General features: G+C 39.1%; 4 protein-coding genes across 22 annotated transcripts; 3 read left to right on the forward strand and 1 right to left on the reverse strand.

Moving 5' to 3' along the window:
* Window positions 1-244: 244 nt before the first annotated feature.
* On the reverse strand, window positions 245-527,107 carry LOC103106019 (connector enhancer of kinase suppressor of ras 2-like). Of its 11 annotated transcripts, none has more exons than XM_056808958.1 (23): window positions 526,589-527,107; window positions 368,756-368,919; window positions 315,058-315,260; window positions 310,007-310,094; window positions 298,268-298,327; window positions 282,593-282,634; window positions 262,815-262,928; window positions 231,578-231,646; window positions 174,445-174,560; window positions 173,001-173,212; window positions 156,606-156,692; window positions 152,422-152,549; window positions 105,336-105,370; window positions 91,168-91,216; window positions 68,140-68,188; window positions 64,861-65,036; window positions 61,651-61,724; window positions 40,153-40,224; window positions 18,291-18,361; window positions 13,355-13,461; window positions 10,438-11,926; window positions 6,402-7,243; window positions 245-1,065 (listed from the first exon to the last, which is right to left on the reverse strand). In XM_056808958.1, the coding sequence occupies exons 1-22, from the start codon at window positions 526,650-526,652 to the stop codon at window positions 7,215-7,217; spliced, it is 3,498 nt and encodes a 1,165-aa protein (XP_056664936.1). In that variant the 5' UTR covers window positions 526,653-527,107; the 3' UTR covers window positions 245-1,065; window positions 6,402-7,214. The 11 variants fall into 11 exon arrangements, with proteins under 11 accessions (XP_056664936.1, XP_056664931.1, XP_056664932.1 ...); XM_056808953.1 differs by lacking the exon at window positions 282,593-282,634 and adding an exon at window positions 193,963-194,109 and having other exon boundaries at window positions 152,302-152,549; window positions 526,589-527,068; XM_056808954.1 differs by lacking the exons at window positions 262,815-262,928; window positions 282,593-282,634 and adding an exon at window positions 193,963-194,109 and having other exon boundaries at window positions 152,302-152,549; window positions 309,989-310,094.
* On the forward strand, window positions 469,369-470,978 carry LOC100017681 (thioredoxin, mitochondrial-like). The gene is made up of 2 exons (XM_056808979.1): window positions 469,369-470,022; window positions 470,647-470,978. Exon 1 carries the CDS (start codon window positions 469,521-469,523, stop codon window positions 470,016-470,018), a length of 498 nt encoding a protein of 165 aa, XP_056664957.1. The 5' UTR covers window positions 469,369-469,520; the 3' UTR covers window positions 470,019-470,022; window positions 470,647-470,978.
* Window positions 527,108-638,919: 111,812 nt separating the features above from the next.
* HDX (highly divergent homeobox) lies at window positions 638,920-745,042 on the forward strand. Of its 4 annotated transcripts, XM_007507399.3 has the most exons (10): window positions 638,922-639,205; window positions 669,927-670,073; window positions 674,973-676,088; window positions 686,754-686,807; window positions 703,735-703,881; window positions 712,914-713,121; window positions 721,425-721,504; window positions 729,410-729,493; window positions 739,053-739,175; window positions 744,469-745,042. In XM_007507399.3, the coding sequence occupies exons 2-10, from the start codon at window positions 669,927-669,929 to the stop codon at window positions 744,592-744,594; spliced, it is 2,085 nt and encodes a 694-aa protein (XP_007507461.1). In that variant the 5' UTR covers window positions 638,922-639,205; the 3' UTR covers window positions 744,595-745,042. The 4 variants fall into 4 exon arrangements, with proteins under 4 accessions (XP_056665585.1, XP_007507462.1, XP_007507461.1 ...); XM_056809607.1 differs by lacking the exon at window positions 686,754-686,807 and having other exon boundaries at window positions 638,920-639,205; XM_007507400.3 differs by lacking the exon at window positions 729,410-729,493 and having other exon boundaries at window positions 638,921-639,205.
* Window positions 745,043-887,194: 142,152 nt separating this feature from the next.
* Window positions 887,195-1,000,715, forward strand: RPS6KA6 (ribosomal protein S6 kinase A6). 6 transcript variants are annotated; one of them, XM_056809169.1, is made up of 23 exons: window positions 894,186-894,381; window positions 908,641-908,697; window positions 932,228-932,347; window positions 932,724-933,036; window positions 945,513-945,594; window positions 946,983-947,063; window positions 948,227-948,306; window positions 951,962-952,068; window positions 952,344-952,381; window positions 955,028-955,170; window positions 957,506-957,576; window positions 957,842-957,930; window positions 962,307-962,371; window positions 964,692-964,794; window positions 965,493-965,617; window positions 966,153-966,278; window positions 966,829-966,918; window positions 967,605-967,763; window positions 971,471-971,632; window positions 974,302-974,378; window positions 976,815-976,932; window positions 988,521-988,661; window positions 994,805-1,000,715. In XM_056809169.1, exons 5-23 carry the CDS (start codon window positions 945,564-945,566, stop codon window positions 994,928-994,930), a joined length of 1,932 nt encoding a protein of 643 aa, XP_056665147.1. In that variant the 5' UTR covers window positions 894,186-894,381; window positions 908,641-908,697; window positions 932,228-932,347; window positions 932,724-933,036; window positions 945,513-945,563; the 3' UTR covers window positions 994,931-1,000,715. The 6 variants fall into 6 exon arrangements, with proteins under 6 accessions (XP_056665146.1, XP_007507457.1, XP_056665145.1 ...); XM_056809168.1 differs by lacking the exons at window positions 894,186-894,381; window positions 932,724-933,036 and adding an exon at window positions 887,195-887,632; XM_007507395.3 differs by lacking the exons at window positions 894,186-894,381; window positions 932,724-933,036 and adding an exon at window positions 888,320-888,380.
* The last annotated feature ends 30,002 nt before the right edge of the window (window positions 1,000,716-1,030,717 follow it).

A 1,030,717-nucleotide genomic window follows, 5' to 3' on the forward strand; every position in this document is an offset into this window, starting at 1 on the left:
AGTTTACAATGAACAAGCGACAGGAAGGATAAATGTTGCCTTCGACAGCACCCGCGTGCCGTTTGGGGGACACTTTGTTTCGGGGAGGGGAAGAACCAAATGCGTTTTTTTGGTGGATGTTACGGCGGCGGCGGCGGCGGCGGCGGCGGCAGCGGCGGCGGCGCAACTACTGGGTGGTGAGCAGCGGGCCAAGAGGTCTCTGCCCAATGAGCGAAACACACAGTGACGATACCAAGTCACGAAATTTGATCACACACGAAAGTTAACACTTTAATCTGTGATAGAAAACAATACAGCCAGTTACAACACAGAACTCACTTGAAGAGCAAAAAGGGAAAGTCCCCAACATTTAAAGCCTATAATATAATCTTAGTGAATAACTGTCAATACAGTACAAATACAAAATCAAGAATACTTTAAAGTTTTATCCAGGGGTTGAAATGTACTTTTTCCTAAAACCAAAGCGATAACATTTTCCTATCTCTGTAGCATCTACACCTTCTAGGACTCTGTTTCTTTACTGTCTGAAGTATGGAACTGTGATGGTGCGTTGAGAAGAAGAAATATACCTTGAGATCATAGAGAGATGGAAACTTGATGGAATGTATAAAGACATCATCAAGGAAGTGTAGGGATCAAAGAGGATGGAAACGGATCATGTAGTGAACGGGGGATAACAGATGGAAAGTTTATGCCAGTGAAATAAATGTCAGAAGCACTACAGGAGGGCTTCGCAGGAGGTGAAGAGATCCAGGATGAAAGGTTTATGAGAGGACTAGAATGCCACAGGAAGAGAAGGTGTGGATGGGTTACAATTTGTACTGGTGGAAGGAAAGGCTGGACTGATGGAATGGATCGAGAGAAGAATTAAAAATGTATACATCCTAGCTACAAAGGTAAAATTTCAGTTGGTTAAAGAAACCCGAAACTTTATGAAATGTTGTATTAGCCATGTTGAAAAGATAATACAAGCCAAGTCTCTCAGTTAGCAAAATCAGATGATTTGCTGTCTTCTTTTTTCATTCATAGCTGATGAGATAATGAAAGGAGATCGGTTTGAAATATCTGTAGTGTGAAAACAGACAAAGTAAGTTTGAAAACTGAGAATTCAAACTCTGTTGCTCTTTTTCCCCGCGAAGTTTTTGTTAATAAAACTACTTCAAAAGCCACACACTGTGCAGTTAAAATGGACAATGGCTCAAAGGAAAAACAGTCAATGAGTCAAAATGATATTATACAAAAATCAATTCTACTATATATGTATATGTACATCAGGGGTTCTTCACCCGGGCTCTGTGAACGTGTTTGTTTGGGTTTTTTGAACCGTATTTTCAAAACTATTTCAATACGATTGGTTTCTTTTGTAATTGTGCGTATTTCATTTTATTCATTTAAAAATATGATTTTGAGCCTGGGTCCATAGGTTTCCCCATCTTGATAAAGGGGTCCACTATGCATAAAGAACCCCTGATGTGTATGTATTTGTGCATATACATATTACATATATATATAAAATCCTTAAACAAAAATGTCTACAAATCATGAAGTCTCCATGATCCTAGGTGCCTCTTTCAGAACGGTAGTGGTAAGAAGAATAATAGTAGTAACAGCATGAAGTCATAATAGCAGATTTACCTCTGGTTAGAAACAGTCCTGATGAGAGAGAAGTGTGGTTTGCATTGCTACAGAAATAGTGATAATGGTGTTCATTTGTTAAGAGGCCATAAAGACCTTCTTTGCTAGTGCTTTTAAATGAGCAGATATCCCACAATGCACTCTTGGAGCTTTCTAAGATTGAATTGACCCTAAAGGTTGAGATCCATTCTCAAGTGTGGTTTCTAACCCCTGAATAAACAACATTACTGTGGCTCACATCACACTTTATGTATATAAAGTGGGAGCCATAATGCACAGGTGTCATACATTTTCACACACAGAAGCCTTATTGCTAAGCAGGCTCTCGATTTGAGCATGTCACTTATTTGATAAGCTAGACAGACCCAGCAGCTAATGGAAACAGGACCTCTCTTTCAAATACTGCACTAATGTCAAATATTTCTTAATACCAGTGCATCTTTTATTCTTTCTTTTTTTAAATTGGTTGAAATGCCTGGGCTTCTTACTAAAGAATAAAATCCTTAATGAATGCTAAGCCTATGCATCATACCAACTTTCTCTGAGTTCCTTGGAGCTGTGGATAAAATTAGAATTTAATTAAGAAAGATTTATTTTCTAGTCACTGGTGATAAATGAAACAGAAGAATCAAAACATGGAGATGTTAGTTATTCGAAACATACTGAATACAGTTATCTCTCTCTCTCTCTCTCTCTCTCTCTCTCTCTCACACACACACACACACACACACACACACACACACAGCCGGTTTAACCTTAGATGTGACTAGGTAAATTAAAAAGATGAAATTTGTAAGGAAAGTCTGCAACAAAATTAGTTAAATTCATGGGCATTTCCAAATCAATAACAGTTCCTTACTGGTTCTTCCTGCTCACATACTATGAATTTCCTTTTGGAGCTGCATAGGTACCAGCATCAACACAAATTGCATAATATTCAATAATATTCTTATAAATAAATACAAACCATTCATTGTCATCCTTAATCTGAAAAATCCACAAATTCAGGTTAATTCATTCTTACCTAGGCCTATATTAACAATGGCTATAAAAGTTTCTTAGAAATGGTGATATATTGTCAATATCTTTATTACTGACATATTTGCCTTGTGAATTAGTTAATAAATCAATAATATCAGTCATTAAAATTTCAAATATGGATTATTGTAATATCAGCTTTTGCTTTGGATGCCAGTAAATGTTCATATTCTTTTAAAATACTTTTTTATTCCAATATAGTATTAGACTAGAAATACTGGCTGAATTAAATCATGAAATAATTGTTAAAAGAGGTCCAGACTAAGAAATTGGTAGCATGTGACTATTAATTTTCTTAGAGAATCAGGATTACATATAAAATTTTCAATGAAAATGTCTTATAAAACTTAAAAAGTAGGGGGAGAACCTTGAGATTCCTATGGTGACTGCTTAAAAGTTTAATCTTTATGAGAAGATAGAAGAGAAATCAAAATTAGGCAAGGCATACAATTTTTACAGTATAGTATTTGGCACTTGAAATTTCATCATTGTCCTTTGGGGCAGCTGACAAAATAATTCTATCTTAATTTGCTATTTTTCCATAAGGTTTTCAGTTTTTAGTGGAGATAGCAGTAAGTTTCCATTTCCTTTCCCTAAGCTCCAACAAACCCCCGCCAAGTGCCCAATTGTTAGGAACCTAGGTAGAACTTCCATCAAAAATTGCCATTTTCCTGGATCTATCCTGCAAAGAATGTGTGTATCTTTGTCTCTACAAACCAATAGGGTCTCTTTCTTCTCAAGCTAATGAATATGCTTGGACACCTGCAAGGAAACTTCCTGTCTCTTGTCATCATCAACATTTAAGATTTATTGATCCTTTTACATCCTCAGTCTAGAGAATGGACTATATCATGGGCTTCAATACATATGAAATGAGAAAAGGAAGAGCTTTCACTTTTCATGCCATTTAGGTACAGGGCAATTTTTTGGATAGTCTTCACTACTTGGCAAGTATTTAAAGTTTTTAATTTTAAAATTCTTAAATATAAAGGGAAAACTAGAGTCAGCAATGCAAAAATTAATAGTACTTATTTTTTTAGTGTGGATTTTTGTATGACTACTTCATTCTTTTACATCATAATATATTCATTACATAGTTTTTGAAACATTTAGGTATAAACATATCTTGTGTGTAAGGCTCTCATTTACATATTAATTAATTTCAATTATGTTCAATTATATATGTTTATGTATATATGTGTATGTTCAATTAATTTAAGGCATCTTTGCATATATTAAATTAATATATTAAAAGTACAGTTTTTAACTACAATAAAGATATAAAATATAACCTTAGAATAATAATAGTTTTATTTGAAAAGCTACCATTGAATTTCCATTTTCTCTGCATGCCTATTCCTCTGATACTAGTCTGAGACACTCAGGTAAGATAAAGTGGCTTGCCCTCCAGATGAACAAGGCACTGTACTCTCTACCCTATCTCTTCGCTGTCTTTTGGCTTGTCACTTCTAAGACTGATTTAGAAGAGTGTTGCTAAAGGTCCCAAAAATATCCCCAAACAGCTATTTTGATTTATAGAAGATCTTATTTGTTTTCCAGCCAAAACCAAGTTGGCTTTAGAGGATAATGGCTAAATAGGCAAAGATTCCAAATGAGCACTATATACATATTAATGCATATATCAGTGATGGGATTTAAAGAAATAAATATCAAAAGGTAATAAAGTTCAGAATGTAATGGTATTAAGGATATGAATAGTTCACATTGATCTTATCCATTTATTTTATTTCATAAATGTAGTGATCCCACTAAATGTTTTGAGAAATATTTATCACAACAAAAATAACGCTATCAATTAATTGAAAAGATAGTTATAGTTATGTGATTTGTCAGTTCTGCTACTGTACCATTAGTATTCTCAAGAAATACATTTGTTTTTCTTTAACTATGTTCTATTAACATTTGAGTGAAATAAAATATCCGTTTGTAGTCTTTTTTAAAGATGTCAGCAAATATCAACATAATATTTCTTGGTCAAGAGGATTTTTCTGATCTTTCAAACCTGGGCTACAAAGTAAAAATGTCACAACTTTTCAAATTCTTTGGACCAGATTGTGATATGATCTTGAAGCTAAATACAAAACTATCATAAATAAAATATTTTTTAAAAACCATTATTCAGACTGATTCCATAACTTGGGGATGGTGGGGTTGATGTGAACTCTGAGATAGAAGAATTTATTTTCTCACTTATAATTCATGGCAAAGGTTTTATATTCATCCCCTTCAGACCTCCCCTTAGGGATCTGGAAAGAAAGAATATGGCTCATTAACCTGGTTAAGCACTAATCATTTTTTCATTAATGTCTATCTACCTCCTTGTTAATGTGCAATACTATATGCTGTCTTACATCTTTATCTACTTCTCTGAGTAAGTTCTCTTCTTAGGAGAAGCATTAATATTTTTAAAATGTAATACTATAAATGTATTCATATTTCTATATACCATGCTCCCATATTAGAATAGGATCTTACCTCTGCATCAAGTTTTTCTAAGAAAAGAATTGGGGCTGGCCCTAAAATTCAACAGACCTCAAAGGATCCCTAATCATTAGAGTTCTTTTGGTCTGCTAGGTTGGGCACCTGCTCTCTCCTCTCTGCAAGTTTCCCTGCCATAGCTCATAATCAATCAGTCAATCAAAAACAACAAAGGTACAGAAACCACTCTTGGCAAATGTATTTAATCTATAGTCAGGATCAAAATGTGCATTGATAAGTGGGAGTTTTCTATATGTTTGTGTAACTAACACTTAGCTAAGTGTAAAAGATTTAGGGAAGGAGTCATTGTTGATATGAACATATTTGAGTAAAGTATTTCAATAAATGTATGCTTCTGCTCTGCATCTTTTTTTACGCAGAGCTAATTTGTTGGTTGAGAAAATCAAGTGAAATTGATTTCCAAAAGAATAATACTATTTGGCCATGTAATGATTTAGGCTTCTTGTGAAGCTAGTCTCTTAGTCAGTCAACTTATTTACACTACTGTCAGGCACACTACTTACATATCTTAGTGTTTGTTATAATGGATTTTGAATGGCACTTAGTAATCAGTTTTGTTAAACATGTGCCTTGGAAGTGTAGGATGGGTTCGATTGTGAGTATATAGGTTCAAAGACCACAACTGGAGGTATCAGAGTAGCACTGTACACACAAATGTCCATGAAAAACTCATGATTCCTTTCCTTCCACTTTCTGGAGCTTTCTGCTATAAAGTTGGGATCATCCAGAAGACTATCAATAAGTATCAGATCTCTTTCTTTTGCCTGTCCAACGTCAGGAAGACATAAGATATCAGCACTAGGAAATGTGGATGTTACAGATACCTCCACCAAAAAGATAGAAAACCAGGAAGGAACAAAATGTTATCTTTCCCTTACGCCTTCTCACCTCAATCTCTTTCACTCACTGGCCAACATGGGGTTGTACTAGAAAAAGTAAATACCTTGCAAGTTATTTCTATCCTATCACCAGGTGACAATGCCAATAAGATCAATTAATCACAATTGTGATGATTGGTTGTTTTTTTTTTTAACTCTAGAAGCCTTATTAACTAACTCCTGTTTGTAAACTCTTTGTGCCATCTTTAATACTAAATTTCTTTGTGATATTTACCTTGATTTCTGCCGTGTATGATTTGTAAATTGTGAGATTTTAGAGACTATAGTCCTACATTTTTAAGCTATGAATAAAAAGAGAAGATGACTTACTTTTAAAGTACTCTTGAGCGCTCGGATGTGATGAAGTTTTTGATTGATAAATGGATCATTGCACCTCTTAACAAAAGACCTCCTGAATTCTTGCTTAGTAGAAGGACGATGTTTTCCAAAGGCTGACAAACTGATTTTTTCCAAAGACCTGTACAGTTCTTGTAACCCATCAGAACTATCGCTTTTTTTTCTTTGCATTTTCTGAAATACAGTTCACAAGTTCTTTTTACCTCCATGCAGAAAAAATTTTGGTTTGGAAAATTAAGGACCCCGATAGATAAGAATTTCAGCAACACATATATTGTCGAAATTGAAACACAATGCCAGTCTGAGGGATTAAGGGATGACATAAAGAAAGAATATAGTCATCCTCCCAGTGACAGGGACTGGCCAAAAACACATTGACGATATAAAAATCAAAGACAATATTTAATTCAAGAATACTTGCATTTCAGAAGTTTTAAAGACTGCAGTGTATAATGCTGGGGCCTGGTGTTAGGATAAGAAAAATTTTCCATTCACAGTCAATAAATTGAAGAAATACGAAGTTGTAGCGAAAAAATGTTTGCGTCGATGGCTACGTTAGGAATTGATCCGGCTATTTTCTACTATGCGTCAAAAGGGTGATATTTACTTCATCGGTGATATTCTCAGCTAACACACTAAAGGTTTTATAAGCACAGAGAGCAAATGACTGAAAAATGGTTGTTTTTAAAGGTGGGTTTAGTTCCATTGTTGGGCAGTACTGTAAGCTTTGAAGTCCAGACTATTTCTGTGGTTACAGAAATGATGTCAGCCTCCAAGGTTTGTTGATCATGAACTTCCAGAAGCATCAAATTTCCCTAGGAACACAAGCAAACCACAACATGACTAAATATGGTCTTTCCACTTGCACACATCAGGGAAGGATTGGACCAGATTCTGAATAGCAGTAATTCTCTACGAGTGGTTAACAGGCTTGCCTTTAGGTAACATAGAGGCTCTTAAGGCCATGATGCCATGGAACTGACTTCTAGGCAGAACTGGAAACCAAAATTGTTACTAATAGTTTTGCATCCCCTAATGGCAACATGTGTCTTTTAATAACTGAAACAAGAGAAAACAAAAAAATGCTTGACCTTTCTGAGCCTTAGATTCTTCTGTAAGAATAGGGCAATTGGACTAGATTATCTTAAAGGTCCTTTCTAGTTCTGATATTCTATGATCAAATATATATTTAGTATACAACATATTTGATATAAATATAAATCCTATCATTGAACAGGAAAAAATATAAAGAATTTGTACCTCTTGAGATATCAATTATTTGGGGTTTTTTTCAACCTACCAAAGTGTCAATGTTTTGGTGAAGATAGAAAATCAACTTTCTTCTCACCAGGAAGCTCAGGTTTATCATCCTAGGCATCTTTTAAACTAGAGGTTCATAACCTTTTTTGCTTCATGGACTCTTCTGGCAGTCTGTTGTAATTTATATAAGACCTTTACTCAGAATCATGTTTTAAATGCATCCGATAAAATGCATAGACTTATAAAAGAAACCAATTCTATTGAAATAAAGATGTAATTTTAAATGTTTTTCTTTCCCATTCAGTTTTAAAGACTCCATGTTAAGAAGTCTTTGCTGTAAACTATCATTTTAGGTTAGAAGATATCAGTGAGAAAACTCCCATCTTACTGATAGAAAAACTGAAGTATGGCAAATACTTCATCCAGGTAGCTAACAAAAAAGATTCCCAATGGGAATAGATGATTCTCAGCAATTTTGACAGCTTCTGTCCTTTTAGGACTGAATAATTTTAAAGTGATCATTAACTAGTTTCAGATCACATCTGTTTAAATTGGTAGAGGGAAAAACAGCCCTCTTGGAAATGACCGATTTCCAGTTTATGTTTATGGTACAGAGGTTAATTCTCCATTAAAGAATTAATTTGGAGTCATGAAGATCATTCTGGTTTCTCAAAGGCTAGTTCAGCAAAGTTCAAACACTGGTAGATCTTGTTAATCTGCAAAAGGTCACATGTAGGCCTGTCAACAGACTATTTCTATTGTGTGAGGAACAGCTTAAGTTGAGAGATACCCCATCAGCAAAAGGATGCCTTATTGGGGTGAGGATTTTTTTTTGATCAAAGGATATCATGAAATTATTAAGGCATGAAGATATTTGAGAAATGAACAATGAAGATGACAAAAATAACATCTTAGTTTCAATGGCTAAATTCAAATGAACTCTCTGACTTGAATCCTGGGTCTGTCACTTGCTACCAGTATATGCCTGGGCAAATCATTTTATCTGGACATTAGTTCTTTCATATGTAAAATGAAGTGGTTGAACTAAATAATGGCTAAAGTACTTTCTAGTTCTAAATTGGCATTCTCTTCAAACTGATAGGAAGCAAAATCAACTAAAGGATGTCTCTATATAACTGTAGAGAGTAGGAATGAAAAACCAGATAAATGCAAGAAAATCAATTTAATATCATAGATATTTCTGAAATTTCATGGAATGGGGTGCATGATTGAAACATGACTCTGAAAGGATTCCTCATTCAAAAGGAGTAGAGTCCACAAAAATGTGTCAGAGCACAATAGCACTCCACATTAAGAAGATGAACTCAGGAACCAGAGTGGGACAGTTTGGTGGAGAACAGCTGTGTGAAGGTCTAAGGAGGCAGAAAAAGAAATGATGTTATTATCAAGGAATACTACAGAGTAACTGGTGCCTCAGAAATGCTTTTTGAATTAAAATGAATCAGGCTTGACTTTGATTCCTGGAAAAATTCTAGTTTATATTATGAAACAAAAGGCCTAAAGAACATCTTCACAATGGAAACAGGTATTCAAAAGATGCCTGTATGACTTCCTTCCTCCAGAACTAGGCTAATTCCTTTTTGACAGGCCTACTAGATCCAAGGAAGACTATAGTTAGCACAGCATCTCAGTTAGGAAGGGACCTCAAGGACTTCAACATCATGTGTGACAAAAGATCATCCAACTGTTGCTTTAAGACTTCTACCAGTAAGAAATCTACTTCTGCTTATACAGTTCATTCTTCTTTAGGATAGCTCTAATTATTGGGAAGTCTTTCTTTATGTGGAGCCTAAATTTTTGTCTATATGACTTCTACTCATTTCTTCTTGCCCATCTTTTTTGTTCAGCCATATAAAGAAGTAAATATTCCACAAGGTTGCCCTTTGGAAACTAAAAGACTACTATCATGTTTCCCCTAAATTTTCTCTTCTTTGAGCTAAACATAGCTATGGTCAGAGGACCATAGGCTTAGAGCTGGAAGAGAACTTTGAGCAAAAACTGTATGAACAATTGTTGGGTGTGGTGTAGAGGACATTTTTGTTCAGGTCTGAGTTGGATTAGATGGCTTTCAAATCAGATATTCCAAAGGTGGTGATTAGCACTGGTGGAAGGAATAAACAAACCAATGAAATAAGAGATTTTTTTGAAATATATATAGGAACATAGGATTTAGAGGCAGAAGGGAACTTAGAAAAATCTAGTCCATTACCCGCCCCTCATTTTGTAGATGACAGAGCTGAAGCCCAGGGAGGCTGTGTCTTGGCTAAGGTTATTTAGCTAGCTAGTAAGTAGGAAAGACAAGATTTAACCTTTACTTTCCCAGGCTCAGTGAAATCCTAAAGTTAGGCTCAGCAAAGCCCTACAAAATATAAATTGCATTTTCTTCTGTTTCCATGGCAAGGATACATTAGGATATAAAATGAGCTCGGCTACGGAACTCAAACACATATACTCTTGACAATGCCCTTTACAGGAACACTCATCTTTACTTATCCATGTTTTGCTTAAAGCATGGATTAAAGCATGCTTAAAGCATCCAAGGTGCTTTAAGGGCACGGATGATTAAGGAACAAGTTCTTGAAGAAAGCTGGGTTTAAGAAAAATAGAGGAACTTCCTCCTTCTAATAAAGACATTGCTAGATCCTCAACTGGTGTCAGAAAGTAAATTGGTTGACAAAAATTCATTTTCTGAAAAATCATGATTTCTTTTACAATTCATAAATCTTACCTTCGTCATCGAAACTATTTGGTTTCTTAAAGAGAAACTGATCTTCTTCTATCTCTGTTAATTCAGATGCTTTCATGTGACCTTTGCTCCTGACATCTCTGTTCCTAGGCAGACTCTGACTGCGCTGCTTGTGGGGCCTTGCGTGTGACCCATGATCCTGCTGGTAGGGAATCAATGGGAAAGGCCCTTCTTGGTCATTGATGTATTTCTGGGCTGGCAGGGTTGCTTGTCGTCGCTTTTCTGGTGATAGTAGAGTTAGGCCGAATATGTAATCATCTTCAATAGGACCGGTCTGGAGAAAATGGAGCCCCGAACTTGTTAATGGTGTCTCGATGAGGTCTTGCCAGGATCGCCTTTCACCATGAAGTTTTCTGTGGCTGGATGAATCCCTACTTCCTGTGGCTTCCTGTCGAGCCTCTTCAGCAGAAGAATAAGAATAAGTAGACTCACTTGAGAAGTGCCGACCATGTTTGGATTCCAGGCAATAACCTGGGCCATGCTTGGATTCCAGGTACGGACTTGCACCACGTTTGGGATCTGGGAATGGACTGGCACCGCGTTTGGATTCCAGGTATGGATTTGCACCATGTTTGGATTCCAGGTATGGACTGGCACCGCGTTTGGATTCTAGGTATGGACTGGCACCGCGTTTCGATTCCAGGTATGGACTGGCACCGCGTTTGGATTCTATGTATGGACTTGCACCAGGTTTGGATTCCAAGAAGGGACTTGCACCTCGTTTGATTTCTGGGAAGGGACTTGTCCCACGATGAGTGATTTCTCGGTAGGGACTGGCACCATGTTTGGATTCCAGGTATGGATTTGCACCATGTTCCGGATACAGACTGGCACCACGTTGAGGTTCTGGGTACCGACTTGCACCACGTTTGGGATCTGGAAAATGACCGGCACCATGTTGAAGATCCAGGAACATGCTTGTACCACGTTTCGGATCTGGGAGTGCACTGGCACCACGTTGGGTTTCTGGGAATGCGCAAGCACCACGTTTGGTTTCCAGGAATGGATTTGTGCCAAGTGTGGGATCCAGGAATGGATTGGTACTGTGTGTATGCTCCAGGAATGGACTTGGGCCGCGTTTGGGATCCATGTATGGGCCTGCACTGCGGTTGGGCTCCAGGAATGGACTTGGGCCACGTTTGGGTTCAGCAAATGGGCTTGGGCCACGTTTGGGCTCGACGTATGGGCTTGGGCCACGTTTGGGCTCGACGTATGGGCTTGGGCCACGTTTGGGCTCGACGTATGGGCTTGGGCCACGTTTGGGCTCGACGTATGGACTTGGGCCACGTTTGGGCTCGACGTATGGGCTTGGGCCACGTGGTGGCTCCAGGTATTGGCCTGTGTGGTGTTTTGCTTCTGGGTATGGACCTGCATGGTGTTTGCGTTCCATGTATGCAGTCGAATGGTGTTGGGGTTCCAAGTATGGACTCGAAATATGTCTGGATTCTGGGAAAGGACTTGCAGAAGTGCCCTAAAAGCAAATACAAGTATCAAATTATAACATAATGTCATAAGAAAAAGTGTGGGAGAGTCCATCCTGAGTCCTTGGCACTCCCAGGGGCTAGTGACCAGGGCGTCTTGACTCTGTGCAGTCTTGGGAAGCAGCTCTGTTGTTGTATTAGTAACGCTAACCCCTTTTTCCCCTTGATTAAAGAGTGATTTTGACTATTTTAAAAAAAAAGAAAAAAAGAAAAAGTGTGGGAAAATATTGGATGGCCAAAAGAATTAAATATTACATAAATATTTTTGTAACAGAGGTTTTGCACTTTCACAATTTAGAAACAATTACAATCAATTGAATTTAATCAGAACAATTAATTGTCAATGGTCTCTTCTTATTTTGGATACATTCTTCATCCCAGACTTGCTGCTCTGGGACAGTACCGGAATATTCTACATAATTAACAGGCCTGCACCTAAGCCAGTGAAGGCTTTGAGAAAGACATGGACATTCCCAGAAGAAATTGAGAACCACTGTTTCTTTTTCTTCGAAGGCCAGATTTTTCCAGTTTAACAAGCAAGGACAAAAAGCTGCCAGAACTACAGGGTATTACAGAACCTAAACAGGTTTTAAAAAAAAAAACATCCAAAGATTTTGCTCAGTTAGTGTGCCATTCTGATTTAAAAATAAAGAGGCAAAAAACTGGAAAAATGCAAAGGGAAGGACTTAACCTGTGTCCCAGATGATAAGACAGCATCACATGGGTGAAAATCAGGCTGAACTTCTCCCATGTGATGCTGTTGCTTTAGCCATTCTGCCTTTGGTTCTGGTTGTGTGAGAATCATGTCATTCATGCTGGTGAAAAATCTGAAAGAAAAATGGAGAACAGCCCTATCTTCATTTACGAACCAATCTCCTGTAGCCATACCTCAGTAGCTCTTTTGAATTTGGTAGGATATTCTTTTAGATATTCTATTTTTAATGCTCTTTTAAAGAAAAGTGATGGGAAGAACAAAACTAAAAATGGACATTAAAATGTTTTTGTTATAGCTTTACAGATTAATTTTTGTCTTAAGCAGATGATAACGGGTTTTGAAATGAAACCATGGGGTTTCATTTCAAATAGCTTCTTGGAAATGCATTTATTCATTCTTGGACCACATTTATGAGATCCTTTCAATGTTAGTATTATATATTTGGAAAAAATATGTGTGTGGCAAAAAAAATACCCACACTAGCTTTTTGGAGGTCCCTGGGCTGCATCTCTTTGCCTTTTCCTCCATGCCTCAGACATGTCCTTGCTTTAGCTTGCCAACTGGCTTTCTACCTTTTGGTCTGCTGGAACTGGTACTATCATTTCCCACTAAGGAGATTCAGTCTGAGGTGCATGAAAGAAGGGTAGGTTGTCCACATGGGGTCACCGAGACCTTGTTTCCAGACTTGATGTTTAGTACTTACTGAAGTTGGTCGATGGCTGACACTGACATCATTGAGAGCCATGGCACCTTCCAGTCTCAGGGTCAAAGCACTCTCAGTATCGTCATGATCGCTCTCACTCCAGTAATCTGCAAAGAAAAAGTGAGAGTATCTAGATGAGGATACCTTATGTGGCTGATAACGTTGGTGGTGGCCCACCCTCCTTGATCTGCTGGGAACTGCTACTAGAAGGAGGAAGAGGCTCTCTAGTCATTCTTTTTTCCTGACACAAAATGCTAATTCAACACACACACAGGGCCAGAGATGATGGTGACACTCATTGAGTGAGTCACTCAACTTCCTTGAAATATCCAAGACTGCAACATGCAGCCCTCCTGAGGCTAGATTCTGGCTCTTTTTGGACATTTAGAAGGAGACCTATATTTCAGAGATGTTCAGGTTAAAGCCTGACATCCAGCACTCTCAGGATAATGATGTTTCAGAACTAGATCAGAGATATGGACATCCAGTGTGGTGCACTGGGCTTTCTCTTGTGAGTCCTTATCAATGTTATGAAGAATTCTATATGGCAGCTACTTGAGGCTACTGAGAAAACTGACCTCATTTAACTGGAAAGAAATAAGTGCATTAAATAAGAGGGTTTAGAGTACATACAAAGTCCAGAACCTAAAGTATTTTTGTACGATCAACAACCTTTTTTCCCCGACTAAAAACATCAGTATGAATTTGAAATTCTATTTCAGAGCAATCAAAACAGAGAACCACTGAATTTATGAACTGGAAGGGACTTTTTCTAGCCTGGTCCCGTCTTTTCATAGATAAGCCATTAGAAGCTCTTATAGGGGAAATGATTTACTTAAGGTCACAACAGCTAGCTAGTAACAGAAGTGGGCCTAGAATCAAGATCCCCTGGCTTTTGGACTAGAGTTCTTGCTACTACTATATCATGCTCTATTTCAAAGAAAAGGGCAGGGCTTTTAAAATATCTCTGTGTCTCTCTGAAGAAGTGACCTATTGTCAGGTAGTGTTATTACACTGAAGTTTACTGTCGTAGACATACTCATTTTTAAAAAAAGATGAAATATGTGACTGACCTTCCCATTCATGATGCTTCTGAAACTTCCTACCGTGACTGAAGCAAATGCCAATAACATATGCAAGGACAGAGGCTGCCAGTGATACTCCCAAACACCCAATCACTCCACCATACAACCTGGGACGGTCTGGCTACTGGACAAATGCCCAAATACCAGAAAAGGCAATCCGACGCTGCTTATATAACAGTGAGAAAACAAAATTGCAGACAGACATATTCACTGAGGATAATATATACATTCATTATGTAACACATGATCATTTCTGTATTTTTTGTGAAAAGCATGAGTTGCTTCAGTGGAATAGGCTGTGGTCGGGGCACAGACACCATTTTGTCAATGAAAATTTTGCAGAATACATGAGAAATGAGGCTCTTCTCATAAGGCTCTTCTGAGAAAACTAAGTGGAAAATGTTTCAGTTCGTTTTCACCTTGTTTACTCATGTAGTCTTATGAACAAGGAACCAAGACCTGAAAGGCATATGCCAACTGTTGAAGCTGTGCTCTAAGTCAGAAATGTAGAATAAAACACCACCAGTATTGTGATTTAGTCAATGAATGTGTTATGCAAAAGACAGCATCAATTTGAGTTCCCTTTTACATCTCAGATTGCAACAGTTTTAGACTAATTTTCTTTGAGCTTTGAGACTGGTTATTCATTTATAAACATTAATGTTTTAAATCTTCTCTTTTCTCCTTAAGCCTCCCACAAAACCTCCCTCTCTTCACCCTCCCAGCTGATGTTGTTATCTCATGTTACTGAGAAAATCAGATGATTTGTCATGAGCTCCCTCTTCTCCTTTCCTTCTCATCAGGCAACTCTTCTTCCTTATCTCATACCATCTTGTCATCATCTTCCATCAGTTTCCCTTTTATTCCAGTCTCTGATGCAAAGGTGGAACTTTTTGTCAAAATGAGTCTGTCCATATGTACCCTTGATCCCTTCATCTCCCAATTTCTCCATCAGACTGTCCTCAGTATCATTCCATTCTTTAATTGCTCCTTGAAGCAGCAAGGTGATGCAAGGATAGAGCACTGTGCTTGAGTTCAAAGCTGGCCTCAGTTCCACGACTCTGGGTAAGTCACTTAACTGTTTATCTCAGTTTCCACACCTCTAAAACGGGGGAAACAATAGCATCTACCTCCCAGGGTTGTTATGAGGAATAAATGAGAGAAGAACTGGAAAAAAGCACAGTGCCTGGCATGTAGTAGGCACTATATAAATGCTTACTCTTCCTTACTTATACCTTCCCTCTTGTCTACAAACAAGACAAAGTTTTCTCTACTCTTAACCCCTAACTCTACCCCAGTACTTGACTCTACCATTCCTGCTAACTATCTCTTCTTTCTTTCTCAGCTAACTCCCTTAGAAAAGCCATCTAAACTTGGTGCTTCTCCTTCCTCTCATTTCACTCTCCTCTGTTTTGGGGAGAGAGAAGTGTTTTTATTCTCATTGTTCCAATGACCCTCTTTTTGCCATCAAAATTGCTAAATCACCTTCTCCAACTAAAAACTGAGAGAAAGAACAAAAACCCTCTTCTAGCAAAGAAGCATTGCCAAGAAAAATGAATCTACATAGTGGCCATCCATATCCAAAAATGTCTGTCTCTTTCTGCTCTTTGTACCCATTACTTCTCTGTTGGGAGGTGGGGAACATGCTTCATCCTAACGCCTCTGGAGAAACAGTCACTAACTGTGTTAGTCAGAGTTCTTAATGCCCTCAAAGTAATTTTCTTTTGCAGCACTGTTGTTATGAAATAAATTGCTCTCTGGGTTCTTCCTTCACTGAATCTGATCATGTTTCTTGGGATTCACTGAAGTAAGGTCTTTCATCATTTCTTATGACACATCCATCCATAAACCACAATTTGGATAGCCATTAAGATACCCCCTTCCATTCTAGTTCTGGGCTTTTCTTTTTCAGGATCAGGATATTTGTTTTACTCCTGACTATTTCCCCCAAGTGTCATCTACTCTCTTAACTCTTTGGGAGGATTGTGGCTCTCCAAATTCTGGCTTATTTCCATATTGAATCCAATGTACTGCTATCCCAAACTATGTGTGTGTGTGTGTGCATGCATGGGCGTGTGCATGCATGCATGCATGCATTTGCTTAACTCTCCTTTGTTTGGTTCAAATAAGAGTATGGCTCATTTGATGCCTGCTCCTCCCACACTTCCTCTGTGTTTGCATACTTTTTTATATATCTCAATTATGAGAAATAACAAGCTTTTCTTCATCTTTTTACATGAATATATTCCTCCTTTTACCTTCTCTCCTCTTCAAACCCTCAGAACAGAAACAAACCAACTTAAGGACCTCTGTTTTGCTTATTTAACTTCCTCAGTTCTCTCTGTAGACAATAAGATTCTGAAGGAACACTAGTGTCTCCCCTCTATAGTAGAATGTTAACACATATTTCCTGCCAATTCCTCTGATAAATTTACTTTTCAGAGTAAACTGTCTTTTACTTATATTTATTTGAAAGTTCCTACTTGGCTCTGATCTCTTTTCATCAGGAATGCTTAAAAAGTCCTCTAGTCCAGAGGAGTCAAACCCACAGATCAAAAGCAGCTCACAATATTTCTGAATGTGGCTTGAACCAGATTGAAGTATAATCGAAAAATATCTAACAATATAAATAAAAATCAAAACTGAGTAAAAATGTGACCCATAGGGATCCTTATATATGGATAAATAGCCTTCTGTTTCTATTTGAGTTTGATGCCACTGCTCTATTCCATTAAAGATCCATTTTCGCCCATAGGATTATATTTAGCTTTGCAGGGTAAGTTATTCTTGGTTGTCAATTTGTTTCTTTTGCCTTTTGGAATGTTGTATTTCAACATCTCCCCTGTTTTTTAGTAGAAGCTGTTATATATTAAGTAATTCTATCTGTAGATCTTTGGTACTTGAATTCCTTCTTTCTCGATACTTGTAGTATTCTTTCTTTCTTCTGGCTTTTGGCTATGATATCCCCAGCATTTTTCTTTTTTGGGTTCCTTTCAGGATGTGATCAGTGGATTCTTTCTATCTTTATTTTACCTTCTGGATCTAATAGATCTGGGAAGCTTCCATTTGTCATTTCTTGAAAAGACTGTCCAGGCCCTTTTTAAAAATTATGGTTTTCAGAAAGTCCAGAGATTTTCAGATAGCCTCTCTTTGTCCTGTTTTCCAGGTCAGTTATTTTTTTTTATCAGATACTTTACATTTCTTCATCCTTTTCAATTATTTGCCTTTGTCATAATGTTTCTTGTTGTTTCATGGAGTCACTGATTTTTGTTTGGTTTATTTGGGGTTTCAGTGAATTTATCAACTGAGTAAGCTTGACCACTTTTGTTTCTAAGCTGTTTATTTTCCTTTCACTTTTCTCCTCCAGAGCTTTTATTTAATTTTTTACTTCTTGCTTCATTTCTTTTGGTATTCATATAGTCTTGAAAGAAATCCAGCTCTCAAGAAGAAAACTTCCTCTACCAATGAGTATTAGTACCTGCTTTCAATTTAGTCTTAGCAATTTGCCTGGGACCCTGAGAGATTAAGTGACTCACTCAGGGTCTCACAGCTAACATGTGTTTGAAGCAGCACCTGAATCCAGGTTTTCCTGATTCCACAATTCTCTATCCACAGTACAATATTACTTCTCTAAGTACATTTTGACACTTACATTTATTAAATACATTACATGGAAAAGGCAAATGTCCATTATTTATCAGATCATGTTATAGGTGGAAACATATATGGAGAGAAGCATATGTTCAAGTGAACTTATGTTTAAGTCATATTTTAGAAAAAATGTGACTAATTCCACTTTTCCTGTCTTGCTTCTTAGGTAAGACCTTAAGGCAATAGACCATTCCCCTTACCTTCACGTGGTTGGATATCTTTTTCTTCTGGGGAATAACCAATGGCTGCAAGGCCCAGACGGTTCATCCAGCTGATAAAATAACAAGGAGCAAATTACAATCGTCACTAGACATACTTTAAAATACAAAATTATGGAGAAAATTCTGACAGACTTAGTGAATGCCAACAAGTACTATAAACCCTTAACAGAATAATGCTTTTCTCATTGGAATAAGAATTGAGATGATATAGAATAATAGCATATACCATGACTAAAGCAAATATCTCCTAGTTTGATACCAGTCTAAATTATGTAAAAACCTTCTTTAATCATTCGATCAAAGAAAGCTTGAATTTAGCAACTCATTGCTGATAGAGAATTTCCTATGGTTTTTATGCTATTCTAATTCAAAAAGCTAAATGCCAATCTTTTTTGATTATGATGATGTTCAAGCTCAAAAGAATTACCCTGATTGTATCAAGAATTTAAAATTTCAGCAATCATAATTTTAATGAAAATAAACTAGAATTTTAAAGTTATGATAAATAGTGCCTAGTACATGGAAAACATTACAGGAATTTCCATTTTGTTATAGGCAGTTTAGACGTTACTACTTTCTCATAGTCTCCTTTCATTAGACAAGAAGCCTGTCTATATATATAGGACTTCTCTCCAAATTAGTTCAATTTTTTCCATTTCTGAAAATGCCATCAACAGAACCAAAGTTCTAATTTGGGAACTTACTTTGCCACAATTTTCATTTTTATGAATTAGTTAATTGAAACAGTTTTTTAAATAACCTTCCTATTGTGCCTATTACTGGGCTCTAAAGATAATGGGAGCTTGCTAAGTCCTCGACTTCTTGAATATCAGACACTAGAACTGGTTCTTTTAAAAAAATTGATTTAAAATCGGAGGATTTTAGAGATGGAAGGGATTAGCTTATTTAGGTCATTTTGGAGAAAACATGAAGGACAAATAGAAAATAGCCAAGTCAGATCTCATGTCTTAGAAATGGTATAGGAGAACCCTAGCAATTCCAGATCATTTAGCCAAAATTCCAAACCTCAATTCATGTAATTGAAAATAAATCGAAGACTAGGACTAGGTCTTCCTCCACAAAGAATCTCCATACTTTAAGATTCTCTCTTGTTGATATATTTTGACTACAGAGCCATACAGAAGGTAAAAGAGCATTGGCATATTAGCCTACTAACAGCCATTTAAAAGATTTTTTTTTCTGAAAAAATTGTATTGAGTTCAACTGAAACAAACAATTAGGAATGAAGTTGGGGAAGAAGGACAGAGGTGACTTTGGTACCAGAGGAAATACTCCAACAGTAAAGACTTACTAGTGTTGCCCACAACTGCAATTGTTTATATTCTGGTCAAAAATGTTCACTGTAGTACATTTAGTTGGGGTTTTGAAGAGAAGCTTTTACAAATAGTTTTAACCTGCTTACCCCCAAGAAACCTAAATAATAATAATAATCTATAAGATTACTAGAAAATTGAATAATTGTGTAAGATCATATTAGTAAAAAAATTCTGACAATGTCACTACCAAGGAAAACTAAATACTTATGATCTAATTGCATGGCACCTTCTTAGAAAGAGAGCATGGCACACGCCTCCTCTTGTATAATTAAAACTCCTCACATGGAAAGGTTCTGGCCTTGTGCTCAATTGTAAATATCAAATACACTCCATTGTTTACACTTTGACCTTCTCTTAAGTTGATGGTTGCCAGAAATGTGGATAGCTTTTTCATACACGTTTTCCCAGATTATACCATTTAGAAAAATCTCTAGGCACCACAAAGAAAACTACCATGAAATACATTTAAACAAACAAACAAACCACTTCTATTGGCCAAAGTAGGAAATTGTTTTTTAAATGGACAGATGGAAAATTGAAAACATTATCAAATAGATGCTATTGCATTTGATCTCACCAGAAATATCTTGAATCCTTTCATTTTATTTTATATTGTGAATAAACTTGAGTCTTTTTATGTTCAAGTTAAAATCAAATTCATGCTAGTCCTCAAAGACCACATCCCCCAAATATACATTAAAGAGTAGTCTAGCATATGAAGGCAGTCTGATAATTAATTATTAAAAAAATCTGTCCTTGAAGATAACTGCTACCATCGCAAGTAACACTGAAGATCAGTATGTCATTTGCTTATGTGTAAAAAACTTTTTTTTTGAAACACTGCCCTGGTCAGAATTGGATATGGCTTTCAATTCCAGTTGATTCCCCAACATGCTCCCATCTACAAAAAACCAAAGCCAGAAAATCTTTAGGAATGGTTGATCCATGAGCTTTTGGACATGCTCGATCATGAATAAAAAGATAATTTAGGAACAAAGTTCTTAAAACTTTAAAGAATGACATCATATTTAGAATTTTTTTAGTTTAAAATCTGGCAACCTCATAATTATCTAGATAATATGCCAATTTATCCAAATCAGGAAGGCAAGAGAAGTTTTCCTTGTTAGATTTTTGTATCAATCTTCTTGATTGAGGAAAAGAATGACTCCATGGATACAAGATCGTGAAATGTATAACTCTGAAAACAGCTCCTTCAGATCTCTTGTGCTCTCTGGGACAGCTTGTGTGCTTCTGAATGATTGAGATATATGCTACTGTGATCAAAATTGAGAAAAGAATTCTCTTTTGAAATGCCATAGTGATTGCTATGGTTACATGTGAAAGCGATCTGGGCTGGCTTTATAGGAAGCATAGAGAGCCACTTATATAAGAAAATTTCAAGGATACTACAAAGCTCTACAGTGAACTTTGGAAGTCTTCCTTTCCTCCTTATAGACTTTTGACTCGCTCAGATGCCATGATAGGGCTGGGAACAGCAACAAGATCAGTAGTTACTGTGAATAAGGGAAACTGAGGTAGGTTTTCTGAGAGAGGAAAGCGAACAGGTCCCTGGGATGGAGTGACTCAGATGAATCCCAAAGGACAAACTTGCAGAATGGTATGGAAAGAGGAAAATAAATCATTGATTATAAAATGGTGGATGGGCCTAATATAGCCCACAGAGGTTTCTTTCTATCTCTACACCGTTGATTTAAAGTCAGATCTTGAAAGTGACCAGAATTTCATAACTATTTTTATGGGTTGAAAATATCTCAAATGGATCTAAAATAAATTTATGAGTGAAATTGTTTTTGAATGGGCAGGCACTGACAGTCAAGTGATTAATAGATTTTCTTCATATCAGCATGCTTCTTTAATGACAAAATGCATACTAAGGAACTTGTTTGTTTAATAGCTATAGCTGACATCGATATAGCATTTTAAGGTTTTCAAAGTGTTTACAAATATTATCTCATTTAATCCTCACAGCAGCCCTGGGAGGTTTAACATATTTCTCAACAAACAGATATCTAAAACATAGCAGGACATTTATTGATAGTTTGATCTATGTAAGAAACTTAGGCAGTCAAACTAAATAGTTAGGTCAAAAAGCTTTTCTTATGTTATTGGAATTCATGGACGGATTGGCTCATTGTTCCCCTTTGTTTCCCTTCAATATGGTTGACCATTGAATGCCACATTGCATTTAATAATACACACTTTACTAATTGTCTAGAATCCTTTCTGGAGAAGGGTACAGAAAGACTATCTTTCTATTTTCTCTTTTATATTGTTTGGATAAATGCATTTTCATGAGAGATGCTATTTAAAAGATAATAAATGTTACCTAAAAAGTCAATGATAGATGATTGGTAGGCAATCTTGTTGGTAGTACCATACATTAAATGATGATAACATTTGTGGGATTTGGAGGTCCATAAGAAAGAGGGATTCCCTATTCATAGTCAGGTCCTTCAGGTGCTATCCTTTGCAGATGACCTTATGTTGACCATATTAAATACAAGACCATTGCAGAACCTCTTAAAGCCAAATCATTCAAAAGGATTTGGCCTGAGGGCCCATGCAGGGAAAATTAAGTGGTTGCAAAAGGCATATTGTTCAGACTCTGATGTATAGTTGGATGCACAGTCCCTAGGAATTAGTCCAGGAGGAAGTAATTTAAGCAGAAACTGAGAAAGATAATAAGATGAGTCCAGAATTGAAGAGGAAGAAAAGAGCAAGCTAATTTACCTTTAGGAAAATATTCAGGGATTTTAGTGACCCTAAGCTTCTCCAAGAAACAAAGGTCCATTTTTAAAAAAACTCTTACCTTCTGTCTTAGAGTCAATACTGTGTAATAGTTCCAAGGCAGAAGAGTGGTAAGGGCTAGGCCAATGAGGGTTAAGTGACTTGCCCAGGCTCACACAGCTGGGAAGTGTCTGAGGTCACATTTGAACCCAGGACCTCCTGTCTGTAGGTCTGACTCTCAATCCACTGAGCCACCCAGCTTCCCCCAAAGGTCCATTTTAAAACAATATTCTTCCAGTGGTGCTATATTTTTTTTTTGCATGTCATACAATCCATAGTCTCTGAAGGACTAAAATCGATGGCTATCCACAGGACAGTGAACAGGTGTGTGGTGGGTGTGAGTAGGCTACAAGATATCAAACAACAAGGAACTGAACAAGGGAAGTGCCATAAAGGATGCCATTAGTGTATGCCCAGAAAAGGAAGTAGGCCAGTCATATGGTGAAAGTAGGGGGCTGATGCAGAGACAGATTTTGTGGGTAGCTACAGGGCAGAGGATTCATGGAATGGTCCGTACAAGTTACAGACTATACAAGGATTGTGATTCATCAACCAATACACAAGCATTTCTTATATGCCTACTGTATACCATTGTTAATGAGATCAGAGATCAAATGAAGCATCATGACTAGTGACTCAGAAACATTTTTTGATATTTACTTACTATAAATGTGTTCATTTCAAGGATCAAAAAATCCATTCAGTTTTATTCTTGAATTCAAAGAATCTTTAAGAGTAAATTTTGATTCTGTTGTTATTCAGTCATTCAGTCATATCCAACTCTTTATAATCACATAGACCAAAGCATGCCAGGTCCTTCTTCCTCCACTATCTCTTGAAGTCTGCCCAATCTCATGTTTGTTGTTTCCATGACACTATCTATCCATCTCATGCTCCATTGTCCTTCTTTCTTTTTGCCTTCGCTCTTTCCCTGAATTCCCAACATCAGGGTCTTTTCCAATGAGTCCTCCCTTTTCATGATGTAGCCCAAATGTTTAAGTTTCAGCTTTAGTATTTGACCTTCCAGTGAATAGTCTGCATTAATTTCTTTAAAGTATTGGCTGGTTTGATCTCCTTGCTGCCCAGGGGATTCTCAAAAGTCTTTTCCAGAACCACAATTCAAAAGTGGCAGTTCTACAGCACTTAGTTTTCCTTAAAGCCCAACTCTCACAGCCATACATTGCCACTAGAAAATACCACTTATGGCATTTCTCCATCCTGTTTCATTTTGAGGAATCTAATAACTCTGAAGTTCATACTTTCTCCCCTTTTTTTTAAAAAAAAGAGGAGCCGTGTACTGCAACTGATAGAGAACCATCTAGGAGTCAAGAAGATTTGAGTTCAGCTTCAAACTGTGACATAAATACTGCCTACACGACTCTGGGCAAGTCTAAGTGAATTAATCTTGCCCCAGGCAACTTTCTATGACTCTAAGTTGCAGGGTAGATGGTGACTGGCAGTGGCAGAGGAAGTGTTTTCTCCTTGGGAGGTCCCTATACCAGTGAAATAAATCCAAGATCTGGTCTAAGACAGTACCAACAAAAGTCCTCTTTCTGTCTCTGCTTCCAAAAGATTTTTTAGAAATGTTAAACGAATTCAAATGGGGGAAAAATAAAAATGTTAAACGTTTAAGTCTAAAGTCTAAGGGACCAGCGATCTCTTAAAGAATCTAATTTCTAGCACATAGAGAGATTTTATGAATAAAATACTGACCTATGGAATAGTAGTGCATTTTGAATTAATGTATGAAAAAGCATTCTCTTGCTTATGACAGAATAGGGCTAATGAAGTGAAGGCTTCAGTTTAGTTACTGCCTAAATTATTGAGGATGGTATTTTAAAAGCATCCAAAACAATTAAATTCAACAAATATTTCTTGAACAGCCCCACTTTTTCCAAGGCCCAGAACTAGGCATTTAGTGGGAATGGGTGTCGAATAGAACTATAAAAGATTCCTCATGGTTTCATAAAGGATATAATATAATACCAGAGACAGAAGGAACCAGAGAACATCTAGTTTGACACACTGATTTTAGTTATGTAGTGCCTACCCAGAAGTCACACAACCTAATTTTTTAGGGGCACATCCAGGTCTAGAAGCCAAAGTTCCCAGTACCATGCTTATTCCATCAGCCCACATTGGTAGTTTTTCAGAAGGTAAGGAAAATATTGCATGCAATCTACAATAATGACATGTAACTACGCTATTTATTCTGAAGGGCAGCTTACAAAATAAAACAAGGGAGTCCTCTAAAAAAGGGTTCACATAGTTATAACACCAATGTCGCACCTACATCAGGAACACAAGGACACATTATTCAAGATGGACACTCATGCAGTCTGCCAAAAGCTGTCTCACAGAATCAAAATTTCAGAGCCACAAGCCACCTCTGAGAACATCTAGTCCAACACACACCTGAACAAAAATCTCTTCCCTGACATGTAATACCCAGGGGGTCATCTAGCTTTATTATAGACCTCCAGTGAGCAGGAACTCTAAACGTTCCTGAGACAGACCATTTAAATTTTGGACAGCTTGAATTGTTCAGAAGCTCTTCCTTCATATCAAGTCTTAAGTTCCCAATGACATTTTAATTTGATTCTGGCAGGACTCAGGTGTTTTGCAGCCTGCATTTTGCCAGAGAGCAGTGAGTCTGTCCCCAAGAACTAGAGTGTTAGTTAAATGCTTTATTAACACGTAGGTAAACTCTACCTAAAGCATCCCTCTGGGGAAATGCGGTTAGCCTACCTCGGTCTGGTCTAGATGAAGCTTTGCTGCCTCTTTTCAATCACCAACTATCCCTTTAATAATGCTTTGAGAAGCTCACTAGCCTAAAGTTTGCAGCCTATATTCTTTTCATCCTCCACTCCCTCCTTTTAAAAAAATTAGAATATTTCCTCTTTCCTCTTCTTGCTATACAGGCCTGATTGTCTATGTCTCTCTTGTGTAAAACTGATTGATGTCTTTTGTTTTCATATCACCTTTCTTTCCATACATATCTCCTCTTCTAATAAGCTATCCCACATAACAAATATTTTAAAAGAAAAAAATAACAGTTCATCAGAACTAACCGACCCACAACCTGAGTCCTGACAGTATATGCAATGTTACGCCTCTCCTGTTCTCCACGACCTTGCAAAGATCATGAACGGTAACTCAGTAACCCTCTCTTCTAGTTATTTCCTTATCCTGGTATGTAGGGATAAAGGGATCACAGACTGAGAGCTGGAAGAGACCTTTAAGTCCATTTAGTACAATCTCTTAATTTTAAAAAATAAGGAAGGCCTAGAGAAGTTAGATGACTCTACTAATGTCACACAGGTAGTAAAGAGCAAACTTGGAGTTTGAAGGCAGTATCTCTAGAGATTCTAGCACCAGCAAATGTTCCTTCATACTATTCTGACTCCCACAGATAAAGTTCATTGGACCTCATTGAAGACAGCAAGGCTATTTCTTACAATTTCTCTTTTTATGGCTATTAACTCAATATTGGCTATTTTTTAGAGCTAATATAATCTTTTCCTATCCAGAGATCATTCTCCTTGCCAGAAAAAGACTTTAGTAAATTAATAGTTGTCCATCTCTGCCTTCATCTGTTCTCAATGTTCCATCTCTCCAGGGCAATAGCTTTTTCCCATCTTTGATCACTCTCTTTCCCCTCAACACAGCTACCACAACCTTTTGGTCCTTATTCTTAGCTCATTCTTAGCTTTAGTGTTACTGACTCTATTTATCACTGGCCATGCCATGCTTTTGTATTGCTCCTTTGTTTCCAAGACTAAGTTAAAGTCATAGCATGTTCATTTCCAATCTAAATAAGAAGTCAAGTCTGAGAGATGAAGTCACTCATCCAACAAATATTTCTTGACTAACTGCGGTGTGCAAAACTATGTTAGGTGCTGGAGGGGAGGCAACTCTGACCTGGTCACCAGCTTCAAAGAATTTCCCATCTCCCTGTAGACTTGGATGTAAGTAATATACATAGCAGAAAGTATAACCAAAGATTTAGGAGAGGTCAGAGGAGCGAGAAACCAGGTAGAATGGGATCACAGGAGACTTCAAAGAAGAGGTAGCACTGGAAGGACCGGTGGAATATAGGGAGATAGAAACAATGAAAGCAGAGAGACATTTCAGGCATAGGGAGGAAATCATGAACAGTATATGGGAAATGATGAATAGACAGTTTGGCTAGAGTATACAGTAAATAAATGGGAGTAGGATGAGATAAGTGGCTCAGTGAATAGAGCACTGGGCCTGGAGTAAGGAAGACTCGGCTTCCTGAGCCTAAATCTGGCCTCAGACACTGCCTAGCTGTGTGATCCTGGGCAAGTCACTTAATCCATTGGCTTCAATTTCCTTATTGGTAAAATGAGCCAGAGAAGGAAATGGCAAACCCCACCAGCCTCTTTGCCAAGAAAACCCCAATTAGAGTCATGAAGACAAGACACAGGGACATGCCTGAAAATGTCTGAACAAGAACAAGGATGAGATAAGGCTGGAAAAGTAAGTTGAGGCCAGATCTTGGATAACCTCAAATGTCAAGCTGAGGATAGACATTAAGAAGCCACTTAGACAAAGGACACGTTCCATGCTTTAAAAAATTGAAGGGAAAGCATGGAGATATTTTTCACTAGACAAGTTCCTATGACAGTTCAAAGTGATTCTAACTTTCTTTTTTTCTGGCAAGATATACATGCCACTCTGAAGTTTTAGCTGGAAGGGCATATTGCTTTCTTCAGATACTGTTACTATCACACTTTCATTACAGATAATGAACTGTCAAGATTTTTAGGAATAAAAATGATACAAGCATCTTTTCAATAGGGTTTCCTATTAAAACTCATACTTAATTCCTCAAAGAGACAGCCCTATTTCATGGCCCAAGGCAAAGACTGTCAGGGCCAAGGTGGCTCCTTCACATTTAATACTAATCAAAGGCAGTTCTCAACTTCAGTCTTTGGTTTAAAAATACAGAGGACACAGCAGATTAATTCCTATGACCTTTTCTCACTTTCTATCACCATGTCCGTCATCATCAGGGCTAAGAGGAAGCCTTTCATTATTGAGCTAGAGCAGAGATCACTAGGGCATTCTGTACGTTTATGCACCTCATTTCTCATCCTGCTCCATGACTGAGGAGGTGGCTCCAACTTGGAGTGTGTAAAACATGATCCCATCAGGAACACAAATTCAATTTCCACTTAAAGGAATTGAGGCATCTAAAGGAATATAAGTGGCAGTGTGTGTGTGTGTGTGTGTGTGTGTGTGTGTGTGCGTGTGTGTGTAGCTCAGAGTCTTTGTTTTAGGGACAGAATCTGAGATTTGAAAAGCAAAAACCTTGAAAGAATTCTAAAAGAAGATGCTCCTGAAGGTGCTTTAGTCTACGATAATGAACAATAATTAAATACCTGCCATTTCCTAGGTCCTGTGTAAGACACTGGGGGATACAAAGGCAAAAAATTGGTTTGTTGTTTATATCTGCTCTCTTGCTATAACTGAACAGATATCTCAGATAAAGTGGAATCACCCCCACTTTTGATCCATTTTATATGGCAAACTGTTCCCGAAATGTTCCGTGTTAATCTGGAACATTGGGTTACTATATGTTGGAGCAGGTTCAGGATCTATACTCTGTCTTAAATCAGAAACTGTATGTCAAACTCCTCTATCATGTCTGAAATTTATTATATAAACAGCTAACTATCCATTTTCCCTAAACACTAGTATGATAACCATAATTATAGGATAATGGGATTTTAGAGCCAGAAGGACCCTTAGAGGCCATCTATTCAAATCCCTTCAGTTTAGGAAACTAAAGTTAACAATAATTAATGCTACATAGAGCTTTAAGATTTTTAAGGTGCTTTGCATATGTTATCTCATTTGACCCTTTACAACAGCCCTTTTGGCACCACAGGTATTATGATACCCACTTTACATATGAGGAAACTAAGGCTGAGTGAGATTAAGTGACTTATCCAAGGTCAGAGTGGCAAAACAGTAGGGCTTAGAATCAAATGTAGATCTTTTGACTTTTAGTTCAGTGACCTTCCATGACTCAGATGTTTCCTCTTTCTTCTTCCAAAAGTTCTGAATTGCCATGCTGGCTGGCTGCCAGATCAGGAAGGGATATTACGAAGACTACTGAAGTAATATATTTCCTCTTCCTTATTAAGGTAAAGGAAGAGGAGTAGATGTATAGAAGTTGGGCTGGGAGTTGATAGAAGAAAGGAAATAATATGACCTAAATTACTTGCCCTTAGTCAAGTCATATCACTAGTTAATAATGTGACTGGTCAAATTTGAATCTGGGACTTCTGCTTCTAAAACCATCATTGTTTCTACCATACTGTGCTGTCTCTTAATGAACCAACAACACCTTACCTTTCCAAGGTCCCTTCCAGCATTAAATCTATATATTCATGACATGGTTCACCTCTCTAGCTCTTTCATAGCTTTCTGAATCTATGTTTTAGTCTTCCTTATGATTCTGCCTAATCGCTCTTCCAAAGGCCAGAAGCCAATGAGCAAATTTGAATAGGCTGCCAAGATATTTTATAAAGTAAACTTTTAGTGAAAGAATTGCCATCATTTCAATATGGGGCATTGTTAGTAATTTTGGAGATAATGGCGTGCCATCTCCTTTGTAATATTCATCTCACCCCATTTTAGGTGATAAGGTTTACACATAATGTCTTGGAGTTATTTACTATAGAAGTATCCTTTCAAATAACATATGGAAATTAGTGAATTTTCCATATAGAACATTAATATCATGATATAAAGAAAAAAACCTCACAGCTTTTATCCATATTAAGGTTATCCTAATAGTTCAAAAGGTTCAAAGCAAATTCAAGGATATTCTTGAGCTAACAGATGTACTATTTATTCTATTTATTAAGAAATGATGCCCCAAGTCATATTACTCTAGAGGGCGTGATAAAAAGAAATACCTCACTTACTTAAAGAAACAGATAATTTTAACAGACTCAAAATATGGGACACTTGTCTCATTAAGTACACTAGTTAGTTGTTCCGGCCAGAAATAATCTGGGAGGAACATTGTTCTCCTTCACTTGGGGAGTGAGGTGTGATTCCACAAAGGTAGAACTTGGTCTTCTAACAGCTATTCTGCCTGAAACCATCTCTAAAACCATGGGTATGATAAGAAGGAAAATCAGTCTTTTTTGGCAGTCATCCTATATACATTTCTGAAAGTATGAAGGCCATAGAATATAGAGGGAAGGAAAACAAGGGAAGGGATTAAGTGTTTATATAGTGCCTACTATTACCTCATTTGATCCTCAACAACACTGAGAGGTAGTTGCTGTTGTGATCCCTGTTTCATGGTCAAGGAAAGTGAGGGGAACAGAAGTTAAGTGATTTACCCAAAGTGACACAGCTTCTAAATATCTGGGTCTGGATTTGAACTCAGGTCTTCTTGTCTCCAGGCCTAGTATTCTATTCATTGTGGTACCTAGCTGCCTCTAAAAGGGAAGGAAACAAGCACCTACTTTGTGGTACTCTGCTAAGCACCTTTTACAATGTTATCTCCTTTGATCTTTACAACAATCCTGTGAAGTGAGTACCATTATTATCCCTGTTTTACAGTTGAGGCACCTGAGGTAGTCAGAGCTTAACTGACTTGCCCAGGGTCACACAGGAAGTATCTCAGACAGGATTTGAACTTGAGTCTTCCTCATTCTAGGCCCAGCATTTCAACCACTGGGCCAGAGCTACTGAAAGAGGAGTGGAAAGCACAATTCACAAAAAAGAATGGTGTTCAAGGAAGCGATCCAGTGTTCTAAATATGTTTAGGGTAAAATTCTGATGATTTCTAATTCAGGTGGCCTGCTGCTTCACCTAGAGGGACCAGAGCTAGAGCGTAATAAGCAAAGCCCAGCCCAATTTCATTCTGGCTACTAGAAACACAACTCGAAGCACACGTCCTCCTGATTGAGAGTCAGCTGGGAAATCTTTCGATGTAAAGGACAACACATCATTCATGGGAGCCAGAGAGAACAGTTCAGAACGTGAATAGGTTGGTTTATGAGGAAGAGGCAGAACAGAGATAAGTTCTAATGTATATAGGGTTGGGAGAAGTCTCTTTTATTTACACATTTAAGAAGATGGGTAATTGGCAATTAAGTGGTGTTTTAAAGAGCTTTATACTTGCCAGAGAGTAGCTATTATTAATTTAGTATCAATAAAATTGACATTAAACATAAAATAAAATCCCAATGCACTGCAAAGCAGTGTCCAAGACTCTGCCTATTTTGCCTCAGTGCTTTCTTCATATACATATCTTTGTTTTAATGGAATCTGTGTTGGAGCACAAAATGTGCCTATTGGTGGGATTTGTCCATTTGTGGCCTAGGTTAAAATGATTTCACGGCTTTAGAGATGGCTTCTGAAGGACTGTAGAAAACATTAATATGATGCAATTTTTCAATTAATGTGGCATGTGCAAAATGATTAATACCAGGAGGCTGTACCCTGATTGCTGAGTCTCAATCTTGACTTGGGTTGTATAATTTGGCTGTTTTCCCAGGCTCTCTTAAGTCTAAGGTTCTCTCTGGTTTTGCAGTATTCCTCAAACCCCACTCCCCCATAATCGGAGGCTAGGAACACATTTTCATAGAGCTAGGGCTCAGGAAAGAAGTGTTCAGGAGCATCAGGTAATTACAAGGCCCAGAATCTCATGTGGGAGGAAAAGTCCATTACCTATTTGCAAGCTGATATCTCCCTGTGGCACATCACTGAGGAATATTTGACTGGTCTTTCCACTTAAAGCCTAGGCTGGCTTCTTTAATACCTATTCAGTGTCCACAAGGCAGTCGGCAGCATACAGAGCACCCAGACAGATACAGTCCCAGTCCTTAAGGAAGTTATCCTAAATTAGACCCACATTCAATAAGAGGGACGAGAGAGTTAGAAGGAAGAGAGAGATATAGAGGGAAGAGAGAAAAATGAGAGGTAGAGTGCTTTAAATTTTAAAGACACATTACCTGGAGTCTTTTCCTTTTACCACAATAGGAAAAAAGAGAAAGGTTTGATTCATACAAAGTTAAGAGAGATGAGAAAGGATGTAATGGATAATCCCTTTCCTTGGTTTCAGCCACTTTAACCTCTTCATTCACTCTGGCAAAGAAAAGAGGTAGAAGAAAATTCTCCAGTATTATAGAATTCTTTTCTAAAAGGAAAAATAGGTTCCATGTTTAAAAGATGAATATACAGAAAGGAAACCCTGCAAAATGCTGGCAGAAAGCTTGTGAAAGATATTAAAAACTCCCCATGTGTAGTTCAACAGAAAACAGAGAAATATTTATCCAATTTCAAGTCGTTTCCCACGCTACCCCCCTTTCTCATAGACAAGGGTGTTAAAGGTGAATAACATAAGCTAAGGCCCTAGGGAAATGGGGTAAGTGCTGGTAACCAAACTCAGAATAGCTCTGCTCTCCTTACAGCAAGGGAGGCTGAAAAGGCATGAGGAAACAAGAAGAAGAGATCAGGGGAGTAAGAACAGTTTTTCCTTTGGAGTTAGGACTAAGCAAAGTGCCCTCTTGCCACATTCTGAAGGGACTGGGGTATTGATTCAAGGGAGGAGGCCTTTTTGATTACTTCAGATCTCTCTGGTCAGCCAAGGGAGAGGCCTTGAGCTGACAAAAGAAGGAGCTGATTAAATGACTGTTAACCCCAAAGTGTATTTTACTAGATTGTGACCTTTTTCCTTATTCTAGGTGCCTTATAGTTAGAGAGATGTCTGAGGGCTTGGGAGAAAGGGGGACTGTCACTGCTTGGATTGATTGGATTTAGAATAATGTTAAATTAATCAAACTATTTCTGATGAAATTGTGCCTGAGACACAGAGTATAGTATATGTGTGTATATATATAATATATATGTATGTATACCTCCAAAAGATTCTTTTATGAGAGTTTTGCATCTTCTGGGTCATAAAGAAAAAGCAAGGCCCCAGCTGCTGGTGGGAATAATTAGAGATCATAGAAGAAGGACCTTGGCTGACCTGATGTCTCTCTCTCTCTTCCTCTCCATTTCTCCCTCTCCCTCTCTGTCTGTCTCTCTCTGTCTCTTTCTCTCTCTCATTCCCTTTCTCTCTCTTTCTCTCTCTCTTGCTCACTCACTCTTCTTCCTCTCCCTTGTCTCTGAACTCAGTGCCTGACATTTCCTCTATTTCCTAAATAAATACAGAACAGAGCACATCAAAATGAAATACTGTCCTGCTGTTACTCAATGATTTTTCAGTGGTCAGATTTCTGCTCTTAGTGACATTCGTGCCTTTCCAGTTCCAGATCAAATTGTTCATATTTCTCTTTCCTATAAGGTTTATTGGAATACGGATGTTCTTAATATTAGAGAAAGCCTGGGATCTCCAGGGAACATGTGGTGATGCCCTGAGGGAAAGGTTGAGTCTATCAAATCCTGACAAAGGCTATATGTTAACTGTCAAAAAGTTACACTGGGAACCTGGTAGGCCCCTTTTTCTAACACAATATTATTGCTGCCTTTGACAGGAATCACCGGAAGAAGTGAGATACTTATACAGATGTTCTGCACACGGCAAGCATGTGTGTTATGTGTCTGGAGATCTCACCTGCCTAGGGAATACATACACAACTCCAAATGTTAGATTTCATTGTTCTTCCTGTTTTTCGCAATCTCTTCCTTTTCAACACTTTTGTCTTAGTAACCACCTTTTACCTTAAAATGGCAGAGTAATTGGTGGCCCACATATTGATAGGGGGACACTTGCTACTTCTTGTGTGCACATCCCAAATCAAAAGTCCAGGACTGGCTGGTACTGTCATTAATTATCTTCTGTTGATGTTGGCCAGAGAGGCCTGACTAAGGATAGAGCAAGTAAAGAAAGAACTGTGAAGCTATTGCAAGAATTTTATAGGATTTTCCTAGGAAGATCACAATGTACCTACTAGAAAAAACAATGTCATTAGCTCCCCAGCTGGCTAAAGTCAATGCTGAATGGTGCCATCTATACCTCTGAGGGAGAGACAGAGGAAGGAGAGGGAAGAAGCATTTATGAAGCACCTACTAGGTGCCAAGCACTTTATGAATATGATCTCATTTGATCCTCACAACCACCCGGGGAGGTAAGTGCTATTAGGATCCCCATTTTTCAGTTGAGGAAACTGAGGCATATAGGTTACATGACTTGCCTAGAGTAATACAGTTAATCCTTGTTGGCAGTCATTAAATCCATCCTTAATCAGGACAACTTGGAGTCTCATTATTAGCTTTTAAAATATTTCCTTTGAGATTTGAAAGCACTAAACTTTTGGTTTTGCTCACCCTGAAGTAAAGTTAAGACTAATATAAGGAAAAGTTTCCAAACAATTAGCACTGTTCTCAAAAGAAATGGTCCCTAGAGCTAGCTGGTTCTCTCACTGGAGGCCTTCAAACAAAGAAAGGATGACTACTTTGGGGGTACACTATAGAAGTAATTATTTTCTGATATTGGTCAGGTGAGCTTTTGTCATTCTACATAAGAACTGACCCTTTCTCATAAATAGGATTAATATGTCAGAGTCAGGTTTTAGCAACTTTACTTCTAGAAGGAAAGATTTAAGGTTGCCACATGAATGGGGAGCAGATGGAAATACACTCTCTCTTTCCAGTGTCCCATATGCCATTTAATGAAAACATTTGGAAATGTCCTTTCCCTTAAGATCCAAGGAAACATGCAATAAGTCAAGAAAAAACAGGCACTTTTAGAATGAGCAATACTCTTCATTACAATTACTGGCATAGAAGGGCTTGCTTATCAACATCTCACTGAAGCAATGAAACTGTGGGCCTTAGGGTGCCTGAGGGAGTTCTTGAATTCTCTTTTGGCCTCCTCAGAGAACAGTCTGAATCTCCAATAACTTGAAACAAGCTGAGAAGGAAGCAATGCTTAAATGGCTCATTTCTAAGACCACACAGATGTTATTATTGACAGTATCATCAGGTTAATTAAGAATTCTCTTAGTGGCAATAGAGTTGGCATAATTCTCATTTAAATGGACACTTCAAGACGTACACCTCACTAACATTAGTTTAGTATGCCATGTCACAGAATTGGCGAGAGAACATTTCACATCCAAAGGAACGAGTTGGGAAAAATGAGTTATGCTGTTGCAGATGTCATCTAATTAAATTTATGGAGAGAAGTATGGCATATTCAATAGATTCTATCAAACATGGTCGACTAATTCAGTGTCAAGGATGTCAGGAAAGAGGAAGTCAGGCAATACTTAAAGAGCTATAAAATGATTCAGATAAACTGAATATGTCACCTAAAAGCAGCTCCTTGTTTAAAACTTCAACCAAAGCTGTCTATATGAAGAATTGGTTCAATGATTTTGATTGAATTGAATGGTCAGTTCAGTAAACAACTGGAGTGACCATTTTTTAGTTGAAATGATTTAACTAAAATGACTGATTTGGTCTCAGAAAACACAGACTGAAAAAAAGAAATTGGATTGGATTAGAATTTTTAAGCTGATTCGATTCTTTATGGTTTATGAGATTGACAACTTTCATATTAGTTTCATTTGGCCACGAAAGACCAATTCTCAGAGTTGGGTCTTAATTTCTCTCTTTATGAGGCTATCTCCAGAAGGCCTTCAAACGGCTTTGTACTCTGGGCTTCCATAGTGGTCTCTTTTACATTTCGGTCATTCTCCGAGTTAAATATTTGAATAATTTCAGACTATATCTCAAGTTTTATCATTGTTGCCATATCATTATATCATTGTTACCATATTATTATATCTGAAAAGCAAAGCTTAAAAAATTCTTCCTGAGTGTCTTCCCAGATTTCTACAAGGACCTATACCAAGTGTTCTCTGAGTTCATTTTGTCCAGAACAACTGCTTGGATAAGCATGGTCATGGGTGAGAATAATTTAAAGCTTGTACCTGTGTCATCCAACCACTTCATTTTTGTTTTCCTGAGAAGAAAATTATGGTTGATATTCCAGACTGAAAATAAGAAGGTTAAATGACTTTGCTTAACAAACTCATCAATTCATATGTTTCAAATCCTTCCTAGCAGTCAGTGCTCCAGCAATCATGTTTGCTACAGTTATTAGAATAAGAAGTAAATTCACTCACAGAATAAAGTCTAGATATTTTCTCTGGCTGGATCATTGAGACAACCATGATTCCTGTGATTTTGTTTCATGCAGTGTCCACCTAGATTTATCAGCCAAATAGAAGATACTCTCGACAGCTTAACAGTTGACAAGTTAACCATGATAATTCATGTTCTCTCTGTATCTTTTTTACAAAAATAATGAGAAACGTTCTTTTAAACTATAACCCTGTCAACTCATTGGACATCCCCCCTTTTTGCCTTAAGCTTTTGTTGCTTTGGGGGACATCCTATTTGTTTAGATTTCCTAGTGATATGAATTAAAAAAGCATCTCTAAACAGCAAAATCACAGTATTCCATTAAAACTTCCACTGTATATTATTTTTAAAACATTGTCAGAGAAAACTCACATACAATATAGGGAGGGATTAGCATCATAAAAGAGTTTTAATCTGAAGTTAGGTTTGAATTTCTTGCCAACTCTGGGTTATATACACAATCTATCAATGTTTTAGGCTTCTTATATATTAAAGTGATGGGTGGTAAAGATAAATACATTTCTTAGAATGGTTGCCTTAAATTCACATTCAAATTATGCTTAAATTGGAATTGTGTTGGTCATATTTTGCTCTTCAGGTAACAATTACACATGTTTTCCTGGTCCCTTTCTTTTGAATATTAATATATCACAACTCTATATGAAATTGAATTTTCTTAACTGGACATTTTGATACTGAGGATAAACTGTTTTTTCAAAGAAAAATAACCTTTTCATTCAATACAATTTTTGACTCATCAATTATTACTAAGTTCTTTCCAAAATGAGCAGTCATTTTCACTTTCAAATTACTCACAAGCATAAAAGATAATATTGCTTTGAGTATTTGTCATTTATGATTTTGATGGCCTGTGAACTCCCTCTACAGATGTAGATGGCAGCCCTCTTATATTGTAGGTGGTTTTCATTATTAATAGTTGCAGCGGTTGAAAGATTGATTACCCTGCTTCCAACCTGATGATAATAATAATAGTAATATTAAGAATACTTTCCTTATATACATGACATACATACTACTTAACATTTCCCACATATCCATTCCCATATTTACAGACACGAAATATTTTATGGGCATTATTTCATCAGATCTGCACAATTCCATTGAGAAGGATGAGAAAATTGAAGCAGAGAGAATGTGAATGGCATGCACTAGATCACATGGTTAGCAAATGGTGGAGCTGGGACTCGTACATAGGTCAGCTGGATGCGATCCATATGTAAAAACATTCAGCATAATTGCAGTACTGAAATATTCCAAGCTCATTTTATTCGCCTAATGAAATAATTTAGCTGAAATGACAATTTTCCTGAGAAAAATCTAAGAGAACATAATTATAAGTCTATTAATTATATTTCATTACTAATAGAGATTTATGAAAATAATTCTGAGTTCTTATTTTACATTTACCAATTCAAATATAATCAGCCAATATTTATCATAGGATAGCTCCAATATTTATCTGACAATAAGAGCGAGACAAAACAGTATTTGGGTTTTCAGAGAAGATGAAGAAAGCAAGAATCAAAATTCTTGGATTCTATCAATCTTCACTGAATGAATCATCTCATCTGGTCTGTTGAAAAATGAATGGCCAATGTTAAGATGAGTGTGCATTCACCATTTGGAGAAGTGAAGGGGAAAAAACCCTTTCTCAAAACATCCACCTTATTCTTTTGACCTTGGCATGGTTCAGCCAGACCCCCCCCCACTGTAATTTGTATAGAGATAATGTTAGAAAATGCTGTGGTCATAGCTTTTCTATTATTGGTATAGAGATGAATAGGAATGGGTGCTGGAGACCTAGGGATAGCAAGTTGTGGTACCAGCTCAAAAAGCAGAGCTCAGAGTCCTAGGGAAGGAGCCTGGGTTAAGAGTTAGGAGTATACTCTGGAAAATAGGCAGCATAGCAGATAGATGACTGGTAAGTGATTCAATGATTCTAGGTCCAGGAAAGAAATAGAAATGCTCAATAAGAGTTTGATGTTCTAGGAATGAGAACCTAAGCTCTAAGAGGTGGAAGTTGAAGCACAAGCAGCTTGGCAGGCACAGGGACGGCAAGGAAGTGAGATGATAAGTTCAAATTTGAATAAAATAAAGTGAATGGTGCCCAATTTGAGCCTTATTTTCCAAGGAAGGGCACTTAGGATTCTGAATTGGAGGCAGCATACAGAGCATAGTCATGGCCCAAAGTGGTGGTGTATATTGGGATCTAGGTAAAATAACATGAAAGTTCACTAATCAGACAACATGGTTCCAAGGAAGGGATCTGGCATTCTGGGGCAGAGGTAGAGACCAGAGCACAAAGAGCACAACATAGAGGTCTAAGCAGTGGCGTGGTGGGTCTAAGCCTAGGTAAGAAAAGCATGATGCTCAACAATTAGAGCCCATGGTCTCTGGAGTGGAAGCATGAGTCAGAGGTCAGAGGTAGAGATGGAACACAAATGGCAAAGTATAGTGAGATCCAGGAGATGATACAATGAGCCTGGGTCTGGGAAACATGAGCAGACTGCTCAACAATTATAGCCTAGAGTCTAGAGATAGGAGCCCGGGTTCTAGTTCAGAGGTGGGTGCTGGGGAAGCATAGCATGGAGATGACTCTCAACCTCAAATCCCTCTACTACGAATCTATTTAATGACTGAAGCTGTTTGTAGCTTAATATAGTATTTATTTCTTTTTCTGCTTGGCAGCAGTCACTGATCATATGTGCGCTTGCCAACAGTGTTTTCAGGTACGGCATCAGGTTGGGGGCATCAGAGGCAAAGAAATGGACAATTTTCTTTTTCCTTTGTATAAATGCTCTTATCTGCTCCCATATCTGGTGTTGAGCACATGGCTGATTCCCTTATTAACATAAATGGATGTTTGAGAGTCATTGTCCTTCAGCTTAAAAACATAGACATAGCCTGAAAATGTATCAGCAGAAAGGGCTTCTTGTGTCAGGTCACACACAGGACTGTCCTTCTGGACACTCCAAAGAGTTTTTCAATACCCACTCTGCTTTCTTTCTTTATCCCACCTTATTAGTTAATGGTGTTGACAAAGAAGTTAGCTGTTCTCAGGAGAATAAGCATGTCATTGCGCTTGGGTCTCATAGGCATAAATATTAGACACCGGCAACGTGACAGGATTTAATCCAACACAATTAAACTCACTGAGGGAAGAACAACCCTTCCTTCTGGCAGGTTGAAAACAAATTTAAGCAATTTTCCTTTTCCAATGAGATGTTGCTTCATGTTTTCCTATCAATATTAAACCCAAACATAAGGAGCCTGTTACAGCCAAGCTTTGCTGATGCCATTAGGCAACATGCCTTAAAATATTAATAACCTGCTGCTTTCCCTAATTGGAATTAATGTCTTATGTTGCATACTTCATTTACATGGAAAGTTTCCATTAAAGTCAAATTGCACTGATGCCTAAGTAGCCAGCATACTGGGAACTGCATTTCATAGACTAAACCTACAGTTCTGAGGGCCTGGCAGGTTGATTAGTTATGAAGTGAATCTGTAGAAGGACCCTCTAGTCAAAGGGTGGGCAGTAGAGTGACCCGGACAAATAGGAGACATGTTTGGTAATTTTATTATTAATGAATTCCTTAGAATGCAAGTCACTCTTGTAAAATGAACCCAGTGGCATGTATGTGTTCATTTTGCAAAGCAATTTCGGTTTGCAGGAAAATCACTTGGCTGGGTAGATTGATCACTCACTGGAGTATATACCTAAACCAAGGCAGTTAGGACCAACCTGTCATGGGACCGGCAAAGAAATGTAGGGAACTCAAATATGGAACGCCATGTCCTTCCCATATTCTGAGATGTCAATTTGGGCCCAGTGCCTGAAGAATATCGGCAATGGGAGCTCTCATGAGGGCTCCAAGTTGCCCCTATTTTTGCCTTATATATCCTGGGGTGCACAATGAAAGCAGTGCTCTGGGGGTCAGTAGAAAATGACCTAATCCTTGATATGAGGCACAATGCACATGGACGCAAATTTCAAAAGATATGCAATTTTCATTTCCATTTACAATTGCAGAAACAATATAAAATTTACAAAAAGTACCCAATTGCCCCTGGAGTTCAGGCCTTGAACATAAAAACAACTAGCTAGAGATACTGAAACAGTCATAAATTCAGAAAGTCTTTCCCCCAATGACTCTTCTTTTCCCTCCCTCTTGTCTTCTGTGTCTAAAGGTAAGTAGATAGATAAAATATTATTGAAAACAAATGTGCCCATGAACATGCATGAATCAAGATAATAATTTAACTCTTCTTCTCTGAGGCAAGAAGAGCAAACCATAAAGCACACAATCCTGTGTTCCCATCTTGCTGGTGAATGAGAACACCAGAGGGTCAGATCTCTGGACCTGACAAGGCCATGGAAGAAAGAAAGGCACATTTGGGTGTGAGAGTAGGCATTAAAGCCAACTTTTACACTCCTAGTTGAGATGAAATTGGCCTTTCCTGTTGCCCTGAGAGGCTCCGACATTGCTAATACAATTAGACATAGAAAAGAAATTACTTACTGATTCATTTCATCCAGGCAGTCAGATGCAAAGTAGAAACTCTTGACTTTAGGGTGAGAAGCTTTGAAAGCACTGAAAGAAAGATAGAAAGAACAGTTCAACTCTCCTTTCAAAGGATTTCCTTTATTTCTAGTTTTAAAAAATCCCTTACCTTCCATCTTAGACTCAATACTGTGTTCTAGTTCTAAGGCAGAAGAGCAGTAAAGGCTAGGCAATGGGGTTCAACTGGAAGAAAATAATGTCTTTTGAGTCTTCTTCTTTCCACTTTGTTCAGGTGGTCAATCCCTGCACATCATGGTCTTAGGGCCCTTACCACCATTCCAGTCACCTTCTTCACCAGGTATTCTAGGTTGCTAATGTTCTTTCTAAAAGGTGGCAGGTAGTACTAAACACAAGACTCCAGGCACAGTCTGATCAGGAAGCAGAACTGTGGAACTTACCACTTTTCTCTTTTTTAGACACAGGGTCTTTTTTAACCTGGATTCTATGAACTTAAAAAATATTTAAATGTAATTGATTTCCTTTTTAATCTGATGCAATTTATTTTATGTATTTAAAAACATGATTCCAAGACTTCACCAGATGGCCAAAGGCATCCATGACACAAAGTTTAAGAACTCATGTTCTAAACATTATTCAATCCAAAATCCTATTCATTGACTTTTTTGGTTACTATACCATGTTTACACTGTGACAGAATCCCCAGACCATTTTTTTAGCTTTCCAAGCTCCTCACAGCCAACGTTGTGGGCTCTAAGCAATATGGAAGAAGACATTGCTCCTCCATGTGCAATGGAAACAGGGTTGTGGCATTCTATTCCCACCACTGTAAATATGACCTTGGGCTATAGGAGCTATGAGACTGGGACACTGGAGCAAAGAATCAGCCTTAGAGAACCAAGGATCAAATGAATTAAGAACAATTATTTTCTGCTTTCTCAATATTGCAGAGGTCACAGAATTTCATTACTTTTGTTAGAAAGAATTCTACAAATGATCTGTCTTTGATACTGCTCCTAGTGTGACCTCCATCCTGTAGCATACATTAATTAATTAATCAAACCACTTCATAATTATCTGAAGGAGGTAAAGGAGCAAGAATACTGTCATAGATCCCTGGGGCAGTCTGATGAAGCCTATGAGCCCCTTCTCAGAAAAATGTTTTCAGATGCATACAATTAAATACCAAGCATTACAAAAGAAACCAGTCATATTGAATATAACGATAAAAATATTAAAAAGAACAAGTTCATGGATCCCAGCTTAAGAAATCTTACTATTACTGAGACCTAGGCATTAACAAATAAAGCCCAGTATGTTTCCAATGGAAAATTCCACTCAACAGAAAAGACATATTGTCATGTGTTCAGTAAAAGTGGTAATAAAGAATACTGGTAGCCAACGCATAATGTCCTAAGCTGGAATTCTCTCAAAGTTTTTCATGTAAGCCCTCTACATAAAATAGTTAAAGAATTTTGATGGTTTCTTATGGTTTGAAATGAAAGTGGGGGATATCTGAAACTACAGGTAGCTCCAATGGCCTTGGGTCCATTGGTGGATCACTAACTCAAGATTGATGTCCAGGGAAAATCACAAGGCTTCACTGTCTCAGAGCCATACATGACCAAGTATGATTTGTCTGTGTTGTACCTTATTTCAGCCATTGTCAAGAATACAAGATGATAGGGATAGTCCAACTATATCAAAAAGCTACTCCATTTTTTGTTCATAAATTGGGCCCTTCTGGTCTCCTAAATATCATTTAGTAAATTTCAGCTTTCAAATCACCACGTGGGGTTTGAATGTGATTATTTTTATAGTTGTATACAAGTAAAAGTGCCAAGAAAAGGCTAAGATAATTTAAAATACACCTGTTCACTTCCCAGGAAGCACTGGGGAAATTTTAATTAGAATTGATGATTGGATAGTTCGAGATAGAGAGCCCTGTTTCCATCTGCCCTCTGCATTCGCTGTTTGAGGTGGCAAATACTACTCAAAAACATCAACTGTGGGCCAGGAGAAAAGAGGGGGAAGTTCTCAATTCATTGGTTTGGATTTAAGTTAATCCTTGGGCTTCTTCATCTTACTTCACCAAATTAAGTATTCTTGAACACTTTTATGGAATCTTACTTTTTTAAAAAAGTTATTTTCTTACCTCATCTACATGAAAAAACAATCTTAGCCTTTGTTTTTTAAAAAAAGTTTGAGCCAAATTCGCACTCTCCTTTTTCCCCTCCCCTTCCTCCTTCCAGAGAAGGCAAGCACTCTGATACACATTTTAAGTGTGTAATAGTGTACACATCTTTCCATACTGGCCATTTTGTGAAAGAGAACTCAAACAAAAGAAAGAAAAGTGAAGAAATAGAGTGAAATACAGTATGTCTCCATCTGCATTCAGATTCTATCAGCTGTTTCTCTGGAGGCAAATGATGGTTTTTATCACAAATCCTTGAGGATTTTCTTGGATCACTGTATTGCTATCAATAGCTAAGTCATTTTTAAATGTCCATCATGTAATATTGCTTTTATTGTTTATAGTGTTTTGTTTCTACTCACTTAACTTTGCATCAGTTCATATAGATCTGTTCAGGTTTTAAATCATCTTTTCAATCATTTCTTATATCACAGTAATATTCCATTATAATCATATACCACAATTCATTCAGCCATTCCCCACTTGATGGGCATACCTTCAGGTTCTAATTCTTTGCTGTCACAAAAAGAGCAGCTACAAATGTTTTTGTTCAAACAGGTTCTTTCCCCTTTCCCTTTGATCTCTTTGGGATGCAGACCTAATAGGGTATTGCTGGGTCAAAGGATATGCACAGTTTTTAAAAAATATCCCTTTGGGCATAGTTCCACATTGTTCTCTAGAGTGGCTGGATCAGTTTACAACTCCACCAAAAGTTCATTTGTGTCCTGATTTTTCTGCAACCCCTCCAGTATTTATAATTTCCCTTTTCTGTCATGTTAGCCACTCTGATACATGTACAGTAGAATATCAGTTGTTTTAATTGACATTTCCCTAATCAAGAATGATTTAGAGCATTTTTTCATGCAATTACATATAGCTTTGATTTCTTCATCTAAAAACTGCCTATTCATATCCCTTGACCATTTATCAATTGGGGAATGACTTGTGTTCTTATAAATTTAACTCAATTCTCTATATATTTGAGAAATGAGGCCTTTATCAGAGATACTTGCTGTACAACTTTCCCTCAGCTTTCTCCTTTTCTTCTAATCTTTGTTGCACTGGTTTTGTCTATGCAAAACCTCTTGAGTTTAATATAATCAAAGTTATTTTCTGGAACTTTTAGGACAAGAAACATCAATTACATTTCTATGGCAAGAGTATTTATTTGTTAGATGAGCTACTAATTGGCAATGTGTGTTGTGCTGCCTCCCTTAGAGCTTTTTATACATATGCAGTGAATGACTTGTCTCCCTGTGTGGACTCCAGATTCCTCGGGATCAGGTCAAGTATCCCTATTCTAGGCCAATTTTGACTCAGGTATAGGTTTGATAATGAGTCAAAATGAGACCCTTATAGGGCGTTGAATAGTTAACAAAGAGATTTTTCTGAGCTTTAGTAAAAGGATAGTGAATGAGAAGAGGTACTGAGCACCCCTCCAATGGATTGAGCTTGCAGGAAGCTCCAGTTTCTGAGCTGCTCCTGGTGATCTACCAGTCAAGCCTCAATGAGTACTTGGAGCTCCTCAGGATTGTTTTGTGCTCAGGAGGACCGAACATGCTGTCAACACTCCAAGCCTTTAGGCCTTTGAGCCAATCAAGTGAAGAGGCTGTTCTCCACACCTTTTAAGGAGGAACTTTCTTGGGGGCAGAGATGTTAGATTGTTTGCATTCTCCCTAACCTTTCAGTTTAGCAAATGCTTCTCTACCACCTACTATGGTCAATGCACAATGCACAATGCACACCTAGGTATGAACCACAGGGAACATAAAGATGCATATACAAGTTCTTGCCTTCAAGAAATGTAAAATTGAGTAGGGAGAATTAACCCAACCCAACTGTAATTCAATATATATATATATATATATATATATATATATATATATATATATATATATATATATATTCACAGCTTTCTCTCTCCTTCCTTATATATATATAAGGAAGGAGAGAGAAAGCTGTGAAGGTAGATTAAGGAGAGGATTTTAAAAAATCTTTAATGCCCAGCTGAGAAGCTTCAAGTCCATCCTGTGGGCAATGAGGAGAAAGTCAAGGTTTCTGAGCAGGAACTCGCATGAGGAGAGTTGCTCTATTGACCATTACTATGGAATGGTGTGTAGCAAGGCTCAGAAAAAGTTATGGAGGTAGAGAGACAGCTAAGTCATAGTAGGGCTGAGGGGGAAGTGGAGTTGAACCATTGTGGTGGTATTGGGATTGCCAAGTAGAGGAACAATGTAAAAGATACTGTGGTAGGAGAACCAACAGGTTTTGATGACTGAAGGAAGATGAACAATGAAGGAAGGGCAGTGGGCAAAGATGGCCACCTAGAGATTTTGAGTAGGGGACAAAGAGAATGTTGGTGGCCTTTTCTGAGATAGGAAAGCAGGAAGAAGAAATGCTTTGGAGAATTGGAGGGGCAGATGATCATTTTGGGCTTAAAAATGTTGAGTTCCCATTCTCACTACTAGTCTAATATTTTTTCATAGACCAGGAACTGAATATATGGGTTTCTTTAAAATATGAAGTATGGCATTGTGTTGGCTAGGTTTTGACCCACTTCATCTGTAGACATCTACAGTTGCACATAGCACAATGATTATTTTAAAGAATAATTTAAATAAAATTCATTGAATTGATGCCTAATTTTATAGGCTGCCTATCATCTGCATATCTGTCTTCCCAAGACATTTCCTCAATCCTCCAAGTGATTCACAGTTGCTAGACTATGTCCAGTTTTAAGCAGCTGTTTCTCATGGGAAATGAAAATCCATCTTCCTGAACTCCTTTGATATTCAAGCTACCAGAATGGTACTACAATTCATGTTTGGAGTTAGTCTTTTGGATTAGCTCTTTTTTATGTCAGAAACCATGACATTTGAACCATTTAACTATTTCTCTATGCATAACGAGTCATTTAATGCTTTAATAGTCTTTTCAAATAAAAAAGATCATATAGTTTGGTCCAAAATGGAAAGGAACCTTAGTGGGCCTAAAGTCCAATGTCTTCATTTTTCAGATGGGGTCATTGTGTCATTGTGGCCCAGAGTGATTCTGCCATTTGCCCAAGGTCACATAGGTACTGAATGGCAAAGCTGGAATTTAAACTCAGTTTTCTATGGTTTAAGTTCAAGGGCTCCATGGAGGATGCCATCTCCACTGTATCACACTGCCTTTCTAAGCCGAGTCCTATACAGAAATGATTTGCTCCCAGTCACACAAGTGGTAACAGTAGTAGAGATGGGACAAAACTCAAACAAAAATAGGTTACATCTGCCTGAGCCTGAAACTACCATTTGAAAGGTGAAAAAATAGCCAAGTCAGTTACATGCCAGGTAGGAAAAATGAACAACTACCAAGTAACTTTTCATTAGACTTTTTAAACAACTCAATTCAATTAAACTAGTTTGTATGTAGACAGATGTAAGCAGCTGAGCTTAGATTTATCCCACAGATGTTCTTAGTCAAATGAAAAAAAAAGCTGAATCAATGGTTCATTTGGAGTTTATAAATTCTGTGGTATATATTACAGAGGGGCATAGTATCCTACCAGTGTTTATGCATTTCAGAGATAATTTAAAATTATCATAAACCACAAAGTAAAAAAAAATCTTTGCTTTCTTTGTTGATTACTATTCACTTGAGTCTTTCCTCCCTCAAGTCACTCGTTTAATTCTTCTTTGTGATTAATGGAAGGTATACATGAATGCAACCCGTTCTCCACTCATGTCCTCTAGGTGTCAAGCCTCCCACTAGCACATGGAGGATTCATACACTTAATTCTCATTAGCATTAACAGGAATTTTACATGTAAATGCCCATGCTCCGATGCACTTTCTTCATGGTTTCTAATTTCTAAAAAAGAACCGATAAGCAAGACAGCCCTCCCCACCAAAGCTCCCATGTCCAAGGGATTTGGGTGGTTTCCGTGTCAGAGGAGGAGCAGGTGGGCACAGTGGAAATGTATGCACACATCTCAAGGCAATCCCTCTTTTTTCTTTTGAACTGAGCAGTGCTCCTGCCATGGTGCAAGTTTAATGCATTCTTTGTGGGAGAACACATCTCACATTAGCCTTGCCTATTACCACTCGCCCACAGCAAACAACACTTTATGTCAGTTGAGTAGGAAGAAGAATACTGGCTTGATTTGGGTTATTATTTCCACAGCTCCTTTGGCCAAAGGTGGGCTGCCATAAGACTTTTCTGTGCTGGTGTATCTTTTTAGTTCTCAGATCTCATAAAACGGTTGCTAGGCAGGGCTCTCCAGGGCTGCTCTGTCCCAAACCTGCATGCTCTGGGAAAAGGGCTCAGCCTCCCCCTCCTCCTCCTCCTCCTCCTCCTCCTCCTCCTCCTCCTCCTCCTCCTCCTCCTCCTCCTCCTCCTCCTCCTCCTCCGAGCATCAGGAGCAGCTACCTGTGCTGGAAGCTTTGCTGCATCCGTCCCCCACGCAGCCTAGACTAGTGCCAATCACTGCCACCCCTACCCTGCCTAGCTCACTTCTGAGGAGGGAGGGAGGGCCTCACAGTCGTCCCCTAAGCTGTTCTGCGCTGCTGCCATTTCCCCCCTGCCCATGGAATGCAGGTGGGAGGACGGGGGAGGCCGTATGGAGAGAGAGAGGGAAACAAGGCATGAATTCAGAAAATACTGCTTTTAAGTCCAGCCAGCACTTAGCTAAGCAACTGGCAGAATAGGACGAATATAAATGTAAATGGGAGAAGAGAATAGCAGTGTGATTAATGGGAATAAAGATCCTTCTTCTCTCTATTCACACAGCTACCACACTGGTCCAGATCTTTATCACCTCTGCTAGCTTATTGCAATAGTCTCCCAACTGGCTGCCCAACATCTAATGTCTCCACTCTTCAATTTAGCCCCCACAAAGCAGTCAAAAGGAGAATTTTAAACCACAGGTCTGATCACGTGACTTCTCTGCTCATGAAACCACTGGCTTTGGAGAAAATGCAAACTCCTCTGACATTAAAAACCTTTCCTTCTTGGCGAATCACCCCCCCCACCCCATGTATACTCTAAACTCCCATCAACTTGACCAACTGTTTGCTCTCCATATATGTCCCTCCACGTCTCCTTTCTAGGCCTTTGCCAGCTGTTCCTCATGCCTGGAATGTTCTCCCACCTCATTCTACCTCTTAGAACCCCTGCCACCCTTTAGGGCTCCCCTCAAATGCCAATTCTTGGAAGCTTTTCCCCAATTCCCCATTATTAGTGCCACTGATATGAGGGCATCACTGTGAATGTTTTTTTTTACAAACATATATTGTATTTCTTTACTTATAAAAGACTGCCTCACTTCTGTATTTCCACAGTGCCTGTGCAAACCCAAACTACAGATTTCACTGGCATGGGAAATTCCGTATAAGGAAACCCACTTCTACCAATGCAAATGGAACCTCCTCTGAATTTGAAAAATTAAATGACTTGCCTAGTATCACACAGACATTCTCTAGCAAAGGTAGGATTTGAACTCAGGCCTTCCAAAACCACCTTTCTATATACTAGGCTATACTGTTTGGAACATAGTAGGTGGTTTTTTGATTCATTGATTAGCTACTTCCATATGACTCTGATGAAAATTTTTTGGATCTGAAGTCAGAAGACAGGGTTCACATTCTAACTCTGCCACACACAATCTTGGTGACCGTGGGCCAATTTATCCACTTGAACTCTTATGGCCCTAGTTTTATCTAAGAAGAGGAGTATATTGAATAATCATTATGGCCCTTTAGCACTCTAAGTCTGAGATCTCGCAGCATTTTTAAAGGGAAAACAATCATCAGCGGTCCATATGATATAATTAGGGAATAATTATAAGTTCGATCATTATTACATATAATTGGTAAAAAAAATAAAAATAAATTGCAAAGCCAAAAAGAACCCCAAACAAAAACAAAAACAGAAGGAAGGCTTTAATGAAGGGGGAGGGAGTGGGAAGGATCTGAAAAAGTAAAGGAGAATTCTGACTCATGTTAAGGGGTTGGAAGGTGATGGAATGTCACCTAGAGTGAAAAAAAGGAAGACTGAACCATTAAACATTTGGAGCTGTATAAGATCTATGGGAACAAGGGGGTACCCTTTGCCAAAGAAATAAGGAGCTGCTAACACTCCAAGAAAAGATGATGTGGACAAACGGATGCTGTCAGAATTCAGAGGGAATATTAGTGAGAGTCATGGTAAGTAGGTGTGATTGGTGACTGCCTATGGAGGGGAACTAATCTGAGAACAACACCAGAGAAGTCTTTCTTTGCACCATTTGAGAATGTTGAAGGCTTTGAGGAGAATTTCCACAACACACAACAGCTAGCTTCGAGTATCTGGAGGGCTTTCATGGCATTAGTCTTGCCCTAGTTAGCCCTAGTGAACAGAAGGATGGTCAGCAGATGGGAGTTGCAGAGGGGTGAATTGATAACTTGATATAAGGAAGAACTTTGAAATGATGAGAACTATCTACCCTCAAGCAAAGGCTAGACGATCACTTGTCAGGGACACATTTGTAAAGGGGACTTGCTTTTAAGTTGGCTCTAATGGCTTCTGAGGGTCCTTCCAATTGGAAATTTCTCCATAAACCTTTCTTGAATCTGTTTGTATTTTCAGTCTAGGAATCTTCCTTATCTCAGTAGTATTCAATCCCATTTCCAATATGCCAGACATCATCTCAAATTTGAGGTCTGCACAGAGTTTTAATCATGTTTTCTAAGTAAAGAAAGAAAAGCCACAAGACAAGATGGTCACTTCTGACACTACCCAGGTCTTTGGCCTCAGTGCCTCCTCGGCCAATCTGTGTCTGGCCATATATCGCATCCTTCTTCAGATGGACAAGGCTCTCAGTCTAGGCTTTGGAGGCTGCCTTCCTACGTCTCCAACAGTCTAGGTGGTTATCTCTAGCACTTATCTAGATGAGCTGTCATTTTTTTCAATTTCAGAATCAGTTACCAGCCCAGCTTCGTGGCGCGCATCTGCTAGGATATCTTAGTCCTTTTCTGTTCTGAAATGACGGGCAGATATTCAGACAACCTTTCTATGTACCTAAAGAAAATCGTCCCAGGTCACTGTCTAATTCCAGATAACATAATTCCCTATTTCATCTTTGGGGAAATCAAAGATTGTCCTTTCAAATTCTATGACTGCTATTCATGGTAGAAAACTCTTCACATTTATTTTCTCTATTGTGGGTTTTCATGATTAGAGATTGTATTTTGGCTACAGGAAAATAACTTGATATTGGATTTTGGCTTGCCCTGGTCAGATGAGAGGCTAGCTGACTAACTCTCTCCAGCAAAATGACTTATCATTATGGCAATACATCTGCCTGTGTACACGTGATTCATTTGGGAGAGAATAACTCACTAACCTATTGTCCTGTTAATTCATTTGCCAGCTCTGTTTTTGGAAATGAATACAACTGAACACTGAAGAAGATGTAAGGCCCTCAGGATCTCGAGAAAGTACAGTGCAACGCAATCTCATTATAAATACTTTTGCAGTTTGCTCCTACCCAAAAGGCCCTCTTCTGTGCTAATGTACAATTAGGCACTATTGTCTTAAACAAACCAGCTTCCAGGGTGCTCGTTCAGCACATAAACATTCTCTTCCATAATTTCCCAACTTTGGGGAAAATGGCTTTTGCTTCATCAACATCAGCTAACCTTTACTACTCTGTAATTTTCTCTTCATGTATTCCAAGCCACAATGGTTCAAAGCTATCCATTAGACACACAGCACTCACCATTCTTAGTTTAAACCTATTTACTTTTGCTATTGTTAAAATGGGGGAAAAGTAACCCTTTGAAGTATATGCACATTTATTTCCCCAAACGCTAATGCTTCAGTATTTTACATTAAAGACTTGCATTTTTATTGATTTTAAAAAGCAAACTCAAAGTGAGCATGCTTTCCCCCTACCTCCCCTGTCAATGTTTCAGTATCTACCCTTATGAGAGCTGTCCCTTTTTAAGAGTTTGCTCATTTTAAATGTCCTAAAACACTAAAATATATAAGGCCAACAAGAGATTTTTCTTCCTGAGACATTCTAATAAATGGTATGATGAAAGTGACAAAAAAAGAACCAAGGAATAATCCTAACTAGCTGGTATTTATGAAGAATGACCTGTTGTCAGAGGTGGACAGTTATCTCTCAGTGGTAAGTTAAAGCAACTCGGGTTGTTTTTCCACTGGCAAAGGGGAACTGTAATATATTTAACACTCCAGAGAATTCAGCAGATTTTACATTGGCACCATGGATCTTCCAAAGAACAAAATATGAGAATGAGGGTCAGGATTTATACATTCTACATTAGAAACTAGGCCACTGTAGAGTGGCTCAAGGCCTGAGAGCCTTGCTTTTGCTCACATATACATAATAAAGGCAGGAAGGGGGAACCAAGGATTGAGGTGGATTGCCATGGATCTGTCTCACATCACATGGCTCTTTGTGGCTGTGTTGTTGTTCCTCTCTGTCTCTCTTTCTGTCTCTCTTTCTGTCTCTCTCTCTGTCTCTGTCTCTCTGTTTCTCTCTGTCTTTCTCTCTCTCTGTCTTTCTCTCTGTCTCTCTCTGTCTCTCTCTGTCTGTCTCTCTCTCTCTCTCTGTGTCTCTCTCATCATTTACATGTGAGACCCAAAGGTCTTGGGGGGATTTGAAAAAAATGACAGTGCATCAGCCTCATACAGCCCTTTGCAGTTTGTAGAAAAACCGCATCTGAAATAATTGGAGGTGGTGAGGGAGGTAAATGCATTTTGGCCGTCATAAAGACCCCAGAACCCTAAATCTGCTCGAGCTTTGGAATAAGGGCGTAGGTCCTGCTAGTAGAAGAAGGTGGTTATTTTTTTAACTTGAATTTTTTCCCAATTACATATAGAAGCAATCTTTGAGGAATGTTATCTGACATGTTGCGCTTCACATTCTCTCCCTCCCCTCTCCGCCCCTGTCTCCTATAGGCTACATCAGTGCTGTCATGAAATACATATTTCCATATTCCTCACGCTGTGACAAAAGATCCACATCACACATACCATAAACTGATGTGGGAAATGAAAGCAAAGAATGGGCTGCTTTGATCTGCAATCCAACTCCAACAGTTCCTTCTTTCCAGCATGAGTCCCTTGGGATGACCTCAGAACCCCGCATTGCTGATAAGAGTTGAGGAAGGAAGTAGTTTTGAAAGAGAAATTAAACAGGAAAATGAGTTCAGGGTAAGTTCCTTGAGGGTAGGGATGATCTAGCCTAGCAGGTGCTTTCTCAATGTTTACTGAGTCTTTGACTGGCTCTTCTATATGCTAAAAAGACCACAAGCTGTGGAAGCTGACAGAACCACAGTGCTGTAAGAAAGAAAACCTGCTTCGAGTGTTTTCCTCAAAAGAAACATGGCACAGGCTCTTCCTCCTCCTCCTCCTCCAGAGAGGAAGCAGCAGCACTTTGGCTAAGAGTTTTCACGAAGAACCAGGAAATGGTTGCAGCAAGAGGCAGAAAGGAGAAGAAATGTGCAACGTCCAGAGGAAAAGATAGGGAGCTGCAAGAGACCTGACCAGATGTAACGTCAAGAAGGAATGAAGCCTATCTGAGAGAGCAACACACAGTGGGGAGGAAGCCTGGGGAGACATCAACAGCCCTTTAGCACTGGCGGGTGGGGGGGCAGAGGGGGAAGTTGTTCCTCCATGCATATACCCCATGTGTGCTACATGTGGTACTTATGTGGACCCTGGCCACATGTACTCTATATTTGTGCCCCTCCATGCATATCGCATAGTGTGTCCATTCTTCCTTCTGCTTGGTACACGACTGTGGAAGAGTGTGGCCTAGGTTTATGAGGGAATGCTTTCTCTTGGTATATTTTTCATTGTTTCTTCAGAGGTCTTTATTTTGAGCTGTGTTATCTGGCTGCCCCACAGAAGTAAATACAGGAGTGTGGGCTTGTGAGCTATGGTTTAGAGTGGGTGAACACTGGGTAACTTTCCTGGGGTGTCTGCATACAAGTGGTGAGTGCCTAGGAAGCGGGTACTACATTGCAGGGATTCACCTGGGATTTTGATTTTAGATACCCTAATATTAGGGGCATTCTTTGGGGACCCTTTTTTTCCAGTCATGACTTTACAGCAGGGTTTTCTAATATAGGCCTGTTGCTGGTTTTTTAAAACCGGTCAGAAACTTGGCTTCAAATAATTATTCAGTGGACAGAGTTTGGCTTTATATCTGTTGTGCTGTTTGTGATGTAAGCTAAAACGTGCACCATTTTAGTAAGAGATATAACGTTGTTGCAAAATGATAGATATGGCTCGTCACAGAGGATTCTGGGTAGAGAAAGACATGAATATTGAAGGTACTCTTCAAGATGATATGAGGAATTGGGGGAAATGAATTTTCCAGAGCATACAAGAAGCCAGACAAGGGACTATCTGTTAAATAAATTGTCTGAACCAGTAGTGCATTCCAGCACCTCTGTAGAGATGAAGGGGGAGAGTACGTTGAAACTGATCACTAAGCCTCTCAATGAGAATGAGGAGATATGGCATAAAGTCCTGATTAAAGAGGGAATGGTCAGACATGGGGTGTCACAGCTGCCATTTCTGGGATTAGGAGCAGTTAAAGATACCAATAAGCTTCTGTATCTCCCAGTTCATTACCCTTTCCCTTAAGCTTTGAGTTCTTAACCTAGAGTCCATGAGATATTTTTACTACTATTCCGATAAATGTACTTTAATGTAGTTTACTTGGTAATTCTGTGTATTTCACTTTTTGCATTAAAAATATCATTCTGAAGGTGCCCATGGCATAAGATAAGGTTAAGAACGCTTGTCCTCAGCTAAAAAGTTTCTCAAAGGAGCCCTTACATACATTTGGAAACAATATTCTGGGCCTGAAAAAGTACTTTATGCCACTCAACTACAACCGGATGGCTAGAGACTGTTGAGAAAAACAGACTGATGAAAAGCTTAAAGAGACCAGCGTTTGTTTGTCCTCGGACATGATTTGAAGTCAATGGACCTTGAGGTCACAGCACAGGAATTTTTCGAAGTTGTTTTCTTCCCTATCAAAGGCCACCATTTCATACAGGAAGCCCAAAGGGCAAATTGCTAGTGCATTCTGGCTATATTTACATATGTGTAAGTGCCACATACATAGATATGCACAAGTGACAGATAGTTGAAGGTCAAGTGTTCATTAGCTGCAAAGCCAGGCTGCAGGAGTCTGACTTCTCGACTTCTCTGCCATGATTATATTATGTCAGATGGTTGCAGTTTTTGATTTTTGAGTATCGCCAAATAGGTCAAGCTGTCCCCCAAGAAGAATCACTGATTAGAACAGAGAGGAAGGCTTAGCTATACACCAAAGTCCAAATGAGATTATACCATTCGCTAGGCCAAACCAGTATATGCTGATTACTTGGAACTGTAAAAGGGAAGGAGGCAAGAGTGGTAGAAGGAGTCAGGGATCTGGAATTGAGCGATCTGGATTCAAATCCTGATTCAGTTGCTACTCATGAATCCTTAGCAAAGTCTTTTCCTCTCTCTTGATCCCAGTTTCCTCACATGCAAAATGATAGTGTTGGTTCTGACCAGCAAAACACCTTATAGCTCCGAGTCCTACAAACCTAGTCTTTTCCACAGACTAATGGGGTAAGAAAGAAAAACCCTGGAGGAATGAGTATGATGGTACTGCAATCTGAGGGGATCCACTAGATGGCAGAAATTGGCTTCCAAAATCCCAAAGCTTTCAGGGCTAGGGGCAATTTTTGAGCACCACATGTGGGGTGTAGGGTGTACCATCAGATATGGGATTCAGGTGATTGCAGATTCCTTTGACAATTCTGTGAACTACTGCTTAAGGCAGGTAAGCTAGGACTCTTGAGTACAAATAAGCTTCTTTTGTAAAATGAATGATCCGACTGGCCCCTCTCCCATTCCAAGTGGATGCAAGCACTTCCCTCTGCCTGTCATATGGTCAAAAACATGTAGGGATAGGCAAAGAACTGAATAATGCGACACCTAATCTCACACCAAAAGCATGCCCATTAGGACCACAGGATCCTTCTTAAAGCTTAGTCCAAGGCAATTTTACTGATTAGAAAATGGAAGCCCAGAGGGCCAAGGGATCTGCGTCAGGTCACAGAAATAGTGACTAGCAGAGGCAGAATTCAAACCTGTGCCCTCCAACTCCACAGTCAAGCCTCTTTCCACTGATGTGAGCAGCATTGTAACTTCCATTATAATTATGTCCATGAGGGATCATGAGGCCAGCTGCTATGTCTAGTGAGTGTACCCGAGAATGAATATTCCACCAATAAGTATTTTTAACATGATTTCATATTTTTAGCATGTTTTCTGTAGGTGATCATACACGAATCCAACAGTCTTGCCCTGGATCCTTTCCAGATAGTGAACACACATTTTCTTTACTATACTTCTAAGCTAAACAACTGCCCATTGAATATGTTCAAATATTTGTCAAGTTTTTCCTCATCTTGGACTTAACCAGGTGATATTGCAAAAGGCCTTTTAGGTTTGCTTTATAAACAAATATGATGCTTATCTATGTTTATTTCCAGAAAGTTATGGCTCATAGAAATATGTGTATATGTGTGTGTGTGTGTGTGTGTGTGTATTTAGATGTGTATATACATGAATGTATTTAGTGACAGAAGGGAATTTAGGATTACTCCAGTTTAAAGATGAGGAGTTTTGGATGGGGATGGGCAGGTTATGGTAGCTCTCTTTTAAGTATTTGAAGGATTGTTATATAGAAGAGAGATTACGTTTTTCCTCTTGATCCCCAAATGACAAAGGTTTAATGGAAAGAAAAGTGACTGACCAATAGAAGCTGTAAGAATTGGAATGGCTTTGAAGGCTACCTTAACCTTGAAAGTAACCTGACAGTAGAGGAAGAGATATGGTAGCCCTGCTAACTACAGAGAGCCAAAGCCAAAGTCACCCAAACTGACATCAATACAAAGTCAACCAAGTGATGCATTTTCCAGTTAAGGGCGTTATGTTTACCAACTGAAGGAAACATTGGGTCTAAATAGATCTGTATAGAACCAGGCCATTCCACCCCAAGTTTCAAGAACAAAGAATGACAGAATTGGAAGAATCCTCAGAGAGTATCTAGCTCAACTGATCCCTGAACAAGTAGCAGACACCTACTCTGCATGGCCATCAAATGGTCAGGGACCCTCTGTTGGAAGACTGCTAGTGAAGGGGAGCCCAACACTGGCCATACTGCACACATGGGAGGTGTTACTTTAGAAAGAAAATCAACTGTGGTCTGGTTCTCTCTGTTTATTTTCATTTCATCTGGGACCAAACTGATGACTGAACAATATGGCTTTAGAGAACATATGTGCATGTACATATGAATATATTTATATGTATATATACATGCATGACTTGGAAAGGTTAAGACTGCATGGAAAATGCGGTAGACTTAGAGCAATATCTTGCCCATGGTCACATACAACTGCTCTGAACCTCAGTTTCTTTATCTGTAAAATAGGGATAATAATCCCTAGGGGACGTACTTAAATTAACCTTTGCCCCTAGTCCTCAGCCTTGAACTACTCCCATCATCTGCATCCTTTGTTCCTATTCACATACAGCTGAGTAGAGCTGGAAAATAATTATGAAACTGTGCTTCTTGGGTCACTTATGCTATATAATCTTAACTGATCTCTCACTGAGGCAGGACAATCTTTTTATACTTCCCTAATTGATTCATCACCCTCTTAATGGCAGTGTCTATCCCAAACACTTTCATTCTTCCTCAACCCTCCCAGGGGTACACCCTTCCCCTATCCTATCTCCCAGCTGAGAGCCTTGTTTCATATTTCATGGAAAAAAGAGAAACCATTCACCAAGAGTTCCCTCTTTCCCTTTCTTCTTCTTATATCACTTGGACATTTTCCCTCATTATCTCCTTCTTCACCCCTGACTTAAAGGAAAAGACAGTCCTTCTCCTTGCCAATGCAAACCCCTGTACATGCACCTTTGATCCCATATCCTCTCATCTTATCCACTAGATTGCCCCCTCTGTCAATCTTATTCTCTCTAACCTTGAATCTTTCCCTATCTACTGGCTTCTTCCCTACTGCGTACAAACAGGGACATGTTTCCACCATCCTCAAATTACCCTTACCTGGTCCAATTATCCCCAATAGTTTTCATCCTGTACTTGCCCTTCCCTCCTTGAGAAAGCTATCTACTCTACTCTAGGTTCTTCCATTTCCTGACCTCTTACTTTTAAACCCTCTACAATCTGAGTTTAGACTTAGTTATTCAATCACTTTCTCCAAAGTTACCAATGATTACTCAATTGACAAATCTAATGACCATCCTTTTCTTGAACCACCTCCTTCTTGACCTCTGTGAGAATTTATTTTTCATATACTGTATTAATTCCTTTATATTAGAGAGAAGTACTGCGTATTCCAGTATCTGGGATCTGCGCCAGTGATGCCTTTTTAATCAAACCTGGTTAATAAATGAAGGAGACAAGGGTTCTTTTTCGGCATACCTGCTCCCCATGATGTAGGTATGGGGAGGAATGGATAGTTGGATGGACTACTTCCTAATTAGTTATAACCAATTAAAGATATCTTGGGATGTTCAAATGAGGGGTTGAATAATGAGCTTCTAAAAACTATTAAGCTGCCTTATCCAGTTCAGATCATCCCTGGTTATGACAGAGCCACAGAGGCCTGTATCACTTTATTGGTTATGATGCTGGCCTAATCAATAAACCCAATATAATGAATAAACTTACATTCTTACCCAAAAATCAGTCTCTCCAGATAATTTTAATCATGATACCTCTCTGCAGCTTCAGACACTGTTGATTTCTCCTGGTTATTCTCTTTTCTCCAGGTTTTTCATGACATTACCCTCTCCAATCTGTCTGACGACTCCTCAGTCTCCTTTGCTAGATCCTGTAATGCTCATTAAAAGTGAGTATGGCTCAAGGATCTGTCCTGGATTCACTTCTCTTCTCTCTATTCTGTCTCACTTGGGAAACCTTACCAGGTACCATGAGGTGGTTTTGAATTTTTTCATCCAGTCCCAATTTCTCATCAATTCTATGGACATCATGAACTGGATGTCCCACAGGTACCTCAAATTTAATATGTCTAAGCTAGAACTCATTATCTTTTCCCACAACTCCTCACCTCTTTCCATCTTTCCTATCACTGTCCAGGGTACCATCAACCTTGAAGTCATATTTGGCTTCACACTCTCACTTATAGTCAGTCTAATGTTCAACCTTGTTATTTTTACCTTCACAATATCTCTCTTGTCTATGTCCCCTTCTCTTCACTCACATAGCCACTCTTTTTGTACAGGTCTTTGCCAGCCATCTCCTCAACTAATGCACCATGCTTTTCTTTGGTCTCTCTGCCACAAGTCTCTCCATACTCTGATCCATCCTCTACTCAGGTGCCAAAAATCATTTCTCCTAAAGTACAACCTCTCCTGCCTCAATAAACTCCAATGGCTCCATGTTATCTCTGATGTTGTTTACTGAATTAGTTGTGTCTGACTCTTCATGACCCCATTTGGGGTTTTCTTAGTAAAGATAATTAGAGTGGTTTGCCATTTCCTTTTCTACCTCATCTGACAGATGAAGAAATGGGGCCAAAAAGGGCTAAATGACTCGTCTAAGGTCACATGGCTAGTAGATATCCGAGGTCAGATTTGATCTTTGGCCCTCCTTACTCTAGATCTGGTGTTCTACCCACTGTAACTAGGATCAAAACCAAATTCCTCTGTCTGGCATTTAAAGCCCTTCACAACCTTCCTACCTTGCTGTTTTTCTAACACTTTACTCCCCACTTGGTGCATTCTATGACCCAGCTACATTGGTTTACTTGCTTTTCTTCATACATAATACTCCATCTCCTGTTTCCCTATATTTGTATTCATTGTCCTCTCATACCTGGAAGACTGTCTCTCTCACCTAGGACTCCACATTTCCCTCGCTTCCTCCAAGACTCAGCTAAATCCCATTTTCTATTAATAGGTCTTTCTTATGCCTTAGCTGTCCTACCCCCCTTCCCCAGTCTCTTCCCTTTAAGAATCCTTCCATTTACACAGTCTTTCTTTATGTACACAGTTATTTGCAGGCTCTCTCCCACATTAGAATGTGAGCTCCTTGAGAGCAGGGACCTTTTTGGCCTTTCTTTGTATTCTGAGCACTTAGTAGATGTTGAATAACTGCTTGCTGACTGACTGACTGAATCTCAAAGAGCTATTAGGAGAAACCCAATAATAATATGCTCCAGTTTAAGATTTCTCAAAGGTTTTCTACTTAGTTTGTGACTTGGATAGTAATATAAATGGTTTAATTCAATAGTTTCTCCTCTCTAGCATCGACCTCAATTTCAGGAAGAAAGCACTTGTTTTCTTTTCTAAAGGATTATCATTGCCTTTGCTTTTTCAGTTAATTAGAAGAAAGCCATTCAATCTCTGACTTTCTACCTGGATCTCTTACATTTTCTGCTGTTAATGTTATGTGCTCAGAGGTGCTACTTTATACTTTTTGATATTGAAAACTTTGTCTTAATGGTGGGATTCTGTTTTCAAAAAGTAAGAGAGAACTGACGTGCTTCCTTATGTTTTCTCTCTAATCTATTTTCACATCATGTTCTTATTTTCACATGTTCTTTCTGGAGTTACAAGAGCTTATCCTAAAGATTATTGCTGACTTGTTGTATAATACGAAAAAAGTTTGTGAAAACCTTTAGCACTGGCATACTATTTCCTTTTTCGTACTTGGAGCCCCAGCATCTAGCACAGTGCCTGGTATATAGGAGATATGTATGAGATGCCAGGTGTGGTGTCTAGATGATATGAAACTTTGGAGATAAACATTATTAAAATTCAAGACATTCTGCCTACATGATGTTGACTACCCAAGTACCTGGAAACATCCAGATAACTAACTGAATTTCTCTGATTTTCTGTTTGGGGTTGTTCTGTAGAAAAAGTAACAGCAAAAAACCTAGCGGACAAAAGAAGAGTAGCTGGAAAAGTTCACATGAAAACATCTGGATTATGCCTTTGCTATCAGGCATAAATGTGGGAACTATTCAGGGGAAATGATTATCTTATTGAAGAACTTCTGGGATGGACATAATACCTTTTTTAGCAGTCTATTCAGTATTTTTAAATAACACAATGATCAAAGTTCCTCCTTATAGCTAAACAAAATTCTTCTATTGGATGGGCCCATTTTCCAATTTTTCAATCATCTTTTCACATTGTTCAGCATCCTTTTTTCAAACAAAGTCCTTCCTACACTAGAACATAAGCATTAATTCATAAAGGACTCTGGGATTAGGAGGGGCAAGGATTAGATTTGGGGAAAAGAAATGTGGGGGTGCTTAAAAAGAAGTTAGGGGAGAGGAGAGAAGGCCAAAGCTAAGGAAGAAGAGAAGAGAGTGAAGGATCTGAAGAGGAAAATAAAAATCAGGAGTGGAAGTAAAGGAGAGATTGGAGAAGAGAGAGACTTGAGAAAGAGAGGCTTCTCAATGAGAGATGCTGAAGGCCTGACGTTGGGCAGAAGTCCTATGAGGGAGAAAAGTGGCTGTATGTTGAGATATAGTTGGAAGTAGGGGCTCAAGGCAGAGGTTAGGTATAGACTAATAGGGCTAGGAATCATCTGAATCCATGGGAGCTAATGAGATTACAAAGAGAAAGAGTAAAGAGTGAAGAGAAAAAAGTGCTTGGGACAGAAGCTTGGGGGACACCCTCAATTGCTAGATGTGACAGAGAAAGATGCAGCAAAAGATAACTGATGAGTAGATGGACAGGAGACAGAAGGGTCATTAAAAGCTCACAGATGAGAGAGTATGAGAGAGAGTGATAAACAGCACTCAAATATTGCAGAGAAGTCAAGAAAGATGAAGACTGAGTGCTATCTGCTATACATATGAATAGTGCTTGATACATAATAATCACTTTAGAAATGCTTTTCTCAGGCATTCACAGATTCCCTCATTTAGATGTCTAATCAGTTGCTCCTTAGGCTAATTATTGGTGGTTTGGCTTCTTGTTTCTAAGTTGACCTTCTCTTTCTCCCTACTGAATTTCATACTATGCATTTGATTACTCCATCTCCATCGAGATGTTTTCATTTTCTTCCTGTTCTTCCAGGATATGAACAAGAGAAGGGAAGCAGACATGTCTTTTAGATTCATTGTTTGATCGTTTGAAAACAATTGTTTCATGTTTTCATGCAACCCCTTTGTTGGGGTTGGGTTGGAGCGGGTAAGTCATTAAAAAAGGCCATGAAAGGAACTCACATATCTGGATGCTGCTAGTTGCTCCTGGTAACCTTATAAATGTTTTTGTGCTTACTTCAATATTTTTTGTATGTGTTCTTAATTAGAGGAACCAGCGGATGGGAAAACCAACAAATCGTTGAAGAGCATTGTTCAAGACTAGCTATCTCAGGAATTAAGTTAGTTATGGAAATATTCTGCTAAGAGAATTTAATTAATAGGACTTTCCCCCCCTAGCTGCTGTAAATAAGAGGTTTTCATTAAGTTAGGGATAGTGAGGAGAGTAATTAAACAAACAAAAAACTAGATAGTGAGCTAGTTTTAAAATGCTCAAATTTGTGTGTTAATCCCACCCAAAAAGGCAACCATCAGTTTTCATCATGGCAATAATGGCTCAATCAGGTTTTCAAATGGCACCAATGTTGACAAATGCCTATCATTAAATATGCTTCTAGGATAGATTAATTTATCCAATATCTTGTACTAGGTGCAATATGGCTGAATGGTATGGAAGTGGAGCTCTTAGGTAAAGTTTGAATTGCCTACTCTTAGAATCTCTCTCTATTTCTCAAAAAGCCTCTTTATACAGACTATATTAAACATTCTACAGCAGTGATAGCTTGACAGGTCACATGACATCATGGCATGGCCAAGAGAGGTGGCCAAGCACCTACTCTAGGCTGACATTAAGGACATTTTATCTTCTTGGTAAAGAATGAATTTAGTGTTTTCCATTTATTAATGGTTTTCCTGTTTTATTTAGCTTGTTAAAATGGAGGCTAAGGAAATATAAGCTCAAAAGGCAGTGAGCTTTGCTGCCATATACATTCCATTGAAATGTCTTTGTAAAAGTAGAAATGAAAAAAATAAGGCCCAGCAGGTCCTATAAAATGTGATGTTATGTGACATTTTTCAGTCCTGATCCAACACCAAAGGCATCTCTAGGCAGAGTTAGTCCCATTGCCTTTCCTTGAACCCTCTTTCACCCACTAGACTACCTAGGGAGTTTGGGGATCTCATTCTACTTACTATTTTCGGCGGCATTCACTGGCCTGGTCAATGCGGAATTCGGGTAGACTGATGAATCCTTCAGCTTTTTCGTCCTGCAGGAAAAGAAAAGAAAATGTTGAAGAAACATTCTGAACCGAGAGAATTGGACCTCAAAATGAAGGAGGGTATCGGTTCTATCACCTGACGAGGAGCCAGGTCACAAATGTGGTAATGAACAGATTTCGCCTGACTGTTTATTCAAGAATGCAGCAGTTTACTTAGCATGTACTTGAAACAGCTTTCTGTGAAGTGAATGAACCGTGCATTCATTAAGCCAGTGAGGAGAACAACAATCTCTTCTCAGTTAATGATAACACAGAGTTGCTTCAAAATATGCAAATAACTTTCAGCATCTTCTGGGGCATCCAAAGCAGAGATTAGCAAACAATACATCAATAAAGACCAGCAGAGACATTACCACTCAGAGCAACACACAAACACATTTCTAAACCATGTTAAATTGACCAACACCAAACAACATTGCTACACACGAATCATTTTTTATCACCGAGTGTTTTAAAAATCTACAGATTAATTAGCTTGTCATTGCTGGCCAGAAGGGAAGTCATGTTCTCAGGTCAGAGATGAGAAGTGGAAAGCAGAGAAATGAAGGGATTTGCATGGGGTGTCTATGTGTGGGGCAACAGGAGAGCCAGGGACAAGGACTCTTTGTGCAGTGAGTGCTGAGATGACTGTGTCTGAAGACTTGCTATGGATGACACAAACATAGTACATTCCAATTGGATATGGAGCCTGGAGCAGCCTGGTCTCTGCAATTCTCTTACATTGTGCTGGGTGATTTAACGTTAAATCATTTAGCTTGAATTTCCATTCTTCAAGAGTATAAAATTCAGCATTATGGCACAGGGGGGCTGAACTTGGAGCTAGAGGCCCAGAGTTCAAAATTTGTCTCTTATTGCCTATGTGACCCAAGGGGAGTCCCTTAACCAATTTATGCCTCAGTTTCCTCTTTGGTAAAATAAAGGGATTGAACTAGACATATTTGAAAGTTCCTTCCAATGCTAAATCCTATGAGTGAAAGCTTGTTTCCAGATTAAACACTCCCAGTTTTTTCAATTATTCCTCATATGAAACTGTTTTTGTTTCTTTGTCTACTCTGGGCACCTTCCCTGGAACATATTTCCATTTAAGAATGTACCTCCTCAAACGCATCAATCTCTGAGAACAGAACTAATTACTTGAAAAGTGGACTGATCAGGATGGAATCTGGTGGGATGGTAGTTGAGGTTAATCTAGACATTATACTTCTCTTTATGTAATCAAAAGAACTACACTAAATTCTTTTGGGGAGCCATATAAACAGTGCTGACTTCTATTGGGCTTTCAGTCCACTCAAATTCTAAAAAGCTTTTCTCATATAAACTCATGAACTGCTAAGGCATGCTTCCTGTCTTCTCCCACCTTGATTTTCTTGTACCTTTGTGGCTCATTTAAAACAAAACCAGAATGTAGAACTGTATATTTATTTTGGTGTACTTTTACCTTGTTAGATCTGGCCTATTCTTCCAAACTGTCACAATGATCTTTTAGGATTGTGATTCTTTTTTATCTATTATATGAGCTATTCTCCTTACTTCTGGGACTTTTGTTATTTACAGAATACATATGCATTCTTTCTTTATCCAAGTCACTGTGCAGATACATAGTCAAGAGCTAAGGTCACATACACACATACACAAGGTTACATAGACAAGAGGTAAGGACAAAAAAAGTGGCACAGTATTCTCTAGGACAGTCATTTATCAACACTTTCTTGATAGTTGTTCAGCCAGCCGTGAATCCACCTAACTGAACTAATCTTTCTCTATCTTGTCCACAAGGATATCACAACGATCTTGTCATATGCCTTGGCAAAATCCAAATACATTATGCTTACACCACATCCATTATCTAGCAGTTTAGTTAAAAAGGAAATAAGGACGGTTTGGCATGACTTGTTGTTAATGAACCCATGCCAACTCAAATAATCACTGTTTTCCTTCCTGAGCGTTCACAAAGAATTCATTCAATCAAGTGTCCTAGAATTTTTCTGGGGACTAGCATCATGGTTTATGGTTTGCAGAATCTACCTTTATCTCCCTTTTGGAAAAATGGGATATATTTGTCTGTCTGCAGAGGTTTTGCAGAATTCCTAAGAGATCCCTGATTTTCCCTTCTCTTGACCAGATCCTTTCCATATCTGGTCATATAATTTCTCTGGACCAGGGAAATAAAACTCCTGTTGGGAGTTACTATATCCCCATCTACCTTGGGCTTCCATGATCATCATACCCCTTCTGTCCTGAAGGTCATTCTCTTTACTAGTAAAGAAGGAAGCAAAATGGGAGTTGGATAGTCCCAGTTCTTCCCTGTCATCTAGCCCTCCCAAGTGGTCAGCCTCGCCCTCCTTTGTCAGCCTTCTGTTTGCTTGGAACATAACTTGAAAGCCAGGTATCAGCTTGTTCCATCACTTAGCTCAGTGCCCAGATGAGACTATGTGTTTGATAAATACATGCCACTTGATTCATTAAACTTTAGTCTTCCTGACAGCCTTACAAGCCAATCCATGACACTATTTTGTATCTCTAGGGATCACAGGAGTCTTGAGGCAGAAAGGACTTAAAATCAATTCCCTTTAGTTTACACAGGAGGAAAATGAGGCTCAGACAGGACAATGACTTTTTCAAGGTCACAAAGATAATGACCCATAGCCTTTTGACTTCAAATCTAGAACTTCTTCTATTAAACCATATATTTATCCTTTGATATAAGAACCCTCTTCCATAATTGTCCTTGATATTTTTTTGAGATGTGAGGGGTTATGTTGACCCTGTGCCCTAGTAATCAATAACATGAAGAAACAATGGAGAAAAGTAATTTCTTTCTATTTACTGTAGGCACAAAAGCCAAGGAGATAGTATTTCTTCATGAGAAAGGTTTTGGTGCTTTTGACTATATGATAGAAATCTTGCATTTGCATAAAGAGACTACATAGTCTTTAACAACATCAGTGTCTGTGAATTATTTTCTAGTGTAAGCTATTTCCTCATTGGCTTGCCTCCTAATATTAGATACTATTAGCAACTCATTGCTTATGGATTTGTCAGAAAATGCCCTTCTCTAATTCAGCTGAGGATGCTCTGAGCCAGGGAGTGTTGACAGAGATTCTTTTCTCTTTGATATACTTACTTCTGGGTTGGTGTACCAGTACAGGGAGGAATCTTTTAGAATGAACCAGTATTTTCTCCATTTCTGGGTGAAGTAGCTTTTGCCGTCATTCTTCTTCCACAGCCAGCCTTCGCAGTCTCCGTGGCCCAGGTCTTTGCAAGAGATGCGTCTTCGGCTTCCACTGTTCCAGGAGCTCCCTGTGGGGTGAAAAAAGCCAAGTAGGAATTCTTCTGGTCGCTCTGCTGCCCAGGAAAGGGATATAATTAGAGAAAGCCAACCAAATAAAAAGAATACTACTCTGGCCATTTAATCACTATTAGAGCTGCACCAATCTATTAACACTCATCTAGTCAACAATATCTGACAAAAAATTATCTTCCATACAAACAGCCATATTTTCACTATTGCCAATAGGAATCCATCCACAGATAGAAAGATACATTCTTTCCCTAATACTATGAACAACTTTTGGAAATAACATTAGCAGCTACACTCAAGGATTTGTTCCAAAAAAAGTTTTATCTGTATAAGAGTCCAAAAATGTTTGTACAGTTGAAAAAAAACAAACCAACACAGTTTGGGACATCTGGTAGTTAGGAGGTTGTCCAAGATGCTTTTCACAAAAAAATAGATTCAGTATTTTTCTCCCCTTTGATCTCATCTTTCTCTTGGATGGCTAAGTTAGTGGCTGGCGTGACTGACAGTTGTGGCAAACCCCACTAGGACAGCTCTTTGCAAAAGGAAGGGTTGACTTTATAAATACAGGATTTAATGCTGAACCCTGCCAGACTGCTCTGCTGGGCTCCATCACTAACTCAGAGCCCAGGGAGATAGGACAACTGACTGATGAGGTCCATCCACCAAATCATTTTTTAGTTTCAGTTACTGTCATGTGCCAGCAAGAGATTTTGACCAAAGTCTTTGGGTCAGTAGTTCCATCTACAGGTACATAGCTTATAAACGGTAAATGTTCCTTTGGAATTTAATTTCAGTTACAGTACAAGAAAAAAACAATAATGCCTGTATCTACTCCCTTCTCAGCTTTTCTAGGACCCAAAGAGACTGTGACTAGGGTTGGCAGCAGAATTTGGCCCTTTGTCATTTTTTTTTAACTTCTAAACATCTTACTTAATAACCACGAAATTTCAGTTTCTCTTATATGAACTGAGTTCTTCCCTGGTGTCTATATCACTGTTCCTGCAAAGCCTGAGGCAAATTTAATTACAGTATTAGACATTTTTGTTTGAAAAATCCAGTTTATGTTGTTATATTAATTATAATTGTCTTACAGCTGGGCAGCACTGTTAGACATTTGTAGCGCATTAAATTGCTTTTTTTAACCCTTACTCCAGGGTCCAGCTCATAACAGCTGTTCTAACTGCCAGATAGACCATAGTAACAACCTAGGAGACACCCAGAACCCAGAGGCCTTCTCTGGCTTGTCCCTTCAGAGACAGGATCAAACCCATTACTGCACAAAGCCTGTGTGTTCCCCATGAAGCTTTTAAGCAGGAGGTGGGGGCTTCTTTACAAAGCAACAGCAGTTATGCTTTGCTCCCATCCTCAATTACTTCTTCTAGGTAATCATCTTTTTTGATTAAGTCTTGGGAATGGCTTGGCCTGTCTTCATAAAGGTGTTTGAACATCTCTTGGTTTGGCCACTGTTTCAATGAGTTCAGAGGACATTGCTTGCTCTTTGGGGATGTTTCTTTTGGGGAGAGAGAGTTCCAGAAAGCATCTGGCTTTTCATTTGATTACCTTAAAATTATAGATGATGACTGCTGGTGAACCATAGAGAAACAACTACATCTCCTTCCAGACAAATTTGAGGAGCATATAAATAATTTAATCCAGTGGAATCAAACTCAAAGAGAAGTAGGGGCCTCTAAATCATACAGAAAACTGCATGTTGACTTGGTTTTAAAAATGTAATGTTATCTATGTTCTATTATATTTTAAAAATTATTAAATATCACCCAAGTACATTTTGTTATTATTGTTTGTCCTTTATTCTTTTGAAAAAAATTAAATATAAATTTATTTTTTTATTAAGCCCCTGCCTCCCCTTTCCACACCATAAAAGGCATTATCTGACAAAATATTTGGTGTTTCTATTATTTGGGTTATTCTCTAGAGGTGAAGATTCACAATATTAATTCTGGATCTGTATTTAATGTTCTCTTGGTTCTACTTGTTTCACTCTTCATCGTCTTATGCAGTCCTTTGTAGGCTTTGTTAAAATTAATCTGTTCCTCATTTCTTATAGCACAGTAGTGTTTCATTACAACCACATACCATGATTTGTCCAGCCATTCCCTAATTAATGGACATTCCCTCAATTTCCAGTTCTTTGCCAACACAAAGAGAGCTGCTACCAATATTTTGGAACATACAGGTTCTTTTCCTTTTCCCTTGATCTCCTTGGGGAAAAGGATATACACAGTTTTACAGCTCTCTGGGTACAATTCCAAATTGCTCTCCAGAATGGTTGGATCAGTTCACAGCTCCCCCAACAGTATATTAGAACCCCCACTTTTCCACATCCCCTCCAACATTTGTCATTTTCCCCTTTTGTCATTTTAGCCAGTCTGATGGACAGGAGAATTGTTTTAGTTTGCATTTCCCTAATCAGTAGTGATTTAGAACATTTTTTCCACATACCTATATGTGGCTTTGATTTCTTCATCCCCAAACTGTCTATTCATATCTTTTGCCCGTTTATCAAATGGGGGAATTGTCCTTTGTTCTTGAAGAGGACTGATGACATCATGGGGTGATGTCTTGACTTGTACATGAGGAGTGTGGCAGGCTGCTTGGGGCCCAGCAGCCCAGTGTTTGCCACCCTTGAACTAGTCTATTCTACTCCTTTTGGAGAGAAGAAAACTGAGCCCCAGCAAAGGTAAGTGGCCTGTTTGAAGGTGCATGATGAGTTAGTGGCAGAGTTAGGATTTGAACCTAGGTCTTTGAACTCTCAGTCTATTATGTCATGCTGTCTGCCTCCTTTATGTACCAAGCACTGCTCAGGCTGCTTGGGGTCCCAGAGGCTGCTTTCCTTGGATTTGAGGTATGCATATGGATTATGAGACTTGAGATAACTTTTTAAAGTATGTCCGTTAAATTCAGATCTTCCTCAAATTATAAATTATGGGAAATTCATTAATTAAGAACATTTCTTAATTTCAGAAGATTAATCAGAAAACACGCCCCTTTCTACATGTTGAACATGACCCTATCTTTGTAGAAGAAAAAAAGCAACAGATTAAAAAGCATTTTTGAATAAGAGTAATTTCTATAATTTACCTCTGGACCATTTCTTGGTTTTTTCTCTCAAGGAAGTGTAGTGAGAAGACTACAAAAAAAGAGAAAATGTGAATTAATAACAGTTCGTGCTTCATACAATAGTGATCATAGTTATTAAACTATCATATCGTATGTGTTTATAACCATAGTTTTGTTCATCTGTGGCATTGTGAGAAATAGAAAAAATGAATTTTGAATGGCAGCAGATTTTAAAGGTGCATTCAAAGTAATGGGCTAATTGTACACAGAAAGAAAGAACCTGGTTTATTGGCTTAGAGCAGACACTTGAATGCCTGAAGGTTGTATTTTACTGATAAGGAACTAACATTTCTGTCTGTGAAGTAATACACAAGAGATTTAGGCAAAAGATCTTCAACTGAGCCCACAGACATTTGGGGACTGAATCTTCAAATGGAAGTTGGAATACTAAGGTGAAAAAGTCCTTTCCAGGCTTTCTTATGTTAACCTCTTCTTCTCCTTGCTTTATGGTGTTTCTCTAAGAACTGGGGTCATTAACAAAATAACACCATTTTACATTTCAATAGCACTTTATGTAAAGTGCTTTATATATTTTCAAATCACTGTCACATTTATTTTCTCATTTGTTTTCATAATGGTCTTGGGCCAGAGGACAGGATGCCAATTATCTCCATTTCACAGATGAGGAAACTGAGGCCCAATTCACATAGTAAGCTAGTGGCTGGAGATGGAGGACTAGATATTTCCTCCAATGTTCTTGACCTCTCAAACATCCTTCAAATAAGAATTCTATGCAAGGTAAAATAATTAAAGCTGTCTTCAGTCTAAGAAACAATGAATCCTAAAGAGAAACTACACAAGAGAATAGAACAATGTATTTTGAAGAGCAAAGGAGTTCAAAATGCAATCCAATGTCACAGACTTGGCAGATCTCAGCCTAATCATTGGTCAAAATGATGTGCATTCAATAAAATAGAGGCATTTCAACAATTAAATTCAGAAGAGACATTCTTATTAAAAAACACAACTGAGCAGATTCTTTATTTTGCCAAGAGAAATACAAGAAAGATAAACAAAACTAATAACCATGAAATTCCAAGTGATCCCATTCCTTCTCATCTGCTCCAGCAGGTTGTCCCATCCATTATTCTTACTCTTTCAATAGCTGTCAATCTCTCTGTCTGCTGGTTCCTTCCCTACTACCTACAAACATGTCCATGTCTCTTGCATCCTCAAAAATCTCCCATTTGACCCATCCATTCCTGCTAACAATCATCTTATTTTTCTTCTCTTTTGCAGCTAAACCTATTGAGAAGAGTCTACAATGGAGGACGTTATTTTCATCCCATTTCTTAAATCTTACAATCTGGCTTCTAAATTCATCATAGAACATTTCCAAAGTTACCAATGGTCTCTTCATTGCCAAATCCAATGGATTTTTCTCTCAGTCCTCATTCTTCTTGATCTCCTTGCAGCCTCTGACATTGTTGATCTTGTCCTTGATATTCTCTTCTCTCTAGGTTTTCATGACAATGCTTTTTCTTGGTTCTCCTGCCCATCTGAACACACCTCAGTATCCTTGGCTGAATAATCATCCCGGTCATGCCTGTTCACCATGGGTGTCCCCAGGATTCTGTCCTGGGTTCTCTTCTCTATATATAATATTTCCCTTGGCTATCTCAGCAATTATCATGGATTCAATGATTATCTCTTTGCTGATGATACTCAGGTCCACTTAGCCAGTCCTAAACTCTCTGTTAGCCTCCCATCCCACATTTCCAACTGCCTCCTAATTATTTTTAACTGGATGTCTTATAGCCATCTTAAACTCAACATGACCAAAACTGGACTCATCATCTTTGCTCCCAAACCTTCCCCTTTTACAAACTTTCCTTTAGCCATACAGGGCACTACCCTTCTCTCAGTCGCCCAGGCTCACAATCTTGATGCCATTCTTGACTCCTCATTCCTCGGCACTCATATCCAAGGAAGGAGGATTCCTTGAGCATTTAATTAAGAAAAGATAAGGTTAACAAGATGAAAGGGAGAAAACAGAATGACTATATTAAGCAAATCCTCCAAACTAGGGAAACAGGTGATAACAGTAGAGGAAGAGAGCCAGTGAGAACAGGGGTTAATGAAATCAAATCCAGCCTCAGACACTCACTAACTGTATGACCCTGGATAAGTCACTTGACCTCTGTTTGCCTTAGCTTTCTGCCCTGTAAAATGAGCATATCTGCCTCCTAGGGTTGCTGTGAGGATCAAATGAGAAAATAATTGTAAAGTGCATGGCACAGTGCCTGACACACAGTAGGTGCTTACATGCATGTTAGCCATCATCATTATTTTTTATTGCTGGGTTACTTACATGTTGTCTTCTCTATCAGAAGGCTGGGACTGTTGCGGGGATGGAAGGAAGCTTTCTTTGTACTTTTAATGCTTACTACAATAGCTGGCTCATAAGAGCCACTCAATCAATGCTCGCTGACTGACTGATGACCTTCACTTCAAGACTAGCCTACATTAATTCATTATTCAGAGAAGCATTGGGTACATCCTGGCCGACTTCTAATCTAACTTTAGAAAAGCGGTGGATTAGCCATGTTGCTTCTTGCCCTGGTCCCCTTGAATAATTAGGAGTCAGTATATATTGGTATATTGAGATCTCTTTCCAGAAAATGGGGGATTTTTTCCCAGCCCATACATGACATCTTCAATAAAGAGTCAACAAGTACTCCCCTATCAATATTACGTTAGTGCTACTCTAAGGATCTTTGAAGAAATGAAAGAAATCAAGATGATTCCATTCATCTCCAGAGCACTGCAACCCATGAACTGGTTGCTTCATGGCAAATGTTTGCTAACAGGCTAATTAACCACTTTCTGTTCCTGGTTAGGCCAGCTGCTCTTGCATCAATCAGTACATACTCAGGGAATAGAGGTTCATTCTAACGTCATCCTCAAACAGTTAGGAAGCTAAATATGTACATAAAAAATATGTGTATGTATTTATACATAAGTGTACATGCATCATACTCCAAAATAAAAAAAGAAATGATTGTGGGATTATGTGACTCATGTTCTCTTTCATTTGCTAATATGGATAAGCAAATGGGACTCTACAGTTAAGCCAGCTGTTCAGAGACAATACGAGGGGAAATTTTTTGTTTTAGACCAATTGTGGAAAATAGTGAGAAGAGAATGCTTTCCCTGATTAAACATTCTTCCAACCTGCCCTGAAATTTGAGACCAAAATGTTGGGAAAGCTATTCCATTTTTGATGTTCAGGCGGGTCCAAATCTTTGTGACCCCATTTGGGTTTTTTTTGGGGGGGGGGCAAAGTGGTATGCCATTTCATTCTCCAGCTCATTTTACAGATGAGGAAATGGAGGCAAACTGGGTTAAATGACCTGCTTAGGGTCACACAGCTAGGTAGTGCCAAGCAGCTGGATTTGAACTCAGGTCTTCCTGACTCTGGGCCCAGCACTCTGTCCACTATGCCACCTAGCAGCCCTAAGCTATAGCATCCACAGGGAAACACTAAAGGAAGAGACAACATAAACACAATAGAATTAGCATGACCAAGAACAGAGAACATATTAGGGCATCTCAGTCGATGATACTACCTTTAGCCTAAGGGCTAAGATAAAAGTTCAAACCCTGAGAAAGTTTATGTAGGTATATAAAAATAATGAGAAATAAAATAGCAACCAAAGTTAGGGAAATCCTTGACTTCCCACAGAAGCTATTATTATTTGAAGATCAAGGGAACCCATCATTCTTGTTTGGGGTTTGCATTTCCCATTCGGAGTAATAATAGATGGGTCATTACAATGTACAGAAAAGAAAGCGATTAGAATCTTCATTATTTGATGGTGAAACTGCCCGAGAAATGGCAGTAGGGAAGAGACTTGGAAAGCACCAGGACTTGATGAATGCCAAGACAGATTTTTGATTGATTGGACATGAGCTAGACAAGACAAGGAGGGATATGTTTCACTGTCATTTACCTTTGCTAGGCATAGATGAGCACACAAAAAGACTGAGAAACATTGAACTGAGGGAAAGCACAAGACAAAAGCAATCTTTTATTGCATTTTAACTCCTTTCCAGATGTAGACAGACAGCTGTGCTGTGGTGGATAGAAAGGTGGCCCTAGAGTCAGGAAGACCTAGGGTCAAGACTCATTCTGGCTGGGTGACCCCCGGGCAAGGCCCTTAACCTTTCAATGCTGTAGGCAAATCTCTGAAGACTAGCTGTTGCCAAGAAAGTGCCAGTTCCTATTAGTAGAGAGAGTTCTCTTATCTAGGAGTTTGTTGCAGTTCCCTTCTCTATCCCTATCTCTTCAGATGCAGAGGTATGTATGAAAGGTCTTGGGGCCATCCTCCATGGCTTATTTTTACTTAGAAAGATTGCCTGCATGTATGAGATGGGCCTTTTGAAGCCCTCTTTTAGACTTTAAAATGGTGTTGCACCTTGAAATGTTGGGCTATGGTTAGCGATTTCAGGTTGATATGAGCATTGCTTTAATGTGGTTGTGGGTTGGATTGCAATGAGGTTAGCTTCATTCTGTTCCTTCCCAAGCTAGCCCTCTTGCCAACTATGCCATTGTTCAGAAAAGGGACCAGATGAAATACAATGAACAGAAGAGTACAACTACGTTCCTGCTCCTGAAAACCTGATTTAAGGCATGTTCCTTATTCATGGTAGATGGATAGCACGATTTGACATATATTGTCAGATGGCCCCCTTCATGTTCTCCCTGGATGGTAAACATTTACATGCATTGTTAGGGGAATAACTGCTTGAAGTCTCTTTAATGTTTTAAAAGTTGTACTTGGGAAAGGGGAGAAGTAAACATTGCAAAAGGATCCTTACAGCTCTATTGAGTCCTTCCTCATCTTTCACAATGCACAGGCTTCTTGTAAAAGTTCTGCAAACTCTCCTGCACTCCTTATTTCTACCATCCAGAATTTTATCTCTTTTTCTGTGTTTCAAGTGTCTCCTCCATTTCTTCCTACTATTCATTCTCTATACCTATCCATACTTGGAATGATTCCTCTCCCCCTTGGCATTCTCCAAAATCTTTCATCTTCCTTACATACACACTTCTTGAGGGCCACTTTCTAGCTAGAATGAGCTATGATACTGTCTTATGAAAAGTGTTCTTAAAATGTTCCTAAGAACACAGACTATTTCCAGTTAAGAACATAGAAACCATTTAGATATATTTTGGTGTTCTATGAGCAATCACTGTTTTTACAAAACAAATCTAACAGATGGGATTTGGCTCAAACAATCCCATCAGAAGCCAAGGGTAAAAATGAATTAATTAAATCTGTAACTATGGGCAGGACAATTAGACAAGGCACAGAGGATAGAATGAGGCACTTAAAATGGGCTATTTACTCTCCCCTTTCCTGGACACTGGTGGTGATTTTGAGATTCAGAAGTGGAAAAGGAGAAAGACCACACAAGGGAGATAGGAAGTCACACCAATCTTAAATCCTAGAAATTTAAAGTCAGACTCAAAGATGCCAACAGTCAAATAAGCCACTTTGGGCTATCCCTCCAAAAGATTGGGAATTTATAAAAATCAAATATTGCTTTTATTCCAGGAAGAGGAAATAAGAGAGTGATAAACAGAAAAAAGATGGCATCCTGTGGCTTCTTTTCTTTGGCTCAGTTTTACTGAATTAGAGCAAAAAACAACAAAAGAGATGCATGTCTAGAGGCAGCCTTGCCATTTGAGGAACAGGAAGATTTCAAACATGACCAATTAAGCTGACACTAAATTCTAGCATTTTAAATTTGTCTTGATGGTTGCATGAATGAAAAGGCAGAAATGAAAAGTCTCAACAGCTTATGTAGACCATCCTCCATGCACCCAAGGAGGAATATTACTTCTAATAAATTCATCTCCAATCTAAATAATGTCCCTCCAGCCCTTGGAGTCCATCACTTCTGGAGGCTTTCCAGATACTATAGATCTGCATTATTTTTATCCTTAATTCCATTCCTTTGTGTAACAGTACTATTTTCTAGATCCAATTTATGGGTCATGACTGAAATCTGACTTTCCGTGGTTGGTTGAACTATTATGGTCCTGGACCAATAGAAAATGTATGACTAGCACCATTATTTTCACTTCTAAACTAGCCACAGAAAAAGATAACATAGTTTTTAAGGCTAGAAGGATCCTTAGCTATGATGCAGTTTACTTCTTCATTTTACAGAAGAAGAAACTGAGTCTTAGGGAGAGGAACTATCTTGTTCAAGATTATAGAGGTAATGAGTAGTCTGGATTTCAACTCAGATTCTCTGAATCCAAATTTCCTATTTCCCTACCCTCTGCCATGCAGTCAATCATTTATGACTTAATCAGATGAAATGAAGAAGCATACTTTATGATTTCCCAGAAGATAGGTTTGATTGCACAGAGTTGTTTCTGTAGAACAATTCATAAGTGATAACTGCAGACAAGATGGAATTTCTCCAAACTCACAAAGACAGATTGTATCTAAATGAGTCCAGGGCAACCAGCTAACCAACAGAATTCTTTCTTTTCCTATATGCCACATAGACATAGGGGTTGCTTGGGAGTCTGTTACCTGACCAAGGAGGTAAACTTTGGGGACATCAATCTTTAAAGTCTTTCTCTGGAATACAGAGATTCTTTTTTCTTTTTTGACACAATAAACACATGGAAATCTCATTGGTGCATTGCATCCATTCATGCAATTAAAATGTGGAATTTGTTTTAAAATATTTCCCCTGGAAGGTTGCCAGAGAGGATTAATCTACACTTTAAAAAAATCAAATGAAAACCAAACCATTAGCTCTTTATAAAACTCAGCTTTATGAGATTTAATTAAGACATGATTTCATTTGTTCAGTAGGTTGAGTCTACTTTTCTCTTGATTTTACAAAGTGAAATGCTGCAACTTAAAGGACAATTTCCAGACATACAGTGTAAATCTGAAAAAGTCAGACTCTTAAGTAAATTGCTTAATCTTCAAAAGATTATCAGGAAACCCTCCCATAATCTTGCCCAAAGATTGGAAAGGAAATGACTCCAAGTGGATTATCTGAAGACCAAAAGACTTGAGGAGATGAAAGTACCATTTGGAACTGGTGCTATTGAAGACCCTTAATGTGGAGGTCCCAAATGAAATGGAAAACAAAGCAGTGGATAGAATGATCCCTTTTCCAAAATTGTATGATATTGGTGGGAGCAGAAGCGGGAAAGCATCTAGGAGATAACAGATCAGGGTTTGAATCTGCTTACTGTCCCTGATCATTCCAAGGGCCAGGTGCTTAACCATTCAAAAAGAGAAAGCAAAGAACAAGGGAAATAAGAATAAGAATAATAGCTACTTCAACAACTCCATAACTTCCTCCAGGGCCATTTTGAGTGAGAGCTAGTCTATCATCTATTTGTGCTTTGCTTCCTCTCCCTGAGTCCCTTTGCCTTTCCTCTGCCTAGCACCTTACTGCTTTTACCAGCTTGTCTCATTCCTCTAATCTTCCCTCTTTCACTTCACACCTTATTTGAACCTACTACTTTGGGAAGCTCATCTTTTTGCCTCTGCAGTGTATGCTGTCTGACTACAATGACTTTCCTTTGTGTTCTTCAAAGATGTCTTCTCTCTAATCATCAACTTAAAAAAATTACATCCAATGAGCAAAAATGTGCCCTCTGCCCTTCTTCTCCCAGTGCTACCTCTCCTACCTCTATCCTGCTCTAGGTGAGAATGAAAGGAAAACACAACCCTTGTTAGAAACATGTATAGTCAAATAAAACAAATTTCAGCATTCTTCATATTTTAAAAAGTCTCATTCTGCACCGAGTCCTTCACCTTTCTATTAAGAAGTGGGTGATAATGTTTCATCAAGAGACCTCTGGAATTTGATTGGTCATTATGCTGATCAGAGCTCCTAATTCTCTCAGAGTTGTTTGTCTTTGTTTTATTGTTGTCATTATATAAGTTGTCCTTCTAGTTCTGTTTTGAATCGGTTCATTCAACTCTTCTCAGGTTTCTCTTAATCATTTCTTAAAGCACAATAGTATTCCTCCACAACTTGTTTATCTAATTCAGGGAGAAAGGCTAGTATCTCATCTTAAAGGAATGTAGGGTCACAGGCGTCAAGCTAGAAGGGACCTAAGAGGTTGCTTAGTCTGTTCTCTTTAATTAACAGAGAAGGAAGCAGAGATTTAGAGAGATTATGTGACTTGAGGTTAGATGACATAGAATATTATTAGTTGATAGGGATCCTATAGGTTATCTCCTGCCTTCATTTTATAGGTCAAACAGCTAATTAATATTAGACTGAAGACTAGGGCCCAGAACTCCTGACTCCCACTGCACCATGGTGCCTTGGCTTATCATTTTGAGATGGAACAGAGAGAAAGGGGTCTGTTCCTAACCAAATTCATCTGAATCAGTTCAGATTCAGCTAATGGCAGACTCTGTGGTTGGATAGAAGGCTGTCCATCCGTAGCTCTTCTAAACTGAGACTGTGGAAAGGGAAGGGTTACATAGGTGAGATGAAGACAAATGAGAGCATTTCCATGTGTTTTTATGTGTGATACTTTGTATACAAAAATGCTCACATTTTATTTCCTTCTTGACTGTGGAAAAGGACCTTGGGAAAAAGAAAGAAGCCTGATGGTTGGGTCATTTGAAAATATATTTTAAAATCCCTGAACCTATTCCTTTCAAAAGAGACTATCTATAAGCTCCCATTGTGACAGAAAGGTACAAATTGACCCTATCTTTTTCTGTCTATTTTTCATGTCTCCTACCTTTTCATCTAGATTATGTTTACAAGCATAATAGCAGGCAGCACTTTTGCTGGCCTTGGAAAAAAAAGCTAAGGGATATCATGACTAATATCACATTTTAGCTACAGTATTTATGACCCTGCCATCTTAGGTTCAGCAGATTTCTTATGCACTAATAAAGTTTTGAAAGGAGATGTCCCAAGTGACCTAGAGAGAATCTGATCAATTGGCGGGCTAATTACCTACAGCATCTAAGTTCTTTATGGAAGATTTTTTGAAAAGCTAGTCTGACAACTAATCAAATTCAGCCTGGTCATATCTTTCCACAAAAGATACTCGAGATTCCCATTAGTGGAACAAATCCCTCCACAATCATGGTACCTTACATGAAGAATTAACTGTTTTGTGAAATGCAAAATGTGGGCTCTGACTTTAGAGGACCTCAAGAAGGTATGTTGGAGAAAAGAAGGAACAATTGGGAAAATGTTTCTGCATCTTATTAATTAATTAATGGGAATTCCTAGTTAGGTGAAGACATAACATCAAGGCTTTCCAAAATACATGCCAGCATCTTGAAAGGCTGTCTCACCAGTGTCCCATGTCAACTACTTAGCACAAAGACTAAAGCTAAAATAAAAGGAGGATCAATTACCAAAATCAAAGAATGCCATAAAGCTGAGCACACATTCCCATGGGAAGAGTATAATTCTATTCCCTTTTAGTATTCCAAAGTGAATGACTTTTGCCTTTCACTAAAAAGAAACAGACTGCAGAACTTGGAAAAGACTATGTCTGACTCTAGTGACAAATGCTAAATGAGTTTGTTAGACTCACAGAACAAAAGAACTAGAATCTCAAAGGTCAATTAGCTAGATCTCATTTTGATAGGGGAGGAAACTGAGGCTCACAGTAGGGAAGTGACTTTGCTCATGCAGCCTTCCCTCCCAGTATTCTTCTCTCATAGGGAGCATCCCCCTCTCCTGGCAGGGATACTGTCTTCTGCCTCAGTAAAGGCACTCTGTTTCTTTCTCCATATCAAAGGTTCTCTCAACTACTGGTCACAGTAGGAAAAAAATGCTATTTTTCATACTGAAGTGCTTATGACTACCAAGAACAATAGATGAGATTACAAATCCAGTAAATTAATGAAGTATAAAGAACTATGGTCAAGGACTTCACCTATGTGAATCTCATCTGCTCAGTGGAGATAAGAATGAATATACTATCAGGCTCATTTGAGAGCAAAGAAAGGGTAATCTGGAAAGTGCTCTCTCCCTCAATGTGTGTGTGTGTGTGTGTGTGTGTGTGTGTGTGTGTGTGTGTGTGTGTGTGTGTGTGATCCTAACTTTACCACTTTTGTTTTCACCATTCAATCCCACCAGGACTATCCTGGAATAGCTAAATAGCACACAACAGGACTAGAGGGGCCCAAGAATGGCCCTATCTGAGACAATGTACCCTAATCCCTGTGATCACCCTTTCCTTCTGGAGAACTTTATTCAATTCGTTTAAATCATGGCTTTTTATTAGATACAGGAGAACAGTAACATCTGTATCCAACACAGAAGGTCCACAATCTGAGCTCCTGGAACTCTCCCTGGGTTTCTCATTGCAAGGTAGTCAGGAGACAAACTCTAGAGCAGGTATTCTTCATATGGATTCCACATCCATGGAGAAATTTCATGGAGTTCATAGTCTATCTATATTTTTACTAACATTTCACTGAAACCTAGCATTTCCTTCAATGAAGGATCTAAATAACAAACATGATTCTGAGCAGCGCTCCATAGGCTTCAGTAGACTGCCAAAGGAGCCCATGATGCAACAGTGGTTAAGAAATTCTGTGCTGGAGTCTTTATTCTCTCCGACCTGTGTCTGCTGGTTGCTTACTATGTTTTTGCTGACTGTTGGTGCCATGGTGAGAGGTACCAGCATTATTTACCTCTAATAATTAATAAAAAATAATTAACTAATAAAAAAGTAAAAATCCCTCAACCCTCGAGACTCTATCTTGTACTCTGGGCTATTGGTGGCATATTTAGAGTTTAAAATTCCATCAGGTTTAAGAAAAATGAAAAGTCAACTCACTTTAGATGTAATAAAGGTAAATTTTGTAGAGATCTCAAGCAAAACTCCTCAAGATGCATTCATACATTTCCATGCACTTGAGTAAAGTGAATTTGCAAACAACATTTTCAGCTTGTAATTCAATTGCTGACTTTTGAAATGATATTGTATGAGGTCATTCTTCCCTAGGCTTTTTGATCTAGCACACCATCTCTCTCAACTGCAGGCATAAATAAATGAATAGGTTGACTTGAATGCAGTTTTTAGACTATCAAAAACATTCCTAAAATTAATGATTCTAAGGCAAATATTCTTCTATAATGGTTCAGTCTTTTAAAAAAGATTGTGTAAAGATTTTCAGTAATTAGACTCTAATTAAGAAGACAAAATTGGACATTTTGCCATTTTATCTCTTATGGTGACTAGATAAAAAAATTCATTAATTAATTCATTATTAATGAAGCTTCCTCCTTGGAAAGGTTGAGAAGAGGAAAAAAATTGAGTCAGACACTGAATAATAGTTGGTGCCTAGTTGACATATGTTAAAGGGACACTAGATTAACAGATGAGGAAAGAGAGAACGCATAATATAAGCTGAAACCCACATATCCTGATGCATTTTATCATTCAGGGGAAAATGATTTCTTTGGATCAGCAGGGACTCTGAACATTCCTGTAATGAGCAAAGGGCTACCTGAAGATCCTCTGGCCTCCCCTTTATCCTCAGGACCAGAGTTCTCTCACTCTCACAGCTCCTTCTTTTATGGAAACCTGCTACCAGGAAAGAATCATTGCCACTAAAGTATACATAACCCATGAGGCTTAGTATTCCATCTCACAGGGGTATTGTATTTTGACAGAAGACATCAGTGCTCATGGGTTTAAGCCTCATCTCTAATCATATGATTATTCAATTAATCAATAAACTTTTATTAAGCACACATTGTATGCCAGGTACTGAGTTAAGTCCTAGAGATATAGAGACAAGAATCAAAGAATCTCTTCCCTTAAAGAACCCAAATCTGAGAGAGCATGTGTGTCCAAAGGGTAAGCATATCTCCTGGTTATATGTCCATTCTACACTGTAATCTTCTTAAAACACTAACTGAACCATGCTACTTCTTTAATCAAGAACCTCCTGTGATTCCTCATCATCTCTAGGAGAAATTTCTCAGCCCTTAAAGTCCTTCAGAACACGAGTCCAACCTACCTTCCCACACTTACTTCATACTACTCCCCTTCTGTACATTTGACTTCAGGAACTGGCCAATAGGATTTAAGCAATGACAGAGGTTTACCATCATTGGGAAGGTGTGGGAATGATGAAGTGGGAATATGTTAAAACATTGAGGAATGAATTGAGATAGATAATGATATCTGTAGAAGGTCAGCCTGTGGGCGGACTATTCTTACTATGTATCTAGCAGATGTCTTTGCTGGAAAGGGAAGGGGAAAATTTAATAAATATTTATTGAATTGAACTGAATTAGATCTGCAAGCCTTGAAGAAGATTTGGGGAAGGCCAAGGGCCTTCTCAGCATCCCAGAAATCCACCTAGAGAGAACAGGTCATTCTACCTGGGTATTTGCAGTCTTCCTTAGGCCAAAATGCAATGAAATTATCATTTTAAATAAATTCTGTTTGGTCATTTTTGTTCAGAGCATATAAACTGACAGTTCCATGACAGATATCAGCCAAAACAAGAACATTTAATGTAATCTTTTGATTTGGGGGGGCTGTTTATTTTTTATATTTCTTTTATTGTATCCTGGAAACAGTTTTCCAATTATTGTCAAAGGAAAGAAGATTGTTTTCCCGATTTCCACTCTTACTAAAACAACTTGGCTGAATGAACAGCTACTGGCATTTTGTTGTTTCTAAACAAGTGGAAAATGGGTAGCATGCCACACTTCAGATCTACTCATGAGAAGAAAGTTTGTGGCTTTCACAAAAAAGCCTGAAGAAGTCTCTGTTGAAAATGTTTATATCAAGTGACAATGCTGATCCTATTCTAAATGCCTAGGGGGACCTTCTGGGGGTGGCCTGCACCTTAATATTAGGCTGCTGGGTGATAGGAGACTGGACTGAGTTAGCTGTCTTGGAACTAGGTGAAGAGCTTTTGCAAGGCAGCTGCTTCACACACCAAGTAGCCAGGGATTCAGCCAATCACTGCATTGGATTTGGTGGCATAGTCTCAAAGTGAGTACCCCAGGGCTCTCTTGGATAATGGTGGTACAGGATATCCAATCATAAAGGCCCTTCAGGGAAAATTCATTGCCACTAGCTGCCAGAAGGGAACATTTGGCATCTCTAAGCAGTAATACACACACTGGCTGACCTAAAATACAAGTTACAAGGAAAATAGACCATTTCTAAAGTAAAGATAATAATAGCTAACATTTATATAGCACTTGAAGATCACGAGATTTGAGTTACTGAAACAAAGTTATAACCCATAACAAATGTAGTTAACATGAACATTGTCTTATTAGGCAGGTTCATAATAAGAAGCATTGGACAGACTCCAGTTTTTTAGACTTTTAGACAAAATATCTCTTTCTGTGACTCTTTTTACCCTTTGCCTGAGAACCTAACAGAGGTATGTAAGTAAATGAAAGGGAATTCATTTTTCTCTTTTAAAAACATATTGCTCTTCCTCTCTTTTTTAATTTTACAAAAGTCTATATTTTGTATTTGTATCCTTTGTATCCATTGTATCCTTTAGCCTCCTCCCTCTCAGACAGCTATTCTTTATAATAAAGATTTTTTAAAAGAGGAAGAAAAAAGTTCAACAAAATTAGCTATCATATAAAAACATCTCATATTCTATTAGTTAAACACATCCAGGCTCCCACCTCTCCAATGAAGTAGAGGGAGGTGGTGGTGGGAGATGTTTTCTCATATCTCTTCTATGGGACCAAGTTTGGTCATTATAATTTCTCAATACTCATTTTAAATTGCTTCATTGTTACTCTTCAAACCCCCCCCCCCATTGACATTGTTGTAGTCATTTGTGTATATTGTTTTCCTGGTTCTGCTTACTTCACTTTGCATTAGTTCATCTAGTCTTTCCATGCTTCTCTGTATTCATCGTATGCATGAATTCTTACAGCACAGTAATAATTTGTTACATTTTATGTGCCTCAGTTTGTCTAGATAATCCTCAACCTATGGGCATCTACTTTGTTTCCAGTTCTTTGCCACTACAAAAAAGTATTGCTATAAATATCTGGGGGGTTATTTTATGTCTGCACCAATTTGCATCTCCACCATTAATGCAACAATGTGCTTGTCTTTTGACAACCTCTTCAACATTTGACATTGTGGAGTAGAGGAGATTAATCTTATGCATCCTGTACCAGAAATCTAGGACAGAGTCAATCTGAGCATTCAAATTAAAGTGGAATCCTACAGGGTGGATGCTCATCGGATCAGAGATTTGGAGCTAGAAGAGACCATAAGGGCCTTCAGTTCTAGATTCTTCTTTCTATAGATAAGGAAACTGAAGTCCCTAGAAGTGATGAGAATTTCCCAGGGTCATGAGGTAGGAAACACCAGAATCTGAATCCCACAATCTCCAAGATGCAAAAGACTGCAGAGGAACAAGAATCCCTCTCTATCATACTTGATAAATAATGGCAGAATCAGCATTAGAACCCATTACTTCTCAATCCAGACCTGGTACACAGGGCATATCTAGTGAGAGAATGTATATGCACTTTTTAAAAACATACATGCTAAACGATAGCTTTAGCATTTTTTTCTGGGGGAAACTGGAATTGAGAAGGGTACTGGCAATTAGAGTGTTGGCACTGAAGAACTCGTTCAATACAGTGGGCTAATGAGAGTGACTCACATGTTGAGAACCTAAAATGCTTTTGGATGTTCATTATGATGCTGTCCTCAGGGCCCCTGTTATGAGTCAGTCTCATAATGGGCTCCTTTTGGTACCTGGCTAATTGAATTCTTCTTAATAGGATCCAAGCTGGATTCACCTATTATAAAATTCCAGAGTGAATTTCCTAAGAATCAAGCTGGACTATTCTTTCTCTGTGCAAGTCCTTTGTTGTCTGAAAGTCTGACCATAACCCCAAGGCCTGTGTGGGAACATTCAAATCATCCTGGTTTATACAAAATAATCTCAGTGCCTCTCACACAATAACTCCAGGAAATAATGGTTGGCTTTTGGCTCAGCTTTCTCTGTTTTTGGGGTCTTTAGGGCTTGTACTTTATCTTTACCTATCTCCTCTTTTTCCTTCTCTCTTTTATTTGAAGTGGGTATCTCATTAATCAAGGAAAGGCAACTCTAAGAAAACAATCCAAAAAGAACTGCTAGAATTCGAGATCCAAATTCATCCAATCCCTGGCTAACCCTGAAAGCAGGATGACAAAGACTTCTCCTTGGGGCACTATTTCAAACTCTAATTACAGCAATCTTCTAGGATAGAGAGGTGCTCCCTGGCCCCCAGATCTAGGCAAGGGAGATAGCCTATATCTCTTCTGAAAAAGTCCCTTGCTCAAGTATGCCCAGCTTTTACCATCTTCAATTCTTTTTGTACTTATATGTCTGAGTGCCTTTAACAAATACACTCAAAAATCTGCTCCAGGTCAAATGCTTGTTAAGCCTGCTGACTTAGGGGGCAAAGATGCTAGTACTTCATCATTCCTGGCTTCAGAAGCATTTTGACAAAGCATTGACCTGAAGTTTTACCCAATAGTTCAGTGCTCATACAAATGACTCAAACTATGGGTGACAAAATACTCAGTGCTTAGAACTCATCCCCTGCTCTCTCTCTCTCCTCCTCCTTCTCACTTCATGCTCCAGTTATTCCAACATTTTCATAATTTTTATATTACTGCAAATTTGATATGTCCAAGTTCATGCAAATCATTCCCTCACAGTACCAGAGGCAAGAGAAAACTACTGAATAAGTTAGGAACTTGACATGGTAGGTTCCATCAGGACAGGTCCTACAAAATGAAGTACAGTTGAACAGCCAAGGAAAAATGCTCTGAACAGCCCCCAAATGGTTCAGCTTTCTCCATTATAGGTTGAAAGAAAGATATGCTGAGTTGAACTTTATATCCTAAGATTCCATCATTTGGAGTGTGGAGTGGCATTTATATTAGTGTCCTACTTTGGCTAATAGGCGGTTTTATCAGTGGAAATCACATTAAAGAAGATGTTGAAGGTTTAACTGCTGCATCCAGAGTACCACTGGGTCTTTCTGTTTGACTTGCAGTTAAACCCTTTTCTATGGATCATTCTCTTCATTTAGAATGTGGGTTCTTGACAGCAGGAACTGCCACATTTCTCTGTTTACATCACCATTGCTTAGCACAGTGTTTTGTACATAGCATTTAATAAATGGTTTTCATTCAATCAGGCTGAATCTAGTTCATCCCTTGGTGGCCAGATCTCTGGTAATGAGCCTCTATGCATTTAGCTACACTAGTCCAACAAGATCACATCACCTGACTTGCTTGAATCCGGAACCATCTTTGTGCCACAATAAAGTGAGGCTACCATGGAGAAACAAGAATAAAAGGCATAGTCCTCATTGATATCATGTTTGATAGCTTCAGAGCACTTTAAGGAGAGTCTCTCATTTAAGTAGGTATGAGATTTGAAGACCACCCTTTCTGGGTTCCATCTCCCTCATGAAAATGCCCCTATTTTAGGTCTTATTCTCTCAGGAAGCTATAGGCTGACAAGAGCCAATCTGACAAACTCTTTCACCCTAAAGGATCTTTGACCAATGATGGATTAATGGTGAACCCTTCCTAGCTGACATTTGCTCTGTCACCAGTGGCTTTCCATATGTGACTTCATCTTATTGAGAAATGTGGGCATCCCAGACCTTATTGAAGGGTCTAGTACGGAAGACATTTTGTGGGCATCACAGCTTTTGGGTGTTAGAGGACATGTGAGTTCATTTGCTATTTCCACTCTTGCTTCAAGAATGAAGACTTAACATTTTGTTCCCAGAGAGCAGTCTGAAGGTAGGATCAAACAGAATGCATTGGGACTTTTTTTTTGTGTGCGAAGGTGCAGGGCTTGCCAAACAACCTTCTCTCAGATTAAATTGGGCATAGTGCTACCTTTGATATGCCAATCTAAATTTGCAGGAGGAAACAGGGAGAAAAAAGCACCTGGGCCTTTTTCTTTGTTTTTGTAAATTGCCATGAGTTCTGAGTTCCAAGAACCGCAGGGTAACAAAGAAAGTTTCTCTTCTATTTGTGACATGAGCTGCGGGTGTGAACAGATCCATGGAACAGTAGTCAGGAACCAAAGCGGTTGATGGTCATTGCTTCAGAAACATGTGATTAGCATAATTTTGTCATTGTGGGCATTAGCATTTGAATTTCACTGCCTGCAGAATACTAGGCAGAGAATTAGATGTGTATTCAGGCACAATCTCTGCTCTCACAGGAATTTACAAAGGGACAAATATGCCTGCATTAACCTTGCCAGATGATGATAAAGAAGAGACATGTTTGATAGGAAACTACTTCTAGGAAGAATGAATTGTAAAAAAATAGCCTCACCCATATTCATTCAGTCAAATTCAAATTAGTGTTTGAGAAGGTGAAAATGGGCTCTGAAATTCCATGGAAACAGACATTCCATCTGTTTCCATGGTGGTGTCCTGCAGTAGAATGTAAGCTTCTTGAGGGCAGGGACTACTTTTGTTGTCTTCTGATTTCCAGTGCCTAGACCTTTTTCTTTTGGGGGGGGGAGGAATTCTTTCATTCACCTCAAAGGAAATGGGATAGAAATTAGAGGTGACTATAGGACCTTGGGTTACCCAAAACATGAAAGTATTTTCCCCTTGTTCTAACCCCCTCCCTACTAAACTACCTAGGAGACAAGGAATGCATGAGTATAGGAGGAGACTATTCTAGTGAGGCAGTGTCTTTTCCCCATTATTGGGAAGAGTAATGATAGGAGAGGCCTGGATGGCAAGAATTATTGGTTGCTCTGGGTGCCCACTAATTTCCAAGACTAGCCTGGGCTAAATGGCACTCGGCTTAGCTGGCTGATTAAATGTAAAAGTCTAAAGGGTTCTTTTCTACCTTGAAAGTTTTATGATTTGGATTATGCTTTGTTAACACGGTCAGTATGTATGTCACATATTCTTTCTCAGTGTGTCTATAAATTACCCATTAATTCAAGATTTAACTGTAGGGAAACTTTAGAGCATTTCTCAGGAGGCTGTACTTTCAGAACAATACATGTAGAGCAAATGTAAATGGCTATTTATTACAATAAAGCCGAAGTCTATGTCGAAATAATGTCATTTGTTCTCAGGATTTATTTAAATGCTGTTGGAGGCATCTCGCTGCTAATGTAAAATATCTTTGGATACTGGTCATCATTTCTGCCCTTGTTTTTTTCTGAATCTGACCAAAAGATTCAATTCTAATAGCTCAGCACACTCTTTGAAAGGATGACAATGAATTAATCAGTTACATGCAAAGATCTTTGTTTCCAATAGATTATGTTCCTAGATCTATTTCCTCTCTGAAGAATCACTTTAAAGATAAGAAACTTGTTATAAGCTCCTGCTTCTGCATGGATACAAATATATAAATATGTAGATACACAGACAAATGTGTATCTATCTCTATACATATACCTCTTTCTCTTTCTTTCTCTGTCTCTGTCTGTCCATCTGTCTGTCTGTCTCTCAGCAGCACAGGGGATAGAGCAAAGTACTGGGCCTGGAGTCTAGAAGCCTCAAATTCAAATGTGGCCTCAGGAACTAACTGGCTGTGTGACCCTGGGCAAGTCACCCAACTTGTTTGCCTCAGTTTCCTCATCTGTAAAATCAGGATAATAAGAGCAGGGACCTCCTAGGGTTGTTGTGAGAATCAAATGAGATAATAATTGTAAAGTGCTTAGCATAGTGTTTGTCACATAGCAAGCACCATGTAAAGGTGAGCATTTATTGGTCCCTGATCTCAAACTTCCTTTGAAACATAAAGTATTTCCTGTCCTCCTTGTCTCCTACTTTTTAGCACTCTCTCCTTGAAAGGACCTTGAAATACTTTAAATTTGCTTATTTGTGTAGAGTTCGCTTCCATACTCCATTTTTCACTTTGTATCCCAGCACTGAATGCAAGGCTTTGGTGCTTGAGAAAAGTTTGTGAATTGAATGGAACTGAACTGAACTGGGATGTCTCTGCATCAGGTGACATTTAAGGGTATGGATAAGACCACGGAATGATGCCTACATAAGACTACACACTGATGCCACTCATGTGAATCCAGGGCCATCTCTTGATCCTTCCACCTACATGAAATTCATTGTTGGATGGTAATCCCAATAAAATCAGCTGCCCTATCCTAATCTATAGCAATCCAAATTAGTTTAATGCCTTATGGTGGCATATTGATTTTGCATGGTTTCTCACAAATGCTTTTAAAAACCTATCCATAAAATCCTAGTCTTGTGCTTCATCCTGATCTACAAGTATGGCGCTAGTCTCCCAATAGTCTTACCCATTCCTCATAATTCATGAAACATGGAGAGATTCCAGTCTGCACTAGTAGAGACTCAGAGCAATGAAATCTTGAATTTCTTAAATGAAACTATTATAAATGGCATGGTTAAAGACTAAAAGGTCAGTCAATAATTGAGCAAGGAAGAAATTTAAAGGATCTGCTGATTTAAACCTCTATTTTCACTTTCATTATTGAGGCAAATCCCTTGTTTGTTTCATTGGAATATGTTCTAAATTAATGAAAAGTCATTAGTACCCATCAATAAATGAAAATGAACTTGAATTTAACATTTTGCAGGGCACTTCTCTGTCAACATTCTTAGGAACAATTTCAGCAATCAACGTAAGCTAATAAATCATTATTCTTCACAAAAGAAACATAAAGAGATTAGAGCTGGCTAATTTTCCCCTGCTGAAGCCACTGACCAGAATTTGGACTCCACACATAACCTATGAATGTGCTTTGTTTGAAACCGTTTGCCATTTAGATTACTAGTGATTATAAACTGGGAAAGGAAGGAGTGAAAAAACCTGCCACACAGATGCTCAGAATGGCGAATGGTCTTGAGAGGAAATCAGTTAAAGGCTCCATGGATGTTTGGCCAAGAGAAGATAAGACTTAAAACGAAACCTGACAGCTATCTTCAAGGACTGTGATCTGGAAGCAGAATCAAACCTGTTCTTCTTGGCTATAGAGGGGCAGAACTAGAGTCACAGGAAGCCAAAGTAATTCACGTGTGAGAACCAGAATGGAACAGCAACCAAATACCACTGCATATGCTTAAAGCACCTTACTTCTTACACCAATGGCAGTCCAGGTCTTTCACCCATGTTGCCACAATCTGCTCAGCCTTTTCCTAAATAGCATGGCTGATCTAAACATGCACCAGTGTCAGTGCATGTTAGTCAGCTAGTTCTCTCTGTTAGAAGCTGCCTTCAATCATTTCCTAAGGCCAAACTTGGGAAACAACCACTGGCCTACAAATACACCCTTACTGCCATACTAATGGCCTAGCCTGAGAAGTTTCACACTGACTTAGGCTGACGGCTACCCATGGGCACAGAGGTGTGTTTACTGTGTTTCTTGATGCCCACTTGGAGAAGTCCTCTGCCTCTGTCTGTGAAACCTATCTACTACTATCTGAATGGTTGGTTTTTATAGAATTCCTTTAAGGGAACTCAATTAGCACATTTCCTTTGTCAAATCTGAGCTCAACCTACAGAAAGGGCAGAGAGCTAATAGATTTACTTATTATCTTCAAAACATTGTTGGCATTAAGATAGCCCTTCGGTAAAGTTTGTGAACAGTCAATAAAATACAAATCTCTCCAACTTGACTGGTTGACATTTTCAGAAAAAGAAAGACAAAGCAAGAATATTTACATTTCAACATACAACTATATTAATGATACCAAAATACATAAGCTAAGATCGGCAGTTCAGGATGTTAAAGACTTAATTCTAATCCTAAAATGGAACACCAGCCTTTCGAAGGTGTGAATGCTTATTAATCACGCAAGTGCTAGTGAAGACTTTAACCTGAGGGGAGAGAAACTCTAATGGATTTTACAATTAAATGAATCTTTGAAAAGAAGTTCTCCTACAAAGTTTCCAATATATATACACAGTAAGTGCTTAATAAATGCTTTCCGACTGACATGAATTTCAGTCTTAAGATAACAATTTTTTTCATAGTATTAATGTTTTGGTTTCCATCAAGTGGAAGGTGTGGGGTTTGAATAGACACAAGTAAAAACTAATAAATATTATCTGTTTTTAAAAACCCTTGCCTTCTGTTTTTGAATCGACACTAAGTATCATTTTCCAGGCAGAGGGGCAGTAAGGGCTAGGCAATTGGGGGCAAGAGACTTGCCCAGGGTCACACAGCTAGCAAATGTCTGAAGTCAAATTTGAACCTAGGACCTCCAGGTCTTTAAGCCTGGCTCCTTCACCAAGTCACCTAGCTGCCCCTAACAAACATTATCTTAACTCTGGTAACCTTGTTAAATGAGAGTATGAGTTGAGGAAGGGGGATAAATAGGGGAATCGTCTCCAGGCTAATCCCTGAAGAGAGGGCACCAAGATAGGGAGGAAGGTGCAAATGGAGCTCTCAAAGTCTTGTTCATGTTCTTTTTCTATATTAACTCTCCCCTTTGATTATTCCTGGTATTCAAACAGGAAGTGGGAAAGAAACCTAACTTCCTGGATCCAAATTGTCAGAAAGGTTTCTGCTCCTCTAATGGACTACTTTGGTCAAACATGTATAATTCTTCTGTTCCTTGGAGCATAATAATAGATTGGGCAGAGTTCAGACTGGGATTGCTTTTTCCAAATTATTTAAATTCAATTCACCATTTATCAAGCACCAACTTTGTATAAGGCATGATGTTAGGCTCTGGGAGTGCAAAGAGAAAAAAAGAAAAGGCCACGGCCCTCATGACATACCTGTGCCACACAATTAGTCAAGTCTACTTCAAAAGAAGATTACACAGGCAGTTATAAAAGCAGATCCACAATACTTCCTTGACAGTTTTCATTTAATGTATATTTATAGAATGTGAGCTTTTGTAAAAGACAGTTAAAAAATGGCAAAGGAATCAACCTGCCTAGATAGTTTTGTGGGGAGTTTTGCATATGAAATCTCCCCAATCTGTTCCCACCTGTCAGTATCTTGAATACTTTCTCTTGCTCATTTTGAGATAGTCATACAGAGAAGAGGAAAATAGTTGTGGCTAAACATTACAGCAAGTTTTGGCAAACTTAGCTTTAGAGATGTGACCAGAACAAAGCCAACCCCTACACTCCTCCCTGCTTCAACCCCAATGAGTATCTAGAATGAGACAGAGTTTTATGAAAGAGATACTCCAGAATGTTTATGACTAATTCTGATAAACCAGGCCAGCAGTCCTCCAGATATGGTCCAGGGACTCTGAGCCTTTCTGAGACCCTTTTAGGGGGTCTAGGAGATAAAAATTATTTTTATCATAATACTAAGACATTTTAATTTCCAATACAGTAAGATATAATCCATATAGACAAAAGTTCTTTTTGAGTGGACCTCAATAATTTTTAGGAGTGAAAAAGGATTCGCAGACCAAAAAATTTTGAGAACTGTCAAACAAGACTGGAAACCATGTAAAAGAGTATTATGGGTTATTATAGGTTTCTACACTGTTTCCTAAGTTCAGCACATCGAGAATACTCCAGTTGCAAGAAAGAATTTATATCTATATCTATATATATATGTATATATATAAACACACACATGTATATGAATATATGTGCATTTACAAAAAAGTATATAGAGATATCTGAAAGTTGGTGATAACAGAGAAGCACAATACAAATTAAACTTTTACTCCCAAGTGCTATTGATTCTCCCATATTTCTAAATATATAGGTGAGAGGAAGTTTCTAGCCCTATAATTTTTGTGGGAACATATTTCCTCACTCCTTGCTTCATGCATTCAAAACCTTTTTTCTTTTTTAATATCAGTATTCTTTTTCAAAACCACACCTGGCTCCCCACCCAGTAACATTTTGGCACCTCCAATTGCCATTCTCCTTTATCCTGGGTCAAAGGCAAAAGGAAAAGCAACCTTTATATAGGAGAAGCGAAAATGAAACCTCATTGATTCTCATCCCCAACTTCTGACCATCACCCAGGTAACATATTAAAGGTTTACCTTCTTCACAGGTATGGCTCCCTGGCGTTCAGCGCCGGCGCCAGCATATCTATGGGAAAGGAAAATAATTTCTTAAGCTCAAGATAAATCAATTAACAGGCTGAAAAGTCAACATGGAGATTAAGAAGAACAAGAACACACATACTACATATGTGTAAACACATCTCCACTGGCATTATCATTGAAATACCTTGGGATCACGAGCAAGGTCAATGGCAGAATGACATGGCTCTGCATATGACATGGGCTTGGAAAGATGATTCTTTCATTTGCAGCTTATACAATACAAGAAATAGAAACATAAACAGGGCCGCCTTCACTCTGCTGAATCACCACTGGTCAAATCTAATAAAACTCATTCCAGTGTTACAGCAAGCCACCCTTAAAATAGATTGTGTAGGTGTTTCATAGAAGTTTTATTAAATTGGCCTTATACAAACTAGTGGAAATAGCCTCTAATGATCTCCAAAGTGTCAAAATTCATCTTCCTTAATATCTATTTGAACTCCCTGGCCATCTGTAATTGAAAACAGAGTTTCACATTCAAGTTGAAATATGAACATACTATCCTTAATACTCAGTTCATTGGACAACACATACAGTGTGTATAGATATCTAAATCTATCCATACCTATATCTATATTTGTACACAAAATTGGGGTGGGTGGTTGTATAGAGATAGGGGATAGGGAATGAACAAATGATTTCCCTAAAATGGGAAACTCCATTGTGAAGGACTTCCTCTGCAAAAGCAGAATGGCATCTTCTCTGAAACTTACAGTCTTAGGATATTTCCTAGAGCCCTGGGCGGGGTGGTTAAGTGCCTTCACTGACCCAGGGTTAGCTAGCCATTGTCAGAGGCACTCTGTCTTCCTGGCTGGCTCTCTAGCCATGACACCATGCTGAGTCTCGGTATGTAATACATACCTGCAGACAGATACATGTATAATATGCCAAATTTGGTGGTGGCATCTGTGAGTGGGAAGACTTTTGCAAAGTGTTTACTTGTAAACAGTGAGGTAGGTCAGCTGAATTGTAAATGGTAACTTAGTGCCAAGATTCTCCATAGTTAAATAATCTCTGGGAACATTAGTTTGCATCGCATTGTACTTCTTAGTATCTGAGTTGGGTACATAAGGGGGGAAAGCAGTTTTCAAACAAATGACAAACAAGGAGACAAATTTTCCTTCTTTTACCTTTCTTCCTCTACAATTAATTGGCCAGACTAGTTGCCTGGTCACTGAATGATCAATCAGATTTGAATCACCTTTTGTGCCTAATCTGTTGTTTAGTGCCCAAGTGTCAATAGATAATGACCTCACAAATGATCGAATACTCACTCTAGCTACAGTGCAATGTAAATGGTACTCCATGGGAGAATGACCAAGAAAACACAACAATTGGTCCATCTTGCAAAAAGCCATGTAGGAGGAAGGGTGGGTCCTCAATAATCTGTGATAAGTTCCATGTGTTGGGAAGCAGTCTTGCAGCAGCAGCTGGATGGTCACTTGTCAGGGCAAGTGCAGAGGGGATTCCAACTCAGGTACAGGTTGGACTTAATGGTCTCTGAAGTCCCATTCAACTCTGAGATCCTGTGATTCATTTGTATTAATGACTAAGTGCTATATTGTAAAGGATTACATTTTGTAAATTACAACACAACTAAGCTTTGACCAAGGAGGCTGCACCAATTAAACACCCTCTATGGAATAATACAAAAATCCACTTGCAACATCACCGGGCTCCATTCCAATGGCTCTAAGTACCTGATGGTGGTTCCTGGGAACACCCTTTACACTCATTTGCATTAGTTAAAGGGTGGTATTTATAAAGCATTTGCTGGATTCTCAATAGATTAAAGCAGAAAATACAGCCTCAGGTGCAAGGAAACTGAATCGTGATGTGGTTACAAACATGAATTGGTTTGATAGATCTGCAAGAGCTAAAGAGGAACTCAAAACATTTCCCTACCCCAAATCATCAAGTTATCTAAAGCTACTGATTTTTTGGTATTACTCTGGACCATCCAGACATTTAAGTCCTCATCTGGATTTAGGAAGACCTAGGCCAGAGGAAGGTACAAATGTTGATGGTGCTAGCCTAACTAAAGGAAGGAATCGGTGAGTGCATCCCAGGAGCCTCTCTCCTGTAACCTTGAGTTTTACTCCAGGAGCCTATCCCCCAACTAGTTAAAAACTTAAAACTATACAACAAATGAAGAATAAAGATATGGAGTACAGTGATCATGAGTTTATCATATCACTGAAATATAATAGCCTTAGCTGAAAGCCAAACTTGCAGAATTTCCTGTCACGACAGATCAATAAAACAAGATAATGAAGGTAGATTTTAGAATGGTACTCCCTGGAAATTATAAGTTCAAAGATCTAGAGTTGAAAGGCACCCAAGAGGCTATGTACTCCTCATTTTACAGTTGAGGAAACCAAGGTCAAAGAAGGTAAAATTATTTACCCAAGGTCAGATGGGTACAAAGTGTCAGTGGTGGGGCTTGAATTCAGGTTCTCTTACTCTGGAGACTCTGCACTTGACAGTGTACCATGCTGCTCTTTAGGAATAAACAGCTTAATGTATATTTTTACCTTTAAGTTTAGTTTTAATTATAAGCAATAATTTAAGACTATTTCTAGTCTGAAGGGTCACTTCTGATCCCATAACTCTCTGATTAAGATTCCAGGGAATTCTTGTTGATGCTTGAGCCAAACAATTCTTGGGTGGGGACCATGGATGCTTTGGAATTATTCAATAGAAAAGACTTAATCAAGTATGGTTGAGGGCAGATGAGAGGTATCAAATTCTGATCCTACTGCAAGTGGCCTGCAAAACTATTAAAATGTATATTTCATGAAAGAAACCAAAATATAATGGAACATAGATAATATTAATGTGTGATTTTCTAAGTTAATATGCACCCTGCAGGGATCTGTTTCTATTTGAGTTTGACATCAATGGTATGGCCTACCTAGGATCTCCTTTAGAGGCATCAGTGGTGGTTTGGGGAAAGGGGATGGAGTGGTATTGGTTAGATACTCTCTGTGTCATTATGGGGACAAACAAATGTTTCCTTAGAGCTCTGAAAGCAACTTAAGTAAAGAGTAGTTCTCAGATCCACTACGGTTCTGACCTCCAGATAGTACTCGCCTAAGATATCAGTGAAGTATATGTTTATTCAAAGGCTAGCCTAGAGATTCTAGGTGTTTAGGAGCCAAGGGCTACCCAGACATTACACTAACCCAGAGGTTGCCGAATTCCTAGAGGTGTCAGACTTTCGGGTTTCCCTCTATGCAATTATAAAATGTCATGATTGTTATAATACTGTGCCTGAACTATAATTATATGTGGCATAGCTTAATAAACTGAATCAGAGCTGCCAAAATCAATATCAAATTAAATGAAAGAATAAAAATGAGAAGGGCGGGATGTACAACTAGACAGTTCCAACCTGACGTATTAAAATAGGCTACTAAGATAGAGATAAATGTACAAACACTAAGACAGAATATTACTATCTTTAAAACAAGTTTAACCAATGTGAATCAATGGCCAAGACAAAGAGGCCAAAAGAGCCTAGAAACCACTTTAGCTAGCAAGCACAATCTCCTTGACAAACAGAATGAATATGGACAACACTAGTTCAGAATAGAAACTCATTTGTTGAATCTTATTGAGAACAATGGGGAAGATCATGAAAATTTTCATATCCTATAACAGTAAGAAACAGTGGAAGGGGAAAATGAATTTACCAGCAGCTTAGTGAAAGACCCAATGGAGTTAGACCATAATAAATCAACAAAAATTTCTTATAGTTTAACTATTGTACTAATCACTTGGAACACACATGGTCCTTGGTCTCTAGTAGCTCATATTTTAGTGGGGGAGACAATAAGCAAGATCTATGTATATAAAAGATCAATACATTGTAAGTGTGAGGTGACCTCAGAGGGAAGGTGCTAATAGTGGGGAGAATGGGGACAACTTCCTACAGAAGGTGGGTAGTCAATAAATAGGACTCATCCAACAATATAAATCACTTGGCTAGATGCTGAATATAGACAACGAACTAGGACAGGAATTGAACAGCAGGAAGAAGAAGGTGAGATGGGTTGCATTTGAGATACTGGGCAGCAGTTTTAGTGGCTTTAGGTTTCTCTCTGAAACACAGGTCCATCTTCTTAAAAACAATATTCTTCATCTGGTGATATATATGACATTAATAATGTGATGGTATAGGCACTAGAGTTAAAAAAACAATGCAGACAGAGATGATAGACCTACTTATGCTGCAGGACAAAACTAATAAAGAACTACATATCAGAAGTGGAGTTAAAGAAATAGAATCAGAAAAAGATGTGGGCCAGTCATGTACCAAAGATGAGGAATAAGAGCTACATGGCCTATGTTTTCCTTTAATACTGACACAATGTCAAGAGATCTCAAGGATGTCCAGGAGCCACACTCTTGCCCAAGATCACATAGGTATAGCAAAAGGCATAGAATATACATGTATTATTAGATAGAAGCTGGTATCAGATTGAGGAGAGGACATGAATGGAGCCCCGGAGGTAACGATTTACACCGGGTCAGGGAATGCACACAAGAATTCAACTAAAGATCTGTTGAAGGACTGAGGGTCTCTTCTACTTTTAAATACTAGGATTTTAAACATGTGCATACAACTGATAGGAGGGTCCTAGTCTGCAAGAGATGACTGGACTTCAGGATGGAAGGGGTATGGAAGGTGGTGGGGAGGGCAGTCATGGGAAAGGTAGAAAGAAGACTTTAAACACCAAATTTGCCTTCTCCCTTTTGCCCAGAGATAAACCTGGGGAAAAGGACAATGAATGTTATACAAAGAGTATATGAGCAATTAAACCTTATAAAAGTTTACAAAATACCTCTGGTGGAGTGAGAAAAATTGCGCAAGACTCCCCACTCCTTCCTGAACTGGTGAGAGTGGAAGTTAAGTGCATGAAACTGAAATCAGCACATCCCTAAGATAGGTTAATAAGGCTGTAGGCATCAGCCTCAAATAGTTAGAAAAGCTGCTAACTGAAGCAGCTAAATTGATTTCTTCACATCTAAGCTTTTACCTGTGAAAAATCTAGATTCAATTTAATTAATTACAGCTATGTTTAGATGGTTTTTTGCAGTGACCTGTGGGAAAGTTTCTAGCAGGAAAATAAAAATATGCCCAAACCAGTCTTCTCTTGTGAAGTAGTGAAGTATAGAAGAAGAAGAAAAAAATCCCAAAGAATTAGATTTGGAATTTAAAACAAAAAACAAGGGTTAAGTCTTGGATCTATCACTTCTTGTACCTCTGTGATCTCAGGCAGGCCCTGGTTTCTTCATCTGTAAAATGAAGGGGTTGGGTGAAATTTCTAATTTCACTTCTTCCAGCTTCTGTGACTCACGATTTCTGGTTCTGCCAGAGTGGTTATAACCCTGGGGAGCTTTAAACATTTCTGTGAGTCAGTTAATTCATCTAGCATCCCCAACCTGTCTCACAAGGAAGACATGATGACTGTCAAAATCAGTCACAGAAGCTGGGCTCTCTGACGCACTTTACATTTATATCTCTAGTTAACTCCTGGCTTCCTAGTGGTAAAAACAAAACTCATTCTACTGGCAATTATTGGGGCTATATAAGCAGTAGATTCTATTTTACAATTTGTGCATACGAAGTGGTAGGGCAAATTGGGTGCTGGGGGGTTTATAGAAAGACCACGACACTTCCTTCTGACAGTGTGTTCTACCACTCTGTCCTGCCTTTGCTCTTCACTGGTATGCCAGGAAGCCAATGAATTTGGTTCTCCTACTAGATCATTTAGAGACAGCCTCTGTGGCAAGGCCAAATTTCCTCAGCCTATCTCAACATGGTTCTTTTGCTTCATTTCTGAAGTTCAAAGGACATTACCACACAGAGTTTTACCACATGCATTCTTAACCTGGAGTCCATGAATAGATTTCAGGGTACCTGTGAACTTGGTTGGGAAAAAAAATCATAGCTTTATTTTTATTCATTGCTAATGGAAATTTAACTGAAATTTAGCAATTTTTTTCAATTATTGAAAAACATGATTCTGGCTTCACCAACAGTGGCAGATGAGTCTATAATGCAAAAATGGTTATGAAGCCTTGATCTAAGGCCAATGAGAATTGCTTGGCTGGACTTCTTCCGTTAAATGGGGTGAGATTGAGGAAATCAATGACCCCACCATAATAAGTAGGAAAAGGGAAAATTCTAGAACAAAATATTAAGTACAACTCTTACGCCTAAGGAAATATTTTAGTGGGGACAATGTTCAGGGTAAAAACAGCCTTGGTCAAACCACTTGGTAAAAATCCTAGGTCAACCCTGAAGATTTCTCTATTTTGGATTTGATGCCACCTTTCCAAGTTTTTCTTGGACTTACTAATTTTCTAAGGTGATGCAAATATTCCACCCATTTACCTCAAGTGGTGAATCTTAATCATCTGGCTAAAGGTCAACAACCCACACACTGTGTGCTCTTCCTTCTTTCACAAATCTCCTACTCTTGTGTGATAGAGAATCCGGTTTCCTTCTGCTCAGTTCTTCTTTCTGGTATTGCATCTCCCTTTTTGACCTCTGATTTAGCAATTGGTATCCACAGGCAACTGAGATTACTGATCTGCTTCTTGGCTACACTAGAAGCTTCATTGCCCACACAGTGGCCTCCTTTAGAGGTTGTCTTGTTATTTGAGGGCACTGGTGACACAATCATGTGTGACTTTGCCCAGATGGCAGATTAACTGCTTAAAATAGTGTTGATGTGCTTAAAATGATACATAATGGTGCAGTAGAAAGAGCACTGGCCCGTGAGTTGAGAGTCTTGGGTTTAAAGAACAGGAGAGATAGGAGCAGGGCAGCTAGATGGCATGCTGGTCCTGGAGTCAGGAAGACACAGTCAGACATGACTGAAAAGACTGAACAACAAAGGACAGGAGCTATGTGGTTATGAGTAAGGAATGGCTAAATACTCTGAGGCTGTTTCTTTTATCTGTGAAATAGGAATAACAATCCCTGTATGTTGTTCAGTTGCTTCAGCCATTTCTGACTCTTTGTGAATCCATTTGGGATTTTCTTGGCTAATTTTTTTGGTTTTGTTTACCATTTCTTTCTCCAGCTCGTTTTACAGTTGCTTTCCAGGCCTGGCACTCTATCCAATGTACCACCTAGGATAATACTTGTATGATCTTCCACCAAGTTACTCAATAATTCAGTTCAAGAAACACTCATTATTCCTCTAACAAATAAAGAATGACACTGTACTAGGTGCTAGAGATACAAAGACAACCTGGCATGGTCTTATTTGCCCCAGAAGATTATACATTCTATTGGGCAGGGGGGCGGGGAATGGAGGGGGAAGGAAAGGATCCAAAGAGAGATAAAAGAGCAAACATGGGTAAGCCAATACTTATGAGAAAAGTATTTTGAATACCTTAAAGGGCTATAAAAATGTGAGTCATTATGATTCATAATTCAACAAATTTTCCTGGGTATCTCTCATGTGCACCAAGCTAGGAGATATAAGAGGTGTGGGATACATGGTTCCTACCTTCAAGGAAACAACAGTTTAGTTGGAACTAGGGCAAAACCACATTAAGCGAGTGCATAAAACAGGGCTAAGGTCTACTTACATTCATTTTAGGTACAAAGTCTATTAACAAGTTTTGTTCTGGTATAACAGATGCTTAGAGCCACAAGATCTTTCAGAAGGTAATGCATGGCAGAGTGCTCTTATTGAGTATCAGGGATTTAGGGATATTTAGGGAATATTTAGGGATATTTATTTACTAAACTTATTATAAAAATAAATATAAAATATTTTTGGAAATTAACTGAGAACTTGACCAGAAGGCTAAATTGTCAACCAATTGGGAATTCTTCTTGGGAGGAGGAGACTGAAGAGGTAGAACAAAAAGGTAGCCTGAGGGGTAGATTTGGAGTTAGTGAAGATTCATGTCCTGATCCTGCTTTAATTTAGCCACTCTGCTAAAACATTTCCTCATTGGTAAAATGAAGGAGTTGGATTAGATCTAACTTCTTCAGGAAGGAGGTTATAAACTTAATCCTGGAAAGTTACAGTAAATAATGCATCACTAAATGTCAATCACGTCTCCTTTCATAGATGAGGAACTTGGATCAATAGTAACTCATGGATCAGGTCTTTATCTCTTTATCAATGGGAATATTGAGAAAATGCTAGTCCATAAGATTACCTTGTAGACATAGCTAAAGTGTACCCTTTTCCCCTTTTAGATTTATGGAATTATATCTGCACTGAGTGAAATAAATTAGAGCACTGGGTTAGGGAGATATAAGGTTGGGAAAGGAAAAGTTGAACCATTCTGTTCTTAGTAAATCTACTATTGGTTCTAAGATAGGCTTTCTAGAAATTCTAGCACTGATTTTGTTATTATTCCTGTCATTTTTTAAGGAAAAACATTATTTTGCCATTCCAGGCAAGATAGAAATTCACCTTCGACTTAATATCTTGCTACAGGTCACTCAGGTATCATTTTAGACACTGAAAACAGTCAAGGTCAGTTCAAAAGCACACAGGGATATTTTGAAATGTCTTTGCTAACTTTAAAAGGTAGTCTAGTTCTTCAGCTGTATACCTTGTCCTTGATAAATAACTCTACTCAAATAGGTCTGTGCTCTTGAGAGGAGAGGAAGATTAAGGGACATGATAGTGTCTTTTTCTTTCTTTCTTTCAAGGTTATAGAAGTTTGTCTTTGGGTAAGGAAATAATCTGGTCTGAAATAGCCTGATATCCTAACTAATGAAACTTTGGCAAATGCCCTTGATACTAAGATTTGGGTTTGTTCATTATTTTGACCCATGATTCAACAATCAGGTTGACTTAAGAGTTTTTAACATACATGAAAATCTTTTAATCTAATAACTTTTCCATACACAAGGAAAAGTCCTCTTTTGTCCTCTGAATCCTCTTCTTGGTAAACCATTAGAATGAAAAAAAAATTATTTCTCATCAGAGCAGCATAGTGAAAATCTAGTGATCTTTAAGACAATTAGATATTATCTTACAGTGTCCAAAATAATGTTTTATCTTTAATTTGATTAATTTTTTGTATTCATCTATGGTAATAAAATTTGATATTAAATGTGATATATATATATAGTACATTGACTGAATCTTGACTGAATTGATCTACCCACTCTACCTAATATAACTAACAACTCTGATACCTTTATCAGCCAAACATACATTTATTCATTCAAACAATGAACCAAAGGTGTTAAACTAGGTGGTGCAAAAAAGCTTCTAGTCCATTTTGAAGTAGTTAAAGCCACTGGAAGAAATGAAGTGATTTGACACAGGAAGTGTATTGGGATTGGCTGGAGCAATTTTAGTCATATCCTGTGTTTTTCTGGATATAATAGCAAGCTAGTTTGGAACCTAGCATTTGAGTCAGGCCAGCTTAGTGAGGGAAGTTCCAGGTCCCTGAGAGGTAAATTGTTCATGGAAGGGATGGTGGTGGTAGTGGTAGTGGTGGTGAGAGTGGATAGAGAGAAGAGCTACCTCAAATTTTGCTTATTGAATACTATAGTCCTAGGGATCTTATTAGGAAAAAGATGATTAGTTTCCTATTTTCTGTTTTAAGTGATAATTGAACAGTTTGTTTTCTAGTGTGTTTCTTAACAAGGGGAAATTTGTGCTTGTCTGGATGCTTGTATACATATGTTTTATTACTATATCTGTAAGGACTAGAATCTGCAGTTTGCCTAAAGCATACTATGATAGTTTATGTGTTAACATTTTTTCTTTTTCCTTTTAAGCTGATCTACACTGCTTGCTTCATCTGTGACTCAAGTCCAGACACTTAGTTGGGGTTCCTTATAAACTGTAGATTTAAGAAACAGCTATATAGTAAAGCGGATAGAACACTAGGCCTGGAGTCAGGAAGATTTGGGTTTCTTATCTGACCTAAGATACTTCCTTGCTATGTGACCCTATGCAAGTCAGTCAATTAACCCTGATTACCTAGATCTTACTGCTCTGCTGTCTTAGAATTGATACTATGACAGAAGATAAGAGGTTTATAAAAATCAACTGTGGGTCTAGAGGAGAAGATTTGCCTGCTGGCCTAGATATCCCTTGGTAGTGCTTAGTAGCACCCTAAGTGCTTCATAACTTTTTAGGACCCTCACATCTCTTTGAAAGCTTTTCTGGGTTTGTTTTGCTTCAAAGTTAACCTTCTTGACCTCCTAAGGGGTAAATGAGGAACCTCATTTGGCCAGACCTGCTGGAATATACCAGTAATCCTAGTTTCTAGTGAGGCTGAGTTTTGGTGGAATTGCTTGAATTTAGGAGTTCTGAGCTATGGTAAGGGTAAAGCTGATAGGGTATCTATACTGTATGGTATAAATACAGTGAGAACAAGGAGAAGTAGGCCTGATTCTGAGTGAGATAGGGAGTCTGAGTCTGAAAAATATACAAGCAATCATTTGGATTGCCCTTTAGGTGGCAGAGATTTGCTGGGGAAATTTCAAGTGCTCTACAGTATAGGGTCCAAGAGGAAATTTGACTGGATCTCTAAGGCTATCGCTTATGGTACAGAAACCCTTGGAGAAACTTTTGGTGTGCCCCACGTAGGAAGGAACAGCTAGAAATTTAGGTCAGATGGTCTTGTATGCTGAATGAGTCATATAAGAGTTTTCACCCAAGATAGTTTGGTTTCTCACCTGAAGGGAAAGAGGATGATTGCCAGTCAACCATAAATCCCTAATCTGTGGAGGAAGGGCCCCACGTGCTCAGGGAGCTCTATAAGGCTCTGCTAGGCTTACAGGCTGAGAATGGAGGCTCAATGGCCTTTTTTCTTTTTCTATTCTTTATTAGTTTTGGGTTGGAAAAATCCTTTTGTAAGCACCAAGACAGGTATGAGCCTATTAGAACTTTGTAAAATGATATTTGTCTGTTAAATTCTATTTCCATGTATTTGGAGGATGGAAGAATGTCCTTTACTGAACTATGCCACGTAGACTTTAACTCTTTAGTACAAAGTCCTGGGAAAGGTATTTCAAGAGTGTTAATGTAAAACCTCCCCAAATCATTAGACAACTATTCAGGAATAGAGACTGCGGATTTTTATCAAATACACTCAAAGGACTCAACCAGATGCCATGAGTTGAGGTTAGGAGAGGGAGCCCCAGTGCTTGTAATACAATAGGACAAGTTGTTAAAGACCTAAAAAAGAAAAGAAAGAACTGCCCATATCTGGAACAGAAGGCATAAGAATTGGAGCCATCTAATTAGCTCTTCTTAGTGACTACCATTGTGGACCATTGACTTGCCCTGAAGCTCTAGATCATATGCATGTCACACTATATCACTTGGTCTCCCAATCTCTGATGTAGATTTCCTCTTTCTCTATGAGTGAATGTTCTTTCAGTGTGCTGCCGACAGACATAGCAGAAACCATTCTATTGAGAATAATTTATTAAGATCCTATGCTTTTCTTAGTTCTGAGTAGGATACAAAAGAGCAAGAAGATATTGTTGCTGGCTGCTGGGAGCTTAAGTTCTACTTGAGCAGCCAAACCCAACACACATCTCATAGTCAGGTAATATTTTGGCACTAAATTGTAGGGTCTGGATGGAAGAGGGGACTGGATTAGCCCCACACTGCTCCCTGAAACCAAGGCCCACCTTTCTAACAGCCACATTCTTCTAATAATATCCTGTAGCTGCCAGTCATGGAATAATAGTCTCCAAAGAATTAAAATGGAAGATCATGATGAGTCCGAATACCCTCTAACATAGATAATCCTTGTGCTCCATTAGTATCTCTCTAATGACAAAAGAACTAGAGGAAGGCTTCCAACACAATAGGTGGATAATCCGTGGAGGATTTGTGGCAGGACACAGATATGTGTGGCACCAGATAAGGATGGGCTTCACTGTCCACACTGATAAAATCTTAACTTTGTCAAAAAAAACCGATATAAACTGTGTGGCAGACACTCTGAAATGCAATAAGAGTTGAGGAAGAACCAACCGGAAGAGAAAGAAACACATTCTTTAGGTAGAAAGAGACCAACCAGAGGCCAGACGACCTTGAAATCCAGGCAGAGGAGCCTGACAGAGGGCGAACAGTGATCCATTTGACTGGCAATTCTCAAAGTCCCTCATAACCCTCAATCACTAGCAGGAATGCAGCCAGAGTCCTTTTAAAGTTGCTGTAAAAACCCTGGGATTGTGGTTTGAAATTAGGCCATGGGGTGGAGCCTCAGAAGTGGTCTTTACAGAGTGGCCAATTCTGAAGTAGTGCTGGACAGAGCACTTGAGCCTCCCAAATCCACTCATTAATCTCCTTCAAGTGCTGGCCACCATCAGGCCCCGGGGTCTTTGGCAGCTATTAGTTAAGGCTGGAGGGCCAGGGAAGGTGATCAGAGCTGGATGTTGACAAGGCCGGAGGTTGGGTCCCAATCAAAGGAACTCTATGGGAACCTCTCCCCATCTTTAAAAGATGGAAACAAAGCTACACTAAAAGTGTATACAAGATGTCCTCAGCCTTGCTATCAAGGAGTTCATGTGTGTTTGCCCAATTGAAATAACAAGTTCATTTTGTCCTCAGGAAAAGAATGATCATTACTATAATTGTAACAGAAAATTGTTTCCATTACATTGTCCCATCACGGGATTCACTAATCGTTTCGCATAAGTGACATTTGTTAATTCAGAATATACATTGAAATTCATATTATGAGAAACACACAAATTGGGTGGCAGAAAGGAATATGGAGCAGAGACACCGTGTTGTTTAAGATCCTATAAAAATAAAAGGGCAGGAAAGAAACCCTGCTGTTAAGTTAATAAAGGAGCAAAGAAATGGAGTTTTAGCATTTAAACTTGTTTTCCTGTAACTTTTCTCTGCCTAAGACAAAATTTACCTGAGAAGACTCCATGGCAACGTTCACTCTCAAAATTAGTTTGTTTTTGCCACAAATTTCCTTCTTGTATTATGAGAAATTTTCAACTACCCATTCTCAAAGAGCCTGAAGGAGAATCTATTTTGTCAGCCAGGATCTCCTCATATTTTAGATATTTACTTACTTGATGTGGAAGTACTTGCTACTAAGTGTTTTATTTTTGACTCAGTGGACCCCCAACTTAATAAGTATCATGGCATTCAAAATCCATAAAGACAAACTGGCTGCAAAAGTCCTGGTGTGCGATTTCTATGAAGGACTGGAGAAGCAACTTGTTTGCTTGGAATAAAATAGATGAACTAACTCCAAGCAGCTTAGATTTTGGTAGGTTCTGAAATGATAAAATATTGCCCAAGTTGGAAAGAAGCAGGCCCTTGCTATCTCTTGGGCATTGACTGTGACAAGAGAACTGCTTTTTCTGTATTGAATACTTTAAGAAAAAGATGAATATCATTTCAGAAGATGATTCTATCATTTCTGAACACTATTTGAAAAAAATTATTTTCAATAGGAATGGGTGTTGTATTTTGTCAAAGGATTTTTCTGCCTCTATTGAGATAATCATGCAGTCTCTGTTTGTTTGGTTACTGATATGGTCAAATATGTGGATGGTTTTCCTTGCATTCCTGCTATAAATCCCACCTGGTCATAGTGACTAATCCTTGTGATGACTTGTAGCCTTTTAGCTAGTATTCTATTTAAGATTTTTGCATCTATGTTCATTAATGAGATAGGTCTATTGTTTTCTTTCTTTGTTTTTGCTCTTCCTAGCTTGTGTATTAGTACCATATTTGTGTCATAAAAAGAATTTGGTAAGATTCCTTCCTTGATTATTTTGTCAAATAGCTGAAAAAATTATTTTTATTGAATGACTTTTCTGCTGTTCATCCAACATGGAGTCCATTAAAAAAGCAGTTTGAATGTATTTTCTTCTTTATTTAAGCTATTCCATTTGACCAAGATAGTTCAAAAAAATAAAAAAACTCTTTAAAAATTGTCTAATGCAGTACCTATGTGAAATCTTTAGGCTTATACTAGGTAACATGAATGCTCTTCTAACTAAAAACTAATCTGGGCAAACAAATTCAGTTCCTTTAAGGATGTGCCATTCACTCACAGAATGGTTTAACTAAAACTGGAATTGTTACACAAAAGGAACATGCACAACTTACCTGTCAGAATCTCCACGGATGTTGTCTTCACCTCTCTGTAAGAAAGGAAAGGAAATTCATAATTAGTGTTTAAGCTACCAGGGAGACAGAGAAGAGAAACCTTCACTTCTGACCAATGTGATGGCATGAAGGATAGGAAAATGAGGTCACCAAAAAGAGTCATAACTTTTACTCCGAGGGAAAGAACACAAAAACACATTATATTAATTGAAGAACAAATGAGTTCTCAGAAGAGGGCACTGATGAAAATGAAATTCTGTACTTCTTAAAGAACATAATTGAACTGAAATACAGTTACGGTAAGTTTCTGATTAAAAAACCAAATTTGATTTCAATGCCACTTAGTGACTTTTATATGCTATCTCTATTTCCATTTAGTTGAATGGGGAATAGAGGAACACCTCAAAAGATTGCTTTTCCTTTTATTGTGTCATTACCTATCTTCACATTCAAACCATCAGTGAGGTGGTAAGAAGTGTGCATGAATTTTGATACAATTTAAACAATGCAGGGATCTACATTTTTGTTGCTACAAATTAATTTTGAGCCCTTCAAAATTTGTTGGCTCAGGATTTGGTAACACCACTTCCCCTGACAAAGTCTGTGTCTATATGACAACAAAAGACTCAGACAGAAATGGAAAGTTCGCTTCATCACTCAATATTTGTTTCCACAAAGCCAAGTGTTCAGGCATTTGGAAACATGTAAATGATGGAAGAAAAATTTTACTTGCAATCCAAATGTTTTAGTTTCACAATGATATAACCAAGGTCAATCAACTGGACAGTTCTATTTGCTATCTATAAATTATGTTACAAGGTATACCAATTTAAAACATGCGTGAATGGACAATTCTTATAGAAAATACTCATTTTTTAAAAAGAGAAAAAGGGGGTCTGGTAACTTATTCTTTTAGATGGGAATGCCAAGTTTCAAAAACTTCATGATATAAAAACTTATGTGAGGCTAAGCAGAAATAACGTTGATCTTTCTAGAATTCTCTGGTTTATTTTTAGATACCATGAGGTATTTAAACACATGCATGCAACAATGGAAGCCACAGTTTGCAAAGCATCATGCATTTAGCTTTTGGGATTTCTGTAAAATGTAATTAAATTCTAGTTTGTAGGTGCTCTTTCTTCCCTTATTTATACAAACTCCCAGGCCTCTTATTTGGGAGAGAATATCTCAGTTGAGATTTCTAATAGCTAATGGCCTTCTTCTTTCTTTATATATGCTAGCATCACTTGACTTGTTGAGAAAATTGCCCTTTTTTGTCAAGTTCAAAACAAAAGGACTAGGAAATGCCTTAAGGCATTTATTTAAAAAGCCTCACTTACCACAATATTCAATTCCCCATTCAGACAATGGACATCTCCAAAAACTTCAGAAAAGGAACTCTTTTCTGAGACATGTTTTCTGCTTTGAACCTATGCCTATAAATTTAACAAATTCCAAATGGCAGAACTATTAGCATACCAACTCATGCTGCTTTTGGATTACTTTAGACACTTTTCATTACACATTGATTTGAAGTCAAAACCTGACAAACAGTGAAAAGGAAATGTTAGTTTTAGTCTAAGAGGTTTTCCACAGACTATATTTAAGTGTTAGAAATAATGAACTATTGGAATAATCCACACTGCGTGCTCTACATCTGGCTAAAAGAAAACCTGGGGGGAAATAAGTGCTATTCCAGGTGATCTCCACATATTAACTGACTAATCATTTGTTTTGTGTACCCAGCTGGAATCCATCCTCTTTCTCCTGACTTTTATTCCCCCCCTCATGCCAAAGAACATTGACTGTTCAGGGGGCATCTGGGACAGCACTTGTTGATATGAAATTTTCCATGACAATGGCCCACCATGTCATTGCTGCCAAGCATGTGAATTTGTTATAAACCTATTGACCAAGAATCTACTGCAAACCTTTCTGCTGGGAGTTGGGGATTATTTTTATTTATTTATTATTTATTATTATTATTATTTAGAGGAGAGTTGGATAGGATGGAGGTCCTGCCTTCCAGTCGCTTAGAATCTGGGTGGGGAAATGGACTATGAACACAAATAATGAAAATCCTTGGTAGATTTTACTACTTACCATGAGTGGGAGAGAGAGGAAATGCAGAGTGAAGCATGGCGCATGAGAGAAACCGGCTTTGAATCCCAAGTCTCTTATGAGCTAACTCTGTGACCTTAGACAAGTCATCAAATATCTGTGGGTCCCAGTTTCCTCATTTATATTTCTATTTAGTTTATATTCATATTTTCTATTTAATTTCTATATCTCTATTTAGAAGGATTAGCTTAGATGATCTTTAAGGTCATTTCCAGGTTTAAGACCAACCATTATGAGTTCAGAGGAGTGAGTAAGTGACTTGTGGCCAGAGTAATTGGTGAGGTCATCTTGAAGTGGTGGGATTTGACACAGGCTTAGAATAATAGGGGGGATTTTGATGGGAAGTGGTGAGAAGGAGGAAAGTCATCCAGGGAAAAGGCCTACTGCTCATGATACTTTGAATTTGAACACTGAAAACTATCTTTCCTGTCAAGAAACTCTTTTAAGAGAAACTTAAAAAAAACCCTTACCTTCCATCTTAGAATCAATACTGTGTATTGTTAAAGTATTGGTTCTAAGGCAGAAGACTGGCAGGAGCTAGGCAATGGTTTTTAAGAGATTTGCCAGGGTCACATAGCTAGGAAGTGTTTGGGATCAGATTTGAATCCAGGACCTTCTGTCTCTAGTCCTGGCTCTTAATTCACTGAGCCAACTCGCTGCCCCAAGAGAAATTCCTTTAAAATTTTCTAATGCAATGCCTGTGTGACATCTTTAGGCTTATACTAGGTGACATGAATGCTCTTTTAGCTAAAAAAATTAGAGCTGCTTCTGAACGCACCTGGATTTCATGTGTATGAATTATAGGTACAGGAGTATGTCCTGGATATCTAGGGTGACTCAACGGCTACTGTTGGCCAGGTAGGCATCCAACGCTTGACCAGTTAAAGTATATTCAAACATGCTGGAGGCATACAGGGTTTCACTCAGGTGAGCTTTCATCATCATTCATATTCTTATTCTTATATTGTTTTTCCTTGAATTCTGAATGATTTGAGAATCTGGTCCCCTGTGTAAGGTCTAGAATCTATTCCAATTGCCTGTGGGAGAAAGAAGAAGTCTCCTTCTTTTGTCCTCAGTCGTTGGTGGGCTTGGGAGAAGGAAAGCAGAGAGAGGGAAAGAGAAAGAAGGAGAGGAAAGGCAGGAGAGAGAAAGATTGAAAGCTCCTTTTCTAAAGGCACTTGTTAAAGCCCTTATTTTTTATCCTTTTTAAAAAATATTCCACTGTAGAGACATTCATTACTTTTGACAAAACAACTTGGCAAATGAGTAACTTGATCGGTGCCTTTGTGCAGTATGTATATTTTCAAAGGTCATATTAGTCACTCAAGCAAATGATATCTTACATTTTGTATGCCTCGTTTTTAATGGATTGATTTGAAAAGCTAACCATTATTAGTTACTCATAAAGCAATGAGTAAAGTAGTGGAGGATCCAGCTACTGTGTGGGAATTGTGAACTTCTTTGTACATTTGGATACTTTCTAGAGTCTTATATCAAATTTGAAAAGAAAGAGATCCCTATAGGCCACATATTCACTTCAAAAACCAATTAAGATCATCTTTGTTGTTTTATATCTATTTATTTTGTCAATATTTCCCAGTTAGGTTTTAATCTGATTCAGGCTTTCCCAGGGAGTGTTGTGGGTCACCTGGAGCCTGTAAGCTGTGTGTTTGACTCCTTTGTGTCACCATTTAACATTAGGTTCAATTCCTATACTGCACACAGTGCACAGTGTATGACAACATTTCTCTGTTAACAGTATGGTAATGTTTCAGCAGAAATCATGGGAAGACATACAGATCAGAGTTCTTTCAGGAATCACTTTGTCACAACAGCACAAAATTGGGTTATTTTCCTCAACTTTTCAGTTATTCTCAATGCAAAGATAGCCAAAAAAGAGTGAGTCAGAAGTCCTCACATGCTTTAGGATAAAGGCCACTGGAGGTGGTCCTGGACTCTTACTCCAGCACTATAACTTATTACTATAGGACCACATCAAGTGAGTGACTGCACTTCTCTAGGTCTGATGCCTCAAATGTAAGATGAAAGGGGGTTAGACTAAAAGGTCTCTAAGATTCCTTCTGCCTCTAACACTCTATGAGTCTAGAAGCATATGCTGGGATGCATCCCATCCATAGACAGAATTTTAAGGAAGCCCAGGAGCTATAGGAAAGTACTGATGAAAAGGATTCTCTTGTCTCCATTGCATTTTCCAGTCTTCTTCTAGTAAATATTTGATCCATTTTTGTTACTGAGAATCACTCATATATAAGACAAACTGACTACAAAGGGTTCTAGTAGGAGAGCTTCAGCCAGGCATGATATGAGAGGTCAATCTATAATATAGACTTTCCTGTTGAAATGGGATATACAGTAAATAAAGTCTTGAGAAACTGGCATGGCTGCAGAATGATTAGTTATGGGTATGAGGAAATTTTGGAGAACTTAGAGTTTACCCTTTAAGAACTGGAACTTCAAAACGTTGTGATCCCCTTACTCCTTCCCCAATCCCAGCGTACAGTGTGTACAAAGGTCATGTGCCCAGACCTGGGAGAGCTACTGAAATCCAAGGCCTTCTCTGCCCCCTTGGAAACCACCACTGCACTAGCCGTGTTTGCTTGTCTCTCTTTGCTGTCTGGCATCTGTTGTTGTCATTGCTGTCCCCTATTCTTTTCTCTTCCCTTGTCTCCCCTTACCTTCTGCTTCCTGTGTTTTCTAGTATGCTCTTTGGTTTTCATAAGGAGTAGCTCACTTCTTATCAACACTCTCACTCACCGATAGCACCCCTTTTCCTTCTCATCAACAAATTATACATTCATAGCACATTGGGGAGTATCTTTGGTCTTTCATTATTCTCAGCCCTTTTCATCACTGCTTTCTGCTATGCTCTTTGAATCAAGGGACTATTTTTGCGTTTGCTTTTTGTAAACCCAGAGCCTAGCATTGTGATGCCTTGAAAATAGTAGGAACTTACTTAATGTTTATTTAATGGGATTGAATCTAATCAGAATTGTTTTGATTTTTTTCTAGCTGCAGCACTTTTGGAGTGCATGAAGGTTTCATAAGGCTGGTCTCCATATAAATAAGATTTTACCATATGTGCTAAGGAACTATACCAAGCCTCATAACTCTCATCCACAAAGATATTATCAAAGCCAGTCAGGACACATATTTGGGGGAAAACCCAGAAAAAATAGGGTAAAACAATTTTTCTCAATTTCATTAAATGGGCAAGGTTACTGACTTTTAAAATGTCATTAGAGTTCATATGATAGCCTCACTTTCCACTTCCATTTTCTTTTATTATTTTAATGTTTTATATTGATGTTCTTTTCTTCTAAAATCACTATCACTTCCCACTGACTTCAATAGAAGCTTGCCTTCTAACAAATACAGCCAAGCAAAACAATTCAACATATTGATTATGTCTGAAAATATATGTCTCATTCAACACTTATTGTTCACCACCTCTCTCCCAAAAGGCAGGAGGCATTTTTCTCCAGCAGCCTTCTAATCTCATGATTTGTTACTGCATTGATCAGAGTTCTGAGTCTTCCACATTGTTTTCCTTTCTTTGATCAATTTTATACATTTTTTAAGGACACCTCACATGATAGCACCCTCTATGACTAAACAAGAAGTGACATTTATAGCAGGAAACATTAAATTAAGCATTCTTTCTTGGAGAGTCAGAAGACAATCAAGTCCCAGTGAGGCAGAGGGACAGAGGGCACTTATGCCAATTGTTTATGTACAGAAGAAAGGCCTAATGCAGATTATTATTGTTTGTAGAGAAGGACAACATTGGCCCAAGTTTCCCATAAAATTAGTTGATTATATCACAGGCATGAAGAAAAGGATACTTTCTAATTTAGCCACCCTTATTATTTTTATAAAACGAATTTCAAAATAGATGCCAAGGACAAAAACAATTGTTGAAATATTTAATGATGTTTTATAGACCAACATTTGATTGTTGACCATTGAATGCCTTTTTTTTTGTCATTGTTCACATTGCCTCTGCTATCGGCTTTCTTTTTCTCACCTTCTCTTTTGCCACTATGAAGGTATTCATTTCTATTGAATTTCACCTCATTAGATTTGGCGCAGTGTTCCAGCCTGTCAAGATCTTTTTGGATCCTGATTCTGCTGTCCAGTGATGTTACTTGTGCTTTCCAGCTTTATGCCATCAGCAAATATGATAGGCATGCCATCAATGCTTTTATTCAGTTAATTCACTAAAATTTAAAATAGCATAGGGCCAAGCACATATCCCTAGAGCGCTCCACTGGAGGAAGCCTTCCATGTTGATAAGAAACGATTCATGGTTAGTCAGAGTCCAGCCATTCAACCAGTTCCAAACCCATATAATTGCGCTATCTTTTAGTCCACATCTTTTCCCCCTCACAAACAAAGCCTATCAATTATTTTGCTAAAATTGAGGTAAACCCTATCTGCAGCATTCCTTCACCCTATTGGTTTAGTAACCTTGTCAAGAAAGGACATGATATTACCTTGGGATAATTTGTTCTCGCTGAATAGTTGTCACTATTTCCTTTCTTAGACATTCCCTAGCCATCCCTTTAATATAAGCATTCGACAAGTTTGCCAAGAATCTAGGGTATTTTCTTTATTCAAATGTCTTATTAGAGTCATCTATATCTATATCTATATCTATATCTATATCTATATCTATATCTATTTGTTTTGCCAGTTCTCAGTTAATGGACATGATACTTATTTCCAGCATTTTTCTTGCTACCACAAAATGTACTACTGTGAATGCTTCGGTATACATGGGGTGTTCTTTTTATTTTGGACCTCCTTCAGAGGGATCACTGGGTCTGAATTACTCATAAAATACTAAAATGTTTTGCAAACAGATGGGCTACTTATAAACACCAGTAGTTGTTATTCATTTATCTCTCTTCCTATGGCCCTTTCATCTCCCATCATATTTGCTTAGGAGGGAAATTTTAAAAATAATGAAAATAGTAAAAATTTATGGGACTTTGGGAAGACAAGAATATTAATACACTACTGGTAGAACTATAATTTGACCCAGTTATTTGAAAAAAATTCTTATTCTGATGCTTTGTCATGGTGTACAGGTGGCTCTTGGGTTCTTGAAGGCCATGGCACCAGAGAGAGGCTGTTTTTTCTGAGGACCAACTTGGCTACCTACAGTATCACCAGCAGGATAGATACAAAGGGATGGAACTTCTTAGACCATTGAAACCCATGAAGCAATAGTTCTGGATCCCTATGTGGTCTTCTGCAGTGATGGTGGTAGAATTATGGGAAAGGGGACAGAATGCTAAGAATAACATAGTTTTCAGACCAACAATAAATTTTAATTGGTCTTTTGGTATCCTAAACATGAGATCCTTGCCCAGTGACCAATGAGAGGACACATAGTACTGAAGGAACTGGATCATATCAACCTTGACATCCTCGTTATGTACAAAACCAGATGAATAAAAGCAACAAATTAAATCCAAGGATGGCTCGAATGTATTCCTCAGAAGGCAAAAGAAGTTGGCAGAGTGGGCCTTAATTTATGCCCAAGTTCAAAAGGAGGCATTATTTCATATGCTATTTCGTTATCCCAAACTGCAATAGTAATAATAATTATTTACAAAAAGACCATCATGAAAATAATTGCAGTTTACATACCAATATCATTTGTTGAGGATGAAGAAGTAAAAAAAAAATTCTATGAAGAGCTTGATAAGACCTTCCAAACGAAATTAACCTATACTCTCATACTTGGTAACTTCAGTGTAAAGGTGAGAAAAATTGAGAATAAGGAGAAATCTATGAGAAAGCTTAACTCAAGAAGAAGGATTGAAAGATGTCAAAGACATGTTGATTATTTAAAAAGCCTCACACCTCTATATAACAAATGCTATGCAAAGAAGGTAGGCACTAGTCATGCCAAGCATCAAATAATATGAAGAAAGAGTAAAAATAGAATGCATTTTAACACTCAGGAAAGGCTTTTTGTTGTCATGGGAGTTATCTATTTCTGGGACAATTATCAGTGTAGAGTTAGATAAATGACTTGATAGAGCTAAGATCAGAATTCATTAAAAAAGAATTATGAGAAAAAGATATAGTATTTGACTGGAAAAACTCAACCCTGAAAGCTTAAGCAAGTAATTAACAATCAAAACTGAGAAATGCACAACAGGAATGATTTCGACACTGAATATAACAATTCCATCCAGAAGTTGAACCAATTCAAATTAATTGCCACGACAAGACCACTAAAAGAACACAGAAAGCACCTTAGTCTTGAACTATCTGATCTCTTTGCCAAGCAAAGGGAGATGGTTGCCAACGGCAACACCAGTTTAGTCTTACATAGGATGGTGGATGATTATGAGGAGTATCATCTCAGAAATCATCTCAGAAAGGTAGTAGTAGTAGTAGTAGTAGTAGTAGTAGTAGTAGTAGTAGTAGTAGTAGTAGTAGTAGTAGTAGTAGTACTAGTAGTAGAGTAGTAGTAGTAGTAGTAGTACTAGTAGTAGAGGAGATAAAACTAGTTGAAAGGAAGCTTTTCAAGATACTCGACTAATCAAAGGCATTTCAAAGACATTCAAGGATGAAAATCAAAGACTTATAAATGGAAGAAAAATGAAAAGTTTTATAAAAATCATCATAAACTACTTTCTTCATCAAGGATGGTAGAACCACCATTCTTGAATACTAATATCAGTTTACTTTAACCAGAAGTACATTACCTAAGTATTAACTAAAAGAAAGTCATAGCCATGAAAAAAAATTTCTTAGGACATTTCATGAATTATTTTTGAAAGAATGATCTCTGTTTCCTTGTTAGTCAATTAGTCAGTGAGCATTTATTAAGCACATACTATGTGTTAGTCCTTGTGTTAAGTGCTAGAAATACAAGTACAAGGAGAAAGAAAGACAGTCCCTTCACTCAAGGAGTTTACATTCTAAAGAGGGGAAGATAACATCTAAAGAGGAAGTCGAAAAGGGGTGTTGGGGGAGAAGGTACCTAGTTTGGGGCATGGTAGAGGAGGTCTGAGCACAGCCTGCTGAGGACTGAGATGGCTGACCTGGGTGTCTTCCTCAAATGAAGGTTCTGGGAGAAGCCATCCAATCAGGGGAAGAGGCTGCAGGGATAGAAAGTACTTCTGATATGTAAATTCCAGGGCTGGAGTAAAGTTTTAGGATGAAGAGCTGTGCCATGGTAGATGTTCAGAAAGCATGTGGGAAGATGGACCAACAAAAATAACCCTGATCAAAGACTCTCTGGTAATCAACATCAATTGAAGCATGAAACAGTATGCTTGCCAATAGGATTTACCCCTGTGATAAAGAAGTTCCATCCCAAAGTCCAAGTTGAAAAAGGATTCCCTGCGAATGGTGACATTCTCTAGATGCTTCTTCTCATCAAAAACATTTTATTGATTGCTTTGAGCATACCTACATATGTCTCTCTCTATATACATACATATATATATATATATATTTATAGATCTATGTCTGTCTCTGCTCTCCCCAAATTTAGGATAAGTGCCACACTTGGATTTCCTTTCATTTTCTATTACAAATTCTAATTATTACAGCACTGAGAGGCTAAGCGACTTACTTAGGGACACACAGCCAGGACGTAATAGACACAAGACTGGAACCCAGGTCTTCTCAGCTTAAGGCAGCTCCCTACCCATTAGGCAACACTATCTCTTATTTGGAATATACTGGAGGAAAAATGCCATGGCTAAAACTGCTATTTTAAAACAAATTTGGACAATTTAGCACATTTATTTGTAAAAGTTTCAGTCTTTCCAAAAGAGAACTAGAAGAAATGTAGCTTTGATTATGCCTATATGCAGGCTGTGTCAAAAGTCCAGTGCATTTGAGCTTTTGAATAATGGTTTTAATCATATGCGATACTAAAATCAGCAGGAATTATTCAAGTATAAAGGCTACTAAGAATACATTTTTCATATAATATGATGAATGGTTATTGTGCTAAAAAGGTGTGTCACGTTAGAATGACAAAAGATATAAACAGATAAAATCCAGGTGGGATTTCTTCTAGAAATAGCATGCAGATTCAATCTTATTACAACAAATAGCATTAAAGTGTACATCTCTGTATAGCTAAAAGACTTTCAGCAATATATGATACCATGAAATTCCATTATGGGATTTCATTAGTTCAGACTTAAATAATTTTGAATTTTGAATACTTCACACATGGGCTGGCCTGATGTTTACCTATGGAATGCATGAAAAAAAACTTATGCTAAGGAAACGAACAGTATAAAGAAAATTGGAAGGAAAATGTTTAGGTGTGATGGGACTCCTTTATGAACAATTGAATCCTAACATCTTAGGGCTGGAAGGGTCCTTGAGGATTATTTGGTCTTGTCCCCTCATTTTTCAGATGGAAAACCTGATGCACAGTTTTTTCAGAGATGAAATCACTTGCTCTCAGTCACCGAGGTCTGCTGATTTCTAGTATAGAACTCCTCCCATTACACTACACTTATACATTGAGGTGATTAATACAACTCACTCTCATGAAGATCTACCTGGTAATACTTTCATACTTTAAAGTCATTAAATTGCATTTCTTTTTTTTTAAAGCACCCTGTGTGACTTACTGTTTGGTAACTCACAAGATAAGTCCAATTGTTTGCTTTGCACATATATGAAGTCCCTAGAAGATCACTGTTATGGGACTAAGATTGGTGGTCCCATTTTATCATGGCTACTAGAATGGAATTCTTTTTTCATCTTTCCTAGGTGGTTGATGATTTCTCTTAAAGCACCATGCTCTCAGGAATGCTGCTTTGGCCCCTTCCATTTGCCTTTCCCTGGTATGACATGGTTGCTTGCAAAGCCTAATTCAATAAAGGCTATATAATTCAATCACCTCTGAGAGAAAGGCACAAGTTTTAGGGTTTTATAAGGCTATCTAGATCTATTCTTCAAGGAGCCTGCTATTATAGTGCTTTTGCCTAACAAGCTACTGACAAAACAGAACATATTAAAATATGACACTTTTATTTATTTTTTATTTTTAGGCAAAGGGGGTCAAGTGACTTGCCTAAGGTCACATGGCTAGGAAGTGTCTGAGGTTAGATTTGAACCCAGGACCTCCCAATCTCTGGACCTGGCTCTCAATCCACTGAGCCACCAGCTGCCCCCCAAATCTAACACTTTTAAATAAATAAACAAATAAATAAATAAACAAACAAACAAATAAATAAATAAATGCAAAAAGATAAAATATAAAATATAAAACTTGCTAAGTGTCAGTAAGGGAATAATGGACAGAGAATTTAAGATCACCGTGCCCTAACTCCAGTAGGAAGTTCAAAGGAAGCAAGGCTTTCATAAGAGATTGGTTTGAAGAGTTTATCTAATTTTACCCTCTCATTTTTACTTGAACAACTCCTACTCCCTGACATCAGGAGCCCAATTTCAACCCAGCCAGCAGTAATAGGTTCCATTAAGAAATGTGACTTGAGGGCATAAGATTTTCATTAAAAACAGGTATTTCACCATCAGGGAGAGTTATGCAAACTTCCTGAATCTTTCTCCTTATTTAGGTGCTAATAAGAGCAATGGATTACATCACATACTATTTGCTGTTCTTTGCCCATTAACCTGTAAGTGGGCAATTTTAGGCTTTTTACCTAGGTGAGTACATTGCAATTTAGGTACCCCTCCATTCAGAAAGGTGATGGTTGCATCATATGATAAAAATTCTAGCAGTATGTCATGGGAATGATTACTAATTGGGTCTCTTTGCAGACTGCTCCTTGATAAAGCTCATTCTAAATGTTCTTCATTTACCAATGACATCCACTTGTATGTGCTGCCTGTAGCTTGGATGACCAGGCTGAGTGATCACATTCCAGGATCATTTTAAGCTTAATATTTTTCATGTCTCCAGGCTATGCAGAAGGTTGTTAAATATTTAGTTCTTCCTGACAGGAGAAGGTAGAGTTAAATATGCACCAAAGTCTAGAAACATTACTGTGGCCTTTACTTGAGAGCACCTTGTCAACCATTAGGAAAGACCGGATGTAGGGTTTTTAAGGAGTCAATGGGCCTCTAAATGGTACAGGCTCTAGGGCAGTGATGGCAAACCTTTTAGAGATTGAGTGCCCTCACGCCACATGTGAGCCCCACCCTTACCCCAGACAGGGGAGGGAGGAAGTGCTCCCATTGGGCTGCTGGGCAGAGGGATGGGTGATATAAGAAATGTCCTCAGTTGTCCATGGAGAGGGGGAAGGGAGCAGTCTCCATTGTCATACTCTGGCAGGAGTGCCATAGGTTTGCCAATACAGCCCTAAGGCATTCTTGCTAGATCACAATTTAGGACACATGTGTAACCTTCAAGCTAATGACTCAACCACTCAGTCTTTTAGCTCTTGCTGTTTTGTGGCTTCCTTGATCATTACTTTAGAAGAAGCTGAGGGGAAAAGGTCATCTGTCCCTGTCATGCTTCCATCACCATGCAGGCCAGCCCTAGGTGAAACTGAGCATGTAAAATGTGCCTTTGGTCCCCCTCTCCTTCCATTTCCATACCATCTTAGCTGGGTGCCCAGTTGCTCATGCTTTCCTTTGGCTGACTAGATCTTGACAGCATGGAACATGGGGCTGAATCTAAGGAGGTTAAATTGAAAAGATAAATGCAAAGTTTTTCCTTATAAATGCAAGATGGGGGAGATATGGCAACATGTCCATATGCCTGAAAAGTATCTGGGTTCCCCCCCCCATTTTTAGTGGACTGTGAGCTCACCACAAGTAAAGACCATGATGCCAGCTAAGAAAGCTAGTATGATCTTAAGAGAAAGCAAAAAGCCCACTTTACTCTGTTCTAATTCGTATACATTTGGGACAGAACTATATTCAGTTCAGAGCACCACACTTTAAGTAGAACACATAAGCTAGATAGCATCTAGAAAAAGGCAACTAGAATGTGAAAGGACCTCAAGTTGATGTCATATATGAATCTGTTGAAGGAATCAGTGATATTTAACTTGGGTGTTGGGGGTGGGAGATAAAGGACAAGATAACTATTGCCAAATATTTGATGGGTGAGCATATAGAAGAGGTATCAGACTTATATTCCATGGCCCCAGAAACAAAATTAAGAGCAATGGGAAAGGATACTGGGAAGCAAATATAGGTTTTATGTAAATGAAAACTTCCTAACAACTGGAGCTATTCATAAATGACTAACTCAAGTTAAAACTGGTTCTCTTTCCCTGGAAATCTTTAAGCAAAGTCTAGATGACCACTTGGAAATATTTAAATAGGGATTGTTATTCAAGTTTGGTTTGGACTAGATGGCTACTGGGAACTTTTCCAATTCTGAGATTCTATGGATACACAAAGAATCATTTTTCCAAATGATTTCTGTTGCTATATTTCTGGTACCTCTTTGGGGGAGGGTACAAAGGGAACAAACCTATAGCTTTCTGAGAGACCAATGGGGATTTAAGACCTATCAGAGCTTAACACACAACCCAGCATGCCCTTACATTCCTGTGGTAGGATGAAGCTGGTCTTAAGCTGCTTGTCATTTTAATTTTAAGGAGGTTTTATAGCACTAGGGGAAAAAAGTACAGCTTAATTTAAGGAGTGTTTGTGAATAGCACCTTTACATTTCTCTAAAAAATGGCAAGTACTGGGTTTACAGGATGGGAAGGACAATTTACCTTTGTTTTATCAGGAAAAGACAGAAAATACACACAGCAAAAGAGATGTTCAAAGCTTTCAAGGAAAACCTTCAAATGGCTAGCAATAGTCAAACCATGAAGTTTCTTTACCTTGGTTGGGCAGACCGAATGAGAGGGGGCATTCATCTAGGGAAGAAATGAAAACAGGGGGAACGTTGTTTCTTTGAGTGCTAAATTATCATACATTCATTTCTCCTGACACATCAGCTTTAAGTAAACAAGTTGAGGATTATGGCAATGGTTGACTGCTACTGCTACCTCATAATTCATTTTCTCCACCTTAGGATTTAGGTATGATTGACTGACATTCGAAATACCCAGCATTCACAATGTTGCCATACATTTTAACTGGCAATTCATGTGTTATAATTGCCATGTAAAAGATCTCTGCTTTCCTTTATGGAATGCTATCTAGGTTTTCATTTAAGGATAGATGGTGGTTGATTGTTCTTCAGCTTCCTTGCCTCAAAGCTTGTATGTATACCTCAAAGCATTAACGAGGCAGAAGGTACAGACTAAAAGCATACATGCTTTTAATAAGTTTGAAATTTGTTACTTGTTCAGACAATCATTCAATTTTGGAGCTTGTAGGGACCTTAGGGATCATCTAGCCTACTTGCCTTATTTCACAAATAGGTAACCTGAGGATCTTAGAGGTTAAGTGACTTGTTCAAGGCTGCATTACCAGTTAGAGGCAAAACTGAAGCTAAATCTCAGGACTCTCCATTTCCCGTCCAGTATTCCTACTACTTGGACTCTCCCTGGTCTTGGAGACTGATCCAAAGACAAAGTCTTTATGGAATACTCATCAGCAGTACCCTTAGGGTCATTTTTGTCTAGAGGCAAAAGGGACAGCTGTCTCAGGTACACTTCACAAGAGTAGTCCCATAATTCAAAACCCTTAAAGTAAGAACTTTGAGGAGGCAGATGCAGTATATGTCTGGCTCTATCAGAAACTTATATGTTTCTGATCCTCTGCAAGGTCAGTAGGGTTGGTATTAATGTTCAAGAAACCTTTCCTAATGCAAAAAATCCTTTAAAGGGCGGATTCACATTAATAATTTCAAATTGCTTTAGTAAGCCACATTTTTAGAAATAAAGCCAATTAGATCTTTCAATGGACAAATAATATGCAAAATAATCTCAGAAGTGACATTGTGATTGCTGCAAAAATAGATATATTCCCAGGACTGACAACCTAGTCATTTTGGGAATATTGGCCTGGCCAAAGGCTCACAAGTTATTGGTGCTTTAAAATAAATTTCAAAGCAGTAGAAACCTCTTTTTTGCTTACATGGGAAGCTTGTAAAACAAAGGAAGGGTGTTCCACATTCCTAAGTTTGCTCAGGCACAAGTTGTGACTTGTGAACTCAGATGTTTATTGAAATAGATGAACTCACTCACAGGCATTTGTAAAAGACAACATCACGAGTGGTATTCTTAGCCTGTCACTTTGTTTCCTAACTCTTCTAATATTTCCAACTGGGTAACTATCAGATAATCTTCTACTTCTACTCTATGCTACAAATTCAGGAAAAGTCTCTTTACTTCTGGTGATAGTCTAGTGATTTATCCAGTGACTAATGTCACTATTTGGGATAATGTCCTATGTATAAGACTGATTGACCGTGAAAACTCCGATAATAAGACTGCTTCCTACCTTCCAGGTAGCAAGGGTCCTGGAGAGCATGGATTTCCTGCATCATAATGGCAGCATACAAGTATACATTCTTAAGCAAAGTAGCGGGTGGGAGGGGTGTGTAACAGCAAGAAGGATAATATGAGAATATACAAGAGGGTTCACTCATAATACTCACCCAGTTATGATCATTCCTAAAAGAGCACATACAGACCTAATTAACTCATCTTTTCCTAAGCTCAATTCCTCCTAAAAATGTTAAGAATAACAAATTTAGGCATTTTTAACTGTTCCTTGTCAAAAAGTATTTTTTTTATTATCTGAAAACTTTCCATAAGCTGTCTAAGCTCTCTAAGTATACATACACAAGGTTGTGTCAGGGAACATACCTATTTAAACTTCTGATGACCATCCTCATATATTAACGATGGAATTCATGATACCCCAGAGTCTCAGAGTTTGTTAAATGTGACTGCATTCTATGGTAAACCATGTTAGACTGAGGTCTGGAGGAAGAATTAATACCCCTTGTTTGGATTTGGGGATGAGTAAGATTTATACCAATTATCACCATTCCATAATATTAGAGTATAGATCCAGGGAAATAACAAAGAAATATGGAAAGATTATCACAGCTTTCTAGATCTAGAGCTTAAAGGGACCTCAGAGGCCATCTTGTCCAACCCTCTCATTTTATAGTTGAGGAGCCAGAGGTCCAAGGAGGCTAAGTATCACAAGCAGGAAATACCATTGACCAAAGTAGGTCCCATTCCTAGGCCTATGTTGAACATAGTCCTGGTGTCTTAGCAAAAGTCCTTTTGGAGTCAGTTTCACTATCACACTCCATTCACACTGTCATTTGCCATATAATTTATTCAAATTAAGATGCCAGATGATTTGGTTCTCATCTGCCTCTTCATTTGGAAGTTATTAACTTTAGACATTGAAAAATGAAATATACATTCAGCCAAGTTAACTGCTTCACACACCACATGCTAACCAACGAAGTGCAGTCATTTCTAGAGCTGGTCCTAGTATAATTATAATTAGATATGCACCATGAATGAAAGAAGGCATAAGAAAAGAGCTGTGAGGGAGTTGCTACATGATCAGAGTATAAGCAAGAGGGAATCCTGATAAGCCTGATGGCGTCCACTGTTACAGTGAGGGTTAGATGAATCCACAGAAACAGACAGATTCAGGATATGAAGCCACCAGCAGACCTTCTAAGGTAGGTAGACCACTGTGGCTTCCTCTGTACCCCCACCTTGAAAAATACAAATTAGCCCCTTAGGACACTAGACAGATGTCCCATTGTATTCTGGAATAGTTCACCCCTCACTGTGAAGGCAGAAGGGCTCTCTAAAAGCAATTTATTATTATCTTTACTAAGTCACTTGAGAAGGTAAGGATGGACAAGATGGGATCTGACAAGATAAGTAGTTCCTCCAGAAAGAAGCCAGTACTATGACAATTGTATTTTCCTGGAGATTTCTCTTTTTAAAAGAGGCAATAATGTTAGCCGTAGTGGCTATATTTTTCATGGACTTAGGTTGGCCTGATGAAACAGAAGAAATAACACTTTCCTGGGTCAAGTGAAAGATTTTGGTCCTGTGTGGTGGGAAGAAAAGCTATTAGAAAGAAAAAGCTATCAGAGTCCCCCCCTGTGCCACCTGGGCTATGTCTCTACTGCAAAAGGCTTTGAAATCATCATACAGGTTTAATTGTCATTAAAGGCTCTGTTGTTGCTTTCTAGTTGCCTAAAAGTATAAGAAGCCACCGAGAGCTCCAGATGCTCCTTAATGTTTGACCAGGGGCCTACCATGGGCAACATAGATAGAGGCATAGGAAATGCACTCAGCTAAGTCAGAGAGGTATTTTTGGGAAATGACCTTCCCTTGCTGTGGTTAAGTATATCTTTTAACCAACGGTCAGATGTACTATGAGTGTTTCATCTCATTCCACTATCAAACTTAAACTAACAAGGGGCTGGCCCAAGTCAGGCCTTTCCTTCAACAATTTGCCTGCATACATACAGATGCTAATTCATTTCCCACCATAGTTTCTTCATCTATAAAACAAGGGAGTTGTACTAGGTTATCTTTAAACTCCCTTTTAGCTCTGCAACTTTAAATAAAAATTCATTTATTAACGGGAAGTCTTGTGTCTAGATCTATGCTAAGTACCTCAAGAGAGACAAATAAACTAATATATAATTCCTGCCCTTAAGGAATCTACAGGAGGCAAGGGCATGTGTTTATTATACTTCACATCTTCCCACTTTACTGTGTGAACCCAATTGCACATGGAGGGTCAATTGCTTTCAGATCATCAATTGCCCTAATCCCTCTGTTTCACTGTTAAAATCCCATTTCCAAACTATCATCACCTAAGCTGTAAGAAACAGTTGGCATTTGAACTCAGGTCTTCTGATGCCAAATCCAGGGCTTTTCCAGCTCCCTCCACCACTTGATTTATTACACTATTTTGATTTCCCAAATAGATTATAAGCACTCTGAGTGCATGTGGTGGCAAAGAGAATGAGGTGCTGTATTTTTCCTTTCTTGACATGAGTAAGTCCATTTGTTGTCTCCATTTCAATGTTAACAGGCAGCCATTGCTAACCCTTAGGGTGTGCCCTTTTCCCTCCCAGTATTGTACAAAGCTAAACAAAAGACAGAGTCTATCCTGTCTTAAGATACTCAAGGCTAGTGATAGGCTAGCAGGTGACAGTCTCTGTCTTCTCTCCTGACATACAACAAATTATCCTTGAGATCAATGGTGGACTGGTGGTGAACCCAGTATGACTATATGTGTTCTGTATTCTCCAAGAATAGGTGGGAAATGGTTTTTATTCAGAAGCCAACTTACCTTAGAGAGACATTGTTCTTTAGCTTGTGTACTGAAAGAAAGGCTTTTTACTGACTTGTGTTCAAAATTGTTTATATATTGGTTCCTCTTGCCCAATAATGTCTTATTTATCTTGGTGTTCTGTTATAGTACCGACTATCATTTTGGGCACATGGAAAATGGGTCTCCTCATCTCAGATCTCTGCCCTTATGAATTCATCCTCAATACAAATGCCAAATTGATATTCCTAAAGCACCAGTCTGACTGGATTATTCAGTAAACTCCCTTTTACTTCTAGGATAAAATATAAACCCCCCCCTTTGGCATTTAAACCTTTCCCAAACTGCCTACAGTCTATCTTTCCAGCTTTATTATACACTGCTCCCCTTCATTGACTCTTTAGTTCAGCCAATCTGGCCTTCTTGCCATTCCTCACACACAATATTCAGACTCCTATCTCCATGCCTTTTTAAAGCACAGGCTCTGTCAAGCCTAGAATGCATCCCCTCTTCATTTCCATCTCTTAGAATCCCTAGTTTCTTTCAAAATTTAGCTCAAATATAGGTTAGATGCAGGCCCAGACACTCTCTATACATCTTAATTTAATCCTTTCCAAGATACTTATTTGCTAAAGTGTAGTCTTAGACTCATGGGCAGAGGAAAATGGCCTTGAAAAATGTACTTTGGAGGTGTGTTACATTTTAAAATGGAAAATAAATGTTGTTATCAATGTTTAGACTGTAGCAATAACTAGAGAGGAAAAGAAAACATGTGAAAGACTTAACTGTGTCAGGGTTTACCCAAGATCCTATTAAAAGGTTCATAATATTATATAATAATAATAAATTTATATTTATATATATTATATAAATACATATATATATATATAATTCTTGTTTCTTTAGGGTATTTTATCAGAAAAATGGAATCATCACTATAGCTTGCATTTCTGACACTTGGGATTTTTGTTTTAATGGCTTGACTACAAAAATGTTAAGGGATACCTTTATTTATGAGTAAATTATCCTCAATGGGGACAGGGGCCAAACTCTTGCATTGTTATCTATGCCCAAATTCTCATGAAACTTCAGAAATGTTTCTGACATTAGTTTTCTTAAGCCAAATGATATCAGTGCTGCTATGGTTCAAACAAGATAATTACTGACATCCAAACGTACCTCTGCTCTCTGTCTTGAAAACTGTAGGAGGTCAGAAAAGAAAACCAAAGCTTGAATGTGACCAAACCAAAGGAGCAAAAGCAGATTTTTGAGCTCGAAGATGGTGCTTACTCAAAATTTCCTTCTGTCATTTTATAAGCATAAGAATAATAGTAAAAAAAGCTCTGGCTCATTTTAATTCTATTTTGTGAGTCAAAGAACAATGAAGAGAATGAATTCAATCACTGGTGGGAGGAAGACAGAGACTTTGGAAATCTGCGTGCATTTTTACTGAATCTTGGCAGGTTTCAAGGTTGTAAGTGATTAAATTCAAATTCTGGCTCATTGGAAAACCTTCTACTTCTACAGACTATATCTGCATGAGGCAAGTAGATCTATTGAAATATTGCCTGTTGAATATACTATGAGTACTCTAATGGCAACCTCTGAACATCTACAATGGATGGCTAGTAACAAATGAACACTTTAATGATTCAGGGAATTTATAAGGTCAAATTGTAATTGACACTTTTCTTATGCTGTCTTTCCTGCTAGCTTTTGTCCCTTTGTGGACATCTTGGTCAATATAAAGGTTCTCCAGTGCTTCAGATTAGTAGCAAATAAAGCCCAATAAGCATAAGGACTGAAGGGAGAATTAAGTCTTATTACCTCATGACAAATGAGTGTAATGGTTTGCTAAATTGGCAGATTATTTTTAAATGACACATTAGACTGTTTACTGTAAATTTCCAGACCTAAAAGATCTTCACATGTGGCAACAAACATATGGGGCCTCTATCTCTGTCATTTCACTCCTTCTTGATATTAAGTGAATAAGTATACAAAGGCAGAAGAGATGAGGTTAGGACTCTGTGAGCTTCGAAAGATCTAAGGAGCCATGAGAGATATAACTGCCAGTTGGTGGCAGAGCCTGCTAGAAGCAGCAGCAGAGCAGCCAGACCTGAGGAGTGAGGAACCCGCTTGATCAACACAGCAATGACTCTATCTGGCAGCTAAGATGCCATATTCAGAAAGCAAGGCATCCATTTTTTGGTAACTACCATTTAAAAATATATACTTTCTTTCCATGAGCTGAGGTGCTAGGAGGATAGGAAATGCTTAACAAAATAACGAAAAATACAATCTCATTTGTCACCTTATAAGTCAATATGAACTCACTGGGATCCCTTCCTATTTGAGTTTGATGCTACTGTTCAAGACCAAGGTGAAGACCAAGACAGGAAAATTCCAAGGAGAAGATAGATACAAACAGTAAAACACAGGATCAATTTCATAAAATGTTCAGTTTGTCATTTAGAATTCTTTATGTAAACATCCCTCAGCCTTCCATCCAAATATTTGTCCCACTACTTATCCTAATAGATACCTTCTAGTCTGGGTGAGGTGGTCTAGTTCCTACCTCTTCTTTATCCAAATATAATTCTCTTTCAATGCCCAATCCATCCAAAAAGTCTTATGGAAGTACTATAATCTCCATTCATTTCTCCAAACTCTAACTCCTTTTATATTATCTTCTCATCAGTATAATTAATATCTTATTATAGAAGCCTTTGTTCCCAAGTTTTTATGTACATGTTGTCTCACCAAGTTATTCTCAAATTTCATAATTCTTTTGGCTTTCCCAAGCTACCTAGCAAAGTCAAATCAACAAAAATTTATTAAATTCTTATAAATTTGGTAATTCAAAGGAAGGGAAAAGATGAAAAGTCCTTGCTCTTAAGGAACTCACAGACTAAAGAAAACCAATGACTTTGTACCAGGAAGATACATACAGGATAAATTAGAGATATTCAAGAGAGGGAGAGCAATAGGATTAAGGGGAAGAAGACTGTACCAGAATAGTATAGTACAAATGAGTCAAATAAGCTTGGAGAGATGGTGTGATGGTGCAATTGATAGAACTTGGCAACAGATTAGATATAAAAGTGAGAGAGTTGATTACTGACTCACGGATTGACATTCATCAAAAATGTCTTTTTTCTTTTTAACCAAAATCCCTTGAAATGACTTCTTATTATCTCAGTTTGTACCCTTGGATAAAAGGATCTTTATGTCTTCCTTACTGTTCCTGCCCACCTAGAGTCATAACTAGGTTTTATTATAGGGAATATATAAACTCTTAGATATTGCAGGATGTAATTTACCCTGACATAATGGGCATGTGTGCTAAAGAAAGTTAAATGTGGGGTTGAAATGCAATTCAGAGAAAGAAATAAGAGAAATTGTTTTTAGAAGAGAAGGCCCTTAGGGAATTTGAAGATCCTGAAGCTGGTGAAGTTAGAGGTAAAGGAAGAGACAAGATGTTCTCTGCTGTCAAAAGGAGAATCAAATGGACCAATATTGTGATCTTCAGTTGTAAAGGTGGCATCCATTTGACCTATAGATTCACAGTAGGCATATATACATGATGAATACATTTTTCTTTGTTAATAATTGATACAGTCCACATTCCTATTCACTTACAAAGAAGCCTTGCTGTGAAATCAATGATGATACAAAACTCAAAAGGCTGGGGCTAAAGGGAATAGCCAGACGAGCCAGAAAGTCTTCTCTGATTCAATGGAAGTAAAACCCTTAACTCTCCCAGTCTAAAATTTCAGGGTCCTCTGCTGATCCCCTCCAAAACATGTACGTAAGTGCTTTGCTTGTACCACTCATGGCTTCTTTTCAGTCCCTGTCGCCTAAGTGTGACTGTTCATCAAGCTTTTGTCTGTGTGCCTCTTCTCTTCTTTGTCTATACTCTCTGCCTTCACAATCCCTCTAATATTTCTATTACTAAATGGCTTACTTCCAAGTCTTATCTATAGCCCTGATTCTATCTACAGCCCTGATTTCTGGTCCTACTTTAACTCTCTCACTGCCTGCTGGACATCTCCACTCAATGTATCCCAAACAGAATTTGTCATTTTTCCTATCATCACTTAAGCATAAACCCTTGGATGCTTCTTCCACTTTTGTTTTTCCTTCATCTTTTGTATTCAGTCAGTTGCCAAGGGGTAGGAGTTTTCAACCACATCATGTCTCACATGTGAGTCTCACAGGATATGAGACTTCATTATCAGAGAGATGTTACTGTTATGCAGACACTCCTCCCTTATTGATGTATCACTCTCAAAATATGGCCCTGATATACTCCTGTGGAACTCAGGTACTCTGACCAGAGCAGAGCATAGTAGGACTGTCACCATCTAAATCTGGGAATTTATGCTTCTCAATGCAGTCCAAAATAGCATTAGCTTTTTAGACCACCATATCATATTGTTCATATATATTGAACTTGCAATTCACTAAGACCTTCAAAATGATTCTTGATAAGCCATGGTTTAGACATGCTTCCCTCACCTCGAATTTATGAAGTTGAATTCATTTTTACCTGACTTTACATTTAAATCTATTAAATTTCATTTATTAGATTATGTCTGATGTTTTAGGGGCAAAGGAAGGGAATAAACACTTATATGCTGCCTACTATGTGACAGGCACTGTGCTAAGTACTTTTTTCTATACATATTATCTCATTTGATCCTCACAACAAGCCTTTGAGGTGGGCATAATTATTATCCGTATTTTACAGTTGAGGAAACTGAGCCAAACAGAGGTTAGGGTCCAGGGCCACACAGCTAGTAGGTGTCTGAGACTAGATTTGAACTCAAGAGTCTCAGTACTCTATCGAGTATGCCACCACCTGTCACTACCTTATTAGGAGTTTTTGTAGGCCTGATTTTGATACAAATATGCTTAGCTAGGTCTTTTTGGGGGTACTGTGTCACCTGTAAATTGATAATCATGCTTTCATTTAAGTCAATGGAAAAAATATTAAAACAGAACAGGGCCAAGAATAGTCCTTAAGGATTCTCCTGGACACCTTCCAAGTTGTCACTGAAATATCAATAACTCTCTTCAAGTCTGCCCTGATCTAAATGACCTGTTATCTAGGCTATACCTCTCTATCTTTTCCAGAAGAAATAACGAGATTTTGCCAAATGCTTTGTTAAATCTAAGTAACTGTAATTACAGCATTCTCTTGAATGTTAGATGCTGATGAGATACAAGGTTCAGATAAGATATGCTGTCCCTACCTACCAGTTCCAAAATAACATGTTGTCTAAGGGAAAAGGTCATTATCAATGTTGAAGGAAGGGATAAAGTAAAGTTTCCTGATGAAGAAGACAATTGAGTTTAGCTTTAAAGGATAGGTAAATGTTCAACAGGAAAAGATAAGAAAAAAAGTAATCCAGGCACACTAAATAGCCTGAGGAAAAGCATGGAGATGTGAGAATTCAGGGGCTGGTTAAATGACAGAAAGCAAAACAGGAGGAAGAATATTGAGGAAAAAGAGTTAGTGAATAAAAGAAGATTATAGGTGAGAAAATAGAAGTACAGAAAGATGAAATGACTTTTCTAGGGTCACACAGCTAGTTTGTGAATGGGGGGGGGGGGGAGAATGTGTCTAGAATCTAAGATCTAGAACCTTGACTAGAAAGCAGATTATCTGACTCCAGTATTCTTTTCACTATGCTACACACTCAATTCCCTTTGAGGACCAACTCTTGATAGTCACCACAGTATCTACTCAGCAAAGGACTGAAAGAAGGTGTTCAGTCTATATTTTGTTGCTTATTACTTGAACAATTAAAGATTTTAATCATCCTCCACCCCCAATTTACACTGGACCAGTCAATACCCAAATGCATCAGACTGGAGATACTTAAATTTAAAGACTACCTAGGATAAGCAAGTCACACAATTTTTTGCTGTGACATTGACCAAAATAACCCAAAGCACAGTTTTTCATAGCATTGGCCCATATATAGAAGATGGAAAGTTCACTGAAGAATCTTGAGTGGGAGGGATAAACAACTTGAGTTCGAATCTCACCTTTGACAAAAACAGGCTCTATGTGTCCCTGAGTACATCAATTAGCTTCTCAGTTCTCCAGGAAACTCTTTAAAGCTCTACCTTAAAACCAGGAGATCCCTACACCTATGAAATGACAGGTCTGTGTACATGGGAAAGTATTGTTTCATTAAGACAAGTTCAGGTAAATAGCAATTTCATTTTGTGCATGCACAGTTTTAGCAATACATGAATCTAAAGACCTTTCTTTATTAGAAATCACTCTGCAGTATTAGAGATAAAAGTGAGGAAAAATGCTAAAAACCAATGGCTTGTAGTATTCTCCTAGAAAACTTTAATGAAGCCACATCCTTTTTTTCAGAAGTAAAAATCCTACAATCTATTTCCATACAGTGTAACAGGTATCTTGCACTAGAGGAAGGTCTTGATATGTCTTTCAATGCCATGTCAGAAACTGTTATAAGATACCACTATCCCAGCCCTTAAGAAATCTGCAAGACCACTAAAGTTTCTCCCTGGTACTCTGCTATTTATTTTCTGCATCCTTGCATCCTCTCACCTTCAGGCACCCAGAGTCCTAGGGCCACTCAAAGACCCATGAAGGGTACACTATTCAAGTCTACCACATGCTATCAAATTCTTTATCCCTCCTTCTCAATCCAAAATCTTTATTACTTAAGTACAGTAGATCTTAGGTAGGTATTAGGAAGAAATAAATCTGATGACTTTAGCAAGATCTTTTGGGGAAATCTAAACCATTCCTACAGCATCAGCTACTGTTTATTTGTGTGTAGCTTGCACATTTATATTTACAGACCTGTCTCTCGAGTTCCAGATCTACATTTCCCATATTTATCAGACATATCCACCTGTACTACCAACATCCTAGGGTCAATATATCTTGAGTGAAACTCAATATGTATTATAGAATCTTAGAACTAGAAAAGATGCTAGAGGGCATCTTGTACCTTCCTCATTTAGAGCCTCTTCTCCATTCCTTCCCTTCATAGTCTGCTCAGTCTGACTTTTCTATTTCTTTTTGGTACCAGTATTCTCCCAGCCACCCAAATCTGAAAATCTAAGCTATTTTTTATTTCTCCTTCTCCCTGAAATTTTGATCTTCAAGTCCTTCCCCTTCTACCTGCACAATATCTTTCATATCAAATACCTTTTTCATGCCTACTTCCTCCATCCTCAATTCTGCACTAATTATTTCTCACTCACCTATTGCAATGCCCTTCCAACAGATCTCTCTATTTCTAATGCTTCCCATATCATCCATATTACATACCATTAAGCAAATATTCCTAAAGCTCACCTTTGCTCATGTCTCTACTCTGCTCACAAACATCCAATGGTTCTCTTTTGCTTTTAGATTTGAATCAAAGCTTCCTTAGTATGACCTTGAAGGCTCTCCACAGGCTGGCTTCTAACTACTCTTGAGACTCACATCACACTACAGCCTTTCATAAATGCTAGACTCAGTCCTTCCTGAATTCATTTTGCCCTTTCTTGCTATTTATTATAATTGTTAAATATTATTGATTAATGGCAAATCATCATGGCCTATCTCTTTGAAATGAATAAAAACATTCTGTCCTAAATAGTACAAGTCTCATTCTGTGCTTGTTTCTCTCTCCCTGTTACCCCTACTTACTATCTGTGGGGTCAATGTGCCCAGAGAGGAAAAAAAAGATAAATCAGGAGGAAGGATAGCTTTCAGGAAGCCAAATTTGGGAGATGAGGGGTTTCTCACTCTTCTTGCTTCATAATAAGGCAAATGAAAGAGAACATAGCTATCAAGATACACATAGTACAGTGTCACTCCATAGCTGAATTACCCTGCAGGAAGGAGACATTCATGCTATATTTCCCTGCTAGCTAAACATCAAAATTATAGATTCTAGCAGTCCAGCAACTGGTACATAAGCCTGTGGACAATAGTGTCTCACTGCCCAAAGGAGCTACCCCAGAGGGTAAGTTTCATTCGAATATGAGGTTCAAGTAAATCTGTTCTGCTCCACTGAGGATATGATGATAGATAGGTATCAGGCTAACACTTCTTTCTATTGTTCATTGCAAATGGTCTGTCAGGGCTGCCACATGGCAGGGTTGGCCCACAGCAAAACTGGGACACAGGTGAAGTTTATTATCAATTATAGTAGCTAGAATGTATTCAGCACTTTGAGGTTTGTGAAATTCTTTACACATGCTACCTTATTTGATCCTCTTAACATCCCAGTGAAGTAGGTACTATTATTATCCCCATTTTCAGATGAAGAAAATGATGTTGAGAAAGGTTAAGTGATTTGCCCAAGGGAGCATAGCTACTAAGTGCCCAAGATAGTATTTAAACTCAAACCTTCCTGACTCTAAGTCCCATGCTCTATCTACTGTATCACCTCATTGCTATTACTCACAGCTGACCCTTTCTAGGAAGCCTTCCAGAGAGATGTGTTTAATTTTAAGCCTTACATTTAATTGAGGAAGTGAAGCCTCTTTCTCCATTAAAGATATTTCAATCTTAGCAGACAAATGGTAGAAGCACTTAAAGTGGGGTGTGTGTGGGGGGGAGGGGGGAAAATGGCATCACTTCTGAGACCATATCATATGGGTTGATTCTTAGAGCACTTATGTATATGGCCATCTTAGATCTTCAAGACGATATGTAAAAAGCTTTGAATTTATATAGTCAAACACCTTGGGTTTGAATTCTGGTTTTACTATTTACTAAGCCAGTGATCTTGTGCAAATCCTTTAAAGTTTCTGGGCCTAAATGATACCATGTGTCTGTCAAATGTGAAGTTGGTATTTGAGATCCCATTCTGATTTTGTTGGATGATCAAAACTGAGTAGTAGAGAGGTCATCCTTGTAGAGGAAAGTTTTTTGGCTCCCTCTGGTCCTGGGTTTTACATTTGAGGCCAGAACCGGAGTACAGCTCTTTAAAAATTCCCAGGGGTGGGGGGGGGGGGGAGAAAGCTGGGTAGCTCAGTGGGTTGAGAGCTAGCCCTAGAGACAGGAGGTCCTAGGTTCAAATGTGGCCTCAGACACTTCCCAGCTGTGTGGTCCTGGGCAAATCACTTGACCCCCATTGCCTAGCCCTTACCGCTCTTCTGCCTTGGAACTAATACACAGTATTGACTCCAAGATGGAAGGTGAGGGGTTAAAAAATTCCCTGGACAGTTTCTTCTTGCTTTAAGCATCATATAACAACATTTCTCTCAGACCTACCTAAGGGAACCTCACAGGACTCAGAAGCTCTAGGCATTTGGCCCAAAGCTTCCCACTGTGTCTCTGCTTGCTGTATAGACAAATAAAAAGTGTTTTTTAAACACTTGGTTCCCATAAACACTAAAAGTCTCAAGTTTGGCAGTTTTGACTTTGACTGAATCTAAAATTCACCATTGATACTGAAAACCTACTCTGTGAAAGTAGAGTCACTATGGCCCATTTCTTCTAAGTAGGAGACCTGAAAAAACACATTCAATTGAAGATGTCACCCAAGGCTCAAGATTTTTTCCCCTCTGTATCCCCAGATGAGGGGGTGTCCCTCAATTGGGGAATTACTGAACAAATTGTGGTATATGATGGTGATGGAATACTATTGTGCTATAAGGAATGATGAAATGATGGATTTCTATAAGAATTGGAAAGGCCCCCATGAACTGATGCAGAGTGAAATAATTGGAATCAGGAGGTCATCATACAGAAAAACGGTGACATTGTGGGACAATCAAAAGTAATTGACTCTGCTACTAATAGCAATGCAATGATCCAGGACAATTCTGAGGGACTTATGAGAAAGAATGCTACCCATATCTATAGAAAGAATGGTGAGAATAGAAATCCAGAAGAAAACATGTAATTTATCACCTGATTATATGGGTATGTGATCTGGGGTTTTGGTTTTAAAGGATTATTCTTTTATAATTATGAATAATATGGAAATGGATTTGAATGATTATCTATCTATCTATTTATCTATCTATCTATCTATCTATCTATAGTGGAATTACTTGTCAGTTCTGGGAGGGGGAGAGATGAGGGTAGGGATAAAACATAAATCATGGAATCATGGAAAATTTTTTTTAAATAAAAAAAATTGATAGAAAAAATTTAAATATTTGGTGAATTTGTTAAATAAATTGTTATAGAAGTCATCTCTCCATTAGTGTAATACAGATTTCTGCAAGAGAAAAATATGCTTCTCAAAAATTAAAAACTGCTAAATTCTGAACAAATGCCAGATTTATTTCCTTCACATAGACAGAACAAACCCAATATATAGTCCCCTCATGATACAAAAAACTCATCTAACCTTTGGTAACAAATGCCAGAAAAGCCCATAATTGTCTGGAACTGAATTTTCCTCCAGAAAACATAGAGCTTCATTGGTGTTTTTGAGATGAGACAAAAAATATTTCAAGCATGAGCAAATGAAGTAAGTTTTAAAAATCCATATATTCCTATCACATCCACAGTATTTTCAAATGAATCCTATATATTCTATTGGTGACTTTGTCCTTAAAAACTTGAAAAGACACATCTTTGTAGCAATTTGCTGTGGAAATATTTTAATTAAGAAGAGTTCATGTTTCCAGAAATTTATGGCTATACTAACAAACCTCACAGAAACCACTATGGATAATTGTGTTCATGGCAAATGCATTCACCTACCCATTTCATTTCTTTGATAACTTCCCTCTTATAGCTTTTCTTCTTCCTTGTCATTAAGATAAAGAAGACAAAGGCCAAATCCTAATAAGAATTGTTTCCTACATTTTCACTGGGCCTTGGCTCTATGGTTCCAACTACTATTTTTTCCTCCTTTAACTAAAGGAATTGCTTTATTTAAATATTTTTAAGCTTTTTAAAAATTATATACTTAATAATCATCACCACCACCAAAACATTGAACTAAACATAAGCATAAAAATATTATGTGCAAAACCACAAACTTCACATTGCTTACAATATGTTTTAAAATATGTAAATTATATATGCATGCTAATTTCAACATCTGCTTTTGAGTTCTCCTTGGATTTGTTTTAATTGAATACTTTTTTCTCTTGATTTTGTGACTGTTATTTTTTAAACGTAATCTGGTATGTATTATGCTTGTTCTCTTTTAGTCTCTTCATATATTTCTCTTATTTTCCTTTATATGTCCAATATCTGTCATTTCAATAACACAACACAATCCATCATATTCAAATACCACAATATATTCAACCATTTCTCCAAATCATTGCATTTGTGTTATTTCTATTTGTTTTGTCATGCAAAACAAAGCCTTCATAAATATTTTCATATATATATATCATATCTATATACATACAGACACACCGTTTTTTACCCTCTTAAAAATGTCCTTAAAGCCTAACTTTCATAATGGGATCTCTAGGTCAAAGAGTACAAACAGCTTTATTGCTCTTAATGTATATTTCCTTACATATATTATATATATATATATTATATATCTATATATTCTTTTTTTCTAAAAAATTCACAGCTGCTCTAGCAATGTAATATTAGGCCTGTTTCCCCATGTTCCTATCAGCATTTATTTTGATCCCTTTAGCCCATCTGGTCCTCAATTAACTTATATTATGAGAACCATATTTTGCTAGATTGGTTCTTAGCCAACAGATACAATCTGTTGCCAGGACCATACTCTTTCCAAAACAAGCATTTCCAGTTGGCTATATCCAGTGGAACTTTTGTTCCAGTGCTATAACCCCTCAGGGATGCAGGGTTACCTCCATAGTATGAGTGTTAAGGTGAGACTTTGGCAGAATATTTTGGCTCTCTAAGTTATTTTTATCTCACCAGAAACTATGGATTATGTTTATACTCAGGCTTAGATCTACTACTAACCTCATGCAGGTGTGTGTATGGTCTTCAGATATCTATTTTATTTATCTTATCCAAGGTTCTATTCAACTCCTTAACTTCTCTCTTATTTTTTGTTAGATTTATCTGTTTCAGAGAGGGGGAAAAATGAAAGCCCACCACTATTATTATTTTTGTTATATATTTCCATCCATATCTCATTTAAGTTTTTCCTTTAAAAATCTGGATGTTATAACACTTGGTGCATACTGGTCCAATATTGAATGCTTTATTATCCTTAGTAACCATAATAGCCCCTCCCCAAACATAGTATAGTTACTGTTCATCCCTTCTAATTATATCCATTTTACCCCCAACTCTGCCAGAGATAATGACTGTTATTCCTGCCTTCTCTTCGTTAGTTGAGATATAGTATATTCTGCTCCAGCCCCCCATCTTCATTCTATGTGTGTCTCTCATTTTCAGTGTGTTTCTTGTAAACATCACATTGTCAGGTCCTGTTTTTTTTTTTTACCTTTCTGCTATCCATTTTCTTCCCATGTGTGAATTCATCTTAATTGTGCCCAGTGCCATTAGTTGTGCATTTTCATCTACTCCATTCCTCCTCAATGTTTGTTCCCCCTCTTCTGTTCTTTCTGTCATACCCCTCTGCTAATATTCAGTTTCCTTTGTCTAATACCTATCCTATTCACATCCTTTCCCTCAAATCTTCCCCTATCCTCTCCCCTTTTGCTTCTAGTTCCAAATTGGCCTCCTTTCCAAAGATCACAACCTTATCCCTTCACCCTTACCTTTTATTTCTTGTTTTATCCACCTTTCCCAAAATCCCTTCCTTATCCCCCCAACTGTGCTTTTTCTATTTCTTGATTCCCATATCCCCTCACCTTACCCTCTTGATATGTACTCCCCTCTAGGTATTACTTAATTCCCTCCCTTTTCATATCTCCTTTTCTTCCTTTCTCTTATCCCATCCTTCCTTCTCTTATTCTCTCAGTCCACCAAAGGGACTCCCAGTCTCTCCTCTATCTCATCCCTCTTCCTTCTTGTTTCTCTGTACATCAAGAAATGTTTACTCTTCTAATTGTGTATATTGTTCACTCTTTAACCTAGGTCTGATAAGAGTTGAGTTTACCTCTTCACCCTTCATCCCTTTCTCTGTAGTAGTTCCTCTACTCACTCTTCCGCCATATGAGATAGCCATTCCACCCTGCCCTCCTCCCCTGGTCTATTCTACTACTATTTGGGCTCATTCCATTAGATTCTCCTAACCTTCAGTCTTCCAACAATATCTTCCCCTTCAAAATAACCAGGCAATGATGCCATTCCCAGAGGTCATAGATGAAATTTTCCTTTGCCAGAATCAAACAATTTGACTGTTTGGATTGCTTATGATGAATCTCTCATTACCTTTTTATGTTTCTTATAACTTAATTTTTCGACTGAGTTCTGAGTTTTAATCTAGGAATACTTCAAACTCCTTTAGTTTGTTAAATATCCATGTTTTCTTTTATAATCATGCTCATCTTTGTTGGATGTCATTCTTGGTTGTAAGCCTAGTTCTTTTGCTCTACAAAATAATGTGTTTCATGTCCTGTAGTCTTTCAATGTTGTGTCTAAGTTGTATATTATTCTGACTATAGCTTTACAGTATTTAAGTTTCTTCTTGTTGCTTATAGTTCTTTCTCCTTAACCTGGTGGCTATGGAACTTAGCAATAATGCTCCTGTGCATTTTCATCTTTGGGTCTTTCTGAGGTGGTGATTGGTGGATTGTTTCAATTTCAACCTTACCATCTGTTTCTAGAATTTCTGAGCAGTTTTCCTTGATGATTCTTAGAGTAGTGCATCTAAACTCTTTTTCTGATTGTAACTTTCTCGGAGTTCACTATGTTTATATTGACTCTCCTTGATCTATTTTCCAGGTCAGTTGTTTTTATGATAAGATGCTTCAAATTCTCTTCTATTATTTCATTCTTTTGGTTTTGCTTTATTATTTTTTAAAATAAAAAACCCTTACCTTTCACCATGGAATCAATACTGTATATTGGTTCCAAGGCAGAAGAGTGGTAAGGGCTAGCAATGGGGGTTAAATGACTTGCCCAAAGTCACACAGATGGGAAGTGTCTGAGGCCAGATTTGAACCTAGGACCTCCCATCTCTAGGCCTGGCTCTCAATCTCCTGAGCTACCCAGCTGCCCCTTGCTTTATTATTTCTTATTGTCTTAGGAAACTGTTAGTTTCCTCTTGTCCAATTCTAGTTCTTAATACACTATTTTCTTTTGTAAGTTTCTGGATCTTTTTTCCATTTGGGTGATCTTACATAATTTTCTTGCATTGCTCTTATTTTTTTTCTGATTTTTCCTCCACCTCTTTCATTTGTTTTTTGAGATCTTTTTTGAGATCTTCCATGAACTCTTTTTGAAATTATGGCAATTTATTGTACTTCTTTGCTGTTTTTGAAGTAGGTGTTTTCATTTTACTGTTTTCTGAATTTGAGTCAATCTCCTCTCTCCCTATAATAGCTGTCGATAGTTATGTTCTTTCTCCTTTACTTGCTCATTTTTATTTTATTTCTTTATTTTGATTTTAGTGGTCAGGCCAATAGGCTTAATTGTTGGATTTTTCTCGAGTCCCAGGGTTCCTGTTGTGCTGATGATTTTCCATACTCCTCCTGTCCTATCACTATTGCCCTGGACAGAGCAGGTGTCCAAGTCCTCAATCTCCTGAGCTACCCAGCTGCCTTAGGTCTCCAAAGTCCCTAATTTATTAGCAATGAGTCTTGAATTCCTGACCTTACAGCCTGGTACACACTGAAAATCCCCATTTTGGGGCCAGCCAGGGTATCAGGAGAGCCAAGGCTGCAACAAATATAGCTGTTTCCATTGCCCTTTGCTTGCTTGCTGATTCAGATTCCAGTGGTATCCTCAGGGATGCAGGCTTCCTGGGTGAAGCAAACTAGGTAAGGTTGCTAATCCTGTCCTCTGGGGCTGCTTTGTGGATTTCCTCTGATTTTTTTTTCTGTTCCTGTCCCCAGGGCCTATGGTAGTAGAACTCAGGCTAATGAGGTTAGAGACTTTTCTTCCTATTTGTCCTTGGCAGTTCAGCTTCACTCTGGACTCTTATCTGCCTTTGCCAATTTAAATGTTGATTTTATGGAGTTGTTTTTGGTTGTTGGTGGGTGCTTTTAGGAGGGTGAGAAAGCTTCATATCCTACTCCTCCATCTTCTCACTCCAAAAATTATTAATAAGAGAAAGCTCTAATATTAGAGTTTGCCAATTTTCTAGACAACAACATAAATCCTATGAAAGATAGGACCCTAGAGGTCATCTAGTTCACTCTTCACATTTTATAGAGGAAGAAAATGAAGTCAAGACAGTCGCTTAAGATAATAGTAAATATCAAAGATAGTTAGTCCTCTGACTTTAAATCCAACATTTTCAATGCTGATATCATTCACACTTCTTAGAGTTGGTCTGATAGCTGGAATACTACTTAAAGAAATCATCTGGGCTATAGTAAGAGATATATTGCTTTCAGGAATAAGGAAATGATAATCACATTGTACTCCGCCCTGATCTGATTATAGCTAAAGTAGTGTAGCACTAAGGTGCTTCAATAAGAGGAAGAGGAGGTCCAAGAAGGCTGGGCTAACAGTCAGAAGGTTTCTAGAGAAAAGTGGGACTTGAGCTGGGTTCCTAAAGGATCAGAAAGGTTTAGGTAAGTAAGGAGAACAGCAAGAGTGAAGGAATGGGAATGAAGATAGTATGTGTGGAACAGAGGATGAAGGCCTGGCCAAAGCAAAGGAGTGATAGAATGGCAAAGGAGAGTGGGGCAAGACTATGCAGGTCTCTGCATGAGACTTGACAGATGGTCATGGCTTCATTGCCTTAGTATTTTGAGGGCCCTGAAGTTTCCCAAGTAGTAAATGGAGTGATTTTTCCTAGTTGCATAGAGGTCTTGGGCGCAGCCTCTGTTAGTGAAAGGAGAAGAAAGAAATGAACTCTGCTTTCCCTGCCCCACCCCTTACTTATTTCATTTCCAATTTTTCAGCTCTCACACCATGTACCATTAAACTTCATACCATTTGTCAAGTTCACTTCTGGCAGCTCTAGATAGAGTTTTGTATCTTCTATTCCATTCATCTACAAAAACCTTTACTGCCAAAGGGCACCTATTATCAGCTCTGCTGGGTCAGCAAGCACTGTATGATACTGGCGAGCTACACTTATTTGAACACTGAGACCCTCCCCACCCCCCTCAAAAAAAGTAATAATGATAGCGGAGTCACTGCTGTCATACTTGTAGTAACTGTCTCTTAGAGCAGACACACTCTCCATTCCCCGTAAAAAAGATGTACTTGAAAGCATATGATGACCATCTTCCAGATCTCATACAAGAATGTATGAAGCATTTCCAGTTGGGAATTAAGCCTGAGTTTTGAGTCATTAAATATAAAAACTATTACTACATGGCTGCTGCAAAGTTAACAGTGTGCCCTTTCACGGATGCTGAAACCCAACTGAAAGGCTCCTCTCATCCTATTCAGAGGGAGCTACAAGAGCCTCAGTGCAAGAAACAAGGTCAGTCCCAAAGTCATCAGCAGTAAAGTGGGGACAAAAAGGTTAAAGACTAGCCATTACTCAGAGAACACAGACATTTTAGAAATTATTTGCTCACCTCAAATTCCTCCTGGCTGGGCCTTTTCCGTCTTGAGATATCCTTCTCCTCATTCTAAGGCCAGTTTTTCTGTTGCCTCTTTGTCCTCCCTGCTGTCATGCCTCCCCAGTGCCCTTTGCTGCCAAGTGAGTATTCACTGTTCTGCTACATGGGTGGTGTGTTTTCCTACCACACTCTGGAGACAAGCCACATTGACTGCAATACTTCCTGCCTAACCTGAATATCACCAGTGTGGTCTTAAAATCTACCTTCACTTAGGAGGAAAGAGAAGAAGGAAAAAAAAACCTAACCAAAGGGGGGCAGAATCTACACAGCCCATCTCACTAACATGCTCTTTACACATTCAACTCATTTAAGTGAAGTGACTGGTCAAAAGGTTTAAGTGATCAGTCTAATATGAACAGATGTCTGGGCTTGCCTGAGACAGTCCTGCTTACAACGCTATGTCCTGACTAGACCGCAGTTATTCCTAGAAATACTATGGTCCCATGCCAACATGAGGTCCCTTGTGGCCAAATGTGAAATGCTGCCAGTCCCTTTGTGAATCATCACTTCTGTGAAAACCTCAGGACACAGTCGTTTACCTGGTTATCTAGAGTGCTTAACAGTTTATTAACATAATGGAGTTGAGATTCTTGACTGAAGAAGACAGGTCCCTGGGATCCAGGCTTCTTCAGGGTAGTGATCACTAAAACCAAGGAACTTTTAGATCTGAGGGGATATCTCGGGCCTATATAATCCAATGGCCTCCTGTCCTCTTGCCATCCCTTCCTGCTCCCAATCCTGTCTAGGCCTGAGGACAATCCAAGAACCAGTGAGAAGGAAGAGGATCTGCCTCTCCCCTTCTTCCTTCATCTTTCCCATCACCTATGTTTGATCTTGTGATTTGTCAGGCTGCAACTGAGCAGAAATACGGTTAATTTAGTACAAATTGTGGGCCTGTATCCATAAACGAAGTAGATTATGCCTCCTTCTATATCTGTAGTAAAGTTAACTGAAGGGAAGGAAGCATGTGATTACTAGAAATTCACAAAGAGCTTTCAGCAGTTTAATCAGAAGCAGCATCCATGCATGGAGTCTGGAGTAAAAGGCCAGGGGGACTTCTGGTTTGAAGCCCACCTAGCACACACTTTTGTTAGACTCTTTAAATCCATAGGAAATTAGTCCATTCTGGGGCTGCTCTAGGCACAGTGTGCTAACATGGCAGCTGCACCAAGAGGGAATGAAATATGGCTTAAATAAGGAAACAGTTCCACATTGAGGAGGTATAATTACTGTCATAAAAGAAATGGAAATGACATGGTTAAAAGAGGAAAAGAAAAATAGAGGGTGAGACTTTTCTGTAAGCCAGTTTTAAAACAATTACTCCTAAAAAAGATGGAATGAATGAATGAAAAAGCATTTATGGAGTGCTTACTATGTGCAAAGCCTTGTGCCAAGAGCTGGTGATACAGAGAAATGACAGACCATGCCAGCTCTTCAAGATCTTCCATTCTAATGAGAGACACAACACACTTTGGAGGTTCCAGCTCCAACCCAGAGGCTCCTTAGTGTGTGGTGGTCAAGCAAATGCCAGGTAAGCAAGCACATATCATCATTGAATGCCTTTATGTTAAACCTTTTGACAGTGCCAATAAATTTGGTGGTGAAACATTTTTTTTTTCTGGGCTGTGACTGCTGAGGAGGTGGGGATTATAGCACCTGAGAAGCAGTTGCTAGAACACATCTCTGCCAGGACAATTTCCCTGTGCTACAGCTTTGAAGGTGGACAATGTGGGGGACAAGATGGAACAGGGCTAGTGGTGTTGTGGGGGAATTCTGTTGTTCCTGAGGCTTTCAAGTAGTGTCCTGCACTGCCTCTGAAAGGGTCCAAAAAGAGGTATCGGTTAAGGTGATAGAAGTGATTTGATCCTCCCTATATATGCCATCTCCTGTCTGAGGTAGTCAGGCAATGCAGTGCATAGAGTGCTGGACCTGGAGTCAGAAAGATATGAGTTCAAATCTGACTTCATATATTTCCTAGCTATAGGAGTCTGGGCAAGTCACTTAACCTCTATTTGCCTCAGTTTCCTCAACTGAAAAATGGGGATTAAAATACCTACCTCCCAAGACTATTGAGAAAAGATCAAATGAGATATCTGTAAAGTGTTCTGCAAACTTTAAAGTGTTATATAAATGTTAGTGACTGTATTTGTTCTGACTATTGTTATTTATGAGAAGGACTTGCTGCTCTAGCATTATTTCTTAAACCTTTGAATCTAATCCAAAGAAACTAGCATGAAGATCTTGTTTCCGAAGGGATGGCTGTTCCCCTCAGAGACACTTAGGTTAATTTCTTTTTGGACTTCATTTTTGTAATCAAGGCAGCTAGCTTATCCTGTACTTGTCAAAATGTCCATTGTCCACTACAGACAGTGACCTTTCCATTCAATCATCCACTATGAAGCCTTGGAGACCACAGAGCTGTTTAAAGTAGGATGTAGGCTCCTTGTGGGCAAGGAAGATTTTCCTTCTGGTCTTTGGTTCTCCAGCTCCTGGGACAATTCCTGACACATAATAGGCACACGGGGAATGTTTCCAGATGATTTCTCCTCAATATTGCTTTTTTATATTGTTGACCTCATCTGAATACATGTAAAGCATTCACAACCCAGTGGGGAACATGGAAGTTCTATATTTCTAAATGGTACTCTAATTCTTAAAAGCCTGAGAATAAAGGAACCTTACTGGAATCTGAATTTTCTAGCACTAATTTTTGATTTCAGTATTTCACACGTTAGTGATTTCATCTCTGTTGATAATAAGCCCAGTGATATTGATGATAACCTCTCTACTTTGGGCAGAGTCTAAATGAGTTTTTCTGACTCCATAAGTCATCACCTGATGGCCAACCAATGACTCCAACCCAACTGGATTCTTCCTCTATTTCTTTTTTCCCCCATTTGAATAAGTTTATTTAGTCAATTTAGAACATTATTCCTTGGTTACAATAATCACATTATTTCCCTCCTTCCACTCCACCCACTCTTCCCACAGCCTACATGCAATTTCATTGGGTATTGCATTCTTCCTCTATTTCTGACTCTTACCCCAACCACTCTGTACCTGGATGAGCTGTCCATGGGTGCTATCTGATTACCCACAGAACTAATCAGATACTACTTTATGATCCAAATTTAGAGCATGTTTGCAACTACCTATTGAGGAATTTCACAGTGACAAGACCAAAGCTTAACGGACCTAATGAACAAAGCTCAGAGTGAACAAGTCATGCGACCTTGGTTATCTTTCTAGTGTGTTAGCATTGATGATCAGACAACCTCCAGGGCCATTTGTTTCCTCTTCCTTTTCTACCTGTCTAGGTCTCCTTTCAGTTCCAGAAGTGCCAGAGAGGTGAGACAGCAATAGGTCTGGAAACATAGATATTTCTCAACTTAACTAATGATTTGTATCTGATGAGTTCATTTTCACATGATTCAGGGGCCTGGCTAATGAGCCCAGTCCTTAGAAGCATGCACTGAATGCCTCTGGTGCATTTCCCTTGTGTATTCTGGAGCATGCCTAGACATTTTGGAACTGGTTCCAATCTGCTAACAACACAGTTAAGGGGAGCCTCTGATTAGCCATGGCTGTGTGACTAGTCCTGGAAAGGAGGGCATTTAAAAGGCAAAACCATGAGGGAGAGATGGAGCTAGTCTTGCTCTTGGAAAGGGACACCAGAGCACTGAATATACTCATTAATTTTTTGGAACTTGGAAACTGTTTTCCCATAGAAATAATGTTAGAAATGGTGACTAGCTTTCTAGGTTAGCCCACAGAAGCCTGTTCAACCCACAATGTACCTAAAATACTGTACATTTGCAATGAAAAGGAATAGAAAACAAGACTGGTAATAGTAGCAATTAGAGGAAATAGAAAAATAATTTAATAAGAAAGTGTTTTATGTAGAAAGCTAGTGCTTGAGGGAAAGAGTTTAATGAGAAGAGGAGGAGGTAGATGGAAATTATTGTGGAAATTCTGAAGGGGCATTAGGGATATTTTTGAAAGCTTTATTAAATCTAATTTCACCTCAAAACCTGTGGCTTTCATTTTCCTTAAGACACTCAAAAGCCTTTTTCTTTTTACATTAATGACTCATGGAATACACTTTCTCATTCCCTTTGCCTCATGGAATCTCTCCTCCTCCAAGCTCCAGGCCTTTCCTGCTTCCTCCTGCTGCTTGCCCTTCCCTCCTTCCCCTTCTATTTTCCTACATGGGTATTTTGTTGTTTTCCCCATTATCGTGGAAGCTAGCTCCTTCCAAATGGGAATTGCTTTATTCATTGTATTTGTTGCCCCAGACACTAGCCCAGTACCTAGCATATAGTAGGCACTTAATAAATGCTTCTTGATTGATGGTTTTGAGTTCTCAGATGAGTGACAGGAAGAGGGAGAGAAGAAGAAAGACTCTCTACTTCTTTCAGGTGTTAGGATGGGCACAATTGTGAAACAACTTAGTCACTTTCATGGTTTTTAAGCCACATGGAATAAAAAGTACCATACTTAAATCATCTTAAGATGCTAGCTGTGGAGGCAGTTGGGTAGCTCAGTGGATTAAGAGCCAGGTCCAGAGATGGGAGGTCCTAGGTTCAAATCTGGCCTCAGACACTTCCCAGTTGTGTGACCCTGGGCAAGTCACTTAACCCCCATTGCCTAGCCCTTACCACTCTTCTGCCTTGGAACCAATACACAGCATTGATTCTAAGACAGAAGGTAAGGGTTTTTTAAAAAATAATAAAATAAAATAAAATAAAATGCTAGCTGCAAACTGTGATACTTGGTCTTCATAGCATCTTCAACTTTTAAGCTATCTCTGAGCAATGTACAATGACTCCTAAGTTCAATGTGCAACTGTTTCCAGTGAGATGCTTTTCTTGTTATCATTTTTCTAGCTTTGGCTATGTACAACACATTTCTCACTGCAGCTATAAGGCAAACAGTAATTTTCCAAATATCCAACTGTGAAGTGCCAAAAGAATAAGAGGAATCAGGGGGAAACAACTTAGCTAGAATATAGTTTTCTAGTGAAAACATCTTTTGAAACTCTCATTGACAAAACAGACTAAACATAACCGATTTTCTTAAACTTCTCTTTTCCAATCTATCACTTCATTGACTTGAGTAAACCATAGATTCCACCCCCTCTCTGCTTTTGTCCTTTGGAGTACAGCATCCGACATTTTGGAAATGTTAGCTCTCTCCCCTTATCTCCCTGGAAGTGGTGTTTATTTTTAAAGGGAGGATGGGGAAGGTTCCATGGCACTAGGGAGGATGTTCTGAAAAATCCAACAGGAGAGAGTTTGTCAGCACAAGTTCTGATCTACATCAAGAGCTCCAAAATGTGCCACTAGGGAACTATCCTGCTTTCATCCAATGATGATTTGGCCTTTGGGCTGAATAGAGCTCCTATTCCATAGCCAGGGCTTATGCCTGTCAAGGACTGCAGTGCTTGGCCTAGAAAACAGCAGGGGTGGGGTGGCAGGGACAGTGGTGGTCTCAACCCTTCCTATTGGCAGGAACAATGAAACTTTCCTTTTCTCCTGGAGAACAGCAGGTCCTCTGCAAGCAGGAGGGACCTTTTGGAACTGCCAGCCAGGTATTCATTCAGTAACATTCTATTCATGGAGATCTCTGATGAACTCACTCACAAAGAGATTCCAACTGGGCAAAGTTCACTCTATCCTAGTGAAGACAATTTTGCAGCCTTATTTTTTTGTGACAAAAAGGCTAGAAGTAGGTTGGAGATTATGAAAATACTATAGTTATTGTGAATAACAGGAATCAAATAGGAATTTAAAGGGAACACTGTATAGGAAACATTTTGGCATAGATAGTCCTCGCAAAGAGATTTCATTCTTCCAATAACTTTCCTGAATTACTGGAGCCAAAGATGCTGAACCAATTTTCAAACCTCTACTCTGACCCTCATTTAACCTTAACCCCATTTCCCTTAAGAATAATCTGGGGTATACAGTAATCAGAGCACGTTAATCCTCTTCTCGAAAAGTTGCAGTGGTCTGTCCCTGCCTGATATGAAGTAGGATAATACAGTGGATAGGGCATAGTACCTGCTTCCAATCCCACCTCTGATACTTACTCCCTGTGAGAGCTTAGGAAAGTCACTGGATCTCTTGGGACCAGTTTCCTCACCTAGAAAACAAAGGGTTTTCCCTTTTTGTCAGTGATCTCTAAAGCAGGTAGGGAATGACAACATCATTGACAAGGGGCAGCATCTATGACCCCAATCAACCAACTGTAGTATGGGAAGGTGGGCTACATCCCAACCATCCACAGCCATACCCTCACCATTTTACCAGTATCCTTCTCTTTGCTAAAAAAGATCTCCCCTTCCTTTTCTGTGGAGCCGTCAGGTGTCTGCTCCTGAGTGCAGGTGAAATGTAATCTAAATGAAACTCACTGCAGTGGTGCCATTGGGATATTTCTGCTCCCAATACTTTCTCTTCATACCAGACCTTATAAGAGTTGGGGAAGTCATTCTGAGAGCTGGCTCCATACTGCCCCAGGGCATGGAACCAACAAGCATTTGACAGTCATTTCTAGGTCCCAGGCACAGTGCTAAGCCCGGGGATCCAGAGGACAAAAATTAAACAAAAGAGCACTCCCTGCTCACAAGGAACTTATATCCTAAGGAGGGAGACGGCATGGAATTTTGCTAAAGCTTTCATTTGCCCATCTCACTTCCCTCCTTCCCAGCCCCTAACACAGTGGTTAACTCAAGGATGGAATATTATTTTACTTTTATATCATCCTTTAATAAGGAATCATTTTGGGGTAGATTTAATAATATATAATTAACATAATAATGCATGTACAGTTTATAAATAAATACATATACAATGCAGACTTGGCTCAAAGTTTTTCTTGCTTTTACCAATAAGAGTATGCTGTTCAAAATGCTTGAGAGGCCACTGCTCTAGACTCATGGTCCTGTCACTTCTCAAGTAAAGTTTCAATTCCTTTGTCTGGCATGGAAGTACCTTCACAATCTTTTGGCCACCCTACCTTTGGCCTCCTACGTTCCCTGCTCCTGCAAACTGTACCCCTCTTTGCCCCCTGGACTTTTCAGCCTATATCACTTTTCTCACACTGACCCAGGTCACTGGTGACTCTGGTGACTGGAATGACTCCTCCCTTAAATCCAGCTCAAAAGCCACATATGCATTACAGGGAGTGGGTGACAGTGTGGTGTAGTAGAAAGAGCACTTAAGGTCCAGCTCTATATCTGTGTGACCCAACAATGAGCTCATCCTGAACACTGAATTCAGAACAATTCTTCTCTTTGGACTTCACATAGCTCTAATATATGAATATATTTTTGGAATATTGTGTTACAGCTCTGTGTTTACTGGCCGTCCCCCATACCTGGAATGCACTCCCTACTTACTTGTACCTTTGGAATGCCTAGTTTTCTTCAAAGAGCTATTTTTACATCAAACATTTCTGGGTCTCTCCTCTCCCAAGCCTCCCCCCAACCCTAGCCTCTTACCAATCACTTTGTATATATTTGGTATTTCCCTAAGTTTGCATATGCTTATGTTTCCCAATAGAATGTAAGCTTCTTGAGGGTAAGGACTCTTTCCCCTTTTCATTTCCAGTACCTGGCAAAGGCCTAGAACATAGTAGACATTTAAAAAGATTGTTTTTTGCTCCTTCCTTTGCTAGACTATCACATGCATGAGGGCAGGGATGGTCCAAACTTTCTATCTCTGTACATGTTAGACACTTAATAGATATTTCTTGAACAGCTGATGGGGAATGGAGATTTCAAAATTCCCAGAAAATGAGCCCCCGGAAATATCTTTATGATAACAGGAACAAAGAGTGGTCCTGAGTAGCAATGACCTGAGGAGAGGAAAAGCTGATGAACTGCATGTAAATGTATTTAATTAAGAAGCTATTAGTCAGGAAATTGTTTTGATTACAGATTATCTAGAGGAAGTGGGTACTATATTTAGCAGCCCCAAAGTTCAGTGTAACAAGGCTTCACTTCACTGGAATATTAAACAGAAATATTTTGTCTGCTCACATATTTCCTTTTATGGATATACACAAAAGGAGTGATGCACTGAAGTGTACAGTTGAAATTGTGAACTGATTTGAAATGAAAATGCAAGATTATTTGGCCCATGGCCACCAGCCTTCCTTTGGGAATCCTCCTATTTAGCCATTCTCAAACCCACAGGTATCTAATATTTTCCTCCCTTCAAGGTATTTTTAAAGGCCCTTTTGGTGAGTTTGCTTGTGAAGCCAGAGATGCTCACCTTGTATTTGATAAAACATAAAATGTCTGACTACAATGAATTCCCCCCAGATTTTCATACACATGGTATACCAACTGCTTGGAATTGTTATATAACACTGTCTTTTTAAACCTATGGTGTTACAGGACTGCTTTATACAAAGATGTTGTCTTTTCCTTCTGCATCATTACTGGATCATTCTCATTAAAAAAGTCTGTTATAAATCAGAAATGGCCATCTGCTTGGGTGATCAAAATGTGGATCTACCCATGTGCTACTAAAATCTTTCTCTCTCTCTCTCTCTCTCTCTCTCTCTCTCTCTCTCTCTCTCTCTCTCGCTGATATCATTGATTCTCTTCAAAAAAAGGACAAACAACAACAATAAACCAACCAATCAACTAAGCACCCAGGATCCTTGGACAAATCTCATTTAAATCTAACAGAATTCCAGCTTCAGGAGTGGAGACTGTCTACTCAATGGGTGTCATGGTGTATCTTTCTATGTGGGTAAATTGGAATACACTCAGGGCTTCCTTATGGAATGACAGTGGCTTTCTGGCATCAGAATTCAAATACCACTTCTCATGGAATGCAGCATTAGTCTTTTAAAAATCGATTTCAATGAGTTGTGTTCTTACCATATGCTTAGATAGACCTTTCTGAAGCAGTTGAAAAAGGAAGCAATAATTATCCACAGGCTTCCTGATAAGAATTCAAGACTTTTATTTATCAGGTCCATGAGCCCTCCAAGTATACCTTCAGAGGCACATTACCTAAGTATTACCTCAGAGAAAGTAGTGGCTTTGCATATATTTGAGAAAATTGCTTGGAACCCTTCCTTGATTAACTCTGGAAGGATGCTTTTTAGCTTGCTGCCTGGCCCACTCTTGGTTGGTAGGTCTCTTGTTTCTTTGAAGTTGACAGCTCTATTCTTTTAGGCTTTTGTTTTTGTTTTGGAGGCTGGGCATAAATCAACCAATCAATAAATACTGATTTTTTACCTACTATATGTCAGGCATTGTGCTGGGTGCTGGGGATATAAGTACGAAAGGATGAAGCAATCCCTACTCACGAGGAGTTTACATATTACTGGAGGTGACAATAAGCCCAAATTTTAAAATATACATATACATAAATATAAAAAATACAAATATAAAGCAAGTAAATAGGAAGCAACTTGGAAGGGAGGGGCACTAGTATTTGGGGGAATTAGGAATGGCTTTATGTGCTTAAGCTTCGTCTTAAAGGGAAAGAGGTAGTAGTGAGGGGCAAGCGCATTCCAAGCCTGGTGGGTGGCCAATGGAAAGGCCTAGAGATAAACAATTGTGTATGAGAAATAGAGAGAAATCTAATTTGTCTGGATCACAAGGTGAAAGAAAGGGAATAATGTCCAATGAGGCTGGAAAGATACATTGGACTAGGTAGGACTGTAAAAGCAAAACAAGGGAGTTTTTATTTTATCCTAGAAGCCAAAGGAAGCTATTGGGGTCGACTGAGTAGGGGGCTGACATGGTCAGATTTAGAATTAAAGAAATTCTTCTAGGAAGTAGAACATAGGATGAACTGGAGTGGGGTTTATTTTTGAGTTAAGGAAACTAAAAAGCTGTGGCAATAATCTTGGTGAGAGGTGATCTGGTCTGAACTAAGGTGGTTGCTGTGAGAGTAGAGAGAAGGGTCAGATGTGAGAGACCTAAAGAAGAAAATAGCAAGATTTGGCAACTGGAGTAAAGGATAATGCCAAGGTTACAAACCTGGGAGAATGGAAAGAGGGTGGTACCATCAGTAGAAATAGAAAAGTTTGAAAGAGGGGAAGATTGGATCTTCAAGACATTCTCTTTGAGATTTGGATCAGAGTATAGACAAAAGGCATGTCTTAAGCCAGCTAACCATGATCACTATAAAGTGAGATGTGTAGCAAGTAATCCTTTTAGGAAATCATTTATCAATCAAGCTCATTCTATACAATGATGGAAAGATCTGTTTGAAAAGGATATCACCGATGAATGTTTATATACATTTCTATGATGGAGATATGGCTAAACTGGTGGAATGTTGTTGCATTTTGGGACAAAGTAGTTAACTGGTTGGCTACTCCACTGAGAATCCATTTTGCAAGAATATATTTTCTGGGAAATCTTTACTGGAAAATCTGATTATGGATATTACTTCTTACCAAGGGAAGAACAATCTACTTGGGGCAGTTGTTTTATTTAAAACTAAATAATGTATTGTTGTGATAAATGCTTTATATACTCTCTTGAGAAAAAGAAATCTTATATGTTATTGTTCTAGACTATAATTCACAGATGTGACATAAGAGCTACATTCTTTTTAGCTAATAAATTGCAATTTGCTATAGTCATAATATTATTAAGTTACAAATATCAAAGCTATGAAATAGAGCATTTCTAAAAATGCTTTCACAATTCCAAAAAGGTCATTTGTAAAATAAAAAGAACTTGAAAGAAATATTTTAATATTGATACTTTCATTAGAGCCTAAGGTAAGAGCTTATATTATTTTTATTAACTTGAAGTGACCAATATTATTCCCAGTTTACAAAAGAGGGAATCATAAAGCCATAATATGTAATTACGACTTTTTCTGGGAGGGCATAGTCCCTTGGGAAAATCACAAATTCATTCTATTAAACTAAAAGCGATAAAGAGGCACCAATTTCAGAGTTTCACTTTGGTTATGAGAATTTGTGCCTCATTCTAAATGTACAGTTACATTCAATTACACGTTCCAGTGGAAAACAAAGTAATTATTTCAAGTTGCATATTTATGCAGAGAGACGGCGGTACAGTCCAAATTAAATGTCTTTTGTTTACCATGGTTAATGAAGTGTAACAAGGCTAAATTCAATGCATATCAACTTAATTATGTCTCAGAGGTAACACTTTGCTAAAGTTTCATCAGAAAGAATATTACTTTGTACCATCAAAATAGTTCATCAAATGTTGAACAATCTCAGCTTGTGCATGCAATTCAGAGTGCTAGAAGAAACACACTTGTTGGAGCATTTTGATACTATTGAAGAGAAATAACCGACAAACTCTATAAGTTGTAAGCCATGGGAAGTCAAGATTTCAGATTGTACGGTTGTAAATGTCATACCTTCCCTTCCCACTAACTTCAATTCTATTTACTACCTTGGAAGGTTATAACTCCAAACAAAACAGCAAGATCATTTCGAACAATCTCCTTAACCGAAATTAGGTTATGAGAGATGATTGTTTATCAATTACTTGACCTTTAGTATTTTGAGGACTCATTTTGTCTTACTGTACAAGAAGGAAAAGGGACATCATTTGTATATGTACAGAGTAGGCATTCTAAGATTTGTCACATATTCATTACATGTGCATGTATATGCATTTATGTGTGAGGAACAGTGATGTTGGAATGGATTTTAGGGCTAAGAAATGTACATTTACTCCATTTGATACCAGGAAGTTTATGCCAATATGAGGCACTCAGTCCTTGATGGAGTTCAGCGGTATAGGCTATAATGTCTTCATGCCCATTCTTTTGCCCACTATTTTCTCGAAATGAAAAATTTCAAGGTGAAACCTCATGCCAGTTGGGGATAAAGAATGGGCTCCAGAGAAAAGGAATACAAGATAATTCCTTTCTTTTTTCTGGACTGCATTTCCAAATAGGAAAAGCAAGTTTATTTTCTGAACTTGTTCTGTGACCCAGTAGGGACAGAAAATGGCAAAGCAGCCTCGGGCATTTGCTCATGGACTCACCTGAGGCGTTGCCATAGCAGAGTCCTCAGGCAGAGTAAAATTCAAGACATCAGGATGTCTGGAGACCAATGGAGGATCAGACAACATAGACGGGTGGATAGGATAGTTAGAGCTGCTTACATGTTTATTCTTTTTCTTATTCTTTCGGCTTGAATCCTTCTTTTCCTTGTGCTTTGGAGGTTCCCCTCGGTAAGCCAACATCCTGTCATCACCCAGGTATTGCATCATTGAACTCTCAGCTTCTGGGGCTACAAGAAAAAAAGAATGTGAATATATGATTAGGCTGAGGGATGAAAAGTCTCACTTTAATGCTTACACTTGAATATACTTCTCTGCGAGCAAAAAGCCTCATTTCCTTCAACAGCTTCTTGTGAGTGTTGCTATATGACATTTCAAATGGAGACCACAACCCACAGTTTTCTGCTCAAGTGCTTGTCATATTGAATATATTTACGAAGATTTATGAGAAATGAAACACAACCATTATCTCAGCTTTTTACAGTCCTTTGAACCAGAATTCTTACTTTCCAGAAGAGAACTCTTATTAAATCAGAATTCATTGGCATAATGTGGCCAATGCAAAAAGCTGTTGTTTTGTACAGCATGATTGCTACAGAAGCACATTACCTTATCTCTTTGCCTCTGGAAACACCAGCAATTTACTGTATCTTGGAGCTTAATGTCTGCAGATTAAAAAAAATATCCATGTACAAGTGGAAAAATGCCTTGACTTAAGGGTATGGAATTTAGTAATTCTTGTACTTTACTAGTATCAAATTTTTAAAATGCAATCACTTTATGTAGCTACTTTATGCTCAGTTGGTCATGCTTCTGGAAAAATCCAAGTATTTAGACTTTACAGTAAAAGGAAATATTTAACAATCTCTCTATGGAGAAAAAGGCAGATAATGAAATGAAAATTAGTATAACTTGGTTTAACAGCAAGTTCCTAACACAACTTCCTGGCTCCTGCTTGAGCCATAAAATCACACTTGGGAATGATTCCAAGATGGCTGGTGTCAACAGTCTCCAATTAAAAGCTAATAGAAATAGATTTTCGTGGGGGGGGCACATAACAACGTGACTATTTAAATCTCCATTAAATTCACCACTTAGTACATTATTTCTAGGCCAATTAACAGTGTGAATTAATATGCATTGAATACCTAATGACCAATCTCTGAACCACCAATAAGAAAACTACCTGATGTATTCTTGCCAAACACACTGTAGTCCAGCTCAGGGGAAGAGAACCTCAGCAGGTAGGGAAGGCTAAGCCAAAGCTTGGCCCTCTACTTCCCTGCTTCTACTACTGGGCTTATTGCTAAGGATGTAATTTATGTGTGTGGGAGGAGAGGGAACAATTGGCATGGAGTCTATAGACATGGGTTTATCATTATGGGCAAGCCACTGCATTGCTTAGATCCTCAGTTTCCCAATTTGAAAAATGCAGGGAGCTGGATTAAGTCCTGTCCAGTTCTAAATCACTTGGTACTTGGAGCTTCTGTAATACAGTTGAAGTATGCAGTAAGGAGTTCATTTTGTGGAAAGGATGAAAGCTAGGTGTGGTGTTTTGTTATCCTTTCTAAGGGACCCTCAGGAGCAACACTAGTCATTCCCACCCTGAATCAAATAATGACAGAGGCTAATACTGAGTCTTTGACTTCCATCATTTCCCAAGGCCCATATCAAATGCTCTGCTCAAAGAGGGCTACTCTTATTTATTCTGTTTTAGTCACATGATATCAGCAAGCAAAGGATTTAATCTAGCTACTTGGCAGGTTCTCCTACGGTCAAGGTGGCAGTGAGATACTACAATATCTGTTAACAGCCAGAGAGGAAGGAGACTAAGAGGTAGCATATGCAGTGAAGGTGTTCTGGGTGCCAAATTGTGCTGATGAGATCAAACTGCCATTTTGGAACTATTGCTCTATTGGGGCCTCACTCCCTAAAAACGATTCTTGTCCTAGGAAGGGCATCTTATGGGGAGTGAGACTTTACATTAGGAAGTTGGTATCTTTCTTGGACCAAAAAGTGAGTGGCACTACAAAAATACATTAATGAGCAAAGTCCAAAGCAAAATCTTTGGGAGGGATGGGTATCCAAGTTGCTGGCAGTTTGGGTTGGGACACGTGGTAGAGCTATATTCAAGTTTTTCAAATGCCCCTCTTCATAAGACTGAACATAAAACTTCGATTTACAAATTCCAATCAACAATTTTTTTCAGGGAAAAGATGAAAGAGAACAGTGATCCTACTGATTCAGGCTCCTTCCTTTCATAAAGAAGTGTGCCTCTGGATGGAAGAAGTATGTGTTGCCAATGTCCTCAGCTTTCATTGCCACCGAAATACAGTTATCCTTTTGCTACCTGTCCTGCTGAAAATGTTGAGGCTTTCTAGATGCTGGTCCAGAATTGCTGCCTGTCCTGATCTTATCAATGGCCATTCTTTCATCTGCATACCTCCCCTCTGAGCTTATCTTTAATTTGTCCTACCCACCATACATAAAGTTGTTTGAATACTGCCTTCCCATTAGAATGAGGCCCTTAAGAGCAGGGACTCTTTTGCCTTTCTTTGTAAAGCAACAAGCATGTATTGCCATGGCTATGTATAAGGAACTGTGCTATATGCTAGGGACACAAAGACAAAAATGAAACTGTGTCTGCTCTCAAAGAGTTTTTTTTTTCTAAGCCAGGAAACTGCCTAGATCTAGACACATGTATATACATATAGCCATGTATGACTGTGCCTATGCAGAGGAAATACAAGGTGATGGGGAGCTGGGGATGGGATGGCACTAGGTGTTAAAAAGCTTAGGAAGGCTTCATTTGGAAGATAATGTTTGAGCTAAGCTCTGGAGAAAACTCGAGCTTCAAGAAGAAGCAGAGATGAGGAGAGAGCTCACTCTAGGGATGGGGTCAACTGGGGCAAAGAGTCAGGCAATGGGAAATCCAATGTCATGTATGAGGAACATCAAGTCCAGTACTTCTGGAGGGCAGCTTGTGAAGAAAAGTAACAACTAATATTCTTTGAGAAGTAGTTTGGAGCCAGGCTGTGAAAGGCTTTAAATGTCAAACAGAGGGATTTGGAACTGATCCACCGAGTGGTACTAAGGGAACCACAGGAGTTTACTGAGCATGGGAGGGACATGATCAGACCTGTGCTCTCGGGATATAACTTTAGAATCTGTGTGCTGGATTGTTTGGAGACAAGGGAGAATAATGTTATTACTGCTGACAAATGATTTCAATTGCTTTTCCCCCAAAAGGAATGACCTATGAGAAACACAAATCTAGGCATTTTCCACTGATTTCAGTCATTGCTCTTCTAATGAATTTCATTAAAACATTAGTGACCAAGGCTTTCACCTTGTTAAAGGTTATACATAAATTACATCATTTAGTTTAGGTTTCATTCTTATCACTTTAAGGAAGTCTCAGGCCTATAGTATGTAAATGTGTCACAGTCAAGTGCTAAATGTCCAAGGAAGGCTAAACCCTAAGAAGAAACTAGGCCCTGGGGGAGATATACATCCAATTCATCTTACTTGGATCTTATTGACTTTTCCAGACACTTCTATTGGCTACACAGGGGGCAAACCATAGCCCTCTGGTCAGATTTATTCTATAATCGAGGACTTAATATTTTTCATAATTAAAGGAAAAGATTGTGACACAGAGAAGCTTAAGTGGGAAAAGCAAATGTCTTGAATGTTGGAAATCTCATAAGCAAAAGAAATCTAAGTCCTCTGAGGCTAATTATCAGATAACTGGTGGGTGGGTGGTGGGACTAAAAATTTCCTTCCTATTCTTTGCTGACAGATCCCTGATTTGTGGCCAGCCCAAAGTACCAGGGAAGTGTGTAAGAGTCATCCAGTCCCAGGTAGCCTGACTCTACTTGAAGAGCTAACGTGGTTGGGTAGCTGAGGTGCCAGCCAATTTCCCACCCAGTTTGGATCCCATCCTGAGTTTTTGATTGAGTGGAAAGCATCATGTAGCACCTTCCTTACCTCCTTTCAGCCTCCATTTCCTCTTGGTTAATGTTTATGTGTTGGCTCCCAGAAAATCCATGGGTGTTTGTTGGAGTGGAGAGAGGGAGGAATGGATAGTAGCATGCACTAAGGCCAGAGCTGATGCCTCAGAGAAAGGCATCTGGGGGTAGAGGTAGGCTTAGAACACTAAGAAAAAAAATTTCCTATTCTTGAATTTTCCCATCTGTAATTCTGACAGTTTTAGATGTGAGTGAGTTTTACTATTCCAGGGACACAGAACCTTTTTACAGTTTGAAGAGAGCTGGCTAACTCACCTCTGCCACTTCGTCTGTGTATCCCATGTTCTCTGGGATCCCTCACCCAGCCGTATTCGGGGGGCATGGAAACAGGCCTTGGTTCACCTGGAAACAGTCCAAGAAGAACCAATTATTTTTTCACTCCATAATAATGCAAGGTTGCTGAAGGGGAAAAGATCCATTACGCGTTCCTTGCATAAAGAATATTAGTGTAGTCTCTGTATTTGCATACATCTATTATTAATACTGATGTTTTCCCAAATCATAATGCCTTGGCTCCAAACCAAGGTCCACAGAGCTGGTGCTAAAATTATAAATACACACACACACACACACACACACACACACACACACATATGAAGTTTGTTTTATCAGCAATACATTCGGTCCATATTAAAAATGTCACAGGCTAGCTACAGAAACATAGATAGCTCTATCTAAAAATCAGAGCAAATACTGGCCCTAGTAAATTAAATGCTAGGACAGAGGAAATTGGATAACAGCAATAACCTGGGAAGGAGAGTGGGGAGGGAGAGAAGATAGAGCAGGGATTTCAAAACAAAGGCCCCCAAATGATAGCACTTTGGGTAGTTTTCACTCAAGATAGCCATTAATCAAATAGGAGCAGCACAATAGGACAGGAAGCTTCTGCGTCTTTCTTTCCATGTATAGACTTGTCAGTGGCTTTGGGGGCCCAATCAATAAGCCAGGAATATTGTAAACCTGACTTCGGGGGATTATCTTTTTGACCTTGTCAATGCACATTATCATCACCAAGCACATAAAACAGCCCTCTAGATTGTGAGTCAACCCCAGTCAGAAACACACCACCAAATCCCAAAAGCTCTCCAAATGCCAAGCAAAGACTAGGTGTGGAGTCTATTTGTTTAAGGCTCAAGTTATTAGGAGAAAAAAAATTAGAATCTGCCCAGCTACCTTATTCCTTCAGAATAAGCCACGCTGACAGTACCCTAACACCTTACAAGAATTCCTTTACTCAGCCATTCAAATCTTCACTGTTAGTGATAATTATGAGAAACAAATTATATGCTCAGTGACTACACTGACAGGCTCATTTGGTTTTTCACTAATTGATTAAACATTTTACTGACTAATAGTCTTCACTTGATAAACAAAAGAAAATAGTGAATGGTAAAATATTTTTAAAGGGAGAATTTATCCATTTGTCATCACTTGCTCAGTACATATGGGAATTCCATTAGTCACTTTCTTTTATTCTATTAGTTCTTTTGTGACTGAAATAATCAGTTTAAAGAGGAACAATTAGAACAATAGTCATTTAGATTTATGATCCATTTTCTTAGTCTTGAATTTTATTTCCTCCTATATATTTTTCCATTACTTTGCCTCCACATGTCTGCCTTTGTGAGTTATTAACATTTGAACCCACTGTAACCAAATGACAGCTGTCTCAAAGGATTTGCCTTAAAAGTCAGATGAGCTGGATTCAAGTCTCACTTCCAGCACTTGCTATCTGTGTGAACCTGGGCAGGTCACAGGATCATTGAGCTCAAGAGGTAAGAGATTTCAGAGCTCATCTGGTCTAATTCACTCGTTTTAGCACAGAAGAAACTGAAGGCAGAGGACACAAATTGACTGGCCCAAGGTCTTGTGGGTAGTAAAAGTAGCAGAGCTGGAATCTGAAGCAAGATGCTCTGACTTAAAAGCCACATCAAGCAATAGAACCTAATAGAACCTAATAGAGCACAATCTCACACTGTCACAGCATAGTCATAACTAAATGTCACTGTAGGAGTCAAGCAGATATTTTTTGGATTCAATTAATATATTACACATTAATCATTAGTACATTCACTCAAAAAATCATGTACCAATTACATCACACTCATTGTTACATCATCATATAACTGTATGAAAATCCATGGTGGTCAGTTAATAAGCATTTATTAAGCACCTACTATGTGACAGATACTGTGCTAAGAGCTGAGTATATGCAATTGGCCCCACAGAATAGTCAATATCATCCTCTCCCATCTGTAGAATTGCCAATTAAGATGGTGGAAATGACCATAATTAATTCCACAATCGCTTCTTTAGGTAATACCCCATACCATTTTAGTTCTTATAATTTTCTTGGATCTGAAACTATGAAATATCAACTTGACTGTTTTGGAATAAGACTTTTTCAACCCAATACTTATTGTTATTAGATCACTACCCAAGGATAAAGTCTTCATTGGTCTGAAGCTGTTACTCTATGATGCAACCATCTGGATAGAAGTAGAAAAATGTAAGTATCTCAATAAATTTTTGGAAACATCCAATAAATTGACTATTCAGGCTCTATCCACAAGTTTCCACATGAAGTAACAGTAGTGGAAAGAGCATTTGACTTGGAGTCACAGGACTAGGGGTCTGAGCCTTATCTCTGGCATTACTACTTTTTTCATATTTCAGCTCCATGTGTGTATGATCAGGCTAAACAGACAAATTTATTTATTCTAGCTAGACACAGTCTAAATTTCACCCAGGGTTGTTTTAAGATTATTGGCAAATATTGAGGTGAATCAAGATCACTTTATTCCAACAAACAACAAACAAAGTACTCTCCCTTGACTCCAGCTAAGAATATATAACTGTGAATTGAGATATGAGTTGATATCACAGTGATCTCCTTTCCCCATTCCCCACGAAATCACCACAATTCCCATGAAACTCCCTCAAGTAAAAGCTGATGTTTTATTTCTAACTGGTCTTGACTGGCAGTGTTATATATATATTTTATAGGCAGACAAGCCACCTACTACTATGATGTATAGCCATTTGAAGTTTTCCAGAATGCAGAAAATCTTTGAACCTTGAGCTAGACACACCTAGGACAAACTAAGGCAAATAAAAGTGAGTCCAAGGAGTGGTACAAATAGATAGATAAAATGGATTTCAAACTAATTGAGACAAACATTAAAAGGAGAAAAATCATAAAAGGCTTAAGAGAGTCTGGGACCTATCTAACTATTCAGGTTAATGTCAAGGAAAATAATTCTGGTGGGGGTGCTGTGGTGTTGCTGATAGCAACAGAACTGTGGGCTAAGTGACATGCAGTTCTGATCCAACATGGCAGTTCTTAAGGGTGAAAATGCACACTGCAGTAAGATGGGAATAATACCTTCACTCATGGATTAGGTTTTGTTCAATAGTAGCCTTTCTCATTCAGGAGGTAAAGAATTGCTCTTTAGATTTGAAAAGAGGACAGAGAAGCTTAGTTTGTTTCTCCATTTCCCTCTTGTCCAAGCACTTGCTGAGCTTTGGAATGTGTTTGTGCCAATCAATGCAGAGAAATTTCATAAATGCCAGAACATGGGTTGGAAAAAACAAACAAACCCAAAGAACACAACTGCCAATTTTGTGTAATGATTTTCCAGTGAAAGCCATTAATGTGCACAAAGGGCATATTGTGTCATGCCACAGGAAAGCTTTCTCTGAGCAGCAGTAGTAAGAAGGTTTGGGCGGGAAATTCTGGTTGGTTTTTATGGTTTTTCCTTCTGATGGACAGCATTTGTGCATCAGCCAATGGATTGGACAACAAGATTTTCAGACCTGAGGGTCTGGCCGACATGCAAGAACACGCAGCAGACATTATTCATTTTCCCAAGAACAACATTTCCTACTTAAGATTCTTGAGAATTACAAAGGAAACTTGATATTAATGAAACTTTTTACCTCATCTTTCTTTTCAACTGACACAATGACATATTCATTAATTTTTAAGTTAACTATACAGGACCTTGAGGAATGGCAGTACATATAGAAGAAATAAATAGCTTCTTTAGTCTGCAAAACAATTCAGAGGTTCTGAAACAAGAGCTGTAAATAGGCACTTCAGGTTAAAGGCAATGGGCAAAGAAATAAATAGCTATGCTGAGTCTTCTGAAATTGTGGCAATGACAGTGACTTCTTAAAAAGAATAATTATCATTTTGTTCTTTGTTTTCTATTCTAAGTTATAATTCAACCAATCAATAAGTCTTGAGTATTGAGCTCCTACCTATTTTGTGCCCATATATGACCTGCAATGATGCACAGGGTGTGACGTGGGGCAGAAATAGAAAACGCATAGAATTTATGGTCCTTGACTCAAGGAACTTCCCACTCAGCTTAGGAGCCAGAACTAATATAAATAATGCAATGGAATAAAAATAACTACCAGTAATATATTGTATGTTATACACCACTGTGGACTAAAGTGGTCAGAGAAAGCTTTATGTAGGTGATAGGACTTAAGCTGGATTTTGAGGAATATGTAGGAGAGGATGGAGAAGGGCATTCTAAGTAGGGGACCAGGATCAACATGACAAAGGATAGGGAGGTGGAAATAATAACAACAGGAACTTGGACCAGCAAATAGAACTGTTAGACAAGAGTCAATTGTATATTAGGAAGTAATTCTTTCAGGAAAGCAGACACTTAAAAGGAGGGAAAGCAAAATGTAATCCTGGACAAGGGAGATTGTAAGTTGTAGCTTAGCTCTTCATTCCTCCATTCAAAAAACGTGTATGTTGACCAGGATTTGTAAAAGCATGTGACTCTTTGATCTCACTAGTTCAGCCTTGATAATACATTTCAAGATGAAACAAAACTTTCTAAAAATCCATTTATATAACCAGTGCTCTTCCTGACTCTTCCTAGCTGTAGCTGACTGCCACAGCCCAGAGACCTTTCTTCAGATCCCTCAAGACAGTCCACTCTATGTGATGAGTTATTGGGGGACAATTCTTGTCCCCCACAGTAGATTGTAGGTTCTCTTAGAACAGAGCTTGAATCTTAATTGTCTTTCTATCTCCCACAATCCACATAATAGGCAAATAGGCGTGTTGAGTTAAACACCCAATTCACCAGTCAAGCAATAAAGAGTTACAATAACTCCCAATTCTCTCATGTTTAAGGTTTTCAAAATTCTTTTTGACCCCAACAAACTTGTGAGGTAGGACATACAAATATTTTTATCCTCAGTTTTGATGCTTCAGGGTTCTGTAATTTTGGTCAGTCTGAGCACTCCCTACCCTGACATACCTTAAAAAGTAAATTCTCTCCAAAATATATATCACTTATCAAGAGAGAAGAGAAATGTGCCCTTTAATTTGGTGTGGTGTCATTAACGTTAACTGCTATTATGGTATTTGACCAGAGTTCTGTTGTCTCTCCACACCAACTTTATTGACATCGCTGCAATGGAGAAGATGTGCTTCCATCCATGAACTCTTTTGATTGTATCACTTCAAACAAGTATTCTCATTTTTTTTTTCTGAGAATTCTTCATATGAATCATTCCTTATATCTCAGTAATATTCCATGACATTAATATACTTTAATTTGTTCAGCTATTCCCCAATCATTAAGCAAATACTTTGTTTTTAGTTTTAAGTTATCACCAATAAGGCTGCTATTAATATTTTCATTTACATAAATCTTTTCTTGCTGTCAATACATTTCTTGGACTATATATAGTGATCCAATGGGCAAGAACAACCTAGTACATTTGCTTAAATAATTCTAACTGCCTTCAAAATGGTGGCAGCAACTCATACCTGCATTAGGAATAAATTGGAATATTGGTTGACCCATGGTCACTTCAAAGCCAGTTTTCTTTTTTTTTTCAGTAACTTTCTGAGCAAAAAGATGATGTTTGATGCCTCCAGGTTTTTTGCCTCTGCATTTCTCTAATTGTTAGTGACTGATCATTTTTTCAGGTCATATTATTTGTATTTCTTCTTGTGAAAACTGATCATGCCTGTCTTTTGACCATTTGTCCACTAGGGAATGACTCTTAATTTCACAGATTTGTGTCAGTTCCCTGCTGATATCAAATATCTGACTTTTGTCTAATATTTAACAAAAATACATTTTTCCCTTAATCTGTACCTTTCCTTGTGATTCCAGATACACTGACATTATATGGGTGAATACTTTTACATTTCATTTAATCAAAATAGTCTATTTTATTTTTGATAATGTCTTCTATGCTTGTCTGGTCACATATTCTTCTCCTATCTGCTACTATAAAAGATAAACTTTATATTTGTCTCCAATTTTTTATGGTGTGACTTTTTATATCTAAATCATTTGCTCACTTGGAATTTATTATATTATAAAGTATATGATGTTATCAAAACTTAATTTTGGTGAAAGATTATAAAGTATATTTTGGACATGCTGTTTGAAATAGTTGTGGGCAGTCAGAGATGTTCATTGGGAATTTAGAAGAGAGACTTGGGTGAGGACTAAAAGAGACCTTAATAGATATCTGGTCCAACACTGAAAAAGAGGTACCTTTCCAACATACTCATCAAGTGGTTACTGACCTCTAACTTTAAGACCTTTCATAAGGAAGCCCTTTTCAATACCTCTAACTGTTTCTAGTCATCTTCTCACCCAACCACCTACACTTCAGCCACTGTTCTTATCTCCCACCTTGGACTGTGCTTGAGGGTCACCTCACAGTGGAGTTTTCAGCCTAATCTTCTCTTTATCAGCCTGCCCATACCCTAGTCATCAGTCTCTTTTCTCTTCCTTCCCACAGAACAATGGATTCTGCCCCAGGTCAGAGGGATGAGCTTTTACCTTGTGTTGTCTAGAACCAGGCCTCCATGACACTTTTTGATCATCTTCACTCTAAGTTTCCATGTGTTAAATAAAATTTCTTCTCCCCTTTCCAGCTCTCCTTTAGGAGTTGTCTTTCCCTATTAGAATGTAAGCTTCTTGTGGGAAGGGCCTATCTTGCTTGCTTCTTTGTATTTGTATCTCCAGGGCTGAGTACAGTGCCTGGCACAAACCAAGTGTTTAATATCTAATATCTTGCAACCTGTCTCCAATTATTAGGACATTTTTCTTTAGATCAGTCTCACATTTATCTTTTTGCAATTTCTACTCTTCACTGCTGGCTTTTCCTCCACCTACTAATCCCTTTTCTAGGTACCAGTCCTCCAGTTATCAAGTTTTGCCAAGTCTTCTCCTAGTCTGAATTTCTCTTTACTTAGTTCTTTTATTTTTGTAAAAATGATTTAGTAGTTATACTCCTATGTATGTTTTGGTAGGTTAATTCCCAGATATTTAATGTATTGTGTCCAGTGGAATTTACTTTCCTTTCTCCTGGGCTTTCTTAAAAATGTAGAGAAAGGTTGATGATTTTTGGAGATTTCTTTTTATCTTTTGGAGATGCTTTTTATCTTGATTAACTTGTTTACAGTTTCTCTTGGGTTCCTCAAGAAAAACACAGAAACGCATGCAAATAGAAAGAATTCCACCTTCATTTTGTCCATGTTTATTCCCTCAGTTTCTATTTTTTATGCCTAACAGGCATCATGGTATAATGTAGTCATACCCCTGACACTTAGGAGTTCGTGTGGGAGACCATGAGCAAGTCTTTGAGCCTTGGACAACTTTGTAAAACTTATCGGTAGGCAGAAAGGGAACAAGCATTTTTAAAAGTGCATTCTATGTACCAGAAACAAGGCAAAACATTGTTTCTCCCAATAACCCTGGGAGGTAGGTACTATATTATCCCCCATTTTACTGTGAAAGAGACCCAGAAAGACAGAACTTAAGTGACTTGCCCAGGGTCACACAGCTTGTAAGCTTCTGAAGCCATGTTTGTTTGAACTTGGATCTTCCTCCCTCCAGGCTCAGAGCTCTATCTATGACACTACCTAGCTGCCTCTATTCACCTAGAGATGGGTTCTCTCACTGATAAACTCTTTGAAATATTCTCACAGATGACATTTCTACAATTATGTCAAACAATAGTGAAGGCATTTGTCAGTCTTATGTTACCTCTGACCTTACTGGAAAAACTACTAGTGTTTGTTATTATAAATAATGCTAGCTCTTGTTTTAGAGAAATACTTTGGATCCTGTTCAAGTCAACGCCTTTCATTCCTGTACTTTTTTTAGTGTCTATGACATAAATGAAAGCTCTATTTTGCCAGGATTTTTTCCACATCCATCACTATAATCATGTGATTTTTAATAACTTGCTTTTAATGCAATTTATTATGTTTTTCTAATGTTGAACCATCTTTTAGTTCCCAGTCTAAATTCAATCTGCTCAAAATGAATAATTCCTCATGTCATTATCCTATGCTCTGAATTCCGCCCCCACTCACCTTCCTCATTTTTCAGCTCTACTTTTGTGTGCTGTCCCTTCTACCCCTGCCCCCACCTTAAATTACAAACTCTTTAAGGGCAGGAACTGCTGTTTTTCTGCTTGTTTTTGTACTCCAGTGCTTAGCACAGTGCCTGGCACAGAGTTCAGAGGGGATGGGAAAGAAGGGAGCAGGGAGTTATGAGAGGAGGGGAGAGAAAGGAGTCATTTCTTTCCTATTGCCACTTACTAGGCTTTAATTTTACTTAGCACTTTCTAGTTGGAAAGCTGGATTTATACTCAGTCATCTTGTCTAAAGTCCCCTTGGGATTTGTTTTTATTTAAGAGAGCGGAGACTTCCAGGAAATGTTTTCACAAGCATCATAATAAAAAAAGTACTCATAAATGGGAAAAATGGTCAAATTAAATTTTAAAAACTGGTGAAAAGACAACTGATGAGAAATCATGTCAGGCAAACAGTAATAATTACATAATTAAGTTCTATATAATAAAGAAAATATGTTCCAAGGATAGCAAAATTTTTAAAAGTGAGATGAAATGCTGATATATTATGGAAGATTCTACACAAAATGTTGAGAATGAGCTAGAATTAAAAAGCAAAAAAGGATTCAATTAATGAAATGTAAATCAAATACAAGTGAGTGAATAAGTTTAACCTTCCTATACACATTGGTAAAAAAAATAATAAACAAGCAAACCAATTGAAAAATATTCCAATCCTGTGTGGTACAAGGAGCCATGATTCCAAACTGTGATTGGAATCCAATTTCAAATATGGCGAAACATGACAAAACTACCATCTTCTGATCAGATGCTTTGGCACACTACTGCTTAGATGTCAGAAATACATTTCCAAGCTATGATTTCTCAAATACGGTAAACATCACGGATTTGATCTTCTCCTGCCACCTTCTAATTTTCAAGGTATTAAATAAAATCAACTGCTTATGGGAGGGATTTGATTAGGATCAAAAATCTCATTCTGGCCAATCCCCCATAGGAAATTCTGAGCTAATATTTGTGTCAAAAACAGGAAGTTTTTAAATGACAATTCAACCGTAAGAAAGATTTGAAGCTTTTCTCTATTTTTTTGCAAAGAACGTCTTATTCCCTCAGATAAAATACATCCAGTAGTGAGAGGAGAAAATATGTGGGTGCATTTGTAGGTAGAAGTACAAACTGAAGACACATTAAATAAATTAGAAGTTACTTAGTGGATACTGAAATGCTGTTTTGCTTCTAAAACAATTTGCGCTTTAATTCAAATCAATGTAACAAGTATTTCTTAAGAAAATACGATGGACAAGTCACAATGTTAGGAGAGTGGTATTAAAAGTTTGAAAATGCAGTGCGCGCACACACACACACACACACACACACACACACACACACACACACCCCAAGCACACACAGAATCCCTGATCTGGAGCAGCTCCTATTTTGCTAGGGCCACATGATATTTACATAGATAAGAAGGGAAGAGGGCAATAACAGTTATGGGCTTCCAGCCCCTGAGCTAGGCCTACAAGGAAGCTAAGGATTCATTGAAATCACTGTCCTTTATTCTGCCTATTCCTTATGTAAGCCAGGTTCATTATTAGGGGTTAGTTTGCATATCTACCTTGGGAAATTATGAGACACCTCAGGCTCTTCCACAAACCTGATTTGCATATGTATCCTTTTTTCCTATGGGGGTAAGAAAAAATTACCAAATTCTTTAGATGTCTGAGTTTGCACATAGAATTAGGTTTTATGTTGCTATTCCCTGGAAAGGCACTGACAAGGACTGCACAAGCCTCTGGAAAATTACTGGGCTTGGATCCTGTGTTGAAGAACAGCAAAAAGGGGCTGATGGAAAAACTAGGTGCTGTCATAGTTGGTGTCCTGTTGTATGGGGCTCTTAGTGACCCTGAAGGCCAGAGTATGCCAGGGATCAAGCAAATTTTCTTGGCTTATATTGCTTTTATTGACCTTTGTTGTTCAGTCTCAAGGTTGTATCTGACTCTTCACGATTCCATGGACATAGCATGCCAATACTGTCAATGGGGTTTTCTTGGCAAAAATATCAAAGTGGTTAGCATTTCCTTCTCCAATGGATTAAGGCAAACAGGCATTAAGTGACTTTCCTAGGGTCACACAGCCAGTTATTATCTGAGGCTGAATTTGAACTTGGGTCTTCCTGACTTTGGGCCCAGCACTCTATCCACTGAACCATCTAGCTGCCTCCAGGGGCTATCATGCTTTGTAGCTTATTTCTCAAACGTAATGAATGCTCTGAGTTTTCTTTAAAGGATGTGATCCTTTTCAATGCTCTTAGTGCCAATGGATGCATGTCAAATAAAATCATTGCTGATGGGAAATGTTCATTTTCCTACAATTTTAGCCTCTAAAATTCAGGGTAATGCAAGGATGAATTCATTTCGACATTCAGTTCTTCACTATTTCATGTTGAAGAACACTAAACTAGTTGCAGGGTAAGAGAAATAAAATTTATATAAAATATTCAAAATTAGTGCGAATCATTCTCCAATTGATAAATGGGCAAGGGACATGAACAGGCAGTTCTCAGCCAAAGAAATCGAAACTATTAACAAGCACATGAAGAAGTGCTCCACATCTCTTATAATCAGAGAGATGCAAATCAAAACAACTCTGAGGTATCACCTCACACCTAGCAGATTGGCTAACATGACAGCAAAGGAAAGTAATGAATGCTGGAGGGGATGTGGCAAAGTTGGGACACTAATGCATTGCTGGTGGAGTTGTGAATTGATCCAACCATTCTGGAGGGCAATTTGGAACTATGCCCAAAGGGCGACAAAAGACTGTCTGTCTTTTGATCCAGCCATAGCACTGCTGGGCTTGTAGCCCAAAGAGATAATAAGGAAAAAGACTTGTACAAGAATATTCATAGCTGTGCTCTTTGTGGTGGCCAAAAATTGGAAAATGAGGGGATGCCCTTCCATTGGGGGATGGCTGAACAAATTGTGGTATCTGTTGGTGATGGAATACTATTGTGCTAAAAGGAATAATAAAGTGGAGGAATTCCATGGGGACTGGAACAACCTCCATGAAGTGATGCAGAGCGAAAGGAGCAGAACCAGGAAAACATTGTACACAGAGACTAATACACTGTGGTATAATCGAACGTAATGGACTTCTCCATTAGTGGCGGTGTAATGTTCCTGAACAATCTGCAGGGATCTAAAAATCACTATCCACAAGCAGAAGATAAACTGTGGGAGTAAAAACACCGATGAAAAGCAACTGCTTGAATACAGGGGTGGAAGGGATATGACTGAGGAGAGACTCTAAATGAACACTCTAATGCAAATACCAACAACATGGAAATGGGTTTGAATCAAGAACACATGTGATACCCAATGGAATCGCGCGTGGGCTATGGGAGAGGTGGTGGGAAGGGGGAGGGAAGAAAAGAAAATGATCTTTGTTTCCAATAAATAGTGTTTGGAAATGACCAAATAAAAATTAAAAGAGAAAAAAAGAAAAAATAAAGAAAAAAAGAAAAAAATTAGTGCGAATGGAATAATATATGTGAAGTATTTTGCAGTCTTTATTTGCTATGGAAATGTTGGTAATTATTCAGTAGCATGGCATGGAGAAATATTATGAGTTACTGATTAGAAGTCACAAAAGTGTGATTTAGTGGTCATCACGAATATTCATCAACAACAGGGCTTAGTTGTTATAATTGCTGAATACATGACCTTCCTAATCAAGATCGAAATACAGAAAATGCCTCCTTTTTGTTCTTCAAAAGCTTTGCTAAGAACTTGTAAGGGGTCAATTCTGAAGCACTTGGCTGTTTTAAACATCTCTTAGTAATAGGCATTGGCAGTTTGAACCTGACCTAGTGGATTCTAAAGGCCTGTATTGCTGGGAAATACACAGTTATGTTAGGCACTCTTGGAGTTAGGAACAACACAACCACACAGTTAGTGGGGTCTTGGTCTCACACAGGGAGTTAGTTCCAAAGGAATTGCAATTATAGAACTTTTCACTCATGGTATATTTTTGTGATGTGCCTAGTAGGCGATAATAGTTCAAATTTTTTCTTGCCCTTGGTAATTCTGCAGGACTCTTGAGTGGTTAGTTCTAAGTTGTAATAGTTCTCTATTTGAAACACAAAATCACTGATTCTAACATTTGGTGGATCAGAATTCGCATCAGGATTAATGATGATAGTTTGAGATGAACTGATAAATTCCATAGTCAGAAGGTAGGGGGCATTGAGAGAGAGGATAAACACTTGAATGTCATTTTGTTATTGCTATTCAAATTAATGGGGGATGCATTCTGTTGACTCTGGCTTTGTATCCTGTTTTGTACTTTCACTGAGGATTCCGTCCCAGCTAATAACATCCTTAAGATGACATTTCATTTTAAATATTTATCTCCTAATCATCCCAAATGCTCTGAAAGTTGTAACTTTTTTGATAGCTTTCGTAAAGCTATCAAAGCTTTAAAGTGCACTAAGACTTTGGGGATCCCTTGTATGTACCTTCACACAATTTTTAACATGTTCTGGGAGGAAAATTGGGGATGGGAGCCCTGACCTGTGATCTCATCAGTGGCAAGAAGTCCCAGAATGGAAATTTCTTCTACAAACGCTGTTGCAAATTGGTAATGCATCAATAAATTATAGTCTCAGAGTGTTGACTGTGCTAGTAATCAGTTAAGTGGCTTGCTCATGATCAGAGGAGCAAGTCAGGGACAGGCCTTGAACCTAAGTCTTCCTGACTTGAGACTAGCCTTCTACCCATGACACCAGGCTGCCTTTCCTCCCTGGGAAGTTATATAAATCAAATCACATTTTCAGTTCAGTTCAATTCAAATAAACATTTATTATGCACCTACTATGAATAAGGCCTGGGACTCAGTGTTGAGGATACAAAGACAAAAATAAAAGTATCTCCCTATTCAAGGAACAGACATTTTTCTGTTGGGGGAAAATTTTCAATGCATTAGAGTAGTTATTTAAAAACAGATTCTTAACCTGGGATTCCTGAACGTAGTTTTTTACCAAAAGGTTTCGATAGGATAGGTTTCCTTAGTAAACACATATATTGGGTTTTGTGCACTTAACAACAAGAATTTGAGAAAGAGCCTATAGGTTTCACCAGACTAACTGCCAAAGGGAGTGATTAATAAGTTTGTGCTTTTCTTAATTGGTAAAATACCTACTTAGGCTACCAAGTCATGCTTAGAGAAAACTGTCTTTCACACAATCCTCTTATACAATAATTCTTCACTGACCAATTCTAAAACTGAAGGAAGGATTGAAATTTACTATATTATAGTGAAAAGAACAATGGTCTGGAGGTTGAGACCTGCCTTCCACTTCCTTCCTTCCTTACCATTAACCAACTATTTAACTTTGGACTGGTCTTCTCTCTTGCTGCCATCTGTTCTTCTTCGGTAGCTATGAAACTTTTTTTTTCTCAGACACATTTCATCAGTTCATTTAGCTCACAGCCCCAGGTCTCTTTCACCTTGACACCATCCTCCAGTCTCTCTTTAATTCCAATCTCTGACAAAGAAGTGGCCCTTCTTTTCACCAAGGCCAACCATTCAATGTTTATTCTTGATCCCGTGCCCCTCCCCAATCTTCTCCAGCAGATAGATTGCCTTCATAATTATCCACTTTCCCGTTAACCTTCAATTCTTCTCTATCTAATGATTCCTTTCTTGCTGTCTTCCAATGCTTTAAAAATCCTCGCTAGACTGTATCAGCTTTTCAGTCTACAGTTTTGTCTCATTTCTTCCTTCCTTTTCTCAAACGCTTAGAAAAAAATATCTCTGCTCTTTTCTTTGAATTTTTCTTTCATTATTTCTTAACCCTTTGCAGGTTGGCTCCAATTACATCATTCAACTAAAATGCTCTCTACAAAGCTATCAGTGATCTTTCGATCGATAAATCTGATGGCTTTTTTTTTTTTCGATTTCCATCATTCTTAACCTATCTTCAGAGTTTAATACTGATGAAGACCCTCACCTCCTAGATGCACCCTTGGCTCATCCCAGCTGCCTCTTGGTTCTCCTCCTACTTATATGATTACTCTTTCCATCTTACATACCCTAAATGTGGGTAGAGTCCAATGTTCTTTCATGGGCTGTCTTTTCACTACATAATCTCTCAGAATGAGCTCATCATCTCACATGGTTTTAATAATCATCTCTATACTATAGAGAGCCTATATATACATACATACATACATACATACAGTCTTATATAGTCTTCTCTTCTGAGATCTAGTCCTGAAGCATGTATGTATCTCATATTCAATGCTATCTTTTTTCCCAAACTCATTCTTTCAAAGTGCCAGATTTCTGTCCAGGGTGCCATCCTTATTCCAATTACTCAGGTTCAAACTATCAGGGTCATTCTCACTACCCCACATATGTGATACTGACAAATCTTGTCATTTCTACCTCCATAACAACTCTCACATCTAACCCCTTCTCTCTACTCACCTGGTCACCATCCTATTTTTTGGCACACAATAACTACTCAATAAGTGCCATTTCTTTCACCCATCCATCCATCCATCCAACCATCCATCCATCCATCCATCCTTCCATCCATCCATTGATTCATTCATTCATTCCCTTCTCACTGTTAGAAATAATAACACAAAAGAACAGCTGCAATACTACCAGGACACTTTGCTGATAACATCAACAATGTTACCTGTAGAAATACAAGGGTCACAAGATAGGGGATTATTTATTAACTATTTTAAAGTGAAAACTAAGAGGAAGCCTCCACTACTCCTCTAAAAGAAAGTGCTCAGGAAGTCATTTCTCATATTGTTTAATTCATTCCATTGTAACTAAATTTCTAAATGATGGAAATTTACTCAGGGATATGAAAGTTTTTAAGTCAGTTTCTTACTTACTCAGATGCAATGTCATAATTATGACAGGCAAATTAATATTACTGAGAAGTACTGTACTCATTTGACACAAAAATGGTACTATATAACATTCTGATTTGGTGGAAGTCTAAAAGAGAAATGTAGGCACTTTTTATTGGGGTGAGTTCTATACCTTTAATGAAAGAAATGTGTATAAATATATTTTTGTATATTTATACAAAATGTGCATATATATGAAATTTACATATATATGTATTCTCTTATAAATGGTAGTATCAGTTTACATAAAATTTGCCACCAAGTATAAAGTATTAAACATCCACAAAAATATGATTTGCTTTAAATCTGAAATGTTGACCAAGAAGTAAAACTAAATAACTAAATTTTGCCCTCTTCTTGACAAATGAGACAGTGAGTACCTCATTTTGCAAATGCTTTAGCTTCTAGTATAGAGGCATGTGCCCTGGAGCCATTCAATAAATATTTGAGAAATTTCAATTATTTTTACATTCACAGAGACATAATATTTAGTTTTCATGGGAAAAGTTTATTTTTTAACGGCTCAGTGGTTAATTGGATCACAGTAGTTTTTGCACAAAAATCAAAATAAGAATTTGGGGGTATTTTATGCAGAGTATCAGTGCTCAGAGACAAAATCCTTTTTATAGTAAATAAATTTTGGCAGGGAAGGGGAGGTGTATACTCAGCTTTCTTTTTGTATTGAGTTATAATCTGGAGGCATTGTGAAAACAGATCAACAAAGGGGGACGAGGACCTCAGAAGGTGACAGTATATTCTATTTATAGCAATGAACCTACCTTAGCAAAACAGCTAAAGAACTACTCAACTCTGACTACTTTCTATGTGATAAGAGCACTACTGAGAGGGAAAAGGGGATTCATTTAATGAAAGCTGCAAGACCTTCCAACTCATCTCCAAGGGAAGAGAACCTCATTTAAATTTTGATATTTAAGGGCTTGGATAAAAAATCACATTCAGGTAATGTTTACATGAAGTTCTGATCCCAAATTTGTGATAGCTAAATTTGTCACTTGGTTTCATGGGCTCAGGATCATTAAGCACTCAATCAGGTGTTCTTTGCCTATTCCTATTCAAGATAAGGAAACTAAATATTTGGGGATTAAATTCCCAGCCTCTGAGTCTGTAGTAAAATGGATTTCTTGCCCCTAAAGTCATGAGAAATGGCCAAATGAGATAATCTTCTATTATACTTTGATAGCCGAAAGAACAACTTTTTACCCCTTATCAACTTTGACCATCTAGGGACCACATACCAATTTGGAAGTGACAGAAGGTCATTCATTCAATTTGCTAAGTATACTGCCTTAGAAGGTCCAAAAGTATTCAGGTGTACCTTGGGGAGCAGGCCTCTCCTTTCTTCGAACGCTTATAGATCTTCCTCGTTGATGTTCATTGCCAGTTGGGTGGCTTTCATTTTCGATTAAAGTATAGTATTTCAAGGTTTCAGGTTCCACGAAAAAGCCAGGCCTTACATGTGTGGCTGCGGTAGATCTTCCAGCAGCAGGTTCGCTGAAGTCTTCATAAGATATTGTTGGTATGTCATCCCTAAAGCAAACATCCAAGTATTTGTTTAAACTTCTGTCAGTGAAAGGGCATCTATGCAGCCACTATAAGCTTTCCAAAGAGCTAAGAAAAACAATGTCTTATATGTCCTTTAGATTAGGTTAGAAACCTCATTATGGTAGAGTGATGGCTTAACTCAAATCCATATTGGAAATGGATTAAATCACAGTAAGGAAGCACATCATTTACTTTGCAAAACTCAAATCCTACTAATTTGGCCCAAGTCCTGACAGTTTGCCCTGAAAAGGAAACTGTTTACATAGGCAACAAAAGAGTAATAACACTATTCCTTTCAATTATTGTGCTTCCAAAATGATAAGATAAAATTTTGATTTGAAGATATACTTCTTGAGAAACTCCAATGATTCCAGCCTTCCATAATCATGGAATAACTGGTTTCTAAATAATTTTTGGTGGGAAAATGACAATTGCATATTCTCTGACCATTGGCATGTACAGAAGTTATATATGCTCTTAAAGTCTAGGAAATTTGGGGTGAGGGAGTAGGTTAGGGAGATGGTAACCCGGAAAATGTTTCCTCTTTTATTTAAGATCAGAACTCTAGAAGCAAGAAACAAGACTGTGAGAACTATCCATGCTTGCAGCAGATGAGCTTTGCAGTAGTAGCTCTTGAAAAGAAGAGCTACTCAACTGTACTATTTATGAGGCCAACCATCAGATCAGGTGGTAAGAAAACCTGCTTTTCCTATTCATCTGTCTATGGAAGGAGTAAGTGGATTTCAATAATCTACTGATAAACTAAAGAGACAAGTCTAGGGGTATGGATATTGCATCTTGCCTAATTTCACTTGTCATTTGTCAGGTAAACTACATGTGGTTGAATGATCATAGCATGTCCTTGCACCACATCACTTTGTGGTTCCTGGTCCACCTTGATGTGCTGTCTATCAGGCGAGGATTTCTGGCTCTGGGTATCATGCATGTTGGGAGGGAGAAAAAGATCTAAGGGAATTGGTTCTGTTTTCTAATCTAGCTATAGAGTTTTCCTTAAGACTAGTCTCTGTTTTATTTGATTATACATGTTTGCAACTGCTTTAATTTTTCTCATTTGTTTTTTTTCAATGTGGAGAAGAGGAGGGAAGTCAGAGGTGGGAAGGAGAGGATTCAGTTCTAAAAATTAAAAAAAACCCTTGAATGAAAAATAAAATGAATGCTATTTTTAAAATGAAGAGCCAATGGCCAATGAGGTTTACCTTGGCCTTGGTCCAGGCATGGAAGAATGAAAGAATCCTTCTGGTTCCACCTGGGTTGTTTGGTCCATGGTGGTAACAGTCTCTGTGGGTCTGCTTATCCCTGTCGCACCCAAACCCTGCAAGGCAAAAAGAAAACATGAACCAAATTGTTTTCAAGTACTTCTGTTTCACAAAACATGTTGATCTTTTCCAATTAAAGTGCCATTCTACTGGCTAAATCAATTTTTAAGGTAATTTCAGTGGCAATCTCTCCTGTCAAGTTCAGAAACAGCAGTCACATATCAGACAGCATTGTTGTCAGCATTTTATGCCAACACGACAGAGGAATGAGGGCCATAACATAGGTTATTTAATTAGTAAGCAATAGTCTCTTTTTGGTATCTCATATTTTTTCATGATTTGGTTGAGATTCGGAATAAATCCATGCATCATTCCACATTAGGAGTGGCTAGAATCTTGGAAGAAAGAATTCTAATTCAATATAACTAACAAATTCAGTAATTACTGAGAAATCCCAGGAATGCAGTTCAATAATCCTAAATGCATGATGGAGCAGTTAGAGCAAAAACAAAACCAAGAGAATAACTAAGAACAACATACTAAGGCTTCTCAAGGTAGAAACCAACCTTAGTTGTATGACCATTTTTGAATACCCAGATAATAACCTAGGAACCCCATGGAGATATTTTCAGATAAAAAAATCAATCAGTTGAACTAATTAGGGATTGTCCTTTCCACAAAATCTATTTTCCAAATGGAAAAAGGTACTAGGGTTAGGGAAGGTCTATAAAATTCTAATGGATGTTTAAATAGTGCTTTAAATTCTAAAAAGAACTCTACATGTGTTATCTCACTATATTTGTCATGATAACACACAGGGTAGAGCAGGAATGTTCTTATCAGTGAAGTTATCAGGAAGTGCCCATTAGGGAGTGGAACCCTAGAGACTACCTTTAGAAAAAGGCTCCTGCTCAAGACTCTGCCCATCTTATAAGCTCCATTTCCAATGGCTGTAGTGTCAAACTCAGTAGAGGTCATTCAAACCATACAGAAAGATCCCTGCAGATGGTGTATTGACTTAGAAAATAAAGCATTAATATTATCTAGGTTTTAGTGTATTTGTAATCTGGATCAGGTCCCACTACGGAATGTTGTAGACTAATGGGGCCAAGTGTTTGACACTTCTGCATTAAGATTCCTTGTATTAGAACCTAAAGCTATTGCAAGTTCCATGGACCCAGAAAGACCATTGTTGACAAGATCTGTGGGACCATAAGTGGAATTTCAGCAGGGTCAACATTTTAAGTGAAAGTCTCCAGTCATGGTTTAATAAAGACAGGAAGGCTACCTCCTCATTAATTATTAGCCTGATGACTGACCTAATAAACTCATTCCAAGTTATAGAACCCTAACTATTTCTGTCAGTAATGACCAAATCTATTAATTAAAACAGCAAAAGAGGGATGGTCAGTTTGTCAGGCTTTGGGAAATAGAGAAGCTGTCTGGTGGCCTATGCTGCAACTGGCCAAGGAAGGTTTGGGGCCCTGCTTCCCGAGAGAATCATCCCGATCCAGGGGCCACAAACATGGCTTTTAAAATATTTTGATTAATAATATTTAAATATAATTAATTTCCTTTGTCACTTTATACATTTTTATAAATGTATTCCCATAGGCTTCACTAGACTGACTGTGTAAGGGGTCTAGGAAAAAACAAGGTGGAGAATATTTGGCCTAGATCACATTTGACAGACTTGACCTTTGAAAGTAATAATAACCTCTGAAAAACAAATAGCTATCAGCATAGTCTGCTTTCTCCCAGATATATATTATGGATAATGAAATGCCTCTGCTGTCACCGAGGAAGCATCCAGACATCATTTGATATTCCAAAGCCCAAGCTTATAGTATTCCTTGGGGTTTTTACCCCCTAAAAAGCACTAGGAGGATATAATGCCTTATTTATTGGCTTTTCAAGGAGCATTTTCAAAATCTAGTATATTTTTAATCAAATAATCAAATGATAATTTCAGTTTTGAATGAATATTTATTCATTCATTTGATTATCCTATGCACTCAATGCATTCATTACATTCTTAGTTTTAGTCTCCATCTGCCAGAGAGATCAATGTCTATTACTTCACCCCCCCCAACAAAAACCAAACTGAAAAACAACCCAAGATGCTGAGGACTAAAGTAAAGTTCATAAAGGTTGAAAAATACAGAGGAGCTAGAATTACCAGCTTTTTGCCTCTTTCTGCTCTAATGGCTATGACTAAGCCTCTTGTATAGAAATGAAAATTTCCAGGTCTCAAAGGAGTGAGCCATAATCATAGTAAATAACTGTTCCAATCCTGAGTCATAGTAGTCATTCTCCATTATTATCCAAGGCATTTATTGTGCTGCCTAGTCTTCATATTTTTAAAGTGGCTTTTTATCCTTTTTTTCTCCATTTTATGCATCAAATGGTTTTTATTGGTTTCAAAACCTATTCATTAAGGTAAATGCTTTATGTCATATTCATTAGTGATTACATTTAATGAGAGCAGCTCTTTATTTCAGGCTTCTTCCAATCTTTGTATTTAATAACACATTTTACACTGTAAAAGCACATTTCTAGATATTTGTCAACATATGTATTTTTTTTCCTCCAGGCTTATAATTGTTGTATGGCTGTTGTTTTCATTTGACATTCTTCCTACTAACTTCATCACTAATGGTAGAATTGCTCAGAAAACAAGATTTCTTCAAGTGAACTTTGAAAGGTAAACATAATGATGATACATGTATAACCCAGATCAAATTGCTTACCATCTCTGGGAAGGGGAAGTGAAGGGAGATAGGGAGACAATTTGGATCTTCTAACTTCAGAAAATATATATGGGAAATTGTTATTACATGTAATTGGTAAAATAAAATATCTTTTTTTAAAAAAAAGAAGTATAAGCATGGAAAAAGGCACGTAGATTTATACTTATATGTTTCATTGGAGTTTTCTATCAGACACACAAAGCAGATAGAAATGTTTTCAGCATTGTATTCTAAGAGGCTTACCATGCCATGGTCTCAATAATACTCCAATTAAGTGTCTTCAGACTCAGTGCCATCTTATTTTATTGAGACCTCAAACTTAACATGTCCCAAATTAAACTCCTTGTTCTATTCCATTACTCTTCCCTAAATTAGGTCCTCCTTTTTCTTTCCTTTTTCAGGAAATGCTATTTCAAATCCTTCATATCACTCAGGCTAGAAACCTTAGTGTTGTTCTAGATTCTTCTCTTGCTCTTTCCACTGCATTAATGAAATCACTTTCTGAATTCTGTTGATTCTACTTCTGCAGTTCTTGTATCTAGCCCTCCCTTTTACATCTGCTGCAACCACCCCAGGTGCAGGCCTCCACATGCCTTATTTACACCATTGCAATAAGCTATTCGCCCCCAATTTCTCCCTTCTTCAATAGAACCAATATGTAGCTGCCATTTAAGGCTTCCTAGTATAGTTCACCTATTCACAGATAGATGGTACTTACCACTTTTCTAGTGAATTAAATCTAAATCTTTTCCCTGGTACTGAATTCCCTTCATTCCCTGTCCTGGTCCAATACATCTCTTTAGCCTTTCCCCCTTTACTAGCTCAGCTCCCTCTACAAACACCTATACCTCACACAACCTGGACTATCCTCTCTCCTCGAAACAAGCTGAAAGATTTCGCATCTCTACATCTTTCGTTCAAGCTCTTCTCTCTGCTGTAAGAAGTCTCCCAACCCCTTCCCCTTCCAAGATCCAGATGAAGTACCACCTTCTTTGTGAAGCTTCTCCTGATCCTGCAAAGGGATATGAGATCTCCTTCTCTGAACCATGTACCTTTGGACTGCAGGCCTGCCTTATGGTATTTTAGGTGAGCTACTTTGTACTGCAGTTATGTGAGAATTGCTTCAATTACACTTGCTTATTATCCCATGAAGGCAAGGATGGAATCTTTATTCATCTTATGCAAAGTAGGTACTCATTAGATATTTGTAGAATTACTGAATTGCCAGAAGGAGTCCAAAATAATGGAAGCAGTCAGTTATAATCATAATTCAGATTTTCATTTTAAATTGACTAACAACAGAAAGGGCACAGCTCTGATGATGCCATACTCTAATTTTGTCATCATCATGCTTTAAGACTAATCTTAGTTATAACCTTTTCTGGCAGTAAGACATAGAGAAAGAAACCCTTTTTCTAAGGTGAGATTAAGGGAGGAGAATAATGAAAACAGTCCATTGATCTTCACAATCCCTGTAGTCTTGTAATTTTCCTGATGCTACTCAATGCAAACTCTGGCAGCATTCCTGCCAAGAAATTAGTTTGCTTAAAACCTAATTTGAAAGCGAGTAAAAAGTTATATGGTTGAGGAGTTGAATGCATTCAAAAGTCTCCATCTGTGTGACAAATGTGTGACTGATGCTTTTGTATTAGAGCTGAGGTTGTACAATGGAACCCGTGTGAAATAGTCCTGTATAAGCTGCCCACTACCCTGAGGTGAAGAGGTCATGTAGTATGAGTGCAGATACAGGACTTGGAATTTGGAGAGCTGGATTTGAGTCCCTTTTCCCATTGATTCCTCCATCATGTGCCCTTCGACAAGGCATTTCTCTGTTTTGACCCTAAGTTCTCACAACTGCAGGATAACTGTGCAGTGGGGCTGTGGGGGCAGGCAAGATATGTCTAAAGGTCACTTTTAGTCCTGAGATTCTGTCACCAGACCCCAAAATGTTTCAGAGGCTTTTGTCCATCTTAAGGACTAGACAATAAGTAGGCCTGATTGTCTTTTAAGATCATGGCAACAGAGAAAGAACCAATGGAGTTTGAATGCAGACTGAAACATACTATATTCCATTTTCTTTCTGTTTTTTTGAGGTCTCTTCCACAAAATGACTCATATAGAAAAACGTTTTACATGATTACACATGTAAAATATACTGCTTACCTTCTCAGGGAGGGTGGAGAACAGGGAGGGAGTGAAGGTCAAAAGATGGGAGAAAATGTGGAACTCAAAACTTTCAAAAATGAATGTCAAAAATCATTTTCACGTGTTATATGGGAGAAATCAAATATTATTCAAGAAAAGATCATTGAGATAAAAAGTTCAAAATAGTTATTTAAATCAAAGATTGATTTGATACTTGTATTTAAGGCAGAGCCTTAAAAAAGGCGTAATATCAGTCAAAAAAGAAACAGCAGGGGAGCAGCTGGGTAGTTCAATGGATTGAGAGTCAGGCCTAGAGATAGGAGGTCCTGGGTTCAAATCTGACCTCAAACATTTCCCAGCTGTGTGACCCTGGGCAAGTCCCTTAGCCCCCATTGCCTAGCCCCTACCACTCTTCTGTCTTGGAACCAATATAAAGTATTGATTCCAAGATGGAAGGTAAGGGGTTAAAAAATAAACAGCAGGTATGGAAGACAAGACAGGACATTAATTACTGAAAAGAACTTTGGGATTTAAACCAATAGGAAGGTGAGAATAAAAACCACTTCTCTTTAGGTTGTAGCCAGAAATTAGGTGAATTTCTAGAAAAAGGGAACAACTATTAGAGCATTTGTTAATGGGCCATGTTTGCAAAAATACTTGTGCGTACTACTGAATGCTCTTTCGATTATTGCAATATTTTCTCTTAGGGAAGATAAACGTGATTGACTTTCCCAAGAAGGTATGAATTTCTTCCCCCAGAGTGAGAATTGCACAGATGGACAGTTCTCCAGAAACCTGCTCTTGAGAAGTCATTGGTCCTAGAGCTAATAAATAATTCTGAAACCATAATAGATGAATTTGAAAAGACTTCTTCCCTGCTTAGGTATGGACCTCAAGGTCTTTCTTTAGTCAAGAGGGGGCAACCTCCCCTTTGGAAAGCTCTGTTGCTGGGCCCATGTATCATTTGAGCCTTCAGGTGTTTGAGTCTTTGCAAGGACCCCACATTTGCAGGCAGACAGTGCACAGATAAATCTCTTAACGCTATGAGCTTTCTAAATGCCTGATCTGTGAGCTCACACCTGCCTTCATTTTCAATCAGGCTTTTGCTTGGTGTGGCAGGTTATACTAGATTCTTAGTGCCTTTCTTGGAAATAGTAGGAACATTATGGGTAATCTGTGGAAAAGTGAGGCGTTTTGATCATTCAAAGGCCTGACAACATTATTTGACAGCTGTTCAAAGGAATATAGTGCTTGATTAAATGCCTATTATTTTTTCTTTGCACAGTCATTTGGTCCTTCCATTGACTTTTTCATTAAAATTTCCATTTTACTTTTCAATGAACAAAGATTTACTACTGCCAAATAACTTGGGGGCACTGGAGACACCATTGCTTAAGCACTACTGTAATGCTAGTTGGAATTTATTGAGAACTTTAAGGTTTGCAAAGCACATCACACATATTAGTTCATTTTATCTTTTTAACACTAGCATTATTCCCATTTTACAGAAAAGCAAACTGATATTGAGGTAGAGGAAGTGACTGAACACAGATCTTCATTTCTCCTAGTCTAACACTATACCTGATGCCACCTACCTGCCTATGCCACTTAGCTACTATAATTTAATAATGGCAGTCAAAGTGATTGCTGTCAAAGACCTTCTGTTGGCACAGTTTGGAAGCAGGTAGTACATTATACAAGCATCTTCCATCATGCAGAGAAGTGTCCAATTCAAACAGAAATCAATATTGGCTCAGAAAAACCACAAATTAATATTTTCTGGGTTGTATTATAAGTTTATTTATTATGTTAAGTACTTCACAATTGTGCTTTAATCTAGTTCTGCCATACTGTGGTGGGGCAGGGGGAACAGAACTGAATTTGATACAATTGATATAGATGTTAGGGTATCTTCATAATAATGTCACCAGCTTTGATTTCAAATGATTTTTGCTTTCCTTAAATGATTGTCCATTTCTCCATTTAGTAGAATGGTGAGAAACAAAGGAAACATCATAACCTTGAGAGTTCATTAATGTGCCAGGAACTGTGCCAAGCTCTGGCAAAAGCATGGTTCCAGCCCTAAAAAGCTCAGATTCTAATGAAGGAAACAACTGTGTCTGCAGGATATACACTATGTAAGGAGAAGGCAATCTTAGAAGGAAGGCACTAGGCAGTGGAGGAGATGAGGAAAAGCATTCCAGGCATATGGCCTAGCCAGTCAAAAGGCACAAAGCTGGGTGATGGAGTATGGGGAATAAGGAGAGCAAAGAGGCCAGTGTTACTAGTTTGGCACATAATGGAGAAGAGCTGTATAGTAGTAACACTAGCAAGGTAAGATGAGGTCGGGTTATGAAAGGCTTTCAAAGACAGAGCATGGAGTATTTGATCCTGCAGGGAATAGGGAGCCACTGGAACTAGAGAAGACGGGAATAGGGTCAAAGATGCAGCACAGAGATTCCTCTGAACCAGGGTTCAATGAGTTAGGAAGGCTAGCAGTTGTCTAGACTATGATATTCATTTGGCTGGAGAACCCCCATAAGGGTGGTGAGTGAGTGGAGATTGGGAGGACAGAGTAGAGATTGTGTGCGTGTATACATATAATTTTTGTTCAGTTCTTTTCCTGTCATGTTTGACTCTTTGTGATCCCATTTGGAGTTTGCTTGGCAAAGATACTGAAGTGGGTTCGGCATTTCCTTCTCCAGCTATTTTATAGATGAGGAAACTGAGACAGATTTAAATGACTTGCCCAGGGTCATGCAGTTAGTGTCTGCAGCCAGATTTGAGCTCAGGAAGATGAGTCTTTCTGACTCCAGGACTGGTACTCTAGCCATTGCATCACCTAGTTTCTCCTATGTCACTAAGTATGGGTAATGAACTGGGTCCAAAACTGAAAAGAAGGTAGAAAGCAAGCTAGAATACCTTTAGAACACAGCTTTGTGCTTTTCATGATGCCGAGCTTTTCCCTAAAATAATTTTTGTACAAAAATATTATTCTGCTTATGCTATATGGATACAAACCAGAGGCCAGTCTCTGAAGAATGAAAGTTGAAGTCCCCCCAAAGATCTATGGAAAAGCTCATGATGGGCATATGTACAGATGGCAGTAAGACCAAGAATTGTGGAAGAGAAGTGGCAAAAGAAAAGATGGCACTAGATAAAGACATATTCAGCACAATCCCTTCATTTTTGAGGTGAGGATACACAGAAGTTAAGGGAATTGCCCAATGACACATCTAATCAGCATCTGAGGCAAGATTTGAACTCAAGTCTTCTATATTTCAAGTCCAGTACTCTACAACATTCCACCATGGTGGCTAAGTTGGGTAGTAAGGGAAGAGGATAACTGATGGCCAGCCTGTGTGCTCTGCTACTCTCCCTGAAACGTTAACTGATTTTGAGAAAAGCCCCCAGCAAACTTAATGGCCCCTCTGGAAGATTGCCAGGATGAGGAGGCATGGATAAATGGAGACATGCATTCTTGGAGGAGCCCCAGATATATCAAAGTATTGAACTAAATTTGAGATTGCTTTTAAAGATCTAATTTTGCTAATAAGCATTTAGGATACTATAATATCTAAGCTGAAATTAAGTAGATTTATATTAATACATAAACAACCAAAGAAAATCTTACTAATATAAAGACAGACAACCCATGAGACATATCTAAACCTATTAATATGAGACATCAATCTTGTTAAAATGTCAGCGTCACATTTTTGCCTTGGATTATTCCTCAGTCCAGGACAATTACGATGGTACAGGTATCAACCATTTAATAAAGGGAATCTCTCTGAAGGCTGATGTGGCTAAGAAAATACTGCTAATTGGGCAATTGGATTGGCTGAATATCCTCCAATGCTTTATGGTATTTCATAGAAAAGGATTTGCTGGTAAAAGGAAGCATTCATTATGGAACAGTCCCTGTTGTTGCATGCCTGGCCAGGCAGATAATGGACTCTGTTATGAGTTATACTGTCCATGTCAACGCAAAAGGAGATAAATGAGGCTAGGATCATTTATCTGGCTCAAGCACCAGTAGCAAAATGCAGGCTGACATGGTTAGTAAGGACCATGAAATTTGAAACAAAAAGAAAAAAAAATGTTTTTAAGTTCACAGGGGGAAGGTTTTACTTTTAGAAAAAGGGATGCCAATTTGGAAATGGGAATCAGCCGTGCCCCAGAATGGGGAGGTGCTGGCTGGGTATTTGGATGCTCTAGTTTCTGCGGAAAGGTTTATGTGGTTAGAAAATTAAATTCCTCGTCTTCTACTACATAATGTCCACTGCACATAAAAGTAAATAGACTGACATGATTGACAAGCTTTCTAATTAAGAGATAATGACAACAGACTAGAACATGGTTACAGGATAATGGTCTCCTGCTGTTAATGTAAAAAGTGAAGCAAAGCTGAGGGATTTATGGAAAAGGGATGTTATGCTAAGGCGAAACACTGACTTTTCAAGCACGGCCATGAACCCATTGGTTTTGCTCATAATGATTCTCATTGTGATGTCGCAGGTAACTTTTAGTACGTTGCTTCTGAATGGATTTTATAATTATTTTCCTTTTTAACATCAGCCACATAACCTTTCATTTTCCTAAAGTTAGTTTCTTCTCCTTTTTTTTTGGTAATAAGGTAGTTAAGGAAAAGCAAATGACTATGATATGGCACCACTATTGTTTTTTAAGTTGAGACAAATAGGTTACATTCTTTCACAACAGACATTCTTCCCACATCTATCCAGGGTGGTCTATGGGGAAGCGGACACTTTGGAGGGGGAGGAGAAAAGGAGTTGGGAGGGAGCAGTAGCAGCCTCAGCACTTGGCTAATAAGCAGCTAAGTATCCCCAGAGTTTATTGTCTCCACCACAAATTAATGCTTTTCTCCAGGATGTGTTTACAAGGGTTCATCTCTCTTTTGCCCTCTCTTAATACTTTGATTCATTACTATAAAGGCAGGATCTCAAATTACTCAGTCATTGTTTTCTTGTTCAGCAAACATTTTATTCATTGTCTACTCTGTGAAGAGTTATGCTTACAAGTGGGAATATACCATAATGTTGACATATTGCTCACTAAAGACATCTTGATCAATTTCTAAAAAAAGAGGAACAATTAAAAAAATTCAATAATTGGAAGTTTAGACATCTGTTGTCAAAACTATTCATTTTTCAGTATCGTTTATTCCTTATGATATATTTGGAGGTGTCAGCACATGAAAAAGTTGTCTGAGCTTAGTCCATTGTAATAAAATGTAAGTTAACTAAATAAAATTAATTTTAATTTGCATGTGGCCCTAACATATAAAGCAGAACCACTCATTTGAATCAAACAAATCTGTTTGATAATAAAAGTGAAAACAAATACAATTTATGAATTTTCAAAATATTCTTTCCCACCTGTATTAGGATCCTTGCCATTATGAAAGTCAAGTAATATTTCTAATAGGATTAACTTGAAACATAGACATAACTTATTTTAATCTTGAATATGTTCCCCTGGTTTTTAAAGCACTGTTGTAATTTATTTTTGTCATTTCTTCCTGCTTCTGTACTTCTCAATGTGCTCTCATGAACTTGTTTTTTAAAATATTAATATATTTTTCACTTAGATCATTACCTTCATTTCCAAATGCAGATATCCCCTCATGTCCTACCCAGTGAGCCATTCCCAGTAAGAAAGAATAAAAAAGAGCAAAAAAGTAGGTCAGCAATCTTTCATGTGGTTGTTAGGAGTTTGCAAAAAAAATCTTTTGATCACTTATCCATTGGGGAATGGCTCTTAGTCATATATTTATGTTCATTCCCTATATATCTTGAATATTAAAATCTGATGCAAAGTCCCCCACTCCACAACCAAGCCAATAACTTCCCTTCTTATCCTCATTGCCTTGGTTTTGTTGACAAAAGAAATCCTTTTCAATTTTGTATAACTGAAATTATTCTATCTTTTTTATTTCCTCTATCTCTTCATTTAGTTATGAATTCCCCTTCTAGCCATTTATGTAAAGGTTACCTGATCTAGTTCTCTACTTATTATTATTCATATCTACCTTTGAACAATAAATGTCTAGAAATAGATTTAAAAGTAATAAGATATATTTAGAAAAAGCAATTTAGAACTGAGAATAAAGGACCTATAGATGACTGGGTAGGGGAGATAGAAATAGAACATGGCCATCTAAAAATGCCTTGCTTTAGGGCAAAAGAATATGATACACTGAGGACAAAGAGAGATTTGAAATATTATTTGAGTAGATTAACTTGACTAACACATAGTCTTCTAGGAACATTGAAAAAGAATAGTATATAGACATGACAACATGTTTGAAAAGTATAAAATGAGTTGTAACTATGAAGGGATGAAAAAATGACCTAAAAATAGAGCAAGAGAAATAAAAGGGAACAGAAAAAGGAAAAAAGTCCATGTTTATAATTTGAGAGTAGGAATCCTGCCCCCCTCCCCAAATCCAAACAAAAAACCAATAAACAGGCTTGATCTCTTAAGGCCCCTTCAAGATCTAAAATACAGTTCAAGATTAGGTCTAACAGATGGTATTATTCCAGAAAAGCTGAAAGTTGTCTCCCCTCTAAAACGGTTGCCTAAATTCAACTTCAGACCACAAATTCAGCACAGAGGTGGAAGTTCACACAGGTTATTGATATGTCACCAATTACTTTCTAGAGCTCGATGGCTTTAAATAGACTTGAAGAAATCTCCCAGCTCCTCCTGATATTTAAGATTCATGGACTAGGGAGATTCCAAATGACAGGAAAAATGCAAATCAGATTATCAATATTTAAAATTTAATCAGGGTATTGCAGTAAAATAAAAGTGTAGGAATCAGATCCCTATTTAGAAACCCCTTTAATGCATAGTTTTCAAGACAATTTAGTAGTCACTTGATCATCTGTTCTATCCAGATCCGAGGTTATTTATTGTCACAAACAGTACTTTGTTTGAGGCCATGTCACAAGTAACTTTCTTATTACTGGAATTAATGTCTGAAACGAACACAATGCCTTGACATGTCTATTACTAATAGGCTAAAAATGACAAGTATTTAAGTCTTAAATAGTACAAAAAATATCTGTTATTTTAAGCAATAAAACAACTATTTCTCCAGTACTTAGCTGGGCTAGCTTGGATATTGATAAGAAATTCTCAATTAAGTATCATTGTTTTGGATAGGTCATTAAATGTAGAGGTTAATATGAGGTAATATAATGCTTCAGAGGAGTTCTATATACTAAGTCTATGTATACATACTATATATATATATACACTATGGGTATACATTTAAATATACACATATACACACACATATATATATATTTAACTACCTTAGCACTATTAACATAGTATAAATCAAAATACATGAAGAATAGGCAGTACTTCTCAAGATATGGTTTATTTTGGTGGATTCCTAAAATTCACAAAGGATTTCCCCAAACTTACCTATGTAAATATGAACCCAAAGGCATAATTTCATGCTATGTAAATAAAATATTTCAATATTTAGGCTATTTATTCTTTAATAGTGGATTAAAAAATTAATGGAATAGTATTCATTCAGCTTGCCTGATAATAAGCATCACCTAAATTTAAATGAGTTTTTTTTTTCAGTTTCTAAGAGCGCCTCCCCATTTGGATATTGTTGCTACTGCCAATCAAACAGATTGTCAATGAGATGTGCTACACCTAATAGACTGTGGATTCATTGTCCGCTGTAGGTAAAAACCTGGTCCTTGGAACATGACAGCTTCAGAGCAGAGACTCAATTTTATATGATTAGTCAATCAGGCAAATAGTTGGCTAATTCTATCATGGGAAAGGTATATTCTAGTTTTTAAAGGCTAGTTTCTCTGACAACCAGTCCATGTAGGTAGTCATTATTCAAGAATACAAACACACATTTGAAAAATCCAAGGATATAACTTACAGGGTATTTGCAGATAAGGATGCAATAATAATGCAGCTGATAGGCAAAATAATTTGCTGACAAACTTTTGCTTTCACAATAATTTCCCTCAAACCATTACTGGGAATCATTTAGATATGGAAGTCACAACTACCAAATAAATAAGCAATCTTATTCATAATGACCTACAGTCACATTTGAAAATACAGAAGAGTTTAAATAAATGTTTTGATTAACATCTAATTAACATTAGCAATGTGCATCATCCTCATTCAGTGATGAATACAAATATTACTGCACCAGCTTCAGGATGTTCCCTAAAAAACATGGAGTCACACAAAAAAGTTTCTATTCAAAATGCATAACCACTTAGTAAATGTCAATAAAAACTCTTTCTTTTCACTGACCTTAAATTAACATTTAAAGATAGGGAAAAATGGATGATGTCAGTTCAATTAACTAGGTCCAGTCCAACTGCCATAGTTTTCCTTTCAAAAGAATCAGTTACCCACATCTGCAGAAAGCATGACCACTACAGAGAATAATTAGAACCAAGATACAAGTGGAGGAGAATAGTAGGCATGCTCTCCATGGAAAGGATGGGCCAGCAGAAAGTAGTCTGAGAGATGACGACAGGCCCCTAGGTTGGTAAATACAACTGTAATCTCAAAGGATCATCATGAAGTCTTCAACTGATAGTCTCACTCCTAAGTCAGCTCCAAACTAACCTCTGCAGAATGAAGTCCTTGATTCATTACCCCATTTCAATCACTTGTTGTCTTTGCACTCCATCCCATCTGCTTATTCAGTTGCAATATATTAATTTGTAATCACTGATATTATATACTGTAAGTGCTTTATGCTTTTTAAGTATATGCATCATCCACCTTCCCACCTAAAAGAATAACTCTAAGTATTGAGTTTGACTTCTTTTCTATCCCTCAGAGTCTTCAATAAAGTGTTTTGTCATAAAAGAGGCTTAGGATGTTGCTGACTGATAACTAAACAATCAAAAAGAATAGTCATTGAACAACTACCCTGCTCAGGAGCCTTACGCTCAGAGCTCCAGAGGACACAAAAATGAACAAGGTCACCATTGCTCCCCTCTAGGTGCTTGGTTGAAATCTGGCTGGAAAAAGAGTTATACTTTTAGGTAATGGACTTCACAGAGCTTTAAAAATATGGCTACTCCTACTCCTTCATATGAGACAGTTCATAAGCTCTCCATGCCCTTTGTGAAATTCTCCACAGTGGGTATACCCAGTGTGGTGGGGACTTTCTTAGGGGTCTCTTGTCCTTGTAAAATACCAGTGGGACATGGAGGTTCTCAGTTTCTCCCTTTTTCTTTCCACATGATTTGCCCATCTTCTTTTACAATCTTAAATCTCTACACATACTACAGATATGCTCAATCTTGTTGTCAACATAAAATATATAGATTCTGCCAAATAGAATTCCAGTTTACCAATTGCTCCAGTTGAAGCTCAGTGCACCCCTGTTCTGTCTCTACCTTTTATATTCTTTATCTTCCTTCAAGGCTCAGCTGAAGTCCTATTTCCTCAGCTCCTCCAGCTATTAGTGTTCTCTCCTTCATGAAACATCCCTGGAGCATTCCGCATGATTGTTCTTTTATTCTTGCCATTCCCTACCTTGTATTATACTTAACCTATATATGTCATATCTCCTGCCTCCCCCAGTAATATGTAAGCTCTTTGTTCGAAGCACAGTTTGATCTTTGTCTTTTTATCTACATGTAGCAGATGTATACCATGTATACAAAAGGTGCTTAATAAATGTTTACTGAATTGAATTTTAATGAAGGAAATAGCGATTCATACACATTGGGGCATGGCCTCTATTATGGCACTGAATCTGTGATCCCACTGATCTAGACACTCCCTTCAATCATGCATATCACAACTTTTCTATACCTGCTCATTCTGTGTGACTCTTGTCCATGCATTCCCATAAGTTATTCATAGGGGATGCATTCAACATGATGGTGGCTTCTTCTCACTCTCTTGACCTTGTATGGTCACCAGTGAAATAAGTCCGTTGTCTAACAATTATCTCTTGCCCTCACCATCTTTTTTTCCCCCAGGCATACACTTTACATTATTTCTCCCATACAGTTCCTCATTTGTAATGTGCTGCATTGTGCTGATGCCTATCAAGAATTTCTCCACTGTCCTCTGGGTGAATCTCAACTTTAATTTCATAAGCAAAACCCAAAACATCTGTGGAAGTATATTGGTTTTAAAAAAGATGAACTTTTCTTTTGGGGAGGAGTTTTGAGACTTTAAAAGAACAGAGCTATTTCTCAAAGATAATCCAACCTGTTCTCTTTCTGTTTGTTCTGGAATCAACTCATCATTTGTGTGCAATGTCTGTCCAAGATAAATGTACCAAATGGGGTAGCTCTATAGTTTGGACAATAGGCATTATTCATTCACTTAGGTTTCCCTGTGTGGACGTTGAGTACACTTGTGAGAAATCATGGATCTCATTCAGGAGGCTCTGAAATGTTCTAAGGCTCCATGCAAATAGCACAACATCTTCCACAAAAAGGAACTATAGTAAAACACTGCCTCTTGCTAGTTCTGTCTCAGACTTTTATGATTATGACCGTACTATGATACTTGGAAAATATTTTAAAATAGTAGATCCAGAATCGAAATAGTCATTGTTTGGTTGTAAGCTTTTTGATAGTTTTTCTGTGTAAATACATATATATATATATATATATATATATTACACACATACACATATATACACATATACTATTTAGGATCTAGCACAATATCTCAGTCAATCGGCAATTGGCAAGCATTTATTAAGCTCCTACTACTGTATCTGCCAGGCACTGTGCTAGGCTTTGGAGATATAAATCTAAAGAATGAAATAAACATAGCATAAATAAATGCTTGTTAAATGAATGGATGAATGTAAGGAAGAAGTTTCTCGGTACTCTAAATAATTACAACAATAAATAATATTTCACATAAGACAAATAATTTTTAAAAATTGAAAATGAAACAGCTTTAAGATTTGCCAATCATTATAGATAAATAAAAATAGATTTATCTCATTTTATTCTCATCTATAAGGTAGATGCTATTATAACACCCATTTTATACATGAGGAAACTGAAGTTGAAAGAGGTTAGCTAAGTGACCTGCCTAGGGTCAGACATATAGCTAGTAAGGATCTGAGGTTAGATTTGAACCTAGGTCATCTTGACCTAGGTCCAGTGTTCTCATCTACCATGCTAACCTGTCATTTCACTAAGCCCCAAAAATCAATCAGTGAGAAGGAAACAAGAAAAACAAAAAAAATATGGTCCTTTCCTGAAGAATGTCAGACCCCAAAACGAGGACATTATAGAGAATCCCTGAAAGAAACATAGAGTCAAGATGCTTATCGTTTAAATGTGCCTTTCTTATGACACCAGGATGGGACTCCAAAGGGTTACATTACCCCCTAGAATCCAAAGGATGGAGCAATCTTGTCCATGTGAGTAATCACATGAAACTAGCTAGTTGGCAGTCCAATCACCTAGGCAGTTCTGATACACTGCTGAATGGGAAAAAATATATAAGTAATGGTCAATTCAACTCCACCAACCCCTAAATGAAAATAGGCCTTTTTGTTGGTTATGAAATAACTATGCCATCTAGGAAGAATATTGGAAAATTTATGCTCAGGATCTGTAAATATATTTCAGCTTTAAATGACAACATACAGCTATTCAGATTAGTATGGCAAAATATGCGAAATTTTCCTGTTCCTTCTTTTATATACATATTGTGACAGCACTTCATCTGTTCATTTGGGATACAGGATTATGCATCTCATTAACTTTTATGAGAGGAAATCTACTCGTAGTATTTTGCACTTTCATTTAAAAATGCCTTTGCACCCAGAAAATATTTCACTTAGGGATCTAAACTAGTTGGCATTCATGCAAAATCAGTACTCTGACTTTCTGATTTGCTATTCAATTCGTTCTAAATCCTTAGTCTCACTACTGTGTCCAGTTCAACAGTTTTTACAGATGTTTGCTTTGCTCATTAAACTAAATTCTAAGGACACATCCCTCTGATGTCAGCTTATGTGGACTAAGGATCACCAGAAATACAATTAAATGATTCTGTCACAAACACATAATCCCTATAACAGAAACTCCACTAAGAATTATTTAAAATCTACTCATGCCTTAAAGAATTGTATCTCACCTCAAGTTTTCTTTTCATGAGTTTCTTCCATTAAAAAATAAGGACAATGTTTGAATGTCCCAATTCATGTATATGTCATTTGAGTCAAGGTCTATGAGTGAGTCATGCCTGATATTTTTTATCTCATTGCTATGAAAAACAGTTCCCGTCAAGAACAGATCTCTCGAAAAGTCAATCAGAAGAAAGGCAGCTAAATCTCCTTATTGCTAAGATTTTTTTTAAGTCTTTGTAAATATTATAGGGGTAAAACGATCCTTTCAGAGAATTAAGAATTAGAGGCGTTGTGCCAGTAAGCCAACACTGACACAATCCCTCTTGCACAGAGATGAAAAGGCTTTATAAAATTCTAACAGTGAACATGACTGAAGGCTGTCATTGTTCTTGTATACATGTTATATTCTCACCATTCAATATACATCATGGAAAATCAGGAAACCAGAGACTGTTGACCCTTTCTTGGACTGTTTCCTGATACAACTCTTTTGTGGGTCATACCCTTTTAGTGTTTCACCTAAACAAGCACAGTAAGTCAACATTTTTATTTACAACATTGGATATTTATCTTGTTCTCAAGGCCTTGGAGGGATAGAAAGGTCATAGTAAGAGCAAAGAAAAACCCCTTACTACATTATTTTAGTTTTATTTTCATCACAACTCTATGAAGTGAGTTTGGTACCTAACGGGTCATTTTGAGATAAGGAAATGGAAACTCCAAGAGGACACACCCATAAGCACACACCACATTTGAGTGTTAGAGGACAGAGTCAAATCTAGGACTTCTCTAATCCTAAGACGAGGCCCCTCTCTACTATCCCATGCTGCCTCTCTCAAAAGGAGATTAAAACAGTCAGTAATTCCTAATTTTATTCTTCTTCCTAACCTGTGATTTGATCAGAACAGGGAGCTCTATGATGAGAAAATTCCTCTACCAATGGATATCACCAAATATTTTGTAAATTCTAGTCTTAAAGATTGGGCACTGAGAAGTTAAACAATTTGTTCAGCATCACAATCAATATGTCTCAAAAGTAGGAGTAAAACCCAAGCCATTCTCACGCTCCAACTGCTTCTTGATTCACAAACCATACCATGTTGCTTCCTCTAATAATAATAATAATAGCAATAATAACGATGCTTACTATTGTTATTAGAGCTGAAACGATCACAGGGAACACAGGACTAGCAACTATAACTTGTTAAGATTCAAAGTATAAGATACATAAGGAGTTTGTTAGAAAGATGGATAAGAATATAAAGCACGGTATTGTTTTCCTAGCTTGAAGTTGCTTGATGTGGTCTTTCAAGCTGAAGTAACTACCATGTAGATATTTAGCAACATTGATGCATTTTCTAAGGGACACCTCTACTTCTTTGGTGAGAGATAAGGTGGCCTAAAGAGTAGAGTAGTGGACTTAGACTTGGGAAGATCTAGACTTAAACCCTGACTCAGATACTCACTGTGTGACCTCAGGCAAGACACTCGACCTGTCTCAACCTCAATTTCTTCATCCACAAATATAGAGGAAACAATAATAACACATATCTCACAGTATTGGCATGAGGGTCAAATAGTGAATGCATATAAAGTACTTTGTAGGCTAAAGTGCTGCCAGGTACTACTGAGAGGTAACATGAGATAACAGAATGCTGGACTCAGAATCAGACCTTGGGGAAAATGCTCTAGCCCTTAAGATCCATATAAGAAAAAGAATCATTTATTAAGCACCTACTATGTACCAGGAACTTTACAAACTTTATCTCAGTATATTCTCACAACCATCCTGGGAAGTAGATGCTATAATGATCTTTATTTTACAGTTGAAGAAACTTAGGTAGACAGAGGTTAAATGACTTGCCCAGGGTCAACCAGCTAATCGGTGCCTGAAGATGGTTTTGAACCTGGGTTTTCATGACTCCTGACCCAATGCTTTATCCACTGTGCCACCTAGCTGCCTAATCACAAGCAAGTCACTTACTTAGCCCAAAGTCACATAACTAATAGGTACCTGAGGCCAGATTTGAACTCAGGAAGATGAGTTTTCATTTCTCCAGGCTCAGCCCTCTAGCTACTACAATGTCACCTAATTGTCCTTGCCTTCTAATTACTTGCATTCAAGCCAGAATGAATGATTTAACCTCTCTGACATTTAGATTCCCATCTGAAAAATGGGGGAAATAATAGTACCCACCACTTAAGGTAACGATTAGGAGGACCAAATGAGAGAATGTTTATCAACTGCTCAACAAACCTGAAAGTGCTATGCAAATCTCAATGATTACAATTACTTCTAATATTGCCTGTATGGTGACTTTACCTCAATCAAATGAAAATGATCCTGTTTTCATGGCCCTCCAACAGTGGGTAACTTGTCACAAACATAGCAGAGCTTAAAAAACTGTTTACCTCAAGGGGATGAGGCTCCCATCTCACATTCTTCATAATTGAAGAAGTCCCAGCCCGAACATTCTGAGGATGCTTCTTTAGGGTTACACGGGCTCCACGTGGGTCTTCTTTCATTATGCTCACAAGGTTCTTTAATTGCCACCCGACCTGAGGGAAAAGTCCCCAGATAACTTTTTGAAAAGAGTTTGGTATGAACTGATTTAAGCTAGAGTGAAATCTCTTATTAATTGCAAGGGAGACATTAAATAAGAATTGCATTTTCATTTGTTCAGCATCAACAGATAGATTGTTTATTAAATTCCCACTTCTTTTGTATAGGAGTGATGACATCAATGCCAATTTTTGATAATGGAGATGGATGGGCTATTTTAGTAACTAAAAACACATAGAGTTTTGCAAAAAATGATATGATCTCTCTTGTCCTCTATGCACATTGAATTATCACTTTTAATATTCCTTGCTTCTGAATTATCCTAGCATCTCACTAAACAATTAGGAATAATAGTAAAAGAATACTTATGAAATATACTATCAATGTTGTAATTGAAGCTGTTAATTTTTCTGGGAATATCATAGGGTGACACTAATGTAACATCTTTGAGGTCTTAATTAAGAATCAACAATCATTTTTTGAATTACCAATAAGCCCATTGAGACCACTGGAATTTTAAGGATCATTATGAGCCATATCTACAGTTATGGAAAACTGTGTGTTTTAGAAGAATTTGTCTTGTTTAGGTTAAAATAATCATATTTTCCTTGGTCTATGAGCCTTTAAAAACATCTAAATTCCCTTTTCCAACATGATAATTCATTAGATAATTTGCTCAATCTTTTTATACAAAATGTTTGAAAATATTTTTGTGCTTGATTTCGTCAATTTTATTTCATGGGTAGGAAAAGGCAAAAATTGTTTCAGAATAAAGGTTCTTTGGTATATACCTCTCCAATGAGTATAACTATGATAATTCCATGAAACATCCCAAGGAGGCCCAAGTGTAAAATGGTAGATATAAAACTTAAGTCAAACAGAAATTCCCATTCTGCATAAAAAATTCTTGTTTTTCTCAGAATTAAACTAAAAATTCCATCACAATGTTGGGATGTGTCTAAGTGAATATTTGTGAAAAGGCTTAAATGGTAGACTGGGTATTCCTATGGGATTGTCCCATGGTTGAGAGGTGACATCAGTAGATCCTAAAAATGCAGATGTTAAAGAGGGGAAAAATCCACTTGTGCAACCTATTTTAATTAATTTGTTTCCATTTCAGTATTGTGTGAGCATAGCCATTGAGTTTCCTTTAGTTTCCACAGCTTTAAAATTGGGGAAAATAGCATCTGTTCTGTCCAATTCTCAAGAGGGTGTTGTGAGATTCCCATGAGTTAATGGACAGAAAAAGTAACAGAGCCAAGGATTTTCTAGAGGTCATCTTATTCATCTCCTCACATATAAGCAGAACTGCTTTGGGGAGCTGTCCGAAAGTGGAATGGGGCTACCTTAGGAGGTAGTAAATTGCTGAACAATGAAGGTCTTTATCTATCAAAAATATAGCAAAGGGGATTCCTGCTCAGATATGGAGTGAACTAGATAGACTCTTAGGTCCATTAACATTTTGAAATTCCAAGAGTCTGTGAATAAGAATATATTTTTTTAACTATTAGGAAAAGCAACCCATACAATGACAGTTCAAGATTTCTATTAGATAATGAATCTAGTATTTCTAAAGTAATGAGCACATACCATATAGGCAATGGAATCATTTGTTACTATTGAGTGCCATGAAAGCAGAAAATTAAGAGCAACTATCTGGCTAATTTAGGACCTAACCTAAGCTCATCATAAAACACATAGAAAATTTGTTGCTTTAATTCTACACTTCACTATTGCTTTTGCAAATAAAAATGAATTCTTTGCCCCCCGTCCCCACCACAGATCATTCAAGGAAGGAGTGGGAAAAGACTTGATATCTCTGGCTATTCTCAGGACAGAATTAGTCAGCTGAAATGAGAATGAGAGTAGTGAGTCAACATTTTTTTCTCTGGCTGGCCTTGGTCTCTGCTTGGTCCTAAGGAATCAGACTCACAAAAGCAGTTTTGGGGGCAGTCTCTAAATAGTTTCTGACTCTTGTGGGCCTCCTCCTTGATGGACTGTTAGTCATTTCTTTACAATGAACAGAATGTGACGTAAAGGAAAACTGGCCCAAGTGGAAATCAGTGGTTTTTAAAAGCCTAAAATCATTCACATGATTTAGTCAGAAATGAATTTCACTAATTGACTGGGTGGCATCGGTGAGTTTTCACACACACATTTTAAATGAATTTTTCACTTTTCAGCTACAATTTGGCTTTATACAGAAAGTCTTGGCATTATATTTCTTAGCTCTTCCTTCCTGGGGAAATGCTATACCCATATATTTATAGTCAGTATTTTCTCTCTCCTACTTGGTATGCAAGATATCACTTACAATAACTTGAGTCTAGCAGGTGTTGACAGTCTAGATTTTATTTCCTGACAGTCTAGATGTTATTTCCTCTTGTAGCTATCTCTACATACAAAATCTATTATTTGGCCAATAGCTCAATAAAGGGTACATGACAATCATAAGAGAGCTAATACTCTTTTGTCTTCACCAGGATATTGGGAGCCAGTTAGTGTGTCATTAGAGTACAATAGAAGCTTTTCTAATTAGAAGAGGAATATTTGGTTTCTTTTAGCTCTATGGTCAGCCTCCTACCATTTTCTTGGCATCTACTAGAGGCACCTTTGTTTGTTTTACTCTTCCCTTTTATGCTGTACAAGTGAACACACATACACACACAGAAAGCTTTTTCCGGTGTCAACCATCTGCCATTTGACTTACAAGCAAAACTTATCACTTATTTCATAATTTTAAGTGTGAAAATTCAACTATCATCCCTAAAAAAAGCAAGTTTCACAGTAAAAACAACAACAAAACCAATCCATTCCCACAAGATAATTAAAAATTCCAATGAGCCAGTGATTTGCTGAAATTAGTCAACATCTGGCTCAAATTTCAGCATTAAAATTCCTAAAGAATTAGGAGACTTTGGAGTTGATAGCATCTGGGAAGGGGCATCGAGACTTTTTCCAAAGCCCTAGTCACTGTTGGGAATGTTTCATCTTTTAGTTCATCAATTGGTAAAGGAAATAGGAATTTATGCTAATTACAGAGAGTTCCTATTGAGATTTTAATCACTCTAAGGTGGCTTAGCTCATGAATTGAAGTAATTGTGAGACTTTTGAAAACTCCGAGCTAATCGTGGACACAAGATGGATGTTTTAATTTGCTTATTGTATGGCTTTGCTCATTCAACCATTTGGAAATAGTACTAGCAGGTTAAATCAACTACTCACTGAAGGTCTGTTTTATAAACAAATGTTAAAAATGGTAAACAGAAGTTGTTTTTGTACCTGATTCATTAATATTCAGTTGGTAATATCAGTCGGTACAGATGGTTTTTGAACTCATGCTTTTCCCACCCTCTCCTATTCTATCCTTATTTCCATTTATCACATTGTGGGAAAGTCTTGGGAAAAATTAGTTTCTCCATTTAATTTTTAGTTGTATTGATCAGACAAATAGTTATATATGTATTCTCCATAAGAATTTTTCTTACTCTAGAATCAAATATTTTATCTTTAGTGTATTCTTTTAAATTTTAATTCTTTTTTAAAATCTTTCTTCTTATTCCTTCAAGTTTCTCTTGGTGCCATCTTCTCCCCCCCCCCTTCTCTCTTCTTTTTTATATATGATTTTAAACCATTTAGTACCTCAATCTCTACCTATGGATAATTCTTCTAACTATGATAATAGTGAATACAATTTTTGACAGTTACAAATAACATTTTTCCATATGGGAATATAAATAACTTGGCTTTATTGAGGCCCTTAAAGAAGAAAAAAATAAGAATCCTCTCTTTCTTATTTACCTTTTCATGTTTCTCTTGGTTTTTGTATTTTGATGTCAAATTTTCTCTTTAGTTCTGGTCTTTTCTTTACAAATATTTGGAAGTCTTCTATTTTGTTGAATGCCCATACTTTCCCCTGGAAGTATATAGTCAATTTTGATGGGTAGGTGATCCTTGGTTGTAGACCCAATTCTTTTGCCTTTCTGAATATTGTATTCCAAGCCTTGCAGTCTTTTAGTGTGGAGGCTGCCAGATCCTGTGTAATCCTGATTGGTGCTCCTTGATATCTGAATTGTCTTTCTGGCATCTTGTAATATTTCCTCCTTAGCTAGGAAGTTCCTGAATTTGGCAATTACATTCCTGGGAGTTGTCTTTTGAGGATTTAGTATAGTGGGTGATCTATAGACTCTTTCAATGTCTATTGCCCTCTTGTTGCAGAACCTCTGGGCAGTTTTCTTGGATAATTTCTTGTCATATGGTATCAAGGTTTCTGTTTGTTTCCAGGTTTTCAGGTTGGACTATGATTCTCAATTTGTTTCTCTGAGATCTATTTTCAAGGTCAACCACCCTCTCAATGAGATATTTTGTGTTGCCTTCTAATCTGCCATTCTTTTGACTTTGCTTTATTAATTCTTGTTGTCTTGTGAGATCATTGGCTTCTACTTGACTAATTCTAGTTTTTAATGACTGGTTTTCAGCTAAGATATTTTGATTTTCCTTTTTGGTTTGATCTGCCCTGCTTTTCATGACTTCCAGCAGGTCATTTCTGGTCTTCAATTTGCTTATTATTTCATTTGATTTCTGTGCTTCAATTTCCAAGTGGAAGATCCCATATTTTAAACTAATATTTTCTTTTTGAACTATTTCCTACTTTTCTTGCCACATCTCTTCCATTTTTCTGACAATCTCTGATTTAAAATCTTCAAGAACTTGTGACCAATTTCTATTTCTTTTTGAAGGTGTGAGTGTATTAAATTGTTATCTTCTGCTGTCTCTTCTTTAGTTTGGGTTTTTTCTGCATAAAAATTATCAAGGGTCAAAGTTTTCTTCTTGGGGTTTATTTTTTGGTGTTTGTGGATTTTAGTTCTTGGGAGTTGTTGGCCATTGCCTTGTTCCTTCCTGTTCAGATGTCTAAGTGAGGAATGTGAGAGATCTTTGTATTGGGCTCTGGAGAGTCTTTTGCCCTGAGGATATTTTCCCCAGTCCTCAGTAGTGTCCAGCTGCTCTTAGTGGCAGGTCCAGTTCCTAAGAAGTTATAGATTGCCTTGCAGAGGTCTTGGTGTGGAGTGTAGGCAATTCTCTGTATTGAGCGCTTGAGAGTTTTTACCCACAGGCTATTTTTCAGATCTCTGTGATGTTTTGCTTTGAATCACTTCTCTCTGCCCAAGCTCCACACCCTATTTCAACATTTCTTCAGCCTCCCAGTGTTCTGAGTCTAGTTTCTCTTAGGGCTAAGTCTGTGTTGACCTCAGCCAGTCTCCCTCCTAGAACTTAGAAGTTTGTCCCATGCTCACTGGGACTCTGGTAAGGTAGGTGAAGTGGGGGAGGGGTAATGAGCTCACTCCTTGGTGGGGGAAAATTTGCCCCCTTTTAGTGTGGAACTGCCCTAACTTTGCCTACCTTCCATGCTGTGCTCTACTGTGGAACTCCTTCGCTCATTTGATTTTGGTTTTGTCATTTTGAGGCACTCTGTCTTGATCAGTGGAGAGGAGAAGAAGAGCTCTGCTTCTACTCTGGAGCCATCTTGACCCAGAAGTCTCTCCATAAGAATTTCTGACATTACTTAGAAGAGTTAGGCCCAAATCCCCAAAATGGGCATTGATTTTTTTACAAATAAAAATGAAAATATGATCAATGGAGTATCCAGGGGATATACTCTCTGAATTCATAACTAATTATGAGTTAGTAATCATAAAAAATAAAGATCATGAACTATTTTAAGCTTCTTTTGTGTCCCCTACAGCAGGGTGATAACAGTAGATAAAACACTGGGTTTGGAATAAGGAAGACTCATTTTCATGAGTTCAAGTCCAGCTTCAGACACTTACTAGCTGTATGACCCTGGGCAAGTCACTTAAGCCTATTTGTCTCATTTTCCTCATCTGTAAAATAAGCTGAAGGACGCAATGGCAAACTTCTGCAATATCTTTGCAAAGAAAACTCCAAAATGTTCACAAAGAGGTGGACATTACTAAAAAAGGACCAAACAACAACAAAACCAACCAGGTATAAAATAACAACACTGCTTTTGCCCTGAAGTACAATAAGAGTACTTTAGTATTTTTCATTTCTGAAAAAACAAAATGTGAATCAGAACCTTTACCAATCAAGGCAGAAATGGAAATCTAGGTATTTCATCCTGATTTAATCAGTCAGCTACAAGCACTTATTATATGCCAGGGGCTGTGCTAAGCACTGGGGATAGAAAGAGAGGTTAAAAACTCTATCCTTCTCCTCAAGGAGTTCATATCCTAAAGGAGAAGACAACGTGTAAACAATTATGCACATACAAGGTATCTACTAAGGAGATGGAATGTGATTTAAGAAGGAAGGCATTGGCAGTGCTGAAGGAAGAATGAACTTGAAGGGATCCAGTAAAACAAAGAGGTAGGGAAGAGGAAGGTGAGCAATCTATAGACATGAGGGCCATATCAGAAAAGGAAAAGACCCAGAGCTGAGAGATGGAATGTTTTGTTCAAGGAACATCAAGTGGGCCACTATAACTGGAAGGTAGAGTTCATGGAGGGCAATAAAGTGCAAGAACACATGAAAGGTATGTAGAGACTAGATTAGGAAGTGCTTTAAATACCAAGCAGAGTACTTGATTTCTGATTCTAGAAGTAATAGAGTCATTGGAGTTTATTGAGTAGGGAGGGGAGGGTAACACTGATCTGCATTTTAGGAAAATCACTGATAACTGAGTAGAAGAAGGAGTATAAAGGAAGAGACTTGAAAAAAGGAGAACTTTGGAAGGCTACTGCAATAATAGTCCAGGAGAGAAGTGATAAAAACCAGTACCAGGGTAGTGGCTGTGTGAATAGAGTGAAGGAGATGTAATCAAGAGATGTTGGGAAGGCAGAAATGTCATTTGACAATAGATTAAGCCATGGAGCGAGGTGTTGACATTGAGGTTAAGAGCCTGGGTGACTTAGAGGAAGTTGGCCCCCTAAATGGTAATAGGAAAACTGGGAAGAGATGAGGGTGTGGGGGAATAAACGAGTCCTGTTTTAGACATCTTAGATGTCTATGGGACATACAATTTGAAATGTTCATCATGAAGCTGATGATATGGGACTGGAGATTAGAGGAGAGATTAAGTATGAATATACAGACCCGGGAATCATCTGCATAGAGATGATATTTGAAACCATGGGGACCAATGAGATCACCAGGCAAGACTACATAGAAAGAAGAAAAATTGTATAAAGAAAGAAGAAAACAGGGTCTCAAACAGAACCTCAAGGGTCATCTATGACTAGTGAGACTGAGAAAGATGACGATTCAGCAAAGGAGACTGAGGAACAGTCAGTCTGACAAGAGAAAAACAAGGGAGGAAATGGAAAACCAAAGGAGAAAGAAAGTATCCAAGAAGAAGAAGGAAGGGAATGATTAGTAGTGCCAAAGACTGCAAAGAAGGTCAGGAAAGATGAGGACAGAGAATCCATATTTAGTCTCATGTTTTCTCTGAGGTTTTTAAGCTTCATAAACACATATTTATCATGATCTAATTTGTATCATAGTCATCTGCATATATATTGCATCTTTCTACTAGACTATAAACTCCATAAGAGCAACAATTTAATCATATTCAACTTTGTAACTCCCTTAATACATAGCATAATTCTGCAAAACACAGAATTTCTGAGTTTGAAGGGAAACCAGAAGCCATATTTTCCAACATTAACTTAACCAAGAGTGTCCTCTACATCATATCCAGCAATCCAGCCTTTAGTTAGAACCTTTATTGAGGGATTTCCCCTTCATTACCTTCAAAAACCCATTCCATTGTTGGCCAGTCCTAATCGTCAGGATGTTCTTCCTTACCTTGAAGAGTCTAAATTTACCACTACTTCTACCCATTGATCCTAGCTCTGTCCTGCTGGTGGCTATAAAGATCAATTTGAATTCCTATTGAACATGGCAACCTTTCACACACGGAAATCTTTCACTTTACATAAATTCATATTATGCAAATTTGACTATACCTAAAGAGTTCTGAAATAAATCCACATTAAAACAATCTGTTAACTTCATTGCATAGTACCATGCTCTCTTTCCTGCCTCTTGGCTTAGTGCTCAATGACCTCCCATTCTCCCATTAACCCTCTCATCCTCCCCCCCAAACAATTAAACCTCCTCCAAGTGAAAAGCAGAACAGAAGTGCCTGGCCGCTACTCACTCATCTGTCTGGCCTTCCTGGTTTGTTTTTCACCATCTGTACATCTACCTTGCCTGTCCTTTCCTGTTTGTATCCAGCCCCACATGTCTGTCCCCTCTTCTTCTTTGTTTGCCCATGTCCCAACATGGCTGGCCTTGACCTTGACCCTGTGATCCTCTTCCTGTTCTGGCTTCTCTGGCTTCTATCCCACAAGTGTCTTTGAAATGAGTGGCTAGCCTATCTCTCCATGGGCATGAGGCTCCCTTTGTATCTCTCTCCTTCCCTTCCCCACATGCAAATTTGAATTATGTAAAAATAGCTTTAAGCAGAGGTCTACAGAACCTTCCACTTACTTAAAGCTAGAACTGTCTCTACTTGAAGTCAACTATCATGTCCCTCAAAGTCATTTCTTCCCCAGGCTAAAGATATCACGCTTGTAACATTTTTTAATAAATGGTGTTGGACTGAATTGAATATGCTTTAGCCTTCATTTTCTCCATAGGGAACCCTGGCTTCGAAAGAGTCAGTGAATTAGCAAGAAAAAGTACTGGGAATATTAAGTGTTCTGCTCCCATCTCCACTCATAGTCACCTATTTCTAAATGAAAGGCAGAAAGAAAAACTGCCTTGGGAACAAAGTGAAATGGTGATCAGGCCAGTTTTGCTGTTCAGAATCAGGGAAATACACATCAGTCAGTAAAAGGTTAAGTGTGGAAAAGAATAGTAAAAAAGAAAAATTGATTAGTTGCTTATTTACAAATTTTTTTCAAAAGGTATGGCACTCAATTTGTCAGGAATATTTTTAAAAGAACATAGTTGTCTGGATTCTATAAAATCAGAAGAATAAATTCAAATGAATGAATCAGACTTACAATTCCATGTTTTCTTTACATACAATCTGTCATCGAAGGTTGCTCACATATTAATTTAATCATGCCAAAAAGAGCTAGGAGGTCACTTTTGATTCTTACATATACAATTTTAGAATTTGAGCTGTAATTTTACCTTCCATTAACAGGAAATGATAAATAATTAACAAGTTGATAATAAATTATTCTCAAGTAGAAATGGTAATGAAAACCCATTAAACATGAAGATTATATGTAATTCTGATAAGGCTGAAAAGCTAAATACTAGGGAATATGGAAAAAATACTTGAAAAATCTGGGGACTCCTCAGTTATGTCATTAAAACTATCTTTGGGAATATGGAAGTCATTACAGTAATCTGCAAATCTAGGTTGAGAATGAAGTGGTCCATGACCCAGAGTTGGATATATTAAACTGCCAGGCTTGATCATTCTAAACAATTTCTAGCTATTGTATGGTAATATCTATTTCGAGACTTCTAACCCACTGAGAGGAATCTGTTCATCTGAATTTTCCAAGGTGTACATTCAGTAATTAGGTTTCATAATATAGACGAAGGTAATGGGAGCTAACAGTAAAATGACCCTAATGGAGCAGAGAAGATCAGCATGGCTAATTTCAATAATGTCTGTCTACAGAAATGAGCCTGGGGCAAATTAGAACTTCCATAGCATTCATGGCACGGTGGGGGGGGCATGGAGGGGGAAGCACTATCCTTTATATTTGAAGATAAAGCCACTGCTCTGATTTGCACTGTCATTCGTATATTGCTCCTTCTTCAGTACATTGGCATATATTTTCAAGGCAGTGGGTCCATGTTAACTGTTCGATCTACCATTATAGAATATGCTGAAACTAACTGTTCAATATGGAAGCCAAACTTATCATTTCAATCTCTATCACAACATGCTTTAACCAAAGGATTTAAGAGGCCACAGTCCTGACTAATTCTCAGGTGCACTGCACAATTAAGATCCAATATCTTAAGTGTGATTATACAATGATTCCAAAATGTGTTTCTTCTCTCCCCGAGGAGGTCTTTCTCTGCTTGAACAAGGTCAATCTGCCAATCTTAGAACATATAAGAACTTTAGGAACTATATTGTCTTCACTTCTAAACAAACTTCCTGATAAGGCTAGCAATGAGCAGTTTCATTAACATTTATTTTTGTTGTTGTATGTGTGTACATGAGCCTGTTTCATGAATAATTCTCTTTTCTTTTCCTTTGCATATATGGAAATTCACATTTGATAACTGTCAAGTTAGAAATTGCTCCCCTCTAAAAAAATTGAATAGAAAAAGAAGCTGCCCATGTTGCAGACACCTAAAATGGGCACCTACTGACACTTTTTAAGAGCCCTCCCTCAGTTCATCACCTCCAATTTTTAGCTTTGACTCTATAGGTCCTCAGTCTCCTGTACCTCCCAATAGGTTGTTCCTACAATCATTTCCTTTTTGGGAGCACCATTCAATTGAAGTCTACAGGGAGGAGCCTCACAAATCTCCAGGAGTCTCAGCCCCACACTTCTGAGAGCTAGAGCATATTCCAAGCTAAACGCATTTGATCCAGTCACTCTCTGGGTAATGCTAACAATTATACTGTAAGCTCCACATGAAGTAAATTAAAATAACTCTCTCTCTTTTCTCCCTTCACTCAAATCTAAATTCTATGAACGTGCTCCCATAGTGTTACTTGGGTATTATTTATGCTTTCCAATTAAGCACTTGCTTTGGCTGTCTAGGCAACAGGCTGAAATAAGTGACTCCCAGGCCCAGAAGTAAGTGCACATTTGCCCTAAGAATTAAAGACTTGCTTGGGGAAATTAGAGTATTTTAGAGAGAAACATTGTCAAAGGAAACCCAGAGCAAACAGGTTAAATTGAACTCTAGTCTCTGAAAAAAATAAACGAAATGTCCTGTCTTGTTGGACTTGTCTTCAGTAGAAGGTATCTGTTCTATTCATTTCAATCCACTCCAAAAAGCATGTGAATTCCAAATGATAGTATTATAAAAGGAAGGAGATATAAACGTATTTTAGTGTGCATCCATGAATGTAATCAGCTTCACATTAGTTATATGGACTTGGAGAGAGGGAAAAACAATGAACTAATTAGCCTTGCTATAATTTGATAAATGTCAGGAATACCAGTCATTACTGATTCACAATCAGCAATCACTGAAGCAGCTCCAATGTTTCAGATTAAAGAGTGAAGGATAAAAGAAAGGATAAAAGAGAACCCTCACCAAGCTAAGGAGAAGCCGCCTATATGGCTGAAAGAGAAAAGAGATATGATTCCATTTTAGACAGAGCCAGGAAAATAAATTAACAGAAACTTGTAAAATGTTAATATATGTTATCCTCAAAGATTCAATAAATTAAAGAAAGAATAGACATAGCATGGGGAAAAGTCTAATGATTTTCAACATATAAAGTATGCTAGCTGAACAAGGACTAGCTTTTTTATTTCTTTCTAGATGATCAGCAAGAATAAAAGTAGCGGTATGATTTCCAAGGGCTAATACCAAAGGAGTTACATTTCTGTTGATAAGAGGCAAAGAAGTATTGTAGATAATTATGCAATCATTAAACAAAGGCATAGAAGTCATTACACATCTAATAGAGGTGTGAGTAGAAATATGCTAGCAATACAGATTCATTTAGACGGAATGGTTTTGAATCATACTTTATTTCACATTTCACAATATTTTTATTTCCTAAAATGTTTATTGGCCCACAGACAACTATTATCAACTGCATTATGAAAAAAAAGAACCTAAAACAATGAGGGATTATTTACTGGCCGACTTTGCTCAGCACCATGCTAAATCTGCAGAGGATACAAGAAAAGGATCCAGTAAGGCTCCACTCAGCTAGAGGTGGTGCATAACTGTGCACTCAGGAAGGCAAGCTGGTATGTGTACAGTACAAAGAACCCTGAGCTTGGCTGGATTCTGCTTTGGGTTCTCTAACCAAAAGTCCTCATCTATAAAATGAAGAGTTCGGACTGTATAATTCAGAGACTTCCCTCCACATCTAAAATTAAAAATAGAAGAGGAAGGAGCCATACTGAAACCAGTGTGAGGAACTCTTTAGGGAATGTGTTGAGCTTTCCTACCATTCCTCAAAGGCCAACTGATTAGTATTATAATTAAATGGATTCTATTGAACGTAGACCATCTATTTCTCCTACTTTGTACTGATCTCAATTAAATTTATTAATCCATAAAAGAAGGCTACTGATTTTGAAAATGAAGCTTCCTGAAGGCCAGCACTAGAAGCAAACATATCTAAATTTCTAAAAAGCACAGCCGGGGATCCAGTGTCACACAGTGACAGCTAGGTCAACACACACATTTAAGAGCCTCTGAAGGTGCCACTTTGTTCAAACACAGCATATTACTTATGTTCATCACAACTACCTGCCATCAATAAAATGTGAAACTATGTTCAAGGGATTATTTAGCAATGGAAACAAAGAATTGTTTAAGAAAGATCTTCATCAACAGTGTTTAAAATGCAAGGTCAAGGGGAGGGGACAAGCAACAATTGTCCAGAAAAACCATTTTCATGGAATACCTCCTTTCCAGATAATACCAGGTAAATGTGGATTTAGTGTAGAAAGATAGGACTGATCAATGTCCTCAAGCAATTTATAATCTAATTTATGCTAACAATATACAAGACGAATAAGCAACAGACAATCAGTAATACACAATAGCATGCAAAAGTAATAATTCTTTACCAAAGAATTCTTGGTACTTACTGGAAATGGGGAACTCCAGGTTAACTTTATACAAAAAAAGGAATGAATTAAAGGATCTTTCTTGGTTCCAGCTATAACAGTGGCCACTATTTGATTCTAAACAGTGCAATCATATGCAACATCTGGACAAGTCAAATGATTTGCTTAGGGACATAGAGCTGCTAAGCGTCATAGGTGGGATTCAAAATTCTCAATGTCAGGTTTGGCACCCTTTTAAATCACATTATCTCTCTGCCACTTTTGAATGAAAGCTCTTAGGAGGGCAGCAACCACGTCATTTATATTTCTGTACAATGACTAAAACATTTAAGATATCCAGTATTCTGTGAGTGATCAAGGTCAACTTTAGCAGCCAATCCAAAGTGATCCTCTTCTGCATCTGGACAACCCGGCAGCACCATTTGTAAAGCTAATAATGGCTGATTCCTTTTAAATATCTAGGGGATGAGTAGCTTTTGTAATGGAAGAATTTTTGTGAACCTCCAACTCTCTCACTAGCTCCTTGTGAAAGCCTCCTCTCAAGGGGCTTTCAGGCTAGGCACAGCGAACTGATACAGCCATAACTTGGAAATTTTATCAACAGTGTTCCTATCCTCCTGTATTTTGGCTTTGGGAAAAGAGTCAATGAAAATGATAGTAGTCTATTATGCTAAAAGAAACACAAATGAGCAATATCTGTCTGAACTACAACTATGGAACTTCTGCCCCCATTTTCCTTTTCTGTAGCTCTTTTCTGCTGCGACTCTTCCCACTGCAGCGTTCATGAGGCCTGATGCCTTCTGGAAGGGAAGAATGTCTGACCAACTTGTTCATACAGAGTGCTGCATTTTGGGGAACATTTGTACTTCTTAAAAGGATCATAACAAGAGGGCAATGCTTAACTCAAAGAAATGAATTTCAAAGTGTCAGAATTGGAGGTTTTTGTATTTACCAGCTCCCTTGAACCATACCAAATGGATAACCACTAATTCTACCAGAATTAGTGCCAGACCTGCAAAGGAGAACCAACATAACCATCCATAAATAAACACACATTACACTCCAGCTTTAATGCTGCTCTCTGATGGGGAATTATAGAGGGCTAGATTGTAACCTCTGCTGAGACATGTCAACTGAAAACCATCTATGTTGTAATAGAGCATTAGAGAAACAAAGGACAATAAAGGCAGCAAGATCATATGCCATCACTATTACGGCTCCTCTTTGGAAAAAAATAAAGGAAAAATCAGTCTTTCAGCCCTTGGCTTTAAAAGAAAAGCAGAGTAATCATAAAAACAGCTTACAGAGAAAATCAAACATTATTTTAGACTATTATCTCTATGACCTATGTTCCCTTCTCCCCTATCCCCGTTATATAACTTAAATATTGAGAAAAGAAAAAAAACTCTAGTGTCCTAGTGATCTGATGTAACCAGGGAATTTGGTGTAATACAATTACTAGGATCAAAAGAGAAAAACACAAAGCAATACCTCAGGCTAGAAATGAATTAATTTGACAGATTCCCAAAAGCTGCAAGCATCAAAACCACGCTATAGACAGGTTCAGTGGATGTTTTTCAACTTATCCCTTTTTATATATAGTTGGTTCAATAGATTGTAACAAAAACAGCTTTAAGCTGAAATCAGAGGCAAAAGTCTACTTGCCAAACTCTGCCCAGCTAAAACTACTTGCTGATAGTAATCTATGGATGTCTGGTAAGCTTTATTGATGACACCGAGAATTTTTTCCTCCCATCATTAGAGAAAAAGTTATTAATGGCTAATGAATCAGAATTATGTCTGTAATCTGTGGTGCCATGTTGAGCTATGACAAGCCAAGCTAATACCAGCCAGCATCTACCTAAAAAATACTAAATGAAGAAGAGCTACAATTTGAGAATAAGATTTTAGCAAACTTTACAATTTTAGTCTTTGCAGTCTAGTGTAGGTATAAGTGGCGATTTGTTTTCATTGCATTCTTTTTTTTTTTAAACCCTTACCTTCCATCTCGGAGTCAATAATGTGTATTGGCTCCAAAGCAGAAGAGTGGTAAGGGCTAGGCAATGGGGGTCAAGTGACTTGCCCAGGGTCACACAATTGGGAAGTGTCTGAGGCCAAATTTGAACCTAGGACCTCCTGTTTCTAGGTCTGGTTCTCAATCCACTGAGCTACCCAGCTGCCCCCTTTTCATTGCATTCTTGAAGGAAAGGAATAATCATTTATATGTTTCAGCATCTATGCTTGGCTCTTTACAAATATTATCTTGTGACCATGTTCTGCCAACACTAGAAACCATAACCCTAAAAATGGTTTTGATCTGGGTTTCTTGCTCCTTAATATGAAATACTGAGTTCATATGTAGTAGTTATATGATGGTCACTAATTTATTCCCATTCTGTTTCCTCATCTGTAATGGAAAGAGGTTGAGATCTTAGACGATTCTCTTTGATCTTTTTCAGAAATATATCTTCATTTACACTACACTATATCTGAACTTTAAAATGGTATACCTGGAGGGACCTTCGAGATTATCTAGTCCAACAGTCCCATCTCAGAGAGGAGAAAACAGAGGATCAGAGAGAAGAGACTTTCTCAAGTTTTGTAGATAATGAGTAGAAGATTCCAGGCCACACCATTGCAGTGCCCTTTTCACTTTACTCTGGATGACAACTTTGGAAGAGCAGTGGTTTGTTTTGTGCCCGGAAGACTGCTTGGTGAGAAAATGAGGCAGTGTCAGTCTTCTATTCCAACCACAAAGAAAGATCTATTAGGATCTGATACTAACTTTATGGTGCATCTCAACACCTACTTTGACACCAGAGAATAGAAGTGGCACCATATCCTTAGCTATAGCTACAACCAAAGCAGTGGCTATTCCACATGTGAGTAAGCACCTGGAGATATTTACAGATTCCTGAAATAATCCTAGGATAGGATTTCTGGAAATATGGGGCCCATGTTTCTAGGATTATGGTTTTTCCAAGGAAAGATAAAAATCATGAGATCTGTCCTGTATCATTGCAGCTCTAAACAAATTTTGGGAATAGATACTTAGAACCATATTTATCACCCACCAAATAGTTTCTGGACTTGCTTTAATAACAATGATATCTTTCAAAAGAGGGAAGAACTAATGAGGAAAACTTTGATTCTGTACCTAATTCTCAATGACATACAAGAACTGGTTGCTGGTTTGGAAATGATAGGAATCCATAGAGGATGGGAATATCCTATCTTAAAATTTATGCTGGAAAAGGAAAGGGAAACTGGCCACAATATAATATGCCTAGATTTTAGGAGAGCAGAATTCAAAGATTCAGAAAAAGCATATATAGAATCTCATCCTAAAATTCTGCAGGGAAATCAACTTAGGAGTGATTGGAAGCACTCAAGAATGAAATTCTGAAGACAGAAAGATAAACAAATTGTAATGATGAATGAAAAATAGAGTTGTTTAAAGAGTGAAGAAATTCACTCACTAACCAATTCAAATAGTGAAAAGGTATTGATAGACAATCAGAGCAAAGATAGTAGCCAATGGATCCAAAAATGTCACTTGGGCTTGTAAAAATAGTGTCAGGAGGGCTAAAAGCTAGAAAGTACTGAGGTTGGAGTGAAAAGTAGAAGAGAAAAGATGCTTTTTAGCAATTTGGGGGATAAGAAGAGGCTCAAAGGGAAGACTTCTGTTGGGTATGGAAAGAACTATAGTTATTACCAATAGAGAGAAGGCAAAACAGCTCAATTCATATTGTGCATCTGTTTTTCTCTGTCACAAAGGATGATCTTCGGAAATGGAAAGCACAGGGAAAAACCATGATTAATATCCAAGATAAGGTAGCACCACGTCACTAGGTTCAGAGGAACAGCATTTGAGGTTATTGGAAGAAGTGGTGGATATGTCAGTGAAATTTGAAAGATAGGAGAGAAATAGAATGGGTATGCCATTTCTAGAGGCTGAAACTTTCTAAGAGTAGAAAGGAGTGCTTCAGTAAATAGTGGGGTCTCCTTTACTAAAAGTATTTGGATACTTATTGGTATGTTGGGAAAGGAAGAGGGATTCTTGTTCATGTATGTATTGAGCTAGACAATCTCTAAGGTTCCTGGAACTCTGAGAAGATGTAATTCATATGAAGAGTCAAAACAAGTAGAGAGAAGGCTCCCCAGGTATCTTTTTCTCTACATGTGGTTGATTTCTCGAGTCCTACTCTTCCAAATCTGAAGCAGTGATTTGCTCATCCACCATGGCTCAGCACCTCATGTTTCTGATATTGGTAAGACAGTGTAAGAACCTCTTTGGAACTGACCTAGCTCCTTGTTGGCTTTAGCTGTTTCTTAGGCGAATCTAGGATAATTTGGATCTTTTTCTTACCCATTCCAGTTAACTGACCTTCATTCTTAGCTGCCCACTTGTTTGATGCTTTGGTGTTCTGTGGCTTTTTCATTTACCCTGACTACAGTTAGGTGAACCAGAAAAGCTCAGTTGGAGCCTCTTTCTCCAATAACAGAAAAGATGGGGTCCAAAGAGTCCTTCTATTTGCCTCTCAGGCTAATATAGTATCTATTCAGTATTTGACAGATAAAATAACAAATATTTTTTTCCTCTGAGGTTTGGTAAAATTAATCATTTTAAAAAGAGGATGCAAGATTGGGTTCCAGAGTAAAACAATAAACTTCTAAGAATGAATTAAATATTGGCATTGCTTGCCAAAGCTAACACAAACTAGCAGGTAGAAATGTCTCCGTGTTTGTCTTGGGGAACTTACATAACCCAGCCCCTTAGTCTTCTGGGATAAATCAACTCCCACTTGTAGCAAGTTGTACACTTCTCTTGAAATGCACCCATAACAATTAGTTCCAGATATCATCGAATCAGTCCAATGTCTGGTCAAAATTTCTGCCTTCTATTTGAAAACCTTAACACACATGAACCCTTCATTCCTTTCTCATTCAATAAAGTGTGGAGAGTTTACTTCTCTCATATTCTGAAGTGTCCAGGCCTAGGGCTAAGATCTGGTTAGGTGGGGCCAAAATATTATAAACAACCTGTAGGTGTTAAAGTACCTTTCATCCTCATAATTCTCTAGAGTTGACCTCACACATTCTTCACAATATGGAAGAATCAAGCTCCCTATTACATTTTTGTTAACCCTGGTTGAATCTTTTTACACATTTATTTCCTACTGAGTACATAAGGTCCTGTGCTTTGCATATTTCAAAGTATCTAATATTGCCCTCAGGTCTCAAGGAGTACATTAGAGCATTCAGAGTCAATCTTTCAATATTCATGTATGCTCACAGGAAACCTCCATAAAAGGTTTAGCAAACCTTTCATGAGGAAGAAAAAGCCTTAATCTTTTCCCAGCTCAGTGTTAGAAGTCTGAATCCCTATATAAAAATGACTGAAGATAGCTTCAACTTATCTAAGTGACTCTATGATAGTTGCTGATCTCATGCAAGAATGAGACCACCTGAGGCAAGGGTCTAGTGTGTGGCTGCGGTACCTCAATCTAAGGTCACTGTTGGTCCCCAGAGAGGTATGATATCAAGGAATCCTAAGGAGTAAAAGTAATAGTGCTTGAAGAAATGCGAGATTACAGGACCCAAAAATGGAACCTTAGAATAGAAAGCCAACTGCACTGACAGCTCTGTGGTGGTAATTGCTGAATCTTCTCTTTATGGTGTCCCAAATGACTTTGTTCATTCTTGCCTCCTAGTTTTATATATGCCATCACTATCACCAACCCATTAATTATTAGGCCAGCATTATTAATAGAGGAAAGTGTGATTAAGTTTGCAGGGCCAGATTTCGGGAGACAGGGAGGAATGGGAGGAGTTGAGTCTGCCATGAGGATGATTACATTTAGCAAGAATGCAACAGAGAGACAGGCCAGGAGATTATGGTCAGAGAGGGAAATGTCAGAGGTCAAAATCATGCAAACCATACAGGTGGGGAAATGGTGACATCTAAGCTATGAACACACGTGGAGGGGGACTAAAGTAGGTAGAATGAAACTGGAAAGCATGAGAGTTGAGGGTACTGATCAACTGGGAGCTTGAGGACTCTTTGATGATAATATTTGCCTCTCAGAGTTGTTGGGAGGATCAGATGAAATCATCTACAAAGTGCTTTGCAAATCTTAAAGTGCTATAGAAATCTGCTGTTATTGCTATTATTATATATTATTATACTGATGTATGAGAGGATGCATGGAGTTGAAAGAAACATTGTGATGGAAATGCTAGACTCAGTGATTAAGGAGGGAGAGTGATCCCAAACAATAAGATGATCTTGGGAGATGGAGTAAGCCTTAAAGGGTTTGAGGTAGCTAAATGAAGATGGCAGAGGGAAGGTCTGAAAGTGGGAGGCAGGAAAAAAGTATGTGACACAGGCTTCTCTTCTTGTTCCAGGAAGACCGGAGAGGGAGGGGCCCAGGAGTATGTATGATGTCTGATCTAGCAAGATCTCCCTAAGTACAAAAGGCTAAAAAGAGTATGAAAAGAACAGATCATGGATGAAGGGGAAAATGCCAGTAATTGCTTTCTTAGGACAAACAAGCTGAATAACAATAAAGTAGTTATTCTACTATGAGCTGCCCTTTGATGAGAGGTTAGATCAGACAATTTGTCAATTTTGTGAACTTACTTTAGTGGCCTCAGGAACTGAATGGCCTCTGATATCTATAACAGTTGCATAAAATCTACAGAACAGATTAAAATTTTTATTAATATCCTTGACTTGCCCCTAAATCTTATTACCCCACTCCCAGTCTAATAAGTATGAGATTTTGCAGATTTGAAACTCATAGAAGCGAATGGCATAGTTTGGGTTGATTTGTTTACAAATGATATTTTTCCCTTTTAAGATTTTCACTTTCTGGCCTTATAATTTTTCCCTCATGGTACTGTCATCACAATTTTCCTAAAACAAACTGAAAAAATATTACTTAAAATTCCATTAGAGAAGAGTTTCTTTTAAGGATGAGATGTTATCAAAGACTTAGCATTAGCGCTAGAATTGCCATAAATCACAAGTAGTATAATAACTCACAAATCATGTACGTGGCAGGTTAGAATTATTAGAAACCAAGATCTGGATAGCAGTTGAGTTAGTCTGGTTTAACATTTTAAAATAACAAAGATGCCACTTTAACCCTTATTCTCCTTTTATATGAATGGGTACACTATTACTACTAAAAGGCCCCTTTCTGGTAAATAATTCCATAATTAAAAACATTCAAGGCCTGGTTAGTTTATTAAGTGTTGACCTTTTAACAATTTTGGTACAATGCTCCAATCTAAATGCTTTCTTACAGCTACTTTGACAACTTAAGAATACCAAGGGGGAACCCCACTATTTAGCAGAGTGAGTCTCTGCCCCTGAGATAGCCCAGTGCCAATCAGAAGAGCAGTTCAGCTTTGGCAGTCACTTTGCCTTCTCTCATTTGATTCACTTCTGCTCTGTTACGCTGCTTCACACTGGCAGTTGGGGAGCATCCAATGGGAATTTGGTGCCAGATGGCCTGGATCGAGTGCTACCTTGGAAAAGTGCAGTGTGTCTCTAGCTGAATAATAAACATACAGGCTTATCATATGTATATGCTCACTATAGAACATCCAACTATTGTCAAGCAAACAGCTAAGGTTTTGTTTAAAGATTTCCATCCATGCCCATCTTTCAAATACCGAGTTTTCACGGAGTAAGTGGATGTCTAACAGTGGATATGAACATTAGGAAGTATTTCCAGGTTGATGGATACCATGCTTAGGCTTACATGCTGTTTTGTTTGCCCATGCTGGCCTTGGAGTCAAGAGCATTCTGTGTTTCAATCCAGCCTCTGTGACTCAGGGCAAGTCCTTCCCCCTCCCCGAGTCTCATTTCCCTTCTCTGAAAAATTAGAGGGTTGGACTATGACCTCTGGGGTTCTTTCTAGTACTAGATCCTAGATGGGAAGGTAACTGGCAGCACATAGGAAACTTCCCAAGCCAACGAGTGAGGTAGGTCAATATGGTCTTCACTATTCTGCTGGTCCTTCTGTTCTTAATGTCCATACTTCCAGCTCTCCATGGATGGCCCAATTCTTCCAGTTATCCTCAGAGCTCTCCATAGTGGAGTCACAAAGAAGCACCATCTTTCAACTTTCTGCATACCATCAACACTTAACTATACCATGTCTCATGTTTCCCATTCCATCAAGGTCTTGCTCTTTAGTTAAAATAATATGATTATAATAAGTTAGACAGCCAATATTTTAGCCCTACACAAGGGAACCCAGTTAAAATACCAAGGTCATTATGAAAGCCTTTGAACCATGACCTTACTGATAAGAATTTCAAGTACCAAGAAAGGCCAATGACAGAGATATTCAGGTTAGGTAAGTTACAAATCTAACCACACCAACTTTTCCTATTCTTCTTATACATTGACTACCTACTACTTCCTACCAGCGAAGGGAAAACATCCATAAAAGCCAATCAGACTTTTTGCTACAAAAGAACTCCTGTAAAATACCTCCATGATTATTAACAAGTCTGTTCATCCACCTTTATCTTCCTCTCAAATAGGCAAGCTTCTTCTAAAAGGCTATTTAACATTTTTCCCAAACAAAGGCATTAGAATCAAGGTAAGTCAGTGATTCCTTTTATTTTATGGTAAAACAAAAGAAGGATATCAAAAATTCTTAACTCTGATATTAAAAATCATTAGGGTCCATAGGAGGCTTTTAGTATAAACTTGCTGGTGGATTAAAATTCCATTTATTAGTGAGCCAATCCAGAGAACATTTCTGGTGCATATTTTATTGAATAATAATGAAATTACAATTTTGTTATGTTTTCCTAAATATATAGAGATTTAGGGAGTTTACTAAAGTCTTTTGATTCTCTCTATAGTCACACCCTCAGAGAGCTCATCCATTTTCATGGGTTTGATAGTTACACAGATGACAACTAAATCTTCATCTCTAGTCTGACAACACCAAGTACTATAGAAGGAATTTTGCATCCGTTACTGGTACTTTATCCATGTCAAGCCTGCAAACTGCCGGTGTCCCATCAAGGATCAGTCCTTGGACCTCTTCTCTTTTTGCTGTACATTCTCTCTCTCACTGATCTTATTAGTTCCCATGGGTTCAGTTACGGCCCCTATATAGCTTATTCCTGGATCTACTTGTCTAGTCTCAGTCTCTCTCCCAAGATCCAGTCACATGACACTCTTGCCTGTGTATTTTCTCTCATCCCTGGAATTCTCTTCCTCTTCATCTCTGTCTCCTAGCTTCCTTCAAGTCTCAGCTAAAATTCTTCATTCTACAAAAAGACCTTTTTCATTCCCTTTTAATGCTAATGTCTTTCATCTAAGATCAAATTTGGTGTATCCTGTATGTATTTTGTTTGTACCTCATTTTCTGCCTTTGTGTCCACAATGTTTAGAGTAGTGCCTAGCACTAGCAGGCAGTTAATAAATGCTTGTTGACTGACTGACTGTCTGCATGTCTTTGCACTGGCTAACTCCCATGTCTGGAATGCCCTACCTTCTCACCTCTGCTTCTCAGCTTCCCTGGTTTACTTCAAGACTTGCTCAAATCCCACCTTTTTCAGGAGGCCTTTCCTGATTTTTTCAGCTGCTAGTACCTCCCCCTCGATCTTCTCTGAATATATTGGGTATATCTAGATATCTGGCTATGTACGTGTTGTCCCTGCCATCAGAATATGACTTATTTAATGGAAGAAACGCTTGGCCTTTTTTCTATGCCTCAGCACAGACAATCAGCAAAATGTCTGGTACATTGTAACTGCCTAACAATTGTTTCTGACTGACTTGGTTGTAACGCCCTTAAACTCAATGTATCTAAACTAAAGTGATCATCTTCCCACACCCAAAACAGTTACCCTTCCCAACTGACATCAATACAATATTCTTCTAGTCCCCTGTGGTGGTCACTGTAGAGGGCATCTTTGATTAATCTGTATTGAAGCACTCACTAAGTCTTGTCATTCTTCCTTCAAAGTGTCACTGCAATGTTCCTTTTCCATCCATTTCCACTGCCCTGACCCTAGATTCTGCTCTTATCACTGTGCTCCTGAATTTTTACAGATTCCTTTCTCCTACAGAATACAGATGATCCAAGTGTGATTCTCTGCCTCACTGTGAGCTCCATGAACACAAAGGCCATTGCTTATGCTTTGTTTTGTCTCTTTTCAGACCTTGTTTGTGCTGGCATCCTTAAATTTGATTTATTTATTGTTCTGGGTCCAATTTTTTTCTGTGATAATCATCATAACCATGAAGTGAATATAATTCCTTTAATCTTTCTTTGGGGGCGGGAACAGAATGGCAGCTTTCACTGCTCTGTCATGTCCCTGTACTAAGATTTTTGTTTTATTTTTCTACAAAGGAGACTTTTCTCCCCTCAACTCCTTTGAATGCAACCTTGTTTTTCCAGTCCTGAACCAATTAGGAGTGAGAATTCCCAATTAAAACATTGAACCAAATTCTTCCACTGATTAAGTCAACTGTTAGAAGAAAGGGAGGGATGTTTAGAAATGTCATTCCTTCTAGCCAGTTCAGTGTTTTTCGAAAAGTCGGGGCCTTTGAAAGCTATGCTTCTGAAGGACCTAGTACAACCCCCAAAGGTACACTGATATACAGTGGAACAATACATAATAATGCATGTGCCATTTCTCTAATCTAAAACAAAGCCTGACGAGAAGATATGTGATGAATTTTCTATTTGTTTTAAGGGAGAAAAAACTTTGAAAACATTTCTGAAATCATAAAATCAAAAAGTAAATACGATATTTTCATATTAATTCTTGAATATAGTTCTTTGGGCTGAAAATTAGTAATAAGTATAATTGTATCCAACTATTCAACTCACTATTATCTATACTAATGGAGAAGATTAGTATGGTTGACTAGAAGATGGTGAATCCATCTTGGGCCTTCTTCTATTTTATGACAGTATTACACAGAATCTCATATTTGGACGGGACTTCAGAGCTGACTAGTCAAAACTAGAAGAATTTTCTTTATGACAGCCTAGTCTTTTCTTAAAGACCTTCAGTGAGAGGGGACCAACTCATAACTTTCAGAGGTACTTTGCCCCAAGGTTCCCACCATTTTAGCAACAGCAACTAGTCTGTCCATGTTGGTGAGAATCAGACCTAAGATGAAAGCTCTCAGGCTCAGTAGATGGGGTAAGGAAAGAAAAAGTATGTTGTGTGAGTATAGGCATGTGTGTATTTAGGTACTTTATTTCCTTTTCTCTTTCAAATAAATAACCCTTCATCGATTCCTTTCTGTGTTCTAGTGAGAAAATAATTAAATCCTTAAGAAGGCTAACATTATGTATATTTCATTGGCAAACCAAAACACTAACTCCCTAGACAAACCTACCAATCTGCCCAGGGTGGTGCATGTACTTTTCTGTGAACATACTGTACGCATTCTTGCCTCTTCCTGCTCTATCCACATAATTATCCTAGCCTGAAATGTTCCTTCCCTTATCTTCAAGGGTTAGCTTAATCCCTCCTCTGTCATAATGCCTTCCCTACACACTTTAGCCGAGTGATCTCTCTCCTCCTCACCTCCTACAACATTTATTGTCTGTGCAGCTCATGTAGCACTTCTCATACACTGCCAGTATTATTCCATTTTACATATGTCCTGTCTCCCCGAATAGGCACTGAGTTGCTCCAAGGTGAGGTTGTGCTTCTATCTAGCACAGTGCCTTGCATATAATATCAGAGAGAAGGAAGCTGAAGCTCTCCTTTCGATCAGAGATATTCAGTGAATATTTGCTGGTTTATCTTTTACATGGGAAGAGAGAAGACAATGGGGTGATTGGAGGAATAATGATCTCAACACCCATCTCTACCTCTCTTCCTCCAGCAAAAGCTTTTCTAGCCCAGACTGCTCTAGAAGGATTATTCACTCAAAGGTCAGGTGCAGACAAGGTAAACCAAAGGGGCTGGGTGAAGCTGTGGAAAGGAAGACAACAGAGAAAGGCTGTCAAGGTGGTCTGGGCAGTGGAAGGCAGCCACAGGACCAGCTGGCACTGGATGAGAAGGCAATCTCTAGAGAAGGTACATCATCCAGAACTGGCTAATTAGCAATTCCAGGACAGCTAGTTTACCATAAATAACAAATAGCAAATGGAATACTAGCTATGAATACATTTTAGGCAATTATGAAAATCAATGTAATTTACCAATTATGCTATCTAATTTAAACCGAATGAACCGAAACATTAGTGGCCCTGTGGAGAAGTAAGGATCGCTCTCTTTTCAGTATTCCTGGTTGGGATGGTCCATTTAGAACAAGTTCAAGAGAACTTGAAATTTGGTTTATTCACAGAGAGAGCAATAAAATTCACCTCAGTGGATAACTATTTTCCTTTGACTATAGCCTAATTAATGCAAGACTGAAACCAAATTAGAAATAGCCAAAGGAGAAATTGGCATGTTACTTCTAGACATACTAACCTAGAGAAAACCATTCTTTTTTGATAAAAATATACATGAAGTACAAATGAAAAAGCAGCTAAAAGAAATAGAGTATTTCAGGATTTAGAGGATTAGGGTATGTGGCATGCCTACCTTTTAAATGTTAATCATGCTTAGGCTTAACCTGGGGTTTGCGGAGAGTTCAATATAACAAGGAGGGCAGGACAGCGATGATATTTAAATCAAAGTCATTCAATGTTTGCATGTCACCATGTAGAGAGTACCAATGGAGGCATCCATGAGGGAGACACTGGAAAAGGGAGGGGGAAAGTATCTACCCTTCAAGAGATTTTCAATTCAAGTGTCTAGTCAGATGACTTCTTAAATCATAAACAAGAGTATTGGGCTACCATGATTTTACAAATAAAGGTTCCATTTCTCCCATTGCCCTGTTCTGGGTTCTCGGCTAGTCGTTTCTCTATTGAAACATTGCCCAGTTGTCCCTGATGTTCAAAGCTTGTGTGAGCCTGGCATTTAGCAGTAATCTCGTTTGGGGCCTTGGATTTTTTAAAACATCAAAATGGAAAAAGGCAAAACCCAGTGAGACTGCTTTCAACCAAATAAGATGTACAAGTTGTGAGACCCACAGAGTGAAAAGACTTAAAAATCTGGGAAGATTCCCAGAAATGAACTTGTAATCTTCTTGGGGACAGACACTTGTCAACAATTCTTGAACTTCTAATTTGAACATTATGGCAACAGAAGAGGACAAATCCTATTACAACAAATATAATTATGATGCAAATCCCTTTGTAACAAAAAACAATTCCCCAAGTCCAAGTACACGTCTGCCTTATTTCAAGCACTGTTCAAAACAAAAAGTCTAGCACAATGGAACAATTTAGAGAACTCCTTAGAATTTGGATTTTATAGCAATGCGCTCTGACCTATTTAGTCACACTGAAATATCTTCTGTTATGTTTTGGCAACAAACTTAATGGAATCCTTCATTATGTTCAATACAGTAACACATTAAACTGCTGCTATAGAAGAAGGTGAATTCTTACTTAACCAATCTGCAGGCTCAGATAATACCTCACTACCCCCTCCATTCAGCTGCCTTTACCTGATTCTTTCATTAAGCTTTAATAGCAAAGAGATCACACATCACTGAGGCTTTGTTACTTTTGCAAAACGTATTATGGTGCATTTAGCAGGAGATTCTGCAGTATGGTTTTAAATAATTTAAACTGAGTTATGCTTATGTTATTAACACACACATGCAAAGACAGCTGGGGATGCAAGGCATTTTGTTTATTTCCTTTTTCCTAGAGATGACTTCCCCAAATTTAGCAGTTTCTGATAATTGGAGAACTACTTAGATTCTGCTAGGCTGCCTAGTTACTACCATGTACATACTTCTACACTTTGAATGATACTTCAAATGATCTTTGGTCTCTTCAATAGAGGCAGGCACTTCAGTGATGTGGACCACAAGGAATTCCTTACTATCAACCCTTTGCTACTCTTGTTCATGCTCTCTCATCATTTCTTCAGAAGAGCTGCAACCAAGATTCTGGGGGCCTTCATCTAGATTTCTTGATATTGCATGGATATTAATGAAGCCAATGGGCTATCTAATGATAATACCTCTCTCTTGCCACGTGACCAGTCCACATTTTTCTCTGGTCCAATTCAATCTACTTAGGCATTATGCAAGGGAATAGTGAGTCAAAAGCAAGACAGAGGGTAATCTCAAGGAGCTTATGTTTTATAATCTGATGACATGTTTCCCACCCTCTTCTCTTGAGCAGGTCTTTTTAGTAGCATGCATTACTTAGTAACATGTGTGTGTAAGTGTACTTACACCCACCAGGTACTTCTCCACTGTCTTTTATGAGACACTCAACTTTAATTCTTTGCAGACCATGGTTTCCAATGACTTCCAGCTAGAAAAATACTAAAGCATTCAAATACATGGATTGTGATTTAACTGATTTTATTGTTCCTTACAATGATGCAGGTCACAATGCATCAATGCCAACTTATACTATGCAACTCTTCCTCATGTACTCCTATAAATTTGCCATGGTGGGGGTGGGTCTCCAACAAGCAGGGGCATATCTCACATTATCCTGATATCATAAAGATGCTAGCAAAGTGCTTGAGCTGTCCACCCTTTATCACTTGTCTTCTTGTTTATGAACCTACGTCCCCGATGACAATATTTATTCCAGTTTTTCTTTGGAGGGCATTATTTGTTATATTTAGGAACATACTCATTTATAATTCTTCTGTGATGATGGTGTTCCATGACTCATAGTTATATATCAACCCTGGTAGAATAATGTTATTGAAAAGATGAGCCTGTTTCTGGAAGAAGTTTAGGATCACTGAAACTGTTTTCCTGTTTCCTAAAGATAATAGAGCTTGGTCTTTCTTCCATTTAATTGGGGACCCAACTTTTTGTCCATTGGGATTGCCTTTCCCAGATAAACACACACACATATGTGCATACACATAAACACAAACATGGATAAATCTATGATTACACCTAAGTTCATGCAATAATCTAGGTAATAAATATACTTCATCCACTTGGTTTCTCCATTGTAATGTTTAGACAAAATTCTTTTGAGTGGAAAAGGGTTTAGAATGTTCTGAGACTTGATATAACTAGTATTATGTCATCTACAAACAAGAACATCTAAAGGACTTTCACCGTTCAAAAGGAAAAAATGGACTTCAACTTAGACTCTTCACAGGATCTCTTCTATCACAGTAGTGAACAACTTTAGTGAGCAAAATCTAACCATTTTGTTCCTTGCCTGATAAAGTAATCCCTGATGCCATATAATTCAAGAAATATTAAAAAGTTTTGATGCATGGATGGGACATCTTGTTGGGAAAGGGTCTTTAAGGTGACATTTGCTTTACTGAATCAAAGTTTTAAAAATAATCAACTAATAGGAGGAAGCCAGGTGGCTCAGAAAATTAAGAGCAAGGCCCGAAGACAGGAGGTCCTGGGTTCAGATTTGACCTCAGATACTTCTTAGCCGTAGGACTCTAGGCAAATCACTTAACCCCAAGTACCTAGCCTTTACCACTCCTTTGCCTTGGAAACAATACACAATATTGATTCCAAGATGGAAGGTAAGAGTTTTTTTTAATAATCAATAAATAATCACAGTGGAATACTGTATTCTTTTCATCTTTTAGTCAATTATGAAATGCTGAAAAATGTAGTTGTCTTTAGACACTTTCACAGTTAAAGCTTGCTTGTTTCCTAATAATACCTTCATCAAGGATGCCTTCAAAACACGAGTGGATGATTTTCATTAAAATTTTATATAACTGGGAAAATGGGCATGCATAGCTTTGTAGTTGCTAATGTTCTATTTTCTCTTTTCTTTTTTCAGCATTAACAAGTCAGTGTTAATAGACAGATGATTCCATAATGGCTCTCACACTAGTAACAGTAGTTATTTCCTGACCATTAACAGTCAGTTTTATTTTTGATGATGTTACTCGGTGCTCACCATGACCAGCATCTACCAAATCCTTTCTCAAAGAATTAATGACATATATATATTACATGTATGTATATGTACATACATATATGAAGTTCCTATCTATAGCTTTTTCGCCTTTATCATTCCTTATTCTTGATATATTTACCTATATTATTTCTTCTATTCTTATCTACTTCTATTTTTGCTTTGAAGTTACTCAGTATCAACATATATGTCCATTTAATTTGGAGGTTCTTATCAAGTTCATTATAGAACTTCTCTATTATTTCATTCTCTGCAATAGATTTTGCTACATGTTACAATTATTTTCCTAGTGGTAATTTTGCAATTATTTATCAGGGTCACAAAATAACCAAAATGCCCCATGAAATGCTATTTATTGTTCCCTTTAGGAGCATAATAAAAGCAACTCTGCCCACAGCTTTATCTGACTCTTTAGGGAAGAATTCCTACTGCTAGAAGAATACTTTTTAAAAAATGATGGGCCCGTGTTTCAGGAAGGTGCTTGGGTTCATTAAATGCACTGAATGACATACATGTCAATCAAAAAAATGAGCTCTATGAGCTGTCCATCTAACTGTATATTTTAGTCCAGAGTTAGACAATAGGAATTTTTATCTGCTTGTTTTTTCTTGTGTGGATAACTAGACCAAATTCTTGAGTGATTATAGGTCTCATTTAGGAGTCTCTGCAATGGCGCAAGATGATGTAATAAGCTTAATATCATCTGCAAAAAAGAGCACCTGGAGCTCTTTACCATATGTAAGGATTTTCTCTTCCATTAGACTCTTCTCTGGATTTCCTCCATTGCAATTGGAACATCTTTGGTGAGCATGTGTCCTTATTTTATGCTTTATTTTATATAGATAATTAAGAGTCAACGAATGAGGTTTTTTTCTTTCTAATGAGATACCATGTGAGAGAGGCTTTTCTCATACCACCTCAATCAGGCATATCCTTTAGCAGTGACTCATCAGTAATGCCACAATTCATGGTTTTGGTTTCAGTGAATACTGGCTGCTCAGAGTGCAAGAAAACAACCTTTAAAGCAACAAAAAATCTCTTTGGGTTTCAAGGTTAAGTAACAGCAGTGAAGGGAAAGAATTATTTCGTGTCCCATTATGTTTGTTATTGTCATCAAGTGTAATACTTACAGATTTTTAAGAATTCAGACTAGTGGCAAAACAAAAGAAATTAAGGCCTAAAACCAAAGGTGTCTTCTTGGTTAACTTTTGAAAATATTGTGCAACTGCCACAACTATTGTGGCCAGGTTCCCAGACAAGGAAGTTTATGAGCTGGTACTTGACCTCAGTAAAGCAAACAACAAAAATAAAAACCCAATACATTGAGCTAAAGCAGTTTCAAGCAAGTATGACAACATTAAAAAGTTAATAAGCAATTTGCAAGAGTTAATCCTTGAAGGAGAGCTATTGAATTTATTCTTTAGCACCATTTAAAGAATGTCTAACGTAGATATTGATGAGCTTGGACTAAAAAAGAGTTCATAGTATTTTACTAAAATTCTGAATACATAAAAAAGTTTGTTTGTTTGATTCTATCTTTCTTTTTCTCTCTTCTTTCTTTCTCTTTCTTTCTTTCTTTCTTTCTTTCTTTCTTTCTTTCTTTCTCTCTCTCTCTCTCTCTCTTTCTTTGTTTCTTTGTTTCTTTGTTTCTTTGTTTCTTTGTTTCTTTGTTTCTTTGTTTCTTTGTTTCTTTCTTTCTTTCTTTCTTTCTTTCTTTCTTCCTTCCTTCCTTCCTTCCTTCCTTCCTTTCTTTCTTTCTTTCCCTCTCTCCCTCCCTCCCTTAATTCATTCCTTTCTCCTTCCTTCCTTCCTTCCTTCCTTCCTTCCTTCCTTCCTTCCTTCCTTCCTTCCTTCCTTCCTCCCTCCCTCCCTCCCTCCCTCCCTCCCTTCCTTCCTTCCTTCCTTCCTTCCTTCCTTCCTTCCTTCCTTCCTTCCTTCCTTCCTTCCTTCCTTCCTTCCTTCCTTCCTTCCTTCCTTCCTTCCTTCCTTCCTTCCTTCCTTCCTTCCTTCCTTCCTTCCTTCCTTCCTTCTTTCCTTCCTTTTTTTTTACTTTTACTTTTTGATTTTAATAGTGAGGAGGATCTATGTATAGAAGCTCCCTTCACTGATGCAGACTATATTAAATAAAGTATTAAAACTTTACTTGGAACACTAGGAGATTAAGTGACTTGCCTAGATGCAATTTTACATGTTATTATTATTATGTTCATTTTACATGCAACTAGTATATTTCAAGCTTGAATTTAGGTCTTCCTGAGTGGAAAGCTAACCCTCTATCACTATGCCATGATTCCTACCCACATTTGTAATATGTAAAATAATGAAGAAGTAGAATGTGATGGATACACATTACTACACAGAGGATACTTATTCAATCAGTGTGTGGGTTGCTGTAAATGAGAAAGAGGAGGAAGAAAAAGAAGCAAAGATAGAGAGACTTTGGACAGTCTGCTATACATAGAAGCAAAGCTATGTTGGAAGATGGCAACAGAGAAATTCCTTTGGCACATAAGAAGGCAAAGCAGACATTTATACTTATCCACTTGTTTTTGTCTTAGATTCCAAACAACATGAGCTGCTTTAGAGCATGGCTCATGTCTTGCAATTTTCTGAACAAGCAAGAGACCTAGCCAAGAGAGCATGGTAGGTATTTAATAAGCATTTTAAGGGCCAGTTTACTTCACTTCCTACAAAAGTATTATTTGGAAAACTGGGGTTACAGTTGTTGGATATTTTGGGTTTTCATAGTTTGATGCAATCCTTTAAGATATATTTATCACCAAATTCAGAAAACCTAGTATAGACAACACAACCTAAGATGGGCATACCATTGGATAAGGGGTTCTTAACTTTTTTTAGTATGTTGTGGGCCCCTTGTATAGTCTGCAGAAACCCTTTTCTTAGAATGGTTTTAAATGTATAAAATGAAATATGTAGAACTGAAAAGAAAACTAGGCATATTGAAATATAGTTATCAAAATATTAAATGTTAAAAATTCACCATAAACTAGGTTAACAATCTCTGTAGAGAGTCTCCTAACAAAGTTATCAATTCATTAGTATCATAAAAGATGTCCTTTTCCTGAACCTATAGTTATTAACATTTTCATCAATGACCTGGATGATGGAATAAGCTCATTAAATGGGCAAAAGACCCAAGAGGGGTAGGTAGGTAGCACCTTGGAAGACAGAATGCTAGTCAAAGCAGCCTGGTAATTGAGAAATGTAATCTGAAACAAACAGCATGAAATCAAGCACAGGGTGCTGAGGGAAGGAGGAAGAAAAATATTATTTCCCAAGCTCAAGATGAAAGACTAATCATGTGGCTATACTAAAATCTAGGACTATTTAATCAGAAGGGCAGTTAAGTGGTACCACAGTAGATAAAGTGCTGGGCCTGGATTCAGCAAGACCTCCATTCAAATCTGGCCTCAAGAACATACTGGCTATGTCACTGCAAGTGAGTCACTTAAACTTCTGGTTGCTTTCAGTCTCCCATCTGTAAAATGGAGATAATAGTAACATTTACCTCCATGGCTTTTTGTGAGTATAAAATGAGATAATATTGGTGAAGTGCTTTGCAAACCTTAAAACCGTCTGTAAATGCTAGCTGTCATTCCCTGTAATTGTTGTTATTGCTATTAAAGAATGTCAAGCTCTTCTAAGCCATGTGAAGAAAATCCCAACCAATGGCCCATAATAGATTAAACTGCCTTTCTTGGACCTGCATTAGAATATATTCCACTCAGGCCTCATTTTTCAAATATAAAGATTAACCTTAATTTCCAAGTAAACCTAAATCTTTTGTTCTGTACTTCCTAGAGAAGAAACCTCAGGTAGGAACGATGTGCTACATGACCAAATCACGTTCTCCTTTCTAATTTGGTGGGTACAGCACTGACAATTAGCTAATTCAAGAACAGTTTGATTTCCAAAGCAATATGGAGATTTCACAAGACTTGGCTTTAATTCCACAATACAGCTAATTTGGGGATGTTATAAAATGTTATGTTGGGAGAGAATCATAGTTGTCTGGGACAGACACAGTATTCCAGAAGGTCTTTAAATATTTATCTATTTAATATGCTATATTCTTTCTACATATGATTTCACTAAAACATTTCCATCTCTTTCACTGAAATTGGTTATTTATTATTGTCTGCTAGGAAGGTGCACAGATTAACATTTGCACTCATTCAATTGAAAGGAATGGAAAACAGGATCTGATATGCTATCTACACAGTAGGGAAATTACCAGAGGACAAATTCTGTCTTTACAATATTACTCGCCTTGACAGAGAAACAATTTCCCCCTCCCCTAGAGTTTTTGTTTCTTAGCTTTCAGTAAAGGTAACCACTAGTTAGATTTTAATGGAAAAAAAAATTTTAAATAGAATTCAATATGGAAGCTTTAGAATATTCATGTGGCTGTTCTCAACAACGGGTGAGGCAATATCTTGAATTGAGGCTTTGTATTTCAAGCCCATGTAATTCCATGACAATATAGCTATTTTTTGAAAAGTTGGGTGAGTTAAAAAGGATGGAAAAGAATGACTACAATTTCATGGCACCATATACCCACAGCTACAATTCCTCCCCCCTATGGATCAAGTGTTTTGAATAGCCAAGATCATTTCAACCAAAGAAATTTTCTATTTTCAATAATAATACTTTACATATGAAGCATAAAGCCCTCTCTGTTTTTTTTCAGGGCACTTTTACATCCATTATCTATCATATTTGATCCTTACAATACTAAAAGATTTATGTATAGATATTTTAAATATATAATATACATATACACACAGATGTATTCATGCCATACATGGTTTCCCCATTGTAGAGATGAGGTAATAAATGAGGGAGCATTGATTAACTGACTTGTCTAAAGTCATGCAGTCAGAAAATGGAAGAAAAAGGTCTGGGATCCTATGATCTCCCACCTCCTCTTTTCCTTTGTCTCATACTTCTTAAGTTCTTTATTAAAATTTGACACTAATGAGCCAAGTGACATTTACTAAGCATCTATATGCAAGGCCATGTCCTAGGCACTGTCTGGGATGCAAAGATGTCTAAGGCATGGGCCCTGACATCAGGAAGATTATAAACCTGGTAAGGAGACAGAAAACATGCCTCCAAGATACAGTAACAAAAGGGAGTCGGTGGTAAGGGACAAAAGAATGACATAGATAGTAATTTCTACTGTGTGGTCAAGTGATCCAAAAGGTCACATAGTCCATCATTTTTCAGATAAGAAGGGAAGGAAAGTCATTTGCCTCGGATCACACAGGTTAAAAAGTGGGACATCTGGATTTGAACCCAAGTCCTGATTCCAAAGTCTCTTTCAACTATATCCTGTTGCCTTTGAGCTTTCAAAGATGTTGTAGATGATCATGAAAGTGGGATAGCTTATAGATGAGTGGAAAGGAAAGGAAATGGCATCCTAGGCAAGATAAACTGTGTGAGCAAAAGTTGGGGAACGTTGAATGTTCCTAGCATGCTCTGGGGACAACAAATCCAACCTAGCAATAAAGAGGCTTCTAATGATGACATGCAAGGTGCAGGTGGAACCAGACTGTAACAGGCCTTGAACGCCAGACTACAGAATTTAGATCTTGTCCAATAGGCAATAGGGATCTAGTGAGTCTTTTAGTAAAAAAAAGGACATTTCATTCCAACTTAGTATTTTAGGAAAATTAATCTAGCAATGGTATATTGGATCAAATGGAAGCAAAATCTATTGATTTTGTTCATTGAGAAGCAGGTCTTGAAAATCATCAACTTAGGGATATTTTGAGGAAAACAAAGTATTACAAAGCTGAGGCAATGGCCTTATGAAAGCCTTTAGAAAGTTTCTTTGACCTCCTTAAGAGCAGAGCCTTTTTCGACTTTGTATCTCCAGGTTTAAGTATAGTGACTGACATATAGTAGATACTTACTAAAATGTTTACTGACTGACTAGATAGTTTCAAGGCAGCTAAGTGGCATAGTTAAACAGAGCACTGAGCCTAGAGTCAGAAAGCCCTGGGTTCCATCTGACCTTAGAACTTTCTAGCTGTGTGGCTCTGGTCAAGTCATTTAATCTCTGCCTCAGCTTCCTCATCTGTAAAATGGGAATGACAGCACATACATCCCAGGGCTGTTGTGCTGTTCCTTGTGGGGAAAACAATAATTTATGGCAAGAATGGTAATAACCACTATTGGGCCCAAGAACCTGGGGCACTGCAACCTTTTGGTCTTCAGGAGAGGGCCCCTCAGGTCTAGATTCAGGGCTACAGTCCAGCATAGATTTAGTCCTAGGAGAATGTGACCACAGAGAAGGAGGGAGGCCCTTTTGCTCTTTACCTCCACCCCACTGCCCCTGGGTAATTTAATTAGAGCTCAGGTTCAGTTCACATCTAAGGTCTCAAGGAACTCAAGGTACAATGAAAATCTGGTCTGTACGCACTTAGCACAAAAGGCTTTCCCAAGGATGCACTGACAAGACCTAAGCAATCAGTGACAGAACTTATAACTTGATTACGCACAGAAGCCACTGACAGCTTTCGAAAGCAGCAGCAATACCTACTGTTCTTTTGTCCCACAGTCCCTCAACTCAACTGGCTCTCCAAACTGAACGATATACATCAGCATCTCTCATCATTTCTAGCCTTTGCTACATGATCTTCTTTCTCCGGGACAAGGAAAAACACCATCTCCCTTGAATACTTACTCTGTACTTCCTCAGTACAGAAGTCCTAAGCCAGAGAATTGCATCCAAGCCATCAGGACTTGATGTCTCAGTGTGTGTTATTCCATGGTAGAGAGTAGTTCTGGGTTACAAGATCAGAGCAAGGCACCTGAACCTCCACACCCACTTGCTTAGTTTCCAGAGAAGACTTCCTAGCTGTGAACTTTTACACATGTTTGGAAAAATGACTTCTCTTTTTTTCCATTTAAATTAGATGTTAATTACTAGTCTCTTTCCTCACTTTTGAACTCCCTGGGCTTTTAAGATTGCTCATGCCTAGGCAGATCCACTTGTTTTTTTCCTTTAAAGCTACCTGTTTTGTGGCAGGTACCCACAATTCCAGTCAAAGGAACAGAGTATTTTGGTCTATTTCTTAAATAACTGATTGTCTCTTGATAATCTGTGATGCCCTGTATAGATAAAAATAATCTGAAAACTGCTTTTGTCAGTTGTGACAATGAACTTGTTGGTATTTTTAATGTTGGTATTTTAAGTGTAAATGAAGACTGAGCTGATGAAATCGAATGAATTACTTAGAAATTTTGTCCTTAAAGTTTTCATTTTTCACTTATGGTCTTTTGTTTTAAGTGAAGTTTCGGACTTTAGTGAACCATGTTGATTTACTGCTTTAGATAAACAGTTTTATAAGAAACAAAAACAGGAAAGGCAAAATGGAAGATTGTAAAACTATATGGCTCATGTCTCTAAAACTTTAGGTTCTAGAAGCTCTCAATTTACCTTCTTTTATGTTGTCCTTATGGGTTCTGAAGAATTTTTACCAAGTAACTCAACTATCTCATCCTAACTGTGAGGAGCAATCCCAGATTGCAAAGATAATAACTAGAAGACATGGAAATAAGTTGAATTGAGTCCACTGACCCAACAAAAGGCAGGATGATCATTTCGATAGTCCTGATATGGCCCTGTGGAGATTAAGAGCATCCCCCCATATCAGGGGAATGTGAGACACTCTGGTTGTTCTCTTTTCCTTTCTACTCCAAGCACCTGAAACAGTTTTGCCTGAAGCAGTATTCAGGAGATATGATGTGACAGGAAGGTGGGAACAAGAGGTCCATGAGGTGGATGGAACACTATAAGTTATGGTACTAGTTAGGAACAGATAAGGAGGCCAAAAAGCTTTCTATCATGCCTCAGTACTGCTACTATCTAGCTAAAGGTAAATATTAATAAGTATTTGTTACCTAATGAGCGTTTTTTTGCTTAACAAACATAGCTGAATGAATACTGTAGTGTTTGTATGACTTTACAAGTGGGTGGCTTTCTCCACTGGAGAAAAAAAGATACACCTGAATTAAAATGTTGAACTCTAAAGTAATTTGCTTAAGTTTGCCCAAGCTGGCCTTTGGCGTCCCCATGAAAGTTTTCAATCAATATTTTTATGATTATAGAGAGAAGTATCAAAAGAGTTCATCAGCAAGTCAGACTGTCTCTGTGCATGTTTCTAATGCCTGATTCCTGAGTTTTTCTTAATACCATTCTAGGTTAACTTGGTGCCTAGCCCCATCCCTGGCTTCACTATGATCCAAATCAGCACCTTGTAGACCAATTCTGACACATGACTTTCTCTTCTTGGCTAACTGTGATCTCTACTATGAGCTTGCCTCTGATTTTGCCTTATCATTCTAAGCTCCCTCAAACCAAGAGAAATCAACACTCTCAAATCCTGAACAACACAGTTAATACAGAAAACAACTCAATAGATGTCCTCCTAATTGCTAGTCTTGTGGAATGAACAGATAATTTGGAAATTAGAGGAATAACTCCAAAGCCTACTTCTTCCACTTAGCACCTTAATGACCACAGGCAAGTCACTTTGGGCCTCAATCTCCTCATGTTTAAAAGGAACAAATTGGACTAGATAATATCTAGGACCCTTTCCAATTCAGTATTTCTCCACAAACCATTTCTTCCACATTAGACACTGCACAAAACTCAATCTACTTACCACAGTCTGATCATTAACTTGGATCACTTCATCCCCAGCATCAATTTGTTTGCATTGGTCAAGGTTACCCTAAAAAACAAAAGAAAAGAGGAAACACATTCAACAAGGAGGTTGAAAAGCCATCAAAAACATTCTTGGCATTTCTAAACATTGAAAAAATGTCTACATCAATGAGGAAAACATCTGCATCAATAATAAGGTAAAGGGTATAAATACAAATAAAATACAGAGGAGTGGGAAACCATGGGTGCCATTGTTATATATCCTGTCAGGTATAGTCATTTTGCAGGGAGTTTTGCTCACTCATTTTTCACTTTTTACAACAGGAGTTCTACCAGGTTAGGGGTCTATATTAAAAAAGAAGGCACTAATACAACTAATTTTAAAATACTCATGGACTCAGATTGTACTGATGCTGGTCCATCATACGCTCAAAATAAAATCAAATGAAAAGTTAAGACTCAAACTTGCACAAATGTACCACAGGGACTAGGGACTAGGTTTCCCTGTCTCAAGAATGAAGATGCCCAAATTGAACACATTAGAAACTATGTGTCCAAAAGAGATGAACACATTCTTCTACAGAAATTGAACTGAGAGAGCCACCATGCTGAGGTGGCAGAGGGCACAGTGGTTCATGGTAAAGAATTTAAATATTTTACTGGTCTAGTGAACAGTTTAGATTGGGAAGCACTGAACTAAAAGAGAAGTACTTTGGAAACAGTGATTTTCCGTCATTATATTCATTTTTCCCACAGAATGACTTGAAAATAGCTACAGAACTCACCTGCCTGGCAACCTCGCCTATTGGGAACATAGCTGAGAATTGGAAAGCAACAAGAAAAACACCCATTCCTGAGTCTCTAAAACAAACGTGACTGAGTTTTTACACTAAAATCATGTATTTATTTTATAAAAGAGTAAAATTAGCAGGTTGAGCTCAAAGGTCCCTCCCTTCCAACTCTACGTATATGATTCCATGATCAATTAGACTCTCCTAATTTTCTTGCTTTGGTTTGGGGGAGGGTGATGGTGAGATGAGGTAAACAAATCTAAAGAGGTATGGACTTGAAGTAGAACTTCTTTAAGCATATGATAGACAAAATGACAGCTACATTTTGTGTGTGTGTGCACAAGTGTATGCGTATGTGTGTAATCTACTACAGATAACACTGACCTCAGCACAAATACAAATAACCAACTTCCAGAAATAATGGAACTTAGAATCTTAGATTATTGGAACATCTGAAAACTCCAGAGAGGATCATTTAATCTAAGAGGAACCCTTCATTTTACAGGTGTGGTAAATAGCTCAGAAAGAGAAAAGGCTCATGTCTACTATGGTCACACAATAAGTTAGTAATAAAACTGGGACTAGAACTCAGTCCTCTGGACTTTTAGGTCATGGCTTTCTACTAGAACACTCTATCTTAAGTTCATATTAGGTATCTTCTGCCTCCTTCATTTTTGTCCTTCTCCATGCTTCTGATTTTTTGGTTTTATAGACATGCAATGGCAATATTTTGCCAACATTTGAATAATACAAGACTGTTCTCAACCCACTAGAAAATTCAGGAGGGAAGGGAATAATGTGCTTTGAAGAGCAATGGAGCTCAGGATGGAGTCCATGGTGGCCTACCCTGCAAATCAGAGCTTAATCATACATGAAAAAGAGATGGATGTTCAATAATAAAGAAGAGCTTGAAACGTTTTTAGAAAGAAAACCAGAAGTTAAGAGATTATTTGCTTCCCTAATTCCCAAAAAAACAGTTATGGAAAAGTAAATAAATGCAGCAGGCAAGGACAGCAACAGTGTCAAAAGAGTGATCAATAAAAGATTTCTTCTAAATGTACACAATGAGATAGTGGTTAAGGATACACCCTACCTACAGATGAATTGATTATTACCTCATGGGAGAGTACATGAAAGGGGTGAGGGGAACAGGAGAGAGAGAGAGAGAGAGAGAGAGAGAGAGAGAGAGAGAGAGAGAGAGAGAGAGAGAGAGAGAGAGAGAGAGAGAGAGAGAGAGGCAGAATGACAATAGACTACGACCAAGGGAATTTCAGAGTTCATGAAAATGGAAGTGGTACATTTATGGCTGAAAGCAAGATCAAAAGTATGGCCATCCTTGTTATGGCCAAGTTGGAGTAGAGTAGGTCCTTGGAAATGAGTAAGTTGAGGAAGTGAGAAGTTAGGGTTTTTGAGGGATTATTTATCCGTGTCTATGTTGAAATCTCCTAGTATGAGGGCAGGAAGTGGGGAGGAGAGAAAGACTGTGAGCCAGTCACTGAACTCATTGAAGAAGGAAGGGAAATGTCCTGGAGGTCTGTAAAAAAGAGCTATGAGAGTTTTAATTGGGTGGTTGACATGGATCGAGCAAACCTCATTGGAACTTCACAGGAGGTTATTGAATGATGGTGATAATGGGAGCACTTAGAAGCAGGAATGTGGTGCATGGACTTTTTCCAACTCCCCCATTTTAACCGGGGACTTGAATGAACCAGGGGGGAATGAATGAAAGTATAGCCAGTGTTGGAAAGTGTAGTCAGGGAGGTTGTGTCAGCAGGATGGCTTCAGGTCTTAGCAAAAGCCAGAAGATGAAAGGACTGGGAAAGGAAAAGATTTAAGATGAAAGAAGGGTTTTTTTTTGACTCTAGAATAGGTATTCCAGAAGGCACAGTGGAATGGGTGAGTAACCTTGAGAAAAGATATGGTAAAGATTCAGGTGAATGAGAATAAAGAATTAGGCAGAGGAAGACAGGAAATTTTGAACCAATGGGGATTTGGAATCACTTGGATGAGTAGGATATGACCAGAGGGGAGTTTGTTCATCATTAAAGAAAATTTTAGAAAGATTTTCAATGTTATTAGAGTTATGACCTCATGGTGGAGTCCTTTCAGAGCCTCAGGCAGTTCAGGGGAGGGAGCAAGAACTGGGAATGGATGGAATAATACTATTTTCCTTCCCTCAGGTAAAGACTAGGCTGGAAATTTGATGGAATGACCCTTTCTCCCCTCACTTCAGCAGTGGGAGACTGTTATGATGGAAAGATGCTTATCCTCTTCCCATGAGAGGCTGGAGACCAGATTTAGAGATGTTAGTAGCTGAGATGGAATGGCTGGAATGGTTAGAGTTATCTATCTATAGATGCCTTCTGCATCTACTGGATAATTCAGCTATGTCCCTTTCCCATTCCATTCTCTTAGTGTTCCCATGCTACCAGGGATATCTCTATCCCCAAGAAATCTATTTGCCTTAAAAAGTTAAAGACTTATTATTTTACTTCATATTTACCAAAGCATTTGCAATGTTTTTAGTCTTACAAAGAGAGGGTAAAGATTAATTTAAAGTAATAAATCTTTAATGGAGAAATTTTAGCTATTAGAAGACTGAGAGCTGAAGAAGCAAATCCCATTGACTCCATCTATCTGTCAGCCATGAACAAGAGACAGACAACTGATTTTGTTGCAAAAAGTCATTTCCCGTTGTGTGTCTATCACATACACACACTACATGCAATAAAATCAGCTATTTATGGTACTGCAATCATTCATGGATTTGTGATTTCATTGATTAGGCTAATTTCTTCACTGCTAAAGATTATAATCCTATGACTTAAGACACTCTTAGTTGCTGTGAGTAAAAAATCCATCACTTTGTGACCAATCTGCTACACTAGGTCCTTAGACAAAGTATCTGTCATAGTGATTATTTGCTCAGTCTTTCCAGCTTGATATGACCTGCCAAAACTTTGCCCCACCACCATGACATTCTATAATGCCAGAACTAAACACATGGACTAAATAAAGCAGAAATTTTAATTTTAAAAATCTAGAGTCATCTACACAACAGGAGGAGGATTTCAGTGTTTATGGTAACAAATTCCTTCATCAGGGTTCTCTGGTAACTTTTCTGGAAAGTTATTAGTTGAGGGAAAGCCTCATTGTCTTGCTGACAAGTTCCAAGGCATGAAAATACTTCTTCTGGTTCCCAGTAAACAAAGTAACATGAAGGAAACTAAAACATGATTTTGGAAATTCAAAGATAGTTTCCTTTATGTATGGGTACAACTGGCTTTGATTCTAGGCTGAACTTTGTAAAGCATCCCTACGACAACAATAACAACAAATCGGCAATAGGAATGTGAAAAGACGTCAATACATGAATTTGCTCATTCTTTCCCAGTGTGGACACTGGTCTATATTCAGCCGGACCTGGACAATATGGCTCTGCATCATCCAAGTCAATAAGTATGTATTGAGCACCAGTTTTACAAGACACTGTAACAGATGGAGAGAATGCAAAAAGAAATGAAAAAAATCTCTCCCTTCATGGAAGAGACGATCTAGTCGAGGAATTTATAATCCATTCATGTAAAAAACCCTTAAATTCAGTTATACATGAGCTTTGAGCTCAAAGAGATCTTCTATTACACTTTCAAGTTTCTCTAGAGGAAGCCCAAATTACTACTGATTGTTTTTTTTAATGACACTAAAATACATCCCTCGAAATACAAATAGACAGGTTTTAACTATTGAGAAGGAACTCTCTCTAATTTGAAAATGATAACTCTAGCTTTCCTTCCAAGGATGCTAACAGGCCATATAACAACTAATTACTTAACTAGAAACAGAGAAAGAACCCCAAACAGCAACTAGAGAAGCAAAATCAAATGCGAGTTTATCTTGCAATGATTCAGGGGAGTGATTCCTACAGTACACTCCCTGCTTTGGCTCATGAAATGTGTGGCTTCCTTCAGTCCTAAGCTAAATGGTCACTCAGATGGTGTGAGGGCATGTGAGATCAACTTCATCCAGTGCTTCTGAGACAAAGAATTTCTGCTCGGGTTCTTAGTTCAAGTTCTAACCATATAACTTTATTCAAGAAAAAAACATACCACCACCCTATTTCCAACCTAGGGTTTCTTTTCCAGACTAAAAACTGCAGGAAGTTCCCAGGGAGTTCTCTAATTGCTTTTCCTTTTCTCTTCAGTCTTTTCCACTGGGCATGAGTTGGTGGCATAACAACACCCTAGCTGCTGGCAGATAACTCTCTAATAATGAGTACTATTAATAGGACATATTTATGGAGCCCTTCACAATTCACCAATAGCATTACTGATAATATTACTGTGAAGTAGATGGGACAGACGGTACTGCCATTTGAAAGATGCTCTTAGGAATCTATCCTTTCCCCCAATGAGTTCTCTTCCTTGGGGCAACCTTTTGAACCAGTACTTGAGCCATATCATTCCTTTCCTCCAAAATCTTCTGTGGTTTCCTAACACCCAATGAATTAAAACAAAAACTCCTTATCCTAGTAAATCCTGGCATTCAAGGCCTTGTGGAAGACCTCGATTAAAATCCTGATTCCACTGCTTACTGTGACTCTGAACAAATTTCTTAATTTTAGAGCTTAAGTTTCTTCATCTATGAGATGAAAGGAGGCAGTTAAACTAGGTGATCTCTAAGGCCCCCTTCCAACATTTGTGCCATGCATCATTTTTTTGTGAACTGCTCTGAAATGAATAGTTATTCCCTGTAGGAGTTAAATGACAGCCCAAGTCGAGTTCCAAATTAAGAGTTCTTACCACTACCCCATCCTGCCTTTTTGGTGTTTACAGGACATACTTCATTAAGAAGGCAAAAGTGATAGATACAGGTGTAGCCAAGAAAGGAATGGACTCCTTTCCATTCCAAAGCGTTCACATTTTATCTGACCCCCAACCATAAACAATGAGTCCCTTTCTTTGACTTGTCTCACACTAAATTATTTATCATCACTTTAAATTAAAATCTAGCTATGAGGTCAGTTCTCCTTGAGAAGGAAAAAGGAATCAATTTGTAGTCATGCCAGAAACACATACACATACACACATACACAGGCACACACACTTTGAAGCTTTTTTTATTTCAATGTACACTTTTACCAGGAAAAGTAATCTTATGTGGTTTTCTGTTTCCTTGTGTTAGTTACACAGTTTGAAGATTGGAAGAGATTAGCTTGTGAAAGATTTATGGTTTTCATTTGGTCAACTGACAAATTCGCTTATTAAAAAATTTATGTACTTTTAAAAAGAGAATTGTTTTCCCTCTGCTATTAATATAATATTTCTGTTGTAGCAAAACATTTATGAGGCTTTAGTATTAAAACACAATACAATTTTTTTCATAGCTCATTATAAGGTTAGTTTCTGACTCTTTAAGAGTATGCATAATCAATTCATTTACCAAAATCATTTTGCTAAAAATGAGATGGTTTGGCAAGGCAATTGAATTGTGTGATGTTTGTTAGTAACCAAATGACATGAAAATGATTTCATAGTCTTTACAAGGCAGTGCTTGAGAAAAAATATAGGGGCAACACTTCATAAACTAACCATCCGAATGCAAACGCTGAAAAAAAACACTTTAGAAAAAGAAAAGAGAATTAAAAGGCAAGAAGAGTTTTAGTCATCTGTTAATGAAACTAGAAAAAAAAAACATTTGACCTCCAATGAAATTTAGACCTGAAGACCTTTGCCAAGTTGCAGAAAATCAATGGAAGGAAACTACAGGGAGAATGCAGACTATTCTGTCTGTCTTCCCAGGCCACCCTGGGCTTGAAAATAACTCTCTGTGACTTTTTCTTGGCTTTTTGGATAAGAATTTGTTCTTCTGTGTTTCCTAGTACTTTAGTTGGGGAGGGGTTTCATGAGTGGCTAGGCTGTACTGTTTCCAATCACTCACCCATCAAGACTTCATCTCCTAAAGTTATTTCCAATTCTAAATCTATAAGCCTGTGTTCCCTCTAGATGAACTGCTCTCCTACCCTGCACCTTCCCATCCCTAATCTCATTCGTCAATTTAAAGTCTTATTTTCTTATTATAACAAATAAACAAAACCACTCCATTAAATTTAGTACCTATTTTCCAAATTTGAACTTAAACCCTTCTAAAACTGCATGATGATAAACTCTTTAACACAAGCAGGTAGATGATGAGGGGGACAGCTGATGCCTAATTATTACCAATATTACACCAATATGATAAATACCTCAAGGGTTTGTGATTTTCCAACACAGATTGAAACCTTTAGAGCCTTTGTGGATGATCTATAACTTTAAAATATTAACAGATTTCAACACTGGAAGCAAATCAGAAGCATATTACACCTAAAACAAGCAAGATAATATCTTACTGTGACAATCTATTTGTAAGAAAATTTCTCACACTGTTCACACATGTGCATACAGACGCAGCTTTGCTTCCCTCTCCCACATCTGGAGGAAAGGAATACAAAATTAGAAAACTAATTTACAAACACTTAGAAAATAAATTAGCAGCCGTAGGGGAAAAATCCTCAAGACTCAATATTTCTTCAACCTCTTTTACGTAAAACACTGGATTAGTAAGTCTATTTGATTCAATTAGAGCCCCAAATAATACACACTAATTTGCTACTGTCAAGGATACCTAGAGCCGAAGTATCCAAAAAGGCCCTCAACTCGTGTTGAGGGACTTCCTGGGGTAACTGCTCATAGGCCCAAGTTCTCACAGCTTTCTTATCTTTGACCATTGCTTCTCACAATCTCTGGTTCACATCCTTTCAAGTTAGGGAAAATGGAGTCCCCCAAAGAGAGAAGGCATTATTTCAATAGGTCTGATATTATAAAAACACATATACATGTCTATTTCCTTATTTTAGGAGATTATAATGGCAAGTGTTACTGATATTTTTACATATAAATATACATCCATACCTATTGAGTGTGTTATCTGAGCCTCAAGTGTCTAAGACAAAAGTACCTTTTGTCTTAGAATCCTTATCAAATATTGGTAAGGGCTAGGCAATGGGGGTTAAGTGACTTGTCCAGGGTCACAGATAGGAAGTATCTGAGACCAGATTTGAACATAGGACCTCCTGTCTCTACACTGGCCCTCAATCCACTGAGAGACCTAGTTGCCCCTAGGACATGTCTTTAAAAGAAAAAATGAAAACATAGAGAAATGACATCTTCCACTAATTATTATAAGCCAAATCTAATCAAGTCAATTACTATTAGGAAAATATCTTAACAAAAAAGATCATGAGAACTCTCAGCCTAAGCTCGCTTATGTACATAACAACATGTTATATAGAAAATACGGACAAACTCTTGAAGTTTTCTGGTGAATCTTCCTTGCTCTCTGATTATAGTTATCCATGCCAATATTTTGCTTAAGTGACTAATCCTATGAGACCCTGCAACTGACATCTTTATATAATTGTAAATTTCTTAACTGAGCTTTTGATACCAGAATTTTATCTAAAAAGGACCATTTTATTTTGATAATATCAGGAAAACCTGAAAAGTCAATAAGCGCTCTGTGATCTAAATTCATCAACGCTAAGCCCAACATTATAGGAGTTTTGCCTAGTAATGTCTAAGGTCCCTTTCAGCTTTCAGATCCTAAATCCTCTGTCCTAATTCTATCAAGAATCAATTTCCTTTGCTCTCCTTTGCTAGAAACCAAAAGAACAAGAATACTGTTGTAGCACCCTCTCAGCATTCTTCTTATTTAAGTATTGGGGGAATTCAGTGGAAAGAATATTCAGCCAAGGGTATATTTTCAAATTCTTCTACTTTTTGCCATCCAAAAAACAGAACAGGGAAAAAAGATACACTGGACCAGATAGGAACTATGAACCTGATGTCCAGGATATCCAGATATTTAAGGCACACACATTTTAAATGTAGGAAGAGCCTTTCTTTACTTTGCAAAGAAGAGATTCTTTTCAAATCCAGTACTGGACAAGTTATACTTTTTTTAATTTCAAAAGTCCAACTTAAATATTTTGCATATATATTACATCAATAGGATGTGCTAATGTAATGCCCGGAGAAGTTTTATTTTAAATACAGCTGAAAGATTTCTGGTTCTTTTTTCCAGTATTTGATTATATTTGGTTTTAACCTAGATACCAAGAATTTCTGACAAAATCAACCTCATGCTGGACTTTTTTAATGCAGTGTAATATTCTGTAACTGATTCATAATGTTAAGGAACAATAAAACCAAATACATATTGATCTCTAATGACAACAATCCAAGCTGTCTAGCTATAGCAGAACTCCCATTAGTACCTACATTTATGCTTGTGAACTGAACATCCATTCAGCTAATAATCAAAGGTAATTTCCTCTCCAAATTAATGTTCTTTCCATCTTTTGAGGACAGTAATGTTTATGTCAAAACTACATGTACATTTTGAGTCCAGGGCCTTTTTCCACTCCGGTGAAATTATAAATAATAAGCACAAAATATACACAAGCTAGTGACTGGGGTGATTTCTGGATGAAATGGGGCTTTGTGTTTCCAGCCAACAAATCTAGGGACCTGGAGAAAACCAAAGTGCTTCCAAACACTAACAAAGAGATAAGCAAATGGGCCAACAGGACTTTGCTTCCTTCTTTCTGGCAACTCACAAACCTTGACGAGAATGAAAAGAGGGCTCAGTGTTTTGACTCTTTGGCTGTTCCAACCTCTGCAAAGCAATGCTTCCATTTGAATAAATCAGCCTCCCCTATGCCCTTCCCAGGCTCAGAGAAATTGAGGCAGAGCCAGATCTACTGTGGTTCTGGAGCCAAGGGATGAGGAGGGACCATCCCTTAGGAGAGGAGGATTGTCCAGTACTACTATTACTTACCACTGAGCTGAAATACTCTTTGAAAGGTGATTTACTAAGCAAGGTGGGACATGCAGGCTGTGCTCAAGTAGAGCTAAAATGGCCCCATTCACAGATTTGCCCCTTCCTTCGCCACATCCTCTCTTTCCAAGAATAGTTCATATTTATAATTGGGGAAAAACTTTATATGTATTCTTTTGTGGCATCAGGGCACTTTAGTATCTATGAGCATGTGGATCCCTACACCATTCATATGATATGACTATGAGAGGCACAATGAGCTTCGCTTTTGGAAAACTAAGGTTCCCAGGGGTCATGTGACTGACTGATTTCCTTAAACCCACATGTCTCCTGACTCCAGACCAGCACTCTCTATTTTTAAGACACCATGATAAGCACTTTGAGAAATATAGAAAAAGAGACACCATCTAATGAGGTAGTTAAGGTAATAATGGGTGGGGGGGGAAAGCATCAGTTTTCCAGTCAATAGATATGGATTCAAATCCTGTTTTGCTACTCACTTAGATAACTTAGGTTCAGAGTCAAGAAAACTTGAGTTCAAATCCAGCCTGAGACACTTACCAACCATGTCACTTTGAGTAAGGCACAAGATATACTCAAAGTTGTATATACTCAAAGAAGATCAAAACTGATGGTGTTATGAAAGATTTAACTTCTGGAGGCAATGAGACCAATTAAGATGCCATCCAAAGAGTTCAGGAGATTAACATTACACATGTCTCATGCTTAGAATTGGACATGGAAAGGGACAAGTCTTTTTTTGGTTTCTGAACCCTACAACTAAACATCTGGTTTGCCTTTGGGCATTTGCCTAAATCTTTCAACCAAGAGAAACCAACATTCTAGTGACTATAAATTATTCTGTACAAGAACAACCAATGTCTTAGCTTCAAAATAGCCTAAAATAGAAAATGGTATCTTTTCTGGAGAATTCAGAAAACTGTAGGAAATAAAATATAGCATAATTTGGCTCTCACACAATATTTAGTAACTAAAACACTAGTAACTAAAAACTAACCCCTCAAAACTCTAAGATTTCCCCAAGATCTCTTAAGTACAATAAAATATTGTGAATTTCCCAATTTGTATGGAATAAACATTTTCTTGGGTCATACTAATTAATAACTCCAGGCAAAGATGGTTAGTTATGTTAGCCTCTACTCACATTTTTGTTGCATGTCAACTAACTACTTTCATTTTATTTCTTTATCCACATTTTTTCAACTTTTCTCTTTCATCTTAGAATCAATGCTAAGTATTGGTTCCAAGGCAGAAGAGTGGTAAGGGCTAGGCAATGAGAGTTAAGTGACTTTCTCATGGTCACAGAGCTAGGAAGTGTCTGGGGGTAGATCTGAACCCAGGGCTTTCCATCTCTATGCCTGGTTCTCAATCCACTGAATCACCTAGCTGCTCCCCCCCCCCCAATTTTTATCAGTCTTAAATATAATGGTTAAAAGAGGCAATATAAAAACTCTCAATTTCCCCCAATTTATCATGTCTAAAAAGAAACCAATTCATTTCTCACCCCCCCCCACCTTGAGCGTAACCTTTTCTCCACCTTTATAATTTTTTAAGCATATCTATGAAGGCACCATTTTCTTTCCTTGAGAACTCCTAAGTCACTTCTGACTCCTCTCCTTTCCCCCCCTCCAAGTACTATTGTAGGTTTTGTGTATTTGGGGTAATGGCTCTCACACTATCTCCTCTCCATTCCCATGGCCACTCCCCTCCTGTTCAATCATTTATTACTGCACACACCTCAGTTACTTTAGGAGTCACTTATGCTTCTTCTACATCCCTCCCAATCCTTTTTATACTTTGCTACTGAACTTGGACCACTCTCATCACTCTCCTGGCATGGCCTTAAGGACAAGAAGGAAAACGAATCCTAGGTCTTCAGTGATTCCACCAAAGTTCTAGCTGAGAGATAACTAGCTCTCTATTTATTGCTTGTGAATGCCATGCCCATGCTTGCCTCCATACCTTTAGGGTCATGCTATTGGAATGTCTGGCCTCCTTCCTCTCTAAGTTCTATTCACTGTTCAAGGCTCAGTTAAATACACATGATAGGAATCTTAACATAACTTCATGTTATTGGCATTGCTTCTTTGTCCGGTTGCACTACATAATAAAGATTCCTTTTAAGACCTGGGATAAATGGTTTAAAGCATTTAACCTTCATTAACTTCCTCGGTTTCCTCATTTGTAAAGATAATGGCAAAGTGTCTTGGTTATTTGGAGAATATTACTTTTCAGGGGGAAAAAAGGACAGACTCAGACCATATATAACTAAGGTGAAACATATACATACATAGCATATTAAAATTTCCTAGGTGAAGATAATAATTTCATGAAAAAAGAAATATGTTAAAAATATATAGACTTGATAATCAGTCTAAGTGATCACCCTCCAGAAGGGCTTGACTTTCCTCCTTCAGCCCCAGTGCATTTGATCTTCTCTGGGGCAGAAGAGTGATGCCCTCTGACCATCCCTATATCTGCCAGTTTATTCAGGGAAACATTTAGTGAACTTTCACTGAGTCAGGCTATCTCTCTGGCCTGCTATTAAACAAGCCTTTCTCAGACAGAAAGAAACAGACAGACAATTGAGTGAGGCTAAGACATTTGGAGCCAGACATCTGATAGCCTGACTTATGTAGACCCAACCCCTAAAGTCTGTTCTAGGACTAAAGTTCTATAATGCCAAGAACCTGTACATGTTTATACTGCCCCCTCCTGGCAGTCATGCCTGGGAGGGGCAAATTATATATTTCTTGAAGAACTCAAAAAAGTCATTGAAGGGAAGGCAGATGTGAATTATGTTTTCTATTTGAAATCTTTTTTTTTTTTGCTGATATTTTAAATAAACCTAACTATGGGTTTAGATAGGAAAGCATGGTGTTTTTTTAAGAAAAAAACCCCAAGATTTCTTTGAAATTCAATTGCTAATAAACATTTTAAAATTGTAGTCATTTCCCTTGGCCCTTGGGTACCTTTAAGATAACAAAGTTAAATTAAAGGAAGTTAAAGGGAAGAAAAGCAGTCCACCCACATTAAAACTCCAAAGACAGAAAGTAAAATGCCAGAGCACAGCCAATTACAAATGAAAACAAACACCAGGAAAGCTCCCAAACTCCAAAAGCTTACATTTTTAGAAGTTCCTGTGATTACATGCAGCCCATCATATGTTGACTTGATATACATCCCCCAAAGAAAAAGCAAGAGAAGAAATAATTAGGATATGTGGGTGGTTAATTCTACACAAACCAGCTCCCTTCAATATTGCAATAAACAAATAAAAGATGTTTGCACAATAATGGAACAACACTTGTTTTGGATTAAGCTCAATGGCATTTTAGCAGATTGGAGGGAACCATGATTGAATAAAACTTGCAAAATAAAATGAAATAAAATAAAACAAAACACATTCAGAGCCAATAAAAACACATGTTCTCTTTTTAATGTGTCCATGAATTCCTACATGAGAACATAAATTCTGTCCTAAAAATTTCCTAAAAGCTCAAGCAATAATGAAAAAAAATTATACATATTATTTTTATTAAAAACACCTAGTCATTAGATTTTTTCCTTTAGAATTGCACCGTAGAAGTATTTTTAAAGAAACCATGTGATAGCTTTTTGGAGATGTACTATAATATTCCATCGCAGAAAAACGGCCACAGTGTCTCTGGCATGAGTTTGATATACCCTAGCAAGGATTTGGTTTGGTTTGTTATTACGGGAAGGCTTGAGACATACGTCCCACACAACGACTTCTAAACCCAGAATCTTAGAGATGAAAAGAGCAACCATAATTTTCTAGTACAACCGGAACCCAATGCCATCATGCTTCCTCAAGTCTGCTACATTTTCCTTTGACAAGTCATATCCTCTGAGAACTAAGTAGAGAATCATAGATCTAGAATTATAAGGGACCTCAAGAGACCATTTTGTCCATTTAACAGATGAAGATACTGAGAAAATGAAGAAAGAGAAATAATTTGCCTAAAATCACATAGATAAGGTAACCACCAGAGTCAGGATTTGAAAATAAATCATCAGTCAGTGCTTTTCCCCTTTTCTACATTGCCTCCTAAGGCCAAACTTATATTTCTTTTAAGAGATGACATATTTTTTAAAGCTGAATTTAGTAACCTGAAGAAAGGTCAACCTCCATCCAATAGCTACCTTGGCTCCTGGTAACCAAGTGCTGCATCTCTAAGGTGCCATTATATACAGGAACCATGTTTGTATTGCAAGAGAAGTAGAGTTTTTTAATGTGCTGTGGGATTTTTTAAACATGAAAATATGAAAGCCTAATCTATTTAGCATGAAGAAGTACTATGAGTACTACTGATTTTCAACAGAAAATTCTTTCCCCAAATCACGAAATTATTCAAAAGCACCTAGAGAATATGTCTCAGAAGTCTAGCACAACACCTCCTCCCAAGAAAAACAAAATCAAAAACTTGAACGTACCGCATTCATAAGTGGCAAAAATATTTTTATTGTTGAGTTTTTTCAGATGTTAGAGAGGAGGGGTTGGTGATGGTAAAAACCCATAATAGAGGATCTTAACTTGGGCCCCAAGGACTATCTGTGAATAGATTTTTGGAGGTCCATGAACTTGGATAGGAAAGATAATTAAATCTTTGTTTTCACTCATTTCTGACTGAAATTTAGCATTTCTTTCCATTTTTTAAAAACCTTTTTTTTTCTGAGAAGAGGTCCCTATATGTCATTAGACTGCAAAAGAGTCTACGACACAGCAATAGTAAAGAATTATTATACTACACTGATACCCACATTTCCTCTGTGGATTTGATAATGGGGAAGGGGAAAGGGAGATAGTAGATAAGGGGAGGGGGGAAGCATGAATGAATAATTTGGAGCTGCTCATTTAAGTTCTGTCTTGATCACAGTATCCACAAAACTGTAATCAGCTTGACCAAAGAGATCAAAGAGAATAGAAGAACATTGGATCCTGGATCTGGAGCTGAACGGAACCCTAGCAGTCACCTAATTCAACTGCCTCTTTCTACAACTGAGGGAATAGAGGCCCAGAAAGGGTGATTTGCCCTAGGTCATGTGAGTTATCTGACTACAAATTCTATGCTGCTCCCATGGCAGGGAAGAGGATCAGTAAAAAGGAAAGACTACTCTAAGAATATTCAATGGTATTTTGTTTTCTGTGTTCAGAATTTCTGGGGAAAATTCTTTAAAATTTAAAAATTTTTATTTCATTAAATTTTTATTAATTATATGTAAAATTTTTTGTAACGCTCATTTTTTAAAATTTTGAGTTCCAGATTCTCTCCCTCTGTTATATCCCTCCCACTGAGAAGGCAAGTTATATGATATTGATTATACATGTGAAGTGATGCAAAACATGTTTCCATATTAGTCATGCTACAAAAGAAAACACAAGAAAAATCAAGAAACATAAAGAAACTAAAAAAAGATCATTTCAATCTGCACTCAGAGTTCATCAGATCTCTCTCTCTCTCTGGGAGCAGAAAGCATTTTTCATTATCAGTCTTTTAGAATTGTCATTGACCACTTTGATTGGCGTAACTGTCTTTCACAGTTAATCATCCTTATAATATTGTTCTTACTATATACAGTGTTCTTCTGGTTCTGATAACTTCATTTTGCATGAGTTCATACAAGTCTTTCCAGGTTTTTCTGAAACCATCATTTCTTGTAGCACAATAGTATCCCATCACACTCACAATTTGTTCAGCCATTCCCCAGTTAATGGCCATTCCCTCAATTTTCAATTCCTTGACACTGCAAAAAGAGCTGCTATAAGTATTTTTATACAAATACGTTCTTTTCCATTTTCCTTGATCTCTTTGAGATCCAGTAATGGTATTTCTGAGTTAAAGGGTATTCACAGTTTTATAGCTCTTTTGGTGTAGTTCCAAAATGTTCTCTAGCATGGTTGAACCAGTTCATGACTCTATCAACAGTATATTAATGCCTCTGAGAAGTATTCTTGTATTATTTCTTGCAACATAGAGTTGACATTTTTGACTTGTAATGTTCTTCTGGGAACTCTATGATTCTTATGTTGTCTCTGTGCATCCTGTCCTCAAGATACATGTTTTATTTGTAGGAAAAGCATTCTTTAAAAATGTTTGTTTTGATTTTTTGCTGTTATTGTTTTTTTGTTTCTCTTCTTCCAGATTGTCCTTCACTTCCATTTATTGAATTTTCAATCAGTTGTCCTCTGCTTTATTTCTTTGCTGAGACTAGCCACCATGGATTCAATTTCTTCTATTCTGCCAATTATTTTCGTTGTCTAGGTTATAAATTCTGTTCTCATAGTTCTTATTCCTCCTCTTAAGCCACTAAGGAACAGAAAGCTGAGGTTTTAAGCTCTCCTCAAAATCCTTTGGGTCCTCTACCTTATCAGGTGTTGAATAATTTTCTTTTGTTCTATAGTTTTTATTCATAGATTCATGGAGTATTTTACTAAATCTGGAGATCATATTTCCTTTTGCTGTTAATGTCTTCCCTGTTGGTTTGTCTGCTTATGCTCAAGATCTTTGAATTTTCTTCCTCCTGAGATGTTTGTAATTTCAATCCTGTTTTCCTTATTTTCCCTTATTGCTCTCTTTCTGATTCCCTCCCCTCTGATGATGGCAGGAGATTGAATTTCAAAGTGTCTCAGCCTCTTCCCAAACTAGCCAATTCACAATACAATGACTCAGGTCTCTGTCTCAGGGAAGTTTTTTTGGGGACAGAATTGGCCCCCAGCGGGATATCAGATCCTTTTCTTCAAGGTTAATGAAGTGCTGCATAGCATCTTCTCTCTATACAAACACATATGTCCTACTCATTCCTGCTGTTTCCTAGCCCTGGTCCAATGGGACAGAACTTTGCAATTAGGGCAGATTTCTTCACTTTGGTTTTTGGATCTCAGTGGCTTGAGGAGGGATGGTGGTGATGGTCAAAATGGAGAGCTTAGTTTATGGACATATGTCTTACTCTTAGTTCTTCCATTTTCTTGCAGAACTCTGTTGCAGTGGTTCCAGTAAATTTCCTTGGCACTGAGGGGGAGATTTGGCAATCCTATGTGGTTGCATTCTGTTTTCAAGCCCCTGAATGCACAGGATGAGAGATGGCAGAGGGGATGGATGGTAGGTAAGTATGAATTAGGCATTAGTTTGTGGAGTTATTCTCCTCTTTGGGGTCTTGGTGTCCTAGACCATGGAATCTCTATCTCTGGTACATAACTTTGAGAGATTGTGAGGATCAGAGAAAATGTCTAGTATGTCGCCTGACTCAGAACATTTTACTCTTATTTTAAAAAAATAATGATCATTGAAAATGTGACCAACAAAAAAAGAGTATGGGGAATCCAATCAAATATTTCATCCTTGCACAGGACCTTCCACTTGCAAGGGACCTAGTCCTCTTTCTCTTTCCTCCACTCCTTAAACACACTTTCCCCTCTTGCTTTAGAAAGTATGATCAAAGAAATACCACAATTTATAATGTAAATTGTTTGAACTACGAATCCACTCACTGTCCCTATACCTTTCCAGATCACAATACGCTTTCCTGGTCACAGAGCCCTAAATGTGTTGTTTTCCCTTATTATAACATAAGCTTCTTGAAGGGAGGGACTGTCTCATTTTTGCTTTTGAGCTTCATGCGTATTGAGTACTTAATTAATATTTTATTCATTCATTCACACCGCCTAAAAGCCTAGAAATATATTTCCCCAGTCAACCTTTTGCCATAAATATCCAACTTGGAAAAGAAAAGGATTACAAAGCCTGTTGTCAGTGACAAGGATTTTCCGATCGTGCTTTAATTTTTCAAACAAATCACAGTCAGTGAGGTTTACCATTGAGGATTCTTCTGGAGTCTTTATAAATACCTGCTTTGATAGTCAAGGTTCCACTTGCTTGAACACAAATGTGCATGTAGTAAATATTACGCATTTGCATAATTGAAAAGTCATGCCCCGGTTGCCAGAGCTGTCTGAAGTACAGCACTGGGAGAGTAAGACTGGCTGACTCCTCTGTAAGCACTAGCTAGGTTGAGGCCTTTGTATTGTTAGAACTTTGACTGCTATATCTGCAACCAAATGCTAGTCACTTACTTGCTTTCTAGACTGGGAAATGCATGTGCCATCATCAGAAAGGAAAGAACCTTCTGCCAATATTTCTGTTCTCTTTCCCTTGGTCTCAGAAGGGCACCTGCTACTATATAATACCTAAGCTACTCAAAGGTGTCTTCTGGACTCTACAGGAAAGGGCCTAGGTGCTAGGCCTGGCTTTGCCCCTAATGACCCTAACTGTGCTAGTGCCTTTACTCCCCGGCTTCAGTTTTCTTCTCAAAAATGAGGGTTGGACTACAGTGAACTTCTTAACCTTTTTATGCCATAGACTCCCGTGGTGGTCTGGTGAACACTATAGACCTTTCCTCTGAATCAAGTTTTTAAATAATTGAAGGAAATGATAAATTTCAGCTAGAGGTTAGTAAAAACAAAGACGTAATTTCCCCCAACCAAGTTCATAGACCCTGTGAAATCTATCCACCCACTCTCAGGGCAAGAATCCCTGGTCTAAAGGCTCTCTAAGGTGCCTTCTTGCTCTGTGATTCCATGACCTATTTTATTTAAAGTTTTTGCTGTGCTGGGTTAACACTCTAAAATAGGCCATAAAATCATAGAGGAAGAAGGCACCTTAGAGAGTCTTTAAACCACCCTCCTCATTTTTGAGAAGAAAACAAAGACCCAAGAAAATGAAACCACTTGGTCAAGGTTAACACAGACAGCTAGATGGCACTGTGGATAGAGTATAAGGCCTGGAGGCAGGAAGACATATTCATGAGTTCAAATCTGACTTCAGACACTAAGTAGTGGAATAGAGCCAAGATGGTAGCTTAGAAGCAGTGAAAGTTGAAACTGTTTTGACAATCCTACCAAACCAATCTTTAAAAACTGCCTCAAAACAATAGGACTCAAAAACAAGCAGCAAGAAGGTGTGGGGGGGATTTCCTGCTGAATACAACTTGAAAGGTAGGCAGAGAGAGTTGATTTTAATGGGATAAAGGGAAACAAAACAGCTGAGTTAGTGGGAGAGCTAGGGTTAGGCCCTAGATTGTCTTATCTAGAGCCAGGGGTAAAAAAAGCAAGGCCAGTCTGTAAGATTAAAAACATCAGTTTTGTTGGCTCCAAATCAAGCATTATTAAATGTTAGAGAAAGTAACAAGACTTGGGGATAGCACTGTTAGTTGTCTTACTGAAGTATTAGTGAGTTATAAACTCAAAGATATTAAAAATTAATTATTAGATATTAAATAAATTAGATAGTCTTGGGGAGCATTTTTGAAACTATCACCTATTTCCTCAGGGGAAACCTAGCCATTTCCTTCCTCAACTTTTAACCAACAAAATCAGAACATTCGTAACTCAATAAAATAAAGTTACTTTGAGAAATAAATAAATAAATCTAAAGTTACTTTGAGAAATAAATGAAATCATAATAAAGTGGTCTGAAATCTTGATCAAACAGAGAAGAGAGAAGCAAAATTCAGAATAGAACTGCTTATAAGACTATTACATTCTACTGTACCATGCCTATTAATTATCCATTTTTGGCCAATATTCAGCAAATTAAAACCAAAAGGAAAAAAAATTTATATCAGGGACCAAATTATTCCATTTATCTAGCTACAGTGTGCAAACAAAATGGATAATTGCCAAATCTACACTCTGTGCTGGCTAGACAGTCTTTGTGTGGTAATAGGCAAGGCCTTTGTATCCAGAAATTATGCTATACTTACTAGCTTGGTATTAATCACAGTTGCCTTAGTTACATGGGGTAAACCAAAAGATCACCCCCTAATTGACATTCATTTTTTGTTTGAATCCTAAAAAATAGCTTCAATTTGTTCCCTACCTTCTTGTCCCTCCCACAAAGAAAACAGACACAAGCTGAGCTCTTCCAAGAAAAAAAGAGTAATAAACTTTTTGAATAGCAAAAATTCAACTACCGTGAGCGGCTTTGTCAAGATTTCTCTCCACTCTTCCTATTCTGATAGTACATTGTTTTAAAGATGTTTGAAAATGAGCATGTAGGTGTTTTTGAAATACATATGTTTACTCTCCAAGTTCTGGCACAGGAGAAACAAATTTTCCACTTCAGAAGATAAACTGATCTCGAAGATGATAACAAGATAGAAAAATGCATTTGTTAATAAAAGTAGCTCTCCCCCTCCATATTCCCAGTTCCTCAATATCCCTTTCAACAGCGGGGAGATTTAAGGACAAATATGTTATAGTGGGGGCATTCGTCATCAAGACTCCTGTCCAGTGGGCTGTCAGGTCCTTGCTGTCCACTGTAACTGATAACAGAAGGGATACACAATTCATTTGAGTTCACTATGGCAATTGTTGTGATGAACATCTACCAGACTATGTGTCTATTAGTGTGAGAAGACTCTGACACCTACAGAGACAGCTTTGAAAGGAGAATACATCCCTGGACTTCTTGGAGAACTACTATGCATTTTAATGCTTACACTTACTTAAAAAGAAATGGCACAAGCTCTGGAATTCATTTGGAATGGAATTCCAAAATCTTTTTAAGGGAACAAAAAAGGTGCTTTTGAACAATGCCATCAGAACCAAGTAATGCACTAGAGATAGTTTCAACATACCAGTTTACTACAAGGATATCAACTTTACAACTAAATCAAATTGTCATTTCTTGTGAACATCTCATTGCATGATTTCTCCTTAGGGAATACTAGTTTGGGGCCCTTAAAATTGACTTCATTCCTTTAAGGGGGTGACAGAAAATGCATTCATATGAGAAAAGTATATGATGATATACCTACAATTGGTTATGAACCAAATTTTCCAAGGTTCTCCCCAATCTTCTCAAAAAAACCATTTGCTCAATTATTGAATCTTAACAACTATACTTGCAAGTTTTGCTCTCTGGCTTTACATTTCTCTGTATATACAACTATTTGACATACATGGACAACATAGAAAACAGTTGTGAGGAAAGAAAGTGAGGAGCCTATGATGTGGCTAAGACAAAAGAGTAGGATTTCAAAGTGCTCCATAGGCAACAATCATATGAATTCAAGCACACCTCAAGAAAGAAGCAGCAAATAAATGGGGAGGTCACATGAGGGGTCTACAAAAGCCAGTCATGGTGGAATCATTTCCATCAGAGATTGCCAAAGGTTTATCCAGAAGGAGTCTAGACTTGTTGATCAATACAGATCATTCAAAGAAGAGACAGAAACTTTACATCACATGCAAAAGGAAGCATCTATTGGATCCCAGGACAGATATAATCATGTAGCTGAACTAAGACACTGGAAGCTCAATATTCCTTAGAAAGAGAAATCAAGGTGAATTCAACCAATTGGTTGCAATAGAACTGGAACATCATTATAGACATAATTGATTCCCAGACTATTTAGAGAATATTAATCCCTAAAAACTGAGGAATCAAAGATGTTGCCATACCAAATACTTTTGGTCTCCAAATTCAATGGAATAAAAAGCTTTTAAAAAACAGAAACCTAGCAGAAGATAAAAGTATAGGGGAACAGGATGAAATATGCATCATCCCCTATTGTCCTGCACACTACTGGAATTGTCCAGAAGATGTTTTCAGTAAATCTTCATATCTCAATATCATTATTCAATTACAAAAAACCAGACATTTTATCTACCTCTATAGCAGTCTATGCAACATTAAATATGTAAGAATATTGGCAGAATAGCAATTGTCCCTGGACCACTTCTTTTTGATCCCTATCAAAAATATGAGAATGAAATAATAACAATAAAGTTTTAGGAAATCTCTTTCTTTAGTATAATGAATCCTCCTATTGTGAGTGGTAGATTGAAAGCAAAAATGAGTATCTCATGCCTTGAGAACCAGACAGCTAAAGGCACAATTTTCAGATTTAGTGTCTTGAATAACTTTTAAACTAAATAGTTCTTTCTCAACATTAGCTTTGGAGTTGCATGAACTATCATTGAGTTCACAAGAAGCAAGAAATCCATTGCAATGACAGAGATTGGTTCAGACAATTCCAAATAGAGGGAAAGTTAGGTACATATTAATTTAAACAAACACAAAGCTATCTTTCCAACAGACCAGATTTATTGCCTTTGCAATAACTTGGTCCAGCAACCCTGGTGCAATTGCTACTTCATGGGTCACCTAAATGTGTTTTGAGTCTTTGATGGCTGGGTAATGATGTGTATAGGTTGCCTTAAAGCTAGGAGAACAATCATTACCATGGAAAATCCTCAAAGAAAGGATTTCTATGAAAATGAATCATGGTGGGTGAGCTATGTTTCATATTTAGTCAACAGTTATAAAACATCTTTGGACTAAAAAATAGCATAATAACTCTCTCCTTAGGCTACAGAACTTATATGTAAGGTTTTTACTTCTGTTCTTTGATTAATTTAAAGTGCATGTTTAGCTCTGTTCACTTTGAAACTAAAAAAAGAAACTGGCTATAATATGAATTATCTGTTTTTCTCTAACCTCTATCTTCCCCCCAAAGTGCTGGGGTTAAGTTTTGGATTTAAGCAGGCCAAATCCTTGGGGTTCTTTCAGAGATGATGTTTTATGGATCAGTCACCAAATCATATAAGACCAAAAAAAAGAAACAAAACTTTTGGGACTTGGAGAAAAATTCATTTTTGGTGGGAGATGGGATCTTTCTAAACATTTCCATTGCCATTTTGAAATAGAATAAACAACAGGGTTCCAGTGGCAAGAGCCCTGGATTGAGAGTCAGAGAACTGCAGCTCAGATTCTGACTTGATCACTTCCAAAGCTGGGTGAGTTGAGGCAAATGACTTTACTACCCTAGGCATCACTTTCTTCTTTTGTCCAATGAGGAGATGGGACTAGATAGTCAATGAGGTATCTTCAAGCTCTATGTGTATTATTTTATTGAAAGTTAATTGAGTATCTACTATCTGCAAGCCACCATTGTAGGAGTTAATTTTCAAATGGGTAAAAAATGGATCATCTGTCATTTCTATGCCTTTACATTGTTTAACTCCCATACCTAAAAGCACTCCCTCCTCACCTCTGGCTTACAGAATATCTCTCTTCCTTTAAGATGAAGCTCAAGCAGCACCTTCTACATGAAGCTTTTCTGATCTCCACAATTATTATATATATGTGTATATATATATATACATATGTGATATGTATATATAAATATATAATATATTTGATATTTTATACACACACATTTGGTGTCTCCTAGGATAGAATGTAGGATGCAAACTCCCTAAGGACAGGAGGGCAGGTATTGTTTTTTTTATTTTCTTTCTTTGTATGTTTGGCAAGGTGCCTTGCACATAGTAAGAGTTTTATAAATGCTCATTTTCCCACTTAATAAAGCAGTTCTTCCAAATATTTCCATTTCTCTTCAAAGCTCCCATTCTTCCCTATCTTTTTTCACCTTCTCATTTGAGAACCTTGTTTAATATTTCAATTAAAAAATGGAGGCCATCACTAAGAACCCTCTTTTCTTCCTTCCTCCTTGTATCACATCTGCCACTAGCTTCTCATTTACTTCTGTCTCACATGATGATGTGCTGTTTCTCCTCAGTAGGACAAGAGATAGTATTCCATTCCACCTCCCCAGTAGATTGCTCCCTCTGTTATATCCATTTTCTCACTTCAATCCCTCCCTGGCTAATGACTGCTTCCCTACTACCTACAAACATTTTCATGTTTTCCTGATTCTTTAAAATTTTTTTCATCTGATCCTTTCATCCCTCCTATCATCCCATATTTCTCCTATCTTTTGTGGCTAAACTCCTTGAGAAGACTGTTTGTCTACAAAAAGTGCCTCCATTTCCTTTATCTCATTCTTTTTTAACTCTGTAGTCTGACTTCCACCCTAAAATTCAACCATGAGTGTCTTCAAAGTTACCAGTGATCTCTTAATTGCCAAATCTAATGACCTTTTCTTAATCTTCATTCTTCTCCTCTTGTTTGCAACCTTTGATACCATTTCTTACCCTCTTATCCTGGATATTCTCTTCTCTCTAGGGTTTCAGGATATTACTCTCTCCTCTTTCTCCCCCCCCCCCCATCTGATCATCTCTTAGTCTCTACTACTGGATCTTCCTTCAGGTCACACCTACTAATTGCAGGTGTCCCATAGGGCCCTCTCCTGGGCTCTCTTCTCTTCTCCTTTATTATTTCCCCTGGTGATCCCATTAGCTCCCACAGATTCAATTATCATCTCTATGCTGATGCTTATCAAATTTACTTGCCCAGACCTAACCACCCTGCTGACCTCCAGTCACACATCTCTAATTGAATACTGGACATCTTGAACTTAGATGTCCTGTGGATATCCAAAACTGAACTCATTATATTTCCCACCAAACTTTCCCTTTCCAAACTTCCCTATTACTACTGAGAACATCATCATCCTTCCAAAGGCCCAGACTCACAGCCTAGGTGTTATCCTCAATTTCCTACTCTCACTCAATCTCACCTCAGTGTCCAATCTGTTGCCAAGGCCTATTGATATCCACTTGATACCATCTCTTGATAATTCTCTGTCTCTGCTCTGATGCTACCACCAACCTGTTACAGGCCCTTATCTCCTCAGGGCCAGGCTGCAGCAATAGCCTGTCTATTGGTTTGCTTGCCACTAGTCTCTCCTCACTCTAGTTCGTTCTCCACTCATCCACCAAAGGAATTTTTCTAAAGAGTAGTGTAAACCTCAAAATTTCTTAGACTTATAAATGTTGGAAATTTCACCATTGGGAAATTTCATACTTGAAAAATTTCCTATTGATAGTGGGTCTTGGCTATTGGAATGTGAACCCCATTGGCATGAGAGTTTCCCCCTCCTCCCTTCTTAAGATTACTTTAGGACAGAAATCTTTTGCTGAACAATGGAAAGGACTTTGACCTATGCTTAAGCATAGAACAGGAATTTCTTTGAGTCATGATTGATTTTAGAATTGATACAATGGAGATACTTGGAATCAATCTCCACCCTACTCAGTCCTAACAGGATTGAGGAAGGGCTGCAGCATAGATCAAAATTTAATTATTCCAATCTCTACCCTACTCAGGTTAACAGGATTTAGGAAGGGCTGTAGCAAAGGATCAAAGATTTAATTATTTGAAAATATGATCTTCAACAGACATGTGCAAAGCCAGAGACCTCTGGGCGGTCCTGGGTTAAGCTAGAGCCTCCATTGGCACAGGGAAATTGATGGACAGTGATTGGTAGATGTGAGAACTGAGGGGAGGCAACTTGGATGGTTTCCTTAAAGAGAGAGGGGTCTGAAGACTCAGGGTGGTGTTTGAGGAGTTTGTCAGAGTGGTTGCAGGGTGCTCGGAGAAGCTTGCTCTGAAGGAAGCTGAAGGTGGGGGCTCTGAGACTGTTTCTCCATTTTTGGTCACATGAGTAATAGGGACTGATCTCCTTTCTTTGCCCCAGCTATCTAAGGGCTTGGGCCTTTTGGCCCAGCCTAAACAGAAGGGGGTATTTAAGCCCTATTCCCTTCTCTCCCCTTTCTCTCTACCTCTATCTCACTATCTCTAATTCCTTTCTTCCTCCTGTTTGTAATTAAAACTCCATAAAAGGTTGACGGCTGACTTGAGTTTTCATTTAGGAATTACATAGCTGAATTCCTTGGCGACCTTAAATTAATATATATCAGTCTTTTAAAGGTTATTTCCTTGTCACAGTAGATCCAGTCACATCACCCTCTCCCCATTCTCATTTCCCCCCACCCCCATGAGTTCCAGTGGCTCCCTATCACCTCCAGGAACAAATATAAAATGCTCTGCTTGGCATCCAAAGCCTTTTATAACTTAGCTCCTTCTTTACTTTTCCAGTCCTCTTATAGCAACCTCTTCTCCACATGTATTCTCCATTCCAATGACAATGGTCTCCTCTCAATTCCTCCCCAAAGACCCTCTATCTCTCAACTCCTGGCATTTTCCTTGGTTGTCCTTTATGCCTGGAATGTTCTCCCTTCTCATCTCTACCTCTTGGCTTTCCTGACTTTGCTCAAGGTCCAGTTTAAGTCCTACCTTCTACAGGAAGTCTTTCCTGATTCTTCTTAACTCTAGTGCCTACCTTAGTTGATTATTTCCAGTTTATTCAGTTTATAGCTTATCTATCTTATGTCTCCCTGTAGAGACTGACTTTTGCCTGCCTTTGCATCCCCACCAGTACCTGCTAGAGGAGAAGGGCTTGATAATGTTTACTGACTGGCTGTCTTGTTGATTGACCTAGATTTAAATGTGGAAGTAAACAGCATCAACCCACTTAATGCAACTACAATTTTTTAAGAAAGAAAGAAAAGAAGCACTGTTTTATAGGTACACATGAAGAGGAAAAATGATGTTTGTATTTTTCTTGTCAGTTCAATATATATTTAAAATCATTAAAAAATCTAAATTCCTCACAGTTTTTACATACAAAGAAGATTTGGCCTGGCTAACTGTAATCCAGACTCTGACTCTTCACACTCCCTTCCTGGTGTTTTGTGCCAGGCCCTGAGGAGGGAACACCCCTACCCCATAGCCTCCACCCCAAGGCTGGCCTGTGGCAGTCCTGCCAAAGTCAGGATTTGCAAAGCATCTGTTGAAAGTAGATTTCATGGAAAATTACATGTTTTCAGCCAAAGGGAATGTCTGTTTAGGGCTCAGCTGCCTAAATGTTTCTGCTTCTGATCAGGGCCATTTCTGAACAGTTAATTCCAGGGGACAGAAATTCAGCTCTTTTTTGAAATAGAACTGCTAAATTAAACTAGCTGCCTTGTCTCAGTCAAGAGTTATCTTGAATATCTTGTTAAGTCAGCTCGGTATCGCACAATCAGGTACCCACCCACAGCCATCTCTAAAAGTTGACAGATTAGGTAGCTACCTCTGTTCTCCTAATGCGACGACATGTATAGCCACATTCCCACAGAAGTAATTAGAGAGTCCCATAAAGGTATGTAGTTAATGCTGTCTGGAGCCAAATCAAACAAAACTGACCTGGATAGGCTTTTGGTGCACCAACCTCAAGAATACAGAGTGAGTTATTGTAAGAGCAGCTCTGGACAGCTCACAAGGAGTCAGTCCCATCTGCCTCAACTGGTCTACTTCCTAAGGGGAGCTTCTCAGGGTCATTGTTTGGAGGGTGCTGCAGGAAGGTGCAAGAAGAATACACAGCAAGCCCAGTGCCTTCCATAATGACTTGATTCCTCTCCAGGGCCAGGGCATGGGTAGACAGACAAAACATCAACCACATGATGGCAAGGCTCTCTTCCCAAACAGAGAATGAAATGCCAACTGGTGGGGCAATTTGGGGACAGGTTGTTATTCACCAGAGAGACATCAATTTAAATTTGAAAAATAAATATTATTTGAGCCCTACTTTCTCACGATATAACAAAAAGCTTATAATTATATATTGCTTTAAAGCAAGTTAGAGTCAGTGTGGATCCAGGGATAGGAAGTTTCCTGCAAGCCAAGAATGGACCATCTGGAACATATTACTGGCTTGGTGCCTTAACCTCACCAAGCTCAGCCCAGCAGTCCCCATGTGGACCACAACACTCCATCGTGAGGCCCAAACCAATTGAAAGCAAAGCTCCTGTCTGATATTAATGTGTTGATGTATATAAAAAAAGAAATACTGTAAAAGTATGGTTTTCAAAGTCAATCTAAGGGCCACAGAGGTGCTTATGCACAGTATAGTGGCCCCCATCAGGCCAGACAACTCTAAGGCCAAGTTGCAGAGAAACTGCTGACCTGTATTAGGAAGCACCTTTCCCTGGGATAGGAATGCAATGAAGCAATGAAATCGCAGTTCTCGCCTGTATCTCTAAGTCTTTTACATATTTGATATAACAACATGCTGAGCTAGAGAGGATGCACATTCTCATTGGCTTTAAAGATGAAGAAGTTGATGCAGGGCAATTTAAGTGACTTGCCTAAGTTTACATAGCTAATAAGTAAGAACCAAAATCAAATCTTCTGACTCCAAGCTCAAGATTCCTTTCCATGTACAATACTGCCATCAGAGCCACTTTGCTTTGTATCTTGCCATGAAATTACTCACAGAAGGACTTAAATTATATTTTTAAAATATCTGTTGAGGGAGAGGAGAGAGAGATAGAAAGAGAGAAAAAGATAGAGAATGTGATCACAGACCAAATACTTTTTTAGAAAGGTACTTTTAGCTAGTGGTGGTATAGTATTTCAGGTGTTTTTTGGTGTTTTAATTCTCTTTTAAGTTTCCTCATCCTTTGAAAAAATTCAATATTCATTTGCTTTAAAATGGAAAGCTCCATAAGTTACCACATTGGATTTTTAGTTGCTACAAAAGTCACATGTAAACTTTTCACTGGTTCTGACAACTATGGCTATTTTTTAATTACCTCACCAAGGTAGAAAAGATCTAGTTGTTTATTTCTTGAAATCCAGCCCCATTCAGGTGGTGTTCACAGGAAATACAAAGTATTTGTAAGGTTTGCCTGCATTAAACATTACTTTTTCCTGTAAATTTATTGCCAAAGTATTGTAATGTTATATATCAGAGTTAATGATAAATGCTTTTATTTTACCTAATGTTCTGAATTAGTCACACAGATAACCAGGAATTAGCTCATTTAAATACAATATTTCCCAGTTAATTGACCTATATAGATAAAATGCTTCCCAGTCAATTGCCCTTTATAGGTACCATGTTTCCCAGTCCATTGGTCTATATAGATACACGAGTCCCCAGTTGATTGGTATTCAAAAGGGTTTTGAAGAGTGACCAAGAACAAAAGATTTACTTCTTGAGCAACAACTGTGTACACTAAAAGTGTCAGCCTGTAAAAGGACCTAAGGATTCTGGATGTAATTGAAAAACCAAGCCAGGGGAGATGACTTCAAGATCAGAGAGACGAAGCTGCCTGACACATTAGAGTTGGGCCCAGAACTGTTGCTCATAGCTGGAAGATGTTGAGAAGAGACTAGGTCATTGTGCCAAGATTTGACTTGGATGTGAGAAAGGGGTCTGTGCTGGAAAATGACCTTTTTGGTGGTGGCATATTCCCAAATGATGTTGGAGGGCTTCATGGGCCACCTGAAACACTCTGAGAAGACTGATGAGTGCAGTCTGAGCTAAAGCCAGTATCTTGGGAGTTGTGTAAAGTACAGGGAATATCAGTGGCTGACTGATCCCTTCCAGAAATGGTAGTATCCCTGATTCTTAGGAGATCAAAGACCTAATTCATTAGCCTAATAGGTTTAGACCATACATCTGAACCCATCATTGGGGCAAGTGCAGCAATTTGTCCAAAGTCTACAAAGACAGTAAATAGCAGTTCAGAGACTGGAATCTGAGACTTCTGGCACGGTATCCAGGGATCTTTCCATCTCACCATGCTTTCTCCATAAAGTTACAAAACTAAACATCAGACCTAAGGGCTAATGTTTTCTTTGACAGAACTATTGTCTCTAGCGCTCATCTTTCTTTTTGTCTATGAGATTGGTTATTTAGAAGACTTTCCCATTGGTGTTCTTTCACTAAACACTATGAGAGAATTATATTGTGCTTGATGCTTTCCAAAGCACTTTCCTCACAGAAACCCAGCAAGGTAATCAATTATTATTATTATTATTATTATTATTATTATTATTATCTTCATGTAATAGATGAGGACACTAAGGCATAGAGTGCTCAGGATCACTCAGCTAGTACATGCAACAAAATCCAAAGCTCCTGATTCCATGTACAACAATCTCCCTACTTCACCATACTGCCTCTCTCAACCAATGAAACAAAATGGCTTTGGAACACACACAGGTCTTACAGTTGTTGCTTCTTTTCCAGCCAGTTCTGTGTTTGGATATTTGATTTTCTACTGGTAGAAATTTTGCCCAAATCACTAAAACTGAGACAATCTTGGCATCCTTATACTATACTGTCTTTAAAAGTTACCTTAAGTATAGTATGGATTATAATATCATTTTGGCATGTGTTTTAGAATTTAATGATGCCAGCCACACAATTCAGTCATAAATTGACAAGTCGTTCAGACATGTATCCATTTCTGCTCACCATTAACAGTATCTGAGTACAAACAATTTGCTATAAAAAGTTCTAACCTCTATAGCTCATCAGACCATTACGCTGCAATTAAACATTCCATGTAACTATATTATTTCCATTATATGCATATATAATAATAGGACAGTAGATGAAAATGATTCAAAGAAAACACATACAACAATTAATTAATGATGTGCTGTGTCTAGCCTTTCTGTTAGCCAGAGAGATTCTATTCTAAGAAAAAACATACAGTAATTAATAAGTGATGTACTCTGTCTATCTGTAAGTCAGAGAGAGCTACTTGAAGAAATCACCTGAAGTTCACAGAAATGCAAATATAATTAGAGAATCATGGAACTGTTGGGCAGGAAGGGACAATGTAGTTCACCTATGGTCATTAAAATAATGAAAAGGAAATGGTACTGTTGCTTTTATTTTTACCTCACAGCCACTGTGGGATATACTACCACCTACTTGAAAACAGCTCACCCCAAAATTAAAACCTCTCTTGTACCAAAGAAAAATATCTAAGCAAAAACAACTGATACAGTGACTACATCTTATAAAATAGGCATCCTTAAGCCCCTGTAGTCCACTACTACTCTGGTAAGAGGAGGAAGGTATAATTTGTCATTCCTTCTCTAGGATCAACATTGGCTCTCATAATTATTTTTTAAAAATAATTTTTGCTTATTTTTATGTCTGAATCCACTCCTTCCCACCTCCATTAAGATAGAAGAAAAAACAACCTTTGGAAACATGTATAGTCAAAAAAGAGAAATTTACATATTGGCCATGTCCAAAAAAAAAGCCTCACTCTGCACTCTGAGTTAGAGTTAACTAACCCTAACTCTCTCTACATGGAAGAGAATATCCCATTTCATAATGTATCTTTTTGGAGTTATGGTTTGCCATTGTGTTGATGAGAGTTTCAAATTTTTTGAAGTTGTTTTTATAATATTATTGTTATTATATATGTTGTTTTCTCATTTCTGTATATTTCACTCTGTGTCAGTTCATAGAAGTCTTCCCAGGGTTCTCTGAAGCCACCCCTTTCATCGTTTCTTATAGCACAATAGTTTTCCATTACATTCATATATCATAACTTGTTTATCCATAACCAAACTGATGGGTACTCCCATTTCCTTATTTACCACAACAAAAAAAGAGCTGCTAAAATATTTTTGTACATGTGCATCATTTTTCTCTTTCTTTGATCTCTCTGTGGTACAGATGTACTAGTGGTATCACTGGGTCAAACGGTACGCAAAGCCTAATTACTTTGGGGGTATAGTTTCAAATTGCTTTCCAGACTGGTTGGACCAACTCACAGTGTATTATAATTATTCAGAGTTCAGTTTCCTTTTATTAAACTTACCATTATGTTATGCCTAAAATAATAAGAAAAAGAAAAAGTACCCGCCTCCATGTCTGCTCCAAAGCTTGAGTATTTTCACACTTTGCAAACTGACTTACCCCACTGGTTAGTGTGCTGTTGATGTAGACAACTTCTAAGTGTCCAGAACGATTTGATAGAGTATCCGAAGACAGAGAAATTATAGCCTCACAGATTCCAGTCAAGCTTTTGCACTAGGATAAAGAAAAAATTAACAGAAAGATGTATGAGTTATCACATGAAAGTCATAAATGTAAACTAAAGATCTAACTTATATACAAGAACACATAACCCCAAGTGGATTATCTCCCTACCATGATGGATTAATGGGCAATATCTGAGTTTCTTTACTCGTTTTATTGGGTTCTTTTCCCCTCAAAACAAACCTACCCATTATACTTAATCTCACTGGCTAAACTACAGCATGAGATATGATCCAATAAAGATCAGGGAGAGAGAATATTTTACTTGCGCGTTGGATGCCAGGTGTGTTCTTTCCGGTAACAAGGAAGGGAAAAAAAGGCAGACAAAGGTTGACTGGATTCAGTTTCCTAGGTCTCTCTGTTCTGTGGCAGGCAGGTAAAGTTGGACCGACAGATATGAGGCATAACTAGCCCTGGCTATATACCTTTATCTGCCTCTACATTTTAACAGAGCTGCAAACATCTATTTATGATGGCTTCATTTTCAAAGCACTTCAGGTGGAGATTTGCCTTCACTGCTTCCTTTTTTCCTTCCCTTCAGGGACTATGCTGTCATTTCTTTAAATTACATTGAATTATGGCAAAGTGCCTAAGGGAAATTCTACAGCATGGATTTTTTAAAAGCACAATGAATCCTAATATCTTACTTGAAACAATAATTAAAATCTGATTCCCAAAAATCAGAATCAAAAGTTATTAGAGCAAAATAAAAAAGAAAATAGGTTCAAACAATGGCCCATTGAACTAGCTTATACCTATTCAGAACTTTTTGAAGACAGGGGCCATCTCTTGTGACTCTTTGTAAAAATAGCCAGCATTGTTCAAGAGCAGGAGCTCATTTCATATTTGTTGTTGATGATCGCACAAAACTAATTATTGGACATTTTCACAACACAGGCAAGATTCAATCTCATGTTGGCTTTAGGCAAAAATATAGCTGGCAAATAATCAGGGCTTTTAATTATTTAAGGACAGTGGAGTTGAGTCATTTGTGACTTGGCTTCCATATTCATGCTAGTATCAAATATCCTTGCTCTTTTACCATTTAGCCAAGCTTCAGTTAAATAGAAGCACTAGCTATGGAAAATTATACATACATGCATAAGTTGATTGCTTTCTTTAAGTAGAATCATAGAATTTTTGAGCCAGAAGGCACTCTAGAGATCATCCATTTGGATTCTTTCATTTTCTTTTTCAATTTTTCTTTTTATTATGAACTTAATCATAAACAAATACAAAACTGCAGTAGAAAAAACAATAAACAAAATGAGGAATGTGTATGAGACTGAACTTTGGTGAAATGAATCTGTTTCCTAGAAATTTATATTTAATTTAATATGTTAGGAGCAATATGATTATCTGTGGCCCCTTCTCAACTTTTGTTATCTTCTTTTCTTTCTTTATTTTTCTCCCTTTCTTTTTGGCATCTTAGTTGTTTCCTCCTAAGTCATCCCTCCTTGTAACAAATAGATAAACAAATGTGCAACAAATCAGCACATTGGCTGGATCTGAAAATATATGTCTCATTCTGTATCCCTAGTCCATCATTTCTCTGCCAAGAGGCAAGAGGTGTGCTTTATCATCATCAGTCTTCTGACAACTCTCTTCTTTTACAGAGAAGGAAACAGATATTTAAGGAGTAGAAGTAACTTGCCATAGGCCATGCTGGTTGTTAATGGTAGAGCCCATGCTAGAATCCATATTCTGTGATTCTCAGTTGAATGTATTTTTCATTACCCCATCAGCATCTGAGTCCACTCCTGTCAAATGTGAGGCTGGAACTAAGAATATTTAAGATGCCTTTCCAGTTCTAGAATTTTGGATTCTATGTCATAAAATAATGATACAAACCCGGACAGTTTAACTCCTTCAATAGTGACAGAAAATTGTTGTTAGCTGGAATATTTTACCAGATGAACGTGGGAATAGTCTCTTTTGCTGCCTTCTCTAGTGAAAAAGGCCAAGGAATGGCTTGATTTGGGAAATGAAGTAAGTGCACCTTCCAAGCATAGGAAGTGTTGTTTGGATAGTTTCTAGGAATTAGCTCATTATCTATATAGCATATGGGTTGTTTCTCCCACACTCCCCTGCCTCCAGCCCTCATCTCCTAGTACCTAAAGGCTTCTGGAGTAAGATGTCTCTAAGTATACTCAAATATACTATCCAGAAATAAATGAAAATGTCTGAAGCAAGAGCCAGCTTACCCGTTCCCATCCCTCCTTGCTTCTCACTTAGCAGGCTAAGTTATCATAAGACAAGATTCTAAACCCAAAGTACTACTATGTCTTCTGATAAAATGCAATCACTTGTCAGATTTTTCTTGGCGCTGAGATAAAATTGACCTAGGCTTGTAACAAATCATTCTAACAAGTCATTGTATTATTTGAAATTATTATCAGATTTTCTTTTACTCTTTAGCAGCATCTTCACTCCAGTAAGACAACTAGAAGAAGTACAAAAAAGAAAGAAGTGTCCATTGTTTTCAAAGATAAATATTCACCAGTTTTTGCCCCTCTTGTTCAGTAAACTTCAGTTGTATCCAACTCTCTGTGACCCTGTTTGAGTTTTTCTTGGCAAAGACACTAGAATAGCATGCCATTTACTTCTTCAGCTCATTTTACAGATGAGGAAACTGAGGCAGAGTTAAGTGACTTGCCCGGGATCATATAGCTATTAGGAGTCTTAACAGCTTTGAACTCAGGAAGATGAGTCTTCTTAACTTCAGGTCTGGCACTTTATTCACTGAGCCACCTAGCTGCTCCTTTATTCCCCTAATTAAAGCCAAGTAGCAACTGTAATTGCCAAAAAAACTGACAAGCTAATAGACTGAAATTGTAAGAGGTATTATTCCTTAAAGATGCCAAAAATATTGCCAAAAATTGAATTTGTCACATTGAGACTCCAAAGGAGTCACAGAATGGGAGAAGACAAAAGAGCTACCATGTCTTGTGCTGTCCTTAGCAGACCTCTGTCAGCATCTCTTTCAGCCATGATGGCGTCTTTTGGATAATGATGGGGGGAAAGCAAAAAGCAAAAAGAGAAGGAAAAGCTTTTATGATTTTTCTGGCTATTCTGTCATCTCCAAATGGCTCAGTCTTTCTCCAGAACCACTATAAGCCAAACAATTTGAGACATTCTCCAGCTAGATCAACTATAATGACACAAATGATCCTCTGAATGTGTCCGGTATTTCACTTTAGGCTTATTCTTCAACAAGCCATCATTCTTGCCATTAGCTAAGCTAAGTAGTCACCAGCACTGTTTTAAAGCATGACCCACGTTGTGCTGGTATGAATGATTTGAGTAATGAAATCAAAAAGGCTCTCTGGCTGGAATTTGACATTGATGTGCCAATCTCATCTTCTTTTCTTTTGGAGGAGAGGTAACTTCCCATTCACACTTCTTCCCCCTCTGTCTCACAGCAATGAAACTAGAGAATTAGTGAGAAAGAGGGGAAAGTGACAGAGAAGAAGAGAAGTGGTCAACAAGAAACTTTGAGCCCTTGAAGCCTCTTTAGTTTATGTTTTTATTTGTGAAGTTGACAATTGGGAACATGAGTATAATCCTGTAGCCAGAATTAGCTGCAGAACCTCACCTGGCTAAACAGCTAGATAAAGCCTCTCGTTCTAGTCCCTTAGGAATGTCTTGTGTTAACCAAACAGTCAATCTGGGGGATCTCAATTCCCCTACACATACTCAACAGTTTTCTCTTCTGCATCCCTCTGGTTTTCATTATACTCATTCATCTGACCAATTAAGAACTCGTTCTTCGACTATTAGTAAAATGAATCATTGTATTAAGATTAGCCACCACCTACTCTCCACACTAGCTTACTAAATTAAGAGTCAATGCTTTGTAGTGTTGTGAATTGGCAAACTAGTGATCAGGCTGATTCTAGAGCTATCCAAGTTCTACCTTAGCTCTACTGAATGACCCTGAATAAGTCACCCTAAACTCCCTGAGCCAATGAGACCAAGTATAAGGCACAGATAAATAAGATCTGCCTTAAAATCCCTCTACATTTTGCTAATGTCTTGGCTCAGACTCCATATTCAGCATTTTATAGGTAGTAAGAAAAGTCCAAGATGCTGGAACTAAACAACTTGGCCATTCTTTCTCTGTGTTTCCCCAGCTGCTTTTATACACTGGGAGAAAGGCATACTCAGTTGAGAAGAACAGAAACTACTGCCAAAGACAAAAGGAATAATTTACTTTCAATTCCTTTCCATTTAGAACTCTTTTGTTTTATGTTGGCAGCATTTGATTATTGATAAGAAAATAATGGAATGGCGTCGCTCTAAACATCAGGAAGCCCAATTTTAGATGTGGCAAGACCCTTGAATCAAGACATCTAGTCCAAACATTGTACCTGTTTCAGGGATTCCTTCTGCAAGACCACATCTTTAAAAGGGTGAGGTCATCCAGACAGGTTTGAGGAGTTTGGGTTGAAGATGGCAAATCTGTGCAACTCTCTCGTTTTTACCTGGAGAAGTTCTCTTTTTGGGAAGCAGCTCTTCAGAAAGTCACCACAAGTAAGTGCTGATTTTAATTGCTATTATAGCTATTTGTAGGTCTTAGCTGCCTTACTCAACTGTGAGTGGAATCATAGCATACTCACGTGGTCATTTCTCTAACCATGTAACATCATAAGCTCTTAATAAACTATTGATTCTTTTTCAATATAGTGATGAAGAGGTATGAATTTCTCCTTTAGTAGAAAAGGAAAGGGGAAGTCTCTTTAGGTTCACTTAAACTTCTAGGCTAGAATTTTCCCGTAGAGAGAAAAGCCAGCTCTGGATACAATTCACACCTTTCTACAAACAATCTGTGTGCTCTGACACACAACTCAAAGGTAGAAGGATTGTTTGATATAATTAGGAGTTCCAAATAACTTGATTTACTCTAAATAGTGATATTGGCTTAAACTTTCTAAAATTAATTTTAATGGAGAAGATAAATGCATAAGAAGATGGAGAGGTACTCTATTCTGAAGCTAAGTGATACTTTCCATTAGGCCCAAATAACCAAGGAAAAAAATCTTTGGTAAAATTCCACAACAAACACTGTATGACTAGAACAAAATCACTGCTATTTTATACAGTGCCCCAACATTCTTGATACTTCCTGTTTTATATCCGATGCTAATAAGGAAAGGTTCTACATTTTAATTTGGTAAATCCTGTAATAGCAAACTTTTCCATTATGACAATTAAATCTTTCCCTTTATAGAACCACCAGGCAAACTAGCCTCAAAATCAATTTCTATTTCCCCTTTTGTATTTCTAATCATGCCTTCTTGTTCATTATTTTATATGTGATAAAGCTCTGTAAAAACATGTAGCTGTGGTTTTCATAAAAAAAATTAAAGCTAGATAACATACATAAGCATAGAAAGACAGTAGGGAGGGACAGCTAGGTGAATCTGGATGGAGAGTCAATGGATTGAATCCAGGACCGCCAAATCTGACCTCAGACACTTCCTAGCTCTGTGACCCGGGGCAAGTCACTTGACCCCAATTGCCTAGTCATAACCACACTTCCATCTTGGAACCAATCCTTAGTATTGATTCTAAGATGGAAGGTTAAGAGTTATAAAAAAAATAAAATTTTAAAAGAAACAAAGACAGTAGGGAGTAGCAGATAGATGGCTAGCCTCTGCATTAGGAATACCTACCTCTGAAACATAGCTGGGCAAGCTGGAGCAAATTACTTGCCTTTCTAGTCAGTCACCAAGAACTTATTAAGTACCAGACACTGGACAAAGTGCTGGAGATACAGAGTTCTAAGACTAAGTTACAAACAAATTAACAATCCTGATTGATAAAGGGAGTTTCCACACTGGGAGTTTTGAGCATCCATGAAATCAGAAGTCTAAGTTTTAAAAATGGAGAGTATTATTACCCTAAGTACTGCCACAAAGTTAAACCTCCCAAATAGTGAGAAGGGTAGCTCACTTCCCAGAACGGAAATGGCCTTTAAGGGTCATCAAGTCCAAACAGTATGTGAACAAGAAATCTTTCTCCAACCTACCCAACAAATGAGTTATTCAACCATTATTTGAAGACCTTCAGTGAGGAGGTTCACTGCCTCGGGAGGCAATCTATTCTGCGTAGGAGCATCTTTCATTTTCAGGACATTTTCCTTTATATCAAGTCTGGGTACTGAATTCATTCACAGTAAAGGTTTGTCCTAACCATTTTTCTCCTCTATTTGGATGGCTATTTTATTTCACTTCATGATAACATACATCCCAAATTAGGAACTCTGACTTAGTATACATAACATATTTGGCAGCCCAGCACTAATGAGTCAATAAATGCGGCGTTCCTTCATTATAATGCATTTGCACAAAGATCTTGGTTTTATTTCAATCTAGATATTGCTTTAATGAGTTATGAGAGCTCATGTTTCTCAAATTTCTTTTCATAAAATGCAATGCTTTATGGCATGTTTCTTTGATTTTCCTTCTTGGGAAGTTATTCTTGAGAAAGTTTCAAATAAGTAATATATAATTTAAGGGCAAAGCAGTATCTGTACAACATTAAGATAAAAGGGTCAGCATAACCTACACAGAAAGCTTCTTTTTCTTTCACATATCACCATAATCACTGAGTACCCTTTTTCTGAAAATGCAAGGTCACAGAGCCAGACTTGTAAATCTGAAGAGGGTAGAAAAAATGCATTTTCAAATAGCTGAAGCAGAAAACAAGTTTGCCACAGACGAGTTTCAGCCATTAGAAAAATGGCTGGGAAGAGCCTCCACCGTAATTCAAGCACAATTTTTTGGACATTTGAGGACATGGAAAATGCCAAGTGGCATGAGTCTAGTTCTGGCCATATGTTCATGTTGCCTGTTCAGGTGGGTGCCATGTAAACGAGGGCAACAAGCTGATGAAAATGCTACAGAAAACACATGCAGAATTATCATCATTATCTTCTGACTAAACTCACCCATCAGATGTGGATGGACATGTCTGGACAAAACAATCTAATGGAGATTCCTTTTTTCTTACCCTTGCAAAAGCATTACTGTTCAATCCTCTGTTGAATAGGTTTTCCCATCTTTTTCTGAAAACACCAATGGTACAGTGCATTTCAAATGTATCCTATATGGCAAAAACCAAACTCTTAGTTTTTGGTTTACTGAGTTTCAAGTTACACATGCCAGTCCAGTCATTTGCCATTCTTACTTTAATTTTGACATTTTTCTTATAATTTTGTTTAATTTCCCCAAGGTGCTCAATGTTTAGTCTCATGAAAAGTAAGACAATACATGGAAAACAGTCAAAACATCAGCTGAGAGAATCCCTATTAGAGGGGGCCAAAGTAGCACTTTTCCCTTTTATTTGTCTCAGTCAGATTCTGTAGTGAAGAGAACTATTTTTATCAAGGTTCTTGCTAAAGAATCAACAGGGACTCTGTTATGTCAACTAAAAGAAGGAATCTCACCAAATACTATTCCCTTCGACCCCTCCCCTTATTTCAAACACAGGATTGTTTCATTGATTCTCTCATAACAGCCAAAAAAAAAAGAATCTGGGAGGGGAAGAAATACAGTTTGTATTAGCCCAGAAATTCCCTTCTGAGACTCCTGAGTTTTTTTGCTTTGGTTTTGTTGTTTATAAGCCCAAAGGGAACAAAACATTAGTATCTGAAAAAAATAATTAGCATTCATGAGAAATGTACACAGCCAATACTAGTAGTGATAAGTCAGTCCAAATGATTGAAATGTAGAGATTGATTCTATTTGAATGAACATAAGTTCTTTTCCTCCTCAGTAAAATTGTAGTTTGAGCAAAAGGGAAAACAAGGTCAGATGCCAAAAGTCAATGCTGGTTCCTTTGTGGTGGACATAGAGAGACACCACAATCATCAGTAACTGCCAGCTTCCTCTCTGACCTTAATTTTGGTCAGCTTTTTGTCAGTCTGCCCCAAATATTCTATGAGTCTTGCCATAGGCAGTAAGGAAGGGCAAGGAAAGCCAATAAAACTGCCCTCTTCTAGCCTCTCCTAAGAGACCCAGAAACATCTTGGACAGTTCTGTATTTCTGCCCAGCATCCTCATGTCCAACCTAATGTGACAAATTTGAAGATCATCATTTCTCTTAAAATATAATTTAAAGTCTTCACTCTGTCTCCATTTGTGAAAATAATACTTTGCTTTCAAATGATTGGCCATTGGAGGATGAGGCTCCATCAGATAAATTGTATTCACTAATCCCTCTTCTACCTACTTGCCAAAATTCATCTTCCTAATTTGCTTAAGTGACCATGTCAATATTTACTTAATAAGGTGCCTTGGCTCCATATTACCTACATTTCTGCCAATGAAAGGCCTTCACAACCCAGTCCCTTCCTACCTTTCCAGCCTTCTCACACTTTACTCCATTCCATGAACTCTATGGGCCTGTTACACTGTCTCACCACCTTGTTGTTACTCACACATAACATATCATTTGTGACCTCCTTGCCTTTGTGCTTGCTGGCTATCCCCCATGCCTGGAATGCTCTAGCTCCTTACGCTTTCTTCCTGACTTTTCTAGCTTCTTTCTAGACTTGGTTTAAATCCTACCTTCTTGTAGAAGAGAATTTTCCTGGTCCTCACCATTCACTTTTTTTAGACCTTAAGCAGTATCTGGACATATACATGTATAAATAAAACAAGCAGTGCCACTGAGTGGCTTGGAGGCTCAACACAGTCAGGAAGGTTTCAGGGTTGGCCCCTCACCTGTGCTGACTACATGACTCAGACAAGCCACTAAATCTCTAAATGCCTCAAGAGCCTCTGAGACTCTAAGTTACCTCAGACTTGTTGGCCTACAAAAGTGTCAGGAGTTTCCACAAGAGTCCACTATGCAGAGAAACTCACAGGTTCATATAAGAAAAGAAAAGACAAAAGAAGAGAAGAGAAAAGAAAAAGGAAAAAAGAGAAAAGAAAAAAGAAAAAGAGAAATGTGAGCTGTTAGGCGGGCAATGGGGCATAGCTGGGAATGTACCTGGCCTTGAGCTTCAGTTGTCCCACCCACCTAGGGCCATGCACTTCACCATTCTAAGCCTCAGTTTCTTCCTCTATAAAACATAGGAGGTTAATAAAGATGATCTCTAAGGTCTTAACTGGGGAAATCTAGGAATTTATTATTTTAAAGGTTTCCTTTTTTCTTATTTGTTTCTATTTTAAAAATCTTGTTTTTTAGAGGAAAGATGATAGAATTTAAAAAAAGCTTTGGAATAAGATCAGGGATTATGGTTGAAAAGCAGTTTGTCTAAAAAAGAATTAGGGGTCTTAGTAGATTTAGTATGAGTCAGTAGTATGATGTGGCAGTCATTAAAAAGCTCATGTGAATTTGGGCAGCATTTTTAAAGAAGCACACACATGTGTACCTCTCCTCTTTCTGCTTTTTAATTTCTGCATTAAACTTTTTCAGCCTATTCCCCATTATAACATAAGTTCCTTCAGAGTGGGGACTGGTTTTTTTGCTTGTATATGTATTTCAGGTGCTCAACTCAGGACCTGGTATACAGTAAGAGCTTAATAAATGCTTGCTGACTTGCTTTTTACTTTCAGCAATAGGGAAGTGCCCTGGTTAGATTATATGTGGAGTATTGCAGTTAGTGCTGAGTGCCACTGACCAGCTGGAAAGTGTCCAGGACAGCAACAGGGAGAGTGCCAAGGCTTGAGGCCATGCCTTGTGTGGCTCAGCTGAAGGAACTGGGGATGTTGAATCTGGAGAAGAAAATACTGAGGGGGCCATGAGAGCTGATCTTCAAGTATTTAAAGGGCTGCCATGTGGAAGAGAGAGAAGATTTGTTCTATTTGGCCCCACAGGGCAGAACCAGGCTTAATGAGGCCAAGCAGCATTGAAGCAATTTTACAACTGGTGCCAGGAAAACTTGAGCTGGCCCAAAACAGAAGGGGCTGACCAGAGAGGTGGTGGCTTCCCTCTTTGGGGAGGTTTTCAGGCAAAAGCTGAATAACTCCTTGTCACCTCTGTTACAGGGTAAGGGGAATTCTTTTTGGAGTAAATGTTGGAATCAATGGCCATTGAGGTCCCTTCCCCATTGAAATTCTGTGATTCTGGGACTACTTTCAGGCAATTTTAATATTGGCAAAATGCGGTGGTGATTAGAAACTTGGCTGACGAAGAAATCCACACATACTGGCGGGTTGTTGGGGTTGCCAACTGCTGCCCTTTGCCAGTGCCTTAATTGATCATTTTCAATAGTTGCTGTGGCTTCAAAATTCATGCCCCTGTCCTCAGCCTTTTAGTGTTGAGTCTGTGGGCCCACTTAATGACATTTGTCCCTAGACAACAAACTTACATTCCATGACTATGTTCCTATTCAAATCTTTCTTACTGGTTAATAGGAGGCAAAGAGTAACCTCTGCTAGTAAAGCCATTGAGAATTCCAGCTTACCTCCATACTACAATGAACACCAGCTAGGGGTGACCAAAAGAGAAAGCCAAGAGTGAGCCTTGGGATTACATAACTAACTTCTTGAACAAGTTCATTTCAAAGAAAATATCACAGTGAGAGTACTTAATCAAATAGAGCTATTTATACCTTGTTCATTATCAACTAATATAATTAAGGAGAAAATTTTAATCAAGACTTCTAATGAACTCTTATACTTCGTATGCTAAAAATAACTGAAATTTTGAAAACTCATTTTTTACCTAATTAATGTTTTAAAGTCATCAAAAAGGAAAAAAACAAAACCAATATATATTTGGTGAACTAACAATTTCCCAGAACTGAGAAGTGTTTCTAATTACTCTCCATTTCCTTTCTTCTTACTTCTGGGTACTCTATTATTCAGAAGCAATATCTTTTCAAAGGAACACAAAATTAAATTCTCCAGTCTTGAGCATTCACGTGTTTGAGTAGACAAAACTTGAAAACACACACAGGCTAGTATTCTGATGTAATTACTTCCATGAATCCAACCTCATGAGCTGGGATATAGACATATTCCTCCTATGTATATTGCCCAAGAAAGGGGGGCACATTAATAGCCCCACCCCAGTATGCCAGAGAGAAAGATGCCAGCACTTGGGCCTACCGTTTTTTTCAGAGGTGTTGTTGACCTCAGTAAAAGTAAGAGCTGGCATTGATTTATCACTTCAAATTTTGCCTATATTTTCTCATTTAGTCCTCTCCACAACCCTATGAAGGAGGCACTACAGTCCAATATTATTGTAGTGTTACAGATGAGAAAACTGAGGCTCGTGGTCAAATAAAAAATGTCAGAAGGGATTCAAACTTAGGTTTTCTTGAATCCAAGTCTAGTGTCCTTTCTTTTCTCCCATTCTTCCTATACTAGACTACTACAAATGATCCCTATTCCCATAGTATTCTACATTTTAGAGAGTCCCTTCATCATACCAATGCTGAGAGGTAAGTCTCATAACTATTAATCAACCCATTTAACATATGAGACACCTGAGGTTCAGAGAGGTGACATGCTCTGAGTTACTCATCCAGAAAGTGCCAGTCAGGATTGAGATCCAAGTCCCCCAAGTGCAGGACCTACACTCTTTCTACTACCCTCAACATGATACTACTCCTGGGCAGTATAATGTGCTTAAGGTCGGGGACTAGAATAGGCCAACTCGTCTATCAGAGTCCTCAGTTGAATGCATTTCATTGAGTTTTTATGAGGCTTAAATGAGACCATCTCTGTAAGTACTTTGCAACTTATAAATGTCATTCTCCTCATTATTTAGCAAAGTTCAGGTGGTTAGTGGCTGGGCTAGAGTTTGACATATGCTTTGACAATATCCACCTGGCCTTAAGGCCACCATTTGCCTTCCTCCATCCATCTCCCCCAACCCAATCTCTGTCTGTCTGTCTGTTTCTTTGTCTCTCTCTGTCTCTCTGTCTCTGTCTCTGTCTCTGTCTCTGTCTCTGTCTCTGTCTCTCTCTCTCTCTCTCTCTCTCTCTCTCTCTCTCTCTCTCTCTCATATACACACACATGCACAATTATCTAAGCAGAAAACATGTTCCACATGCTCCCTGAGGACAAGGAGCAAGCAGTCAGTTATGTGAGCTCAAGCAGAGTCCATTATTAGCAGAAACGGCAGATTAGAATGATATTAGATATTTCTCTTTGCTTCCCTTTGTGGTGGTCTACACAAGTTAAACAAAGACAATTCTTCTTATAGAAATACTATAGAAATAGCTCAGGGAAATACATGTGCTTCAGCAATACCCAGAGTTTTAAAACTGAAAAATGGAAGGCATCTGCAAACATTAATGATAGCCCATTTATATATGCAACCGATGGATTTTTTTTTTGCTATTATAGTTCTAATCAGATTTAAGTGAGATAAAGATGGAGCTTGTCACTGTCAACCCAGCCATCTTTCTGATCTTAGCCATTCCGGACATAGAAGCATGTTGGAGTAAAAGAGGGCTCTCTGTGAGCAAAATGCATTAATATTCCAAGATAAATCCACAGAGGCTTTACAATAAGAAAAAATCTCTTGTTTTAAAACATATAGCACCAAAAGGACATCTCTTTCCTTTCGTTAAGCCGATGAGTTAGATTGGATTGTTCATCTGACAAGTGCAATTTGAAAGCAGAGTGAGGAGGGAGAGTTGTGGGGGGAAGGAGGGATGAAGCCACATAAAGAGTCCCTGAAAAAACACAACCTTGAAAATTATTTTACTGAGATGCTCTGTATATTTAATTATTCCATTCTGTGGAAGGGCTGAATAAATTTTTTCAGATAATGGATGCGCCTGGGCACAATTACATTTTCTTCTATGGTAATTCCAACTGTTTCAATTATCCTTGTCACTCAAGTGACACACTGACTGCCAGAACTATCATTGCCTATTAGGGGCCACAAACTTGCCACACCATGGATATCTGAAGGCCCTTGGTGGTTTCCAAGGAATCTGATCAATATGTAGATTGTTAATTCAGGAGACAGGGTCTCTATCTTATTCTGTCATCCCCTGAGAATCCAAGGGAAAAAAAAATTACTGAATAACTGCTAAATAATTCCTATACAGTCTTCAAATATTGCATCCACTATTTGATATTCTTGAAGTAATTCTGAGGCATCATTTGGCATCCTGAATTCTTGGAGCATAAGGAATTGAGGGGTGGGGTGGGGTGGAGCAGGGGAAGAGGAAGAATCTGATTTTAGAGAAAAAAGGAGCCTTTGCTTTACAAAAGGATTCACCTAAGGTTTCCTTAAAATTGTGAAAGCTCTCATAAGTTGAAAGCAAGATTTAGTTTGCTAAAACTTGCTTTATATTCAACTTTTCAGGAAGACATTTTTTTACTCAAAGCAAAATACATCTGTCTGTAGGGGCCATCATAAAAACCTAGGACTTTTATACTTTAGCAAGACGGTGAAGCAAAAATTGCACTAGCTCAGACTTAGATTCAAATCCAGCTTTGTGACACTGGGCAAGTCACTTAACTTCCCTAAGCCTCAGTTTCTGAATCTGTAAAAAGAGGTGGTTAAACTAGATGGTTTCTAAGGTCCCTTCCCACCCTTTAAATACTTGTAAAAGGCTTTGCACTGCTCCCCAAGAATTGCACCTAATATTCCAGATATGACCTGTCTAGAATAGAGTGTAGCAGGATGACATCTCTTATAATTCAGACTAATATTGCACCATTGGCTTTTTGACTTCGATATGACACTAGTTAGTGACACGTAGATTCAAGCCACAACCCACCCCCATCATTTTTTTCAAACAAGTTGCTGTGCCTCCTTATCTTGCACTTGTAAAATTCATTTTGAAACCCAAGGGTGACTTACAATTTACTCCTCTTAAATGATACCTATTTTAGATTCAGCTCAGTATTCTAGCCTGTCAAGAGTTTTTGGATGCTGACTTTTATCTTTGTTAGCCATGCTTCTCAGTTTTGTATCATTTGAAAATTTGGTAACCATGTTATTTTTTTCTTTTATTCAAGTCATGAAATAGGGTCAAAAACAAATACTCTGGGTACCATACTTCATACTGTACCATACCTCCTTCCAAGCTGTCATTGGATTAGACTCTTTGGATTCACCTATTCAATCAATTCTGAATCCATAAATTCCCCATTGGTCCTTCAACCTTCTCACACCCTTTTCTATGTGTGATGGTGTCTAGATGATTAAAGTTTCCTATCATTATTATACCTTCGACCAAGATTCTGATCTGTTTCCCAAACTCATCTATTTCTTCTTTCTGTTCAAATGGTCTAGAATATTCTCTGATAATAGTATCATTTCTATTTCTGTCTCTGTCAATCTTCCTATAAGTGCCTTTCCTTTCGATACCTGAATTTGCTCATGGGAGTTTATCTTCTTAATATATGATATTAGTCTCCTTACTTTTACCTATGTTGACTCTCTCAAATAAGGTATTCACTTCCAGAACTAAATTCCAGTCATGGATCTCATCCTTCCAGTTCTTAGTGATATCCAGTAAGATAAATTTTAGTCCTTTGCATTAGTAGCTCTAGTTAACGTGGCCTGTTAAAAAAAATACTTTTTCCATTTATACAATAAAATACATTTATTTGTTATGTATCCGCATCTGAAGCCACACGTTTACTGCTGGTTCCTTTCTTGGATTTTGTCTACTGTGAATTTCAGGGTGTACCAGCTCCTATTCTTTTTCATATATGACAGATACTCTCTATAGTATCAAACTTGTTGGCATAGATAGGCAGTTTTCTCCTTCAGCCTTTCTTTTTAATCTAAAGTCTTGATGAGGTTTGCAAGATGGATCACAAATACTTACTAACTTTTGTGAGGAGTGTTATACCCCTAACTGGGAACTTGTCATTCAGACATTTTAAACTGTGATCCTGACTTCTCAATCTCCGTCTCAGACACCATTGTCTTAAAAGTTGTTGGCTCCTCAAATCTTCCTTTCTCATATGAATAAATGGACTTTAATGGTTAGCAGTGATAACTACCTTTGCCCTTAACTTTTTCAATTCTTATTCAAGACTTGGTAATCAATTATCATAGCTCACAGATAGAGAGTCTTAGCAGTGCTTTCTAGATGACTCCTAACTATCATTTGTCATTGCAACCATCAGAATAGCTAGTGGTTATCAGATTTGACAAATTCTAGGTATTTCTCTGTCATGACTTGAATATGCACTTAGGAAAGACAAATATTTTTGAATCATGATCAGGTGACAAATAGCTGTTTTGAGTCCCCCTCAACACATGATTACCAGCCACTATTTATTGTCACTTCTTCTGCTAATCCTGATCAGTTTAGCAAATAGCACCTATGGATTCAAATGATCATTCCTCAGAGTACAAGTACAAGATCCTTCCTTAGGGTGTGCAGTCTTCCCCTCCTCATAGGAGAGAGCTTGTTTACTAGCATCAAATATTTGTGAGCATCAAATGTCCAGTGGACCTTCTTTCCTTTCCCCTCTCTATATGATCTTCTATTTCCAATATCCTAACACAGACCAGAATTTCCTTCTTTGGATTTTGAGTCTTGTTTCCTTTGTTTTCAAGTTTTCTCCATACTTGCTTGAAGTGAGGCCTTTAGTCCTTGTACTCCCTGCTAATAGATCCCCTGGAGAAGTACCTAGAAAACTGCTAGTACCTCATTAGCTCCCTCACTGCCACACTCCACTTTCATTTGATTTGTAAACTCAGCCTGTTAGCAAAGTAGAGTACTATCTTCTTCTCCTTGACTGACTGATTATCTTCCTTCTCTTCTTTTGAGTCTTTCTTCTCATCCTCTTTCAGGGAGTCTTTCTTTCTTTTGCATATTCTTCTGTTGTAGCCCTTTGTCTCCTTGAGCCATTCTTCTCAGCTCTGTTTCTTAAGCATTTACTCCTTCACTTTCTCCTCTGAACCTTCTCTCTTTTCTCCTTAAATTCAATCTCTGAACTTCTTCCTAATTCCAATTTCATCCAAATAAATGCCAAAATTTCTTCTTCTTGCAGTCTCAGACCTTCTGTTCCATCTATGATGAAGCCTGGAAGTGGAAAGCTGGTCATCCCAAATCTATTCCTGCTGGGACCTCTTATATCATCCCATTTGGCCCAACTGTCCACCTATTCTGAACATATTAAAGGCTGCACCTTTTCATCCTGTGCTTGTATAGCTAGCTTTTTTTCAGAGCCCCACTGGAAAAGGACCACTAGAACTCTGCAAACTAATATATTACTCTGTGTGCCAGCTCGCTAATATTATAATCTGTGCTAATGGACTGGCATCATTGGCTCCCTTTGGCATTCAAATTCCCCACCATTTCCAACTGCAGCCACCTTTTCCAGGCTGAAAAGAGGTGGGGGGAGAATGGTCTCTTCACAGAGTAGTTACTCAAAAATAATTGGTTATGGTGACAAAGATGCTCTCCACATGGCTGGAGAAGAAATGGGACAGCATTTTTAAAACCTTTCTAAAAATGTATAATGACTGGTACTTATAGTACATACTGGCCCCCAAATTTAAATTCTCTTTTGAATCTTCACAACATGATTAAGGATTAGAAGGAAATACTTATTACCAGATTTGTTCACACTTACTTTTCATAGAGGCATAGCAACTTTTACAAGGTCCTCATGAATTGGTGGCAAGGCTACCTGACTTTCAATCTTGCTATCTGGATAGAAGACACTGTTTCTCCAATGTTTGATTTTTTCAGAACATTAACTTGAAGCTACTGCAGTGTATATGGGGAGGAGGTAAGGATGACAAAGCAGCGAGGAGTCTAATTTTATTATTCTAGCTATTCATTTATATTTTCCTTGTCACTGTGGCCGTATATTACAAATGCTAAGCTTTACTACATTACCATGGCCAAATTGTGATTATCAGAAAGGGATGGGGACATAAACATATGGATTTATATTAAGAAATCTTTCTCATTTGACATATGAATGCAGGAACATTTTGTAACCAAAACACTAGTTTCTATGAATATTCCAGAGACGTCAGCAATTACTACTATTAAATTATTTCTCCTCCTAGCAAATATTCTCCTACAATTAGTTAAATGAATAATGCAGTTTTTCTTTGCACCTGAGCTACTCCAAGAACAGGGTCCTAAGGCTAACTGGTTGAAATTGCAATATGATCCACTAACACAAACTCGACTGTGTTTCTCTGAGGAGAATCAAGTATTCATTTGGGTTAACAGATTTTTTTTCAAGACTCACAAGGCCTGGAAACAGGATTACTCTAGACAGGAAAGCAAGGAGAATGTCTGCTTTCTCTTGCATGTCCATTCATCAAGAAGAGTGTCAAGATTATTTCTGAGGCAGAGGAGAGAAGATGCAGTCACATCAGAAAAACCTGAGGAATGTGGACAGATCCACACAAATATCCCTCAGGATTTCAAGTGTTGGTATTAGTTTCTTAGGATGTATGCATACTATCAATGTGAATTTTACCTTGATATTTTGCTCTTAGGACTAGAATGGAATAGTAAGACATGAAGCAAGGTAAGAAAGAGAAGAAAATGTAATTAGAAAGAAAAAATAGAAGTAAAGAAAGCTAGAAAAGGAGAGGCAGATAGAAGGGGACTTAGAAAAAGCATATAAGAGGTTTTTGCATTAAAATATTTTCTTCAAGCAGAAAGGCAGCAGGGTACAATGAATAGAGGCTGGCCTTGGAGTCAGGAAGAAAGGGTTCAAGTGTGACCTCTAACCCTAAGCTCTTGGCATCTCAACACATCTCTAAAACTATACCTTAGGGAAGATGTGCTGAGTTTCATTAGTAGAGGGAATTTTCCTACAGTGGGCTCCCCATATAGATGAAAACACATATATTAGCCAAAACAGGGGAAAATATCTATTCTTATATTTTCCAGAAGGATTAAGATCAATGGGAATGCCCCAACTTTTCTTCAACTATAGTAGATCCAGAAGCTATGGCTTTTTAGTTTACATAAATAAGAGGGATAAATTTAAAGTCATCAAAATAACTTAAGCTGATGATAAGCCATGATAAGTGGCAATATGATAGAAAAGGTGAAAATCTGGCCCTGACCCTGGGTTCAAGTTTACCTCTGAATATATGAAGTTACTAAATCTTTCAGGGGCCAATTCTAAGACCATAAATAACTTAACATTTGCAGATCGGCAATGGTAGATGTTTCTTCCATAAGAGTTTACCCAAATCAATGAAATGATAGGAATCTCAAGACAAGTGATGACCATAAAACTTATTCTTGGATGAAAATTGGGTAGTTGGAAAAGATTTAATATGATTCAAAGCAAAATGTGATGTAATAGAGTACCATTTCCTTTTCAAAGAGAGCCTTAGTAGCATCCAACTTATAAATAGATGAAAACTCAATTTATACCTAATCCAAGATGTTTGGTGGGTGGGCAGAGGTGTACCTGGCAAAATTATGAGGTAAGTAAAAATTTCCTCCTAGAGTCCCTGTCTTTCCTTCTCATCTCATTCCATGTCCATCATCTAGTGTTTTCCATGCTTCCTCCCCTCTGTTTCCCTATCAAAACCTAGGAAAGTTTCTTATAAACTCATCCATGTTGAGGAATAAAAACTGACAGGGTGTAAATGGTTGTCTCTCACATGAATACTGGCATTTTGGCCTAGAACAAGCTCAAAGCCAAAAGTATGAATCTCAAGTTTTGGCACTTCAGGAATGAGCAAGCTGGTAAAGATTTCTCAAGGGGAAGAAGGGAGAAAAATCTACCTTCTCTGTGTACCTAAAATCAGATCATGGAAGGAATCATCCACTCATAAGATGTGAGCCTTTTAGATTTCTGTCAATTGAATATACTTTTGAAGGGGGAAAAGCACCTATCAAATCATTCTAGACAAAGCTAGGATACCTCAACCAATCTATACATCATTTCTTAGTCAGGGCATTGAGTAGTACTGGGATGGATTTTGATGGAAAAAGAAAATAGGCTACAAGATATATAGATAGAATCATTTCCTGTGAATTGCTGAGGCCCAATTGCTTTGAAGTGATTATTCAGTTGATGAAGATGAAAAATGCAGCCTTAAGGCTTTCTCAATGCCTGGCTCTGTCAAAATAGGTGTAAGGCTCAGATTTTCTTTTGATGTGATTAATGAGGGAAAAACAAAACAAACGTTTGCTCTAAAGGCACAGTTATGAAAATGGCGATCTCCAAGCCAATACTAGAGACAAACCATTTCAAAGATCTCTTTATTTCAGCATGTTCTAAGCTCTTATTGAGTTATGTAGCTAGTTTAGTTTCTTTCTTTCAGGGAAGCAGCCAGAGCTGGAAGTCTGAAACACAGGACTCATTTCTCTGTGGCAGACAGAGTGCCCTATATCAGCTGAGGTAATCATGGAACTTTGATTTCAGAGTATGCTGTAATGAGAAACAGACTGCTCCTCTTTTCCCTCTTTATGATACTAGTCACTTTCCTCACTGGATTACTGGTTTATTTTATCCACCTCTCCTCATCCTCCATTTGCAATGCAGTCTACTCTGACAAATGCTATGTGATTCTTTGGCCTTGTTTCATTCAATATTCTTCACATTCCACAATGGGAAAGACCAAATATGCCCTGAACACTCACTACCTCTAGGCTTTATATTTTTAGACAGCCCTGAAGGAAACATGCACTCTTCAATGCTGTACCATTTAGTAGAGGAGTGTAAGTATGTCTGCAGGTATGAACCCTAGAAACCAAAACATTAGGCTAAATCACTTACCACATACATAATCTTGCCTTCTTCATCACGTATTGAAGAGTCCTACACAGGAAGAAGGGAGGAGAGAAGCACAATTTTATTGCACCCTAGTTGTCATTAGCAAAAAATGCAGAGGAAAAAATAAATGCTGAAAGAAAGGAAGAAGATTTTAAGTGAGTAAAATGTCTTAAAGTGATGGGTTTTCTTCTGACTCAAATCGGCTTGCACCTAGTTGATTTACATTCGTTACTGGAGATAGTGAAAAACCATAATTAGGGTCCTTTGGTTGACCATGCTTATGCCACTTCCCTCCACCACCTAGATTAAGTCCAATGCTTTTGCATTACCACTTTATATTGTACCTTCTTTACAACCTGGCCCTTCCTTCCAATCTTTCTTTCCACTCTTCTTGTACTTTATTCCCCTTTGTTCTCTAGCTACAAGGTCATACTTTCTATTCCTTACATCCGAATGGGCTTGTTTGTACAGAAATTTATTTTTGTCCAAAACTGATTATAGTTTTGTTTCTGGTTTGTGAAATTGAAAGCATTGGTTTCTAACAGAGTTGTAACTAAACATAGTATGAACATAAACTCCCAAGTTCTCAATGTTAAACACTATAATTTTTATATAGGGGCATATATGCATATTAAAATATATATTATATACATTTCATCTACAGATTTTTGTAAGTCACCTAAAAGGTATACCTTATTAGAGAAACTGACTGCTTTATTAATCTTTTTTTTAATTACAGTAGATATTCTGGCTCTAAAAATCTAAATTCATTAAGAATCTCTAAAGAAGGGGAAAATCTAGTACTAGAATATGTTAAATAGCAGTAATTTTGAAATCTGCTAATATAGGAATTAAGATTCTTCTAGAATCTTTCATTATGGACATAATAACATGGAAGACAGAAGTAAATAATTTGGTTATTACCTGGTGGGGCACAGTTGGGAATATAAATTCACTCCACAATACCTCAGCTAGAATTCCATGTAAGATGTCTAAACAAATAAGTTAAGCTTTCAGATTTGAGTAAAAAATGCAAAATGCAGGGCAAAAACCAGAACATGTATTTTATTTACAATTATTATTAATTTGCTCAATGGCATGCACTGAAACCCATCAGCAGAGTGACTGTCCCTAGAGCCCAGTATGGAACATTAATAAGTATTCATTTAATGTTCTTTGTATATGAAAGAGTTAGCTAATTGGGACATTTAATTAAAGGACATCGTTACATATGCATTTTTATCATTTCATAGTCCCAATCTTTAAACTAGTTTAGCTACAGGCAAATACAAAGGGTAGCTGGAAGGAGAGTGGGTGACAACTTGGTTGGTTCAGAGAAAGAGGGCAAGCAGAGAACGTTTTAGAGGCAAGACAAAGTGGAAAAGGAAGGGAGCTCTACTTTGTGCCCTTAGATTCCGCTTCCCTACAGGGACAACCCCCCCCAGGAACCAACTGAAGTATCATACAATACTCCCAAACCAAACTTGTTTTTAACAGGAAAAAAATCATCACTCATGCCTTAGAGTGGATGTAAATAAGTCTGTAATCCCTCACTCAAAGGGAGCTCCACTTTGAGCTGATCTCTCATCACTGAAGGAAAGGCTTTTTCTCTGTGACCAGAAGTCTGGTCATGAGATAGAAAGAGAAAAAGGGACGTCTGGGAGGTAAGGAGGGAGAGACAGACAGACAGAGACAGAGAGAGACACACACAGAGGGACAGAGAGACAGAGACAGAGAGAGAGCAGTGTGTGTGTGTGTGTGTGTGTGTGTGTGTGTGTGAGAAAGAGAGAGCCCCTTCCAGACCTCAGAAACTGTATCAGCTACCTACACATGGAATTAGTCATAATTCACCAAATTTGAAGTCAGCAGAGATCTGTATTCAAATCCTAGATCCATTACTATTTACTATCTGTGGGGCTTCAAGGAAAGTGAATTAATATCTCTAGGCCTTGACTTCTTCCCTGTAAAATGAAGTAGCCTCCAAGTAACCTGTTTTCCTGGATGGCCTCTAAGGCCCCTTCCAGATCCACATCCATCACCAAGGCTTCCTCTATGAGGTACAGAGGGTGTCAGTCAATGATCCTAGCATGGCCTAGAGCTATTCTAGAGCACCATGCACTAACTGACAGAGGTCAATGAGGAAGGCTATATTTCAATGGAACTGCCAAGAGAGAGGAGCTGGTGATATTGTTAAGCAGTATAATATGATTATAACATGATTATATGATATATAATAATATAATATGATTATAATAATAATCAAGTTTAGAAGTCAGTTCAGAAGACACTTGCCAAATCTCACCAAATCTCAATGGTCATGATTTGTCATTATCATGATAGCTTGTGTTCACATAACGCCTACTGTGTGCCAGGTTCTGTGCTAAGTGTTTAACAAATATTATCTCAATTTTATGTCATCATAGCAAATGTGGAAGTCAGGGCAAATTCCAAGGCACTCATGAGAAAAGGCATCCAGATGGAAGATTTCTTTAGAGTAGGATGTAGTTCACTTTGTAGCGCCAAATCCCAAGGCACCAATGGCCTAAGCAGACTAACTATAGATGAACTCATCAGTTACCTAAAAAAGCTTCTATAGTAGCTTAGCCTTCATTCTCCATTTTGCCTGCATTCATGCTTAATTTTTTTAAAAAATCCTCCCAAATGTTAACTTGGTGATCAGCTGCTATGTACATTACTTAAATGTCTTGGAAAGGTAAAATGGAAGCATCAGATAATGGACAGAGACATATCACATTGAGGTCCTTGAAGGCAAGGGATTGTTTTTGCTTTTGCCTTTGAACCCCATCAATGATCAGTGCCAGGGACACAATAAGCCTTTAATACCTGCTTTCCCAACCCCTCTTAATTCTAGTATGTTTCCTTTATTAATTATTTTATATAATTTACTATGCTCTACATAGCCCATTTGTACATACTTTTTTTGCTTATTGAGAGCAGGGACTATCTTTTGCCTCCTTTTCTATCCCCAGCACTTAGTACAGTGCCTGGCACATAGTAGGCATTTAACAAATGTTTACTGAGTGATGTGCTGATTGACTAATTGACTGTGGAAAGAGAAATGACTACAGTCATGTACATAGAGAACAGTAAGATAATTCCTTCCCAGTTCATGGAAAGTGACCATTACTCTGTACTTGTTTGCTCTGGAGCTCCAATAGCAATTTGCTATAAAGTTATGGAGTCAAACATGGAAGGCAATAGCAAATGATGAAATTCTGGGTCGTAGTATAAATCCTCTCAGTCCTGATGTTAGGCCAGCCTCTACACCCTATCTTTTCTCAAGGCACTTCCATATCCATTCTTTGTGAGGTAGATAGAGCACATGTTCTTATCTATCCACATATGAAATATGATAAAATAGAGATAAAAGTGGCTTACCCAAGGAAACCCCTTGGTAGAGGACTATACATAATGTCCAGTAAGCAAAATTCCCAAGATTTCTCTAGAGTTTAGCTGAGTTCCCAGTATTACAAGGCATTTAATATCCTCCTTTAACACTGTACCACTGAGTGTACATGCATGATTCAATTGAAGAAACACTTATCTAATGACTACTATGTGCAAATCACTAAGAGGAATACACTATCCGCATTTTTAAGAGCTGAAAGGAACCGTAGTGATTTTTCTAATGTAACTTCCTCTCAGCTCCTCCTGCCCTGCTCATTTTATATTTGAGGAAATCAAGACCTAAAGTGGGAAGGTGGCTTTAGCCAGTCAGTTTCACACAGCAGCATCTGTACTCAAAACCAGGATTCTTGACCAGTAAACCAGTGCTCTTTCCACTTGACATCTCTTCTGATTTTCTCAATAGAAGTCATCATTCTCTTATAGACTAAATGTGCTTGTCCCAAGACAACACATATCTCCTCAGTAGAAAGTTATGAAAATATTTGTCCCTTCCTTTCCCCAGGGTAATTGCAACAACTTTTACTTTGGCCATTTTCAGGTATTAAAGTAAAAACCAGCATTAAAATTAATCTACAAAGCTACTCTCTCCATCAGTTAACCTAACGTCCCACCATAATCTCACACAAACCTTTTTTCCTTAAATCAAACACACTAGGCTATACTTATATTCTCTTGCAGCCCAGTAAATCTACTTATTATTTCATGAAAACATAGTTTTTCCCTTCTTTGAGCTTTGAGAGACACAAGTCCCAATGTGCTTCCTTCCCTACAAATCTATTCAAAATTCAGCTCCAGGAGGAAGATTTACATGTTCTTAGAAATCCAATCAATGACCCCTAAGCATTTTGATTTTGCATTTGATTACATATTTATGTTATAGGAGTTAATTCACATGTTTAATGTATCTTTCCTATCTACCCAAATGTAATGTAACCCCATGAAGTGTAGGCCCATGCTTATTTTCCCATATGTTTTCCCATGGTCCCCAATAGAGTACTCTGTACTTGGTTTATTTTCAAGAATTGTTGATACCTATGTGGTCTCTTAAAAATAAGACCTGACTTCTTAATCAAACAAGGGACAGAGGCAATCACAAAAGACATAAATCATTTCAATTGCAGAAATCTGAAAAGCTTTTGCAAGAATAAAATCAATACAACAAGAATAAGGGAAGCTGTTGACAAGGAAAACATTTATACCAAAGATATATGATAATAGTTTGATATCTAACATATAGAGAGAACTGAAACATATATATATATATATGACAAAGAGCCATTCTCTAAAGGATAATGTGGTCAGAGATATGAAAAAAGTTTTTAAAAGAAAAATTGCCAATTCTTAACAATCAAAAGAAAGAAGGCTCCAAATCACCAATGATAAATGGAAATGAAAATACCTCCCAAGTTCTGCCTTACATTCAGCAAACTGGCAAAGATGACAGTAGATGGGAATAGTTAACTGTGGAGTGGTTGTGGAGGGATAGGTACATTAATTCATTGTTGGTAGAGTTGTGGAGTTACCCAATCATTCTAGACAACATTTTGAAATTCTGCTAAGAAAGTGACTTGGAATATCCATACCTTTTGACCCATAGATTCCACTGCTAGGCAGTGACCCAAAGAGGTCAAAGAAAGAAAGGATCCATGAATATCTATCTATCTATCTATCTATCTATCTATCTATCTATCTATCTATCTATCTATCTGTCTGTCTGTCTATCCATCTATCTAACTATCTATTTATCTATCTGTCTATCTTTATCTGTCTATCTATCTATCCATACATACACATACACACATTTATACTGGCATTATATTTCTATATAACAGCACAGTTTGTAGTAGCAAAGAACTGGAAGCAAAATAGATGTCCATTGAATGAGGAATGGCTAAATAAATTGTTTTATATGAATGAAACAGAATATTATTCTACTATAAGAAATGAAGACTATGAAGAACACAAAAAGCACAGGAAAACATAAGTGAATGAAAAAAAGTAAAGTAAGCAGAACTGGGGAAACTACAGGCAAGATGATTGATATGATGAACCCAATGTAAATAAAAAGAACAAAAGAGAAAAACATGCACATTATGTAATTATGATGACGAAGATCGGTCCAAAAGAAGCAATAAGAAAAGGTACTTCTGTCTCTTTTTTACAGAAGTGAGGGGCTATTCACAGTTAATTTGTTAGTTTTGCTGAACTGTTTTTTCTCTTTCTCTCTTTTATTCTTTGTTACAGGAGATGGCTTGGGCAGAGGCATATATCTATATGTGCAAATGTACATACATATATACATGTATATACATATACATACATGTAAATATAGAAATGAAGATGATGTAAAAACAAATTTATGGATAAAATGTTTTGAAAGAAAGAAAATAAGCCTTGATATTAAATGCCTACAGGTGGGCTGTGGATAATTTTAAGTATCTGGACACATAATGTTAATAAGAGGGAATTAGAAGGACATACTACTCTGTCAGTCACTGGATTCTGCTTTATGAAGACAGAGGGTAAATTTAAGTGCTTTAACTATCTCTATGGATGCATTGGGGAGATTTCAAATCAAATACTACATATCAAAGGGGAAGACAAAACCACTGAAGTTTTAGATTATGCCCATGTTTAAAGGTACTTTAAATCAATATAAAATTAATCATCCTTGTCATCATCTAGCACTTTCATTATGCAAAGGTCTCATTATCAGTAGTTTACTGCAGCCACCTGAAAGAAGCTTGATAGCTGTTGAAGTGTTACTGCAGGTTTTATGAGCTGAAAGGTCTACAACGCTTTCTCTGAAGACCAAGTAAACCTCCACAGACAGTAATAAAAATGTATAGTTTGGCACACTAAAGGGTTCAAAAATTACTGCTTAATTTCTACAAAGTAAAAATGGAGTTTTTTAAGCAAATGAGTCTCTGGTATTAATTTTTAGATAAAGGTCTGATTACCAGCTTGCTGTGCCAAGTTTTACAACATATATTCTTACTAAGCTCTAAGTAATAATTGTAGGCCCAATTTTTCTACTTCCTTGATGAAATTTGTATATGAAGCCATTTACGTGTCATATTACACAGGAATAAATCTCAGAAGAACAATTTTCCAAAACAAATTTGAAAATGACTATTGTGTGATGATTGCATACTGACAACTCAGCAAAACACTACTTTCAATTGAGTGAAATTCAATATAAAGTGATTTATCTTGTATTCCATTCAAAACAGTTACGTGATTTAAATAGTTCCTTTTGATTGTTTCATATAAGGTAGGCCTGTGGCATAGACCCTGACTGAAGAACATCAGGACAATGAGGCCCAAAGGCATTTATTAATTTCATTTCAAAGCTGGCATCCTCAAGTCGGTGTGTTAGCTATATCTTGAAATGTCATATGAGATCAGACCAAAAATCTATTTGACTCAATATTCTTTGCATCAAAGTTGCAACAAGGGAAATCTTGTGAGCAAGTATGGCAGTTGTTCTTCATGTTGTTGACCACTAACACCAATGAGGCCCAGAGGTTTCCTTAAAGTTGAAACCCTGTGCTGATACTAAACTAGAATGGTTGTAAAGTATGCTGGTTCATCATTCCAAAGTAACATGATATCAGCTGGAGAGCTTTTAAAAAATTGTGAGTGAATCATAAGAAAAAAGGAGGCTAGAAGGGAATTCTATCAGATGATTTTAGTTAGTTTACCCAAAGCCTATGATATCCTTGGAATCAAAATACAAATCTATTTACCCTTTGACTAAGGACAGTTATTTTGATTGATGTCATTGGCTCATATCTTTGTTGGCCATTATCTCTTTATCTTAATTAAATTCTACTTTGGTCTCAATGGTGTGGAAATCCACACTCCTGGTATGGAAATTCCTTCCCTCAGGCAGAGAAGCAGCTTCTCTGAGAGACTTTCCTAGGAACCTGACAGAGAATTGATCACAGTTACAGAAACCCAGGTCTTCCTGCCTACAATGCTGGTCCTCTATCCATTTTGAGCAACTGAGTCAACTAGATGGTATAGTGAACAGAGCAATGGATTTGTAATCAGGAAGACATTAGTTCAAATCTTATCTCAGTAACTTATTTTTCAATCTGAGTCAAGTCATTTAATCTTTCTCAGTCTTAGTGTCCTCGAGTATAAAATGGAGATAATACAGTGGCACCTCGACACATGAGCAACTTAAATCAGGAGTAATTTGAGACATAAGCAGTCAGGATTGGGATATTTGAATCACAAGCTTCCAACCATGGGAAGAGCCTGCGGTGGATGAGGTAATCAGTACAAGCAAGATTAAGGAAATGTTGAGGATCTGTCTGACATAGGAGCAAACTGAGTTAAGAGCTTGACCATATTTAAACCCATGTATCAAAGTACCACTTTATAGCATTTATCTCCCAGGGTTGTTATGAAAATAAAATGAGGTAATATTTACAAAGTTCTATGCAAATCTTAAAGTAATAAACATATATATGTTTATATGTCATGTCCTATGACTTATAAATTATCATTACTACGGGTGAGCTCAGAAAGGACCATTTTACTCATTCAATAAGCCCTCAGCAACAGAACCTACTTCATGGGGTTTCTGTGAGAAGCAAATGAGATAGTATAGGTAGAGGACTTCACAATATTAGAGTGCTAGTTACTATTATTAATATGCTATGATTCTATTCATTATATTTTTTTGTCAAAACTAAAAAAGAATTATTTTGGCAAGGGTACAAATACTTAATGGAGGAAGTCTTTCAAGATAGCGATTCTTAAAATTGCCCACCTGGAGTAGAAACACAGAAGAAAAACAACTGCTTGATCACATGATTCAATGGGGATATGCTTGGCAATGTAGACTCTAAATGATCACTCTATTGCAAGTATTAATAATATGGAAATAATGGGTTTTGAACAATGATACATGTAAAACCCAGTGGAATTGCTCATTGGCTACAGGAGTGGGGAGGGGAGAGGGAGGGAAAGAACATGAATGACATAACCATGGAAAAATATTCTAAATTAATTAATTAAATAAACAATAAATTAATTAATTAATCAAATTGCCTACCTGTCAATAATGAAAGAAAACTAATAATAGTCTTTATTTTTCAAATAAATGGACTCCTAGTATAAAGATAAATTATTTTTAAAATACTGATTATCCTTAGAAGAATACTATTTCTAAAACTATAGGTTTATGTCATGTTAAATTTTAGGAAAATGAGGGGACTACCGATTTTGACATTTTTAGTTCATTATTTACCCATTATATTATTTGGCCCATTAAAATTGACCCATGTTGTCAAATGTATTTCCATATCAATATAACTATATACACCTCTATATCTATCTATCTATACTTAGAATGACTTCCCTGACTGATCACTTTATACCATTTTCCTTACCACTATCTTTTTGGGCCCAGTTTGATCTGAGAAAGAGACTTTTAAAATTTAGTTCAGTGTTTATTTTTGGTAATTCTTTCCTTCTGAATGGACTAATTTCTACTCTGTAACAAGGTCATATTCTGCCACTGATATTTCTATAAAAGCTGGGTTCCTTTAATTTCAGTTCCATGTACTATGAAAGATCAAGGGAGGCTTTAAGGCTCCTTCACAACTTTGTATGAAAGCAGCTTTTCTGACAAAAATCTGGGTCTTTCCCATTTATTTATACATTCATCTGAAATCTGCTCCATTCTCATGAGCCTCTATGCTTGCAGTTCAGGGATTTCAAAGATAGAAGCAGGCCAGAGGCAAACACTAGAGTGTGAACTTGAAGTTAGGGTTGGCTTATTGCTATTTCTCCTGGAAACAGATCACATTTTCTCCTGGAAATTGAGCACCCACAACTGAAGAGCAATTTTCAAGAAACAAACAGCTTTTCTTTCTTGAAAAGGAAATTCAGCTCCTATTAGGGTTATTTAGACAATACCCAAGTACTCATGATTTCTTTGATGTGTAATGAATAAGATCTCTTTCTGATCATATGGAAATTCATGGTTCAGCTGCTCTGGAGTTAGCAGTTGTCAGTTTGTGAGAAAGTAAATATCATAGGTGCATGATATCATTTCATATAAATATTGACCAACTAAATGCTTTTCTGGGTTTGCTTTGGATTTCTACATTCTGTTGTAGAACAGAAGCCCCCTCTATGCTATGAATTGCCTTCTTATAACACCAATAAATCAATGTTGAGCTCAAATGGCAATTTCTGTGATGAAAAGTGAGTTCAAAAGGAAATGCTCTCCTAGAAAAAGATAATCATTAAATTCATCTGGAGGAACAAAAAGCCAAGAATCTCAAGGGAAGCGATAAAAAAGGAGGAAATGAGGCAGTCCCAGATCCCAAACTATAATACAAAGCAATAAACATTAACACAATTTTGTACTGGTTAAAAAAATAGAATCAGCAGAACGTATTAGATATCCAGCATGCAGTCATAGCATTCAATAAATCCAAAGACATTGGTTACTAGAGTAAGAACTTACAATTTGACAAAAGTTTTGGAAAAAGTGGAAAATAGTCTTGCAGAAATTAGGTACCGATAAACATTTGATTTTGTATACCAAGATAAACTCCAGATAGATACAAAACTATGCGAATTAGACATAATAGGTGACATCATAAATAAGTAAATTAGAAGAGCAAGGGATTACCTTTCAAATTTATAAGTAGGAAAAGAGCTCATAATCAAACAATAGATAGGATCACAGAAGAGAAAACAAATACTTTTAATCATATAAAATGAAAAAGCATTTGCACAAATAAAACCAATGCAGTTAAAATTAGAATGAAAACATATAACAGGGAAAAAATTTTGCAGCAAATTTCTCTGATAAAGGTCTCATATTCAAGATATTAAAAAGGAACTGATTCAAGTTCATAAGAATAACTGTCATTTACCAATTGATAAACAGTCAAAGGATATGAAAAGCATTTTCAAAGGAAGAAACCCAAGCAATCAACAATCATAAAAATGCTTCACATTACTAATAAATTAGAGAAATGCAAATTAAGGCAACTCTGAGATTTCTTCATCATATACCCATAAGATTGGCAAAAACAACAAAAGAAGAAAATGACAAATAATCAAAAGCCACCAAGATAATAGGTACACTAATGCACTGTTAGTACTGTGAATTGGTCCAACCATTCTGAAAAGCAATTTGGAACTAAGCACCCAAACTAAACTTTGAACACTGTTTGATCCAGCAATATTACTACTGGGCACATATACCAAAGAGAACAAAGAAAGATGCAAGAGATTCATATGTACAAAATATTAATAGCAGCTCTTTTCATAACATCAAAGAAAACTGGAAACTAACGGGTACCCACCAAGTAGGGAAAGATTAAACAAATTATTGTCTATGAATGTAATGGAAGGTAACTTTTGTGCTATAAGAAATAACAAAACAGGCAGTTTCAGAGGAAATTTGGGAGACCTCTACGAACTAACAGAGAGTAAAGTGAGAAGAACCATTAGAACAATTTACACACTGACAACATCATAAAGAAAAACAACATTGAAAGACCTTATAATGTTGATCAATTCAATGACAAAATATGAATCCAGAGAAAAGAAGACGAAGCACACTATCAGTTTCCTAACAGAGAGGTGATGGACTTAAAAAGCTGAATGAGACATATTTTTTTTTTGGACATGGCCACTGGGGGAATTTGTTTTGCTTGAAAATGTATATTTGGTAGGCAGGTTTTGTTTTTTTCTTTTTCAAGTTGTTGTTTTCTAATGGATGGAAGGGAGGGAGAGAAAAATGAAATCTTGCTCTGTGGGGAAAAATTATGAAATTCCATTTAAAAAAGAAAATTATTGGGGGCAGCTGGGTAGCTCAGTGGATTGAGAGCCAGGCCTAGAGATGGGAGGTCCTAGGTTCAAATCTGGCCTCAGACACTTCCCAGCTGTGTGACCCTGGGCAAGTCACTTAACTCCCTTTGCCTAGCCCTTACCACTCTTCTGCCTTGGAACCAATATACAGTACTGATTCCATGATGGAAGGTAAGGGTTTAAAAAATTATCTCTAGTGCTTACCTTTGTAGAAATATATTACTCCTTTTTACATTCTCTCTTGCAGTCAGTACAATAGCTTTTTATATTATGACTGTTCGTATTTTGCAAGAAAAGGAGTAATGAAAAGTAAACATTCATCTGTGGCAAAGCCACACCTCCTCCCTTCTTCTAGTCTTTCACAATGTTCACAGGAGATTCAATTCACAGAATTAATTGAGCTTCTTCATTTGTCCATACTACTCTAACTACTTTGTATTAAATTACTAATTGAAAAAAATTAAATTCTATTTTAAAAAATGGACCTCTCCCTGAAAGTATTATTCTAAATGCCCAATAAATTAATGGCCACAATGCACATAGCCTTTTTCTATGACAGTATTTCAGTGGTGGCTCAAAATGCCAAAGACTAGTTCCTTAAAAGAAACCTGAGAAAGTCTTCTACAAGCTATAAACCTGTCATAATAGCATTAGCTACTTGAAGTATTCTGGACAAACAGTCACACCCATGCCTACAATGTCACTTCCTATGACTGTTTCCCTTTCCATAGAAAGGAACAATACCATATGATTTCATAGAGAATGTGGTTGAATACATCTTCCATGTTGTCATGCCAGATTCCTAAAAATGAGGTATGTACTATTCTCTGCATTTGGTGTAACTTTGATATATGTATACATAATGGATTTTAAAGCAATTTTACCCAGAAGGAAAATGCCTGGTAGTGACTATTACATCATAATTTTACATCCTTCTGTGTGAAGGGTCACACAAAGATTCAGAAGGTAGAAGGCACAGATGGGAAGAGTATGGTGGTGGGACAGAAAGAGCGACAGCAGCCACGGGACAGTGATCTACCACTTAACTTCTCTTAAGGTTGGAACTAGCTGTGTAACACTAGAAGTGAAAGGCTGTGAAATCTGTAGTTTACTAAAAAGGGTTAAAGAACCAAAGACATGCAAAAGGCAACTTCTGATACCAACGAATACAAATACAGATACTTTTGTTAGGCACTAAAGTAGAATATAGAAGCAGTTGTAGAATATTTGAGTTAGGAGGAGCCTTGAAGATCATCTCATCCAAACACTTAATTTTATTAGTGGAGATAGCAGGACTAAAAGAAAGGATGTGTTTTACTAGAGATCATATACTGATGGAATAGCACAGACAGATTAAGATCTTTGTAAGTCCACAGCACTGGACTATCTGGCCCTTAGAGAATGAATGATTTTATAAATATACCAATTCCAAGGAGTATCATGGTTAATTAAAGTTATCTGCCTCTCTCTGTATACACTGGACCTATCCCCAATATTTGAATATATTTACTCAAAAGGAAATCTCAGTTCCAGTTTTTAATAATGCAAAATTTTAAAGCATGGTCAATTGATTTCCCCCCTTTAGCCCTTCAGGTTTTATAGCCTCTAAACAAAAGGCTTATTTTAGGTCCAGGGCTCCTTCTATTATTCTTCCCTGGAGGGAACCATTCCCCAGAATGGTTAAGGGGTTTACCAGTCAAGAGGCCTATGCAATATTTTGAGACTGAAATCGATGACCACCAAAAGTCAAAGATTTCTCAGTCTTAAAGCTCATTGCTACTGCCTTGGAATCAAAAAGTTGAAGGAATGAGAAACTTCTTGGATCTTCAAAAAACTAAAATGCTACAGAACTCTCACTATAATCTTCAAACTATCTTGCCTCCATTTCTGGTCTTCCTGAAATCTCCTTGGCACAAGCTTCCTTGTCTAACTGAAGTTCCTTTGACCAAAGAGCACAGTCAAAGGTAAAGAAGAAACCAAGTCTTCTCTACCATTTTGGAGCACCTCCTGATGTGAGCTCACTTTACTTGGATTCACCCTGCTTATCCCAGTCTTAGAATGAAGATCAGGCATTTGAAGGATTTAATTGTATTACTTGGTTCCCTTTTGGTAAAAGCTATAATTCTGGAAGAGATCCATGTCCTCTATGGGAAATGAAAAAGAACCTCAGGAGCACAATACCTATATGCAGAAAAGCCAAGAAGAGACAGGCACAAAGGGAATTATTATATTCTACAAGATAATTATGTTAGGATATCAGCTCGCCTTCTTGGGGCATTTCTGCTGCCGTGGTAGTTTTCTAATTGACTCTTGCAATGTTCACTTTTTGCAATTAAAGGGCAAATCTTCCAAAGGCTGCTAGAATTTGCAGATGTGGTAGCTTGCCCATAAATGCTGAATTACTGCCATTATTCAGAAATTGCTCCCTGCAAATAAGGTATTGAATGACGCAGAGTGGGGAAGGCACAAGTGAAGCAATTCTCCAACCTGAAGGCCAAGCCTTTGAAAATGCTGCCCTTCAAAACCTAGCATTAGAAACAAGCTCCTCAGAGTGTGAATGATTTTGTTTCCTAGAGAGCTTTGTTCTTCTCAAAAACATTTTCACATGCCAGAACATGGAAAGAACTTTTAATGGGCTTTTTTTGTGGTGGGAAAATGACTGAATTTCTCTTTGAAAAGTACTATGAAATTTTTCCAAAACAGATATGTTCTAGACTTGATACTGCCTTCTTTAGATGAAAATTTCTGTGCAAAGAAAATATGTATTCTAAATATTGCATGGATTCTTTAAGAAGATCATCTCTGGCACAAAGCTGCAAGGGGTTAAAATGCCAGTATGTGCTAGTCTTTCCTGTGAGGAATGGAAAAAAGTGGAGAGGGAAAAATTCTAACCTATGGGTTTCCAAAGGACAGTCACAGGGATTCATTCTGCAGATATCTATGAACCTACATAATTTTAAGTTTTCTGTTGTGGAAAGAACAGAAATGAGACAAAGAATGCCAAGTCTGGCATCTAACTACCCATCTACGTCAAGAAGAAAAAAGAGACTCCTGGTTGCTATGGTTGAGGGGAGTGGTAGCAACTAGGGAAAGAAGACTGGAGGGTCTTGATGCCAGGTTGCCATGAAATTTCAGTATCCAAGCCCAAAGAAAGCTTGTGAGCCCAAGACAAGGTTGCAATGTAAAATAGAAAGTCAGATTCTTAAAGCCCAATGAGAAAAAACCAAGATTAGATTCAACACTGATAACAGTTAATGAGAAATGCACCAAACTGGATCTACAAATTTATTTTTGTATCATCATCTAAAATGTCTACCCTATTTTGAATGAGGATATGTTTACCGACCAAAAGCAAAAAGGAGCTATTTAGTAGTGATAAAGATAACTTCCTATATTTGTGCTACATAAATCAACTACACAACTACAGGGTGGGGAAGAACTAATTCAGAAGCAGTTTGTATGAAAGAGTAATAGAGGCTTTCGTTGATCACATGCTTCAAGCCAGTCAAGAGGAGGCACTGTGGTAAGCACTGAGCCCCAGGAGAGTTCAAATTTTAAAGGGAAACAACATCTAAGTAATCAAGTATGCACAACATCAGAAGATAGATGGAAGGTCAGTCCAAAGAGGAAAGTGCTGGAATCTGGGGAAGGAAGAAAGGTAAGGAAAGGCCTCGTGCAGAAGGTAGAACTCAAAGTTACACTTGAAGGAAGGTGGAGAGGTGAAAGGGCAAAGCATTGCAGGTATGGGGCTAATCAGTGCAAAGACATGGAGACTGGACACAGAATGTCATAATCGAGGACCTGCAAGTGTTCCAGTATAGCTGGATTGTAAAGTCTATGGATGGAGAGGAAAGTGTAAGGAGACTGAAGAGAATGGAAGACAACAGATGGTAAGGAATTTTAGGTGTCAAACAGAAAACTTTACAGTTCATTGTGGAGGTAAGAGGGACCCACTGGGGTTTATTGAGTAAGAGGAGGGACAACATGGTCAGATCTGCATTTCAGAAAAATCACTCTGGCAGCTGAATGGAGGCTGGATTGAATGGGGAGAGGCTTGAAACAGCTAGACAGGTCAGAAATATGGTACAGTAGGGCAGGTGTTGGATGATGTAGGGCAGTCTTCTACAGTCCTACTTCTTTGTGTGGCTCCAGAGGAGAGAATTAGAATGAATAAGTAGAAGGTAAAAGGAAATAGAATTTTGTCTTAATATAAGGAAGATTCTTCTAACAATCAAAACCATCTAAAACCACAAAAGCAAACCTCATATATATGGCAGCAGTAGAAACAGAGGCAGGGAGTGAGGAAATGAGCAGTACATATTCTCATATAGAAGAAATCTGGCATGAAAAGGCAAATGATTTGTTAAAGATCACAGTGAAATAAATGAAAATTGAACTCACAGCTTCTGCTTGTTCTGATAGGTCTTTATTCCACAGTTCCATGATTTGTTTTGAATTGTCCTAAGAAAACCAGAAAAAGAGAGATTAAACATGTTAACCCCCCCCCAGAAAACAGAGTAAGCAGAATTAAAACATCAAGTAGGACATTATGATTACTTAGTGTTATTTAGTATCAATATTTTTATGCTATAAGAAATTAAATTGACAGTTTCAAAGAAAATTTTGAAGACTTCTGTGAACCAATTAATAGAAACCAAAGTGAGAAGAACCATTCAAACAATTTACACAATAAAAACCTCATGAAGAAAAATAACATTGAAAAACCTTATAACATTGATCCATGCATCAACAAAGCAACAAAAGAGCATACCAAACCTTAGAAAATTTACTCTGAGAAAATGCCCCCTTTTCACTACATGGTCTTAGATAAAAGAAGAGTGACCTGTTCTTCCCAGTGTTCTCACATCAATACTTCTCATAGTCATTAAATATCCTTTCCAATATATTAGAGGAAAGACCCTATTAAAATGCTGAGTATCTAGAAATGATAACTTAATAACATAGTATTTTATTGGCCTGAGAAAACTGGGAAATAGTTTGGTAGAAATTAATTAAATTTTGACCAACATCTTTTACCACATGCTATATAGTAAATGAAAAATGGATTGTGACCTGAATATTAAAGGGTAGATTATAAAGTAATTAGAAGAAAATGATAACTATAGATTGAGGGGGAAGTTCTTAACCAAATTAGGAATGAAGGTAATTACAAAAGATAAAACAGATAATTTCAGTTACATGAAATTGAAAAATTTTGACATGAACAAAACCAATGCAACTAAAATCAGAAAAGAAGCTGTCAAGTGAGTAGAAATCTTTGAATCAACTGTCTGTGATAAGCATTTGATAGTCAAGAAAGCAGGAAACTAACACACATATAAAAAAATCAAGTGCCATTCTACAATGGATAAGCAATCAAAAGAAGCGAGCAGACATTGTGCAAAGGAAATACAAACTATTAGCACCCACATGAAAATTGTTGCTGTTGAGTCATTTCAGTTGTGTCCAAATTTACTGAAGTGGTTTGCCATTTTCTTCTCCAAATCATCTTATGGATGAGACAACAGAAGCAAATAGGGTGAAATGACTTGCCAAGTCACCTAGCTAGTAAATTCTGAAGCTATGTTTGAATTCAGGAATATGAGTCTTCCTGATTTCAGGGTTGGTGTTCGATCCACTGTACCACCTTACCTCTGTATAGACACTGGCTTTTCCTCCCTCCAATTCTCCTTAATTTTAGTGCCTAAAATAAGGCCCCTCTGAGAAGCACTGGTCATGTTGGTTCCCTGAAGAAAGGTTCCCTGACAGTGTTCTCACTCTTTGTGGCTCAGCAGAGATGGTAGGGAAGGCAGCATTCCTTCTGTTGTGATAAGCATTTTCTGTCAAACTCTCTAAACTGTTAGTGCTTTTGAAAGTTCCTCCTCTGGGCCTGGGATGATTGGGAGATGAAGAAATGAAAAAGGGGAAAGGATCTACATGTACAAAAGTGTCATAGCTCTTTTTTGTGGTGGCAAAGAACTGGAAACTGAGGGGATGGTAATCAATTGGGGAATAGCTGAACAAACTGTAGTACATGTTGGTGATGGAATATTATTGCACTATAAGAAATGATAAGCAGATGATTTCAGAAAAAGCTGGAAAGATCTGCATGAACTGATGCAGAGTAAAATAATCAGAACTGAGAGAACATTGTACACAGTAACATCAATATTGTACAATGATCAATTGTGAAAACCTGGCTATTCTCAGCCATGCAATGATCTGGGACAATCCTGAAAGACATGATGGGGAATGCTATCCCACCTCCAGAGACAGGCCAAATCAAAGCAGACTGTCTTTTCTATCAGTGTATTTATGGTTTTATTTGGGGATTTGGGTTTTGTATGAGTGTGATCTTACAACAATGACCACTGCGGAAATGTGTTTTGCACGATAATATATGCATGGCCCAGATCAAATTGCTTACCATCTCCAAGGTGAGGAAGGGAAGGAAACTGTTTGTATATTATGATTTTTGGAAAACATATGTTAAAATTATTATTACATGGAACTGGGAAAATAAAATTTCTTTGAGTTTAAAAGAAAGATGAAGAGCTGAGTCCTCCTTTAGGGAAACTTGGCTTCCCTCCCCTATCTTATCAGGGCCTTTCCTGTTTGTCTAATTACTGTGGTTCTGTAAGTATTTTGGGAATGGCTGTCACTAAGTCCTCCACTGGCCATTCTTCCCCTTGCTTTGTTAAATGAGTTCCTTTCTGCTCCTCTTTTAGCCCCACATCTCCCAGGGCTCTTCTTTAGCACTTAATTATTGCTGTTTCCTCTGTGAGCTAGGTCTTATAAAGTGAAAAACGATTCTAACCTCCACATGGATCACAGAGACAGACAGATTGATACCTACAGGAAATGGCTCTCTGGGGGTTTTTCTTGCTGGATTAAAAAGTTTTGCCAGATTGGAAGTGGAAAAGACTTATGATTGCAGTAAGTGAGAATTGGGGAGTCCATGAGGAGGAGAGAGGGCTGCTAGAGAAGGAAGTGGAGCTTGTCCATCGCAATATTAAGTGGCAACCCCTTTCCAAAATTGGGCTCTCAGTCCCAATTTCCTAGATTTCTAGAATCTGAATATGAGATTAAAAATCGAAACTTTTAACATGGTGATTCATGTGTCCTTTCACTTCTGAGTTCTACCAGTTGCCAAAACAGGGAAAGTTCTGGCACCTCTCAAATGGCACCATTTAATATACACATAGAGCCATCCCTGGTTAGTACAGAGAGACAGTGAGGAATCTACTGGAGCTGGACTTTTATGCCCCTCCTCAACTTTGTTTGGTAAGAATAAGATTTTAGCAAATCATTCACTGAACAACTGTTATTTTACTCTCTGTCTGGTTATCATACAGTGCTAAGCAGAGTAAGTACAACAATGAAAAGGTCCACTACTTCAGGTGGCACTTAGCCTCATTGAGATCAGATCATCAACACATTAAAAATGCATCTAACAGATTTCAGCCAGTGAAAGGGTGTTCACAAATACTCCAGATCAAAGGTCTTAACTCCCCAAATGTAGAAACCTAAGCAGAGGCAATGGCATTTAGAGTTCTGAATTTGATACCTAAGTCTACCATTAATTCCAGGGTATTTCATAATGTTTCTAAATACTGTAAACATCAGTTACTTACTCTCAATATTATATTAAAAAGGGTGTCTTATTGCTGTCAAATCCAGCTTAAGTGGATCTAATCTTACAAAAATAATTGCCCACCACCATGTTATAATGCTGCTGTGTGGCAAAATCTCTATGAAAAATGCCCTTCTCAAATGGTCTCCATAGAATTCATTGTCCAAGGAGGTTAGTCTTGAAAGTTCAATTGGCAGATTTAAAAAGAGACTGTCATCTAATAATCCAAATAAATCTTTGATTAATAGGCCAATTTCTTACTGTGTTGCTTTTCCCTGGGAATTTTATGATTTTAGAAATTCACTTCTAATTTTCAGAGTATTAAGATTCTAATGTAGATAGGGATAATGAGTTATTTTAATGGCAAGCTTCAGAGTATGATACAAACACGTTACAGTTAGACTCCTAATAAGTTGGTTGGTAGAACTGATATTTGAATACATGAGCTCACTGGAATTCTTTTGGCATTTGCAGAAGGGTCCAAAGATCTGTTCTAAGTTTTCACCATTCCCTGGATTTCATGGATGAAGACATTGTGAAAATCCATGAATTTGGATGCCCTTTTTCATACTGTTTAACATAAGGTGTATCTTTCTTGATGAAGACACACCAAATGTAGACTTCTACTGGTAGAAATAATAAGCATCTGCTATCCCACTGTGCAGAAGCTCACTAACTTTTACCATAAAGACCTTACCAAAGATATTAAACACTTGAACAAGTAAAACTACCAACAAAAAATGAGCAGATATCACCTTTTAAAAAACACTTTAGACAGAAGAACTAAACGCCTGAAGTTTTAAAAGGGGATATTTGCCTTAGGAGAGGCAAGAAATCAATAGACTGAATTGAAAGGGCTAAGCCACACACAGAACATAGCCCCTTCTCATCCAGAAAGACTCTTGTGTGGCTAACACTTAATCAGGAGAGCACCTGGGAACCCTGGAAATAAAGAAGGCTTAACTTTGCCATTCAAGCAAGCTATATATCCTATTCAGGAAAATTGTTTAGATAGAAGCTACATATTAAAGAGTATGATTGTTGATGGCACAGTTGGCATCTGCTAGGGGAATGTCTTCCCATTTAGTGCAGTACCATCTCTGTCCTTAGCCATACAACTCTACCTCTGACCACACCCTCATTACTCTTCACTGGCTGTACAATGCTACGTGTCTCCTGCCCAATTCCTTTATTCCTCAGAGCTTCCAGCCTTGCATAAAGCTGACTGCTACACTAAGGCTTTGGGAGCTGCCCTCTGTGTATACATGTGTGTGAAAGTAGGAATAGAGATAGACATATGAATATATGTGTATATATTGCTATGTAAACTCCAAGGTGCTAAGATTTTTTTTCTCATCTACCTAGAGTGAATAGTAACTCCAATAACATTTCCTAAGGAGTCCCAACACCAAATGAAATGGCTTCCAAGATGTTTAGCACTCAATTGAGTTTAAAATATAATCCACTTTCAAGCTATGGTGAGATGTCTGCGGGTATATGTTGTCTCATCATTCTTTAGCTGGCTCAGTTGCCCATGAAACTGTGGGCAGCTGTCCTTCCTGCACATAGTTTAGAGAGCCCCACTCTGACCTACTAAGACATCCAACACTTAGATATTCTGGTACAAATATGATTTTTCCATTTTCCCCCAAAGAAATGTCCATCTCTAATATTTGCTAGTGCTTCTGGCATAAACTCTTGCTACAGATGATTCAATCCTCTGGTCCAAAAACACTAATCCTTTTTCAGTTCCCTTATTTCCTGAAAACATGAAGTTAGGAAGTCTTAGGAATTCGACTTTGATATTCCCAAAGAGTAGATCGAAGAACACTCAGGTACTGGTTCCTTCATTGAAATTCAACATAGAAAAATCCCTTACTAAAAGAATAAAAGGGAATTGTTAAAACGGGGGGGGGGGATCAGGGGAGGGAGTCAATGTTCTTTCTGTCCTGTAAGTTATTTTTGGAAAAACATAGAAGTAGGAACAAAGGTTTAAGACACTTTGAGCCTTGGCTTGTGTCCCCTAAATGCAATGAAGGGTATATTAAGTGTGATCATGTTCACTGAAGTTCTAGATGTAGACATTAGCAAGTGAATATAATGTGATCCACTAAAGGCGGGCACAGTATTTATCATGGCCAGATGAAAACGATGAGACCTGAAGAAGGCTCAGAAAGAAATAGCAGTAAGTCTTTCTCTCCCACCTCTCTCTTCTCTTTTGCTCCCAGAGGTGACTTGAAAGCATATAAATCGCAGAGCACAAGTGTTAACAGAAGCCAGGTGCTCTTAGCTCTTCTCTCCCTTTGAGGATGTGATATATAGAGCAATATCCCCTTGAACATTTCCAGCAGGTGACTTGCCAGAGCTGCAATGAAGCAGTCTGAAAACCCACCACCACTCATAGTTTATTTATTCAGTGAAATTCATTGGGATGCAAATTTAATGTTTCTAAATCAATTCAGGAGTTTGGGAGGAAAAATCAGAACGATTGTTTTGAAGTAAGTGACAGACATTTCTTTTCACATGCCATGTCCTCTGGTGTACCCCTGGTACACCTTTCCTGACAGAAAGGCGACTCTGTATTTTGATGGGCACAGAGGTAGCAGGAGGAACAGAGACTAGACATGCCTAATTAACAAAGAAAGCATCAAACACATTTTCAGGACCACCTATGGGAAAGTGTTCATCCAAAGTAGAGCTATGCTCACAAGAAGCTGACAATTTGCTCAGCCAACCCAACCTGCATAGCTCACAAAGCAATGGGATACCCTTTCCTGTGTACCAGCTAAAGGTGTGTGCTGCTCAAACAACTTCCCATGGCTATTCTACCTTCATTCCACTTAAGACACACTACACCATCTGTGCAGAGAGAGATTAGATGAGATGAGCTTTGAGGTCTCTTTCAACTCCAAAGCCTATGAGATCAATGAAGATTGCACTAGCAGAGAGCTCCCAGACCTGAAATCCTATTATCTAGGAGGTCCTGTTCTTCTACATGGCTTTGGATGCCTGCCTAGTCTATTATAGTGCTATGCATTAGCAGCAGCACAGGGTCTTCAAGATGGCTGAAGGAAATTGTTCCAACCCTTGACTCCTATTGAACATAGTCCCTTTTCTACCTCCTAAAGAGCCTGTGCATTATATATAGGTTTGCCTGAATTGTTTTGGCTATATGGTATGACCTTCTCTCCTGTGAACAGGGAGGGTTTATCCAGGTCGTAGTTCCCAGCCCTTGTGCCATTTATCAGGCAGGGGGCTTTATATTGGCTCACCTGCAGGTACAATATATCATCTTCTGATCTCCAGCTAAGCTACCTGATCTCTGGTGAAGATGCTACCCAAAGACGTATGCATGGAATCAGGCAGGAAAGAGAATTGATTTTCAATCAAGGTCAGTTCCTTATTACTACTACCTTTACCATATTTCTTGCCACAGTCACTGAGCTGCCATCACAGAAGGGGTAAGGTGCGGTTGTCAGGGACGGACAACCTTGGACCACACCAAGCTGTTAATAGTTTTAATAGTGTTAATAGTTAATAGTGTTAATAGTTAATAGTTACCCTTTACCTGAGTCAATGCTCAGATGACACCAAATGCAAAAAATGAAGCTACCCACTGGGTCCTATGAGAATACCTCTTCCCTTCCAGAGTCAAGTGGCATGGTGTCCCTATCATTTTGAACATTAAGGCTCCAAAGATGACAGAGATAATAATCAAGGTCTCCTTTCTTAGATTTCTTTAATTTGTGCATAATAAATCCACTCCTTTGTGTCTTATTTTGAATCCACAAATATTTCAGCTTCTAAGCACAAAGAAACCTCAAATTATTCTTGTTCTTTGTAGAATGAATGAATTTTCAAGAACATTGATTTGGAGCCAAAAGATCTGGGCTGAAGTTCTGGACTTGTAACTTACTAGCTCTGTGACCTGGAGCAAGTCATTGAACTTCTACAAGCCTCAATTTTCTCATTTGGAAAACTGAGATAAAAATACTTCAATGTCCCAGGCAACCCTCTAAGGCTAAATTATAAGTAAGTTGCCACTTTGGAAGAGTTTGTTCACAGGCATTTCCCACACATATAAAATCATAACTCTAGGCCCCAAAACTAGGCCTATCTAAAAGTTAATATATAACTCACATGTGAAGACCAAGCTCTTCAGTGGAAGAAACAGTGATACATTTTCATTTTTATTTTCTAATGAGTTATCTGTGCAACTAAGTGAAGTTGAGATTGGTAACACTGTTAAGTTTTCCATTAAAAATATGTGGCATCCCAGATACATTATCATCTTGAAAGTATAATTGATATATTGATATTGGAACCTATGTGCTCATGTACCAGACTCTAGGTCATGTTAATTCTTGATTATTGTATTTCCAAATCTTCAGTCCAAAGGTCAAAAGAATTCCTGAGCAGGACATTAGCTGCCACAGGGTCCTAAGTACCTTCTTGTTAGACCACATTCCATACCAAATTACACGTTTGATTAACCTCCTCCTCTATAATTACGTGGTTATCAATTGAGCCAATGTTAAATCCTATGCCATGTCACATATTCATTAGCTACCTCCCACTCCACATCCCTGGATTCTTCAATAAAAGTTTGGGAACACATGCAGCTCTCTCTCTCTCTCTAACACCATCAAGAGGAGCACTCACAATGGAGCCCATGTTGTTCAACTTTTGTCTCTGCGTCTTTCTTCCTTTATTATGTTACCCCCCCCTCTATCCCCTTTACCCATTTTCATTCAGTTTCTAATTCTCCTTCTCAGGTGTCCACCCATGAATCAGACAACCACAAAATACAGGCTTGTTACAAAAAGAGCATGATGGGGGCAGCTGGGTGGCTCAGTGGATTGAGAGCCAGGCCTAGAGATGGGGGATCCCAAGTTTGAATCTGGCCTCAGACACTTCCCAGCTGTGTGACCCTGGGCAAGTCACTTAATCTCCACTGCCTAGCCCTTACCCCTCTTCCGCCTTGGAACCAATATACAGTATTGATTCTAAGATGGAAGGTGAGGGTTCTTTTTTTAAAAAAAAAGAACATGAGGTTAGGTAATAGAAGATAACAGAAAGGCATCCTCATGAGGCCCCAAATATGGGACAATATAATACTTTATAATACTTTTTATTAGCACTTTGGGGTTAAATTCTCTTAATCTCTTCTCATTTTATTCTACTTTCTCCCCTGAGGTGGCACAAAAAAGTATTCGGTCAAGTCAGCGTGGCTAGTAGCACTTAAGGACATTTATTTGAGTGGTTTAAGAAACTTTAGACAGAAAAGGCATTTTATTGTGGGCTTAGATCACACAGGCATAAATGTTAAGGAAGAAACAGAATCGCAGGGTATGCTACTGGTCCCTAAAGATCAGGGACATTATATCTTCATTTTCTTCTATTTTTCTATAAAGTATCCAGTTAGTATACTATGGCTACTCAACATGTGTATGAGCTGATACACAGTTACAAGGTGGGGTCCTCTTGCTCCTCGACCCAAGGAGTATTTTTGGCCCACAAGGCTGTAGTCTTTAGACTGGGGTGAACAGGTTTGGCTAAGAGAAAGCTGATTTGGTTTATCATAGGTAAGCATACCAAGAAAAGGAGTTGGGGCCAATTCCTTCAAACAGTTGATTAAAGTGGTCAGAGAAATGAATTCAGTTAATGGGAACAGTTTTGAAGATATTAAAGATAAATTTTGGGGAATTGATTTTTACTTCCTACGAACACTAATATTTTTCAGTCTATCCTATGAGTCCCTTGAAAAGGTATATTATTTTTACTCATTCCTCCAATACATACACATGTTTTTATACTCATTTTGAGAAGAAAATTATGAAAAATATTTTCCGTGTACAACTCTCTTCCTTTCCCCTGTTTTTCCTCCTGTCTTGAAATAGCAAAAGCAATTACCTGATCACAAGGAGTCTTCTAATGTGTTTGTCCTTGCCAGGGTAGACCATGACTTAACTTAAATGAGGAGCTGGAGTGGAAAGAGCTAGCCCTCCCTCACTCTTCTACCATTATTCAACTGAATCCTTTCATCTCTTTTTCATTATCTCTATATCCTTCCTCCATTCCCTGGGCTATGGTTACAAGACTATTAACTTCTAAGTCCTGCAAATTCTGCAGGAAGAAAGAGGGGTTGTCATTCTCTTTACTAAAAATGTTTGAGCCCCAAGTCCGAAACTTAGAAAAAGAAAGATGGGGCAGCTGGGTAGCTCAGTGGATTGAGAGCCAGGCCTAGAGATGGGAGGTCCTGGGTTTAAATCTGACCTCAGACACTTCCCAGCTGTGAGAACCTGGGCAAGTCCCTTCACCCCCATTGCCTAGCCCTTACCACTCTTCTGCCTTAGAACCAACACACAGTTTTGATTCCAAGATGGTAGGTGAGGGTTTATATAAAAAAAGAAAAAGAAAAAGAAAGATGTACTAAACCCAAAGATCACCAATTTAAAAATGTTATAAGAGCAAGAGGAAGCCAATTTTCAGATATACTCATGCCACCTGCAGATTCATTTAAAGCTGTCTTCTTTTTAAGTGGTACCAGCTAACAGAAATGTTACCAAATAGAGATTCCAATTAACTTTGCCATTGATTGCTATATAACTCTGGGTGAGTCAGTGATCGTTAGTAAATTGGGATGAGAATATCTAAGATCAATGAGGGTGATGGCAGATCAGGACCAAAACGCTTACATAATTTCCTCTCCACAGTTGTGCTCAAATGAGAACAAGGAAGGAAGAGCTAGGTTAAGCAAGTAAAAACAGTGGAGAGGCAATCCCTAACTAACACAAAGCACATCCCACTCTAATAACCTATTCTCTTTATTATTCCTCAGGCTTTTGATTGGCATTCCCACTTAAGAATCTTTCTCACTTCAACCTCCAATTTATCTGAGTCCAATTCTTCCTTTAAGACGTAGCTTAAGTCCCATCTCCTCTGTGAAGCCTTCTCCAACCATGCCAGCCTTTAGCAATTGCTTCTTTTTCTAAACTCTAGGCAGACTTATTTTTTGACCGATTCATTTGTTATTCAACTGATTCTACCTTCTCCTGTTATTTGTATCTTTGCATTTATGATGTCTCAACTATATCTTTTGAGCTCCTTAAAGGAAGAGACTTGGTCTCATATCTTTGTATTTCAGTTTAGGAGTTCATTAAAGGTTTTTAATAATGAAATGTTCAAAGATACTCCATGCCAGTGGTGTCAAACTCAATTAGAAATGGGACTCACTAAATCATACATAATGATCCTTATAGGCCATGTGTTGACTTAGAAAAGCACGTATTTACATTACCTATGTTTTATTGTATTTTTTTTTTGTTAAATATTTCCCAATTAGACTTTAAACTGTTTAGACAGAAAGTATGTGGAAATGTTGTCAGCCACATGTGGTCTTTGGATTGCATATTTTATACCTTCCTTTATACCTTTATACCTTATTGCTTCCAGAATATTGCATTCTTATCACAGTTATTATATCTATTGATATGACCCTTCTTAATATAAGAAAATAAATCTGAATCCAGTTGTGGGAATGCTGCTGTTTCTTTCAAAAATGGAGGAGCTTCTTTTTGGATGCTTGAATAGTTTGATAACTATGCTTTGGTTGGAGGAAAAAGAAAGGGAAATTGATTAAATGAGAACTCAAACCCTAGGATTCCCATAAACCTGATTGTAGTTTGTTCTCCACTTGAAGGCTGGTATAATGGAACACCTAGGGGCACCACTCACTAAGGCCTGCCTGTTTTCTGCAGCTAGGTGTTGCAGTAGATAGAGCTCTGGGCCTGGAGTCAGGAAGATCTGAGTTCAATTCCCACATTAGATACTTATTAGCTATGTGATCCTGGGCAAGTTACTTAACCTATGTCTGCTTTAGTTTCCTCAACTGTAAAATGAGGATAATATTAGCACCTTTTTTAGGGGTATTGTAATAATCAAATGAGATAATATTTGTAAAGTGCTTAGCATAGTGCGTGGCACATCACAGGTCCTCAATAAATCCTTCCTTCCTTTCTCCTTCCAGAGAGGGCTAGAGAGGTTCATAACTTTCCCCTGGTAATTCATAGTATTCTAGACTGGTAGCAATATAAAGAATTTTTTGGGAGGGAAGAAGTTGGAAATATGGAGACAAAGGGACTACTGAAATGGTTTGGGAGGTAGGTGGTTTAGTGGATAGAGTGCTAGGCCTGGAGTCAGGAAGACCTGAGTTCAAATTCAAATTCCACTGGAGAATGAAATGGGAAAACCACTCCAATATCTTTGCCAAGAAAACCCCATATGGGGTCACAGAGAGTTGTATGCATTTGGAAATGATTGAACAACAAACAGCTACACTGCAACAGTCTAGGTAAAAGGTTTGAACGGTAAGGTGGCATTGGTACAAACAGAAAATGAAGTATAGCTATCAGAGACATTGCAAAATAACAACAGACAAGCTTTTCACTGGACATAAATATATAGAATAAGAATAACACAGTTAATACCTGATAAAGTAGCTTTACCTGTTGAACAATAGTCGTTAATTGCAGGCAGAGTTGAACAATTTTGTTTTTCAGGACCCCGTATTCTGCTACAGTGACAAATGGAAGCCTGCCAGAGAAGGATAATAGAAACCTCCATCAATCTGGGTTGCATTGAGCATTATCTCTTGCCATTTATACCTAATGCCAATAACAGTCTAATTAATCCTCTGGGGGAACTAAGCCAGTGATCCTCTGCAATGGCTATAGTCATTAGAGCATTCCCCCCCCCCAAATCCAGTTAAATTCTAGATGCCAACCTTCCATGTCAAAGAGTAATGGCTGTTTTCTACAGGAGAAAGCTTATATTTATGTTGGTCAGTGAGATGTTTTCCATGGCTTCAACCATTTTTGTCCCATAATATAGCTGAGGAAGGTGCTCTATGGTCTGTCATGATTGGAGCCATGTAAATCCACAGGATTTTTGATGAGGTCATAAAACTGTTTTACCTTTCATAAGGTTTGCCCCATCCTTCCCCATTGTAAAAGGGGTATTTTCAGAGGATCATATGTAAATATAAAGTAATGAGCAACAATGCCAAATCCATATTTATTTTAACAAGAGAAATGCTATTTTATTTCGAGAGTTAGCAAGAAAGAGCCATTTAAGACTCTGATTCCAGCTTTGTAGGTTGTAATGCTGCCAGCCCTCGGGGGTGACAGGGAGGAGGGAATTCATCAATTGAAGGGCCATTTTCTGGAGGCCAACTCTGGAAGTACATGTGGTTTGGGGCAACATTTCAAAACACTTTTTAAAATTAAGTTTATAAAACCTCCATGTGGCAACACTAGCTGCCAAAAAGCACAAGATACTTTCCTATGGCTCCTTCCAGACATGAAACATGTGAACACAATTCTCTTGGCCTTTCCTTCCCCTTCTTTGCCACCCTCCCTCCACCTTAGCTAGGCCATTAGGAACTCTGGACCAATGGCCAGTAAACCACCAAGGCAAAATCACAGACCACTGACAATTTGAAGTGAGGCTTTGAGATCTTCCCATTAAGCATACAAGATTTATAAGTTTTGGGTCGCATTCAACTAAATGGTTTTCAATTGCCAAACTTTATCATGACTATTATTAGACAGTTTTCTCCTCTAGGAATCAGTTTCTTGAATTCTATAGTTGTAAATTCCAAAGGATATAGTATATATATATATATATATATATATATATATATAATATATATATATATATAGGTATGTATATACATAGATGCACATATTATATATACCCATTTAGACAATAACAATAATATTTAGGCACTGATCAAAATATCCCCCCCAGTTATTCGTATTCATAACCACCTCCAAAAGTCTTGCAGCATTTTGTCTGGGTTAGACCTTTCCTTCTTTGATTGTCCATCCATGATAACCCTTTTCTGTGTTCATGTTGCATCCCCCAGTGGACAATAAGCTCATTGAGGGCAAAAGCAATTTTGTCTGTCTTTGTAGTCTTGGCACTAGCACCATGCTTAGAATAAAACAAGCAATTTCCAGAAAATGAATTTGAAATTCCAAGACTGGCATTTGGGAACATCGTGTAAAGACAAAACCAAAGGAAACCCTAGGGACGGGACAGTGTTCGTTCTATCACTTAGAAAGTGGTGAACATGAAGTTGTTACCAGGACCTAGGCTTGTAGTGTCTGCAAAACTAATCTCTTCTTTTTAACCTGACAGTCAGCAAGTCCAAATAACTCATTCTTGAGGTCATGAACATTGAACAAAAGAAAACAAAGAAGATGTGAAGAAGAGATTACTCTTGGGAGCAGCCCATGTGACTGGCTTTCTTCTTTGTTTTCGTGATGAGCTTTTGAATTAAACTCTTGAATTAGCTCCAATTCACCAAAATAAGTCACTACCTCTATTACAGAGATGACTCATCAGATCTATAGCCTCCTTTTTAATAAAGCTGAAATGAATTTTAGGCCTCAAAACATGGATTTGATTAAGCCAGACTGAAGCAGGTCAAATAATACCTTTGAATCTCAATTTGAGAGAAATTCAATATTAACACTAATAATTGAAAATTTACATTTTAATAGCATTTTTCTCTTGCAGATTCCCAGAACACTTCAAAGACTAAACATATAGGGCTTTACTCAGCTGCCATAGAAATAAAGCCAATTCCAGGTTGAAACACAGAAACCACTTTTCCCCAGCAACACTCCTCTAACAAGTTTTAGAAAGAAAATAAGGAGCACCTCCTCCAATTGACACTCCTCACCAGGCAATTTTGAAAAGGGGAAATCTAATTATTATATGGGAAATGCAATTTGGCTAGGCCACTCAGGTAAAAGCTAAACCAGGAGCGTTAATGGGCATGAATGATTGAGTTCTCCAATTTGTACCTCAGCTGAAACACACCATCTCAAGGCCCCAACTGTGTTCAAACCCCATGCTGCTAGCTGCTCTGAAACTGACTCAGAAGAGCGTCCCTAATGAGTCACTGGCACAACTTCCAACGGCATCTGGAGTTTCCTCGAAGAACTTTGCAAAATCAGATGCGATTGGGGCTGTGAGGTTTGGAAAGCAAGAGAGGGACTTCTAGCAAACACCTTCAGCTCCTAGCACCCCACCTTGCATTTTAGGCATATGGACTACAATCCCTCTTTCACTATCATCACAACTACAGAAATCTGGAGATTCTAAAACACTTTTCTGAACCCGCCATGGTAATGGCACAAAGGGGAAGTTAAATAAGGAAACCTGAACCCTGGTTAGAAGAGAAAGAACATCAGATCAAGGATCTGAAAAAAGATGGATCAAATTCTTGGTTGGGCTACTAACAAGTTGTATCGCCTCGGTACAGTCCTTTTAAGGCTCAGTTTTCTCATCGGTAAAACGAAGAGGTTGGACTAATGACTTCTAAGGGCCCTTCTGACATCCCTTAATCTTACACCATGTAGTCATACAGTTATTGGCCCTTTAAGAAATGGCTATGGGAATCTGAAAAGCTCAAGGCTTTAAGTTAACCAAGAGTTCAAAAACCCATAGAAATAAATTTGAAATAATGGAAGGCTGTTCAATGATGTCATTTTATACAGAAAGACTATCTTGTTTCAGAAAAGGGGTATCTGCCTTGAAGAGCACATTAAAGGAAAAGGGCTGAAAGCAAACCTTCCCCCTCACCAGTAATGTGTGCTATAGACTTTCTTAAATTTCTGATTCTTAAAGAATATTAATTAGTGCTGACAACTGGATATGAATTTTGTGATGGAAGAAATACCTTATGAGAAAGGAATAAAAGAAGAAAATTCAGTCCAGTCAATCTCTCAATTATCCATGTTGGAGATTACATGGCCCAAGTTGGGAGCCCTTTCCTCTCTCTATCACTTAATCGGTCCCCCTTTTTTGTCATTCTGAGTCCTATTCTGCTGCATCACAGAAATCCCAATTGTTCTGCTTTCTCTGATCCCCATGTGAGAAGAAGCATGGCATATCAGGAAAGGTCCTGGACAGGAAATGAAGAGACATAAGTTCTCCTCTCAGGCCTGATGCTAATCAGTTGTGTGACCTCAGGAAAGTCATTTAGCCTTTCTTGGCCTCAATTTCTTCATTTGTAAAATGAGGAAGTTGAACTCTAACATCTTTAAGTTCCTTGCCAGTTATTCTATTATACTATTCTCTGAGCAGTTATAACAAAATGCCAGTCCACTGGTTGTAACCAGGATGGGAAGAAAAAGAAGAAATTTCCATTTAACTTTCCTCTGGCAGTAGCAGTTACTAACTTCTTTAGTGTTCATTTTTTTGGTCAATCAAGGATTGACTGAAAAATAAGCAAATGAAAAGTGGCCTGTTTTCTAAGAGGTCTCAGTTTCTTTATCTACAAAATGGGAGGGAGGGGAGACTAGCCTGGAAAAGGAGCAGAAGTAAACATCTGAGTTCATGACCTACCCATTTACACTTCCCAGATGTGAAATGGCAAACCTCTATCTCCCACAATTAGATGTCTTTGTCTCTGGGGCTCTGCAATAGCTAGGAGGGAAGCCCCAGGCACATTATCCAGACCAGTGTTCTCTTGGTGCACATAATTGAGAGTTGAGGGTAGTCTTTCAGCTAGAAGTGACTGGAGTCAAGTCTAATTTGGTGACTGAGAAATGGACATCTTCATGTCATAACTATACATAGAACAGGACCAGACTTTAGGAGACTGCACTCTAAGGCCAATTTCCTGCTTAGTTAGAGGAAAACAGACAAATGCCAATCTCAATTAGCCCAAGTCACAGAGAGAATCAATGTCTAGCATTTTGGTTGCTCTAAGTAGTTCAGATTAATCCAAATAGGTCAGTTCTTTTGTATGAGTGATGTGTGACAGAGGAATAGCATAGGAACAGCTTTCTCTCTTTTCCTGTCCATTCAGGAGAAGGATAAATAAAAGGCCCATATAAAAGCAGAACCAGAACCAATCCTGAATAATCAAAAGTTCAATCACAGGTCCTCTGTTTTAGATATTTGCCTTCTTAGAATGTTTTCCATTGTGCTTTATGCAAAGATACATTCCTCAAAAGCTACAGCAAATATAATCCATGTTTACATGCACCACTGGAGCTAACAAAATGAAAACTCAAGTAAATTAGTTTGTGGGGCACATAACTTTATTTTTGCAAAAATATTTTTTGTAATGTGTCTTTTTCATAGATCTAAATTTTAAAGTGTATTCATGGCATATGAGAGTTGGAAGTGGCCTTCAAGATCATTCTTTCCATTTTAGAATTGAGATAGATGAGAGAAATGACTTTCCTAAGGTCAAAAGGCTCGTGTCAGAGCTGAGACTCAAAGCCCAGTGTCTTCCATTCCATCTACCTTGTTTAATGAGGAAGCTTGCCCATGCTGCAGTCTGGCCCTATATCCTATAGAAACCTGAGCCTAATGGGAAGAGGCATTACAAAACTAAAATTGAATGTACGACATCAGAGGTTATAAAATGTCAAGCAACTGACACATTTCTAAACTCTAACCTAAAGTGGGAAAGACAGACAGCCAGTCAGCCAGAACTACTCTAGGACTTGAAGGATCATAAGCTTAGAATTACCTGTCGAGCCAGGCCAGTAATTTCTTGGCGACACCAATCAGGTCAACCACGGCAGTGAGACAATTATTTGGTAGTTGTCTCAATGTTCTACCATCAGAGAGGCCACTCCTCCTTCTTCCAGCTAGAAAGCCCTGGAGGCCTTTTGCAGCCACATTAAGTCTGTGGGCAAGTGCTCTCAGATTTTCAGTTTCTAGTTCATGGTTCTGAAATAAAAAAAAGGGGTGGGGGGAGAGAAGGCACAAGGTTAAGCACTTCTTTGATATATTTACATGTTTACGTAGATCACAGAATTGGAGCAGAAAGGGATCAGATTATGCAGCTGAGGAAACTGAGACCAAGGGAAGGGAAGTGACTTGTCAAATATTACACAGGTAGAAACAGGTTCTCTGACTCTACACCCAGAACTCAGTCCAGAATACCATGCTGAATCTCTAATCAAATAGGTGAATTTTAATTTCAGCCTTACAGAGCCACAATAACCTAAGACAGTGATGGCAAATCAAATTGACAAGGTATGGGAGTGATTCTGGAGAGAGGACTAGAAATATACTGGGGGTGGGAGGAAGGAAAAGGAAGTTCAGGGAAATGTATCTCACACAATTAGGGCATATAAGTAGATTTCTACACGAACAAAGAGGAGGGGACTGAGGGGAGCAGCTGGCATTGGTCAAAAGAAGGAAGAATACACACACATACATATAGCTGAAAACAAAAATATATTATACTCAATAGGGAAATAGGAAGGAAAGGGGAGAAGGAGGGAAGGTAAATTAGAGAAAGGATAGATTAAGAGAAGGATTAGTGCTAAGTAAAATAAACCAAGGATAATCAAAAATATTTATAGCTCTCTTTGTGATGGAAAAGATTGAGAATTTAAGGGGGTGCCCATAAATTGGGGAATAGATCAATAAGTTAATGGTAATGGAATACTATTGTGCTGAAATCCCATCAGCATAATGACTGACCAGAATTCCAGAGGACTAATAAAGAAACATATTACCCACCTGCTGATAGAGATGAAGAACTCAGAATTTAAAATAAGACAAATATATTTTTAGGCATGGTTTATGTGGAAATTAGTTTTGATTGACTATATATGTTTGTAAAGGGTTTTGTCTTTTGCTTTGAGGGTGACTGGGGTAGAAATTTGAGGTCTTGTTTAAAGCAAACAGGATTTTTAAAAAAGTAATATAATAGAGAAATGTTATGAAAATGATAGTCAACTTTAGAATAGCCACAATAGCAGAGTAGGGGAAGACATGACGATCATAGGCAGGGATGATAATGATGCAGTTGTGCAGAAGAAGATGGAATCAAGGGTACATATGAAGGATTTGGCCTTGATGAGAAGGTCTGCCTCTTCATTAGAAACTGAAGTAAAGATGAAATGAGGAAATGATGGGGTATGAGGTCAAAGAGTTGAGAGACAAGGAGGAAATTCTGTCTTAAGAGGATGAATTGTTTTGATTTTTCAGCCAAGTATGACTTCAGCCAAAAGGGGAAGGGAGGGGTGGTATGAGAGAGCCTTCAGGAGAGAAAACAGTGTTTATAATAGCCATTGGAGAGAGGGGAGAGAGAATCAATTAGATAGCAATAAAGAGATTGCCTTGCTTGAATTTAGGGCCCAGTTGGGATTAGACAACATAAATTTGTAGCAGATTGCGTCAACACAGTTGTGTGACTTCCCCTAGTTCTGTTCAGTTGTACAAGTGGGACTAAGGTAGGCTGATAGTGGGAATCATCCAGTTTTGGGATTTGGCAAGACAAGTGGTCAAGGCATTTGAGAGTAGAGAAGATACTATAAGAGACACTATTCACCAAGAGGATGATACTGGGAAAGGAAGAGGATGTAGTTGAAGCAGAGCTGATGGCCTGGGATGGTATAGTGGGATAGATGGTTTGGAGGTCACAGTGATGATGAAGGGGACTTTTAGGAAGAATTAGGCATAGGGAGAGAAGATTACAATCAGATAAAGGAGTCTCACAATTCTTTTTCATGGAAGTTAGGAATTTGAGGATGATTGGAAAATGTGGAAAAAAAGCAAGACTGTTTTATTCAAAATAATGCACTCTTTTCTTCCTCCACTAAACCTTTCACCAGAATTACTAACAAGCAGAAACAGCAACTGACTTGAATTTCCATTTTATTTCCTCTCCCCAAACCCAGGAAGGTAGAAATGTTAACAAGCAGAGAAAAGACTTTAGGGAAAGGACAGGCCAGCTAATCAGTCCCTGAATAATTGATAGGCACTATTCTACTAAAAATAAAGGTTTCTAGCTACAGACTATAGCTTAAACCAAATTCCTCTTGGCTTGGCTTATCCTCAGTAGAAATGGTCAGCATCTGCCACATAATTTTTGTTTGGAAATAATAGAGATGAACATGCTTTAAAATGTGTTAAATATTTTTACAAATACAAGGTAATACTACTATTATTAGATCTTATTCTGTGTCAATGTTTCTGTCTCACCTGTAGTTTTCCATTTTGAAATAATTTTAATTTATTTCCAAAGCTGATGTAATGAAGGCAGGCCCTCATATTTGGTAGTTTAATGTCATCTACCTATGTTTATAAGGGAAGAGGAATTTTCTGCTTTCTACTCATCTGGGTACATTTACAAGTGATTAAAAAAGAGAGACAAATGCTTGTCCCTAGACGAATTACATGTTTCAGCCCAAAACTTCTCACTCAATAATTATTACCTACTAGGCTGCAACCATTTTGAAGTGGAAATATAATATATTATTATTTGATAAAGGAAATATCAAACAAAACTATAATGGTAAGCAGAATATTTACTACATCAAGTTAATGCATAGAAAAATAAGCTTTTATTCACCCTTTCATATTCTATTCCTAATTAGATTTATAAATGCATACTTTCCTTGAAAATCCTAATATCATTGTAGAAGTCCTATAAAAAAGATTAAGTATCATATAAACATCAGTTTTGCTTTGGTCTATTTCAAAGGGCACAAAACTAGGAATGCATTTTCCCATCCTGGAAATTTTATCTAACATTATTTATTCTTGTATAACCTCTACAGAGAGCATAATCCTTTTCAGAATGTAAATACAACATAAGGCATGCAATTTGGGCAATTCATTCAGAATAAGGGACATGGGGGTACTTTCCCTCTAATTTTTGTGGAATATATGCCTAAGAATATTCTTTAAATAAAAAAGAAAAGGGTTTATTCATATAAAAAAGAGCTCACCATGGAAATGCTAATGCAACATTTGTGATCATTAATAATATGCAGCCAATTGTTTTAGGGCAAGCAATCAAAATGAGAGCCAGGTATATTTTTCTACTCTTCACACATCCTACAAAACCGAATTTCCTATGAGGCCAAGAAGGACATATTTTACCAAATGAAACATGTATTTGCTTTAACCCCTTTGAGGTCTTACAGACATATTAACTGCCAAGAGAGGCAATCCCCTGTGTTTCCATTAAGATGTGAGTTATAGGCTTCTCAAGTTATGTTCTGACTCATGAAATGAAATAGATCATCAATTCTTTGCTCCAGTTGACAGTTAGTTCTTTTCTCACAAGTATATGGTCTTCATTAGCCCTAGAGAGTAGAAGACTCAGAAGAGCTGATGACAATAATAGATGTTGAAAGAAATGTCACACATTCGACTTGCCTCTCCCCTCAGCACTAGGGACAGTGTTTTCCCCACACATGCCTGCAGAAAGCTGATTCCTCCTCCAAGTTCTCTCCCTGGTACTGGTAGCCTTTGTGGGTAACATCCATCTGCCTCAGACAGGAGCCAGGATGAGAGGCTTTAAATGAGTGACTCCAGGAGTTACTGTTCTGGTCCCAGAACATATCTGTCTATTGAAACCTCCCATCCACACAATCTCAGAATAAAAACAGACTTTTAGGAATGTCCTTAAAGTTCACAAACATAGTATCTCATTTGAGCCTCACACAACTTGTGAGTTAAGTGCTTGAAGTATTATTCTCATTTGATAGATAAAGAAACTAAGTCAACAAGTGAAATGGCGTCAATAGTTGCTCAGTTCAACCAGGAAAACATTGTACACCGTAACAGCAATATTATGGAATGATCAACTGTAATAGACTCTGCTACTCTCAGCAATACAATGATCAGGACAATTCTGAGGGACTTAAGACAAAGAATGCTCCCCATATCCAGAGAAAGGAGAGTCAGAATGCAGAGGAAAGTGTACCATTTTTAACTTTTCTATTTGGCTTTGTGTTTGGGGATTTTGGTTTTATAAGATTATTCACTTACAAAAATGAATGATTTGGAAATATATGTTGCACAATAATACATGTATAACCTAGATTGAATTGCCCACCAGCATGGGGAGGGAGAAGGGAAGAACGAGAGGGAGAGAAGTTCCATTAAATAATACAGGAAAACTTGTGTGGAAGTTTATTATTATATGAAACTGACAAAAAAAAATTAACATTTTAAAATAAAAAAAGAAATAAAAAAATTGCATAGCTCTAAGTGGCAAAGCTAGAATTCAAACCTATGTTTTCTGGACTCCAGGCTCATTCTTATCACTACAATAACGTGTAATGTAAGAGTGGAAAGGCACTATCTCTGAAACTCTTTTCCCAAGGTGGGGGGAGTTTACTAAACTGTCCCACTTCCAAGTGGCTACAAGTTTGAGAAGTTGCAGTTTATTCTGCTTCCAGGGAAATCTGAAGAACCCTTCCTTTTTTAACAAAAATTTTATAATCCCCTTGATATGGGGGTACAGGCTTCTCCTAGACACCCTAAACCCCCAGATGGTGTGCCAGATCAGAGTGTACATAAAAGACTCATTTTTCCTTGCATTCCTACAATGCTAGAGAAGGTGATTTTGAGCCCCTCTGGCCTCTCCCTTCATTATTGATAAGCACAGATAGGCACCTCCCAGCTTGCTGCTGCTGATAAACATCTATTTGATATCCCAGATATCTGATTATCCTCTAAACTGGACAGTTCACCATTTTTATCTTTGAGCCATACCACCTGCCCCACCTCGGGTTCGAGAGACCCTGTAACATGCCATCATCATCCTATCTCTAGTCACATAGGCCTTGTTGAAAGGGTATAAAGATCTCAAAACACAATTCCTCTAGGAGGCAGCATTCCACCCACTCTGCCTCCCTCAGCCATCCAATTTGACTTAACCATTTGACTTACATTCAAATGAATAGATCTCTTTTACTTTTAAGCTAGCTATTGGAGTTTGACAAGGGTAACCTGTCCCAAACTTGGGGTTTCACTTCAAATTCTCTCCCAGAACACCCTCACCCAGGGATTGGAGAAATGAACTAAAAATTAGACTCTAAACAATTCAATTAAATAATATATCATAGGGAAGGGAAAGGAGAAGGAAGGAACAAAGGAGAGGGAAATAAAGTCAAAATTTGTGGTTTAGACCAGTGGATCTAAAATGGGTTGGATAACATAATCCATTAGGGTTACATGGGGGGAAAGATTAGCACTATTTAAATTTTTATCTAAATTAAGATAAATTTTTATTAATTTTTAGTATATGGCTAAACACTGGCCCTTCACTCACTTGGTCCATATATCAGATGGTCACATGCCCAGTATGCTACACAAGGAATCATGAGGGAAGAGGGAGTTCCATGATATAAAAGGGTTAGGAGTGGAGCTAGGTAGGAAGTGACTCAACGTTTGTTGTAAGGTCAACAACATATTATAATGTATGGTGGCTTATCCAGCCCCGTTTAAGTAAATTGATGGATTGGGTTGTCTAATTTTAACTAAACTAACTCTCATAAAATGGATGGTTGCCTTAAAAAGGGTTCATGCAAAGAATGTGTGGAGTAAAGAAAATACTAATGGTGTAAGTACAGGTGAACAAAACAGTGGTCTAGCTGATGCAAGCCTGGTAGAAATTCTCTGACAACCACCTTATGAGGTTAAAAACAATGAATATCTAATCAGATATAACGAGAAGTCAACCCCCCCATTCAAAATGATCAAGCTTATTTGAAATGTGGATTTAGATTCACTATCATGAACAATGAACTTCACACTAGAGTGTGCCTTGAGATGTTAGCTAATGAGAGTAGGAAGCCATCACAATTAGTAAGGCATTGAAAAATCAGACTTTTGTTGCTGAAAATGATTCAAGTGTGTCACCCATAAAAACTCTCATAGCTGCACATTTCACATTTTTAAAAATTGGAAACAGAACTTTCTAGCCTATTTAAAAATTTCCATGGGTAAAGTTTCTATGGGTTTTAAACCAATTGGTTAAAAATATAAAAACCTTCCAATTAGTGTATAAGAATAAATGATTGACAGCAAGAAGTTGGAAATTTACTAGCTGAATCATAACAAAAGATTTTGCATAATTGGTGGATAGGTTTGAGGGGAAAAAAACCAAGAAACAAAAATCACAATGTGAGTACCACAATTTAGAAAACACAGTTTATAGTGATAGGGAAGAAAAGGCAGAAGAGAGCTATGATGAAACAAAGAAGGAATACAAAGAAAAGAAGTTCAGAAGTAAATAAGCAGGGATTTTTTGTTACCGTAGTGTTTCTTTTAATATATACTTGAAAAAAATCAAACCACATAACAGTTCAGTTTCACAGATAATCCCTTTTTCTATTCCTTGAATGTTGGAATGTTCATGCTTGTAGATGATTATGAAGTTTATAATTTTAAAAAAAGGAAACTGTATATAAAAAGAACATATATAAAAATGCCACTATCTAGGATTTTTATAGCTACAGTTGCCAACCTTCCCCTGGGAAGACATTGCTTGCTAGAGATCAAAGAAAAGCACATATAGCTATATTGGCCAATGGAAGTCTTTCCCCTTTAAACTTAGAACACTCATTTGTAAAATGGGAGAAATGGACTGGATGGCCTCTAAGGCATTTTCCAGCTCTGAATCTCTAACTCTAGGAAGTTTCTCCCTTCCCACCAAGACCACAGAACACCTAGGTCTGTAGAAGCTCTAATTCCCTAAAATAAATGTAGACTCTTCTCTTTAAAGGATCAAATGTCAAGATCATTCTTGGTTTTGATCCAGTTGGTTTGAGAGGACAACAACAAAATAATTCCTTAGTATACTCTGTCTTCCACTTACTTATGAAAATCTACTGTTTTGCTGTATATCCCTAAACTATTTGTAAGCTCTGTCCAGATTTCTGAAATTAGGACAGTACTCAGCCTATGTGAAGGACTCTGATCAGTCCTCTTTGATTATTTTTCTCAGAGCCCCCAAAGTAACTCTGACAAGTAACTTGTGCAAGAAGGGGTTGGCCACTAAAATTAACCAGACATGCTCTGAGTGAGGGATACCAATGGACAGGTCAAAAGTCTCCAGCATGTTGGGTGGGCTCTCTCTAGGATATCTATGGGAGAAGATGGACAAGGGTCGGAAAGGATGAGAATATAAGGGGGGAGGATGCTAGGTGACATTGTGGTTAGAGTGTTGGGCTTGAAGTCAGGAAAACCTGTGTTCAAGTTCCACCTTTCAGCTGGGATTCTGGGCAAGCCAGTAAACCTCTCTCATTTGGAGGTAATCCTAGCACCTGCCTACTGTAAGGATCAAAGAAGAGAACATATCTATCTGTAAGACGCTTTGCAATCCCTAAAGAATACAAAGGTGAGCTGCAGTCTGAACCCCTGGACTATCACAGATATAAATAACCAAGTCAAAAATCTCATCCAAGTTGGATCATTTCTAATCAGCCTAGTGACAGCTTCTATTCTTGTTTTTACCTTTCCTCCCTATCATTTTCGTCATCAGAATGTAATTTCACTTCCCAAAGAATATAACTAACAAAGGTTAACTGAATCTTACCGTGCTGTGAAATCCTGCTGCCTTTTACTTGCCTCAGAGGGTAATCGGGCCCTGTGGCTTATTGTACTTGAAGAGCAGAGGTGGGGAGAAAGGAACAACAGAAGCCCCCCCTGGGAACCACACAGTGACTACACATGTGGATAATGATGGAATGGGGAGTGGTCTCGGATGTTATTTATAGGGCACTAAAATGCCTTTTCCCTCCACTTCTCTCCATCTTTCCCCCCTCCCCAAGCCTTCTACCCATTAGGTGAGCCTTGAAATGCCATAGTTAGAGATCCATTCCTTTGGCTAAGGCTTTCCCTATTAAAAATTCAAATACTCCTGGAAATAGTAACACTGTAAGCCTCCTCAGTCATTTCTGCCTCTATGTGAATTAGGTGATTAGATACTTTCCTGGGAGCTGGTTTTGATTCAAGGAGAAGAGAAAGGCGCACAATGGCACTGCAGGCCTGGGGGAGGGGCGGAGGCATACTGAATGGGGGAAAGGATACATGGAGAAGGGAGGCTGGGGGAATGCCAACATCTACCTCATAATTTTGCCTAGAGCCAGCCCTAGGTACATACAAATTAAATCAGAAGGAGAAAGATTTTTGTCCTCATGTTTCCAAGAAGCAGCATCACAGACAATAACATTAATGAAGGAGAATGTTTTTCTGAATGTCTCCTACAGTGGCAGAGGGCAATTATACAGGAGAATTTTTTCAAAAGAACATAATCCAAGTCATAATCCATATGGTGCTGGTAAATGGCAAACTCCTATTAAAAACTTCCATGTTGCAAAGTGATTATCTGACACAGGCTGCAGATGCTTAACTGAAAAGTGCCTACAGAACAGTAATATTTTCTAGAAGGGATCGTTTGGATGGGGGGGGGGGTCAACTCAACAACATACGAAGTCAGTGACTTTCAGGTAACTTTCGAGGTAACATACCGTTCCCAAAGATTCAGTCAAATTGCTCAAACTCTACAAGAAAGAAATGACACAACCAAGTCCAACTTTGTCCTGAGCTAAGCATCAGTGAAGAATGAGGTAGCACAAGATAACTCTAATTCTGTTTGGCTGAAGAAATTAGGGGCAGTTGGGCCCAAGAAATCACCAGCTTGAGCAAGCCACGATGTTGTCATAGCCAGCACGGAAAAAAGGAAAACATGAGCATATGTGCTTTCAGAGAAAAGCTAACTGAACTCACATAATGGGCTAGATATAGGACAGAGAAAACATCACAGTCCATACACATTTTGCACAGAGAGAAAACCAGAGAGGTGCCAGCCCCCTATCAGACATTCAAGCCAGAAAATTCTGTTATCCTTGTCTCTTTCTCGGTTTCCCTCTGTCTGTGTATCTGTCTGTCTTTCTTTCATCTTCCTTTCAATAAGCTACAAGATCCTGTCCATTCTTCTTTCATAATGTCACTTGCATTTCTCTCTGGTCCCAATTTCACTCTTCTAGTCTCGGCCCTTACCTCCTCACATCTGGACTACTGGAATGGCTATTTAACTGATCTTCACACCCCGATAGTACTACATAAAGTCTGTGCTACTCTTCTTATGATTCTCCTGTTATCTCTTCCAAATCCTCTTTCATCCCTGATCACTTAGGGCAATCATTTCTATTCTCCTCTTTGGTCTCATTCTTTTTCTACTGTGGGAATTCCTATAGTATTATTCTACTTCCTCTTCTTTCTCTCTCTCTCTCCCTCTCTTTCTTTCTCTGTTTCTTTCCCTCCTATTTTTTCCTCCTCTTTCTTTCTTTCTTTCTTTCTTTCTTTCTTTCTTTCTTTCTTTCTTTCTTTCTTTCTTTCTTTCTTTCTTTCTTTCTTTCTTTCTTTCTTTCTTTCTTTCTTTCTTTCTTTCTTTCTTTCTCTCTCTCTCACTCTCTGTAAATCTTCTACAGAATTGGCCATCTTGTCCCCTACCCAGGATATAACTCATACAGATCTTAGGGATTATAGAATTAATCTAAGGAAACTTTCACAGAAGCCCATTACAAAGTGCACTGAAACAAATTTTGCCCAACATCCAACTTAAACTCTCCTTGTTTCATTTTAAGTTTATTTTATCCTCTTGGCTCCTTACTAAAGATGGAAAACTGATGGTCATCTTCCTCTGTGAACTCTTTCCACCCCCACTAAAGACTGCAATTAAATAATCCCTCAAATTTCTCTCCTCCAGGCAGAATAATCCCACTTCCTTTAATTTTACCTTGTAAATCTTATTTTCCAGTGTTTTCATTATTTGGGTAAGTAACTCTCTTTTCAGTCTTGTCCAAATTTCATATTCCTTTTTTTTGGTGTGAAGGCTAAAACTGCAAATAATTCTAAAGGATGACCTCAGTTCTGACATACAGTTCTTTATTTATGGTTCCCAGTATCATGTTTATTTGCACATATATGCACATGAGTACACACACACACACAGTTTTAGAATTATATTCTTCTCTTGTTCAGTGTGTTTAAATAAGATTACTTTTCATTCTAATCTTGTATTCCAAGGTACTATTTGCCAACCATACCCTGACACATCTCAATATTGTACCCAAGACAGTGAGGCTGATTATTATCCTTTCATCCAAGTAGGCCATTGATGAGAAGGTTAAAGAACACAGGAAACAAAGCTAAGTAAGGCTTTCCTGTGCATCTTCATTGTTGACAATGGTCACCACTCTGGGAGATCCAACTTTCTTCCAGTAGTTCAACCGTGTCAAATACTTTAACAAGCAACTAGGAATAGTAATCACCAGAATCGTTATAAAGTAAGTTCCAAATTCTGAGAACTTCCAGGAAGGTTTTGGCTTCATAAAGTGTAGCATGTCCGGCTGGTGCAGTAGGTGGGGGCCTATATACAAAGAGCTGTTTCACATTAAATCCTGGAATGGGAACAACTACAAGTGTTGAGGAAATGGCCATCTACCATTTCCATCTAAAACACTCACCCCCATGGTGTGGGATGCACTACAGTCAGCCAAGATCAGCCAAATGAAGTCCAGTCAGGAAGTAGATGTGTTTCTGGGGCTAAGAACAGTATGATTTCAGGGGTGAGAGAAAGGCAGATGAACTCTATCAAGACCTGCCACATATAGAATGGGTGCAGACATACAGATTTCAGGGAACTTAGAGAAGATGGTCCGAGGAAAATGGGGAAAAAGGAAAATGTGTACTTTGGAAGTAAAATCTTAGGGGGCAATGTTGGTTTTGGAGTCAGAAGACCAAGGTTCAAATTCTGGCTCAGCCATTTACTATGCTTGTGATCTTGGATCACTTTACTTAGGCCTTGGTTTTTCTCATCTACAAAATGATGTGATTGGATTAGATGGTCACTAAGGTTCTTGCCAGAAATCATTAAACATATTTTTGCATACATATGTAGCCAATGTGTTGGTTACAGGGAAAAATATCCTTCCTTTTCTTCAATAACAAGTCTGGGGCTAAATGATAAGAATAATGATACCCCAGTATAAAGAATACCATTCAAAACTGGAAGATCTTGAATAGATATTGGCAGTGTATCAGGAAAGATAACTTCTAGGGAGGCAGCCTGCTACCATGGAAAATAGTGGGTACTGGAGTTGTGCAGAGGACCTAGTATCAAATACCATCCCTGCCACTTACTACCCTGTCTTCCTTTGTTCAAATCATGAAATCTCTTTTAGTCCCTGCACCTGTACTAGGGGTTAGACCAGAAGACAGAAGGTCTCATGCAGCTCCAAGTCTATGACACTAATCCTGAACTCAGAGAAACCATCTCTGGCTCCTGCCCTTGCCGCCATTGTGGTGGTCCCTTCTATCTTGGAGGTCAATGTTCTTAAAGGAATAACATGATTAAGGAGAAGGCTTATGGGCTAGCTCTTTCCTTCTTAGAATAAAAGCGAAATGTTATGAAAGATGGCATATAGAAAGGAGAGTTAACAAGGAACTCAAATGCTTTTTGGTAAAAGAAAATGAGTGCATGGGGAGACCACAAAGTGGAAATTTACTGTAATTTAGTCAGAGTGAAGTTGATGGCTGAGGGAAATTGTTAATGAGCACGCTAAGGGGGACTGTTTTAAATGGCATTTAGTCACACCTACACTATTGACTTAACATTTAGCAGTTTTGCTTTCCATATTATAAAATTAACTAAGGTTTCAGAGTTGAGTTTATACTGCCCTCCTCCATCAGGCTAAAGGTAGAAAAGATGCTTGTGAAGTTCCAAACTCCAACTTATTGTGAAACGTTTCTTTCAATGTTTGCTCTTGCTTTCCACTGACTGCTGCCATAGGAAGCAGCTGCAAATAGTGAAGTGATGGAATTGGGAGCTCCAGGGCTTTTGCAGTTGGTAGATTTTTCAAAATGCTGAAATAATAAGTGTATGTTGCCAGAAGAGTGAGGACAGAATAGCACTGAATGGAGAACAATGGGTTAGAGGCAAGCTCTAGGGGAAAGCATATGACTCTACTATCTGGCTATTATTGATCTTAAAGATAAAAGGCCAAATCTTTCTTTTTCTTTGGGGAGGGGGGCTGAAAGGGGGGAATTTTTTCACATATATATGTATCCAACTTTCCAATTATTGCTAAGGTACATGCTGGAATTATTAGGACAGACTTCTTACAATTCATGCATTTTTAACTAGCCATTTAAAGAGGAAGGGCCTGAGACTCACGAGTGCTCCATAAAATGGTATCTTTTGCACCTCCAAACAGGTTGAATAAGTTGAATTCCATTTAGGCCCCTCTAAGCAAGAATCTATGCAAAACTGTAGGAGCAAATTATGATCTAATTGAAACTCTCAAATGATGAGCCTAGACATGGACTTTAACTGACCTTAGCCAAAGCTCCCTTTATGTCAAACTTGGTCCTCAAATGGTTCTGTGATTTCCTTGAGTTTATTTTCCCTCCCATGATGTAGATTGCAACCTATCTATGCCTTCCCATTCTGTGCAGCTCAACTCTTGTCTATATTCTCTGTAAATTTAACACAAGGAATATTTCCAATGTTCTGAGGGCCTGACTTGCTTTCTTCTGATATCTTGAGAACACCAGGGTAGCACTTGGACTGTCCAGTAGTAACTCACCATCTTCTTTACTGATCTTCTCTTTGATGCCATACTCTATTCCAGTTCTTATTCATAGTTGCTTATTTTTATGTGTTGCAGCCTGTTCATTTCTACCATGCATCTTTTCATTGTCCTTTAAGTGATATTCATATTTAATTATTTGAAGGCTGTTGAGCTCCATGATTTGCAATTATACAATCCATTGACATAATGTCAACTTGTTAAGCCCAGCTTTTGGATGAAAAGATACATGGGAATTTTTTAACGCCCATACCTAAATGTTTGATGTGACAAAAATACTAGTTTTCTTTTTTATCTTGGGGGCTGGCTTTGTGTAGATACCAACTTCTCTTCCATGCATTAGCATCTCTCAGAAAATTCATGCTGGCTCTAGAAATCATAAAGCCTTCAATAATTTGACTTTGCACCACATAAGGACTGTTGATATAAATTTTTATCCCAAGTTTCACAAGAAGAAAATCTGAATGGCCAGAAAATGAATGAGATTCTGATCCTATGTCATTTTTTAATTTTGTAAGTAAAGTTAATTAAGACCAGTAATGATTAACAGAATGGGAACATTTCTTTCTCGTGAATGCATAACTCTTGACATTTGGCAAGAGGCAAAACCAAAATATGTTTTCAGAGAACTCAGTATTTTCATTTGAATTTTTATTACACATTGTAACTACCATTTTTTCAAGCTAACATCAAAAAAAGTAAATGAATTCTAGGTTAAAATAAAGTTAAGTATCTGGCTTACTCTAAGAGTTGTTTTTCTTTAAAAAGCTGTCTGAATACATTGAAAAAGTAAAATAAAAGTAGAATATTGTCTTTAAGTAAATTGAAAAAAAAAACACAAATCTCCTAGTTCTGTTCATTTCACCATGTATTAGTTCATATAGATCTTCCTAGTTTCCATTGAAATTGTCCATTTCATCATTGCTTATGGCACAGTAATATTCTATTACATTGACATACCAAAATTTGTTCTCCCATTGACCAATATAAGGGAACCTCCTAAGTTTCCATGTTTTTGTTAATATAAAAAGAGATGCTATGGAAATTTTTGTGCATATACGTCCTTTTTTCCCCTTTCTTTGATGTCTTTGGGATAGATGTATAGTAGGGGTATCACCAACTCAAAAGGTAAGACTCAGCTTATTGATTTTTTTGGAAATCATTCAAATTGGTTTCTAATAAAGCAATTTTCCATCATATTTATCTAGTTCTAAAATTCATTGGTAGTTTTGTTGGCTTGGTACTAAATCTGTAAACAAATTTAGGTGGTATCATTATTATTATATTAGTGTAGGCTAATTATGAATAATTAATATAACTTCAATTATTGAACTTTTCCTTTAAATTGGTGAAAAGCATTTTATAGTTATGTTAATATGTCCTGAGTTTCGCCTGGAAGGTTGAGTCCCATGTATTTTCTATATTCTACAGTTGCATTGAATGAAACTTCTATTTGGATTTCTTTTATCTACCCTTCCCTTTCCTACTGGGTTTTCTTTATAATATATAGAAGAAATATGATTTCTGTGGGTTTATTTCATATGCTGTTACACTTCTAATTTTTCAATTAATGTTCACATGAATTCTCTAGGATTCTCTAAATAAACTATGATATCAGCAAATAGAGATAATTATGACTCCTCTTTATGCTTATTTTTTTCTTTTTTTGTCTTTATGCTGTAGGTAGCATTTCTTAAGTTCCTACTATGTGTCAGGCATACATTATTCATTCAATTGCACATGAGAGTTTGAACAACAGGCATTCATTACTTACTAAACTTAGCTTATCTTCTATAGGGATACAAAGAAAGGCTAAAAAATAGAGTCTTGAGGAACTCATAATCTAATGGGAGAGACAATATGCAAATAATTATGTATAAGCAAGCTGTAGAGAGGATAAACTGGTGATAGTTTTAGAGAGAAGGCATGTGCATTAAGAAGAATTGGGAAAGACTTCTTGTAAAAGATGGGATTTTAGCCAGGACTTGAAAAAAGTTGGGCAAACTAGGAGACAGAGATGAAGAAAGAGACAATTCTATGCATGGAGGACAGCCAATGAAAATGTACAGTTGGCAACTGGAGTATCTTATTCAGAGAACAGAAAAGGGACCAGTGTTACTTATATCAGAACTGTATTGAATAATAGCACTGATAACGGACATTTTGCTTTATTCCTGATCTTATTGGAACTATTTGTAAAATTACTCCATTAGAAGTAATGTTTTGGTTTAATTTAATTTAATTTAACAATTCAACAAGAATTTATAAAATGCCTACCATGTGACAATCACTCTAATAGATGCTAGGAATACAAAGACAAAAATGAAACTTTCCTTGCTCTCAAGAACCTTATGTTCTACTGGAGGTAAACAATATGGACATGACAACTTGAAATCAAAACTCAAACAAAATAATTGAGGTGAGGGCAACAAAGAAAAATAAGTTTTTAAATAGATATTGTTTTTCAAACTAAGGAAAGGTCTATTTATTCTATGCTTTTTCATTATTTTTAGTGCTGTATTTTAATAAAATAAGGGCTTTCAAAATCTATTGCTATACAAACATTTATTTAATAGCAATCTTTAAAATAGTTTTTATGTGAATTTTTTCCATGATGTATCACAAGCTGGTTGTGACTATTATGTGGTTCTCCATTGTCCTTCAGGTGATCATCAACTGTATTCAATGACTTGAAGCTAAATAATATCACCAGAAGAATGTGCTTCTGTTTTAGCAAGAAGAATGGGGTTATTAAGTGAATGGGGTCATTTCTCAAAGACAATCTAGGCCACTCTCCCCCCTATTGTATTCTGAACTCAGTTCAATGTTTGTATTCAGTGTCCATCCAAAATAAATGCACCAAAGGATGAGTTTCATATGTTATTCATTCAACTGAACATCAGAGTTTGGATAACAGGCATTCCTAATCTACTGTACTTGGTTTATCCTGTGTGAATTGTTAATCTAAACTCTTTTTATGCTCTGGAATAGAAGAATATCTGCCCTAGGATCATATACTGAGAATTAGGAAAGACCTTATTTCATTTAGTCTAGCCCCTTTATTCTGCAAATGAGGAGACTGAGGTCCAGTGAGATTAAATGACTTGCCCAAGGTCACACAACTAGTAAGCAGCAAAACTGGGATTTTGAATTCAGATTCTCTGACTTCACACCTATTAACTCTTTACATCATAATATACTACTTAGAAAATTCAATTCAACAAGCCTTTACTTCACACATCATGTGTGTAAGGTACTGAGCTAAGTGCTGCAAAGAATAGTTCCTGTCCTCAAGAAGATGCATTCTATTGGGGTTTGGGGAACTACAATGTGTATACAGATAACTAAATACAAGTTAATGCAAAGAAGAAGTGAGCACTCACAAGCAGGAAAGTCAGGAAAGGCTTCTATAGAATAGGGGTTCTAAACTGAAGGGATAAATTTCACTGGGTCCATGAATTTAGGTGAAAAAAGAACTGCGTCTTGATTTTCCACTAACTCCTCATTGATATTTAGCATTTCCTACAATTACGAATGTTGGCAACAATATGTGCTGAGAGGAGGTCCATCTCTACACTTCATCAGACTTGCTAAGGGGTCCAGGACACACAAAAAGGTGGAGAAACCCTTATCTAGGAGGTGGCATTTTAGTTGACCCTTGAAAGAATCTAAGGTTTGTAAGAGTCATCCGTGAGGAGGAAGTGCAATCCAGACATATGAGTGGTTTGTATAGGGATAGACACGAGAGACTGCTGGTGAACTCTGTTCATAATTAAGAACTTCAAATGTTCTGTTCCAGCTTTTTACAAAGAAAGCCAAGTTCTTATTTCTTTGGAAAAGCGTACTGAACTTCCAGATGCTGAGAGGGTATGAAAAACCATCATTAAAATGTAGCACAATAAGCAACAGAAGTTGTACAAAATTGCAAGGTTATTCCCATAATCACCAATGTTTTGAAATCGAAGATGGTATCTCAACCAGCTCAACCCTTCAGAACAATGGATGACTTCATCATCCCATTCATCTATTTAGTTCCCTAATTCTACAGTAGTGGATGGGAATATTATTGCTCAAATCAATCTACAGCTGTAACACAGATAGAAAGACATGCATGAATAGTCAATTTAATAAAAACAAGCCTCCAAATCAAGTAATAAAGCTTCAGGGTAGTTCACTACACCAGATTTCTCTTATTTAAAATATACTCTTCAAGGATTTATTGCCCATCCAATTTTTCCTAGACACAGTGACAATTTTGCATCGTTAAGAATGAGACAGAAAACTGAGTATAAAGGAATTCTACTGTAACTGTAACTTCTAAGATACTCAGCCTTATTAAGGCTGGGAGGATGTGAGGCACCCAAACTATCTGATCTGAGGGTGTTAGAAATGTCATAGGAGCTAAAGTTAGCTTGCCAGTCTTAAGCTGCAAAGTACTAAAGGATTTCAGGTAGAGTGATACATCTATCTTTATTTCTCAATTCTATAGAGAATGAGAAAACTACTTCTCCATTTAACGGCGATATGCTAAGTCATGGAGGTAGAGTAAATGGGCTTGTCATTTCATTATGAGTCTGGATAAAGTCAAATAGGTTCCCTTTTCCTTTTTAAAATAACCACAGAGAAAATAAAATCCACTCACACTGAGAAATGGGCCCAAAAGGCAAACCCCGATCCATTCCAGTAGTCTACATCACCAAGCGCACATAAAGAAGATGGCCAGCCAGAGGATCATTGTTCTGAAGAAATGGAGCCACCACAAATGGAATGGAAAGATGAGCACCAAGTGTGGATATTAAAAATAAGATGTAAGACTCATGATTTTTTCATTTATCCATCCACAATGGAGTGCTTTGGAGCAATTATTTGGAGGATAAAAATTTGCATTAGACTGAGATTTGGACTCTGGTGACAACTTGGTGACATACTAAAGAGATTTTAGCATTGATCCCTGATGGAAGGAAATTTATGATTAAAAATGATATAAACTACTAAGTGCTAAGTGCTTCAAAACTAGGACTATTGGGTGTGAACTGCTTACTCTTCACAACCTCCCTCCTGGGGTCTGATCGATGGATTGCTGCTGCTTGAAATCTGGTAGGTCCATAGGAGCTGCTATAATGTGGCTCTCCCTAATAAGAAATTCATAGGAGAGCTTTATTCTGCTGCCTGCAAATGCCCATCATTCAAATTTAGAAGAATGACTGTTGTGAAAAGAGAGGAAACCCAAGAACTCTGAGGGGGGGGGGGGTCGGGAAGAGCAACTGGGTGAACTTCAAAAGGTGGCCAGGGGAGAAGGCCAGGAAAATGCCTTTTAAAACTCTGGACAGGAAATTCAATGTTGTTTTTGAATGGTGAACATGCAAGTACCATAATATTCAAGTACAAGCTTTGACAACACTTAATGAGATGTTAAAAAAAGAGGCTATGGAACCGTAAAAGCCTGCTTAAGGACGCCCTGTATCAGCTGCAATTCATACACTGTCAGTCTTGTCACTACACAGCAGGGAGAATCTTAGAGTTTTAATTGGGTAATGACGATAATCACATAGTCTGTGGGCCCAGGAACAAGAAAGCTGAATAAGAGACAATTGAACCCAATGTGATCTAATTTTCAAAACAAACCAACTTCCTCCTTATTCTATTTTATCAAGGACAGAGACAATTCTTGTGCCTTCAGAAGCTTCAGAAGAATCTGACCATGGCATGGTATAAAATTCTACTCCTCTAAATTCGGCTAGATGAGAAGGGCCTTTTCTGGGGCAGCATACTTGAAACTATATGCTCTGCTTGACTCCACAACAACAGTTAACAATAGGTGTTTAGGACCTGATGAATATTTTATACTTTGCAAACAGGCAAGATGACCAAGCAATTTGGCTTTCCTGATGGATTCATTTTGCCTACACAACATATGTAGGATGGGTCATATTCACTCCATGAATTTGGATAGTAATTACCTATGTTGGCTGAAAAACTGTCACTTCCAAGTTTTATGGGATTTTCCCCACTTTTCATGCCCCAAACCTAATGGTTTAAATCTGTTTTAGTGTACTCGTTTATCCCTTACACTGAGTAGGAGATATAATATGAGCAAAGGCAAGAAGGGGGACTAAGTGACATTTATGTGGGGGTAGTGATTAGACCTGTCTGGTTAGTGCAGATTCACTTTTCTGAGCAATAGGAAATGAGAATGGAAAGGGAAACTAGGGCTAAATTATAGAATTCCCTTGAATTTAGATTTATGTCTTACTATCATTATTAGGAGTAATAGCAGTATAGTACTAGTACTATTAATAGCTAGGATCTACATAACCCTTTAAGGTCTGTAAAGCACTTTACAAGTCTTGGCTCATTTGGTCCTCACAACAATCCTGAGAGGTAGATACTAATATTATCTCTACTTTACAGATGAAGAAACTTGAGACAGAAGGATGTTAAGCAACTTGCTCAGGATTCCACAACTAAAGTATCTGAGGTCATATTTGAACTTAGGTCTTCCTGACTCCAGGTCCAGATAGTATGAAGCCACTGAACACATTTTTTGGTGGAATTTTATTTTATTTTTTTTCCACTTGACTAAGTTTGTTTATTAACACATTTTAGAAGGGGAATGGCATGAAGAAAGGGGTGTTTCCCGAAAATTTAATCTAATAGTAACATGTAGGATGGATCAAGTTGGAGGAGTCAAGTAGATGGCCAAGCCAGGAGTTTAGGTATCAAGGGATAAAGATAAGAAGTAGGGTGGTAAGAATGGAATAGGCAAGAGGAGTCATATTTGGGAGGCATCTCAAAACAAAAAATCTATGACTTGTTGATTGAAGGTTGAAGGAGAGAGAAAAGCTAAAGATGGGTTCCATGGTTTATGTGCTAAACAGAATCCACATAGCCCAGAAAAATGAACAAAACTTCACTATTATCACCCATTGGTCTCTTCTCTCAAGAACAGTAATCTTCAGTTTACCTCTATTATATACTATATAATAGGTAGTTTAAATGCTATGAGTGCTCATATAAGTTGTGAGTGATGAAAATACTGCAGGTTCTGGCAAATGAGCAGGTATAGAGATGCAGGCCTTAAACATTTGTTCCCCCCCCCCCAGTGTTGATCTAAGAAGCATTCAACAGAGAAAACTATGAAAAAATAATCTGGGAATTAGAATCTTGAGATTAATGAGGCCAATAACATACAACAACTCAATGAAATAGTGCTAGTTTCTTTGTCCAGAGAAATGTTTTATTAATGGTCACTGCTCAGCAATGGAAAAAATATATATCTATCTAAAAAGATATATCAATTTATGATTACAATTACTACACTAGATTAGATATGCTAATAATGGACATTAGATACATTAACATAAGAAACCAGTACTTGGAGAGGGTATTCATCTGTGAAATGTGATCATTTAGCTAGAACAATGCCTTATAAATGAATTGATGACAGAGTACTGGGTACAATTTATTTCAAGGGCATCATAGTCAAGGTAAAAATGCTAGAAGAATGTGGTCTTCAATATGTCTAAAGATGGAGGTTTCACAAGCATCCTTAAGAGTGTGCTTCACTGTCACAATCCTTTAGTCTAACATAATCCCTGCTACTTTTGCTTAAACCCTCTCCTCCTTCATATAATGGAAAGAAGAAGGGAGTTGTTCAGTGCTGCTGTGCAGTCTCCCTTCATATAAAAGCACTGCAAGGCTGGAAATCTTCCTCTCAGTTTTCTCTTTTCAAATGTTTATCTTCAGTTGCATTCAACTTTCCTGTCTTCCTACTTATTTCCTAAACCTCTCACCCTTCCTCATTCTCTCAATCTTCCTCATTCTCCAGGAAAAATATTAATGCTGTTCCAGGGGGTGCATTGCCAACAAGAGGTTAGGCAGTTTAACTGACCCACAGGGGTCAGAAAAAACAACAAAGGAGGAGTTTTTACATTGGGAGTACCAGCTCTGCTTCCCAGGAGCAAGAGAAGGCTTTTAGTGTCTTCCTCACATGGCTCCCATGGGTCTGCTTATGCAGTCACAGAAAAGGAACAAGGGAAGCACTTCATAGTGCACCCTAGTAATTCAGAGTCTATGGGTGCCTTATCCTTACATGTTTGGATTCTGTGCTCTGACTCAGAGAATCTCCAAGTTGGAAGAGGCCTTAGATGGCACAGAGTTCAACCTGCACCTATGCAGTCATGCCCTTTACACGTAACAAAAATGACTACACAAGCCCTACTTGGCTAAAGCCACAGGGAATAGCAACCTGATCCAAACCTTGTTCTTTCAAGGCCATTGAGGTTTGCTGAGTGGAGAAGCCTAATTTCTCAGTAGGGGAAGTATGCTCCACAACTTTCAAATTTATTGGCACATCACCCCTACCTGAGCTTTCTGAAGAAAGTCACTAATTTGCAGTAATAATACTTTTGGCTTGGGTCTAGAGTTTCCAAAAAAATTTAAGTACCCAGTGTACAATATGATTCACATAGTTTATTTCCACATAGAAAAGGGATTACTAAACAACAGAAAGTCATAGAATGATGAGAATCAAGCAGGATCTCTCTCTCTGTCTGTCTGTCTCTGTCTCTCTGTCTCTGTCTCTCTCTCTGTCTCTGTCTCTGTCTCTCCCTCTCCCACTGTTAAGGGCCCCTCAGTACTTTTCTTGTCATCGCCACCACTGCTACCAGAGGGAACTATGCTCATTGCCTTGACAGTAGAAAACATAGCTGCAGCAACTGTAGTGGGGAAATATTCGTGAAGTTCTTATTATGCTAAGTACTGTGAAAATCAATGGGTGTATAAGGTAAGGTAGAAGTAGCTCCTAACCTCAAGCTCAAGAAGCTTAAATTCTAATGAGAAAGACATGTAAATAACGATACAGGTATTGGCTATATATATACAGTTTAGAAGGGGGAAGCCATTAAGGTCTTGGGGGACTGGGAAAGTTTTGTAGGAATTTGGATTTAAACTGAGTCTTGAAAGAAGTCAGGGAAACCAAGAAGTGAATATGTGGAAGAACATTTCAGGCATAGGGGATGGTTGGTGCAAAGACCCAGAGAGTGGAAATCAAGTAAGCCAGTGTAGGCAGGTGTAGAGCTCCTGAAAGGAAATTAGGTATAAGACTTTAAAGTTAAGAAATGGGCAGGGAATGAAGTGCTTTGAAGGCCAGGCTTGGTACTTCATCCTGGAGGTAACGAGAAGCTCATTAAGCAGAAGATTGAAATGTTCAGACTTACACATTATAAAAATTATCTTGGCAGTTAAATGGAGGATAGATAGATTGGAGAGGGGAAAGATTAGAGGTTGGAAGACCAATTAAAAGGGCTGCTTTAATAATCCAGTCAGTCCAGGTAAGAGGCAATGAGATCCTGGAATAATGTAGCTGTATGAATGGAGAAAAGGGGATGGATCATCGAGATGTTGCAAAGGTAGAAACAACAACATTTAGCAATGGATTTGATATGTGAGGAAATGAAAGTGAGAAATTTAGGATCACACCAAGGTTGTTAGCTTAGAAAAATTGCAGGTTAGTGATGTCCTCAACAGTAATAGAGAAATACAGAATCAGGGAAGGTTTTGAGGGGAAAATGAGTTCTGATTTGAATATGATTACTTTAAGATACTTGTAAGACATCCAGTTTGAGATATTCCAAAGGCAGTTGGTGATGTACAATTATAGCTCTGGAGAGGGACTAAGGCTAGATTTATATAGACCTAGGAATCCTCCACATAGAGATAATTGCACCCATGGGAACTGATGAGATTACCAAATGATAAGCAAAGGGAAGAGGGCTCAGGACAGAACCTTGTTGGATGGCTATAGTTACTAGATGTGATATAAATGAAGAATCTGCAAAGAAAACTGGAAAGAAGTGCTTAGATAAAATAGGAAAATGATCAAGAGAAAGCAATCACTTAAAACCAGAGAAAAGAGACTATTTAGGAGGAGGTGATCAGCAATGACAAAGTCTGCAGGGAGATCAAAAAGGATAAGGATTGAGAAAAGACCATTAGATTTGGACATTAAAAGCTTACTGGTAACTTTGGTGATAGAAGTTTCAGTTGAATGATGAAATCAAAAGCAGAACATTTTGAAGATGGTGAGAAGTGGAGGCACTGTTAATTGATAGTTTTCTTGAAGCGTTTAGTCACAAAATAGGAGCAGATATACAGGCTGAAAGCAGGAATGGTTGTATCAAATTAGTTTTTTTTTATAGATGGAGAGGACAATGTGGGAGTCTTTGTATGCAGCATAAAAGGAGCCAAGAGAGGGGAGAGATTAAATGAGAAAAGAGAGGAGAGGAAGAGAGAGAGGGAAGGAGGGAGACAAAGGGAGGGGACAGAAAGGGAGGGAGAGAAAGGGAGAGACAGAAACAGAGAAAGACAGAGACAGAGAGAGAAGTCTGGGGCTTAGAATCAATAAGTAGAATACTACTAATCAGCCAGTTGGTTTTGCAAGAAGGGCCATCTCTTCAGATGAAACTAGAGTGAAGGAGCTAGTAGGAGAAGATGTTTGGATCATGTGAGAGGAAGAGAAAGGGAGAAGGGGAAGCTCTTGGCTAATGTTCTCATTTTTTCAGTGAAATATAAGGAGTGGTCCTCAGCTGAGTAAAAGACTGTGTTCTGTGAGAGGCTTGAGGAGTGACAAGAAGGTTTGGAACAGCTGCTGTGGAAAACACACTAGTAAGTCAATTAGGGAAGAATATAATGTTTGTCTTGTTGCAATGAGGTCTCAGTTGAGATTGTGTAACATAAATTTGTTACAGAACCAGTCAGTACTATATCATGATTTCCTACAGTTCTATCCAACATCAGAGGACCAGAAACCAGGATTGGTGCTTAGCAAAACATGATTGCCAACAAGACCTGGGGGTGAGACATTGAAGTGTAGAGGCGAAATTCACCAAGTGGTCAAGATGCAAGGGTGATGCATAGGGAGGTAAGTGTGGGGTGGGAGCAATTACAATCACTGTCAAGATAATGAACAGAGTTAGCAATCATAAGGCAGAGAGAAAGAGGGAGTGATAAAAGATTATGATCAGAAAATGGAATTAGGAGTTCATGAAAATGGAAGTGGAATACTTGTAGGTAATAGAAAAATTAAGGCAATGACCATCTCTGTAACTGAGATAGAGTGAAAAAGTGGGCCATGGGCACTGAGTAAGAATTACAACCTAGGAAGTTACAATTTTTAAGGGAGCATCGATATTTAAGTTGAAGTCCCCTAATGTGAAGGAAGGAGATAATAAAAAAAAACTGTCAGGCAGTGTGGAATTTTTTTGGTGGAAGAGGGAGAATTGAAATAATACAGTTGTCAAGATCTGGTTTAGTTGGGGACAACTAGGTGGCTCAGTGGATAGAGAGCCAAGACCAAAGAAAGGAGGTCCGGGGTCCAAATTTGACCTCAGATACTTCTTAGCTGGGTGACCCTGAGCAAGTCACTTAACCTCCATTGTCTAGCCCTTACTGCTCTTCTGCCTTGGAACCAATACACAGTATTGATTTAAGACAGAAGTTAGAGCTTGTTTAGTTGATATCATGAGCCTCAAAAGAGAAGAGATTGCTTAGAGAAGGTAGCAGTGGGAGACTGGTAAAGTGGCGATGGGAATCAAGAAGCATTCTCCCTCCTCATTGGGACTAGTGAGTTGGTCAGTGTTACCAAAGTATATCCATTACTGCAAAGGATGTCAAAGGAAGTTGTGTGATCAGGACAGAACTATGTCTCAGTGAAGACCAGAAGATGGAGGAGGTGGGAGATTAAAAGGAGTTTGTTACTTGTGGAGAAAAGAAAGAGCAGAAGTTTCAGAATGCTGCCTTGGGTCAGCACTTGCCTGGGCTGTAACTGAGATAGAATCCTTAGTAGCACAGACAGGATTTTTCCATTCTCTTCACTAATTAACATGATCAAATGGAAAATCACTGCTTCAATAGTCAGTGTTGGGGTTCAAATCCTGCCTCTGTCATGTATTATCTCTGTAACCTGAGACAAATGAGAAGGCGGGCCTAGCCGAGCTCTAAGATTCCTTTTAGTTGAAATCTATGACTTTATAATCTTGATATTTTTATTACTATAATATTTATAGGGTGATCCTTGTTAAAAATGAAAGCTCTCCAAAGGAAAGAAAATTCCACAAATAAATTAATATTGAGAGAGAATGCTATTCACTCTGCCTTCAGACAGGATTTACAGGCAGTAATCATTTTAAATGAGCATCTGAGCAATTTGATTTCCTTCTGTGAGCTCCTTTGTATCATCAATGCTGTACAGTGCCTTGATATGCTTGATAACACCCCAGGTCACTTAGAGAATTTTAATGAATCCATGACAGTAATTGCTTTATCCCACCTCATTTTTTTCATTCAACTTGTCTAAAAGGTTAGTCCTGGGCATACAAATGCTTAGACAAGTAAATACAAAAGACCCTGCTAACTAAAGAGGCAGAGCCTTCAAAGGGAGCCAAATGCTTGAGGGCTTTGCCTAGTAATTAATAAAACTGTCCTCCAGAAATTTGGATGACTCAGCTTACCTCTGCCCTTTGAGAACCCTCAGTGCCAAGCACCCCTGTTTGGGGGTTGAAGTATGGACTTTGGAGCTGTTTGGGAACTTTGGCTAGCTGGGATTTGTGGACACAGCTAATGTGAAGTGCCTTTTATTTGTTTTGGAGGCTTCCCTTATGGAGTTGTCTCCTCTCTGGAGCCCAGCTCTGGAGTTTGACCCTTGCCTATGATGTGATGCAGCTGACCCCTGGGTGATACTCCTGAGGCTGGCTGCAAAGAGGTTTGCCACCAGTTTGTGGTTTGTCTCTGCAGGCTTGCCGTAGCAAGTTCTCCAGAGGTTCTAAGAGCCCCCCCCCCACCAGTTCCATTTCTTTTTGGAGTTGGCAATTAGCATGGTGCTTTCTTTCAGGGCAGAGTTCGCAGTGGAGGAGGCATTTAGTGTGGTGCCTTCTCCCAGGGATAAGGTTCCCAGAGTCCCCAGGGTGCAGGCCCTGTGGTATGTGGCACAGGACTCTGAGTGGTGGCCAGTGTGGACCCTATCCCTATTCCTCATTAAAGACCGGTTTTTCTGACTACTTTGGTAGTTCTGTGTTATTTCCAAGTTAACAAAACCAAAATGGACAGTCTTCTTTTTCCCAAGGAGGAGCAAGACTGATGTGGTGAGAACACATGCTAGCCTATAGAAATATCTTTCCTAAACCTCTACAGCAATGACTGTGCACTACTCAAATGAAAAAAAAAAGCACTGGTTCAGTAGGCAGTGTTGGGGTTCAAATCCTGCCTCTGTCACTTATTATCTTGGTGACTCTGGATAAATAAAAAGCCTGGACTAGATAAGCTCTAAGGCCCCTTTTAGTTGAAATCTATGATTTTATAACCTTGATCTTTTTCTTACTCTGATATTTATGGGGTGATCCCATTTCAGTAGCATCTGCTACTGTGGACTGCTAACAATCTTTTTATATCTTGTCTTTCTGGATAAATTACAGACTTCCTTGAGAAAGGAAAAGTTGCTAGAAGGGACGCACTTTGTAAGATTTTGTAAAATGTTATATCAATGTGATCTATTGTCATTAGCAATAATACCAAAAATAGCCTCGAGTTTGATACCCCAAACCCATACTAAATGAGCCCTTTGCTTCTTTTTTTGAGACCAGGAGAAATCATACTTCTCTCAGTGCATACCTTCCCTCACAGAATAATTTTCCATGTTCCAGAATTCCTCAATTTTTGTCTTTTTTATTAGTGGAAAATTAAGGGATTTTTCTCCATCCCTGCAATGAGGAAGGACACATTCATATTGAAATTGTTCTGTAAGCCTGAAAAATCTATAGACCTATACTAGAGAAAGGCTGAAATGGTTTCATTTTTCAAAGTATGAAAAAGAGTATAAGGAGTAATGATCAATGACATGCCACTAAACATCTCATCAGCATGAATTTGTGCATAAATTCATCAGCATGAATAGCACCTGATGACAATAAATTCATTTGAATTCATGAAACTCTCCTGTGTGCTTCTTTGACTTGTGTTTTGTAATTGCTAATTTAACTAATAGACTCTTAACTTAAAAGTGCAACCATACAACCACCACCAGCAACAACAACAACAACAACAACAACAACAAATTGTTCTTTCAAAAAATGAGGTGGTTTAATATTCTAGCCATTGCTGGCCTGGGACCATTTTAGGAAAACAAAAGAGAAGATGCCTCTTCTGGACCAAGAGGTGATTTCTAACTGATTTGCACAGTGGGTCTCTTGACATCTCTTTAGTCATCTACTCTATCCCCATGCCTTTATGCATGAATGCACTTAAGAATTCCAAAACAGATGATTGTTTATCCTCTTCATAAGTATCAGCTGGGGGATAGCTGGTAACTTCAAATACTGTCTAACTGCCTCTAACCAGGAAGTCTTTCCTTACAGTCAGCCCACCTATGTCCTGTGGTAATATAAACTCATTACTTTTTCTTCTAATCTCAGTAGAAGAACAGCTTGCCACCTTCCTGCTTATTTAAAATGTCGTCAGGTAACTACTACTTGAAATGTAGGAGATAACATCTAATCTCCCATTTGCAGAAAAAAGTGCATGTATTCATATAGACGCTAGCAGTTGGGACCTTACCTTTACATGTAGAACTTGCATTATATTTATTTGTGGTTCTTTGATTCCTATATATTTGTCGGCTTTTTAAAGATATGGACTATATATCTTTTTTCATCTTTGTATAAAAAGTGCCAGGCATAGGGGCTTGGGATGTTGTGGGTACTTAATGAGTGTTTGCCTGGTTAAAGACTAGGATTCAAAATTAAAAAAGAATTACAAACGATAGCTAATCATATGAAAGATTTTCCACCTCACTGATAATAAGAGAAATGCAAAAAACAAATCTCCACCAAAAAAAAAAAAACAAAAACAAAACAAAAACAAAACAAAACAACAACTCTGAGGTTTTACATCATGCCTAGCAAATTGATGAAGATAACAAAGACAGGAATAGTCAGTGTCAGAAGGGTTATTTAATAGACATATTAATGCATTGTTGGTAGAACTATGAATTGGTATAAGCATTCTGGGAAGTAATGTGGAATTATGTAAGTAATGTACCTAAAATATCCATATTCTTTGATCCAGTGCTAGACATATAGCTCAAGAAGGTCAAAGACAGAAAGATAGCATATATACCAAAATGTTTATATTAACATTTTTGTGGCAGTAAAGATTTGGAAATAAAATAAATGTCTACCAATTGGGAAGTGATTAAATTAATTGTAGTTCAAAAGATAATGGAATATTATTGTACCGTGTGAAATGGTACATACATGAGGCAGCTGAATGAATGGCTCAGTAGATTGCGAGCCAGGCCTACAGATGGGAGGTCCTGGGTTCAAATATGGACTCCAATTCTTCCTAGCTGTATGATTCTGGGCAAGTCACTTAACCTCCATTACCTATCCCTTGTCTCTCTTCTGTCTTAGTATTGATTGTAAGGCAGAAGGTAAGGGTTTAATACAAAAGAAAGAGAAATGATACTTAGTACAAAGTATTCAGAAAAGCATAGGAACACATGCATTGATGATGAGTAAAGTAAACAGAATCAAGAAAATAATCTATCCAACTAAAACAATCATGTCCATGGAAGAAATAAATAAAAACACAGAAACTGAACATTGTGTAATTATGACCAAATTTTATCCAAGATAGAAAAGCTCTTTATTCTTTTTTCAATTTTTTTCTTTAGATCTCTCATTTCTTTTAGGATAGCCTTTTAAATCTGTTGCTTCATCTCTTCTAGGAATACTAGGAAACTTGTGGCCAAGCCATACCTTTCTCTGAAGGTCTGCCCATAGTCACATTGGAAATATTATATTTAGGTTTATATCCTGAATGTCCCTGGAACCAACTTTGTCAATAATGCCATCTTCTGCTTATTCATATTTCCAGTCTTCCTGAAATGGGACTTTTTGTCAGAGCCATACTCTAAATGTACCTTGTATAGGGATAGTGGGCTCCTGTTTGGACCCAATCTTGCTGCTGGCCCTCTCTTCTACTGGTATCTCTGCATAAAGAACTGGCAGGTCCCAGATTGGTTTTCTTGAGGTACAGATCACTGAACTCCTAAATCCTACAGGGAAACTCAGGTCACAAGGGTTACATACTTCAATAGCCTCTAGAGAATTCCAACTGACCACTGTCCTCTCTGTAGAACCAAGACTGGCTCCTCTGCAGGGTCTGGCTTACCTACAGGTGCCTGATCATTCTGGGACTTCCTTACTGGAGTCCTAATATTTTTATTACTCCCAACCTAGGTAAGAACTTCTGGATGCCTGATTACCCAGAGTTCTCCTCACTGGAGTACTCTGGTTTTCACATTCCCACCCCAGCATTTCTATGGGTTCCTGATTGCTTTGGATTTTCCTGATTAGAGTACTTTAGTCTTCCTGCTAGCTGATATACAGGGTAGATACAGGCTCCCTGTGTCTTTGTAGTGTTTCTGTTCTGGGCTAAGAGGTCTCCTGAATCCTTTGATGGGACCTCCCTCCTTAGTATCTGCAGGATTTGTGACATCCTTTTTGCCATCCTAGGCTAGATGAAAGTTGTTGAAATTGTTTCTTTTTGTCTTTCCTAATATGTATGTGTGTGTGTGTGTGTGTGTGTGCACATGGACCTGTTATTTAGCTATGGAGACAAAGCATGCCCACATGGAATGACATGAGAATAACTAGAAGGCAATGAAGACTGGAATTATTGTTGCTGGAATACAATTATGGGAAATGGATTGTTCTGTTGAACATTCAATCCACCATCTTGACAGGAAGTCCATCTTGGTCCAAGAGAAGAATTCAATTCCCACCTTTCTTTGAAGAAGTAAGGACCATGGATGTAAAACAATGTATATATTGTCAGACTTGGTTGCTGTGTTGGCTAGTTTTGTTGAATTGATCTTTTCATTCTACTTTATTTGGTATTATTTGTTTCAAGGGATGGGGAGAGGTCTATATTCAGGAATGAAAGTAACATGAAAACCAAATATACCAATAATTTTTAAATGAAAAGAAATTTATCTGGGAGAAGAATGATAAATGTTAGGATGGCCAATTAAGCGATATCTTTTATTTTCAGAGCACTTACTATATGCAGTGGGAAGGCATTAAAAACATCTCCACACTCAATAAGCCTGTTATTTAGCTATGGAGACAAAGCACGCCCACATGAAAATAGCTAGAAGGCAATGAAGGCATCAATTAAATAAATGCTACTGGGAAGTGAAGAAAGGAATGTTCATAAGCAGGGAAGGATTTCTAGGGGAGTTGAGTCTTGAGGAAAATCTCAAAGAATATAATGTTTCTAATTGGCTGAAAGAGAAGGGAACTTGAGTAGAAAGATATGACACAAGCAAAAACCTAGAGGAGGGATTCAGCAAGATAGTCAGTTTGAGGAGGAGTATGGAGGGGTTATTTTTTATAAATGCCTTGGCTAGAAGAGAGTTGATATATTGGACAATATTGAAAGATAAAAATAGAGAACTAGTGAGGAGAAGAGGGTCATGAAGATGATAAGTTTTGAATAATAAGGTGAAGAGTTAAAATTTGATCTAGTAGCTTTTTGAACAAAGGGGTGATATGAGGAGAATGGTGTTTAGAAAATTTTCCTGTCAACAAGGAGCAAAATGGCCTGAAACAGAGAGAGACTAGAGAGAGAGGAAAGGATGCATATGTCTTATAAATGTGAATAATTACATCTTAGCTTTAGTTTGGAGGTAGAAACCCCAGGTTTTGACCTTGTCACATGAGAGTTCCTCCCTGAGGGAAAGTCCTACTTCACTGGTCTAACAATAGACCTTGAGTTAGTTCAGAGTGGGGATGGCTAATCCCATCAGATGCCTCTTTTTGCCCTAGAAGATTGAGCTCTGGACCTTTGACAAGCTACCTACTGTGCTATAACTCAAGGTCTATTGTTAGCCTGATCACCAAATCCCTCTAAGCTACAAGTTTGGGGACTTCTAGATTCCACATTGACACTTCCTATATGCTCCCAAATGAATGAATCTATAAAAACCCACTTGGAAGAAAAAAAATACCACTAGCTAAGTGATATGCTTGTCTTAGATAAGATACATTGCAAACTCTTCCCTAGATTCAAACTATATGTGAGGCTTTCAATGTGTGACAACTCTTAGGAAGCTATTAAAAATACCTCTCTCTTCTTTTCCTCCTGGTGATTACCAAGGAAATTGAAAACATTGGGAGAAGGATGTTCCGATCATACAAAATCAAAAAGACTTTGACCTCTCTGAAGACTATCACCCCCCTGGAGTGTTTATCATCAATCCAGGAAAATTGCTACATCTAAGAGCCCATTCTCACCTATGCTTGGTTCCAAATGTTTAAGTTCCTTCAGTGATAAAGAGGATTCATGTGGTTTTCTAACCAATGACTTTTACATATTAAAGTCCATGCCACCCAGGATGACTACAGCAGGATCTGTAAAACACTGGGTCACACACATGAATAATCTATAATCCTGGGTTGATTTTCAGTTCCCATCAGTCAATTTGCAAATACGTCTCTAAGGCTCCTTATCTTGGCCTCCTTTGACTAAACATATTTAATGATTCTTTTCTGCTAAGTACTATGGCTACAAATGGATGAATCAATATCCCTGAGATGGAGCCTATCAATGCTTTAATAGTCCCTTCTGAGTTCTCACTTGCAAACTCTTATTACTTGCAAAGCACAATTTTAGTACAATTAGAAATTAATGAAGAGATTCCAAGACACCCCCTAATGCAGACTTTCTTTTCGATCCCCAAACAGCAACGTCCTTTCTTTAGATATCTTAATAAACCATGTGAAAATCAAGAGAAAAATAAAGGGAAGAAAGGGGACAGTGGATACACCAAAATGCCCAAGGGTCTCCAACAGAACCCCAAAACCAAACACTTAAGGAAACTCAGAGGTTATCTAGTCCAAATCTCACTCAGAGCAGAATTTTTATAGAGAGTAGATAAACTAAGATGCTTTTGGTCTTGTTCCCTGTGCATGGGAGTGAGTGGCTACCTTTAAATGATATTAAAGCTTTCTAAATGTCAAGTGGATCAGTGTTAAACTCACGTCTGTAGTCTCTGGACTCCACCTTTTCCCCTCTTTTGAAAATTGGGACATTCAAACATTTGCAGTCTTCTGACACCTCTCTTATTTTCTATGATTTCTCAGAATTGCTGACAGTGGGTCTGTAATCATGTCTACAAGTTCTTTCAGTGCCGTCGTATGTGATTCATATTGGCCTGGAGACAAACTCATCTAAAGCAGGCATGTAGTATCTTATTATCATCTTACCATCTTGGGTTTCAATTCTCTCCTAACCATGCTCATTCTACTCTTTCCCATTTAAGATAATTATTTTTGATAGAGATGAAGCAAAATAGGAGTTGAATGGTCCCGCTGTCTTTCTGTTGTCTGTTAATGTGACACTATGGGCTCAAAGAGGAGGTTTTTCCTTTTTCTTTATTTTCTTGATCCAAACATTACTTTAAAAAGTGCATTTGGGGGGGGGCAACTGGGTGGCAACTGGGTGGCTCAGTGTATTGAGAGCCAGGTCTAGAGACAGGAGGTCCTAGGTTCAAATCTGAACTCAGACACTTCCTAGCTGTGTGACCCTGGAGAAGTCACTTAACCCCCATTGCCTAGCCCTTATCTCTCTTCTGCTTTGGAACCAATACAAGGCATTGGCTCCAAGACAGAACGAAGGGTTTAAAAAAATTTTTTTAAGTGCATTTTTTCTGAGGTGTGAATTCTTTACCAAACAAGGAACAGAGACAATCACAAAAGAGAAAATAGCTCATTTGGATAAAATCACTTCCACATTGCTAACTAGTTTATTCCTTGTTGCTCAAAATTAATAGGGTGGAAGTACTACTTCATCTGGCTTCTGTGGTGAAACTTAAAACAAGCTAAGGCAAGAATTTATCAGACACAATGACTTTTTAAAAAGCAAAATGGGACGTGCAAAGGATTTCCAAAGAGTTTTACTATCTCATCACTACTGTACCCTGCTTCTGTGTTGGGTGAAAGATGAACATCATTTAACCTGCTACCCCTTTAAAACTTTCTATAAGCTTGAGCATGAAGAATTTGGTTCTCCAAGTTATAAACCACCTACTCTGAGGGAAGTTCCTAGGAAGAAAAAAGTATTTTCTTCAATTTGGGGCTTACTAAGCAATCTGACATCTGTGCCCTTCAGAGGTGGTTGAATAGTCCAGGCAGGTTCCAGAAGTTGCCTGTGCTCTCATTCTAATTAACAGAGTTGGAAAAGAAAGTTGTGTGGCAAAGAGGGAAAGGGGATAAGGTTATTGAAATTAATGGGCAATTGCCTAAGTTCTTGAAAGCTTTCTATTAACCCCAAGGATAGAATGAGGGAACACAAGCTTTAACTGGACCAAGAAATTTATAATTAGATGTAAAGAAAGAACTGATGCCAAATGGTAGATACTGAAATAGATTGCTAACAGATCGTAGCATCCCCTACTCTGGACATGGTCCAGAAGAGACTGGCTAGGCATTCACCTATACAGTTAGAGGTCAATGGGTATGAGTTCATAAATAAGGACTTCAGCCATCTTAGAAGCAATGCAATAAAAATGCTTGAAAAGAATAGAGAAAAAACCACACTACACTATCTAAATTATATCAATCCATATCAAAAACCAAAGCACCAATTACAAAAGCAAAATCTAGTTCACATTCACAATTTAGCTTAACATTTTAAAAAGCATATCAAGTCCATCTTCACACCCCCAATTTTTTTTTTAGGTATCTAGACTTTTTTCCAGTTCACTTGGAAATATCCTTATCTCATCAAGATACTGGCCTTTCTGATTTAGTCTTAACATGATTCCCTGAGACACTCAGTTGTTGTTGAGTCATTTTCAGTTCTGTTTGACTCTTCAACACCCCATATGGGATTTTCTTGGTGAAGATACTAGTGTGGTCTCCCATTTCCTTCTCTGGTTCATTTTATAGATAAGGAAACTGAGGCAATCAGGGTGAAATGACTTGCCCAGGGTTACACAGCTAATAAAACATCTTACTGACTCTAGGTCTGGCACTCTCTCCATTGCACCATTTAGCTGCCCTGAGGGGCATTCAGTAAGTAATAGCAGTTAACTTATGCCTTTTGCCATTAATTCTCTTAAAAAGCTCTGGGAATCTGATTTTGGTGTAGGGAGGAGAAAGGACTGAGTAATATTTTAATGAAAAACATGGGCACACCAAAATATGTTTGGATATTCTCAAACATGCATTGGAAGAAGATGTTCTATCTTCCTGCTAAGAGAATCTTCAGAGGGAAAGAATAATTCAGGTAAAAGGAAAATATGCTGAATGCTGAAATTGGGGAGCCAGTTGTTAATCTTTTTTCTCTATTACTCAAGCAGTTGGCCATCTGTTTTATCATCTTTTGAAGCAGTTTCATTTCTATATGAGAGCCACAGCTTATAACTAACTGTTGGCAATATGGGATTAACCCATATTCAATCTGGCATTTTCCCAACTGCCCATAGGCATACTACACTTTCAAAATTTCTCTAAGAATGCACTGGAGACCAGCAGTGGAAAATATCATGGAAACTTTTTGGCCTACTCTGGTTGTAAAAGTAGTTATCCATGAGGGATGACCTTCTTTGACTCAATTGGTTGAAAGTCATCTAAGAAGTATGAACTTTAGGTTATGTGTGATTTGCTCTGAACTTTACATATGGCACAGAATAGTGCTTTTGTAAAAGAAAGACATCATCAGGATGATTTTCTTCTTTATTCTTCAATACTTATTGAAAAGAAAAAGATGATATAATGAATTAGGGATAATAATAAGAGCTGCCATTTGTATAACACTTTGAATATTATAAAGTTCTTTAGGAATCTTATTTCATTTGAGCTTTACAACAACCCTGTGAGTAAGGTACAATAGGTATAATTATTCCCATTTTATGAATGAGAAAACTGGTTTGCCGAAAAGTTAGGTAACATAATGGAGGTCACACAGCTAACGTCTGAGGTGGTATCCAAACCTAGGGCTCCTTTGATCAAAGTTTAGCACTTTATCCACCATATTAGGCTACTCCTCTAGTAACAAATTATATTATGCCTAAGAAGCCATCTCAGCATTCTCCCAATAATCCTCTAGAGCTACACAAAGTGGTCAGAATGGGAGTCATATAGACTCAGAGTTATGGAGGGAATGCTTTTCTCCTGAATTCAAACAGAAGCTAGGCTCTGGTTGTGAATTTGGGAGGGAGATAAGAAGAAGGAGTCATTCTAAGCTGAGGGGTGAGAGAGAGTTGACAGGGGCAGGGGATGATGAGCAGGATTATTATGTTACATCCAATGTAGGCTTTTATTGAGTGTGCCCTTCATTGTATCGTCTATTTTTAAATTTTATTATGACACCAAATTATTTTCTACTGATTATTTTTCCATCATGATGTCTTCTTTTATTAGAGAATGCAATTGTGAATCCTCATAGAGGCTTCCTAAACTCCTTAAACGGCACTGATTGTGTTTCTAGTGACCATAATTATTAAGTGGTAATACTGAAAATTTTCATGTCAGTTAATTCATGTAATTGCATTTTAGGCAAGTAAAAACTCTCTACTCTTCTAACAGAGATGAGTCTAGGTTCTCATGGAACCAAAAAGCCTAGCAGCTGTCATCATTATGCTATCCTATGTATTTAAAATGGTCTATTTTGCATATGACTTCAAGTCTTTCTCATTCCAAAACTTACACTTTTGTTGTGTGTAATACAGCCTTCATTATATTACTCTTTATTGGCTGACAGAAAACCTCGATTATTGTCCTTTGATGCATATCCAAATTAATTTACTGAGTCCACACCACCAGATGTGCACTGGCTCATCCATAACCAGGAATTACAATGTCAATAATTTAGTCATATTTTCTTTCTTAGTGTCCTTGCCTGGTTATCATATTCATAATTAGTTTAGAGAAAAGAAAAACAAAGTGGCAAAATGTAAAGCATCAAAGACATTGTTCAGCTTGATGTTTTTATTTCGTTTCAGCCCAAGATTTATTAAATACCTACTATGTTCAAAGGCACCATGTTGGAAGTTAAAAAGTACATGCCAAGGTTCTTACAATCTAATGGGGAAAAGGGAAAGGACAATTAATTTTCACTGGAAGTGACAAGACAAAAAGTGGTGAATAGGGAGTTAATACCCAATATATAATTAACAAGATAGTAAAAAAATCAATGAGCTGCAAAGGACCACAAAATTACGCATACCATTTGCCCCAGCAATATACCACCACTGGTTCTGTATCCCAAAGAGATCAGAAATAAGGGGAAATTACCTATCTATGCCAAAATATTTTTGCAGCTCTTTTTGCAGTAAAGAATTGGGAACTGAGGAGTTGTCCATCACTTGGGGAAAGGTTGAACAAGTTGTAGTTGTAATAGAATATTACCGTGCCATAAGAAATGACAATCATGGGGGCAGCTGGGTAGCTCAGTGGATTGAGAGCCAGGCCTAGAGATGGGAGGTCCTAGGTTCAAATGTGACCTCAGCCACTTCCCAGCTGTGTGACCCTGGGCAAGTCACTTGACCCCCAGTGCCTAGCCCTTACCACTCTTCTGCCTTGGAGCCAATACACAGTATTGATTCCAAGACAGAAGGTAAGGGTTTAATAAAAAAAATGACAAGCAGGATGAGTTCAGAAAAACCTAGAAAGTCTTATATGAACTGATACAAACTTAAGTGAGCAGAACCAGGAGAACAATATATACAGTAACAGAAATATCATATGGTGATTAACTATGTAGGTCTACAATTATCAGCAAAGCAAGTTCCCAAGATATCCATAAAGGATCAACGAAGAAAAATGCTATCCACAGCCAAAGAAGGTACTGTTGGAGGCTTATTGCAGATCAAAGCATACCATCTTCCACTTTATTTCCTTTATGAGTTTTTGTTATTGTATTGTACAATTGGTATTGTAGGCCAATGTATACACATTGGTATAACCTATATCAGATTATTTACCACCTTGGGGGAGTGGAGAAGGAAAGAAGAAGAAAATCTGAATCCTAAAATGTCAGAAAACAATTGTCAAAAATTGATTCTACATGTAACTGAAAAAATAAGTAAATAAATGATTTTAAAAATCAATGAGCCGGCTCAGCTGAATTACATTCTCAGGTTCTGAAAGAACTGATGGAAGAGATCACTAAAATGTTGGAGATATCTGAAAGATTGTGGAGAATTGGAGAGATATCATGAGACTAGAAAAAGGAAAATATATCCTGCTTTCAAAAGAGAAAAGGAGTATAGTGTGCAAATTATAGCAAGTTTAACTCCAATTCTGGGGAAAATTCTAGTATAAATCTTTCCAAAAAGTTTGCTGCACATTGAGAAAAGGAAAAAGTCAACAAAAAGGACCAGCAAGACCTGAACAAAACACAGGCCATGTCCAATGAGCTTCATTTCATTTTTCTGACTAGGTCACTAAATTCTGAAGATATAGTTTGCCTGGGATTTTTTATCTCAGGGTATTCTTATAAAAAGTTATTTTAAGTAGAGTTTGGATGATCATTTGTCAAATGTATTATAGAAGTGATTGTGTGTATGTATGTGTGTGTGTGTGTGTGTGTGTGTGTGTGTTTAGGGGTGGTACACATTATATTAGATGGTCTCTGAGAACACTTCCAATTCTGAAATTCTGTAATTCTTTGACCGTACCTTCCTAAGGAATCACTCCTCTCTCCCTTGGCAAAAATGAACATTTTCCTAGTTCTTTAGTTACTCAAATCTCATTTCCTATTTCCTTGCTCTGCCTCTTGCTTTTTAAATGTAGCTTCCCTATAAGATTCAGTCTTTGTCCCTCTAGTTTTCTCTATTTATATTCACTCCTTTATGGATCTCATCTACTCTCTCAAGACCTCTATAATCACCTAAAGGAAGATGACTACTGAATTTACATCTTCAGGCCTTATGTCTCACTCTATCACAACATTTGGTGCAATTGAAAAAAAGACTGTCATGTGAGTGAATTGCTTTCACATTTACAATATGATATATTCTATGGAAACTGATTAAAATGATCCATAATGTCTCTTTATCTTTTTTATACTTCACATTATCCCCTTATATTTTCATTTTTAACATTCCATATCTCTACCTCCCACTTTACATTCAGTGGCTTCTGATATTCCTTTGCCTTGAATGTCTGTGCCAAGGAGTATAATGACAGGCCATAAATGCTGGCTATTTTCCCATTTTCTCCTTTGGAGATTCCACACATAGCAAAATCCAACTCCCCATGGCATATTGTGCTCCTCAGCCTCTGCAACCTCCAAGACAAATGTTTCTGCTTTCTTGTCTCCAGCTCACACCCTCATTAGCATTTTTCTCTAATGGGATTATGATCACTCTGTCCTGGAAACACTGGACTTTCTAGCTAATGTATAATAGTTGGCTCATTTTCAAGATAACATGTAGAATAAACTTATTGCAAGTCATTGCTCAGACATCCATGTAAAATCTCATCCTTTCGCTAATTCTAGAAACACACTTATCATAGCTTTGTTTTTCATGTAAGCAATGTCTGAATGATTAAAATGCCTTTGGTACCAGAAAAGCAAAAGCAACTTAGCTATTCAGCAAAAAGATCTTTTGGATCAAGTTGAGGAACCCTTCTAACCATTTCTACTTGTATGTGTTTAAAAGATAAGAGTCAGAGAGAGACTGGTTTCCCATCTACTCCTTTTGAGTGAAAGAGGATGTCTCTCCCAGATTTTCTCAGAGGGTCAGAGATGATGAACTCGAGAAAAATATAGGCACTTTACTGAATTTGCTTAGGTTTAATTCATTCAGATGTCTTATTAAAGATAACATTGAACATAGCCACAACCAACTAAACTTACTGTTTTGTTTAGTTGTTTTATGAGTTTTGTCCAACTATTTGTGGTCCCTTTTTGGGAGGAGAGGTATTTCTTGGCAGGGATACTAGAGTAATTTGCCATTTCTCTAGCTCATTTTACAGATGAGGAAACCGAGGCCAACAGGATTAAGTGACTTGTCCGAGGTCAAACAGCTAGTAAATGTCTGAGGCCAGATTTGAATTTAGGTATTCCTGACTCCAGCACTCTATACACTGCATTGTCTAGCTGCCCTTAAATTTTCTTATACTTAGTATTTAAACAAATTTCAATGCACAAAATAACATAACTCTTTAGTCACTCCTCAGTACCCATACATAGTCTTTGTACCTTTGTTCTCAATTATTTTTCCTCATACAGTTATAATTAGTGTTAACTAACTGCAGTGTTGCGTTCCTATTTAGAAGGGAAGGTATGGGGCAGCTGGGTGGCTTAATGGAAAAAGAGCCAGACCTGGAGATGGGAGGTTCAGGGTTCAAATCTGGCCTCAGATACTTCCTACCTGTGTGACCCTGGTAAAGTCCCCTAAATTTCACTGTCTAGCTCTTACCACTCAGAAGAGTGGTACACAGCATTGATTCTAAGGCAGAAGTTAAGAGTTTAAAGAAAAAAGAAGGGAAGTTAAAGGTGCTCAAGGAAGAGCAGGTAGTTGCAATGGGGCTCTTCTTTTGGTGCCTTCCTATGGAGAGAAAGGGCAGGGTGATCCATCAGGGATCAATGACATATTTGGTACAGAACTGGAAGAGTGAATTCTATGTAAAAGAAAGAAGAAAAAAGATCTAGAGATAGCAGGAAAACCTTAATAGTGTGAGGAGATTGGAAAGTAGAAGAATGTCAAAGAGAAGGAAGGGAAGAAGGATCATTGAAGATGGAGAGGTAAAAAAGTCAAATCTGAAGCTCTTCCTGATGAGGAAGAAAATCATATACTCTGAGGAAGGAGCACTTGCTGGTTTTTATTCCTTCCTTTCTTCCTTTCTTCTTTAAAGAGAGGATGACTTTTATTACATCTCTCCAGAAAATATAGACTGTACAAGAGATTCACAAGAATGGATCCCAGCTTGTCTTTTAAAAATGGTAGAGGAAATTCTCAAGTGCTGTCCAGTGAGAGATGGGTTAGTGGACAAGAAGAGTAGTGGTAGTTGGTAACTCCTAACTGAAGGGTACTAAGACAGCTGTTGAGTTCATAACAAGAAAGGATATATCTCAAACATAACAGAGAGTCTCTTAATATGTGCCAAAATAGTTGACTATTACCCACTTCTGATGATTCAAATAGGTGCAAAAGCTAGAAGGAACTTGGAAAGTATTACAAAGTATTGGGCAGGAAAATTAAGGCCATGGGAGCATGGGTTATGCTTTTATCACTGCTGCCCAAAGATAAGAGCTTCAGAAGAAAAAATTGGGAAGGCGGAATTGGGCAGGAAACAGCTATTTAAGAAGATAGCATCGAAGGATGAGAATTTAAAAGGACTATGTTTCAAAAGGAATGTCAAGTTTTTGGCAAAGGATGGATGGCATCTAATAAGGGCTGCTAAGAATGCATTTGTAGGATGTCTTACATAGCTAAATAAAAAAGATTTTAGGTTGAAAAGGAAAGACAGAAAGAAAGATGTCTATGTATAGCTACCAAACTAGATAAAAGAACAGCTACAATCCAGAGAGACTAGGGAGTGAAACACCCCAAAGTTCACGGGAGTGAATCAGAGATTAAAAATCCCTTGATTTCAGATGTTTATGTATAAATGCACAAAGCATAGGAAACAAGAAAGATGAATTAGAAATCATGATGCAAGAAGACAGGTTTGGTTTCCTGAGTTACTGAGTTATCACTGAGATTCAGTGGGCTTATTCCTATAACTAGAATGAGGCTGTAGATGAGTATACTTTATTTTTAAAAGCATAGGTAGAAGGATTTGCTAGGATATTACACGCACACACACACACACACATACATACATGGCAGTGAGCATTTGGATAAAGATGAATGGAGGCAGAAACATAAATAATTTTATGAGGGCAGATACTATAGATCACCTAGATAGAAAGAGTAAGTATATAAGGAGTTCAGGAAAGAGCTTGGCATAGAAGCATGGCATATTAATGATTTGGGGACTTCCATTATCTAACCAAATGCTGGGACTCTCTCTCTCTCTCTCTCTCTCTCTCTCTCTCTCTCTCTCTCTCTCTCTCTCTCTCTCTCTCTCTCGCAAAAGAACAGGTGATAATTTAATAACTACTCTATCTTTAATTATAATTTCATCCTTCATAAGATAGAGGAACCAACAAGATGAAATTCTATCCTGGATCCAATTCCTGCTATTAGAAAGGAACTAGTTCCTGAAATCAAAACTATAGGACTCTCAAGAGGAAGTGATAATTCCATCTTAAGAGTTTGTGACAGAACAGGACAGGAAAACTGGGCACCACCTACCATACACCTTATATTTTGGGAAAGCATCTTCAAAGGGCTTAGGGAAAGTATAGTCAAGATTTTATGGACTACAATTTTACAGAGGAAGTCAGCCTAACAGGGACAGGAAGTTCTAAAGAATTAAATTCTGAAGGTAATAAGAAAGATAATTTCAAAGAGGGAGTTATCTGAAGAGACTGATGTGGATATACAGGGAACTTGACAGCTAACTGAATGGACAAAATTATGTGCTTAGTCATAATGAATAAACTTAAAATGCATTTCTATAGTCTATTACGTAACAATGTATTTAGTATTTTTATATCTATATTCATTATGGAAATTAGTATAGATTTCTTTATTTAATATTAGCTTTATGTTAAAATCAATATCATATTTGCATTATAAAAACGATTGGCTTACATTCTACATTTCTCTACATTTAAGAAAAATAATATTATATAGGGAATTTTTTCTTGAGAAGTTTGAAAAAGTTCCATTGATAATCTATCTGGTCCAAGTGTATGTGTAACCTTAGAATTTTTAATATTTATTTCTTTGATGACCTCTCTTATTGCTTATTTTGGGAATGATCCACTTAAGCTATTAATTTCTTATTGTTTCAATTTAAGTTATTTATATTTTTGTACATAATAATTTATTTCTTTTAAAATTTCTAGCATGTTAAATAGTCATGCATAGTATTTCCTAATGATATGCTGAATTTACTTTGTGTCTGTGATCTGTCTCCTTCATTAGTAATTTTATCTTTCTGTTCCCTTTAAAACATTAAATATTTTAAGAGTCTATCAATTTTATTGGCAGTTTTAGAACTATGATTTTATTTATAATATTATTTTTCCCTTTTTATATTCCCTTTATTTTTGTTCTTACCTTTATACTCTTTCTTTGTTATCTTTACTATCTATTACTGCCTTGTTTTTTTCTAGTTTAATAGATTTCTTTTTCTCCTTTCTTTCTAATTCCAATGGATCTGTGATCTCAATGACTTGAGAAATGTCTCCAGTAATGCCGATTGTAATCCAGTTTTGCCTTCCCATACTAGAAAACTCTTGTCCATGTTCTCCTATGATTTGGTACAAGAGATCTGTCCATACAAAGTGCTGAAGATCTCTCTCCGGTTCTCTTGACCTCCCAAAGATATCAGTGGAGCTCTTGAGCTGTCCATCAGGTATGACTCAGTGTTGTCATACTAAATGCCCATATCTTTTGGTCATTTTTTCTTTGATAACATCTTTTATCCAGTTTCTCCAGTGTAATTCCTTCTCTGTGACCTGTGCATGAACATTACACATCTCTCCATTGCCTTTTCAACCTTATCTCAAATAATTTGGCTATGCAAAAAAGATTATATAAACACAGATGAAGAGGGGCAGGAAGAAGGGGCTACTCTTGAACCTTACTTTCATCTGAATTAGGTAAAGGAAGAAGAATGCACACCCACCAAGTACATTTCACTAGATAGAGAACCAAGAAGTAAGGAGAAGGGAGAAGGCAGAATAAGAGGGAAGACTTCATTCTAAGCAAAACAAGTCTAATAATGGAGGGCACATTTTTTAAAAACATTTTTCCATGGTTACATGATTCATGTTGCCTCTCTCCCCTCTTCCCTATCCCCTCCTGGAGATGACAATCAATTCCACTGGTTTATACAAGTATTATCACTCAAAACTAGTTCCATATTATTCATTTTTGTAATAGAGTCATCTTTTAAAACCAAAACCCCAGATCATATACCCATATAAACAAGTGATAAATCATATGTCCTCTTCTGGATTTCTACTCCCACAGTTCTTTCTCTAGATGCAGATAGCATTCTTTCTCATAAGTCTGGAGGGTGGGTTTTAAAAAAGAATAGAAGGATAAGAACCCATGACTTGGCATTGGGTGGGAGAAAGAGAACAGAGGAAGGGGAGTAAAAGTAGCTTGCATCAAAGTTAGAGCAATAGTGTTAAAGATAATCCTTCTCCTTTGTAACTCTCTTTATAAAAAGGGGCAGAAAATTCTTTCCATTGTAAATGACCAACCAGGATTCCAGAAGACTCTTGATGAAACATAATACCATCTCCTAATGTTCACAGATTAAGTTAATTGGGGGGGGGGGCTTAGCCAATATGGGAATTTGTTTTATTTATTATATGATTTGTAAAATTTTTTCTTCTCATGGAAGAAAGGTAAGTGAGACAGAGAGAAGATAGCTTTTTGTACATTAAAAAACCAAAAGTAATTTTTTTCAAAGAGAGGGTATGGGTTGAACATAGCCAAGAGTAGGGATCTGTGTATAGGAAGTGTTGCATCGAGTTTCTCTGATAAAGCTTTCATTTCCAAGATATATAAGGAACAGATTCAAATTTATGAGAATAGTAACCTTTCTTCAACTGATAAATGATCAAAGGGTATGAGCAGGCAATTTTGAAAGGAAGAAATCCAAACTATTGACAACCATGTGAAAAACTTTAATCATTATAGAAATCTTAGTTATGGAAAAGCCAAGATTCCACCTCATACCGTCAAATGGATATCACTGACAAATATGTAAAATGACAAATGTTAAAGGTGCTGCAGCAAAACAGGCATATATTAATGCACTGCAGGTAAATTTGTGAATTGGTCCAGTCATTCTAGAAAGCAATTTGGAACCATGCCCCAAAAGTTACTAAACTGTGCATATCCTTTGACAGAGACCTCACTAATCCTCACTACTAATCTTCCAAAAAAGCTCAAAGAAAGAAAAGGATCCAGATATTAAAAAAATATTTAGAGTTGTGCTTTTTAGGCAAAGCATTGAAAACTGAGGGGATGCCAAACTAATCATGTCCTATGAATACAGTATCATTGTATTATAGGAAACGACAAAATGGACAGTTTCAGAGAAACTTGAGAAGCCTTTTATGAGGTGAACAGAAGCAAGAGAATTATTTATTCAATAATGACAACACTGTAGAGACAAATAACTTTGAAAAACTCAAGAACACTGATCAATGCAATGACTGATCATGATACTCGATGATGAAGGCTATTACCCACTCCTAATAAAGGATACAGAATAAGATATATGTTTTTACATAGCCAATGTGGAAATTTATTTTGTTTGACTGTGCATATTTCTTGCAAAGGGTTTCCTTTTTCCTTTTTTCAGTGGTGGGAAGAGGTTGGGAGAAAAAATAATTACTCAACTGAAAAAAATAAACAAAAGAAAATATTCAAAAATTGGATAAGGAAAAAAATGTCCCTTTTAAAACTGAACCTATCACTTTGTCTTTGTAAAGTTTGTTTTGACAAGCTTTCCTGAATCCATAATACCTTAAAATGTTTGAACTGGTTCCACAATCGAATCATCCTCAAAGAGGAGTCACTGAAAATTAATTTAATACTATATAATCCTTTTAACATAAGAATTTAATTAAAGTGCACTGACATTTCAATGATTCCAAGAAATACAAATGAGACATCACTATTAATACAAATGGTAGTTCCCTGAATAATCCTCCCAATTTTGTTACATGGGGACTTTTTAGATGAGAAATTTATCTTGGTAGTGGGTTTTGCTTAAATACTCTACCAGATGTTGAAAGGAAACTAATCTCAACAATCAATCGAGATGTGCTTTTGATTTCTATTTACCTATAGAAATGGTTTAAGTTACAATATTCCATAGTGCACAGTGCAAAATGAACTCTAAGATGTTCTTAGGCCAGAAAGCAGTTATTTTCCTCTGAATATCTTATGGTACCTTAATGCCTACCTCACAAAAACAAATGGCAGATAAAGTTACGCTTTAAAATCATTAAAATATGCTTCCAACTGACTACTTGGGCTTGAGGGGTTTTTTAAAATATAGAAGACAAACTAATTTGAATAGTTGATTGTTTTAAAAACTAGAATAAAACAACTTGAAAGAAGCTCCAGATATCTTCTAGTCTACCATCCTCATCACTGATCATTTAAGTATATACCTATACAAACGGGGTATTAGGCAAAGACAGGCCTGAGTGGGAGATATTGGTAAAGACTACTAAGTATCTATAAGTATATGGATCTTGGTTGCTGGCAGGTCAGAAGGAATGTTGTCCTAGAGTTTTTCATTGCTCTGTGCTTAGTTGTCATTCCCCAGATAGGGATATGTAACCCTGTCCTTTAATTGTACTTGTTAGACTATTTGCATTAAATCAATGGTCTGAATACAATATGGGGAATCTTGGCCACAAGTTAATGATATGCAACAAATTCCACTAGGTATATTGATAGTACCAAGAGGTCAAGCCCCAAAGGAACTTAAATATGAACCTTCTTCCTTCAGGGATAGTAAATACCTTTTCTCAGTCAATACTTTCTGTCCCTTAATGATTAGGAACAAACAGGTATTGTGGGTGGGTGGGGGACCACAGCCTTTTAGTAGTGCAGATATAGGATGCTTTGGTTATGGATGGCACACATCTAAAAAGATGGCAGTGCCACACAAGAATTCTTGAAAAGAGTTTGAAAACAAAATTTTTATTTCACTTTGAAAAAGAGTATGCCTTAAAAGTTTATGATGAGTGGGGTTATCACATGATCAAATATGACTAGGGTATGAAAGCACCAAGAAGACTCTCAGTGTCATACAGGGAGCATCTAAAGGAAAAAGTCCCTTTCACATCCACATTATGGAGAGTTGGAAAGAAGAATGATGCTCCAAAAGGGGCCATCTTCCACATTAGCAAACCTGGTGCTCCCAATTGCAGGGTGATTCAAGAAATCAATGGAAAATCATATTGTCTCAACTTTCTCTTCCCTTAGCCAGCCCCTTGCCTGAAATTGTCATCTTTAGTTACCCTTTGGGGTTAAGGCACTGTCTTTAATGAAATGTAAAAGTATTATCAGGGATATACCTTTTTGAACAGGTTAACTGTTTGGACACAGAACAAAGGACAAGTGAATTTCAACGAAACAAGGAAGGGTGTGAAAGCTAGTAAATTATTAGAAATGAGATTGTTCTACTGCTGGTACTTTTGACCTTAAGTAGTTTTACATAATATCTAAGCCCATTTTGATCATCTTCTGTAGTTCTGAAGGCAATCAATTATTTTTAGCATAAACAGAATCAAGTTCACCCACAGAAGCCCTATTCTAAATCACCATCATGTCATGGAAATGACCCTTGGCATTCAAAGGCCATGCCAATGGATCACGAGCCCTGGCTTCAAATAAAGTCCTGCCAACAGATTATCAACTGTCAGAGAACCAACCTAGCAAAGAATACCTATTGTCCAGACCATGATAAGCAATTGGATGGGCAGCATGTGGAATTAGTCCATATCTCTTGGACAGGCACTGCAGGTGGACAGTGAGCTGGGCACAGAAATGAATAGGAGGAGGACAGCAGGCTGGATTGCATTTGGGAAATCACACAGTACTTTCAATGAACCAGAGCTGCTCACAGCTGCAAAAATCCTTCTTTTTGACAGCAATAGACTCTCAGTGATATTCTATGACTGAGAATCATAGACCACCCCAGTCCCATAAGAATGAGAAGTGTGGGTGATTCAAGGGGAAATGGAGAGAAATAAGGTAGGTGTAAGGCAGCAGCATATTACCAACATTGACTTACACGCAGAAAGAGGTATAAATGGCATCATCAGGAATGTATATGACAGAAAAACAGATGGAAAGCCTGAATGGTGCACAGATAGCTACAAAATATTTTTAAGAATAGTATTCTTGATGGACCTTCTATGGGGATTTATGGAAAAACAGAGACAAAAGTCACACAGGATGAGAGAGCTTAGATGGATTATGATTTGCACTGGGGAAAGAAATACTCACACCATTGCTAAAATGATAGAACTACTGAAGTAGTGAATTAACAGTGAAGAAGTTAACAAGGTAATATGAAAGATGAAATGAAAATCATCTGCTATCATCCTATTAATAAGAACCATGACTGAAGCTTAGCTTTCACAAGACTATGTTCACTTTATTCAGACAATGGGCAAGGGTCCCTGTGATATATGCTTAGTGGTCTCAGCTGAATCCCTAACTGAGGGTCAGGCCTAACTTAGAAAGGAAGAAAAATGACAAGGCTAGAAAGGGAAATCATTTTTAACTGATTAAAAAGCAACATGCACAACATTCAGCTCAGTAGGTTAAAATTTCTATTAAAGTCAGACTTGGTTGTATAAAGCATTAGAAATGAATCTTTTTGTTAGACCAGGAGAATGAAATAATAAAAAATAAAGCCAAGAAGGATTTTCACATGGGAAACAAACAATTAAGCAACTACAATGCATCATTAATTAACAAAATTAACTCCTTTAGGAGGAGATATGAAAAATGATGGAGTTAGGTCATCGCCGGTGACTACATTCTCTCATTTGGGAAGTGCCTGATTCGTGTTTTGGAACCCTGATGCCCATCGTGTTAACTTGCCTGGTACTACTAAGTGACATGAAAAGGTCTTAATTAATGTGGTCTACAGGGATGGTCCCGAGGGTCATTTACTTGTTGTGCAACAATATACAAAGGTTTTAAGTGCTCTGGGCTTCAGTTGAATCAGCTGTGAAATGGGGGGCACAACATACACATGTTAGGGGGTGGGATTCCTCCCTTGTTTATTAGGAGGAGCATTGTGTTATTGGTAGAAAGAGAATTGGCTTCAGGATTGAGAAGGTCCCAAAGCTGGCTCTGTTACTGTGGCTGAGTGCTCTGGGAAAAGGTACTTCCCAGCTCTGGGCTTTAGATTACTCTCCTGTAAAATGAAGGGGCATGAAGGATGATCTCTGAGGTCATTTCCAGTTTTCAATCCTATAATTCTAGTAATATTTGTGACTAAAACAGAAGAATATACATATACTGCTAGAACACTTTGGGTATTATCAGTCATCTGTCATAAGGCAACAGTCATAACCACAAGAATTATATTTATCTATGTGGAGGAGTCAATCACTAAGGCAGATATATTCATTTTCAGAGGCATTATTGATAACACATACTACAAACTCATTACTATGTCTGAACATTGGGGAAGAGTAAAGCTAGATGCAATTTTGTTCACATTTTGGGTAGAAAATATTTTAAAGCAAGGCTGAAAATCACTTTAGTCTTTGACTCTCTCCCTGCACTCTCTCTCTCTCTCTCTCTCTCTCTCTCTCTCTCTCTCTCTCTCTCTCTCTCGCTCGCTCTCTTGCTCTCTCATTCTCTCTCACTCTCCCCATTGCCATAGCCTCTGGGGCTCCTGGGAAACCTGCAGCACATCACATTTCAGCTCCATCAATGGGGTGGATGTTGTGTTAACTACCCCCTTTGGTGATACTCCCAGTTCCCAATGACTAATACACCAAATCACATCATCAAATCCAATCCAATCGAGAGGTCCATTATCACAGCAAATGAACCCACTGATAAGGATGAATAATTTTATTTTCCTTTAACAGGGCAGTCTTCTATTGTAGAAAAAAATACCCAGTGGAGAACACTGGGAAAAAGAAACGAATAGCATGAATTTCCCCAGCATGGTTATGCTTAGAAGCCTTGCTCAAATTACAAAATTACATTATTTTGCATAGTGAACCCATGACCTCCTTACTATTAAGAATATGACACAGACACACAGACTGTCAGAACTGGAAGGGACCTTAGATAATTTTGCTCTACATTATCAACTGGAAGGTGTAGCGGTTGAGAATTCAATATAATTCTATAAGATGAACTGAGTACCTACTATGTGCCAGACACTGGGAATACAAAGGCCAAAATCAAAACAAGTCTCTGCCCTCCCAGAGCCTCTAGAGAAGAAAAGTGTTTAAGGTTATAACCACTCAATAAGGCTATTTAATGAGAGCAAGGCTGGGACTCAAAGGTAAGACAAGAGTTGTCAAAGCCTCACATACATACTATGCTTAATAGATTGCTATAGACTTTGATTTCCTGATAGAGCAGGCCAGACCACATGGGAAGAGGATGATATGGAGGGGGCGGAGAGGGAGAGAGAGAGAGAGAGGGAAGGAGAGAAACAAAAGAAGATAAAGAGGCAATAATGAGCAGATTAATCAGAAAGCTTACAGTTTCCAAGTATGGTTATGGAGGGAGCCAGACAAGCTTAGAGTCAGCTCTTTCACCTGGGTGGAGGTGACTGGGTGATGGAGCATAGCAGACAGTCAGATATTGATACATGAATGCATAAAACAAGGGAAATTAGAATGGTGAACTAGAGATCCTAATATGAGGGGGCAAATGTGATCTCATAGATGCCATTTAGACTTGATGGGAGGAGACCTATAATACTGGACCATACCTCTGAAAGGATATACCTTTATATAAAAAAAGGGATAATATAGGCATGATGAATGAGGTCAGAGTGGAATTGTATAAAGTATGGAGAAGATAAACTTATATGAGGAAAACCAGGAATCAGCATGATGGGAAAGCATTTGGGTGATACTCAGTAGATAGAGATAAACAGAAGAAAATTGCCGTCAAAGTTTATTACAACCCATCTGGACAGAATAAGGAAACAGATCAGAAAGAAGCCTGGCAGAGAGTGATGAGAAACTTCAATTATCCAGACATATGCTAGTACTCTGTCTCTGGCAAAAGCAGAATATTTAATAATTTCTTAACTAGTCTAAATGATCATTTCATCCTTCAAAAAGTGGGGAAACAAATGAAAATGAATATTCTGGATCTGATTCTTGCCAATGAAGAAGAATAAGTTATTAGTGTAGAAATAATAGAGAAGTAACCACTCCAGGTTGCACACAGTGTCATAGTCACCCTAGGTTTGGAAGAACAAATTTTAAATGGTTCCAATAAAGGACACCATGGAGCAAAATTCTCTATGGAAAATCAGCCCAAGACATATGAGATGTTCTTAAGAATGAAATTCTGAAGACAAAAAAAGAAGCAATTCTGATGAAGAAAACCAGAAGTTACTGAGTTGGTGATTTCTGAAGAATCATCTAACATATTCTATAGAATGAGAGAGAAAGGTAAATGTGCTGAAATTCAAAGAAAGGAAGAGAATGGAGTCTGCAAACTAAAGGCCATAGATTAAGACTCGTCTTTGTTGAGGCCAAATTCTGGCAAAATTGAGAATGTTTTAGTAAAAGGGTGGTTATTGAACAACAAAAGAGGGAAATGATCACAGAGAGATTCCATGGCTTCCTCAAGAACAGGAGTTGTAGGGTTTGTTTTTTTTTTTTTTTTGCATAGCATATTAAGTTTGGCAAAGCACTCTAAATATTATCACATTTCTGTTTTGCAACAGAGGTCGGTACTATTATTATCACATTTTACAGAAGAAGAAACTAAGTTACCTTCAGTTAGCCTAAGAAAGGTCAAGTGACTTGCCCAGAGTACTCTCTGTGACAGGATTTGAACTCAAGTTTCCTTTACCCCAAGGACAATATTCTATCCATTACTCTAAGAAGTGCCTGGTACACAGTTGGTGTTTAATAAATATTTACTGATTCAATAATTGATAGTTGACTTGTTCTGCATGGCCTGATAAAAGTTAGCCCTAGGAATAATCAGGTAGAACCCACAAAGAAGTAAATTTATGTTTGACATAAAAAGAGCCTCCTAACAACTAGAATGATGTAAAATTAGGAAGAGTAATATTTCTTTTCTTACTCCTTCTATTCTTCTTGTGCTCAGTAAGTCCTGGATCCCTCCTGAAGACACAACTCCCAGGGCTACCCTTTTCAGCACTGGTAACATTTTGCCTCAGACTCTCACATTCACTGGTTGAGGTGAGACAGTTGAAATGCTCCTAAGCAACTCATTACCACTTCTAGGCTCTTCTTTTACTCCCATCACACTGTAATGTTTCATTCTTTAAGGTTCCCCCAATCCATACCCACTACTCAATGAAGATTGCTTAAACTGGGGCCTACTGACTTCCAGAACACTCCCCTTCTGTCTTCAATGAGTTCACTGCCTAGCTCACAGTCTTTTTCTCCTCTACAATTCTTACTGTCATACCAGGGGATTTCAATAGACATAATGCTACTCCTTTTCAAATACTTTAACCTCATAGTTCCTCAACTTACTCATTTCCATGATCTCAGCTACACTTAGGGATGGTCATTCTTTAGTCTTTACAATTGCCCACCAATCGCCCACTTCCACTCTCATGAACTATAAAATTCCTTTATCTAATCATAATCTATTGTAATTCCACCTCTACCTCTCCTTTGAAACCCCTAAGTCTTTCCTTCATTCTCACCACAACCTACAATGCCCCCAACCATCAACCTCACTGGTCACATTCACTTCTTTTTTCTTGAGTCTCTGCAGTTTGGCTTTTGACCTCATCATGAAACTGATCTCAAAAGTTATCAGTGATCTGATTTCTTCATTGCCTTTTCTCAATCCTCATCCTTCTTCGCTTCTCTCAAGTCTTTTATACTGTTGATCACTCTCTTTTCCTTAATACTCTTTTTTCTAGGTTTTCAAAACTATGCACTCTCTGGGGTTTGGGCTTTCCTCCTACTGCTCTTAATACTCTTTAGGCTCTTTTACTGGCGGAGGCTACTGAGAGTGGGCGTTCTCCAAGGCTTTGCCCTGGACCCTCTCCTTCTATGCTACTAAACTTGATATCATAAGCTTTCATGGATTCAGTTATCATCTCTATGAAGAGCATTCTCAGATTGATTCACCCAACTCAAACCTTTATCTTCATCTACAGTCTCTTGTCCCCAACTGCCAATAGGACATCTCAAACTAGATGTCTTATAGACATCTTGAACTTAATATATTCCAAAGTGTCTGGATTTTTCTCCTTCCTAATCTCCATCTTGTGGTTTCCTACAGATCTCAGCCAAAACCCTACCTTCCATAAGAAGGCTTTCCTGGTTCCCTTTAACACAAATACCTGTCTCTCTGTGATTATCTCCAATTTATCACATATATGTCTTGCTTGTACAAATTTGTTTGCATGTTGTCTCCTCCATTAAATTGTGACCTCCTGGCAGGGATCAGAGGGACTTTATGTGAATCCCTGGCACTTATCATATAATAGGTGTTTAATATATTCTTGTTTATTTGACTTGACATTGTGGGTTCCTCCTTACTGGAAGTCTTTGATCAATCTTTACAATCAGGCTCCAGTCTACTTTTCCATGCTTTTTCATATGATTTATTTTGGTGCTCTCTCTGAACCAGCCCAAGTGGCCTGCTTGCCTCTGCTTACCTCTACACAACATTCCATTTCCCATATCCATACTTTGTCACAAGATTCATTCCCTTCTTACCCATGTGTCTAGGAATCCCTATCTTCTTTCAAAGCTCTGCTCAAGTGGTAGGCACCTCAGGAGGAAAATGCAGATTCTCTTCCCTCTCACCTCAGTTTCAAGTGACCCCTCAAAATTAATTTGTTCATATTTTGTATTTTACTGTCTACTGTTTGTATTTTACTGTTATTTTCTGTATTTTTACTATATTTTACTGTATCGGTCATATCTTTGTTTTCCCAGAACAATGCCTAGCACATATTAGACATAGAAATGCTTTCTGAATAAGCAAATGGGTCTTTTCTTGTATATGCTGCAAAGGAAATCCTGGATTAGTCTGAGGTTGGACTACATAGTGTCTGAATTCCCTTTCAACTCCAGAATTTTGTGACTCTATGAAATCATTATGAATCCAAACTTAAAATACTTTGTTTAAATACTTCAAGTATTTAAGCCTATATTTGAAATGCTTTGGGTTCAAAAAAAAGATGCTATTGACTTGGTGTCTATCCCTAGGAGTAGAGCAGCTAGGTGGCACAGTTGAGAGAGTACTGGTCCTGGAGTCAGGAAGACTCTTCTTCTTGAGTTCAAATCTGGCCTCAGATATTTGCTAGCTGGATGACTCTGAGTAAGTCATTTAACTTTGTTTGCCTGAGTTTCCTCATCTGTAAAATGAAGTGGTGAAAGAAATGGCAAACCACTCCAGTATCTTTGCCAAGAAAATCCCAAATGGGGTCAACATAGAGTCAGATATGGCTTAAAAATGACTGAACAACAACAAAATCCCTAGGGGTAAAGATAGTCACCTGGGATCTCACATCTAGTTCAATAATTCCCTACTCATCTTTTGATTCACTTAAAGTTTTAGTAGAGGTGACAGCCTCTCTCACCTCCTCCTTCTGTAATCCTCTATTTTGATTTCACAGGGATTCCCAAGTTGATTTATGAAGACATTCTCAAAATCAATTGCTGCAAGGTAGCAGCTTTAGAGAGGTCATGTCTGAGTCCCTCTAAAAAAGCTACTATAAAGCAACTATACTCCCTAAGCAATAAGAGTCAGGGCCATTGCCATTCTGTCATGGCACTAAAAACATTACGAGTCAACAATACCATTTGGGGATCTGAATGGCAAAAATACTCTAAGTCTTGGCATAACAGACAGAAATGGAGTTCTTACTTTTCAGCGATTTTTAATTATCAAAACACGAGACTATAAGTAGGACAATTTTTACTTACCAATATACTCAGTAAGTCAACTGCTTCTAAAATGATCTCTTGGTGATCAGGGATGATCACTCCCAGATCCTCAAGTTCTTGGTTTGTTATGCGGAGGAGCTGTTCTCCGTTGATGTTCTCACTCTCAAAGTTGTCTAAGTAGAATTGGACACAGTCATCAAGACCTGGGAAATACATGGAAAGCCAGAGAAGGAAGTCAGAGAGTAAAGACTGCACCACCTAGGAAAAACAGCCATTTATTGATATATTTTTCTAAAACCCTTACCTTCTCTCTTGGAATCAATACTTAGTTTTGATTCCAAGAAAGAAGAGTGGTAACAACCAGACAATAGACTTGCCCAGGGTCACAGAGCTGGGAAGTGTCTGAGGCCAGATTTGTACTCAGGACCTCCCGTCTCTAGACCTGGATCTCAATCCACCAACTTACCCAGCTGCCCCCAACATCCATTTACTGAAAAAGCAGGAAAACAGTTTGTGTGGCTAATACCAAGCTGCCCCTTCAACATTGATGTGGCATTTCCCCCTTATCCTAACAAATTCAACATCCTCTGTTCTTTAGTTCAAAAGACTGGGGATGGGAAGACCTCCAAAACAGCCTCCATCAATGATTGAGAAATTAAAAAGAGGTGAGATAGCAATAATTTTCACATTTGTAATTAATTGTGGAGGGGTAGGCTAGGCAGTAGACAAACATTTAGAAGTGTAAAAATAGTGGTAAATAAAAACCTGCCTTCATCATACATATCCCATAGCTGAACTGCATCAGTCAAGCTAATAGACATCTTTCACTAGCAAGCCCTAATAGTATGTTTGTGTTGTCACTTTGGTTCTAAATATAATGGATTGTTTTACTTAAGGACAGCATATGACAAACATAAAGAAATGAATGATTTGTGCTCCTCAAGGCTAACTATAATATGTTTTTCTAAAGGTTCATGCTTTAAAGGCCCATTTTTAATATGCTAAGAGCCCATAACAATGACAGTTAAATAACAAAACCAGTAGGTTAGGAATGGAAAGTGTCAACAAAGGAATAATCTAGTAGTCACTGATCATTTATGGAAATTAGCTGTTTGATGGAAGTCCTACTACTTTGGAATTACTTTAAATGAACAGTTAACCTTATGACACTCAGAAAAAAAGCTGTATTTGAATATATAATACATTTTACATCACTAACAATAGTAACAGATGAACAGTGGCAGATTAGCCATTGATAATTTATATCTTGCTTTGGATTTTTAGAGAAATTTTCTTGCGAATGTAGGTTTATTACAGTAAGTCGTGATTTAATTTGAAATTTTTCATTAGTTTAGACTCCACTGATTTAGAATTTATAACAAATTCACACAGGTTGCTATTTACCTTTTCCAATACATAAGAGAGTTTTTCTAAACAAATAAATGGTGTTATATTTAAACTAGAATCATATATTTAGGGTTGGAAAGAAAGGAATATCAAGGCCATCAAGTCCAATCCTCTCATTTCAGAGATGGGGAATCTGAGACCTGGAGAGGCCATGTAACTTGCCTAAGGGTCACAGAGATAGGAAATAACAGAGGCAGGATTTGAATCCAGGTTCAATGGTCTACAGAGCCAGTATTCTAATTGCTATAATGCCCTACCTCTGTGAAGTTAATATTTACAAGAATAATCTTTTTAAGAACTTCAGGAGCACCCATTTTAATTCAACTATTTGATGCTAAATAAAAACCAATATATTCTTTTTTCCCCAGACCTGTGATTTTACCGCTCAAAAGCAACTGAGTCTTGGAGACTTGCCTAGACACTTGAGAGGTTAAGTACTTTGCCTGTGCTTACATAGATAGTATCCATCAGAGGAGGGATGGGAACCCAGGAGAAAACAGGCCTTCCTGTCTCCCAGGCCAACTCTCTAGCTGCTATGCTTCTCTTCACATGAAATTATAGTACCTGGCACATAGTAGGTACTTAACAAATATTTCTTGGCTGACTGACCATTCAAGTAAAAAAGGATAATCTGGAGCCCTACTAAGCAGCACTTTATTTCTTCTTATTATTGTATGGGCTTTAATTTTAATTCGCACTAGCTTTTCTCCTAAATAGGCAGACCAAAAGAAAGAGAAAAAGAAAAAAATATATTTATTAAGTGCTTACTACATTCCAGGCACTGTACTAAGTGATGAGGAGCTAGATACAAGCAAGAAATTTAGTCCCTGCCCTCAAGGAACAACCATTCAAATGGGGGAGAAGCCCACACATAGAAGGAAACCAGAAAGGAGGAGCAGTACCAGACATTTGGAGACAGCGAGGAAATGCTGTGGAGGCCTGGATCTGGGCTATAGAGAGAACAAGAACTTCATCTATCATAGCCTACAGTGGTTCTGGGGATGGAGTTGCATATGAAGATGATGGCCGGGCTAGAAATGGATGGTTTGGAGATGAGTCAAAGCCAGTGAGGTTCTATCTCAAAAAAGTCACACTGGAAAAGTGACTCACAAAGGTCAAGAATTATTATCAGCTACCCTTTGGGTTCCTGATTCAGAACTCCTTTTCCATTCCCTTCCCAACTCTATAAATAAACAGCAATAATATTCAGGGGGAAGCAAGGTTAAAGGGTCCTATCTGTCAATTTGCTGTCTGTCTGGTTCATTATTTCCCTTTTATAGGGGATATAAGTAAGAATTGTGGTTTAAGGGAGCTCATGCCAGACTAATTGGAGAAAAGGAAGCAGACAGGAGACAGTAGTGAACGATGTCAACAGGGGACTTGGACACCTTCTCTGCTTAATTATGTCAACAAAAATGGGAGTACAAATTTGCCAACAATAATCTGCCTGGATAATTTACAGTATACTTCATAAATATTATGGTAATACCTAGGCACAGGAAAAAGGTAATGATGGGGAAAATACTGCATGAAAGCTCGTTCTGTATGACATGGAATGAGTCCTACTTTTGACACACAACAGTTTTTATACACTCAGACTTTGCTCAGTGACTCCCCTTGAAATGCTGGTGCCTTATCTAAGGCCATTTTAGCCAGTCTCCCTCCACTTTTCATATATGTTTAGAGAATAAGTCCTGAAAAGAGAGATCCACAAAGTAATTTGTTGAAACCAAATGTCCTGAACATTTCCCACACCCCAGGTTCCAACACTGTTTGTCAAATGACAGCAGATACTGACAGGAGAATATACTATATCACCAACCAAGCAGCAGGACTTGGGTTGTGCAGAAATTTAATAAAAGCATGCAAGGACTACATAGCACAGAATGCCTCAGCTATAGAGAAACCAAATATAATTTCTCTTTATCCTTTAACTTTAGAAGCCCTTTTTATGGAAAGGAGGAGGGGAAAGGTGAAGAAAGAGGGGAGAAAAAAGAATAAGGAGAAGAAAAAAAGGAAGCATGCTTTCCGTTAAGAAAAAAAATGGATTCAAACGTGACAAAGACTTGTGAACTCATTGGCCAATACCCAGAAGGTACCCCAAAATAACAAGAATCCCTTAAAATTACAATCTTCACCTTCATTCTTAGATATCACCTTTGAACTGTTAATGCTCTAATATTGAGCAAACGGTACTGAAAAGGGATTCCTGGCTAGAAGCCTGAAAGCACTGTTAATCACACCTGGTCATTTCTTTAAGGAAGCATATGAAGGCTGGGCAGACTAAATGGGGGTGATGAATCAAGTCCATTGCAAATATCCCCAGAGATGTTCAGCAGGGCTAAGAATTGATTAGAATTCAGTAGTCCATTAATCAGTATGTTCTTACAAAATTAGAGCATCAATTAAAGGCAGAAAACTCATTCTCATGAGCTGGTGCACCAACTTTCAGCTTTTTCTGCCATCTGTATTTTGAAAGATTTCTCCAGCAGAAAGAGCTGTGATGTTCAAATGACTACCATATTGAAATGTGATTGAACATGGAGTCATCGACCTGAACATATCAACTGTATTGTTAATCTCTGCCATTTTCCAGCTGATTTCTATAGCATATGAATGGACACAGATGTCATTCTACTATATATATCACTTGTTCTATCCGAACTCCCCTTACAGGTCTCTGTAAGTTGAGGGAGCCCTTCTTCATTTGAATTTCATCAAACAAATGATTCTTAGCATTTGATCCAGGGGCATGATTCAGAATATCTCAGAAAAACCTAAAGTTATGGAGTCTGCTCCATATTAAAGGACAAAACTGCAAAATTCCAATATGGAGATATTCAAGAACTTGGAAATTTTTATATGAAGCAGCTGACAAACCCTAACTTAGACATCCTAACAAAGGCAAGGTAATAAAAAGAAAATCCAAAATATTTTTATTTGAAAATATAACAATCTGTGAAAATGATCCCATCTAAGGAAAACCACAAGACTCATGTCAATCTTCCATTCTAGAACAAAAATGTCTTCTATCCAAATGATACATACTATTTGCAGGTGACTAAATTAGAGAAAAATGACTCTTAAGGTTCTTTTTTCAAAAATAACAGTAGAACAAAATAAGACATAATCCAAACCACATTTGTATTTGCCACTAGAACACATTACTTTTCTATAGTAGCATATTTGCCTTTCTAATTTTGTATTAAGCTAATGTTAAAATTAGTCTATATTCTGAACATACACTAATTGACAAGGGCCCTAACCTGGTTTGCTTTTAAAAGTTTCCATGGATAATCCATAAAATAGTCTATGCAGAAATAACTGAGAGTTGACTTATGTACAATATTAAATGTCACTGGTAGAAATTGAAGAAGATAAGATCCAGTGTTACTGCAAGTCTGATTTCTGTAACTCTGTAATTGCTATAGTAGAGGGAACATTTTTACAAAAAAAGGGTTATGAAGCAAGGGATGAGTTTACCAAATATGACTCTGCATTATCTTGCTGAAATTACATAAAAACTCTCTGAAGGGAGATAGCAGCACCTCCCTCCCAATTGTCTCCCAAATATACACCTGGGTTTGTCTTGGTTCTTAAAGAGGAGGGAAGTGGGGGCATCTGAATGCTCCCTATGTGTCTTCAGCATGTCAAATAACATGAGTAGATTGATTTACTCTCCTCCTGCTACATTTTAAAGGCTTATCTTGTCATTAAAAGGATAAATGGAGAATATATACTTCAAAATAAATAGTTGATGTTAGCCAAAGGATTTCAAAACAAAACAAAAAACAATATCCGTTTGAAAAAAGAAATACCAAATAATCTAGCTCCTCAACCAAACATAGGCATAGTTTCCTAAGGTTAAGTTCCATCATACATTTCATAAGATTTGTGAAAATCTGGATACCTTCATCCACAGCACCAAGACAAATAGAGATCTGCAAAAGGCTGTCCCCTAGAGACACAGCCATTCAGTGCTGGGCTGGGCAGCTTGGTCATTTCTTACCCAGAAACTGAAAAGTGATCACTATACACTTTGTCTCACATGCAATCCTAGGAAGATGTCAGTCTCTCCTCTGACCCCACAGTTATTAAGGGATGTCAGTAGAATAAAAGATTGTGAAAGAGAACCTTATAAGAGAATTAGAAGGTACCTTAGAAATCACAGAAGAGGAAGCTGAGACTTGGGTATTAAGAGATTTAATCCAGGTCACAAAGGTAGTAAAAGGACCAGAATTCAAACCCTGATCTCCTTTTGGCTTTTTTCATTACACCTGATCTGGGTCAATCACAAGGACCTCCAGGAAAATGGGCTTATTTTCAGACCCCCTGGAGGTTCTAGGCCCTTCCAGGAGAAAAGGATTCCTGGGAGAGCCCCATCCATCTGATAATTCCTTTGGAGTTCTTCTATAACAGGAGCTAAATGAAATGTAGAGCCAAGACTACAAATTAGTGTAACGAGAGTTCTCAACTTGAATTCTAGCTTTTACTAGCCATGTGACTTAGTGTAAGGCATTGAACTGTTTGGAGCCGTAGTATCTTCATCTCTGAAATGGTACTTCTACATGCAGTGGCTTATTGAGTTTGTCTGAGACTTGAATGAGATGCAAAGTGATATATATGTATGTATTTGTGTGTATATACATGCATGTATGTTATTATTACTACAACTCCTTTTCCCTCCAGAGCAGCTCCAAGACTCCCCATGTGGGCCGCATTGTGAAGGAGAAGATAGTCTTTGGAGTTTTACCATTTCTCTCTCTGCAATTCTCTCTGGCATCCCTATCTGTACTCCGCCTCGCCCCCCAGCCCAGTGCTGTCCTCCTGCTAGCCGGAACCTCGCCTCCTCTCTCCTCAGTATCCCAAATTACCAGACTATCTCCATCCCCACATCCATCCAAACTTCTGCTTCCCCAGCAGGGAATTTCATCTAGGTAACAGGAAGAATAGCCATGGAAATGTGAGTGACTGATAAGCCTCATTGTACCTACTCTCTGCAGTATTTGCATCTCTGCCAGAGCAGAGGAGGGAAGCGGGAGAAATCCAAAGAATGGGCACTAATTGGCAAGACTTCAAGAAGAGAAGAGATGTTTGGAGGCAGAGGACCCTCTCACGGGCCCCTTCAAAGCCATCACCAAGGTGCTCTCTTTGCTTTTTCTCCCTCAGGCCTGCTCAAGCCCCCAGAAATGACAAAGGTATCCCATGGTTAAGCTGGAAGTTGGGTGCCACAGCACTATTGGAAAAACACACACACACACAAAAGGGGATGGTGAATATTTGATCATTTTGCAGACATACTGCCAGCTCTGACATCTATGTTATCCCTGCCTGTGGTTACTAAAACAAATACTAATTTTATTCCAGTCTCCCAGGCAAAAAGCATACTGCTGAGAGCCTTTCAAACAGCATTTCATGCACTGATTCCTTTGTCAGAAACTAAATTCATTGTAACTGATGAAAGAGTATTTCTTTGCTCTTACTATCTTCTCTAGCTCCCGTTCAATGCGAGCATCTCCAGGTCTGTGGCCATCTGTCTTAGGCAGTTAGAACACTGTGCTAATGAGTGAGCCAAGAGGCCAGTCTGGCAAGGGTCAGCTGCATTTGGGATGTTGGTATCCCCAGACGGGCCCTCCTAGACCTAGTCAAAGAGCATGCTTCTGGTCCTGTAAGGAGGAGGTCCAGTTGAAAAATGGCAGGTGGCAATGGACAAATCTATTACTATTATTGGAAAAGCAACTCAAAGCAGCAAGCCCTACTGGGGGACTGTAGAGGAGGAGGGCAATGGCTATTTGGGCTACACAAAGGACAAGATTATAATTGCCTGCACAAGACTGGCCCCACATTGATCAGTAGAAACAAATGAGTACCATTGAGGTATGAGGCATTTTCACTTTAAAAATAAGGCTAAATTGCCTTGAAGGAAGTTTGGCACATAGAAGAAATAAAACTCAATATACAAAATATAGTCAGAAAGCATTTTCTGAACTTTTTAAAGCACAGAGTTAATTGTGAGGTTAATAAAACAGGGAGGGGGCTTCTAAAGATCGGCTTTCTATCTAAAAGGCATCCAAATTACCTGGATTTTTTCAGATATCCCTACTGGATTGGAATTTTTCAAACACTGAGATTCTCTCATTACAAGTTCATTACTATGATCTAGTAAGGCCTTCCTTCTAAATCAGGTGTATCTTTTTGAGCCTCCCTTATTTTTCTTCTCTTAAAATAAGATCATTCCAGAATAGCCACATAGAAGATATTTCTTCCCAAATCCTCTGCCTATGTAACCAAGATCAAATCAACTCTAGATAAAAGTATTTGGTCTATCTGATTCCCATGGGAACATTGGGACATGCCACACACAACATCTGAGCATTGACCACAAGGAAAACATAGTCAATTAGAGACACCATATTTTGCTTTCCTCTAAAATTCTCATGATTGAATGGATGCTACTTAGTATTTCCACTTAATAATTCATCTGTTCTACTATCTCACCCTAAAATTTTTGAAAGAAAGTCACCTCCCCACCCAAAAAGAAATTGTGGCCTATACTCTGCAACCACAATTATAGTCTCATGTTGGAGCCACCAAAAAGAAAGATAGCTAAAATAATTTGAAAGAAGATGGTCTTTTCTACACAAATTGTGTGTCAATCACAATAAATGAGATGACCAAGTAAAAAATAAAACTTCCCACTTCTCACTTTTATGGAAATGTTCATGACTAGGTTTGTGGGAAGTTTCTGTAGGGGCATGCTAGAAACAGTTCAAAATAGCTTGCCAGAACTGATTGTTAAATTCCAAGTGGCAAAAGCTACAAAACAAGGATTCATTCAACTGAAGAGCGTTATGAATACTTTTCTCCCCTAGAGAGCCAGTTAAACATTTACCAGCACAACATTTTAAAGAGAAGAATCTTTCATGAATTATTGCCACAGAGATGCTTAGCTTAATTTTACCTAGCCAGTGGGTCCTCACACATTTTTCTCTCCTTAAAAAACTAAAAAAGTCTACTTAAGATTACAAGGTTAATAAAGGTGTACCATTAAGTTTCTCAAAAACAAAGTGATATGCAAAATTAAACCAGCTCTTGTGTCAGGGGTGTCATCCTTAAAGGTATTATCTCAAACCAAGCCTTCCACTGTTCCACAGGGGCTGGGATTAATGGTAGTAGTTTCCTATGTTCATATGGAAAAGACCTGCTATAGGCCTAGGATGCAGAGCAAAGTTGAACTCATTTTATATCTTAAAGTCTTCATTTACAAAGTCTGTATGGAGTTTTATTTTTAAATGTACATAATAACCCAAAAGACATTTGTAAATCTGGAGGTGAGATGTCTACAGCAGCTTGATAAGATGATATCAATGTGGTAGACAGTAAACAGTAGGCAGTAAGGCAAGGCCCACTTTCATGTTGTTTTCTGCATACCCTTTTTCTATAGCATAGTGCTTGGCACATGGCAGGAACTTAATAAAAACCTTAGTTGAATTGAACCAAACGAATTCCCAGAAACCACAGACTCTATGGCAATATTCTATTACATAAAGGCAGTAAGGAAATCCACTTTGATTCCATTCAGCCAGCATTTATTAAATAGCTACAACTTTTATGGCACTGTGCTGGGAGTTATAAAGATTTTGAAACAGACAGGCTGTTTTCAAGCAGCTTACATTCTACTGACAAGGCATGACCTATATAGAGCTAAGTACAATAGAATGTAGAGTCTGTGAGAGGAAAGGCCAGGTCAAAGTCTTTGAGGAAAATCTGAAGAGTAAAGAAACACTCTGAGAAGGGTGGAGAGAGGAACCAAACAAGGTTTCAAAAATCATTTCATGAAGCCTAGTGAGTTAACTTTGAGCAAGGCACTTTAATCCTCAAGGAAGGAATTGAACTCTCTACCAGTCTCATAGTCAACGAAAATAATCAACAGTAATAGGATGGCCTTCCAAGGGTAGCCATTTAGGAAGCCTGTGGCTTCCTCTCTTTTGGTAGCTCTTTAATACCTGTGTCTCCCCTGCATTTTTTCAGTGGGCTCCCACTGAGGGTTTAGATGACAGTTATTCTAGATGACTAGTGAACAAGTAGGTAAGAAAAATAAAAAAGTCAACAGGCTGCGAAATTCATTCTTAATATCCTTGCAGTGGCCTGGTACACTTCTATCACTGAGATTTGGGCCGTATATCTTCTTTGGATAATAGAGGAATAAGTTGAAAATGTTTCAAAGAATAGTGTTTCAATTTTTCCAATATGAAGTTTGTGCTGCCTCAAGCAGTGGCACTGTTGGTTTTCATAAATAGCTTCTGTTTTTGTAATTACATTACATGTCCATTTATGATTACATCTGCTATTTATTGTTATGCTCATTAAATGGAGGGGTTAGTGGAAAAATATAGCATAATATTACCATTGAATTGTCTTGCTGTTTTGTTCCATTATATTTATTAATATGTATGCAAAAGTGGATGTTGTGCTTACCGAACAGCCTAGATATACATAATGTGAGAATGGGCCTTATGACAGTAGTAGAGAAAAGATACTTGCTTTCTCTGGAGATCTTCTATAGGAAAAAAAGGTAAGTTTGGAAGATCTTAGAATACAGTTGCAGCTATAATAGATGTCTGGGAAGTAGAAGTTAAATAAGAAATTTGGCAGTGGCTAGTTGGTTGCCAGAAAGAGATATATATTTTAAATATCCACAAAGAGGAAGTCTATGTATGAAACACAATAAGCTTCTAGGGTTAAAACTGTCCCCTTGCTGATCATAAGCCAGAATCTTTGGGGAAAACGCATTATTCAGGCTTAGGCTATACAAGGCAACTCTTTAGAGAATTAGGTATTTACGCCATAGAGAAAAACTATCTAATTCCTTCATGGGATGCAAAAAAAATCAGAGCAATCTCAAAACATTTCATAACTTGAGAAGGGAAAAAAGTTGGATCCCTGAAGGAGTTTGATTCAATATGCTCAACAATAACTCTTGAAAAGCAGTTACGATAGGTTTTGACTTTCTAGCCCACCTCACAAAATAAACATTATAGATTAAAAATGATCAATTAATAGTATGGTGCTGTTTAATTTTGAAAACAACAGATAACAAAAACTACATGATTATTCAAAGAGATGCTGAAAACACATTTCACAAAATTCAGCACTTATTTCTTAATGTTAAAAAAACTAAACTAAAATCATAGCCATGGAAGAAGCCTTCTTCTATATGATCAAAATTACAAACTGAAACTAAGAACTAGAATTGTTTGCAAAAGAGAAACACTTTAAATTTGTTTAGCATAAACAGGAGTAAAGCAACAATACTCATTTTCCCTATCATGTGACATAGTTCTAGATATGCTAACTGTAGTAATAAGATTAGCAAGCAAAATAATGGTAAAACTCTAATAAGGAAGGGCAAAACTAACTCAATTTATAGATGACATTATGAGGCACTTAGAAAACCCTAGGGAAATCTATGAAGAAACTAACAGAAGGAATTAATAGCACTATATTAAGGAAGCAGGATACAAAACAATCCCATAAAATCATCAGTATTTCTATAAAGTACAAACAAAAACCAGGAAGAGATAAGAGAAATTACAATGAGAATAATAACAAAATGCATAAATATCTGGGAGATACATCATTTGTATGAATATATATGTATAAAAATTCAATTACAATAGAAATAAAGGGAGATTTGAGTAAAAACCTGTTCACTGTTCATGGTTGGACCATTCTAATATAATAAAAATGAAAATATTATCTAAAGTAATATAAAAACTGAGTACTATAAGAGGCAGGATGGCATAGCGTATAGAAAGTCAGCATCAAAGCCAGTCAAGACCTGCCTCTGACCCATATGAACAAGTAATTTTACCTCACATTGCTCTAGGCAACTCTCTGAGATGACACTGTAGTAGGTACAAACCTACATTTATAGGGGTAGTTTGTTCCCTTGAGAGTTCCCTATGCCAATGAAATTACAGATCAAGTATCTAGGCTATTTAGTGCTGTACCAATCAGGTCCTTGAAGGAATCCTTTAAAAAAAACTAGACAAAATAACAACAAAAGAAGAACACAAGGTCTAGAATCCCAAGGAAAATGAGTAAGAATGAAGCTGGGCATGGTAGCACACACATGAAATCCTTGCTACTGGGAAGGTTAATGCTAGTGGACTGCTTAAATAGAATGAGACCTTGGGAGTAGGGTGGTTGGGAGGATGTGTCCATTAGGCTGCCCTAAAGAGGGGCAAAATGACTTGGATCAGGAACAGAGCCGGGGATAGTGGGACTAGGCCTATGAGCAGCAGCTGTACATCTGGCTTGAGTGACTTTGGGGGTCCCAGTAAGGAATAAGCTCCTGGGAACAGGAGATGAAAATTTTGTCCAAATGTTTGAAATAAATAGATCATAACCTCAGTGCTACTATTGAATTTCACTTTAGCTAGGTGGCATGGTGGATAGAGTGCCATGAGACTCGTCTTCTTGAGTTCAAATCTGGCCTTACACACTAGTTGGGTGACCCTGGGTATGTAATTTAATTCTGTTTGCTTTAGTTTCCTTATCTGCAAATTGAGCAGGAGAAGAAAATGGCACAAAGAATAGGATACAGCTGACAAAACAATGACTGGCTCCGTATTACTATCAGGATCAAATAAAAAGTCTTCTTTGGGGCATTTAAATCTCTTCATAATCTCACCCCTTCCTCCTTTTGCAGCCTTCTTACACCTTATTTTCTTCACATGCTTTAGAAGCCAGCCATAATGGCCTGCTTGCTATTCTTTGCACATAACACTTTGTTTCCCTTTACACTGACTGGCCCTCATAATCTATAATGCTCTCCTCACTTCCACCTCTTAGTTTCCTTAACTGCCTTTAAAAGTTAGCACAAGTCCTTCTTTCTACAGGGGCCTTTCCTGGTTTCCCCAACTGCTGGAACCTTACTCCACTCCCCCCCCCCCAGATTACTTTCTATATCTTGTACATACCTAGCCATTTACATGCTGTTTACCTCATCAGAACTTGAGCTCCTTGAGGGTAGAAGCTCTTTTGGTTTTGTACTTGACACGTTCACAGTGTTCAGCACAATAAGTACTTGCTGAATGCTTGCTAACTGACTGAATTAAGACAGGTAGCCTTTAATGCACTGATATTAAAGTCCTGAATTGGTCAAATCATGCTAGAAAGATATCTGGAACTATACCTTAGAGGTCATTAAAGTGTGCATATTCTTGTGCATACTCAGTGAGACCTTTATTAGGCCTCTGCCCCAAAGAGACCAAAGGCAGGGAAAGGACCCATGTGTTCAAAAACACTTATGGTAGCACTTTTTGTTATAGCAGAGAGTTAAAAACAAAATGGCTGTGCATCATTTGGACCCTGAGTGAGCAAATTATGGTAAATCAAAGTAATAGGATACTACTGAACTATAAAAAAGGAAAGAATTTCAAAGAAATTTGGAAAGACTTTTATGAGTTGCTATTGAGTGAAGTGAGCAAAACAAGGAAACAATTTATACAAGGACAACAATACTATAAAGAAAAATGACTTCGAAAGACTTAAAATCTGATCAAGGTAATGACCAAACATGATTCTTACATGGGATGAAACATGCTACTAACCTCCTGAAGAGACATGATGGACTAGAAGTAGACAGTGAATCAGAATTTTGGGCCATGACCAATGTGGGAATTTGTTTTGCTTGATTCTGCTTATTTGTTATATGGGAGATTATTTTTAATTTGGGTGGAGATTTAAGGAGAAGGGGATCATTGATAATGTTATCAAAAATGGAAAAGAAAGAAAAGAAGGTCATTGAAGTGTTCCTTAAAAGCACACAGAAGAAAAGGGAATAAAGTCCAGAGGGAGAAATAATGATATATTTGAAACTAATATGTCTGTTCTTTGTGTATGAATATGTCCATGTTTGATGGTGCTTATCAGAGTTCAGAATAACGAAATTTTATATATATATATACATATATATATGTATATAAAATATACGTATATATATGTGTGTGTGTGTGTGTGTGTGTATATATATAGTTAGTCCATCTATTGAAAGATTGATAGAGTATATTAACAATATAGCATCTAGATCCTGACTGATTTAAAGCTTGAAAATTTTTAGTTCTCCCTTTTCCTATAGAAAGAAGTGAGAAGTTAGAACCTCCATCTCCTAGGAGTCTTTACAACATCCATGACATGAAAGACCAGGGGGCTTGTATAGCTTCTTCACATATATCTCACAATTTTTTCAACAATAGTAACAATAACAACAACAAAAACCTCAAGGAACTTGGAAAAACACTCTGGGCCTGAGTCTATGAATGTGGAAGATAGTAATTATTCACAGTATGGGGGTGAATTAGAGTAGTTACTTCCGTCAGTCTGCAGGGTGTTATTGAGGGCACTTGAGCAGCACTTTGTGTTTGAAACCAAGTGAGTTTTTGTTGACTTGAGTTTGCAATATGAAAGTGCCACTATAGACATTAGCTCTGTAATTAGCCACTTCCACTACTGATTTCTCCCTCTGCCATCTGTCACTATGGAATATAGGCACTTTGCAAGAAAATTGTCGGGTGTGTTTGTCTGAAGTGGGTCATGGAGCATTAAGAAAGCCATCAGGATGCTCTTGATACTATCTGACCAATCCACAAAGTAACAAGACATGAAATGCTCCATTGTCCCAGTTTCAATGACCTAGTAGGTAAGTTCATCTCAAGAGCTCTGACAGTAGGATGTGCAGAAATGTATATAGATTAGACTCCATAAAATTCTCATGATTCATTCTACCTCAAAATTTAGATATCTTAAATTCCCTTATACCTTGGGGAATCTATAATAGAATGGTGGGAGGAGGGAAGAAACAAAAACAAACCAAGCCTCTCCCCCTAAGTCATTCTGAATGCAGACACCATAGCAAAGGCCCTTGATTTCTGTTGGTTTAGCCCAGTGATGGTGAACCTATGGCACAGGTGCCAAAGATGGCACATAGAGAGCTCTCTGTGGGCATTCATCCACCCTCCACCCCCAGAGTTTATTACTAGAAAGGCAGAGGGACTGGGAGGAACTGCTCCCCTCCCCCTCTCCACTGTGCCTGATGACATTTTTTCACATCATCCACCTCTCTGCCCATCAGCCCAATGGGAGTGCTTTCTCCCTCCCCTATGTGGGGCAAGGGGAGTGGGGCATACCCACCATGTGGTGGGGGAGAGGGGCACAGCATTTGGTCTGAGGGGTGGGGCCCAGCATCCCATCTATCTAAAAGGCTTGCCATCACTGTTCTAGCCTGTCAATCACTTTGCTTTAGTGTCAACTATAACCTACCGGATTTAAAAACAAGATTAAGAAAAGATAGCAAACACTACCATCCCATTTTCTCCAACAATCTTAACCCTCTCTCCAACCAAGTTACCAAGGAGACAAATTGGAGTTTTGCCTCCTTTCATTTTTCCTGGTTATACCTTAATGCCAAGACTATTCTCTCTCTTCTGTATCTCTTCACTTCCCCAACTTCCATTAAGATGTAGTTCAAGGGTCACCTTCTGCAGGAGGCTTTTCTCTGCCTCCCCAGCAATTAGTGCTTCCCCACAGATTACCTCTCATCTACCCAGCAAATTATTTTCTCCAGTAAAATGTAAGCACCTTGAGAGCAACAACTGCTTTTCTTTGTATCCCAATGCTTAGAAGAGTGCCTGGCACACAGTAGGTATTTCACAAATGCTTGCTGACCCCCTAACTAAAGAATCTAGCTCATAGGCTAGAGATAGACATGTTCCCCTTTACCCTAGTAGCCTCTTAGAATGGAGCCCCTATCCCCTACATATTTCTACAATGAACAAAAGACATTTTGTTCTCACTACTACTGTATAAAATTCCCAGGTTCTAGCCAGACTGATGTGCACACCATTCCCTAAAAACACATTGCTCTTTCCCACCTCTTACCCTTGGGAATTGGTCCTGTCCTCCCTTCTCCTTCATAATGCACTCCACCAGTGCTTTCCCTGTAAATAAATCTTATTTGTCCTTTAAGAATTAGCTCATTTTCTATCTTCTCCATGAACCTTTATGACACAATTCCAAAAGGATTTCCCTCTTCTCTGCAGTATAGCTCTTCACACACAGTAGGTACTTAATATTTGTTATATTTAATTTGTCAAACTGGGTTTGCTTATTTCTATTTATTGCCTCTAGCACTCATTTATCAGATACCTCCTCGTATTATTAATCAATAATTAATTCTGTTTTTATCAAGGTTTGTCTTCCTTCCCATACTACATTGTAAGGTTCTTAAGAGCAGGGAGTTTAGTTTATACTTTCTTTATATTCCCACAGAGTTCCTTGTACAGAACTTATGCTCAATAATTATTGATTGAGTGAATGGAGGACTCAAAATGTAAATGGCTGCCACAGACATGAATAACTGAAAAATGAAATAGTCATCCCCTGAATAATGAAAAAGAGAGCCTAGACTTTTTTATTGCTTTGCAGCTTTAAAAAAAATTCTATCTTGACAATATTTTTTTTGGAGCCAAGAAAATTTCTTCTGATCTAATATAGGGTTTAAGACTCATCTTTGGTGAATGACTCTTCTGAACTGAGCACTATAAACCTTTCCAACTGCATGATGGCAGGGTGGATTATGCCCTCCACCATTTATCTTTGTCAGTAGTGCACAAGCAGCAATTATTTTCCAGTGAATATTAGCCCACAACTTTTTAACAGAAAACACATAAGAATCTTAAAATAAAAATGCACCAAAGCAATGTCTAACATTTTAAATGTACAATATCTCAGAAAGACAACAAACGAATAAGAAATTAGAAAGAAGCCATCCATTTCAAAATCTAGATTTTTCATTTTGTAAGACATGTTCCATTCAGCTGTCTGTGACCTCTATCATTAAACTGATGTGCAAAATTTAACCAGAAAATATGATCACCAACTTCTAGCATGAAGTGACAAGATTGAATATTTCTTCCAGCAACATTAACTGCTCTACAGGAAAAATCTCATTACAACTAACTCTAAGGACTGCCAAAGTCAAATTTTGTTCCGTGACATTTTGCTTAAAATTGAGGAGGGGGGAGGATGTTCTGAATATTTTGTTATACTGAGTTTTTGCTGTAGCAAGACTACCTGCAAACACCTGAAGAAATTGCCCCTCAAAAGAAGCAATTTGTAGATTACAGAAAGCTCTAAGGCCACCTGAGAAATTTTGTACACTTTGTCCTTCTCTCCTTGGGAAAAAAAAACCCTAAAATGACTGAATGTGTTTTCTCAAATTGAATTTAAAAAGAGTACATTAAGTTCAAAACACAGTTCTTTTTTTCCTCCAAAGTTTCAGCGGGGCTTTCTAATGGAAGCATTGATATATGTGTACTCTGGCTAGCTAGCGCCAGAAAAAGATCACTATACAACCGTTTTGCTACAATTAGTACTGCAGCCTCAACAGAGTTAAACACGTAAGTAAGTGTGACATTAGACTCTCGATCAAAGGGAAGATTATTTGTTAACCTTCACAAAAACCTTCTTCAAAAAGTAAGATTGTCTCCTTTTGAGAAGTTAAGACCAGCTAGAAATGCCACATTCCACATTAAAGAACCTCTGTCTAGTTGGTTGTACTAAATATGCCTTGATGCCAGGTACAATCTATGATCAAAAAGCAAAATCCGCTGTTTTTATGACTCATACTGTTCTGTAATAGCTCCCTGGGGCCCGGTTTGGAAGACATTTACTTAATGGTGCAAACAGCATGGCAACAGACAATGGAACAATACAGAAATTCTCTGTCTTATAATATGACAAGTAGTAAACAAAAAAGTTGGGATCACGGCTGGATGAGTCAGTGCATTAACCTTTCACCCTGGGAATGAATGCATGGTCCAGTTTCAGGACTATGCAAAGTGGGCCATATACTTAGTTGTTTTAACAGCAAAGTATTTGGCTACTAGAAGGACTGACTTAGAGTATTATGGAAATCGTTTTATTTCCAAATGAATGTCTCACTAAAAGGTAGGACAGAGAAGGTCTTGTGTACGTAGGCCACCCCTGCTCTAAGTTTTCTGGTTTATTGGAACTTTCTGGTTTTGATAACTTTCTTCCTGGTGGCCATTCTTCTCAGGTAATAATTTGAACCTTCACATCCATTGTCACTCCCCAAATACAAATACTTAACTTGTACAAATCCCTAAGAACAGGGAGAGAATTGATGCCATCTTTATCTTTTTCTGTGCCACCACTTCCTTTCTTCCCTCACAGGGGTCTTTGACCACTCCCATTCTTCACCTTATTGCTTTTTGTCTTTCACAGGTCATTTAACTGTACCTCCAACACTCTGGCAATCCCTTCTTCACATAAATTCTTGAACCCACCTTCCCCTTTCTTTTCCAATGCTTAGCAGTTACATCAAGAAAACTCCTTTCCCTTTTCTCTCATTCCATTTGCAGTCATAAAATAACCTAATCATAGCTGCTAAGCATGAATAGTGCTAGCCATAGACTTGCCTCAAATAAATCAATCAACAAGCATTTATTAGGTGTGAAGCCCTGAGGAAGCAAAGACCAAAACTTGTTCAAGGTCATACAGCTAGTTAGTGGCAGATCTGGAACTAGAGTCAGGTCTTCTGATTCCCTATTCATTAACCTTTTTTACTATGCCAAATTATACGTAAAAAAGACCAAGAACCATTAGACTCAAAAGCCTGCAAAAGGGCCTGGAAAGTCCTCTTCAAAATGTCTACAAAAATCTCCATCCATCTCATCTTGCTTTAATTATACCTGTGTTCTATGGAGGGCAATTAAAAATATTCTCCTTTGATTTTTTTTGGTCTGGACTTATGATTTCTTTTGTGTAGAGAACTCCTGCTATCAACATAGATAAACATTTGTTTTTGCATTTTATAGATTTATAGAATTGTCTAGGAGCAATGGGATGATGTTAAGTGACTTTCCAACAGTCACAAAGTAACAATGTGTCACAGTTACCACTTGATCCCCAATCCTGTAGACTTTGAAGCTGGCTCTCTAGCCACAGCACCATTTTGAATCTCAATCATTTTTGTTTTAATTACTAATAATTACAGTAATATCTGCTTCTATGATATTTCATTGCCTACATGCAATACTACAGTTCACTTAGGAACCTAATCACATATAACAATGTCTCAATGGAAAAATATATCCCAAGTTCCAAAGAACTAACAAACAACCTTTTGGAATGCAACCCATTTATTAATAGAGGGCTTTCTGTAAATGAAAAAAATAGGAAGAATTCTGATTTGGTCTTGAAATCAGGAAATGCCACACATTATTTGTTATCTTTAACATTTTAGGTTCTGCAAAACTTCAAAAAGTTCTTTATGATGCCCTTTTCCTTTTTTCATTCTTCATTTTATAAGAAAGAAAATCAGGGAGGGAAATGCTTCCACTTTTCCATAAAAGTCTTGCTTCAAGAAAAGGAACATGATGAACACATTTAGTGTTTATACTACAAAAGAGAAGCATGATATTTTCTCCCATTTAGCAGATGTTTGGGTCTATTTGGTGGTATCTGTTGTGTAGACAAAATATCTAGGGGATTGACTGACATTTTCAGTTTTCATCTGGATGCTCTGACATCATTTAGCCACTGCCTTGGTGGTGACCTTGGATTTAATAAGGAATGATGTTGCAGAGTTTTTCAGTGCGTTATTCAATGTGTTCACGCTTTGTTCATATTAAATCTCCAAAAAGGCAAGATAAATGATAATGTTTATGCACAAGAAATCTTCCCAGGAGAGAAAAAACTGATGCTTGGCAACACAGACCAGACACAAACAGTGTCAGAATGATAAGGGTAGCATGGTACTGCCAACTTGCATAGGCTGGGAATTCCTACTATGGGCCAATCTTTAAGCAGAAGATTGTGAAAGAAGGAATTTTTTACATTTCCAAAGTGCCATGTTATTCCTTTTGCATTCAAAGCTGGATTATTGGGTAAAAACTCTTTTAAGAACTTGTAGGATGAGAAGCCAATCTCGTTGATTCAAAGTACTTAGACATTCTGATTCTTTCTTCCTAGCATTTCTAGGACACAAAGTTTCATTCATAGCAACACCAAACAACAATATACAACAATATTTACTAAGTGCCAAGTACTATGCCAGGTGTGGGGGACCCAAGGACTGTACATTCCATCACAAGAAATTACACATATAAATAAAAGTACCTAAAAATAAATACAAAATGAATATAAGCTAGTTCTTGGAGTAAGGACATTATAGCAGCTGAGAGTATTAAAAATTTTTGCATAAGGGGGAGCTTGAGCTGATTCTTGAAAGAAGTAAGGAATTCATTCTACAAGGAAGAAAGGAGGAGGAAGTACATTGCAGGTACACAGCACAGTCAATAGAGAGGCACAGAGATGGGAGATGAAGTATTATTGATAAGGATCAGGAAGATCAGTTCGACTATAGATTGGGGGAAAAGGAAATGTTCCCTTACAAAATGGCTAGAAAAGTAGGTAGCGCCAGGGCTTTTAAAAACAACAGAGGCCTTTCTATTCAGTCCTGAAAGTAACAGAAGCCAGCAGAGTTTATTGAGTATAGAAGTAACATGGTCAGAAGAACATTTAAGGAACTTCACTTTGGTAAGTATGTGGAAGAGAAATTAGAGTGAGGAGAGACTCGAGACAAAGAAACCAGTGGGATAAATGCAAGGATCCCTTGAAAAGAAAGAAAAGAGCAAATTTGAGACATGCCGAGCTGATAAAAACAACAATATTTAGTGACTGATTAAATAGAGGGGGTGGAGGAAAGTGAGGGGCCAGGAATAATGCTAAAGTTTAGAATCTGAGAGAATAGAAGAATGGTGATGTCCTCTAGAGAAACATGGAAGTTCAGAAGAAGAGATGGTTAGAGAAGGGGTGAAAGAAGAAATGTAATGAATTTGAACTGTCTTTGGGTTTTTCTGTTTGGAATACAAAAATAGTTCATGTAGAAATGGAGCTCAGGAGATTAACTGTGGATGGATATATAGATCTGGGGAGTCCTCTACAGAGAGATGATCATTAAAATCATGAGAGCTGAGAAACTCATCAAGATTTCAGAGAGAAAAGAAGAGGGTCTATGGCAGAGTGCTGTGCTATGGTACACACACTTTGGGTAATGTGATATAGATGATGGGCCAGCAGAGGAACCTGAGGGGTATCCAGTCAAGTAAAGAGGTAATCTCAGAGAAGGGAGAATAGCCAGGAGGAAAGGGTGGTCAGAAGTGTCAAATGCTGCAAAGAAGTCAAAAAGGATTATGACTGAGAAAATGCTATCAAATGTAGAAGATAGAACATATACTAAACAGAGCACAAAGGGCAATCTGACAGTCTGTTCCTTACACCTGGGTGACCTTGGGCAATTATTTATTTCACTTCTCTTAATCTCCATTTCCTTACCAGTCAAACAAGGGGGTTACACTAGATCACTTCTAAGGTCCCTTTCAACTACAAATCTACAAACCCATGATCCAAATCTTGTGCTCAGAGCTATGATTTTCGTCCTAATTGTTAGTTCATGCTTCACACGGCAGTGTGGTATACTTGAAAGGGCAATGGGTTAGGAATCATTCTAATCTCATCCACTTCTGGGTTTGGGCTAAATCATATCCTTCCTAGTCTTAACCTTTCCATCTATAAAACTGAGATACCAAGTCCTCATACTACCTACCTTTAAGAGTTTCTAAGAAGATCAAATAAGATAATATCCATGAAATCATGCAGAAAAGTACAAAAGCATAGATCCATATGTGCAAAATTTTTTACAGAAGCTCTTTTTTGTAGTGTCAAAGAAATGGAAAGTAAGAGAATTTCTATCAGTTAGGGAATGGCTGAACAAATTATGGCATACACATGTAATAGAATCCTATTATGTTAGAATTAGATATTGTGCTATAAGAAAATATGAAATTGACAATTTTAGAGAAACCTGAGAAAACCTGTATGAACTGATGCAAGGTAAAGTTTTGAAAACCAGAAGAATGATTTATCTAATACCAGCAACAGTGTAATGATAAACAATTTTGAAAGATTTTAGAACCTGAATCAATGTAATGGTCAATCAAAATTCCAGAATTCACCGACAAAGAGGTAACAGATTCAACATGCAGAATAATATATACATTTTCAGACAAGGCCAATGTAATTAGTTTTTATTGATTATGCATATTTGTTGCAAAGAGTCCTCCTTCCCCAGTTTGAGGAGGGAGGCAGAATAGAGAGAGAGAAGATAAATGGCTGTTAATTAAAAAAGAATTATATCTATTTTTTTTAAGCCAGAAAAGGGACAAAGAAAGAAGAGCTCAGGGTCCAAATGTTATTTTGTTCTATTGTACTTGATTTAAAAGAATAAAGCAAAGGCAGGAGAAAAGGAAATATACTAGAAAAGAATCTAGGAAGAAAGGGGAGCAATTTAATTTTTCATATTGTGTTACACCAGAAAATAAATATGAAATATAGATAAAGGGATGGAATAAGCAGGCATTTTGTGAATCTTATTCTCATCTGAACTGAGAGAAGGAAGTTTGGAAACACATATTCATATATCCATATATATATATATATATATATATATATATATATATATATATATATATCTTAGTGTAGGGATACATTAAAAGCAACAGGGAAATGGGGGAACTGGGAAATGGAGGAAGGATTATTTAATAGAGAAGGCAGAATGGCCAGAGAATAGTCACATGCAAAGCTAATTTCTACTACAGAGAACAGATTATAAAATGGGGAATAAAACAGAAGAAAAGTGTTAAAAATATATGAAAGCACCATATATATGCAAAGTATCATTCCAATCCAAGGAAATGATGCATCCATCTGGCCAACACATAACTGTCATGCTTAGAACCTAACAGAAGAAAAGTCCAGATATGTTTTATGTTATAATGTTATACATTTGAACAAGGACTATAACTTAAGGGCATCATTGTGGGCTATTGACTTCTAACAGCTTTGGTATTTAGTATTTCTGACATTTCTGACTGTAGAAGTGAGTATTGACAAATAATGGTGATGATTACATGAAATGAAAAGGAATTCTTCCCCCCAGTAAAGTCTTAATCTCTAAAAGGGAGATAACATGGCAGAGTGCGCAGAAAGCTTGCTTCAGAGCCAGAAACACCTGGACTCAAGTTCTACCTCTGACTCATTATTGCTCTAGGCCTTTGGACAAGTCACTTAACCTTTCAGATCTTTAGGCAACTCTGAGACTTGAAGTTGCAAGAAGGTGTGGAACTCTCCTGGAAGAGGGATTCAACCCTATTAAAGAAATGACAGGCCCAACCTTTATTCCCAATTACTAAAAACTTCAAGAAGTGCCACTGAATACCTTCCTGTCTTCATAAAACCCTAAAAACATTTTCAGTGCCTTTTTTCTACCACTGGCTTTCCTTTAACACATCAACTATTTTTCATTAACTTGAAATTGCTATGTAGGAAGTTAAACCTAAAGGATGTATAAAAAGCGACAGACCCACAAAACCCTATTACAAAGTACATAAGCAAAGAGCTTAAAGAAATGATATAGCAGAAAGCAAGGGCACAAACACAATTTTCCATTTCTGTATCCAGTATAAACCCTGGAACAATTAGCCTATAATTATGTAAGGTCCCATTTTCTAATTATTTTTATTGCACCATTTAGCACTTTGTTATATTAGTATATAATACTACTATTACACATAATGTCATGACAAGTTAAATGTAAAGAAACAAACAAAACAAAAAGAAATTGAATGTTGTGTAATTATAAGGACCAAGCTTATTCCTGAGAAAGAGATGAGAAAATGAAAAACCTCCCTTTCTTTGCAGAGGTGGTGGACCACGGACATGGAACATCACAGGTATCGTCAAATCTTGCTGCAGTGTTAGTTTCATTAAATAGTTCTCTCTACTGTTTTTCTTTGGTGTAAGGGATGATTTGTTAGGTAGGAGAGAGAGAAAGGGGGTACATTCAGAAATGAAGGAATGAAGTAAAACAAAATATAGCCATACTTTTTTCAAAAAGTCAATAAAATGCTGTTTTGTTCACTATTCTTTACACATCTACATGCATTATCGCCACATCAAGGTTTAAGCTCCTTGTGGACAGGAAATATACTTTTCTTACTCCAAGTCCAGAATATTTTGCACTGTCAGTTCACTGCTTCCTTTTGGACCTCATAATATCTAGCACAGTGCCTGGTAGAGAATACCAGGAGAATTTGGAGTTTGGAGAATAAAATTGAATAGAACTGAACTGAGGGTAACAATGGCCAAAGCAGTTATAGGTTTAACTCTGACCTTCCTCCTGAAGGAGACTGCCTCAAGAGATGGGGGGCTCTCTCTCACTAGAAGTCTTAAGCAAATGCCAAGAAAACCTAGTGGCAGCCCTATTCCCATAGCCTCACTCAGATTTTTAGAGTAGCCTGGAGCCTTGTTAAGATGCTCTCCTTGGGGTCCAACCCAGGGACAATATTTCGAGTAAAAGATCATTCTAACAGAATCTTTCAGATATTTGTAGTAACAATATTAGAATATCAGAACTGGAGAGTAGCATAAAGGTAATATAGTCTGATCCCTTCACTGTGCACATGAAGAAAGTAAGGGGCAGAGAAGGAACTCTCTTAGTAAGACCAGAATATGGACCCACCATATACACTCCAGGTGCTCGAAGGCATTCTAAAGATGACTGTAAATGCTCTAATAATAGCAGATTCCATTTCTAGAGCACAGTAAGGACCCCTTTGGAGTTAATAATCTCATTCAGTTTCCATCAATACCCTTTGAGATAGTACTATAGGTATTATTGTCTCCATTTTGCAAAGGAGGAAATGAAGGAATAGACTTTTCCATAGTCTACCCAACAGCTGGTGGGTACCCCAGGTAGAATTCCAACCCTGGTTCCTCCTAATTTCACATCCTGTACTCTTCTCAACACAGAACACAGACTGTAAATTTCCTTAATGACAAAACAGGGATGACGACCTTCTGTGGCAAATATTTGACTTGTAGCCATTGTAAGGCCTGGATGAACCACTTATTCTTGGTAAAGTGTGGAAATAGAACCTCTTGGGGTCAAGCTGACTCCAAATGGAAATTTTTTTAAAGGGTTGGCTCTTCAGAATGAATAAATGTAATTCCCAAATGATTTATTGCTTTGTTTTCCATGGGTTTTCAGACTAAAACAGTTAGTACATGATTTTTTTGGTCATCTCGCTAATGGTTGATTCTTTTAAATTACCAAAGAACCCATTCTTGTTCCTCAATATACTTCTCATCAAATGAAGGTAAGAGTCAAACATCTATTTTCCCTATGAAAACTTACCAACTAAAGTCTAAAAACTGATAAGGGATCAGTTACTGAAAAAACACCTTGTCACTTTAATATTTTTTATAGAAAGCAAAATTTGTGATGTTAAATTAAAGTGTTGACTTGCCACTGGGAAAGTGTCTTGCTTATTGCCAAAATGAAATAAATAACACTTTAAGGATCTGAGTAGCCAATTTCCTTTTAATCATATTTTTCCACTGGTTTTTGAGCTTAAATGTGTCTCTCTTCTCCAGAATGTTGTATATTCACATGGTATTCATTCCTCAAGTCCATATTTAAAAGAAGCAAACCAAATTAACAATCAAGCTTGTGGTTTGCAAATGACATTTTCTTCTAAAGGACTGAGTTTCATGTGTAGATTTTATTCATGGTTACATATGTTTTAAAACCTGCACAATCAAGAATTTCTTGCCCTTCTTGGGCCCTCGTTTGACTATTGTTTGATTGTCTTTAGATGACCCCAAAGGGATAACAAAGATACGTGTTAGGAGCAGCTCTAGGAATTAGAGAATATTTCAAATTGATAGGCACATAAAGGTCATATAGTCTGATCACTTCATTGTCCATTTGAAGAAAGTAAGGTGCAGAGAAGGTAAATTACTTCCTAAGCCATAGTGATAGGGCCAGAGGTTGGGGTACAGGTGATAGAATGAAGGGAAATCTCACCAAAAGTTGGGTGTTTCTCCCTTCTCCCATTAAATCAGTAGAGATGATAGAGTCTTAACAACCAGAGAGACTACTGGAAGGCGATGATATATCACCCCTCAACTCTACCACCTCAGTGAACTGATACAGAGATAGCCTCTTAATATCAGAACTAAATAGTTCTCCCTCCCTTTTTGGCAACTTAGATGAGAAGAAAAACCTCAAGTTCCCAAATGTGAGATTTGGAGGATATATAACTATTCCTATAAAACCCTTGTTTCTGAGGTATTTATCAATCCTTCTACCTTGCCAAAAGTCAACCAGTATTTATTAAGGGCTTGCTATGTGTAAGACTATTAAATTCTAGGGATAAAAAGAAAGGTGAAAAACAGTCTCAGCTCTCAAAAACAAAGGCACACTTTCTAGACTCTTTAAGTACAACCCAATACTTTAAAGTCTTTTCAAAAGATGGCCATAAAACTGAAGTAGTTCAAGTTAGTACTTGAACTCAGTATACTTCTGAATTCATTCAAAATTTTAAACCTTCAGAATTCTAAACCCTTCCATTCCAGAAGCATACAACTATGAACACTATAGATACAAGGATGTGACAAACCTTTTTGAGGTAGGGTAGGGGACAGCAGTGTGCTTTCAGTTTCCTTGATATGAGGAAATGTAGAGCTGGGATTCCTTGAGTCACTTTAGCAGAGGTTTTGTGACTACTGCAACTCAGGGCCATCCTGAGGACTTGGGGAATATTGAGGCGAGTGTTTGTGAAGTATTGGCATGCATGCCGAGCCAGTACTGGGGGAACTGACCCATTCCCCCTCTTCCCAGCACCCAAGGATGTTTTTTGTATGCCCCTCCACTCTGTCCAGTCACCCAAAGCGAGCACTTCCTTCCTCTGCTCTTTGGGATAATGTGGGGGGCCCACGGGCAGCTTGAAGTGGCAATTTGGGCACATGAACTTGAAAACCTTTGCCAACACTGACCTAGGCTGTTTGATTAGCAGTAGGTCAAAAGACACCACCTCTATCCCTCTTAAACATTTCTCTCTTATTGGCCCTGTCACTGTCCTTGAAATGCCTGTGTTACTTCTTTGGATTAAGGAGGGAAAACACCAAAAAATATGGGTTCTAGGTCATTTCACTTATTATGTGACTTCAGAAAAGTCACTAACCTTTAATTTCCTTATTTGTCAAATAAAGGGGCTAGATTGGACAACCTCTAAGGTCCCTTCAGACTCCACAACTCAGGTCTGATAATCTCTGAGAAGAGCAATATGGAGGGATATCTTCTTAAGGTACCCATAGAACAATAGTAATATATTCAATTATTTTCTGATAAGCTGAATGACCCAAGATGGGTCAATTTACCTCTCTTGCCCTCAGTTTCCTCATCTGTAAAGTGGAGTATTAATAGCATTTGCCACACAAGGTTATTGTGAAGATAAAATGATATAATTTGTGTAAAGCATTATGAAAATCTTAAAATAATATGTATGTAGATATATCTAAAAGCTAGCTATTCTTTTTCATATTGTTGTGGTTATCTTGCGAGACCCTTAAAGGAATGGAACAGAAACTGCTAAGTTTCAATTGTAAATGTTGTTGTTGCTGTTATTGCCATTGGAGGAGATAATGAAAGAAACATAGAGGTCTAGAAAGATTCCTAGTTGGAAGTGCTGCCTCCAGGGGTCACTGAAGTAGAGGAGAGATGGTCAACATGAGGACATTGGGCACATAAGGAGAAGAGAGTTAAAAGGGAGAAAAGAGGTGATAAAAGGAGGGAATGAGAGAACTAAACACAAACCAGTCACTTCACCATTTCATCCTGAGCCATTCCACAGTCCTGGAAGCGAGAAAAGACTAGGTCTAAAGGGAAGATAGATTGCCCAGTGAATAGAGGGTCAGGTCTCAAGTCAGAAGGCTCCTCTTCCCGAGTTCAAATCTGGCCTCAGATACTTCCTATGTGTGTGATCCTGGGTAAGTCACTTAATCTTGTTAGCCTCAGTTTCCTTGTCTATCAAATAAGCTGGAGAAGGAAATGGCAAGCCATTCCAGTATATTTGCCAAGAAAACCCCAAATGGGGCTACTAAGAGTTGGATATGACTGAAATGACTGAACAACAACAAAAATGTGTCTATGATACTTTAATGTGGCTTATAAATGTGATTGTATGTACTACATGTCCTTAAAGTGTCTAAGAGACTAAGAGAAACCAAATTCCAGAGTAAATTTAGATCATGTCCTATGGTTAAGCAAAAATAACTGGTGAGCATATTTCCTGGCAGTTAATAACAGGATACAAGAATGCAGGTCCTTGACCCAGCTGGTCATTAGCTGCCAGGAAGTAGCTTATCTGGTCATCTTTATGACTCTTTTGAAAACGAGAAAATAGTAAATGAAAAAAGATAGAGTTGTAATCTTGTCAAATTGTTTCTCCTGATCCTCACAGAATATTTGCACCTAATACTAGCATTTTCATAGCAAGGAAACAAGTGTACTGCCATTCTTTAACTCTGAATTTTTAATCAAGCAGGTGGCTATTTAGGCTCTATTTACACCAGGCAAAGCCAAATGGAGAGTTGAGGCAATTTTCCAAATAATTTATGGGAAAAAAAGCCTAACCACCTGTCACTTGAATTGCTCCCATTGGTCTATATAGTCTTAATTCACTGGACAACTGCCCAAGCTTTGGCTTTTACCTCAAGACATAAGCTCAATGGTTAAATTGAGGAGTTTGAAACCTTGATTTCTGTATATATTCTTTTTATTTGTGACTCTGGTAGGGCTTAGTGGTGAAAATAGCATTTTTTCTGGGTATGGCAGAAGCCAAGTATGCATCTTTCATATTTTTTTCTGGGAAAGTTTCATATAAAAACCCCCTGAATATACGAACCTGAAAATTTCCAGATGAAACAGTGTAAAAAAATGATCATAACCCTAAACATGTAGTCAAGAGGCCAAGGTTCAAGGCCTAAATTTCTGGGGAGCCTTACATAAATAACTCTGGCTGTTTGAATCTCTCTTTGAATCCATTCACCACATAGATATGTCCTGAGCACCAGCTAAGTGGAAAAGGCAACAAGTTGGACCTTAGAGCTTTTCTCATCCAGTCTTACAACTACTGCAGGAATTCCTTCTCTGGTATCCTTGACAGATACCCATCTAGTCTCTGCCAGAAGAAAATTATGGAGCTTCTTAACCTTTTTTACACCTCGGCAGTCTAGTGAAGCTTATGGACTTCTCAGAATCATGGTTTAGATGAAAATGAAATACAAGGATTACAAAGGAGACCAATTATAATAAAAATACTTATTATAACAGTAAAACAAATGATGAACTCCAGGTTAAGAAGCACTCAACTAGTGACTGAGAACATACTGTCTATTAAAGAAGCCCACCATACTATGGAATGGTTCTCGTTGTCAGTGCTTTCATACACTGAACCAAAACCACTTACCTAGTCAGATCCAGGTCTGACTCAGGTCTTCTGACTCCTATGGGGCTTCAATCTTGACTTACAATGTTGCAATGCACTTATTCTCATCTATATGCCCAACTTCTCTCACTTGGAGTCAGGAAGAATTGGGTTCTGGGCAAGGTACTTAAACTGTCTCAACCTCAATTCTCTATTTGTAAAATGAGGTCAATCATCTCTTTAAGTACCTACTTTCATAAATTACAATTTTTTAAAAAAGGACCTACTTTCACAAGGTTGTTGTGAGGCTAAAATGAAATAGTGCTAGCAAAGCATTTTGAACTTATATGTTAGTTGTTACCTCTTGAGGTAGCCCATTTAGTTAATCCCCAGCCTAACTCCTCGGCAACATAGATCTGGATGGAATTATTTGGATCCTGTAAAAAGTCAATGTGAAATTTCAAATCCCTACTCAACAGTCCTGCAAACTGCATCACAATATGTTGTTTCTTATTTAAGTGTTTCTTTCAATATATGCTTGCAAGTCTTATGTGTGTTAAGCATTTCTTTGGTGTAAACTAAATAAATAGCTGTCCTATATCTGATTTAGAGTTAGAACACCAAATACCTTTCCACTCTTCCTTTCTGGGAACCCTTACACATGAGTCAAAACCTCAGTTGTAAGTATTTCTTTCCCAGTTCAGGGTGAGAGATATAAAGAGACCTGGGACAAAAACTAAAGGGAGCTCCTGAGTGGAGAGGGAGGAAGGACAGTGACCCAGTCCTCTGTGGAATTTGCCTTAAATGAATTTCTAGAGGTGAAAGAACTGTAATAACCACAGAAGGGGGTAACATGCAAATGTTGATTAATGCCAGGCTTTAGGACTGTAAAATTAGTTCCTGGACTGGATATGATATTGTAGCACAATGGTTTTATTCTTAGTCTAAAATTTTTTCCCTTTGTAATTGAGTGGCAATAAAAACATGACAGATTTTGTCCCCAACCGTATACTCTTGCTCTCCTTTCCGACATCTCTTTGCATTTCATAAACAATGTTATTAATAAAATAAGTCCATTTTGCATAACATAATTTTGCTTTCTAATAAATTTTAGACTAATATAGTTACAGAATCATATAATCATCTTTCCTTCTATAGAATTCACAAAGGTCTTCTAGATACATTATCCCATTTGATCCCAGCTAAAATCTGGTGATGTAGATAGGATAAGGCTTCTCTCCTTTTCCTGACAAATGAGGAAACCAACTCAGAAAAATTGAGGGTCTTTCTCAAGGTCATAAAGTAAGTGGTAGAGAGATGACTAGAACATGTATCTTCTGACAGCTGGTTCCACTACATTATTCTGGCTATGACAAATAGAAAAAATTGAAGACTAAAACTGCAGCAACAACAACAGAAAAAAAAAATAAAAAATTACAGGCATAAGACTGGCTTCTGAGAAATTTCCAGGCCACAAAAAAAAAATGACCCACAAATGAATGAATGACAAAGAGCATGTGTAGTTCTCATAGTGGCTAATTTTGCCAGCCACCACAGATTTTCACACTCTGTTTCTTCTCTAAGAGGATTTAACAGAGAGTGAGTTATGACTTGTCTCTTAATTATTCCACTCTGGAAACCCAGTAGTTGGGTGGCGGTAAGGTTGCACACACACTGTGGGTTTTAACATGACTTTTCACTTTGTGCTTTTTTTGATGGGATAAGATCAGTAGAGTAGTTTTAGTTACAATCCTGCTGTAAGACGGGACTGACTTAGAATATTAGAACAGCTCTTGGAGCAATGCTTGGAGGAAAAGAAATATTTGGGGAGGGGAAAACAGGACCAGAAACGAGGACCAAAAAGAAACATGGCCACCAGAAGGCACATGATAGATCCAAAGATGCAACGATTTGTGATTGGGACCTTTTTTACGTATGTGGCTGCAGCCCTTCCTTGCAGAGAGAAATTCATGGGATGTTGTTGTTGTTCTCAGTTAGATTCCAAAAGATGGCTCCCCTCATACATATCTTGAGGGCTAAGTAAATAGATGGGTACATGGGCACTTATTCTTTAATGTAAATTTACCTATAGGATACACTCAGTGATTCTCCCAAACATGACTGAAAAATGATCAACCCTTCTGTCAGCAATAACCTTTTTTGGCGCAGCCATCAACTTGGGGCCAAGAATGTATAAGTGAGCTGGTGGCAGAGACTAATGGAGTGTTCACCTACAAGGTTTTATCAGAGTTTTGTTTGTCAGCAACTCAAATGCACTTGATAAAATGTTTTCCCCATAACAAAAAGCCACTAGGAAGTATACAAAATAGCCTTAAACTATCAGGAGCTTCTCAGTGTTTTAAATGTGTTTACAAAGCACAGCTCTAATTGTATCTCTCCTGTGCAAGTGTTAGTATCTTTCCAGGGCTTATCAAATGAGCTACAAATTCATAAGCTTAACATGGCAATGAAAGAGATGACTTTAATACATAGCAAAGTGGAAACTAAGTGGGCCAGTGGATAAAGCATTGGGCCCAGAGTCAAGAAGAGCCAGGTTCAAATGTGACTTCAGATATAGACTAGCTGTGTGACCTTGGGTAAGTCACTGAACCTCTGTCTATTTCCTCATCTGTAAAATGGAGATAATAATTACATCAACATCACAAGATTGCTGTGAAGATCAAATGAGATAACATTTGAAAAAATAATTTAGCACATAGTAGCTGTCATATAAATGCTTTAAAAAAAGCAAAGGACTCCTCAGGCTCTCAAGGACAGACAGAGTTTGCCTGGAAGTATGTATGAAGGGAAGTGGAGGGTTGGTAAAATTAAGGATTATTATAGAAAGAAATATTACATAAAAGGGATACATTTTCAAGTCTGTCAACAGTACATAGTCTAATTCAAGGAGGGAAGGAGGGGTGCTACTTTAAATGAAACAGAATTTTACTTTAAGTGATATTTCAAATTGGTGTGGGATGGAAGGACAGGATGTGTGGGCCAAAGGAGGGAGGAGGAAAAAAATCATCAAAACGATTGGGTACTATTTTAAAAACAGAAAAGCAGATCAGTGGGAGAGACTAGATAACAAAGAATCAAAAACAATCAAATTCAATAACCTAGTGTTTTTGATAAAGCAGATAACATAAATTACGGAGAGAAAAGCTCCCTAGGTAACTGGAAAGCAATCTGGTAGAAATTCTGTTTAAACTAATATGTTACCCCATCTACCACAATGAGTTCAAAATGGATATACAACCTAAAAAATAAAAGTCATAGATAAAAGAGATAACCAGCTAAAGTACTTTTTACAAGTACATCTAAAAGAAGAGCTCTTGAGCAAAATGAAAGATGAAACAGATGCTTTTCATTCCATTGAAATATGAAACAGTAGAATGAGACTGCATTTGGAGTTATTGGACCTTAGTTCAGATCCTGCTTTTGTCACTTCCTCCCTGGGTGACCATGGAAACACTCTGTACCCCAGTTTCCCCATCTGTAAAATTAGGATATCCATATTAAATGGTCTCTAAGTTCTCTACCTGCTCTAAATCTATGACACTTTGCTCTTAATAAAAAAGTTTATTTCATTTACAAAATCAATGCCAATAGGATAAGAAATGGAGTTATTCATGGGGGGGGGTGTTGGAAATCTTTGCATCAAACCAGCATAATTGAGAGTTAGGGTACAGAAACTGACATTAGCATATGAGACCAAAAGCTGTTTCTTAATGGATTAGTGGTCAAAAGATATGAACAAATAGATCTCACAACAAGAAAAGTAGAGCTGTCAATTGGTTCAATTGTTCTGGAAAGCACTATGGCATAATGCTAAAAGGGGACTAAAAGGCCAATACCTTCCTCCCAGAGATCCCACTTCTGGGCATATAGCCCAAGGAAGTCAAAGGCAGATGGAATGGTCTTATAGTCACCAAAATATCAATGACAACACTTTATGTACTAGCAAAGAACTGGAAACAAAGTAGGTGTCCACTGATTGAAGGATGGCTAAACAAGTTGTATATGTGGCACATGAATGCAAAAGAATATTACTGTGCTGTTGGAAATAATATAAAGAATTCAGAGAAGCACAATAATATTTATATGAGCTGATGCAACAAAAAAAAATAGAACTAAGAAACAACACATATGTACAAGGACCACAATAATGCAAATAGAAAAAAAAAACCCTCAAACTGAACACTGTAATTAAAATACCAAGCTTGGCCTCAAAGAAGAGAAGGAAATATGTACCTCTCTGCCCTTTGGAAAAGGTATGGGGCTACGAATGTAAACTACTGTCAATTTTTAAGCTATTGTTATGTTGGTTACTTTTGCTGAACTGTATTTTTTCCTCTATCTTTTAAAATCTTCATTAAAAGTGTGGCTTCCTACACGAGGAGGGAGAAGGGATATATTCAGAAATCAAGGCAGTTTTTAAAATTATGGATATCTTTGGTTTTTATAAGAAGAAAACGAAACTGCTAAATACTTTAAATGGCGTTATAAAATACCATATCACCAACTTGAGTTTTAGACTTAATAAATTCACAGAACAATAATAGACACTTAGTTTATGAGGGTGGGGAGACTCGAGGAATGTTGTCATTCTAGAACCAGTCTGATCAACTTCTGATGGGTTCTTAAGCGGACAAAGCAATAAAACTCATTTTCTTTGGCCCAAGATGGTAGAATTGAACACAATGGATAGAAGTTACTGAGAGGCAAATTGAGGGAAAATGTTATCAATTAAAGATATTTCAAACAGAAATGAGTCGTTATAGATTCTCCTTCAGCTCAAACCTTGAAAACTTCATGTGTACACTGGAAGGCCATTTATTACAGATGTAGCCTCTCCTCTATGGGTTTTTGTGACATTATTCTCTCTCTTGGATCTCCTCTTATTTGTCTCTCCACTCATTCTCAGTCTCCTTTGTTGGTACATCATCCATATTATGCCCCCTAAATGCAGATGTACCTCAAGGCTCTGTCCTGAACCCTGTTCTGTTCTCTCCTTATGCTCCCACTTTGTTATCTCATAATAAAGCTCCCATGTGTTTAATTATTATTTCTGTGTAGATGAGTCCCAGATCTCTATATCTACATCTAGTCCTTAGTTCCAATCTGGTATTTCCAGGGCTTATTAGATATTTCAAACTAGCTATCCTAAAGGCATATCAGACTCAACATGTCCAAAAGTGAATTCATTAACTCTCCCTCTTTCCAGTCTCATTATATATACATCACTATTTCCCACATTCAAGAGTCCAGCCAAACTGGCCTTCTTGCTTTTTTCCTCACACATGATGCTCTATCTTCTTTTTTTACTTTGCACTGGCTGTCTCCCATGTGGGAACACACTATCTCTCCATCTCTACCTCTCAGACTCCCTTGTTTCCTTAAAAATTCTGCTCATGCAACATCTTTTGCATGAAGCCTTCCTTGAACCCCACCTCCAAACTCCAGCCCTAGGTTATTGCCCTCACTGATCTTGTATTTATTTTTTTATACTTAAGAGAACATCATCTCTCTTGATAGCCTTATAGGTAGGTACTATTTCGCCCTTTTTCTTTGTATGCTGACCACTTAGAATGGTGTGCCTACGATGTACTAAAATATTATTAAATATTTGGTGATTGATTTGGTGATGGAGACGAAACTCTTATTCACATATGGACTGGACCAGATATCCTCTGATGTGATTCCACATCTTAGATCTGATGATTCCAAGGAAGAAAGGCAAACCCCGTGTCCCCATGGACCACTGCTGGTACAAGTTACCACTTTCGACTTTTAATCAGCATCATTAATCAGCATCAAGCCAGCTTGAATGATACAACCAATTAAATCCATCAGTTCTGGCCCAACGCAGATCAAGAGCTTAATTAACCAGTGACTCTGGTACAAAGAAAAAGAGCGAACATTTTACCACAACATTTTTAGTGTTAAAAGAACATTCCACTCCTGTGCCTCAGTACTAGCCCTGGGGTTTGGTGGGCACAGATCTGGCAGGTCCTACCAAGCGAAAATGAGAGTGAGTCTGGTCCAGCTAAGTATACCCAAGTAATGAATTTTTTGAGCCAAAGCAACTCACAGACAACATATGCTACTAATGCATCCCAACAAGATGGATTACAATCTACATCAGTGTACCTATGTCCATGAAATTATAGATCTTGAAAGTAGTGAATAATCCTAGATGCATATTCATACAATATTAATGTCACATTTATATATCAACCCAAGGCGTACAAAGGCAGTGCAACAGCTATTATCCTCATTTAATGCTCCCATCAGTAAAAATTTTGTGACAGAAGAAATTACCTAGCATTTTGAGAAAGAGAGACTAAAGGGCCAAATGAAATTTCTGAAAAAATAATTGACTAAATGCTATTGAATAGCTGCATTTATCAATTCATAGTAATATTGATTAGTAAAAGCAAACAAGTCTCTTGTACCCTCCCCTCCTGGAAGTCACAGGATTATTCCCAAGTTGGAATGAATTTCCAGGGATCTGGAGTCCTAGGCCAGGGAAGTAAAAGGTCCAAAGCGAAATGATGGCGTTTCTACTTTTTAATGAATATTTGATGCCAGACTCAGCTGGAGTGCTAACTGTAAGGGGTTTCATGGCTTGGGGGCATCAACTAAGGAAACTCCCAATACTTACCCTGCTGAAACGGGCCTCTTTGGCCATGTATCATGTTATAGGCCCCACCAAATATAGTATTCGCACTAAGTCTTTAATGAATGGTAAAAGTGAATAAGTGTCAGGTGAAAAGAGTGGGCCCACAAGGCTGCCTTAAGAGAGTCATCAGAAGTGTTAACAGCCCAACACTCCAAAATTAGCTAAGGGAAAGAGGCCAGTGACCAACTGAATGAAAAATCTCATATTATGCTACTTTCTTTCTTCATGAGAGCCTTCACTGAAATCTGAATCACAAAGCATTCATTCAAACCATCTGGAGTCCCTTTTGGATGGGCGAGTCATTCACTAATGGCCAGGGCTGATATTATGCATTCATAGGTATCATTAGGAGGGGGAAGCCTTCCTGTGAGGGCAAGAAATAGAATCTCTTAGAAATTCCACACCTTGAAATTTATTCTTTTAGGTCCTGAAGGTTTATATCCTTCAGAGCCTCCATTGAAAAGCAAATGCTTCTGGGACAGATAATAACTCAAGCCATGAGCCAGCATTGACACCTCAAAAGTGATTAGCTTATCATTTATCTTTCCAATAATTGGAGCTCACAAGAGGCAAGGCTCTTTGAGAATGGGACGTCAGTGGGCTGTTGAGGTCCTCAAGTCAGCAAGCTTTTATTAAGTGTCTACAATGTGCCAAGTATTGAGCTAAGCTCTGGAGATACTAAAAAAAGCCAAAAAGTCTCTGAAATCCAGAAGTTCACAATGTAATGGAGGGAAGATAACAAGAGCAAAGAACTGGGAGGTAACACCCTCCCCTAAATGTTTAACAACAAGCTCTCTGGAGAAAAAAATGTACAGATAGCAGACTTGTAAATTTAATCTGCATTATTAACATTTTCTCCATCACATCTCTTTAAGTCTAGACAATCAACAAAGCAATAAATTCAAGCTCTTATTTGTAGCATTTGCTAATTTCCAAGCCATAAATGCTTACACCGCAAATTTAACAATCGCCTCTGGCCAGCCAGTTTAAACTGGCTCTCGTGTACCCTTGCAACAATTACACTTTTGGAGGTACTCAACAGATGGAAAGGACCAGCATTAAGAGGAATAAGGAAGAGCTTCTTACAGATGTGATTTTAACTGAGGTTTGAAAGAAACTAGGAAAGTTAAGAGGCAAAGATAAAGAGGGAGGGAATTTTAGATATAGGGAACAGCTTGTGAAAATACACAGTCCAGAGATAGTGCGTTGTGTTCTAGTAACAGCTGAGGCCTGTGTCTCAGCATATATTGATGGATGTAAGGTGTAAAAGACTAAAAAGATAGGAGGGGGCCAAGTTGCGAAGGGCTCTTAAAGCCAAAAATAAGATTTTATACTTGATCCTGAAGGTGAAAGGGACACACTAGAGATCATTGAATAATGGAGTGATGGGTTCAGATGTAAGATCTGTAGTAAGATGCATTTAAGAGCTGAATGGAAGATGGACTGGAGTGAGGAGAGACTTAAGGCAATGAGACCAAACAGCAGGCTACTGCAACAGTCAAAGCATGAGAACCTGAACCAAGATGGAAGCAGTGTCAGAGAGAAGGGGGCACATACTAGAGATGTTTCAAAGATAAAATTCATCAGATATCGTGCCAGGTGAAAGACAAAATGACTGAAGAAACAAATGTTCACTCTTTTGAGCGTATCAGTTTTTCATCTTTCACCCTCCACAATCTGGGGAAGCAGAAAGGGAAGAGTGAGTAAGGAGATGAAGAGGAAAATAAGTTGTGAGCCTGGATGAAATGAAAGTTGGTGGTGCCCTAACTAACAGGGAATTCTGGAAGAATAGTGTTTGGGGGATGAGGGAAGATAATGAGTTCCATTTGGAGGCATGTTGAGTTTAAGAAGTCTACAAGACATCCAATGGGAAGTTGGAGACCCAGGAGGTCAGGAGAAAGATTAGGTCAGGATTAGTAGATATGAGAATAATCTATATAGAAATGATAACTGAATCCATAGGAGCTCATGAGATCAAGTTTAATAGCATAGAAGGAGAAGAGAAGAGGACCCCAGACAGAGTGTTGGAGGACAACCACGATTAGTGGACATGACGGGGATGAAGAATCATCAGAAGAGACTGAGAAGGAGCAGTCAGAATAGTAAGGACAAATGAGACACAGTAGTGCCATGAAAACCTAGCAAGAAGACAGTGTTGAGAAAAAGAGGGTGATCCATGGTGTTAAAAGCTGTAAAGAGGTCAAAATGTTGAAAACTGAGAAAAGGCCATTAGACTTAATTAAGAGATCATTGGTAACTTTGGAGAGAGCAGTTTCAGTTGAAAGAAGTGATTGAAGCCAGACTGTAGAGAGTTTAAAAGAGCAAAATGGAAGGAAATAGAAGCGTCAATTGTAAATGGATTTCTCAAGGAGTTTTAGTCATGAAAGAGAAGAGAGATATAGGGTAATAGCTAGCAGGGATGGACAGATCAGGGAAGGTTTTCTGAGAGTTAGGGGAGGGTGGGGTAGAATATGAATGTGTTTGTAGGCAGCAGAGAAGCAGCCAGTAGACAGTACAAGACTGAAGATTAGAGAATAGAGATGGTAAAGGAGGCAATCTGCTGGCAAAGATGTGACAAAATGGGATCCTTTGGGCATGCAAGGAGTTAGCTTTTGCAAGGGAAAAGGCTACCTTTTCATGTGAAATGGGGATGAGGGAGAAGATCATGGGAAAGGCATCTAAGTTGTGTGAGATGAGGAAGAGGAGAGTAAAGGGAGATTTTGGAGAATGACCTCATTTTTTCAGTGAAATACAAGGGAATGTTTTCAACAGATACGGTGGAAGGAGCCTTGAGAGGTTTGAGAAGGGACAATAAAGTAAAGAATGTCAGGCGAGGAAGTGGGGTTGATGGGAGAGCATATATCAACTTTTATTTTGCAATTTTGCCCAGACTCCATTTATTGGTAGGAAATACTAATCAAATCAACAGGCTTTTATGCTCATATAAATGCTTTGCTCCAAAAGTTTCAAACATGCATACACATGGCACAACCATATGAGGAAGTTTTCTCTTGACTGATTTAACAGATAAATTGTAGCAAAGTTGGCTACAATCCAAATTCCTGTAAAGTAAATCCCAATTTGATATCAACTTCCACAATAAGATGATATCTGTGTTTCTATTCTCCAAAAGAAATTAAAGTGTGTGGCTGAGTTAAAGCAGTGGCAATACTAGCTGTACTGAGTTTTCACTATTTCTGGAAATGTACTACAAAAACCTGCATTCCCATTTCCCTCCTAAAACAGATTCCTGAGGACATTCTTTGATTAGAATATTCCCAAGTTCCCTTGGCTTGTCCCATGCTTGCTACTGTCCTATCCATTTATTTTCTTCTTTGCAGGACTTCCCCAACTTTACATTCTCCCCATACCTCAGAGGAAACAAAGCAAATCTAGGCCTTCAGCATTTCAGGTTTCCTCTGAAAAGAAGCCTTGTATGGAACCATTTTTGCACATTGATATCTCTAGGGGAAAAAGTCCAAGGAGCACTTCGCTGGCATGTGTTCCATCCAAAGTGTATCACCCTGAATCCCCTCTAGGTGGGAAGTGTGAAATGGGCTTTCTCTAGTGTGTGTAGAGTGTGGAGCCTCAGATAGTAAAAGCTCAGACAGTAATAAACACAGCAGCAGCTGTCGCCACAAGCCCAGAAAGGTTTGTTGCTCAACACGTCTTGGACAGGTTCTATTTATAACACCTGCTCACTGACGCCTAGGGGGAAATGAAGGCAGTTCAACAGTGATGGCAAGCAAGACTGCAAAGGCCACACACAAATACCAAACTGAAATTTCAGAGCGGAGCATCTCTCCTAAGGAGCCGTCACAAATGCAAGAGGCAGTAAATCATCCCCCAAGTCAGGGCTTGCAAAACCACCTCCTCAAACAGGAAACTTGCACAAGAGAAGCAATGGGCTCCTAGTTCTTCACTGATGAGCCTTCTCTAGCACAAGATCATTTGGTCCTGAAGATAAGAACCTTCCTTTACCATCTGTGAAGAAACTTTCTTCTGTGTACATGAAAGTAAAGAGGAGGGGAGTAGAGGTGAGCGCCATCATTGACTGCTGAAAGAATTTCCAGGGAGCATGAATAGTCCCTTATTAATGTATAAGAGCAGAGCAGTCCAGTCTACACCCATGTTTAGGAGAAGGAATTTACCCCCTACAGTTTAGTCTGCTTCTCTAACAGTACTTAGCATTGTGCTCTATATAGAATCTGCTTGAAGCATCTTTGCCTTCATTGGGGTGGGTCATCTTTCTACTGGTACAGATCCCAACTTCTCCACACCTTCATATCCTACGTGATCCTTACATTCATTTTTCTACACACCCTCCACAGAAAATCCACTTAATCTGCTAGAGGCCTTCCTGCTTCTGTTTTGTTTTTTCCTTCTTTAATATTTCTAGGACTACATCAGGTTGTCTGCTATTGTTCATCTTAGCAGATCTATCTGTAGATACAAATAGATCCTTGATGATATCTTGTATGAGACTTCTCAAGAACAAGGTGCTATGGCTTCCAAACATCCACTATGTACCTCTCTGGTGCCCTCTGGATCACCTGGCATTGTGATTCCTCTAAGATCTTTTTGAGTTATGAATTATAACAAAAAAGACACCTTTAAGCACTCAGGTTACCACTAAGCAGGAAAAAAAAATCACAATTTTTACTCCCTCCAAGAACCTAAGACCAGGAAGAGCAGTAGACCATATGCTCACAGTATTGACCTCTTCCAATAGCAAATAAGCAGCAAAAAGGATTATGGCCCCAAAATGAAGAAAAAACAAACTTGACCTTGTGATTAAAATAAATCCACAGTATTTAACTTCTCCCCATGAAAAACGGAACTGTTTTCCCTACTCCAAATAAGTCTACCATTTGAATCTAAGTTAAGAGTTTGCTAAGACAATTTCCAGTAAGTAAAGTACTAAACATAAACTGTAGGGGGAATGAAGGACTTCTGCAATGAATAGGAGGTCTGAAAGAAAAAAACAAAAACCTTCTCTCATTTCCCCTAGAAAACAAAATCACTAGCTTCAGGATAAAATGTGGTAAGGTCATTATTCAAGTACATTAGCAGCCAAACATTATTCACCCCTATTCTTTCTCTCAAACTTGTTTGATACATCCAACAATGGATTACAGATAGTTAAAAGATTATGCTGTTAGTGGGATATAATATTAGAGTGTAAAGTATTACATAAATATATACAAATAAACTGCTTTAAATATTTACATTTAAATAAGAAAAAGGACAAAGACCTAACAGTTTCCAGTCCAATGTTCTAAATACAATTTGATGTGAGAAATACCTTCATTTTCTCTAAAACATGAATTTTTCTCTTTGAAGTGTAGTCACTTGCTAAATAATAGAAATCATAGAATGTCAAAGGTAGGATGAATCGAGGAGATCTAAATCAATTTATTTTACAGAGAAGGAAACTAGAGTATAAAGAAGGGAAATTACTAAGGCCTCACAAAAGCCCTTTCCCAAATAAATAAAGGATTCCTTCTACACAATCCTATACCAAAACTGGCATTAAGCCAGGTTTTTCTATTTGCATAGATCTTTAAGAGATTCCATAAATTAGGCAAATTAAAATCAGAGCCCATCAGAGACTCCCTTATGAGTGAAAAAATCCAGAGCATGATTGCATAGTCTCCCAAAAGAAAGCTGGACAAATTTTCATGTTAACAAACTTAACATGGCAAAATTTTCACCAGCACTAATGACTTCCTAGGACAACAAGAAATAGCAAAGTAAAATAAAAGAGAATGAAATAATAGATGAGAATATGAAACATCTTATCACAAAAACAACTGACCTTGAGTAATAGATCAAGGAGAGACAATATAAAAATTGTTAGACTACCAGGAAGTTATGATCAAAAAAGTAGTTTAGATGCCATACTATAAGATATCATTAAAGAAAATTGCCTGAAAATTCTAGAAATAGAGGATAAAATAGAAATTGAAAGAATCCATTGAACACTACCACAAAAAGATTCCTCCAAGATGAAAATGAATAGCAACATGATTGATAAATTCTGTAACTACTAAGTTAAAGAGAATACAAACAACAACAAAATTAAAATACTGTGGAGTTACATTAAAATAACACAAGATTTAGCAGCTTCAACATTAAAAGAATGAAGGGCATGGAACACAATTTTTCAAAAAACAAAGGAACCGAGTTTACAACCAAGAGTAGCATACCCAGCAAAGCTGAGTATAATTGTACAAGGGGAAAATGGATATTTATTGAACTAAAAGAGTTCCAAAAACATGCAGGGAAAAAATCAGAACTCAGTAGAAAATTCAATCTATAAGAATCATAAGAAGGTAAACATGAAGATCAATTGTAGGGGACCCATCGAGGTCAAATTATTTATATCTTATGTTACAAAAAGTAATAAAGTACAATCCATTTTCCCTCAAACCAAGAAATCAGCTTTTAATTCCATCTTATAATCATATATTTACCTCACAGATGTCATACTTGGGCAATCTCTAAAAACAAAACAAAAAAAAATTGCTCATGTTTTCAGGGATGACCACCTGGTCCTCATTCATTTACAGAAACACCAGCACTTCCAAGACATCTATTAGCAGGAAGAGTCTATGAATTCCTTCAAGATCTCTTTATAAGTTCTCCCATACAAAATAGCAGACTTTCTGAGCTGAGCTATCATTGACTATTGAATCATCATTGATAGAATCATCCCAAGATAGAATTGTGAAGTAAATCATTTGGTATCAATACACTTCCATTCTCCTTTCTCACTTTCTCACCATTCTTAGCTCTCCCTCACCCCTTCATCATTTTTAGTCATTCCCTACCTCCATTCCCAGGCCCGATCAATTCTTGATGCTCTGGGTCCCTTATTATTATGGCACTTTTCCTTAATCATCCAATGCCTTTCACTCCAGTTTTTCCCTCTCCTTTCCCATGTACAAATTTACCAGTCCTTAGTCTCATTTTCCCAAACAGCCCCTCATTTTCTCAGTTGGCTAGATAATTAAAAAAAAAAAAACTAATCTAAGCTAGTCAATGATGGTTGGTAAAGGTTTAATGAATTACCCTTCCAAAAATGTTTGGGCTTCAATAGGGTCCATCTTTTTAGCAAAGGTGAGGGTGAGGAGGGCTCTGGAAATGGAACCTTTCCCAAATATCACTAAAATCAAATAGTTACTCTAAATCAAGCTAGGTCAATAATATTCCCAGACTTGCTCAAATATCAAACAGAATGTTAAGACCAGAAGGGACTTTAAGGATTTTGATGGATCTCTGGACTTCTGATAGCATCCAAATGCTATTTCTTTAAGTGGGGAAACTATATTTGAGAGGAAAATGAATATTAAGGAGTTGGGTGATTTTATTAATTTGTTTTTTCCCCCTCTTGTTAACTATTGATCCCAATTGATTTTTAGCTCTTTGGAACTTTCATGGATAGAAATAAAGATTAGTTCATAAAAACAAAGAGCAATGAATTTCACATTACCTCAATTCAGTTCATACTAAAAACAACTAACATATAAATGTTGATATCTATTCCTAATAAAAACTGATCATTTGAATTTCTAAAACTATCCCTTTGCTAAAAATGTTATGGTACAATGGGAATAACATACCACTAATGACAATGCCACATTTAGCAAACATTGTAATATGAATATGTATGTATAGGGGCTATCCTAGTGGCTGAACACCAGAGCTCCCTTGGAAACTTCAAGGAATTCCAGGACCATGTGTAATTCAAAGCTGAAAGGCTTTGTAATTTCAGATGGTGAAGCAATATCCTTATTGGTCAATGAGCAAGAATAGCTGATGACTTAGTAGATGTTTACTGTCTCCCTCTTCTCTTCAAAACTGCCAACACCAGAATAACAGGAGTCTTTAAGTCTCTCTCCCTGACAAGTTGGGGTTGGGGTGGGGTATCCTCCTACCCCAGCAGAAATGACTAACTGTGAATTCATGGCAACTAAAGCACATGTGTGGACTCTAACTGTAACTTCTATTTTAGGTCTTTTCTGAGAGAACTTTGGGGAGATAGTATCTATGTTAGGACCTAGCAAAGGCCAGAACATATACCAACATTCCAGGAAAGATCTAAAAATGCATCAGAAGGAGCAAAAATATAAAGAAAAACAGAGAAAGTCAGTAATGAAATTCTTCCTTCCAGTCCACGACTACACAAAAAGTCTGACAGGATAGTGCAGAAGCCCTGAGAAGAGACAAGTCAGATTAGATGGAAGTTGAAATGTGAAACATCCTGGTCCTTCAGCAGTGGGGAAGGTTGTATAGGCAGTCTGTGTCCAAGACAGCATCCTGCCAGCCAATTACCACTAGCTAGCCTTTGGCTAGCCTGGACCTAAGAGACAAGGCCAGACAACTCCTGGAGAAAGAGGATCTTAGGCTTGGCCATCACACTCAGAATTAAGCAGGGCCTTACAAGCAAGGAGTATGGAAACAGAGTTTGACCAAAGTACAAGCCTCCAAAGAAGAAAGAGAGGCAGATGTGATTAAACAGAAGAAATCCTTAGAATTGAATAAATCCCAGAGGGTGAGCGCAAAAGAAGAGAGTAACTATACAAATCTAAGTAGACAAGAAGAAAATGGGATTTGGGACTATACTAGAAAAGAAAGGAGAAAGAGGAAAGAATTCACTTCATATAATAAGGGTATATGAGATAAAGACAAAAAAATTATGAAGGAAGGGGTGGGGGAAAACACTGCTTTAATATGAACCAAAAAAAAAAGACTGAACACACACATAAAAAGACATCATGGTATAAAAATAAACTCAACAGGGAAGTAAACAGGAACAGGATAGTTAAAAGAGAAAGCCAGGTATATAAGGAAGTAGCAATAAACAAAACAAACTCTAATGCTGGAGGCAAGTGTGAAGGAGGATATTAAAAGGAAAGAATGAAAAGCTAAAGACCTGTGATTGTGGACAGCATAAGGAGAAGAGAAGAGGAGCAATAGAAGGAAAGCAGATTGAATCATTTATAGAACAGACATCATAGTCAGACTTCTCTTTCACCACTTTCTTCTAGGTAAAAGGGAGAGGTGGGAACAAAAGAAGGAAAAATACAAGAGGACAAGAGAGAAGGAAATACAGAATTAACAAACATAACTGAATGTGAATGGGATGAGCCAGAGGCAGCTGCTAACACAGTGAATAGAGTACTAGATCTAAAGTAAAGAAGATCTGAGTTAAAATCCAACCTTAGATGCTTACTAGTTGTGTGACCTTGAGCAAGTCACTTCTATTTTCTTCAGTTACATTAACTGTAACATAGGGATGAAAATGGCACCTATCTAGCAGGGTTGTTGTAAGTATCAAATGAGATAATCTTTACAAAAAGTGTTCTGGTGCTATAAAGATGTTTATTCCTTTTCCTTTCTCACCTTTGTCCTCCCATAAACTCAAGAGGATAGCAGAACAGAGTAGGAAACAGAATTCAATAGTATATTGTTTATAAGAAACACTTTAAATAAAATGGTTCATATACAGTTAAACTGAAAGTCTACATAAGAATCTAAAATGCTTCAGGTGGACTCAAAAAACACAAGAGTAGCAATCATGAATTTATACTAAGCCTCAAACAAAATGGAAATGTAAAGAAGATAAGCAAGAAATTTATATTAGGCTTAAAGGCACCATAGATAATGAATAAATAGCAATACTTAATATACATGCACCAAAAGCATAGCATCTAAATACTCAAAGGAAAAATTAATCTAATTGCAGAGAGAAACTTTGAAATCAGTGTAGTATGGGATCTTCATAGCCTCCTTTCAGACCTAGACAAATCTAAAAAAAGAATTTCAAAAAAAGAAGTTAAGGGCCTAAGAAGAACTTTAGAGACATTAGAGATGTTAGATCTCTGGAGATTCCTGAATGAGAATCAAAGATAAATAAATAACTGTAAGATGTAAATAAACTAGGTGAAAAGTTGACGACTTAGAGTACCTTTCTCCTCCTTGCTTTTTAGGGAAACAGACATGAGCCAAAATCTAAAACTTAAGTTGTTTTCCCTGGAGTTTCAAGATGGGAATAAAGGGACAAAGAGTGGAAAGAATTTCTGGAAGGAGAAACCTAAAGTTCCCAATGTAGTAATACACATGGTCTGTTTGGGGGAAGGTGGAGAGAATAATCTGTCAGGTAGGAGAGAAGGTTTGAAAGATAAACTAAGGCTGGATTATAAAAAAAACACTGTAAATATATGACTAAGGCATTTGGCCTTGATCTTCTATAGGAACAAAGAAATAATCAAGGCTTGTAAGTAGGGAAGTGACTTGCTGAAAGTAGGACTTCAAAATGATTCATGGAACATTTCATATGTACAATATGATGATGGCTTTTTGTGGTATTTTAAGTACCAGGGAATAACTTTAATGTTGTTCATATATCTATGAAAAAATAATATTCAAGGAACCTTTTGGTGTCAACTTGGGTTTAATCATGATGGGAGTTGTAGCTTGACCCTAAGCTTTGCCTTTGGGGATATTTTACTTCTTACTTTGGACACATTTTGCTTTTGAGTCTAGCCACTTATTCACCGGACTATACAGTAATATGGTAATTAATATATTACAGTGAATATCAATTACAAGGATTACTACAGCCTATGCTCTCTACCAATTAATTGCTCAGGAACTTGACTCACTGTACTATAGAACTAGATCTCTGTGGTTTCCAGGCTAAAAAAGACAAATTAATTTAGAAATCTAAAAAATTAAATTGGGGAAACAATATTTCCTTAAAATTTTTACTCCCGCCTGGAACCGCCTTGACTCGATAGGCCAGTTCATTGTCCAAGATGCTAACCAAGTCTACTGGAGGAAAATGTCACCATCTCTACTAATGAAACAATAGAACATGTTCAAAGTGGTGCCTTACCCTCTCTGAAATTCTCTAAACTAAGAGTTAGTGCTTTTCAAAATACATATTGTTATAAAATGCATTGATAACTGATCTAGTTGAAAGTATATCTAAATAATTTCAATGAGTAATGATTAAAAGTGGAAGGGGAAAAGTAATTTTAAAATTTTGACTGCAGGACAAATATTACAGAAATGTTAGCCTCTAAAAGAGTTCCTTTGTACCTTGAGTCTGAACCACAGTCTAAAAAAACAGGATTTTAGACAACTTTTCTGTACTGATATGTACCTGAGTAGAGTGATATTGGGCTTCCCACATACACACATTTCATTTCCAGAATCCCATGCCTTCTTCTAAAGGTTTCTCTATTATTTATGACTATATTTTCCCACCTCTTTCCATAGCTTCTGCTGACTTTTCATGGTGTCCCTTGTTTTTCTAATGGTAAAAGTATAATTTTAATTTATAACATTTCAATGAAGGGTTCCACTTAGGGAGAGTTACTTCTGTGTCCTGGCAGATGGCCCACAACAACAGTGCTTAGCTGATCTGGTTTCAATGAATTTTATTAAACAAAAAATCCTGTAGAACAGATGTGTTCACAAGTCCCTGTCCCTGAAGCAGTCGATCTCTTCAATCACTCTTGTTTTGGTTCAGTACGCATGCTTTCTGTGATAATTATGGGTATGCTGAGGTCTCAGTAGGCAAAGAGAGGAAGAGGTATATGGGGCAAGCTATTTAGCAGAGCTAAGTAGAATGAATTAGAGGTGTAATGGTACAGCAGAAGGCCTAGGGTCTCCAGAACAAGTCTAGCAGAGGACACAAATACCAAGAGAGCAACATATATCTTTCCCAACACCATTAGGGCCCTAAGTAAATGGAGTTCAGGATAATAGCTTTGGGTTGAAAAGCAGAGGACTTGGATTCTGCTCCCAGCTTTGCCCTTTCCTATCTGAGTGCCCTTAGGGAAATTCTTTTTCTCTGTGCATCCATTTCCTCTTTAGTAAAATTACCAGATGATTGCTAAAGTCTCTTACATCTTTAAATTCAATAATCTATAATATTATATTCACACATCCCAAAGAACTAGTAAAAAAATCCTTTTGCAATTCCATTAGCTGCTGGCCTATGTAGATAAAACACAAATTGAGGTATTTGTTTTATTGAAATATAAAAACAAGCCCTAACGAATAGGTTTCCGCTTAGATATTATTTAACAAGAAATTGTAATGATCAGTTAAATTTCTTGAAACAAGTCTTTACCTGAAATCATACGGCTAGTCAGGGGGGTCTTAGGAATATTGCCTCTATTTCTAGTCTGAATTAATCTTTATTTAGAACAAAAATGGGCATGTAAAAGTTACACTGTACATATATTCATTTTCCTTCCCCAAACTTTAGAACAAAATTGAATGGGCTGCCATCTTATGGAAAAATCATAATTTACTTTCATCAATTTTCTTCTGAACAGATTCCTTTCAGACTAGAGGCCAATTCTCTCAAAGTAACTGCATTATGACAATTAAAAAAAAACAGCTCCTACTCAGTGAAAGCCATCTGGATCTTGCCCATTTTCAAAGAATTCTCTAGCAGGATCACAAGGGTTTTGAAAAACCTGCAATTGGAGCATGGTTTTTCTTTTTATGTTTCCCAAGAAGGCAATCTGTATCAGTATTTAACTAATCAATAGAGGGATCTCTAAGAAAGAAAAAAACCTGCTTGCCAATATGCAAATTCAACTGGTAACAATTTCTACTAAACAGCCTCTCTCCCTTTCATATGGAGTGGCTTAATCAATATCAACATTTAGCAGTGTTCAATTTACTATTTATCCTCATTCTCTCAGTCAAGTCACAAAGATTTCAGAAGTAGCTAGGTGTGGAGTTTAATCTAGTTAATATATAAAAGCAGAGCTATTGACCCAAGATACATAAACATCTTTGTTCATTTAAATAAGAGGAATAAGCATTTTTAAACATAGAAAGAAGGTCCAAAGGGAGCCCTTCTGCCCACAAATGAGGCCAGCTCTATTCCTAGATGGAATGAGCAGGCACAAATATAGTATACCATTTAATTTCAACAAACATTTATTAAGCACCTACTATGTGCAAGGCACTTTGGATATAAAAACAAATTCAAGGTAGACCCTGCCCTCCAGGAGTTTATATTCTACCAGTATAATTTCAGGGCCAGTGAAAAGTTCCCAACTTCCAAAATATCTTCCACCCCTTACCTGAAAGTTTCCCATTACTCAATCCTTGGAGTTAAAGCACTGATGGCCCCCATTAAAATATATATGTTCTTAACTGCAGTCCTAGAAAATGACAAAGAAACACACTTTTCTCCTGTCAGTAAAGAAGCAGGAACCATAAAATACAAATGAGGGATGCAGTACACACTGTCAAACACAGACCTTCTTGTTGATTGGCTTTGCTGAAATGATTTCCTTTATTTCAAGGAAGGAGTCAATGAAGTGGCAGTTGGGGGAGGAGTAAGGAGAAATGACTGTTGTGAAATAAAAAACAACAATGAAACAATACAGATTTTTAAAAAAGAAAACCTATATGTTCTTTAGGGCTGTAGTGAAAGAAAAACTAAACTACTAAAGTTTGAGTTTCATTAGCCTATCAAATCCTTTCCTGTCATCTAGCCAAAAAGATCTTGGCTGACTAGAGTACCAAGGTAAGTCCATTGAGATAAAAAAAATTCAAAAGCTCTGTAAAACTTCTGTTTGCATTCAGAAAGTTCACATTGCTAGTACAAGGTGAAGAAGGCTGGTCGGATGGAAGTTTGTGTAAAAAGACTTAGGGGAGTTTAGTATACTGAAAGCCCAATAATGTAAGTCAATAGTCAAAAAAGCTAATGTGACCTTGGGCCATAGTAAGAGAAGCAAAGCTTTCTGGTCAGATTTCATGTGGAGTATTCTATTCTTCAGTTGTTTAGAAAGGACATGAATAAGATGGAAAGCATCAAAAAGAAGAAAACCAGGATGGTGAAAGGCCTTTCATTCATGTCACATCAGGATTTGATGAAGGAACTGGGGATTTTGAGAATGATGTTGAGAAGACTTGTAGGAGACATCATGGTTGAAGACTATCAAATAGAAGAGAGATTTGACTTGCTCTGTCTAGCCCTAGATGGCCTAAACCAGAAGTGGCCAGTGAAAGTTGTCAAAAGACAAATTTAGGATCGATGTTAGGAAATCAGTTTTCCAAATATGGAAAGGGCTAGCTCAAGATTTGTTGGGTTCCCCCTCCTTGGAAATCTTCAAGCAGAGAACAGATGAGCACTTGTTGGGAATGTTCTAGTGGGAGAATTCCTTTCATGTGTTAGTTGTACTAGATAATGATTCTGTGAAACAGAACATAGGATGAGCAAACCAATGGACAGAGTGGAAAAGGAAGAACTGGATTTTGGAATGTGACCTCATGGGGCAATTCTAGTGGAAAAAGTATTGGGAATCCCTAGGGAAATAAGGGACAAGAGAAGACTGAAACAGAGTAGGAAGAAGGGCAGGCCAGGTAAGGATGCTTGTCAAAAAGACCCCAAGACAAATGACTACTTCTATTTGGCAACCTTACATCAGGCCTATTCTAGCTACACTTCTTTTTTTCAGTATTTATTGGTAATAAATGATCCTATCTTCAGTGTAAGATAACATTGTTGATAGTCTATCACCATCAGACTAGGGAAGTTTGAAACATGTCTTTGGCCTCTGTGCTCATTACAAAACTTTAATGCTGAATCATTGAATGGCCATTGTCATGATGTCATTTAGCAAAGGACTCAATCATTTCCATATTTTTTTTACTAAGCACATCTTTAATCAACTTTATTCATGCTTAGTTTTCCAGAGTAAATAAAGATTTAGAGAATCATGTTTGAGAGTGTTCATTTTCTTCTCACTACACTGCAATTTGGTTGTCAATTCCTGTCAAACAGCTGCTGTTTGAAAAAGTAAGAATTTGAGATCCAATCAACAGAAATGTAGCTCTTGTTGCCCTCAGCATCATCCATTAACTTCATACTCATGGAAGAATAACATCTGAGCAGGATCAAAATGTTATCTCGGAGTTGGCCAAAGAGATTCTGCAATGTCCAGTTCTCAGGATACTAAAATGGAGGACTATGGAAAAAGTCCATTATTCCAAGACATTGCTGTGGGATGTGGGTGTAAGGTTTCCTGATGTATGGCTCTGGGTGCCTCTGTACTCTTCCCTAACCTCTTGACATTCTCCCTTAATCTCTTGCTCAGCAACCTGATCACTCTACCCTTTTCCTGGTCCATATCTATCATACTAATAATTTATTTTAAGCTTTAAAAATGCTTTTTTAATTAAATGAAAACACAGTGTTCTCAGCAGCTACTCAATCAACATAATTTTCTCTCTATTTGTGAAACTAGCCTTGCTGTTTGTTAGCTGAAGTGGACATCACAACCCTTAGTAAGATGATCTGAAAGGACAAGCTGCATTTTTTGTGCCCTATCTGTAGCATCCAATCATTCATATTGGGAAATTCTTTTCATTATATGTCAAGTGTCCAAGGCCCAAAAGTGTCTGCCTCTGAGAATAGCTAAGCCAAGGACATTGTGTTCCTTCTTTGCAGTGAAATGTTTCTTTCCCATGAAAAGGAAATTCCTTCATTTCAAAAAGGCTGAATAGGTTTTAAAAATAATTCAAGCTGGTAAAGTATTGACAAGTTTCAAAAACTTTATTCTCTGGTCCTTTAATATAGGAAAACTTTCTCTTTATCCATTTCAGTCCTCCTTTCTTGATGTTTTCTTCTTAAGAGTCAAACAAGTGTATATTTGACATATAATAGAAATTCTCATATAATTTATTTCAGTTATGAAAGACTGAATGTGTGGCTCAGCCATATTAGACTCAGTAAAACTCTATCTCATGGGGGCAGCTAGAAGGCTCAGTGGATTGAGAGCCAGGCCTAGAGAGGGGAGGTCCTGGGTTCAAATATGGCCTCAAACACTTCCCAGCTGTGTGACTCTGGGCAAATCACTTAATGCCCATTGCCTAGCCCTTACCATTCTTCTGCCTTGAAACCAATATACAGTGTTGATTCTAAGATGGAAGGTGAGGATAAAAATCCCTGTCTCTTATTTTAATCATTAAATTCACTGGTATTGCTGCCAGTGCTTGGCCTTCATATTTTCTCATATAATTTTCCTTCACTATGTGTCTCTCAGGCCTTCTAGTCTTATTCAAGTAATACTTGTTTTTTTTTCCTTTAAGAGGACTAACCCACTGAAATATCACCCAATTTAGAAAAATTTACTTAGTCTCTGTTTTAAATACAGAATTGTTTGGTGAACTTGACATTCATAAAGCCCAGGTTCTTCTCAGCTTCTTTTTAAAAAAAGGTCCTTATCCCACATGGCCTCAGCATACAACTTGTTCCCTCCTACCAATCTTATTAGTTTCATTTTAATGCTTTGAAAAAGGGGGAAAAAAACTAAATTAGTACTGTCTAGCCTTGTTTCAAGATGAGGACTGGTCCTTTGCCAAAAAGAGAATGAAATGGGAAAAAAGTAGAAAATAAATCTTGGAGAGTAGTATGGAAGCAAGGGAAAGTCTGAAAATTGAAAACAAAAAGAGAAAAATTGAGAGATAAACAGACTATATGGGATCTGGGCATTTAAATAATTTCAGGTGCACTCTAAACTCAAGGTAGCATTTGTCCAATGTTGTATCAGGCCTAATTCCATGCATATTTCAATTAAGGCCAAGGACCTCTCTCTCTTTATATATATATGTGTGTGTATGTATATATATATATATATATATATATATATACATACACACACTCATATATAAGATAAGGACCTATACTACTACTATTAGGACTTTTCAGTAGTTTTTCAGAGTATCTCTTTTGTTTATTGTTTTAAAGTTATTTCCCTGTAGTTCTTGGCAGCATAACTATTTTTTTAAAAACACAAGCTAAAGAAATGTTGTATATTTACTTAAAGGAAGTGAGGGGAATAGGAAAACTGGAAACATATATCTCTTTTTTGTGAATGAGCTTAACTCAGGTGTCAATGGAAGGTATCAGTGGACCAAAGGGGAGGACACGTCAAGCCTCATGGCTCAAAAGAGAAGAAAATGGGTTAAAGGAAGTAGTGAAATACTTTGGGGTTTTTAATAACAGTAAGTAACTCCAGGGTCACAAAAATTAGCATAACAGAACAGAAGAATGAGAATGGAAAAATTATCCCATTTTTGAGTTAAATTCTAGGCCTTCCTTTCTTTTTCCTACCTTCTTTTTATTCACAACAGCTCTTATATCATTCTGTTCCCACACCAAGTAGGAAAAAGGTCTTTTCTTTCCAAGATAAAAAAATTATTGAAGGTAACTTTATTCATTTCACAAACATTCATTTGTTTAGGGCTTACTCTGTTCCCAGTACTGGACTAGGCACTACAGCAGAGATAAGACATACATACATTGAACAATTAATTAACTGTACATGACAGCATATGATAAAGAATCAAAATGAACAAACAAAGGTTGCATCAGAACAGATCATGGAAGACCTCTGGGAAGAAGTGGAGGATAGGAGTTAGGGAGAGAGAAGGAACAAGGAAAAACTCAAGTATGTGAGACTGAAGGCCTGGCCTACGGTAATGGCAATGGGAATGAAGAGCAAAAGAGAAAATGTGACAGACATTTTGAAGGAAGAATTTACTTGGGGAATAAATGGATGTAGGAATGGACGAAGAGAAAAAATCAAAGATGATTCTAAACAAGTCTGAGTGACTAGAAAAATGGTAGTACCACTGACAGAACAAGGTCTGAGCACAACCCGATTGGATTGGCAGATCCTTATCTTTTCCCCCAGAACCTAGCATGATTCCTTGCAATAGCAGGTGCTTACTAAATTTTTGTTGAATTGAATGAATGGAAGATGGAAAGTATGAAGATTTCTTCCCATATTGGAGAATCATGAGGCCAAAAAGAACTCACATCCCTGTTTAGAGAACAGTCTATCTTCAACCTACCACTAGTCCATGTTAGTTGTCTCCCAAGTTTAGCAGAGACTCCTCGAAATAACAATAACTGGAGTTGGGTCTCCTTTCACATTCATGCAGGGCAAGGTTGAGTCAGTACAAGTAGTCTACTTGTTCAGCATCTGTGCTCTGTACCTATTTTGGGAAAAAAAAAAGTTTAGGACTATAGTTCACAATGCTTCCTTACAGCAAAAGATCCATGTCCAAACAAAAACAATATCTCTATACGAGACAATAACGATTGACAATCCTGTTGCTGTTGTCATCTGCAAATTTTCTAGGCCTAGGATAGAACCTGCTTATTGACATCAATCAACCAAGAAATTAATTATTCAACAAGCATTTATTCAGGTACTAAGCTAGATGCTAGGGATAAAAGAAGGAAACAATCACTACTGGCAAGTAGCTTAAATTCTAATGGAGAAGATAACAAGCATATAAATAAGCATATAGAGAACAAATTCAAAGATAGCAAATACAGATAAATATAAAATATTTCAATGTAAGACAGTGTGAGAGGAAGGGCACCAGCAGTTGTGGAGGGGAGGAGTTCAGGAAAAATTGCATGTATAAGGTATACTGCTTGGGTTGCATCTCAAAGGAAGAAGAGGAATCTACAAGGCAGAAACACTACATCAAGGGAACACCCAGGTGAGGAAACTCCATCTTCCAATGTAGGTTAGCTCTTTCTCTGAAACTGCGAGCTTTAGAGCACTCCCTAAAATATCAAGAAGTCACATCATTTGCCCAGGGTCATACAATCAGATCATGTCAGAAGTAGGATTTGAATCTAGGACTGTTTGGCTCCTAGGACAACTCTCTATTCATTATGCTATGCTGCCTCTTCCAAAAGGAAGATTAAAAAGACCACTCAATTTAGCAACTATGAAATTATTGGTAATTTCAGGGAAAATGGTTTCAGTTGAGTGATGATATTGGTAGACAAATAACAAAAAAAAACTTAAGGAATAAGTGGGAGAAGTGGAGGCATCAAGGATGGACAGCTTTTTCAAGGAGTTTGGCTGAGAAAGAGAAGAGGGATATAAGTGATGGCTTGAGGGGATGGTAGCATCTGGTGAAGGATGGGGAAGACAAGCATGTTTGAAGACAGTAAGGAAAATGATATGGAAAAATTGAAGGTTTGTCAGAGAGGATGAATGGGATTGAAATCTGCTGGGAAAATGAGAGGAAGGATAGGGTCAAGCATATATGTATAGGGAGTGGCTCTGGGAAGAAGGGCCATTTTGCTTATCAGGACAATGGAAGAAAGGGGGTTATGGCAGGAAGAAGGAGATGGTATCAAAAGGCTTTGAAATGAAGAGAATGGAATAAGGAGCTCATTCATGTCAAAAGACCTCAATTTTCTAAGAAGACACAAGGTCCTTAGCTGAGAAAGAGGAAGGAGAAGAAGGTATGAAAGACCTGAAGAGGGAAAAGAAGATATGAAATAGATTCCAGGGGAAGTGAACTATTAGAGTATCAATGATTCTGGAATAAAATGATTGCCTTTCAGCAAACATGACCTAGTTGAAGATAGGTAACAGGAATTTATAATGTAGCAAGTCAACATGGGTATGAGACTTGCTCCAGCTCTATTCAACAGCCTGTGGATGGGAAGAAAGGAGGCAAATGGTTGGAAATAATCTAAGGCTGAAGTCTGGCAAGAGATTAGCAGGGATACAATAGAGAGAGGGATTCAAGAAAAGAGGACAGTGATAATAATAGAAAGAAGAAAGTGAAGTCAGAGCAGGGCTAATGGTCTGAAAAAATACCAAGGGTGGAGGGACAGAAGGTCTTAATGAAAGTCAAGAACAGGCTAAGGAGGAGTGAGGAACAGAGACAGATGGGATGATATGTTTAGATAGGCTTTGATCACATAGACGAATGTCAGAGTTTCTAATTAAGGAAGTGGAACATTTGTAGTTGATGGTAAGATCCAATGTATGACTATCCTTGTGCGTGGCTGAAGTACAGTAAAATAATAGGCCATGGGATTTAAGGAGAATGCCAAAGCAGAGAAAGTGGTAATGAGGTTATTAAAACCTGAAATGGACCTTCTGCCCAAGGACATCAGAAGAATTGAATGACCACTGAAGAAGGGTCAGTTTTGAATATGAAGTTGACAACTGTCCAAATTGTTTTTTAAAGAAATAAATATTCATGAATTTGTCTAGAGGCAGCTAGGTGATACAGTAGATAGAGAGCTGGACCTGGAGTCAGGAAAGTCTCAGTTCAAATCCAGCCTTATTAGCTGTATGACCATGGGAGAGTCATAACCACTATCTGCCTCTACTACCTCACATTAAGATGGAGTTAATAATAGCACCTACCTCCCAGGGTTGTTTTGAGGATAAATAAGATAATATTTGCAAACCTTAAAATGCTACATTTGCTAGTTGTTGATATTATTATTGAAAGTATTTCTGTAGCCTGGGCTTCTGTGGCTAGTGTTTTTCCACATCGGGATTTGGTGAACAAATCCTATTTCTGCTGGTCACCTTCACTTACCAATAATTCACAAGTTGCAGCCCTTCTGATACCCACCTCCACACAAAAATTCAAGTCTTTGCAAGTGCCACATTCATTGTTCATCTTTTGGTTCGACAGGAACTGAGAGTTGATGACTGCTGGTCCATAGCTGCATACTCACCTCAGTCCTCCACCTTCTGTCATGTTTCTAGCCCCCAAGTCTGGGAGTTGCTGCCCACAGGCCAAGTAGTAACCCAAGGCCCACCTCTATTTATTGAAGTGTTTATGCATTTCTTAACAATTTAACATGTATGTAACCATGCAACAGTTTTATTAGGCTTTTATCTCTTTTGCAGTGTGTTATTGATGAATTTTTTGAGTGTTGTGCCCCAACTCCCTTTTCCCCATAAGCCTGTGGTTTTTATTGCCCAGTTTTGCATAGCTCGGTGAGTTTTAGGAACACACATGTCAAGTTATAACAGAACTGACCATAGGTACAAAACATAGGTCAAAATGTGGTTTTCATAGTCTAGCAACGTGTGTTTGACCATTCATTGTCCATGCTAAATGAAGCGCCTTTTATCAAATCTCACTTCAAATACTACTCGGCCATTTCAGTGATGTATTCCCTTCAGAAAGAGCTGAGTAGAATACAATGGCTTTTCCCCTGGATATACAGCAACCAGAGGCCGCATCTGGCCTAGATAGGTGCAAGTTGGAGGAATGTACCACATGTAACTACAGGAGAAAAGAGACAGGTTTGATCACCAAGTAGAGGAGGCGCTTGCTTAGCTAATTTGCCTTTGCTGGATAGCCAATTTCAGAGTGATATCCCTTCAACTGAACCCTTCTAAAATTACCTTAGGAGTAGAAACCCAGAAGAAAAACAACTGCTTGATCACATGGGTCAATGGGGATAGGATTGGGGATGGAGACTCTAAATGATCACCCTAGTGCAAATATCAATAATATGAAAATAAGCTTTGAACAATGATGCATGTAAAACCCAGTGGAATTGCTCGGTGGCTATAGGAGGTGGGAGGGAGGAGGGGAGAGAAAGAACATGAATCATGTAACCATGGAAAAATATTCTAAATTAATTAATTAAATAAAAAATTTAAAAATAAAATAAAATTACCTTAATCTCCTTTTGACAAGAAATGACTAGAGTAAGATGGAACAAAATTTCATCCTGACCATAGTACTAGCACTTTCCAAAAGAACTGTGAAGTGAAATGTTCTTCAGGCAGTGATCTGACCACTGCCTCTATCTGCAAATTAGTTCACTCTTCTCAATCTTAAGACTATAGACTAAAGACTAAAGCTCGAATTCTGAAAAAGAACAATTTACTTATCAGTCTTCGTATACTTAGCAATATGACCAGAAGCACTCAGATATGGTGAAACAGCTCCAGAGCCATCAAAGATTTTTTTATTATCAATATTCAATGCCTTTGGACTAGGTCAGTTGGATATAAGCTTTAGTACTATTCCTCCCTTAGAGAAAATTCACACTTTCCAACATCAAACAAAGGATTTCAACGTGTTTCCCATTGTTACTGATTTCCTTGCTTTTAGGTGTCACAGATATTGAGTTATCTGACTGATGACTCTTAAATTGTTCTTTGCTGTATCTTCCAGCTTCACACTTTAGCTATTAAGTTTGTCCTTTAGAATATTTTTCAGTGAGGATGAAATCTTACTATTTGTTTAAAGGGAGCTATTTCTGGGACTTAAGATGTCGTTATGACTGCTTTTCATCCCAGGAGCTTTACTTCCTTTCTTCAGCTCTCTTAAAAGGAATCCACTAACTTTCCTAGGGGTGCTCACAATACACAGAGGACATCAACTTTCTAAGCACTTTAATGCAATTTGGAGGCATCTAAGGCACATCACACTAATAATCTGGTTTATTCAATGGGCTTATTCCATTAATAGCTCAGCAAATTCAATGGCCAGAATTCTTAACATTATAATGTCACCACGTTCAGCAAAGTGTAAATATTACCACATTACTGAACACTAATATTACAAGATACCTGAGAAATCACATAGCCAATATGAAGAATTGGGCACTCTTATTCTGACTTCTTTTCTGGTTTTCTCCAAATCATCATCCCATGGTGCCAACATTTGACTAGGACTTCCTTTAGGCTTAAACACTATTTTCCAACCTTCCCTATCACTGCTCTTTCCCTCTCTCCTCTCTCTTTTGTATGCTGCCTATGGATGCTCAACTTCCCTGCTGTGGATCTTTTTTCCCATCCTGAATGAGAGGTAGTCATTTAGCCTTTGCTAGAAGGAAGGAAAGAAACAAGCATTTATCAATCAACTACTACGAGCCAGGTCCTGTGCAAAGCATTTTGTGAATACTATCTCGTTTAATCCTTATAACAAACCTGGGAGGTAGGTGTTGTTATTGCCATTTTACAATTGAAGAAACTGAGGCCAATAGTGGTTAAGTGACTTACACAGGATCACACAGCTAGTAATTGTCAGATTTGGGTTAAATGGGAAAAAAATCTTTGTCATCAAATTTCTCTGTTAAGAACTAGACATGTGTATATATGTATATATATGCTTATAAATATAGGTATTAAACATATCCATGTATACCCTATATGTATATATCACATATATATATAAACACATACACATCTTTAGATAAATAAAATCAAAAGCCATTCTTCAGTAGGTAAATGGTCAAAGGATATGGACAGTTTTCAAAAGAATAGCAAACTATTAATGACCATGTGAAATAATGTTCTAAATCACCAATAATAAGAGAAATGCAAATAAAAACCCCTGAGGTTTTACCTGATAGCTTGAAAATTAGCAAAGATGATAAAAGATGGCAAAAATCAATGTTGGAAAGATTGTGGGAAGATAGGCACAGTAATGAATTATTGGTGGAGCTATAATCAGTAGAATCATTTTGGGACACAATTTGAAATTATGCAATTAAAATTATTAAAATGTTCATACTGTTTGACCCAAAGATTCTATTATTGGACTATTTATAGCAGCACTTTTTGTAATAGGAAAGAATCTAATGCCCATTGATTGGGGAATGGCTAGACAAATTGTAGTGCATGAATATAATGGAATATTACTGTGCTGTAAGAAATTAAGAAGGCGATGAATACAGAGAAATATGGAAAGAGCAACATAAACTAATGCAGAGTGAAGTAAGACGAGCCCCTCATATATATATATATATGATGACTACAAAACTGTAAGTGGAAAGAACCACCATAATAGATCAAAAGTGAATATCAAAAAAATTAATAACAATGACTCAAAAGAAGAGTTATAAGAAGTTACCTTCACTCAACCCCCCTGAATAGCTGAAAGATCCACAAGTATTGGACTTTGCATATATTTCCAGACTTTTTCAATGTGTTAGTCAGTTATGTTGATCATTTTCTTCATTTTTAAAAAGCACTATTTGTTATATGAGATGGTTTCTCTGGAAGGGGGAGGGATACTAGAGAAAATTATGGCAATATTTAAAAAAACCAAAAGACATCAATAAAAATGTATTTTAAAAAGAACACCCTATTCTAAATAGCTGAATTTTTGTCATTTAAAATGTAGTACTTGTGAAATTAGGTTATTTTATTTTGCAGCCATAATGGAAGTCAAGCTGTCTTTCTCCATTATATTTTCATTGACTTGTATAAGTAAATCGTAATGCCAGTGATAAAAACCACCATCTCTGTGTAAAGGAGCACTATAACCCAGTGTCCTATTTACAACCACATTTAAATGGAATGAAAGAAACTATATAGCATGCTTATATATCATGAATACTTTCTTCCAGTAGATAATGAAGAGGCCTTAGAAATAATGAACACCAAATGATATCACACACACACATACACACACATGCACACACCAGCAAATAACGCACATAAAATTGACTCTTTTAAACAGTCATCTGACTGTTAATATAAATTAGGCATAATAATAGAGGGAGACTTCTGTTCATCAGAAATGCTTGCCACTGTCATAGAAGATGTCCAGGACAGAGCTAGAGATGATGAGGTCCACCAAATTCTTCTGCTTGACACTATACAGTTATACTAAGTCCCAAGGCAGCAAAGAACTTAATAAATGAGATCTGAAATCATTTAAAAGAATTCAACCTAACTTTTCACATCTATAATGCAGACTGTGCTATACAGCTGGATGGACAATCTAGGGAACTGATCCATCAGTGCAAAAATATAGGACAGACACTTATGAGGGATGGTATATCAAGCTCCAAGTCAGAAAGACTCCTTTGAGAAACTGGTACACATGTTGAGTGATCCCAAGCTTCTCCTTAAGTCAAACCTCCATATTTTTAACACCAACATTCTTGTGCTGAGGTTATATGTGCATTACCCATTCACGACCTAGATCTCCAAGGGTCACAATTGCAAGTCTCCTCCCCTAAGACTAACAGAGAGAGGCACAGTGAGCACAAATAGACAGACTAAAGTATATGACCAACCAAGAATTACAGTGGAGAAATGGAATAAAAGGATATCATCAAAGAAATGTATGACTGAAAAAGAAGTGGACTGATAAGATTGCAAGAATGAGGAATGGCAACTGCACAGCCCATGTGCTCCACTGTTACCCAAAAAAACATCCAAGGAACTAAGTGAAGGCCTCAGGCATGTTGGGTGAACTTACCTAAGGACATGTACAAGCATTACACAAGATGAAAAATCCTACACAAGGTATAATTTGCATTAGAGGAGACAAATAGCCAAAGAAACCATCACCAGACCATAATAAATGTCAACATCTGAAGTAACATTAATATAAAAGCTACTCTATCAAGGAGGAAAGAGATAATTTCACAGTGGCAAGTGACCTGTTTGGGGAGAAAAAAGTGATCCACTGTAACATTAACATGCATTTGTGGGAGAAGCACTAACTGTGCAAAGGCAAAGATAGGATATATTACCACATAGCTATCTCAAACAGCTGTGATAATGGGCAGTCAACTAAATGCAAGTGTTCAGTTGAAATATAAGTTAGAATGAAACTACAAAAATGATATATATTGCCTTGAGAACTTCAGATAATATAAAATTCAGCAACAGAACCAAGATTTCAAGTTGAAAATGGAGTTTTTTCCCCAAGTTCACAAAGGAAGCAAGGCTACCCTATTGAATTTAAATCTAAAGCTTTCTCCATGTAAACAACTAGATGGAATATTTCTGAATTCTCATCCTTGCTTGGCTAACCTGGCAAGTTGTCAAAGCTAGATCTGTAGAGAAATCAGAAACACGAGTTAGAATGTGAAAGGGGAAAGAAGTCCCAATCAGTCCAGGGAACTGACAAATAGAAAGAGCTGTTATGAAGAGAAAAAGGAAAGTCAGACCAAAACAGAGGTGATGTATCTTTCATGGGACACAAGGAAACTAGATGATGTAATTCTCTCTCTATTTCATTAACCTGACTGAAAAAAATAATATTCAATTCAACCAGAAAACAGTCTAAGTCCTGAAAATGAGAATTTTTTCCCCTTGCAATTGTAATCTTTTATGAGACTATACTTTCAAAGTTATGGAAATTGGGTTTACACCCTATTATGTGTCCCTATGGGGAAAAAAAAGATTTCTTCACTTTTGTAGAATTTCTACCCGAGTATCATTTGTTTACAAAAAGAATAGACCTTTCTAAAGCAGCTGGTTCTTTTGGAAATGAGATATATTTAATATGGACTCTAGTTTGTGTCCAGCCTTGCCAGGATTCACACAATGCCAGATACACAAACAACACACGTACACTATAGAAAAAACACAAAGGGAAATGAAAGTGATTCAACACATTCCCCCTCAAACATGACCTCCCTTCCACTACCACCCACAGGTTTTCCACATGCTATTCTACATTTTCTCATTCCCTGACCTACTTGGGCAATTTTCTGGAGTTAGGTCATTAAATGTCACTACACAAGAATAGTACTTTTTAGGATCCACCAAAAATAGCCCCAATCCTAAGCCCTTCTCTGAGTTGGATATTTTCTATCCATTGGAGCGAAGACTCTTCTATGAGATTTCTAGCTTTGCCATAGATTTGGTGTGATGGGCAACAACTCACCTAGACTCTTGGTGCCATTGAATATTCCACTTACAAAATGCTCAGCTGCAAGAATTTCAAATGTCTCAATTTAGAAAACATCCCTGAAATAGATTGTGTATTAAGAAACAAACTAATGGAGTGCAGATAATATTCAAAAAGGAGTCAGGAGGTTTGTGTTCTTGTGCTCTAGCATTAATTATATGTTAGGCAGGTTCTTTCACTCTGGGTCTTAATCTCCTCAGGCTAAATGATTGCTAAGGACCAATCCAACTTTTAAAATATGACATTTGAAAAATTTCCAAACTGAATGATTTCTAATTTCTTAAAGCTGGTCTCGCCTGAGAGCTTTCCCTCCTCCCAAGACATGAAACTCATCTCGTGTCTCCCCCAGGGTTTCATTCAGAGTCAAACTAACATATAGAGTGGGTTCATTTTCCCCTTTCCTCTCTGTCAATCCCTGACCATAAGCCTTGTCAACATTAGAAGTTTAATTATCATTATAAAAATGACAGTTTTACAAAAACAAAAAAAGAAAGGAACCTATCCTTCCATGAGAGGGACTCAAAGTATTACTGTCACTTTGGGCTCCATTAATCGGTACTTAGATAATACTGACTTCTATCACTTAGGCCCCAGACACTAAAGCTGTCATTTTTCTACTATCTGTCATTCTAAGGGAATGACACAACTAAATTTTTCATCCTGAGATTTTCAGAGATTTTTTCCTCTAGTCTCCATCATAGCTGCCAGTTCCCTAATGCCTTTCTTCTTGCACCTAGCTTACTATCTCCTGTTGAATTTGCTTCAGGGCCCCAAATTGCCTTTGTGGGTTTTAGAAGCTTCCTCCACAAGACTGTTTCCCACACAGCTACAGTAGTAACCAGCTTCCAGACAAAATGGGAAAGTTTTACCTCCTTACTCATTTTCTGGATACTTGTTCTTTCCCTCCTTCCTTCCTCCTACCTCAGGCGCCTACTCCTTTATCCTCTGCAACAGATGTTAGTGAATAAACGGCAATTATTTGCAAGGTGATCTTTTTGTATGTACTTATTATGGGCACTGCAATGCTCACAGGATGACCAAATGTCTCATGAAATTTTATTTCCTGGTGCCTTTGGGCATAAGATAAAGCTCATTCTGCACACTCCTTGACTTGCTTCACCACAACAAAACTGAGTTACCCGTCCCATAAATTGTCCCTTCTTCTGGTTCCATTTATAATAATAATTTCAAGATTAATATGATGCAGATCTCCCATCCATTTACTGGTCAGTGGTTAGGCTTAACACAAAGAACCATCAACTGTCTTCAAGTTTATAAATGACCTAAGAACAAATTCTTATGCTCCCTCATCCTCTTTTTTTTTAACCATTTTCTCATTGTAAAAGACTAGGGAAAGATTGGGAGCCATTTTGTAATTTTCTTTGTTTTATATGTTTCTATGACCAATTATATGATCAATCACCAAATGGCCAGTCTAGTGGTGATGAGTCTCTCCAGACTGATCTGGTCTTATCTTGTCTTCCAGTTATCAGGATTATCCTTGTGTTTTCTATATTTAGTCATTTTCTCTTAAGTTGTCCAGTAATTCTTTCTTTTCAAAATAGCAGTTTTTTAAACGTGATAATCAGCCCAGTTTATAGTTACTATATTAAAGAGATATCAGAGACATCAAATGCCTAAACAAAGGAGAGTATTATATTCTTCTGAGATGCCTTAGAAAATTAAGGTAAGCAATGTCTTAATGTAAAATATTTTCATCACTGGGTAGAAAGAGAGGAGATAGAGAAATAAGTATAATTGACTATCAATTGTCTACATTCAGAGTATTCATAATAAAGTTTTAGATCTAGGTTGACTTCCCTTTTCTCCTGGGGTGTGTGAGTTGCCACTCAACTAGAAAAGGTTGATTTACCTTGGGCTAACCCTTAAGCATCAGGTAAGACAAATCTGGTGGTAAAAAAAATCATATATGCATAATATATCCCAAGTTCAAAAATTATTTTTTGGATTATCAATGCCAATGTTTTCCTTTTCATGAAAAGAATAAAATTCTGACTGCAGAAAGACAAAAATGAAAGTGATATATGATCTACTCAACTCATGCCCAGAACATATATCACATAAATATTACCCGCATACTGTCAGAATTCAATAGACACATCATAAACTTTACAAATAAGATTACTCTGCTTTTGCTAGCTGTGATTTTTTTCCCCATTTCTGAGGGAAAATTCCCAGAAATTTTTTACTTCCTTTACAAAAAAAGGTTACTTGCATGTGAGTTAGTTAGTGAGTTATATATTTGCATTATATAAGAATTAATGATTTGACTCCTTCACTCCATTCTTTAAGAGTCTATGCAATATTTACAAGAAAATCATCTCTTCTTGTATCTATATTTTTAAAAACCCTTTAACCATCATATTTTTTTTGTTACTGCAGAAAACCCAGAAATTGGATTTCAAATTAAGGTAAAAGCTGGAGTTAGTAATTTTTCACTCACTTTTCTTCATTAGGTTTTACATATAAACTTTACAGATTTATATTTTGCATTCGGTTTTAGATAAGGCAGCTAGGCTCTACAGTGGAGAGAGTTCCAGGCCTACAGTTAGGAAGACCTAAGTTCAAATCCAGGCCCAGATACTTATCAGCTATGTGATTCTGGGCAAGTCACATAACCTCTGTTTGCCTCAGTTTCTTCATCTGTAAAATGGGGACACTTACCTCCCAGGGTTGTTGTGAGGCTCAAATGAGATAATAACTGTAAAGTACTTAGTACAGTGCTTGGCACATAGTAAGTGACCCCTCTTTTTCAACTTTTATTACCTAAAACAATTCAATTATCAATTGTTTACCTACACACTGTTCTAATTGAGGAGGTGGAGACTATGGTAAAAGGGTTAGGTACACTCCTGGAAACATTTCTCCAAGTCCCAGCATGGTCTTCTGGAAAAGGCATTGGGTTGGGCGGAATAAGGCCTGAGTTAGAATACTAGCTTAGCCATTTACTACTAGTGTCCTTAAGCAGGTCACTTAAACTATCTAGCCTCAATTTCCTCATCTCCTGTATTTCCTTAAGACTTTGTGTTCCTTGTGATGTCCTCAAGACAAATCTCATACACAAGAGCATTCATTCTCTTTATCATTGGGGTCTATTTTTTGCCCCAGTGAGAACCTCTTCCATTGAGTCATATAAACAACTCCCAGGTGACTTACAGTCCTGTCTGAGGCAAGGAGAAGCTAAATGATTTTTCCATGATTAGATAACTAGTCTACACTTGAATCTAGCTCTAACTCCAAAGGAAGCTCTCCAGAGTGATTTTCCCCCTTTTCTCCATAAAACAACACAAGTAGAAATCTTTGTAAAGAAAACTCTGGTTCAGATTGATTGACAGTTAGCTCTATGTTTATTTATCTATTTTACTGATATCTATCTTTTTCACCATGGAAACTGTGAAGAGTAACCCTTCAAAATGGGCACAGTTAATCACCTTCCCTCCTGCAGAGAAGTTTTACAAAGGGAAGTCTGGCTTCAACTTTGCATCTATCCGAGAGACTGTCATCTCTTACACATTACAAAGAGAGGCTAGGGCTAGGATGGAGGCATCTCCCCAACCATTCCAGAGGTATAGTTTCTAAGTGACTCGATTATGTTATTTGAAATTAATTCTAGGATATTGAATATATCAGTTTTCAAATGTAAATAAAAAAGTCACCAGTTATGTGAAACAGGATGCTATCTAGTCATCCATTTTCTACCTGCAAGTATGGTGCAGAGAGCAACTATTCACATGCCATTGAGCCCCGCATCTTGCTTCTGTGAGGTGACTATAGCCAATAGCTCTGCTCCTATAGAAAACATTATCTACAAATAAACCCATAGAATAATGCAGTGATGTACCTTTATCCAAATTGATTTATGAAGGCTTTATTTCGGATAAAAGTAGGCAACTCCATGCTTAGATTCCATATCTTAAAAGCAATTCAGCAGTGAACCAGCCCAGAAGAATCTGAGATTGCAAAACAAAAATGTATTCCAATCTTTTTCCCACTTGAATAGGATCACTGTCCAAATTATTCTATCCTCTTATCTTCCTGTTCACCAAAGTTGTAAAATTAAACTCAATGCCACCACTCACCAACCCAGAGGGCCCGAAAAAAATATAACCCCTTACCTTCCATCTTAAAATCAATACTGTGTATTGTTCCTAAGGCAGAAGAACAGTAAGGGCTAGGCAATGGGGGTGAAGGGACTTTCCCAGGTCACACAGCTGGGAAGTGTCTGAGGCCAGATTTGAACCTAGAACCTCCCGTCTCTAGACCCTGTTCTCAATCCACTGAGGCACCTCATCTGCTCCCTGTCAGAAAATATAATGGATTTTCAAACCTAATGCACTGCTAACTTACCAGAATGACGTTAAAGAAATATCAATTTGTAAAACCAAATAAACAAAATGAATGTGCATTTAAAGTATTATCTAAACTGTAACTAAATTATGCATTTAGAGCTTCATATCTTTGGCATTCTTCATAGAATATGGAAAATTAGAGCTGGCAGGAACATCTGGTCAAACCCTCTTATGGCCCAGAGACCTGCCAGCAACTGTGAACCTAAACTTCCATTGTATGGAGATTTCCCTTCCCTGGGAGAAGGCAATGAATACCTTAGAAAAGTTTGGTCCACCTAAGTCTTCTACCCAGGTTCATAAAGTATTCAGACCTGTCAGCAATACAAGACCTCACAATACAGGCATAACCATCCATTTATCCATTAATGTATTACCAAAAATGAATGCCTCCTATGTGCCTAGAAGAGGCACTCTAGAAGAGTGCTAGGCACTGTGGGGAATACGAAGATGTAAAAAGACATAGTCTTTGCCTTCAAGGAACTCTACAGGACCACTCTCAAGGTCACTGACCCTAAAGACCCTCCATTCTGTGTCTTAATTATTTTTTCCCAATAAATGCTAGATCCTCTACAAGTCTGCTATTAGTCATTGATTCCCAATATACTGCTCCTTCATGTAATATAAGCTTTGCCCATATATAGGTTTTACTCTCTCAACCCAAATGGATGATGGGCAGTCTACTCTTCTAAACTCCTGGCTTTGCAATTCTGGTAATGCTCATTCTCCATACTTCTTCCTAGTCTCCATCAACCTCCTCCTAAACATTTTCCAAATAAATAAGTCCCATTTTCACACTCTTGGCAGTTGGCTCTACCTTTTTTCCCCAAGACATGGTAGCCTAGTCCCAGGTTCCCAAGATGGTGTGACCATGAAGAATGACATTATTTCTCTATCTATCAATCAATATTTTTAAGCTTCTACCAAATGCCAGGCACTGTGCTAGGGTGCTAGAGATGCAAGTGCAAAGCAAGAAATAAATCCTACTCGCAAGTGGAACTGAGCCAGAAACTGGGCAACATTTGTGCAGATGTCAGGGCTTTACACTTTGGGATTTTTTGAGTGTCCAAAACAGCACTTAAAAATGTATACTGAAGCCTTCCATCAGCAGCAGAATCAATGCTATAACTAAGACCAAAAAGGCTAGCAATAGATTAATTAAGGATCGCGGGGCCTGAGATTGTCCATTTTTGTCACAGACCATAAGGACCCATTCAGGATATTTAAAAGAGAGTATAATCAGTCACAAAGGGAAAGGCTTCTTGGGCACAAGAAGAGACTGTCATTATAATCACAGCTGGGAGCCGGAGAAGAAAACAGTGTCATTCTGAAAGAAATTCCAACTCTTACAAAATATATCTCTCAATGAACCAATACCAGCAGAATATGACTGCTTCCTCTATCATCAAGGAGATATTATTTTTCAGGCAGAAGAAGCATTATTAGCATGATTAGTAAAGCCTTTGAGCTTCCTTTTCTAAAATAGGTCAGAGATCTAGGAGCCTTTAGTAAGTCATCTCCTTACACATTTACTACATTCATTTAAGGTCCAACAACATCTGCCTTTTCCTTTTTACGTTCATTCCAATTCAAAGGCAAAAGACTTTCTTGATTATCTGAGAGAGGGTGTGTGTGTGTGTGTGTGTGTGTGTGTGTGTGTGTGTGTGTGTGTGTATGTGTGTGTGACAGAGAAAAGCAATTGGGCAACTTTACAAAAAGTAGCTTCCTACCACAAATACTCCTCCACTCCAGCTAGGCTATTCTCCTTACTGTCCCCTGCACAAGGCACAGTACTTCTAGACTTCTGCTCATGTTGCCACTAACACTTTCCCAGACTCAGTGTCCCCTTTATGCTCTCCACTGAATTACATCCTACCTATCTCTTGAGGCCCAACTCAAGTCTTATCTTCCTCAAGAAGCCATCCCTTATGATTTCAGCCCTTCCTTCTTTGCGTTTTTATTTTACTTACAGTCGGTAACACATTTAATTGTTTTCTAATGATTTCGTGTATGGGAGTTCTGTTTCTCCAACTAGATTTGAAACCAGAGGGCACAGACCATGTCTTCCTGTGCTAGGCACTACCAAGCACTCAATAAATATTTGCCTGATAGTTAATTGAAAAGAAAGTATAATTTCATACTATACTCATTTGTGGCTGATTCTGTTTTCTCAAAATCCCATCAGATCCCTGAATCAAAGAAACCTCTCTGGCCTTGTTAGCTTTATTATACTTTGCAAATTGTACTGACAACTAAATTGACTTTTGCCTATTAAAATCATAGAATTTTATGAAATTCATTACTCTCTAAACATTCTCTATCTCATTCAATGATCTGCAAAAGAAATGCTTTAAACCCTATGCCCAATACTTAGATTATGAGAATGTGTATGAAGTGTTTACACAAAGTGTGATAATATCTAAACCTCCACAAATACTCTGCTCCAGAAGCCACACTGAAGTAATTGTGTACCAAACAGAGACAGCCTTTAATATGTGCTAGTCACAGGTAATGTTTTAGGGCTTTGGGAAGACAGTGTTAATGACACTGTTTTATGGGAAGTATTTATGGAGCTCACATGTCATTGCTTAAGATTTATGATTAAAATAGAGTTTGGTTCCAGTGTAAGAAAAGGAGCCAACAGCATGACTGGTATAAGCCATGCATTCGTTGACATGTAACAGATTCCAATGGACTTCACAAATAAAGTAGGGATATTCATCTAGGAGTGTTAAAGATATCAAACCAGTCAGTTTCTACATCTTGAGAAAGCACAGAAAGTTCTCCTTTTATAAGTTCCAGGTGAATTATTCATTTCTTTGGTTAAAAACCCTAATTATACATTTGCATTTGTTACCTCTGTAATTTATGAACTGACTAAGGCAATCTGCACTCAAAAGCTGACAATGGGCCAAAGGGAAATCAGAGTATTTTCCAAACTGATTTCTCATTAAAATATTATGAAACTGACATTTTCTCAAATGACAAGGCATCCTTGAAGGTGTGCGTAAAGAAGAACCTTAAAATCAATACTCCCTTGAGAAAACAAAACAGCGTTTGGGTCACACATTTATTTCAGGAGGCTCGAGGAGTGGGCTCACACACAGGTCTCTTTTGAAGCTACTTTGTACTAAAGGTATACTTTGTTCGGACCAGGTTAGAGTGGGAGAGTCTCCCTAGAGAGTGCAAATAAAAACAGAGTTGTTTACCCTAGCAGCTCTCAGCCTGGCCTCAAGTAGTATCTTGGCTCCCTTGGTCATGTCAGTGAGCCTTCAAGGAAGCAGTCTAGGAGAGTGAGCCTGTGCTAGGTTAGGGTAGGTGGTGTCTGCCTATTTCCTATCTGCTACAGAAGCAAGGTAATGCCTGGCAGGCTTCAATTGCTAGATGCATGGTAAGGTATGATGGCTGACTCATAGGTTTCTCTCTAGGAGAAAAGAAAAAGATGGGGAATAAGAAAAGTTACTTCTGAGGCTCAGCAATTTCACTGGGGGAACATCCTACCATGCTCACAGTGAATGGAATGAAGGGAAGAAGGAAAGCTATTTGGACATCTCATATAGCTTCTCCATTCTTGGCCTACCACCTTTATTGCCTTTCTTCCCTTTTATTCCTTCTCCTCCTTCCCAGCCTTACCTCCAGTGATAAATTACCTGAAAACTCTACCATTGATTACCATAATGCAAAAGATCTTGTTCATTTTAGTAGGAAAACAGTGTGTAAGCAGCTCATTAGGTTGTTTATAAGATGTTTAAAGCCTAGGAAGATACTGGACTAACATGCTACCATCAGTTCTCCAGGAGGGAAGAAAAGACTACAAAATCCTCTTCCTTTTCTCAGGGCTATTCAGCAGCTCTACAAAAGGTAATAAAGAACAATGAGGAACTCAAACCATATAAAATGGCTGAGATTCTGAAATTCTTCAAATTACAGACTCACTATGAAGAGGGTTCTACAGGTACCTTTAAAACATAATTCATTATTTATAGCTATTAGTGGTTTAATTTATATACACGTGCCTTTATAAGTCTTTGATTAAGAAGAAACTGGGGTATCCTAACATTAAGCCTTCTAATTTTGTTAACGCTATGGAATTTCTGATCCTATTGGGGTGTATATATTCCCCCACAATGATGCAAATTTCAACTGTTCCATGTCTTAACAGACAGTTTTATGAGATGCTATGGTTAAGAAATCATCCCTTGGTAGCCAACATTCTGATAATGAACCTCTCTAAACTTTGTTAGGCAGGCCCTCAGTCCATATTCCATCACAAACCTTCTATAATAGTCTTTCAAGCCTGGGCAGGACCTGTCATAACCTTATCCTCTTATATTTTTCTGCCTTTTGGTTCCATCCCTCCCTTCTTCACCCTAGAAGAAGGTGGTGAAAGAGGAATTTGGCAGATATTTGTGTTCTATAAATGATTTAATCTACTTTGACTCCCTCTTATCGTCTTCTTGCTTTGTTCCTAATTACACATTTTTCCTGTTTTGTTATTTCTTTTTTTTATACTTTTGCCCCTAGCATCAGAGTTTGTTTTGCTTATGATTACTTCCTCTCCTCTCCTGCCTTCTCTCTGAACAGCCCTATCCCAACCAAAGCTTCTCTTTTCAAGGCTAAATATATCCAATTTCTTGAAATGATACTCATATAACATGGACTCATGGTCCTTCACTATCTTGATTGCCATCTTCTGGACACTTTCTAGCTTGTCCATGTCCTTCTTAAACTATGGTACCCAGAGGTGAACATAATACTCTACATGAGGTTTGACAAAGGTACGGTGCAATGTAATTGTAACTATTCGATTACCAGAAACAACATCCCTTTTAATGCAACCCAAGATCACATTAGTTTTTTTGCCTGCTACTTCATAAAGCCACTTCATTTTGAGATTGCATTACACTAAAATGTCCAGATACTCCTTAGAATAATTGCTATCTAACTATGCCTCTTGCATCTTATACTTGTCAGGTTGATTTTTCTTTTGTTACCAAATATCCCTGGTGAATATAATCTTAATAGATTCAGCCCACTACTATAGCCTCTCAAAATCCTTTTAGATCTCAGCTATTTCTCCCAGCTTAGTGTTATCTGCAACTTTGATGAATATACTAACTCTTTATCTAAGTCAATAATAAAAATGTTAAACAGAACAGGGTCAAGAATAGACCTCTGGGATATCCAACTGGAGGCCTCCTGCCACACTAACACTGAATCATGAACTCATCTTTGAGTCTGCCCAACCATCTATTTCTGAAGCCATCTAATTGTATTATTATCTAATCTAAAGCTCTTCTCCAAAAAACAGCATAAAATGTTTTATTAAAAGCTTTGCTAAAGATTTAGAGAAATTTTATCTACAGCATTCCCATCATGTACTAGTTTAGTAAACCTGTCACAAAAGAAAATGAGGTTAGTTTGACATAACTTGTTCTTGATGAAGCTATGTTGATGTTTATAATCACTGCTTTCCTATCTAGATTCACATCTCTTCTATGATCTGATTCCCAAGAACCAAAGTCAGAATGACTGCCCTATATTTAACAGACTTTGTCTTCTTCCCTTTTTGAAAATCAGAACATTTGTTTTTCTCTAATCTTGTGTTAGCCCTTCTGTTTTCCATTATCTTTCATGTATCACTGACAGAGACTCAACAATGACAACAGCCAACTCTTTTAGGCCTTATGTGGGCCAAACAACTTTTAATTCATTCAGGGCAGTAAGGTGCTATCTTACCATGTCCTTACTTATCTTGGCCATCAAGTTCTCCTTGTTCTCCTTTTCAAAGAAAGAAAAAAATAAGAACTGAGAAGCTCCATCTACTCTCTGTTGTTGGTTATTAACATCCCATCAACCCCAAGCAAAAGCCCAAGTCCAACTTTGATCTCTCTTTCTCTCTCAAAAGAGCTTTTTAGAAATTCCACAACAAAACCCTTTTTGATTGTCCTTAGCTTTCCTCACTAGCCTACACTTATCCTGAACTTTAACATTTCTTATGCTACTTTTACAGGACCATGAAACCTTCTTTTCTGTTCATTCTATTTTCTGGCCTTCCTTCTATCTTCTGAATTTCTTTTTTCATATCTAAATTACTTGGTGAGTTCCCTGTGTATCCACATCAATCACTTTAGATAATTCCCATTCTTCCTCTTCTATGGAAATGTTTTCCTTGATATCTTTGCAATTCTTTCTTGAACATCTCCCATCAGTTTTTGGACTGTCTTCTCTTGTTGCCTTTTTCTCCATACCTTACTATCTATCTTTCCTCTTAACCCTTTAAAAATTACTTTCCTGAAATCTAAGAATACATATCAAATCAGACTATGCCTGATTTACCTTTGCTCCTTTATCACAAACTCTATGACTTTCCCCCAGGGATTTAATCGTGTTCACTCCTGCAACCACTCTTCTTCTGTTATTGAGAATCAGATCCAGAACAGAATTTCTCGGAGTTTTAATTTCCATGACTCTGAAAATGCAAGCATTTCAAACCAAGAATAAAAATAGCCTTATTAATAGTTTCTTTGGATGCCTAAGATGTGTTGTTATATAATTTTTAAAGCTACAAAAGCAAGAGAAAACACACTTAAGACACAAATGCAATTATCTATAAAATAACTGCTTTAACCAAAAAATTTCAATAACTGCATAACTGTTCTTTTAACTAAGAAACTATTACTATGACAATATGTATGCATTTCATTGAAGAAGTGTTAAATATCTCCAGATTTTTAGATTTAACTGTGTTGTATAAATAAACCCAAAAGCATAGGGAAGGAGGGGATTGCTTTTTAACTATTACTAGAATTACAGCAAGAAAAACAATTTATAACAAGCCTATTCTGAAATGAGTATCGCAATAAATTCTCCTGTTGATGACTACTGCATGGAACCATCTTTCTTACACATATTAAAGCAATATCAAACAAAGATCATATTGAAATCTTTGAGCAGGTGAAAAGGAAATATCAAATTGGCTGTACTGTACTATGGACAAGAACTAGTTTGTGAATCCTGGCATGAAATAAACCCAAAGGCCACTCCTGGATACAAATGAAAAAGAAATTCAATTCGGAAATAAGTTTATGAACAGCATTGAGAACTGTTTAAACATTGGCCAACCTACTAACAATCTATTTTATTGCTTCCAACACAGAACAGCACTCTTCCAGGAAAAAAGAGTGCTCCATACTCTGTGATTCACTAGGTCTGCCAATGGAAAACACCATCTAAAATAATACAGTCTCATTTTCCAGTAAGTGCATCAAAAGAACAGTCACCATTATGGACATACAAAGCCAAATGCTCTTTGGCATCTCTAGTTCTAACAAAGGTCATGAAATGAGAGTTAGAAAAATGTCCAGTTCCAAGCATTGGAAAGAATGAAGATCAATCAGTGCTCCAAACACAATTCAATACAAGGACCATCTGTGAAGCACCCTACTGACTATGGTCCCTCCACCTGTGTTCAGATAAGACAAGGTAACTAACCTTAATGAGCTCTCACTGACTTTTTGAATAAATGTAGCAGGGAGAGTGAAACACCTTATGTAAAAAGTTCCATTGGCATCTGAGGCTCTTCCAATTCAAGGAATTCCATTTCCTGTGGTTGAGACTAAGTAAACCACCAAAAAGAAGCATATTTTCATATTCATCCTTTTGGGCTAGATGTGATAATCTACTTATCATCATGGAGCTATATAGGCAATGTAACTGTACAGTGCTTTACAGTATACAAAATGTTTTCACATATATTATTGATGTTAGAGGCAACCAAGCAGGAGAGTAAATAGAACATCGGGCCTGGAATCAGGAAGGCCTGAGTTCAAATACAGCCTCAGACATTTCCTAGCTATCTGACCCTAGGTAAATCACTTAACTTCTGTTTGCCTCAGTCTCCTCAGCTATAAACTGAGGATAATAACAGCATCCTGCCCCACCCCCAAGTTGTTATGATCAAATTAAATAATTATCAAAAAGTGCTTAGCACAGTGCCGGGCACATAGTAAGTGTTATATAAATGTTAATTACTATTGATATTATTATTATTATCTGATTTGGCTCTCTTGTTTAATCTCCCAGGGTCATCCTTTAGTCATAAGTTCAGCCTTCTCCATTTCTATTCCTTTGAACATCCTGATCCTTTGGTAACCCAAAGCACCTTGGAGATATGCTAGACCTTCATATGCTAGGCTTTTCCCTACTTCCTCCCAATCTATCCATATTTACTCATCTTTTGTTCCATTTGACCATTACTGATTTTTGTCATTAGGCATACAATGGACAATAGTCAATTACGTTAACTGAAAATATATTAATAAATTGGATCATCTTCCTTAGGTATCACAGTGCCTACACCTAGTTACTATATCTACATTATTACAGATATCTACATATCTTCAGAAGGGTCTTAAACCAGTGATAGGACAGTGAGGAATGGCTTTTCTTTTTTTGGTGAGGGCAGGGAGCAATGTCAGTGTCTCTCAAGTCATATACTACACTGATCTATTGTAGTCATGTTAGCAAAGATTGAAAAATAGAAATCAAGACATCTAAGGCCAAGGAACAGATTCCTCAGCAAGGATTCTTAGCTCTTTGTTACAGAAGGATGTTGCACTAGAGGTTCTTTAAAGTCCCTTTTGTGCCATACCATTCTATGAGTCTATGACTAATTTATTCCTATAAGTCCCCATGGCTGATATTATGTTATACTTTAAGAAACAACCTCTCCAGCCCCAGTGCCTCAGCACTCGCTAACTGACTTTGAAGTAGGACGCCAAAGACAGATGAAATCATGGCAGGTTACTAAGCAAATGTCAAGTGTATTTCCATTCATGGTGAAAATATCTGATTAGCACTGATGTGAAATGATTCATAACAATCTGTTAGGTGGGCCATGTCATCTCTATTTTTCACAAAGGACATTTAATGATGGGGAAGTTCCGTTATTTATCTAAAGATAAAAAGTGAAAAGAGATTCCTAAACTCCTGTCCCTGCACACAAACTTTGTATCTCCAGAGGATGAGAGCTCCTTAATAGGAAAATAAGTAACAATTTCAAAGGTGGAAGGAACTTGAGACCAATACCATTACTTTCATAAGCCAAAATCCATGTCCAGAGAGATGGGTGCCCAAGATCAAAAAACTAAATGGATTTTTATCTGGGTGCCATATGTATGCTGAATTATTTGGCAAATCTGACCTATCCTAAAGTAACATGGAAAAACAAAATTAGGCAAAGAGGGGAAAAGAAGCACTGTAACTGGTTCTTTGCTTGGCAAGCTAAGTTGGGCCGTGAGTAAATTATGGGTTTGTTTCCAGCATGTTGCTTTTGTTTTGAAATGATGATGTTACTCCTCTGTTGTTTCTAGATTTGTTGTGCTGCCCAGTAATATCACTATACCCAAGTGTTTCTAGAACCACTCAGCTGGTTTGATTATAATAGTGGGTATTTGAATCTCTTATTCTAGTCACTAAAGCAAAAGGAGTGAATCTACCTGGTAGATTCTGTTTATATGTTATCGAATAAGATAATCTACCAAGTCAAATAAAAAAATTCTAGACCATTAAGTTACCTACAAATAAGTTGATAGTAAAAGAACAAACAATAAAACAATAAACACATCAGAACCAAATGACTTTCTTATATGTGAATTCCTTCTGTGATTTAAAATTCAAAGTCCTCACTGAGTAAATCTCTCTGGATCCCATTAAGAGTTGAAAGACTCAGAAATCAGGAACAAGTCTGGAGCAACTTACCAAAATCCCTCTGTCCTCACCCTCTGACAATGTTTTCTTCTTTGAAAAGGACAGAAATACTAAGATGAACCACCCTGTAGTACTTAAAGAATTACCAGTTGAGCTCTAGTCAAAAAAGCAGGAAGAAAAAAATGGTACACAGTTTAATATTAGAGAAACAGGATGATTTGGGGTCTTCTGCTGTGAGATACATAATTTCTCTCTCTCGCCTCCTTCAAGTCTTCCTAACTTCAGGCCCAGCACTCTATTCACTGAGCAGCCTAACTGCCCCCAACTACTGACACTATTGGTATTAAGTATGTTAAATTTTGAGGCACAACATTTTTAGTTTATTTCCAAAAGTGAGATCCTTTCACTCACTAAGCACTCCATTCCTAAAAGAATCCACAGGGCCTGTCTGCTACAAAGCCATAGTAAAACGGTCCTCTTCAACTCTGGCTCCACATACTACACATGTGGCAGAATGAAGTTGAGAATAAGCACTGGACTGGTACTCAGAAAACCGGCGTTCTAGTTCTAGAAGCAATATCATTAGTTATGTATGACCTTAGACAACTCACTGTCCCCTTTCTGGGCCTCTGGTTCCAGACTGGTAAAATGAAGAGCTTGGACTAGATAATCTGTAGGGTTATTTCAGATCTGAGATTCCATGGAGGCTTTCACTCGATTTTTAGATTTTATATTAGCCATGAAAGGCAACAGCAATCAATAATATTAACATAATTTTAAGGCTTATGAAGATCTTCACATATATTATCTTGTTGAAACTTCACAATAGCCCTGTTATATAGATCCTAAAGATATTATTACCACTATTTACAAATAAAATCAGGAAAATGAGGCTCAGAAGGGTAAGTGACTTGCCTATGGTCACACAGCTTGTAAGAGATGGTGGCCAAATTTCAGCCCAGATCTTCAGAGGACTAGTATTCTTTATGACAAATACTGAGTAAGATATATTGTAAATATATATTCATATGCATGTGCTTAGATTTAGTTAGAAACCTAATACTTGTATGGTAGTACCTAGTTTGTTGTTTAAAACCATTAGGAAACACAATTCCCCTATCCTTGCTTGATGGAGTCCAACTTACCCTTTAGAGATACCTAGAAAAGGAAACTATCGATTGGTTATTTTTCTAGGCAAGCTGTTGCCATTCCAGCCACCGTCAATCCCTAGATCAGAGAATCAGCACAGCTTCTTTAATAATAATATATCTTTGAGTTATAAAGAACAAGCTTAGCCCCAAAGAAGAAATATAAAGGGACACCTCTCCCAATTCTCTGGCAGAGGTAGGAGACCCATGGGTGTGAAACAATGCATAGAATATTAAATATTTTCAATGTACTGATAAGGTTTTTGCTCATGCTTTTCCCCTTTTTTTACTTTACTTTAATTTTTTAAAAAATCCTTTGTTGTAAGGGCTAGTTTTCAGGAAGGGAGGAAAGAGAGAGACATAGGGGGAAATTTAGGCTATGTAAAAACAAAAGAAATCAGTAAAATCTAGTTTTAAAAGTAATATAGTTTCATATCATTCAAAATCTATGACATAATTATCTCCATCTGAATAAAGTAATAATACATATATTCGTCATCCTTGGTTACCGAGAGACTACTACTACTACTACTACTACTACTACTACATATAATAAAAATATACATAATAATAATAAACATAATAATAATATGTTTATTTTCCAAATTAAAAAGAATAGGCAATCAAGGTTTATGATGAAAATTATTGAGAACAGATAATGCTACCAAAGATCAAAGGAATTGAAAAAATATGAAGAGATATATATATAGCTATATGATAATGTATATATAATATGGATAAGAAGTAGGTAAGGGGAATGCAATAATCTATAAATAATTAGAATAAAGCAAAGAAAAGGGATTCCTTAGTATTAGAGAAAGTAGTATGGTTTAAGAGAATAGAAAGGGATTTTAAAAAATGTATAATGTAGATTGTTGGGACAACATTTGTACATAGAAAATCATACAGTTACAGAATGAAAGTCATGTAGAATATAAAAGAAGTAGAATACTTGGGGGTAAAAATCTAAATTGATTTAAAAAATAGTATTCTATAAGATAGCCAACAGCTAAGCAAAGCCAGGTTCCTTTAAATAAACCTCATGTCATATAAATTATATGCCATATTTTAACTCCATAGTTAAAATTCTTTCTTTCTTTCTTTCTTTCTTTCTTTCTTTCTTTCTTTCTTTCTTTCTTTCTTTCTTTCTTTCTTTCTTTCTTTCTTTCTTTCTTTCTTTCTTTCTTTCTTTCTTTCTTTCTTTCTTTCTTTCTTTCTTTCTTTCTTTCTTTCTTCTTTCTTTCTCCTCCTCCTCCTCCTCCTCTTCCTCCTCCTCCTCTTCCTCCTCCTCCTCCTCCTCCTCCTCCTCCTCCTCCTCCTCCTCCTCCTCCTCCTCCTCCTCCTCCTCCTCCTCCTCCTCCTCCTCCTCCTTCTTCTTCTTCTTCTTCTTCTTCTTCTTCTTCTTCTTCTTCTTCTTCTTCTTCTTCTTCTTCTTCTTCTTCTTCTTCTTCTTCTCTCCTCCTCCTTCTCCTTCATCTCCTCCTCCTCTGATCTTAGCTCTGAAGATATGGCATACAGTTATACAGATTTAACTCATAAGTCTTCAAACAAGTTACTGAAAATAAAAAATGAGAAATGCACAATAGACATAGACATCAACAACATATTTCAACTAGATGCTTAAGCAATGTAAAATAAGTGCTCCAACAAAGAGATCAAAATAGCCCAGAAAATACCTAGTCAAACAAACATCTGACATTTTTTATAGAATTGAGAGTGGTGGCAAGTTATAATATAAATGCACAAGTAAACTTTTACAAAGAATGATGAATAATTATGAGTAGCAGTACCTCTTAAAACAGAGGTGGGACATCCATAAGAGTGCAACAGTGCATAGAATGCTTTTTTAACATTTTTGAGCTTCAATCATTCCATCTATAAAAAGAAATGATCATACCTGAAGTACCTACCTCTCAGGTTTATTGTAAGTTTCAAATAAAATGATTGTAAAGAACTTGGCAAACTTTGAAACCTATAAAAAATCAGTTATCATTATTATAAAAAGGAAACATAAGCTTAGAATCCCCAACTCAGAGCAGTTTTAGGGTTTCAGAACCATACTGGAGTATCTTGGGTAACTCCTGTTAAGCAACAGCACTGCTAGTATATATAATGAACACTACTTGTTAAAGTGTGATAGGGGGAAATTGAGGCCATTTACAAAAATTATATAGCTTTTCTGCCAATGGGCACATGATCCAGTCCATTAAAAAATGGGCCCATTCTTGTATAATGTTATAAGCAATATACCTCTGGTCAAGGTACAGATAAGAAAGTATCATATCAGATTATATTTATTTAAAGACCTAAGAATTATAAAGTATTTCATATCCAATATCTCATGGGATTCACATAACAACCCAATGAGGTAGACAACATAAGTAGTATTATTCCCATTTTATAAATGAAGCAACTGAGGCTCAGAGACAAGGTGACTTACTCAAGGTCCCAGTTATTTAGTGACAAGTTGAGAGTCAAACGCATCTTAGAAATTTATAAATACAGGGCTCAGATAGATTTAATAATTTTTAAATTGCACTGATCTCTCCAAATTAAAAGTGTTACTTATCTCTTTCTTAATCAGACTATTCCCTTCTAGTGTTCTCTATACTATTGAAATACAAAAATATATACTTTTCAACATATAGCATAGTGCCCAATGTGCCTGTATTTAATAAATATGTTTTATTAAAGTAGTCTCATACTTCGATTAATCCAATTCTCTCAAGCCATCATCCAAGTATACAATTGGTTTACTAACAGAAATTCCATCTCTACATAATATCTTTTGGCTCCTAAACATATTGCACCCTATCACAAATTCTAATGGCTGCCATTTACCTTATAATATTTAATATTATAGCAGCATGCTGTTTCCTATAGTTGAAGAACATATTGAGACTGTAATTTCACAAGAAGTGTTGATTTACATGGAAATGTCACCTTCCATTTCAATTTCTGCAGGGCTTAAGTAAAGAGTGAGGCTAGATTTAATAAGGTTAAGTTAACTATTCAAATACAAATCTAGTTCCTGCATACACAAATAGAGAATAGGGGCAGCCTCGTGTTGTATTGACTGAGCTTAGAATCAGGAACACTGTAGGATCAAATTCTCTGACACTGTTTGCAAGGCCTAGGAAAGGTACTTAATCTTCATGTGTATTAGAGACATAAAAGTCCCCAACACTCTTTAGATGAGATTTCAGTTTTATCGTGATGGAGTTTCAAAATAATAACTGATCTTTCACTTGGCATGAAGAAATTTATAACTCTCTTTCCCCCATCTTCTTTTAATGTCTAAATGAGATATATGAAATATATATACACATTGGGTAAAGATCCAGTACCACTGACACTTAAATCTCTAAGGTCTCTTCTGACCCTAAAATTCTATGATCTCAAGTTCTACTTCCCTCAAATTTAAGGCTGATTTGCTATCATGTCAAATATACTTTTCATAGTACACTGTAGTAGTCATGTTTACTGAGGCTCCATAAAAATCAGCCAACAGTATTTTTCAATGCATTCCTCTCCCTATATTTTATACACCCAATGGAATAACACAGATCATTAAAATGAAACATTTGATCACAAATGACAACAGATATTTCCCTTAAAAGGTACCTCTTGTTTGCAGCCACAGTATGCTAACAGTTTGCAGGTGCTAAATTACATACTCTAATAATGCTCATACAATTGGCCAATGGCTGATTCAGTCAGCCATATGTCCCCATCCCCTCCCTCACCCCGAAAGGAGGGCTTGCTGCTTCATTGTACACAGTTGGTTCATTGTGGAGCAATTGGCACAATCATGCACCTGCAAATAATTGCCAGCCCAAATACTAAGTGCATAAAAATGGAGGTTGCTCTTGAAAATGGTCATCCTAAAAATATAGCACAGTAGGAGAGCAGATGTTCAATGTACTTCATCTTGTGAAAAGAAAAGCTTGAGGAAATGTGGGAGAGGAGAGGAAGAGGAGAGAGGGGAAAAAGGAGGAAAAGAGGGAAGGAACATATACACTTTCAATTTAGAGAATCAAAGAAATAACATTGTCCTGATTTAGAATCTCATCTCCAATCAATGAAATGAAAGATGTTTTCAAATCTGCAAGGCCATCAAGTTCATTCCCTTGCTAGGACCAAAGTGACTGAGGCCAACTTTCACAGTTCAAACCTAACACAGTCAAGCTAATACAAACCGAGTGACAGCAAAGTCCAAGTTTCCCTATATATTTATGGCCCCTCTCTTTGATCAAGTTAAAGCCTTCTTTGTTTAATCATGCCAGGCATACTTATCCATCATAGCAGTAGGCTCCAATATGGCTCTCTCCTCTGGCCTGTAAAGGACTTAGCTGTCAATGGTTGAAACCACAGTAATTAGTTGAATTAATGCTCCTTGCCTGAAATGAACTACAGTTCTGCTTTTCGGGAGGGCCTGGAACTGACACATTCTCTAGAGGCCCTACATGCAGCACCGACTGTTAAATCATTACTGAAGCATCATGAATACTAGGGCCAATAACTGTGAATTTCCCATTGAAACTAACAACTCAGACATTCTAAAACTACCTTTGGCTCAGCACCATCAGAATCAGGCTCTCAAGGTAGTTTCCCCCTATATTTGGTTAGATCTAATGTTTGCTGAATGAATATATGAATGTATATTTGATAAGAAGGCATTGATGCTACACATTTTAGAGCCAAATGCTAGTGCAAGTTGGTTCTGCTTTAATAAAACTCAGTATAGAACATTTTTAGCTTACAAAAGATTTGCGATTCAATAATTCAACATTAATATAAATGTATTCTTTGCAATACCAAAGGGGGGCTGACAACAGCATAGTCTTTAAATAGGCAGTGCAAATGGAAAGAGCAAAAGCCCTGGATGTGGTGTTGGGAGAAAGCCGCGTAGCCCGGGGAAAGTTACTTAAACTTGCTTAGCCTCAGTGTACTGATGTGCTAAAGAGTGAAACTTCTCAATATTTTAGTGAGGCTCTAATGAGATCATCTTGCAAAGATTAAAACACTATACCAGTGATCATTATTATTACTATTATTAAATAATTACTCAAATGTATTTCAAACAGCATTTGATTTACCAAAAAAGAGAAAATGGATGATTTTTCTGGAACTCTGGCCACGTGAGGGTGACCTGCGCAAATATGTAAGCCTTTGGTGGAAGCCACACATTTTATGTTTCTACCACCTTCTTGTTTCACTATTATAATTCCACGTCTCACTAACATCTAGCAATACTCTACACTGCTTCCTTGAAAAGAAAATGATTCCCTCAACCAGAGGCAACACAACTAAATAAATTCTAAGCAATCATTGAGAATTGTGAAGGACTTTCCTTACAATGTCCCTGTGAAACAGATAGGGTAGCTACTACTATCTCAACAGAACAGCTGAAGAAACTGAGGCTCAGAATATAAAAATTCTATACATCCTATGGCTAACGAGCACCTAAAGCAGATGCTCTCCCTCTGAGACAAGTGTTCTTTCTGCTATATCATTCTGGTATGCCATTAAGCATCAGTCCTCTTCCATCAAGTATCTAGTGAAGAGCCTGCAGGAATAGGCCATTGTCATAGGCCTTCCTTTGAGCAAACCCTAATTGCAGGAGATCTTGAATTTTGAAGTCAAAATATTGGCTTATTAAATCTATTGAAAGGCATCATTATGTATGTATGTATGTATGTATGTATATATATATATATATATATATATATATACATTTTCTATAGTATAAATTAACTGTCCTCACTGGACAGGAGCTCCAAAGGTCTTCCAAATGCCTCTTAAGGTCCACCTATGTATGCGTCTTACCTCATTTGTGGTCCCAACCATAGTGATTTTCACTTTTCTAGATGCCACATAAGAGAGAAAGAAGTTTAAACTAAACAAAACCAAAGCCCTCAACCTTCTATATCTTTTGGGAAGGGAGAAATGAGAAATGCTTTTATAACTTCTCTCAGCTAAGTCCCCTTAGGGGCTCCTAAGTTATTGCTTGCCCATTGTGAATCTTTGACAATCTTCTCTAATCCCTACATATAGTGAACATACTTGGATGGATAGATGGATAGGCTTAGGATAAGCATTTCTGTATTTATGAAATGCATCTAAAATATCTAAACATGATACAAAGTCATGTATCAAGATTAAATTCAAATTACACTTGATATTGGTTAAGATTCTTCAAATCAAGGCAGTTCCATAAAGGCATGGAAAAGTACCCCTTCTGATATTGCAAAGGTCTTGGGGCTATACTGAGTTCCTATTCGGGTGGGAGGAACTTGTGCAGGGCATGTGCAGCATCAAGTATCCCACCCCATCTGTCTGCATGCATGCATGTATCCATTTGTCTGTTTGTTAAAAAAAAAAGAAACTGAGCTCCTGTCATGTGTAGGCATGTAGAATGGTAAGGACCTATAAAGCCAATGTGTCATTCATAGACTTATTAAAGAGCTGCTCTCAACCTTCATACAGAGGAGGAGGTTCCTGCTTGCTACAGTATGGAAAGAGTACTGAATTTACAGCCAAAACAATTAAGCTTGCTTCCTAATTTTATGTTCATGTTAGTTGTTGTTTTTCTAACTTCTTGTTCATTAACAAAGTCATTTTCCTTCTTAAAACAATTTGCCATCAAAAGACCACACAAAAGATAGCAAGAGAGCTGGATTGACCCAGGGCTCCAAAATCCTTTCCGGTTCTAAACAATGATCCTGGGATCCTAGAAGGCACTAGAGTAGTTGTTAGTGGACAAGTTTTTGCACTCAGATGGTGGAAGGTATTGAGATGGTCCCAGACTATGGGAAATAAGTGAATACTTTTCCAATTCCAGTTATTTGACTTCCACTCCTACTATACTAATGAAACAGGAAAACTAAACTTGCTTCCTCTCTCTTTCTCTCTCTCTCTCTCTCTCTCTCTCTCTCTCTCTCTCTCTCTCTCTCTCTCTCTCTCTCTCTCTCTCTCTCTCTCTCTCTCTCTCTCTCTCTCTTTCTCTCTCTCAGCAAAGAGACTTCCTGATTGCTTAATGTAATATCCTTTTCTAAGTCCATATCTTTCCTGATTTTTATGAAGCATGTAACACTGTCACCCAGCTTCTCCTTTGAATTCTCTCTTCTTCTGACTTCTGTGAAAGGATACTTGCTCCTCCTGCCTCTTAACTTCTCCCATCTTTGTCCTCTTTGGAATCTCTTGTCAACAATGTATTCAATCCCCAAGTTGCTGTCCTCAACCCTGTTCTCTTCACTCTCCATACCCTTTCCCTTGCCAATCTGATCTACTCTTACATATTCAATTTTTGTCCTTTGGGGAGATGACCTGGCTCCCTATTGGACTTTGTGCTTCTTTGCAGAGGGAGTTAAATATTTTTATTCTTTGCATTTTTGAGAATTAAAAAATTCGGAGTTCAGAAAAAAGAGCCAGTATTAGACAAAGCTTTTGAAGTGAGCTATAACAAATGGTTGTATTATTTTTTATTTGCAGTATTCATAATGGCATATTTCTATGCTGCTATGAACTAGTCAACTCTAGGACATTTTTTTCTGTTGTAAAGAAGACATCTCATGGGAATCAAAGGTGATGCCATCCAAATCAGAGCAAAACTCAGATACACTACTAAAAAAAATACTACTTGGTAACACCAAAGCACCAGAAAAAAAATTTTAGATCATCCAGAACAGTTGGTAAATTATACTTAGTGAGACCTGATTATGGTGGGAAACATTGCAAAATTGTAATTGTTAGTTCCCTAGACTTAATGCTTTACCATTTTTGCTATCAAGCTAATGTCCTGCAGAATGCCATAGACATTGGGCACAAGAAATGGCTGGATTTGCCAAGACAGTCTGCAGCTGTCTCTGGGCTCTGCAGTTGTACAGTAAGCTAGAAACAAGGAGGCACATAAGAGTTTAATGAAAAATCAATTACCTGGAACACTGACCACACATCGTAAACCTGCCGCAAGACAAGGCTCCCTGTACACTGTCCTCCATTTTCTTCTCTCTTTCTCCCCAGCCTCACAGCTCAATACTTTTTTCTAACACCTTCATCTATGTCCATGTGGCTACTAAACATAAAGTCCAAGCCACAAGAGTGATTTAAGACCATTATAAATACTTTTAACTTACTGTATGCTAATAGATGGCCAGGGAAGTATGCTAAGTTGCTAAACACTTTGAAAGAAGCATTGGCTTTTTCTGCCTCTTAGGGTGCTATTTATTAATTTACTAGCTACTCTAGGGTAGCTCTGGAAACTTACTCTGATGCTGTTTATTACAGAGGAGAATCAGCATAGGGAAGGACTGCATTAGATCAATTCAAAGACACTTTGTTCCTAAAGTACCAAAAATAAAATGGTAGAAGGTTGTCTCATCTATAAGTGGCTGCCACAGCATGACCTCAAGGACAATAAATCAAACCTTGGCTAAGTAACTTAGTCATCTTGCTCTGTCAAGGCTGCTCATAGAGCAAAACTGCAAAGCGAACAACTCAAAACACCTGTGTCAACTGTAGCCCAGAATTCTACACCATGCATCCAGTGAATCAGACCAAACATCTGTGAAATGGAGGGCTTAGACTAGATCTTTGAGTTCCTTTCAAGCTCTTAAAGTCTAGAAACCTATGAATTGATGATTGGGAAAAGGGGTTTCCTACAGGTGGTGTGATCCTCAAAATTGTTTTTGTTTGTGGAGGATACAAACATTGGTTGATCACGTTAAGCCTCAGAAATTAACAGTCTTTTCAATGAAATCCATTAATAATTCAAAATGAGATCAACCTACCAATCCATACAGGAAAAACTAAATGGATGAAAAATGTCTATATTCTGTAATGTAGGTAGACAATAAGTTCAACAAATTAATATCTCGGTGTGTATGCTTGGGAGTACATATGGCCAATAAATAAGTCCAAGAATTAAATAAGGGGAAGAAATCAGGGTAAATTGTACAGAATTCATTCAAGTTTTCTAAAAAAAATTGGTGTTATAAGCTCACAGGAAATGGGAAGGTGTGCAGGTTCCAAGTAACAGAAACTATGCCACATAATTTTGCAATTGGCAGATACAAAGAAAAATATTAAATAGAATAAGTCAGATTAACAACTGGAGAAATGACAGAACTAAACTCTCTTAGACTTGCTATAGAAATTGTAAACTCCTCCCCCAACCCAATCATTTGAATGGCATTTCTCAAAGCAATGATTTTGCTATAGCCATGAACAAGTTTTCTTTGGAGAAGAAGGCTGTGGATAACTAAGGAAATCTTACAGCCTATCTCCAAGCAAAGCACCTTGCATTCACTACTTAATTCTGCATCCATATATTAGACTTTGTAGTGATCCATCAATAGTCCCCAAAATGGTTCTATGGAAAAAGCCTCTAAGCATAATAACAAGTAGAGAAAAGTCCTGGAGTGGGGCCACATGCATTGATTAAAGCTGCACCCAGCATAAATCAATGTAATTAGTAAATCAATTTTGCTCAGGACCAGAACATTAACCCCTTCAGGAAAGATGCGTCCTCTTGATATAGAAGTCACTTTTTTCTTTTTCCCTAGTCCTTTCGGCAACCTAGAAAATGAGTTTCTAAAGCACAAAGAATCACCAATAAAGCTTTTCAGCTTTTCTAGTGAAAAAACCCAGCTATTTGGTTTCTGTTTCCAGCCTCAGGGTTCAGGGAGCACAGCCCTTGAAGCTGCCAGTTGCTTCTGCAATACTCAAGAGGGGGAAAGTGCCTTCAAAGGTTTGCTTTTCTTCTGTAGGTTTAATTTCTCCATATCTAAGAATGTCCAAACTCTGCATGTCATGAAACCTTAAGAATGAAATCCAGGCAACATTTAGAATCCACACCTAAAATACTATCTAACAAACAAACCCCCAAACCCAATGGCTTGTCAAATGCTCTTCTCCAGTGCTACACTGATAGAATACTTGTAGAAAGAAAGGTGTGTTAGGAGCCAAAGGGTATAGAAACAAGATTTAATTCCCAATGAAATAAGTTTTCACTCATTATTATGATCTTTAATTAACAGGCATACTCTTCTCAAAGAAAAACCACCTCAGCAATAAGCCTCCATTTGGGAAGAAATTCTCTATGCTTGATCCTAAATCCATGGTTCCTAAGTCAGAGAACTGCACTGACAAAATGGTCACAAGGTTCTGTGAGACACAATACACGAAACTTACCAGAACCCACATACAGCCTTTCTGCTTCGTATTGATTTTCCAAATTGGTCAGAATCAGTGAATATATTAACAATGATATTAGCTAAGTGACAACTCAAAAAAAAGATTTTTAACCTAAAGGGAACATATTTACAGTGTACTGGAAAACTGATAATGTGAGCAAATTCTATTATAAAGAAACTTGACCAATATAATAAAAGTAAAATAATAATTAGCTTACGTGTACTTAAGCATAGTAAGTAACCACATCAGAGAAGGTTAACGCTGGCAATCCCAAATTCCAATACCTCCTTTAAAGACATTGGATATCTTTAGAAAACACAGGTACATTTAATTGATTCTTCTTATATGGTAGCAACTCATATTTACACAAGAGCTGTCCTGCTCAGGGGCATTAGCCAAGTAGTAATTAATTCCATACTTTCTTGGAGATGCTGGCTTCTCTCAATTCCTGTAATTCCCTTGCAAGTTTCCTCTTTCAAAAAAGTACCTTGATTTTTACATGTATTTGTCACACTTTGTGTTATGAATTTATGACCAACTGTGTCAACTTAACTCTCTCTAACTTTTCCCATTTCTTTTTATCTGTGATACAAATAAATACAACTTTCTCAGATGGTCATTTATACTGAGAGAAATCGTGGGAGGAATATGCCCAACTGGCTGAAATCTCTCATAAAACTATTTTTGCTTTTATTTTCAAAAGCTTGCTCTAGGATTCCATTTACATCATTTTGTTTCTTTTGTTATTTAATGTAGAACCATGTTTTCCACTTCAGGAAAATTGGAAGCTTAGTTTCAAAATGACTTCCTACATAAGTAGCAAATTTAAATGTATTGGTGAATTATATGCTAAGTTCAAGATTGCAGAAATTTCCATTTCCCACCAAATTAACATTTTTATTCATCTTTTCAAAGGGTACAATAGAAGTTGGTACCATTAAAGAAGAAGCTCAATGCCAGCAGCAGGAAGAGGAGGAGAGAGGAGAAGAAAAAGAAAGAGAAATCACTTTTCTAAGAAAAATAGTAAGTGTATTCTATCATTATGCAGTTATCAAACCCCAAGAGGGCAAATGGCAAGATAATAAGTACTATGGGAATTATGGGATTTAGATTATACCACACATTCCTCCTTCCCAAGGAGATTATAATCTAATGACAAAATCATAACTATTGGACCTCAGGAATGTCATAGTTTCATCCTAAATATCCTGAAGCTCCCACTATCAGTGATTAGCAGCAGATACTTTAGGCTTAGGTGTTGGAATTAAGACAAGTTCAAAATTTCTCAACTACAAATGTCTGTTGCATAAATTTTGGGTTTCTTAGTACCCTGATGCTATTGCCATATTTCTGAGAGTTGCCGCCACCTCCAGGGTAGAAGGAGATGGAGTTCTTCTATGTATTTAGGAAGCACCATTTTAGGCATGAATGGGGTCTGGGGAAGTTGGGTTTGTCCTTCAGTTTTGAACATCTTCCAGTTGCAACTATTTTCTGGCAATTTAAGGAGAGTTCAAAGGTAGGATCAAGCTGTCCATAACATTAATAACAAATGAAGGAGTTTGCTTTTGTTCCTGGAAGTAATGGAGAACCACTGGAATTTACTGAGTAGGTGGACAGTCTAGATTTTGAATTCCTTGAGGGCAAGGACTGTCTTTTACTTTATTTTGTATCCCCAGCACTTAGTATAGTCTGGCACATAGTAGATGCTTACTAAAAGTTTAATTGACTAACTAACTAGGAAAATTACCTTGGCATCTGGATGGAGGCTGGATTGGAGCAGAAAGATACATGAGGCAGGAAGGCCAACTAGAAGGATATCTAGTTAGAAATGTACAAACGGGAGCTAGTAAAGTGGGAATGGAGTTTAGAGTGAAATCTAAGTAAGAATGGATATAAAAATTTTGTCATCCAGTAAGACAGAGAAAGAAGAGATGAGGGTCCAGGAAAGAGCATTTTGGGATACCAGTGGTTAGTGGGTGTGACATAGATGAGGATTCACCAAAGAAGATGTAGAAAGAATGGTCACATGGGTAAGAGAACTAGGAGTGTGTGGTGTCATGAAAACCTAGAAAAAACAGAAGACAAATTTGTTCAGAAGACAAATAACAACTTCAAATGTACAGAGAGGTCAAGAAGAATGGGGCCTGAAAAAATGTCAATAGATTTGGCCACTGTAATCATTGGGAACTTTAGAGAGCACAATTCCATTTGAATGATGTCAAAAACACAACTGCAGAATGTAAAAGATAGAGAGAATGCATGAAGTGAAGTGACATGTGCAGACAGCTTTCTCAATGGGTTTGGGGAAGAAGAAGAGAAAAGAATGAATAATATATATTGGGAATGGTCTAATCAAGTGAGAGATTCTTTTAAGGATAGGAAGACAAAAGCTTGTTTGTAGGCAGCAGAGAAGGACAATTATAAAGTAGAGATGATTGAGAGGGCAATCTTCTGGAAAGATAGAATGGAATGAGATCAAGGGCATATGGATAGGTTGGTTGGGGCAAAAATAAAAGTCAACTCTTCATCTGAGAATGAAGTCAAAGAGAATAAAATGGAGGGAGATATCTGAAGAGTAAACTATTTGGATAATATGTAATAAGGAGGCCAAAAGGAGAGGCTTTTGACTAATGGCCTAATTTTTTTCAGCAGACAGATTTGTAGGAGGGGGTGTCATGAGAGGCTTGAAGAAAGACAAAATCAGAAATGGCCACTTTGGGGTTGGGGATAGTGAATCGATTAAGAAGAAAAATTGTCTTGCTTAAATGAGGGCCCAGATGAATAAATTTGTAATGGACTTGATCGATACATTTTCTTGACTTTTTCTGGCTTCATTCAACAGCACATAAACAGGAAGAAAAGAGATAAAAGGTGGAAGTAATTCAGCATTGGGGTTTGGCAAGACATTAGCAGCAATAGGACAATAGGACAAGTGATTTGACAGTAGAAGAGAGTTTAAGAGGTAAACTGATTCAACAAGTATTTGCAACATGTCAGCAAGAGTAACCAGTGAAGGGGTGACAGCTTGAGAAAGAAATCAGAGGTGGAAACAATGGAGGGTTACAGTGAGGATAAAGAAAAAGCCTTATGGGTTATAAGGGATGGGAAAAGAGGGGAGGATAAAAGATTAAATAAAAGAATTCCCGGGTTTATTATACCCCTGGATAATAGAACAGATGTGGGTAATAGCAGGATCAATAGAAGAGATGGGTTTGGTATAGCTTCCCACCCCAAAGAGAAATACATTGCAGGGTTGCTATGCCATGGTAGGCATGAATAGATGTTTCACCACATTCAGATCCTTTTTCCTTGTGGAATATTCTTCCTCTGCTCTCTCAGTTTTCTCTTGGAGAGAGCTGCAATCTGGGATCCTCCAAATATTCTTTGTTTCTTTGACTCTCATCACATCCTGTTCCCTTATTTTTCAGAAGAGATTTAAGAAATTGGATGGGTAGAGAAAGACTATGACCAAGAAGAGAAGTATGATAATGTATGTTTCATTTTCTCTCTTTCTATGTGTAGCTGATGTGGAGGGAAGCATTAAATAATGGAAATTGAATAGATTAAGGAACTTTGAAGTTAAGGTACTTGAGGAAACATTAATATCTATGATGAAATCTGCAAGTCTGACAGTAAAAGTTGGAAAGGAAAGGTTGAAATTAGTATTGAACTCATTGAGGAAGGAAGGAAGGAAGGAAGGAAGGAAGGAAGGAAGGAAGGAAGGAAGGAAGGAAGGAAGGAAGGAAGGAAGGAAGGAAGGAAGGAAGGAAGGGAGGGAGGGAGGGAGGGAGGGAGGGAGGGAGGGAGGAAGGAAGGAAGGAAGGAAGGAAGGAAGGAAGGAAGGAAGGAAGGAAGGAAAGGAGGGAGGAAGGGAGGGAGGGAGGAAGGAAGGAAGGAAGGAAGGAAGGAAAGGAGGGAGGGAGGGAGGGAGGGAGGAAGGGAGGGAGGGAGGGAGGAAGGAAGGGAGAAAGGGAGAAAGGGAGAAAGGGAGAAAGGGAGGGAGGGAGGGAGGGAGGAAGGAAGGGAGGAAGGAAGGAAGGAAGGAAGGAAGGAAGGAAGGAAGGAAGGAAGGAAGGAAGGAAGGAAGGAAGGAAGGAAGGAAGGAAGGAAGGAAGGAAGGGAGGGAGGGAGGGAGGGAGGGAGGAAGGGAGGAAGGAGAAAGTGACTTAGAAGTTGAGAGATAAAAGTCACTAGGTTCTGCAATGGGTGATAAATTTGGATAGCATGAACCTTCAAGGAAGAAAGATTGCTAAGTGGTGGTTTAGTCTTTACTTGGGCACTTCCATTACCATTACCATTACCATTTAATGTGGCTTATGCCATTTCTGGTAATATCTAAATATTATCAAGTTCTGCCTAATATAGAATCACAGCTTTACAAAAAATAATAGTAATACCAGCAATATATGAGCCTCAGGAATACCAGTGTATTCCTAATGTAACCTAAACTAAAGTCTAAGCTGCCTTTTTTATTATGACTCCCAATGATACTTGTGAGTCTCAGACAAATCCTTCAGTTGAAGAGTAACACAGAATGACAGTTGTAAAACATGTAAAGCTGCAAGCCTACTTATGGCCTCATACTTTCAAATCAAAAGCATAAAGTGTGTTCAGAATGGTGTACAACTTACCTTCTTTTCTTCCAGAGTGCCATACCCTTTCTTTTAAATGTACGGAAAGAAATAAGCTACCCTTCTCTCTTAATTAAATATTGTTACAGACCTTGACCTACATAGCATGATGCAACACTTCACACTGATTTATTTGAAGCCTTTTCTTCCATTTTCTCTTAGGGAACGTCATTTGGGATCCTACATTCTTTATGTCACTTGTAGTCATGAGCTTTATTTTTGTAGAGAGCATCGTCCATGCTATTGTCCCAACATGGTATCATTCTGATCAGGTCTATCAACTTACCAATATATCTTTGATGTCAGATGTCTTGGCAAGGTAGTGAATTATATATGTCATATAAAGACCTTGAATTTGTGCCTTTTCCTTTATGAGGTCCTCAAAGTATTTTAAGCAATAGAGAAATTTGGGTTAAAGGCCTGCTTCAATAGCAAAGAAAACATTGGTGGTGGAACTTGATCCAGTCACTGAATCTTTCAAGGCACAATCTGACATTTAAATCTCAGTATCAAGAAAAAGTTCATGGTAAATCAAGTAGTGCCAAGAGCGACAGAACTCACCTGGAATTAGGGTAGCATCAGACCAATAGCAAGAGTAGAGAACATTGCTTGTTATCTGGGCTGTATTGTACACTAATGTCTCCACAAGGAGATTAGGAGCTCCCACAAGCAAAAATAATGTCTTACCTTTCTTTATAGAATAACATCAATGTGATACACATAGTAGGTGTTCAATAAATTTGTTCAATTTGATAGAACTGAGACAACCTGTTCTCTCCCTGTTGGCAAACAGCCACTTGCAGAAACCATAAAATCTTCAATAAATAAGATTTTCTTCTTCCTATAAACCTAATAGTTAACAACAAACATTTCATTTTTAAAAAAATAAAACTCTTACCTTCCATCTTAGAATCAATTCTGTGTATTGGTTCCAAGGCAGAAGAGCGGTAAGGGCTAGGCAATGGGGGTCAAGTGACTTGTCCAGGGTCACACAGCTGGGAAGTGTCTGAGGTCAGATTTGAACCCAGGAGTTCCCATCTCTGGGCCTGGTTCTCAATCCACTGAGCTACCCAGCTGCCCCCCAAACATTTCAATAGACAAAGAAAAACATGAAATTGACTTGTGTAAGAAATGGACAAGAGAAATTGGTATCAAACTCAAATAGAAACGAGGGCCACTAAACCATACGTATGTATGTCTGTGAGCTCCACAATGACTTGGAATACCATATAGCAATATTATCTATGTTTTATTGTATTTTTACTTATTGTGTTAAATATCTCCCAAATACTTTTTAATTTGGTTCAAGCTACACTAGAGAGTGTTACAGGCTTCATGTGGCCTTCAAACAGTAGGTTTGACATCATTGGTCTACAAATGCAGAATAAGAGAAGCATTTTTGACATGGTCAATATGTTGATTTACTTTATTAGACAACACCTACTTGGTTAGACAGTAGTGATGGATCAGAAAAAAAGATCAATAAATGCATAGAAGAAAAATTGTCAAGAGACACAAATAGAGCAATTTTGTTACTGCCTTTTAAAATTGTATGTCTATGTACTTCCTTAGACCCCATTGAACTTCACTCTAATTTTTTCAAATTATCCTTTTTTTAAGTTGGCAAGATCATAGATGATGTAATGGTCTTTCTGTACTAACACATGATAAAGTAATAGCAGACAAATGATACTGAAACAAAAAATTGTTACTGGAAGGACAAGACTCAGCTCCAGGTTGGTCAGATTAAAAGCAATTAACATTACCCAGAATAAAGTCAACAGATCAAAAGCCAGATGTTGAATGTTTTCCATACATTGGGCAGCCATAGTCTTTGAGCCATCCCAAATTCAATATCCTGAGGATAGCTACATTATTTGCTCGAACTACAATGACTCACAGAAAGCATACCTTCATAAACCGTCTTCAATTATGAGTATACTTTTCTTCTTTAAAGATCTGCTCTGTTTTCATGACTGTCATCATAATTTTTTTAATTTTAAACAACCTTCAGAGTCAAACAAGACAGTCATTTATCAAACACAGCTGCCTTTGCTATTTGCACATTAAACAGTATCTTGGATGAAGGGATTTCACCTAATTACTGTACTGTACTTCAGCCTAGATATACTCTGAATTAGAGTGGAAATTGTTTGTAACTTTTCGTTGGCCACTGGGCCCCGGTGAAGAGCAGACAGGTATTCACAGAACACTAGCTGTGTTCCCGTCAGGAAGAATGAATGCTGGATAAGGAAACATGACAAAAGAAAGAGAAGCATAGAATCTCACAGTTGGAAGGATGTACTCTCTCGCAGTCATATATGAACAAGAATACTCAATACGAAATATTTCAGAAATGATCATTCCATTTTTGCTTAAAGGCCTTCAGTGAGGGGGAACTGAAAGGAAGCTTTTCTTCACATCACACCTGAGTTAACTTCCTTGCAACTGAAGACAGGACTCCTAATTCACTTGAAGTAACAGGTGATACAAAGTGAACTAGGTTTAATAATATGTAGAAAGCAAATAAATCAATACATAGACAAAGCAATTTAGCACAAGAAATGCGGCAGGAATGAAGAAAAGTTTCTAATGAACCCCCTCAAAGGAATAAAGAGAAATTTCTTGAAGAAGCGAAGTTTGGTACAAAGTTTCCCAAAAGTTTTTACTATGAAAAAGGCAAAATTTGAGAGAAGTCTAGATTTAGAGTTTTTCCTACATGTACAAGAAGAATTCTTTAAGAAATTCACCTTCAGTTCTCATGGGGATCAGGAGAAGGGTTGGAAGGAAGGGGTTAAGAGTAATATTTTCCTCACTATTAAGACTAAGCTTGTAGCTCAGAAAATGAGATGCAGCTATAAATATTGAAGGATCCCTTTATTGGCATGAATGATTTTTGGAGCTAGGTAAAGTAAGTAGAAAGAGGGGATAAAGAGTAGTGTGGAAAGAGTGGCCAGTCTAAAAAGATGGGAAGGGAACAGGGTAGCCTAAGCAGACAGAAGAAAACAAGCTAGAAATTAGTATTAGAAAAGGCAGCGAGGTGGTAAAGTAGATAGAATGCTGGCCCTTGAGTCAGGAAGATCAGAGTTCAAATTTAGCCTTACACATTTAATAACTGCATGACCCCAGGCAAGTCACTTAACTTCTGACTGCCTAAGTTTCCTCAACTGTAAAATAAGAATAATAACAGTATGTACCTCACAAAGTTATTGTGAGGATCAAATAGGACAATTTTTGTAAAGTGATTAGCACAGTGCCTGACAAACAGAAAGCACTCAGTAAATGCTTATTTCATTCCCCCCCCCCACTAGATCTGGGAATGCATGATTGGTTTGATATTAGAAAAACTATAAATACAACAGGCCATATTAATAACAAGAACAATAAAAATCACATTATTCCACCAATAGTTGAAGGAAAAACTTTTGGCAAAATATAACCCTTTCCTCTTAAAGATACAAGAAAGCATATGAAAAAATGAATATTTCCTTAATATACTTTTACAAATACATATATGTGTATGTGTGTGTGTGTGTGTGTGTATACTAAGAGCTAACATCATCTGAAATGGAGAAACACTAAAAGCCTTTCCAATAAGATCAGAAGAAAAGTAAAGGTGTCTACTATCACTACTATTCTTATTATTTGATACAGTTCAAGAAATATATACATATATGTAGCAGAAATGCAAGAAAAAGTTATCTAGGGAATAAGTCTAGGTAAAGAAACAAAATTATTGGGAAGTTTACTTAGGGAACTTAAAGATTCAACAAATAAAGTAATAGAAACAATTCATGACTTCAAAAGAAGATTCAGGATGTATAATAAAGCTATAAAAATCATCAGCCTTTCTGTATATTACTAGGAAAACTCAGCTGAGATAGAAAAAGAAATTCCACTCAAAATTAATAATAATGTGTAAAGCATCTGACAATAACTTACCAAGACATACATGGTATTTATATGAATAGAAATACAAGGCACTCTTTATTTTTATGGTATTTTATTACATTTATTTGTTGATTATCCAAAAAAGTATTAGTAAAATATAACCTTAAAGGCTCTCATCCAGAAAAAAAGGTGTCCATAAGTCTATTAGCTTAAGCCCACAAAAGATTTTGCAAAGCACTCTTACCAGAAATTAAGAAAGACATAATTGAAGAGGAATTAAGTGTTCATGATTGGGTCATACAATTATAATAAAAATGACAATACTAAATTAATGTACAGACTTGGTACTATAGTAATCAAACTAAGGAGCAAATTAGGTACCAAAAGACCACATTATAGAAGTAACAAAATTATAATAAAATTTATATGGGGGAAAAAAAGAGCAAGAATCTTTGGGAAATCATGTAAAAAACTGGAAGGAAGATGATTTAGCAGTACCTGACCTGAAATTATACTATGAAGAAATAATCACCAAAACTATTTGATATTATTTTTTAAAAGTTAACCAGTAGTTTAAATATGTAAGATCCAGAAACAACTGAATACAGTAATCTGGCACTACTTTTAGTCCTCTCCTCAGGTTCACATTTTAAGTCAGATATTTGATGACTAAAGTATTTTCTCTGTTATTTTGCTCTCTGTTGGGGAAATTAATTTAAATTGCTTAAGTGTCTGGATGAAAATTTTAAGAGCTGATATCATGTCTACTGTCCATTTCCCACTTCCGATCTCCAATAAGTTATTTAAACACTTCTAGGTAAATCATTGCAATTGTGTGTCAAATCTTTTGCTCATTATTCTTTTCTTTATTATAAATTCTAATCTAATCTCTGAAAATACAATGGGCTCATTCAGCATAAACAGCTGACTCAAGGTTAACTCCTATGTGAAAAAAAAACCCACCTTTTCCTATCGGCTAAAATGTGGACAATTTGGGTTTTTGTGAGGTTATGAGGTATTTTCTATATCCACCACCTAGCAATTCTATTTTTGAACAGTGTTCATACTAGAGAAATGGATGTCTTCTATATAATCTCTAAGTCTGTGTCCTATCTCATTTCCTTCTCCTACATCATAATTTCTCATGTATGCCTCCATTTTCACATTTTCCCACCTTTGCACAGAAGTCTGCCAGTATTAAACTGTAGGTTGCAGAGTCTCCTCAAGTTCCTCAACAAATTTGTCTACCACACCATATACAGCAACCCATGTTGGCATGTAAGCTGCTATTTATTTTCATGGTAATCATGAAACTTACTGCCAATTCTGTTCTTTTTCTCCAAGGAATACCTGATGTGCCATCTTTCCATTTAAATTCAATTTCTTCTCTTCTTCTAGTTTAATTTATAGTAAGGATGTCAAGATGGATAGGATTCATGTCCTCCAGAAATATTTCCATCCAATGGTCATTGAATAAGGTTCTTATATTGAGAGTATTAATAACTAAATTAAAGCTTCTTGCCTGTCCCAAAGTGGTGATTCTTAGTACTCTTTGTCCCCTTTTCCATCACTCTGCCTTCATCACTGCAGAAATAGGAGAGGGATGCACAGGACTGAGAGCCATTTTTTGCTTTGTTTCAGGGCTTGCCATGACCAAAATACTTTTCATCACTAGGTGGCCAGTTTCAGCAGGCTTAAAAGCTTGAAACTGTGGGACATGTAGATGACACAAAAGAAGGAAAAGACATGATCTGATATTCAAAGAAGTACCTCAAGGGTCTTACAGTCTTGCCTAAAAATCCATTAAAATGGTCAGGAAATAAATATTTTTGGACAAATCCCCACTAAGCACCTATTTCCAATTGTTAGTGTCCTAAAAGAATTAAACTATCTCCAAAAGGTCAACAATTTGATTACAGCACAGTGTATTCCCTGTAGAATGTGACCCACTTGTGTTTGTCACACAAGGATATTGAGATTATCATCAATGAATATATGTGCAAAAAGCAGCTTACTCCTTGAAACAAGCTTCCTTAAACCTTACTCAAGTTAGAAAGGGAGAGCTTACAATTAGAACGCTGGTGATATAACTAAAGAAATTTCTTGTAGTTGGCCTTTCCCTCATACCAGCACTTAACTTCACTACAGAGTACAATAAACAAGAGCAATTTTTTGTTTCATCACTCAAGCATTAAAGGTTGAGGAAAGAAGCTACATTAATGGATGAGGCAGTCAGAGTGCTAGGAAGGTTAGGAAAGTGCTCGTGTTGGCTTCTGAAATGCAGTGATTACTACAATCTACAAATATGCTGCAAATGGCCCTTTGCTGACCTCTCCTTGACTATCCACTTTGCCCCAGTGAAATTTTCTATGTCAGTTCTTTTATGATTTCAAGGATTTTGAGATTCCTAAACTAAATGAGAAATGTTGGCCTTCTACAATGCAACATTAGACAGTATGAGTGGAAAGGATCCCAAAGGCCAACTTTGCTAAATGACTATCTATGGGGGCAGCTGGATGGTTCAGTGGATTGAGAGCCAGGCCTAGAGATGAGAGGTCCTGGGTTCAAATATGGCCTCAAACACTTCCCAGCTGTGTGATCCTGGGCAAGTCACTTCACCCCCATTGCCCAGCCCTTACCACTCTTCTGCCTTGGAACCAATATACAGTATTGATTCTAAGATGGAAGGTGAGGGTTTAAAAAAAAAACAAATAAATAAATAAATACTATCTAATCAGGTATGGTGCCTGATATTCCCAATATTGATAGAACTGATCATTCCTCAATAATTCACTGAATTCATAATTTCACTTAGATGGGTATTCCTTCTACCAGTGCAAATCACAACAGAGGATCACAGATTTAGCACTTAGAAGAAACCACTCAGAAATGAAGAAACCAGAGCTTAAGTGATTTGCCTTCCTATCTTATTTGACTTTTGCTCAGATCTTTCCATAAAATCCATTATTAAGAATCTACCCAATAGAGAATGTAAGACCTTTGAGTGCAGAGACTCTCTTGTGATACCCAAAATGTCCAGCACAAGACCTCAGACATAATTGCATTTAATTTTAATTGCACTGGACAAATTGATCCAGATTAATTTATCTAAATAACCCATTGCTGCCCACTATTAACTTCTAAAGTTTAAGGCATTCACAGATTCACAAAAACCCTGGCTAGCAATGGATCTAAAGCATGAATACTATCCAGGGTCTGGTAAGAGGTTCTGGGTACCTAGGGAATAACATGATAGTAGTGAGCTTCTCAGGGAATGAAAAAGGGAGATAAAAGGGACAAGAGAATTTATCCACTTGACAACATAGTTATGGCTTCCAGCACTTGGATAGCTCATTTGTGGAGAATTTATGGGTGGACCTGGACAAGAATCCCACAGGGTGAGAAGCATCCTGCCTCAAAGTTCTTTTTAAATTTTTTTCCCTTAAAAACTTCATAGAATAACTGACCTAGAAAAATTTCACTGGGGCAAAGAGGATATTTACAGCATACTTGTAGTGAGCTAATCACAGCCTTTCAGAATCCAACTTTGTCACTCCCTTAATTTTCCTATTACTCAGTAACTGTCTCCTCCATTGGTATAGCTTCTTCTCCCAACCTTTAATGCTTAAATTATGAAACAAAAAATTGCTGTGTACCTTTGTACTCTGTAGTGAGGTTAAGTGTGACTGTGAGGGCATGGCCAGTTGTAAGAAATTGTTTTAGTTATGCCACCAATGAATGAACTCCTCTGTATCTAGAAGAGACACCACAATGAAACCACAGATAAAGAAGTTGGAACCAATTCTTTGGCTTCTTCCATATCTAGATTCTGCCATACCCTTTTGTTAACTGATTTCTCTTATAGATGTTTTCTGCTGCCAAAAATAAGATTCAGAGGATCAAGTACTTAGAGCTGAAGAGACCTGAGAGCTTATCCAGTACAAACCATCCATTTTATATATGAGGAAACTGAGCAAAGAGGTTAAATGACTTGCCTCATACAAGTCAGACAGGGTAACAGGGCTAGGGATCAAACCCAGATGCTATAGTTCTTAATCTCTTTTCCCCAAACTCCCACAGGCTACACACAACTCAACAAGACTTGAAAGTACTAAGAAAAGTATGTCAAAATTAGATTCAATGGAGTCAAGAGCTATTCTGCTCCTGTTTGACTGAAAATGTCCAGATCACTCTGGACTCTGAAAGAGCAGTACATGGCCTTCACTGGGACTTGGTTGTAAAAAAACAAACAACTTCATTTCATTACAGGGGACAATGGGAAAGTCATCTTTTTTGTGGAAGTATTTTCTGGATTTTCTATTTCTTTGGTATGCCCAATCCTAGAGTAAGCTATGAAACAAGGCATAGATTGAAAGTATTCAATGGACAGAGAGCCCAAAATTCTACTCTGCTCACTAGTTTTTCACATACTCTTTTGCCAATGGCCACAAATAAACCCTAAAAAGGTGAAAACACCTCATACACTTATACAAACTGGTAGCCAAGCTAAAAAACCAGGAGTGCTCTGTGGCTTGGCACCAGGATGGAGGCTTTGGCCCACTTGAAGCCAGTGGGGGAGGGGATTGTGAAGAGGCCCACCTAAGAATGGGTGCCATTGGCAACGGAATGGCCACGCCCACTGATTATTCCCTTGCCTTCCAATTCAGAACACTGAGCACGGCCAAACTCAGGGTACATTCTAGGGTAGGCAACATTTCTCAGTAGGCTGCCGTAAGAGGAGGGTGAAGAAGGAGAGGAAGTCCCATTCGTCCTGTTGTCCACACTCCAGGACTTGTTGATTGGATCCTCCTCTAGCCTCTAGAGCTAGCTCAATTCCGCATCCATGGCTGGGCGTCTGATCCTAAGCAGATCCTTGGCTTTGGTCATGGCGAGAAAACTGCCTATGTGCCGTTGGGTTTCCCCTCGCACTGGGGTCCTACAGGCTGCCCACAAGATCCCTGGCACTCCAGCACTAAACCTGATCAAGCCCTTGTATACTACCCGCATTCACAAGATTACATTTGAAATCCAGGATGGGCCAGATTTTCAGGACAGGGTTCTCAACAGCAACACTCCAGTGGTGGTGGATTTCCATGCCCAGTGGTGCGGCCCCTGTAAGATCCTGGGACCTCGTCTGGAGAAGATGGTGGCCAGACAGAAGGGCAAGGTAGTGATGGCTAAGGTTGACATCGATGACAACACCGACCTCGCCATTGCCTTTGAGGTATCTGTAGTGCCAACTGTTTTGGCCATCAAGAATGGCGATGTGGTAGACAAGTTTGAAGGGATCAAGGATGAAGATCAGCTTGAATGCTTCCTGAAGAAGCTGATCTACTGCTAAGCAGGTTTTGCCTTTCTTTATCTCTGGGGCCCTGTTATCTTTTGGGGGTAGGGCTCAAAGTTATCTAGCCCCTCATAGGTCTTCATTCTCTGCCATAGGAAACTCCTGAAATCTGTGCAACTCTAGCTAACTATGTTGGGTTGGTAGTTGGGAAAATAGTGGAAAAGGAGACTAGGTCACTGGGCCCCCACCCCACATCCCTAAACCTTCACCAATCCCACCTTAATCTAGGACCAGTAGAGCTAGTGGCTCTTCTCCTGGGTTTTTAGAGAGAGAACTTCTTCCCTGGGGAAGTTCAATAGAGAATCACCCTGTTTGAGCAGCAAGAACTTTTGTCAGTATTCTGGTGGGTCTCTGCTTTAAAGAAATAAGGCAGGCCTCTATGCCTAGTTGAGACTTTCTCCCTTATTGGCATTATGCATTTTTAAAGCCTTACCTTCAGTCTTAGAATCAGTACTGGGTATTGGTTCCAAGGCAAAGAGTAGCAGAAGCTAGGTAATGGGGGTTAAGTAACTTGCCCAGTGTCACCCAGCTAGGAAGTGTCTGAGGTCCACTGAGTCACCCAGCTGCTCCCACATTGTGCCTGTTTTAAAAAGGAAGTAACATATACTTTTCTTGTTTCTTATAGGTCTGACAGAATACTAAACAATCCCACCTCTTGCGATGAAGAACAAACCCTAAGGCTCCAGACGAAAATTTCCTAGTAACAACCATGACTAGCTCCAAAAGACACCTCCTTCCGTTCTTTCTTTCCAACTACAAGGACAATAACATCAAGAGCTAGAAGAAAGAGAAGAATTCTACAAAGTCCTGTAAGTTAGAAGAGCCTTAAAGCACCATCTTACTCTAACATCGACTGGTCCTTTGTTTTTTATCAGCAAGAGGCTTAACGTGGATTCACAGAACCATTAGGGTAATGCGTTATTTTGAAAAAAATAATAAAATGTCAGTTTAAACGAATTCTACGAGTGAGTCAATATCTTGAGCAGAAACGCGTTGCCTTATTTTACATTAAGAAATTGTGAGATTTAGAAAAGAATTTCCATCTCTCAGTTTAATAGAAGGGGAAGGAAAGAAGTATAGAATTTGTCTCTTTTAGGTCACATGGTTTAACATTTAATTACAATTTCTGACTCCATGGGTTTTGCCTTTTTGCCCCCAACTAGACTTCAAGACTCCTCATGGGTGATACCACCAGGTTAATTTCAACCCCAGAATTGTCCTTTGCTTCCTCAACAGCAGATGGGATCTGAAACAGAGTACAGGAACATTTAGGAATTGCCTCTATTTCAGCTAATCCCTTTCTTCAGGCACCAGTGACGAAGCATGATAAAATGGTTCCATTGACTACCCTCCCTCTAGTTTCAAAGGTCAGTCTGCTGGGTGGTGACGTCTTCTCCTGTTCAGAGATTAAGGAGGCTTTGGGTTTGAAAGCTTCTCCCTTCTTTAGTCATCCATCAGGGGATGTTTGCTTGATTGGCTTGGTGACAGGGCAGTAGCTCATTTCATTTGCCCTGCTACTGTCTCTTTACAAACAGCCTTTATAGTGGGGTTCAGAAATGGCTAACAGAAAAACCTCAAAACCTGTGCCTAGACAAAATAGACTCTGCCCTTTCCCCCCAACCCATGGAGTTATTAAATGACTTTCTAATGAGCATAAAATAGAAAGAGAGAACAAGGAGAAGTGTGAAATAGTGGAAAGTTCACTGGTTTGAGAATCAAGCTACCTGTTTCTAGTCTGAGATCTTGGGCATACCTGTGTGATGAAGAACAGTTATTTCCCCATTTGTTTTGCTGGGCTATATATGTTTGTAATGGGCTTTAGTTTTCTTATTTTCTTGATGGCGGCTTAGAGGTAGAAGAGGAGAGGTGGGAGGGAGAGAATTAAGAGGAGCACATATAAACAAATTAAAGTTTTTATAAAAGTCAGTCCCCTACTCTGGGTCCATAGGTTACTCATCTGTTAAATGAAGGGAAAGATTAAATGATCTCCAAATGGCCTTCTCACTCTGACACTCTCTAAAATACTGGTTCCATGGGGGATGGAGAAAGGACCCCCAAAACTACCCACAACGATTTCTGCCTGGCTATAACCCATGCCTCCAAGGTTAAGTATTTATTTGGAGGGATGAGAATCATGGCAAAGAAACTGTTCTGAAAAGAATCAAATAGACTGGGTGCTTTTATTATTAAACAGTTAGAGCATCAGAAGTCCATAGGGTGGTTTGTGGTATTGCCCCTAGCCCAAGTGATTCACTGGGATTCCGCTGAGGATCTAAAACTCTAGAAATCATTAATCCAGGATTATCACTTTCCAAGTGCTGGAAATGCACTACCAATGCCACATTCAAGTCCCTAGCCTGACCCGAATTGTCCCCAATGGTGAGTATTTACAACAAATCGATGATGCATTACAATAACTATTTCCCAAATAGGTTTTCTCGGCATTGAATCTACAGACTCTGAATGAGGAGGACCAGCTGATCATTCTCATAATCTATATTTGATTAACTGCTTCATAATGCAACATCTCCGGGCAATTTCCTCTCTGCTCAAAGAACAAGGGACAGAGCCCACAAAACCCTAGGGATAGGACTCTAAGAGGGTTGAGTAGGACATGGAATGCACTGTTGACTGGCATTCCCCATCTGCCATGGTTATACAAGTTTATTCACTTGCCAATTCTTATGTGGTTACACTATCATCAAAAAGTCTCTACCCCTTTGGGTGAAAGCTCAGTTGTTTTGTTTTGTTTTCATGTCTCACCATAAACTCACTCTCCCAAAGTAAATTTGCTCACAGCTTACAACTTAGTACTGCAGCCATGAGGCCAAGTCTATCCTCCTTATGCCTTGGCACCACCACAGGATCACAGGTCTCAGCCTGGAAGTGACCTTAGAGGGCATTAAGTCCAACACCCTCATTTTAAAGGAGGGGAAAGGAGGCACTGAACAGTCAGGTGACTGACTTTCAAAGAGTCAAACAGCCAGTGTCTGAAGCCAGATTTGATCGAAGATCTTCTTAACTCTGACTCCAACATCCTATTCACTGAGCCATACTTACTAAGGCACTAAAGGTCATCTTTGGGCTGCTTCCTCCTTCTCTCGTCTGGCCTGCCTCTACTCCTACCTACTACTTACTACTTTCTTAGTTATCCATCAGGGGATGTTTGCCCTGCTACTTGTATTACTGCCACTCTGGACCAGGGCCAAGGGCTATGTTGCGTGCCCAGTATTTCCATCCCTCAAAACACCCAGATTGCTATACTTCCTTGATTCAAAAAACACATCCACAAAAGCCATTTTGGAAATAGAAGCCAGTCTGAGAAACTTTATTCTCTCCAGATTAGCTCAGAGGATGTTTGAGTTTCTTTGGCCTACTTTTTGATGAATTATATAGTGGTCTCGAATAAACATGTAAGACTTAGACTATTGCTAGGCTGAAAAAAGAATGTCAAACAAAAACAAGAGGCATGGGGGGGATAAGAAAACACAAACTTCTTTCAAAATTTTATTATCCCCTCCCCCCCAAAATAAAACCAAATCCCTACCTGTGATGTTAAGCTTATAGCTTACCTTGCCAGAGCTCTGATTAAATCCCTCCTTAGTGGGCATGGTATCTCTTCGATTTTCTGACATATAGGCTTATAATGAGGCTTTTAAAAGTATAGGCAAGAGGATGGTACAGAAGTACAGATTTACAGCCTATCTCTTGTTATGATTTCCCACCCCTCCTTCACCTTTCATCCAAGGAATCACAGACAGAAACCTCCCAAAGCAGAAAAGGTTTGCTGCAGTGAATTGTAGTTTTGAGTTCAGAGGGAAGGATGTGCAAAAGGGGAGAGCCACAAACAGAGCTGCTCCAAATTGTCCTCTGGTGCATCTGTATAGCAGAATGGTTCTGTAACAAACAAACTAGAGGGGGCTGCTCCAATCCCAAGTGAGCACTGAATGACTGGAGCTAGTTTGGATATGATTTGACTGCCCAAATCATTTTCTCTCAATATCTAAACATTTTTCCCCTCAATGTGTGTTGTGAAAGTTTTGATGTGTGAACAAAGTCTACCAGTAGCAAAATTGGGAAACACAAAAATATTGTTTCTGTTTATAAACCAAATATTGTGAGGCATTGCAGTACAGTGATAGAAATGCTAGATTGGAGTCAGAGGAGCTGGGTTCAAATCCTAGCTATTTATGTGATCTTGGCCAAGTCACCTACCTTTTCTGGGTCTTTATTTCCTTATCAGTAAAATGAAGGGAGTGAACTAGAGCTATGAAGAGCTGCCCTCCCTTGTACTACCAGATCCAGATTAAGATGCAACTGGGAAATATTTAACAAAATAAAATGTGATAGAACATAGATAATGGTGATATGTGGTTTTCTAAGTCAATGTGCTTCTGCAGGGATACACACACACACCCTCCTATTTGTTGTGTGGCACCACTGCTCTAGACCTACAAAAACGATTCGGAATTTTCATTATCTGAAAACACAAGCTTATATTCTAATTTTTTACCATGTCAATTCTCAGCTCAAATAATGGTTGCAACCTATAGAAAATTATTCTTGTAATAAGAATTTTGAAATGTGTTTCTCTAATTTAGTTGTCAGTTTCAAGTCATTAATGACTAAATGAAATTAGTTTGTCCATTTGAAGGCAATTATTCACTGATCATTTTCTCACTAGCACAACAAACTCAAGTTTTTAAATATTCAGAAGTAGAAAAATAATCTTTTACCTCTGAGCTGCCAGTCTCCCCAATGAAATGCAAGGACAGAAGCAGTAGAGATCCCAGAGCAATGAACTTCTAGAAGATGAGGAAATTTAAGCTCACACAGGATGAGGAAGCCCATCATACATCTGGATAGTTGAAACTCTGGGGAAATTCTTACTGAGTCAAAATCTGCCACCTTTTAACTTTGGCTTGTTAGTCCTATTTCCATTCTTGGGAATTCTGTGACATAAATCTAATCACTCTTTCATGTGACTAGCTTTCAAATATTTAGTAGGAGCTACTATGCTCCTGCTTCCCTAGCTCAACTCCCCAAAACTTTATGCCATCTTTAATTTCAATACCCATGGCTGTCCCTTTCTGTGTAAAAAATCATATTAAAGATACTGACTGTGACTATCCTTGAGCATCTGGTAACCTAGAAGACTGGTTCTTCACAGAATTGCATCAAATCATAGAACTGGAAAGGATTTTAGGTAGCATCGAGCACAGGGGTTCTACCTTTGTTGTGTCATGTACGCTTTGGGTGGTAGTTCTGGTGAAGTCAATGGGACTCTTCTCAAAATAATTTATTGAATGAATAAAATAAATATGTTGAATTACAAAAGGAACCAATGATCCCTGGAAGCAGATGGCAATTTTTATCATGAGCCCTTTGAGATTGTTTTGGATCATTGCATTCCTGAGAATTGCTAAGTTGTTCACAGTTGTTCATTTTTGGTGTTTCCATCATTGTTCAATGTTCTCCTGGTTCTGCTTTCTTCATTCTGCTTCAGTTCATGTGAGTCTTTCCAGGTTTTTCTGAGCTCTGATTGCTCACCATTTCTTCAAGCACAATAGTAATCCATTACAATCATATACTATAATTTACTTAGACATTCCCCAATTGATGGGCATCCCTCACTTTCCAACTCTTTGCCCTTACAAAAAGATCTGCTTTAAATATTTTTGTACATGTTGGTTCTTCTTCTTTCTATTTTTTATCTCTTTGGGATACAAACCTAGTAATGCTATTGCTGAGTCAAAGGGTGTGTACTATTTTATAGCTCTTTGGGCAGAGATCCAAATTGCTCTCCAGAATGGTTCAATCAGTTCACATGTCTCAATTTTCACAATCCCCTCCTGGTTTTGTCATTTCCTTTTCTGTCATAATAGCCAATTTGATAGATGTGAAGTGGTACCTCAGAATTATTTAATTTGCATAATTAATAGTGATTTTGAGCATTTTTTGCAATAGAAAGCTTGGATTACTTTATCTGAAAACTGCCTGTTCATATCCTTTGATCATTTACCAATTGGGGAATGACTTGTATTCTTATATATTCAACTCATTTGTCTATGTATTTGAGAAATGAGGCCTTTATTAGATAGACTTACAAAAAAAAACTGCACCATTATGATTACTGTGTATTACTTTCCATCCTGTTTCCCCCTGTTTACTTTCTAACTACCACATCCCCCAATTTGCCCTCTTTTCTACCAGGTCCATCCTCCTCTTATCCCTCTTCCCTCATACTTTCCTGTATGGTAAGATACCCAACTAATTGGGTATGTTCTTCCCTCATTGAGCCAATACTGAGAATAAGGTTCAGGTGCTTTCCTCCTCACCTCCCCCATTTTGCCTTCCACTGTAAAAGTTCTTTCATGCCTCTTTTATGTGTAACAATTTACCTCATTCTGTTTTTCCCTTCCCTTTTCTCCCAATGCGTTCCTCTTTCTCATGTCTTAATTTTATTTTTTTAGATATTATCCCATCATATTCAATTCACATCTTGTCTATGTATGTATATGCCTTCTAACTTGCCCTAATAATGAAGAATTTCATAGGAGTTATAAGAATTATCTTCCCATGTAGGTATATAAGTAGTTTAACCTTACTGAATATCTTTTGATTTCTCTTTCCTGTTTATCTTGTTATGTTTCTCTTGAGTCTTGTATTTGATAGTCAAAATTTCCACTCGGCTCTTGTCTTTTCATCAGGAATTTTTGAAAATCTTCTATTTCATTTAATACCCCATTTTCCCCCTGAAGGATTATGCTCAGTTTGGCTGGGTAAGTGATTCTTGGTTGAAGTTCTATCTCCTTTGCCCTCTGGAATATCATATTCCAGACCTTCCAATCCTTTAATGTAGAAGCTTCTAAATCTTGTGTTATTCTGACTATAGCTCCATGATGTCTGAATTGTTTCTTTTTGGCTGCATTATTTTCTCCTTGACCTGGGAGTTCTGGAATTAGGCTCTAATATTTCTGAAAGTTATCCTTTGGGGGTCTCTTTCAAAGGTGATCAGTGGATTCTTTCCATTTTTATTTTACCCTCTCTTTCTAGACTATCAGGGCAGTTTTCCTTGATAATTTCTTGAAAGATGAAGTCTAAGCTCTTTTTCTGATCATAGGTTTAAGGTAGTCCAATAATTCTTAGATTATCTCTCCTGGATTTATTTTCCAGGTGAGTTGGTTTTCAAATGAGATAGTTCATATTTTCTTCTATTTTTTCATTTCTTTTTATTTCATTTGATTATTTCTTGATGTCTCATGGAGTCATTAGCTTCCACATGCCCAGTTCTAATTTTTTTTAAATTCTTACCTTCCATCTTTGAATCAATACTGTGTATTGGTTTCAAGGCAGAAGAGTGGTAAGGGCTAGGCAATGGGGGTTAAGTGACTTGCCTAGGGTCACATAGCTGGGAAGTGTTTGAGGTCAGATTTCAACCTGGGACCTCCCATCTCTAGGCCTGGCTCTCAATCCACTGAGCTACCCAGCTACCCCCCCCCCATTCTAATTTTTAAGGAAACAGTTTCTTGGATGAGCTTTTGTACCTCCTTTTCAATTTAGCGAATTCTACTTTTGAAAGAATTCTTTTCCTCAGGGAATTTTTGTGTCTTTTTCCATATGGCGAATTCGTACCTTTAAGAAGTTTTTTTTTCCTCAGTGCATTTTTGTAAATCTTTTTCTATTTGGCCAATTCTGCTTTTTAAGAAGTTCTTCTCTTCAGTGGATTTTTGTGCCCCCTTTACCAATGGACACATTATAATTTAAGATATTATTGTCTTCAGTATTTTTGTGCCTCCTTTACCAAGCTATTTACTAGTTTTCATTATTTTTTGTATCACTTATTTCTTTTCTCAATTTTTAATCTACCTCTTTGATTTTAAAAATCTTTTTTTGAGCTCCTCCATTAATTCTTTGGGGGCTAGACCAATTCGTATTTTTCTTGGAGGCTTTGGATGCAGCAGTATTGACTTTGTTGTCTTCTTCTGAGTTTACATTTTGGTCTTCCCTGTCACCAAAATAACTTTCCATGTTAAATTTCTTTTTTGTTGTTTACTTGCTTTCTAGCTTTCTTTTTCCTTTTAATTTAAGTTGGGCTCTGTAACTGTGATAAAGGGAGCACTGTTTCAAGCTTCACGTTCAATGTGCAACTACCTTCAGAGCTGGCTCTGTCGATTTGTCTGCTTTCAGTTCTTCCAAGGTGATATGATGAAGGAGAGGTATGTTTAATACTCTCCTGTCCTGTACTCTTGTCTGCGAGTAACCACAAGCATACTTTTACTTCTTGGAACTGTGACCAGGGTCCCCTGTGGCCCCAAGCATTGGTGTGTGCTAAGTGTTCCTCCTCACTCTGAGTACAAGACCCAGGACTGCTACCGATCTGTGTATGTGCAATTCAACAAGAAACTTGCACTCAGAGCCAGCAAAGGGGCCACAGTAATCCCCTTCTAAGCAGTTGCCCAACCTCCCTTTGCCATTTGTGGCTAAGCATTCTGGAAGTCTTTGCTGCTGATTCAGCTGCCATGTTGCTGGGGCAGGGCCTGACTTAACATGCTGCTTTGCACTCCACTTTCATCCTGGTACAACAGATCTTTCATGCTGGCCTCCTAAATTGTTTGGGGTTAAAATTATTTTGCCCTATCTTTTCATCAGTTATGCTGCTCCAGAATTCACTTCGAGGTGTTATATCATAATTTTTGAAGAGTAATTTGGTAGAGATCAGGTGAATCTATGTACCTTCCCAGCCATCTTGGCTCCAACCCCTTCCCTAAGCCATTAAAAATCTAAAGAGGTTGAGGGGTTCAGAGATCCCTGGAAGTAATTACTTCTTGGTATCTTGTCCCCAGCCCTCATTCCTACCAGCTACCAAGGAACAGCTACCAAGGATGTAGCAAAGTATACAATAAATACCTTGGATTGATTCACTGATTATTGGGTCCTACGCCCTCATTCTTCATCATCAAGGCTCATAATGATTTCAGCAGCACAAATTTTCACTAAGAACTAACTAGACCTTCTATTGGGGAAAAGGTCAGAAAATTAACCTTGTGAAGGCTTACTTCACTAAGCCTACTGTACAACTTGTGACCACGGAACTACTGTAAGCATTAAGACTCTCTGGAAAACTAAGTTTTGTCATAGATGTGGTTTTATATATATCAACAAGAATAGGAAAGAATTTCATGGATATTCCATGTTATACAAAATAATCCTCAGACCTGAAATGGCCAATACACTATATATACATTTCTAGTCTTTCTTTATAAGCCAATTGTCCAGGTCCTATAGTTTTGAAATTGAAGTACCACTGACAACTACTAATAACAATTAATGTCACACCATATAATTTTGGCTTTCCCAGTTCAAATATCACTCCCTGAAATCTTGCCTCCTTTTCCCTTCCATCCATTCGGACTACCTAAAGAACCTATTCTTTTCAGAAAGACTGAAGAGACTAAGAGATAGTACAGTATATTGGAATTAGACTCAGAGGGCCTGGTTTAAATCCTGGGTCTTCCACTTACCACCCTGGTTAAGTCACTTGGCCTCTCTTGGCCTTAATATCTTCATCTGTAGCATGAGATTGGACTAGTTGGTCTCTAATGACCATTCTAACTGGAAAATCCTATAATGCTAAGAGGGAGAGACTAGGAAGAGGCCATTTGAATGCCAGTTGGGTCAAAAATGAACTTCCAGAAAGCAGTAAGGGAAAAAATAAGAGCCAGATTTTAAAGAGTCAGAAAGTTGATGGGTGTTGAGAAAATAGAGGCAATGAGTGTAGATTTAAACTTTCAAGAAGTTTAGAAGGGAAAGGAAGGAGATACCCTGGCTGCTTTAAGGGAAGCCAGACTAAGGAAAGCTCTTTAAGACTGAAGCTTGACCTTGAACCCAAGCTTGTTTTCTTCCAAAGAGGAAAGAACTACAGAAAAGGAAGTGATTGAAGATGAAAAAGAAAGAGGGAGGATGATTACTGATGAAACAATGACCCAGGAAGACAGGTGGGAATGACACCAAGAATCTGAAAGCAGGGCTTAGCCAAAAATCAAGGTTAACAAAGAGAATGTTGCATCTGAGAGGAATAATTGGAAGGAGGAGAGGGGGAAGATGACAGTTACCTGAGGAAAATGGAGGTTCCCACATCAAGGGGTCCCTGTGAGAGATGAGTCCTGGAATACTGAGTATCCTTTGGACATGTCTCAGGACATGTTCTAAGAGTCCCACAGTCTATCCTTCATGCATAGCCAGTGAAATATGTTTTCACTACCTGCCACCTTCCCTTTTGGCATCTCTCTCATGTTTTTAGTTATTTTATAGTATTATATTATAAATCTATGTATTGCTTCCTGGCTGTTAGAGGTCCTACTCAAAGTCTGCCCTCTGTCTCCCATGCCCCCATAAATTCTTCCATGAAACTTCCCTGCCTTATGTTCATCTTGTGTCATCTTCGCTCAGAACCCTGGGATGATAAAGAGTTTATAGTGTTGCCCCTTCCAGGTACCATATTTACATGGAACTGAGCCTGTGAAGATAACGCAGTAACCCACAGGATGTAACAGGTCTCTTGGCACCAGAGGACAAGGTAAATCACTTCAAAATCCCTGGACTGCTGCACTGAAGCTGTCAAAAACTGTAGCAACAGCTTTAGGAAGTTTCTTCAAGAGGAAGGCTCTAGTGATAGGAAATGACCAGAGTGGGCAGGGCAGAAGAGTCTCCCACTAGTTTCCCACTTGGTCTCCCAGTCCTTCACTTTGCTGCAAAGCTGTAATTGTTTCCTCCAGAAGATAAACCCCAATCAACTTAACCAGTTTGGGGGAAAGGATGAGGATGATCATTAGTAACTGCAGAGTAATCTCTCCTAAAGGTATTTATTCCTGTTTTAGTAGATCTCAGAGCTTTAAGCTAAAAGGAGCTACTTGAGTGGGCTTTAGACAAGCAAGAGGGGCAGAGGCATTAATTGATGGAAGAGGATCTCCCCAGTTTCCTTATGTGTGTGTTGGGGGGGGCGGGGGGAGTACAATACTTTTACCTATCAGTAAAGGTCAGTTCTGACTGACCAAGGTTGTCTCTTCTAGAATACGATAATGATGATGTTTCTCCGTTGAGATGAAACAAAGGGGCCACACAAAGGCATGGCATTGAGAGAGGAGTGCAGAAGGAAATAATGTAAAAGCAGAAACTATCAAGGAAAAACTTTTTTGAACAAAAGCATGTAGGGACAGTGTAAGTAAAAAGAAGCCAAACTCCTTCTTAAATGTAATAATAATAATAATTAAAATTTTAAAGCACTTAAAAATAAAATCAATAGTGTTTCTAGAGAGCAGATAATAAAACCAAACTCCCTTTTCATAACAGAACCCCTGGGGACTACTGGTGCAGGATACTATCTACATTCTTGGATATTCAGTGTTTTGGTTTAATTGCTGCTGTAGGTGTTACCAGAGAGGGTCTTCTTACCATTGGAGTACAATGATTGTTCAAGCATACTTTCTATCTTTCAGCTGAGAAGATGGGGGGGGGGGCATGTGGAGGTACAGGATGGGGCACTGATCTTCATACAATGTGCCCAATGTGCTGATGTGTTTTGCTAGATTGTACTTATTTTTTTACAAAGGAGGGGTCTACTGTGGAAGGGAGTCATTTGGTAGTGACAGTGATTTTTTTTCAAAAGAGCATTAATAATGCATGTTAAAAGAAAAAACCCACAAGGGTCGAATCCCGAAATGATTGGGATCTAAAAATAAAACACATCGATAAAATCTACTTTAAAAATTCATAGGGGGGAAGAAGTGGTACATTTCATGTAGAAATTTCCTCTCCTAATTTCCCCCCCTTTGGATCTAGTCCTTTCTTTTCTCTTCTCAACAAACCCAACCCAACCCAAGGCAAGCAAACCAACCAGCCCTCCCAAACTGGAGTAGACTAACTGTACTTTATGGAGCAAGGAGAACCGAATGAGGTTCCTTACACTGGATCCGAATGTATCCTTCTCTGGCCTTTAATCATCCCATATTAGTCTTAAACTCTTTCACAGAAGCAGTTCACAATCCCGAATGAAAAGCCAGAAGAATCCGTGTCTGGGAATTTCTGACATATTGCTCTGCTGAAAACGTGAAGGAGGAACAAAAGTAGGAGAATTTTAAGCTCTTAAAAAGAATTGATCTGAGGGAACCTGATATGTTAATGACAGATACAAATGTATTACATTGCTGAACAAACTTCCCTCACAGATATTTCCATGTTCAGGGTGCTGATCTACTTGCTGATTGCTGTCATTACTCCATTCTGAGATTAACTGCTCAGCTACTGCGATGTGACAAGGCTGCGGCAATCTGTTGCTGACTGCAATCTCTTGGGTCAAATTTGAATAAATAAGAGCACTCCCCACAGTGATAGCCTAGAACAAGTTTGGCCAAAAATTCAAGGGGCGTTCAATGAGCACATCTGCCTAAGGCTCATACACAATATTCATTCAGGAGAGAGGAAAAGCAGGAGAGAGAATTCAGCCTCTTCCAATCCTCCCTCCGCCTCCTCCCGGCCGCTCCCTCCCACTCCCGGTGCCCCTTCCCCTTCTCATTCTGCACTCCGAGCTGAAAACAACAGGATGAGTCAGTCCTCTCTGGAGCGCAAAACTTAGAATTCATTAGCTGTCTCCACCTGGAATGCCAAGAGAAAAGCTGAAAGCCCTGAACCTACTCTCTGGCCGCCTCCTTTGCCTTAGACCTTCCAGACATCTCCTTGATTCTTTATGTAAATATTACCGCTGTCAGTTAGACTCTTTTCTCTTTTGAATCCACTGCAGAGATAATCCAGGAGCTCCACCCCACCCAGCAGCCCCAGAATTCAGCACCTGCAGCAGCCAACGCTCTCCTCCCCTCCGTCAAGCCTCCCCCCCCCCTTCCCCACAGGGATGGAAGGCCGGCTCCTCCCAGCAAAGGGCTGAAATGGCCAATTTCCCTTGTCAATTTCTCATAGAAGTGTGAAATGTTTTATTCAGAATTAGCTTTTAAAAAGAATACACATTTTCTCTGAAATTGTTAAATGCATGCTTCCCCAGGCTTGCCCTTCCTCCTCCTCCTCTTCCTCCCCCTCTCCCAGTCCCCCCCCCCATTAAAATATCACTCCAATCTAAAAAGACCCTTAAAACCCAGGAGCAGAAGTGGGAGGGGAAATGGGCAAAGCTAATTTTCCTTTATTTCTGATGTTTTTAGCTCTGGCAGACCCTGGGTCTGGGCTGCCAGGCTCCTGCCTCTCCTGCTTGCCGGCCTAAACCTGTCAGACTTGAGGGCTTAAAAATCTAGAGGCCAAACTGCCTAAAGGGAGAACAAGTACAAAGTCCTTCTGGGGATCTAGCCCATGATAGCAAAATCAGATCTTTCATAAGGTCTAATTACTGCCGGGGCGCGAAGAACTAGAAAATCAAGACCAAAAAAAGGTCCAAAAAGCCCCAAAGGCTCTAGTGTTCGGTTGAAACGCCTGCCCCCGTTGATTGACTCACTGATGAGAAATGATGCATAAATTTCCACTCTGAAAAGGGAGAGCTGGGGTTTTGCATGCAGATCATCCTGACCTTTTCAGCAGCACGATTTGTTTCTGTGAGGGTGGCGGTTGCCATGTGTGTCCAGCATGTCAAAGGTCCCTCATTCCAAACCTTTCCAGTACTTGTCATGATAAAGAAAAAAAACGGGTCATGATTCACGAGCCAGTCAATAACGTGAACCCAGTGCCCACTGTGTGCTCAGAACAGGAGGAGGCCAGCGTTAGCAGCGTAAGGTGCTCTCTCCATCAATTAGTCAGCCGCCAATTAAAATCGCAATTCCCACAATAGGCTAGGCAGAGCACTGACCAAAGAGGGCATTAACCCTGCCCTGCAGATGAAACCCGGGCGTCTAGCTGGGCCCCTCAAAGCCACTTGAATGCTGGACTTCCTCCAGCTCGGAGCCGGAGATGCTTTCAGCACTGAAGAGGCACCCGCCATGCAGAACTTCCCCCCTTAACAACTAAGGGAAACTGCCATTTCCCCCTAATGATAACCAGATCATCCTGCTAGTTAATTCTGCAGTGTCCCTTCAGACCTATGGAAATCAGTCACTCGAGGGAAGGGAGCCATTGTGGTTTGTGTCATCAGACTGCACGAGGCTGTCCTAGGCTCCTGGGTCTCAGGCGGGGCCAAGGGGACCTCAGAGACCCTCTAGCTGCCCTTGCCCAGCTGGGTCTGGCTGTTCTGAGAGTTGACTGTAGAGTAATGAATTTGTCAGCCACCACAAGTCGCAGAGAACGTCTCCTCAGCTAGTGACGTCAAAGAAGGCACCGGAGTAATGAAATGGCAAACCTCGATCAACAGAAACCATTATTCTATAACATGGGAAGCCAGGAAGCCATTGAGCCATTCCCAAGAGAGCCTGGATTAATAAAAGTGCTTCGGAACGAAGTGAATTCAGGGTTATTCAGATTCTGGGACGAACGGGGGGGGGGGGGGGGGGGGGCCGGCTAAGGCCAGACTTCCACTTGCCCTGGTTACTAAAGTTCTTTCTAAAATGTCTGTCTGCTTCCCTACCTTGGAAAGGATGCTCTGAGACCCACCAGGGAATCTTTCTTTGATGACTTTGCAGGGGGGCCCAGGGGCAGGATTCTGGCAGTGTAGACAGCAGGGAACTTGAAGGTGGTGTGCCTACTGCCCCCAGGACACGCCCAAATCTTTCACACCAGCATCTGTTCTTGTGCCTCTCCTCTTTCTGATAAAAGTCAAGTGCAGAAAAAAAAAAATTAATTCTGGTGCATTGAGGTTTCTGTGTTAATCACGTTTAAAAAAATCCCAGACCTTTAAGAGACACCCTTTGCGTTATTCTCCAACACCCCACAGGTCTCTGGTTCTTGGCTGCCATCTTCAAACATCCAGTTTGGGGTGGGGGAGAGATGAGGGATGAGGGAGAGATGAGAAACCATCAGGGGGAAAACTTGAAGACACCTAACTGCAATTACAGAGAAGAATAGGATAGAGCTTGTTTTCTTAACAAGAGACACCAACCAACAAACTATCCTTTACATTTGATGAAATTTTTGATCCCTCTGGGATCTGCTGTCAAAAGGCTGCAGCTGACATGAGAATATCACTATGAAATTAAACCTGTTTTCTCAAGCATGGCGCATTCTGTCTATGTGAGTCTGAACAGCCCAGTAATTAAGTGCCCATTATTGGATTGTGTGTAACACTGCAAAGAGGATTTTTCCAGCTTTCTCTTCTGCATATTATTTGAATTGCAGGAGGGGGGAAAAGATTATCCATTCCCCCCAAGCCATGATGCATCAATTTCCTTGAAAATATGACTGCTCAGCCTGGAGTCAGAAAGATACCTTTTGGGTTTTAAGCATTCTGCAAGAATAAAAAGCCCTAAACTATCTGGGGTTTTCGAGCTTGTTATTCTTCTGCCCATCAGGTGATCTTTCCAGCAGCAGCAACCATTTTCTATCAGACTATTTCATATGGTTTAAGTTAAGAAGGTGTTCACCCACCTGGGAGAAGCAGCCGTTAGGAAAAACAGTAAATGTAATTTTATTTGCCACCAAACAATGTGCCTGTTGGGATAAACTGAGTGTGACCCCAAGAATTGTCCAGACAAATTAACTGGGAAAAGAACAGCCAAGAATCGTTCAGGGGGAGCCAAGCAATTCTTTCCCTGAAGTAGCCAATGTATTTTGAAAACTAAAATCCCTTAACTTAAATTAACCTAGCCACCAACCCCACCTTTTTTTCTCTGCAGTTGCAGAGAATATCTGATTCCTTCAGAAAGACTTGCAAAATATCCCCAAGAAGGGCTTTCAAAGGGGCAGGGGGAATGAGGATATTCCTAAAAATGAATGAATGATGAGAACTGGAAAGGGGACAATGAGAGAAACCACTTTCTCTCAGTTGCTGACTAGAATGTTGGTGCCAAAAAAAATCTAGGGATTCAACAAATTTCTTGACTCAGTAAGCTTTTATCAAGCACCTACTACATACAAGGCCCTACCTCCTCTAGGCCCTGTGGTGGACAAAAAGATGAATGAGGCCCGACCTGTGCCTTCAATAGAGCTCCTGATCTCTTAGGAATATAAACAGGGAACACAAATAAAACAAAGGAGAGTATGGACAGTGTCAGACCAGAAGATCAAACCCAATGACATGGACATGAGACGAAGCAGAGATAGGTGAGTGACTTCTGGCTGGAGAGCCTTTGTGGAGGATTTTGATTGGGCCTAGAAAGGAGGGTAGGTGAAGGTAGAAAGCAGTATGCCATGGATTTGGGTGGACAAATGCAGCATCTGTTGGGGCATGCAAGGCATATCTGGTCGGGCCTTAGCATGATACAGATGCAGGAAAGGACAGTACAGGGAATTCATACAAAATCATGAAGAAAATGAAGTGGCTGGACAGGAGAATGTCTTTTAAAGGTAGTTATTTCCAGTTAGGGGCCAATTAAAGGCTTTATTCAAAGCTCCACTTTTACAAGCAAATCTGATTGGATGTTGACATGTGTTCACTCAGTGCCAGAAGCCTGGTTCTGACACATCATGCCTTCCTTCCTGCTTGAACCTCCTCCAAGAATGAACATCTTTATTCAGGGAATAAATGGAGTCTGCTGAAAGCTTAGAGTTTAAAGCAACTCTTTTGCAAATATGCCTTACTGAGAGGGGCAAAGCCACTAAAAACAAACATAATGATTCCTGTTCAGCTAGTCCATACAAAGATTTCAGGGTAACTCTTTTTCAAGAAGAATTTTTTTAAATAGGTACACATTTAAATGGACTCAACAAATAAATAAATAAATAAATAAATAAATAAATAAATAAATAAATAAATGAAAATAAAAAAAATAGGTACACATTTAAAAGGTACACATATTCTAACCCAAAGAAGAAAAAAACACCACCAGAGTCATTACTAGAAGATTAAATTTCAAGCAAATATTTTCATCCATCAGTTAGCTCCTTTCCCTTCATTAGCAGCAAAATAAGTAGATTCCTCTCCCTTTAGACTCCCCAGTCTCCTGGGGATGCTAGGGCAGTGTCCACACCTATGACTAGAATACTGAAAGATTGTTGACAGAAATTGATCTCATTGAGGTATTCCCCAAGATGCAATTTCCTTCCTCCCACTCTGCACCCCCCAATACCCAAATTTAGAAATTTCCTTCAGAAGGAAATCCAAGTTGTCTGCTGATTAAATGTTATGGGTTTTCGAGACAGGATGAGACGCTGCATGGATCTACATTCATGTGTCGAACATTTGCACACTTACTGACAACAGCAAATTGCTCGAAGTTGTAAAATACTCCAAATACCCGAGGCACAGCCTGCCTTTCATTTCCATTCAAAACTCCTCTTTCACTGAGTTTAAGTCATGGAAGGAAAATTATACCCTAATTATTTTTTCAATCTGCATTTTTTCTCCCTTTGTTCCTTAACATTTCTTCAGCAGGGTGCTAGATTTTTCTCTTGTTTTTTTTCTCCTCTTAACTAACCTGCTTACATACTATAATGTGAGAGTCCTATTCAACCTGCAGTATAAAAAAAGGAAAATGAATTCTAACTGCAGGCACTATTGAGGGAGTATGGAGGCTTTTCCACATGCTGATTAGCCATGAGGGCACTGGAGCTGGAGGCTGAATTTATCTGAAGTGGCCTCCAAAACTACTGAAATCTTTTTCTGCTTGCCCTAGTCCTTCCTTATTTACAACCTACCTGGGGTGGGTGGGAAGGGGAATGCACAATCCAGCACCGGTTAAATTGCACTGTCCAGGAGAAATGAGAATGCAATGGAGGACATAATGGAAATTCCCATAAAGAAATCTATTAGGGGCTGAGCACAAGAGGGAGAGCCTGAATAGGGAAAGAAGAAAGAACTGCCTAGGGACCACCTATGACTCATGAAGGCGGTCAAGTGACAGCTCCGGCCTGCTAGTATCTTTAGAAAAGAGCAAAACCTTCTCCAATACACTTTTTAGCAACTGAAACACACAAATCCAGAGGAGGGATTTGCTTTTCTTCCTTAAAGGAAGTTGCTTAAATAAATATGTTGGGAGAGAGGCCGGCTTGGGATGGGTGAGGTTTTAATGCAGGCTAGAGTTTAATTGATGGCTAATGGTGTTCCTGAGGCTATCATGGTACTCTAGGGATGACTGTGTTCAGCATCTAATAAAGGAATCTCAAAAAGTGATACAGAATTTATGAGACCACTAAAGGTTGTAGCATTTGAAGATGGCCTTAAAAGCTAGAGCTAATCAGGAAGACCTGAGTTCAGATTCAACCATGGTTACAGGATCTCACCCTCAGTTTCCTTAAATGAGGTTCGGCACCTCCTCACCTCGCCAAGTTGTTGTGAGGTTTGTCAAAAGAGATAAAAATATAGAAAGTTTAAATTGCTATATAAATGTTAGCTGCTGCTGCTGCTGCTGTTATAAGGCCACCTCATTCACACTCACAGAATGAGGGATCACATCCCAGGAAAAGACCCAACATTGACTAAAGGAAATGTTGGATGGATGGCCGACTACTGTCTGCGGCCAAGTAAAAAATGAGTCAGGAACAGTAAGCTAATTGCTCTGTTGCTGTCCTCTTTATAAAGGCCTTTGAGATCTTTGGAAGCAAAGGAAGAAGCCCAGGCTACAAATCAGTGTCCTTTCTGAAATGAAAGAGTGAGACATCTGGGGATGGGGGGTGAGGAATGGGGAAGGGAGTCTTTGTGAGAAGGCGTGGACCCCAAATGTCGACTTGCCTTAGCCCCTCCAAAAGCACTCCCTTCTGCAACTGACTCCCAATCCTGTCTTGGGTTGTGGCTTCTTTCATCCTTCCCTGCCTCCTTTCAAAATAATTTGGAAGGTCATTATGTACAAGTTCTCAACCCTACCTCCTTGCAACAACATTGCAATTAACCCACGGCTCTTCGCTCATCTCTTGCTTGATGCTGACATTTATTGGACTCCTCTGAGAAGCCGGCGTTCAATCTTTTACCATGACACACACTTACATTAAGATTGGAGAGCTTGATGTAGATTGTGTTTTGAATATATTTTGTAAAAGCCTTACAGAGAGCTTTGTAGATGTCACACCAAAAAGCAGGTGAGTTATGGAAATTGACACGCTTGCACACAGCCTTCTGCCTGCCCCACATGTTCTTGAGAAGGATTATTAAATGCTTAGCTTCACCTTCCTTCTGGGGCGGGGGGGAGGCTGGTCCACTCTTTGTACACCCAGAAAGCATGTACTCGGTGGCGTATATATTCACATACATCAGCCCCTCACCATGGAAGAGGTACTCCACATGTCCGTGTCCTCATCTGTAAAACAGCAACACCACCTACAACACAGGCTTCTTTAGAGGCGCTAATGAAAAAAGGTATGTAAACATTTCAAAAATCTCTATAAAATATAGTTCTAATATCATGCTAATATGTGGCATATGTACATCATTATATATATATACATATATACACGTATGTATGCATATATGTATACCAACCAGAGTTGCCTTAATAATAGCCTTAAAAAATCTAGAATTCATTTTAAACTTCACCTGTCTTATTAGAGGACTTTCCCACAACTAACAAAAAAAATGACACAATGTAAGTGTCTCCTTTGATTTTCCCCTCCACTTTCCCATCATTTTCTCTCTGGTCTCATGTTAGCTTGTGTGTGTGTGTGTGTGTGTGTGTGTGTGTGTGTGTGTGCGCGCGCGCGCGCGCGCGCGGCTGCAGGCTTACAACTGTCAGATCATTATTATAACTGCACATCCTTTAGGAAGGGGGATCTTTGTTCCCTTTGTTCTTAGCTATGTTTTACAGACATGCCTCAGTTTCTTCACCTGTACAAACAAGGTTGTGAATTTCTATTCTCAAAGGAGCTCATAAGCAATCTGAAATTTTGCAAGGGTGCTCATCTGAGAACATTTTGCTCTTTTTTCACAGTTTCAGTTTTTAAAGGAAAATTGTTAAAGCAGATATAGTCATAAGGAGGGGGAAAGTACCAAAATATATTAACCCTTTTAATCACAAGTAAATCACAGGCCTGTGCAGAAAATAATTCCTGATGTCTAAACAAGTTTAATACAGGTGAAAGAAACAAATTCTCCTAGCAATTAGAGCCATCTGAAAATGATGTGGTCTGCCTTACGAGGTTGGTAAGCTCTTCTCATTGGTGAAGCTCAAGCAGTGGCTGAACAACCATTTGTCAAAGCTTCTTCAGAGGGGATTTGTGATTAGATGAGATGGCCTTTAAGGTCCCTTTCAACTTTGAGGATCTATAAATTTATGTTTCTTGTTTTGTATTTTCCCACTGGGAGAGAGGAGGGGGAATCTGGAGCAGTAAAAATAGGTCTGGTCTTGGAATCAGAAACATGGGCTCTGATCCCACCTCTAACATGCACACACTGGCTTCTAGACTAACAGTTCCCAAACTCTGAGATACTCTAGCTATATGATCATAGACAAGTTGCCTTCTCCTCAGTGTTCCAGACAAAACTAAGACTAAGACCTGTTGCTGACTGGCAGTAAAGGAAGGTTCCATACCTGGAGTCCCATCTACTGATAAACTCCAGACCAAAAACAAAAATAAAAGACCAGGTCATTTGATTTACCAGCAATCTGAAGCGAATGATCTGAGCACTGCAGAATTTGTGTTTATTTGCAGAAATATATCCTGACACTTTATTTGGGGAAAGACAGTGCTTTTAGAAAATTCTAGATTTGAAGATCCTCAACTTATTTATTTTTTTAATGTCATGACCCCCTTTGGCAGTCCTGGGAAGCCGATGGTCCCCTTTCCAGAATAATGGCTTTAAATACAAAAAAAAAAAAAAACCCCATAGGCTTACAAGGGAAACCAATTATATTGAAATACTGACATTTATTATATATAATTTCAGTATATAATTTCACATGAAATATATATCGGAATATATAAGAAGTCCTATGTTGAAATAGATTTCATATTGAAATATATTCTATATCTGATCCCAGGTTAAAAACTCCTATATCAAGAGGCAAGCCCAGCTGAGGATATTCTTTACTAATTCAGAAATGAAAAATTCCTGCAATAACAAAAAGAGCTTCCAAAGTCATCGAATACTGACTGTTAGTTAACGAGTACACCGAGACGAGACGCTATTCCATTGTATTATTATGTGATTGTCTATTGCAGAGAGGGAAAGTCCTCTCGGATGCAGCGTCTCTGCCTGGGGAGCTGCCCTACAGGATCTCTGTATCTAAGGGAGCTCTGCTTGTGTCGTTAAGAACCGTTAGCATTCTAAAAGCATTGTTCTGGGGTGCCCCCCCGAAAAAGTAACTTCAAAAGATCCAGGAGAGGGGGATGGATGGATGGATGGATGGATGGATGGATGGATGGGTTGTCAAGAAAGGCGGTATTTCTGCCCAAGAGGTACCAAGAATGGGCTCCGGGTTCTATTTTATTTCCCACAGAACACTTCGGGGATAGCGAGGGTTATTTTGTTGTGTTTTTTTTCCTCTTTCCCTTCCTTTTTTTCTTTCCTTTTTTGCCCTTTCTTTTTCTTTCTTTCTTTTTTTTTATGACAACTAATGTCTACAATCCTTTATTGTAGCCGGCTCGGAAACTGATCACACGATACCTGGCACGGGGCTGGCACCCAGGAAGGTGCTATGTAAATGGGGGAGCCTCACTGTGGGTGTTAGGCGGCTACAAAGCAGGTAGTGATTTAATGAAAAGCAGAAAGATCGAAAGGGGTTTGCCAGAGGCTCGTGTGATGAGAATGCTAATGAGCTTCGTGCACGTCAGCAGCATTCCCGCTCCAGGTCCTTGCTCCCCCTTAACTCCCTCTTTCCTTTTCTCCCTGCCTCCCTCCAGGCTGCTAGAAATCAGGGAATTACATACTAAGGAAAAGCCTTAAGCTAAACCTATAATTATTCTGAACGGGATCAATGCAGCCCAACTAATCAGTTTACCAACTGAATTAGTCCTTTTTTGTCGTGCCTGTATCCCTTCTTCAAACTGGGGCGGTGTAGCGTCTGCCAGGCTTCCCTGCCTCAGATTCCTCAGCGGCTTTCCACCTCCCGGTGCCGGCTCTCGCCGCCCGCCCGCCCGCCCGCCCGCCTGCCCGCCCGTCTGTCTCTTGTCTGTCTCTTTCTGCGTGTCAATCATATTAGCTCTAAGCGTGCTGGGAATGGCCGCACCATAGACCATTATGGAGTGATATTGACAAGAGGTGGCATTTCTCATTTAGACACATTTGGGATGTCAGTTCCCGGTGGGAGGTATTAACCCGGAGAGCGATCACAAATAGAGCAAAGGGTTCCAACCCCTCGAGACGATTTGCCTTCTCCCAGATTCCACAGGGAATTGTTTTCTTCTTGATACGCAAGACTCGGACACAGCCCTCCCTGGCGATGAAGGCAGAGCCAGAGCTTCTCCTGGTCCGCGAATCTCAGTGTCAAGTCATTCACTGGGGACGCGAAAGGCATTAAGGGTCTTGGGCCACTCACTAGTAATCAGAGGCTCCAACTCATAATATGTCCGTTCGGGTCAATGAATAAAATGGCCGGATGTTTGAATCTGAGTTCCCAACCGGTTTAGAAAATGGATTGTTTACATTCCAGCTCGCTGAACTGGGGGGTGGGAGGTCAAGGGTCCGATCTGGGGTGCAGTTTGAGGCTTCTTTAAAAACCACACAACATGAGTTCACAAAACCAGGGATCTTGTGTGCGGGTTCTAGAAACGAGAGGGCTTTTCCCACTGCCCAACCACAAAAGCCAAGAACGTGGTAGCAGCGAACGCGGCCCCCTTCGGGGCCTCACACGACCAGGTCCCCCAGGGCTGATGCAATCTGATCAGAAGTGAATGAAAGCCACTTCTGTTCCCCCCCTTTCTTCAGGACGCCTAGGGGGAGGGGGAGCACCGAAGCCACCGAGGGCAGTTTTCTATTTGCCAATTGGGGCCCAGCATTAGCCTAAGAAAATTCGGGGATGGGCGGTGGGAGTTTTTCCTCCAGAGGGAGGCAAGGATGAAGCTGCGGCATGCAGCTTCCGGGTACCGTACCGCATCGGCCTCGGACAGTGGCTGGAGCCCCGGCCCCCAGCGAAGGCCATCGGCCTCTTCAGCACAGATTCAACTTTGCATTTAACCGGAGACTGCCCTTCACTGGTTTGCAAATGGAGAACTAAAAGCCTAGGGTAGCTGATTTCAGATGTTCCACAGCAAACCCCACCACAACTGCACCAGAGCAGACAGGCAGCCATATGGGCAACATTTAAACACCCTTGCGGCTCTGACAACTGATGCGGGGGAAGAAACAAGATGGTTCTTTATGGGCCTGCTCGGCAGACCTGTGGGCTTCTCTGTCCGCGCTTCTGCACGTTTTCGGGGCTGGGGGCCGATTCTCTTGGTCCCTGACCTTCCCTTCGTGGGGCAGATGCGCTGCGGATTTGGCCGTCTCTCTGCCCACCAGAAACCCTGTTGCTCAGCAATTACACTTTATCCAGCTCTAATTTCTCAGGCGAGAGAGGGTCTCCTAGCTAGCGCGGGCGCCGGCGGAGTGACAGCCCTAGACATGCCTGTGAAAAATGAGGCTCAGCAGCTAGTTAATTAGGAGATCCTAATACCTAAGCTGCCCTCCATCTGAGCCCCGGTGGGGAGCAGGCCCAGAGATCCTTAAGGGCAAGGAAGCTCGCTGGGTAATTGAAAAACGGGCTTTTGCCGTTTTCAAAAAGGCAACCGCGATGGGCGCCACCATTATCGGGGTGGATGCGGAGGAGGGCTGGAAGGTTCTCCCTGGGTCTCTCGTGAGCTGGGGGGGAGGGAGGCGCTTAGCACAAAGGGGAAGGGGCCCCAGGAGAGGAATCCCCCGCCTGCTGCCGCACGGTGGCAGTGCGTTTTGTGTTCTCCACACTCGCAGGAGCTGCCAAGCCTTGGCACGGGCTATCAGTAAATGATTGCGTTTCGGTGCCCAATGACGGCCTTGGGGCCTGAGAGTGTTAAGGCAGGCCTCCAAGTGCCCGACTTCGATCCAAAGAATCACTTAGTTGGGAGAATCTCTTTCCAGCCATCAGCACCAGCAGAGATGCATCTAAGTGGTATTGGGGGTATGCAGGGGGTTCTGGTGTTGGGGAAAAGGGAGAAATTGTAGCCATCCTTCATTCTTAGTCACAGAACCAATAAAGATTACAAATGAAAACACACAGCCGTCTCCCTGCTCGGCTGAAATTGCACCAGCCAGAAACCTAATCTGTTCTCCATGCTTGGGGGCCTGGGATTTATTGGAAAGTGTTGGATCATCACAGCTGTAACCCATTAGAACCCACGAGACAGAAAGCAAAGTGCTGGGGAGGCACTCTATTTTGAGCCCAGTTTGCCCACTCGCTTGGGGATTGGGATGGGCTTTATAGGAAGCGATTGAGGAAAAGTAGATGAGCCGCTTCTTCCCGGGCACGTGATCATCTTGGAAATCTGGGAGGGGGGCTCAAAACAGCAGCAGGGCTGGTCAAACAGGACTGCCAATCTGGGCCTCTCTTGGGAGGGGGACCCCCGATCAAGGAGTGTTCCAAATCCTCTAGGTGGCAAGCCCAGAGAGGGGCACCATAACCTTAGGTAGAGCTGGAGTCTTCAAACTACAAGCCCAGTGCTCTTGCCACTGCACCCTAGCTGCCCGATAGCACTGAGGGGAAAGGACCCAAATGGGTAAGAGGGTGTTGATGGGTGGGGTCTTTAAAAAACATTAAGCCCAGAACCAGCTAAGTGGCTCAGTGGGTTAAGTGTCAAGCCTAGAGACAGGAAGTCTTAGGTTCAAATGTGACCTCAGACATTTCCAAGCTGTGTGGCCCTGGGCAAGTCACCTCTCCTGCCTTGAAATCATTCATTATACAGCATTAATTCTAAGAAGGAAGGCAAAGGTTAGTTTTGTTTTGTTTTAAAGCAAGCCCTGCAAGTATACAAGTCAATAGCTCCATAAACAAGCTAATTAGGACCAATCAGATCATCTTCTTTTTATGACAAAGTGAATTTTGAAAATATCCCAGCTAATATATCCGTCAAAGAAGCCGATATGAAACACTAATTACAAACATAAGCTACCAATGTCCAAGTATAATTGAATTCTTTTTAAATAAATACACTTCATGAGAATGTGACATGGTATAATTAATTAGGCTGCCCTGTCTTACAGCCTCATAAGGATACAATAGAGGATGAATCCTTAAATTGGTTGATGTTACTACAATTTGCAACAGACCATGAGGTTTCTTGGACCTTCAGTGGTGCCATCTAATCACTTAAGTCATAGTCACAGATCTTCAGAGCTGAAAGAGTCATCAGAGACAACCAGCTCCTCTCCCTCAAACACACATTTTGACAGATGAGGAAACTGAGACCCAAAAAGTGACTTGTCCAAGGTCACACTATGCCAGAGTTTAGTCTAAAATCTATTCTTGACTTCCACTTCATTACATTGCCCTTTGTTTCTGGAGTGTCTTAGCAAATCTCAGTTTAAAAATGGCTAAAGTCAATTGTCTGCCTTTAAAGGGTAGCAGAGAGGTTTATGGTTAAAAGAGCGATCAGAGATGTTTCTGTGGAAATACACAAAGTAGCTGGATCATAAAGGTTAAGAGTTGGGGTGGGGAGGAGAAGCCCTGGGAAGGAGTATTTTCCCTTTACTAACTAGGGGATCTAGACAGTATAGGAGGGCTAGAAATCAGGAAGACCTGGGGTGGAATTTGGCCTCAGACAACTTATTAGCTGTGTGACCCTGGGCAAGTCACTTAGTTTCTCTTTGCCTCAGTTTCTTCATTTATATATGAGGCTTAGACTCCACAACCTCCTTCCAGTTCTGACAGTAAAATAGTAAAAGAGGGAAGAGACAAAGGAGAAAAGGGAATAGGGACAGAGGAAAGGAAGAAAATGAATAGGTGCCTAGACCAGAGAATCAATGGGAGCTTCCTGAGCAAAGGGACTGCTTTTGCCTTTCTTTCTAATCCCCATTGCTTGGCAAAATGGCTGCCGAATAAGAAACTGCTGGCTGACTGACTGGAGTGGCTGGGGGTAGGGGGTGGAAAGGGCTGCTAAGAAAACTGGAGACTATAGAGGGAGGGAAAGAAAGAGGAGTATGAATGGAGCAAAGGAGAATCAAAAGCATTGGAAGCTGCTGATCAGGGATCCGATGGGCTTCCCAGACAGTGTTGTGGCAAGAGTGAGAGAAATGGAGGGTGGGAAATGGAATAAATAGCCTCCGATGAGTCACTTGATTTAGTTTCTCAACTGTAAAATGAAGGCATTGGACTAATAATACCTAGCACTTTAAGATTTCTAAGGCACTTTACATACATAAAATGTATAGATCATTTGATCTACAGAGTTCCTTCTCTACCTCTAAACACTATGATGCTAAGGAAGAGCAGGCAAAGGATGAAGGGATGAAGAAGGGAGGGTTACTGCCTAAGGAGAGAGCCAAAGGCAGTTTGGGGGGCTCATGGTAAAAAGCAGGAGAGAAAGGGAAGAGTCAAATATGGCAGGGTGAATGGACAGTTGAAAGGACGATGTGTCAAAAGCTTGAGGTTTGAATTTGGCTCTGCCACAGACAGATTGTAAGAGTGTGTCTTAGAGCAGAAGAGTGGGTAAAAGGAGCAGGGGAGGAGAGAGACATTCTTGAGGTATTGCCCTTTACAATCTGGGGCTAAAATGCAACAGGATGGAGAGGAGGGTGAGAAAAATGAGGCCCTTCCAGCAATTATCTTGCCCAAAGTCATAGCTCCTGGGAGGTATAACAGGGGGGTACTTTTAACAAGGGAAAAGTAAATTGGAATATTTTCTTTTTAAAGAGGTCATTTGGTAAAATAAGACCAGTGCAAAAGAAGATGGTGTTAGATTTAGACTCATCTCCTTTATGGTTCTCAGTTCCCTCATCTTTAAAACAAGGAAAGTTGGACTAGATCATCTCTAAATTCCATTCCACATGATTCTGTGATCTGGGAAGCAAGAGAGAATTGTAAAAGAGGACTAGACAGTAAGAAAATTGTGGAAGAGGGAGAAGGGATTAAGAACAAAAACAATAAAGCCTTAAAAGTTCTTCCTTTTTCTATCCTTAAAAACTGAAAGATTTCCTTTATCCCTTAACATTTCTGACTGGCTAATGACAGAGGGAAATAGAGAAATATAGGGAGAGAAATTTGTACAGCTACACATACAGACATTTATGATTTGGGTTGGGGATGAATAGAGGGAGAGAATAGAGGAGCATTAAAATTAAAGGGATGGAAAACAAGCTACTTTCTCCTTCTTCCCATCCTTTTCCTTTTGTTTTTCTTTCATTGAAAACTGAAAAAAAAAACTAGTTGCTATAATTTGAGACTATGAACAGGGAGAAGGTTGAGGAAGAACAAGCCTAGGGAGGGGTGGGTACTGGGACAGGGAGGAATAGGGGAGGGGATAGAATGCAGAGAATAGCTCTGTGTGTGTGTGTGTGTGTGTGTGTGTGTGTGTGTGTGTAGGAAATAGGGTGATAGTGGATGCCCTCAAACTAGCCTAAAGTTGATATTTAATACCGTTTTCCAAGCTACTGCCTTTTGCTCTTTTTTTCCATTTAAATGGGCTAGTGGATAGAGCCAGAGTGCTTTGTGCAGTTTTGTTGTTGAGTCATTTTCAATCCTGTCCAACTATTCCTGACTCCATTAGGGGTTTTCTTGGCAAAGATACTGGAATAGTTTGCTATTTCCTTCTCCAATTCATTTTACAGATGAGGAAACTGAGGCAAACAGAGGTTAAGTGATTTGCCCAGACTCACAGCTAATATCATCTGAGGCTGGATTTGAACTCAGGCCTTCCCAGTTCCAGATCTGATGCTCTATCCACTGTAGTGCCACCTAGCTGCCATTTGCACATAGTAAGTATTTAATAAATGGCTATTAAATGAATGAATTTTAAAACCAGAAGGTGACTTGTGGAATATGTGGCACTCCTTCCTGCTTCATTTGAAATGTTACTGCCTCTCACAAATTCAAACCTGTATTTTAAAAATGATTTTCCCCCTCAGGGTTTGTACCAGGTAACTGAGCATCCTAAATTTGCCGAGGGCAAAATTCTTCATTTCACTGAGACCATTTTTGTAGAGTGAGCCCAAAAGGTCATAAAGGTGGCTGAGCCTGTGAGCCAGGTCACCATTTTGGTTTTGGGAAATGCCAGGCCTGACCCCCCCCCCCCCCAACTAGCAAGTTCTGCCCAGCTCCCTTTCCTCGGCTCACCTACCAGACAATTAATTCCTGACCACAGAGACCCAAGAGCTGCTTTTTCCTTCCAAAGGCACCTCACTTATCTCTTCACAGCTCACAGGAAGATTGAGGCTGAGGCTACAGATTCTTCCTTAGCTAAACATTCTCTTTTCCCTTTTCTGCTCCGGCATCTTTCTTCCTCTGTAATTCGGATCCATTCCCTCCCCTAGCCCATAAGCCATCTTCCAAGCTCCCACCTGTTACTCAAGGGTGTGGGATTTTTCCTCCGTTCCACACACAGACACACACGCACCCCACAGCCGCTACACCCCCACACCCAACCTTAGCATACATTTCAGTGAGTGAAACAGACCATTTCTCCTGAAATCATTTTCACTGACATCAAAAAGACACTGACAGCAGCACCAGAAAAGCCTTCCCCTTGCCATCCCTTGAAATAACACTGAACACGAAATCCCTAACTGGAAGCGCATCTTCCCACAGAAAACCCCAGTCGGGCTCCGGCAGATTCCCCCAAGCCGGCTCCCGATCACACCTACCACAAGCGTGCTCCCGCAGGTTTGCAAGCAAGGCTGGGAATGAAACGGCAAGAGGAAATGCCGAGATTGCCAGGCAGCGCTCCTGGAGTGCCGCCCCGGCTCTCTAGCTGGGCTCAGCAGCACTGGCTCCCACTGCGGAAGCTCAGAACCTGCCTGTCCGAAACACTTATCAGCTCAGGAAAATGCCCACAGTTTGGCTCCCTTCGTTCCTGTCACCCAGAACTGCCATCAAACCCCGGAGCGGGTCCTGTGTTTGATCAAACGCATTCAAGTAAAGAGCCAATTCCCCCAAGATTCCCACTAGCGTACCTTTCATCCAAGTGCACACTTGCTTGGGCGTCTAACTGCTGACAGGTTGCATGGCTACACATAGCGCGGCTCTTTTGCCACTGACTCCAAAGGCAGCAGGAGAGAAAACCCGCGCCCCCCCCCCCCCCCTCGGTCCCAGCGAGTGCAAGAGAGCTGCAAAGATTGCAGGCTGAAGCCCAAGGAGGGATCTCGGCTCTCAGCTCCGAGTTGGAGGAGATCCTGTCTGCAGTCCAGCCACAGAGGGAATTCCACCCGCCTTTGCTTGAACTCTTCTGTTGGCAAAAAGGCTCCTCTCCTACTTCAGCAGCAGGTCCCTGCCATGGCTGAGCAGCAAGCCTGCCATTGTCACTTCCACTTGGTGCTCTTAAGGTCTGAGATCTAAGAGCCCTTCCAGCTCGCAGCCTGTGACCCTGGGATCTTGGCGGCAGCCAATGCAGCACACTTCCAATGCAGAAACCCCAGGCAGAGGCTTGCCCTCCAAGATGGAAAGGCAGGCAGCAACACCTTTTCCAGGTGTACCTTTCTAAGCTAACAAACCAGCTCTTAGCCCCACCAGGGGAATAAGAGATGCCAGGACTGAGTTGGCTGAATAAACTTCAGGGTCAGTTAACCATTTGTGGTCAGAGGAGGAGGAGGAGGACAAACCCCGATGACACAAGAATTGTGAGGGGCTGAATGACAACAGGAAAATACAAAATCCCAAAGCAGGGCGGTCCTTCTTCAGACCAGAGGGAGGGGGGATTATAGGTTATAATGCCCGGGAGTTCACAAAACTCATTCATTAGATAAATACTATTAAACATTACTTTGGGGACAGCTAGGTGGCTCAGAGATGGGAGGCTTCAAATCTGAAATCAGATGCTTCCTGGCTGTGTGACCCTGGGCAAGTCACTTAACTCCCTTTACCTAACCCTTGCTGCACATCTGCCTTGGAACCAATCCACAGTATTTCTTCTAAGAGGGCAGGTAGCATGAATTTGACCATAAAATACGCCCAGGCAGTGAAAAAGGTACAAATAATGCTCAGGCTCCAGGCATCTCTGATTCCTTTCTCTGACCACCAATGTCCATCCTGCCACCTCTCTCACACCCTACTCTTCTGAACTCTGCTTTTACTACCTTCACCATCTATCCATTTTTCCTCACCTTTATCACTCTATGACCACTCTGCCTACCACCACCATCACCATCCTCCTCATCACTACCATCATCATCATCACCAATCATCACCTGCCAGAATCATCACCATCAACGCCGCCCCCTTCAATGAAAAAGACTCAGCTAAAAGATCAGTATGACTCAAGAGCTTTACTGTCAAATGAGAAGTCAATCTTCGACACCTACACTGCCTTGCTTTCCATAGCATGGAAATCTAGCTTGCAGAAGTGCCCTCAAGAGCAAAATGTTTGGCTTCTTGTCAATTCCAACTCTAACAGGTGTTATGGTATAGTGGAAAGACCAATTGGAATAAAGTTGAGAACTAGATGTAATTCCAGGCTCTGTCACTTGTTAGGTGTATGACCTTGGACAAGTCACTTGCTCTCTCCATGACTCAATTACTTCCCAGATAAAATAAGAAAAGGAGAGATTGGACTATATGGTCTTTCAGAGGTCCTTTCAACTCATAGCAAGAGTTCTTTGCAAGTGAATGCCTTACAGAAGTCGTATAAGCAGAAGCTAAACAAATGGAAGTCTTGCTCCCTCCATGTAGTCTCTCAACACAGCCTGATTAATAGGGCCTCTGCCTTGCTGGGCTTCTTAATAGCCCCTGGCTGGACCACTTGTGATCACAATGGATCCAGCTTTTTTGGTGCCTATCTTGGCTTCTCTTGAGCTAGATTAGTCTATAGGAAGGCAAAGCACTTTCTGGAGTCTCCATTGAGTGTAGGTGATGAGTGGGAGGAGAAGGCTGAGGCCAGAGACTTAGCAAAGGAGAAAAGACTGATTACAATAGTCATCTGAGCCTACCTTGCTATTTAAACTAGTAAAGAGAATGGAAGGGGACAGCTGGGTGGCTCAGTGGATTGAGAGCCAGGCCTAGAGACGGGAGGGTTCAGATCTGGCCTCAGACACTTCCTGACTATGTGACCCTGGGCAAATCACTCAACCCCCATTTGTTGCAGTTTGTTCATCTGCAAAATGGGAATGATAGTAATAGCACTTACCTCCCAGTACTGTTGTGAGGATCAAATGGGATGATATTGTAGAGCATTTAGCATGAAGCCCAGTGCACAGTAAGTATTTTTAAAATGTTTCTTTACTTTTCAATAGAGCAACAATTTTAAAAGACTTGAATTTTTTATATCACACAGTTAGTCTTTACAACCTCCTCATGACATAAACAATGGAAATATTATCATTCTCACTTTACACATGAGCAAATGTTAGCTTAGAGATGTTAAGTGACTTGCCCAAGGTCACACAGAAAGTATGTAGTAGACCTCAACATATTTTAAATTAGACAGAATAGATACATTTGTGTCAAGTTTGTTTTCCAATTTCCACAAGGTTAAAACAAATATGATATATAGTAAAACAAGTTGGAATTTGAAATCACAGGCCCTGGGTTCCAAACCTGAAACTATTACTTACTAGCTGTATGGTTTTGTACAAATCATGAACCCTCTGTGGGCTTTCAATTTCCTCCTCTTTGATGGGGTTGGAGCTCTAAGGTTCCTGATTCTACCAAACATTCTTTGAGTACACTGGACAATTGCTAAATGAGCGGGACAGTTAATAGGCTCCACAGAGTGCCCTTTCCCTCTTTACTATTTAGTTTTTTAATGTCTTCTCAAATCCCTGCAGCTTCTTCTCTATTCTCCCCCTCTACCACTAGCACAGGTTCATCCTGAGTAAGACTGGTATACAAGCTGCATCTTTCTTACCCTCGTGACAAATCCAATGGCTTTCTTTTCACATCTACTCTGTCTACCAACTCTATTGACGGGAGTCTTTTCGAGGCCAAAAGAGGAGGGTAAAATAGAAAGGAAAATATTGATAGCCTCAAATTTCTAAAGTCAACCACAGAAGTAGCCATCTTGGATTGTCACCATTTTGGATACCCTTTATGTCAGGCATGTGCCTGCAAATGTTTCTTTGGTTTGCAAGGAAAGGTATCTAGAACAAAGTTCTAAAATAAAATGATTTCTCAATAGTACTTCTGCCTTGAGAAATACTTGCTGATAAAGTCTCAGCCAGGAGGAAGAATGGATATACTCTTATTGAGAGGTAGCCTGGAATAGGGACCAGTGTGTTGGACCTGGAGACAGGACATCTGGGTTTAAAACTTGCCATAGATATTTATGACCAATGTGATGACTGGAAAGTCACTTCTACCTCATCTGCATGATGACACTAGTAATACTAGCATTGCTCAGGTATTGTGAGATAAGGAAGAAGAGTAAAACTTTTTGAATTCAGCTTATTATTCTCACCTAGTTTAAACTTACAATAACCCTGATCTTGATGTTTGGTTGCATTAGACTGATCCATTTTTGGCACAGGAAAGTCCGGGTACTATGAATTGACAGCACAGTGTGCAGATCTTCACTACCATAACGGAATGACAGAAGCAGAAGTAAGAGGCGCCTTAGAGGTAGAAACAGAATCTTACATTTGAAAAAAGATAATAATGGTCACCTAGTCCAACTTCCTGCCCCATGCAGGAATCCTCTCTCCATTATTCCTGACAGGTGGCCATCTAGATTTTGCTTGAATATTTCTAGTAACAGAGAACATAGTATTTACTATGGCAACATACCCTATATTGTTGGAGGATTCCAATTGTTAAAAATTTCACCAAATGATGAGTAGAACTCTACTTGAATTTCTACCCACTGGTCTTAACTCTGCCACTGCCTAGGGATTGTGAAGAAGTCTACTCCTTCATCCATCTGGCAGTTCTTTGTACATTTAGAAATAGCTTCCACATTCTCCCTTCTCTTCTTTATAGAAAAGACACCCCCACTTCCTTCCACTACTCCTTTAAGACAGTTTAAAGACTATCATTCAAGTTATCTGTTGGACTTTCCAGTTTTGTGCCATCTGCAGATCTGATAGGCATGTTATCGGTGTCTTCAGTGATCTGGCTGAATCTCTTCACTCTAGAGTCCTTTCCAGAACTAAATCTAGAACTTTCTAGAACTGTGATACTACAAAGAAAGAGACAAGGACTCAGAGAGGCTGTGACTTATTCAAGATCACAGAGCTAGTTGCTGAAAAAGATAGTTCTAGATACTGGCTCTCCTAAAATCTATTCTTTTTCTCTTATACCATCCAGTCCAAGTTAGGCTAAATTCAAATGCTTTCCTTTTTAGTTTACTATAAATCTGAATGGTGCTTGTTTAAATTAGCCCTACCCAATTCTCCACCATTTCAGTTTCTGATAGCTATAAGTCATCAGTATATGAATTCCATGGTTTATCCTATATGTACTTAATGACCCTCTCCCCCTCCGTTAAACAAAGCTGTAATTATTCTCCCTTGCTTCTGGAATTTGCTCTAGTTGAATATGTATTTCCCTGATCCACCAATACCTCCAGGAGCTGTGAGCCCAGAGACTGTCCCATATTTGGTGAACACATTTATTTTAATGCCTATTATGAAAGCAAATTTCCAAAAGCTGTGATAAAGTAAATCTAGGCTTCTATTAATAGTCACCTCACTGGGAAGCACTTCCCAAGGCATTCAATGTCCCCAAAGGAGGCCATATGGTCCACCAACTAGAATTACACCATTTTAGAAGTGGAAGGGACCTTAGTGGGCTTTACCCCTGGTTTTAAAGAGGAAGAAATGGAAGCCCAGATTCACCCAGGTAGGAAATGGCAGAGCCAGTACACCATCCCAGTAATTCAGACTCTAAGACCAGTGTTCTTCTTACTAATCCACATACCCTGTACTTGTTCATTGACTGAGGAGTATGGTACAGCTGGGCAAGGAAAAGAGCTAAGGACCTCTCTAAGTCTAGGAAAAGGAGAAAGAAAAGAAAAGAAGAGAAGAGAAGAGAAGAGAAGAGAAGAGAAGAGAAGAGAAGAGAAGAGAAGAGAAGAGAAGAGAAGAGAAGAGAAGAGAAGAGAAGAGAAGAGAGAAGAAAGAAAGAAAGAAAGAAAGAAAGAAAGAAAGAAAGAAAGAAAGAAAGAAAGAAAGAAAGAAAGAAAGAAAGAAAGAAAGAAAAAAGAAAGGAGGGAGGAAGGAAGGAAGGAAGGAAGGAAGGAAGGAAGGAAGGAAGGAAGGAAGGAAGGAAGGAAGGAAGGGAGGGAGGGAGGGAGGGAGGGAGGGAAGGAGGAAGGAAGGAAGAAAAAGATATTACAAAATTCTGTGATTGATTTCAGAGGTAGGACTAGTCTTGCCAAAGTGGAATTATTCCACCAATTTATCAGTTGGCAAAATGTGGTCAATATTCTAAGGCTTGTACAGATCAATATTTACTGCTCTAATCAGAGATCTCCAAGAATTTTCGAAAGTTCCCTTTCCCTACCTCCCTCGCAGCGCTGTTGTGTTCTGTCAGAATCCAATGACAGAACAGGGGTGAGAATTTCAAAGGCTCAGCTGTGTCTGGGGTTCTTTGGATGAGTCCTGAGCGGTTCAGAACTTTCGACTAGAGGTCGCCCCACCCCCTGCTCAGTGGGGACTTTCCAAAGAGGAGGATAGAATTCTTTGGGGTTCCGGAGCCGTCCTGGCTTGTGGAGCTCCTAGGCCTCAACATCAAAAAAACCCCTTAGCATAAGGATCTTAGCCTCTCTTAAAGGGCCAACGGTTTAAGGGGAGAAGAAAACTGAGAAGATACCTAGTGTGAAACCCTCATTTTACAGAAGAGGATCCCAAGATCCAGAGCCCAAGTGGGAACCTTGGCGCTTTGCCCCACACTCGGGGCGGGGCGGGGGGGGGCGGTGCTAATCATCCCGTTGCCCAGCTTCGCCCGTAAATTGGGTGAAAAGGAGCCAGCCCAGAGCCCGTGGTGGGGAGGTCTGCTTTCCGGGCAGAGGGGAGGGAGAGCGCTGCCTCAGCTGCTAGTGCTAAGATGAATGGCCCCGCCGGTGGGTCGGAAGCATAAGCCCTTATTCTTCGGGGTGCTTTACAGTTTCCCGGCTCTTTCAGAGCGCGCTCTCATTTCATTGTACACAATGCACGGTTTGGGAATGAAAACGAGAGCCGGAGCCCAGGGCTAGGGCCAGGCTGTGGGTGGCCCGGGAGGCTGCTGCCCTCCTTATGTGCAGAAGAGCCAATGCGGTAGGGCCAGAGACGGTTGCGTCACGAGGGACATCGCAAAAGAATGTCTATCGGGCGAGCCATGGCCAAGGTCACTGGCCCTGACCGACCGCTCACGAGCACCTGCAGGAGCCTCTTCCTGCCTCACCACTGTGCTCATGGGGCTTCCTCCCGAGGGTGGAGGACACCGGCCAGCCGGAAGAAAAATCACTTTCCTGTAGTCTCGGAAAGTCAAGCCGTAGCGCCCCCGCCCCAGCCTGGCCTTGGGGCAGCCCCGAAGGCTCTCAATCTGCTCAGGGCACTGCTGTGGGAGCCCCTAGCTTGGGCACGCAGGCTCGCCGTCCACAGGGGAATGCTGAGGAGAAACTAACCGGCCAGCTGCTCTCCTAGGGAGTGACTTCTCCCAGCTGTGAGACCCTGGGGAAATGCCAACCCTTCTGAGGCCCAGGCACTTGGCTTCCTTCCTTTTTGCTCCCGTAAGGCCTCGGCCTAGACAACAAGAATGACCGAACTCTACCTTGGCTGGGAAAGGGGAGGAGAGAGCTTTGCCGCCTATGCCAGCTGCTAGAGCGCTCTCCCTCCCGAGGTGCCCTTGGGATTACTCTTGGACCTGCAGTACCTCCACCGATGGGAAGCTTCTAGAGGGGTCTGGTTCTGACTGGTTTATCCCCACAGCTTTGCACAGGGCCTTCACACAGCAGGCCATTAAGAAATGATTATAGAACTGAGCCCGGAAACCGGGAGGGGAAGAGAAGGTGAGAGAGAAGAGAGGAGACCAGGAGAGAGAAAGGGGAAGACAATGAAAAACGTGGGGTGGAGGGAAGAGAGGGGGAAGAGAATTAGGAGAGGGGAAAGTGGGAGAGAAGGAAGAGAAGGGAGTGGAAGGGGAAGTTGGACAGGGGAGGACAGAGAAGAGACAGGGGAAAGAAGGCTGGCTAAATGAAAATTCCCCCTTCAAAGCAACACCCAAATATTGCATGGAAAGCAAATGGACCCCTCCTGGAAATATACCGCTCTGACTCATCAAAATCTTCCCCAATTCCTTTTGCCCATCAGAAAGAGAGCTCATCGGTAGCTGATGCTGTAAGTTTAGGGCTCTGGAACATGATCAATGCTACATCACTAGTCAGTAATTAAAAACCCAAGCCAAAAGCCACAGAATCCAGCTCTACCAACATGTGCTAGCTCAAATCTGATGGGCCCCAGATACTAGGCTGCTGGACAGCATCACTGTGACCTGTCAAAAGAGAATCCAAGCTATTTGACCTTAGCTGAGCCCACCCAGTATTTCCTTTTATTCATCTCTTGTTGACGAGCTATCTCAGAGAGGTAGTGGAAAAAACACTGGATTCGGAGAACCCAAGTTTCAATCCTGGTTCTGCTAGTCACTATATATGTGGGACCTTGGGCAATTTATTTTCCCTTTATGGGCCTCAGGTTCCTCGTCTAGAAAAAGAGTAGATTGGACTAAATTGCTTATAGGGTCCTTTCCAGGACTCTCAATCCTATTATTCTATCATCATGTACTATACTCCCTTCCCATCTACCTCTAGGCTCTCCTTTTGTAATCTAACCCTAATTCCCCACTGGTTCCAATTCTGAACAAATCATTCTCCTGCTTAAAAGCTGATTGCTTCCTCAATGAAAGACAAAACCCTTAATGAGGCATTCAAAGCCCTCTATAATCTGGCTTACACATAGTCTTCCAGCTTTATCAAATATTACTTCCCTTTCTACAGTATAGGTTTCAGCCAAATCAGACTAAGTGAATAAAATGAAGGATCTGGATTCTGTCCACGACCAACAATCTGCCCCTGCACTTTTCAGGCACCCTGCATTTTTGCACATGCTCTTCCAAAAGTCTCCCCTCACACCTTTGCCTACAGAAAGCAGGCAGTTAGAAGAAGGCACTCTTTTCCTAGCATTCATTCAACAATCCAATTTGATTTCACAAACATTTATTAAATGCATAATGTGTGTAATAGACTAAGCAGGCATTGGAGATACAAATCTGAAACAAGATAGGATCCTGTCTCTTAAACAGATTATATTCCTGGAATTTCCCCACATATTAGTATGTTAAAACTCTACCCATCCTTCAGGGTTATCTTTTTTTAAGTCCTTACCTTCTGTCTTAGATTTAGTATAAATATCAATTCCAAGGCAGAAGAGTGATAAGGGCTAGGCAAAAGGGTTCAGACAGCTAGGAAGTGTTTGAAGTCACATTTGAACTCAGGTTCTCCTGACTCCAGGCCTACTACTCTATCCACTGAGCCATCCAGTTGTTGTCCCTCCAGGCCTATGTTAAAAGCTGACTTCCCCATGTCTACCACCAAAAACAATTTCCATCTCCTCTAAATTTCCACGGCACCACTCTATACTTCTTTCATGGCATTTACATACTATTCTGAATTGAAGTTGCTTTTGGATACTAGTCTATAAGCTTTCTGAGGGCAGGAAATGTCTTAATCATCTCACTTTCTGTCCCCTAGAGCCCCCAGCACAACTCCATGCACATAACAAGTACTCAATACATGTCAAATGAAGTAGTTAAGGACTTAATTTTTCAAAGAATGAAAATATTTTCTTTTAAGAACTATTGTCAATAATTAGTCTACACTAGACCTGTTCCCAGAATCACAAAACTACAGAATTGAAGAATGTAAGAGTTAGAAGGGAACTTCAAGCACATCTAATCCAACCAATTTCTCAGCAAGAATCATCTCTTCAATTCCTCTAGGAAGTCTCTTCTTGAAAACTTTCCATTGAGGAGAAACCTCCCAAGGCAGGTCATTCCCCTTTTCAACAATTCCAATTATTAGAAAAGTCTTCCTTCTTCCTTCTTTCTTCCTCCCTCCCTCTCCTTCTTTCTTTCTTCCTCCCTCCCTCCCTCTCCTTCTTTCTTTCTTTCTTTCTTTCTTTCTTTCTTTCTTTCTTTCTTTCTTTCTTTCTTTCTTTCTTTCTTTCTTTCTTTCTTTCTTTCTTTCTTTCTTTCTTTCTTTCTTTCTTTCTTTCTTTCTTTCTTTCTTTCTTTCTTTCTTTCTTCCTTCCTTCCTTCCTTCCTTCCTCATGTCCTTCCTTTACTTATTAGTTAAGCATTAAAGTCATGATATTTTTCTCCAATGAAGGAAAGACCAATATTATACTTAAGGCATACCAATACCATAGATGGCATTAAAACACACACTACTTCAAACATCATATCTTTTATGCTCTGTGAGATTTTATGGAGAGGTCTAAAACTCACACAGAATATACTTTCCTGAGGGGTGAAAATTAGGGATAGTAGTGAGTAGTAAAGACTATGTTCATGATGGTGAACCTGTGGCATGCCTGCCAAAGATGGTATACAGAGACCTTCTGTGGGCATGTGAGCTGTCACCTGCCAGGGTTGCTCCATTCCCCCCTCTCCACTGTGCCTCCCCACCCCTCTGCCCAGAAGCCCAATGGAAGTGCTTACTCCATCCCCTGAGTGGAAAGGCCAGGCCACTCCCCTCCATCTCTCCCTCCCCTGTCTGGGGTAAGGTGGGGAGGGGGCACTAGTTCTGGGGATGGGCATGGCATGGCATGCAGTGTCTAAAAGTTTTGCCATCACTGGACTATGTCATCAACATTTTGCCAATATCCAAATCTCTGTATGACCCAGCCTTGCCCCCAGCTGATCTCTGTCACTTGGAAAGCTCTGCTCAATTCCTTCCCAAGGAGAGCTTAGTATTGTTCTAACTTCTATCTTGAGTAAATCTGTTCTACTATCAAGCCAATCAAATAGACCTCCTCCTCAAAGAAACACATAGAAATAGCAAATACTAAAAATACCAGGAAGCTGCTACATATAGCTTTGCTTGCTAAGAGTTTACTGTACTTTGCCAGTCTAAATCCTGCTAAAACATTCTCCCATCCATTTATAAAGAAAGTTACAGAGTTGATTAGTGACTCAGAATCATGGGTTAGAGGAGACAGATAGTATCCTAGCTATAGAGTCATAGCTACTAATAGCTAATATTTATATAGTGCTTACTATATGCCAGGCACTGTGCTAAGCACTTTACAAATATCTTATTTGATCCTAACAATAACTCTTGGAGGTAGATGCTATTATTAACAGATATAAAATATATAAATATAAAATAATTAACATTATTTTACAGATGAGGAAAGTGAAAGTCCCAGGGTTATAAAGCTATTTAGTATTTGAGACTGCATTTGAACTCGGGCCTTCCTGACTTCAAGTCCAGCATTCTATTTACCTAGATGCCTCATGGAGGTAGAGAAAAAGAACTGATTAATCTCCCCCCCCTTCCCCCTCTCTGTCTATATAAATATATGTACATATATGTATATAATATATACATTGTTTATTGAGTAGGTGATCAGATATGGAGAGGCCTCTTGGGAAACAAGCAGGGTATATTCTTTGGGCTTTAGACTTTAGTCTTTGGTTTCAATGACAAATAGCAAGGGTGAGTGAATAGAAGGATTTCTTAACATATTCCTCATCCCATTAACTAAATCTTCTTGGAATTTCCTACTAACAAAATAGAATGGGACAAGTAGAAAATGGTAAGCCTAATAGGAGCCACCAAGCCAAGACTAGTTCACCTTGGTTTCAGTAGCACATACAAGTTCCAACGAGATGCTGAAAGCTTTGATAGCCCATTTATAAAAACCAAATGATTCATAAACAAGAATTTTGGATTATAATATAGATATTCCTTTCAAACTTAGCTATCACAGCAAGGTTCATGCCAGCAAAACTGGAGGATATAATTAAGTATCAATAAATTGTCTGCATTATTTTATATTGCTGTAGACTTTCTTTATGTCCGTAATAAATACAAATACAGAGATAACTGTTCAACAGTCCTCTGATTATGAATGCCAATAGGCACAGGTCTAAATAGAAAAGAGCTCCTCCAGATGTTTCTGTGGATACTATTGTGCTGATTGAATGAGGCCCTAGAATAGTGGGGTTTCTTCAATTCAAGATAATTTGAAAGAGATTGATCTGGCAATGCATATGGGAAAAAATAGATTTTTAAAATGTCTAATATTCAGTTTATGGACAGCTATTCCATTGACTTAGTCAAAAAGCAGTATACATCTGGGAAGGACAGCTAAGTAGCACAGTGGATAGAACACTTGGCTTGGAATCAGGAAGACTCATCTTCATGAGTTGAAATCTGATCTCAGATACTTTTCTAGCTGGAGGAACCTGAGCAAATCATTTCACCCTGTTTGTTGGACACAACTGAAAAATCACTGAATAACAACAACATGCATCTGAGACAGGAACTGGAGATGGATAAATTGGGTCCATAATTTAACATAAAGGGTAGAGCAGTTTCAATTGCCTTCAGAAATCTGTATAGTGCTTTTAATGACTTATCACAATTATTGTCATATGATCTATGATAACCTATTTATCCTCTCAAGCTACTTATAGCAACTAGGTATGGTTTGGATTTGAGTTCATTGGCACAAAATCTGGATTCAGTTAGAAGGGTTTAGGACAAGGATAGGTCAGGGAATACCTGTCCTTGTCATCTTTGGGAATTCTATGCTCTTTCTCTGGGGCACAATTTGGTTAACAGGGAGAAAGTCTTTGACAATGTGGCATGATAGAAAGAGGACTTAACTTAGAAGATAAAAGACCTGAGTTCAGATCTCACTACTTACCTATTAATATATGACTTTGTGAAAGTCACTTCACTTCTCTAAGCCTCTTATATAAAAGGAGTAATTGTTAAGGTTTCTTTCAGCTAGAAAATCCTGTGATTCCCTAATTCATACCCCAATCTTAGCTTGGTGAGAGAAAAAAATGAACACCAGACCTAGAAGGGGAGCTGGCTATTGAGGTCAGATTGGCAATAGTCCCCTTTGGAGAAGAAAGAGGTAACTGCAGGAATGTATTGCATTTATTGCATTTATATGCAATAGTTGAACTAAATCCTTACTCCCAACTCCATGGGGCAGGTAGGTGTCATACTGGAGAGAAAGTACTTGACCTAGAATCCAGAAGAGATGAGTTCAAATCCAGCCTCAGACACTCACTAGCTGTATGACCGCAGGCATGTTGCTCAACATCTGTTGTCTCAGTTTTTTCATCTGTAAAAAGGGATGATAAAGCATCTACCTCAAAGCCTTTGTGAGGATCACATGAGATTATAATAAAAAGGGTTTAACACAGTGCCTGGTACATAGTAATCACTATATAAAAGTCAGCTATTACTAGTATTATTATCTCTACTTCATCTCCCTCCTTTTCACTCATCTTGTTCCTACCCATTTTTTAAAATTGGATTCATTTTTTTTTTCAATTTCATGTAAAAACAATTTTTGACAACTGTTTTCTGACATTTTCCTATTTGAATTCTCTCCTTTCCCCTCTCCTTGTCTCCCCCCTCCCCAAGGGAAAAGATTGTCTGATATGGGTTATATCCGTGCTTTCATGCAACACATATTTCCATATTCTTCCTACTCCTGTTTTTCTTTTCTCCTGAGAGGAAGTGCATTAATTGATAGTAGGTCACACTTGGTTCCAGAAATACCAGGGTTCAATATCTGTCATTCACACATGAGCAAATAGGTTAATCTCTCAGTTCCTCTGACCTCCACTTCAGCAACTCTAAGCCTATAAATTATAGATAAATTGGTAATCTGTAATGATGGAGGGAGTTTCCCTTACGATTAAAAACAATTTCACTTCTGACAAAGGTCTAATTACTCAAATATATAAGGAGATAAATCAATTGTACAAAAAATCAAGCCATTCCCCAATCGATAAATGGGCAAGGGACATGAATAGGCAATTTTCAGACAAATCAAAGCTATCACATGAAAAAGTGTTCTAAATCTCTTATACTTAGAGAAAAGTAAATCAAAACAACTCTGAGGTATCACCTCACACCAAGCAGATTGGCTATCATGACAGCAAAGGAAATAAATGATAGAGAGGATGTGGCAAATACATTGCTGGTGGAGTTGTGAAATGATCCAACCATTCTGTATGGCAATTTGGAACTATGCCCAAAGGGCACTAAAAGACTATCTGCCCTTTGATCCATCCATACCACTGCTGGGTTTGTAACCCAAATAGATCATAAGGAAAAAGACTTGTACAAGAATATTGATAGCCACACTCTCTGTGGTGGTGGAAAATGAGGGGATGCCCTTCAATTGGGGAATGGCTGAACAAATTGTAGTATCTAATGGTGATGGAATACTATTGTACTAAAAGGAATAATGAACTGAAGGAATTCCATGTGAACTGGAACGATCTCCAATAACTGATGCAGAGTAAAAGGAGCAGAACCAGGAGAACATTATACACAGAGACAGATACACTGTGGCACAACTGAATGTAATGGACTTCTCTACTAGCAGCCATGCAATGACCCAGGACAATTCTGAGGGACTTATGAGAAAGAACACTATCCACATCCAGAGGAAGAACTGTGGGAGTAGAAACACAGAAGAAAAACAACTGCTTGATCACAAGGTTTGATGGGGATATGATTGGAGATGTAGACTCTAAACGATCATCCTAGTGCAAATATCAATAATATGGAAATAGGTCTTGATCAAAGACACATGTAAAACCCAGTGGAGTTGCTTGTTGGCTATGGGAAGGGGGTGGGAGGAGGGGAAGGAAAGAGCATGAATCATGTAACCATGGAAAGTTTTTCTTAATTAATCAATTAAATAAAAATTTTAAAAATGATAATTTCAAAATTTCAAAATGAATTAAATAATGAAGAATGGGTGAATAAAGAGACAGAAAGACAAATAGATAACTTGGGGGGGAGTTGGAGCCCGTTTGAACTAGATCTTTAGAGACCTTCAAATTTTCAGTTTAATCAATTTACCTCAGAAATTGGCAAATCCTAGAAATCAGGTCTTGATTATTTTTTTGGTTGTCTAGACATAAGAAGATGCTGGAGGAACTGTCAATAATGCAGATAAAACTCAAAAGTATATTGTATCTGCTTTTTTATTTCTGAGAGCTTGTTGTTAAATGTTTATCAGCATATACTTGGATAGCTGCCTATTTTTTTTTGCCTCCTCATCCCAATTCTCTTTACATTTATTTATTTATTTATATTAATAGAATTTATTGACAAGTGTCTCAGCCCCTACCTCCCCACCCAGCATCATAAAAGGCATCATCTAGGACATCTCTGGTTTTAATGTGGCCCTAAGAAGAGGGTATTTTTTTTCCTAGTGAGAGAATTTATTTTTATTTTATTTTATTTATTTATTTATTCCCAGTAAGAGAATTTATTTTAACATTCTTATTTTGTTTTGTTTCATTTTGAGTTCCAAACTCTCTTCCTCTTCCTCCCTCCCTCCATTCCTCTCTCCTTCCATCCCAAGAGAGGGAATTTCTTGAGGCTTCTTGCCATTCCTACATTTTTAATGTCTGTTCACTTTGCCTAAAATGGGGGCAATGGTGTCATCAAGCTGTATGGACTGACATCTTCTGCCTGATGGCAGGCTATATCCACTCTGATCATACTTGACCTAGCCTGCTAGCTAACCTTTTCTTTGACTTGACAACCTATTGATTTTTCTCTCTTCAAATAAGACAGGTAAGATCTTCATTTCTCAAAGTCTTTGCCATGGTGCATTGATTCTGCATAAATTGAAGTGAAATCCTTCTTGGAGTTATTATTTTCCCAGGGTGAGCTGCAATTGGAGTTTTTAATGTGGTAATTTTGACTGGATTCAAAGTCTGGGCCTAGTGTAGCTTTGGGAGCTTCAGTTCAATTCAATTCTACACACATTAGTTCAACACTTCCTATATGCCGGGCACTGTGCTAGTTGCTGAGGAAATCGGCACACAAATGAATCGGTTCCTGACCTCAAGGTGCTTTGAATATAGAATCATAAATCCAGAAATGGAGGGGATTTTTAGAGGTACCTTAATTCAACCCCCTCATTTTACTGGAGAGGAAACTGAGACCCAAAGCATTTAAGTTTAATTAAGCTTAAGGTCGTACAGGTAGTAAGTGGTAATGGCAGAATTTGAGCTGAGGTTCTGAGACCCCAAAGGTCTTTGCAATAGCACACTTCCTCTCTGAGCTTCCATTTTACTACCCTTTATTACATGCCACCAGCATCATAAAAACACGTTGCTCCTAGCAATGAGTGAGAATGGCTCAATCCTATGGAATAATATCCTGTATTCTAAAACAATAGGGCTTTAGAGAGCGTATCCATATTCGCTATCAGTTTTGATCTGTCTAGTAGTATTTGAAGGAGAAAAAATTCCATTTCTTCTCTGTGAAGACAAAAGAGTCAGACTGGCCTACACCATTTTCTCTGTCTCCCAATGAAGGTAAAGGTTGAGTGGGTTCATTAGGAAAGGCAAGCTAGCCATAGAAGTTCCTCTGTCATGGATAAGGCCCTAATGAGTCTCATTAGGGAAGAGGGACAAACACTTAGGGCTGGCCAGATTGCTCACCACAGTCTGGATTTTGTATTGACCACCTGGTCTAGGATTTTTGCAACAATTTCCTATTCCCTATTATCAGTGGCTGGCCAGGAAACCCTGGCCTTCTTAGCAGGCTGCATCAGAACTGCTATACTAGGAGAAAGGATGCCACTGAGAAGGAAGGGTAAGCTGGAGTTGGTTATCAGGGCTAGCCCTGCAGGAATAAGAGCTCAGTTCATCTCTTGTCTCATGACTGGCTGATTAGAAAAGGGTTCTAAGAAGCATCCAGTACTGAGTCTGTACCATGGTCACGGCTGGCATGAGCTATGGGAATCAGAAACCCAGGTCTCAATCAATCTAACTGCTATTTTTTGAACTGGAACAGTAAATGCTTCATTTCATTTCTCCAACTGGCCAATAAGGGCAGCGTGGCAAGAATTTCTTTTGGCCTGTGCCTGATGGTGCAGTACTTTATCTTAAGTGCAGGCGAGTGAACACCAGAGCTCATACACTCGCCTGCCATGCACAGGCACACACACACACACACACACACACACACACACACACACACACACACACACTCATATTCACCCAATGCTTAAAGGTTTTTGTTACCTCTGAGCTTCTTTTGACTTCCAAATCCAGCCAATATTTTTGGTTTGTCCTATGACTTTTAGACACAGGGTTTTTCCAATTCTGAAATTCTCTTGCTTGTACCAGAGGATGGGGTTTGGAGAGAACAAAGCTGAGAGATTACAAACTCAACACCCAGAAAACCATGTCATATCCTGGGGTTTCTCACTGGGCCCATAATTTAAGTAATTGTTTTAAAAGATTGCACAAAATGGGGGGATTCACCAGGACATGTTCCCACAAAGCAGGTAGTTGATTTTCAATGAAAAGCAAAAAGATTGAAAGGGACTCGCCAGAAGCTTGTGTGATGGGACTGCTAATGAGCCCCTGGCGTCACTGACAGCCCTGCTCCCTCTCCCTCCCTCATTCCCCTCTTTTATGAGCCAGCTGGAAATCAGGGAATTACATGCTAAGGAAAGCCCTTCATCTAAACATAGAATTATTCTGAACGAGGATCAATGTAGCCCAGCTAATCAGCTTACCAACTGAATTAATTTTTATTTTTTTTGTACTTCCAAGTCTGTATCTCCTGGTGAGACCCAAGAACTTTAGACGTCATAATAATAATAATAATAATAATAAAAATTTGGTTGCACTGGTGAAAGGAGTGTTTATATATGAACAGTCATTTCTGAAAGCACCTTCCCTACCAGCTGCTCTGCAGATAATCATTGCGATCAATCAGTACCAACTCAGAATAACGTACTTCACATGAAGTTATTATCAGAAGGTACACGGTCGAAGCAAAGGCCATTTTCTTTTTTAAAATCAGCCTTGGTGACCATGCTGTGTCCAGGAAATGTGTTGGTGCCCTCAATTTTATGAAAAATATGTTTTCAGCAAAGAAGGTTTGATTTTTTTCATAAAATGTACTTGAAGAAACAAAACAGCATCACTAATCTGCTATGGACAGCTGGGAAATTCTCTGACATCATTTCAGGAGCCATCTAATAATTTTTGTGGCTTAATTCAATTTCTAAATTCAATTCATTTCAATTTAGCAAGCATATATTAAATACCTCTTATGTGCCAGGCACTGTGCTATCTCTGAGGAATACAAACACAAAAAATGAGAGAGCTCCTGCCTTTAAGGAATTTACATTCTTCTAGGCTGGGAGGTTCAGCACATACACTAATAATTAAATGAGATATATCCAAAATAAATTCACAGTAATTCTAGAGAAGAGGGTTATCAATTGCAGGAAAGGCCTTTAAGAAAAGGAAAAGATCAGCATCTGGGATGGAGGGACCAAAGTGTCTATCTGGAAAGAACGATCCCCTGGAAAATAGGAATCAGCTCTTCCACTAGTTAGCTTTGTGACTTTGGGTAAGTTATTACTCTCCTCTGGACTTTGGACTAGTCCTCTATAAAAATGAGAGTACCAGACAAAATGATCCTTAAGATTCCTTTTGGGCCTAATGTTTAAAGAGGTTTTTAAAGGTTAAGTACAAATAAGGCCAGTGAAGAGGCTATCTATACAAATAAAATGTCTGTCTTTAGTTAAAAGGTTGAGGAAAAGAATTGGATTCACCTTGTAAGAAAACTGGGTGCTTTTCAAACGAGTACATTTATTACTAAGTGACAGACTTGATGGTAAACATGATGTCCCTTAGGTAGCTAATGTGGCTGATACCATCTGAAGACATTCGTGTCATGCTATGTTCCTGCCCCCTACTCCTTCCCTAAGTAATCTGAAGAGGCTCTTAAGGCCTGGACCTGTTCTGATGCTTTGCCTTCAAACTAGAAGCACTCATGGCCATCAATAGGTGTAATTATGATAAGCTTTGGTCAGTAACTGGTGTTCTAGGAAACATTGGAATAGCCTTGTTGGCTGTAAGTTACCCTCGATCTCCAGGTGGAGAGTATACTATTTTCTGCTGTTCTGAATCTTTATCTCAAGGAGATTCCTGGCATCCCTAAACATTCAGCACAGTTGTGGGGATTCAGACCAAGGAGAAGGCCAAAGCCACTTTAGGTTCTTTGGTATCAAAGTTATCTTATCAATCAGACAAGTATATATTGAGTTCCTGTGGTTTAGCCAACTCTGTACTAGGCAAAGTGTTGAAGTGGGACTGGAGGTGGGGGTAGGGTTAGAAGGACCTGCCTCTGGCCAAGGAACTTAAATTCTAGTAATGGAGATAGAATTAATCCAGACAAAATAATTAGAAGCTTAGAGCTAGAAGAAACTATAGAGACCATTGAGTACAGCTCATTTTACAGAAGAGGAAACAGGTCCAGAGAGAGGAAGTGACTTGCTTAAGGTCACATAGTAGGTGCCTTGACTGTTTTCCACTATGCCACGATGCCTATAAACAAGGTATCAGCTAGTATAATAGAAACAATATGTACTGGACTAGTCAAGAGGTTAGGCTGTCCTCTGGAGAAATAGAAGGCATTTACCACTCCTGGGGAAAAAAAATGATCATGTTGGGTAAAAGTTGCTTCCCTGGACCTAGGTTCCCACCTCCCTACAAAAGGGCAAATTGGATTATATTTCTAAGATCTTAACATTTTAAACTCTAATGTAAAATGGATGGAGACATTCTAAAATAACATTAAATAGCTGAAATCTGGAATTCTGCCTTTAAAATATGGTCTCATTTTATCTTATTTTTTATTTGAACTTAACTCAATAAAAGAAAGGACCTCAAGTTTCTATTGCCAAAATCCATGTTAATTAGTCCTAGGAAAATCCATAAATACTTTTAGGCACAAGTATTCTACTGGGAAAGCCTGATCTATTCCATCAAACTTCATAGGAGAACCCCAGTGATGAGCTATCATTCTTATATGATCCCACGAACCCTAGAACATAGATCATCCTTTTAAAAAAATAAAAAAGAAAGAATGGATTTCTAAGAATGGGTTTTAAAATAGGATCAATTGAATCTGACAATTGGAAAAGAGTTGTAATAAGGTAGCTGAAGTGCTCTCAATTTTATTGCCTTCTCTCATAGCCTTCTCACACACACTGAGGTATTTCATATGCATCACTAACATGGAGACAGTCAATTTGATTATTAATTTTGTTGGTATAATTACAATGATAAGAGTATGTCTCAAAAAGAACCAGGAAAACTAGCCTCTCATGAAATATAGAGGGAGAGGGAGAGAGAGGCAAGGGGGTGGTGCTTAAGGTACCACAGGGCTACTGTTCTAGTATGGCTCCCAAGTAACTGCTAGAGTGAGAGGCTTTGGATTCTCCACTATAATTGTTTGTTGAAATTAGTTATTAAATTTCCTCATTGACTACCTTTGGCCCTAAAGCAAAATTGTGAGATAGGAAAAAATCTGGCTTTTGTACTCTCTCATTAGTCTTTCCATACCCTTTTCTTTCCCTTTCCCTTTCTCTCCTAAGCCTCCAATGCCCATCCAGAGACCTGTGAAATTTATAATAATAATTATTTAATATTGTTGTATTTAAATTGATTTGCATTTGAATTGGGTATTCTGGAAGACCAAAAATTTTAAGACCCAAAGTAATGAAATTCTCATGGTGGAATTTTAGGTCAGTAGAGGGAGATGTTTTGGGGACAAACAATCCACAGATCACTTTGTATACCCATAAAACTGGCTTTAGCTAAATACCTACCTCTCTGAATAGGGATTTAGAAGATCCAAACATTTTCATGATCCAAAGAAATGAATTTCTAATTGTGGAATTTTAGGTCAGCAGAGGGAGATGCTTTGAGGCAAACAACCTTGACTACCAAAAAGGCTACCTTTAAATGCAAAACTACCTATTGGATAGAAACTAACATTTTAGTCTTCCAAAATCAGTTTAGCCATTGTGGTATTGTTACTCATACCAAATATTGTCCTTAAACCTTTCTGGTCATCTGAATTCCAAAACTGAGGCCCAAATATACAGAAACATCCTCTTAATATTTTGCTGGACAGGCAACAGTAAAGACAAGTAGGGTACTGTACAAAATTATCTAATGACCTTTAGTTCTGGATCCACCAGATCAACATCAACATGGTTCAGGATGCTTTTGTTGCCTACTGAAAGGGTGTTTTTTAATATAATGCAAACTGGTAGTAAAGACTATCTTTCTGGGATTATAAAGGACTCTTAAGACATGCTTCTGTGATTATGAGCTGACCAACAGTAAATAAGAAAATTTTATAATAAAAGAAAGAAGTTGTTTTAATACCAGGGAGAACTTTATAATACCAGGGAGACTTGAGGGTCTGTTATTAATATTATACAACCATACAACTCTGACAGAGGTATCTCATTTAGAAATCATTTTTAAAGAGGTCAAATAATCCTGTTAATCTTTAAACTTCAGTGATATACTGCAAGAAAATTCCCACATTCCCAGTTAAGCCTAAGCCTTTCCTTTCCAGATTTATCATAAAATTCTCCCTTTCTTCTGGTTAACTATTAAAAATTTTAATAAACAATTCCATAAAATTCTGGGGCTTGTATACTCAGGGATTTCGCACTCTTTTCTCTGTCATTCCAATTCTTCTCACCACCCCTCCATCTTCTTTTAAACATGTGCCTATGAGACACTCAATAGATAACCTCCAAACTCCACCAAAATAGAGCCATTGATCCAATTAATTTGATCTGCCTCAGAAGTGACCATCATTGACACATCAGTGTCTTATTGTAACATAATCCATATAAATCATGGTTTTGAACAACTTAAGTGAATGGGCAAATGGAATCACATAGGGCCTACTAATATGGCAGAATAGCTGGCCTGGCTTCCATTATTTACAATGGAAATGGAAAAGAATTTCCATCTTTAAGAGGGAAAAAACAGGGGCAAGGAGAAAAGAGATAGAACTTGGGAAATGGCAACCACTGTATGTAATAAAATGGTCCATCTATATGAATAGATCTAGTACAAGGTCAGTCATGCCTGTCAGTTAACCAAATGATTATTGAAATGGACAAACAAAAAGTTAAATGACAAAGAGTCAGCTCTGTGGCCAAATGTGAATACAGACATAGCTTTTTTTTGTGCCTGGGTGTCAGCACAGAAGCTGCAGAGGACAGATCTAATGAGGAGCTCACTGAAAGCACTAGATATGGCTTCAGCTCCAAAACAAGCAGGCTTCTTTCCTCTGGTGAGGTTAATGGCAAATTGGTGGCCCATGAGAACTGGATTTTAGTTGTGATATGAGTGATAAACTCAGAAAAATACTTCAATTCAAGGAGAAAGATCCTCTGCATGGGCTTTTTAAAAAAGAAATCCACAAATCAAAACTGCCTGCTTGGTCCACAATTTATTGAATCCCTTCACTAAGAAAACTTGCTTATTTATAAGACCAGGCTATTTATGTTTATTGGATTTTTTTAAAAATTGTGTCCTTTGGAAGGGTATTACCAGAGGCCACAAGTACAGAAGTAAAACATCAATTAACAATAAAGCAGACATGAACTACTTGGTTTCTATAAGAACTGAAAAGACTTCCATGAACTGATGCAGAATAAAATAAGTAGAACCAGCAGAACATTATACACAGTGACTGAAACATTGTGGAGCAATTAAATGTAATTGACTTTTTTACTAATAGAAATGCAATAATTCAGGACAACTCTGAGGGACTTAGAAGAAAGGTGTGCTATCCACATCTAGAGAAAGGACTGTGGGAGTAGAAATCCAGAAGAAAACATGATTTATCACTTGTTTGTGTAGGCATATGATCTGGGGCTTTGGTTTTAAAAGATTACTCTATTACAAAAATGAATAATATAGAAATAGGTTTTAAGTGATAATACATGTATAATCTAGTGAAATTGCTTGTCGACCCTGGGAGAGGAGAGAAGAAAGGGGAGAGAGACAACAAGAATCATGTAACCATGGAAAAAAATTTAAAAATAAAAAAGCAGAATGTGTAAACATAGCATTAATATATATATATATATACATGCATGCATACATACATACATACATATGTATATACATATACACACACAGAGGTCAACTCTCAATTAGTTGCATTGCATTTGCCATATCAAATCTGTAATTATGAAATGGCTTTCCCCTGCTTGTCTTTCCCTTACTCTATCCTTTACCTACCTCCCCCATTCCTGCCCCCTTTAAATCTCTTTGAGACTTGTTATTATAAATGTGTACTTCAAGAATATTTTTTTACTAAAGAAAAACATAATCTTCAAGGTAAATTTACTCTCAGAATAAACATGGCTTTTCAACATCTCTGGATTGTTCAATGTTTTAACCTGTCTATATGTGCAATTATACGAACTTCCTTTCCCCAATATTACAAATAATTGAGAGTTGAATGCATTTTAAGTTGACCTTAAAATGTGACTCAGCTGGAAAATCTTTGGTTTGCTTTAAAAAAGGGGAGGATAATCATCTAATAATATCCTACCCAATACCTGAGTTCTTCGTTCTTGCTCTTCTTTCTTGCGCTTCTCCCACATATTCCCGGGCCAATTGCTGACCCTCATACTCTGTTGCCTTCGTCTTCACTCTTAAAGGTTGCAATTTAGAGCCAATTTTAGTAGTAAGTGTAGAAGGTCCCTGTCCCAACTTTGGTATCTACATATAGATGAGAAGGGATGGAGATGATGGAGAATAGTTCAAACTTACCTGCTCTTCTATATCTAAGAAGACACTTCCATTCTATTTGCAACCCTAGATAATGGTGGATATATTTGAAGTGGAACTAAAAACTGTAAATGAAACCTTCCAATAATTAGGGTAGATACTATTAGCAGCCCCCTATTAGACTATGAACTCTCTCAAGGGCAAGAACCATGACCTGCTTCCTTTTTGTTTATTACACAGTGCAGTGAACATAGTGAACAAGAAATATTTGTGGAAGGTAACATCTGATCTTCTTTGTAGTCTGTGTTCCTTGGTGCTGATCAGCCTTCTTCATCTCCATTTCCTAAATGGGTGAAAACCCTAGGTTGTAGGTAAAAATATAATCGGCACCTGCAATTATCATGAGCTCCCATTTCTCTAGTACTTTCCAGTTTACCCTGTGAGGTAGGGGATACAAAGATTATCAATCCCATTTTATTCATGAAAAAGCTGATCCTGAAAGATTGTGACTTACCCAAATTCATATAGATAGCAAGAGGTACAGTCAAGATTTGAACTCAGGTCTCGAATCATTTTAAAGATTAGATTGAACCAAGGTCCTCAAACCCTCAGCTTTCCTTGATACATCTTGATACATGTATACATTACCATTCTAGCTAAGGAGTAATCATTAAGAAGGGTATGGAATAATTGCTGCATCCTTTGGTGCAATTGATGTGGTTAGGTCCTGTCTTTATATTCTAGTAGGCTTATAATTAGTGATGGGGCTAGAATACAAGGATTATAGGGTTTTGAGCTGGAAGAAATCTTGGAAATCATCTAGTCTACCCTCTTCCATTTTAGAGAGGAAGCCAGTAAGGACCAAAGAGAGGAGAGAGTAACTCTTACAAGGTCACCCAGGTTGTAAATAGCAGACCAGCTTTCACATCTAGATCCTTTGACTCTAACTCAAAGACTTTGTCCTGCATCACTGTGGTTCCCTACATATGCTGTAGGAGAAGAACAGACAATTGAAATCTAGAGGAAAAGCCAAAGCATCATATTTCAGCCTCCTCCTCTACTGCCAAACCTCTGCCCATAAGGAGTAGCAAATAGTTAAATAGAACGAGCTGAATTTGATCTGTCCATCCTTGGGTGAGGGAGCTAATAAAAAGAGCATGAGACAAGCTAGCAGGAGGGATAAGAAAAGCAATAGGTTTGGGAAAACCTCACACTCAGATCCCCAAATTACAAAGCACTTTCACATTTCTGATTTCATCTGATCCTCAGAATCCTATTTGGGGGCCGACAAGGATTATCATTACTCTCTGACAAAGGAGGAAACTGATTTCTTAGGAACAAGTGATGTGACTTGTTCAAGGTCGCACAAGTAGTAAATAATGGGACTTGAATCTCCCCCATTGAGTCCAGTATTCTTTCCATTCTACTGTCAGTCTCTCACAGCAAATGGCTGTGATTAGGAGGAAAACAGCCTGGCAGCTGCCTATTAACTGCATTTCTTTTTCAAACAGGCAAATGAAACCAGCATGTAAACATTTTCTTGAGCATACATAATAATATATGCCACTGGGAAAGAAATGCACCTTTTAACTGTAGCTTGTGTTTAATTCACTACTGAGCAGAACACAAGAACAGGGCTTCAGCATCTCCCACCTCCCCAATATGCTGAACACACAGTAGGAGCTAAATAAGTACCTAGCAACAAGCTGCCAAATGACTGACGTTAGGGATTCAAACTTCTAGATCTTGAGAGATCCTTCTAGATGTTTCGCTCTAGCTCTAGCTCCCCCTAGGCAAGAGAGGGGGAGGAAGGAAGGAGGGAGGGAAGGCTCTTCTGCTAGATTCCTCATTTCAGTACCAACTGTATTACACAAGGACATATGTAGCTGAGACAGTCTGGTCAAATGCTCTGCAACCCCTTAATTAATCTCCATACTCATGCTCTTCCACCATCCTTAGGAAGGAAGAGGGAGAGAGGGAAAAAGCAGACCAGACTAAAGCAAAATGCCACACAGTTGTCTGTGCCAGGGCGACCTGGTTGTAAAAAGCAGGTTTCTGACTGAGTGCCAAGGTTCAATGGCCTTAAACCTGAGGGAGGACCCAATTTTGGAAGCAGACAGCAGAACATTTCATGCTCTATATCTAGGTCACTCGAGGAAATGCTGACTTTTCACGGCATAGCCACAGCTCTGAAATAAATCCATTTCAACAAGGAGGAAGAGCCAGGCTGGGTCACACTCTGATGTACTGGGGTGCCTTGCCAGGCTTGGGCATCTATTTAAAAGGTAAATCCTTCTGAGTGGGTTATCCCACAGCGATTCCTACAGAGACAGTAGGTATCACTGGAATAGGGCGCTTCATCCTGATTAGTAATGAAACGACCATCTGCCAAGCAAAATCAAGCAGTAAAGTGGCGCTAATCAGGAAGATGACAGCAAAGTTAGTTCTGAACTAATTGTCCTTCTGTTAAGTGAGGAGCAAAGGCATACTGGTGCTCCTGAGGCTTTGAGGTGCCTCTCCTGGAGCTGCAGATGCACCCTGGCAGCACTATTTCCAAATACATAATGTGGGCATTTAGGAGGCAGGAGCAGCAGCCAGGGGTGCTTGGAATACTGATGGCCCCAAGGTAATCAGAGCACCATCACAAATCACATATCCATTTTAGAGGAGATAAAATATGGAGAGGCTTTTTCCCCTGCTTTAACCCACATTTACAAACTTGTTAGGCAGAGCTGGGAGGCTGCCTGAGACTTTTATGTAATAGGTGATGTGCAGCTGATATGTTGAAAGCCTTAGGTGTCCTAAGATGATCAACGCAGTTCCCATAACTCCTGGGGCTTGAGGGTGCGGTGGGGGTACGAATGAAGAGCACAAGAGTGAAATCCTTTATGGAAAACAAAGCCAACCCAACAGCCCAGTTGTCCTTTGGCCATGGCAGACCAAGTGAGAGAGAACAAGTTGGGCAAATCCCCCTCCAGAGAGGAATCTGTTACCTAGGATTTCATTTCCTCCATTACCGAGGATTTCATGGCATCAGCCCTAGAGGTGTTGGTACAGGTCTGGTAATATAGCAACAAGTATGATTTAATTCCCCAGTCATATATCACATCATTACTCTAGGTTGTGACTCACCATTTACATTCATCTGCAATAAGCCTCCCTCTTTCCTCCCCCCCCCCCCAATAGCCCTGCGGTTGGGAGAATACAACAAATGCTGCCAAGGGAGGGAGGAGGGGGTTCTCTTCTAGTGGTGCAACATGGGTTTCACTTCTGCGGCTGCAAACCCAGGTACCTAATATTCAGGAAGTGCAGAGAAAAAGCAGCCCTGCCACCACAGTGACTTGACAGCTAAAAGGCTAAGGAGACCAGCCCCCCCCCCACCCCCACCTCGTTCATGTCCCCAGCAGCCAGGAGTCGAGATAGAAGGACGTAAGCTGGAGGAGGAAGGGGGGGGGGGCAAGACTGCCATGACCCAAGCTTCGCAGTCACATTTCGGGGCACTGGAGCACACCTTAGAGCAGGATGACTGGCTCTGATGCTTTGCAACCCTGAAGACTGGAAAGTCACAGTCCTGCTAACGTGCACGTAAAAATTTCCACTTGGGGCCTTCGCTGCCGCTCGCCTCCCTCCCCAGCCCTCCAGCTTTCTATAGCAGCAAAGAGCCGGGCTATATGGCGCGCTTTAATAGAAACAATTTTTAAACCTGCCAAGAAAGTAAATTCCCTTCCCGGTCCTCCTTTTGCCTCGAGATTCGGCTGGAGTGGGACGCCACTTGCCCCCTCCACGCCGTTTGGCAGGCGGGGTGCCCCAGCCAGCCGGCCGAAGGGAACACTTTCTCTTTTACTACCTACGTGTCAGAAACTAGCAGGTCGAGCTAAGTCACTGCGCTCGCTCGCTCGCTCGCTCGCTCGCTCGCTCGCTCGCTCGTTAAGTTGTCTTGAGGACTTTCCCCAGCGGAGCTGTTCTCCGAGCCCAGACTGCCTGCCTGCCCCTTGGCTCGTGCTAGGGCTCCCCTTATATGGTAACGCTTGCACTGTCCACGGTACTAAAGATCGCTACCGACTGAATGTGCGAAATGGCCCAAACGGCCGGCCGGGCTTTCCAAACCCTGGGGCGAGGGAGGAAGAGGGACAGGAGAGGGAGACGGAGACGGAGACCCGCAGAGAGAAGGGCCAGGAAGGGAGTATTCCTGGGGCATTTCCCAGGAGTCAGATGCCCCGATTGCGGGCAGCGAGTCCCCCAGCCTCGTCAGGATCCTGCCCTCAAACTCCGCACAAGTCCTGCGTCCCTGCACGACCACTGCATCGCATCACCTGACTGAAGGGGCTACCAAGCTGTAGCGCATCAAGAGGGTCTAGAACCGAGCACGCAGGGACTAGACAGGGACATTCGTGCAGAACAGAGGGAAGTGTTCCGACAGGCACGCCTGCGTCTGGAGCCCAAAGCGTTCCATGCCCCCAGCCCCTTCCCCAGCGGCTCCCAGCGGCTCCCCCAGCCACCCCGAGGAGCCTGGGCTCAGCCGCTCAGGTCGGGGACGAATCACCAGATGAAACAGCATATGGGGCTGGTGTCAGTCCAACTGAACTAACTAGTGCCCGAAAACAAGCCAGCCACCCCGGGGGAGCCCCGCGGCACATCGCACCCGGGCAGCAAAGCACACACACAGACAAAATGTGGAGAAAACAGTCGTACCTTTCAGCCAATCCACCACTTGCTTAGGCAGCCACTTGCTAATGGGCTCCATGGCCAGAGCCATGGTGAGATGACTTTCTCACTTCCACCAAGATGAGAGAAGGAGGAGAGAGCGTCTTCCTCTCTCAACGCATGGCTTGGAGGCGAGGGCTGGAGAGATCTGACAACGCAGCCCAAGGAGGAGATGGTGCCGGGGCCCTCTAGGTCCCTCCTGCTCCGATTCAGTAATGTATAAAATTACACACTGATCAGCCCTGGCCCCTCCCCCCACTGCACGCAGCCCGCAACAGACTGGAGCGCACTGAATCAGGAAATGGTGCAGTATGTATACCCTTACTACAAGGCTGGCCAGCCCCCTTGGCACTCCCCCCTCCAGACAGATCACATTCTAGAAGCCCTCCCAGAGGGGAGGAGGGGAGAAGGGAGGACAGGCTCAGGACTGTCTGTCTGTCTGTCTGTCTGTCCGGCTGCCTGCCTGCCTGCCTGCCTGCCTGCAGCTTCCTCCTTCCAATCAGCTCTGGGTCCTGGGGAAGACGGCACAACTCTAACTTGGTGACTGCCTGTCTGGCTTCGCAGCAAATCTGCTGACTGTCACTCAAATCAAAGGGAAGATGGAAATCTCATCATTCAGCTGGCATCGCCCAAAACGCTGGGCACTTCAATCTTGATAATGCAGTCCGCTGCCGGAAGCTTGGAGTCGATGACCCTAATTGGAATCTCCAAATGAATATTAGATTCACCACTCAACACTTAGGAGAAATAAAGAGCGAAAAGTCAGTGTGGGAAAGAAGGGCTGTGCCCCCCTAGCAGAACCCTTCTCCTTTCTAAACTCTCCTTCCTCCCCCCCACTTGCATTCCCTCGGTTCTCATTTCTCCCAGTCAATCAATCCTGCTATTGACCCTATGGACAGATTCCAAATGGAGAGCCCCGTCCTTAATGAACTTCTGTTCAGTCTCACATAATTAGCCACAGGTAGTGCCTCGGCCCAGAGAGCACGGTGGGCCAGCCGAAAGCTATTATGCAGTTATTTTCGAGATGGAAGCTGGAATGGGGGGGGGGGGGGAAGGAAGGTCTGGAAAAATCCAAGGCTAGTTTTTTTTTAAAAGAAGAATTCACATATCGACAGGATGAGGTCTCCTTTTCCCAACAGTCAGACCCCAGGGCTGGCTTTTTCTAAAGGCTTCTGGGACCAGTTTAGTATCTCCTGCACTTTGGCAGGGTGATCTCAGCTCTTAGTCCTTTGCTAAATAGGCTCTGTAGCCAACCCAGTGCTGTATATCTCATTGCTGAAGGGCTTTGGAACTTCACTATGTCCAAAAAGGCATTAATGGAAGGCTTTTGCCAGACACTCAGAGCCAATTTCAGTGTATGCAATTTTGTGTCTGCAGTGGCAAAGTTAGGATAAAATCATTCAGGCTGACTAATTTGCTATATAACCACTGCAAAACCATAGCTCTTTAGAAAGAGTGCATGCATGGTTTCAGGTAACTGAGCTTTCTGGATAGTTGAGGATTTGCCCACACTACAAATGTATGAAATTGTGTGTGTGTGTGTGTGTGTGTGTGTGTGTGTGTGTGTGCATGTGCTTACCTTCCCTTGATCCTTTGCAGTCTGTCTACTGATTCTACCAGCCTGCTAAAAGTGCACTCTCTAAAGGTTACCAAAGATCTTGTCATTGCTAAATGTAATGGGCTTTTCTCCATCCTCAAAATGGTTTTTCCTCTTTGAAGCTTCTGATCCTGTTAATTCCCACCCACTCCCAAGCTGGACAGTCTTTCCTTCCTCTGCTTTCATGACCCTGCTCTTTCCTGGTTCTCTTCCAACCTGTTTGAGCACTCCACCTCAGTTCCCTTTGCTGGGTCATCATCCCTTTTCCTATCACATATAAAACTCTGGCCTGGTCCATTTTCTCTCTCTTGATTGTATTGGCTCCCATAGTTTGAATGATCTATAGAGGACTAAACCCCTTGCCCCCAGATTCAGCCCTGATATCTCTCCTGAACTCCATGCCACGTTCCCAAACTGCCTGCTGGATACGACCACCTGGATATTTCCTAGGTATCTCAAACTCAACATGTACAGAGTCAACTTATCTTCCTCCTTAAATTCACTCTTCTTCCAAACTTTTCTATCTCTGTTGATGGCTCTACCATTCTTCTGGTCCAAAGTTTGTGGCCTCAGAGTGATTCACTCCCTCACTCCCATATCCAATCAATTCCCAGTGTTGTTGATTTTACTTCCATCTGGAAGTAAACATCTCTCATCACTTTCCTTCTCCCCACAATATGTCCATTAATATAGTACAGACCCACATCATTTCTCATGTAAATTATTCAGCAATCTCCTAATTGGTCTCCTTGCTTCTAGTCAATGCCTCTCTAACCTATCCTCCCCATAGATGAGCCCCCCCAACACCAACCAAATTTTCCTAAAATACAAATTAGACCAGGTCATTCTCTTGCTCAAGAATCTTTAGTGGTCCCCTATTTCCTCTAGGATAAAATATAAACTTTATATAAAAGACAAAGGACCTTAAACTTCACAATGTGGCTCCAGCCTACCTTTCCAGGTGCTTTTCAAATTATTCCCAATCATGTACTCTATGTTCCAGTCAAATCACCCTATTAGTTGTTTCCTGAGCTTGGGATGATATCTTTCACCTCCATAACTTTGCCCAACCCAATCCTATGCCTAAAATGTACTCTCTCCTCACACCTACTTCAAAGAATTTCCTTTCAAGGATCAATTCATGTACCTATCTCTCTCACTTCATTGCCATATGGTTAAAGTATATAAAGTGTTTTGTAAACCTTAAAGTCTTTTATAAATGCTGAGTATCATTATTATTATCATCATTGCCCTTCTTTAAAATTAAGATATTATTTTTCACTGCCTTCCTCAGAGGGTTATTAGTAGGGTAGAGTGGAAAGAGGCTTGATCTTGGAGACAGGAGAAGCTTGAGAGTAAATCTCGTTTCTGATACTTCTGAGCTGTGAGGGCAGGAGCAAGTTGCTTTGTTTCTCTTAGTATCTCAGTTTCCTCGAGTATAAAGTGGGGATGATACAATGCCCACCTCACAGGTTTGTTGTGAGAAAAGTACTTTGTAAACCTTAATTACTGCCAAAACAACTAAAGAGTACAAGATTGGTACATATCACTGGAACTGAGCATGTCTGAGATGGAAGGACTGCAGAACATAAACTGTCTGAGCATAAAATACAGAATATCAGAGCTGGATGTGATCTTAGAGATAACCCAGTCCTACTCCCTTATTTATAGAGGAGTCAAGCGAGGCAGCAAATATATTCCCAGATTCAGTTGAATAATTCAGTCCTGGGGGTAGAGGGTATGGGATGAGGATCTCCTGTGACCATCTCTATATCAGATATTATTGAATCATTAAGGGCTAACTGATATTAAGGATACACTCCTGTTTTACTGTCTGGATTTCAAGCTGTGGAACTTTGAGTAAAGGTATCTACTGTATGGGTCTCAATTTCTGAGTCTCGAAAACAAGGGTTTGGGACTTAATCTCGAAAGATTCCTGTTTCTTGACTTTTACTTCCCAAGACAGTACCAAAATATTCTTTTGGTGATAGTATGGAAGAAAGGAGGTAGGAGCAGGGAACACTCTTAGGAATTTGTGCTATTTACCTGTGCTGTCCCTCTCCTCAAGACAAAACAGGGGTTTGATCTCCTGGACACCTTTTACCAGCTGTGAATTCACTGTTAAAATTTAAAAGCTGGTTCCATAAGATTCCTTTAATCCCAGAAAAATTCTTTGGTTCCTCTGGAGAACCATGTCAACACTCCTGACAGTAGCAGATTACCTCACAACTCCTGCCTGACCAAATGGTCTGCAAGACTCTTGTCATATGCCTTATAACAGTGTGGAGACAGTATATGCCCTCAGACAAAGTGATCCTTGTTTTCATCCTCACAACCTATGAAAATAACACCTTGCATCAGTAGCAGCCTTGTGAACTTTCCATCTCAAAGAGCTGTCACATCTGCGTCTCATTTTTATCTTCATAGTCACTCTTAAGTGGCATATTTGTCAGCTAAGGTTTTTTGTTGTAGAGGAATTTTCTTATAATGAATATATTGCTACCAAGCACCTTCCCTTATCTGTAGGCAGCAGGTGAGAAAACAGAACAAATGTCTAGCTGTCCTTTGTTGAATTAGTAAGTGAGAAATCTATTGACTTCACTAGTAGAAAATAAACAGTGTCAGGCATATACCACACCCACTCCTTTCTTCTCCAAGCTTGCTGGATCTTTATCTTGGTTGGTGTGGTTTGATGGGCAGCTTAGGAGTTAAAGTTTCCTGGAGAGAATGGCTAGTATATTGAAGGTGGGAGAAATAAGAGGGGTAAAAAGGTAATTGTTTCTTGGCAATTGAATAGTAGAGTTACTTGGGGTTCAGCAGTAGTTCAGATTTGCTTTCCTCTCTCCTTCCTTAGCTTACAAACTCTTCTAAGTCAAGTATTGTTATACGGATGACCAAAGAAAACATTTGCTAGACAAGAAAATGTAGTGTCTGTCGTTATATAATTAAATAATTGTAACTTTAGGTTTATTCGGAATTTTCCTTTATAATGGTCTTTTCTGTAATGAGATTTCTGTGTCAGAAAATCAGAATTGGAAAGGACCTCAGAGGTCATCTAGTCCAACTCATACTTGAACAAGAATCAATCAATCAGTATGCATTAAAAAAAATACCTACTATGTACCAGGTACTGTGTTAGCCCGAGGGGACACAAAAACATTAAAAATGAGACAAATCTCCTTTCGAGAAGCTTATGTTTTATCAGAGGATATAACATGCATCTATGTTCAAGTACATACAAGAATATCCTCTAAAAATTACCTAATAAATGATTATCTAGCTTTTGCTTGAGGACTTTCTGTAAATAAGAAACTACTTCCTCCTGAGGTAGCCAATTCCCCTTTGGGGCAGCTCTAAACTGTTAGGAAGTTTTTCTTTATCTAAAGGCTAAATTAATTTCTTTGCAACTTTCACCCATTGTTTCTGACTCTGCCCTCTGGGGCCAAAAATAAATCTATTTCTTCTTCCTCATGACAACCCTTCTGATGTTGAAAGATAGCCATCAATCATGTCCCCCAAACTCTTCTCTCCCACATGCCAATACCACCCCAACCCTTCTTCAGGAAAAACATCCCTGATTTATCCAACTAATCCACATATGACATGAACTGAAAGACCCTCATCATCCTGGTGACACTCTTTCAAACATTCTCCAGTTGATCGATGCCCCTTCTAAAAAGGGGTGCTAACAATTGAACACAACACTTTAAGCATAATCTGAGCAGGATTGAGCACACTGATCCTATTGCCCCAGAACTCCTTTAATGTAGCCCAGGACCACATTTGTTTTCTTGGCCTCCCTCCCACTCTACTGACCCATATTGTGCTTGAAGACCACCAAAATTCCTAGATCTTTTTCAGATGAACTGAATTATATATAAACACTATTCTCTTGGAACTCACATATAGACATACAATCTAGACATTTCCTATAGGCATAGCCCATGCAGGCTGGGCTAGTTGCTTCTTAAAAGGCATTGAAACTGACTTCAAAACTTAATTAGGAAAAAATAGTAAAAAAAAAATATCTCTTTGGAATACAAATTAAAAAACCTCTTGCTTATCCGAGGAGTTTAAGACTCAAACATCAACATAGCTTTCTGGTGGCCTAAGTACCAAAGTCATTGGAAAAAGGTATCAGGAATTCCTTCCTCAGATTTTACCAGTGTTCTAGCATGGCCAACACAGTGGCAGGGGATTTAGAATATTATGGAATATCCTTGCCATGCTATGGTTAGATGCTAGATGGTTTACAAGGGTCACATTTCTTTTAAATCCCAAACCTGAAACACCAGAGTGGCCTAAATCAAGCCCAGTATACAACTGAAAAATTGGTGTATTGTTATGGTTTGCCTTATAACTTTCCAGTTGTAGGACGTTCTTCTCATTCATGAAGTATATGATGCTAATCTGCAGGATATATCATCACTACATAGAGAACCTCTTAGCTATACTCTGTTTCCTGGCTCCCTGGGTAGCATATTTGCCACACTGATTTCTAACAGGCCATTCTCCAAAGAGATACACCAATTAGGGTCACAGACAAAATAATTTCAGTAAACATAGGAGGTAAAAGATCCTTGAACTTTTAGAGCCAAGATGTTGTAAACTTATTGAAGACTTTCCTGTCCACTATTTCCCCACTTGCAAAGGGGTTAGCATGTCTGAACACTGAAGGCTATGCAAGTCTGGCCAAAATAATTTGAACTTGCTCTGCTGCCTGTAGGTAAAGTCGCTATTGCTTCTTTTAGGTACAGATTCCAGCTGAGTGTCTCCACAACCACCCTTGTTACCAGGACATATATAGAGTTAGACTGAACAATGTAAACAACAAATAACCACAAATGGGGTAACCTGAATTTTCATTGTAACTATCTTGAAGTCAAACTAAATATATCATCTCTATCTGTGTATATATCATTTCCATCTGTGTAACCCTGGGCAAGTCATTTAACCTCAGAAGTACCTCATAAATATCCAGGCAACTCCTGAAGCCTATAAGATGGGGAGCATTTACCTAGTCTGCATTGTTTATTTCCTCAGAGTTCCCTACACTAGTGAAATCACAGGCTTGTTTTTTTTAATGGAGTTCTAAACCCATCTCGATGATTTCATAGGGGTTATGTCAAAAACTAATAAGCATGAGAGCATGAGGATATATTTATACCTCTAAAAAGAAATGTATTGTTTTCATAATCTCTGTGTGTGTGTGTGTGTGTGTGTGTGTGTGTGTGTGTGTGTGTGTGTGTGTAGTAGTAGTAGTAGTAGTAGGTTCCTTCTCCCTGGAATCCTTTAAACAACGACTGGATAAGCACTTGTCAGATATACTGTAGAAGGAATTCTCAGTCATTTGGGGCTAGATGACCTCCGAAGTCCCTACCAACTATAAGACTCTGTTTCTGTGACTTTGGGTGGCCTCATTGAGCTCAGCAATTAATGGTGTCTGACAAGAGCAGCAGCATCAGAGTATCCTGTCAACATTTTATTCATCCTTTAACCTAAAAGATCATGAAAAAAGGACCAAAAATTTCTCTACCATGCTGCTAAGGGCAGCACACTGTCCACCATGCATAAACTCCAGTTCTATATATAATTAAATATCGGACTCCATCAGGCCCACAACCATAGCAACTGGATGGCTATGGGCTTTTTATTTCTTTGAGCTGGGTAGTGACATGAGCCTCCTAATTAGACTCAAGACATGTAGGTTTGCATTTACCAGTCATGTGACCTTGAACAAGTCACTTCCCCATCCTTGGACTTTTACTTTCCTCATCTATAAAATATAGATACTAAAAATTAAATCACCTTGGGTTATTGTGAGAAAACTTTAAAGTACTATAAAGATGTTTTATTATCATTACTGCCTTATGTATTGATTTATAGAAGTGGTATCCACCAGTAAGAAAAAACGTATATTGACTCTCTTCCTCTCTTCCCCACCCCCAAGCCAAATTCAGCTCTTTCCAACCCTCTGCTATGAAAGCTTTTATGAGTTGCTGGAGGATGAGATCATCAAAGTCCAACATTGATGTGCTTGGCCAAGTTATCATTGCATCTTTGTATTTCCAGGATTGAAACTATAAATAGTGGGACATGTGGCTATATATTTCAAGCAGGTGACAATATTCCAATTAAGGATTATGCATGAACACATTAGTTAATTAAGTTCACACCCCCGGCATTCACATATAATTCTTGTTTATTTCTCACATATCCGTCATATCCCTTCTGGTAACAATTCTTCAAATCAGCAAACTTCAGAAAAAAATTATCTTAGAATCTCCAAGTAAATTTAACTTCATGGAGCAAAGGTAGAGTTGAAAGGATATTGGACCAAGAGTGTCAGAGAATGTTTGAAATAGAAGTAGCCTTAGTTAAAATCATCATTCATCTCCATCCTTTTCAGAGACAAAAGCAAAGGCTCAGTCTACCTGAAGCTACCTGGCCAAGAGAATACAGTAAAGTAGCAGAAACATACTTCTGACTCCTAATCCAGGCATCTTTCCACTAGACTGCAGCCTCTCAAAAGTCCTTGGGTCTAGTCCCACAGTAATTGTGGCTGTGTGCCTATCATTCACCTGTCATCTATCTACTTCTCCTAGTCCAGGCTTAAGTGATACATATATCCCCTGTGGACTGATTCCACATAGGGGAACTCCATCCAGAGCCTGTTCAGATCTGATCATTAAAGTCTTGTAGTAGCCAGACAGAATTATTGCACTTTCCTGGATGTCATTTTGGAGAAAGGGAAAATGAAGGGGGTTTTTAGATGATAATTATGTTTGAGAAATAGGGTGACAACCAGTTCACTTAAGGAAAAAAAAATTGTGTGAGTATGGTTCCTTTAGTTGGTTTCAAGTTAAACAGTACCTAGACTATAGTTGAGTTCTGCAGAATAACCATTCAGTGGATGCTATCAGTGGATGTTACACTAAGTGTACAAACTCTGAACTTGAAAGGAAAATGTAAAAATAAAAAGGAAAAATAGATAGATTTTGCAAAAAAAAAAAGCTTAATGTGAAAGTGATTCCTTTATTTTGAATAAAACTATTCCGAGGAGAGGGGGCTTTTCACAGTCACTTACTACTTGTGTGACCCTGGGCAACTCATTTCCTCTCTAGGCCTCAATTTTCTCTTCACTAGAATTAAGAGTTGGACTAGATGGCTGAGAAGCAATATGAAGAAAAGAAGTTCTGAAGAGAGATAGGATTAAGATCTGGGTACTGCTGGTACTCAACTTCAGAAAAAGCATCAGAGGGTTTTATTTGTTTGGGTTTGGACTACACCTCTGTTAGTCTATCTGGTTCTAAGCCTATTACCCCGTCTGTTACTGTTAAGAGACCTTCTAGCTCTAAATATATAAACCCCATGTTTGGATCAGTTTTAACAACAATTCTTCAATTTTAGGAATAAGGTGCTGTTTTGTTCTTTTTCCTCCATCAATCCATCACCCAAACATTATGGAGAACAGAATAAAAAAACCTGTAATATTATCAGGCTAGAGAAGTAGAATAGAAACAGAATTGTGATTCAGGAAACCTGGGTTCAAATTTAACCTTTTCCATGAATTATCTGTATGACCTTCCTTCACTGTGTCTCACTTTCCATATAGTATCATTTTATAATTAGAAAACTAGAGGAAATGTATTTAAATGAATGAGCTAGACTGATCCAATATGTTAGAATGAGAGGATCAATGGGAGACAGGCTTCTGACACCCCACAAAAACAACAAAGAAAATGGAAATGGATATATATATATATGTATACTATATGCACATAGCTATGTATATATATGTGTGTGTATATAAATAAAAACCAACTAAAATAAAAAATGAGTATGGCAAAGAAATGTGCTGATAAAACTTAAAAATACTATAGAGCAACTGAATCAAAGTATTGAAAGCAATAAGGACAGAAAAAGAAACTGTCATATAACCTGAGAAAAGATGTCACATGGATAAACAATATGTTCGGAGAATGAGTAATGCCAAGAACATCACAACAATAAAATAAAATAAAAGTTCAAGGAAGGCAGAATATCACATAATTTTTGTTGCAAAGCAAGATTTAAAAGATGGGAGGAAATAATGAGAGGAAAGGAAGAAAGTTGCTAATTTAAAGAGCGCAATAGAAAATCTAAAAAAAAAAATCCACAGAGGCACCTAGGGACAGATTTACTGAAGTGGAAGAGCTCCAAAAATCAATGAATTGTCCAAATTATTGGAAAACATGAAGGCTTCAGTGAAAGGTCTGGAGGATAAATAATTAGTGGCAGTGTCGAGACTACTGACATCACAAAGAGCTTAAGGGGAAAAGCTAACATTTTATTTCAGGAATCATCAAAGAAAATTTCTAGAACTGACAAAAAAAATTCACCAGAAAAATACAGATACAATGAATTCATAGGATCTAGACAGGGTAGAATCCAGGATTTAACATGACTAGACATATCATAGTTAAATCCCAGCAGTAAAATGATAAGAAAAATACAGCAAGCTGTCAGGGAAAAATGCATCAATCACTTACCAAGGAACAATAATTAATATCACAGCTGACTTTTCAAAGAAGATATGGAAGGATCTAAGAAACTGAAACACAATATTTATAAAACTGTGAACCATGGATTGTGAACTCAGAATTATCTATCCAGCAAAATTCAATATACCATATGAAGATAAGGTAGCTATCTAAGAAGCAAAAAGACTGAAAAGTTATAGTTAAATGCTTACTTCAAGTAAGTCTGAACAACAAACAAGCAAACCTTCAAGCCAACCAACTTTATTTTTTTTAATTTGGAAAATTTTATTTAATTAATTTAAAATATTTTTCCATGGTTACAAGATTTATGTTCCTTCCCTCCCCAACCCCAACCTCCTCTCGTAGATGACATGCAATTTCACTGGGTTTTACATGTGTCATTGATCAAGACCTATTTCCATATTATTGATATTTGCACTAGAGTGATTGTCTACAGTCTACATCCCCAATCATATCCCCAATCAATCCATGATCAAACCATGTGATCAAGCAGTTGTTTTTCTTCTGTGTTTCTACTCCCACAGTTCTTCCTCTGGATGTGGATAGCATTCTTTCACCTAAGTCCCTCAGAATTGTCCTGGATCATTGCATTGCTGCTAGTAGAGAAGTCCATTACATTCGATTGTACCACAGTGTATCAGTCTCTCTGTACAATGTTCTCCTGGTTCTGCTCCTTTCACTCTGCACCAATTCCTGGAGGTGGTTCCAGTTCACATGGAATTCCTCCAGTTCATTATTCCTTTCAGCACAATAGTATTCCATCACCAACATATACCACAATTTGTTCAGCCATTCCCCAATTGAAGGGCATCCCCTCATTTTCCAATTTTTTGCCACCACAAAAAGCGTGGCTATAAATACAAAATACGACTTTAAAAGAAAATGATTCAGATAAAATAGTTGCTAATAAAACAAGAGAACCTACAGAACTTTGTATTGGCAAAATCATTAAAAGATTTATAAGGATGTTTCAAAAAAACTTGGGGAGAGGTGTTGAAGGGCATGGGAAACCTTAAGACAAGAATAATCAAGGTACTCTCAAAGGAGAAAGCCTATATTTGATTGGGGAGAGAGGATTCCCAGTTAAAGCAACCAACACCACCACTAACATAAAACATAAAGCACTGCTTGTACTATACTCTTTAGATTTGTAGTAGGCATAATGATAAGAAATTATATATTCCCTTCTGAAAGAATAAATAAAGGAAATAGAAACCTAACAATTATCATGTTAACTGCAGATGGGCTAAACCTTCCCATTAAAAGGTGCAAAAGTCACAGAATTTATTAAAAAGTAGAATGCAAACACATGTTTCTTAGAGGAATCACATTTAATTCAGAAAATTCTAAGTAGATTCAAAATGAAAGATTAGTCCAAAAACTAATATGATATTGCTATATCACAAAGCCTAGGAGTGGCACTGATGATATCAGATAAAGTTGAATTCAAACAAGAGAATATTAAAAAAGATAAACAAACACATTATTCTAGAGATCCTAGGGAAAATGGAAATATATCATTCTTAAATATATATGCACCTCATGAATCTGAAGTAAAATTCATAAAGGAGAACCGCACAGTCTTACAAGGAGAAGTAGATTAAAAAACAATAACAGTGAGAGATATTGACACCCCTTTATCACTATGTTCAAGAAAAAGATAAATAAGAAATTCCAGAACCAAACAATATTAAATAAGTTGCAAAGACATATGGGAAGCATTTAATCAGAAAAGCAATGGACAAATACTTTGTAAAATTTTCATACAATTTACCAAAGTTGATCACATGCCAGGCTACAAAAAATAAAGGCATATAAAAGTAGAGATTCCATATGCTACATTTACAGACCATGATACCACTAGTAACACATAATGAATAAATGGTGTAGGCTGCCATGGAGACTTAAAAAAGCTTATTAAATAAATGACTGGGTAAAAGAGGAAACTAAAAATGGTAACATATTACATGAGATGAATACATGGCAATGAATATGTATATTAATGATAGATATAGAGAATCAACTAAATCAATCTTTATCTACAACTTTTTAAAACAGCAAACCAACAGAAAAGAGAAAAGCAAAAATCAGGGATAAAACTGAGATCAATACAAGTGAATGTAAGAAAGTAATTTAAATGATAAAAAAAATCCATGAGTTGTTTTTGAAAAGACTAATAAGATTTAAAATGAATGAGTCTGATTATCTATAGCACCATAAAATATCCAAACTAAGAAAAAAAAAATAGTGAAAACTTAAATAGGTCAATCTCATAGGAAGAAGCCCTTCAGATTTGCCCTGCAAAGAGACTCAATGCAGAAGTATTTGCAAATGAAATTTCCTAAACTTTTAAAGAACAAATACATTCTATTTTTATATACTACTTCAAAATATAAAGGAAGATGGTGGTCGTTAAGGTGAATATAGTCAAAGCTAAGAAAGAAAACTACATACCAATATATTAATGAATAAATTAAATATGCCAAAGGTTCCTTGTCCAGAAGATCAAAATCCAATTGTAACTTAATATCATCAGAGATTTCCCTGAAGCTCAGAGAGGTTAAAGGATCTATGGTCACACAATTACTAAGTAGCATAGTCCAAATTTGAACTCAAGTCTTACTGTCTCTCAGGCTGTCACTCTATCCATTATGCCATGCTGTCTTTATAAGCAGCATTAATGAAATAATAAATAAAATATTTCTAAAAAGAACAAAGTAGTATACCCAAAAATATGTATCATGGCCAAGAAGGATTTATAAATGAAATGTAAGAATAATGTAGCACCAGGAAACAATCAATATAATAAAGCTTATCAACAAGAGAAAATAGACATAAAATCCAGCATTCACTCCTGTTTAAAGCATAAAAATATAGGAATAGAAGGATATTTCTATAATATAAAAAATTTATATTTCAAAACATGAGCTAGCATCATATATAGTACTGAAACACCAAAAGCATTGCTATTTATGACAGGCAGATATTAAACAAAGATGTCTACTTTCCCCTCTTATATTCAAGTAGGGTTTAGAAAGCATAACAATAAACAGTAAAGCATGAAAAAGAAGTTAAAGAAATAAGCTTTAGCAGTGAAAAGGTTAAAAAAATATATTTGCAGTTGACATGATTGCACACCTAAAAAACCAGACAGTCTCCAACAACAAAATTATTGGAGGTAACAAATGACTTTAATAAAGTAGAGGGATAAAAGATAAACCCACCAAATTCACCCGAATTTCTATATACTCTCACCAAGAATCAAGATAAAACTGATAGAAAGACAAAATACAATGATAAAACTTATTGAATGTTTGGACACTAACTTAGCCAGACATACAAGAGACCTTTTCAAAGACAACTTCAAAATTACTTTGAAATAAATAAGGTAGAACTAGGATATCTCTTGTTTATAGGGCAGGAGTGAGCAGGAGTTTATAGGGCAGTAGATAGAGCACTGAGCTTAGAATCAGGAAGGCTTATTTTCCTGAATTCAAATCCAGCCTTAGTCACTTACTGTGACCCTGGGTAAGTCACTTAATCCTTTGGCCTTAGTTTCCTTATCTGTCAAATGAGTTGGAGATGGAAATGGCAAGCCACTCTAGTATTTTTGCCAAGAAAACTCCAAATGGAGTCACAGAGTCAGGCACAACTGAAAAATGAGTGAACAACTCTTGTTTATAGTTAGTCTGAGAAAACTTAGTGAAAATGGTAAAGCTTAAGTTAATTTCTAGATTTAGTGTAATGTCTTTAGGCCATTTCATAAAATTAGATAAAATTATAACAAAATTCAGATGAAAAAATAAGTGGACAAAAGTATGACTATGACAAAGACAGATTAACAGAGAAAAGTGGTAAAAGAGGACTAACACTACCAGATTTCAAAAATGTTCTGTAAAGAAATAATTATAAAACCTGTCTAGAAATGGGACAAATAGGTCAGTAGAACAATAGACAGCACACATAAACAGAACTCAATGTATATAAAATGAGTGATAAATAGATTTTGCTATCTAATAATGATAAATAGAACACTACTGCCTCTGAGGATTTAAAAAGGAATATTACACAGAGAATAATGGAGAAGCATGGTGAGTGTGAACAAGCTGTAACACATAACCAATGAGAAATCTCAAAGCAGAACAGAAATAAAGCCTGTTATCAAGAAATTGTATAACAGGAAAAAAAGAGATGGACTAATCACATAGAAGACTCAAGGGAATGACGGGTGGTCACCCAACATGCTCCACTGGTACTTTCCAGAGTCAGAAAAAACTGAGGAAACTTCACAACATTGCAAACTTTTGGGAAGACACAGGCAAGGTCCCCATGATGGATAGGCATGGATGGATTACAATCTCCATAACCAAAGGGGAAAATCAATTCAGTGAGATCACAGATCCATATGAGCATTTAGGTTTGATGAATTCACTCTTAAAAAACACTGGGATCCAGAGAAAGAACTGTGGGAGTAGAAACACAGAAGAAAAACTACTGCTTGATAAAATGGGTCAATGGGGATATGACTGGGGATGCAGACTCTAGATGATTACCCTAGTACAAATATTAATAATATGGAAATAGGTCTTGATCAATGACACATATAAAACCCAGTGGAATTGCTCGTTGGGTATGGGAGGGGGTGGGAGGAGGGGAGGGAAAGAACATGAATCATGTAACCATGAAAAAATATTCTAAATTAATTAATTAAATAAATAAACTTAATTAAAATTAAAAAAAAAAACACTGGAAGTGAGGGTCAGCTAGGTAGCACAATGGATAGAGTGCCAGACCTGGAGTCAGGAGGACCTAGGTTCAAGTCTGGCCAAAAACACTTCCTTGCTGCATGACCTTGGACAATTCACTTAAGTAAGGGTTAAAAAAAAACAATTGAGGAATAGAATATTTTTTAACTTCTAGGAAAGCTACATAGCTATATGGCATCAAAAATTAGTTTAGATCCATACCTTACACTTTCAAAACAAACTATAACTGGATTAGTGAATTAAACAAAAACATATTAAAATGGAAAGAAAAAGAATAGCATTGTTTTAGCTACTGAAAATGAAGTCATTCTTAACAATCAAGTAAAGAAGAAAAAATTACTAGAGACAAAACTGGTGTGCTTGATTACCAAAAATATATAAAGACAAAAGGATTTTTATATGACAAAAAGCAATATACATAAAAACTAATAGAAGAGAAAGACTGGGTAACATATTTGTAGGAATTATATCAGAGAAAAGTTGGACCTATAGAATATATAAGGAGCTGATATAGATATATACAGAAATACACATATTTGTGCCTACATATAAAGACGCATAATATACATAAATATGTATACATGATTAGCATATACTCTGCCCAATGGAGAAATAGTAAAATAGACATGGGCAGACAATTTTTAAAAGGAAGAAATACAAACAATGGCTAACTTGAAAAGTTACTCAAATGCAAATAATCAATGAAATATAAATCAAGACAACAAAATACTACTTCACCTCTACTAGAAAGGCAAAGTTTTAAATTGAAATTTTAATGAATTTTTGAATGAAATGAATTTTAAAGTGAAAAAATTCAATGTGGGCAGGATGATGGGTGTAAACAATCTGAAGAGCAATATGCCACACAAGGAAGAAAGCTAATGATAATTTTCACTCTACTGATTCCATTGCTAGGACTCAATCCCCAAAACATGTTAAAAGGGAAGAGTACTTATCTGGATCAAAACACTAATAGTTGCTTCGTTTGTAATGGAAAAACATAGGAAATTACTTTTAAGTTCCATAAATGGAAATGGCTAAGTCAATTATTATATATTAATATAATGGAATATTATTGTGCCATAAATTGAAGACTATAAAGCATGCAAGAAACTAGAAATACACCTGTATGAGATGATGCAAGATGAAACTAGCAGAACCCAAACTGGATACAGTGGTCACATCAATGTAAAAAGAAAGGAAGGAAAGAAAGAAGGGAAGGAAAGAGGGAGGAAGGAAATAATGAAGGAAAGAAGAAACGAAGGAAAACAAGGCCAAAGGTGTTGGGACTTTGGTCAGGCTTTGGTCAGGCTTGATTGGGATAGATAGATTCTCACACAGAAGAAAAGTATTGTATTTGTTAATGTTAATTCATTTGGTTGTGCATTATAAAAGGGTAAGGATTTTATGTAAGATCTTGTCTCTTGTTCTGTATGTTTATTTGATTTTTGTGGCTGATTATTACATTTATAATTAAGAACAGTTTAAAAACCTAACTGGGCTTATTGCCAAACTATTTGTAGTTGATATGGGAAGAAAGCTCTGCTGCAGCTATAGAATAAGTGGATTCCAGTAAGTGGCATTCAGCAGTCCCTCTGCAGATGTGTGTGGGTGTGGGTGTCCATTTGCATTGGAAGTCAACCCTGGACTTCAAGTATTTTCCAAGACACTACTGCAACCACTGAAGTTGGAAGTCAACGGAATTCTAATTCAGATTAAGGTAAAATGTATGCATGTGAACAGGTTTGAGAGGCAGCTAGTATAGAAGAAAAAACATTGTCCTTGGAGCCAGAAGACAAGAGCTATATATGTAACCTTGTACTAAAACTATACCAACTGGGAGATGGAGGATTGTCGGCTTACTGTCTTTGATCCTCCATTTCTTCAGAGCTATATGGAGATAATAATCATCCCAAAATTTTCCTTAAAGGGTTAATGTGAGGAAAGAATGCTGGAGAAATGTGACAAGCATTAGCTCCCTCCTCTAGATTGACACTGCCAACACACAGCCCAGTCCCTAAGGCTCTCTACTGCCTTCCTGGACTGGTGAAGTAGTCTTCAAACGTAGCTTCTTGCCTCCTCCAATCTACCTTTATACTGCTTCTAGACTAAACTTCTTTATACAGGGATTGGTTATGTTTCTCCTCTGCTCAAAGAATTTTAGGTGTTTTTCTGTGTTTACAGAGTAATGTTCAAAAACTCCTTTCCATAGCATTCAGTCTTCTAAAATCTAGCATCACTGTGTACTTTTCCATCCTTATCTCATATTACTCTCATCACAGAATCAGAGAATCTCAGAATCAGAGGAAACCTCAGAAATGTCTTTATTTTCCAACCAAGCTGGGAAATACTATGGCTTCTGAATTTGCTCACTTTTCCAACCTCCATGTTTTTGCTCAGACGGCTCCCTCTGCCTGAAATATTAATGTCTTCCTTCCCTCTCTTTTCTTGTAGAATTCCTACTGAACCTTTAAAACCCAACTCAAAAGCCACATCATCCATGAAGCCTTCTGATGAAGTCTGGCTAGACTGGGCCCCTTTCGAGGATGTGGGAGGAAGGGATGTAGACAGAAACAGCTACAGTGACTGATGAGTCTATTAAGTGCAGCCTCTAACACCAAAGAAATTCTACCAACCCCATGCGTTTATCCTTATGTGGCCTATTTAGGATTGATGTGTTCAAAGGTGTCAGAGGTGGCTCAAACTGGATCTGTGCATTTGCATGGGGTTCCAGCTCCCTTAGTCTATTTCAATATAATAACCTTCTCAGGCCATCCAGCATCTGCTTTCAGAAAACAATGCTGAGACTATTGCATATGCTATTTCATTCCTCATAAGTATCACCAATGTCAGTGTGGAGATGAGATGGTCTGTGCATCCTCCATACTGTTTGGTCACCAAATCAGTTTGTATGTTATCAGTAAACCCTATAGTTAGATCATCTGAGTGTAGAGCTATCTAGCATACCTAGAAATCCTGGAGAGAATCAGCAGTAGTTTCTGATCTTCCTAACTCTTAATGACCTTCCCCCTCACCCAAGACCTCACACAGCACTTCATTTTGTATGTCTCTCAGGTACTTATCATAGAAGGTTTCAATTTTACTCTTCTGGGAGCTCCATGAGGACCAGGCAGGGGCTTATCTTAACTTCAGATCTTCCCCAGCCTCTGGCACAGAGCAAGTGCTTGATAAATGCTTGGGGGCCTGAATCAGTGAAGAAGCCTTTGGAAGCAGAAGGGTGATCTCAATGCCTTCTACTTTATCTGGGAAGAAAATTCTTTGATGACTCTTTTTCTAATAGCACAGCCATTCTGGAAATGATAATAGCAGAATTTTGCAGAAGAAATAAGCTGTTTCAGGGGTAGAAGCCCAAACGCAGGTGGGGAAGATCCATTGAAACACACATACACACATCTATCATATGAAAAGACTGACCTAGATGAAATGGGAAGTTTCTTCCAGCACTGACCATCTCTAGATCTTTAGCACACATATGAAAGGAGAAGGACAAAGTAAAGAACCTTGTGGATAAGGGACCTTAGAGAAAAAAGTAAGAGAAACAGAGATCAAGGAATGGATACTCTCTTGTCAGTAACATCTTATTATCTCCAAGTAGAGAGATTAATATATATAGGGGAGGCCTTTTCAACTTAGTCAGGAGCTCTCTGAAATGTAATCAATGCCAGCTAAGAGTATGTCCCTATAAACATATTGGGAAAATAATGGAAAGAAAAAGGACTTGAAACAAAAAACCCTATATTTTAGCTAATTGGCCAAAGTGAACTGAGAGGGGAAACATCCATTAATTTCCAGACCTATTTCAAGAACAGTAGACATAAATATATTCAAGTCATTTCAAATGACCAACAATTCAATTCAAATTATGTTTAGGTGCCTACTGTGTGTATATTATGTAGTGAGGACAACAGATTTATCAACTTTCCCATACCCTTCTAGATGAAGGATGCCTCAATGTCATTCAATTTTCTTTCTCTCAAATTCCATACTCAATAAATAACCTTCTGTCTCTAATTTGGCTTCCCAGACATCTCAATACCGAAGGGAAGAAGGCTAGATGTGGAGGAGGGCTGGCTATGGGACACAAGTTCTCTGCAAAGGAATTAATAAATTAGTATACTGGTACATTGTCAATGAATTTTAAAAAGCATTCTGGTGCAGATCAATCATGCTTAGTCTGGAGAGTGGAAGCCAGTTTTCTCAGGAGTGAATGCTAGGTTGGCAACTCTCTTGGCTGCAACTAGGCCTAGGCATCTAGGGGTAGAAAGAAGGTATGGGAGGAGGTCTCTTGATCTCCAAATAAGGCTGTCCTTAAGCAAAACTATCTCCACAGGCAAGGTTTGTCACCAGCTCCTGACTTTTCTCTTTCTGTATCTTTTTCATCTTTGGATGGATCTCCCTTATATTCCCTCACCCTCCATCCTTTTTTGGCAATGAGTGCCTTGGTATTCTTCTCGCATTTCCTTGGTCCAAGCCTGTCCTTAGGAAAGGAACTTGTAACAGTCAATAACCCCTTAGTGGGAATGTCAGTTCCTCTGTTTCCTGCCCCAGGGAAATTTTCAGTTTAAATCTAATTTCTAATTGATGAATAAAAATCTTCCTCCTCTGTTAAATAAAGTAAGTTTAGGTATCAAGGGAGTAGGTGGAAACTATTTCCTGGGGTAGGGGAACTTTTCTATAACCCATAAAACATAGGCAAGACCAATCCTAGCTCCTGGACCCTTTTCTTTTGATCCTGGGATGCAGGAGAATAACTATATAAAGAGTTAGTGCACCAGAGAGTGGAGAAAATCTTAGACTGAGAATCAGGAAGCCTGAGTTTAGGTTCTGGCTCTGTCACTAATTGTGTGATCTTAATAATAATATATATATATATATGTATATATATATATAAATTAATTAATAAATAATAATAATAATCTAAAATAATAGTGTGATCTTAAACAAATCAGTTCCCATTTGTGATCCCCAATTTCTTCATCTATATAATGAAGTTATATTAGTTGATCCCCACTTCCTTTCGATTTACATGATTCTATGACTGCTTTCCTCTGGTCATGAGAGAGACATCTGCTTGATCTGAACTGAGCTCTTTCTTATACACACCCTACATCTGCATCTTGAAATTACATTTTCCCCATTGTTTTGTAAGAGAGTATGCCACTTATTCTGGCATCACCTCCATAAATTGGGGTTAAGAAAAGTTTGGATTAAATTCTATATTATTCAACAGTATAACATAGTGGCCAAAAATGAATGGAATCTTTAATTTTCATTGAGAGAGGTGCAATATCCAGGAAGGGTGGGTAGGACATGATGAATCTTACTGTCCTATATGTTCAGACCCCATCTGGAGTGCTGTAGTCAGAATAGACTGTACATTCTAGAAAGAAAAGTTAAATAGTTAAAGTAAAACAACCAGGATGGTGAAAGGTCTTGACATTGTACTCTATGAGGGTCAAAAGAAAGAAATAAGGATGTTTGATCTGGAAAAGAGGAAACTTTGGGGATACCTCAGAACTTCCTCCAAGTAACTGAAGGATTACCATCTGGGAAAGAAACTGGACTTGTTCACTTTGGCCCCAGTAGGAAAAACCAAGAGCAATGGGTAGAAGGTACAGAGAGGCCGACTGAAGTTTAAAGAAAGGAAAACCATCTGAACAATTAGGTAAGGCCATTCAAAAGAGAAATAATGGTTTCCACCCTCACTGGAGATCTTTGACAAAAGGCTAAATGACCACTTAGCAGGGGTGTCAGAGTGGATTTGTGTTAAGTTTTGGATTGGACCAGATGTGCTCTGAGCTACCTTGTAATGCTGAGATTTTATGGTCTTGTAGGAAAAATTTAGACAGGAAGAGGTCAAATGAGGGTCACCCTCTTCAGGAATGCCTGTGATCTCCAAGTGGAGGGATTATTGTCTACAGGAGGGCCTCCTCAAGGCAGAAAGGGCATCCCTCTTAAGTGTAATCAAAGCAAACCATGAGTTTATCTGTGTAAAGGTTTTGGGGATGTGAGAGAAATGAGAGAAGCAGGACTTAAAAAAGACTAGAGGCCTGCTTGGCTTATTGAGAAAAGGTGAATCAAGAGAAAAATGAACTGTTCATTTGTCTTTATTCCTATCCTTAGGAGAAAGAGTCTTTCTGGGGTACCCATATATACCCATCTATTCAGTTAGACAACTATTAAGTTCAACCAATATTCCCTATATTCCTACATTCAGTGCTTATCTTGTCCATTCATTTTTTAGTCCTGTCCAATTCTTTGTGACTCCATTTGGGATTTTCTTGCAAAGATACTGGAGTGGCTTGCCATTTTCTTCTTTGGCCCATTTTACAGATAAGAAAACTGAGGCCAACAGGGTTAAGCATTTAATAAGTGCTTGTTGACTTAACTAAGTGCCTACTATATGGCAGGTAGTCTAATCTAAATGGCCTTATTCTAATTAGGTTTTCTGGACATCTAAATACTGGAATGGAATAGGGTGAGTAGATATAGGTCACACTGGAATAGAGCTAAAATATGGTTTGAAGTCTCCTGACTGAAAATCATCTGTCATTCAACTGGTTGTAACGACTTTGGACAAGTCACTGCCTCTCTCTAGGTCTCAGTTTCCCCATTTACAAAACGAGAGAGATGGACTAAATCTCTAAAGCCTCCTTCAGCTAAGGCATTCTAGAATGATAAATTAATTTGGGAGCCAAGGTTTGTAATAGAAACAATCGTGTAGAAAGTTCTAGGGATAATGAAGAGTGAAAGCTACAAAGGGAAATCACACCACCAAGGAAATGCTTTCCATTCTAATGTGCCCAAACCTAGTAACCTCCAAATATATTTGAGTCAGCTAGCATTACTAGAGGGGAGGCTGAAGTCCCAGCTGAGAGGGCCCAGGCAGAAAGGAGTGTGTAAGCTGGAAGATGAAGAAACTGACAGGCAGGGAGGATGTGGCCAGTCCCAGATTAGCCAAGTCCTTCTGATACTTTCACTGTATATCTGTTCTTTCCACTGGACTAAGCTGGGCTCAAGAAGGAGGCGTTGACAAACCAAGGGAGAGTTGGAAGAAACATGTCATTGTGTGAGGGTATTAAAAGGGGGAAAATGAGCAAGAGAGTATGTATGGGGTGGGGTAAGGATATCAGACCAGAGGGGTGCTGATAAATGTTAAAAAGATACATATACACAAAACCTGACACACTTTTCAGTTTTATCTGCATTACCAATATCTTCCCCATTACTTTCTTAAGTCTGGACTGTGAATAGAACAATAAATCAAAGCCCAATTTGTAACATTTGCTGATTTCTAAGGTGTAAATACTCACACTAGAAAAGGCAAAAATTGGACAATCTCCAAGCTATTCTAAACTGGCTCCAGCACACTTCTGCCAGGAGCACACAAGCCACTTCTTGGTTCTGATTGGAGTGGGTCCTCATCTCCACTGGTCTGGTCTTTTAACTAAAATTCAGTCTAAACTCCAAACTCTCATTGTCTTTCCCTCTTCGCCCTGGCCTATTTTCTGATTCTTCTAGGTACTCAGAGAATTTGAGCCTAGAATCATGGTGCTAGTTTCAGTTGGTGGCCATACTCTTTACTTCTTTCATTGTATATTTATGAAGTACAGATATTCTTTGTAGAGAAGTGAAGATTTCATCTCAGCTATAACAGTACTGCTATAGCTGACATTTCTTTAGGCCTAGAATGTCACTCCCTAAACCTTTACAAAACTGATCCTTTAAAGCCCAACTCTTATCACATTCTCTTCCCAAAAGCCTTCCTTAATCTCCATTCCCAACCCCCACCCAGTCAGTAATCACCTTCCCCTTAACTCCAACTCAACCTTCACATCCCATTTCCTAGCACATCTCTGATGCACTTATATGTTTCTTCTTATCATACTTATTTGCATAAGTGACATATCCCCTCTACTAGACTATGAGTTTCCTGAGGGCAAAGACTATTATTATGCAATCAAAAGATTACTGGGGCCAGGGGAGTTTATATATTGACTCTACACTACAATACTTTGACTGAATCACTTAATAACTCTTCTGGGTTTCAGGTTCCTCTTATATAGAATTAGGGAGCCTAACTAAATGACTTTGAAGGTCACTTCTACCTTTAAATTTATGATCTTATAGGAGTTTTGAGTTTCCTCTCCAATCTGACACAGTGCTTTTATACAAGGTAGATGCTTACGTTTCTGAAATAAGCTAACAGAGTAAGAAGATTGTGAGTAGAAGACCTCAGGACAAATCTACATTCTTACTCTTACTATTTGTACCGTCTTGGCCAAGTCAATAGGCTTAGTTTTCTCATTTGCAAAATGAGGAGATTGGTCTAGATGACCTGCAAATTCTCTTCCATTTCTACATTCTAGGATCATATGAACCAAATCTGACCATAATGCCTTATATTGCTGGCTCCTAACATCATTTGTTGAATCAGTTAATGACCATCATGTTGAAGCTATATGTGTTTTTACAGAGCTTAGAAAAAAATTTTTTTAACTTGGCATACTTATAATTCTTTGGTTGTATTTGTAGTAATGATAAAAAAATCCCATTTCTTATGTTTTTTGTGATAATACATGTATAACCTAGATCACATTGCTTGCCAGCTCCAGGAGCGGGGAGGGAAGCAATTTGGATCACTAAAACTTTGGAAAACGTGGACATTTGTTGTTACGTGTAATTGATAAAACATCTTTATAATTTAAAAATCCCATTTCTATAGAGTTTTGAGGTTTAGAAAGTACTTTTCTCTCTCTACTACCCCATAAAGTGGTAGTACACATATTGTGACTGTTGAATACAGGAAGACTGGAGCTTGAAGACTTTCAAAGACAGCCAGCTAGTAGGTTTTGGAGGGCATATTCAAACTCATGTCTTCTAACTCTTAGGCCAGCATTCTTTCTATTGCAGAACATGAGTACCAGTTCTGGAGTCAGGAAGAACTAAGTTCAAAACCGGCTTCGGACACTTACTACCTGTGTAACCCTGGGCAAGTCAGGTCACTCTGTTTGCCTTGGTTTCCTTATCTGTAAAATGAGCTGGAGAAGGAAATGGCAAACCACTCTAGTATCTTTGCCAAGAAAACTCCAAAATGGGATAAAGGAGAGTTAGATACAACTGAAACTCCACAACAAAAAACATGTACTTCAAAATCAGCGGAAAGCTAGGGACATAGAGGAATTAGGGAAATGGTGACAAAAGTGCTTGGTTTGAAGTCAAAGGACCGCAATTTCAGTCCTGGCTCTGCCCCTTCCTGCCTGTGTGATCTCACTTCTCTGGGCCTCCCTTCCAGCTCTAACTCCCATGCTCCTATGAACTTGGGCTATGACAACTTATTCACAAGGAGAATCATTTGGGAACATAAGACAAAGAAGAATTTCTGTGGGCTCTTTAATAACATAAGGTGTGGAGGGAAAGATAATACTCTGAATGACAGAATCAGGATTCAAAGGAATCTCAACAATTACTAGAACATTGGACTGAATCTAGTAAGAGGAACTTCAGTAGAGATAAATGCAAAATTTGGCATTTGAGCATTAAAAAATCAGATCCACAAATATAAGATTAGGGGGACATAGAAAGGCAGCAGTTGTTCTGAAAAAGATTTGTGGGTTTTAGTGGCCTTCAAACTCAGTATGAGTTGGCAGTGCAACATATAGCCAAAAAGGGTTAATGTATCCTTGGGATGCATTAGGAAAGGCATAGCTTCCAGGAATACAAAAGTGACAATACCATTGTACTCTACCTAGGTCAGACCTCACCTGGAATCTTGCATTCAATCTGGGGAACCATAGTTTAAGAAAGACATGGAGACTTCCAGGTCAAGATGGCCCCAGAGTAGAAGCAGAGCTCTTCTTCTCCTTTCCACTGATCAAGACACAGTGCCTCAAAATGACAAAACCAAAGTCAAATGAGCAAAGGAGTTCCACAGTAGGGCACAGCATGGAAGATAGGCAAAGTTAGGGCATTTCCATGCTAAAAGGGGGCAAAATTTCCCCCACCAAAGGGTGAGCTCATCACCCCTCCCCCACTTCACCTACCTTTCCAGAGTCTGAGCCAGCTTGGGACAAACTTCTAAGTTCTAGGAGGGAGGCTGGCTGAGGTCAACACAAAATTCCCCCTAAGAGAAACTAGACTCAGAACACTGGGAGGCTGAGGAAACGTTGAGATAGGGTGTGGAGCTTGGGGAGAGGGGGTAGCTCACAGCAAAACACCACAGAGAACAGAAAAAAGCCCTCGGGCAAAAATATCTCCAGTGACACTCCACACCCAGACCTCTTCCAGGCAGTCTTTACATTCTCAGGGGCTGGACCTGTCCATAAGAACAGCAAGACTAGGGACCCCAGGAGTCTGAGGAAACATGGAGATAGGGCATGGACCTTGGACAGAGAGAAGCGCCTCAAAGCAAAATGCCACAGAGACCTGAAAAATGGCCTGTGGGTAAAAACCTCTCCAGCAATCAATACAGAGACTTGCCTACACTCCACACCCAGACCTCTGCGAGGCATTCTATAAGTTCTTAGGGGCTGGACCTGTAGCTAAGAGCAGCTGGTCACTCCTGAGGCCTGGGGAAAATATCCTCAGAGCAAAAGACCCTCCAGAGCCCAATAAAAAGAGTACCCACATTCCTCACTTAGACATCTGACCAGGAAGGAACAAGACAATGGCCAACAACTCCCAAGAACTAAAATCCACAAACACACAAAAAAACAAGAAGAAAACTTTAACCCTTGATAATTTTAATGCAGAAAAAACCCAGACTAAAGAAGAGACAGCAGAAGATGACAAACAATTAAACACATTCAAACTTGGGAAAAAAAGGACATTGGTTACAAGTTCTTGAAGACTTTAAATCTGAGATTGTGAGAAAAATGGAAGAGATGTGGCAAGAAAAGTGGGAAATAGTTCAAAAAGAATATAATAGTTTAAAAGACAGTATCTCCCACTTGGAAATTGAAGCCCAGAAATCAAATGAAATAATAAGCAAATTGAAGACCAGAAATGATCTGCTGGAAGCCATGAAAAGCAGGATAGATCAAACCAAAAAGGAAAACAAAAAGACCTTAGCTGAAAACTAGTCATTAAAAACTAGAATTGGGCAAGTAGAAGCCAGTGATCTCACAAGACAGCAAGAATTAATAAAGCAAAGTCGAAAGAATGGCAGAATAGAAGGAAACACAAAATATCTCATTGAGAGGGGGGTTGACCTTGAAAATAGATCTTGGTGAGACAATTTGAGAATCATAGGCCTACCTGAAAACCTGGAAACAAACAGAAACATTAACATCATATTACAAGAAATTATCCAAGAAAACTGCCCTGAGGTTCTGCAACAAGAGAGCAAAATAGACATTGAAAGAGTCTATAGATCACCTACTAAATCCTCAAAAGACAACCCCCAGGAATGTAATTGCCAAATTCAAGAGCTTTCAAGCTAAGGAGAATATATTACAAGAAGCCAGAAAGAGACAATTCAGATATCAAGGAGCACCAATCAGGATTACACAGAATCTGGCAGCCTCCAGACTAAAAGACCACAAGGCTTATAATATGATATTCAGAAAGGCAAGAGGAATGGGGTCTACAACCAAGGATCACCTACCCATCAAAATTGACTATATATTTCCAGGGGAAAGTATGGGCATTCAACAAAATAGAAGACTTCCAAATATTTGTAAAGAAAAGACCAAAACTAAACAGAAAATTTGACATCAAAATACAAAAACCAAGAGAAACATGAAAAGGTAAATAAGAAAGAGATAGTCTTATTTTTTTTCTTTAAGGGCCTCAATAAGACAATTGTTTATGTTCCTATATGAAAAAATGTTATTTGTAACTGTCAAAAATTGTATTCACTATTATAGTAGTCAGAAGAATTATCCATAGGTAGAGATTGGGGTACTAAGTGGTTTAAAATCATATATATATATATATATATATATATATATATATATATATATATATATATATATGAAGAAGAAAGAAAGGGGGGAGAGAAGATGGCACCAAGAAAAACTTGAAGGAATAAGAAAATTAGGATAATCTATACTACACAAAAAAGCACATGGGAAGGGGAGGGGAAGAATATAGATAAAAGAAGGAGAGGAAGAGAGTGCTAAAAGGTTATACTCAAACCTTACTCTCAGTGAAATCAATTCCAAGAGGGAAGAGCATCTAGATCCACTGGGGTATCAAATTCTATCTTACCCTATACAGAAGTTGAGAGGGGAAAACTAAGGGGGAGTGGGATGGGGAGTTATAAAAGGGGGGGAGGAAAAAAGAGGGGGTGCTGGGAGCCATTAGGCCACAATGTCTTGACATGATCACTTATGGTAACCAAGAGGTCACAAAGTGGATTAGAAACTAACATCCTACCAAATGTTGTTTACAAGAAACACACATGAGGCAGGTAGACACACACAGATTAAGGGAGAAAGGCTGGAGCAAAACCTATTGGGTGTCAACTGACAGAAAGAAGGCAGGAGTTGCAATCATGATATCTGACAAAGTCAAAGTAAAAATAGATCTGATTAAAAGAGATATGGAAGGTAATTACATCCTGATAAAAGGCAGTATAGACAATGAGGAAATATCAATATTAAACATGTATGTGCCAAATGGTATAGCATCCAAATTTCTAAAGGAGAAATTAGAGGAGTTGAAGGAGGACATAGATAGTAAAACTATACTAGTGGGAAACCTGAATCTTCCTCTATCAGATCTAGATTAATCAACCCCCCAAAAAACAAATAAGAGGTAAGAAATGTGATGGAAATCTTAGAAAAATTAAAGTTAATAGATATATGAAGAAAATAAATAGGGACAAAAAGTAATACATGTTCTTTTCAGCAGCACATGGTACATTCATAAAGACTGACCATGTACTAGGGCATAAAAACAGGGCAAACAAGTACAAAAGAGAAAAATAATAAATGCAACCTTTTCAGATCATAATGCAATAAAAATAATAATTAGCAAGGGTACATGGAGAGGCAAATAAAAATTCATTGGAAATTAAATAATATGATTCTCAAAAATTGGTTAAAGAACATAGAAACAATTAATAATTTAATTGAAGAAAATGACAATGATGAAACATCCTTTCAAAATCTATGGGATGCAGACAAAGCAGTACTAAGGAGGAAATTCATATCCTTGAGTTCATATATTAACAAATTAGGGAGGGCAGAAGTCAAAGAATTGGGCATGCAAATTAAAGAACTAGAAAGTGAACAAATTAAAAATCCCTAGATGAAAACTAAATTAGTGATCCTAAAAGTTAAAGGAGAAATTAATAAAATTGAAAGTAAAGGAACTATTGAATTAATAAACAAGACTAGAAGCTGGTACTTTGAAAAAACAAATAAAGTAGACAAAATACTGGCCAATCTAATAAAAAAGGGAAAGAAGAAAACCAAATTGACAGCATCCAAGATGAAAAGGGAGACCTCATCTCTAATGAAAAGGAAATCAAGGGAATCATTAAAAACTATTTTGCCCAATTATATGTCAATAAATATGGCAATCTAGGTGATGTGGATAAATATTTACAAAAATATAAATTGCCTAGATTAACAGAAGAAGAAATAGAATACTTAAATAATTCCATATCAGAAAAAAGAAATTGAACAAGCCATCAAAGAACTCCCTAAGAAAAAATCCCCAGGCAGATGGATTCACAAGTGAATTCTATCGAACATTCAAAGAACAACCAATCCCAATATTATACAAACTATTTGACAGAATTCCTTTTATGACACAAATATGGTACTGATTCCAAAGCCAGGCAGATCAAAAACAGAGAAAGAAAACTATAGACCAATCTCCTTAATGAACATAGATGCAAAAATCTTAAATAGAATACTAGTAAAAAGACTCCAGCAAGTAATCACGAGGGTTATTCACTATGACCAGGTAGGATTCACACCAGGATTGCAAGGATGTTTCAATATTAGGAAAGCCATCCACATAATTTACCATATTAACAAGCAGATCAACCAAAATCACATGATTATCTCAATAGATGCAGAAAAAGCCTTTGACAAAATACAAAATTCATTCCTATTGGAAACAATAGAAAGCATAGGAATAGAAGGGCCTTTCCTAAAAATAATAAATAGTATATATCTAAAACCAACAGCAAACATCATCTGCAATGGGGACAAACTAGAAGCCTTCCCAATAAGATCAGGAGTGAAACAAGGATGCCCATTATCACCTCTATTATTTAACATTGTATTAGAAACACTAGCTGTAGCAATTAGAGAAGAAAAAAAAATTGAAGATATTAAAATAGGCAATGAGGAGACCAAGCTATCACTCTCTGCAGATGATATGATGGTCTACTTAAAGAACCCCAGAGAATCAACCAAAAAGCTAGTCAAAATAATCAACAACTTTAGCAAAGTTTCAGGATACAAAATAAACCCACATAAGTCATCAGCATTTCTATATATCTCCAACACATCTCAGCAGCAAGAATTAGAAAGAGAAATACCATTTAGAATCACCCTAGACAATATGAAATACTTAGGAATCTATCTGCTGGGACAAACACATGAGCTATATGAATACAACTACAAAACACTCTACACAATTAAAACTAGATCTAAATAATTTGAAAAACATTGACTGCTTATGGGCAGGATAAGCTAACATAATAAAAATGACAATCCTACCCAAATTAATTTACTTATTTACTGCTATATCCATTGAACTACCAAAAAACTTTTTTACTGAATTAGAAAAAAAACTTAACAAAGTTTATTTGGAAGAACAAAAGATCAAGAATATAAAGGGAAATAATGGAAAAAATGCAAAGGAAGGTGGCCTAGCAGTATCAGATCTTAAAATGTACTATAAAGCAATGGTTGTCAAAACAATATGGTACTGGCTAAGAGACAGAAGGGAGGATCAGTGGAATAGACTTGGGGTAAGTGACCTCAGCAAGACAGTCTATGATAAACCCAAAGATCCCAGCTTTTGTGACAAAAACCCACTATTTGACAAAAACTGCTGGGAAAATGGGAAAACAGTATGGGAGAGATTATGTCTAGATCAACATCTCACCCCCTACACCAAGATAAACTCAGAATGGGTGAATGGCTTGAACATAAAGAAGGAAACTATAAATTAATTAGGTAAACATAGAATAGTATATCTGTCAGATCTATGGGAAAGGAAAGAATTTAAGACCAAGCAAGATTTAGAAAAAATTACAAAATGCAAAATAAATAATTTTGATTACATTAAATTTTAGGTTTTGCACAAACAAAACCAATGCAACCAAAATTAGAAGGGAAGCAACAAATTGGGAAACAATCTTTATAACAAAAACCTCTGACAAAGGTCTAATCACTCAGATTTATAAGGAGCTAAATCAATTGCACAACAAATCAAGCCACTCCCCAATTGATAAATGAGCAAGAGACATGAATAGGCAATTTTCAGATAAAGAAATCAAAAATATTAATAAGCACATGAGAAAATGTTCTAAATCTCTTATAATCAGAGAGATGCAAATAAAAACAACTCTGGGATACCACCTTACACCTAGCAGATTGGCTAACATGACAGCAAAGAAAAGTAATAAATGTTGGAGTGGATATGGCAAAATTGGGACATTAATGCATTGCTGGTGGAGTTGTGAATTAATCCAACCATTCTGTAAGGCAATTTGGACCTATGCCCAAAGGGCACTAAAAGACTGTCTTCCCTTTGATCCAGCCATAGCACTGCTGGGTTTGTACCCCAAAGAGATAATAAGGAAAAAGACTTGTACAAGAATATTCATAGATGTACTATTTGTGGTGGCAAAAAATTGGAAAATGAGGGGATCCCCTCCAATTGGGGAATGGCTGAACAAATTTTGGTATATGTTGGTGATGGAATACTATTGTGCCCAAAGGAATAATGAACTGGAGGAATTCCATGTGAACTAGAACAACCTCCAGGAATTGATGCAGAGTGAAAGAAGAACCAAGAGAACAATGTACACAGAGACGGATACACTATGGTACAATCAAATGTAATGGAGTTCTCTACTAGTAGCAATGCAATGATCCAGAACTATTCAGAGGGATATATGAGAAAGAACATTATTCACATCCAGAGGAAGAACTGTGGGAGTAGAAACACAGAAGAAAAACAACTGCTTGATCATATGGGCCAATGGGCATATGACAGGGGATGTAGATTCCAAAAGTTCACCCTAGTGCAAATATTAATAATATGGAAATAGTTCTTGATCAATGAAACATGTTAAACCCAGTGGAATTAAGTGTCAGATATGGAAAAGGGGTGGGGGAAGGGGAAGGAAAAAACATGAGTCTTGTAACCATGGAAAAATATTCTAAATCATCTAATTAAATGAAATTTTAAAAATAATGGCATAGATAATCTGGAGGATGTTCAGAAGAAGGCAGGCAACTAGTATGGTGAAGGATGTGGATGGTCTAAAGAAGTGACAACTCAGGGAGCACTCGATAGCTATGTCTAATGTATCTGTCATGCAGAATAGGGAAGATCCAGGAGCAATGAAGTTTCAAAAAGACAAATTTTGGCTTGATATCAAGAAAAAAAACCCTAATAATTAGGACAGTCCAAAAGCAGAATGATGTACTGAAAAATGGTAGAGGTCTTTCAAGTAGAGGCTACTGGGTATGTTATAGTGAAGATTCCTTCATCTGTGGGTTAAACTAGATATTCACTTACTGAAGTCTTTTCCAGTTCCAAGTTCTATGATTTTGTGATTTTTATCCTTTAGCTGAAGGATATTGCCTGCTACATACCGTGTGTGTATTGACACCACCCTATGGTGTTCATTTCCTATTGCCTGCCTCTGATTGCTTCTCAAATATTATTTTTAGAGTAATCTCGGTTTTCCTTAGAAATAGCAGAAAATGTGCTGACCAAAGTTGGCCCATCTTACCTTGCTTTATTGGATCTAATGAGATCATATGATGGGGGGCACAGAGTTCATAAAGGCAAACTGCCAAGGTGATGCACTGACTTTACTGATTTTGGAATATGGCTAGATGTTTCTTGGAAATTTATCATTGACATTTTCTTTGTGCTTATGAAAGTTCTGAAACTGATAGGGCTAGACATGAAACTACATGATTTAGCCATAAAGTAAATTAGACTAAGGAGGTTACTTAAATATGTATTGTTGTTGTCCAATTGTGCCCACTTTGTGATCCCATGGACCACTGCACACCAGCAAAGATACTGGAGTGGTTTGCCAGTTCCTTCTCCAGTGAATTAAGATAAACAGAGCTTAAGTGACTTGCCCAAGAGTCACACAGCTAGTGAATGTCTAATAAGGCCAGATGTGAATTCAGATCTTCCTGACTCCAGGCCTGGTGCTCTATGCACTGAGTCATCTAGCTGCCTCTTACTTAGATATGTTCCCCTACGAAGTTGCCTTTGGTCTTGGTGAAATATCACTATTAGGTTGGGTGAAAAATTGCCCTCAGAGTGGTAGTAGTTTTCCAGGAGCAGAAATGATACCCAAGAGGGATACTGGATTGGTTTTCATGTTAAACAGTGAAATTCCACAAATTAATCATATTGCTTAAGATCTATATATAGTGCTGACTGTGTAATATAGGGAGAGGCAAGAGGAAAGAGCATTACACCTGAAATCAAGAAGCTTGGGGGTCTAATCTGGACTCTGACACTGACAAGCTATGTGACTTGTCCTCCCTGACACTCCATTTCCTCATCATTCAAATGGAATGCCAATATCTGCCCTACCTACTTCACAGGATTGTTCTGAGGGGTAAGTATAAGAATACAAGGAAAAGTCTTTTGTAAACTGCAAAGTACTAATCAAATGTAAAGTAGTGATTATTATGATTATGTTTTGCTTAACCCTCTACTAGACACCATGAGTGGCCTGGGAGTGTGGAATAGAGAAGTAAAAGAACCATAAACTCCTATTACATTAGAGTTGGAAGGGGTCTTAGAGATCACTGAGTTCAAGAGTTCTTAACCTAAGATCCATGGACCTAGGTCCATAAAATTAGAAAGGGAAAGATTACATCTTGATTTCAATATAATTGATTTCTTTTGTAGTATTACATGGTTTATTTTTTTTTTCATTTAAAAACGTAATTCTGAGAAGGCATCCATAGGCTTCATCAGACTGCCAAAAGGGTCCATAACACAAAAAATTAGAACTTCTAATCTAGTCCAGTACACAATGCTTGTCCTTGAGGATAAATCTAGTTGTAGAGACAAGATTAATATACCCATACCAATTAGGGAGAAGAGCTAGACTGTATATAGCTAAGTGCTAGATTGTATCAGTCAGAGCATATGTGGTAGAAGTGCCAGTGGTGACAATGATCAACAATGGCTGGAGCTTGAAAATTGACTTTCCCAAGGTCACACAAAAAGATTAGTATCTAGCCTATGGCAAAATTTTGAAACGGGAGAAGTTTGTTTAAGTGATTCTAGTCTCTTTTTTCCTTTCTATGGGATAACTGTTCCACTCTTCTATGAAAGAAACATTGTGGTCTTTCTCCCTACCTCTTATGGGAACATAGTCTCTACAGATCTAAATGGAGCCCCAAAAATATATCCTATGGTATCTTAAATAATGAGAGAGTCAAAGAACAAATCATGAAAACAATTAAAAATATTCAAAGAGAATGTTAACAACGAAACAAAATACCAAACATTTTGGGATGCAGTTAAAGTAGTTCTTAGAGGAAAAAAAACCTTATTTCTAAAAACATTTAAAAGAAAACAGGAAGAAAGAGAAATAACATACTGAGCATGCAATTTAAGGAAGCAGAAGATCAACAAATCAGCAAACTCAAAATAAGATCCAAAGAGGAAATCTTGAAAAATTTGGGGAAAATAAAGTAGGGGAAAAAACAAAAGAAAAAACTGTGAAAAAGATAAATACAACTAAGAGCTTATTTTTAGAAGACTAAGAATAAGCTACTGGTTGATCTGATAAAAAGAGAAGACATAAAAAATAAATAGGCAAATCCACAATAGAGAAGAAATAAAAAGAATCAACTATACTACCATATCCTAGCAAAAATAAGAATTTTAAGGAAATGGGTGATTATCTCTAAAAATATAAAGCATATGAATTAACCAAACAAGAAATTGAAACCTTAAAGAAATAAATCTCATAAAATGAGACATAAGGGAACCACTATAGGGAAAAACCCTTGTCTAGATGAATTTACACATTAAACCTATTAAATATTTAAAGAACAATTAATATCTATGCTGCAAAAATAATTCTCAATAGTTGAAAAAGAAAACACTCTCTCAAATGACTTTGATGAGATTAGTATGATTCTAATACTAAATTAGAGAGGAATAAAATGAAAAAAGACAACTATAGACCAACATCAGTAATTAATTAATATTGATGCAAAAAACTTTAAATAAAATCCCAACAAAAAGTCTATAGTAATATATGTTTTTTAACTTTGAACAAGTTATATTTATACCAAAGATGAATCATCATTAGAAAAACAATTCACAAAAACAATTAGTGCAAATAATCATATTAAGAAAAGTTCCAGAATTATTTCTGCCCCTCCCATCTGCTCCACTCCACTCAGGTCATCCTCCTGACTCTCTCTCCCCCCAAAACTTTTTAAAAGCTCTTGGAGTCACCCTGAGCTTTGATAGGGCAGTTTTGGTTTCATATTGCTTGGTTTCTAGTATCTACCATACTTCCAGGACATCTCCAGCCATGACACGCTCATCTCCCTTTTTTAGCTCCCCATGGACTAGTTTGTAAGTTTTTATACATCTATTCAGTGTTTAGCACTATATATGTCTCACAGTACGTGTTTAATAAATGTTTTGTCTGTCTTTTTATCTAACAATACCCCAATCTGCATAATAATGTAGAGAAGTAGAAGAATATTTTCACAGAATATAGTCCTCATTTATGCTAAAAACTCTAAAAAGTATAGGTGGGTCATTTATTAATATTACAAAAAGAATATACTTAAACAATATGCTAATATTATTTGCCATGGAGAAACACCAGGAGGTTTGCTGATAAACACAGATTAGTTAACAAGAATCCTTCTCTCCTCACTATTATTTAACATGGTTCTTGAAATGCTAGTGATACCATAAGACAAGAAGTAAAGGCATAAATGTTAGCAAAGAGAAGACAGAATTCTCTTACAGAAGATATGATGGTTTACCTAGAGAACTTCATAAAGTTAGCAAAGTAGTCAACTGAGATTATTAGTAATTTTGTTAAAGTAGCAGATACACAATAAATATACAAAATAACCAGCATTTCTACACAAAAACAAATCCCTGAAATAAATTAAAGAATTACATAAAATACCTGGGATTCATTTTACCAAGAAATATTTAATACTTATGTAAATACAATTATAACACAAGGAGGGCCTAAATAATTAGTGGGATATTCACTGTTCATGGTTAGGCTGCACTAATAAAACAAAAACTGTATTTAAATTAATTTACCGATTGAAGGTTATCTCAGTTAAATTACGGAAGGAATTATTACCATGATGAGCAAAATTCATTTTTAGGAATCAAAGGTCTAGAATTTCAAGGAAAATAACAAAAAATGAGTAGGAATCAAGGGGGAACAGCATGTCTAACCTTTAAATTATATTAGAAAGCAATAATCATCAAAATTATTTTGTACCAGTTTAAAAATTTTTAGAAAAGTAGATTAGTGGTACAGATCAAGTAAGAACAAGAAACAAAACAAAACTCAGTAGCCCAGAATTTGATAAATATAAGAATAAAAATTAAAGACTATTTGGGGAAAGGATTCACTATTTAATAAGAGCTATCAAGAAAATCAGTAAGCATTTTGGGGGAAAATTATATTTATGTTTGTGTGTTACATACACGCATATAAGTTTAGACAAGGATTTTGTGCCATATATCACCATAAGTTCACAACAGATATGCAACATAAATATGAGTTTTCATCATAAAAATAGAGTAAAATGAAAGAAAATAACTTTCACAATTATCACTACTATCTTGTATTTACTCTAAATATATTTTGCATCTTTTATGTGTATACACTTCCTCCAAGAGAATATAAGCTCCTGTTTTGTTTTTTGTTGTTCCATTTTTTGTGATTATATCCCCATTACCTATCACAGTACTTGTCATTTATTAGGCATGTAATAAATGCTTGTTAATTAATTAATAGGATTCTTAAATAAAAAAGGAATAGACATGATCTTAAAAGATAAAAAATATAATTTTGACTTGTAAAACTAAAAAGTATGAACACAATCTAGGCAACTCAGATTAGGAGAAAAGGTGTCAACTGGGGGAAAATTTCAAATCAAATATCTCTGATAAAAGCCTAATATCAAATATATACATATATGCAATATATGTATATATGTACATATGCATATATGATATGTTGAATATATTACATATAATGTTAAGTGAAATATATGATCAATTACCATTTTCCAAATGATGAGGTCAAAAGATATGAACACAAGTTTTCAAAAGAATAACCGAACTATCAATAGCCAAATCAAAACACGCTCCAAAAATTGTTAATAATATAAGAGATGGAAATTTAAAGAAATTTTATTTAACATCAAATTGGCAAGAGTCATTGTTGAAAGGGCTGCAGGAAGATGGCACACTGACATAATGTAGGTGGAGCTGGCAATTGATCCAACCTTTGAAAAACCATTTGGAATTATGAGAGAAAAATGACTGAATTGTTTTTACCCTTTAACTGATTCCATTACTAGGTATATACCCTAGTGAGGTCAAAGACAAAAATAAAGGTCTTTAATATATCTAATAGTAATAAAGTGAATAGCCATCGATTGGGAGTTTTTGCTAAACAAATTGTGGTATAAGAGTATAAGAAATAAATATGAGGAATTCATTGGAGGAAATTGATAGGAAAAATGATAAGACATAAATGAACTGATTCAGAGTGAAATTCAGTAGAACCAGGAAAACAATATACATAACAATTGTAGTAATATAAATGAAATGAGTGATAAAATGAAGTACAATGATGTGCAATTATACTGTCTAATCTTGGCCTGAAGAAGAGATGAGGAAATATACTTCTTTTTCTTTTAGATGTGAGGATTCTGTGTACAAAAATGTGGCATAAATTGCTAGAGTTGGTTGCTGTATTGTCTGGTTTCACCTAACTGCTTTTCAAGAGGAGGCTGATCCAGAGAAGAGAGATATTAGTGATGTAAGGAACAAAACCAACAAAATATTTAAAAATAAAAGAAAAACAAAACAAACTCAACTGCTTCATTCATGTTAAGGTAACAATTATACATTATTTAAAATGTGACACCCCACACCTCCAAAGGGTATCAAACCCTTAAACTAAGGACAAAGCTTTACTCCAAAATTTTGGGGAGAAATCAGCTAGAGGATAGGAAATAAGAAGGGATAGGACCTTACTGGCATCACTGAATACCACTCCCATCCTCTATCTGTAACAGAGCTCAAGAGAGGACCTACATAGTGAGCTGGCTGTTTAGTTCAGCTCAGGATCCTGAACACAAGAGCCTTTTAAATAGCACACTTCCAGCCAGTTTCCTCATCCATTATCTTGGGGAACCAACCCCTGTGGTGAGGAAGCCTGGCCACTGTTCCTGCAGATGCTTTAGCCACAGATACTGAAGAACTGGACAAGAAAGTTCTTGTCATTAAAGTCCTTGTTACTGTCAAATGGTCCAATTTCAGAAACAAATATGATTTTATTAGTAGAATTGACATCAAAGAAGAGGTATTAACATTGTCTTTGCCATTATACCCTCGGGACCAAGGGACTTTTTTATTGGAGTGGCAGCTGAAATCTTCCATTTATGGTGTTTCTCCCATTAGAATGAGAGCTCCTGGAGAGGAAAGGATGTTTTCTTTTTCTATTTTTATTCCCAGTACTTAGCATGGTGCTTTGAACATAGTAAGGGCTTAATAAATGTTTTATTCATCCATTATTCATTCCCTAAAAATGCAATTAGTTTTACACACTCAAAGCCAAATACAGAAATATATTTTTGGGGGGAGGGGGAGGAAATATAGAGTGAATTCAAAAATACTGGAGAAAATGTTCATTTTCCTTATACTGTTTTCTAGTAAAGCAGTAAGAAGTGTATAGGTAGAAGTCTTCAAAAGACACAGAAATGAATCTCTTCTTATTGAAAAGGTAATTTGCAAACTTTCTACTCCCCAAACCCTCAAAAGTAACTGGCAATATATTGGCTTCCAACAGCTATCTTTATTATTGAAAAGAAAAGACCCAGGAGAGACATCAAGTTAGAAGGACTTTCAGAGAACATCTACATTATACCATATTTATGAATCCCTACTACAATATCCCTGGCAAGTGGCCATCCAAATTCTGTCTGAGTACTTCTGGAGATGGGGACCTCACTGCCTATTGAAGTGATTTTCCCCATTTCTGAACTATCTTGAGAGTTTGGAGGCTCCAGTCAGTCATATATTCATAAGCAATAGTAGCAGCTAGGTGGTACAGTGGATAGAGAGATGGGCCTGGAATCAAGAAGATCTGAGTTTAAATCCAGCCTTACACACTTATTAACTATGTGACCCTGAGCAAATCACTTAACCCTGTTTGCCTCAGTTTTCTTCATCTGTAAAATGAGCTGGAGAAGGAAAAGGCAAACCTCTACAGCATCTCTGTCAAGAAAACTCCAAACAGGGTTACAGAGTATGGTAAGACTGAAAACAACTGAACAATAGAAGCTGTACCTTTATAATGGATGGGATGGGGCTGGTCCCCACAGGTCAGGATATAATTCTTCAGATGTTATCATATTGATCCTGTGATTAATGCTCTCCAATTATTTGCCAGTGCCTAGGCATCATTTAACCAGTGATATATCTTAAGTGTATTGATAAGAAATAAATATCAGTCAGCTTTTACCAAGGGAATAAAAGGGATATTTACTGAAAAGACATAATAAGAACAAAGTACAAATACATGCAAAACTTGGGTCAACTTGCTCTTTTCTATACCGTTTGGTCATTAGGGGGATCAGACTCAAACTTTAAGCAGTGACTATAAAACTTTTCTACTACAAAGCTCACTTCTGGGTATGGCATAGCCAATGGACAAGTCACTCCCAGATGATTTTCCTGCATGACTTTCACGCAAGTCACCAGCAAGGCTGGTTCCTTCCTACACTCTGTGGCTAGGTGGTTCTTCCAGCTTTTTAAAGTTTACAAAGTCACAGCCTAGTTCCTTCCATTTCTGATACTCATTTACTCAAGGGTAGGAAAGGAAAAACAAAGATGGTACAGAAGAATCAATAACACCATGTAATCAAAGCCAGTTATTAGACTTTGGTAAGGAAAAAAGACAACTTGGCACTACCTTTTTTTCCTCAATTCTTTCCTCACTCAGCACAGAGAAAAGAAAGACTGTAGGTTGTTTTGTTTTGTTTTGTTTCTATCAGAGCTTTTTGTATACATTTTCATCTAGGTAGCCCAATCCATAAAATGTTGGACTTGGAGTGAGGGAAAGCTGAGTTAAAATCCTGTCTCAAATTCTTACTCCAGGCCTTAGGCTCTGCGAGTTTATCACTCTAAAATGGGGATAATAATAGCACCTACCTCACATGGATGCAGTGAGGATCAAATGAGATTAGCACACATTTGTCAATCTTGAAGCACAATATAAATGCAAGCTCTTAAGATGATATGTTTGGTTTTTGAATATGTTCTTTTTGAACTTTTAATGTTGCTGATTCATTATGTAAACAAAAAATGGATAACTGCTTGGGACATCTGCTATTAATTTGTTTAGGGGAAGTTTCTTTCCAGCTATTAATTTGATTCTGTGCCTTTCCAACAGGTGCAGCTTCCACATTAAAACCTCAGATGTTGATAGCAGAAAGCATTCACATAAACCTACCAAAGAGTACAGAAACAACTCATCAATTTTCATTGCATAGCTATTAATAAAAAGGGACTCTAGCCAATATCTCTCTCCTTTCCGGCTCTGTAATAGTCATAAATGTCATGAAATAGAATATATACATTTTTGTATTCATAGACTTCTATACTGCAATGATATTTCAAGTACACACACACACACACACACACACACACACACACACCCCAAACTTCTACTTAAAAGAGAATACCCACTTTCTTAGTCTTAGCTGGGCAACTTTGGCCAAAGCATTTCCCATATCTGGGCCTCAATTTCTTAATATATTAAATGAGGGAACATAATCTCTAAGGTCCAGTCTATATTCAAATAATCTAACAGAGAATATTATGTGTCGTGCATGGAATATAATTTTATCCTTTTAAAAATCTTTAACACTAAAGTTTCTTGGTGGAGCACTGCTTAGAAATAGTTGTACCATATCTCCATAGACTTTGTTAATTGCTTGAAATAAACAGCTATCAAACACATGCATTGCTTTTCAGTAGAAATGGTTTTCGTTTCCTGTTTGGTTTATGTGCACAGGCTTTAGTTTCTGGGAACCCTGAAAGTCCACCAAGAACCCTGAAAAATGAAGTGTTACAGAAACACTTGCCTTGGGCAATCATCCTTAGCCTACTATAGTTTCCCAAAGAACAAGTAATTTAAAATAGTGTAACATCCCTTGGTTTCATTCCTACTATAATTGCTGTGTAATGTCTTTCTAACTTCATTACTGAGGTTTATACAAATTATTTTTTCCTGGACTATTCTTTCTTTGGAACCTGTCACTTGTGCCCCATTGTTACAAAGCTGCTGTTGAGCAAAGCACGGTGAGCTGTGCTCACTGGGAATCTGTTTGCTATATCTGGCTACTGTCACCATTGGGAGAAAGCCCAAGAGTGAGGTCATGTCTCTTCAACATGGAAAAGACTCAGAACAAGAGGGAAAAAGTACAGACAATTTAAAGTGAGACTTACCATATAAACTCTCACATTAACTTAAATGTTACTATCTGTCCCATTTTGCCATTTCCCCACCATCCTTAATTCAAGCCTTTTCATCTGTGATTATTGTAGCACCTCTCCTTACTAGCCTGAACCACAAAAAAAGTTTGCTGCTATGCCAATTTAAGAAAAAGAGAAAAGGAAATTCAAGTGAAGTTAAAAAAAATTTTTGAAATAATTTACTTTAAATTATGGAAGACTATCAAGAGATGAGGAAGATAAGAAAAAATGCATTAAAATATTCAATACCATTGATTCTGAACTCAATACTGATTTGTGCCTGCTTACTGCTAAGGACATTGATGGTGGAGAAGAATGTATGAGAGCATAGTAGGGATATTTTGTAATAAGGTAAAGTGAAAGAAAATGCAAGCATTTATTCTTTGTTTTGTACTTGGTTTTAGTCTCAAGGTTGACATTATGAAAGAAAAAAAATCAGTACTATGCATTTTAGACACAAGCCTACCAGAAACAAATTTATTAAGTAAATTATTCTAAGCATCTTTGCTAAAAGAAATGCAAAGAGAGAAGTATTTCCTATGCCTTTGTAAAGTTCTCTGATACAAGCCATTTCTAAAACTATACAGAATTCCCAGTCAAAATTCCTCAATAAGATTAAATATATTTACAGGGTTCAGGTAAAAATTTGGATAACAGTTTTGATTCACAAAACATAACAAAAGTCAATTTAAAATGTTAGTGTATAATACATTGCTAGTGGAGCTGTGAACTGATCCAATCAGTCTGAAGGGTAATTTGGAACTATGCACAAAGGGCCACATATTCTTTGATCCAGTGATACTACTACTAGGTCTATATCCCAGAAAGACCAAAAAAGGGGGAAAGGACCTACTTGTACAAAAAATATTTAAAACTATTCTGTTTGTGGTGACAAAGAATTGGAAATTAAGGGGATGTCTACTAATTGGGGAGTGGTTATATAAACTGTGGTATATGATGGTGATGGAATACTATTGTGCTATAAGGAAGGATGAACAGGGTGATTTCAGAAAGAGTTGGAAAGATTTACATGAGCTGATGCAGAGTGAAATAAGCAGAACCAAGAGAACATTGTATGTATACAGTAACAACAATGTTGTAGAATGATTGACTATGATAAATTTAACTACTATCAGCACAGCAATGATCCAGGAAAATTCTGAGGGACTTTTGACAAAGAATGATATCCACCCCAGAGAAAGAACTGTTATAGTCAAAATGCAGATGAAAGCAGACAATTTTTCACTTGTTTATTTGGGTTTATGTTTTGGGGTTTGGGTTTTATAAGATTACAATAGTCCCATCTGGGGTGCCATTAATAGCCTCCTGTCCAGCAGGGGCTACAAAAAGGGATTTTTTCTTTGTGGGTTGGGACTCGAGGACAAGCAAGGAGTCTGAGAATATGGGTGAAGAATGAGAGACACAGACAAGTCAGTATTTCTGAATAGGGAAGGCACAATCCCTATGATATTCTCCTTGGTAGGAAAATATGAGAGCCAATGGAACACGTGGAAATGAAAGATAATAGGGTAAGCATATCAAGAGTGAGAATGCAAAGCCAAGAGAGGAAAAAGGACCAAGAGAGGAAATCATGGGGCTGCCTTCTCTTTTTATTACAGCATGGCTTGGGAGGTACTCAACGTAACAAAGCATAGATAATTCAGATTGGATGGGAAGGTAATGATGACACCTTTTGGGCATGTTGGGCGTTGTTGACTTCAACCCACACTTTTACAAAGGAATTTGACTCAGCACCAAATGTTAATGAGTTTGCCTTGAACAAAGGCAGCATGGCTAGGTCAGAGTCTGCCCACAAGTATCAGAGTTCAAACCTTGTGTCTGAAGACACAATAACCATACAATCATTTATATTTCTTAGATGTGAATATGCTTGGAATGCTACAATTACTTACTTACAAAAATGAACAATATGTAATTGCATGCATAACCCAGATTGAATTGCCTGCCAGTACCAAGAAGAGGAAGGGAAGGGAGAGAGGGAGATAAGTTCAATCATATAACTTAAGAAAACTTGTGTGGAAATTTCTTATAATATGTATTGGTAATAAATAAATATTTTAATTCTTAAAAAATAACAAAATAAAATAGTGCATCCTAGAGAATTATTATTTTACTAAAATCTAAGTAAACTCTCTCTCTCTCTCTCTCTCTATATATATATATATATATATATTTAAATATAAATATATATACATGCCATTTCCCAAGTTTACCAATTTAGTAACCCTGTCAAAAAAAAGGAAATGAGGTTTGTCTAGCAAGACTTGTTCTTGATGAAGCCATTTTGACTCCTAAGGATCATTGTTTCCTTTTGTAAATGTTCTAGCTGTTTACCAACTATCTCTTAAATATATTATTAAATGCAGTTATCAGAACAGGCTACCTTGACCTCACTGATCCCATGGTTGGAGCAGGTTTATGTGATATCTCTGGAAACATACTACACTTGGAACCTGTTGTTCTGATAGAGGTCAACATAGGAACCCATGTGACTCAAGCTAAGACCAAATAGGGCCTACCAACTCTATCCAAAAGCATAGCAGATGTTTAGTCTGGCCCTGGAAACAAAGTCCCAAGTCAGGAACTATGGCTGTAGAAATTAGTAAAGAGGAGACATCATCTATAATAAAGAACTATTATAGATCCAAGGCTACCCAAAAATGCAACCTAGAAGGAGAGAGTAACTGTACAGCAACTACAAGCAGAGAATCAAAGGGAAAGTAGATTTCCCACAAGAACTACATAAATACCTAAATTTCCTGAAAGAACTGAAGAGATTAAAAAATTACATAAAAGATCTTAAGGAAAGAATTATAAGGAGAATAAATATCTTAAAATATAAAGTGGTTAACCTTACTTAAGTAGCAGACTCCCTGAAGCTTAGAATAGACAAAGGGACATCAATGTCTCTATGAGACAAGGAGAAATATTGGGGAAAAAATCAAAAGGTAAAAATAGGGGAAAAAAGATATTAGCTATGAAAAAAACTAAAGTGGAAAGCAGGTCAAGGAAATATAACTTCAGAATCATCAGACTCATTGAAAACCATAATTTAAAATAAATCAGACATTATTTATCAAGAAATCACAAATTAAAACAGCCCATGTTTATGAGAACTAGAGGGCAAAGTAAATACAGAATCCACTGAACACACTTCTGAAAGAAACTCCAAAAGGAAATATCCCAGGAATATCACAGTCATAGCTAAAATCCTGAGCTACTACAGCAAAGAAGGGTAATCCAAAAATCCAGAAAAAAAGAGTTCAAGTTCCAAGAAACCATAATCAGTATCATACAAGAACTGGGAGATTAAATGAAAGGAGATTTTGAAATACAGTATTCCACAAAGAAAATGACATAAATTTAACAACCAAGAATGATTTTCCCTGCAAAGCTGCGTATAATCATATGGGGAGAGAGAGGGAATGGATTTTTAACAGAGTAAAAGATTTTCTAGCATCCCCAATGAAAACATCAGTGCTAAATAGGAAATTAAAATACAAGTGTCAATGGCAACCTAGAAAAGTAAAATAACTGACCAATTGGAAGGGGCCACATAATGATAAAAGGCTAGCAAGAAGAAATAAAACAAGTGTCCCTTCAAAATTTAATGTCTTCAAAGGATTTTGAAGGAGTTAAACAAGGAAAATAGAAGATTTAGGGGGAGGTGTTGAAATTTCATTGTTATAGTTCCCAAGACCACCCCACAAGTTAGTATCATATGTAGGGATAATAGTAACCAATGGAAAGGAACTATAAACAGGAAATAGGAATTAAGAGTGAAAGGGGAACATAGAAGCCATTACCAAAAACTGCATGCTAAATTAATTAAGATTGCATCCAGAGACCATATGCTAAATTAGGAGAAGCCAGTTAGGCCCCAATAATAGCCACTGATGAAATTAATTCCAAGGTAAAACAGATAAAATTTAGGTCACCCCCTCCCCACTAGAACTCTATAAGAATGTAATTCCAAAATTCTGCCCTGCTTGTTTGCTCATTTTTCCAAGCTATTTCTTCACTTTGAACTTTATGTTAAAGGTGGAATCTGCTCACCTGGGGTGGGGAGGCACTGTCCTAAGCTTCAGACTTTTTCATGCTGCTGTTTTCAGAGCTAGTTCCGGAATCTACAAGTTTTCAGTGCTTCTAAGGTGGTGTTATCCTGGGAGATGTGTGGTCACTACCCTCCTGGTCTACATTCTGGTCTTTACCCAGGAAGAGCACCTGTGTAACAAACAAAATATGAAATGATTGAGGAAATAAAGATTTAATCTTTTGAGTATATCTATTTATTAAGCAGTGCATGCCAATTGCCCAACAAATTGGGACCAGGCCCCTTCTTCAACTTAAGACTAGGCCCTAAATACAGGGGGGAAGACAGACTTTTATGCATTAAAATTAATCAATTAAGGCCAAATAATTGGTAGTAGTCTCTCGGTGTCCGAGAATGACAATTGTCTTTGTGCGTTTTCATCTACGGTGTACCCTCATATGGCTTTGGAGTCCAATTAAAAGGAAGCAATACAACATTAGGTAATCTTATTTCTAATTGGAGGAAAGATTGGGACTTTCCAAGTCAGGAGGTAGTGAGCAAACAAGTACAATTCCCTGAATTCAGGAAGAGAGGTGTCCCAATACCCTCAAGTGCCTGTAAACAATCAAAGCAACATGGTAGCAATAACTTATTGATCACTATTGGGCCAGTTTTCAGATAAGACATGTAGGATGCTTGAGACGTACAACTATGAGAAAACTCCTTAGGGGCTAACTGTTTCTGGTCATCATAACCTAGGTCAGCATTGGTGAAAGTTTTCAAGTTGATGTGCCCAAACTACTAAGCTTGCTGCAGAACTGAGAAACAAGATGGAGTAAGTACAGCTCACTCAAGCTCAACAATTAACCACATGCTGTCCGAATCCCCTCAATTCCTTCACCTGCAACTCTGAAATCACATGTACTAGCACTGTTCTTGGCTTTGGCTCTTAATAGAACCAAATAGATTGGGTCTATTCTAAGCTAAGAAGAACAAGAAAAAGACAAAGTAAAAGAATTATGCTAGTATAGAAAGGAGGAAGAGGAGAGTTAAATTTCCCTTTCCCAAAATTAGAGAAGAGTATACAAATATGGAAGAAGGAGTGAAAGGAGAGGATTTCATATAAACTCCACTCTTATCCAAACTAGACAAGGGAGGATTGAAAACATATACACACACCCACTCCCAACCTCTGGTATAGAAAATACATCAACTTCAACAGGGAAGTAGGCAGAGATAGGGAAAAGGAGGGGTATGAGGGAGAATAACATTGAGTACATAATAGTTATAAGCAAAATAAACTTCCTGATCATGAAAGAGAAATTAAAATTTATAGATGCAAAGAGGAGGGGGAGAGAGAGGGAGGGAGGTAGAGAGGGAGGAAGGGGAGAGAGACAGAGACAGAGACAGAGACAGAGAGACAGAGACAGAGAGAGAGAGAGAGAGAGGTCATTGTAATATCTCGGGAAGTTTACACTACAATATCTTGGGAAGTTTACAAAGGAGAACAGAAGGAATTTCATAACGAAGTACAGAGAAGCAGGACAGTTTTGAAAGTAATGTATTGAATTCATTATATACCAAAAAAGTTAGCATAGCCTTGAGATGAGTGATTTCATATATAATCTTATCTTCTCTTTTGTATAAAAATGTTCTTTTTTGGTATGAATTAAGTTCAGAATAAAATTTTAAATTAAAAAAGAAAAAGATATAATTTGAATTTATATAAAGAGAGGTACCAAGAATACTGGATAGATTGCTGTCCACAAAACCAACAATACCTTGGTTGAAGTCTCCTCTCTGATCCATCCTGGCTGTGTGACCCTGGATAAGTCACCCAACCTCTCAGTACCCTAAGAAGCTCTACATAAGTCTGGAAGTTGAAGAGATGGTACCAACATGCTTTGGTAGAGGGTCTCTCCTCACCTGGGAGTTCATATACCAATGAAACCATGTGCTATAGCCCTAAGCCACCTGTGTAGAACTGAGCCTAATGAAGAAGTGAAGACCATGAGGAAGCAGGGAACAGCAGTAGGGAAAAGTCTGTTCAGTTCATTTTTGTAACCATCTCCATAAATAATGCCTCAGTTTCAAAAAAAAAAGATCTAGTCCCTATACCTGTAATTTGAGTAAGTCACTTCCCCTCTTGGGAGCTTTAGTGTCCTTGGTAAAAATATGGAGTTTGAGCCAAATGATCTCTAATGTTTCCAATAATAATTTCTACAATTCTCACATAAGTTGAAGTTATAATATCCATTTATAGCATTCTATACAAAGGATGCTTGTCTAAGTAGAGGTTAGGAAAAAAGCAAAGATTAAAAATGCTGGATCATTAATGACATATATAAAACCCAGTGGAATTGCTCATTGGCTATGGGAGGGGGGTGAGAGGAGGGAAGGGAAAGAACATGATTCATGTAACCATAGAAAAATATTCTAAATTACTTAAACAAATAAATAAACTGTTAAAAAGGAAATATGTGTTGGACTAAAAAAAACTCTGGATCATAAAAGGGTCTTTAGAAATCATCTATCCAAACTCTTGATCCGATAAGTGAGCAAAAATGAAATCCTGAGAACCTGAAGTGAGTACTTCCAAATTACATGAGCAATAAGTAATCAAAACACAATTGAAATACAGTCCATCAGCCAGTCAATGCTCTTCTTACTTCAATAATAACCTATGTGCCTCTAGCACTCTCTAGGGGAAAGAGATCCTGAATTTAGGATAACCTGCCTTGCTTCTTGAGACAGAAAGATCCTTAGAGTAGAGATGATCAATAAATGAAGCTAACCTAGCTTGATAGAAATATACACCTCACTCTGCTCTTCTTTCAACAAAAAACTTGATTTTTGCAATTCAGTTTGGTCACTTGATTTACCCGTTAGGACAGAGTGCCTTGTGCAGACTGGCATTGGTTCTTGTCCAAGAATATCTCCTGTTCTAAATGAGTGCATTGGCATTCTGGCTTACAAAAGTTTCACATGAATTGTTTCCAATGTATTAGTTTTCTAGAGCTCATTCACCCCTGGGTGAAGTGATAAAATTGAGTTTCTGAACCTGTGAAGTTTTAAAACAGACCTTGGACACTTAGTGACCCTGCCAAAGTACAGTACTCTATGAGTCTTCACCTAAGCAGTCAAGTCAGCTTTTCTCTCTTCCCCTTTTTAACATGATCTTTGAAAGCATTGGCTTCTCTCTTTATTATTTCTTACCAATAACACTGGTTCCCAAAATATGACATTGTATAGCCATTGTAAGATTTAATGAAAATCAAGGAAATTTCCCTCATCACATTTCCTAGTAGACAATCTTCTCTTCTTTCTACATTTTAAATGAAGTGGGAAATGTATACTAAGTATTTCAGAATGAAAAATCCCCTTTATAAAAAATAGTGCATATGGTATACTGGAAAAAAAAAGTATTTGATGTCCCTTTCAACCCCCAAATCTTATGATCCTAAATGTTTTATGTACTTTAGTCAAGGCCTGCCTGCATAGAGCATTATACATTGTGAAAGAGATGTATTTCTGAAAAGCTAATGGGAACAGAATTGTTATAAATTCCATTGTTCCTCTTTTTAAGGGAATCTGACAAGTGAATCATTTTAGACAGTGACTAATCATCTCTAGATGCTTTTCTAAATATGAATTTTCATACTGCAAGTTTTCTTAAAGTGAGGTTAGACATTTTTATTTTGTGGACTATGAACTGCTAGATATTGAAGTCCTCAAAGTTGACTACAGGGTGTAGAAAAAAGACCATAAGCTCATTAAAATAAGTCATTGAGAAAGCTTGGGAAATTATCTCAAAGTCATTAAGCAATAAGCCTGAAGAGAAGTTAGTATAAACAGATTTTTATGGATTTCAAATTTAAAGGAAAAAAGGATATCAAGGGATGATGACAGAAGAATGTTCTGGAAGCAGCAGTGGAGACAACAATATAAATATATAACTAATATAAATATAAATATATAACGATATAAATAATATAAAACTCACTTTACTGCTCCATGAACCATGCAAAATCAAAGAACAAATGGCCTCCAATGGAGAAGGTTTACAAAGACACCATGTCTTCAAGGGTGAGATGGTCAACAAGCATTTATTAAGTACTTATTATGTGCCAGCCACTTTGCTAAGAGTTGGGGATACAAAGAAATGTAAAAGACAATCTCTTTTCTCTAGGAGCTCACAGTCTAATAGAGAAGACAGCATGAAAACTGCAATATATGCAGGATAATTTGGAAATAATCAACAGAGGGAAAGCACGAGTTTTTGTAGTGGAACAGGAAAAGCTTCTTGAAGAAGGGGGATTTTAATTGAGACTTGAAGTAAGCCAATACATTTTATTGCAGAATACACTAGGTTGTGATGACTTCTGAATGGCAAACAGAGGGTTACATATTTGTTCCCTGAGGTGGCAGGGAGCTAATGGTATTTTTGAAGGGGAGTTGGGGATTTGATATGATCAGACTTGAACTTTAAGAAGAATAATTTGACAGTTAAGTGGAGGATGGAATGAACTGTGGAAACGCTCAGGTGGGGGGTAGTGGAAAGACCAATCATCGGGCTACAGAAATAGTCCAGGCATGAGCTAATAAAGACTGCACAAGGGTGGTGGCAGTATCAGAGGAGAGGAAGGAGTGCATATGAGAAATGTTAAAAGGTAAAATTGTATCACATGTTTATATGGATATATGATTTGGGGTTTTGGTTTAAAAAGATTACTCAATTATAAAAATGAATAATGTGGAAATAGGTATCAAGTGATAACACATCTATAACACAGTGGAACTGCTTGTCAGCTACAGGAGGGAGGAGGGAAGAGAGGAGAGAGAGAACATGAATCATGGAACCATGGAAAAATATTTATTTATTTATTCATTTATTCATTCATTCATTTATTTATTTGTTTGTTTATTTATTTATTTGTGATGTTTTCCATGGTTCCATGATCCATGTTATTTCCCTCCCCCTCCCATAGCCAATACTCAATTCCACTGGGTTTTACATGTGATCAAGACCCATTTACATATTATTGATATTTGCACTGTGGTAATCGTTCAGAGTCTACTTTCCCAGTCATATCCCCATGGACGCATATAATCAAGCAGTTGTTTTTCTTCTGTGTTTCTACTCCCACAGTTCTTTCTCTGGGTATGGATAGCATTCTTTCTCACAAGTCCATCAGAAATGTTCTGGATCATTGCCTTGCTACTAGTAGAGAAGTCCATTATATTTGATTGTGCCACAGTGTATCCATCTCTGTGTATGAGGTTCTCCTGGTTCTGCTCCTCTCACTCTGCATCAATTCCTGGAGGTCATTCCAGTTCCCATTGAATTCCTCCAGTTTATTATTCCTTTGAGCACAATAGAATTCCATCACCAACATATACCACAATTTGTTCAGCCATTCCCAATGGAAGGGCATCCCCTCATTTTCCAATTTCTTGCCACCTCAAAGAACACAGCTATGAATATTCTTGTACAAGTCTTTTTCCTAATTATCTCTTTGGGGTACAAACCCATCGGTGATATGGCTGGATCAAAGGGAAGGCCGTCATTTAAAGCTCTTTAGGCATAATTCCAAATTGCCTTTGTTGTGGTTAAATTTTATCTTGGTATTGGTTGTGGTCAGTTGATTGTCAGTTGGTATTGATTAGGTGGTATAGATTCCTCTAAAGCTGTTAGGGCCTAGCTGGTTCTGGTAGTAGATGAAATTGGCTGGAGAAAAATTACTACAAAACCTATTTATTAATAACTATGAGAAGTATCAGGGACAGATTACGGAAACAGAAATTGATTAGGAGATATATTACCCTAAAACTAAGATTTCTAACTGAATCCCTGAACCCCTCTGTCCTTCATGGGACTGTTTCTTGCCTGATGAAATCAGGCCTCACTTGACTACACTAACTGTCTAAATATAATAATCGAACTTGCTAAATTATTCTAATTTATAAATATTTTTATTTCCTTAAAATAAACATATAAACTTCACAGCTCTCTCTCTCCAGTTAGTGATCCACCTGCCTGTCAGTTGTCATATATGCTGCTCTTTACTGCCCCCTGTGGTGTTCCAGGGAAGAGTCTCCACTCTAAATTCAGTTTAATTACTCTCAATCTTCCCAGATAAAAAGATGTTTTACAAAGATAAATACCACCAAATCCTTCAAAAATTGAAAGAGTAAATTTCCAACCACATACTACTGAGAGGAAACTCCCAAGAGTGATCTGTTATCCCCCAAAGTCCTTTCCTAAGGGTTTCTGGGAATTCTTATTATGGAATCTCCAGGAAAATTCTAGCTGGCTCTTAAGGTAAACTTAAAACTCTTTCCCTAAGCTAGAAATCTTTCTTCTAAGCAGAACCTATTCTGTAATTAGTCTAATTACATAATTAATAACTAATTAATCTTTACACCTTCTAGGATGGCTAGATCAATTCACAACTCATGGGAAAATATTTAAAAGTAAATTAATTAATTAAACTTTTTTTTAAAAAAGGTAAATTGACTGTACTTGAATATGGGTGTTAAGAGTGAGGAGTCAAAGATAACACAGATTGAAAGCCTAGGTGACTGAGAGGAATAGGGAAGTTTGTAAGGGAAGGTTTTGGAGAAAAAAGATGAGTTCAGATCTAGATATGTTGAATTTAATGTCCATGGTACATTCAGTTTGAGATATCTAATAGACAGATGGTGATGAGAATCTGGAGGCTAGCAAGGAAGATCTGAGAATCATGAGCATAAAAATGATAATTAAATCCATAAGTGCTAATGAGATCACCAAGTGAAATAAAATAGAGAGAAAAGAAGAAGGCCCAGGACAGAATCCTGGGGAATACTCATCATTTATGTTTCAATTAAAGTAGAAATTTTTAGAGAAAATTGTTACATTTTATGAAAACTAAAGCAAAAATTGTCAGAGAAAAAGTTCAAGAATGTAGAGTTTGTTATAAGTAGGCAAGGTTTCTAAAGGACACAGTGGCATGGTCTAAGAGGGTTAAGCTGTGTTGGAGTGAGCTTGGGGAGGAGTAGAGCTGATCCTCTCCTGTTCTCCTACCTGTAGGTCTTTGTTGACACTATTTCAAAGACTTAAAATGCTCTCCGTCTTTACATTGCAGATCAAAACTTCCGATTAAGTAGTCACAAGTGAGGATCTACAAATCCTAACTACAAAGCACAATGCATATGCAGTTATTTAATATATGGCATTCACAATGGGATTATATACATCATTAATGCATGCAACTAACATGACACATAATACCCATAATGCATTGCCTCCAGCAGTAAAACATATAGGTAACATATATGTATATAGCAATAGTGTGTATATATATGTCACACTATCACAAATAGCAAAGAAGCTTAAGAGCAAAAAAAGTAAATTGTGCAGCAAACATAAATAAATGTGCTAAATATGACTATATTGCACATATAACATATCAGCATTGGTATCTTTTAGCTACAAAGGTAGCTACTTCTCTGTTTTCCCCCAAAGAATTATAAGCATGACATATCTTTGGCTAAGTGCTTCCTCCTTTAAACACATAGGGTGATATCCAGTCCAGGAGTTTGGAGTAACTCAGAATATGATATCAGAGTCAGCTACAATGTGACTCTCTAATTAAACTGTTTCCTCCCTGTCTTAGCTGAGTGGGACTTTCAGCCTTTCAGTAGGCTGCACAACCCCCCTCTCCCCATCACTCATCAGAAGTTAACTGAAATCTAAGCTCTTTACCTAAATAGTGGCCAGACATAATTGTCTTTCACTTTCAGGGCAAGTGCACCCTTTTCCATTTGAATATACCAACTCCAAGGTCATCCTCCCACTATCTCATCCTTTATCCCAAGTTCTAATCTAAGATAAGAAAACCATTTAATAATAAGACAAGGAGTTGGTTTTATTAAAAAATAGATAAATTATTGATTAACGATTAAAAAAGAAGAAAAACAAATTATCAGTATTGAAATTGAAAAAGGCAAAATCACAACCAATAAAGAAAAAATTAAAACAATTATTAGAAGTTATTTTGCCCAACCATATGCCAATAAATTTGACAACCTAAGTGAAATAGATGAATGCTTATAAAAATATAAACTACTTAGAGCGACAAAAGAGGAAATAGAACACTTAAACAACCTCATTATAGAAAAAGAAATTGAACAAACCATCAAAGAATTCCCTAAGAAAAGGACCCCACAGTCAGATGGATTCACGAGTGAATTCTATTAAATATTCAAAGAACAAACTCCAATGCCACATAAACTCTTTTAAAAAATAGGGGAAGAAGGAATCCTTCCCAACTCTTTATAGGACACAAATATGGTACTGATACCTAAACCAGGAAGAGCTAAAACAGAGGAAGAAAACTAATTGATTAAATTAAATATACAATTTAATAAGTTATTACCAATTAATTAATAATTTAATAACTCAATACAAATAAATTAATCTCTGTAATAAACATAGAAGTAAAATTTAAATAAAATAGTTACAAGCAAGAAAGAAAAAACAATTAAATTCTGTAGAGCTGCTATCAGAATAACACAAGATTTAGCAGGAAAAGATGGATATTTAACAAACTAAAAGCATTTCAACTAATGCAGGAAAAAACTCAGAACTCAGCAGAAAAATCTGGCTATAAGAAACATGGAAAGGTAATGAAAAACTAATCATAAGGAACCTAAAAGTTCAAATTGTTTGATTCTGGTATGAGAAAATGTCCTCTATGGCCTGTAAGGTTTAAATTAAGGAGTTCAACAAAGTAAGGAGAGGAGTTTAACAGAAACTTTTTTTAATCTTAGAAAGAAGTACAGATAGAAAGATAGAAAAGAGGAGAGAGTTTATTATTTCTTATACCCAATAAATATACCTAAAATTCCTAATAACTACCTAAAATTTCCTAAAACTATCTCCAACTGTCTTCTAAGGACAATTTTTTCTTCCTGGCATGCCAGGCCTATTCTACTCTATCCAAAAATTATTCACTAACTATCGAATTCCCTAAAATAATAGGCAGCCACCACTCACTCACTCCTTCAATCAGTTTTCTATAGCTGTCCAACTGTCAGTAGCCAACTGCCAGTAGATCCTTGCCTCAGAGACAGACCTCCTGCTCTCTGGAGATCCTAGAGGCAAAAGACTTCCAACTGTCAGTGGCTGCTTCCTTAATCCCCTCACTGACCAACCATCCACCATAATTTCCTGTCAGAGGGCAGGCTACCTCCTCCCCTCAGGCCCTGGTCTCTTTGGTAATGGAATCTTCAGCTCTGGATCACTGCTCACTGAACCTGTCAGTTCTGATCTACTTAGAAATCTTGCTCTCTAGACTCTTCAGGAGACAGAGAGAGATATTAAGGAAATCCCTTTAACAGGCTCCTGGGAATGACTGGGTATTTTGAAGGGGTGGGTAGGGATGAAGACTCCAGGTCAAGGGAATGAGCCAAAATGTTAGTGGAATAGACCAGGAAGAGGCAGAGTGGAATGAGGAGTGTATATTAAGAGGTGGAGGCCAGGTGTGTGTGTGTGTGTGTGTGTGTGTGTGTGTGTGTGTGTGTGTGTAAGAGTGAGTAGATAAGGAAATCAAGTAGGAAGACACAATTGGGAGATAAGGAAGGGATTTGGGGAAGAGTGGACAGGATAAGAAATAAAAGGTAAGGAGGAAGAAATGAGGAATTAACCTTTGGAAAGGTGGGCAACTTGAAACTAGAAGCAAAAGGGGAGAAGATAAGGGAAGATTTTTAGGAAAGGATGTGAATAGGACCAGAAAAGGAAACTGTATACATGAGGAGGAATACAGCAGAAAGAAAGGAAGAAGGAGGACAAACAGCGAGGAGGAACAGAGTAGATGGAAAAGCACAACTAATAACTATTACATTGAGTGTAATGGGATGAATTCACACATGGGAGAAAATGGATAGCAGAAAGGATCAAACACCAGGACCTGAAAATGTGTTGTCTACAAGAAACACACTAAAAATGAGACAAACATAGAGTGAAGATGAGGGGCTGGAGCAGAAAATACTGTGCCTCAGCTGATTCAAAAAAAAGAGGTAGCAGTCATGATCTCTAATGGAATTGTAGCTAAAACATATATTATTGAAAGAGATGAATGAGGTAACTATATTATATTGGGGGGATACTAAGGATAACGAAGCATTATCAATACTGGACCTATATACATTAAGTATTATAGCACCCAGATTTTTAAAGGAAAACTAAGTGAAATACAGATGGAAATACATCACAAAATGGTAATAGCAACAGATTTTAATTTCCCCACTCAGAGATAGACAAATCTAACCAAAAAATAAATAAGAAAGAAGGCAAGGAGATGACTAGAACATTAGATAAATTAAACAAGATAGATATTTTAAATAAGAAGATATATTAAATAAGAAAGCCTCCCACATACCTTCATGAGGTCAGTACAGGCATACAAACCTGACCATATATGTTACCTAAACACAGTAACAGTTTCTGGTGGGACAACAATGGCTTGGAGATCATAAATATTGTGCAAAAATCTTACTTTAACATTCATCATACTATGCAAGTAATCTTTCATCTCTGAGGCATTGTGGCACTGGAACAAAAGTTCCATTGGATATGACCAAGCTGGAAAAATTTGCTTTGGAAAGAATATGGTCCTGGCAATGGATGGTGTCTGTTGCCTAAGGGACCAATCTAGCAAAATATGGTTTTGGTAATAGAAATTAACTGAGAACCAGACGGGCTAAAGTGATTAAATTAAATGTTGATAGAGACATGAAAAAACAGACCTAAATATTACATTGCTAGAGAAGCTGTGAATTTTTTTTAGAAAAAAAGATGGAAATTCACATTAAGAGCTGTAAAGCTGTTTATGCTCATTGACCTAGAGGTTCCATTACTAAGGTTAGATTCTAAGGGGATTATTGAGAGAGTAAAAAGCTGTGTATGTATGAAAATATTCATGGAAGCTTTGCTATGACAAAATAACTGGAAATAACACAAATGTAATGAATGGGAGAAATGTTTAAATAGATTGTGGTTATTCTATATAATGGTTTGTATTATGTTATTAGAAATTAAAAATGGGCAGTTTTCAGATAAAGAAATCAAAACTATCAATAAGCACATGAAAAAGTATTCTAAATCTCTTATAATTAGAGAAGTGCAAATCAAAACAACTCTGAGGTACCACTTCACACCTAGCAGATTGGCTAATATGACAGCAAAGGAAAGTAATAAATGCTGGAGGGGATGTGGCAAAGTAGGGACATTAATGCATTGCTGGTGGAGCTGTGAATTGATACAACCATTCTGTAAGGCAATTTGGAATTATGCCCAAAGGGCTTTAAAAGACTGCTTCCCTTTGATCCAGCCATACCACTGCTGGGTTTGTCCCCCAAAGAGATAATAAGGAAAAGGAATTATACAAGAATATTCATAACTGTTCTCTTTGGGGTGGCAAAAATTGGAAAATGAGGGGATGGCTTTCAATTGGGGAATGGCTGAACAAATTGTGGTATATGTTGGTGATGGAATACTATTGTGCTTAAAGGAACAATAAAGTGGAGGAATTCCATGAGAACTGGAATGACCTCCAGGAATGGATGCAGAGTAAAAGGAGCAGAACCAGGAGAACATTGTAAACAGAGATGGATACACTGTGGCACAATCAAATGCAATGGACTTCTCTACTAGCAGCAATGCAATGATCCAGAACAATTCTGAGGGATTTAGGAGAAATAACACTATCCACATCCAGAGAAAGAACTGCTGCTTGATCACATGGTTTGATGAGGATATGATTGGGGATGTAGACTCTAAGTGATCACTCTATTGCAAATATTAATAATATGGAAACAGGTCTTGATCAATGATACACGTAAAACCCAGTGGAATTGCTTGTTGGCTACAGGAAGAGGGTGGGAGAAGGGGAGGGAGAGAACATGAATAATGTAACCATGGAAAAATATTATCAATTAAATAAATTTTAATAAAGAAAAATTAAAAAAGAAAAAAAGAAATGAAAATATTGGAACTATAAAGAAAATAAGTAAGGAAAATATATAAAAAGGTGAAGGTAATAAGAATAATGCATACCATGCAAAAAATCAAGAGAAAAGAAATATCCATGTAAAACAGATTCAAAGGCAATTCAAAAGCAGATGTTTATATTAGCACACATACATAATTTACATATTTTTTTAAAAATTGTGGTTTTGCACATGATTTTATGCATTTATTTAGTGGAATATTTTTTGTTGGTGATGGTACTTCCTAAGTATATAATGAAAAAAAAATACTAGGAAGGAGATTACAGCATTTTATCACAAGAATCATATACAATGATCAAGTGGGTTTTATACCAGGACTGCAGAAATGGTTCAACATTAGGACAACCATCATCATAACTGACTACATAAAAAAAACAACAGGTACCAAATGATTATTTAAATAGATGCTGGGAAAGCATTTGATGAAATATAACAATCTTTCCTTATAAAAACATTAGAAAACAATGGAATAAATGGAACCTTCTTTAAAGTGAAAAATGACATCTATCTAAATCATCAGCAAGCATTATCCATAATGTGGATAAACTAAAACTCTTAACAATAAATCAGGGGTAAAGCTCGAATGCCCTTTATCACCACTATGATTTAATATGATAAAAAATGCTCACAATAGCAATAAGAGCAGAAAAAGAAAGCTGAGGGAATTAAAATACACAATGAAGAAACAAAGTTGCCCCTCTTTGGAGATGGTGTGGTAGTATGCCTAGAAAGTCAAAGCTAGTAGAAATACGTAACAAGTTTATCAAAGTTGCAGGGTTCAAGATAAATCCACATAAATCATCAGCTTTCTATATACTACCAACAAAGTCCAACAGCAAGAGATAGAAAGGGAAATTCCATTTGAAATAATTCTAGACAATATAAATTACCTGGGGGTACTTACAAAAACAAATCCAGCAACTATATGAACATGATTACAAAACACTCTTCACACAAGTAAAGTTGGACCTAAACAATTAGAAAAACCTTAATTGCTCATGAATAGACTGAGCCAATATAATAAAAATGCCAATCCTATGTAAATTAATTTACCTATTCAGTGCCATACCAACCAACCAACCAAAAATGATTTCATAGAACTAGAAAAAATAAAATTCATCTAGAAGAACAAAAAGTCAAGAATATCAAGGGAATTAATGAAAAAAAAATGAAGGATAGAGGCCTAGTCATATGACTTCTCTAACTATACTAGAAATTGGTAATCATCAAAACAATATGGTACTGGCTAAGAAATGAAGTAGTGGATAATGGAAAAGTTTGGGTAATCAACACATGGCAGTTAATCTCCATAGCAACTTAGTGTTCAATAAACCCAAAGATCCAAGATTTTGGGAGAAGAATCTACCATTTGACAAAAAACTGCTTGGAAAACTAGAAAGCAGTATGGCAGAAACTGGGCATAGATCAACATCTCACACCATACACCAGGATAAAATCAAAATGGATACCTGATCTAGAAATAAAGAATGATAGATAAACAAATTAGGGAAACATGGAAAAGTTTACATGCCAGACTTATTAATAAAGGAAGAATTTATGACCAAAAAAGATGTAGAGAATATTATGATAAATGAAATGGATAATTTTGATTACATTAAATTAAAAAGGCATAGTACAAACAAAACCAAGATTAGAAGGGGTACAACATTTTGGGGGGGAAATTTATAGCAAATATCTGACAAAAGCCTAATTTCTCAAATTTATAGGGAACTGAGTCAAATTTATAATACAAAGCATTCCTCAACTGAAAAATGGTCAAAGGATATGAACAGGCAGTTTTCAGATGAAGAAATTTTGCATACCCTTTGACCCAGCAATGCCACTACTAGGACTGTATCCTCCCAAAATTGGCTAACATGACTGAAAAGGAAAATGATAAATGTTGGGGGGTATATGGGAAGATTGGGACACTATTATGGAAGTATGAACTGATACAACCATTCTGGTGTCTGAGTGCAGAACAAAGCATGTCATGTTCCACTTTGTTTCTTTCATGAGATTTATTTTGTATGTGTGATATGTGACTTCTATCACTACATAAGCAATATGGAAATATGTATTGTGTGAAAATATGGGTATAACCCATATCAAACTATTTACTGCCTCAGGGAAAGAGTGAGGAGGGGAGGGAGGGAGAAAATCAGTATCCTAAAATATCAGAAAACAATTGTCAAAAATTGTTTCTATATGTAACTAAAAATTAATTAATTTTAAAAAATAAAATAAACTCAAGTATCATATTGTGCTTTTGTCTCAGTTTTTCTGACAAGGAGGCAGAATGAGGTAGTTGGCCTCCTTCACTTGATTTCTCAACAAAGAGATATGCTAATATGTCTCTACATTTTTGTCTCTGGAGACTACAAATCACAGGTCAAAAGCAAATGTATGTCTCCAAAATGAACAGGTATGGTTTAAAGCCTTTGGCAACATTCCTAATAGTACTATATGTATTCAGTAGAAATGCTACATGCTGAAATCAATGGCATGTTCAGCTGTGTGTCTCCCTGGCCCATCTCTGTTCTATACTACTATTATTTGTTTATGTATCTTATCCTTCTATTAAGAGGCAATGTAGCATAGTACATAGAGCTCTGGAATCAGAAAGACCTGAATCAGATCCAGCCTCTGGGACTAGGTAAGTGGTCTTGGGCAAGTCATTTAACCTCCCTGAAGCCCAGTCTAGTCATCTGTAAAATAGGAATAGTAATCACTGTGGTACCTGTCTCACAATCTTGTAAGATTCAAATGAAATTATCTATGTAAAATTCCTTGCAGACTTAAAAGTATTATATAAATATCCATTATTAGTATTATTATTAAAATGATATATTTGTATTAGGTCATCTATAGTATCTCTTTCATATTTAATGTTTTATAATTCTACCTCTCAGAGATATGCTGGCAAGTGTCAGAACCAGTGACCACTTGTAAACCACAGCTTAGACAATTCAGTGCAGGAAGTGAGTGGGACCTGGGCCAAAGTCAGGCCCAAGCTCTGTGGTAAAATCATTTACAGGCTCATAGGATTTATTTACAACTAGAAAAGACCTTGGAGATTTCTTATTGAGTCCAGTCCTTTTATTTTACTTAGGAGAAAAGTAGAATAGCCAAGTAGAAAAGCAGAGTGACTTTGCTCAAGGTAACACAGATAACACAGAGCAGAGCTTGGTCAGCTCTTCTGGCATCCCTCAAATGTGAGTTTTTTTCCTGGGCAATTCCAAGCACACATTCCCTAGAACCCAGGGTGGAACCAAACTCTTGGTATCATAGTGCAAAGAGTGCTTTAGACAACATGCAGAGGATAAGCTGCAGGATGTCAGAAATTTATAGTCTTAATTACATCCAAAAGAAAGAATGGCTAACAGCAAATGCCCTCAATTTTGCAGTCCAGATTGGTATAGAAAACAAATGCTAACCTGGCATGTGTTTATCACCTACAAAACTGTATCATTTCTGGCCCCAAAGCATTTAGACAGTTCCTTTGCCGAAAGGTCAAAATGCCTTGTAAAGACACCAGTAATGACATGTGCGGGGGCTCTTCAGAGGAACAGAGGACATGCTCCCAGAATAACTAAACACCAATATGTTGCCTGGGACTTGTTACAGGATGTGACTCTATTCGACCTAAACAATACCTAAAAGCACTTCATTCTCTTCTCTATATCTATTACCACTTTCATTCTCAAGATAGCTTTAGTTTCCCTTTCTGACCAAACTTGCAACCTTACTTATCCCTCCAACAGCACAGAGGAGAGAGGGGGGCAGAGGGGGAAGGAAGGAAGGAAGGAAGGAAGGAAAGAAGGAAGGAAGGAAGGAAGGAATGAAGGAAGGAAGGAAGGAAGGAAGGAAGGAAGGAAGGAAGGAAGGAAGGAAGGGAGGGAGGAAGAAAGGAAGGAAGGGAGAAAGGGAGGAAGGAAGGAAGGAAGGAAGGAAGGAAGGAAGGAAGGAAGGAAGGAAGGAAGGAAGGAAGGAAGGAAGGAAGGAAGGAAGGAAGGAAGGAAGGAAGGGAGGAAGAAAGGAAGGAAGGGAGAAAGGGAGGAAGGAAGGAAGGAAGGAAGGAAGGAAGGAAGGAAGGAAGGAAGGAAGGAAGGAAGGAAGGAAGGAAGGAAGGAAGGAAGGAAGGAAGGAAGGAAGGGAGGAAGGGAGGAAGGGAGGAAGGGAGGGAAGGAGGAACGAAAAGAAAGGAAGGAGGAAAGAACAGAAGGAGGGTGGAAAGAAAGAAGGAAAAGTGTATAAAATGGAAACTAAAAACAGATCACAGGACAATTAATTAATTCTGAGCTAGTAGAAACCTCAGACGTTTTCTAGTGACCAAGAATCCTTAATCTGGAATATGTAGACTTTTTTATTTAGCATTTTGATAATTATAGTTCAATACAATCTTATGTATTTTATTTTATTTATGTAAAGACATTATTCTGAGGAATCCATAGGTTTTGCCAGACTGCCAAAAGGTTTCATGACAGAAAAAGGTAAAGAAGCCCTAATATAGTTCAAACCCATCATTGTACAAAAAAAGAAACTTAACTGAGAGGAAAAGGGACTTGTAGAAAAATCAGAAAACTAGTAATAAGGCCAGGACTAGAACTCAAGTCTTCTGACAGGGTAACATGGTGAACAAAAAAGCTAATGTCAAAGGTCTTATTTCCCAAATATATAAGGAACTAAGTCAAATTTATTTAAAAAATCAAGCCATTCCCCGGTTGACAAATGTTCAAGGGATATGAATAAGCAGTTTTCAGATGAAGAAATCAAAATTATCAATAAGTTCATGAAAAAGTGTTCTTTTTGCTACTAATAGCAATGCAATGATCCAGGACAATCCCAAGGGACTTATGATAAAAAATGCTATCCACATCAAGAGAAAGAACTGTGGGATTAGAAATGCAGAAGAAAAACTTATGATTGATCACTTTTTTATATGGGTATATGATTGGGGGTTTGGTTTTAAAAGATTACTCTAGTACAAAGTTGAATAATATAGAAATAGGTATTGAGTGATAAAACATGTATAACCCAGTGGAATTGCTTGCCAGCTCTGGGTGGGAGGAGGAAAGAAGGGAGGGAGAGAATATGAATCATGTAACCATGGGACAATATTCTAAAAAAATAAATAAAGTTAAAAAAACATATAGGAAGAGGGGAAAAAAGCTAATGCAAGATGGCATAGTCGAGAGAGTGCTAGGTGTGGAAGTGGCAAGACCTTTGATTGACTATTACCTCTGACACTTACTTGATTGATGTGCATAGACAAGTCACTTCACTGACCTTCACTGAGCCTGAACTTCTTCCTCTATACAGCAGGGATAATAATAGCTAATCCATGGGGTTATTGTAAGACTAAAATGTAATGATCTATGTAAGATGCTATGTAAATGCTAGCTATTAACATGATATGCAGAATGAGGAAGTGAGATGGTAATCTCACTGTATTCCATCCTGTGTTCAATTCTTGATGCTGAACTGGACAAGCCCCAGAACACAGTGATTAAGATGGTGAGAGGCATGTAGACTATGTTATTTGAAAATAAGTTGGTTGAAGGGACAGGAGGTAGGTAGCCTAGAGAAAAGGACACCAGTATGTAGGCATAGGAGTGGAATGGGACATCAATGTTGTCTTCAGGTTATACTGATAGTATTGTTGCCATGTAAAAGAGGGACCAGACTTGTTCTGCTTTGCCCAAGAGCGTCAGAACCAAGAGCAATGGGCAGAAATTGCAGAGAATCAGATTCCAACTCTAAGGAGAAACTATCAAATGATTAGAGAAATTATAAAACAGAATACTCTGCCTCACATCATAGAGCATTCTCTGTCCTTCGAAGGCTCAAAGCAGAGACTGGATGACCATCATTTAGGATTCTGAATAGTGGATTCCTGCTCAGGAATATGTTGAACTAGGTTTTCACTGAGATCACTCCCAAATCTGAGATTGTGGATTCTATGGTTCTGAGCCTGATGTTCTTTCTGCTGAAGAATGCTGACTCTCTCACTACTACTAGGAGAGGACATGCACTAATATGTGACATTCATTGTTAAAAAAATTTTTGAGTTCTAAATTCTCTCTCTCTCACCTTACCTTCCCCAACTGAGAAGGTAAGCAATGTGATATCAATTACACATATGAAATCATGTAAAGCATAATTCATTTATTTATTTTTAATGTTCATTTTTATTGAGTGGTAATATTGTTTGAATAATTGACTTATTTTATTTTATTATTCAAATTAACATTTGAATAATTTACTCTGTGTACTGTAAAGGTATACAGAGCCTACTTAATAAGCATTAGCCTTTCCATTAATGGTAAAATCTCTGGTTTCCTAGATTTTTAAAAATTGTTCTAATGCAGCTAAAACAAAACATAGGAATTGGGATTTTTTTGCTATCCAGATTATGAGACACATTGTAAAAGGCTGTGTATATACAACATAGAAATAACCACTGAGAAGTAGAAAAATTCCATCACTGCCCTTTGCAAACAAAATGCTAAGTTGTCCATTTGTGCACCAACATTCTAGGTAATAGTTTTCATTTTATGTCAGAGCTATGTTAAGTATGAGGTGAAGACTGAATCATGAATGCAGACCAATCAGTTGATAGTTTACAAGAGTATCCTCCACCTAGAGAACTGCTTTTCTTGATAGGAACATATTAAAAGGATAGCCATATGTTCATTCATTTCTTTGCGTTTTTAACAATGGAAAATCTTGGGTGCCACACTGAACACCTGGTGCCCTTTAAAAAGCAAACAGATTTTCAACTGCATCAGGGAACTTCTCAATCTGTTTCAATTTTTTCAAAAAAGCATGAGAAAGTCAATGGCATTAGTTGCAGTAATAATGATTTTCTTTTGCGAGGAAACCAAGAGCTCCTAGTCTGAAGCGGGCAAAATCTTCAGGCCATAAACAACCGGTATGCATTTTGGAAAAGAAAGGGTTTGTTCTTGTTTGTCATTGGCAGGATTCTTAGTGAACAAGTTTAGTTCTTTGTCATTAGTTTGCATTTAGAACAGTGTGAGGACAACTGGATTCATGGAAGTAGACAATCTCATAACAATCAATGTCAAAACACATTTATTAAGTGATGACTTTGGACTGTGCTAGTTGCTGTGGCTATAAGGAAAAAGAAAAAACAGTGCTTGCCCTCAAAAGGTTTACATCCTATAGAGGGAGAAAATGCATGTAAATGTATGTATTTATTACAGATAGAGGAGATGGAGGGGGAGCACTAGCAACTGGAAGACCAGGAAAGGTCTCCTGAAGAAGATAGTATATGAGATAAGTCTTGAAGGAAACCAGGGATTCTAAGAGGTACAGGTGAAAGGGTAGAGCAATTTAGACATAGGGGACAGCCAGTATGAAGATTGTGAAGATTGGATTTATCTATCTCCTGATTGTAACAATGAAGATACTTAGCTCTTTCTTTATTGAGAAGCTAGAATTGTAATCTCCTGATTGTAACAATGAAGGTACTTAGCTCTTCCTTTATAGTGAAGCTAGAATTGTAAGCTACAATCTATTTTTAGAATTAACCACAAAAAGGTGTTAAGTAATTACAAAAGGTGAATTAACCACAAAAAAAGTGTTAAGTAACTACAAAAGGTGAACTTGACAAAAGAGGTGTTAAGTAACCCAAAAAGATATAATCTAACCAGAGAAGGTGAGAACTAAAGAATGGACAGTCCTGGAGAAAATCTAACTAAAGAAGGTGAGAACTAAAGAATGGGCAGTCCTGGAGAAAAATATCTGCTGTGATTGGTAGATATGAAATTTAGGGGAGGTGACACAAGAGAAAAAAGATCTTTAAAAAGAGGACAAAAAGACAGAAGGAGATCATTAGGATCTGGATCACTCGGATTCAGATCATTTGGACATTCGAACTCAGACATTCGGATAGTCATTTGGAGATTTGGGCACTGACTTAGAGGAGCAACTGGAAGACAGACCCTTGAGGAGCAACCAGAATACTTTTAGACTGTTACTGTTGGTGAGTGAAAAGCTGACTTAGTGACCCCGTCTTTCTGGAGGTGTGAAGCCTTCAGGAAAGGGTCATTGTCTTGAGACTCTCTTCCCCTGGCTGGGGCTTAGAAATTCTAACTGATATCAAAAGAAGTCAGGTTTTTTTCTCTCTCTCATTCCTTAATATCTTCCTTCTATTGAAAATATTGTAAATAAACTACCATAAATTCCATTTACTTTAGTAATTCATTTTGGGATTTAGAAATTAAATCCCTGGTGACCACCTAATAATATATATAGAGTCCCAACCACAATTAATTTTAACAAGATCCAGAGATCGGAATGCTCATGAATGACATTTGATGCCATAATAATGATTCTAGGTGGCAATGTATCCAAGAAAATCAGATGCAAGAAGTTTCTAGGAGTAACAGGAATATCTGGAGAAATAGCCTCATGAAGGAGCTGACAAAACTTTTCTGAAGACCAATTGTTCTCCTCCTTTGAAAATGACAGTTGTTATTGTGCTATAAAAGAATGATGAACAGGATGATTTTGGAAAGAACTGGAGAGACCTATGTGAACTGATGCAGAGTAAAATGAGCAGAACCAGGAGAACATTGTACACAGTACCTGAAACATTGTGGGACAATCAAATGTGATAGACTTTGCTACTAATGGTAGTACAATGATCCAGGACAATTCTGAGGGACTTATGAAAAAGAATGCTATTCACCTCTGGAGAAAAAATTGTTTGAGTCTACTTGCAGATGAAAGCACATGATTTATCACTTGTTTATTTGGGTATAAGATTTGGGGGTTTGGCTTTATAAGATTATTCTCTTACAAAAATGAACAATATGGAAATATGTTTTGAGTGATATGCATAATCCAGTGGAATTGCTTTTCAACTCCAGGAAGGAGTAGGGAGGAGGGGAGGGAGAAAACATGAATCATATAACTTTGGAAAAGTTAAGTGTAAATTTGTTGCTTGAATAAAATAAAGATAAAAAAATTTTTAATGACAGTTGTGATTTGATTGACAAAAAATATTATATTCCATAGATAGCAGACAATATATTTCAGAAACTGGTAATTTTGGAAACAAATTTTACTCAGGAAAAAAAAACAAGATTCAAAGAAACTAGGCCTAGAAAAACTAGGCAACTATTCTCCAGTTAATAAAAAAATGAAATGGTATAGGTATTCTTGGAAGGAAAAAATCCAACCCATCACCAATCATATAAAAATGTTCCATATTATTAATAAAGAAATTTAAAATAAATTTGAGGTCCCAACTCAAATCCATCATACTGATAAAGATGGGCAGAAAAGGAAAATTACAAATATTGGAAGGAAAATAGATATAATGATAAGCTGTTGATAGAGCTATGAATTAGTACAGCCATTCTGGAAAGCAATTTGGAACTATGCTCTAAAAGTTACTAAACTATGCATTATTCTTTGACCCAAAAAGGAGAATTACCTATATGAACAAAAATATTTATAATAGTTCTTTTTGTGGGGGAAAAGAATTGGAAACTAAATTGGAGTGCATACCCTTTGTAAAATGGCTGAAAAAATTAGATGCATGAAAATAATGAAATACTGGTTTACTATAAAAAATGATGAAGAGGATGGTTTCAGAGAAATATGGGAAGTCTTACATGAACTGATGCAGTGTAAAGTGAGCAAACCCAGGAGAACAATTTATAAAAACAGTTTAAGAAAAACATTTCCAAAATACTGAAGAACTGATCAATCATCTGTTAGTTCCAAAGTACTAATGATGAAGCATGCTACCCACCTCTTGATAAAGAGGTGATGGATTCAAACTATCTAGTGAGACCTACATTTTTAAATTATTGCTACATACACTAATTACTGCCCTATCTCTAGCAGCTAACTCTAGCTGTGCCTTGAAAGCAGGTTCAAAACCTCTGAGCTGGGCATGTACTTGACAATAACAAAAACAAAGAGATCTCTTTCCCAATTTATCCAAGGGCTGACCCCTGGGAATAGGGGCTGAGGTGCAGAAAATGAGGAGCTGTTAAAGCTTCTGATTGACAGAGTTGTGACTCTTGGCCTGACATGTATCTGAAGAAGGGAAATAAGGCATTACAATTTAAATAATGAGAAGGATTTAGTTTTTGCACATAGATGGCTATTATAGCTTTAAATATTTATTTTTCCTTCTCGTGGGCTAACATGTTTCTCCATTTATTATCAGAAACTCTAAAATATTTTCAGGAGAAGGTATATCCACAAGTATACTTAAAACTCAAATACTGAGGTCCTAATTTCATTCTCAGATAATTCTATGATTTATAAGTCATCCACTGTCCACTTAACCATTTTATGATGGGGACAGTACATTTAATAACAAAATAATCAAATGAAAATGAGAACTGTTTATTCTCTCAAAGAGTCAATCTTTTTTCTCTCTTTAAAAAGTTGCATTAATGGCTTTTGTCTTTATATCATGGTTATATCTGGAAATATTTCTCTACTCTCCACTCTAACCTCCAGATTAAATTCCCCCCTGCAATCAAAAGAGGGAAAACATTCAACAAAGTGACTGTGTACCAAAAGGTATATAATAACATTTTGTTCTTGAAGTACCCTCCCTCTCTACCATGAGGAAGGAGGTATAGTTCACTAAGTAAATGCTATGTAAATATTAGCTATTGTTACTAACTATTCTCTGAGACCCAAGTACTAAGTTGGACTTTTCTTAGTGAGAGCTCTTCATTTACATAATTGTGATCATTACTCATATTGCTCTTTTGGTTCTGTTTATTTTATTTTCCCATACTTCTCTAGATACACCACATTCCTTATTTCTTTTTTTAAACCCTTACGTTCTTCCTTGGAATCAATATTGGTTCTAAGGCAGAAGAGTGGTAAGGGCTAGGCAATGGAGGTTAAGTGACTTGCCCAGAGTCACACAGCAAGGAAGTGTATGAATCCAGATTTGAACCCAGGACTTCCCATCTCTAGGCCTGGCTCTCAATTCACTGAGCTACTCAGCTACGACCCCCACATTCCTTATTTCTTATCACACAATACTATTCTATCAGCTTCATGTTACACAATTTCTTCAGCTATTCCTTAATTCCACCACCAAAATTGCAGACTCTGTTTCATATTCTTGGCATTATCCTCAACTCTTCATTTTCTCACCCCACATAATCAAGCAGTTGTCAAACCCTGCCATTTCTACCTAACATCTCCTGCTCCCCTCTTGCCTAGATTACTGCAACAGTCTCCTAATTTTTTTCCCCCTGGCTCAAACCTCTCCTTCACTCCAATCCAACCTACACACTGTCAACAATGTGATTTTCCTTACATACAGATCTAACCCTGTGGCTTTCCTACTCAATCAATTCTAGTGATTTCATTATTGCCTCTAAGAACACATTTAAAACACTCTCTTTAGCTTGTAAAGCCCTTCACAACTTGAGCCAAACCTCAGGACAAATCACAACTTCTCATCCACAATTCCATCATTTATAAAATGAAGATAATAGCAGCACCTACCTTCCGATTAATCAAAACACATTTAAGTGCCTATTTGCCAGGCACTGTACTAAGCTCTGGGGATACAAAAAGAGGCAAGAAAAAGTTCCTTTCATCAGGGAGCTTATATTGTAATGGGAGAGACAACACCGAAACAAAACATACAAAGCAAACTACATACTGAATAAATAGAAAATAATTAAAAGAAGGAAAGCACTGGGATTAAGAGGAGTTGGGGAAGGCTTTTTATAGAAGGTGGAGTTTTTGTTGGGACCTAAAGGAAGCTAGGGAGGTCAGCAGAAAATATGTGGGGGAGGTTTTTTGGGGGGGAAAATAATAACTTCAGATTTTGATATATTGAGTTTAATATAGCTACTGAACATCTAGTTCAAGATCTCTGAAAGACAGTTCTAAATGTGAGATTGGTCTTGCCCTAATAGCTGTGACCTTTGAGTTTATCAAACACTAGGATGCTATGCTCACTTGATTCTCTTTGTTATGTACGCAATCTGTTCCACTGATCAATATTTCTATTACTTATCCAGTACCAAATGTTTATATGATTATAACTCTGTGGCATATTTTGAGATCAGGTACTGCTAGTACTCCTCGATTTTTTTTATTGATTCCCTTGATATTAATGACTTTTTATTACTCCAGATACATTTTGTTGTGATTTTTTTTCAAGTTCTATAAAGTAATTCTTTGGAAAATGTATCAATAGGGTACTGAATAAGTAAATTAATTTCGGTAGAATTGTCATTTTTATTATATTGGCTCCACCTAAATATAAGCAATCAACCTTTCCCCAATTACTTAGAAACTGTATTTGTGTGAAGAGTGTTTTGCAATTGTATTCATTATAGTTCCTGTGTGTGTCTTGGCAGGTATTTAATACTGTCTGCAGTTATTTTAAATGGGATTTACCTTTTTCTCTCTTCTGGGTTTTATTAGTAATATACAGAAATGCTGATGATTTGTGGGGGGTTATTTTAATGCTAAAGTTGTGAATTAGCTTTAGTTGTTTAGCTTTTAAGCTCATTCTTTTGATGTTCAGTAGTTTCAGACATATTTGCCTCTTTATGACCCTATTTGAGATTTTCTTGGCAAAGATACTGGAGTAATTTGCTATTTCTTTATCCAGCTAATTTAACAGATGAGGAAACTGAGCCAAACAAGGTTAAGTGATTTGCCCAGTGTCACACGAGTAGTAAATGAGTGAGGTTGGTTTTGAACTCAGGTCTTCCTGACTCCAGGCCCAGTGCTCTATCCACTGTACCATGTAGTTGCCCCAGTTCATTCTTTAGGGTTCCCTAAGTTAATCACCATATAGTTTTATTTCCTCATTGTCTATGCTTATTCCTTTAATATCTTTTTTCTTGTCTTATAGTTAGGATTTTAGTAATGGTGATAATGGATATCCTTGTTTCACCTTTGATCTTAATGGAAAGGTATCTAGTTTATCCCCATTACAGATAATGCATGTTCTTGGTTTTAGATAGACACTACTTACAATTTCAAAGAAAGCTCCATTCATTCCTATGTTTCCTAGTGTTTTTAACAGAAAGATGTATTTTTTTTTCAAAAGTCTTTCCTGCATCCATGGAAATAATTATATTATTTTTGTTGTTTTGTTGTTAATATGGTCAATTATGTTTATAGTTTTTTAAAACAAAACAAATTTTGCATTCCTACTATAAATCCAGCCTGATATTAATATATGATCTTTGTGCTATATTTCTGTATTCCTTGCTAGTATTTTATTTTAAAAAATTTTTCATCAATATTCATTAAAGAAATGGGTGCATTGATTTTCTGTTTTGACTCCATGGTTTAAACATCAAAATCATATTTGTGTCATAGAAGGAATTTGATAGGATTTCTACTTTGTTTTGTTTTTCAAAAAGTTTATGTAGTATTGAAATTGATTTTTCTTGAAATGCTTGGTAGAATTTACTTGCCAGTCCATCTGGTCCTGGTCTTTTTTTCTTGGGAAGTTCAACAGGAATGCTTCAAAGTCCTTATTTCATTAAATATGCATTTTTAAACATATGGGTTACTCAGTTTTGCTGGGTAGTTTATTCTTGGTTGTAATCCTAATCTCTTTCCTTTCTGAAATATTATATTCCAAGACCTCCAGTTCTTCCTACACACTGCTGACAAAATAATTGTCCTTAAGTACAGATATGACCATGAAGATCCCTACCTCAATCAACTCCAGTGGAATTCTGTTGCCACTAGGATAAAACAAAAACCCTTCTGTTTAGTTTTAAAAGTCTTTCACAACCTGCCAAAAAAGTGCAATGTGTAACAAATGTTGAACTCCCACTATCCCAAAGGGGGTGGTTTGGAGATGTCCTCTCATCTTTCTTCACTTAAATCATGCTTAGATCACCAATATTAAATGAAATGTGTAGAGGGAGAGGAGAAGAGAATTTAGGACACAGCCTTGAGGGTCACCCACCATTAGTGGGGGTCACTAGGATGAAGATTTAGCAAAGCAGACTGAAAAGGAGCAGTTAGAAGGCAGGAGGAAAACCAGGGTAGAGTTGTGCCACTGAAACCTAGAGAGAAGAGAGTATCAAGGAAAGGAGGTATGATCAATAGTTCAAAAGGCTGAGGAGAGGTCAAAAAGGATGATGATTGAAAAATAGGCATTGGATTTGGCAATTGAACTTTGATCAATGGAACTTTGGTGAGAGGATTTTCAAATGAACAATGAAGTCAGAAGCCAGACTACAGAGAGCTCAAAAAATAAGAGGACACAAAATGGAGACATCTATTATAGACTGCCTTCTCAAAGACTCTATCCATAAAGGGAGAAGATATATGGATCATTAGTAGGGAGGGAAGGAATAGACAGAACAAGCAAGGCTTTTTTGAGGAGGGATATGTTTGTAGGCAGGAGGGAAGTAACCTAAAGATGAGAAGAGGTTGAAGATAAGTGAAAAAGGGAGGGAGGGAGGGGGGAGTAGTCTGCTAGAGAAGACAGAATAGAATGGTATCTCTTGTGCATGTAACATGATCGGTGCTGACAAGGAGAATGGTTGGTTATTTCTTTATTCAAGATAGGGGTAAAGGAAGAAATAGTGGCAGGAGTCATATAGGTGATGTGAGATGAAGAGTAGAAAAGAGGTAGCTCCAAGGAAATGGCTTCAAGTTAACTTGTTCAATAAAATATGAAGCAAGGTTCCTATCTGAGAGGGTGGAGGGGCAGAGACCATGGACTGTTTGAGTAGGGATGAAAAGATTTGGAAGAGCTATCATGGTAAGTTAGAGAGTGAATTATTTAGGCAAGTATTAAAGGATTGCTTTGCCATGGTGAGGGCCCAATGGAGATTATATAGTATGAATTTGGTCAGCATAATTTCATCATTTTCTCCAGCTTTATTTAGCAGCATGTGAGTGGGAACAAAGGCAGAAGATGGTGGGAATAATCTAGGGCTGCTTGTCGGAACAAGATTTGCAGTATAATTAAAGGGGACATGGGAATCAAGAGAAAAAGACAGTGTAGAGATTGGTTCACTAAAGGATCAAGTAGGATAGAACATATATAAGCAAGTGCAAGAAGAATGGCTAGTAAAGAACTAGGAGTTTAGAGGATTGGAGGTCACGGTGAGGATGAAGAACAGCTCAAAAGGCTGAAAGATAGGTAGAATGGCAATAGATTTTGATCAAGGAAGGGAATTTCAGAGTTCATGTACATAGAAGTTGTGTATTTGAAAGTGCTGGCAAGATCAAAAGTATGACCATCTTTCTGTGTAGCTGAGGTGTGGAAGGGTACCATCCTGTGAACTAAATAAATTGAGGAACTGGGCAGAGAAGGCATTTGAGGGAGTATCATATGTATGCTGATGTCTCCTAATAGGAGGGCAGACGTTAGGAAAGAATGTGAGACAGGTACTGAACTCATTGAGGAAAGAAGGGGAGTATCCTAGAGGTTGGTTTATAATAGCTAATAGAATTTTCATTGGGTAGCACATGGGTCACCTCAAGTGAGGAGAGCTTACTGAGTGATGATGAGCCTGGAAATAGTAACGGGGTTCGAGGAGTATTGCAACTCTGCTACCTCAAAGAGAGGCAGAATAAATGAAAGTGAAAGTAGTAGTGGAAAAGGAAGCCAAGGAAGCTGGGTCATCAGGAAGGGGGTAAGTCTCAAAAGGGGACACCATATAACATCTCAGACTGATGAAATTTTGGCTCCCTCTTAGGAATCTGCTTAATTATCCAAAAGATCCAAAAGGTGGTAGAAGTGGGAAAAGATTTAAGATGAAATTAAGTTTGTTCCCCATGGAACAGGCATTCCAGTAGCTTCAGAGCAGGGCATTTGGGGGATTTGGATCGGGTTTAAGGGGCATGAGAATAAGAGTTGGCAGTAGAGTATAGAGAACTGAGTTTAAGTGATGATATCAGGGGGTCAGAATACCTGGGATAGGGAGTTTATGGCCAGTAATGAATTTATTAATTATTGCAGAATGAGTTCATATAGGTTACCAATATCCTTAGGGGTTTGGCTTCAGGGTGGAGTTCTTTCATGGCCTTGGGCAGCTCAGGTGAGGGGTCAATTGGAGGAATATAAGGGAATAGTATTACTTCCCTTTCTCTGAAGGCTGGAGGCCAGGCAGGAGACCTGACACAATGAGGACTTTCTCCTCTTCTTGCAGAAGATAAGAGACAAGGCAAAGGATTTGGCAAGATGGAATAGCATTTCCTTCCCTTACCCTGAAGGCAGAGACTGGTGTACGATATTGTGTGAGATGTACACACACACACACACACACACACACACACACACACACACGTAAATTCACATATATAAGTGTGTTTATACACATATAAACAATATATATATATATACATATTACACGATATACATATGTATATATCTCTGTGTGTTACACTCAAGTGAATCTGTGATCTCATTAATGCAGGAATTCCCTCCAGTGATACAGATCAAATCACATTCATACCTGCCAACTTTGTGGTGATTCTTGTCTATGTTGTCCCCCAAAGGGACCTTCCTTGTTCTTGCCTTGTAAATAGCCTATTTTCTCATCTTGTCATGCAATTCCTTGATAATATTATTTACTATGATTCTTCTCCTAAGTTCTCCCTTTGTTATGTGCTTCAGCCTACTCACACCCACAAACACAGCATTTCATTCTCCTTGAGGTGATTTTCATATTTATTTCTTTGTAGGCAATGGTTGGTACTCTGGGTCTCACTACCATACAGCAACACTGGTAAAAGGTCAGTATTTTGAAGACGGGCCTTTTCTTTCATGGGAAGCTTGAGATCAGCAAAAGAGTTTGGTAGATTCCTAAAAGCCATCTAGCCCTCTCTTCTCTGACTTTTCAACTCTGAATTGTGCTCATTATCCATCTGTGCTGTCTGTCTTGGATATTCACACTGTTGACCAAATTCTATAGGATGTCTATCTAATATATATTTGAAGGTTCTGGCTGATAAAGCTCTGAGTATGAAAACTATTTTTATACTGCTTCTGTGCTATTTTGCCTTCCAATGAAGTTGCCATATAATTTAATTGATATGACTATATAGCAACCCTGAAAAATAGTTAAGGTAGCATTTTATCTTGTTATTTGTTGCCATTGCTTTTGGGGACAGTTATTTTCAAATCATAAACGCATTTACTACAGAGGTAACTTTGCTGAGTTCTGATTTCACCAAAAGAAATGATAATTTGGCTGGAAGAGCCCACATCTAGGGGGTGCTATCCTGTAGCAAATCACAATATGTGCTCCCTCATCCAACATTTTTATTTGGGGGAAATTAGATCAAAATGAGTCTCAAAGTTTGCCAGAAGAAGAGACCACAAAGGAACAGCCAGGGTTGGGGGACAGAAAATGAAACAAAAGAAGGAAGAGGTAGGGCCACTGGTTTTGCCTTGATAATAGGGAAAATTTAAGGGTTGAGTGTATTTATGTAAGACTCAAGTCTATTTTAGTACCATCTAGAGCAGGGATGGTGAACCTTTTAGAGGGGCAGTTGATGTAAGAAATGTCTTCAGGCATGTGTGAAAAGGGGGAGGAGAGCAGCCCGGCCCTATATCCCTTTGGCTTTCTAGTAATGAACTCTGGCAAATTCTGTGCAGGGGTGACAGCACATGTGCCCACAGAGAGGGCTCTGAGTGTACCCTCTGGCACGTATGCCATAGGTTTGCCTCCAGGGATCTAGAGGAACCATCTGCTTCTGAACATGTCACTTGCCTAGTCAACAGAGTGTCTCCATATACCTCTAGGATCAAAGATAAACTCCTCTCTTAGGAATTTAACGCCCTTTAAAACCTGATCAGAACCTACCTTTTCAGCCTCATTAAAAATTACTTCTCCATACATACTATAACCCAACCAAGATGGTCTGCTCATCATTTCTCATACACAGCAATCCATCTCCCTTCTCTATGCTTTCTCCCCTGCCTGAAATCCACTTTATCTTCATCTCTTACTCTTAGATTTCCCAATTTTCTTCAAGGCTCAGATTGATCTGTGGAGCTTCTATATAACACCTTTCTTGATCTCTCAACTCATAACAACAATGACATTAATAGTAGCTAGCATTTATATAGCATTTTAAGGCTTATAAAACACTTCACATACATTATTTCATTTGATTCTGACAATAACCAGGAGAGGTAGATGTTATCATTACCTTTTTACAAGTGAGGAAACTGAGGCTGATAAACATTAAGTGAATTGGCCAGAGTCACATAGCTAATAAGTGTGTGAGACACAATTTTAACTCAGGTCTTCCTGATGCCAAGTCCAGTGTTTTATCTACTTTGCCACCTAGCTGCCTCTAAATTATATCCTATCTATTTTTACATAATCCTAAATATTTACATTGTCTCCCACAGCAAAACCATAAATTCCCAGAGGGAAAAGAGGGCTTTGCTTTTGCCTTTGTGTTCCTACCTTCTAGCACAATACCTGCTACAAAATAGAAGCCTTCATAAATACTTGGTGATTAATCACTTCTCCCAACTAGCTGTCTTACTGGATGACTATCAGAAGTGGCCCCCAAAGCATCACCTCAATGTATCCTATCCTAGAGATCATTCTGCTTCTGAGTTTTCATCACTGTTGCTATCACACAGATTTCCAATAATCCAATGGAAAGAGCCCTAGATTGGAAGTCAGAAAACAAGGGTTCAAGTTCTACCTCCACCTTTTACTACTCATTGAACCTTAGACAAGTCACTTAACCTCTCAACCTCGGTTTTCTTATTCATAAAATAGAGATTTGGGTAAGATGATATCTATGATCCAATAATATCTATAACCCTACTTGTGATGAACTGAAATCAGTTTGGCCTTTGTATATACAGCTAGACATACCCTAGGTTTGAAACTTAGCTCTGTAACTTGCTAGCTACATGACTTTGCACAAGTAATTTCTCCCTTTAATCCCCAGTTTTCTCCTTTATAAAATAAGAGATATTTTTAAGGTCTGTTGCACCTATGAATTCTAAGAACTCTTAATACCATGAGATATGATTGGATAATGCCTCTTTTTGTTTGTGTCAAGGGTAGATTACTAATCTCTACTCTTTCTTGGAATAAATCAATATATCAAAGCTATGTAGTTTTGTTGCAATGAATAGTCCTTTCACTGACATAGGTCCCAAATCCTTTATGAATTAGTAGATAGTTTTTGAGAGTTGTTGTGAGTGAAAAATTCATCACCCTATGACCAACTTGATGATGAGTGTTTCTGTCCTTCCCTATACTGGTTCTCAGACATTGTGTACATACTCAAAGTCTTTCCAGTTTGATAAGACTTGCCAGAGATTTTACTTTACTGACAGCCTTTGAGAAACTAGGGTCACTTCTATCAATAGTGAAGTACCAAAGAACGACTTCAATGGAGGTTCCTTGGTCTACCAAATAAAATACTGTAAGAGGAACAATCCTTAAAAACAATCTATCTGATCATCCTTTATTTAAGAGAAATACATATCATGGGGCAGCTAAGTAGCACAGTGGACAGAGTGCCAGACCTGGAGTTGGGAAGTTATGGGTACAAACCTGTCCTCAGATATTTCCTAGCCAAGTAACTCTGGGCAAGTTACTTAACTCTTGTTGCATATCCCTTGCCACTCTTGTCTTAGAATTGATACTAAGAAGGTAAGAGGGATTTTTAAAAAAGGAACCACATGTCTCAGTATACAGTTGTATAATGCCAAAGCAGCACTGTATCCAGAGACTGATGTCTTCCAGACCATGTGCTATTACAACCTGATTCTTTTTACTGGGGAACTAACCATACCTGAAACACTCTCCCTCCTGACCCTGTGGATTGTCACCATGATCCAGCTGCCTTCTCACCCTCAACATTTTTCAGCCATCCCAGCTCCTACCTCCCACTAAAAAGTTTCTTCTGGGACTTCTATCTTGGGAATGAGCACAAGCTGGCCAAGCTTCATTCCTCTCCTACCTGTGAGACCTTTGTTAGAGGTTTTTGTTATAAATTTTTTCCCATTTTATTGCTTCCCTTCTAATTTTGGTTGCATTGATTTTGTTTGTACAGAAACTTATTTTATATAATCAAAATTATTCATTTTACATTTTGTAGTGAGTGTTCTTCTTTAGATCCCAGCCCCAGCACAGCAGGTTTCAGTGCTCAGGAGAAGAAACCTCCCATAAGTGATTTCCTAAGCCAGTTCTCACCGCATAGAGGAGGTCCTGGGCCAAGAATGGCTTTTGGAACTATCTATAAGTGAGAGATTCAGACCAATAGAGCCTGTAAGATAAAAGTCAAGCAGTGTCAGGTTCTGGAACAATTTCCAGCTGTAACAGAGTTGCCTCCGTGGGTACAAAACAAGACTTCTGGGGAAGTCTTTCCCTATTCCCCAATCCTAGTCTCTTCTATATGAGAGACAGAGAAATATAGGTTTGTATGTTCAAAATTACATTAGCATTCTCATTAAGACTATGTCAATCAACTGCTCTATGAATCCAATTTACAGTCCTGTAACTTCTCTGACCAAAATACTCCTCCTTGGCCATGACTCTGCTCTGTGTATTGTCTTACCCTATTAGAGTATAAGCATTTTGGGAACAATAACTATCTTGTTCGTTTGCCCACTCCTCTCAGTGGCCAGTATATATTAAACCCTTAATAAATGCCCTTTCTTTCTTTCAATTATTCACTTAACCAATCAATCAATAAGCATTTATCAAATACCTATGATGTACCAGGCTAGGTTCCTGGGATCAAAAGACAAAAATGAAAAACTTCTTTCCCTCCAAGATCTTACATTCTCTCATGGGAAACAATGTTAGAATAAACATCTAAACAGATAAAAAAAATAGGCACATTAGATACAAGGTAATTTTGGAGTGTGTGTGTGAGGAGGAATTAGCAGCTAGGGGAGAGGGAAGGATGAATCTAAAATGCAATCCAAAGCAAGAAGGAACAGGACTTTGTGACTAGATATGAAAGGTAGAGGGTATATAGATGATGATAGGGAGAGGTAAGAATAGACAAAGACAAAGACAAAAATAAACAAACAAATCAACCAATCAACCTTAACAAAGGAATTGGGAAGGGAGGTAGCTAGGGGAAAAGGATGATGAATACAATTTGGAGCATGTTGAGCTTGACATCCAAGCAGAAAGCATCTACTTGGGGAGGCAGAACTGGAGCTCACTGACTTTTCTAGCAACTGAGACCCAAATGTACCTTAGAACTCCTTTTCACTTGTTGTTCCTGCTTTCTTATGCTTCTGCCTTTGGGTGGTTTATTTTAGGTCTAGAGTTTCCCATTATGCAAGTTACAATGCACCATAATAAAAAGCTTATTAATTTAAGTATCACTAATCCATTTTTTTGTGAAATTCCTTTTCTAAGTTACATGGCAACTGTTAAGGACCAGAACAGACTTTCACTTAAATAGAAGCCACTATTTGACTCTGAGGTTTGATCTCATTGATTCTCAAATAGCATAGGAGATACTGAAGGACATAAATGATTTGCATCCAGGATTCATGGACCTTATATGGCTGTTAATACTGAAGACCATGATCTTTAAAGGATCATAGTTATATGACCCAAAGTTCAATGGGAAGTCACATGATGGACACAATAGGTTGTAGTATACTTTCGTCAATGTGTAAGAAATGGCACAAGGGATATTAATATAGAAATACAAAGTCTGAAAAGGAAATGGAATGCTCAGACAGGAAGCAAAGAAATACAAAATCTTCATTGGTACCTACAAAATGTTATATATGTGTGTCTATTAACAAAAGATCCTAGAGGCATTCCTTAAATGAATGCCTCTAGGATCTTTTGTTAATGATCTATGAGAGAGCATGGACCAAAACTTCCCAAGATGAGAAAGTGTAGATGAGTTGTTATTTGTTATCTTGCACTGATGGGGGGAATATCTACATCACTGAGATCACAGATCCCTTGAAGCACTGAAGTGTATGTAAAAGATCTTCTACCTTAGCTTGAATACAGTATTTTTAGCATCCAAAGGGAATCAGGGTAGGGTTTAGAGCTAGTGTTATTAATGTTCATGCAGAAAATGGGAGAAGAAAGCCCAGATGTGTGTATTAAGAGTAGTAAGATCACACTAATCCGTCAATTATCCTGCCACACAGTATCTTAGAGAATAATTGACAGTTTAGATTCTGCTTCACTCTACCATTTATACACTACTGTACATCATATAAACTAGGAAGCAGGATGCCATCTGTTGAGTAATTATTAGTAATAAGCAGTGAGTACCATGCATTTGTAGTCTATAACCAAGGAATCAAATTATTTTTTATGTTTGAATGAATGTAGCCCTGTAAGCTTTAGGAGAAGAAGAATATATTTGAAGTGTCTTAGAGGGAAGGCAGGAGGTATCCTGGGATAAACACGGAAGGCAAGACTAGTCCTGAAGCTGTCACTGTCATGCCAGATGACTCAGTCACATAGTCACTTTCCTCCTAAATGCCTCACTTTCTTCTGTTAAATATAGACTTCCAGGTATGAAATTCTGTGAGCTGCTGAACAATGGTTCCTGAAGCATGCTTTTGGTCTACTGTGGTACATCTGCCTCACTCTAGCAAGAGGGGCCATCTCTGCAATACCCATTAGCATCCATTTCAATAAATTCCTTCTCTAGTTGCTGCCAATATTTCTGTCATAAATAGATGCACATCTAGAGCTTTTAGCTTAAAATTTTACCAAGTGGGTCAACTTTTTTGACCATTTGCTTTTCTAACTTGATGATAAAAAATAAGCAGGGTGGGAACACAGCCCAAAGGCTTTTATTTACTTATCATCTACTAGCAAATGGGAAAGTTGTGTAACAAAATGACAGCATTTCCGATCAAAACTTCCCTGTTCTGGGGATGATTTCCCCTCTTGACATTATACACTTCATCTAATGGACTAGCTCTGCTTGCTTCTCATTTGCCCAATAAAATATGCTGCTGGAAAAACAAGAAACAGATCATTGCTCAACAGCAATTTTGTACATCCTTGGATTTAGTGCACCCACAATAATGGGGGCCAATTGATGGATGGTTGTGTGGTTCCGAATTGTATGCTGGGAGTTTATGTCCATCTTCACATCTAACTCTTGCTCCATCAACCAGACCAGAATGTATCAAAGCCGAAGCTTGGGGGATTTTCCTGTGCTCCAGTAGCTCTCGTTAATTATGAGGCCCAGATAATTAAAATAATGCAGTTGCTCCCAGGCAAATCCAGCAACCAGGAGGCTTAGCAGCATTTGTGCCTGTCTGTTGCCATAGCTTTGTCTGTGGTATTTAGAGAAAGGCAGTTAGCAATCATTACTCTTTCCCCTTCAGAGCCAAGCCAACAGATTGCAAAACAAAAATAAGGCTAATACTAGTGATTCATTTTCTGTTACTCAGCTCTTTAACCTTCCAGCTCTGAAGCTCGACACAGCCATGGCTGTGTCCATGTTGATGCAGGGAGAGTATGAACAGAGAAATCCTTCTAAGAAGCAATGCTGCATTATCCAAGTACATCTTGACACTTGACCATTTATTCCATCCCAGTCATTCACATCAGTCATGAAGACTTGAAACACAACTAGTCAAACACCTGCGGGGATGATTTCTGTATATAACCCCTTAAAAGAGGGGGAAATGGAGGGAAAAGGCCAAATACAAATGGTGAGTGTTATATTATGTTATCTTGCTTTTCCCATTTAAAAAATCCTACAGAAAAAATGAAGTTCCTTTGAGGTTAAATCTTGCTTCTTTTGCTCCATTTTAAACACATCTGATGCTAAGAAAATAATTCTCGTAAACAACCTCATGATTTACTTGAACTTAAATATGAAGAAAAATACTAATTTTGCTGAGGTTTATAGAGAGCTTTAAGTTTGCAAAATACTTCATTCACATCCTTAAACTTAAACCTTGCAACAACCCTGTCAGGTAAATTTCTAAAAAAAATATTATCCCCATTTTACAGATAAGGATACTGAAACTCAGAAAAGTGAAATGATTTACCTATGGTCACACAGCTAAGATTTGAACACAGATCTCTTCAGACTCCAAATGCTTTACCAAGTGAAAATACCAATAAGATTATCTTACATATGTCTAGTATTTTACAGTTTACAAATAGTATCATGATATACAGGGGAAAGAGCCTTGGGCTAGAATTCTAGCTCCACTATTTATTAGCTCTATAATCCTGATGAAGTCTTTTCACCAATCTGAGCATGGAATGGGGATATACTTAAACGAAAATTAGTCTGTATTTATTTTATGTACATTGTACATATATACACATGTGACATATTACCTCATGCATATGTGTTTTCTTCCTTGATGGTATATAAGCAGTCAGGGGGCAAATACTATCTAATTTTGTCTTCATTTGTGTCTTTGTATCCCCAAAAGACTAGAGCAATACCTGGCACAAACATAATAAATGTTCACTGAATGAGCTTTAATTTTTTCACCTATAAAGAGGAGAGGGGATGATAATATTTATGCCATCTGTATCATAGCAGTGTTGTAAAGCTCAAATTGATCCATAATTTAATAAGCATTTTTTCAGTTTCTTTTTTAAAAATAATTTTTATTGACGCTTTCTGTTTCCTACATTACCATAGTATCCTGTGTATCCCATCCCCTTCCCAAGAGCCACCATTTGTGACAAACAGTATTTTTTTAGAGATAGAAAAAATGTTGGTACAACTGATTGATATATTGAGTAAGTACAAAAAATCTGTGCAACGTGTAACATCTTGAACCTCCAAACTCCATGAAAAGGTATATTGCGGGATGTCTTCTTGTATTTCTTCATTTCAATGCCATGAGATCTTCATATTCGGGCACATTTACTTTTGATTTTTGATGTGTCAGTGTTCTTTCCATTTACATTGTTGTACTTATTGTGTATATTGTTTTCTTGGCTCTGCTTCCTTCACTCTGCATCAGTGCATAGAGATCTTTTCATGCCTCTCTGTATTCATACTACCCATTATTTCTAGACAACACAGTAAGTTTTCTGAATCTCTCTTGGCTAGTTGGTTCCATTGATCTATCTCTCTTATTTAACCAAAACAAGGTGGTTTTGGTGATTCCAAGTATATAATATAGTTTGAGGTCTGGAAATGCTATTCCTTCTTTGTCCTTACTTTTTTTCATCATTCCCCCTTGATATTCTAGATCTTTTATTTTTCCAAATGAATGTTCTGTTATTATTTTACAATACTCTGTAAAGTATCACCTTGGTAATTTGATTAGTGTACCATTAAAATGTGAATCAATTTTGGCAGTAGTGTCATTATATTGGCTTAGCCTATCCAGGAGCACTGGATATTCCTCCAGATATTTAGATTGTTCTTTATTTCTTTAAGGAGTGCATTGTAACTGAACAGCTAAAAGTCTTTTGTATGCTTTAGGAGGTTGATCTCCAGATATTTTATGCATTTTGTAGCTATTCAGAATAGTTTCTTTCTATTATTGCTTCTTGTGTTGTTATTATAAAGAAATACTGTTGATTTTTGAGGATTTATATTGTAGCCTGCAACTTTGCTGAAGCTATTAAGTGTCTTATTTAGTATCTTTGCTGATTGCTTTGGGTTTTCCAAGTAAACCATCATATCATCAGCAGAGATTGTTCTATCTCCCCTTTATTTATCCTTATTCCTTTTCATCCTTTCTCTTCTCTTATTACTAGACTGGAAATAGGTTTGAATTTGATTTTTAGGCATCCTCAAAATGAGAGGATAGAGGCTTTCGTGGGATTTGGCAGCAGCTCTTTCCTTTCTGCCCCCTCCAACTTAACTATCCAGTCTCCATAACTGATAAGTCAGTGATACCAATCCTTGATGAAGAATGAGCTAGAGAACTAAAAAAGAAAACAACCGCCAACAACTAAATAAGAGAAGATCTTGATAGGCTGACACTGGGTTAAATCTAGAAAGATCTACTGATCTGGTACTGATCTACTCTGGTCTTAACATGATCTCTACTGCTTTTCTTAAAACCCCTAGCTTCCTTCAAAAGACAGCAAGTACCTAGAAGGCAAATCAGGAGCAATGAATGGGTAAAAGGCATAAAGATACCCATTTAGACTCGAGGTCAAGAAAAACAGTAGAGCTGTCCCAAAACGGAATAGGATGCTTCAAGAGGTTCTGTTTCAATGTAGTATGTCAGCTCTGTTATAGTGGGGTTTCCTTGCAACTATGAATGGATTCTGAGATCCCTCCCATCTCCAAAATGCTGTAATTCTGAGTACAATGTCAGTGAATAAATGTAATTCCTAATCTGGGAACAAAGTAGGAACTTGAATTCTCAACATTGCCTTTTCAGGTTACAAGTAATGTCAGAATTCCTGTATCAAAACCAAGGAGTCATTTCAATCCAGAATGCTGGTGAGTTATCCAGGCTTGAAGCAATGAGTCAATCAGTCATAGGGCTTGAGAAATACCATCTAATTTGCAATATAGACCAGGAATTTGATTCTAACCATTTTGGGCTAAAAGCTAAAGACTGATGAAAAAGCCAGAAGAAAACTCCTTGCTTCCAGTCTCTCTATGCTCTAATATATCCTCCCCAACAGCTAACAAAGTGATATTCACATTAAAAAACCCAACCAGATGCAACCACATCACTCCTCTTTTCAAACATCTTTTTTTGGCTCCCCAGTGCCTCTAGGATAAGATACAAAATCCTTAGTTTGGTCATAAAGCTCTCTGCAACAAGATTCTCCTCTATTTTTTCAGTCTTGTTTCCTTCCCTTCACACACTGTCCCAGCTCATCTGGATTACTAGCTATCTACCTCTCACCAACATCCCATCTCCTCAGCACTCTGTGCTGATATGCTCTTTCACCCCAAGGCTTCTTCAAATTTTAAGCTTCCTTCAAAACCTAACTCAGATGCCATCTCCTATGTGAAGTCTTTCCCAATGTTAGTCTTTCCTATGTGAAGTCTTTCCCACTTGTTAGTATATACTTCCTGTTGAAATTACTTTGCCTGGCATATAGTAGGTGTTTAGTAAATTCTTGTTGACTAACAACTTTGTATAACCTTTATATTTTCTTATTTGTGGTATGGGGCCCATTTCCCCAGGAGAATTTAAACCCAGGGCAGGGGGGAGGGGGTCTGTTTTGTTTTTGTCTTTGTATGTTTAGTGCAGTGCCCTATACACTAGTGGGAACTTAATAAATGTTTATGGAACTGAAAAACCCTGGAAGTCAGGAAGCCCCAGTCCTTCCCATAGCAGATATGCCTTGTGAATGAGTTTCTTTGGTCAGGGGAAAGATCTATAGAAATGATAATTTGTTAACTGTCTGCCCTAAGCTTAGGCTGCGCTTTTCTCTGGGGTTGGCTATTGGCCTTGAGAGGTAGAGAACTGAAATGAGTTATAGAGCTATAATTAGGAATTTTACTCACATCAAGTCAAGTCACCATTTCTGTTAAAATTTCAAGTGATTTCTAAATCCTTGAAAATATACAAGGAAATTGATGTGATGCATCCATAAATATGGACAATCGTTGACCTGTCAAGTTGCTTTTAAGTCATATCTTGGTGATCATGCTTTTTAGTACATGACTGTATTTAATTAACCAGGTTCAGTTCACTGTATTACACTTTTCCCTTTTTTAATTTTGAAATCCTCAGACGAATATTCAAATGCCATTCTTTTTATTCTTTCTCATTATAGCTAGATTTACCACTGCATATATGATATTAAAAAGTGTGGCCAAATAGCCAATTAGGTGGATGAGCCTAAGGGTGCATTTTTCTTCCATGCTGAAAAAGCATTTGACTGCAGTGAGAGGCTTATATCTATTTCAAAAGCTTGACAGTTTTGTATTCACCAATCATTTTCTTCCTTGGCTAAGACTCCTTTATTTTAACTCTAGAATGGTCTTTCAGCTGGCCTCTCAATCTAATAGCTTCCCCCAAACCAAAGCACCTTCAAGGATTTTTACTATCTAACCCTCTTGTATATTCATAGGAGAACAATGAGCAAAGGATAAGATCATTTGGAAACTTGGGGAATTTAAAGAAACCGGGTAATTTACAGGTTATGGTTAAAGACTAACAATATATTTATTGATTATTCTAAAAGATTCTTTTTTTCAAGGTGGCCTGATTTTTCTCAGTTAATTGATTAGCATTTTTTATCTCAAGGTACAAGATGACAGTGATACTGCCTCTGATTTATTCCCCTGCTTCAGGCCTGGATCCAAGATTTCTTTTTTCTCTTGGAGTCTCAAGAGAACAGTTTCTCACAATGCTGAGAGAAGATGAAGAGTTCAAGCATTTTCAGTTTAAAAAATGGCTAGGATGTTTACCTACCTTATTAACAAAATCCACAGTGATACAATCCATTAGGCTTAGCCACAACAGACCTTGTGGATAAAAGTGAAAACTTTGAAAATGAACATAATATCTGAGATAAATCATGTTTGTGACTCTACCTAGGGAAAATTCTGAATCAGCACATTTTCCACCATCCACTTATTTAAAGAGAAGCAAGCTCAGTACAGAGACTGGGCATGTGTGTGTCAGAGGCCTTCAAGTACCTCCATGCTATAAACATTATATTTGACATCTGAATGTGTTGTTTGTCACTTGATGAATATAAATTAATTAAATGCCTGATTTGGTGATTCCATCCTTGCCATTTCTATCCTCATCCAAACAGGTGGACCATTGGTTTGCCCTTGTGAATCTGTGGTCTCATTCAACTCTTAACAGTTTGATAGAACCTATCTGTTAGTTGAATTGTCCATCAGCTGCTAGACTTCTTTATATTTTATACCTCAGCCACAGAGTGAGAAAAATGTAACAAATTAAAACCAAATTATTCAAGAAATATAGAACTAGAAGAGAACTTAGAAGTCATCTAGGCCAATCCACTCATTTTACAGATGAGGACACTGAGATCCAGAAATCGGAAGTAACTTGTGCACAGTTACATAGGGAGGATGTTGCAAAGTCAGGATTTAAGACCAGATCTTTGGACTTCAAAAAGCCTTTGCTCATACAACACTATTCTGTATGCACCCATTCAAAGTCAAGTGTCAAACTGAAATAAATAATATTTTATTTAGTTCTTTGATAGACAGAAATGTTTGCTAATTAATTATATCAAATAATCAGATTTGAAACATATAAGTTCACTATGTACATTTAGGTATATGGAATTTCAAAATTCGTAAGAGAATAAACAGTCAAGCAATTTAGATATAAATATCCCTTTATTTTTCTATTGTATTTGGGCAGCAACTATTGTATTTGCTCTTTCTACTTCTATTGTTGGCTTCCATATTTGTATTCTCTATGTTTGATCCAACGTGCACATGTTTAAATAGTCTCTGGAAAAAATATATTTAAAATATTCTCTTGGAGAAATATAGCTGCCATCCTTGTTATTAATAATAGCAGCTTGCATTCATCTAGCACTTCATGGTTGCCAAGTGCTTTTATGTGCATCATCTCATTTGATCATTACAACAACCCTGTGAGGTAGGCAGCAAGAATATGATACTTTGACATATATAGATATCTATGTTCAGCATGCTGCCTCTATTTTAATGGTTGTTGGTAGCAGGATTAACAACAGAAAAGGTCAGATTTATTTGTGAGTGTAAATAAATCAATTCTCTTTCTAGCTACTGCCTCTACTTGAATTTAGGGAGATGATGCTCAAGGAAGCTTTTATAGGTCTGCATCCTTCTTTTGTATCTCCTTTGGGTAGCACCTAATATGCAAGAATGGCTGGCATGGAGTTTTAAACTATTATGCTGACCTCTTCTTGCTCTTGTCCTACATCCAGTCAGAGAAAAAAAAATCAGTTTTCTGTATGTAATTAAGTCAGAAATTCACGGTTCCTGTAACTTCACAAAAGGGCTAATAATGATTTGGGAAAGCACAAAAGTGAGAAGATCTAAACTTTTTTTAAACCAATTTCCTCCAGACCTTTGAATATACAACCATGAAAATCACGTGATTACAAAAAAATGCCCAACTTGAATTAAAGTAAGTGCTTTGGGTTCTCAAATGCAATGCAGAGAGGGAACATGGAGTACTAATCAGAGAGCTAGCCCTGGAGTCCCAAAGAGATGAATGGGTTCACGTTCTGCTCCTGATCCAGGTACAGGGCTGTTAAGAGTCCAGGCAAATCACTTCCATCAGTGCTCCAGGCAACTCTAAAGCTGCAAATGGCACAGTGATGACCTGTATCAATGGAAGTATATCACTAGGAAGTTCTCTATAGTAATTGAATCACAGATCTACTAAAAATACACACACACACATACTAGACATTGCCAATGTAGAGTGAAGATTACTTTTTTGTATGTTTGCTACTTAGAGTCTATGAATCCTATAAACTGCATGCCAAGAGGAACTGGTTGCTTTTTGGTTAGATTTGGGGAAACTATAACCAGAAGTTGGACTAATGAGCTCTAGAAAGGTCTCCTCAAACAGATAATAAACTACTTCATCAAGGACACGTTAGAGTTCATCCCACAACTCCCCTATACCGTCTATGGTCTCCACGATAATGGAGAGTTCATAATGATGGCTAGCATTTATACAGTGCTTTAAGATTTGCCAAACACTTTACCCAGAGGATCTCATTTGATCCTTGAAACAACTCCATTATTAACCCCCTTTACACATAAGTACATAAGCACCAAAAGGTAAAGTGACTTGCATAGGTTTTTTTTTTTCTGACTGGAGGGTAAGTGAACTGCCTTAGGAGATACTGTGGCTGAGAATATCCATCAGCATCTGTCCAGTCTTCTTGTGCTGAGCCTCTCCAAACTCCAGAACAAAACAAAATAAGGTCCTCAGACTAAAGACACACAGTCCATCTCTCAGAACTTTTCCAGTTTGGTAGATAAAGCATTTTTAGTACTCACTATGTGCTATGTACTATGTGAAGTGCTAGGTATACAAATCCAAGCCAAAAAAATACCCTTCACTTCCTACCCTCAAAGAGCTTCTATTTGTTATAATGGGGGAAGTCAAAAATATAAAAAGGAACTGGAAGGATATAGGAGTGGTGATAAAACAGCAAAGCTGTTGGGGAGATTAAAAAAAGCCTAGAGAGGTAAGAGTAAAGACACAAGTTAAATGAGCATAGCCTTTCTCCCCCCCCCCAAATGGTTATCTGGGTTAGACACTCAACAATCAGAAAAGAGAATCACAGGGTAGAGGTATCTATAGGGTGAGGGAAGCGGTGAAAAAGTACAGTTAGGAGTGTGAACCCAGAATGACAACCTGCCAGAGCTTACATATTGCTGATGTAGCTTTCAAGAAACCAGAATCACCTCCACACTACAAAGCTGCATCAGAGAAGGACTCTCATCTGCGAAAGCATTTTGTAGTTTATAAATCACTTTCCTCATTTCTCACTTCCTGCCTAACTTTGACCAATATTTTATAGGATGAGTTGTGGATTGAATGATGAAGATGTGAGTAAAAGTATTAATATCTCCATTCTATATTTGAGGAAACTAAGGCTTGAAGAGGTAAAGTGACTTGCTCAGGGTCACACAGCTAGGAAATGTCTGTCAAGATTCTATCTCAGGTCTCTCTGAATCTAACTTTACTGAACTCTTCTCATCAAACTAGCTTATGCTATTCTATATGAGATATCCTAAGGCGGGATGTTATATTACTATCTTTTCCTTTCATTGTTCACTATGATTTCATCATCTAATCCAAAATTTGTGCTATAAAAGAGCAGCCAGAGTTATGCAGGAGAAGCATAAATGATCACCCCAATTCCATAATTAAATTAAGAAGGCTCACTAGCTGATGACTTGTCTTTCCTTTCCAAATATTGCAACTGAAACGTAATAAGTACATGCCAATATTTAAAGGTTAATGTTGTGTCAAAAAATGAGCTATCACTGAGCTCTAGCATTCCCTAATTCCCACTTTAGAAAATGCTGATTAGGTTGGCTCGGTTTAGAATACAGCAACCTTGGACTCTCCTTCCTTCCCTTTGTTCTTTTCTTCATAATTCTTCTTTTGCTCTTTCTTTCCTCAAAGATGCACTGCCTCATCTCCACTGCAGACTCCTCTTTGCAGCTAGACTTTTGGGCATGATGTATGCAATGATTACCCTGTCTTCTTAATGGTAGATCCAATTTCTCGCTTTACCATACATATTCTTTTTGAAATTATTTGTTGGGATTATAGGACCCTGTGAGATTCTTTGAACTTACATATTCTGAGAGAAAGACCCACCAAGAAAAATCTAAAGTGATTTATCTCTTGGGTAGTCCATCATACCAGTATAGAGAATAAAAGTGATGGGAAATAGAGCAACTTTAGGCTTCTGGTTGTTGGTCATCTGTGCATCTGTAAGAACCCAGGCTAGAGTAAAGTTGAAATGACTGATGGCTTGTGTCTTAACAAGTTCATACTTGTGAGACCCAAGTCTCACAGGAGAGTAAACAATTAACCCTAGGCAATGAGTTTTCATGTGGTCTTTAGTCTTTAAATGGTATTCCCATTTAAATAATGAGGTTAAAAGTAGGGTGGGTGGGAAAGAAAGGTAGGTATTCTGCTCACAAAGACAGGTGTTTACTTGGATATTCCCACTTACAGTCATGATCTAAAGGGGTTTGTGGAGCCAGTAGGCAAGGTCACAAGATATCACTCTGTACTCACTGAAGTCTTCTTTATTAAATTTCTTAATTGGATTTATCTACACTTTTAACAGGCACTGGCACTGGGAACATTCTAAAAAAAATCTGAATTGCCCAAATCCATTTTAATTTGCATAATGAAAAATAATAGTACTTGAGGGTAGTTTGGTACATTGAACTGCATCCTAAAAATTATTATTAAAAGGAAAATCTTCAACCTAGGGCTACTCTGTAACATTTTGACCCATCAGATGAGATGAAATAAGGCCATCTCTAGAGGTATCTTCTAAATTGACTGCTTTGAGTTGCAAGTAGATTATTAGTTGCTTCTTAGGAAACTAAGCATTCTTATCAAAAACATTTATTAAGCATCCAGTTGTGGAGACCTGTGCTTGGAGCTATACAAAAAGAATTTAAAAGTCATAGTTCCTGGCCTCTTGGTGCTTGCACCCCAAGAAAGGAACATACAATGGTAGTGTTCCTCTAAAGGACTTCATGCACAGGTTTCTTCTTCATAAGGTCACTGTAAAATTAAATCTGAATCAGGAATTATAAAGTTTCTCCTTGGTGCTCCCACTTTCTTTTCGATATGGTTCCAAGTCAGCAGCCATGCCCTATTCTTAACACTGTGTGATTCTCAGAGTAGCCAATACCCTCATGCTCCAGTACCTGCTTCTATCAAAACCTGCTCTTAAGAAGGGATTTGATATTAGTCATTTAGAATTTATTTTGTATTTAAAGGACCATTGCCTTACCCAAAGGCATTTGTATATAAGCCTTATCTCTATTTACTGAGCAAAGACGTTTATCTCCTGTTAAAAGGATTTTATTAGGTAGAGAAGCAGAAGCACCTTCTCATTTTTAACAGAAGTTGTTTTGCTAAAAAAAAATAACCAGAATATCTTGAATCCTTAATAGAAATTCCAGCTGACCTCAAAGGCTTTTAGGCGCATATATGAGTTTTAAAGGGAAACAAATGCCTGATCGTATGGGAAAACTTCAATTACCTAGATATTACCTTTGCTTGGCTGCTCTCAGTGCTGAGTATGTTTGGGGAAGGGTAGTGCCTGAGAGAAAGAACAGACCAGGAGGGGCAAGGGCTGGAAGCTATGCTCAACTAGTGACGTCCGGGGCAGAGTATAGAGCATCCAAAGCTGGTATGTAATGGGCAAGGTCAGTGTCTGGCCATGGTGGTCAAGGTTAGCATTCAAATGGCCAACATGCCCAGTATGGCAAGAACAATCAGCATCCAGAAGTTCAAACAGGGAAAGAGGGTCCAAGAAGTAGAGTCCAGTGTTCTAAAACGGGTAAGGATTCAGCATTCAAGCCAGACAAGAGTTCAGTCTGAGAATTGCATTTTCAGACTTGGGAAAGGTAAATGGATTCACACAAGAGCATATTTGGGGTTTGATGACTGATTCTAGGATACAGAAGGTCTGCCCTCTGCCTTGGTTTTAAACATTTTGAATGAAGATGGACAGTTCCAAGGTATGGTCTGCTCTGTAAGAGCTAGTGTCAGTAACAAGGCAGCCAGGCCGTTTGGGAAGCTGCATGGAATGGAGGAAAACTTTCAGAGTTAAAGTCAAATCTCTGACATTTATTAGCCATGTGACCAGCAACTGACTCTCAGAGCCTCAATTTCCTCAGCTGTAAAACTGGAATCATATTACTCAGAGAATTGTTGTGGTGGGGCTCTGTAAACTTTGAAGCACTGTCTAAATGTTGAACTATTATCAACTGCAGAGAAGGGACTGCTTCCCACTCTCTTTGGGCATTGTTAATTCCTGGTACACAGACATAGACACCTCCATAGCCACTGCAACATGGAACCATGTGATCAGCTTCTCCCTGTATAACCTTTAAGTAAAAACTAAGGCTATTGGTAACAATATTAAGTATATCCACCCTGTACAGGAAGGACTTGACCATAAATTTAAAAAAAAAAAACTTGACCATAAAAATAATTCAGCAAGCATTTATTAAGCACCTACTATATATATATATATATATATATATATATATATATATATATATATATATATATATATATATATATGCTGGTCACTATACTATGAAAATCAGTCCCTGCTCTGAAGGAACAAAATCCATGTTCTTGACTTTTGTTATAAAATGAAATTTCCAGTAGTTCTAACTTGCTATTTTTGGGGAGGGTTTGCCCCTTTCCTCAATTACATTTTCAGATGGGTTTGGTTTTGGATATAGAATGTCCTCAATCAACATGGTGCAGAAGAAGAAAGAGAATTGGATGTGGAGGGAAAGAACAGAATTGAGGTTTGAGTCACAGCTCTATTGCTTACTACCCATGTGACATTGGGCAGCTCACTACAACTTTTGGGGGCCTGAGTTTCATTATATACGAAATAGGCTTGATAATAAACCTTACACTGCCTACCTCACAGTGTTATTGAGTGCTTTGGAAAATGCTAAAGAAATCTGAGTTAGAGTCATCTCAAATATAATATCATCTCTGTATATAGGTGCAATGTCTTCCTGGAGCCCATGCCTAAGCTATTGGTCATAGGTTGCTCTCCTGACTCTGTGTATGTGCATATTTACTGAAGCTTTTATCCATTTAGATGCCAACAGAAATAATCACGTGAACAGACGATAGAAGAAAGTGATGTATGTAGATCTTTGTTTGACAGCATAAGTGAGCAGAATTGGGAAAAGTGAGGTCTCCCTGGCCAGCACCACAGTTATTGAGCTTCTCTGTTATAGGCCAGTCAGGGTCTAGTTGCTGAGGGGGATAAAAGAGAAGCACAGACATGGTGTTGATATTTTCTTACTTAAGGAACCTTACTGCCTGGTTAGGGAGACAAGGCTGAGTGACATATGCTTGAAAAGGCTAGAGAATTAAGTGCTAAATTGCATGGTACTGACTCAGTGCAATAAGTGTTAGGGAAGAGAGAGCTCGGTGTGGGCTGGAGTCATCAGGCAAGGCAATTCATTTCAGGCTTCAAATGAAGAGATGACTTTTAAGGCTTAATGCAAAATACATAAAAAGTAAAGTCTTTCCCCCCCCTTTGAATTCTTGACTGGGTCCCTTATTTTGTCTTCTGCACCCAACATTTAAAACATTTGTTTCTATCCCACCCTTCCCATGAAACCTATTAAAAAAGTGTTTCTATCTCACTAAGTGAAAAGATAAAATGGTATTCAGTATTAATATAAAGTAATCCCCTTAGAAATGCTCCACTATTCAATTTGATATTAGTTACTGTTTCTCAAGACATGGCTTGCAAATATATTGCTCATTAAATACCGGGTTATCCAATAGTAGGACAATTTGTACTAAATTCGTGTTCCATGAAAAAGATTAAATTGCAGACCTAGGTTTCAGGTTCAAGGAAAAATGTTGGCTTCAAATAGAATACATAATATAAATCAATTTATAATGTCTGGCTTATTTTAACTTTTTCTAGTTTTTCAAAACTTTTCTATTTCACTTTTTCCTATGCATAAACTTTCATTCTCTCTTTTAGGTCCAATAGAGTAAAAAGATTTTAAAAAACTGTCATTGATGGTGCATTTCAGAATATAATTCCAGTTGGAGAGTCTTCCAGTATAGCTGCTTAGATCTTAGACACAAAATACTGCAATATCACATTTAAATCTATCTTCCTGTTCTGTGGAAGAAGGTATCCTTGGCACGTTATATAGTGGTATTTTATGATGCAGCATCCCTGGTAATATTTTTTATATTAAAAAAGCTTATATCCTTTTCAGAACAGATAAGAAAGATACCAATATGTCGGAAAATAATTACTGTTTTGAAATACATGTTTCAATAATCTGCCAATTGCTTTGCTCATAGTAGGCTTAATAAAAGCTTACTGAACTGAAAATAGAAATGGACTCAACAGCATAGAACTGAACTCAATAGCAATCACCAAATATGATGAATACTAAATCATGATCCAGAGGTATAAAAAATGAATGTTAACATGTCAATGGTCTCAGAAGCTATGATGCTGTAAGGGACATTAGAAAGGTAACATTTATTTCTGTAAATAAAAAATTCTTACCAAAAAATTTAAGAATTTTTTGGGGATCAAGGGGAGGAGGGAAGGTATATAGTTTGTTTAATATATTCTCATTTTATTTCTATGCTAGCAAAAAAGTATGTTTTTATTTGTTGTTGTTGTTATCTGTTGCTCATTTAAAAAACTGATTTAGAATATTTTTTCATGGTTACATGATTCATGATTCCCCTGCTCTTTTCTCCCCCCTCCCAAAGCTGACAAGCAGTTCCACTGGGTTACACATGTATCATTGTTCAAAACCCATTTTCATGTTATTCATATTTGCAGCAGTGTGATCTTTTAACATCAAAAGCCTATCGAACTAGGTGATTGATCATATGCTTTTCTTCTGCATTTCTGTTCCTCTGGATTGTCCTAGGTCATTGCATTGCACTGTTGCTAGTAGAAAAGTCTATTACATTCAATTGTAACATAATGTATGAGTCTCTGTGTACAATGTTCTCCTGGTTCTGTTCCTTTCACTCTTCATCAATTCCTAGAGGTCATTCCAGTTCACATAGAATTCCTCCAGTTCATTATTCAAAAGTATGTTATTTTAAAGGATCATGGAACTTAGAACTGGAAGGGATCTTAGAAGTCATGTAGGTAATTTAACAAATATTTATTAAATGCCTACTTATGTGTAAGGTACTGTGCTATGTGCTGGAGATGCAAAGATAAAAATCAAATAGTCCTGACTCAACAAGCTTATGTTCTACTGAAAAATACTACATGTATTTGGGCAAGTAGGTACAAGATAATTTGAGGAAGGAGAGGCCACTAGCAACTGAGATGAAGTATTGAAGTCTTCAGATAGGAGATGACACTTGGCTTGAGTTTTTAAGGAAGCTAGAAATTCCAAAAGGCAAGAATACATCCCAGTGATGCTGGATATAAAAGAGGTAGCATGTTAATCTCAGATTGGCTAGAATAGACAATGTGAAGAAGAAAAATATGAAATAAGTCTTGGAAGGTAGAAGATTTCAATCTCTTTTTGAAAGGCACAAGGGCTCAAAGAGGCTATGTGATATCATCTTTTAAAAATTTAATTTAATTTAAAATTCTTTTTCCATGGTTACATGATTCTTGTTATCTCCCTCCCTTCTTTCCTCCCCACTCTTAGCAATTTCACATATATATATATATATATGTGTGTGTGTGTGTGTGTGTGTGTGTGTGTATATAATGTCATTCAAATCCTATTTCCATATTATTCATTTTTGTAATAGAATAATCTTTTAAAATCCAAACTCCAAATCCTATACCCATACAAACAAGCAATAAATCATATGTTTTCTTCTGGATTTCTACTCCCACAGTTCTTTCTCTAGTATATGATATTATCTTAAAGGGTGGTCTCAAGTGGAGTGTCCCATGAATCTTTCCTTGGCTTGCAGCTGCTCCAAATTAGGAACAATGACTTGAATGAAGGCAGAGATGACACAATTGTCAAATAGCAAATGTGATGAGACTTGAAGGGATAGTTAATACATCAGATGACAGATTACAGCTCCAAAATATGATCACCACATGCTAAAACAATTAAATGTTCTATTAAGTACATTGGATCAAATTTAAAAGAAATAAATTTAAAATTCTATCCTTGGGAAAGTGATAAATGTTGTACATGATGTGGCAAAATTGGGACACTAATACACTGCTGGTGGAGTTGTGAATTGGTCCAACCATTCTGGAGGGCAATTTGGAACGATGCACAAAGGGCTTTAAAAGAATGCCTAACTTTTGACCCAACCATACCACTGCTGTGTTTGTATCCTAAAGATATTATAAGGAAAAAGGCTTGTACAAAAATATTCATAGCCATGCTCTTTGTGGTAGCAAAAAATTGGAAAATGAGTGGGTGTCCATCGATTGGGGAATGACTCAATAAACTGTGGTATATGTTGGTGATGGAATTACTATTGTGCTGAAAGGAATAATGAACTGGAGGAATTCCATGTGAACTGAAAAGACCTCAAGGAATTGATGAAGAGCGAAAAGAGCAGAAACAGGAGAACATTGTACACAGAGACTGATACACTGTGGTACAATCAAATGTAATGGACTTTTCTACTAGCAGCAATGCAATGACCCAGGACAATCCAGAGGAATTTAGGAGAAAGAATGCTATAATGTATTAGAAAAATATATGATCAAACATGAAGTTGGATAGGGATATGATTAGGATTTTGATGTTAAAGGAATGCTCTACTGCAGATATGAATAACATAGAAATAGGTTTTGAACAATGATACATGTATAACCCAGTAGAACTGCTTGTCGGCTTCAGGATGGGGAAGGAAAGAGCAGGAGGGGTGGATCATAACAATGGAAAATATAAACAAATTCTACCCTTAGGTTCCAAAAATTAACTTCATAAATACAGGATAGGGGAGGCATGACTAAACTAGAATTCTGATGAAAAACACTGGGGATTTTAGAGGGCTGCAAGTTCAGTATAAATCAGCAGCGTGACATGGCAAATGACAAAGTGAATACCAACTTCGGTCACATTAAGAGTAGGGTAATGCCCAGAAAAAGGAAGGGAGATAATAGTTTTACTATACTCTGCCATGGCCTTGCCTTATTTAGAATATTTTCCTTAGGTCTGGATAACACATTTTAGGAAAAAGGAAGACATGTTATAGAACATCCAGAAGAGAGCAACAAAAATGGTGAGAAAATGAGAATAGAGCATACAAGGATTTGTGAAGAGAAAACTTAAAAGAGAAAAGACAGTTATAATCTTCAAAATGCAAAAGGCTATCATGAGAAGGAAGGTCTAGACTTGTTTTGCTTGACTAAAGAAAGCAAGTGTGGGAATAAGGGGTTGAAGTTGAAAAAAGGCAGATTTCTGTTCCCTAGATGAAGAGACTTTCTAACAACTAGCGAGTTAAGAGTGGAATAAGCTATCTCAGGAGGCAGTAGGTTCCTCCTCATTGGAGGTCCTCAAGCAAGGACTAGAAAGCCACTTATTGAATGGTTATAGTAAGGTTTCTTAGTCAGAACTAGCAAAATTTATGATTCAGTGATTTGCCAAACAAGACAAAAGAAGTAAGTAGCAGAATTTAGGTTCAAAACCAAGTCCTCTCACTTCAAATTTAGTCTTTTTAGTGCAGTATTCAAGATTTCTAGGGGCAAATGTATTTTTAGCTCACAGATCATCTGTAATGAGTATTTTGACAAAACTTTGAAAAAAATCATCATTCTATAACTAAATTTAGAGAGTCTTATCAGGTGTTGCTTACCTCTGTGGCAACCTGTTTATGGCTCATGTCTACAGGATAACTCCTCTGGGGTATGTCTGAGAAGGAGCATGATAGAATAGAATGAGCACTGGCTCTGAAGTCAGAAGACCTGGGTTCAAATATTCAAAAGACCTGGGGTCATATCTATCTCTGACACTTAACTCCTAGGTAATCCTTAACCAAGTCATTTTTTCCCCAGCCTTTAGTCTCCTTCACTATGAGGGAAGGGAAAGGTGGGAATAGTTGGTTTCTTAGATCCTTTTCAGCTCTAGAGCTATGATCTTATGTTTTCAATTTGTTAAGAATCATGGATGAGTTACCAATGTGTCAAAATCTCATTGCTGGACTTTCTTTGTTCCAGGAGGGGAAAGAAAAAGAAAGCCATATGTCTGAGGCAAGATGTTTAATTTTCTAGAAGTAAACTTAGTTGTCTGATTAGGCTTCACTAACAGGCAGCATTCTAAGTAATACAAAACTGAGATTAAAACATTTCAGAGATAAAAGGACATTGATATAACTAGAAAACCCCCAAGATTTGTAGTGAAAAGGCATAAGTTTGGATTCAGGGTTTGCTGTTTCCTGTCATATGTTTGCAAGTGCCTTCCCCTCTGTGGGGTCTCAGTTGTCTCATCTATAAAATGATGGAGTGGGATTTATTTAGGAATGATTCTAGCCCTAAGTCTTATGATTCTATAAGCTAGCCCATTGACCTGCTTTCTACCAGTTTCATTCTCAATAGAATGGAAGCTTTTTAAAAAGGGAAATTTAAGGGCAGAGATTGATTTGGTTTGTTTTTGTATCTCCAAAACCAAGTACAATACTGTGCATGCAGAAGGGGTTTACTAATTAGTTGTTGAGTAGAACTGAACAAAAAGTATTGCTATATAATTCAAACTCTCATTACATCTACATGTACTGAGGTGCCATTTATCTTACAAGTGGCCTTTTTTCAAATCTGGATTCAGGATTTAGCAAGCTTAGCTTGGGGAAATATCTAGGCTGAAATCTAAGACCCTGAAGAGAGCACAGGGTGACTGAAATTGCTAGCAGAACAGTACTGCTCCTCATGAGTATAAATTCGAGCTTCCCTGGTTACTGAAGGGGGTTAAAATGGCATTAGAGTCAGTAACTGATCAGTGCTCTCTTTTATATAGGACTTTAAGTTGGAATCTACTGGCACCAGGGGAGAAAATGTGGCATGCTGCTGGGAGGGTTGGGCAAGATTGGAAATTGAATTTTCTTCTGCAGACCTTTGCTCTGCATTGACCACTGTAAGAAGTCCTGGGGGCAGAAGCAATCTCTTTGAAAGCCAGCCCTGAAAAATCATGTCTGCAAAGGTGGAGCCAGAGACTTCTACTTAACCCCTCACCCCAGGGCATCTTCTTGGGGTAGGAAGGTCAGGGTAGGGGAAAAGGCCATTCTTTTATGTGATAGATACTTCAAGTGAAGTCTTTCTTTTATTTGTACCCTGAGACACTCACTTTGCCTTTTGAATTATATCCAGAGCTGCCAACTGCCCGAGAGAGTTTCAGGTGCCATAAAAATGCATAACATATAACCACAAAGTATCTGCTTTCAGGATTAGATTTGCCAAGCTAAGAGTTGTTTAAATGTGTACAAATGAGATAGTGGAAAGCTTGCCAGCAGATGGCACATCACCTCATTACTTAACACAGTAAGAAAGCCTCACTAGATTCCAAACTGGAAAATCAACAGTGTTGTTGAGTCAAGGTGTTAGAATTAAATGGGTGGTGGTATTTCCCCCTTTAAGCTTGGGCAACATAACCAAGGGCTCTTTAGAAAATGCAGTGAAAATGAACAAAATACAATTTTAAGGATTTAACTATAAACTAAAAGCCACATCTTATATGAGGACAGGCCCCACTGCAGTCACTTGAAATGTGCTCTTCACTACTACCAGTTAGAACCTCTAGCCATCCCTATTTTCCACTAAGTTGTTATGATACACATAAAATGGTTGTTTCATAAGATAAAGGAAACATAAGGACATGGCCTTAATATAAAGTCTTAAGAGGCTTCAACAATAAAGGGTGCATTCTGTCTGAATTTGAAATGGATACTAATATTCTCTGGTTATTTAATAAAGTTAAAAAGTCAAGAACAGAGAATGTTAGAACGGGAAGGAGCCTTTGAAGTCACATTGTCCAACCCTCACATAAGAAAAAATTGGGTACTGAGATCCAAGGGAGGAGAAAAGGTTTGACAAAGATAATGTACAATGGCAGGGCCAGAGCTAGAACCTGAAACTTCCCCATAAGATCTAAGCACAGAGTACTGAAATCAGGATCTATTTTTGTTAGGACCAGATCATTCAAATAGCAGATGACCTTTAAGACTCAACATTGACTTTGCAAAAGACCCTCAGCACCACAGATCTCAGCAACCAGGGATCCAATTGCCATCTCTATTCAGAGGACTCCTAAATCTATATATCCAGACCAAATCTCTCTCCTGAACACCAGTGCTATATTGACAGCTACCTGCTGGACATCTCAAAATGGATGTCCTGTGGACGTCTCAACAAGTCCACAACAGTACTCATTCTCTTCCCTTCCCCAAATCTGATTCTCCTATGAGATGCTCCATTCCTAATGATGGTACCACTTTCTTCCATTTGCTCAGATTTCCAATCTCAGAGTTGTCCTTAACTTTTGCTTTTCTTTCATCCCATTCTGACACTAAAAACTTCTGAAAGCTACTAAAACTTAGTGATTTTTTCATCTACAACATTTTTCACATCCATATGTCTACTCATTTTGCCACTTAACACAGACACTACCCTTATTCATTTTTCTCATTTTTCACTTGGATTCTTTTAACAGTCTGCTAATTGGACTCCCTATTGGTAATCACGCCTATCTTCAATTTATTCTTTGTCTAGTTTCCAAACAATTCCCAAAGCAAAGGGCTGATTATGATTCTCCTCTACTCAAAAATCCTCATTGGCTCCCTATTACCCGTATAAGAAAATACAAAGTTATCGGCTTAGCATTTAAAGTTCTCCACAATGATTCCCACCTACCTTTACAGACATTTCCAATTACTCTCCTTCACATATTCTACAGTCTAGCCAAAGTATTCACTAGCTGTTTCTTCAACTGGATACTGTTTTCTATTTCCATGGCCTTTCACAGACAACACTCAAATCAAATGCTACCTCCTATAAGATGGCTTGATTTCCTCAGTTGTTACAGTTCTTTTCTTGATCAAGTTATCTTATATTTACTTATCTGTATGTGTGTTGTATCGATCAATCAATAAGGACTTATTTAACACCAATTATATTACTGTGGTATGTTACTATAATACTGTGCTAGTTGGCTAAGTATATAAAGACAGAAGCAAAACAGTCTCCACTTTTAAGGAACTGACATTCTAATGGGGGAGACAACATGCACATATATAGATATGTACAGAATATGAAACAAATAAAAGGTAATCTTGGTTAGGGGAAGAATTGAGGCATTAATAGTTAAGAAGACTAAAAAAGGCTTTTAGTTCAGTCATGGAGACCGGGGATTACAAGTGGTGGAAGTGAGGAGGGAATGCATTTCAGGCATGGGGGACATCTTGTACAAAAGGTACAGATTGGAGATGGAGTTTCATGAGAGGAACAATAAGAAGGCCAGGTTGGGTAGACTGAACATGGAAAAGTATAATATATAAGAAGTGCTGGAAAGGAAGGATGGGACTCATTTGTGAAGACCTTTATCTCAAATGGAAGACTTTATATTTGATCATAGAGTTAAATGGTGATTACTGGGTAGGAAGGGTTGACAATGGTTAGATCAGCATTTTGGTAAATTCACTTCAAAAGCTGTATTAAGGTGGATTGAAATGGGGACAGGATTGAGTAAGGGAGTTCAATCAGGAGGTTCTTATAATAGTTTATGGAAGTGATAAGGCCCTAAACTAGGGCTTCTTGTTGTTGTTGTTTTTAAAATCCTTACTTTCTGTCTTAGAATCAATAATATGTATTGGTTCCAAGGCAGAAGAGTGGTAAGGGCTAGGCCAATGAGGGTTAAGTGACTTAGGCAGAATCATATAGCTAGGAAGTATCTGAGGCCACATTTGAATCCAGTATCTCTCAACTTTAGGTCTGGCTCTCTATCCACTGAGCCACCTAACTACCCCTCTTCTTGTTTTCTAAACTTTGTATTTCTGGAGCCTATTACAGTTCCTACTACCACTCTGTACCTGATAAATATTTGCTGAATTGAACTGAATCTCCCAGAGTGTTCAAAGCCCTGCCCAGTCTTCTCATCCTGATCAGTACCAACTATCTTGCCCTTTCCTTTTCCCATCTGATTCTGTGAACTGAGGCTTTGTTGCCACAGCCTTATCAGAAGGCTCCTTGAGGCTCCAGACAACATCAATACAAGTCTGTATCCCTCGGTATGCAAATATTTACTGGATGAATGAACACTAGCCTCAGAATAGGACAACAAAAGTCTTGCTTAGACCAAGGCCATTCTTAAGGAAAGATACAATTCCCTTAATCTTTGAATTTTTACTCCTTAATCTTCCCTGGAACTGGAACTAGTTTTCTTGGAGCTCTCTGAACTAGTGGTATCAAATAAAACAGAGTCTACTAAACTGTACATAAGGATCCCTGCTGGGTCACATACGAACTTAGAAAACCACATACTGATATTATCTATGTTCTATCATCTTTTCATTTTGCTAAATGTTTCTCGATTACATTTTAATCTGGTTTGAGCTGTACCTGCACTGTTGTCACCTCCACAGACTTTGGGCTTTCCAAGACAAACAATGACTCTTGTATATTTTAGCTCTCCCATACTTCAGTTCCCTAGATCTCTGTCTTCTTATCTTATCCTTTGGCTCTAACCCATAGATCCATGCTTCCACCACTTTTACTTCTAAACCATTATCTAAATCTCCTTTCGAACTGAATACTTGGATATGAAGTTCCAGGTTTACATTTTGGCTATGAAGAAAATAGACTTGGCAAGCTTTTGTAGGTGCCATGGAAGATTAAAAATGATTTTTTGTAATTATTAGCCTGACTCCCTACCTACTATATCCACATCTAAAAGACCCTCTCTAGTCATCTAATCCTCAGCAGGTTTACCCATAGCCTTAGAAGTAATCTAGTCCTTAGGCATGGAAGATCTAAGAATCTCTAGAAACAGCTCAGGTGACTCAGCATCATAGTGGTACAAGAAATAGTTTTAATACCTAAATCCTCAAGATCAAATGAAGGAAATAATACAATTTCGGGGATTGGACTGGATGGGTCCTGTTAGGAAAATGCAAACCACAAAGACTTGGGTTTCTCCAATGGGGTACTGAAGTTAGGTCCTCAGAATCTCCTCCTTTGTTTAATCATCCTAATAAGTGACCATGACTAGTATAAGCCAATAAGTCTGGTCCATTCTTCTACTCTTATACTCTTCTACTCTCTTTGGCACCTAGGCCACCTAATGCTGCCCTTTCCTAGCAGGTGATTAGTATGAGGGAAAAAAAAAGCTAGATTTGTTGCTCCATGCTACATGAACCTCCATGTAGAAGGATGGGGGTAGGAAGATGACAAAGTCAAAGATTTATTGCTAGAAGGGACCTTAGAGGCCTTTTAATATTCCTTTTACAGATAAGGAACCAGAGGCCCACAGGGTTTAAGTGACTTGCCCAAGATTATATAGGTACTAAGTAGCAGAATTTGGATTCAATCCAGGACTCCTGTCTCCAAATGCAGTATTTGAATCATAAAGGAAATATCAATCTTGGATCATATGGGTAAAAGTGGCAAATCATTTAAATGTCATGTTAAATTTCTTGTATAATTTCATTACAATACTAAACTTTGTTTTATATTTTAAATCTTTGTAGTTGATTGAGACTATGTGGATGCTCTTGATACAATCCTATAATTTGAATTTATTTTGCTATGCAATATTTTTATTTATATTTTTTATGTTGAACTTAGCAACTATCAAATAAAATTAGTATCTCTATATACAACCTAGAAGAGAAAGAGGACTGTACATGAAACAGAATCTCAATGTGCAGTTTACTTTTCCTTTAAGGAATATGATGAATCAGTCTGTAGCTTTCAAGGATATCCTGCTTATGAGTATTTCCTTCTGACCTTCTTTCTGTTCTCTCCTATGCATTCTTTAAAAATGCTTCAAAGAGTATAATTTTTTCACTTCATTTTTTCTTGCTCCTTTTTTTGGTATGGCCAATATGGAAACATACACTATATGTATAATCAAGATCACACAGCTCACCCTCCCAATAGGTCCAGGAGGTGCTGGAGGGAGGTAGAGAATACAAATCACAAAAATTCTTTAAAAAAGAATGTTAAAAACAAATACAATTAAAAAAATAAAAATGCCTCAATGACTCTCCTCTCCTTTTTTGGCAACCCTATTGTTGGATCCTTGGCCCCAGTTGAAAAAATAAAACAAAAACAAAACCCAGAAAAACAAAACCCTTGTAATAAATACAACTAGCCAAACAAAATAAATTCCCACACTAGATACATCTAAAATATGTGTCTCATTCTGTACCTTGAAAACATTACCTCTCTGATAGGAGATGAGTAGCAAGTTATACCCACAATGATCATCTGGAATCATGGCAGATCATTGCATCAGTTCTTAAGTCTTTCAAAGGGGTTTTTCTTTATAATATTTTTATTGTATAAATTGTTCTCCTGGTTCTCTTCACTTTGCTCTGTATAACACTTCATAAAATCTCCTCAGGCTTCTCTGAAACTGTTCCCTAAGTTATAATTTTCCTTTTTTCACCATTTTTGCCAGTCCGATGGTTCAGAGTTGTTTTTATTTGCATTTTTCTAATTATTAGTGATTTGGTGGTTTTTTTTCTTACAGCTATTGATAGCTTGGATTTCTTCCTTTGAGATCTGGTTCTTCTGCCCATTCATCTATTTTTATTTTAAAACTCTTATCTTTTGTCTTGGAATTAATACTGTGCATTGGTTTGAAGGCAGAAGAGTGGTAAAGGCTAGGCAGTAAGGACTAGGTGACTTGCTCAGGAAGTGTCTAAGGCCAGATTTGAATCTACTTCTATATTGAGAAATAGTTCCTTTTCTCATATATATGAATCAATTATTTATATATCTTGGATATGAGACTTTTATCTGGGAAAATGATTTTATTTTAACACTACTGATCAATAGATCAGAAAGGAAATGTCTTCCTCAGTCCTATAATTTTAAATGGCACAGAATAATACTCTTTGGCCCAAAGTTTCCATTGGAAGACATATAACCCAAGGAGGTCAATGTCAAAAAGCAAGATCCAATATATATTGAAATATTGATAGCAATACTTTTTGTAGCAGCAGGGTTGAAAACATAGTAGGTGCTCATCTAGTGGGGAATGGCTAACCAAGTTTGGGTACATGAAGAGAGTCGAATATTATCATGCTGCTAAGAAATTATGAATATAGGGGCACCTAAGTGGGTCAGAGGATAGAGAGCCAGGCCTGGGGACAGGAGGTTCTAGGTTCAAATCTGACCTCAGACACTTCCTAGCTGTGTGCCCTGGGTGATTCACTTAACTCTAATTGTTTAGCCCTTGCTGTTCTGTCTTGTAACCAATACTTAGTATCAATTCTAAGACAAAAGGTAAAGGTTAAAAAAACTATGAATATGATGAATGTAGAAAAGCACTGGCAGATATATGAACTGAGAAGGAAATGGAAAACTACTCCTTTATCTTTTCTAAGAAAACCTCATATAGCATCATGAAGAATCAGAAACAATTGAACAAATGAACATTAATAGACATATGAACTGATAAAAAGTGAAGTGAGCAGAACCAGGAAAACAATACCTACAATGACTACTACAGCATAAAGAAAAAGAAAAAGAAAATAATCAAAACAGAAAGCTGCAAAATCATGACATAGCTAGACCCCAAACAAGAGATATGCTTGAGAAAGCACCTTCTCTTGCAGCTCTTTGCAGAGATGGGAAACTATGAATAGGAACAGATAACAACATATTACATATAACATGTATGGATATTACACATAACAACCTACATTTTGTTATGTTGGTTAGTTTTGCTAATTTGTTTTCCTCCTCTTTTAAAAATGTTTCTGCTGTAGGAGGTGACTCTTTAGGAGAGGGAGGGAAAGAGATACAATGGGAAATGTAGCTGATGCAAACCAAAATATATCCATATAAATTATCTTTTAAAAAATAAATGTTGTTCAACAATTAAATATAACTTAGGGTAAAGGTGAATATTCAAAGAACCAAATAGCCTTGATACTTAGCAGCATGGCAATGTACCACAAAGGGACCTGGATCCTAGGTACTTTCTAAATACAGCATTTTATACATAATTGAAGGAATTTTATTTGGATGGAACAGATATATTGCTAATGTCCTTTCTACAAGTACAATCAGATATCCCAGATTCAATATTTTAGTGTTTACAACAACTACAAGAGAGGACTAGCATCCTGTTTATAATTTTTTATTATGATTTGAAGTGTAGAACATTAAAAGTATTGATGTTTACATGAAAAGCAAACAAAAAAACAACTGCTCCTTTCTTTTCACCTCCCAGGAGTCAATTCTTTCCTGTGCCTTTCCTATGCTTGATCCTAGAGTTCCACTGAAAGTATATTATTTTACACAATTCTTCCTCCCACTCACTTACCCCATGGAAAAAATCTCTTGAATGGAACCTCCATCTTCAATACTGCTCTACCTCATCACTCTGGTTAAAATTATGATTTGGAGGGGGGTGGAGAAGAGGAACAGAGATGACATTATTCATTAACTTCAAAATAGGATAAAAGTCCCATTGGCTCTATCATTCCATTGGCAGACTGACCAAGCTTTCAAAGAGCACTGAATGCAGTAGATATTAAGGGTTTTAAAACTAAAGCCTCAGCTACAACTTTGAAGGATAAACACTGGAGCAAGTACCCTAAGCACTGACTGTGAATAACTGCAGGCTAGATTGCCAACTGCATATGTTAAATGTTAAGAAACTGTTCTTATCCTTCTAATTGAAGAATCCTAATTGGAAATCTATACTAACAGCGTGTAGATTTAGATTTTTAGAGCCCATAGAAAGCACTCAAGTATCACAACCAACGGGGAAAATGGACTACATTGCAGTACAATTTAAACCAGCTCATTACTGTCCCTTTCCTATGTATTGTGCCATCAAATACTTTTGGGATGACAAAATGAACCTAAATTATAGTGATCAGCAAAGGGATGTGAATCTAGGCAACACAACACTGATCAATACTCTGAAGCTGACTGAAGGTTTTATTGAGGGAAAAATAACAGGAATTAAAAATAAAACTTTTCTAAGGCCAATTTTATTGATGATGTGGCATTTCCACATCCACAGTAACAGAATCCAGTTGTATTATTTTCTGAAATCACAAACATTTTTCATACCAAATCCCTTGCTATAACATCACTTTGAAAACATACACTAATTGAAACAATAATGCTAGTTTAAACTTAGAAGGCAATTGCAACGTCTTTCCCTCTCTCCCCAAAGGTTTTGAAATACTTCATATTTTCCTTTGGGTCTTATTGTCAAGATCTATCTGCCAGAAGCCATTGCTTCTGCCACCCACACATCCTACCTCAGCTTGGTGGTTCCAATTACCTGCTCCCACCTTCTGGGCCCAGATTAGCCACATTGGGATTATAAAAGTTACGGGCCCAAGACAGAAGAATTGCTTCAGTTATTAAAATTCACTTTAATAGGCTTTGCTCCTGCTCAACTCTGTGTTGTTATCCTCCTTCTTCAGATTCCGGTCATTTCTTTTTTTACTATCTCCAGGGATTCCTGACCATTTGCTTCCCTACCCCTATGATACAACCTTTTGCTGGTTCTTTATCTGTTTTGATTGTGACCCCTGGTTTGGTCTCCCCTGTGCTATACTTGTTTCCTGCCTGCTTCCCTAGGTCCTGATATCCTTTTGCTCAATCTTCCTGACATTTCCCAAATCTTGATAGCTAGTTTGTGTCCCTTGGATTCCAGACCCTTTACCTCTTCCATTTTGTCCTTTATAACACTTGCCTGCTCTTTCTTATCTGATTGAATGTGTTCAAACTGTTAATTTCTACCCTGGGTCTAGACCCTTGGATCCACCATTTCTTCCAGTTTCCAGGGCTATTCCTGGGTCCAAGTCACTTCTGTGCTTACCCCACCTCCCTGCTCTAAACAAATAAATTCTGTGTTCCCAGATCAATCCTTTCTTATACAGTTCCCACACTACTTGCCTCTTGCTGCCCATACTCCCAGAGCTGACATTGAACTGATTGCAAGCTGCCAGGCTCATTTTGAGGTTTATTAACTCTAGCTGACCATAAGGGTACCATTTACTAAATTACTGATCCATTGACCTTAGACAAGTCACTTAGCCTCTATGTACTTCACTTTCCTCATCTATCAAAAACATGTTCCAAGTAAGACAAATGTGCTAGGTTTGTCAGTGACCTAAACATTCCTTCCTGGAGCATAGACACTATGTCTATAAACAGATACTTCTTTTCATTTGAGGTCGAAAAAAGTCATTGTATGACTCATTCAAACTTATTCTTTTCCCCTCTTTCCCCCCATTTTACCCAAACCCCAAATATTGATTTTTATAAAACTTCTCTTTTGCCATATCTAAAACTACAAAGCTAGCCAAAGACTTACTTTGTGTACCTCTTCAAAAAGCATTTTGTTTACTGTTTCTCTTGGTTTTTCAACAGGACTAAAGGAGCTCCTTATATATCTAGATCTTGATGGCATCTATGGGGGAAGGTGTGCAAAGTGAGAAAGGATATGAGTAGTACTAAGACATCATGGAAGAGTGGGCAGAGCACTGGATTTGAACTTGGAAGACTCCAGTTCTACCACTCAATGTATGACCTTGGGTGAGGGGTCACTTTCTTTCTATGGGTCTCAGTCTTCTCATTTGTAAAATTTTGAGGTTAGATTAAATAATCTCTAAAGTCTAGGTCCTAAAGTTCTTTCAAGATCTAAAATTCTTTTTTAAGATCCTTTCCAGCTCTAACTCTATATTCTAAGATCTCTCTCAGTTCTGACATTCTCTATTCTATCCTATGATCCTGTCAAACACTCTGGGATAGTTCAATGAATAATGAAGTCCAGGGTTCAGGATGACTATGACTTCTTAAATAGAAACCCTTCCTTCCTCCCAGTCTAAGAAATCCTTTCATGGATCATCTCAAACCCTTTAGTGACTGGCAAGCAAGGGACCTTTCCTCCCTGCTCTAAGGATACTTCAGCATCACAGTTTAAACTGTTTTCATAAAACAAAAATCTATAAATATGGGTGTGCTCTTTTATGGTGATTCATGACTTAGATATTGCTATTCTGAAATTAGGAAAATCAAGGAAAAAATTTAATATAAGCTCAGGGAATAAATGAGTTGGGGCATCTAAGTGGTTCAAAGGATAAAGAGCCAGGCCTAGGGTTGGGAGGTTCTGGATTGAAATATGAGCTCAGACCCTTCCTAGTTGTATGACCCTGGACAAGTCACTAAATCCCAATTGCATGGCCCTAACCACTTTTATACCTTAGAATCAATATTTAGTATCAATTCTAAAATAGAAGGTAAGGTTTTGTTTTTTTTTTTTAAAGGGGAAGAATGAATTAGTGGAATTTTTCTTGGATACACACATATATTATAAATACTATACCTATATACATACAGATGTATATGTATAAATTATATCTATTACATATATAAATGGTTCTCTAGGGTTTTTTATATTATCTATCAGCTGTAGTAGTAAAAACTGATATTATTCTCTCCTATTTTTCCTTCTGTTCTGATGAAAGCAGGAAAAACCTTTTTTTGAAAAATCTGGAGTTTGAAGTATTAAGAAGTAGTACCCTCATGTTCTTGTTAACTTGGAAATAACATAGAACTACCAAAGTAGTCAGGAAAACCGAAGTCTTTAATCAGGAATAGGGATAGGGTCCAACATTGGCCATCACTCAAGAGTCCTGCGCCACATACCTTCATCCTGGGGACTTTGGGAACCGTATCCCTGGGAGAAAGCACCATGCTAATTGCCAGCTGAAGAGAAATGTTACTTGGGTGGGGTCTCTCAGACCCTCTGGAGAACTTGCTACGGCAAGCCTGCAGAGACAAACCACGAACAGGTTGCAAACCTCTTTGCAGCCAGCCTCAGGGGTATCACATAGGGGTCAGCTGCATCACATCATAGGCAAGGGTCAAACTCTGGAACTGGGCTCCAGAAAGGAGACTTTTAACACAATAAGGGAAAACTCTAAAATAAACAAAAGGCCCTTTAACATTAGCTATGTCCACAAATCCCACCCACACTAAGGGTTCCCAAACAATTTTAAAGACCTTAGTTCAATCCCAAAGCATGGGTACCTTGGCAATGGGGTTTCTCAAAGGGCAGGGGAAAATTGAGTCACCCAAATTTCCCTTCGACATTCTGTTCTCCTTTTTTCTTTCCTAACCTTAGTGAGAAAGCAGAAAAGTGGCTCATTGAAAGTTTGTCTTCCACCACTTCTAAAAGTTACCATTAAGTACAAGTCATAAAAGCTAGTTACTTATAATCCTAGCTTGGGGTATTCAGTTGATGTTTAGCCAGTTTCCTGCCTTTCCTTGTAGGACATTTGGAAATACAGCTCCAATATCATAATGGTGCAGGGAAGGGCCAGTTCATAGAATTTGCTTAATAGGAAGATTTTAGGAATGTATCTATTCTATAAAATGAGGTTCACATGTAAGCAAATTGCTAAAACAAAAACTTCTTATTTGTTGGAGGCACCAAAGATGGGTTACCTAGAGTCCTTGAGGGATCACTTAAAGAGGGAGAATGCTGATGACTCAGAGAGCTTTTTCACAAAAGGGTTGTCCTCTGGCATCTTACCTCCCACAGTTTTTTTCCTAACAAAAGAACAAACTTCCTAAGGGCACATCCAGATCATTTTTACTATCTGAGTTGGTACAGAACAAAATGATCATGGATATTTGAAATGCACGAACAACTCCTAGTCTAGTCTTAATCTATTTTAACCTTCTTCCCTACAACATTTTAAAACTGACTAGGCAAAGAAAGGAACACAATTGGTTCGTGCTTTCAATTCCTCTCCATGCTCCTGCGCTCCCTCTGGTGGAGATGTTAATAATCAGAGCAATGATTAAAGGGTGGGCAGCAGGAAGGGGAGAAATAAAGGGCCTCAATAATCTACAAATGGTAAATAAATAGCTTTGAAGTTCGTTTTAAAAATCTAGCACTATGTATTGTGGGCAATCTACTGACATTCGATTATAAAATGTGCCCTGACAATTTCACTAATCGACAGTTGCCCTGGTTGTCTGTAAATTCTAAAATAGCTCACAATCAGAAAGAATATATATAAAGAATTAGGCCCTAATTTTTTCCTGTTTTGTTTGGGGGGGGGTAGGGAAAGAGGAGAGGAATAAGCAGTACTGGTTTGGACTCAACAATTCTGTAACAAATCCCATTTTCAGATTCAAGTGCTGAATATAGCACCAGACAACATTCTCTCCTTTATTCATGCCATTCCCACTTAGAATTTCTTCCACCCTTTACCACTAACATTTTACGCCCCCCTCCCCTTTCAAGACCAATAAATCTTTAATAAGTTCCTTTCTCATGAAGTTTTCCCTGTCTTCCTTAAGTACTAGCCCAAAATAATTTCCACGTTGTAATCAACTTTAAAAGCTATCTAGTTCTATCTCCCACAAAGATCCCATAACAAACTGACATCCATCTTCTAAAATTCCAGTTAAAATGGGCTCTATTACAATGAGTTGAAACCTGTCTCCCTTTACCTCCATTTCTACCTCTAGCTTCCACCCATTGGTTCAAGTCTTGTCTTTACACTATATATACATATATACACACATATATAAACATATATGTAAATAAATGTATACTACATGATATATATGGTCTTTTATCCACTATACCCTATACTTTCTTGTATTGATCATTGCTTTGGTTTTTTTGTATTAAACCATAGGACTTTGTGTTCTTATAAAAGTGATTATCACAGCCACCAGCTATTATTCCTCATTCTACTTTTTATTTCCACTTGTCCTTCACTCAAGCCTATGTCAAGTTTCATTTTCTTCATAAAGTGTTCCTTGACTACACTGATTCATTATAGTATAGTTTATCCATACCTCATGACTTAGAACTCAATTAATCACTACAGTACCTGTGATTTCTCTCATCTGTGACTGGTCCCTCTACATCAGTCAGTCTTTCTGAGAGTTGCTAAGGCTGAAAACTGATCAACTTGTTAACAAGCCTCTCTGCCAGTAGCCAGACTGGTCTTCAAAAGACAATCTCTTCTTGGATCTGTATCCCCAAATTTTTTCAGTTCAACAGAATCAAGAAAATCTATCAAGAGTTCATAGCTGCTGGTAGAAGTCTTCAAAAACTCAGAATTATCTCCATTCGGTGATGAGGCATTAGAGGATTTTATTGGAGGTCTATATTTTCTCTGTTTTAGTGTGTTATTATTATCCAGACTCTGCCAATTCTGTAGGTTTCTTGAGGTTGTAAAGCTCTGTTTTTCTGGACCACATTTCCTTTTCTTGTATCTGCAATATTTACCACAGTGTAGAACACAGAACACTACAGTAAGTGCTTGTAGACTTTATCCAGAAATAGTGTTGGAATGTATTATTTCAGTTTTACTCAGTCTCACATTTGTAAGAAAGCTGACTTGGACTTGGGACCTTAGAAACCCAAACTTAAATATGAGTTCCCATATACTAACAGAGAATAGTACACTAACCACTACTCACAGGGAACTCCCACATAAACCAGAAAATTTAGGGAGTTGATGGGTGGTTCAGTGGAAAGAACCCTGGACTTGGAATTTGAACTAGAGATTACTCTGGAACTTTGGGCCCAGACCTCAGTTTCTTCATCTTTCAAATGGAGGGTTTGGACTAGATGGTGTCTAAGATCCCTTCCAGTTCAAGGGTCTACTTGTTGGAATGAAAAACATCAGTTCTGGGCAAGGAAAACCTACTTTGTTTGAATTAATCGTAGTTCCAGTAAATAGAAAATAATTTTGATGGGAGTCTTTAGTGGGACTTGATGTGTGCCCATGGTTTTTATCAACTCCCAATGTATATCTCTCCCTTGGTACTGTATTAATAACATAAAGAACCCTATAGCTACATATAATCACGTGCTCTTGGCAGCGTGCAAGAATTAGGCTGCTCAGGTTGTCAATTGTCAAGTTGGAAGACCTAGCAGTACGGACCCAACAAGCTTATCTCTAGCTCCTACAGCGGGAGGGATGCTTGGTGATCTGTGGTGTTCAGCGAGGGAGTGGCAGACACCAAGAGACCTAGCTATGGCCACAGCCAGGTCTGGGAGGGGAGGAGGCTCCTCCGCTGCAGGCGGCCATCTCCCCTTCCCCCCCGCTTGTGGGTTCTGGGCTGAGGCCGGGGACTGTCCGGAGCTGATCTCGGGTTCCCATTGGCCGCTGTCTGCTGTGACGTCACGATCATGATGAGAATTGATGATCGGACACGCTGATTTCATTGTCTGAGGCGGCGGTGGAGACCCAGGAAAAATCTCGCTGAATCCGCCCTGCCCGGCGCTAGCCCGCCCCGGGGAGCCTTGGATTACGGCCGCCTTCCCATCACGCCCGAGGTAAGCCTTGTACCTAGAGGAGTGGGCTGGGGGTGAAGGGCAAGCGGGGGGGTGTGGGGGGCAGGGCACTGAGCTACTGGTCCGCCCAGTGGGGGGCCCTCAGGGGCCGAGGCCTGCGGAGCCAAGGCGGTTGAGCAGCTGCGCGAGTCCCCGGGAGCCCAGCGTCGCTCCCCACAGGGCCCTGCCGCCAGAGGCGGCGGGGCAAAGCGGAGCTGGGGAGGGGGCTGCCGTGGGCACAACCCAGAGGGCCCGGGGCCTCGGGCCCCGGAGCTACCGAGCTAAGGACGAGCCCCTTGCCTCGCCTGGCCTGGCCTCGCCGGAGGAGGAGGAGGAGAAGGAGAAGGAGGAGGTGGCGCCTTTTCCTCTCACAAGAGGGGGGCGAATTCTACCGCTTCTAGATTGTACTGGACAGTAGCTTTCCCACAGCCCGACTCTTACGCGCGGAGGGCGCTGCGCCTGCGCAGTCCCACCTGCGCGAGGGTGGGGCGCGCGGTGAGGGGCGGCCGGGTGTGCGCATGCGCACTTCCCCGCTGAGCTTGGGGCAGCCTTCTATCTGGGAGCTGGAAGCGGTAGAGGGGGAGAACTATTGAGAAGTTGGGGGGAGTCCTAGGTGGAAAACTGAACCTGGGAGGGATCGGATTTATGTGGCCGGAGTGATAACCTCAGTTCCCCCAGTGAACAGCATCATTGTGGGATCCTTTTGGTTTACTTCCCAAAGACAACATCTCTTCTGAAACATCTTCTCTTAAACCCACCATGCCAGCTCCTCTTCAGTTAGAACTCCGTTCTCTGATGCTAAGCATTGCATCCGACCTGAAACTGGACTTTTTTGGGAACACTCAAAGTCAGTGTGCCTTCTTGGTGTAGTTTTCCTCCCTTCGGCCATATCTTTCTTTTTAGGTTGAAACCTTGTTTCTGGGTTTCCTCTCTCAAATTCCACTCCCTTCTTTCTTCCTGATTCTCCTAAAGCAACATGAGCAACCTCCAATTTGGAGTGACCTCACATCCTCTGGGACTGAGTCTAATTGTGAACAGCAGGCTTTCAGGCCTTTGGTATATGTAATCATCAGGACAAGTACTGTAGAGTACTTACCTTTGTGTGTTCCACCATACAGTCATAGCAAGACATACTCTTGGCCAAATTAGTTGGCTGTCTTTCCCATGCTTCTGACTCACAGATGAATCTATAGTAATCAAATTATCCTTTTCCCTTATCTATATGAAGGCAGTCATCAGACCCTGATGACTCTTCGTCCTTCTGTGTCTTCATCGCAACTACCTTAATTCATATTTTCGGTATCTCACACTAACTACAAACTCATAGCTCTCCCTATTTGCCCCTCCCTAATCCATCCTGCACACCTCTGCCAGAATAATCTTCCTCAGATATCACTTTCATGATATTTTCCTCACTGTCCCTTGAATACATACCCTATTTATTCCTACCCTGGTTCCTTCACTTGTGTTGGTATTCCATCCTCCCAATCCCCAAATATCTTCCCCCCCCCATATCTGGAATATCTGTCCTTCTAGGTCTCACTCTACTCAAGCTTTGGCTAACTAAACATAAAATCATAGGTTTAGAGGCAGACAAGGAAACTGAGACCCAGGGAAGTTAAGAAGCTTGCCCCAAAGCACACAAACAATGATAATAAAAAAACAATCCGAGATTTTCACCTTCCTCTGATCTGGAATCTGGTGTTCTCTCCATTGTACCAGCAGCCTTCATTCGTTCTTTCCTGTCACTGAACTCTGAATACTAGTAGACTATAGTCTAAACATGAGCTTGAGCACTTAGATGTAGACCTGAATCATTTTTAAATCTTACCTACAATACATACAGTTCTATTGCTGAAGGGGAAAGAAAGCTCTTTGAAGATGGGGATTCTGTCTTTTATTCTATATCCCACTTAGTGCTAAAGAAATACTAAATGATTGAAATAGTATAGTTACACAAGACCTTCTTTCTCTTCTAGAGGACTGCCTGAAAAAGCAAATGATATTTTTAGAGTAAGAGCTATATCTGTCTGAGATACAATCTACCCATAGTCAGACAAAACAGTATCCTACTTGGGAAATCTGCCACCAATTTCTTATTACTTACACTCTAAGCTAGTAAGTATGCCCAACTTTAATGATGGAGTTAGTTGGTTATCAAGGAAAGATGAATGTCGAAGAAAAGCATTATGGTTTACTCAAGAAATAGTTTTATTTAAGAGGTATCAACCATCAACTACTATACTATTTCCCCACAGACTATCATACTCCAGAGAAATAGCTATTTGCCATTTCTGCCAGTTCTCATTTTTTGGGGGGGGAGAGAAGGAGAAATACTATTAGGATTTCTGTTCTTTCACATTTCTTAATGACATTTTGCCTCTCTTATTTTAGGTTTTATTGTTACATACTTTTTTGATCTCTCACACAATTCTCAGCTTTGTGGACATGTTTTACTTATGTCCGCTTCCCTACTTCTTAGCCCCGCCCTTATACCTCAGTAAAATTTAGGTTTCTGGAGCAGAGTCAATCAACTCAGAAGAATTCTAAAATGGCATTTAAAAATTTTGAAAAATCATTGTTGTAAACAATCAGAAATAAATTATATGTTGATCCTAATAAGAGAAATGTCTTTCTCGGTTACTCATTAAAATTTTTTTCCCTTTTCTCTAATTTATACAGTTCACTCGGGCTATTTTAGCCTGAGTATCTATCTGTCCACTTATCATAGTATTCATGGGGTTGTTTTTTAGTAGACACTGACAAATTAGTCCGACAGGCTCAAAGCTGGAGATCTGAAGATGGGATGGAATGTGCTGAACTGATGCTTCCCATGTCTGCGGTGAGGAAGGACATGGCTAAAATAAAGTATGAATATGTAGTGTATTTATTCCCCCGCCCCAATCTCCTATGTTGATGAGAATTTAGAAGGTGTTCTCAGGCGAATGCCTTCTCTGCTCCCCCCCCATGTTGTGACTCTTTAACAAGGTGTGAATTCCCTTTGTTCTCTGAGTCCTCATTTCCCCACTGATGAGGCCTTAGTTCTGTATTGATTAAATTTCACGTAAGCTTTGCCCTTTGGCTTGGCCTTTAAAAGCAACACAGACAGCTGGAAAGAGAAGCTGAACAGAGGTAGGATAGGTGCTAAACATAGCAACACAGTTATCTAAGATCAGAGATTTAGAGCTGGAAGAGAACATCAGGCAGGACCTTATAGTCTGACCCCTTCATTGAGTGAATAAAGAAATTGAGGCTCATATAGGCTAAGTGACTTTACCAAGGTTATATGGTAAGGGGAAGAGTTGGGATTGAAACCATGTGCATCAAGGAACTGAACTGGCATCACTTAGAGCCATGGTGTTATAGGGAGTTAGAAAGAGAAACACACTAGGACCTAGCACCACCATGAAGTTTCATAGGAGAGAAGTCATCAGTTTGTCAAGTCCAGAGCATTTATTAAGTGCCTCCTATATTCCAGAAGCTGTGCTATTCTTTGGGATACAAAGAAAGTCAAAAAACAATCTCTGCCTTCAAGGACAATCACATTTCCTCCATTAGGAAGAAACAAATATAAACAATTGTGTGTAAATAAGAAATATATAGAATAAATTAGAGATAATCACATAAAGGAAGATGGTAGCATTAAGAGAGACCAGGAAAGGCTTCTTGTAGAAGGTAACATCTTAGGCAAATCTTGATGGAAGCTAGGAAAGCCAAGAGGCAGAGACAAAGTAGTGCATTCTAGGAATCAGGGACAGCCAGTCAAAATGCATGGGGTCAGGAGACAGATAGTCTTGTTTGTTGGAAGAACAGTAAGGAGGCCAGTGTCAATACATGGAAAAGTGATAGAAATAAGGTATATGAAGGAAGGTCAGAGGGGGATAGACTATAAAAAGTCAAAGGGAGGATTTTATACTTGATTCTGGAGTTAGTAGGGTATCCCTGGAGTTTGTTGAATGGGGAACAGGAGGTGAAATGGTCAGACTCATGCTTAAGGAAGATAATCAACAGAAGAAGACAGAGAAAGAACTGGGGAGAGGTCCTCCTGAACTGAGGAAGAAGTTAGAAACTTCAGAAAGGTCCACCTGAGGGAGGAGACAGAAAAAAGGAGGGCTATATTTAGACATAGATGATTCCTTTGAGAGAGGTCTCTATCTCCACAATTGTATGGCCCACCATTGTACATACAGGAACCAGAGCTGGATGAAGATGTAAACCATTAGGAAGTCAAGAGATGGACCACACTCCCTAGGACCAAGAGAATGAAGGCCAATACAAGCACATGGCCCTGAGGAGAGGAGGAATCCACACCAGATGGAGACATATACTGGTGCAGAGATGCAGACAGATGAGGAGATACAGAAGGAGAGTAACTATTATTAAATGGATATTTGGAAGAAGTGGAGACTCATTGCTAAAGCAGATGTAAATAGAAAAAAAAGACTGGCACAGCTGGGAGCCATATTAAGCTTCATCCAGGGTAAAACAACTGTGGAGGTGGAGGATTACCAGAAGGCAAATTTGCTGGACTCTCTAGAAATCCTGAATTCTTTTCTCTTTGGGGAAGGCACTTAGGGCAGTATTAAAAGTCTAGTGTAGTAGCAAAAAATTGGAAAAATGAGGGGGTCTCCAATGATTGGGGAATGGCTCAATAAATTGTGGTATATGTTGGTGATGGAATATTATTGTGCTGAAAGGAATAAAGAACTGGAGGAATTCCATGTGAACTGTAATGACCTCCAGGAATTGATGCAGAGTGAGAAGAGCAGAACCAGGAAAACAATGTACACAGAGACTGATACATTATGGCACAGTCAAATGAAAGAAACTTTTCTACTAACAGGAATGCAATGACCCAGGACAATCCAGAGGAACTTAGGAGAAATAATTCTATCCACATCCAGAGAAAGAACTGTGGAAATGGAAATGCATTAGAAAAATATTTGATTGATCAGGATTTGACTGGTATTTTTATGTTAAAGGATCACTATACTGCATATATGAATAACATGGAAATAGGTTTTGAACAATGATATATGTGTAACCCAGTAGAACTGCTTGTCGGCTTCAGGAGGAGGGAAGAAAGGTGGGGACTGGGGATGGAATCATCAATTATGGAACCATGGAAAAATATTCTAAATAGAAAAGAGGGGGAAGGATGCCAAATGAAGAAAGAAGAATGTACATAAATAAGGGTACATAGAAGAAGTTGGTAGAACTGTGCAGGGAGTTAGATGAACTCAAGGACTATACTTTTGCCAGTCTTCCCTATAGGATCTGAATGCAATGGGCTTCTAGTTTCTAACACTCTATAAGTTTTTTTATGTGTCTATGTTTGTCTTTTCTTTCCTATGAGAATGTGCTAGAACATAGACTGATTATTTGAAAAAAAAAAAAGTCTTAGTGTAGTAGTAGAATCAAACTCAATTAGAAAGGGGGAAGGGGGGAATACCAATCCATACATAAGAAGCACTATAAGTGCATATCAACTTAGAAAACACATTATCATTTTTATTGTATTTTTATTTTGTTGAATATCTCCCAATTACATTTTAATTTGGTTCCAGTGCACTAAGGAGTGTTGTGGGCTTCATGTAACCCATGTGTTTGACACCTATGTTCTAGAGCACCATTGGCAACCCATCCAGATGGTGTGCCCAAAGTGTGACTTCAAGCTGCCTGTGAGCCCTTTGCATTACCCCAGACAGCAGAGGGAGGAAGGAGGAAGTGCTCTCACTGGGTGGCTGGACAGAGGGGTAGGGCAAGCAAAAAAATGTCCTGGGGGCTGTGGAGTGGGGGAACAGAGTATTCCTGGGCACCCGTGCCACAGCTTTGCCAACACAGTTCTAGAAGGTGGTACAGGTTCCTGAGAAGGGTAGGGCTAACCAGAGGAGAGAGTTTATGTGTTCAAGTATGAGTCCTTTGAGTTTTCTGTTGAATTAAGTAAGACTCATTCTATATTTAATCTTTTGTTAGCCTGAGTGCTTTCATGGAGACTGATGGCTTTCTTCCCTTGTTTGTGGAGACCTAAGCATGAGCCAAAATTCTGATGTTCCCCTGGGGAGACCTGGGTAGGAGCATGAACCATAGAATGATTAAAAAGCCTTCAAAATCATACCTGGTGTGTGTGAGCTTAAAGCTTTGTTAATAGACCATAAGAATATAATAATGCACTTTTTCTTTATGATGATATATAAAGGATCTATAGAGTTGACATTTATATAGCATTTTAAGGTTTTCAAAGTGTCATACATCTTTTTTTCTCATTTGGTTCCCTTAACCCCTTGAGGAAGGTACTGTAGGTGTTGTCAACTTCTTCCCTCCCCCATTTTAGAGTTGAGGAAATTGAAGTAAAACTACTTGCCCAAAGTTTCATACAGGATTTGAACCCAGGTCCTATGACACCAAATTCAATGTTCTTTCTTCTAGACTACCATGCTTTCTTGGGTAGGTCAATTGAAATCAATAGGGTCTTTCACCTTTAACAAGCAGACTACCAGGCAGTATATTCTACTAGTCTTACCTAGATGTCTTTGCGGTGCAGAGACAATCGTAGATGCCTGAAGGCTCTGCTAATAGCGACCACACTGGCAGGTCCAATCAAGCTGAAAAGTGTGGCTGGGGGGAAGGGGGGGCGGTTCTGTATTTGTTGGATGACAGCCAGTCTAATTAAACGGAAAAAGGCTCACTACCAAGCTGTTGAAGCAATAGTTGATACAGGAGGCCCCGGCGGGGATCCTCTCCAGACCTACTTCGGAAACTATGGCCATAATGGAACAGCAGCTGACATATATATATATATATATATATATATATATATATATATAGAGAGAGAGAGAGAGAGAGAGAGAGAGAGAGAGAGAGAGAGAGAGAGACAGAGACAGAGAGAGACAGAGACAGAGAGAGACAGAGACAGAGACAGAGACAGAGACAGAGACAGAAGGGGGTGGGGCGGGACGACACAGATTGACAGAGACAGAGAGAAGTACTCTCTTCGCTTTGCGCCTGCCTTCCACTGGGCTTCCGTACCTTTTCAACCCTACATATACTAACACACACAAACAAATTTAAAGTGAAAGCAGAACAAAGCAGTGAATTTCCGGTTGGGGCTTTTGACTCAGAGCTTCGGGCCATTAAAGGTCCACTACTTTGCTGTAGGATTTCTGGTGCTTCAGGGCAGTAGACTCCCTCTGCTGAAGGGCGTGGTCTTGGTGACTGGGCTTCCTGGTGGTAGATGTCCTACCATTTTGAAGCTTTATAGTTCCTTGCTGTCTGACTTTTGGTGCTTTCTGTGGCACTCCAGGCCTTCCGGAGGTCCTCCAGCGATCATGGTTGGCTGGGTAACTAAAACCAAGTAGAGACGCAGAAAAGGTGGCCCAATTATCCTTTTCTTTTGGCCACAGTAATCCGTTAAGAAAGTCTGGGGGCATCTGGGTGGCTTAGTGGATAGACAGCCAGACCTAGATACTGGAGGTTCTGGGTTCAAATTTGACCTCACATTTATTAGGTATATGACCCTGGGTAACTTCCTCAACCCCCATTGCCTAGCTGTGACCCCTCTTCTGCCTTGGTACTTAGTATTGATTCTAAGATGCTAAATAAGAGTTTTAAAAATATTGTCATGTAATGACTAAAGGGAATGCCTTCTCTGATGGGATTATATACATCCTTGAAATAATGAATTGTTTGTGTAGGGTGCTATGATAGGTACCAGAGGAAGAAACTTGAATTCTTTGGTAGACCCATGGCTTCTTTTCTGAGAGTATTCTACCAATCCATAGGATCACAGCCTTCCTCTGCTTTCAGACCATGTAATTCTTGCCATTTTGGAGGAGGGAGGAAGGTATCTACACCTATGGTTTCACTGGCATATGTGGAAACAGCTTCTGTTGATGAACATTGGCACCTGCTCTGTAATTTGTAGGGTTTGGGAGCCCTGAGGGTTTAAGTGATTTTCCAGGTGTCAGCCTGTATGTCTCAGAGACAGGGCTTGAACTCAGGACTTCTCTCTTTTAAAATTAGCTCTATTATATCACAAAAGATTCTTATTTATGGTTTTCTATAAAGCCTACTTGGAAGAACCCACAAGTTGCCTGGAGGTCTTCCTCTCATTGTCTCATTGTGACAATTTGTCACTTTGGGTATCCATCTCAGTTATCAATGACCATTGATAACCTCATGACCAGCCCAGTTCCTTTAGGGGAGAAGGTCAGATATAGTTATATAGAGAGGCCCTTGAGCTCCTGGAATTCACATTTTAGTAAGAGTGGGAATAATGCACATGCATAAACTAATTTGTCCAGGGATCAAACCCTTCCAGAATCTGGTACTACCTACCTTTCCAGTCTCATCTCATATTGCTTTCCTCCACAAACTCAATACTTCAGTAAAAGTAGTCGATTTCTGCCTCCCCATCAATTAATAAACATTTACTAAGCTCCTACTATGTGCTAAGGGCTGGTGATACCAAAAGAGGCCAATAGACAGCCCCTGCCCTCAAGGAGCTTACCATCTAATGGAGACTACTTGCTAAAAAATACAGACCAAGCAAGCTGTGTATATACGATAAATAGGAAGTAATTAACAGAGGGAAGGCACTAGAATTAATTTAATTTGCTCTTGTGATTTCCTTGAGTCTTGAATGTCTCTCATTACTTTGTTGTTCTTCAGTCATCTCTACCTGAATCACTGGTTAATTCTTCATTTATAGAATGAAGATAGTCATGTATCATTGGAACAAAATACTTCAGCATTTTATAGTCTTGTTTAAATGAATCATTTTGAATCTTACTGGGTCAAGAAAATACTTCTTGGCCCCCTGAATTAGTTTATCCGCGGCACTAATAAGACTCACTGAAAAATGCTTAGACATTATCTAGATATAGAATGAAATGGTTTAAACAGCTATTGATGTTCATTTTTCCTCCCCTTTGCTCAGGATATGGCCTAAACACTAAAAGGAATCTTTCTTATGGGAGCAGCACTTCCCACCTGAAGATGGTAAAAGGAGACAAAGGTAGAGTCAGCCTAGGGTTTTACTATTACTAAATTAGTGGGGAAATCTATTTTGAGGGTCCCCACCAGCAAAAATGCAGTAATGCTATTTTATAGGAGTTTTCTACACTTTTTTAAGACGCAAAATGTTTTCTTCATTGCTCTTCAGTGACATAATCTTTATTATTGTTGTTTAGTTGTTTCTGGCATGTCTGACTCTTCATGACCCTATTTAGGGTTTTCTTGGCAAAAATACTGGTGTAGTTTGCCATTTTGTAGAAGAGGAAACTAAGACAAACAGGGTTAAGTGACTTGCCCAAGGTCTCATAACTAGGAAGTATCTGAAACTGGACTTGAGTTCAGATCCTCCTGACTTCAGGCCCAGTACTCTATCCACTGCTCCAGGCTACCTGTCTTTCATTACTTCCTTTAGAGCCCAAGGCAAATTTTTCTTGTGCTATCTCAAAGGTCTAAACTTTACTGAGAAACTCTCTAATGAAATTATTGTACATAATATTGTAGTAATTATCTATTTTTGTGTGTAAAGGCAAGTATTGTGTTTTACTTAAATGTAGCATCTTCTGTGGCACCTAACACGATACTCTGCACAGTCTATTCCTTCATAAATTTTTGTTGAGTGAATAGTACAAAATTTTATATAAACCCAAATACCCTGGGGTCTCAGAGTAAAGGATGATTATTGACTGGCGGGATTGAGAAAAGCTTCATGGAAGAGGTAGCAGGTGAGCTATCCTTTAAAGCAAAGGTGTCAGGCACACCACCCATGGACTCCGTTGGCCCACAGCACTCCTAAGGGCAACCTGAACCAAATTAAAGTATGATTGGGAAATATGTAACAAAATTTATTAAAATATAGTAAGACATCGATGATACCACAGTTTAAAATGAAGTCAATATGCAGCCCACAGCAGTCCATAGGTATGGATTAGTGGCACTTATTTTTATTTGAGTTTGATACTGGGGCTTTGAGGGATGGATATGATTTTTAACAGGAAGGAATTAGAGGGAGGGCATGAAGTACCCAAAGACACAGTAGTGAGGCCTCATGGGATGTGCACTGAAGATGGGAAGTAAGAACATAGTGCATACAGATGAATATAGGATGAGGGAAGACTGCAAAGGTAGGGGAGTACCAGGTTCTGTAAGGCCCTAAAAGCTCAGTTAAAGAGACTGAACTTTATCTGGTAGACAGTAGTGAGCCATAGTGGAGTTTTGAGCAGTGGAGTGGCATGATCAGATCGGTGCAGAAGAAAGAGTAATTTGGCAGCAATGTGACTAATGGAAATTACCTAGAAGATTTTTGTAATAGTCTTGGGGGGGGGCATCATAATGAAGGCATGAATTAAAATAGTAGCAATGTAGCTAGGTGGTACCATAGTGCATAGAGTGCCATGCCTGACATCAGAAACACTTATCTCTTATTGAGATCCAGGCCTAGAGATGGGAGGTCCTAGGTTCAAATCTGGCCTCAGACACTTCTTAGCTGTGTGACCCTGGGCAGGTCACTATACCCCCATTGCCTAGCCTTGACTACTCTTCTGCCTCGGAACCAAGACACGGTATTGATTCTAAGACGGAAGGTGAGGATTTTTAAAAAAAGAAAGACTCATCTCTCTGAGTCCAAATTTGGACTCATACACTTACCAGCTGTGTGACCCTGGGCAAATCATTTAATCTTGTTTGCCTCAGTTTCCTCACCTGTAAAATGAGCAGGCAAAGGAAATGACTAAGTATTCTAGGATCTTTGCCAAGAATAGGCCAAATCTAATCATGAAGAGTCAGACACGACTGAAAAGCAATAAGAAAAATGGTAATAGAATGGAAAAGGTCGATGTGAGAGATCTTGAGAAGATGGCATTGATAGGACTTGATAACTGATTGTTTGGAAAGACTGAGGGAAGAATCAAGGATAATACCAAGGTTTTAAACATGGGGTGACTGAGTGAATGATGGAACCAGTGCCAGAAGGCAGTCTTCTGCTTAGTTTGTGAAGAAAGGATGAGAAGGCGAAAAATCTGGGAGCTGGAAGATACCTTCAAGGTTGTCTGGTCCTGTTCTCTCATTTTAGAGGTGAGGAACCTGAGGTCCATTGGAGCCAAGTGATTTGATCCAATTTGCACAGTTCGTAGCAGAGCTGGGACTCAAACCTCCATTGCCCTGCTATGCCACATAGTTTCTCCCCTTCGTTCCACTCTCCAAAATTATTTGACGTTTTTTTTTCTAATGTAAAGGCACTTAACCTGTTTGCATCATGAACTCCTTTGGTATTCTGGTAAAACCTCTGGACCCCTTCTTAGAAAAATGGGTTTAAATTATTGAAAGAAATGCTAAATTTCAGTTCAAAGTTAACTGTAATGATGTAATTTTTTCACATCCATATTCAGAATCCCCCAAATTTATCCACAGATTCCTGAGGTGTTTAAGGACCCTAACTTAAAGCCTGTCATAAGATCTGTCAAGTAAATCTACTTTATAGAATCAGAGGATCATCAATTTAGAGCTATATGGGATTATAAGGACCATCTAGTCCAACTCCCACATCTTAAAAATGAGATCTGAGGGAGGACAAGTGACCTGTTTGAGGTCCCACAAACAGTAAGTGACTGAGCCAGGACTTGAATGGACTCCTGCCACTATATTTCACTCTGTATATCATTAAGATACATTCTCTGTCAGCAAATCCCAATTGAAGCCTGTAGAATGGATTTTTGTCTAAAAGATAGACTATATTGGAGCCCCTCTGCTTCTGAGCCTCTTAATCAAATTATAGAAAATTAATGTATTAATTAAGCCTAAAACTATGTTATTGTTTTATTTATGATAGCTCAGAAGAGCATTGCAATATGAATTCTTGACATAGATTATAAGAGCAGAGCACACTAAGATAAAAATCCTGTCTCATCCAGGAAATATCTGTTAAACATGTACTATGCCCGGTGTACTAGAGATACAAAGACAAAACCGACACTAGACCCAGTCCTCAGGGACTTTCAGTTCTATTGGAATAAAAGCTCACATTCCTGGATGTTAGCTGTGCTGACTGGAGTATTGTGCCACCACTACTCTACCCCATGCCCTTCTACTTGGGACTGAAATACACATGTTGATGTCCCCTCAAACATCATGGTTTTCCCTCAGACATCCCACTTAGTTGATCCTTGCTCTCATGTCCTTTGACCCATTCTTCCACTCCACCAATGCTGTACCAAGGGTACTTTAGTTCCTCATCACTCAGCTGCTCTCCTTTCATGATCAAGAATTCTGAAATTCCTCTGTTTAACTTCAAGCTCCTGGTTTTTTTTTCCATTTCTCCCTCTGCTTCCCTGTTCCTAAACCTATTATTCTTTTTTAAATGATTTTTTAAAATTAAGAAAAAAATTTTTATTTAGGATATTTTCCCATGGTTACATGATTCATGATCTGCTCCCCTCTCCCCCCGTTCTTTCCTCACCCCTCCCATAGCTGACAAGTAGTTCCACTGGGTTATATGTATATCAGTGTTCAAAACCTATTTCCATGTTTTTCATATTTGCAGTAGAGTGATCTTTTAACATCAAAACCCCAGTCATATCCCCATCAAACTATGTGATTGATTATATGTTTTTCTTCTGCATTTCTGCTCCCACAGTTCTTTCTCTGGATGTGGATAGCATTCTTTCTCCTAAGTTCCTCTGGATTGTCTTGGGTCATTGCATTGCTACTAGTAGAAAAGTCTATTAAATTAAATTGTGCCATAATGTATCAGTCTTTGTGGACATTGTTCTCCTAGTTCTGCTCCTTTCACTCTGCATCAGTTCTTGGAGGTCTTTCCAGTTCACATGGAATCCCTCCAGTTCATTATTCCTTTCAGCATAATAGTATCACATCAACATCAGATACAACAATTTGTTGAGCCATTCCCCAATTGTTGGACACCCCCTCATTTTCCATAAACCTATTATTCTTCCTTCAGACCCTCTGACCCTCCCAGGCTCCAGTCCTGCTCTGATTTTCCTTTCCTCCTTTCCCAGGCTTGAGTCTGTAGAAAGCAGCACAACTACACATAATTCTCTATGGCCAATTCCTTTTCCCCTTTGCACTTTTGGTACTCCAGTCCTGTGGAACATTGCTCTCGTGTCTTCTAGTCAAACTGGCCAAGTGATATCCATCCCTTTCTCACATCTATGCATTGACCCAAGCTGCCCCCCCCTACTGGGGACACACTCTTTTTCTCACCCCTCTCTCTAAAACTCCCTTTTCTTCAAGGCTTAAGGACCGCCTCTTCCGTGAGGCCCATCCCAATTCCTCTTGCTACTAAAGCCTCAACCTAGAAATTAATTTGTATTTACTGGTCTGTGTTTATATTGTTTTTCCAGATCGAATAGAATTGTACTCCTTGAGGACAGGGACTATTTAGTTTTGGTCTTTATATCTTTAGTACCTTGCAAAGTTCCTGACACGCAGTAGGCACTTAATGAGTCTTAATCGAATGAATAAGTATTAAATCAATACATTGATATAGGTACAACTTGCCACATCTTATAATCTATTTATTCATAAAACGAAATCATGAAATGCTCTCATCTTTGCTTGAGACTTGCCTTGAAATGAGGTCTATTTAGTTTGTAGATCTAGACAATCATAGCAATTCATGAAATTGTCTACAAAACCTGCAAGGGCAACTTACTATCAGGTAGAAGCAGGTGGTACTCAAGGACAAAATGCTGGGCACATGTCCTGCCTACCATATAGAGATATTGGGAGACCACTGGGTCAGAGTGCTTGGATATAGTAAGTGGAGATGATCTTCTCTTTGGTATATGTGCATCGCAATGAAGTGTGACTGTGTGGATTGTTTGGGGGCAGGGAGTATCTCTGTAGTGCTCTGTTTGGTGAGGAGCCATTGGCAGCACCCAGAGCTCTCTCCATTACACAGCTATTTCCAAGTTGAGTCAGTCCTTTGCTCTGATGGAAAAGTCCCCTGATATAAACTTCTTAATACCGCCAGAGATTCCAATAGATGGGAGATGGGGAATTAAGGCTATGTGGCTATATGCCATGCCACTGCCCTTGCAGGGGATATTCCTTGTGGGTTACTGTCTTCATAGAGGCTTTCCAAGGGACAGGTTGCAAAGTGGCAAACATTCGGGCAAATTGCCCCGTACACTGTCTTGTGATGCAAAGAGTAGTAAAGACTCTTTTGGTTCATCTAACAGTGGTGCCCAAGGCAGGTTCTCCTCTCACTTGTACAGTACCCCAGCTGTTGCTGTGGCAACAGTTAAAGCTGGTAACTCTGCTTTCTTCCCTGGGGTTACTTGGAGGAAGAGAATTGTTTGGACCATTTTACTGCACCTGGTCCATTTCCAAGGAGGGTGGAACAGAAAACCCTAGGCCTCTTCCATCATGCCTCAAAGCAAGTAATGAAAACTGCTGCGTTTGGAAGCCTGTTGGAAAAGTCACCCTTGATACCATGGATGAGTGGAGCAGGGCTGGATTACTTCTCATTTAGTCAGCAAGTATTAATTGAACACTTTCCATGATATCTTGTTCCAGCAGCACTTCCCTCACAACTCCTGGTGCAGTGAGTGTTTGTAAGGGCATTGCACATGAGAGAGGGGATATACAGGAAGTCCAGAAGTGGGAAGGGGCCCAGCGAGTTGGGGGATAGCAAGGACTCTGGTGTAACTGGGATGGGGGGAGGGGTAAGTTCAGCACACTGGTAGTATATTAACTTGGACAGATAGAGCGAGGGTGAATACTCGCTCCATTTCAGCTTTCTTCCTGCCCTCTAACTTTTCCAAATGTCAGAGGAGGGAGAGACTTTAGCCACATTCTTTTTCCTCTTAGCAGAGTTGAAAACCTGAACCTGGAAGAAAAGTTAAAGAAAAGAGAGCTCCTTGAGGGATCATTTGAGCGCTGCCCTCCAAACCATGTAAGACTAGGCTGAGTGGTAAGAACCATGGGACAACAAGAGAATTTCTTCGTCAAATTGTAGTCAAGGATAGATAGCCTCAAGTTCTCGGTATGTTTCCTGCAGGTCAGGTTTATTACTCAGCTTTTCTGCTGTTTCTTTGGAGAATTGTTACTGCTGGACATTGGCAGTAGTCAAGATCTCTCTGTCTCTCTCTCAAATGGGCAGGCAGCACCATTTATGAGTCCTTCTTAATCAGCTTTGCCATCTCCTTGATCTAGTGAAACTGAGGCTAAGCAGAACAGTGAGGTTGAACAGAAGGGGAATTTGGGAGAGCCCAGAAGGGCTTTTGTAAACTGTGGCAAAGTCCATTTTACCAGCACAGGCTTGAAGGGATAACAGAAAGTACAAGTATCTTTGATTTTTCTGGCCCATTCTAAGAAAAAGTGGCAACAGAAAGCCACCTTTGAATGTCAGGCAGTCAGTTGTCAAAAAAATCCCCCCCTTCCAAACATACCTGTGATCTATTTTGGATGAAGCCCTCAGCTCTCCTTGTATCGGTGATTCACAGTTAGATGCTGGTGTGGGTCAGTTTTAGTCCGATTTTCTCCAGCTGGGCACTTGTTAGAGTGGATTCTGCAGCTTTCTAAGGGACCAATTAGTGCCCTAGTGCATCTCTATCTATTGAAAACTATTCTTGATACAGTGGCCCCTTAAAAGTTCTTATATCCTTATAGTCTGCTGTGAGATTCCAATGCTCAGAGATATGTGGCAGGAATAGAGAGGAAGCTGGGATGAAGTGGGTTATCATCTCACTTTAAATTTGACTTAGAATTTAGCTGTAGCTTAGAATCTTTCAAGGGCTGGCCCTGGGGGAGCAGTCAACGGAAAATATGGCTATTTTCCTCCAGCATTGCATCTGTAAAGACTTGTATAATGAAACTGCTTTCAGGTGCATCGAACCAGATGATCTGGGACTCAGTTTCCTTCTCTGTCAAGGGAGGGGGTTGGACTAGATGACCTTTCTGGTCCCTTCCAGCTTTGGATTCTCAGAGCTTAGCTCTAATGAGTTTCAGGACCCACCTCTCATTGGGAGCAGGGCTCCATCTACTTAGAGAGAAAAAAATCTCTCCAGAGTCAGGCAAATTGTCCTCCTCTGTGGCAGCAGGACCATTTGGGAGACATTTGTATTGTCTTAATGATTTGGCTATGTTAGGAGAACAAAGGAGGTGTTCTATTCATTAAGAATACCAAAACAATGCATTGATGAATTGATGGGGCTGATGGGCTGATAAAAGGCAGCCAGGCTGCCTTGGGTCTTATTAGTGAAACAGGTTGTCATCCTACCCCTTAGCTGATGCCTACCCATTATCGTTGTCAGAAGCATTTGATGAGTTAAATTCTGGGCGAGGCACTGTGCCTGGAGCTCTACAAATCGGCATGTTGGATATCCTTGCTTCCTCTTCAAATCATCATATATAGGATATATAGGCTTATGTTTTCTTCTTGTATGCCCCTAGTGCAATGGGAGCTCCTTAAGGGCATGGGCTATTTGCCATTTGGGGTTTCCATCCTCCAGTTCTAACCCAGACAGAGTCTTCCTTTAAGTGTACCTACTCAAGTTTCAATACATGCTTATTGGATTAAATTGACTGGTCCTTGCCCGCTGGGAGCTTATAATCTAATGCAGAAATGACAGACATTAAGAAGCACACAAATAATTGACTACAGAATAAAATATGTTATGTGCAAGCGAAGCCCTCAAAACTGGTTTAGACCCTTCTTCATGAAGCAGCATCCCTGAAGTTTAATGTCTACTCTCCCACCTTTTTATTTCAAAGGCAGTGAGATCTCTTTGTTCTTCTGCTTCTCTTGACCCTTTTGAAATTGGTTGAAGACTTGTACAGAGCACCCTGCATTAATGGTTCTTGTTCCACAATAGATGCATAATAAATGCTTGTTCAATGAAGGGCAAATGATCTCCAAGTGATGACAAAAAATGGTCACCTCTTTTGTATCTCTCAGCAGCCTTTGAAACTACTGACTGGAGGAGAGGGAATTGCTTTGCCAGTTTCTTTTCCAATCTCTCAGGCCTGACAGTTATATTGAAGCAAGATGTGTAGAAAAAACACAAGTAAATGTAATACCTTCCAAGCAGCCATGGTGGTCTTTTCTTGCAAATGGCTGTCAAGCTACCTGAATTGAATGATGTCAACAGAATCTGAAGGACTGAGTCTGCTTGTCAGGCTTTTGTTCAGACTGTTCTCGGGAGCCTGGATGGCCTCCCTCCTCTTTGCCTATTGAATTCCCATGCTTCTTTTCACTCCCAACTCCAATGGTACCTCTTAAGTCTTTTTGTGCTCTCCCCTGGCTTATTATGACCTCCCCTCTCAGACTCCTCAAGGCCCTTGGTTTTGTAACCCTCTAATGGACTTAGATCAGTATATTTTGGAAGTCTGTATTTATGTCTTCCCCTTCTCCCATCTTACTTCAGGATAGGGACTGTGGCTTATTTAGATGGTATTTCCTCCCTGTGCCAGCCCACTGGAGTGTTCCTTGTGTTGTGCTGTTCCATTAGACCATGGGTGGGTACTGTGTTCTATGTAGTCTCAGAATTGGTCATTAGAACCATAGGGTTCATTTTTGTCAGAAGGACCTGAACGTTCTCTCCTTTCCCTGGCGCTCTTCGAACTCCAGTTTAGCTGTTGTGGTCTTATGCAGAACATTTGCAAATTTTAAAGTAATATTAAATTATTATCCTCCCTCTGTGTCTGATGGTGATGGGAGATTATAGTGTTAATTCTACAGCTTTGGGAAAAGGTGGTTGTTTTATTTCTCTTGCTGTTAGATTTATCTTGGGGCCCTATTATGTAGACTCTTTAATCACAGAGTTCAGCCTCTTAGTCTAAAGACAATCAGCTAATTTTGGGAAAGAGCGCTGGACTGGGAACGAGAAGATTGTTTCTAATTAGCCGTGACATTAAGCAAGTCACTTCACCTATGCAGGCCCCAGCTTGCTCATCTACAAAATGTTGGGGTGAGAGGCATCATGGTGGAATGAGTGGGAGGGGAAAAGGGAAAGGAAGAAGCATGCCGCAGATACCTACTATGTGCCATGCACTGTGCTAAGTGAGCATTTTCCACAAACCATCTCATTAGATCTCTTTTGAAGGTTTGAAGGCTAGAGGGCCAGGCTTGGAGCTGAGCTGTCTGCAGCTTTTGATAAGGCAAAGAGTTTTACCTCTCAGCGTCCCCAGAAAACTCTCCAAGATCCTAAATTACAGAGGAGCTCCCGATCTGCCCCCATGGAGGAATTGTTCATATTAGGAGTTCCCTGCATTGGAAAGCAGGGGAAAAGCAAATGAAAGGAGTAGACTGGTTTTTAACGTCCCTCCCAGCTTTAGAATCTATTTCCAGGACTGATTTGATGAATTAGAATATATCTGGTGTCATTGACTAAACCTGGAACTAGACGGCGAGGTTTGAGAGACCTTCCCTGACCCTGCAGAACTACATACTTCCTTAGAAGACTTGATCTCAGGTATTTAGAAGTCCCCCTTCCACCCCCCCTCCCCACACACACACTTTTCAAAAAAAATAGACTGGTGTGGAATTAGTGCTGCAAAGGGCTCTTTCTGTTCCTGTCTAGGTTACATTCTACGCTTAGGCATGTTTCTCTGTTCTGGAAAAATGTACTGTGCAAATCTGATTTGGAAAACTCAAGCAAAGCCTCGTCCTAGGAAACCCCAAGAAAAGGAAAGGAAAGAAATACAACTTCAGCTTTTCCCAAAACAGGACTTTGACTGGGTGAAGGCTGGGAAAATGAAGGAGGGAGAGGTAATCTAGGCAAAATCCCATTGTACTGGACTCCTAAGGACATCCAGATTATTCTGGTATAATGAATAGTTGGAAATCACATTCCCATTGTATAGGGCTGGAGATGCTCTCCCTTCTCTCTGAATGGAATTAACAAATGAAAAGAAACACTTTAAACTCACTGCTCCCTAGTGTGAAATGGAAGACTTGTCCGCTTTGCACATACTGTGCTTGTGGAAACAGGAGCACTTTCATTAACTGGTGGCTGTAATAATGGAGGAAGTTTTTTTGCTTCATTAGCTGTGGGCATAGTAATGTAAACAAAAACAATCCATTCATTGAATGAAAGTCTGAGGCCTCCTACTATGTGCCGGACTCTGGTGTTCCTCTGTCCTGGGCATTTTATCAAACTTTGGCCTTTAGTTGTAATCTCTTTTCTGCTGTTAAGATAGAGAGATGGCTGGGTTCAAATCTGGCCTCAGATACTTCCCATCTGTGAGACCCTGGGAAAGTCACTTAACCCCCATTGCCTATAAATGAAAAAAAAAAGATAGAGAGATGGCTTCAAAACCAGGAAGACCTGTGTTTCCATACCATCTCTGAGACATGAGATCTGTGTAACTCTAGGTAAATCATGGGACCCTTCAGTGCTCAGGGAAACTTCTCCCTTAGACTCTTACCTTGCAAAGAATGTGCTGACCTGCCATGGGAAAGAGAGCTTCCCCCATGAAATCGCAGGGCCGGTCCCTATCTCTCTCCCTATGATCCTCTACGGAAGACCAAAGCAGATGAACAGCCGGCAAATTCATCCTTTGGTCTCTGTTTACATGTCAGTTGCCAACTCTTGTCATGTGTGTCTTTTAATCATTTCAACAAAGGCAGAATGATTTCAGTGCCTGCCAGTGATGGGGAATGTGCTTGAATTTTCTAAGTATTTTCACATATTGGCACTTGCTATCAAGGCATAAGGGTCTAATGAAAGTAAAAAAAATTATTAACACACAATAAACAGTGCTAATTCATCAGCTTGCTAATTATCCTTTTCTAACTTCTAGGGTCTTGAGCCTTTTTGGCAGAGATGGGTCTCCTTCATGTAACTATACCCCCATTTAGTTTCCTCTGAAAACTTATTAAGTTCTATGTAATTGGCAACAGACAATGTATATCCACTCTACAGGATTCTTTAAAAGTAGAATTTCTTTGGATGAGGTCAGTGCACCATTTCTTTGTTCCTTGGCAAAGTCATAAGCCAGGGTGGTCTAAAAGTTCCCTGTGTTTCCGATTTCTGATGAAGCGATGGAGACCAATTATTTTTTTAAAAGGAAAGAAGAAAGGATGTGCACAAGGTATTATCAACAGCGCTAGCCCAGCAAACAGATAACTAACGTCCTTTCATACTGGTAGAGCACACATGGTATCTGGTGCTAGAGATATTGTTAGAAGTTGTTGAAATTTATTTTTTAACTGTTTCCTGCAACTTTTGACAAGTTAATTTAAAAGTAAAGGAAAAAAGAAAAGAAAAGTAAATGGTGGGAAATGCTTTTTGAAAAGAAGAGAACTGTTCATTATAAATCCCACGCCAAAATAATGGTTGATGAAAGCGAGTTCACAGTACCAGTTGACATAGAAATGGCAAAATGTCATTGGGTTGTAAATATCAATTCCTTTCTGTGCATAACTACTTCTAAGAGAAAATCCTTTGGAAAAACTCTGAGCTGATTGATGTGGACAGGCTCTCTAGTGCAGATAGTACTCTTGCCCTTGTCCTCTCATCCTTTGGGATTCTTGGCCTTTTCATAAATTCTTCCTAGAGGATTCTTCCTCACCCCAATGCACTGAACCTGATTTCGCTCTGGCTGGACCTTGAAATATTTCTTGGCTAACGTTGAGGCATTTGGGCTGCCCTTTTCTTTTTCCTTACTCTTGCTACATGACCAACCAGTCCCCTTCTCCTACTTCAAATGCAAACATATTCATCACTTATGGGCTACTTGCTTGCTTCCATCTACCATGTCTACATTTCTCCATTCCCCTTCAGGTTACCTGTGGGTTTGGTTCTTCTAAGATTGTATCATTTCATGTGATTGCTGCTTAATAACATGGTCCTCTCTGCATTGTGCTCAGTTCTGGAACTTACCACAGAGGAGCTGAGCAGAGGCACCATCTGGCCATCACACATTGCATTTATGTTTATATGTTGCTTTAATGGGCATAAAGCACTCTTCCACACATTATCTCCTTTCTTCTTTGCAACTGCCCTAGGAGGCAGGTAGGACACGTATTCTTATCTCCATTTGACAGATGAAGAGCTGAAGCCCAGGGTTCAGCTGCAACTTTCCCAAGGCCATTGACTTTCAGACTCCCCCAAAAGGGGGTGTAGGAAGGCTTCACTGGCATTTCTTTGTGGAGAAGAGCTGACATTTGCTTCTCCTGCCTCTTATTTGTCCATCCATCTGTGGAGGTGGTCTCAGGGCATAGAAACATACTGACTCCCAGTGGAGAAAGTCACCTGGTTTTGACCAGATGTACTTTTCCCAGGGCACTGTTACTTGGGCATTGCAAAAATACTCATGTTTGGCAATCACCAACTGTGAAAAACCTCCAGCAAGAACAAACTCGGGCTTCTTGTTATGCTTTTTAAACTAAGCTCTTACCACCCTGCCCACTCTGAGTAAAATTGATTGATGATGGGGCAGGCAAACCCTGAAGCCTGCATAGAATCCATAATTCAGAGTATTTGCACCCAGATGGTTGAGTGGATGTCGAAGCCTGCCAGTTGTGGAAGACGCCCGGATGTGAAAAGGCAGTGATTATTTAGTATAATTCTGAGGGGAGCTTGACATCAGCAAATCTTGTTTGTGGCACAGCTTTTCATTTACAGGTATTAATTTGAACTCATTTGGTTCAGAGCTGATTTTTTCTTAAGGGCAGCTATTGACTTCCAAGACAAACTACATTAGATATGCTTCTTCATATTAGGAAGCCCAGGGAATTGAAAGTGGGCTTCTGATGAGTTATCAGTTGAATGCTCTGCCATCGATTGGCTTTTTGAGGGAATAGCTATTCCAGATCCATCTGTTTATTTTTTATCTCCATCCATTTATTTTATAACTTCACTGTTTGCAAAAAGAGACCAAGGCTTAAATTGTGTGGGATTTCCCAGCACTGGAAATCTGCTTAACCCTTTTTTGGTGGGCCCAAGGAGAAAGGGCTGGGAAAGGTGGCATTTGAAGGGAAAAGGATGTCCTTAGCGGATGGATGCCTGTGCACCACCTCCCAAGTAGAACTTTTCTTAGCACACATGGAGATTTTCTAGGGTGCTAGTTTGGGAATAGATCTTGTTGTTCCTGTCTGTAGTGTTGTTAAAATGAAATTTATCTTTTCATAGGCTAAAAATCACAGACTCATAGATTATTAGAGTTGGAAGGGATCTAAAGGAACACTGAGTCCCAAATTCCTCATTTTGCAGATGAAGAATTGATTTTTCCCTTTCCCCTCTAGAGTTTAACAGATAACTCTGTTTCTTCATCAGAGTAAAGATAATATAATATAATTGTTCCCCCGTTTCCTCCCTGCCAAAAGGGGGTAGGTAACCCTCTAGCATGCCTCTTCTGGTTGAGGCGTAATGGTGAGCCCCACAGAGGAAGAGCTTGCATCTAGCTGTGTGCCTCTGTGTATGTTACCTTTTATAGGCTTTTCTAGGTCTAGTTCAGTTTGTTTCTACCTCTAGCCATACTAAAAGTCCCTGATTTTCTTTGAAATCAGGAAAATGCACAGTCAAGTTAAGAGGAGAGGGATTCTTTTCATTCCCTTTGCTCCTCTTCTTTGCCTCTCCTTGTTTCAGCTAAATGGGTGAGATAGAGGCAAGTGAGTTCCATGTTGGGTAGGACCTTGACTATTCCATTCATCTTCAACCAGTGTGGTGAAGTGGGTAGAACATTGACTTTGAAATAAAAAAGACTTGAATTCAAATCCTGCCTCTGGTACTTAATAGGCCTGGGGTCTGCGCAAGGGACTTCATTTCACTGGGCCTCAGTTGCTTCTTCTATAAAATGAGGTGTTAGATTGGATGGTCTCTAAGATCCCTTCCAGCTCTAAATGTATGGTTCTATTATCCTTTGCAGCATTCAGCATTGGAATACTTGACCAATGGTTCTTGACCAGTTACTGACCTCGGGAACTCTATAGTTAGTGGAAAGGCTTAGGAAGGGAGCACCCAAGTTTACTATCACCAGGAGCCAAAGGCTGCAGAATTGATTCAAAGTCTGATTTCTCCTTAGTGTTAGTGCTTTCTTGATAAAGTAATATTACTAATAACAATTTAAATATTTAATCTAATGTTTCTGTTTGACTTGTTTAATCAGCATTAAGCAGAATGAAAACTAGAGTAATGTCTCTGACATTTGGTTCATTAAGCTATTAATGGAATAAATTGTATCACTTTGCCAAAACCCCTACTGGCAGGATCTTCAAATATGCTGATTTTAATCAAACTTTATTTCTAACTCTTTCTCAGTGTGAATTGAGGGCAGTAAAATGAAGTCCCCTTTTAAACCCTATAAAGGCCTTCATGAGGAAAAACAGGGTACCGTAATGTCTTACCATGCTCAGACATTGAACATCCTGGCCTGTTGCGAATATCGTAAAAAACCAAAGAGGAAATAGAAGGAAGGCTGTGAATCACCCAAAGGGGAGCCACCAAAGTCCATGCAGAACCTCTAGGCCCCAACTTCAGATCTCTACTCTTGCTTGATGTGTACTAATGAGCTGGATTAGCTGGCTTCAGGAGATTAATGAGGAAAAATGGGAAAGGCTGGAGCTAAGGATAAACCTACTGAAAAGTAATAACTGGCTGCAAGGGAAGTGATTGAAAATGTGTCTGCATGGACGTGCATGTCTCATCTGCGTATATATGTATTTATGTGTATATATGTCTACATTTACATATGTATATCTATATGGGTGTGGAAGGATAGATGGGTGGATGGATAAAATTCAGTGGCCTGTTTGGAGTATTTACAGGGCAACTAGACCTTCCCATCCTCAGTAAATCCTGAGCCAGTTGCTATATTGGAATTCTGCTAATAATTGAAAAAGCAACAGGCCTGGATACGGAGATCCTTCCCTTGTCCTGCTCCTAACCCTAATTCCAATATGTGTGACTCTGGGTAAGTCATTTTTACCCCTCAAGACTAGTTTTCTTATCTATCAAGTGAGAGGGTTTAACTAGACTATTATGGTCTGTAATTCTGTGATTATGAGTCCTCCAGAAAATGTTGAAATATTTTCATGATGGGGCAGCTAGGTTGTTCAGTGGATAGAGTCAGGCCTGGAGGGGGAGGACCTGGATTTGAATCAGGCTTCAGACCTTCCTAGCAGTGTGACCTGAGCAAGTCACTTAACTCCTATTGGCTAGTTCCATGTTGGTGAAGACATGGCATGTGTGCCCTGGCATCATGGAGGAGGCTACTCCATTCCCCCTCTCCACTGAGCCTGAGAACATTTTGGGCATGACCCAACTGCCCAATGCCAGCATATCCTCCCTCCACTCCACTCTCTGGGGTAATGTGGAGGGCTCACAGGTGCAGTTTGGGCATGTGAGCTCCAAAAGGTTAACCAATGCTGTCCTAGTCCCTCTTATGCCTTGGAACTGATACGTAGTATTGGTTCTAAGATAGAAGGTAAAATTTTTAAAAAGAAAGAAAGAAATCTGTTCAATATCTTCCATCAAAGAGGCAGGGAAGTATGGACTATATTTTGGAAAGATTTCTATGCTGAGTGGGTGAACTTGAGTACTTACAGAGGTGACCCCTTTGCTGTCCAGAAAGCTTGACTGTTCAGAATGACTTGTTCATTTGGGGTTCTGAGAAGATGATGTTTTTGTTCAGTATGTTTTCACACAAAGATCTTTCTGAAAGATTCTTAGAGAAGATTGTCATTATATGTTTACTTTGTGCCAGCCAACCCTTTGGTATAGTACTATAGCACTCCATTCATCATGCTGCACTGCATTGATTTAGTTACTTCCCCATACCTTAAAAGTTGGAATCATTTGCCAAATGTCACCAAAAAGACTTTTTTCCCCTTTTGTTGCCTTTTTGAAGAAAATAGCAACTAGATGGAGTCATAATCGGAAAGGAGTGGGGAATGGTAACCCAAGATGATGGTCTCATTGTGATTCTTGTCACATTAGCAGCAGGGAGCCTATTCCCTAGAGCACCCTGGCCCATAAAGGTTAGATGAATTTGGACCCCTGGAGAAAGGTGCCATTTGGGCAGTACTAACATCCAGGAATGGTCATCAAAGAGATGAAACTGGGATAGTAAAGTCTCAGGGCAAAGCCCTTTTGACCTTCTAGTCACATAATCATGGACGTTTAATAATCACAGAATTAAACTGTGCCAGAATTTGTTTTTTCAAATATTCCAAGTCTGATTATGGACAATAGGCTCATATTAGAGCCCCTCATTTAACAGATGAGGAGACTGAGGCCCAAAAAGATTTCTCCGGGTCGTAGGTTAATAAGTAATATGGATCTAACTCCTTAGGTTCTTTTCACCATGCCCATAGCCATGAGAACAAAATGTGTTTGTTTTATTTACAGAGATAACTTCAGTTCTATAGAATATCATGCTAATTTTTGTCCTGGCCTAAATCAGAATGCATTAATATTACTTTTTGCAGGGTGAGATCATAGTCTTCTTGAAGGAATGTTATACAAAACCAAAGAAAAAGAAAGTTTATTTAACCTTTGGGAAGGAACAGTACTTTGGAGTTGCTATTATGGTTTGGGAATCTACTATATAGCACATGCCATCCTCTGTTTCTCTCTTCTTTTTATTGTGACCTTGGAGAAACGATTATATGAACAGGAGACCTCCAACAGAAGCTTGGCTGAGGGAAATATTTAGCAGAACTGAATAATACTCCATTTACTGACATTACTATTCTACAAACCTCTTGACCATTTGATTGCATGCTCAATTTCTTCTTTGAACCCCATGTAGTTCTGCATAATTTGGACCAAGTGTTTGCCCTTATTAATAAGTCTTTTAGCCTCTCTAGTCTTCATTACGTAAATTGTAGAAAAAGGAGTGGGGCAGCCTTAGAGATTCAGCCCTAAACTGAATAATACTGGATAGCTTGAGATGTGTTTTATGTGCATTCAGCCCTTTAAAGACCAAAACATTCAACCCTTTGCACCTTTTTGAGTGGAAGGTATTCCCTGGGCCTGGAGGGCTCTTTCTCCTCTCTACCTACCTCCTTGGGTCACCAACTTCTGTTAAGATGCAGCTCAAGGTCCACCTTCTGCCAGAGGCTTTTCCTGGTCCACTAGCTGCTAGTGCTTTGCCTTGTTAGATTATTTTCCATCTACTGTGCATGTATCTTGTATGTACCTAGTTTTTTACATGTTCTTTCTCTTCTTAGAATGTAAGCTCCTTGAGGGCAGGGACTTTTTTTTGCTTTTTTTGTGTACCCCAGCATGTGGCACAGTGCCCAACACACAGTAGGCACTTTAATGAATGCTTGTTGGTTGATCGATTGGACTTAATACATACACGTTCAGCTTTCTTAAATGGGGCTACTGAACATAATTAAACTTTTTTTACTTGATGATTCAGCCTTCTGAACATTCATTGTAGTTTCTGGATAAGTGAGGTGTTGGTACTCTTCTCCGAGGTATATTGCTTTTATATATTTATGCCACCTTTAATTCATAAAGGGCAGATATTGTGCCAGTTCTCCCTGGGAATTGTTAAAGCAGTTATTTCTTCATTGCACTTAGCTCCAGGGTGAATTTCCTCAGCAGTTTAAGTCCAAGATAATGACAGTTTGGGGCAGGAGATGAACAGTGTTTACTTTCGATCCAAGCTACATGGAGAATTTACGTTGGTAGAAACTTGTTTTGGTAGCCGTATTAGCTCGGATGAAGAATGGCCCTAGCTCTTCAGTGACCTTGTACTGTCAGGACTTAAAATCCATGGCTTAAGGCTTGGGATTCATCTGCCAGCAGGATAAGTGTTTGCCTTTCAGGGCAAAGCTGTGAAAATAACTGGATTCTTGGAGTGTCCCAAGAAAATGCCTTGTCATACGCAAACACCACTGCCCCCAAAGGAGTGCTCCCACTCTTAAAAGAGGGAGGAGATTATGGGTGCTGGGCTATCCTTGCTTAGGCTGGAATTGTAACACTATTTGCTCTAGAGTCAGATCATGCACACAGTGCATCTCTCTTAGCTTTAGTTGCTGGAGTCTCCAAAGGCCATAGGTATAAGGTAATCTCGAAGCAATTACATGGTGTGTCCACAGGCTCATAGATTTAGAATTGGAAGGAACATGAGAGGCCATCTGATCCAAACCTTGATCTTAGAAATGAGGAGAAGCCCAGAGAGGCTAAACAACTTCCTTAGGGTTACAAAGGGAGGGAGTGACCTATACCTTAAGGACAGCTTTAGAAAGAGGCGTCCAGTATATTCTGTAGAACTACTTCACCCATTATATCCTCTGTAGCTATGAAGGTAATAGGGAAGAATTACCTCCTTTTTTATTTCAAAGGGAAACTGAGGTCCAAAGCAGTGGGTGTCAGCAAGACCAGGGTTAGGACTTGGTTCTTTTTCCTATAATGGATAGAAAACTGGACCTGGAGTCAGGAAGAATGTGCATTTGAATACTGCCCCAGACACTTTCTAACTGTAACTCACTGACAGCCTCAGTTACTTCATCTGTAAAATGGGGGTGATAATAGTAATCGCCTCTGTCTAATGGGATTGTGAGACTCCAATGGGATTATGAGTTCTTTGTAAGCCTTTAAGGGCTCTTTAAAACGTTCAGTGAGTCAACTAGCATTCAGATAGCATCTACTAATTGTCAGGAACTGTGCTAAGCCCTGGGTCAGCAGTCTCATGAATTCTACCCAGTTTCATGCTTTTCTCTTTCATTTACTCTGCCTAACCATTTCTTAACTTTTACCAACTAACTCAAGAATATTACAAGATGCTAGTCAAACAAATAAAAGATCTAGGTATTATAATAATACTAGCAAGAAAAAAGCTTACATTTGTTTGTAAGTGTCATGGTTCAAGCATGTTGCCATAATCTGTGGCTTATCCCTTTCCCAGACTGACAATTTCATGAGGACAAGAACCACATCTTACCTAAATTTCATATCTTTCCCCCAGAACCTAACAGTGCTTCGGTATACAGTAGGTGCTTAATAAGTATTTGTCAGATGACTACACTATTTCATCCTCTCCTCAGAATAACCTCATGAGATAGATTGGAAAGATAGTGCTGTCTCCACTTTACCGGAGGGGGAAGCGACTGATATTTGTGTAGCAAGGATACGGAACGCTCTTTGCCCTCGTCCTCAGAATTGAGCTCCAGGGGGTTCCACATACAGAAGCCCCAGATGAAAAGGACCTCTGCTTGTTTGTTAGCCTGAGTACATGGCCTGCCTCTAGACTCATTCAGGGACACGACACACTTTTCATTATGTAGTTACTAATGCTTTTCCCCCCTTTCTCTTTTCCCGTGTAGTCTAATGCCTATGGAATCCCCAACGTGTTTTTGTATTCTGCCACTAATAAATAAAAATCCTGCTTTTAAGAGTGAGACTTCACTAAAACTTTTCTTGCTGACGATGAAGAGCTTCGGCTGAATAGTTGGGTATCTGGCTTCCTCACTGACCAAGATAACTGGGGTGGGTGGAGATAATGACAACTTATCTTGTTCTTGCAGGGTTATCTACTTGTTGTGGGAAAGAATTAGCTTCCTTTAATTTGGAAGATAAATAATAGATCTCCTGAGCAAAGTGGCCTTCCTGCTGATGCTACTGAATTTATGGAGAAAATGGAAAAGGTCACAATGCTGTCTTTTACCAGAGATGTAGCCTCCATATTTAGCTAATAGTGTCAGTAATGGAGAACCTGCTGGGATTTGTGAGGTTGGCCTCTGAATTGAGAAAGTGCCCATTATTTTTCCTGGATTTGAGCCAGTAGGAAGACTTTCCCCTAGTTTGGGCAGGTGCTATCACACCTAGGTGTCATCCATCCCCTTTCACTCCTGGCCCTCTGTGCTCTGTTTACAGTCCTGTTAGAGAAGAGCCAAGGTGTCGTGGAAAATGCCCACCATGAATCTAAATGGGCTGCTGTGATTTAAATGGAGCATATGTGTGTGTGTGTGTGTGTGTGTCCTACCAGCGTCGCGTAAAGTGCTCTGCATGCTCCTGGTGCATAATAAATGTGTGTCAAATTGAACTTGTTCCAGCTAGCCCACAAAGGATCACAATTCTGTTGCCCCACATGTGACCAGAGCATTTCCATTGGAAAACCACAAGCCCCACTCACCTGAACAACCTACCAAAATGAAAATAGTTTATAAAAACACGTCAGAAGGCATTCCCTAAACAGATCAATCATTGTCTCTGTCATGACCAGAGGATCCTGGGGTTTTTGCCAGATCAGGAGAGGCAGGCCACCATGGTGGCACACCAGATCGCCTGTCTGTCGAGTTCTTTCCTGCTGGGGATGGAACTGAGTTAGAGTTCTCAGAGGTAGCAGCAGTGGTGGCTGAGCAGTTGCCTTTGTGGATGCTGCCTTTACCAACTGACCAGAGTACCCTGAAATATCCAGTTATGTGGCAGCCAAAGGACCTTAAGGAGAACCCCTCCAAGACACAGGTAGAGGGCAAGGAACCAATTGTATCCCTTTTTCTGACCCCACCCCTCCACTTTCCTCCTACCATAGCCCTCCTGGAGGTAGAGAGATACCTGCAGGGGCAAAGAAGGAAGGTAGGTGCGCTCCCAGCTGCTGAGGTGACAGGCAGTGTGGCTCCTTTCTCCTTTCCTCACTGGACTGGTTTATTATTTGAACCCTTCGGAGAACGGGAAATCGATTTCCGTTTCATGCACCTGTGCACCGGGTGGTCTCTATCTACATTTGCCAGGAAAGACTTCCTCTGGGTTTGCCTGTGGTATTTTGTTGTTTCTTTGTGAGGTTGTTCTGCTTGTTCCCCCCCCCCATCCTTCTCCTAGTTTGTGTGATCCATTCTGCTTAAGAAAGGCTGGCCTGCTTTCAGGGACCACTTTAGGAATTGCCTTAGCTGGAGCTCAGGAATTGGTATCTTTTCGGAAATGTCCAAGTAGAATGCACCTGTTCTGAGTTAAAGCATGGAGCTGCCATCTCTCTGGGGCAAGCCCACAGCTGTTCTCCCCTTAGGATTCAGGCATCCAACCTGTTGTGCAAGAAGGAGGAAGTGTGCTTTGTTTTTTTCTTGCTGTCTAATTAAGACCCAGTGTTCCTTTAACCCGAAAGGGCATGGATTGGACATGGCTTCTTTTCAGTTGAATGTGCATGATTTGGGGGTTTGATTTCTATGCTCTGGAGGCATCAAAATCCCAACATTGCTTAGCACTGCTGAAGGAACAGGGAGCCTCCCACTCCCACCTGCCAGATTATTTGACAATATTTCTATAAACATTATAGCTTTAAAGGAGAGTATTTTGGTTTTCTTGGTTCTCCCCCCCCATTCCCCACCCCCCACCCCAGGACCACTTTACTCCTAGAAGGAAGGGAAAAACAAAAACACTGGTTTGTTTCTGGTTGGAAGACGGACGTCTGTCAGGTGTGATGCTTGTTCTTGCCTGACCAAGAATGGTTATTGGCCGCGGCAAGAACTGACCAAGTATGGCCATCACCATGCCAAGCTTTGCTGGCCATGCATGCATATTGCTTTCAGTGAAAGAAGCCTTATGTGTTTGATTTGTTCACACAGTGAACTAACCAGAGAAGGGCTTTCTTTGAAGTGGATGCTTTCTCTGAACAAATACAATAAGTCTTTTCCTGATGTACATTTTATCAGCAAGAGCTGTCTCCCCATAACCCAAGTAACTTATTGCCCTTTGGTGGGGATTAATTGACTGAGAAAAGCCCTTTAGCTCGGTAGCTTGAACTTGTCCAGATAAATGAGATTGCTTCCAATGTTCAGAGTATCTTCTTTTATTTTTAGATGAATCTGCGTTCGGTATTTACTGTAGAGCAACAAAGGATTTTGCAGCGTTATTATGAAAATGGGATGACAAATCAAAGTAAAAATTGCTTTCAGCTCATATTACAGTGTGCGCAAGAAACTAAGCTGGACTTCAGTGTAGTCAGGGTAAGTACAGAGGTATTCCACCCTTGAATTGACATCATTTCATAACAAATGATATTTGTTTAACGTGGAAACAACTGCTCGGCCGGCATTAAGGCTCTAACTTTCTCAACCACTTAGTTTCCCTGGTATAACTTAATGCTAATTTTTGTCGTGAGAGCACTGGATCTGTAGTCTGCATTGCTGTTCCTGAGAATGGCTTGGGAGCATGAAAGCCTTTGTTGGGAGGGTCCGGGTGGGCAGGTCTTGAAGGAGGCCCCTGTCCATTGAATAAATGAACTTCTCAAGGATTACTTCTTCCTTTTCAGCTATCATTTAAGTAAATCTTTAATGAAATTTGACCTTCCCTAGAGATTGAGCTCAATTATCTGAGGGAGCCCCAGAGGTGCCTGACACTGTTCTTTAGATATAGACTACACCTAAATGGCCACCAGGAACAACATGGACATTTATTGACCTATTTTAGGGAAAGACTTTTTTGTTTTTTTGTGTTATCAAAATATATTCATTTCATCCGGTTGGTTGAATGTTTGGTGCTCTCCCAGAGTGACATGGCATTCCTATGTGAATGATCCTTTTGTACCCAGTGTAGTTGGGTTATCTAAATCATAGTCATTAGCCATTTAGGAGAGACTGAGGCAATGCATGTGCTAAGAGGCCTCAATCCAATAGTTGTTGGGGGGTGTCTTAAGTTCATTGATCCTTCCATAGTTGTTGGCACATGCCCACCTTCCTGCAGGCACCAAAGTCATTGGGTCAAAGAGTATCAGATTTCTCAACCTTGGCATTCTTTTGGAATAATTTAGGAGGGAGAAGGTAGGCCTTGTTTTCTAATGTACTTTTCTGTGGAACTTCTTCAAAGAAACAGAGATAGAGATCTCTTGACAAGCAGAATACTTTGGAGAGTACATTTCCTTCGACCATAGGACATGTTCCTTTCAAAGAAGGACTTGTATCACTAATCATAGGGAAAACAAATTGAGAACATAGCTTTCCTGTTTGCTGAGCTCAACCTTCAACTGAAATAGATTTATGTGAGGACCAGAAATGCATCCCCCGGGTAGCTCAGTGTTGTATTACAAAGAATACCTTGACTTAACCTCATGTTTAAAAGAAAAAAAATCATTTTGAAAAAGTGGCCATTATAAAAACCTCCTTTTGGTTGTGGTTAGGGTATTTAATAAAAAAGAATGAGTAATAGTAGCTCAAGTTGATGAGATCCCATTTTGTCATATCAAATTCGTATTTTTGAAGTGTGACTACCTTTTGTTTTTTTCCCCTTTTATCTTCCTGTTACTTTGATGTAAAAAGTGTTCTCAGGCACTTGTATGGCAGATTCTTAGCTTTCATATTTCCAATTGCTCATTGTAATCTTCCTCTAATAACTTGGGTTTTTTGTGCTTGAAAATTGAGAATGCGTTGAAATACAAAGATGTGGGATTGTGCTGTTGCTGATGCCAAAACAGGGAATGGACTTAATGGGAATAAAGAAAATCGATACCTATAACAGAAGATTACAAATAAGATTTGAACCAAAGCATAAGAGAATCTGTAAAGTTTACGCATGCTCACCATTCTGGGCAAGTGGAAAGAATCCAGGAATCCATACTTTCTAATTCAAGACAGGATTTGGGCCTTTTTTCCAGCCCAGGGTGAAGGAAACCATGTCAAATCTCCCAGCTCCACCCTAGCCTTTTCTAGTTCTCTGTGTCCCAGCTGAGAGGGTTTTATTTTCTTTTTTCATCTGTTTATAGTACCCCTTTTTCAAAGAACTCCAGGTCTCTGCTTCAGAGAGCTTAAAAACAGCATTTCCTATAGAAAGAGGACTTCCTCCCAAATATTAGAGCAACACAAAGAGTAAATCTAATGTGAGGCTGGAAGAGAGAAGGGGAAGAGGGTCACTGAGAGGAAATTGCCAAGCATCAAGTTGAGTTGGAGGAGATCTGTATGGAAATGAAGGGTCAATATCAGATAAATCTTGCTTCTGTGTTCCGCATAGCGTTCCTTTGTCAACTCTTAATCAAGATTCTAATATTATCACTTGATCCATTTGTTCATCTCAGAACAATAGAACATTTGTATAGTAGAACACTGTACATCAAACATACATGCTTGAGTTGTTGACTTCTTCCGGAGACTCCTAAATTTTTTTCTATAGAAATAACAGTCAAACATTGGCTTGTACAGAACCCTTGGGGAATGAGTCATTCTGGATTGCTGAAGTTTTACCCCTTCACATATGAATTGTTTGCTTTTTTAAATTTCAACCATTTTGGAAAGAGATCTTCCTAAAATGTATTCCACACTTCCTTGCATTCTTAAACAGAGGATATTGACCATCATTTACCCTTTCCTTGATGACTCAGAGACATCACCATGAACATCAATCACAGCACACTGCTGTGGGACAGTGACGCCTTCTGGGCCAGTTAGTATGTTACGGCCTTTGCCTCCATACTCCATGGCCCCCACAGACTGCAGTCTTTTTTGAATTCTTTTGTCTGCTCCGGGTAGTTGGGTTTTTATTTTCTTGTTTATTCCATTGTCAAACTATCAGATATCACTTCTCATTTCTGTCTATAGTAGCCCATCTCTCCAACCTTCTAAAATGGACCCTCTAACTTCTGTGGGTTTGTTAAAGCCAAAAAACCATGCTCGTTAGACTCATGTGTAAAGTCATAGGAAGTAGACTTTGAGTAAGGATCTGAGAAAATGTCTTGTGAGCACATGCATGAGTTTTTTAGTGCACGGGCTTTTGGATGTTTCAGAGCCTGTTTTTGCCTACTTCCTGATGCTCAGCTCTATCCTGGATGGGCAAGTTTTCTAGCCCTATGGGATATTTATATAATTTAGCTTTCGTCATGTGCCTTGTTCAAGTCTCCAATGTAACATAATGTAAAATAACCCTAACATTTACAGTGGATTCTGGTTATTCTGCATGTCCTCAATTCAAGTTGGCATGGTGAAAATGTGGTGCTTTGGGGATGGAGTGGGTGGGATGGGGAAACCAGATATGTTCCAAGACTTCCCTCCAAGAGGCTAGAGTTAACCATTTTAGAATTTCTTAGAGAATTATATAACTTACATTCCTCTAATAAACATTCAGTGGCTGCTTAGTGTAAAGGCACTATGGTAAGGCTTTGGTGATACAAAGAGGGGCGGGTGGGGTTGAATCACACAAAGTCCGGGACCTTTAAGGAACTTGGTGGTGGTGATGGGCTGGAGGGAGGTTGGATTGGGAATGCAACATGGACCCTAGATAAGGGTTATACAAGATAGCGTGTGAGAGCCAGACAAAATGCTCTAGGACTACTTGGAGAGGAAGAAGGCATTTTAAGCTGGAGAGGATCAAGGAAAGCTTCATGGAGGAAATTTTCTTATTGTAACATTTCCACTTTTTTCCTTTGGCATTAAAATCATAACATTTGTAGCTACAAGGGACTGTAAGGATCATCTAGTTCAACCCCTTCATTTTGCAGATGAAGACACTAAGAATTACTAGTCATTTGTTTGTCAAGTGAGTGTCTATATGCAGCATGGTCCCCATACTTAATTTTCTTAAATTTGAGAAATCGCCAAGTGGTTGTTAAATACCAATGCAGTTTAATGTATTTTTATTTGAGGTCTGAATTAAAATGAAAGTTTTGCTTTGCTTAACTGTTAAACCAAAGACATAGAAATCAGATTTTTTCTTTGTACCATGCTTTAAAAGATATCTTTCTTGTGATGATTTTGCTAGACAGCTCTGTCCCAGCCCTTACGATGCTTATAGGATCCAAGAATTTTCAAGATTTTAGAGTTGATCTCATCTACTCATCCACAATCCCTCAGCTTTCAGATGAGGACTTTTCATAGTTCTTAGTATTCAGCTGTGTTATTCCAAAGGCTTTTCTCCTGCTCTTTGCTTCAGCTCAATCAGAACCAGTTTGAAGCCAGCAAAGCCATAGCTGCCTTTGCATTGGCTTGATTTGGACATAAGCTAGTCATCAAAGCAAATAGTCAGCACAGGTACCTCTTGTAGAAATTCCTAATAGTGATAACAATAACAGCAGTGGTGCTTCAGGATACATGTATGCTCAATCACAGTTAGCTAGCACTTTACCTATTATGCTTATACCTGGGGGGGGGTCATCACTTTTGGTCCAAATCTCTTAATTTCTTTGATACGAGAATTTCCAGATGTGGCAACATCCTCTAATTGATACCAACTCACACCTTCTCTGTAACTTGATCTTAAGGAGCTCCCTGGGGCCCTGAGAGATTAAGTGATTTGCCCAGCATCACACTGTCAGTAGGTATCAGAGGCAGGACTAGAAACCAGGTCTTCATGATGCCAAAACTGGTCCACTCCATCATATCACCTCTATTGTATATTATTATGTCGTATTATCCCCATTATACAGATGAGGAAGTTGGAGCTAGAAAAAATAAAAAAAAAATTTAGAGTTACTTGTCCAGTAAGCAGGGCTGCCAGAAATTAGTCCTGGGTCTCTTCACATTCAGTGGTCTTTCTGCTCCCTCACCCTCCTTTTTATAGTAGCATTGGTTTTCCATCTAGTATAAAGTAACCTCAGAAACCAAAGAAATCTTACAAAGAAGCAAATCACACTGCAGTTGAAGCTGGCCATTATAAAAGATCTTTGCTCTCCTGGTGTAAAGGTTCCATGTTGAGTAACAGGGGGAAGGAAATGGCATACTGTATTTTGGAGAAAAGTTTGAAATCTTTATTGAGTGTTTTTATATAGTACGATCATAATTAGTTTTTCAAGAGGTTTTGTGTTTGACTCCTCATCTTCTAGCTAAAACTGGTTTGATGGGAAATGTGAACACGATCGATAATTTAAAGATTGAAGCTTACTGGTTTGTCGTTGGGTTTTTATAGGAACTTTTTTGTCTTTCCAGACTTGGGTTGGCAACAAGAGAAGAAAAATGAGCAGCAAGAATGCCGAGTCTGGATCCTCAACCCCAGGGACTATACCTGGTACGCCTCAAGCATCTCCAGACATTGCTGTCAGAAACATCATCAATGTCAATGCTACTCGACCCCCAAGCCAGCAGTCTTCTTGGGCAACCTCTAATAATGATGTCATAGTGACTGGTATCTATAGTCCAGCTAGTTCATCCAGTAGGCAAGGATCCACCAAGCAGACAAATGTTCCAATGGCAGAAACTCATAAAATCCCCATTCAGAGAGCCTTGGGGAAAAATGAGCCTGAATTTCAACTGCATGTTCCTGTGCAGAGGCAAATGGCCCACTGTAAAAATGCTTCGTTGCTCCTGGGTGAAAAAACGATTATTTTGTCAAGACAGACCAGTGTACTAAATGCTGGAAACCCTGTGTATAACCAGGCCAAGAAAAACTATGGAGGTGCCTCAGTCCAAGCTGCTGAAATGCCATTACCTCAAAAGTCAACAGCATGCCACCGGCCTTGCAAAACAGAACCAGGAGGGGGTCAAAGATCATATAAACCCGAGCATTCAAGTCTCATGCCACACAGCTCATCTGGACAAAGAGGAAGTGCCAGAGACCCTTACTGTAGTGCCCAAAACCTAGAGATCCGGGAAGTGTTTTCATTGGCCGTTAGTGATTATCCACAAAAAATGCTTGGAGGGCACACCTCACATAAGCCTAGCTCAGCTGAAGGGAATTACCTGTCCATTGCCATGGAGACAGGTGATGTTGATGATGAATATGCCAGAGAAGAAGAGTTGGCCTTGATGGGAGCCCAAATCCCAAACTACTCAAGGTTTTATGAAAGCGGTTCCCTTCGAGCCGAGAACCAAAGTGCAGCTTTGTCTGGACCAGGGAGAAATATGGCAAATTCACAATTAGTGAATGCCAGAGACTTGCCTGACAATGTACTCTATCATAGAGACTACCACTTGGCGCCACGGACCTCATTGCATACACCATCCAGTACACTGTATAGCAGTGCTAATCCATCACGAAGTAATTTTTCTCCACATTTTGTATCATCAAACCAATTGAGGCTATCACAAAACCAAAATAATTACCAGGTAATTTGCAAGTTTTGTTTGTCTAGGGGTTTTTTTATTTGTTTGTTTGTTTCTGACCAAGTCTACATTTAAGTATCAAGGTCTCTACTTTTGATCATTCTTCAGATAGAGACTTGGGTCAAGTATCTCAAAGTTTGCAGAAATCTCGAGGATTGTTTTTTTTTCCCTTGAAGGTTTGGTGTTTTGTGTCATTTTGTTCATATCCTGGAGAGCCTTGTATTTCCTTTGCCCTTTTTAGAAATGCTGACTTTTTTCCATTGAAGATAGTAATTTTAACACCTTGGCAGGTTTCCCATAAGGTTCAAAATGAGGTTGATTTGTCAGGAAATTGTGGCAGCCTTATGGGAAGTACAATGCTTTCTGTCACTAAAATTGGATTGAATTAGCTAGCTACATCCTCTTTAACTTGGATTGTTCCTTTAAGGCAAGAGTTCTTAGCCAGGGGGCCATGAACTTTTGAAAAAAATATTTCGATAACTGTATTTCAGTGGAACTGGTTTCTTTTGTAATGCTATGTATTTTTAATCATTTAAAAAGATTATTCTGAAAAAGAAGCCATAGGTTTCTCCAAACTGCCTCAAATGTCTAGAACCCCCCCTCCCAAGATTAAAAACTCCTGCTCTGATAAGGCCTAAGCCTGCAATTTAGATGGTTAGTACCAGACGGGTGGATGCTTTGTTCAAATACAATAAATACACAATGATTTCTATCTTTCCTCTGGTCCCTGAGGATTGATGGTTAAGAAGCTAGTGATATCCGCTACATTCAGCCAATTTTTATTTTTAAATAAAAACATCATGTTAAATATTAATCAGACTAGTTCATGTAAGAGCACTTATAGGAAATTATACAAATTATAGAAATACCTAGGCACAAAATTGATCTTTTTTTTTCCTGCTACTTCATTAGTTCATTTGCTAATTAGCTACATCTCTGGTATTCTTTGAGATTGAGTTATGGGCCCTGTCTTTCTATGAGTCAGAAATCTTCCTGCTCTCTACCTGCTTTGAAGCTCCTTTGGAATTGCTTCCCCCTGCTGGGTTGGGCATGACTCCTGAACTTGAGGCCTATCTGTCCCTTAGATGATTTCAGACCATTCATACTTGTGCTATGAAGTCAGGCTGCCCTCCGAGTCCTTGTGAACAAAAGCGGCTCCATCCCTCTTCTTTTTCAGTGTTTATTTATGAGAAACTAAATCTCATGTCACCCCACCTTTCCTCCCAGGAGAGTTTTAGTTTTATTGGGAATGAGATGGCTGAGCTGGATGATCTCTAAATTCCCCTCTAATTCTAAATTTGATGAAATCCTATGAGGAAGGTGCCAAGCACCTTTCTGCTGCATGACAGCTAATAGAATTGTAAATAGATATCGGGTTCTTATTGAAGTCAAGACACTTCTGGGAGCTGTAGGTGTATCTCCTGGTTCTTTGTCATTGTTCCCAGAACACAGTGCTTTGCACACAGAGAGCACTTATAAATGTTTGTCACATGTGTGGATGGGTAGATGGCTGCATGTCAGTTCCATGGTGGTTGTGTAGTTAAAGCCATCCACCACCACACTTTTCTTCCTGCCCTCCTTTAAAAAGATTGAGTCATATTTGAGCAAAACATGCAACTCTTCATTTGAATCTCTCACCAATCCCAAGGTAAGTACTCTAGTCATTATTACCTCCATTTTACAAATGAGGAAACCGAGAGGCACAAAGACACCAATGAACTTGCCTGGGGTCCCAGCAATAGTCAGCATTTATGATGGGATTCACTCCCAAGTCCTTCCTGCTTCCAGGTCTACCATTCTTTCCCATGCACCCTGCTGGATACACATTGTAAGACATCGGGGTGGGGGCAGACCAGAGAGATTGGTAGTAGATCCATCTTGGTCCCACTGCCAGCTTCAGATGCAATAATTCCAAGCGGGCCTCAGAACCAGCTCTTTTGACAGGGTGTCTTGGCTAGGGACGTTCCATATTGGAGACACCTTAGAGTTTCCCTAGGCTGGGTTCATCCCTTTGGGGGGAGCCCTGCAATCCCATTGGCCCCTGGAGTTTCACTCACTGTGCAGTTCTCTTCAATGTCAAACCATCTGTATATCATACATAGGCTTACTGTGCTGATTAAAGATGAATAATTAATGACCATCTATGTGAAGAGCTTAGAGCTTTTGTAGGCAAGGTGCTATATAAATTCAAGATTTATTATTGCTATTCTTATTTTGGCTTTGTACTTACTGCATTCCTATCTCAGGGATTTCATTAGATCTTATGAGCTAATGGAAGAAAAGCACTTTGAGTCTCTCTAAAAGGCACTTTATAAACACAAAGCATCCTTATTAGTGACAGTGCCTTGGTAGGCAGCTCCTACCGTCTCCAGTATTGGGAGACTTAAGTACATCTTGTTAATACATCTTCCTCCATTTCAGGTGGTCAAAGACATAACCGAAAAGTTATTTCTTGCCGTGTTTTGGGCCTTTGAAGGGTCTTGTTTCTCATCAGTGAGTGTGTTCTCTCTACTGGATCAGATCACACAGTTCCCACCCTCCCTCCTCCGTACCTTCTTGTCCAATGTGATTCTCATGCAGGTTTTCCAGTAAGTCCCCTTTAGATTTACCCAACCCTCTGGAGCAGTGGTGTCAAATTCAAATTGGAAAAGGGCATCTAAATCATACATAATCTCTGCAGGCTGCAGATTGGCTTGGAAAACCTTGATATTTTGTTTTGTGGCACCTAGGTGGCACAATGCATAGAATGCTGGGCCTAGAATCAAGAAGACCTGAGTTCAAATCAATACTTACTAGTTGTATCACCCTGGGCAAGTAACGTGACCTCTGTTTACCTCAGTTTCCTCCTCTGTTAAATGAAATAGCCCCTACTTACCAAGGTTGTTGTGAGGATCTAATGAGATAAATATTTATAAAGCACCTAGTACAGTGCCTGACCCATAGTAGGTGCTATATAAATGTCAGCTGTTATTTAGTTCCCCATTGCATGTTAGTTATTTAGCTGCTAAATAGTTCCCAATTGCATTTTCATCTGTGACCAGCACCTTTGCTCTAGAGGACTAGATCTTATTCTTCCAATGTTTCCTGGACAGCAGTCTGCCACTCTAGCTTGCCCCTCTTTTGTTCCTCATTTGGAGTAGAGGCCCACTTCCTTTTCTGATCACACTTCCCCAGGGGTGCATCTACATCTCACATCTGGCTACGCACATCACCAGTACAGGAGCTGTCACTGAGACCATCGCCCAACTTGCTCCTACTTGCCATTTCTATTTCCATAACCATTGTGCTAATATGCCAGTCATACAGGGGGGTCCCCAACATCAGGGCACTTTGAAAGCTTTAATAGCTTTGAGCTTAAAACTGTGCTGACTGGGGATATTGTATATCATATTTACTGGGATACATTCCCCTGTCCCCATTTGGAAGAGCAGATGTGTGCCTTTTTTCTTTCCCTATCATAGATTCAGCTTTGCCCCTGGCCGGTCCCTTTCAGGCTGCTCTCTAGCTCTGAAGGCTTGATTAGAACTCACTTGAAGAAGAGGTTATTTAGCTATTTGATGAGAATGAAAGGAAGAGGCCCCAGACACATATAGATAGGAGATCACTGTTTGGACCAGGTTTCAGAATGATGCTTTGGACGGGACAGGAAGAGGAGGAAAGAAGTGGTCAATGCTTCTGCCTACACTGGATAGCATAACTCTCCCCTTTCCCTCACTTTAGTGCTAAAATACCTGCTAAAATTGCTGAGACATTTAAGTCTTAAAACGAACCTGGTTTTGGTCCTTATTTGTTTTTATTCCTCTAAAGAGGAAATCACAGTGTGAATTTGCCAGGCAGTTCAGGACAGCAGCCGGGCATGTTTTGTTGTGTCGTCATCATCGTTGGTGTTGAATCTGTTTAAATTCCAGCTTTGGGTACCAGAGGGAAAGCTAGGTAGAACAAATGGGTGACATGCTTCCTGGAGGGAGCAGCGACCATGACAAGAGCTAGATGGCTACGAGTTTGACCTTCTTCTTAAGGGCTCCCATCTTTACAATCCTGCCTAATAAAGAAATCCTTGTAATTTAGCCATTCAGGGTTGACCAGTTCCTTTTGAAAAATGAAAACCAAGTGTAGCCATGTTTGATGCTATAGGAATATTTGAGAAAATAGCACGCATTAAGTAAGGGCTGCTTTTCCAAGTTCCTCTAGCCTTTTTCCCCACCCCTCACACCAATGCATAGGGAGATAAACTCACACTGAATGGGGCATTGTTGAGTTCCCCTTTAATTTTGCTATTATTTTTAGCAGCTGCTGCTAAACTGAGGTTTGTATATTGTGTATTGTTCTTTTAGAATCCCATTGGAAACAGCATGGAATTCCAATTTACCTGATCTCTATCTCTTGTGGTTTGTAAAAGGTCAGCTGCTAAAATCATGTGGAAAAAAACTGCAAAGCAGCTTAGTTGTCAGTTGCCAGAGCTTTCAGGGCCGCTAAACTTTCCCAGGCATGAGCTTCAGATCACTGAACAGAAGAGAAATTAATGTGCTTTAAAACTGTGTGAGTTGTTTAGCCAGAGGCTGTGGTGTTGAAGGTATTATTTGGTGTTGGGTTGTTTTATTTAAGTCTCATTTCCAAAAGACTAAAGGAGGGGAAGAGAGACAACTATAGTTTTTAAATGTCCCAAGTGGCCTTTCTCCGCTGTCCACTCACACTCATGGTTCCCTGCCTGGAGCAGGCCCTTTTCCCTTCCTTGGCATCCTCATCTCTTGCCTGGTGTCCTCTCTTGGCCCTCTGTTGAATTGCAGCATATGATGGTTAGTGAATACTACAGGGGCATGCCATGAAGTCAATCAATCCCTCCCTCATTTATTGAATGCCTACTGTATGCTCAGTAGCTGGCACTATGCCATACAGTGTATTAACATTTTCTTTCATTAACCTAAGGATTGAAAAACACCAGTTCTGAAAAGCTTAGGAAACCCTGCCGATTCAACTTGAGTGATTGATACATTTTAATACCCGGCTCATGCCAAAGCTGCTGCTGACAGGGAGGTGAAGCTTTGATTTATGAATTTCTTATTGCAGAAAGTCAGCGAGCAGCTACCTGGTTGGATGTTAGTTGAATCTCACTGATTGCTTTAGTTAATCAAATTCATTTGAATGAAACAGAACTTCATAAAGTATCCACTTTTATACCTCCTGTAATGCAGAGGCTATTTCAGGTAGTATCTCCCTGCCCGCCCTGCTCTCTGTAAATGGCCCTGAAATATTAAAAATGGGGTAGCCAGCCCATGGACAGAATTGCCTTTTCAACTGGGTCATTTTTAAGATCAAAGAAGTACTTTTCTTGGTCCTCTTGGAAATATTATGACCAGTAGTTGAGCAAGCCAACCAAACTGTAGACATCCAAATTAGGCACTGTCCCCTTCAAAGAAGCCAGTTTGGAGAGATAATACACATGTCGTATAGCCATTCATTCACTGGACACTGATCCCACATTAAACTCTAGAAGACACTCTGTTAGAAGATGTCTATACGGGGATTTTTTAAAGTGCCGTAGTCCCTGTTCTCAGGGAGCTCACATTCCACTAGCATGGCAGATGATTAATGTTTCTCATTTGGAACTGGCATGAGTGGGCGACCCATTCTTGTGAGTGCTCGAAGTCCTCTGATTGCCTTCTTGCCTTTTGAGGGTCAATTTGGAAATGGCCAAAAACCCATTTATAGTCAAGTTGCATGAATAATATGTCCAAGCAGAGCCACACAGTTTAACACTGAGGTGCTATGTGACTGTGAAATTGTTACACTGATGCGTGGGTGTGAATGTGGTTATGAACACTATTCCAGAAGGAAATGACCCAAAAGATTTGGACTGTTGACCCTCTTGCTGGAATATGTGTATAGCCTCCCAAGATGATTGACTGTGGAGAACTTCTAGAGTTTGGGGATATGCAGTTGAGGGATAGTTTGTCCCAGAACAGTTTGAAAACTTGACTCTTCTGCTTGACTGTCTTCTTTGTACCACAAATTCATGGAAATACAGAAATGACTTGGGTGTCCCCCAAGGCTCTGACCAGGGTCATCTTTTCTTTTCCCTTTATACTGTCTTACTAGATGATCTCATTAGATTCCATAGGTTCCTTTATCATTTCTTGTTACATGATTTTCACATCTATTTATCTAGCCCTAACCTCTCTCTTGACTTGCAGACTCACATCACCAGCCAAGTTGTTGAATATCTAGAACTGAATGTTCTGTAGACATCTCAAATTTGGCAGGTCTAAAACGGAACTCATTGACTCCCCCCCCCCCCATCAACTCATCATTCTTCCAATCTTTCCTATAACTTTTTACTCAAATCCTTCCCTTCTGTCTGTGTATTGGTTCCAAGGCAGAAGAGCAGTAAGGGTTAGACCACGGGTATTAAGTGACTTGTCCAGGGTCTCACAGCTTGGAAATGTCTGAGGCTAGATTTGAATCTGGGACCTTGCAACTCTAAGCCTGGCTCTCAATCCACTGAGCCACCCAGCTGCCTCACTTTGCTATAACTTTTGAAGGCACCACCATCTACCTAGTGACCCAGGCTTACAACTTCAGTGTATGACCCCTTACTCTTACCCCACATAAGCAATCCACTGAGTCTCTTGGTAATTCCTATCATTTCTACCTTTTGAATCTCTCTCATATACTTCTCCTTTTCTCCTCTCACATAGCCAACACTGTCACAGATAATGCCTGGGCAATTGCCGTAGCTATCTGGCTGTTCTCCCTGTTTTGTCTCTCCCTACTCCAGCCCATCCTCCATTCAACTGCCCAAGTGGACTTCATAAAGAGCAGATCTGACTGCATCATCACCCTGCTCAATAAGGTCCGGCGGCTCCCTCCCCTTTCAAATAGAAAATCTTGTCTGTTTTTTTTTAACCAAATCTGGCTCTGTCTTATCTTGGCAGTCTCCTTACACTTTCCCCCTTCTATTTTAATAATAATAATCATAGTAGCAATAGTGATAATAGCTAACATTTATATAGTACTTACTGTGGGCCCGACATCAAGCTATACTGGCCTTCCTTCTAATTCTGATTTTTCCTTCTTCTGACTCCATGTCTTTGCACTGATTATCCCCTTTACCTGGAAAGCTCTCTCCTCACGCCTGCCTGCTGGCTTTCCTGGCCACCTGCTTCAAGACTAAGCTTATATCCTTCCTTCTTTGAGTCCCTTTTCATACTTGTCTCACGCACGCGCACACACACACACACACACACACACACACTACCACTATGTGTCTCATCCTCCGTATGTATCTTTTTTTTCCTTAATCCTTACCTTCTGTTTTAGAATCAATTCCAAGGCTGAAGAGTGCTGAGGACTAGGAAAACGAGGTTAAGTGACTTGCCCAGGGTCACACATTAAGGAAGTATCTGAGCCCAATTTGAATCCAGGACCTCCCATCTCTTGGCCTGACTCTCTATCCACTGAGCCACTTAGCTGCCCACTTACCCTGTATATATCTTGAATGTGCATAGTTGTTTGCATGTTGTTTCCCCCATTAGAACATGACATCTTTGGTGGCATGAGATTTTTGCCCTTTTTTGTATCCCCAGCATTTAGCACAGTGTCTGGTGTATAGTGAATGCATATTAAATGCTTGTTGGGTGACTGAAGCCAAGGTTAGTTGAATTTGACAGTTGGTTGCGTGATAACTCTTGGTAGATCACTTTATAAAAAGGAGAATTTAATTCTGGCCAAACTTCATCACTTAGAATTATTATTTGTATTTTTTACAATTGCAGGGCATTGGAAGTGACCGGTGCTTATGGGAGTAGTCCATTTTCGTGGCTACACATAATTGATTTTTACACTAAAACACATTTTATTGCCACAGATGGGCCCTGTCACTGTTTATATAAATTCAATTACCAAGTTTATTATATACGTGCCTTTGATTATTTCAAGTATAATCTTGCAGTAGTTATTGTTTTTTTTGCAGTTCATTTAGTTTTACGTATTTTAAGTAGCAATTATGTATGGCAAACTCTCAATTAGCCTCACCAAGAGAAGGGAGCAATTGTACAGATAATCCATAATTGTTGAAAACCCCAATATCTCCCTGTAGCTCTAGAAAGCTGGATATGAGCTTCTTTTTTTTCAGCCAACTTCCTTTTTACTTTCCACTTTTTAGCACAGCACCCGGCACATAGTAGACACTTAGCAAATGCTTATTGCTTGCTTGCTTGCTTGCTTTTGCCTTGTGTTCTAGTTAGCTAGCTTTACTGGGCACATATACAAACTGGCTAAGAGTTGGGAACATCCCATGACAGTGTATGATGAAGTAGGCAAGTTTCCCAGATGCACCCTTACCTCTTCTGTTAAGTCATTTATCAAGTCCAGTTGATTTTCCCCCTGCAATCTATCTTCCATCTGTCTCATCCCTTATTCCCACTGGCTTGAATGACTGGTATGGCCTCTTTACATATCTTCCTCACTCTATTTTCTCAATCCTTCAACCCTTCCTTCATGTGCCACTAGAATAACCTTTTTGTTACAGAGATCTGCTCATATGGCCCTTCCCACAGATACTCATTGACTCTGTTGCCCACTCAGTCAAGTTCAAACTTCTTTGCTTGATGTTCAAGACATGATACCTATTGGTGTAATAGGAAAATCTCTTGACTTTTCACTTCCCTTTCCAGCCTTGTCTCAGACTACTCCCCTAAATGTATTGAACTGCATGGGCAACAACTCTTCCCCACCTCCCAGTGCCCTTTGCTCCCGTTTCTCTCTCACTTTGTTCATATTCTTCTCTATGACTGGAACATGCTTTCTTCCTCTTTTCTACTTCTTTTGAGCTCTTGTCTAGGATTTAAAATGCTACTGGGAGGCCACCTCTCCCGTGAAGCTCTTCTTGATGCCCCCTGATGTGGTACTCTGGTTTGTAGCTCTCCAACATCCTAGCATGCTACATTCTGTATTAGAGTTAGGCCTGGGGGTCATGTCCTCCTGCTATACTATAAACTCCCCCAAAGTGAGCACTTCTTAACTAAACTGAGTGTCTCCCTTAGTGTCAGCCCAGTATTTTGCCATGGCAAGCACTTTACAGTTTGTGGAATGAATGGCTGTTGAGTAGCCTAACGTGATTTGCCCATTATTATCTTAAAGACAAATCACAGTTCTAGTAGCACAGGCACTGTAATGGTTTTTTCCCAGTGTTTGAATTATCGTATACAGGCACTCTCTCACATCTCCAAGAGGCAGTTTTCTTGTCGGGAGATATAATGGACCAGCCCTGAGTAGAATTTATCAAAAAGAATGGCTTTTCCTGATAGACAGCCCTCTCAAGTGCAGAGGAAAGTTTGGTTCTGGCTCTGCCTGGCCAAGAGAAATCCAAACCTTTCTTGGTTCAGCTTGTGATGGTGTACGCTAGGCACCCTAAGGTGCTTGGAGCCAGAGGTTGTCCTGGGGCTAAGTTATGTATCTGGTGCTGTTCTCCAGTGGAGCGCTTTCATCCTTATCTTCTCTCAGTTGTTGGGGGTTTTTTTGGGGGGGGTATTTTTTTTGCCCTTCATTGCATCCTGCCCCTGCCTGGCATCAAGTGGGTACTCTCCATCCATCCATCCATATTCAGTTGCCTACATTCCCTGGGGATGGCTTTTGAGTGCTACTCTTCCCCCTTCCCCCAATTCCCAGGTGACAGTGGTGGGAGGCATTGGTAAATTCTATTCAGAGTTGGACTATTATCCTATCTAATGGGATTCTGCTACTTCTATTCAGTATCTTTTCTGTAGGTCTGTGGGGCCAGTTGAGAGTGGGTTGAGAAATTCGTCCTCAGCAGTTATAATGGGTCAAATGAATCCTCTGTAATTAAAGCTCAGGGTATCTTTACATTCATGGGAAATGATTGCAATTCATTTGCAGAAATCTGAAGTGGTCTGAGCTCTCTGAAAGCCCTCTATAAGAGTAAGGTGATGGTATTATCTAAAACCTCTTTATCAACATTGAGCACCCGAATTCGACAGGTCTTTTTAGAGAAGTGTTCTTCTCTGCAGAAATTTGACACTGAAGAGTTATGCCTCTGACTCATATTTCCCTTCCCCCTTTACTCTATTCATAGATCTTTTCTGTAGTTAAAACTTTCTTTAAGTTAATGAAACTCTGAAAAAGGGAGTGTGTCATTCCTTAGAAGAGTAAACTTCTACCAACTATAAGCATCTGGATAATAATCTTTTTCTTCCTTTTTGGGGTAAAAGGGTGGGAGAGGGGACTTGCAGATATTTTTATTGTTTGAGCACAATTTCATTTCCAAGAATATCTGGGGAAAAGTACTTGAGTAGAGTTAGCCCAGTGATGATTTTGAAAGATAAACTGAGGTCATCTCAATACCATTTTTTGCTTTTGTTTTTAATGACTTTATTGTGTATGGATTTAAAGCCAACCCAGATTGTTTCCCCAGATACCCAAACAGTCCCACAGTGCATTGTCCTGAAAACCTTCTTAAATTTTTAGGGGAACCTTGTTACTGCTCCCTCCAAAATGAAGGCCCTAATTTAGGTGTGTTGGGGGTAAACTAAGGAATCACTTTGATTGTCATAGGGGATGTGCTCTGGATATAGACCCATCTCTTTCATGTTGATCTACCTCCTTCCCATGTCAATGTCTACCTGACCGAGACTCCATTTGTTGTTTCCACAGATTTCAGGAAACCTTACTGTGCCTTGGATTACAGGGTGTTCTAGAAAAAGAGCAGTAAGTAAATTTTTATATAAAGCAGCAAGTGGGGCTTGCCTTCCATATTGTTGTTAGGAATGCCATGTAGAAAACTGTCCTAGTTTTGTCATGCTGGGAATATAGAACCTCATGATAACTGTTTTATCTCAGAGGCTATATTTTCAAGTAATATTTATATACTGTTTACAAATACCATCAAGTAAAGGTAACCTTTCAAAAAATACTGCAATCAGCGCACCTAAGAAATTCTTACAACAGGTTGTTACAGCTGGAAAATCATTTTCATAAACTATAATTGGTAAGTTTTCTTGGGTCTGATTGGTGCCAGCTAATTTGGCTTAACAATTGAATCTTTATTGGGACAAAATTAGAGGGAATTTTTAATCTTTGGTAAATAGTTTCTCTTGTCACTTTGTATTTGAATGTTTGGAGGAGCCCTCATGTTATGCTCACCTTTTTTCCCTATCCTGGTTTTCAGCAATCAGGTCCTAGAAACATTTGCAATCAGTATTGCAGAGATTGAGAATGGTTGATAGGGTGTGAGGCCAGGCACCCCATCACTTCTGTAGACTGTGTGCCTTCACTGTCTCTTCTCTCTGGCCCTTACTCCTCTCAAATTCATTCCAAATCTAATTGCCCTCAACCACTTCTCTCCATCTTTCTTCTCCCTCCCAACTTCTCTTCTCCAAATAATCTAAGTTAACGAGTATCCCTGTCTCTGCCTATCTTTATCCCGACCCTCTCTACTAACCGCTTCATTCCCTGTCTGTATGCTTTCTGTCCAACATCTTTCTAAGACCTGGATGTTGGCACTGAAGATTGAGTCTTAAGGATGAGAGCACCACAGAAGCCACTAACTTTCATGCCTATAGCTCTCTAGCTTTTCCTAAAAGCATTGTAAAACTGTAGAACGTGCCCCCTCCTCCACCCAACCCTACCCCAAATTATGTGTTGGTTTTGTGTTGTTATATGGTATTATGTGTTGGGTTTGCATATAATTTCTATACATAAGCACCATACCAAAAGGAAGCCTTCGTTAAATAGATTGACTGCTAAATGGACAGTGACTTGTGAGCACATCTGGCAACGAAGAGTTCTTAGTTAATCAAATTTGTTACACCCATATCATCAAAGCAGCATGATAATATTGGCCATGGCCCGAAAACGGGCTCATTATGGAAAGCTGAGCTTTGGAGTGGCAGCCATTGATGCAAACTGGCTTCTCCCTCTATGTTTGGGTCAAAAGATGGCAGTCGGTTTGGGTGTCCTTATTAAATTTACCTGAACTGACTTTTACCCAGCTGTGTAGCCTTTCAATATCATCCAATTAAGAGGACCAGGTTTCATGTTTCCTCAGGACTGGTTGTCTTTTGCATTTGTATCCCTAAACTTTTTTGTGAGTACTCAATTATGGCTTATCTAATTCAGTTGAATGGAAATAGCATTTAGATGAATTGAGTAGGGGGGGGAAGAGTTGGAAAATGCCTGAAATTCTGAGAGCAAATCTCATGTATGTGGCATTGGCACCTGGCTTAGAGATCTGTTGGCTTGCTAAGGCCCCCAGGATCCCTAGGGATGCTCCCTCTACTTGGTGGGAGCCCCACTTCAGAAAGTTAACAATTGGTTTTGTACAGTGAAGGCTAACCTTGCCCAATGAACGGACTCCTTTTTCCTTTTTGTTAAGACACTCCGTTTGGAAAGCCAACCAAATTTATTTGTCCTTTGGTTCAGATCCTCCTCGATTGCCTCTTGTTCTCTTCTGCAAACACAAAGTTTGTAGAGCCCTTAAAATTACATTTTTATGGTTAAAATCTTGAGAGAACATTTCTGTCAAAGGTAAAGCTTTCCCAAATGACAAAGTTTTGCCTGAGGTACATCACAGCATGCCTCCCATTTTGCTACTAAGAGGCCTATGTCATCTGAGGGTATCTAAGAAACCTAGTGAAAGGGTAATAACCACTTTTTGGAACATGAAACAGTTTTCAGACAAAGAAAATATAAGGAGTTGTGTTCAAGGGATGAGTGGGAAGGGGAGGCATGTTAGTGTATCATTAAGCTAATCCTTTGAACCTATAAGTTTATTTTCCTTTTAAAAATAATTATAAAAATACTTTTGGGAAATAAGCTGTTAAACAAATACCTTTAAAAATCAGTTTGAGTGTTTATTCTTCCTTAGTTTCATTCACACTCAATGTTATGGGCATTAGTACAATTTGGCAAATACAGGAAGGAAGCCATGCTGAGTTGGGACCATAAATCTCCAGGCTGCAATAATACTATAAATCTCCTATGAAAATGTGAGGATGCAAGAAAAGATTATTTTGGACGTCTTTGTTCACTCTACTTGTTATTAATTTTGGTATAATTGTTAAATTATACATAAATTGAAATTGTGTTAGTTTCGAAAGCAAAGCCAAAACTAGAGCTGGGGTGGGGAGAGAGTGTTGGATTTGGAATCAGGAAGATGGGAGTTTTGCATCTCACTGCTGCCACCAAAAGCTCTATGTCTGTGGTGATCACAAGTAAAATGGTTCTTCTTTCTAAGCCTCAGTTTCCTCAGCTGTTACATGGTGGAATAGCCATAGTGCCCACCTCACCAGGGAGTTGTGAGGTTCAAGTGAGGTCATGGATTTAAAATGCATTGCAAACTTGAAAATGATAGCAAAATGTCCACCTTTGTGGTCATTACCTTGAAACAAGCCAACTTCTTGCTCGGCCCAGTAAGGGTAAACCAGTGACTAGGGCTATTTGGGTGTGTATAAGGAGAACGACGTTTACCACCACCAAAGTTTGATGTTTGTTTCTCTTGGAATCACCCTCTGCAGCAGGTTGGCTCTGTTTGGATGGTGCATTGGTTATGAATAATCTGACATTGGTTTCAAAGTGAGTTGCATGGGCAAAGAAAACAGAAACCTATATTTATAGGCGCAGTTTGGACATGGGATTTGGCTGCATGCCCATGTTTTTTCTCTACTTGAGGTAAGAAATTTATTAGGTATTGCAGTTTGGCGATTGTTTTCTCAAAGCTCATCTTTTTCAATGATATTTCAACAGACTACCTTGGAAGCAGAAGAAAATGGACATTTGAAATATGAGATTTATAAAACCAATTAATCTTTTGATTTATTTTTTAATATGAAGAAAACATGGCTCTCAGTCTACAGTTGCAAATAAAAGATGTGTTGAAGGTCAAAGTACGTCTAGTTCTAGCCAATATAGTCATAAGATTGAGGTGCCAAGGAAAGAATTGAGCAGAACACACAGCAAAGAGCTGCCCCTGAGTTGATACTTTGCCTTTACAAAGAGAAATGTATTATAGGTATATTTGTATATTTGTTGACAGAGGAATCAAGTTACTCTGGAGCACTTACATTCAATAGTCTTTGCCAAGAAAAGACATTTTGGGCCAAAATTCAAAAGGAGGCAGCACAGAGGGGATTTGGGGTCAGGAGACGTGGGCTCTAGACCTCGCTGTCTCACCTTCTGGGTGATTTCTAGCTAGTCACATCACATGAACAAAACAAGAGAGGTGTCCTAGTTGAAGTCCAAAGTCCATTGCAGCACTGATGTTCCATGATCCCATAATTCTTGGTGCTTTACAAACTCTTTTCTTTTTAGAATGATTTTTGCAGCAAGCAGTATTGGAAAGTTATACAGTTGACTTTGCATCTTCTTCACCCGTGTTACCATCTTAAAACCAGTACAGGAAACATTCAATTCAAATGAATACCAGTAGAACACAGATTCCCTATAACGAAGCAATTTCCCACAGAATGGCCCATGGTTATGTGGGTCTGTGGATATTTAGCCCTTTCCAGAAGCACTTTTGAATAACTTCCTTCCTTCCTTCAATTCTGTAGAGTCGTGCAAGTAGCTTCAAGAGCCCAGAACAGAATTATTGGCCCAATAGAGATATGACCCCTATATAATGACATCATCAAAGAAAGAGCAAATATAGTTAGATCAGATTGATTTTTGAAATGTTTGTGGAAGAGAATGTGAGATGAGTAAACTGACTTCATTCAGTGCTTTGAGGAATAGGAAATGAGCACAAACTGTCTCTACAAGACTTTTGTTTTTAAATTTCTCTGCCTTCTCAGTGTGTTTGTTTCTTTTCTCCCACTTACCAATAGTTGAAAGATGAGTTGAGGACCACATGAACCAGACTCTGTTCTTAGTCCCATATTTTTCAACATTTTATCAGTGACTTGGATAAAGGCATAGATAGATGACTTATCAAATTTGTGAATGACTTGAAATGAGAACGAATGGCTAATCTAGGTTAGATGATGGAATCAAGATCCAAAAAGATCTTGACAGGCTAAAATGAATCCAATTCAGTGACATTTGATAGAGATTAATGTAAAGGCCTACACTGAATAACTGATCAAATTGCAAACCAGGATGGAGGAAAGATAGCTTGGAAAAAGTCCTGGAACTTAGTGGAGTAGCATCTTAATACAAATCAACAGTGTGACATGGCAGTCAAAAAGAAAGCCACCATGATCTTAGACTGCATTAAGAGAGAGGCCCAGTGTTCAGATGCTAGGGAGGTATGGTAGTTCAGTTCTGGGCATTATGTTTTAGGAAGGCCCAAGACAGCCTACAGCATGTGCAGAAGAGAATGGCCAGCAGCAGTGTGTGGATCATTATAAAGAAGTGTTAAGAGCTGTTAAATCCTGCTCAATAGGTCTTAAGGGGAGACATAACAGTCATAGTCCTCAAACATTGGTAGGGCTCTTAGAAACAAGATTAGACTTGTTCTCCTTGACTCCACAGGGCAGAACTAATAAAGAGAGAGAGAGAGAGAAATATTGAGAGAGAGGGAGAGATTGAGAGAGATTTTAGCTGAATTAGAAAGGAGAATGTGCTAACAATTGGAGCTGGGCCAAATTGTAACATATTGCCTCGGGAGATGAGTTTTATGTCCCTGGCCTTCTTCAAGTAGAGTCTCAGTGACTGCCTGTTAGTGGTGGAGAAATGGTTTCTACCCAGTTACTGGTTGGTCTTGACCTTTGAAATGATATAATTCTACCTGATTAGTTGTTTGGTCATGTCTAACTCTTTGTGACCCCTTTATGGGTTTTCTTGGCAAAGATCCTTGATTTGTTTGGTGTTTCCTACTCCATTTTATAAATGAGGAAACTGAGGCAGACAGTTAAGTGACAGCTAGTAAGGATCTGAGGCTGAATTTGAACTTGGGTCTTCCTGATTCCCAGCCCAGTGCTCTATCTACTGTGCCATCTAGCTACCCTGTCTGCCTGTTTAGATTTTGCCTCTTAATCCAAGATCTGTTGTTAAATTTTTTTAAAAACCCTTACCTTCCATCTTAGAATCAATACTGTATATTGGCTGCAAGGCAGAAGAGTGGTAAGGGCTAGGCAATGGGGGGATCAAGGGACTTGCCCAGGGTCACACAGCTAGGAAGTGTCTGAGGCCAGATTTGAACCTAGAACCTCCCATCTCTAGGCCTGGCTCTCAATCCACTGAGCTACCCAGCTGCCCCCTCTGTTGTTAAATTTTGTCATGTGGCAGAGTTGAGTGTATTTTGGATTTTCATGCAGGACAGAAAGAAAGCAATTGGGGTGGGAAGAATTAAGACATGTGGGTTCTAGACTTAGCTCTGCTATTCCTTGGCTCTAGAACCATGTTATTTTGCTTCTCCGTCTGAGCTTCCTCGTTCATAAAATGAGATGTTTAGAATATTGTTCTTTATAGCCCCTTACAGCTAGCCCTCAGATTTTATCTCCAAGAAGGGAAGACTTGAAGGGTATAGAAAATGACAGACAGTATAATTAGTAAAGATGGTGACGGATAAGCCATTTCTAACTGCTGACTCCCATGCTTGCATTAGAATTTTGATAAAGTCCTTGACATTAGTCTGTGCATACATTAGAGGCTCTCCTTATAGAAACAAGCAAGATTTACTGCACCATTTTCCTACTGCAGATCAGATCTTTTGAGGCTACTTTCAATATAATTTACCCATATTTTAGCAAAGCATTCTAATCAAGTCATCCGTGCTGTTCTGGTGGGTAAAATGAAGAGATGTGCATTAGGCAATAATACAATTGTGTGGATTTCATAGTAGTAAATGTACGGTTTAATACTCAGTTTAAAAAATCACTCCTGATAGGAAGGTGTGGCTGGATTGTAATATATTCGAAGAAGACTTACTTAAGAGCTTTAGTGGACTGCACACTAATATGGCGGCCAAAAGAACGAATGCAGTCTCAGGTGGCCATTAACTAAGACACAGTGCCAGGGAAAGGGAGGTTATAATCCTGTTGTGCTTGGCCCTGGGCAGACCACATCTGGAAAATCAGGAGTACCAACTGGAAGTTAGAGGTTAACCAGGATGGCAAACGGCTTTGGGAGTATGCCATATGAGGACTGATGGAAGGAACTAGGGATATTTAGCCTGGAGGAAAAAAAGATTTACAGGAGACCTGATTGCTGTCTTCAAGTCAAGTGAAAGAGGGAATTGATTTGTTCTGTTTGGCCTCAGAGGGCAGAAGTAGGAGTAATGAGTAGCAGATACAAAACCTCAAATTTCGGCTTAATGTCAAGAAAAACTTCCTAGCAATTAGAGCTGTCCAAAAGTGGAATGGGCTGCCTCAGGAGGTAGTGAGTTCACCCTTACTAGAAGCCTTTCAAATGAAGGTTTAATGACCACTTGTCAAGTATGATATAGAGGGAATCCTTGCTTAGTTATAGGTTGCACTAGGTGGCCTCTTAGGCCCTTTCCAACTCAGAGATGCTGGGATTCTGTGATCGATAGCTAGAGAGGTATGAGTAGTCCCTGCAATGGGATTCTGCAGCAGATCTTAAATTTTCAAAATGCTTCTGCTGGGAGTTGAATAAGGAAGAGAAGTTCTCAGGCCCTGGATTTGTTTACTCTAGCCAGTAACTAGGAGCTAGAAAACGGAGCATTTTAGGTAGGGGTCTTGTGGCTGGACAAATTCTCCTTTTAAGGGAATGACTTAAAAATGGAAATGCAGCTTGATATAGTGGCTAAAGAGCTAGCCTAAGAATCAGGCGAAACCTAGGATCTAGCCCCACTTCTGCAAGTAACTTAACCTCTTAGTGCCCCCCTAGTTAATTCTCTCATGCTATGGTATGCAGAAATTGCCTCTCTTCACCCAGAAGAGACTCTTTCCACACTGGGAGGTCCTTCACAGTCATGAAATCTCAAGCCCTTCCCCTACCAAGAATTAAGTATTGCTTAAAATGATTTCAGGAGTTTTGGAAATCTTTGGGACAGCTCATTTTTCATTTCAGGCAACTTTGGGCTTTTAGGCATTGGTTTTTGAACTATCGCTTAGCCATATTCTCCCATTTTCAAAAAGAACTAAGGCTGGAGCACATTAAGTGACTGGGCTTTTATGTTTGTAGTGTCCTTCTGTGCATTCCTGTAACACTCAACTTAGGTATATTTAGGAATCTGGGAAATTCAAGCCCACCGTTCATGGTGGCTCAGAGATCAGTAAAAAGACTGTTAGGTTCAGAGCTCCAGATAAAACACCAGCGTAGGAGGCTGAAAATGAGTGTTAGCTATGAGATCCTGGCCCTGACACTTCTAAGCCATGAGACCTTGGGAAAGTCACGTCTCTAATTGGAGCAATCATCTTTTCATCATGCCCTTTGATTTTCTGAGCACAAGCCTAAATGGCCAGTGTTTTCAGAGGTGGTTCTGAACCTCCTCTCACCACCACTCTCCAAAAGCCCCAGTGTTGGCCACGGCCTTGGTGTCCCAGGCCAAGGTGTTTGGGCACTGAGGTCTCCCTCTCAGTCTTCTCAAGGGCTCACAGGTGTTTTCTGAAAAGAGGAGGCTTGGCATACTCTTTCATGGAATAATATGCCCAATTCTTTGGCATAGCTTTGTGATCTTGTTTCTCCTACCCATTCTGGAAATGTTATTAAAAAATATATTTGTGGATGAGCCATAGTTATTAAAGCTAACATCTTTTCAATAAAGAAAGAACAAATCAAAACTGGGGAATGGTAATGAGACATAGGTTACCTTAACACAGCCACTTTCAAAAGTATGAATATTGTTAATACGGAGTAGTCTGAATAATTATATCTATTTTTTCCCTTTCACCTGCAGGTTGTGGGGTGGGGGTGGCAGGGTAATTTCCTGTTAAATAGAGTTTTTATTAAATTAAATTAGGCTTGACTCATAGCTGCTGCAAATCAAATTTCTAATTTTCATGAGTATATTTGCCCATTCCCAGGTAGGGGCCCTTCTGCCCCCTCATCCCATCAAATCTAGGCTGGGATTCAAACTGTTGAGCCTTTCCAATTTTAATAACTTACAAAAAACAATTTAAAATATTGGTTAGACTTTAGTACAAGAAGATGAAGAAATTTTAAAGGGATAGCCCTGAAAGGAATGGTCTGCAAGAAAGCTTTAGCTCAAGGGAAAAGAATTGAAGAGAAGCAAGTCTGATAGGGAAGGCACTTGGGTTGCAGATGCTCAGTCTTCCAGTAAATTTCCAAGACACCGAAAGCAGACTGGTGGGTTGTTTTTTTTAGTTATTTAATTTTTTTCTCCTGCAGACTTCTGTAAACAATGCTGCCATACAATCCCGTACCATGCACCCAGTGGACAGTCAATAAATGTTAATTGGCTGGCTGACAAAACATCTTCTCCGGCAAAAGGCTGGCCATCGATTTCTTGCCACATTTAAAGTTATGCAGAAAGTTATTTTCATTAAGCATTTCTTTATATCACATATTAAGCAGAGTATATTGGTGGCCTGATATAACACCACATAAATAAACAACTACAAGCTACCGAACATGGAAAATCTATCTGCATTTTCCCCACGATAACATTAAGATTAGCAAAGTGTCTTAAGATAAAGTGGCCCAAGGTCTAGTTAGTACTGAATTTGCCTCATTTCAACTCCCAAAGAGTGTGGCAATTGTCTTTTGAAAATGTCTGGAGATACAAGGCATGCAGACAATTAATCCTCTCTTCCATCAACAGTTTGTGTGTGCTGTAGATTTTACAAAATTAGACTGTGCTGATAGTCTCTATTATAAATGTAATGCTCCATGCTTTTTTACATGTCATAGTTGTTAGAGCTAGAAGGGGGTGGAGCAAGTAGAATCGGGTTGAGTGCAACTGACCTGGACCCATATCCAAAAGAGGCTCCAACAGTTTGCCTTGAATTAAGGACATGCTTCCTGGGATCCTTGGCTCCTCCAAACACTATCTAAAAAGAACCGAGGAGAGGGGCAGCTAAATGGCTCACTGGATAGAGAACCAAGGCTTGGAGGCAGGAGGTCCTGGGTTCAAACGTGACTTTAGACTCTCCCTAGCTGTGTAACCTTGGACAAGTCACTTAATCCCCATTGCCTAGCCCTTCACTCTTCTGCCTTGGAACTGATTCTTCCATATCCGTCCTAAGACAGAAGGTAAGAATTTAAAAAAATAACAGTGAAAAAAAATGCTCATCAAGCAGCACTAATCTTCTACCTTACCTTGGCCAGGAAATCAACTGCAACTGTTGATTGCAGAAACAGAAACTGTTCTGTTTGCTCCATTCTTGTGGCTGTTTGATCCTCTGTTGGCAATAACTAATTATTCCCTGTTTTGCAAATATGGAAATTCATACAGTGAGAGCACAAGAGATTAGATTGAGGGGCAGTTGACCTAGGCAGCTTCTACGATCTCTCCCACTTCTGGAATCTTCATCTATCCCTACCTCTACAAAACTTACAGGCAGTTTACCATCATGCTATAGAAGTCTATTCTGTTTAAAAGTTCAGGTTACTCCACACAGGCCACTAATCACTTGGGAGAGGGGGGGAGATTGCCCTCTGAGGTCATGTGAACCTAGTTAGAGGCTACGATGGAGGACGGGGCAGCCTGCAATTTACTACCAGCTCCAGATTCCCCCTATAGCTGATTTCTTCCACCTCTGGCTTCCAGGAAAGATCAAGAGTTGGGGGAACAAACTGGGGATTGGGTGGGGGGAAGAAGAGCATTTACCATTCTTTCTTATGATATTGCTTCCTTAAAACTGAGCAACAATTCTTGGAATATGTTTTTCGACTGTTGCCCACAAAGTTTGGAAGAGAAACTTTGATGTTCCTGTGAACCAAAGGGGATGAGAAGATCACTCTAGAGACCTTAACAAATCTGGTGTTCTGTGTGCAGTAGTTTTATCCCTGAAAATGATAGTATGGATCCCCTGCCCCCCTCCAGCCCCTTCAGCTTGTCAGTTAAAGGGATCCCCCCTTTCTGTCTAACATCATTCTTTCTGACAGTCTTCTAGCAGATAGGTAGCAGTAATCGAAAGGGCTTGAGTGACGAGCAAAAACATTGAAATGTTAGCTGGGCAATATCCGTTTCAGCATTGGAGTTTATTGCTGATTAAAAGAAAGAAAAAAGGAACAGAGCCTTCCAGAAACCTTGCCTGCATGGCTACATTGTGAAGATTTATGATGCTCCTTTAGGAGAATCACCAGAGGACTATATTAGTTCTAATAAGCCAGCCCGGTGAGAGAGGTTTGTGCCGACCAGGATATTGGAGGTGCATTATGTTTCATAAGTACAAAGTACTTTGGAAGGAAAGAAAACAAGGAAAAGTTATGGCTCGCTTATAAAAATCATTGTAAAAAATGACGGCCCAAGTTTATATCTCTGTGAGTGTCGTAGATAATGTAATGAACCCTGCTTCTTCAGCCTCTCTCAGCTAGATGGATTGCCCCCCATCAGATGCTTTAAAATTTAATAGGAAATGGAGAGACCTGTAGGTTTACAGGGACGCCTAGATCTCCTGTGTATAATAACGGAGCTAAGAATTGTTTCTGATATTAATAAGGTCCATTTATTTTGCATCTGTCTGGTTTTATTTTAGTGGTCATACACCCAATTAACTTCATTATATTGTTACACTATTCATACTATTAGAACCAATAGTTTGAGGAAAATGAATTTTGTGTATATTGCTAATATTTTTTTCATATCTATTACTCCATTCAATTGTGAATCTGAGCTTAGGTAAAGCCCTGTTAGAATACTTTGATTACTTCATTTGACACACATTTTGTAAGTGTGTGGGTGCATGGACACGTGTGCCTGCCTACTATGTGCAAGGCACTGCAACCATTTCTTATGGAGGGAAAGCCTTTGAATTGATTTTTCTAATGATGACTATACATCTATTTCCCTCCAGCCAAAGGAATTACTTTTAATTGTCTTAAAGGGCATGAAATAGATCTTGTGTCAGGTGGCATTTTCCATTTCGGAAAAAGAAAAATGGATTTCACAGAGGAATTCCCGGAATTGGGCAGTACAGCAAATATGCATCTATCTACTGCCAGTTACAGAACATAGCCATTCGTCCTCTGCTGCGGCCACACCTTCGTCTGCAGTACTTTGGCTCGGCTCGGCTTTCAAGCTACATCACTATTTGGCAAGGATAACTGATCAGCCACCTCTATTTTGGTTATTTCCCCCTTCATGGAAGTCTTGTTGCAGGCAGGTCAAAGGACCTGCCACATCCCAGCATCCTAAGCCTGGGGGGTGGGGAGGATGCCCTCCAGGAAAGCTTCATCTTTCTTCTGTCAAGGAAAGTGAATGTGTTTTACCCATAGATCTGGGGATTGTGCTTAATCAAAGAGACTGATAAAAGCTAAATTTCTCTATTTGAAGAAGAACCCTAGAGAGTGTTGGGGGGATATTAGCAAATAGATTGTTGCATTCAAGCAGGATTACTATTTTGATTTATTGAGCCTTTTAATCAAGGGTATTATGAACTGTATTCTCTTTGTGTATGTCTCTCTCTCTCTCTCTCTCTCTCTCTGTCTCTCTCTCTCTGTCTCTCTCTCTGTCTCTCTCTCTCTCTGTCTCTCTCTCTCTGTCTCTCTCTCTGTCTCTCTCTCTCTGTCTCTCTCTCTCTCTGTCTCTCTCTCTCTCTGTCTGTCTCTCTCTCTCTCTCTCTCTGTCTCTCTCTGTCTCTCTCTCTCTCTCTTTCTCTCTCTCTCTCTGTCTCTGTCTCTCTCTCTCTCTCTCTCTCTCTCTCTCTCTCTCTCTCTCTCTGTCTCTCTCTCTCTCTCTCCCCAGACCCCAACCTTTCCTACAATTAATACCATATTAAATAGTTGTTTTGGCCCATGGGAATATTTTTACCTCTCCATAACTGTCAGGGATTATCAGCCTGAGAGGTCTTCTTACACTTTGAGGCCTCTTGTTTACCCAAACCACTTAAAGGGATATTTGTACAGTGGCTATAGATTATGTGTATACGTGGTATGACCAGAAGACTTTTTAGAAAATAGTGGCAAACATAGCCAATTGAATGTTATCTGCAAATTTGATAAGCAAGCTATCCAAGTCTTTATCCAAATCACTGACCAAAATGCTCAATGGCACCAGGCCAAATACAGATCCACAAGGCACTCTTCTAGAGACGTTCCATGCTGACGTTGACCCAGGTTACTGACTACTCTTTTGTTATCGTCATTCAGCCTGTTCAAAACCTAACTAGACTGTCATCTAGCCTACATCTCTCCATTTTTTCCACAAGAATATGGCCACGGGAGAGTTTATCAAATCCTTTGTTGCTATCCAAGCATTCCCATGATCCACCAGGCTAGTTGCTCTTTCAGAAATGGATTGTTATCTTATTTCCTTTATTCATTTTCTCAAATTTTTCCACTCACAGACACAGGTAGCCCCCCCCCCCCCAGCTTCTTTACTTTGTTTTGTATTTTAAACTTTTTTTTTTCATTCTTCCATGGAAGAATTAATTTTCCCCAATAGCCTGGAAAGTAGAGGGTCATTCCTTCAGTCCTTTTGCTGCCTCCTCCAAGAAGGAGAGCAGAACGTGTGTACCTACATGGCTGTTACTTGTTATGGGAATAAACAGCAGCACAAACACACTCTGCAGTTTATTGCAAAGCACCCCTTGCCCTCCATTCTGCCTGGAAGTGAGATCCTTAGTTCTCTGTCATTCTTGTTGGTAGCTTTCAAGATTGGGGGGATGGGGGTGGAGGCCTCAGGGGTCTCAAGCTAGGCCTCATTTATAATGGGCCTCCTGTCTTTTCTGGTGAGATGATGCTAGTTTGTTCAGCTGCCTTTGATTGGCAATTAGCAGCTTCCTGTCAATGGCCCAATTCAAACAAGCTGCCTGCAGCTGTTTGTGACAGGGTATCCAGCAGAATCCAATTACCAGTCATTTTTCACCTCTTCCTACCTCTTCTATCCTCTCTTGATGATCAGATTTCTGAAACCTGTCTTGACACCTTTCCACCACTGCTCCCCATGTCAAGGTTATTTATAAATAAAGATAAGACAGTTCAGTTCCAATATAATTGAATCCAGTGATGCAGCTTAGAATTATCTCCCAATTTTCCCCAATTTGCTAAAGCTTTTCATCTGCTCCTAGGCTTAGTAGAATAAACTATGAGGCTATAAGCTCTCATGGACCATAGAGAGCTAGAAAGGACCTTGGTGGTCATCTAGTCTAACTTCCATTTTCCAGATCAGGATGCTGAGGCGTAGCAGATCCTAAAGCCAAGTCTAGTGATCCTTCCTCTACATTCCACACCCTCATGGGGTTTGATTTGGATTCTAAAAGGCTGGATCCCAGGATTTTGACTGGTATTCAGAAGGGTTTCTCCCTTGGGCAGCTCATCATCCTTTGTGTTTATGTGCAGCTTTTGACTTTCTGGGCTCTAAATGCCATCATTTCCTCATGTGAAGAAATGATGACTTTAAGAGAAACTCAGAAAATTGAATGAAAGGCTAGGAGATGCCTCTTACTTAGAATGGCAGCTCTGTACCCACAAATTCAGAGCTCTATCAACTCAACCTTTATTAGGAACTCATTTGCTGGAAGGGCCTCCATGGTCAGTACAAAAGCCAAAAATATTTCATGGCTTCCATCTTCTTGCCCTTTGCTTGGGTCAGGTCTGCATGGGCAAAGTGATGTCAACAAAGTTATCGGGGCATTTGGGCCAGACTCCTTCTTTTTCTCTGATTTGATTTCCAAATAGCTTTTGTCACCAAATTAGGAAGAGAATTACTTATCTGATCTCCTTCACTTTAGCCAGGGGAGACTAGGCTGGAAGGCACACATAGTAGGTGCTTGATCAGTGTTGCTTCCGAATGCTTTGTTAGACCTTCTACAGGAAGCCTGCATTTTCAAATCCCACACAAGTGTTGAAAGAGAGAGGTCACTGATGTTTTTTTTTCTGGGGACTCTCTGAGAAGTTCCCCTTCTCCCTTAAACCTCAGATCCTCTTCCAAAGGGGCATTTGAAGTTTTAATGCTAATTGATTTTTATTACCTTATTTATTTTCTTAGTTAAAATATGCTCTTAGGAGCTTTAAAAATAATTGGTCTTTCCCAATAAGCCTCTACTTAACAGGCATTGTCAAAATAGGTCGCTTTCAGTGCTGCTAATGTTGAGACCCCAGCACATTTCCAGCAAATCAAATCAGTTTTTATTTAGTTCAATTTAGGGGACTAGGCGGCTTTGGATGCCCTCTAAATGAATTACAAATTAATTGGCTGAGTGTGCTCGGCGTTCTGTTTATTATTCCTTTCAGACTGGCAGGAATGCACATTAGCTTGCATCGGGGCATTTGGGACAATGGAAAATGATATGAGTATTTAGTCTGGTCATTTTTGCTGGATTATCGTCATATACCCAGGACTTTGCTACATTTTCTTTGCATTCTCTCTTCTTTTGAGACATCTCAGCTCCCCATCTCTTTTGCAATCAGTCTGGTCCAAGTACCTAATGAGATTTTCATGTTATAAATCACTTCAAGAGTTTCTCCTCTTGATTAGAAAAAGTTGGATAGGATATTTTGATTCACTTATTGGGAAGATGTGATTTAGTACTAGTACTTGTAACGAATGTTACTAATCATTAGGGTTTTTTTTTCTAGGACATGAAGAAAACAGATTTAGCAGATAATGTTGACTAATATGAGCAACTGTAGCAGTACATTTCTTACCAAGAGATCCACTTTAATTGAAGAGACAGAGTGGTGGAATGAGAGAGTGCTGGTCCTAGAATCAGGAGGGACATGGGTTCAGATTCTGCCTCTGACACTTCCAGATTGTGGGAGCCTGGGCAAGTCACTTAACCTCTGTAAACCTCACTTTCCTACTCTGTGAAATGAGGATGATCTCTAGAGTGCCAACCTCACAGGCTTGTAGGGAGAATCAATTGAGATAATGAATTTTTCAAGCACTTTGCAAACCTCAAAGCACTAGATAAATGATTAATTACTATTTGATCCAAGTTCATTCTCTGAGTAGGAACTCTGGAGTTTACAGAGTGCTTTCCCCCACCAAGTGACAAGATTTACTTCCCAGAAGACTTTCAAAAGTATACTGCATGTGGTCTCCCCTCATTTACCTGGCCTTTGCCTAGTGAGATATCCTAGCTGTCAGGATCCTTTTCCTGTATTGTCTGTGTGCAAGAAGGGAGAGCTTTTTGGCTCCTGGATGGGGACCAAGAACTCATCCTCTTTGAATGGTGAGCAGGCTGGAGGGAAACCCAGTGGTTCTCACTGCAGGGTATTTTCTCCCTTGAAGGAAGAACCTCTCTCTGAGGTTTTCAGCATGACTGCCCTGCCCCTTTGCTAATTGGAGTCAACCTAGGATATTGTAAAAGCATAATTAGGAGCCAGTGGGCTAGTGAGTAGGTCATCAAACAAATATTTCTGTGTCCTACCTCATCCCTGTGTAATACTAGACAGATCATTTTACTTCTCGGTTCCTTATCTGGGAAACAGAGGGTGGCAATCTGAATCTGGGAAGAGGAATTGATTTTCCTAAAGTGGCACAAGTTATAAGTGGAGAATCCAGAATATGAACCCAGGCCATTTACTTCTAGATAGGCGAGCTGCAACAGACCTCAGAAGCAATCTAGTCCAGCCCTCTCATTTGAGGAAACTGAGGCCGGGCAGGGTGAGTAGTTTTCCCATGGTCACACAGGTAGTATGTGTGAAAGTAAGAGGCAATATTTGCACCCACATCCTTTCATTCAGAATCTGTGTTCCTTCCTTCCTTTTTTTCTTCCTTCTTTTCTCTCTCTGTCTCTCTCTCTCTCTGTCTCTCTTTGTCTCTCTCTTTGTCTCTCTCTCTCTCTCTCTCTCTCTCTCTCTCTCTCTCTCTCTCTCTCTCTCGTGGCACTACCTCTATGTCAGCCATCCATTTGCAAGGGTGCCTCACAAATTCATTGAATTAAAACAATTGCTAAAGCCTTCGTTTATTCACAAAAGCCATGCTCTTGAGTATGAGGCATTTGTATCATTGTTAGAAGGAATCAGACAGAAAAGGATTTAGACATTCTAAGCTGGGCTTATCATTAAGGTCTCTACTGACATATTAGAGTTCTTCAGGCAGTGCTCCATTGGCATTTTCTTTCCAAACTTTTCCTGTTCTTAATGAGAGCATTGAAAGGAAGCCCATGGAAGGCAGATTGAGATGAGCTTAGTTTAAAAGCCCTCCCATTAGAATGGTTTGACTGATGCGACCCCAGCCACATCATGTTAAATGTTGCGGAAAATCCCCATCTCAAAAAATGACTTCCATTGTTATTTCTCAAGGCACTGTGGTGTCCTGAAAAGAGTCCTTGCTGGGAAATCAGAAGCCCTAGGCTGGAGCCAGGTTACTTACTACCTGTGTGGCCAATCTGTTAAACCCTGCGGGCCTCAGTTTCATCATCTGTAAAATGAGGGAGGCAGGAGGACAGGGCCATCTAAGGTCCTCTCCAGTTCTGAATCCTGTGAAGCTCAAAGCCCGTCACCACATGTGCTCAGGAAGGCTAGATGATCCCATTAAACATCAAAGGGATGCTCTGACCTGGTCGGCCAGGCACAAATAATCTAGCACATCTCATCCTGGGCAGCCGCTCGGTACAATCCTTTCATTCCATGTTTCTAATGAGAACATTCTGTTTTGCAGCTTCAGGACCGCACCCAGTTCAGTGACCGAGATTTAGCCACCCTCAAGAAATACTGGGACAATGGCATGACAAGCTTGGGCTCTGTTTGCAGAGAGAAAATTGAAGCAGTTGCTGCAGAATTAAATGTTGACTGTGAAATAGTACGGGTAAGACTTGTGATCCTTCTTTGACATAGGTGGAAGGGGAGTTTAGAAGGATTCCTTTTAAAGTTGCATGAGGCAACCTGAAATAGATGCCACATGGTACGTAAAGAATGAACATGTTTCAAAGCACTCTTGGGCTTGTTCTCCCACTATATAAAGATAAAAACCTCCAACTGAAGATCACATTGATTAGCCACGAAGACCACATTTGACATTCCATTTTCAAGGAGTTTACATAAAATTTCAGTGGTGACAGTGATCCCAGAAGACCACGAGGACATGGTAGTTAGAAGAAAGTGCCTCACATTCTCTTTAGAGGAAGGATGCAAACTTTTTCTTAAAAAATACTTGGGAAGAGAAACAGAGAGAGAAATCAATAATGAAGAAAAATATCTCAGAGTTATAGTTTTTGAGTTGGGAGGGACCTTAGAGACCATTTAATCCAACCATATTGTTTTAGAGATGAGAAAACCAGGGCCTTAAGATAGGAAGTTGCAGAGCTGAGTCCTCTGCCACCAGATCCAATGCTCATCCTCCATGTGTACTCTTAACTTCCCAACCTTGTCTTGTCCCTTGCCTTGAGATACAGGCAGGGGCGGGGAATAGGGCTGCCTGGATAAGACTGGAGTGTTTCTATTCCTTAGAATCTAGATGAGAATTAACAAGAAGAGGGTTGGTGGAAGCCAAACAGGACAAAGAAGGACTCTAACTTTTGAAATTCTGCCAGAAACCCATTTCAGTGAAGCAGGAGCAGGAGCCATAAAACCAACCTCTATTGCTTATTTGGGGCAAAGGGGCTCCTGAATTTGGAGCTATTACAACCAGGGCAATTCATTAATCTGGCCAATCCCTTTGGCTTTTATTCTTGGACCTGGGAAGCATAGGAAAACTAAAAGGGGACACAGTAACATGCTATCTCATACATGAAACTGGATGTCCCAGAAGACATTAGTTCAACCCTAAAGTCTGAATACAGGTGGAGGCTATTAAAACTTAAATAAGTTTTATTTAAACTTTTAATAAGCTCATAAAACTTAACACAGCACTAAGACTTTGGGGACACTCAGTCTATTTAACTATGACTAGAACAAACAAGATAAAATCTAGTTGACTAGCTGGTATCATTCACCTGTTATGTGCAATGCTGGGCACAGGGGTAATGCAAAATATAGGTAAGACAGGGTCTGTGTCCCCATAACCCTTCTGGTCTAATAAAAGGGTGAGGTACTAGGACAAATGACTATTCTACACTCTATTATACCATATATGAATTTGTGAGTTGAAGAACAAAGTGCTATATGAGATCCAAGGAAGAAGGAAAGGCTTTTTAATAGATCATAGGACCATAGATTTGAGCTAGAAGGGAACTTAGTCTAACTCTCCCATTTTCCAGATGTGGAAGAAGTCAATTGCCCTTGGCCAGTTCAGGTAAGAAGTACTCAATCAAGGGGAAGAATTTCATAGGCCTTCCACAGGCACAGGAAATAGTGGGGACCCAGGTGCTAAAGCAGAAGATGCCTAGTCCAGTCTGGTGGACTAAAGTGCTTTGAGGGTTGTCATGGACCAAAAGGCCTCCTCTCAGCCACCTGTCTGATGCCAGCTCCCCTTAGTAGAATGTGGTGGCAAAAAGGAGAAAAGAATTGCAACGTGAGAGGAGTGCAATTGAAAAGGGAAGAGTCATTATTCATGGCAATAACTCACTTGGGTAGCTTCTTGGAAGACATTTCATAGGTGCTAGTATCGAGGGATTAAAGGAATAGATAATTCTGTGGTGGAAAGAAAGAAAGCTAACTCCCCATTTCCACAGGCCTCCCAGCTGCAGGTCACTTGACTAGTTTAGAACACTAATCTTCTGCTTAAGTGGATTGTGAAAGGTAGTGACCAAAGCAATACAGGTTTGTAACATGGAGATCTTAGAACTTAAGACTGTTAGAGAGCATGTAGGTTATCCTCCCCATTTAGCAGAAGAAGAAACTGAGGTCTAGAAAGTTGAAGTTGCTCGCCCCAAGCACATAGCCGTTCACAGAGTCAGGATTGAAGCTGGGGTCCTCTGATTTACAATCCAGTGCTCTTTCAAATCCTCTGCTCTGCCTCACAAGGTAGCAGCTTTCCACTCAGCAGCATAGGTCTTTGAGGAAAGATTGGATGATGAGTCAATCAGCATTTTTTAACCTCCTGCTTTGGTGCAGGCATTGTGCTGGGTGCTGAGGATACAGATACAAAGAATGAAATAATATCAGCTTTCAAGGGGGAACCAATATTTCTCAACCTCCTTGCTTCTTCCTCCTGGCTTCCTGCAAGTCTCAACTAAAATCCCATCTTCTACTGGAGGCCTTTTCCAGTCCCCCTTAAAACTCATACCTTCCTTCTGAGATTATCTCCAATTCATCCTGTCTAAATCTTGTTTGCACAAAACTATTTGCATGTCATCTCTCTCCCCATTAGACTGTGAAATCTTTGAGAAGAGGCTCAATTTTTTCCTTTCCTTGGTATCCCCAGCGATTATCCAGTGCCTGCACAAAGTCGGCTCTTAAGAAATGCTACTTGACTTGACAGTCTAATGGGAAAGACAAGTACACGTGTAAATGTTTGATTGATTGATAAATGATTGAGAGATTTAGGAAAGAAGGGCACTGGCAGTGGCTTCATGTAGAAGGTAGTATTTGGGCCATGTCTTGAAGGAAAAGAGGAGAGATTCTATGAAGCAACAGAAATGAGGAGGGAGGTGATTCCAAGCAGCCACTGCAAAGGCTCAGGGGTGGGAGTTAGAGGGCTGGGTGTGAGGAACAGAGAGAAGGCTGAATTGCAGAGTGCAGTTTGGGAGGAAGGGAAATAAGATTAAGGGAGGCTGGAAAGATGGGTTGAAGCCAAGTTGTGAGAGTCTTAAAAGCTAAACAAATCTGTTTAGCTTGCATTCTAGAGGTAATCGAGAACCACTGATGTTGATTGCGTGGGAGTTGCTGGGTGACAGATATGGTCAGATGTGTTGTACTTGAGGAGAATCACTTTGGCAGCTGTATGGCCAGTGGAGTGGAATTGGGAAAGGGTTAAGGCAGGGAGACCAATCTGGAGGCCATTGCAGTACCCAAGGTGAGAGGTGCTGAAAGCTTGAACAAAGAAGGTGGCTGTATGATAGAAGCAATTGGATGGGAACAGCGTTGTAGACCACTCATCAGATATGTTGTTTAGATTCAGGTTGAACTAAGGGCCACTGAGACTTCTTCCAACTCCAAGAAGAGCAGGGCCAGAGGAGGCTCATTGGGACCCTGAGGGACTTTCACTAGGGAAGGGACTGCCCATGGGTGAAGAAGGAACCAAAAGTGGGAGTATTCCTGCCTTCTTCACCAGGGAGAGGCCTTGTCACTTGACCACTTTGAATTGGTTTAAAGGGTCATCCTTTTCCCTCTTATTGGGCTGGCAGCAGAAATGAGGTTGGCATAGCCTGTAAAACACATCTGTGAGGGGCAGCCTTCCATAGTTTACCCCCACCCCCTGAAAAAAAAAAGCTGGGTCAAGGCTTCGATTCATTTCCTTGCAGCTGAGCTGAGTGGTCTCTCTGCTATTTGGAATCATGGGCCCCAATTAATTCAGCTTTGTTCTGTGCTTAGCCAGGGACTAAGGCCCAAATGACACAGAATGCCCCTCGGGCATTTGTCATCAAGTTGGGGAGATAGTTACCCTCTGGTGATGGCAGAGTACCAGGCAGTATTTGCATAATACATTGAGGGGGGTACAGACCACAGGAACAATCACTGTGGAGGGGAATGGTCATCAAAGGCCTTGTTGAGGAGGAGAAGCAATCTTTTCCCTTGAAAGGCATTTAATAAAAGGAAAATGATGGTTCTTGATTCTCCCTTCTCTGGGGTGGCTACATAGCACTTATTCTGAAGAAAGGTCTCCAATAGTTCAGTGGACTGCACTTATTATGAATCACTGATGTCATGTGACCTCCTGGAGAGCTCATGTGATCTTAGGCCTAGTATGCAGGAATTAGGGAGGTGATGGTGCCACTGTACTCTGCCCTGGTCAGCCCCATCTGGAGTCTTGTACTCCATTCTGGGCACTAAAGGATAATGAGGAATTGGAAAGTGTTCAAATCCGTAGCTTCATTCCAAAGGCGGATCTCTTGAAGGAATGTGGAATGTCTAGCACAGATAAGAGAAAATCTGGGATCAGGGGACATGATAGCTGTTGTCAAACATTGCAGAAGTGTTAGGGTTGTTATGTTTTAACCTCAAAGGACAGAGTTATGAATGATGAGAAGAAGTGGCAAGGAGACAAATCGAGCCGAGGAAAAACCTTTCTAAAAATGAGAATGTTCCTAAAGTGAATGGACAGCCTGGAGAGGTAGTGAGTCAACCCCACCTTAGAGATCTTCAATCAAATACTGTGGGTGACCACCAGTTCTTGTTCAAGTCCCACCTAGCTCTGGGCTTCTCAGATCTCCTTCCTGTGGGTATTTCCTCTAATGGGGCACTTCTTTTTTTTTTTCTTCTGTGTTTTTTTTAAATTTTATAATATTTTATTTGATCATTTCCATGCATTATTCATTAGAGACAAAGATCATTTTCTTTTCCTCCCCCACCCCGCCCCCCGTAGCCAACACGTGATTCCATTGGGTATCACATGTGTTCTTGATTCGAACCCATTGCCATGTTGTTAATATTTGCATTAGAGTGTTCGTTTAGAGTCTCTCCTCTGTCATGTCCCCTCAACCGCTGTAGTCAGGCAGTTGCTTTTCCTTGGTGTTTCTACTCCCATAGTTTGTCCTCTGCTTATGGATAGTGTTTTTTTTCCTAGATCCCTGCAGATTGTTCAGGGACATTACACCACCACTAATGGAGAAGTCCATTACGTTCGATTGTACCACAGTGTATCAGTCTCTGTGTACAATGTTCTCCTGGTTCTGCTCCTTTCGCTCTGCATCACTTCTTGGAGGTTGTTCCAGTCTCCATGGAACTTCTCCACTTTATTATTCCTTTTAGCACAATAGTATTCCATCACCAACATATACCACAATTTGTTCGGCCATTCCCCAATTGATGGGCATCCCCTTGTTTTCCAGTTTTTGGCCACCACAAAGAGCGCAGCTATGAATATTCTTGTACAAGTCTTTTTCTCCATTATCTCTTTGGGGTACAGACCCAGCAGTGCTATGGCTGGATCAAAGGGTAGACAGTCTTTTATCGCCCTTTGGGCATAGTTCCAAATTGCCCTCCAGAATGGTTGGATCAATTCACAACTCCACCAGCAATGAATTAGTGTCCCTACTTTGCCACATCCTCTCCAACATTCATTACTTTCCTCTGCTGTCATGTTGGCCAATCTGCTAGGTGTGAGGTGATACCTCAGAGTTGTTTTGATTTGCATCTCTCTGATTATAAGAGATTTAGAGCACTTTTTCATGTGCTTATTGATAGTTTTGATTTCTTTATCTGAAAACTGCCTATCCATGTCCCTTGCCCATTTATCAATTGGAGAATGGCTTGATTTTTTGTACAATTGATTTAGCTCTTTATAAATTTGAGTAATTAAACCGTTGTCAGAGGTTTTTATGAAGATTTTTTCCCAATTTGTTGTTTTCCTTCTGATTTTAGTTTAATGGAGCACTTCTTGACAGAATACAGAGTTTACTCTACAATCCCCACCCCCTACTCTCCCAGAATGGGGAATTTAAGCAACCTCTGACTTGATTTCTGTCTCTACTCCTGAGAGTTTGTTAAGCTAGGGGAGCCTACAGCCTACCCTGCAGTGTGACGCCCATTGGCCTTCTGCAGGAAATGGGGTGATAAAGCTTTCCAAAGAATCCCTTCAAGAGAAATAGAAGGCAAAGGTGACCTGCTGTGTAACCCTAAATAATTTCATTCTTCCCAAAATACTCTTGAGTGCTTTACAGTGCTAAGCTCATTGTAGGCACTTAATAAAAGCTATCCATGGACACATTAAGCTGATTTTTTACACCTAGTGCCCCACTGGGGGGTTTTGGCTTGTGACTGCTGGGAAGGGCAGAAGAATTGGGAGGGCTTAGTTTCTTTTTTTGCCTCCCTAAAAGGTGTAAGGAGGAAGTTTTAGGACCTTTCTCCCCTGGCCTTGGGTTCTTTTTGTTTGGTTCTTTGGTGGACTTTCTAATGTACAGCATGATTCTTATCAGCAGAACTGTATGCAAAGTGTTGGGCTGTACGCCAGGTACCCAAAGGTCTCTTGTGGTGTCTGTAGTTTGGTGGAGGAGCTCAGGGTCAGAGTGGATCAGTATCCAAATATACCCTCATGCACCCAAGCACTTGAATGATGGGCTTATGTTTGAATGTTGGCAAAACACTATCAGAGTGATTTTTCTGCATTGAAATAAACTTCTTGGAAAGCAGATTTGTTTTCCGTCGTTTTGCATGGTGTTTACTTTCAGAGTAGCAGTATTTATTTGAAATCTCTCTAAGAAAAGGGGGTTTTCACTTGTAACACAACTTTACTTTGTTTTTAAGTTAGCTGTGTTCCTGGAAAGTTATATGCACAACCTCGCTTTATCTGGCTTTAGTGATTAGGAGCCAGAAAGATGCCAAGAGATTATCTGTTCTAATCCTTAACTGTTGTTACAGTTGAGGAAACTGAGGCCCAGAGACATGCAGTGATTTGCCCACTAGTTTTCTTTCTTCCTTTCTCTGGGGAAAAGCTCCAAAGGCTGAGCAGCCTACCCATCATTTCCAGATGATAGAGGGAGAAGAGGGGAGGAGGTGGAGATTGAGTCGACAGGCTGCAGTACAACTCACTTAAGTTAATCAACCTGCAAGATTTTTGTTTAATACAGGATGGCAAGGGATCTGGGAACCATCTCATCTAAGAATAGTTGAAGGAACTGGGAGTGTCTGGCCTAGAAAAGAAAGAAGTTAAGGAAGACGTATTTGCTATCTTCAAATGCTTGAAAGACTCAGATGGAATAGGGAGTGGGCTTATTTTATATTGCTCCAGAAGGCGAAGCTAGGAGCAGTGGATATGGGCAAATCTGCCTTGGCTCATTATGAGAAAGAAACGTCTGCTCCAACTGTCTGACAATGGAATGGGCGGCCTCACAAAATAGTGAGCCCTCCATCCCTGGAAGTATTCGACCAAAGAAAGGCAGATGATCTTTTCATTGTAGACATAGAAGAGATTCATACTTTGTGTGGGATGGTAGACTAGCTGACCTCTAAGGTGCCTGTGTGTGATCCTGTGAATACTGCAGAAGACAACTTTTATTACATTTGTCTTAGAGAATCATATTTTTCCTGTGCCTTCTATTATAATTTGAAAGATGTGTCTCCACAGAAGAAACCTTAGCTTCAGCATGTAATAAAAATTCTACAGAAGCCTAATATTCATTCCAAGGCACATTTGGCCTTTTGTCCATATACAGCTGATGTATACACAACTCCCAGAAAGATAGAGTCGGGTAGCATCTCAGGCTCTCCTTTCCTACCTCTTGGCTCCTTCCCACCCATGGTGACCCAAGCAAGCTTGGGAATCTCTTTGAGAGAGCTCATCTTCCCCCTTCTGGCCCTGGTAAAGATTTTCTTTGGATATCCATGGATCATGCCATGAAAGAAAAGGAAACTTTTTTATTATTGCCTAATAAACATCAATATTCAGTTAGGAAATATAGGAAGCGCGTGACAATTTAATGGGGCTGTGGTAAGAACTTCCAGCTTCTAAGTTTTCTGAAGTGTAACAGTACTTTTTCACAGAGACAATGTAATGGGGAATTTAAATGGAATTCTACTGTTTAAACGAGTATTTCTCCTAGGGGAGAAGTTAGCAAAGCCAGGAAAATTAATATACATAAATATTTTTCTTTCCTACGGGGTAATTTTCACTTGGGACTTCACAAAAATAATCCATGTGTTTCAGAGTGTATATTTAGTATTGAATACTGAATACATTCAAGAGACTACATTTCCTGAATTTGCAGGGAAAATACTTGGGCAAAAATGAAAATGAATATGTCTTCCCGGTCTCGGTCTTTGGTTTCTCTTCTTAACGTTGCATTATTTTTGTCCCCAAAGTGGCACAAATAGAAGAGGCATTGAATTGAGATTGGAGAATAGTGTGATGCCATAGAAAGGGCCTTGACTTTATGGGGTACGTGGGGATCAGGTCATACTATAAATTAATGGCTCAGTGCTGACCACTTCTGGTCTCTAGACCCCTTTCTGTAGCTGTAAAATCATAGAGGCTAGATTTAGATGATCTCCAAGAATTTTTGAACTGGAAGCAATCTAACATTGGAGACCATTTCCAATAAGCTGTTTAGCTGTATTCTGATTGGGGCAGGAAATCATTGCATTGCATTGATTAGTTTTCTCTACTATTTCAGAGATATCTTTATAAGGAGGAGGAAAATAAGAAAGAAACAATAATTCTACTTGAGTTTTCTGGAATGACTTTGTCCAGACTGGTCAAGCCATGGAAATGAGCAGTGTGTAAATTATGTGAGGAACTCGGGATGCAAATTATTTTTTAAGCCAATAATCCTAGCTTTGGAGCTCCTTGAAGCACTGAGCTGCTAGGGAGAGGATGAAAGTCAATAAGCAGGTTTTCACCTAGGCAAAGCAAGATTGGGAACGGGACTTAAGCTGTAGTTATAACTACATACCCAGTTCCTTTGGGAACCCAACCAATCTGTTTTTCTTTTGAAAGATGTGGGGGATTATTTTCTCTGGGAAAAAAGTAATGAACTCTGTGTTGCCTGGCATTCTGGGTGTTTTAAATAAATAAGATCTTTCATCTAAGCTGTTTTGAAATGAACATATCGTCATTTTGCTTATACTTCGTTGACTCACAATAAAACAACAACAGCAAAAATCCTTCTCAGGATGGCTGTGAGGGAAGCACTTTGTGAACTACTAACAGAGCTGGTCCTTATTCAATGTATTTTCCTTTTTTATGTTTCTCATTTTAATAAATAACCCACTATGTTTTACTCAGAGCCTTTCCTTTTTCTTCATGTCCAGAACTAATGAGGTTTATATGTGTTCAAAAGTTTCTATTGTATCTCCCTTATAAAGACTTGGATTGGGAATCGAAGAAGAAAATATCGTTTAATGGGGATTGAAGTTCCACCTCCCAGAGGCGGCCCTGCTGACTTCTCGGAGCAGCCCGAGTCGGGCCCTTTGTCTGCACTAGCATCAGGAGAGGAAGCTGGGCCCGAGGTAGTGGAGGATAACGACAGAAATGATGAAGTGTCCATCTGTTTATCTGAAGGAAGCTCTCAAGGTACTCTGCTTGCTGCACCTCCTAATAAATAGCCTTGACAAAAGGCTGTTTTTCAGTGGTTATTTGACTTGCTTTTCAACCTTTGCACTTAAGGTCCATACATTTTGTTAAGCGTTTAAACAGAAATTGATTTTTTTAAATGCCTCTTCTTAAACATCCCTCTACATCGGGCACAAGAAGGAATAGATTTTCATCTAAACTCAGCTCGCATTCAGAATTTCTGCTCTTTGCCATGAGCTTTATATCAAAACGAAGAAAATAATTATTTTGATCCTTTTTTTTTGGAAATGTGATCAAGCATATGGCATCAGCAACTCACCGTATTGTGGAAAGAGCCCTGCCCTGGATCCCTGATCCTCTGACTAGCAGTCCTATTGAATTAAGAGCCAAATGTTTCCACTGTCCCTGGAATATTTGTTTAAGAACACTGTGTTTCCTTTGACTTCAAACAGAAAAAATAGAGTTCAGTACTGATAACCTTTCAAGGCAAAAAGAACTTTAGAAAATGTACACAGAGAACTAAAAGTCCTAATCCAAGCTGAAACTCTTAAAACTTCATATTATGGCACTGGCTTTTGAGCCCCTCTTTATTTTCTTCTATGTGTAAATATACTCCTAGTACTTGCTACCAGCACCCAGTAACCTCCCTCTCCTTTGAAGTCCTTGTCATCTGACTCTCGTACTCCCTCCTGATCTTTGTTGCTGTCACTCACGTGGTCGCCATAGTCCTCTAAGCATTTGCTATGATTTCGGCATCTAGTTCCCAGTCTTGCTAGCCACCCCTCCCTGGCTGTAACTCCCACTGACGGCCCCTCTCCAACACTCCATCCTCATACTCTCTTCATCTTTTCCACTTCTATGACCTCACCCTCCATTTTACTTTAACCACCTAATCAGGTGGTCTACCCTAGGCTTCACTATCATTTGAAGCCACACCACTTTCAAGGTGAGAATGCTGGACTTGGTGGCAGGAAGACTCAGGTTCAAATCCCCTCTCAAACACTTACTGGCTCTTTAACCCCAAGTAAGTCATTTAACTTATCTTTATATCAGTTTATTCCTCTCTAAAAAATGAAGACATTGGACTTGATGGCCCCTAAGCACTCTTCCAGTTCTAAATCGATGATCCTGAATTCTGTAATTCTGGGCCCTGGCCACAGTCTCCTATCTTTCAACATTTCGCACTCTTACTCCTTCCCTGTCTGTTCTTTGCCCACATAGTCAGTGACCTTTGGCCTTTTGATTTTTTTTTATTCTTCCCTATATCACTTTCCTTTCTAACCAGTCTTGACCCTGTCTATGATCAGCCACTTCAGCATGTTCTCTTCTCTTGCCCTGAATTCATTGCCTTTTTGACCTTTTAATATTTGTGCCTCGCTAACCCTCAGCCCTAAGTGGCATGGTAGATAGAGTGCCAGGTCTGGCTGGAGTCAGGAAGACTCATCTTCCTGAATTCGAATCTGGCCTCAAACCCTTACTGTGTGATTCTGGAAAAATCACTTGACCCTGGTTGCCTCAGTTGTTCATCCATAAAATGAGCTAGAGGAAGAAATGACAAACCGCTCTAAGAAAACCCCAAATGGGATCACACAGAAGGTCAGACATGACCAAAATGACTGAAAAACAGTAACGAAAAGCCCTCAACCCTGAGATTCTGTCATCTGCCACTTCTGCACCTATTCCTGAGGTGTTAAAGGCTGCTGGAAAAAAAGCAAAGAAATCCTGAGGACCGGGTTCAGTACTAATTTTTGCTCTCTAACTTCAACTGGACCCTCCGACCCTTGGGCAATATTGTAGTGAGTCTGGTTCCAGACCTTCTCTTCTTATCTCTAAGCCCTTCTCCCCACCTTTTCTGTCCCTTCACTATCAGCAGATAACCTAGCTTTCTGCTCTATTGAAACTCTTGAAACTGATTTACATGAACTTATTCTGTTGTATCCTCTTAATCCTCTGAGTCATCTCACGTATCCTTTCTTCCTTCCCTTCTGTCTCAGAGGCAGAGGTGGCTGCCTTTCTGCTAAAAGGAGTCCCGCTGCCTCATCCTTCTCTTCTGGGAACAGGCTACATCATTCTGCTTGCATTCTTCTGCAGTCTTCAATCTCTCCTCCATGGATATTTTCACTTTATCCTTTATTTTATTTGTTTAAACCTTTACCCTCTGCCTTAGAACCAAGGCAGAAGAGTGGTAAGGGCTGGCTATGGAGGTTAAGTGACTTGCTCAGGGTCATCCAGCTAGGACGTGTCTGAGGTCAGATTTAAACCCAGGGCCTCCTGTCTCTCTATCCATTGAGCCACCTAGCTGCTTCCTCTCCTTTATCCTTTAAAAAACAACAAGAACAATCAACCAACCCTCCTTTGGCCCTGGCATCCCTTCAAGCTATTATCCCATCTCTCTCCTCCATTTTGCTGCCAAACTCCCAGAAAGAGCAATCCAAATTGTTTTCTTCCACATCTTCCATACCCACACATTGCTTGGCCTATTCAGCCTAGAATCTAGAAGAAATCCCTTTTACTGAAACCCAAAGACCATTCCTAAAGAGTCACCTTTATTTTTTGAAATGCATCAGATGGTAAAGCACTATTCTTATGCATCTGCTGCATCAATAATTAAGACAAGTGAAAGAGCTAAACAGCAAAACTGAGGCACAGAGTTTATGCCAGTGGCTGACTGAGGAACTGAACTTATATTACATGACATCTCAATTCTTGATCCATGAGATGGGCTTTGGAACCAAAATAGGGCTTGGAAACCCCTATTTTGGTAATTTCCCTACTTTTTAGGGTAACTCATAAGGAAACAACACCCAGTAGGGTCAGAGGGAGTCCTTGCAAACCAGCAGGCATCAGTCATTGACTTAGGAGGGTGGGAGGCTAGGTCTGACAGCTCTACATTGCAAGGGGGAAGATGAAAACAGAGAAATATTAAGGGCCCGAGAGTGACCAGGAAAACCAAGGAACCAGTCAGCTGTCATTGTCTCTGCTCCCCACTCCACTCCAGGTCCCCAAAGACAAATTTGCACTTGCTAATGGAAAAAAGGGAAAGTTCGTTTTGAAGTTGCCAATGGACCACGGCTTCTCCATTGGCACCCTTTATCACTGACTAGTGTGTTCTCGTAGACAGCTGGCATGGTAATCAAGACCTAATGAGAGAAAGGGGAGAGAGGATTTAATGCCCTCTGCAGAGAACACTTGATGAAAAGTGAGATTGCCTCCAATTCCTCTCAGTGGCTTATTTTTCACAGCTGCATGGAAACCTTTTTATTCTCCTCAGAAATTGCAACACAAAAGCATAAAAGCATTTCCCAGGCTGAAAGAATCCTAGTGCAGAGAGCTGCCCCCTGGTTCCAGCCTATTCTCTTGCCCATTTTGTTCAGGGAGAATGCTAATCTGATTGGTCTAAATGTCACGATCAAGTGTGATTGTGTCACATGGCCCAGCCTAATATTATCTACCCTCGAAAGAAATGGAGCTCTCCCGGGCTAACCAGGTCCCATTCTCAGGGGCTGAACATTTCAATAAGCAAATAACAATAGCTCACATTGGCCACATTCTACCTCATTGAACCCTCCCTTTCCCCCCATTAAGTATTTTTACCCTAATTTTTCAGATGAGGAAATTGAGGCTCACAGAGATTGTTGATCATCCCTCGTTTCAAAGAGGACCGCTGACATCATGGGGTGATGTCTTGACTTGCAGAGATAAAGTGACAAGCATGGTCACATAGCTAGGAAAATATCAGAGGCAGGATTCAAACCCAGGCCTCTTCTGACACTTCCTATTCTGCCATAGTGCTTCTTGAGGCTTGTTATCAGTTCAGTCTAGGGGGTTATTTGTCTTTTCCTCTAGATCAGATTAGCAGTCCTGAGTTCAAAAGCTGAACAACTGGAAGGAATTCCAAACTGTCACCATTGGACCAAGTGGATGGCATTGAAACTTTAGAAGAGGGCTCGCTGACCAGAATGCATGTCAAAGCAGAAAACAAGCTCCCTTTGAATCTCCCCTTGGGTACATTTTGATAGCCTGGGATTCTAGGAAAGTCTGCCCAGGAGGAACCCAGACGTAGAAATAAAACGACAACATTAGAATTCAGCCCGTCGGTTCTTCGGTTCAGGACCAAGCTAGCGGAGGGAGAGGGTTGGGGTGAAGCTGGAAGGGATCTTTAGGAGCTGATCTAATCAACACCCCTCATCCTACCCAAGCCCTGAGAGGAGACGTGACAAAAACAATCTCTTTTTTAGGGGCAGAACCTCAGTCTCCTTCCTGATGTCCAGCTCAGGAAGGAAGCAAGCATTTATTAAGTGCCTGCTATATGCCAGACTCTGTGCTAAGCTCTTTACAAATGATCTCACTTGATCTTCACAACAACCCCGGGAGAAATGTGCTAGCATGGTCCCCATTTCACACTTGACGAAATTGAGACAGTCTCAGGTGAGCAAGTATTCCTGACTTCAGGTCCAAGGCTCTATCCACTGGGCAACCTTACTGCCTCAAAGCTACAGGAACTGGGTCTGGCCACAGAGTTCTTGCACTACTGGAGATAAGAGCAACAGCCCGTGATTTCTCTAGCTACACTTCTCCATTCTCTCAGGGATTTGAAAACATACGGGATGATGGCTTTTAAGGAGTGTCTGTTTCTTAGAGTTGCCAGCCTAAGCATCAAGGGACAAGATATTATCTTTAGGAATAATATAATCTCACCGCTTTCACTTTAGCACCACCAAAGACGATGAACTTTTCCATTTTAACTTCACCTCTGGGCACATATGCCGCCTCAGCAGGCCTTACTCAGACAGACTATTTTGATCTCCTTGGAAGAAAAGGACTCGGTGCACATAATTAGTCTCTCTGTGTCCCAGTTTTCCCATCTCTACAATGGGGATAGCATTTCAGCAAATAATTGCTTCTAGTAATACCCCCAAATAACTACCAGCTAAAATTCGAGGTAAATAATTAATAAGATTTGGTTCCACTTCTTACCCTGAAGGAATAATTAGTGAAAGTCCTAGGGTCTTCGGGCTGTGATTTCTCTAATTATCCACCTGGTCTTCGCTATAGAAACTCTTCCCTTCAGGGATCTGCCTCACACATTAACACGCCTCATACTCTGAAAGTCTTGAAAATCCGAAGAGGTGATGCAGTCTTTTGCTCTTCCCATTCCCAAGCCAGAAGACCCAGCCAGTTTCTGATCTATGCAGGTATCCTTCGGGCAGGTACAGTGAACCAAAGTCATTGTTTGATGACTTTCTATAAAGTGAATCCTAATATTCTCTTGACTTCTCTTTCAAAACATGAGATGCGTTCTTCTGGGGCCAAAAAAGGATATCTAGATACAGTAAGACCATGCCAAAAATCGAAGGAAAAAACCCTTTTAGAATCACCTGTTCTTTAGAAAGTATAACCAACCTTCTGTTAAAATATTGATGTCCCTGCTAGGGAATACTGTACTCTCCACATTTCATCCCTTCTCTTTTCCAGTTTTACCCTCTCCCCTTCTTCTTTCTCTTTTCCGCCCCCAGAAATGAGTAGAAGAGGCATGGTCAAAAGTGATAGAGAACCCACTATGATCATTCTGTTTGCCCCCAACCTACCCACCTCCAGTCTTGGCTCAGATAACAACATAGGCTCATACAGTTTAATGCTAAAGAGGGCCTTCAAGATCATCTGGTCTCACCCTGTCATTTTATAGATGAGGAAACCGAGGCTTAGGGAGGTTAAATGAGTTTCACAAAATGACCCAGGTAAAAACCAAATAGCAGAGCTAGGATTCAGATCCGGGTCCTAAGACTCTCCATCACTGTCCCATGCTGGCAGTTAGTTGGTCAAGCTTCTTAGTTTCATTTCACAGAAAGACAAGCTTCAGAGGGTTCGGTTTCATGGAGAGAGAAATGAGCATGTTTGAGAAGAGAGCTTTCAAAGCCTTCCAACTTCCATACTGAGAAAAGTGTGTGAAGAACTAGACCAGTGAACACCTCTAATGTGAAATTCTGCCAGGATGTCCCCTTTGAGCTATATTTGTTATACTCATGAAAGGATTCTCCGGCCAGTTTCTTAGTTGGAGCATACTGCTTTTGTCTCGTGGGCTCTCTGGAACTGGATAATCGATAACTGTATTTGCTTATTTATTTTCCATTTAGCAATGTTCCTTTCTTTCCAAATAACAAGCCATGAAAAACATTCATTTGTGACACTTTGGCTTCTCTCGACTGCCTCTGAACAGTCAGCACCATCACTTTTTGAGATGCATCTCCTTTCCTCTTCTACCCTTTTCGATTCAAAATCCTCCCAGTAGCTTTTATGGACCATTCCCAGAATGGGAAGAGCCAGGCAGGAAAAGATTTAATGAAACTCAATGTTGGTACACAACATAATGAGAAAACGAGAGCAGAGACAGTGCACAGACCTTCAGAAATAATACACATGAGGTCACCTATGAGGAGAGCCCGCCACGGGTGGGTACTGATGACACCTTGCCCACCCTGATTTCTTAGAAGGTTGCTGATTAAATATGCTTTGAAATGCCAGGCTTATTAACAGGATCAATTTCTTCTTCCTTAAAAATGTTCTTCCTTTTACTTCTATGTTGACTTAATTAAAAACTCTCTTAAGAGCTCTCAAAACACTTTGTGCTTCTATCCACTATCCCCTGGGATTCATTACTGGCCTGTCTCCCCATTGCTGGGAGCAGGAGGGGGGCATGGGCTTGAAAACAAAAATCTCAAGAGAGATGACAAATATTTTGCTGCTGATTAACAATAAGGATAACATAATAACTAACTCTGGAGAAATCAAAGTGCCTTTCTATTCATCTAAGTAGTCCCTATGACCTCAATTCAAGGCTTATTTTAAGGCAATACTTCTTAAAGGATGGGCTGGGGATCCCTTAGGGTCTGACCCCAAGACCCTTTCAGTGGGTCCACACGGTCAAAATTATTTTCATAATAATAATAATAATTTCATAACAATTCATAATTTATTTCTAATAGGGTGAGTGTCGATAGAGATAACCCACGTGAACAAAAGTTCTTGGTTCGGGGGGCTCAGCACTTTTTAAGAGTATAAAGGTGTCCTGAGTCCAAAAGGTTGAGCACCACTGTTCTAAGGCCTTGCCAAGGAAGTGATGGTGGGTTTCTGAAGACCGTCTAAGTGGAGTGCTAGCTCTGGCAGGTCTGTGGGTCAAGGGTTTGGATGGTGCACTAGCCCTGTAGAGTATGGAAGGGTTTTTCATCAGAAGTCTCATTAACAGGTGAGACATTTTTTCAGCTGCTGCAATTCATGAAGATCCTTTGGTCAGGTGTGGAAGAGTTTTGAGCCACACTGGTATCGAGAATGCCCTCATCACTGACATCTGGGTTCCTTGAAATGTTAGCACAAGCATGTAGAGTGAGAGCACTGTGTCATGTGCTGGGAAATATCAGGGTTTCCTCAGTCATGTACTCTATCCAGTGGAGAAAACTCTCTCAGTTTTCAAATGGATGTTGTTTCCCCTCTGGCCCCCAAGAACCTTTGGCCCTTCAGCTTCACTTCTGAGTAGAGATGCCTAATCAGTAGCCCGTACTTGAAATGGGCTCTTTCAACCTCCCTGGAAGAATAGGATCCAATCAATGTAATTAAGCTTTCTGTGTCCTAGTTTTCCCACTTGTACAATGGAGACTACTCTTCATCCAGAAAGTTGCTCTGTTTAATACTCCTGAGGGAAAGGGTGGTATTTTGGATAGGTGGCCATCCTTTGAGTCGGAAGGACTTGAGTTTAAGTCCTATCTCTGACATGAACTAGCTGTGTGACCCTGGGCAAGTCACTTTAACTTTCTTTGCTCTAGGCAACTCTCCAAAATTGTGCTATACAGAAAAGTTGCTGAGCTATGTTGATAGAGTGATCTTTGTCCCTAAACAGCTAAGACTCTATGCAAGTGCTAGATAAATAATTAATACCATCTCTTGGCCTTAAGGTGAATGGCTGTTGGAGAACAGATGGCCAGGGAAGGGATAACCCCACATCATGAAATCAAGGACCTTGGAAATGTTAAGCAGACCCCCATGTCATGGTGCTCCAGAAACACTCCGGCAATTTTGCAATCCCTTTTCTTTTGAGGAAGGGAAAATGGAGACCCAAGTGATATCCATGTGCCTTCCCTCTGGGCAAGCACTCTCATCCTTGAGTGTGTGCTCATCCTGTGTGCCACTCACTGGCCAGGTCTCTCTAAGTGCTTTTCTAAGGATGCTGGCAACGTCTGCCTCCTTGGAGGAGGATCATGAATGAAACTTTGGGAATATAACCAATGGTGGGTTTTTTTTAATTTCCATAGAAGAACCCAGTGAAGCAGTTCCAAATGAAGCCAGTAGGCACAAGGAAGAAGACCCCAGCGCAGTGTCCACAGACAACGTGGTATGTACAATTTGAAATGCCCTTGGCACCAAGTGACAGACTCGTAAAAGGACAGACATTTCCAGTGAGTGACAATGTCAGCATTGTTAGAAAGGGAAATTTTTTTGTGTTGTCATTTCTGTCCCGGAAATTATTCTTTTCAGAGGGTCACAAATGTAAATAGCTAATGAATGCTCGGTATTCATACAGCATTTTACACCTAAGAAATCGTTTTTCTTCAGCCCCCTTGGAAAGCAGCAGAATTCGCCTCTTTTGGACAGATGGTAGGATTAAAACAGAATTAAGCCCAAGAACATAAAGGAAGCCATTGTTAGTGCTCAGACTCATATTGAGGGCTTCCTGGCTTGGAGTTCTCCCTTGCAGACCACACCTCGGCCTCCTTGAATCATATCAGTTCTGAGGGTAGTTTCAGCATTCCATGTATTTGGAACTTTCTCATCTTTCTAGGGGAAATGGGACCCTTTTAACAACCTAGTAAAGTCTGAAATTATGAAAAAAATAAAGCGCTGCAGGCAGATGAACAAGAAGGAGTCTGTGTACATGTGTGTGGATAGGAGTTAAAGCGGATTTTGAAAATATAAATAATGATCATGGGGCAGGGGCGCGGGGGAGGTGAGGAGGAGAGGCAAGTCCAGAGTTATGATTTCATTGGTCTGGAGGATTTCTGACATAGCAACACTTCCCCACCAATGAAAGCTCTTCAATTCGTCTACAGCTTAGAGCCTTAGAGGGTCGCTACTCGGAGTCACACAGCCAGTACATGTCAGAGGCAGAGCTTGAAAACTAAGCCTTGTGAGCTCCAGGACCGTCCAAGACCCTCTATTTCCATGATGCCATACTATCCCTTAAAACCAGAATAAGAATAAGCCATTAAAGTTGCTTTATAGCCATGAAGCCCAGTGCAGATGTTATTGAATTCTTGTTGTAACAACAATCAAATAGTTTAAATCTTCATATTCCCATTTTATGGATGAAGAAAAGTTAAGTGATTTGTCAAAGTCTGACACCTAATAAATAAATGGCAGGTTTGGCCAAACCCTGTCCTGGGCAAATGGTATCTGTTTTCTCTAGATGCTATTGAGAGATTTGGCCCTTGGCACAGTACCTGGCCCTTATTGGGTGCTTAAAAATGTTGATTGATTGATTAAGATCCCAGGATGATCTTTTAAACCAAGGCATGTTGGAAAAGAGTCCTGTGCATTTGCTTTGGTTCCATGAAATCAGCATTTGGTGTTTGTGCTCAACCTTTAAAAATATGGCTCCTAAGGCTGCTTTTCTAACGTATGTGACATTGCTCCCCAGACTCCCCCCGATGCCCATTTGTGCATACTCACCATTGGATCGTAACACTGGGAAATAATAATAATATGTTGCTCATTTCCACAACTCAAGGCCGAAATAGACTGGGTTCATTCTCAGTGACCCCTATTTAATAAAAACTCATGTATTCCCCCAGGTTCCCCTGGGAATTTCAGAATTTGTCTCTTGTCTTGGTCTTTGCAAAAGGGAAAAATGGACTTTAGCTCCCAGCCAAGTACTCAGGCTAGCAAAACATACATGAAACACATTTTATTCATTCTAATCGAAAATGTAAAGAACTCATACTTTGGTCCATTAACGGTCAAGTCCACTTCCTTTCCCTCATTGGTTGACCTCAGCTTTACCAAGAGACCTAAATAGTCCTCCTGACTTATAGTGTTACCCTGGGTAGGACAAGGTCACTCTCACACACATATATACACACTTGTAATTCCTCCCGGATTGTGCTTACTAAATTCTCTCCCCCTTCCCCTCCCCCACCATTTAAGAATGCTCAAGCCCTCTAAATTATATCAGTCACACTGTCCTATTATAGGCACAATTTTGAATAACTCTCTAGGGACCTGGAACGTGCTGTGTTATTTCACACAGCTCGTACAATGTTTCCGCCAGTACCTTAAGCGTCTCTCAAAGATCTTCTGTTATTCAATCATGGCGGATTCCTCATGACCCCATGTACCCATAGCATGTCAATACTGTCCATGGAGGTTTCTTGATAAAGTGATTTGCTATTTCCTTCTTCAGTGGATTAAGGCAAACAGAAGTTAAATGACTCACCCAATGTCACACAGCTAGTGTCTGAGGCCAGATTTGAACTTAGGTTTTCTTCCTGCCTCCAGGCCCACTGATCCATCTAGCTACCTCCAAAAAGCCCATAACAATATGTGAAATTCCTTTACTGATGTCTATGTCATAGTCGATCAGCATCTCCCAAATCCTTACTCCTAGGTGAGGATGAGTACACTCATTATTAATGCCTCAGTTCTTCAATAACTGGCATAATTTTTTCCCAATATAAAGTTGTTTAATAAGCCTTATAGTTTGCAGAAATCTCTACTGAATGGCTTACTTTTAGTGCAGATAGCCTCCTAATATGATGCTAGTATTAATAACCTGACTTGCCCACCATTAAGCATCGATCCTAGAAGAGCCCCACCACCAAAGTGTAACTCATGGCCTGTTACTGAGGAAGGATCCAGGATTATATAGACCAGATACAGTTTTTGAAGGTAGCCTCCCTCCATCTGGTGGGCCTCTGCCTCCCCAGAGGCCTATACAGTTCTCCTTACTTTGAGTGCTTAACCTGGGTGCCCCACCTTCCAACATGGAAAAAGAACTCAAGAGTCAAGCAACTTACCCTCTCGGGGGCCTCCACCTCCCTGGGAATATAGATAATGTTCATGATTTATAGTACTACCCTGGATGGGGAATCCCCACAAGGGAGGGGAAATGCTTGGGGTTGCTTGGAAGGCAAATGGCCCTACAGACCAAATTCCTCTTAGTTCCAGCAAATGGACAAATTTCTTTTCTTCATTTTAGCCCCCTACTATGCTAATTCTATTTCTTCCTCATCCTCATCCTTCCATCCCTCCCTATGTCTATCCCTTACAGGTCACATGTATGCATAGGCCTCTCTCCAGGTCTACTTACAGTCAGCTGTCTCTGGGTCTTCATGTGTCCATTCTTGCCGGAGTTTCTGGTGTCTTCTCATTGAACATTCCCTTTATTCTCTGAGCTCCTTTTGTATCTCCTTGTGACACCAGTTCTTTAGGGAGCCAAGTTGTTCTTTTAAGAGACTGTGTAGACATTTATGCCTCTGTGTATGGAACTAAGTCCTTCCTATAGTCTCCCTCTTTCTCATTTTCTCTTTCCCTTCCCACCTCCTTTCTTCTCCCTCCCCCTTGCCCATTCCTTCCTTCTAACTTTCCTTTTCTTACCTTCCTCTCTTCCCCTTCCCTCTGTCTCTCCCTCTTTCTTTCCCTTCCCTCTTCCCCTCCCCTCTATCCCCATTTTTCTTTTGCTCTTTCATTCTCTCTTCTTCTGCCTCTTTCCCTCTCCTTTCTCATGCTTCTCCCCTAAAAGGGAACCCTTCAAGTGACTGAACTGGCCATGAATTTGAGTCAGTGATAGAACAAAGTTTTCAACAACAGTCAAGGTCGTTGAGGACTGATGACAAGAGGAAGTCGCATTATGCCAAGTTGACCCAAGAAGAAAGGGAAGCTACTAAACTCCTCCTGTGATATGTGTCCTCCAGACAACTCCCCTCTCTGTACTACATTTAAGCTTTATATGAGCTTTCCCCACAACTGCTTTCTGAGTGAGGTGCTAGAAATTCTATCATCTCCACTTTATAGATGAGGAAACTGGCACCAAAAGTACACTGACTTGCCTTGCTGGAGTTCCACGGGACCTACATTATCCTGTCTCCGTGTTTCTGCTTTTAAAGCACAAAGGGCCTTCACACAGAGCTGAGACCTATGTGTGAATGAATTGTTTCAATTGTTTTCTTCCTTTCTGGAAAGCCTCTCTTGATCCCCATCTTATTAAGAGTAACAGCTCATATTTACAGAACAGCTAGTTTACTTGGATTTTAGCAACACATTTAACATGGTATCTAATCCAGCCTCAGTCACTTCCCTGTTTGCCTATTTTAGAGCTTTTACTAAGTCCAAAAAAGCAAGAGTTTAAAGACAAAACCAGGATCGGGTGTTATTCTTATGGAAACGGTGGAGAGAAACAAACTAGATAGTAACACAGTTCAGTGGATTGGGGAATCTTGGAATGATGAGACTCCAAGAATAGTCACTGATAGTTCAGTGTTTGCTTGGCAGGTATCCAGTGGCAGGCCCTATGAATCTCTTTGATAGAATATTTTTTTTTAATCAATGACTCGGATTAAGGTATATATGACTTGTTTGCTCATCACATGTGCAGATGCCACAAAGCCAAGCATGAGAGGAAAGGTTCAAGATCAGGATAGATCTTGACAGAGTAGTGCATTAGGCTAAATATACTAGAACTTCACTAAGGGAAAATGTAAAGGCTTGCACTGGAGTTCAATACTTTGGCTTCCTTGAGGAAGGCATGATTAGATGGCAGTTTATCTGGAAAAAAATCTAGGGATTTGAGGGGCCTGCAGATTTGATATGAGTCAGCAGTATGTGATATGGCAGCCTCGAAAGCTCATGTAATTTGGGTCTTCATCGAGAAATGCCAAGCTTCCAGGAATAAGGATATGATTGACCTCTAATCCTGGCCAATTTGACCACTTGTATAGTATGTGCTCACTTCTGGGTACCTCAGTTTAATAAAGACCTAGATAAGCTAGAGGGCATGAGAAAGAGGCAACCAGGATGGAGGCCTTTTGCCTGGAAAAAAAGAAGACTGGGAAAATGCTAGCTCTCTTTTGGTATTTTAAAGACAGCCGTCCTACTAGAGAGATTAGACTTGTTCTGTTTGGCCCCAAAAAGCGGAACCAGGAACCATGTTTAGATGTTGCAAAGCAGTAAATTTCAGCTTTTTATGTCAGGAAAAACTTGATCAATAACAAGATCTGCCTGAAAATGGGAGGAGCTGCCACCAGAGGAGGTAGTGGCCTCTAGGCGGCACAGTGGAGAGCCCACTGGGCCTAGAGTCAGAAGAAGCCTGGAGTCAAATGTACCTCTTCATATACTAGAATATGTGGCCCTGATCAAGTCACTGAACCTCTCTGACTGCTTCCGTTTCCTCACCAGCAAAGTGGACATAACAGTAGTGCCTACCTCCCAAAGTGGTTGTGAGGACAATTAAGTAAGATGATAGTTGTACAGCACTTTGAAAACCTTAAAGCACAGTCCTAATGCCAGTTCTAGTGCCCTCTTCCTGGCAGGTCTTCTAGCAGAGGTGAGGATGGCCTCATGTCAGTATATCAGAACAACAGTCCTTTCAAGTATACTTTGAACTCGATAACCATTGAGGCCCATTCCAACTCTGATCCTGTGATTCTCTGAAAGCCAGTTCTATTGATATTCTTACCACCCCCCACCCCCACTGTAGATCATAGCATCAGAATCATTCCCCTTTCCAAGCACTGGGTTAGAGGCACAGTGATCCTCATCCGAGTGCTGACTCTGCCACTGCTAGCTGGGCCCTTGTTTGGGGAAGTAGCATTGGGCAATGGGAAGAAGCTAACTTCAGAGCACCTGGGTTCCAGGCCCTCCCCTGCCATTTCCTAGCTGTGTGACCTTGGGCAAGGCACTTAACTCCTTCGGCCTTTATTTTCATCTTTGACATGAAGGGACTGGGATTAGATGCTGCCTGAAATCCAACATTATTGAACCTCCATTCCCCACCCCACCCCTGAAAATGACGCCAAATAAGTCTTGCCTATGACTATGAGGATTGACCAAAAGGCAGTAAACAGAGAAAATCCTTGTTAATATTTTTATTTTTACTTCCACACTCACACCCCTCAAATCCCTAAACAAAGAATACATTGCAGTTTGATGCTGGTGGGGGCTAGCACTGACTGTTTTCCACTTGAATACTATATCCACCAATCCCTTAATGGGGCAACCAAAAGCCAGATGTTTTTGCTTTGTTCTGGGGAAAGTCGTTTATTTTTTCTCAGGTAGGGAGTAATGCTCCCCCCTCCCCATTATGAATTGTGTTAATAACATTCTTAAATTCCATGGGGTAATCTCCCAGTAGCATAAATAGCCGAGCCATGCTATAGATTTCCATTACATTACAAGATGCCAGTCTGAGGCTGTGCAGACAGAAAACTCTTCCCCCTTAAAGAAATGCTGGTTTTGTAGCCTGCCTCTCTCTGCACTGTGTCTCCTCTGCAGCAGACATTTGAAGATAATGAATGAAGTCATGGCATGGGATGACTCACAGTCACTTAGGCACCTAATTTTTCAAGAACAATTGATTTTCAAAGACCAAACTCCAAACTTTCAAAGGTTGCTCGCCTCTGCCTGTACCCTTTTAGTGCCCCCAATTATTTATGGATGACAAATTACCCAGCCTTAGCATGTCTATTTGTGGGCTGAAATCTCTAGGGTGGCCCATGCCCACTCCCTACAGGTTAGGCAACAGTAAAATTTCCCAATTGCTTTTCCCAGAGCCCAATACAGGCCAAAAAAAAGAAGGACCAGCTCCAGAGTCCAATGAGAGCCTCCATGATTAAGCCCCAAGTTTATTGTGATTATAACAGAAAACAAAACATTAGATTCATCTCCAGGCAGCAGCAGAAAGCAATTTCACTGCAGCCATCCTATTGACTCAGAAGCCTTCAGGTCACAGGCCCCATAATGGTATTGTATCCTCATAGGCAATATATCAAATATGATCTTTCGAACTTTGCCTATGACTTTTAATCACCATATATATTGCTGGGTGGGAAGCCTCATCTCAGCTTCTGCCTATGACATATTGCTGTTAATGTACTCTTTTTTAAAGGCTGCCTAGTGATCAGACCTGGCTTTGCTTTAATTTAGTTCTCCATTTGGATTGAGAGAATTGGAGGCTGTTGGGTTTTTTGACTTGTGTTTTTCATGTACTAAAGGGAGAGAGAACTGGCCCTGAATTTATGTATGACTCCTTTGTTTGTTTTAACTCAAAGCCAGAAATTTCAGTTCTTAGCAAACTTGCCTCTCTGGCTAGAGGTTTTTTTTTTTTTGGCAGTTTGGATTTCTGGCAAGAGGCAGATTCAATCATTCACCAAATATTTATTGAGTGCGTTACTGTACGTGCAGTGCTGTGGTTCAAATACCCTAATTCCAGAACTTGGTATTTTCTAGTTTTTATTCCTCTCTTTGTTTGGTGGTTATTGGCCACTGAAGGAAAGAAATTATCAGGCCTTTTTTCAGCATTGCATCCTAAAAGCCCCTTTCACTTGTACAGTCAGCTCTCAATTATCTTGCCTAATGGAAAGCAGTGGCATGGATCATCGAAAATAACAGATAATAACAATCCTGTCTCTTTGGCTTTAGAGTGTACTCTGGCTGAGTTGAACTTGTTATCATCGCTGCTTTAAAGCAGAAGTTGGAGGGAGAGCGATTCTGACACAAAAGTACGAAGAAGGTTCTAACAATTAGAGCTGTCCAAAGTCGAGCAAGTGGCTTGCCTTGGGAGATGGCAGTCTTAGTATCACAGAATATGATAGAGCTGGGAAGGGACCTTTTAGATCTTCTTGTCCCGTCCTCCTCATTTAACAGACTAATAAATGGAGACCCAAAGGAAAGAGCTTCCTCATACTCTTCAAGTGTTCAAGTAGAGCCTGCTGGAAATAGGGATATAGAGGGGTCACTGCACTGGATGGACAGGTGAACTACTAGGGACCCTCTAATCCTGAGATTCCTTGATTCTCTTCATACTCAAATGACTTTCGATCTTCAGCATGTATCAATGAAAGTCAACAGGGAAATGGTCCTCTGTAGTACAGCGGTCAGTCTAGAATCTAAAGTTTATCTCCAATATTCAGAGTGAATAATCCCCACACAGATTATAAAAAATTGATTTGTATGTGCTTGTACTTGGGAAGGGTGTATACAATAGCAATAACCTTATGCATTTATTAGCACTTTTCTACTTATGTTGCAGAAAATAGAAATAATTGATGATGAAGAAAGTGATATGATAAGTAATTCAGAAGTGGAGCAAATGAGTTCTCTCTTGGATTATAAGGTAGAAGTGATTTTGTATTTTTTATCTTAATTTTATTGATGTCCTTTTGTCTCAGTAAAAGTTATTTTGAATTCTCCATTTCCGACTCTTGGACCTATCTTATACAAAACAATTGGACAAGCATTTGTTAAGCTCCTCCTGAGTACAAATCATTGTATCAGTCACTGGAGATATAAGACAAAATAAAATATGGTTCCTGTCTTGAAGGAACTCATCTACTAGTGGAGGGATACAACCTATAAACAACTAATCATTTCCATAACCCCAAGGCTTTAATGGGTTCAATCCCATGCCTGTGCTATTCCCTTTTGGGAAGTTCAGTGCCCCAAAGTATCTCATCAACTCCCTCAACCCACTTTGATACTAATTAGGGAATCAAGGAAAATAGACTTTGGTGATACCAGTGGTCATGGACTACTGATGACAGGGGGAGGAGAAAGGACCAAAGACAAGTTCATGCCAGACTTTTTTTTTCTTTTTAATCATCATATCTGTATCAAGGTGGATCTTTTTCTTATTTTCTTCCTTTTAAAAAAAATGGATCTTTTTCAATGGGAGCGCTACAGGAACCACTTGTGCCATGATACTTTTGTTTCATTGCATGTGGGGGTAACAAAAAGAGATACTTCCCTCAGTATGCTTTTATAATTTTGTCTTGGAATAGAATTTGTTCTAAAGAGTAAAACATTTTCTTTATATGATAATTTACCTATTCTATGGAACATTTAAAAAAGAATCTTCAGAGCATTTTTAATGGATACCGAGGCTACAGGATGAATATGAATAGAGGTGACCTTTTCTTAATGTCAGTTGTCGCTGAACTGAATGGCTTGTTGTGACAGGATGCCATACATAACTTTGTTTGTTTTTATTAAATTTTGACATCAGCGATCAGTCTTTATGTCCATATGTTGGCCACGTAAGTGTTTGTGCTATCCCTTGGTGAATTGGAATCCTCCTCCCAGGGAGAGCTTTGGATCCTTCTGTGGCTATATTTTGCTGTCCCAAAGTTCTTTCCTTTGAGCACCTTTAGCGTTCGAAGCAAAGCTGGGAAACCACAAGATGTTAACTGAGAGTAACATTTAATTGGAAAAGGCAGCAGCTGTCATTTTCTACAAAATCTTTTCAGTTTTGCTAGTTATTTCATTGGCCAGATTCTGTTTTCCAAATGTTCCTTAACACATCAGGTTTTAAAATATTGAGGAACACAAATACAGAAGGAAACTGTCTTTTAATAAATCCTTGCAAAGGAGGTCAAGGAGGACAATCTGATCACGTGCTTACTTAAAGTTGTCTTTCCCTAAGAATTATTAGATTGAGCACTCCTAGGGGGGCAATTCCTCTTATGTATAACTCAACGAATCAAGAAACATTGAGCAAGCACCTCCAGTATACTGAGTCCTGGGCATTGTGTAGTTCATTCCAGCCCCTTAAGTTGGAAGCTGACAGAGCCCCACTAGCCACCACTTGGCAGAGGTAGACTGGTATATTGGTTCAGGAATCAGTCCTGGATCTCTCATTAATTGACATTTGTAGTCAATTCATTACTTGGGCTGTCTCTTCTCCTTTAGTCTCAGTTTATTTGTCTGTAGAAGGGAGTTGAACTAGAGGCTATTATAGAAGGCCCCCTGTAACTGCACAGTCTCTGACTATAGGTCAGAGGGCCACATTGTTCAGCTGTAAAGTGGTTCTCCAGCAATGCAGATAGGAGTGGGCCCAGGAGGTACTTAGTAAGCTTAGTTATTAAGGCTCCTTTCCCTGAGACTTTCAGGCTGCTTGAGGAAGTTTGAAGGCCTGGCCCAGAGGAGGTTATATAGTCCAGTTATGCCAATTAGCTTTTGTGCCAGGCTGTAAAGGGCATTTAGTATCCCGGCCCTTTTCATTGTAGCAGGTGCTATAGGAAACAATGAGCTGTTTCACTGTTACTTGGGGGAGGAGGGGCTTTTGAGTCCTTTCTTCCTCCTCCATAACCCCATGAACAATTTGTGGGAACTCAAAAACATCAGTACATGTAGAGTAGCCAGAGAATTTCAGAACTGGTATTGGCATGTTTGCCAATTCCATTCATTTAAGCACCTTGCTGCCCTGCTTCCCAAGGAAGGCTGTATTGAAAATCAAATTGAAAACCAATGCCTATTATTGTTTTTGACAGCCTAATCTGTATAGGATCATAATGTATATTTTACCTTTGCCCTGCTTTAGAAAAATTATTACACTGTGAGTATAAAAGCCATACACTCACACCCCCACCCACCCACCCGTACAAGCACACAGAATTATTTGGCACCTCTAGACATGTAATTTTTTAGTTTAACATTGATGTATGTAGCACAGTGTCATCTTGGAACAGATCTCCCCCCCCCCAACCCCTTCAGTGATGCAAGCACTAGTTAGTCTTAAATCGATTCTGCTTTTCTGTTTGGTGATAATTATAAATTACTCAGAGTGGTTTTTTTTGTTCTGAGCACTGAGTTGAACCTACATGTTATTCTTGAGATTCCATGTTACAAATGGAAAGAATACCTTCTTTATGTATTCTCTCATTGCTACCCATGGAGACTGAGTTTAGACATTTGGAAGTTTCTGACTGAGTGGTAGCTTTGGAAACCCATATTGCGAAGTTGTGTCCAGCCAAGTCCAAGTCCTTGCGTGATTGCAGAGTGGTGGGCAAAGGCCCTGAAGCCCAATTATCTGGGTCAAAAAAACTGCCTCCGCTTTGGCAGCTATAAGCAAGCTCAGTGATGGAGTCAGCAAGGAAGGAAGGAAACAAGCATTTATTAAGCACCTACTCTGTGCCAAACGCTGATGAGCAATTTCCAAATATTATTTCCATTTGATTCATGAAATACCCCTGGGAGATAAAGGCTGTTTTTATACCCATGTTATAGATGAGAAAACAGGTAGACAGAGACCAGGGCCATGCATGCATCCAGGAAGTGTCTGAAGCTATATTTGAACTTGGGCCTTCCTAACTCTAGACCTAGCACTCTAGCCACTGTCCCACTAAAAGCTGCCTCCTCTGCTTCCTATGGGTCATCTTGTTGGGTGAGAGCTTCCATCTTATTGAGAGGATTTAGCAGCAAGACCAATGAGTTCATTGTGGTGTGGGCAACTCAGTAGTCAGTGCCTCCCACAAACCCCTTATTCCTCCCAGAAATTACTCAGGTTACACATAACAAATTATTGATAATCTAGAAAATATGCATTATACTTGCAGGTGACAGCCCTTGGAAGGGCCTAGAAGATAATTTCAAAGCTGTTGATATTTTCCAAACATGACATGACTCCTTAGAATTTGAAAAATAAGAGACTTCGAATCTACAAAATCCTATAACATTTGTAAACATGAATTAATTTTTAAAAAGTGATCTCTGATGGATTATGAGTGCAGCTGAAAAAGGACTGCATAAGGACTGTTGTTGGGGAAAGGAGGGAAAAGATAGGGACGGGAATGGAATAGAAGGGAAGGGAAGGGAAGGGAAGGGAAGGGAAGGGAAGGGAAGGGAAGGGAAGGGAAGGGAAGGGAAGGGAAGGGAAGGGAAGGGAAGGGAAGGGAAGGGAAGGGAGCTGAGCATCCCCCTTGCTCCAGTAAGGAAATTGACCAGGATTTTCTTTTTAGCTATAATTATGGCTAGGGAACTAAATTGAATCAAGCAAGACTCTGGGGATAGTTAGATATGTTTATTGGGCTAGGAAAGTAAAGGTTTGGAAAGCCTAGAGAAAATTAGATCTCCAGCAGCTATGCAGGGGCAAAAGACTCTCCTCCATTCTCCAGAAAGAGCGCCAAAACCCACACTTCTCTCTTCTTTTATACCTTCTCAGACACCTCCCATAAAGGAAATGGGATGTCTGAGGAAGTTGGGGTAGGGAGTCCTGAGAGATGTAGTCTCTCAGGGTTCAGAGTAATTTTAAAATGCATAGGACCAAATGATTGATAATAATGCTTTATAGGAAAAGTATTCCTGGGTAGCACTTTACTAATACTGCTGCCTTGACAACTACTACTAATAAAGGTTAGAGGCCTCAAATGAGGCCAGCCTGCAAGAAGCAGGACATGTGCAGTTTTATTGCCAGACTTGTAGTAACCCTGCTTGTCAATACAAAGTGCTTCTTGATAAGGAACTCTGTGTAGATGATTTATTTCTGATCAAGCTGTCCAAAAAGGCAGATCCCAGAGGCAGTACAGTAAATGGTGTCACCAACACATTTCTTGTACTGGATGTGATTTTCCCTTGGCCATCTCAGTCAAGACAGTTCAAATGCCAAGAAACTCTCATTGTTAGTATGTTTTTACAGCCTTAATCAACACTGGTGTTTTGTTTTGTTTTTACATTTTTTTCCAATTACATTTAAAAACAATTTTTAACATTCTTCTAAAATATTTTTGAGTTCCCGATTCCCTCCCTGCCTGCCTTCTTCTCTCTTCCCTCCTTGAGAAGGTAAGTAATTTGATATAGGTTATATGTGTGCAGTCATGCAAAACATTTCCATATTCGCCATGTTGCAAAAGAAAACACAGACCAAAAAAAAAAGAAAGAAAAATTAAAAGAAAGTGAAAAAAGTATGCTTCAGTCTACATTCAGATTCCATCAGTTCTTTCTCTAGAAGTGGATAGCATTTTTCATTATAAGTCTTTCAGAATTGTCCTGGGTCATTGTATTGCTGAAAATAGCTAAGACATTCACAATTGACTGCCATACAATATTGTTCTTACTGTGGACAATTTTCTCCTGGTTTTGCTGATTTCACTTTGCATCAGTACAGATAAGTCTTCCCAAGTTTCTCCAAAACCATTCTGCTTGTTACAGCTATAATATTCTTACTACATATAGTATAATAATCCCTCACAATTATATGCCACAACTTGTGTAGCCATTCTTTAATTAATAAGCATTTCCTCAATTTCTAATTCTTTTCCATCATAAAAAGAACTGCTATAAATATTTTTGCATGCATAGGTCCTTTCCCTTTTCTTTTTAAATGTCTTAAATACAGATGTACTAGTGCTATTGCTGGATCAAAGGGTTTGCACAGTTTCATAGCCCTTTTGACCATAGTTCCAAATTACTCTCCAGAATGGTAGTGTCACTTCACAACTCTATCAGCAGTGTATTAGTATCACAATTTTTCCACATCTCCTCCAACATTTGTCATTTTCCTTTTCTGTCATATTAGCTAATCTGATAGGCATAAGGTAGTACCTCAGAGTTGTTTTAATTGACATTTCTCTAATCAGTAGTATTTTAGAGCATTTTTTCATATGACTATAGATAGCTTTGATTTCTTCTTCTAGAACTACCTGTTCATATATTTTGACCATTTACCATTTGGGGAATGATTTGTACTCTTATAAATTTGGAAATTCGACCTTTATCAGAAATACTTGCTATTAAAATTTTCCCCAGTTTTCTGCTTTTCATTGGTTTTGTTTGTGCAAAGCCTTTTTAATTTAATATAAACAAAATTATTTATCTTATGTCCCATAATACTCTCAATTTCTTATTTAATCATGAATCCTTTTATTATCCATATATCTGACAGGTAAACTATTCTGTATTTCCCTAATTTGCTTATGATATCACCCTTACGTCTAAATCATGTACCCATTTTGATCTTATCTTGCTATATGGTGTGAGATGTTGTTCTCTACCTAGTTTCTGCCAACCTGTTTTTTTAAGTTTTCCCAGGAATTTTTGTCAGATAATGAATTCTTGTCCCAAAAGCTTGGATCTTTGGGTTGGTTAAACACTAAGTTATTATGGTCATTTACTTTTGTATATTGTGTACCTTATTAATTCCACTGATCCACCACTCTGTTCCTTACATTGTTTTGATGATTACTGCTTTATAATACTGTTTGAGATCTGCTCACATTTTTAATTTTTATTTGATTCCCTTTTGCTCTGTTAGATGAATTTTGTTATTATTTTTTTGAGCTCCATAAAATAATCTTTGGTAGTTTGTTGCAGTACTGAATAAGTTGATTAATTTAGGTGGAATTGTCATATTTATTATGTTGGTTCAGCCTACCCATAATTACTATTTCTCTGGTTGTTTAGATCTGTATTTCTTTGTGTGAAAAAAACTTGTAATCATTCATACTCCATCTCACTGCACTAATAATGGCAAAGTTTAAAGGAATTACAAATATACAAAGGAATACAAATACAAATATGTAAGAATGTAAATAGTTTAGCCTTATTAAATCCATTATGATTTCTCTTTTATGGTTACCTTATATACTTCTCTTGGGTCTTGAATTTGAGAGTCAGATTTTCTATTCCACTCTGGTCTCTCCATCAGAAACACATCAGGAATGTCCTTTGTTTTATTAATTATCCATTTTTTCCCTGAAGGATTATACTCAGTTTTGCTGGGTAGATTATTCTTGGCTATAATCCTAGCTCTCTTGCCCTTTAGAATATCACATCCTAAGCCCTCCATTCCTTTAATGTAGAAGCTGCTATACCTCAAATTATCCTGTCTCTCCACAATATTTGAATTGTTTCCTTCAGGCTGTTTGCAATATTTTCTCCTTGATCTGAGAGCCCTGAATTTGGGCTATAATGTTCCTGGGAGTTTTTATTTTAGGATCTTTTTCAAGAGGTGATTGATGGATTCTTTTCCTTTCTATTTTGCCCTCTGGTTCTAGTATAGCAAGGCAATTTTCCTTGATAATTTCTTGAAAGATGATGTCTAGGCTCCTTTTTGATCCTGGCTTTCAGGTAGTCCAATAATTCCTAAATTATCTTTCTATCTATTTATCTAGAACAGCTTTTTTCCTATGAGATATTTTGCATTTTCTTAAATTTTTTTCATTCTTTCAACTTTGTTTTGTTTCTTCATGTCTCGTGGAGTCATTAATTTCCCCTTGCCCAATTATAACTTATATGTAATTATTTTTCTCAATGAACTTTGAACCTCTTTTTGCATTTGGCCAATTCTACTTTTTAAGAAAATTTTTTTCTTCAATGAATTTTTGTACATCATCTTCCATGTTGCCAATTCTACTTCCTAAGAAGTTCTTCTCTTCAGTGGGTTGTTGTATATTTTTTTTTTACCTTTTGACCAATTTCTGTTTTTTAAGGTATTATTTTCTTCATTATTTTTCTGCCTTCTCTACTAAGCTATTAACTCTCTTTTCATAATTTTATTGCATTGCTCTCATTTCTTTCTGTTTTTAAAACCCTTATCTTCTTAGAATCCATATCAAGCATGAGTTCCAAGGCAGAACAGTCATAAGGGATAGGCGGGGGAAAGAAGGCGGAATTAAATGACTTACACAGAGTTACACAGCAAAGAAGTGTCTGAAGCTACATTTGAACCCAGGACCTTCCATCTCCAGGACTGATTCTCTATGCAATGAGCCCTCAATTTTTGTCAATTTCTCTTATTTGAATTTTAAAACCTTTTTTGGAGCTCTTCCAGGAATATTCTTGGGTTTTTGACTAATTCACATTTTTCTTTGAAGCTTTGCATGTATTTTGAGTTTACGTCTTGATCTTCCCTGTCACCATAGAAACTTCTTATGGTCAGGTTCTTTTCTTTGTTTGCTTATTTTTCTGGCCTATCTTAACTTTTAACTTTATGTTAATGTTGGACTATGCTCCTGGGATGGAGAGGTCCTGTCTCAAGCTTCAGGGTTTTTGTGCTTCTGTTTTCAGAGGTAATTCTGGGGATATTCTAAACTGGTATAATCTAAAGAGAAATGTGGACACAGCTCTCCTGGCCAGTGCTCTGCTATGTGAGCAACCACAAGCACTCTTCTCCACCCTGGAACTATGGACATGGTCCCTACTCCTGGGGCCACAAACACTAGTGCTCCTTCTTGCCCTGGGGCTGTGAATCAGAGCTGACTATAGGCAGTTCCAGAATAGAGTCTTGAACCCAATGACAGCAAAAGGTCCCCTTTAATCCTTTTCTGATCAGTTGTCTGACCCCCTTACCACCAGTGCTTATAGCCAGATGCTGTAAGCATCAAGGCTTGCCAGTGTGCAGCCAGCACTGCCCTGCAGCCTGTGTAGCCACTACCATCCTGATGAGATAGACCTTTCCTGCCAGCTTCCTAAGTTGTCTTGATCTGGAAAATTTTTTCACCCTGACTGTTTCTTGATTCTGCTGCTCTAGAATTTGAGGCATTATTTCAAAGTTGTTTGGTGGAAAATTTAGGAAAGGTCAGGTGAATCCCTACCTTTACTCCACTATCTTGGCTCAATCTTCACTTTTAAAAATCCCTATCTTGTCTTTTATACTTGTTGAGACCACCACACTAGGTTCAATCTCCATCAAATTGACCACATTTCTCTCTCCTCTGTCACCTCATGGTATACAAGCAAAAACCTAGTAGTTGTGTCAGAAGTCTTGTGTTTGAATTATAGTACTGTTTACTTTCCTACCAGTATAACTTTGAGCAAATTACTTTAACTCTCTGGACCTCAGTTTCCTCTTCTATACAAGGAGAGGACCGACAAGTGATTTCTAAGGGTTCTTCCAGTTCAAACTTTCTTTAGTTGTTTGGCCTGAGTTGCCTAAGCCAAGTGTGTATGTCAGATATACTTTAACTAAAGAGTAATAAATACCAACTTGCATTTTTAATGTAGCCTTCATCTTTCATCCAAAACATTGTCATGTCCATTATTTAAATGAGTGGAATCCAAAGTTGGAAATGACCTTCGGATGATATCTAGGCCCACTCCCTTTTTTCCACCACAAAAGATTGAATGTTTCCTTTTTGTCTATGTATTCTCAGTGCTTGGTACATAAGAAGGATTCAATCAATAAATGCTTGTTTAATTAAGAAGTTTGACCAATGTCCCACAGATCATAAGTGGTTGAACCAGGATTCGAACCAAGGTCCTCTGCTCCTCCAGAGCAGTTATGGTGCCCATTATATCGATGAAAAAAGTTAGGCTCCAAGGAAGTGATTTGCTCAGAATCATACAGGTCAAATCTAGAATGGAAGCCTCCTGATCGCATTCCACCCCACTGGTGTGGGTACTGAGGAGAAGTTGTGTCCCCAGTTTAGTGTATGAGAAGATCCAGGCCTCAAGCTTATGCACAGGCTCTCAAAGCATCCCTCTCAATCTCTGTCATGGTTTCCAGGCCACCTTGTGCAAGGGTGATATAATTAGCTGTTGCCAGCACCTCATTTTACTAAGAAGGCTATGAGATTCTACCTTGCCTCTTTGCACTCAGTTAATAAGGGTCTGACTGTTGTTAATCCTAATCTAAGTGCTGATTAGGTTTGGGGACATTTTCCAAAAATGAAATTGTTTCTCATTTTGTTGTGGTTTTTCCTTCTCTCTTACTGATTTCACTTGTGACGGGACTTTTGACCTTGCAAACTCAGACTTGATTATCTTTACCCTGAGGGATGCTTTCTATGGCGATTCTATTAACGGACAACCTTTGAGCACTGGAATCATTTAGCTTGCTTCATTATATTCTCCCCCATTAGAACTAGATTTTCTCCCTTGTCCCTTTGCTTTGATAGATTTTTAGAATTTCCACCTTTCACATATGCTAATGTTGTTGGGGCTGTTTCTGTTTTGGCCTGCAGAATGAAGAAGTCAGATTCATGGAAAATGAGTTAGAGATTCAGAAACAAAAGTACTTTAAACTCCAGGCATTTGTGAGAAGCTTGATACTAGCCATGAAAGCGGATGATAAAGAACAACAGCAGGTAAGAGAGGAGCCTGGGAGTCTGCAGCATATCATGATGAGAAGTGGTACACCCTGCCATTTTGGTGTCCATTTTGTCGCATCTATTCTTTATTCTGCTTTTGCACCAAAGTGGGATCTGTTATGCTCTGATTTTCCCTTTCCTGCCCTTTGCCCAGGAACATAATTTTCTTCATTCCATCATGAGGCCTTGGGCACAGTCCATTAATGGAAAGACAAGATGGCAGCCCAACGCACTTGGTCAATTTGCATCCTTGCCTTTGGGTAGGGATCACAGGCCATCCTTAAAAACAAAGTAATCCTGGGCCAAGAGCAATCCACCCAGGATATTCTGAGTGTAGAGGTTAACCTTGCCAGGGGCACTTTCCAGGATGTAGTTAATGGGAGCACTGACCACCCCAGAGACTTTGGAGGGAAAGGATGCCAGGCCTGAACCTCATTTACCTCTTGTCTCTGCTGAGTTTCATGTTGGTATATGCCTTGTGCTCAGTAACACTCATTACAAAAGAAACAGCAAAGGATTTTGTGAAATGCCTGGTGGCCATCATTTTCATCACCTTTTTTCATTGCAGTAGAATGTGTAATGTCTTGGGATAGGGAGAGAAGCATATCAGTTATTTTCAACATAAAACAACCTAGTGTCTGAGACAAGATTTAAATCCAGGTGCTCCCCACCATAGGCATAGCCCTCTACCTATGGCGGATGACCCCTTTCATTGTTCCTTGCAGCATGGTAACATCACATTTTATTCATCAGCTACAGTTTGTTTAGTCATTCTCCAAATAAGTGGATGCCATTGCCTTTTTTCTCTTTTGAGTACCAAAGTAAAGACCTTTGCCCTCTCTTAATATTTTCTAGCAATTTCTTAATCTTACTAGGATGAATTTTTCACAAAATTCCTTTCCACTAAAATGAAGCTAAATGTTACCATATGTTGTATCACTAATCTGGGATAGAACATAGAACATAAGTTAAAAGCTCAAGGGGTAAGAAGCATTTCTCAAGGAATGTCCTCCAAAGTATCCTCCATTCATCAAATCCTAAGGCTGACGGTTCATCCAGTTTGTGCCTTTGCCCAAAGGCTTAGCCCATCCCAGAAAAATAGAGGATCAGATGATCGTAGACCTAGAGTGAAAACATTCTGTAGATGCCACCTAGTCCAGCCCCTTCCTTCATTTTACAGATGTGGAAATGAGGCCCAGAATGGAAAGTGCCTTGCTCAAAGTCCCAAGGCTAGTTTGAGGCAGAGCAAGGAGCTGTACCTGGTCGTCTGACTCCAAACCTAGTGTTCGTCTCCTCTTATATCATGCAGAAGGCGATTCCATGGCTGTTGAAGTCTAGCAGCCCAAGCCTCTTACAAGTTCTTCTCTATGTATTTTAGAGGAAGCTTCAACCATGGAGCATAAGGCCAAAGAGATAACTCACTTGTGAGACTCAAAACATTATCTTCTTGCATTTCTCCACCTGCCTATGGCCATAGTTCAATCAACCTTTAATGGCTACTGCCATCTTGGTTCAAGTGCATTGTTCTAAATTGCATGTATGCAAGAGGGATTCTGCAATTCCTTTGTTTCCAGAAATCTAAAGTATAGGTGTCTGAGGGGTAATTGTGGTGTTTCAAAATGTGGGCCCAGAAGCATTATACGTTTTGAATAATTATAAAGAACAACATGTGACCCAGTCCTTGGACCGACCTTTGGATTGTGGTCCTGGACTCCAAGGCTATAGCACAATGAATTTAGTTATGCTGTCGATTTGGAATTGCCAGTGGTATAAATCCATGAACAACATCCAAATTCCTTTTTAGTTTAAAAAGAAAGACAAGGAAGCTGGTACAAAGTCTCGTGGGGCCTAGATTCTGTGCTGTAAAGACTACATAGGCCCCAGTTCAAGTTCTGCCTCAGATTCTTACTAGCTTTGCAACTCTGGACAAATCACTTCATTTCTCAGTGCCTTAGTTTCCTTATGTGTAAAACGGACATAGTAATGATGCCTACCTCTTGGAGTTATTATGAGCATCCAATCTATGGAAAGTGTTTTGCAAACTGCCAAGTACTACATAGATGTGAACTGATCATCATCATCATCATCATCATCATTATTATTATTATTATTATTATTATTATTATTATTATTACCAACAATAGTAGAATGATCTCAAGCGAGTCAGGCTTTCTCCCTTCCTTTTCTTTGGGTAGGGAAGCTAGAGGTGTGGAAACATGCCACATATGCAACTATTACCTGAAAAAATGAAGAAGTGCCTCTTTTGGTGGTTGGTGATTAGTAGTGGGTTCTCCAAGTGTGGTCTGCCTTGGTCTTCAGGAGGCCTATGAGCTGACCTCTTGTCTTGTTGTTTGTAAGTGTTTCTGTTGACACCTGACTATAGTTCTGTTACTGAAAGGAATGAAAGCATTGAACATTTAATCATTGTGAATTCAGCTATAGTCTTGGTAGTGCCTCCTTGAAGACAATCACTTTCCCATGAGTCTCGGTGACTTCTTTTGCTTGTCTTTGCTAAAAGAAACAAGTTGGGTAGGTGGTGATCGATCCACAGAATCTTTGCCCCAACAGAGTGTTCAGAGGCTGAAAAAGTTAGATAAACTTTGGTCGGGGGGAGATTTCAGGTTACCTTCCAGCTATGACAAGGAGCACCATACCATTGCCCCAGAATAGATTCTAGGCTAGGCATTGCCAGCCACAGCCACAGTCCTGGCTGTTTTTCTTTGCTATTTGTCTTCAGTGGGGGGGGGGGAGGGATATTTTAAAACGAATGTGGTGTATAAACAAAAAGCATCATGAAAAGTTGTCTGAAAAAGAAAAGAGAAAATTGGTTTCTAATGACAAATGGTGAGAGCTCTTTCTGTCTTTTTGGTCAACAAGTGGGGGTCTGTGGGTGCTAAGTGTTGCGTATTCACTCAGATATGACCAACTGTGTGAGCTGGTTTTGCATTTCACTGGGGGAAAGGGCATGGATAGTGGGAATTGAATATTGTGTAAAAAACAAACAAAAATAAAAGACATCAACGATATGATATAGAAGTGTGTGTACGCATACAGATATGAATGAAAACATGTGATCTTAGCCAGTCAGCTCACTTCCCTGAACTTTGATTCCTCTGTCTCTATCGTAAGGGTAAAGAGCAATTACTATCACAAAGTTTGCCTTCCCCTCAATTCTCCATCCCCTTCCTCCCCCATGCTGGCCCCATGTAAACATTACAGAGACTGATATGGTACTAGCATGGTCAGAATCCACTTATCTCTGCTCCTAAGACCTACAGCAATTGAAGGGGTACCAGTAATCAATAAAGTCAACCACTTATTTTCTTTGCTCTGTCACATGAGCAGCCACAGTAGCCCCAAAACTTATCTAGGATGTTAATATTAAAAGTCACAGTCATAGCAGGCAGCCTGGATAGCTCAGTGAATTGAGAACCAGACCCAGAGATGGGAGGTCCTGGGTTTAAATGTGACTCAGGCACTTCCTGGCTGTGTGACCCTAGGCAAGTCACTTAACACCCATTGCCTAGACCTTACGGCTCTTCTGCCTTGGAGCCAATACATAGTATCAATTCTAAGGGTTTTTTTTTCTAAATCAAGGTCATAGCAAGACATTGAAAATCACTTCTTAGTCAACTTTATGCCTCAGCACGCAGTTTGATTTGTTTTCTATATCCACACCCTCACCATACATATATAAATATAAATAGAGAGACATGTTGCCTCTGAGACCCAAGTCTTCATACTTCACAAAACACTGACATTAGTCAGCCATGGGTAATTCAGTGTTGAACAAATACATAATCCTCTTCCCAGACTTGAAATTATTACTCCTAGATTCGATAATGCAGTTGTCTCACGTCCTTTTGGCCCCTGCTATCTCTCCTGCAAATCTTAACAAAAGGTCTCGTTAGTGTCTGTTGCAGTGGTTTGCCTTCTTTAATGAGGATGTTTGGCAATTACAAATTGAACGAAGTCCAATTGTTTATTTTGCACAGATTCTGTCTAGCCAGTGCCAGTAATGACTTCCTTGTATCTGACCTTGGTTAGAGGTTAACCAACATGCTGGAGATGAAAGCCTCTGCATCCCGTTACTGGGATACGGCATCTGAGAAGCCATGTCGCACTTTGGAGATGACCTTTCTCTATCAATAATTTCCATTGCAGCCAGAAGTTCTGACTTTTAAACTGAGAGAAATAAATGGCAGCCCTGCTCCAGTAATGAGAGCCTCATTTCCACATAGAGCTGTTACATAGCAAGGCATGTCCAAAGGAGTGTGTTTCTAACCTCCTGCACGGTAGGCCAAAATGCACTTTGCCTTTGAAAAGAAGGGAAGAGATCCGGCCCCATTTCATCAGAAGATCTTGCATCTTCCCACACGGCCTTTATTGAAGTTGTCGCATTCTTTAATCGGTGCCCAAGACCCCGACTCAGGATTGGAAATTGCTTAAATCTACTAGATTGTTTTCAGTTGAGGGAGTGGCCAAATGGCCCCTTGATTTCTAAGCCCTAATGGCAAGATGGCCATGTAGAAGCCAGCCAAATAAAGGCCATTTGTGTGGAGTGGGCAGACACCAGTTATGTGCATCCTGACAAAGCAATTGGCCAGTGACAGGGGTGAATCCCTGGTGGTCTGCTCCAGCGGCCCATTTGCCACACATGGGTACAGATGGATCATTTAGCCATCTGGATTTGCCAGAGTGGTCACGTCCCCGGAGGTTCCTGGGTCACCTGTGGATTGGGCCACAGCCTAAGGAAAGCATGTCTGGGACACTTCAGTTTGTCCCTGTCCGTTTTGCAATAGTCATCTGCTGAATGAAGCTCTCACCAAAATGGAAAAGAGTTTGCAATGAAATGAAAATTGTCTCGGTGATGAAGAGTAAAACTGGTACTGGCAGAGCTTAATAAGGCCTCCAATTTTCAGACTCTTTAATGGTGATTATCAGACCCTGCTGCACTAGTCAGGACTGGAGCTGCCTGAAGCTCTCCAAAGTACTTGTTTGAAAATGGTTATTCATCTTCCCTCCTGATTTCCCCTTTGTCCAGAGTACTACTCCTGCACGATCCGTGCTCTTCAGCATCTCTTCCCTTATAATTATGAAATTGTTGATGACAATTTCCCTTTTAGATAAGGAATTTGTCCTGTCCTCACCAGAGAGCCATGAAGACAGAGGATTCTTTCTCTAAATCCCTAGGAATAAATCACCACGAGACGCTTGCACCTTTTAACATAAACCTAGGAGAATCTGTCCATATACTAATCCCAAAAAATTGATTTTTTTTCTGACCCAGGCCCTGCTGTCAGATTTACCTCCTGAATTAGAAGAGCTGGATTTCCATCACACCTCGCCGGAGCCTGATGATACCTCATTCAGTCTGTCTTCTTTATCAGAGAAAAATGCCTCCGACAGTTTGTGATTTGGAGGAGGGGTGGGGGATAGAGGGGGGCAGGCTATGCTGTAGCCTTTGGGCTGCCTAACAGGTGTGCATTTCAAGATAACTTCATTTTGTTGCCTGATATCCTTCAGTTGGAAAAACAAATTGAGGGAAGCAGACAGATTCTGTGAAGGATGGACATGATAGAATGGCTGCAATTTAGAGTGAAAAGAAATATGGGATTTAAAAGCTTAGTGTTTGGGGTTTTTTTGTAAACTGAGGAAGCTTTATGGGGAAAGCTTTATTTAATTTTTAGCAGTACAGCCATGAAATACGTAAATGTCTAATTTTTGGAGAGATTTTGTTTTCCTTTTGTTTTGTAGAAGAGGCTTATTTTGAACAGTAGCTTTGAGCAGGGAACCAAGAATGCAAAAAAAAAAATAATAATAATAATAAAGGTATTTCAACACTACCAGTCACGATGATGAAACTTGGCTAGCCTGGTTTTTGTGACCTCCCTCTCTCCTCTCCTTGTAATCCGCACACACTTGTACTCAGGAAAAGTGGGCTTAGAATTGAATGGGAACATGAAAAACCAGTTTGAGCCTGGATGAGTGTGGGGAATTATTCTTGGACCCCTGTGAAAATGTCATTTAAGTCACGAGATTGAACTAGAGAAGTACTGACTGGTATATAATTATATCTTGTAAATTGTTATCCTTCCATTCTCTTACCAAAATGTCTGGGGCGAGGCAAGAGAAACGCTGTGCAAGATAAATTCAGTACCTTAAAGTCCAATCAGTTATTAAATGTCCGGAAACAGAAGCATTAACTATTGTAAAAGCTTAGACTCACTCTTCGTGGGAATCCTTGATCCCAGCAAATGGCAAACAAATATCAGTAGGATTCGCACTGTACTGGTGAATTAATAGAATTGGGCTGGATAAAATGTTGTAATAATCTCTTTCCCTCATCACTGCCTTTATAACGTTTTTCAATTCATTGAGTTTTATGAAATGGGAAAAGTCCCAGTAAGCTGCTGCAGTTTTTGTATCTAGGACCTCTGATAGTCCACATGCTCTCCATGTAGAATGTGTACAGTGCCATCAGCCAAGGATGCCTGCCATCATCCCAAAGCTGCCCTACTCTTGTTCATCAGGAGCCTTGGAATTTCCTGGATGCCATTTATGGAGTGCTCAGGCCAGTTGGGCATGTTACCCAATTGTTCTATTAGCAGGCACCAGATGGCAACTCACTGTTGAAAAGACTTGGCTTCCTGAGCACCAGATGGCTTTACCTAGACCTGATACAGGTAAATGCCAACGTGTCCCCAAGCGCACAGTGCTTTGTGACTTGGCAGTGTAGAATTGAGTTGCATGGTTAAATACAGTGATGTAGGCGGCTGCCTTGGTAATTTCAGAAATCAAACACTCCTTCTAAGTATTTGTGCATGTTGTCACCAAAACCAAGCTTGACCCCTCAGATTTCACAGACGTCTCCTTCTGACTCCACAGGAACGAGCTATAAAATGGATTCAACCCCCAAATATATGTCTGAATTCATGAAGGGTCTGTGATTTTTGCCCATGTAGAAAACTCCCGGGGTGGGAAGTCTCCATTGTCACTCATCTGGTATTTCATTTAGTCCTAAGGGGTAGCCTGAGGCTCAGCCTTAGGTGACATGCCTACAGTATGAACACATATAGTTTACATTTCTTTCACACTGGCAGAGGCCATGCTTTCACCAGCATGGCTACTCCTTCCACCCTTCCAAACTTCCTCCTATTTTGTAGGCCATCTTTAGGATATGTTAAAAAATTCATTGACCTGTGGCAGGTAACAACTCTTTCTAAATCTGGATCCTCAGATGACGTAGGTACAGTGTCTGTTGTGGGACTCACACCTGCAGCCTTCCGAAGTTGTTAGGACTTACCAAAGAATGCACCCCACCCACAGAGCCCTCAGGAAACCGGGTTAATAGCCACACCATGAGGAGACAGGAGAGGAAGATTTTATTTGAGAGAGTGTGCATCTCACACACACACACACAGAAACACACACAATTAATCTCCCTTCTTGTGGCCTCCCGGCTCCCTACAATCCAAGTTCCATCAGTGGACTTGAACATGAGTGAGGCCAGAGTCTCAAATATTAGGATAAACTTGGTTACTTCACTTTGGTTTCTATGGAGGACACAATGTGTGTGACATAAAATAGATATAAGGAGTCTATTTCCTATAATCTTTCTAGAAAAGGAGATCCCAAATCATCTAGTCTGTCTAAGGGGCTCAGCGGGTTTGCCTTCAGTATCAGTGAATGGATCCAGGAGCTCATTGACCTGGGTCTTGCTCTAATGGTGCCCACTGCTGCCCATCTAGGCTTCTCATGCTCAGGCAGTGCTCGTTCGTGTCCTCCCATAAACCTTTTGTAGAGGACCCACCCAAGGCAGTGACCTAGAACCCATCCTCAAGCCCTTTCATTATTTACCAGATACCAGCCCTAGAGCTTTTTACTATCCCTTAATCTTATCTAACTGGCCCACTACCCTTTTCAGGCCAGTCCCCCTACCCCCCCCCGGGAGGTCTTGGCCCAGGACGGAAGTGACCCTGGCTTATTTGAGACTCTCCTGGTGGAAAAGCTTTCAGTTCAGGCCAGTAGACAGACTGGGTGTATTGTTTAAGGACCAGCCACTGAAGCATCTAGAAACCCACCACCAGTGGGCTGGCAAGTAGGTGACAAATCCTTTGCCCTTGGCGACCTGTGATGCAAAGAATTCTTACATCTTATTTCAACTTAAGCCCTTTTCTTCTTCTTTTCTTCTCATTGTAAAGGAAGACTGGCTGGTTATCCTTTCTATAATAACCTTTTGCATGCTCGGACCATAATTGTCACTCCTCAGCCTCTTCTTCTCTAGGCTAAATAATCAATCAGTCAACAGATATTTATTGAGTGTTTGCTCTTTGCAAGACCCCGTGCTCTGTGCTGCCTCCTAATTCCCCAGCACTATCAAAGAATTCTTCCTTGTTAACTGTTTCAGTGGTGCCAGTAATAGCTATTTCATTTGAAATAGAACAGATTAAACATTAAAGAGTCTCCCGGGGGTGATTCCTAGATGGAAGCATAGGGTAGTTTTGAGGTGGATCTGAGAGGACTTCTAAGGCCCAGTGTGCTTTAATGTTCAGGCAGAGTGAGGCCTACAGAGATCGCCTCTGCCAGCTGAAGATGTAGTGCACTGGTCCTCTGGTATTTGCACCATTCAGAACTACTTCACCCACCACTGGTGGAATTAAGATGCTTCTAAATTGGGACATGGGCCGTCTACAGCCGGAAACAGCAACACGACACTGCTGTTTCTGGGCAGGAAGAAGAATTAGGGTTGGCAGATTATAATTATGTACACTGGAATTGGAAGATGCCAAGGTCAAGTATTCTATTAATAAACCATGAGGCCCAAAGGGATGGGATCCTAGGAAGCAATGTGGCAGAGGGGGAAAAGCTCTGGGCTAGGAGGCCAAAGCTTGGAACCATGTGCCCCGACCTAAGTCTCTTTCTCTCTGGGCCTCAGTTTCCTCATCTACAAAATGAAAGGATAGACTAGATGACCTCTGAGATGCCCTCCAGTTCTAACATGCTGTGATTGATTTAACTGAGTTTAAAGCAATGGCTTAAATGGTGGAGGGAGGCTTCTTACTTAAAGTTTCACTCTGAGATAGCCAGTTTTTCTTTGGTAATATGTTGTCACCGTTACACTGTTGCTGTCTTCTCATCCAGCCTCTGGTTTGAGAGGTGGACGGGACTTTGTCTAACTCTAATTTTTCAGAGGAGGAAACTCGGGCCCCGAGAAGGGGAAATAACTTGCTCAACATCATATAGCAAGTTCGTAGTAGAGGAAGGACTAGAACTCAGGTCTCTGGGTTCCCAACTCAGCCCTTTTCCTACTATAAGCCAATTCATTCTTCAAGAGGAATCTCTGCAGCTCCTCGAGAAGGCCAAGACCAACATGAGACCTTCTCCACTTTGATGTCTACTATGAGCTTCCCATGGGTACCTTCATTGTTTCAGTCAAATCACCATTAAATAACCATGAGAAACTGAGAACCACTCCCCTGAGGAAGGGCAGGGAAAAAGACAAAAAGCTCAAGGGCCTCCACAAGAAAGCTAGTCGTGTCTTGTGGTAGGTCCATCTCTCCTTTGCAAAATCATTTTGGTTGTAGACACTTGATGGAAATGTTGGAAGTTGTTGGGGAAGGAGTCATAGGTTGCCCATGAGACTTCGATGCACTCATTCTGCTAGGATTCTGCAAGGCAGCTAAACAGTATTATCTAAGGAATCGTGTCAAAGATGTTGGCAGGAATAGCGAGGATATGCATGTGTATGTGAATGCATGTGCACTCACGTGTGAGGGGTCCCATTGTATTTGAAAGTCTCATGCTCCAGGGTTGTTGGCCTTGTGGGTCTTTGGGATTCATCCCACTTTCAATGAATGGTCCCTTCCTATTTCCAACAGGATGCCCCATGCTAACATTGAGGAAAAATACTCCAAGCTCAAACCTGTCACTGCTAGGAGACCATTTTCTCTGCCAGGTCAAGTTGTTATTTAGATCCCAAGGCTATGCAATTAGGTGTTGCATTGTCGCTCCAGGCCTGAGAGATTTGGATCTATTGATGCCACCTTGTGGTGCTGACACCCAAATGTTCATTCCCATATCCCAGATGAATTACAGAAGGCCCAAAGCCTGGGTCACAATACAGATGACTGTGTTTGAAACCGGCATCATCGTTGGCAGATTGCACTGTACCACACACAACATCCCAGGGTAATGCCATGGGATACCAGAATGAAAGCACATACCAACTTCTGCACCAGGAGCTAGCATACTTCTGTCTGGAATAGGCCAAATGGAAGAGCAGATTCGTTAAAGGCATGGCGGAGAAGAATTAAAAATAAGGGGAAACGTGAGTCGTTCCATTAAGGCATATGCCGAGGGAATATTTCAAAAGTTCTTGGCTGTACGAAGGGTGTATTTAGCATTAACTTGTTGAGTTAATGATTCCTCTTGCAACCCTGCATTCCAGTTCATGCTTACTACCTCGGAAACACAACTGACTTAAAGCCACATCATACTGTAATGTGAACTTTTGTAGGGGTTTTATTTAAACTTTTATAGGCAATAAATGATTTCCAACCAATATCCATCTATCTCTTCCTTTGCTCATTTTCTCAGCTTTTGTGGTTCATGCAAGTTTTATTTTCTTTCTCAGTAGCTTTTTTCCTCCCCAAATAAGTTGCTCATAAAAAGGGAAATAAGGCAGGGGATGGTGATGGATGGGAAGCTGGGAGGAGAAGTGGAAGACACAGAACATTAGAATTGCAACTTGGTTGACTTCCAGACAGAGATGTGTGTGTTGTCCTTAATAGACTTGAGCCGAGAACTGTTCCAGTACCAAGGAAATCAAAATCAAAAATATTCCCTAATAGACAACAGACTCTTGTTCGAGATAGAATATGCAAATAGGACATCTACCATGTGCAATGCAGCAGTGTGAACAAAGGCAAGTGTTTTTCTCAAACACTGTTTGTTGCTCTCCACGCACCCAAAGCCTCCCTTCCCCTTCTGCCGCCAGTTGTGTGTGTTTTCAGTCCTGAGGAGACACATCCCTTTCTTGTCAAAACTTCATGGCAATTAAAAACGCACATACTACTGATGTGGGGGAGAAGAAAAGAGGGAAAGGAACAAGCAGTTATTAAGTACCTACTGTGTGCCAGTCACTGTGTGAAGATGTGTTTTATAAATATCTCATTTGGTCATGGAGGGGGTGCTATTATTCCCATTTTATACTTGGGGAAACTGAGGCAGACACTTTCCCCTCTTAGCCAATAGAAGATTGTCAAGAATATGACAAGAAGTGGAAATGTGTGTGCGCAGCTTTCCCTTGCTGTACTGCTTATTGCTTCGTGTATAAGAGAAAGGTTTTGACCTGAGGATCTCAAAGGCCTTGTCCGCCTCTGAAATGGCAGGTTCTCGTTTCTCTGAAAGCATCAAAGACAAAGCATGGAGAATGTTTTCAAATAAATGGGTAGAATGACAGAATACTATCGACCTCCAGAGAAAAACTGTTGAGTCAGAATGCAGATCAAAGCTTGATTTTATTTGTTTTTTTTAGATGAGGATTCTCTTACAACAGTGAGCAATATGGAAGTATGTTTTGCATAATAATAACCCAGATCAAACTGCTTACCACCTCCAGGAGGGAGGAGGGGAGAGAGGAAGGGAGACAATTTGGATCTTCAATTTCAAAAAACGTATGTGGAAAATAATTATTACATGTAATTGGAAAAATAAAATACCTCTGAATATTTTTATAAAGAAAGAAATAGGCATGGGTAACTCAGTGGCTAGAAAGCCAGTCCTGGAGATAGGAAGTCTTGGATTCAAATCCTCCCTTAAACATTTCCTAGCTGTTTGGCCCTGGGCAAGTCATTTAACTTGCATTCCCTAGTCTTTACCACTCTTCTACTTTGGAACCAAGATTTAGTAGATACTTAGTATTTATTCTGAAACAGAAGGTAAGGGTTTTTTAAAAAGAAATGGCGGGGGGGACATCTGGGTGGCTCAGTAGTTCAAGAGCCAGGCCCAGAGACGGGAGGTCCTGGGTTCAAATCTAGTCTCAGACACTTCCTAAATGTGTGACCCTGGACAAGTCACTTAACCCTCATTGCCTACCCCTTACCACTCTTCTGCCTTGGAACTAATACACAGTGTGTTGACTCTAAGGTGAAAGGTAAACCCTCAAAAAAGAAATGGGTAGCAGAGCAAGGAGACTTAAATTTGAAGTAAATTGTGCACATAAAATAGAATTCTACAGTACGTAATCCAGGTAAAACATAACTTACTGCCTTGAATTCAAAGGCATTTTATTCACTTATGGATATGTTTCCACTTGAGATAAAGAATGGCTTTCCCACGTATCCAAGAAATATTTGAGGGGGGGTTGGTTTTGGTTTGGTTTTCCCTAGTCAAGTTCCTCATATGTGTAGCTATTAGTTTACATGAAGGGTTCAGAACAATGTGGCTTGGAAGTCAATGACATCTTTGACTCATCCTTAGAGAGATGTGCCATGTTGATCCCATGCATAGGTGAACTATGGGAATCAGTCAAAAACCACTTCTTAATTGTCTTACCATGTGTCCAGTGCTATGCTAAGTGCTGGTAATAAAAAGGAAAAGGAAAACATACAACCTTACCTCAGAAGGGTTGCATTCTAGTGGAGGAGATAACGTGTACATGGCAGAAGTACAAAATGCAATCAGAGTAGACACAAGGTAACTTTGGAACGGAAGGCTCCATCGGTGGGGGGATTGGGAACAGGCCTCCCACAGAAGTAGGTGTTTGAGCAGAATCTTAGAGGTAGTCCAGAATCTGAGAGGTAGAAGTATTTATTCTTCAAAGATGAATATGAGATCATGGAGTCATACATGTAAATCTTAGCCTTTCTAAACGTTTACAGTTAGTTTCAAGGAGGAAAAGGGTTGGCCCAGACCTCTTCAATGCATGGAACTTCCAGTGAAGAAAATGATGCAAAGCAGTAACAGCCTAACTCCATGGTGACAAACCTATGGCATGCGTGCCAGAGGGGGCACACAGAGCTCCCTCTATAGGCATGCACATCATCACCCCAGCACAGAGTCCACCAGAGCTAGTTACTAGAAAGCCAGATGGAAACAAAGCCAAGCTGCTCCCCTCCCCCTCTTCATGGGAACCTGAGGACATTTCTCACATCCCCCACTCCTCTAAAAGGTTCGCCATCACTAGCCTAACTAATAGCTAATAGAGCATTGTCTAGACTATGAGATTAAGCCACTTGCTCTTGGTCCCACAATATCTTGGAAAATATCCAGGTCTTCTTGACTCCAGGGGTACTCACTATCCCAGGTTACCTCTCACCCTGTCAGTGATGACCCAGAAAGTCATGGTGATGCCTGTGGCCAACCCTGTGAGGAATCTCTGGATGTAGCCAGGCTAGCTCACTCTGCCCATGAAGAACTCTGTTCAGGAAGAGCCGGTTCTGTAAATTGTACTAATACTGAATTCTCTTGTGAAAGAAAGATTGCTAGCAAGCTCTCATTTTACTCAGACATTCAAAGGAATCTGTGATCTCACTGAGTTAGAAGTTCCTTTCAATCATGAAGACAGCCACCTATCCTTGCTTGCCCAGCCAGTGTGACTCCCGTCCATGCCCAAGGTTCACTGAAACATCAGTTAATCATTGAGTCCAACTAAAATAATTTAAATCATGTAATATTATGTGGAGCAAGATCTTCTTTTAAGGACTCCTCTACAGCCTATCCTCCACTCAGCTACCAAAGTGATCTTAGAACACAGATGTGGCCATCTCTCTCTCTCCCCCTCCCTCCTCCCTCCATCCCTCTCTCCCCTTCCCTCTCCCTTTCCCTCCCCCCGTCTGTCTGTCTGTCTGTCTGTCTCTGTCTCTGTCTCTGTCTCTGTCTCTCTGTCTCTGTCTCTCTCTGTGTCCCTCTCTCTCTCTTTCACACACACACACACACACGCAGTAAACTTCAGTGGCTTCCTATTACCAACAAGGTCAAATATAAAATGTGTTTGGCATTCAAAGGCCTTCATAATCTGGTCCTGTGCTACCTTTCCAGTCTTCTTACACCTTCTCCCCACGGTGTACTCTGTGACTGTTTTTCCATTTTCCCAAGTCTATACCTTTTTTCACTGCTTGTTCCCCATGCCTAGAATGCCCTCTTCTTAGAGACAGCTAGATGGCAGGTGCAAGTATATATAGCTGAAGTCAGAGTCAGAAAGACCTGAGTACAAATTGTGCCTCAGATATTTACAAACACTGTGACCCTGGACAAATCACTTTATTTCAGCCTCCATTCTTCAACTTTTGAAGTGGAATGTCAGTCATTTTTTTTTCGGTGGTGTCTGACTCTTTGAGATCCCATTTGAGGTCTTCTTGGCAAAGATACTGAAGTAGTCTGCCATATCTTTATCCAGGTCATTTTACAGATGAGTAAACTGAAACAAACAGGGTTAAATGACTCACCCAAGGTCATACAGCTAATAAGTGTCTGAGGACAGATTTTAAGTCAGGTATATCTGGACTCCAGGCCCCATGCTCTATCTACTACATTACCTAGCTACTCTTTCTCAACTTTAAAATGGGCATAATAAATTTTTAAAAAATTAAGTGGAAAACCACAAAAAAATAAAATAAAATAAATAAAATGGGCATAATAAGAGCACCTACCTCCCAGGACGTGTTGGGAAGTTCAAATGAGACAATTTTTGTTAACTGCTTAGCATAGTATGTGGCACATAGTTGGCAATTAATAATAAATGCTTGTCTCCTTCCTTTCCTCTTCCTTCTTCCCTCCCTCCCTCCCTCCCTCCCTCCCTCCCTCCCTTCCTCCCTTCCTTCCTTCCTTCCTTCCTTCCTTCCTCCCTTCCTTCCTTCCTCCCTTCCTTCCTTCCTCCCTTCCACCTTTCTCCCTTCTCTGATTCCTGACTCTCCTGACCTCCTTCAACTATCAGGTAAAATCCTAGCTATCAGAAGCCTTAATGCTAGTGTCTTCCCTCTGGTTATCTCCAGTTCATCCCCTTTATAGCTTGTTTGTATACAGAAGTTTTCGTGTTTTCTCTCCCATTGGGCTATGAGATCCTCTAGGGCAGGGACTGTTTTTTCCCTTTCCTTGAATCACTGGCACTTCGCACGGTGCCTGAGACATAGTAGGTGCTTAATAAATGTATGTTTACTCCTTGATAAGTTTGCATTTTGTTCTAGGAAATGTGGTCACATTACATTATCTATAAGGTCCCATCTAGCTTTGGCCTTAAATCCATGGAATAACATGGAATTCTATTTTCCCCACTACCATTATCATTTCTTGATAAAAAAAATTGGGTCTTGAGGAAGGTTTATGATATACTATCAGAAGACATGGTAAAGGGGAAGAGAACACTGAATTTGAAGTCAGAAGACCTTGGCTCAAATTCTGGCTTTGCCACTTGCTAGTGTGGCCTTGGGCAAGTCACTGGACCTTCTTAGGCCTCAGTTCCTTCTTCTGTAAAACAAGAAGCATGGGGATAAAGAGCTTCTAGTGTCTTCGATTTTTTAACCCTTATCTTCCATCTTAGAATCAATTATTTGTATTGGTTTTAAGGAGGAAGAGTTGCAAGGGATTAAGTGACTTGCCCAGGGTCACACAGCTAGGAAGCTGAGGCTAGATTTGAACCCAGGTTCTCCCATCTCTAGGCCTGCTGCCCTTTCCACTAAGCCCCCCGAGTGCTCCTTCTACTATCTCTTGTAGCTCTAAAGCTATGATCCATCACTGTCCACAGAGGACCAGGGAGAAGAATGCCGATGGATGGATGACTCCAGACTACCTTCTGTCTGTGTGGTTCTATTGATGGATTATTTTAATCCAAACCTCTCATTTTACAGATGAACACATTGAAGCCCCATAAGGCCAAATCCCAGAATTCTGGAGGTGAAAAGGACCACAGTGACCACCTGGTCCAATCCTCACTGTAGTACACTCAGCAGGAAGTCATCCATCCTTTGCTGGGAGACCTTTAATGAGGGGGAACCAAAGCATCCTGAGGCAGCCCATTCCACTTTTCAATAACTCTAATTGTTAGGAACCCTTTCCTGACATCAAGCCCACATCTGCCTCTTTACAGCTCCCACCAACTGCTCCTAATTCTGCCCTCTGGGCTAAGCAGAACAAGTCTGATCCCTCTTCCACAGGACAGTGTCACACAAATGGCAGAGGTGCAATGCAATCCCAAGGCTTTTTTTAAACCCTTACCACCTTCCATCTTAGAATCAATACTGTATATTGGCTCTAAGGCTGAAGAGTGGTAAGGGCTAGGCAATGGGGGTCAAGTGACTTGCCCAGGGTCACACAGCTGGGAAGTGTCTGAGGCCACATTTGAACCCAGGACCTCCTGTCTATAGACCTGGCTCTTTATTCACTGGGCTACCCAGCTGCCAGATCCAGTGTTCTTTCCACCATCTATCCCCAGCTCAACTACGGAAAATTTATTTTCTTCTTTGGGTTAATTTGGTTTAAAATGTAAATATTCTCAGAATGCTTAAAGCTGGAGCCTATAAGGGTACACCAAGTCATCCCTCCCTTACCAAGAATTGGTATAATCAGATTATTCTTACAGTTAGCCAAGGCCTGTATACTAACGATGGATATATACGACAGTGTATACTATACTAAAGTAATGAGTCTCTTCCTGGCGAAGAGGTCATGGAAAGAGGGGAGACATGAATTTACAGCATGGGAGATTTCTGGGGAGGTCAAACTGGGGCAGAGCATCAAAGCAGGACAGAAACCTGGGACTCCTTAGAAAGATGACTTTGCTAGGATAATAGCCCAATCCAGCAACCTTATTGGCAGTGGCATTGCCTATACCTGTCCCCAAAGCCCTCACCTCACCCCCAAACATACAGGAAAGAAGAGGAGGACTGCTAGCCCCCTTTTGCAGATGAGGAGAGTAAGGCTTTAAGAGGAAAAGAGGCTTTTCTGTGTGGATTCCACAACACAGGAAGTGGAACAGCCAGGATGTGAACCTCTCACGGGGTCAGTATTTATTTGCCTCCGTGCCCACCAGCTGGTGGTTTGGACAATGGGCCATTCTGGCTCCTTGGCTTGTCTGGAAGAAAGAATCCACTCCCAGGAAAAGTCTATATTCCTGTGCTAGTCCATAAAGAATATATTGACACCTCAAAAATCCATTTCCTCATAGAGCAGGGGAGAGTGGGAAGAAATAAGCATTTATAGATCTCCTCCTGTGTATCAGGCACTGTGTTAAGGGCTTTTTACAAATATCTCATTTGATTATTAGAGGAGCCCCCTTCACTGAGGCTTGTCACAGTCATCCTAGAACACCTTTACAACACAATCTTTATGAGGCAGCTAGATGGATGAGTGGCTAAGCGAGAGCCAGAATTAGAGACAGGAGTCCCTGGGTTCAAATATGACCTCAGACACTTCTTAGCTGTGTGACCCTGGGCAAGCCACTTAACTCTAATTATCTAGCTCTTACCTCTCTTCTGCCTTGGAGAGATACTTAGTATTGATTCTAAGACAGGAAGGAAGGAAGGAAGGAAGGAAGGAAGGAAGGAAGGAAGGAAGGAAGGAAGGAAGGAAGGAAGGAAGGAAGGAAGGAAGGAAGAAAGAAAGGAAGAAAGGAAGGAAGGAAGGAAGGAAGGAAGGAAGGAAGGAAGGAAGGAAGGAAGGAAGGAAGGAAGGAAGGAAGGAAGGAAGGAAGGAAGGAAAGAAAGAATAAACAACATCTTTATGAGTTACTATGGCCAAAAAATTAAAATAAACACTTGTTGACCAACCTAGAGGTGTGCTCCATTTGTTTTTATAACTCTCTTTAGAAATATGTTCCACTATTTGTACAGAAAATGTCGATCTCTGTCTGAACTATTTCATGAACATTTGTGCAATATAGAAAATATAGATTACTTGCAAAAATCCACCTGCGTGCCTCTGGTTCCCAATCTAGAAAAATCTAGCCAGCATTATTGGTTCTGGGGAAATGAAGATACCCTTTGTCCCAAATTAATTTTGTTTATCCTATACTTTATAGTATTTGAGACTTAGAGCTGGAAATGACTTCAGAGGCAATCAAGTCAGCCTCTCATTTTAAAAATGATAAAACTGAGGCCTACAGAGGCTAAGTGACTTGCCCAAGGTCACACAGTTAAGGCAGTAGAGTCCAGATTCAAACTCAGGACTCTGATTGCCCATTCTAAACTCTTTCCTGGTTAATTTTCAAACTGTGTAGACTCTTTTTCTATAGCTTTCCTGACCATTCTTCTATAAACCTTTGTTATTTGGTGATGCTTTTCTTGGTTAATGTTGAGCACTATGGAAAATTCCGAGTTTATACATATCAGCCAACCAGGGAAGGATTGCAGGGAAGAATGATTTATTTATCTTTGCTAAACTAGTCTCCTGGACTCAAGGCTATTTTCCTAATTCCATAACATTGGTTAGAGAAATGAAACAAAGATTTCATTTCTGGATTAATAATTTATGTTTATTATTATTTTATTTTCTGTTTAAGCAATGCAAGAAAACAGTTCAATTGGAAAAACAACAGTAGTTCCAGAGGGAATGGAAGAATTAATGGTTGAGGGGACAAATGAGAGCTGTGAGGTCAAAATGAACTGGTCTGCAGGCACTTAGAAGCTTCTAGTACCCAAACACTATCAAACTGGAGATGTAATAAAGCTGATGTGCTGCTAAAGAAATAGAATCTAATTGGAGACTCCTGATATCCCCTTTTTGCGTCTTATCTGGTAGAAATCCTAACCTCATTCCTGCCGGGCCCACAAATTTACTTACTAAATGCCAAATTGGTTGAATTGAACATAAGCTGAAATATTTCAGGGAGACAGCCTGGTCCCTAGTCCTCCATTAGTCTCAGCCTCTCCTTCATCCACTAAGCAGACACTAGGAAATGGCTTCTGTGCTCTCCCCCGAACTCACTGCTACAATTCCTGCCTCCATTCCTGTCTGTCCTCCATGTGTATAATACACTCCCTTCTTTCCTCTGTGTCTCGGAATTCTTACCTTCCTTCAAGGCTCAGGAAGCCATACTTGTTGGTGCTATCTTATTCCTTTTCAAATGATCAAATGATGTGTATACTTCTCTGTTTATGTGTTGGATCCCCCCAGTATGATGTTAGTACCCTGAGAACAAAGACTGGTTCATTTGTGCCTTTATATGCCCTACACCTAGCACAGCACCTCTGTGCCTTGCACATAGTTAAATTCGTTAAAAATACTTGTTGGACTAGATTAGGTTGGATCAGGAAACAGGGATGTCTTGAGGGTCTGTTATAAGATAGCACTATAAGTCCCTTTTGGGCAGTGATGGTGAACCTTTTAGTGACCAAGTGCCCAACTGTATCCCTCACACAGCATGAGAGTTCCTTGCCTTACCCCAGATAGGGGAGGGAGGAAGCACTCCCATTGGCTGCTGGGCAGAGGGGTAGGCCATGCGATAAATGTCCTCAGGAATGCATGGAGAAGGGGAAGGGAACAGCCCCCTCCGGCATTCATAACATAGATTTGCCAACATGGCTTTAGGAGATGGAGACGTATAAAAAAATCCCTTCAAAGATTTTACATCTTATTTGGGGAGAAAAGCCTATTTTGATGTAGAATCCAAATATCTAAATTGGGAGAGACCTTAGAGGTCTAGACTTGTCTCTCTCCTGATCACTGTCCTCTAGTCTGTCAATGTCCCACCCAGAAAAGTAAACACAGCAGTCAAGATGAGAGAGGTCTGATGAGATCACAGGAGACTACAGAGTGTCTGTTGCCTCTCTCTGTCTGGACACTAGCTTCTGTTAATGTAGCCGAAGCTGTGTATTGGAGACAAGCTGTCACTAATATGCAAATTTCATGTCAGTCCCTTCTCATCCCATGAAAATGGCCACTGTTCTCTTGTTTAGGAGTCTCTCAAGGGGAATCAATTTCTCCCCATTAAGTGCTCCAAATCACTGAGGAAATAAGTCTTCTCCTTGAATCCTTAAGTAAATGCTGCTCATTTCAAATCTTAGCCTGTCCTTTTCCAGGGGCCTTAAATATGGCTCCCTCTAACTCATGAAATATGTGGATTGGGTTTCCAGGCATTGTAGACCTGGGAAAAGCTAGGTATCAATTTGGCCCTCACACTTCCAGTGAAAATATTCATGAAAAAGATATGATTTGAAACTTGTTATGAAGCCATTCCCAAGAATGATGGGCTTGGTTAATAGTGGTTTCTTTATGTAACCAAAGGCAGAAGACAGTTTCATTTACATAACAGGGGTCTAAACAATAAGGGCTCAGACCTGGGAGCATCCATGTTTGAGGAAGTGCTCCATGATGTGGGAGGAAGTGGATCAACCCTCCACTTCAGAACATATGCCCATATTCTCCGACCATTTCTGGTCCCTTTACAGCTGCCTTCTTAATTAGAGGTTGAGCCAGAATGGGATGGGTATACAAAAGATTCCAAAACAGGAATTCAATCCTCTTTTCGGTGTGGCCGTGTTTAAGTGAGAAAGCAAGGACCACTATAAGCCTTTAGGTGGAGAGTGAACAAGATAGTACCTGGGTCATTATGAAGCTCTAAGCAATGGCCTTGCTGTTGCTTCTGCCCCTATTCTGTCTACTTTTTCTTCTCTAGGTGAAGAAGTTCAAATTGCTGCCCTGTGAGCTTGGAAAGTTCAAGAGACCAAGTCAATACAATTTCATGGATGGTGAGGAGTGAAGTCCCATGGTACCTGCTTAACCAGTATAGCAGCAAATAAATGGCAGCCAGAGGGGGTAACTTATCCATGGTGTCTTGGCTATACTGAATCTGAGAAGAATACATCAGAATGGGGGCTCAAGCTGATAACATTAAGAAGCTATTTCCTGGGTGACTCAGTAATTAGGGAACCAGACTTTGAGATGGGAGGTCCTGGGTTCAAATATGGCTTCAGACTTCCAGGTAAACATGGCGGCAGTCTGGACGCAGGACTCTTTCTCCCCTCACCACCTACCAATATAGATTACCTCCAAAGGCCAAAAAACTCAAATTCATATGAACGAAGGGACTCTACCATAGGGCGCAGCATTGAAGGTACATGGGATTTGGGCATCTCCACTCTATAAGGGCGTGAAAAAGCTTCCAACAAAACATGAGCTGATCTATCCTCCCCCAACCCCACCTATGGAGCCAGAGTCAGAGCCAGAATCAGTGAGTGAGCGAGAGGCACCTCTAGAGCAAGTGAGGGGCAGCTCTAGGTCCTTGGCAGCTGACTAAGACTACCAAAGACCTACCCCTGAGAGCAGCTAAACCTGAAACCCCAGCAGGCTGAAGAGTGCAGACCTTGGGCGCCTGGGGAAATAGCACAGAGAAGGGCAACAAACAGTAGAAGCTGCAGAGACTCTGAGAGGTGGCTTCAGGCAAAACCCTAGCTCCTTCGCTCCATACATAGAAAGCCTGCCCTCCTCACTCAGATTTCTGACTGGAAAGGGAAGGAAAAACCACCATAGTGATGGCAAACAGTGCCCAGGAACAACTTCCCAACACCAAGAAAAACAAGAAGGCATTGACCCTGGATAATTTTTGTGGAGGAAAAATCCAGACTACAGAGAAATAGCAGAAGAGGAAATAAAAATAAATGCACCAAAATCTTCCCCCAAAATGGAAATTGGCCACAAGCTCTTGAAAATTTAAATTGGAGCTTATAAAAAAATATGGAAGCCTTATGGCAAGAAAAGTGAGAAATAGTTCAAAAAGAAAATAACAGTTTAAAGGACAGGAACTCCCAATTGGAGAAATAGCTGGAAGCCACGAAAAGCAGGATAGACCAAACCAAAAAGGAAAATCAAAAGATTACAGTGGAAAACCAGTCCTTAAAGACCAGAATTAGGCAATTGGAAGCCAATGATCTTGCAAAACAGCAAGAATTAATAAAGCAAAGTCAAAAGACTCACAAAATAGAAGAAAACATAAAATATCTCACTGACAAGATGACAGATCAGGAAAACAGATCACAAAGAGACAATTTGAGAATCATTGGTCTACCTGAAAACCCAGAAATAAACAGAAATCTTGACATCATACTACAAGAAATTATCCAAGAAAACTGCCCTGATGTTCTTGAACAGGGGGCAATAGACATTGAAAGAGTTCATAGAACACCCTCTACACTAAATCCTCAAAAGATAACATCTAGGAATGTAATCTCCAAATTCAAGAGCTTCCAAGCTAAGGAGAAAATTTTATAAGAAACCAAAAAGAGACAATTCAGATATCAAAGAGTACCAATCAGAATTCCACAAGATCTGGCAGCTTCCACACTAAAGGACCACAAGGCTTGGAATACAATATTCAGAAAGGCAAGAGAATTGGGTCTTCAACCAAGGATCACCTCCCCATCAAAACTGACTATATATTTCCAGCGGAAAGTATGAGCATTCAACAAAAAAGAAGATTTCCAAGTATTTGTAAAGAAAAAGACCAGAACTAAGTGGAAAGTTTGATATCCAAACATAAAAATCAAGAGAAACATGAAAAGGTAAACAAGAAAAAGAGGGGAAAGGGAAAATGTTTTTTTTATTTAAACTTTTTTTCTTTAAGGGCTTCAATAAGATCAATTGTTTATATTACTATATGGGGGAAATGTTATTTGTAACTTTCAAAAATTATATTCACTATTATGGTAATTAGAAGAATCATTTACAGGAAGAAATTGAGGTAATAAGTGGTATAAGATGATATGCAAAAAATAAGAAAAAGGGAGGGGGGAATAGAAGATGGCACCCAGAGAAACTTGAAGAAATAAGATAAATAGGATAATCTATATCACACAAAGAGGCACATTGGGAGGGGAGGGGAAGAATACTATTATAAGAAGGAGAGGAAGAGAGTGCTAATAGGTAACACTTAAACCTTACACTCAGTGAAATAAATTCTGAGAGGGAAGAGCATCTAGATCCATTGGGGTATTGAATTCTCTCTTACCCTACAGAGAAAGTGAGAAGGGAACACTAAGGGGGGAGTGGGGCAGGGAGTACAAAAAGAGAGGGAAAGAGAGGGGGAGGGAACTTAACAGACCCTAACAAATAAGAAGGAAATAAAAAGGGAGAGGAAGTAAAGGGAAGCATATTAAGAGTGGGGATTAGGGGGAATGATTAAAACTAAACCACTGGTTTAAAAGGCTATAGTAAAAGAAGAAAGGACAGAACTAGGAGAAAGGATATCAAAATGTTAGGGAATACACAAGTGGCAATCATAACTTTGAACGTGAATGGGATGAACTCACCCATAAAATGAAAACAAATAGCAGAGTGAATTAGATTCCAAAATCCTACCATATGTTGTTTACGAGAAACACACATGAGGCAGGTAGAACACACAGGGTTAGAATTAAAGGTTGGAGCAAAATCTATTGGGCCTCAACTGAGAGAAAGAAGGGAGGAGTGGCAATCATGATATCTGATAAAGCCAAAATAAAAATAGATCTGATTAAAAGAGATAGGGAAGGTAATTAAATCAAATCTGGCCTCAGACACTTCCCAGCTATGTAACCCTGGGCAAGTCATTTAACCCACATTGCCTAGCCCTTGCCACTATTCTGCCTTATTGATTCTAAGATGGAAGGTGAAGAGAAGAAGGAGGAGGAGGAGGAGGAGGAGACGACGACGACGACGACTGTGACTGCTCTAGCCCCTCAGGGATATGCCTAGAAATGTAAGGGGAAAGATTTAGTCTTGGTCTAAGAACCCAACTTGCCAGTGAAAGTAGAAGTTGGGTTAAGGCCCCCTGACACTTAAAAAAAACCTACATCTGTAATAAGGAAACATGACCTGAACTCTAGGTATTATTTCTGACCCACCAGACTTTCTCTCCAGAGAACTTTGGGGTTGGCCCTATGGGTCCTGGAGGCTGGTCATTCCCTCCCTAAAAACATGTTCATCCAGGTGAAATCTGGTCACCGTCAGTGTCCAGAGAAGCCCCAAAGGAGAACAAGGGTAGTATTGAAAGCTTAGGATGAGTTAGCCTGGCTTAAGGATGTATGATATCTTGTTGGACTTAGAGTCAAGAAAATCTGAGTTTGAATCCTGCCTCAAATACTTATTAGCCCTGTGACCTTGGGCAAGTCATTTAACCTCTCTCAGCCTCTTTTCTTTATCTTTAAAATGGCAATAAAAATAGCACCTAGATCATAGGATTGTTAGGAGGTTCAAATGAAAAGGGCATGGCAAACTTTGATAATTTACATATTTATTTACATAGTGCTTACTATGTGTCATGCACTGGGCTTAGTGCTCTACAAATATGGTCTGATTCAAACTTCACAGCAACCATGGGAGAGGTAGGTGCTGTTATTATTCCCATTTTTCAGTTGAAGAAACTGAAACAAATAGAGGTGAAGTGACTTACCTAGGGTCACACAGCAAGTGAATGTCTGGGGCCAAATTTGTACTCAGCTCTTCCTCAGCTGTTATGATTCTTATTTGATAGCTGGTGCTATCATATGTGCTTCAAGGCTTTTTTTTAGCCCAGCTGATGGGGTTCCTTGTCTTCCCAGTGTGGTAGTCCTCCAAAGGCAAGGTTTGGGGTGATCATTATAACTTGTCATCTGGGAACAGCTATGCCACTTTAAACTCAGAAATGAACAGGATGGATTGTGGAGGAGGGGAAAACCGTCAGCCATAGTTAAATAGCTTTGGCATGGAGCCTGCCAAATGCTCAGCTATGGATGACGAGAATAACCAAAGTGAAATGGCTCCCCCTCCCACTGGAGTTCTGCAATGCCTCTTGGCAGATGATGCCGGAACGTCCATTTAGCATGTGAAGAATAAGCCATCTCAGCAGGAAGCCCTAAGTGATATGAAAGGCCTGCGTATTCAGAATCATCCTAATGGGCACCACCCTTCCCAGTTTGCCAGCCACTTTTATGTGTGTGATCTTATTTGGGCCCCGGAGCATTCCTGGGAGGTAGGACTCTGGCCTCTACTTCGGAATGGCTGTGTGACCCTAGGCAAGTACTTTGACCTCTCGGAACCGAACTTCCCTCATTTACAGAACAGACGTCATCAGGCTCACCCTTCATAACTAATCAGCTGACAAATATTACTGATTTTTTCTTTTTTTATATTTGTGAGTTAAATTTATTTTAATTTATCAACATAAACATACTTTGCATTGATGCCTTTTGGTTTTGCGTTAAAATTATTGTGTAGGTTTAGATTACATATAAATGTAGACCATCCCTCAGATTGAACCCTCATTTATTTATTTTGTTTGTTTATTTATTTATTTGTTAAGCACCTACTATGTGCTAGGAACTGTCCTGAGCATGTTGTGAAAAGGAAGGCAAAAATCAGTCCCTAACCTCAAGGAGTTTACAGTCTTCTGGGGAAGGCAACATGCCAACAGCTACATATAAACCAAATATAGACAGGATAACTGAGATAACCAAGAAGGCTTCATGTAGAAACAGGAAGCAGGAAGGTAGAGACCAGGCATGAGGGACAGGCTGTGAAAATACCCCGAGTCCAACAAGGAGGCCAGGGTCACTGGATCACAGAGTACTTGGAGGGAAGTAAAAAGGTAAGAAGAGTCATAGAGTCAGAAAAGAAAAGGAGACATGTAGGGAAGATGTTGCAAAGGTAAAATCTCTAGGCCTTGCCAGCTGATTGGATATGTGGGATGAGAGCGAGAGGGAGGGGTTTGAGGATGACACTTGAGAGCCTGAGTGGCTGGGAGATTGGTGGTGCCTTGATATTAAGAGAGAAGTTTGGAATAGGAAAGGGTTAAGGGGAAAAGACAATGAGTTCAGTTGCGTATTTCTTGAGTTTAAGATGCCCACTTGACATACAGTTTGAGATGTCCCATAGGCAGATGGAGATACGAGAGGATGAGCTCTCAAACAAACAAAACTAGCTATGGAAATCCAGTACAGAGAACATGTCTGACTGTATAGCATATTCTGTGCTAGTAGTCCTCCACTCCTCTGCTGTGAGTGAGGGTCAGATGTTCCATTGTCCCTTCTCTGGGACCTTCCTTGATTTTTCCAGTACTCACACTTCAAATTCCTTGAGGTTATCTTTTCATTTACATGGTAGCCATCCCTTACATTATTCTCTCAATTAGGCTTAGTTTGCTTTGCATCCGTTCACACAAATCTTCCCATGCTTCTCTGAATTCCTTATATTACTCCTTTGTTATTGTATAGGAATAGTTAATTATGTTCTTCACTATAGTTGCTAAGAAACATTTGCCCCCACCAAGTTTGATTCCAGATTCACTGTGGCCAATAGATAAGAGATGAATTTTACCCTTCTTGGCTGCCATTGTACATTGTGCATGGTACAACGTAGCCATTGCTACATTGGTCAAACAGGTACCTTGGGCCTTGGCAATGCACTAGACTCAGCTGCCTTCAGAGTCTGGCAAGAACTCCAATATGGGGCCTGTGTCAACTTGATCTTCTGGACTTTCCAAGCTCACGGGGTTGTAGCCTAGTGTGTTCTACATCCAATACTCCTTCACCTACGGCAGCCTTTTGAAGTCCATGCAAAGAGAAGTGAGCTAACTTTCAGTTTCTGCCCTGTATAATGGAAGGCATTGGGAGAAGAAGCTGAGGGAGGTGTCAGCAATCAAGGCTTGACTTCGTAGCCTGGTGGGGAGGTTAGAAATGTAGGTGATCGGCTTATCCTGGAATAAGCCCCCACGTAGTTTACGTTTGACTACAGCTATCATCATTTAGAAAGCAGACAGTCCAGGATACAGAGCAGAAAGAAGGTGGCCGTAGGGGGCTACTTTGAGTTTCCACTCTGCGCCTATTGCCCTGACTGCTTTCAACTCCAGAGAACAAGATGTTCCTCCCCTTGCCCTGGCCACTAAGTTGCTGACCTTCAGCCATGGAAGGAACTTGAACTCCCTACGCTGAAAACCACAGGTCCAGAAAGTATTTTCTGAGAGAAGAGGACAAGGAGCTGACTTGGCCAGGGTCACACAGTTGCATGCAGCCAGGAGGTGAAACCAGGTCCTCTGATTTTAAGATCAGTGCCCTTTCTGCTATAGCATTGTTAGTTTGGTCAAATAATAACCAGATCCTGAACTATAGCTTTGGAGAAGAAATGGAGGAAATGCAGTAAGGTATTTTCTGTGTTGTAGAAAAATCAATCTGTACAAATGTAATGGACTTCTCTACTAGCAGCAATGCAATGATCCAGGACGATTCTGAGGGATCTACAAGAAAGAACGCTATCCACATCTAGACAAAGAACCGTGGGAGCAGAAACACAGAGGAAAAACAACTGCTTGATCATATGGGTCAATGGGGATATGCCTGGGGATAGAGACTCTAAATGATCACCCTAATGCAAATATCAGTAATATGGAAATAGGTCTTGATCAATGACACATGTAAAACCCAGTGGAATTGCGCGTTGGCTATGGGGGGTGGGGGGAGGAGGGGAGGGAAAGAACATGAATCATGTGACCATGGAAAAATATCCTAAATTAATTAATTAAATAAAAACTTTCAAATGAAAAAAAAAGAAAAAAGAAAAATCAATGTATAACCTGACTTGTCAATCATCTTGCTGTAATGTTGTATAATGTTTGATTTAAAAAGGCTCAATTCAAGGGCCTCAGTTTCCTCATATGTAAAATGAAGAGGTTTGCTGATCTCTGGGGTATTTCTGCTTCCAAGTTCTCTGACCCTGTCTAAACTGCTAAATCTGATCGCTTTTATTGGATCTCATCCTCCTTGACTTCTCTACAGTTTTTGCTATCATTGACCACCTCCTTCTGTATGTTCTTTCCTCCCTTGGCTTCTATCACACTTTTTTCTCCTGGTTCTCCTCTTACCTGCTTGGTCACTCTTCCATCTCTTTTTGGTGGCTCATCATCTGTCTCTTGTCCCCTGAAAATGAGTGTCCTTCAAGGCTCTGGCCTCAGTTGCCTTCTATTTAGGGTGCAGTTATCACTTCTGTGCAGTTGATCCCCATCTCTAAATATCCAGCCCTGACCTCTCTCCTGAGCTGTAGTCCCAACCCCATGCTGTTCCTTCAATTTCTCAAACTCAGGATGTCTAAAACAGAACACATCTTTGCCACCAAACCTGTTCTTCCTCCAGATTTTTCTATTTCTGTTGAGAGGAGGGCTCCTCTAGCCTCCCAGAGCCTCCTGGTTGTCCTTAATCCCTCCCTCTCCATCATCCATGCTCCATAGTCAATCAGTTGCCAAATCTTGACATTTCTTCCTTCACAGCATCTCAGATATGTGGTCCCTTTTCTCCTCTGGCTGGACTTCCTCCCTTGAGGAGGTGGGTGGTGCAGTGGATAAGGTACAGAACCTGAAGGCAGGCTGACTTGAGTTCAAATGCTGCCTCAGACACTTTCTGACTGCATGAACCTTGAGAAATCACTTAAATCTGTGAGCATCAGTTTCCTCATGTAAATTCAGGATGTAAATGTAAATAATGTTGTAAAATAGAGATAAATATTGTCACTGGGTTGTTGTTGTGAGGATCAAATGAGATAGCATATGGAAAGTGCTTAGCAACTTCAAAGCTGTATAGAAAGGCCCTTATTATGAATCCAGGAGCTCTTCACTTCTCACTTGGACTATTGCAATAGCCTCATAATTGGTATCAAGTCTCTCTAATCCACCCCCTGCTGAAGCAAACGTTCCTGTGGTACAGATCTACCCGTGTCAGTACCCTGCTCAGACACCTTCCATGGCTCCCGGTGGCCTCTAGGAATAGATTACAACTCCTCAGCTGGCATTTAAAGGCCTCCAAAGTCTGGCTCCCATCCACATTTCCAGCATTTATCCACATTCCTCACCCCCGTAAAGACTCTGGTCCAGCCAATCCACACTACTAGTGTCTGCCCAAACTTGCTAGAAGACCTCCCATTGGCATGCAAGCCAACCTGAGCCCCATGCTTGGCAGGTTCTTCCATCTCACCTCTGCTTCTCAGAACCCTTCCTCTCATTCCAAGCTTGGGGCAGGGGCTGCCTCCTTCCTGAGGCTTCCCTATCTCCCCTGCCCCTGCCCCCAATCACTTGTGCTCCTTCCATCCAATGACTGTGGAATTTTTCTCTGTATACATATGCATGTTGCATCTCCTTCCCCTTCCCAAATGAGTGTAAGCATCCTTGAAGACTGCAAGGGACTATTTTCCTTTGGGTAGTCATAGGTCTAGCCCAAGGTCATGCATATAGTAGGTGTAGATGCTTTCTTTTTTTTAAACCCTCACCTTCCATCTTGGAATCAATACTATATATTGGTTCCAAGGCAGAAGAGTGGTAAGGGCTAGGCAACGGGGGTCAAGTGACTTGCCCAGGGTCTCACAGCTGGGAAGTGTCTGAGGCCAGATTTGAACCCAAGACCCCCCATCTCTAGATCTGGCTCTCAACCCACTGAGCTACCCAGCTATGCCCCTAGATGTGTTCTTAATGGCCAAACTTAATCGAATTGTGGACAAATTGGCAAGATCTGGTCTTACATATTGTACCATGACTTTAAACGGGACACAGCAATCAGCGATGAAAAATGAGTTAATAATAAGAGTTAACATCCTGCTAGCTTCCCAGAACACGGGTGGATATTTTCATTTGCTGTGTCTATGTACCAAAATAAATATTTGCATGTGGAGCGACTGCCTTTAAAGAAAGGTTCTGGAGACCATGGTGAGAAAGGCCATGGTGGAGACCTGCTAGGATGCTGACCTGACAGCATGCAGCAGTTTTCTTTAGAATTGGGTCTAAGATACATGGGGAGGAAGAGAAGATGTGTCAAAGCAGGCGGTCTGACTGGCACAGGAGCATAGATTTAGTTAGAGGGAACTTTAGGGGCCATCTAGTCCATTTGGGAGAAGTTTGTGGAGGCTCGGAGAGGTTGGTTGGATTGCTCCAGGTCACCCTCTTCAGTGGCAGGGGCAGGTCCTTGGACATCAAGACTAGGGTTCTTTCCACTGAACCACCGTCCCTCTTAAGTCTGAGGTTCCTAATTGGCATGCTGTGTTGCAACAGGGCCTGGTCGCCAATGTTCCACAGGTAGGCCTGGGAGTTGGAGAAACAAGATTGAATCCTTGCTGTCAAAAATGTGGAAAGAGTGCCGATGGCTCCCATGTTCTCATTTAATCTCGTGGCGAGGGCCCTGGTGCTTCCATGGAATCACGACCCTTCCTTTGGAGATTTCGGAGGTCATTCACCTAATAGCACTGATGTCAGATTCCGTTTTATAGCTGACAAAACCCCCACATCTTGGCTAGAGTTCGAGGGCATTACGTATTCCTGTTTACTGAAATGAGAAGGGGATGCTATTTGGCCACAGACAGCAAAGGGCATGGCCACTGATGCCAATTACCTGGCATTGCAGGTCAACCTTCCCAATGCCACAGACGTTGGCACAATTGTCATCTCATTCTGGAAATGGCTGCTACAGATCTTTGGAGAAAACTGCCCCCTAGTGCCCTGCTTTTCATTTCTTTGAGAATTTATATTAAAAAATAACCAAATGTTGGCAAAAGCATCAACATGCGACCATCATCGCAATTGCCAGGGTGTCTCTAGCATGACGCCCTGACCTTGTGAGAGTCTTACAAGGTAGAGAACAGAAATGAGGCACCGGGTAGTTAAGGGACATGTTCATAGTTACTTGGCTGGTAAATAGCAGAATCAGGATTGGAACCCAGGCCTTCAGACTCCAGATGCAGGGCCTTTTCTTCTCTGCCACTCTAAAACAATGAGTCTGGACTGGGGTCCCTATCGAATGCCACCCATTTCATTCCTCTCCCTCCCAGGTCTGGAGAAGTAGTTCCCGGAGACTGGTGGGTACCAAGCTGGCCCCAAAGCTAGGAAAACTTGGCTTCCTCTCCTACCTTTGACAAAGAGTCATTGTGTTTCCTTGGGCGAGGTACCTTCCCTCTTAAGACTCTGGAAGTCATAGAAAAGGAGTTGATCTTCATTGATAGGAGGAGTTTTCCCACTCAAGAGTTTCCTATGCCAGTGAAATTCCAGGTCCAGTCTCTTGTGCTACCTCCCAGGATTCCTGCATTTAAACCTCTTTCTTTCTTTAGGGAGAAGCATGTCTATTGGTATGCACAGGTTTGTCTTGAATTAGTCTGGCATTCAAGGCTCTCTGTAATTTGGCCACATCCTACCTACTTTTCTGGCTTTGTCTCTCATTATTCCTCTATGCATATATCCCACTCAAACCAAAGTGATCTCCTCACCATTTCCCCAGCCTTTCCTGCCTACACACCTTTGCTCATGGCCATTCCTTCTGCCTAGAGTGCCACCATACCTCTCCCTCCATTTTTGCTACATAACAGTGCCATATTGGTCTACACTCAGTCATTCCTTCATTCAGTGGATATTTATTGAGTCCTCCCTACTATAGGGGCTCAGTGCTAGGGGTTACACAAGGATATTTGATATGACCATGCCTTAAGATGAATTGGAAAGGGGAGAAGGGTGGGAAATGGACCAGATAGTTGTTAGAAAGTAAGGCAAAATGCAATCAGGGTCACTAAAGAGGTACAAAGTACTATAGGAGTTCAGAGAAAGGAGGGGTCACGTGAATAGGAGTCAGCATTTGTCTACCAAGGGTGATAGCTCTAGAGGGGACAATCGTCCTTGGTCTGTGGCACTTCTGGCCAGGTTGGCACCAAATCAGTCAATGGTGACCCGTCACACTGAAACGAGGTTTGCCTTGGCTCCTGTGTGTCAAACACGGGCACAAGGGCTAGGTAAGTAGGTCAGGCCTGGGACAGGCATCTCCAATGCCAGGACCTGAGAGCAGCACCAGTTTGGAGAGGTTAGCCACCTCTAAGATCAATTCTACAGACACGTTGACAGGCTCTGAAGGTCCTTGGTGCTCAGTCACCGGAGAGTCGGTATAACTTGGAGCTGAGAAGCCCCGAGAAACCTCATAAAAGAAGAATGACTCTTGGGTTCTGAGGAATGTCTTATCTTAAAGCCCACGATGGAGTAATACAGTCCCACATGCACACAGGGGAGGACTGGGAAAGCTTGGTACTCTTGTTGAAGTTTCCATTCCTTAATCCCCACTAAGCAAGAGAAGATCCCTAGAGGTCTTTTAAGCTGGACAAAGGCCATGATTAGGAAATATTTGGAAGGCTGAACAACAATGCCTTGGAAACACTTGCAAAGATGTGAACATTTTTAAACTATCAAATTAAAGGGGGAAGCTAGGTGGTTTAGTGGATAGAGAGCTAGGTCTAGAGATGGGTGGTCCTGGGTTCAAATGTGATATTTCCCAGTTGTATGACCCTGGGCAAGTCACTTGACGCCCATTGCCTAGCCCTTACCACTCTTCTGCCTTGGAACCAATACACAGTATGGAGTTTAAGATGGAAGGTGAGGGGTTAAAAAAATTAAAATGGCTACAGGGAATCCAGAGCCTGAGAGCTTGTAGAAAGTTGAATATGAAGAATGAGTATTTTTCTTAAACGAAGCTGCTCATCTCTTTTGGATGCAAGAATCATGGGATTTAGGAAGAAGGTTTAAAAAACTGAAAAAGACCTTAGAGGCCATATAGCCCAGGTTTACGGGTGAGGAAATTAAGGCCCGGAGAAGGATTTATCCAACGTCATCCCAAAGAGAGAATTGAAGAACGGCCTTGGAAGTCACCAAATCCAGTTCCTATTTTGCAAACAAGGGGACTGGGGCCCAGATAGAGTCAGGGGAACAAGATCATAGATACAGAGCTGGAAGGGCCCTTAGGAGGCCGGCCAGTCCAATTTCCTCACAATAACAGAGTTTGAAAGTTGGGAAGGGACCTTTGGGGTCCATCTGATCAAACCCAGACACTGTCGAAATGCCCCCTCTAACCCAGCTGACAAGCAGTGTCAGCTTCTTCTCAAAGACCTTCAAGGTGAGCGAGTCCACCACCTCTCAAACTCATTCCACTTTGGAATCGCTCATTGTGAAGAAGTCTCCACTTACATTGAACCTAAGGTTTTCTCCCTGCAACTTCCTCTGCCCCTGGATCTGCCCTCTGAAGATAAACAGAACAAATCTAATCCCTCCTCCACCTGATAGAGTTATCATGTCCTCCCTAATCTCCCCCAGGCTAAACATTGACAGCGAGGTGCTTAGAGAGCTGGACTTGGAATCAGGAATACCTGGGTTCAAATCCCTCATGAGACATTCACCAGCTATGCGAATCTGTGAAAATGTATCAAGCACTTACTATGTGCCAGTCACTGTGCCTTAAGGGCTCGACTTAACCTCTCCCATCCTTAGGAAAATGGAGACGGTAATAATAGCCCTTTGCTCACAGGTTTGTTGAGGGGTCCAAAGGAGATAACATTTAGAAAGCATTTTGCAAACTTTGAAGTGCTATATAAATGCTGGCTATTATCATTAAACTTGCGCAGTCATTCAGCTGATCTTTGCATGTCATGTCCTCATGCCGTACACCATCTTAGTCACGGTTCTCTGGATGCTCCCCAACTTCCCATCAAAGTCTGCCTCAAACCAGGAGGCCTAGAATGGCACACAGTACTCCAGATGGGACCTGTGGAGTGCTGGGTGGAGCAGGATGATCGTGGCTGGAATCATGGTCCAATGTTGCATTGGTTAGAGTTCCTGAGGTCTAAAGTTGTTTGTATTTCTAATATCGTCACTGTTGCTTAAGTACTTCTCCCGGTTCTGCTTACTTCTCTTGGCATCCATTCACATAAGATTTGCCTGGTTTCTCTTCTGACCCATTCCTGTGCCCTCCACAGCCATAGTCTGGCCATGGCTTGTATCCTCCCAAGTATCCGTGAGAACAATGAGGTCGACTTTTCCCCTTTTCATTTGGACTTCTAGTTCCTCTGGTATGTTGCCTAAACTTTGGGCAATTGCGTAGAGGCATCTGAGGCTGTGGGTTCCACTCTGGGCTCTTTTCTTGGATCTTATCTCTTGTCAATGTCTGAATATCTCAACTGCTACTCTTCTTCTTACTTCCTTTGTGGCTACTCAGTAATACCTAGATTAGGGGATCTACGTAGACATCTCTCTCTCCCATTCTTTTAAATATAAAGTCCTTAAAAAAACAACAGTTTACCTTTGTCTTAGAAGTCATACTGAGTATTGGTTCCAAGACAAAAGAGTGGTACAGGCTAGGCCATGGGGGTTAAGTGACTTGCCCAGGAAGTGTTTAAGGCCCGACTTGAACCCAGGACATCCCATCTTCAGGTCTGGTTCTCTATTTACTAAGCCACCTAGTAAAGTCCTTTTCATGAGATTTGTGAGCTACCAGGCCAATGCATCCTTAGCAGTCTTCGTTAGGTCTCCTCAGTCTCTGGGTAGGAATCTCTTATCTCTAAATTTACACCATGGACCAGAAACCCAAAGTCCTTTCTCAGACACCACGTTGTTGTTGACGTCCCAGATTAATCTCTCTTTTTTACATCCTTTTTCTTCATTGGCAACAGTGAAGAAAACACAAGCGGTGCCCCTCTGCCCTTCAGTTTCTTGCCCAGGGCTTCCTATTTGTTGGCTGTACTCTTTACGCTCCTTCTGGCAGTGTCATTTGTGTTCACATGAATCACCAAGAGTGGGAAGTTGTTGTTGGTTTTGATAAGTCTTTGGGAAGGGAGGGTTTCTATTACGTCTTGGCTATACGTGCCAGGAAACTGGCAGACCTCTACATCATTGTTATCAAGTAAACACATATAGCTGCTGCAGTACCCCTGAGGAAAGAATCACCGACAGATCTCACTCTTCTCTTACCTTACTAAGTGGCCTTTGACCTTAGCGCTTCTATGCCTCAACTGTATCATTTGGCTTCTTTCTCCTCAGAGCATCCAGCTCTCTCCCCTTGAGCAAGTCTCTCTCCTGTTTTTTAGCCATAATTGTCCATCTCTCTCCTTCTTTTCCTTTCCACTCAGTTTCTCATGTTCCATCATCTCATAAGAGTCAAGCCTCCCCTCTTCCACCTCAGTTTCTTCTCTCCCTCCTTGAAGCTTTGCCCCTATTTCATTCAGGAGCATTTTCTTCTCCTTTACAATCTGGAGGGTAAAGAGGCCCGTCCATCTAGTCCCTTCACTGTGTCTCCTGAGAGCAGATGAGATCCCACGTAGAACCCATCCAGTCGCTTGGATTTGGCAGAAATGTAAACATCACGTCACATACTCTGTGCATGTCATGGATAGGCTTCCCCTATTCTCCCTAATGTTTGACATTTTTCAGCCTTATTTTCTTTAACTAGTGGGTTTTTATTTGGTAAACAAAATATTTGTTTAAAACTTTTGCATCCAACTGGCACGTCTGAAAGACTTAACAACTACTCATATTCTTTTTCTTTGTCTCAAAACAGCCACAGCCACCGACACAGCCACTTCAGCCCTTCACCAGTTTGCCCTGCCCACAATTCCACTGTCAATTTCCTCATGCCTTCAATTGTTCCATTGAACATTTCTTCTTTTCCTTCCTTGCCTTGCCTTGTATTGCCAACTATCTTTCCCTTCTCCTTGAGTCTGTCTCCAGTTCTTTCCCCTACTTCTTCTTGAACCTCTTCAATTCTTTGAAGGCCTTAATAGTCCTTGATCCTGCATCTCTTTCAACCAGGAAGTGGCATCTGGGCCTAGCCATTTTTCTCCTTCAAGTTTTTCTCATTTTCTTCCAAATGTTGCTAAGTTTTTCCTTCCCATGTTCGATCTCTGACTGGCTTCACCAACTCAAACCTCTCCAGGTCACTCTCGCCATTTCTTTCTCTTCCTTATTCATCTCAAGCCTTTCACTCTTGTCTGGTCCCTTCCCCTACCACGTTCCCTTTCTGAGGTCTCGTAGGTCTCGGTGATTCGTACACAGTTATCTATTGAGTGTCGTGGACAGAACTTTAATCTAGGTCCTCAGACACTAAATCCACCCCCTTCTCATTTACAATACCTCAATTCAATGTTTTGCTTCCCTGTGACTTCATTTATAAAGAGAACATCTGGAGGAGAGGACTCTCTCTCCCGGAGCAAGTTGATACCTTGCAGACCTAGAGATTTGCACAAGGCACCAAGAGGTTAAGGTACTTGCCCAGGGTCACACAGAGCATGCGTGCTTGCATGTGTATGTGTGTGTATGTGTACATGTGCGTGTGCTAGAGAAAAAGAGAGACAGAGACAGAGAGAGACAGCGAGAGAGGGGTGGGACTTGAACTGGGTTTTCCTGGCATCTGAGGCTGCCCTTCCATCTACTATACCACAGAGATTCTATTTCCCTAGGAATACCCAATTGCTTGTGTTCTGTTTCTTGTTTTCTAAATATGAAAGCTCCAAAAGGGACCAAGAGGAGGCCTTTTAAATGACACACGTCAAAAATTTTATCCCCAAGCTTTCCAGCCAGACGTCCCCAACTCTGCTGGGACTCCCTTGTTCAACTTTTGAGGCTGCCTTCCCCTCGAAGCAGTTTGGAAGCTGGAAAGAATGGCGGGCCCCACGTCAGGTGTGATTTGCATGGGGGAACTAGGACCCATCACTTTCCACCAAGGGCCTCAATCTCTTTGCCTATAAAGAGGGGACTGGGTGAGAGGATTGCTAAGGCCTCTTTCAGGTCTACCATTCCATCTCCTCCCTCTTCTTTAATAAGAAAAAAAGTGAGTCTCTTGAATTCTGGTCAATGGGTACGACTCCAGAGATGCATGTCTGAGTCCTGTTTCCATGACAGTAAGCTCGCTGCAGTTGTGGAAAGCAAATAAGAAAGAGAGGTACCAGAACAACATTTGTCTGCTGCCCACTGATTTCTCCTGGCTTCCCCTGCCCCCTCCCACCCCACTCTATTCTCTTGAGATTGCAGGCTGCCTCCAGGTGGCAATAGTGAGGCTTGGATGGCTAAGCTGGCACTGCCACCTTCTAAAGGCTGTCGATTACTCTGAGCTCTCCTCTTGTGCCCCGCTACCCCTTTGGGAGAGGTGCTCATGGGACTGTACTTGTCACACAGGAAAAGCATCAGGGTCCTGATGGGAATAGGGTGGGAAGAAGCACTGGTCTACAAAGCAGAAGATCTAGGTTCAAGTCCAGACTCCTAACTATGTGGCCCCAGGCAAGTTCCTTTCCCTCAGATACTTACTTTCCTCCTATAAAATGGGGAGAATAGACTTTACCTACCTATTCGTTGGGGTTGCCATGAGAAAAGATGTTTGTGAACCTTCAAGTTTCTTGAAAAAGGGCAGCAAGGTGGCACAGTACATGGAGCACTGGACCTCGAGTCAGGAAGACCTGCGTTTAAGTCCTACTCCAGGCAATTACTAGCCGTTTGACCCCAGACAAGTCGTTTAACCTTGCTGACCTCAGTTTCCTCAAATATAAAATGAGCCAAAGAAGGAAATGGCAAACCACTCCAGTATCTGTGCCAAGAAAACCTCAAAATGGGGTCACAAAGAGCTGGGCACAATTAAAATGACTAAATGACAAAAAACCCTGTGAAAGCAGCAACTCCTTCTTGATGGTGTCCTACCTAAGATGTGGAAGTAGTCACAGGCCAAATCACGCTGAGCAACTAGTTACTCATCCCACCAACATAACCAGTACCCCTTAATTCAATCCAAAACGTTCCTTTTCCAGATTAATGAAAATCTTTCTCTAAAAGATTCCTATAAGGGGGCAGTTGGATGGCTCAGTGGATTGAGAATCAGGCCCAGAGATCGGAGGTCCTGGGTTCCAATGTGGCCTCAGACACTTCCCAGCTGTGTGGCCCTGGGCAAGTCCCTTAACCTCCAGTGCCTAGCCCTTACCACTCTTCTGCCTTAGAACCAATACCCAGTATTGATTCTAAGATGGAAGGTGAGGATTAAAAAGAAGATTCCTATAAAAATATGTTCATTAGATCACAGACTTATAAGTTGGAGCCCTTTCATTTTACAGTTGAGGAAACTGAGGAACAGAGTTTAGTAACTTGCCAGGGTCCCAGAGCTAGTATTTGAGGCAGATTTGAAGCCAGGTTTTCTTAACTTCTAGGTCATCTCTTGCCTACTCTTTGAACACATGGGCTTGCTTCTACATAAGGCCAAAACAATCAGTCTGCTCAGTGTGGAAGCCCCCCTCCGCCTCCAAACCAAGCCCCAAATTGGTTGTTTGGCTAAATGACTTAATTGGACAGTGAGTTCAGGCAGAGTAGCTCTGAGCACCTGCTACCTTTCCAAAGTGAGTGACTGATCAGCTTCTATTTCTGGAAAGCTGGGGCTTTCCATGCCATTGGCACTGAGGCTGGGCGAGGCATGAAACTAGGCTGGAGTGGGAGGTGGGGGTAATGCTGTCTTCCCAGCTGACTCTTCTTTCCTTCCCTTCTCGACATTCACTACAAGGGGGCAGCACAGGAATGCACATGCGTTCCCATCACTGCTCAGGAAGAGCTGAGCACCTGTCATGTGCTCCAGGGCCTTTTTGGGGCTCCCTCGCCATGGCCGGATGTGCAGGTCCACTAGAGAGGCAGGTAGGGTAGGATAACCCAGCCAGCTGATGTTGCAGGATGACTTACCACCCAAGCTTTAGAGGCCTGACTTTCTGAGGATACATCCAGGTATTGGGTTATGAGGGAGATGAAAGGCTTCTGGGAAGTTCAAGACAGAAGTTCCTTGAGTACCATCTCAAGATGCTGCCATTTTAAATTAATTCTCTGGAAAAAAAGTAGAAGAACCAATTATCTACCAGTATGGGACCTGGGCCTCTCATTACTAGACCTAGCCATCTCTCCCTCAAGAGAGGGTTCACGTTGACTTGTTGTAACAGTGGCATCCCTTCTGGGCTTATTCTCCCAATCCTGCCCTCGTATTTATTACGTAACTTCTATCTTTGTGGGTGGATGGCTTAAATACCCAATTGCCTATTGCCCAGACGGTGCCTCATGGAGTTAGATGGGAAGTGGATTGAGTTTGTCCATACGTATATCCCTTTTGGGCAGGAGCTGCAGAGAATCAATTAGCTAAGCACAAAATGGAACTGAATAGGAAGGAAACAGCAGGCTGGATTTTATTGGGGAAATCACAAAGCATTTTCAGTGCTTCCAAGCTACCCCTTGACCCTCAAATTCATCTCTTTAGCAGCAATCATCTCCTGGTAGTTCTGTGTGGTTGGGAATAATGGACTGCCCTGATCTCTAGAGAATCCAAATTGCAGGTGACTCAAAGGACAATGGCAAGATATATGACAGGTGGTGGCAGGAAACAGTGCATTACCAACAATGCCTCCTAAGCATCCAAGAAACATGTGAAGGGAGAAGGAGGTGAGCCAGTCATAGAATAAGTGAGAAGGAGCCCAGCTGGGCAGTCCAGTTGCTACGCTGCCACTGCAAAAAGGCGAAGAGCTAAAGGAGGGCCACCGCCATGTTGGGGAGATGTTATAGATCGTTGTAATGATTTATGGAAGGATATGGATAAAGGGCCATGTCAAATGAGAATAAATGATTGGGCTGCTATCTGTGCGAGTAGAAGGACACTTGCATTGATGAGTTCATCTATCTGTTGTCAACAATGTCACCAGGCTCAATGATACAAACTACATTTGAAAAATACAGCCCACTCCGTATTACTCAAGAACTCCTTATCCCCTTCGTAAGCTTTTCTAGGATGTGTTTCTTCTGGGCTTCCCCCTGGATCTCCAGGCAAGTCCATCCTAAAATGTTGCAGGAGGAAAGAGAGGATGTGAGAACCACATCAACTTGTCTAAGTTATACCAATGAATGGCGAGCGTTGGCGAGTTATACTAATTAGAAAGCTGTGAGGATAGCCCAAGTTGGAGGACCAAAGCATTCATCACGAGATGGGTGGCCCCCAGATAATGAATAACTTCCACTACAGCAACTAAGGCACAAACACTGATAGGGGATACCCATGCCAACCAAATGACAAATTCATAGAGTTTTTAGATTTGGAAGGGACTTCAGTGGCCATCTAGCCCCACCTGTAATAGGAAAGACACCCCTATTAAAACGTATGCAGGAGCATCTAGGTGGCTCAGTGGGTACAAAGCTAGGCCTGTAGATGGAAGGTCCTAGGTTCAAGTCTGGACTCAGACATTTCCTAGCTGTGTGACACTCCAGCCATTTAGCTCTTACCATTCTTCTGCCTTAGACAGAAGGTAAGGGTTTAAAACAAAAACCATATCCAGCATAAGATCGCTAAGACTCTACTTAGAGAACGCCGAGGAGAAGGAGCCCACGACCTCTTTGGACAGCCCATTCCCACTTCTGAACAGCTTCAGTAATAACCGTTTCCTCACATTTAGTCTAAATTTGTCTCTCAACATTTCTACTCATTTTTTGTGGTTATGTCTTGTGAAGCCAGACAGAAAAATATAATCCCTCTTCCCCGTGACACCCTTCGTATTCTTTGAAACAGCTCTCATGTCCCCCATCAGTTATCTGTTCTCCGATCTCACCGTCCCCAGTTCTCTCAACAAATCCTCCCACAGCATAGATTCAAGGCCCTGCACTATCGTGGCTCCCTTCATCTGGGTGCCAACGTCCTTCCTCACATGTGGCACCCTGAGTAAAATGTGGCATGCCAGACCAGGTTCTATCAGGGCAAGGTACACAGACAGGAAGTATTCTGCTAGTCCGTGAGGGTTAGCCCCATAAACATTCAGTAGAGCCTGGGCCTCATAACTAAATGGAATTTGGGGCGTTGAATTGTTTTTATTTATTTTGAAACCCTCACCTTCTGTCTTAAAATCATTACTGCCTATTGGTTCCAAGGCAGAAGAGTGGTAAGGGCTAGGCAATGGGGTTCAAGTGACTTGCCCAGGGTCACCCAGCTGGAAAGTGTCTGAAGCCAGAGTTGAAACTAGGACCTCCCGTCTCCAGGCCTGGCTCTCAATCCACTGAGGTACCCAGCCGCCCCCTCTAGTAGCTTTTATAAATTCCCTTAATGTCTTCCCCCCCACCTGCCAAGCCCACCTCACATTTCTCTACACATTAAGCCTCTGTGAATCAGGAGTCTCCAACAGGAAGATCTGTGTCGATCTAGCACTGAATTTATGGGGATTTACCTCGAGAGTCTCCATGCTGGGTGCTGTGACCATGCCTTGATTGGTATCCACCTCCTAGAGCCTTAAGGCTATGTTACAGTACTCCAATAAAATCCAGGTATGCCTAAGAGTGGTTACTCATAAGCCCATAGTTACCAATTAACAACTTGGCAGAAATGGAAGCAGGAAAAGTCTGGAACCAAGGAAGGAAAGGGGGCTGACAGAAGAGGCCACTTCACCGACTTCACCATCTTGCCATATCTGGTCCTGATGCTTCTCAGTGTCCCTCTTCCTAGCCCTAGCCATCCTGCCACTAAAAGCGATAATCCACATTCTTCTTTTGGACCAGTGCCACAGGATCCTGATTCCCCGTCCTAAAGTGTGGGCAAAGAGAAACTTGGAGCTCAGTGCAAGGTGGCAAACATAACATTCTTTGGGCTATTTAAATGGGATATGGTATAAGCATGGTATGGCGAGCCAGGATGTAGGTTCAAGTCTCTATTGTGTTGGAGATAGATCTCTCTACAGAAATCCCAGAATGCCAGTGCTGGAAGGATCCTTTAAGATTCTCCTCACTAGTGGTGTCAAACTCAGCTGGGGATGACCAGGGGAGCGCTAATCCATACCCAGGGATCACTGTGGATGGTTCTTTTAAAAATATAATATTATCTGCATTTGAATGTATTTTTATTTATTGTGTTAAGCATCTCTCAATTACATTTTTTCTAAGCCCTTACCCTTCCATCTTAGAGTCAATACTGTGTATTGGTTCCAAGCAGTAGAACAGTAAGGTCTAGGCCATGGGGGTCAAGTGACTTGCCCAGGGTCACCCAGCTGGGAAATGTCTGAGGCCAGATTTGAAGCTGGGACCTCCCATCTCTGGACCTGACTATCCATCCACTGAGCTATCCAGCTGCCCCCTGCAATAGTCTTTCAAGTTTTATCTCTACTTTTGTACTTTTCTCCATCACTTTCTTAAGTGTAAGTAATCCACCCAGTCATGTTTCTAATGCTACAAATTTCACAATCTGCTCTCCAGCTGAGCTGCCTCTAGGAGACCCCAGAATATACTTTACATGTGGTCTCTGCCCTGTGAAGGTGTAAGTATTTGTTGAAGAGTGAATTCAAGGTTTATGGGCAAAATATTGTTACCTCAATCCCCCTCACCCCTCTTTTTTTAACCCTCACCTTCCCTCTTGGAGTCAATACTGTGTATTGGCTCCAAGACAGAAGAGTGGTAAGGGCTAGGTGATGGGGGTTAAGTGACTTGCCCAGGGTCACACAGCTGGGAAGTGTCTGAGGCCAGATTTGAATGCAGGACCTCCTGTCTCTAAGCCTCACCTCTCAATCCACTGAGCTACCCAGCTGCCCCTCCAATTACATTTCAATCTGATTCTGCCACACTCCAGAGTGTAACTGGTCACATGTAGCCCGCAGTCATGTGTTTCATTCTTTATGGCTCTTAAACTGGGGTCTGTGAATTTAAAAGCATGTTTTGTTCCGACCTGGATTTCAGTGTAATTGGTTTCCTTGATAACCCTACATGTTTTATTTTATGTCTCTGAAAACATAATTCGAAGAAGGAGGCCAGAGGCTCCACTGCATGACCGCAGGAAGTCCAGACAAAGTTAGGAAGCAACCGTTTCCTTTATCAGACGAGGCACTGCAGGACCCAGAGATGGGCCTAGGACCAGAGCCACGTAACCCTGAGCTCTCGTTGCTGCCGTCCATGCACAGTTCTGAAGTCTTGCTCATGGGCACATTTGACAGCTCAGAACTGTGTCTTCTTGATGGGCCAATGGAAGCCCATGCCCTGCACAGCCTGTTGTCTCTTGCTGTAAGTTTCAGTGTAGGGCCCCTGAGCCAAAGCTGAGAAAGCGCCCCTCCTCTCTTGCCCTCTGTGGCCAGAAGAGCTCTCCAGTGGACTTGGCCCTCTCCTTTCTCGGGCCCCCTGCAATGCGCCCGGCCCCTTGGTGTGTATTTCTGCCCATGTCGTCACCCAAGGCATATACCTGTCATTCAGGTTCCCAAAATGCAGAGCTACGCCTTGAAGCCAAAATAGCTCTTTGGAATTTGGAATTCCCTACCTCATAAGGTCTCCGAGGCTGGGGCTCTGACCTTCAGGGAACTGTGTAAGACACGTATTTTTAGCCCAGCTTTTGCTCCAGCACGGTAGGGGCACAGCCCATTGGCTGGGAGGCCTCTCCTCTTGGCTTCTCCACCACCCAAATGCTTTAGTGTCTACAACACCAATTCCTGACTTTGGGGGAGCTCGGACACTCGATCATGTCTGGGACTCTCGTCCCCCCTCCCCATCTGCCTCCTGGCCTCTCCTAAAAAGGCCGCCTGCTCTAGACTGTATGTTCTATTTTCAATTCGAGAGAATTAAAATTCACTTGGGGGCTGGGGAATTTTGAGGTTGGCCCAGAGATCATTTGCCATCCCAGGGTTAGGAAGCTCCACAGCATGGGAGCATGCCTAGCACAGTTACTGGCCAGGAAGAAGGGACTGCTCTGGGGGCCAACTAGAGAGATGTGCCTCCTCTTTCTGGTCTGCCACCTAGATGAGCTAGGCATCAACAGAAAACAGCAGTGGGGCAGAGTGCAGAGAGCCCTGAACTTGGGAGGACTTGACTGCTTTAAATCCCACTGAGCACCTGTGTGACCTTAAGCAAGTCACTTTTTTTAACCCCTCACCTTCTGGCTTAGAATGAATACTGGGTATTGGTTCCTAGGCAGTAGAGTGGTAAGGGCTAGGCAACAGGGGTCAAGTGACTTGCCCAGGGTCACACAGCTGGGAAGTGTCTGAGGCCAAATTTGAACCGAGGATCTCCTGTCTCTAGGCCTGGCTCTCCATCCACTGAGCCACCCAGCTGCCCACTAAGCAAGTCTGTTTGTTCTCCCTGAGCCTCAGTTTCCTTGTTTGTTAAAGTGAAAGGGATAAAACAGATGCCTTCTAAAGCTCCTTTTACTTGCAGATCCTCAGATCCTTTTCTCAAGATTCTATCTGAATGGTGAAGGCCCACCCTCTTGGCCCAGAGTGGCTGGGGTCTTCTATGGAACAGCTCCATGAGATAACAATGAAAAGGCCCCTGCCTTGGGTGTTGCTCCGACAGTCTCCACAGCCATGGTGGCAGCTCACTAGCTGCCTCCAAAGCCAGTGGCTGTACTGATGCATGCCATGCTGTACAGGGATGCTCTTTGCGATCCTAAGGGAGGTGGGGCTGGGGAGCAGGGACGGAAGTGGGAGGACAACGCAGGGGAAACTCAAAGGAGCCATTCTTCTCAGCCAAAGGAATCACAAATTGAACCCCTGGCCTTTCTAGGACTTCTGTCTGACTAGTGCAAAGAGTAATGAGCCAGAAAAGTGGTACCTGGGGGCATCGACAGTGTAGCCCAGGGAAAAGAGAGTTGCCTTTGCGTTCAGTGGACCCAGGTTTAATTCCCACCTCACCTTCGAATCCCTCCACAACCCTGAGCAAGTCTTTCCTGCCTTTGGGCGTCCTTTCGTCCCCTGTCAAGCTAAAAGGTTGGACTAGCTGACCTCAAAGGTGTCTCTCAGCAATAAATCCTGTGTTTCCACCAACTGCGCTATTACTCACATGATTCCCTGCCATAAAAAAGCCGCTCCTTTTATCCTAGCACTGAAAGGGCAAAGTAGATAGAATTCTAGACTTGGAATCAGGAAGAACTGGGTTCAAATACTGCCTCAGACATTTATTAGCCACCTAACTCTGGAAAGTCAGTCAATAAGGATTTATTAAGTACTTACTATGTACCAAGGAAATACTGGAAGCAGCTGGGTTCTCAGTGGTTAGAGCTCTGGGCCTGGAGTCAGGAAGCCGCAAGTTCAAATGCAGTAGCTGTATAACCCTAGACAAGTCATTTAATCTCTGTTTCCCTTAATCTACTGGAGAAGGAAATGGTGGGGGATGTTAAGTGGCTCAGTGGATTGAGAGATAGGCCTAGAGACCTAGGTGGGTTTGGACCCTTCCCAGCAGCGTGACCCTGAGCAAGTCACTTGACCTCCATTTCCTAGCCCTTTCCACTCTTCTGCCTTGGAACCAGTACACGGTATTGATTCTAAAACAGAAGGGAAAGGGTTTTTAAAAAAATAAAAGGTAATCAAGAGAAGGAGGTGGCAGTTCCAGTATTTTTGCTCCACATGGGGCCAGAAAGAGTCATATATGATGGACCGACTACAATGTCGATATGCCAAGCACTGTGTTAAACCCTGGAGATACAAAGGAAGGCAGAATCCAGCCCCGGCTCTCGAGGAGTTCCCCATCTAGTTGGGGAGACCATATGCAAACAACTATGTTCAAACATACCATAGAGGGAATAAATAGGAGCTAATCAATAGAGGGAGGGCACTGGCGTTAAGGGGGCTTGGGAACGACTTCTGATAGAAGGAAAACTTCTCGCAGCTCTGGCACTTATGTCACAGGGCTGTTATAAAGACTCAGTGGAGGCAACACATACCAAATGCTTTACAAATCTTAAATAGCAATATTAATGCTAGCCATTGTTATTGCTCTATATTGCAGAGAAAAGGATCTATCAGAATTCAGAGTTTGCCGCTGCCAGCCCTCTCTCTGTTGGAAACAAGATCTTTATATGTCAGTAGGTTGAATGGGTACAAACCCTCTCTGGCATCCTGTGACAGGCTCTGTGGCCCCTTATCCTAAGATTTCTTCCCGGCCCCAGTCTTCTGGGAGATGTGAAATTCCAATATTATTTACTTTACTTCTTTGGGCAAAGCATGGAAGGCCCTAGTTCCAATCCAGTTCCACAAACATTTATTAAATGTTTGCTTGGGAGGTCTGCAACCTCAGGGTCATCCGGGCCTCCTGACTCCCACTCAGTCCACACATCTAATCAGCTGCCAACTCTTCCCCATGTTATCTGATAGAAATTCCATCGTTTCCCGTCACGTGGCCATGGTCCTAGTTCTGTCCTTCATTGCATCTCTTTCGCAATGGCCTCTGAGTGGTCTCCCTGCCTCCACCGTCTCCCCAGTCCAACCCATCCTCTGTTCAGCTGCCAAAATGATTTTCCTGAGGCACAGCGCAAGTCCAACCATGTCAGTCCCCTGCTCACTTAACTACAGTGACTTCCTGTTCCTTGAAGGATCAGATAGAAATTCATTCGTTGGGCTTTTAGAACCCGCCACAGTGGCCCGACCCTTCTCATCTTCCCAACCTTCTTCCATATCACTCCCCTCCATATACTGTAGAGACTATCTCTGATTGTCCTCTTTGCTTTTCCGCAAGCCCAATGCTCCATTCTCCACCCCTGGATTCGCCTGGGAATGCTCTCCCTCCTCACCTCTGCCTTGTGGAGTCCCCCAATTCCTTCCAAAGTCAGCCCAATGGCCACAGTCTATGGGAAGGAGCTAGGTAGGTCAGAGGATGTGAGAAGGTTGAGGTACGTGATAAGGAAGGTTCAACCTAGGTGCTAGCTGAGAACAGCAAGGGGGGGACTGATGAGAGATGTGACATAGGGACAGGGTTGACCAGGCGTGGTAACCGCTTGAGTGGGAGAGCTGAGTGAGGGGAAAAGGCCAAAGGTAAGGAAGGCCAAGGCTGGGAGCGTGGGAGCCTGCCTTAACAAAGGGAGTAGCAGAGAGAAAGAGCAACAAGAGGAAAGGGCAAGTTGAGGGCATTTAGTAGGCACCTGGAGGTGGGAGGATGCCCGAAGTGCAGAATAAATCTGTTGACCTTTAGGCACTTGTTCTGTGCCAGTAACCCAAGATGAACTCCCTTCTGACACACTTTTTGCTTTAGGCCAGGCTAGTTCAGATATGAGTGTGTATAGTAGCAAGACTCCAGAATTCTCCCAAGGAGTAGTTCGAAGGAGCGGACGTTGTATTTGTCCTTCACATCTCATTTCACAGACAAACATTTGTGTCCTCTCCCGAAACCCCAGCCAGCAAGCTCTCAGCCCCCAAGAGGTCTCGTGGTCTCCTTGTAGGGTGCGGTTGCTCTAGACATTTGTCTTGATGCCTTTGATGTTGTTGTTTGTGACCAGGCTGGTTACTTGGGATCAAATTTAAACGGATTCCTCTGGGGCGGTGGGCATGACAGAAACTATTCCTGCCGTGATCTGAATGCTAAGATTTACAGGCAAGCTACTTAGAATTCCATGTGGGTCTCAGGGTCTTATTTTAACCCAGCAGGTATGGGGAGCAGCGAGGTAAGAAGATCTCTCAGCCCCACTGCCTCCCGCCCCTCAGCTTGCCAGAGCCAGATTCACAGACTTTCCCTGGTCTCACAAGGCAAACGCAAGGATCCAATTCATTTCATTTCCACTTAACAACCATTTATTCAATCCCCACTATGTGCCAGGAGCAGTGTGAGGGGCTGGCAATACCGAGATGAAAATAAAACAGTTTCTGCCCTCAAGGAATTTACATGCTCCTCGAAACAACATACACACAGATAAGTCAATACAAAATGTATCTCATAAATCCAAAGCAATTTCAGGGATGGGAACATGGAGAATTGAGCGAATCGGGAAAGCTCTCTGGTAGGAACCAGCATTTGAAGCTCAGCATTACTGAAAGCTGGGGATTACAGGAGGCATTAAGTGGGGATGGAGAGTAAGCTAGGCATCAGGGCAAGCCTTTGCAAATGCTCGGAGGTGGGAGATGGAGAGTCATGTACAAGGAACAGCAAACAAACCAGTTTGGCTGGAATGTGGAGTGGAGAGGAGGAAGAATGTGAAAGCAGTCTGGAAAGCTAAGTGGAAACCAGATTGTGATTGATGCACTAGGAAATAACATGGGGCCAGTAAAGCAATTGCGAGCATCTCACCTCAACAAAAATGGAGGTCCCAACACAACAGATCCTAAGCTTTGATTGTGGTAGGCAACGACAAGCCCAGCTTGTAGAGGTAGCCCCAAGCTAGAGGGGGCTCGTGCCTTTTCCCCCTCTCCTCCTGCCTGGTGATGATATACTTCCAGATCTTTTCCCTTGAGCAAATGTGTTTTTAGAATTCATAAGTCATCTCTTAAAAAAGGGAATCACATGGTTCTGGAGGAGGGGGTTGTGTAGGATGCAGTGGGGAGATTTTACCTGAAAAGATACAAATGACAGGATAATTTGTCTCTTCTGTTGATTGTTTTGTTTGAGTCGAACAAATGATTCATGGGCCAATTAAAGCCAGTAGAAATGAAGGCTTATGAGGGTGCTTTTAGGGAGAATGTCTTGAGCCCCCCACAATGTTGGCTACATGCTGGCTACCTGTCTCCTGCCAGAGCTGGCTGCAAGGCTGTGGCCGTCCACCGCTGAGTCTCAATGTAAAACATCAGCATTGAAGGCCAGGGCAGGAAATAGAAGGTGGGTGTGTGCGCGGAAGTAGCACGCACTTGTGTGTGTATGTGTGCATGTGTGTAAAATTGGGATAAGGATGCCTCGGTCTGACTCGGGCGGTAGGCTTGTGGAGGTACAGAAGACACAGAAATAAAGCTGACTGCTGGTGAGAGGAGGCCGGGTCGTCATTGACCTTTCTCCACATCTCAAGCTCCCCAAGCAAGTAAAGTCAAATATGACCTTATGATTTCATCAGTGTGAGAGCTCCCAGCACGGGAATCTCAACTCCCTCCACTAATACAAAACAGCAACTCATCTGTAACTTCAAATCTGAGAGAGTTGCCTGGGGTACTGACAGGTGAAATGACTTGTCTCACTAGCACGTGTCAGGAGAAGAAATTGAACCCATGTTTTCCTTACTCCAAGCTTAGCCCTCTACCCACTCTGCCACGTGTCCTCTCAAGGCCTACTTAAGTGAGAAAAAGCCTTTTAGTGATGGTGTTTCATATTCTGAGACCCAGGCTGGTCCTGAAAAGCTAGTTTTTAACTCATTCATTTCATAAAGTTCCTGAATTTTGACTACGGGCCATCTCTCCCACCATCTTTCTTCCAAAGCTTAGTGTGCTATGGAAAAGATGAGACTAGGCCACGAGAGCCCAGAGCTAGCCACTGAACTAGATAGGCCTCAAGTACAGTCCCAGAGAGAGTCTGTGTGTCTAGTGCCCGAGATCTAGTCTGCCCAAGCTCAGGGAGTCCACATCCAGAAGGGTCCTGGGAACTTTCCCATACTTTCAAGATTATAAACTTTTTTGGTCACCATAACACAGGCAAGTGTCACCAAAGTGTGGAGTGGTTGGGATCTTCATCAGCAAGGGAGTATTTCACTCCAGGATTTCACACAATTATTGATGAAAATAGAGAAATAAGGAGTGTGCTCTAAGTATGGTACCAGATACTTACATTTGGGGATATAGGACCCTAGATGACACATGGTCTCTCCTCTGGGAGGATTCTGAGTCTAATAATGGAAATCATCACATTTCATAAGTAAGTAGAATGCAAAATTTAAACCAAGTGTTACCTGGGATGCAAGCCTGATATACACTCATAAGACTTTTCTCATTGGTAGAAAGAAAGATGAATTGATCCTGTATGCCTCTCTTAGAGATGCAAGTAGAGAGTGCTATGAGATCACATAAAGAAGACATCGCTTTCATTTCAATCTGTCACCTGCCCTGGGAACAGCCCACATCATCCAATCCTTGCTATCCAAAATGGCCGAAAGCCTAGATTCCCTACAAGAGTCAACCATGCACCTACCTCAAGCCCCAACTGGTCCTCAATAAAAAAATTGTTGGCTTTGGCTATGGAACCCCAGCAGTCAGAACTTTGCTTACTACAAATTCTCCTTCTACCAAATCCTTTGTCCAGAGGGCATTCTATTGGCTTGCTATGGATGGTGAATACTGAGACTAGTTTTTTATGTGTAAATATTGGCTAAAGGCACAATTTCCCCGAGTAACAAATACTTGTCATACCATTGGCCTCTTGCCCTCTTGTGCCTTTCTTGCTGACCCATTGATGAAAGTTTCCTTAGGAGCTCTTGATAAAGAAAGGAATGGAGGACCATTGTCGTCGTCTTCCTCTTCCTCTTCCTCTTCTTCTTCTTCTTTCCTAGAAACGAAATGGTTCCAAGGCAGAAGAATGGCAAGGAATGGGAGTTTAGTGACTTTCCCAGGGTCATACAGCTAGAAAGTGTCTGAGGCAGCTTTGAACCCAAGACCTTCCATCTTCAGGCCTGGTGCTCCATTCACTGAGACACCCAGCTGTCCCTAGAAGACTTCTTCTGACTGATGATAACCTATCCTCTGGACTGCAGCCTGGACAATCAATTGAAGCCTAGAACTAGAAAAGACCTCAGAAACCTCATCATGTCCATCCCTGATGTGTACCATGAATGTCCTCTACAGCTTTTTCCAATATGTGATCATCTGAGGTCTAGAAAATGCCTTCCAGAGATGTAAATCTCCTTCTTTCTCAAGGTAACCCACTTACCTACTTTAGGAGAGCTCCAAAATCTCCCTCCCTTCAGTTTCTACTCATTGTTCTAGTCCTATCCTCTGGGACCAAGCAGAGAAAATCTAGTTTTCTCCTTTCCAAAATGAATACACCAAGTTCCTAATCTTTGGATGGGATGGTTTCCAGCCTTTTGCCATCTTGGCTTCTCTCCTCTCACCCCTTTCCATTTCCTTCACATTAAACTATGGGTCAGAAAGAGTTCTATCTGCTTGAATGCTATTCACTCTAGAACAGAAGTCAGAATTCAGGACTCATCCAAAGGAGCTCAGGGAGACATGAAAAGGTCCCTGGAATAAAGCTGCCACGTGGCCTGGCAACTTGGTTCCATTCTGGAGGGTGACTTTTCCAAAACCCCATCGCTTCAAGGGAGCTTGTCCTCTCCTTGGACTTCCATCCTTTTCTTTATCAAGGCACTGTACAGCTCCTGGGGAAACTCTCATCAATGGGGCGGCAAGAAAAGCAGGAGAGGGCAAGAGTTCAAAGATATTCTAAGCCACAAATGGCATTCTTATCAATTTGAGGAGTTTAAGGTCAAGTAGAAGTTAGAATCAGGAGAATTAGATGCTGGTCCCATTTCTGCTACTCATGGCCTGTGACACTTTGGTTGAACTTCCCCTCCCTAGTCTTCAGTTTCCTTCTCTACAAAATGGGATTAGAAAGTTCAATTTGGGGGGGGGGCGGAGTCAAGATGGCGGCTTAGCAAGCAGCAAAAGTTCAAACCTCATGGAAGACCCTTCCTTACCGATACAGACTGAATGCTCCAAGGGCACTGAAATCCAAGCTGAACAACAGGACAGAAGCGGGGAACCCTCCTTCTGGACTCAAATCAAAAGGTACGCCCCCCAAAAGCCGGAATCCGAGAATACTCAGGGCTAAGGGGAAGGCAGAGGGTAGGTCCCAGGACCCCTTCCCCACAACCCAGAGCTCTGAGGCCGAGGCAGCAGTGGGAACCTCTGAGCAGGCAAAGGTGCTGGTTTGGAGGGTCTACCTTGTGAGCAGGAGGGCACCGGGCTCAGAGCATCCAGCTTGGACAGCGGGGAGGAAGCCAGGGAGAGATGGGACATGGCTGGGTCCCTCGGGCCCCAGCCTCACCTTTGCCTCGGGGCACAACCAGATCAATCCAGTTGAACCTAATTCAATCAGAACTCCTCAGAGATTAGGGAGGTGGGCAAAGGCACTTGCAGACAGCAGAGAAGCAGCTGGAGAGAACTGGAGAGAACTGGAGAGAGCCTGGGCGGCCCAGCCTTCCAGGAGTCTTCAGAGCCTCAGAACTTCATACCACATACAGCCCAACCCACTTGAACTCAATCCAATCAAAAGCCTCCAGAGGACAGGGAAGCTAACATTCCTCCCCTAGAGACTGTACCAAGAGATCTGACAAAGCTCAAAGAGGGGAGACTGACAGCCCCAAAACCAAAACAAAATGAGAGGAGCAAGAGCACAGCCAAATACGGGGAGCAAAGAAGGGGTAAACTTGAGCAAACAACAGAAAAAGAAGAAAGAAATTACAATAGACAGCTTCTGCACAGGTAATGAGCAAAGAGCGAATGAAACGGAGGGGGAGGGATCAGCAAAGGAAAAATCAGAAATCCCAGCGAATTGGATACAGGCTTTGGAAGAACTCAAAATGCAATTCAAAACACATTTAAGAGAGGCTGAAGACAATTGGGAAAAGAACTTAAAAGCTAAGATAAGTCATCTAGAAACAGAAAATAGTGTCTTGAAAGCCAAAATCAACCAGCTGGAAAATGAGGCAAAGGAGATGAAAGATGAGGCAAAGCAGATGAAAGATGAGGTGAAGAAGATGAAAGATGACCTCCAAAAGGAAAAGGACGACCAAAAAACTAAGGATGAAATCCAGTCTTTAAGAACCAGAATACAACAATTAGAATCGAGCAACCTCACAAGGCAGCAGGACTCTATAAAACAAAACCAAAAGAATGAAAAAATTGAGGAAAATATGAAGCATCTCATTCACAAAACAGAGGATTTAGAAAATCGTTCAAGGAGAGACAATTTAAGAATTATTGGCCTACCAGAAGACCATGACAAAAGAAAAAGTCTGGACATTATATTACAGGAAATTATTAAAGAAAACTGCCCCAAAATCCTTGAACAAGAGGGAAAAGTAGAGATTGATAGAGTACCTCCTGTACTTAATCCCCAACTGACAACACCCAGGAATGTTATAGCAAAATTCAAGAACTATGAGACCAAAGAAAAGATATTACAAGCTGCCAAGAAGAAGTCATTCAGATACCAAGGAACCACAGTGGGGATAACTCAGGATCTGGCTGCATCCACACTGAAAAAAGAAAGGCATGGAATATGATATTCTGGAAAGCAAGGGAACTAGGTCTACAACCAAGAATCAACTACCCAGCAAAACTGACTATATTCTTACAGGGGTCATTCATATGGTCATTCAACAAAATAGAAGAATTCCAAGAATTCGTAAAGAAAAGACCAGACCTGAACAGAAAGTTTGATGTCCAAGCACAGAACTCAAGAGAATCATCAAAAGGTAATTAAAAAAGAGGGGAAAAAAGAAAAACAAACAAAAATTTTTTTAAGAGACTCAATAAGTTAAAATGATATGTATCCCTATAAGAAAAGAGGTCATTGATAACTCTTAAAAACTGTTGTTATTACCTGGGCAGCAAAAAGAAGTATACTTAGAGGGAACAGCAACAAACTGTATAGGATGAAAGGACAAGACATAAATAGGTATATAGATATATGCATGCAAAAATATATACGTATAAGTATGCATATATATATATAACTAGAGCTTAAAAATAGGTGAATATTAAAAGAAATGGGAAAAGAAACAAATGGGGGTAAATTTATATGTCATAAAGAAACTCATGGTGGGAGGGGGGAGAACATCAATACACTGGAAGGGTAAAGAGGTCGGAGACAGGAAATACTCAACTTTTACATGATTTGAAAGTGACTCAAAGAGGGAAAAACAATCCAATCCATTGGGGTTAGAGAATAGATTTGCACCCTATAGGGGAGTAGAAGGGTAACAAATGGTCTGGTGGAGAGGGAAGCAGTACAAGAGAGGGAGGGAGTGGGGGGTTAATTTTAGAAAGACTATAGGGAAAATAAGGGGGGGATAAATAGGGAGGGGGTAGAAAGGGAAGTAAAATAAGGGTGGGAACAAGGGGGACTGTTCAAAAGCAAACATTGGTGTAGAAGGAAATAGTGAAAGAAGAAAAGGCAGGAAAAGGAGCAGAAATCAAAATGCTGGGAAATACACAGCTAGTAATCATAACTCTGAATGTGAATGGAATGAACTCACCCATAAAATGCAAGCGAATAGCAGAGTGAATTAGAGTCCAAAACCCTACCATATGCTGTCTACAAGAAACACATATGAGAAAGGTAGACACACATATGGGTGAAAGTAAGAGGGTAGAGCCAAATCTATTGGACATCAACTGACAAAAAGAAGGCAGGAGTCGCAATCATGATATCCGACAAAGCCAAAGTAAAAATAAATCTAGTTAAAAGAGATAGGGAAGGTAATTACATCCTGATAAAAGTCAGTATAGACAGTGAGGAAATCTCTGTACTCAACATGTATGCACCAAATGGCATAGGATCCAAATTTCAAAAGGAGAAACTAGAGGAACTCAAGGACGAAATAGATAGAAAAACTATACTAGTGGGAGATCTGAACCTTCCTCTATCCGAACTAGATAAATCAAACCAAAAAATAAATAAGAAAGAAGTAAGAGAAGTGAATGAAATCTTAGAAAAATTAAAGTTAGTAGACATGTGGAAAAAAATAAATAGGGACAAAAAGGAATATACCTTCTTTTCTGCAGCACATGGTACATTCACAAAAATTGACCATGTATTAGGGCATAAAAACATTGCAAACAAGTGCAAAAGAGCAGAAATAATAAATGCAACTTTCTCAGATCACAATGCAATGAAAATAATAATTAGTAAGGGAACATGGAGAGGTAAATCAAAAATTAATTGGAAATTAAACAATACAATTCTCCAAAACCAGTTAGTTAAAGAACAAATCATAGAAACAATTAATAACTTCATTGAAGAAAATGACAATGATGAGACATCCTTTCAAAACCTATGGGATGCAGCCAAAGCAGTTCTCAGGGGGAAATTTATATCCTTGAGTTCATATATTAACAAATTAAGAAGGGCAGAGATCAATGAATTGGGCATGCAAATTAAAAAATTAGAAAGTGAACAAATTAAAAATCCTCAGATGAAGACTAAATTAGAGATCCTAAAACTCAAAGGAGAAATTAATAAAATTGAAAGTCAAAGAACTATTGATTTAATAAATAAGACAAGAAGCTGGTACTTTGAAAAAACAAATAAAATAGACAAAGTACTAGTCAGTCTAATTAAAAAAAGGAAAGAAATAAACCAAATTGACAGTATCCAAGATGAAAAAGGAGACCTCACCTCTAATGAAGAGGAAATTAAGGCAATCATTAGAAACTACTATGCCCAATTATATGGCAACAAATATGGCAATCTAGGTGATATGGATGAATACTTACAAAAATATAAATTGCCTAGACTAAAAGAGGAAGAAATGAATTACTTTAACAACCCCATTTCAGTAAAAGAAATTGAACAAGCCATCAAAGAACTCCCTAAGAAAAAATCCCCAGGTCCAGATGGATTCACAAATGAATTCTAACAAACATTCAAAAAACAACTAATCCCAATATTAAACAAACTATTTGACAGAATAGGCCAAGAAGGAGTTCTACCAAATTCATTCTATGACACAAACATGTTACTGATCCCAAAGCCAGGCAGGTCAAAAACAGAGAAAGAAAACTATAGACCAATCTCCCTAATGAATATAGACACAAAAATCTTAAATAGGATACTAGCAAAAAGACTCCAGCAAGTCATCACAAGGGTCATCCACTATGACCAGGCAGAATTCATACCAGGAATGCAAGGATGGTTCAATATTAGGAAAACCATCCACATAATTGACCATATTAACAAGCAAACTGACAAAAATCGCATGATTATCTCAATAGATGCAGAAAAAGCCTTTGATAAAATACAACACCCATTCCTATTGAAAACACTAGAAAGTATAGGAATAGAAGGGCCTTTCCTAAAAATAATAAACAGTATATATCTAAAACCATCAGCAAACATCATCTGCAATGGGGATAAACTAGAAGCCTTTCCAATAAGATCAGGAGTAAAACAAGCATGCCCATTATCACCTCTATTATTTAATATTGTAGTAGAAACACTAGCAGTAGCAATTAGAGAAGAAAAAGAAATTGAAGGTATTAAAATTGGCAATGAGGAGACCAAGCTATCACTCTTTGCAGACGATATGATGGTTTACTTAAGGAATCCTAGAGAATCAACCAAAAAGTTACTCGAAATAATCAACTTTAGCAAAGTTGCAGGATACAAAATAAACCCTCATAAGTCATCAGCATTTCTATATATTTCCAACACATCTCAGCAGCAAGAAATAGAGAGAGAAATTCCATTTAAAATCACCCTAGACAATATAAAATACTTAGGAATCTATCTGCCAAGACAAACACAGGAACTCTATGAACACAACTACAAAACACTTTCCACACAGCTAAAACTAGATCTAAACAATTGGAAAAACATTGATTGCTCATGGGTAGGACGAGCTAACATAATAAAAATGACAATTCTACCCAAATTAATTTACTTATTTAATGCCATACCCATTGAACTACCAAAAAACTTCTTTACTGAATTAGAAAAAAACATAACAAAGTTCATTTGGAAGAACAAAAGATCAAGGATATCCAGGGAAATCGTGAAAAAAAAATGCAAAGGAAGGAGGACTTGCAGTCCCAGACCTCAAACTATACTATAAAGCAGTGGTTATCAAAACAATTTGGTACTGGCTAAGAGACAGAAAGGAGGATCAGTGGAATAGACTTGGCGTAAATGATCTCAGCAAGATAGTTTATGACAAACCCAAAGATCCCAGCTTTTGGGACAAAAATCCATTATTTGATAAAAACTTCTGGGAAAATTGGAAGACAGTGTGGGAGAGATTGGATCAACACCTCACACCCTACACCAAGATAAATTCAGAATGGGTGAATGACTTGAACAAAAGAAGGAAACTATAAGTAAATTAGATGAGCACAGAATAGTATACATGTCAGACCATTGGGAAGGGAAAGATTTTAAAACCAAGCAAGACTTAGGAAGAGTCACAAAATGTAAAATAAATAATTTTGACTACATCAAATTAAAAAGTTTTTGTACAAACAAAACCAATGTAACTAAAATCAGAAGGGTAGCAACAAATTGGGAAACAATCTTCATAAAAACCTCTGACAAAGGTTTAATTACTCAAATTTACAAAGAGCTAAATCAATTGTACAAAGAATCAAGCCATTCTCCAATTGATAAATGGGCAAGGGACATGAACAGGCAGTTCTCAGCCAAAGAAATCAAAACTATTAATAAGTGCATGAAAAGGTGTTCTACATCTCTTATAATCAGAGAGATGCAAATCAAAACAACTCTGAAGTATCACCTCACACCTAGCAGACTGGCTAGCATGATAGCAAAGGAAAGTAATGAATGCTGGAGGGGATGTGGCAAAGTAGGAACACTAATTCATTGCTGGTGGAGTTGTGAATTGATCCAACCATTCTGGAGAGCAATTTGGAACTATGCCCAAAGGGCGATAAAAGACTGTCTGCCCTTTGATCCAGCCATAGCTCTGCTGGGTTTGTACCCCAAAGAGATAATAAGGAAAAAGACTTGTACAAGAATATTCATAGCTGCGCTCTTTGTGGTGGCCAAAAATTGGAAAATGAGGGGATGCCCTTCCACTGGGGAATGGCTGAACAAATTGTGTTATATGTTGGTGATGGAATACTATTGTGCTCAAAGGAATAATAAAGTGGAGGAATTCCATGGGAACTGGAACAACCTCCAGGAAGTGATGCAGAGTGAGAGGAGCAGAACCAGGAAAACATTGTACACAGAGACTGATACATTGTGGTACAATCGAATGTAATGGACTTCTCCACTGGTGTCAATGCAATGTCCCTGAACAATCTGCAGGGATCTAAAAAACACTATCCACAAGCAGAGGATAAACTGTGGGAGTAAAAAGACCGATGAAAAGCAACTGCTTGAATACAGGAATGGAGGTGATAGGACTGAGGAGAGACTCTAAATGAACACTCTAATACAAATACCAACAACATGGAAATGGGTTTGAATCAAGAACACATGTGATACCCAATGGAATCGTGTGTCAGCTGTGGGAGAGGTGGGGAGGGGGGAAGAAAATGATCTTTGCTTCCAATGAATAATGTTTGGAAATGACCAAATAAAAATTAAAAAAGAAAAAGAAAGAAAGTCCAATTTGGAAGGTGCTTTGGGCTCTAATGTTCTCTGGCCTACCAGTTCCATCTTCTGGCCAGTCCTTGCTCAAGTCAGCTCTTTCTTGTAATCATCTGAAAGTTTTTCCGTCCTCCCCTATCTCTCCCAGCCCCAGTCGCCTGCCAGCAGAAGTGTATTGTGGCTTTGGAAGCAGACACTGAAATGCATCTACCTGAAATGCCCTGTCAGTCCCAGCTAATGGGGACCACTTTGCTGTCATTCTCATTTTGTTGCTTTTTATTTTTTTCCTTTTGATTCTGTGATGCTGTTTGGCTTTGTGTCAGCAGGACACGTGGAGCTTTTGGAAAGGATGACTAGATGTGTTTCCAGAAAGCCAGATTCTCTTCCTGTCTGAGCCACAAGCCAGAGGAGTCATACATCCAATAACACAGTCTTCTAGCTGGAAGGTACTGGAAAGGCAGCCTCGTCCGAATACCAGGAGACCCTTCTACATCTATGGTGAAAAGATAGTCCTTATTTCTTGGCTTGAATATTTCCAGTGATGGAGGACTTACCCATTCAACTGTTGGACAGTCCCATCAGAAATTTCTTCCTTGTAATGAGCCAAGACAGACCCACTGGTCCTAGTTTTGCCTTCTGGAACTATCTTGAACAAACCCACTCCCTTTTCTAGGTGAGTCTTCAAGCATTTGAAGATAGCAAATACGTCTTCATTGATTTCTCTCTTTTCCGGGGGGAGACACCCTCAATTCTTCTGACTGTTCCTCAGAGGAGACAGTTTCCAGACCTCGCCATCCCGTATCATTCCCAAACTTTTCAGGTTGGTTAGCCTAGTGAGTTGTATCATAGCCTAGGCCCCTCCAGCTTCCTCCCTCACCTGAAATTTCTGGACAACAACAGAATGCTCCGCCTTTGGTGCTTTTCTCCCTGGGGAGAAACAAATTGAGAGCAGCAAAAATGGCAGTGGCCTGGGAATCAGGCTACTCAAGTTTTAGTCCTGGCATCACCCCAAACTAGCTGTATTGAATCTTTGGACGAATTACTGCATGTCTCTGGGCCTCGGTTTCCTCAGTTGTACTGGGCAAAGATGAGATCAGATGATCTCACAGTACCTTTCCGACTCTCAGTCACTATAGACAGATAACAGATTATCATGTGCACTTTGAACAGAATTTGGGGAGCAACCTTGACTCCTGCTTTTGACCATGGCCCATACTTGGACCAGCAAAACCAGGAGGATGCGCTGGCCTGGTCAGACCATGGTTGGGCTCAGTCTAGGCATAGCTCTGTGGAAGACAGAAGCGATTGCACCCTTTATGGATAGCAGTACTTGTCCTGAACCTCTTGGGCCAGGAATCAATCACTAGGCTCTTCTCTTCTCCAGACTGGCCTAGGACAGTCCAGGAAAGTGGGCAGTCACAAGAAAGCATCCATCTTGGTTCTCTCTGAGCACAGAAATACCTTTAGCTGTTGCCAGCAATAAAATGCAAGCATTTTGAGGGCAGGACATTCCTCTTGCTCAGTCCAGTGCCTGGTACAAAGTAGACTTTCAGGAAGTACTTACTGACTTGGTTCATCCCCATTTGCCTAGAGATAAAGAAAAGAGAGGGGTCCATTCTTTCAACAAACATTTCCTAAATATCTCCTGCGGGCAGAGCACTGGGCTAGGCACTGAGGGGGTATGCAAAGATTAGTTATTAGAGCCAGAACCTGGTTCTCTAATTCTTTCCTTTCTGCCTCCCACCTCCCAAGTACTACTTAATGCCTTTCCCTTTTGACCAAATACAACTCATATGTGCCATTTGTTTACAAGCTGTCTCTTCATTAGAATGGCAGCTCATTGAGGGCATGAATTGGTCTTACTGTGGATATACTTGGTCTGTATGCTCAGTTTTTAAAAATTCTTATTTTCTGTCTTAGAATGAATACTGTGTATTGGTTCTAAAGCAGAAGAGCAGTAAGGGCTAGGCAATGGGGGTTAAGGGACTTGCCCAGGGTCACACAGCTAGGAAGTGTTTGAGGTCAGATTGGAACTCAGGACCTCCCATCTCTGGGCCTGGCTCTCAATCCACTGAGCCACCCACATGCCCCTTGTATACTTGTTTTTTAGCCCACTGCCTGGCATGCATGTAGTTGATGCTTAATAAATGCTTGTTGGTTGATTGACAATTGACAACAACTCTGAAAGTATCTGATTCCCTTCAATTTAACTCCTTGAATTAGCAACTACTTGATTAGCTGTGTGGTTCTGGGCAATTAACTTCATCTCTTGGAACCTCGGTTTCCTTGCCCAAGAACGGTAATCACTGTAGGTTGTGTATTGTGGACCTCCAACAAGAGGATTGCAACAAACCTTTTGCAAGCCTTAGCGGACTGTAACTGTGCTGGTTGATGAGGCTACACTAACAAGAAAATGAACCCACTGTGGCCCTCAAGGAGCTTACATTCTCATCCTCATTTCAATGGGAAGGAAGAGACCTTGTCCTCATGTAGCTTATACTGAATTTGGCCCTATCATCCTTGGTCATTCACGATAAGTACATGAGAACGGGGCAAATGGGCATGTTTATGTGAGGCCTAAGGGAGAGCAGGAAGTCATTTTAGGCTAGGCCTAGGGAACAGTGGGGCATGCATTCAAGTTGGAATCCAAGAACCTGAGTTCAAATCCCATCTCTGCTACCTACCAGCTGTTGGACTCGGGGAAGAAGTTAGTTCCCCTCTCCATGCCTCAGTTCCCTCCTTTGTAAAAAGTGGTGGTCGGTGGCCCAGGGGGACAGAGGAGTTGAGGTAAATAACCTTCCAGCTCTGCATCTATGATCCCATCATCTCTTGTACATATCTAGGTATCATGTGGGCAGTGATCTCATATGGATTGGTGGGAGTGGCTGCTCAAGGAACAGCTCAAAACCCTCTAGCCTTTAGAAGGGACTGCTTGGAGCCACAAGCCTGCCCCCACCATGCCCCCCAGCTCCCTGCTCCCCTGGCTTGCCATGATCTCTAGGCCATTTTTTGCCCCATGCTGTAAATTGGACCTTTAAAAATAGTCTAGACATTACTAATGACCATCAATTGGCTTTAATTATTGCATGGCAGTGTCAAGAGAGATTTCTGAAAGTACAATCAATTTCAGGCCTCTGCGCCATCCCAGTTAGTGGAATAAATGGAAGGAAGAGTGCTGTTCTCATCAGGGCAGAAACCTATTACAAGTTCCTTCTCCAAGTGGGCACCTCTCCCTCGTCCGTCTTGCCACAAAATGGCATTTCCTAATGTATTATTTATGCATGCTCCCTGGAAATGTGACGCTGTTGGTTAATAGAATTTTCCCCCCCAAATGTAGGTTCAAATGGAACCAGGAGCCATTTTCTCCATTTCCTCTGTGAGTGGCTTCATGTAAAGTTCCGTAATTGACAACGCATTTCTCCCCTCACATGAGAAAACCATTTTCAAAAACTGATGAATTCAAAGGGAAATTAATTTGAAAGCCTGCTGGATGAAAACTCTCAAGGGGATAAAACAATCCCGTAAATTGATCTTGCCTTAATAGTATTTTTCTGAGGTCGCATATCTATCAGCAATTGACAACTTCCCTAGCGCTCAGAATTCACGCCATTCAACAGCAGCAGCAGCAGATGATACATTGGTCATGACAATCATTCATAATCTAAGCAGATGTTTTTGTTGAGATTATAAAAATGCCTTGCACTGAGTTTACTAGCTCCTTCAATAAGGAAAGAAGTTATGATGTCTCAAAGGAGGAAATCACTCGACTGTCTACTTAAAATACAAAATAAAAGACATCGGGAAGAGAAAACATCGAATCTTTGGGGGGCAGGCTTCACAGGGGCCTGATGATGCTTCTGACAGATCTCACCAACTGAGGAGATGGTTTTCCTTTCATGGCGGCGGGACCCCAGATCACTCCATGGATCATCACTCAGCACTTCTTCCAGGTACCACGTGACATCCCTTTGCACTTAGGGTCATAGATTCAGAGCACACCTTGAAGGCTCTCATCTGACACAAGAGGAAGCTAAGAATCGGAGGGGGCAAGGACTCATTCAAGAACAGACAGCTAAGAAGCAACAGAGCCAGAAATTGAATCCAGATCTTCTGACTGCAAATTCAGAGTTTTGTTTCTGCCAAACAATGTACCATTTTTCATTTGGCAAATACTTATGGAGGTGGGAACTATTGCTGACCCCTTTTTACAGACAGGGAAATTGAGGCTCAGAGAGGTGGAGTGACATATCTAGGGTCTTATATCTAGTAAGTGTCCAAGACAGGATTCAAAGTCAGAACTTCCAAATTGAAGTCCAGAGCTCTATCTATTGTACCACACTGCATCTCTCTTCATTGCATGCCATGTATAAAGTCCTGGACCTTGTGCTGAGAAATGAATAAGACCCAGTCCCTACCCTCATGGAGTTTACTAAGCAGAAGAACTAAGACAAGGACACAGATATGGCCACCTGATTTCCTGCCATCATCCTCACTGCCTCCTCCCTGGAGCCTTGGCCTCTATCTCTGAAATCTCCCTGGGCTCTGAGAGGTGGGTTTTTGCTTTATCTTGCCCAGATCCAGGCCTTTGCCCTCCTCCTTGTTGTTCATTCCCCACCTTTCCAGCTCCCCTTTATGTGTTGTCTTCTCCAATTAGAATGTAAGCTCCTTGAGGTCAGGGCTACGGTATTGCTTGCTTGTTTTTAGATCCAAGAATTTGGCCCCTATTAAGTGTTTAATAAGTGCTCCCTATGTCTTATACACTTTCTCCCAAAGGGAGGACACCCATAATAGCATTTTGGTTGCAATGGCAGGCTGGGGGGGGGGGAGGAAAGGGGATTTTTCAGGAGTAATCATCCCATAGTGCCAATTTCTTCCTCTCATCCACCATCTTTGCTTTTATTTCTTCAACTGCATAATTAGGATCCTAAGCCAGGAGGCAGCGAGGTGGGTAGGTGGTTAGAGAGCCAGGCCTAGAGACGGGAGGTTCTGGGTTTAAATCTGAACCCAGTCACTTCCTAGCTGTGTGACCCTGGGCAAGTCACTTAACTCTCATTACCTAGCCTTTACCATACTTCTGCCTTGGAACCAATAACACAATATCAGTTCTAAGATGGAAGGCCATTAGAGCTAGAATATACCTCAGAGATCATGTCTTGTCCTGGGGGATGGTGTCTGTCTGTGAACTCAGGTGGGAAAACAATTGTGTCTCTGTTTTCGCCAACCTCCTCTAACTCAAATTTAGCATTTCCTTCATTTATTTATAAACACAATTTTCACAGAAAAGAATCCTTAGGTTCAGGGGTTCTAAACACAAAAAAGATGAAGAAATTCTTGATCTCAGCTCACTCCCTTACTCATAGAGAGGAAACTGAGGTCCTGACAGGTAAAGGGACTTGCCCAAGGCAGTAAATCAGAGGCAGGATGTGGACCCCAGTTTTCTACCTGCCAAACCAGGGCTCTTTGCACTGGCTCTCACAGTAAGGTGGTTTGAAGGACATCTCTTCCCCCAGCCCCACCCCCTCCTCATTCCTTTCCCCACCCCCACCTCATGCCAGGGCAGGGACACAGAAGGTTAGACAGTCTATACTTATTCCTTCTGCTGGCCGAGTGGAACATTCTCTTTGGGTGCCAATAAATGCGAAGGCATCATTTTCCAGATGAGTAACTTGAGGAGCAGGGATGGTTTTAGTGCACATTACAAGTTATAGATATATATAGTTTGGAGCAAATTAGAGAGGATGCCTTCCTCATGATATCTCTTCCATAGAGTGTTCGGAGTGGTTCTCTGAGCCCATTAATGGCTCCTGGTGATTCATCAATACACTGAAATTTGCGAACCTTTATTTTCACAGCCTGCCTACCTGGGGAGAGATAGCATTGCTCATCAGTCCAATTCTCAGAGAAAAGGGGGACAACTGCAGAGACTCTTTGAGCCCCAACTGCAGTCATTTAGGCCTACACCCAGGCAGCTAACTCTGTCTAGGACATACTACTCCCTTCTCAAGTTCACCAGAAATACAAGGCAATTAGATTCAGGCTCGCAGGACAAAGGGCCAGCCAGTTTTCAGCAAAAGCTACCATGGTATCATGCTTTACATAGATTTTCTCATTTAAAAATGTCTCTGTGTTTCCCCATCCAACTCTTGGGGAGCAGTTATTATGTTAGAAATTCCCTATGTAGTTCCTGCAGCACAGGGTAAAGAGGACTGCATTCAGAGTCAGAGATCTGAGTTTGAATCAAAGTTCTACCATTATATCCCATCTGTGGGACCCTGGGCTAATAATTTCCTTTCTCTTGGTCTCAGTTTTCTCTTCTTTCTTAAAGGGATTCAGTTGGAGGGTCTCTAAGGTCCCTTCCAGCTCTAAATTTAGGAGCCTTCCTATATGTGACCTTGGGTAAGTCACTGCCCACAGTTTTCCCCTCTCTAAAATGATTGGGGTGAAATAAATGGCTTTTCAGGAAGGTTCTGTGATTCTAGATTTCTTTGAATCAGGTATTTAGCATGTTAGGGCTAGTGAAAATTCTGAGGGCCTTGACTGGAGAAGGCAATTTGGTACAGTGCTTTGGAGCCAGAAGACATGAGTTTGAATGCTAATTCTGTGTAACCTTGTGCAAGTCACTTCCCTTCTCCCAGATTATCTCTAAGATTCCATTCTAGCCCTAAGTCTACAATATTATAATTCCATTTGTATGGCATGCTGAGGCCAAAAGAGCACTGGCACTGAACCAGGAAGACTTGAGTTCAAATTCAGCCCCAGATACTTTCTAGCTGTGTTATCCTGGGCAAGTCACTTCACCCTGATTGCCTCCATTTGTAATGAAATATGGGAATGATAATAGCATCTACCTCCCAGGATTATTGTGAGAATCAAATAAGATTATATTTGGAAAGAGTTTAGTACAGTGCCTGGCACATAGTAGGAACTTAAATAAATCCTTATTTCTTCTCTTCCTTTTTTTAAAACCCTTACTTTCCATACTAGAATCAATACTAAGTATTGGTTCCAAGACATAAATTCAGTAAGGGATAGGCAATTGGGGTTAAGTGACTTGTCCATGATCACACAGCTAGGAAGTATCTAAGGCCAGATCTGAACCAAGGACCTCCTGTCTCCAGGACTGGTGTTCTGTCTACTGAGCCATCTAGCTGCCCCCTCCCTCCTTTCCTTCCTTCCTTCCCTCCCTTGCCCTCTCTCCTTCCTTCCTTCCTTCCTTCCTTCTTCCCTTCCTTCCTTCCTTCCTTCCTTCCTTCCTTCCTTCCTTCCTTCCTTCCTTCCTTCCTTCCTTCCTTCTTCCCTTCCTCCCTTCCTTCCTTCCTTCCTTCTTCCCTTCCTCCCTCCCTCCCTCCCTCCCTCCCTCCCTCACTTCCTTCCTTCCTTCCTTCCTTCCTTCCTTCCTTCCTTCATTCCTTCTTCCCTTCCTCCCTCCCTTCCTTCCTCCCAAGGCCTTCCATAATCCCTCCTCTTATGCTCAGAAGGCTACTGATATTAGCAAGAGAGCACAACTTTGCAGTCAGAGGGCCTGGGTTCCAATCTTGGCTACCTGTTTGACCTGAGGGAAGTCACTTGTTTTCTCTGGCCTTTAGCTTCCCCATCAGTTAAATGAGAGGATTAAACTCCCTGAGCTCTGACGGTCTGTGAATCCTATTTCCCTGGCTTCTTTCCGTTCTCTGGCTTTGTTCAATCTCTGTGACTCTATTCAGTATTCTACGTGGGCTTGGATCTGGCTTCTTTTTCCCTGCATCCTCTTCTTTCCTTTTTTGACTAGTTCCTTAGCCTGACTCATCTGTCATTTTCTATCTTCTTCCCCACAGGTTTCCCCTCCCTCCCCCTTCTGGCTCTCTTTCCATTCCTTCTTCATTCATTACCAGCCTTGGCCCATCCAGGCATGGAGCCGTCCTTGGTATTGGAGCTTGCAAAGTTGTAGGGGCAGGCGGGCGAGCTGGGGGAGAATTCCAACCCCTCCTCCAAGACAAAGCCACAGGCTTAGATTCCCTCAAACCAGGCAATATGATGATGATGGTGGTGACGATGATGATGACGATGATGATGAAAGAAACCAAAGGGCCCTGTGCCTCTGATTGCCAGGATCCTAAAACAGGACACCTTGGCCTGAAAGAAAGAGGCTTGTTCTGCACGCCCAGATAAACACATTCAGTCACTTTTCCCCTTAGAGGCCTCAGGGTGAGCAAGCTGGAAGAGCCCTGAACATAGTAGGTGCTCCATTTGGAGACAAATAGAAAGGGCGCTGGATTTAGGGACTGAAGATCTGGATTTGAATCCCAGTTTCATTACCTATGTAACCTCGGGCAAATTGCTCCACCTCTCTGGGCCTCTATTTATTCATCTATAAAATGAGAGATTTGGATTGCATGACCTCTAAAGTCCCTCCCAAATCCCTGTGGGGGTTCTGTGAATTATGTTCCTAAGTCCAGGCTCTATCATTTATTATCTGGTTACTCAACTTATTTGAGCCCAAGTTTCCTCAGTTGTGGAATGGGAAGAAGGATATTGGCTACCCACCTGCCTCACAAGGTTGCCTTGAGGCTCAAATGAGGTCCAATGTGTAAAGCATCATAGAACCATGAACTGCCATTATACCAGGCTCCAAGGGCTTCATTTCGCTCATTCATTCCTTCTTGCCTCCTCTACGTGGTAGGCTCCGTCCACATAGACTGTGTATCCCAATAGTGCTGGGTCAAAAGCATGAGTTAACCTGATTCTCTCTGGACTGAAGCTACCCTTTGATGCCGAAGGACGGGAAAATCGTTATCTAAAGATCTTTCCAACCTAATTGTAGCCTTACCAACTTATAGCAAACAGGACCTCAGATGCCATCATTTTAGAGATGAGGAAAATGAGTTCAAGTCATTTGCCACAAATCACACAGATAGTAAGTGGTGGATACGGGATTTGAACCCAGGACCTCTGAGTTCAAATTCTGTGCCTTTTCAATAATACTCCATTGTCTCACATAGAGAAGGAAAACAAAATCTATGGAGATTTTGTAAAAGGCCTCCTTGAAGGTTAATGAAATAATTAGAAGGGCCACATGTGTATCTGTATACCCTCGCAGTATGAGGGGACCAAAGTTTTCGAGTGGGAAAGGTCCTTACAGGTCATCTAGTCCAACCTTCTGCCATATTGTTTCATGCTCTTTGCTCATGCCAAAATGGATCAGGCCATCTGTTCCCAGGCATCTGGAAATACATTGGGCAGGGCTAATGGCACAGGAACTCTCCAAACCAGGAGGAGCCTTAGAAGGAATAGTGTCAGGACAGAAAGGGAACTTAGTGATCATTCATCAATCCATTCTCTTAATTTTGCAGGACACAGTTAAACACAGAATGACCATCTAGTCATTTGAGAACAGCAAAGTGAATCCACTCCCATTTAGCTAGTGGTTTATGTACTTTTTTTTATTTAAACCCCACAACAATACCACGAAGTACCATTTCCCCCATTTTTTAAAGAAGGTAACTGAGGCCTGAAGAAATTAAGTGACTTGTCCAAGGTCACACAGGTCCTAAAATTTCAGAGATGACACTTGAACTTAGATCTTCTAATATGAATGTTTCGATTCCTGCCCTGAAGATGGAACATCCTATTTACCTCATCCAAAGCTGAATGAAGGAGTTTTGTGCTAGTAAGGCCCATCTCAATGGGATATCATCTTCAGATACTCCATGGAGGGCCCAGTCCTTGACAAACCTAGACTTGCCCTTAAGGTTCTGTGCTGGTTGGCTAACAGGAACCTTAGAGTAATTTGGAAGTAGAATGTGGGGGCTCTGTAAGGGGAGGAAAGGGGTTATTTTTTCAAGGGTAGGACTTGATTATTTAAGAGTGTGGGCACCAGAAACTTAATTAATTCCAAAGAGATTTTATTTACAATTTATTTACAAAATGTAGAAAGAGTGAAGCAAGAAATCAGAGAGAAGATAAGGTAAGATATCTAGCCTGAGCACTAAGTAATTTACTCCCGGTCCCTCCAGGCAGGGAGAATTAGTTTCAGTCAACTTCAGCAAAGCTGAGGAACTGGGCAGTTTCTCAAGAGAATGGGTCTTTCCTGAGGCCAGTCTCTTCAGAGAAAAGGCAGCAGTTGAGTCAGCTTTTTCACTTACCACCCACGTGTCAGTCTAATCAGCAGATCCTTCTGCCCCTCTTCACCAGCCTCAACTTGAAAGCATGAAGAATTTGATTCCAGCAGTAGTGGAAGTCCAAGTTGAACTCTGCTCCAAGAATCCCCAAACTCTGTGTAGCACTCTCTCTTTTAAAGGCATTTTCTCTTGCATCACTTCCCCTAATTTCATATCTACCAATCACAGCTAATGTTGTGCTCTAGGACTGCCCAGAAGGCAGTTAGTTGATTCTGATTTGCTACCTACTATCTCACAACGTTTGTCACAGACCTCCCACTTCATGATTAAATGGGATATTTGCACTTTGGATGATTAGATCTAAATGTGCAGATCTTCATATTTAACTTTTAAGTACTGTGTTTGGCTTTTTTGTGATTGAATCTAAAAATAGGCAAGTCTCCATACTTAACTTTTAAGTAGGGTGTTTACACTTAGGGGGATTAAAATCTAAAAATAGACATGAGTTACAATTTAAATCTTCACAATCAGGGAAGAGCTAAGTACCTTCATTGTTACAATCAGGGGAGAGCCAAATCCAATCTTCACAGCCCTAAGGAAGCAGATGTGGTATTATGGAAAAGTCAAAAGACCTGAGTTCAAGTTACAATTCTACTATTTCCCCTCTGTATGAGCTTGGGCAAATTGCTTCCCCAATATGAGCCTCAGTTTCCTCCTCTGAGAGACTGAGGCAGCTAGGTGGTTCAGTGGATAGAGTACTGAGTTCAAATCTAGCTTCAGATCCTTACTAGCTGTGTGACCCTGGGTGAGTCACTTAGCCTGACTGCCTCAATTTTCTCCAATATAAAATGGGGATAATAACAGCATCTACCTTGCAAGGCTGTTGTGAGGATCAAAGAAGACAGTATTTTTAAAGCACTTGGCACAGTGCCTGGCACTTAGTAGGAACCATATAAATGCTTCTTTTCTTCCCCTTCCCTCCCTCTATAAAACAAGAAGGCTAGACTGGAAGATTACTAAGGGCCCTTCCGTCTCCACATTCCAGGAGTCAGTAAGTGTGAAGGGATGGCCAAGCCCACCAGGAACTTGGAGTCTTGCCAAGTGCCCCCAGGCCCTACTTTGTAGGGCAAGGATGGTATGTGTATAGAAAGACTAAGTAAGGATGTCTTAACTGTAAGAAATTCAATAAACTTGCAGCCACTTTCCCCCTCAAGTTTCAGCAAACCTCAGAATAATGAAAGAGCTTCAGCAAAGACCCAACTGGAAGGGATGAAACCGAGAATATTTTTGACATTTAATAAGAGCGTTAAGCTCCGAAGAACAATTAGCCACTTTCTCTGGTTCAAAACTGAATGCTGGGAATGGTTTCATTGAACAAATTGTATGGGGTCATGTCTCTTCAGCTAAATGCTACATAGCAGCACTCGGTTGGAAAAAAATTAGGAAGCTGAATTAGAGACTGGTGGCAGCAAAATGGAGATTCCACCATGTTTCTATAGGCTGCCCCACCAGGGAAGGCCTAGTTCCATTGCTTGAGTGCTTATGGTGTGACTAGCACAATCCTAGGGCCCTGTGGGTAAAACAAGAGAAAGAACATGCTTCCTTCCATGTGTGCTCATCAAAACTTTTCCATAGCTCTTCCATAGCCATCTCTACAACCAACTGGTACTATCAATAGAACTTTTATTGTTCTTCTGATTTTACAGATGAAGAAACTAAGGCTTGGGAAAATCATAGTATCAAAGGTAATAGAGCTAGAAGGATGCTTCAAGAAATAGTCCACCCCCTCCACTTTACAGTTGAGGAAACTAATGGCCAGAGATAGGAAGTGACATGCCCAAGGTCATGTAGCTAGGAAGTAGGAGAGCCTGTGGAGCAGGGCTAGAGTCCCCTGAGGCCAATGCTCTAGTTGTAATATTCCGGCTTGAATGCAAACCAAATAATATGAGCCAATCTGTGAAGATGGGACAGATGGGTGGTACCCACTAGGAGGGCCACAGGAGTTAAGAGGGGTCAGGAGCCTTGTGGCCTGGGGTGAGTTGGGAAGATTTCGCAGAGAAAGTGGTGGTGGGGTTAGACACTGATGAAGGGGGAGGACTGGACCAGTGGTAGAAGACAAGGGAGATGCTCTGGGCAAAAGGGCACAGGAAGAGCAAAAGTTGAGAGACAGAAATGACCTTGACTTGTTTGCAACTAAGGGAGGGCACTTATCTGGTGTAGATTGGGAAATACTGTATAATGAGGGCAGAGACATAGCGTAGCTTGGCACCATTTTGTAGTGGGCTTTAAATGCTTGGAGCCCTGCCAAGTGCCCCTAGGCCCCACTTTGTAGGGTGAGGATGGTATGTGTATTGAAAGGCTAAAGATGTCTTATGTGCAAGAAGCAACATGGTGTGGTAGGAAGCATCTTGGACTTGAAATCAGGGGGCCTGGGCTCATTTCCTGCTTTTAATGTTCAGGTGTCAACATGGGTGAGACATTAAATCTTCATGAGACTCATTTTCCCTGTCTGTAAAAAGATGGTAATAATAGCTGTAGTCCCTACCTCCCACTGTCGGAGTGAAGTGCAGCTGAGATAAAGAAGTGGAAACCTCAGTGTTCTATGGGGTTCAAGTGAGAACCCCTCAAGAAAGCCCAAGCTGGGCTCCTTCGCCATTATTAGCCCACTTTCCCAGTTTCTAGGCCCCAAGTGACTTGCCTTCTTGTGCATGAGCTGATGGGGTCATGTTTGACCTCTCCCCATCCCTAAACAAGCACAAACAAAGGGCTTTGGGAGGCCGCACAAGGCCAAACTCCATTGGATACAAGATAATACAAACCAGATGGCACTTATTAAATGCTTACTGCGTGCAGAATCCCATCCTGATCCCTTGAGAGAGAAATAAAATTTCTGACAAGGAAGGTCTCCTGCCCTCATTGAGCTTAAGGTCAGGTAGGGAGCTAAGGTGGCAATTTGGATAGCTCAGATGCCCAGTATTACATGCTGCGTAGCCATGTTTGTGGCTTTAGGAGAATGGAGGAAACGCGCTCCGATAAAGAACATTCAAATCCTTACGAGGGCCTGGGCACACAGTGAGCACTCACTAACTACTTGCTGATTGATTGATGGGCCGAAAATGAGTGAGGCCTTCTTCCCAGAGCCTAGAAGGAAGGCCCAAGTTGGGGATGTGCCACGAGGAAGCTGGGGTTGTGCCCTGACCACCACTGGGAAGCCCTCGCACCAGCACCAGCCAAGAATGCTCATTCGTAGTGTTGAGTAGAAGCTGCTATCAACTCCAGATCTCCAGGGAACACAATGGCAAAGGAGATGAAACCAAATGTGGAAACCTGGCACACGTGCCAGCTGTCAGACTGTCAGAGGGGAGAGAGTGCCACTGTGGAATCCAGCTTCAGGGCAGGCTGTCAGGGTAGAGGGTAGGGATGGGGCTGCCTTTGTCATCAGGAGACAGGGCCCACCTTGAGCAAAACCGAGATGCATTAACCAATCCAGTCTTTGCCATGTGCCGGGCAATGTCCTGAGCCAGGAGGTGATGCGAAGTCTAAAGGAGACTCAGGATCTACCTTCGAGGATCTAAAAGCTTGGTAGGTGGATAAGGCAAGTTGATAAACCACTGGCCAAAATAGAAATGAGAGGGGTGTTAGAAGGGAAGTACCAAGGGGGAAAGGAATTAGAAGAGGGGACATTCAGGAAGGTTTTACAAAGGTGACATTTAAGCAGGGCCTTGAAGGATGGGCACAAGTTTTGACAGATAAAGATAGGGAGAGAGGAGATTTTGAGGGAGGCATAGGTGACGTAATATGTCAGAGAACCAAATGCCATTCCATTGTAATGTAAGCTCGTTGAGGGGAAGGACTACTTCATTTTTTATCTTTGTATCCTCAGGTTCCAGCACAGGGTCAGTGTCTGGGCAGAGCATCTAGTAGAGCAGTTTGGGTATGTGAAGGTGAACCCCCCTGGGAAATAAGATGATAAAGGAAGGAGTATGGGCCTAAAAGCTGAAAAGAATCTTGGAAGCTATAGAGTCCAACCCCCTGATCTTCTGGACCAGGACACAGAGACCCAGACCAGAGAAAGGAAGGGACTTGCGCAGGGCCACTTAGCCAGTAAATGCCAAAGTTCTGAGGTCATCAGTGACCTTGGAGAGGCCATGATCAGGCAAGCATTTTGGACTGAAACCAGATTGTCAGGATTTTTGGGGAGAGGGAGTAGCAAGGAGCTGGAAGCAGTGAGTTGCCTATTGCTTTTTGTTTGTTTTTTAGAACTTCAGTGTTAAAGGAGAGGAAAGCAATGTTAAGAGGAGCTCGGATTAATTAAATAACATTTTTCAATTAAAAACAGAAGTGCTCGGAGAGGTTTCAGAATCAAAGGAAGATCCCCTTAGAATAGGGAAGAACAGAGCATTTGTTAGGGAGGCAGGGAGGCCAGGTAGCACAGGTTAAAGAGCCTATAGCAGAGGAGGGAGAAGAGGGACAAACAGAGATGAGAGGGAGGGGTATGGAGAGAAAGTGAGAGAGAACTTGAAGAGCAGGAAAAGAGAGACAGAGAGAATTCCATTGTTGGTGCAGGTCCAAAAGGCACCAGGAGGGTGGAATTGGAGACCCAGGTATCAGGGTTAGCCAAGAAGAGGACCACTTTATTCCCTAGGCCTGAAGAGAGGAAGAGGAGGTTAGAAGGAGAGGCCAATTTGTTAGGAGGAAAGTTGAGGTTGTTTATGTTCAATAAGAAGAATCAGAGGCAGGGGGCAGCTGGGTAGCTCAGTGGATTGAGAGTCAGATCTAGGGATGGGAGGTCCTAGGCTCAAATCTGGCCTCAGATACTTTCCAACTGTGTGATCCTGGGCAAGTCACTTGACCCCCATTGCCAAGCCCTTACCACTCTTCTGCTACACAGTATTGATTCCAAGACAGAAGATGAGGGTTTAAAAAAAAGAAAGAAAAAAAGAAGAATCAGAGGCAGTTAGTGGATAAAGAGCCAAGCCTTAGAGACAAGAGGTCCTGGGTTCACATCTGGCTTCGGACAACGTCCTAGCTGTGTGACCCTGGGCAAATCACTTAACCCCCATTGCCTAGCCCTTACCTCTCTTATGCCTTGGAACCTATTGATTCTAGGCAAAAGGTATGGATTGTTTTTTTTTAAGTTTATTCAGATTGCCTGAGAGACTTGGCCACACCCTCTGGAGCCATATAAAATCATGGGGCTTCTTGGAATTGGGGATTTTTGAGTAAGCAGAGAATCAAATCCTTGCCAAATTCCTGAGAAGGAACCATTTGGTTGGGGGAAGAGAGTTTCTAATCTTCAGCCTCAGCTTTCCTCCCCTACTTCCCACCTTTGATTGAAAAAGGACCTTGTAGGGTTTGGAGGTTTGGGGATTTCTCGTCTTCTTATTGTCATCCTACCAGCATTCCTGGGTCAAATGATGGCAATATCTGCACCAAGAGCCAAGGACAGACTAGACGAAATAAGGAAAGAAGATTCTCTGAAAAGACCCCATTAGAAAAAGGACACCGTACCTAAGAGGAACAGGCATGTTGAAGGCTTCAGTAAAGGGACTTCCATGACCTGTGTTACCCTTTGCCATGTGTGTTCTCTAAGCTTGAGTCCACTTTCCCCTGGACTCTATACATCCTTGTGAGGGAACGTGTCACAGGCTTTTAGGGGAATGTTTTGCCTCAATTGTTCTTAACATATTCCACCTTAGTAAATTACACCTTTCTAAAAGTCTGGCTGGCTAATCGAGATCAACTAATAACCATGGTGGGAAGCACACTGGTGGGGGTACATGAACTCAACACTAGAAAGGCCATCTCCAACTCCTCTGGGTTATCTCTAGAATCCTGCCAGTCTGAGGAGGGGGGGGGTGGTTGGAATAGAATCTCTGGATCATGAGCTGCATTTATTTGTGAATATGGTTGTTTCCCTACCCCACCCCTCCCCAGTAAAACAGAAGCTCCATGAAGGCAGGCACTGCCTTATTTTTGGCTTTGGATCTTCAGCTTGTCACATCCTAAATGCTTAATAAATGCTTTAAAAATGTAAATGAATTTATTTTGGCACACCTCCTGAAAGCACATTTTTATGACCAGGATTTTTTTTGTTTTTGTTTTTTTCCTCCTATATTCCTGGTTAAGTAGAATGAAGCCCACCTACCACATTTTGACACACAAGAGAAGCAAGCGTGCATCACACACACACACACACACACACATACACACACACACACATACACACACAACTCAGCTACCCAGGATTGTATCCTTCTGGGCTTCTCTCCCTTAGAGCCCTTTCAGAGGCTAAAACTTTGGTCTAAGGCTCTATTTGCCTGGCTTCCTCCACCCCTTGAATCCCCCATCCCTTTCTTCTTAGAGCTTTCCTTACTGCTTTCCCCCCTCCCTGTGGAAATACCCAGCACTCTGTGCCCCCTTGCCCATGTAACTCAAAACCGTTCTCCTGCTGCTCATTCTTCCTGCTCTTCAGCGTCACTAAAAAAAGAAATGGCATGTCCCACTGCACACGTGATGAAATGTGAAGGATTGCCGTCTGTTCTCAGCTCTGTCATTTCCTCTCACTTCAGCTGGCTCTGGGGGTTCTCGTTATCTTCACTACTTCAGAAAACCCTTCTGTCTGCCCACCCCCCCCACACACACACACAGCCTAAAAAGTGCCACAAATTGTAGGGCTGAAAATCATTACTATTCCACATCTTAGAATCATAGTGTTTAAGAACCAGAAGGGCCCTCAAAAGTCATTGAGTCCAGACCCTTCGTGTTACATTGGGGGGAAACTGAGGCTCTGGGAAGAGGCAATGACATTCCACCTCCTGTTTCCATGCCTTTTTGCCAGTTGTCCCTTATGCCTGGAATGTTCTCCTTCCTCACCTCTATCTCTTTCATTTTCTAGTTTCTTGAAGATTCAACTCAAGTACCTATCACAGGCCTTTCCTAATTCCTCCTAGATGTCAGGACTCCCCCTGACCCCTGACACTTCACATACATTCTTGATTCATTCATCTGCTTCCTGTTAGGTCATGGTGTTCTCTTGGTATCCCCAGTAGTCAGAATAGTGTCCGACACACAGTAGGTACTGTGCTTGTCTAAGTGTCTCTTGGTAGGTTGAACCATATTTCCCACAAGCACCTCAAACTTGACATGTGGGAAACAGAACTCAGCATCTCAGCTCCCCAACCCTCCTTTCTTCCCAGCTTTCCTATTATCGTTGACTACCTTTGCACCAGTTTCCCAGATTTGCAATTTCAGTATCTTCCTCAATTCCAAGTAAACATAATTATTTGCTAGATCTCATTTCTACCTTCACGGCAGCTCACTTATTCATCTCATGCTCTCTCCATTCACACATGCCCATTCTAGTTCAGGGTGCCATCACCTCTCATTACAGTAGCCTTCTTTTTTAAAATATAAAAACCTTTACCTTCCATCTTCGAAACAATACTTGGTTCCAAGGCAGAAGAGTGGTCAGGGCTAGGCAATGGGGGTCAAGTGACTTGCCCAGGGTTACACAGCTGGGAAGTGGCTGAGGTCAGATTGGAACCCAGGACCTCCCATCTCTAGGCCTGGCTCTCAATCCATTGAGCCACCCAGATGCCCCCTACGGTAGTCTTCTAATGGATTCTTTGACCTTACCAATCATACCTTGCTAAATTCAGCTTATCGGTACAGACTGGCAAGAAGGCACAAGGGACCAAATCAAAGGCCAGAAGGAGAGTCAGGAACCAGAAAAAGGAGATGGCAAAGTGGCCTAGGGCAAAGGACAGTGGACTACGTAGCACAAGACCCAAGTTCTGGCCTTCCCTCTACCCCTACTGGCTATGGGCCCTTGGAGAAGGCACACCTCTCTTTTCTGACCTTCAATTTGTTCCTCCTCAAAATGAAATGATTAGATAAGATGATCTCAGAAGGTCCTTTCTGGCTTTAACTTGCTATGGGACTGGATTCTTAAATGCTTCCTGCTAGGGTAGGGACTGACCTTTTTTAAAAAATCATTTTAATAGGGAAAAGTTAGGTGGCTCAGTGGTTAAAGAGCCAGGCCTAGAGGTGGGAAGTCCTGAGTTCAAATCTGGACTCAGAAACTTCCTAGCTGTGTGACCCTGGGCAAGTCACTTACTAACCCCCACTACCTAGCCCTTACTACTCTTCTGCCTTAGAACCTGATACTTGTAGACAGAAGGTAAGGGATTTAAGAACATTTTAATATAGTTTGATCTTATGTTGTTTAGATTTCCCCTCGTGTTTATTTCCTTTTCCCTCTCCCAGATAGCCATCCCTCATTTTTTCTTGCAGAGTCATCACAGGCCAGGGGCAGGATAGAGGCCAGCAATGACCCAGGATCCAGTGGCTGACCTTGGTTTCTTATATACCTGCCCAAGCTCTAAACCCTCCATAGCACCTACTTCAGCCACCTCCCTGGCTGTCACAACAGATTGTTCTCATCCACTCATTCCACCAGGGGAGCAGACATTCCCCCTAAATCACTGCCAGTTATCCTCTGCCTGGGGTAGTCTGTCTGCTGAGACAGTGTCACCAAGTTGGCTGCTGCACCTGCTACAGCTTCTCGGAGTCCCAGATGAATGTTCGGTGAAAGGTGGCCTCCGGAGGTAGATAGAGGAGCGGTCTTGAAAGGGCTTCGGCAAGCTCTCTGAACAGAAGTGCTAGTCCCGCCTGAACCCCCGTAAACCCCACAGACAAGAGATTACGGTACAGATGGAAGGTAAACTTGGAGCTGAAGATATTAGCATGAGGTGGGCAAAGGCGAATTTGAGCTGAGTCTTGAAGGAAGCCAGGGAAACCGAGAGGCAGAGATGAGGGGCCCGGCATTCAAGGAATAGGGGACGGACAACTAGTGGGCAGCTACAGACACGGGAGCTGTAGTATTGTATTCGAGGCACAGCAAATAGATCAGTATCACTACACAGTAGAGTACGTGGAAGGCCATGCTATGAAGAACTTGACATGTCAAACAGAGGAGTTCAGAGTTGGTCCTAGAGGCAATAGGGAGCCACTGGAGCTTCTTGAATGAAAGAGAGGAATGATATGGTCCAATTAGCCCCTTAGAAAAAGTACTTTGGTAGCTGATTGGAGTGAGGAAAGAGGAGGCAAGGAGACAGTTCGAAGGCTATTGTAAGAGTCTAGATGAGAGTGTGAACTAAGGCTGCAGCTATGTGAATGGAAAGAAGTGGACCATAGATAAGCTATGTTGTGGAGACAAAAATAATAGGACTTGCCAGTTTTTAAAAAAAATCCTTACCTTCTGTCTTAGAATCAATCCTGTGTATTGGTTCCAAGGCATAAGAGTGGTAGGGGTTAGGCAGTGGGAGTCAAGTGACTTGCCCAGGGTCACACAGCTGGGAAGTATCTGAGGCCATATTGGAACCCAGGACCTCCCATCTCTAGGCCTGGCTCTCAATCTACTGAGTAAGTGACCAGGAGGAATCAAGGATAATATGCAGGCCTAGGTGAATGGAGAAGAGGACCCAAGACAGAACCTTGAGGGGCATCCATCCTTAGAGGGCATGTCATGAATGAAGAACCAACAAAAGAGGTTAAGAAGCAGTGACTGGACAGATGAGAAGACCCAGGAGAGAGCAGCGGGAGGAGAATGTGATCAACATTATCAAAGAGTGCAGCTAGATCTGGAAGGAGGAGAACTGAGAAAAGGCCATCAGATGTGGCAGTTAAGAGATCACTGGTGAATTTGGAGAGGTTGCCATTGGCTGAGTGATGAGTTCAGAAGGCAGATCTCAGAGAATCGAGAAGAAAGTTCGAGGAGAGGATGGAGAGACATTGAGTGTGAATAGCTTTCTCAAGGAGCTTAGCTGGGAAGGGAGGAGAGGCATAGGACCAAGGCTAGTGGGGATAGTAGGATCAAATGAGGGTTTTTAAGGAAGCAGGAGACATGGGCACTTCTGTAGGCAAGACAGAAGGCTCCAGGAGTTAGAGAAAGATTGAAGATAAGAGAGAATGGGGATGATAGTGGAGGCAATCTGTTGGAGAAGTCAGGAAATGATGGGACTGAGAGAGATTAGCCTCAGTAAAGAAAAAGACCACTCCTATATCAGAGATCAGAATGAAGGAGATAGTGGAGGAAGATATCTGCATAGTATGAGATAAGGAGAGGGCAGAAGGAGGAGCTCTCTGCTAACAGCCTCAGTTATTTTGCTGAAGGTGAGAGAGCGAGGGAAGGGGGACCATGGTAGCCTTAAAGGAAGCCGAGAAGGCTTAGAGCAGCTAGTGTGCACAATGTCATAGCAAATCACTTAGGAAGGAATAGAATGCTTGACTTGCTGGGGTTTTCTTGGTAAAGATACTGGAGTGGTTTACCATTTCCTTCTCCAGCTCATTTTACAGATGAGGAAACTGAGGCAAACAAAGTTACACGATGTGGCCAGAGTCATGCAGCTAGTAAATGTCTTTGGTTAGATTTGAACTCGTGATGAGTCTTCCTGACTCCAGGCCTGACACTCCATCCCCTGTGCCACCTAGCTGCCCCTTGGGTGAAATTAAATAGCATAAATAGAGTTTTGAGTTTTTCTTCAGCAGCATTTCTGAATAGGACTTAAGTAGGTGCATGGTGGGAGTAATCCAGGGTTGGAGACTGGCAGAATACAATTGGTGATGGGACAATGGGAGTCAAGAATTAAGGGGGGCAACTGGGTGGCTCAGTGGATTGAGAGCCAGACCTAGAGACAGGAGGTCCTGGGTTCCAATGTGGCCTCATACACTTCCCAGCAGTGTGACCCTGGTCAAGTCACTTGACCCCCACCCCCATTGCCTAGCCCTTACCACTCTTCTGACTTGGAGCCAATACACAGTATTGACTCTAAGTCAGAAGTCAAGGGTTTAAAAAAATAAATAAAAATTTAGAAAATGAATTAAGGACTATCTAGAGTTGAACTGGGTCCATGAAGGATTTAGATAGGGGTGATAGCCTGAGGAAGAAATGAGGGATGAGGGAAAGGAGATAACAGTGAGGAGGAAGAACAGGGTTAGAGGTCATAAAGAGAAGAGAAACATGGAATGGTAAAAGATAATGACCAGATAAAGGAATTTGGGAGCTTATGAACAAGGAAGTAGACCATAGGATGGCAAGATCAGTGGTAGCCTGAGGTCAAGCACATGACTGAGGAAATGGGGAGAGCTTTTGAGAGACCATCAGTAGGAATGTTGAAGTCCCCTAGTGTGAGGGCAGGAGATGGGGAGGAGACGAAGATCCTGAGCCAGATACTAAATTCATTGAGGAAAGAAGGAAGGTGGCACCGAAGTCAATAGAGAAGAGGCACCAGGGTCTGAAATGAGTGATAATTCCAAGCAGGATGAACCTCAAAGGAGGAGATGCTACTTAAGAAGGTAGGAGAGGAAGAGTCTGGAAGTAGCAAGGAGTAGTCTACCTTTTCCCACCATATCCAATGAGCCGGGGGTTAGGAGAGAAAACATCACCAAAGGATAGTGAGGAAAGTGGTGCTGTCAGGGAGAACCAGAAGAAGGAAGAAGCGAATGATGGGAAGGGCATTAAGGCACAAAGAGATGTATTCGTTATGGAGTAGGCTTTTCAGAAGCACAATAGAAGGGGTAGAGAGATCTGCGGTGGGATTTGAGGGGGTTTTGTCGAGGTATATAAGTGGGAGGGAACTGCAAGTTGGGGATGGGCAACAGGGTTTGTACATCACTCTCTGAATCTGTGGTGGTGACTATGAAGGAATGAGAGTATGCTAACCATTGAGGAGTGAGTTCAAGTGGTTGGAAACATCCACGGAGAGAGGCATGTGATCAGACCGTTCTAGGTCAACATTGTGATGAGTGTCCTAGAGGCTATTAACAACCTTATGAAAAAAAGCTCCAACTCACTAACAAGGTGAGAAATACAAATTGAAACACCACTCAGGTTCTGCCTTCCACTTGGCAAGGTGGCAAAGAGCACATAAGAAGGGAACTGTCAGTGCTGGAGGAGTTGTAGAACGGTGTCCTTGGAGCTATGAATTGGTACAACCATTCTGGAAAGCAATTGGGAATTATGCGAATAAAGTGATTGAAATATCCAAACGCTTTGACCCAAAGATTTCACTACTCACCATGTATGCCAAGGTGGTTGCCGACAAAGGCTCCATATATGCCCAAGTATTTACAGCAGCTCTCTTTGTGGTAGTGAAGCCCTGGAAACCAAGTACATGCCCATCCACTGGGAAATGAATGGCTGAGTAAACTGTGGTATGTGAATGGAATAGATATTTCTGGACTACACAAAGTGACCAGATGATAAATTTTTAAAAAGTTCAGAAAGACATACAATGAACCAATGCAAAGTAAAGTTTACAGGGTCAAGAAACAATCTATACAACAACTACATTGGACAATATAACAACGTTGTAATGATGATGTAAATGTGAAGAATGACAAAAACAATGGAAAATCAACATTGTAAAATTATAGAGCTTTGGATCTTGACTCCAAAGAAAGGAGAGGAAAAGGCAGCTCCCTCAGCTCCATTGTGGAAGTGCCCACAAGTGTGTGACATTCCATGTAATGCCAGATTTTGACAGTATATTAACAGGCTTTGATAAAAAATAAATTAAAAGTGTTTTCTCTTCTTTAAAAACATTCTACGTGAGGGCAGCTGGGTGACTTTGTAGGACTCTACCTCATTTAAATCCAATTTATGCCCAAGTCAAAAGACATGGCCAGTGATGTCACTGGTCCTCTTAGGAATGAAAGAAGAATGACAACGATCTCTCCTACGAATGCATTGACATGTTATTTCTACATTAGAACATAAGCTCTCTGAGGGCTTTGACTCTTTGTCTTTCTTTGACTCTCTAAAACTTATCAGTCTGATACATAGTAAGCCATTGTTGACTGACTCACTGACTGAAAAACTGCCAAATCAGCTCAGTGCCTGGTGCATAGAAAACACAGTTGAAATGCTTATTCTCTTTCCTTCCCCTTCCCACAGTGCCTGCTCTCTCTCTCTCCCTCCCTCCCTCCCTCCCTCCCTCCCTCTCTCTCTCTCTCTCTCTCTCTCTCTCTCTCTCTCTCTCTCTCTCTCTCTCTCTCTCTCTCTCTCTCTCTCTCTCTCCCTCCCTCTCCCTTTCTCTCTCTCATCCCCCAGAGATGGCCTCCCAAGAGTGGGGTACTTGGGGTCTTTGGCCACAGAGCCAGTTTTTAAAAGGCAATCTGAGGGCACCTTTAGTGTTGTCCACTCCAGGTACAGTTGGTGAGGCTTGGACTGGGGACCAGAATTTTTGAGTGCAGCTCTGGCTTACAGTCAGAAAGCCTGGGTTTGAAAGCTGACTGTGTGATCTTACCTAGGTCACTTCTTCACTCCTGTGACTCCGTTTTCTCCTTTGTAAAAATAAGGGTTCTAAGATTCTCTGAACTTACCCATGATCACATAGTTAGGAAATGACAGAGCTAGAATTTGTATCTAGGTCTTCAGAGGATCCAGATTCAAATCCTTCCTTTGCCATGTATTTATCCATATGACCCCTTCTCCTGTTTGGGTCTTTGTTTCCCTGCCTGTAAATGGAGGTTTGCGCCTCAGAGGGCCCAGGCTCTAGTTCTCTGAGCCCAGAGCTCGGAGGCCAGGGCTGTTTCCTCCCCATGGCACTGGTTGTAGTTCTTTGTTGTTTTCCACATTCATTTCTAAAAGTGAATGCTCATCTCCAGGGCCTGGTTGCTACCCCTGAGTCATCCCCACTGCATTTCATTCTCCCTGCAGTGCTGTAGCAGTAAACAGGAGTTCTGACTCCCTTCGGGAATGACGCAGGCAAGGCTCTGTGAGCACAGCCAGCCCTTCCAGGCAGAAGCAGCAAGAGGGCCCCTTGGAAACGGAAAGGGACCTTGGGGAAACCTGAGCAGCCCATAAGCATCAAGGGCCGTGCCCTAGGAGAGGTCAACGTGATAGCCTTTGGCTAGTAAGGGGATGGGGTGTGTGTCCACACTAGTCATTGGTCAGGTTGGCCCTAAGACATAGCCTTTCTGGGCACCTGCCCCAGGCCTTGGTCTTGGGTGGGTGCATGGGTGGGTGAGGGAACCACTGGACTACTCGTGGCTGAATAGAGATGTAAGGAGGCAACCAATAGGAGAGAGCCAGGGTATTCCTCCTCCAGCTGGTACTCCAGTAAACCTGAGGCTCATCTCCATCTTTCTATCCCCTTCCATCAGAGAACTAAAACAAGAGAGGGGGCAGCTCTACTCTTCCCCTTCTCTATACCCTACTCAGCCTGCCCACGTGTGCATTCTTTCCCCCTTCCAGGCTGTCTTGGCTGATCATCTGAATCCATTTCCACAGGAGAAACATGTTGTGAGATGGGACACCAGGGGCCCGTACCCCTCTAGAGATCTCGGGGATCTTTAGTGCCTGAGCGCAAAGCTACCTCTTGCCTGCCAGCCTCGAGATGTTGCTCCGAGATGACAGAATTTAGAGCTCAAAAGGGCATTAGAGAGCATCTCATCCAGTGCACTTATTTTACAGAGGACGGCAGTGAGAAAAGGGAATGAAGCCAATGTCTGAACCAAGGTCTGTTGGCACAAATCCGGTGCTCTTTCTTTTCGGTATTCTTATTATTTTTATTACTTGAGTCTTTGACAAGGTATGCTCTGTTCCTCAGCTGTAGTCCATCACCTCTCGATGGAAGGGAGGACAATATATGCCAGAACTGGTCCTCTGGAGCCGAGATTGCTCACTGCATTTAATCTGACCGCCGATGCCTTTCGTCCCGGTTCTGTGGCCACTGAATAGATGATTCCCTTGCTTCTCCTTTCTTCCCTCCGTGTCCCTTCCCACAAGACTTGCCACATTTCTCTGCATTCATACCTGGGTCTGCCCATTTTACTGCATTGCCTTGAGGAGCTAAAGGAATGCCCTGGCTTCTCCCAGCAATGTAATCATGCTTGTCTGGGGCCCCCGTTGTTGACTGAAGTGACTTGGTTTAGTGACCAGGGTCCCGAGCAGCCAATTACTTACTATTCTGGTAAATGACTGGATGGTATACTAGTAAACGGGGAAGCAAGCAGTCCCAGGGTCCCTCCAGTATGACCAGAGTGGAATGTGAGTTCTCGGAGGCTCTGACATACCGTGACTGACCGTGGGTGCTGATCTATATTTTGTTATTAATGAATCTGGTATTGAATGAAGCCAAACCACTCTCTGAAATGGGTCCCTGCTATTAGCAAGAGACTATGCAGGTAGGGCTGTAAACTAGAGAGATTCGTGTCGGATAATGGCTGGATATGAGACCATAGTGAACCAGTCCCTTCATACTTTCCTCATCTGTAAAATGGGAATGATGCTGTCTTTAACCCCATAGGATTGTGGAATGGAAAGCGCTTCGTGAATTATACATATGATGGTGCATAGGGAAGATGGGTGAAACAGGGAGTGACGGAGAGGGAAGCCAGGCAGCCCTAGGTTCAAGTCTTCACAAGCTCTGGTTACATGACCTGGGCCGAGTCATTTAAACTCTCTAGGCAGATCTCCAAGATTATGGATTGAAGAACAGTTGCGAACCTTCATTAGTGGAGTTTTCACACCCCCAAGTCCCTTATATTGACGAAATTATAGATCGAGTTGAAAAAACATATTGATATGCGTACATGCACATACACGCATACAGACGTGAGTTAGTATTATTAATAATTATAGGCAATATGGCTATATTGTCGTCATGGTGGATGGGAAAGCATGCTAGATTCTGAATCACAAGACCTAGGTTCAAATGGCCATTCGTTCCCTCACTACCCACGTGCCCTTGTCCTCTTTGGGACTTGGATGAGAGGACCTCCTGGTTGGCTCCTAAGCCACAGATCTGGGGTGAGACTCGTTTGGTGGAAGAGGAGTGCACCTGAGACACTGAGGGGGCCTCCCGCTCCATACATTGCTGCCTCCCAGGGCCACTCCAAGTTCTGAGCTCAGGCCTCACCTTGTGACCTTTTCCATCCACTCCTAAAGACCCATTGTGTAGAGCATGGCTGGATTACTACTGGGGGAAATCCAAAGTCCTCTGGGAGTTTGCACAACCTGGCAGGGGGTTTAAAACACCAGCAGAGATAACTACAATACACAATAGCATGATAACCATTCCCGAGGGCTTCTGGGGGAGCTGGGATGGAGGGGGTGGGGAGAGCTCTCCTGAAGGCACTGCATTTGGGTTGGGAGAAATTGAGCAGATGAAGAGGGGAAGGGAGAGCCTTCCCGACATAGGTAACAGCCTGGGCAAAGGCATAGAGATGTGAAAACACACGGTACTTTCTGCCACGCGGGGTGGGGGTAGGAGGTTGGGACAGGCCAGAAAGTCCACAGAGAAGGTTTCATTTTCCCAAGTTGAGCTTTAGGATATCTTTCCATTATTCAAGGCCGAGCTCCAGAGCTTTGCTAAATGACAGAAGCCCATCCAGATTCCAACTCTAACCCAAAGAGTCACACTTCCAGTGAGTCAAAGCCACAGAGCCACCTCTGTCATTCCAGAGTTCCAACAGAGACATGGAAGGGCCCTGGAAGGCACAGCCCTAAGGACCAGGGCCACTTGGGGGACATATGCTCAGAACTTCCCCACATCCAGTCTCCACCAGCCCATTGGTCACTCCCCCCCAAAGGGAGCCATTCTTTTTGGTTTTTGCTTCCTCCTGGTATGGTGAAGAGAACCCTCTAAAGGAGAGAGAGAGAGAAAGAGATAAAGAGAGAGAAAGAGAGAGACAGAGACAGAGACAGAGACAGACAGAGACAGAGACAGACAGAGACAGACAGAGACAGACAGAGACAGCCAGACAGCCAGACAGAGACAGAGAGACAGAGACAGAGAGGCAGAGAGAGACAGAGAGACAGACAGAGAAAGGCAGAGAGATAGACAGAGACAGAGAGAGACAGAGACAGAGAGGGAGAGAGACATACACACAGATAGAGATAGAGATAGAGACGCAGAGAAACAGAGACAACAAGAGAGAGCCCCAAACAGGATGCCCTTGCAAAGGGAGGGCAGCAGAGTGTAAGGGAAAGGGGATCTAGAGGCCCAAACTCCACTGCTTGGACCTGAAAAGACAATGTGGTAGCTAAGAGTGTTGGCTCAACCTAGCCTTGAGACTTACCTCAGATACTTACTTTCTGTATGATTCTGGGAAAAACTCCTCATATTTTTGAGCCTCGGTGGTTTCCTGATCTACAAAATGGGCGAGAACAAGGAGGTCTTTGCAAGCTGGAAAGAGATAATGAATGTGTAGCGCTTTAGGTGCCTTAAAAGTGCTATGGTCAGCTATTACCCTTAGTGAAAGGGCTGGGTCCATCTGGGAGGACTCCTCTTCTGCCCTCCTCCTCCTCCCTCAGGGCTCATCGCACTGGCAGTGGCACAGTCAGGGTTCCCTGCCCACCCGGATGCGGCATCAGTGTAAGACTGCAGTGGAGTGCTGTGGAGATGTGAGTTAGTATGATCATACAAGGGCCCCAGGGGGAGCATGGAGACGCCTCCCCTTCCAGTCTCTTCCAGCCTCCTGTCTTCCCATGCATCATTAGACAGGGTCAGCTAGAAATTGGCTACAGGGAAGCTGACCCTGTTAACCTTGTTATATCATTAAAAAAGGGCGAACTTGCAGCTAGAAGATGGGTGGGCACTGCCCCCCCCCCATTTGCCTATTACTCAGAAGCCTCAGGCTTCCTGGAATTTCTCTTAAGACTTCTAAATCTCTTAGCAATAATTTTCAAACCCCACAATCTGTTTCCCAGACGTAGGCTGCACCTTTTGCTTCAACCAGGCAGCTCACAAATGTGTGCTATTGGGCACCAGGGAAATCAGGGGAGAGAGGGCAGCCAGGGCAGAGGCGAGCCAGCTTCACTCTGGGAAACACAACTCAAAGCATCCTTTGGACAGCGGGGCAGGTCTGCCATTGACAGGATGAAGGACAGCCCTTCGCAATCAGCCCTGGAGGGGGGCATGGAGGCAGTGCTTCTGGAATTCTGTCCCCGCTGCCAGACCGCCAGTCAGGGCTCCAGCCACTCCTCTGATGGAGATTGTACCCTTAGATGGGTTTGGAATTACGGAAAGAGCTGCTCTTGGATGAAATGATCCACACTGGTCTTTGCCAGCAAGATCAGTGGAAGTCTGAATTATCGACTGCTTCCCTTTCTTGATCACCTCACTCTCTTCTTCCATCTCCTCTCATTCATTTTCTCCCTGAGCGCTTCTTCTGCCTGCTTCTTCATCTTTTCCCTCTTCTTCGCCTCTCTCCTTCTTGTCCTTTCCCGCTTCTTTTTGAAAGGACCACAGATTTAGAACTAAAAGTAACCCTTTGAGGCCATCTACTCCACCTCCTTCATAGGATAGTGAAGAAACTGAGGCTGAGAGGGGGGAAATGACTTGCCTAAAGTCATACAAACACTGATCCAAAGCTGGTATTTAAACCTAGTCCTTTTGACTCCAAATACTGTGCTCATTCCATTAGGTCATATTCCCTCTATCTTCTCTCTCTCTCTCTCTCTCTCTCTCTCTCTCTCTCTCTCTCTCTCTCTCTCTCTCTCTCTCTCTCTCTCTCTCCCCCCCTCTCTCTCCCCCCCTCTCTCTTTCTCCCCCCTCTCTGTTTTCCCCTTCAATCTATTTTTTCCCTTTCCTCCTATCATTTGTTTTGCTCTCTCACTCACCTGGTTCTCCCTCTGCTCTCCTTTTCTTTCTCCTCACTCCAGTCATTTTCTTTTCTCCCTCCTTCTTCCCCTCCTCCATCATCCCCCTCCACCTCCCTGTCCCTCCTGTCTCTGCCTCAGCCTCCTTCCTTCTTTTCTTCCTCTCCGTCTGGCTTGGGAGGCAGAATATTTCAGTTCTGGCCCACACATCCCCCCTGACTACCAGGGTGACTGTTCCCAAGCATGTCGGTTTGCTGGGGTCTTGGGGCCAAGTAGATCTGACCTCCAGATACCTCCCGGGGTTGAAAAGACTGTGACAATCCATCTGGTGAGCCTCCAGGTTTAGCTTTCAGGAAAGGTGTTAGATCAATTCAAAGAATCCTACTGGTGGTATGATGAGAGCCACATTCCTGGGTAATTATGGGATTCTGCTCTCCGCCTATTCAGAGCCCTGCAGAAATGGTCCATTTCTCTTCCTCTCTATGCAGAGGATGGGCTGAATGAATAGCTAGTAATACCCATGTTCCCATTTACATTACAAGCACATGGTGAATTCTGCCAAATACTTTATATAAAAATAATTTTCTCCTTCTGCCCCCTTTTCCAAGCTCCAAGCTGCAATCACCCACATGAGCCTCCCTTAAATTCATAGTTCTGCCAAATATCAATTACAACTGTTTGCTTCTCTTTCAACTCGCCACCCCTCCCCCTGCCCAATTACACCACTTCCCCTGGGGTCCCTTGGGTAAAAAAATCCAATTCACTTCCATATAGTTCTCTGAATATAAACCATGCTCTCCCGCTACATCTCCCCCTGTTTTCATTTTAAGCCCCAATCCACTACCATATCTGATGGGGAAATCATTCATTTTGAGCTGGGCTTCCTTGAGACCCTCAGGCTTCTTCCTGATGTTTTGATCAGATTGTTTTAGCACTAAAGAAACCCAGGGCTGACTGGGAGGCTAGCTTGGCGGTGGCCGCCACTGGCGGCTTCCCAGCGATTAAGGCTGCGGACTCCTTCAGGTCTGCATGACGGAGAGACTACTGACATCATCATTGATCGTTCTGTTTCTCCCCCACCGAAGCAATCTGTTAAATCAGTGTGCGATTGATTTTTGCAACTTGAAGCTAGCTACAAAGATACAATTGGTTTCTAAGCTACCACATCAATCAGAGATTTAAAAATCGTCAGCAAGCCTGCGTGTGTGATTAGATCATAGGCTGCTCTCTCTATCTGCGTACATTTCTCTGACATAGAGAGTGGGTGTGAAATGAAAAATGAGGTGGGGGGAGGAAGGCGAGATAGATATGCCTGCCGGGGGCTGGCCACTCCTTCAACTGGCCCCTTCTCAAGACACCTTAGGCTTTCGGACAGGCCCAAGACAATTTTGGTCACTTGCAGCCAATAAAGATCCAACGGGATTTTCTCAACGACCTAATCCAAATGCAGGCTATTAAGTTTTGCCTCTTGTCCAACTCCATCTGCCATTGCTAGCTGGCCAAGGAGGGTTTTCTCTGGAGCTTTGGGGGTTCTCTTCAGTTATCTGACTCCCTCACTTCCTGCTCAGGCTCGGTATACCAAGTTGCCTGAGCTTTGACACTATCGATCTGCCAAGCTCCTTCTGGGTTCATTTTAGAGACACGTGAACAGATTTCTTCCCTGCCGAGAGAGCTCCCATCTTGGGGAATATAAATGGATATGGATGGCTAAGGACAATGATGGGCTTATAATTGTCTTAACTGTGACTGAAAATATACAGAAAAGTGAGAAAGAGGGACTTGGTGGGGGCTGTCTTCTGTTTAGGGTAAGATGAGGTACATAGAAGAGGTTCGAGCTGGTTCACGGGATGGTGAAAATGAAGGTTAACTTTACAGGTCTAGGAAGCCAAGTAAATTCATCCCCAAGGCCTGGTCCAAAGCTCTTATAAGAGATGTCCTGAGGAAAACAAAGACAGACAAAAACAAAGGTCTGCTACATATCAGAATACTTATAGGAGCTCTCTTGTAGTAAGAAAAGACTAGAAAAGCCACATGTGTCCATTAATTCGGGAATGGCTACAAAAACTCAAGATTATGGTTTATGAATATGATTGAATTCTATTGTGCAGTAAGAAATAACGAATAGGAGGAATTCAGAGAAGCCTGAGATGATTTGGATGAACTCGTGCAGATCAAAGTAAGCAGAACCAAGAGAGCAATATACAACAATGTCAATGACAAGAAGTCAAACTCTGAATTAGTGGAAAACCAATGATAATCCTAGACAACAGACAGTAAATCCTGCTTCTCTCCTCATGGTAAAAAGGTGGGGGATCCCTCAGGCGGAACACTGGAGGCAATGTCAGATGTGATTACTGTATTGGGCATGTTTTGGCTTAATTATTTTCTTTGTAAAAGTAGAGAGCTCAATATGGGAAGGGTGGTTCTTTTTACCCCCCAAATGCCTATAAAGATAAAAGGCATCAACAACAACACACACACATGTACACACATTATTTGAAAGTTTTACTTTTCTTCTTAGAATCAACACTAAGTACTGCTTGCAAGGCAGAAGAATAGTAAAGGGTAGGCAACTGGGACTTGCTCAGAATCACACAGCTAGGAAATATCTGAAGCTACATTTGAAACCAGGATCTCCTATCTCCAGACCTGGCACTCTATCCACCGGGCACATGTGTGCACCTGCGCACACACACACACACACACACATACACACACACATACCTTTTTTTAAAAAAAGAAGATCTTGAGGGGCAGCTGGGTAGCTCAATGGATTGAGAGCCAGGCCTAGAGACGGGAGGTCCTAGGTTCAAATCTGGCCTCAGACACTTTCTAGTTGTGTGACTCTGGGTAAGTCACTTGACCCCCATTGCTCTTCTCCTTTGGAGCTAATATACTGTATTGACTCCAAGACGGAAGGCAAGGGTTTTAATAAAAGAAGATCTTACAAAGAAATACCAAATGATGAGGAAAAACAATGAGTTTAGAGTCAGAGGGCCTGAGTCCAAATCTCAGCTCTGCTAGTAGACTAGTTGATTAAAGCAGGGCAAGTTATTTCCCTTCTCTGGGTCTCATTTTCCTTCTTTATAAACTGAGGGTATCAGATGAGATGTTCTCTAAATTCCCTTCCAAATCTAAATCTATGGCCCTATGATGTACATGGAGCTCACCTGAGCCATTAAAAGAGCCCACAGAAGCTAGAAGACAACTTGGTGCTGACTGTCACTCCTAGAGGATTGCAATGATTTTGTGCATCTTCTTTTTAAGCCCTTATGGTTTATCTCAGAATCAGTACTGTATATTGGTTCCAAGTCAGAAGCATGGTAAAGGCTAGACGATGGAGATCAAATGACTTACCCAGTGTCACACAGCTATGAAGTATCTGTGGCCAGATTTGAATCCAGGCCCTCCTATCTCCAGGTCTGACTCTCAGTCCACTTAGCCGCCCAGCTGCCCCCTTGTGCATCTTCTTAATTATAGGAGCCCAAGTAAGGGGAGTCCCCTGAAGCAGTTGGAAAGTCATGGTGCCATCTGCCCCTTCCTACCTTATGCATGAGAGCAAGAATTGCCTTACTTTTCTATTTACATAGCACAGTGCTATGTTCAGAGTAAATACTTAATGTCTTTCTGGTCTTTGTTCAACAGAGCTTAGCACCTAATTCAAAAGAACAATCAATAAAATAGAAGTAGCTTTCTGGGGTAGAGTCTTCCCCAGTGCACCAAAGTCTCTGTCTTGTCACTACTACCCTATACCATCCCTTTCATGCTTCTTGTTCCAAATGGGATTTGTAGGTTTTACCCTGGGTTCCAGAATTCCTAGTTATGGCTCTGCTAATCATCCCCATTCTCTGACCTACGGTTGGAACTACTCATGAATTTATCCTTGTCTGCGAGCCCAAATGGGGGAAGTGAGTGAAGAGTGTTGGCCTCAAGGAAGGCATCAGAGTTTTTACTATGTAGCAAGATGGAGAAAGATGCCATTTTTGTTTGTTTTTCAAAATGCAGGTGAGCCTGGCAGAAATACTTTCCAACAACATGGTGCCTGTTGCTTAACAACATCCAATGACCTGTTGTTGAGCTAGACGCCTCCTGGTGAGAGGCCAAGTGAGACCTTTGAAGTGGATTGTCCCCAAGACATGATAGATCCTCAAGCCCACCAGATGTCTGACAGTAGTGAAACCACTCCAGTTGTTAACAGCTGGCTCTCACTTTAGCCCCTCTCTTCAGGGTTACATTGTCATTGGGAGTTTTGGGGTAGGTTTTTATAGATAGTCTACAGTCTCTAAAGAAGTGAAAATGAATATTTTTCCAGAGGGCAATGGAAAGATACGTGAAGGGCACAAGAAGGCTACTATATGATGTATACGCCCAAGTAAAGGATATCAATAAAGAATCATAGGAGTGAAAAAGAAGATAAATTGGTCATGGCATCAGGGCATGACAGTGGAAGGCCCACATGCTCCATTGGCACCCTCAGCTTGTCAGGAGAGCTTGAGAAAAGCTTGGTCGTTAGACCAGATTTTATTGTACCATCCTCTTCACTCTCTCCCAAAAGATCTTGTAGTGGTTGTGTCTAGAAATTGTTTTAATTTTCTTTTTATCAACTCATGTTTGAGGGTCCATTGCTGTGGGACTGAATGAATGAAATCTCTCTCACAAGAGATGACAACTCAGCATTACCTTTTTTCCTGAGAAGTCAAAAAGATGATAAACATCTATTAAGTGTCAGGCACTATACTAAGTGCTAAGGGTTCAAAAAAGGGAAAAGAGAGGCATGCTCTTCAAGAAATTTATAGTCAAAAAGAGGCAACATGGCAGAATGGGTAAAGGATTGTCTCAGAGTTGTATTCAAGTCCTGTCTTGGATAACTACTGGCTGTAGGACCCTGGGCAAGTCACTTTACCCTTTTATTTCTCTAGGTAAAATGCTAATACTGTAAGTTCAAAATATTTGCTTTTTTTGCAGTGGTAGAGGATATTTCCTTATTGGAAGTCCCTTAAATTAATAAAATCATAGGTTCAGAGCAATAAAAACAAAATTCTCTCAGAGAAGCAATTTTGACCAAATTTCCTATCTTCCTAAAGGATATCTTGTTATTGTTCAGTTGTGTTTGGCTCTTCACAACCATGCTTGGTATTTTCTTGGCAAAAGTATTGGAGTGGTTTGCCATTTCCTTCTCTAGCTCATTTTTTCAGAGTAGGAAACTGAGGTAAACAGGGTTAAGTAACATGCCCAGGGTCACACAGCTGGTAAATGTCTGAGGCCAGATTTTAAGTCACAATGAGTCTTTCTGACTTCAGGCCTGACATTCTCTCCACTATGTCACCTAGCTGCCCCAAAGTCTACCTAGATATACCCTAAGTGCAAACTGTGGTTCTATCTACCATCTTGGGAAAAAAAAGTTGTCTAATAAAATTTTCAAATGGACATACTTTCTCTCATTTCTAATGGATTTCAATAAAATGTGGTCCATGGCCAAAGGTCACAAGGATATTTAGTTGCAATCGTTGTCCTGGTGGAGAGGTAAGTATCCTTACACATGAGAAAACTGAGGTCCATAGAAAGAAGTGACAAGGTCACGTAGTTGCTAAGTGGTAGAACCCAGCTCTCCTGAAAGCCAGCCCAGTGCTTTCTTCATTATCCCCAACTCCCTTCCTTTCTCATACTATATTCCCTCCCCATTCATTTATTTCTTCATTTCATGGAACAGCTCCCACCTTCTGATTCTTCCCTGGCCATTCGAACCCTTGTTCTGTGACTTACTTATTTGGTGGCATTCCCAGGTGTAGTTAGTGAATCTCTTTCTGAAATGGCCAACCATTAAGCCATGACTTGTTTGTTTCAACTACTTATCTGTACAGGATTCTGGGGACTATGTTGCTAATACATTCCCTGCCTAGCCTCTCATTTTCTAGTTGAGTAACTTCATATGAGTAGTATAATTACATTCCTGTTCATTCTTATTGTCCATTTCACACGCCTTCAGTGATACACTTGTATCTGCCAAAACACGGTGAACAGAAATATTACAACTGTCCTGGGGGCTCCGGAAATTTCTTACGGTGGCTTACTGCTAAGTAGATCCCTTCCTTCCATGGGCCACGACATGAAAACTGACCTCTGGTAAAAGCAATTGTCCTCATGTGTTGCTTTACTTCCTTGTCTCATTGGGGTTCTAGCACTTGCCTGTCCCATTCCACTCTTGTCCATGTTGGAGGCCTTCTGTTAGATGTCTTGGTGTTACATGAATGCCAGCAGAGCAGTCCGGATAGCCATTGGTCATCTTTTCCTCCCTCTACATGACCACCCCATTTTTCTTTCCAGCCTTACCTTTTACCGATGACATCCTTTCCTTCTTGTGTCTAATTCCTCATATTGATTGTTCCTCAGTCATTCAACAAAGAATGATTAATATACACAGAAACAAGGGGGAAATGTGTGTGGAGGGGGACGGGATATCAACTATGAAATAAAACCCAGCAACTCACTGCGTTCTTTCCCAGCTGTTGGTCTCCCAAGGAATTCTGATTGATGACGCAGGGTAGAGTGTGGATTATGTCTCTGAAATAGAGGACTAATGCATGATCTCCAAACATGTTTATCACCCTGGCCCTGACAAAAGGCTCAGCCAAACCCCATCCTGAAATTTCAAAGAATAAATGCAATGGAGAAGATTGCCCCTGCTCTCTCCTTTTAGACAACAACAATGACAGTGAACATTTATGTTCACTTTAAGGCTTACCGATGAATTCTCATTTCACACAGACGGGCTTTGTCTAGCTTTAGTGTGCCGGCAAAGGGGTCCAGAGGAACCCCAAGAGCATAAAATGACAGATAACAAAATGGAGTAAACTGATGGGAGGATTTTAAGAGCAGCAAAGCTATAATAAAAGAAAGAAGAGGTGGTTGCACAAAGTATAAGGATAAATAACAAAAAAGACTCCAAGAACATAATGAAGCAGAGAGAAGCAGTGGAAAGAGGAAATGAAAACGGTCACTTCAGTAAAGGCACATATTTCCAAAGATTAACTTAATTTCTTTGCCTTGGTGTTCACAGAGGGTCAGGAGAGGAACCGAAGCAAAACAATAGGTGTCTCCTTCTCCAAAGATTGGGATTTTTCTGGGAGACAGACAGAAGGGGCAATCAAGTCATTTCCAAAAGAGACAAAAAAGTGAATGGAGCATTACCGAGCCATCAGAACTCAAGGGCTGGAGACTTGCTGGAAAAGGGTATCATTGAAAAGAAGCAATTGGAAGTAGGGAAGAAAATGGAAGAATTAGAAAGAGCAGGATGATGAGTATCACCTCTCCCCTGCCCTCCATACCATGGGTAGGTGATGGAATCTTCACTCGACAGAAATGAAGAAGGAAGGAGATAGCAGGAGAACACTCCCGTAAGGTGGGGAATGCAAGGATCACCAGCCCTATCTGACACAGGGCAAAATCTGGTGGTGCAATGAGTCACCCAAGGTCACTGGGTTGGTCTGTGGCAGAACTGGGGTCACACTTGTGGGCTGTGGGCTCCTCCATGGCCAGCATGCTCTCCATTCCATCCTATTACCACCGCTTTCTCTCCTGTCCACCATCAGCTCAGCTCCCATTTCTGGCCTATTTCAGCTTCCTCTGAGGTAGTCAGGAAATAGAAGTCCTAAAATAAAATTAACCCCCTTTTCCTATTTCTAAAGCATTAGATCTCTTTCTTTCTTCCCAGGCCTATGAGCTTAGAGTCCATTTAGAAATAATTTGGTGAGGTCTTTTCACATCATGAGATTAGCAGTGGGTGTTGTTGGAGCAGCAATGGAGAGTAGACTTGATATCAAAAATCTCTAGGCCAATGGTGTCAAACTCAAGTAGAAATTGGGGCAGGGAACTAAACCATATATAAGGATCCCTATGTGTATATATTAACTCAGAAAACCACATATTAACATTATCTGTGTCTTACTGAATTTTTCATTATTTTCTTGACCTATAAAATAGGTTGTTAAATATTTCCCAATTACATTTTAATCTCATTTTGGCTTCCTGCAGAGTGTTGCAGGCTGCCTATTTGACACCTCTGCTCTAGGTAACTCTTGAATACCATCAGTTGGAAACAAGTTCCCAATCGCCATCTCTGGAGGGAGTTACTACACTGACGACCTGGTGGGTTTGCACGCCCTCTCCTCCCCAGGTGCAAACAGCTAAATTTTGATGTCATTGTGTCCTGGGGACCATTTTACACCCCAACAAAGCAGAGAAGCCCAATGTTCTTTACACAATAACCTCTGCTCCTCATGTCGGCACAGGACAGAAACATTCTAGTTATAGTGTAGAAACTCAGTCCTCAGACTTAGAAGAAAGAACACTATCCACATCCAGAGAAAGAACTGTGGGAGCAGAAACACAGAAGAAAAACAACTGCTTGATCACATGGGTCGAGGGGGATATGATTGGGATTGTAGACTCTTAACCAGAGGTCCCCAAACTATAGCCCATGGGCCACATGTGGCCCCCAGAGGCCATTTATTTGGCCCCCACCTCACTTCCGGAAGGAGGACCTCTTTCATTGGTGGTCAGTGAGAGGAGCACGAGGTGCCACGCAAAGGATTATGTGGTTGTACAATGGGAGACGTCAGCATGGTGAGCAGCAATCTGGGGGAGGGGATTCTGCACTGTGTATACTGCTGCCTGGTACAGTGGTGGCAGTGATGGGCCTGTGCAAGGTGTGACAGGCCCATCCCAGCCAGCCTGCAGCCTCCGCTATTCTAGACAGCCCTATACACATTTGTTCATAGGTTTTTTTATAGTCCGGTCCTCCCACAGTCTGAGGGACAGTGAACTGGCCCCCTGTGTAAAAAGTTTGGGGACCCCTGCTCTAAAGGATCACCCTAGTGCAAATACTGATAATATGGAAATAGGTCTTAATCAATGACACATGTAAATCCCAGTGGAATTGTGTGTCAGCTACGGGGGGGGGGGGCGGGGGGCAGAGAGGAGGAGAGGGAAAGAACATGAGTCCTGTAACCATGGAAAAATATTCTAAATTAATGAAATAAAAATTTTCAATGAAAAAAAACTTAGCCCTCAGGGCAATAATGTGAAGTAGGTACCAGTATTATGTCTGTTTTGCCCATGAGGAAACTGAGGCTCCAAGAGAATAAGCGACTTCCCCAACAACACAGCTAGCCAACAGAGGTCCAACAAAGGATTTGAACCAGGATCTTCCTGACTTCAGGTGGGAAGCTTTAGCCACTGAGCCAAGCCGCCTGTCATGGAATCGAGCCTCTGGACAAATGCTCCTTCTAAAAATGCAGTCCCACAGACAGGCTGGATTCACGTATTCACCACCTGACCACCCTACCCCTCATTCTCCATCCCCACAGGAACAGAGGAATTTCATTGCTTGCCCAAGGAGAGAGGCTGGGGATTGCAGGTTTGTTGATGTACTGAGTTTATTGAGATGAAAGGCCGCTGCTAGACAGACACTCTGTGTCTTGTAAAGTATTTGTTGTATCAAGGTCTGAATCTAATTCTAATTTTGATCGCAAATCTCGGAGATTTCCCCAGCTGGGGGACCCTTTCTCCAAGTGAGCGAGTGCCGTTCACCTTCATGGCCGCGTTCCACCACGGGAATGCTGAATAGGTTATTAATTTTAAAAGACATTTGGACTTAAATCAGTCCGGGGCCTAGTGAGTGATTCCGCATAGCTTGAGTTAGTATATACCATTCAGAGCAGAAAACCATTACTCATGGCCTCATTAGCATTTCCATTCTTCCTGAGGCTATACATCATGGCTTGTGCTGGGTGTTCTCAATCCCTCCCCATCACAAATGAAAGCCCCAGCCCTCTGCTGGAGTTGGAAGGAGCTTCTCGTTTAGCTCCGAGAAGCTGAGCACCGCTGAGGGGGACACCCTTGCTAATCACCCCCCTCCATTGGCACCCTGCTTCTAGAAGGCCACAGACCTTCTGCTGTTGGCCCACCATCACTCCAGGGACACCGGAGGGGGTTGACCTTGGCCAGTAATTAGGAGCAAGAGGCTGGGAAGGCCTCTGGGATGATGGGGTATGACTCAGAGAAAACTGGCGGGCTAGGCCAGCAGTGAAAAAGAATGATTATTTCAGCTCAGACAATGCATTATGTGAATGAAAGTGGAGGTGTAGAGGAGAGAGCCCCAAGGGAAGTCAGAAGAGATGGAGGGCTCTGAGTGATTCATGGAGAGTTTGCAAAGCAGATGCCGTTCTAAAGTCATGCATGGAATTAGACTGTGTCCCTCGAACTCATACAAAGGGGTGTTTGGGGTATTCCATGGCCTGGAGCATTTCCCATCTTTAAAAATCCCTCTTTGGAGCATCTGCCAGGCTTTTGAACCTATAGCCATGGTCCAGTTCATGGGATGCCTGGTGTTCATCCAACTGGGGAAATGAGAAAACTAGGGCTGGGTATCAGTCATAGCTAGGAATTTAGGCACATGGGGGCAATTCGGTTTGGGAAAGGGCAGCCCTTGGGACACATGACCCTGTGAAAGGAGCCAGTGACCCCAATTTCCTTTGCGTGAGAGAGATGTCTGAGGCACTCTCCTGAAAGGTGTGGTATAGGACAGTCCATTCTAGTCAGGGGTGAGGAAAGAGAGCTGTCAGAAGAGAGGGAAATCTAGCACCTAGAGAATGTTGATTCTGAGCTTCCAATCCTAGGAGGAGATTGTGGGGAGGAGGTAGCAGACTGATAAAGAGGAAGGCAGTCACAAGAGGGGACCATGGCCATGACAATGGATCCCCAGGAGTCATAAGTAGCCTAGGGCTGCAAAGAACCAGGCAGGCAGACCATTATGAGAAGGTAGCCTTGATGATGGCCTCCTAAGATACTAGTTTTTAATAGACATATGGAGAGGCAACATGGAGTAGTGAAGAGCACTAAACTCAGAGTCAGGAAGAACTGGACTGAAATATTGGCTCTGCCACTTAGTAAAGTAGCATTTATTAAGTGTCTACTGTGTGCCAGGCACTGTGCTAAGCGTTATAGTTAAAAGAAAGATGAAGAAACCAAACAGCTTCTGTTCTCAAGGAAGTCCCATTCCAATTGGGGAGCCAACAGAAAACAACCATGTCCAGATAAAGGAAAATTTGGGAGTAGTCTCAAAGCAAATGCTTCTTGTAGAAGGTAGGGCTTTACTTAACGAGCTGTGTGACCCCGGGTAAGTAGCTCCCTGGCTTCCTTTCTTTTTTTTTTCAATTTGAAAAATTTTATTTAATTAATTGATTTAGAATACTTTTCCATGGTCACATGATTCATGTTCTTTCCCTCCCCTCCTCCCACCATCCCTGTAGCCAATGCACAATTCCACTGGGTTGTACATGTGTCCATGATCAAAACCTATTTCCATATTATTAATATTTGCACTAGGGCGGTCGTTTAGGGTCTACTTTCCCAGTCATATCCCCATTGAACCATGAGATCAAGTAATTGTTTTTCTTCTGCATTTCTGCTCCCACAGTTCTTCCTCTGGATGTGGATAGTGTTCTTTCTCATAAATCCCTCTGGAATGTCCTGGGTCATTGCATTGCTGCTAGTAGAGAAGTCCATTAGATTGGATGGTGCCTGGATGCCTTTCAATCCCAACTAAAATCCCACCTCGTACAGGAAGCCATTCCCAGCCCTCCTTAATTCCAGTGTCTTCCCTCTGTTAGTTGTTTCCTATCTATCCTGTCTATAACTTGCTTTGGATATATTTGTTTATGCTCTGGCTCCCCTATTAGATCGTAAGCTCCTTGAGGGAAGAGATTGTCTTTTGCTTCTATTCGTCTCCCCAGAGACAGTACATGGTGCATAGTAGGTGCTCAATGTGTATCAAATTGCACTTACACTCTCTGAGCCTCAGTTTCCTCATCTATAAAATGAGGATATTGGACTTGATGCCCTATATAGTCCCTTCTAGGAATCTCCAGTCTCCCAGCCCTAGTCATGGTATTCTGTTGGAAAACTTCCCTTCTACCATTCATGTGATTAGAGACAGAGTCATGAAGGCTAAAAAGAACCTTAGATGTTGTCCAAACCCACCATTTTACAGATAAGAGAGGATCACACAGCTAGTAATTGGAAGAGCCAAGACTCAAAACCCAGTTCCCAATTCAGTTTGCCCAACCTCTCTATTATTTACAAATATAGAGTCGCCAGAGTTGCAGAGAGGTCACAAAGTGACAGTGTCAGGATCTGCTCTCTGGCTCGGTAATGGCAATACAACGATTTCTCCTCACTGGAAAACACATGAGGGGTCAGCTAGGTGGCACAGTGGATGGAATGCCAGGTCTGGAATTGGGAGGTCTCGGGTTCAAATCTGATCTCGGACACTTCCTAGATGTGCGACCCTGAGCAAGTCACCCTGTTTGCCTATCCCTTGCCCTTCTGTCTTCAGAGTTGTTCCTAAGACAAAAGAAAATGGTTCACAAAAGCAAAGCAATGAGTGGCTTTAAGAAGTGGCCGATAGTGTTCTTTTAATACTTCGAAGAGGAAGGGAAAGCTTTCCACTGAGGATGTGGGGAGTTTGCTCGTGGGTGTGGCCTCTTCCCCAGACAGACAGCATTTTCCAAGGCCATCTCTTGCGCATGGCCCTCCTCTAAGCTGGAGAATGAGGCCGGATGATTCAATTAGTGGGGTGGGGGGTGCATCTGGAAAAGGGCCTGCTGCTTGCAGAGATCCAGTTAAGTGTCTCCATTTGTCTTGAGCAGCAGGGACACCAGCAAACTTGTCACTGCCAGAAGTGGGGAGTGGGGAGGGGCCCTGGAACCCCGAGTGTCCATTTGTCCCAAAGTACTGTCAGCACATCCGTTTGCTGGTTTCCTCAGCCTTCAGTTTATCCAAGAGAATCCATTGCCGAGGGAGGCCTCAGAGGATACCTGCATAATTAATCACCTGGCCCTTTCTGGCCAAGCACTTAAGCACTTGCCAGTCAAGGAGAATCACATTATGGGAGAGGGGAGGGGAAGCAGAGAGGCAGCATCCCCAGGGGGGCTCGGAATGAGCCGGAGTGCTTGCAGAGGAGCCAGACTAAGGGGTTCTGAGAGAAGATGGAGGAAGGAAGAGCCAGAGGTATCAGACCTGTGATTTCAGAGCATGCCCTGGCAAGGGAATGACCTCTGCCAGTGTAGGTTGGCATCTTCTCTGTGATTATCATCTTCGCCTGTTTCCTGTGGTCCCGGGGGTAAAGGACTAACCTAGGGTCACACAGCCAGTGTGTGTCAGAGGCAGCATTTGAATCTAGCTCTTCCTGGCTGCAAGGCCAACTCTCTGTCCACCATACCATGCTGCCCCACTAAGGGGGAAGAAGAAGAGCAAAATGAAACATGGACTGTTCTCCCATCTCTGGGGTAGAGAGGATTCCTATCCGCTGTTACCTGATGGTAAGGTCAGCTTTACGTATCGGCAGAGTAGGCCACAGCCTACAGGACAAGCATGGCATAAGGAGCACTGGAAAAGGCCCCTTGGGGAGAAACATGGACGCCACCAGGCCTTGAACCCCTACCTCATTGAATTCTTCGAGTTAAGTCATTGAAGGCCCTCGCTGGCATCTCCTCGGTTTCAGGCCTCAGTCCCATTGGGCTAAACAGATAGAGCCTTGAGTATGTCAAGGTGCTAGAAGTGAGTGAGTGACCTTATAAAAGAAGTTTGGTGGCTTGTGCCCCTAGAGGTCTTCCCGAACCCAACCACATTGCTACCTTTGCTCTTGACACTCTTTAAACCTCCTCTGTTTGAGGAACAACTTCTTTTGGCTGGTGGCAACCTGGCTGTCTGCCAGAGAAGGCCAGCTTCCTAAAGGCTGCCCTTCAGCTGCCCAAGTGAAGTCCTTTGTCTCCTGCTGTCAGCTCTCCTCAAGCCTCAGGCAGAAGAAGAAAGCAGTGTAAGGGAAGACAGTCATGTTGGGGCTGCCCACCTCTTTCCCTCCATGTCTGGCACTCTCCTTTCAGCTGGACCAGGCCCTGCAGGAGACCTAGCCTGTGGCCCTGGCTGCAAAAGCTGCCAGCGGGTGGATGCGATTCCACTGAATTGCCCCATTTCTGTTCCCAGTCTTGGGATTTATTTACAAGTTATCTCATGATGGCTAAGTTAGAGGGCAGAGGATTGACTCGAAATGCCCTTGTTTCCATGGTGTAGGTGGCAATGGAAGATGGAAGAAATCTGTCTGAGGCTGGCTGAGTGATTCAGCAGGAAGCCAGCAGCCTGCCGAAATCCTTTATTAGTAATCTGTAAAATGGTGCCTTTGCGTGGCATCTGGCTGTGAAGAAGACCGGAGCCGATAAGGAGCTCGAAATCATATACCATGAGTAATTCATTACTGGGCTTTAGTCCCCTGCACTCCAAGGCGCACCATCATCTGTAGCCAGGAATTAAGAGCAAACAGGCTGCCTCGCTGCCCTGCCGCCCTGGACTCGGTATTGGCTTGGAGGGACAAAGACTTCCTCCTTGGCTTTGTCAAACGCTGGCTTTTTCAGCATTTCAGCTTTGGGGCTTTAAAACAAATTATTATTATTATTCTCATCATCATTATAAAGCTCTTTGACTTCCTTTCTTTGGGGAAATTAGCTTTCTGTTTGGTTTAAGACCAGGGGGGACTGGAGAGCATCCAGGAAAGGATGGACGCTCCAAATAATCAAAGCCTAGGACCTAAGGGGATGGCAGAAAAGGCCAAAGGAATGAGACTTGTAAAGCCTGGAGAATCAGAGGCTGCGGGAAGCAAGAAAGGGAGCCTTCAGGGCTCCCTTTAAGGAAATGGCAGGGAGGAAGAGGAGGAGAGGAAGGGCAGTCGGTGTAGGCCTAATACCGCCTGGGAGTGAAGAGGTGCCAGCAGGAGATGACTATATAAGGCAGGACTACTGGCCTGCAGCCCCAGACATCTTCAAGGACTCAACTAGCATTCATTAAGCACCAACTGCACGCCAGGCCATTTGGGCAGGGTGGCTCAGCCGGTTGCCTGGCTGAAGACTGGGGCTGGGAGTCTGTGGGGTAACCTCTGGAGTTTGGGAGGTTAAGATTCAAAGTTGATACTTCAAAGTTCTGAGCAAATGCCCAAGAAGTCAGGCCTCGAAGGCAGTAAGAAGCAGGTGTGTGCTCAGGAAACAGATGTTTCCATTTTTCCCCCAAAGGGCCCCTATGTTTGGCCACATCTTTCCTAGCTTTGTTTTTGCCCTGCTCACCTCTTGCCCTCAGCCCGACTTCCCCCTCCCGACTTCCCCTGCACCCTGGCTAGGCTCAGGAGCTGTTGAGCTCCATTCAAAGTCTGGGGGGAGGGGGAGGCCCAGATGTTATTTGGCAAGAACCTTCAGGAAGGCTTGGCCCTTGATCCCTGCCTTAATCAGAAGCAACCCGTGCCAGGATGGCCATTTCTCTCTGGCAGCAGGTGGCACAGATGCCCCCGTGGACATACACAGGTTCATACTACTTACTGCTGTGTGTTCCATGCCAGGGCCATCACTTCTCCCCGAGAACATTTGCTTTTGGGGCCAATTGGATATCCACATCTGCTCAACCTTCCGAGAGCCACCTTCCAAAAGGCTCGTCCTGTTCCATAGGAATCAGAGCTCAGCCCCAAGGCTCCCAATCTCTAATTGATGAAGTAGGTAGTACAGCATTGTTATGGCCATCTTACAGGTGTGCAAACTGAGGCTCAGAGCTTAAATGGCCTTCCCAGGGTCATACACCTACTACATCTGAGGAGCAACTGAAGCCCGAGCCTTTTGTAACCAAGTCCAGTGTTCTGCCTAGGATGCTATACTGCTTGCTCCTCCAGGAAAGAACAGACACACCTAGCACAGCACTGGCCTTGGAGTCAGGAAAACCTGAGTTCAAATCCTGCCTAAGACACTCCAAATAATCAAAGCCCAAGACCTGAGGGGATGGTAGAAAAGGCCAACGGAAAGAGACTTGTAAGACCTGGAGAATCAGAGACTGGAGAAAGGGAGGCTTCAGGGCTACCTTTAAGGAAATGGAAGGGAGGAAGAGGAGGAGAGGAAAGATAATTAGTGTAATTCACTTGAGCAAGTCATTTATCCTATTTGAGCCTTCGTTTTCTTGTCTGTAAAATGGGGATAATAGCACCTACTTTACAGGGTTGTTTTGAGAACCAAATGGACCAACACAGGTACAGCTTTCTGTAAACCTTAAAGCACTAAATAAATTCCAGCTATTAATATTAAGGTTCATCCGACACTCTGCATCTATCTCATTTGAGCCTGATGAGAACCAGCGTTACTAGCATAGTGCTGCGGAGAGAAGGCTAGACTCGGTGTCGGGTTCAGAGCCCAGCTCGGTCTCTTGTGGCTTCATTTCCTTCACCTAGAAAATAAGGTGACTGGATTAGATGAACTCTGAGGTCCTTTCTACCTCGAAATTAATGATCTCCACTTTACAAATGAGGAAACCAAGGCTGAGATTGGTTAAGCAACTTGTTCAAAATCTTGTAGGTAGGGTGTGGTATAATTTGAACCTTGTGTTTTAGTCATCTCCAACTCTTCTAGACCCCATAGGCCACAGTGTCCATGGGCTTTTAGTGGCAAGGATACTGGTGTGGTTTCCTTCTCCACTTTCTTCTCATCGGATTAAGACAAGCAAAGGTTAAGTGACTTGCCCAAGGCCACACAGCTAGGAAATGTCTGAGGTCACATTTGAACTCAGGTCTTTCTGACTCCAGACCCAGCTCTCTACCTACTGAGCCATTTGGTTGTCTAGATTTCGAATCTAGGGCTCTCCTTACCACAAGCCCACTGCATCGCCTCTCCACCACCTGCTTCTGCCCAGCTCAAAACAAGCTCATGGGTCAGGCATTAGGACATCATGCCTTCCCCACACTCTGAACTCAGAATTAGCTTGGAAGGGACCGACTCAGACCCCCGTCTCTTCTCACTGTCACGTGCTCGCCCGTACTTAATACTGGCTCCCCATTCACTCAGCAGCAAGTCATCATTCTCTCTCTTTGGCCCCCACTCCCTTTCACACTTTGTCAAAGCCTGCTCCATGCTCTGTCCCAAACCCATGGAGGAAGCTTGCACCCCAAGGCCATGGCAGTGATGGTCCATGAGAGCCTGGGGTAATGATGCATTTCTCCGGTCCTCAAAGCCTGGTAGAGTGCTTTCTTCACAACAAGCCTATGAGGCAGGTAGCGCAAGTACTATTATCCCCATTCCACAGATTAGAAAACAGTGGCTTGCAGAAGAGTAGTGACTTGTCCTTGGTCAAATGGAATACAAATCTTGCCTATAAGTCTAGCACTTTCTATCATACCAAACTGCTCCTAGATTTCATAAACTCTTTTTTAACCCCGTACCTTCCATCTTACAATCAATACTGTGTTTTGGTTCTAAGGGAGAAGAGTGGTAAGGGCTAGGCAATGGGGGTCAAGTGACTTGCCAGGGTCACACAGCTTGGAAGTGTCTGAGGTCAGATTTGAACCCAGGACCTCCCGTCTCTAGGCCTGACTCTCCATCCACTGAGCCACCCAGCTGCCTCCTGATAAACTCTTTAAGAAATATGATTTCCTTTCTCCTAAAAGAGGTCTTGTATTTCTCTTGATGCTAAATGTACACCCTGGCCAAAGAGTAGCCAAGGGATTAAAAAGCAGCTCCCTTGGGTGTCGAGCTTTACCCAATTTAACCTCAGTGGCAAGTATTCTTTGATCTAGCTTCTGGAAGCTTCTCATCCATCAGACAGTAGGGCTTTTGTGAGTACCTACTGTGTACCTGTCCCTATGCTGGGGGTTGGGGGGATTCAGATGTATGTAGCATGGTCTTTGCTCCCAAGGAGCTCATGGATGAGTTGAAGAATTAGATTCATGCTCATGGAATAAAAGTCAAGACTATAAGATCATGACTAATTACAGATTAATTAGTGTGTGAGGGACAGTCAGAGCTGTACAAACTCAGAGAAAAGTCTATCTGTGGGGACTAGAGAAATCAGGAAAGGCTTTATGGAAGAGGTGAGCCATGAAGGGTGGGCAGGGTTTGGCGACCAGAGGAGAAAGGAAGAGCTTCCAAGATTAGGAAAACAACAGAGAGCTTGTGTATCAGTGGGAAAAGGAGGTCAAGAAATCCAGAAGGAACCATTGGTGGCTCCCCAGATCACAAAGCGCTTTCTTGTCTCACATCTTCCAATTGTCGTGTGAAGGAGGAAGGCAGGACTGGTACTATTCCCTCCATTTAAACAGTGAATAACCTATAACTCTGAAAAGGAGAAGTAACTTGGTTGTTCAAGATCCCACGGCTGATAATATAGGTCAGGGCAAGGCCTCAAAGGCTGGCCTTCACATTCCAGGCCAGTCCAGAACAAAGGAGCCCAAGGTCTCCAAGATCTAAGCTGCGGGTGTCAGATCACTGTTATGTGCATGCCTTGGTTGGGAGAAATGCTACTCCTTCGCCATCCATCAAGCTGTCAGCCAATGTAGGTAGCCAATAAAAACCCAGAGTCCATTGTGCATTGGTGCGCCAATATTAATGGTCTAGCTATGTCCTCTCGCACCTGATGATTACGTTTAATTATTGTCATTTACCGGACAATGTTTCTTTTAATTTGATTTTTTAAGTCTAATCTCCAGAGTTCACGTGGCCGTGTAAATGATTAGATCGCAAACAGATGGGCAAAACTGGGAGCGTTTTTGTTCCAGGAGTATTTAGGGTTTGCTTCTGACAGACTGAAGCTGTCCACTCTGGGATTCACGAGCCTGTTCTTTAACCCCCAACTCAGAGATGCCAAAATTGCCAGCAAACTGGACACCCCTTTATCTATTTAGAGGTCAACTCTGTGGATGTCTTCTGGGGCTGTTGAGAGACCTCTCTGTGTGGAGACATGAGAAGGAAGTAACCCTCTTAATCAATCTAGTGTTCCTCTATAAACTACCTCTATATCAGTGATCCAGTGAGGGGCTACAGTATAGGGAATTCTGGGCCTGAGTTCAAATCCAGCCTCAAACACTTACTAGCTGTGTAACCTTGGATCAGTCATGTAACCTCTTTGCCTCAGTTTCCTGAACTTAAAATGGGGATGATAACAGCATCTGCATCTAAACATTTTCATCAGAATTAAACAAGATAATAATTATAAGAACTTAGCCCAGTATCTGCCACCTAGTAAGCACTATATCAATGCTAGCTCTCATCATCGTAGGTCCCCATTATCTCCTTCTAGTCTTACTACTCTTCTCTCCAAGATGTGATACCATTTCAGTGCCTCCTGTTTCTAAAATCAGCTTCTAAAATAAGTTAAGGTCACAAGATCTGAGTTCTAATCCTGGATCAGTTGCTAAATGACTTTAGACAAGTACCATAGCTTTTCTGAGCCTGGTTTCTCAGAGTTGGGAGGGGGGACCTCAAAGGGTACTCAGTCTAATCCAGATCTGAACACAAATCCTGACAACAAACCTGACAAGTGGTCTCCTGGACTCTTCTTGATGACCTATTACCTCCCAAAACAGCCCTTTCTACTTTGGAACAGCTCAAATCATCAGGAAGTCCTTCCCTCTATTGTGTTGAAATTTGTTTCTTTAGAACTACTCATGACTCCTATTTCTTCTTTTTTTAAACCCTTACCTTCTATCTTAGAATCAGTACTGCATATGGGTTCCAAGGCAGAAGAGGAGTAAGGGCTAGACAATGGGGCTCAAGTGACTTGCCCAGGGTCACACAGCTAGGAAGTGTCAAAGGTCAGATCTGAGCTCAGGACTTCTATCTCTACTGAGCCACCTACCTGCCCTCAATCCTACTTCTTCTAAGGCAAATGACAATTGCTCTAACCTTGATTTGACATGCAGTCCTTCAAAATCATTAAAAAATATGTATCCTGTCTTTTTTAGTTTTCTTTTCTCTGGGTCATCAGCCAGTTCTCATGTGGCATTAGATCAAGGTCCTCTATTCTTTTGGTTGCCTCCTCTGGATGTCCTCCAGCTTATCAATGTCTCTTCTGAAATGTGTCACTCCAAAATGAACACAATAGTCCAGATATAGTGTGAGCAGAGTGGCGTTATCCCAGTGGGACTATCACTTCCTTGGTAATTCTCTTAATGCTACCTGTGATGCACTTGCTTTCTTGGCTGCTTTGTCACACTGTTGACTTACAGTGACCTTTTGGTCTACTAAAAGCCCCAGATCTTTTTTAGATGAACTAGTATTTAGCTTTGTTTCTAATATCTTATACTTATGGAGTTGACTTTTTTGAACCCGAGTCTAGAACTTTATATTGAACCCTGTTGTTTTGTATGTTTAAAATTTTAGCCTAATATTCTACCTTGCCACAACCTGTTTGGATTATGCCCTTCAGTGTGTCTGTGAGCCCTCGTAGCTTTGTTTCATCCGATTTATTAGCTTAAAACTAAGAACTGGAATCCAGGTCTTTCCTGATTACAAGACCAGTATTCATTTGCTCTACTGTATCACTTCTCCCCCCAGGCCCAACACAGAATAGGCTTATGGGGCAAGCTCTAGGGCACCTTGCCTCCTCTTCTCTTATTAAGTTTTAATAGCCTGAAATGGCACCAAATCTTTTGGGACAGCCCACATAGCTTTTTAAGTTTTGCACAGAACTTTATAAATATTATTTGATACTCACAACAATCTTGGGAGGAAGGTGTTATTATGGTCCAATCAATGAAAAGAAGACGACCCCCAATTCTCTGCTTTGATTTGTTGGTTGGGTCATTCAACAGGAAATGGGGGTGACAAAAGGGTTTCTCGTTGTCCTTCATCAATAAGTGGATGAGAAACATCAACCCAGTCGTGACTTCACCAAATCTGGAATTCCAAGGTGGTCTTTCTCCTGTCTCTTGCCTAACTTTGTAAATGGACCTCTCCTCCCCCCTAGATTTTACACAACCGGCCAACTATTTCACCTCCTACAATGCTTACGACTTCACTATAACTGATCTGATTCTCCCCCAGTTTCACATAATAATATGCATTTGTGATGACCTAACATGGTACTTAATGTTAATGACATATGACATGCTACTGATTGAGCTCAGATCCAAGGTCATTTCTTATAGCAATATTCATGGCATCTAACTTCTGCGTAATCAGGGACAATCGAATCATTGACAGAAAGAACATGGCTGATTGGCTGTGGGCCCAGGAGGTCTGGGCTGAGGTGGAGGGCATTTTTTGGTGCCAGGAATTGCTCAGGGAGAGAGAGACAGTTTGGAGATGGGAATGCCAGGAAGATGAGTAAGAATGAGAAAGGGAACATCCTAGGAGAAAACAGAAGGAAAAGATATTATCTCTTTCCCTGTGTCTGGGAAAAGGGCATCTCCTTAGCGCCCTTCATTCTACCTCCTGCAATATTTGGGGATGAGGTCTCTCTCTCTCTCTCTCTCTCTCTCTCTCTCTCTCTCTCTCTCTCTCTCTCTCTGTCTGTCTGTCTCTCTTTGTCTCTCTCTCTTCCTCCCTTTCTCTGTCTCTGTCTCTTTCTCCTCTCTGTCTCTGTCTCTGTCTCTGTCTCTGTCTCTGTCTCTGTCTCTGTCTCTGTCCCTGTCTCTGTCCCTGTCTCTGTCTCTGTCTCTCTCTCTCTCTCTCTCTCTCTCTCTCTCTCTCTCTCTCTCTCTCTGTCTCTGTCTCTGTCTCTGTCTCTGTCTCTGTCTCTGTCTCTCTCTCTCTCTCTCTCTCTCTCTCTCTCTCTCTCTCTCTCTCTCTCTCTCCCTCTCCCTCTCTCTCTCTCCCTCTCTCTGTCTCTCTCCCTCTCCCTCTCTGTCTCTCTCTCTCCCCCTCCCCCCTCTCTCTGTCACACACACACACACTCAGAAAAAGGTAAACTGGGTCTGAAAACTATCTTAGATCTGAGAGACAACAACAAAACAGAGGTCAGCCTTCAAATGAGCTAGAGACAGAGTCAGGAATGCTGGGGATTTGCCCTACAGAACACTGTCAAACTTTTTCAATCTTCATAATAGAGAAAAACCATGAAGTGATTCCTGCTTTTAGATACAATACATTCCTGGAGATTTCATCTTTTTAAAAGTTATTGAGAGGTGGAAGCTGGGTGGCTCAATGCATTGAGAGTCAGGCCTAGAGATGGGAGGTTCTGGGTTCAAATCTGGTTCAGACACTTCCCAGCTGGGTGACCCTGGGCAAGTCACTTGACCCCCATTGCCTAGCCCTTACCACTCTTCTACCTTGGAACCAATATACAGTATTGACTCCAAGACGGAAGGTAAGGGTTTAAAAACAAACAGTTATTGAGATGTTGTGTTTTGACACCATAGATGCTGCCTAGCAAATATCAAAGCCCCCTCCACTTCCCCAGTAGTTAGTTTATTAGTGGTTAACTGAAAAGAAGGCTGTGTCCTTTAATGATGACAGTATCACATTAATGAAGGCCAGCTAGGTGGCCCAGTGGATAGAATGTTGGGTCTAGAGTCAGGAAGTCTCCTCTTCCTGAGTTCAAATCTGGCCTCAAATACTTCCTAGCTGTGTGATCCTGAGAAAGTCACTTAGACCTGTTTGCCTCCATTTCCTCATTTGTAAAATGAGCTGGAGAAGCGAATGGCCAACCTCTCCAGTATCTGTGGTAAGAAAACCCCCAAAGGAGTCATGAAGAGTCCGACATGACTGGAAAATGACTGGACAACAACAAAAACCTTTTAAGTGACCTGAGTTTTGGTGCTTGTTCCAGATTGATTTTATTTATGTTATTATAGTCTTTTTGGGGGGGAGGAGGGTCCTTTACTCTGCATCATGCCATATAAGTCTCCCTGTGTTTCTTGGAATTCTTCATATTTGTCATTTATTATGGCTCAGTACTATTCCATTACATGTATATACCACAGATCATTTAACCATTGCCCAATTGTTAGGCATATACTCATATTTTTGCCATATTCATTATAAAAAATAATACAGCTCCATATTTTCTTACACATGGATCTCTTCCTATTGTCAACCTTCTTGGGATATAGTCACAAGAGGACAGAATATGAGTCAGAATATGAATGATTTACTAATTCTTTTATAACTCATCATTTGGTAGAATGGTTGAACTAGTTCAGAGCTCAAGCAGCAGTGAATTAGTGCTGGTGCCGATATTCTAGGGGTCCCTCCAACAAATGAGGCTCTCGCTTCATTTTTAGCAACTGGGCTAACTTGGCTGGTGTGAGGCGATACCTCCAGGGTTACTCGAATTTCCATTTTCCTGATTTTTAGGCATTTTTGAACAATTTTCCAAATGATTGTCGGTGATTCGTATTTGTTCTTTCAAAAAGTATTTCTATTACTTGACCACTTGTACATTGGAGTGTCGCTCTTAATTTTGTAGATTTCTGTCAATTCTCTATAGATATTTGAAGTCGGGCTTTTATCGGTTTAATGCAGAAGATGCTTCCCAAATCATATCTTTTCTTCTGATTCTGGATGCTCCAGTTTTATTTATGCAAAAGCTTTTCATTTTTAGATTGTGCATTCACAGATTTTAGATAGCATATTTTGTCTTTTATGATCTGCTCTATCCCCTGTCTGGTTATTAATTTTTCCCCTATCCATAATTGTGAATAGTTTAATCTCCCATTCTCCTCTAATGTTTTTTAATGGTGCTGTATTTACATTTAAATAGTTTATTCCTTTCAAAGTGCTGTAGTGGTACAAGGCATTAAGATTCTGATCTAAATCTGTTTCTCACACTCCTCTTTTTCAATGGCTTAGCCACTTACTAGCTATGTGACCTTAGGCAAGTCAAAACTCTCTCTCTCTCTCTCTCTCTCTCTCTCTCTCTCTCTCTCTCTCTCTCTCTCTCTCTCTCTCTCTGTTTCCTCAACTGTAAAATGGGAATAATAATAGCACCTTCTTCCCCCAATAATAAGGATCAAATGAATTAATATTTGTAAAGCACTTAGTGCAGTGCTTGGCACATAGTAGGCACTTTTAAACGGCTCATTTCCTTCCTTCCTTCTACCTTACTGATTTCTAGTTCAGCTAGCAATTCTGATGGAATAAAGAATTCCTTCCAAAGTAATTAATGTTCTTGGTTAAACAAACCAACCAACCAACCTCAGGCAGCCACATCCGTGTTTAGCTCTTGCCTATTCCACAGATCTACCTTTTCCTTTTCCCCCCTCTACCATACCATTTTGATAATTACTGCTTTGTAGTGTCATTTGAGAACTGGTAGCTCTGAGCCTCGTTCATACCTTCGTGCTTTTTATCATTTTATCCCTTCATAATCATTCTTGATCTTTTATTCCTCCAAATGAATTATGCCATTCTTTTCTCTAATTCTATAAAGTGTCCTTTTGGTAATCTGATTACCAGGCACTAAATCAATGGAGTCATTGAGACAGTATTTTCAGAATCATTATGGTAGTGCTCATTCACAGCCACTGAATGTTTCTCTGATTTCACTTTTTTCTTTCTGTTACCATTTTGTGGGGCTGTTCATTTCCAGCTACTTAATGCATTTTGTTGTCGTCTCAAATGGAATTTCTCTTCCTATCTCTTTCTCCTGGAGTTTCTTAGTCAGATGTGTAGAGTCTAATGACTTTCACGGGGTTATCGTGTGTCTTGCTATTTCACCAAAGCTCTGAATTATTTTGATTAATTTTCAGTGATCCTCCAGGGTTCTCTCAATAAACCATCATAGTGCCTGAAACTAGAGATCGTTTGACCTCCTCTTTGCTCGTGCTTGCTTCCTCAATTTCATATTCTTATTGCATTACTAGCACTTTTCTAAAAAATACTTTACATAAAACAAAAGTGAAGATAGTGGGCATTGTTGCTTTACCACTCAACATATTGAGGAAGTTTTCATTATTTATTTCTCCATTACAATCATTGCTAACTCCTGGTTTTCATTAAATGTTTGTTCTCATTAAGCAAAGGTCTTTTATCCCTATGTTTCTTAGTGTTTAGTGAGCTCTCTTGTTAATAGCCTTTACTGCAAGTGTTGCTGTTGGTGCAATTTTATGATTATTTTTGTTATTAATGTGATTGATTTATTATGTTTATCATTTTCCTGACTTTGCATCATCCTCTGCATTCTTGGTATCAATCCAACCAGCTCATGATAAATAAATATTTGACTATATTGCCAGAGTCTCTTTGCTAATAATATTGAATTTAATATTTTTTAGTGGTACCAGACTGGAAAGTTTTCTTTCTCTGTGCTATCTCCCTTCTGAGTTTGGTGGTAGGGACCAAATAGTTTCATAAAAAGAGTTTGGCAAGGTGCCATCTTTCTCTTTTATTTTGAACAGTAAATGTAACATTGCAATTCTATATTCTTTAAATGTTTGATGTAATTTAAATCCACCTAGGCCAGGAGTTTATTCTTTGGATATTCGCAGATGGATTGCTTATTTTATTTTGTTTTTCTTTCTGAGGTCAAGTTGTTTAGATTCTTTATTTCCTGTTTTGTTCATTTGGATATTTAATTTTAAGACTATTCATCCACTTCACTAAAGTTTCAGTTTTGTTGACATCTAAGTGAGTTTAGTAGTTTGGGGGTAATTTAAATCTCCTTGCATATGTTATATATATATATATGTGTGTGCTCATTTGTGCATGCGTGTATATGTGAGTACGTGTGTGAGGGGAGGGAGAGATCTGCAATTTCAGTGGTATGGAGAACTCCCTGATGGGGTAATTATTTCTACCAATTCAGATTAGTACCTTGCCTGCAATTTATAGTCTTAAAGTGCTGCCTGTATCATTAAGAAGTTAAATGACTTGCCATAAGCCAGTGTGTTTAAGAGGCAACACTTGAATCCAAGTCCTCCTGGCTCCAAAGTCATCTGTACATCTACTTTACTATGGCTGCCTTTCTACTGTGAACTTCTTAATTACTCCTCTTCATTTTTTTTATTTTAATCATCTAGCTATCCTCTCTTTGGGTTTTATTTCCTGGGTTGATAGTTTTTACATTTAATTTTTTAGTGTCTTCTTTGATTTTCAAAATGTCTACTTTTGTGCTTATTTGGGGATTATTAGTTTCTTGCTTTCTAGGGTTTTTTTAAAGTTGCATGAACAATTTATTGGTTTTCTTTTTCTCTTTTTTTAATATAGGTATTCGTGTATATAAATTTTCCTTGAGGATCATCTTCGTTGTATCCCTCACAATTTGGTATGTTGTTTCATTGTTATTATTTTCTTGAATGTAATTCTTTATTGTTTTATAACTCATTCCTTGATTGATTCATTATTCAAGATAACATTATTTGCCCTCTCTGTGTCCTGTGTTTATATTTCCCTTACTGATTCCAATTTTTGTTGCTGTCATTTCAACTCTATCCTAATAGTCTATGACATATACATTCAGTAATTCTAGCTTTTATATGTATTTTTATGCTGTAGCACATGATCAATTTTCATGAAGTGACATGCAATGCAGAAAACCACATATTCTTCTCAAGCTTCCCATTCTATGATTGCCAAAGATTTACATGTTGTTTAAACATGCAGTTGAGGGGCTTCATTTCTTTCCTGTTTATGTTTCTATATTTGTCTAAATCTGAAAGAGGCACATTAGAGTCACCAACAATTAGTTTTGCCCTCTGGGCCTTCTTGTAATCATTTTGCTTTCTTTTAAGTACTTAAATGCCATCCATTCAGTGCCTAATGTTTAATACTGATATTAATTCATTATCTATGATATCTTCAAGTATACTGTAAGTTCCTTGTTTATCTCTCTTGAGCAAATCTGTTTTTATTCTTGCATTTTGTGAGGTGTGCTTTTTGGATTCAGTTGAAGCATAATACATCTTGTAACAACCCCTCATTTTAACTGTATAAAGCTATACTAATTATTTTCCCTGCAAACCCTTTCTCTCGCCCTTGAACTCCCCTTTTTCTGTCAAGGGCACCTTCTAGTGTTCCAGGTTGCAGTTTACATGTTATTCTCAGCTCCTTACTCTCCCTTCCCAATCAATTGCCAAGTCTTGCCATTTGTAGCTACAGAACATCTCCCCTTTCCATTGCTCATATAGCCAACACCTTAGTTCAGCCCTTATCATTGCTTACCTGAACTATAGCAATAATCTCATTGTTGATCTTCCTGTCTCAAGTCTCTTTCTACTCTAATTCATCCTCCAAAGTGATTTTTCTTTTATTTTCATCTCCTTTTCTTTTGTATGTCTTTCATGTTCCTGTTTTTCAGTTCATTCTATGGAGGTGGACATTCACAAGTTATTCTTCAAATATTAATTCTATAGCTATATAGAATGTTCTCTTAGTTGTGCTCATTTCACTCTTTATTACTTCATGTAGATCTTTCCAAGTTTTGAAAAAATTAATCTGCTCCTCATTTCTTATAGTACAATAATATTCCATCACAATCATATGCCACAATTTGTCTAGCCATTGCCCCATTGATGGGCATCCCCTGAATTCTCAGTTCTTTGCCAACACAAAGAGAGCTGTTATAAATATCTTGGTTCTTCTCCTTTTCCCCGATCTCCTTGGGAAATCGACCCAACAATGGCATCACTGGGTCTAAGGCTATGCACAGTTTTATAACTCTCTGAGTCTAATTCCTAATTGCTTTCCAAAATGGTTAGATCAGTTCACAGTTCTACCAACAATATATTAGCGTCCCAATTTTTCCATATTCCCTTCAACATTGGTCATTTTGCCCTTTTGTCACTTTATCCAATCAGATGAGTATGAGATGATATCTCAGAATTGTTTTGATTTTTCATTTCTCCAATCAGGAGTGACTTCAAGCGTTTTTTCTTATACCTATATATGGCTTTGATTTCTTCATCCAAAACCAGACAATTTTTTGACCATTTATCAATTAAGGGATGGTGCTTATTCTTATAAACTTGACAAAGTTTTCTATATATTTTAGATATGAGACTTCCGTCCTTGAAACTATCTATAAAATTTTTCCTCTTCATTTTCTGCTTTCCTTCTAATCTTGACTATATTCATTTTATTTGTACAGAAACCTTTTAATTTATTGTAATAAAAGGATTCATTTTACATCTCACAATACTCTCCATCTCCTGTTTCAAAGTCATTTTCTTAACTGCAGGTATGGCCTTGCCACTTCACTGGCCAACATATTCCAATGGCTCTGTATTACATCTAGGTTCAGACATAAACTCTGGCATTTAAAGCCCTTCTTCTACCTTTTCCAGACTCACTATACATTATGCTGCTTCCTGCACTCCATATAGTAGCTTTTTTGTTGTTCTGCACATACAATACCCCTTTTCCCATCTACCTTTGCATTGGCCACCTCCATGCCTAGAATGCTCTCCCTTCTCATCTCTGTCTCTTGGAGTCCCCTATTTCCTTCAAGACTCAGTTCAAGCACCACCTTCTACATGAAACCTTTCCTGACTCCCTCCCCACGGCTGCGAATCCCTTCCCTTCCTCCTTTGCTTCTCAAACTCCTTGGTGTTGATTTTATAGAAATTATGCATATACTTATATATGCACATGCCATCTATTACAATTGAACACACGCTCCTTGAGTACAGGAATCATTTCATATTTTGCTTCCTTATCTGATTTGCTTTAGGACTGATTTATGTGAGAGAGGGATAAGCACTGGACAGCCCACATATGCCATTGGTATCCACACAATGTGCAAAGAACTAGGACGAGGATCTCCTGTGGCAGTTTCATGTAGAATATGGACACAGATCACAGAGGATCAGCAAGCATTGATGACTTGGGAGCTGAGTCACCGTAGGGAGTACCCTCCCACACTGATAATGCCTCAGATACATAGAAACATGAAAGCATGGATCTTTATGTGGTAATTATATTGTTTTGCATATAGCAAAATTGTTGGGTTTTGCTTTCTGATCCATTCTTTGACTCTCCTCCATATTATGAGCAAATTCCTCCCATTCACATTCATGGTTTTGACAATGGAGTTTGTTTTTCTCTTCCCTTCACCCTATCCTGCTAACCCAGAACGTTGTGTTACACTCACCTCTCCACGCACCTTTTTTTAATAATCAGCTCTGTAAGTGTTTTACTTTTAAGTATTGTGTTTGTTTTACTTGTGGCAAACCCCTCCTAGACTCTGGGCTCCAGACGCTCCTCTTATTTCCCTCAACTTACCCTATGGGACTTTTACAATTTTTCGCCCACCTGGCCCAGACAATGGTGAAGTTTCAAGACTGCGTCTAAAATGCATTGTCATCAGGTAAAATGCTGCCCGCATGTACACTAAAGGCTTCTTTGCTTCTGAGATTGGTAGAAACTTTTAGGCGAGGAGAGAGAACTGTTATGTGCCAATAACTGAGGGGAACTGACTGGGCCTTAGGGAAAGAATCCCCTTGGAGAAAGGAGTAGTCCAAGCAGTCTCCCCTTGGAAGCGAAGCAGTGCGTAGCCTGTGGTGGCTTAGCAGAAACTCCTACTTCCCAGTAAAGTAAGGTTAGCTACTTTCCCATTTGTGTTGATAAGGGCCTGGAATATACAGGTCTTGCTTGCTTGTTGTAGTTCAGTTATTTGAGTCAAGTCTGACTTTTTGTGACTCCATTTGGGGTTTTCTTGGCAAAGATCCTGGAGTGGTTTGCCATTTTGTTCTCCAGCCCATTTTATAGATAAGGAAACTGAGGGAAACAAGGCTAAGTGACTTACCCATGGTCATTTAGTTGGTTAGTGTCTGAGGACGGATTTGCACTCAGGTCTCCCTGACTCCAGGCCCAGCACTCTATCCACCTTGCCACTTAGGCAGTATTAAATGAGCAGAGAAATGAAGAACAGCCCAAGTGTTCCCCAACTTAGCTAAGTACTGAAACCTCAGGATGGTGGTGGAAACATTCACTCGTAGCTTTGGTTAAAGCCAGTAGAAACCTGACCTGGGGAAAAAGAAGCCTCAACAAGCTTGATGCATGGCACATAGTGCTGGCCTTACCTTGAATCCTGTCTTTCTTCACTCAAAATTCCCTCTGTGATTTGGGGAAGTCACTTAACTTCTTGGGGCCTCAGTTTCCTCCTGTGTAAAATGAGAAAGTTGGATTTGATGACCACTAAGGTCCATTCCAAGGGTAGCTGGGTGGTTCAGTGGATAGAATGCTGGGTCTAGAATCAGAAAGCCTTGAGTTCAAATCTGGCCCCAGATACTAATTTTCTGTGTGACCCTGAGCAAATTGTTTAACCCACTTTGCCTCAGTTTCCTCATCTGTAACTCAAGCTGGAGAAGGAAATGGGAAACCACTCCAATGTCTCTGCCAAGAGAACCCCAATGGGGTCGTGGAGAGTCAGACATGACTGAAAAACACAACAGCAAGAAGGAGGAGGTCCATTCCAGTTCTAGATCTGTAATCCTACTAGTCTGGACTTCTGAACTCTAGTTCTGGTTTTGCCACTCACTACCAGCATGGCCTCAGGCAGCTTACCTATCTGGGACTCAGCCTTCTCAGATGTCAAACAAGGGGGGGGGTGGGGTAAGACAAAATCATCTCCAAGGTTCCTGCCAGTGCTAAGAGAAAGGAGCAATTAATTAGAAACACGTTGAAACAGGTAAAAATAAATGTGCTTCTGTTTATTAAAGACAAGTCCATTTAGGGAAGAAAAATCTGTGTACACACAAATAAAAAAGGAAGGGTTGTATGAAAGCATAGCTGAAAAATATCTTGGGGTCATAGAGGGCCACAAGTTAAACATGCCAGTAATGGAATGCTGTATGAGCAAAATAGTGAACATGATCCTAGCGGTTATTAATAGCATGAAGGGGCCGAGAGATAATCCTCTTTACTATACTAAGCATCGATTAGGTCTTCATTAGAATCCAGTTTTGCAGGAAATATCCAGGTTTTCTATCTCTGGCTTAAGGGAGATAAGGAATATTGGGAGGAGGGCCAGGGGAACCAGCCAGAATTATTCATTTGAAAGGCCTTGTGTCTCCGAAAGAAGGCTAGGAGACTTGGGAGCATTTATTCCGGAGTGTTTGCTTACCAACAGGCTTCAAATAGTTGAAGAGATATCATATTAGGTGGGCGTAGGGGGAGTGGGGGCAGGGTGGCCAGCTGTTCACCGAAGTCAAATGGAGAGAAAATAAATGTGCTTTAATTACAGCGGGAGAAAGGAGAGAGAAACTTCCCAACTCTCTGAGATGCTGAGGTACTCAAATATGCTATGAGTAAAGAGGTTATTTTCTTCCCCAGAGTTCTCTAAGAATAGGGCAGACAAATATCTCTAGGAAATAATTTCAGTGTCAGAGGGCCAGCATGGCTGGCACGGCCGAAAGAGCACTGGCTGTGAAGTCAGAAGATTTTGTCTGGGGGGTCCTGGCTCAGCCACTTCCTAGCTCTGTGGCCTCAGATCATCTCCGAGACTCAGTTTCCCCCTCTGTCAAAAAACGAAGACGTCTCCTTGCGCTCTGCTTCGCAGGGCTGTCATGGGGCTCTGTGACTGGTGACAAGCTGGAGTGAGGGGAGTGGCAGTTTGTGAGGCCCTCTTTGGGAGCTCCCTGGCAGCTCTGGGCTTCTGGGAAAGCAGTTGCCTTATCCTTGAGGTATTCAAAGTTTGAAAGATAGGATTTTGCTACAGACCATCAATTCTGTTTCCAATTCTGGTTTTGATAGTGTTTGCCCTCTGGGGTTGCATCTTCCCCAATCACTTTTGAAAACCCTGTTAAGATTTCCCAGACGTCTCCTACATTTGCAAATATTTGACACCAATGTTTTTCAAGTTTTCCTCGAGCCTCCACATTTGTCATTTGTTTACCCAGCCCTTCTAGACATATTTCCAGTCAAGGAAAATGGAGTGTTTGTGCGAGTATTCTCTAGCCAATTGTCCGATATGGTTAGCCTTATTTGGGTTAGCTTCTGCTCTCTGCTGCCTCGTGAACGATGCAGATGTTTCTGATAATTGACTGAAATGAAGAGTGGGCTGGGAAACTGTCAGAAAAGGCAGCCAGTTCTTACATTTGATCAACAGGAGATCTCCAAAGTTAAACTTCTTTCAAGAGATTATATATTAGGGGGAGGAAGAAGGACAAGTGGGCACACTGGGCTGGGAGTTAGGACGTGTGGCTTCTGCCACTAACTGTCCATGTGACCTTGGCCAAGTCCTTTACCCTGCTGGACCTTAATTTCCTCCTCTGTTAAATGAGAGAAATGAATGAAATGATCTTGATGGATCGCAGCCTGAAGGCATAACGGTTCAGTTCTTGCTTCTGTTTTCTCTGAGAAGGAAACTGACCTTCGGAATTGGAGGATAGCAAAGATGGTGAGTGGATATTGATACTCGAGGTTCATAGGAGAGAGGAAAAGGAGCTGCCCTTGATAAGATTAAGTCACCAGGCCCCAATGAACTAGATCCTGGGGTACCGGAAAAAACAACAACAAACGAACAAGTGGATGGAATTGCTGAGGCATTCTTGGTGATCTTTGAAATGTTATAGAGAATCGGTGAGGCAGCACAAGAATAGAGAAGGGTGAATTGTGCCCTGATTTTTTTGAGAGGACAGAGTCTGCAGACTATAGGTCAGTGAGCTTGACTTTGATTCCTAGCAAAGTTTTAGAACATATTATTAAAAGGATGGTTCAGCGTTTGACTAGAGCACCTTTGTGATCCCTTCCGCCTCTAAAACCATGATCCTATCATCTAGAAAGTGACATGGCAAGCACAAAGAGCCAGCTTGGCTTCACGCACAAGTACACACTTCAGCAGAATAAAACGATAGTCATGAAGCAGTAGAAGCCCAGTTGGAAATTAGAATATATAAATTTGTAGTGGACCCAGTCAGCATGGTTACTTCCTTCATTAGCATGGGGATGAGCATGTGAATGGGACCAGAGATGGAGATGGTGGGGGCAATCCAGGGTTGTCTATGACAGGACAAGGGGATACTAGGGCAGAGGACAACATAACTGGTTAACCATTGGGTTTGCTTGTCAAGGGACGCTAGTGTTTTATAGAAGCAGTTCTCATTCACAGTATGGGTTGCTCTAACTGCCCCCTGGGATCTCTTCCCACTCTGAGATTCTGGGATTCTGACCATTCCAGTTCTGTGACTAAAGAGATCTTCTTCTAAAGACATGTTGGAATGACGTTGACTGTCACTGTTATCATTCAGTTGGGACCGACTTTTCGTAACCCCATGGACCACATCACACCAATAACATCCATAGGGTTTTCTTGGCAAAGATACTGATGTGATTTTTCCATTTCCTTCTCCAGTGGATTTAAGTGACTTGCCCTAGGTCACCAGCTAATAAATGTTGGAAGTCAAATTTGAATTCAGGTCTTCCTGCCAGGCCCAGGGCTCTAGCCATTGAATCCCCAAGCTATGGTTAAATAAGCATTCCAAGGTATATAGTCTTCAAACACCCCCAAACCGAGAAATTTCAGCCAGTTCTGGGGGACAGGAAAGCTAATAGAAACTTGTTTTGCATGTTTTGCCCAGACAACTAGCTTACTGAGTGTTTCAGTTACATTAGTAGTTTGTTGGAAAAAATGGAGAACCAGAAGGGGAAAGGAGGGGAGAGAAGAAAGATCTATTTTGGACTCAATTATAATACCTGGGTACTTCAAACAAAAGTGTTTTCAGTCTCATTCATCCTGAAAACTGTGGACGACATTACAAGTCAGCACGCACTGGAGTGTACAGAGGACCATTTCCTGCTCTGAAAGGCACTGGTCATAAGTAAACAGGAATGTAAGAATGCCCTGGTGAGCTCAAACTTTAGAAAAAAGTAGATGAGATAGAGATTCTAGTCATGACCTTGGAGCTGTTGGTGGTATTGTCCCATTATCTAGCTACATGGAGAAAGGAGGCATGAAGCTTAAAAGGTGGCGAGTCCCCTCCTATGGAGCATAGTAAAAAGCAATTTAAAAGATGATGGTTGAATGATTAGAGGATGTTTTCTGCACTACCAAAATGTGCGTGACTCCCACAGTCATTCAATGAAACTACAAGTAGAAATGAGGCAACAAAAGTGTCTTTATTGCTCAACGACGTTATAGAGCAATAGAAAGTGTAGCATCATTAATTTATCTACATTAATTAGCAATGTCAGGGAAGCAAATCGACCAAGAGAATGTGGCAGCAGAATAATACTGTAGATTTAGTGGATCTAGACTTCTTAAAACCAAGACTGCCGACAGATCCCAAAGAGCTGATCGGAGGGTCGTTTTTTGGTGCTATTTGATCCATTCCTGAAGTGCAAGTCAATGATAGTCAATTGGCAGTTAGCTTCTAATGTGACTTCTCCCCCTCCCTTCAACCAGCAACAAAACTGTCCCTTGGTGGCATGGAGTAAGTAATACTGGATTGCAAGTCAAGAGACTTGGCTTCAAATCCAAAGGATCCTACTAATTAGCATATGACCTTGGGGAAGTCACTTCTCTCTGGGTTTAACTCTGAAATTAAGCAGTAGGATTACATGTTCTCTAAGGTCAATGCAGACAGCGACTGCAGCCATAAAATTAAAAGACGCTTGTTCCTTAGAAGGAAAGCTAGGAGAAATCCGGATGGCATACTAAAAAGCAGAGACATCACCTTGCTGACAAGGTCTATTTAGTCAAAGCTATTGGTGAGAGTGTTGGACTATAAAGAAAACAAAGCACCTCGGAATTGATGCTTTTGAATTGTGGTGCTGGAGAAGACTTTTGAGAGTCCTCTGGATAGCGAGGAGATCAAATTGGTCAATACTTAAGGAAATGAAATCAGACTCTTCATTGGAAGGACAAATACTGAAGCTGAAGCTTAAATATTTTGGCCACATAATGAGAAGACAAGACTCACTGGAAAAGACTGATGCTGGGAAAGATTGAAGGGAGAGAGAAGTTGAGATAGATATAGTGTCATGGAAACAATGAACATGAACTCGGACAGACTTGGATAGATAGTGAAGGATAGAAGGCCTGGTGTGCCATTTATGGTCCATGGGGCCACAACCCAACTGAACGAATGAACAACAATGTTCTTTCCACCTCTACCATTCGTTTGGTCAGTCTGAAGCCATGTTTCTACAAAAGCCAGGAAGTTTGGAGACAAAAATTAAGTACTTCACACATCGATATTCTAATGTGATCTCATCAGTGGGGGCACTACCTTCAAAGAAATAGATCAGAAGGCATGCCCATCTTCTCATCCTGGGCTACTCTAATCCATTTCCTCCCAGAATTCCTATGCGCAGGGCTTATCCAGTATATTAGGACCTTTCACCAGATCTTTTGCTGCTGCTGAGTTACTTTCCATCCAGTCTAGGCAATGGGGGTCAAGTGACTTGCCCAGGGTCACACAGCTAGGAAGTATCTGAGGCTAAATTTGAACCTATGACTTCCCATCTCTAGGAATGGCTCTCTCTCTACAGGGCCATCCATCTGCCCCTCCCTCTATATTTCTAATCCAATGAAGTACTGCAGATTGTAAAGACATAAAATTCACCATCAAAAATGTCATCACAAGGGAAGATGGCTCAGTCACTTATTGAGAGTGAGAGATACTAGATAGTAGTAGCCCATGTTCTTCACCGGTGCCCTTGTAAATACCAGGAGATCTAGAGGAATGCTTACCAAACATTAGGTAGGGACCTCCCGCAGCACCATAGAAGGTTTACAGGACATGGAAAAGAGTAACGTAAGACAAGAAGGCACAGAAGGGTTCCCCTCTGTACCACTGGAGAGAATATTCCCAATTAATGAGATAGTCTGAAGGATAAAAATGTCGATTGATCAAGTGCTCCCTAAGTGTTCTTTTCTCCACGCAAAAAATTCACGTTTCGTTCAATCAATCCTCATATGACATAGTTTCAAGTCCCTTGACTATCCCAATAACCATCCTTTTTAATGTTTCTGTTTGCCAATGTCCTTTATAAAATGTGAGTGCAGTAATGGTCTGATTTTCTGTTCCAATGTTCCAAATTATATTAGAATTACTTTTATAGTTTCTCAAAACGTTTGCTTTGTTACTACCAACTAACTCAGCTTTGCAAATATGAAAGAAAAAACCTTATCCACCTACCCATATCTCTGCCGATCTCCCCTAGTGGGTGGCAGATGGAAGTGGTGTAGGTGTGAAGGGAAATTTTAGAGTCAGAGACCTAGGAATTCTGGATGGCTCAGGAACAAGATGTACTGAGTTGGAGCTGTATATCCCCTGAAGGAAAGCAAAGACTTCAAAGAATGGGAATGTTCTGGAGAGAGAAAGTTGTCATGGACCAAGATGAGTCCTAGAACAGAGGTCTACAGCCTAAACTTAAAGCGTAGGTCCAAGTAATGAAGCAATTATGTCTATTAATCTATCCAAGGAGCAAAGCCAAGAGTCATTTTAACACAGGATGGGGCCAGGTTTTGGGCAGAAGCAGCATGGTCAGGAAGACCCCAAGGGCGACTGGAAAGTCTCCATAGTTATAAGACTATGGATCCATCAGGATGTTGTCATGGAGATCATGTACCTGGATTTTAACAAAGTTTTTCCCAGTATTCTTGTGGGTAAGATAGACTGGACAATAATATTGGTAGGTAGACTCAGAATTGGTTGAATAACCAGATACAAAGAACAGTGATTTGATAAATTAATTTCATCCAGAAGGGAGGTTAATTCAATTCAATTTAATTATCAAGCATTTATTAAACACTTCCTGTGTGCAAGGCCAGTTAGAAATAGAAGAGAAACAGAATAGAAATATATGTACGTATGTATTTGTATACACATACACATATATGGAGAAATAGATATATTTATATAAACACATGTATATATGTGCATAAACTTAGGTCCTAAAAAATAAACTTCCCAAATTCAGAATGGATGAGACTACAGAAAAACATTTGAGTCTTTTCATGGACTGCAGGTTCAATATAAATCACCAGTGTGACACTCAGGCCAAAAAAAACTAAAGGCGTGTTAGGCTGCATTGAGACGGGCCTAGTGCTCAGACATGAGGAGATAGATAGTAGTCCTGCCTTCTGTCCTCTGCCCTGATCAGATTGCACATGGAGGATTGTCTGGGCACTACTTTGTAGGAAGGATTTTGACCTAATTGAAAATGGTCCAGAGAAGGGTGTCCAGGCTGATGAGGAGCTTCAAATTGTATCCTATGAAGATCAGTTGGAGAAACGAGGACTAGTTCCTGAAGGAGAGAAGATTTAAAGGGGACTTGATAGTTTTCTTCAAGTATTAGAAATGTTATTGTTTGGAATAATGGATTTGATTTATTCCTCTTGGGCCAAGGGGAAACATTGGGAATGATGAATGGAAGCTTCGGGAAGGCAGATATGAGCTCCACACCATCGTATACACTGTCCTAACTATTAAAGCTGTTCCAAAGTGGAATAGGCTGCCTTGGGATGTAGTGGGTTCTCACTCATGGAAGAACTTCAAGGGAAAACTGGATGACCATTTTAGCGCTATTATAGAGGAGATTTCTGCTTAGGTACAAATTGGACTAGATGGCTTCTGTTTTAAGATTCTGTGAAATGGTGTTGTTCTGTTCCCTGCCTCCTTTTGATTGGGACCCTTTGAGGTTGGGCTAGGAGGAAGGTAAAAGGTTTTTAAGGGCTTCAGTCTGCCTTTTTAGGATGGAATATAGGACAGAAAAGAGCCTTGGTTGGAGGAATCATGAGAAAGAGGCTCAGTGCTTCAAATCGTCTGGACAGCGCTATAGTCCAACCCTTGCCCTCTTACTAGGGATCTTTGACATACATAGTGATATTCTCTCAACCACTAACCTCCAAATTCCTTAATCTACTCAATTCCTAAGAACAATATATGCCTCTATACCATATCACCTACACCGGGTATGATCATGCCTATGATTTTAGCATCACTTAAAGATTTGTCATTCTACTTTACCCCTCTGCTTTATGACCCATAACACTGCTTTTCATCCTTGTTGTGATCTCCAATCCCTCCATCCCTCATTTCTTTCCCATGCCACTTCCCCTGTTCTGGCTCTACTTCTCATTTCCAACCCCTTAGTGAACCAGTTCAACTCCACACTAGCCTCTACTCTTGAATTCATTGCCCCCTTGTTCTATTGCTGAGCACATCTTCTCAAACCCCAATTCTGATTACTCCCACTACTTGCCTCCTTCGCTCCTACTCACAGGCTGCTGAACAGAGCTGGAGGAAATCACAGAACTCTGCTAAGTGGGTTTACTACAAATTAACACTATCTCAACTGGGTCCTCATTACAACAAGGCAATCTTTTGTCTCTAAGCAATTTGCTATCGCACTCACCACCACAACTGTTTAAAGCTTCTTTTCACCTTAAAATTCTCACCACACCTCTTTTATCCTCTCAATGGAGGACTTGGGCTGAAATTACTGGGGCCATTTGCCAAGAATTAACTCTTCTCCCCAGCTCCCATCCCTTTAACACCATCCCCTGCTATCTTTCATTCCAGACTCTAATGAAAGGATAGCCTTTTTCCTTACCAAGACTCACCCTCTTCTAGGCACCATTGATTCCATACTCTCCCATTCCCCCCGCCCAAGACTGCCTCCTCTATTATTCCCACTCTCTCTCATCTTCAATCTCTGTATTTCCTCACTCTTTCCCTGCTATCCACAAACATGCTGATGTCTACCACATCCTTAAAAAACTCTCACTAGATTTTATCATCCTCACTATCATCCTATAGTTCTCTGCCTTTACTCTCAGCTAGAGTTCATGCAAAAGCCAGGCACACTAGGGACCTCCACTTCATTTTCTCTCACTTTCTTTGAAACCCTCTCCAGTTTGTTTTAAATTCTCTTTGTTCAGTGGAAACTGCTTTTTCCAAGGTTATCCATGATCTCCTCATTGCCTTTTCTCAATCCTCATCCTTCTTGACCTCTGTATAACATTTGAGACTGCTGATTTTCTTTTCCCACTGAATATGCTCTCCTCTTTGGGTTTTCATATTACTGCTCTCTCATGGTTCCTCTCCTACCTATGTGATGGCTCCTTCTTAGACTCCTTTGCTGGATCTTCTGCCATGATATGTTCATTGATTACCGGTGCTTTTCAAGGTTCTGCCTTGGGCTCTCTTTCCTTTTGGGGTACATTATCTCATCTGGTAATCTTATCAGATCACATGGATTCAACTATGCTGATAACTTTCATCTTTCTGTCTAGTCCTACTCTCTCCCTGGAGCTCCAGTCTTTTTGTTTGTATGTAAACAATAGCTAAAAAATAGCTAGCATTTTTAAATTTTTCTTTTCAGCTCCAAATTCTCTTCCTTCCTCTGCCCCTCCCCCACTCATTGAGAAGGCAAGAAATGAGATGCCCATAATACATTTAAAGTCACGCAAGCAAAGGAAAGCAATAAATGTTGGAGGGGATGTGGCAAAATTGGGACATTAATGCATTGCTGGTGGAGTTGTGAATTGATTCAACCATTCTGGAAGGTAATTTGGAACTATGCCCAAAGGGCTTTAAAAAAACTGTCTTTCCTTTGATCTGGCCATAGCACTGCTGGGTTTGTACCCCAAAGAGATAATAAGGAAAAAGACTTGTACAATGCTCTTTGTGGTGGCCAAAAATTGGAAAACGAGGGGATGCCCTTCAATTGGGGAATGGCTGAACAAATTGTGGTGTATGTTGGTGATGGAATACTTTTGGGCTGAGAGGAATAATGAACTGGAGGGATTCCATGTGAACTGGAACGACCTCCAGTAACTGATTGCAGAGTGAGAGGAGCAGAACCAGGAGAACATTGTATACAGAGACTGATACATTATGGCACAATCGAATGTAATGGACTTCTCTAATAGTAGCAATGCAAGGATCCAGGACAATTCTGAGGGACTTAGGAGAAAGAATGTATCCACATCCAGAGAAAGAACTGTGGGCACAGAAACACAGAAGAAAACCAATTGCTTGATCACATGGGTCGAGGGGGGAATGATCGGGAATGTAGACTCTAAATGATCACCCTAGTGCAAACATCAATAATATGGAAATAGGTCTTGATCAATTACCCAAGTAAAACCCAGTAGAGTTGCTCATTGGTCACAGGTGGGAGTGGGTGGGATAGGAGGAAAAGAACATGAATCATGTAACCATGGAAAAATATTCTAAATCAATTAATTAGATAAAAATTTTCAATTCTAAAAAAAGTAGTCATGCAAAACATATTTCTATATTAGGAACTTCAGTCTTACATCACCACACTGCCTACTGGACATTTTGAAAAAGGATGGCCTATAGACATTTTAAACTCAACACCCCAAACTGAACTTATTATTCTTTTCTCCTAACTTACTTCCACACTTCCTTTTTACAATTGATGCTACCCAGGTTTTCAATCCCAATATTGGCCTTGCCTTCTCACTCTCTGTCACCCCATATATCCAATCATTGCCAATTCTTGTATTCCCCCCTACATCTGTCCCATGCGTCCCCTTCTCTCCACTCACACAGCCAATACCCTAGTTCAGTCCCCCAGCACCCCTTCACTTAGACTATTTCAGTAGTCTTCTAATTGGTTTCCCTGACTCAATCTTTCTGCACTCTAATTCATCCTTGACATGACACACAAAATGATTTTCTAAAGTCTAGATCTGACCACATTACCCACTTGCTCAATAAATTCCACTTGTTCCCTTTTACCGTTAGGATCAAATATAAAGTCTTCTATTTGGAATTTAAAGTTCTTCACAACCTTGTTCCTTCCTACTCTTCTTCTATGCATGTTATTCCTCTTTCTGTACTCTGCAGTCTGGCTAGAATGGTCCACTTGCTATTCCCCCTCCAGGAAGCTCCAGCTTCCATGCCTGTGATTTGAACTTGGCTGTCCCCCATTCTTAGACTGCTCCCCTTTCTACCTTTGCACCTTAGAATTAATTCCTGGCTTCCTTCAAGCCTAAGCTTAAGTGTCTCCTTCTCCAGGAGACCTTTTCTGGTTTGTCCAGCTACTAGTGTCTTCCTCCTGATGGTTCCCTTTCATCTCTGTCTGGATCTTCTACGCACTGAGTTAACATGTTGCCTTCCTTATTAGAATGTAAGCTCCTTGGAGGCAGAGGCTATTTCACTTTTTCTTGGAGTCCCTCCTAATCAAAGCAATGTCTTGCACAAAGCAAATGCTTAAGAAATGTTTATTGATTGACTGATTCTTATTTATACACCGGATAATAGATTTTAGTTCTCTGAACCGAGGCCATACCCATCTTGATTTTCTGCACAGTGCTTCCTGTACTCTTTCTACTGAATTCCTTAATAATCTGTGATTTCACTTGTATAGGGGTTCTATCCCTTGGTAAAGATTGTAACCCACAAATGAATTAGTAGAATTTTAAGAGTTATAATAGTAAAAAAAAACCTCATCACTCACAACCAACCTGGCGATGAGCCTCTCTGAACTTATCCGGACTAGTCTTCAATGAAATACAATTCATTCCTGGGGCCACAGAAGCCTTTGCTTCTTGGTACGGTATACCAGAATTTGCACTGTGATGGCAGTATCTTTGAGCACCCTAGGCTCCCTCCACACCAACCATAAGGCATCAGCATAGGAGATCTTCAGGGAATTGCTGCAATTTGAGAAATGTTTACATCTTAGCAAAGCAGTATAACCCTTTTCTGTGGACAAGATCATATTTATAAGTTGGGTATACTATTTCTACTAATTTCATTTGATCAAAATATATTCTATAAAACTCTTTGGCATAGAGATGAGGGAATTAAATCCTGTCTAGCCTAAAGGTGTATGAAAGACACAAAGCTGGTATAGCACAAATAATCTTTGATAGAGGCAATATTGCAGCATCAAAGAATCATGGGATCCTAGAGTTAGAAGGAGCCTCAGAGGCCATCTGGTCCATGCCAGATCCTGAATTCCATTGACAAGATCTCTGGCATGTAGTTATTTGAAGGTACAAATGAAAGGGAATATACTCCCTCCCCAGGAAGTCCATTCCACTTTGGGAAAGCTCTAATTGTTTGGAAATTGTTCATTATAGAAAACCTAAATTGATCTCTCTGCAATTTTTACCCATTACTCCCACTTTTGCCTTTTGGGACCAAGGAGAACAAGTCACAAGGCAGTCCTTCAGATATTGAAGATAGCTATCATGTTTCTCTCAAATGAATGAATGAATTACTGAAAAAGCATTTATTAAGCAATTACTATGTGCCTAGCACTGTTCTAAGTTCCTGCTCTTGAGAAGCCCATGCTCTAATTTGGGGAGATAATACATTAAAAAATTAAGCTGCAGGGCAAAATGAAAAGACCCAGAGGGCCTAAGGGTAGAGCAATGGGCTGGATGGTTAAGGCCCAGAGGTCTTTAGGTTACACGAGGAGGTCCATGACATTGTTGAAGGACTGCAGAGAATAGATGGCAAGGCCTGAAGAACTTCAGGTATCCTGGTAGGTAAGTGGTAGATTAGACCTGGTAGGCCTCAATCTCATCAGAAGGAATGTAATTATCAATTACCATCTCATCCAAGTCCTGAGAGCAGGTTAAATCTCCCCATTTGGGCAGGTGCTTTAGTGCCCTCTCCATCCTGGCCATCCTTTCTTGTAAGTACCCCAGGCACTCTTTCTTAAACTTGGAACCTAAAACTAAAGAAATATTCCAGATGTGGTCTGAATAAGGTGTAGCATGGGATAAAGCATACTGTATTTGGAGTCAGAATGTAGAAGTGATGTGAATCCTACATCTGCTACTTATTAGCTTTGTGACCTTCAACAAGTCACTTCACTTTCCTGGGCCTCAATTTTCTCACATGTAAAAGCAGGGGCTTAGGCTCTTTGATAGCTAAAGTTCCTCCTAGCTCTTTATTAGCCTAGAGCTCTGAAAAGTCCTCATTTTATAGATATAAACTGAAGCCCAGAGATATAAAGGGATTGCACAGCTAATAAGAAGCAGAACTTGAATCCAGATCTGTAAAACTTTAACTCCAAATCCAGAGCTCTTTCCTCTCAAGAACTATCCTCTCTCTCTTTCTGTGTATTATGCCTCTCAATGAAGCCCAAGATCACGTTCCCTTTTAAGGTACTTAATAAATGAATCTCATGTGGGTAAGAGGAGATTAGGGTCTCCTCCAAAGAACTGACAGCTCAGACTGACTCCATGGTGAGGTATTATAAAAGAATGTGGCAAGAGGGTAGCTAGTAAAAGAAGAAGCAAGGAGGTAGGTAAATAAGGTAAGGTAAGAGACTTGTGGAAGGGAGGTATGGGTAAGGGGTTTTTAGGAATGTTTTTTATCTTGATTAGTTACTAAGGAAGGGGTCTTTTGTTTGGGTGATTGTTGCCCTGTTGTTTCCACTGTGGTCTACTTTGGTCTGTGTGGCTTTACCCATGATTCACTCTGTTTGTCTACTTGGGGGGAAAGGGAATAAACCAAAATGTAAGTGGATACTAATTATATGTTAAATATCTCAGGCCAACTTTGGCTCAAATTTTGTCCTTTTCTGTGAAGACTTTAAGGAAGGTAGTGATTGTGGAAGCTGAGCATTGTTTGAACTCAGTCCTGGGCCACTGGGGATCTAAACTCCATTAAGCAAGGACTTAGGTTTATGTGATATGTGGAGTTTTCTCATAATTGTGAATCTAAGCAACCCATATGTCTTATCTGAAAGGTGGCCCCATACTACTCAAGTAGTTATTGCTTTTATATTCTTTTGATTGTTTGCAGCTACTTGGCAGGGCTCATGGGATGTTTTAGCCCACGTCAAATTGATCTGAATTGGAAGAATAGCTTCATATTGAGCTTGAAGTCTACTAAAACCCTCAGCTCTTTTTCCAGAAAGCTGTTGTGCCTAGCCATGCCTCCTCCATCTTGTACTCCTGAAGTTGATTTTTTGGAACCAAAGTGCCAAATTTGACATTTCCCCCTATTAAATGGCATGTCAATAAACAACATAGTATAGTAGTTAGAGCACCAGGCCAGTCTTGAAGTCAGAAGACTTGAGTTCAAGTTCTGCCACTTACAGAGACCAGTTTTGGCAGATCATCTAACCTCTCGGTTTCCCTACCCCCTGCCCTAGGCGACTCTCTAAGACCATAAATTATGGAGGAGCTGCTTGTCTGTGATCTGAATCTGAGTTTCCAAAGTAGAAATTCTCGGCACACAGGGATGAAATCATCGATCCAGACCTCCCTCCCCACTCCTACCCCCACCTCATCCTATTAGATCCAACTCTGTTGTTCTAGCCTCCTCGCCTCTCTTTCATCCAATATGTTGGTTACCCCTCCAAACCTTGATAAACAGGCTCTGGGTACCTTTAAGTGCTTGAGAAAAATGTTTAAAAATATAGACCACTGGGTTAATTAAGTGTAGATTCTCTCGCATGTGGTCGGTTCACCTGGGTGTGGCTCTTCCATGTGGCAGAACTGTCTAGCTAAGAAGCAAGAGGTTTACCTCTAAGGGAATGAAAATGAACTGTGGCAAACCCAACCATGTTTTTTATAAAGACACAGTCTGAAATGCATTATCTGCTGGGTGTTTTATATGAGCAATCTGGCATAAACATTTATAGTGTATTTTTCCCTGTGATGAAATCTCTAATCTCTGGGTATCTGGAGTCTTTAAATTGTGAATCTAGTTCCAAATTCACCTTTTACATGTTCTATGCTGGCAAATGGGCATTTACCCCGAGCAAGTAACAATTTATACTAGGTGAGTACCAAATATTGCCCATTCCATTTAACTACCTGTGTAACTGAATGGGGTGCGGGAATGATAGGGGAGAAGGGCACAGGGAAGGAATAAGTGGACTGCTTTAAAAAATTGCCAGCTGGCTCTAATGACTTAACATTCACTCCTAATAGCATTTCTCCCTGCCAGAGTAAATTCAGTGTCCATCAACAAAAGCAAAGGCATTGCAAATGCCTGCATTTGCATAGTATTGTGATAATGGCTTTGAATACATCATCTGGTATATCAACTCTTCCTCAGATTGATAGCGCTTCCCATTTTAATTGCTGATTATATGCTATTTTTTAAAATCCTTGGACAAGATTGGATCACACTATTCTGTGGTCTCCTTCCGAGACACATTTCTCTCTCCTGATAGCAAAACAATACTTCATCATTACCTAAAACCTTGAGATCTCATCAATATGGGTGATCCCTCTTTTGTTGGTGGAGATTACAACCCATTTATGACTTGGGGTCCTTCTCTGGGGCTGCTTATACTTCCTAGGCACCAGTGGAACACTCAGGTTGTTCATCTGTCACACACACAAAAAGATACTTGCTCCCCAAACAATCATAGTATAAAATGAAGCACATTGACATTAACCCAGTTGCGTGTCATTACTAGGCATATTTGATGCTGGACTCTTGATCAATCAGATGACAAATTCTTGTTCACATGCTCACTCTCACGGCATCTCAGAACTGGAAGCGATCACTGAGATCTGTTAGTTTGACCCTGTACCTTGTCTAGGATTTAGATCAATATACAACGGTCTTTGGAATTGGCTTAATGCACAGATTACCAACACGGCTCACTGAGTGAATTTCTTGTGTTCTTCCCCTATCATAATTTCCCCCCTACATATAGTACCTAGGAATACTTTACAGAATCCTGAGACTCAGTGAAGTATCATTTGAGAAATGCGGGATAGAGTGATGTCGTGGACCCGATTTGTCACTCCTTGGGGAGAAGTGGGACTAAATTGCTGAGGGCATGGAAGCTCCCAAAGGGCACAGTGATAGGAGGGACAGGATCAGAGTTTAAGTGGTAGACGCCCATGCCTATGCATTCTTATAGTGTGGTAGAAGGTCGCCTTATTTCACAATCAAAGAAATGCTGGTTGGTGGCAGCTATTTTCTGCTTGAGTGTGATATAAGTCTGGGAAGGGGGAGTCAAGGGAATACAGAAATGGATGGAGGTTGCGCCTCTTCATTCCATTCCTAGGAGGAACTGTTGCTAGCTAGCACTGTCTTGGACTTGAGGGGGAAATTGCATCGACTAGTTCAAATAAATTTTGCATTACATTCTTTTAACCAGGATGCTCTGTTTTTTAAATGAATTTTATTTTTAGTTCTAGGGGAGAGTGATTCAGGAAGGAAAAAAAAATATAGCTCCAGACAAGGAGTTCTTCCAGTGATTGAAAAAGAAGACCTGCCAGACCATGTGGCAGAGATGATACACAGTTCATTTCTATAATGGTTATAAAGTCAAGTTGATTAAACATTTTCCAACAGCTTCATTTCTATCTGGGAAAACAACATCATTTGATTTACCTTGATGAATATTTCTAAATTGGGATCTATGGACAAATAAGACACATTGTACATAATGGATAGAGTTTTATTTTATCCATCAGGTAGAGAAATCTAAATGCAGAGTATAAAAAGGTAGAAGGAGAAAAGTAATAGCAAGCTTAGAAACGAAACTGCCAACATTCAATACCCTCTTTGATGGCAATTAGCAAATCCAGGTTGTCATATGTGGTCATAATAATGGTTTAAGTATTGCTTTGAATCAGTGTGAAATCGAGAACGATAATGTTTGGGGGCACCTAAGTGGTTCAGTGGATTGAGAGGCAGGTCTGGGTTCAAATCTGACCTCAAATACTTCCTAGCTGAGTGACCCTGGGCAAGTCACTTAACCCCCATTGCCCAGCCCTCACCCTTACCATTCTTCTGCCTTGGAACCAATACACAGTATTGATTCTAAGATGGAAGGTGAGGATTTTTTTAAAGAATGATTATGTTCTCATCCTAAGGCCCATGTGAAATAAATGGATGGTCTGAACTCAGGCCTTGGAGGATCAAGAACTATATCAGAATCACCCACCACTTTGATAAGTACTAATAAATTCCATTCTTGTGGGCTTAACCAAAAAACAAGCATCTGATAAGTGGAGTGATATCTTTTTAGTATATTTAGTCATTTGGTAAGGTGTACCTCAGTAGAACCACTTTTAAATCTTCAGAATTCCAGAAGAAAAAAGTGCTTCTTGGAGGTGAATGGAGAGAGTCTGTTGCTCAATGGCGGATGATTTTGGTAAATAGGGCATTGCGTGGGCCTCAGATATGGAGTGGCACTATAGCACAGAGGATTCAGAGACTGGCCCCAGTATCTGGAAGACCTAGATTCAAGTCTAAACATCTCCCCCTAAACACACACACACACACATACACACATTGAGGGGTTATCTGGGCCTGGACGAGTCTCGTACCCCCTCAGTGACCCTAGACAATTTAGTATTATAGAGAAGCTGTCCATCTCCAGCCTTCATGGGGAGTTTCCACACTGATGAAGTCACTCACATAGGACTTCAAAGAGATTCTGCCCTATCTGCTCACTGCTGGTACCAGATAGGTATTCTGGTTAAGGAAACAGATTCTGCCAATGAGTACAAAAAATGTTGGCATACGCCTCAACTCTTTGAGATTATTCTTGGCATAGAGAAATGATTTATTAAATGACACATTAGTCACTGATGTTTGGGGGTGGGGGAGTTAGGTAGGAGTGGCTTTGAGCATCTTCTCTTTTGACACACAATCACTAATGATCTTTTCCATAGTTTACCTCCCATAAGTCTACACCTCAGGAAAGGGGGGGAATCTCTTCTTAAGGTTTCATGGCCCTGTCTTGTAGAGGAAATACAGTTCTTTATCATGAGCTCTGTGTGTTGAATAGAGAGGATTATGTATCGAAGTAACCCACCACAGCATTTCTTTAGTGTGAAAAAATAGAACAGAGGCCAAGAAAACTGGAGGAGCCAGCTTTGATTCGTTCAACACCTTTTTACTTAACGTATTTTTAAAATCCTACTTTGAGGATATTAAGGAAATATTCCTTTAACCTCTTCTAGAAATTGTATTCATCTACTTCCTCACATGAACTTATTCCTCATTCCTCTTGCCTTCCCTGTGTGTCTCAACAATGCTGTTCTTTTAGTCACCCAGGGTCCATATTCCTTTGCATTCTCATAGTGCTTTGCTTCTACTGCTTTTATTTGTTTAAGATATTGTTATTATGCTTGTTTGTGTACATGTCTTGTACTTGAAAGTGAGCTTCTTGAGGGCCCAGACTGTATATATCTTTCATCTTTTTAACCCCCATCTCCCCTTGGTACCTCGCCCAGTGTCTTGTATGGAGTAGGAACTCAAGATAAGTTCAGTAGATGAACCAATATGGAAACTGAGGTGTTTAACATCCAATGTGGTATTTGAAATAATACCTCTTCCATTTTTTGAAGCATGGTAAGGTATTCTATGGTTTTAGTTTTAGTATTTAGTTGTAAGGAGAGTGGCAATCAGAAAACATATGGTTACTAATTTTTGATGGATTTTAAGTGGAGGGGGTGTACGGTAATTGTGGATAATTTAACTCCTATTAATTTAACTCCTATTTTGTGTCTGTCCCAGTGGATATAAACAATGCAATGATAAGTCATTTTAAACTTCTCTTGCACTAATTTACCACTTACCTTACATGGAGGAGGTATAATTAAGATTAAGTAATGGAAGAATTAGCAATGACATGCAGCCAGCTGGTGGGAGGGATAAGGGGGGCACTGAACAAACTAGATTTTTAACTGTTCTTTCACCTCTAAAAAAGTTTAAAAGGGTTTCCTGTCTTTCTGAAGTAACAGCTGATATATACACAGTACTTTACAAGTGCAAAACACCTTCATATATATGATCTTATTTGATCTTAAAACAAGTCCATGAAGTAGGGAGGATGAGGAAACTAAGACTAAGAGAAGGAAAGGGACTTTCCCAAGTACACACAGCTAAGAAGTGTGAGAACAGGGAATTCTATCTAGCTCTTCAGATTCTAAGAGCTGGTACTCTTTCTACTGTGCCCTAATGCCCTGTGGACAAAGACTTGGCACATGTGCCCTGGCATGCCAGTGCTTGAGGACATTTTTGCATGCCCCATCCCTCTCCCCAGCCACCCAATGCAAACACTTCCTCCCTCTGCTCTCTGGGGGGTAATGCAGGGGGGCTCCCAGGCAGCTTGGAGGTACAGTTTGGGTACGCAATCTCTAAAAGGTTCACCAACACTGACCTAATGGTGCTCTGAGTCCATAGAATGTTGGGAGAAACTCAGGACAACTCCATCAGAAGATCAGAGGAGCATTGATTTCAAGCTGGAAACAAAGCTTAGAGACCACAAAGTCCAAATTCTCATCTTTCTAATGAGGAAACTGAGGCACATATGGAGTTAAGTGACTTGCCCAGGGTAACAAGCTAGTAAATGGTTAAAACAGCATTTGAACTCAGATTCCTCTGACTCCAAGTGCAATGCTCCATTCACTACATTCATCAAGCTTCCTCAGTAGCCCTGGAGTATAGTGTTTTGGATTGCAAGCTCCCTGGGGGTGAGGACTGGGTGATGTTTCTCTCTTTATCCTCCCTATCATTTAATACACTTTCTTGACATGGTAAATTCTAATAAATATTTGTTGACTTACTGCTGAATGGATATATGATTATAAGGGTAAAACAACCAACTATTGTCGCTGCTAATAAAGAAATATTTGAAGCATCTCCATTCTTAAATACACACATATAGCCTCTAGTTCTGAGTATGAAGGACTACATGGTAAAGAAACTTATTTTCTTAAATACAAATTCTTTATATATCTCTCTATAAAGAAATATGCATATATATGTATACGTCAATATCTCATCGAAAGAACAGAACAATGCTATTTAAATTCTACTTTCTAATACACTCCAACAAAAAACACCATGAAAAACAAATGAGTATTTTCCATTCCTTTTGTCCAAAACAGAAGCTTTAAGGGCAGCTGGGAGCTCAGTGGATATGGTCCTGGAGATGGGAAGTCTTGAGTTCAAATCTAAACTCAGCACTTCCTAGCTGTGTGATGCTGGACAAGTCACTTAACTTAACCCAGTTACTTAGTCCTTACTGCTCTTCTTCCTTGGAACCAATACTCAGTATCAATTCTAAGACAGAAGGAAAGGGTTTTTTTTTTAAAGAAAGAAAACCAAAACTTTTTTTTCTTCAAAAATTTCTTCTTTTTTCTCCATATTTTACTAAAATGCTAAGGAAAAATTATGATAATAACTCACATTTACTTAGTACCATGAAGTTTGAAAAATATTTTATTTGAATGTTATAACAACCCTACGAGGTAAATGTGGTAATTATTCCCATTTTACAGATTAAAAAATTGGGGCCCGTAAAGATCAAGTCAGTCAGTTAACTACTAGTATTTATTAAGCAAATATGCCAGGTATTGTGCTAAACATTGGGAATAGAAATACAAGCAAAAAGAAAGAGTCCTTGCCCTCAAGGAGCTTACATTCTAGTGGCAGATGACACAAAGAAGGGAAGCTGCAAAGAAAGGGGCACAAGGGAAGGAGGTATCCACTTGGGGGGCATGGTAGCTAAGTCCAGAGAATGAGGGGTAGCTGGTCTGACCATTCCCCAAGATAGAAGTTCTAGAAAGAATTCCCCAATGGGAGAAGGGGTCAGTCAGGAAGCAGTTGAGATATTTAGGATGTGTAGTCTAAAGAATGAATTAAGTGATTTGCCCAAGGTGACAGAAATGGTTCTTGAACCCAGCTCTTCCTGACTCCAAGTCCATAGAATACTATGTAAAGTTCCAAAATACAAAATTGTATTGGATTTCTGAAATCACCTAACTTAGTTATTCTTTGTAGTTATATAGGCGGAGTCTCTGGGATATAGCAAATTGGGGCAGGTGCTCTGAGTCTCATGCTTTGGAGGACCCTGTACTGCTGCAGAGACCAGGAAGCCAGAGTTACACAGTGACTCAGGATAGCAGTGGGTGGGAGGAGGAGAAGGAAATGGTGCCACCAGCCAGTATTCAAAAATGGCTGAGAAGTTCTTATACAACCAGCACTTAAATGATTCTACCTGTCACCAAGGCAACTGGGATGGGGGGGAGGAAATTGCAATAGCATCCTTCTCTCTGTTGCTTCCTCATCCCTCCAGCTGCATGTTGTCGTTCTGGGATATTTCTGCATCCTTGGCCAATTTTTCTGGCAATACCTCTCTTGATTGTTGATCCTAACATTCACACTCTTGATTCCATTGAGCAAAGTTCTCTTCGGTGTTCCTTAGCACAAGCTTTTTACCTGTATAAAAATGTCAAGTTGGAGGGAAATCGAGAGTATGGTTTTCTATGGACTCCATACCTTGAGATGGCATTCAAGGCTTGTGAAAGATGCTCTAATGTGAATGTTTAGTACAAAAAGTCCTGGCTTAAGGTACAGCATTTGTGTTTATAACCAGACTATTTTTCTCAATCTAAATGGCACTATGTTAGATTCAGTTGTAATAAACATTGATTTAAGAAAAGATTTTATTTGGCTTAAATTCCATTCTTCAAAGTGATTAAAATTCATTAGAAAAGAAATTGTGTTGTTGGACTTCTGATTCAGAGTATATTGCAATCTGACTTTAATTAAATTTCCATTCAAATATACCCAATCATACTCAGAGCAGTAACTAGCAGAGAAGTGAGGCGGCCACTTTGACACCTTTCAAAGACTTTCTCTGGTTACATAGGATATGTTTTCTAAAATAATTCAAATGAATTGTGAGATTCTTTCACATAAAATTCATTTTAAAAGCTGTCTAAATCATACTTTAGGTCAATTCAGTGAAATGTTTCAGAAGGTCCCTTCTAGCTCTAAATCTTTGATCTTCTGACCCTCTGAGCTAAATGCATTCTGAATGCCTATTACTTAAGGTTTATAGTTTCAAATTGAATGCTAAAAAGAATAATAATCAAAATCATTCTTAAATCTCTTCAGGAGAGAAGAACCATTTTTGATGGTTGCTGATTTATTAGTCTTACTTTGTTTCAATTTGTCAGGTCCTCAGCCATGATGTCTGGACCAAGAAAGATAGGGTCCCATGAGGACAAATCATGTAGTGGTCTGGAAGATGGCTGTCTCATCTGGCTCCTTTCTTCCCTGCACACACACACACACACACACACACACACACACACACACACACACACACACACTTAACCAGTCCCAAGTCAGACAAGATGCCTGTTAGTATTTCCTTTGGCTCTATTAATGGAAGCATAATAGGCAGGACTAGAAATGTCTCTCTATGCTCTGATCACACCTGGAGTACTGGGTTCACTTCTTGGCACCATGTTTTAGAAAGGAGAGTGCTGTGCTGCAGAACATCAAGAGGAAGGTGACTAGAATGGTGAGGGGCTTTAATATCATATCATAAGAAGATTAGTTGAAGAAACCAGATATTATGTCCAGTTTGGAGAAAAGAAAACCTGTTTGGGGGGGGGGGCTACAGGGGAATAAAAGCCATCTTCAATTATTTGAAGGTTTGTCATGTGGATTAGGGATTAGACTTGTTCTGCTTGGGCATAACTAAGAGTGAGGGTGGTGAAAGTTGCAGAAAGATATACTTAGTTCTGCTGTAAGGGAAAACTTCCTAAGAATCAGGAGGCAGTAAGAATCTCCTCACTAGAGGTCTTGAAAAGCCTGGATGACCCCTTGTTCATGATGTTGTAGAGGGGAGACCTATACAACTTTAGATTAGAGTAAATGGTCTCTGGAAAGCTAGGTGGCACAGTGGACAGAGTGCCAAGCCTGAAATCAAGAAGACTCCTTTTCCTGAGTTCAAATCTGCTCTCAGATATTTATCAGTTGTATGACCCTGGGAAAGTCATTTAACCCTGTTTGCTTCAGTTTCTCATCTGTAAAAATGAGCTGGAGAAAGAAGCGGCAAACCACTCCACTATCTTTGCCAAGAAAATCCCAAATGGAATCATGAAGAGTCAAACAACTCAACATCAGCACCACCACAAATGGTCTCTGATGTTCCTTCCAACTCTATGATTTGTGTTGTAGTTTCTCATTTGCTATGGAAATTTGAAATTCCTGGGGAAAGATGAAGATAATTCTGGTTTCTGGAAACTAATCAGAGCATATGCAGTTGAGGCCCCATTGTTAATCAAGTAATTCTTCCAATGAGTGAAGACAACTAAGTAGACCTTCAGCTCTAAGGTTAAGAAGGTCTCAGAAGAGCCTCAAAATGCTCTTGAGGAGCTATCCAGGGTGCTATATAGCCTGTGCCTAAAGTTCTCTCAGTTGTTTTCTGTCTGTTAACTTACTACCTCTTCTTGTCTTCAACGATTTTTCCTTACTTTGATAACCCCATTGCCTGCCCTGGTCTGTCTTTTGTTCTACTTAACCTAATAGGAATAAAAAATATTTATTAAGTGCTTACTATATACAATTAAGCCAGTCAATAAGTATTTAAGTACCTACTATGTGCAAGGCAGTATGTTAAGCATTGGGAATATAGAGAGGCAAATAATGATGGTCATTCCCCCTCTCAAAGTTCTCAGTCTGATGGAGGAGACAACATAGAAACAAGTACAAACAAGATCTAGACAAGATAAATTTCAGAAAATAGAGGAACTGCACTCACATTAAAAGGAATCAGGAAAGGCTTCTTATAGTAGATATAATTTTAACTGGGACTTAAAGAGAGACAGGGAAGCCAGGAGACAGAGATGAAGAACAAAAGCATTTCAGGAATGGGGAATAGCCAAAAAATGCCCAGAATTTGTTTGAGGAACACAAAGTGGGGCAGTGTCACTGGATCACAGATAACAGGGGCAGGAGAGGGGGAGAGGGGGAAATAAGATTCAATAAGACAAGAAAAGTAGGAAGGGATTATGTTGTAAAGTGCTTTAAATGCAAAACAGAGGGCTTTATATTTGATTCTCCAAGTGATAGGGAGCCATAGGCATTTTTAGAATGGGGACCGAAGTGGTGAGGTGACATGGTCACATCTGCATTTTATGAAGATTAATTTGACAACTGAGTGGAGGTTGGTTTAGCTTTGGGAGAGCCTTGAGACTGGGAGACCAACTCTGGGGCTGTTGCAAATAATCCAGACTTGAGGTGATAAAGCCACACCAGACTAGTGGCAATGTAAGAAGAGAAAGGGGGACATATATGAGATGGTATAGAGTTCAAATCAACAGGACTTGGAAACAGATTGGAGAGTCAAGGATGATACTGAGGTTATGAAATTGGGCAACTGGGAGCATGGGAGTATCCTCAACAGCAAAAGGGATATTTAGGAAGAGGGGAGAGTTTAAGTGAAAAGATAAAGTGTACTAGATGCTGGGAATTCAAAGGTAAAAATGAAAGAACCTTTACCTTCATATAGCTTTAATTCATTATAAAACTAAGCAGAATAAAAGCCATTCCCTAATAAATAAATGACCAAAAGATGTGATTAGGCAATAATGTTTATAGAAACTCTGTTAGAGCAAAGAACTGGAAATCCAGAAGTGGTCATGAATTGGGAAATGGCTGGACAAATTATGGCATAGGAATATAATGGAATACTGACGTGCAATAAGAAATGAACATAAGAATAAGCATTTACATAGCACCTCTGTGTCAGGCACTATACTAAGCATCATCTTATTTGATCTTCACAACCACCTTGTGGGGTAGGTGCTATTATTAACCCTATTTTACAGTTGAGGAAATTAAAACAGATTAAGTGACTTGCTAGTTCACACAGATAGTAAATGTCTGAGGCTGGATTTGAAGAGGTGGCATTTAGGGTGGGTTTCAAAGGAGAGTTATTAATTCAACAGATGTAAAGAGGGGGAAAGAAGGGCCTTTTAGGCATATGGCAGAAGGTAAGCAAAGACACTGATATGGGAAATATCAAGGTATGTTTGAAGGGCAGAGAGCTATCCAGTGGTTTAGTTTGGTTGGAGTGTAGAACATACAGAAGGGAATAATATGAGATAAGGCTAAAAAAGGTATATTGGTGCCAGGCTGTAGAAGGTCTTAAGTAACAGTTTGATCTTTTTTTCTTAAAATTTGATCTTTAGTCAGTAGGTAAAAAGATATTGTTAAAACTTTTTGAGCAGAGAAGTGATTTGATCAAAGCTCTCTAAAAGAAAGATTGGAGGAAATAGAGATTAGAGGTTGGAAAACCTATTAGAAGGCTGTGTCAACATCCCACTTGGATTCTACTAGAGTCATAGTGAGAATAGAGGAGAGGTCAGAGGTATGAGATATTATAGAAGAAGATTCAGATTTTTTTCTCATATCCACTAATAGATTTGGTATGAAAGATCAAGGAGAGGGAAGAATCACAGATTAACAATCTCATGGTTGTGAACATGGGAGACTGGGTGAATGGTGGTACCATTGACAGAAATAGTGAAATCATGAGGAAGAACAGGTTTAGGCAGAAAGAAGAGAAAGAAAACCTGTTTGGGACATGCTGAATTTGACTTACTAGTGGCACATCCAGGTGAAGGTTTTCATAGTTTCATAGATTTTGAGATAGTCACCAACTAGTATAACCCTTTTCCCCTCCAAACTAGGAAACTGAGGCCAGAGTGATCAAGTAACTTTCCCTAGCTTTATTCATGATATAATGTGCCAGTTATATGCAATCAAACCTGATTATACTAACAAGAGAAAAAGCTAGTTTGAACTAACTAGGTTTTTTAAAAATAAGAGTTTGTTGCTTTAAAAAAAGCTGTAACTCAAATGATTTGTATTTGTAGTTAGAGTCTATCATGCTTGGAACCAATTTGTTCTCTTCATGTATCTAAGCAGAGCTTTTAAAAATCTGATGCATTTCATTTTTTTCCAACTCTTCCCCCATCCGGCCCCTTCTTTTCATAGATAGTGCAAGGGGTAACTTTATCTAAAGCCCTGTTCAGATGATGGCAGATTTGGAGTTGGTGTCATGTGATTCAATCAGGCTATATTGCATAAGAAACTGTTCACAAGTTAGCTCAGTTAGACTGCAATGCTAATAAGGCTGTGGTTGTAAGTCTGACATTGTCTGGTTCAGCTTTGCACAGGAAAACAAACCCCAAACTGTTCTAAACCATAAATAGAACCCTTAACTTCAGCTAAAAGGCTTGGGCCAATCAAAAGAAGCACCTAAAAGCAAACGTACACAGCTTGATGAAATCTAGAGCTAATACGAGTCAAACTCAAAAGTTGTTTTATAGCTATCCATATGACTTTGGGCAAGTGATTTCATTAGCCCTCAGTTCACTTATTATAAAATGAGGGGCTTGCATGATCTCTATGTTCCTTTTCAGGTACAAAAGTCTATGAAATTTATGAATTCTATCAATATAGACATCTTTGTAACAATATATTCAAACAATAGCATAAAATTAGATAGACTATTAGATATTTAAACTAATATTTTATTATTTTAATTGTTAAATCACATCTCAGCCCTCCTGATTACTGGATCTTGGGCATCCATGGAATTTGGTTTCTGTTCAGTTAGTTGATTATTATAACATTATAACATGATTATTATAACGTATTATTACAAAGTCTAACAGTGAGACCTATTTTGCTTTGTTAGTTTTAAAGAAAGTAGCATTATTACAAAAGGAAGACCTTGACCAGATTTCAAGAGCTATTTGAGCATCAAAATTGTTCTCATTTTGATAATGGCTGTTTTGTTCATATGAAATTATTATTATTATTATTTTTAAAACATTATTTTATTTGGTCGTTTCCATACATTATTCACTGGAAACAAAGATCATTTTCTTTTCCTCCCCTCCCCCCCCCCCCACCTTTCCCTCTCCCATAGCCGACGCACGATTTCACTGGTTATCACATGTGTTCTTGACTCGAACCCATTTCCCTGTTGTTGGAATTTGCATTATAGTGTTCATTTAGAGTCTCTCCTCAGTCTTATCCCCTCCAACCCTGTAGTCAAGCAGTTGCTTTTCATCGGTGTTTTTACTCCCACGGTTTATCCTCTGCTTGTGGGTAGTATTTTTTAGATCCCTGCAGATTGTTCAGGGACATTGCATTGCCACTAATGGAGAAGTCCATTATGTTCGATTGTACCACAGTGTATCAGTCTCTGTGTACAATGTTCTCCTGGTTCTGCTCCTCTCGCTCTGCATCACTTCCTGGAGGTCGTTCCAGTCTCCATGGAACTCCTCTACTTTATTATTCCTTTTAGCACAATAGTATCCCATCACCAACATATACCACAATTTGCTCAGCCATTCCCCAATTGAAGGGCATCCCCTCATTTTCCAATTTTTGGCCACCACAAAGAGCGCAGCTATGAATATTTTTGTACAAGTCTTTTTGTCCATTATCTCTTTGGGGTAAAACCCAGCAGTGCTATGGCTGGATCAAAGGGCAGACATTCTTTTATCGCCCTTTGGGCATAGTTCCAAATTGCCCTTTCATATGAAATTATAACAAGGTTCATTATTAAATGGATTTAGTTATTGGGGGGGTTATCCTTAAGTAAGTTGATATTAGTAACACCTCCTAGGAAAAACAAAAAGAAATCATGACTAGATTTGGAAGGAATCTCAGAGGTAATCTAGTTCAACCCTCTAATTTTATGGATGAAACCAGGACTTAGTGAAGTTAAGTGACTGGCTCAAGGGCACCTGGATAACATGTGGCAGATCAAGTGTATCCCCTTGTATACATTACAAATTTGGTCCATAAAGGGGAAATGGCCAGTAGCAAACTAATTAGGGCATACTTATCTATTCTATTGTCAAATAAAAATATTCTCTTTTGTCAACTAGCAGGAAATAGTGGCTGTAATGATACAAGTATATATAAAGTAAAATGAGATAATAATTGTAATGCGCTTAGTATATCATCTGGCACAGAATAAGTGTTATATAAATATTAACTATTAAGTATGTGTGAGTTGTTTACCTCCAAATAGCACTTTGTGGCTACAAATCACGCCACATGTATTGTAACCATATCAATGGGTACTGCAAGTATTATTATCATCCCTATTTTATAGGTGAGGGAACCGAGGCTCAGAGGAGTCAGAAAATTTGCCACATATCATACAACTCAGTAAACAGTTGAGTTAAGAACTGAACCCAGATAGAAAAGAACCATGGTATCTCAGATTTCCAAATCTTAAGTATACTTAAAGTATGGATCTCCCCTAGAAAAACCCTTAGAAAAGAATCATCTAGATTTCCAGGTAAGACCTCTAGTATATGGGGAGGGGGAGAGGGGAGAATTCCATTTGGGAATAGCTCTGATTATTAGAAAATTCTTTTATAAACTGAGCCAACCAAATCCTGCCTCATGACAGTCCTTCAAAGATTTAAAAACTGTAATTAGGTTCACTTAAATTTTCTCCAAGCTGAAGAATAACAAAACCTTTTGCTTAGAAGGGACCTCTAGGACCATCTCATCTAGCCCATTTCTGATCAAGAATCTCTTCTAGGAGATACCTAATGAGTATCCATCCAATCTTTGCTTAAAGACCTCATGGTGGGGAACCCACTATGTCCCACAGCAGCCTAACTAACTTTTTTTTAAACCCTTACCTTCCATCTTGGAATCAATACTGTGTATTGGTTCCAAGGCAGAAGAGTGGTGAGGGCTAGGCAATGGGGGTCAAGTGACTTGCCCAGGGTCACACAGCTGAGAAGTATCTGAGGCCAGATTTGAACCGAGGACCTCCCGTCTCTAGGCCTGGCTCTCAATCCACTGAGCTACCCAGCTGCCCTAACTAACTTTTAAAGGACTTGAATTGGAAGGAGGTTTTCCCCTATGTTAAGCCTAAATTTACCTCTGCGTTGTCTACCCCACTGCTATTATTTCTTCCCTAAGGCAGAACAAGATGAATCCCTCTTCCACATGATAGCCTCTCCCATACTTGAAGACTAACTAGCATGGTCCCCCTATACATTTCTAGTTCCCTCAACTAATCCTATAACATGGTTCTCACCCCATCCCCCTTAGCACCCTTATTTTTCTCCTTTGGACTTACTCCTGCTTGTCATTTTCTTTTCTGCCTAGAACTAAACACAGTATTCCACATGTAGTCCAAGAAGCGAGGAGAACATTGAGACTATTACCTCTCTTGTCTGGACACTACTTCTATTAATATAAAGTTTTCTGACTCCAAGTCCAGTGTCTTTCCATTACACTATTCTGGTATTACTTAAGCTAATAAATCATTATCCTTCACAATAGAACCTTAACAAGACCTTAAGTAATGAATTTGCTATTGCCATCCCTGCTTCTGGACATTAGCCCAAACTTGGTGATGTAATAAAAAATAGTTCCAAAGGAACAGTTTCTGTATAGTGCATTTCTATGTATAGTTGAAGCACCATTTTAAAATGAGTTACATTATAAACTCTTGGAAAGTATTTACAATGGATACACTGAGAAGCCAGGTGGCTCTTTCTATAATAATATTTTCAGTTATACATTTCTCTGTGCTCATCAGAGAGCAAAACCACAGGGTAGGAACTTTGTGTGATTTCTGACCTGCTGATCAAAGGCCTCCAGCTTATATTCCATAACCTTTTAACAAGGCCCAGATGGGTTGGTTGTATTTTCGAGAAGGTTTTGCTAAATTAGATGGCTGCCCATAACAGTACTATCTCTTGCTGGCCAGTGTGTGTTTACTGGTATAGGCAGGGAAGAGTTCAGAAAGTAAGGTGCCTTAATGTTACTGATCCTAAAAAATGAAAAAAAACCTCAGATTCCATGAGACAGTTTCAACATCATCAGCATCATTATCCTATACAAAGGACAACAACTAATTATTTATATCCTAGGCTTATTATACTTCAGTCCTTAAATTATCCATATTCTTCAGGGCCTCACACAACTTGTTGCTACATAGTATCACTGACTTAGCACTGGAAGATACTATCTATGAGAAAATTGAGGCAGGCCTAGAGAAGTAAAATGTCTCAGCCAAGGTCACACAGGTAATGAGGTGGCAGGGGGTGGATTCAAAACCAGCTGCTCTAGCTCTAAAGCCAGTTTTCTTTCCATTATACCACACAGCAGTACTGAAGTTACTGCTGTTCCAGAGACTGCTGTATGTTATATAGATAAGCTCAGGCTAAACTTTTCCCTAAACCCTGGAAAAAGAAACAGATAACTATCTGTTCCTGCAGAGTAGAGTAAGCAGAACAAGGAGAAAAATTTCTACAATGAAAACATTATTGTAAAGACAAACAATTTTGCAAGACTTTAGGACTCTGATCAACGCAATGGCCAACTGTGATCCCAAAGGACTCATGATGAAACATGATACCTACCTCCTGACAGAGAGGGATTCAGTGTGCAGATTGAGATTTTTTTTGGACACGGCCAATGGGGGAATTTGTTTTGCTTGACTATATGTGCTTGTAATAGTGGTTTTATTTTTCTTTCTTTCTCAATGGGGAGGGGGGAAGGGTAGAGGGAGAGGTGGAGTTTTGTTGTTTAAAAAAATAAAGTTTAATCTTAAAAAAGTCAGCTGCCTATATTGCCTTTACTCTGTGGAAGATCTGAATGTCTCAAATAGAGATATCATGAATAGCAAGTCTCAGGGTTAACATGGATGGAATAAGTATTTATTAAGCAGTTACTCTGCAGGCACTGTGCGAAGCACTTTACAAAAATCTTACACTTTTAAGATACTTATTATCCTCCCCAAGAACAGCTGTTACAGACTTGAGACCCAAACAAAAGAACTTAGAAAGGTCCTCCCTTTCTGAGGGCTTTTGATCTATTACTGATAAAATTACTTTGGCAGATATATATGGTACAGATATTTGACAAGTTCTTTTAAGGCAAGCCCTTGTCTTAGACATTGTTGTATCCTCTCTTGAACCTAGCAAAGTTAGAGAATAAATGCCTACCTCAGTTTTAAAAGTATGATGTATAAGCACATAATACAGACATTGTGAGAACGACCCCTATTCTTTTAGATATATTAAACATAAAAACTTACGAGTCAGGATACTCCACACACAAAAGAAGCATGCTCTCCCCCACAAATACCTTTTCCATACTTTATAGCCCGATTGTCCCGATCTGGTTCTATCCTTTCCTTACTTTTTTTTCCCAACGAATTTCCCCTCTTATTGTGAATCCCATCAGTTTCGCTCACTTCACACCTGGGACCGTGGTGGAGTGGGTTGAGGGCATCTGTGCTATCATCTAAGCATCACTGATGGGGATCCTTATTTTCAAACTCATTGTCTCACACACACTCCGTTTCATTTAATTTGTTAGCTACTTGAGGTAGGACTGTGAAAGGGAGGTAGGAAAGAATTTTGCCACGACGACGGCAACCAGGTGACAGGTTTTAGGGCAAGGAAAGAGTTTTAGGTAGAAGGGTGGAAAAAACCTGTCCAAGGTACTGAGCGTCTCTTTTAAACTTGCAGAATTACAAGGAGAACGTGTCTGCTTTAAGCTCTGTGGTGTTTCGAAACGTGGAGTGGATACGAGAACATAGAAGTTCTCCAACAGAGGCGTTTCTGCTGTAGACCGTTAGGCCACTCTTGTCACAAAGAGCAATCAGCGAAGTTAAGTTTCTGGGGCTAAAAATGCACCCATGCAGTGCACGTGTGTGTGCGTGTACGCGCGTGCGTGCGTGTGCGCCCGCGCGTGTTCTGCGAGTGATAGTAAAGAGAAGCCCGCTGGAAGCACCTAGGATGGGACACTTTCAGTGAGAAAAAGAAATGAGCCTGGCCCGCGCAGGGGGAAGGGAAGTCCCCTTTCGCCTTAGTTGGGCACATGGACAAAGGAGATCATAATGGATGCTCAGTTCCTTACTTTCTCATGGGTCTGTCACAAAGTCAGGGGGTGCGTGGTAGTAAGTTCTACGGTAAGATGCTTTTGTGGGTCCTGAAAAGGGAGCTGCTATTCCGGACCTTCTCGTTGTCCCGCCCAGGGCCTCTCTCTACCCCATCCCCCTCCTCCTCTGACAGGCTACTCCTGCTACCCTTTCGGGAATCCTTTCTCTGGCTACTCTACTCTGAAGCCCCGAGAGGGCCTGCTGAGCATGTGTGAACAGTGCCGCGCATGCTCGGTGCGTGGAACAGGTTTACTGAAGCGGTTAGCCGCGGCTCCTAGTACAAGTGGCTTCCTCCGCCTCCTTTGCCCGCCCCTAGCCCCCTCCCCTTTCCCTCCCCTCCCCTCCCCTCCCCTCCCCTCCCCTTCCCTCTCCATTTTCCCTCCCCTCCCCTCCCCTCCCCTTTCCTCCGCTCCCCTCCCCTCTCTACTCTTTCCCTTACCTCCCTCCCCATCCCCTCCTCTCTTTCCCCCTCTTTTCCTCTCTTTTTTCCTCTTTTCCCCTCCCTCCCTCCCTTCTCCTCTCCTCTTCTCCCCTCCCCTCCCCTCCCCATTCCTCTCTCAGCATCCTCCTCCTTCCATAGTTTCAGCCCAGGCTGGGGAATCTCCGTTGACGTCCGGGTGACGCCGCTGTGCTGCCGCCGTAGGGGGTTCCAGGCGCCGGCCGCACAGGTAACGCCGCCGCCGCCGCCGCGGCGGCCGCCGCCATATTGGCTAAGCCGCGAGGCGGGGGAGGGCGCGAGGGAGGGGGTTGGGACTCCGGCTCGGGCGGGGGGAGGGGGCGGGTGGTGAGTCGCGGCTGAGCAGCAGTCGCAGTAGCGGCGGGAGCGGGCAACGCGCGGCAGCAGCCTCAGCCTCAGTCTCAGTTTCAGCCCCACTTAGCGGTGGTAGCAGCAGCAGCAGCAGCACCACTTCCACCCCCGTGCGCCCCCTCTATGGGAAGCAGCAGCGGGCGGTAGAGGGCACCCCTTGCTCCGCGCGCGTGAGGTAGCCCGGCGGCTCCGCGCGCCCGCGGAGCGGAGCGCGGGGAGGAGGGAGCGCGGGAGGAGAGAGAGAGCGAACAAGCGAGCCGGTTGCTGGGCTCGCCGCACCGGCGGAGGCAGCGACAGCAGCGACGACGGGATGTGTGGCCGCGACGGCGGCCGCCGGCTCCTCCTCGGCGGCTGGTGAAGGGGCGATGCTGCCGTTCGCTCCGCTGGAGGATCCCTGGCACCACAAAATGGAGGTGTGCGGTGGTGGCGGTGGCGGCGGAGCAGGAGGAGACGGCGGCGGTGAAGGAGGAGGAGGAGGAGGAGGAGGAGGAGGAGGAGGAGGAGGAGGAGGAGGAGGAGGAGGAGGAGGAGGCGGCGGTGGCGGTGGCGGTGGCGGTGGCGGTGGCGGTGGTGGTGGCGGCGGCGGCGGCGGCGGGAGCAGCGGCGAGGTGAGTGGAGGGACCCGGGCTGGCGCAAGCCGCCCGCTCTCTTTCCCCTGTCCGATTGGGAGCGAGACCCCTGGGCTAGCCCCCTCGTGACTCCCTGGCCCTGTCCGCATCCTGGCCCTCTTCCCCAGTCCCCAGGAGGCGCCCTGGGGGCAGAGGTAGGGGAGCCAGGACCCGGGACGGTTGGAGCTTGGATCTCGGAGGTAGCGAGCGCGCGGCTGCCGTGCGGCTTTAGCTGCTCACGCTGCTGCTGCTGCGGCTGCTCGCGCCGCTAACTTTGCCCCCCGGCCCATCTAGAGTGGGCCGGGGGGTGGAGGGCACCCCGGCACGGAACTCTGGTCGGAGATCGTCCGTGTGCACTTTAGGGGAGCAGCCGCTGAGTAGCCCCAGCAGCCGCTGACAGCAGCGAACAAAACCGTAAAGCAGCCCAGGTAGCTGAGTAGCTTTGGGCACTTAGGGACGCGCGCTCCTCTCCAACTTCCTTCTCTCAGCCCACTCCTGGGCTGCTAATACCTTGAGGCAGTAGCTGCCCTGGTCGCTTGGCTCTGTCCGACCGAGCTCTTCTTCTTTCCCTTTCTTCACATTCCCTAGAATGCTGGCGATTCCGGCAATTTTCCCCTTCCCTCTCTCCTCGATACAGAATCTCAAAAAGTCAGGCTCGGATTTTTCAAAAGTACTTTTAATAAAATATAGGCAGCTTTTCAGCTAGATCCTTTGAGGCCGTTCCCCTTCCCAACGTGATTTCCCTACGTGGTGTGCTCCCGCTGTGCCTAGGCTCATTGTCAAAGCCTCCTAGGACTACGTTGGGCTACGGTCAAGCGAACGATGGGGTTTGTACAAATGTGGAAGCCTTCGAAGTGTGAGATGCCTCTGCTGTCATCGTTTGATTACTTTTCTAATTGCTGTTTTTTTCTTTCGTGTAAATGAACCAGCAGAGGCCCCCACATTCCTCCTAAAAAGTCATTTCCCACCGAGGTGCTTTACAATAGAGGATTTTGAGGTTCCACAGAGGTCTGGTGCCCAGCAAGCACCTTTACTTTCAAGAACTAGTTCCGTTTAAAAAAAAACAAAACCGCATGCTTGACTAAACTATCGTTCCCTTTTTCTTTTGTTCCAGTTGAATTAGAGGTCAGACGTTGTTTGCCACATTCATTTTTAATGAACATCTATATTAGATATGAAGACAGAGCTAGATTGAAGTTGGTGCTTCAGTATTCCTGGGAAATATTGTGCTAGATGGCTTTTCCTAGTGGTGTAGGCAGTTCAGAAATACCATTTTATGTTTTACATCAGAAAACGTGGTAGAGGTTAATTTGATCCTTGGAATGTCGTTCCGTTTTCTACTCAATAAAGTTTCTGTCATACAGGGATGACTAAAACGTTTTGTAGCCGCTCTTTTCTATAAAAGAAGTTTATGCAAGTAATTTCACATTTAAAAATATTTTGAAAACATGGCAGAGTGAGAGCCTTTAGCATGCCAAGTGAGTTTTTTCTCTTCCTTTGACTATTCCACATATATGCCTTCTGATATTAATTCACTGTGATTTTAAAATATTGTTGTGGTTTAGCACTTAATTATGTCCTAACTACCTCGGTGTTTTGAACAAACATTCAAGTGGAAATTGTTGCACCGCTCTAAGATTAAAGTGCCAATAATGAGAAGATGGATTTTTGTTTAAAACGATTTATTGTTGGCCAAATTGAACACTAAAGTCAATCTAATTCAGTACTCCAAGAGAAAGGCAAATGTGTAGTTTGTACTTTGAGGTGATTTATTGTTTTTTGGAAAATTGTTTTTGATAACAGAAAAGATGGATTTCCTGCTTCTTTATTTTATTTATTTATAATTCATGTCTTACCAGACTGTTGTTGATGTAGAAATTTTGTTTCTCAATCACTACTTTCAATCAAATAATTCTCTATAGAACCAGTGGTTTTTTTTTTTTTTACTGTAGATCACGTTTTTTTTTTAATTATTGTATTTAGAGAAAATATAAGAATCTCTTTGCTTTTTAAGCCCTAGGAAATATCACTGCAATATATATACGGTGAATGCTGGAATCCAAAAATAAAGTGGGAGTAGATTTATATTTTTGATGGCTTTTGTCAGTTCTTTGTATTTCTCTTATTTGAAGATGGGCAGTTTCCAGAATCCTAACAGGTTGCCTTCCAGAAGGTTGGTTGTAAGTTTACTGAAATCTGAAAAGCATTTTTATCATAGAAAATGTTATATCAGGGAGTTATTTCCATATACTTTCCTACTTAGCCCATTATAGTTCAGTGAGATCTTTGTAAATCAAATGAGATATTTTAAAAATACTTAATTAGCACAGAGCCTGTCACATAGTAGGAACTTAATAAATGCTTGTTTCCTTTCTTATATCCAGTGAGCTTCCCTTCTATTATTGCAAAATTCTAGAAACAGAATCAAAGAGATGGTTTGTGAAATTTACAAAAGAGAAATGATAATCACTTACTAAATACTAACATGTCTCCATCATTAACAAGTCATGCCAAACCAACTTAATTCCCCTTTTTGACAGAGTAACTAGCAGAGTAGATGATAGATCAGGGGAATGCTATAGAAAGATTAGCTATACCTACATTCTGACCATTTTTCAAAAGTAGTCTTTAAAAAGTTAATGTCAGCTTGGAAATAAGTCTCTAGTGGAATGCCCCAGGAATCTACCCTTTGGCCTTCTCTTGTTTTACAGGTTTTATTTGCCCCCCAGTGCCAGTGATGAATGAATGCATTCAGCACAGTCATTTCAGCCTACTATGTGCCAGATACACGGAGTGGTTTTGCCTTAATACCTCCCCTCACAACACTGCTCTGTTCCATAGTAATTTAAAGAATAATGGCAGCAGTGCAGAGATGAGAGAAACAAACCAAAATGAGTTTTCATGGAAAATCTCCAAAGGAGACAGTGGTTACACTAACTATGGGCTTAGTGTCAAGTCCTGATAATGTGCTATTCTGACAATAGACACTTCTTAATTGGAGGCTGGCTGAAGGAAATTATGAATCAATAGCCTGCAGAAAACAAAAACAGTGAAAAAAAAGCCGCATCCTCTTTAATGAAGAATGAACAGGGAAACAACAAAGCTGCCTTACCAAGACAAAAGTTGTGTGTAGCAAATTTAGAAGGTGAACTGCAGAGCATAGAACAAAGAATCAAAGAGAAAACAAGTAAATTAAATGCCATTCTCTGAATAATCAAATTGTGCAGTTATCATACAGAATCATCAAAATGATGATTGACGATTGATTTTCAATTTATAACACAGGGATTTAGATGATTTGTAAACTTTAGGTTTGTAGTAAAATAGAAATACTATGTTTTAAAGGGAGAATTCATTTTTTTCTCATATATGATAGAGCTAACCCCAATTCCTTCTACCAGTCATGAAATGACAAAGTCTCAAGTTTCCTCACCATTTTGTTCACTAATTTCAAATGCCCTTATAATTGGTGCTCCACCTTGATAAGTAATCCTTTCAGAATCATGGCACCTGGAACTTAGAAAACACATTGGCTTTCCAGATAAAGTTTTCACCCAGTTACATATTCCTAGGACTGTGTGTGTGTGTGTGTGTGTGTGTGTGTGTGTGTGTGTGTGTGTGTGTGTGTGTGTGTGTATGTATGTGTATGTCCTTTCCTAGTGATCGGTGTATTTTAAGATACAAGTTGCAGCATGCCTTTTTTGGGGGAAGCTCTTTGGAGCCCCTGAGAACCATTAAAGTTATTAGTACTAACTTGAGCTAAGCAGAAAAAAACAGTCTCTAAGTAGGAAATAGTTTAGCTGCCTTTCTCAAGTCATTAAACTAAACTTCCGAAAGTCTACAAGAACTTCCTAAATAGTATATTATTTTGATCTTCTAAAATAAAATCTCAGTAGTAACTAGACATTTTCATGACTAAGATCTCTCTTTTAAAGTTTGTAGACATTTGGTTGATTTTTAGTTTAAACCATAGGGATTTAGGGAATCTAAAGGCCTAATAAAATATGCTCATTTATAATTTCATTTTATTAATTCATCAAATAATTTTGATACTCTTCTATGTGCATATGTGTGGGGAAGGTACTGTGGTAACTAGTAACAGTATCCATATGAATTTTGCAAGAGGACCTTCCTAACAAATACACAAAGTCCTGAAGTACCTCAGAAGCAACTATCTTTCCACTTAGCCTATCCCTCCCACAACCATAAAACAAATGTCTGATGAACAGAAGAACTTTGTATCATTATGCTATGTAGACCAACAAACTTAAATTGTAAAGAAAATCTCTTGAGGCAGCTAGGTGGTTCAGTAGATTGAGAGCTCAAGACTGAAGATCAGGGTTCAAATGTAGACTCAGAAGCTTCCTAGCTGTGTGACCCTGGACAAGTCACTTAACCCCCATTGCATATCCCTTTCACTCTTCTACTTTGGACCAATATACAGTATTGTATCTACGATGGAAAGTAAGGATTTTTTAAAAGGAAAGAAAAAGAAAAACTAAAACCTCTCCTTGTTTTCCCCTTGTGGTATAGAGTTGGCATGGAAATTGGCATTCAAGGAAAACCTGAGTTCAAATCATGCCATTTTCACATACTAGCTTAAGATCTGGGCAAATTATTTAACCAACCTCATGGCCTTCTCTAAGACTTTATATATGTATACTTCCAGGCTAGTTGTTGGTCTGCCTCTGTAGAAGTAGTTTCCATATCAGGAATTCACCATACTGAATTTCCCTCTCCTTCCTCCTTAATTCCCCAATCCCATGATATTAGGTTCACTGATTGTCTCTATTCTTTTATTTTTCTCATCAGCAGCTTACTTTTCTCTTATTCAGATAGTTGCTCAGTAAGAAAAGAGTGGACTTTGACTTAGTATGAATTCAACAATTGATTATGGAGGTCAGGACCAATTTATGATTTGGCATATGCAGTCCTTGTGTTTATCCAGTGTTGTTTTCTTTAGGTGACCCAAAACCACCTTCACAATTATCCTTGCCCGCCCACCTCTTATATTAGGTTTGCTAGTGCTCAGGACCTAGGATTGCTATATTCCTGATAGAATGAGGAGTAGTGACTTTCTGGAAGTCGAGTTTCTGGGTCAGCAAGTCTAACCCTCCCAGTTGCTAGTAGCTAGTGATATTTCTCAATTCAGTTGAGGTACGCTTTGCCACCTCCTAATTGCTGAGGTGTGAACAGGGAGTATGCCAGAGAATGTAATCGTGCATTTTCCAAACTGCTTTGTTGTAGCAACTGTATAGAATTTGGTGTTTGGACCTTCTCTCATGGTTTTCCTAGGTATGTCATGAGGGGAGTGTTCAGTACCCAGACAATAAGATGAGTAACAACTGCCCCTCCCCAGCTTATGTGACTGACCACTTGTATGTCAGTATATACTGTGTATATCCTGTCTATCAGTGCCCCCTCAGGATCATGGAGGAAGTTAGCTTTAATAGGGCTCTGACTCTGTGTGTGTTTGTGTGTGTGTAGAGTAGAGCTTCAAGAGACTACGGTCTAAAAGGGCAGTGGGTTGTTTGAAACAGGACGGTAGTTGGTGGGAATATTTTAGATTGAGTTAAATTGCTTAACTTTTGAGGCTCATTACTTTGGTTTACTTGAAAAGAAATGATTTTATTCTCACTGTTTAGTGCATTCTTAAATGAGAAGTTCTTTGTGGTCAAAAGTCTTGATTTTTTTTTTACTTTTTCTGATACATTTAGTATGCTATGTGTGCTCAGAAGCACTGAAGGTGATTCAGATAGACTATTCCCTTCCCCAAAACCCTGCCTCCTACCCCCACCTCTTACCAGTCGCTTATTTTTAGTTCTCAAACCTTCTAAGATCTCAATGTAGACATCCTCCTACCCATAGGGAGGTGTTTCTGCATATCCCTGCCAATAAGGGTGCTGGTGCCTCCTCATTGGCTTTCACAAAGTAGGAAAGATAAAGTGTTCTTCTTCCAGTGCCTTCATTCATGAAGATCTTAAAGACACTGCGATAAGAGGTAAGTAGGACAATGCTCTTCCTGTTTTGGGGTGTTTGTGAATATGTGCTGTGTATCGCAATGTCCTGTGCATACTGTGTGGCTTACAACCATATATTCATAGAGTGTCTATTTTTAGGTTGCTCTTCTGTTGCTGAGGCAACTCAGTATACTTTCTTGTGCATATTTTTAATTTATACTTCTACTAATTACCCCCAAAGTGGACTCTACTCACAGTAGACAATTGTTCTAAGCATGGCTTTTGAAAAGTTAGACTTGTATTTAGCTGGTGGGCAGTGTTCAGTATTAGGCATTAGACTGGGCAAAGCTTTGTGGGGCAAGAATCTTTTAAGAAAGGAAAAGAGGAAGCCGAAAACTCAGATGTGTATTTTTCAAAATTTATCCTTGTGAATAAAAGGAACTCTTAGGTATGGAGTCTTTTTGTTTCTTTTTGGAGTTTTTTGCATAACTTGTTTAAAAGAATTGAATTCATATATGTCTTGGCATTAGAACTTTTAAAAAAAATGATTGGAAAAAAATCACCCTTAGATGAAATTTTACTTCATGAAAGACTATAAATTTAGTCCTAAACATTCTAGATAGGAAAATTACCTATCTAATGAAGTCCTACTGTAGGTATTGTCTAAATTAATTCCTATAAACTTAATAGACTTGGTTCTCAAATTTTGCAGTGATGGAGAGGTAACAGAAGCACAGGTAACCAAAAAAGTCTGTTACTCCGGAGACCAATGAGTTTCATGATTTGAATATGTTTTTATTCAGTTTAATTCACTCCCTTTGCCTGCCAGAAAACCAAATGATCATACCCTCTCTCTGTTCTAAAGGCTTGGAAATACCAACCTAAAGGCTGAATTGTTTTCTCTTAGCTCTCTTTTGAACAGGTTAAGGGTTACATGTTTGGGTTTCAAAAGGCTTCTCTGCTGGGATCTAAGCTGCTTGTTAACTAACTATGAGCTGAAAGCCTGGAGGCAAAAAGAAACCTCTGAGCAAGTCATTTAAAAAGGATATTGTATGTCCTATTGAATTTAAAAGCAAGATTTATCCAATATGCAGGCAAGTTTACTGTATATATTTAGGTTAAAACAAGGAGAAGAAAAAGTTCAATTAAGCTAATTTCCCCCTAAACCTTCAAAGATGAAAAATTTCACCTGCTCTGGGGATATTGGAGAGATTACTGTAATAGGTACTGTAATAAAAATACTGTGGAATACTTTCTCATTTGGTTTGCTAAGATAAGGGTGTGTGTGTGTCTGTGTGTGTGTGTGTGTGTGCCACATGCGCACATATACATAGTTTAGAAAATATTCTTTTAAAATTCTTTCCCCAAATGAAGCAGGTGTCACTGTCTTAAAAGTAATTTGTTTAGCCTTCCCAGAATAGTATGACAGATTGAAGTTAAATCAGGATTTTGGATTGTTAATGATGTAGCAACAAGTTTTGATCCTTCAGAGAATTGTATTAGTTATCTGTAGTAAAATCGTGATTAACTAGAACCTTCGCTTCCTTGACTCCACTTGACATGCCAGTTGTAGGAAACATTTTCTTACATCCCTTTCTGGATTTCTGCTTTGCCCTTATGTTGTTTTATTCTTAACTGTGCCAATGCCATATCTCTGCCCCTCCCCCTCCTTCAAGGCAGTAACTGTCATGTTTTATATTTATATCCCCAATGCCTAGCATAGTACCTTTCTTATAATAGGCACTTAATAAATTGTTAGCTTGAAAAATAACAAAAATAAGCTGATATTAGAGAATTATTCAAGGAAACCACTGGTAAGCTGTGTGTAAGGCTCCGTGCAGATCTTGCCCCAATGACAGAGAAGTACCTTCCATAGTACTATGTAATATTAAATTAGGTTCTGTGTTCATAAAACAATGAAATCATTGCAGTATCCAGAATCATCCTCCAAAATAGGATCCAAAATCATCCTCCAATATATTCTCCTTGTTAATTAAGAAAATGTATTACTAAATTTGATAAAGTTTACATTGGATTTTATTTTACCAGATCTTCTTTCTTAGCTATTCATTATCAGATGGCTTCATGCTCACGCAAACAAGTAAAGACAATTTTCTCTATTTTTTTCCATTAAAATCCTTACCTTCTGTTTTAGAATCAGTACTAGGCAATTGGTAGTTAAGTGACTTGCCCAGGGTCACATAGCTAGGAAATGTCTTGGGTCACATTTGAACCCAGGACCTATTATTTCCAGGCCTGGCTATGTTTTGTTGAGCCACTTAGGCACTCCGAAAGATTATTTTATGATGAACTAAAATGATAAAATCAAGTTTGTTTGTGGGGAATGTAAAATGATAGAAAATTTAGTCCTCATAGTATTAAATCATGTAGATTTGTTTTATCCTGCCCAGGATTTCTTTTTCAGTGCTTCATTAATAAGGATACACACAAACCCCTGTGTACTGAAGCAGATGTGGCATGCGCCTGAGTTGATATATTGATTTAGTTCTCAGTAGTTTATTTAGATTGGAAAGAAACCTGAACAATTTTTTTTTCAGGAGAGTTATTTGGGTTTGATATATATCACAATTGGAAAGTTATTTTATTGCAATCAACAGGTATTTTTTAGAATTTTAACTTTTTATAAAATTTATTTAATAATGATGATGATGATGATAGCTAACATTTTAAGTGCTTATTATGTGCCAGACACTGTACTAAGCATTTTATGATTAATATTTCATTTTATCTTCACAATAACCCTTGGAGGTAAGTGATGTTATTATTCTCATTAAAAAAGATGAGGAAACTGAGGCTGACAGTGGGTAAGTGACTTGCTTAAGGTCACACATCTAGTAATTGTCCTGAAGCTGGGCTTGAACTTGGGTCTTCCTGACTTCAGGCCTAACACTACCTACCTCACTACCTCATAAATTTAAATTTAATTTCCTATATGCCTCTCTTGGGACAGGGAGGCCAAGCCTGTGATTCCATCAATTTCCTGGTTTGGAAAGTCCAGTGGAACCTTGTTGGTAATTGATAGTTTTACTGGTTGCCTGGGGGCACTTAAAAGTTAAGTGACTTGTCCAGGGTCATTCATTTATTAGGTGTCAGAAAGGACTCAAGCCTGGCTCTCCTTGGTTCCTTGGCCTGTCCTCTTATCTCCTAGGCCATGTTCCCTCTTATAAGTCATAGAAATAATGTTTTTACATACTTAATCAATTTTAGAGAGCACAGGGATTTTTGATAGTTTATTGTAAAAATTTTGTTGTGAAGAATGGTTTTCTCGTGTTGCTTTGTTTTACTCATCCTGTTTCCTTTTCCTTGTTATCTGTTTACCTCCCTCCTTCCTGACTAGTCCTTTCCTCTATTCTCCCTTGTCATCTGTTCATCTACTCTCTCTTTTGCTCTCAATCTCTTCCTATCACTCTCCCCACTAAGGATTTTGCACATATTCTTATGTATATAATACTGTGAAATAGGGTATATAAATTTTCCATAGGTCTGTTCTTTATCAGTAAACCACAAACTAGAAACCATACTTACTTGTGCCCTTTCTTCTCTTACATATTTTCTCCCACCTTTCCGTTTTGAGAAAGTAAAGATTCCTCCCCCAATATGATTTTTCCCCCTTGATGATTGCCATTAGAAGCAATAACAGCAGCAAGCCAATGGTCTAATAATCTAAATGTAGGTGGCATCCTTAAAATGGACTTTCTGTGAAAAGAAAAAAAAAGTATATGCTGAACAGTAGTCCTGATCATATGCCATTGTATAAAACCATGCATATGTTTTTATATACACAGGGATTGGGGGGGGGGAAGCTTGTAGCCTCTATTGACAAGAACAATATATAGTAGTAATAGATTTGAAGTGACTCCTAGACTTTTATGTGACTAGGCCATTGCAGCAAATTAATATATAATATGCCTAGGTGAATGCTTGGAAATTATTTTTCTCTTTTCTGTGCAAATGAAAATTTTCAAAAATCTTATAGTAGACTGATATATGTGAGTCTGATCCAAACTGCTCTTTATTCCAGTGTTTATACTATAGAGCATCATCCATTGACTCTGCTTTGGAAAATGCTTTTGAGTTATTAAGGAAATCTCTTCTAAAGAAAGTTATTTTCATATGATTTCAACATCAGATCGACAATAACAGTACATGTACATTTCTTTATTTTCCACCTTGGACATTTATTTGTGAAATAAAGGCTTTTCTTCAATGGAATTCTTAAGGATAGGACATGAATCAAAGAATGATTTAAGTGTAAGAAATGTACTTCTGGAAGTGACTCTGAATTTATATGATTATGGCCTGAACATTGTTTTGACATTCAAAAGCTTAATCTATGAGAAAAGAGACTGCCTGCATTCTATAGTGCTTTACTGTTGTTAGGAATGATCATTTGTGTTTTGAAATTTTTCCAAAAATGGAATTTTATTTGTTCTAGTTATTGCCTTTAGTATGTGCATGGATTTGTGAGCTCATCAATATGCATAATCCCTCCATTAGTATAGATCACAGCTTATCCATATCTTCTCATCTTGGGTTACTCTTGTCTATTTCCTTACATAAAGCCCCCTTTGAGAATCTACCCATCCCAAGGTCTTTTAATATTTTGTGGATACTAGTATCCACACTTGGGCTATCTGTCTCATCTCTCTCTTATTACATGATTGGCCTACCTCATTTTCTAATTAGATATATTATGTTTTCTCCTGTTCTACTTTTTACAGATCATTATTAGTAATGTGCTTCAGCCTGCATATACCTATTATGAATCTTTCCATTGCTCTTGGGCCATTCACAGTTTTGGTGCTTTGGAAATTGTAATGTCCTGTGATTCATAGCCATGTGGCATCATCAGAATATTGGCCACTGGGTAGCAAATTCTTCGGCTCTGGTGACCCACAGAATGTTTGTACCCTAGGGAGTTTGAAACATAGTGAGGAAGGAACCACAAAATAACTCAATAAGCCTCTTTTGAAACAAATGGGTTCACCACCAATCACACATCTTTAGCTGAGGTGACCAGTAACCTTGGCAATGTCAGAAGGGATTTTTGATGCTTGTGGGATATAACTTTGCCAGATTTTTACAGAAAAATATTTGAGGAAAAGACAGGTGAATAAATGTGGTGGCTGAATAGTAAGCCTATATATCATCTAGCTGTTTCTGGGTAATTTTGAATAGTGTTAAAACTCTCATGAAGCTTTTTGGAGTAATGGGAAGAGCACTGGTCTTGAATTCAGAAATCTTGGATTTTTGTTTGGGCTTTGCCTTTATTATCTCTGTAACCCTGGAAAATCACTTAGCCTCAGTTTCCTCATCTGTAAAATAGGGATATGTCTATTTTCACTAGCTACCATAAAAGTTGTTTTTTAGGTTCAAGTAGAAAAAAATATATTAACTACTTTGTGAACTTTGTAAATGTAGGCTATTAGGCTACTTAAGTCCTGTTGAGATGTTTAAATGATCATTAGTAATCTTTTAATTCAGGTTAAAATTTCTTAGATAGATATTTCAAATTTGTATCCAGGGTAACTTTTTGTTCTAATACTACTTATCAAGATCACAATGATAAAAACTAATCCTATATAGTGACTACTATGTGATAGGCCCTATGTGAAGGGCTATTTACAAATATCTCTTTGATCCTTTCGACAACCTTGGGAATTAGGTACTATTATTATCCTCATTTTACATTTGAGGAAACAGAGTCTGACAGAGATTGAGTGACTTACTCAAGGTCACACAGATACTGATTTTCAAAAGCTTCCTTGATTTGTGTTTGTCATTTTATTCTTTTATTCTTAATAATTTTTGTTTAGGCCATCAATTTTTTCCCAAGAAGTTCTATTTGATTTGCTTCCCAGGCCTTTTTGTATCTGAATATGAAATGCAGTTTCCAATTGAGTAGCATTTTTAGAAGTGTGTTTGAAAATGCTACATAAGTTTAAGAAATAACATATTGTTTTTGTCCATTTTATTTTTGGCTGAACCAGTGATCTCATCTGTTGAAGGAACTCTGGTTGCAGAAACTCCCTCTACTGATAAAAATATGTAATTTATAATCTTAGAGACTTGCCAGGAGCACAGAAACTTAAATGACTTGTCCTTGATAATACAGCTATTGTGTTGCAAAAGCAGGACTTGAACAACCAAGTCTTTCTAACTGCAAGGTTTGGCTCTCTATCCTCAATGTCATTTTATATCTCCTTTGGCCAATAACAAGTTTTAAATTATCAGAAATATTGCCACACAGCTGTTTACATTAAAGAAGCTAGGCCCATGGTGGCGAACCTATGGAATACATGCCAGAGGGGACACTCAGAGCCCTCTCTGTGGGCATGTGCACTGTTACCCCAGCACAGAATTTGTTACTAGAAAGCTACAGGGACACGGGGACAGGCTGCTTTCCCTCTCCATGTGCATTTGAGGACATTTCCCATATCACCCACCCCTCCAAAAGGTTTGCCATCACTGATCTAGGCTAATGGGTGATAAAAATAATCATTTTTGGATGTATTTGTCATAATTGTTTGAAAAATAATTTACTTTACTAGAAGTTATTGTTCATATTGATAACTTTGTTAAATATGTTGATATAGGAATGTTATCAGATGGGAAGACATAGCAGCTGATATCAGAATATGTACCTTGTTTTTAAAAGTGTTGATGGAATTTGTTCTGATTCCTTCAAAGACTGTTTTATGAACAATTTTCAGGAGTCTTGTAGGGATTCAGGGTATAGTTTTTAGCTATGTAATAGTGAACCCAAACTGGCACATGTAGGATTTGGACTCACTAGCCAGGAACCATGAATATATACAATAGCATATAATTTTAAAATAATGTGAGATCTTATTATAAAGCAGTGAAGTTGATGTTCTTGTTTGCCTTATAGAAAGTAGGCTCATTACTTATTTTGCTGTATACATAATTTTGAAATGATGTTAGATTGATTATATTAAGCTCTAAGATATTGCAGAGTCCCCTAGAAGAGACTTGTAGTCATTCAGGGAAGAATGGTTGCCCTATCTGTCCACAGAGGAAAGGCAAAAATGAATGACGGCAATTAGTTGCCCAGAATCTCTAGAGCTTCTCCAATAATGTGTATACTTGGGACAAATGATACAGATAGTCAATGAGCTGGGCCCATAGTTGAAAAGGAGGTGTGCAAATTGGATTGCTTTTGGAAAATTGCAAAATACTTGTACTGCCACCAAGCTTCTCATAACAGTAAATGCCCATTTTTTTTCAAATCAAACCTTTTACTTGTTGTAACAGTATGCCTCCAAAGAACTAAAGATGAGCATTACGTGGAGGGCAGTAAAAATGGGCATACGAGGAGGCTGCCATATATAGCTACAAAAATGTTACAAAGAAATGATAGGATAGGAAGACAAGATGGAATGATCACTTGGGAAAAGCAAGGGATTTATATGGGAATTCAGGATATTTGAGAGAGAGCAAGGTCATCAGCACTTTGGGTGGGCCTCTTGTGATAAACTTCTGGGAGTGCATGGACAAAAGTCACACAGGATGGTCAGGCTGTGATCTTCATTGAGGGAACTCTCAAATTAATTGCAGATACATTTCATTGTTTGAGAGAGAGAGAGAGAGTTATTTTTATGAAGGTTATAGTAGATGATGTAGACATGCATGATGATGCAAAAGTTGAGTTGTCTGATGTTCTGTGTTCAAAAAAGTGACTACTAAGTGGTTTCTAGCACCCAGAATTCATTCCACTTCTGAGATCTCAGAATCTCCATCTTCACTCTAACTTGTAATGCTGACTAACAGTCTACATTTAAAATCTACATCTAAGTTTTTTTTCTGTTAGTACCTCAAATTCAAGGTGACAAAAAATTAACTCACTGTTTAGTTTTCCTCAAAACTTCTAAGTTTTAATTCAGCACACTTTTATTTATTAAATGCTTCTATTCTCTTTCTGATTTTTCTATTTCTTTTAAAGCCTTCTAGTTACCCAGGCTTGAATCTAATACTTTTTTTTTAAAGTCCAGAACACATTAAGTGCAGGTATTCTTGACACCTTTCAAACACTTGTGGAGTGATAAAGATACCTTTTTCCTCTGGAATGACACTTTGAAGCTCTCTATTCCTTTCTGATAACCCTCAGTTAAGGGTGCCTTAGATGCATATGTGGATTATTTTCCTAAAAATGTTCTGTAAGTGAGAAAGTAGGCCTTAGAACACATAGTTTGTTAAATGTTCTCTCTTTTTAGAAAAATATTAATCAAATCTAAAATTTCTTTCTCCATGCCTTGACATTCTTCCTCTCCTTCAGATACCTTTAATATATGTTCCTTCCGTGTCTTCTTGATTGGTACTTATAAACGAGTCCCTCTGGATATCCTTACTCAAGGCTGGCTACTTTTCACATCTCTGCTTTCTTCACAGTCATTTCCACTTCCTTAAATAAACATAGTTGGGCTCTGAGAGTATATTCCACATAGAACTCCATTGGCTTTTCCAGTGAAAAGAGTGGTTTCAGAAATCTTGTATATCTTGCCTGTCTTTTATCAGCCTATTGCCTTTCTTCCTGGTGCATTTTACGTGGCCTTCTACCACTATCCCCCTTCATAAACTTGCTTAATTGGGTTTCTCACCATGTTTTCTTTAAAATGGATCATACATATAGATCCATAGAGTTCTAAGGAGCCTTAGAAGGCACCCATCCAGGCCTCTCCTTTTATAGATGAGGAAACTGCCCTGGAAAGGTTAGGTAACAAGTAGTAAATGACATAGTAGGGAATCACAATGAAAGTCCTCTGATGCCAAAACTAGCATTCTTTTTGTTGTACCATGGTGTCTCCCCATAAAACTGATTTTTCCTTTGCTGCTCACTGTCTTATTAAGCAATCCTATTTATAATTTTATCATTGAATTGATATTCTAAATCAATATGGCCCTCATGCTATATATATCATATGTATTTTACCTAAGGATTAGGAATAGGGTATTAAACCTGCAGTAGTGTCATAATCAAATAGAAATGGGGTCACTAAACTATCCATAAGGATCCCCAAAGGCTACATTTTGACTTAGGCAACCTTATATTGACCTTATCCATATTCTATTGTATTTTTATTTATTTTGTGAAATACTTCCCCATTACATTTATATCTGGTTCTGTAGGATCCCAAGTATGATACTTCTGGCCTAGAGTACGAAAAGAATTTGTCTAGGGTCACAAAGCCAATTTGTTAGTGACTTGAACCCAGGTCTTCCTAACTTCAAAGCCTTTTCTCCATCTAGTACACCACTCTGCCTATACCTATTATGCATATTATACATAATGTTCTCATTACTTTGGGTATGCTTAACCATTATTCTGCTTACTTGTATTATGTTTACATTAACAATGTCACCTGTAATACATTACTGGAAATGCCTTGTCAAAATGTATTACTACTTTTATCTTTAATTGCAATTGTTCAGGAAACCACCAGCCCTTTTGGCTAAGCTTTATTCTTCTCAGTTTAAACCCATTTGTTGAGGAGGTTTTTTTCAACTTGATTTTTTCTGGCATCTGCTTCTTGAGGGATATATCACCTAACTCACCTGTTCTTTCTTCTTAGATAAAACATTCTAGAAGATTCTTGACCAATCAGTCCATCATTACATATAGAATCATAGGACCATGGATTTAGAGCTGGAACCACATAGGCCACAGAGAATAAACCCCTTATTTTCTGGATGATGAAACTAAGGTCTGGATAGCTCAACTGAGTCATTCAGTCATTTGAGGTCCTACATCAATAGTAGTAAGTGGTTGAGATCGGAGAGGAAACCAGGTCCCATCGTTCCAAACCTAACAATCTTTCTACTATACTGTCAGAGAAGGCATATCATTCGGGACTGAGGAGGTAGTGTCACAATTAAGTGATAGTCCTGTTATGCTCTGCTTTCGTCAGATTATATTCTAGACATTCATATTTAGCTCTGGGTGGCACAGTCTAGGAAGTATAGCTGGAGAGCGTCCAAAGAAAGTCAGTCAGAATGGTAAGGGGCCTTGAGTCCATGTCACATCATGATTGACTGAAGGAAGCAGTGATGGTCATTCTGGAAAAGAGAAGACTCAGAGATATAATAGTTGTCTTCAAGTATTTGAAAGACCATCATATTTTCTTCTGTTTGGCTGTAGAAGGCAGAACTAGGAACAAAAGGTTACAAAGATATAAATTTAGGCAACAGGAAACACATTCAAATACTTTACCTGTAAGTGAAACAGACTGTCTTGGTAGATATGACTTCCTTTTTCAATGACTAGGGGATCTTCAAGCAGAGGTTGAATGACCACTTGCTGGGTATGTAATAGAGGAGGATTTTTTTTTTTCAAATAGATTGTGGCCTAAGTGGCTACTGTGGTTCCTTTTTACTCTAAAATTCTGTGACTCCTTCTTCTCCGTCTCACTATAAATTTGTTATTTCCTTTCTGCACTTTATCTCAAATCTGTTCATTTCATTCTTATAATCACCACCCTAGTACAGGTCCACATTATTTCTTGCCTCCACTATTGCATAGTTTTCTAATCCTTCATATTTATTACCAGCATAAATCCCCCAACATAGAATTCTGACCATGTTATTCAAATGTTCAAAAAAAATATTCAGTAGCTCCTCATTGCCTAAAGGCTAAAGTAATTCCTCAATTTGACCCCGAAACTTACTTTTCTGTCATTATTTCCCCTTACTCTCCTACTTGTCATCTCTGCTCTAAGTAGACTTTTTCTGATTTACTAATACAGCCTATTTTTTCCTATGTTCATCTATTTTTTCTTCTCTCCATCATCACATGTTGAAATTTTGCCTCTATCATCCTAGTCCTATTTCAACTATATTTTCAAAGAAGTTTTTCCAGATTTCTTTATTCTTTCTTGTCTTTACTCTTCTCCCCTCTACCTCTAAACTAGAAAAGCCATTATTACTTGGCATGCCACCTTTCTTATGGTAGTTATTACTTGCAAATTAATATAATGTGTTATAATAGAATATGTCTTTTCTCCTCTACTAAATTATAAGCTTCCTGAAAGCAGGGAGCTTATTTATATATTCTCCATTATACCTAACAGTTTCTTATGCATATTAGGTTTTTAATAAATATTATATGAAATGAAACTATGGTTTCATTGCTTTTGGTTATACCTACATAAAGATGGATAATTAATCATGACTTATGTGCCAGGTACTGTGGTAGTTACTAGAAATAAAGGCAAAATAAAAGCCTCTAACCCTGACCACAAGGAGTTTATATCCTGTCAGAAATTATTATTGTTTAGTCATTTTTCAGTCATCTCTGAGTCTTTGTGATTCTATTTGGGATTTACTTGGAAAAGATACTGGAGCCATTTGCTATTTTCTTCTCCAACTCATTATACAGATAAGGAAACAGAGGCAAACAGGGTTAAGGGACTTGCCCAGGATCATACAACTAGTCTGGGCACAGACTTGAACTCAGGAAGATGAGTCTTCCCAATTTGAGGTCCAGCGCTGCACCACCAAGCTGCCCTCTATCTGAGATAGCATATACTTAATATAATTATACACAAAATTAATACAGGGTTATTTGAAGTGGGGTGGGGAACATCAGCAACTGGAGTGGTAATCAGGAACGGCCTCACATTAAAGATGTCACTTGAGTTTATCTTTGAAGGGAACTAAGAATTCTAAGTGGGGAAAATGGAGGTTGGGGGGTGGTGGTCATCATTTGTAAAGAACAGTAAGAAGGCCTTTTATTCTGGATTGTGGAATATATATAGGGGAGTCATGTAGTTTTTCATTGGTAATAATACATGTATAATATATACAGAAATTCATTTGACCAGAATATTTAATAATAAAATGACATTTCTTGAAATGGAAAAAAAGCCACATTTTCACTACCAATTCAACAGTAGCCTATAAACTATTCAATTTCTTTCTACTGCCCAGCTAAATAATTTCCTTCTTTCACCTCAGTTCCAGCATATCCTAAGATAAGGACCTGTCACCTAGACTTAAACTCCCTATAAATAGGTGTTTTTTCCCTCTATAAAAAGTCTTCATATGAACCCTTTCCCTATCCATTTTAGTGTTCTATACAATTATTATTGTTGATGGGCACATATTGTTTGAGGATCAATAAAATGGAATTGAGGGTTTTGGTTTAGCACGTTTTTCTTTATAGTTAGTATATGAACCCAGGATCTAGTGACCTCCTCAAATCTCTGATTGATTTTCCTCCTGTTTTTAGGACTACAGCTTCATGTTGAGTAAGTCAATACTAGGTTTGAAGAGAAGGACAGTTGGAGTTTCATCAACAATTAAAAAAGCAATATTGACCCTCCCTGTAGGTAGTAAAGAGTTGATTATATAGTACAACTTCAATTATTTGGACTTTCTATTTATAGTTTCACTCAAGTCAAAATTTCAGAGTTGGAAGGAGTATCACTGCCCATCTTAGCGTAACTCACAACCAAAAATGAATTTCCTTGTACAAACATAACTGACAAGATTTTGGTATATTTAGATCAAATTGCTGAGAGATTCCCCTTTCTGCTAAGATGAATTGTGAATAATATAGGAACCTCTTGCCTTCCTTTATATCCCTCATGGTCTAGTATAGTGTGTTATCTGTATATAGGTACATTATAAATGCTTATTGAAGTAGCTACTCCAGTATCTTTCAGGTACATTCGTGGTGATGGTTTTTCTTTTTTTTCTTTTCTTTTTTTTTAAAACCCTTACCTTCCGTCTTGGAGTCAATACTGTGTATTGGCTCCAAGGCCGAAGAGTGGTAAGGGTAGGCAATGGGGGTCAAGTGACTTGCCCAGGGTCACACAGCTGGGAAGTGTCTGAGGCCAGATTTGAACCTAGGACCTCCCATCTCTAGGGCTAGCTCTCAATTCACTGAGCTACCCAGCTGCCCCCGATGGTTTTTCTTTAATCAAATGTTTTCATGCATCTTCTGTAGGGTTGGTAAAGAAGTTTCAAGTGACTACAACTTTGAGTTTACGTACGCCTTCAGGCAGTCTTTTACAAAAACTTGGAATGTTTTTCTTCAGAAAGGCTAATTAGAAATTATACTTTGTGGGCCAAAACATTCCTCATACTGTTTGAATGGTAGGATAGGGCAGAAATGGGGCAGTATTGAGCAATATTTTATCTTTTTACTGAAGACAGTATGTAAAAATACATGAGGGTAGCAGTGTTATGATAATTGCTTTAAAATTTTTGCTCTAATTAATTACTATAGTGAACTGAATAAAATACCTGCCTTGACTTTGCTTTGTCATGGTATTCTAAAAGGAATTATGTTAGTTAAAAACTAGAATTGTTTAGTCCCTTTGTATTGTGGAAGCTTTTGTAGTATAAATCACCCTTCAAATTTAGTTTCATTTTTAAAGTAACAGCTAGAGTAAAATATTTAACAGTGAGTAGTTAAATCTTTCTTGGTATATATTAGACCTTTAATTCTTTAGAACATAGATGTTTAGTAAATATAGGAAATGATTTGTCTGAAAGATAGGCAGTTAATTCCTCTTAGGCAAGAGCCACCATGAATTCTCATTTTCCAGACTATTGTACTAGTATCATGTGCTTTTCTCAAATATAAAGTTCTTTGTGTCTACTAGGACTTAGATGTAATACTTGGAGAGTTAATATCTGCATTAAGCCTTGTTTACACAACCAATTTTTGTTAACATGACCAGTTATTTCTATTTTCCATGCTTTGTTAGATATTATCATAACATTTAATTGAATATAATGGAAAAGGAGGGATCCAGCCTAGCTCAAATGTATAAAACTATTTCTAACCTAATTTCTTTCAAATATACCTTGGAATAGGTACCTTCTGTGGCATATTTTCCTTTTCATTTTCTTATCAGGTATTTGGTTGGTGGCAGTCTTGAATAGAACCCAGTAAGTAATTAGTTGTTAGGAAAAAAGCTTCATCTTGCTGTAATGCTCACAACGTAGGTCATATAGTTCTAGTTACTTATTACATATTGTTGGTTTTATTAGGAAAGGACTACACAGTATTATTTGAAATGGACTGTAAAGCCATTGAAATCAGTTCTCCTTAAAAAAACTCTCAGCATCTTTGATTAGTGTTATTTTCATTATCATAATATTTTTAGCTCCATGGCCTTTTGTTTATGCTTTAATAGGCATTAATCTCATTAAGTTGCAAAGTGTAATGCCTCTGAGAATTACATCTTTGTTCTAAGTGGTTTTTATTATTAAATTAATACTTTGAAACTTCAATTTTTAAATATGTTTTTCAGCTGAATGGTCTTAAAATGGTTGAGCCAATGGATGAAGGGGAACCGTATACCTACCATGTGAGTATTCTTAATGACTCAAGTTTTTTCTTATCTCAAAAGTTTTTGCATATAGATTTTTTAACTTGGTAATATATGCCTAATACTTGGCTGTTTAGGGTTTCTTTGTTCAAAATATCTTGTTCTGAAATGTAGAAACAAAGCTTTCTCCTCTAAATACTTTGGTATTTGGATGAGATCAAGGATTTGGTGTTGTGGCCATTCTTTCCAGTACTACAGCTTTCATTCTGTCTTGTCTTGATGTTCCATTTTGGAATGAGAGAAGCTCATTTTGAGGCCTGGTTAGGCCACTTCCTGGCTTTCTTACTTCAAGCAAGTTACCTTTGTTCTCTGGGCCCCCACTTCTTCATCTGTAAAACAAGAAGCTTCTAAGAGCCTTTCTAGATCTAGAGTTGTTATCCTGAGATCTTGGCCACATCCTCCTAGAAATTCTCCTTAGAAGATCGAGCCCACATGTATGTGGTCTTCCACTAGGTTTTAACATTTCATGAACAGAGACCTTAAAAAAGTTTTTAAAAAGCCAATCCTGGCCTTTCAAGACTGACTATTGCCATGAAAGCAAACTGCTTATAGAAAAGATGAACTGCAGCAATACTGTTGACATTAAGACCTTTTAGAGTGATTCTATCTAGTATTATCCTGAGATGTGGTTTAAAGGGTTATTGTCTTGGCAATAGAAATTTTTTATTTTAACCTCACATTATTATTGGTTAACTTCTATTATTTCATTGGTTTCTCACTTATTTTTCTTTTTTTAATTAATTAATTAATTTAGAATTTTTTTCCATGGTTACATGATTCATGATTCCCCCCTCCCCCTTCTCTCCCATCCCAGAGCTGATGAGCAATTCCACTGGATTATCCAAGTATCATTGTTCAAAACGTATTTCCATGTTATTCATATTTGCAACAGAGTGATCTTTTAACATCAAAACCCTAATCATAACCCCATCGAAGTATGTGATCAATCATATGTTTTTCTTCTGCATTTCTACTCCCGCAGTTGTTTCTATTGATGTGGATAGCATTCTTTCTCATAAGTTCCTCTGGATTGTCCTGGATCATTGCATTGCTAATAGTAGAGAAGTCCATTACATTCGATCGTGCCATAATGTATCAATCGCTGTGCACAATGTTCTCCTGGTTCTGCTCTTTTCGCTCTGCATCCATTCCTGGAGGTCTTTCCAGGTCACATGGAATTCCTCCAGTTCATCATTCCTTATAGTACAATAGTATTTCCATCACCAACAGATACCACAATTTGTTCAGTCATTCCCCAATCAATTTTTTGGGATTAAATTTTTTTTCCAATTTTTTGCTACCACAAAGAGTGCAGCTCTAAATATTTTTGTATAAGTCTTTTTCCTTATGTTCTTTTTGGGGTACAAACCCAACAGTGGTATGGCTGGATCAAAGGGCAGGCATTCTTTTAAAGCCCTTTGTGGATAATTCCAAATTGTCCTCCAGAATGGCTAGACCAATTCACAACTCCACCAGCAGTGTATTAGGGTCCCAATTTTGCCACATCCCCTTCAACATCTATCACTTTCCTTTGCTCCTATATTAGCCAGTCTGCTAGGTATAAGATGGGACCTCAGAGTGGTTTTAATTTGCATTTCTGTAATCAGGAGGTTATTTAGAACACTTTTTCATGTGATTATTGATAGTTTTGATTTCTTCATCTGAGAACTGCTTATTCATATCCCTTGACCATTTGTTGATTGGGGAATAGCTTGATATTTTGTAAATTTGACTGGTTTCTCACTTATCTTAAAAGATGAACACTTAAGTTGGGAACTATATTTCTTGTCTTATATTTTTTTTGGTTACTATAGAAGTATGTGGACATGTCTATCTATGTGTGTGTTTATTGTGTTATTTATCTTAAGTTGCAGTTGATGTTAGATTATCTGGGTCTCTATGGAACAACTAGTCCCCGCATTTGAATTGATTGATAAATTCAAATAAATACTGGTTCTTAATTGGACACATTGGCAAAATCTTGGTATTAGAAGGACCCTATCAGTCTATCAAGGCCAGCCTATATCCAGTGAGAAGTTTCTTTTACGACATGGCTTATCCAGCTGTTGTTGGAAGATCTTTTGTTATGGAGGATATCACTTCCTCAGACATTAGATCTTTAATGTTTTGTGGACCCTCTGATAATTTTTGCTAAGACCTTGTTTTTTTCTTTTATAATTCTCTCTTCAATAAAAGGGTGGAGAGCAATATAAAGTTACCCAGCTATGAGGTCTCTGCATTAAGTCTTCAGGGATTCCATTTTTCTTTTCTTTTTTTAAACCTTCTATCTTAGAATTGATCCCCAGTACAGGTTCCAGGGCAAAAGAGCAGTAAGGGCTAGGCAAGAGGGGTAAGTGACTTGTCCAGGGTCACACAACTAGGAAATATGTGAGGCTAGATTTGAACTTGGGACCTCTTGTCTCCAGGCCTGGTTCTCTGTCCTCTGAACCACTGAGATGCCTATTGGATTCCTTTTATAAAAAAAGTTCATTCAAAACCTGATTCTTTATTTAAGATCCATAGGATAATCTTGTTCTGCTGACAATCTACATTCAAATTGTTAGAAGCTTAAATGAGATTATATATTTGTAACACTTAGCACTAGCTTCAAAACACTGTATAATTATCAGTTACTATTGCTATGAAATTTTATTGTCTGCATATGACAATCTTAAGATCACAGATTTAGTACTGGTATGAACCTTAGAAGGAATCTAGTACAACACCCTCGCTTTATAGATGAGGAAACTGAGGCCCAGCGAAGAGTGACTTGACTAGATAGTAAGTGATAGAACCCAGGTTCTACCATTCTTTCCATTGCACCATACTCCTTCCCTATGTTCTCTCTATTCAGATACTTCTAGTTCAGACAGTAGGATTATTTTGTTTTTTGTAGATTGGATGAGGACAGAATCAACCTTGATGCTAGAATTCTTATTTTTCTTTTTCATGGAGGCAGTTTGCAGATTTCTTTCTTTCACTGTAGTCAGTAGAGAGATTCATATTAGATTGTAGTCAAGGCTTCAATATTCCATGAAGGTGACATTGGATTCTTCAAGCATATTTCAGTACAATTTAAACTGTATAGGTCCTACTAAGCTTAAAAGGTGTAAAGTATGAGCTATGTATCTGTTATCCAAAGAACAATTTAGCTAATTATCACTAGAAGATTAGTCACCAGGCCAATTCTTTGCCTTGTCCACAGCAAATCTTGATTTGTCACTGAAAAAAATACCCAAAGGAATTGATAATCTTAAAATACTAAAGCATATAACCAAGATTATTCTTTTTTAATTTAATTTTTCCCTAATTACATGTAAAACAATTTTCAACATTTTAAAAAGAATTTTGAGTCTTTAATCTCCCTACCTCCCACTCCCCCACTGAGATGGTAGCCAATCTTATCTAAATTTTCCATGTACAATCTTGTAAAATATTTTCCCATATTAATCCTTTTGTGGAATAAAACTAAGAAAAAAAGTTTAAGAAAGTGAAAAAAGTTTGCTTTGGTCTGGATTCACACTTCATAGGTTCTTCCTCTGGAAGCAGATGGCATTTTTTATCATGCGTCCTTTGGGATTGTTTTGGATCATTGTCTTACTGAGTATAAATAGCTAAGTTTTTCACAGTTGTTCATTGTACAGTATTCCTGTCACTGTACAGTGTTCTGGTTCTGCTTACTTCATTCTGATTCAGCTTGTGTAAGTCCAGTTTTTTCTGAGCCCCTCCTGCCTGTTATTTTTTACAGCTCAATAGTATTCCATTACAATCATATACTATAACTTACTCAGCCATTTCCCAATTGTTGGGTATCATCTCACTTTCAATTCTTTGTTCCCATAAAAAGAGCTGTTTTAAATATTTTTGTACATATAGGTCCTTCCCCCTTTTGTTTTTTTTATCTCTTTGGGGTATAAACCTCGTACAAACCAATGGTATTTCTGAGTCAAAGGGTTTGCACTGTTTTATAGCCCTTTGTAGCCAGGACATTTCTTTGAAATGTATATTTGTAAAAATTTTCCAACATCAGAACTGATAACCTTGTGATAGTTCGCTCATTTCTAGCAAAATCAAAGTAAGAGATTTATGCTTTCATGAATAACATTAATAACTATTCTAAGTCCTGATTTTATTTGATGAAGTATAAATAAACTGCAAATCAAGGTTGTCTAAGACGTATTACATAATATGAGCTAACAGAAATATTAATTTGCTTTGTTGTTTATCCACTTGTAGGGAGAATGAAGAAATAAACAGGGCAAACAAGAAGGTTGTCTTAGTTATCTTGAGCAAAGTATCATGTGGTAATAAGCAAATGGAATGTCACTGATGTTTATAATGTGTAAGGGTGGAGAGGTAGTTATGTATTTGGAACTCAAGTTTCAATAAAGAGATTGGGTAAACAAAAACTAGAATGAACAGCACAATAGTAACAACTCCTATAGCTACCACCCTAGTTCAGGCCCTTATTACCTTTCCCCTAGAGTAATGTAATAGCTTCTCAACTGGACTAACTGCTTCTTCTCTTCAGTCCATCCTTTTCATGACTGATAAAGTGATCTTGATTCATGTGTTGGACCATATCACTTTCTTGTCCAAAAACAGAACTATTGGCCACTCTCTAGTTGGATCCTGCCATTCCTGACCCCTGCTTCTTGGCTTTGAATGGCTTACTCACTTCCCTGCCCATTGTTTTCCTTTAGGTCCAGCTTAAATGCCACATCCTTGCTGAAACTTTCCCACATATGCAAAATTTCTTTCTTCTTGCCACTGTCATTTTATTCTTATAACATGATTTATTTGTGTATGCGTCTTGTCCCTTCTATTGGAATATAAACTCCTTCAAGGAAAATACTGTCTTATTTCTGTTGCACAGTACATGGCACATAACAGGCAATTAATAAACATTGGATTGATTTCAATTTTAATGTATATTAACAGATGCTGTGAACCACAACAGAATCATAGAAATTTTATAATGCCAAATGTAAAAGACATCTTACTGGTCAACTGACTCAGCCTCTAATTCTATAGATACAGAAACTGAGGTCTAGAGAGGTGAAGGAATTTGTTCCAAGTCACGCCAGGAAATCAGCAACAGAAAAGCCCTAGTTAGACTTATAAGAATTTGTAATTTTCTCTTAACAGCAGGGCATATGAGAGAGGACAATGTCTATTCGATTAACCTTTTACTTTTGGGTCTCTTAGGCTAAAACACTAATTTTTTAAATCAAAATTCTAAAATGCCAGGGTAGCCTACCTAATAAATGTATAATAGTCTCCTTTTTTTAATATTCTCCACTCTAAATGTGTTATATTCTATGGTGATGATGCTGATCAGTATCTTAAATGCTGATGATAATGGTTTAGTCCTGTGTTGCAGAGGCCTTTCAACATTATTTCATACTGTTCTCAGAATGTGAACTTTTTGTACTTTTGTAGACTAAGACTGCTTTGTAGCCTTTTTAGCCCTATGATTGATTATTTTAGTTAAACCATTCAATGTCTTCTATTGTTAATTTTGTAGATTAACATGATTGCTTAGAAAAATTTACCATGTCACATAAGATGTTTTAACACTGTTATTTTTCTGAGCCTATATAATGAAATTAGGATAAAATGTAGCACAAAGTATCTTAGATGAGGGGTTTTGACTATTTTTTGTGTCATGGATCCCTTTGGAAGTCTTGTAACACTTATGGACATCCTTTCTGAGATTAATGGTTTCAGATGTATAAAATAGAATATGTACCATTCAAAAAGGAACCAATGATATTGAAATGCTATCATCAACACACGCATATGTATGTGTATATACATGTATATATATGTGTGTATATATGTATATATATATATAAATAATAAGTTCACAAGCTTTAAGTTAAGAACCCCTATGCTAGATTTACTGCAAACAAATACTTTTTAATTCAAATATGTCTTCTCATTTTGGTAAGTTATGAGTTAAACAGTCTTTGCTAATTATCTGAAAGCGGCCTTATTGTAGAGAAATGTCATTCACATCTCTCACCTTTTGCTTCTCCCATATAATGATTGAATAGCAACATAAATGTTAGGGAAGAAAATGTCATATTGCTTTTCTTTCATAGTTGATGAAATAGGGGAACCATCTAATAACAAATGAGAGGTTGTTGAAGTTATTTCTGTTCACCTGTTATTTGATATGATGCTTTTGTGGGAATGAATGGTAGCTGACATGAGTAGATTTTTTTAATGTAGTTTCCAGAGTAAGTATGATAATTGTATCTCATTGATCATACCTAGTGATTTGGTGATTTATATGGATTTTATCTTATTTGTTAAATGCTTTATGCCTTGACAGAAGATTGTTTTTTAAATGCCAAAATCATAATAATTTTTTAAGATGATTATCAATTAAATTATTATGTTCCATTAACACTAGGTAAGTACTACATTTGTTTCTAGATAAGTTTCCCAACTGTGTGATCCTATGAGCCTAATTGCAAAGCTTTACTACCAAAGGTTCTTATTTTATAAAACCTACAATTTAAAAAAAATTGACAACTTCAGCCCTCTGTGCCAAACATATACTTCCTGGTTCTTGCAGGGACTCTATTTCCTTATCCCTTGAGCCAAGGAGAGCTGAACACTAATTCTGTGGAGGGCAGATCATCCAAAAGTAGATCGTTTAGATATTTTACAGGTATGCAGTAACAGCAATTATACTAGGAATGCAGGACTGGATCAGTATTAGGAAATTTATCATAATTAACTATATCAATAACAGGACCAACAAAAATAATAACCTCAAGAGCTGCAGAAAATTTTATTTGACAAAATACAGCACTCAGTCCTATTAAAAAACACTAAAAGGCATAGGAATTAGAGGGGCTTTCCTTAAAATGATAAGTAGTATCTACATAAAACCCTTAGTGAGCATTATCTGTAATGGGGATAAGCTAGAAGCTTTCCTAATAAAGTCAGGAGAGACCTGTGGGTGTGCATTATCACCGCTATTATTAAATATTATCTTATACATGCTAGACATAGCATTAAGAGAAGAAAAAGAAATTGAAAGTATTAGACTAGTATGTGAGGAAATGAAACTATCACTCTTTATAGAAGATATAATGGTATACTTAGAGAATCAATTAAAAACTAGGACATAAACCCATGTAAATCATCAGAATTCCTATATATTACTAACAAAGTTCAGCAGGAAGAGAATAGAAAGAAAAATTCCATTTAAAATAGCAGTATACAGTATAAAATATCTGGGATTCTACCTACCAAGACAAACCCAGGAACTATAGGAATGCAATTACAAAACATTTTTCACAGAAATAAAGTCACATCTAAACAACTGGAAAAATATTCATTGCTGATGGGTAGGCTGAGCCAATGTAATAAAAATGACAATTCTACCTAAATTATTTTACTTATTCAGTGCCATACCAATCAAACCACCCCCAAATTATTTCATAGAGCTAGGGAAAAAAACAAAATTCATCTGGAAGAAGAAAAGGTAAAGAATATAAAAGGAATTAATAGAAAAAATGTAAAGGAAGATGACTTAGCTGTACCAGATGGCAAACTGTATTATAAAGTGGTAAATCTCAAAACAATCTGATACTGGCTAAGAAATAGAGTGGTAAGTCAGTAGAATAGATTAGGTACACAATACACAGTAGTAAATGATCATAGTAATCCAGAACAATCTAGTGTTTGATAAACATTAAGCTTTTGAGAAAAGAACTCACTGACAAAAACTGCTGGGAAAACTGGGAAAGTATGGCAGAAACTAGGTGTAGACCAACATCTCACATAGTATACCAGGATAAGGTAAAAAAAATGGATAAATGCTTTAGACATAAAGGGTGATACCATAAGCAAATTAGGGGAGCAAGGAATAGTTTACTTGCCAGATCTATGGACTAGAGAAGAATTTATGACCAAATAAGAGATAGAGAGTATTATGAGATGTAAAATGTATAATTTTGATTATATTACATTAAAAAGATTTTGCCCAAACAAAACCAAAGTAGCAAAAAAGATTAGAAGGAAAGCAGAAAACTGGAAAAAAAATTTTTTTACCAAATGTCTCTGATAAAGATCTCATTTCTCAAGTAGAGAACTGAGTCAAATTTATAAGAATACAAGTCATTTCCCAACTAATAAATGGTCAAAAATATGAATAGGGAAGTTTTCAGAAGAAGATATCAAAGCTATCTGTAGTCGTATGAAAAATGCTCTAAAACACTCTTGATTAGAGAAATGCCAATTAAAACAACTCTGAGGTATTACCTTATGGTTATGATACTGGCTAATATGACATTAAAGGAAAATGACTCATGTTGGAGGGGATATGAGAAAATTGGGGATGCTAATTCACTTTTGGTAGACTTGGTGAAATGATACAGCCATTTTCAGAACAATTTGGAATTATGTCCAAAGAGCTAAAAACCTTCATACCCTTTGACCTAGAAATACCACTACTGGGTCTGTATTCCAAAGAGATTTTGTAAAAGGGAAAATGACCTATTTGTACAAAACTCTTTATAGCAGCTCTTTGTGGTGGCAAAGGATATCCATCAATTAGAGAATGGCTGAACGATTTGTGGTATATGGTTGTAATGGAATAGTATTGTACTATAAGAAATGAAGAGCAGGATGATTTCAAAACAAACTGGGAAGACCTACCTGAACTGATGCCATGAAATGAACAGAAACAGGAGAATATTGTACACAGTAACAACAATATTGTGTGCTGATTTGGCTATTCTCAGCAATTCAGTGATCCAAGACAATACCAAAGGGACTTAAGATGAAAAATGCTCTTCACCTCCAGAGAAAGAAGTGATGGTATCTGAATCCCCCTCTCATCCCCCTCCCTTTGCCTCCTGCCAACCTCTCAGCTCCTTTTAATATGTTGTCTTCCCCCATTAGAATGTAAGCACCTTGAAAGCAGGTACAGTTTTTCTATTTGGCATATAACAAATACTTAAATACTTGTTGACTGACTTATTGCTGGAATGCTACATGGTGTGGTTGAGAGTTCTTAACCGTAATTCCTTCACTATTCTTATTTCCTTGCCCTAATTTGAACTCCAGATGGAGCCCACCTTTCATATGCCCCCCTCCTTTTTTAGCTTCAGACCTGCAATTTCATCTTAGTGAAGAAGTCCTTCCACCAAAGCAAACTGGCACCTGCTCTACAACTTTATCTGTAGCATTTCCTGGAGACATTCACACAGCCAATATGTGTCAGAGGCTTCTGCTAGGAAAATGGGCTTATATCTGTAATCCCATATGTTGTATGTTTGATGTTGAAAGTACATGGTAGGAGCAATGAAACTGGCTGAGTCCCTTCTGAAGGACCCTTTGTTGCTTACAGGTGGGAGGGCGTGCTGTCTTTGTGGATTTTCTGTGATGATTTCACCCTGCTGACTGGTCAGCTCCCATTCAGTTGAGAAGCAATCTTGTTGTTCTGCTTTGTATCCTCCCTTCTTGATTTGCTCAGTCTCTGGTTTTTCAGTCTCTACTTTGTTTTTCCATTTCCTCTTTAAAACACCACTTATATTCCTTAATTTTATGATAATAGTATGGCACTACTAGTTTATATAGCCTTAGATGCACATATTCTAACCTCAGAGATCTGAATATAGACAATTTCCCTGTTCCTCAGTGAGATTGTCCTGAAGCTTGTAAATCCAGAAGGAGAAGGATGGGGACAGGAAGTAATATAGGGACTATGATAGAAAAGCTAAATATAGCCTCAGTGTACTACTCCTTGAAAGCAGTTTGGATTACTGCTTGACCACCCTATTTCTTTGGGATTGACTGCCACAATATATATCATAGCATGAAAATTAGATGGCTTTGGTGACTTGGGTTTAAAATATCATTCAGCTGAAAAAGACCAATTAAATGTGTTGCAGTTTTTTAAATTAACATTATTTTTTTATTTGGTCAATTTCAAACATTATTCCTTGGATACAAAAATCTTTTTCTATTCCTCCCTCCTCTCCCATCACCCCTCCCATAGCCAAAATACAATTCCACTGGGTATTACATGTGTCCTTGATTCCAACCCATTTCCATGTTGTTGGCATTTACACTAGGATGTTCATTTAGAGTCTACATCCCCAATCATATCCCCTCGACCCCTGTAGCCAAGCAGTTGCTTTTCTTCAGTGTTTTTGCTCCCACAGTGTTTCCTCTGAATGTGGATAGTGTTTTTTCTCATAGATCCCTCCAGTTTGCTCAGGATCACTGCATTGCCACTAGTGGAGAAGTCCATTACATTCGATTGTACCACAGTGTATCAGTCTCTGTGTACAATGTTCTCCTGGTTCTGCTCTTTTCACTTTGCATCAGTTCCTGGAGATCGTTTCAGTTCACATGGAATTCCTCCAGCTCATTATTCCTTTGAGCACAATAGTATTCCATCACCAACAGATACCCACAATTTGTTCAGCCATTGTCCAATCGAAGGGCATCCCCTCATTTTCCAATTTTTTTTGCCACCACAAAGAGTGCAGCTATGAATATTTTTGTACAAGTCTTTTTCCTTATTATCTCTTTGGGGTACAAACCCAGCAGTGCTATGGCTGGATCAAAGGGTAGACATTCTTTTAGCTCCCTTTGGGCATAGTTCCAAATTGCCCTCCAGAATGGTTGGATCAGTTCACAACCCCACCAGCAGTGAATTAGTGTCCCAACTTTGCCACATCCCCTCCAGCATTCATTACTTTCCTTTGCTGTCATGTTAGCCAATCTGCTAGGTGTGAGGTGATACCTCAGAGTTGTTTTGATTTGCATCTCTCTAATTATAAGAGAAATGTGTTGCGTGTTGCAGTTTTGTGAGTTAATACTACATGTCAAACCACAAATATTGCTTTCTAACATATACTTTTATAATTTGACTAAATGAAATTTCTTATCATTTTACCATAAATTATGTTTATTCCTTTAAAAACTTATTCTCTAATTCAACAATATCTTGTTTTGACATGAGGAGAAGGTGCATTAGATTTTTATTTGCTTATTTACTACAAATGTACCAAAATATTTGAAGTATGCAAACTAAGCATTATACTGTATTATGAAAACCAGTGACTACTTGTATATATAGTAACATTAAGATAGTTATCAAAAATTAATAGTTATAAGATTTTTGGTTCTTCCTTTGTTTTAGTTAAACTTTATGTCTCTATTCTATTACTAGGTATTTGATCAAATAATATCTCTTGCTTATTTCTTGCAAAGATGATTTCTTTGAGTCAGGGGCAGGAGTCATGCATTCCAAGCTTTAATGCCAGCCAGTATAGAAGGATGGAGATAGAGTGTCGTGTGAAGAACAGAGAAGGCCATTTGGGTTGTCTCACAAATTGGTAGTTATATCCCAGTTAGGCTGGGAAATTGCTTGGAACCAGATGGTGAAGGGTTTTAAAAGGTCAACAGAAGAGGTGATGTTTTATACTTTATCTTAGAGACAATAAGGAGCCACTGAAGGTGATTGAAGAGGGGACATGACATGCTCAGATCTGCACTTAAGATAAAGTGCTTTGGCAGCTAAGGGATGCATGGACTGGTGGTGAGAGCCTAGATGCAGAGAGACCACTTAGGAGGCTGTTGTAAGTCACTTGCCACCTTTGAGTGTCAGTATTTTCATGTACAAAATAATGGTGGAATAGCAGAAAGTATAGAGAGACACCCCCCAACCCAAAAAACTGACACACTCTTCCATACAAATCTAAAAAATGCGCTATACCTAATTCTGAAGGGGAGATCCAGAAAAAGTCAAAGTGAATAATTTGCCCAGTCAGGGTCTGCATAGAGAGACAAAGATGTTTGTGGACACTAGGGATGGGGTCAAGCCATGAGCTCATTGACCCCTTGGCTCTCCCATGGCAAGAGGGGGAGGTTCTGAACCAGGACAAGAGGATGTCCCAGATCCATAACAGCGTATCACCAGACTGTTCTGTGTTGGCTACTGAGATGGAGACATATGCCAAGGAACAGAGCTGTCATTCACTTCTCAGTTTTAGGGTACAGTTCAAGGCAGACTAAGAATTTACCCTTGGGGAAAATGTTCCCTGGTAGAAATGCTCTGGGTGGCATGAGCAAGAAGCAGTGCTAGGGTTCAGCCCTCAGGAGCAGAATGAGTTCGTATTTCCAGCATCTTGTTCTATCTACAGAGTTTTAACTAGGGAAAGAATCCCAGACCAGAGGGGAGCTTCTGTCTCTGTCCTCTGAACCAACAAAGCTTCCAAACTGGCTGATAGGGGCTGAGTTTAGCAGCATTCTGCTGTTCCTCAGACCCAAACCCAGATCAGAAACTTGTATAGTTGAGACCATAGAGGAGGCAAGCAAGTTCTGCCCTGAATCAGAACACTTTGGAATCATTAAAAGTTTGCAGAGTCTATGTGAATGACTAGATACTATTATTTGACATACTGAATTATTTCTGGCTATCTGCCATGTATATTTGATGTCTTCATCCAGAAATTCATTTGCAGTTATCAATTGTGGGCATATAGGAAGCAGCTGCCCAATTTTACTGTGGCAGAACTTCTTGGGAAGTGGAGAGGAGCTTGCAGTGTTAGAGAAAGCTGTTCTGTGATAATGTCATGGGCAGAATTTTATACCCCTTGGTCCCACCAGGTAGAATTTACCCTTGAGATTACATAAAGCAGGAAGTAAACATAGCCTATGTTACCCTAAAATATTTCTAAGAACCTAAAATTTCCAGGATATCATATCTTCAGAGATCATATGCCAAATCCATTTAATGCATGAGATTTCAGTTCGTTATATAGCTATATGCCAACAGAGTACAAAGTCTAGAACATTGTACCATACTGGAATGACTTCATATCCAGTACCAACAATAGACTAGTTTCCGAGAATCAGCCTACAGTCTAGTTAGGGAAAATTCTACACAGAACTTGAGAATACCTTCCAAATTAAATCAGTGTGTACTTTAATACTTGTGCCTTCAATCCAAGGGCAGGCCTAGAGAAAGATGGCAAAAATGTGTTGGAAATCATGATTTAGGAGAAAGAAATGAGAAAGGTGAAAAGTGTGTTGAAAATACAGATGCTTCCTGCCTATGGCTGAGTACTTTCTGCAAGAAAAAAAGTCTGCAGGACATGGTGAATACCAAATAAGGCCACAAAATGAAAGTGTCTGATAAATATCTAACAAAACAACTGATTACTGATATGGAAACAAATAAGAACGCAGGTTAGAGTGCATTTGGGGAATGATGCAGTCTTCTGAATGACTCCAAGCTTCTCCCTCAAAGGAAAGTTCATCTTTTTCACATTAATACTCTTCTAGTGATGCTATGTGGTTGCAAGTCATAGACTATTATCAGTCTCCAAAGAATTAAAGCTGTGAGTCACATAAAGGGCAATGGAGAAGTGTGTGGTGGTTGTTAGTAGGCTGCGGCATATTAACATTGAAGAATTGTGTAGGAGAGGAGTTCATAGCATCAGAGAAGATTTATGATTGGAAAAGGTTGTAGGCCAGTCATATAACAAAAACAAGGGATTATGGGAAGCCCATATGTTCTTTGGTCTCTGTGTAGTGCTCAGAGATGTAGAGGAAAGTCCCCAGCTTATTGTCCTTTTCTTCCCTCATTAATACTAAATATATATGCTCCAAATGGAATAGCATCTAAATTCACAAAAGAAAAGTTGACTCAATTACAGATTTTAATATTCTCTCAGAATTGGACATCTGGCAGAAAGATAAAAGGGAAAACGTGTAAAACTAACCTACGGAAACTTAAAATACCCATATTTAGAGAATATGAAATAGAGATTTTAACCCAGTCTCAGAAAATAATATTGGATTAGCCAGAAAAAATACTTTTAAAATCTAGTCCAGATGAATTTACATGTGTATTGTTTTGAATATATAAAGAATAATTATAATAAATATTTTGCCACAGAAATTCTTCTCAAAAATGGGTAACGAAAATACTACTAAACTTATATGAGATCATATCCACAAAACTTGTGGACTCTAGGCTAAGTAAGAACTCCAGTTCTTCATGAATCCTTTCCTGATGCCCTCTAGCCACTAGTGTCTTTCTTTCAAATTATTTTGTATCTATTCTATTTTATTTCTTTATTTTTAAACCCTTACATTCTGATTCTAAGGCAGAAGAGTGTAAACAGGGCTAAGCAATTGGGGTTAAGTGACTTTCCCAGAATCACACAGACCCAGACTTCAGGACTGGTTCTCTATGCACTGTACTATCTAGCTGTTCCTTTGCATCTCTTTTAGATGTGTTGTGTATATAACTATATATGTATATGCTGTCTACCTTGCCTAGATTGTAAGCTTCTCAAGAGCAGGGAGTATTTAATTTTGGTCTTTGCATGTCTAGCTCCTTGAACTTAGTGCGTAGCATATGGGCAATAAATTTTTAGATTGATGTATTTAGTTTCTTGATGTTTTTCTGAGGTTTTCTAAGTTAGACAGTCACTTTGGCAAACTGGCAAGATACAAAATAAATCCATACAAACCAATAGTATTTCTGTTTAGCATTAACAAAATCCAGGAGGAAATAAAGGGCGAGAATATATATTTTATAAATTGTAAAATAAATGACTGTGAGTCAAACCCTAAAGGCTTATTATCAATGCAATTATGAGACACTCTTTGGAGGAATAAGGAACAACTTTAAAAAAATTGGAGAGATATCCATCGTTAAGTTTTGGTTGTGCCAATATAACAAAAACAACACCAGAATTAATTTACAAAATCTAGTGCTCTACCAAACTGCCAAAAGAATGCTTCACAGAGCTAGATAAAATTCAATGGGAGTAAGATTAAAGTCTAGAATCTCAAGAGGAAAAAATTAAAAATCAAACAAATAAAGGGGGAAATAGTAAGTCCAATCCTTGAATTATAAAACAATAAATCTTAAAACTTTATTACTGGGGAGCAGCTAGGTGGCTGAGTGGCTTGAGAGCCAGGTCTAGAGATGGGAGGACCTGGGTTCAAATGTGACCTCAGATTCTGCCTAGCTGTGTGACCCTGGGCAAGTCACTTAACCCCCATTGTGTAGCTTTTATCACTCTTCTGCCTTGGAACCAATATACAGTATTGTGTCTAAGACAGAAGGTAAGGTATTTTTTAAAAGATGTGAACGAAGGGTTCTCAAAAGAATTGCAAACTACTCACAGTCATATAAAGGGTAGTTCCAAATTACCAATGAGATGACAAATAATCAAAATAGCTCTTCTACCCTGTAGTCATCAAATTGGCAAAGACAACAGAAAGGTAGAACTTGTCTCTGTTGGAAAGACAGTGGGAAAACAGGTTTGCTAATACCCTGCTGGAGCTGTGAGATCAGTCCAGCCCATCTGGAAAGCAATTTGTATTTGTGCTAAGAGAGTGACTAAAATGACCATACCCTTTAATGTAGAGATGTGGTTGCTAATTATATACTTTGAGAAGGTCAGTGACAAAAGCAAAGTGTCATGTGTATAGTAATATTTATAACAGTATTTTTCTGGAAGCAGATTTCTTAATGGCCTGCTATTTGTTACTGTGCTAGCTATTGAGGATGCACATTAAAAAAAAATAAAACAGTACACACTCTCAAAAAGCTTATAGTCTGGTGAATATAAGAGAGAGAGAGAAAATGTAAAGAAAGTAAACTCAAGAGTTAGGGCAATAATAATTGTAGGGAACAGGAAAAGTTTTTTATATAGATAGAAAGTGGTGCTTGATCTGTGTTTTGAAGAAGAGAGGAATTTTCTATATGAAGGGAAGGAGAGAATGTATTCCTGGCGTGGCACACAGCCACTACAAAGACACCGTGACAAGGTTGGAGTGTCACGTGTAAGGGACAGAGAGAGAAGATCAGTTGGGCTGGAGCAGAGTATAGAGAGAGAAGTGAGTAATGCACAGTCAGACTGTAAAGACAGGTTGGTGCCAGGTTGTAAAGAGTTTTAAAAGCTCCATTTTCACTTTACATGAAATAGTGAGTCAGTAGAGTTGATTGAGTAGGGGAAGTAACCTGGTCAGATATGCTCTTAAGGAAAATCATTTTGGCAGCTTCATGAACAATAGACTGGAGTACAGGAAGACTTCAAGCAAAGAGACAAATCATAGGAAGGTATTGCAAAATTCCAAGTGAGAGGGCAATGGAGCTTCACCTAAAGTGGTAGCAGAGAACTGGAAATAAAGCCTCTCCATTGAGGAGTGATTGAACAAATTGGTACACAAATGTATTGGAATACTATTGTGCTAAATACAGAGAAGTGTGAGAAAACTTCTATGAACTGATGCAAAGTGAAGTAAGTAGACCAAGGGAAAGAATATTTATCAGGATTACAATGGTGTAAATGTAAAAAAAAATAGAACTGAATGCTGTATAATTATAATGATCAAACTTGGTTAGAAAGATGAAATTTAAAAAGTATAATTCCCTGCCTCCTTAATGGAATTGGGAGACTATAAGTATGGAGCCTTTCATTCTTGGTCTTCTTGGTCTCAGTTAATGTGTTAATTTGGCTGAACTATTTTTTTGCTTTACTTTTGTTCTTTGTTACCAGAGGTGGTTCTTTGGGGAAGGAAGGAGAGAGATATATTTGGAACTCAAAGGAAGTGAATATAGCAAGGAAGCCAAAGGCAAAGCTGATTTGAAAAACAAAACAAGATTAAGTGAAAAAGAAAACCTATCAGAAAATGGGGAGATCCAAAACTAATGAGCTATCAGCTAGGGAAGAATTTAAAGTAAAAGAAATTTAAAGACCAAGTAGTACAGAACACTGCTTTTACCTTTCTCCTGTATTGTTAACATATTCTCTAAGTGCAGATTTGTTTTTTTTAAGCATAGTTAGTTCTGGAACATCTCCATCTTTTTTTATTTGGGTATGAGCGCTGTCACCATCAAAAAGTCACTGCCTCTTCATTTTGTGATGGTTATAGTTTGGTCTGTGAGAAGAATGAGTGGTGATAGCTTCTTTGGTCACTCTTATTTGTGTAAGCCAACTATTCTGTCCTTTAGATTTTCTTTGGCTCTGGTACATTTGATTCTGTGAATTAGAGAGGTCCCAAATGGAAAGTACTTTTTTATTAGCCAGTCTATGATTTCTTTGGGTTGATCTTATTAAGAGAGTGAGCTATATTTATTAAATTTTCAGAGTTGGCAATACCTTACCCAATTAATACTAGGTAGTTTTTTTGAACCCTTATCTTCTGTCTTAGAATCAATACTGAGTATTAATTTGAAGGCAGAGCATCAGTAAGGGCTAGGGAGTTGAGGTTAAGTGATTTGCCCAGGGTTGCACAGCTAGGAAGTGTCTGAAGCCAGATTTAACCCAGGACCTTCTGTCTCCAGGCCTGGCTCTCTACTAAGTCATCTAGTTGCTCCAAAGAGTTTTTAAAATTAAAAAGGAACTATGCTTTAAAATGAAATTCAAATGTTCATTTCAGAAGGACCAATTGATTGTATATGTTAACCACTAGTAGAGATTTTATTGGATTTATCTCAATAAAATAAGGACTTCTCAAAAATGACTAAAACATACATGGAAAGAACAAAAGTTTTATCTGAGCAATGTATAATTATAATGACCAAGCTTGTCCGTGAAGAAGTGATGAGGCAATGTACTTCTTTTTCTTGGTAGAGGTGGGGAACTTTGGAACACTACATATACCATCAAATCCAGCTGATAAAGTAGTTTGGCTGAGATGCTTTTTGTTTTTTCTCATTCATTTTTGTTTCTTGTCATAAGGTATGTCTTGTTGGGGAGGGGAATATTTGGAAACAAAAGTGATATAAAAAGAAAAAATGTAAATAAAGGTGTTTTAAATAAAATTAAATGAATTGCATAATAGATTTCTTTGGTTTTCCTTATTCTACCAGGATGCGAAACTGCATTTTGATAACATATGTAGTGCAATGGTGGCAAACTCAGATAGAAAGCCAGAAATTAGCATTATCTATGTTGTATTGCATATTTATTTTTGTTAGACATTTCCCAATTACATTTCAATCTGTTTTAAGCTGTACTCAGATGTTTTGTGGCTCTAAGTTTGACACCTCTGATGAAGTGGTTACTCAAAAATAAAGGAGTCTTCTCTATCTTAGAATAATATCTCCATGTGAACTTTTAGGATATTGCTGAGGAAAACGTAGGTAGCCACATTGCATTTTTGCCATTTAGTTAATTGATACTCTCTTGACATCCTTGAATTTGGAAAAAAATATTGAATATTTTTGTTACAAAGGGAGATTGGGGTACATATTCCATTTAAAAAGTGTTTTCCATTATTTTCAACTGAATTGTAAATTTCTTGAGAACAGGCACTGTTTTTCATTTTTGTGTCTCAAGCATTTAGCAGAATACTTTGCATATATTAGGTGCTTAATAAATGCTTGCTAAATTGACTGTGATCTTTTATTTTTAATATGAAAAAGATCTTTCTTTGAATAATATTTTCATTATCTGATAGTGGCAGGAATTACTACTACACTATTCAGGTCAGGTGCATTATTACCTCTTTAAGATAAAATGATAAGATGATTTTTTGTAGATTATTTTTAAAAGCAAAGAGTATAGCACTAAAAATGAAATTTGTGAAATTTCTAATTTAAAAAATTTCATATGCTGAGAAATCATCATATAGTAAGGCAGTATAACATATTGAAAAGAGAACTAGACTTAGAACAAGCCCTGGGTTCTAAATTATAATTACTTTTCTTCACATATGAGACTGTAAGCAATTTCCCTAAATTTCTGATTCTCAATTTCTATAAAGTCAGGGATTTTGACTAGATGATCAGCAATCCCCCTTTATCCTCAGAGAATTTTTCTTTCTATGTGTGACTCACAGGCTGAGAAACAACATTTTCTGGCCCCAAATGGGCATTTTTATGTCTAAAGGTCATACTGTATCCATTATTGAGCTTCAAGCCCTTTTAGTGTCTGGTGTGTGTGTGTGTGTGTGTGTGTGTGTGTGTGTGTGTAAATCAAGGTTAGTAAATTAAGAAAAAAACCTTGGATGCAAGGGCATGTTACTGATTATATTTCATGACTGTATTTGATTTTTCTCTTGTTTTTAGCTTTCTGAATCTCAAACTTTGTTAGTTTGTCTAACAGACTTATTGTCTTTTTTTTATCCACCATTAATGGAGGAATTTTCTTTAATTTTTATTGGGCAGCTAGGAGGCTCAATGAATAGAGCCAGGCCTTGATACAAGAAGTCCTGAGTTTAAATCTGGCCTCAGAAACTTCCTAGCTATATAACTCTGGTCAAGCCACTTAACCCCAGTTGCCTAGTTCTTACCGCTCTTCTGACTTGGAACTGATGCCTTAATATCAATTCTAAGACAGAAGGTAAGGGTTTAAAAAATAATGATAATTTTTATTGATGGCTTTTTTTTTGGTATCACCCAGATTTTCCCCAGTATCCTTCCTCTTTCTCCTCCAGAGAGCCATCCTATATAACAAAGAATATTTATTTTAAAGAAAAAGAAGAAGAAAAATTAGCAGAAACTGGTCACTACATCGAAGAAATATAAAAAGATATATACATATATATGTATATGCATATATATGTATATGCATATATATATATATACTCCCATCTCTACAAATGAATGGGGTAGAAATCTATTTTTATATCTAAATCTCTTTGGGGCTATGCTTGTTGTTTGTAATTTTGCAACATTCACTTTTGATTTGTGTGTGTATTTTTCCATTTACATTATTGTAATCATTATGTATATTGTTTTCTTGACTATTACTACACTATACATTCAGTCATGTAAATCTTTCCATGCTTCTCTATATTTATCATATTCACCATTTTTGGTGGCACAGTAATATTCTATTTCCATACAATAATTTGTATAACTGTTCTCTAATGGATGAACTCTAGTTTGTTTCCAATTCTTTGCTAACTCAAAAAGTATGTTATAAATATTTAGGGGTATATAGCAATTTTCTTCTTATCGGTGATGTTCTTAAGGTAAAAAACCTAGTAATGGAATTTCTTATTCACTTTATTTGCATAATTCCAGTTTACTTTCCAAAAAGGGTGTATGGATTCATAGTCTCACTATCAATGGATCGATGTGCATATCTTGCCATAACTCCACCAGCATTGATTCTTCTCATCTTTCATCAGCTTTGCCAATTTTTGCATGTGAGGTGAAAACCTCAGGATCTTTTTTTTGTTTGTGTTTCTCTTATTATTAGTAATTTGGAGCATTATTTCATATGATTGTTAATTAACTTGCATTTCTTTTGAGAGTCATTTGTTCATGTCCTTTGACCACATATTTATTGGGAAATGACGTTTGGTCATATGTATATATTATATATCTTGGATACCAAAATTCTTATCAGAAATTTGCTACAAAGCTTTAAAAAAATTCCCCTCGTGTTTAATTGCCTCCTTTCTTTTTAAAAATTTTATTTATTTAAAAATATTTTCCAATGAGCTTGTAGTTCTTAGAGAGTGTGAAATTGGAATCTGTTATCCTAAAAACTACAATCCCCAGCAAAACTACAATTCCCAGAACCCCACTCATTTCCTGTCATTACGTGTTGACATAGACAGGATATAAAATTGGGTGGAGTACCATGTCTAGGGCTCTTTCCTTCCTGTTGGCAGGTTTTGATGGAGTGGGGATTTTTGAGCAGGTAGATTAACTTAGTCACATGGTTCTATTTTGTCAGATAATAAACTTTATAAAAATAAAAAAAATATTTTCCGTGTTTATATGATTTGTTTTCTTTCCTTCCCCTCTTCCCTCCCCCCTCCCAGAACCAACAAGCAATTCCACTGAGTTGTACAAATGTTATCACTTGCAACCTATTTCCATATCATTCATTTTTGCCATAGAGCAATCTTTTAAAGCCCAAACTCCAAATCATATACCCATATATACAAGTGATAAATGAAAAGTCATATGTTTTTCTTTTGTGTTTCTACTCCCACAGTTCTTTCTCTCAATGTGGACAGAATTCTTTCACATAAGTCCTTCAGGGGTGTCCTGGATTATTGTATTGCTACTGGTAGTAAAGTCCATTACATTGAATGGTTCCACAGTGTTGTACACACTTTCTGTGTACAAAGTTCTTCTGGTTCTGCTCATTTCACTCTGCATCAGTTCATTGAGATTCTCCCAGTTCATATAGAAATCCTTGAGATCATCATTCCTTTCAGCACAGTAGTATTCCATCACCATCAGATACCACAATTTGTTAATTACCTCCCCTCTTATCTTAGTTGCATTAATTTTGTAACAACATATTTTTAAATTTTAAATTCAACAAGCATTTATTAAATACTTCCTATATACAGAACACTATGCTAGATATTGGCAAAAAATAAAACATTCCTTACTATTATTGTATTCTGCTGAGAAGCAATACACACAAATAGGCAATACAAAATATATATTAGGTAATTTTGTTGTCAAGGAGAGGTATGTAGTTAACAACTAGAGGGATCAGAAAAGACCTCATGGAGATCTACTCCTTCTGAGTAGGAAACCTTTGAGCATAGTCTTTTTAAAAAAAAATCGTTCCATCTTAGAATCAATACTGTGCTGAGACATAAGAGCGGTAAGGGCTAGGCAATGGAAGTTAAGTGACTTGCTCAGGGTCATACAGCTAGGAAGTATCTGAAACCAAATTTGAACCCAGGACCTCCCATCTTTAGGCCTAACCCTTTATCCACTGAACCACCTAGCTGCTCCCTTTGAGTATAGTCTTGAAAGTAGGGATGGATGATAAGCAGTAAATATGTGGAGGGAAAATTGGACATAAACTGGGCATATGCACAGAAATGGGAATTGGAGTGTCATTGACAAGGAAAAAGTAGACCAATTTGGTTGAAATGTAGTGTATGAGGAAGAGTAATATGAAATCAGCCCAGTCTGTAAGGATTAAATTAACTCTCCCCTGCCCATTTTTAGATTTAATCGCCAAAAGCATATACACCCCACTCACACCTGAGTGGGGGAGGTCTGTGACCCAGGTGTGCGATAGTGGGTGATGAATCAGAATCGACTGACTTCCCCCTGGGCAGTCCTAAGCAAAGTTTTAGCTGTAATTGGTACACATCATGGAAGAAAGTCACAGGAAGTGATGAAAAGGAACAATCTTTAAAAATGCCAAGAAATTCCTGTGAGGGGACTCTCTTGGGTCCTTTGTCTTCATTTTGATTTTGGAGGAGCTCAGGCTGGAGATCTCAGACTGCTTCCCTTTGGACTGACATGTGATGAATGAAAGGCTGACTCCCTTTCCTGGATTTTCTGAAGGGAGTAGCCTCAGGAGAGACCTATCCTCTTGAGAGAGGCTCCCTGCATCCCCAGGTCCTCTGTTCAAGGCCGAGGTCCCTCCGGCTAAGGACTAACTATCCCTGCCTGAGTTGAGCCAGGGCTGGAGCAAAATACTTAGTGTATAGGCTAAATATCTTACCCCATCCTCTCTCTGATTTTTCTTACTTTCACTCTTTCTATATTGTTATAAAATAAACTATTAAAATAAATCTCTTTGAAATTAATTAAATTCCTGGCAACAGTATTCTTAAATAATCTAGTCCAACCTTTTATAAAAACCCCTCACATTTCTACCCCTTACATGTCCAACTTAAATAGAAATGGGGTCACTAAACCATATGGGTTACATTTTTTACTTAGAAAATCACATATTAACATTATCTATGTTCTATTATTTATTTCTTTTGTTAAATGTTTGGGCCACATTGGGAAGTGTTGTGGCCCACAAGCATCACATTTGACCTTTGCTCTATACCATTGTTTTTTCTTCTCTTGATGTCACTAATTGAATTGATTGTTTTATTTTTTTAAAGAAAGTTTGAGGTTTACAATATTCATCAGTCCTCCTAATGCACATTTATATCTATTTTCTAAGTTTGTTACAGATTCATTTCTAACTTAGCATCATGCTTCCCAGTGACCTTACTGAAACTCACTTGTCACCATTACTTAGTGTTCTTTTCTTTTGCCACATCAATAAAAACCAATTTGAAATGTGAATACATGCTGTACTTGCATGAGACCATTCAGTAGGAAAAGATAAGAGGTTAATGAAGGTGTTTAGGTGGATAACCATAGTTTTGTATCATAACTGAAGATCAGGCAATTATGTCTGAGCCCTGAGTATTTCTGTATTTTGGTTCCTATGATTTTATGGAAAATTGAACAAACTGATAATGATAGAAATGAACTAGGAGCAGCTAGGTTGCTCAGTGGATAGAGAGACATTCTTGGAGACAGAAGGTCCTGGATCCAGATCTGGCCTCAGATACTTCCTTGCTGTGGGACCCTGGGCAAGTCACTCAATCCCCATTTCCTAGCCCTTACTGCTTTTCTGCCTTAGAATTAATATGTACTATCAATTCTAAGACACAAGGTGGGGGGTTAAAAAGAAGAAGAAATGAACTTTGTGTGAGGGCAGGCTTACTATGAGGAACTAAATAGAGTATTGTAACTAAAGTTGCATTTAAACTTTTCCTTCAGCAGGATGAAGAAAGTATTAAAGAAATTCCTATTACCCACCATGTAAAAGAAGGATGTGAAAAAGCAGATCCTGCTCAATTCGAGTTACTCAAGGTTCTTGGTCAGGGATCATTTGGAAAGGTAAAGACATCATTTTTTCATTTGTTTGTTTATTCACTAGACATTAAAGCAAAATCTGTGTATTCATGCAGAGAATATTCTAGAAGACAGCTCCATAATTTTCTCTTTTCTTTAATTTTCCTGTAGCTTTCACTTGCTTTTTATACTTTCTTATATTATTCTGTGAATCACCTCTTACCAGTCTACTAATTTCTTTCTCTGATGTACAAACTATTCAATGTGCTGCTGGTTAAGGCCATTTAATTTTTTTAAAGGTTCTTTTCGTCTCCTCATATACGTGCCAGCATACAATCTTTGCTCTCTGTTTCCTGTCTTTTGTTCTCCTAACTATACCACAGAAGTTAGAGGAAGTTTATCTGTTGATTCACCCATTCAGCAGGCAATCATCAAGTGCCACTCTGTGCCAGATACTACCCAGAGGATACAAAGCCAAAAATTAAAAAGTCCTCACATCGGTATCTTTTGAGTTCTACTGGGAGAAAACAGTCTGAACACAAATAAGAAAATACAACACACACACACAAAGTATTTGAGCGTGATGCTGGAAATGGGGTGGAAGAGATCTAGATGGACCGCTTGTAGGTGATACCACTTGACCTGAACCTTTAAGGAAGCTAAGACTTTGACAAGTCAGAGGTGAGAAGACGGAGCATTTCAGACTTGAGGATAGCCTGTACAAAGGCACAGAGGTGAGAGATGGGATTTCCCATTAGAAAAAATAGTAGTTAGGCCAGTTTGTCTGGATTGTAAGGCATGTATTGTGCAGTAAGCCTGGAAAGGTAGGATAGAGCCAGATTGTGAAGGGCAAAAATGATTCATATTTCATTTGTTAATCAGCATGTGTGAAGAGCATCATGGAAAGGGCTAGGTAATAAGCCAAATGGATCTTAAATTCAGAGAGTTCAGATTTGAAAGGGAAGAAATCTACATATAGAAAAAAATAGCATTCAACTTTATCACTTAAATGTTTATTTAGTACCTATTTACTTGTGGTGTGACATGTAAGGAGAACCATATAGATTTGATTCCTGATTTCAGGGGGTGTTCCTTTGAAGATGTGAAAATATTACATATCGGTATGAAGAAATAGCCTTCGGGTGTGTCCATCAAGCTGCCAAACGAGATCATTTCTTCAGTCTTTTTTCACCCTCAGAAACTCCCCCAGAAGAGGGATTGTGCTCTAGAAAGAAAACCATTAGAGCTGTATTGACAGGCAAGCAAACAAGAATCCCAATAAGATTTTATAAGTTAGAACTGGAGAATGCTAATCCGTCAGGTGTTCTCTCAGAACCCCCTCCCACTAGCTTCCATGCTCCATCAGAGAAATGCATACCAACCTACAGCCTTGTACCTGGGGGCTGCAATGGGGATTCCCTGCTGCAGAGACTTTGGAGGCACATCTTATCTCTAAGAAGTAGCAAACATTAATTCAGTCCAGCTACATGAGGAGAGGTGGGAGGAATAGAACTCTCTACTGCCTGGGATGGTGCTTATGTTAAAGAATCCCAAGGCTACAGAGAACTCTGTTCAGAGTACCCATTCTAGCCTACTGACACTCTGCAAAAGTCTGATTTGGTCCAACTAAAGAAGGAACTAGGACAGGGATCAAATGTGGATGGTGACAGTGGGCCTGGATCAAAGATGACTGAAATTCAGCTGGGGCCAATTCGCCTAAAGATACTTAGTACAGGGACCAAGGCCTACAAAAAGTGAATCCCCCAACAAAGGTCAAATAGGAAGCAGTTTTGAAGTTTGTTCCCCAAGGATTATACTGGCTGTCAGAGGTGAGGGAGTCAGAGAGTGAGTGACAGGGAAATATAAAGAACAAAAGGCTGAAAAACCACATCTCAAGAGGAAGAAAATTCCATTTCAAACCAGGACCCAAGCAGATGAATCAAATAGAGGATACTAAAACGAGTATGAAAGTTAAGTATTATTTTCTCAAAGTAATTACTATGGTCTTAACAGATATTGTTTTGCAAAAGAGAATTGAGCCAATGCCTGATTAAGCACACAACCTTGTAGAATCCTAAGAGGATAAAATAACAAGATGTTCCAGAATGTCTGGCACCAAATTTCTCAGATAAGATTTTGGTATCCAAGATATACAATGTGTTCTAAAAGTCTTAGTGTCCTTCTAATGTAATGATATCAAACTCAAATAGAAGTAGATACTGAATGGCCTCATATTGACTTAGAAAACTATAAATTAACATTACCCATGTTTTTTTTTTTATTTTGTTAACTATTCCCCACTTACATTTTAATGTAGTTCAGACCACACTTGGGAATTTTGCAGTTCTGTAAATGTGACACCTATTTTCTAAAGCATTAAAACCTGAAGGAACCCTAAGATTTTGGGGATACCCTGTGTGGACAACTAACATACACCCACACATATAACCAGAAGCTAACTGGCCAAAGGCTATGCAGATTTCTCAACACTTTTCAACAGAAGAATTAGTGGCTATTAATAACCATATCAAATCATGTTCTAGATTACTAAGATTAATAAGTGAAATGAAAATCAAAATGACTAAGGTTTCATATTCCCTACAAAGTGGCAAAGATTCCCAAACGTGGGAGTGGCTAATGTTGGAGGAGTTGGGGGAAGGTGGGCATCACTAGAATATTGTCAGTGACTGTGAATCAGTATCATTGTTTTAGAAAGCATTTTGGAATTACACAAATAAAGTGACTAAAATGACTATACTTTTTGATTCAGAGTCCATTACCAGGCTTATACTCTGAGAATATTGTGGATATGAACAAAATATACACAAAAATGTTGATAGCAGCACTTTTTGTGGTAGCAAAATAAATGGAAACAAAATGGATGCCTATCAGTTGGAGAATGGCTATGCAAAATATGATATGAGAATGTAATGAAGTATTTTTTCAGTTGTGTCTGACTTTTCATGACACCATTTGAGGTGTTCTTGCAAAGATACCAGATACTTGGCAAAGATACTGGAATGGTTTGCCATTTCCTTATCCAGATAATTTTACAGATGTGGAAACCGAGACAGAGTTAAGTGACTTGCCCAGAGTCTTACAACTAGTATCCGAGGCCATATTTGAACTCATAAAGATAAATCTTCATGACTCCCCATCTGGCACTATCCACCATGCCACCTAGTTGATGCCCCAGTGAAGTATTACTGTGTCATAAAAATGATGAATATGGAAAAGCACGAAAAGTTTTACACGAATTTGATGCATAGTGAAGTAATTAGATCCAAGAAAATTATATATATAAAGACTCCCACAATGGAAAGGTAAATTTAAACAACCACAAAACAATCTACAGTAAATGTTGCCTGACTACAAAGAATAAACATGGTTCCAAGGAAGAGACATGAGAAGACACTCCCACCTCATTCCTTAAAAGAGGCAGGAGGTCCATGGGTTTGAAACAGTTCATATATTTTCAGACTTTTTCAGTGTATTGTCCAATTTTGCTGATTTTTCTTCTTCCTTTTTAAAAAATTAATTTTTTTTCTCATGTGGGATAACTCTTTGGAAAGAAAAAGAATGGTATTGAGAAATATTTGAATGATTTAGAAAACAAAAGATGTTAATATTTATTTTTAAAATTAAAAATTTTAAAAATCTATATACACTGGCCATGTTACTTACCAAATAATGTAATCCCCAAATAAAACTGATTATACTTTAATTAATAAAAATTATATTCAAGAATTGTTCACAAGAGAAATGAAAGCTATGAGTCATTAGAAGGGAACAAATATCAGAGGTTAAATAAAGCCTTCATAGCGGAAATAAATAGCAGAATAAGAAAAAAATTTGTGGTGGCAAGTTTCTCTAAAGAAGCAAAAGAGAGAACAATAGATTTGGATTACAAATATACTAGCATCTCCAAATGCCTATGGAATATCTCAAACTGAGTTTCCTGTAGACATTTTAAATTCAATATGTACAAAACTAAACTTGTTATCTTTCCGTTCAAACTCACCTTCCAAACTTCCCTATTGGGAAGTAATACCCTGTTGGAGGTATTACTATCTTCCCAGTTTATGCAAACTTGCAATCTAAATGTCATTATGAACTCTTCATTCTCCTTTCCAATTTAATTCCAAGTCTTATTGATTCTACCTTTGTAACATCTCTTGTGCACACATCCCCTTATCTCCTCTGACACTTGCCACTTCTTTGGTGTGGGTCCTCGATCACTTCATGCTTATACTGGTACAGTAACCTGCTTGTGGGTCTCTCTGGCCCAGATTTATCCCTTTAATAGTCCTTTTCACACTCAGCTTTCAAATTGATCTTCTTGATGGACAGATCATTCAGTAAATACCAGGGACTTCCTATCACCACTAGGATCAAATACAGAAGCTTCTTTTCAGCATTCAAAGTCCTTCATAACCTGGGCCCCATCTTCCTTTGCATTCTTACAACCTGCTCCCTTGCGCATATCCTGCAATGCAGTGACACTGTCCTCCTTGCTGGTCCTCACATATAATACTCCATCTCCTGATGGTGGACATTTTCACTGGCTCTTTGTATATAATACTCTCCTTACTCATCTCTATCTCCTGGCTTCCTCGGCTTCAAGTCCCAGATAAAATCCAACCTTCTATACCAAGCCTTTCCTAGTCTCTCTTAATGTTAGTGCCTTGCCTCCATTGATTAGCTTTAGTTTATCTTGTATGTACCTTGTTTATGCGTGGTTGTTTTCGAATTTTCTCTTTCATTAGAATGTGAGCTCCCCAGTTTTTATCAGAGTGCCTGGACACATTATAAGAATCATTGACTGATTTCAGGATTATCTGGAAGAAGAGAATCAAAAAGCAGTAATACTGAACAAATGATCTCTATGTAAGCAAAAGCTACTGACTCAAAATGCAGGATTCACAGACCCCCCCCCCCCCAAAAAAAAACAAAACAACTAAGAATCAGATGTGTCCCAGAAGAACATGACACCATAATGCAGGAAGTAATGCAAGAAAACTGCCCCCAAATTCTCAATATAGGAAACAAAGCACCAATCAAAAGAATCCATGGGTTACATCCAGGAAAAAAAAACAATTATACTTTAAACTACAAGACACATAGTGATTAAATTGAATAATTCCAGTGACAAGCAACCAATTCTGCAAGTGCCCAGAATGATCTCTAAATATAAAGGAAAGAAAACCTGAATAATACAAAATTATTCTTTACCCACTGGATACTGCCGAATGGAATAAAATAATATGTTCCAAGAAGAAAAAGCTCAAAATGCTACCCCAAATTATACTTTGCAAACCTAGGTCTTATCAGCAATTTTAAGAGATAAATGTTTAAAAAGGAGACATATTTAAGTATACTGAAAAATAACCAGATTTGAGCTGACTTGTAAACACTTCGAAACTTAGAAACACAAGAAAGGTAAATAAATGTATTTACCAGTGAAATAAATTAAGAAATCAATCATCTCATTTCTAAAGTTGTTCTCTTTTAAGAGAAAGAGAATGACTAATCTATAGGGTTAAAAAAAAGTACACAAGAGTAAAAAGAAGAAAGCAGAATTTAGAGAAATGGAAGTGAAGGTAGAAGAACAGAAAAGATGCACTATTAACTGAATCCCCCCTCTCTATTGGAGAATCTCAGTGTATTTTCTGGGACAGTACTGAATGGGAAGGTACATAAGTAGAGAAAGACGAGGTAAAGGGCAGAAGTCCCTGGGTGAATAATGAAGGAAAGATAGTTTCTGTAGTCCTTTAACCAGAGACTGCAGAAGAATGGAAGAGGTGGCAGAAGGTAGGAATCAAAATTGAGTGAACAATGGGGGAAACCTCAGCCCAGCAAGTGACAAGGGGTCCCACTAAAGAGAGAACATTCATGAAGTGAGAGTTATATATACTATAGAATTATGTTCGCTTTAGTCTGGAAGGAGTTAAATGCATGGAGAGACTGCTTGCTCTGAGTGTTATGCTTCCTTGGACAGTATCTTGCCTCAGGAGAGGGAAAATTAGAGCTTCTTGGGACAGCCAGTACCCAGTAAGGTAGAAGGACATGAACCTCAGTAATGAGGTTACATAACAAATGGAAAAGAGACTGATCACGGGGAAGGTAGAGTAGAGGGAGTAGAAGTAGACTGTGCAATTTGAGACACATGGAAATTTTTACCACACGATATTGATTTTACCTCCATGAATTGATACTTCTAAGAGTAAATCACAGCCAAAAAAGGGGACAAAGGTCTACAAAGGCAATAAAAGAGAAATTGTTCAGAAGAGAGCTCAAGAATAAATATAAGCAGCTAGAACAAAATTGCCTATGCATCAGATGGATCAAAAAAAGCAGAGGAGTAGACTGGACAAAGGTCACTCAAATAATGAAATTCAATAACTCACTATTCAGAATAACCAAAACCATAACTTCTATAGGAAAGAATTCTCTCTTTGTTAAGAATTGTTTGGAAAACTGTCAAGTGTTTCTCTATGCCAATCCATTCTCTACTCGGCCTGTTATTGATCTTCTTAAAGGGCAAGTCTGGCCATGTCACCACCCCCATTCAATAAACTCCAGTGATGCCTTATTACTTTGATGAATGCCGGTGATACAAAAAAAATAAAATAAAAAAAAATAAGCCTTGCCTCTAAGGAGCTCAGAATCTAATGGGAGAGATGACATATAAACAAATATGTCCAAACAAGATCTATACAGGATAAAATGGAGATCATCTAGGGGGGGAGGGAGAGGCACTAGCATTATGGTTTCTTGGAGAAGATGGAATTTTATCTGCAATTGAAGGATTTTATATTTGATCCTTGAGACAGTAGAGACACTTGAGTTTATTAAATAGGGTGTAATATGGTCAGACCTGCTCTTTAGGAAGATCATTTTGACAGTTGAGTGTAGGATGGACTGGAGTAGGGAAAAAGACTTGAGGCAGGGAGACCAACCAGTGGGTTATTTACATTAGTAGTCCAGGCAAGAGGTTATAGGGGCTGCACCAGGGTGGTGACAGTGAGGGAGGAAAGAAAGGGGCATATATGAATATCACCAAGATAAAATTGGTAGAACTTTTCAACAGATTGTATATGGGTGAGGGATGACATCTAGGCAATGAATCTAGGTGACTGGGAAGATGGTGATACTCTGGAAAGTAATAGGGAAGTTTTGGAAAGAGGAGAAAGTTTGAAAGGAAAGGCAGTGAGTTCAGTTTTGTACTAGTCTAGTCTACTGGACATCCATTTAAATAGGGCCAATAGGCATTTAGAGATTTAAGACTAGAGATGGGGAGAGAAGTTAGGGCTGGACAAATAGATCTGAGAATTATCTGTATAGAAATGAATATTTGAAACTCATTTAGCAGAGTAAAATAGCATAAAGGGAGAAGATACAGAAGGACAGAGCCTTGGGGAATTCTCACAGTTAGTCGGCATGACATGGGTGAAGAGCCAGCAGTGGAGACAGAGGTAAGGCCAGACAGGTAGGAGGAGAACCAGGAGAGATCAAGGATAGGAAAATCTGGAAAGAAGAAGGCCATCAATACTTTCAGAGGCTCCAGAGAGATCAAAGAGATTACAATTCAGAAGATGTCAGAGGTAGATTTGGCAAGTCACAGTTCATTAGTAACTTTGGAGTCATTTCATTTATTTTTTTAAACCCTTAGATTTTCTCTCTTAGAATTGATACTATAAAGTATCAGTTCCAAGACAGAAGAGTGGTAAGGACTAGGCAATAGGGATTAAGTAACTAACTTGCCCATTATCAGACAGCTAAGGTAGTATCTGAGGCCAGATCTGAGCCCAGGACCTCCTGTCTCCAGGCCTATATCAACTGAGCCACCCAGCTGCCCCCAAAAGTCATTTTATTTAAATGCTGAAGTTGGAAGCTTCACTGGGATGCAAGACCTATCACTGAAACCTTTTAAATTTTTATTTTAAGACCAATATGTGGAATAGTGATTTAATACAGTTTACCTTTTTACTAACCAAAAAGGATATCTGGTTCTGTCTCCTTCCAAAGAAGTTATGTATAAAGGACTCTTCTTAGTCTAAATTAAAGGCATAGATCCACTGCTTTTGTAAATGTAAAGCTTTTAAATGTAGGATTTTAAAATGAACTTTCTTTTTTCTAAAATTTATTTTTTTATTAAGATCTTTTTCCATGTTTCCATGATTCATTTTCTTTCCCTCCCCTCTTCCTCCCCCTTCTCAGAGCTGACAAGCAATTCTACTGGGTTGTACAAATGTTGTCACTTGATACCTATTTCCAGATTATTCATTTTTGCTATAGAATGATCTTTTAAAGCCTAAACCCCAAATCACATCCCCATCTAGACATGTGATAAGTGATGGCATATGTTTTGCTTTTGCATTTCTACTCCCATAGTTCTTTCTCTCAATGTAATTAGCATTCTTTCCCAGAAATCCTTTAGGGGTGTCCTGGCTTGTTGCATTGCTACTAGTAGCAAAGTCCATTACATTGGTCTGTTCCACAATGCTTTGCTTTCTGTTCTTCTGGTTCTGCTCATTTCACTCTGCATCAGTTCATATGGAAAGTCTCCAGATCATCAATCCTTACAGCACAATAGTATTCCATCACCATCAGATATCACGATTTGTTCAGTCATTCCCCAATCAAGGGACACCCCTTCATTTCCCAATTTTTTGCCACCACAAAGAGCGCAGTTATGAATATTCTTGTACCTGTATTTTTCCTTATTATCTTATTGAGGTACAAACCCAGCAGTTCTATGGCTGGATCAAAGGGCAGTCTTTTAGTGCCCTTTGGGCATAGTTCCTAATTGCCCTCCAGAATGGCTGAATTAACTCACAACTCCACCAGCAGCATATTAGTGTCCTGATTTTGCCACATCCTCTCCAGCATTTATTATTTTCCTTTACTGCTATATTGGCCAATATGCTGGGTGTGAGGTTGTACCTCAGCATTGTTTTGATTTGTATAAAATGAACTTTCAAAAATATTAAAACTTTAGTTTGTAAATGATTGTTTAGAGAAATGTTATTTAAATGTGTCTTGAAGTTGGACCTTTCTTAAACTGTATTCATGATAGACAGACTTTTAGAATCTAAGCTGCTCTAAAAAACTTCATTATTCTTATTCTTCCATTCCCTCACAAGGTGATTATATTAAAAACTTTGCCACTGCTTCTACAAGTTTTCTTCTTCAAGAGTTTTGCTTGGAACTTTAGATTTCAGGAATCACTGAAGATTTTATGTTTATATTTTTAAGTATTTTAAGGTATTTGTCTCAATAGTAGACTAGTACTTCTTTCATGATACATGGAGAATCCAATCATAATTCTTGAGAAAGGAAATTTAATTAAGCATTCCATTATATGGAATTGCACTTATGAACTGCTACCTTTCAAAATTTGGGATATTTTTTCAGGCAAAAATAGGTTTTTATAGCTGTCTTAGAGGCACTACTGTGTGCAAGAGAGGAATAACAAAGAAGCCTGCATAAGATAGGAGCTTTAACAGGATCGTACCTAGGAATCCTTGTTAGGTTCATCTGATGCCTACTTCATTTCTGTCACTGTCTTGGAAGTTGAACTATTACGGGGGTGGTTTCATTTTTGCCTCCTGTATATGTCATGTGTATATGTCAGTATGAGAATATGCTTGGTTATCAGTATTTCATCATTTGTGTAGGCATTGTGTAGGTGTGACTTGTTATATGCTGAACCTAAGTAGGAATCTGGCCAAAGCTATGAATCAGATCAGTGTAGGAGCAATTCCAAGAAATTTTGGTTTGCCAAGTCTTGATTTAGGTTTTGCTTCGAATGCTCCATTGTTAAAATGCTACCACTGGGATTTTAGACCATATAACAAAGCCTTAAAGTATTAAACCTTTCTATAGCTGCTTTAGTCAAAAGCAACTGAGGTAAATAGTATAGACCTTGAATCTTCCCTTTAGTGTTAGATGTGGCTTCAGTGAATCATTCAAAGCACAATTTTAGTGCTCTTGATAGGACTCTTAGGCTTGGTCTGGGTTGAAATCCAACATTCCAAGTCATGTACACCCATTGTTAAAAAATGCCCTTTAATCTTTCTGTTTTCATTATTTTCCAGTTGTTATGTCCTGTATTTACTCAGAGCACTAATTACCGTTAGTATTTATTTATCTTTAAAACCCTTACCTTCTGTCTTTGAATCAATACTAAGTATTAGTTTCAAGGTGTAGAAGAGGGGGGAGGAACTAGACAACTGGGATTAAGATACTTACATAAAGTCACACAGGTAGGAAGTTTTTGAGGTCAGATTTGAACCCAAGACCTTCCATCTCCAGTCCTGGCTCTCCACTGAGCCACTTAGTTGCCCCTACTAATTGCCTTTAAATCCGATCCTATGTTCTTCATTCAGATTGTGTTCCTTTTTGCATGTGAGGAAATTTTAATTTTTCCCAATTACATTCAAAAACAATTTTTAACATTCATTTTGTAAAATTTTGGATTCCAAATTCTCTCCCACCCTCCCTCCACACCTCCCTCCTCGAGAAGACAATCAATTTGATAAAAATTATACATTTGCCTTCATGCAAAACATATTTACATATTAGCCATGTTGTGAAAGAAAACAGAAACAAACAAAAAAAGAAAAAGCAAAAAGAAAAGTCTGTTCAGTTGGCATTCAGATTTCATCAGTTCTCTCTCTGGAGGTGGATAGAATTTTTTTATCCTAAGTCATTTGGAATTGTCTTGGATCATTGTCTTAATCAGAATAGATACATTTTTCACAGTTGATCATCTTTATTATATTTCTCTTACTGTGTACAATGTTCTTCTGGTTCTGCTCACTTCAATTTATATAAGCCTCCCAGGATTTTCTGAGATCTTGTTCATCATTTCTTAAAGCATAATAATATTCCATCATGATTATATACCACAACTTGTTCAGCCATTCCCCAATTGATGGGCATCCCTTTGAGTTCTAATTCTTTGTCACCACAAAAAGAACTACTAGAAATATATTTGTATAAATAAGTCCTTTTTTCTTTTCTGTGATCTCTTTGGGATACTGACCTAGCAGTGGCATTGTTGGATCAATACAGCCCTTTGAGCTCAGTTCCATATTGTTGTATGGAATGGTTGCATCCATTTACAACTCCATCAGCATTAGTGCCTTAGTTTTTCTACATCCCCTCTACCATATGTCATTTTCCTTTTCTGTCCTATTAGCCAATCTGATAGGTATGAGGTGGTACTTCGGAGTTGTTTTAATTTGCATTTCTCTAATCAGCGATGATTTAGATCATTTTTTCAGATGATTATAGATAACTGAGCACCCTAGAATTAACACTTTCAAATTGTGGTGCTAGAGATGACTTTTGAGAGTCCCCTAAACAGCAAGGAGATAAAATCAGTCAATACTTAAAGAAATTAATTGAGACTATTCAATGGAAGGTTAAATGCTGAAGCTGAAGTTTAAGTACTTTGGCCACCTAATGAAAAGACAGGACTCATTGGAAAAGATCCTGATGTTGGAAAAGACTGAAGGTAAAGGAAAAGGGAATGGCAGAGACTGAGATGGATTGATACTGTCATGGAAATAATGAATATGAACTTAGACTTCGAGAAATATTGGAAGATAGGAGGGTCTGATGAGCTATAGTCCATGAATTCACAAAGAATTGGACACGACTGAACAACAACAATAGATAGCTTTGATTTCTTCTTCTGAAAACTGCCTATTCATATTCTTTGATCATTTATCAGTTGGAGAATGACCTATATTCTTATAAATTTGACCCAGTTTTCTACATATTTGAGAAATGAAGGCTTTATCAGAAAAACATACTATAAATATTTTTTCTCCAATTTTCTATTTTTCTTCTCATCTTGGCTGCTCAACTGTGTTCCTAATGGACAACTGCAAGAGCTTGTTTGATAACATAGGCCTTGTTTTTAAGGATGAAAATTTGAAACCATGTTTCTTCTTTCTCCTATAGCTGATCTTGGGGGACAGAAGAATAATATTCATAGGATCCGAGACATAGAGTTAGAAGGGATCTTTAAAGAACATCTAGTTCAATTCTCTTATTTTATAGTTATGGAAACTGAGGCTCAAGAAGGTTAAGTGATTTGCTCAAAGTCATGTAGATAGTAATTGTCAATTTATCAAGTATATATAACATGTGCCAGGCACTTGAACTCCAGAGCCAGTTTTCTTTCCAGGAAACCATCATGTTCACATGAGCCCATATCAAAGGCCTGAATGAATAATACTGAGCCTTAAAAATAACAGACTAACAAATAATTACTTTAGGCTATGAATGAACATTGTTAATAATAACACCTCACATTTAATAATGATAAAATAATAACTGACAGCATGCTTTAAGGTTTACATACTTAATGCAAGCATTTGAGCCTTATTACAACACTTTGAGGTAGGTGTTCAGGAATTATTATCCTCCTCATTCTCTCTCTTCCTTTATACTCAATCCTTTCCAATTGTATAAGCTGCTAGTGACTCTCTGTTATCCCCAGGATCAATATAAGATCCTCTGTTTCAAGGCTCTTCACAGCCTGGCCCCCTCCTGCCTTTCCAATCTTCTTGCATCTTACTTCCCTCTGGATATTCTCTGATCCAGTGACCCTGGCGTCTTTGCTGTTCTTTGCACAAGACATTCCAACCATTTTCCAGGCATTTTCAGTGGCTATCCCTCATGCCTGCAATGTTCTCCTTCTTCATCTCTATCTCCTTGCTCCCCCGGCTTCCTTCAACTTCAAGGTAAACTTCCCTCTTCTTTAACAAGGTTTTCCTGGCCTCTTTTAATGTTAATGTCTTCCCCCCTCGACTGCCTCCAGTTTATCCAGCTTATAGCTCCTTTGTACATAGTTATTTGCATGTTGTCTCCCCCCTCCCTTAGGCTATGAGTTCCTTGACAGCAGAGACTAGTCTATCTTTTGCCTTTTTTTATACCTTTGGCAGTAAAATACTATGCCTGGTCCGTAGTCAGGATTTAATAAATGCTTGATGACTGACGACAGTACAGTGCATGCAGGCAAGGTTTAATAAGTCCTTGTGGAATTAATGAAGAAACTGAAATAATTAAGTAGATAAAGAACTTAATGTAACTTGTGAAAGGAGCAAACATCTTCAGAATTGGGAATCTGTAAATGGTTTTGTTTTTATGGTAATATTAACTTGAATGAAATATTTTTCTCCCCCAACCTCAGGTTTTTCTTGTAAGGAAGATAATTGGTCCGGATTCTGGGCAGCTTTATGCAATGAAAGTATTGAAAAAAGCTTCTTTAAAAGGTAGAACATATATTGAAGTATCACTTGAAAAAGATAGTTTTAAAATTTGTTTTATAATGCTTATAGAACACAGATATCTTTGTATCTTTTAACAACTGTCTTATAAAATGCAATTTGTTAATATTTATATGAAGCATTCCTTTAGTGTGTATGTTTTTATCCTGTTGGGAATTTTAAGCTTGCAAAGTAATGTAAATACTATTTAATTGTTTGGAATTTGAGGAACAGTGGGGTGTGATAAGTGTGTTGGATGTGTAATTAGAGAACCAGAGTTCAAATGTGGACTCTTATGGATAAATAAAAAAAAGTGAGATCTTGGGTTGCTCTCAGTTTCTTCATCTCTAAAATGGGGGGTAATGACATCTGTGCTGCATAAGTCAAGATTGTTGTGAGATCCAGATGAGATGGTGAAAGCAAAATGCTTTGAAACTCTTTTTAAAATGCTAAGTAAATGTGACTAATGCATATACTAATACATAATTATTTCTTTTCTCCCTAAAATTATTCTTTCAATATTTTCGTCTTTACTCCATCCTCTTGAATAAACTTTTTAGAAGTCATGAATACATTAAAAAATGAAAATTTAAATTTAAAAAAATTTGAAAAGAAAAACAGTTGCCGACAGTTGTATACATTTATTTTGGTCCACAGTCACATATATTCATCAGGGCCCAGTTCTCAATGGAATAGATTTTATTCACCTCGGTCTTTCTTTCACCAACTCATTTAAGCATTTATATATGTACATTGATTAATACATGTTAATTTGTACTGCTTTAGCCCTTTTTGGGAGGCAGATTAAATGAGTTTTAAATGAGATTTCTCACACTTAATTCAGTTTATGGCTTTTTAAGGGCTAAACATGGCATTGCCAAATAGTAAACATTTGGAAATATTTCATTAATCATATAAGATATCTTTTGTTTACTTGATTTTTTGTTTACTTGAAAACAATTACTTAGCTATTCATTTTTTTTAACTTTAAACTATGCATTGTTAAGTATAGATTTCAGCTATATGTAGATGTGAAAAATGTATAAGGATGGGGAGTGGACCTGTGATTTCACCTGTAGAGGGAACTCCTTTTTGAGGGGATTCCCTTTATAAGTATTGGTAGGTCAGCACCTTCTCTGCATCTTATAATTCTAGAGTTATGAAGGCTCTTCAAGTTAATTGACTTGCCAGCCTGTCTCAGAGGCAGAAATTGAACCCATATTGTCCTGTTTTTGAGCCCAGTTCTCTGTATCCAAAGCCACAGTGCTTCTCTTTACAAATATCTACTGAATGTTTTAGTCAAGGCAGTTATTTGCTTTCAAAATTTGTTAGTGTTTGATTTCTTTTTTGTTAAACTTATGTAAAGTAATACTGTTGCTATCTTTCCTTTTCAGTTCGAGATAGAGTTCGTACAAAGATGGAGAGGGACATACTAGTAGAAGTAAATCATCCATTTATTGTCAAATTGCACTATGGTAGGCATTGTCTGTTTTTCATCATTTTCTGATCTGCAGTGTGCTTCCCATCTCTAATTAGCGACAGTCAAATAGAATTCTAACTCATCAGAATAGCCTATTTACTAACTACAATAAGTCTGTCACCTTTTTCTTGAGAATAATGGAAAACATTGTGTTTATAGCATTGCCTTTCGTAATATGAAATACTGTTTAGTAGATAGGAATTCCAAAATAAATGGAGAACAAATATAAATTTTATTAAATGTATTCACTATATGTCAAGCACACTGTGCTTGGTGCTAGAAATACAAAGCTGAAAAATGGCTGTCCCTACCCTCAAGGAGCTTACATTTGACATTCTGTTTCCCATGTACCCAGCTAAATATAATATGGGGAAGTGTGTGATGAGAGGAAAATAGAAGAGTAAAGGCACCAAGATTTCTCCTTTAATCCCAAAGCAGACCAAAAAGTATTTATACTTGCTTCAGCTGCCATTTAACTTAAAAATGTTTCTTCATTTTCCCAGGCTAAAAGTACATAAAGACAGTATCAAACCAGTGAAAGATGACTTGTTTAGTCTAACCCAGTGAGTGACACCTAATCGGTGCTTGACAGGTTATTAGGTATAATTTAGAATGAAATAGATGTGAGCAATGTATATAACACTGACATAACCCCTCTCCCCTCCACCTCACCTCTAACATGATTTTATACTCTTCTAGGTTCTTTTGAGAAATTATATATTTAAGTTAACATTCATTAAAAATTTTGCTAAATGCTATAATGATATAAAGTCAGCTTTAAGAACCACACTAATCTTTCATTGTATGACTCCCTAATGGAAATGTGTGTATGAGGGCAGGTAGTGTTCCCAATCTCCCTTCCTCTTAGTCTGAGGCCGATGTTGATCAATAAAGCATATTCCTTTATAAAATCAGGAGAGTTTTCCATGATACGGGCAGTTATCCAAGGAGTCTTGTGCATGAGGACCTGAATTTCAAGTCTTGTCAACACTAAACTTAACTCCAAATTTGAAATGTTATCTGATGGTATTCCTTTAAAGTGGACTATGTCATTGAACTCCTGTTCCTGAGAACTTTACCTCATAAACAAACTTGTAAATAGTAGGAAGACATTTAATCTTGTAAGAGTTTCTTATTAAGTTTCCAATTTTTGATTAGCCTTTCAGACTGAAGGGAAGCTGTATTTAATATTGGATTTTCTCAGGGGAGGAGATGTATTTACAAGATTATCCAAAGAGGTAAGCATCTACTTATAGCTATATGTTTATAGGTCCTATAATTTGAAAATGGTGACAATGCTAAAACATTCTTTAAAAAAATTTGTTTTTATTTAGAATATTTTTCCATGGTTACATGATTCATGATTCCCCTGCCCTTCTCTCCCCCCTCCTGGAGCTGATAAGCAGTTCCACTGGGTTATACATGTATCATTGTTCAAAACCTATTTTTATGTCATTCATATTTGCAATAGAGTGATCCTTTAACATCAAAACCTTAATCATATCCATATAGAACTATGTGATCAGTCATGTTTTTCTTTTTTTAATTTTATTTAATTAGATGATTTAGAATATTCACATAAGTTCCCTCGGAATTGTCCTGGATCACTGCATTGCTGCTAGTAAGGAAGTCCATTACATTCGATTGTACCACAGTGTATCAGTCTCTGTGTACAATGTTCTCCTGGTTCTGCTCCTTTCACTCTGCATCACTTCCTGGAGGTCCTTTTTCACTTCACGTGGAATTCTTCCAGTTCATGATTCCTTTCAACACAATAGTATTCCATCACCAACAGATACCACAATTTGTTCAGCCATTCCCTAATCAATAGACACCCCCTCATTTTCCAATTTTTTGCCACCCCAAAGAACATGGCTATAAATATTTTTGTACAAGTCTTTTTCCTTATGTTCTTTTTGGGGTACAAATCCAGCAGTACTATGGCTGGATCAAAAGGCAGGCAGTCTTTTTAGCACCCTTTACTCATAGTTCCAAATTACCCTCCAGTATGGCTGGACCAATTCACAACTCCACCAGCAGTGTATTAGGGTCCCAATTTTGCCACATCCCCTCCAACAGCTATCACTTTCCTTTGCTGCCATATTGGCCAGTCTGCTAGGTATAAGTTGTTCTGATTTGCATTTCTCTAATTATGAGAGATTTAGAACACTTTTTCATGTGCTTATTGATAATTTCGATTTCTTTATCTGAAAACTGCCTATTCATGTCCCTTGCCCATTTATCAATTGGGGAATGGTTTGTCAACTTTTTTTTAGGAAGTTTGGTCTAAATGATTTTGCAAGTCCCAGTTTATTTTACTTCTCGGATATGCCCATTAATGGTGTCTTGTGTCTGACTGTCTTGGAGAACATTTTGATAATTACACATGAGATATATTTCAGTTCTAGGCTCCCAGGCAGCATAAATGGTTGGGCAAAGTAGATTGGGATAAGGTTAAGACTATGGACATAGAAGCTGCTTGAGTGCCCTCAGGATTTGCATTTATGAAAGGCTATGAGAAGCCTCAGGTCTTCCCTTCATATTTCTTAAGTGGGTTAATACGAATGAGTTATTGCTACTTCTATGAATTTTGTAACTTCTGAGGTGATAAGATATGGAGCAAATATGGAGCAACAATTAAGGGCATACTTTAGGTGGCCAATCTTCCTACCACAGATGTTACCTAGTGTGCCACTGCCAAATTCAGTGGAAAATTAGTATATTGAGTAGAATTGATTGTATAGCAGATTCTGTCAAGGATCCCATATTTATAAACCAAATTATGTTAGATAAATTTTAGCTATTACAATTTAAAAAAATAGTAAGTGGTGGTGGGAGGAGGAAATGGAGGAACTTCTTTACCTAACTGAAGAACCTTGATAAAATGTGTTCGTTAAGGCATTCTTTATGACATTCAATCTCAGTTTTCTTCTAAACCAGAGGTTCTTAACATGGGGTCCATGCATTGGTTTTTAAAAATATTTTGATAAAGTGGATTTTATTAGAATGCCCTCAAAGTCTTAGTGTGGTGTTAAGCTGTTGAAGCCTGAATCTGCACTAAGCTTTTGGAGTATCTCATATAAGTTTCCTTTGCAATTCTTTGTATTTTGTTTTATACATTTAGACACATGATTCTGAGAAAGGGGTCCTAGCCTTCTGCAGCCTGGCTGCCTAGGGTGGATCAGCAACACACGCAAGCTCCTAGGGGTAGATTCTCCAGAGTAGAGACTGTCTAAATCTCTGCTTCTTAAAGGCTCTAATGTGATCAAGTCAGTAAAATCTGGATAATGCTCACCTTGGAATATTAGATAATTAATAGCCAACACTTTTAATACTATTCTCATGAAAATCAGTAACTAAGCCATTCATTTATCTGACAGGAAGAAAATGGAATCTGTAGCCTCTGGTTTGGTTTGGCTTCTAAATTATACGACTCTTAGCTCATAATATGAACAGAATCTGTTTGTGGTCAATTCTTTAATAGTAATGCCATACTTTTTAAAAAAGCATAATTTTTAAAGGCAGTAAAGATGGCTATTTAATTATGTATTTCTAGGTGTGTCTTGTTTTTTGAATGAAGCAGCCCCTGGCATTCTCTTCCCTCTTCTCCCCTTCCCCCTCACCCCAGCAAAAAAAAAAAGCAAAGGGGAAAAAGCCTCCAACAAAATTAGTGAACAGCCTTGATCTTCACTTAGCCAAGAAAGTATGTTGGAAAAGGGTGGGGAGGGTGGCAAGTATAGGGAAAGATGGGAGAGTGCAGGAGCAGGGCTAGAGCCCTGACATCTTTGTGACTAGTTTCTTCTAAGAGATAACATATTCTCTAAGTAAGGTAATAGGCATGTACAAATAAAGAACTTCTTTAAGCTTCAAGTCATGCTGTCTAGTTATGTACAGCCCTTTTTTCTTTAAGTTTTTGTATTTAGTAATTCATTTCACTATCTGTCAAGCTTCATGGAATGAAATGGTATCAGTAAGCATTAATTTCAAGCCCACTCTGTGCCAGACATTGTACTAAAGCTTGGTAACACATAAAGACAATTAAGGCAGTCTCTGTTCTCAAAGACCTCCCATTCTAAGTAGGGGAAAACAGACACAGAAGAAGCTTCTGCTATAGGGCCAATGGCAATGCCAAGGAGTCTAGGGCCCCCTGGTGTGCAAGGGTATGGCAAGTGACAGGACTCCAAAAGTTCATCATATATCAGTCCTTAACAAACTTTCTGATTCTTGAGACTTCCCCTCAAGTGAAATAAGTAGCTTATATACTCTTAATTAATATTCAAGGACAGTGGTATACTTAGGTTTTCCCAGAGTGGTAATGTGGTACAGTGCATAGGAAGTTGGCCTAGAAGTCAGAAATCCCTGGCTTCCTGTTCCACCTCTGACATAAAGGAAGTGATCCTGGGCAAGTCACTTCACTTTAGTGACCATAGACAGCTCTATAAGTTGCAAAACAGTTGGTGGGAGTTTCTTCACTGGGAAATCTCAACTCTAGTGAAATTGTAAGCCCAGTAAAAGCAATGGTTTTACACTGCAGATTATTAACGTTATAAAAGAAAGATAGCACAGCAGCCTCAGCTCTTCTGCAAAGTCCCTTATCTAAATAACTCCTGAGGGTATCTCGTACTTATTTCATGGTAATGACTTGAGGCATCCAGAGAAGCTTCAGTTCAGAAAGCACAAAGATGGTTTTTAAACATCTTCATAAAAAATGCTCATAGGAGACAAGGTTGAGTGTGTAAAGGAGCAGACTTCAGTTTTCCAGAGAATTTCTCTCTGAGATAATTCATTCCTTAATGTTGCAGCTGTTTGATTTTGGAGAACAAACTTTTAAAATGTGGTTTTTTTAGCCATCAAGGCAGAGATCAAAAAGTAAATCTCTCCAGTTTTTATTAGGTTATGTTTACAGAGGAAGATGTGAAATTCTACCTCGCCGAACTTGCCCTTGCTTTGGATCATCTGCACAGCCTGGGGATTGTGTACCGGGACCTGAAGCCAGAAAAGTAAAGTAACAGCTGTAAACAGCCACTGTTAACTCAAGTTCTAATTCAGTGTCCTTTTGCATTCTCTGTTATATATTTTACTTAGTTTTAGAGGTCTTATTTCTTAAGTAATCCATTGATTCTAATTGTGCTTGTCACTTTTATAAATTGCCACTTTATTAAGTTAACCATTGGTGGTTGGCTTTTCTTAAGTTTGTGATAGTTTTAATAAATGTTTTGTGCATAAATGTTTTACTGTTATATATACATTGGTAAATGTGAATTTTAATTTTCAGCATTTTGCTTGATGAAGCAGGACATATCAAGTTAACAGGTATGTAAATTCTCAGTACAATTAATCTTTCTCTACCTGGATATTTCACTTATATCAATAACTGACTTGTCTAGGTTTATTTTCCCTTTTCCCATTTCTTGATTTGGATATATATCTTACCTATTAATTAACTCATTTAAATGTTAGGTAAGCTAGCTCTCTATTTGTTCTAATTGGAGCAGATATTTGGTAAGTTTAGGGGGCAGGATGAAATGTTCAGATTTGATACTGTCCTATTCAGACATATTTGCATAATTCCTCAACTGGGAAAGAATGCCAGTGTTTTAAAATCTACTGGACCCCAAATCATATTTTAAGTAGGACATATATTTTATTTTACTCATCAAAATTATTTTTTAAAAAAGATTAAGTCTTGATGGTCTTTACAGAAAGTTTTGAAATCTCTGCAGTTTAAAGGTAAGTTTCCACAGTCATCAGTATTGTGATATACTACTCGGAGATAGTAGCGTGGGCTAATACCATGAATTCTGAGGTTCAAAGTCGCCTTAGGGAGTTCTTTTGATTCATAACCTCGGTCTCTTTTTTGTGTGTGTCTCTAGGAAGAGCATATAGGAAATGGATTGAGCTGGGGGAGGATAAAAAGGAAACCATGTGAGGTGAAAGCTGTGTAGTGATGTTGCTAGAATTTGGAGTTGAAAATAACAACTCAGTGTGCAAAGTTAATGCCTTTCCTTTTGGGTTAGGGCCAACGGGGGACAGATTTCATTAAAGTTTCTATACTACATAAGGTTATTTGGGTAAATAAATTGTGCCAAGTAACTTCTGCCTTTAATCTTATGATATATTAATTGATCTTCCTACCTGAATGAAATTTCTACCTTTTCCAAGCCACCCAACATACCACTTACCAAAGTGATTTTACTAAAGCAGAGACCTGACCACCACCCCATCCGACACATTTAGTAAACTCAAATGGCTCCTCATTGCCTCCAGGATCAAATGGAAACTCTTCTATTTGGCATTTAGAGTTCATGATATGACCCCTCCTACCTTTCCAGCCTACTCTGTTACTCTCCTCTGTAAGGTCTGACAAAATGGCCTTCATGTTCCTCATACGCGATTCTCCCTCTCCTGTCTCTATATATGTTCCTTTGCTCGGAATACTCACTTTTTTACCATTACCTCCTGCAACCCCAGGTTTCCTTTAAGGAATTAGAGTAAAAATATGTACACATAAAGTAATACTTATATCTTTAAATCCAGTTCTTGTCAGATTAACCAGTGTTCAATTATGGTGTTCATTAAAAAGTATACAATTCTTTTCTGAGCATGTCTATGAAAAGAAAAGCCACTTAGGAGAAACTAGTGAAGGTGCCATAATCAGCTACAGTTTTAAAAAAAATAATTCAGAGAAGAGTTTGGGTTTATTTTGAGGACTTTTCTTCAGAGAAAATATTTTCTTCTCCCATGAACAATTTAGAAAAGACCTAAAGACTTAACAATTCATTTGCTCCTGTACTTAAAAAATCTTTACCTTCTGCCTTGGAATCAATACTGGCAGAAAAGTGGTAAGGGCTAGGCAGTGGGGGTTAAGTGACTTGCCCAGGATCACACAGCTAGGAAATGGCTGAGGTCAAATTTGAACCCAGGACCTCCCATCTCTGGGCCTGACTTTCTGCTCTCAATCCATAGAGCCACCTAGCTTCCCCCAGTTGCTTACTCTTGATATTGTCTTTTTTTTGTATTTCTTTCCCTTTAAAAAAATTTGTTGCTAAAAAAAAGTTTGTGTGAAAAACATCCGTTTTGTCAGGGTTAAACAATATGAGCAGAAGACCTTCCCCAGCATGGGAATCTAAGAATGAGACTCTGGAGACAAACCTTCAGAAGTTTAACAGAGGAAGTAAAAGCATTCTCTTCTCTTTACTTCCACCCCCTTTTCCTTCTTACTCACCCTCCTCTCCCTTCCCCTCCTCAAAGAAAAAAGAATAGCTAATACTCTTTTCAAGACTTTGGAAGTATATTTTTAGACTGAGTAGAGGTAATAAGAGAATTGAGCCAAGGATGTTTACATTTTGTAAGTAGATGGCATGATAATTAAAACTTCTTAGAACAGCAAAATGAAAGTAGTTCACTGTAAAGATGAATACACAAAATGATACAGAGAATCTAATTTATAATTATTTAACGAAATAGAGCAAAGACTCAGCAAATCCTCTACAGTCAGGCATGCTAAAGCAAACTTTTTTGTCCCCTTCCTCCCTCTTAATGCCACTCCTACCTTTGCAAAAAGAAACATTTGAAATGGTCGCCTCCATTTTGGCCTAAAGTAGCAAAGCTTAGATCAGTATGATAGGCTTCCAAATAGATAGTTTGTGATGTTCTCATTTTGAAAAAAGCTATAGTTGTGAATGGAGACCTAAGAAACCCATATTTTGAGCACTTCAGGGTTTAGATATATACTTTTCAAAACACTTTGTATAAAAGTATATAGTTTTTGTAGACATTGATAAGATTGAATTTCATAATGTTAATGTTAGCAACTCTGTAATGCCTTCACATTCCCTTGCTTTTAAGAGTAATTCTAGTTGTCCTTAAATATACAGCTTTAAGACTCCACCCAGTGTTGTACTTCTATGGGCGATTTTGATATTCAAAATGACTTTTTTTATAACACTATTATTTTAGATTTTGGACTCAGCAAAGAATCTGTAGACCAAGAAAAGAAGGCCTACTCGTTTTGTGGTACAGTAGAGTACATGGCTCCTGAAGTGGTAAACAGGCGAGGCCATAGCCAGAGTGCTGATTGGTGGTCATTTGGCGTGTTAATGGTAAGCTACACATTCTAGGAGCCTTCCATAAATGCCTATTCAACATCTATTTTGTGGTGTTACTTTTCTGAGTTGTGACCATAGTTAGACAATGAAAACTGGTATTTCTTAAGGTTTTTCTATTTAAATGCTTTGCTACCTGATGGGGAGTGGGAATGGAGGAGAGTTTTGAGAATTTGTGATTAGTTGGTGTTGGGTTACTAGAGACCTTTAGGATCTTAATCTTGTCTTTATCTTGCTAGATAAAGTTGTAAATAGGTCCTCTTCTAGAAAGAATCTGTCAGATTCTAGGTGAAAAACGAAAGTATTTAACAATTCAATATTGTCATACTTAGAGTTGCTGCCACAGACTTTAACTAACACACACAGACACCCAACCTATGGCTGTTCTGTAATTTCCTTTAGGACAGAGACTATCTTCCTTTGATTTCATATCCCCTACAGTGCTAATCATTAGCCTTATAACAAATATGTCCTGATTAATTGGATACATACCTTTTCAAGGTAAAGACAGAAATATATAAAATTTGTGGAGGTCAAGTTTGTTTTTCATGAAAACATTTTACTTCAGAGATATTTTGCTATTAAATTTTAGTTGATTTAACACCATATAATTTCTGTGCTCTTAGAAATAAATGTTAAGCCCCTATTATACACCTAGTATTGATAGTCATGTATGGTATTATTACATGTAAGACATTATTGCCCACAGCACAGACATGCATTCAGTTCACATGCCTAAATAAATGCATATTGGGGGCAGCTGGGTGGCTCAGTGGACAGAGAGCCAGGCCTAGAACCGGGAAGTTCTAATTTCAAATCTGGCCTCAGACACTTCCTGGGCAAGTCACTTGACCCCCATTGCCTAGCCCTTATAGCTCTTCTGTCTTAGAATCAATAAGACAGAAGGCGAGAGTTTAAAAAAAAAGAAAAATAAATTTAAAAATGCATATAAACACACACACACACACACACACACAAATCACTGAGAACAATGAAATGCAAACCTTTTTAGTGCTCACTATAAATGCAACAAGATTCAGAGAAGGATAAAATTAGTGTGACTTAGAGTTGAAGGAGGAGACTTCTGCAGCAGCTGCGTTGAGGCTTGAGTGGGCCCTTTGGAAGGATGGGTAAAATTGGGCAAGGTAGATAATACTACTCTGAGGAGGAATAGCTTTGGAAAAGAGAGAAGTGGGAATGACCACAGCTTGGGAGGGTGGGGAGCAGTGAGGAAGATCAGTCTGCCTTGTACAAGGCATGTGTTGGGGGTTGTGAGAAATGAGGTTGAGTTGATAAGGTGGGATCAAGTTATAGAGAGAGGGCTTTCAAAACCAAGCCCAAAGAATTTGACCTTGACGAGATAGGTAGTAGAAGATTCTTAAGCAGGTGAGATATGCAACAAAAGCTTTGTTTTTTGAAAGGTTCATCTTGCAGCATTATGTAAAATGGATTAATTGATTAGGAGACTAGAGGCAGAGAAACCACGTAGGAGGCTATTGTAATAATCTGGGAATGAATATATGACAGCAGTCACCAAAAAGCTTTGTTCTGAGTAGTACAAAACAGAAGCATGAGTGAGAGAAGTATCCAGGCTTGAGATTTAGAGTGAAGAATGTCCTCTATGCAACAGAATAAATGTGTTCATCAGTTCTAGAGAGAGAATATAGGATCAAGGCCAAAGCCATTATTAAATTAACTCATTGACAATTAAATAGGACTAATTGAAATTTTAAAATACTTGGAAAAAAATAATTTAATGAGTTGTGGTGGTGTGTAATGTTGGGTCTACTCCATTTTGTTTCTATCTTCAATCTTTCTAAATATCTTTTTAGAAAACTTATTTCTTTAATACTGTGTTATAGTTACTTCATGTCTTTTACCATCATTTTTTATTATGTTGATTCTGAATTTTGCTCAGTTATAATATATATATAAACAGGAATAAAATACCCCCCTATTTGGTATATTTGAATGGGGAGGATGCAAGATCTCTTAAGTCTTTCTTGAATATCTTTAAATTTTGTATTTAAGTAATGATTTTCCCTTGATCATTACATTCTTTCAAGTAACTCATTTTTATTTTAGAAGAAAAATAATATATCTCTGGGGATTTATAGGTTTCTTTGGACCTTCTTATAATATTTGGTTGGTTTAATTTGCCACAGTTGAGCTATACTGTAAGAAGCTAGAAACACTAGTTGTTAGGTGGTTTTCAGAAAGTCTGGCATATAGTATCTTGGTCCTAGTTTTGCCCATGATCATAATTTGAAAGAAAATGTCATGTATGTATCCTAAAAAATACTTAATGGACTTCTGGTATTTTTTGTTTTAGTTTGAAATGCTTACTGGTACTCTACCTTTTCAAGGTAAAGACAGAAATGAGACCATGAATATGATATTGAAGTAAGTGTTAACTCTTACATTTTTCTTTTCATATACTATTCCCCCACAACAACAATCCAAGCTCTTTCTTCCTTTTAGAAATTTATCATAGTTAAAATGTAAATAAAATAATATTTTTCAATTAAACTATTTTCTTGCTAGTACTATAAAGGGAACATTCTACCTGCCATTGTGAAAAGTAATCAGAGTATAAAAGTCTATTGTATGGCAACTTTTAAAGTACAGATTGTTGTTAAGTTAAATTTCCTAAAATTTTATTTTTCAGAGCAAAACTTGGAATGCCTCAGTTTCTTAGCCCTGAAGCACAAAGTCTTCTAAGGATGTTATTCAAACGAAATCCTTCAAATAGATTAGGTATTCTTATGTTTCATAGTTTCTGTAGCAAAGTATACTGCATATTTTGAGGTGAATGATATTTTTCAGTTTTCTGATTTATTTTAATTTAATGGTTAATGATTTGAATTTCAGATTTTACTATTGATAAAATGCAGTGTTGAAGGATGAGTATTCTCACTTAAACAAATGTCTTGGGTAGTAAGAGATTGCCATATATATACATCGGTCATTGGTTTCTTAAAGAAGTCACAAGATCCTAAAGAAGAGACCTTATAAATCATCTAGAAGTTAGTTTTTCTTTCCAACATAAGACTCTTCTCCATAACATCCTTGACAAATGGTTGATCAGTCATTTCTTAAACACTCTCATTACTAGCTCATGCTATTGTTAAAAGCTTTGCTGGACATCTTTCCTTCCCCCAGTAATTTCTACCCATAGGAAAAAACACTTGAAGACAGCAGTCATGTACCTCTTTCTCTTTTCCATGTTTAATGGCTCTAGTCTGTTGAGCTGTTCCTCATATGACATCATTTCCTTACTGGTTGTCCTCTGTAAACATTGTAATTCTTCTTTAAGAGGGACTCTCTGCACTGGACACGGTAGTGTAAACATGTCTCAACTAACACATACTAGAGTAGAGTGATTTCCCTTTATCTATAGGGCTAGATTGACATTAGTTTACTAATAGCTGGGTTGACCCTATTGAATATGTCTTCAAACAAAATTCCCAGTTCTTTTTCACATGTACAGTGTTTAAGTCCAGGTCTCCTCTGATTTCTGAATTATTGCCAGAGATAATGGGATAGAGACTGTAGAACTTGAGGACAAATGTTGGTCCCCATTTTCAAAAAAGGAAAGAGTCAGAAAACTTTAGTCCCATAAACTTGACTTTGGTTCCCAAGAAAACCATAATTTGTTATCAAAGTACTAATGAGCATCTAGAAAAGGAAATAGTTATCATGAGAACCAGCATGACTTCATTAAGAGTAGGGAAGGCTAGATTTATTTCATTTACTTTTTCCACAAGGTTCTTAATCTGAGAAATGCTATACATACCATTGATCTAGATTTCATCAAAGCTTGTCACCAAGTCTCTGGTGTCCTCTTTGTGTTTGTATATCCAGTGTCTAGAATAATGCTAGCCATATGCTTGTCAACCCATTCTATTCTCATGTGCAGCATTAAGAGATATAAGGTAGTCAATACTATAGGAAGGTGAGGTTGAAACTGGTTGAATGACAGGAATCCAAGAGTAGTCATTAATAGATGGATATCAAATTGGAAAGATGTCTCCAATGGAATGCCTTGGGCTTGGCCCTGTTCTGACTAACATTTTTATCAGTGAGTAAGATAATGGAATTGATGGCAGCCTTATCAAATTTGCAAAGGACATAAATCCCAAAGGAGCCCTGATCCTTTAAATGCCTAAATACTAAGTAATCTCAACAGGCTAAAAACTTCAGCTGAATTTAAGGTTAAATTGAATTGGGATAAATGTAGTCTTATGCAGAATTTTATTGTATGCCCAGAGGAAACCCGAAACATTTTGTAGGATATTTGGACATCATACATTCTAGTACTAATAAGGAAAAAAACTACAAAAATGTCATCATGAAAAATAAATGTAGCCTATGCACCAACATGGTGGCTGAAGAAGAAATGGAAGAAAAAATTTAATGAATAACTTCAAAAGGCTCTCCAAATTATATCAACATGCAATCTAGTATGTAGTGACTTCCATACAAAAGTGGAAAAATGGTGAGAATGAGGAAAATAAATAGGGACGTGTAATTCAGGAAGAAAGATTGTAAGAGGACAAAGACTTATAGATTATATTCTTCAAGAGAAAAATTGGTAGGTGCCAGACATGTTGAGAACCAAATAACACCTTAAGAGATTGAAATTGATTTTGTTTTAGCAGAAAGGAAAATACTGTAACTGACGTCATATTATCCCCGAGTTAAGGGTCTGTGTCAGTCAGATTGTTGTCTTGTCAAAGATAAGAATCAGATAAAAATAGCAATAAATAAGAATGATTAAAGGATATGATGTTCAACTGAAGTAAGTGAACCCTGAACAAGGACTTAAATCAAAAACAGAAGTGAAATCAATACTATCATAATTTCAGCTAAGGTGGGTGAATTACAGGATTATGGTAGGGAGTAACATGTTAGCAGAGGCAACTGGGTGTCTGAGTGGATGGAAGGCTGGTCCTAGAGTCAAATGCAGCCTCAGACACCTAGTAATTGTAGGACTCTGGACAAACCATTTAACCCTGTTTGCCTCAATTTCCTCATCTGTAAAATGAGCTGGAAAAGGAAATGACCAACCATTCCAGCATTTCTTCCAAGAAAATCCCACATGGGGATTACAAAGAGTCAGATGTGATTGAACAACAACATTAGTAATGGTAGCTCAGTGGCATAGTAGATAGGGGGTTAGAACTTGGAGTTAGGAAGGCCTGAGTTTATATCTTGCCTCATGTAACTTACTAGCTATTGGAACTGGGAAAGTTCTTTCAGAAATGGAATATGAACTAGTATGACACGATTTATGCGTAGCTCAGGTTAACTAGTGATGACCATGTCCTTTTAAAGTGCTAACAAATGCTTCTTCTTCTTGAGCCGTTTACCTTTCATAGCTCATCTGGACAGAAGTCAGCTTTTCTCTGAATTTTTACATTACTGATTTTCTAAAGCCTAGGGCATGATGCCCTGAGAGGAGTTCCCTTCTTTTTCTCATTATGAACTTCAAAATGTCATTTTCTCTTAACCACTTTTACTTTTCCAGCTAGTTTTTCCTTCTTGGTTAGCCATTGACTTTCAATTCTTTTGTATGGTAAAAATGTCAGCACAACAAAACAAGTGAAAAAAATATCTCAGTTCTATTTTTAATAGAATCACCTTCCTTCCTTCTTCTCTCCCTCCCTCCTTATCTCCTTCTCTCCCACCATCTTTGTCTCCCTCTCTCACTTCCTTTCTTCATTTCTTTTTAACCCTCAAAAGCTGTCTTTTTAAACTCTGGCTTAGTAACAGTTCTTTTTTTAAACCCTTACCTTCCATCTTAGAATCAGTATCATGTGTTGGTTCTAAGGCAGAAGAGTGGCAATAGCTAGGCAATGGGAGTTAAGTGACTTGCCCAGAGGCACATAGCTAAGAAATGCCTGAGGCCAATTTGAACCCAAGACCTCCCTACTCTGGGCCTGGCTCTCAGTCCACTGAGCCACCTAGCTTCCCTCCTTAGTATCCATTCTAAGAAAGTATAGCAGCAAGGGTTAGGCAATTGGGTTAAGTGACTTTCTCAGGGTCACACAGTCAGGAAGTGTCTGATGCTAGATTTGAGCCCAGATCCTCCCAACTCCAGGCCTGATGCTCCTCTATCTATTGTCCTAATTTGCAGTTCCAGAATCAACTTACCAAGAGTTGCCTACATTGTACTTTGCCTCTAGACCAGGATTTATATTAACAAAACATTATCTATATCCTCCATCTGACTAGGCAATCTGTAGAATACACCCCCACAGCAAACAAGCATCACTTATTTTATCTTCCTTTTCACTCAAATACTATCCACTAATTTATACCCTTAAGTTTATGTATTTCCATATAAATACGACCTTCTTTTAAAAAAAAAACCCTTACCTTCTGTTGTGGAATCAATACTGTGTATTGGTTCTAAGGCATAGGGATTAAGTGACTTGCTTAGACCCAAGGTCACACAGCTAGAAAGTGTCTGAGGCCAAATTTGAACCCAGGACCTCCTGTTTCTAGGTCTGGCTCTCAATCTACTGAGCCACTCAGCCGCCCCCAATTACCTACCTTTTAACCCTTGCTGCTGCTCTCTCTTCCTTTCTATTAGATGTTTCTTTTGAACAAGGTATATACATTTCCATTTCTATATTCTAGTCATCATTCCAATACATATTCTGTCAACAACTATTTATTTTGCATCTATTATGTGCTAGGCACTAGTGATAAAAACATAAAGAAAAAAATGATCCCTACTTGCAAGGAGTTTACATTCTAATATAATATGTATGAAATGAAATTTAAATTGATTTAAAAATTTTCTCTATTCTGCACACTGGCTATGATTGTTCATTTAGAACAAATAAGATGTGTTTTTTTTTAATGCTAACTCTCTACTGACCATAATTTAATCCTTCCACTGATTTAGAAGTTATGCCAGTATCTTTAGCAATGATGCTTGAAAATCAGTTATCATTGTAGCATAGATAGGCAGAAACTCTAGGTGATAGACTGCCAGATAAAAGTTTGCACACTACAACTGCCTAGAAATGAAAGATTTAAGATTTACTTATAGAATTGATCCTTGAAATGGAGTAATAAGAATAAGAAAGCCATAACAATAAAAAATCTTTCCATTTTTAAAGGAGCTGGTTCAGATGGAGTGGAAGAAATCAAAAGGCATCTTTTCTTTTCAACTATTGACTGGAATGTAAGTATAGCACAATGCAGTTTGAATTAATAAATAACTCTTTTAGCTCTTGTTAGAAGATAGCTTTATAGTATATGAACAAAGTAGATTGGAAAAGAAGATAATTGCATATGTACTTTACTAAGTAATAAATCCAAATTCTGCATTTAAATTTCAGTGCCACATTTTAACTTACAGGTATATTATAAAATTACTATTGACCCAAATACTTACCAGTTCAGCTTAATTCAGCTTAGTAGGTCAGTAGATTCATGGTTAATAGACTTTGAGAAAATCCTTTAATTTTTTTTTATCTGTAGTGATTTCTAGTGTGGTGGAGTAGAAAGAATTGAAGTTAGATTTAGGATTGGGGACCTGGGTTCAAATCTCAGCCTTGGCACGCACTTAGTTACTGACTAAGATGTTTAAGCTTTGCACTCCAGTTCTCTTATATGTAAAATAACATTTTATTAAATGATCTCTTCCAGTTTGTCAATTTCCATTACTCTAAATTTCTTCAAGATTTTGATCCTATTTCTGTAATGAAATTCCAAGATGCTCTTGAAATCCTTTCTAACAATTGTTACTGATTAAGGCAAATAGAAAGAGGAATGAAGATGGAAAAGTAATTTGAGTTTTTAATGAAATGTTATATTTAGAAAAGTTTTAAAGGAGTTAAGGCCCCTACATGTGCAATCTTCATTTAGAAAATCTAATTTCATTGTTTTTATTTGTCTCTCAACTCTTCTCTTCACTTTCTGTGTATGTAGTCCTCCACTAAAGTGCTACTCTGATGCCTCATCGTGGCGTGGAGGTGACCCCGGGTTCTTGAAGGCTCTGCCAGTGGAGCACAAGCTCTGGCAGGTTCTACCAAGTTTGAAAAGCTTCGATTTACAGGCTCGGCAATGGGCTTTGTGTCTGTTGTCTGAGGACAGTCGTAGCTAAGTTTGGAGAGGCTTATTTATTAGTGTGCTGGCCACCAGGTGATGACTTTTTTGGCCACAGCAGCTCAGAGACTGTCACTTAGGCATGGAGGAGTTGTGGTCTGCATAGTGGAGGGAGTACTCCTTCCAGTGAAACCACAGACCCTGGAAGAACTGAAATGTATATGTAATATCTATCACTGCAGTTTTTAGGCATATTGCATATTTTTGTGCTTGGAATGGCCCGTTTGTCATACTCTGAAGAAGTTTTTGGCAAACTTTCTAGGATGGGGATGGAAATGGGAAACCACCTGCCCCCTTGGCTTTATTGCATCTGGCTTGCAGGGCAAGTACCATAATTCAGTGCCTCGACTTATGCATGTGGAGGCAAAAATGTAACAGTTAAAAAATCTTTAGACAATACCTTAAAGAACTGCAGGATATAGATGGTATTCCATGAAAATTTCTCTCTTGGTTTTCTTCTCTGTCTGTATTTCTCTATCTCCTTCCCTACTTCCTTCTTCCTTACACTGTTTCTTTCCCTTGACTAGTCATCATAATAGAGAAAAAAAAAGTATTTTTATTTTTCTTTTAAAAGTTATATATTCTCTAATTTTGCAAAAAAATGTTTTTTCTAAATAAAATTAAAGTTGCTTTATGTTTATTGATTTCTGATTTTGTTCTGCAGGTTAGTGATTCTTTAGTAGTAAAGAACAATGTTTCTTACCTTGCCTTCAGGCTGTTTTGTGTGTCTTTGACTGAAAAATAAACTTTATCCAGTTGTATTGTTGATCAAGGTTAAAGTTGAGAATTCTTTAATGTGTCTCACCTGAAAACAAAACAGCCTGCTTTCATTTATATTTCCCAGGTCATAAAAAAAAATCACAGAAAAGTTTTGAGATTCTAAATGTATTTCAAGTTTTCAGGTATCACAAAGTATGGAAGAATTTCATATTATAGAAATGCCACTTCAGAATCCTTGAATTTTACTATTTATTCCTGCATGGCCATATGGGTATGTGTAGTCATCACTAGGGAATTTGACCGATTTTTAATAAAATTTGAAGTTGAATATTCTCAGCTCTTATGAATGCAACCATTAGCATCGCCATCCTCATTGTGTTCCTTGGCCTATTCATTGAGTTTACTACATCATCTACCAGGTTTAATGAACTTATTTTATTACCAGATAATTGAAGTCTATTGAAATTTATATGGTAAATATTTCCTGCTCCATGTATACTTCCTAATACATTATATATGTTAAATATTTCCTGTTCCATTTGTATTTCTTAATGTATTGTCATTTTGTATGATTTGTTAAGATTAAGCTATGACTATTATTTTCTTTAACGTGGAAAACATAATAATTGTACATATAGTAAGTTTTTGCATTGCCCTGTTACTGCTTCTTTTAGAAATTATATAGAAGAGAAATTCAACCCCCTTTCAAACCTGCTTCTGGAAAACCAGAAGACACGTTTTGTTTTGATCCTGAATTTACTGCAAAAACACCCAAAGGTAATACACATTTATATGGATGAAGTTAGGTCTAATTAATTAATAAACCAAGTCTTTTACTCCTTGCGTAAAAGTTAAAAGAATATAAAGTTCGACTGTGAAATAATTATGCTTAATGGATTATTTAGCATTAGATCATAGATGAATACATTTGATTTTTGTAAACAGAATGCACAAGCTTCTTGGAAGGATCTGAGAAATGTGGTGATAAAAGCCAATTCCCAGTTATTTAGAACCTGACCAATGTCTGCCCTGCTTGGAGTGTGTTGCTACATCATTGGTGTGGGCCAGTGTAGTGTTTGCCAAAATCAGACTCAAGAAGACTTCTGGTGAATTACTTTTGTTTAGACAGTACTCTTTAGGAACTAGGACCAAGAGGAATTTTTAAAAAGGGGATATTTAAAAGGGAAAAGGAACAAAAAATGAGCAGAAAGCTAGGACTAGTCATGATATGTGAGTTTAAAAAAATCTTATTTTAGGATTCCTTCAGTCTTTTCAATGTTTTCGTAGTGGAGGGATTTTTGACAAAAGGAAGTAAGGCCTTCTGTACTAATGAATCTTATATTTTAAAAGTGAAAACATCTTTATTTTAGTAGAGTCGCATTTTTAAAATCAAGATCTGCTTTCAGCCCAAAAGAGTAAAATTGTATGCTGTGAAAATTTTTTTAATTTTAATGAAATATATGTTTGTAAACTAGATTCTCCTGGAGTTCCACCCAGTGCTAATGCACATCAGCTTTTCAAAGGATTTAGCTTTGTCGCCACTACTGCCATAGAAGATCAGAAAATTTCTCCCCTCACAAATATTTTGCCAATAGTACAGGTAAATCACATCTAATTGTTTTTCCAGTTATAGAATTAATTTTTTCCTTTAAAAAAGAATTTGTGTTAAAGCATGTCATTGATCAACCTGTATTATCAGCACTATATATGATAGTGTATTTAAAAGAAAAATTTTTCCAACTTTGCATTTGGGAAAATGTAAAGAATGATCCTATTTTTAAAATTAAAAAGTATTCTTTAAATAAGCAAATAGACAATATGACTGATGCACTGTGGTGATTTGTTTACTTTTGGGCCTAGAAACATAGTTGGGGCTTTATAAGTTTGTTGATTGGTCTTGTATAAAAGAATTCAGAGTGTCTGTAATTTAAACTTGGTTGATCATTTGTTTGAGCTGTTTATATTGTGAACATATGCTTTTCTCAAACTCAATTTTTTACATGATTTTTAAGGTTTCTGTTAAATGTAGAGTTAGGAAATAAACACAGAAAATTGTGGGAAGTCAAGTTTCAGTTTTCCTTGATGGCCAAATACATATTTAATGCATTACTGAATTTTCCCTTATTTTTTCAAAGCAACTACATGGAAGCAATGCACAATTTAATGATGTGTACGAACCAAAGGAGGATATTGGTGTTGGCTCCTATTCTGTTTGCAAACGATGTATACACACAGCTACTAACATGGAATTTGCAGTGAAGGTATAGGCTCTAAGTTTCTTTTTTTCATATTTAAAGTTGGAGTGATATGCTTTGGTTAGGTTCTCTCTGGAGCAGGGCAATTGAGAGGGAAAGAAAATCAAAGAGAGAAATCTGAGTTCACATCTCATTTTGGAGTAAGTTCTGCCAAGACTTTCTTTTGCAGAATGGTGAATTTCATATTTTCCATTCTTACTTTAAAAATATGCAGTACTTTCAAAAACAACATATTATGATTGAAAAGTAATCCTTATTATTGCTCAATAATTGCTTGAGTCAACATTTAAAATAATTTCAAGTAGAAAATTGTGTCAAAACATAGCTTTTAATTTACTCTTTGCATCAATACCATTATACTTTCTTTTAAAGAGAGGATAAAATAAAAGGAAAAATATATTTCTTTGTTCAAATGTAAATATCGTGAGGTATTTCTAGACTACAGACTATGCCTATGTCCTATAATTGGAAGTTTTCATGATACTTTTTGATGCTTTTATGATAAAGAAAATACATTTTTTACTTTACCTGAGCTTCTCCCCATCTTATTTCTCAGATAATTGACAAAAGTAAGAGAGATCCTTCAGAAGAAATTGAAATTTTGATGCGCTATGGACAACACCCTAACATTATCACTTTAAAGGATGTAGGTATTAGTTTTTTCAAAATCCAATGAATGTTAAACAATCTGGTGAATCTGATGAATGCTTCCTGGATTATTTTGTGTAAGATCATATATAAATATGTTCGATTTTTGTAAACAGCATGTACAAGCTGCTTCTTAGAAGAATCTGAGGATTCCTGTGATAAAAGCTGCTTTTATCTAGAACTTGACCATTACTTCTGCCCTGCTCACACTGCTGCTATATATTATTGGTGTTGGCTTTTGGGCAATTATAGTGTTTGCCAAAACAGGGCTCACCAGCCTTTGGGGGAATCGCTTTTGTTTTTAGACAATTATGTTTAGGAACTGGGATCAAGAAGTTTCTTTAAATAGGTGATATTGGAGAATGGTGGACCAAGTTATGCTCTATCAATGTGATACAATACTACAGTTCCAGAGGGCTCATAATGAAACGTAGTACTCACCTCCTGACAGGAAGGTGATGGCTTCAGAGTGCACACTGAGGCATTTTTAGTGGATATGGCTAGTACTGTAATTTGTTTTGCTTGAATAAAAGTGTTTGAAACAAAAGTGTTTTCTCTCCCAATAGGAGAGTGAGAAGGCATGTTGTCAGTGATCGGAAAAAATAAAATGTAATTTAAAGGAAGAAATGTATTGGTAAACATATAAAAATTCAAATCACCTTTTTTCTTTTTTTTTTTAAATAGGTCTACGATGATGGTAGATATGTTTACCTTGTTACCGAATTGATGAAGGGAGGAGAACTACTCGATCGTATTCTCAGACAAAAATATTTTTCAGAACGGGAGGCTAGTGATGTACTATATATAATAACTAAAACAGTTGACTACCTTCATTGTCAAGGAGTAAGTCATAAAATTATTGTATTCAATTTAATTCTGTCACCTTTATTTATAGAAACTCAAAGGAATAGAAAAGTCACTTTGGCAAATCATCTCAGTTCTCCTTCCCTTAGACTAAAATATAGTAAAACTATCCTGGGCAGGTGACTGTATCCAATTTAAATAATAATGGTGGTGGTAATAATAACCAACATTTATATAGTGCTATCTATGCAGCATTCTGCTTAGCACTTTACAGTTTTTATCTCATACCATCTTCCAACAACTCTGGGAGGGGTAGGGGCTATTATTATACCTGTTTTACAGATGAGAAAGGTCAGGCAAACAGAGGTCCAGTGACTTGCCCAAGTTCTTACATAGCCAATAGTATCTGAGACCTCATTTGAACTTAAGTCTTCCTGAGTCCAGGCCTGGGGCTTTGCCCACTGTACCACCTGGCTACCTAAAAAACCAGTGTTACAACCATTGCAGTGTTGTGCCACTCAATTATATCTGCCCAGTTTACTTTTCTTCTACATCTAGTCCATTTCTATTTTTGGCACATTTAGAGATACGTGTTTCCCTTCTGCCTTTTGGACCATTCCTCAATTTCTTTTGCTGGATCCTCATTCAATCCCACCCTTCAACCATAGGTACACCTGGGTCTTCTTCTTTTCTCCCACTATGCTATTTCATTTAGTGATCTTATTAATGAGCTCCCATGTATTTAATGATAATCTCTATGCCGATGATTCTTAAATCTACCTCTTCTGCCCCCAATCTCTCTGGTGACCTCTAATCTGGCATCTCCAACTGCTTTTCAGACATATTGAACTGGATGTCCAACAAATGTTGTAGCCTCAGCATGTGCAAAACAGCTCAATATCATTCTCCCTAAATACTCACCTCCTCCTACCTTCCCTATTTCTGTAGAGGACAACACCATTTGCACAGTCACTCAGAGTCACAATCTAGATGTCTTCTTACAAATTATTTACCACTGTGTATTCTTCAGTCCAATAACCCTGGCCTTATTCCTGTTCCACAAATAAGACACTCCGTCTCTCAACTCTGGGCATTTTTCTGGCTGTCTTCTATGCCTAGAATGCGTTTCCCCTCTCAACTTCACCTACTGGCTTCCCTGGTTTCAAGTTCCAGCTAAAATCTCTGCTTCTAGAGGAAGCTTTTCCCAATCCCTCTTAATTCTGGTGCCTTTTTTTCTCCTTTAATTATTTCCCATTTATCCTGCATATAGTTTGTTTGTTCATACTATTTAGTTGTTGTTTCCCCCATTCAGTTGTAAGCTCTCTAAAAGATAAGGACTGTCATTTGCTTCTTTTTGTAGCCAAGGTGTTTAGCACAGTTCTTGGTGCATAGTAGGAGCTTAATAAATCTTTACTGAATTGAGTTGGATTCAGGAATGAGTGGGATACAGCTCTAGCTCAGTTATAAATATTATACAGCATGCTCTTTAGTAAGTGTTATAAGAGAAGTGCAAATAATAATGTATAAGCACTCTGAGGAGAAAGATTGATCACTCCAGCTTCATTTAAGAGGTTGCATTTAAACTGGCTATTGAAGAATGGCACTTTAGAGAGCAGAGATGAAGATGAGAGGGAAGATGTTTCTGGCGAAGGGGACTAACTGTTTGCGGCTCAGAAATGACCCAGTGTGGAAAATTAGGGAGAATGATAAGTAGTCCATTTTAGCTAGAAAATAAGATAGAGGGAAGTGATAGGGGAATGAGACTAGGCAAAGCAGGTGGGGTCAGATTAGGAAAGGCCCTAAATACCATGCTGAGGAATTTGGACTTTATTTGATAGATAAAGAAGAGCTACTAAAGCTTTTTAAGCCAAGGGAGTGACATGGTTGGATTGACTTAGTATAAATAGGATCAGAGGATTTTAGAATTGGAAGAGACTTGAGAGATGATTTAGGCCTAAGTCCCATTCCCTGCCCCACCCCCACCCCTACCCTATTTTATGGGTGAGGTTACTGAAGCTTAGCAATGTTAAGTGACTTGCCTGAGATCATTCAGGTGGTAAATGGCAAAGCAGAGATTTCTGACCTCAAATACAGTGGTTTTCTCCTATACCACTGCACTGCTTCTTTAGCATTTCAGGGAGAGGGTCCAGGGGCAGGGGGGCACAGTGTTGAGAAAATGCAGCTCTGAATGAAATGAATGTTTTCCCCTACTTGTCAAGAAAATGATGTAACTTCAGCTTTCTATCACATTTTATGTCGCTTAGATACTTTATGAGCATCATATTCATAGAACTCATGATATTGGAAAGGTTAAGGAATCAGTGAAACCATGTATGCCTTATTAATTCTCTGCTTTGTGCCTGAGGGCCCTAATTTAACTCCTTTTTAATCAGTTAACTAACACTTACCTAATTATTATTTAAATTTCCTCCTAAACCTCTTCTGAATTCAACAGCAGAACATAAAAGAATTGTGTAAGGGCATATGTGGCACATTTCCATCTTATATAGTAATATTGAGGCTGCAGTCACAGTGTTTATTGGTTGGCAGGCTGTATTATTTCATTCTCTACACATCTCTCTTCCTGGTGTCTGCAGTAATGACAGAGGGAGGTTGGGAGCCTGGACATCCTCCCATTATGCCGTCAGTTAAAGGAACTTGGTTTGTGAAGGATTTTATTAAAAGTCTGAAATCAGGAAAGAGTAGCTATATAGGGAACATCCTGAAATAAATTAAGAAGAAATCATGGCTTAATTTTTATAAGGAAGACAGAAGATGAAACGCTTTAAATTGTACAAAATTTGATTGATTAAAATATACGGATGTAGGAAAGTAATGTGGGAAATAATACTGAACAGCAGCAGCATTCTATGGTGGGAGGCATTTGGATTAGGAATCAGGAGGCCTGAGTTCTGGTCCTGGCTCTGTCACTAATTGGCTGTGTAACCTTGAACCTCTTTATTTCCTCCTCTGTAACATGAGGATATTGAACCAGGAGACTTGTACGGCCCCTTCCAGCTCTAAAATTGTTGGGTTCATGTGATTAATTTTTTTTTTTTATAAAAACCTGATTTACGAATATAGTCAGAATAACTATAGCTACAGAAATATGTCTTCCATTGTTAGATGTTATTCCCTCTTGAACCCAGGGCTATTGATTTGATAGCAGATAAAACTTTCTGGGTTGCAATGAATAATTCACTTGTGAGTAACCTATAGTTGATTCTTCTGAGCAGAAATCATGCCTTCTCTTATGTGTTTTTTAAAATGTATATTAGATGCCAAATTAGGATGTTTTTTCCATAAACTACACACAAAAGTAGTTTTTTACTCTTAAAACATTGCGTATCAGTAAAGAAGTGGTTTCCAAATGTTTTCAACTGACAAGTCATCACCTGAATTGTGATTTAAAGTGTGAATTGATGACTATAGTAGAATGGTCAGCAGTGGCCCAAACAAAGATGGCAACAGATAATATTTTATATTCTAAGAACAGGAATGTCTGGAGGAGGCCAGTAATTGATGTGAACAGCATAGTAAGCGTAGAGGTTAAAACAAACCTTGGTAAATCATGATTAAGTAATTGCTTTATGGATAATCCAGTTTTGCATCTTCTCAATGAACGAGGCATTGCCAAAAGAAACACAGAGGTTTTGTAAATAAGAAAAAATACTTAGAATGAATTTTTGTTTTGCAGCTATTTATTTGGAACTAACATTTAAAGTCTCTTTCATTTTATTTTCAAGGTAGTTCATCGAGACCTTAAGCCTAGTAATATCTTATATATGGATGACTCGACCAATGCTGATTCTATTAGGATCTGTGACTTTGGGTTTGCCAAACAACTTCGAGGAGAAAATGGACTTCTCTTAACTCCATGTTATACTGCCAACTTTGTAGCACCTGAGGTAACTTTCAAATTACATATTATTTTATAATTCTAGATTTGCCATGTGATTAATTTTTAATTGAAAATACTAGATGTGATCAATAAAGAATAAATAACAGGGAGTAAGAATTGTTTTCTTATCTTACCAACCACTTATCTTCTGATACTAATAATCTTCAGTCTTTCATTCTTCTAGAATCACAGATTATGATTTTCAGTGGGGGAATGTTAACAGTGAGGACCTAAAATGTCAAATGACTTGCTCTTCAAGTCTTATAATGGCAGCATTATGACTAGATCCCAAGTGTCCAGACTCCCAATCTCGTTTTTGGTTTAAAGAAATAAATTCAAAAGTTAGAGTTCTGCCTCAAAAGATTTTACCTCCCAAAGAGAGACTTTTCACACACAAAGACTGTCTCTTCAGTTACTCTTATGCCATAGGAAGATAAGCAAGAGAAGGAATGGCAGGGTAGATAGTCGATCAAGTAGTAGCTGATAGTAGATCAGCATACAGCAGTTGCAGTCCTGTGCCTGCTGTGTAGAAGTCAGAATAGCAATAGAGTAGAGGGCAGCACCCTAGGCGACTAGAGCCCTTCTCTAACACCCTTCATTTCTCTGGTACCTGGCAAATGCGAGCACAGACAGAGCAGTACTCAGTGCCTCCTAAGCTCCTCCCTTGCCCTTCACTGTTCAAGAAGTGCTCTCTGTATATTAGTTGAGCTGAATTCCATACTCCCTCTTTGTTAATGTACAGCAGGGTTTGAATTCTTGACCCTAATGAAGAGAGAATGGAGGCCTCACTTGTGTATGCAAGTAGCATGAAGGAAGTGCTGGGAGGGACAGAGGCCACTGGCGACTTGCTGATTCCCCTCCTCCTGTTTAGGAAAGGGTCAAGGGAAGGCTTGTTGGAGGAGAAGAAAAGCAACATGGCAGGACTGAGAACACTGGATGAGGAGCTGGGAACCTGTAGGCCCAGATTCACTCTTGAGCAAGTTCTTTTACCTTTCTCTGCCTCAGTTCTTCCTTCAGCTACAAAACAGGAGTATGGGCCACCATGTTGTAAAGAGAGCATAAAGTGCCACATCAAAGAAAGAAATTGTTTGGAAAGGTTCACTGACATAGAGATAGAGTTCTTTGCTTGAAGGAGGAAGAATTGGGTTCATATCCCATCTGACATGCTTTCTACCCTTACAGGTCACTAAACCTCTTTGAACCTCAGTTTCCTCATCTGTAAAATGGTACTAAACAGTGGCCTCTGTTTCATAGGGTTCTTGTTGTAAGGATCAAGTGAGACAATGTTTGTCAAAGCCCTTGACAAACCTTTAATAAATAAGAGCTTTTATTAATACTCAAAAACTTTCCCATTGCCTCCATTATAGATCAGATCCTCTTCCATCCTTTTAACAGTCCTAATGTGACTGCAATGTGCTCCATGCTCCTTAATCCAGATCATTCTTAATTTATCTCTTCAGATAAGCGAGGGGGTGAGAGCTGCTCTGACTGAATGGAAGGCAATGCCTCATTCTCTGGATCTAGGATCTCTATTTGTATTATTTGTGGGAGTTGATTACACAAGTGGAAAGCCTCTGCAGCTACTCGGTTTTGCTTTTTGTTTTTGAATTCTTTGGCTGAAAAAAAAAACCACTTTAATCTTGGATTAGTTGTTAGTTATATACTTACTCATGTCTGCCAACTGTCAAAGCCAAATATGATTTCTTAGTCTTTTTATGAAAACTTTATGCTGTTATGCAATTCTGTGTTAATGCATTAATAATGTTTCTATTTTGTCCATATGCCTGGAGGCTTTAGCAGTGAACTAATTTTTCTAAGTGAAAAGAATATGACTATTTCATTTCCTTGGGTTTTTTCTCACCCACTTTTAAACTCATGTTCATTTCATAGGAAACTTGCAACTGAATCTGCTATTTAGTTATTATTTGATTGAATTAATATTGTCCCCACTCTCAAGAGAATTGTGACAGATTATCTAAGACATTCACAAGTCATCGACTGTATGTTTGTGATCTGAATAGGCTCTTTTTTCAAGAAATTGTTGCAAAACATAGAATAGAGCAAACTCCTTCATGCTTTCATACTGATCCTATGTTGCCTTGTGACATTTCTTGAATTACCTTCTATTCTTTTTTGGCTCCTTTTGTTATTTAACCTTTTGTAAGTAAGTTTGGGTCAGCTCCCTAAGGTGGGCCATGTTTTATACCTCATTTTTGGATTTTACAACTTCTCCTCCCCCTGTAACAGTTAAGAAAGTACCGTGCATGCATATACCACCCCCATGCAAACATACACCCACGCTGAAACAACATTCAATGAATATTTGCTCACAATTGAAAAGATCTTAACTTCTTAAAAATTATGATCTCAAGAGTTTTACACTTAGAAGGACTAGAGATCCCCATGAAGAAACTGAGGCTCAGAGAAGATGAGGTGCTTGCCCAAGCTTAACCAGCAAGTACACACTTATTTCTTGCTCACTCCTGACCAAGCACTCTTTCTATAGCTCCTAAAGCTTCCTCTGTAGGCTCTTTTACATCCCTAATATTTTTGAGATTCTTATTCAGGAACTCATTCAACTTGATTATGGGGTAGAAAAACTATTGCATTGAATTTTTAATCTACAACTAACATTTCTAATGTTGTTTCTTTGCACCTCTTATTTGTGTTTTGTAGGTTCTCATGAGGCAGGGTTATGATGCTGCTTGTGATATTTGGAGTTTGGGTGTCCTGTTTTATACAATGCTGGCTGGGTAAGAAACATTCAGGCCTCACTTACTATCATTGTTTGGGGTGAAAATTGCCCTAAAGAAAAGCACACTATTCATTTGTTAAAGATTCTACCCTTTCCTTTCTCAAATTGATATGAGTACTGTGTCCTAATAGATAACTTACTGACTTTGATGGCTTGGTCTTTTGGAGTCATTTCATGATCCTTTGATCAAGCCCCCAATTTCATCCTTTGGATAAAAGGATACATTCAAATTAGATTGCCTTTTGGCATCTAATATTCATTTGATGTAATAGTCTATTTTTTAAACTTTGTAAAAGTATTATTTGATAAGAAAATAAGTGGCATGCTTAAGCAAGAAGGCAACCAGTTTGTTGCTACTGAGTCATTGCAAAGGGCTAGAAGTGAAATGTGACTCTTAATAATACAGAAGGAATCCTTGATAAGATCAGCAAATAACTTGTATCAGTTTAAACTGAGACCTGTGCTTGCCTTGAAAGGGCTTTAATAAAATGCCTGAAAATTTGAAATGTGATAACGATTGCTGGTTTTAATGTTGGCCAAATATAGTTGATAACACAGTTTTCTTGTGGCCCTTGACCATGATTTTGTGTGTGTGTGTGTATGTGTGTGTGTGTGTGTGTGTTTTTAGTAGGTTTGTTTAGAAGTGAAAACAATATTTCTTGCTGTCAATTTTGTACTGACAGACATTTAGGAGGGAACTAATGACTAATTTAGTCAGTCAGCCAGCATTTCCTAAGCACCTACTATGTGTCAGGCTCAGTTCTAAGTACTGAGGATACAAAGAGACACAAAAGACAGCCCCTGCCCTGGAGGAGTTCAGAGTCTAATAGAGAGGTGCACAAGGCTTAAAATGTTTAAAAATGGGTGACTGGCATCTCGAGATGTGTACTGTTTGCAAAAGTGCATGTAGAATAATTGGAATAGAATGCTGAGGACATCGCACGTATACCGTAATTGCTTCTTTCATATAAAAAGTGTGGCTTTAAAATGTTTTATAATTATAGGGTTAGAGAATTTGTCATGAACTTGTATTCAAAATCATTATCAAAACCACAGTAAAGTGCTTATCAATAAATTTAGTACTTGCATTACTAAAAGGCTGCATATCGGACTTGTTTTGCCAAGATGAACTACTCCAAATGTGTGATCAGCATAAAAGTTTTCTATCTCTAAAATACTATTTCTAGCTCATTAGATTCAAGTCTATTATGTACTCTATGGTTGGGGGAAAATTCTAGGTTTAGGTTTATTTTTGTCCACAGTTTTTAGGCTTTTAGATGGAACATCAGTTAATTAATTCTTTTGACATTAATTATAGAAATGTTGTTATCCCCCCCCCCTTTTTTTTAAACATAAGTAAGTTTTGTCAAACCCAAACAGTGGATTCATTGCCATCTGCTCAGATGTTGGTATACCCATTTGTTATTCCTTTTCCAAAGAATTGGGTAGATTTGGGGGGTGTTTTTGAGAAGACCTGATTTCATTGGTTATAGCAAACTACATCGAAGAAACTTACTCTACCCATGTAGATAAGTCTCTTCTTGTGCAATTTATTGCCTTAGAGAGCTGCCTGAGACCCTGAAAGGGGAAGTGACCTGCCCAGGATCACATAGCCAGGATGGATCAGAGATGGACCTCTAAGGCTATATGCCCACTCTCCCTCTCAAAAAAATGGACGAAAGTACCAGTTTAAGAGATTTTTAAAAAATCAAATGAGATCAAACCTGAATGTAAATTTTCATTCCCCGAGGCATGTATTGTGTCTTTAGTTCATAAGTAGGAAATTTATAGTTTCCAATATGAAGGCATACAACCTCTGTATACAGTGTTTCCCTGAATGGTGTCAAGAAAAAGGTCCTGGACCGTGAAAGCTTGTTTTTCAAATTTTGAAATAGTCAAATCCTAAATTTAAATAGTGTCTCTCTTTATAGATGAGCACTAAAATGTTTTACTTGAATGAGAATCTGTTTACTAAGACTTATAGGTTCAAGAAATGTATGTAAACTACAAAATTTACTCTAGTTAGGAATATGTAGTTTGGTAAAAAGTTCTTAGGGGAAAATTACAACATTAACATTGTCTTCTGGTTTGATTTTAAGTTACAAATTCTTCACTACAAGTTAAATTAGTGAATGTAAAACACATAAGCCCCTCCTCCCCCCAGGTGCACGTAATATTCTTATTAACTTGAAATACAGCAAACATTTTGTAAGATTCTACTGTGTGTGTGGAACATTTTGGCAATGGGTCCAATATTCTGGTCTTTATGATAGAAAAAGACATGTGGGTAGTAACAAAAATGAGAATTGGGATGATAATCTTCATTCTTTAGTAAATATTTTCCTGAAGTCTAATAGCCATCTTTTAAAATTAAATTTATTATACGTGTAATCCTTTATTTGGTTCCTAAAATGTGTGTTCTTTTTTTTTATAGCTATACTCCTTTTGCTAATGGTCCCAATGATACTCCTGAAGAAATCCTGTTACGGATAGGTAGTGGAAAATTCTCTCTAAGTGGTGGCAACTGGGACACTGTTTCAGATGCAGCAAAGGTGTAAATATGTTTTGTTATAACATTCTTAAGGCCTGAATATCTACTGGGGACTATTGAATAAATGAATGAATGAATGAGCAATCATTAAAGCACTTACTTATTTGTCATGGACTGTGTTTAGCATTGGTAATATAAATACAAATGAAAAATAGTTTTTGGCCCTCTTCTGGTTCTCCTATTACCACTCTCAGGCTCCTCCACTAGCTCACAGCCAGATCACACCCTCTAACCATAGATGTCTCTCAGGGTTCTTTCCTGGGCCCTCTTCTTTTTCTACACAGCTTCACTTGGTGATCTCATCAGCTTTCAGATTTAATTACCTTCTTTATGCTGACATTCTCAAAACTACCCAACCTGCCTCAACTTCTCTTTTGACCTCCAGTTCCACATCTCCAGTGGCCTTTTAGACATCTCAAACTAAATGTCCAGTAGACCCTGTAAATTTAACATGTCCGATACAACTCATTATCTTTCCCCCTAAACCCTCCTCCCACCGCCTGCCTCCTCTGTTACTCTAAAAGGCAATGCCATCGTCTCAGTCCCTCAGGTTTGCAATTTAGGAGCCATCCTCAACTCCTCCCTACCTCTCACCCCTCCATATCCAGGCTGTTGCCAAGGCCTACAATATCTCTCTTATGTATACCATCCTGGTGCGGGCCCTCATCACCTCAAACCTGGACTATTGCAATAGCATATGGGTGACCCATCCGTGTCCACTGTCCATTCAGCTACCAAAATGATTTTCCTAAAGCATGGGTCTGACTCTGTTCACTCCCTTACACATTACTCTACTCTACTAGTGACTCCCTCTCACTTCCAGGATGAAGTGCAAAATGCTTTGGCATTCAAAGCTTTTGGAACCCAGTCCCTTCCTGCCTTTTTCAGTCTTCTTAGACCCTTATTCTCTTACACATCCTCTTCAGTCTAGCTACACTAGTCTCCTGGCTTTCCCAAGTATAAAACAATCCATGTCTTTGACTCTGGGCATTTTCTCTAACTGTCCTTCAAGCCTTGAACATTCTCCCTCCTCCTCTCCATTCCCTGGCTTCTTTAAATCCCAATTAAAATCTCAGCTTTTGCAGATAGCCCTCAAATTCTCTCAATTCTAGTGCCTTCCCTCTCTTATTGTTTTCCTGTTTGTCCTCTGTATAACTTTGTATACATTTGGTTTATTTATTGTCCTGGGCTCCTCTCTCCCCTATTAGATTGTAAGCTCCTTCAGGACAGAAACTGTCTTCTCTTTGAATTCCCATTGCTTAGCACAGTGCCTGATAGATAGGAGGCATTTAATAAATGCTTGTTGGTTGCTTGCTTGCTTGATTAATTAAAAGAGCTAATAGGGTAGAGAACACATATAGAGAAGTGGTGACCAGGGAGGTGACCAGGGTTTGGGAAGTCACCAAAAGGGTGTTGAATGGAGTCGTAGGGGAGATGGTTGACATACCCTTTGCAGAAGGTGTGATCATGATTTCAAAGCTAGAAAGCAGTGGAAGTGAGGAGAGAATACACACACAGAATCTGGGAAGATGGCAAGAAAATGACTATGTTGGAATATGAAATATGGCCATATTCATGGGATTGGGATGTGGTGAATGGTTTTGAAGCAGGTTTCTGGTCCCAAAGGCTCAGCAACAAGACCAATGACCTAATCCAATAGTCCATAGGATTCTGGTTACAGTTTTCAAAATATTACACAGTAATAAGAACTAAGAATCATGATGTTTTGGCACATGCCTCCTAAGTCATCTAGTCATACCTCGACTGCCACATCCAATGGCTTTTCCTTACTTCCCATCCTTTTTTTACCTTTCCACAGCTTTGAACATTTGTTTTCTTTGCCCCCCACCCCTACCCCCAAATATTCTCTATTCCAATGTCTTCCTTTACATTTTTCTCTTTTGGTTTACTTTTTGTCTGTGTTCTCTTCAGTCTCATTTGCTGGATGGTCATCCTTCTTGTGTTCAATAATCAGAAGTATTTCCCCCCTGAGGCCCTATCCTTGACCTTCCTTTATCTTTTTAAGTTATCTTCCTTGGTGATCTCATCCCCATGGGTTTAATTATTTTTATCTAGATAATTCCCAAATCTGCCTATATTCAGGCTTTATTGCTCTTCTAAACTAGTAAAATGCCTGCCAGGAGTCTCTACCTGGATGAGCCATCAACATCTCAAAGTTAACACGTCCAATTTGAGGCTCATTTGGCCTCTCCCCTGGGCCTGCCTGTCCTCCAAACTTGCCTCCCAGATTTACAACCTCCCGGTCATTCTGGAAAAGAGCTTCATTTGTCTTTAACCATCCATGTCCAGTTATGGAGTCTTGTCAATTCTAGTTCCAAATCCATGATTCAGTAAGAAAGGGTAATGGTTCTAAAGTCAGGTAACTTGGCTTCAAATCCTGGCCCTACCTCTTATTACCCATATGTCCTTGAGCATGTCAATTCCTTCTCATGTCACTTCCTCTGGCTATTCCTCCATAAAATGAAGGAGGTTGGACTAAGCTATCTCTAAGGGCTTTTCCACCTCTAAGCTTATGATCCCTTGCCTTCTCTCCATTTATATGACCAGCCTAGTTGAGGCCCTCATCTCTCACCTGGACTATTTTCTTAGCCTCCTAATAGGTCTTTTTAATTCCAGTCTCCATTCTACTTACCACCACTACCACCACCTTAGGCTCTCACCTCTCCATATATACCTCCTGCCCAGTGCCAAAGTTAATATTCCTAAGGCAGATGCCACTGTGTCATTTTCCTCCTTAGAAATCTTCATGGGCTCCTGATAAGCTATAAACTCCTCATCCTGGCACTTGAGGGCCTCCAGAATCTGGCTCCCACCTACACTGAAGCCCTTCCCCAAACCTGACATTCCATCTGACTCTTCTGAACCTCTGGACACACATGTTCTCTATTTCTTGAAAGTACTCGTTCCTGACCTCTTTGTATCCCAAACTTTCCCTAAGACCTAGCTCGCACACCTCTTTCTGCATGCAGCCTTTACCAATCTCTATTACCTCTAACCCCTTGTTAGTTAGTGCTTTCTCCCTTATCACACTATCTCAGTGGGGGAGGAGAATCCCTCTGGTCAAAGATAAGCTCCTTGGCTCTGTTTTGGGCTTTGTATCATATCACCAAGGCTGAGTGTCTCACACCTAGTTGGTACCTAATAAATGTTTGTGGAATCAAATGTTTGTAAAATACTAATTAAATTTATTAAATCATATTAGCAGATTGGGGGTTTACAGAGTATTTGATGCCTTTTTCTCTGCCCGTATTTCAGTCTTGAATGCAGGTAACACAATTACCCATATGTGGATTATCAACAATTCCATTTTAATTCTAGCCTGACTTTGCCCTGCCATAGTTCTGAGTAACGTCCCCCTGTTACCAAATGGTATCTGTTCAAGGAATGTAAACAGATTTCAGTAGCTAAGCGTAAGTAAGTAAGCGAGTGTAATTAGCAACATAAATCAACTGGGGGGGGGGTGGAAGCTCATTTTGAAGTAGGATTGATTTTTGCATTGTTTGATGTGTCCTACACCTTAGCTCCTATTGTTTTTTAAACCTTTTCTTCGTAGTACTATTTCTAAGACAGAAGAGCAGGAAAGGCAAGGCAAAGTTAAGTGACTTGCCCAGGGTCACACAACTCAGAAGTAGCTGAGGTCATATTTGAACCCAGATCCTCCCATCTCTAGGTCTGACACTCTGTCCACTAAACTACCTAACTGCCCCCTTCTATTAGTTTTGATACAGGCCTATTAATCAGTAGACCCTAGATGTTCATTACTTATTGTTTTGAGTGGGAAGTAACCAGAGTTGTAGCATTTTTTATTTCTTAAGAAATAGAAGCTTCATTGCTAGTCTTTTGTGATAAAAACAAAATGAAACGTGATAACAATAAAAAATTGCTGATGTTATAGCAGGAAATTGAAGAAGGCTGTGAATGATGATCTTGAAAGATAGATGAAGACATTGCAACTTCTTAACTGCTGTATGTGGGGACTTTAGCTTAGAGGATTATTCCTAAGTGCTCTGTAATAAAAGATATTTCCAACTTCTTCCTCTGAACAACTTTTCCTCTCCCTTCCTAAAAGAAGAGCTTACCATGTAAGCCCACCTCTCCCAGCCACTCTAAGATGATTAGGATCTTTCCAAGCAGAATAAAGAAAATGTCTACTTACTCTTAAAAATGATTGCTTCAAGAAGACTAGCTATGGGGTACCTGGGTGGCTCAGTGGATTAAGAGCCAGGCCTCGAGTTGGGAGGACCTGGGTTCAAATTTGACCTCAGACACTTCCTATGTGACCCTGGGCAAGTCACTTAACCTCAGTTGCCTAGCCCTTGCCACTCTTCTGCCTTAGAATGGATACTAATTCAGAAAGTAAGGGTTTTGTTTTATTTGTTTGTTTTTTAAAGAAGAAGACGAGGCACTTAAGTCTTTTTTTAAGGAATGAATGAAAAGGTGAAAAAATGACTGAAGAGTCTCGTGCAGCTTTTCTGCCTTCAGTACTTTATCTCTGAACTGATTTAAATGATTTTACATATAGTAGCACCGAGTAGTATTTCTTTTAGCAGTGCTCTGGTAGTGACAGGCTGCTTTTATCACCTGCCTCTCAGAAGAGAGTTCTTCATGAACTTGTCTGAAAGATGGAGAACACTTTAGCACTACATACTAGAGCACAGATGGAAATGAATTCCTTACAAGATAACGTGTTTCAAGGAGAGTAGAGGAATTGTGGCAATAGAGGCTGGAATAGAAAAGCTATATGAATTTGCTGAAGAAATTGAGAAAGGCCCTGGACCTGGACCACTGTAGCCACCAAGGGAAAGTGTATTGGTCTGAGAGAGATGGTGCACGGAGAAATGATCAGATCCCCACTGAGACCTACATGATTAATTGCTGATGCGTTCTTTCCCCGAGCCCCAAAGCAGCTAACTTCCCATCTTTATTCTTATCCTCATAAAGTCAGAAAGGAAAAGAATGAAATCAAAGGAATGGATGAATGTTTGTTATTAACCCAAATGAAGTGGAAGTCAGTAAAATCTGCCTACTATAGACAGGTATCATTGCTTCCAGGGTAAAATATAAACGCAAAATCTTCCACCACCTGCCCCTTACCTAGCTTTTCAGCCTCATTTCAGTGACTAATTTCATTAGTCCCATTCCACACTCCCCCATCCAACCAAATTGACCTCTCTTTTCCTTACAAAGGACATGCGATTTCCCATCTCAGTACCTTCTCACTGGCCATCCTTCATGCCTGGAATTCACTTCCTCTTTATCTCATAGAGTACCTGTCTTCCTTTAAGATGCAGCTCAGACTCCACTTTCTGCAGTTTTTTCCTTATTCTCCTAACTTGCTAGTGTCATTAATCCCAAACTTCCTTGTCTTTAATAACTTCATATATATTTATATTCACTTTATATTTATGTTGTATGAATTTTCAATGTGCTTGTTTTCTCCTCCATTAGAAGATGAGAAGGTCCTTGCAAGTAGAGATTGTTTTATTCTTTGTATTTGCAGTGCCTCCTGGGTATCAGGCACCACGCTTGGAATACAGACACCAAGAAAGAAACAATCCCCATTCTCAAGGAGCTTTAGAAGTCTTTTAAAAACATACTTAGTAGTTTAGTTTATATAACATGGCCAAGTTTTACCTATCAGCAGTCAGTATGGGAGTATAATTTATAACAAGTCCATCAACTGTATGAAAACGATACTTCAAAAGTGTTGGGACATACTTTTCCTAATCACTTTAATCCTTTCCTGAAGTCTGGTTTCTATCTCCATTTGTACTTGGTGCCCTTTTTTCATCACTGAGAAGAAAGGTAAATGTCATCCCAGTTCCTTGTCTGAATGACTAAATTAATAATATCAGAATTAGTCAGGTTTTCAACTTGTATTTCAACATTTCTTTCTAGTTCCAGATACACCTTAAATCTTTGAAAAATTAAGTTTTACTTGGCAAACATTTTCAACTTTGATATGTAAGTAGTAAAAACCTTAAACTTAACTCCTTTTTGATTGTCCTGTTTCTACAATTTGAATATATTAAAAACTTTTACAGGCCTTATTCTGTCATCATCCACATTGCTTGGCCTTTTATAGGTGACATTTATAGGCTGCTATGAAGTCTTCCTAGTACTTTCTGTAAACCTTGGCATTGAACAAGTTCTACTGAATACTAAATTCTTCTTCTGAGTATAGTCCTGGATAAACCCAGCCAGGAAGCTAGCCTAGAAAATTTGTTCATTAGAATCTTGATGTTAGAGTTCTGTTTATCAAGAATGATCATATGCTTTTACCTGGAATCAAGACAATGTTTTGTTTAAATGGTTCAGTCTATGAAAATATTGATCAATCTATGAAAGTACTTCCTCTTTGCTCCCAAATACCAAAATCTGGACTTACAATGTCTTTGTGGAAATTCAGATATAGTGTCCTTATGTTGATAGTCACTAATTGGAATAATGATTAATAATTCAAAATTAAAGTAGACAGTAGAAGTGTTTGGATCCTAATTGATTAATTTCCCAGTTGATCATACCTATTTACAAATGAGATTATACCTCCTTCAGGACTTCAAGCAGTATAGCCAACATGATTATTACTCACATGCAGCCTGAATACCTGAATACTTAGGAGTTTTCGTGACTTTTATTGAATATAAGAATAACAAAGTTCTGAGAATCATGTTGAATTAAGTTTAAGTACTTTGACTTAGTAATGATTTTCTTCTAAATACACCTTCCAAATGGCTTCTCCAATGATTATTTCTTACAGTGGCACAATCTCATATCCTTTCTTTTTCTTAATCAGCTCTGCCAAGACCACTCTGCAAAACTGGGAAATATTAATATGGAGGTGACAGATTTTGTTTTGTGACCCATGAATGAGTTCATTTTCCTCTAATCTGAACTATTATGAAAATTCAGTGGATATTAAGTTAATGACACTTTTATTTGTTATCTGTCTTCATCTTGCCACTCTGCCAAGGAAAACTTACCTCTTACTTGAAAGAAATGCTGAAAAATTAGAAGATTAATGAGGTTCTATATGAAATACTTTGAACTCTGTAGAAGAAGGTTATAAAACTTTGTATTAAATCTCTGCTATGAAGCCATTTATCATAAACTAAAGAGCATTCTATGCAAACCTTTCCAGTTAAACAAATATTGACCATAGAATCATGTAAGAGTTACTTGGATGACACCATTTATTAGTTATTTTTTGTTCTACACCTCAGGAGAAACCACTTTACTGTTGAAAAATCAATCCTTATTTCCAGATATTAATTTACTAGGTTTTATTATTTTTCATTGTCTACCAAGGCTCCTGTGGGACCCTTATGAAAGTACATTAATCCTAGATACTTAACCAAATTTTGACTTAAAAGTAATTATTTCCTTCCTGCATTCACTATTCTTAGTTTCTTCACTCAATAAGACCAAATACTCTCTTTCCTGTGCAAAAACATAGAGGAAAAACCTCTTGGGATGATGCTAATACTTTCTGAATAAGTCCTAAGTAATCGATGCCTTTAAACAGATAACAGTGAATGTTTGCCATTGTTTATCAAGTTTAATGAATATAATGTCAAATGTGGACAGACATTTGAATGAGAATATCATGTATACCAGTGGTTAGCACCATAAGATCATTTTTAGGGTAACAAAGAAAATTCACCAAGATGACTGCACATCCGACTACCCAACCCTCACACACTGATTTGTTCCTGACCCAACCAGTTAAATTAGGAACTTTTTGTTTTCATTCTGACGGATAAATGTTTCAGTTTCCAACTCTTAGGCTCAGGGATCTATTTCTGTTACAACTATCTTGAAATCATCCAGATTTATCTCATATAACATAATTTAGTAGATAGTATTGTGCTTGGAGTAAGGAAGACTTGGGTTCAAATCCTGCCTCTTGGACTTAGTAGCTATATGACTTTGTGTAAGTCACTTATCAATCAATAAACATTTATTAAGTGCCTGCTATGTGCCAGCCACTCTGCTAAGCTCTAGGGACCCAAAAAGAGGCACAGAAGTACCCTTAAGCTCACAATCTAATGGGGGAGACAGTAAGCAAATAAATATATACTAATAAGTTATGTACAGTATGTGTAATATACAAACTATATATAGGTTAAGAATGAAATAATAGAGGGAATTAGGAGGAGTTGGGGAAGGAGGAATTTTAGTTGAGACTTAAAGGAGGCTGAGGAAGTCAGTCCTAAGAGTGGAGGAGAGAGAGCCAGAGAGAATGACCAGACCTGAGACACAGAGGTCTTGTTCATGAAACAGTCAGGAGGTCAGTGTCACTGGATCAAAGAGTATGTGTTGGGGGATTAATGTATAAGAAGACCAGAAAGGTAGGAGAGGACCTGCTTAGGAAGTGCTTTGAATGTCTGAGAATTTCATATTTGATCAACAACCACTTTAGTTGGTTGGTAGGGAGAGATTGGAGTCAGGCAGACTCACCAGTAACTATTGCAGTAATCCAGATCTGAGGGTATGAGGGCCTTCACCAGGATGGTGGCAGTGTCAAGGGAGAGAACGGGACACATCCAAGAGATGTTGCAAAGATAAATGACAGGCCTTGGCAACACATTGGATATGGGGCGGGGTGAGAGATAATGAAGTGTCCAGGATGACTTCCAGGTTATGAGCCTGAGGGATTGTGAGGTTGGTTTTGCCTTCTACAGTAATAGAGATGGTAGTAGTTGGTGGGGGAATAGTGGGGGAAAGAATGAGTTCTGTTTTGGACATATTGAATTTAAGATGTCTACTGGACATCAGATTCAAGGTCTGAAAGGGAATTAGAGATGTGGGCCAGCAGAGAGATAGGATAGGTAGATTTGAGAATCATCAGCATCAAGGTTGTCATTAAATCCATGTGAGCTGCTCAAGTGAGATCACTAAATGGAATAGGGTAGAGAAAGAAGAAAAGAGGGGCCCAAGAGAGAACCCTGAGGGGGACTTTCTATTAGAGTGTGTGATATGGAAGAAGATCCAGTTGATACAGAGAAGGTGGTCCAATAGGCAGGAAGAGAATGAGGAAAGAGCAGTGTCCTAAAAACTTGGAGAGAAGAGAGGACCAAAGAGGAGAAGATTATCAACAGCCAAAGGCTGCAGAGGGGTTCAGAAGAATGAGTGTTGGGCAAACCCATTTGGATTTGGGAACTGTGATCATTAGTAACTTTGGAAAAGAGCAGTTTTTTACTGGAATGATCAAAAGTACCTGTTTATAGATGGCCTTTTGGGAGGGAGTTTGGCTGCAAAGGGCAGAAGAAATAGAATAATAGAAAGCAGGAATGAGGATCAAGTGAGGATTTTTTCAGGATGGATAAGACATGGACATGTTTATAAGGGAAAGATCCAGTAACCAGGGAGAGATTGAAAATAAATGAAGGGTGGGAATGACAACAGTGGACAATCCCTTGGAGGAGAGGAGATGGAATGGAACAAGTAGAAGGGTTAGCCTTGGATTAGGATTAAGACCACTTCATTATGCAAGACAGTGAAGGAGGAGATAGTGGCAGAAGGCCTAAATTTCCTCATCTGTAAAATGGTTTCAGTGACTGCCATGTTCTCTTATTGCTCTTATTCTGGGATCTTACCCAAGAAACATAGAGTCAAAGCCATAGAAACAACCTTAGAACTGGACTTAATCCCTTGGTGTTCTTTAGAATGGGGATGACCCCAGGCCAATGTGAATCAGAGTAGATTTCCCATTTCTGTAAAATGGGGTGTAATGAAAAGAACACAGGACTAGGAGTTGAGCCTTGAGTTCTGGTCTTGATTTTTACCACCAACTCGCTTAAGTCTCCCCTTCTCTGGGCCTCAGTTTTCCCACTTGTCAAATGAAAGTATTAGATTAGATAGTCCCTAAACTCTCTTTAGATTTCTATGATTTTAGTACCTTGTCTTCAGAACCAGATGGCTAGTATTTGCTTTATTTTCTCCCTTCACTTTCTTTGACTTTAATATTTTCCTTATTTAACTGGCCTTAAAGGATATTTTCCAACAGAAAGGGGAGAGTCCATAGTACAACACTATGGTCCCAGTTTTACAAAAGCCCACCTGCTCTGTGTTCTTTCTTAACTCTTTCTCCCTCTCCCAAAATATAAAGGAAAAAGCAACTGGTCAAGTATAATTAGCAGCAGGCTAGGGGAGTGGGGTTTTGTTTTTTTCTGTCTGTATGGTTGATTTAAAGGTATTTCTTGATCAGAGGGGACTTTTCTAATGATAAGGATTCAGTGAAAATCAGTTTTGATCATTTGCATTTGGCTCCATTATATGTTGCATTCTACCATATTTGTTTGCATTGTATTTCTCTTTCTCCCACATTGCTGCTTTTACCTGGGTATTTCCCTGTTCTTCCTTCTTTGACAATTTGATATTATCAGATTTCTGTTAAATCTAAATTAATACCAGACATCCTTTCCCCTTTCCCCCCCTCCCCTCGCCTCCCAGAAGACACTTTAGTGGGGAAGAGAAGCAATTTACCACAACTTGAAAAGTTCATTCTTAGAAGACTATATGGGGTTTAAAATAGTATTATCACATTTAAAAAGTTAAACAGCATTTTACTTTGTATTAATTATGAAAGGCCATATTATGTAGTGTTGATACAGGTGTGGCCTTGAGTTAGGAAGAGTTGGATTCAGTCTTGCTGCTCTCACACATTCTCACTTAGGACCCATAGCAAGTCCCTTCATCTCTTAGTACCCCTTGGTCATTTTCTGAAACTGTCAGTCACATTTAAGTTGATGATGAGTTGAAGGAGGCCTCACACTGGGAGTTCCCCAAGCTTATGGAATCCAGGTCCAGATGTGTGTGTGTAACATATACATATTCATTTTACTATCACATTGAAATTCACAACTCTTGATATTCATATATATATATATATATATAACATGCACATATAAGATAAAAGAATGTAAAGTTTATATATATACATATATATACATATATATACATATATACATACATATATATATGTATATATGTATGATATACAGAATGGAAGGGCATTCACAATTGTTGTCATAAAAGAACTTAGCAATGCAGCATTTCAAGCATTACACAGCAGGGTGATTGTTAAGAGTAAACATTAGATTTAGAGAATTGCTTTCTTAACAGTAAAATCCCATTTTTCAACTAAGTTAGCTGCTTGGAAACCATCTTTCCTAACTCCAAATGTTTTAGGCATTTACTTTTGGTGTCATATTACTAGTCTGGTTCTAAAGTTGCTTTCTTTGTGACCACCTCCCATATTTCAGGGTAAGTGGTTGCTGCTTGATAGCCATTTCCTGAAAAGGGCTTCCCCTTCCCCTTCTCTTACCACATTGCAACTTCACACATGTGACTTTTCCTAGTGAATGAGGATAACCAAAACTGATATATTTTAGGAAATTGTCTTCTACCATTTGACTCTTTTCAATATATGTGGTAGTCCTTTCAGCTGATGTCCAAAGAGAAATTATGAAACTCCAGACATTTATATTTAAGAAAAATATGAAATGATGTCTTTTACTTATTTCATGTTTGGTTCAACTAAATTTTTTTTCCATTTTTATTTAGGATTTGCTCTCCCATATGCTTCATGTAGACCCACATCAACGGTACACTGCTGAACAAGTATTAAAACACTCATGGATAGCCTGTAGGGACCAGCTACCCCATTATCAGCTCAACAGGCAAGATGCACCACATCTAGTAAAGGTAAAATAATTATTTTTAAACTGTTAATATTTAGTGTCTCTAGATTTAATATCTAAACAAGTCATTGTTTTGACCACGGTAAGATAATTCTCTTAAAATGCTATTTTAACAGATACAAAGGCACCTTGAGGAATTATTTTAACTGCAGACTTATTTTTAAACAGTACATTTTAGACACTTCTTAACATTCTTTGGTTTTTCTTTTCCTTGTAATGAAAGAACAGCTTTTGGACACCTTAAGAGATCCTGCTTTTGTTTTCTTTTAAGAAGATTATTTGTGGCAGTGGACAGAACAGAGGAAATGAAAACTGACACAACTATTGACACAACTGACAGCTAGGGCTTGTTCCTTCTAATATAGTTGTAGACTTCCTTCTATTGTATACAGTATGAGAATAAAGGATGTCATGGGGAAAATCTACAGTGTTAATGGAATAAAAGTAGTGGAGTGACCTGCCTAAGGATAGAAAATCTTCCCTACAACTTTCTTTTGTACTTGTTCAAAAATTGAACTTTGTTTTTAGTTTGTTGTTTTTTCAAATATCACTCTTCATTTTGACCCTTTGTTTTTGTGTCTTATGATGTCTTTTGAAGTATACTGCTCAGTCTAGATATCAATGGGGAAGGAATACATAGGGTGATATTACCAAATGAGGAATTAGTACTGATTTGTCAGAGAACACAAACTTACTAGTTTAGACTCCTGTGTAAGTATTATGCTTTAAATTCCCAACCAAATTAGATTTAATGATTTAATTATCATTCAAATAGTCTTTTAAACCAGTCTGACACAAAAACAAATCTCATGGCCTATTCTTCTCTTCAATTACTTTGATGCATTGTATTATAGTTCAGTGCTATATGATAGGTTCTAAATGTTAAAGGATTTCACAATGTGGAGAAATTGTGCATAGAAATCCAATTGGAGAATATAAGGAAAGGTTTCATGAAGTTGGGTACTTGAGTTTGAATAATGGGTAAAATTTTGACACATAGTAATGGCAAAAAGAACATTCCAGGCAGAAAAAAAAAGAATAATCAAAGGTACAAATGCTGTACCTTTCAGTAAGGTACCATTGAAAAGGCTATGACAGTAGAAAAAGCTGAATCAAGATGATATGGTAGGAGGAAGAATTTTAGCCTAATTCTAACACCAAACCTCCCTCACAAAGATATAAAAAACACACAACTAAATTGTGAATCAAGAAAGCCAAGAAAAAAAGATAATTTTTTTCAGCCCAGGACAGCTTGTGGAGACAGAACGATGTCTGCAAATGCTGCGGACAGGCATGCACCAGTGCTAAGAAATGCAAAGAGAGCCAATACTGGGCACCTGGGCAGAAAGAGAGCTCACAGGATCCCTAAAATAGTACAGGGTGCAGTAACAGGTACTGTCTGGTAACTCAGTTGCACATTATCTAGTTGGTGGTCAGACTGGGTTAAGAAGGAAAGGATCTCAATCACTGATGGTCCTTAGCTGTGTACTAAACAAGAAACAGGTGTGGAAGCTACCAGGCGCTCTGTGTGTTTCTGATCCCAGCAGCAGAGCAGTGATTCCAGCCTAGGTTGGGAGCCCATAGTAATTTAATAAAGAAAAAAGTTCTAGACCAGTGATGACAAACCTATGGAACAGGGCCCAAAGATGGGGAAGGCATGGCCAGAACTCAGTGGGGGGAATAGGGACAGAGGCTGGTACTCTGTCTCTAAAAGGTTCACCATCACTGTCCTAGACCAAGGGAGTACCCACAGATCATTCCCTCTGAACCTGTAGAGCCTCCTGATGGGCTAATATGGTGGCTGAATCCAGGAGCCGTCTACAGAAACTCCTAACTAAGAGAAACTGAAAGACTCAAACATTAGTTAGGAACTTTCAGAACTCAGATGAGGGCCACAAAGGTCACTTTATCCCTTTCACATCACATTGGGCACACTTAAATCTTGCAGGTCCCCAAGCTGAGTTGTGAAAGCAGCAGAAGGACAATAAAAAGAAGCCCAGGCCAGATAGTTCCTAGAACTAATGTAAATTCCAAAGTTAAGAAGTCAGCTGAAACAATGAGCTAACAAACAAGGAATCCCAACATAAAGAACTATTATGGCAACAGAAAATATCAAGATATAAACCCAAAAGAAGGCAATCTGCATGAAAAGCCTCAGATAAAAATGCATGTTGGGCACAAAGGCCAATAAGAATTCCTGGAAGAATTAAATCAAGAGTTTACAAAAGAATATCTGAAAAATGATTTGAAAAACAAAATGAGAGTAGTAGAAAAAACTTGGAAAAAAAATGAGTGGTGAAAGAAAGATGAAAAAATAATTAACACCTTAGAACAAGAGGTACAAAAGCTTACCCAAGAAAATATAACTGTCCAAAAATTAGAATGGACCAAATGGGAACTAATGACTCCATGAGACATCAAGAAAATTTTTTTAAAGTCCAAAGACTGAAAAGAAGAAGATATTGAAGTATCTTAGAGAAAAAACAACTAAGCTAGAAATAGAGGAGAGATACCCAAAAGACAAGGTATAAAAAAGGAGCGCATGGACCTGAAAGTCATGACTTAAAAAAGAGCAACAGCCATCATATTTCAAGGAATTGTAAGTTATAACTGCCCAGTACTCTTAAAACCAGAGGGCAAATTAGAAATTGAAAAGAATCCACTGGTTACCTCCTGAAAGAAACCCCCAAATGAAAACTCACAGGAATATTGTAACTAAAATCTAGAGCTCACAGGTCAAAGAAAAAAATCATGCAAGTAGCCAGAAAGAAAGAATTAAAGAACTTGAGAGGACACAGATAGGATCCCTGTGGATTTGAAGATTCCCTCTTCCCCACTCAGTTGGATCAGAAACTGGTTAATAGGCAACCAAATATAAGGGTTATCTCTTCCTGCACCTGCTCTCTGCACAGACTTAGCAGTCACCAGCCCCAAGGAGCAGAGAGCTTAGAATATGATATTTCAGAGAGCAAAAGATCTAGTCGCAAAACAACAGCAACTCATCCAGCAAAATGGACCTTGAACAGTGTAGGACTTCTAAACATTAATTTACAAAAAGACAAGAGCCAAATAGAAAATCTACATACAAACACAGGAGTCAATGGAAGCATAAAAGGTAATTAAGGAACCACAGAAAATGTACAGTGATGTCCCTTTTCCAGTACTCTCTGATTAGAAGATTTTGACCTCAGAGTAAGAGACAGTTCTTCTGGATGCTAGGAGTAACCATACTGGCATTTAGAATGGCTGCCCAGCTCATGTGCACTTTTTACCTAGGTCTGCCTAGCTCATTTAATTACTTCACCACCCAAGAGACTTCTTATTTACAGATAAACAAAGAACAGGTCCTACCCCACCAGTCCTTATGAAAGGCAAACGTTCTGGACAGAAGAAGAGAGAACTTCACCTATGTCATCCTCAGGGAGCTACAGCCCCTAAAATCAAATGCTTTAGCTTTAACATCAATTTTGTTTTGGGGGCAGAAAAGGAGTACACATTAATATTAACTTTCCACAAGGGTTTCAAGCCTAGAGAGGATGATTGTGCCTCCAGTATTAATAAGAAAGGAATAAGGTTAGAGGGGAAGATAAATTCATTTTTGGACTTACTGAGTTTAAGATATCAAGGGATTAGCTGTGAATTGGAGGAAAGATATGGCATGATAACTAGCAGGAATAGCTGCATCAAATGAGAGTTTTTTGAGGATGAGGGAATCATGGGTGGGTTTGTAAGCAGTAGACAAGGAGATATCGAAGATAAGTACAAGAGATGGCATGAAGTGTGATGCTTTTCATGTAAAGATTTTTCTTTGGCAAGAAGGACCACATTTTCTTGTGAGATGGGTGCAGAAGATAATGGCTGAAGACATCTGAAGGACGTGAGATGAGTAAGAGGGAAAAAGAGGAAGCTCATTATTTTTTCAGTAAAATATGAGTTGAAGTTCTCTGCTGAGAGGGTAGGAGTAGGGAAAGCCATGGGAGATTTGAGGAGGGAAGAAAAGGTTTGGAAGAGCCTCCATAGTGGACTCAACACTAATTTACTCCAGCTTTGTCCAGCAGCAGGAGAACGAATGAATACAGAGCCTAGTAGTAATGATCTAAGGCTGAAGCTTGGCAGGGAAGAACCTCAGTAGGTAAGGGAACACAGGGCCTAAGACGGGGAAGAGACGAGTGTAGCCAGTATAAGAGTAGTGGCCTGGGAAAGAACTAAGGACTGAAGGGATTGAAGGTCACAATGGGGACAAAGAAAAGGATTTGTGGTTGCAAGGCAGAGAGAGGCGGAATGAGAATAGATTGTTCAGAAAAGAGGATTTCAGAGTTCATGAACGTGAAAGTTGAGTTTAATTGAAATTTTGTTTATACTGAGTTTTAAATATACCTTCCTGTTAACACTAACTTTTTAACCTAATTCTTCCCTCTATAGCAACAAAGAAAATAGCTAATTTCTCTTCAAAAGGACAGTCCTTCAGATGTTTAAAAACAATGCTTGTGTTCCCAAGTTTCTTTTCACCAGATTAAATGACCCTCGGTTTTTTCTTTCAATAAATCTTCATGCCATGGTTTCTCTCTCTCAGCACCTGTTGTTTCTCTGCACACAGCGGGCACCTAATAAGTGTTTATTCAGTTCATTTCCTTTGGACATTATAGTTCTTTTCATGTTCTCTAAGGTCAGATTCTATTTCAAGAGTTCAAGTATGGGCTTGGCACCGAATGGTCCAAACATGAGGATAATTAAGTTTGGAGAAATTCTTCACCAGTCAGCTATAGGTCTTGGCTTCTTAACTTGGAGATGGATTAAAATTTTTTTAACAATCATGTTTCAATATAATTTATTTCCTTTGGGACAAAAGGAATTTTTGACAGTGGTTCAGACAAGAGATAAGACCTGAACCAGAGACATAAAAGTAGGAATGGAAAGGAAGAAATAAATTTGAGAAATGTGTGGAGGTGGATTTGATAGGACTTGACAGGTGATTGGCCATTAGGGTAAGGGAGAAGAAGGAACCAAAGACTCTCTGTGTCTGGGAAAATTAGCAGAAAAAGAGATGTCAGAAGGAAGCTATGGTAGGTAGGCTATTATTTATTGAGTGAAATGGAATGATTTCCATTTTGGACAAATTGAACTTGAGGGACCAACAAGATATCCGGATGATGAAGAAGTTCAGCAAACAGTAGGAAATTCAGGAGAAAGGGCAGTTCATAAGGCCAAGTTGAGGGAGTCATCCAGATAGATATGGTCTTTGAAGTCATGAGAATGGATGAGATTGCCTCTTTGGCAAGAGTGATGAAAGAAAAGAGGGCCTGACAAGTTAATAATGGGGAATGTGAAGAAGAGCTTAGGGGAAGAGAGGAGTTGCTTTGACAAGGAAGGAAACCTTTCTCAGAGCATTCCAGAAGAAGAAAGGTTGAATTAAGACACAGAAAAATTTGGAAACAAGTTGAGGGAAGCCAGTTGCCTCAGAGCAACAGGTTGTTTGCAAAGTGAGAGGAACAGGATTAGTCTCTTGAGGAGAATTGTGGAAAGGATGATTATTAGCATGGATTTGCAAAGCCCCCAGCAAGATTGGCAAGCACTTGGGAATGACACTTGGGAAAATGAGAGGAAAAAGACAAAAGTTTTAGATTGGTAAAGGGAGAATAATGGTAGATCAAGGTGTCATACAGGATTCTGAGGTGCTGGGGAGCATAGCATGTCTTCAAAACTTTGGGGTTGCCATTAAATAGGAAACTAAGTGAAGCCAAAACTGGGGTGGTTAAGATAATAGGGCAGTGTTGAGTAACTGGACGTCCTGGAGGAAATGGAAGAACAGGTTCAGTAGAAGAGAGGGAAATGATGTGGTCAGAGAGGAAATTTTGGAGAATTTAAGATGTTGAAGGTAAAGTAATGACAAGACAGAGGTTCCTCTGTGCTGGTGAGTAACCAAAGTACAGTAGTGGCACTGGTCAAAAATTTGTGGCCCTTGTGTTGGATAGGCCACCAATGTTTGTGTGTGTCCAAGTTATGGTGGGGAGTGGTGGAAAAGAGCAGGCCAGGGCTATGGGAAGGTGGCTATTGTTCCCATTTAAATAATGCAAAAGATCAATATAGACGTTATTTATTTCTCTCAGCAGTCTTTCAGATTGTAATGTTTTTCTATGATTATTTCAGGGAGCAATGGCTGCTACATACTCAGCACTGAATCACAAGACCTTTCAGCCAGTCTTGGAGCCTGTCGCTGCTTCGAGTTTAGCTCAACGGAGGAGCATGAAAAAGCTAACATCCACAGACTTGTAAGATTGCCAAACTGGAGGAAGGGAAAATCTGAGGAATGGCTCTCTCTTCTCTCTGCCTAATCAATGATCAAAGGCATATATATAGTTTTCTGCTACACTACTTGAAAATTCTGTATAAGTCCTTTTTGTAGAAAACAATTTTTAAAAACCACCACAGGTCCACAAAATTCATACAATGTTGTTTCACGGCAGTGTCTGTGTGTTTTAAGTTAAACATACAGGGTATGTTGAGACCCTAAAGAAATCCAGCAAACTGACTTCTCAGAAGTTTGTTTCAGCTGTGGATATTTTATTATTGGTTTCTCTGGTTTCGTAAAGAATGGTTTGGGGTGACCATTTCCATTGACCAGGTTGCACATAAAGAAGTATGATGCCAAGCAGTATCAGTATTTTTTTAAACCTCAAGCCCTGCTAGAAAATTTGGTGTCTATTTTAAACAAGTGTAGAAACTTATCATCTTCCCTCATCAGTGAACTTTTTAATTCTCTGTAGCTGCTGAAGTATAAACTTGGCAATTTGGTGCCGGTGCAAACTGCATTAGTGCTAGTGTGAGAACTCACAGTCTTCCTGGTGCCAAGGCCTCACTCTAAGGATTGACTAAGACAAGACATGCTACTTAACTCTGCATGTTATCTAGTCAAGTCAAGTCACTGAATGACTTTATCTAGATAGAAGGGAGTCCATCAGACATCTATAAAGTTTAAATCTAATTGGGAGCTTTCTGAGAAAACCAGAGACTTTTCCCCACCACTCTTTTGCCAAATGGTGTAACATATTAAATAGGATTCACCCTTTGAGAATCTGAGTCTAGTGGTGGCACTGACTTGGTTACATGTCACTCTTTCAACTCAATCAGCCAGCTTGAATCATTACCTGCCCCCTTTAACACATGAATCACACTGCTGTTTTTTCTGACTGCCTTGTGCTTTGGATTGCAGTATGCCATGGTAATCTCCTCTGAAATGAATGGTAACATAACTGACATTTTAGTGTAATATGCCTGTGCACTTTGCACAAGTGATATAGTGTGCATTTCAGTAAATTTTAGAAAATATTACATAATAGTTTAAATTCATTAAGATGAATAGCATTTGAAATAGAAGCATTAATGGTCAGCATCTAAATTTGAGCACATTTTAAAATCAGACTTCATCAAAAAGCCAAACTGGTCTGAGGTCATTGAATTTATGATTCAGAACCACTTCTGTAGTGGGTATTGTTTTCTCAGTGATGGACTCTCTAAGAAAAATGAAAAAAAAATGAAATGAAACATTTTTAAGGTGATGCCGTAACTACTATTACTACTGGCAGAAGGAACTCATGAATGTAAACTGGAAGATATTCAGATTTTGCTTTGTGAATATCTGTGAACTACTTGTGTGTGCTAGGAGTACTGTTTGCTGTGTGTGTTAATTTTATTCAGCTGAGAGCAGGAAATTTACTTCTGCGTGCAGAAATATGCCATTTAGGTTGGGAGAGTTGGAGGCTTGATATTTAATAAAGGAAAACATATTCTTTTCATTATATAAATGATATATGCCCAGTGCACCAAGTTCTGTTTCTTGGGTGTGTTGTGTGAAAGTTTGTATCTCTTATTTTGAATTGTCTATTTGAAATACTTGAAAGACATTAAAGAGCATCTAATGCCACATGGAATACATCATTTAGAAACAGCTATACTGGTGTCTTATCTGGTGGCTTTTTCTGTCCCACTTTGGCTTTTTCTTCTCTCATTTTTTTTATCGTTATTGGAAGTGTTTGCATGTGACAACAATCTGTTCATATCTCCCACCTTATTACCCACCTTGTCATCATCTTACTTGTCCTGTTAGGTCATTGTCCTATCGAAATTGAGATCAAATGTTCGAAAGTATAGCTTCGGTGTTGGATTTGGGGAATTTTTAAAGATCCTTTTTTTTATGCGTATTTCTCTAGAAATGAAATTGGGAAAGGAAATGGAAGCAATCCTAAAACTTGCCAATTTCCCACCAGCAATGTTTTGTTTTAAAACGAAAAGAAAAAAAATGGGCTTTTTATGGAATTTATTTCATATCCAGAAGGACTATGTCATACAATCGTGCTATTTATAAAGTACCCAGTCGGTATTAGACAAAGGGATTCTTCATCTAACGTGATCCCTCCAGTCGACCCTTTGTAAGGAGCACATAGATAACCTGTTAGATGTGCCACTTTCTGGTGGTTGAATTACCAAAAGTTTCCTTGTGAATTCAGACATGCTAGTCTAACAGTTTGAGGTCTGACCTGTGATGTCAGTGAATGTAGAACTCATTTTGTAGAAGGAATGCCTAGTAGGTCTGTCATTTCCCTTCTACAAATACGAATTGACAGAAGACATACGAGTGGCAAGGGTTGGACAGGACATGGGTTTTTTGTTGAACTAATCTTCACATTCTACAAAATTCATTGTGTTCCTCTCGTGATCTCTTTTGTTATCTCTTTGATATATTCACTTTTTGTGAGATTTTCCTTCAAGTGAACAAAAATGGAGTTCTTGACAGTATTTAATGACAGTTAAGTTTTGCATTATTGGAGTGGGAAAGGGGTTATGTAGAGGAGACATTTAATTTATCTTTCTCAAACCGAGAAGACCAGTTTTGCTCAAAACAACTATCTTTAAGTCCTAAAGCACATCTTACCATGAGAAAACTCAGGAAAATATTTACAAGTTAAGATATATGTAAGTCTAGTGCTGGTGGTAGTAATTTTGTGAGGGGGAAAATGACTTTTGTCTTTCTGTGAAGATTAAGCTTCAGCCTATTTTTTAGACCCAGAAATGCTTATGCATTGAATTCATATACTTTCTTATGGTTGGTATCAAAACAGTGTGGAACATTTTCCACAATAAAAATGTAGATTTGATAGCAGCTTTCCTCCAGGGAGCCCGAAGAGCTTTCACATATATAAGTATTCCCCAGTCTAAAAAAACACAGGCTGTGTTCCCAAAGTTCATTTGTAAGATAGTTGAAGATTCAAATCCATTTTTCATCAACACGACTTTAACCTATGATGTAGTACTAGAGTACTGGTCTTGAGTTCTACATTCTGGGGGCAGAGGGCCATATGATAAAGGAAAAAAGGCAAAAGAAAAGAGTCCTCCCCCTTTCCCCTTCCCTGCCCCTCAGTCTCCCTTTCTGGTTACAGACTAAGTACTAGGCAAAACATTTTGAAATGGGCAAAGATTACCTTTGTCATCTACTTCCTCTGTCTGCACTTCTTCTCTACTGATGTTCTCATATGATCTGATGTTTCCCCAGGGAGACCACTGCCTCAGCCTACCTTCTCCCTACCCTCCAAAGTTCCAAGATACAAAGTTTTCTGCCTCCCATCTCCTCAGTCAAAATGACCATTCTCTCAGTGCAACAAGTATTGGGAAGAATGTGATCTTATTTGAATGAATTCACATGAATGTTTGAGTAACTAACAGAGGAATTTTTTTTTAAATGATAAAAACTTATTAGATCACTTAACTCTAGTGAAAATGAAAAAAATATTGATTGAGAAGGGGGAGCCATTTTTCAGTGTGATGGGTTACCCCACAGAGGTAGGCCAGCCCTGCCTGGGAGTTTGTCCCCCAGTCATCTTCCCTAAAGTGCTTTGGTTTTTCTCAGCTTCATCCCTTCTTATGCTCTTGAACCTAAGGATTATTTAAAAGCTTTTCTGTGATAGGAGAAATGTAAGTTGAAGCAGGTCTGCCTTCCAATTCCTTTCAAAGCTTTCCTGCAAGATTGACCTTCTTTTTACAAACAGGCCTGAGAGGTCAAGTTTCCAGAAGTGCTTTTTAAACTTTAGTGTTTTAAGTGTGGACTGTCCTGTTATTATTTTGAGTCCAGTGCTCTGTCCACTAAGCTATTCTTTTGGTCTTGGAGATCCTCTCATGACATTACTTTTTCAGTAAGTTTTCAAGCAATACTAAACCTAGGTGGGCCAACTACCATTAAATGCTTTGAAAAATGCATTCTAAATTTCAGTTGATTCGTGCATTTACAGAATAACTATATATAATCGTGATTATATATTGTATATAATTAAATATCACATTTAATTATATAGTATATGTATACGTGTGTGTGTGTGTGTGTGTGTGTGTGTGTGTGTGTGTGTGTGTGTGTGTAGTGGTACTTGCCATCCCTTGCAGGGGAATGTTAGCAACCCACACCATACATTTGAGGATGTGCTGTGTCTGGTTTTGGTGTTGTTAATATATTTTATTGAAGTGCATTATGTAACTAAAAAATCAAGTGCTGATGCTAAACAACATCACGTGACTTTGGTCCCCTCAATTCCATTGGGTTACTAATCCATGTGGATATTCTATAGAAAGTATCATTAAAGAAGCAGTGTTTCCTGAATGTAGATGAAATTCTACCTTATATGTTTTATTATATATAATTTTACCTTTTTCCTATAGTTGAAAGAAAATACAGTTGAAAACAAACAATCCCCTAAAAGTTACGTTTTCTTACATCATATATGCAAGGTGTCACCTCCGAGTTTACTGAAGAGCAAAGCAGTTTTTAAAAATATTTCTGTAATGCCCTATTTAGGGTTATTCACAAAACTTGTCAACCCCAAGAGGCAGACACATAGGCAAAAAACCATACAGATCAGGCTTATTTTGGATACTGGGGTTCTTTCCTTCTAGTTGTCTAATTACATAAACTAATTTACTATTTGAAGACATTAAGGAGCTAATTGTGAGATGCCATGCTAGTAGGCATTGTACTAACTGCTAACGTGTATTAACATCTTAAAATCAAGTATTTGTCACATACTATGACCTTTTAAATGTAATGGCCTCTTTCTACCCTCCTATGTCGGTATGATTTAGATTGTTTTCTGAATATTTGAATCCTTTCTCTTAAGTCATCCTCCTAAGTTAACGTGTGCTTAAAAAAAAATGTTCAACGGAAGTGTAAGTTTCATGCATTGTGTGACATCTAATTGCTTTTAAACCTCAGGAATTCGCCCGAAAGTCGATGAAAACAATTCTCCCCAGAAACAAGTTGTAAGGATGTCACATGCACTATCTTTCCCCTTGAGTGAAATGTTTTCATGCTGACTTTTCCAAAACAAAAAGGGATTTTGAGCTAAATTCCACAGAGTCCAAAAGTTTAAGGAGAATATGTTCTTTGCCAGAGGAAGCCCTCTGTTCTCCTTGTGTTTGGTAGGCTCTCTGGGCACATTTGTTCCGTGAGGATCTCTCTGTTGCTTTCTTGACATTTCTCAAGCACTTTGGCATTCTTGCACTGATACTCTGATTAGACTAAAGTATTGTACTGGCATGTTCTTACTGCAATTCTCAGTACGGAAAAGGGCATTAAGTGGAAGTTGTATGCAATTTAATGTACATGCTATGGTACTTAAAAACTGCTATGGAATAAAGGGTCCCCAGTGTTTAGCTATTGTAGTTCTTAATTCCTTCTATAAATATATGGTGGAGTTTATATCATATTTATTTTGCTTAATTTTTCAATGTTTTCTTTAAAGCACTGTACATGTTAACATTCAAGTTTGCATTGTACTACATTCTTCTCCTTGTCAGGCTGAATCCATAGTGCATTTTACAGTATGTCATTCCTTGTGCAGTGCTGCTGAGAAACAGCTCTCACTTTGAATCTACAACATGCCAAAGACAACATAGAAATTGTATTTATTTTTGTTCTTGTTGAAACTCTGTGATCTACAATTTTGGAGATACCATGTTCAATTACTGGCATTCTCTGGGTACTAGAATAAAAAGGCTGCAACTTTATAATACCTTATAATTGACCACACTTGATCATTTATGGGTATATGGGTATCAAACTTTGAGACTACTGTTTTTATTAACCTCGTACTGCTCACTGGATGATTCTTCAACCTTTACCCTGTGCTCAGAATCCCCTTGTGAAAGTGTTTCAGAATATAGCTATTTACTTCTGGTTTTTTGAGACTTGCTCCTCTTAGGACATTCCACTGATTTCTTTTTATTTATAAAGTGAGAAAACTCAAGTTATTAGAAATATGAGAGCACAGGAAATGTTTAGGACTCAGGTGGGGGCCATCAGGATGACTTCATGTTGGAGAGCCAATCTTCTTTCCTAGGGTAAATACTAATCGAGGTGAGGCAGAGGCATTGGTTCATAGTCATTAATGCTTTGAATCAAATATTGTCATAGAAATCGAGCATTTCTTGAGGACTACATGACTAGTCAGTGAAAAATGAGCATTGCATTAGTTAGAATCTGTGACCTCAGTGTGAGCACGCTCTCTAGTGGGGCAGATGTTTGGCCTTCTTATCCTATACTGTTCTTCATGCCCTCCCATAAATCCTCTGTGAAGGCTATGCCCAATGTACTGTGGACCTTCCTCTGGATCCTTTAATAGTCCATGGGCACCAGTGCAATACTCAGACTGTACATAACTTATTCTTGATTTGACCCCTGTTTTGATTATACATTTTCTGGATGATGGATTTTTTGCCCCCAGAGTGTATGAGTCATTGTTGATAATGTGCTGCAGCCTTCTCACACCCACCATGTCTTTTCCATTGCCCTTTGGATGACCCATAATTTTGATTCTTTTGGATGTTGTGGTGCCCTGTGATCTGCAGTTATATATAAGGAATTCCCAGAGAATGAAGAAGGTCCTCTATATTAAAGTGGTCATCGTTCCTTCCCCCTATACACCCAACCCCTCCAAAAAAAAAATTAAAACACCAGAAAATCCAGTTACAAGTATTTGTGGTTATGTATTCCGCTTACATTTCTCTCAGCTCGGTTCAAGGTAAACAGCAGTTCCTGGAAAAAGGCATAAGGTCTGCCATGTTTATTTGGGTTTTTCCCCTTCATCACAGAGAGAGACTCATCATCCTTTTCTCTCTTTACTGTCAAAAGTGCACTGAAAGCAGTCGTTATGAGAAGGTAACAATTTAAATAAAATGTCCAATTACATCATGTTTAGTTAAATACTTCCCCCTATTTTTATTCTAAAATGGGTATGGGAAAATGAAATATCTACCAGTTTGGCCTTTTGGTTGGGCTGGATCATAGCCATTCATTCAAATGTCTCTGCCCTCCTCTGTTGCTTTTTCATCCTCAGCCTCTAGCCCCAGCTCTGCTTCTCTTTCCATCCCTTTTTAATGACTTCTTTGGCTTTTCTCCCGATGACCTGCCTTGGCACCTCCCTATGGTAGAAGCAGTGCCACTCTGTCCTACTCTCCCACTACATGCACACGCACATGCACATGCACACACATGCTGAAAGATGACAAGAGGAAAGCAGGCCTGTTTCTGTTTCTCTTTGTTCTCTTCACATGTTCCTCTGTTTCCAAGCCAGACATGCCCTTGGCCAGTGTACCTGTGGGACATATAAGCTGCCAGGGAGGGACAGGGAGCAACTGTAAAAGGAATTTTTGATTTCTTATTCCTCACAAAAGAGGAATGGGAAGACAATGTATGAAAATTTCCCATCTACCCCCTATTCAGGAGGTGGACTAAGGTAGGGTAACCACAGCTCTGGGACATTCACATTTCAGTTTCATAGCCAGTGAAGAATTTGGAACATCAGTGGACTGATCTTTTAGGGGATCTCTTTCATACCTCTCCATGCTATAAAGGTCCCTCAATTCTCAGCTACCTTTGCAAAAGCAGAAGAGAAAACTACTTGGCAAACCACTGAAGTAGCTTCCTCTGATGCTGGGACAAAAGGAGCCTCAGAGGCTTCATGAGTTCCAGGAAATTGTTTTTCTGCACAATGAATTGATCCCCCACCACTGCCACCCCCAACCATGGGTGGCCACTGTGTTCCTTCAGCTCTAAGATCATTTTAATTAGCAACAGCAGCAGGTTTGACTCATTTCCCATTCTATTAGGAAATCAATCTAGGCAGGGGGGAGAAAAAGGACCATAAGGGCAGTAGCTCTAGCATGGCATTAAGCTCCCGTAGCTTCCCCAGGAGGAATAATGAAGGTACCTTAGGTCTATAGATAGATACATGGTTTTGTCACTCCCCTCTCACCGCTGGAGGTAACGATATGGGTAGGGAGAGTTGATTTCTTCTGTTTTACAGAGGAGGAATCTGAGGCTTGGGGAGGTATGGTGACTTCCCTGAGGTCTCCCTGCCAATTAGTTCCAGGACCAGGATCAGAGCCTGTGCTGCTAGACTCTTCCTGATGAAAAGAAACCAGAGTCAAAGGCCTTGCCTTAAAGGATGGGTTACCACAAATGCCTGTGGTTTAAGAGAGGGCAGGAAGTTGTAGCCAGAGCATTCCCTTGCCCTGCTCTGGCCAGCTGCAGGTGCCTGCCAAGCAGCGGTCGGTCTGTGGTTTGTAATTCCGCCCCACCATTCCTAAGCTAGTGTACGTGATTTCCCCCCCTCTGTTCTGGATTGTTCACTAACCCCCTGTGGCAGATTTGGTCCTGTCCAAGCTGCTACATTGCATGTTGACTGCCTTCTTAGTTGGGAGATGGCTAGAAACGAAGAGACGAAAACAACAGCCACATCCATCTTGCTCCCCAAGGCTTCATATTAGTAAGTTTGTCCCAAAGTAAGTTCAATTAAAGCTGTCCCAGAGGAGGTCTTGGTTGTCCCCAGTCATAGATATTACCTGAGGCAACAACTGTTTCAAATGAAAGATAATGAGGGTTTCTGGGCTTTCCTGGGAACTGCCTTTGGCATCCTGTGTTCCTCTCACCCCCACTACACCAAGCCCATCCTGCTGCTGCCAAGGCACAGTTCATTGTATAAACAGAGGCTGAGCAGAGATTGAGTTCTGTAGGGCCAGCCTTGCCATGGGCGACACTGCCAACTCCCATTGGGACAAGGTGGGCCATGAGACCAACACGGATTGATGGCAGAGAGGCAGGGCCAGCAGGCTCAGATTGTCAGACACAGCTAGGTGAGATTTAGGCTCTGCGAGCCTTAGAACAGCAAGTCTTTGCTAAGTCAAGTATGCCACCTGGCAGTGATTTGAAGGAACTGTTGCTTTCTGTGGATTACTTTATTTGAGTAAACACAGCCTAGTATAGTGGCAAAGACACTGGCGAAGTGGCGTGTATATCCCTGCTCTGCCTCTTACTAGCCATGTGACTTAAGCAAATTACCCAACCTCTTTTGACCTCAGTTTTCTCTCCTGTAAAATGTGAATAATAATAGCTTCTTATAAATAGATGTGTGATCCTGGGCAAGTGGCACAGCCTTGTATGTATAATTGGTTTCCTTGGCTTTGAAGTGAAGCTGCTAATACTTGCATTGCCTCCTGGACACAGCTTTTGTAAGGAAGTGCTTTGTAAACCTTTAAGTAACATTGAAATGTGATCTGTTATTAATTGTCATTAATACTGAGACGCCATATGATGCAGTGGATCGAGTGCCATGCTCAAAGCCAGGAAGACCTGGGCTTGAATGCCAGTGCTGATACCTTTGAGCAGTGTGACCCTGGGCAAGTCACTTAACCTCTGTCTCAAGTACTTAAGCACAGATTGCACGAGGGGAAAAGTTTGTACACTGGGAGTTCCCTGTGCAGGTAATATCATAAAGGAAAGGTTAGTCCTAATGAAAGACTTTTTCTTGGACAGTGCATATCTAGTTCTACCCTCTGGTTGAAAAATGGAGTGTGGAAAGCATTCTCAGCCATATTGCCTCTGGAGAGAGAGTGTATGGTATAATGGCAAGAGTGCTGAACATGGGAGTTAAACCTGGGTTTGAATCCCAGCTTTGACACATATGAGCTGACTAATGTTGAGCAGTTATCTTAGCCTCCCCAAATCACATGACATTGGATTTGGAAGGGACCTGTACTCAAATAAGCGTCGTCTCTAACCGAATCCCCTCTAAGCAGCAGTCCTCCAATTTTTGCCCAAAGACCTCTTGGGAAGTTATCTCTTCCAGAGCAGGCCATTCCACTTTGGGACAGCTCAGAAGGTTAAGGTTTTCCTGGCATCTAGACTGTTAAGCAGTCTATCTATGCCTTTTTCCAAATCCTTGATAAAAATGGTAAAACCGCATTGAGTCAAGCATAGATCCCTGGGGCACACCTCTTTAGACTTCCTTCCAAGTTGGCACTCAACCATTGATTGACTCCTCTTTGGGTCCAACCATCCATCTAGTTCCAGAATCACCTAACTGTCTGACAGGACAGCATGAGAAAGATCAAATCGTGTCTGAAATCAAGTCAACTATATAATATAGCATTCCCTAACATATGAACTCTGTCAGAAAAGGAAATGAGGTTGGCCTAGCATGCGCTATTCTTGACAAAGTTGTTGGTCCTTTGTGATCACTGTTTCCTTTTCTAGATGTTCATTAACCATCGCTTTAATGACACATTATAGGATTTTGCCAGGAATTCATCTAGCTTATGAGCTATAATTACTGTTTTGACAGTGGATGCATTTGTTTGTCTTTTCCAGTTCTATAGAACCTCTCTCTTTCTCTGTGTTCTTCCAAAGTTCACTGCTGAGGGCTCAGCTTTCTCATCTGCCAGTTTTTCTAGTCCTCTGGGATGTAGTTCATCCTGGCCCGAGGACTTCAAATAACAAGGACAGCATGGTTCTTTTATTTTTTTCCCATTTTGACTTGGGTGTCAACTGTCTCTGTAATTTTTGCTTGGTCCTTTCCATTCCAAACATTAGTCCTCATAAATTGAAATCGAAAATAGAAGATCAAGGAGAGAAAAAACAAACTTGGCCCTCTCTGTCATCAAATATCCCACTTGAGGATCCTGCATAGTGGCTGTCTCTTCTCCTTGATTCTCCTGTTTCCCCCAAATACTTTGGAAAGCCCCCTTTTGTTGGCTTTACCTTCCTTGCTAAACTCTAACTTCAGCACTCCTGACACTTCTCTTCCTCACTTGAGATTTCCCCATCAACTTTTAAAATATATATTGTTAACTGTGTTTCAGTTTAATCATCTTCCTTTTATAATCCTGCATATTTTATTCTATACATTTAAAAACATTATTCAGAGAAGATGGGGAGAGGTCTATAGGATTCTTTTTTTTAAAACCTTTATCTTGTCTTGGAATCAGTGTTAAAATATTGATTCCAAGGGAGAGAAGTGGTAAGGGCTAGGCAACTGGAGGTAAGAGACTTGCCCAGGGTCATGCAGCTAGGAAGTATCTGAGGCCAGATTTGAACTCAAGGCCTCCCATTTCTAGACATAGATTTCTACCCACTGAACCATCTAGCTGCCCCCCGTAGGATTCTGTCTAAGGGATCCAGGATTCAAAAAAGGCATAGAAGCCCTGCGATAGACAGTTTCTGCTTTTCATCATCAAATTGTGTCTTTTCATTTCCATTCTTGAGAACACCATCCCTCCCAGGCTGGCTTAACCTGTAGTGTTTCATTCCATGGGATCCTACATTGCCTTTCTCAGGATTCCTTGAACGCTGCACTCCTCATAGGGTACATTTCAGAGCATGCCCAGTTTCCCTCCTCTCTCACAAAGAAAAGAATGGCAACTTCCCCACAAAGTTCCCAACATTTTTTCACAACAACCACTTCTATCATTTCTGTTTCAGTAGCCTCAATTTCCAAATCTGTAAAATGATGTTTAACAAACTTGGCACATATTTACTGTGAGGTTCATGAGCTTTAAAATGGTGCCAAAAGGTAAAATGCTCATTACCTGAAAAGAACCACATTTCCTATGACCAGAAGTGAGTCCATGTCCTCCAAAGACCACTTGGGGTCAGGCCCTGGGCATCTCCCCCTTGGGGACAGCAGACTCCCCATTCTCTGTAACTTGTGGCTGTGTCAGAGGTCCTGACTGTGGGCGCCCTCCCTGCTATCTGATCTCTGACCCATTTCTTCACTCATCACCAGGCTCTTGAAGCCATCATCCTTGTGCTGGGTTGCCATAGGGATGTAGCATCTGTATTCTGCCTTCCTTCAGCAGCACTTCCTTCCAGACACAGTGGTGAAGGCAGAGCCAGCTCACCCTCCAGAGTTGTGTCTAAGGATTGCAGTGTCTGCGGACAAAATTACCCTTGTGCCCTAGGAAAATAAGGCACTTTATTCCCTGTCACATTATTCATTTGCCAAGGACAGCCTCTTCTGCCCTCTAGTTATTAGTCATCTCCATTTTCTTCTCATTCTTCAGTGCTCGGCACCAGAAATGATGGCATAGGGAGTCATTCCCTGCCCTTAGCACCGAGCCACTTAACAGAGACGCCAGGGTGAGGCTGGCTTGGGGAGCTAGGATTTGCTGTGACGCATCATTTAGTTATTTTTTAAAATTTATTTTGGATTCAACGGTGATCTTCAGCCCCATGAATTGGGACAGTACAGAACCACTTTCTGAGATGACACTGCCAGGGATGGTGGGAGCTCAGCCACCAGCTGAAAGGCAGGCCTCTGTCACAGAAGAAAGCTCTCCCCACTGTCCACAGCAAACACACCACCAGGTGTGCCTGGGAACCCTGTACTTTACATAGAGTAAGGCCAGTAGAATGTAAGCTCTGACACGTAGGGGCCTTTTCATTCTTTGTCATTGTAATACCAGCACCTAGTACCTACCAGAGTGCTTTACACATAATGAATTCTTGATAACTGTCTGTTGGCAGCATAGCCCAGTGGAAATAGAACTGGATTGAGAGCTTCGGGACATGGGTTCAAATCCTGCCTGGGGCCCATTAACTACCTGAGTGACTTTGAGCAGGTTACTTAAACTGTTGGATCTCAGTTTCCTTATCTGCCAAATGAGGTTGGACAGGATGACTTCCAAAGGCTCCTTCAAGCTCCATATCTAGGATTCTGCTAATTAAATTCATTGGCCACTGACCTAGCACGTGGCTTCTCTTGTTTAAAGACATTGTCTTCTAACTGCTGCTCGTCACTCTCCTCTGATCATCTCTTTTGTTGAAGCTCTACTTTTTCTGTTCTGAGTGTGCCTTGGTGAGCACCGCCGTTGTGATTGTCTATTTTTGACACCCTTTCCTTCATTATTCGTTACCAATATTCCACACAGCCTGCTCTTTTTCCCATTCCCTCACTGTGAGCATCACAAGATTGGAGGGACTCTCAGAGCATTATTCTAATTGGGCCTCCTCCCTCCGGGGACACTGAGGGGAGGGGGCTTAGCTATGGTTGTCTACTTCAAGGGTTTGTGCCAGGCACTACCAGAGATACACAGTCAAATAAAGCCTGGGCGGTGCTCTCAGGGAGTTTACAGACTACTAAGAGAGAAGAGATACAGAAATATCTCGAATCCAAGGTAGGATGTGATCAAGGCTAATTGAAGTGCTAATAGTACCCCTGCAAGGGAGCCCTGATGTTTGCTAAAGAAATCAAGGAGGGCATTTGAAGCTGTCTTTGGAGGAGAGATAATATGTCAACAAATTGAAGTGGGAAAGGGAGTATGATCAAAGGGGTGAGGTGTTGTGTCTAGCCCTGCATGATGCCCATGGGATCTTCTTGACAAAGATACTGACATGGTTTGCCATTTCCTTCCCAGTGGATTAAGTCAAGGAAAGGTTGAGTGACTTGCCTAGGGTCACACATCTAGTAAGTGTCTGGGGCCAGATTTGAATTCATGTCTTACTGACACCAAGCCTAGGGCCCTATCCACTGAGCCATCTAGATACCCTGGGGAAGATTGAGAGGCTGCCTAAAGAAAAAAAAATGACTCATCCAGTTTAGTGGAAATATAGGTAAGAGTTTGAGAGGCAACAAGATATAGCTGTTGGAATTAGGACTCAGAGCCAAACACTTGTATTTGAATCCCGTCTCAGACATTAGCTGTGTGACCCTAGGCAAATCAGTTAATATCTCTGAGTCTTGGTTTTCTTAGTCAAGAAACACTAAGTGTGTACTGTGTGCCAGGCACTGTGCTAAGTGCTAGAGATATGAAAAAAGGTAAAAAGTAGCCCCTGCGCTCTAGGAGCTCACAGTCTAATAGGGAACACAAAATATGAACAACTCCCTACAAATAAGAGATAGACAGGATAAACTGGAAATAATAAGCAGAGGGAAGGCACTAGAATTAAGGGATAACAAGAAAAACTTTGTAGGAAAGTGGGATTTTAGCTGAGACTTGAAGGAAACCAGGGAAGTCAAAAGGCTTTGAGAGGGAGAGCATTCCAGGCATGGGGGGGGGGACAGCCAATGGAAATGCCCACAGTAAAGAGATAGTGTCTTGTTGAGGAGAAGCAAGGAAGCTAGGGTCACTGGATCCCAAATTTGGAGGAATATGAGGACCAGAAAGTCGAGGGTCAGGTTATGTAGGTATGCTAACCAGAAGATTATATATTTGATCCTGGATTCAATGTGGAGCCACTGAAGTTTATTGAGTAGGTGAGTGACCTGCACTTTAGGAAGATCGCTGATAGTAGATAGATAGATAGATAGATAGATAGATAGATGCATAGATAGATGCATAGATAGATAGATAGATAGCTGCATGGATAGATGGATGGATAGATGCATAGATAGATAAATAGATATCTGCATAGATAGATGGATGGATGGATAGATAGATAAATAGATAGATAGATAGATAGATAGTTACATGGATAGATAGCTGAATGGAGAGAGAGAGAGAGAGAGAGAGAGAGAGAGAGAGAGAGAGAGAGAGAGAGAGAGAGAGAGATCGGAGTGGGAAGAGACCTGAGGCAGACCAAACTGCCATGGGGCCATTGTAATAGTCCAGGCATGAGGAGTTGAGGGTGCCAATAAAATCAACAAGCCTTGGCAACAGATTGGTTATGGGAGGAGGGGTATTGAGAAGGGAGTATGAGGAATCGAAGACGATGACACTTCAGTTTAAAGTCTGTGGTAGTAATAGGGAAGAAGGTAGAGGTAATGAGTTTACTTCTGGATGAATTGAGTTTAATATGTCTACAGAACATCCAGTTTAAGATGGCCAGAAGGTAGTTGGAGGTGCAAGACTGGAGGTCTGTGAAGAAAGTAGATCAGGATAAATAGATTTGAAAATCACCGCCATAGAGATGATCACTGAATCCATGGAAACTGATGAGATCACTAAGTGAAATAGCAGAAGGGAGAAAAGTGCTCAGGACAGAAGAGCTCCCAGTGTAAGCAAGCAGGCCATGCATAAATATCCACCAAAGGAAAGACAGGAGCAGTCACAGGCACTGGAGAAGACCAGGAGAAAGGAATGTCACAAAAACTCTAGGGAAGAGCTTCAGGGTGAAGAGGGTGGCCCACAGTTGTCAAAGGCTACGAAGGTCAAGACTGATGAGGACTGAGAAAAGGCTACTGGATTCTGAAATTTAGACGTTATTAGTGACTTTGGAGAGAGCAGCTTCAGCTCAACAATGATGTAGGAAGGAGCCAAACTGGAGATGAGAGGAGAGTGAGAGGAAAATAAGTAGAGACACCAGTCGTAAAGGACCTTCTCAAAGAGTTTGGCAATGAAAGGGAGGGGAGAAATGGGACAATAGCTAGTGGGGGTGTCCGAATGAAGTGACTGTTTTCTAAGGATAGGAGACACATGAACATGTCTGGAGGCAAAAGCCAACAGACAGGGAGAAAATGAAAATAAGCAACTGAGTAAGGATACTAGAGGGGGAAAATCTGTTGGAAAGGAAAAGAGAGGATGGAATGGGATCACCTGCTTGTAGAGGTTTGTCTTGTTAAGGAAAATGGCTGCCTCTTTAGGTGAAACAAGGATGAAGGAGAAGTTAGTAGAGGAAGGAATCTGAGGAATTTAGGTTGAGGAGGGGTGAATAATAATAATAATAACAACAACAATAATGATAGCCAACACTGGAACAGCTAGGTGACTTAGTGGATAGAGCACCAGGTCTGAAGACAGTGGTCCTGGGTTTAAATCTGATCTGAGACATTTCTAGCTGTGTGACCTTGGATAAGTCATTTTAGCCCAATTGCCTAGCCCTTACTTCTCTTTGGCCCTGGGACCAATACCCTGTATTGATTCTAAGACAGAAGGTAAGAATTTTTAAATAAATACTTACAAAGTGCCAGACTCTATGCTAAGTGCTTTACAATTATTGTCTCACACAATCCTCACAGCAGCCTTGGGAGTTAGGTGTTATTATTATTGCCATGTTGCTGTTATGCATTTCTTTCAGTTGTCTACAATTCTTGGTGATCCCATTTGGGGGTTTCCTTGGCAAAGACACAGGGGTGGTGTGCCATTTCCTTCTCCAGCTCACTTGACAGAAAAGGAACATGAGGCCAATGGAACCAAGTGATTTGCCTAGGGCCACAGAGCTTGAAAGTGCCCAAGGCTAAACTTGAATTCAGGTCTTGCTGACTCCTGGCCCAGCATCCTGTGCTGAACTGTCTAGGAGGAACCTTTTGGTGAACAGCTTCAGTTTTTTTCAGTAGAATATGAGGCAAAGTCCTGAGCTTTGAGAGGAGGGGATGGGGGAGTTGGGGAGGTATAAAAAGAGATGAAAAGATTTGGAAAAGCCGGTGGGGTGAGTGGGCAAGTGAGGCAGTTAGGGAAGTGGGGAAGCATTTTCTTGGAGCAGTGAGGGCCCGGTTGGGATTATACAACGTATTTGTAGTGAATCCAGTCAGTATGGTTTCTTGATTTTTTCCAGCTTTGTTCTGCAGCATATGAGTAGGAATCAAGGCAGATGGTGGGATTCATCTAGGGCCGAGGCTTGGCAGGCCAGAACTGGGGATGGGATAGGGATTCCAAAGAAAAGATCCCTGGAGAGTTGAGTGGGTCCACTGATGAGGACAGGGATGGAGCTGGAAGAAGAATGTAGCCAGTACAAGGGGGATGGCCCAGGAAAGAGCTGAGGGGTTGGGAGACTGGAGGACAAGATGAAGACAAGGGATAGGGCTGGAGGGTTAAAAGACAGAGGGAGGGGGAGACTGAAAACAGATTGTGATCAGATGAGGGAATTTAAGAGTTCATTAACATGGAAGGCAAGGATGGCAAGATCAAGGTTGTGTGGAATACTATTGTGCTAAAAGGAATAATAAAGTGGAGGAGTTCCATGGGGACTGGAACGACCTCCAGGAAGTGATGCAGAGCGAGAGGAGCAGAACCAGGAGAACATTGTACACAGAGACTGATACACTGTGGTACAATCAAATGTAATAGACTTCTCCATTAGTGGCGGTGTAATGTCCCTGAACAATCTGCAGGGATCTAGGAGAAAAAAACACCATTCATAAGCAGAGGATAAACTGTGGGAGTAGAAACACCGAGGAAAAGCAACTGCCTGACTACAGGGGTTGAGGGGACATAACAGAGGAGAGACTCTAAATGAACACTCTAATGCAAATACTAACAACATGACAATGGGTTCGAATCAAGAACACATGTGATACCCAATGGAATCACGTGTCAGCTACGGGGGGCGGGGTGGGGGGAAGAAAAGAAAATGATCTTTGTCTCTAATGAATAATGCATGGAAATGATCAAATAAAATATTATAAAATTAAAAAAAAGACCAAGGTTGTGGCCACCTTTGTATGATGAGAGGGGTGGAGGAATGCATCATGGGAAACAAGCATGGTGTAGAACTAGGAGGTAAGGAGATTTGAGGGAGTATCAGTATATGTGTTGAAGTCGCCTGATATGAGGGCAAGACCCGGGGAGGAGATAGACTGTGAGCTTGGCCCTAAGCTTTCTGAGTTCATTCACTGAACTTCTTGGAGCCTCAGTTTCCTCACTGGTAAAATGGAGCTAAGAAGAACACCTTCCTCCCTGTTGTGAGGTCCAAAAGAGATAATGTTCCTAAAGCACTGTGCAGATTCGAGAGTGCTATTCAGATGAATGATTGGGGCCAAGGGAAGAGGCTCAGCCTGGTGATCCAGGCAACAATGCTGAGAGAGCTGAGAAGAGAGCCATTTTCAAGATTCTGGGAGCAACTTGGTTCTAACGGAGCCTTTGGGAGTGAGACTCCCTGAGCAGTGACCACACCAGATGTCCAGATGGCTCAGGTCTAGGTTGGAATGCCACATCTTATGCTTGCTAGACTGGTCCTCAGTATGTCTTGGATCCCAGTCCAACGCAACTGCCTCATTAGACAAAAGTGAGGAAACTGAGGTGTAGAGAGGTTAGGTGTCTTACCCAGGGTCACACAGACAGCTCATGGCAGAGCTGGGATTGGATCTCCCTGTTTCCTCTGGCATTCAATCCAACGCTCCTTCCACTGAATGGAATAGTCCTGGGAAACTTGTCAAGCTGGGAAGTTCAGGGTCCGAATGAAGACTCTCCTCCCCTTCCATCTCCTTGTTCCTTGCAGTACTCTTCCCCCTCTGCACCCCAGCTCCCCTACCTTTCTTCCTTTGGCCTCTTTCTTCTCCTTTAGCCTCTGCACAGACATGATTGTTTCCTTCCTCCTTTCCCTGGTATGTGCTTTCCCCTTCACTGGCCACAAGATGGTAGCATTTCCTCACACTTGGCAGCTGGCTTGGGCTGCCCTGGACCATTCCAGTACAAAAAGGTCTCTGGTTTTGCTGGCCCCTTCTTGAGCTTTTCCAAGAACATAGAAAGGGTGGGATTGGAGGCATCTGGCTAGACCCAGAGAGGTTTAGAAACAGGCTTGATGGGAAATCTTTGACCTCAATGCCTTTCATTCTAAACCTGTGCTGGCCTTTTCTTGCTGTGGTTCTAGGCCCAGGCAGAGCCCCCAGGGCAGTGTGTACCCTCCCTTGGGACAATTTCATATAAAAATATTGATCGTATTGCTGGACTTTCCTCTCCCTGGAGTATGGGAAGTGGACAAAGGGCCACAAGAGGCATGCAGGAGATCTACCTGTCTCAAGAGATCTGCTCCGCAGCCAGGATGCCCCACTGACAGAATGTTTCCTTAACAAATGAAGACACGGAGTCCCTGGGGAGTGGTGGGGGGGGGGGCGCTTATTCAAAAGGTAACTATAATTGGAATGAGACAACGCAAGAATAAGTCATTTGAAAATCTCAAGGTCTGGGTCACCCCCATCTATAATTGTGGCTCTGAACAAGGAAGCTGATTCATCTCCTGATGCTCAGAACATGAATAGAGAATTCCTAATAGTCTGCACTACGGTGTAGCAGAAGGAGTACAGCTCTAGGAAACAGGAGATCTTAGTTCAAGCCATGACTGATGACACATTGGCTAGGAGACCCTCCCCAAGTCATTTCCCTTTTCCGAGCTCCCATTTCCTCATTGGTAAGGATGGGAATAATAATATTTGTTCTACTAGAGGACCTTGGGCTTTGCTGTTCTGTGAGTCAGTTTCATTGTCTGTAAAGTAGGGCTAATTCTTACACTCAGAGGGTTATTATCAGGATAGCACTTTGAAAGCCTCAAGCTATTCTAAGAGCAGGACCAGTATATAATCCTGTGACACTCATAGATTTCTGTAATCTTTCTTTATGGAGTCCTAGAGATATCAATTTCCTGGGCCCTGACACATAATTGGAACAGGCTTGGCCACCCTGTTAGCAGCCATAAGGCAAAATTGAAAACCGAGTAGGTTTCCATCAGTCATTCATTCACCAAACATTTATGTGCACACAAGGCACAAAGAGAACTTTTCCTGGAAGTAGCTCCCTTGTCTCCCAACAGCCAGGACCCTTGGGTATTATTTTTGTAGAAATGGACAAGCAGAGCTGAAAGGGCCAGTAGGGATCACCAGGCAGTCTCCTCCCTCATTTATTTTTTTAAATTTTCATTTATTTATTGATTGATTTTTTTCCTCCCTCATTTAAGAAAGAAAGCAATGTATCCATCAGCTCTCATCTCCCTTTGAGCTGGGAAGGTCCCAGAGAGCAGATAAGGAAACAAAGCTCCTTCCCCTCATCCAAGACGTGGGAATCTACCTGGGCAGAGAGTTGTCTGCACTGTCCAACTCAGGCACTATTTGGAGTAGTTTTATGTACTTGTTTTTCTGTCATCAGAACAGTATTGGGGCACCGGGCTAGTTTCAGAAATAACGTGCTGTAAAAATGAAAGGCATCAAGAAACCCTGACAGAACTGAGAGAAACTACAGCTGCCTCATAGCTCATTATCGGAAACAACCAAGTGATTGGATGACTCTCAGCCTGCCTTGGTGCCCAGAAAGGCTCTCCTACAGAGAGTTAAAAGAAAATGGACTTCTTTACCAATTGATTGACAAATATATCTCAAGTCTCCGTCAAGTGTCCGACTCTGTGGACAAAGACAAAGTGGAGGTTAGAGAGGAAGGAAAACATGCAGTTCTCATCTCCATCACCGAGCCTCTCATTGAAGAGAGAAGACTGAGACTCACAGAACAGTTAAGTACCTACAGCATTACCATCAAGTCCAGCAATAGACTTTAGAGGAAGATGAACTGGGCAATCAAGAAGGCCCTTGCCATGAATCAGGTGAGCCATGATGAGGGCCTCCACTGGAGGGGTGGCCTTGTCAATAGATGGAAGGGGATCAATGTGGAGTCCAGTTATGGTAGAAATGACAAGATTTGGCAAAAGATTGGAAATCGGGGTGGCAGTGAGAGTAAAGAATCCAAGGTAATTTTGAGGTTCGCTGGTTCACTGGGAGGATACGATTATCTTTAAGAGAAATTAGAATTTTTTAAAATTGTATTTAATTAGAATATTGTCCCATGGTTACAAGACTCATGTTCTTTCCTTTCCCTTCCCCCATCCCTATAGCCAACGCACAACTCCACTGGGATTAACATGTGTCATTGATCAAGACCCATTTCCATATTATTAATATTTGCACTGGGGTTGTTGTTTAGGGGCCACTTTCCCAGTCATAGCCCCAATGACCCATGCAGTCAAGCAGTTATTTTTCTTCTGTGTTTCTGCCCCCACAGTTCTTCCTCTGAATGTGGAGACTGTTCTTTCTTGTAAGTCCCTCCAAGTTGTTCAGGATCACTGCATTGCCACTAATGGAGAAGTCCATTACATTCTCTTGTACCACAGTGTATCAGTCTCTGTGTACAATGTTCTCCTGGTTCTGCTCCTCTCGCTCTGCATCACTTCCTGGAGGTTGTTCCAGTTTCCATGGAATTCCTCCACTTTATTATTCCTTTTTGCACAATAGTATTCCATCACCAACATATACCACAGTTTGTTCAGCCATTCCCCAATTGATGGGCATCCCCTCGTTTTCCAGCTTTTGGGCCACCACAGAGAGTGCAGCTATGAATATTCTTGTACAAGTCTTAGAAACTGGAATATTAAGAGGAGCAGTGGGTTTAGACGAGTCGGGGTTTGTTTTAAACACATTGACTTTAAGGTGCCTATCAGGCCTCCAAGTGGAAATGATTTGGGACTGAAGCTCAGGAGAAAGATTCAGATTCTCTTGTGCAATGGCAATTTGGGAGTTGTTGAAGCAGAGTTAATAAGTGAAACCAGAAAGATGATGACGCCTCCCAAAGAGAGAAAGTATAGAAAGAGAGAAGAAAAGAAAAGAGCCAGAAAAGCAATCTGATGAAATAATGAGAGATTGTTGAGAGATCCCTTACAGCCTGGAGATTCTGGTATGCTCATGTGTCCATCTCTGCCCCCATGCTTTCCAAAGAGCACCAATCCTATGTTTTTTATTCACGGCATAGTGTCCGACCCTTAAGACAATAAGTGTTTGTGGATCCATTGCTCTCTGGACTTGGAGATTAATCTCAGTGTGCCAAACCAAATTCATCTCCAGTTCCTGAAAACTTGCTCTCCCTTCAACTTTCCTGTTTATGTTGAGAGCTCCAGCACCTTCTGTGGCACCCAAGCTCATCTTTAGTTCTTCCCTCTTCCTCTCCATCACTCAGCACTTCCAGTCAACTGCCAACTCTTGTTAATGCTATTTAAACACTCTCTCTTTTATCCATTCCCACTTTTCTTCCCACCTGGGCTTCATCACCTTTCAGCTGGACTTCCTAACTGGTCTCCCTGTTTCCAATCTCTAGCTACCAAAATAATTTTTTAAACCCTAACCTTCCATATTAGAATCAATACCTTGTATCAGTTCCAAAGCAGAAGAGTGGTAATGGCTAGGCAATTGGGTTTAAATGACTTGCCCAGGGTCACATAGCTAGGAAGTGTGGGGTTATATTCGAACCCAGGACCTCCCATCTCCAGGCCCAGCTTTTAATCCACTGAGCCACCTAGCTACTTCCTCTCCCCATCCTTCCCCCTGCCCTACTAAAATGATCTTCTTAAGGCAAAGGTCCAAGAACTTGACTCCTTTGCTCAAAAATCTTCAATAGTTCACCACTGCCAATAAGATAAAATACCAACCTCTTAACCTTGCATTTAAGGCCCAAGCGGATTCCTTTCCTTCTTGTTTCATAGTCCCCCCTTCAGGAGATTGCTATATTCCCTACTTCTTTGCATTTGCTGAATCTCTCCTCCATGCTTGGAATATACTTCCTCCTCATCCGTGACTCAGAAGCCTTCATGAAGCCTTCCTTGATTATACCCATCATCACTTCCGTACTAGTGTTCTTTGCCACTTCAAGTTTTTGTAGATTACTTCATTCATTCTCCCCCTTGTCCCTGTCACTCTCTATCTTACGTGTACTTGTCTCTGTATATGTTGTATCGCCCTAATAAAAAGTAAGGGGAAGGATTTCTTTCTTCTTTTGCATCCCCAGCTCCTAACACTGTAGCTAGGATGTAATAGGGATTTCCTAAATGCTCACTGGGTTGGATTAAAGTGAATTAGGCATCAGATGCAAATCTGAGGCTCTTTATTCACTATACTATTAAGGGTAGAATTGGAGGGTCGTAGGAAAGGAGGGAACCAAGGACCCAACTAGGGTTTCTGGATTAAAATCTGCAGGGATAAAACCTTGTTCCCTGACATGCATTTGTTTATTCAGTCCTCCTGTTCTCCACTTTCCCCCAACCCTCCCCATCTAGAGTCCAAGAGATATCCTTAAAAGCCTCATGAAACTCTTTGGAGCAGAGCCTTCATTAGAGAGAGAGCCAAAGTAACTCTCATGAATAACAGTGAATGAATAACTCTTGACCTTGGGTCAAAATGACCACAATTTAATCAGTTTTCTAAGTCAGAAAAAGCCTTAATTTGTCACAATCATAGGGCTTTTTGGATAAACTGATTACTTGGAAACGAGGTGGAAGTGAGTCAGTTTCCTGCTTCCTTTCAAAGGTTAAGTGGATGAGGCAAGAGCAAGGTAGAATAAAAAAATGACTTAGCATTTTCCTTCTGCATCCAAAATCATGCACAATGCTTCAACTTTAGGACTGAATGTTAGTCTTGTGAGTTTGACCATACTCTAGAAAGAAAGCAGGCTAAGAGGGAACAGTTCTGACCAGGTGGCCTCTGAGGTCCCATCTAACTCTGGAATTCTGTGATTCTGTGAAAGACCACCTACCTGTAGGACTTTACACAAGTTACTTCACCTCTCAGCCTCAATTTCTTCCTCTGTAATATGAAGAGTTTTTGACTAGGTATTGTCTGATAGTGGCCTCCTAATCTCATATTCTTATCTTTTAGCTTTAAATTCTATGGTCATATAAACAAATGGCTGTAGCCACTGAAGGAGTTTTCTGTTATCTCTAAGATTGTGTTGGTGAAGGTGTGGCACATGGGCCCCAGTGACACAGAGGGGCCCTTTCCCTTCTCCATGTGTCTGAGGACATTTTTCCCATGACCCACCCCTCTGCCCAGCAGCCCAATGGGAGGACTTCCTCCCTCCCCTGTCTGGGATAAAGTGGGGAGGGAGGCTCATATGCGGCATGAGGGTTGCAGTTTGGGCACTCAGTCTCTAAAAGTTTTGCCATCACAATTCTAGCTCTTTCTCATATATAACACTCTTTTTCTCATTTGTAGGCCATTGGGATAATTGTCCTATGTGTCTTGAATGTACTCTCTCCTTACCAATGCCATTTAGGCTCTCTAGATCCTTTTAAGGTTCATCTCAAGTACCATCTCTTTTTTTAAAATTCCTACCTTGCATCTTAGAATCAATACTGTGTATTGGTTACAACACAGAAGAGTGATTAAGAGGTAGGCAGTATAGGTTAAGTGACTTGCCCAGGGTCACACAGCTGGGAAGTGTCTGAGGTCAGATTTGAACCCAGGATCTCTTGTGCCCAGGTCTGGCTCTCTATCCATTGAACCACCTAGCTGTCCTTCAAGCACCATCTTTTTAATGAATCCCTCCAGGCAGTAGTGTTTTCTTCCCATCATTATCTTGTTTCTATTGTAGAGTTTGGTACAAGATAGAAAGTTATGTATGTATATAGGTGTGGATTCACGTTGTCTCCCCCAGCTAGATTGTAAGCTCTTTGAAGCATGGAGTACCCCAAGCACCTCTTGGGGTGCCTGGCACAGAGAAGTCATTTGCTAACTGCTTTATTGGGTAACTAAGTAAATGTAACTAGGGATGAGGGTAACTGGTATAGGGGAGGCCACTAGCTGTTGTGACTAAGAGCCATTCAGTTTGAACACAAAGACTATGCAACTGACCACGCTGCACTCTGACCCTTTGGCTGCGGCCATGGTGCCCTGGATTATTGCGCCAGAGGAAAAGGAGAGTAGCAGCCTGCTGTGGATTTCAAGTCTGGGGGCAGTCCAGCCAAGGGAAGATGGGTGGAGCTAGCAGAGGTGATGAGGCAGGCAGGACCAGCTAAGAAATGGCATAGCAAAGTGAAATTCAAGAAATCATAGTAATTCTTTATAGTTTTTAAAGGTAGATGATTGCTTTGGTACTGTGGGGAAAGAGGATTCTCTCTTTTCCCGCGTGACACCCCCTGGAGAGTAGGAGGTACGAATAGTATTTTTCCCATCTTATGGGTGATGCTAAATATAACTCAATCCAGGTCACACAATTAGAACCAAAATTTGGACTCCTGTCCCAATGCCAAATACAGTGCTCCTTGTGCATTACACTTTCTTTGGTATTGTGCATCTGGAAGGGACCTCAGGGATCATCAGGTCTATCCCCTTCATTTTACAGAGAAGAAAATGAAGGATCAGAGAGAGGAAATGAACTAGCAGAAGCACAAAACTCGAGCCAGGCCCTAGGCCAACTGCTTTTTCCCTAACATCACAGCTAATTCTCCTCACGTGAACCCCACTCTGTCCCAGTTAACCCACAACAACAGAAGGCTGCGGATTACTAAGTAAATATGGTTCTTGTGATAAAAACAGAAGAGAGGCAAGAAGGAAGGACATGGAGCCCAGTGATGGCAAAGTTGTAGCTGATGACCCCAGAAAGGTAAGTGGAAAGCTTAAAAAGAAGCCAAAGGGCAGCTGGATGACCCAGTGGATAGAGCATCGGGCCTCAGACAGGGGGTCTTGGTTTCAAATCTGGCCTCAGGCACTTCCCAGCTGTGTGACCCTGGGCAAGTCACCTGACCCCCATGGCCTAGCCCTTACCACTCTTCTGCCTTAGAGCCAATACACAGTATTGACTCCAATATGGAAGATGAGGGTTTTTTAAAAAGGGAAGCTGGGTTCTGAGTTATTAAAAGCCAGGGATGAGTCTGGAGACAGATCATGAGCAGTTGAAGATAAGAGCTAGGTTGTAGCCGGGGTGCCTGGGAGATGTTTTTGAAAGGTTCTCCTGCAACAAGCCACCTTCCATGAATATGTTCAAATCATGTTAGATTCCTTCAGTTACACAAGCTCAAACATGACTTTGCTCAGTGACATTCTCACATTATTAAGCAGGGACAGCAACCAAAGGTGTTTGCTCCATGATCTCTGTGAAGATCTTCTGACCAATTGTTACCTGTAGCTAGTGAGCATCCTCCAACTGCCCTCCACCATTTGTGGATGACACTCTATAGGTTGCAATGAGCTCTGGAATGGTGTCTTTGGTGAGGTCCGTGGCCACTCAAAAGATGTCTGCATTGGGATGCATATGGAGAAGAGCCAGTGGATCCCAAATTCATATTGGCCAGATTATGACATTCAGTTGGCTAGCCAGTCCTTAGAGCAAGTCTGTCAGTACATAGGTGGTGCAGTGGGTGAAGCGCTAAACCTTTAGGACCGAGTTCAAATCCATTCTCAGACACTTGAGTGGCTCTTGCCAAGTCACGTAACCCCTAGCTACTTTGGCTTCAACATCTGTAAAATGGAGGGAATAATAGCATCTCTCTCATGCAATTGTTGTGAAAATCAAATGAGATGTTTGTAAGGTGAACCCTAGTTATTGTTGTTATTATTAGGCCTGTACAAGCACTGCAGAGGGACAAGGAGCGAGACTCAGATTTGAATAGGAGGAAGAGAGCAGGTCAAATCTTATTGGAAACTTTCCTGGCTCTCACTTTTCAGTGATCCTAAGCTGCTACTGGCCACTAAAGTCCAGATTTTAACAGTGATTTTCTCCTAATGATGCTACAGTTTTCCAAATCATAGTAATGACCACACTCTATCCACAATGATACATTGCAAGTGACCCAGAGGACCGCGGGGAGATATCGGGAGTGTGGCAAATGGCCGTTGATGACTTTTGAGCAAGAAGTAGCATCAAAGATATCCGCCCCAGGGCTATGATCACAAAACGGGAGGGGCTTCAAAATCAAATGAAGCCAGGGGTTATTCTCATTGACGTTGATATGGGGTGGATTTCCCACAAAGCAGGTCCAGAATGTATCTTGTAGATGAGAGCGTTGCTACAACTTTCCTATGTAAAGGGCCCTCAGCAAACCGGCAGATACCCAGGATTGAAAGGAGGAGAGTGCTTTAGAAACCATCTAAGTCAATCCCCCTTCATTGCATATGGGAGAAAAATAAGGCTCCCAGAAGGGAAAGAATTTACCAAAGGTCACATGACTAGCACGTGGTAGAGGAAGGATTTCGACTCCCTTCCACTTACTCTAAATCCACAGTGCTTTCCATTTCACCCAGCAAATGAAAGGGAGATTTGGAGAAATGAGATTGAGATTGTCCTCCAGGTGACCAAGACAAGATCACGTCTCATTCTTCAGTGAATGGGCCTCCATGTAGTGGGGATATCGCAAATACTGAACATGCATTGACTGTGCCCAGGAGACCGTGATGGGAGATAGAGCATTAAATTAGACACAATCCTTGTGCTCACAGAGATTATGCTCTCATAGGCAGATAAAACACAAGCACACACACACACAGATAAAGAGATAGCTATACAGAGACATAGAAACAGAGATAGACGGAGATAGAAGAACAGACAGATAGACAAACAGATGGATGGATGGATAGACACAGATAGATAAACAGACATACAGACTTATAGGCAGAAGGAAGAAAAAGAGACAGATAGACATCAAATAGATAGATACATAGACAGACAGAGAGATAGATACATAAACAGACAGATAGATAGACAGATGGACAGAAAGATAGACAGAGACATACAGAGAAACAGACAGATAGATTGACAGACAGAAATATAGAAAGACAGATAGATGGACACATAAACATACAAAGAGACAAAGATAGAGAGATAGATAAAGATAAAGAGGTAGATAGACAAACAGATAGATACGCATACAGAGAGATTGACAGAGCACACAGATAGAAAGAGAGATAGATAATTACAAAGAAAAACAGACATATAGACAGAAAAACAGAAAGATAGACATCGAATAGATAGAGATAGACATAAAGAAAGAGATAGAAAGACAGATAGATGAAGAGATAGATAGACAGAGAGACAGAAAAATAAGCAAACAGAGGGATAGACAGAGATAGACAGAGAGACACATAGATAGACAGAGAGACAAATAGAGAGATAGAGACAGATGTAGAGATAGACAGCAGACAGATAGAGAGATAGACAGACATATAGACAGGCAGGCAGACAGATAGAAAAATGGATAGATAGATGAATAGAAAGACAGAAATATAGGCAGGCAGACAGATAGACAGAAAAACATACAGACAGATAGATAGACAGATGTACAGATAGATAGGTAGATAGCTAGATCGAAAGAAAGAAAGAAAGAAAGAAAGAAAGAAAGAAAGAAAGAAAGAAAGAAAGAAAGAAAGAAAGAAAGAAAGAAAGAAAGAAAGAAAGAAAGAAAGAAAGAAAGAAGACAGGCACATGGACAGGCAAAAAGACAGATAGATAGACAAATGGATAGCTAGATAAATAGACAGACTGACAGACAGATAAATAGAAAGTTAGATAGATAGACAGGCATGTGGACAGGCAGACAGACAGAGAGATAGATAGATTGATAGATAGACAAAGAGAGATAGAGACAGATATAGCAGACAGATAGACAGATTAGTGGACAGAGAGATATACAGACAAACACATAGATAAATAGAGAGATTGGTAGAGAGATAAACAGAGAGACAGATGGATAGACATTTGGATAATTAGATAGACAGACAGAGATAAATAGATAGTTAGACAGACTGACTCGGCCGTGAGCACACTGACCTTCCTTGGACATAGCAGATGTACTGGTCCTCATTAATCTGTATCATGTTTTTACTAATAAATATGTGACATTGTGCTGCAGGAAGAAAGGGGTACAGCTGGGTGGATCAGTGGATAGAGAGTCCTGGTTTCAAATCTAGACTCAGACACATACTAGCTGTGTGACCCTGGATGAGTCCTTTAACCCCCATTGCATAGCCCTTAGTACTTACTCTTCAGTATTGATTCTAAAATGGAAGACAGGATTAAAAAAATAAAATATGTTAAAAATAGCTAATGGAATAGGCATGTCAAAGTATAGAAAGAATTTTTTTAAAATAGATAAATTGATAGATAAATAGACAGGCAGATACATAAATAAATAGACAGATAGACATAAATATAGAGACAGACAGAGAGACAAATACATAGAAAGACAGAATGATAGACAGAATGAGTAAACAGACAGTCAGATACAAAGATAGGCAGACAGATAGATAGATAGATAGATAGATAGATAGATAGATAGATAGATAGATAGATAGATAGATAGATAGACAGACAGACAGACAGACAGACAGGCATATGGACAGACAGGTATATGGACAGAGAGACAGACAGATAAATAGATACATAGACAGAGAGATAGATAGACAGACTGATAAACAGACAGAAAGATAGATACATAAGCAGACAGATAGATAAATAGATAGTCAGAAAGATAGAGAGATAGATGGATAGTTAGATGGATAGAAAGATAGATGGAAAGATAAAAAGACAGATAGACATCAAATAAATAGAGAGATAGATAGGCAGACAGACAGATAAATAGATAGATAAAAATAAGCAGATAGATAGACATATAAATTTATACAGATAGATACATACATATATAGAAAGACAGATATATAGATAGACAGATAGATAAATAGATAAATGGACAGAGATAGATAGGTAAATAGATACATTGAGAGACAGATAGATAATTAGATAGACAGACACAGACAGGCATATGGACAGACATATATAAATAGATAGACACAGAGATAGATAGATAAATAGATAGACAAACACGGAGATAGGTAAATAGGTAGACAGAAAGACCGATTGATAAACAGACTGACAGACAGACAGACAGATACATAGATAGATAGACAGACAGGCATATGGACAGGCAGACAGACAGATATATAAATAGATATATAGATGGAAAGACAGATAAATAGATACATATAGAGACAAATAGACAGACAGACAGGGAGATAGACAGCAGAGAGAGAGATAGACAGATTGATAAACAGACAGATAGATGGATAGATAGATAGACAGATAAACAGACAAATAGATACAGACAAAAAGATAGAAAGATAGATAGAGAGGCAAACTGACAGATAGATAACTATAAATAGATAAACAGAGAGACAGAGATAGATAGCAGACAGACAGATGAACAGAAAAATAGACAGACAGACGGATAGACAGACAGATAGCCATAGATAGATATACTATAACAAACTGACAGATAGATATCTAGATAGATAGATGAACAGAGAGGCAGACAGACAGAGATAGACAGACAGATAGATAGAGAGATAGACTGAGAGATAGTAGACAGACAGTTAGATAGACACACACAGACAGGCAGATGAATAGGTAGACAGACAGATAGCTGACAGATAGATAGATACATAGCCCGATGGATGGACAAGCAAACAGATAGACATAGAAAATATAGAAAGACAGATGGACACACAAACAGATATATCGATAAACAGACAGAAAAATAAACCGATATACAGATTAGATAAGTTAGATAGATAGGTAGATAGATAGATAGATAGATAGATAGATAGATAGATAGATAGATAGATAGATAGATAGATACACAGATAGACAGACAGACTTGGCCTTGGAACACTGCCCTTCCTTAGACATAACAGATAGACTACTCCTCATTAATCTGTCTCATGATTTTACAAATACAGATGTGATATTCTTCTGGGGGGGGAAAGGGTTGCAGCTGGGTCAATCAGTGGATACTGATTCCTACATTCTGAGACAAGAGGTCCTGCATGCAAATCTGGCCTCAGACCCTTACTAGCTGTGTGACCCTGGGTGAGTCCCTTAACAACCATTGCCTAGCTGTTAGTGCTCCTCTGCCTTTGAACCAATGGTAATGATTCTAAAATGGAAGACAGGGTTAAAAAAATAAAATATGTCAAAAATAAATAAATAAAGCTAATGGAATAGGAATGTCAATGTAGAGAAAGATAATGAGAAAAATAACACATAGATAAGTAGACAGATAGACAGGCAGATAGATAGGTAGATAGACAGACAGACAGACAGACAGATAGATAGATAGATAGATAGATAGATAGATAGATAGATAGATAGATAGATGGATGGATGGATAGATAGAGATAAACAGAGAGATAAGTAGAGAAACAGAAAGACAGACATTTAGATAGATAGACACATATACAGACAGACTGGTAGTTAGACATATAGATAGACATATATACTGAAAGGCAGACAGACTGACATATAGACAGAGACAGAAAGACAGATAGATAAACAAAAAAATAGCTAATGGAATAGACATATCAATGTATAGAAAGATAATTTGAAAAAAACCAGATAGATAAGTATATAGATAGAAAGATAGATAGATAGATAGATATACAGACAGACAGACAGACAGACAGGTAGCCAGATAGAGACAGATAGACAGACAGATAGACCGATAGCCAGATGTATAGATAAAAATAGATAGACTGAAAGGAAGACAGACAGACATATAGACAGACACAAAAATGATAAATAGACAAATAGACAGACAGACAGATAGATAAACTGATTAGTAGATATACAAACTGACATAAAATATACAAAAATACATAGATAGGTAAACATACTGATACATAGAGAGATAGACTGAGAGGCTGATAAATAGGTACACAGACAGATAGATGGCTAGACCGACAGATAGACAGACACATAGATGGACAGATAGGCAGAAAGATGCATAGATAGATAGATAGATAGATAGATAGATAGATAGATACATACATACATACATACATACATACATACATACATACATACATAGGCAGGAAGATAGGCAGTTACACAGATAGATAGAGAGACAGATAGATAGGTTGATTGATTTATTGAGAGATAGATAAACAGAAGGCAGTTAGATAAATAGACAGACAGATATACAGACAGACTGATAGTTATACATATAGATAGATAATCAGACAGATAGATATACCGAAAGGCAGACATACTGACATATAGAAAGACAGACAGACAGATAGACATAAAATAGCTAATGGAATAGGCAAATCGATGTATAGAAAGGTAATTTGAAAAAAAAAGACAGATAGAAAAGTATATAGACAGACAGACAGACAGATAGATAGATAGACAGACAGACCAATAGCCAGACATATAGATAAAAATAGACAGACAGACAGACAGACAGACATATAGACAGACAGACATATAGACAGACAGACAGAAAGACAGATAGATAGACATAAAAATAGCTAATGGAATGGGCATATCAATGTATAGAAAGATAATTTGAAAAAAAACCAGATAGATAAGTATATAGATAGACCCAAAGATAGATAGATAGATAGATGGATAGATACATACATACATAGAGAGACTGATAGATAAACAGACAGATAAATAGATAAAGACAAAAAGATAGATAGATAGATAGACAAACTGACAGATATATAACTAGATAGATAAACAGAGACAGAGATAGTTAGACAGAGAGATACAGAGATAGCAAACAGACAGATAGATGAACAGACAAATAGACAGACAGATAGACAGATAGAAAGACAGACACATAGATGGATAGAAAGATACATACATAGACAGAGAGATTGATAGATAGACAGATAAATAGATACAGACTAAAAGATAGAGAGAGACAGACAGATAGATACATACATAGACAGATAGAGAGATTGATAGATAAACAGACAGATAAATCGATACAGACAAAAAGATAGATAGACAGACAGACGGATTGATAGAAAGAAATAGATATAGATAAATAGATACATAGACAGACAAACTGACAAGTAGATAACTAGTTAGATAAAAAGAGAGACACAGAGATACATAGATAGACAGAGAGATAGCAGACAGACATATGAACAGAATAATAGACAAACACACAGATGGATGGATAGACAGAGATAGATGGATGGATAGATAGATAGATAGATAGATAGATAGATAGATAGATAGACTGATTTATCAATCCAACAGAAAATATACAAAAACACATAAACACATAGGTAGGCATACTGATACACAGAGAGATAGATAGACCTAGAGAGATAGATAGACAGATCGATAGACCAATAAATATGTAGACAGATAGATGTAGGCAGACAGACATAGAGGGAGATAGATAGATACATAGATAGATAAAGATAGATAGATATCATAGACAGACATATACACAGATTGATAGACAAACTGACAGAAAATATACAAATATACATAAACAGGTAGACATACTGATATACAGACAGAGAGATAGATAGACAGATAGAGATAGAGAGACAGCCATATGGGCAGGCAGACAGACAGAGATATGGACAGATGGATAGATAGATTAATAGAAAGACAAATAGACAGACTTCTAGATAGACAGTTAGACAGAGAAAGATAGATAGATAGATAGATAGATAGATAGATAGATAGATAGATAGATAGATAGACAGACAGACAGACAGACAGACAGACAGGCAGACAGGCAGACAGATAGGCAGGTACACAGATAGATAGAAGGACAGAGAGATAGATTGATTGATTGATTGATTGAGAGATAAACAGACAGATAAATAGAGAAACAGACAGATGGGCAGTTAGACACATTTACAGACAGATCGATAGTTATACATATAGATAGATAATCAGACAGATAGATATTCCGAAAGGCAGACATACTGACATATAGAAAGACAGACAGATAGATAGATAGACATAAAATAGCTAATGGAATAGGAAAATCAATGTATAGAAAGATAATTTGAAAAAACAGGTGCATAAGTAGTTAGATAGATAGACAGACAGATAGATAGATAGATAGATAGATAGATAGATAGATAGATAGATAGATAGATAGACAGACCAATAGCCAGACATACAATTAAAAAATTCACAGATAGACTGAAAGGAAGACAGACAGACAGAGAAAGATAGACAGACAGACAGACAGACAGATAGACTGATAGACAGAGAGACTGATAGACAGACAGACAGACAGACAGATAGATAGATAGATAGATAGATAGATAGATAGATAGATAGATAGACTGATTGATATACAAACTGACAGAAAATATACAAAAACACTTAAATACATAGGTAGGCATACTGATACACAGAGAGATAGATAAGACATAGAGAGATAGATAGACAGATCAATAGACAGGCCAATAAATATGCAGACAGATAGATGTAGCAGACAGACATAAAGGGAGATAGATAGATAGATAAATAGATAGATACATAGATAGAAAGGCATATGCACAGATTGATAGACAGATAGATTGCTAGGTAGATAAATAGACTGATTGATATATAGACAAACTGACAGAAAATATACAAACATACATAAACAGGTAGACATACTGATACACAGACAGTGATAGATAGATAGACAGACAAAAACATACATATATACATAATCAGACAGATAGATAGATAGATAGATAGATAGATAGATAGATAGATAGATAGATAGATAGACAGACAGATAGGCAGACAGACAGACAGACAGACAGACAGATAGACAGACAGACAGATGGATGGGCAGGCAAGCAGAAAGATATAGAAAAATATTGAAAGACAGATGGACACACAAACAAAGAGATATATTGATAGACAGAAATAAATAGATAGACAGTCAGACAGACAGACAGAGAGATAGATAGATAGATAGATAGATAGATAGATAGATGGAGAGATGGAGAGATAGATGGATTGATAGATAGATGGATAGATAGATAGACAGATAGACAGACAGAAACATACATATATACATAATCAGACAGACAGATAGATAGATAGACAGAAACATACATATATAAATATCTGATAGATAAATAGATAGATTGATTGATTGATAGATAGATAGATAGATAGATAGATAGATAGATAGACAGATAGAGAGACAGGCAGATGGATGGGCAGGCAAACAGATAGATATAGAAACATATAGAAAGACAGATGGACACACAAAGAGATATATTGATAGACAGAAATAAACAGATAGACAGACAGATAGAGAGAGAGAGATGGAGAGATAGATGGATTGATAGATAGATGGATGGATAGATAGATAGATAGATAGGTAGATAGGTAGATAGACAGACAGAAACATACATATATACCTAATCAGACAGACAGATGGATTGATAGACAGAAACATACATATATAAATATCTGAGAGATAAATAGATAGATTGATTGATAGATAGATAGACAGATAGAGAGACAGGCAGATGGATGGGCAGGCAAACAGATAGATATAGAAACATATAGAAAGACAGATGGACACACAAACAAATAGATATATTGATAGACAGAAATAAAGAGATAGGCAGACAGACAGACAGACAGACAGATACATACATACATACATACATACATACATACATAGACAGAGAGATTGATAGATAAAAAGAAAGATAAATAGATACAGACAAAAGTTAGATAGATAGATAGATAGATAGATAGATAGATAGATAGATAGATAGATAGATAGATAGATAGGCAGACAGATAGGCAGACAGATAGGCAGATGGATGGACAGGCAAACAGATAGGCATAAAAAATATAGAAAGACAGATGGACACACAAAGAGATATATTGATAGACTGAGAAATAAACAGATATACAGACAGACAGATAGATAGACAGACAGATAAAAAGATAGATAGGAAGATAGATAGATAGACCGACCAATAGCAAGACATATAGTTAAAATATAAGCAGACAGACAGATAGACTGAAAGGAAGACAGACTGACATATGGATAGACAGACAGAGAAAGCTAGGTAGACAGACAGACAAACAGATAGAGAGACAGACAAGTAGGTAGGTAGATAGATAGATAGAGAGATAGAGAGATAGACCGACCAATAGACAGACGTATAGTTAAAAAATACACAGACAGACAGACTGAAAGGAAGACAGACAGACATATGGATAGACAGACAGATAGATAGAGAAAGCTACATAGTCAGACAGACACATAGATGGATAGACAGACAGATAGATAGATAGATAGATAGATAGATAGATAGATAGATAGATAGATAGATAGACTGATTGATAGGCAAACCGACAGAAATTATACAAAAACACATTAACACATAGGTAGTCATACTGATACACAGAGAGATAGATAGACCTAGAGAGATAGATAGACAGATCAATAGACAGGTCAATAAATATGTAGACAGATTGATGTAGCAGACAGACATAAAGGGAGATAGATAGATA

This window comes from Monodelphis domestica, chromosome X, assembly GCF_027887165.1.
Source record: "Monodelphis domestica isolate mMonDom1 chromosome X, mMonDom1.pri, whole genome shotgun sequence".
In the NCBI taxonomy this organism is placed as follows: domain Eukaryota; kingdom Metazoa; phylum Chordata; class Mammalia; order Didelphimorphia; family Didelphidae; genus Monodelphis; species Monodelphis domestica.

Coding starts and splice junctions, on each gene's coding strand:
- LOC100017681 (XM_056808979.1), top strand. CDS start 469,521: ATGGCTGGGCGTCTGATCCTAAGCAGATCCTTGGCTTTGGTCATGGCG.
- HDX (XM_007507399.3), top strand. CDS start 669,927: ATGAATCTGCGTTCGGTATTTACTGTAGAGCAACAAAGGATTTTGCAG. Junction 721,505..729,409: donor CAGTGTCCACAGACAACGTG/GTATGTACAATT, acceptor CTTATGTTGCAG/AAAATAGAAATAATTGATGA. Junction 729,494..739,052: donor GTTCTCTCTTGGATTATAAG/GTAGAAGTGATT, acceptor TTTGGCCTGCAG/AATGAAGAAGTCAGATTCAT.
- LOC103106019 (XM_056808953.1), bottom strand. CDS start 526,652: ATGGCTCTGGCCATGGAGCCCATTAGCAAGTGGCTGCCTAAGCAAGTG. Junction 91,217..105,335: donor ATCCGTGGAGATTCTGACAG/GTAAGTTGTGCA, acceptor CCTTTCCCATAG/ATATGCTGGCGCCGGCGCTG. Junction 18,362..40,152: donor TGCCTGGATGAAATGAATCA/GTAAGTAATTTC, acceptor TTATTTTATCAG/CTGGATGAACCGTCTGGGCC.
- RPS6KA6 (XM_056809168.1), top strand. CDS start 908,656: ATGGTTGAGCCAATGGATGAAGGGGAACCGTATACCTACCAT. Junction 932,348..945,512: donor GTCAGGGATCATTTGGAAAG/GTAAAGACATCA, acceptor CCCCAACCTCAG/GTTTTTCTTGTAAGGAAGAT. Junction 976,933..988,520: donor CTGTTTCAGATGCAGCAAAG/GTGTAAATATGT, acceptor ATTTTTATTTAG/GATTTGCTCTCCCATATGCT.